Below are 1,153,433 nucleotides of genomic sequence, written 5' to 3'. Positions count from 1 at the left end.
AAAAAAACCTTAAAAAAATGAAAGAAACAAAAATTGGAAACAGTTAAAAAGCTGATTTCCAGTCTCCAAGCTGGAAAATTGTGTCTCAATATACAAACAGTGACAAGAAAAAAAATTTGCAATAATCAGATTATATTGCAAAAGTTTTATTAAGTCATTGCCTTGAAAAAATAAAAATAATAAAAGTATTTTAATGATATTTGAAAGGAAGAAAATGTGTAAGTACTAAGAAATAGGCTTTTTACAATATTCCAGTGAGACTTCATATTTAATTAGGCATGAAAAGAAAGTGTGATTTATGAATGATAACAGTGTCATTTGGCTTTGTCTTTCTCTAAAGAAGACATTCTTTAGAGAAAGGCTAAATTAAAAAACAAGTAAGTCATGTTTGGTAAATTAAATTATTGTACAGAGCAATGTGTTGTATTAAAATCTTTACAATTTCAGTCATTCAAACTCCAGCTGTGCAGTAGTAAAATTGAAGACTGAGGCACATTTAATTAATAAGCATTTTGCAAACTGTGATATTCCATACCACAAAAAGCCAATTAATATATTAAATAGAAAAAAACTGCATAACCAACAAAATAACTGAAAAAATGAGGCAGAAAATAAAAAACTGGTATTATCCTACCCTCTCTCAACTGTTCTGTGCAGCCAAGTTCCCTCCACCAATGTTAATTGAGGAGAGCTATTTCACTCAGCTTCTAAAATTTTAGGAAAACTTGGTGCCTAAGGAAGAAACACTAGCATATATCCACAGAATTAGTCACTTTATGGTGTTTCTCTTGGGCCATTCATCCCTATAGTTCAAGTGCTTCATTTATTATCATAAACTGCAAATCATGAAATATTATCCCCATCTTACAGGGCACATAGGACTTAAGCAATAGATTAAATACAAAAATATATTATCTAGATATCACATTTTTGGGTATTTAGTACTTTTTTTAGCCAAATTTCTCCAAGCATGGTAGTGTATGACAAGATTTCTTATATTAAAGTTAAGTTTTCACTGAATATAAGAGGATTTGTGACTGCACTAGGAATCAATTAATCACCATGCAATGACTCTCAAGGCCTTCTCTGTAACATTTTCTTCTACCCTATTAAAAAATTGGTGTTTCACAAATAACTGCAAAGTCACTTTCACATCAAAGATATGAAAGTACAGTTCTGGACTTTTAAATCTGAGGTAAAAGAACTGTATTGTGGGAATGTTGATATGTAGAAGTTATCTTTAGAAATGCAGTGACCTTGTTTGCAAATTAAAAAGGAAAATAAAGATTGGGGTTTGATTTGTTTTGTTTTGTTTTTCCTTAAGAAACTTTTCTACAAATATTTTTATTTAATAAGAAAAAACAGAAAACCAAACTGTAATAATACTATCACAGGTGTCACACAGTATCCTTTGATGTGAATTTAAAACCACTAGGAAATATATGTAAGACTATTATTACAGGTAAGAATATGACCTATACTAAGAATTTATCCTAATGTTTGAATTGAATCTTGTCATAATAAGTCAAAAGGATGTTAAAAAGGAATAAATAATACAAATACAATAAAATGCAAAGCATATGTCTAGGGAGATATATTTTTAGGGTTCACAAATTGATATTTTAGGGTGATCATGCTTTTTGTCATACTAAATTCAGATAAACAAAGTTAATAATCTTGATTTTGCAATCATTACTTGTTTTTGATTGCAATAAAACCACGACATTCTGTGACTATTCCATTTGTCTTGGTCACAAAGAAGCTCAGCAAAGGTAAAAATGGTTAATTACATCCTATAAAAAGTATGATAATATTCTTATTTTGAGCACTAGTTTTTTCTAGATAAAACTATTCTTCATTAAAAAAAAAAAAACAAACCAAAGCAAACCAGAAATTATGTAAATATGTTTTGCTTGTCATCAATCTCTGTATATCTTTATAAATCCCCAAATGGTTATCTTATTATCTTATCCCCAAATGGTTGTGAGGAAAATTCACTAAGAAGGCCCAGCTAAGTGTCTCCTGCCACTTTTGTGAGCTACATTCACTGCACTCAGAACTCCCTTTCAAGTCAGTGAGAGTTCTGCACATAATTTTAAAGGCATTATATAGTTTAAAGATCACTTTTCTATGAGGAATAGTATCATGCTAGGAGAGCTTAACAGAATGAACAGAGCTTTCAAGGAGACAAAGTTTGAGCCACTATTCAGTAAAGTCTAATAGTCAATATTTCTGAATGACTATGGGATGTCTTTTGCTATTTTCAGCACCACAGTTTGAATTGATCATATTGAAGCCTGGAGTTTTTAAATGTCCTGAAAGTAGAAATAAGCACCACTTACATGTAATCTTTTAAGGCAACAATACTCCCTGCCTTAATTTCCTTCTATCAGCTTTCCCACTCCTTTCATATTGACACGATTGAGAATCTATATTTATTTATGTAACTTTTTCTTGATGAAGTAAAACTCTAGGAGTTAAAATATTTTCTATCTTTTAAACAAAATACTAGAAGATGTGGTTATTGATTGACCAAAAATGATATATTATAAAATCTGATGCCAAGGATACCTTCTGGAAAGAACAATTTAATTGGCACACTGTGACTTATGATAAGATATATGACAGCCATAAAAAGAAGTAATCACAGTCCAGAGTCACAACTGCAGAAATGCTATGGTCAGACAGATGGACTGAGTGATTGTTAGAAACAGGTATTAAATCTCATAGCATATGAAAAAGAGCTCATATCATTGATGAAATATTCAGTAAAGCTTCATTCTGCAAGGTGCCAAACACCTGCTGAGAGCAGGTTTTGCCTTAAAATGTACTCTCACTGAATCTAACAGAAAAGATTTTTAAAGACTTGGACATTCCTTCAAGGTAAAACTTTGTGCTAAAGGATAGTTCAGCATGATATCTTGTCCAGATACCTAATTTATCTGGTGGTATGCCACCTTATTATGTATTGTCTCTGAATTACACCTCTGTGTGCTACAATGAGAAATAAAAAAGATATGAGCCTGGAGACAATGCACAAATCATACCAAATATTGTTTGCTGCTACAGAATACAATTTAGAGAAAACGAGAAAAAAAGAGAGAAAGAGAGAAAGAGAGAAAGAGAGAAAGAGAGAAAGAGAGAAAGAAAGAGAGAAAGAGAGAAAGAAAGAAAGAAAGAAAGAAAGAAAGAAAGAAAGAAAGAAAGAAAGAAAGAAAGAAAGAAAGAAAGAGAAAATGTTTTTGAATATTTGAAACACCATTTGCCTGAAAACTCCCTGCACACCTTGAAGCAATACTTTCCTAGTTAGGCACTGAATAAAAACTCTTCCAGTAAATTTCATTCAAAATTCTTACGACAATTTTTATTGTTTATTCTAAAGTCCCAAATTTAGGAGCTTGAGGAAACAGTCATCTAACCTTTTCTAATCTTGTTTGTACCATAATACACCATCTCTGCACTGCAGTGCAGCCCAGCACACTGACCACGTGGCCAGTGAACACTATTTTTCCTTTGTTGTAGAAAAAAGGGCACAACAATTTTTTTGCTTAGCTACTGTTCATTCAGACCCAAAATATCCACTTATTCTTTAAAATTTACTTTCCATTTATGAACTAATATATCAATTTGACAAAAGTATAGGGGCCAGAAAAACATATAGATACATTTATTCATGTCTTCATAGTAATTGGGTGAATCTGGGGGAAAGGGAAAAGGTTACTGTAGAAGAATATGTAGATGGGTAGTTTCCTTATGAATAATGATTTCTTTATTTTAGGATCTGGCTCTCAAGGACTACTAGGACAAGCAAATAAAATGTATTTGCCAAATATCTCATGAACCAAAAATATGCTAGCATTTGTATCAGAGACTGTAATTTTAAAGAGTGAAAAATATATTATTTTTTAAAAGACCAGGACCTGATATAAAGAATTTTGTTTTTCTTCTTTCCTTTAACCCTTTGAGATGAAAATATACAAATTCTCCTTTTCCTCTTTTCTTTGAATCAGATCCAGATATGACAGTCAATTTTCCTGCCAGCCTCTATGAAATATAAATAAATAGTAACTTTCATGTCATGGAACAAATTGAACCACATTCCAGATTTTTTGGTCAGAATGGCTATCTGCCTTTTTGATGGGTACATTAATGCTATTCAGGTTCTATGTTAGAGTTTTGCATGCAGAAGTCATTGGAGATTCTTTTGAAATATGTATCCTAGCCCAAGTTAGATAAAACAAACAAGTAGCTGCATTACTGTATGAAAATAAAAAACTTGTCTACTGACTCACAAGCAATCTCTTTAAACTGTTCTCAGGCCCAGTCAGTAAAAAATAATTTTGAAGGGTATTAATAGATTGTTTAGAAATAGCACCTAACAAGAAGCACATAAAAATTTTGTGAAACAGCTCAAAACCATTCATATAAACTTGTAAATTTCAAGAACCTCATTACCACTCCTTCTGTCCTTTTTATTTATCATGCAGACACCAAAATTTAAAAAAAAAAAAAAAAACAAAAAAAAACCAAAAAAACCCTCTCTTTCAATAAGCTATTAAACTGGATGTTTTGGAAGAGCCTTAAATAGCAATACTTTTCATTTGTATCTTCGTATAGGAAGAAGTGTTCAGACAGAGACTCTGACAGTAGAATAATGATAAAACTGTACCTCCAGTAGTCAGGGAATTGAATGCTGATTAGGCAAAATTAACTTGAATTCCATTTTTTATCCATGTGTAGTCATGTCTTTGATTCTTAAGAAGAGGGGCAGGATCATGACCCACAACAAGACTCGAGGAAACAGCTTGAAGCTGAGAGGGGAGGCTAAGGCTGGAGATCAGGAAAAAGTATTTCACCCAGAGGGTGACTGAGCACTGGAACAGGCTCCCCAGGGAAGTGATCACAGCACCAAGCCTGAGTTCAAGGAGCTCCTGGACAACACTCTCAGACGTACGTGGTGTGATTCTTGGTGATGGACCCGCACAGGGCCAGGAGTTGCACTCAGTGATTCTGGCAGGTACCTTCCAACTCAGTATATTCTGTTGCTATGATTCTATTCTACTTCCTGATTAGCACACTCTTTCTCATCTCTACACATCATTCCTCTTATATGAAGATTTGTGTGAGTGGTATGGCATGTGGCAGGCATACAGATCTTGATATTAAGGTAGAATGTGTGCAAACTGAATCCAGAAAAATGAGGCCAATAGTGCTTCCAAGTTTAACTGGGGACAGAAAGATTTAGAATGTGGAGAATTTTTAAGACTATATTTAGAAAGCAAAGAAACCAATGTGAACATACTGTCTCTGAATAAATCAATACCAACTTTTCTTTTTCAGTGCAGGTTTAAAAATTTTAGCTTTACCTTTATCACTTTATCATCTGCAATACCACAGGAAATATTATTCATATAAAGTGTATCTATATCTACATCTATCTCTCTTTATATATTTATAAAGGTGTTAAGTTTTCGACATACACACTTTTCCTAAGTAAGCATCTTTTCAGTGATGATCAATTTGGCCACATTAAGGTCAGAATAACTGCACCACAAGGATGAACAGCAGCCAGTAATCAGGCTAAGTTATGTAGAATGAGAGACACTTGTTTAAAGTCAAGGAAACAATGTCAGCTCCCAGAAGTCAAATCTGTTTGAGTCAGTGAGCATTCTTGGTCCTGTCACCTTGCATTTTTCCTCTGCACTATCTATGTTTATCCTATCTTTCTCTTTCTTTGATAAATATGTGTATATGCACTGACCATTCACTGTTATTCCACTCTAATCTGCCCCAAGGATGTCTATTAAAAAGAACCTCAGTTACCCTGCCTTCAGGGGATGGTTGTATTAATTACAATATAAACAAATATAACAAATATAAACAAATAGTGATGTTCTCCTTGCTCTAGGAGGAGAAGGCAAAATGCATTCCAATTCATCCATTAGAAAAACTATATCCTGCATGGAGATCATAAGCTAACTTCTCAAAAAAACCCAGGAAGCAAATTGTCTTGAAAATAAGTATTTTCCACTTCATAAGTAAAACAAGAATGTGAATCATTAAGAAAAGATCTCAAGGCTCTGCCAATATATACAGGGCCATAAAAATCTTTCTTTATAAAATCTAGTATATCACTTCTCACTAAGAGGTCTCATTTCTTACCAGTGATGCCTTCTAATTATTTCTCCACAAATCTCTCAAGACTCATATATTACTCATGCACACTTTGTGGGTTTACACTCGTTGTAGCACAATACTAAATTATATTTTGTTACCAGGACAATTATGTGCTTGTGGTGGGTTGACCCCAGGTGGTAGCTAAGTTTTCATCCTGTCGTTGGTTATGCCATTCCCATGGGATGAGGGAGAGATCCACAACAGCAAAAGTGAGGCCTCTATTTTCCAGTGTGTATCAGAAAGGAAAAGCAAAGATGAATGGTCACTAACTTCTGCCAACACATGCACACATATGAGGAAGGCAACCCATGTAGTCATATAAAGTGGCCTAGAAACAGCTAATTTAAGCAGCCTATACAATTTGCATAAACTGGGATCATAGATGCAAGATATTTAGTTTCATCCAGGACTGTGTGGTTGTTTCAAACTCAAACCACAATGATATATATTCTCAAATAACTTACAACAACAATTATGAATTTTTCTGTTGATGTAAATTAACACTTGAGAATAAAATCTTTGCAAGTACCAGATGCAACCAATAGAGAAAACAAACATAGTCATATTTAGGCAGAGCATTAGATTTAGATTTGTCCATAAAAATACTGTGATTTGTTGCAAGCAAGAGTCCCCATCTGTGCTTCTGAGTTTACTCTTTAATGTATGCAAACCACAAAAATGCTTTCTGCTTTTTAGTTCTGTTCTTTATAATGAATGGTACTTTGACTTCATAATAAAAAACACCATGAAACTTTCAGAAATGTATTGAACATAATATATGTAAGAAAATATGGAAAACAAAGTAGAAAGCTATTCTACAGATGCACTGGAATACTAATCCCTGTTATAGAATAGCCTTTTACTCTGTCAAGCATTGATCACTCTAAGTGGAAGTCATTTTCTGTGAAGATGATGTGATAGTAAAGAAAAGAGGTGATACAGGACTCTGAGAGTCATGAAGCCCATATATCTTGTTCCTTGCAAATTGGTTATTTAATAATGGAGACTCTTAACTGAGAAGTGCTGCTTTGTAAAACCACTTTGATTTATTTTGTACTGCTGCAAAACCAAAGCAGATATGACATTGGCTGACGATGTAGTACACAGATTTATATCTGACATGTCAGCTTTAGTCTACAGACTTAGGATTACACTTTTTTACAGTCTAAAGACTTCTCACAGTCCTTACACTGTGTCCATATGTATTTGGTTTATGTAGCAAAGTTTGATAGTAGGGGGTGCTGTGCAGGTCACTTCCATGAGAAGACACTGCAAACTGATGGAGGTTGTCCCTCTGCAGCCCATGGTGCCACCTGTAACAGCCACCTGCAGGTCCAATAGCCACCTGCAGCCCAGGGAGAAGCTCATACTGGAGCAGAAGGATTCTCCCAATGGGAGGTTCAATCTTGTGAAGAGCCTGAAAAGGAGCAGGCTCCTGGCAGAACACGTGGCACAGTGGAGAGTAGACCAAGCTGGAGCAGTTCATGAGGAAGCACAGCCGGTGGCAGGGACTCACATTGGAGAAGTTCATGAATGTCTGTAGGAATGAAACACCACAATTTATCAGAGGATAATTTATGTGGAGAAATGTCCCGCCCCGAGGGTCTCTCTAGGCTTGAGACCTCCTCAGAGAGGACATGCAGGTGGTCAGGAGTCTGGGTTCTCTCGGAGTCACCAGCAAGAAAGCTTCTCGAGACAACCTTGTGCTGTTGCAAGATATTTATCTGTTTATTTATCTTATCTTCCAAAATGTTTCAGTCAGCCCGACACAGGTCTGCTCTGCAAGGCGACCATTACAGAACTGCCCTCGGGCAGGCTGTGCCAAATCTTTTATACCTAAAACTACGTATACAATGTTTACAAACTTTCCAATGCCATCCAATCTCTTTACAATGTCCAGTTCTTTCCCCATCCAATCTGAGGTTCCCAGGATGCAACCCCAACATGGATGACACGAAGAAGAAGGAAGAAGGAGCCCACCACACCCAGGTTCCTCCATCTTGACCACATGGCCCTTGATAGAAACAATCCAAAAACCTACTTATTCTACATTCTAATATTCTAATTTACACTCTGCTTGTTCTCATGTTTTGTGATTCTTCCCTCAGTGTTGGCAAATTCTCCCAAGGAGCTAAATCCAGCCCCTGCGGCTCTTGGGCACCATTTGGGGGTCTCAGAGGGGTCTGCCATAGGGGTTTTTGCATCCCCAAAGGAGCCAGGGAGTTACCCTGGACTCCCACAGAGAAAGAAGAAGCAGAGATAATATGCTATGAGCTGACCACAATCTCCCATTCCTCATCTACACATGCCACTCAGATGAGAGCAGGTAGAGAAATCAGAAGGGAACTTGAGATGGGGAGAAAGAAGGGGTGAGAGAACGTGTTTTTAATATTTGGGTTTATTTCTTCATTATCCTATTTGGATTAAATGAAAATAAATTGAATTAATTTCCCTAAGCTGAGTCACATTTTCTTGTGACAATAACTAGTATGTGTTCTTCATGCTTATCTTGATGCATAAACTTTTCATCATATTTCCTCCCCCTCTCCTGTTGAGAAGAGGCAATGATAGCGTGGATTGGTGGGCACTTGGAGGTCAATTAAATCAACACACCAACCCACAATAACTGAAAAGTTTTGTTCTTGATATCATTACCACGTTCTGCCTCCTTTTTGTACTTCTTAATAAGATTTTTATAAGAATAAATTAATTAAGAATTTGTTTACTAATTTGCTCAGCTCAGATGACAATAAAAGCAAAGGCCTCAGTTATTGCAAAAGAATGTAGTGCATGTAAAAATAGATCATAATACAATCTTCAGTTTGGCTAAAAAGTGAACTAGGAAAGGAAAAGAAGCTGAACAATCTAAATGTATTGTTCTTTTTTGTCTCATATTTACAGCTATCATTTCTTTTGCTTAATATGATTTGACTGAAAAATCAAGGATGAGAATATCCATGTATCTAAGAAAATTACAGAATGGATGTAATTTTAGATATTGTTTGCATGTGGATCACAAATAACAGAACTGTGTTTTCAAGAGTCCAGAATCCATAAACTAGGTATAATTTAAAAATAACTCTTAGAATTACCATTTAGGTAACTGAAATGTCAATGATTTACAAAATTGTCCAGTACATACAGATCTCATTTTGTCAATTTGACCATGTTCCAAAGCCCCTTCTAAAAATAAGAAGAAGCAATAATGGTCTTTTAAACCAAACTGATCTGTGCAGCCACAGATTCTATGGGTTCTGCCTTATACTTGTTCCTGAAAAAAAACCAGATTGTTCTGGAGCCAATAAAGTATTGTTTCTAAAGATTTGCAGTGGTTATATGTCTTCCCTCAGGAACTGATCTGAAAAGCAAAGGACCACAATCATGTGGAAAGCCCAAGGCAAACAATTCTGGCTCCCCTTGAAATAAACTGAAGGACTAAAGGCAGAAAGAGTGGACAACATATTTTAAATACGTCCTTAGGTGTAGAACTGCTGGCAAAGAATAAATCAAGTAGTTCTCAAGGCAAGGACTATTCTATGCTAAATTGTTTATTTTTAAGCAAGTCACAGGCCATTTAAAAAAATGAATATTCCCCTAGAACAAATCAAAATTATTATACTATAAACCAGAGATAAATTCTGCTATATTAGGTAAAAAAATACAACAAAAAAGACTTAAGGGCCTGGAACAGTAAGAATTAAACCCACGCACACTATACACACAAAATAGTTGTATATTTCTTTTCCTAGTCCCAACACATTTGTTTTGTCAAAGACTTAAATCTACTATCTTTCTATCTCTGATGAGATTCTTTTTCCATTACTAGCAGATTCTAAACAGCCCCATAATGGTCATAGTAACATTGTGTTGAACACCCCATAGAAAACACAGCCTAAATATCTGAACTCATTTGTTTTCTCAAAGTCAGAACATGAATCTGTACATGGTGCATCCCTTTTAGAATTTATTCCCTTTCAGAAAAAAATCAGATTGAATTGCTTTGCAAGACATAATTACTTTTCCTTGGTGTCAGACTGAAATATTATAGTTTATGATTTAACATTTTCATGAAAGACTTTTGCCAGGAAAAGCTTATGCACAGAAGAGGGGGTGTCACAGCTCATCAAAGGGCCCCCTAAGGGGTCCCCAGACCCTGCACCAGAGCACTGCAGATGATGTGACAAATCCTCAGTGTTGCAAGGGACAGTGTCAAACAGGCCCCCGGCAAGGGAGGCACCTGAGCATTCCCACCTGCCCAAAATCTGTGAATTCCATGGAATTCTATACTCTGAGGTGTCCTTCCTTCCTTCCTTCCTTCCTTCCTTCCTTCCTTCCTTCCTTCCTTCCTTCCTTCCTTCCTTCCTTCCTTCCTTCCTTCCTTCCCCCCTTCCTTCCTTCCTTCCTTCCCCTCTCTCCCCCCGCTCTCTCTCTCTCTATCTCACTGTTAAATAAAATACAACCTTCTAAGTTTTTTGTTTTTTTGTTTTTTTTTTTGTTTTTTTGGTTTTTTTTTGGTTTTTTTTTTTTTTTTTTTTGGTTTAAACATAGATACATAGAAGATATTTCTTGCAGATTTAAGAAGAAGCATATAAAAGTCTATTCTGGAAGTGACGTCTAGAAAATCATCTGGTCTAACTTTTGTTTGAAAGAATAGCCTTGGATTAGATCATGCAGCATTAAGCCAACTTTGGAATAACTCCTGGAGGAAAGATTTCACCAGTTTTCTGAGTGACTTAATCCTGTGTATATATAATAGGTTTTATGATAAAGAATTTCTCACATTCAGACAGAATTTTCCCTGAATTAGCTTATGCATTTTCCCTCTTACCTATAACCATATATCTTTCTCCAGCTCCTCTCTAATTGTTTTTAGGTATTGGAAGAGTCTCTCTTAGAAGGTGTGTTCAATCTCATCATCTTGACCATATATAAAGATACTGAATACTTACAGATGCAGTATCAATCTCTGAAAAACTCCATTCATTAACAAGTTATTATTTGGAATACCAAATGCCACTCTTTCAACCTGGTAATTTAGGGTGTTTTCTATCTGTTCTGTGGTCTTCCTTTACAATCTGTATCTTGACCAGCTGACTAACAAGAATGTTGTGGGAGATCATGTCAAATGCTTTGCCTAAATCAAGATGCTCAACATCCACTGCTCTGCCTTCATCCACCAAACATCACAGAAGACAATGGGGTTGGTTAAACACAATTTACCTTTGGTAAATCTGTGTTGCCTTTCCCCATCACTTTTTACTCTTTGCTTTGTCTTTCATGTACCAGGAATTTTCTTCCATGAGGACCTATTCATTAATTTCCGTAGTGACTGATGTGATGCTAACTGGCCTCCAGTTTCCTAGATCTTTATTTTTACCCTGTGTATAGATGGACATTTTCTTTTTCTTTACAGAGTAATTCAGGATTCCCCTTGGACCCTATAACCATTTCAGAGGTGACAGAGAGTGATTTTGCAAGGATGTTATACAACCCTCTTGGCACCCTGGCATACCCTGTCAGGCCCTGTAGATGTGTATATGTCCAAATTGTTCAGATATTCTCTTGATCATCCTTTGCTCTTTGCTTCATCTTTGCTCTTGGCAAAGAGAATTTGGAATTCACCTTAACTATGAAGACTGAGACAAAGAGGGCATAAAGTACCTCAACCTTTTCATGCTATTTGTGAGTGATTTGCTAGTCCCATTCAGAAGTGGACCAACATAATCTTTGCACATGTGTTATCTACTTACATAGGTAAAGAACTTTTTTTTTTTTTTTTTAATTTCTCTTATAGGCTTGAGCTTTAGCTGAGATTTTGGCTTCTTAATATCACCTATGAATGCTTGGTCACTATTTCTATATACCTCTTTTGAAGCCTTCCCATATTTATTTCTTATTTTCGTTTTGTTTTATTTAGGTATGGTTTGCTTTGTTTTTAGGGATTTGGTTTGGTTTGGGTTCTTTGGTTGCTTTGGTTTTGTTTTTCCTTTTTTTTTTTTGCTGTTTACTCATTTGGTTTGGGTTTTTAATTCTTTTACTAGCTGTAACCAAGCTGGTCTTTCTGCTATGCTTTTTCCTTCTCTGGTTGAGTGGGTGGACTGATCCTTTAAGAAAGACATTTCTGAAATTCTCCCAATATTCCTTAGCTTGTTTGCTCTTCATGACAGATTCCCAGGGGTCACTCTGAAGAAGTTCTGTCATTCTAGAGTCCAGGTTTTTAGTCTACTTATTTTCCTCATGGTCTTTCAGATCTTAATACTCTGTGATCTCATGGTCAGTGCATCCAAGACTGCCATTGATGGTCATGTTTTGAAACAACTCCTCTCTTTGAAACTGCTCCAGAGCAGCACCACTCCTAGCTGACATACTCAATAACTGAGTAAGGAAGTTGTCCTCAATACACTTCAGAGATCTCCTGAACTGCTCATGTGCCATGGTATTGTTTCCCCAGCAAATCAAAATATAGTAACAGATAAACTGAAGTCCTTCAGTCAGGGAACCAGAGTGTGCAGGCCTAAGGCCTCTTTGAATTGAGGAAGATTTTTCCATCAATACTTCCTTAATGTGTGGTTTGTACAGAGATAGCAGATCACTACCACAAGATATCTGTTGATGGTGATTCTTCTGATCTTGCCCTATGCCATTCAGCAGACCTGTCCTATTTTTCATATCTAACAGCTATGTGCTTATGTCAAAGTTATAGAGGAAAGCAGAGGAGTTTCTAGCACTGTTTAATTCCATAACACCCATATCATTGATGGGACTAAATTAATGCTTTGTGGAATGTTTTATGTTGATTGAATACTGCTCTAAAACTTTTTCCAATGTTCTCTGATTTTATAAAGTTTCTGGAATTTTTTTTTTGTTGTTTAGATGTCTTGAGATTATCTTGTTGGTATTTGTCCCACAAGTCTAGCTCAGATCACATGAAAAACTGTAAGCCCTTTAAGTGACTCATTGAGCAAGGGGTCTTACAGTGGGGAAAAGGAGGAAATTCAAGCGAGTTTAATTTTCTCATTATTTCAAACCAGCGCATCTTTCACTGGTCTTTTACACAGACAATAAGACTTTTTTCACTTCTATTATCTGTCTTTCCCAAGAGGAGTAATGCAAAGGAAGATTATGAGACTGACAGTCTCAGAACCTTACTTTCAGGTTGGTACATTTAGCTGAAAAGAATCACATGTTCTCTTCCCAGTCTGTAAAATAAGAATGGTTACTCTGATGTAAGACACTTAAAAATTAAAGACAGCCAATTTCTGAATAGCCTTTGAGTATTTTTAGCTGCTTTCACCTTTATGACAATGTCTTGGTTTAAAACAATTTATATGAGGCAGACAATCCTAAAGGAGTTACTCCCCTATTAGATTTAACCACAATCCTTTCACCAATAGGGAGACATAAATACAAAAAGATATATGAAAAAATACCAGTTTACTAAAACAAAACAAAGCAAAGCAAAACAAACAAACAAACAAAAAAACCCCAAAACAGCTACAAACAAAAAAGCAGTAATTATCATTAGATATAAGTGTGCTAAGCTCTTTGGATTCCCTGGGAAAAAAGGAAACAAGATGTGGGGAAGCTCCTACCCCAGTATGGCAACTTCCATAGCTGACTGCATTGTCCAGGGGAGAAAGACAATGTGGCAGAGAAGCCTCCTTCTCCTGACCATGTGGCAGAGAGAGAACAAATGAAAAAAAGCAACCCAAAGTGACTGAACCTCCAAGATAACAAAACTCCCTCTTCCCCAAACAACAACCAGTGGCAAACAAGGGAAAAAAAGATACAACCCTAGAAAACTATTGCTGTCCAAAACAAGTAAAATGCTGCTGAGCCCTTTGCTCTGTGCCAGCATTCAGGCTCCCTCCCAGTGGGGGCAGGTCCATCGACCGTGGCAGCTGGAACTAGGTCAGCAGCTGGAACTGGTGGACTGTGGGTTGCAGGAGCCCCTCTTTCCCTGGCATGGTTGTCTTGAGTGGCTGCAGTGAAAGAAAAGTCCAAAGGTAATGTTCTCCCCAGCTCCAGTGAGGTGGTTGCCATCAGCAAATGTGGACAAAAATGGGGGATTATGAAATTCTTAAAGGGACTGTTAAAGAAGCCTGGCACCCCCCACCTGCACACACCCAGAGAAAGAAAATCTTGTTCTGCTTCTGTCCTCTACATCTTAAAGTGATTGCACCAGTCTTGGACAGATTGGCATAGAAAAAATATGGAATACAATAGACATTTGTTGGGTTACCCAGCTCAGGTGGAAGAGAGGAGCTAGCCCAGAGATATATTTGGACCTTAGGTGCTGGTCTATTATATCAATAGAAAGATGAAAAAATATGTTGCTGTGTTATCATAGTTACTTCTGTTTTATCTACCTGCTTCTTTCCAGATTGCTCATGAAAAGATCACAAAGGTCAGATAATAACAATGTCCACGTGTCATTACATGTGGAAAGATATCATATTGCTTCAGTGAACAGATGTCCAGTTTTACTACTGTCTCATTTACATATACATACATTACTATCTCATATTTACATATGCAACATTCTTATTTCATTTTAGGTTAATTTAAAAGTTTTGTTTGAACCATTCTGATGAAAATTCTCATTTTCTATACCAGCAAAAAACCACACCCCTTTATGTATGCATACAAAAAGGAATTAAAGTAACCCCACCTTTTTTTGTTATTTGTTATAGAGTTGCTATTTAAGCAGAACTTTGACAATATGGAACCTTCTTTATATTTCCCATGTTTCTTCAAATATGGTTTGAATCAAAGTATTATCCTCCCACGCTTGAAAATAATTTGAAATCATGCTAATCTCTGACACAGCTGGTTTTCAATAGCTCTATAAAATCTTGATATCATTGCTTCAGGCAAGGGTGACAGATGTAATCACCTTCTATAATTCATGTTTAATACCTGAGTGACAGAGAAGAAACATATCCTGTCCTTGATCCCAAATCCTCAGCCATGCTATATCACCCACCCCTAGCAAATACTTGTGAAAATTGCTAAACCTAATCCAAATTTAATATTAAGAAGATATTTTATATTGGAGTAAAAACTGATCCAGCACAAAGGCATAATTTGTAAAGACAAATATATATTTTTCAGGATTTTTTACAATCTTCTGAACTCTCTTCTGCAGTCTCAACATCCAAGAAAGATTTCTGACATTTCACCTGTCCAAAATACTGATAAAAATTTGGAAGTAGTTTGACATATGAAAGACAGTATCTTCATCTTTTAGTTCTTATAATCTGTTTACCTTTTGAAGAGTACCTTTAAACACTAAGCCTAGGGAAAGTTATATTTTGCTGTTGTTGCAATTTTAGCATTTAAAAAAAAAAAAAGTTGTGAAAAGACACATCTTTTAAAAGTGCTATTAAAATTAAATCTGCAAATATATTTACAAAATCTAAATTTTATATTTGCAATGAATGCATGAGATATTCGAGAAATAACAAAACATTGCATGTGTCTGAAGGACCTGTACAAATAGAAAAGGTTTCTATACAGGAACATGCTGACAGTTCTGTGTTCTGACTAGAATCTACAATGACTTGTGTCTGTGCATCAGCTTGATAAGCTGAGCCTGGAAAAACTAAGCTCACAAAGTATAGAAATTTCCATATCATCTGTGTCATCAGACACATTTTTGCTTTCCTTTATTAGATAATGATCAGCCCTATTAGGCACTTAGACATTCCCTAATCTTTTCAAACAACTCCAAACTGCTATTATCTTAAGAAAGAAATGCAGCAAGTGTAATTTCCATGTCTGTGCAAATCTTCTTCACATATTCCATAGCAGTTAAGTTTGATCTGAAATGACACAATTTCTACACTGATGTTATTGTAGATCCCAAGAAATATGGAGATGACATGACCAAGAGAGTTATTCTCAGTAGAGAGTGGTATTATCTGTTAGAAGAGCACCTTTGCTTAAAGCAGTGCCTGAATTATAGATTCATTGATCTTTGGGAGAATATTCATGGTAAGTATAACTATCTGCTTGCCTTGTTCTTGTATGTTCCCTGTTATTAACACCAGGATACATAGTTCCACAGGCCTTTTAGGTGACCTATTTACAGCTCTGAACAACTGAACAAAAAATTTGAGCAGTGAGGTATGAGTGTAGGGAAGAAGAACAACAACAAAATCTCTACCAAATGCTCACAAAAACCAAAAACCAAAGAATCATTTGCTTCCATATAGCCAGAACAAGAAACTGTGATTAAGTATTTTGCTTACAAACCATACAAAACATTTAGAATTAAATTGTTGTAAAATGTAATTACATTGTTGTAAAAGAAGGCGACCATCTGAATATGTTTTTAAGATATTTGTAGGTAAGAACTTTAAATGAAGAAAAAAATTATTATATTCCAAGTAATAGCTAGCATGAAATTTAGCCTAGTCTATGACTTTTCCCATTAAAAAATAGTGCAGCTTGTATATATGTTACATATATGTATATTTTTTTAGATCACTACTACTACTTGATTATAGAATAAAGGTGCTTCTTATCTTCAGGCTTAAGAACAAAATGAAGCTGGGCTTATATTAAGAAAGAGAATATACCAGCATGATCTAATATGGAAGAGGAGATGGAAACAATATCATTTGCTTCACTCAAATACAGGTGCATAAGGATTTGTATTTAAACAGAGATTTGTTCCCCAGGAAAGAATGCAATTTTTTTTTCATGTACTCATTACAGGTAAAACTTCAGAAGTTTCAGAGAGAAATCTCTTCTTGCTTTTGTGGAAAAAGAAGTATTTTTATAATCAGCTGAATTTAGTTTGCTCTTAAGAGAAAAAAAGAACAAATCCAAAAAACACCTAAATTTTAAAACCAACTTAAGATCTTTGTAATACAACCAATCAGTTCTTAAATAGAATTTTGAATAAGAAGTTTTACGTGTTTTATACAGACATAATGGTAAATCCTCTTCATGATAAATGTTTACTTATGTGAGGAGATTTGGGTTTTCAAAATTCATCCTATGGCAATGGTATTGAATCTTTTTAATGACAGTGATGATAGCTTTTCTTAGTTTTGTTTTCTTCTGTCCAAAACATAAGTCTGTAAAATAAATATTCATAAGCAAAATCACACTATGATTATGTGCCAGACTTGGTTAGAACTCAAACCTAAATTATTATTTACTGCAAATCTACTATGAATGGATCAATACAATTCCTTTTTCTAAAATTTGTCAAAGATAACAGCAGAAAAGAGCTTCATGATTCCCATTAGCAACAATTGGATTTTATATTCCTCTGCTTTTTAGATCTAAGATGGCTGATTTTAGAAGGGAAGGAATATTAAATATTGACTACAAAAAGCAGACTTACTCGGTAAAATGATGTGCTTTGATCATAAAAATAGGGACAGAACTTAAGCATTCTCTTTATTGTCTTCTATTACTTCTATATTCTCTACAATGAAATTTTTATTGTAAGAGAGAATTTTATAATTACCTTATGCAGATCAAGGTGGAAGGAGATATGTAAAGTAGATACTGATCTTCCTATAAAAGAATTACTACTTTATCTAATTTTTCTGACAAACGCTGATCTAATTCATCATCTAAAGCTCAATTAATTTTTTTAAGTTTTAATTTTAAGTTGCAGCATAGGATGATCTGAAATTTTTTTCTTTTACTATATTACCCATCATATATATTAGTGGTAAACAACTTGTGACTCTTGACCCATAAGTGTTTGTCAGATCATGTAAAGGATGCTTTCTGTACAGGAGGACAACACACACATCTAGCAGCAATATCTTTGATATGTGGCAGATTTTTGTGGTGCCATATGAGTATTTTATGCATAGTTCAGAAAGTCTTGTGTAGTAGATATTCCACACTTTTGCAGTTCGACATTATTCTTTGGAAATCCTTTACATGCAAGAAAAGAAAAAAGCAGCCTTCAGTGTATTCTAAGAATTTTATGACAGAGAGATAAAGAGTAATGATTTCCTAAGATGATTAGAAATAAAAATTATTTATTAACCAAACTCTAACAATTTTTTAATATTTTAAAAAATAGCCTGGCTTTTCTTCAGGGTTTAGAATTACTTGCATATCAAGAAAAATCTAAGCAATATTGGCTTGTTCAAATCTTCTCTCAGAGAAGTGCCAGTCTTGTACATATCTGAAAACATGATAAAATTACAAAGAACATAAGATAAAAAAAGTAGGCTATAAAATTTTGTAATTAAACCTTAAATATTTTCTTGTATGAATTATGATATAATTAGGTCTCTGAAAGTACCTCTATAAAACCTTGTCAAGATATTTTTATGGGCAAAAATTGATATTTAAATATTTAATATTAAAAATATCTATTTAATGAAGAAATTTATGTTAATTTGCTCAGTGAAGAGAGATTTTAGCTTCAAGTATTGAATGAATAAAACAAAAAGGTTGGTTAGTATTGTATGCAAAAAGGTCATGTAACAGAACAAAATATTCTCCAGGAAATGTCAATTGACTGGTAAACTCCCAGAGAAATTTATGAGACCTAATTTTGTTTGTTTGGTTGGTTGGTTTTGTTTTAACTTCTTCAGAATTTTAGAACTTTCAGAATCTTTTCATAGATCAGGCACTTCACATACTAGCTTGCATGATGGATTTGTTCTTAGCATCAGAATTTTAGTGATTACATTTCTGTTTGAGAAATAATACTCAGTTGTTCTGTCTGGGAGTTTCTGTGGTTTCTTCTTTTGTATGCCTAGTCCCTGGAAGAAACTAAGAAACAAGATTTTTTTTTTTAATCTTCAACATCATCCCAGCTTTAAACTAATTTACATTCTCTTTTTTGTTAGCAGTAACATACTTCAGGAGTCAAAGCATTTCAAATGTTTTAGAGATTTTCATGTATATTTAATACAAGTGATAGCCTGCAGTTTATTTCCTGAATAGTTTTTAATGCTGTGAAAAGATGAAAACATCTCTTATTTGTTGCTTTTGAAAAATAGTCATCTCTTTGGTGAGCTATTCCAACTTTGTTCTCTTTGTAAAACAATGTCAAGATGATTAGTGAACATTTAAGCTAATATGAAGATGTACATTTAAAGAAAAAATGGTAATGCATGCATTAAATTTAGGAAAGCTACATATTTATCTATAAAACTTTTGCACATCCAAAAATCACAAGTGATCTGTGGTTTTGCATGTTTAATTCTAAATTATAACTTTGGTTTGTTTTTTTTTTTTTTTGAACACAAAAATCTTTCTTGATGAACCTCCTTTTATGAAAAGAATTTAAAACAAAATATTTTAAAAAATGCATTGGAATATTCTCCTAACACTATAATCTCACATTTGAGTAAGTTTTTATACGGAAAATTTAATAATTTTCAGACTGTTAAATTTTACTAGTATTTAGCTTTGTCAGAAAAGGTATTATTTTTCTGGCCACTAAATATTAAGGAATGTTTAACAACAATTCCCATTTTTGAATTTAAAGTTCTTAATATTTACTTTACTCTGTCTTCCTTCACCAGGAATATGGTTTGGTCCTGCAATTAAAAAAGAAATTAAAAGTAAAACAAAGTTTCCTCTCATAATAAGATAATAAGAATAGAACATTATTAAAATATTAAAATTATTCAAATGACACAAAAAATAACTATCTTTTTGCAGTATTGCATTTCTTGTGGTACTTCTTTCTTTTTGCCAAAGGGAAATTTCCTATGTGCCCACACTGCTGCAAATGGCAGAGTTACTAGGTACATCAAATGTCTCTTGGAGTTGGATGCTTTTTGTAAGGTCTCTTTTTTATTCAGAAATCTTGATCAAATATTGAGTTTGGGGTATATACATATATGGGCAATAAATATAATCAACTCTACTGAGAAATGATGCAGAGAAATAGTATTTCCTGAAGTACTTTTTCAAGGTAGATCTTAGAGATATTAAAATTTGTCTACTATTCTGCAGTTCCTGTTCTTTTAAGAAACCTATATTTTAAAAAGCCCTAAGAAATATTTAAAGTTTGCATTTGGAAGAAGTGAGTTATGAACTTTCCCTCCTCCTCCAATATTTTTATCTATTTCTCCAAGTCATGTGTTTGACACACTACGATTGCCTCTCAGGAGAAACCTGAAATATGTTGCTCATTTTGCTGTAATCTGCAATACCTACATTAAAGTTGTTTTGTGTTATTAAAATGCCTGGTTTACCTTATCATCTATTTTGGATTTATTTTCATTTTAATAAATATACATGCATTAAACTAGCAGGAAAGCAGTTATTGTTGAAAACCTTGCATTGTCTTTCAACTTTTCTGCATGACCATTTGTCATGACATAAAGCTTTGGTTGTTTAGTCATTCAGAAGATGTTATCCTGTTTTCTCTTTGGCATTGGATTGACAATAAATTATATCACATATTACACTATGGTTAACAGTGGCCATTAAAGAAAAGATTAAGACCATTGGACACAATTGATTCTGTGCTTGGCATTCATAATACAGAATGCCAAGAACACATTTTCAATTCCACTTATGAACTTATTAATGATAGGCAAAAAATACAGTGTATATGACTGATTTACAATCCAATCCTCTTCCTACACTCTTTAGAAGGACCAGATTGACTTTTATGATATAAGTTTTCTATTAGCATTGAAATTATTTTTGTCTTAATAGTATAGTAATACTACACTATACTATAGTAATACTATGCAGAAATACAATTAAATCTGTTCAAATCTCATATGTCAGGAAGGGGATATCCAGTGGGTGGTTTAGTCTGATAGTAAAGATTACAGAATTATCATTTACAGAAAATTGTTCAGCTCACCAGTCATAAGTTAATATTGATCAAAAAACCTATTAATAGGATTATTTTTATAGGTCTATGATTTTTTCAAGTTTGCTTGTTTGTTTGTTTTGTTGGTATTGGAGGTTTTACATAACACTTGCATAATAGGGAATTATTTTTTTGGAATGGCCTGTCCTTTATTTTTCTCAGAGGGATATTGGTAAAACCAGCAGTAATATTTGTTTCTAGCAAGAGGGACCACACCCAGTAACATCCCATGTGTGTTTCTCTAAACATTATTTGGGTGCAAAGAAATAAAAAATAGTCTTTTAGTAATAGCATAAACCAATAAAAATATATGGACTAGACAACACTACTAGTGCTTATCTGGTCCAACTCCACAATGAGAGTAGGATCTGCTTAGATCAGATCTGTCTGGAACTTTGTCCAACTCTGTTTTGAGGCAAGCAGCTAAAGGATTTATCTAAAACCTGTTCCTTCCCATATTCCTAAATTAAAAGTTACAATTATATCCGTGAGGCTCAATCTTCCCCCAGTTTTTTTTTCTCTTTCAAAATTTCTAATTTCTTTATAGCTTAAACTTGTCAACAGACTTCAATTAACTTCACATCTTCAACAAGATTCCATGGTAATCTATGAAATTAATTTTTCACGGTGTCATGAGCCTATCTGATCGTTATTTTCATACTCAGTAATTAATATCCTCTTCTGAAGAAGGAGATGTATAAGAAGAAATCTATGAAGCCAGCAGAAATTAATATGCTGTATCTACTGCTGCAGGATTAAAAGCAGGTTCCCTAAGAGTGGGCAGAGTTTCTCTGCATAAACAAACATGACATAATGGTATTTATATCCATATACTGTTCATAGAGATATTTCCCAGTGCTAATTTTAGCCTTTCAGCTGGTACTGTATGTGTATCATGAGGCTGTTCTTCCCATCCAGCAATCTACATGGACCCAAAATTTACATCCATATTCAAGTGAAGAAAAGACAGAGCTAATTAGGGTAGGGATTTTATGGGCCAAAGGGACCACACCAGGTAGGCAAGGATAACAGATGCTTATTGGTCCTATTAACATTTATTTTCATATTTGAAGAGTCCTAATTGTCTAGCATAGAAAAACCCTCAGTAACAAAATGGGATGAAATTTTGCACAAAATAACTGCTGCATCCTCCATCCCCTTTGCCAGGGGAGTGAGGCCTCTGTGCTGGGCTCTCTCCCTATCCAGCCTCCATCCCCACCATCCCCATGGCACAAAGGGCTATGGTTTGCAGGCAGTGTCTGTGTCTGGAGGTGTCAGCCTCTCCCCAGCTGGGCCACCCCAGAGGTGAAGAGGCTGAAGTCACTGGCACTGATACAGGCTTTAAACCAGTGACACCCAGCTCAGGGTTGGTGGCACACACAGCCATGGCAACCCCTGATAAGGGCAGACATCATCATTACAGATATACAAATTTACAGACTCCACCATCTGTCCTGCTTTTCAGGACTCATTGCAAGAGAAGAGGCAGATGTGTTCTGGCTGCATGTTTCATAGTGAGACATCAGTGCAGGGATCATAGTCTTGACCACAGAATGAGGGGACTGACGATTGATTACTTCAGCACTCATCTTTCATCAGCATCCACTCTTCCCTACTCTTTAAGGAGGAGGCACGTTGTAAGAAGTCAGTGAGAGAGCATTAAGAAGGCTTTACCATGTCCCAGCTGAACACACTTCAGAGAAGGTGCCTTTAGTAGTCAGTCAGCAAGGGCTTTGGGAAAAAGGAACTGTGAAACATACTTCTCCCTTTCAGACAAGGATACTTAATGGTCAAGCTTTTTTTTCGACATTTATATCCACAAGGGTTTTGTTCAACAACAGAGCTTCTCCTGTTTTGTTCCACACAGTTACTTACACTCATTCAGGACAGTTTATAAAATACTACCTTTACTTTCACCCTCCTTGGAAGGATTTAAGTGTCAGTACAAATGCAAGGTCACTGAGGAGGCACAAGAGGTTTTCTACTGAGTAACATCAAGATTGCTCTGCATGCTTTTCCATAGCATGCACTTTACACTGTTACACTGGGTGGTGTAACAATATAAATAATAAAACTTTATGCTGCACATGAAAAGTTGGAAGACACAGGGCACTGGATGTATTAGAATAAGGAGTGAGGGGAGCAATTAGAGAGGATGGTAAAATAGCAGAGGAGTTAAATTAATTTTTTTGCATCCGTCTTTACTGTCTAGGGCTACAGGGAAATCACTCTTCCAAGGGCACTTTTCATGGGAAATTATACTGTGGCCTTAACAAAATGATAGCCTCCAAGGAGGAACTTATAGAGCAGCTTAAAAAATTAAGTGTAGTAAATCACTAAAACCAGATAATATTCATTTGAGGGTTGTGAAGGAAATTAAGTGTGAAATAGAGAAGTTACTGGAAAAGATATGCAGTGTATCATTAAAAAAGGAACTAATCCACAGGCTAAAAAGTCATTTTGATAGTTCTTGGCTTTGGAAAAACCTACATTTTGTGTAGTTTTTTTATCATAATGGCTAGGGGAACCTCTGAGTAGTGTAAGTACTTGGGGCTTGTACTTGCTGTATGTCACATATGGTTTAAATTCGTCATCCTGTAGAGATACTGACAGTATAATCCTAATATCAAAAGTTGTCTGATAAAAAGAATTCATTTGAAGGTTTCTGACTGTGTGAAACTTGTTATTGGAACACACTAAATTTGCAAAATTACAGTGTCATCTTCTATATCATATTCAAAAGCACTTATCTTTTGGTGTAAGACAGAAATAATGACAAAACAAAGAAAAACAAAACAAAATAAAAAACTTTTCAAATTTAAATTGTTAGTGAAAAAAATCAGAACTACTGATCCACAGCTGAAGATCAACAGGAATAAGGCAGCTTTTGGATAATCAGGTTATTTGCTGAAAAAAAAAAACAAAAACATTTACATGGTCTTTAAAATATACAAAAATTTAGGTGGTATTTCTGGTATGGTTTTAGCATGTATGGGTTTAGCATGTGTGGGTTTTTTTTCTTTAGTCTCCAAATCCACTATAATTTGCCCTTTAATTCAATAGTTTAAGAAATTATAATGTATAATATTCCAGGGCTTGGAAAAAGATTTAGGTTTCCTCTTCTGCCATTCTCTTCTGTAGATTTGAATCCTACCTTTGTAAAAGGTTATCCTATTAAATCATCAGTATGACACTAAAAGCCTATGCTAAAATAAATGAACTGAGCCACTGTTAGGGGTTTTATATCCTCCATAGGCTCCCCTTGTTTAAAACAGGAATTTAAATAAGAATGCATTGTTAAGAGCCACCTAAATTGTGGCTGTTGGTCTCAAACTGAGTTCCAGTATTGATCTTTCATTTTCAATAAATGCATTTACCTTTGTAGTATTTTACAAAGGAAAAAGCACTGCAAGTTTCTCTTCAGTTTTTTGTTTGTTTGGTTGGTTGGTTGGTTTGGTTGTTTTGTTTTTTTTTTAAATTATGCCTAGATCTACATTGCTATTTTCATTATTTTGACTGTTTTTGTTAAGACTAGATTGTAAAACAGGACATCAAAAAGCACAAAACCAGAGCTCCACATACAATGCATCACTTGCCAGTTGCAATTAAAAACCACTCTTTCCAAAAAACCCCTAGAGCAATAGAAGCAGACTAAAATACCCCAGCCAGATAAATAGAAACACAACAAAAAACCTGCCAAAATTTGGAAATCAAAATTGATGCCACTTAAGAAGGTTAAGAGATTTAGGAGCATGTCTCTCTTTCCCAGCTGCTCTCATCCAGGTATCCCTCCTGCCTGGCCACACAGCCCAGGACAATGCCCTGGGGACCTGAGCATGTTGAGGAATGCAGCTGTTTCTTCCCTGTGTGCAGATTGAATCAGCAGTGAAGGAGTGCCCAGAAGCACACACACAGAGGACACTGACATGGCTGGTCACACAGACAGCCAGGTCTTGTTTTCATTAACACCTGCATACATAAACACAGACAGCCATTGCCTCTCCTTCTGTTGGGCTGGCAGAGACAGAAGTGCACACGAAACTCTCTTGGTTCACAAGCACATCCATTGATGGATGCCTTGAGCACAGGATCTATTTCCATCTAGCATTCCTGCCCAGATCCTATACCCTCCCACCCCATCCCATGTGTTCCTTACTCACTGGTCAGTCTATTTCTATCTCTCTAGCAAACACAGTGCTCAAGTCTCCCTGACATGTCAGCACAGACTTTTGCCAGCTCCCCAACATGACCAGAATCAAGCTGATGTTCCACAAAGTGGTGCCTTTAGTTTCTTGCTAGCTCATTAATTAGTGCAATTGGCAGAGTTAGTTTCCTGTTTTTGTCTCCATGCTTGTTTTGGAATGTGTGTGTGCTGCCTTTGATACTGTCTCCCGCAGAATTCTCTAGGAGAAGCTATCAGCCCACAGCTTGAACCTGTGCACTCTTTTACTGGCTCAAAATCTGGCTGGATGGCTGAGCCCAGAGCGTGATGGTGAAGGGTGCTGCATCCAGTTAGCAGAGAGTCACCAGTGGGTTTCCATGCACTGGGGCCCATCCTCTTTAATGTCCTTATCCATGATCTGGGTGAGGAGATCAAGTGCACCCTCAGCAAGTTTGGATCTGGACAGGCTGGATCAATAAGCAAAGGGCAGCAATGTTAGGTTCAAGACTAAGTGCTGGGTCCTGCACTTGGATCACAAGCACCTCAGGCAGCACAGAGGGGCTGGAAAGGGCTCCAGCAGAAAAGGACTTGAGGTGCTGGTCAATAGTCTGATGAACATAAGCCAGTGTGTGCCCAGGTGACCACAAGGTCAGTGGCACCCTGGATTGTATCAAAAGCAACATGAACAGCAGGACCAGGGCAGGGATTTTCCCTTGGTACTCAGCACAGGTGAGGTGTGACCAATCCTGTGTCCAGTCTTGGGCCCCTCACTTCAGGAAAGACATTGAGGTGCTGAACTGAGTTCAGATTGAGTGGATAAATTGTGGAGTGATCTCAAGCTGAACTGTCAAGATAAGAAATATTAGGAAAAATTGTTATGGCAACAATAAATCTGTAGAGACACATGATATTCATCTAGGACTTGCAGAGAAACTCACATATTAAATTGCTGAAAGATTGACTATGGTTTGTAACTCTCTGGCTAAATCAGTATCAGTACCAAAGGAATGTAAGCTGAAAATTTAAACTGACATCAGTTTTTAAAAGGCCTCTAGCAATGATTTTAGGAAATGTAGATAAATAAATCTAACTCTACTACAAGCAAGATAATAGATACCATAATAAAGAGCAGTATTAGTAGATGCACAGATACACATAATATAATGAGAATATCCATACAGCTTTGGTGAAGGAAAGTCATGCTTCACCAACCTATCAATGTTCTTAAAAAAGTAAATTATAATACTGATCAATAAATATTTAATAATTAAAAGTGTAAAGGAAACAAAATCATCTTATTAAAGAGGATTCATAACAATAAGGAAAGATTATTGAACAGGCTCATAGTTGGTTAAATAGGAATATAGAGGACTGAATAGACAAGTTGTTGTGCAGTGAGGAAAAATTCTCTCATGAATGATTTGAAAATTATGTAGAAAATGCAAAGTTTGCAACTGGTACAAAGCTGTTCAGTGTGAAAAAACTAAAGGCAGCTATGAAGAGTTGTAGGATGATCTTATCACAGCTGAGTAACTGGGTAATAAAATGTCCAATTATATTTAGAATTGTCATCAAGTCATTTATATGAGGAAAAAAAAATCCAATTATACATACAGGACGAACTGAAAATGTGCTAAATACTTTATTAACAATCCTACATGATTTCCTTGATCCATTATGAACAGGTCTCTCAGAGTCAAAAGTAACAAATAATAAAAAAAAAAAATCCAAGCAGAATTTCAGAAATTACTATAAAAGGAATAGGAATTACAATTTAATGTGTCATTATATCACTGGGTGATTTGATGCTGTGTAGTCCACATTTTTGTATAAAGTATCATTTATGCTATGGCCTCTCAGAAAGGATATGATAGAAATAGAAGAGATAAGGAGGAAAATACAAGGATTGTGAAAAAGGAAACTCTCTTTGTGAAGGTGTGATAGTCAAGCCTGGTTGCATGCAAGACCCCTACCAGCAACTCATCCACTTGCCTTTCTCAGCAGAACCGTTTGTGAGGATAAGATGGAAAAGCTCGTGGGTCAAGATAAAAACAGGGAGATGACATGCCAGTTACCATAACAGACAAAGCAGACTCAGATTGGGAAAAATTAATGCAGTGGGCAGCATATTAAAAGTATGTGTATAATACATCACATTCTTCTGAAACTAAAACCAAATTATACCAAAATATTTTGGTAGGCTGTTTCATTCAGAAAAATAAGTTATTTTCATTTGGATACAGGTTCAGTGTTTATTCTGTGATTCATCTTCTGTACCAGAAAACCAGGTGGTCCCAATCTTACATATATAAGCACATTATTTTTAAATAAAATATATTTTTATAGATCCATATATATATATAGAAATCATGTTTTCCCTAGAACTGAATAGCATGCAGCATCAGTCCTGTGAATTATATGTGTTAGATTCCAATAGAAAAAAAAGGAAATATAAATCACTACTAACTTATAGAAGTGCTGTTACGTTTTTATAAACTGTGTAATTATATTTGCTGTCTTAGTAATATATCTTCTATAAACAGAATTACATTTCAGGAGAAAATGGTATTAAATAAATGACCCTGACTTTGTTGCATGGTACTCATTCCAGATCTCTAGAAAATTTGCATTCCAAATTAAATTTGATTCTTTTTTCTGTTTAAAGATAATTTTTAAGAATGGAAAGATGCACTGTATACTGCCCACTCTCATATGTCATGGAATAATATTCATGTTAGTAAATACAAAACAATGTGGTCACTTTATACTTGGTCTTGAAATTTGGCTGATTGCATACATCATGTCATAGGCTCCTATTTATTCCTGCAGATGGTATGTGTGGAGACCACCCATATATGTTATCTACTCCCCAGCTAGGATTCACCTGACCTCTATAAGGTAGATCTCTAATGGTTGATGCCTTAGAGGTATGTATTTCTTCCTAAACAGCAGTACACAGAAATACTTGCTCTGTGTAGATGTCTACACCCTAGACATCAAAGGTAAGACACAAGGAAAGAGCAGATGAATCCTGTCACATGTGTACCAGAATTCCTTCACAGGACTGTGAAGCAGACTTACTGTTGCTAAAAAGAGATGGACTCTCATTTTAAAAGCCATCATATACTTTCAGTGAACACTGCTAAGCTTCCTTACACTTTTATATTTAGGTAGCTTTCTTTGGTTTTTGTTGTGCTTTTTTTTCCAGCAACATTCATGTTTTTACTGGAAGGATGTCTAGATTCCATTTGTTGCTTGTTTGTTAACTGAGAAAATAAAGCTGTATTTCAGGAGGACCTATGCCTGTACATATGCCATATGTGTATGGAAAATTAATTAAGTGTAAATTTTTAATAGACACTCTGCTGAGGTTCAGTTTAGATTACACATTCATGTAACTTTAAAAGAGATGTTTTGACAATATCAAAAAAAGAGAACCAGGCTCTTACAGGAAGATGACAGGCAATGGTTATAAACTGAGAGAGGTTCAGACTGGCTTGTAAAGAAGAGCTTTTCCCCTATGAAGTCAGCCCAGCACTAGAGCAGGTTGTGCAGTCTCCATTCTTGGTTTTCAAGACCTGACAGCACAAAGCCTTGAGCAATCTGATCTGACCTCATATCTGACTCTGCTTTGAGCAAGAGTTTGAAGTAGAGACTTGCTGAGCTCCTCTCCAACATGAATTATTCTATGATCCAACCCTATTTACATTAATTTTCCTGAATTTATTTGTTTAACTTTAATTGAAATGGCTAGAAACCTAGGGTTTGGTGCAAAAGTTTCTAGACCCAATGGCTGAAGATAATTTTGCTTTTACAAGCCCATTTTTCCCCCCATATGTAAGGTATCTTCATGTGCTTACCAAGAATGTATACAGATATATGTTCACATTAAATGTTGTTGCTAACAACCTTCTTCCTCTAATGTTATTGTTTTCTAATAAAATGGGAAAACCATTTGTCTGTCTCACTTGGAAATTATATTGGAACAGAAGCATTAGACAGTTGTTGAAAGATAAATGTAAATAAATAAATAAAAGTAAATAATACATCTGACCAGAACTCTTATGCCATTGCCAAGTATACAATGTGTAGAGCAATGAAAAGTAATAGCCATTTAAAAAAATATATATCAGATGTAAAATGTTTAAATATAATTTTCTGATTAATTCAGTAAGATTATTCTAAACTGTGATTTTGCACATTTTTCTGAAAAAATATTTTACTTTATTTATTTAGAAAGAAATAATTGCATTTTGCAGTATTTTTTGTGAAAACAGTTGGAAACATACTGTTGCCTGACTATATTTTGGGTTGTTATTGTTTAGATGAATGTTCAGCTAGAACCTTCAAAAAAAGTTTTCTAAATAAAAGCACTTGTAATTAATTTGAATTCATTGATTCATCAGAAATGTCAGAACTGCCAAAGTGAAATCTGAAATGCCATATTTTTCAATGGTTATTCCCAGTCAAACCACCAGTTCTAGATGATTCAGCAAATATTTACCTGCAAAAATCAATGCTTGGTACAATAGCATAAAAGGATACTAGAAAGGACCCTAGATATTTAGAACTAAAAACTGTGTTTCATAATGCTATTTTTAGTTTGATTTTTTTGCTTGCTTTTTAATTACACTCTAACAGCCTCATTTTGTAAACTCATCTTAAACGTTCTCTAAATAGGTTTTCCCAAATATTTATTTCATGCACACACATATATTGATGTATATCTTCTATGCCTTTTACATTTAATAGCTAGAATCCAGTCCTTCCATTTTCACTTTTTTTTTTTTTTCCTGAATGCTACAGGTTTTGTATTTTAAAGTCCTCCATTAACTCTATTAAATTTTGCAAAAGTTTGAAAGATTCTGTCTGAGGTACGTGAACTGCAAGTGATAACTCTGTAGTGTTGAGATGAATTGTCTGCTGCTTGACAATTTCTTCATAAAAGTACAGGAAGCTCTCAGCCCATCCCCTCTAAAGAAAAAATTGGTTTAGAAATTGTAAAAAACACAGGAAATAGAAGGCTTGATTCACTATTATTTCCTTCATTTTATAAAGGCATCTCCATAGGCTCGAAGTAAAGGTAAAAGACTGCCAAAATCAATACAATAGTATTTTCTGTTTAATTTTCCCTTATTTGAAATGTTCAGATGTGCACTAGATTAGAAAATCAGGCCAAAAATTCCTATCATGTAAAGCTTACAGTTTAATGCTGCAGTTTCACAAGCAATTAAAAGTCCATGAAATGCTGCATTTTTTTCTTTGGATTTATTTCCAAAGGCTAACAAGCATTTTTACACTGCAAACTGAATAACCTTCTTTTTAAAATAAGTTTGGTATTACAGAGATGAACAGAACATGCCAATACTGTAGACCTCTTACCAGCCAAATAAACACTACAGAAATAGTCCTTGGCTAGTGGTGATCAATACCTAAAAGAGATTTGTCCCAGAGTGCTTGCTATCATACTGAATCCTGACTCGAAGATATTAAGGGAATATTAACTATGTACCAGGGAAAAGAGGATGAAAAGGGGTTTTTTCCCTTTCCTTTGATTTGTAAGCTGAGAAATTTCATTCATTAAACCTGCATCAATACTTTTTGCTGGTGGCTGACCATCATTTGCAAATTAAGAGATCATTGGTGAAAGTATTAGGGAGAATGGAGCTTTTTGAAAGTTGTTTTAAAATTAAGAAGTACCTAAAAATGTAAAAATGGAAAAGTTTCATATTTCCTTCTCTCATACTTTTGTTTCTCTTGTGTCTCACAATGCAGCAGATGTTTTGCATAATCATTCTACAAAGTGTAAATACATGAAAAAAATGAAACAACAAAACAGAGCTTTTCTACATTTCCCCAGTAGGCATTCTAATTGCTTTCATGAGGCACTAATTAAAATTAGACCTTTTTTGCAGCATCAGATGCCTTTTTTTTTCAGATATTCTTAGTACAGTAATGCATATCTATGCTCTTCTAAGGCCCCATTCAGTTGACATTTAAAGTAGAGGCAATTTCTCTTTATGTCAACTATGTGGGAATAAATGAGAGATGCTTGTTATTAGGCAGAATGAGTTTGCTGCTGCTAATAATTGTGAGCTGCAGTACAGAAGACTACTAGCCTCTTCTCAGTGAATGCAGAAAGCAATTTCTTACTAGCATTCAGCATACTTCTTTACCAAAGGAAAGAGACACAATGAAAAACAGCTGCATTGAGTCATAGCTACTAAGACATCTGAGTCCATTGGCTTTTGGGATACCAGTAGAGTAGACAAGTAAGACATGTAGTGTTTGAATATGCATCACATTTCAGGCAGTTAGATTAATGAATTATAGAGATTATCTGTTTAGTCATCGTCTATAGGAATGATGTAATATAATACACAAAAATACAAATGGTTTGAAATCCTAGGCTATTGATGCCATAGAAAGAGTTTTACTTAATGAGAATATTAGAATGGAGTTAAAATTATATTTAATTGTTTCCTTTTGTAGATCAGGCAAAAAAAAGAAGCCACAGGTTTATTTCTAAGAAAGGGGTATGGCCTTCACTACACAAACAGTGAGAAATTTCTTTTTGGCTACCACTTTATGTCTATGCACCAGATCCAATAACAATGTAGAGGTAACTAGCACTCACTTCACCTCAGCAGTGTAAAGCCTGCATCCTAAAACACAGTAATCATCACTAGGCTGGATCCCAGTGCTGTGCATGGCGTTTAATGTGGACAATCCCACAGATCTCACACAAGATATTGGTGCCATGAGGAGCACGGGGAGAAGGTGGCACACACCCTCTCCTGACTGTCAGAGCTGGCCAAAGATGACTGAGGTAATTTTGCACCAACAGTCCCCTGTGGGGTGTCTGTCAATCAGGCCACATGAAGATCTTATGGCTGCTCCTCCACAGCCTCTCTTTCTGGCTAAGTGAGCCCTGATCTGTGCACAGTACTGAGTGGATTGTACACCTTTCTCCAGATTTCCATTATGTCCTGTGGGTCCAGTCCCCCAGGAATTGAAACCTGGGAAGAAATTTGTATGAAAATCTTTCCTAGCCACCTCATGGGAATATGGCAGGAGTTTTTAAAAGCAAGTTCACATCTTTTCCAACGTGTCTTTAATTAGAGCTAGAAAAATGATGAACAGAAGCTCACAAATTGTCTCCAGATAGTTATCAGATTAATTAAATTATTAAAAGTTACAGTTTATCATGTTACTTTTATGTCTGGGTTATAAGTAAATTTGAAGACCAATGTACCAATAAACTGATAGTGCATCACTGAGTGATGAAAACTTTGGCAGAAAGTGAGGCTAAGAGAAAATGTAATTTATCAGTAATTAGAGGTACTGATTTTATTGTAGAAGAGGGGCCTATTAATGTTCCTATTCAAGTCAGATATGTGTTTATCTATCTTCTATATTTAGTATTTTATAGAGAACATTGTCGTGATTTTTTTTACAGGCATGATTTTGCTGTTAGGAGGCCCCTGGCTGTGCTGACCCAGCAGTGCAGGGACTCAGCCCCTCCCCGATCTGAAAGGGGTGTCACTGATCTGACACAGCGCTGCTGCTCATCCTGCTGTGCCTTCATCCCTGGGACAAACAGGAGGATGACAGCCCCACCCACTGCAGCCACTGCCTGACAAACCCTGGTCCTGTCTGTCTGGCTGGGGAAGGCTGGGGCTGACACACCTCAGGAAATGAGCAGCTGCTATAGAAGATATTAGAAGATATTTTTATTATAGAAGAGATTTTTTGGTTTGGTACGGTTTGGTTTGGTTTTGGTGTAACATTTTTAATCTTTATGTTCTTGAGACTTGGAGCAGTACTTTGGACCATGACTGTTAGTGTCACTAAGTGGACCAGTAATATCCATTCACTATATTTCAATGAAACTATTAAAACATTAATTGGAGTAACAAAATATTCCTGTCTTCATATGTATTATTTGATATGTTTTATACGTAGCACACTTCTGAGTGTGATCCATCTGGTAAAACTGAAAACTATGAAAGAAAAAAAAATTGGCCATTATTATATTGTTGGTATCATTTTAGCTATTGTCAACATATATTTGGAGACAGTAAGAAACTCCAGAGTAGAAAAATGGTTTGATTAAAAGTTCCCCAGAGGTTGTGGGTTAGCAGGAGATTAATGTTGGATTTCAAAATTATCCATCATCTAGCTATTATAATATTTATTTGTGGTCTAATCAAATATTTAATCCAATATGGGCTTCATATTAATATTTTGTATATAAATAAATTATATTTTTTTCTTTCTGCCTGAGGATTTTATCTCTTCTCTTTTTCCCCTTTCAGCATTTAGACAAGCAAAAAGCAGCCAGCATCAGTGAATATATCATGGTGTTGTCTACCATAGGCAGACCTTTAGAAATGGAATATTATCTGTTTTAGTAAGAGTTGGCACAAACTACTGATTCTCATTATTATGCAACTATTATGTACTAAATAGAAAGGTCTTTCCACTTGTTTGTTTGTTTGTTTGTTTTCTCCAGACTGCAACTGTATTGGTCTTTTTCTCCAGTCCTTTTGAACAGTGCTATAAGATATTCCTTTAGTGAAAATTCTATTATGAGTTTGTGCAAATTATATGAATTTTTGCCACTAGAGTCACTTTAACAACAATATATTAGTAGTAAAAGTTGAGAAACAAAATTTTAAAAAATAATATAGGGCTGCCTTAAACTTAATATAGAAAATCTGTATATAGTCTGAATTTCTTGGGGCATCCCTTTTACATGCTATAATATACCTTGGAGAGGATAAAAATTTATACTCAACAAAAAAACATTTCAAAATGTGCTTTAGTTCTAACTTTCAACAAAAGAGATGAAGGAATCTCACTGATATAACTAGATACCATTCGGAATTTGTAAACAACTCACTGTGCAAACATTAGAATCTGACCAGGCTCTTAGTTGTTATGTTCACATTGAATATCTGCTCCTGTTCAAATTGAAGTTTTTCAAAGGAGATGGTCATTTATTCCCTAAATTGCATAACAGTGACATAATTCTCAGATGAAGCAGTGTGGTGTATACTGTTACTGGAAATGAAACAAGCAGCTGTTTAATGAGGGTTTGTGTTGCAGCACCTGCTTCTGAATCCTCAAAGTAAATGGAAAAATTGGGTTAATGGTTTTGTTTATCAACCACTTTCCAGTTGTTTTTGTCCATTCTGAAGATAATGAACTTCTAAGGGACTTACAGGATTGTAAGGCAGAATAGCACATTTAAAAAGCACATTTTCAAAAAGAATGGGAAAAATGATTACTTGTTTTGGAATTTTTAGGCTTGATTGGCTCCCATGTTAAGCATTTTACTTAATAATTACTCACCTATTCAGAATTAATGTCTTTTGATAAAGATAATAATTGTTTACAAATTACCAACTACACTACCATAAATTAGATACAGTAAATACAATAACAACAAAGTAATTAGTGGCTTTATTTTAAAGCATCAAAAGCAATTTGAGGCTTTCACCCTGGGTTACATAATCCTACTTTGGCTGTTAATGAACACCTGATGTTCCTCAACTACCCCATTTCACACCATACAATTAGAATTAGAATTATTAATAAACTGAAATTTGCAGCAAGAGCTCCACAGTCTATGGTGCAAAAGTGGATGTAAGAAATTTTCTCACAGTTTTCTGTCTATGAAATGTTTTCAAGCAGATGAGAGACATTGCTGTGTTCTGCTCAGCTGGGGAGAAGGAAAGACAATGCTACCCCTTCTGTCTGTCCTAATGGTTCTGCCAAAGATCTTTTCCACTGAAGTGTTTTCCTTTCCATGCACAAGCTTGTTGGAAAGATCCAATGAGATTCACAAACACAGAAGTTTAGGTGGATACATACAATTGGTTATCCTTTTCTATTCCTAATGTGAAAAAGCTGTTGAGGTTAATCACTATATGTCGACTATTCCAGTTTCTTTAATTTTTAGAGCAATTGTTCAATTCCAGCAAATTTATTTTTAGTAGGATATAATGATTTTTGGGGAGCATCCAGTGTTTTACAGACAGTTTCCCTGTCTGAGTAACATCAGTGCTTTTCTAACTATGTAGTATAATTGTTGGTGTTTGTTTGCTTTTACTGAGGTGTCTTGTTTTATTTTGGTTGTTGTTGTTTTTTTTTTTTTTTTTTTTTTTTTTTTGTTTTTGTTTTTGTTTTTGTTTTTGTTTTTGTTTTTTCCAAAAATGCCAATGCAAAGTTGATGGAATTAGTGTAAACTGATGTGTGAGTTGCTTTAAGGGAATATTGATATCCAGGATATTTTCCATTTACCTTACATCAGGACCCAGACAGACACTTAGAAAACAATTTTTTTAAAAAATTGACTGATTGTACTTGACATAAATATTTTCTTGTTACCCTTAAGAGTTCCCCTTATATTCAGTTTGATGGGAATATATGTGTGTCAGAAATCTTAGTCTATAATGCATGAGCTTTTAAATAGTTGCAATTGTTGCAATTGTTTTAATATACATGCTCATTCAAATGCAGAGAGGAATAATTCCTGTTCTTACAGCAGACATATCTGTTTACTTTTATAACTTCAATGAATATATTCAAGGAATATATTGAATTATTTTCTACATAAATATATCTGATTTAACAATGGGTGACTAATATCCATTCCAAAATAACACAATAAAAGTTCATAGGAGTTAACCTTGAGCTGCTGCATGTAGTTGCACACCATCCTGATCTACACTGATTTAATTTCTAGATAAAACAAAACAACCACACAAAATATTACATTGCTTTTTTTTTCTTTCTTTCTTTTGAATCAGTTGTTATATAATAATCTAGAATTTTAGGCTATAGGTGTTTGCTATTAGCTTCATTAGGGATATTATAAGCTACTTACTGAAACAGTCTTACTATAATTATGTTATTGGGATTTTCTGTTTTAGTTGAAAAGAATCATTAATTACATGGCTGTTAGAAGCAAAATAAAGAAGAAACAGAAATAACCATATGAAAAGAAAATGGCAAAAAAGGGTAAATATATCTTCCCCCCCCCCTTATTTTTTCTCTTCTATATTCCTATTTTCCTTCCATTTTGTTTAATGCTTTCCCCATAGAATATGGTGAGAAGACATTATAAAAAGTTAAGATAATCTAAACAATTCATTAAAATATGTTAGCTTTCTTCACATTTTCCTTTGCTAACTTTACCTAATTTTTTTTCCTCTTTCTTTTCTCTTGAAATCTGAAATATATTCAAAATCATCTGGAAAAGCAGTCAGAATTGATCATCAAGGTTCATTCAATATCTTTCATATTTACATTCTCAGTAAAGAAAAAGCCACACAACTGACACAAACAATTTCCTTGGAAAATTCTGTTTAAATAAGATGTGAAATCATAAACTTACTACTGAGTGGTGAAACTGAGAAAGAATAGGGCACATAATAGGAAGGTCTATACACAAAATTCAGAGAGATAATTTTTCCAAACCTGTAAATGAATACACTTACCAAGGTGTTTTATTCTTTCTTTTATAATGTCCCTCTTGCTATTTACACAGGGTGAGGTTTTTGGTTTTTTTGTTTTGGTTTTTTTTTTTTTTGCATATAACACAATATTTTAGTAAAACAAAGTACAAGCCACATATATGTGGACTAAATTTTCTTCTTATCACTTCAATAAAAGTAGTGTTGCTGATGCTGTGAGAAAAATTGTAATTATTTCAATGTAAAACTATGAGTTGCACATTTAAAACCTGGAGGTATGCACAGGAAACATTTCCAGCAGGAAAATAATAATATACTATCCCAATATGCAGGAAAAACAACCTACTTTCCCAATTAAAAGTTGCTATTCAGTAACATCTATGGAAAACAAACAAAAAAAAAACTCCAAACAAACAAACAAGGCTTCAACCTGTATGAGAATATCAGCCTATATGATCATGATTGATTGATTGACCTGTTTCCTCTTTGAGGTGTTCAAAATTTTTATAATATTAATTATTTAAAAGTCTGATGTACTCATTGAACTATTATCATCCTTTGCTGTTATATTCAACGTACAGAACAAATAGAAGTAATTGGAAAATCAGAGGCTCAGAAATGATAAGTGACGTCTGAGGGCACAGTGTGGATTTTTTTGACCTCTTAACTTTAAGAGGCATCTTTAGTTCCTTCTCCAGCTTAATCCAATTAGTAGTTTGATAATCAGTTCAGCCCAGAGAACAATTATTTTCAGCCATCTGCTTTTATCACACAGTATCTGAACCTGCCTTACATGCTCTGCTGGAGATGGACATGAGGTCAGATGCATTTTTCCTTTTGTGGTGCTCAGAACCTGTGGTAATCATTGCACTTCTCTGCAGAAAAATGAAGTGGATTTGGTTCCACTTGCATTTCGCTGTGCCTGTCCTAGGCAAGTGCCTCAGTCTCCATATGATCTTTAGAAAGAGCCCTGAGTACTTAAATAATTTTTCTCTCCCACTTCAGCAGCAATAGCTATGGACATAAAAATAAACTGCATTGTGTTGGTCCTAAAATAAATGTGTGTAGCAGTTGGCAGATCTTTGCTCCAAATATGCCATCATGAGAGTTTGTCAAAATACAGTGCTTCAATCAATAAGGCAATAAATCCATCAATAAAGTGGGTAATTCTAGGGATGCATTCACTCCACTTGATTGGGCATAGTACCTACTGAGTAGTAGGGGTTTTTTTTGCATTTTCCAAACACTATCAAGAGATTACAATCAGACTGGTACAGGGAAAATTGCTCTTCATAAGGACCATAGTACTGATTTGTTGCACTCCTATTTTCAGCTTTTTTTTTATGTCATATCTCTGTCTCCAGTACAAAGTTTCTTAAAAATAGTTCATCAGTAAATCTTTCTTTTTGACTGAGGATACTGTAACACTGAAGTGGCATAAGGAAGAGGAAAAGGAATGTGTAAAATCATTGAGCTGAGCTCACCCAGGAGAAAATCTCTGCCTTTGAAGATGAACTTAAGTGTTTTAAGAAAGCTTTAAATGGCTGTATGAATATACCTGGGAAAAATATGCAAGTATTAGGAAGAGTCCTAAATATCCAAAACATATTAAAATCCTAGAATCATAGAATGATTTTGGTCAGAAGGGGTCTTTGATGATTATCTTGTCCAACTCTCTTGCTGTGGGCAGGAATATCACTCATCATTATTAAATGACTTTTGTAAAATATTAGTAGTTTACATTTCACAAAGCAAACAGGGAATTTTCAATTTTAGGAGAAGGAAAAAAAAAGAGCATTCTCAAAATGCAGCATTTCTGGCCAAAGATTCAATTACAACTGAAGCCTGCCCAAGCTCCATCTGATGAAAGGAACTGAAAGCAGGTGCTGTGAGCAGGTGCCATCAGTTGCTGCATGGGTGATGTGAGTACAGCATGGGAGGGCAGCTGTGAGGATGTGCTTTTCCACATGACAAGATTGATATTACCCAATGCTTTTAATTTTGTGGAAAAATAGCATTTTTGTGAGCTTGATGCTTGTCTGTGGTCTTCCTGAAATTAGTTTTAAGTAGCAGACACACTACTCAAGAATCATTGGCAATATCACTTAGACTGCTTAATCAATGGTTTCATTTATCTTATATTTTCTGGACAAAAGTTGCTTTTAATGGCAGAGTGTAATGAATAATCAAACACTTGAGTGATTTGTGTTTAGCTGTTTAATAACTGGAAACTATTGCACAGAGGAGATGAAAGCATAACATGACAAGCAATGAATAAATAACATTACTGAAAGTCAGCATTGCTTTGTCATTGCATTCAATGCTCCAGATTTACCCATTTTCTTTATGCCACATGGCACTCTAAATTATTTGATATCCTGGTATTGTGACTTCAGGATGTTTCAATATAGCAGAATGGCCTGAAATACATACAACTGGATGAGATACTCATTCCTCTGCAGATAGAACTTTGTCATGACTTCAGGACACAAGGAGATTGCTCCTTAAATTTGGAAATGGCTGTCTGCTTGCTGGCTGTTAAGGCCACTGCAAACCAACTTTAATAAAGTATATTATGAGTGTTTAAATTTAATACTGCAACAAACAATGCTGAGAGAAGAAACTTCCCACACCACTACCACAAATGACCAAGTAATTTTCCACTATTTCAGAAAAGCTTCTTGTTCATCAAAAACATTACTACTGAAACACACTGAAATATTATATTCTGTGTTTCACTGAAGGAAGATTCAACAGTATCAGATTGGTAGTAATTTGCTGTATTCTTGCTGCAGCTTTGATTCCTTCAATAAATAAATTATTAGAACTATTACTTTAGAAGACAGAATACTTTGCAATAGGCCTAATTCTAAAGCCTGAAGGAAGAAATCTTTTTGCACACTCCTTTCACAGATGTTTCAAAATTAGATAGTATTTAAAAATTTACTATCCTAATTACTGGGGAAAATTTCAATAGCTTTGTTTTAGAATCAGTCTGGTAGTCTAGTATGAAATATTTGATGCTAAAAAGCTAATAACATGTCAAATTACAGGATAATTTAAAAATTGAAGCTGGTATATTTATTAAGCTTAATTATTAGGGAAATTACCTTGAGTAATGCTGAAATAGAGTATTTGTGAGACATGGTTTAAAGGTATTAGTACATAATCAGGGCATGGAAGCATACCTTAAGCACACATTAAGATTTGACCAAATTAATAAAAAAAATGGTTAAAATCTGCACTTCATCTTGCACTGCTAAATTTTTTAGCATTTTCCCTCTTAAAAGTCAAATAAAGCCAATGTTTCCAACTTCTATTACACAAGTTTGCAATGACTTTCAAATAATGATAATAATAAAGAGAGTTAATATGTTAGTGTGTTTTTCTTCCATTGTAATAAGCACTTTTAGCACTGCCACTAAACAGTAATTTCTACAAAGACTGAAAAGGTTTTTGTGTACATGTAGTACTATACAGGGGATTTTTTCCTTTTTTTCCAAAAGTTTAAGGTGATGTAGTTTATCTGTCTAGGAAAAGTCATGAACACTAAAGAATCATTCTTGTTACCTGTTTTGTAACAGCACAATGATGACATAGTTCAAGTCCATCATGAATGTTGCTATTAGAAAATATATGTCCCAACAATAATGAGCTTAATTGCTATCAAAGGCAGGCATTTTGAATAAATTTAACCACAGAATTGTGTTTGTGAATGTCTGTTTTCATTCATCAATCAGTGTCAACATCTACATACAAAACCTCTCTGTGCAGCAAAAGCAACAACAAAACTAAGTGAAGTTAGGAAAGAATTATTATCTGACTCTGTGAGAGTAACTTGCAAAATGAACTTGGTTTTTTTGAATAGCTGTTGAAAATGAAGTCCCAGAAGTCAGGAACTAATTTCTGAGGATTTTCTTCCATCTAAAGTTATTTTTAGCTAGAATGTTTAGACCTGCATATCATATAATGTCATCTGGATTCATGGAAACTATTGTGCAATGACAGAACTGCTTACTTTTCAAGAGAAATGCAAGGTATTAGATTAATTATGTCAATGAGTATGCTAGGATCTATTATTATCAAGATCCAGCAATCTCTATTTTGAGTATATTTCTTTTTAAGTGGTGGGGGTTATTGATTTTATTTTTTTGTTTATTATCTCATGCTAAAACTGGAGAATTTCTCAGCTTAATCAGGTAACTTTTCCAGCAGCTAATATAAATGGATTTTTTTCACCACATTCCACACTAACTTTGTCATTGTCTTCATTACAGGCACTGATAAACAACATTTGAAGTTAAATAAAATTAAATCAAAAAAGAAAAGCAACAACAAAATCATAAATACATCCTTTAAAAGTTACCAGAAGACATACAATTGTGTAATGTCAGGGAGTTTTATAGGAATTTAATTTGATTAGGTATTCATTCAACAAGTGATCTTCAGAACTTAATTTCTAATGTTTGAAAGCTTTATTAGGCTATTGTTGCAGTCTGCATAGTTTCTATCCCTGTCAAATTAATGCAGAGATGACTATGTAAATGTAAAATACATTTCCTTCTTGCTCTAGTAGTGGCACATGGCTTACTTCTGTCAATGGCTCTTTAAGAGGCAAATTACTATCTGGTGAGTCTTCTTGATGTAGGAAAATTAATAAAACTAGGCAAAAGTAAATATAGTTCAATAGCAGTTTTCAGTTTATTGTGCTGTAGATTGCATTCATTGGAAGAAGAAACATACATATTTAGCAGATGCCTTCAGGTAGAAATGTTTATCTGAAACCTGGCAGGTTTTAAAGTTTCAGGCTTAAGAGTATTTACCACTGCATAAATTATAATGTATTTTTTACATATCCATAATTTTCATTGCTATGATAGTCCAAGATGAAAGCATGCTCCTGATGCATGTTTTCCTACCTATTAATCTCCCTAAATGTATTTCTTTATGGTAAGTAATATTATATTTGCAGCTGTTATTCATGATAGACTCCAGCTTCTATGAGGTTATTTTACATGCTTGTTTTGGATAAAGTCTAGTGCTACTATGTACAGAATTTCTAAACCTAAGTTACTGTTCATTCATATCTATCCTCTCACTGCATCAAAACAACCAAGTTTTCTCAGACTAAAATATTGAAACTTGTGGCTGGTTTTTGTCATTTCCTCTACCCAGAGTCACAGATTTAGCACACCTTTCCAAGACATTGATATCACTGCACATTAATGACCAACCTCTGAATCTTGAACATTTTTCAGTAAAAAAAAAATGAAGTATGTGCATATGTTTAAGACCATGAAGGCTGACACAGTTCTTTCTTTTGAGGCTGTTTGCAGGCTGTCCCTTATCCTGTACATGTCTGATTCTTCTTCTGGTCCATTCATCATAGGATGCTGCTAAGAAAGATGCTGAAGGCTCACTCAGAAGAGCTCCTTTTTTAAATTTTCTTTTCTGTTTTTTTGGGGTTTTTTATGGTGTGGAGTTTTTTTGTTTGCTTTTTTTGTTGTTGTTTTTGTTTTGTTTGGGGGTTTTGAATGTTTGTTTGTGGTTTTGTGTGTATGTGTGTGCATGTGTGTCTGTGTGTGTGTGTATGTTTGTGGAACACCTCATATAGAAACATTTTCTTCTTAGGCCCTACTTGAAATGTCTTCTGATGAAGAAAGCAACTCCAGGCAAATGGCAGATAAATTCTGAGATGCAAATCTCCTGCAGAGCCCCATGATTTGACTCTGACATCAGCAAATACGCTTTGTCTACATGATCTCTGAGAGCTGTCTGTGACCTTGAATAAAACAAAGCAGTCTCACACACACCTTATTTTTTACCTCTCATCAAACACAGAATGTAAAGACTTCTCCCTCTTATTTTGTACTTGTCAATAACCTTGCACAGAAAACACAGGGAGGCAACAAAAGGAAGGACTGTATCAGGAATGGGCAGAGGGTGCTCTGGAGTGATGGAGAGTGGTGGTGATTTCAAAAAGGGGAGAATAGTACAGAAGACAGATTGGAGAACATGATTACTGCTGCTTTTTTCCTTCCTATAAATGAAAAACTAAGATGCCATTATTTTACACAAATTGTTATTCTGGTAATTTACACACACACCAGGGTGAATTTTTGAACGTGACATCTCTCTCACTACACTCATCCTCTGTAAAAAAAAAAAAAAAACAAACAAACCAATACATTAGGATGAAAATAACATCAATTTTTGTGCCCTCTGGCTAGTGCACATCAGCTGTGGGTGCACCAGTCAACTGAAAGAATGCAATCAGAAAGGAACATTGGCATGTCACAGTAAAGTAGTTTGAAGTAAGGGGACTTAGAAACGCAGGACACATTCAGACTGTGCCCATCTTTCCACTACTTGTGGATATAATGAGGATTCCATATGTTTGTGTTACAGAGTAGACAAAAATCCCAAGTATGTTGAGGAAGAAGTTTGTTCTGTCCCTTCATGGAATAATGGAGTCATGTCAGAGAAAGAAAGCTTAGTTTTTATTATTTTTTATATCGTAGAGCAAAAGTTGCTCTAAACTACCAAGCAATCCTTTGAAATCCTTGGGCATATTAAGAGACTACAGCTGTAGATTGTATGGTGTTATTCATACATAGATATTTGCAGTTGTTGCTTACCCTTCTTAAGGGATCCTTAAACATGGGAATTATTCCTTTCTCTGCAGATATAGTTCATAGCACTAGGATTTTAAAGTTCTACCATGCTGCAAATTATTTTTTCATTGTCTAAGTACGGAAGAAAGCTTATTCAAAGTTGTTCCAGAACATTTTTTGTTTCTTTCCTTCTAGATCTAGCTGCAATTATACCACTCCATTTATTCCAACTCTGTTCATTTATTCCAAAAATACATTGTCTAGAACTCTCACCAAAAGGTTGTCCAACTAATTTGCTGCACTCCCTTTAAGGTTGACCAACTAATTTGCTGCACTCCCTTTATGTCCCCTTAGATCTAAGACTAAACATGCATTGTCTCTGATATGTTATTCCCACTCAGGGAATGAGAATTACAAACAGTGACCTCAAAAGAATTATAACTATAGATACAACATGAGTGCTTAGATATGTTTGGATGTGTTGATTAACATTAGTGTTAACATCAAGGTCGAGAAACAGGTTTGTCTAGAGACCCAGGAAATTTTTGCTGCAGAACTGACCTCACTGAGTACAGGTAATGCATTTGGAAATGCTCCAAAGAAAGCATTGCTGCAGACACAGAAAAGGTCACATAGGTCAGGCATTTTTACAGTCCAGAGATGTCTTACATGTAGTTTTAAGACAATAACAGTGGATTCCACATAGCCCACTAGGACCAACAGGCCCGCTGGGTATTGGAATGCTGCAAAACAGAGGTTCATGGAGCCTCTACTGGACCAGCTAAAGATGCTGTTGCAATAATGATTTCAACAGACTCTTGTCATCATCCAAAGAGGGACTAACTATCCTTTTCTAAAGATATGAATATATGTGAGAACATTTTTGTACAAAGAAACACACAATTCCACCCTGCCATCCCCCCTACTCCAAAAGAAAAAAAACAAAACAAACCCTAAAGGCTACTTTTGTCTGTACAGCACAAACCTACAAGCCCAGACACCTCTATGACTAATAATGCAAGATTCTTTTTCTCTCCTGATGTTTAACATTCATGTAATAAATTGTTTCTGAATAACTTTATCCATTTCACACTGTTTAGGAAATTTATCAGTCTGTAAAATTTAAACTCCTCTTTTCTTTTTCTTCACTAAGTTCAATCCCATCCATTACATATGTTTTCTTCTTTCATGTATGATATAGCTGTTTCTCATGCTTTGTCCATGTCTAGGTATTATTTTCTTCCCACATAATTCTGTATACTTTACATACAATTCTGAAGCTGTTGAGTATTCTCTCGTTGTGCTTTTTTTTCTCCTTACTGAAGTTGCATCCTTCAATTTTAAAACCACGTGAAGAATAAAAATACTCATTTGAGGACGAAAGGTGTTCCAAGCAGATAAAGGTTTTTCTAAGCATGAACCTAAACCTGTATCTTCAGTAATAAGCTCATCTTCTTACAGTCAGCAGATGTATGATATAATAAAAATAAATAAATCAAAATAAGCCTCCAATTTTTATTCTAAGTTATATTTTCTCACTCTTGATTCTTTAGGAGATTTGTGGTTTCTGTAATCACTCTGTGCATGAGGTAAATGAGTTAGATGATGCAGAGACCAAATATTTCAGTTTATTAGAATCACAACCATTTGCAGATACATTCCAGACTTCCTGTATTCATAGCTATCACAATAATAAGGTACAGATAAATATATAGCTCTGAATAATTCAGGATTCAACTTTCTAATGGTTTCTCTTTTGCCTTTTTTTATTTCTTCTCTGCATCATTGAAATACCACTGTGTATTTTCTCCTTTCCCATTATCTCTCTCTTCTATGATTACTTTCATTCTTGTTGCTTCTCCTCACTTCCTTGGATGATTAAAAATGTGGTCATACTTTAATATATTTTTATGTTTGGTGTGGTTTTATATACTCAATAAAAAATTTATCATGCAAAACGAGATATAGGCATAAATTTTGTGCACATTCTGAAGCTTGTTCTGTATAAGAGTTATTAAGCTTTTGATTGTCCCTTGTAGACTTTTTCCTAGTTCTAGGTTGAAGAATATTTAATTTATTTCTGTGCAATTCTTTAATTTATTCTTTTTTCTCACAAAGTTATGATGCTGCACAGATACTTGAGATGTTTCTGTGCTAAAAGTAAATTATAAACTCAACGTAATAAGCCTTAGGAATAATAAACCTGTAGTATAAATGGTATATGATAATATTAATGAAGAGCTAACAAATAGGTCATTGGAATAGCAACAGCAACAACAAGGAATCTTCACTTAAGTGGACACTAAACAGGAGTGAAGAGAAAAAGGAGAAAAAGTATCCTTCAGGAGAAAAAAATTCTAACTTAAAATAACTGTTTAACTAATGTAGAATCTCAGACATTCCATGAAACTCTCACTATCAGTTTGCATTTATTTTTGGTGCATTAAAATTGTAATAATTTTTTATACTAAAATTTGAAAGTGTTACTCAAACTTATTTTTCACCCATATTCTTGTACTCTTCAGTCCCTCAGAGATATTTATATTTGGAAGTAGTCTGCTTTCTATTACATATCCTGTAACACTTCTTTTAAATTCTGTCCTTGCAGATATTCAATCTGTTGCTGTAGCTCTTAGAACTTTATCAAGACTTCAGTTCTGAGAAAACAAAACATCCAAACTAGAATTGATAAAATTGCACAGGAAGATAGAACTGCCTTCAAAACATATCAGCACAACCTTTACCACAGCATTCTCAGTTTATTATCTGCTGGAAATGAACAAACAAAGGAAGGAATGTTTCTTATTGAGTTCCTCAAGTTTTCACGGATAATGCTGTAGGAGTAAAATGCTATGAAAACAGATGTTGTGATAAACATGTTTTTTTAATAGATTACAATTTCAAAGACAATAGAAACATTCTTCATTTTTCTTAGGACCCTAGCCCACACCAGAACTACATGTGAAAAAACATGCTCAAATGTTTATGGCTACTGTGTAAAAACAATTTCTAAGCATCTAGTCTTTCATCTGAGTAAACACACAGCTTTACTAAACAATAAACCTTAATTAGCAAACAAAAAAGGATGAGATTTTTGTTGTTTATTTTAGTCCTTTGCAAGACTTAAATTATTGCCAAAGAGACAGAAATATTTTAATAGTAAGCTATGACTATTCCTATATGTTCCAGATACATCTGTGTGATTCTCACACTTCATTAATTCTCTTGGTAAACTTTATGGCAGTCTGCAACTACTTGATATGCAAATCACAAGATTACATCTTATATTGATGTAATTAACAAGAATAATTGTACTGCAATTTTTACTCTTTCCTAGGTATAGTTAGACTTATAACACTACCATCTCCCATACTCTGAATAGATGTTATAGCATAAAATAATTGTCTGTCGTTTGACTTTATCTTTTTAGACTTTTTCCTTTTAATGCCCAGTATTAGAGCTAACTTATGCTGATAAGCTTGCAACTGAGGGGAAAAAAATACTCAATCATAACTGACCAAAATACAGATAGTTCAGAGAGGTTTTTGAGATGTCTGACCTGGTGCTCAATTTTACCACAGTTGCTTGCTGAAGCTCTTGTTGCTCTGCTTGGCCAGGAAAAGACCTATTGCCCTGGCATAGCCAAAGGTTTTGTTGTGCTGGAGAATAGTGTTACATTTTTAGTGAAACTTACTTTTATAATATTATGAAAATAATACTTTTCCACTGAAAAAAAACATAAAGCAGATAAATAAAACTATTTCAAATTATTTATCTAATTCAATAGAAAAAATATACTTCACCACATCTCTGAGACTCCAGACACCATATTTAACCATTTCAAATCTATGCAGGGATGGAAGTCATGCTCTTGAACTCAGTGTAACCATTGATGTCATTTTTCACACTGACTACAGAGCTTTCATTCTGAATCAGAAAAAAACCACATTCATGAGAATATGTGAATTGTCATCCTGGAGGCTGACAAATCAAAGAGGTGCAAAGATATATCTACTGTGCACTATTTCAGAGGGTAGATGTGGCCTCAAAATTCATCCTATCAAAGCACCCAAGCAAACGTTTAACTTTATAATGAGCCTCACTAACTTGTATAGTGTACTTACTGTTAAAAACTGCTTAAAAATTTACTAACCTTAATGAATTCATGAATCAGGCCTCTAAAATGAAGGAACGGGTAATGGCACTCACAAAATAATTAGAAATGTGGCACAATTTTGCTGGTGAAAAATAAATATAAAAGTCTTCAGTTAATGTCATTTTTATTATTACTATGATTTTCTTTAGGTGAGAGAGTTCATAGACAAAATACAGGTCTGTAAATTGTAACTACATTAGCCAGGATATAGCTGAACATGAGCACAGTAAAGTAGTATAAAGTAGTGTAAACATGAATAGTATATAAACATTCTGTTAAACAGTTTTGGCATAGCTAAAGACAATGTAGGAAATTTTGCATATGATCTATGTGACCACCAAAGAGGCAACAAATTCAAGAAATAAATATTAGTAAAGCATGAGATAAGCAAAAGAATAATTACAAATAGGCAGGGCATTCTGCATATATTCTGTATTCAAATATGTAATAAAGATGCATTAAAAATTTTTTTTCTATTCAAAAATGATAAAAGCAGCATCAGGAGCAGATCAAACTTCCTCATAGACTCATTGTGAGGGGCAAAATAATACAGAAACCTCAGGTTTAAATCAGGAAAATGAGAGGAGAAAAAGGACAGGCTCACTTCAGTTCTGACATCTTTCAGCTCCCTAGACCAATCTCCTGGGCCTCAACAACCAACAATCACCAAAGATATAGATATCAATGATAACTAAACAGTTTTGGCTCCACAGTATTCTAAGACCTTATTTATGATACAAGTGCTAAAGAAAAGGTTTTTAAAATGCAGCAATAATGATTAATATTTTGTAAGAATAATCCAGTTGCATAACATGTTAGTGAATAATTTTAGAAAAAAAATCATTTTTTTTTATGTTTGAAATTTCTCATCATAGTTGTGTCTAGATGCTGGACATATGTATCAACTAATACATATATACATAAAATCTTATGCAGTTCTGACAATTTTTAATACTTCACCAAACAAGTATATGCTATGTGCTATGTGCTAGTAGAACAATTTTCACTTCTGACCTACTCACCAAAACTCACAAATTCATAAAAATAGAAGGGGAGGGACAGACAGTGGAAGTTATAATAAATGTCATTATTGCACATTTGGAAGTGGTTGTTCCAGGTAACGAAGCATTACAAAAAATGATGATAAGAGTAAAGCACTTGGAAACAAACACTAACACTGTATAATTTAATAGTTTCTACTTTACTTTCCCATGATAATTATCTTTGTTTGTAACTTGAAGCTCTTACAGTTTCATTGTAAAATCAGATTTAATCACTACTGCTTATATTGCTCTACTAGAGCTATTAAAAGTTTGGGTTTGTTTTTCTTCAGGTGCTCAACATCAAAGAAGAATGTACTTAACAATTATGGCTAGTTAGGGTGCTGCTATTTTTTTTTTTTTTCATTTTGCAATAGCAATTAAGTGTTTTATACATTTTGTTAAGATTCATCTAATAGCTACATTTTTTCAGGATGTCATATGCTACTGGCAGAACTGCTATTCACAGAGCATTGATGAAAAGTACTTCTATTTAACACAGAGCTAAATTCACTGTCAAATCATTTTAAGTTTTAGCACAGAATGACATATCCTTTCTTTACTGAAATACCAAGCAGCAACTTATACTAAGCTTTTTAACAAAGGTAGAAAATAAATGTAACTTGTCAGGATTTTACAGCAAAAGGGACATATCTTCTTATGAATGCTGCAGGTGCAATGGAACACATTACTCTTGGCAGCTATTGATGACCATCACTTACCTGGAATTTACTGCTGCCACAGTAAAGCCAACAGAGAAACCCTTTGAGCATTCCTAACCCATTTAAGTGTAACCTCAAATCATTTTGTGTTAGAGTAGTCCTAACACATGAGATGGCTCATGGCAACTTGGCTGTCTTTGTCTGAAATACATTCTGTTCTATGCATTCTACAGCTTCTGCCACTGAACAATTGAAGTATAGCAGTATTGAACTCGTCTCCAAAGTGATGGTGTGATTGAGTTCTCATTCAGTTAGTAATTTCTAGCAGTGGCATTTTGACTCTAATGTCTTTCCAAAGCGCTCCTTGTTTTTCCTGGTTGTTAATGACAGATTTTATTAGCACACAGAGTGTACCTTTTGAATGTAATTAAAGTGCTATCCTGTTCCTCTGCACTTAATTCTGTTCTCTGATAGATATAGTCTTACTAAGATTGTGTTAAATATGTAATTTGCTGCCTGACAAAAAAAGGGATTTTAACTTTCAATTCAGAAACCATAAAATAAGCTTTTCTGAGACAAAAGTCAGGGAACTAACTTTGCTAAAGGGTAGATGTTCATAAAAACACTAATCTCTGTTTCAGATTCTATGGCTTGAATTTATACACACAGACTGACTTTATAGTCATAGTGCAAATTAAGCAATTTTATGATGTCATCAATTTCAAACTAAACAGATGTCTGAAAGAAGTTAGACGAACTGCATTCTCGAAGTGCATCTTGATATCCAAATAAAAAGGAAGTCTTGAGCAAGTAGAATGGTTGCTGACATCTATATTAAGTTCCTGCTTTTCTGACATTATGTTTTCAAGTGGAAATCCATTGTAGGGTCCAATATGAGATTCTAAAAGATAGAATGTTTTTCCTTTTTAAACTTCTGTGTAAAAATCCACACTATGATACAGGTATTTTAAAAATCACCTATTTTAATTCTCATAGATGGAGTAAAATGGCCGATAGTTTTTGTTGCAGTGATTTAAATTAATTTTCCTTTGGAGTAAGAATATTTTAGTTTTTTTTTTGTTTGTTTGTTTGTTTTTTTGTTTTTTTTTTAAGAATTTTTTTTTTCTCTTATAAACAATAACTTCCAAAGGTGAACTAAAGAAAGGAAAGAAAGGAAAGAAAATTAATGTATTTTCAATTTATAATAAAAACATTGTTCAGTTGAAAATTTCCAAGCTTTTATCATAAATTTATTTTGAAAATTATATTTGTAAATAGAAAAGAATCAAAATGCTGTAAAGGTTACAATTCAATGATTTAAAATTTAGGATGGAGTAAATACATCATAGTGCAGCCATTAAATGCATAAATTCATTAAAAGTTGATAAAGGTACACAGTGACAGCAGCAGCAACAGCAGTGACCCTGGTCAATTCTGGGGCAAAACACCTACAGGAGTTGGGCAGTGGGTCCTGGAGTCAGGGCAAGCTGAGAGAGAGCAGAAAGACCCAGCAGGGAGAGAGGCTGACATGGTAGGGGCACTGCTAAAGTAACCATAAACAGCTGCAGAGCCTCAGTACCTTAGGTGAATCCCATCTGGCCCCACTTGTGAGTGTACCTGGACTTCAGTGAAGCCTTTGATGATGGGTTGCACCTTTTCTGTGTTTCAGCTGGCTGGATGGCTGGGCCTAGAAGGTGGTGGAGAATGGGGTCACATCCAGCCCTGTTTAATATCTGTCCTGGTGATCAGCATGAGGACATACCTGTCAGTTTGCAGGTAATAACAAGTTGGGTGGGATTCTTGATCTGCTCGAGGGAGGAAGATTCTGCAGAGGGATCTGGACAGGTTGCATTGATGGGCCCAGGCTAATTTTATGGGGCTCAATAAGGCAAGGTGCCAGGTCCTGCACTTGGGTTACTGTAGGTGTAGAAGAAGAGATTACAGATGACCTGGTGAGTCACAGTTGTACTAATTACCAAAGAAGAGGAACAGCCTTGTCCTTAATGGTTTGTAGCTGTGACTAATGAAGGTAAGTGTGATAAAAAGGGGTGGGTTGGCTGGTTGGGGGGTCTTGGAGGTAGAGGGCCTGGAGAAAGAGGGCCTTGAGGAGGTAGGGGAGCCCTGAGGAAGCTGGAATGATCCCAGGAGATACAAGGAAGCGAGTTGCTACAGTAAAAGACTGCTATCAGTCTGGGTTTGATGGAGTCAGAGCCTACAGTGGGAGCTTGCTGTACTCAGTCAGGATGGTAAAGCTGGAAAGGAGAATAAACTGGGCCCCTTTTCATGTTGTTGAATGGGTCTGTCTTTTGGCTCGTTTCTACCCCTAAGGAGAGGCCTGCTGTGACAGGGTTACAACATCCCCATATGGAGTTACACGCTACATGGGGCTGTGGAGGGGCTGCCTGGCAGAAAAGAACCTGGGGGTGTTTTCAGCATCCCAATAGACATGATCCAGCAGTGTGCCCAGGTGGCCAAGAAGGCCAGTGACATCCTGGCCTGTATCAAAAACAGTGCAGGACTAGGGCAGGGACTGTCCCCTGTCCTCAGCACTGGTGAGGCCACACTCTAAGTCTTCTTTCCAGCTCTGGGCAGCAAGGATGGCATTGAGGTGCTGAGAAGAGTCTATAGTGTAAATCCCATCAGAAGTGGCTGGGGGAGATGGGGTGTCTCAGCCTGGAGAAAAAGAGGCTCAGGGAAGGCCTTAGCACTCCCTACAATGCCTGAAAGGAGGTTTCAGCAATGTGGGAATTGGCTGCTTCTCCCAGGCAACCAGTGACTGGAAGAAGTCTTGAGCTACAACAGGGGAGGTTCAGGCTGAAAATCAGGAAGAATTTCTCACAGAGAGTTTTTAAGCATTGGAAAGAATTGCCCATGAGACTGTGGGGTCAGCATTCCTGGAGGCTTTCAAGATACAAGTAGACGTGGCACTTGCCAAGATTGTCATTGCTATGATCTATCTTGTAAATGTGATGGTGTTCAGTCAGATGTTGGACTCAATGATCTTGGTGCTCTTTTCCAACCTTAATGATTCTATGATTCTTGCCAATTGTCCAAAATAGGATAATATATTTTTGGGTCAAATTTGGAATATCATGATTTTACCTATTTTCTAAAAAAATTATTTTTATGAATTTGTGGAACCTGTGCCAATGAAGCAGGTATGTTTTTATGAGGTGGTATGCTGCAAAGCAAATTTATCATTTACTAGCTAATAAGTAACTATAGTGTTCTCTATTGTACAAATTGAATTATGTTTTTGAAGTAAAATAGTATTTTTCAGCAGCAGCTATTCAAATCCAGTGTCATTCCAGGTTTGTGTTTTTAGCATTTTATGAACAGCTTGCATTTATTTGCATACCAGGGGAAGGATTTCAGAATGCACCCTAGAGTTTTATTAAATTTGCCAACTGGAATATTATTCCAGAGCTCTTTTATTAAAGCACACATTGCAGTATTTTAGGAAAGAGCTGAAGAAATAGAAAAGTCTTTAATGCTTATTAGAAAAGCAAAGAGATTCAGCATTCAAAATTAATGTAGGAAATTATTTTGTGGCTGAGATTATTTCCTAAAAACCCTTTTGGGAACTCGGTATCTAGTTTTGTTTTGTTGTTGCTTTTTGCTCCATTTTGTTTATTTGATTTGATTTTCTTGTAGGTTGGTTGTTTTGGAGGTTTTGATTTGTTTTTGTCTCTTTTCTCATGTTTTAATAAAGGATGTTAACAGTCTAAACCCTGTTCACTTATTACAGGTACCTACATCAGTTTTGTATAACTGAAAAGGATTTTTATATTTGTATTATTGAAACTGCTTTCACACGTTTTTTAATGTATCCTCTTATTTTCTTGTAATTATGGTAAATGCTGAGGAAAAAAAAAACAGTGTTGATCAAGTGTTAGCCTTATGGTCAATCTTAAAAAGGACTTTAAAGATCTGCTCTTTCAGTAAGAAGATAAGTCCTATTTCCAACCTTCTCCTCAAGAAACTCAAATTCCACATTGCCTGAGCATTGCTTTTTATCTATCCTAAACTTTCAATATACTTACAAGGGGGAATTGACTCCAAGAATTAGAAAAAAATGAAAATTATTCATTCTCAAAGGTCCTCTCTGAACTATTAACTTTCCCAAAGCAGACTTCCCTTGTTATCCATGAAGTAGGTAATGTCTCTTCTTTTTAAGATTTGACTGGAGTTCAAAATGCCCCAGGTAAATATTAATTTAATAAGTCTCCTTAGAGGTGTGAGACCTAGAAACTAAATGTCTGATATTTTTATTCCCATCCAAATGTATATTGCTGATTCTCTTCACAATAATTAGTTTAGCTCAGTTGCAAAATGCATTAAAATTGATGTGGAGGATAAAGATGCTCAACAATATTAGGTATCTTAGGCTACTTGTGTATATACTATGAATACCTAAGAAGAAAATTATATACTTCTGAACAGGAAGTCCTTTTTTCAAAATTATCACATTATCTTTTTGCAAAAAAAAATCCCAACCAATATAATCCCCCGAAAAACCAACCTGCAAAATTTAATGAAAATTAATTTGACTATCAATACAGTAGATCAAAAAGGACCAAAACTACTCAGAAATTGTTTGAAGTTCTAATTTAAAATTATACAACACCTGAATTACAAAGTAACAAATATCTAAAGTACTCAAAATTTTTCCTCAGACATATTCAGGAACAGCAAATGTTAGAAACATTTTTACTTCCAGAGAGAATGTGAATGGCACAGTCTAAAGCTACTTAAGTTTTGATTCTCTTCCATTGCTTATGTAGACACAGACACACATTGATAGATAGATGTATGAAGTGTTTCCTTATTCTTCTCCCAAACAGAAATCAGGAGTCTTCTCACAGCTAGCAAGGAATGATAGTGTTAGTATTATTCCTTGAGAGTCTTAGTGCCCAAGATTCTGCATTAAAATCAGATGGTTTTGTTATTGGTACTGTAAATTGGATATCATATTCAGCTTCAGGAAATAATTCAATTTTTATTCTCCATAGAAACATTTGACCTACAGACCACTTTGATTATTTTGGATTCATAAAAATAGCTGCTAGTAGCAAGAAAAGTGACAAAACTTGAGATGTTACTTTTAGCTCATTTCTATAAAAAAGGCTGTACATATAGTCAGACTCACTGTCACTTCCAATCTATTTTTGTATTCATCTTCCAGCTGTCACTTCCCTGCTTATTGAGCATCACTGCCACACAATTCTTTGCTCACAGCCACTAAGGGCCAAATATCCACACAGAACAGGATTCTTATTGACTTGTGTGACAGCTGTACTCACATAAGAAATAAAGTTGAGTTCACTGTGTCTTTTATTCAACCATGCCATCAAAGAAAGTCTAGCTTTTGTTTTTCTTATATACAGAAATACAGTAGGATCAAGACAAAGTAGTGCATTTCTTCTTTTGCTTGTGTTTGCTGCATTTACCACATATTCCCCTAAAATTTTTTTTCTTACCTGTCAAAAAATATCACTAATTTTAACTATTTCTAATATGAAATATTGTTTTTGAATATAAGTGCACATAAAGTGCACTGAGCTATGTCTTCATAAAAAGTAAGTGTACTTTTCAAAAATTCTTATCATAATTTACAAAATGGTACTATATTTGGAGCCATATAAGTTAAGTCGCACTCACCTAAAAAGTCAGTGGTCAAGTCGTCAGTATGGGTAGAAAATGTTTCAAACACATCAGTGTAAAATTAAATCAGAACAGAATGCATATTTTTTAAAAAAGGGGAAAACACTGCAAACAGAAAACTAATTTCTTAGATGAAATTCTCTGGTAAGATGTGATTTATCATAATTTTGTCTACGTGGTAAACAAAAAGACTTACATTGGTAAGTCTTATCCTCTTCTTTATGAAACCAGTTAAAATAAAAAAAGAATTGTGAAAAACATATTTAATATGCTGTTATGGGCCAGATTTCTCAAGTGAATTTCATCCCATTTGTTGCATGATGGACAAGTGAAGAGGGGCTCATTTTCAAACTGATTGAGTGACAAAAGGGTTAGCCAAGAGCCAAGGGCTCTCACATTTCTCTGTAGTTAACGGTTTGGCCCAAGGGTGGGAGAGTTTGGGAGACTTGTCTGGGGCTGGCTGCCTCTTGCATCTTCTCTTTGACCTCCCTCTTCCTTCAAAACCTGGTTATGCAACCCTAGTATAGGTACAATAAAAGTGTTCTTTATTATTTATATTCCACAAGGACAAAGCAAGTGGAGATGAAGATTCTTCCACTTTGAGAAATTCTTCACGTTTCAAAATGAAATTATTTTAGAGGAAAAAGGAAGTGCAATGAAGACTTTTTCTCATGTGAAGTGTTGATAGTAGATGACAGTCTTTAAAATATTCACTCCTTGCCAGAACTAGGATAAAGGGAACAAATTATGGAGTTCCAGCTATCTACTGAACAGTCCAATTTCTCTGCTGGTCCTGCTGTAAGCTGAAGGGGATCAAAGAACAGACCCAGTACTACTATCAAATATAAATGTGGTGAATAAAAACATCGCAACAAAACAAACAGTTGCCTGAAAAAAAAAAGTTAACAGATGAAGATTAAATTGTGGATTTCATATCCACTTCTGATTTTGTGGCTTTTTAAAATAATAGAAATTAATGACAAAAACTTAGAGTGTAAAATACCGACAAGTATTTTCCCTATTATTTGGGTTCATGTTTCTCCCACATTTTCAAACTTATAAATTAAGGTGAAGGAAGTTTTAAGCAGTTCAAAGAAATCGAGTACAACTCCAAAAAGCTTTGAATACTCAAAATAATTACTTAGAGCCTAATTTTCTTCAATCAGTAGGGTCATATCTCTGTAAATCTGCATTCTTAGGTCTTGTTTACCTTTGCAGTTGAAAGTCACATATAGGTACCTGTTCATCTCAGTAAAGCTTATTTTTTTTTTTCCCTTCTTTGTAAAATAATTTCTGTTCATCCCTGTTGATAAAGATGTTCTAAATGCCTTATTCTGAGCTTTTCTCTTTAGCTGTCACTGATTTGAATGCAGACCTTTTTTTTCTTATGCTTAGACAATACTGGTTGTCCCAATTGTACACGATAGCTTGCAAGACAGAGAATTTTTATGAAGTGTTTTAAGATTTGGAATGAAGTAAAGCACCAAGTACAGGAGTCTGTCTTTCTACATGGACTTTGTACAGAACCCTAGGCGTAGCTGTTCTTAAGTTTGTACATTATTTATGCACTCAGAATTAGTATGAATATGGATCCCTGTATTCATTTTCATTATTTTGCCTGTCTTGACTACTTAAGTATTTGTATTCTTTGTCTGGAAACAAGAAGATAAATTATACTTCTTTAGGTTTTTGTGTTTTTTTTTTTTTTTTTTTTGCTTTTTTTTTGGTTTTTTTTTTTTTTTTTTTTTTTGTTTTGTTTTGTTTTGTTTTGTTTTTTTGGTTTTTTGTTGTTTTTTTTTTTTTTTTGGGGGGGGTGGGGGGAGGTGGTGTTTTGGTTTTTTTTTCCAGATTTGATTCTTACCAGATTTTCTTTTTCCTATTTCATCTAATACAGCATTAAATACTTTATTCAGTGTGAGAGACAGTGCTTCTCATGTTTTTAAAGGCAATAGTTTTCTGGATCTGTCAGTTTTAGACTTTATTTTCTTAAAGTAAATGTTTCTAACTAAAAAAAACCCAAACACTTCTTTTTTTTGTTTGATTGTTTTGGGTATTTTTAAAATAAAAATCCAGCTATTTAATAAATATTGTAGGCACTTAAATAGTTTTGAGGGAGTGAGACAGTGGCATTTGCTGATTTTGCTTAAGTTGGATAAATCCTTGAGTGTAACCAAAAAGCACCTCACCAAAAGCAAAGCTACATTAATTTAGTATGGTGAGTTTAACTTGCCTGGATGACAGGGGCCCTCCAAATCTGCTGTATCACTGCCCTTCTCAGCTGGACAGTGGAGAGAAAATATATTGAAAGGCTTGTGGGTCCAGTTAAGGCAAGAGAGAGAGCACTCAGCAGCTACTGTCACCGGCAAAACAGACTCAATTAAGGAAATTAATTGAATTTATTCCTAATAAATTGGAGTAGAATAATTAGAAATAGGAAAAAAAAAAACAAAGCATGTTTCCCTCTCCCCTCTTCCAGGGTCTAATGCTACTCCTGATTTTCTCTACCTCCTCCTGCCTCCTAGCAGAGAATGGGAGTTGCAGTCAGCTCACACATTCTCCACTGCTCCTTCCTCCTCAGCGATAGGATCAAGAATAACAGCAAGAACTAATTTCTTATTCTATACATTTCTGTTAAGGTGTATCAAAGTAAATAGTAAGGCAGAATTACCTTAAGAAAAATTATTTTCCTTGCTCTAAACATTTTGAATTATAACATGCAGAGTAGTTTGTGTTTGTTTTTTTTTTTTTTTTCCCTTGGTAAATATTTTTCATTTGAAAAGTGAGATTTGCTTTTTTGTTCTTAACGTTTCCATTATCAGGAAAAATGGTATGATAGGTAAATGTCTCTTCCCTAAAACCTATCTAAAATACAGAATTTTCCCATTTTGTTTCCACATTAAGTTTGGCTAGATTTTTCCATATTTTTCTCTATAGTACTGTCTCCTCTGTGCCTTGAGGTTATCACTGCAAACCTCTTCAATCCATTTCTCAGCAAGTTTACTATTTGGAAAGACCTAGGCTGTCATTCATGGGATTGAGGCTTTATGTCACAAAGGAAATAAAACTGTTTGATAGCACCTGTTGTATCTATTTTATATCTGAAATAAACTCTACCTCAGTGCTGAAGCATTTCAAAAACATCTGAAAGTTACTGTTGCATGGGCCCTGACTTGTGCTTTGTCTGTATTAGCCATTGTGTAGGAAAGGTTTATATATGCAGATTGGGCCAAATCCTCAAAGGCATAAAGCAAAGGAAAATGCAGTTATCTAACACTCTTCTAGGGAAAAATAGACTTTTTCATCTCTAGATAGAGCAGAGTGCTTTTAAAAATTAGGTGAACACAAGAATACCTAGCAAAAATTAAGTTTCTAACTATTACTCCTTTGACAATTGAAGCTAGTTTATTTTGCTGTAGCTTCTACCCCTACCTATTTTTCTTGTTTTAGCAACATGTGCCTATTATATAAATATAAATGTTCTTACATTTCAAAAAAGTCCCCAGTGTTAACAGTTTCCACTGGCAGAAGTATAACAATCTGAATGAAATCTAATGAAATGTGAGTCATGATAGGTAAAATATGTTAATACAACTTTTAGGTTGGTTTTGGTTCACCCCCTTACCCCATTTGTCTTTAAATACACTGAGTCAGATTTCTGTTCTTCTGCATAGATTTCTGTATGGCTTGCACAGAATGACAGAGGATTGGTATGTCACCTAGTTAACTTCAAGATCTAAGGCAATATTATTAGCTCTAGCTATGAACCTTCCTGCAGGTGTTTACTTAACCTTTGCTTAAAAGTGCCCACAGTCTACTTACATCAAACAATTCCAGTGTTTCATTATTGTTACCATCAAAATGCTATTTTTAGACTGTAACCTGAATCTGTTTTGCTCAATTTGAAACCCACTTAAATATGGACATGAAGAACATTTTATTCCTTTTCTCATAGCAACAGCCTTTGATGAATTAGGAGACCATCAACATTTCTGTACTCAGTCTTTAGTTTTAGAAATGAAGTAAGTTCCATTCTAAATCTGCTATCATAGATTTCATTTCTATACAACTGTTAATTTATGTTAGTCTTATTTGGATCCATGAACTGAGCTCTTCTGGGGTGCACAGAGTCCAGATCTGAATGCAGTTCCCCAGTACAGACCCCAGCAATGTGGGGTAGAGAAGAAGATTCCCTTTCCATGCATTGTAGACATTTTTTTATTCAAAATTACCTGTCTATACATGGGTTGTCTTTCTATGGGGGTAAATAAACATTTGAGTTAATGTAGCTTGATTATTTCCTCATATTAATTACTAAGAAACTGCTACGTGTCCTTATCCTGCATTTATGCAATGATTCTCAAGTGCAATGAGTAATTTTCTTAGCTAACTAAAAAGCGATTCTAAAAATCTTGTAGCAGTTATCATTCTGAAATATCAAGCATAAAGATAGGTGAAGAGTAGAATTACAGTTGCAGAATTAATTTGATATGCAAACAGTAATTGTTTATATCAGAACTTAAAGCAATCTGGAATTTACATTATTAATTTATCTATGTAGACATCCAGGGGTTTGTTACTTGTTTTTTTTCTTTTTTTATATAATAAGACAAATTTATCTTTCTGATATTCAGTGGAGATCACTGCCCTGTTATTTCAAACAAAAAAAAGAAAAATCCTTATAGACAACTTTATATCCTTCAGGACTATTAGAAGAGATTTACTCTGGCTCAGACATAAGTCTCTGCCAAGCATGCATATATGGGAAGTGCATTTTCAGTCTTTCTTCAATAAACATTTTAACAATTAGCTTAACTTAGTATTTTGTATTTTATTGTATTGAGATTTTTAAATCACTAGCATTTAAAAGCAAGTGTTTATTATCCCTCCTGAAAATGTAGTGCTAATAGCATAAACTTCCTGGGTTTTTTAAGATCGAAACTTATTGCTGCTGTAAATCAACAGCACTGTGTGTACAAGACAAGAGGTTTTTTCAAGGCTATTTTTTAGAGTTACTGCCTTAACAATAAGAGTTGGAAGATAAAAATAAACATGTAAGTCTAAGTAGATCTGACTTTCTGGCTATGACATAGAATGGTTTGGACTGGAAGGGACTTTAAATATCATCTAGTTCTGACCCTTCATCCATGGACAAGGACACTTTTTGCTAGATCAGTTGATCAGATCCCCTTCCAAGCTTGTCTTGAACATTTCCAGAGATGGGGCATCCACAGCTTCTCTGGGCAACCTTATTCCCCTGCCTCACCACTTCTGAAATAGGGAATACCTAATCTAAACCTAGTGTCTTTCAGTCTGAGCAGTTTCCCTTTGTCTATCACCAAATGCTCTCGTAAATCATCTCTCTTCTTTCTTGTAGGCTCCCCCAGGACTGCAAACCCCACCTAATGCATGATCACTGCAGCCAGCCCAGGCTGCCTCTGATCTTGATGTCCCTAGCTGGCTTTCTTATACTGGTGACCATAAGATCCTAGATCACATTCCCTCTGGCAGGGCTGTCTGTCACTTGGGTCAGGAAGTGATCTGTGTTTCCAGGAGTCTCCTGGATTGCCTACAGCTCATTGTGCAGCTTTTCCAGCAGATGTCAGCATGGTTGAAACCCCTGGGAGGACAAGAGCCTGTGAGCATGATGCCTCTGCAGCTGCAGCCAGAAGGTTTTGTCAGAAGGATCCTGTTTGCCAGGGGCCTCAAGTAGACACTGACCACAAAATTTCTTTGTTGTCTCGGTCTCTGATTCTTATCCATAGGCTTTTTACCTGCTTATGGCTGTTCTTCAGAGGCAACTCTTCACACTCAATCCACCTCCTGATGCAGAGGGCAACTCCTCCACCTCTCCTGCCTCTTCTAAATAGCCTGCACCCTTTAATAGTCTCACTTCAGGCATGGAATAAATTCCATCAAAGTTTTGGTAATGGCAACAAGGTTATACATTTCTAGTAGCATGGTGGTAGCTTCCAAATCTTTGTTTCTGCCCATGCTGCTTGAATTGGTATAAAGGCACCTGAGCTGGACTCTTACCTGTGTCACCTTCATGAGATGCACCCCTTAACTCTTTTGGGATATTTCTCTGGTGTTTCCCTTTTGGCTTCTGTTATCAGATGAGTCCCTGGTCTGTCTCTATAGGACTGCAAGTGTTATCTAACTTGTCAATCAATGATGCAAGAAATTGGGTGAGATTTTAATAATTTGTACAGTATAAACCCTTTCACTGCATCTTCTTTTTGGTCATAAGATATAGATTGATTCAGTTTGATCTAAATAAAATGAGGAAAGGTGCTAAGCTCCCAGCTTCTCTGACAGGGGTTGCACGTGTTATTGCCCAAAGGACTGAGTAGAGCTCAGGGTTATTGAATTCATATTTAGTATCTAAAGAGGATATTGAGAGACGCTCTTTTTCATGAAGAAATGTTTTTTAAACAGTAAGCAAAGTAATCCTAGAGTTAATTTGGGGCACTGATATCACAATTATGCAACTAATTACTGCTGACTGCTGCTAGTTGACTGCTAGTCTCCTAGCTAATCAATGTATTGGTTTATCTCTTAGTGACAAAGATATAGGTCGAATTATTTTTCTCTTGGTTACATTCCTGTTTTGATAAGATGCAGCATTCTTCTAATAAAAGCATTTTTTTCTGTGATCAGATGAAATAGATTTAATCCAAATACAAAAATAATAGAAGATAGTTAAAGCAGAACAAGGAAATATTTCTTTGTGCAATAATCAGAACTGTTATGTTTAATTATGCTTACATGGCTACCAAGTAAAGCATGTCACAAATCACAGGTACTGCATGTTAATCGAGGGAATAGTTCTGTTTATTAAAACCCTTGAACTTATTCTGTGCAGTAGTCAAATTTAATAATTGCTAACAAAACTAATTTTAGAATTGTTATCTAACAAGTGACCTTGATGTTAAAATATGTGGATGGAAACTGGAACTGCAAGAGGGGCTCACAGGATCAACTTAATCTTGATTTTCTCCTCCTTTAATGGGTTTTAGTTCTGACTGAAATTAGGAGAGGTCCATTTGAAAATGGAGATATTTAATGTATGGGATTTTAAAATTTTACTAAGCATCAGTAGTGCTATGTGTATTTTCCTATTAACATTCACTCCATAGCTTTCGTTTCTGAGATTCATGATCTATGGTATTTTCTTCTGTCAGCTGTAGTCTGAGAAATGAGAGTTATGCTGAGAACTCAGTTATATTGAATACCTTAATAAAAGGTATTAGTGATTTATTTTGCATTGTGCTGCAGTATGTTTTTTCAGAATAAATATCCAATCCTAGTAAATATCGGTTTAATATAGGTTGAATATATTTTGAAATTTATATATACTTTTGTAAATATTTCTTACTATAAAATGTAAATGTTCATCAATTGATTATTGTATAGAAATAATGAATTTCTTTGTGCTGTTGTTCTGTGCTTTAAGTGAGGTCACGTTATTGATTAACTTAATTAGAATATCAATATGCTTTAGCATTAAAAGATAAATAATCATCTACTAGGATTTATATTGGTTTTGGATTTTGTTTTGCAATCCACTGAAGTAAAATTTAAGAAAATTTTTGTAAGACTTCCCAATTAGTGTTGAAAATCAATGTACTTGTGGCACTATTTAAGGTTTTATGGCCAGCAGACACATTGGTCAAGAGCATGCTGCATTAATTCTCTGTTTGGGCCTTAACTACTTTCAAAGGGTACATTGATGAGGATTGTTTTCCTTAACCATCATGACAGCTGAATAATATTCTGACCTTGTAAATTCTGTTAATGTCCTAAGAATGTTGCACAATATTCATACGTCTCAGGAAATGATACCACAAACTGAATCTGATGTACAGGTTAAATTCATGCAGAATTTCTATGAGGCTTTTATCTAGTTATGTTTAGCTAGTTATCTAGTAAATGAAAAGATCTCTTAGGATTCATGGAAAAAAAAGCACAGCTCCTAAAAATAACAGAGGAATCTATTTGAAGTTGCAGGTACAGTCGTAGTACTGTACCACAGATGGTGGGAATGTAAATGCTTAACTCACAAAATGATGAAATAAAATCTAATTTACAATGTTTCTTATGTACGTATAACCCAACATAGTCAGATTCTCAAGGGATTAATCATTTAAATTTGCTGTGTAGAAGAAAAAAGGGAGGAGTTTTTTCTTTTTTACTCTTTTCCAAATGAATTAATTGATAAATTATATTTTAAATTGTAATTTAAAAGGAAGGTTTATGCTTAAGTGCCTGCTATTTGTTTTTTCCCTCAAAAATATCTGCTGTGTGTTGATCACAAAGGTTTAGATCCAGATGATCAACTGATTTAAACAGACTAACTAAACTGAAATCAACAAAGGCAATGTACAACTAAGACAGCTGTACTAATGACAAAAAACCTGAGAATAGAAGAGACTTGTGTAAAAGAGCTGCTGTATACAAATGTTGATGAAGGAGATATAGTGGTCCATATATACTTCTATCAAGATTAAATAATGGGATTGCAGTTCAGGAGGAGAAGTACATATGAAAGATGATCTAAAGTAAATATTTAAGTGATAACTGATCAACATTTGTTAATGCTGCAATGTATCAAAAGCTGGCATTCAGGAAAATATGTGAGAAGGGCACTCATGGAAGGTAGAACACTGCACTGTTACCGAGATAAAGAGCTTTAGGAGGCATAAAGTAAAATAGGATTGAGAGAATGGAAATGTCTTTAGTTTCTGGCTAGGCTGTTGTTTTCCCCTTTCTATTTGTATTCTAATCATCTTGGGTAAAAGATTTTGCATTTGCAAAGTGTCCTGCTCGATATCATTTCAGTCTTGTCAGTGTGCTATTTTATTTCCACTAATTGTACTATTTATTACAGCTCAGTTGGTTCACAGCTGACAACATAAAAAATATCCTCCAGTGATTGGCCTACTGAACAGTGCCCCATGCTTCCTTTATTGCCTATATCAGGCATTAATAGAGAAACACTATTACTGAGATGTGTTGACATCATTGATTAGGATTTTGAATATACTGGAAAGTAAACAGAAACATTAATTTTAATTTTAAACTCCATTAGGAATTTGAGAGTAAAACAAAACTGATGTCTGCAGAATACAAGTATAGATTTCTTAATGGAGCAGCAGATATTTACTTTGTGGTTTCTAAGGGAATCTTCCAGAATAGATAGTAGAAACAACTTTAAAAAAATGAGATCATTTTCCCAACAAACTATGAATTTCAAAGACATTTATTTTTGATTAGGAATGCAACATGAGAAAAAAGAGGAAAAAAAGGGCCATTCTTTAATCATTCAATGTAATGTATCGCTGGTTGTTAACAGGTATTGTTATGTCACCTTCTGGCCATTTTTATACACAGAAATGTTGATATCTCAAAGTTAGCTGTAACCAAAGCCCTGGATCTGTTGAAAACAGTGACAGTTTTGCTATTTATTGAAAACAAAACATATTTCTACATCTTATGGTATTAACCTCTCCTGGCTGTATGCCAGCTGTAAAATGTTCAGGTCCAACTCCTTGGCTAATGTAAATCTTCAGCATAACAGAGCTGATATCAATCAAGTCAAAGAAAGCAGAAGCAAATGCAGGAAATGCAATAAAGTGGTGGCTGTGAACAGATTCTGCTGTGCCTAGTAGGCTTTTTTAGAATTAAAAATTTAAGTTTTATGATTTCTGCAGCATCAGGAAGCTCTTTGGTTATAGATATTGATAATGCTCAATATTGATACAATTCTGTTGTATGTCTCTTAGGTTCTGATAATGATCTTGCACACTCCAATTTTTGCAACACATTGGCTAGACATTTCTTTTGTAATCTAATATGATTATTCCAATATGCCTGCATCTTACAGTATCTTGTGTGTTTTTTTCTTCTTGAACAGTGTTTTTAACCCACAATAATTAAGTTTTGAATTTGACAAGATGGTCCAGGTTTGTAACAAGCTGCTTCTATATTTCTCCTTTTGTCATTTTTGTTATTACTGTCTTTATTCCTCTTTTCATCTTCAGCCTATTTCTACAAAGAAATAATCCCTCATGATTCCTTCTGTTATACATAGATCACTTTTGAGAAATATGTAATGCTTTCTCTCCTTCTCACAAGTGATTCACTTTTTACTCCAGGATGTTGTAGAAATTTCCTGAAGTAATCACATAGAGTATTCTAGATCTTCACATATATTGCAGTATCTTCATATATCTACTGCAATTCTATATTTAAGCTACAACTCATATTTTAGGATACATAACACATTCTGAATACAGCTCAAAAAACTTTATTAATATCATTAATGTCAATTGATTACACAACAAATGACAAAGGGGTTTTCACACCTGTAAATCAAAAGATGAAATGGCAGTGATGACAATGATGAAGCTTATAGTATAATGCATATTTTTATGGAGTAACAGTGTGAGACACTGAGGGTTTGGCAAGTGTTAAGAGATATTAGATATTTGGATTAATAAATAATTTTTAAATAAAAATAAGTGAATTAGAATTATAATATTATATGCTGTGTTCCTAGCTTTCCTTGCTTGGCATCAATAACTAGATTTTCTGATGCCCTAGGCTGGAAGCTGTGAACTTTCATCTAGAGTTGCTTTTGGACAGAATAGAGCTCATTTCTTTCCTGGTAGCTAGTTGTGTGCTATGTTATAAATTTAGAGTGAGAATAATGCTAATAGCACACCGATGTTCTAGCTGTTGCAACACAGTGTTTATTCTACACCAAAGACTTTTCAGTTTTCCATGTGCTGCCAACTATGTTAGTGGACAAGAAGTGCAATCCAGAAGACAAAGAGGTTACAGTCATCACTAGAAGCTACAACTTCAGAAGAAAAGAACAGCTGATGACCTGCCTACTTGGACATGGAGAAAGAATCCAACCTTGTGTTAGAAGACCCAGATCAAAAATAACCATTAGACCAAGAGGTGTGTGCAGGGTGCATTCAAGAGGTGTAAAGAACATCTAGAAGGGTATAAAAGCCCAGGGATTTCTTTGTCTGGGTCCCTCTTTGGGAGATGGAGTACCTCTCATATGAGAAATAGCTGAATAAACTGGGACTATTCAGCCTGGAAAAGGCTTTGGGGTGACCCAATCACAGCCTTCCAGTACCTGAAGGGCACAAGTAGGATGGAGAGGGACTCTTTACATGGTCATTTGGTGACAAGACAAGGGGAGTGACTTAAAACTGCAAGTGGGCAGATTTTTAGCTATTAGGAAGAAATTTTTTGTTGTGAGTATGGTAAGACACTGAAACAAGTTGCCCAGGAAAGCTGGGAATGCCCCATTTCTGGAAGTGCTCTAGGCCAGGCTGGATGGGGCTTGGAGCAATCTAGTCTAGTGAAAGGTGTCCTGGCCCATGGCAGGGGGGTTGGAACTAGATGGTCTTTAACGTTCCTTCCAATTCAAACTGCTCCACAGTTCCATGATTCTCTGGAGGCACATAGCTTGAGCTGTCCTATTCCTGTACCACTCATTTATAAATTATTTTTGCCTGGCATCTTATGTCTGGGAATCTGCTGCAGGAAACCTAGAGGGAAGAAAATATCTTTAAGAGTAGGGAGTGACATCATGAAAACATATGATAAGCCATGATATATACTGAATCCTTTTTCATTCAAAATAATTCCCCATTTTAGTCTGGTCTTTCAGATATTAGCTCCCCTTTGAGGAGCAGGATAGAGAGACTAAAGATGGAGTGTTTGAAAGAGTGGCTGTAATTGGCTTTTCCTGTTTTTTAAAAAGTTATACTAGGATTAGAAGGCATGAATTATGGAAAGGGACTGAGGAATATTTAGTTTGTTCAATTTGGAGAAAAGGAGACTTAGAGGTGGAGACTGATGTATACAAATTTGTCATGGGGAAGTGACTAGGAGGCGCTTTTCTCCTCTCTCTGTCATGTGATAGAAGGTGAGGAAATGGCTCAAAGCTGCATCAGAACAAGTTCAGATAGTAAATTAAGAAATAGCTCTTAACTGAGGAGGTAGTCAAACAAAACACTAGAACAAGTTCCTGAGGAGATGGTCAAATACTAGAACAAGTTCCTCATATCAGGGGTAATCCCTTAAGGCTGCCAGTGTTAAAAAATGTTTGGAAAGCATTTGTGATCTTCATGGATCCCTTCCAACTCAGAATATTCTATGATTCTATGACAACTGTGCACATCAAACTTAAGCCTGGATATTATTATCTCATGAAACTTGGTACTATGTGATTACTTTCCCCCATCTTGCAGTAAATGTTTATGTTGAAGTATCACCTGTAATTTCATGCAGCTGTAGTATGGGATGCTTTGTCTCAGCTGATATCAAGTGAATCCATGTGCTGGTTCTGACTGTGGTAAATTTAATTTTATTTACAGTGGCTAGTATGAGGTTGTGTTTTAAATTTGTGCTGAACACAGAGTTGATAACACAGATATTTTTGTAATTTCTCAGCAGGGCTTACTCATAGCCAAGGCCTTTTCTGCTTTTCATACTGCCCTACTAAGAAAGTTGGGGGTGCATGGGAAACTGGAAGGAAACACAGCCAGGACAGCTGGCCCCAAGTGACCAAAGGGATATTCTGTACCATATGACATCATGCTTGTTATATACACTGATGGGGAAGAAAAGAAATGTGGGGATGTTTGAAATAATTATATTTTTCTGCTCAAGTAACCAGTTATGTGTGATGGAGACCTGCTCTAGTCAGAATGGTAGAACACCCCCCTGCTCATGGGGATCAGTAAATTAATTCCTTCTTTTGCTTTGCATGTGTGCAGAGCTTTTCCTTTCCCTATCAAATTTTCTTTACCTCAGCCCACAAGTTTTCCAGTTGTTACCCTTCCACTCTTCTCCCCGGTCTCCTTGGTGAGGGAATGAGTGAGTGGCCATGGGGGGTTTGGCTGCTGGCTGGTACTCATCCATGACAACCCTTCACTCAGAGAAAACATAGTGACTTACTCATTAGGAGTCAGAAGAATCTAGCGTTTCAAAAAGATTTTGATGACTTAGCAAATGAAAAGCAGAACTTTAAAATTCCAGTTACCTCCCTGGACCTTAGAGCTCTATCGTGTACACATGATGCCAGTGAACCTAATGCTCATGCCAAAGTTTGCAACACTTCCTTAAAAACAGTTAAATTTCAGTGCTACAACATACCTAAGCTTCAATACAAAACATATTTTTTACAGCACAAGTGAGCCCTAATGGGCTAATGACTGCTTACTACATTAAAAAAAAAAATATTGTCCCTTTTTAATAGCTAAGAGTATGGAAAATATCTAGGTAGTATAGAAGAGCTGAATTAAAATTATGGCACTTCAGATACTTCAGATACCACTTTGCACACATAGAAACAATGTAGTGATTCAAGGTTATTTTCAGAGAGTGATTATAAATGTGGAACAGCACTTTCCAATACAGGATTATGCTCATTGTCTTTTTTTGTTATAAAAGCTCCCTCTGGATACCTCTGGGTACTGTAGCAGGAATATAATTATTAAAACTAATTAGTGTAACAAACTATGAGCTTTTAACTCTTGATGCTCAAATTATCTGAAAAATGAGGTTGATGACAATTTCTGAATTCACTTTTAAGTAAATATGCAATTTTCATTCTGTAATTATTCCTTTAATAAATATAGGACATTGGATTGTTATGAGGATTTAAAATATTACAGATTGAGAAAAAGAAAATTCCATCACACATCCCTTTATTCCTCCTTTATCATCACACTTCATCACTAGAAGTTTGCATTCATTTCCAAGGGATTTTTTTAATTTTAAGGAAAATGTGTTCCAGTTACAGCAAAGCATTAAAATCTATATTAATTATAATAATTTACATTTAATTCATAAATAAACAATTTTTTGAAAACAAAGATTGTATTTTTCCAGAAGTTATGAAAATTATATTTTTGCCCTTCAAATGGGTCAGATGCTTTCTTGTTAATTATGAGATGTGGACAAGCTAGTGGAGTGATAACCTTTAAAAATTAAGTAGTTTGAAAAGCATTCTGTGTGCTATAAAACCTATCTTCATTAGTTAATATCCAGTTAGAAAAATATCTAAGAATATTTTATGCAGATTAATACAAGTAGGATATCAGCTACTCTGTCCACCTTTGGGCATTAAGGAAAAGATCTTCACTGAGACAAATGGTGGTCAGTCAGTGGAACAGGCTCCCCAGGAATGTGGTTATGGCAATGAGCCAATCTTAGTTTACAATTTTGTTTTAGGTGATCTGCAAGGGACAGGCAGTTAACTTGACAATCCTTGTGGATCCCTTCCCATTTGAGATATCCTGTGGTTCTAGGATTATATGATTTCCAAAATAAAGAAAAAATGCAGAGGGTTTTTCCTTTCTGTTAAAGAAAAATCAGTAAGAATTGTATTTTCCTCCATTGCCTTTCAGTATTTTAAACCCTTACTATTTCCCCTAAACTAACAGTAGCTCTTTGTTAAATTGCTTCTGCTATGATTACCTTATTTGTGCAGTCACCAGAATTAGAATTTATCTATTTATAAATGAAAGTATATATTCTGTGTTTTTTCTAAATTTGGTGCAAGGATTTTCTTAAGATTTCAGGCTAGTTTTGGGGGGAGTAAGTTTGGGTGGTGTATTTTTTAACTTGTTTTTTCTTTTTGGTACACAGATGTTTTTTGAGAGTTTTCATGGGGAAAATACTTTTAGCACCTAAGTATTTTCTAGTACATGATCACAGTCAACTAGCACTTTGCCTATGTGGTTAAAGGGCATTAGTACTTTATGCTAGTCTATTAGCTCTGTAAAGGGAAAAAGAAAGAAAAATAATTTCTTTAAATAAGTAATTAGAAGTATTATATTAATATAGAAAATATATACTGGATAGGAAAAAAGAACTAGAGCAATCCCTCCAGGAATTCTTTTTTCTGTAGGATGGCAGTAGAAAGGAAGAGTCTCCATTTCACAGAGTACATTTAAAAAAACGAAGTATTTTTTCAGCAAATATTATCTTATAGTTCATTTACTGCCAGTTGATTTAAAAGTAGGTGAAGATTAAACTATTTTTACTTATCAAAGAGCTTGCATATTTCTTATGACTTAATTCCCATTTCATGAAAACTGTATTAGTCAGAAGGAAAGTCAAACCCATTACTGTGTTAGTCTATGAGATGTGTTGGCAGGTGCTCATGGGAATAATTTGTTAAAACATCAGCAAAGTAGGTTAATTTCCCACCTCCTTTTGGAACTCTTGTAGCTTCTCTCACAATAATTATCATTGTTCCTTTTTTTTCCCACCTAAGTTCATGAAGCTAGACTAAACTGCTAGAAACAGACAAGAACCATCTTCTCGATACTGGATAGTAATTGGGAGCTGGTAAAATCTGAAAGATCCTTGACTGGGGTGATTTCTATTCCTCTGTCAGGAAAACAACCAGTAGAACAGTGTAAAAGAAGGGCTATAAAATTAAAGTGACAGACTAGGAAAAAAGTTTTGTATTAGTTATTTGGCTGGCTATCAGAAAGGCATGGTTGCATTTCATGAAGGTAAGAGGTAACAATATTTTAGATGATCAAGATGAGAAATTATTAGTGAGGTTACTCATGAGATGGGACCCATAGAAAAGATGTCATTGGGCCATTATGCAAAATAATCCACCTAACTTTGAACAAATTGGATGTTAGAGACTAGGGAAAAGCCTAAGCATGGACTGTTGTACCCTGCTAAAGACCTATGATAATGCTGTGCAAAAGGACCATTTTAAAAAGCAGTAAGATCTTAGGATAAAATCTGGCGAAAGAAAAAACCCACAATGTAAAAAGTTACCAAAATAAAGAAAGTTACAATAAACTGATTTTAAAACTAGATACATGGAAGATAATGTGTAGTGAAAGAAGTCCATCTGAATTTTTTACCTACTATTGTAATAATTTCTTTGTCATTTCTGTAGAGTCTTTTTTAGTCCTGTGTTTTTGATATTTTTGTGGGATTCTTTTTTTTTTATTTTATCAGTTGCACTTTTGGCTTTTTTAGTATGGATTATTTTAAAGGGTTTAGAAGGGAAATGTCACCAAAGTGAAGTGTCTTTGTTACCCTGTTATTTTACCTCTATATGTGATGTCCATCCATATTCTAACACTGGAAAAATTATTTCAGTGGCAAGTGTATCTGCAACCCTTATCAAAGATATTTGTAAGAGGAACATATCAAACAACTCTTACAAAAAAAAGAAAGACTGGGCAAAATTACAGCCTTACATTGTATCACAGAGTATTTTTGACTAAAAATGAAAAAAATTAAAGAAAGTGAGTCAAAAGTTATGGAAAGTAAAAAAGAATAACTGAGTGAATGAGTGTGCATAACAAATTTTGAGATACGTTTATAGTACTGAGTGCATTCTGTCCCTAGCATTCAAGGGATTAAACTGTAGGTGCCTCAGACCTAAAATCAAACAGTACAGAGACTTTATATGGTATGACAATCGTGATATTGTATTCCTTGTCAGAATTTCTATGAATGCATGTAGGGTTTTCTGTATATATTGTGCTAAATTAAGTATGTGCTATTTACTTTTGTAAGGGGATAATTAAAAAAAATATTTAAACAGTGTTTTCTATGGGTTGATACAGACTTGATATTAATTCAAAATGTGATTTAACTGGACTGAAAGTAATTAATTAATTGAAAAGTTTGGTTAGTTAATTTGATACAGGTGGGAAGAGATTATACAGTCTCATCTGGCAGTCAGAGCAGGTTCACAGATAAAGAATGGAGGTGAGAAACAGACTGACAATCAAATTTGGTTTTCCTGAAGACATTTCAACTGTGGTATGACCAGATGCCCTAGTTTCATCTGGGATTGAGTTAATTCTCTTCCTGTAATTGGTACAGGAAACTGCTGTCTTTTACACTTAGGAGGAGAATGATGTTGATAACACAGTGATGTTTCAGCTGTTGCTGAGCAGGACTCATGCTAAGTCAAAGACTATTCAGCTTTTCACACCACACCACCACTGAGGAGTATGGGGGTACACAAGTGATTGGGAGGAGAGACAGGCAGGGCAGCAGAACCAAACTGGCTAAAAGGATGTTCCAAATCATATGATATCATTCTCAGAGTATAAACTAGGGCAAAAGCTGACACAGGGCCTGCCTACTGAGCCACTGCTTGGGAATGGGCTAGGCATCTATTGGTGGGTGGAAGGCAATTGCATTGTGCATCATTTGTTTTGTATATTCTACTTATTTTTTCATAATTATTGTTTCCCTTCATTTTCTGTCCTGTGAAGACTTCTTTATCTCAAACTGTGAGTTTTAATTTTTGTTCTTTCCAATTTTCACCCCATGCCACAGCAGTGCAGAAGAATGAGGGAGTGACTGTGTGGTGTTTTGCTGCCTGCTGGATAAAACCAGGACACAAGAGAATGGAAATGGCAGCAATTTTAAAGTCTCTTTTTAAATTTTCATATCTTGAACAGTTTTCCATGGATTTCCAATTCCATAAATGGCTGCTTGTGATGCTTTAAAGGGTTAAGTGTTTAGTGAACAGAACAATGTAGGCGGACAGTTTGTGCCTCCTAATCCTCAAAGGGCTCCATTTTTGATATCAAAAGTAATCCTAAATCTGTGAATGTCATGTAGGAAATAAAGTTAAATATTAGTTTGGAATTTTTGGGGGTTTTTTTTGACCAACATGTTGGATGAACCTTGGCTGCCAAATGTCCACAAAGCCGTTCTCTCACTCACTGCCCTCAGCAGGAGAAAGTGAGAAATATGTGTGAGAAATAAGGTGAAAACTCATGGATCAAGTTAAAGCTTACTATAAGGAAAAAAAAAAAAAAAAAAACTGCCACAGAAGCAAAGCAGGAAAAAATAAAGTTATCTACTTCCAATTAGAAGGAGATATCTGACATCTGACATTTTCTGGTAAGTAGGTACTCAGTACATGTAGCAGTTTCTTCAGAAGACCAAAATCTTAGTAAGTAACCTCATCTCACCCCTTTCCTGTAGCTTTTATTGCTGAAAATGTTATCATATGGTATGGGATATAATTTCAGTCAGTTTGGCTCAACTGTCCCAGTTATGTTCTGTCCCAGACTTTTCCCCACCACCTACTTGCCTATGAGTGTGTGTGCATGTGTGTAGAGGTGTGTGTGACAGCCTAAATGCTGCACAAGCACTACTCAGCAATTGCTAAAACATCACTGTGTTATCAACATAGCTACAAGTATGAAGCACAGCACTATACGGACTGCCATGAGCAATGCTAACCACATTCCAGCCAGTTCTGATGCCATATGCATATTTGTGAATTCGTGTTTGATTTGGCAGATCAACTTCCTTAAAGACAATTTAAGGTAATTTAATGTAGAAGGATTAGTAAGAAAACATAAGGTTCCTGAAAACATTGTGCTAATTTAGTGATTGTTAGGAAGCAATAGCTTTTCTACAGCAAATGTTTCAACACAAACTTTGCTACTGCCTTTGCATTAAAAAAAATTTAAAATTTTTCCCTTAATAATGTGTTTCACAGAATGGGTAAGTGTGGAAGAGACCACACTAGACCACAGTCAGTCTTCTGTTACAGGCTCTCTGCTTAAGCAGGGGCATCCTAGAGCACATGGCACTGGATTATGTCCAGATTCTTCTTGAATACTTCCAGTGAGGGAAGCTCTACAGCCTCTCTGGGCAATCTGTTCTAATGCTCAGTCACTTCAAAGTAAAGAAATTCTTCCTCATATTCAGGTGGAATTTCCTGTGCATCAGTTCCTGCCCTTTGCCTCCTCTATTGCTTGGCACCACTGGGAATAGTCGGGAAACATCCTCTTGACAGCCTCCCTTCTGATTTTTATTATAGATAGTGATGAGGTCCTCTCTCAGTTGTTTCTTCTCAAGACTGAACAGGCCCAAATCTCTTAACCCTTTCTCATCAGAGATTTGCTCCAGTTCCCTAATCATCTTTGTTGCCTTCCAATAGACCTGCTGAATAGAGAATCTTGTGTCTCTTGTATGGAGAAGCCTTCCTAGAGCAGAGATATAATTTTTCCTCCAGACTGCAAAAAATGTTTTGAGTTCCTTTAAATCAGATGCAAATTATTGCAAAAGCCTGTCTGGAGCTCCAAGCACACAGCCACAATTAATCATACAATAAATGCAATTAAATCCTCAGCAAATTAAAGCCAATTTCACATGAATGAGATTAGTAAATCAATCTGATATGAACAGTCTCTATTGATTAGAAGCCAAACCAGTATCATTCCAGGGAGACCCTGTCACATAGATCTGTATTTTAAACATGCTTGAGAAATAATTTAATTTGGTCTATTAACAAAGAATCCGTCCCTCATATTATCCCTTTTTCTTCCCTTCAGTACGTGTAATTTATCATTATCTTAACATGCTCCGTGCTACATAGTATATTTAATTTTGTCACTAAATTAGAATAAACAATAGTTTTATTCATTTTAGAAGAATAACACCATGATTTTTACTACTGCATTTGACGTACAGAAAAAACTCTCCAAGTGATTCCATACATGTATGCTTTTGTAAAAAAAACCCAAATCAATGAGCACCAAAAACCTGAAACTAACCTTCTTTCCACATAAATGTCTTTTCAAGTTGAAAAGCCCTCTCCAGGGATCCTTGTTAATGTTTCTAATTATTTTCAACAGAAAGAGAAGATTTGTTCTGAAGTCTGAATCTATGCACAAAAGGGAAACAGAAATATCACTTTAATTAATTTATTCTCTCATTTCTCTGGGGAGAAATAGCCATAATATCTCTTCTGGTCATACCCATATATTCCATCAAGTTAGGATCCTTCAGAAAGTCCACCCAGGTTTAAAAAGGACATAATGCAAGTGGTACATAGAATACTATACCATGTGACAGAAGGAACACAACCCAAAAAATTGTTTCTATGTAATAAACATTTTTTTTTGTTTAAAAGGAAATTTTTATTTTCATATTCTACATATATGATCAGCTTATGCAAAGAAATACTTTGAAAGTCAGCATCTTAATTACGTCAGGGTCTTTTAAAAAGTTCAATACCATTTATGTACTCAAAACTTTGCAGGGTTCATTCCCATATATGACACCAATATAAGCCTGTTTATCTATCAGCCAAAAGAGTTATGTATAGGTAAAGGGAGATTCCATAAAGCTGAGGGAATGTGCATTAAATCAGACTGGTCAAAACTGGAAGGTTCCTTACAGTTTATCTAGTTCCAACCCTCCTGCCATGGAACAGAAGTCCTATATCCTTCTCTTATATGCACTACTATAAACCATAATAGAAGAAATTAAATTTGCCTGATTTTAAACAGTGCAGACTAATAATCTGATATCTTTTTTCTCTGCAGGCTTCTCTCCTGAGCTGCTCTATAGCTCAGGGCAGAGATTACACCTCTCAAACAGTAGTCTCTCCTCTCTCAAACTAATTTATGCTGTTTATTCATCTTGAGTTTCCACAGGTGAAACATCTTAAGTATATTTGGTATCAAGCAGAGTTTAAGGTTCCTGATTTTTAATTCTTTTGTTTCTATTGTTGATCTGAGACTGCCTCACGAAAGAATAAAAAGAGCACATAATAATAAGGAATAAATAATTCTTATCAGCAAATGGAATTTCTAATACTTTTTACCTCCTTTTCTCAATCCTTCTTTTACCAGGAAAATCTGTGTCATACTTGGGCTTTCTATACACACACACAGAGATACACACACATACTCCCTTACTGGCATATTTAGATAATTTCAGCAATAAGAATATAAAGCTAATTTATTTTACTTTTCTCATTGAGATACCCTTGAAAACTTTTAAGTCCTAGACATTTAACTTGAGAATAGAACTTATATTTATATTTAAATTTATGCTTTTAAATTACATTAGGCTTATTTTTTTGCCATCCATGTGGATTTTCAACATTCAATTCCAGATATTGTTTTATTTTAAAAAATTGCCAGGTGTATAAATATGGGACAATCCTTATACTAGATGAGAAAAATTTTTTCTCAAAATTCACACTGCTTAAAAAACATAATTGAGAATGCCTTGGGGAAACTATTTCTACCTCATTACCATGTAAATATTCCTTATTCATGAGTGGGTGAGTGGGTTACTGTGAAAGGGAGACTATTTTCTACTCACAGATTTAATAAGTTAAGGGATTTTTTGGAATACTTACTTGCACCTGAAACTGATTCTATATTTTTCCATATTTTGAAGGTGACCCCTTTTAACCACATTCTGCAGCCAGAGGCTCCCTGAAAAACTGGTTAGTTTATTATATGAAAGCTTTCTGAGAGCTTTTAGGTCAGGAAAATCTTATTCTTTGGAGAGCTCAGAATGATTTTAAAAAATGCCCTGTTTGAAGTATTTCAGAATTTAGTGGGATTTACTATTGTCATAGAGACCTTGCAAAAGAGCTGATGTTGAAGCTTTACCTTCATATTTTAAAATATGTAGCTACGAGAGAAAAGTTACTTGAAACCTGCTTGCTTGGTTTGGATTCTGATAATTTCAGAGCCTTGGGAAGTTGAAACTCTCACTACAAATAACAATGCCACAAATTTTTCATTAATTAAAAATTAAAAGTTTGGTTTGGTTTTCTGATTTTGGGGTTTTTTTTCCATTGAATACAAAATGTGTTTTTTTAGTTAAAAATTATGTAATGGTTATAGATTTGGATCAATTCTCTCAGATTTTCACCTGAGTAAAAATGATTGTGTTCCATTTCCATTGTTCCATTAACCTTTTATTGATAATATGCTCCAAGCATTTGCCTACATGAGTCATATAAATGTCTATACTTCTGTATCTTATGTATATATAAAAAACAATTTCTATCCTATATTCTTACCTCCTCTTCAGAAACCGAGTTACAAGAATCTGATTGTTTAAAATTTTGAACTCTTTTATTTTATTTTTGTTGAGCTTTTTAGCTCAACAATTTATCTAAATTAAATTGTTCTGGATATATTATTGCCTTGTGAAAGTATTTTTCCAGTATTTTTGGTACCAATGCTATTTTTAAAATGCAATTTTTTTTCTCCTTTTTTTTTTTTTTTCTTTACTTTTCTGCCTCAGATCACTCAGCATTCTAAATTCAAGAGTGGTTGCAGACTAACCGATCCCAAGAAGGGTTCTTCGTGAAGGTATGTTTGCTCTTACAAGGTAATGTATGTTTTTAAAAAACAATCATTAATTTACTAAGCAAGAAAAGAAATTCTCCTTAGAAAAGCTTTCAAGATTTTGCATTTATTTATTTTCTTGAATAAAATTAAGAATTATTGTAATTTAATTTCATTATAAAGCAAACAGAAAACCAACATATTATGCCGTATTAAGATGGTGACAACTTTCAGTGTAGTAGTAAGCAGCAAGGTTTGATACTGCTCATCCATGCTCTAGGAAAGTCTCACAATTAACAACTGTTGAAGAAGGTTATTCCCTCATTTTTAGCTATGACAATTGCATGTTTCTATGAAATTCTGTATTTTTCATGGAAGAACAATTTAGCTATCTTAGGTTCTGTAGCAGATTCTGGTTTAGAATTGAACTAGCCCACTCTGCAAGTTTTCGGTGTATTATCTACACAAAACTTTTACAAGGTAAATAAATAAATATTGCTAATTTCATTTCTGCAGATAAGAAATTAAGAAATAATGTAATGGATTTCATATTCAACAAGCTACTGGAGAGTAGCAGGTAATCCCATGAAAGCTGTCCCCTAGTTTCTGGAGTAACTATTCATGTGTGACCTTTTGCTTGGCAGAATCTGAACTCGTGAGAAATGTTTAATGTTTAAATGTAAACTCATGCAGACAGAGATCAGGCCAGCCTGGTGGGTTGTGTATGAGTCCCACTGTAACATAGGCCAAACCAAAATTTTTGGTTTTGTTGCATTGTTTTTTCCAAAAGTAAGTGCCAAGATTTTATTTGGTCTGTGCTACATTGGAAGCATTTGGGTAAACAAAAGCCAGACTGATTTCAGAAAAGTAATAATTTTGGTCTGTCTAAGCACATTTCTCCAAGGCTTTCCTCCAGCTGATGTTCTTGCTGTGAGAATCAAAATCTCCAAAAGAGGTTCAGAAATAAATCTCCATTCTTTGGCTGAGAGGGTCTATTTGCAACTATTTGATGGGGTTTTTAAATTAACAGTTCTAAAGTCTACAATCACCTGAGCTCTCATGAAGTGACTCAAAAAACAATGATTATATTTAATAGTCATCTCCCTAATAGGTCAGGCCTTTAACATCTTTCTGAAATGGCCACTTCTTCAGCTGTCTTTCTGATCAAATCCACTTTCCATATTTAAAATAAATTGCATTTGCACATGATTCTTGTGTCTTCTGTTAAAGTAATTCACACATTTATTTATACCATTAAATTTGCTTCAGCTCTTATGAAATAAGAAATATCTACATAAAAATCATAATGGCTGTTGTAATTAATTAAATAATGTACGTGTCTTTAGAGGTAATAACCAAAGCAATAACATGGGTTTATTTTAAACAACTAGAAAATAAACTACTATTCTATGTTATAAACTGTGGAAAAACATTTGCATAAAATCTCTCTCTAGGGCTCACCATCTGCATTTTTGTTTAGGCAAGAAAAATATGATAAGATGTCCAGCTTTTCAAAGTAAGAAGAAAAAAAAAAAAAAAAAAAAAAGTTAAAGCTGAATTGAATGAATGAACAGATGAGTAAAGTCTTCAAACATATAAATTAATATATTACTATTTTCTTAGGAACAATTGATGTGGAGTTGACTTTATACAATCATTATCATTATGATGATACCTTTATATTAGACAGCATGACTTTTGACTTTGCTAAAAATATTTTTATGAAATAAGGGAGCTGATGTTCATAGTCATGGACTGACTGCAGAGTAGTTTTAAACTGACAGAAAACTTTTCCTGAAGCTTTCATTTTCTTTATAGAACCTTGTATTTTTCCCTTAAGGAAAAGACAGATCTCATCATAGGTAAAGTTTTGAATTTTTTATTGAAGGGATGTATTAAATGTGATAGTTCTGTGACTTGCTTTTTAAGTATGAGTTGAATGTGGATGGTTCTTCCATGCAATAAGTTGGAATTGCAATACTAACTTTATGGATTTAGTGTGTTGGAAGATTTTGCAAGCTAGAATATAAAGACTGCAAAATCTTTCAAATTTGTCTTCTATATTCTGCATTGACTTACCAACACCATGCATGAAACAGGTCAGATTAAAACTATTCATAATGTGGTACTTTACATATCCAAGCAAAAGCTTTGAATAATCTTTTTTTAAGTCAGCATATTCAAATTGTCAAATGATTTCTAAGAAGAGTCATCTGATCTTGCTTTCTATGACCTTAAAGCAAAAAATATATCCAGACATATCTGCAATTGAAGACTTAAATTCAAAAAGGAATTTCCAAAAATAGTATTCTGAAAAACTTCTTTTTTTCCACAGTACACAGCAGCTTTCTCTGGGAACATTTTTTTTTGGTTTGTTTGGTTGGTTTGGTTTGGTTTTTTGGTGTTTTTTTTTTTTTTTTTTAAATTTTTGTTTTGTTGTTTTGGTTTTGTTGTTTTGGTTTGGTTTGGTTTTTTTTTTTTGTGTGTGTGTGCGTGTGGTTTTTTTCAGAAATACCTTAATTGCATTTCAGAATTTAAGCAATGTGTAGTCAAAAAAGATTTCAGTGTTCTGCAAAGTATTTCTTTTCATTAGGTGTATGTCCTTATGACAATAAATACATTGAGATAATGTTTAGCTTTCATTTACTTTTGCAATTGTTTCAAAGTTTATATTTTGCTTTACTAACAAAAATGCTTACAGGTAGTACTGTGACAAACTTTGTACTTAAGTACATCCACAATCAACATAAATTCAATTTATATTGAACAAGTGATAATTTTTCTGAATTTATAGTTTATAGTTTATAGTTATAAATATTGGCTTAGGAATAAAATCATGTTTCCAGCAGGAAAGAAGCAAACATTTGAATTACCCAAACCGAATTAATACTTGCTGAGAAGATATCATCACACAAGCAAGGTACTATTTCTCATGAGGTCTTTAATACTATGAGCCTTGACCAGCTAATCTACACTATCTGTAAGAAAACAACCCAAAAAACTGCAATTTACCTTATTTCTTAGATAAAATACTTGTTACTACTTTCCTCTATTGGTTCTAATAAAACATAAATAAATTGCTTCTGTTTGCAGCAGTATTTGTAAAACTGTCCTATGGATTTAAGAAAGACTGAGATTAACATTCTGATTTTTCATTAATGATATACAGTATATATAAATACATGTAGAGATATACCAATATTTACACACAAATTACTTTATTTTCTTGCTTCTTGTTGGCACTATATGCAGATACAAAATTTGTGCTTGTAGTGGGTAAACCTTGATCTGAGGGACCCTACCATGGGATCACATTGCATTACACTGGAATTAGATGAAACAAAAAAACACATAGTATGCCTAGCACTTAACCTTTCCAAACTTCATAGCCAATATACTTTTGTCTTGGTTCTGATAGACCTGTGGATGACCAGAAATTGAAATAACTTAAAAGTTATAAAAGTCACTGTAAATGTAATAAGTTTTTTCCTTTATACTTGTTAGTCCTACATTTGTTTGCCTTCCACTTATTCTGGTTTAATAATTATATTGTGTTTGCAGACTAGATTAAATCAATTATTTCCTGTACTAAGTGACAAAACAAAGGCTTTGTGTAATTGATCACTATTTAGGTGATAAGACCACTTTTTTTAAGGACTATGCTCCAGAGCAAGATATATGAGGAAGAGGAAGTTAGTACATGCTTAACACATCTCTCACTCAGCTGCCACCTTGTACAGATCATGATTGAAAACTGGAAAATCTGAAATTGCAAGTAAGAAATACAGGGTCAGCAGAAAGATTCATCAAGCAGAAGGAAACTTGATAGGGATGCCTTTGAAGGCAAGCCAGTATGAAGTACCACGTAGGGTTTTCACAGTTCCCTGTCTCATTACAATCACACCTTTAATGATTTCTATCCCTTATTGATGCACCATGCTCATTGATTTATGCATTAAGTCTGGAAACAGCACAATAAATAAATGCTACCTATGCAATATTTTTTTTTCTTCTTACTCAGTATCGGGACCAGGAATACAAATATCACCGTGTGTATTTCCTTGATGAGTATGCTCTGACCACACCTTCTGTCCTCGCTATTTATAACCATCCATTCCTCCAGCTACAGGAGAATGAAGCCTCTTGAGAGAAGCCAACACATTTTGCTTTAGATCATGGTTTAAAAAAAGTCACAAATCCGACCATTTCCCCTTTTTGAGAACAGAGTCTTTTAAGCTCTGCCACAGTGCTGTGGAATTCATACTCAGAATTCCTTTGAATTGCAGTTTCATGTCTTAACACGTACCTCACACATAGATCTTCTTTGTTAGGATGGGGAGTTGTAACAACCTGCAGATCAAATGAAAGCATTTTTTTATGGATGAAAAGTCTTCAGGTCAAACTCAGATGTGATTTCAGCAAAGAGAAACTTGTGTGTCCTTAGCAGAAGTTCAGCTGCTTAGAAGACCCATCATTTTTAGCTCAGAAACACTGATTATTTCTACATTCATAGCTAGTCAATGAAGTTACATGTCAGTAAGCATTGAAGTTACACTAAACAGACAAAAAGATAAATACACTGGAAAAGAACAAATCAAAAAGTACCATCTGTAATGAAGTTCAATCATGCTCACAACAGTAAGCCCAAGAATGTTCACATCACGCTGATCTTTTATTGTCTTTGAGCTAAATTTTCTACTATTCAATCAGGTGAAAAAGTTTTTCTCATCTATGTTTTCTCTCTCTTTTATTTATTTTTTTTTTGTAATGACACCTACTAAACTCAGTTGTGAGCAATCAAAAAAAGTAAGCATTTCTAAAGGAATGGGTACTTTGATTAATTTTAGCATGACTTGTGTGATCAACTCTGTAGGAATAGTCTTGAAGGCATCAGTGAGAAAAAAAGATTTTACAGTCATTCTAAATATTGATAAAAATAAAAAAAGGAAAAAAATGCATTAAAATACAGTGAATATGATAGTGACTTCACACTTGCAAAGTAAAAGCATGGTTTCAGGGTATGGAAAAAAAAAAAGTTTTCTGTATCATAAAAATGACCTGGTGAGTGTCCCAGTCCCTTTTTTGTAATTTTAAGAATAGAAATGATAATCAAATCAAACTGTGCTCTGTTAGGTGATTAAAATGCAACTTTGCCTGTGATATCAATGCTAATTCTAACTACAGAGTGTTCTTTATTTTTCATTACAATTAAGGAAAAAGAAAGGGAGGGTTATTATGACTCTTCTACTTTAGTTTTGTTTGGTTTGCTTAATTGTTCAGATCTGTGTTATTGTCTCAGTGTTTCTGAAATGGCTTCTGCAAGCTTTTTCTTGAATATTTTATTTCTATGTCTGTTCAGACAGATATAGAAAGTGAACAATGTATTGGATATACACTATTTCAAAGCTGAGAAAAAAAGCCAATAGTATGAAATTTTTTTTTTCTGAAGAGCCAGTCAACAAGTGAAGTTATTCCATGGGTTTTTAAAATTATTTCTATTTTAAAATATTTTAAGCATTTAAAAATGTTCCTTGTAAACTTAGATTTTCTTTTTTCCTCAGGTAGAAGTCTTTTAAAAATAGAATGTTGCTGACAACATATTTTAATACTGGAAAATTCAAAACTACCTTTATTTGTGTTCTAAGAATTATTCTCATCTGAGCAATAGAACAAAATTCTTCCTTTTAACCCGTCTCATTCTTAAACTTAGTTTCCCTTATATGAAATTCAACTAATAATGCAACTAGGATAAAATCAACCAGTGTATCCTTTCATCTTCACAAATTACCTAAATGTGATAGAAGACTTCTATGGAGGTTAAACTCTCTATAATATATTCAGTAACTTAATAAAATACAACTGCATCTGCCTTGACATATCGGTGTGTATATATGATTTTTGACCTACTAACCCTTCATACCAAGAAACTATTTATTCAAGCATATAAATGCAAATAAATTTTGCTTCTTTCTCCAAAAATATCTTCACCACTTGCTCAACAATTTATTTTTTAATGTGCCCCAAAGCTCTATTTCCTTACACTACTTCTGTTTTCAGGAAAATTTAAAGACCTTGAGACTAGGTAACAGCTTTCACGTAAATAAAAAGCTATTGGAAAAAGGAAGACTATTAATTGTTCTTTATTCCATTGGCCCAAAAGTAATGGGCTTAATTTGCAAGGAGGGATATTTAAGTTAGATGTAAAGAAAGATAAGGTTTTATCTATTGTTAAGGGTAATTAGGCTTTGTAATACATTATCCAAGGAGCTTTTAGAATCATATAATTGACATCTTCTTAAAAACAGATAAATTAAATCAGTTAGGAATACCTTGTCTGCAGCTGTTATGTCCTAGGGCACAGAATTCAATTACATAAGACCTCAAGTTCCTTTCCAGGTCTATTTTATGTGTTTTGTAACACTAAAAATTCTGAGGTAATCATATCCACTTTTCTAAGACAGCACTGGAAAACAATTAGAAGGAATCAATACAGAGTGGGACACAGAGCAGTATCAATTACAGTGTCTGGTCCCCATTTTAGTACATGCTGGCATGGATTTCTGAAAAGCCTTATCCTCCTCATTATCTGATTACTACTGTACTGTGTGACAGAGCTACATGGCTGTGGGGCCAAGAAAATATCAGTAATGACAGCAAAAAAGCCTTTTAGCTGTTTGCTATAATTTCAGGGAAGCTTAGCAAAAAATAACAACCAGAATGTTCTAGATTGTTCTTTCCTGTCTCTTGATAATTGTGCCAACCATGATGCTAATCAGTCTCTATGAGAAGCAAATCAGGGCTGGTCATTTGTTTTTTGTCTGGAGATGTATGTTTTTTTTTTTCTGACCAAATACATTGGTTAATTGGGCAAAGTTTCTAATATTGCATCCTAAATGCTATGCAGCTTGGACAGTTTGAGACTGCATTACTTAAACTGAAATTGCAGTTACTTTGACATAATTTATGTCTACATAAGACTTCTTTAGTGAGTTATACTACCATAAATCTTCATATTCTACCACACGCCAAATTTCATCAGGGGATTCCAATTTGAAGAAGTAAATGTGGTTTCAAAATACTCCAAAATTAACTGAAAAGAGCATTTCAGAAGCTGAACTGATTTCAGAAGCAAGGGTGCCACAAACAGGTAGCCAACATAGCAAAATAAATCCCACTGTAGGTTTTTCTGGCATTGTAGTAGCCTATACAAGAGAATAATTTAGCCCTGCTAAAAGTATTTCCAAAAGTATTTTTTTCATTAATTATCATAATAATAACTTTTAACAATCAAAGCTTTTGGTTATAGTCATTCAAACCTTCACCAATTAACTCTAGCATCCTGCCAAATTCTGTATGATGTTTAACTGAACAACATTATATAACTACTAAAAATATGCAATTTTTGTCTCTGATTTTCAGTAGAATAAAATAGATGTAACATGAAACTAGGAACTATTCCTCCACATAGTTTTAGTTATGAAATTCCAGTTTGTAAGGTACTATCACTTCCAATAGAATAGTTTTCAGTTCATATATACTTTTAGCTCTTTAGTAAAAAGTCCAAGTACTCAGTCTCAAAGTAAAATACTAGCTATACATGATGGCAATAACAAAAAACAATTGGCTACTTTGAGTAGACATGCAATTATAGTTTTCTTATGGTCATGACATATGAAATGTCTTAAATCTGACTATTTACCATACTCTAATATTTGTTGTCACCGTGAATGTTGTTTATTGTAAAATTCCTTTTTGTACTTGGTAAGTCTTGGAGAATGGCCTAATGTCTCTATGAGGTAACATTAACATTTTTGTTTCCACAGGAGCTTTTCTCTTTGGTTTGCCACATACCTAATGATAAAGAAATTCAACAGCTTTGCTGAGCAGACTTTTTTCTTTGTACAGGAGTACATGCATAGATTTTCTTATACTTGTATCCCATGGTTATGAAATTCTCAAATTTGTAACAAATGCTTCAGTGAATCAGACAATGTTTCAGAATTGTTTATGATGCTTTCATAATGATTCATTACTGTATGGGTGCCTCTGATACAGAAATCCCCTGAAGGAGCTTCCCGAACTTCTGTCCCTCTGTCTTTTCTTCCTGTAAAGACTTATCTGAGTTCAATGATTTGAGCTTTGTAACAAATTCTCACTACAACAAATGTTTAGCTTTATAACTGGTAACATTCTCACCATGCCCAAGTGTTTCCACGTTGTTTTGCTTAGAAATTAATTTCTCAGTTTCTTGTTTCTTCATTCAACAGCTTGCCATACAGGTAATACTCATAGTTCACTTTAAGGTATGCTGAGCAAGTTAACATTAACCATTCTATTTTAAGATTTATCCTAGGATTCATCTCTTCTGACATTACCATCCATGCTGTAAATAACAGAATATAAAAATACAAAATCTAAATGAATTAAACAAATAACCTAGAGAATGTGAGTATTAAACTATCAATGACCTTACAAAGTACGAGAAGTAATTTTCCTAAATATTTGAACTAAATGAAGTACAGATGGAAAGAAAATAATGATACTTTTTTCCCCACTGATAAAAGAAACACCACACTTATAATTATTTTAAAGAGAATTGTAAATGGTGAAAAATTTTATTTCTCATTAAGAGAAATTATCTACTCATATTTTCAAGCTTAATTTTTATCAGTTACATAAAACATTTTAAAATAGTCAGGATAAAAAAAGAACAAAGAAAGAGAAAGAAAAATCACTTAAGAAAATAATATAATTTGAATATGCAATGAAAACGTATTAAGAACAAAGTGTAAGACATTCAAAATATAAAATCGCTTTGAGCACATCTACAGTAATAAACACAGCATAAAATGTACCCAATGTACTACAGTTATATTTGAGTGCTTTGTTCTTTCAAAGAAGTGGCACTTAAATCTAGGGTTATGTTTAGGTAAGTGTTTGTACTCTACTCTGCGATTTTTGCTTACTTGGAATGCTTTCAAACTTCACTGGGAGAATTCCTAGGTTTTGAACATTGCAGCTGGTGTAGCTTGGCATAAGCTTATTGAAATTTGTGAGCTACACTTCTCTAACCTCATAAACTGGCTCTTGGACCCAGATCCATGCTGGAGTCACTCCTGTTCCATTTTGATTTTTGTGGCTGGGCTACATGTAGAAAATCTTCTAAGTAAATTATATATTTTATATCTATATAAAGTGGAAAAGGTTATATCTAAGTGGAAGAGGTTATAGACAGCAACAAAATGATAGAAATATTTTCTGCTTGACATTGAAAATGTTTATCAGAAGTGACATGAACCCTTTTACTGCATTTCACTTGCTGGAAATTCTTTAATTCCACCTTGATGGAGAAAAATCCTTTTAAAACAGATTACATCAAATAATAGACTTAATTAATGGGAACACTTGGTTTATGTTGTAGGGAAGAAATAAAAAATCTGCATCCATTATTTATGCTTGACATATTTTTTCCTTGATTGATAAATAATTCCCCAAGTTATTTATTCTTCATGCACTATGACTTCACAAATTAAGTCTATGTTTTTATATTGTTTTGACTGACAGCTCTACAGATTTAAAACTCACTTCATATAAGAAAATTACTGAATTTTGGCAAACGTGAATTTTAATTCACTTCTGCAACTGATGGCAAACAATTCTGTATATTCATATTTTGAAGTAAAATTGTTTGTACATACAGATAGTCTGGTTTTCTGATGTTGTCTTCTCAAACAGTATAAATGAGTTAAGATCCTGCAGAATGAAAATAAATAACAAATTAAGAGGACATGGAATCCCTTACGATTTTCCAACAATGCAACATACTGTGACGCTAAGTTATTTAGTCATGCTTTGCATTTTACTAAATCAGCTCTGTTTGGTAGTAGTCACAGCTGTAGTAATAATCTTAGTGGCAGTTTTACTAAAATGCGTGAAGAAATGGACCTTAGGAGTCAAACACTGAGGACAAAAATCCATTTTCCAGCATCACACTTTCTTGAGTATGCAATGAAAGGAGTGGGGTAAACATGATCATATCAAACCAGGCACACAAAGCACAGTCATGTGATATTTTCTGCTTTCATCCTGCCGGATGTTGACGCAAAGAATGTATCCGAGAGTATTACAAAAATGTGGTCAGGAACAATTACATCACACTATTAAGAAAAAGAAGCAAATTTATCTCTTACACATGCTTCAGGGTATAAAAAGGAAAAGTACAGAGACTGTGTATCAGTTAACAAGTATTTAAAACCACAACACATTTCTGTGAAAATGTTTCCTAATGACCTTGGTTAAAATTAGTTTTAATGGAGATAAAACTCAAAAGAACTTAGAGATTCCTACAAACCTTATACTTCTCTTCCATGAAATACTCCAAAATGAAGTCACAAAACTATTTCAAAAGTGGGGTCAATAGGAAGGTTTGCACTATATACCTTTTTGAAGCCTTGACCCTTTGAAGCCAATACCTTTTAACATCAAAAAGTGCAAACTTGTGCTTAGTTTGGAAGACAGAAATGTTCCCAGAACTTCTTCACTGCTAAGACCACCCCTCCCTACCCACCCCCATTCAACCATGCCAGAATATCAGGCAGTTCAAACTTTTAGTGAAATTGGGTGGCAAATGTTGATTTGGTGGATGGGGGAAGGGAGGGAGGGGCCATGGGGAGGCTACAGCAGGAGCTTCTGGGAGAAGTGCTAGAAGCTTCCCCCTTGTTCAACAGAGCCATCCAGTTCCAGAGCACACCAGCTGCTGGCCATCAGCTTGCCCATCAGAGATGTTGGCAGAACTTCTGGAATAGCATTCAAATGCAGGAAAATTGTACTATGCAGAAGCAGTTGCAGTCAAGAGAGGAGTGGAATACAACTCAGACTCTCAGGAGTGAGCAACAGCTGCAGAAGGCCAGAGAAGTGGAAGGAGGTGCTTCATGGAATAGAGATTCCTCTGCAGTCCATGGCTGAGACCATGGTGAGGCACTGATTCCCTGCAGCACACCGAGGTCCATGGTGGAGCAGGTAGATGTCCAAAACTACTGTGACCCTGTGAGAAGCTGGAGCAGGTTCCTGCCCATGGAGAAAGGAACCCATGATGAAGCAGGTTTTCTGTGAGGAATTGTGAACCTGTGGGTACCCAAACTGGTCGCCCATGGGATGGATCCCACACTAGAGCAGGCTAAGAGTGTGGAGCATCCTCCCTGAGGAGGAAGAAGCAGCAGAAACAACTGAACACACCAGAAAACTGCATAAGAATTTATTCTAGTTTAATTTAGAAAGCCCTGTAATTTATAATGTAGCTGGGATTAGGACCCAGCAGTGTCCTTTGTAGGCATACAGTGAGTAGGAATCTGTATGTTTCAGCTTACTAAACAACCAGAGTCATGAATCTGGAAACTGAGTCCAGGTTTTAGTACTTGAAGCCAGCTAAGAAGGAAAAAACCTCCGAGCAGCAAGGGGTGGAAGCAGGGATGGACCTGGTTTCTTAGCCCACCTAAGCAGCCAGTTCACAAACTAGAATTACCTTGGGTTTTTTCAGAATTTCACTGAAATAGTTTAATTTTTTTTTTTTTCAGGCAGAATTTACAATAAGAATTCCAGAAATCTATGAAAAAAACTATCTACACCTTACTTGACTTCTACTAAAATTCTCTGGGACGGTAAAACTTATAGATGAATATCTAGACAATTGGTATTCTAGACTTACCTTTTTCAAAGTGTGTGGAATTACATGATTCAAAAGCTTTTGATACAGTGAAATGCATTCAGGAGGTAGTTCTGCAAATCATACAAACTTTCTTGTTCTTGCACAATAATAAAAGCTGCTACCGAAATTGTGACCACAAGTACACAGTAAAAACATTTGTTATCTCTGCAGTAAACTGTGTCCAATGTAAAAATGCCTATAATTTCCAAATTATTTGATATATTCAAAGCACTGTGTGAACAGTAGCTAATTAGTAGCAAATTTTGAGCAGTTAATTTTTTGCATCTATACAAGCTTAGAACAGTTTGAAATTTTTTTAACGCTTCAAGTGTTAAAGTTATAAAGAATTTGAAAATATTTAGCACAGGTAAATAATTCCATGATTGAGAATAAAGCTGGCTGCAGAAAAAAAAACCCCAAAAAAAACCCAAATCAAAACAAAGCAAAACAATACAAAACAAAAAAAAAAACAAAACAAAAAAAAACCCAAGAAAACCCAAACCAAACCAAACCAAAACAAAACCTAAACCAAACTCTAAAATATCCCAAAATAGTAGACCTTAGAATTTTACCTCTCAAGGCTTTTTGCAGGGGGTAAGATTTAAACTCAGAATTGAGCAACTAATACCTAGAACTTAACAACAAACTGAGCAGCTTAAGAGATACAGTGAGATTAAGCCCTTACTGTAGTTCAAAATAAGTAGGAAGCTGAATGCCAGTCTCTGAAATGAGCAAGTGAGCTTCTGTGTAAGATACCAGCAACTCTAGCATGTAGGCACTCTTATTTTTTATAAGTAAAATTATTCAAGCATTATCTTTACTATACCATAAAACAGGAATACTGTTGAGAAGTTATTCAGAGAAAGAAAATGGTCAGCCCAATGCAATTCAAAATTAGTAAAATAGTTGCTGAAGAACAGTTTAATACATTCTATGTACAGTTAAGATACTTGTGTTTCTTTAGCACTCATCTGCATAAATATAAAAATAAAATAATTAAGAAGTTACATCATATAATGATGTAACTAATCATATGTTATCATATAATGTTTAATATAGAGGATACCAAATTGAATTCAAAATTCATGTGCAAAGCCCTTACTGCATCTTAGAGAGATCATTTCACACATCCTTGAAATAAAGACAATTTAGATAAAATTCAGCACCTGTTTAGCAATACACAGCAAACCTCACCATGTTTTACTAGAAGAAAAAGAAATGGAGTGTCCAAATAAAATGCAGGGGGATTTACTGGCACAGTGTAATTACTTGTGCTGGAATTTTTCCAGGACACTGCGGTTAAAGGTCCTACGGTTACGGAAAATCCCACCAGCTATTTAATGGTTTCAAATGGTGGAGGCTGGGGCATGATTTGATTTCTGATATAAAGTAGGTGATAAGAATCTCTGAAAAGTGTTTGTGTTTGAGTCTGCTTTCACTCTAGTTTGAGGGTAGCATAGCATTTACTGTTCTGTGCAGTTACCAATGGTCTATATTAACAAGAAAGAGGAAATGTCAGGTCTTCAGCAAGCTTTGTGATCCACTAAAGGCTGTAAGTGGTTTGCTTGATAGTAGACATACATAATATTGAAAATATAGGGTATTAAAGGTCATGACTCAAAGAACCTCTGTCAGTATAAGAAGCAAAATCATTAGGGAGACCAGGAAGAAAGCACACCCTTCAGGGCTGTATTTCGAATCCTGCATAATTCTGATCTGAAATGATAGCTCTAAAAATAGGATCTCTCTCCTTAAAATACAATATAAAATACAATAAAAATCTTATTATGGAAGAAAAAAAACTGGCAAGCAATATATGAAAAATATTCATCTGCAGTCAGAACCTTTCCCCTATCTATGAGAGAACTCACAAGCACTTAGTTCCTGGCAAAAAAAACAAAACAAAAATGCTCTCTCTGATGTTGCTGTTTTAACAGTGTGCATAATTTAAAAAATAAAACATATTAATATAATTTAGGAAATAATGTGGGAAATTAATTTGGGAAAAACTAATTTTATTAATTGTAAGTGTTGAAAATGGATTGTATGCTAATATTTTTTCATTGAATATAATTTATCTTATGAAAAAGCAGATTCTTCTAAATGAAGGACTTGACAGTACAAAAGATCATATGCAAATAAACAGGTATGTTTTAGCAGGTGTTGAGCAGAAGTAACTGTAAAATTTTCATATCTACGTGTGTGCATGCACTGCTTTTTGTGGGACTCAAAGATTGTGAATGTCAGCGCATTTTAACCTTCTGTTATTGTTAGACAGATATTTTAATTTCAAAAATCAATTCTTATTAAATGTTTCATAAAAATGTTTCAGTGATTTTAAATAGTATTTTTAAAAAATTACTTTCTCCTCTTCTTTGCAGTCAATGCTGTTATAAATACATGTAAGTCAGAATGTGAAAGAAAGACCTGGCATGTAGATTTTATTTTAAATTGTTCTTATCTATCTCATCATTGCCTCTGTGTTTTTTTCAAGGCAGCTAATATAATTGTGTTGTTCCAATTTTCTCTGTTTTTGAAATAAAAATAGAAACCCACTCCTTCTTTTTCAGCAAAGATAAATTGTGGAAACTGCCTTCTCTTTTCTAGTGACTAATGAAAGAGATAGATAGCTAGTTTATGAAAGATTAAATGTTCCAAAAATTTGGATTTCATTTTTTTTGTACTGTAAAAAAATAAATACCCTGGAAATTAAAGTGTGTCCTTGAAAATCTGCCTTAAATCTCATTGAGTAATAATGATATCTATATTTCTAAGAAATGTTTTTTTTTTCAAATTTATACTCTAAAATGTATAGAAATGCCTTTAAAATAGACAGAATATGCCATTACCTCACTTTTAAAAATGGCCTATATACTCCATATTCACTCTCATTCTTCTCAAAGTTTTAGCTTGTCTTCTTTGCTGTAGGATGAATAAGAATAGCTTTAGTACTTCAGCTATTAGAGGGCTGAGTTTTAAATATAAAGTGAACCTTTAAGGCCTGAGGTTCTTTTCCTCCTTTGATTACTGATGGAGAAGACAAGTAAAGAACTCACAAGTTTTTGTTGCAATTTCCTGTTATTGTTTTCCTTCATACTTTCTTTTATGGCATTAGAATCCATGATACATCATTGTTGTTCATCTCTGAGAAGCTTTTCTTTTTCTCAGTCATTTACTTTGACCAAATAACTTATGATTGCACAATGGCTCTCAAACTATTATTACTAGTGGTTCTGAATGACTACTTGCAAATCCCTGATTAAATAGTTTTTAAGTTAAATTCCTGCAGCTACGCACAAGATTTTTTTTAATCCACATTGGATAAAAACAATTCTATAGAAAAAGATTCTTCATTGTTCATTAGAATTAGAAGAGTAGTTTTTAATTTGTTCTAAAGAATGGAAGGTAACTAGTTGCTATCAAAACCTCTGAAAAAAGTCTTACTATATCTATATTCACAGTGGTATGTTGGAAGAAAGATAGCACAGTGATTAAAAATTGATAATTAGTCAAATGTTGCAGGCTTTGTTTACTGCAGGTTTATGAAAATTAAGAGAAAGATTCAGTCTCTGGGTTATATTTTTCTTTCTGAGGAAAAATTATAAAGTGTTACTATAATGAATAGTTCTATTTTAAAGAGTTATTAACATTCTTCTGTGGAACCTCTCTATGTGCAGTTTGAGTGGTATGTGTAATACTGAGGACTTATAAGTTCTTTCAGAGCCTAACCAGAAATTCCACTTCATTTCTGTATATCCCACTTTACATTGAAATCCCACCACTCTATAATGCAGGAATTAGTGTAGCAAAGTTCATGGTCTTTAATAGTTCCATATTCCAAGTGAAGTCGTTTTTTAGAAAAAAGACAGGCTTTTTTTCTTTTTTTTTTTTTTCCTTGTCTCCTCAAGTCTGGATGATAAAAAGTGGCATTTTTCTCTGTTTCCCTTCCTTTTCTTACTATTTTTGTCCTAAATTTATAAAAATCTCTTGTCAGAGTGTGTTACACTCTGCCACTCAATACCTTTGGTGAGATGATGAGCAGCACAGGTAGTTGGACTCTGGACCCAGTTGTATCCTTCTTCTGTTAAATCCTTCATACTTATTTTCCTCCTGTGGTGAGTTGATCCTGGCTAGACAGTAGGTGCCCAGCAAATCTGCTGTATTGCTCCCCTCCTCAGCTGGAAGGGGAAGGAAAAATTAAAAGAAATTATGGGTTGAGGTAAGAACTCAGAAAGATCACTTACATGTGAATCTTATGGGAAAAATAGGCTTGATTTGGGAAAAATTAATTTAATTTTTTACAAATCAAACCAGAGTAAGATAATGAGAAATAAAATTTAAATCTTTAAACCCTTTCTCCTACCCCTCCTTCTTTCTGGGCTCCCCCTCACTCCCAAATTCTCTACCCCTCCCCCTATGTGCGTGCAGGGGGATGGTGGATGGAGGTCATGGTCAGTTCATCATACGTTATCTCTGACATTCCTCACACTCATCCCCTTCACACTGTGGCATGGAGTCTTCAGTGGGCTGCTGGTGGAGCTCTGCTCCACTGTGGCTGCACAGGAACAGTCTGCATCACCACAGGCTGCCTGGTAATCTCTGCTCCACTGTCTGGAATACATATTGCCCCTTCCTCTTCATTTGCCTTGGCATCTGCAGAGCCCTTGATTTCACAGATTTGCTCTTCTCTCTCTCACTCCTATTGTTTGTGCCACAGGGTACTTTTCCCCATCTTAAATACATTAGAGATACGGTCTCCTATGGGCTTGGCCTTGCCCAGCAGCAAGTCCACCTTTGAGCTGACTGCCATGGCTCTGCTGGACATGGGGGAAGCTTCTTGCAGCCTCTCACTGCCACTCCTGTGGCCTCCCCTTGCTACCAAAACCTTGCCACTCAAATCCAGCACACGTCTACAGTTCCTTGTTTTCTATGGATCCTCTGTAATAGTATGGGTTATTTTATGTGGTGTAGTACCCTCAGGGGTGTCCCTGCTCTGGCATGGGTCATCCATGACTCCAGTCCTCTCAGAAGAATTTTTTCTCATGGCATGGAACTCCTTCCAAGACTGTGCATCCAGCTGTAAGCCCAGCAGTGTGCTTTCCATCGTGTCTCTCTGCTTCCTTCTTCATTTTCTCCAAAACTCTGCCTCTTCATAGCTCTACTCTGGTGTTCTCTTTTGTGCTTCTGCCCATGTGCCCTCTCACAGTTTTCCTTGCTGTGTCTTTTCCTCACAGCTTCCACCCTGCCTTATTTATATCTGAGTGGTGTTATGTGTTCCCCTCACCAGCTGCAGCTGTGGGACACTGCAGAGCCAAGAGCTCCTGTTCTCCTTCTACACAGGTGTTAATCTGAGGGGCAAGAGCAGAGAGACATCATGATCTCACTTCTGAGTAGGATTAATGGGCATAAACGTGACAGGAAGGAGCACTGCTCCTGTCCATTCAAAACCCAGGAAGCACAGGAATATAGAGATGGAAATTTATGAGATCCAAATGCAGCAATGTGTGAGAGCAGCACAGCCTGAGATTTCCCAGACCTGCATGACATCTTCCAATTATTATTGCTTATGAGAAAAAACAGATACAGATAAACAGATAGTACGTGATTTGATTTTATGAAAGGAAGAGTATGAAAATAGATGCCATTAAGATCATAAATCACATTATGCAGCAGATACACATAAAGAAGTTATACACACTGTGTAATGAAAACCATTTGTTAAAGCATGAAATGCTTATATTTTACAGAGAAACTGCAACACATAATTTAAAATGCATGCTAAAATTCATGCTAAAATGATCCACCATGTGGACAATTTTCAGGTAAAATATTGTCTTAAAGTATTTTATATTAATAATTAAGAGAGATATATCACTTTCTATATGTTTCATATAAAACCTGGCAGTACCAGAAGTTATGAAATTCATTAAATTTCATTGCTTAGCTTTAGCCTTCTTGAATCTATCATAACCTCAGTCATGGGTCTCTAGTCCATATTTTGTTATGGCCAAATATAACAAAATAGAGCTGTCTGATCCTGACTTGTTAACAATAGCACACTTACTTCTGCTGCATCTCATGTACAAGATGCGCTACAGTTCTACTGGAAGATAGTTTGCATTTTGGAGGAAAACATTTTAATAGTTATTCAAAAAATATAAATTGGTAAGGAAGATACATAAACTGAAATACTGCTACGTAACAACCCTTTTATTTAACTTCTACAGGGGAAAAAAATTAGACTCTTTAGACTTTCTATGTTTAATACATGCAAATGTGCCTTTGAAGCAGAGAGTTTACATATGTTATTTCCTCAACTGGGTCTCCACATTGTCTGGGAAAGTGTTATTTGGCCTGAAGCAAAGCCGTGACAGAGATTATGCTAACGAAGAAAGGGACAGTCATGGCCAAGAGCTCAATCTCATACCTCTGTTTATTAACTTGTATTGATGTAGCAATAAACTTTATGGCCAAAAGTCCTGTTATGATAATTCACTCTGTCATTTTGCCTAGTTCTGGCCTTTAGGCAACAAGCTATTAATTTTTATTCATTGTTTTTGCTACTAATCTATTACATATTTCTTACAAAAGCATTGAGACCTGCAAAAAATTATCAAGAGTCTTGATTCAGGTTTTTTCCCTATACTGACAGTGCCATAAAGCCTTGATTTTGAGTTCTTTATTCATAGAATCATAGAATCATGGATTAATGGATTCATGGAATCATGGAATCATGGAATCGTAGAATCATGGAATCATAGAATCACAGAATCATATTTAGGCTTGGATTGGAGGGGACATTAAAGACTTAGTTGCAGCACCTTGCTCTTGGTCATGTTAAACCACATGAGATTACCCCAGGCTCCTTCTGGAGCTTGTACAGGTTCCTCTGGATGACATCCTGTTCTTCAGGTGTGTCAGTCACACCACTCAGTTCATTGTCATTTACAAACTTGCTGAGTGTGCACTCAATCCCTTTGTCCATGCCTTTAATGAAGTTATTAGATTACACTGGTCCTTGAGGGAAACCACTTGTCACTGATCTTCATAGTGATTCTGAGCTGTTGACCATTATACTCTGAATGTGACCATTCAATCTTTTTTTTATCATTTTTTTATTCCACACATTCAATCTCTACAATTCACAAACAAGGACTTTCCCTTGGTTGTGATGATTGTCTTTAATCTCCTCCTTGTTCTCCATGTGTCTCAGCACAGATTCCAGGAAGATCTGTTCCATGACCTTTCCACTGCACAGAGGTGAGGCCGATAGGTCCATAGTTCCTTTCTACAATTTTCAAAGATGGGTACAATGTTTCCCTTTTTCCACTAACTGTGTTTTCACCTGGTTGCCATAACTTTTCAAGTATCATGAAGAGTGGCTTGCAACTGCATCAGCCAGTTCTTTCAGGACTCTGGGATGTGTTTTACCAGGTCCCATAGAGTTAAGTACATTCAAGATCATCAGGTGGTCATGAACCTGATCTTTATTCACAAGGAAAGTTGCTGTCTGGAGTAAGAGACTAACCCCCACCTGACTAGAGCCACTTTTCAGGAAGTTGTAGAGAGTGATGAGGTCGCTCCTGAGTCTCCTTTTCTCCAGGCTGAACACCCTCAGCTCCCTCAGCCATTCCTCACAGGGTTTGTGTTCCAGCCCCTCTCCAGCCTCGTTCCCTCCTCTGGATGTGCTCAAATGTCTCAAAGTCCTTCCCAAACTGAGGGGACAGAACAGGACACAGCACTCAGGGTGTGACCTCACCAGTGCTGAGTGCAGGGGAGGAATGAGCTCCCTGCTCCTGCTGCCACACCATTCCTGACACAGGCCAGGGGCCATTGGCCTCCTTGGCCACCAGGGCACACACTGGCTCGTGTTCAGTCTGGACCAGCACCCCCAGGTCCCTTTCTGCCTGGGCACTGTCCAGCCACACCATCCCCAGCCTGTAGCACTGCAGGGGGTTATTGTGGCCAAAGTGCAGGACTCAGCACTTGGACTTGTTAAACTTTATCCCATTGGACTCTGCCCATCCATTCAACCATTCCAGGTCTCTCTGCAGAGCCCTCCTACTTTCCAACAGATCAACACCTGCTCCCAGCTTAGTGTCATCTGCAAATTTACTGATGAAAGGCTCAATACCCTCATCCATGTCATCAATAAAAATACTGAACAGAACAGGCCCCAGCACAGAGCCCTGGGGGACCCCACTGGTGACTGATCCCAGCTGGATGCAGCTCCATTCACCACTCTCTGGGCCCAGCATCCAGCCAGTTCCTAACCCAGCACAGAGTGCTCCTGTCCAAGCCATGGGCTGCCAGCTTCTCCAGGAGTGTGCTGTGGGAGAGTGTCAAAGGCCTTGCTGAAGTCCAAATAGACAACATCCACAGCTTTTCCTGCATTCACCAGGCAGGTCACCTGGTCATGAAAGGAGATCAGGCTGGTCAAACACAACCTACCCCTCCTAAACCCTTGCTGGCTGGGACTGATGCTCTGGCCATCCTCTCAGTGCTGTGTGATGGCACTCAGTATAAACTGTTCCATAACCTTACCTGTGGCTGAGGTCAGGCTAACTGGCCTATAGTTACCAGGATCCTCCTTCCCACCCTTCTTGTGAATGGGTGTCACATTGGCCAGATTCCAGTCATCTGGAACCTCACCAGTGAGCCAGGACTGTTGGCAAATGATGGAGAGGGGCTTTGCAAGCTCATCTGCCAGCTCCCTCATCACCCTGGGATGGATTCCATTTGGCCCCATGGATTTATGAATATCCAAGCTGCTCAGCAGTTCTCTGACTGTCTCCTCCTGGATAACAGGGGGACCATTCTGCTCCCTGACACCATCTATCCACCCAGGAGGACAGTTGTCCTGAGGACAAGCATCTTCCCACTAAAGACTAGGCAAAGAAGGTGTTAAGCATTTCCACCTTCTCCTCATCCACACTTACTAAGCTCCCTCCCACATCCAGTAGAGAGCAAAGGTTGGTCTTACCCTTCCTTTTGCCATTAATGTATTAAAAAAATATTTTTATTATCCTTCACGAAAGTTACCAAATTAAGTTCAAACTGAGCTTTGGTCTCCCAAATTTTTTTTTTCTTACACACCTTAGCAACCCCCTTAAATACCTCCTGGGAGACCTGACCCTCCTTCCAAAGAGAATACATCCTCTTTTTATTCCTAAGTCCCCTCAAAACCCCATTTCCATTCAGGCTAGATGCACACAACATTTGACAAGCTCTTTCTTTTAGAAAATTTCTTCAAAACATCTTTACCACTACAGATTTTTGCACCAAAAATAAACCTACAAGAAGACTAAGAGGACATCATAGGCTCAAAGGAAACAGAGGTGGAGATTTTGTTGGCTAGAGTTAAGCAGTTGTATATATGCTATACACCAGAAAATATTTCTATTACAAGAACATGCTAACAGATTTTCTTTTCTGAGCTTAAGTGTAAATCCCACTGTTTCAGCAAATTTCTATAGAGGGGCGAGTTATTTATGTGGGGAAAAAGACAGTCAATAAAATCCATCTATAAAGCATCTTGTAAGAAAGGAGGGTAATTTAAAAATCAATGTATTATTCAGCTTCCAGTGAATAGAAATATTCTTTCTTCATTAGTAGCTTCGTAGAGCTCTTGCTGTGTTATAAATGTAGCATGCAAAAAACCCTTTCTGCTAGTTAGTCTTTGCCTTTTGTTACAACTATTATGTGTATAAATACAGCAGTCTAGAAAGACCATAAGAGTATCAGCTACCTTTCATGACTGAAAATGCATGTCCTTACTAGAATAGGAAACAAATATTTCATATAGCATTTTTGATTTTTAATCTGGGTTGAGCAAAATCTGATGGCTTCAATTTTGCTATTTGTGGGTTAAAAATGCCATAATAGACAAAATAAGAAGGTAGCTAATATGTTGCAGCCTACAACTGCAGAGCAAATGCCTGCCCCTTAAAAAATACAGATTAGAAGCATCAGTAAGGATGTGATACTTTTGGTCATTTGCCAGGCTTTGAGAACTAGAATACCCTCTCTGAATATGCCAAAATATTTTTCAGTAAAGTTTCAAAGAAAAGACTGTATTTCAGTATAATTATATTTTGGGGAAGAGGGGAAAAAAAAAATAGAGTGTTTAAATTGCTGGTTCATTACATTTTAGCCTTTAACTTCAGAGGTTGTAGATCACCACTTTTCAGACAGTGCCAGAGAGGTTTTATGTATCATGTAATCCCATTTAAATTCTGCAGTGAGAAGCTAATTGAGACTTACGTGATGTGTCATCCCCGTGCAGGCCATCTGCACAGGCTGAATTGCATTCAGAGTCAGCCTCTGAGAAACTACAGAGTACCCACTTGCTGCTTGTTGGGAAAATAAGTTACAAATTTATCTCCATCTAATATAATGTGGTAAAATGAATTACAGGCAGTTATAAAATCGACCAGATTTCTGTATTTCTATATTGGTGGATCAGTTCAAAACCTGCTTTCATTCTCTCCAAATAAACCATAATTTGGGTGTTTTTATATTTAAAATTCATGGTGTTGGAAGCAACCCAGCAACTGTTCCAGAGTCCTTATCCTCTGTATTTTGTACAGGCAAAAGCATAAAGAAATATTCCTTGACGTTTTCAATACATTGCATAATAAACTCTCATCCTCCCAACCCTCCCTGACTCCTAAATGTATCTTTCTAAACTTACTATAGTCAAAAGAAGAATAACAATAACAGAGAAACAAAGAAGGAGAGGGGAAATCAATTTATTGTAAAATTCTGGTCAGATTATCAGATTTTTACCTAAGGTAGGACCATAATAGTTTCTGGCAACAAAATTAAAACAATCTCTTTTCAAATCTCTAGGATCCCTCTTCTGATGCATACCTACTTTATTTTTGTAATCTTTTGTCCATGTAAAGACATCTAATTTATGTCTTCAGTAAATAAACATTGTCATGTCTATATTTTGAACAGTAAATGATATTTTTGATCTCATTTCTTTCTCTTCTTCCACCTCCTAACTATGCTGCAATGCATGAAAAAGAAAAGCAAAAAAGCCTGTGAGTGGCTCCCCATCTTTACTTGGACTGTTACAGTAAGTGGCTTGCTCTGGTGATCAGTAATGTCTAACTAGAATTAGAAACCAGCAAATATTTCTGGAAACAGACTAATTGAATAAGCATTTTGTATTTAAAAGAGACAGCAATAAAATTTGTAATTATAAAGAGGAAGAAATCTTTTCAAAAAGAGGATGTACATGAAAATGTAGCCATTGGCATTGTACTTTTTCTGGTTAGATATACATAGATGTGTGTATAGAAAGGAGTGGAGGAAGAACAGTCAAATAAGAAAGCCACAAAGTGCACCAATGGTGTGGTGTCGTGGCAGGTGAGATTCCTGTGGAATATATTTGCCATTTTATTATTAGAAATAAGTGTTTGACTGAATTTTTTTCAGTTAAGCTGGCTGTTTTCTACAAACTTTCTTTCCCCATCTGAAAGTGGAATGTGTTGACAAATTGCAAGATGTCTAGGTCCTAAGATGCAAGGTGAGAACTTGGATACAAAATTCTATGTGTTTGTACTAGAACTCTTGTGCCTACTATCATCTTATCTTTTAAGTTAAAAACAATCATGTACATGGAGCTCAGAAAGGTTTAGGGATGGTTTTGCTTTGACTGATGCTTTCAAAGGTCATTTTAATGTATTTTCTTTCCCTCACAGCAAAAGTGCAAGAGGATCAAGTATGGGCAGATTTCTGAGAAGCTGTACAGGAATAACAAACTCTAAATTATTCTCTATTTTGGCTGGAGGAATAAGGGATAGAGAAGACAAGCCATACTTCTACTAGCCGTATAAAAGGGGTGGATTATTTGTTAATATTATTTTATTATTATCCAATTAGTTTGCATATTCCTTCTTTAGAGATAATAATGCTTCTGAAAAACAAAACAAAAGAAAGCCAACAAAGAAACAATAAAAAAAATAACAACTTTTAACTTTCCCAAAACACTTTTCTTTTTTATTTGCCTGTAGATAGTGCACCTTTCTTAGCTCTGTAGAAAGGTGATTTCCTTGGACTTACATGGGCAGTGAATCAGATCATTTTAAATAGAAGCTCTAAAAACATTTCCATCAACAAAAGGCATACACAGATAGGGTTCAAATGGGTTTTTCATAGTGGGAAGGAATTGCAAACTGTGTGGAGGAAAGCTACAATACATTTCTTCGGTCAATAAAACAAATTTCTTACTGAAAAATTAAATTTCCCTCTCTTAAATCCAGTTGATAATAGGCTAACAGCTAGACCAGAGAACCTCATCCATGGAGGAGAATGACAGTCTGAGACACTAAATTCTCCTAAGGTTTGACAGCAATACTATCACATCAACTTTCAGGGATTGCAGACAAAAATACTTCTTTCTTGGGTTTCATTTTTCTTGTTCCTGAAACAAAAGTGTTTTTTTTTAAATTGTTCTTTAATCAAGAACACAAATTTCTATAAACATACAAACACTGTCCCCCACTACTGAGGAAGCATTTTCAAAATGTTCAGATCTTTTTCCTGTTAAAAAAATTGTTTCTCTGGTAAAATGCATGCTTCCTGCAGTTTTGAGGTCTTGAAGTTTAACAGAATTAATAGAGGAATACACCTGTGAGTTGTTCCTTACTATTCCAGATACACCCACAGAAATAATGCAAATGATATTTGCTGCCAACAAATACACTGTACTCAGCTGATACTTAAAAAAAAAAAGAAAAAAAAAAAAGGTGAAATAAAGCTTCATTGCAAACTAGACATTTATATTCAGTCCTTTCATGTTGATCAAAGCCAGACATGAAGATGATGAAGAATTGGCTCCAGAAAATGTGCACAAGAATAATGGCATCACAAAGTTTGCTTATGTAGATTTTTCTGTCATAGCCATTTTTACTTCATCTGTCTCTAAAACCACAACAACTTTCCAAGTTTTGTTTAGAAATGTATTCATGTTCCCTGCTGAATATTAATAACCACAAAAAAATATAATACTTCTGAGTTTGGCTTTTTTGCCTACTAAACTTTCTAAATTCAACTGAAATGTGAACTCTCATTTTCAGGATCTATGTGTGCATATCTAAGAACTTGCAGGCAGAAAAGACAGGCTTCCACAAGCAAGAAGATACCTTGGAAAAACAGTCAGTCTTATGACAGTTATATGGGTGTCTAAAACCATTATTTAGCACTAGTGCACTTAAATGTAAAAGGAAAGGTTCATCAGCCAGACATTTGCATGCTGTGAATTTACAGATATATATTCTATAGAGAAAAATAAAAGATTTAGCTTATATTCTCTGCTTGTTGCATAGGTGCATTTACTATTAATATTAATGGGAACAATGTCTATAAATAAAAAGACTCTTAATTTACAAGATTTGCTATGAAAGCAGAAGAAATATGAACTATTGGAAGAATGACCAAAGTCACATTAAATGAGACACAAGCATCATATAGTTCCTACTTCATTAAAAAAATATTAAGACTAGTCAGAGAAGAATTGAAGCAGCAACTTAACAGAATATCTTATGAATCTGAACTTTAAAAATTACAGACCATGGTTTTTATAAGTGCTTTTTAAATAGAAAAAATTAAAGTATAGATAGGAACAAAATGTCAAGAAAAAATTTAAGCAATATATTTTGTATAATTGGTTGTATGAAAAAGCACATATAAAATTTAATATTTATTTGGGATTTTTAGTGTTCTAACAGCAAATTTGAAGTCCACTTGATGAAATTTAATAAAAAAAAGATAATCTGATGTTCCTGTCTACAACAGTATAGTATCTCTTTACAAATGAATATATCAAATACTCTGTCCTCTGGGTTAAAAGCTAAATTAAAAACTATAACTATTTGTATCAGTGCATGAGCTGCATATTTGCTTTTCTGAGATTTAAATATGCCTGAATTTTTTGACACTTTATTATATTGAGGCAGAAATATACCTGTCCTTCCAAAACAGCAGGGTCCTCTTAAGGCTGATTCTTTAATGGTATTCACTCAAGTCTCCTCACAGTGGGAACAGTGTCCAAAGGTTTGATTTGAAAAGAAAGAATAATCTCCTAGATATCAGGGTCACTCTTTATATATATATATATATATATATATATATATATATATATATATAAAGAGTTCTATTATATTTTTACCCACACATTTTCAAGTTATTCAAGCATATATTACTTGAACTTGGATTGCTAAAATGGTACTCAATGAATGTTAATTATCACATTTTATAATTTAGTGTCTTTTACATCTTTCTTTCATCCAGTAAATAGAGCATCTGCGTTTTTTCTTTTGTTGTCTCTCAAGTCAAAAATTAACTAGATGCCAGAATTAACTAGCAAAAAAACCCCCAAACAAATCAGGGATTTTTCTTAATATGAAAACCTTAACAGACAAAATATAAATCTAACTGGAGGAAGCTCTATTATACAGATGTGTTTTACTAGAACTAGAGGAAGTGCAAAACTTGAAGCCTCTTAGAAAATAGCATTTTCTCTTCTGTTTTGAAATTACTGGGGCTGAACAGGTAATCATCTGAATTCACCCCAAGTGAAACTGAGCTTAGATAAAAGATGGTAACTAGTTAATGTAGATTTTAAATTCAGTCTGCAATTCATTCTGTTGTGAACCATTTGCCCAATATAATTTTATAAAGTACAAAATCATACCTGAGTACCACCTCTGAGCTCCAAAAGACTTTCAGTCTTTTCTCTGTGCTAAAAATATAGAATAAAAATATAGAATGGGCTGGTTTTATTCATTACCAGGTTTTACTCATTACCTGGAACATATAACCACTTGTTCTTTCTCCAAAAGAAATAGGAGCAGTTCCTAAAATTCCTACGTGATGGGGACAATCTCCTAAATTAAAAGAGATTTGAAGACATAATTTTCAAGGCTCTTAAAATATTGCTAAAAGTCAATATTTGAACACAATATATACTCTTTACAGATAAATAGTTTAGGTACAGCACATTCTGCAGTGCTAAATGATTATGATGAAAAATACAAAAGGAAACTATTTTTCTGTTGATGTCATGCCATAATATAAAATTGTTAAATTATGACTAATCAACAGAACAAATTATTATTATTATGTGAGTAATACAAGCTGTCAGAAGGATTTTTCTGTCTGAGTGTAGTCCAAAATTAAGTAAAAAAATTCCAGGAGATGAAATTAGCTATGAGACAATAGTTTCATATTTTGGAACTGAATTCCTGGCTCGTTGGGGAGGATCTTATAGGTAGGATAAGTAGGAAAACTCTCATTTGGTAAATTATGTGGGACCTTAGGTGTAATAAGGACACAAACAGATGACTGGTGTTTCTCATAGCAGGTAGTTTTGACTTCTAGCAGGAGAAACACAAGAGGCATAGAGAACAAATCATAAGTATTCAGGGTTAAATTGATGACATCCACACTTTTAGGTGTGCCTTTTATGCTCAGTGCTACCTCTAAAAAATATTCTGAATCTATGTCAGGATAAAATCTAGATATGCATCACCCCTTTGTGCAACCTCATTTCCTTGGAAGAGAGGAAATCATAGTGTAGTTCAAACACTCCCTTGTTCTGGAGACTGAGAGTGCCTGAGATTCAGCATCCTGCAGCTCAAACCTGTCACTTAACACTCCCAGGAATCTAGGCCTAGATTCTTTTTATTTTTAATATTCTTTCTTTCTGTGGTTTTTATTTGGAAAATATGCACTGGCATCCCACAGGGGAAGACAAATCATTCCAAGCTCTTGTAGATGGAATAAGGAAAGAGACTAAACATACTTCCTTTCATTAGGACAGAGTTTTAAATTCTTTATTGAAACGGATCAAAGAAAAAGTATAAATTGCTGCCACCATTTAGATAAGAATATATTTGCTAAAAAACATCTGTAACTGAAAAAAGCCCCCAACGTGATAAACTTACTACAGATTTACAATGTTCCTTTATTTTCCAGGATTAAGAAAGAAGTTTTGGAAAACACATTAGTATATATTTTCATACCTTGACATAGCATTCTTGGTCCCTTATTATCAAAGATTTAACTGCTTATTATTCTGAAGAAATAAGCCAAAAGAAATAAACCTATCAATGCTGCTGACAAATAGTTCAGATATTTTACTAAAAAATAAATTAAAACTATATATATATTTTATTAACAGTCAGAAAAATGTTACTAATTAATAGCTGTAATACTCCACTTCCCAGAAAGCCACAAGATGACAGAGATAATCTTTTTTTCTTTAATTAATAACACAGAAAGTTTCTTCTATATTAACAAGCTAAGCAATAGCAGATCCTGTTTTCTGTTCCTGAGGTAGCACATCCACATGTGGTCACATCTGTAACATTAAAATATCTTGGACTATTAAACCAGAATCCAAACTGTGAATTTGAAAATGTAAACATGACTATTATGTAAGGAATGAAAAGGGGAGAAATCCTGCTTTAGTGAAAATCTATAAACCACAGCTTTGTTGAGATGAGATTTCTTACTCAATTTCTCTAGCTCTTGATGGTATAGCCAAGTAGATGTGTAAACAATAGCAACAATAAAAAGAATTCTCCTTTTTTTTCATGCTTACTGAGATTGCAACAAAAAGCTTTATGCTTCTATTTATCTAATTTGTCAAAGTGTCTCTGCAGGAAATGGAAAAAAAATAAAAAATTAAATGATAAAAATAGGAGTTTTTCAGAAAACAAAACAAAACAAAACAAAACAAACAAACAAACAAACAAACAAACAAACAAAAAAAACAAAAAAAAACAAAAAAAAAACCAAACCAAAACAAAAAACAAACCAAAATACAATGCACTGATGAAAAGTTATGTCCAGCAGCAAAATACTCAATATTTTCTTACAGGCTTTATATAAAAAGATACAACTCTATTTACTGTAAGATAACTAAAATGATAGCTATCAGATCTTCAACTTCTTACTAAATACAGTACAAAAATGCCAATCACTGTGGCACATATATAAAATGCTCTATCACTATGGTGTGTATTTATTACACAGTGTCTGAATTATAGGTATGACAATACCAGAATATTACAACATGAACCAAGGTTCCTTGAAGTGGTGATTTTGTTTATTATGCTTCATATATATGTATATCTACTGAAGGACAGAGATGACATGAGATGAGATGAGGTAAAGTAATATCTGTATAGATAAAAAGCTGTCTGCTCTAAGTTACCACAAACAATAAATCTATAGATAGTTCTCTGATGTGTGTTCCTACTCTGCTTCCAATAATGTTTCCTTGAAATCTTGCCAGATTTTGTAAGAGAGTGTTCTGAATTGCTTTCTATTGTTCATTATTTAACATTTTTATGTAGCTTCAAATATATGCATGTAACAGTGGAGTGAGATAATATATGGTCCTTGCCTGAAAGAGACCAGATCTTACAAAGAAACAGAAAGAAATGGTGCATAATAAAGTGAGAATAGAATTACTTATAGCTAATCCAGGTATGGTGTTTTTTGAGAAGGGAGCTTAGAGAGAGAGGGGTGTATGGAAGAAGTAATTACTGTTGCAGACCACAGGACTGACAATAGGGACTGAAAAATGAATGGGCAGGGAGAATTTTTCTTCTTATGAAGAAATTTTCTTCAATTTTTGTTATGTTTATTTATCTCCTTTTAAAGCTAAGCCCCAAAACAAAAGAATGTTGGGGTGGTTTTTGTTTTTTTTTTTTTGTTTTTTTTGTTTTTTTTTTTTTTTGTTTGTTTTTTTTTTTTGTTTGTTTTTTTTTGTTTAATTTTGGGGTTTTTTTTTATTTAAACTATAAGCTAATTTATTCAGAAGTGTGACAATCAGGATGGGAATCATTGTAGTATATTAGCCAATGGTTTATAAACTATGTTGGACTGGATGTTTCTGTCTTGCTGAAATAGGCAGCATTTCAGTCAGAAGCTGAAATAGCTTTTGATTGCTTGGAGTTCTGTGTGGTCATTGATGGTAGACCTGGAAATCACTGGTCATTCAACAGTCCTTGTGAGATCTGTGGTTTTCTTTGATGTATGAACAACCTGCAGGTCTGATTGGAACTAGAGTCACTCAAACCCCAAACAATTTACAAACATGTATGGGAAAAAAAGGCACATTTTTCATATCATACTTAATTTGCACCTAGTGCAGGAGACAACCAAGTGTGGGACTATACATGACTGAAAGCTGGGAAACCTCAAAAAAAAAAAAAAAATATATATATATAAAGTTAGGTAGATATAGTAACTTTTGTTACAATAAAGAGGTAGACTTCAGAAAAATTGTTACACATGTGAGAATATTTAGATATTACCTATCTCCCCATTTTACCCACGAGGCACAGTACTCAGCCAAAATAATTTAATGTTCCCTTAATTTATCCATTCATTTGACGTAGGTATTATGCCTGTAGATCGAAAAAGATTTTTTTTGTAATTCTATGTATAAATAGCAATATATTTACCAGTTTTCTGACCAAATGTAAGCAGCATATGCAGGTACACATATAAGTTAGTATTTTAGTAGTGTCTAAAGCAGTAGAAATTGCATGAATAATAGATTTAGTACTGGCTGTGAGTTTCAGTACTACAAAACTACTAAAGTCTGCTATACTGCTTTTGGTATATTTGACTGTGTTCATGGAGCTGAACCATAAACCAAAACCAAGTAAGTTTTTACATCAGAACATTTATCTTATTCACAAACTACTGATCATTTGCTGCTACATATTCAAAACTTGAAATATCTGAATTACTTTGCTTAGCCTGGGAGTTTGATTATACCTCTATTACTTTTATTTTTCACATTAATCTATAGCTTTTGTTTAATTCAAAAGTCATTAGTGCATTTAACCCAAGATTACCTATATTGAGTCCACATTAATATTATTCTGTTATTTTTGCTTTGTTTTTAAAGATAATCCTACTCTTTATCTTGAACTTCCTATCTTACTCCAAAACCAATAGAGAGAAAACATCAGCCATGAAGTTTTAATTTGACTATGGATCAACAATCCATGTTTTCCCCAGTATTATCTAGGATCCAAAGAGAAAATATTATGGGGAAAATCATAATAAAGAAATTAATGGAATTCTTGCTCTGACCAGTTTGGTGGGGGATTTTTTTGTTTGTTTGTTTTGTTTTGTTTTGTTTTGTTGGGATTTTTTAGGGATAGTAGGTAGAGGGATTGCTTGGTCCTACTATTGACATAATCAGAAATTCCCTTTGATGGTAATGGTGAGGTCTGTTGATGGGACTACCTTCATGTTCAAAATACCTAAGACTCCAGGAGATACAGTCTTAAATCCCAGTAGGACTGAATCAATCTTTAACCTTCAAAGCCATATTGATCAAATGGTCTTGTGTGATGTTTGATTTAGATCTTTGAAATGGCAGTCCTTTCTGCTCTATGTGGAAAGTAAAGTTTCAGTGGCCTTATTTTTGAAGGAAAGGAGTTGCTTTTGTGAGTATTATCAACAGGCTTTCCAGTATTATGTAGTGGGAAATAATTCCTTGTAAATTGTAAATTGTAAATGGTAAAATTCCTTGCAATAGAAGACCCTCAATTGAATATAAAATATTATTCCTGTGTGTTTATATAAGCTTCACAATGAACTAATACCCTGGAACTCAGATGAACTAAGAAAAAAAGAGGCATATTTGATAGAAGAATCATGGGTTTTGTTTCACATAATATTTTTTATTATATTTGATTATCTGAAAACAATTAACTAACCACAGAAATAAATTAAATTCAGAAAGATTTGTGAAGTAGAAAGAAACTGTATAGAAGAAATGTTGGCCAGCCAAATACATGTATTTTGATAGGTGACACTTTGCAGTTCATGCTGCCTGTATTCAGAAATACTGTATCTGAATTGCAATAGTATTTTAAATTTTTTATCACAAAATAAAAATATTTACAAAACTAAATTACTGGAAATGAAGTAAATCCCTGAAATGTAATAGTTCCAGGCCCCTTTGAATCTGGAATTTGTTGGAAACCTTTCCTCTTTGGATCCTTTTTTAACAGTAATTGATGAACTTGAAACACATGAACATAAAATGTCTTCATTTTTATAAGTTGTCAGTTTAAAGACAAATTATTTGAGGAATCATGTGTATATATGAGTTAAATATTTATTAGACTAAAATACAATATTAATTTTATAAACTTTACATATTGAATAAGGGTTTAGAGAGCTTCCAGGCAGATTACGTTTCACATTTTTTCAAGCATTAATATAAATCCTTATAAAATATTATAAATTCTGTCTGCTATCAAATTAATATAATTTAGGTAAGGAAAGGGTTCTTCTGATAAAGAAAACTGAAAACACTTGGAGTCCATTCTTGTTTCTGATCAGCAGCATGCTGTCTATCCCTCGAGCAGACAATCTCTAGTACAACACCATCTGATGCTGTCATTAAATCCTCAGCGTCAGGTTTCTGTAGCAACAGCAAAGCTCTCCTTGCTTCACGCCTGCACCTGAAACCCTATCCAGAACAAAAACAGTTAATCTTTTGCTGTTTTTCCACCTTTACTTGACAGCTTAAACCAGAGACCTTCTGTAGCTGGAAGTGAGTGGTAAGTAGCAGCTAAAGTTTGTGATTATTAAATTGTAGGGCTGTATTGTAGTTGTTGATGTACATGCACACCAGATGGTGGCCTGCTGTATTCATCACCAGATTAGAAAGATAAAGTCTGGGCTATATGTAGGCCCACACACCAGCTTAAGTGTTTACTTTGTAATGCATAATAGCTCTCAGTAGTTATTTAAAACAGCAAATCTTGAAAAGCGTTACTTTGCTTTGATTATAGATGTGACAGGATGAACACATTCCTGAGGTGTTTAAAGTTAGTTTTGATGTTACTGTTTTCACAGTTATCCCTCTGCAGGCCAACGATAGCAAATCATATACAGGTTACATTGATTTTACTTGGTTTGGGAGTTAGTGTTCACAGAATAGACAACTCTCTTTGACTGAAAATACACAATGGTAATTAAAAACTGTGACCAGAAATAATGTATGGCTTTCTTACAGAAAAAATGCAAAATGTTTCTGAAGGGAATTTAGAAATTGAATGTCTGTACTTGTTAGCACATTCTAAATACACTTTTTTCTATGTTTACTACAACCAAAGTAAGTGTCTTTCAAAACCAGGTTTTTTCATTTCTAAGGCAGACAAATTTTCTGAAAGCCATTAGAAAGACCAACCATCATGGAGAGTTCCCAGATCAGAGGAGCTTTGGGTTTCATTTTACTAATTATCTGTTCTTTCTCATTATATTTTTATAGTCTTGCTGCAATGCATGATTGCAAAACATGCATGATTGTTATAAGGAATTTTATTGAGATACAGTATCCATTTTATGGAAACAATATCTGTTCAAAATGTAATTGATACATCTATAAAAATGTCTAAATAAGCATGAACTACTGTAATTTCTCAATGTACAAAATTTTATCGTGGTAAGTATGAAAGCAATGACATTGGTTGAATCAAACAGCTGCTACTGTTTCCTTTATTGCTCAAGTTAAACCAAGACATTGTACCTTTATACTTCTGAAGATATGAAGAAAAAAGACAACACAGATATAGTAAGTGTTTTTTCTTTATACACGTATGAGAATGTTTAGTTATATTTTACTTAGATGGAACACTCTGAGAAGAAGAGATACTGCAGCAAGTATCAAGAACTTTCACAGAATCAATGCTTTTGCCTTTATTTTTGAGGCATCTCCAGACACGAGTTCTTTATATGTTTTTTTGAACTAAGATAATACCATTATGCATTAGACTAATCTTTATATATCTGTGAATGCCATTTAAATAATAAATATTCTTTCATGTTTAAGTATTTTGCAAAATAGTTCTGCTGACTAGTAAGAAGTTTTTGAGAAGTTTCATTAACATATGATATTAATCTAGTTCAGGGTTAAACCTCTTTTCTGAAGAAATCAGGACAGATAAGGTAATTTTCCAACTGATATTAGTGGTAGCTGGCTTTTGCTAAAGAATGGCATGATATGAGAGAGATAATAATCACAAGAAAAGCATTTACATATTTTCTAAAAACATGTTTAAAAGATAGAATATTATTTTAAACATAAGAAGGCACATGATCCTTCTTTATACATGGTGGCATTTTTGGTTCATCACGGTGCACAACCAAAATACACATTTGTGAAGAGAAGCAATATAAACCCACTAGATAAGTTTATGTAGCTGAGGTATCTACTTAGTACATTTTCCAGCAAGAAAGAGAGTGGGAAATAAGCAGGCTCTTGACTACAGTGTTATGCTGGCAGAAGCATTGAACAGATTTGAGGATGGACAAGGAATGTAAAAAATCCACACTTGTCAGATTTTTGGCATGTATCACTCTTTTGCAATAATATGAAGATGGCAATAGAAGAGTGGCAAAATACCCACATCACAAAAATCCTCACATTTTGACCACACTTAGGTGGGATACATAAAAATGAAACACAGTGCTAAGTAACTCAAAGTATTAAAGATGCCTCTATGTCCAGCATAGGATCCAGCAGCCTCAGCAGAACCAGTTGTAGATCTCAGGCCACAGTTAATCAACCTTCACTTTTTAGTAAATTTTTCTTCTTCAAAAGGAAGTTGACATTTTTCTATTATAACAGTTATGTTTCAGTGAAATAATCAAAGTTTTGGTAATAATATTTTGAGGTTTTTAGTTTTTTTAATAAAATAATTGCTAGACCTGTCTAAGTGCTTAGTCAGACCTTGAATTATTTTACTGTGAATACAAAGCAATTGATCCAGTTAAAAAAAAAAAACAACAACAACTTATTCCTGATGAAACAATTTTGCCCATAGAAACATGTTTGGGTATTTGAGGCTAGATGAAAACATATTATTCTTTTCATCATTAGTATATTGCTTGATCTGGATCTTAAATTTCTTAAATTTCTTAAATTTCTTAAATTTCTTAAATTTCTTAAATTTCTCTTTGATCTTGATCTTGATTATTTAGTTGGCTTTGGTTTTGGGTTTAGTTTTGGTTTTTTTTTGGTTTTTTTTTTTTTTTAATTATAGACAATCAATCCAACTAAAAAAGGATTATGAGCAAAGTTTAAGAACTTGTGGATACATTGGCCAAATTTGGGATAACCTTCCTGCATTCACTTATATTGCAGAAAATGTGTAACTATTTGCACACAGGTTCATCCACTTTTATGCACATTCTTAAATAATATCAGTGAGCTTTTACATGAATAGGGAAGAAATAGGCAGGCTTTTACTGATAAATATATTTATCTTTTAAAAAAAGACATCCTCTTTGAAAATGCCACGTAATGAATGTTAAAAATTAGATAATATGATATTCAAACATAATCCTAGACACTTTGTGTTCCCAAAACCATTTGGTAGAGCTGATTTTCTTTCTAGTGTTATATGCTAACTTGATTTGTGTTTTCTATTTTTTTCATAAATATTTGATAGATAAAGATAAGATCTATTTGAAAATTAAAATTATTATAGGAGGAACATGCCAACAGACACTGACTGTGATGCATGCTGTAATTTCATGTCCATATTGATGCATTTTTTTTCCATTTCCCCATCCTGTCAATCCTGCTTCCCTTTTCTTGTGCCAGCCAAATTAATCACACTTGAACCCCAAATTCCAGAGGTTTATTTAGATGTAGAGAGTTGATAGAGAAAGAAAAATAATTTCATTGGATTCACAAACCAAAGCCACTTCTCTGGAAAACAAATTTATGATGAAGTAAAATATAAAATAATGGTATTTCTATCCAGAATTGCCAGCTTTTAGTCGTTTTGTAAAAAAACCAAATTTTTATGAAGTTAACAAATCAAATGGACAGATGATCAATGTCAAATCTACTGCAAAACTGCCTGTGCAAAAGGAATGCCAGATTAGATAATGATCTGTCACTCAAAGTGCTGATGACCATGAGTATATTGTAAAGCATGCCTCAGACAAGAATAGTAGTAAAAGTCACCTTCACCCTAAAATGAATTTAGCACAAATTTAAGGTTAATAAAGATTTCCAAGACAGATGATGAAGAAGCTGCTATTAGCTATAATTACATCTTGAACATTGACTTTCTGGATTGGGCCAATCATTGCAACATTTATAAATTATAATAATATTTATTAAATCAAAAGAGACAAAGGTTTTTATTTTTTTGTGAATAATTTTAGTTGATGAAGGTTGTAAAATACCTTGGCATACTTTACATTGCCAAGATGCTGCCCTGTTTTTAGGACTCTTCTATCCCCCAATGTTTTACTGGCTTTCCTACTTTTGTATGACTCCCAGGAAGTGTGTTCTTTTGGAAATCTTCCTTTGGAAGATGCTAGCTGCCATTATTTTATGTATAAATACGGCAGGACTTGAATAGGGTAATTATGCTGTGCAGCCTGAAAGCAGTGGTTATGGAAAGCAGCTCACACTAGGAAGTGGCTGCAAGGAAGGTAATATATGGCCTCTCTTTTCATTCATTAATTACCAGTTGCTTCACAGACTGAGTTGATGCTTCTTGAATGTCTAACAGCATAAAGAGAGATCACTGCCAGTGCATACTACTCCCAGGCAAAGGAATCAAGCGGGTTCTATACAAAAAGAAGTTAGGCATGAAACAAGAGTTATGTATCTTGGCCTTCATCAGAAGAGGGAATTTAAGGAAAGATTTTAAACTGACAAATGAGAGATAATAGGTTCTTCAAAGATAAGCAGTAATTTTGAAACTGTGGAGCAGTTTCTCTTCTACAGTCAAAAAATGACCATGGCAGGAGTCTTCTGCTTCATTCACGTCCTACGTTCTTCAGTTTTCTTCAGGAGGGCCTTAGCCTTTAATTTATATAGTTATGCCTTTCTCTTCTTGCTCCCTGAATGCAACATATCTATTCTATATAATCAAATCCTGATATTTAAAGAACTTCTTGAGGATGCAGAAAACTTAGAAAGCACCTGAGCTACTTAGGTTAAAATGCTACATTTCTTTCTTCATGAAATAGCATCTACCTTCCAAATTATGAAGTAGAAATTATACACTCTGTCTTAAAATGGTCAAAAGTATGTGTTTCTTTTGGGGGCGACATAATTGTTACTATTCACATAAATAAAGAAAACTAAATAAATAAATGGCCTAAATAAAAGGACAGTGATTTATTTTCTTTTAGTTTATACAAAATTATTTCTCTACTTTTATACTACGTTAAGCACATTGGACATGGACAAATGTTCCTCCAGTCCTATTTAACTGCATATTTTACCAGGAAACTTAAAATTTTCATCAATACAATATTTGTGAAATGCGTAAATCTCTAAGTAATTTTAGTTTTGCAGACTGTCAGAGAAATTAGTTTTGATACTTAGATGTCTATGATTTGTAAAATTCTATTGCCGAGTAACACTGGACAGAAGTGTAAACTTGACATCAATGCTTGAATTACCAAATTATTATATATTTCATTTTATATTTTCACAGTATTATCTTTAAAGTGCTTGTGATTTTTTAATATGTCTAAATAAATAGATGTGATCAACATATAAATGTCATAGAAAAAGTGGGATACTTTTATGCAAAAAAATTCTTATTCAAAATTTTCAATGTGGAATTTAAATACAAGCAGATAACACCTCAGTTGCCAATGAAATAGAGAAAATAGGTTGAAAGGATGAGTTTCTCACTGATGAGAGCAATGATTAATTTCATTTATGCTGAATATTGCAAATGGTGTTGATGAGAAAGGCAAAAATCTTGAACATAGCTGCATGTGACAGACAATTTGTGAATGTAACTTTTCAAAGAAAAGATTTTAGGTTGCCTCAAAATATTTTTAACAGAAATATTTCACAATTGTGAAATATTTTTCAAATAATACACAACATTATTGTTAATGGATAACACATAAACTGATATACTGATATTATTATAAAGCTAGAGTATGAAAATGGGGGGAAAAAATGGAAGCAATGGAGCTTCCAGTACCCGATGCCCACCACAGGACTGGATTTTTTTTTTTACAAAGCATGACTTTGGCAACTCTAAGTACACACTGAAATGTAAATTAAAGCAATGTTACAGGCAATCAGATAAGATTATCTGCTTCCCTAAAAAAGCATGTTCACACAGAGAGCAAGAATCGTTTCTGTGGGTGGAAAAGGAAAGAATCAGTGATATTTTCTTAATATCTTAAGAATTTTTATATAGTTGACATTTTTTAATATGAAAGCCCACTATGTGAGGTAGTTTTCAGTGTAAACTGATAACAATTCACAGTTAAAAGAGGAAAATCTTTTTCATATTTTACAATTACTGCTCAGGCACAAAAAGGAGTATTCATAGAAGTGCTACCAATAGAACTTATCAGACAAAATATAAATTAAATAGAGTTCTGAATGTCTCAACTCAAATTCTGTCTTGTCCTACTCACAGCTCTTTAATAGAAAACATAAATGGTTTAGAGGAATATTTATTTTTCATATTGAAACACAACAGGGAATGGTGTGCAAAATGTCAGACATTCTGCCTTTTTGTGTAGCATTGGCCAGCAAGCTTCAGTGCAGCACAGCTCATGTTGAGGAGACTCTTGACAGCCAAACAATTCATGTGGAAGACTTGGTATTCACATTATGCAGTTCAGGGTTTTTATTTTGGATTAAGTCTAGTTTCTGCCTGGGGACTTGAATGCCTGTTAACATTTGGATTTATTAGTTACACACTGGGAGTGAATGTTCTCTGAAATTATGAGTTTAATATAATTTGAAAGGAATCCTATTCATGTGCTATGTGATGCGATCTGAGGCCCTGCAAGGAGGAACAATTGGGATATTCACTTAAAACCACATTCCTCATCCAAAAGTAAACTATGTAGCACAGCTCCTCCTTCAGCTGTAGCTCTAGCCCTGTACTTTCCCATTGCTTTATCCACTACTGTGTTTGAAATCGTGTTCAGAAAACCAAAATGAGCATCTGAGCAGCCTTTCTCCTGAGTAGTGCACCCTTCTGTTTGATCTATATTCTTTTTGTAGCATTTCATTGCAGAGCAGGAGAGACATTATGGAGCCTATTAGTTGTTCCCATGCTCCTCTTTGCCATGAACTTGTGGCTAGTCAACAGCTATGGACATCAGAACTCATATACCTGCCTTTTTTTTACTACATCCCTCTGCTCCTGTCACAGCTTTGTCTATGAGGATAAAGTTTTGGGGAAACTGTAAAAAAAAAAAAAAAAAAAAAAAGAAAAAAAAAAGCCATGAAAATTAGGAAGTGTAAATACACTACCACACCTTTATAATTTCCTTCTTTTGTCACCTCATCCTTTTTAGTTGTGTTTTTTCAATGCAGCATCCTTGGAAAGGTTATGAAACCTATAGGAGTCAGGGGCTTGGAAATCTTTACAACTTTTGGGGACAAAACTTCCTAGAAATTTTCCTAGAAAAATGTTATTTTTTAAAAAAGCAAAATATAAGGTATCTCTGATGCAATGCTATTGATCAGAACTTCTTTTCTGTCCCTGCTCTTTTGCAGCACTTTTTTTTTTTTTTTTTATTACAGATAAATTATGCATTGCTGGAAGCACAGTAGTTATTTATACTCATGTACATGGAAGGAAGACACCTTTAGGCTAACTTTTCATTTAAAAGTGCATGTCCTTATCATTGTACAACTACATGGATGAATCACTTTCTCTTAGAATGTGTCCATATTTTTCCCACTTGTCACCCAGAAAATAATTTATTCTCATTCATTGTCAGATTTTGCATCTGTACAGGCTGTATCTATATTGTGAAAATTAAATAGTGATTTATAATCTAAAGGAGAAAAGTATTAGGACATTATGACCTTGTCACAGCCTTGCATTAAAAATAGAGGATAATATTGCTTTTTTAGCCTAAGAGACAATTGATTCTTCTGGAATTGGATCCTGAAAATCTTGAGTTGCTTATTGTGCCTCATCTGCACCAATAGTCTTAAAACATATGTTTTAAAAAAGGCATAAAACTCTATATTCATCTTTTGGTCCTGAATGTCCTCTCCCCTTCTATAACCACAAGTGTGATATAACACCAATAGTCTTGAACGTTCTGATTTTCATATTAAGGATCATGAATTGCATTTAGAAACCATTAGCTGTATGTAAACACAAAGAACCTACATGCTGCTTACATAAAGGTTGTGATGTGCAGGAAAATTAGTCTAGCTTTCCATATTCCTGTGAGATGTGCATTTGTCATAAAGAAAGGATATTCAGTTTCCACTTTTGAAGCAATATTTGAATGATTATTTAAATAATGGTGTATTTAGTCAAGTTCTTCTTCAATTCTTCATTTCAGCTGCCTCATTTCAAACTAATGTCAGGCTAACTCAGTTGTGAAGCACCTCTATCAACTTTTGAAAATGTAGCCCATTGGTGTTAATACATTCTAATCAATCAATACAGCAGTATGACTAAATGAATTAAGTTATGCTCACTACACAGTCTAAAAGCCTGTAACTAAAACATAGAGGATGCTTTCTACACTATTACATTTCTCTTAATTGCAGAACTTTTATCTTCCAAGTTGGCAGAAGACTAAGGTATCTTATTCACACAATGTTAGTAACTGGAATAACTTAATGTATCCTTTATCTTGAGGAAATATTTCATTCAAACAAACTAACAACTGTTCTCCAATTTCCTTTGTAACTTTGTACAGGTAGCAGCCTTAATAACAAGTGAGGCAAGAGGTTGAAAAGCAGCTACATGTTGGAAAAAGCAAATATTTTAAAGAACTTTGACTAGCAGGATAAACTAAGCATCTTTCATTTTGATGTACTACACAATTCTCATCCCAATATGAAAGAAGAGGAATTTTTACCAAACATGTTAATTTGACCAAAATCTGCTTTTAATCCCTACTCTCCTTCTTGTTTAGCTAAACTAAAAGACTCAATTTCTTGCCTGTTTATTAATTTGCATAATAGCATCTTTTATCACTTACAATATAATCTGTGAATGATGATTCTCTATGTTGAAGGAAACACAGGCATGCTTTTCTTTTATGACTGATAATGTCCAAGCAGTCACCTCCCTTATGACATTTGAATCAGACAGCATAAGACAATTCCAAGATTATTAAGTGGGTGGGTTCAACTTTTTTGTCCTGTCAAATCCTCACAGTAATCTTTATCACAAGAACAGATGAATTGTGTGCAATTTTCTTTTCTCATTACAATCATTGCATGAAAATAAAAGTGTGGAATTGATTAGATTACAATAATTGCTAAGAATGAGAACTAATCATAAGATTTAGTATAGAATTGATCAAAGGCTACCAAACCACTGTAAACTCTGCCAGCATTTTCTGAAACTGTCATTATTCTGCCCCTTTCTAAAAGCAGAGGTTGTGACTGATTAGCAGATCAAACTGTACACTGTTGAAATGATTAAGATAACACTTTTGGCTATTTCCACAACAAACCCCCAAAGTCATGGTGTACAACTGTAAGTGTTGTGTGTTCTTAGCCTCCTGCCAAGAGCAAATCAGTCTGACCAAGTGCTGGCCCACAGCTGGAGGGCTGCCTGAAGTAACAAAACAGCCTTGCACATTAAGTCAGAAATTGTGTGATAAAAGGATTCACACAAAAGGTAGTTTATTAAAAATAAAGACACAATGAAATCCTGTATATGTAGAAAGTCGTGTTTTAAGGCATATCTGTGTGGTGTGTTACTGGCAGCATCTCATGTTGACATGAGATGTTGATAAAATATGTCAATGTTAATCCATTTCTGTATCAGATGCAATTTGAACACAGTGAACTAGTGGTGTTAATGCTACCACTTTGTATAGTCTTTTTTTTCTCATTTTCTTGCTTTTATGAAATCTGCTTTTTGTTGTGTCCATATTTTATGAGACTATTCAAAGAGGATATGTTTACTTCTGGACCTCTAAAAATGGTAGTACTTTAGACTGAGGTAAACTGTTTATACCCATCACATCAGCAGGATGGGAATTACTTTGTATATTTGTAGAAACCATATTCTTATAGAGACTAATTTAGACACTGTATTGCATAGAAGCTGCAAAACAATGCTGTTTTTTTATCTTTAGAAGGTCTGTTTTGTTTCTAACACTACTGCAGCTAAGGGTAAAGCAATTGTGAGATTCAATAATGAAAACCAGGGCAGAGAGCGACTAAAAATCTCTTGAGATCTTGTCACCAGTGTACCAGGACATCATTTGCCTGCCACTTTTAAGAACAGTCCTTTCAGTTGCTGTTAAACAGACATAAAGCATAGCTTTTACCTGTGTCAGACAGACTCTGAAACAGTAATCTACAGTATTCCCTAGTTAAAAGAATTACAGAAATTGTGCTGTAGCAAAACACATGCGTTGCCATTTTTCTTGTTACCTAACAGTATTGATTTAAGCTTTTGGGTGCAACAGTATTATGTAGACAGTTTTGAAGTGGATTTTCTGATATATCTATATGTATGTATCTATATATATATATATACAGTCATAGCCAATTCAAGAAACTTACAGATCCACCAAAATAGTTAAATATATATGTATATTACTATCACTTCTTTTTCCTTTTCATCCAGAAGTACTTACAATGCTACAGAATTCAGGGTGGAGAGAAACCTGCAGCTTTGGATTCCCTCTGAGTGATGTCTATTTAAAATTTTTTTGACCAATTCTCATCACTTTCAACAAAAGTGCCAATGGGAAGTTGCTTTTGCTCAAAAGCAGCAAGTCTTTTTTCTTCAGTTCTTTTATTTTTGACACCCTTACATGTGTTTAATGTAAACACAACAGCTACAAATTTCTCTCTCCTACACACCAGTGGCTTTGCCTGTGTTGTATTCGTTTCACTGTTCCACTGAGGCAAAGCCTATGTAGCCTGATTCAGTCATACAAAACAAGCAGTTCCTCTTTTTCTAATGGAAAAATAGGTGATCTAAGAAAATATGGATGACCAGAGAACAGGAAAATGACACAAAGGACTCATTACATCAGAAATAATTAATCACATGCACATATGCACATGTAAATTCCCCAAATTGTAAAAAAAAAACAAAAAAACTATAAAGTTTGATATGGAAATTAGTTTTTAATATTTACTAAAGAAGAAACATTGCTGTAAAAAATTATTAGTATATTCTGTAATTCCTTTTAGTGAAATGCCTTTTATATTCTGTACAGAATACTGTTTCCCTAATGAGGTTTAACGGAGTATGTTTTCCAAAATTAAAGATCACCTAATTTCTAATTTGATTGGAATCTTATAGATACATGTACGTGTGTATATATATCCATATACATTATTTGCTTTTTTTTTTTTTTCTTTTTGTTCATCTGGTTCTAGTTTTGGGATTAGGTTTTTATTTAGTATCAGACCTAAGTCCATCTATTGCTAAATGTTTTAGATTTAGTAACTGAATCATTTGCAAATTTCTCTTTCAATCATATTATCACAACCCTTGTAAGAGTGTATGTTTCCTGTAAATTCTTTAGCCAGGAGCCATCATGTCTCCTGGCTACCAGCTGAGTGTAAAATGCACAGTGGAAATAGAAGAATGGTACTTCATCAAGTATTATTCACAGCAACCTTGTGAAGGACACTACAACTTAATATAGCATCTGTCCTTGGAAAAATCACTGAACCTACACAAAGAAGTTCAGTTAGAGATACTGGGTGTTCAGGACCAATTTTCAGATGGTCCAGACCACTCAGCTTTTGCTTGGTTCAAGTAGTTCTATTTTAACTACGTTGAGATTTGAGTGCTGTTATTCCCTGCTGTCTACACTGGCACAGCTATCTTCAAAAACTGCCCTAGATATGACTTTCACAAAATGATATGTGCAATTTTATAGCACTAACTCTTCATAAGAGCCTGAATCACCTTGAAGACAGTGTCTGATGTCACTGCCTGGAGAGATCATTTTGTTCATTAGGGGGGAACTGTATCAGCTGGCTCCTATGAGGCAGCACCCTGACATCTTAAAGCAGATAGATAGCTAGACATGGCACAAAGACTCCATGGGTAAGAAAAGAGCAAAGGCCAACATAGTTAATATTTCAAGGGTCTTTTGAATTAAAGTTTGAAATGGGAATTATATAATGTATTAGAATTTTAGTCTTGCTTGATAAGTCACTACAACTGAATGTGTAAACTACTTTTCAAGTGAAGATGGAACAACTTTCTTTTGAAAAATAGATAATTCCTCAGATGATATAAAGTACTAAGCAGAGCTATTGCTTAATGCCATTCTGAATCTTTATCTGCTTTTGTTAAAACTTAGGAACGGCAATGATAAAAAAGAAGAGTAACAGTGATTACACTTTGAAAATAATGGGTCAGTTCTGAGTATTATTAGGATTTGAGGATGTAGAGTCAAATTTATTCTTGTGGTATAAGTTGTATGGGATAATGCAAGACTATAGGTTTATTTCAAAATTGCACTGTGTTAATCGTTCTTAGATTGTCTTTACTCTTATTATGTATTTGAGAAATGATTAGATTAATAAACTAGGTTTTATTCTCATTAAGAGTTTTGTCATGAGAACTCCGAAGAACTGCATAGCCAATAAATTATGTGAAATCACTTTAAAATTGAGCTTTTTCCTGGGTTTCCATATATAGTTTTGCTGCAAATGTACCACTGTTTCAACTGCAGAGAGGGCAAACAGCACTCAGACTAATAAAAAATCTGACTGATCCATGGCTCACAAAAACTCACATAAAGAAAACACATAAAGAAAAAAGTTTAATTCAGACACAAAAAGGCATGGATATACAATGCAATGATTTATACTGTTGTTACCTTTTAAGAACATAACTTGCATAAAATATTTTTATAAAAAAGGGAAGCAGATGTTAGAAGAGCATATATATATCCAGACTGCAACTGCAGTAAATATATTTTTTTCTGAAATAAATCATAGTCTAAAATTTTAAGGTGTTTATTTTCACAAGCTTAATGCATGATGGAAAAAACATTCCACACAGGTCTTTGGCTGACCTCCATTGTCCTATTTTTAAAGTTGATTTCATGTTTTGCATTCAACAGGCCAGACAGAAAGGAGCAGCAGGAGATGGCCAGGTTGCAGTAGACCTGGATCATTTTTGTATCACAAGGTCTCAGGTAGGCTGGTGATACACTACCATGGCAGAAAGTTCTTGTTATCACTTCATCAAGAGCTTTCTTTATGTTATGGGGAGAACTGTGAAAAGAGAGTATCATAGGTCTCTACCCTGTATTTGGAAGGCACTTATTAACCATAACCATAAATAATACTTTATTTGCTGGGGCAATTTGATAGTCAGGCACTTTGCCCCCTCTGTTTACAAAATGTCAAAGAAATAGTTTGAAAATCCTGGATTTTTCATTTACAGAGATTGTTCTGCTGTGACAGAAGGGGAAATCTTATAGACCATAGACACACAGGAAGCTCATTAAAAAAGCCAAAAAACTGGAATGTCAAAGTTCTATCTGGAATGCTCAAATTAGCTGTGCATCTGCTAGACTACTCAGTTTTTTTCTGTTGAAACACTGGGCTGTATTTATGAAATATAGTCAATCCTGTTCTCAGAGTGTCAGGTTCTGTGCTGCTTGGAAACTCAAAGCAGAGGGAGTTTTTTAAGCTTTGCAAACAAGCATGAAAAATGTAAAGCTAAAAATATGTTAGATATGAATATATTGAAGAGAGGGGCGTACATAAAAATTGATATTTTTATTTTATAAATAATAACTACATGATTATTATGATTACATTCTTAAACCAAATGCTTACATAAGTTTGAGTAAAGGCATTGATAGAGCCAAAGCAAACAAATGAGCTGATGGAAAAAACAGTGTTAAGAAGTAGGATATTAAAATTAGGATATGTTCCTTTGGAGCTTTCTTTTCAGTGGATTTTAAGTTGCATATATTTTAAATTTCTATGTGTTAATATAGAAAAGCTTAACAATAGGTTTGCTGTTAGGAATGTCATTTATTGACTTGTTTCTTCCTAATTCACACCTAGCAAAATTAAATATTAATGAGAAAATATTTCTATGCTTACTCAGAAAAAAAAAAAACAAAAAAAAAAAACAAAAAAACAAAAAAACAAAAAACAAAAAAAAAAAAAAAACAAAAAAAAAACTGAAAATAATTCCCTGTGAATTTACTTGGAAATTTGATGGTAAGAAATAATCTTTTAGCTTGTAACACAATTCTTTTAAATTTGATGGAATCCAAACAATAAACTTTCTTTTTTTCTAAAGGAAGACCAGTTTGATCTAAGTATTTGCAGTTCTATACTCTGCTTTGGCTTTTTTAAAATGTATTACAAGTATGGGAATTTCTGCATTTTCACAAAGCAGATAATGAAATGCCAGTTTCTTCAGAGCTCCATGACTGCTTACTATGAACTGTGTTTAAGAATCAAAAATAAATATACTGTCAAATTTAGATACCTGAGACTGATCTAAAATCTTTTAAAGCAAGAATTCAAACTATAGATGTAATGGCAAGGAGATTCTCATCAAAGACATTAAAAATATGGTTAAAATATAGATCTCTTCACTCAGCCCACAAGCTGAGAGCTACAAGATTGCAATCATAACAGAGTAATGAAAGTGGATTTAGCTGATGCCATTTCTCATTTTCATTACCATCACTTTCATGAAAATGAATTAATATTGTGCTGTTTTGCATTCTCATGGCAATTTTTGTCACAAAATGGGCTCATGCCAAGCCATCTTCTGTTCCTGTTAATCTTTGTCAAAAAGGCAGGGCATCAAATTTTTTGTGTCCTGTTGAGTTCAAAGAAGTATGTTAAACTTTCATGGCTCTGCAGGCTTCAAACTGGTTGTGGTGGTTTGGACAGTTTGACCCTAGGTAATGCTTATTAGTGCAATAAAAGTGAAGTACAGAAAGCACAAGAAAGATGACAAAATATGAAGATTTTTTTCTTGCCGTCATTTGTAGAGGGAACAGTTCAAAGTCCTTTGTAATACCAAAGGACATTTAGTGAACAGTTTAAAAGTGATAGCTTAATATCTGGTTTTACCTATGCAAGGAAATACAGGGATATATAACCAAATCCCCATATTCATAACATTGTGTTAAACACTGAAATTTTGAAAATAAGTAATAATGTATTGATACAGCCAAAATTAACACCCAGTAGGTTTTCATTGTAGTGAAATATATGGAGTATCTTTAAAAAGCTGGCAGACAGTACTTCAAGGAAAATACAGTCATTAATGTGTATATATAAACTTATTCATTCATGTGATAAATCATTACACTATTCAACTATAATTTTGAACTAGCACATTAATTTTTGTCTTTATTTTTCTCTTTGTAATGTGGTTATGTTCCATATTAGATATAAAGATGGCATATTTAGTAATGATTTTGGTATAAAATAACTACATTGAAATTAGATGTCTTACAACCTGAATGTATTTTTGCTTTGAAAATTATGTCCTGATAGGAGAAAGAAAACAACATGGTAATTTACCTGAAGCAGTGGAAATGTCTGAAACTCTTGTCCATGTAAAGGAATGTCCTTATTCTTTTATTAAGAAAGACTGAACATGGCCATTAAACAGGATGATGAACAGTACTGTAGCAAGCTGGTATAACTACCACAGGTGAAATGCTTATACCAGAACCTGATCATGGAAAAAATAGGTTGAATTCTATAGATGTTTAGCAACCAAATAATTTTGAGAGATATATTAGCTATTTTTGTAGGAAAAAAAAATGCCCTCAAAAGTCATCTGAACACTTTACCTTTTCCTGCACCTTTATCCTTAATTCCACGTCTTTTGGTTTGGCAGCAATTAAAAGTTAAATTAGTTTAAAAAGTTAAATTAGTTTAAAAAGATTAAAAAGTTAAATGGTAGCACAAACAATAATCAGAAAAGGGAATTCTCCCTTTATCAGTAATTTTCTCAAATCATGTCTGATCAGCGGATGAACTAGAGAAATTCTAATCAGCTGATCAAACTCATTACACTGATTAGAACTTCTCCCAACTAAGTTATAAATACTTAGACACTTTTGCATCTTCTTAATTTCTCCTTGAATTTCTCCTTGAATGTTATTTTGATATTATATTTTACTGAATATGTAGAAAATTATGTAAAAGACTTGTAAAGTTTTTAATTTTTCAAACTAAATAATGAAAATCAACTGGTCATGAGACTGATTAACCATAAGCCATTAACTAACAGAGCAACTTTACAAAAAAGACTAGTTCATATTCTTTCCCCAGTAAAATGTGGTACTAAATCCATGCAGGATTACCATTGCCCATCAGATCAAGAGGCAACTTCTCTTCTAAAATACATGGAACACACTTCTAATTTAAAGTTCTGTATTTCAGACAGAGCTAATTCTGGTAAAGCATTGTGTAGGCCTTTTCTTTTGGAAAGAAAAAAATTCTTTTTAAAATAGAAACAAATATTAATTTGTACTTTAGTAAATTTTTTAAGTGAAATTGGATCTATTTTGTAGAATATTTCATATATTTAATATAGTATCACATTATAGGCCTATTTATGACTTTTATTATAATTGAATTATTACTTAAGTGAAAAACCCAGTAATGTTAAGATATCTGATGTGTCACATAAAAATTCTAAGAGCTGAAAAGCTTCCAAAGCCCCAGAGGAGAGAGGATGTTACTGCAGGCAAATAAGCTACAAATTCTTTATTCACTGTGCATTTGAGAGTGATCTCAATGTTTTCATAGACATAATATTATCTATTTCTTCATGTTAGTTGTGTGGCTTTCTTGTATAAAATATTGTATATGAAATACAATGTAAAATCGTAATTTATGAGAGTTTTATGTGAAGGGGCTTTATGCACAGAATATGTATAAAATAAATTATCAACTAGAAAGGTTTCACCTGGGTATAAATGGGTTTTAATTAGCTAACATTTGCAAAGCAGATGGAGATGCTGAGATTAGACCTATCAACAGTCTATTGTTTTAGATTTCTTTAAGGGTGAACATATTTGTTCTTATACATAAGGTATTATGTATTTTATGTTACAATCACACATTTTTAAAATAAACACATAAAATTGAAACTATCAGTATCTCAGATAGAGTCTAATGAATTACATAACCCACTTTTTAAAGCTGGATTGATAAAACAGAATCAGAATACCTACCATAGATTTTAGCACTCAATGTCTGTAGATTTTAATCATCTTTCAACTTTTGCTTCATTGAAGCTCTTGTGCATTTGCCACCTTCTTGATGTTCTTACCTTCTTGCCTAGCTCTTCCCCCTTGACTTCATATCCCAAAACGCTAAGGACCAAAACAAATCACATTTGGAAAAGTGGGAGAAATGTCTTATTTTCTGGAATGTGTGAATCACATTCAGCAAAAGGGATCTGACCTCAGAGCCCACTGTAAAAAACCCTCTCTTACAGCCTGCTCAAATTTCCTCTTTCTGTGTAATCTAAGGAAAAAGACTGTCAGGTGATGAAAAGAACTGAAAAAACACCTCTGTGTCAACTTGAAAGGCATCTTCCTTATAAATGAGTAGATATTGTAAGTGAAACAATTTTATTTAAGTTAAGCCTTTGTTCATCTTTGTGATTTGTTCAAGTGATCCCTCAGTCACAAGCTTTTTGTGGAAAGACCTACCCATCTGTTTGCTTTTTTTATTTTGGCTGGTTTGGTGGGACTCTGGTTAATGACTGGAAGCTTCAAGACACTATCATGGTACAAATACCAAGAAAAGAGTTTCCTAGGAGTTGTGAACTTGTTCTATCAGTCTAGATGATTGTAAGATCTCCACTAATATACAAAGGCAAAATGCTGATTGTGTGACTAATGCTTTAGTATTGAAGTATTACCATGGAAGACAATTATAGCTGGTGCCACATCCATAAACTGGAAGAACAGTCATTTACTGCTCACTTATGCAAGGAGTGAGTGGCTGCTTCATTCTGTTTTAACCTGTCTAGGATCAGGCTGATTTGAAAAGAAGGTTCAGTGGTGCTTCTATGACATTGAGGATATTCTTCTCTCAAGGACTAGAGGTGCAGCTGCTCTCAAGATAAATTGCTGTATGGGACAGAATGATTCTATTTCTATCTCAGATGGTAGAATTTACTTTTAATATGAGATGAATTGATTCTCTAGAAACTACATCTGTTAAATAGATTGTATTCATAATGTCTGTTAATTAAAAAGCATTCCATACACATAAAAATAGAAATGGAAAAGAAGCCTAATGACTTCTCATTTAGAATAAAATATAGCTTCAGACAATTTTTTTCTTTTCCTCTTGCATATTGGAGTACCATTGTCTGTAGTCATCTGCTTAATTTTTTTTTTTTTCATTTTTTGTAGACACCTGAATTCTTAATATAAAATTGTTATTTTATTAATTATGCAAATACTTAGACAGGCATCTTGTTTAATTGTTAACTAGCACAGTAGAGAAGAAAACTGATGACATTTCCTTTATTAATTTTTTTCACAGATTTTGATTAATATACTGAATGATTGATAAGTTTTTTTATTATAGTGGCTTTCATTTTCACAAAGATTTAACTTTTAAGCAGGTAAGAATTACTCTGATGTTACATGCACAAGTGAGTGATTTCATTGTAAAAGATAATTGTTTCAAAAACTATTCAATCACTTTCTTTGAAAATCCACTGTTAGAATATTCAGTAATCTCTCATCTTCCTAAATTTAAATTCACTGAAGACTAAAAGCATAGGCATGTTTTGCTAATTAATACCATATTGCTACTACTAAAGACCTGTTTGTTTGTAGAATATCAAACTCACAGCTGTCAAATGAGGTTGTTTGTATCACACATATGACTATTCGTTCTGACATTCATGTGTAGTCAGACAATAATGTAAAGGATGGTTTTGTAGTAAAAGTGCCTGTATTAAATATAATTGGAAATAGCTTCACATTACAAGGCAGTGCTTGAAGAAAATATTCCATATTATGCACATTTTGATGCTATGGGAGGAAAAACTCCAAAATAAACACAAGATTCAGGGCTTTCCCCTTTAATAACCTTCCTTGAAATTGTTATGCTTACCAGAAAACAGTGTATTACCGTGTCACATGAGAAAATGCAAATTATGATAATTTTTGATCATCTGCAAAGCCAGGGTTTTTTTTAAGAAATAAAATATGATTAGTCCAAATAATTGCATTTCCAATAGATTATTTTGAGATAAACGTCCAATATACACAAGTATATTAATATTACTAATGAAAAACATCTGCTGATATTTTGATAATTCAGATTTCAAAGGGATTTTGCAAAGGTGGTCATCATCACTATTTTTTTTCTGCAAATAGTGAGGAAACTTAGAAATGATTCATTTTTATAACATTGGAATAATATAATTCAAGGGCAAAAATAGGTAAAACAACATGAAAATAGACAATACACAAAATAAATCCAATGCCTCCAGCTTATTAGAACTGACAGAGAAATAAGCATTGCAAATAATCCAGGGCCTTGTTAGAAAAGTATAGCACATAAAATAACATTTTCTACTACTTCTACAGATTCTCTGTATACTGCCAAGAGCATTTGCATTTATCTAAAGTACTCCCAAACAAAGCTTTAGCTGTTTCAGAAAAGTTTTAAAAGACATTTCTTAACTAATGTGGGGAATATTGCATGTAGAATTACCTACCATCTTTAATATTCATGTATATTTGTATTATCTGGTGTGAATACAGTGTTCAGAAGTTTTCAGTATTTCTGATAAATAAGCAAAGATCATTTAATTATTAATTTAACTTGGGCAATTTAATGAGGTTTTTACATTAATAGATATAGATAGAGTCTAAATCTAAGTGGGTAGGGGGTTTTTTGAGAGGACCTTTTTTCCACTTGTTTATCTTGGAGTCTAGTGGTTTGGTTTAGTTTGAAGAAAATTTGCATTCTTTTCTAAAAGATATAAACCAGAAAATAGTAATAATAGTAGTAGTAGCAGTAGTAGAAATAATACAATAATAATTAAATAATACCAACAGAAACCCCAATAACAGTACTGTGACTCATGGAGGACTGTGTTTTGCAAAATCAAATCTATTTGTTTCAACTTTTCTATATAATCAAACCATACCAATAACTTTGCCAAATCAGTATTAATCATGATTACAGAATTTACTTCAGGTTATTGAAGTAATTATATAAGTGTATGAATGATTTTTATTGCAAATGTATTACTCATAGAATATTTAATCTAATAAAACTGTTTGCTAAAATTATGGAACATACACTGTAATCATGGCAACATAATAAGTACCTGATTAAGGCCTCATTGTGAACAAAGAACTTTTGATCAAATGGAAGTGCACTCTGAACTTATATTTGGTTGTGTTTTATTTCCATTGCACCTGCTAAAGGTATAAAATTTCTGTCCCTTTTATAAGTTGTGATCATTCTGTGCTGATGTTAAATATGAAATAATATTAACAGAACAGTTTTTCTGTCATATAAACTAGTGTTCTTTTAAGTATAAAACCTGTAATATTTAAATATCTTCAAATAATGGAATTTCTTGCATTTTTCAGTTCTTAATGTTCCATTCACAAATATAAAATTTCTAATGAGGTCCATGGCCTACTTGAGATTATATGCACTCATAAATGAGATAAAAATCTTATTCAAACCTTTTATTTCTGGAAGGTGAGACGTCTTTGTGGTTGTTCAGTGTAATTCCTAGCTTGATTTGAAACCATTTAAGGTTTGTGGAAAAGCAATGTGGGAAATAAAAAGGTTCTACTCAAACTGAATACAAATAGTGACTTAGATTATATGAAAAAAAGATGCAGAACTTCTAGATGAAATTGCAAATGTATCTGTATTTGTAAATTTTTTAAAACGTGTTTGCAAAAAAGGGTTTGCTACACTCATGCATTTTTATCTGCTATTATAAGAGATACATAAATAATGACATCTCTAAGGGTTATTAATAATATTTGCATGAAAAAAGTTACCATGTGACATAAATGACTAAAATATTCCTGAAGAACCATGAAGAATTTTTTTTTCCTATATGTATTTCAATAAACCAAAATCCTTTTTTTAATAGATTTTTAAAGTGTATTTCCTGCTTTTTTAAGAGACAAATATTAAATTAATTTTATCACAGTTAAAAAGTAACTTGTTTAAAAATGTGATAATTTAGCTTATTTATTTATAGCAGCTAGACAAATGAATTCTATTATGTACTTAATAAGTTCTGCTGATTCCATAGGAAAGTCAATATAGCATAATTTATAATAATATATTACCTTAATATTCACAGATTTTTCATTTTTGTACTGGCAGCCTGTTCAGTGTCCTATCAACAACTGTGTTCTGTAAAACAATGTTTTGGTTTTTTTCTGACTGAACAGTGAAAATTAAATTCCTTTAGTATACATACAACACTGAGAATAAGACCAGTGGAAATAAGAATATTTTGATCCTTTTTTTTTTTTCATTTAAAAACATAGATACTGCATCTGTTGCTTTTTGTCCACACTTTTTAAAAAGTTTAAATTTCTATACTTGTGTACCATTAACAAATAACATTTTCAGATTTTTTTTTTCTTACTGGCAAATTCACATAAAAGGTTACTATGTAAATCTGTGCTTTTGCATACCCTTGTTGATTCCTGGCTTTGCTTTGTACCCAGATTTCCTAAACAATATTTGCTTGTGGTACAGCAGTTAATTATAAAAAAATATTAATCACTTCTGTATCATACTTCTAAGCAGAAGCAGAAAAATTAGACTTTTTAAATGCAAAACAACTATTGTTCTCCAAAATTCTTCCACTAATAGTTTTTCTTTAAAATCTGCATTGATATTAGAAAAGTTTAAATAAACTTTTCATTTGAAGGAATAAGATTTCAGTAATTTTCTGAAGATGCCAGTCATCTGCCTCACAAAAACATCTGAATGGAGGAGAAAGTAATCTTCATGAGAAAGGAGTCAGATAACTGTCTTTATAAACAGAAAATAAAGCTATTTATTGCAAATAACAGCATGTGGATTTTTGACAGAAAAATAGTTCTTGCTTTTCTGTTGGAAATTAGGACAAGAACTGTGAGTATCAAGTAGCTTTCTACTGCTTATTCTTACTCAGGTGCCTTTTCTTTCCTTTAACTGTTAATGCCAAATCCAGATGATGAAAAACAAGCTAGAAGAAAGCAATTTCTGTTCTAACGACTTTTATGTTAACTCCACTGCTTTTATTGTGGGTATTAAGACAGATGAACACACATTTTCTATGTGAATCTCAGAGGTTTCATACTGTAAGGGTACTCAAGTAAGTCTGTAAGTTAGATTCTTAGTATGCAATGATTGATTTTGTAAATAAAGATTTTAAGATAGTGTGAATGTTGTAGAAAGAGGTTTAACTAGGTTTGCCTTCTTAATTACAAAAGGCTACCATTCCCTTCAAGAATCTTTTAAACAAATCCCAAGGTAGTTCAAGTAGCTCTCTGATCTAAGAAATCGATATGGAGTTTAATAGAGACAACACCAATTGAGTGAGGTATTAGATTCCTTAGTAGTTAGAAAACCAAAACTTTAGTTATAAAGCTTATTTTTAATCTAGTGCAACTTGTGTTCATATAATCTAATGCAGTACACAAAGCATTATACTCAGAGGACATTTGTGATTTACCAGCCAAAGCAATTTCCAAGCAACAACTATCTGAAAAACAGAAAAAGGAAAAAGAACAGAAATTACAGTCAAAATCTTTGTATTGTATTACTGTTTTTAAGGTCATGCCCTATTCTTCAACATCATAAATTCCTTTTACATCATAATCATCATGAAAATACACGTCAGTGTACATACACAAGAGTCGATAGGGTAATAATTATTCTTTCAAGTTAAATTCCTCTCAACTCTACCCCATCAAGGCACCGTCTCTCAAGTTTGTGAGGAAAAAAAAAGTGGAACTTTCTGGTTTTAACCTACGTCTATTTGGTTCCTTCCTCTGAGAATAAATAAAATAAATTAAAAAATTGCACTCACATACAATACTGCCACAAATTAATTGGTATATAAGGAATATATAGCCAGACTTCTGTATAAATTAAGAAAATTAGCATGTTTCATCTATACCTAAGGACCAAATAAAGCTTGCAAGTGTATGAAAAATTGCTTAAGGGACAATATCCCATTTCAGGGAAGAATTGCATTACTGAGTTGTTGGGATTCGACTTTTATCACTCAGGAATTCTCTGTAGCACAGTTCATCTTAATTCTGGAGAGGAAAGGTGAGATAGCCAGGAAAACCAATCAGGAGCCCATAGCTTTTCCTGACTTGACAACCTGAACTTAAAACTAGAATGATAAACAAAGTAAAAATGCTTCCAGTTACACAAAAATACTCAAAAGGATTATTTTCAAATAATTCAGTTGTGAAAGTCTTTAAACACCCACAATTAAATATCCTTGGTTTCTGAAATCTGCAACTTCACGTTTTCCTACAGTAGCAGTGAAAATTTAATTTGTCAGCAGTCTTCTTTTTCAGAAATGGTTACTATGGTGTCTAAATATCCAGGGATTACACAACAGACAATAATACAAAATGAGAAATGGACTTTTAGCTGCATATATATACACACATGTAAATTTTAATTAATTAATGTAATAGTGGATTAACTTTTTTATTTACTCATGTAGACATTCTATTTTTACATGTAAGCAAGCTCAGAACAGATGGTTTTCTTCATTTTCTTTCTCTGTTATTTAATTGGACTTCCAGATCAATTCCATCTTCAGTTACCTCCCAAGGCATTAGGTTAGAGTTCACAACCTTTAACACCTGAAACAGATTAGAAATACCTATGCCTTTTACAGATTGAGTTTTAACAGAAGGTTATATCTACAGGAATAAAACTCAAAGACTAAATTAAGACCTAGTAGGTAAAAGAATTGAATTTAAGAAAATTTGCTCAGCACAGAGTTTTTCCCCCTAAAAACAGAATAGAGCTCTGAAATTTCAGGCTAATTTCTGCCTGGCAGCTGCTGAAACTTTAAGACTGGAAGTGGTTGTTTATAACAGCTATGCCATGATCTCTCAAGTTCATGACTGCAAAGAAGTGGTAATTAGGGGATTATTTTGAAGATGCACCATCATATGTGTTTTTTGGGTTTTTGGGGTTTTTTTTTAAATGGTCTTGTCCTGCCCACTGCTGGAAATGATTCAACAGTTTTATGTTCTTACGTTTTTTCATAAATAACTGTTTATTTTAAAAGTACAGTGAAATATTAAAGTGTTCTTTAATCTATATAACAAGTTTGTCTTATTGTTGCTAACTGAGCTATTTGCTCTCAAAGGAGAATTTTTTTAACATTAAACCTTTATTGCACACATTTAAAAATAATTGTTCATAATTTCTATACATATATTTATAGGCATTTTAACTTTGACTAATGAAAAATAAATTTATTATAGATTGAGATTAAAATTCTCAGAATCCATAACTAAAGGAGAGTTATTTTCTATGAGGCATTGAAAATACATTCACCAGTTGCCAGTCCACCTTAAAGAAAATGTATTTACCATGCTAGGGAAGAGCTAAATAAAAGTAGATTAATCTTGTATAGCTCTTTAAAATCAGCAGTAGAATATTTCTGAATATTAATTTTCAAGGGGCTTTTATCCTACATGAAGAAAATAAGTAGAATTACATTTATTTCCCATGTTTTTAACACGGTAAATATTTCTTGTAAATACTTCATGGTAAATATTTCTTTCAAGTAATCTTTGACATTTTCAAGGCAATGAAATGTGACTTCTAGAGCAGGACTGGCTAACTTTTAAGACAAATTTCTGATAACTACTTCTTTATCACAGCCTGTTCTGTGAATTCCTTCTGAGATGATGTGTGCTGGTCAGACTGTTGCATGATGGATTGCTGGATTGTATGAGATGACAGCCTGTAGAGGAAATGTACAGTCTGAATGCCCCACACTTTTAATCTATAAATAAAGTTTTTGAAAAGCTGCTTAGCTGCATAAAGTTATTATGACATATACAGATTTGGGGACTTTCCCTTTAGCAAATGTCTCTTTTCTTTCAAGTCTGTATGATTGCCTTCTAGGGGTATGCCTCACAGCTCTTCAAAATGTCCTCACATTTTCCCCGTCCTCTTTATCTTCACTTAGATTATTGGTGCAAGAGTCTTGCTTTATTTAATATTTATTTTGGATAGTATAATTTTCATTCACGTTTTAAGAAGTAGGAAGGGAAAGGTCAGATCAGTTCTGATTATGTGATCGCTTCATAACTTTTTTATTTTAAACTTTTCTTTTTTTTTTTCCTGTAGCAGTGCCTTTCTCTAAATATAGCTTCACTCTTCCATGAGTAATGTTTTCATTTCTTTTCTATGACTGAAACAGGGAAGAGCAGACCTATTTTAAGAGACATCCAATTTACATTGTCTTAATTATGCCAGAGGATCTCATGCCTGACTTCTTATCTCCATCATAGTGCCTTACCATTTTCACTATCCTGCAGAAAGCCACTTTCCAAATTCCATGGAGTGTGCAGTCATTTCTGTGTAAGGTGCCTGGTATCTGGTTTTGAAAAAATGCCTATAGACCAAACATTGATACTTGAAGGAAAAACTGTCTCCAGTATTGCTGATATCCTCACAGCAACAGCTGACTGCAATCCTCACTGAGCACTGAGCTTCAGTGATGATGGTACCTACTGCTACTTTCCTTTCTTCAGCAACAGAAATGAGTCTAAAATCTAGGACTGTCAACATTTTTTAAAGGCAGACATTTACAAGAAAAAGCAAACAAACAAGTTAAACAACTACTACCTGTTTCTGTAAATCCTGAGGAATTTTTCCTCCTGAAATAGCTGAGGTAGTACTTTCTATATTTCTAGAAGTTCTACAACATTATGTGTTCTTTAACATAAAGACTTCAGCTTCAAAATTGCTCTCATTTTTTATGTTTTATGTGATCTTAATTTTAAAAACCTTCTTGTTTCCAGAAATCCACAAGTATTGTAAGAGGTATCAGGGGTCCTCTCCCCAAGGAGAAAGGTGAGGAAGAGACAATGTTCAATGAACTGACACCAATAATTTCTTGTTACCTTGTTTCTATGTTGCTTATGGGGAGAAAGTAGAGAATTCAGGGATATGTTAAGTCCAGGAAGAAAGGAGTGATGAGTGGAAGGTGTTTTAACAGATTTAGTTTTTTGCTTCCCATTATCCTACTTTGATTTGATTGGTGATAAATTAAATTAATTTCCCCCCCCCCCACATTTGGTGTAGTTTGACTGTGGCAGTAATTGGTGAGTGATCTCTCCCTGTCCTTACCTTGGCCCATGAGCCTTTTTGTTATATTCTTTCCCATGTGGACCTGAGTAGTTGGTCTATATAGAGCAGCTTTGGTAGGCACCTGACACCCATCCAGGGTCAACCCAGCACACTGGATCACATAATTTTGTTAAGCAACCCCTTGATTTATAAAACACCAATAAAGAAGCAACCCCATCATATCAAAGTTTAATTAGCCCACCTTAAAATATATTCACTGTATTACTCATGTTGCAGTATATAGACTTCCACATCCACTTTAAATCTATTTTGTCCTGCATCCAATACCAAAATTTGTGACCTTTCTCTGTGTCTTCCAGTATCCCTGGGTTCCTCAAAAATCTCTGTGCCTTGATTTATTACTGACTTACTGTAAATAATACTGCAAATAATTATTCTGGATTCCTGCTTTAAAAGGAAAAAAATACCATTAAACACTGTTCAATAGCTTAAGCTTGTTTAATGGCAAAGTTTAATGGCAAAGCATCATCAGCAGGATCAGGTGCACTCTCAGAAAGTTTGCAGACAACACAAAGCTCTGTGGTGTAATCAACATGTTGGAGGGAAGGGATGTGGGCCTATGTGAACCTCATGAAGATAAATAAGGTCAAGTGTAGGGTTTTGCACAAGGGTCAGGGCAATCCCAAGCACAAGTACAGGCTGGGCAGAGAACAGCCCTGAGGAGAAAGACTTGGGTGCCTTGAAGGACAACAAGATAAACATGACTCAGCAATGGGTACCTGCAGTCCAGAAAGCCAGTCATATTTGGGGCTGCATTAAAAAAAAATGTGGCCAGTAAGTTAAAGGAGGTGACATCTCCTCCTCTACTCTGCTGTACTGAAACCCCACCTGGACTACTGAGTTCAGGTCTGGAGTTCCAAACATAAAAGGATGTGAGGAAGTCCAGATGAGGGGCAGAATGATGGTTAGATGGCTAGGGCACATCTCCCATGCAGACTGAGAGTTGGAGCTCTTCAGCCTGGAGAAGAGAAGGCTCCAGCAAAATCTTATAGTGGCCATCCAGAGCCTAAATGGGCCCTAAAACAAAGCTGGAGGGGGGCTTTTTACAAAGGCCTGTAGTGATAGGAAAAGTGGCTTCAAACTGAAAGATTTATTTTAGGGATAAGGAAGAAATTGTTCTTTATGAGGACACTAAGTCGCTGGAATAATTTACCTAGAAAAGTGCTGGATGCCTCACATCTGGAAGTGTTCCAGGAAATATTGGATGGATCCCTGGACAACCTGGTCTAATGGCCAGGGGAGTGGGAACCAGATTATCTTTAAGGTCCCTTTCAAGCCTAACCACTATGATTCTATGAGAGTCAGATGTTAGAATCCTGTATCTCAAATTAGGAAATTAATGCTTTTATACCTAAAGCTCTAACATGGACAAAAGTAACTGTGTGCTGGTTTAACAAGCTATTGCCCACCAGCTGAGCTGCTGCAAAAGTGCATATGCACTCTATTAGCACAGCCTAATTAGCTGAAAACCCCTGCCACTACAGTTACTTCTGGGAAGTTTATAGGAAAGGTGTCATTATATTGTACTATTTGTAGAATGAGTTTTTTGTTTATGGACTGAACACCCAGAGTCATAGGTAGTGAATATAGAAAAAAAATATCATTAAGTAAATATAAATGATAGAAGATTCATATTGTTTTCTTCTTTTCTTCTGAAATTTTCTTCAATTACTCTGAGGCCATAATTGGGAGCTGTCTTGCAAAATGGGACGTAATACTTATCAATGTTTTTAAGGCTGTATAATGAAATACCATGTAATTTAGGATAATATGTTATTCATACTTATTCAGGTTTTTGTTCCTAAAGTCAGCCTCTACATTTCACTGTTCTTATTTCATTTTCATTTCACTTTTTCCTTCCTAAACCAGAGAATATTTCTATATTGTTATTGGGACAAAGAAACATAAGAATGGACAAAAAATGCTCACTGTATTTTGGATTTTAATTCTGGAATTTATCTTTTCTATAAAGAAGTCCTATTTAATATTCCACTTTGTATATATATATATATATATATATATATATATATATAATTAGACATGACTTTAAATGCTTCAAACTTTAAAGGCTTCAAACAGAGACATAGTCCCATTGGATGAAATTTTAAGGCAAGTGATTCCTTAACTCTTTTAACGAAATTAGAGGACTTGAAATAACAATCCTTCTATACATTTAAATAGTACTACAATTTTTTTTTTTTTCATCAAGCAAGATTTACTTGTCTTTTAGTAGCAGAACACAGAAAGGAGAAGGGCAAGTTCTCTAAAACCAGAGACATTGTCATTTGGGGATTTTTTTCTAATTAACTACGAAGATGATATTTTAGGATCTAAGAGCTTTATGTAGCCTTGGCAGCAATCTGATAAACCTTTCTGTACTTCTGATACACACCTTGGTTTGCACACACAGTACAAGTAGCACAGTGTCATAAGGCTGCTAGGTTAAGTTCTGTAGGATTCAAGAGCAGGAAGAGGAGGTGGCTTTCTACAGGCAGATTGAATCAGCCTCTCAGTCACAGGCACTGGTCCATGTGGGGATTTTAACTACCCTGACATGCCCTGCAGAGGCTGCACAGGGAAGCACAAACAATCCAGGGGTTTCTGGAGAGGACTGATGACAACTTTCTGACAGTTAGTGGAGGATCTCACAAGGACTGGAGTGCTGCTTGACCTCATACAAACAAACAGGGAAAGGCACATTGGAGATGGGAATGTTGGGGGCAGGTTCAGCTGCAGTGACAGTGAGATTGTGGAATTCAGTGTCAGGTGAGGAGGAGGTAGGGCTGCAAGAGAGATTACAACCATGAAGTGATAACTTTGTCCCCTTCAGGGATCTTCTTGGAAGAACCCTATTGGAATAGCTGCTGCAGGAACAAGGGGTCCAAGAGAGTTAGTGGATATTCAAGAATCCCTTTCACCAGGCTCAAGAATGATACATCCTAATAAGCAGAGATATTGGGGGAAGGGGGCAAGAGTAGATGAATGAAGAACTCCTGTCATTACTGAAGCCTAAGCAGGAAAAATGCAGGAGAGGGAAACAGGGCTAGGCCACTTGGATTAAATATTGAGGGGTCAGAATAAGTAAAAATGAGACAAGGAAGGCTAAGGTCCATTTGAAATTATATCTGGCTGAGGATGTCAAGGACAATGAGAAAAGCTTCTTCAAATGCATCAATAACCAAAGGAAAACTAAGGAACATCTGTAAGGAAATTCATTACTAAATAGAAGGAGGAACCTGGAAAAGAAGATGCAAAGAAGAAATAACTGCTAAACATCTTGCTTCCATCAGTCTTCACTAACAAAACCAGCCCTCAGAAATCTCTGACTCAAGAGACCAGGGTAAAGGAACATTAGAAGGAAGACAAATCAAAGAGACTCAATGAGTCTTAAGAGGTCTTGGGCTCTTTTTTTAATGTACTCTGACTTAGATGCAAGGGAGAAATGCTGACAAGATATTCTTAAATACATAATGTTCAAACAACAAAAGCTTTACTGGCAAACTTCAGAAAATCAGAGAGCTTTGGCAAAAGTTTAGAACAACATTCAATCAACTTAAAGCTTTTCACAAATTATTAACTTAGTCCATTCGACTTAACATACCCCAAGCCCATCTGATTTTAAATTACTTGAAATTCTGAGAAGAGGGAATTAGAAGAAGAAAAGAGAGAAAGAGAAAAAATATATTAAAAAAAACAACTATAGAACAAGAAAAAAAACCCAACAGCTGCCACTCCTAATTCCAGTGGTGTTCAGCTGACCTGAAATCCAAGAGGAAGTAGGGTCAAGACCTATGTGTGTGCCTTGTTCTTAAGTACCCTTTGGCTTTCCTGGGCCCTTCCACAGGTGGGATTTCCAGTCATTTGGATGCTCAAGAACTGAGCTAGGGGCTCCAGGGTCAGGGTGGGCAGCATTGCTTCCCAGTGACTGGTGGCCACTGGGAGGCTGGGGTATGGGCTTTACAGGGTGGGGTGTGCAGAGCAGGGCATTTCCTCACCAGGGCAAGGCTCAACCTGCCCACTTTCCAGACACATGCAGCTGAAATGCTGCAACCTAGCAATCTCCCCCATCTCTCACACCACACTTCTTGAGGGACAGCTGTTTTACACATAATATCCTCTCCTGAGCTTGGACAGTGGAGAAATAGTTACCAGGAAACACCTTGTTTTTGATTAAGAAAGGTTAACAACTGAGGTTTTATTATTTTTTGTCTTTTAAAAGCTGTTTGCATGCCAGCATGAATTAATTTATCTTTTTATAGCTGTAATGTAAAGTGCTATGGTTTTATCTACCAGTTTATGCTATTGAGCACTGTTCTCAGGAGGAAATTGATGTGGGAGCAAAACTAAAACCATAAAATTAAGAGCACAGATCACATTTCAGGAGGTTAAATTGTTCTATATCAGTGCCACAGAACATGATGTTTCCAAACAAAAGATAAACACCTTGATAATTTATATGATTTGTAAACAAAATGAGGTAATTTCAGTCATTTAAACTCTTATCTGAGAAATGTGCCATAAATTTAAAGCAGTTTACTAGGCAGTAGGGAGATTGCCTTAACATTTGTCATTTATATAAAATGAAAATGTCCATTGTATGACTACATGTAAAATATGTAAATTAGAAAAATATTTGTTATTACCACAGTGTTTTAAAATACTCCAAATCACAGTTTTGTTTTGATTGAAAATAAGCAGATGAGCAGTCACTGTCATATATTATTACTATTCTTTGATAATGTTAACAGGCAAGAAAAGAATTAAACTGCATCTTTTTGAACACAGTTAGTAAAAAAAAAAATATTTTGAGCAGTGGATGTAGTTTACAGTGTGTCAAGATGCCACATTCTGGAGTATAAAAGACTTCAGAGTTCATGTTAGGTGGTTCACTACATGTCTTTCATAAACAGCAGAACTCTGGTTGTCCCAAATTCCAGGAATATAGGAAGAAACCACTGTCACCAACAAAAAGACACCAAAAACTGAGACAATTTTAATTAGCGTAGCTTGCAGCGCTCATAACAGAGCAGCTTGTCAAGTATTTTTAGATGACCCAGAAAAATGTCTCCTCTTCACAATAAGGAAGAAGATAGCAATGTCAAATACAACATTTTATAATTCTGGTTCCTTTTCTGAGGAGTAAGTCGAGCTGTTTTTCTTCAGAGATTTCCATTGGTTAACAAACAGATATAATGTTGTGGATTATACTGCATGCCTGGATATGTCACCTGTAAAAAGAATAAAACCACAAAAGTAAGGGTATATGACCTACCAGAGCTATGACAGGGGCTAGAAACATCTTCCTTAATTCCTCATCAAGAGACAGCATTGCTTAATTTTGTAGACATTTTTCCCCAGAGACTTTTTTTCTGGTGAGGAATTTATCATGCCTGAATTACAAGACTATCCAATTATGCAATTATTTATTATTAAACATTAAAAATACTGATAATTTGCTTTGCAAAATCCAAAATATGGTGGCTTAAAGTGTTTCAGTCAGACGACAAAAATTATGCTTTTAAACATTTTCTTTATTCTTGAGGGGAGAATGAAGCAGAGGGATCTTCGAATACAGTTAAAGGGAAAATACATATCCATAAAATTTCTTTTAATCTTTTACTCATAAATTACACTGCATTAAAAAAGATATTCTAAGAAATATTTTGCTTAGATTTTCAAAGCAGGAAAGCATTAGGCATCCTTCACTAAGTTAATTCAGCATTTATATTTTGTTGAGTATCTTCAAATATTTCAGATTTACTGTTCAGTTAAATATAATTTTCTTAATTTTTCCTGCAGTTTTTTATTTGTTCTGTGAGATAATTAATAATGAGAAAAGCCAAACAACTTAAATCCCACAAGCATTAACATGCATATTAGACTTTCTTCAGTACTTTCATTTTCTCTGGTTATTTGCAGAATCTCTTGCTATGCATAACTCAAGAAATTTTAGCAGCCTTACTTTGACACCACAAATATCTTAGACCAGGAAATCTTTACATTTGCTGCCTTTAAAGTGTATTTCAAAGTGGTTATTCACCTATACAGCTGTTAGGAGTTCATTGGGAAATTATTAAAGGATAATGGTAAATTCTCTGTATTTTTTTGTCAAATTCTATTTTGTTGGGGTTTTTTCAAAGCAAAATAGAAAATAAGATGTTTGGGAGATGTTTGCTTGTCTATTTCACAGGATCCTCCTTCCCAGATACTTGAAAGATGATCTGGCAACTTTTCCTGCCACTGTTCCTACCCATTATCCTGTTGCAAAAGGTTTTTCTGAAATTCAGTCATATACTTCTGCTTTATAACATTTGCCTTGTCCTGGCTAGTGGTTGTTCTTCTTGAGATTGTCTTTCAACCTAAATTATTCTATAATTCCATGAAATTGTCAGATAGTTAATTAAGAAGGAAGAAGAACATCTCTGCAAATTACCGAATATTTGACCTAATGTGCAAATTGTACTTACCAAGTAATAGAACATTAAATTCTTGACTAGACAAAGGCCAAGGAAAATAGCATATCAAAGCCTTACAGAAATGAAAAATTACTATGAAAAGAAAGGAAAAGACCCCTACAAACCAAGAACCAACAATGAAACCAACCTAAAAATCCCCCCAAGGAGCCCCAGCATCTACCAGCTAGTTAGATAAATAGTAATGTAAGATATTGTAGTAATGTAAGATATTGATGAAGAATGTTTACTGGGAAACAGACATTCAAGCCCTGTCTGTGTGCTAGAGAAAAGAGAAGTTGAGCTGATGCTGATGCTGAGTCCGAAGATCCTTGCCTGAAAATCCTTTGCTATACCACCTTGGCACCAGTGATCCTCCCCAGGTGGATTTCCTTCCTGAGAATCCCTGGACTCTCAGATTCAAGCAGAAATCAGAACCCATGAATACCAACAGGACCCTTCTAAGTGTATCTGTTTCCCAGGAACCCAGAGGTGAGCCTTGAAAAGCCAGCATGGCATAGACCCTACTCTTCATTCTTCAGCAGAGATTACTACAAAGCAAATCCTTTAAGATACTAAAAGATCATTCACTCATTTTTTCTTCCAATATTTCATGGAAAAGACACTTTTCCTTCAGAAATTTTGGGACCAGCTCTAGTCTGGTAATTCAGGCTGACTTAGATGTGGCAGGCACATAGCAAAGTCTAAGGCAGCACTTAGGATTTCTATGGCATTGACCATATGTCAGATGTTACCAAAAGAAATGTAAGACCCTCTGAGGTCAGGTTTGAACTAAGTTGTTTCTCTCTAGCAGTAAAATGCACCTGCAGCATAGTGCAAAACAATAAAGAATCTCTGCCAATCTTTAAATGTAAACAATGAAAATATTTAATAGCTTTAGGCCTGTTTTGTTGCCTTTTCACCTATGCCTGGTGCAGCATTAAAGGTTGTTTTGTAGAAGTCAGAGAGGAAGAAAACTTACCAAGAGCAAATAATTTGTACTATCTAGAATACGTATCTTGGAGTCTGACTCTTAGCCATTGTTCTTTCATTTTCTTACAGGTTTACTAAGTTGTGTTCCTTTTCTTTTTTCAAAATCTATTATTTACTGTCTTCTTTTCCAAAAAGGTGTTATCTCCTAAGTAATTCCTGTATATAATCAGAAAAGTTTCAATTTCACTTCCTCAAATATATCCCTAACTATAACTATACCAGCAGTCAGTAACTATTCTGCTGGCACAGACTAAAACATTAAGGTCATAATTATTTTTGTTTTTAAAAATCTGTATTTTATAATATGCACATAAAATGCTAATCAGTCATTTTGTTCCATAAAAATATAGTATCAAGAAAACCTGGAAATTAAATTGTTGATCAAAAGAATTTTTTTGGGGCTTTGATTATTTTGAATATCACCTCAAGAACATTGAATTTAAATTACAGTATTAAAAAACCCACCCAAAACCAAAAATCCCACTTTAAAAACCCTGGAAATTGTGGCAAAACTTATTTCAGAAATGTTATGTTGCTCTTTTCCCCAGCGGAGATCATCATTGAAGTTGGTAACTGACAGATTGAAGTTCTAACAGGATTAGATATTCTGGGCTACAGCTCTCAAAAATGCTTCAGAGAGTAAAACATTTGATCTGTCTGGGCTACATTCTGCTCTGCTCCTTGAAGTTCTATTTTCAAGTGACCAAAAGTGATTAGATACATCATATTTCCAATTTAATTTTCCAGAATCAGGCAATTAGAATTTTTTAGCAACACTTTTTTTTTTTCCAGAAAATGTCTAATTAATGCTGTGCTTAAGTGGAACTGGGTTTAAATACATGTTTTAATTTTATAACATGTGTGACTTGTAGTATAGTTATGATAGAGTTTAAAACACAAGTCAATAAGAGCTATTAAGTACTTGCAGTTCAGATTATGTATAGAATATATTAAATATTAGTTGTGCAGAAAAAGCTTTGTCTATATTCTATTCTTCATTTAAAGTAATATTTCAGCTATTTGTTTAGATAGCAGCATAATATATCTTTTCATTTCCCAGACATTTTAGGCTCATTTGTATCCTTTGTGGTCTTTCTGATATTATATAATCAAATTGGTTATATGTACCAAAAATAACATCATTCTAAGTCCTCTTGCTGTTCATTCACATAAATTAACTATTTTACCTCTTTACTGATTATTATAATAAGCAACTTATCAAGAAATTTGCAGATTTTGTCAACACGAAATTACTGAATGTAATTGACTATAGTAATACTTTTACAAACAATTGTGCTATGAGGTTTTTTTTTTGAGGTTACATTTTAGCAATATTTGAATTATTGAGATAATAGTATTTTAATGGGGTAACAAAAATCTAAAGTATCATCTGCTAAAGGGTATGTATTTCCACAAACCTTAGCATTTTTTTAGTAATGCTAGATGGTTTTGCTAACAGACATAACTAGTGGCTATACAAAATAAGGCTGATTAGGTAAACAATAAGTATTTTAATGTATTTTCTGATGGATAAGAGCAGCTAAGGTTTCATGAGGAACTCTTGGGGTTTAGTTTCTTGGGACTGGTATTAGAGCATGGTCAGTTTCTAATGTAGCTGGATTTGGGGATTTTTTGGGGTTTGGTGAGAGTTCTGTAATATGTAAAGCAAATTGAAACAGAAACCTTACAAACTGCAGGCCTTTTCTTAAAATCTTGGTCAGAAACTAATCAAATAAGATGAATCAGTTGCAAGTTGTAATATGGAGATAGTATTAGAGATGGTGGTAATGAACAGTGTATTTTTTAAGTCTTTCAATTTGGAAAAATTCAAATACTGTAAAAAGTGACTGATCCATGGATAGCAGATGAAATTCAATAGTTTTATTGCTTATTTTTCAGCTATCTCACCTGTCTCTCCTCTTTACAATGCCTATGCAAAAGGATCATTTTCTTACCTATGACTATAAGGCTAAAATTAGCATAAAAATTAGTTCTTAACAGTTACTTGACATGAATGACAATAATTAATAATTAAGAAATTACAACATATTACACTATTTAAGTTATAACTCCAGGTGTTTGCTGCACTGCCTTATCAAAGAGTTTGTGCACTGAGAACGTCCCTTAAAGCATCTGGAGATGTTGCATAGCTTTCATTAATAAGATTATTTCTTTCTTTTCTTGTCTACAATTGTTGTCATTTTTTTTCTGTCTTCATATATAGTTGAAGTGTAGAAGATTGCTACTAATAAAATTGAAATTCATTTGCACCACACAATCAAAGTACAATAGTAACATTTACAGCATAATTTTAAAAGGATTTGGTTTAGGGTTTTTCTTCAAGGAAATAGAAGCCCTGTTTCAGCAAGGTAGCTTTTCCAGCACGCATTTAGAAACTTACCTCTCTAAAGGAGCTCCTGGGCTTCAGAACTAAAGCCTATGTGATTACAGTGCTCACAAATCCCAGATTTAAAATGGTTGGGTTTTCCTTTATATTGAATTTTTCCTTCTTTCTTCTTGTTGCCAACCCTATTTGTATTAGAGCACTTCTTAGACATATTTAATAGCTAGTAGACATTTTTTTAATTTGTGACTCAAATGTTTCCACAGCCAACATATAATCTCTACCACTGTGCCAGTATTGATTTGTGGCTTAAACAGCATTTTTCCTTTGCTGATGTTCTAACCTTGATCTGTTTTTAAAGCAGTGTTATACTCCTTCTCTCTCTTTTTTGCTAGATTGTTTCTGATACAAAGAACTTCACTGCCTAGCTTCTAGCAAAATACTAGTTCCATGGCTAATGTAAATATTTATGGGAAGCTCACACATTTCATATCTATATCAAGCTGCTTCTAACACTGAAATTCTGACTCCTGGCAGTATATTAGAAATACTGTGCTAGACTGAGCAAGCCATGTATTTCCATTTCCTCTTCTAAGATTAACTCCATGCTCACTTTATCATTGTCATTGCTTTTGTCAGCAGCTTTTGTAGTTTGATGCTATCAGTCTTGAGCACGAGGAAAGAGAATCATATTCAGCATTTTGGAATATAATGGAAGCTGAATCACTGGGGTTTTCTTATGGAGCAAATTTTAGCAGAAGTACCTTGGAATTTATCTTTTGTGCACTGATCCACACTGATAGCTCATTATAATTCCATGATCAGTTTGTATACTGAGGCTTTTCTTGTCCTCAGCTGCTTATAGTCACTAAGCTTGTGAAAAAATTGTCTGGATAGAAGACACCTCTAGTGTCTTCATTCATTCTGATGTAAATGTCCAAAATAAAAGTTAAGCACCTTATTGAGGTGGATATTCATTTATTTAATTAAAATAATGGTGGACTAGCTTAACCTGGCTAATTTAAGTGAAATGCAGTGAGAAATTTTGATCTTGTATTTTCCTAAATTTAAACATATATATAATAGATAATTTTAAAATGCATTACTTTTATGTTTCAGTTTGCCATATGATTTAGACCAGTGGCAGTAATATCTGACTAGACATTATGTCCCCTTAGAACTACAAAAATTTTGGAAAAATAATTCTATTTTTCAAATTTAAAAAAAAGTCTAGTTTCTCAATGTATGTATATACATATATCTGAATATATAGAAAATATTTCTTATTTGCAGGAACATATTGGAAGAGACACCAAAAATTAGTATTTTCCTATGGTTTGTGCCTTCAAGAATTTATTTATTTTAAGAATACTAATAAAATTGATAAACTAACTGACAGCTACAAATCACTAATTCATGTAAAATTCTTAGTTTTCACTTCAGTTAATTGTTGAATTGAACAGAAAAAATTAAATTTATCACATATTTATAGAATAATATGAATACTACATATAAGTTTCTCTAAATAGCTAGCTAGCATTTTCAAATAAATTATATCACTATTAAAGTATTTTACTGATAGAACTTCATTGACACTCAATGCTAAAAGGAAGAGTTGATGTCCAGTGTGTAAGTATTTATTTTAAGCCTGGTAGAAAATTTGTTGGTTATTATCACATTATCAAGAAACAACTAGAATCCTTATAACTTTGATAATATCTCAAGGCATTCCTAAAATTTTTAGGTCAGAATTCTGACAGTGGGTAATCTAATAATTACAACTTTTTCAATCATGTTTCAGAGAAACAGTATTAGTGAGACATTATACATGAGACAGATTTCCCATTAAAATTTCCACAGATTATTTGGGTTCTTATTGCCTGCTTCTGTCTGTGTAAAAGGGACACAGTGGTTTCATATTCAGGATCACTGAAAGTAAACACAAGTGTTAAGAGCAGCCTTGCAACACAAATAGGATGATCATCTTTCTCTATTAAGAGTTTGAAAATTAAGCCCCATTAAAATTCTTGATATTCCCAGTCCAAGTGTCTTCTTTCAGGATCTCCAGGACTTAGACATTAAACTTTTTGCCCATAGAATATAATCTATTCATGTTTTTCATGCAGTTTTAATATCAAGTTTAAGTTCCTTGACAGTACTTACCTTTCTGCCAGTGATGTGGATTTCTTGACTGTGCAGATTTCCTTCCCAAATATCCTGATGGTTTCAGAAATGATGTGGCCAGGGAACTAGGGAAGTGATTCTGCCTCTTGTCAGTGGTGAGGCCACATCTTGAGTGCTGTATCCAGTTCTGGGCCCCTCTCTGCAGGAAGGACATTGAGGTGCAGGAGTGTGTCCAGAGAAGGGCAGGGAAGCTGGCCAGGAGAAGTCCCCTGAGGAGCAGCTGAGGGAGCTGGGGATGCTCAGCCTGGAGAAAAGGAGGCTTGGGAGACCTTATCCCTCTCTCTAGAAGTGCCTGAAAGGAGGCTGCAGCCAGGGGGGGATTGGTCTCTTCTCCCAGGCAGCCAGTGGCAGGACAGGAGCACACAGTCTTAAACTGCATCAGAAGACGTTTAGGTTGGATATTCATTAGGAAGAATTTCATCACAGAAAGGGTAGTGAGACCTTGGAATGGACTTCTCAGGGAAGTGGTAGAGTCACTGTCCCTAGAGGTGTTAAGGAAAGACTGGATGTGGCACTTAATGTCATTGACATGGTGATGTTCAGACTTGGATTGGACTTGGTGATCTCATAGGTCTTTTCCAAACTAACTGATTCTCTGATTCAGTGGTTTTGTTTAATAGATATTAGAAATGATCAGCAATTTAACCACTATTTTAATCTATCTTCTCCTATCAATTTAATTTACACATTATAAGTAGATCCTTACCACTAAGATTCTAGTTCTTATTTCTCAATCCCATATCTGTTATTCTAACCTATACTAAACTGCTGCTTTTGAAACACCTGCCACATTAAACTTAATTTTGTTTACTGTGACAACTGGATACTTGCTACAAAAGAATTGACATCATAATTTTAGGTAAAAATGGAAATTGACTTTGTTATATCATAATATTAAAAAGGACCACATATATATAAAACAAAAAAACCCCAAAGAAGTTTGATTACAACTTTTTAAAAGAAATGCCAAATCAACAATGTAACAAGAGAATGTCTGGATGTACATGATGCTGTAGTTCAATGTTCCCATCTCTCTTTCTACGGAAAATATTATCTGAAACATTTCAGCTTAGCTCTGATATATTCTATTTTACCCAATTCAATAGAGAATAGGTAGCTTGACAAGTACACTGTCACTTTCATTATTTCAAATTCCTATCTCCAAACCCAATTATTCAGGGAGACATATTGTTTTAATGATATAGACACACAGGGACTAAGAAAATCTCAAGAAACAGAATTCAATTTGCGAACTGATGAGGATTTGAATTTAAGCCTCCAGTGACAAAAGTGTGTATTTCTGGCACCTCCTATTAATCTTTATGTTGGATAGCAGTATATCATGATCAACATGTATTATGATCCAGGTAGCATTTGAAATGCTGATATACATATTTATAATATAAAAATATGTGTATGTATGTATTTCTGAAAAGATAAGAGTTTAAGTTCCAAGTTGCTAGAAAATTATTAATGTGGTAAATGGATTTTTTTATACTCGTTTAAGGCTAAATGCTTCCTTTTTTTTACTGACAAACATGTTTCAGGTAATGCTTGTACAAAAAGCATATAGAATTAATTTCATTTTTAAAAGGATCAGTTAGCCATTCTGAATTTAGTTGAAGTCATTGATTCATTTTGTGTCTTTTTCTAGCCTAGGAAGTTTTTTGCAGTTTGTTTGGTTTGATTTGTTTTTTATAGTGAAATGAATTGAAAACTATCATTAATTTGGATTTTTTTCTTACTGGAATAGCTGAATTAATTTAAATTTTTTTATGTTTTCCATGTTACTTTTATATGTTTTGTGCTTCTCTTTGCAGTCTTTCCTGAATTTTGTTACCTGAAAAATGTATCATTAAAAAGTTAGTGAAAAGTTAAAAATGGAAAATCACTTCACTCTCTGTCCATACTATTTTGTATAAAATTATTCTGATTTGTTTCTGTATTGACTTGACTTCCAAAGTCAATACATTTTTTGAATGCAATATTTGTAAATATCAGCTTAGTTTCTTGTTCTGAACTATACTTATTTGATTTTTGTTAAATTGGCACCAGCTAATCATGTTTTAGGCACCTCATAATTCATCTATTCTTCTAATTCTTTTAAACACCAATAGCTAATATATGATGCATACCTTTTATCCACAATGGTTAATAAGATTTTCTGAGTTTGCATAGTATAGGCTTTTTGTTTGTAGCATCATTTACCTATTATACCAGCTTATTTATTGAAAATCTTAAATTACATAAGAATTACATTTTGTGAGGAAATATAACACACTTTCTAGTTCCACATGTAACTGAAATGCACATTGGAGAAAAACTAAGGGAAAAAGTGGAAAAAACTTTGTCTCCATAGGAAGAATTTTATTGTTGCACGTATTTATTCCAGTTCTTTTGAGCAGTGGAGAATACATGGCATAAAACACAGTAATATGCTATTGAAAATTTCCCAGATATCAATATCTTAATTCCTGCATGCTGTTATCTAGTTTAACAGAAACTTCATCTTTCACGTTGTCATATCATATTATAATATATATTAGCAGAATTTTCCATTGTATTTGAAGTCAGTCTATGAAGCATTACCATTTAAAATATATGTATGGATGCAACTTCTTAGTTAATGGACTGTACAGAGAGTATTCTAAATATACTCCACAGAGACTAAAAACTCACTTTATTCTGAAATATGCACATGCCAGCAAAAGTGGAACCTTCATCACTGTACTGTATAAAACAGGCCTAATCTCATCTAGAAGGGAGAAAAATTGAATGTCATTCATCAACAAAGCTGAGCAGGTAGGCAAAAGCAGAAAATAGTTTTCCCCTTTTCTTGAGCATGTAACACATTGTCATGGTGGAAAGAAGATTTTAGTTTGGGCAGAAATTAATGTATGTGATTGCACTGATAGGTGTGTTAGCTTAAATGATTGTTGTATCTAACTCTAATGGGTTTCAGAAAAGTTGAAAATAAAAGATATTTTGTTTGGGAAATAGAATCCAGAGGTTAGGATTTTCTCTTCATGGAGAAGGTATATCAGTCCTGATGGTGTGACAGTGGGTCAGGATAAGGAACTAATAGTGTATTGATTTTGCATTGTACAAATTCCATCTATTTTCTCAGATGTTTAAGGAGACATGTATAGGTCACAGAGTGGAGCAGAGACTTATGTTGTTAATCTTGTAGAGGGCTGTGTGGTTGAGGTTTGTGTTTATGTGAGTTTATTAGTATTTTTTTTTAAACTGCCCTGTTCTCTTTGTAAAGACTAAAGGTTGTGGCACTACAGACATTGAATTGTTATTTTGTAATGGCAAACAAATAAAAACAAAATTAAAAATTATCTTCAGATAATTCATTGGGTATTTACCTTTAGATAATTTTTAATTGAAGATCAATTTAAAATTATCTATACTATAACATACCTAAATCTTATTAATTCAATACTTCAGTAGATATGGATATGAACAATTAAAGATATAGTGTTGTGTTTTATTTCATTGCAGAAGTTTGAGCAAGGAATTATTTTTTTCCATGGATATATTTTTGAATTAGTTTACATTATCAGTTTAGTTTCCACATAGACTAAGGAATGTTATGATACTGAAAAAATAGTAGTAATCTAAACAAATGTGTAAAATAATCCCAACTTGTCAAGCCATTATAAAAAAATATTAATATGTCTATGTCACTTCCAATGACAGGATAAAAGCTTGATGTTCTCCAAAATGCTCCTAATTGCAGTAAAATAGAAATTTTAATAAAAAAAATGTTCCCTGAAATTTCTCTTATTTTCTCTTTTTTTTTTCTGATTCACAATGAAATGAAGCAATACTTAATTCTCATAAATTGTGAATACACATTACATCATTAAAAAGGATTAAAATTAGAATAATCTTCTGTAGTGACTTGACCTTGGCTGCACTGAGAGGGCTGCTGTGGGAAAAATGGCTCCTTCACAGCCAGAACCATTACATCTCCAAATTAAATTCTGTTCCTAATACTTGAGTGTTTGAGTATTTTAACTGAATATATAAAGCTTTTTCTTCGTCTGTTATATTAGACATGTAAGCTATGAAAGACTCTTAAAAGTCTCATTTATTTATTTGTAAGTTTGGTATTTTTTTAATCTACTTGCTTTCAAATTGATATAAGTTTTGACTCCCTCTTAGGTAGTAATCACAGGTCAAATTTAACTATTCTACTTTTTTACTCAAGAAGTTGCATATCTGATCTAAATAAAGAACATTTTATCCAATTCTACTAACTTTACTCTTTCAGTGATGATAAAAATGTTCAGCAAGCCTTCAAATGTTAATGTGCTTAGTTGTACTTCAATACTTATGTATAGTTCAGTCAGTGTTGGTTTTGGTGTTTTTTCAAAATAAGATATAAAGATATTTGATGTCTATTTTTGCAAGTAATGAGCACTTAACTTTTGGTCACTCTTTAGTTGCTCCATATTAAACCCATGTAATCTGAACATCAACAAACATTTTAGGAATCTAGATAGTACATTGTTTTTAAAGGTGTCAATGATTTAAATTTTATGGAAGAAAAAACGTAAACTAAACTGTGCAAAAAAACCAGTAGCACATTGGCAGGGATTAGGAAAACAGCACTTAGGAATTTTGTATCCTTCTTCATTTATCAATCTATCCTATGGATTCTGCTTTATTTGAAAACAACATACATCCTTATTTATCAAGGTGTGATAAAAGCTGAAGATTATAAAATGTTATACATCTGTACACAGTGCTGGCTGCACAGAATATAATTACAGTTAAGTATACATATATGTAGCTGTAGAATGAAGTTATTAATGACAAAAACCCTTAAAAAACCCTTTATCACAAGTCTAAGACATTAAAATAATGTGTCAATATAGACCTGAAAATTACAGCAGAGAACCATTTTTAAAATAACTTTCATTGACACATAAAGAGCAGATATTGTATTATTAATCATATCCTTTTCCGTGTACATAGACTTTAATTACTTAATTCCCTGAGTTTCCATTTTAAGATGGTTTAACATTCTTCCATTAAAAGTATTGTGACAATAGCAAGAAATAATTCACACAACTTGTTAAGATTCCCTTGTGTCATATTGTCTTACCATCACAAGCCTCATCAAAAACTATTTAAATGAAAATTTACTGAGATATTAATTCCTTCCTATATTGCCTACAGTTCAAAGTAACTTGTCTGGGAAGAATATTCCAGTGAGAAAAAAAAAAAATCCAATAAACATATTCTCCACAGCACACTTCTTTTATACAATAGATATATTTTTTGAACATAAACTGGTACAGTAAAATAAATCTATGCTTTTCATCTTTGAAGTCATGTATCATTGTGATCAAATACAAAGAACTTTTAATATTTCTTGTCTAGGTATCATGTTTGGTTACTGCCTAAAGAGCCCTTCTTGTTTTTATAAAAGTAACAGGGTATCAGAATTACTGAGGCTATAAGACTCCTTCTAATTCATGCATTCTCCTAGCACTGTATTTTTCAGGCTTTCCTTCAGCCTTGGGTTAATTTGACTTGAAACAATCTCAGAAAAACTCAGAAGATATTCACCTAGATAACAGATTTTAAAATAGGTTTTTGGATAAATTTATAGCAATAAATGCTACTGAATTATAAAGAAAACAATAAGGCCAATAACTGCACATAGAAAACTGGCAAAATTCCTGCTTGTTTTCAGAATTGAATCTAAAGTTTTAATGTTGAAATTGTCAGAAGTCTTTCCCTAGTTTGGTGGATTGACATATTTCCAAGTGAATGCTTAACAAACTCTGTATTTGCAGGATCTATCAATTCAAACTATCAAATACAAGAGACTAGGTAAGATACCTTTAAAACTTCTTAACAAAGATGATGCATTGTTGAAACCTGAATATGATAGAATTTTTCTCTCTAAAAAGAACTGTATGCAAAGTGGCCTAAAAGTCCGTGTTGGGAGCACTCCGTATATATCAGAAATTCAGGACTAAGGACAAGAATATCGTGTTTTCTCTCCTTGTACCTCTGATACAGCTCCAATATTAATGAGAAATTGTATAAGATGCAATGCTGGTTTCCTAACAGAACTTAAAATGAGGTAACAAGACTGAGAAATATAAAACCAGGAGGAACCTCATCCAGCTGCATGCTGTTTCATGCATCTTCTAATCTAGTGAAGATATCAGCTCCATGTTGAGTTTTCCTCTTTTCAACAAACTTGTTGAGTTTTCTTCTATTCTGCTGGTAAGGCTGTCCAATTTTTTTTTTTTTTTAATTTTGCTTTAATATTTTTATAGTACATGTATATCTATTTCCAACATTAGCTTTATCTTGCCTAATATTTACCTTCATGCCTATAAATATCTATCATATTCATTTCAGCTTTTGTTTTCCTAAGTTAAAACTAACAGACTAATCTCTGTTTTCCGTTCATGGTTCAATTTTCTGAGTCCTTGATCACAGCTGTGAATTCCATGTTAACTTTTCCTGACTTGTCTCATTCTTGAGGAAATATGCCAGCTGAGGTCTTGCACAATGACATTATACTTATCTATTTCTTCTGGAGATGCTACTCTGCACATCCAAAAATTAAATTTTTTTTTTTCCTTTCATATTTTTTCTTTCATAATTTCTTTCATATCATTTTTCTTTCATATACTTGGCTCTTAAACATCCTATGATACACTAATCTAGTTATTTTGTTTTTCTCTTCTGACACTGTAAGAACCTCTAGTTTATAATAGAAATTCATAGTAATAAATTCTTAGTAAATCCCTAAGTTACTTGGTGCAATATAATTTATCAAACATAAGATACATATGATAGAAATGATACAACAAACACCAGCAATTAATCTACAGGACATAATAAGACCTTAAAATACTAATTGCTGATATTTTTTCTATCTTTTATGGGTTTTTTTGTTAATAGATAGATAGATAGATAGATAGATAGATAGATAGATAGATAGATAGATGATAGATAGATCCTTCACTTTTCTCCTTTCATTATTACAAGCTTTTGAAATACTTTGATATTAAAGAAAATAGGTTACCTCTGTAAGTTGACCACTGAGAGCTCTAGTGACAAAGGGTGAATCACCATTGTAGGATTTCTCAAAAGTTTTAATTGTGACATTTGTTGGAATACAGAAACTGCTTCAGGGAAGAGCAGGATAGACAGGAGGAAATGTAGGAATGTCTTGGTTCCAATCCATTTTCTGTCTTGATAAAAATGTTGGAAGCAGAATAATGGTTCACAGAAATTTAATCCCTTTAAAAATAGAAACCAGGGCTCAAAGTGTGAAGATATGGACTGTGAAAATAAAATTTGAGGTCACTAAGCCATAAACCTAAGTAAAATTGAACAACAGAGAGTTTATCATCCCAAAAGACTAAATAAAGCCTCCACAATGAGAAGGAACTAGTCTTCAGGATTATGAATTTTTCAACAAATATTTCAGATAGTGGATTATCCTGTTTGCCCATATCTTAAATAGCTTTTTCTAAGATATTTGGGTTTTTTTTGGTGTGTCTATTGTTACAGTTTGTAACAATGTCTAAATATAATCTGTAGGATAAAGCAAGTTTTTCACCCTTGGAAAAATAAGAAATGTATTGACCTGGCTACATTAAGGATTAATGGTGAGTATTAGGCCAGGGAATGCTTTGTGCTTCAGGTAAACTGGAAAAACATTTAGCACTACTATTGAATGCCTGTTATTCTGTAGTTCAGCCTGTGTAAACATGGGAAAAAATAACTGGACTTTGAGACTTGATTTATTCTGCCATATAAAAGCTTGATCTGGTTACTGGTGGGTTTTATTTTAATTTTTTTCAATCAGGAGTCCCTGATCTGAATGGCATTGTTGCTTAACTTCATTGCCATTATATTTGCCTTAACATCAGCATTAGAATCACTGATAGAGATGACTTGGGTAACTCATTTGTTCTGTCAGTTTGACTTATTCTACAAGCTGCCATATATTCTCATTTTTCACTTCTATCCACATTTCACATAGAAGTTAGTAAAAAGTTCATTATCTGAGTATAAACAAAATACATATATATTTATTTTTATATATATACATATATAAATAAAAAATACAGAGTCAGAACATTTTGAATATGCTTTTCTTTTAATCTGTATTGGCTGATGTACAAGGAAAGCAGAAAATTTATGAAGCTTAGAGGACTAAACTTTTGGAGATGAAAAGATGAAGTTTTGTATTTAGGCTTCAGAAACTTTTACTGTTGTCTACTGCCTACAAAGTTAATATATTTTCTTTTGGAATGTAAGAATTTTAGGCTTTGCTGACATCAGACACTTGAATTGCAATACACTCTTCACAATTCAGAATTACCTGTGCTGAAGTAACAAATCTTATTCCCCTTTTTAAAATCATACAATATGCAATCACCTTAAAATATTTGAGCAGGAGTTGGGAAAAAAAATGCTCTACATGAATCTATCTTAGCTGAAGGTTCCCATTACCTTCTATCATTTATGCCTCTCCTTTTCTCCTACCAATAATTCTCTCTGATTTTCATCTGGGAGGTATAATTGTTTAGCTGTGTCTTGTCAAGAATAAGCAAACTAAAGGTGAAAAAACTTTCTCCACATGCTCAACTGCCTTTCTAAATTCACCTTCAGAACAGTAAGGGAAGTAGGTAACCAACTGGTCAGTGATTGCTAAAAATAATGCCTAGTACTCTAAAATATCACATCTATCAAGCTACTACTGTATCATTCTGGCTGAATGCTATGGTGCACTGCAGTGTTAAAAGGAAAAAAAGTAAAAAATATTTACATTTTAACAATATCTACATACACAAAGCATTCAGCAGAGTGGGTGATGGTGAACCTATGGAATAGATGCAAAACCTTTTGCAGAAATTTTTAATAGAATCTGGAGACATGTCAGAGACAGCCTGTGAAAATGCAAAGATGTTAATGTCAAATATAGGTTTCTTCCTTTTTAAGCTACAACTTTCCACCATTATCCAGAAAGATTGTGTTCTTTTTACTCATCAAGCCCCTTATCTGAATGCATAAAAAACAACCCCAAACAACACAACAAACAAACAAATTTAAAAAAACCCAGAAAATAATCACATAGTGTGTTCCACCAGCAATGATAGTGAAATGACTGATACCACTGGCAGACAATGTCAAGACACTTAAGTGCTCCAACTAAATACAGAAGAAGAAATTTGTCGAAAAGTGTTCTGAGTTTCCAAGATCTTACTTAAACCTCGTCCTTTTGTGTCTCTGAATAACAGCACTGCCTCTACCACTTACCTATTTTTTGCATTGTGCATTTGAATACACATTTCATAGGAAATAGCTTTTGAAGTTTCATAAATAATTCTCTTTGCAGTGACATTCTGCATCTCTTGTACCAACAAATAGGTAAACTTAGCTGGTTTTAAAACAGATTAAGGTAAGGTGAGGTAGGATAAGGTAAGGTAAGGTAAGGTAAACTACAGGATGTAAAGCTGAAAAGCTGAATTTTGATAAGATTGCAGTGTCATAACACTATTTTAAAACACTGAAATAAAAAAAAAAAAAAAAGTCATTAAAAAAGACAAAGTCTCAAACACTCCACATTTCAGGTTCAGGAGAAAAAAAATAAACAGACCATCTTATTGAAATTAAATATTCCTAAAAGGCAAAGCTTAAATTTTGTGTATTTAAGTACTGATTGAGGTAGAGGTTATTTTATAACTCTTTTAAACTCCATCACAGATAAAGCTGGGCTTCAAAATTATACTCTTTCTAAAGGTATGATAATTGTATACATAGAAGCTATCTAGTATTTTCATGTTATTCATCCTGCTGAAGAATGCATTGTTGTTAGACTCAAAAGATTCACAAGAGTCTAATTATTAGTTCTCAGACTATGGTCAGCAATAAGTAACCATATCATATCCTGCCTTTCCCATAAAACCATAAAAAAATCTGAATTTTAGCAAGCAATCAGTGTTGAAAGATTAGTTACAAACTGTAAAAAACTGGGGTGCTGACAGCAATTTATTAATTGACAGACTGTATAACAACTATATATAACAACATCTTCTGCAAAAGAATGGAAATCTATTAGGATAAGTAAATGGTCATTCACATCCCAAAATAGATTCAAAGTCATAATATCTATATGACACTTACATCAAAGATCTAGGTGAATTTTGTTACACCTAGTTAAGAAAAAACCACCCTAAACTTAGCAAAGGAAAACTGCTAAAAGATAGAAAGTCTTTAGGATCTTAACATTTTATACATATATGCATAATACATACGTACAATGTATGTATATATATATATATACACATTTATACATATATACATACATTTTAAATAAAACATAAAGTTTACTGTACCAGTTTATGTTTGAAAAATATATCTATTTTATAAAAGTGTGCTGTGGAGAATATGTTTATTGGATTTAAATTCTAAACTTTATGTTTTAACCAATTATATGTAACTTTTGTGACTTATACATTTCATAATTAAAGGAGTTTTAATACAATGTAAAGTCTGGAGATGCAGATGCCAGATGTGCATTTTCAGGTAAAGAAGTTAAAAGAGAAAAAATTAGCTTTCACATGTAGCAGTAGTTGATAAAAAACCCCAAAAGATACTTCATTTGTCATGACATCAATAAATGTGTGATTTGACTTTGTTATTTATACTTCTAAGCTGGTAAAATGATGGGACTTTATTTATTTGTTACAGCAGGATAGAGATTGCTTCAGGATCCCTGGCCTCATTAAATAGAAATACAGCTAAATTGCTTTGACAGCAAAAGGGCACTCCAGCTCTTCTCAAAAAATCCTGGTTCAGTACCATGTACCTTTAAAACTGTTGTGCCTCAGTAAAGTTAATTGCAATTTTCACATAGACTTGCAAGCTTATTTAGAAAAAAATTGATCATGTGCAACTATAAAAGCAGCTGTCCAAGAAATGCACTTGACAGGAGAGAACAGTACCCTTCCTCAAAAAGAAAATACTTAGGAAAATATCTAGATCAAAGGGTTTTCAATAATTTCTCTGTAGATAATCATTGAGCAACATACATCAGCTTTATCTACCACATATAACAACTATATTTGCTCATTGTATTGAGTCCCAGGTTTTTTGTGCATTTCCATAATTCATAGTCTAAGGATGAGAAGTAAGGAGTACAGTGTAGGCATGCAATGGCATAAGAAGATAGAGCTCATGTGTGAATTCCATCTAAAAACAACAACAACAAACCCCCCAAACAAACAAACATCTCCAAATACCTCACAGTTTAGTCCTCTAAGCTTCATGAATTTTCTGCTTTCCTTGTACATCAGCCAATACAGATTAAAAAAACAAACAAACAAAAAATCTGTCAAAAAAATTAAAACTAAAACCAAAACAACTAAAGAAATTTCTGATGTGAGAGGGCTTGTATTAGTTTCAGCATGATAAAGATCCCAGTACAGATTAAGCATATGGTTCTACTTTCATTCTGTTCAAATAGACAAGAAAGACAAGCCACAAAATTTTATTATGGAAAATTAGGTTTTCAAATAAATTATCTGAGTTTTACACTTTGTACATGGAATATGTATAGATTAAAAGAATTTCCCAGGTTCTTCATGGATAGTTATTTTGATTATTAGATTTGATATTTCTGGACTATAAGACTGGGCTTTTAATTTTACTAAAACAATTAAAAAATTCTAAAAATTAATTAGGAATATAATTTTTCACTAAAAAACTAAGCCAAGGCTCACTCCAAAGTATTTTTTACAGTTCTATGATATACCATGCAGGAGGGACATAAAAATGAGAATGCTGATAACTTACAGCTAAAGCTCCTCTCAAAATTGTGGCTTCAGAAAATAATTTATTTGAAGTCTCTCTTGATTTTCTGGCCCTCAAATAAGATGACTAATGCAACAGAGAAAGACAAAATATGTCCCCAAAACCAATAAATTTGGATTTTAAATCAAGGTACTAAAGAATAGAAATACGTAGGAGGCTAGAAATGTTTTGAAACATTTACATCGAATGTTTGCCTTTCAGTGTTTGAAGTCATTGCAAAGACATTTTCATTTAAATTATTTAAGCAAAGTGGGAATAAAGAAACTGAAGCAATTGCAAATGTTGGCAAGGTCTTTAAGTAGCTGAGATAGATTCTGACATCTGCTACAGCTACTGGTAGAGTGGTTTGATCCAGGAGTGTTAATAACTGCTTTGAAATCTTTGTTTGCACAAATTGAATATATTTTTAAAAATTTGAATGTAGAGTTCAGGCTGTGTGTTTTCAATCAAAGGCAACTTAAGTAAATGACTAAAATTTAAACTATTCTTCAAAAATACATAAATAAAAAAATCTTGCTTTTACTTTATTGGTTATCTAGAAGCACCATATATAAAATCCATCAAATACAACTTTTTTTTTTTTTTAATTGATAGTCATAATAAAAGGAAGAATTATTCTTTCTTCTTCATTTCCTTTTTCTTTAAAATTATGTTTATACATGAAAATTTCCAAGTTTTTTCCTAAATCCAATGCTAGAAGCCAAAAAATGTTCAACACTTCATCCTCTTGTGACTCACTTATCGCTGCAATCTTTTAAACAGAGGCTTTTTGAAATCTCTGTCCTGTGTGGGTGGCTCATTCAGGAGCTACTCAGGCAAAATATGTCTGTGATTGTGTTAATTTGGATGGCCCATCAAAGGTCTGCATCATCCTCAAACCACCCACATCTGCTTTAATTGCTTTGGCATGTTTGTTAAAACAATTAATATGAAGTTTCTACAACCTTCCAGTCTTCTGGCTCTATTTCACCCAGTTTACTGTTGCATTCACAACAGAATTTTTGTTTTACTGTTACAAAAAGAAAAAAAAAATTATAAACAAGAAAAAAATTGCATACTTTCTTTTTTCAATGTTCACCTGCCTTGATTCCATTCAGATAATTAATCATATAATTTCATGGGAATTATTTATGCAGTTCTAATATACATTCTATTAGGAAGAATGTTTAATAAGTAGGAGTAAATGCATTTTTTTAAAGAGGACTATCAAGCATCCTATAGAGAATGCTGAGAGAACAATATACCCCTAGCAATTAATTACTATTTCTGTGAAATGTGGGAAGGAGTCAGGTGAAAACTTTCATGTTCACCTGAACTGAGAAAAATACTGCATGCTTTTGTCTAGATGATTCTTCACTTTTTTAGCTGACAGCTTGATTTTTTTTTCACTTTAATTTTGGTGGAAATTTTTTCTTAAGTTCTTTATGTGGTGTAAGCATATGTCACAATGTGCTTGGTCACATACAGAGGGTAAAAGCTGCTGGTACTTTTTTAAAAAATGACTTTGGCCTTTTCAAGACATTATCCTAAAAAGTGATTTTATATGTCATAAAAAAAATCACCAAGAAAGATAAAACTATATTACTATCAAAAATTTTGTATATGTAGAGTAATTTATATCTTCAAAAGCTCTTCTCTAATACCAACATTAAATTTAACAGATTTGCTGGATTATGAAAAGTAAAAAAGCCTTTGATCCTTGTGTTTTCTACATTGCTTTTTTCACTTGTCATTTTTATTGCAGCATTTACTTGATGCTCCAGCTATGCTTGCTGTCTGCTAACTCCTTTCTGAAGTGTTAATGTTTTATAGGCATTATTTTGCAATTGTTACCAGTAATTCCTGATGCTTCTTCTTTCACATTACATCTCCCTCAGCATCCTCAGGCAAATAATAGGGATTAATACTCCAAAATATAAACAAATTAACAACTCCAGATTAGGGCATCCAGTAAAAATAATATTAATAATAATTAAAAAAATATATAAATTTCCCTTAAGGTTCACTACAAAGGAATCCTTTTACAGCTTCAACATCTTACTCTTGAGAATGCTGGGGTGCATAAGATATTGTCTTTTCCCTTCTCATAGTAACAGAAGAAGAGTATACTCTATAATTATATAGGTGAGACAAAAGGCTTGTCTGGATCTTCAATTCATAGAATATTTGAATAGGACAAACAAGACCTTCAACCTTTTTGTCTTTCTTTACTAAACATCATTTGCCATCTGCTGGCTGACTCACAATTAAAGTGTTTTTGAATACAATTTCATTTTTATTGTTTATCTTCCTAATTTTACCACAATTTAATTAAAAAAAAATCAGCATATCATGTCATTATCTGTTTCTGAAATTTACCTTTATATATATATTGAGCAACCATGTGGACTTTGACAACAAAATGTAATAGTAACTAAGGAAACAACACTTCATGCATTCCAGATATTATCAATCATAGTGGTGCTTATCTTCTGATATAAAGAAATTTTCATAAATTTAGTAGGTTTTGGACAATCTTCAAAACAAAATAAAGTGCTTCAGAAATGAGAGAATGGAAATAAATAGTATCTATATGAACTGTGGAAGAAAATAAGAAGTTTATGAAGTTGTAATGGAGGTAATTAGTGTAAAAATTTTTATTTTAACAGAATAAAATATTGGAAAAAAATTAAAATATTTGTTAAAAAGGAGACATCTGACAGAGAGCATGTAAGGAAATTGGAAACTAAATTGTTAAGTAAAAGAACATTGAAATGGAAACCATTGAATAAAGGTAGAGTAGCCTATGTTTATTTCAGATCATGTAAAATGTTGGTTCCTCTGTTGTTGTTTGACTAACCTGTGCCTTATCACAGTGTGCAGGTATTTACCAGCTATAATGGGTTTGTTCATACAGGTACCACTAAAAGCCCGAGGTTATTTTGCAGAAGAAAAGTGATTCTCTGATCATTTACAAAAGAACAGGAGACTGAAGAAAATCTCCTTGTCCACATGTATTTTTCTAAATTCCCTCTTACTGAAGTCAACAAGGTTAATTCAATTGAAATCAAGGTGACTGAAGAGGACACAAATTAACACGATCTCAGTCCATATGAGAGATGCAAATACATGTTAAACTGGAGCTCGAGAAAGAAACATTAGTAATTAGAGGCCAGTTGAATTGACTCACAAGATATTACGTCTAAAATACTGTTAAATACAAAATTTTGTCCAGAACAAATGTTAGAAAAGTAGCTTACAATGCTCTGCAGTTTATGTACAGATTGGTAATCTTAGGTATGGGATAATTAACATGTTACTGCTGAATGAATTTAACCACTAACAAACACTATAATAAATTCAATTAATTGTACATATTATTTGGTAGTCAACACTTTGGCAAATGGTAGTGGGACAGACTTGAATGATATAATTACAAAAGCAGAATTTGAGATTAAATTCATGACTTTTCAAAAATCATGATGGCCAAAACAGTACATTTATTCATAAAAGCATGACTCCTGCTTCTTTTAAGGTATACAGAAAGCTCCTAATAACAACTATGAAAAACTGACTTATGTGCTTTTTACAAATACAATTCTAGACATGACCAATCTATTGCTCTCATGAAAGAATTACAAATAAAGAAGCAGTGGAAGCCAAATAAATTTCAAAGTTGCACATGCAATTGATACCATTTAATCAAATCAGATGTTTGGTTTTCGGTTTTTAATAGAAATGAAATTATAAAACCTTTTTTTTGTTTGTTTGTTTTAGATGACTCAGTTGACTAAGAAATGTTATCTTGCCCAAAAAAAGCAAAGGCAAATTGAGACTGGAGTCAGAAAACTGTTAGTGGTTGCCTGCCATTAAATTATATATGTCTAGGCACTCATTAAGAAAGGAGAACTTTTTTTAAATCACCTTCCTTTCCAAGACTAGTTTGTGCACCCATTTTGGATTACCTGGGGGAATAAAGCCTGGTGGGTAAAATTGCATATAAGCATTTAAACATTTACTGAATCCCATGAAGTAGAGATTCATTCAAAACCCTACTTTATTTTCTAATTCAGCAGTTATCTGAGAATTATCTGTATGGCAGATCAGTGCTCAAGATTATCACCCCCAATAAACAGCATGAACACACACACACACACACATAGAGTAAGTTTAACAGTTTATAAACTACATATAATAGTGAAATAGTGAAATAATATCGAACTACTGAGCTGCACACCCTTGTCAAGCAGTTCAAGCACAACTCCTGTGCTGGAGCAGTGTGTCAGCAGCAGTGAATCTTGTTTTGGAAGAGGGTTGTTAGACTGTCTGTGTACCTAGTCATGGAAATCACATTAACAGGGGCTGCTGAGGCTGATACAGCATTGTTGCAGCAGGACTGAGCAGTGTACCCATTCTGACTAATCATTTAGTGCTCTGAAAACTATTTTTTTTTTTTTTTTAATTCTCCAAGATGCATTGTTTCCAGCTATACAAAGATTTATACCAGGTTGCAGAGAAAGCTTAAGCATATCAAATAGGATCATAAACTATGTTCTACTTTCCTAGAATTTTTTTTATATTTCATCCTTTAACTTTCATGACTGAAATAATACTAATACTGATATAACTAATACCTACTTAATAGTAGAACATGCTTTTGATGAATATTACTAATACAAGAAACAGTCATAATGCTATTTCATATGTTTATTTAATATACTTTGCAATTTTAAAATTATGTATAATTGTGCCATTATAAGATCTGTAACCTCTCAATCTTTAATTTCACTTTGATTTCTTCTAGACTCTCCTAAACACACATTTCCTAGTAGTGTATGTAAAATAAATTTCTTTTAAAAGTACCTTCAGTGCTTTCTTCTGAATAGGTGAGGTTTACAGCCCTTCTGACAGTTCAAACTATCAAGCAAACTCAGGGTTATCATGTTCAAACTGTATTTCTCATAACACCTTGAAAAAATAGAAGAAGGTGGAATGAATAAGAAAATGAATGATTTATTACATAGTAAGAGCATTGAGATGGCATGCTAAGCTGGGCCCTTTTCTTTTTCATATAGATCTGTGTTTTGACTGAAAGAGTGAGGCTACTTATGTCAACAGGCAGTTGTGATTAACTCCCAGTATCTGTAAAGGTGGGTTAAAACTGTGATTTTTTCATGAAGCTTCTCCTGATTAGTTTTAATAAGACAAGTATTAGTAATAACTAAAAAAAAAAACAAAAAAAAAAAAAAAAAACCAAAAACAAAAAATAATCCAACACTACATATATCAACATTTTATTAGCTGAAAATAATTTTTTTCATTTTACCTCCTTGGAATGACAAAGAGTATTGTGGAAATTTATATATGACTAGGAAAGAAAAATCATCCTTTGGAAAATTCATTTATCTTGAAATACTAGAAATGGGAAATGATAGGAACCATATTAACTAAAACTATGTCATGAACTTACAAAATGGTAATTCTTCACTTCTCTTAACAAAATAAATGTGAAAATCTTTCAGTGTCTTATAGGTTAAGCCTCTCTTATTCTGGAAGGAGTTGTACCTTTCTATGTGTCACTGAACCCCCTGATAATGTAAGCAAACATACTGTAAATTGATTCACCTTTCTAATAAAATTAGCAATATATTTTTGTCCCACCTACTCTGCTGACTTAATACTCTCCACCACAAGCAGATTAAATGTTCGAAATATATTTTTTCTCCTAAATTTATTTTTGCTGCATTTATATCAATTTGTTCTTGTGCCAACTTTTCACTTTAGCTCTATAATGTATTTATGAGAAATTATAAACCTGTAGAGCCTTCATTTCACTAGGATAAGTCAAAATGGTTCAGTTTTTTTGACTAAATTAAACTGTTTTTATGATAAGTCCTTTTCTGCATCTGATTAAATCTGTTTAAAACAATGACCCATACTGTATACAGCAAATAATGCCCATATTATTTGTTTGAGGAATCTAAGATCATTTCCTCATTTGATAAAACTGTAAAAAAAGGCCATTTAGAATGAGACTTCAGAGTACTGTTTACATAGTCTGGAGTTTATTTGGTTCTGTTAATTGCATAGGCAGACTTTTCTCATAGTAATGATGCTCCAATTGAAAACTTAAAATTAGGTCATAACAATTCTTCCCAATATTTTAAGATTAAATTTCCCTTGTGTTTTGGCCCAACTCCTTACCTACTGCAAGTACATGGCCTGATCAGCCCTACAAAACTCAATGACTTTTTCATGTCTCCATTATACTGATAGATGAAGAATTAATGCAGACAGGACTTGTCCTTCTTTGCCCTTTCCAATTCAGAATCTCCATGCATAAAAACTTTTATTATGAGCAATCACGTACTTTATACTATAGCAGCTCATTTTCCATTTCCATTTCCATTTCTGTTCCCTCAGAGTTAGTTCATCCTGATCTGATTCTTTCTGTGAATGATGCTTTCCATATTTTGAGTTAGGGAAATTTTATTAACACTTTGCTACCTCTTTGTTCTTATTAGTGAGATGTCTGGGATAAGAACTTACTTTGCATCCTGGTGGCTTCTCTTTGAATACTGTTATTCTCAGTCTGAAGAAAAACTCCTTACAACTGCAGCCCTTATTCTCCAACTTCAGAATAATTTGCTGTGTGGCTCTGTGTTAAATGCTTTGCATCATATCTGTAGAGTTTAAGAAAATATAACCAGTGCATTATGACTTTTCTGAGAAAAGCAACATTAGAGAAAAGAGCATTACATTTAGAAGTAGGGTGAGCACTTAATTTTTTGACAATAGTATAAATAATTTATGTGAAATAGCTATAACAATGCCATCTGATATGTAAATGCAAGATTATTTCTTGAATTGGGCATTTTTCTTTTGTGAGTATGAATTGAGATGTTCCATGTAGTACTTTATTTCTCAATTTCATATAAATATGATTAGCTAAAAGTTCTTGATTAAAAGCAATGTCTTGAAAAATGATTGCAAAGAATTTTTAAGGCTTCAATACAGACTATCCCCCAAATACAGACAACTAAATTATGCTAGGTATGCTTTTTGCATCTGAGATATATAATCCATGAAATTGTTCATACAAAGAATACACTATAACCCATTTGTTACTTTTATGACCTGATCCACACTAATCTCACTGCAAGAACAGTTAATCCAGTTACTTGTCTTTTGAGGATTTTAAAATGCAAGAGCTTGTTACATACTACTTAATTTAAGACATGGTAAAAGTTCTCATCCATATGAGAAAAGCTGCTGCTTTTATATTATTGACTCTGAGGATATTATATAATTGAAAGAGGTTTAAAAACGAGCCTCTCAATTATGGAGCAGTGCCAGTTTTGCTGCGCTGCATGGAGTGTTCAGTGTGACACTCTATTAACTGGAACAATCTGTGACAGCTCTTCAGTAAGTGTAGGTTATATTACTTTTCAAAAAGAAAAAAATTCTGTGCTTTCCTATGTTTCTCATTTAATTGTTCTATATTATCTTAATTTTACATTTTCAGTTGGAATATGTTTTACTTATAGTATTTTTATTTATATGTCTTATAATAGGAAAAAATATTTTAAGAGATATTAAAAATCTGAAGAATCATAAGAATTGGTTTTAATTTTTATCCCCCAAAGTCCTATTATCAAGGAAATCTAGGTTGGTTTATTCATAAATGCACAGCAAGTGTGCTTTTAGCATGAAGTTTAGCAATGTGGTATAATATAGGATCTGTGAGAGCAGATTTTGCATGCTCTTTTCTACAGAGATCCTTTTTCTTTCTTTTTTTTCTTTCCAGTAGATGCAGATATTTTTTCTTGAAGGGAGAGAACAGAATAAGTAACCACTAGCTAGAATGCTACTGCCATGAAAAGATTAAGTGTATAATATGAATTCCACCTCCAAATCAAGAGGGGAGGACAGTGTTTTAAAGATTTGAAGATCAAACTTCTGAAGATTTGAGGAAGTATTTGTTCTACTCTTGCTAATCTCAAGTAGTAAATCTCAAGTAGAATTTTTGAAGTTCGTAACACCCTTTTTCAGAATATCCTGGACAATAATTGGCAAAACATTTCTGTGGACATTTTAATATTGCTTAGTAGTACATTTGTAATCCTGAACAGACCTCACTTTTGAAGTTAAAAGTACCACATTCTTATCATACAGAACTGTAGTATAGAAGCATTACTAATCCCTCTTTAGTAATGTTTTAGCAGTAGCAGCACAAGGACTTTTTTTTTTAGTGGAATTTGTGAAGTACTTATCTCTTTGGGTGAAATGGACTACCTTTAAATCTGAAAATAATTTTCTTCTTATGGAATCTGATGTTCATGCTCTCCAAAAACCTTCTAGTGATTTAGAGGCTCTATATGCTAAAATGTGTGGTTATGTACCCTTATGAAAGCTTCTTTCTTTTAATCATTTCTGATGAAATGTGTTTCCAGCTGTATATCCTTGTCCTTTCTATTGCAGGCTTTTTTCTTGAAGACATTGTCCCATTTATAGAAGCTTTTCCAAAACTGAGCAATCTCCAATGAGCCCAATCTAATCTACTACCTGTAAGGTTTTCATGCAGGATGTGAAGGTCTGGACCAGACAAGCAGACAGTCTTCTTTCCTGTCTTCAGTCACACATTTTTTTTTAACTGAAGACTATCTATCTGTTGTTCATCCCATTTGTAGATTTAAATGCAGAATTGATTTCTTATGCAGTACAGAAACTTACATGCTTAGTTATTTAGAATGGAATCAAAAATTCAGTCTATAAAGCCTTTAGATTGTATAGAATAAAATGAAACATTTATGTCTTGCTATTTCTTCAGGAAATACTCTGTCTTTATTTCAGGCATATGAATTCCATATCTGTAACTAGGCATCTAAAAGGTGTGGAGTCTTTGATTGTATTTGTGTTTTGGTAAATAAAGAGCTTTCTTTTCAAAGTTCTTTATATTGGGATGCAAATATTCTAACCCTTAAAAAACACAAGGTGATTGATATATTGATATTCTTCTTTCTGATGTTTTCTTGAGAGGTTAAATGTAGAAATAGTTTCATATGAAACTGTAAAGAAAAAAGAGAGAAGTATTGTAAAATTGTAGATTAGTGTATATCTAAGTGTTCCTATCTTTTTAGAAAGACCTTAAAGAGCTAAAAAAATTACTTCCATAAAGCAAGAAATTCCTTGAAATCTGTGAGATGCAAAGTTTATCTTGTTGGCTCAGGCTGGTCCTTTGCTGCATGTCTCTGAAAGCTGGAATAACAAAAAGAACCCTGTTTATGGGCAGTTTCCTAGGTATTTATTATTGGCTTCTACAAAAGTCCAGAAGCAATTTAAACAGGTTTACCCAAGGGCTAGTGGGTATTGCTCTATTCTAAATAAAATAACTATGGCCAATGAGGTGTGGTAAAAATTAATTTATCATTCATGATCCACCAGTGTTTTTATTTGATTATCACAATTAACTTGTGACTGGTATCATCTTTCTTCAACTTTGTTTCTTCCAAGATTTAAATTAGGTTGACATTCTTAACATTCACATAATTATCCATTATCATATTAAGTCCACTGCCCACACAAAAGGCAGAACACTTTGCTGACAAGATGATAACAAATATTTAAAATTATATAAACCATATATCTCATGTCCATGATATCTTTATCAAGAGTCAGTTTATAGTTAATGTGAAAAAATGTAATTATCTTGGCCAAATTATCACCTAAGGTTTTTTTTGTCAATACAAAGACTGATAGCAGATTCCAGAGAGTAATGATCATATCCCAGTTCATCAATTACTTTATGTACACTGTGGAAAAAGGGGAACAACCTAAAAACTTAGTGGACCTACCCATCCACCACCTCCAGTAAAATTTATTATACACATCTGGTTACTATAGCATCATCTACTAGATCCCATGAAATCCAATGCAGTAGGATCATGGTCAATAAGCACTGAAGCTGGATTCTTCCTGGCACTTGCTTTCTGGATCAGTTCTATGAATTAGCATAGAATAGGAAAAAAACTTTTTTGAAGAAAAAAGTTTAAATCAATAGATGTGTTTCATGAAGGCAAGCAAATAAAACTTGGCTTCAAATATATCTTATGCCTTTAAGCAGAGCTAGTTAAACACATTTCTATTGTGCAACTGTGATATTCAGGCCATGGAGTATACTTGATTTGTTTTTCTGATTAAAAACGTGGACATTTAAACTCTTACTAGTGCAGCTCTACTTTGCAGTGGTTGTAAGGAGATTATCAGACTTTACAAAGCACACTGAATCATAGAGTCAGGCTAAGGGTTGGAAGGATCCCTATAGATCATCTTGTCCCAGGAGCCCCTGCCAGATGCAAGGGACACCTCCCACTGGATCATGTTCCTCAAGGACTTATTGAACCTGGCCTGCAACACTGCCAGGACTGGGGCATCCACAGCCTCCCTGGGCAACCTGTTCAGTATCTTACCAGCCTTACAGTATGAATTTTTCCCTAAAATCTAGCATAAATTTCTCCTCTTTCAATTTCTACCATTACTCATTGTCCTGTCACTGCAGTTCCCGACAGAGTCCCTTTCAAGCTTCCTTCTAGTCCCCACTGGGAAGGTTATATGAGGTCTCCATACAACCTTGTCTTCTCCAGACTTAATAGACCAAATTTTCTCAGCTTCTCTTCACAGGGAATATGCTGTAGTCCTCTCAACTTCCTGGCCCTCCTCTCTGTTCCAACAGTCCAAGGACTTGTTCCATGTCCTTCTTTCATTGAGGACACCAGAACTGTACGCAGTATTCCAGGTGGAGCCTCACCTGGAAGAGGAGAGGAGGAGAATCCCCTCCTTTGACCTTCTGGCCATGCTTCTTTTGACACAGTCCAGGATAAGGTTGGCTTTCTAGGAACTAGCTCACATTAAGTTTTTCATCAACCATCACACCCAAGTCTTTCTCTGCATGGCTGCTTCCAATCACTTTTCTGTCCAACCTGTGGGTGTACCGTGACCCAGGTACAGGACCTTGCACTCCATTTGTTTGAAAGTCATGAGGTTTGCATTGATCCATCTCTCAAACCTGTCAAGGTCCCTCTGGATGGCTTCCCTTCCCTTCACATGTTGCTAACAAAGATGTGGAAAAGTATCAGCCCCTATACTGACCCCCCAGGACACCACTCATCACTGATCTCCATGTGGACAATGAGCTGCTGACCAAAACCCTTTGCATGCAGCCATCCAATGAGTCCTTTATTCTCTGTCTATCTGGACAAAGTGGTCCATCCATCCATGTCTCTCCAGCTCAGCAATGAGGATGTGTGGGACAATGTCAAATGCTTTGCATAAATCCAGGCAGACAATGTCTGTTTCTCTGCCCTTATTCACCAATACTGTAGCTCCTTCACAGAAGGGCACTGAGTTCATCAGGCATGATTTCTGCTTTGTAAAGACATGTTGGCTATTACCATTCACCTCTTTATTTTCATGTGGCTTAGCACCCAGGAGAATCTACTCCATGATCTTGCCTGGCACAGAGGTGAAACTGACTGGTCACTAATTCCCTGGGTCTTAGACTTTCTCCTATTTAAAATGGAAGTCATGTTTCCCTTTCCAGTCATGGGAAACTTAACCTGACTGTCATGATTTTTCAAAAATTATGGATAATGGCTTAGCAACTTCATCTGCCTCAGGACCCTCAGATGAATCTCAACAGGTATAACAGAATGACATTGTCATTTCAAGACTGCTGATAGAATGTAGTAGGCAGAAATGTAGAAATACAGATAATAGTAAGTTTGATTTGTTTCTCCTAATACTTCAATGAACATAAATGAATCCTTGGTGTAAACAGACATATATTTATTTTACAGTGAAAAGCTGGATCTGGACAAGGGCAAATGATACAATTTGGTTTAAATGTTATAATTGGCTAAAGTACACTATAAAATTACACAATAATGCTCAGAATTTCATGTTCATTTTTTGCAGACTTTGTTGATCACACTTCAGTAACAGTTTTGGTTATATGTCATGGACTGTTTAGGATCATATGTTTTTCTATAATCAAATTTCTCCTAGGGAAACTACTGTCCTTGAACAGCTGCTCTACCTGTCAAACTGAGCAGAGAAAATGTCTATTTTGAGGTGCAGAAGCAGCTGGTTTTCCTTAGTAGGTGCTAAAGTGAATCTCAGTCAGTGTCTAACGAGTTTACACTAAATTCTGGTCCCTAGTGTCATTCCCATTTAAACAACTCCTTTTCCAGTTGCAGTCTTTTTCAAAGTGAAGATTACTAAAATCTAAATTTAAAGTATTTAATCTGTTTTAACTGTCTGTGAAGAAAAGTTGTAATTTTCGCTGCTGGCTTTAGGCAATGTTCTATATAGACTTCTGGTTTTGTTGTGGTTTCACCCCAGCCAGCAGCCAAGCCCCATGTAGTCATTCTCTCTCTCCCTGACCAACAGGATCAGAAGGTGAATCAGAAAGGTAAAAAAACTTGTGGGTTGAGATAAAAACAGTTTAATAAGGAAAACAAAAGCCTTGCACACAGAGCAAAACAGGGAATTAGTTCAGTGCTGCCCATGGGCAGGCAGGTGTCCAGCCATCCTCAGGAGATCAGGGCCCCCTCACAGGTAACAGTGACTTGGGGAAACAAACACCATCACCCAAAATTACCACCTTGTTCCTTCTGCCCCCACTTTACATACTGACCATGATGGCATGTGACATGGAATATCCCTTAGATCAGTTTGGGTCACCTGTCCAGGCTGTGCCTCCTCCCAAACTCCCATGCACCCCCAACTTCTTTGTCAGCATGGCCAAAAGGCAAAAAAGGTCTTGGCTCTGTGTAAACTCTGTTCAATGGAAAAAAAAAAAAAAAAAAAAAAAAAAAAAAAAAAAAAAAAAAAAAAAAAAAAAAAAAAAAAATCTATATAATCAACCCTGTATTCTGCATAATTCCAAAACACAGTCCCATAACAGCCACTGTGAAGGCAATTCACTCTACCCCAGCCAAAATGATCTGGACCAGAATTCCTGACAAACACTTTTACTAGAAAATACCTTTTTACTAATATTAAAAAAGAGAATCCCAAAGTGACAGTGTGCTCCAGGCCTGTACAAAGACACTTACCTGTCAAATAATTTATAAGATAATTTGAAGATGGAAAAATAAATTTTTCAAGCCTTGATTCTTAGATCCAAACACTAAACCAAATCTGTTACAAGCTTGCAAAAACAAATAACCAAAATTTTTTTCTCATTATTCAAATCAGAATCTTGGATTGCAAGTTTATTCTCATATGTGTAATACGTGTTTGAATTGATTCAAATGTTTGTCCAGTGGGATGTGTTCTTCAAAATTGTGGGGTTTTTTTCTGAAGAAGCTAATAAAGAAAATAAAATTATATAGTATTTATAGTATTATATAGTATATTATATAGTATAGCAAAGTATTAGCAGATCATACAAATAATACCACTATTAATAAATTAATATACCTATTAATAAATTAATAGTGCCTATTCCACTCCAGTTCATTGTTAAAAGCCAAGCAAAAAACCAAAAATGTATTACTCACAGTTTTCCCCAATATTTATTTAGATAACTTTTTATGACAATGTTATTTATAAAAAACATGTATAAAAACTTCTAGATTCTGTCAGTTTATTTATGTTTGTTTCATTGCAAAGTTTATTCCTGCTCAGCCATGTGTAAAGAATTCCCATCTCCAGTTCCAAGACTGTCACCCTTGACTGCCTGTGTGTCAGCTCCTCACAGAATCTCCCCATGCTTTCACTCACTGCTCCTTGTGTGATGCATCTGGTCCTGTGGCTCATTGTGCAAGGCCCCTAGTCTGTATTTCAGGCCTTCTAAGGAGCCATTTCCTTTATCCTGTAAGCTTGAAGGCATGCAGTCTAGTAAATTTATATTTCTCTTTGATCCTGTTTAAGAATTTTAACCTGTAATTTTTCCCTTTAATTTCTCTTTCTCTGTCACTAGAATGTAAATGCCTTCATGGCAGGGACCATCTTACAAGTAGAAAAATGTCTAGTACACTGAGAGCAAACTATAAATAATATTTTTGCTATACAGTATGGGTATGCACATAATATGTGACATTTTGGGAATGCTGCAGCTTTTTATTTTGCAGCAAACTATGATTACATTAGGTAACTAGTTACCCTGTAAAAATGAGAAATTTAGAAGAAGTCTCTGGACTAGATATAGCTTAACTGAATGACATTCTTTGATTCCTTGATAGCCAGGCACTTCAGCTTAACATAGTAGGAAAAATAAAAGTGAATTTCTCCAGAAACATAGGATTTTTTTTTTTTTTTTTTTTTTTTTAAAGGCACTGTGTCTCTCAAGTTTGAGCTTCTTTGTGCATAATCAAGCCTGGGATACAACTGTTAGTTGCCATGTTGCTTGACTAATCAGGCCATTTTCCTTTCCACAAAAATGGATTTAAAAAACTCTCTTTTGGCAGACAATCTCTTCAGAATCTGGCTCCTTATATTTTTGTTACTTTGTCAAGCAAATTTTCGAACACACCCTCTTTTCAACAGTAGACTTTCAGGAGCTCCACAATTACAGGAATCAGAAAGCTTGTGACTGAAAAATAATAAAACGTTTGTTTAAAATCCTCTTTATTCAGTTTAGGTCCATGAATAAATTAACAGTTATTAAAATTTGTGACATTTTTGAACAGCCACAAGAGTCTTATCAATGAGTCTGGATTGCCAAAGAATTCAGAATTATGCTGAAATTGCAGTACATTGAAACCTGTATTCTATTAACAGAAATAATTACACTCCTGCAATGATTTTTTGCTTGGATGGGAAAAGATTACAGAGAAATAGAATGATCTGATTTGAAAGAACCCACAAGGATCAATGAGTCCAACACTTAAATGAATGGCTCCTGGGGATTGAACATGTGACCTCATAAGTAGACACATATTTTTAAGACAAGAAATTATAAAACCTCAAATTTCTGTTTGTTTTTTCCCTATTTTTAAAAATTTTGTAATCTATTTTTTTGTATTTATCATACAGCAACGTATATGAACTCTTCTGACAATTAGTTTAATTGAATCTCCTTTTGCTATGTCTTATCACAATTGCTTCTGCAAATAAGTATCATTACCTCCCAACCACTAGGAGCTTGTCTCAGGAGAGTTAGCACCTTTCATCAAGTTCATTAACTGCTCTCATGATTATCACCTGAAATGCTTGAATGATCAAATCTCATTTTCCCAAAGCCTATAACTTACCTCTGTAAACTCATCTTTTACAGTGATCTCCTGCATGTGTGAGGCATCATTAGCACTCCTTCAGACATTCCTGAGAAAGTGAGTTCTGTAAGGATTGTGCTTGCTACCCCAGAAGTTTACTCAGTTAAAGGCTGGAATAGGCAGCTTTGAAACAGAGCATAAATCTGTCTCTGTCTCTCTCTTTTTCCAGTTAAGTTCTGTAATGCTGACAGACAGACACTGGTGCCACTAGATTTGTAAATGGGGAGACCTGACCAGTAAACACATAATCCTAAATATTGCACACTGCAAAATGCATTTACCCCAGCAATATTTTTTTTCTTAAAGGGCATTTATTTCTTCCTATTAATTTTATCTGTATTTTACACCTAAGTTTACAGCTTTTTCCTCTCCGAATAAAAATCTCCTGCAATGATATATTCCTGCAGAAGTTTACTAGCTGTACATGCCTTACATGCCTTTCAAAGTAAGGATGACTCATTTACTTCTGAAAGAGTTACCTGCTTTTTAATGGTCAGAGATAAGTGCATTGTGCCAAGGCACAGTACAGTAAGCTCTGGCAAAAAAGAAATGAGAAGCCATGTTAATTGTTTCTCTACTCAACTATTCAAAAAATAAAAAACTAATAGGAAATTTTGTATTTTAATGAAAAAAATAGTTAATCATCTAATACAAAAAATGGTAAATACATTAAGTATTGTAAAGAAAAGTATACAAATCCATCACTTCTCAATTAATTCAACTCCACATTAATTGTGTTGTGGTAACATGATGGTTAGAACCCAAAGGCAATTTTGGGAATAAGCTAGTAGCAAAGAAATGCATGCAATGTACTGATAGAAGTATGTAATGATTTGTAATTATTAAAAAATGGAATTTTGGAGAGGTTATTGTCATTAATAGATAAAAATAACATATATAACCAAGAGGATTTAACTTTTTTAATATACTTTTTTCCCATTTTAAAGAGACAAGAAGGCAAAGAAATGCAAAAACCAAAAAAGAAACAACTATTTGAAAAAGGAAAATAATATTAAATAGTATATTTTAATAGGTTTTTAATTTTTTTTCAAAAGTTTTCATCTTTTATGCAAAAAACCCTAATAGATTAACAAAATTTATTGAAGAAGATTCTACTCCAAGCATCTTATAATAATAAAATTTTTTTTGGATCAATCCTGCTTATAAATCAGGTGAATGTATGTTGCTAATCATGACTTACCAAAATTTTTGAACTGTTGTCTCTAAGGAGTCCATTTATTTCCATTTCATTCTAGAGAGTATCAGTACTGCTCTAAATATTCTACAGTGCAGTTAACCTACGAAAAAACTCAAAATTAAGGTGGCTCTGTGTTTAATAATCTCTTGCTTCTCTTATCCCATATATCTGCATAATTTCACTACAAATTTGAAAGAATTGAATTTCATGTCCTTCTGCTACTTAAAGGATTTAAATAATTTTCCATTTTGACTACAAGTATGATCATGGAAATAGGAACTGTTTAAGAGGATTACTTGTGTGATGGGATTTATACTTAGAGGCCAGTGTCAGGCCAGAGTTTCAGCCTTAATGCTGTCAGGTCTTGCTCTCATGGCTTTAGAAGTCAAACTGTCAAGACTTTTAAAATGTGTCCCTTTTTAATGGCATAGTGCTGCCACAAAGGAAGTTGAAATGTGCATCCCCAAGTCAAGGCCTAAGAAGACAGTAATAGCAAAAGTACAACTCAAAAAACATCTGTACATGGGGGAAATTGGTAAGACATAGTAAGGAAATTAGGAGATTTACAACCACTATATGGTAAGAATACAGAAATCTTTTAAGACTAAGATGTGCCATATGAAAAAAATATGAAAAAATAATATTAGAGCAAAGGGGGAAGATACTGAAGGTGTGCAGGTAGATACATTTTTAATGTTTTTCTAGAAAAGTCAGTAGCTTTCTGACTTGGCTATACATATTTTCTGTATTTTTTTTTTTAATTTTCAGACTGAATTTAAGAATATACATGACAATAGGTATTTTTTTCTACACTTGTCCAAGTCCATGGGCTAGATTGTTGTTATCACATATGGCAAAATTATGCCTCATAATTAATGAGTAGAGATTAATTGGTGTAATGGCACAGAGAGGACACATGCTAAGTTAGGAAAACAAAAGAAAACCCTTTTCTTACTGTAATGGTGAAATACTTGGGACACTTGCCCAGGGAGGCTGCCAAAGTCCCACATGTGTGTACATGTTCAAAACCTGACTATCCTGCTTGAGCAAGATGATCTCTAGAGGCTCCTTGAAACCATTCTGAGATTCTGAGAAAGCCAAATATACAATTCTAAATTCGAATGACTGTTCTATTGTTAGAACTGGATCTTCTATTACCAACGACTTACAGCTGTAGGTTGACTGAAGTATCACCTCCTTGACTGTAATACTTCAACTTTGATTTTTGATTTCCTATCTCAGGTGTCATTTTTATAGCTGGTGTTTTCCATAGGAGCCAAGCCCAGGTGCTACAGATCTTTATATGCAATGAAATAACTTATCTATTCTAGCACTTCAGACTTCCAGGTGATCTAAGAGCCAATAAAAATTCACCTATCATTTCACAAAATATAATTGTTTAAATATTCTTAAGAATTATGTATTAATTAAAAATCTGTTTACTTCAGCATTTTTCTGTCTGTACTTATGCATGACACATGACAGTAGACTATGCAAAGAAGAATTAAATAAATAATAGGCAACTTCTATAGGCATACTGAAATGTCACATTTTCTAGAGTAGAGAAATATATATGCTGGCATTATTTGTATAATGCAACAATCCAGCTTTATTTTTTTATAAAATAACTTGCAAACCCAGTACTTTTTTGAGAGACCAAATAAAAAATATTGTTCAGATATGGAGATTTCAAGACACAGTGATGCTTAATTCTGGCTATAAGAAGTGAAAACAATTTTGGACAATTGAATTTCACAGATGGAAAAGTAGAGTAATGCTATTGCAAAATGCAAGATCATGAATTAAATCATACATAAACTAAAAGTGATTGCAAATGCCTCAAACAGATATTCAAATCTCCAAGTATAGCTCATGAATTGCAATGTGTTACGGAATTCAACAGATAAAATTCTTTAAACAGATCCTGCCTTTTGAATAAGAATGCACAGAACAAGCTGACAAAATACCAGAAAACCTACAAGACACAGAAATGAGAATAAAAGGTAATTAGATCGCAAATCCCAATTATGTGAGGTGAATTCCCTGATTAGTTTGTCAGTACATCTTATGCTAATACCCTTTTCACTACATAATTGTGGAAAAGAAATTCCTGTGAATTACACATATTTCACAGCTTCTAGAATGCTGATGCAACATTCTTAAAAACTTTGGAGGACAATTTACCTACTATAGGTTGAAATAATTTTTAGACAATATTTACATAATTGTTAATAAAATATTCCAAATTTGCTCTATGTTAAACATTGAAATCTTTCTATCCTAAAGGCATCACTAATGCTAATACTAAGTCAGGCTAAAAATCTGCACTTTAGGAAAAAAAATTCTAGTTTTTCATTACAAATATTGTCTAATGCTTTTAATGCCAAAATAAGTATAATAAAACTTGCAAACCCAAAAAATTTACCCTTAGTACTTAAATTATACAGTTTAGATTAAACTTTTTCTTTTAATCACTTCTATCAAGAAGCAGACAATATATCATCTAGTTTGCTTTTTGGACCTACAAAGTTCTTAGCTTGACCAATCGATTTTCTATGTTTCTCATTCTGACTCCCTCAACTTCTGAAAGATGATGCAAATTTTATTTTTTTCCCTGTGTTTTGTTGTTTAGTTTGTTTGTTTGTTTTGTTTCGTTGGGGTTTTTTTCAAAATATGTAAAACTAAGTGTGGCTGGGCAGCAGAGAATAGATTTATATGCATTTCCTGCCCCGTGGATACATGCAGAAATCTCTATGGAAAGAGGAAAAGATGCTGCTTTGTTTAGTTGCACCTCTGAGCTTTGAAGATGTTCTTACAATGCAGGTGGTGAGCAAGAACCTCAGCAGCAAGGACTGTCAAGTATGAACAGAGCCAGGAAGGTCTTAGAAAAAAACAGAGAGGAGGTTTCAGTGATTACAGGAAATACAAACTGATTTTTTAACTTATCTAGAGACAATAATGTAGTTTTTTCATTCCAAAAGACCTCTGAAAATTGCTGGACCACAGAAAAGAGTATACTATTCAAATGTGATGCTGCTTAAAAATACTTCTCTTCTTGTTGGATCAACTCTTAAGTTCTAAGTATCCTGTTCTAGCAAACCTAAAAATTATAAACCATTTCACTCCTGAAAAAAGAACCCAAAAAGAAGGTGTACCTATTTCAAAGCTGCAAGTACACTGCGGTCAGCAGTTGTCTACTGGTTTCTAGTTTCAAAATTTACAGAAAGATTTTTTTTCATCTTTGTTTGGTGTTCTAAGAGTTGTGAGGGCTTTTTTGTTTGTGGGGTTTTTGTTTTGTTTTGTTTTGGTTTGGTTTTTGCTTTGTTTTTTTGTGTTTTGTTTTGTTCTGTTTTGTTTTGTTTCTTCCCTGAGCTCTACTGAGTTTTGCCAAAGCCTTTTGGGAAAATGAAGTGCTTTCAGCAGGAAGCATTGAAGCACTTACTGCTTTGCTCTGAAAATTGCAGTCTGCAGGCTTCCCTCAGAGTTAAAAGCTCTGCACCTTTTTCATGAATGATCAGGACAACAACCAGGAATTCCTCACAATTGTGTGAGAAATTGTCTGAGGTTATTATGAGATTCTGAGTAAAACTAATGTATTTTTCTGATCCAAAATCTATTGTTGGAGCAGTGTTGCTTTTAGAGAACTTCTCTCAAATTTCAGATACCAATGAAAATTAATTTTGATGCATCAGTTTCCTATTACCTCTGAGCCAAGAAGTATTTAAACTTTGACTATTAACACGAGTATAGTTGAATAAAATCATCACCTGAATGAAAGCAGCATGAGATCCAAACCAGATCTTTCCAGGCAATTAAATACAAGCACAGCCTCATCAGTTTTATAAAACTCTCTGTGCTAAATTGTTTTTCTGCTTACTGAAACATGTGAGGATACCTGCATTCTCCCAAGCAGTGAGTTTGAATGCCCTTTCAGGAACACTAAGACATTTACAGCAGCAAAATATAACTTTATATTGTGTTCATTATTTGTGATGAGAATCGGGAGAATAATGTTGATACAATTTTTTTTCCTATACACAGTTTGCTTTTTTCCCACCATCATCTAACATCCTCTTTTTAGGGTTATTTTAGAGTCTAGGCTATTCCCCAAGTGTCATTTTAGTTGATGTTTTAGGAGAATTGCATGTTCATTTCTGTATTGTACTAGTTAGCTCTTTCATTCTGATATCAAGACTGAAATTCTCTTATACAAGCCACATGACACCTTCTTCAAAATTTAGATTAAAATTCTATTAACCTCATCTTGACTAGAGGAAGGGTTGGCTTTGGGTTTTACTTTGTTTTTCTGTGCCATATGTGAAAAAGATTTTCTTCCTATACCTGCTGCAGATTAACCCAGATAGCTAGAACTCAGGTTACTGACAGGGCTTGCCTGGTATTCGTTGTTAATAGTGATTTCCAAAGAACTAGAAGGGTTGACTCATCTGCCTACTTACTCAGGTTTTTCAAAATACATTTGGTGAAAATTGTGAGCTTTCTGATTTTTCATTATCCCTGAACTATAGTTGTCCCATATTCTTTATTTTGTGAATTCCTACAAGAATTATGGTGGAGATAACCAAAACCACAGAAAATTACATATAACTCTAATAAGCAGCATTAATTACCTCTTTCTTCTTTTCTTATAGTTCTTTTAAGAATAAGAAGTTCAGCTAAGAAGTTCAATAAAAAGCCTTTGCTAAATTCTCTGAGTAGTAACAAGCTCTCCAAGTCAGTGCAAGTGAGAATGTAGTTGGAGGAGCAGAGGTGATTTCATTTTTGCAAAGTACTAACTTGCAAAGTCCTAGCAACAATAACCCAGTTATTCACTTTCTCTTATTGCCTAGATATACTGTTGCATATTTAATTTAAAATATATTAAACTGTGGAACAACTTTATTAATTCTAACATTAAAGAGAAACTTCTGTCAAATATGCTAGAGTTCTATTAGGAACATGGATTATAAACATTGTTATTCATAGTGAGTATGAATTCCCTGTGTGTGTTGGACTTTACACTGTTAGGTTTATAGCTGGATTTGATGATCTTGAAGGTCTTTTCCAACCTAAATGACTCTATGATTCTATGATTGTTTTTACACATGGTGTTAAGAATGAGATTTCACTGCTAAATATTTTTCTCTGATAACATATTTCATTTGCTGATAGTGAATGTTTGGCAGCTACGGAATATTTAGAAAAAGCTTTTTGTTGAACTTGAATTAGTAATGCCAAGGATTAAGTAAAATACAGGAATACTGAACTGACAATTATCATTCAAACCCTTTAATATTGTGAGTCATATGAATTAATTTATTGTTGTTATTCACAGGTCCAAATATTTTGCCATTATATATATCTTAAAATACTAGTAAAATAGCACTCATAAAGCTGTATTCTGGGTTTCATATTCTGGGCAATTAATTTTTCAGATAGACATAGATATTGTCTTTTATCTTGTGCTTCCAAATTCCCTGAAATGGTACAATCATATCCTGCAGTATAATCATATCCTGCATTAAAGGTCCAAAGACATTTTTCTAACAACTGAATATTTCCAGAGGCTGCTGTTTAGTCTTGAGGCTTAATGGGATTAGCTGCCCTATCCAACCTACTGTTTTTCCTTAGCCTCCAGGAAATGTGTTTGCACTCTGACTGCCTATTGGGAATGCTCTTGGTTTGACTTTAAATTACAGCTTGGTAATGGTCACAACTGTTACAAACATCAGCCTAACAGTTTAGGAGTATAGAAGATGGTTGAGTTTTTTCCCCCACTTCCAGAACTGATAAAATAAATTGATGCTTGATTATTACTATAGATATGTCCATCGCATCAGACAAGGCCATACATAAATATATCACCTGGACTTCATAGGGATGCCTTTTACACCTGTCTTCCCTGCCCTTGGGCTGAGTTTCTCTGTTTCTATTAAAATTCATTATCATGCCAGGCTTAGAGTGTTTTTTGTTGTCTTGAGCCCCCTTACTGGGTCTTCCTTTGGTCAATGATCCATGCCTGCTTCTCAACCTACACCTTTTGCTGTGCCCTTCTCCAGGAGCCAATACAAGGGCTTTGTTCCAGAAAAGTACTGGCCTGCCTCTGTATGGGCTCCTTCTCCAGCCACATCCAGTCCTTTCTCACAGCACGTTCCTTCCAACAATCTCTATTTGCCTCCATAATTTTCTGGTTACTGGTTTTGAGACATGCATATTATCCCCTCATCTTCAGGGCTTCTAGAGAGGACATGACAGGGCGACTAGAGTAGCTCTCCTATGATGGTAGGCTGATAAATTTGGGGCTGTTCAGCCTGAAGAAGAGAGGGTTGCATGGTGACCTCATAATATCCTTTCAGTATCTGAAGGGAGCACATAAGGAAGATAGAGAGTGGCTCTTCACCAGGAACTGTGGTGATATGACGAAGAGTAATGAGTTCAAAGAGAAGGTTTAGATTAGATGTTAGAAAGAAAGTCTGTACTTTGAGAGTGATGAGGCACAGGGACAGAGTGTCAGTCTAAGCTGTGGATGCCCCAGCCCTGGCAAGGCTCAAGGTCAGGCTGGATGGGGCTTTGAGCAAGCTGGTCAAGTGCAAGATGTCCTTGCCTATGGCAGGGAGGTTGGAACTAGATAATCCTTAAGATGCCTTCCAATCAAAAGCATCCTTTGATTCTGTGCCATCTAGGAGTCTCCAATTATTCTTTCTTTCTATCTAGCCCCAACTGAAGTTGGACACAATGGACTGTAGTAGTCAAGACATCCTTGAAAAATATGGCTCCTTAATCAGGAGCAAGTCAAGTTAATAGGTTCTCTAACAGAGTATTGAATGGAATTCACTTAACCTATATTATCTGGAATTGATGAAAATTAATTTTCTTTTCAAGATTTGTGGGTTTTTTTTTTTCCGAGAGATTGTTCTTAATTCCTTTGCTCTAATTAAGGATCAATTATTTTGAATACAATAGAGTTTAACTCCTTGAATATGTTAGGAAACTATTTTAGTTCATATACAGCTAACAGATTTGTCTATGTTGTCAAGCAGTATGGAGAGACAAGAGAGGGCTTTTAAAGTGAAGCTGTGAAGCTGTAAAGCTACCTGACACTACTAAATGATATTCATGTTATTGATCATTTGGGGGTTTTACTGCAGACTAGCCTTACACATATGGATCAACCATCCATACTCAGTGGGGTGTACTAGGTACATTCTTCAAGCACTTCTTTCAGGTTTGTTTCATTTGAAGATTCACTTGTTTTGAGATTGCTGCCTTAAATGAACTAAAGCGTGCTGTGTGGTGGTAATTTTAAGTTAGCTTCAGAAGCATATTTTTGATCTTAAAAAAAGTTTACTGTAAATGCACCTCTGAAATATTTGCTATAGGAACTTAACCTCAAAGACATGGAAGCAAAGTGATAATCCAGTTTAAATATAAATAATGCTTTTACAGACAAGAAGAAAATGAAATTTTCTTTTGCATTTAGAATCTTGTTGCAGTTTTACTTTACCCATCACAATTTTCATGCATTCACCTTGAAAATCATGTTTCCACTTTTAAAAAGTTTATGCATGTTTTACTGGCATGATTAAATGCTTTCAAAGTTTAAAAACCAAATGAAAGGTAGCATGATGATGGATATGAGAAACGTGTATCCAGTTCTAAGTCCATCTGTTTTCATTTAATTCTTTATACAAGACTAGTCTGACAAACTGCTTGAAGGAATTTAATGGAAGTAAACACTCTATACATGTTTCAATGAATGTCAATGATCTTTATCATCATCCTTGACGGTCACATCCAGGACCTTGTTCTGTGACTGGGCTATAACTAATAAGGGCTCAAGGATTTTTGTCCCTTGTTGTAGACCTTGTGTTGTCAAGTACAGCAGTTTTAAAGGACAAAACATTTAAAACCCCTTCTGCCTTCTCTCTTTTAATACAGCTGTAGTGCAATAAACTAAATATGACGCATATAAATTAGTATGTAGATTAAGAAACATTAGAAAGGAATTTCACCACAAGAACACAGGAGGTTCCTTAAAAATTTCATTGTTAATAATTTCTAGCATTTTTTTTTTATCCCTAGACACCATAAGCATTGTGAGTGAATACAAAAAACCTGTGAAATTCATCAGTGATCAGTGGAACTAGAGAGAATGTAATTGTCGGTAGTTTGGGATATTGTCTTTTTCTTCTCTAGTTTGTATTGCAACCACAGTTTTCACTGAGTGTGAATATCATCCACTATAACACTATATCATAACTGAACCATAAGTTCATCATTAGAGTGTGTTAGTCATGGAGGGTCTCTGTTGGAATTTCTATTACTGCTGTCTCTTTAGAGATTTGTTGTTAGTTTCGACGCTGTTCCTTGCTTAGAATCTTTTTCTTCCCTTCTTTTCATATTAATCTCTTTTCACATTCAACATGCCAGAGTCTGTGATTTTTTTTTTTTTCATTTATTTAGGGGAAATTTCAGATTGTAAGGTCTACTTCTTGCTTTCCTTCCCTTAAGGAAGGAAAATTTAGACATACCTCATATTTAGACATACCCTCTTAAATTTAGACATACCAGCTCCCTTTTATCTATTTTCAAACCCTGACTTATGGTACACAATTTTAAATTTATCTTTAATACAGTATCCTCATATAATTTCCATTTTTCCTATGAGCACTTAACAGCATTGCCCTATTTTAAGCATTCTTTTGACAAATGAACTCATTAATTGTTTCTCATTTAGAAACTGAGGACAACTGTTGACCTTTTTTTCACCTTAATTTTTTCCTGCAGGCATTTTGAATCCAAGTTCATGATGGCCACTGCTAGAGAGACTCTCTTTACTAGAATCACATCAAAGGCTGCTTTGCCTTTTGTGTTTTTCAACCTACTCCTCCATGAAACAGTAATAGATTCTACATAGAAATTTAATTTTTATGTAAACTGTGCTGTGCTATTTATCTAATGTGCATCATAGCTTCACTCTCCTCTTACTGATAATTTTCTTTACTCACAGACTCTTTGACTTCAGCAGGTCATGTTCATGTAGGGGCTTCATTATGGCCTTGAAAACTACAATAAACAACAGATGAAAAGAGTGTGTATTTATAGATTGATTTATTTAGGTGAAACCATGCCATTGGAAATACTTTTTCTAGGATCTGTTTTTCTTCTATAACTCCTTCAACTGCCTTTTGGCAGTTGTTTAGTCCTTATACTGCTGAATTGGGACAGACTCCAAACAGACACTTGAGTGTGTTCATAAAGATTGCTTGTGTATGTGTTGTTTCTGTGATCCTTTTTCTCACTTTCAGAACTGCTAAACAGAATTTTAGGCTCTCTGGTGAGCTGCTTTGACCGGATTGGTGTTTATTTTCTTCATAGGAGTCAGTATGGGACTGGGCTTTTGATTTGTGATGGAAACAGTGTTGATAACACAGTGATATTTTAGATATTGCCAAACAGTGCTCATACAGAGCCAAGGTCTTTTCTGCTCCTCACCCCACAATAAGGAGTCTGAGAGTACACTGGGAATTGGGAGGGATCTCTGGTAGGACAGCTATCCCAGGTGACCAAAGGGATATGCCATATCATTCCATAGGATTCATCATAGGATGTTGTGCTCAGCATATAAAGCTGGGGAAAGATGGAAAAAATGGGACATTTACAGAGTTATGGTGTTAGTCTTCCCAAGTCACTGCTATGTGTGATGGAGCTCTGCTGTCCTGGGGATGGCTGGATAACTGCCTGCCCATGGGAAGGTGTGAATTCCTTGTTTTGCTTTGCTTGTATGCACAGCTTTTGCTTTCTCTACTAAACTGCCTTTATTGCAGCTCATGAGTTTTCTCATTTTTACCCTTCTGACTCTCTCCCCCATCACAATAGGGGGAAATGAGCAAGCAGCTGTGTTGGGCTTAGTTGTCAGACAAGATTAAACTCGGCAGCTAACAGTAAACTAGAGTAAAGTAAAATTCCCTGGCTTAATACTGCTATGCCTACCATCATTTTATAGGGATTGTTGAGTAAAAAACTAATCACCAGAAACCCTGATAAGAAAATTCAGCACTGTCTACATTTATAGTATATAAATATAAATATATATAAATATACTATATTTATAGTATAACCATAAGTTATATAGTTATAAAAGTTCTGTATTATAAGGTGTAGGTAAATTCACTGTCTAGCATGTTCAATATTGCTTTAGCAAGTGCCATATGTTTTAAATGGTGTCTATTAAATAAGGAATTATTTGCAAATAATTAGGATTGATGTAAATAATGCAGAATTTCCTAAGAATTGTTAGTTTTGTGATGAAAAATAAAAATGTACAAAGGACTACTTGGTATGTCATTGAGAACATTAGTGCTTATTGCAAACACAGAGAGTCAAATTTTGCAAGCACTATAATTTATGGCTTTCCTTTATTAATGTAACTATTAAGGCATGATTAAATTTGTTGGTTTTGAATACACATCAGAAATAAAGTGAACATAATATCACAATCCTGGGAGCAGCAAAGCTGGGCTGCCATGCAAGGGTGGAGTGCTGGAAGGGGAGGGTGACAGTGACAAGAGGCACCATCCCATAGCACCCATGTGGGAAAGAGAGTGCCTGGGATGGTGCTGAGAGGCAGCCAGTGGTACCCAGACAAATAAACAGCAAGGAGACAGGTTCTGAGCTCAAGAGAGTGAGTAAGTATTTAGGTCAGGGTCAAGGCCCAAGTAATCAAGGTATAAGGGCAAGAACCTGCTCACTTGCAGCATAGCCCAGGTGAGTATCAAGGGTCAGAACTGGAGCTTAAATGCATCTCCTGAGGAGGGCAGGGGATGCTTTGTGGGTGCCCCCTGCCCCCCAACAGCACCCTCTCAATTACTTCACATCACTTTGATCCAAGGTTGCAGCCCCATCCTACCAAAGCTGCTCAAGCACAAGGATTTTAACAAAGTGGCCATGTGACGTGTGAGAAGGTGGATAGAGGAGGTTCATTCCTGGCCAAACATGGTGGCATGATGTTCCTAAACATTTCCTGGTTTATTCTCTTCTTTGACAGATTTTCTTTTCCTGAGAAGGTGTTAGACTCAAACATCGCCTGAGGGTGTTTCTCCAATCTCACTTATAATGTTCAGTATTTTTTTGCTATTAGTATGTAATACGAGTTATTAATAGAAAGAACTCATTTTTCTTAAAATGCTGGACAGGATTGCAGATCATTTGGGATTAATTTTTGCTGGAGTTTTGCATAAACCTATGTGCTTTATTCTCCTCTAGTACAAAATAGAGCATTGTGCTTTTTACCCAGCCTTATGTAAGTTTAAGAGTTAGATTTTCTTCAAGTATCTCTGTGTCCATACAAATCCCAGTCTTGAAATTTTCTTAGTCTTTATCAATTACATGGACCCAGCTGAGCTTATAAATAGGAAGATTTTATCCCTGCCTAAAACAGACATAAGGTGTAACAGTTGTCTTATTCCCTTTCAAATTTCATCTCATGACATCATTTTATCTCGTGAGATGGCATCAGCATTTTGCAGTGATTTAATTTATTTCTGATTTTCTAAATAATATATGTGAATATATTGACTGTACTTCATACATAGCTTTTTACTTTTTATGCTCTTTACTCTGTATTTTTTTCCCTTCAGGATTTTATTGCTAAATAAACAGCCTCTTGGTATTTCTTTTCTATATCCCCTCAGGTTTTTTCATTGCTTTTACAAGATGTTTTTATTTATTTATTTAATATTATTAGTTAGGCTTCCATAATAATTTTTTAGCTGCATGAAGACTAATAATGATTTTGTGAAGAATAAAAACTGTTAAAATGCTACCACCCACTTTTTTTAAAAATAATTCAGATTTCTCCCATATAAATGTTGTAAGGAAGCACATTTTCATTACCAGTTAAAATGAAATTTGTATATTACACCAGAATGATACATAATTACATGAATGAGGACAAAAACGTAAGTGGGAAAGAACTTTTCTGTATTAGACATGCAATAGTTTTCTTTTTGAAGTGTCTAAAAGGAAAAATAACCTTTTGTAATGGTCTTTTTAGTAACACCTGGGAAAATCTTACTATGAAATAGGTATGAAAAGATGGGCTGCTGAATGTAGGATTTCTAAATCTGTGCAGTAATATAGACCATAGACTTTTATACCTGATAACAGTGACAGGTGTAATAGCAGATATAATGAACATAATAGTTCAAGACTGCTACCTTTAAAGAAAAAAATACCAAATGACCCAAACTAGACATTTGATACCCCATTATCTAATGGTATCTTTGAACATCATGAGATTCTGAAGATAATGGAATAGTCTCAAAATAGAAAGACTATGAGTATTCAGCAAAAAGAATAGTAGTTTTCTTGCAGAGTAGTGTCCTTTCTTTCTGTGGGGAGTTAACTCTCAGGGGTAAAAATACAGAGGCAGAGAGAGGAAATTAATATTAACATGTTTGCCTAGCTTTGGAGCTATGTGGCTAGAGTACTGATACTCTCTGAAGGCAGAATTTGGATTCAGTAGTTAAAATGAAAAATATTCTGGGAGAGGAATCAAAATCGAGTTTATACCCTTCTGATTCAACATTCTAAGCTCCAAGTCTTCTGTTATTACTATTGGTTAGTCATAGTCCATGCTTTTCTGGTATCTTCAAAGGCTTAAACAGTGCTGGCCACTCTGCTGCACAAAGGTCATTGTGACAGGTTCACATGTTCAGCACAATACTAATGGGACATAGCTACATTTTAGGTGTTTTCAAATGAATTTAGATAAAGATAGGAGAGACTGAATATGACCCTTAATTATTATCCTATCAGATCATTTAGTTGTTTAAAGTTCTTTAACTACAATTTTCCTCAAACAGTATCTTTTCTGACCTTCTTTAATCTTTCAGCCTATTTCAGAGTATGGACCAAAATACACTTGAAGAACTCTGGGGAAAATGAGGACATTTAAGGAAATCATGTACTGTTGCATCATAATTCACATGCACTTTTGTGATAAATGAGTGTAGAATGTTGATCCTGGGTAGATGCCAGGCACCACCAAAACCCTTCCATCCCTCCCCTCCACACTGGACAAGGGAGAGAAAATATAATGAAGGGTTCATGAGTTGAGACAAGGACAGAGAGAGATGCACCAGGGGCTGCAGGGGGATCTCAGCTCTGGCACCTGGAGCATCTCCTGCCCCTCCCTCTGCACTGACCTGGGTGTCTGCAGAGCTGTTCCTCTCACATATCCTCACTCAGCTCTTCTCTGGCTGCAGTTACAGCAGTGCAATAACTTTTTTCTTCTTCTTAAATGTTTTATCTCATAGGTCTTACCACCATTTCTGATTGGCCCAGCACTGGCCAGCAGCACTTCCATCTTGGAGCTGGCTGGCTTTGGCTCTGCTGGACAATGAGAAAGCCACCCCTCTAGCCCTCCCCCTACCAAAACCAGGCCATGCAAACCCTATAAAACTACGTGTGTGTAGGCACAGAAAAATATGCATTCACATGATTTTTTACATGTGCTGTGCAAAATGAAATCAATGTGAAAAAATTTCAAGCTATAAATGCTATTGTTTATTTACATTGAATGGCTTCCCTTGTAAGATAAATTTTCTTTAGAATAACTTTCTCATTTGTAAATATCAATTTAGGGGCTACTATCTTAAAGGGGAATAGAAATATCTGAGAGTGTCAGATAAGGATATTGAGGGAAAAATGACTGAAGAAGAGAAAAAGTTTTGTGTTTAAGATAAACTATTACTTATGCAAAACTATTGAAAATTTCTAAGGTATTTAACATAATATTGTGTTTCCATAATTTTCATTGTGACTCCAAGCAAAAGGGTCGTGATCTTTTTTTGGTTCTCTTTCTGTAATCACTCACCTCCATACAACAAAAATTGCTAGATATATTCAAGGGACAGAAAAGGCTAGTCTAGAAATTAAATAGTCCTGAAGAACTGTAATCTGTTGTCTTTGACTGTAATACATAAAAGGCTCAAGCATATGATTTTCAATTATATTCATTGAAAAGTAAGGAATCAGCGAAGGGATTTGATAAAGAAATAAGAATTTAAAAGAGCTGAGTAGTGATTGCATGTTTTCTTCATAAAGCAAAAATTCTCAGGCCTGCATCTTTGTAATATCTACTTTTATAATAAAATATTAAATGACTATCAGAAAAAATATTTATGGTTAAATCTGATGACTAGAACTTAGATGTTCCTTTTTAGCTCCTTGTTTTGCCTCAGATATCCTATCTAAACTTTATTACCATTAGTTTTGTCAATAGAGGGAGGGAACATGAAAAATATCCCTTCAAGCTCTTGTGTACACAAGTGCAATGAAATGCACTAAAAAAATAAATATCAATTTTTAGCAGGAATAAAAATTAGGAAAAAATTGACTTTTTTTGTTACGCTGTTGTTGTTCTGATCATTTGACTTATTCCAGTTTCCCATTAGTAATTAGATGTTGCCCTTGATTTGTTGTACATTTCCTGTTCTGTTATGAGTTTTTCATATTCAACTGTATGAAAACAGAAATATTTTCCTCTGTTTGAATTCCTAGGTTACAGTGGAAAATACAAGTGAACCTTAAGGAGCAAGTGTTCTGAAGCTATCCTCAGTAATGAAGCACATGTGAAAGAAAGATTCCATTGGTCAGGTCAAGCAATGACTGTGAAATCAGCATTTGCATTTTGTGTGGTAGTGTGCTTTCTTCAACTTTGCATTGCCAGTGGACGGGTGATATGTGAGAGGCAAATGATTACTGAATGGAGAACAGAACCAAAACCAACAGTAATAAAATGGACACCGAGGGAAAATGTCTGTTCAGACTTCTACACTGAGTGCTGGAGTATGAATAAAAGTATTACTGGAGAAATCTCTGAAGAACATAGCCTCAATATCCCTCAGATATGCCCTTTGCAGCTTCAATTAGGTGATAGTCTCTTCATCTCCTCTGAGCCATCCTTTCAATCCTACGGAATGAATTTGGTAAACGTCTCCAAGGAAGAATTTATCAACTGCCCTAAGGCCAGTTTCCTTCAAGAGCAGTTGATTTTTGTTTGCCAGATTAGAGGGCTGCACCAAGTGGACCCTAACTGGCTTGGTGTTGGGACTCATTACTTTGCAGAGCTTCACAGGAGAGGTCCCCTGTTGTGTGACATGGGCCTTCGCCTGAACGTGACCGTGAAGCAGCAGCTTTGCCAACAGGCCCTGGATGCACCACTGTGCTCTGGGCATGGAAAATGTCTAAGCCACGTCTGGGAAAAAGCATATAGTTGCCATTGTTTCTCTCAGTATTCAGGAACGTTCTGCCAGAAGTTTGATATATGCTCCACTAAACCTTGCCACAACAACGCCTCCTGCACTGAGAAATCAGAACTTTCTGGAGATTCTTATGAATGTACATGCCCTCCAAAATTTTCAGGTAAGTATTTTTTCCTCTAGGGATAAACATTACATAGATCATACACTTTTTAAACAGATGATAAAACGATATGAACAACAGTAGGAAAGCAGAATTTTGTATAATTTGATTGTCTACTGCTGCTACCACACCTGCAGAATCTCTTTTACATGGAGTCACTTATGGGAGAATGTGCAGACATTTGAAGACAGTTTGTACTTGCTGATATTCATAAATATATTGTAGAGAAAACCAGAATGAGTTCCTATCATGCTTCTTTCTTGTTTAAGCATGAAACATAAATAACTACTTGCTGACTTACAGAAGTAACTGTTTTGCCTGTTTTGTGCTGCAGTTTAGGTTCTTAGACCAAATAACATAAATCCTTTGAAGTAAGCTCCCCCCAAAATAGCTGGTTAACCAAAGAGGTGAAAAAGAGTAAGTGATTTTGTTAAAATGAGCATTTCATTCAACCTGCCAAAATTCCCCTCCATCTTCAGTTTAAAGACCTTTCAAATTACATTAGTGAAATTTCTTAAATCAAAATTTGATTTAATTGAAAGGTCAAACCTTAAATTAGAAGGACTAGAAAATCAAATACTTAATATTTTCTTCCAGATTTTTCTGTCTCCTAAACTTGTTTCAAAGGCAATTTGTTAAACATACAGTTATTATGAAATTAAATATGTCTCAAATGAAAAAAGGAAAATCAAGAAAGAAATATTGTAGTACTTACCCAAAACTCCTTGCAGAAAGTGAATTTGGGTTTGTATTACCATGCCACAGAGTATAACATAACTGAGTAAATTCTTATCTAGCCATAACCTTTATTTCATGGAGAAAAAAAATGGATTAAAGAAATCATGGGAATGTTGCTCCTGCAATCAGACCAATAAAGTTTGGATACATTTTAGAAAGTACCAGAAATATTCATTCTCATCACAGAAATAATTGTTGTAGCTCTTTTTGTACTTGTGGAGCAGAATTCTTGAAATGTTCCTCTGTTGGACTGAACTTCTATACTCTCACAATAGTGATGCTATGCTATGAGCACAGCTGATGGTTCAGGAAGGAGTGAGGTACATAAAATACACTTCATAGAAATGAAGCTTATGTTGCATAAAGATTGCTGTAATTTATTTTTAATTGCTTTTGAAAGTGCATAATAATTTGGTTGCTAATGCATTTGCCAATAGAAGATTATGCAGGTATGAATAAGTCAATGTTGTGAGAAAAATATTTTTCTAATTATGAACAGTGCAAGAAGATAGTGGGAAACCTTGATGGTATGCAGGATGTTTTATATTTCCTTTATCATTACTGGAGGCTGTGTAAAATGCTTTGAAAATAATAATACCAAAAGTGTCTGGTACTAATTGAGCTCGAATTAATGAAAAGATTTTCAAGCAATTCTGTTAAAAGCAATCATCCTGCTTAATGCTATCAGCAAGCAATACTTAAAACATTTTGTTAGCCTATATAGGAAAGTTTTAGGAAATGCCATCATTTTGTACTGACAGTACTGTCCTCATAAATAACCTGGATGTAAACAGGAAGAATTAGGAGACTAAACCACTATATACTATGAGTATGGCTACACATGAATAAGGGAGGAAAAAATGCCTCCCACAACATAAAGTCTATTAGAAATTTGAACACTTGTTGAAGTGTGAATAATGTCATGATAATAATTCAAGAGGCAAACATAATTATACGGTATTTAGACCTGTATGCTGTAATACCATAAACAACTTCTAACTGGAATTGTAATTTCCAGAAAGCTGCATATTAAAAAAAATTCTCACATTTCCACTCCACATAAGAAGATTTTTTGTTCTCAATACTGAAAGAAGCTGTAAGCTAGATTCATGTTAAAAAAAATAAATACTGCAGTTCTAGTAACACTTCAGCATTTTAAGGTATATATGATTTTATAACTATACGTCAGATGAGGTTAAGCACAGTAGCTGAGCACAAAAGCAGATTAATATCTTCCTGACTTGCCTTAGAAGTTCAGTGAGTTTGGTGCAAACTAATGGACAATGTTAGCACAAACACCTTTCTCTCTATTTGCCTATGTATATTATGTATATTGACATTTAAAAAAGTTCACCAAACTTCCTAAATATTTACTAAAGTCCAATGTTCCTACTATTCCTTTGACACAGGTAAAAATTGTACAGAAATAGTTGGACAGTGCCAGCCATCTACATGTTTCAATGGTAACTGCATCAATGTTACTCCAAACACTTTTCTTTGTGAGTGTGACAAAGGCTTTACAGGTAGGAAACGCCTTTTTTCTCTGTCTTACAATAATAATTTTATCCATTAAAATAAGGGAACAAACTTCTGCTCTATTGCAACAGTTATTTTTGGTGATTATTGCACAGATTGCCATATCCTTATATTTTTAAAAGTAAGTTTTTAAAATATAGAAATCAGACTTCCAAATTACTCATGTACTGAAGTAAAAACATATAAATGATAGAATGTTTTCATAATCAGATGCCATCCACAAGTACTTTTCTTCTATTGGCAGTATAACATAGGAAGACTCTTAATCACTGACGCTCTGGTTCTGAAATACAGAGTTAGCAAGAATCAGAACTCTCCTGGATGGATGATTTTAAATGGTCATGACATTTGTATTCATAATTGCAATATCCTCTTATTGATGTACTGGAAATATAAGATGGGATATTCTAAAGGATCAGTAATGTCAAGATTTAGGGGTGCAACTTGATTTAAAGAAATTAAGTAGTTTGTTTATTTATGATATATGGGACAAATAAGATGTTTTAATAAGAAAAGCTTGGATTTAAAATGGATCTAAAACCTTTCTATTGTAAGCACTTTTTTGGAGGATTAGGATAGGAATGAGAAACTGTTTATTCTTGTGCTTCACAGCAGAAGTTCACTGTATGGATGTGAGAAAGTAGCAATACTCAGAACATTCTTTAAGAAGGAGCCAAGTATTAAGCTAGCTCTTGAATATTCAAAGACAGTAAAATTTTCAAAATGTCTCTTTCTTGGAAGCATCACTTATGCTTGTCGATTATAGAATATAAAGACATCATTACATTGCAATGAAGAGTTAAAAGGAAAAAAAAAAAAAGCATTAGAGTTAGAGGGATCAAAGAACCAATCTTTATTTTCACAGTGAAAGACTGAAGATTCTTGTTGACATTTTAATTAAGTCTCTATAGAAACATGGTTTTAAAAAAATGAGATAGGCATGCTGAATTCTAAATTCCTAAAATCTGTTTGCTATTGTCCTTCTCTTTCACTATAGAAGCATCATGGTCAGCATAATTATGAGAAAACTGAAAAAAGTTTTCAAAAGCTGATTTTCCACCCACTCATGGTCCATATCTTTTTCGAACACTTACCTTTGTTCTTTCAAACAAATTTTGTAGGCACAACACTTTTGAAATTTTCCCTACAAAAATCTTTTATCCTTGCAATTTCGACATAGTGAGGGACAAGAGAAATGAGACAGTAGGAACACTGTTCCAGATGCCATAAATCCAAACTTATAATGATATGAAAATAGTTTAATACCCTGAACTACTGGAGGGCAAGATGCACTGTAACCTACTCTCCAAGTAGCTGGAAAGGATCGAGAAGGAGAAAAGGAGACCATGAGTGTAACTAGTTTCATTTTTTTTTTTTTTTCTCCACTTAACTAAAAGAAAGTGGGGAATCCTTTCTTGTTTCTAACCATTAATATCTTAGGAGAAGAAGGATTTTAATTCTTTTTTCTGGTTCTGTAGTATAACAGGATGGATTCACTAACATACAAAATAATTTTACAATTATTTCCTAACCAAATGTGGTGGTTTAAGTCTACATGTCTTCCTACCATCCTGTGTAAAGATGTTTGCTAGCACAAAGGCAATTTTAAGAATAGTTACCTAAAAGAATGCTACTATGTGAAAACAGACATTTTTTCTAGGAAAACAGACATTTTCCTATTGTTATTCCATTGCAGCAGCTCTATTGTATTCTCAGCCAAGGTAAGTTGTGTAATTACGAATCTTGTAAGTTGAATGCTATTTTAAATGTGTGAAATTGGCAGAAAATTGAAAACATTCCTCTGTCTTGATATTAAACTTGCACACAGAAAACAAAACATAAAAACAATATTGTGCATATTATGTTTAAGATTTTGTAAACTTTGTCCTTTTTTCTAAAATGAGGCAAGACACTGACAGTAACTAGTTCACATGATCTGAAAGGAAATAATAAATATACTTGTGACTCTATATTAATGGGATTTAAATAAAATTATAATAAAATAAAAATGTTCTGAAAACATTTATTCAAAATAAGTAAAGGTTGCTGGGTCCAAGTTGTTATTTTCACAAGGATAGAGTGATCTATTAGGCAAGCAATGTCTCATTACTCTCTTTACTCTTTCCTGAAGGGAGATTTTTAACATAACAGCAAACAGCTAGCATTAGGTTTGCCAGTATTCTTACAATTGAATACTCTGATTCATAGAACTTGCACACTTAGACTTATTAAAAAGCATTTAGAGGAAGGGAATACAGGTAAAACAGATGGGGTGGGTACAGAAGGGAAGGAGGGAAAAATAGGCTGGTAGAGTATAAGCAGTTTGCTCAGTACTCTTGTCTGAGACCTGCTCTGAATCACTGTAGTCTATCCATTCTTTCTTATTAAATCTATTCTTACCTCTCTTTCCACATAAGCTCACTCTCTCCCCATCTATGTAGTCTAAGGTCCCAATGCCAGAACTGGAGAGAAAAAAGTGTCTGAATTTGGTGTCTGTAATTTGAGTTAGACCACTGGGGATAGGGTCCTAGCAACTTTGGTACCAGCATTTGGAGTAAATGAGGGTCTCAGCATCAGCAAGCTGAAGGAAGACCACAGACTGTAGGAGTGTGTAAGAGAGTAAATTCTGTGTCAGCAAGGGGCATCAGACTCTGAGAGATGGTGGCTGAGATGCCCAGTGCCAATTGGAGCAGGTGAGAGTCCCAGCATCAGCAAAAGAAGAGGGGAGCAAAAGTGCCAGGGCCTGTGTGCACTGGAAGGAGCCACTTGGAAGGTAAAATGTTTATATTTTGCTCTAAGCTGGTCTCTGAGGGTATGTGCATGTGTGTGTGTGCATTTGTGTATGTGTGTGTGCAGTTCATTAGCACCCTTCAAGCTAGACTGTCTCTTGAGTAGGAGGCAAGTAAGAAAGAAAAGAAAGGAGGACTCACTGTGACATCAAATCTGATTGCAAGCTAATGGTAACTGTCTGTTCATCAGATCATTATATTTTTCACTTTGTCATCCTGTAAAAAGGCTTGTATACAAGATTTGTGTAATGAGGTACCTTTTACAATCCTTATATTGCTGGGAAGAAGTCCTGTTCCCAAAAAACCCACCATTCCAGTCAGACTGGAATGCTGAAGAATCTCAGCAAAAATATCAGCTGGTGATGACTACAGCATCCTATTTTCATTAGTTATGAGTTTGCAGAGTTATACATCTGATCAGTTAATTTCATATCTTTATATTTCATTTGCAAATTACCCTGTAGCAAGTGCATTCAAGTATGCAAAAAGTCTATTTTTTATGATAGAGATAAAATAGATTTTTTATAACTAATAAGGTCAGGCCCATTTACTGGTTTATTTACTGTTGTATTTACTTTACATACTCCAAAAATCTCATGTTGTTTTTTTTGTGTCTTCTTTTACATTCTGATAATTCAGGCATCTTTTTATTTTCCAACTTAGAAAATAAAAATTTCTTTCAGCTGTACTGAAAGGATTATTTCATTTGGCATTGATGATGTGCTTTGGAATAAAGTACATATTTAAATTATATTTTTCCATAAATTATTTTAAATCATTTTATTCATATGGATTAACAGACATGCTTGTTGATAAAGGCCTTACTTTATAAAATATTACTGTGAGTCCTCAAAAGGATAATGTGGAAGAACATGATTAATGTCTTAATATTCTTTATGACTGTATGACTAAGAGCTATTATACAAATGGTCTTCTGGAAAACAGACTTTCCTGAAGAAACCATACATTATGTTTATGTACTAAATTTAGACTTTGGAAAATAACAGGACCTTTGAAGTGCTAAAAATACATAGCAGTATGTAAAAGAAGCACAAAACTGATGGATATATCAGATATAGACATAATTCATTAGCTTTTTTATTACTGTTCCTAATCTGATCAGAATCAGATTCTGTGTATAATAGAAAACAGGAAATCAAAACCTCTTAAAGCAAGAAGAGTGTGAATAACTGTGCTGCAGGTGATTCAACTATAGCTTGTAATAATTTAAGAGGATGTAAATTAAATATAAAAAAGGATAAGTTATCCAAAAGTAATCTAGACTCCAACCCCCTTTGGCAGGAGGCTTAGCCATATTTATTATCATATAAAGTGCCTGGTCAAGCTGCAGTTCCAGCCTGCTCCAACCCACCCACTACAGGTCATGGCTAATCCCAAAGCAGATATAGGGGCACTTTGGGTGAAATGTGCTTGAGGAAGGGCAAAATGCTGCACACATATAGAAAAATAAAGTTAAGAGAAAAAAAAAAAAAAAAAGAAAAGAGGAGGAACAGCTCAATGAATATAAAGACCAGTAAAGGAAAGGGGAGAAGGTGCTGCAGGCACCAGAGCAGATATTCCCTTGCAGCTGGTGGTGAAGACTGGAAGACTGTGGTGGAGCAGGGATTTCCCTGCAGGGTGTGTAGCAGTCTGGAGTAGAGAGAAATGAAGCTTAATAAAGGGAGGAGGAAAGGTGTATTCAGAATGGCACTGAGTACAGGTGTATTAATAAAAGACAATAACAGATGAAAAAACCCCTAGATGCTTATAGCTTCTACTTTGAACTGTCCAGGATGCCTCCCAAAGTCTTCTGATCCTTCACTTTTACATAAATGTGAGTCTGCAATAGCTTACCATGAAAAGTACTGGTGTTTAAAAGCTTATTACTGGATGTGTATCCCTTTCTCAACTGATTATAATTAGCATCTGAGTCACTTCTGGAATTTTTGGTATGTTTTCTAAAGTGGTTTATTTCACATTTTAGCAAAATCATAATAACAAGTCAGTGGAGACATTAATTTTGATCTTGCTTGCTCTGCCCTAGAATTGTCTCTCTCTCCAATGATAACAAAGATATCACAGTAAGGTAGTAACTTGTGTATTTCAGCTAAATGCCTAAAATATGATGGAGGAATTCTTTGAATTTCATTTCATTAACATACAAAAGGGGATTAATCAAAAAGTGTAAATAAATGGGGAAACAGGGAATGAGAAAATGCTTGGACATAAATTCTAGCTAGTTGTTAATTTTAGTTTATTGTTTCAATATCTACTAGGTGATTCATGAGAAGGAATATCATCAATACTATTTATTAATGAAGCAACCAGTTCTGTAAAAGATTATTTTGGGAAAGAATGCTGCTTCTCTTACGACTTTAAACACACCAGTGTAATAATCTTTATTTTATTAAAAAAAAAATAAATATATATATATATATGAAATATGACAAGCAGTAGGAAGCAGCAAGATCATTTCTATATGCCCGGAAGAGCACATGTATTTTTTTTTCTTGATAAACCTTTACAGATACATTATCCAGACTGTTTCATGTAACTCTAATCAGTGTAGAACTAAAAGCATTTAAAGCCAAGATTTAATAATAACTTTTTGCATAACTTAAGAAGATAAGATGAAACCACAATAGAGGATATAGTGGAGGAGTGGCAAAAAAAAAAGAAAAAAATGGAAAAAGATATTTGTTTCTATAAAACTGATTTGAATGTTTTGGATGCTCAGAAAGTGGTACCAGCTATTAAACTGATTAGAAATGAGGATTTAAAGAACAACATTTTAAGTTGCATGATTACTATCCAAAGATAAAAAAAACCACCTGAAAACAAAAGAAGAGATAAAATAATGAAAAATAAGAGGAATGGAAGTGTTTGAAATAAAACCAGAAACACTCTTTGCAAAAAGGCACAAGAATGTGTTCTTAATACAGCTTATGGTTGGGAATCTAGGGTAGTCAATGAGGCTGATGAATGAAAGGCAGCTGAAATATGGCATTCTTTGTTAACCATAAACCACAGCAAATACCAAGAGCAAAAGAGCTCTACCTCAGCACAATGCTGGGCCTGAAATGGGAGATATGCCAAAGACTCCATTAAGTACATAAAATATATCACATTCATTTTTATGGAAGTGATTGGATAGTGAGGTGATGGATGAATAGACAGATAGGTAGATAATACAACAGATATTGCTCATGGTTTGACTGTCATTATTCATATTTAGCAATCACAGTTGTATTGGTGAAGACAAAGCATACATTGCATGATATTGGGTTAATATTGATGAAAAAATGGAGATGTAATATTTCTTTCTGGTTGTGCCTGTGCTGCCATTTCACTTACAGAGTTATAAATTACACTTACTAAGAGGAAAAAAATAGAACACAGAAGGTGATATGAAAGTTTAGAGAGCATACTGAAATCACACAAACTCTGACAAAGCAAATTAAAAATAATAGTTATTGTAGAAAGAAGACAAATTCTGCAGGAAATAATGAAAGTGACATATCCAATAAAGTTAGTGCCACTTTGAACAGAAGACTGTTTAAAATTCTCAGCATTAAGCAAGTAACAAATTTCTAAAAGAAAAAAAATTTAAATCAAATCCCTAGTTTATGAGCAAAAATAAAAGGTTACTGCTATTATTTCACAGTGGGTTGACAATAATAGCTTATGAAATTCATACAGAGATGGAAAAAGACCAGAATAAGATAAAATACTGTGAAATAGAAAAAATAGAAGATATCAGCCTTACATTAATTCTGGCTGCAATTTCAGTCATTGTTGTACTAAGGACTGTGCAAGCAAAAATAAATATTCTTTAAAGATTTTATGACTGAAATAATGTCAGCTGAATTCCAGGTAACCATATCAGAATGCCCTAAGTCACTCATCAGGGCACTGTAGGAGACAAGAATACAGCTCAGGTGTTTGGACATGGATCCTGCTTATTCACTGGACAACTGAAGCCTCTCTGGAATTTTTTGTGCATAAACGATTTGCATGATAGGTATCACATTGATGTATCCTATTATAAGATATAGGAAATAGGAACAGAAAACAATCAAACTCAGATTTCATGAAAAGGGAAGTTTATTGATAGGACCTACAATAGCAAAAATGTTATGCATAACAATAGAAATCATGGTACCTGACTACTTGTGTTTTTATAAAAATGCATGTTACAATGTTAAACTATCCTACATCCACAGATTTTGCTGCAGCTTCTCACAGTAAAATGTATGAGCTTCACCTTGTTTAATATTACAAACTTCTGGTGACAACTGTATAGCAATCAAATAGCGTATTATTCTATAAATGTTCAAAATATTGTGTTTTATAGATATTTATCAGACACCCACAGAGAAAGGTGATTACATTGGAAATTAACATCTACTGTTGAAGACTGGTAAGAAAGTGAGGTGTGCAAATATGCATGAGAAATGATCAACAGTGACAACAACAATTGTTGCAACTTGAGTAAAGAAGTTAAAGCTGCAATAATGAAATATACTAGTTAGGATGTTCCTTCAATAAAATGATAATAAGAAAAGTTTTACAGGAAGACTTCGGTCACCTGGAACACTGGAGAAATAAATGTATTAAATGTTATACTCTTATAGAGTTTAAAAATAATAAAAAAACTCCAGTATCTTTGAACCATAAACTGTTTGGAGGACTGCCTACCTTCAACTTGCCAGTTAGCCAATCCTTGCTTGTGAGTATGAAATCAACCATTGTCCTCATTGCCCCTCTGTGGTTTGGGTCAGGATGTTGTCATTAATGCTCCTTAAGGACCTCTTGGGTTCCTTATGCCCTGCTGTGCTGTTCCTTGAGCAGATGTCAGTGTAATTGAAGCTCCCCATGAGGTCCAAGTCCTGTGAACACAAGACTGCTTCTATCTGTCCAGAAAAGGCACCACCATTTGTTCTTCCTGGTCAGCCAGTCTACAGCAGCCACATATTTGTCACCTCTACAGCTCTGCTCTTTCATCCTCACACATAAACTCTCAGCCAGCTTAGCATCCAAAACCGATGGAGATCCACATTTCTGCCTTTTACTCACATAGAGAGCAACTTCTTCTCCTTGTCTGCCCTGCTGATCCTAAAGAACCTGTACTCCTCCATTGAAGCATTCATTAAACAAGACATCTAACCAATCTCTGTGATACCAACAAAATGATAGTCCTACAACAGCACAAAGACCTCCAGTTTCTCCTGTTATTCTTTGTGTGCAGGGTTACCTGAAATAAAACACCTCAGTGTGCTGATTTCCTAAAACAGTATCTTTTTTTTTTTTTTTTTTTTTTTTTTCCATAATAGTGTTTTATAGGCTCTCCTTGCTTTCCTGTAAATGCTGGGGGTGGTCTTGCTTAAGCCATGTTTATTGGTTTTGTGTTCCTTTTTGTTCACATCCCTTCAGACTCTAATCAACCCTGCCTGTCACTCCCTTACAGACTGCTGGTAACTCTCTCTCTCCTCTGTTGGTTTCTAGTTTAAAGTCCAAATCAGTTGTCATTCTGGAAATAATACCTTTGCCCAGCCTATTCAAAGGGATCCACTGTTTTCCCAAATGTAGATTGTTTATTATTATAGAAGTGAATATACAATGTAGTGCTTTCAAGAGGTTATGGGGCCCTGCAGTTCAAGAAATCTTTTAGTTCATGTATTCCTGTGAAGTGAATTTAATGTTTGTATCAATAGAAGCTGCATAAGTAGCAGCTAAACAACCAGAAAAGAGCTACTCATTCTGGCTTGATTTATTTACTTTAGGATCATCAATGAAAATTTTTGCCACCAAGTAGGATTACATTTTTAGGATCATAGAATCACAGAATATTCTGCACTGAAAGTTACCCATCAGGATCATCAGTCCAACTCTTAACCCTGCAGAGGACACCCCAAGAACCCCACCATGTGTCTGAGAGCATTGGCCAAATGCTTCTTGAACTCTGTCAGGCTGGTGCTGTGACCACTGCCTTGGGGAGCCTTTCCAGTGCCCAAACACCCTTTGGGTGAAAAACCTTTTCTTGATGTCCAACTCACACCTCCCCTGACACAACTTCATGTCATTTCCTCAAGTCCTGTCACTGGTCACAAGAATGAAGAGATCTGAGCCTGCCCCTTCACTTGCCCACATGAGGATAGTGAAGATCACAGTGGGGTCTCCTCTCAATCTCTTCTTCTCCAGGCTGAACTATGTACTGTACATAGCATAATTTGCTGCTGCTAAAACCATATAATATTTTCAATTCAGCTTACTCAATGGCAGTTTCATATTAAACCTCTAGGCATACTAATTGGGAAAAGGAGTTATGAAGCAGCAGTTTTAATGGCAGTCAAAATGACTGGAGAGAAAGAAATACTGTAAAAGAAGACTAAATTATACAACTAAAGAATTCTGTAATAGATTGCTGTAGAGGAAACCAAGAATTTTCTAAGAAATTCTTGATGCTTTAGACACAATTAAGAATTATTTAAGAGTTTAATAAAGAAGCACAGAATAAATTAATATCCCTAGTTAAAATATAAAATAAAGAAATTAATAATAACAGAAGGTTAATATGGTAATATACTTGCTAAGGTAATCATCAGAAGTAAAAGGCAATGGTATCACTGCTGACTTGTCCACAGCAGTAAAATCAATAAATTAGTATTTCCTGGCAGGAGAGACTCTGTATCATATTCATAGGTTGCAATGAAGTAAGTTATAACTTTAAAGGCTTTTACACCAAACTACCTATCATCTATGTGAGAGAAAACAGCTGAGCAGCAGATGATGAGAAAGTAAATATTTTCTTAATGTAAACACATGTTATTTCACTTGGCTTCATCTCCACAAATTAATATTGTGCTGGCTGTCTTCACATAATAGGTCAGACTTAAAAAAAACCAGCTTTAAACCACATCATCAACATCCAGGTGGAAATGGTAGTGGTAATATTTGCTTAGCTAAATTGATTGCAGGCTCTGTGTTGCTAGGCTTTTCCAGAGGTATATAAAAAATGAAAATAACATGAAAATATTGAAAATGAAAGTGGGACTAGTCCACAAACACTTTGTTTCACCAAAATTGGATAGTTATGTCTGCACATCACCACTACAACTCCTGTAAATTTGTAAGCTTTAATCATTCTTTCTCAGTGCCCCATCACTCCAAAGCTCTACAGTGCCAGATTTCCATCAGAATAGCCTAAATCTTAAACTGTTTCCTGTGTTTCCAGATATGTTTTTACAGTCATTACTAATTCAATATGGGAAAATTCATTTTTATAGCTTCTTCATGAAAAATTAATCTCATTTTTAAGACATTATCATTTGTAGCCACTGTAAATTATCATGCGATTTTGTAGCCAATTAGTAAGATAAATGCCAAAAAAATATTTTGTACTTTTCACTGCAGTCTCTTTTTCCAATCAATTTTCCTTGAAGGACTTAGCAATATCAACATAGGTTCTCTGACACAACATATTACTCTTAGGCTTTAGCTTTATACCTTGTGGTGGTACTGTTGACATTCCACTTCAGATTTATCTTGAGCATGTCCATGTAATGCTTCATCAGCTTTCTTTTCAGCCATGCATGTATACATTATCTGGACAGTGAAAATAAGTTGCAGCAGTCTATCACCTGACATGAAGACACCTGGACAAGTGTATTTGTTCTTGAAAAAGCATCCATCTGTGTTGTTCTTCTCTGTAGTCAAAATTATATTCTGTCTCTTTCTATCAGCAAAATAATTCATACATAAAATACTGAGGTTCTTCTTCTGATGACTGCAAGTTTCTTAACTTCTGCACATTGACATAAAACTGGTTTTGAAAAAATTGATAGAATATTCCTGCATTCAAAATAATATGATGAGTTTTTATTGTCCCAAGATAGAACTCAAATTCATCTCTTTGTTATCCATGTATGTTTTATCAGTTATATTGTCAACCTAGCTAAATTCTCACACCGATTTTTAAGTTAATTTCAGTAGCAATGCACAGATCTAATGGACTTTTCAGCATCTTCCAGCTCTTCAGTACTGTGCAGATGGATTAAAATTTCCTTGATGTTGATATGAAGGTTTAATTATTTTTTGCTTTGATGGAAAGAGTTGATTATATATGGCATATATTGGAATATGTACATAATGATTAGCAAAGAACAGTCTACAGCCCAGCAATTATATACATTTTGATTTAGCACAAAGTCTTTCTCTTACATATACTGACAAATGCAGGTTCCTTTCTGCCAACTAAGTGCAATGTACAGGTTGTATTATTAAAGAAATTATTGCATTTTAACTTTTTATCACTGAAAGAACTAAAGTCTACTTTAAATAAGGATATGTCTCACCCATTATGAATGAAAAAATTTATTTGAAAACTTGCCTGTATAATGATTTTTTTCCTGAAACCTCTAGGGAATCTGATAGCTGATAGTACTGAGTGGCTTGCATTGATGGATGTTATTTTAAAATGCCCTTAGTTGTACATATCATACCAGCTTTGATCAGGGTCATGGTTTAAGCCCACTAGGCAGGAAATCCCTATCCAGCTTTGCTCACTCCCACCAGTGAGATGGGGGAGAGCATCAAAAGGGTAAAGGTGAGAAAGCTCATTGAGTTTTGAGGGTTGAGATAAAAACTGTTTAATAGGTTAAGAAGAACCTGTCAACACATGAACGGCAAATTAAGGAATTAATTCACCACTTCCTGTGGGCAGGTAGCTGTTCAGCCATCACCAGGAAAGAAAGACTTTGTCTCATGTAATTGTTACTTGGGAAGACAAACACCATCAGTCCATATATCATCCTTTTCTTCATTCTTTTCCCAGCTTTTTGTAGCTGACCATGGCACCATATGGTGTGGAATATCACCTTGGTCTGTTGTGGTCAGCTATCCTGGTCACATTCCTTCCCACCTTTTACATCCCCACCCTGCACAATGCTAGAGAGGGACAAGGAGCAGAAAAGGCCTTGATATTATGTGTAAACACTGGTCAGCAACAACTAAAACATGCCTGGTTTTTCAGAACATTTTCATCACAAATCACACAGCACCATAGAACTACTGTGAATAAAATTTACTTGATCCCAGCAAAACCAGTAAAATCAGAAACTGAACAGATTAGCTAGAAATTTATTAGGATCAGCACTGTCAAGCATAATTCTCCTAATAATATTTTTATCACTGGGCGAATTAGTATGGTCATTATCATGCCTGAGGAGTCATTTTTCTATTTGAAGAGATGAACATTATCTTTCAAGTGAAAAAAATGTTCTTTGTATGAACTTTGTCAAAAGCACAGTCTTTCTGAGTCAGTAATGTCTCCTATATTTCTGTATTTTGGTGGGAATGCTGCAAATTTCTGTTGAATTACTCTATTGCAGCTGTTAAGTAGTTTTAAGCATATCACAAAGGTGGTACTGCTGCTATCTGCTTCTTGGCTAAGTTTCATTTAGCATTTTGTCAGAAATGATAGATGAATGATTTAATGGTACTGAATTGTTCCCCTTGCACCAGCATTCAGGATTTCTTTTCCATTGGTTGACAGAATTTTATCATTTCCATTGAATTGTTGTGCAATAGCACCATCATAGGGACATATATAATTTGGAGCCACTGCAAAGATGTTTGGTGTAGTGCCATTTTGCATTTTATTGACATTTCTACTTTCCTTCCTTAGAATTTTAAAACATTTTAGCTTTTATGGTAAGCACCTTTTTATTTGCCAATTTTTGCATTTTACTCTAGCTTTCTTCTACATTTATACTTAAAAAATGTTCTGATGAAATTATTTTTAGAACTCAAGCACACTTACATTTGCCTTTGACTAAGCAAAGATCATCCTCTGAGGTAGTGTATCCTATGCTTCCATGCTGGCTGAAAAAAATCAAATAAATGTAATATTAAATTAATATCAGTATTAGCTTCTTCATCTCTCTTCTCCACTGTTGGATACCCAAAATATTCCCTATAATAAAAAAAATATTTTCTTTTATTAGGCTGCAACAAGAAAAACCAATACATGATTTCTAGTCATTATCTCTGACCTTTTTTGTAGCACTTCCTAGCATTAAAGTATTTACCAGTAATTGCTAATGTGTTAGGATCCCAAGAAGAAAAGCACACAGGCTCTGTAAAGCCTTATGCTAAATGATAATTTAAAATTATATCTATAATGGCTAGCACAATAACAATAATAATAATAGTAAGAAAAGATAAAATCTTATACATTATCTTTATCTGTATAGATTCTGGTAACCCCAAATTGTAGTCTTGAACAGTCCTCAACACACCATCCAGACCTCCATGCTGACTCAGTCTATAGATTGGGCTACTCTATTTTGGTAATTTATGCTATTACAGGATTTTCTTGGAGGGAAAATCTTGAAATCTTTCTTGTATTTGGAAGCTGCCATGACACTATTCCAATACTATTTTTTTTCCCTTGAATTAAACTCAAATTTATTCAAATTGTCTTTCTGAAACCTGCTCATTTAAATTTTGCTGCTGCTTCTTCTTTTAAGCAGGAGTTTCTATAATGATTCCCTTTCTATTTGACTTTGTTTTTTCAACAGAACACATAATCTGAGATAGAACTAGAATATGTTTTCTTCAACTATTTATGAAAAACTATACCAAGTGCTATATTACAATAAATGTGATATAAATTTCATTAACATGCTTGTTGTTTTCTATAAACATAGACAGGTTTGACAAGATCTGTAGCTTACAAGTTGTGTTGTCCTATTGCTATTTTATGGTATCTTTACTGTCTTCCAGGAATTTGCAAGTAGCTTGATTACTTTTCCATTTGATCTTTTAAAAAGCTAAACATTGACAATGAATTCCATTAATTTCTTCTTCTCTGCTCTTCTGATTAATTAGCTGAATCTGAACCCCTTTATGTGTTATCATTGGTATTTAAATTGTAATTGTCAGGCATCCTGTGACATGTAGCAACCTATAGGTTCATATCTGCACTCAAACATCATGTTGCATAGGTAATTCTGACACCTTCTAAACTACCTCTCAATGGTCTAACTAGAAAACTGCTATGCCTAGACTAATTATGAATATATATTTTTTCTTTCTCAGCTGATTTAAGTATTACAGTAATGATGACCAGTGCTCTGAAACTCAGTAGTATACAAAAAATTTCTGATTCACATTTTGATTGTTAAGTTCTAAATGCATGAAACTAATTTCTAAATACCGTTTAGTCAGTTATTGCAGAGATGATTATTCTTATCTAATGTAGACTCAGTACATTTCTCTGGTTTGCATCTTATTTTCTATAGTATTTTGAAACTCATCCACAGCAAAAGCTGTCCCCAACAAATTTTAATAATTTGTAATTACAGACTCTCATTTGTGTCAGACTCATTTTCCAGTGTGACCGAGATTATTTCATGGATTTAATTCAGTGATCATTTACAAAAAAATTGAAAACCCCAAGTCAAACAGCATTCTGTAAATGAATACACATTTTGAAATGCAAGAAGTATGCTTTGAATGTACTGAATTGCAGCTCCAAGATAACCATGGCTTTATTGGACAAGAGGAACAAAAGCTTAAGCATTTATTTAGTTTTATGGATAAAAACCAAATAAAGCCAAAAAACATCTACTCACTGTGTACTCATGTTTTCAGTGTAGTATTTTTTTACTTTGTGATTCATTATTTAGAACAAATTAAACCGGATTTAATTATATACATTTATTAATCACTGTCCTTTTAAAACAGTTGAGTTTCCCACTGATGTGTCAAGTCTTTCAATAGTATTAGATCACTATAACTGTGCTTCTAAATAAAGATATTTCTGAATATATATTTTAACAACAAGGCATAATGTAATTGATGCTTAAGATGTATGTATTGTGCAGTAAGTTTTCATGAAATTAATATGATCTTCTCCACAATAAGTGGGCATACCTCTGTTTTATTAAAATTAATTATGATTTCCCATACTGTTCTTTTTTATGAAGTGAATTCTTTCTGGCTGATATGCATGACTTTCCCTCATAATTTATAGCTTCTCAAACTTTTGAGGGAGTTTAGAGAGGTTCCTATTTCTTGTATCTTCACTGAGCTTGGGTATGTAGGGTGTGTGTATGCAGTGTGTCAAAAAATAAATAAGCTGATGTCCTTGGTGTATGTTACTTTAATTAGAAGTGAATAAATATCATTTAACTCCATTATCCCAGTTACATAATTGAAGACAGGCAGAAAGCACATCAAACTGGGTAGGCTTGAGCCTAAATATGTCAACTGTGTTAGACAATTATAGAATATCAAAATCCTTAGGGTGTGGGTGCATTGAGGATGAGGTAGTATTTGTTCAGAGGGTATTATATCACAGTTCAGATAGACACCACTCATTTTCCAAAGTCCTGTCACCAATCTAGAAGCTTTCATGAGCTCTAGGTTTCAGTGCCTTCTTCCTCTCTGTACTCACAGTCCTCCCTGCTTAGATTTGTCCCTGCTGTGACCTGCACCTGCAAGACCTGATCTCTGTACCCTTGAGTGTGCCATGACTGCATGTCCATGTAGAACACAGGCATGCACTCTTCACTTGCTTTTTCCAAAAGAAATCTATTTCACTGCAGGAATAAAGAGCTTAATAAGTGTTCAGTACAAAAAGCTGCAGTTTCACAGTTTCTTACTGTTATTATTGCCCTTTAAAGCCAGCAGGTAGTCTTTACTCAATTAATTTCATAGCATATCACTTAGTAGGCACCATTTTATCAACACTTGACAACTAAAGCATGCTTTGCTTGTATCAGTGGGTTTTTTGTTGCTATTGTTTTATAAAAAGAAAGCATAACCAGAACTGTTTCTGAAACCATTTTCATTCAAAACACAGAAAGTCTTTACACACTGTTTTAAACTATTGTACAATACAGAAACTTCTGTGGGTGCCTATTACCACAAAAGACATACATGGAGTTCATACTACAATTCATTCATGTAGAGAAATGCTGTGTTGTATGAAGAATATATATTTTTTTAAATTATGGATGTCATTGCAAACACAGAGAAGTTAGAAATGTAAAACAAATTTCAGACAATTCCTCTTGAGATTGATTCAGTCTAAATATTTTCCTTTTCTGCAATAGATATCCTTGCAAAAGACAAATTTTTAATAGTTTTAAGGCATTGCATTGAGTAGACTGAAGAACTCTAGAGTCTGAAGAAAAATAAATTATTTACATGTATTACTGATTTAAATGATATTGTACACTTTCAATTCAATTTAATACAGCCTAGGTTTCTCTTTGTAATTATGTTAGTGGGGAAAAATTGCTAAATAAGAATTTCTCCTATATTTGAACTGGTTTTGTTGGTTTTTTGTAGTTTTTCTGTTGTTTTTTTTGAACTCACTCTAGAGAATAATTTCTTTGGTTTGCTGCTGACATCTGTTATTTTTCTCTTACTCATGCACTTAGTACTTACTGGTCAACTAGTGGTTGTTTGTTTGAATGTAAAGCCAGAGCAAATATAAGCAGTAATTTGAATTTCCTTTTGGCATAAAGTATGGATACAAGAGCATATCAATCTATAGTCAAGAGAGCTGCATTTCTTCTTCATCTCATTTTATTACTATGACTTATTTCTTCCCCCTGGCTTTTCAGTTTTCTCCCAAGCTAATGGGTTCTCAACTCTGAGATACCTGATAACTTGTCTTGTCATTAATCACTCTGAAGTTAACAGATAGTGCACCTTTCAGCACTATCTTTTCCTTAGCTTTGTCCACATAGTAATGAATCAAGGTCATGAAAATATAGAATTGTGCCTTTTGAAAGCAAAGTCACTTATTTTTTTGTATCGGGAAGTCTGTCATTAAATATATATATATATCTCTTTTTACATCCTTTCAAAAGAAGACCAGTCAAAGTTTATGTTATTAAAAGCTAATTGCATATACAACTAGAAAGATCAGCATTCCCGCAAATAAATGTGAATGACAGAAATTACTTTTTTTTTTCTAGAAATGTATGGTGTTAAAAGCATTGTGTAATTAAGGATGGTAATACATTTGAGTCTTCTGCCATGTCATTTCAATTTAAATTTGAATGCTTTGTCTAGTAATATGTAGACAAATTATTGGTCTATATGTCATGATTAAACATTTAATTTCTGTAGTTTATGTCAGAGCTTCAAATAAAGAATTTTAAATAGTTTGCAAATGGATTTTAACCCATGGTTTATTTGGAATCCATCCTGGACACTGATGGTCTTGCCTATAAAGCAGACAAAATTCAATGCAGGGCAGATAATGATTGTTGATTGATTATTTAGTTTAGGTTTCAAAATAATTCCACTAGCTCTAAACAAGCCAATATACAGGAGATCTTTTATCACTCTTCAGGGAGAAAGAGACCCTGGCAATTTTGATACATTTCCAAGAGCCCAGTTCTTGTTTTAATTTTGCTTCACAATAATTTATAAACATAATAGAACAATGCTCTGACCATGTAAATCCCTTGAAAGCTTTTCAGCAAACTGATCACTATCACAAAAAGCAGCTGCAACTTTGAACCTAAAGCTCAAAAACCAAAACCTATCACGTGTATGAACATTTGAAATGTTTAAATATGTAATCTACTGAACTTTAAAAAATCATAATTTATTCAATATTCATAAGTATAATCCCATAATCACAATTATATACCTGCAAATGCATAATAGAATTCACTAGTTATGTATTTGATTATGAGACTGCATCAATAACTCCAGAACTTTTATACCTTTGCTAAAGAGAATCTCCTAAAATCAGTCTCTCTACACAAACACACACACACCTCTCTTCTGGGTGTAAGAGATTTAGAGAGCTAAAAAGAATATTCTTTAAGAAAGTATTTTGCATGTGTTTATATACAGAAATAATATTAATTGAAGACATATCTCATGTTTAGAGAGACGCAAGGTCAGCAGTAGCTTCTTAATCCAAATATTCAAATTTTTTAATGATAGGATGTAACAGGGCAGTCACAGGCCAGGCTGAAGAGAGAGTGGACGAGTGGATGAGTCAGAGTTGCCAACACCAGCAGTGTTATTTTAAAATAACAAAATGAATTCTATGTAATAATGGCACCCATTCATCAGGGCACTTAAAAATGTGGGTAACATAGATAATGACTGTCATTTTTCAATCTCAGTTTATCTGTCCTATTTAAAAAAAAGAGACAAAAGATTGTTTCTTCCAGAGTCAAAAGCTGAGTAGACACGAGATAAACGCCTTAACATGGCACTATAACAAAGAGAAGGAAAAGAGCAAAAGAACAAAAAGCAAAGAGGAGCTGCAGTGTACAGCAGCTTATGAAAAAGACTACTGGAGAGGAGTAAGCATCAGATAGACATGAGTCAGTGGAATTGGAAAGAACTTCCTAGCAACTAGGATGACTGAAGAGTTAGCCAACAAATCAAGCCCAGAAACAGAGCATCCAAGTGGAAAGGAGAGAAAGAGTTGGAAGGGTAAAAGTGTAAATACTCATGGGATGAGATGAAGACAGTTCAGTAGGAAGAGAAGAAGCCATGCATGCAGGAAAAGCAAAACAAGGAGTTCATTCACTAGTGGCCATCAGGGGACAGATGTTCTGCTGTTTTGAGGAAAGCAGGGCTCCATCACATGTTAGTTTATTGGGACAAGTGAAGTGAGTTGAAGTGTTCCCCCACTTGTACCTTCTTCCCCATAGCTCCTCTTGCTGAATACAGGGTCATCTGGTCTGGGATGTCCCTTGGGTGGGTTGGGGTCAGCTATTCTCTCCATGTGCCCTCCCAAATTCCAGTGCACCTGCAGCCTCTTCACTGGTGGGGCACTGTGTCAAAGAATCATAGAGTGGTGTGGGTTGGAAGAGACTTTAAAGATCATCTAGTTCCAATCCCCCTGCCACAGGCAGGGACAGCTCCCACTAGACCTGGTGTCTCAAAGCCCTGTCCAGCCTTGCCTTCAACACTTCCAGGAATGGGGCAGCCACAATTTCTCTGCACAGCCTGAAAAGGCCTTGACACTGTGGGCACTGCTTAGCAATAACAATAACCCTGATGTGTTATCAACACTGTTTTCAGTACAAGTCCTTAACACAGCCTCATACATACAATTATGAAGAAAAATAACTCTAGCCTAAAAAAAAAAAAAATAAAAAATAAGCAGAATATATTTATAATTGAGTAAAAAGCAATGACATGAAGACAGAACAGAAGTAAAAATTTGAAAACATGTCAGAATGAAGGAAAAGGACTAAACCCCCAGGTTTTTGGCTTATTGGCTCATGTAGGCTTTGAGGATGGATGAAACCTTACAAGAGACTTTATCTTGTAAATCAGTGATCTGCATAATTTTTCCATAATAGGATGAATAAAATCAAGAATATACTGTTTTGGATAGCAAGGCAATAGGCTGATGCATAATCTGAAGCACTTTCTGAAGAGGATACCATAAATTCTTCATTATATATACACCAGATTGCCTTTTTTGTCTTGCCAGTTAGAGGGTAAAGACACTACTGATTAGCTGGCTGACAGTTTCTTGCACCTGTGGAGAGACTGTAAAGCTCTGAAGAGTGCAGAGAATATGTGATTTTTGCCATTAACAGCAGAAGGCTTCAGGCTGTGTACTGACCCAGCAGTGCAGGGTCCCAGACTCACCTTGGTCTGAGCTGGGTTTTATGACTGCTGCCTTCCCTGCTCCAGCTCCATCTCTGGAGATGGCCCCTGAGGAGAAGGGCACACTGCCATCCTTCAATCTTTGCCAGGCAAACAATAGCTCTTCATGCCTGAGGGACAAGGCTTCAGCTGGTAGTCCAGGAAAAGGAAATGGTCTGTGATTAGAAAAATATTCTTAAAATAAAAATAAAAATAATGGAAAATAAGTATAAACCAAACAAGAAAACCCCAGCAGCAACAAAAATAAAATACACACGCACATAAGCTTTAGACTTGAGGCACAGGAGGAAGAAATGTCTCTTATAAACATCACAGTTGTAATCCAGAAGTCTACACCATTTTGAGCTCTGAGTTCCCTATGCCATTTTGTTATTTTTTTAGTTCTTGGTTTTATATCCATACAACTCTTATCATTTGATATCCCAGTTCATCATCAGCCTAAACACCAGCAAAAACAAATAACATTTGTTGTTAAATAACAAGTGCTTAGAAACTTTCTTGCTTTTTTGGTTCCATCTTCAATAACAGTGTCTTTGGAGATGTAGCTGTAGTCATGAGATACAGTGATAATATCATGTAGCACTTAAACAGCTCAAAAATTAATTTAGCTAATTTTTACAGTCTAGAGTTAATTTCTAAAAATTCATGTAATGAAAAATAACATAGCAGATTGAAGAGTCGGCCTGAGTGATAATACTGCATGTTGAGTAAGGCTAAATTCAATAATTCAGATTGCATTTGTTTGGTTTTTTTTTTTTCAGTGTGAATCATAGAATCACAGACTGGTTTGTGTTGGAAGGGACTTTAAACAACAGGTATTTCCAAGCCTCCTGCCATGGACAGGGACATAGTCCACTAGGTCAGGCTGCTCACAGCCTCATCCAACCTGGATTAGGACATTTCCAGGGATGGAGCATCATGACTACTCTGGGCAACCCATTCCAATGCCTCACCACCCTCACAGTTAGGATTTCATCCTAATATCTAATCTCAGCTACTATGAAATATGAGGAGTTTTAAAATCAGATAAGCAGCTGTAAGAAATGTACTTGAGAAGAATTGTTCATTCCCTAGTGCTACTGGAATTTTGGAGCTTTTTCTATACTCTCAAATATTTAATTCTGCTTTTTAAAGGTTTTTGTGACCCTTCAAGTCCAGAATAGGGTACCTAATGCATTTTGTTAACAGACCAGCCAAAACCCCTTTGTTGTAGCTAACTTATGCTAAGTTTATTTGTATTTTAATAATATTCTATACTAGAAAATAGTATCCGTTTTCATTATGAAGTTGAAAAAAATAATGTTAGCAACAGTGACACAAAATACTAGAGCTTTGAATTGGGCCAGCCTGCAGTTTCACTCTAGTATGGACTTCTAGACTATATTGCCAAAGCCATGTTTTATAAAACGATAATGAGAACAATGAACTTTTAAAGAAATGCACTGTAGCAAAGAAAAATTAAAATAAAAAGCCTTTGTTGTATCTTTTCTTACAATATTGCTATCAGCTCTTTTGTTAATCCAGTTCCCTGGTTTGAAACAATTTCTACACTTTGCTTTGTGGGACCATAGAAAAAATGTCCTTCTGCCCTTTGCTGTGGTGCTTTAGCTCCCTGTTTTCTTTGTTTCTCACAGATCCTTTGCTTTATGCTCATGCTTCTCTCCCCATTGCTTAAAGTTCTGCCTGGATTCCTGCACCTTTGGTTGCAGTCAGGAGTGGTTTTATCCCTTTCCTCCAGCACCTTTCTTCTATCCATATTGCAGTAGACAGTAAAAGTTAGGGCAGATGACATTCCTTTATGCTTCTCACTCACATGCTTTTAAAAATAATTTGATATATACTAACTTATACAGACATTTTAATCTAGTAACAAAATGATCTAACAAATACTTAACCTTTTCACTTGGAACTCTCTTCACCTGTCATACAAACTTCTTTTAAAAATTAAACTTCCTTGCATAATGACAGGTCACTAGAAGTTTGTGCTTTGGGAAATATTTCCAGACACAAAGTCACAGGACTGATAACACCACTATTGAGTATACTAATCTTTCTCTCCAGCATAGTGATTAATTACCTTTGATGGAGAAAGGATATTAGAATTCATTGCACAGATTTCTATGCCTGAGAAAGGCATAGAAAGATGAACATGTTTCATGTTCATAAACAAGTCTCAAAATAAAGAGTTTAGTACAAGATATTAGGTAATACAAATAAGAAAACCAAATTAACGTCTTTAATGTTATGCTTGCAGTTCCACATCACGACTGAATTTACCATTATGATTTACAAAATACTCTTTTCAAACCCTCAGTATTTCTTGGAGTTTTGTGTTTGAAATGTAACACTTCAGAGTCCTGGCTCAAAATCTGATCCTATGGCAGAGCCTGTTATCTCTTATCTCTCCATGAGTGGTAAAAGAAATAATTTTGGCTGGGGTCATCTTCTTCATAGTGGCTAGTTTTGGATTTGTGCTGGAAACAGTGCTGATAACACAGAGGGTTTTCTTGTTTCTGCTAAGCAATTCTTGCACAGCTTCAAGGAACTGCAACTAGGAGCTGGAACCAATACTGGAACGGGTTTCCCAGAGAGATTACAGTCTTCATCTTGCATGGTTTAGAAGACTAGGATAAAGCCCTGACTAAACTGGCCAGATTCATAATTCACATCTTGCTTCAAGCAGGAGGTTGGACTAAAGACTTCCTAGTGTCCCTTCCTTACACTCTACAAACCATGTTTATTTTCCAAATAGAAATAAACCAAAAGTAAAACACATGGCAAATCTGTATCATTAAGGGCAATGTATAGTTACATAAGTTTTTACAATGATGCTTTGCAATGTCTTCATCTTCCATGGAAACTGTCAGTACAGAGGAAAAGAGATATGTTTGTCTCTGGACTCTGGACAGAATCCTGATCATTATCTGTTAAAGGAGCAAGAATCTTAACCACATTATGCATTTCAGAGCTGCTGTACATGTTCTTTAAACACTAGACTGCAAAGCCATATTCACTCATGTCTTCTGCAATCTGTCTTGCTCAGTAAATATGTAAATAGGTAACTTATACTTTTGGGAATACAATTCTAAACACTTGCAGCCTTAGTTAACAACAGCAGAGACTGAATATATATTGGATCTTTTACATTTACAAACAAATTATGGCTTTTCACAGTGAGGACTTTATTAAGAAAATGCAGCCTGTTCACTGAAACCTTAGGGTCACTGGTGCTGCAGGAGCTGTGGTGCCACCAGTGCACTCAAAGCAAGTCAAACTCTGTTATCATATTAAAGATCACTTTCCCTAGAACAGACCTGACTTGGATCATCTTCACACTCTAAACAGTATCTCAGCTGCAAACTTCTCTTCCATACTTCAGAAAGCCCTCATATCCATCCCCACCCAGAGGCAACCTCCAAGGAATTTGGTGACTGCCTGGCTAATGTTTGAGTGGAGGTACAGGGCTGTACTCTGGGGATGCAATGTACCCTTTCCTGACTGTTTCCCTAGTTCCAGTCTTCTGTTCTTTGACGTGAATGAGCACAAAGAAAGCAAGTAGCTCTAACATCCACATGCAAGAAGGTAAGCAAAAAGATTTCTAAAACTTCTTCATAAAAAATTTTGAAGGAAGAAAATCTCCATGGCAGGCAATAAATTCAGAATTGTGTGAGTACAACGGTCATTACAATATTTTTCATAATTAATTAAAATACAAAGGACCATAGGTCTTACAGTCTATAATAACATCATGTGACTTATTTCAATGTCTGGAAATTGGTGGTTTGAAACAATGTCTTCAAAGTAGTTGAATGTTTATTGACATCATACCATGTGTCAAAAGAACAAAGTACCTAATCTACTTAATTGAGGAATGAAATTCAAACACTAGAAAACATAAAAAATTATGTGCAGTTGTTTTTTCACTTTGAAAAACTGATGGCTATACATATTTCAAACTTAGCAAGACTCATTTACTTATTTTATGGAATTAGCAACATAGCAGAATTTTACAAACAATATCACTGTCTCCAGGAGGGATAAAGCCCAATGTATACAATGAATATTGCTACAAATGTTTAAGTAAAAGAGTGTCTGTCTTCATTTAGAGGGAATTCCATACTGTGTATTCATGATTTACAGACTGCTAAATAGACAAAAGCCAAATTTATCTTACTATAATGACCATCAGTGAATTATGACAAAAAGTCACTATTTCAAAAGATTGTCAAACCTTGGAGAAATCTTTGAGAATTCCTTTGGGTTTTTTGCTGGTAGATTTAAATCCTTTTATTATAAATAAAAATAAAACTTATTTGCTGAGATGTTCAAACTTAATATCAATAAAAGTGAACTTAGATAATTTAAATCTGGGGCATTTTTCAAAATGAATCAAAATTACAGATGAAGATAAAAGCACCATATATGAAAAGGGGAGGTTGCATAATCATTGTCCATTTTAATTTATTATTTAGTATATATGTGAATGAAATCCCTAACTAGATAGGTAGGAATACTTAATATTTGAAGTTTCTTTACTTCCAAGATATGGGACTTTTTTCTAAACAGTAGTCAATCACTTCAAAATATGTTTTACCACTTTAACAGTAAAAGCAAGAGACTCAAAAAACCTTTTTTTTATCAATCAGCCTTTGGAGATTGCTAGAATGGGAATGTTTCTGAAGATCCTGTTGTAAAACTCTTTTATCTGATTAGCTAAAATCCATTTGTTTAGCAAACTTTGATGTATACTTCATTTACTGACTGCATGTTATGAAACATCAGATGTCTAGAGTTTGGTATCTAACCTGAAATATATGGTTGGTTTGCCATGTTTAATTAGAAGAAAAGCAAGCATCCCATGAGCAATCAGTCCTAGGTATGTTTTTGGATGTAATGAACCATCTTCTAAAAGTGTACTGTTTAAACTGTTTGTTCTAATAGGGGTTTGAGAGATCATCTAGTTTTTAAATTGCTGAGTTAGGTCATATGAGCTTGCTTTTTGTATATTACTGAGCACAAATCTCCAAACTGGAAAGAGAAAACACAATTTTCTGTAGAATTTTCACTTAATACTGAAGGGATCTTCTCATTAAACCAGCAAGTGTCTTCTATATTAATTTTTTTTTTTTTTTTTTTTTCACTTACCATGTATTTTATCAGATTTGGGTTCATTATATTGCTGCCATTATCTTGCTACACATCATTATGCATCATTATGTACTGACATTTAAAGGCAGGATTCTGGAAAAAATGCTGTAAATATAAGGCCAAACAATTATGACACAATTGCAACCTTAAGGTTCATCTGCGAAGAAAATGTTTCAATAATAAAACTTGTGAGCTTCTCAATTTCCAACCCTATTCCAGATGCTCACCCTGACCCTGATCCTTTTACAGCCATTGGCAGCAGGGGTGTGTTACAGTGGGTGTTCCCATGAGCATCTGCAGTCCAGGAGGAATATGATATTTGTGATGATGGTTTTACTTTTATTGCTCTAGGATCTACTCAGGATCATATTTGTATGTTTGCTAACAACCTTTCTTTTTCTTCATTGGGCTGTAGTTCCAAATTACACCTGAATTTACAGTCTATGGTGGGGTTAATGGATGTTAGGTACTGTTCTAAGTATTATTCTAAGACCAGTTTTGCCCACCTCCAGGTCTGCATTTCTTTGACTGTTCACTGCTGAGTTGTTTACAGCTGTGGGGTCTCCAGGTCCTAGAGTGCACCTTGCCTCCAAGTACTGCTTACCTGTATGCCATATGCTGCATGCTGTGTCTGCAATTTTCAAGGCCTCTTTTACCATACCAGGCCTCCATTCCTTTAAATTACATCATAATATTAGAGCCATAAACCCATGCTGATATTACCAGCTTTTGAGAATGACAAATTTTTATATGAGAGTCTCTCAGACTCTTCTCTTCTTTCCACATTAGTGCCTTGGCATTTATTTCAGCTCTGAGTACATTGTACCTCTACAGTCCCTCCAGAACTGGCAGGTGCTTGCACTGCTCAGCCCAATACGCAGGGATTTATACTGATGTACAAGCTTAGCTGAATCTAATTAATATTTATTTAGTTTTTCTGATTTTCTTCCATTTATACTCCTAGGGATTTTTTTTCTACTCAAGAATACTTATTTGCCATAAAATAATGCATAACCTAGAATATAAATTTGGATTATGAAACGTTGTTATGTGGTCACTTGACAACATATCACACATTTTATCCATTTGACCAGACTGCATTTCAGGCATTAATCCAACTGAACCCTCTTGAGATCATTTGACAATTTGCTTAAAATTTTGTAGCTGGGTTAAAAAATCAGCAATATCAAAATACTCAAGATAAAACACCAACAACATACAGGTTTAAATTGTTTTATTTAAACAGCTATCCTCAATGGTTTTTTTCACTGCCCCCTAGCATACAGAAGGTATCAAAACCGATCTATTGGTAACTACTCAGCCCATTTTGCTGCTTCTGTGTTACTGTGATGTGCTTCTCTAACCCTGAGATTCAAGCCTTCTTTTGCTCTCACTTTCTGTTTCACCTGGTGAATCCTGCTTCTCTTCAATGTACTCAGTCCCTGTGCTCAGACTTCCCCTTATTTAGCACGTCCCTGGACTCTGTGGCTGCCCAAGGCTACACCTTCCCAGAATATATTCCTATAATTTACATTTCTTTTCAACCCTTACCTCAGTTATTGAATTTCAAGTGGCTGTATCTCCTGAAGATACATTTCCAAGGTCTTTAGTAGTCGTCTCAAGCCTAGAGCCATGTTTCTGAATACTGTTAAGCAATTTAGTAGGAATTCATCTCAGCCAAAATCCTCTTTCACTGTGACAGAAGTATCTCCCATTTAGACTTGCAATTTCTGAGGACGAAACAAAAGCAGATGTATATATCTTGAACAAACTCCTTTGTCAAAGACTGGAAAAATCAATTATCTTTTGATAAGACTACTCCCTATGTCAGTCAATTTCTTTCTTCTTGAGTAATTGTATACCTGCTTCCACACTACTACAGATTAGGAAAAGAAGATATATATGTATCTTTAACAATAATTAGCTGTGAAACTATGGAGACAAATGAATCACAGGCTTCAATTATTCAAATCCATCAAACTGATTTTGAAAATAATTTTGTTAAGGAATAAGAATTCATACAAATTAGTGAATTCCAAAGGTTTAAGCTGCTTGAGGAAATTAAAGGGTTTAAACAACAGTATATTCCCATCTGAAAATTTGAAAGTAGTGAAAGTTTTTCAATATTTTTGTGTTCAATATTTGCAGCTGTGTATAATATGCTATTGCTGCAAGCTGCATTTGCCCATAGTTATATATTGTTTATTTAAAGCTGATGTACAAAGTTGGGAGCAGTTTGGCACATATTTATGCAAGCCTTTTTTTCCTCACACATTTTTGACTGCAAACAAGAGAAAAGACTAAGCCACACATTATATAATTTGTTATGGAGGAAAGTGTTTGTGTATTCTCATGAAACCACATGATTTTTCAGCCCATACATATCTTTCACCATCACTCAGCTGGCTGTGGTAACACTGAGGAGAGAGGAGAAAGTTAATCACCTGTCATCTGCTCTAAAATGTATATTAGCAGAGAAATAAAAGAATGCAAACTTTCTGGTGGCTGATTTATTTCAGAATCTTCTTCCTGGATTCACATAACTAACTGAACTGCCCACTGTCAATATATAAATTATTGCATCTCTAATTTGTTCTAGTGTCAGAAGTATTCTTGAAAATATTACTGCCAAAAGCATAGGTAATAGCAAATATCATCACCAATGACAACAAGAAGTCCTGAATAGTGTTAGAATTCTTGAGGGTTTACATTTATTATGACAGTCATGATTGCTGAATACTGAGGTCTATTGTACAGGCATATTACAGCCATTTCTTAAAAGCTTTTTATGGAACTTTAAATTGTAGGTGAGTTTCTCTGTTTGTCTCTCAATATGTATTAGCCTAAAGCTTTTGGTGTCCAAATATCTAAATTCTACTCTTCATCTGCTGACTTCCACTCCTAAAGAAAGACAGGGAATTTAATAAATCTACCTAATATATGTAATGATGCCTTATATCTAGATACATCCAACATGTACTATAGGATTTTTCTGATTTACACTAGATTGTATGAGGTTCCACTGAGATAAATCACAAATAAACACAATTGTGGCTGCCCAAAAAAATGGGAGGCGTATCATTTTGCATAACTGAATTAAGAATAAAGCAACAAATATAACCTATATCACTTTGCCAAAGAAAAGTGTGTCAAGAAGACACTCAGAATAAACTACTATGTAAAGTAAACCTGTTAGCATAGATTTAGCAATAATTTTTGAAAAATAGATGGTTGATATATGTATTCTACTTCCTAAAATTTTTATTTATTGACCTATTTTAGTTTGGAATCACATATACATTTTAATTTTAATGAAAAAATATCTGTCCTGCTTAGTATATTGACTTGATCTGTTTTCATTTAGGATTTTAATCAGATGTTTCCCATTCATACCTTTAGAAACCATGTTGAGAAACATGCACAATGCAAATCCATGAATCTGAGGTGAGACTTCATCTCTAAGAGCTGTAATTCCTCAGAATTTGAAAGTATTGAGCTTCTCACAGAATTATGTAGGCCATCAGGAACATGCTTTAATTTGGAGTATGGACAAGACCTTATCACTTGATGAGCAGTTGAGGAATTGAATTCACCCTTTCTGAAGGAATTCACCTCAGCGAAAACTGTTTAATCATTACATGTTTGAAACCACCTTTCCAAAAAGTGTTTGGAAAGAAATAATATCAAACCCATCAAGTATAAGTGAATTCATTGCTAATGGACACAGATATTCTGTGTGGTGAACACCCTCAGCTGGCTGAAAAAAGAAAGATTATTTTAAATCTAGACATTTAATGATTGGCAGCATTGCTGTTCTTGACAAAAGTCATAACTGTCAATCTGAACACTGTAGCTGTTATCCTGATGCCCCAGCAGCATTTTGAACACCTTTCTACAGCAGACTGAGCCTCTAGGAAGTGATTTTAGGTGAGGAATGTTGTTTGATCTCTTACACCTCGGGGGTGCCCTGCTCTTGCCCAGGGAATAACAGCCCTGCAGAAGCCAGGACAGCCTGTGCACAGGCTGTCATCAGCTAGGGACCAGACAGTTCTGTTAGCTTACTCTGTGTTGTGAACACTATGTTAGCCAAGATAAGAGGTAAAACTAAAAGTTTATAAGGACTCTTGATGAGTTTTCCTAGCAGCACTGTGATTTTTTCTCTAATAGGCTTCCCTCTGATTGAAGCTAATGTTCTTCTCATTCATTTATCTCTAAAATGTCTGTTTTTAAGTATGGTGATTAGAGCTTTTCTGTAAAGCACACCAGTGAGCTTTGATGCTGCCTATTTGGTCTAAAATTAGGATTATATGCCTTATAATCTTTCATGGAGATTTTACTCCATGAAAGACTTAGATTTACAGTGCCTAAAGCAAATTTCATTTTGATTCATACTTTACTGAAACTTCATATACAGGAAAAACAAGGTATCATTCATCAGTTTTGGTTAGAAATGTATATGAAGATACAAACCAGTATTTTAAGCAAATGTCTCTTTTTGGGTGTGACTGAGGGAAAAATTACTTTTGTTGAAGTTGTTGGCCACAGAAATGCACAGCATCTAGGGCACATACTTTACCTACACTCTGATTTTATGGATATCAAAGTAAAATAGAAGGTTATGTATCAAATTTATGCAGTCAAGACAATTTGCCTTGCTTTTTTTTTTTTTTCCCCCCAATTTAGGTCTCAGGCCTTCAGAAGATGTACAAACATTTCAAATATGCATGTACTAGCTGGACTGATGTGCTGATCCCAGCTGCACTGCTCATTGCTTAAATATTGTCCTCTTTCTGGGGCTTGCATTTGATATCAGATTATAAAGTTCTATTTTCAACCTATTCTCTTTACCTTGCTTCTAACTCAACATTTAAGAGGTCAGTAAATGTGAACATGGATGTGAATGTGTTTATTTAAATATATTACAGCAAGAGCAACTGATAAAGACAAAATATGTACATATAAAAAAAGAATGTGGAAATAATTCCTGATTTGCACAACTTTTAACAGGGTTTGTATGCATCTTGAATAAAATTAGATAAATAGGTTTGCAAGTTGGAGGACTAGTCACTCACCTCTTCTGACCAAAGCTTGTTATATTGCATACATCCTCTTCTATACAGTTAAATCTTCTTGTATATAGATAAAGAAGTATTTCACAAAACCCATTGTTGTGAACACATCAGCAACTCTAGAATTCAATCCTTTCATGGTAGGCAGGTAAGGAGACCTCAGGTAAAAATGTGTGAGGTTTTTCTCACATTGTATCATTCTGCTTCTCTCTTCAGTCATTTGCATTTCTTACACTCTTCTCTCTGAAATAATGATCCCTTTAGTGCTTAGTATTTTCCCCATTCAAGAACTGCAATCAAGTCATCTTTTAATCTTATCTAACAAACAGATTGAGTGTGACATCTGGTTTGGGAACAATAGGATAAAAATCTCAAACCACTAATTCTCCAGAATTCCATTTCTTTACTTGGTTTGTCAAACTCATCAGGCACGGATGTTCAGGTGAAAGAATGTTACTCCTGCTTTTCACATAAGATGCTGGATACAGGGAATTATAAAGTAGAGAAATTTCGAAGACATATCAATGATTGGGGAAAAATTCCAACTCAAGACTGAATTCTTCCTAAAAGATATTGGTAGATTTCTCATGTGTTTTAGACTGTGAGTTAATATCTTATTTTAATTTAATACCCCTTCACAAGGAAATGCCAAGGGCAAAAGAGTAATAAGTTTTGTTTGTTTGTTTGTTTGTTTTTTGCTATCCTTGAAACTTGGATTTCCTTGATATGTTTCTCATGGTGTGATTGAAAATATTTCCTTATCCTTTCTCAGGCTTTTTTTTTTCCTCTTCTAGCTATTTTAGTCTTCTCTTAAATGAATATTGCACTATCTCTTTCTTTTTTTCCTTTTTTTTTTCCTTTTTTTTTTTTTTTTTATTTTTTGGCAGAACAATACCATTTTTCTACTTTGCTACAAATGAGCATAACATTACCAAAGGCACCTTTTTCATCTGGTTTTCCCCACTGGCCTTCATTATTGTATCCTATTTTGTTCATTTAGACTTTCCTTGTCCTGATAATCCCATTGAGAGCCATTTTTTAACAAAAGGCTAAGAAATGTTTGGTAATGGTGGCACAAAAAAACGTGGAGAAGTGAATAAATTCAGCAGTAGAAACAATGGCAGGAAAAACTCATTATTCCATTCAGCAAGTGAGACTTCACTTTCTGGCTTTCCTTTGGGTAGAGCAAAGGAGGTCACTGTTTTTCTTATTTTCCTTCTTCTGATTATTAATGTGGATGGGACAGGAGCACCCATTCTTGTCAAATATGACTAATAATGGAGGAAATAAATAGGGTGAGCCTTGATATATAACCTCATCTATGAGTACTGCTGGGATGCAATGTTACACTGAAGTAGAACAGGACAGCTAGATAGTAAAATGAATAATAAGAAATAATTTACCAATCCCCCTCATTTCATGTTGCAAATGTTCTTTTATATATGCACTAACACCAATTAATGTCCTTTTTCTGAGGAATGGCCTCCTTAGCTTTCTCCATTAGCAAGCACTAACATCTGGAATTTGCAATGTATTCTAATTTGGTTACTATGGTGATGAGGGACAGCAAAACATTTTTGAAAGATTCTTTGAATGTCCTCTAATGTTAAAGACAAGTGAATAATCTGTCATAAAAGATAGATTCAATTCATTTTGCCTTATTGGAATAACTATTTGTACTGAACTGAACAAAAAGTGGAAAATGTTTTGACCCTGTCCCATTAACAATTCTGGTATATAGTAGAGACAGAGTGTGATATTTCAATCTTCTGGTAAATGTTGTTCCACATACTTTCAGTTGCTTTAGATAGTTAGTCTATTCATAATTAAATTATTGGAGGTTCACATGCTTATCTATTAAGTGGTTTATAATTAATTATTTATGTTTATCCTGCAGTTCACAATTTGAGTTAAAAACATTTTATCATTTCAAAATTATACACATTTTTGTAAAGTATAATTTATTCTTTTATGAATGTCTATTTTTAAGTCAGTGGGTTCAAATGAGTAACAAAATGTTGAATCAATACATATTACTACTTCATAAGGGATTTATTACAAAGCTGTATTATCGCTACAGCAAATTGCTAAGAAATTCTTCTGATGTAATTTGTAAGTATGTATTAGGGAAGTGCTTTGAATCAGAGCATCAAAGCAAAAGGTATGCAAAAGGCATATTTGTTTAATTTTCCAGAGGTAAATGGAAATAAATTCTTAGGTGTTATTATTCTTCTTTATCGTTGATGTCACAGGATTAAAAAGAGTTAATTGCCAAAAATACTTAGACAGTTCATAAATATTAAGGTATGCAGACAGATCAGTTAAGCCCTACCTAGGGTCACAAGAATTTAGAAGTATATGGGAAGCCACTGGACATAAGGTGAGAAACTGATGAGTTCCAGAAATAACAGGGTAAGTGGCTGACAAATGTTCCACAGACCACCATGAGCAAGGACTGAATTTCACAGACAGTGAATGGAGAATTTTGTGAGACATGGAAATTTCAAATAATTAAAGAGGTTGACTTGAGGAAATTTTACAGATTATTTTCTTGCAAGGCAAACAGAGCCTGTATAAAAGTCTATTTTCTTTACTACTTCTGTGTTAACACCTCTCCTAGTGGTGAGTGATAGCTCTTCAAACTAGACTAGCCAGAAACCAGAATAACATCCAGATCTGGAACAATTCAATCTCTGAGCCAGCAAGTCAGTAAGAGGTTCAGGATCTGGATATGGTGATCACATAGACTTAAAATCCATGCTGATTCTTGAGGCATCCACTAATGAGGGTTTATATTTATATGTAGAAGATGGAGTGTGTCTACTCACACTAACTAGCCAGAGATGAGGAAAAAAATTTGAGCTGTCAGTGCTGCTTATGCTCGTGTGACTGCTGTTCATATTTATCTAAGGGATATAATACAGTTCTTCATGTTGATCCACATGGCCAGCAGGTTTGTAGTGTCTGTATGTGTGTGATTGTGTGTTTGCTTACTGAAAGCACATTCAGGCTTTGGCTGGATCTATAAACAGGAATGAGAAGAGCCCTCCTGGTGTGGGAATCTACTGAATTCAGCCTACATTAATAATAAGTGCTCTGAGATGTTCAGTTACTGTTCAGCATCTCATGGGACCATGGCTCCAGTCACATCCTTCCTTTGCTACAGATCAGGTTAGCCTCTCATAGAGATTCCTACCATTTTAATTCACCAAAACAAAGCATATGGGAGGGAATATATTAAGTTCTTTGGCTGTTAATCAGTGATAGCTTACAGATGTCCCAGGATGCAAGTGGAGCTTCACAGTGCAAAAAAAAAAAAAAAAAAAAAAAAAAAAAAAATTAGAGAAACACAATTAAAAAAAAAAAAAAAAAAAGATAAATAATAGGGAAACACAACATAGCAAAAAAAAGTAATGTAAAAGAGCACGTCAAGCATCACTCCAACATTCTGTATTTTTTATGTTTATTTGTTTTAGGACCATTTTGTGAAGAACCTGGTGATCCTTGTGCCTCTCAGCCATGCCTGAATGGAGGTGTATGCCAGTATAACCAGTCTGGATATGTTTGCAATTGCCCTTCTGGTTTTCTTGGTCACAGCTGTGAAATTGACATCAATGAATGCTCTTCTAGGCCATGCCAGAACAGAGGTACATGTATCGATTTGCCAAATGTAAGTATAAATGTTAGAGATCCCCATTTGATCAGAGAATCATAGAATTACAGCATCTCATCATAGAATGATTTGGGCTGGAAGGAACATTTAAATATTATCTATTTCCAACTTCTCTGAAGTGGGCAGAGACCTCTTATGCTAGATCAGGTTGCTTAAAATTTCATCCAACCTGACATTGAACACTTCAAGGGATGGGGCATTTACAGCTTTCCCCTTTCTCACCAATTTAGCAGAAATGATGATGTGTGGGGTGATGTCAGAGGTCTCACAGAAGTCAAGGTAAATATTATCAGTTGCTCTCAGTTGCTCTTCCTTTACCCATCAATGCAGTTGCTACATCATTGAAAGACACCATTAGACATGCATGATTTACCCTTTGTGAAGCCATATTGTGTTTCTAATCACCTTCCTATCATCCATCTGCTTTGATATATACCTTACAGGAGGATCTGTTCCACAAGTGTCAATATATTTAATTCTAATGTAAATTTTTTATGGGCTTTGCATGCTTCATGAAGAAACAGAGCATTTTCTCAATGTGTTATTTTTTAATGTTTTTATAATATTTTTTATTATAAAAACCCTCAAACTCCCCATTTCACACCAGTTGCTTGGTTATCACTCAAGGAACTACCCATGTTATTTTATTCCTTTTTTCCTCTTCCTGATAAAATAATCTGACACAAACACAGAGCGTAATGTGATGTTCATTAACTAGTGATTGTCTCGTTCTTGCTTTTCATGCCATTTAAGTTTTTTAATTCCCTTTTTTTCTTTATTTTGCCTTTTTGTAAAATATAGTAAATTCATGCAGAACTCACCAAGTTTTGATAATTAAGTCATACCTGGTAGTACATAAAAAAATCGTTGATGTTCTTTCATTAGCATGACTATTGCAAGTAGCAGTGATTATACATAATCAAAACAGTGAAAGAAGAGTTCAAAAGCTTAGTCAACACACAGCAGTGATACATACTCATACACAGATAGAAAAAGAGACATCTTAATCCTGAATAAATTGATAGATTTCTAAGTTATGTAACCTGTCTAAATATTTTGTCTAGTAAATATACCAGTATAAACTATTTTGTGCAATAGACAAACAGTTGCAGTAGTATTCCACATGCACAGAAATGTCTCAGTGGCAGTTGGTGTTTCCTGATTATACCTTTAAAACCAGTTCTAAAGAAACACCTAAGCACTTCCAATTTCATCAGGGGAACAAACCCCTTTACTTTTTCCTTTACTTTCTGATTTCAAAAGGCCTATGAAGAGTATAGAACAATAAGAGTGGTACTGTCAGCCTTAAGAAATATTTTTTTTGTAAAATAATTTGCTTTTCTTACTGTTCAAATTAGAGATTGCAGTAACTGACAGATGTCTTTCAGTGTTAAAGAGAGACATAGACTCTGTGCTTTATATTGTAGGAGAAAATGGATGTGCACGATTTTCTTTCCTCTTCTACTTAGTGACACTGGTTACTGATGTACCTTGTGTACTTTACTGTTTAATAGATGCAAACATTAGACTGGAACAAAATCAGAAATGAGGAAAAAACCCTAAATTAATTAATAAACTCCTTCTTGATTCAGTTATGAAATCACGAAACAAAAATCACAAACCATATTTCCATCTAGCAAACTCAAGTATGGTATAATCTGTCCTGGAAAGCCTGTTCTACTTGTCCTAAATTTAGTTTGTAACCTATCTGAGACTAGAACTGTTCTGTCTTTTTAGACTCCCTTATATGATGAAAAGTTGTCCCAGTTAGGACCCCACTGGTAATGGATGTAAACACCATTAGCACTAAATTTTGTATTGTCCTGGATACAACAAATCATTATTTCTGATTTCCCTCTCTTCTATAGGATGTGGCATGTACCTGTATGCCAATATTTACTGGCAAGTTCTGTGAGAAAATACTGAATCCATGTGAATTATTGCCTTGCTTAAATAATGCAACTTGTGTAGCTCAACAGCAAAACTATAACTGCCGGTAAGATGGGAAATTAATTTATTTCAGTATTTTGTTGGTTCACTTGATGATGTCACACAGATTGCAGAAAGAAAAGACAACATCATTCACAGAGAACACAGAAAACTTTTGTTTTGAAAAATATATTTATCTTTTGTATTTTACTCTTTCAGGTTTCTTATAAACTCTGGCAGCAATACGAAAAGATTTAAAGCATTCAAGGGCTGTAAATTGTTTTATTATTAATACTATAAAAATATAAATTTTAAAACACTGATGACAATTAAGACAGTTATATTACATGTGCCATTCTCTTATAGGGTGTATGAAGTTTGTGTTGTTTCTGAAAACATAAGGCACCCTATTAAATTTCTAGTTCACAGACACACATTAGTAAACTTTAAATTGATCCTTCAAGCAGGATCTGAAAAACTGTTTTATTCAGAAAGATTAAAAATGATCCATTTTAACATACCAGAAGTGATCCAATGTATAATTTAATTTTATTTTAATATAGATTTTTAGATTTTTTTCTATGGCAGTAAGGAATACAATTTATCCTTTCCCCCTTTGCTCAGCTTTTATCTTACAGCTTGAGTAAATTCTGATAAGCATTACTGAAGTAAATGTTTTTCAAATTTTAGGATATTAATAAAAGTAGAGAATTTAATGCTGTGATACAAAAAAAGCCTGACAACATATTATGAATGAACTTAGAAACTATAAAAAATAGAACAGACATATAGAACACAGAGTTATAGTGCATCAGCAGAGATTCAGTTGAGAGGACTTGAAATTAAAATATAAGTAGAACTGTGTTTATAATTTTCCCAAATAAGAAAATCCTAAAAATTTAATTTGTATTCATTCCTAAGTACATGTATACATACAATCACACAAGTTACATCTTCCCATACAGATATGTAAAGCACAGAACAAGTTATCATTCATTTTCAAATTCTTTAAACTAAGATATAAGCTAATAACTTATTATTATATAGCTAGTCTTGCCTACAATATATGTATATTAGTAGGAAATGTGTTGAAATTTGCATTAAAAACATGCATGACATGGAAAATTAATATCCAGATGTATATTACGTTTATCAACAGAAACAAACCAAAAAACAAGCAATAAAAAATTATCCTGACCCTGTTATTCATATTGAATAATCTATAATTCCACAAAATATTTGTAGAAATGGTCTGTATCAGGAACTTCATTGTAGCATGGAAATGGTTTCATAAAAATATCTATGGGAAAACACTGTGGTTGAAGTATCTTTCTTTAGGTAATATTATGTGAGAATAAGCATGGAAGAAATTATTTCAATGAATATAATAGAACCTAAAAATGGGCAATTAAGAACCCATTTTACATTGGAATGGGTTATAAGCTCATTAACACTGAGAATGCTCTAAAGGGGAGCTAACAACACAGAGAGATCACTGTGAATAGTGCTCAATCCACATCATTTACCTGAGCAACCAATTTGCTCACCAGACATTCTAGATGAAGAACTCCAGAAAGTGACTCATATCTTCCAGAGAGAAATGTCCAGAGCAGGTGACATGGCACATCTTAGACAAGTTCACAGCTTTCTTTGTGCAGTACAACCACAGAATATTAGAACAAAATAAGTATACAATTCTATCAGAGACTCATAGACCAGCCCAAGTCGAAAGGGACCTTGAAGTATCTCCTGGTTCAACCTTTCATGGGAAAGGGAGTTTAGATGAGATTATCTAGTAGTCTGTCCAATTGCTGATTGAAAATCTCCAGTGTTCAGCATTAGTTTTGCCATTCAGTCTCCAAAGGTTTTGATTATTGATTGCACTAATTTTTATGATTATTTTTAATAAATAAAAAATAGTGTTCTCAATTTTTGTGAAATTAAAATCTGTTTTCCACCACTTAAATGGAAATAGTTAATAAATATAAATATTTATGTGTCTTGAAAAGAGGCATTTAGGTGAGAGAAAACATTTGAGGTAGAATGAATTGCACATTTTTCAAGAAGATCTCATTCAGGAGTTTTGTTTGTGAGAGGTGCAATCTTGCCAGAGTGCTGAAATGCAAAGGAGGTGTTGACAGATAGAGAGGTAAATTCATGTTCTACAGTAGCTACTTGACTAACATAGGATTTCAGAAGACCCATAGGAGCAGTGGTTAGACAGTTTCAGTTTTCTAAAATCACAGACTTGGATGTTTTCTGCCTGTGATTCATGTTTTAATTCATTTTACCCAAAAAAAATCTCCCATTAATTAAGTTGTCTTGATTTGTGAGATTTGTAGCTGCTCATCAACATTTTAAGTTAAGATTTGATTCATTTTTGGTAATCATTGTCAAATACTGTATGTTATGTCTCTGTCTAGCCAATCCACAATAAGCTGCATGTTTCATACTACGTTTGGTGCAATACTAAATGTAATACTACTACATGATCCACTTCTAAAACATTTTATCGTAAATAAATGTAATGGTGTTTAGGTCAGATGCATACACAAGTTCAAACAATAGCTGAACTGCACTTTTTACTTCATTACTTTTTATTTTGCTTCCCCCTGTGCTGTGTTGTTCTCCTTATGCCCAAACTACTTTATTATATCCTACACAATCCCAGCTTCTTCTCAACACATCCTTCCTTCTCTGGGAAAGCAGTTGTTTTCCATTCTAGGCATACAACCCATCAGAATCAATTTAATTTTCCCCACTTCAGTTATGATGTATGACTATCTTGTATCCTAATTCCATCCTTTCAGTCTTGATATCACACACAACTTTGTGCTAGGAATCTAATACGTTCATTTTTTTCTTAAATGTCAAAATTTAAGGTGAATTCAAATAGGCACTGAACAAGCATATCCATCACTATAAACTATGGTTATTCTTCTATTATCCATGTACTTTAGGATAATAAAAAACAATCACAAAAAATGTGAAGGGCTGTTCTAAGAAAATATGTTCTGTTGGTGCCATCTTTGGAACTTTATTGTCAACTTTTTTTCTGTTAGCTTACATTTCCTTTTCCTGACATTGATAAGTTTATTGCAAAGCAACATAAAAGCACATATAAAAATTAGAAGAAGCTACTTCTATAATTGGCTTTCTAGATTATATAATTAAGGAAATAATCAAAGATTGAAGCAAAAAATCTGGAAACTCTTTCACTTCAGATCATTGGTAAAAACAAATCAGTAAAACAAACATTGTAATTGAGTTGCTCTGACTTGGTTTTAAATGTTATTTAAAAATTATAAGAAACTATGCAAAACCTTATTATTATTATTATTTTACATTCCTTTCATACTTAAATTTTACTATGAAAAACCCCTTTTAGCTAAAATACATGAACTAGAACTTTGTTAAAGATAGAATTTGCAGAAATTTTGAAGCCAAGTACTTGATACGGTAGAAACATGATTGCATGCACCTTTTTCAGGAGGAAGATGAGGATTTTGTGGTGCATTTGCATAGTGTCCTCATGTGGTTGTGTCCATACCAGCCTCAGAGCATATAACTACAGAAGGTTTTTCCATACCCATTTATCTCTGTTTAAATGGTCCTATGTATGAATTGTGGTTGGTTTCCAGGGATTTCTGATTGAATCCAAGCAGTTTAACACTTAACTAAGGTTAATAAAGTGACTTAAGTTTCTGGGCATGGTCTGTGCATTCCTCAGACTCAGAGCCATACCCACAGATAGACATTCTTGAGTGATTCAGAAAGTGTGGTTAACTCAGATGCTTTCTGTTGAATGTTGTCACCTAGGTAGTTGCTATGGAAAATTTATAACTTACTTCAGTATGCTGCATAACTGTGAGAAGCATCATGCATTTTGAAACAAGGAATTGGATAGGTTTTTTCTAAATGAGAAAACATAAGCAACACATCTGGATCTCATATCTATTAGGAGCAAGAACATAGGAAAACCAGAAGCAATTCTGTATAATCTTTAATAATTTCCAGCTTCTGGACTGAATAATTTGAAAAACAACCTACCTCTTAAAAACAGCTAAAAAAAATTCCCATCTATTACTTTTGGATTATTTCTCAAGCACAAATTTTCAGCTAGCTGGCCATTTCATTTTTCTTCTTCTTGAATCTTTTCTTTCCATGATACCAGAAATAGCCTTTAGACAGGGGAACATGCTGTGTCTGTAAGAACATAATGAGAGTATTTGACAAGGATTATCTATCTATCAAGATATAAGTATTCAAATATTTTTCTACATTGTTCCATTATTGCTTTTGAATAAGACTTCTTTACTATTCATTTGAATTTTATCCTTTTAATTTGTGTATAAGAGATTTTTTTTTAACACAGGAGGGCTACATCAGAAAAGGATTTTCTCCTACTAATAAGTGCTGACATAAAGCAGACTTTCTGTATTCCTCGTACATACATTAATTATCCATCACTCCATTGGCACCAGATGAAACTAAGTCACAAAAATAGAATGCTAGTTTTTTCTTTAAAGAAAATACTGAATTACAATTAAGCAAACACGTAAACAGATATGCATTGTTGTCTCTAGATTGCTCATTACATAATTAAGCATGTCTTTATTTTATATTTACACCACTCTTTATTCATTAGCAATGATTGATATTTCTCACTTATCACATTTTTATTTTTATTTTAAAGCATCTCTCTGATGCATAAATTGACCTATCCTTTCTAATAGTTTTCCAAAACCTTGTTACCTTGTCTATAACTGTTTATTAAATATTACCTCATTCTAGATTTTTTTTTTTCCTGGAAGATTATATTAAATACTGGTGTGAAAATACTTTAATCAGTGAAATAAATTATTTTTGAAAAGCAACATTATCCAGAATCATGCAAGGGATTTTTAATTTCTTGAAAACATATTCTCTTTACTTTAAATAACGTAAGAGATCTATTTTGTTACTGCAAGAAAATTATTTAATAGAATTATGGAGCGTAATTAAATACAATTAACTTTTAAAATGCAAGTTCTCTAAAATACCCTGGTGTATTTGCAGCTGCATGCCAGGATTCACTGGAAAGAACTGTGAGGAAGTAATTGACTACTGCAGGCTGCTCAGCATCAACTGTCTGAATGAAGGATTGTGTCTTAATATAATTGGAGGATTCACTGTAAGTAATTTAATACATGTTAAACTAATTCAGTGTTCCAAAGTATAAAAGTTTCAGACAAGCAAACTTGAAATGCATTCATTACTCTAAGAGACGAGAGGGGCCCAATTTTATAACACAAGGGCAATTCACTCGGGCAATATGGATTTTTTTATTACTTCTCTACTGACATCTTGTTTAGTACTATGTCAAGTAAGATAACTGAAGGGTATTTTTATAGCAAAAAGAATATGTAGCTAATTGTGGTCCAGTGGCATTATCTACAAAGATGATAATCACAACTTTGTTGCAGCCTTTAAAAATACATTGCTTGAATTATGATTGTCTGTTGCCATTATTTTAACCAGAACCAAATTACTTATCTACACAAAAACATGTTTAAAATTAACACAAATTTAAAACTTTGATGATGAAACTGTAGTGTGGGGATGTTCATTTCAACTGATAATTTGGGAAAAAATATTAGATCTGCTTGTTTCGACTCTATAAAATGCTCCTGAAAATGTTAAGCAAGATGCAGAATCTAGTTCTTGTCCTTGTTAAACTCCATATGATTAAACTCCACAGGGATGAGGATGGAGCTCTGTGGACCCCCACTAAGTGACAAGTCACCAGACTGGTGTCATGCCATTCATTATAACCCTTGGAGCCTGACCTGTGAGCCAGTTGCTCACTCATCATGTAACTTGGTTATTTTATAATATTTTGTCCAGAAGGATCCTGTGAGAGACAGTTTTAAATTGTTATTGGAAAGTTTGCATCCACTCATTTTCCTAGATAAACTAAGTACATTTCCCTTTCATAGAAGGAAATAAAGTTTGAGGAGGACTTTGCTGATGAAGCTGTGCTGGCTGTGACTGATGACTGTGAACTAACTCCAGGTGTCTTTCAATATTTCTCAGAATAATAATTTCCATAGTTTTACCAGGCACTGAAGTGAGACTGACAGGCCTGTAGTTTCTGGGGTCCTTCTTCTATGTGTGCAGATGACCACAGAAAATGGTAGTTTAGCTAATAATACACAAAGATGAGAAGTATTTCTTGGTGGGCAGCATTACTTTAGAAAAACATGTATTCAACACTGTATGCATAGGGGAAAAAAAAAAAAAAAAAAGAATTGCACAATAGTGAGTGTTCCTGATAGACAGTGACAAACAAGGCAACTTTTAGCTCAAACTGAATTTTAAAATGTGACACCATACCATTGGTGACAATCCCTGTAGTCAAAAATAAACACTTGTATATATGGAAGCATTTTGCAGTAGTTATACATCTTTGTCTGTCAGTGAAGGGTCATCATAGGCAGCTATATAATCTAAATTGTTTTAAGAAGGTTGCAAATGAGGAAATTAAAAATTAAGTTTATGAAATAAAATTAAGAAATAATTTAAAATTATATTCTCATAATTACATACAGATTTGCTGTCTTAAAACAGTCCATGATCTATCAGGTTTTCTCAGAAGAAAAAAAAGGAACAATTGTATTTAAAATATTCAACTGTTGGTACCAAAATTTTTAAAGCTGCATTAGCAACAAAGGGATGAAAGTATTGTGCATGGTTCTGAGCAGCTGCTTCTTCTATGTGCTGTTGATTATAGCAGGAGCATTTTCAAAAGCTTTTTAGGTAATACAGTCCAATGCTGTGTTTCAGCAGTTTCCCATCAGATCAGTGCCAGGTCACATCTGTCCTGTCCTTGTGAATAACTTCACCAGACATTAAATTTCATGAGGATCTATACTGTGGGATCCAAACCCCATAATTCCCACAGAAGGCTGAAGGCCTTATTGTGCATTGCTTCCAGTAGTCAATGCAGCAGACTCATTTCACTGATATTAAAAGGTTAGGAGAAGGATTATATTTTCCAAAGTTGCCATGAATAGTGAAAACAAAAATCCTCCCATTTTTTTTGGGTTTTGAAGAAGATCAAAGATATGATGTCTACCTTGTTGTCTTCTAAAGCACAAAAAGACAACATTGCAGCTTTGACTCAGTTTCAAAAATATGAATATCATTTGGAGGTATTGACAAGCACAATTCTTGAACATGAACAGATCTTCCTCAAAAAATACTGCTATGAAAAATTCTATTATTTACTATTGATTTATCAATTATTGCAAGAAATCTGCTATTGAATTTCTCCTGATTTTCAGCTGCAATGTTGGAACTACTAATAATAAATATGGCAATTGTAAAAGTTGTGAAGAAAATATTATATATATATATATATATATATATATATATATATATCCTTTTTTAAGCATCTATACGATAGGAAAGTTTTCAATTAATGTACTGTTTTTTCAATTTTATAATTAATAACTATGCCTCTCTAGAAGACAGGGGATGCTATTTTAAGAAAATAAATAAATTAAAGCAGTTTGAGCATAAACCATACTTATACAATTACTGCTGTGTGAACTAATTTCAGATTTCAGCAGTCTTATTCAATAAAAATATTTAACTACATTATTATGAGAATATGATAACCTGCTTCTTTAAAAAGTTATTTAAAAATCTGCCTGCAGATACACTTTTCAGTAGATTTTTCTGTTCTCATGGCAACTTTTCTTTTTCTTAAACGGATTTTATAAGTGAAAAGCCAGTGTTCTTCTTTTGCAGCTGATAGTATTTTCTCATTGCTTTTAATCTGATTGTCTTAAACAATTTATGGCTGTAGGTATCTGTTTTCCTTATCTTTATCTGAAGACAGGGAAAATATGAGCAATGCCCAAAAGGCAAGTGATAGGGAAGAAAGAGCTGTTGTTTGTTCCATGCTAATCACACTGCTGCCACATGCTAACCACCTCAGGGTATGGAGTGGTTTGAGCAGTGTTCTCCCAGTGATTTAGAATGGCTCCAGTAAAGCCTCTGGCACATGACTGGGCAGTGAAAGCCAATAAAGAGAGTATACAAACAAGAAATCACTTGTGGATGTAAAGCTTTCCTCTAGGTCCCCAGAGGGGATCAAGTACCTTACTATCTATTTATCCACAGCAAGTAGTTTAGATCATGGCAAAAAGTATTATCTCTCCTTAAGATCCCCTGTTTCTTCCTGAAATATTGATATTAAACTGAAAAAACCTCAAAACAATTAAAAAAAAAAGATACTGAAAAAATATATTAAACTAATCCAATGCAAATTTGGAGGATAACAGGACTCTACTGGAATTTAGAAGCCTGGAAAGGAGCACAGTTTTGAAAACATGATAGTGGGAAAGTTAGGGTACGAAAACTGTCAAGTCTTTGGCATATATACCATACTTTGGCATACTGTCTTTACTTTTTAGGGAGAAACCATTGGATTGTATAAAAATGACAGAATTTACAAGTCAGTTGTGAAGAACTACAGAAATGCATTTGAGGGACAAGAAAGTGCAGCTCTACAGTGGCTGCCACACACCCTCCCATTTGAGATCTGCCATGCACTTCCTATGGAAAAGGGGAATGCTCATTCATGACTTTTTTTTCTTTCCTTTTTTTTTTTCTTTTAACTGACATGGTCTGCATAGTGTCTCCTAGTCTATTTTGTCAATCTGCCTTTCTCCCATCATCCTGACAAACCACTCATTCGTGTGAGGCTGAGTGCTTACAGCTAGCAAAGAAATTGAATTAGAGCAGCATTAAACAAAGAGATAACAATCTCTGCTATCATTCTGAGTTTTACCACTACACCTACTGCTGGTCATTCAAAGAAAATGTTCGAAGTTTCTCTGAGAATCTGTACTGAAACTTTCATGTGGAATTTTGGATTGGAATAATTGCCAATGGATGCCCTCATTGGAGGTACCCAATGGTACCTTCTAAAAGAGTAACAGGAAATGCTGCTGATTTCTAACTAGTGTTTCTACAGTGCAGTGGAAGTAGATTGTGCTTTTAAGGGAGAGTGAAGCTAACAATAAAGATGTAATGGTTTTAACTTCTACAAGTAATTTTCCTGGAGAACACTGATTAGTGAGAACAGGTACACAGATGCATTCCTGTCAATTCCCTTCAGAAAACTGTTCCCCAGCCACCAGAATTTTGCTTTCTTATATATATATACATTTAATAATGTTTATCTAATATTATGATTCACCATAAGAGGATAGAAAAATAATAGAAAAGAGTGATATCTAAAATCCTGCCCTGCAGATGTAGGTAGTTCTATGGTAGTTGATGTTATACTCTTTTGATCTTTTTCTCACATCCATGTAAGGAAGCCATAGCTTTTATATTTGGAGCTTTATGGTGAATGAGATATTTTGACAACAAAGTGTGCACCAAGAAGATATATGGTTGATAAAGAAAAATTATGAATATACATTAATAATATTAACAGTTAGCCCTAAGAGGGCCTCCACCTTAATCTTAGAGAAGCCATTTGTATTTATTGCATGAGAGGAGAAATAACTTCTAGATCACATATCCAGAACTGAAAGGCAATATAGCTGAGAGAAAACAACTTGTTTAACAAATTCAATTCTTTTAAAAAAAAAGCACTGGGGCTTTTTTTAAGCCCTCTTCACTGTATCTATCACCGTTTGTTTTCTAAGCATAAAAAAGCCATAAGGAAACAAACATTTAATATATTTGGCATATTATATATTAAAGCAGTTGTTTAGAGCAATAAAATTATTGTGAATATTTATAACAGATCCACTACCAATGCTAGAAGCAATGAAAACTGGCACTGTAAAGTCTGTTGCTCTCAGATGCAATTTTTATCCTTATGTGCAACATAAAAAATAGATTATTGTCATTTTCCCCTTTAAAAAAATCTACAGTCTCTCCTACTGTTTCTCCCCATGGACCATATGAGAACATTATAGTCTCATCTCTGTGAAGCCACTTTGCCACTATCATTAAGTCTATTGATGTGTCTCCTGTGTTTGTCCTTCCAGCTCAGTGTTCAAAACAGCAGTAGTTCAAAGTCAGATACTTCTATTAAGGGCTAGTTTTACACAAGTTAATTAGTCAATTTTATTTCACACAGTAGCAGTAATTCTACAGAAGAGTTCACATAAATTTTAAAATGTCCTAAGCAGTTTCTTTCCTTCTTCAGTGTTTAATTTGGACTTTATAAAAATTAATTTTCCTGCTTTTCTTTTTCTATTGAAATAAACACCATCAAAGCACCCTAGGTACATTTCATATGTGCTGCTAATTATCTCTGAACTGTACAGAAGTCAATCAACAGTAGAAATCTTCATGTAATAAGCTAATTGTCCTTCTTCTGAGAGCAAATTTAAATGAAAAATATTTAATTAAAACGGTGATCATGTAATCATTTTAGATATCTTTGTATCTTAGTGAATTTATATAGTAGAAGAGCATATAATTAAATATAAATGGACAACAAAACACACCAGATATAACCAATAGAAATTTTCTGGTTTATTTTTAAGTGTAACTCCTGAGAAGTTAAAATCAAGCCTGTATTCAAGTTTAAACCACTTTTCAAAGACAGAGAAATTCCCCAAATTTCTTCTTTACTGACTTCCCTATCTAATAAGGAGCTGGCCCCTTGAGATAAGGAAAATGTCCATAGAAAGAGTCCATAAAATTTCACTCAGCCAACTCAGCACTGTGTATTTCTGAAGCACACAACTAAAATAATATTTCACCTGTTTATTAATGCCAGTAAGGTCAGACACACATTCTCCGTGTGCTGTATAAATTTTGTGCTGTTTTTGGCAGACATTTTCAGTACTGTACAGTAAGTTTCTAGCTTGAGATTCTTGATGATTATTTTTCATTCTTCAGTATTTGCCCTTTTGTCATCTACTACCAAAAGCTCAAAAATGCACATTCTTAATTTGTCTTTTACAATTATAAAAAATAATAATAAAATTTCATTATTTATGAAGTCATATGTAAAGAGAGATGGGATTTCCTCAAACTACACAAAAGATAACTTCGTCTTCCCACCTTCTTTATGAGGTGAGCATGGATTGAATTCTAGCTTCTGTTTTATCCATATGTTCTCTGAGAAATTAAATAATATAATCTTTATTAAAAATAATTAATTAATTCAAGCTATGACATATTTCTGTTGAAACTCCTAATTTTTTTACCTAATATCAGGGTTCCATATGAAGGAGCATGTCCTATCAAAGATCATAGTATCAATAGAATGGTTTGGGTTTGAAGTGACCTTTAAAGGTCATTTAGTCCAAATCCCCATCAATGAGCATGGACATATTCCACTATGTCAGATTATTCAGTCTTATTCAACCAGACCTTCAATATTTCTAGAGATGAGGCATCTATCACCTCTCTAGGCAACCTACTCCAGTTTTTCACAGTTCTCATTGTGAAAAATTTATTCCTCCTATCTAAACTGAATCTAACTTCTTTTACTTTACAAACCTTATCCCTTCTCTTACTATATAACCTGCTAAAAAAGTGTTTATCCATCCTTCTTATAAGTCTTGTCATGTGAAAAGGGGAGATTTACTCAGCCCTTAGTGTTTAATCTGTCTCTCAGCACCCCAGGAAAGCAGATCACATTGTGTCCAACCTGTCTGTCAGTGTCCCATTATGGGGGACCCTTCACTGAGCAGTCCTGCTAGGTTGGAGAATGGTTTGATTGACTCATTCAGGGACACACACCAACAGCATAAGGGAGACCTTTCAGCAGGTTTTCCCACCCCTTACTGGGTGTCCCACCGTATCGAGTATGTTGCCCTTAGCTGGTGCCTGTGGAGGACTCACACCAGCAGTTCACAGAACAGCATTCCTTATTAATATAAAATTGTGAAAGGTAAAGTTTCAAGGAATCAGTGGTAGTATGTGACTGCAAAAACACGTTCAAAGCAATACACAGACAAGTAAGATCCCCAATAAAAATATTCAGCATAGACAGAGTACAGTTCTTACCCAATAGAAGGGTAAGGGGGAGAAGACAGGTTCAGCCTGTTGACTGATCCCAGGAGTTATGATAGTATTTCCTAACTTTTCCCCCATTCTCTACTTACTTTTTTACTATTTCTCTATGTTTACATGGAGCTTGAGTAACTCTAGCCATATATACCTTTGTTACTGATTGGTGTCAAATTCTCTCACTTCACTTTTAAAAAATCAGTCAAAAAAATAGAGAGCACACACCTTGTGGGGGAGTCATATGCTGAAAGGGGAAAACTTTGGAGGATAATTTTGGGATGGAGGTGTGCAGTTAGTCTATAATGAACCAAGTTCATCTGAGGAATGTGATTTTGCCAGAGTTGCTGGCTCAGCAGCAGGACATCTTTCCCTATGCCCCTGGCTCTCCTTTGCAGTTTCTCAGCTGCAAAGAACGCACCACAGAGTTCCCCTCTCTGCAAGGGTTTCAGCAGCATCTGACCGCAGTGTCTCCACTCTGCTCCACCCTCCATTCCACACCCCTTAGCAGGTGCCTATAGTTCCAGATCATGTGCATTGGGAATTATCATGGAATAGGTTTTGGGCATGCCAGCTGCATTCCACCTAGGGAGCAACGATTGTATTCTACCCCATAATTTCCATACCCAACTAACTTCTGTTAGGATATGGGTATAATTTCTCCATTTCCTCTAATTTTACAGCCAGTCATCTTTCCACAGTACTCCTTAATGAAAGGTCACAGGAAGATCTTCCCAGAATCTTTTCTGCTTCAGACTGTATAACTCAAACTCTGACATCCTGCCTTCTTAGGAAAGCTGCTCCAGCCCTCTATGGCCCCCTTGGTGACCCACTCCTATAGGACATGGGTTTGTTGTAGTGAGGATCCCAGAGCTGGATGCAGCTCTCCAGGTGAGATCCCACCAGAGCAGAGCAGAGGGACAGAATCACCTCCCTTGACATGCTGGTCACACTGTCTTTTATGCAGCACAGGATACAACTGGCTTTGCTGGCTCATGCCTAATTTTCACCCACCACCACCTCCAGCCCTCTCTGCTAGGCTGTTCCCAATGCCCTTCACCTCAGCCTGTGTTGGTACCAGGGGTTTCCCCAACCAATGTCCAGGACTTTGCATTTGGCCTTGTTGAACCTTATGGTGACTTCCCATGGACCCACTTCTCATGGTCCCCCTGCATGGTGTGCTAAAGTTCAGGTGTGTCACCTGCACTGCTCAGCTGCTGTCTGCAAATTTGACAGATATAGTAAGTTAAGACCAATTAATTTTCTCTTTTAAGGTTTAAAGTCACTTAAGTGCACTGATGTATTGTAACTTAATTGTCAATATTGTAAAGTTTTAAGATCTATCAGTTCAAATAAGGAAATGAATAAAACATTATCCCCAAGTAAGTCCCTCAATTCACTAAGAGGCTTCACTTTTGTTTGCTACGAGCTACATTTCTACATATTTCTTGCAGTTGTTTTCCCAGTGTGAGTGACTTCTAGAATTTCAGTTAGGAATTAACTTTACATACAAAAAAATATGTAAGGAGATTTTTTTTATTAAGCTAAGGATTTTGTTTTCTTCATTTAAACAATTTTCAGAGCTCTGTCAGTGCAGAAAAATAAAAATCCTATTTATTTTTAATCATTTGGCCAAAGGGCATGTCTTGAGTTCTTGAAGCCTTTTAGTCATAAACCAGTCACTTCAGTTCCTAATGTCAAAAATATCTATAGAAAAATTTGGAAATATAAACACTTTTAAGGATGTACACATAACTTAGATAGTATTTGTGGAATGGAGGACAGCAGGAAGGGATGTGCAAAGAACAAAATCTGAGCATAGGAATAAATAACATAACAGAATAATGTAAGATAAATCAAAAATTGAAAGCATTCATACCCAGTTTAATGCCTAAATTTTGGGTTGAATTGGAATTTTCTGAATGTACTTTAAAAGGGGCAAAGCAGTCTAACACATGAACATCATTGTGCAAGCCATCTTACCAGGTCATTGAAGACTCTGAAGGAAAAAGAAAGGTTATTGTGCCGGTATGCCATGGAGATGATTACAATTAAGCCGAAAAAAAATTGCTTAATGTTTGTGGAAAGTGCTGTCTTAAGCATCCCTAAGAGTTGTCCTTCAATTATCCTCCAAATGATTCAGGCATAGTCTGGAAATAGTGATTCAGTTCCTGAATGCTGTCTTGCCAGCAATACATTTCACCCCAGGTGCAGAGAAGTCACTTAGCTAGAGGAAAAGTAAATGTAGTTTTCACAACTGCAGTCACAATTCCATCTCTGAGAACATGTTTTTTTAAGTTAACATATATCCACTAGATATAGGTCTAGACTTCAGTGAACTTATCTGAAGTTCTTTCTCGCAGAATGGATTTAAGATGTGTAAAGGAAGAAAACACTGGCTAAACAGTTTTTGTGAACAAATAGTAATGTTTAGTGACTGGGTAGATAAAAGACTGAGTCTAGTCAAGGAGAATTTCCAGGTGTGTCCTCATGAAAAATACTCATAAAGGAGAAATTATCTTATAAATCCCATTTGTAGGTACAGTGGCAGAAAAAATGAGACCAAGGAAAATGTATCCCCCCTGCTGAATGAGGTGGATGACATTCAGTGCCTTTGCTCTGGTTTTTACTTACAATATGTGCTTCCCAAGTCCTGTGAAGGTGGCAAAATTTAGAGGAATGGAACACCATCACTTAAAGAGAAATGCCAAACCAAGACCATAGGCAATGAAGGTATATCTAAATATCCAAAGGGCTCAACAGAATACATTTAAAGAAGATGAGGGAGTGGGCCAATGCAATCAAATCATTATAAAGGTTAGGTAGCTTCATCTAATTCTGGCTTGCCTTAGTAAAAGGATAGAGAGAGGGTAAAATTAAGTCATCAGTCACTTCTGCTCAGCATTTGATAAGCTACCTGTGAAGTACTCTGTGACGTGTAGAATTCTAATATACGAAAAATAGAAGAAAATCATCAACATTGTGAAAACTTTGCAGCATATGAGGAAAGGCTGAAGGATTTTCCTTTGTTAAGCCCTGAAAACAAAAAGCTGAATGGGGATATAGTTCTTTTTTTCAGCTCCTCATTGGGTGATCACAAAGAAGATGGAGCCAATTTTTTCTCAGAAGTGCAGAGCACTAGAGTGAGAGGCAACTGGCAGAAGTTACAACAAAGGAAATTATGGCTAGGTATTAAGAAAAAATTGTTCATGATGTAATGTAAAGGTACTAAAGTGCTGCAAGAGGTTTCCCTGAAAGGCTGTGGAATTGTCACCCTTGGAGATATTCAGACCTCAAGCAGACAAGATCCTGAGCAACCAGCTTGTATTTAAAGTGAGACCTGCTCTGAGCAACAAGTAGGACTCTATGACCTTCAAAGGTCTCTCTCAACCTGAATAATTCTGGGGTCCTGTGAATGTAAATATGTTGACATACAGGATAAATCATGTTTCTGTAGGTTTGTCTGGGATAAGCTTTGTGAACAGACTAACAAAGACAGACAAACCAATAGATAGTTACCAAAAACATGCCATCTTGTTATCTCTTATTACCTTTCATTTAGTAGTGTCATGTTTGATCAAACATAACATCAAGGACAGGGACAGTACATAGCAGTGAAAGGTGTTCCTGGAGACCGAGGGGAAGGAAGTCAGGAAATGTCAGGAGTGTGTACGGGTATTGTCACAACAGAGTGATGCAGGAATAATACAAAGGAATATACAGCTGTGTTCTTCCAGGCCTTGGAAGGTAAGTCACACTGATCCTGTAGGTTATCATGCTCCTCTTATACCTAGGTCACTTTGGAGATGGAAGTCTACTCTAGTTATCTGCTGTTCCAATCACTGAATGCAGAGATTCCCAGTAAGGGATTTGCATCAGCGCAGTTCCCTTAAAACCTTCACTTGACCACCTAAGTCTGTTCATTTTTACACAATATATATGTCAGATAGAGAATCAGAGATGACTGTAAAGGGAATGTTTAAAAGGCTGAGAGGTAGGGCCAGTTTTGAACAAATATGGATGAATTAATTCACAAACAGCATACTTAATGCTAGTAATTTCCAAGATTGTTAGGCACTGTCAATACACCTATATATCCTTACTCTGTAACATTTACATTCTAAATTCTCTGTGATCACACAGTGCTGTGGAGCTGAAGAGTTAGTGCTGACAGCTGTGGTCCCTGGTGGTACTTAAAAACAAAGGTCAAGGAAAACTGTGTCATGAGCTTTTTGATGAGAGAAGTCATTACTGAATTAAGCTTGTCTTCTGTCTCCATCCTCCCTCTACATATTTGATGGTTCAATATTTTATTTCTCCCCACAAGAACTCCTCCTGCCTTTCAAAAAATGATGTTCTCCTCCTGGTACTACTTGCCTTGGAGCTTTTTGCAGTAATTTTTTTTCTGTAGTCAGCAATATATTCTGCCTATTTTCTGTGCCTTATGCTAATCTTGTTCTTTGGCAACTTTCTTCTCACTTGTGTTAGTCCCTACAAGGTATCTCTCTGTCTTTGGTGGTCACATATTAATGTAAAATGTTTATATACTCTGAACCTGGTACACCATTTCAGTGTTCTAAAATACTGGCATGCTACTGTTGGCTATACTGTTCTATTGTCCTCCTGTCCTTGTAATGGGATTCAAGGCAAGCTACTATTAATAATATTTGATCAGGGCACTTGTATGAATTTCACAGGACTCTTTTGAGAAGCTGATATAAGCTTCAGATCTTCCCCTTTCCTCTGAATGAACTATTTTAATTTATTTTATTTAACAGGTAGAGTCTGCATGTATAACAGAAGCACTGTACTACATTTTCTCATTACTGGTTAATGGCAGTGTTTGTCTTGCAGGATTTGATATCATCACTGCCCAATTTCTCCCTCATGCCTATCCCATTAAAATCCTTTTTTGCACACTCAGTTCTTCTGTTCCTGCTGGCATTTTCTCCCTTACAGCCAGTTATTATCTCACCATTTCCTCCAAATCATATGTTCTTTTTTCTCCTATTTTTTCAACAGGCATGGTAGATGAGTTTTGCCTCTGTCAACTGTTTTATCATCTGCAAATAGAGGCATGAAGAATAGTCTCAGCTGGGTACAACTCTCTGCATTCTACCACACTTTTACTGGGTATAAAATACAAAACCCAAAGAAAATTCTACAAACTTTCACATTACATTTTCATTTTGGGCTTTCTGTGTTTCTTTGTGTTTGTTGTATCTAGTGCCTCTGTGCACCTGGATGGACAGGAAAATTTTGCCAATTCGTTGAAAATGCATGTTTAATTTACCCAAATAATTGTTCTGATGGAGCAACTTGCATTGATAGGAGTCAACTGAGAGAACAACCTTTGATTCAGTGTTTGTGTCCTCGTGATTTTACAGGTAAGGCATATACAAATCATGCATAAGCTTATCGTTTAATTTCCTTTAAATATTCAAATATAAGAATGTTGGATTAAAAAAAGTAAAAGAGATAAAGAAGTATTTGGAAAGTAATCACACTTCTCTGCATTTCTGCCCTCTGCTGTGATGCTTATAAAGACTGAGTGGAATGTACAGGTTACTTTTGAATCTTCCAACTAAGTTTACAGTAAGAATAATCCTAGAATAAGCTTTAGCTTCAGTTTAATAGACTAAGTATATAAAATTTTTGTATGTGAGCTACATGTCTGACATATAATTATAGTTCCTGGACATCTAATTAATGAGAGAAATGTAGTTCAGGAAGTTTGTTAGTTTGTATCAGCCTGTTTTTACTCAGATAACTTTACTTAGGTTTTGAGGGCTGAATTCCACCTTCTATTAAAATACCTTAGTAGACCACCAGTGATATATGAAATTTAATTTGGTGTGGGATTAACTGATTTATTATACTTAACTAAAGCCTTGTCTTCAAGGTTCTCTGTGTTGTCAATAATTTAGTTTTTCAGATATTTGTTAGTCATTGACACAATTTCTTCAGCAATGTTTCTCTTTTAATTAAAAAAACCAGAAGCCTAAAAAGCAGCTTATATAAAATGTAATGTTTTTTTAAGTGTCAAAGAAAATGATTTCTGATTCTTTCCTCCAGCCTTATCCTTTAAATAGAAGCTCATTGAAGTTAGATTCTAAAATCCTTCACTAATCTTTGTCTAGAGAGGGAACTGAAAGAGAAGATTCAAATGTGATTCACTGCAAGTTTAGGTAATATTATGGAAAGACACATTATCCATATGTACATCAATTTAAAGATAAGTGCCAGAAATACTAAAAGAACTTAAAAAATAATGATTTGAAATACAGGAGCAATATTTATTGCTCAAAGAATAAAAATTAATTTAATCTAAAGTACTGATGGTAATATTTAGAGAAAAATAACTTTAAATCTACTACCATTGAAAAAGAAATAATAGTTTAATAACCCAGAGTTTTAACTATCAAGCTTTCTTTTCACTTCTCCATTCTCCCTTTCAGAGCGTTTATTTTTTTCAATCTATACCTGATTTTTTTAAAATTTATGTGACACCTAAAATTATGGATTTGTTTATAAAAGTAACATTTCACTACTATACTCTAAAGCTTTTGAGATAATTTCAGATTTCTAGTGTACAATATTATCATGAAAAAAAAATTTAACAGGTCGAAATAAATGGCAATAAATATATGCAATTAATAGAATTGAACCTTGCTAAACACTGAGTCATGACTGAATTAAAGTGGAAAAAACTTTTTTGCTCGGGGGCATCTTGCTATGAGGCTAAGATTCATTTTTTTTTTGTAGATTCTCATTATGGGTTCTATAAAATGTAATATAATTTTTTTTTTACCTTTTCTGCTTTGAAATAGCCAGTTACTTCTTCAGTCTTGATCCATAAAGAGTTTCATTGATACCTTTTTACTGTCTCGTTTATGTATTTAAAAAGAAAAGAGGGAAGGGAAATGTAATAGCAATACTTGACTCTGAATTAAATAGTTTCTGCAGCTAGAAAAGCTATTGTAGTTTCACATCTATTGGCTCTTAATTGTGTTTTTAAATTGCAAACACTATAGCTGCAGCTTTTGCATTAACACTCAGATTGTATTTGGAACAGACATCTTAGGGAACACAAATTATGACATGATGCAACATTCTCAGCTGTGAAAAGTAGAATTTGATTTAAAAAGTAATAAACCCATTTCAATTTGGTTCCATACTCTTTAATAAAACCTCATAGAAACTTAACATATACACATGAAATTTTAAGCTATAGATTTTATTTCTTTTTATATGTAAAACATTTTAGGTCATTTGCTAAGAAAAATGTCCCCACGTTAAGTTTTAATGCCCACAAAATAAAGGGTTATAATATATAGTTATTTTTGTTGAATAGGTGTCATTATTTTTGTGTTTTCAATTTCCTTCTATAGTTAGCTTATTTTCATTTTCATTTCTCTCTTTTCTGAAAGTGGATAAAAACCTTTAAATCTATAACACTGCTTGTAAGTAATATGTCTTATGACATTGAAACAATTCATATCAGCAATTTCTAGATCCTGCACAGTAGACCAATTGTCCTTGAATAAGCTTCCTCTAATTTATTGCTATCTTTCCTTGTGTGTAGAGCAATCATATTGGCAGAAATTGATTTGGCACGTTAGACACTTCATTCTCACTTCACAGAGAAGTCCTTTAATTAAAATAATCTTACTTCTGTTGAAATGAACTGAATCCTAAGAAAACTCACCAAGCAGAGTTTAAAGTACTGCTTTAATTGCATACTTTTTTTCTTATCTTAAAACTTTTTATAACACTCATTAAGATTGTTCCTAGATCTATCTACAATTTATTTTTTCTCTTTCATTGTTTAATTGAGACAGATCTTCTAATTTCTACAGGTATATGGGAAATGTATTTAAACATACTTGGATGGAGATTACCCTATTGAACTATGTAGGATACTTGAAACAGTATTCTGTAGAAGATATCTCTGGTGCCAGAATAACTAATGTCCCAGAGAACAAGACATGAGATAAAATTTCCTGTATCTGTCACAGTCTAGTTAAGGTAATATTTATACTAGTGAACAAAGAATTTACATGGCCTAATTTTAATCTTTCTCTCTGGTCAAATTCACATTTTTAAATTCTTTTGTTCTTGAGGATATAGTGGTGAGGTATTTAACCCTGGTGGGCAGCTAAGTACCAAACATCTGGTTCTTCACTCTTCCCCAGAGAGGTGTTGGAAAAAATCAGAAGCACAAAAGTAAGAAAATTTGAGATAAAGATAAATTATTAGGTCAAGCAAAAGCTATTCACATAGGTGAAGCAAAATAAGGAATTCATTCAGTACTTGCTGTTAGCAGGCAAAGGTTGAGCCACTTCTAGAATATTTGGGGATTGTCTCTGTTTCATGTCAAAGTGCAGTGGTAATTTCATAAGTCTCAAAACTCAAATAGATAAAAAGTAGGGGTTTTTGGTAAAGAAGAGCAAGTAAAGAAATTTTTGAAGCATCATGGGAGTCTCTCTGTCACAAGAATGTGCTGGAATTATACAACAGTATCTGTCTTGGCAACAGATGCTGTCATTTTAAGCTTTGTTCATTGCACTTTATATGTTATTGCCATTGTCATCTCTGAAAGAGAAATGTTTAGGGCACATAGACCCCAAACATCAACAACCTTGTAGTGAAATAATGGAATAAAAGCAGTCACTTGTTAAGTAGTGCTACAGGATTTCACTCAGAATACTTACATTCATAGGTGAATAAAAAGGGAACAGCTTGTTGCTTTCCAGAAGACTCAATTTTTTATTAAAGAAAAACTTTCAGAGAACTAACAGAATGAAATGGCAGCTGAAGTACTGAAGCCCTCTTCAGGAGATGCTCAAAAGACTTACTTACTTTCAAAATGCCTTTGATGAGGTGTGTCCATGTAGCATTAGCTGGGGTGAAAGGAAAATGGTTTTAGCTAGTCCCTTCCTTTAACTTTGCTCCCAATGCAGGTCTCTCCTAATGCCAGTAAAAGTCCAAGAAAAAAACATGAGTTACACTGACTCTATAAGTCAGAATGATAGCATGTACTGAGCTAGAAAGGACCCACAAAGATCAGGATGCCCAAGTCCTGGTTCTGCACAGGACCATGCCAAAAATCATGCCAAGTGCCTGAGAACATTTTACAAACACTTATTGAGTTCTGTCAGGCTTGGTGCTGTGACCCCTCCCCTGGGGAGCTGTTCCAGTGCCCAGCCACCCTTTGGGGGAAGAACCTTCTCCTGATATTCAGCCTAAACCTTCCTCAACTCAGCTTCATGTCATTCTCTTGAATCCTGTCACTCATCACCACAGAGAAGAGATTGGTACCTGCCTCTTCTCTTCCCCTCATGGGGATGTTAAAAATCACTTTGAGGTCTCCCCTGAGTCTCTTCTGAACAGACCAAGTGTTCTCAGTTGCTCTTCAAACAGTTTTCCTTCTACCTCTTTGTGGCCCTTCTTTGGATGTTCTCCAATAGCTTTACATCCATCTCATATTGTGGTGCCCAGAAGTGCACCCTGGACTCAAGGTGATGCCTCAGCAGAAGGTGTGTTGTAAAGACACTGATCCTTACTAGGACCTCACACCGTAGATGATAGCAAGATGAATTACATGAAAACACAACAGTTTCAGTCCATCTAGGGCTTTCAGCTGCACTAATTGTAATGAAAGATAGAGAAGCAAGCAATGAAAAAATAAAAAGGACACATTATCCATGCTGGCATAATATTTAATTGGAAGCAGAAAAACTCCTGTACAGTAAGTGGGGGCTGGCTAGAGCTAATGCATGATGTTGTAGCATAGTAGTAGTTACTCTAAGCAGACTGTGATCTACAATAGTTCAAGTAGATAACTCTTTTAGCAGATCTTGATTTCCACACAAAATACTAAGGTATTGAAATTTTTGTGCTGGAAATACTTCTATTATTTTGGCATGCAGTAACTTCATGAAAAGCCAAAAGACTATAAAAATATTCTACATGAAAATTCAAGGAGAAATGCAATATCAGTATTTAAATTCTGCCTGCATTTAAAATGGAACAAAATGCTGCAAGTGCAGGGGGATATTTATAAGTATGTTCATATTTCCTAATAGTTCAGTTTCTGGTTTAACTTGCTGCACACAATATATTTTGCTCATTTGTATGTAGGAATTTTGATGCAGTTTTTGTTCGTGAAGCACAGTTATGGTTAACTCAAAGATGCTGTTGTTTTTTAAGAACCATAGATGTATCATGGATTTCTAAGTATATAATTAGTAAAGTTCCATTTTATTCTCGTGCTTCCCACTTCCTACCATACCTCATTTTATTAAGGTATACAACTCAAAGATTTACCTGTCAAGGAGTTAGAACTGTGCTGATTTGCTTTAGTTTTCTGACTCTTCTAGGTTTACAGCTATTGATATGTATCCTTTCCTTTTTTATTCATTCAGAGTAAAACTTGAAAGGTTTTTTTTCTCTATGGATAGTTTGTATGTCCCTTATTGAGAACACCACTGCATTATTCATTATCATTTCCAAATATATAAATCTGCTGTTAGTGACAAGGGAAACTGCAGCTTTCTCTAAACATTCAGAGAGGTAGCTGGACAGATAGTGAACATTCAAATACCTGTATATTTCCCTCCCCAAAAGAAAAACACATAGTCAATAGGAAACATGAGGGATGAAGGCCTTTTATGCAAAATCAGCCAAAAAGTCTTCTGAACAAGCTGAAATGCTTAAAAATATTAATTATCTGTAATAACCATAGAGACATTATTTTCTGCTTCTCAGCTGAACTTGTGTTTACTGAGCCAAGTACACCATTTCAGACCTTACCAAAGTACAAAAATTGTCAACAGTGTTACAAATTATCTATCATGCTAATGGGTTTAAACCATGATAAGGTGTGCAATATAGATATAATGATAACATGTTTAAAAATATTTAATGCACTGGAAAGATGAATAACACTGCAGTGTAGATCTAGTGACTGTTTTCATTACAAAGCTGATCTCTGTAGCTCAGTTTGTTTTAGTTCTTTAAAATAGCTCAGACTTAATTCTTATAGTTTTGAATATCAGATTTCCTCTTTAAAATATGCATAATCAGGCTAGCTGCATACTGCTTACTTTTTCTCAGGCACAATGTACATCATTAGCTGGCATAGCCTACTGTATCTCCACTGAAGCTGGAATAATGATAATACATAAACTAAATATTCTAGACTTTTAGACTATTCACCTTTGTGCTCAGTAGGTTTTCCTTCTATTAAAAAAAAAACCAACCAAACAAAAAACAAATGTATTTTGTTGAAATATATTGTTGATGTACAATACCACTGTGTTACACACTTAAACTGTGGTTTCATCCATGTTAATGATGTTTTACTGATATATGTTTTTCTTGTCACATAAGCAGACTTCTTAGGCACTTTAAGACCTATCATTTTTGTTTTTGTTTGTTCTTTTTTGTTAATTTGGGTTTTTTAACCTAAATCACATCAGAAACTTACGTTCAGTAACAACTTCTATACTTTGGTCTTCACACTGGGACCCTGAATAACTCAGGTTTACATTTCCTGCAATATACTTGCCTCCATTTCTATTTACTGAGATATATCTCACTTTAGACACGTTACTTCAAAATATTTTATTTTTTTATCATTATTATTATACGTTTCTCCTCAGAATTTGACACCAATTTAGTATAAACTCTGTATAGGAGGTTTAATTTACATTTCAGATCAGAACATTTCAGATAAGAACATTAAATAACATTGACTTTACATCAGAGTACAGCATCTGCTCTTATAGCCTTCAATACAGGAAAGACAAGGAGCCAGTAGGGGACTGGAACAATTCTCCTGTGAGGACAGGCTAAGAGGGTTGCAATTGTTCAGCTTGGAGAAGAGAGGTTTCTTTCATTACTCTGGATTATTTCAATACTCCAGCTTGCAAAAAAAACTGAAGAGGAACTTCTTACAAGGGTCTGTAGCAATGAGAAAGGGTAATGGCTTTAAATTGAAAGGCAGTAAATTTGCAATACATATGAGGAAGAAATTTTTCAGAATTGTGAAACACTGGAGCAGGTTGCCCAGGGATGTGATAGATGCCTTGTCTCTGGAACCATTCTAGGACAAGGTGGCCTGGACTCTGAGCAACCTGAGTTAAAGATTTCCCTATTGCTCATTTCGTATTTCACTTATGATAAGCGAAAAATTATCAAGCTAGATTAAATTCCTGTGTTCCAGGCATGAAAATTGTTTTGCATGCTCTCCTAGTATCCTGTTGCAGTTTGTATATGAGCCATATTTTTAATGAGACATATAAAGGACACTTTGACCAACAACAAAATAAACACCACCTTCACAAGAGGATAAGAGACTGTGAAAGAGAGGTCTGCAAAAGACTTTGACAAGAGATGAATCCTTATGAACAGATTCCCAGCTAAATCCTGAATGCAGCTACCAGAAAGGACAGATAATCTATTAAATGGTCAAAAGTCTAATTGTGTGTTCCAGAATAATGAGTTCATTTAAGAGCCAAGGTTATTAAAATACATCTCAAACAATTTTAAAGACATTCTATAAAGTTACTTAGCTAAAGACTGTGCTCAAACAGCAGTTGCAGAGGAACTTTCAGAAAGGACTACTCCTATGTACCTTCAAATGATTAGTTGCATTCTAAACCAGGAGAAAGTAAAATTTTAACTGCATGTTTAACAGTTGAGAATATCTGACTGTGTATAATTCATGCAGTAGTAGACAACTGCACTACGTCATAGGCTGACTGTGGTCAGTGGAAGTCTTTTTGATCTTTTCAAAAAGCTTTAAATTCAGCTCCATGCAAATAAATTATGATAGCTGGTGAACTTTATGAGAATAAGCATAATAATAATATCCCCTTGAACTGAAAAATGTTCCTATTATGAAGCTGGGACAGTACTCAATGAATCTAGGTGTTTTACTTTGGCTGCTTTACCTACTGGGACACGTTTGTTGAAAAGTTTCTGTTGCTTTCCCAAAAAAGGAAATAGTTTTCTAGAACATTGGCCCATGATATGGTGTGAATCTGCCTAATCACTCACACCTAATCAAAATCTAGTCAGACTTACTTTCCAGTCTTGGAATTGTTATCTCCAAACCCAGGAAATTATTGTTTTTCATGAGCTAATGGAATATATCCCCTTTATTTGTCAATTAGAAAAGCTGTGTCATTGAAAAATTATTACTGCATTGTTCTTCAGTTTACCTTATTTAATTTCTTTCTCTCAGAAGAATAAATCTTCTTCACAGAGATTTGAGAATAACCATCTTAAAATGGAGATACAAAGGAATTTTGGAAGTAAATTAACTGAAAAAATATAATTAAATCTGCAAATTTCAACAAAATAAATATTTTAGATTATTTTTCAAATACCACTGTAGATAAATATGTTCATTCTGACGCCAGCTGCCATTTCAGATGGCTACATAATTTAATTTTTTTTTTACTAAATACAGGGATAGGGTAGTGACAATCAATGAATGAGCTATTTCAGTATGATGTACTTTAGAAATCTAAAATTTAATAATTAATCTAAACAAGTTTAGGGGCTCATCTATAGTTGGTGAAGATTTTTCAGTTTCAAGTTTCCTCAACCCACCTATAGCAAAAATGCTTCCACCAATAAGAACAACATGATCCTTTCTTTAACGTTTAGCTGTAGATAAAATACTTTTTATTAATATGCAATTATATTCTGTTCTAAGAAGACCTAAAGGCTACTTATATTAATCTTAGTCATCATTTGAATATTTATGCTAACTAGATTTTAAAAGAGTTTTCTCTAAGGTCAAAACCAAGTAATTTAAGCTTGATTGCCCAACTGCCAGGCAGAACTTTGAACACCTACATGTGTGAATTTCAGATCTGTTCTTTATTTCTGCTATTTTTAAATTCTTTTCTCATTCATTGAAATTACTTTACTTAGAAAACCACAAAGATTTATCACTATACCTAGATTTATCTGGGAACACATTTACTGTGTTAACTAAAAGGAAGTATTTAGAATCCATGGAAACCTATCTTTGAACTTCTAGTGGTTCCAATAAATATTACTGTAAGAGGATTTAATGAATTTGAAAATAAATAAATAAATAAATAAATAATTTTAAAATTCCAGGAACGAAAGGTGTAATTTTTAAGTGCTTACAGTGTCCATACCAGGCTTGTCCCTCTGTGATCTCTTTAAGATACATGGAAAGAACTGAGAATTTTAGAGGGCTCCACTCATATGACCTTTTTTGGACTGAGTTCAGGATGAGATAGCTCATACAACAAAAGAGGAATTTTTCATTACCTAAAATGCAATAGCATGGATGTAAAAGTCAGTATTTCAGACAGTGAACCTTAACTTTCCATGCCTGCCAAAGAGCATATTTTTTAAGGCTCCTACTAGTTTCTGGCTTTGAATGGTTGAAAAGTAATGGTTCTGTGATTATTTCAGCATATGCACGTGTGTACATATGCAATAAGTCTAATTTGATGTTACAACTGCTTTCAAAATCAACAAAAAAACCCCCATATAAAGTCTTGAGTTGTAGCTTCATAAAATTACTTTGGAGAAAAAACATTTAAAAAAAAATATGATACAATCCAGTACTTGTGTACTCTTTTTGTTTGATAAACTTGTTACTGCGTGAAATAGCAAATTAAAAATCATTTTTATGCACTCTTTATTAGCACACTGGTTGTTACCTAGTTTCTGAAAAAAAAAAAAAGATAATATTAGATTGAGAGTAGAAGTACAAAAATAGACTAGAGCAGAATGCAAAAATAGACTAAAGCAGATCACATAAAACTAAAAATATCTCCAGCAACTGTAACTGCAGCCAAAGTCCGAAGGAATGCAAATTCTCTTTTACAGGTTAAAATGCTTGGGTCAATTAAAAATGAAACACACTAGAAATGCTGGCTTTACTTCACTGTGCTATATAGAATGCAACTCTGAGTTATATTCTTTTTAAGAAAGAAGTTATTTGATAAAGTCAGACTTAATGGCCCATAGGCCTCTAGATGATTCTGTTATGTTGAAAATCTTTGTTATGTGCAGGGTAGAAGCACACCATATATGCACATAAAGCCAAAAATCTATTGATAATGTAACTGAAATATTAAAATTTTAATCATTAACAGGGAAAATATAATTTCTGCAGAAAATGAGGGAAAATGCTGTTTTAATAAAATCTTTGTTATCTGTCCCTTTTTTATGGTATTACACTCACCCTTTTCCCTTCTCCTCCAGATCTTAAGGTCAATAGTTTCATAGTGCTTTTGTTGGGAGCAGTGTTGCTATAGAATCTATAGTCCTTCACTGGGAGGAATGTGACAATCATACTGGTGGTTTCTTCTTCATCTCCAGAATCCATTTGGGGTAATTTCCATTTGTCCACTTACACATTTTTTTCCATTGGACTGCAGTTCTATTTTGCATCTTAATTTACATTTTATGGTGGGTCTAAAGTATATTAAATAAAATTTCTTTGTGCTTTTTGTTAGCCTTGAGACCAGTTTTGTCCAGCTACAGCTCTTCATTCGTTAACTTGGCACTTGTGAGTTGCCTGTTGTTTGTGGGTCTCCCATCTCTGATCACCACAGTGTTCCTCACATCACATCCTATGTCTCTGCTTCTCTTGTCTCTTGCTATGGTACCAGCCCTGTATTTGTATGCAGCACTGCATTGATACAATAGTACTTATCATGTCTGCTTGTTGCTATTTATTTAAACCTGTGGTTATTCCATGTAAAGATAAACAAAAGCAAAGCAAATCAGAATTAAAAAAAACTATTATCACAATCAGGCCAAGCAAAACATCACTGCAGGAAAGTCTGATGACCCTCAGTTATTGCAAATTCAGTGCAGAGCTTATGATCTATTGCTAGAAAAAGCAGTGTTGTTCTGCAGGGCTATGGGGAAAAAAAACCCCCTCAGTTTACATTTAGAATTTGCATTGAATTTGCCAACTTTCCTTCTTCTGGTCCCAAAGTCCAACATCTACCCATGTTGTTTCAGTAATGTCACATTTTAGAATTCTCAGGTGTGCTTTACCTGGATTGGGTTATTTGTTGTTATTTATTTAAATAAACTAGTAAGTTTATTGTTAGGTATATACAAAAGTACACTAATTTATCTGTTTCTTATCTGGCTGGTACCAGCCCCAGAGCTATATAGTTGCTTTAGCTCATCACAGATTCTAAGCTAACAAACACACAGGTGAGAAGCAATGTATATTCTTTCAGGTTTAGTGTGTTAATGCAATCAAATGTCTCATCCCACCATGCACAGAAAGTGGAGGTTGGAAGCTGCATAAAAGGGACATAGAGAAGTTCCTAGTGTGTGCATGGATGGAGTAGGAAAACCTAAAGCTAAGCTGGAAATCAAAAGAGTGAGAATCAGGGAGGACAAGAAAGCTTACTCTAAATATATTGGCAGTAAAAGAAAATTAAGGAAAATAATTACACAATTTAACTTTTAAGAACACATCCTTAGATAAAAAATGTATAAGGTCATTTACAAAAATAAACAGTGCAAATATAGTCGTTAATCAATTTTTTTCCCTCCTCCTCATATTGTAAAATTTCTTTATTTTTCCTTTTGTTCCTTGAACCTGCTGAATTTATTTCTTATAGAAGAATAATATGCTTAATTGTGCACAAAAAAACTTGGTGGAGTTCTCTAAGTACTGCATTTCTCAATTACTCAGCCCTTACTCACTATGAAGTGATAATTAGGCATTAAAAGCTAAGTGGATTACTGTGGAGATCTCTCCTGATATCCATTTATCACTTAATCAGGCTTTAATACCATAAATTATGCATTTCTCAGCAGTATTCAGATTCCAATAAGTTTTATAACAGTTTGGAGTTACTAGGTTTTCTTGACGTCATTGTGGCAGGAAAAAGCCATAAAGTTTGCTTAAAGGATGCAGCCACTACAAGAATTTCAGATTTATAGCAAAATAATTCTTAAAGCCTGCTGGGTTGCACTAATATTTATTCATAAGGGTTTCCTGGACAAGACAATTCCATCCTCATGAATAAACATGAAAAAAAAATTGATCCAAAATAAATATTGAGTTGAAGTTTTTTTCCCAGCTTTTTTTTTTTTTTTCTCCTGATTTTGCCTTCCAAACCTCATTAAGAAAAGCAAAACAAACCAAACCTCCTATTTCCTAGGAGATTGCAACTTCCTCAGAACATTCAGTTGCATTTGGAATTAAAATATCTATTTATGTGTTAGCATGCCTTTTTGCCAGCCACTATTACAGGAAAACTGACATTCTAAAAGTATTACTCATGATGAAACCTCCCCAGAAATGCAGATACTTTGGTTTACCATTAGAGTCAATATGAACAAATCAAATGAGAATCTTGTAAATGTAAGGTCAGGTTGCCCATAGTTTCCCATGTAATATTACATATTATAATAATAATAAATAGCAAGAAGTATCTAATTTCTTATTTCCTTGTGTTCCCTAGTATTACATAAAATTTTAAAACATTTTTAACTCAGTAAACCTTATAATACAGAGTAAAAAAAAAAAATCTTGGCATTAAAATTGATGGATGTTATCAGTGTGTGATTTTTAACTGAGGACTGAAAGGATAGAATAAGTATTAAAAATCCTTAAAAGCATGATGGTCAACCTCTCTGAAAAACATCAGATTGTGCTTGTGGTTTAGCACCAGTTGGCCCAAAAGAGAGATTTTTGACCACCAAATCACAGCATATTCCTGTTTGCACTTACAGAAGGCCATAAGAAGCAGTGTTTAGGTCTTAATTTGGCACTCCGTTCTAGCATGCTAAAAGTGAATTAAATTGGAAGAAAATACTGAAGGAGAGACATCTTCTTATCAAATTTTAGCCTATTAATTTGCATTTTCCTGGTGTCTCTAGATTTAGATCAAAAGGACAGATGATTAAAAATTTTAAAGCAATTTCATTATTTGAAGAAAATTTATTTCCTTTTTTTTTGACATATGAATAGTTTCAAATAAAATTCTAACATCTGACTCAGAATTTTACACATTTTCTGCAAAGAAATTATCCACATTTCTTGTGTATTCCTCCCAAACATTTTTGTCCTGTATAGCTCTTCTATGCTTTCTGCTTATGCCATAAAGTGAAGTAATACTGATAACAAAGAAGTTGGTGGTAAAACCATTAGTAATTTACACTTATTGTATTTTCTGAAGTTTTCCTCTTCAATGAATCTCAACTCTTGCACCTTCTTCTAATTTTCTCAGCAGTGAAGATTTTTTTTTCTTTATTCTTTATCCTTTCTAAATTTGGAAACTTGTTTTCCAAGACTAATAGTAAACCTGATGATCTTCCTTATTGATTCATATGACATTGCCAGAGATATATTTCTCTTCAGTACATTTTTTTAGAACTGTCCAATTATAAGTTTAATTATTTCTTCCTGCTGGACTAGAAATAGTTTTCAGCTAAAGGAACAAGTTGTTCAGTGAATCACACTAAAGGTTACCTCAGATGAATGTGGAATAGCCAAACAGAGCTCAGAAAATGCATAATTAAATATGTATTTAATAGATTCAAAAGTCTTGAGTAGATATCAGGGTTGACTCATGAAACAGGAAGAAGAAGAAAATACAAAAGCATTACCTCTGTTTCAGTTATTTATTTCCAGGGAAAGTTCATCCTCTTCAGCCTTGTATACCCTTCTGGATGCATCCTAAATTGTTTCAAATGGATCTGAAAAAAATACTGAGAAAGTATTTTTGGTTTGGCAATTTTTAAAAGCATAGAGATCTACTTTTTATATGTATAAGTGGAGCAAGAAAGAGTCTGAAAACATACACAAGATCTTTAAGCAATATTCCAGAGATCTTATTTAAAGAAAGTTTTCTATCAGTGTTACTAATACGACTTATGGTGTTTCCTTAGGAGTGTGATATTCATTCCTAATCTTTTTTATGAATTTTTTTTTTTCTTACCTCAGGAGAATTCTGCGAGGTGCAAATTGACAACTGTGCTTCCAATTCATGTGAAAATGGAGGAACATGTATTGGCTATGAAGACCATTTTAAGTGCATTTGCCCAATAGGTGAGCCATTGGTAATTTATTCTCTTTCCTAACAAAACAAATAAAATGTCATCCAAATATTTATGTTAAGAAATACTGACATAAAAACAGCAATGTATCTCAAGAAATGCAGTGAACATTTTTATGAAGAAAAGCACTTTTTCTCTTTGTTCAGGAAATAAAACTGCCAAATAACTCTAGTAGAGTGGTGTTAACTGCTAACACCCTGAACAGACATAATGTCAATATTCTGAATGAACTGTGATTAAACATTCTCTTTGTGGTGCAGGTTTTGAAGGTGAAAGATGTGAACTCGATATTGATGCCTGCTTATTCAACAATATAAGCTGTGCCCCAGGAGCACTGTGTATGGATAAATCTCATGGATTTAATTACACATGTTTATCACCGTGTATTGGAAAAACAGAGGTAGGATAAAGCAATATATTCCCCCCAGCGTTTTTTGAGAAATCAAACAGCTTATTCTAATAGCAGTGAGCTGATGAAATCTCATTTCACACGGGTTTCCTAAGCATAGGGTTCATTCTTTATATATTCTCATGCTCAAATTCCTTTTGTTCTGTGTAACATGTTCATGTAAAAGTGCATGATCTGACTAGTCTGGTCATTGTCCAACAAACCATGTAATGTCTGAGCTCTGCCTTTCTTGTTCATTATAGGTTTAGTCACTGATGCCTCCTTCTGTCCCCTGCTTGCTGCTGCTATGTTATGAAACTTGAAAAACTGTAGGCAAAATCAATTTGCAATCTTTGATATGTTTAAAAGTTACCAGATAGAAGGCTGATGGTACAGCAATGTACAGAAAGAATGACAAAAGTTTCTTTTCCATTACGAACAAAACAAAAAGCCAAGACTAATTCACTTCAATGGGAGATGAAAACACAGGTATAAAAAAGACCTAAATTTGCCTTGCAAGTTTCTCTTCAATGCTCACAGCATATGGAAATGCTTTTGCACATTCAAAGTTTTCTAGAAGAAATGCATTTATTGTATCCTTCTCACAATCCTTTATGACTTTTTAAATTAAATTTCGGCAGGATTCATTCATATCAGGGTGTGCTATGAGATTTTGGTATGGGTTAAACTAAAACACTTTTGAACTTTTTTATTATGATAGTTGTTACAAAAGCTCTGTACATAATGCTGTATAGCCTAACAAACAACTACACAAACATGATAATGAGTGTTTTACAGGCTTTATCAATTCTGTTATTGAAATATATGAACCATAAAAATTTACTATGCATAGTAAGCAACATATTTACAAAGAACAATCAATATTTATGTCACCTTGAAGTCCATGAGTAGACACTTAACAGTGAATATGAAATATAGCACTGACAAACTCACTAGCTCAAAGGTTTATACTTATATTGTTCAGCATCTGGTAAATTTTAACATTTTTATGATTTAAAGTGTCATGCTGAGTGCAAGTATATTGTACATAGCCTATCATTATAATGGTGCAATCATCATTATGGCTAGTTAATATGGGAAGTAATGGTGTGCCAAGGATGCTGATGGGAGCTAGTAAAACATTTTACTGTAATATTCACTTGAATACCCTCAGATATATTTAATTTATTAAGACAAACATTTTAGAGAATATCATAAATGTCACATGGGAAAAAATATATAAAATCCTTATATATATATGTATCAATATACACACATGGTATGAGATACTTGACTTGGGCATAATGTGAATAATTAGTAGATTTTCTAATGGGAAAAACATAGAAAATAAAATTATAAATTTATATACTTGAGGTTTAGAGATCATTAAAATGATATATTTTCCTTACTGGAAAAAACAAAGGCTGTATTCAAACAAATATTTTAGTACATTTCTGAAATAGTCTAAGCAATCATTTGAAAATCATTTAAGATTTGTATTAGTCAATAAATTTCATTATTTAGCATTTAATTCTTAATTTCTTTGCTGTGGATAGAAAATAAGTATATATTTTTGCATACTTTCAATTCTTTCACATTTCCAATGGTACCTCAGTTATGCCGAACTGTTTAACCTCTGTGTATTCAGCAAAATAGATATAAAAGAATGCTACTATTTGCAATAATTTCTCAATGAACAAAACATAGATGAAATTAATTTGGGCTCTTTTCTCTATATATAAATATATAATTATATTAATGCATTAGGGTTTAGTTTTTTCTTTCCCAGTTCAACAATTAATACACTGCAGTTGTTTTTAATTTCCTTTTTTTCCAAACAAGTATTAAAAAAAATTGAGATGAACAAATTAGGACAGGGGATATCTTCCTTTAAACTTCAAAATCTAATCTTAACTTTGTAATTAGGATAATACCTGCTTACTCTGGACCAAGAATTATGAAAGAACTCTGAATGAACTCTGAATTAAAATTTTTGTCGTCTATAAATTAGTGACTTCCAACAGGACCAAATTTAGCCACTTTATGTTATAATACCTTTTCTTCTGTAATGTACTCAGGTAGACATGAAAAGGAATAAAGAAAATATCTCTTTTTTCCATTTGAATACTCAATGTATGCTACACATTTTAATATTTTTATTAACAGGAGCTCATGGAGAATTGATAAGATCACTCATAATAACAAATATTTGTAGTGCAATGTGATAGGCTGAGATAATAGATTCACAAAGCTGTAAAACAGCCCAGGTTGGAAGGGCTCTCATAAGACCATCCAGTCCAACTTTCCATGGAAAAGAAAGCCTTGGTTAGATTATAAACCACATTTGGAAAACCTCCAGTGATGGATGTATTACATCCCTGAATAGTTTACATACTACATTTAATAGTTTACATTTTACATTGAAGGTCCCCCTGCTACCCAAACAAGCACAAATGAGGAGACATCCTAAGATGTTCTGGGCCCCTCACTTCAAGAAAGATATTGAGGTGTTGGAGTGTGTCCAGAAAAATGCAATGGGGCTGGTGAAGGGTCTGTGTGGACACTGCTGAAGGCCTAGGCACATTTCAGCTAAACCTTTTTCTCAAGTTCTAAGTATTTTTCTCAAGCCATAAAACTTTCTTAGCTCTAGTCAGGATTTTTCCCAGGCTAGAGACTCTTTCTCTACTGCAAACACAAGAGAAAGAATCATAACAAAAATAAACACCTGCAAAGTCCATGGGAAAGCCTGGGACAAAAAGTGTCTCCTTCTCTAACCAATAATCTCTCTGTATTTTGTTTTGCATGAACTGCCTTATTTAAGGCAATACCTTTCTTCAATAAATTGCTCTTTCTTGCTCTTTCTGGCACCAAGCAAGAGAGTGTCTTGTTGCTGTTTTCTTACCCTTCTACAGCAACAGGTCTGGAAAGTAAGTCTTGGGTCTTAAGCAGCTGAGGGAGGTGGGGTTGCTTATTTTGGAGAAAAAGAGTCTTGGGGAAACCTTCTCACTCTTTACAACTACATGAAAGGGGGCTGGAGCCAGCTGGGGGTCAGTCCCTTCTCCCAGGCTAGAGGACATAGCCTCCAGCTGTGCCAAGGGAGGTTAAGGATGGACATCAGGAAGAATTTCACCACAGAAAGGGCTGTTAAATTTTGGAATAGACTGTTCAGGGAGGTGGTAGAGCCATCATCCCTGGAGGTGTTCAGAAAACAACTGGATGTGAGACTTAATGTTATGGTTTAGCTGACGTTGTGGTGTTTGATCAAGGGTTGGACTCAATGATCTTGAAGGTCTTTCCCAGCCTTAATTCTATGATTCTATGTGTGATTATTTTTAGTGGCTACAGCTACATCTTATTTAAGAATTTTATTGCTTCCCTTAAACCACTTCTTTTTCAAAATTCTGTGAGCAAGCTTAAAAAATCATTGTTTCCTTTAGTTCTTACAAAGAAAAATTTGAAAGCTGTAAAAATTTGAAAACTGTAAACTACAGGAACGGCAAAATGTTGACATATAGTGATTGTTTTTTAAAAAGAAGCATAGGAATTCAAAAGCACTTTTCAATTATTTTCCATTCTCTTCAGTTTTAAGATGTAAACAGATGTGCTTAACAGACATCAACTAGATTTATCAAAAATAATTCCCAAATGAATTACGAATTAAACCACATCTGAAAGTCTCACTAAGTGTGAACTAGAGCTTTATTATGTTGAAGTTTATTGAACTCCACTCGTATATTTTACTTGAAAATTTTATCTTTTTATGGGCCAAGATCCCATATTGCACTTGCATTCAAGACCATAGTTCCAACCTTTTCAATGAAAATATCTATATACTCAATATATATTTAGTGTTTTGAGGAGCTGCCACTTCCATATTTGTTCTGGTCCTTAACAATCTGTGCAACTCTACAAAGTTTCCTCATCTGTAAAAGTAAGGAAATTTCAGTTTTCAATATTTTTAAGACAAACATTTTATCTACTTGCTTAGTGTGCCACCAGTCTAGGAAAGAATATAGGGTAGATTAAATAAAAATTGCACTTTGGAAAAATTTGAATACTCAGGTACAACTGACTTTGCAGTAATAAAACCTGAAGATTGTAGTAAAATTACATGCTTGGGGGAAAATATACATATGTTTGTATCTTTTTTTATTTATGTAAAATGCAGTTACATTCCAACTGCAGAGAATTGCATGAAATGTAAAATAAAGAGGGGTTGGAAATAATGACTGTCGTCTTATCTAAAGCATTTGACAACACATGATACTTAGAGACATGTAGTAGGGCTATATCTCCCAATTCTTGCAAGGGAAAGATAGGAGAAGAATAAAATCCTCTAAGGCTTAATTATATTTCCCAGCTGAAATAAAATCTCCTGGTTGATTTTGGAAGAAAGGGATTCCTACATTTTATCATGACTACATAAAAAGTCAGATTTATGTTAAAGTACTTGCTCTAGACAGAAGTATGATGGTGAGACTGATGAGAATAGACCTGTTTATGGTATGTTGAAACATAGGATTTGTGTTTAAATACATTCCATAGCTTTCATTTCAACTTAAATCTCTAGATTACACTAACATCTTAAAGGGTAGCACATTTCTTCACAGTACAAAGTATCAAAATGACATAAGAATAAATTAAACATAATATTGTGGCAATATTGAAATATTTGTCTTAATTGCCTAAGGTTTTCTGGATGGTTTTCCTGAGTATAAGCTTATTTGACCTATTTGAGCTTTGAGCAAATAGTAAGATTTAGGACGAAATCCAGCAAAAACACATAAATACAAAAGTAAGAAAACACATAAAAATAATTTTAAAAGGAGATAACAATTCCCAAACCATACACATAGAAGAGGTTTTTTTGCATTTATGTTGAACTGTGTTTTTCTTCGAGATGTTGTTATATTGAATAAGTATTCCAAGGTAAGTCTAAAATTCAGTACAAGGAGCATAACAAAATTCTCTTCATTTTAAGGTCAATTTAAAACTTAATCAAAGACAAATGAATATTAGAATATTTCTGCCAGGGACTGTTATTATTACAAATCTTAATGGCATTATAAAGAGATTCAGACTCAATCAAACTGAAGTACTAGTGCATTAACTCATCTTCTAGACACCATTTTCTTTAAAAATCAATTGATTAGAAGGAGGGGTCTTAATTGCTTCGAAATGAATATGTAGTTATCTGTCTTCATACTGGCAAAATTTTCATGGAAATGAAAATGGAACCTATAAGTAAAATGAGGAAAGGAGCATTTACTCAGATTTATAACTTTCTTTATTTTTTTTTTAAGAATACAGGAAATACTGGTTTAGTAAGTAATATTAGCAATTAAAAACTAAAAGGGAAAAAGCTGTTCCAGTCTAAATTTACCAATCTTTCAACATCTGCAAATTGAAAGTAAAGCAGCTTCTGATTTTCCCATAGCATAGATGTAATTTATAAACATATAAAAGATTCAAGGATAGATTGAATCAGCATTATAATTAAAATGGAAAAGAAAATCAAAATTTTCCTGATAGCCATATATTAAGCTAAATTATACAGCATAGGAACAGTTGCTCTACTCTTTCAATGGAAAAATAACAGTCTTTTGCACTACTGTCCTTCCTAAAACAAGCACATTTTAAGGGCAGTCATAAAAATGATACTGTTAAATTAAAACATAAATGCCTTTTACCAACTAACAATAAATTGACATATTGATTTAATAATATTCAGTATTTTATGCTCTTGGAGATTAATCTTCTTAATATTACAATATAAAAAGATTAAATAACCATATTTATTACCAATGGTTTATTCCATTAAACTCTTGGGGAAAAAATTCAACACATAAAGAAAAAATTCCCTCTGTATGTGGTGGGTTGACTCAGGCTAGATGCCAGGCTCCCTCCATCCATTGGAGCCACTCCATCAGTGCCCTCTGCAACTGGACAGGGGAGAGAAAATTGATTATGAGTTGACATAAGGGCAGGGAGAGCCCTTCAAGAGGGCTACAGTTCTTCCTGGTCTGTTATGTGTGGGTCTCTTCCATAGGATGCAGTCCTTCAAGAACTCCACCATGGGTCTCCCACAGGGTCAAAACCTTCTTTTGAGCACCCACCTGCTCCAGTGTGGGTCTCCCCCAAGGCTGCAGGTGGATCTCTGCTCCCCATGTCCCTCCCTGGGCTGCAGGGGCACAGCTGCCTCTCCATGGGCTGCACCAGGGGCTGCAGGGCAATCTCAGCTCTGCACCTGCAGCATCTCCTGCCCCTCCTGCACTGACCTGGGGGTCTGCAGAGCTGTTCCTCTCACATGTTCTCTCTCTGCTCTTCTCTGGCTGCAGTTACTTCTGTCAGATAAGCTTTGTCCCTCTTCCTAACTCTGTTACTCCAAGGCTCTACCACCATCACTGATGGGCCTGACCTTGGCAATTCTCATCTTCAGGTATGTGCAAATGGAGGTAGTTGCTTCTATGATGAGGGAAATCAGAGATCTCACTGTGTCTGTGCTCTTGGATGGACTGGAAACACATGCCTTGAGAATATTAATGACTGTGAGATAAACCAGTGCCAACATGGAGCCACATGTGAAGATGGGATTAATAAATACAGGTACTAACGTGTTGCTTTGTGTACAAGATTTCATAAAGGGTTGTATGTCATGTGAAGTTATTTTGACTTTTAGAAAGAATTGCAAAGAGTGTTGTTAATGCAGTAATATAATTTTCATATCAAAAAATGCCACGGAATACTGATTTTCAATAAGGATGTGCATTCAGTAAAACTGTGTCATCTGAAGTGTTGCAGGAGGGAATCACAAATATTCCTCTTTGCTGGTCAAATAAGTTAAACCAACTATGCAGAATCTCACATAAACAAATAATCAATTTTATTAAATGGCAAACACTTTCTGAGCCTGGACTCTGTCGTAGAGTGTCTTATTAAAATTTGAATTATAATTTATTATCATTTCAGTTATTGTAAAAAAACCAAAGCACGTGTTCTCCTTAATGAGCTGTAACATCCGGTGGATATTTAAAAATGAGATTTTATAAAATATGGTGAAAAAAATAAAATGGGAAATGTTTTTTTCAATAGGCAGAGTTTGCAGAGTTCAGCCGTTCTTATCAGACTTCAATTATTTATTTTTCCTCTAAAAATTCCAGAATAAATAAAACTTCTCCATAATATCTGTAAATGTATTTTGAAAGACATTATTCTGTGCTGTGCCATGCTATACTTAGAAGCACTGTAATTAGTATGCTTTAGTGTTTCTATTTAGAAAAGATTGCAAAAGTGGAAAAAATAAAAATAGAAGCAATTAAAAATTTCTTCAATTTAACTTCTTTTTTTAAAGTGTCTTCTGTAAAAAATCTGAAATCACCAAATAGGCACACAAATGGAAAAAAGTGATTGATTCTTATTATACCAGAGTTAAAAGAGTTTTTGTCAAAGAATCCTTACAAAGTAAACATCTTTCCTTTTTTCCACCTTTCAAGCAACTCTTGTATCAAATTACTGGACCATATTTTGGCACTTCATTTAACTGTTAAATCTGTGGTTTTCTTTACCAGGAAAATAATTCTGATAGAAGTACAAAGCCATGCTTATTTTACAAAATCCACTAGCATTTACTGAGAAATTAATAGTTCAGGAGATATCTGGTAATAAAGAACTTTTGATTTTAACTTGCTAATCCAGACTCAGTTTACTGACAGAAAGCACTTAATTCTTACTTTTTCAGTCTTGGAAAGACAAATTAAATTGACAAATAAATCTGTTTAGCTAAGGAACAGGAAAACATACCATTAAGATCTGAATCTCAGATGGTCAGTTTTGTTAGCAGAGAATTTGACCCCAAAAGAACAAAACTGGTTATTTTGTCAAGAGAAAACATGACATGTTTACTGTATAATACCTACTCTGTTGACAGAGCATGGTATGACAGTGAAGCATTTTTAAAATAACTAAACTATGCCTGCCTTAAAAATAATGATGTTTCCCAAGTTATTGTTAGCAAGTGAAACAAAAAAAAAATTCCCCTTTCCAATAGATGATTGAAAAAAAAAAAGCATACAAGAGGTAATGCTGAATGAAAGTGCACCTACCTTTTCTAAAGACATGTAATCGCATTTCTCCCCTAAAATTGGTATAATTTTTTTATTAAGGTACTTCTCAAGAGCTATATTTGATACATTTGTTTCAGGAAGACATAAGAAAACTGCCAGCAGAATATATGGAGAATCAAATGTATAAATGCCATTAAGAACCCTACAGAGATCCATTTTTTTCAGCCATTTAAACTATTACAGCCATTCAAAACCTCTCCTAATGAGTGCAGAAGATAAAGATACGCCAGAATTTTATATATATATTAGATTTCATTTACAAAAAATTATTATAAAACTCTAGACCTTTCTCCTAGTTAAGAGATCCTAAATTTTAAATTATTAAATTTTGGTCATAATGTATTTTTCTAGTGGTAGCTTGATATAGTAATGCTGACACAAGGAAATCATAGAAAATACCCAGCTTTGATTCAAGAATATCCCCTTTTTTAAGATCTCATATTTTGCAAGGCATACTTTCTTTTCCAGATGGGAACTAAGCTGTCAATTGAATGAAATGTGTCTAATTTTTTTGTCTCCTTACCATGGCATGTTCATTTTCTCCTTCCATTTTGAAATTACTGTTCCATATTGTAATGTCACATAGAGGAATATTTTTATATATGCAGAGAATTTTTTTTTAGTTCAGAGTGGGGAACTGTTCTAAGTGAATGAGGGGGAGTGTTAAACTTTTATATAGTGTAATTCTCAGAAAGGCTGCATGCTAAGATCCTCATAATTACACTAAGTTCTAAGAGTTTTACTACTTTGGTTTAGTGAGCCTTCTCTTACAACTAAAGTGGCCTCAATCACAGTGACACAAAACCTATAATTAATTTAAATTAATTGTTGCACTACCAGCTGAGTCTGTGCTGTTTGCAATATCATGAAGTAAGTCAGTCAGCATGCATTTAAAATTATAACTTCAAAGAATTACTGCTTTTGCCACTGGGTTGATGGTGTAACTGTCAATATGAATCTGGAAGATACCATGCAATAGAATAACTGCATCCACATGCCAAAAGAATCTCTTGACCTTCAGTTAGATACACTTGAGAGAAAAAGTGACAGAGAAGATTCTTGGTCTCAGTAAATAGACAGTTTCTACATAAAAAGAAAATAATAATAATTTTTCCCTTCTAAAGAATCTGTATTGTTTGATCATCTTCTATGATTTAATATGGCTCAATGAGAAGATTTAATGAATAATTAAAGTGAAAGAGATATTCAAGGAATATAACTTCCTTTTTTGAAATCCAAGGGGGAAATTTAATACTCTATTTTCTTCACACTTGTAAATTTTTTTCCAGTCAATATTACATTTTGGACAACCAAGATCCTAACCAAAATAAGACTATAACGGTAGATACTTTACTATTGTCTATTCAGTGGAAAGGAACAACAGAGTGGAAAGACACAATTTAAAACTTGGTGTAGTTTCCATTATCTGCTGTGTTTCCATTTATTCAGTCCAGCATGCTCAGGTGATGTCCTACATTTATCACAATCCCAGGAAAGCCCAGCAAGAAGGACTGAGAACTGTTAGATTAAGACTTTTGAAGAAGCTGTATTATAGGATTAACCACTGTTTAAAAGGTCATGAAGAACTAATATATTTTTAAAAAGTATTTTAGTCAATAGTTATAGCTCTGATGTCAGCATTTCATTAGTTTTTAATGCAGGAAAATATCTCATTAAGAAATTCAGTTTGGTGTATGGTGGAACTTGAATTGCCAACACATTCTTCAGTATTCAGTATAGAAATTTCAGTGCATATAATTGAATAATTAATTAATCTCAGTACAAAAGAGTAAAGTGACAGATTGTAGAGTAAAATGCTTTAGAATATGAAACACTTCTTTGCATGATGCTAGCAAGATTGTGAAAAGTGAACATAATTTAGACAATTTCTGTGCATCACAAAATTTAAAGCTTCTATTATTTTATTCATCCTTGACTTTTTCCATTTTCTTCCAGGGTAAATTGAGCTGTTCGATTAGATTATTTCTTTATATCTAATTTGTTTTTTTACAGGTTTATTCCTCCTATACTATATATGCAATTTGACGGCAGGACCTAGTTGACAGTGCCACATAAAATTATTCCTGTGATCTACACAGTTTTCTGCAGCAAAAATAGGCTTCTTCCACTAGAGAAAGAGGAAAAATACTTTTCCTCACTTTTCTACAACTCCAGAAGATCAGTGAATTTATGTCACAATTTCTTAGGGAATACCTCTGCAATAAGTTATACAGCAGCTTTTCTACAGAGAGTAGAGATGGGTATAAAAAGTCAAAGTGAAACTAAATAACCTCTTCAACCACTTCTGTGTGTATAGTTCACATTTCAATGGCAAAAAGAGATAAATAATACTGTGTAATTCCAGCTAATATGCTTGGAATAATACTAATAAACACACACACACACACACACACACACACACATATATATATATATATATATATATATATATATATATATTCCAGCCATGAATGCTCCTATATGTCTCTTGTATCAATATAGAAAATAGCTAGGTAATCTTCTAGCACAGGTTAGCATAGACACAGCTTCAGTCTGGCCTTTGGCTTTTTGCAGCCATTTTCAAGATTCATCTCATGTGCATGGTCATTTACTCAATAAAACAAGTCCCTGTATCTTTAGTGCAGGCAGTCCAGGGTGACAGCTTGACAGCTGTGCTGCCTGGACTAACCACACCAGCTGACTTACCCTCACCCTTAGTGACAAAAAGTTGGTAGCAGCACATTGCATCTATGCCATAACCATTCTCATTTTAGCAACACATTCCTTCTTAGACTGAATTCCATGCCTGTCTTTGCATCTCCACTTAATATTTATTTCACAAGCATATCAAATTATCGTGCAACATTAACAATGTTTAGGCTCTGGAGTAGAGCATACAATCATCTGCATGATATGTGTGCTAGCACACCAATCCTCAAACGACTTTTGTTTGGTGCTAATTACTAAAATCCATGTTTGTGGCAAAAGCATTGAGGTATTTGTTTTCTCTCTTAGCACCTCTTACCTTTATAATCTTGCTGTGGCTGAAGGAGGACATATGTGAAGCTAAGAAAGTATTGTTATTCCTACTAATGCTAACACAAAACCTTTCCATATGCTGTTCTCTGGTGCCATGCTTCTGCTTTCACTGTTCCCCCTTTTTGTAAGGCTGACACTTCAGTCCTCCTCAAGAAAGAGGCTGGGGAGGTGTCACTAGCATCTCCTGGTTCCTGCTGGGAGATCTCACACACACACACACACACACCAGATGGGCCATCCCAGAGCTGAAGCTGGAGCAGGGGAGGCAGCAGTCACTGACTCCAGCTCAGGGAGTGATATTCACACAGACCGTGGAGAGGCTGAGCCCCTGTGCTGAGATCCAGTGCACAGCCAGGTCATCCCTCTGATAAGGGCAAAATACAAGTTCCCTGAGCTAGAAATATTCTTGCAAATGGAAATTCTGGTATTGTATATGTCTGTATACAAATTTTTTTAAATTTATTGTAGAGAAACATTTATGCTTCGAACCAAATAAGACTGAAAATCAATCCATGCCTCAAAGCTTTTGACATCATGCTCAGTAATTTAGTAGTGCTGAAAATAATAATAAGAAATAGATTTACAATAAATATATAATGATAATACCACTAATAATAATGCAACACTTAATTACATTGTTGTAGGAGATGACCCACACTAAATTAAAATACATCAAGGTATAATTTCACCAGGAAAAACAAAGTGCATTTCGCTGTTAACTGTTTTCAATTTCTTCAGGCACCAAAGCATTGAAAAATAAGATATTCATTACATCATTGCTTGTAGTATGGAATCTGAATTATAAAACCAAAACTAGAAGATTCTACATCACATCTGTTCCTGTGTAGCTCTTCTTAGCTAGTAATAGCCAGGAAATGACAGAAAATTCTACATCCTCCCATTCTTGTTAAGGAGAGCCCCAAGTTAAATTTTCTATTCAATGCTAACGATAATAGCCACTTTCAAAGAATGATTGAATAGTTATATTTTCACAGTGCACACACTAATTGTTAATGTAAAAAAAATTAAGGAAATAAAGTGATTGACTGCACCAGAAAGATTCATATGACTGGTTGTTTACCATATTATTGTAGGTAGATTCAGAAAATGTGCACTAAAGGTAACTAAAAGCACACCTGCTCTTAATGTTTACACATAATGAAATTTTATGCAAGTCAAAATTTATATTTAGCTATAAATGTAATTGTCTAATGCCACCTGCAGCCAAGCCCAGCGCAGTCACTCCCTCACTCCCACACCAGCAGGATGGGGAAGAGAATTGGAAGGGTAAAAGAAAACTCATGGGCTGAGAAAAAGACAGTTTAATAAGAAATGCAAAAGCCATGCACACAAGCAAAGCAAAGCAAGGAATGAGTTCACTGCTTCCCATGGGCAGGCAGGTGTTCAGCTGTATCTAGAAGAGCAGTGCCCCATCACACATAGCAGGTACTAGAGAAGAAAAATGCCATGAGTCAAAATGTCCCTCACTTTTTCCTCCTTCTCTCCACTTCATATAGTGAGCATGATGCCACATGTTCTGGAGTATCCCTTTGGTCAATTTGGGTCGCCTGTCCTGGCTGTGTCCCCTCCCAGCCTCCCATGCAGCCCCAACTTCCTCACCAGGCTGGCAGTGTGAAAAGCAGAAAAGGCCTTGGCTCTGTGTATGCTCTGCTCAGCAATAACAAAAACATCTCTGTGTTATCAACCCTGTTTGCAGCATAAATCCAAAACAGTGTATTAAAACCAAAAGAATATGAGTACTACCCACTGTGAAGATTAACTCTACCCCATCCAAAAAAAACACAGTTAAGTAACAGAATCAGCCAAAGCTCTCAAGAGAAGGCAAAGATTTCTTGTTTACTAAGAAGTGAGTGAGGCTGCAAGAGAGAATACAACAGATATATATATATATATATATATATATATATATATATATATATAAAGCTATATATACTTGAGTCATTACTGCAGTAGCAATGGATCTGTAGAGCAAAAATGATGGTGATGGTGATGAAGAGCTCACAACCACACTAAATGAGATATGGAGGTTCTTTCTTCAAGCGAGCTCTCTTTTAGTCCATGGACTAAAAGCCCATTTGCTGTTGGTGTCCATTAGCTGTACTCCAACACACACAGCTCCTGATCTAGTCTCCATATGTCTACTATAAAAAAATGCAGGCACAGTAAGCAAGGACAGAAGCAAAGAGCCACATGAGCATTCACTTCTGTTAAAAATAAAGGGAAAAATACTCTTCCTGCCAGATGGTTCAGTAGAGAAAATTACTGTAATCAAGGCTTCCTTAACTTGTTAGTCCTTTCTACCTTCTGGATAGTATCTCTATAGGTCAAGAATATGTATTATTGTAAAAATACCTCCTGTGTGAGGAGATCACTGGAAATGATAAGGAGAGAATCAATCAAAGAATATATTGCCAAGTACAACAGATTTTCTAATTTTATGAGATATGGGTCAGCTATGAGATAATCCAGATTTGTTTTCATTCACACAGCAAAAGAAAACAAACATGTAGAAAGGATAACATGAAAAAGTAATCTCCAACCTTATAAAACTTAGATGTCTGTCAAAATTTTTGGGGAAAAAAACTCAAAACAATTTTTATAAAATATACTGAACAATATTTACAGAATTCTATAGATTCTTTTTTTGGTTGGACAGAAATTGTAACTTTTGTTGCTAATGATAAAGGATTTTATACTGATTTTATATCCAAACAAGTTGTAATATTGTTTCTTCCTAGAGATATTGTGGCCAATAACAATATTTTTCAGAAAAACCCATTAAAATGCATAATACTCATAAGAGTTTTCTGTTTCAATATTTTCCTTTGAAGCTTAATATTAATATAGCTCCTAGTTGGTCCTATGTAAATAGCTCAGATTTTAATTTCATTATTGCTAGCCGTGCATGTGAAATGAAGTAACTCAGTGACTAATTAAAGGTAAAGAAAGAAGATTGAAAAAAAAAATTTTATTCACTTGTGGCAATTCAAAGGGAAAGTATTGTTAACCTTATTAAGTGATTATTGACCTATATATTCCAAACTAGTGATTTAGATGGATTTTCCCCCCTCCTCTCCTCTTATTTAAATAACAGGTGCATATGTCCCCCTGGTTACACTGGCACATTTTGTGAACTTGATATAGACAACTGCATTGGAAACCAGTGCTCTCAATATGGATTCTGCCAGGACCACTTGCATAATTACAGCTGTTACTGTGTGCCTGGATATGAAGGACCCTTCTGTGAAGTTGAAATTAATGAATGCTCAAGTTCACCTTGCAAAAATGGAGCTACTTGTATGGATTTAAGTGGCCACTTCTCTTGTCATTGTACTGCTGGGTTCAAAGGTAAGTTTTGTTCTTTTAAAGTGCCTTGTATTACAGATGTGATTGTCCCACTTTATGTAAGCAATGTTTATGTGACTGTTAAATTGCAATTATGTATAAATATGCATACATATGCAATTGTATGATTCACAGGAGTTTTAACTTAATTAGCATTGAAATTCTTAGGTTGTCCCTCCTAACAGTTCCCCAGTGACCTTGCCTCCACTAAATGGAAAATTCTGAGTATCAGCTTTGATTCTGTTGGGAAAAAAATCGATGAAGTTCCAAAACACAATTTAAATTGCATTATTTTAATTTCACACTTATGCAGTCTTATGTGTTATGGCTTCAGTCATACCCAGGCTGATAAATGTTTTGGTACAGAACAGGAAAATGTAAGCTTGAAGACGAATGAGATCAGCAGTATCATCTCTCTGCATGCATAGAATATAATCAGCTACATTTGAGTGAGTTGTTCAGACTCCCTTTCTATACACTGGAGGGAGATAGGGCATCTGTCTGTTCTAGACATCTCTTCTAGGAAGAGATGGGCTGTAGATTTGTGCATTGCATTAGATAAATCCTTCACAACATGACACTATGATTTTCTTTTGCACCAATTTCTGTTTTGTGTGAATGATAGCACTATTCAGACTACACATGGGAGACATAAAATAATTTTGAATACAGTAATACCAAAATGTTGCATTTTCAGCCTTTAATCTATGTCATCAAAAACAATAAATTAATGCTCCAAATACTTCTCTATTAACAATCTGTGGTATAAATAGCAAAGGCAAAAATAAATAGCATATTATGCACGGTGTCACTTGTACTAACTAAATATTAACTTACAGCTTCTTCTTCTTCTTCTAAGCTGCTGAGGGAGTTTGCTCCAGTCTAGAGAGTGTGAATAGTACTAGATTTTTAAATCCCACTTAAACCACTGAAATACTAAGTAATAATAACTTCACTGCTACTTGGTCATTATGCATTCTGGCTAGCTACACATAATTTTAACATTTAGGAACTAACATTTTTAATTTCAAATATGTTTATGTTCATTTACATATTTCATTTACATATATTCATTTCCGCATTTATGTATGTGATATACACTTGCAGATTTGTTTTGGTTGATTATATCATCTCTTGGTCATTTGCTTACACATTTAATAAGAGATGTTACTTCGTGTTCATGCTCATTTATTAATAAATGTGTAATAAAACAGAGAATTGTCCCTGAATGGACTTAAATTCCATTGTGATAGCAGAACTGTAAGTCTGAATAGAAGTGAAGAAAACAGTACTTGGCTCACATCTGCAAAATCTAACACAATGTATTTCCATCTTGCTGCTTAAACTTCAAGCTTTATTTTGTACTTTGCTGGACTTCATGGGGAACTTCAACCCTCCAAATATCTTCTATAGGGACAATACTGTGGAATATAAGATCTGCTTGGAAGAGTCTCATGGGATAAAACCTTCATGAGAAGGGCCTAAAAAAGCCTATCACAGCTTCTAAGCTCAAGAGCTATTTGTCTCAAAGAGTGAACAAAAAATACTGGGAGGCCAGTGTGGCTTGTACTCCAGACTCCTTCACCAGTTTTGTTGCATTTCTTTGGATATGCAATTCTGTGAGAGGTGGTAGACATAATTTCAAATTCGTTGTCATTTAACTTTAATAGATGATATTGATTAGCAGAACCACCCAAAGAATGGAGGAAAGCAAATGTCACTTTTCAAGAAGGGCAAAAATTAAGTCCTGGAAAACTTCAAGCAGCTCACTGTTATCTTGATCCTTATTAAGGTAATGATGCACTTAATCCTGGAAATTATGAATAACAAGAAAATTATCTGGAGTAATCAGCATAGTTTCAGCAAGGGTTAGTCATACTTGTCCAACTTGTTAAACTTCCAAAGTGAAATGACTGTCTTGTAGGTGAGGGGTGAGCAGTGTGTATTCTCTACCTTGACATTCACAAAGCTTTCTGTGTGATCTTCCAGAAGATCATCATAAAAAAGCTGATGAAGTATAGGCTGGATAAATAGACAGTGATGTGTACTGAAAACTGGATGAGTGGCCAAGATTGGAGGAAGATGTTTGCCATGGAGATAACCATTCCAGGAGTAACCAGTGATGTACTCCAGGAGTCAATAAAGGATCCAGTCCTTTTTAGCTTCTTCATTAGTGATCTGACCAATGGGGCAAAGTTTGCAGAAGACACAAAGATGGGAGGAGTGGCTGGCACACCACAGGATTGTGCTGCCTCCCAGAGGGACCAATACAGGCTTGAGAATTGGACTGACATGAGCCCCATAAAGTCCAACAGGAGGAAGTGCCAAATGCTTCACCTGGGGAGGAATAACTCCATGCACCAGTGGATACCATGGGCTGATCAGCTGGTGTGCAGCTTTGCAGGAAGAACTTGGGGTCTAGGAGGACATCAAGACATGCTGGACACACTGGAGAGGGGACAGTAAAGACATGAAGGTGATTAAGGGGCTGGAGCATTTCTTCTGTCTGGAAAGGCTGAGGAAGCTGAAACTCTTCAGCATGAAGAAGAAAGGCACAGAGAGAATCTTATCAATGTGTTTAAATACCTGAAGAGAGGATGTAGAGAAGATGGAGCCAGGCTCTTTTCACTAGTGCCCAGTGACAGGCCAGATGAGGGTGCCCACAGCTGAACTCATTGACAAAGGGCAGGGTGTGTGGGAAGGACCTCAGTGGGTCTGCTTCAGTCAGCTTGGGTGTTTTAGTGCTCTCAGGGCTCTGACAGCTGCTTTCTAGGAATTGGCTGAAGCAGGGCCATCTGGGAAAATGAAACAATTAGTTTTACTAACAAAGGAAGGCAACCAGGTTTTTTTTTCCCCATACCTGTTCAGCATTTGAAACATCTGCTTCCATTTCCATTCATACTGTTCCTGTTTTGATAGGATTAGGCCATCCTGGAAGCACAGCTCGTGTCTGCTCCCACATTTCCACCATACACCAAGGCTGGGCTGGTTTTGCAGCTCAGGCCATTGGGTAGTGCAGCCTTTTCAGGGGCTCTGGCTGGCTTTTTCTGCTAGGGAAGATTTATTATTGCTGCCACACTGTGCTAGTGCAGACTGTCAGATGTACAATGTAATCTCATGGACATAGATGGGCTGGGCTCTGGGCAGTTTACATTTGAAGAGTCACTCAGAGACTTCCTCTAAGTTAAAACTCTTCCATGGAAGCTAAGAGAATGGAGTGGTTTGACACATCATACAAGTTGTTTTCAATCTGTAAAAGCCATTCACAGAAATACTCTATATGATGCAAATAAAAATTAGATTTGTTTTGAATTTTTAATTATAATATCTTACATAGAAAAGACCTTAAAGAAAATTTTAAAATGACCAAGTGTATAGAACAACAAAGTTGAGAAAAAAATTGTCTTTCAAGTTCACTAAAGCCTCACTTAGACTCTCTTTCTTTTTCATAACCACATCTTCTGCAAAGCAGAAACTTTCAACAGAAGCATTGCTCAGCTTGATGCATCTCTTATCTAACAGAATAACATATGTTGCTTAACAAGCAACAAAATTACACAATTCATTATCAGGTACATGACTGAATTGCAATTATACGTGTTTTATAAATTGTGGACAGTAAGGGTTGTTGTGAAGGCAATTCTCAAATACACTGCTAATATTTTGGCTACTTCTTGAACTTTATAAAACCCCTGTAGTTTGCTTTTTCCTTTTTTTTAAATAGTACTTCATTAAGTTTACATTAAACAGAATTTAAAATAATTTGCTTTTCATTTGATCTCAGAACAGAAAGATTAATTTTATTTCATTAATATCTCCTCAAGTGAGGAGTTTTACTTCAAAAATATTCTTACACATCCTTTTCTTAATTGTGGTCGTTCTGTGCACTTTACATTGTCAAACATTGTATTTTGTTTTGCCTATAAAACAAAAATTGTCATAAAGAGTATATAAAAGAAACTTTGTTTTTTATCTTTTTGCATGTGTTTTTGTGATTCAGACAGAAGTGTTACAGTGGTGATGGCACTTCATAAAAGATACTTTAAATATAATGTGTGTTACATTAGGAAAATAAGCTCTCAAATTTTTTTCAGTTTTATTCTAATTTCTGCATTAATTTCAGACATTTATTCTAATGTCTGAATATTATATTTGAGAACAGTTTGAAATTAAACTTATTTCAATATCAAAAAAACCCTCAGTTTTGTGGATATTCCCCAAGATCTAACAATAGCTTGATAAGTTCAGCTAAAGTGCAAAGTTGATATATTTAAATTAAGCAGAAAAAAGACATCCAAATTTTGAAAGGTACAAACTTACAATCTAGTGATCCTACAGAGCTGCACTTCTGAAAGTAAGGAATATTCAATGAGACTTCATCCATTACACTTATGAAACTTTTTTTTTAAATCTTTCATCTGCAGTTATATTTACCTGAGAAGAGTCCCTCCATTTGCTAAAATAGCATATAACTGTTTTAAAGAGAGTAAATTATATCAGTAACGCTGGAGGAGGATGAAATATCTTTGCTATTTTTTTTAGCATTCACCTTCTCAGTCCTTACATTCCTCTCAACACCTTTGTGCTCCTGCAGAATAATCATCAATGTACCAGTAGAAAATGTTGCTGTTAATGATCAGGCAATGCAATTTGCTAAAGCAACAGACTTTCCTGTAATTGTCTGTTATATATTTGAGAACACTGCAGTTTTATACAGCATAAAATATTCTATAGTGTTAATAGAAATACAGTTGGCTCATCGTATTTTTTAACATTCTCTTTGTACTTCAGAACTGGTGATATGATGCCTTTAAAGTGTATAGAACTCAGACCTTAAGCTATGATTTATTAAATAGCTAATTAAATATTATGTTTTACTAGTAATTATGTTTGGATGTGTTGTATTAATTTTAACCTTAAAAGCATAAACAAAAAAAAAATTATATTAACGTACTTTGATGTCAAAAGTAATTTGTAGCCAATTAACAATTTTTATCTGACTTTCAAAGAAGGTTCTCATCATACATTTCAAACGTGTAGTTGAGAGGAGCTGCATACTGAAAACAAAAAAGCTTCTCTGTATCTGTCCAGCATTTTTCATGTCTCAGAAAATATGGTCTCACAGTAGCTTCATAGATTCTTTGATTCCCTCTGAAATATTTTTTAAATACTGCCCACATATTACCTTTGTACTCTGAGAACATGAATTCCTGAATTCCCCCTTGCATGTTATCTTGGATATCATCAGTACATGAGGACGACCTCACTCTATTATTTCCCTTGAAACTGCATTTTCTTTAACCTTTAACAGTTGGAGGGAGGTGAAAGAGGAGTTTAAAGGAGTTTAAAGGAGTTTTTCTAGTCCATGCTCCAGCTTGCCTATGGCTTATGGCCAAATAATTTATTTCTGCAGGAAACTGCTTGTGCTATTTGTGCTACTCTCCACCTGCCTATTCAGAGGAAGAGAACAGATGCCAATGCATTTTTATTTATCTCCCTCAAAAGAGACCCACTATAATCAGGGATCTGAACTCAAAAGCATAAGTAATGCAAAATACCAGAACTGGGTAGTCAGGGTTGTATATAGTACCATTACCTTATCATCACTACAAAGAAAATCCTTTAAAAAATTAAAGGACTCAGAAATTAATTTATAAGTTGGCCAGTCCTTTCTGTAATGCTCACTGGTGCCATGGCATATGTTAGGCAGCACTCAGCAGCTGCTCTAAGCAGAAAGTTTTTAGTTTACTGAGCTACCTGAACTCTCTCTGGACTATGCTTTTTCTCCTCCTTTTCATACATGTATCTTCAAATCTTATGGAAAATGCAGAGCATGTTTAGGGGCAGAAAAAATCCAATAGGAGCCCTTCTATCACAAGTTTATGTGTGAAATAGAATCTTGGTGCTTTGTTTCTCCAGTGAAGACCTTTTGTATCTAGTAGATACAGCTTTTGAGAGCCAAGAATCTTGGTTCATATGATTCTAGGAGAGGGCATGTAGGCGTGCTGCAGAGTAGAGATCAAATTATTTTCACCATGCAAAGACTTCAGAGGTAAATCACCATTTGGTTTCTTTTTATCTTCTGTTGTAAGATACACAGAAAGCCCAGCATGCTTTCCATGCTGCTGACTTGTTATAACTACTGAAAGTGATTTACCTCCATATTCCTATGGCTGGATGTAGTGGGCTGACCCTGGCTAGACACCAGGCTCACACCAAATACTCTCTATCACACCCCTCTGTAACTGGACAGATGAGAGAAGATATAACAAAGGGTTCATGGCTTGAGACAAGGAGAGATCACTGATCAAATACCATCACAGGCAAAACAGACTAGAATTAGAGATATTCATTGAAGTTATTGCTAATAAAATCAGTGCAGGATAATGAGAAGTAAAATAAGACCTTTAAAAACACCTTCACCCACCCATTCCTCCTTCACAGCTCTACCTGCTCCCTGTCAGCAGCACACAGGGACACAGGGAATGGGGCTTATGGTCAGTTCACCATCTGTGGCTTCTCCTGCTGCTCAGGAAGAAGAATCCTTTCCCTGCTCCATCATGGGGTCTTTCCAACAGGAAATAGTTCTCCAATAACTTCTCCGACATGAGTCCATCCCAGGGGAAATAGTTTCCCACAAACTTTTTCACCATAGGTCATTCTTCCACAGTGTGCAGTCCTTCAAGAAGGCTGCTCCAGCTTGGTCCCCCACATGGTGACAAGTCCTACCAAGAACCCTGCTCCAGTGTGGGCTCCTCTGTCCATGGGTCTGCAGGTCCCTGCCAAGAGCCTGTTCCAGCATGGACCTCCAACAGGTTCACAGCCTCCTTTGGGCACCCACCTGCTCCAGTGTGGGTCTCCCCCAAGGCTGCAGGTGGATCTCTGCTCCCCATGTCCCTCCCTGGGCTGCAGGGGCACAGCTGCCTCTCCATGGGCTGCACCAGGGGCTGCAGGGCAATCTCAGCTCCGCACCTGCAGCATCTCCTGCCCCTCCTGCACTGACCTGGGTGTCTGCAGAGCTGTTCCTCTCACATATTCTCACTCAGCTGTTCTCTGGCTCCAGTTTCACCTGCATAAGGATTTTTTTCCTTCTTCTTAAATGTGCTATCACAGAGGTGCTACCACAATCTCTGATTGGTCCAGCCAGCTTTAGCCAGCAGTGCATCCTTGGACTTGGCTGGTACTGGCTTTCTTGGGCATGGAGGAAGCTTCTGGCACCTTCTCACAGAAGTCATCCCTGTGCTCCTCCTTCTACCAAAACCTTGCCTTGCAAATCCAGTACACTGGAAATAGCTTTTCCTGTTGCATATCAAAGCAATCCCTTTTTTAGATACAAATCTACATTCCACTATACTTTCTAGCTTTGATCTTAATTATTTCATTCCCTTTTATCTTCATTTTGCTTCATTAAATGTTCTTTAGTGATTTGATCTTCTCCTCTGTATTACATGGACGAAGAGAAATGTCCACTATTACAGTACTGACAACTTGCTGTAGAACATAAGCTGAATTGTTCTATTACACTTAAATATCTGTAAATCAGTGTTGGTCTGATTTTCATATGCAATGATACTTCCCAATTCTGTTTCAAAGGTGTCAGAGAACAAAATGAAGAAAATTATTGACGAAACAGGACAAAATTGCTTGTATGCTGTAGATTTGTATACTGGAAAAAAAAAACAACTTCAGGACTAGGTGTAACCTCAGCAGGAAAGCTTTCTATTTGCCTTATTGTAATGCTTACAACTTTGCCTGTCAAAATGGACTGCCCTGTAACCAATGAAGCAGGAAAATTCAAGACACACAGGGAGTCTATCAGTGGTCCTGTGTGTGCAGTGTACTGTGGCCAGTGATGTCACCACGCAAACTGTGACAATCCCATTGACTTTTTTTATTACCAACATATCTCTGTTTTTTGAACATGTCAGCTTATTTGTCCTTTTTTTTTTTTTAATTCAAATTTTCAGGAGAAACATGTTCTGTTCCCATCAGTGAGTGTCAAGACAAACCCTGTTGGAATGGAGGAACCTGTGAAGAGGACATTAGTGGCTTTAAATGCAATTGCCCTTTTGGTAAGCATTTATACTTTTTATGTAATTGATACACAGACAAAATATTGCCATTATATTGCTTCATTGGAGACCTACATTTGCTATTCAAGTCCTATAAAGTCTTGTACAATCCAAGAATTCTGCTTGCATTGTGAAATTTACAAAGCTAGATATTTAAACTAATAAAAAGAAACTTTTTCTCTAATTTTTCATAAGAAATTTGTATAATTATAGATTACTTGGATAAAAAAAGTACTTTTACTGGAACATATTGGGAAAGAAATATGACAGAACTTTAAATTATGTGGTGTGTATTCATATGGACACCTCACAGCAACACATTCTTTCAAAAAATATAGGGTTTAGGCAGCAAAATGTTGAAATTTAGCAAACATAGAAACCCCAGTCTTTCAAATCCTGTTCCACTTGCCTAATTACTAATTCCCAAAAGAACTGAATATTGCTCTAAAGTTTGTATGACCTCAGTCTGTTTGCCTGATCTTCATAGCATCAGAATTTTCCTGAAGTATCCATAGTATTGTATAAGGCTGGAAGTTGTTCTAGAGGTTATAAGGGACATCTAAGATGCCTCAGGCCAGGTGGCAAGTGAATTAACAGCAATGCAAAAAGACCAGTCAAAATTAGAGAGAAAGATATATGATACTGAAGATTTTGCTTTGCTAATTATATATACATTGTTTAATTTGAGATTTTGCACATAATTTTGTGTTGACTAAGAAAATGTAGAAAAGGTTGGGCTAGAAATTCCTAACCTTAGAAATTGCTTTGGTCAAAGGAGCCTGGGGTAACGATTTTGCAATTTGTAAATATATTCATAAATATGGATGATAAATTACTGATAAATTCTAAAATTGTATTGGTTTTGACGTGCAAGCTCATGTTCTTATGGAAGATAAGGTCAAGAAAACTAATTTTATACAGTTATGGGCTAAGAAGTACTTATAGTCCTGTGGTGTTTTGAAGATAAACTGATGGTGATCAGTAATGCCTTGAAATGTCAGAGTACTGAAATCCAGGTCTCCAGTGAATCCTCTCAACCTGAACAAGTTATTTTAAGAGAACTTTAATGAATTTAATAACATAATATCCTTAAATGCCTTAAGATTGGTATCTGCTGAGTGGGGAACTGAAGACAGTACTGAGTTATATCTTCAAAGATAAGGTGATGCTTTTGCTTCACTGAGACAAATCTAAGTCTATCAGGTGATTCACTGAGTAAAGGCTGCAGCAAAACATTAACACAAACATTATTTCCTTTGTTCTTCTGAGATGGAGATTATCACATTCAATGCACCACTTAGCTATCATGTGTTTTGATTGTTTTTGGTGTTCACCAAAACTTTTATCTACAGTGGATTTTACACAGAAGCATCCTGAACCTCTTCTTTCCACAGATCTAAAAGGGGATCTTTTTCATACAGCAGAACACATGTCAGTGAACACATGTCAGTGACAGGAAACAAAATTGCTGTGGCATTTTATTAGCAATAGTCTGTGACTCTTTCTTTAAAGAAAAGCCAGTCCCTTTGTAAAGGTTTCCTTATCCAATTAATTTTCATTATAATTCCCAGTGTGTGTGTCATGTGGAACAATGAAGTTTATGTAATGGACATATATACTAAAAATCATGAGTTTCATTCTAGTGGCTCTAAAAAAATGCAGTCTATAGCAGTGATTCCTCCTCATCATCAGTCAAATGATCAAAAAAAACCTCATAGTGAACCAAGGGTCATCTGCAGAAATGATTATTTTCCTGAAAAGAATTAAGACTTGCTGTATCAAAATTTGCAGCTAGATTATTAATATAATAGCAAACTGAATTAGAGAAGGGGAAAATTTTGTACTGATGTGAATACCTAACAATGAGCTAAAAAGAGGAGAAATTTAATCTAAACGTGATACACATTCTATTTTTGCCCTTGGCTAAATTAATTAATATCTCAGTTCATATTCTCTACGTGAAGGTGCAGATAAACAAATGTAACCACCTTGCAAATACATTGATATGATTAAATAAAGTCTGTAAATTGCCTGAAATCACAAGTAGCTACACTGCTGGATATTTTTACTGCTAGCTCAGTTCTAACAAAAGTATCACTTCAAAAGATAACACAGCTGACTTGGACTAATCTTTAAGTGAAAAATGGCAATTTATCCCTCCAAACTTTCATTGACAGCCAGTGTCCTTTCTGGAAAAAGTAAGTTTTGCATATCAGAGGAACTGTAGTTGCTGGCTTTTTAGCAAGTAAGTAATAGTAGGTAAATAAAAAATGAAAACATTGAATAAATCATATGTATTCAATAGAAATAGACAAGGGAACACAGAGAGTTTGGATATACCCTAATGATCAAGTTCTTGTAAATGAAAAAACTTGTATCTGTAACTGTCTTTCTGACTAGACCAATAACATTTTTATTCATTAGGTGGGTAGCTGTTGTTTTCCTTGCACATTTCTGCTTTGCCTCTGTTGTCTAAGATAGTATTTACACCTTATTTAAGTGTATAATGATGTCTTCTCAAATTTGACTTTTCAATATGAAATATGTTACAATGAACATAAAAGATCTTTCCCCTGTCTCAGTGGAGGTTCTATTTCTAATTTTATTTAGATTATTATTTTATAAGTAATAGTATCTGTATTTTACTAGAAGCATCTTAGGACAACTTTGTTGGACAAGTAATATGACAACATCTCTCCCACATCAAAAGTGAGCAGCACTGATTTTTACCTTTAACTAAAAGGTCAGCCTTTGCATTTGGGGGTAACCACAGTTAGCAGTTGCATACATTAAAATTAATTGAATATTTTGTCTTCAAATTATGGCATAACAGTATTTTAATTTATTTGAATATAAGTGATCATAAGTCCTCTTAAAGTACAATTTTGAAGGCAAAGATTAATTTATTTTTAGTTTTTCTTTCAGAAACATTAATGCTAAGCTAATACAGATGTGGAAAAACTCCCAAAGAGCTTTGCATTAGCAGTGGGTGAAGACAGTTTAACTAATGGTCTTGACATGGCCTAATAATTAATAGATGCTGTATAATAGTAAATATAGAGTAAACCTATATGTTTTGAAAGAAAAGAGTGAATTTTATCTTTAACCTTACAGAATTTCCATTCAAAGTGGATGTTAAGACTAGCACATTTTTATTATAAAGATATATATTTTTCCAAAAGCTCATCTGGTAACACATGGATCTGGAAAATGCATAACTGGCCCAATGAGAACATGAACATGAAAAATGTAAGACTGGATTCTTCTCAGTACTGTGTGCTGTAGATATTTGGTTGTATCTGAAGAAAGCAAGCTGATTAGCCTGATTAATAAACAAGGTTCATTAACTCAACAAGAACGTGATACTTAGGCTGCTTCTGAGAAGTTGGATCTTTCAGATACTGTGTCTTTATATAATGCAGAGCAACTAACATATTGCCATTGGGGGGAGTTAAGAGAATTAAATTGTCAAGAAGATTAATAATCTGATAAAACTGCTTTTGATTGAGACTTGTGGTTCTCTAGTTTTATTTTATTTAAAGAGCTTAAAGTGGCAAGAACACAAAGTATGTGCAAATTGATCTGTGCTATATTAAGGCAATCATCAATCTAACATATTTATGTCTATATGAACTTTCCAAAACAGTTTTTTCTTCTGAAGAGTTCTTCCAGATCTACCCCAAATGCTTCTGCACCCTACACAGTCCATTAAAAAGACCCAGAAACCTGCTTTTTTTAGTTTGTTTTCAAACTTACATATAGAGTTTGTTAATCCTTGAGAAGCACAATTGTTTTTCCTTGTTAATAAAACCAGAACTCTATATATTTAACAAATCTAAAATATGTACATTTAATTCTACGACCTCATTTTATGAAAATATATATTGTGCTTTATCAATTACTTTCAGGTTATTTAATTTCTTAATATGTGATCAATTTTAATACTCAAGCTTTTATTTTTATATGACAAATCCCCTTCAGCAGCTTTAAAAATAATCCATTAAAATTCTCTGTAATACAGCAGAGACCTTTCTTAGAATTTATTCCAGTAGTCCATCCTGCTGATGATAAGATATCATCACTAAATAGGATGGAATGAAGTAATTTAATCATATAGATCATTAATTTACATACAAGTATCTCAGCGTTGCTGGAAACATGAAATACCTAGAGTCAAATTTTAAATGTAGATAACTAGGCAAAATCCTTTCCTTGTAACCAATTTTGCTTTGATGTTGGGGTGGTTTTATTTTATTGGTTTGGTTTGGTTTGGTTTGGTTTGGTTTGGGTTTGGGGGGTTTTTTGGCGATGGTTCTTTGTTGTGGTTGTTGTTTCTTTTAGTTTTGTTTTTCTAATTTCCCTGTACTGTATTCTAGTTTTATTAACACAACACAGGAAGCCCATTCATGAAAAGGTATGGATCACTTTAAGTAATGGATTCTTCAGGGTCTACTATTGTGGATTTTTGTGACAGAGCATGATCTTTATTTTTTCACCTCAACATAATAGGGAGTAAATATAGCATATAGAATCAGACAATTGTTTAAATATGGTATAAAATCATTACCTAAGTCCTTTTAAGGCATGCATGGCTCTCAGGTGAGCGTTGTAAACATCTTTGGAAACTGTTTGACAGGAAAGTAATTGTGTGAGCTTGGGTGACCAGTTACAGCTATATTCTGATGACCTTGTGCAGGAGATTTTACAAGCATTATTTCTGAACTTTAGGCAGGTCAGGTCAAATGTAGTATGTTTTAGTTTTTGCTTTATTCCTCACTATCCTACTCTAGGTTTTGTTGGCAATAAATTAAATTCATTTTCTTCAAGGTGAGTTTATTTTTTCCATCATTCTCATTAGTAAGTGATCTCACTGTAATTATCTCAACCAATGATATATTTCATGCAATATTCTCCCCCCCTCCTGCTGACGAGAAGGAGTAAGAAGGCAGCTAGCTAGATGGAGGTCTGGAAGCCATCCAAGCTGAACCCACCACAAACCCACAAGAGTCAGTGTTGTGTATCAGCAGATTTAAGGAAAAGAAAAGTAAAAATAGGAACCTTCATTATTTTAGCCTCTTCTAGTCTGTCTTGCAAGAAAGGATAAAATTTGTAGGAAGAAAATTCTACGACATTTAAATTCAGGTTATTCATTGATACAAGTAACATAAGGAAATTTTTAATAAGATTTTTGAAATATGGGGAAAGCACTGTAACAATAAGTCCTATAAGCAGGGTGGAAAGGTCCTAAAAAAACCTTCTGCTCAGTACTGTCATAGAGCCAAGTGCTGCACCTGTAGCAGCTATGTCTGGAAGATGGCACAGGAAATCCAAGGATTCTGAAACCTTTGTTCCAACATAGCAAGGCATCTTTTGTTTTTAAATAATACCATCTGATGCTTTTAATTGATTTTATTGGAAGAAACTCCGGGCTCTTTCCTTGGAGCAGAGAAAACTTCCAGTCAGTATCAAAAATACTGTGGAAAATGATAGGCACTGTCTCTTGCTATCACTTGCTGTCCCCCCATGTGATCTTTATCATTAGAAACATAAGGATTGATTAGTATTGATTAATATGTATTCTGAATTCAGTGTAATAAAAGTGCAACCTATATGCCATCTTCAGTGATGGAAGCCAAGGAAATTTAAGTGATGATATATATGCAGCTACTGTTTGATACTTGATTTAATGGTGATGTTGGAACTAACATGGTTTTGGCTCAATATAGAGTGAATGTAATTCTCCACAATCTATCAGAAAACTGAAGTGCAGATAAGTGATGACAAAATCTTAAGGGACCTGTGTTGTGCTCCAACCTTTGTTAAGATTAATGTGTCCAGGAAACTTTTTGCCTATCAGTGAACCAGCATGTTTAGCAGTGAAAAAAATATCCATGGAGACTTAGATCAGCTCTTATTCCAAGAAATAATGTACATTTTCAAACTCATGGATTCATTCCCTGTATGTTTTATGGCCTTGTAGTTTCTTTGTACATTCTTCTTTTATGTGGCTCAGACTTCAGAATGTTTTTATTAGTCCCTGGTGATGTTTTTCATTTTGGCTATTTATATTGCTCATTGAAACACTATTAATGCTATGAGTTTGCTTTTACATTTGTTTTATATGGCTTCCTTCAGGTTGTTTTCTGAAGACATGCCACTCATTACTCTTTCCATACTGCTTCCTTTGGTATTTCACCTTTTTTTCTCTATGAAAATTAATATTTAGAAATTTGTATTTGTTGCAGGTATGCTCATAAAACTAGGTAAATGCAGACAGGGCTATTTAGCAAGAATTTTTTGTCAATGAGTACTTGTGTTTCTTTCTGGTTACCCTGCTACTTGTTTAATTTACTTGTTTTAATTCTAAACTTTTTTGGTTTAAAATTGCATTTATAGATGACTTCTGCTTGTTGAACTTTTCAGCTTACCTGTTTTATTCATGTATAAATGTTTTAAGTATTTCAAAGTTAGTGAAACTGTTTCTACAGATTTTCCTCTTCTTTTAGTTCACTTGAGGCAAAATATTGTGTAGAGTGTCATGATAGCTTTTTATTGAGGGAATGAGTCACTCTTTTATTCAGATTTCCTTTTAGCCTTTCAGCTAGATGAGAGCAGAAATAAGCTGAAAATTTTCATTTTTGTATGTTTCAGTGTACATGAATATGCCATTAGTCTCTCCTTTATATCTGTAAAGTTCTTAACATAACACTGTATTCTGAAAAATTAAAATCATTAATGACTTCAGGAAGAATAATTTATTAAAATAACATAAAAAATAATCATCAGCTGAATAAAATTGCAGCAACAAAAAAATTTCTAACCCAGCTGTTTCCATGACAACCTCCCTTCTCTGGTTTCAAAAAAACATTTCTGCATTACTCCTATGCTACTTATCTTTTTTGTTGTATGTTATTTAAATTGATATATATTTCCCTTTTATTCATATAGAATATTAGATAAAACATGTGACAGAAAGTATTTTTCTATTTGCATTGTAATAGTCTCATGGTGCCTGATTTATATAAGAAGCACTTATATAACCTGCTTTCTTCATGCTGTTTTCATTATTAATATGATCCAGAGAGTTCAATAGGTTTTGTTTGTTTGTTTGTTTTAAGGGCAATCCTCATTGTTGCAAATGAAATGGGAAATAGTTGGATATCTCATAGCTTAATTTCCCTATTTTTTAATTTTATAGACAACATTAATACAGATGGGATGAACATTTTGCTAGATGTACCAGTCTTTTGTGTTAGTTAAAAATGAGAGAACTTGCATTCAGAAAACAAAATTTTAGCCAGCAGAAGATAGATAAGATGAATACCAGCTGATGTGATTTACTCTGTGATTAAAGGCAGTACAGTAAAAGCAGACAAAGGTCTCCTTAGCATTAATCTGATGCCATTCTTTCATCTTTACAAATGAATTTCAGAGTTTTGGTTTTTTTGATTCACATAATTTTCTTCCATGTTTTTCACATTGTATCTTTAACATTCTTAAAAGAGTTTATCTATTTTAATAAAGTACAATGTTATGCTTTAATCCACTCTCTGGATGTGAAAAGGATGAGTGGAAAATGCATATGTAATACAACTAAATCTGAATTATCAAAAAAATAACATGAAGGATGATATGGGCAGGATCACAGCCTGTACAAACAGTGAAAATTAGCTGTAATAAGGAACATTTTAAAAGCTCAGTAAAATGAAACCTCACAAAAGCTACCACACAATTTTATTATTTTAAACATAATTGGCAGTCCTTTTTAGAGGATAACTAGGGACTGAAATAGTGAGGCTACTGCCCAAATTGTTAAAGCACACTGTTTCAGACAAAACAAACCCTATCTGTATATGACTTCAGCAATTAGAAATAAAAATTAAAATTAATTAATAGCATGGTTTTACTTCAGCCACCTTATAATCTAGGCTGCACACACTATTAATCTGTTGCTGCATCCAACCTCCATAGGCAGTCTTCAAATCAAGTACTCAGTCCACACAGAATCAGAAAGTCCTGAGAAGAGATTCACAGTTTAAAAGCAATAAAACAAAGCTGATGTAATTAGCAACAACATAAAGGTCACCAATGACCAATTTTGCACATCTGTTCCTTAAGAAAGGAACACCTTCACAACCCACTGGAGTTTTCTGCAGCATTATGTATAGAATTTAGGGGCAGCTCTGCCCATGATCAAATGTAATGATGATCTCTGGGGTTAAACTGGGATCCCTTTCCAAGGTTAATTGATTCTTCAACAAAATATTTTCATTTTGTCTAATTCTAGAGTGTTATGTCAAGTACTTCTCTGTATGTCTTTTATTAAATACAGCCTGTACACTTGGGACAACCTACTCATCTATGCACCTTGTGCCTGGGTATGGGGTTTTTTTTTGGTGCAGATATTTTATAAACCTATAATCTGCACAGAATCATAGAATGGTTTGCATTGGAAGAGACCTTCAAGATCCTCTAATTCCAGCACTCCTGCAAAGACACCTTCCACTGGACCAAGTTTTTTAACCCAACCTGGCCTTGAACACTTCCAGGGATGAAGTATTCACAACTTCAGAAAACCTGTTCTTGTGCCTCGCCACCCTCACAGTAAAGAATTTCTCCCTCATATCTAATCTGCCCTCTTTCAGTTTGAAACCATTTCCCCTTGTCTTTGTCACTATCTATCTGTAGAAAAAGTCCCTCTCCCTGGCTTTCATAAACCCCCCTTCAGGTACTAGAATCCATCCCCACCTGGTCCTCTCACTACACACCTCATACCCCAAAGTCCTTTTCTGTCCTTTCTATCCTGTTCTTGCAAACCTTGCCAAAACTTTGCCAAACCTCTGCCAAGCTTGTATTTGTGTTTGGAATTGCCCTGTCCCAGGTGTGGATTCTTGCATTTTATATTTTAAACTACCTCTCAAGCCTGTCAAGGTCCCTCTGGATGCCATCCCTACCCTGCAGCATATCAAGCACACCACACAGATTGGTGTAGACAGCAAAGTTGCCTGAGGGTGTTCTCAATTCCATTGTCCTAGTGCCAACAAAGATGTTAAACAATGCTGGTCCAAAGAGTGACCCCTGAGAAAAGCCATTTGTCACTGATCTCAACTTGGACATTGAGCCATTGGCTGCATCTTAATGACATTTTAATTACATAAATTCAATATAAACTTTCTTGGTTACATATGTAGTTTCACTTTCATCTTTGTAGATTTCTTATGATACCTAGAAATTCAATTTACATATCAATGATAATTTTTTATAAACAAAAACTCATAACAATAACATTTAAAATATACATATAATATCTCTCTAGCAGACTGTTCATGTAAGAAATTGAAATTGTTTATGGAAATTAATTTGATTTTACAAACAAATCATAGGTTGATGAAAAAGTTCTGTATGTACTTTCTCAGGCAAACATTTAAATAAAAAGTTCACTGACTTTTATCCTTTCTATAGGTGATGACTTTTTATCATCAAGAAAATTTGTGAAATGTTTCTTTAACTAAATTCCATGTAAACTTAATTATTTACCCTACACATCATTTTCTTTTGTCTTCCTTATTTTTTTAATTGAATGAGAAATATATTCTTATTTACCTGAATGTGGATGTTAAACCATGATGTACTTAATGGAATATGTCATCACTTTGTATAATTTCTATGCCTTCTTTTAGTACCATTTATTACACTCCTATATGTTAGTGCAGACTTGCCACATGTTTTACTTATTTACTGTTTATGAATTGCAATTGATAAAAGGGCTGAGGAAAGATACTTACACTTATAGATAAAATATATCTTTGCAGACCAACTTGGAATGGCAAATTTATCACTGATGGGCACTGTCACAATGAAATAATCCATTGTGGTTAGCAGTACAGAGGACATGTCTGAAGTGCTAGTCTGCCTTCATAACTAGGCATGGTTATTTCCTCCAGCTTATTTTGCATAAACTGTGGTTAGACAGAAAAATTTGATATCTGGTTACTCTTTCTATTTACTAGGCAGGAATCCAGCCCATAAGCTGTCTGCAAATACTCCCTGAGAGGATTCAGCAGCTTTCTTCCTTAAGCTTAAAACTGAGACTGTGCCAACTGTGTCAGCTGGACTTTCAGAGAATAAAAAGCATGCTTTGACAGCTGGATGGGGAGTCTGGACATCAACCAGGAGAGAAATAGAGCATAGTACAGATTGCACATGATTCCAAGAGAATTATTCAGCTTTGCTAACTGGGATTTAGTTAAACTTTAGTTGAACTTCTTGGTCAAATTCATGTTTTTTTATATCAAGCAAGTTCATTTAGCTTCTTCTTCATTAAATTAACTTGCTTGTCATCCAAAACAAACCCTTACCTTTTAAAAATTTCTATTGGTTTTGGCTGGTGTGGAGTTAATGATCCTCACAGCACCTCATATAAATGCAGTGTTTTGGATTTCTGACAAAATAAGTGTTGATATTATACCAATGTTTCTTGCTAAGTGGTGTTTGTGCAGCAAGGCCTTTTCTGTTTCTCACACTGCCCTGCTGGCAAGTAGCTGGGGATGCACAAGGAGCTGGGAGAGGCCATAGCTGGACTGCTGAGCCCAGCTGACCACAGGGACATCCCATACCATATGACATCACTCTCAGCATATAAAACTGAGGGAAGAAGGACGTGAGGGACGTTTGTCTTCCCAAGTCACTGTTTCCTAGAGATGGCTGAGCAACTGACTGGTGTGAAGCAGTGAACAAATTCCTTGCTTTTCTCTGCTTGCATGCACAGCTTTGCTTTCCCCATTAAACTCTCTTTTTCCAAACTGTCTTTCTCCAAACCCATGGGTTGCTCTTACTTTTGTTCTTCCAATTCTCTCCCTCATCCCACTGGCTCAGCTGCCCACCAGCATTAACTAATCTCATTATCATATCTTTTCCTTCTTTTTTCATTCTATAAAATGAGATGCAATTATATTCTAAAGATTAATAAAGGCATTAACATATCAACATTTTAGTGAAACAGATTTGTAGCATATTCTGGTATGCTTTGAGATAAATTTAGCTCTGCTGTTGCAGAGCTGCAGTAGCATTACAGTGGCACAAAAAATAGATAATCTCACCAGTCATTTTCTTTCTTCAGGTATATATAGGAGTGATAAATGCTGTGAGTAATGCTCTTGTCCACCCACTTGCATCTTACTAAGAATTTTTTTTTTTTTACTTCAAATATACAGTCCTTCAACACAATTATCTTCTCAAGCTGTATGTCAACAACTTCTCTGATGTCAAGGTACATGCAATAGAATGGCATGTTTGGGTGATTCTGAACCACATGAGCTGTACAGAATGACAACTGCCTTCAGCCTCCATGACATGTTGCCTTCACTGAATTGCATTTTTCTATCATGTTACACTGCAAACTCATATTAGCTACCCATGGCCACCCACATGCTCTACTACAAGAGAGTGGAACTCTCTTTTGAAGTTTCTCTATGAGATTGAATACTTATTTCATTCCTGTGGACTTTTGCTGTAATAAAAAATTCTAAATATTCTTCAAAATGCAAAGAGCATTACTTTTATCCACTGCTGTGGCAAATGTATATAGACATAGCTATGAACTGAACTTTGGAAGTAGCTAGCATCACTAGCTACACTTACCTTTTTCTTGAACCTTTTTTGTCCACATATTCTAATGCAACTGAGTAAACTGAATGCAGCATCTCAAACTTATTGTAAATATTGTAAATGTGTGCTGCAAATAGTAATGTTAGTAACATAAATCACATTCTTAGCTGTTACTTTTCCAAATTTTCTATTTCTCCTTCATATCTCTGAGTTAGTAGTCCTTTTATTGGTTTTTTTTTAAGAACATACATGGAAAAGATGTATTTTAGGAATAGTTTTCATTTTCCACATTTTTTGCTTAGGACACATAAAACAAGTTATCACTGAGAGCTGAAAGACTGACAGTGGTAATTGAGTATTTAGGCATTGTGATTTTCTTATCATAGATTCAATTTTTTTCTACATTTAAGGTAACATGTTCAATTTTAGCTCCCTGAAGACAAAAATCTATTGTGAATTCTCCACTGTGATAGAAAAAGAGAGCTAATGACAAAGCTTTTCAGTCATTAGAAGCATCAGAACACCTTACCATCCATGGAGTAGATAGAAATAGAACTTTTAGACCTGCGACTTTTTTGAATTAGAAGTTATTCACTGAATTTAATGAGATTTTGCTTGCAAAAAGTTTTATTACATAAACTTGAACTCATAAAGTTTATTTTTAAAGGTATCAGGATAAATATAATAAACTATTTAAATGCCTAAAGTATCATGTCTTAGTCTCCATTTTCTAATTTTAATTAACTGACAAATGTATAACAAGGACAGAACTTTTTAACAAGTAAAAAAAGAATACATTTTCGCATATATTCTAGCATATGAAATATCATCTGGCTCTAGAAGGAGAAATTAATAGTCAAGACTTTCAAGAGATAATTAGACAATATTTCATTAACAGCTTTATTATAATTTAGAGAAAAAATAGAAAAATTATACATTTCAGGAAGATTTATACCTATTATAAAAGACAGGCTATCATGACTTGTATTAAGTTGAATACATCCATTACCTTTTTGCCTTTTATAAAGGCAGATGGTTTTTAGTACATCACAAGGAATATCAGGAAAAAGTGACAATGTCTATAATGTCACTATCATTTATGAAACTATATTGATCAGATAATTGTACTTGCTAGCTGTGCATGTGATGAATTAAATAATTATTTATTCTACTTAATGAAATCCAGAGAAATAATTAGCTACACTAAATGTCTTCTAATTATTCATTTTCTACAAAAGAATAAATGTATTTCAGATCACCAAAAGAACAGTCATTACCAACCAAACTTGATTACTCAGTGAAATGCATCTGCAGTGAAATTAATCTTCTGGAGATTCCTCCAGAAGAACAACCTTAAAAGTAGTGGAAAGAATAACAGTGAGTTAATTAGATTTCTTGAGGCTGTACCTATCATCAAGTTGAAACTGACCAGAGTTTTTAGTCTTTGTAATACAATGAGGTTTAGCAGATTTTCATATTAATATCACAAATGTCAGAAAGGTCCTATCAGCTTTTCACTCCTATACTCTGGGACATTTGAAACCAATTTAAAAGTCTGCTTTTCTAGATCATTGTACTTCATTAAGAAATAAAGCAAATTATAATGACTCTGCAATATGTGCTTACTTCTTCCTGTCCCTTCTCCTCCCCCCCAAAAAAACCAAAACAATAATCCCTAGTAACATTAGAAGGGAATTTCTTGCTGACAGAAAACCAAGTAACACAGTCATTCTCCCAAGTCCTGAGAGTTTTTTGTATTGCAGGTAACTGCTTATATTGAAATATTTATTTTGGAAAAATTTAGTAACTGTTCAACAACTAGGTGTAGCTACCAGCTGGCATCTCATTAGAAAGACTTCGAAAAGATAAGTTGAAATCTTGACTCTAGTGAAACATTATGGACTTTACTCATGATTTACAGTGAATCATGCATTTTTCAAGGTGAATATAGCTTTGAAAAAGAGAATACTTTATGAACTACTAGCTTTAGAATCACTGGAAAAATATCTGTGTTAAATGTTGTCTTGACTGTCAGACTGGGTTCAGTTCATCTGTATTTTCCTGAGAAGGAAAAGAAGAAGAATGTTCTAACAGAAAATTTGTTTTGAAAGAATAATGCCTTATAGCCAAAACTCAAACAAACAAACAAACAGCAGCAACAAAAAAGTGGTGTTGCCATGGCACTTCATTTTATTTCTTTCATAGCCTTCTATCTCTGATTGCATTTCAATGCTAAATTATAGTTTTCATGCTTTGTGAGATACGTGCTGCATTTTCTGAATCTCACAGCTACATCTTGGAATCTGAAGTCAAACTTTCTCAACAAGCCAGGCTGTTTTGCTGGAACGATTGAGTGTTAAAATTGCAATGCTAACCCCGACAAAATGACAGAAGCAAATGGCAACTGTGCATTGTCAAAATGTGAGTGAGCAATTGGCTGGACAAACAGTGCAGAACGAGTGAGAGGTCTGGGTAAAGTGACAGGAATGTGAATAATACATGTAAAGCCTGGGGTCTGGATCTGGCTGAAGTGGTCTTAAGCTGAGAGCTGAGCTGGAGAATGGACAGAACTGTACAGCCACCAGCAGGTAGCAGTGGCCAGGCTAAAGCATGCTAGCACTGAAAACACATTCATCTGGGAAAGGTACTAGACCTAGGAAGATAATGCAGCAACTTTCCTCAAGAGAAGAAAAGAATATGAAAGGAAAGTAATAGTAAAAATAGAGTGCAAAATATTTGTATTAAAAATGCAAGACTATGAGCCAGACAATGTTGCATTAGAGTTTCTCTGCAGTAAGTGGAAGGTAGCATGCTTGGTGGGTGACTAGATGGGCTAGACACAGGTCAAAATGTCTATGGATTAACAGGAAAGATAACTGACCTTGTAAATTAGAAATTGGCTAAATCCTATATAGTTTGTATCTTGCAGACAGACTGTTTCTATTTCTGTAGTCTTATTGCCCTAGAATATCCATTCTGATTGCCTCTGAATGATCTGTCTCTTCATCCAGTTTTACTGGTAGATGTTATTTTTGTTTAAATGACAGGATGAAAAATCTGACAAAAAAAAAAGCTTTATTGTCATTCAAATGATTGCTCCTCATATATATATAAATATATATCAATTATATGTAGCATTTTTATTAAATATAGCTTATAAACTAAACAAACATATTACAATAAATTTAAGAGAGGTGCAGGCGCTATGCAAAAAAAATACCTGGAAATATAAATGCAATGAAGAAAACCAAGAAAGTCCTTCAAATATTTCTGTTATATATTTTGGTACCTATCCTTATTAAGATCATAAAAAATTGATTTATTTCACGTATGCTTTATGGTGTCCTTCACGTTAACAGATGGATCAAGCTGGTAGCCATGATGACAAAGCTAAAATAGACTATTGCTCCAGTATTTCCTTACAATTGAGTGATACACACATTTTTGAAAGGACAGTTTATAAATTCTTGATGCTAGGGATATTAATCAAAATGGATTTTATGCTATTAGTACATTTTGCTCTTTTAGCTGAATTTCAGTGATTGCTTAATCATAGTGTATAATTGCCACATGTTTAATAGTCCATCACTCATTAATTATATTAGTATTCACAGAATTTAACTTCTATTTGAAAATACAGAATGTAACTTAAAATAAATGCAAGTTGGTTGCCTGGCACACAGGGACTGTAGCATCAAGAGTCTGACCCTTATATATTAAGTTACCTCTATTTGAACATAATGAATTATATCTGAACACAATTAAAGATCTAAGGACATATGCATCAGAACAAAGAGATTAATTCCCAAAGAACATGCTGGCCTGGACATGGAGTGATATAGTGATACAGTTATGGATTGATATAAAATATAGTTATGTTCTAAAATACTATGCAAAACATGGCATGATGTTGTTTTATTAGCTACTTTTTAACCAAGTAAATCCTCTTTACTGTCCTTTTTTTTTAAGGTTTATAGTAACTTTTACCATTTAATTAATACCAAGTTGTGATCACAGTGTTCAGCAATATTTGGAAAGTAATGGTAAAGCCCTAATTTCTGCCTCAAAACTTGAGGGTTAATATCACAAGGCAAGAAACTTCTCTAGAACCACAATAAAATTCTAAGAAATATGAAAGAGATTAAGGTACAGAATAAAGCTACATTATTTCCACACCCACTTCTGTGAAAGTGAAGAGAAGTGTAATTTAGAGTTTAAAAAATGATTTTGATATATATGATTATATGGTGTTTTGAAAGAATCCTGGAGGCCACCACAAACACTTTAATTATATTTGTTGTCCACACAGACTGAGAACCACAGCCTTTGACCCTGCTGGAAGCATCACTGCTGTTTGCAGACAGGCTGACTACTGAGTGGTGTGGGTTTACATTCTTATGTGGCAGATTTGTTGGCAAAAGCCAACACAGCTTTAACAAGGTAAATTGGGTTTAACCAACCTGATTGCTTTCAATGATGAAGCAGTTTGTTCACTGGATTATAAGAGACCTGTGAATTTATTTTTTTTTACTTTAGTAAATCATTTTGGCACAGTGTCCCACAGTATCCCTTCTGACAGTTTGGTTAAGCAATGGACTGCACAGATGGCCACAATTGGAGCAAAATGGCCTGTACTGTAGAGCACAAGGTGGGTGAATAAAGTTGGACTGGCACCCACTCATGACTGGGTTTGTGGGTTCATTCAGTGCTCAATACTGTTCAATATCTTTCTAGACTATATGGATGACAGGACTGAATGCATCATTTGTGCATGACATTGAACTGGGTGAAGTGATTTGGTCAGAAGGAGAAGCACCCATAGAGAGAGATTTTGACAGACTTGAAAAGCTGGGTAGCAAGAATCACAAAAGTTCAACAGGGTAGAATTAGAAGTCCAGTAACTGGAATAATTCCAAAGAGCTGGGGTGATTACCACTACAAGCAGGGGAGAACATAACTCTGCTGGTAAGGCACTGAGTCATAGCAAGCTGAATTTGAGCCTGTGGACACACTTCAGCATATGCTTCATGTGCTTTCATACTATAGAAATCCTGAGCCAGAAACCACACCCTGGACTGCAACACCTAGCTGATGGTGAGCAGATTAAGGGAGATAGCTTCTCAACTCTCCTTATTAACTAAAACCTGTATTTATTAAAAACAAAATTCCAGACATTATACCTAGCCAAGCAGAGTTAAAAAAAAAAAAAATAAATCTGAAGACAAGGTATAATTTCTTACAGAATACCCTGTAGGCTGTGTTTGAAAAATCAATTTTATTGAAGTTCATTGATTTTTTAATAGTGAGCATGTTAAAGACAGTACAAATATTGTACAATAATTTGATATTACGTGTAAAAGATGGAGGAGGAGTACTGGGCATAAAAGATAAACATCATCAATGTGAATTAATAATTTGGTGCATTGTACATCAAGCCATTTCCTATTGAGGATCTTATAATCTGACAGTTCATTATATACAATATATGTAAATACACAAACTTCACAGAAATATTAAGAAATTTATCCAATAAATAGGCTAATGCAGTAACAATATTTTCTATTGCATCAGCTGGGAAATAAATTCTCTGTGGAAAAAAATGGTTGACCATTTTCTCTCTTTTAATCTTCAAGCAGGAGAGACACATTTCTCCCCCTTCCCTGTGCCTCAATCTTCCTTTTCCAAAGGGCAAAAAAGGAAGGACCCAACATAACACATCAATTAAAAAGACAAAACAAAGTAGGTGCAATAATTATGCTGACATTGACAGCTTTTTTTATGGTTTAATGATAAACAATGGGGAAAAAAAAAAAAAAAAAAAAAAAAAAGCAGCTACAGTGAGTACTTGTTCTATGTACAAGATCAGATCTTATAACAGTTTACCAGACAGGTCACATCTATTATGACTATTTATACTGCAGTCTTTGCCCTAGGGCTCAGCAAGAAGACATCGTGCACTTGCCAGGAATTCTCTGTGCAGGTAATTTCTGGTATAGCCAGGCCAGTATCTGCTCCCAGTTCTCCCTGCAGAGTGTCTCAAAAACACAAAACAACACAAAACAAAAACAAAAGACAAAAACAAAACAAAACAAAACAAAAAAAAAACCTCACAACAAAACAACAAAATGACAAAACATTTAGAACACGGGATTTTTTGAGATCAGGCTAGGGTGCATTTTGTGTATCTGTGTTCAGGTTTTTTGCATTGAGTCTTGCACTTCCAAGCTTTTCTTTCCATACACCTTAGTCTTGGGAGTTCTAAAAAAATAAAAATTGAAACGAATGCATACAAACTTGTACACTATCATCAACAAAAGTACAGGGTGTTATCATAATAATATATGGCTTTCTTAATCTTGCCAAAACAAATTAAAGTTTTGTGTATAGACCTGAAAATAATTGAGCTCTTGCTTCTAATTTTATTGGTAACTAACTTTGCCAAGGCAATTCAGAGGTAAATCACAATATGTGAACTCCTTCCTGAAAATGTCATTCTCAGGCAACATGAGTGTAAAATAATTTTTGTTTTGAGCTGGAGAAAGATGCTTTGATATTTCAAGTACTATGGCTGAAAAAAAAAAAAAAGTTATCAAGTACTGGATTGTGTCATGTTAACATGAGTATAATAAATGTGTGAGCTATGAACAACTCCAGTGTTTGACATTATATAAAATAGGGCAGGATTTTTTAACACTAAGACTTAAAATTTTTCAGTTTTCCTTAATCAGATTCTGGGCAAGCATGTGTTTAAGTCACAGTGAAAACTGCAAGTATCAAGTTCCAAGACATCCTTTTTTTCTTACAGTGCACTAGAAACAAAACTGTTTGTGTTCCAAATTCTCTCAAGAGGGAACAGGTGTTTTAGTTGCTGCTGGAATTCCTTGAAATGGTAATGATAATAGTACAGACATCTTCAGTAAAATGAGGCTTTCACCCTGGTGGAATATCCCAAAGAACACCTGACCTTGTAGATAAGATCAGAAGCTGGAAGCATGTGGAGAGTCTCTAATAAAAATCTTGTCAGTACCTAATAGGAGCTCCTTAGCTAGTGATGGTATTAATTCATCTTGAGCTACCTTTCTCTGAAACAGTCATGGATAAACAAATAGCTGCATAGTAAGTAGGGGAAAAGAGATATTTTTAGAGAATGATAAATTTATTAACTTTTAGATGTCTATTTTGTATTATATAAATCCCATTTGAAAACTTCACGAACAGCTTCTTCTCTGAAAATGTAGTTTTCAGCAAGCAAATAATTTTATCTGCTTCTATCTATCTGAACTTTCTCCTAAGGCTTCCTCTGACTTTGTGTGGGTGTGTTAGATATGAAATTATAATTCAACTCAGACTGCCCTGGGTTTCCATTGCACTGGAACAGGACTGCAAAGATAAGAGAGTGTGCAATTTAGCCAATTAATTCAGATATTGAGAATGGCTCAATCTCTGAGCCATTTCAAGAATTTCAAAGAATATCCTTTGAGCTATAAGGACTCTTCCTTCATGAATAAAACCATAACTCTAACATCTCTGAATAGTGAAAGAGGAACAAGAAGTTATACACATGCCTTTGGGTATGATTTTTAACTGTAAAGGAAATTTTGAATTGAAAAGGTTTTTTCATGATAAGAACACACAGAGTGGCAGTTATTCCCAGTACATGTTAATCTTTAGGATCATCTTGAGAAGAAATTGAAGAATGAAAGCTTCCTGATAGCATTGTGTAAATATGATAATTTTACAGTGTGGTGTCCATAATTGCCATATGATGGAATTCATGTAACATTTTAAAGATCTGGCCTTTCTCAAATTATTGTGGAGTCTTACTTCTTCTGTCTTAGAAAACACATATTTTTTCTCAGGAAACAGAGATTTGCCAAGTCTTACCTCTTTGAAATCAATTTTTATAAGAATAAAACTACCAGATGTGAAATAAAAGCATTGTCAAAACTGGATTATTCTTTTTGGAAGTAGTTAATTATTCCTTCTTTACTGATCTGATACAACTTTATAAAATTGAGAAGAAGCAGGCTTTGTCCTGTATTTTCTGTTTGTACCAATAATTAAGGTTGTGGGAGGACCTCAAGAGGTGATCTATATCAGAATAACATTTAACTTGAAAGTTAAATCAAGTTTGTCCAATAGACTGAAAACCTCCAGTTTTGGCAGAGATGTTACAGCCTCTCTTGAGAGACCTGTTCCAGTAATTCAGGGAGCCACATCTGACTTCCTCAGCAGGTCCATGGATGACCACAAACTGGGGAAAGAGCTGATATGGTGAAGGGAGGTGCTGCCATTCAGAGTAGCTAATAAAGAGGTAGAAATGAGCCAATAGAGCCTCTGGAAGTTCAACAGACAAACGGGAAATTCTGCCACGGAGAAAGAGCCTCTTGCACCAGTGAGATGCACTGACAGTCGTGCTGGGAAGAGGGCTGCAGAAAAGGTCCTTGGAGTGTCTTGATCCAATTGTCCTGAGCCAGGACTGCACTCTGGTGGTGGCAAAGGCTAAATGCACAGAAGGATGCTGTGGTAGCTTGACCTCAGCTGGCAAAGTTTGACATCAGTCTGTGATGTGTGCACAGACTGCTCTGCAAGGGGATGGGGGAGAGAATCAGAAGGGAAAAAGTGAGAAAAGCTTGCTTTGTTCCCATCCCATTTAGATGTTTCTCCACTTCCAGGAAAGCAGGGCCTCAGCACACCTAAGTTGGGAAGACAAACAGCATGAAAAACACCACAAATGCCCTGGCCCCGCTCCTACCTTCTTTTTCTGATTTTTTACTTCTGAGCACAATGTCATGCATCATGAATCTCCTTGCTCCATTGTGGTCACCTGTGCTGGCTGTGTCCTCTCCCAGCTTTTTGTGCACCTCCAGCCTCCTCTCTGAGGAGGCAGACTGGGCAGAAGAAAAGGTCTTGACAGTGTGGGAGCTCTGCTCAGCAGTGCTGGTATGTGAACACTGTCCTGGTGAGAAAATCAAACCAGCACCATAGGAGATGCTGTGAGTGGAATCAGGTCCATGGCAGGCAGAGCCAGCACAGCTGCATCAGTGAGATCATTGCCAGCTGGCTGAGAGGAGCTGTCCCTGCACAGGGCAGGCCACAGCTGAAGTCATGTGTCTCCTTCTGGGTCCCAGGGAAAGAAATATGTTCATAAAGGAAAGCAAATCCATCCGAAGATCACTAAGGCAGTTAGACAGATGAAATACGTAACCTGAGGGGAAACAAGAAGAGGCTTTGTTTGTTTAGCTCAGGGAGGAGAACTCAAGCAGACGAGGCTTTAATTCCAGTGGAAGGAGGAGCAGACTTTTCCTTGACATGTACAAAAAAAAGGCAGGGGCTGTTAACCAAAAATTGCAGCAGAGCTTTCAGAGAGATTGCAAAATTGTCATCCTTAGAGTTTCTTAAATACAGCTGAACACAGTCCTAAGCACATTTAGCTGCCTTTGAAGGTAAACCTGCTTTAAGCAGGAGGCTTAAATTAGATTACCTCTCTACTTCTAACCAAAATTACTTCACAATTCAACAGACTGGCTATTTCTTCTCCCTGTTACCCACTAAAACCAGTTTGGAAGAAAATACATGATTTATTTCTGTCTGTCATCCCTTAGTCTTCCTAACTTTAAAGAGCCTCTTACCTGAATTATTTAGAACATGAATGTAAACACATGAGCTCAGAGTCTCTTGTGAAGCTTTCTGAACTCTTTCTGATGCTATTTCCATAACAGATCTGCTTCTCACAATTAGCACAAAACCCAGCAGTTTCATGCAGTTTCCCAGATAAAGTTAACAAGCAGATGCTTTGTATCTATCTAATACAGGATTAATTTCCCTGTACTGATATCTCTCCAGGGAACATGTTTATGTTAGTACTTTTCTGCTGTACCATTTGAAGATACTATTTTTTAAAATGGGGAAAAAAGAAAGGTTTTCTAAAGGTCCCCAAAAGGGAGCTAAAAGAATAAAAGAACACTCCTTGTCATTTTATCTTTGAAGCAAAACCTTTACGTAAGTAAATATGAGTCATTCGGATTTGCTACCTGCTGAGGTAAAGTACTTGTTTGCTGTAACACTGCAGAAATAATTTTTTTGAAATATAGTTTCTGTAAAATTGAGTGTCTGTGAAGGTTTGAACTAGTGAGAGGAAGTGAGGATGTTTTAATATGTTCTTTCCTGAGACACCTTCTAAATGATGACAAATAGTGATAGGATGAAGCCTCTATTAGATGGTACTTCATAGGGTATGGAGCTGTACTTCAGGGATACTGAGAAAGTGTAATGAAAAATCATTGTGAATTTTAAAAGAGAATATGAATTTTCTTTTATATATCAAGAAGTCATTATGTACTATTGCTGTGTTCAAGTGTCTTTCCATGATTTAATTATTAACCTTAATTTATTAGAACTTTATAATTCATCCATTTTAAATCATGCTACAAATGTACCTTATATGTCAAAAAGCATACATGCTAATTTTGTTTTAAAAAATTGAATATACTTTGTCTAAATATATTGACATTATTGGCTGAGGGCCAGAGAGTTTTAGAAACTTGAAAAGATACTGTTCTTCAAAGATCATGTGCTGAAGTGGTGATGTTAAGGTCAAATTTGAACAAAGCTTAATTTAAAATAATGGGTTGGACTTGCCTGTCAGCCAATTCAGTCTGTGCAATAACCAGTAGTTCAAAAAATAACCTAGACAGAAGAGACAATGAGAAGAAAATGTCTGGGAATAAAGTAAAATGTCAAGGAATGAAAATGCAAAGAAAGGTAGCTGTGAGCTCTGCAAGTATCTGAGAGACTGAAGTAAATTATGACTTCACTTAAAATTGTGCTGAGTAATTCAGGTCACTGATTAAGTTTAAACTGGATTACCCATGACCTATACAATTACTTATATGTCTATTTTTGAGAATTACCATTGTTTTCACAATCACACTTGAAACCATTTTACTTTTGTCTACGCACCACATGAAACTGGAAATTTCTATAATTGCACCATTTTCACATTTCATTAGTTAATTGTTCCAGCAAGGGGTCTCTCATGACTTCTGCAATGTGAGTCTTCACCATGGGCTATGGTTCTTCATGAACTGCTCCAGCACAGAGTTGTTTCAGGGGGTACAGTCAGGAACAGACTGCTCTAGTGTGGATCCCCCACAGGGGGACAGGGGGCCACAAAACTGCCAGCAAACTCACTCCAGCAGGGGTTCCCAGCCTGTTTTGGGCATTCAGCAACTCCAGTGTGGGACCCTCAATGGGCTGCAGGTGCATCTCTGCTCCCCCATGTCCCTCCCTGGGCTGCAGGGGCACAGCTGCTTCTGCACCAGGGGCTGCAGGGCAATCTCAGCTCTGCACCTGGAGAGCCCTGTCCCCTCCACTGACCCTTGTGCCTACAGTACCATTGCTCTCACATGCTCTCACTGCTCTCTTCTGTGGCCATTGTGGGGCAGTTTTTGCCCACCCTTCTTAACTACCTTACCCAGAGGCACTACCCCTGCTGATGGTGGGCTCAGCCTTGGCCAGTGGCTGCTCCTTCTTGGAGTGAATGTTATTGGCCCTGTTGGATATGGAGGAAGCTTCTGGCAGCTTCTCACAGAAGCCACCCCTGCAGAGCCCCTGCCTCCAAAAGCTGGCTACACCCCAGTGCATCAATGAAATTACATTTAAAAGTATGGAAACTCAATCACTTTTATGCCTTGCAACCTTATTTCTTTTCTGAACAACCAGCCTGTACCACTTTATTTGTCTACCAGTACTATTCATTTAATGGGAATATGTTCTGTGATGCAAATGCACAGAGGTAGATGCTTCTACCTCTTGTTTTAAAAGAATCCAAATATTTTTATGTCCTGTTTTAGTGAGCAACATAACTTTCAAGATATATATATATGAAAAGATTTATATGCATGATTCATATACATGAAAAAATGGTGCCTTTCAGTACAACAGGAAAAAGTATATATATGTAATTTTTGTGACTCACAAGGCATCATATGGAGAGAATTGCTTGTGAAAAGGAAGCGACTGAAGATATAATAATTAATAGATGATAAAGTGGTAAGAGGTTTGCTGATTTGGGTTTCTTGAGAAAACCCTGTCTGTAGATGATCAGTTTCACATGCCAGTAGCATATTAATCCATTCCTGATTTCACTAGGCAACTCATATTATTCTAAAATCTAACCACTGTAAGTGAATTTGAGTTGCTCTGAATTCTTGTCTAAACATCAACTAGATATGCTTTTCATATATTTAATATGTTAATTACCTGCTTCTGCATTGTATAATTCAATACCTTACAAAACTCTTAGAGGGAAATAAGTGTTTTAATTTGTAATGATCCTGGATGGTTTATTTATCATCAAATACTCAACTTCTGGCTTTCCCAAGAAAAATAGACTTTTAGAAAAACTTTTTAAATGCACTTTATAGCTGTATTTTTCCATAGAGTGCTGCCATTTAAATACTTTATAAATATGTTATTTTGTATCTGATAAACTCCACTGAGTTGTACTTTAAAACATTCATCACATATTTATTTTGCTATATGTCAGAATAACTGCATATTGGGTGCTTCAATATCTCTTCTACAGTTTCCATTGACTTTGCATTTCAGCATGGCATTTACTGTTGCCAGGTTTATCAAAATATTCTGAAATGAAAATTTGGAATTCTAGTCAAAAAAAGAAAGTGGTATCTTGTAATGTATGTTGCCTTGAAATATATTCCTATATTTATAAAAATGCATTTTATCATCTTTTTACACCTGTCTGCTTTGATAAATTTTGCACAAATTATTATTTATTCTTGTAATCAATTTCAAGGACAATGTAAATATTCATGAATTCATCATACCAATATTAATTTACTGGGATTTTATTCACATAACAGGGACTCTCTGATGCATCTATTATAATCTCACCTACCCTTTCAATTTGACAGTGGTAAATTAAATCCAGGAAACACATGCTTTTTCCATTCACATAATTTAGAGTGTGATAATAAATTATTGCCATCAGTCATAATAAGTGTGCAACTATATAGGAGAAAATAAACCACACAGCAGGGAGTAACAAATATGTCCCTCATTGTTTACTCTTTTTAATGTGTTCAGAATGAGCATATTAAAGGATCTGTGTATTCAGTTCTGTGTGGTTAAGAAGTCTGACAATCTTAGTATTTTTTTTTTTAATTTTCAACACAGTCTATATGCTCATATACAATAAAGCTTGAAGTCAGACATTTAAGAAGAGTAACTGAGCAGGAGGGAAGGATTGAGAAAGGAAAGGGGTGGGAAAGGGAAGAAGATGGGAGAGGAAGGGAAAAGGAAGGGGAAAGGAAGGAAACAGAGGTGAGGGGAAAGGAGGGCAAGGGTAGAAAGGATTTTGCATCCTAAAAAAAAAAGAAAAAAGTCTGTACAGAGGAGCAAGGCTTGGTGGAAAATGTTCCTTAGGAAAAGTTGTGTATCTGTCTGTAATGCCTGTCCATGGCAGATTGCTATTATAATATTGAGATGGATTAGTTTGCTAGAATTCTATTTTATTTCACTAGAGTTATTCTAATAAACATGCAGATAGAAGGCTTAGTAAAATAGGCATAAAACTCCAATATCTATGCTCTGAAGCAAATGTATATCCCATTTAAAAATACCCTTGTTTCTTACCAAAGTCACAAGGACATTAGGCTTGTGAAATAAACATTGAACAAAGCCCAGTTTGGACTCGCAGAATTCTCATTTTAAAGTTTGTTTCTCAAGAGTAGTGGCTTGTGTGTATTCTTACAAGGTGCCTATCACATGTAATTAACTATCACACAAAATTAAATGGTAGGCTCTTCTTTCCCTTGAATTTTTGCAATATTATCAGAATAATTTTTACTAAAAGTGTAGTAGACACAATAAGTGCCCACTTTTCCATTATTGGCACTAGAAAAATATCTCTCCATTGTCATTTACACATTTTTTTAATGTTCCATATCCAGAAGTCTGGTGAAAGGGGTGCACAGACTTGTCATTACAAGATAATGAGTTGCTCAGCCAGCATTAGGCAATCAAATCAACAGTTTTTTTAGTAGCAGTCAGAGTTCTACATGGCTGTTGTTTCAATCAGTATAGAGCTCCCAGTGGTCTTAATACATTTTCATTTTGTCCATGCATGACTGAACCCAGAAAGCATCTCTGTAAAGAATAAATCCAAAAGGGGGAAATAGAAAATGAAAGAGGCATATGCATGAAATTAGGTAAAAGAAAGAAGTGCTGTGTGGTGATTACCACTTTTTCTTCATTTGGCAGAGTAGCATAGTACTGTTTCACAGCCACACAGAGCCAGGTAGGCTTGGCTTCATCTCATGGACACAGTCCCTAGACTCAGATCAGAAATGGCTGGAACTAATGAATGAGACTGTGTGGGGGCTGGCTTGAGTTAGGCACAGCCTGCCTGCTCCCCTGCAGTGCTAGATGAAATGTAGTAGTACTCCTGTACAAATGCTTCACTGTGCTGCAACATATATTGCAGACATGTACTTGCCTTTTTTAACATGTTCCTATATTCTTTCTTCAGAATTGTTTCGGTTTTTATTTGGGAGTGCTAAAGAAAGTAAACATGGTGTATGCTTTAATCTTGCTGTATATAAGACTGGACATTGGTATTGGGGTTTAGATTTCAGCAAGAGGATCCTGTTTATGGCAGACATATGAATCCACTTATGTACCCATGAAAATGTAGACAAGATAAAAGTATTAAGGACATATGCAGATGCTACCCCACAGAATACCCCTTCCAGCAGAAAATAGTTAATAGAGCCCTTGTTTCAATTGCCATTCAGCAGAAGAGCAGTAAGATGAAGGTATGTTCATTCTCAGTGTCTATTCTGCATACAGAGTATTTCAGAGTACACTTGTGGATATTTAGGGAATGTATCTCCCATGTTTTGCCTCTTCAAAAGACATTTAATTCCAGACATAGAATGGGGCAAGTGGTTCTGCCATCACACAGTCCTTTCAGCTGATGCTTGGTTCCCCCATATGATACCCAGTTGATATATTAAAGCTTGCATAAAGGTAACCATATTATTCCAGGCTTTTTCCTAGTAGTGAGCTCTACACAGTTTTTTATATAATCAACACGTAGCCCCCAAATGAAGGTATCATCAGGTAACAGTCCTTGCTTTGAAAACTCAGTGTACCAAACTATAAATGCTGAATCCTGTAATGAGAAGTGCAGTCACTTTATGAGCAGCATCCATGAACCTGTTAGTAATTGTCTTTACATTCCAATTGAAAACAATTATATTATCATCTCTCTAGGCTCCCTGTAGATAACTGTTTCAAATCAGACTTGTGAGGGGTGTCAGAAGAGAACAATGTACATATTAAGATATTTTGCTTCTGTGTGTCTGGTGATAAGGAACCACACTGCATAGCTGGTCATTTGCTGGATATAATTAAGACATAGTTGGGTAACAGAAACTGAAAATGCACTACTAGATGAATGATTGCAATTTAACACATTCTGTACTAGAAAACTAGCATATAGTACCTCAGATGAAATAGAAGTAGTTTCCCTCTTGTGCAAAGCATCTCTGACAGAAATGTGACACATAGAATAAGTCTGTAAACAAAGGCAAAACTTCAACTGCTGCCAGATTTGGAATAGGGTACATCTAGTGATTTATCGAGTGAATCACTACACTGTATTTCTCAATATTTACTATGTAAAACCAAAGCCATTTGTGGTGTAAATTAATTCTTTTCATGGTTGATTTTTGTGTGTGTTTTTGTATTTGGTATTGGTTGCCAGACAATGCAGAAATTACTGACAAGAAATAAATTAATAAAAAATATACTGAAAAAATACTCTTGCACAATTTTTGTCATAATAGGCATATAAATGTACCACCAAATAGTCTTGTTCCTATCAGAAAGACTAAGCATGATTTCAAATCTAAGTCCCTGCTTAACATTTCAGCTGTTTTAATGTTCATTTATTAATTAGACAAAAGCATTGGGAATGTGATCAGATAGGATATAGGTTTGATAGATGAGGACTGAAAACATTCATCAAGCAAAGAAAAATTGCATATTTCATTGTTGTTTAATAATAAATAGAGCAAAGGGTACCTTTTGTTTGTTTTTGTTTTTATTTTTGTTTCTGTAACAACACTATTTACTAAAACAATTATCCATTCATCCAGAAAAAAGGATGCAAGGTTTTTCTCAGCCTACATCTCCCACTACTGAGAACAATACCAAGCCTTCCATATTGGACTAGGATATGAGTTGGACAAGATGTATAAACCCTTCTGTATCACTGCAAGGTGAGGGATTCAGGGTTCACAAGTTGAGAAAAGCATACAAAAGAGTTTGTGCTAAGTCTCACCATCCTAATGCTGATGTGCTCCCACTGAGACTATGAACTTGCTTTCAGCCCTTTTTCAGAAGAATGTTTCTATACTCTACTTCAAACAGGTATGACCTAAAACAGATATAGTAAAAACCTTATCTGAACCATCAGCCACAAGCTTATATTTTCCACTTTTATTTCCCAAATATTGCATTTGTTGCTGCTCACTCCCAGAATGAAGCAGAGTACAGGAATCTCAGAGTAACCCTGCTGTACAGGGCTTGCTACTGCAACAGTCAAGCTTAACTTGTCTTAACATGTGTAGTTGACAGGAGAGAAGATGCTTTTTCCTTATATTTCTCTCTTTCCCATAAGTGCTCTCTTACAAAACTGTATAACGTATATACAGAGTATATGCTTCCTTTTAAAAGAGCCCTTGTCCTTTGGGACAAAAGAGTCCTTCCTCCTTTTACTTCAGCACTTGTCGTGCACATTCTGGTATGCACATCTCAAAAGTTCAACACAGGAACATTTATATCTGAAGAGAAATTACTTTCCTATTTCCTATTGACTCGTTGCTGTAACTTGCTGCCTGGAACTCTGAGAGCTACAGGTTGTCCTATTCCTGCTTACAGGGTAAGACACAGCTTTGGGTTCCATTGTGTAACCAAGGAATTTTGGACATTCAAAGACCCAACGTAGTAAAACTCAAGAATAACATAATGTTATTGTTGTACCTGTGGGGGGGAAACAAATAAACAAACAAATGAACAAGCCACAGCAACAGTAAAAACAAACAACCTTGAGAGCATAATGAATAAATATCATTTGAAGAAAAGAGAGCACAGAGATAAAAGACATTCAGTCCACATGGGCAGGCTTACATGAAATTTAAAGCTGTGGTTATAATGGTGATTATTAAAAGCTAAGATAATGAATACTGAAATTAATTAACTATTCTTAGTGTAAAGTACACACATTTGTCACCACAAACAAGAAGAATATAATTTGAGGAAGCTTCAATGACATCTTCTCAAATTATGTAAGTGCACATGCATGTGCAAAAGCAAGAAAAGGCATACTGATTTGGTTTAAAACAATGTTGGTTTATTGGGATGGCATAGTTTATACAGTTTGATCTCAGAATTTATAATAAAATTTATCAGAAAAAAATATTGAAAACATAAGAATTCAAATCTGATGGAAAGCTCTTTTTGTTGTTTCTATCATAAGGACTCTAGTGTTTATATTACCTTTTCAGTTCTGGCATTATTAAAATACGGGATTATAAATGTCTCAATCATCTGTATCTCATAAAATTTTTGCCTTTGTTATAAATTAAGATATATGTCAGGCAAATGAGAAACATAAGAGACAGTCCTACAAATTTGAATTTATGGTTCTGCCCACTGCAGTCTCTTTTTCAAATTTTATGCAGTCTTTTTTGTAAATGAGTTTCATAGCTGTTGTTCTGATATATTGATTTGTGCAAGATGTACCTCATGGCTCTCTGGCACTCTTCCCCACCAAAAACAATTACACATTGGGAGGAAAAAATTGCAGGAAACTGACACTACAGGAAGCAAAAATGTGTCAGTAGAACAACAAATTTAATTTTTGGACTTCTCATGCAGTCTGTATAGGAAATTATGCATCTAATTTTGTTTCAAAATGGCTTGTATTATACCATGCAATATTCAATGTAGCTTGAAATTATGTCCTTACTACTGCATCTTAGGTGGATGATTTGCTAGCTGATGTTGCTTAGAGCTAGTGTCTGTTAGGTAATTTTTATTCCACACTTGTCTATCTGCAGATATTAATACTGCATGATTTATAATTTTACAGGGAAATTTTTGAGAAAAGGAGCATTTTCTCCATAAGCCTTTAATTTTTCCTATGCATTTGAAAAAGATTGCATCTATAGAGATGTATATGCATGAATAGCAGATACAGTTGTATTTTGTTCTGTTCCTAAACTGAAGTATTTCATGCTTACCAGCATATCAGTAAACACTAACACATTTGCTGCTCTGAAACAAATGTATTATAAAATTGATACTCTCTTTCTCCCTTTCACTCTTTCTGTCTGTAATGTACATCTTTTCAACTTCCTGCAAGTATGGAGTTTTCAGACCATTATAATTCTCATATAAGTGCACAGGAAATACTTTAATACAGTGTTAAGAACCTCCATTTTTTATATAAAAATGACAATACTGTAAGCTGGTTTGAACTTGTTATAACTTATATAATGACAGACTTAATAGAAGATGTGGTAATTTGTACTGCATGTTAAAAATAATGTGATTTTATTAACTTTTTACACTGAAATACACTGTGGTATGTAGTACCTGGGATGCTCATTGTAGACACAAACTAGTAAGATGCTAACCTGGAAGGCTTCAGATGCCTTTAAGGAATTGAGAACATTTAGGCTTGGTCTTAAAATTGCTCCACCTTGAGTATTCAGTTAGCATGTAAATCAGCTTCTACTTGTATTGCAATTCCATTCTTATATTGCTTAAATTCCATGGTATCACTGGGATATAGGTGCCAAGTATGGCAGGGGAATTGGAACTGGCTCAGATTTGAGGTTCCTTCCAACCCAAACCTTTCTGTGATCCTATGATACAAGGAACCGGGTCAAGGTGTAGAGACATATCAGCCACAACTTGTGATTTCAAAGAGATTGCATAACCTGAGAACCAAAGTGGACTGCTATTGTAACCTTGAGGTTGGATGACTCACACCTGCAAGGTGTTTTCCATATATTTCCTGCAAAGACACAAGTTTTCTCAAAACCATTAGAGCTCTCTCTATGCATTTTTGTCTGTACCTCCACATTTCCTTACCTTATTTTGTGTACTCTTTCTTCACTGAGGAAGAGAAAAAGGTGAAGGTTGCATCTTTCATAAGATATCTGATGACCTTGAGGCTAAGACAATCTCCTGGTAATAAGTTATGTCAGTGCAAATAACTTCAGCATCTGAAAACCTGTAAATCAAGTTCTGTCGTGTAATTGGTTGTGATTCAAATTACAAAGCTATAAAGGAAGTGGAACACTGTCAGAGAGCATCACAAACAATGCTACCCTATTAGGCTGAAAATTGTGGTGAGTGCAAGGGACTGGTAGCAGAGAGCAATCCAGAGTGAGCAATGAACCAGGTCTGGAATTCATTGCCAAAGTTCAGCTGGGAGCAAGAAGGGCCAGTGGAAGTATTGCAGACAAGACTGCATAGTAGGGCTGAAGGGTGAACCCACCTGCACTGTAGGGCTGAAGTCCATCTTGGAGACAGCACAGAGACACAGCTGGAAACATTCTCCTATGGCATGACCACAACCAGGTATTGAGATTAACTGGGGCTCATGGAGCCATGTCAAAGCACCAGAGGAAGCAGCAAGGAGGCTGAGCAGGGTCACAAAAGTCTATTAGTGCCCACAAAGCTCTGACAAATGCCAGTAAATCTCTTGTGTCTTGCCACTTAAAACACTGAAATATCAGTAGAGTTATTACTTCTTAATAAAGGATTCCAGGCTTTACTCTTGAAGAGGCTGGAGGCAGATACTAGGGATGAAAGGGATTCAAGGCATGGCCTTCTGAAGATATTTCTCACCATCCAGTTTCCAGGTTATTTTCCATTTGGCATATGATTATTGCCTATTCCACACAGTACCAGTGTCACCCTACATCCTGGTATGGGAGCTCTCATATTTCTCTTTAGGAGAGAGGTTATTTATTAGACTGTGTAACAGGTGACTTTCTGAAGATCTACAGTTTAAGGAGGAAACCATGAGTATTTTGAAGACACACATAAATTGTCAACCTGCATCAAGAACACAATAAAGGCAGTTGAAGTACTATTTTTCAGTTATCTTTCATTACAGTAGAGAACATGACTTTCAAAAGCTATAAACTCAAGAATGAAATATTCTAATTTAAATTGGGGTGACATATATCAGTCTTTTGATTTGGTTTGGCTTTTTAACTTCAAAGAAGCCTTATTCTACATATTAATAGAGCCCTTTTACATTGAAGTTCTTATCAGTTCAAGAGGAATGAGGTATCTTGCAAAATTTAGAATTGTGACCATTGTCCTCCCTAAAAATTTACTCAGTTCTGGAATAACTGTAAGACATTTTTCTAGTTTTAAATGGTGAAAAGAAAAAAAAAAAAAAAAAAGGTAAGACTAAAGTTTTGATTCACTTAAACAAAAGTGTCAATTAAATTGACTAAGCATTAAATACTAGTGACAACAACTAATTTCTCGCTTTATTCTAAATACCTTGCAATTAGTTTGAGTTGTAAATACCAGAAAATTTTTGTAAATTTAAGCATATAAAACATATTTTTAGAATGCATAACTTACATTTTAAATGCATTAACTTATAAGAGTTAAGAAACTGTATTTGTGCCAGAATTCAGACTTACTTTCTTTTTAATTAGGAAGCTCATCTGACTGCATATAGATTGTGGAAGAATTGAGTCATGAGCATAATGATAAATCATAAAAACTTTTTTAATTGCTTCTGCCTCAGACTTAAAAAATTTGGATTTTTTTTTTTTTTTTTGCAAATTCTATATCAACACAAATTTATTAAATACATATTTGATTTACTTCTGTTTCATGCCTATGCAGTCAAGAAAAGATATCTGGCAAAGAGAAGGCTGTGGTCAGACAAAATGTCATAGTGTTATGTGAAAAAGGACAAAGTCTGCTTGGGATTAAAACCTATGAAGTTTTCATAAATGTCAAATGCTCTTCTCAGTGTAATCTCTGTTTGCAATACTGCTTTGTCCCTTTTGCTCTCACTGCTCAGTAGACTTTTTTTCTCTTTTTACTACGAACCCATTATGTGGTTGTCATTATTAATCTTGGTTATGAGCTACCTCTATAATTAGCCTTTTCTGTTTTAGCAGAGTGTTTTATATTGTCAAGAATTTTTTGAATATGTGTAAAGAGTCATTACTGACAATCCTTGATATTTTTGCCTATAAAGTTAATTTTTAGTAAATTTAAGTAACTTTCATTCTGTTTGCTCAGTGTACCTCACAGCATCTTTATGTATTAAGATATAGATGTTTAGAAAAGGGGCAAATATCTCATGCTAAAAGTGATAAAATTACTGCAGCTATGCCAAATATCAGTTAATACCCAAAGCACTATATCAACCTCATATAGAAATGGGGGGGATTCTTCCAAGATTTATAAGAGACTGCATTATCTATCTCAACTTTTTCATCTCCTGTAGTGCCAAATCTATATACTAGATTTCATCTTGCCATATAATTTCCTGGAAAGTACCTTAAGCCTCTAAGCCTCTGTTCAATCATGACAGGGAGCTGAAATTGAGTACAATGACTTCTATTATTTTGATTGTTACTAAATGAAATGGAATTTAGCTCGCCTTCCTTTTGTTCTAAAGCAAGGGCTGTTGTCAGAAGGGTTTAGATCAAGCCATAACTCATTTTAAAATAAAAATAAAAGAAAGTTCTAATGCATAGCAAACAATGAAAAAGAAGAATGATAAATTATATTATATTTCTTATTCTATTCATATGATCATTAACCAGAAAAGCAGATTGCTCAAGGTCAGCAGCAAGATAGGCTGGACCCCTAGACCTCAATAACATTCCATTTTAAAAGAAATGCAGATATTCAATAGTTTCAATATACAACATTTGTAATTGAAAACAGAGAATAAATATATCTGAAGTTATATGTACTGACATATGAGGCTGACCTTCCTGTCACAGCAGCTTTTTCTTGTATTCTTTCCTAGAGTGTCAAAACTCATTTAAAACAAAGCTGACTGGATAGGGTTGTTTGTCTGTTTATTTGTTTATTGGTTGGTTTGTTTGTTTGTTTGTTTTATTGTAGAAGCAATGTAGCTTTCTCCTTATACAGTTTAACAATGTTGTAGGAAGAAAAATGAGAAGAGTGGGAAAAAGAGAATTATTAAGGAACCTTGATCTCATCCACGTATTTCAGCACTTGTATAGGTGGTGGTTAGAGTTGGGAGTCTGGGTTTGTCTATAAGAACACATAATTGGCAAAAAAATATCTATAAACAATTTAAATTATTTATGATAATTAGTAGACAGGCTAATGTAAAGTACAGAAAGCTGTACATTTACAGTTTCATTGCTCTAGTTTTATTTTAAGATTTGTAGTTTTCTTAAGATATATAGTTTACTTATTCTGTCAGAAACTAAGAAGTAGAGATGTAATACGTGTTTTTTTAAACTACATTTTGGGGCCTCATGAAGGATGTTTTTTCTCCTTTTTGTGTTTCTTGTTACATGAATCTTTGGTAAGTTCCCCTGTTTTTAAAGGCTTCAAGACTGAGCTTAATGAAAAAGATGTAAAAAAAATCACTTCATCATGTTAAAAATCTGTATACTCTAGTTTGAGTCAGCAAATGGTGTCTAGAATTTAATATGGGGCTACAAAATAATTTAGTCATTGGAGTATGAATCCATATCAGTAATACTTTCAAAAATAATTTTTTAGAAACAAAAAAACTATAGATATTAAATGACTGAAATAAAAGGTTTTCTGTCTGCCAAATTCCTTACCTGCACAACCAATTTTGACGTGACCCAGAGGCAAATTGTAAAAATAAACCAACATTGAAGAAAGAAAGGAGAAGAAAATAATTTCAATTGACTGGCTGTTTTAAAATTTGGCACCTGAAAATATTTTGTTGTATACTTTTAGGAGAGCTTTTGGCTTATTTATGAAGTCTCTGAATTTTAATTTTGGATTAATTTCACTACTCTGTATCTCCTTCTTGCCTGTTTTCATTCACTCTTAGTACTTTGGGAGAAACATTAGCACTAACTTTGACACTGTTTAAAGAAACACTGGGAAGAATCCTCACAATATAAACTTGGTATATCCATTTGCTTTTGTAGGTTCAAAGTTCTTCAAAACTAATCATATTTCTGATTTTCTTTTTTCTTATATGAATTCTTTTCTAGGGTGAAATGTATTTGTGGAGTTATGGCCTAAACACTTGGGCTAACAGCAATTTTAAGTGAGCAGTCTATCACAGGCAAACTTCTTTTCAAATATGAATAATTCATAAGCAGATTAATCTCAAGGTGTTTAAAAAGGCAATTGTCAAAAGCACTTAGTTAATTTAGAAGCTTGAGCTTTAACCAGGAAAATATATTTTAAAATCTAACTTCAGGATAGAATTTTTTAGTGTGTGATCTAATGCTCTATTTTGTCTCATTTTTTAAAAGAAGCAATAACTCTTGCTATTGTTAAAAATCTTGGTTCATCAGCTTCAAAAATAAGTTTAAAACAATGAGGACTTATTTTTCCTTATTCTCTATAATGAAAGAGGACAGGCTCAAAATATGCATCATATCAAAAATAATGCTGGATGGAGTAAGTATGGCTAAAGGAAGTTATTTGCATTGTGCCTCCATTACAATAGCTATGTTGTAATGAAGTTCTCCAGTCTACTAGAAGTATGATTATTAGTCTAGACAGGATAGACAAACTAAAGCCTGTTTAGTATGGACATTCAGTTTTCCTTACACTTGAGACATTGCCAGGACAGCACGCTGTCTGCTCATTTAAAAAAGGCTGATGGAAAATTGGAGTGGACAGTGCTGAATGTCTAAAATTGATTAAACAGTTTATAGAGAAAGATGTAAGGATTCAGTTTATCAGGAAGAAACAATGGAGCATTGTGTCATAGCTTGTAAGCAAACTTCTATGATGTAGAAAACAAGCAGCAGTGGTGTCTTTAGTGATGAAGATACAAGAAAGTCCTCTGTATTCTCTATCTTTGTATCTGTAAATAGGGCTACATGTCTTTCTAGAGCTGTAATGCCCTTTTGTCTACAGAGAGACAGAAAGGTTGAAGTCCCTTCTGTCAATAAACTTTATTTATGGCATACTTTATTTATCATTACCCTTATATATTTACTAAAAAACCCAAAACAATAATCAAACTGTTCAGTGCACATATCTGGCTTTATATAGGTAGTAAGCAGGTAAATGGAAGGTCTAACAAAAGTGCTATAACACTAAAATAATTAAAAGGATTAAAAAAAATAGGTTTAAATTAAATATTTTGAATTATAAGACTTGTCTAAGGTTCACATGGCAAGGTTTTTGTAGCAGGGGAGGCTACAGGGGTGGCATCTCTGAGAAGCTGCAGAAGCTTCCTCTGTGTCCCTCAGAGCCAAAACCAGCTGGCTCCAAGTCAGACCTGCCACTGGCAAGGCTGAATCCATCAGTGAGAGTGGTTGTGCCTCTGGGAGAAAGAGGAAAAGTTATTGTGCAGGGCCAGCTGCAGCAAGAGAGTGGGGTGAGAACTTGTGAGAGGAGCAGCTCTGCAGACACCAGGGTCAGTGCAGGAGGGGCAGGAGATGCTGCAGGTGCAGAGCTGAGATTGCCCTGCAGCCCCTGGTGCAGCCCATGGAGAGGCAGCTGTGCCCCTGCAGCCCAGGGAGGGACATGGGGAGCAGAGATCCACCTGCAGCCCATGGAAGGAGAGCAGAGCCCATGCTGGAGCAGCTGGATGTGCCCCAAGCAGGCTATAACCCCACAGGAAATCTATGATTTATTCTCTCCAAAAAAAATTGTGATAGATTATTTCTTTATTTTTGTGTAGTTGGAAAATTGCTATGATAGATGGATTTTTTATTATTAATTGTTAAGTAGTTGAGAGTTCAATATCTTAAGTGTTTTATTGATTATAAACAAATCACAAAACAATTCAGTTTGAAGAAACTTTTAGGAGATAATTTTGTCAACTTCTGCTCAAAATAGAGCTACATACAAGTTGTTCAGAATCTTGTGCAGTAAATTTCTGAAAATCTTTAAAAATAAAAGATCTCAAATTTCTCTGGGCAACCCTTTATTTGTCCTTGCCTTCTTAAACAGTCCTTCCAAAGTACTATTTAAAGATGCTAAACTCTAGTTTAAATGAAGGCCTACCGACTTTTTAATCACTTTATTTGTTTATGCCCTTTCTTAATGAGCAAAATTGTGACATTTGCTTTCTAACTCATGTGGCTACATGGGTTAATATTGCTATGGTGTTTCCATGTTTTTCCCTAAATTAATACCTCTGTAAAATATCTATAATAAAGCACTTTCTTCCTTCACAGGGGTGTAGTAAGGTTTAATGAGATAATAATGTGCAGAACTCAAAATCTTCAGATAATAAGTCACGTGTAAGTGCAAAACATTAATTATTATTATTGCTGTCCCTCAGAGTATATTTAAACTGCAAAAATCATCCACATGAGGATGTTTAGATTATTTTTTACCAACTCTGGTTTTCTATTACTTTTACTCAGCAGTATACTATGGGCCTCATGTATCTCACCTATATTTATTTTGTTTTCTGGAGTTCATGCTTCCCAAATCCATGGTTTATAATAAATTAGAAAAAATAAAAGGCAAAACTTCTCTTTATAGATTTACCACATGTAAGCAGAATAGCTTGTTTAGGAGGTAGGAGAATTTCCGTTAAAAAAAATTTTGAAAAATCATTTAATATGTAGGGATTTACTCAGAGTAAAGGTCTATGAAAACAAATGTGTCTTTATCAATTTGATGTTTTGATACCATAACAAAAGACCAGTGCTAGGACACAGGTTGTAGTCCTGTAAACATGATTAATGCCCCCATGAGTGGGATGCAGTGCAGGGGCTCAGCCTGAGCATGGCCTGAGCTGAATGTCTTTGATTTAACCCAACCAGTGACTGCTGCCTCACCCTCATTTCCATTCATTTCAATTCATCTCCAGCTTTGGGGCTATTGTGTGCACCATGGCTGGACTTGTACCCACCCTGGGTGGGTCCAGAGCCATGTAAAAATAGACAGGCTTCTTCCACAGAACCTGGCCATACTTTCTCAAGCTACATGTATAGGACATATTTTTCAGTTCAAAGGCTGCATTTTAACCAGGCAAAACTTGTAGCCTAAATACAGCACAATCACTTGAATTTGGAAATAGGTATTACCTAACTTAGATTACAATATGAATGCATGAGACCAAATTTGAGAGAAGAGTTTTATGTGTTTTTACAGAGGGCTATGTAGGGCTGAAAGAGCCAAAACAGGTTCAGTCTTATTAGTTTTGCTTTTTGGGAGCAGTTCCTGGAATAAATTGCTCCAACATTTAAAGCTGTCTTGATTGTAGAGACCCTGCTGGAGACAGCCAGGCAACAAACCAAGAACCTGCAGGTACTGAATTTTAGACATCCTGTAAACATCTCCTAGTTTCCCAAGGGCATGTCCTAGCCTCTGCAGAAACTGGAATGGGAACCTTGGCTGCCTCAGTAAACACTGAGAAAAAGATTTTGAGTAAAGAGTATAAAATGAGAGGGATGAGAATACGACTGCTACTATGAAGATTAGGACATTTAATAGATATTTTGGGTCCTGTGCCACTGTTTCTCATTAAATGTTTATTAGGTGAAAAGAAAAGGAAAGAAGCAAAAAGCATAACAATTACAAAACCACATCAGTAAAAAACAATGAAGTTAATCAGAGTAACACTCAAAGGTGTGTTGACTTTAATTGCTAATAGCTGTTGTGTCTGTGGCTTTTCAGTTTCTATTCTGCCAAAAGCTTTGTGCAATTTAGTTCTGAAAGAAGACAGAAGGAATTCAGGAATATTCTGGAGGGCAAGGAGCTGAGAAAATAACAGTGGTTTCACGTTAAAATGTTCAGAATCAGAATAGTCAGATCACATCCTGATGCCAAGACATGCCATAGCCAGGGCAGCAGGAAAGACATTTTTATTTACCTTGTAGAGACTCAACTTGCATGACATCAATTGTAAAAATGGGAACAGTGTAGTACAAATTATATTGGTTTGATCTGGCTTTTCTTCCCTAAATTAGCTTTTATCTTGTCTTTATCTCTTCTCCTCATTGTTTTGGTTTTGAAATTAGTATAGAATTTTATTTTGAAAGCAATACTAAAAGCTCTGCTATGTATTACTGGATGAATTAAGTACCTGGAACAAAATACAAAGCCATTAAAAAAGAAACATTTTGCTGTCAAAATGTCCTTATTATTGTTACACATTGTAGCTATTAAGAACACTGCTCTTGTGTAGATTGCCTTCACTGTCTCTCCAGCCCTTGTCTCTCTAGCTCTTGTCAGACAATGTGTTACTTCTACTGTATAACACACAGGGTGCTGTTGTCAAATAGAACTGAAGAATTGGTGCTTAAAACAATTCCATCTTTTAAAAATATTATTTGTTCCATTAAGAAATTTGCCTATTATCGAACCCCAGTATTTAATTTCTGGTAAAGTTACTTACAAAATATTTTTATATTCAATCATATTCAACACACTTCATATAAGCAAACTAATTCTAACTGTTAAGAAATATATACCAATGTGCAGCAATGGATAATATTTATAAGCAGATACTGTAGAAGACAGCACTATTCTTATTCTTTTTCTTTGAGCTGTTTAAGGGTTTTTTTTTTTAATTAAACAGTGAGAAGTATTTCCATCATTTTCATTATCTTTCATATTTTCAAAGCAAAACAAGAGACATTTAGGAAATGGACCCTCTGAAGCAAAGAAAATTACAGAATATTATATGGACCAAAAAGCAAATTACACAGTTTAGGCACTAGCACATTTGAACACTCATTCACATGTTCACAGCATGAACAAGTCATGATAACAAAGGCAGTTAATGGTCCTTCCCTTTTTCTCAGAATTTATAGCTTAAATACATTTTTAAAACAAACTTTTGAGCTGTTCTCCTAAACTGCCTGTCAACATTAGAATTAGAATAAAAGAAACCCACCAGCTATTATCAAGTATATGTGTCACAAAAACAAATGTATTTTTACACATATTGTTGCACATATTTTGTACTAAAATGCTATATTTATAAACCCTTACAGGCCTTTTATTTTGTCAAACTCTACAAAAGAATTTCTGCTTTCTTTCTTAGTTTCCTAAGTCTTTGTATGCACAAAAAACCCCCAACCAAAAATGAGAAAAACACCACAATCCCCTCCAAAACAAAGCAAAAGAAACAAATAAATAAACGAAAACAATTTTAAAAACCAACAAAAAACAAAACCCCCCCAAACCCAGAAAAAAAACAAAGAAAAAAATCCAAACAGCAAAACAAAAAATCAGGGCTGTTAACCCTGTCCTATTTGTCCCTCTAAGTACTTTCAGAACAGCCTGAATTATTTTGCAAATTGCCATGCAGCCCAGAATTATGTGCTTCTTCTGTGAGATGCTGTCTTTATTTTTAGGTACAGGGATGACAGGAATGGATGAGCATTTTACCATTACTTTATGTAGCCAGCTGAGCCAGTCAAACTGGACTCTCATGATGAGAAATAAACATCACTCTCATGGATGAAGGTCTTTAATTTACACCTTGGTCCTACCTAGAGCTAAACTAAAAGCCTGACAAATTAGCACTGTAAGAAATTAATGGATTTTGCATGAGGAGAGAGAGGATTGTTCTCTGTCTTTGTCATATCCTAATCACATAGAAACTCAGGGTTTTTCTTTCCTTTATTTTTATGACAAAAGCAACTGTAAGTCAGTATGAGCAAATGGACTTCTTGGCTTCACACTAATTCTGTGCAGCTGGTTTTAGCTACCAATAATGTTTCCTATTGTGTTTTTTTTCATTCAGATTCAATGAATCTCAACTGAATTGACTTTGTAACTGCACCCCACAGGTAGACTAAGTGTTCTTTGGGCTGGTAAAGTGCCTGTTGCCCTGGAGCTCTCCTGAAGTGGATATAAAGTCCAAATAGAGGCTGGAAGACACACAGTGAAACTTACTTTGTAAAAAAAAAAAAAAAAAAAAAGATAGCTGCTTCTTCTCAAAGTTTCTGGTCATATTTACAGTAGAGTGTGAATGGTAGAGCCAAGAATATGATGAAATTGTTCAGTTTCCAAGTAGCCTTTCTCTTCTATTCTTGGGTATATATTAGGAAAACATGTCACAATTATAGGAGCCTCATCCTTTCCTGCAGAGATGAAGCTCTGTACAAATGATCTCTGGACTTTCTGCAGCTCTCTTGGCTTTCCATATCTATCAAATTATCTACTCTAAGATACTACAGAAGCATGTAATGAAAGGCATCTCAGTGTAATGCATTGCACAGAAATATAGCTCTAACTGTAGCTGACCTGAGAAGAATCAGAGGCAACTTCTCTTTTGCCTGAAATTGCAGACATAGTGGGCTAGATTCTGATGCTCTTGTTCAAATATGACTGTATTTTCTGCAGCATCCCTTGAGTTTCATGTGAAATTTGAAATATTTATTTTAGATGTAATGAAACGTGTAAGATGTGAGTAAAAATGTAATCACTGTTTCTCTTGGTTTTTTTAAAAGAAATTTTTTAAAAAGCTTGGAGGGCTACTTTTTGAACTCTTTTCCAAATTATGCATTTCACATGTTAATATTTCAAATATTTCAATGGAGGAACAAACACTAATGCCTTTCACAGTAGAGCCATAGATTTGTGAAGGTATAATCTGATACTTATTTTTCTGTGGCAACTAACTACTCTCCTCTGATTCTGAAAAGTGGCTGTGATTTAACAACCTTTGCTAAACAGTGAGAGCTTCAGCATATTTACCTTTCTCTTATGAAGGAATTACTTTCACATTTATCTTAGGCAAAAAAAAAAAAAAATAAAACCTCATTAAAATTAGTCTGTCTTGAGTGATTTAAGATCATTCTGAGATAAGTGGCTATATGTTTATGTGCTTGTGTCATTGTACAAGAGAAAATAATTTGGTTTTGATTTTGGATTTGGATTTGTTCAGGCAGGAGGCATTCAAATGACAGTGTCAGTGATACAATTGCTAAAATTTTTGTATTGACTTAGAATAATTTTTCTGCTTGCAATTCAATTCCTACTTTGCTGTAGTTTTAATGTTTGAAGACAATCTTGCTTAAGTAGATCTGTGCTTTATTTTAGTCTGTGCTGTCCCCCACTGAATAAACTTGGGGGTAAAATCTGACTTAAAAAAACAGATTTCAGTAAACAAAACATAACTAATAATCTGATCAAGGTATTATAATAAATTTCAGAGACTTACACTTTTTTTTACATCTCAGTTGGCAAATGGTCAAGATGAGAGTTTATGTTATTTTTTTAGAATCTTCATCTGAATTTTGAGGTGAAAAACACTGGCAGTTGGGTCTTCTCCATGAAGTTGAATAAGGTATTAAAGCAAAAAAGGTAATTTCAAGGGAAATTCACAGTATGTGATGACAAGGAATACTTCTCACTGTGTGAGTGTTCTGAATTATGCATCTTGAAAACCTGATTTTTTTTTTTGCAACGCTATTACAACAAACCCAAGAGTAATTTGTAAGATAAAAACATTTTACAAGAAAACATAGAGTTGTGATTATAAGAATTAATGTTTATTTCTCGTAGACAGACTATGTATGGAACCATATCTAAGGAATTATGAACCTGTATAATTTCTTTCAATTTAAGTCAAAGACATTGGAATTAGATACTGAAGTGGTCTCAACTTGTGAGCCTAATCACCATAAGAATTTGTTGGAAATTACCTGGCAAAAGTCTGTTTATATATTCTGTTCTGGCTTGTAGAAGCCAAACATTTCATAGAAATATGTTTAATTCAAAAAACTTCTAATTGTGAAATTTTCCAGGTTTTTTACCCTGCAGGAATATGAATCTTTCAATGTCTGTGTTGAACTGAGTTTGCAGGAGTTCCAGAAGCCCTAGTAAAGATCCCAAAGTCAGAAAACCCCAATGGTCATGGAAAATCCCACCTCTCATCCCATCTCACTGAGTATCCAGGTTCCTTTGCCTTTTCAGTGGAGTGGAAAACTACATCATCTAATAATTGTTAAAGTTTGAAATAAAAAAAATATATAGATTTCATTTGAAAACCCTCACAGAACAGAAATGTATATTATCTTGTCAACATCACGAGCAGCTTTTTTTCCCCAAATTATTGTTTTTCAGACTTTCCATTCCATATGTTCTAAAATTGGTTTATTTTCCAAGACCATTTATGACCTAATGTGACCTAACTCATCAGCTTTCAGCCTGCTCCCTGCTTAGACTTTCTGTCCAACCCTACATATGTTGCCTGGAATTTGGGCTTGTCCAGAGCACAAAAGTTTTGCACAGCCTAATTGCCCCAATTTTTTTTTTTTTTAATAGCACAAAAATAATTTCTATGGTTATTGTGCCCTTAAGCATGTTTATGGCTAGGAGCCTCAAGTGTATTTGGAAACCCATAGATTGACATGTGAAGGAAAAGGGACAGAGAAAAAGGATTTTTCCAAGTCACACAACTCAGAAATAGCACCTGTGCAGGAATTAGCCTTGTTCTGTGGCTCATCTTAGACTTGTGTGACTGTGCTTTCAGTATTCCAGATTTGGAATAGAAACTCCAGAATTTGTAATTCTGAACTAGAAACTGGAGGTGTAATTAGCTAATCTACAGATGTCAAGGAATGCACCAGAACATTTCATTCAGCTTGGACTTTTCAGTGCTTCCTGATTTTCACAGCTCACCCTAACTTGACAAGCCTTGTGGCTGTAACTATTGAAGTTGACAGTTGACATTTGTTCTCAGCATGAATGAGAAACAGCTTTTTCCTTGTCTTTTGTTGGCAAATTGTTCTTCTTGATCTTTTTGTCCTTTTGGATGGCTCATGCAAATTGAGGTTACTCAGTACCCACTAGAAAAATCAAAATGAGTTAATGCATATAAAATTTTTAAAAAACCAAACAAAACTTCAAACCTGTAACAGCAGTGATACAATTAATGTTTTAGTTTAATGAGATAGATTAATTTAAAAGAAAAAAATTATGTTATCTCCTCATGAAATTTGTCCTGTATTTTGTTTTATTTAAAATTTGTCAGATTATTTTACTGATATCATTATAGCCAAGCATAAATAGTTTCACATATAGCAGCAAGTAATAAGGGCATTGTGTTTACTTTTAAAGAACACAAATTTTTTATTTTGGAAACAGATGTAAAAGTATCAATACCATTAATTTTTTTACAATTACTATGGACAGTTATTTTCAATAAAGCTAGCATTATAAGATGATGTTAAGGAATATCAGTATTCTTATCCATTCCAATACCCTTTCTTGCTTTCTTTTTCATCTTCCTGTCTGATACAAAACTACTTCCCCATGGATGTTTTGGCCTATATTCTTTTCTTAGTTAGACTGAATAATTTTATTAAAATCATTAGATTATATGTTGAAATTCAAAATTATTTTTCAGGAATTAATTAGTTTTAACTTAAATTTAAAACAAACGAGTGAATACCAAAATATAGGTTGTTCAAGGTCAAGTATCTACCAGTAAAAATATTTTTTCAAATATGTAGATTTATTTAGAGAGGTAAGCTATTGTCTTCAATCTGTATCAGTACAGTCTGGGTGACAAATAGCTTGAGAGTAGCCTTGCAGAGAAGGAGCTGAGGTTAGTCATGGATGAATAAATGGGAATTTTGTAGAAATTTGCATCCCAAAAAGATAGCTGCATACTTTTTAGTAAAGAAACATTGGAAAAAATTGTCCAGAGAGCTAGAAGATGCCCCATCCCTGGAGGCATTCAAGGTAAGGTTGGGCAGAACTCTGAGCAATCTGATCTAGACAAAGGTACCCCTGTTCATTGCAGAGAAGTTGGACTTTAAAGTTTGAATTTTCCAGCTCAAACTATTCTATGATTCTATGATCCTAGACTCATAAAAAGAAGAGTGGTCCCCAGGCCAAAGGAGGTGATCCTGTCACTCTACTCTGCTTTGTGAGACCCCACCTGGAATATCACAGAACCACAGAATCAGCATCACAGGATAAGCCAGGTTGGAAGGGACCCATAAGGAGCACTCCCAGCTCTGGGGACCCCAGCACAAGAGAGAAAGGCTGGGAGCTGGCCATGAGAGCCATCAGGGCATGAAATACCTCTCCTGTGAAAACAGGCTGGGAAAGACAGCATTGGTGAGACTGGGGAAAATAAGGCTCAAGGGAGACCTTACTGGGGCCTTTCAATACTTAAAGAGGGTTTATAAAATAGGTAGAGAGAGACTTTTGTCATGGGCTTGAAGCAATATGACAAGTGATAATATTAAACTGAAAACTGTTGGTTTAGATGAGATAAAAGGAAGGTGGTGAGGCAGAAGAAAAGACTGCTCAGAGAAACTGAAGATGCCCATCCCTGGAAGTGCTCAAGACCAGGTTGGATGGGGCTTTGAGCAACCTTGTCTAGTGAAAGATATCACTGTTCACAGCAGAAGGGTTGGACAAGATGATCTTTTAAGGTCCCTTCCAAGCCAAATCATTCTATAATTCTATGACAAGCAGTACTTAAGTAGTATGTCTATACTTTATTGTTAACAATTATTAGATTTTTTCCTCCTCCATTCAAGCTTTTTTTTTTCCTTTTTCTTCCGATTGCATTTCAATTTTTTTAAAGTTTAATCACAAATTTTCTACACATATTTTCTCTGTGGTAAAATCTCTTCCCTGTGTGAATACAGTCCCTGTAAAACTGCATAAAATAATTCAGGACATCATACATACTATGCAGAAGTGACTGTACAAGCTTTTAAGAAATAGATAATCAAGTTCACTTTGTGCTGAATAACATTTTGAATGCAGAGACCTTGCCAAGGGGCCCTCAAGCTTTGTTAGAAGAAAAAGCAAGATTTTTCATACTAGTAATTGCTACATATCCTGGTATCTGTGGAAGCAAACAAGTTTGCAAGACTCTGAATTCCGGACAAAGAGGCAATAAATAAAGATTAACCCTTATTGAATTGAAAAAAGATCTGATGAAGACAAATTTAAATGCTTCTAAACAGTATTTGTTTAAGTAATGTATCTGCAAAAATAGCAGAATATGAATGAAGGTAACTCTATTTTTCTTTTCAAGATAAATTATCACAGGGATAGGGAGCAGAATAAAGCCCCCATAATCCAAGTGGAAACAGTCAGTGACCTGGTACACTACTTAGATACACAAAATTCCATGGGTCCAGAGTGCTTCCATCCAAGGGTTCTGACAGAGCTGCTGGGAGAGCCCAGCAAGCCACTTTCAGTCATTTACCTGCAGTCCTGGTTAACCAGGAAAATCCCAGGTGGCTGGAGATGAGAAAATGTGAGGCCAATCTACAAGAATGACCAGGAGGAGGATGCAGGGAATTACAGGTCTGCCAGCCTGACCTTGGTGCTGGGAAAGGTTATGGAGCAGATTGTCTTGAGTGACATCAAATGGCTTGTGTAGGAGATCAGTCCTGGATAGATTGTGCATTAGGAAACATTTCATAACTGAAAGGATGACAGCTGAGGCACAAAATATGTGTATCAGATAAACATTAAAAAAACCCAAAAAAACAACAATAACAACCAAGACCTCCCCCTCCCCCCCCCAAAAAAAAAACAAACAAAAACCAAAACAAAGAAAAACAGAATAAAACAAAACAAAAAAAACAAAAAAACAAAAAAAAAAAAAAAAAAAATGAAACCAAAACACCAAGAAAAGTAAAAGGAAACAAATATTGCAGGAATAGTCAAAGACATCTCCAGAGCAACTCAAAATGTTAACTTTGGCTTCAAGTAGGAGTCTGGAAGTTGTGCACAAAACCACTTACTGAGAGCTATTTAATTTAGAATAAGCTTATCCAGAACAGATGATAAGCATAAGTGGGAGTGATGATCTAAGAGATGTGTTTCTGTCAAATGTTCCTGATGTTCTATTTTATCCTAATTGTGTGAGAAAGTGGTGAAGAAGAAATGTTATACAGAGTTCTATTCCAGAAAGTATCATCAGAATATCAGTTTCCTCTTTCATACTAAAAGCTTTCATCTTCCTCCAGCTTCTTTATATTAATCAGGAAGATGTAACATCACAGTCCTCTGGTACAGTTGTAGGGGACTGTTTTCAAAAAGGAAATGTATTGATAAAACAGTCTTAAGCTCCTGAAATGATGCAAAAATATTAAAAGTAATATATTGATTTGGTGTCTTAAAAAAAAAAAAAAAAAAAAAAAAAGCTAATGTTAAAGAAAATTGACAAATTTTGACATCCCTGGCAATGTAGAATAGAGGAAAACTTCTTATCAAATACAAATCAAATGATCAACCTGACCACTAGTATGTATCCAGAAATTTCTTGGTGAATACAGCAACAGAGGATTTTGGTGCTCCCTGTTTCATATTCTGTCTATCCTATACTGCATCTAGTTTCAGTTAATAGAAATTTCTGTCTATGTTTTGATCACAGATGAGGAACAGGGGAGTATAAACAACCTTTGGAGGTCATCAGGAAATTAGTGGATTTGGCTGGATGGGTATTTTGATGCCACCCTTTGGCATTGCAAAGCAATCTGTGTTGTATAGGATGGCAAGTACCACTTCCCAAAACACAGTCTGTGGAAAACAGAATTATCACTGCAGCTTGCCTGTCTCACTAAGCAAACACTTAAACATTTCAGTAATGGAGGAACAGAGCAGTCAGGTAAGAAGGTTGTTCTGAAAACAAGAATGAAGCAGCATTGGAAGAGCCTGGTAAAGAGTTTCACTGTTAAGACACCACTTGGATGGTTATATGGAGTTTAGATTATGTGGCAGGAAGTTTTGGCCTTAGTTCTGCTGCTGTGTCTTCCTGAAAGCCTGGGTCACTCACATCCCAGCAGTAAAGCAGACTGTTATTCCAAGACAGTGGCTGCTGTTTCTTACTTCTGCAACAAGCACACAAGGACTCAGACATCTTCTGTGATTCTTAGGAGTTGGAGCTGATGATTCTCATGGGTTCCTTCCAACACAGCATATTTTATGATTCTATGCCTATTCCAGGCTTTCCCTCAAACTAAAGTTCCGAGAATATAAAAAAAATTTATGCAAGTCAATCATTTAAACAATTTATTCGGTGTCAATTATTCCTTTATTCTTTCTATAATTTCCTCAACCAGTTTATATTTAGCCTGAATCTGACTAAAGAATACCTAATTTGATGGAATGAGTGAAAGCTGGTATCCAGAGAATAAAATGATAGGAAGGATCCCAAACAGTCTTTAACAAAGGCTGAGATTTTATACATTAAGAATAACGTCTTTCAATGATTATTTATGTGGAAAAATGATATATAAATAGCTCTTGGTGGTGTTCTGAATTGCATGATTTCAGTGAATTTGGCATGGCTAGTCTCTAGCAACCTGGACATTAGGTTTTTCTGCTTTAAAATTTTAATACTATCATGAAGTGGATTTCTATTGCAAATCTATGTGGTGTAACCAAGAAGGACTTACATTGCCTTGAGCACAGCAGCCATATATTTATGGAAAATTCAGTAAACTTATGGAGTAATGGACTGTATATATTTTCTCTCTTTCAAAAATTATTCAATTCTATTGAAATATATCTATAAATGGGGTTTGTTTATCAGAGTATGCTTCAAGAGAAGATTCATTCACAAATAATGTCCTCACCAAACACTTTTCACTGACATAGGTGAAAATTTCAGTATTTTTCCTTAATGTATTTTAAACCAGTTGGAATCATGCCTCTAAAAAGAAGGAAGTCCTGAGGTTCTTCTTAGTCCTTGCTCCTGATTAAGTTCAGTCTCCCCCTGCTTTGGAGCATTCAACAAAAACAACCAGATGTTGGCTTCAAGGCACCAGCTGTTCTCCCTTAGGTATATATTCAAGTTTCCTGACACTGACTGTGTCCAATAGTGTTGTGGGTCTCTGTGATGGCATGGAGGGCTTTCTGCTCAGCTCTGTAGACAATATCATTTTGTGCAGTTCTGAAGCATGAATAACACCTGTGATAAAGAGTTTAATTCAGGAATTATAGAAATGTGCTCTACCAGTTTCACAGTAAACAGAATTCAGTTTATAATTCAGGTAAAAATGAAAATTCAGTCTTAATTGAATAAATACACATAAGAGATTTGAAGTATCCCCTAATGTATGTGATGGTATCATAATGTGTTTTAGATTTCCTTACTTCTTCATTATAATAATTTGGGCAAAGTTAAACAAAATGTACGTAAACAATCCATATTAATTTTCTTTATATATTCCAATTCCATAACTGTTATGGTCTGACATTACTGGCATCCAGCTCAAACTTTCCTTGTTCCTTCTGTAGTTGTAGCACAGATTCTCTACAATCTTCAGTGTTTATGCAGCATTTTCTTGGTATCATCCTCCCCAATACAAAACCTTGCCCATTATACCAATAGTCCTTAAAACAACCTCTTCCATATCCATAAGGGAGGATCCTTGCTGCCTCAATCAGTATTGCATTAAGGTGGTCCAGAGACTGCCCATTATATTGTCTTTGTGCAAGTTTTTCCTTACTCTGTTCAGTACACCTTCTGGCATGATGTAGAAGAACATGGGAAAAAGTTCAGATAGCCCTGTTTAATCAGCATGGGCAGCTGAACTCTTGTTGTGGTCTGACCCCAATGGCTGGAAAGGAATTGAGTAAAACAGAAGAGCTGAGAGAAAGTCTGAGTCGCATTTTTGCATAGTTCCTCTTTTTTTCATTATTTTTTCCACCTGTATTACAGCAAAAGTAGGGGCAGGGAATATGGGGGTCCTGTCTTTTCTTCCCCCACCCTAACAGGTGTTGGTGACAATGCAGTGTGTTTTCTACTAGCCCTTTGTTATGATCAATAAGGTAGAACTGATTTCTACCCTATGCATATTTTCTTTATGTAGCAACAAACAGATCTGGACAATCTGCAGAGACATAACCTGTAAAGAGTGAGACATCTCTTTCTCATTCAGAACTGTAGGTTGATATTAGTGAAATTCCAGATAAATTACCCTAGCATAAGTGAGCACAGACATGTTTTTCTGCCAATTATGGTTGAAGCCATCTCTTCCAGTTACCTGCTGACAACTTAAGGGCCATTGTAACTCATCCAGACGTGTTTGTGTAGGGAAAGTGTACCCAACAGGAGCACAGACACGTTCCCATCCTGAGACCTAGGTGCAAATTGGTGTCTACAGGGCAGGGATAAAGGGTCACCATGCCACTCTAAATGCTTAGCATGACTAATAAATCTAACTTGCATAGTTTGTAATTTGTCAAATTAATTTATGCCACAGTAAGTACTTGTCAGAATTTTGACAAAGGTGCAATTATATTGCTTCCTGATAGCAGCAGATTAGTTCCTGTTGACACCGTGGTGGCCTTTGACAGCCCTTTGCCCCAGAAGAGCCCTTTGAAATTAGTGATGCTTCACACACATGCTCTTGGGATTTGTTCATGGCTGATGTTAAATTCTGTTCTGTTGCAGAGCCTATCCAGATGTACAAAGACATTTGACATTATACAAGAGCCCCCAGTCGACTTTAAATTCAGATCAGGTCTTTTACTCAAATGTAGATTTTCTCATTCACATTGGTGAAAGACATATACATTTATTTTTATAGTTTCTTGTTACAATATCAAGTTACAGCATCAAGAAAAAATGCATGTTGATAATTAGCATAATGCTAAGGATTTGATTAATATGAAGTAAAAATTTAAATGCAATTAGAATTAATAACAAATCAAAAGGCAGCTCTTTGAAATAGGCAGAAGAATATTATCAAAAAAGGAGATCTCTTGACTTTCAGCAGTGAAGGGTTTTCTAGAATACTTATCATTCATTAATTGATAATAATGTTTGGTTCTATTGCCTATTAGATAAATATTACCAGTCCTAAAATTTAAAAGTTTGAAAGTCTTGTATCTTATGTGCTAAATAATCACAGTAGAGAAGTCATTAGTCATATGGTTTACATAATTAGTCACACAAATGTTAAAATGCAGCATACTAGAAACATTTAGTGTATTATAACACCTAATTTACTGTCAGATCAACAAAATTCATAAATAAAGTTTCAGTGCATTTATTATATGTATTTGGCTTGAAGCAAATCTGACAGCCTGCATATCCATACTGCAGTCATCTATTATCTTTTCTCAAACAAAGAATTAAATAAAGACACATCCTCCTAGTACCCATTAAAGATAAACAGTCATAAATTTTTCTTTTCATTGTTTTCTTTCCTTTTTATCTTTGAATGAACATACTTTAACTTTATACTCCCACTTGCAACTGGGGCAGCCCACTTTGCAGTTAATTTTGCTGGATAATTGCTGGATATTTTTGATTTTCTAATATAAAACTCTTCACAAAATGCTTTTCACCCTTGATTGAGCACATTCAGTATAAAAATAAAATTAACTGAGGAAAAAAAAAGAATTCCTGGCAAAGTATTTAGTTAACTGTTTTTACTGTCATCACACAATTGGGACCTAAATAGACTGGAATGTGAACAGGGAATCCAGAACAATGCCTTAAAACAAAAGCTGTGATTATTCTAGACACTTATCTGCTACTGAGCTGTCAGGAGGAATTAAGATGAATTTCTGTTGATTCCCACAGAGAAGAGACTAAAATACTTGAACTACTGAAAGCAAAGAAATTATTGGCTTAAACATAAAATATCCATAAGGTATATCAGATAAGATATGGTCATGGTTCAAAACCTTATGTTGTTTCTATTTTGATTTTTAATGCATGTATCTTGCAAAAATAGTCATTAAAGAGTGTTGAAGTGTCATTTTCTTCACCTAATTAATATTTTATCAAACACTAGTGAATTTAAATATGTGTAAGTATTCTTGATTATTTATGTGCAACCACAAATAATGATCCTTCCAGCAAATTCCATCAATAAAGAATACACCAGTTCTTTCTATAACAAATCCTTTTATTCTGATGTCATTATTAATTTAATTACTAACTTCCCTATATCTTATTTAGTCTTCACTACATTCTGCCTAATGAGTCTGAATGAGTTATCACAAAAAGTTTCATAAATATGAAAATGTGTGGAAAATTAAAAGTCTAGCAGTTTTTTGGTTGGACAAGTCATCTTCTAACATTTAATTATGGAAATATCAGGTAGTCTGACAAGATTTTAGGCACAGCTATAGGTATTTTCATTATAATGTGTAGAAATTTAAGTTAAAAACAGTCTTTATAATCCAAAGTTTAACCAATACCTCCCGGTGAAGTACTGTGTCATCTGGCTGAGCTTTGGCTATCTGTTGGACTAGCAGGTGAAATCTTCACTATGGAGGCCCTGGCTTGGCAAGTTAAGACATGAGCCAAAGATAGTTTAAAACAAAAGAGAAAATCCTATTGACTTCAGTGGGATCAAGTCTTTGGAGAGCAGCCTAAAGGACCCCAGTGCCAGCCAGCTTCCCCTCAGCATCCTCTTCTGTCCAGGCTGGAGGTGTTGTTTTCCTGGAGAACCATCTAGCTGGCACTCACAAGCCAGCTGGCACTGGAATTGTCAGACAAGGGTAATTTTGTCAGTTTTCTTGGATGGACGATAAAAACAAATATGTCAAAAACCTGCTGGATTGCTTTCTAGTCTTATGTACTTCAGGTTAGAAACTCTTTTCAGTTATCTAAACTCTTCAGATGGCTGGATCTTACTGTTTCTTGTGTTTGTTTAATGGATTTGTTCTGGTCATCTCAAACTGCTTCTTGCATATAATAATAATAGATATAAAATAATAATAGACTAAAATGACTTATCAGCATAACTTGAATGATGTATGCTAGTCACAGTAAAATATGTGGTAACACAAACTATTTATTTGTGGATACTCATGGAATTAGACTAAGATTAATATATCTGTCTTTAAAAAACATGTTACCAAATAGCAACAATCTTAACTTAATAGCTGTTCTGATACTACTGAGGACTTAGTTCTCTAAATCCAACACAGCAATCCATCACACTGGTTTGTGACTGGAACAAAGTACAGAGGGTGAGTTGCTCTGCAGATATAATTACCTACAAATCTATCTATAACTACCCATCTATAATTATCTCAAACTGTACAGTATCATAGCAAAAAAAAATTACAAATATTCTTTTTATAAATACTTTAAGGTCCTTGAGCATTTAAAATTTAAAGTTCTACTTTGCTATAGCCTGCATCTCCTTCTGTCTATACTCTGATTTTTACCATAATAAAATAGAGTAAAAGGAACATTAAAAGCTAACTTAGAAATGGAAAGAGAGTAAACACATGACAGATCTGACAGGAGAAATTGCTATATCCAGAACAGGTAATTTAAAATATGCTGAATGTAAATATTTTTTAGTAGAAGTAGTAAGGCTCCATTATAAAGCAATGTACAAAAATATATGCCATAGGAGTCCTTACAAATTTTCAGAAAACCCATATGCTACTCATTTGCAAAATAAAAAGTAAAAATGAAGTAAGGTAATCATACTGTAGCTAACCAGCATTAAGCAAGGATGTAGATAGACATAGGTAGAAGAGAAACACTGTAAATTAAAGCTGTGACAATCCCGCAAATAAGAAAATTACATACAGGTCAATGAACTGAATAAAGCCGTCTTCAGTCTTTACTTCCATAATATCTACATTTTTAGACATTTTTTCTGGCTGTGCAATGGTTTTATACATCTGATTCAGCTATGCTGCAGACTCTGTAATGCTTACAAGCTGTAAAATCTTTAAAAAATCTGGCCCTGTACAGAATGCACTCCTTGTTTAATAGCATATAGCCATAGCAACATAACATATGTCCTACCTTTCTTGTTTTCTTCAAATAAAAATCCACTTGTTGCACATTATATACCTATGTGTTTTATCTAATGATAAATACTTATTTTTGCTGGGCACTGTTTATATTTGCACTTGCATAAAGCTGTGAGCCATCTCTAGTCCAGAGCCCAGCTGCAAATGGCTAGGTATTGAATACTGCCTTTCTGGAAACTCTGACATGGAGACCAATATTTGAACTATTTCTCATTCATCTTCGGGTTACAGAAACTGCAAACTGTTTTTGCTTCCTCTCTTATGTTTATGCATCTTGCAGAGATATTCAGCTGCAACATTTTCATCAGTGGTTAATGAGCTACAGTGCAACCCACTGGCTTTCAGATTCCTCTTTTCTCTCTGAAGCTGTTGTTCTGCATTTCTCATTTGTAAAAACAAGAACTAACACCATCAAAGCTATGAATAATGTCAGCAAAGCTTGGATTGGCTTTTCAAGTCTTCTCAAGATATGAGAAATTAGGTTTGTTTTTTTGTGTGCCTGTTTCCATTTCCTTTGTCTGTCTTATCTGTGTGGGTCTAAGCTACTAGAACTGCCATATTTGTGTGGGCCATCTGCACATGAAGGACTATAGAATAATAGAATAGCTTGGGTTATAAGGAATCTTAAAGACCATTTAATTCCAACCCACTGCCATGGCCAGGGACACCTTCCACTGCACTGTATTGCCCAGTGCCCCATCCAACCTGGCCTTGAACACTGCCAGGTATGGGACATACACAACTTCCCTTGGCAACCTCCTCCAGTGCCCCACCACCCTCACAATAAAGAATTTCTTCCTAATATATCACTTTCATTTAGGGAAATTAATCTAAACATCTCAACAAACTGGAATTGGCGTCATGATTAACTAACAATGTAAAAACAATATTGTAAGAGAAAGAAAGGTAAAATATGCACAAAACCTAAAAATCTCTCATCAGCAAGATTCTTTCTTTGGATATGAAAACTGCCTGGAGGAATTTTCAAAATACCTCCTCTCTTTTGGCAGTTATTAAAGAAACCCCAGAAATACAAGTCATGGTGTAAAACTAAATTAAAAAAAAAAAAAAAAAGAGTGAATATATTGTAGCCATACAATTTTGAGAGATAATGTATTTTGAGTAGAATTTTGTGAATAGTATTTCACATAATTATTCTAACACCAAGATATTAAACAAAAAGATCCAAAAATTAAGGCATGAAATGGCTAAACTCCAAAAGTATAGACATTTAAGTTCAGTTCTAGACCAGTTCTGGACTCACAAGAAAATGCATATAGACTAATGAAAGCAAATACAGTCTAGTGCCAGTGTAGTTATCTCTGCAATCCGGGGATATAGATGTATTAAATAAAAGTTTAAAGAAATAGTGCTGATCAATTTTCTCATCTAATGAATTATGTAATTGTTTAAATTAGTTATAATGACAAGAATCAAAAATATCAGAACACATTAATTACTGAGTTTTAAAGTATGTTTTAACTTTAAATGAGTCTGACATAGCAAGCTGCTTCAGTAATTATTTGACTTCATAAAGCATTCATCAACTGTTTCTATAAACAAAAAAAAAAAGGTGGAGGCATTTGAGGTTGAATCAGATTGGGCAAAAACTCAATAATCTAGATTTTCTGGTAATCTCAGAGAGAAGCTTGTTGGGTAAATTCTACAGGTGCATACTGAAGTAATTAATTTATAAATCCTATAAGCAGGCATGTGCTAAAATGCTATAGCATTCTAAATTAATGCCACTTATAATGTTTATATAAACCTTTTGACCTGTTTTTATCATACACTTTAATACAGAACTGTAGAGACCTAGGACACAGACGTCTCTCACCTCTTTTCAGTAATGTCAAATGACAGCACATTGCTATAATGCCTATGCTATGGGTTTATGCCCCACTTTGAACTTGGATGAATATTAGATGAGGAGAAATGGTGAACAGATTATGCTGTCCAACATGAAGATGGATCAAATCCCACACAGTTTGAGCAAGGTTCAAATAACCAGCTCCTGCCCCAGACCCCTGCAGCTGATCCTTTGCCTTGCTCTTCTGTACAGTCTTACAGGACATCCTCCCTTCCAGGCTTCAGGGCCACTTAGGGATTTCTGGCTCCATTTCTGAGTGACATACCGTGTCTCTTTAGTAGAAGTCTGAGGCACCGTGGTGCTGCCTCACTGAACCTGAGAAGCCCCATAAGCACCTTCCCAAGGGCACAAATATCTGCATTTCTAGTGGGCAGCCTACCCACTCATCCACCCACAGACCCTTCCAGAACACAACATACAAAATCTCACACTTTCAAATGTAATAAATCAGTTTACTGCACTCCTCTGTGTTCTCTGAAAGTTCAGTGATGGAGACTCTTCTTTGGTTTACCCTGGGGTTGGCCTGCTTGGAAGATGACTATGGGGGAAATAATTTGTTTTTTGTTTTTTTTTAAATAAGACCTGCTACTCAGCTACATCCCTCTTAGGCCATGCGATTTATTTAACACTTGGGCAGGTGTTCTTTCTCCAAAATGAAAACTTTGAGCTCACAATGGAGCTCTTATTTTGAAAGATTTATGTGATTTTTTTTTCATTCTGTTGACTATGAATTTCTGCATAAAGGTGAATTTTATGTCATGCAATTGGGCTCCAAGTCCAGTAGAAATTTTAATCACCCAAGTAACTCTAATTATATAAATGCCTCCTCTAAAATCAATACCATTCCTCACACACCTAAATTGTACTCCTACTTAAGTGCTTTCTTGGATTAAGGCCCAAAATACTGTCTTTAGAAAATGTGTCTCTTTGCATTTCAGAGAAATGTAACAATAAAGGTGTATTTGTGTAAAATGTTCACATCTCAGATGATTGCTCATTTTATAAGGTTAGGTTGAGTCAATGGATCACATTAGTAAAAATTATAAGCAAAGTATAATCTAATATGTCTATTGATTCCCTTTAAATAGATTGAGAAACTTGTTTTCATTACAAATATGGACATTTTAATCAATTTTTTTCTACATAGTCTTGCATGTATTGGATTAATTATGATGGAATTTTATGCAGATTTCATTTAAACCTGAAGAAAATTATACAGCTTATTGTTACTGCCATTTTTTGAGTCCTAGCAAGAACTGCTGCTCGGCTGGAAGGCAGAACAAGAAATTTTCATCTTAGAAATAAACAGCTAAAAGTAAACAGAATCATTAATAATCAAAAGCTTTTCTGGCTACTGGAATGGGCAAAAAGTACACATGATAAGTTTGCTGCTAGAGGCTGTCTTTTTCATCTCTGCTTTGAGTGCAATATTTTAAATTGTTCAAATTAGTTTGACTGAGGAACTTAAGATTGTCTTTGCAGGAAAAAATTCTGAACACTTGAAATCCTCCTAAATAATTCTAAAAATAGCAACCAGAGCACTGGGTTAGAGGGTTGCTATAATTGTCTCACTAGTACCTTCCATTTCACATTTAACCTCTGTCTCTTCATACACTGATATCCTACATACAACATGACAATTTTTAAGCATAAGGTCTTTGTAGGTATCTCTGAACTATGTTTTAAACCTTACCTACAAGTGTGGCCTACTTTCTTAGTTTTAGCATTTGATTTTGGAACCATTTGTTCACACACTGCTCTTACAAATCCATGACATTTTGTGACCTGTATGTCTATATTACTCTTCCAGCCTACTTCCAAGCCCAAATTTTGTTAATAACTATTTATTTTTTATTATTAAAAAACATAATACCTTCAGACCAAGAAAAATCTTCTTTTATATCTGACTAAAACAATTTCTGCACAGGTTCTGCAGTGAAAATCTCTTGTGTCTCAGTAAGTAGATTTTAGTTTCTGTAAATCTTGGGACCCCTTACTCTGGATGGCATTGAAGTATTTTACAGAATATTTTATGATCCCCAGGTTAAAAGAAAAAAAATCTAAAAACAAAAACAAAAACCCAAGTATATTTCTGCTGGAGAACTCCCTGTCTGTTACAGGGGTGTTGGAATCAAGGTGCCTTGCAGCACTAACAATTATGATTCTATGGTGGTTTTGTGTCATGCTTTCTCTTAACTTGTACTTGTGATGATGCCATAAATGTCAATTTTATTTGATATTGCTTGTTTTTCTAAAATACTGATAATTTCTTTCAATTATGCTCCTGTCTTTCAATTTATCTCTAAGTTCTCTCCAAATCTTGCTCTAATAGTTTTCTGGAAATACTGCCAAGGTAACAAATATCAGTTTCTAAGAGCTGTCTTATTGGGGCTTTTAATATAGCAGTAAAATGTATATCTCTTCCCTTCAAACTTCTAAAGATTTTGTGTTATTCTATGTTTTATTATAATTAGTATTAATTATCAGTGATAACTCAGGTAATTTTTTTCATAACCTTGAATGAGGATTCCATGGCTATAAAGGGTAGTAAATTCAATACTTATAATTTAATGTTATCTGTAACACTAAGGAAATAGTCAATATTTCATGATTACTGTATAAATAGACTAATTCCTAAGATAAAAGTAAAAATTGTCTTGCCTCTTGAGTTTAATTTTATTTTTAACAAATGTTTTAAAAATTATAAGGAAAAATAAGTTTCCATGCATTTAAGATAATTTTGTAGTATGTCCATATTTAAAGCATTTTCTTTTTCAGTACTCTATAATTTTCACTAAGCTATAATACTATTACTAATTTTATATTAATCTTAGTTGTAGGTCTTTGTAATTTAACTTAGATGAATAAAAAGTGATCTATCAGTCAATTCTAAAGTAATAGATTTTTAACATTATTCCTTTTATTTGTAATGTCACAAGTAATACTATTTTGCTCATGTTCTCAAGACATGACACTATGTGGAAGAATGACCTTCAATACTTCTAGTAAGCTGAGGTATCCTCTGCTATAAACATCTGATGAGGAAAGATTATGCTGAGATTTTAACAGACTGACAGCATCTTATCTTATAGCTGCACACATGCTTCTTGAAAGCAGGAAAGGCAATTTACCCTCCACTGTGACTATTTATTAGTTTTTTAATTGTCTTGGACTGCTTCTGTACAAGAAACCATTAAACTATTGCAGAAAAAAAAGAATGTGCATGGTGGGTGAGAGCATCTGTGTTGATAATTTTTAAGTAAATAAATATCACCTATTAGAACATGGTTTTGAACACCTGTTCAAGAGCAATTTAAGCTAATATTACATTCTTAGTCAGTTACTGTTTAAGCACTTGTTGATAGAATGGATTACTGAGAAGAACAAAGCAACAATTCCTAGTCACAACTGCTCTCAAGTTTGTGGTAGGAATACTTAGAAATGGGCATCTAGATTTGATTCTCTAGAAATAAATTTTGTCTTTGAATGAAAAAATACTGTTTTGACAAGACAATGTCACAGATGAAATGGTTTCACTCATAGAAGAGAAACAATATGTTTATTGATATAACACAGCAATTTGATCAAGTTTGATAGAAAGTGACAGTGGTTTAACAAGATTCAGTGGCAAAGGTATGCTTGATAATTTATTATATAGACAATAAAGTCAGACAAAATTATCAGGGAGATATTCCCTTTGATTCAGTAAGGACACCCTTGAATTCTAAAAGTCTTCTCAAAAAGGAGCTTGGGAGCACATGATTCTCTGCTAGTCTGAAACTTGTTCAATGTTTATGTCTAAAGGTTTATAGGTGCACAATCAATCAATTATATCAGCTAAAATTTCAAATTTTAGCATGCTATAAATCACTTACCAAGCAAGGAGTGTCTCAAACTCAAGGAGTAACCTTGAGAGGTGCCCCTATTAAGGGGAACATCCTGCTGTGCAGCTCACTGTCATGCAAGAGAGCTCAACTCTTTATAGAGGAAGATAATTTAATTAAAGCCATACCTGCCTACTGACCACAGAAATTAATTTCTATCACACTTGGTTTGAGCCAGACCTTGACCAGCACTATTTTTGGGTAACCAGAGGGGTCTCAGATTAGCTCTTGGCTAATCTTGTTATCTGTCTCCCTCACATACACTGGTGCACCCATCACCACTGCTCCTGGTGCTTATCACTTGAGCAGAGTTATGGGAAATAAAGGTCAGGTTTCACAGCACTTTGTCACCCACAAAAAAAGTTATTAAATATATGTCTGTAAAGTAGGTTGAAGTACACCCTCTTTGAATAAAAAAAATAAATTAGGAATCATAAATATAAACTTTATGTCTGAACCAATGGTGATGGAAATCAGTAAAAGAGATGGATGTAAGGGATTTTGGTTAAGTCCCTGTAAAAATAAAGCTAAATTCTTATGTCCTGTTAGGCTATGGAAGTACAAAGGAACTGAAGCAGATCTCAGGATCTCAAACAGTATTTTTCTAATTTAAATGTATAAAATAAATTATCTGCTGGCAGATGTCTTGTGTTTCGTTTCGGATAGGACTAGTTGAGATCTGACACAACCTCAGATTTTATTTGCTTTATTAATGTTTCATTTATTTTCAAATACACCATAGTGATAATTCTCAAAATAATTTTTTTAAAAGCATGTGGATAACAGACACTAGCTCTATCTTTGGTAGCTAATCCTTGCTATTTTCTATGGTCTTGATGCTACATCTAACCATGTGAATTTACTTTATCAAAAATACTTCAATGAAATCTTAACTTCTCAATTTTCTGTCTTCTGGATAATAAATTCCAAAGGACCTTAAGGTTATAAGTGCCTGATTTCCATTGACTGCTAATTGCAGTCAAACATCTGATTTCCCTCTCACAAAGTAGGTGGGGGAGAACTGCCAGATTTTACTGAAAGTAACACCACAGGTCACATTTATAAGTACTTTAATTTATTAATTATATTTAAGATTACTTCTGCATCAGCTTCTTTTATAAACATTAAATATGTTTAGTCTTTATCTGTAGAACACACCATGTTATCTAATAAATTATCTGCTGTTGCTATATCTAATAGCCAGCCTATTGACCTTTAAATTCTGCTGTCCTACCTTCCCCCTGCAATTGATTATTTTATCATAGATCCTAATTTTATGACAGTGTACTAAAAATATTTCTGAAGGAAATATGAAGAAAATCTAAACTCTTCCAAAAGAAGCTTTTTTCAGTCAGAAGCTTTCAGGAGTGAGAAAAGAGGTGACCACTGAGTCAATGATGACAGTTATGTGTTTCTGTGATTTAAGATGCTTCTGAAATTATCTGATTCCCCAACATTTCCATGAAGAAGCACCTACTGTCTTTCTAAGATCTAATATGAGCTTCAACCTACTTTTAATTTTTAAATTGAAGCATATTATTAGTGTGATCATGTTCAAAACTTGCATAGGTTATGTTACATCTTTAAGCAACTTATAGGAGTCCATGTTCAGTTTGCAGAGGCCAAAACTGGTTACAATTCAAATATGTGTTTGTTTGCATTATGGACTCTCTTTATTTTTTTACAAAATCAACTGGAATGCTAAACTTAAAGTGCAAGTTAGCTGTACAATGTGTGTGGACCACAATATGCTGAGTTTCATCTGTCACATCTAAAATCTATATTAGCACTCAAGTGATATTTTTCTCTCTGGTACTCCACCAGAGAGCTATTTATTTTGCTTTCCTTCTTAATTTACTGTGTCATGTTTTCCCACTAGGTAGTTTCAATAATAAAATATAACAGATATTGGAAAATGAAATTAAATTTAGCTTTCAAAGGAGAGCCCTCCAAAGCCTGAATGAGTCACATTGTTTAGGATACCTGTGGGATACCATTACATGTGTTTTAAGTGATTGTGTATTAGGACAATGCTTGTTTGATGTTTTTACCAGCATAAGGCTCACTTTTAAAATTAAAAATTTCTAACTACATAACTAACATGGAAATACTGGTTTTTCAAACTCCTCGGCTTTCTGCCCTATTCCCTTACCTATTGTGGAAACAAGAATCTTTGTGAACAATGTCAGAAAGTTACTTGTTACTGGCAGAAGAGATATGAAACAATGTTAAATGAGGTTTTCATTTTGCTGTGTAAACTTATCTTGAACCAACAGACTTCCTGCCATTTTCTTCATTTTTGTCCAGTAAATAAGGACATGTATTTCACTAAAGAGAGCAGAAAAAAATTTGACCAAATATGGATTATGCAAAGAGGTGGAATTTAAAATGAGCTCTAAAAAATGGAAAAGGACAGATGAGTGATCAAGAAAATTCACAATTTTGAAGTAGCATGAAGCACATTTTAAATTGTAATTCATATAAAAATATGCCATTAATATGCCATTATTAATTAATAAATTAACTACCTGTAATGTTGTCTAAACATATTTAGAGTAATTCAGGCTTTTGTGAGAAAAAAGAAAATAGTCTTTGAGTAAGGAATTAATGGTTCTTTAAAGAAAATCACTGATGACAAAGGGCATATAATGAGATATTAGAAAAAAAAAATATATACATATAGTTAGATAGATAGATAGATAGATAGATAGATAGATAGATAGATAGATAGACAGACCAATCTGAAAGAGCAAGATTAAAAATACTTTATTTAAAGAACTCCAAGATGGAGATGTTTAAGAATAATTGGATTGGAGAGAGCAAATGGAAATTTGAGTAAATGAGGAGCATGTACTCTATTTACACAATAAATTGATTTCTAATTATGTGGTTTTGTTTGCATATTTGATCTGTACTAGCTGAATTTCTGTTGTGGGTAAATTTGCAAAGAAGCATCTTGACTCAGCCTAAAACCAGAATTTTTACACTTAGTAGAGATTAAGTTAAGGTAATTCTAATAATTTATTTTATATCCAGTTCTCATGCACTACATGAAAATAAAAACTTTGGGGTTAGGTAGCTTTATTTAGTATACAGTGAAAGAAAGGGCTTCATTTTCAGTTGCTATGTACCATTACCTCATGCTGGATCGTCATTGTCATGCAGTACAAATTTGAATGACTTCTTTTTTTTCCTCATCATAATTTCACACTGTAGTGCCAGAATGATAGACTCCTAATGGGCTCCCTATGGACACACACAGAAATCATTTTGTCATGGTTATCTCACCTTGTAACAGCACCGAAAGCGGTTGGTCTCCATGGTCTTGCATTAAACTGTCACATCATTGTCAAAATCCTCTGTTTCAGGAAATGGTGACACTACATCTTGAGTGCTGTGAAAAATAATGACTTCATTGCCCATACTCAGTGGCTTTGTAAAACCAGATTACTCATTTATTTTTATGGGAGGGGAAAGCATTTTTCAATAGTAAGCAATCGTAGCAATTAAACATTTTCTTCGCTTGTTTAGCCGCCTCAAATTGATCATACCAACATTTTTCCACCCCAGTAATAAATTTTGAAGCAATATTTTTTTTTTTCATTTGTACTTTGGTTTGCCCTGATTTTCAAGCCATTTTAAATATACAAGAAACAGGATTTTTTTACTTATGATTATTTAATTTCTCATGTTAAATAGAGCTCAGCTACTCCCCTCAGAGATACTTGATTTTTAAAAATTTTTTGGATATTAATTTTCTAGTGTTTTTCTTTTCTGTTTTCATGTAACTTTTATTTGGGCATGGTGTTATCAGACTTTACAATAAGGCCACACAATGAGTGCAGCTAAGAAGTTGCAGACTTCTGCTTGAGTGTGCTACCCACACCCAAATCCCCAATTATCTACTGTCTGCTAGCAGTTATGACTTAAGCCTTTATTTTTTTCTCTCAAATAGTCACACTAAGGATTTCTATTTTGATGAATGGTTACCAAATTTCAAGGATGTCAATCCAACCAGTTTCACTGGGATTCATACTCAGCAACTTTACCTCATAAATTATGGAAAATTAGGGAGCTTCCATTACTTCTTTACATGGTAAAATTAATGCAGAATTTGCCAGAATGAGGCAAAAATTGACATTCAACTTAGTTCAAAATCTACGTGCTATGAACTATTTTTCATTTAGATTTAAGGTTAATCTTCAGACTATCTGTAAACTTATGTTTGGGTTCTTACTAGTGTAAAATTTTGTCCTGAATAGTTTGCTTTTAAGGAGAGATAATTTAAATAGACATAGGAATCTAAGTATGTGTGAATTCATTAATGGACTGTTGAATTAGTTAAAAGAAATTAACAATGCTCCATGTCCCCTGAGATATTTATCTGGAAAAAAAAATTACATCCATGTTGTGCATCTGCTGGGCAATGAGAATGTCACAGTTTCTTGCACAAGAATTTTAGTGTCTTTGACAGAAAAGTGCCCATGTGATTCTTAGAGTCCAGATGTACTATTATTATTTCTAATACCATTTGTCCATTTTATTTCTTCTACAGTGAATTGATAAAGAATATTTTATATTGATGTCAGTTTAAAATACTTAAGAAAAATAGAGTAAGACACCTATTAAAAAAAAACAGAACACCACCAATAAGAAAGAAAAGCAGATACCCAAATGAAAGAAAGACAAGTAAAAACATCTTAAATCCTTTTATATTGCCTCTAATGCCTTTTCGCCAAGGCAAATCTTGAGTATATAAATGTGAGCTTTCTTCCAACTGCTTCCAAAAATGTGTATTTTTTCCTTATATTTGAGCTGTAAATCTTGCTATTCTTTTCACTTGATATGTAAGCCCTGAAAATCACAAATGTAAGCAGACTTTCTTCAGGCCTAGAGACACAAATGAAACAATAGCTGTCCCTGTGCTACCTGTGGCAACAAGTATGTTAACATCTGTCTTGGAACAGAGCTCTTTGTCCTTTCATGGCAGCTTTTTATGTGGGAGGTATCCAGATGCTGTTCTATGCCCTTTGTTTTGATTGGTTTTATAAATTTGTCTGCTATAATGACATTCTCTCAAAAAGACAGATACTAATGCTAAAAGAATAAAAAAGGGAAAAAAACAAGGAAAGTTTTTTTTTTTTTTTTTACAGGAATGGAAGAAACCACGCTGATGCTTTTCATCTTTAAACAAAAATTTCATGGGGCATTTCATGGAAAATTAGAATAGATTGAAAGAAAAGCCTGGGAGATCTCCTGCTGTGCATAAGCAAAATCAGAAAACCTCAGCTTGCACAGTTTTTATAAAATCATCCTGTCAGAGCACATGGTTTTCTATTCAGTCCCACTCTATGGTTTGTGGGACATCTCCCACCCACAAGCCTGTCTTTATTTTCCTCTGCAAGGGCAAGTCATACAGATGTGGGTTTTTTGTTTGTCTGTTTTGTTTTGCTTTGTTTTAAATAATGGAATACATGTACTCTCTGCTATCTATTTGTTCTTAATTCCTATTGAAATTTGTACAGCAGTCTTCAACTAGCTGTCATAAAAGCTTTATCTCCTGTACAAATAATTCTGGCACTTGTACAACATAATTTCAATGTGCCTGTTCTCTCCTTGTTCTGAAGTTGTTCGCTTTTTTTTTTTTATACTGCCCTCAGACAACTGAGGGCTCAAAAAATAAAAATATTAGATGAAACCCTATTATAGATTCAGGGTGGTTTGCAGAAGACAAGAAAACTAAATTATGGATATCTCCCTTCTCTTCTTAACCCCATGGAGATAGTAATGGCTTAACCTTGATTGGCCAGATGTAAAACAAATCATCTATATGCAGATTTAGAACACTGAAACATCTGGAAGATGAGATTTGTTCTTTAACTCTTCTAGAGTAATCTAGGTCAGTGGAATTTCATAAAAGCATAACAGTTTGCTATTTTGTATCTCTTGCATGACTTTATTATTTCCTTCTTAATACTTGAATGCACCTAGTATGCATATACCCACAAACCATATTGAAAGAGTGATTAAGACTTCAATATCTGGAAAAGCCAGAATTAATGTTGCCAGTGTCATTTCCTGTACTATCTCTGTTTCTCTCTATGTACATGCATTATAATCTGAAGAGGAATAATTTCTTTTTGCTTACATTATGTTGTTTCTATATATGTATTTCAATACTCCTATGTGGCAGTAAATTCCAGAATACTGGGTGTGTCTTCTGTCTAGAGGATTAGTTAAAATTTTAGGTTAAGTGGTAGTAACTCCTTTCTCTGCTTTTATTTTTGCTGGATTTTAACAGTTGAGGAGACTCCTTTATTAATAATAATATTTGGCACAGTGAAAATTCAATTATAAATGGAATCTTGAGTTTTTGAGAAATATTTAAAATCGCATTCGGGCTACAAATATGTGTACTTAAGACAAGGCTGGCTTGCTATATGAAAATTATTCTGCAAGGAATTTTACATCCCCTCTTTAATTTTAAATGCTATCACAATTCATATATGCAAATTTAAGAAGCTCATGAGAATGATGAGTACATCTATAACAACCTGTAATGCATGCATTTACTGGTAGACTCTCTCTGTTGGTGTTTTCTACTATGTAAATTAAATTTGTTTGTGATAATATCACTTAATTCCTCTGATACTTATTCTTTAATTTAAATAGTTGCTCACATTTTCTGGTGATTTTTCCCACTGACAAAGTTAACAGAAACACTCATATCTCCCTTCAGCCTGTAATTTGCTACACCAGACAAACTAGAATTTCTGAGTCCTCTGTTCTGTGACAGGCTTTCAATTTCCCAGGTCATTCTTCCAGCCTGTTTTACAGGCTTTGTTTTTTTGTAGTAGAACCATAGAACAGCCCAGTTGGAAAGGGACCTCAGAAGACCACTTTGTCCAGCCTTTGATTAGAATGGGAGCCTAGGTGAGAGAGTCTAGCACCATGTCCAATTTTCTCTTGAAATCCTCCAGTGACAATGAGCCTACCATGTCCTCGGGAGGTTGTCCCAGTGAAGGTTCTTACTGCAAGACACTACTTCCTTACATCTTCTTGGAAAAGCAGTGCTTTTCTCTGATGAGACCCTTCCTTTTGTCTTGCCAATATGCATTTGAAATGGAAAATACCATGACATTTGTTTGCCTAAAATCCAAACAGCTTTGGAGACTGAGCTGCTGTTTGACCTCAGAAAAGATTTTTAATAAAGTAATGATCTTCTTTAGGAACAAAGACATAAAAAAATGTGATCTCAACAAGAAGAGTTCACACATCATTACTTGAGGTGTAGACAGTTCAGTTTCCGAATGCACCTTATTTTTCAATGCATAACCTGTGTGCAAGAGTTTCACATATAATCTACTTCAGTAACTGGCTTAACTTGACATTTTAAGAGTTGAGACTTTAAAGATCATAACATAAAATATTTTCCACTTTTATGCTTTCATCCTTTAAAAATGTCTAGGAGTCTTACCACTATATAAAATTATTACTTTGATGTAGAGTGTCTGAATTCAAACTCCTAGATGATCCTAGATCACATTTGTATTGGTAAAATTTAGTAGAAGCAAATAGAGCCATACAAAAGTTAGGCATATGTTGTTTCATTTCTACAAATTCATGTATTATTAAGAACAAAATTTAATAGCAGAGATTTCTTGCCATTAGTGAATAAGGATTAGATCCATTAGATTTAAAGATCCAGAGAGGATGTGTTCCACTTTTCTGACATATTCATAATGCAGATTTCTTTTTCTTTCATTGAGGACTTTCTGCTAAGAATGAGAATGTAGCATCATATCTCTCAGGTATCTATAGATATTAGAAACTTATATTTATTTCATATTTCTATTGAAACAACCGATTTTTTTAGATTTGACCTAGAGTTTCTAGAATTATTTATGACACATGGAAAGTATTTTTCCTTATATGATTTATTCCTTAATACTAAGTGACAGGAAAGAAGATAATGTTGAGGCTTTGACACATGAAATATGTTTATGAGCCAGATAACTACATATATATTTTAACAGAATATCTACAACCCTATGGAATTTACTCTGTTTTTAAACAGTTTCATATATGTAAAAGAGTCCTGCCAACAATGCTGCTTTCACAAAATTACTTCCCAGTAAATCTAATTGCTTTTCTTGACTTTTATCTTACATTTATATTACATAAGGAAACTGTGGCTAGTGCCAGTGGAAATAAAGATCTCATCCTCAACTGAGGAGGAAGCCCAAATAAAACTTGAGAGCTGGAAATATTTACTACAGTATGTGTGAAAGTAATTATATCCTTTGTAAATAATTATATGTTCTTCCAGTTTCGACCCCAGAAGCTCTAGATTAAACTACAAATAATATCAATGCATTTTTACATAAAATATTCCCATAAAGGTTCTCTCAACTGTTTGAAAGGATTTATATATGGACACATTTGACTGCATGGAAATATTTATTCAGGACTAGGTGTTGCTCTGATATCCCTTATCATTGACTAATGGAGAGAGGAGCTGAATGGATGAAGAAACAGAATTTTCCTGGTTCATAGAGCACTGTGTTGGCTCTGCCATAGTCATCTTATGAGATCAGAGAGTAGAGCACAAAGGTTTGGAGCACTCATACAGAGACATTTATTTTCATATTTTCAAATGTATGGAACTGGTTAGCTTGCATCATAAAAATGCAGAAATATTTATATTTTAATTGAATAATTTCTTCTATTTTGTTGTCTAACAATGTTATTATTTCACAAGCAGTTAAGTATGAATACATGGATTACAATGCAGCTAAAAGTGTTCCTCAACTCATTCTTGATTTAAAAATAATACAAATGAAGTTCATTTTCCCTCATGTACTTTCAGCATATTGAGTTATTTAATGTTTGTGAAAGAAGTGTCTTTTGTTGGCATGCTGATCAGCAAGAAATAAACATAATCAAAGTATATTATATTATATTATATTATATTATATTATATTATATTATATTATTATATTATATTATATAATATTATATAATATAATATTATATTATATTATATTATATTATATTATATTATATTATATTATATTATATTATATTATATTATATTATATTATATTATATTATATTATATTATATTATATTATATTATATTATATTATATTATATCATATCATATCATATCATATCATATCATATCATATCATATTATTGAATAAAATAATTTTACTTCAGAAGAAAGAATTTAAGATAAATACAAACTACATTTATATTGTTTTCTGTCTTCAGGATATATTAAAAATGTGAAAAGAAGAAATAAAATTCTATCAATGTGTTTTCCTTTCAGCTCTTTCAGAGTAGATAATTGACACAGTATGCACCAAATTCTATTAAAGACAGATTCTAGTTATGCCTTTCATTTCTTCCCATCCAACCCATAAGTTTACTAAACAGCAATGGAGTAAAATATGCAATGAAAATCTTTACAAATTAGCTTTTGCTATCTGCAGCTGTGTTTGCCCCTGTGATATTTCCCCTGGCCAGGTGCAATTGCTGGATATTAACATTTCTCCCAAGAAAGGGTGACCTGGTCATGGCTCAGATTTTGTCCTTGTTCACATGGTAGGATCAAAATGCAAATGTTTCTGATCCTGAAATGGCAGCACTAGTTCCTAAAACATTTTAATGCTATCAGCAAAACCTATAGAAATGCTAAGTATTTATTTCAAAAATGACCTAATATGCTTCCCAATAGCTTCTTTAAGAAGTTCTCTACAAGGTGTCGTTTTCTAAAAATAATTTATGAATATGCATAAATGCTAAAAAAATAAAGAACAGCTTGAAAAAGTATTTTTTTTCTATGTTTAGGAATGAAATGCTGTTTTCTGTCCTTCTGTACTTGTTAATTTTCTAGCCTTTTTAATAAAAATAACAAACAAACCTTATTTGGGCCAGCTTTCAGATAGTTAAGTTTCAAATCTGAATTAGTTTCCAACTAGGTAGATATTTTTTAGTTAAAGGTGCTAGATGCTAACATTTTCAAAAGAACATAACTTCTAGAAATCAATTCTAACTTGTTAAAACTTAAAAAAAATCATGTGTTAGAGTTAAATTAAAGTAGGTTGCAAGCTATGCCTAACCACTTTTGTTTTCATAAAGGTCATAATGCTCTAAAGCACAGGTACAAAGAATCTGTCCTGCAGTTTTTTAATACACTCACATGCAAAACAGCTTTTTATTATTATTTTCTTTTTCTCTGAATTTTATAATTTAAGCATATAAAGTATGAGCTCATTTCACCAACAATTTGTGTGTCAGTAATTTTCTAAGCTCCCGTCCTCTCAAAGTTTTTTTGATATTGAGCATCAACAAAAGAAATTTATATATATATATATATATATATATAGGTCTTGATTCACATTATATGCCCTTTAGAATAATTCTTCATTATACTTCAGATTAAATCTTTCACCTTTGGTTGCTATTTATGAAAATCAAAATCCATCTTTTCTTCAATTAGCACATGTAACTTAGGGGCAAGCAGGTAACTCTGCCCTGTTTCCCCACAATGAAAGTTAATTTAATATTTTTTTTGCTCTGTCAATCTACTAAACAATTTCTATCTCTGTGTTCCTCTGCTGTCAGGACTGTCTTGGCACCTGTGCCTGTACAGTGTCCCAAAGTACCTGTAAGAAATGAAAAAACTGAGCTACCCTTTCCTTGTGGAAGTTTAATCAGCCCTCAGTTTTTTTGTTCTAATGATGTGCACTTTCCTTCCTTTAGAAACAAACCCAGCAGCCTTTTGTGCCAGAACTGAGCTGTGCTGAGTTCACATGTCCTGAGACCCGACTAGTGCAGCACATCTTTGCTGTGCCTCATTGTGTTGGTACTCTGCTTTTTGTCACTCTTCACAGCAATAAAGGCAACACAGTGGACAGAATATAATCTAGGTTCTCTTTCTCATACTGATGTGGCAAAATTTAAACAAAGGTATTGAGCACCCTGATTTAGTGGAAGGTGTCCCTGGCCCTGGCAGAGGGCTTGGAACTAATTAATCTTTATGGTAAATCCAATCCAAAACACTCTGTGATTACATCACAAAAATACTAAAATTAATCTAATACAAGAAAACCACTTGATAATCTCTACATTTTCATACAGCTGTGAATGCCTTCTTGCATTCTGGAAGCATTTCCTACTTGATTCATTGCTTTATTCCATCAATAAAGATGTATTTGTAATACTGAATAAGAAATTAATAAAAATTAAATCTTTGTAAATAAAATACAGAAAATCTGACTTGAAGTTTCCTTTTCCAGGGAAATATGGATTATAAGACCTCTGGGCTGTAGTTAAAGAACACCATTTGAAATGCTAGTTTCATGCTAACAGCATACATAATGACAAAGACAATCCAAAGTTATCTTACTTCATTTGCAGGTTTTTCAGGCCGGTACTGTGAAACAGAAATGAATGAGTGTGATTCAGCTCCCTGCTTGAATGGTGCTGTTTGTCAGAATGATGTCAACAGCTATGATTGCTTCTGCCCTGAAGGTAACTTGTTTAAAATAATTTAGTTTTATTATCTTTGACAATTTTTAAAACTGCCTGCAGTTTGCAAAACATCTTCTTGACAGGCTTCAAAGCCATTGTTAAAACTTCCTTTCTATGAAAGTTCATTCCTTTCCAAAATCATGTTGGCATCTTTGTCCAAAACATATCTACCAAAACAACCACAATCATTAAGACTGGAGGCAAATTAAGAATGGAGACAGATATACTTGTAAATGCTACTTTTTTTCAGACAGAACATAATGATTTTGGCAGAGTTTGAAGCAGTGGAGAAAACACAAATGGGGAATACATCAATTCCATGGAAAATTCCATCAATAAGTTTACAGAAAATATTTTTACCTTCATTAATAATGTGCAGATTTCTGACTGATCATAGCAAGTTACAACGATCATAATGACTTTAATAGGCCATCACTAAAAAAATCTATTAGAACTTTCACAGACAAAAATAATATTATTTTCAAAACCTGTTGTCTGTTTCTTTAAAAATGCACACTGCTTGTTGTTATCAGCACTGTATGGAAAAAAATTAGTGATTTCAGTAAAAAATGAGTCAAAGAAAAGCCAAAATGTTTTAAAACATTTAAAATTAAAGTTTCTTTCTGAAATAATTTCGTAAATGGGTTTATTATGAATATTTTAAAATGGATTTTTGGTTAAAAATAAAGCCAAGGTAGTAATTTATAATGTGGTATGTTCTATGTTTTAATTATTTTTTATTTCAATCGTCAAATTATACTATTTTTCTAAATATGGACTCATGGTAGCTGATTTCAGGGCTGAGAATATTTCAGGCATGTATGCATTAATACAGGCATTCCAGTACTGATAACTCCAGAAACTGATCATAAGAAACAAAATTTTCACAAATAATTCTTGTAAGTACAGCCTTTGTCATTAGTTGCTTAAATTAGAAGCCAAAACAGATATTGGAAGCTGGAAATTAACCCTGGAAAAGATCATTTTGCTGTTTAAGCCTCCCTCACCAGATTATACAAAAATAAACCTTGGCATCCACATTGCTGATTTTGTGGCTTACTTGTTACCTGTGAGACATGGGTCTGATTAAACTTAAAATGCAAATAAGAACCATTATTTTATACATTATTAATGAATTAAGGGTAATTCTAGAGTTTTATGACTGAAGGACCAGTGGAAATTGGTTCCCTGGTCAGTTTGAGAAATTACAGGAATATGGTTTGCACTGAGGGTCCTGGGAGCTGAGCATTAGTCATGGTGTTCCTGCAGCCATGGCCTGTGACAGCACTAATGACACTCATTTGGTAGCCTGACCATGACTTAGAATACACTCACAAGAGCATGAAATGTCAGATATTGGAGAGGAGATTTTACAGCAATTTCATCTACAATAAACTGCTGTTGGGCCTCTGGGTTTGATAAAAGTTGCTGTGGCACAAGAAACTGGGGTTGTTTAGTCTGGAGAAGAGGAGGCTCAGGGGAACCTCACTGCTCTCCACAGGAGGTTTTATTGAAGTGGGGTCTGTCTCTGCTGAAAGGACGAGAGGAAATGGCCCTAAATTGTGTCATGGGAGGTTCAGATTAGATATTAAGCTAAGAAAATAATCACTGAAAGACTGGTTATTAACTGGAATAATTGCCCAGGGAGGTAGTGAAGTCACCATCTCTGGAAGCGTTTGAGAGGTGTCTGGATGTGTCACTTTTGGAGATGGTTCAGGGGTGATTGTGGTGATGCTGGGTTGTCAGTGGAATTGGATGATCTGGAAAGACTTTTGCAACCTTGATAATTCTGGGGTTCTGTAAAACAAATAAAGAAAAAGTAGAAAAGCAGCTATTTGAGAACTGATTTTAAAAGAGATTTTAAGAGTTGATTTTTATTTTGACAGCAGATGTCCAAATCCCATCTTCACTTCATCTAAACGTTGTCAAAATGGCAGCAGATGCATAAATTCTTAAGTCTCTGCTCAACCAAAATTTGAACTAGATTAATGAACATACTGAATCCTGAAAATGTGCTTTCATTTATTGACTCCTTTTAAAGTACATTTGACAGAAAAAAATGCACTTTCCTATTAATGACAGAGCAGAAAAACCTTTTTGAACAATCTTTCCATAAGGATTCATGATCATTTTTTACAAGAGTAAATTGAAAACAAGGGACCTAAAGACATTGCTTTAGAAAAATAAGCCACAGATACAGCTGAATAATTCATAGCTCTTTGGCTTTATTTCCAAGGGTTTGAAGGCCTGAACTGTGAAATCAACTTTGATGAGTGCACTTATGGCTTCTGTAAAAGCAATTCGACTTGTTTAGACCTGGTTGCAGACTACAGCTGTGCTTGTCCTCCAGGATTCACTGGTAAGATTTCTTTTAACTTGGAAAAGACATGAAATAGTTAAACTATTTATTTTCTTCTCTGAAATTAATTGCACTTTGTTCAGTGTTTTAGCATTAATAAAAATAAAATCAACTCAGGGTTCTATGTGATTGCTAATCTGTTTTAATTTCCCTACTAATATGATAAAAAATGAAAGCATTTTGTGTATGGAAAGCAAAACTGTATTTTTCATAGAAGAAAAAAAATGTTCAAAAATACTTCCTCTATGGAACATAGGTGAGCAGGTAGCTGATGCTATTTTTTTTCAGATTTATCACAGCTATAGTTGATTGAGATGGTAATAAGAACACAATTTTAGTAAGATGGCACTTTGTTCTCTTTAAGAGAGGTGCTATCAGATCCTTATGATAAATTCTTGTAAGTTGCACAATTATTTGCATGTCTAAGAGGTTTAAGAAAATAGCTTTTGCATCAGGAAGAGTCCTCAAGGCTCTATTTTCTGCCAGAGGCAGCTAATGGGATCATGGGGAAACCAATAAAACTGTCTCCAAAATATGCCATCTAAAGAACAATGTCAGGCACTGAACACTGACTTTCAGCTGCTGATTTCAGAGAGGCAGATGAAGCAGCTTTAGTCATAAGTAGAAACAGGAAGACAAGCAGTGGCAGTTTAAGAAATCATACACTGTTAGTGGATCTTTTAATAAAAAGCCAAACAGATTTGTCCAGAGAGCTCAAAATGTGTGGAGACAGTGGAGAGGAAAGGAAAAAAAAAAAAGGAAGAGATCTGTTATGGAGAAATGAAGAGCCAAAAAAGCAAGTAGAACAGTGAAGGATGAGGAAGAAAAATTAAGTTAGTTGCAAATAGAGCATTTCAGGTTGGTAGTAACACCAGTGACATTCAGTTTAGAAATTCTTCATTCATATTTTGTCAATGGTTAAAAGTAGGAAGACGGGACATAAGGAATCTAAGACAATATACAGAGATTTAGAATCTGTGAAAGTAATGGTAGTTGCAATTGCTACTGACATCTGTGAGTTTTCTCAATTCATACAAACATATTCTTATATTATTCAGCATTTAAAAGCTGAGATGTGATATATTTCCTGTAAGATCTTATTCTTTCTACTTTGGTACTGGCTTTGCTGTCATGAGCTTGCATAGTATGTCTATTTTCCATCAATTTTGAAAATAACAGAGGTGATTACAAGGTATTTGTTACTATAGATAGAAGAAGTTTAATGCAACAATTTTAAAAGAAGCTTTCAAAACTTTCTCCTGTACTGCTAGAATCAAAATTAAAAATGCCTTTTTTGGCAGTAAGCTGTTAACAGTCAGTTTGAATGAGGTAATGCTGGGAAAGCTGTTTGCAAATACAGCATCACTGTATTGGGATGAGATGGAGTCCATATTGCAGAACCAGAATTACAAATTAATGTGTGTCACTAAGGAAGCCTGGGGCAGAGTCTGTGTTCCTTAGGAAGAACTCTTTATCCTGGATTCATACTGATACAAACAGTTTGCCAGTACCATCCTTGCTCATTCCAAGGATGAGGATTCAGGACCTGTGAACAGTAAAAAAGTTACTAGGGATTTATAAGTAGATCTTTATGGATACCTTGAGGCCTATATTGAGGTCACAGAAGTTCACATGACTGCATAAAGGGGTTATATGAAAAAAGCTCAATTTTCTCCTGCTTCTCCTACGTGAGAGACTTTCCATCACTAATACTCTGTTTATCTCACTTTATATTGGCTTTTTTTGTGAGACAGGACAGCTCCCACACAAAAACAAATAAGCCAGCCTACTGACTGGAATTAGAAGTAGGGATGAGAATCCTCCTGATCACACTGAATAGTATTGTCTGTGTTCATGCTTTTTGTACAATTAATTCACAGTCAGTCATTGTGGATGTCGTTAGGTCGGCTCTCTCCAAGCCTTCCAACAACTGCTCCAGCCTCTCTAGAAAGAGTCTGTGGTGCAGAATACTGGATATTAGGGCTTCTATCTTCTACAAAAGGCAAATAGGGGCAAAAGAGTGTTCCATGTTCTTCTGAGTTTTAAGATTTATATAAATGGCATTCAAAGATATTGCTATAGTAACAGTGATACACTCAAAACCTATTTAAGGGCTAAAAGAAACATAAGTGTGTATATATATAAAATTCTCATCCACTTAATTTTTAAGCAACGTAGAAATTGCACCATTAATGTAAAAAAGCACAATAAACAGAGCAGTTAGCTGACAACAATTAGCTGTGATGAAGGCACATGTTACAAAGTTCATCAACAGATCTGCTAACATCCTGTCGATTACACCTTGCAGTGTTCTGATGAGACTTGATCAAGGAAGCAACATTTGAAAAAGTCCACTAAATGTATAAAACTGATTTATCCTTTTATTTTCTTTTATATACACTTTTGTTTTCCTATCATATTAAAAGCAATTTCAAAAAAAGTTTACCTTTAGCATCTTAGCTGGTCAGGTGGTTGTTGCTTCCTTTCCTGCTTACTGTCTGTGTGTGGCAACATCCACTCTGACTAGGATCACATGCTTTGTGCACTAAAGCCCTGATGGGAGGGCAGCATTGGACAGAGAGACTCCTTGAATGGCCTAGGATGAATCCCCTTGAACCAGGCTGGGGTGCTCCACAGGTGGTGGATCTTTGTCCTTCCCTGAGAACAGAAGAGGCAGTGCCTGAGTGCAATGGGAGCAGGGCTGGGTGGTGGAAGCAACACTTTGCTGCTGAGGAAATCCAGCAGGACAGGAACACCCAAAACATCTGGGTGGGTCCTGAGGGAGCCCTCTTGCAGCTTCTCCTGCAGCTGAATTGTTTGTTGCTGAAAGGGTGAGCACCAGAATTGTGGCAGCCTTTGGAACTTGCTGCATAGAATTTCCTTAACTCTGTCCAAGACAGGCCACTCCTGAGACAGACCAGGCAAATACTTTCTCTACAATGAAAGCTTGCTCTCAAATGCCTTCCTGTGGTAATCTGCATACACAGGATTACAGTCATTATCCCATAGTAAAGAGCTACTGGACAAATGGACATATGGCAGAACTGCCACCTCCTTCCCTCAAGGTATTTTATTTGATTTTGCCAATTAGAGGAGTTTTGAGAACATCTGGAAGTCGAGATAGGTAAAGGCAGTCCAAGTCTGTTAAACTGGCCAGCCTCAAAAATTAGAAAATGTCTTGCTTAACAAATCCAAACCTGAAGAGAAGTAGAGAATTTTAATATTGAACAGTGGTACATCTTTAGTCCATTAGGTAGTAAGAAACCTCGAATTAAAACATCAATGGGAGGGTGTTGAATTCATTTATACAGAAGAAGGAGGCAGTTTTATGAGATATGATTACTGACCACTGTAATTATTTGAGTGGATTTTCTCTGGTAATAGAAGTAGTGGAACTAAAGAACTCTGTAATTCAGTGGTTTTGGATGAGAAAACCTGGGTTTTTAATCTTGAATGAATGATGGGATTATATTTTTTCCATCACAAACCCTTTTCCTATTTTAAATGTTGGAAGAGATGAATTTAATTATTTATTTATTTAATTATTAATTTAAAGGATTTCAAACTGTTCATGTATATGGATGAACCCTATGCTACCAAGGTAACACCAGTGAATACTGGGTAGAAAAAAACATTGTTTCAAAGTGATTGAAAACCAAAATTATACAAGGATGTGCAAAGTCTTGCAGCTCAGCTCAAGCCATCACAAGACATAGGATAATATCTTTCTCTGGGCTTTTGAAAATCTTTCCTGTGTATTCTTTTCCTGTGGTATTCTAAGCTTTGTTTTCAGTAAGGCTGCAAAAGCTGTTCTATTTTAGGAACATTTTGCCTGACATAGATGCTTTTAGTTACTATCAGGACAACTGCACAGTACAAAATTATTGAGTCACTACATTCTCTTTTCCTCATCAATAATAAAAAGCTCTGTCCCAAACAATTAAAAGGAGAAAAACTGCCCTGAGAGATCTACCTCTACCCAAAAAGCAAGGTGGGGGCTGGTCTGTTCTCCCAGACAGCTAGTGACAGACAGCTGCACCAGGGCAGGCTCAAGCTGGACATCAGGAAGAAATTCTTAATGCAAAGGTTGTCAAACACGGGAATGGGCTGACAGGGAAGTGGTGGAGTCATGAACACTGGAGAGGTTCAAGAAATGACTGGACATGGCCCTTAGTGCTATGGTTTAGTTGGACATGGTGGTGATTGGTCAAAGGCCAGACTCAATGATGTTGGGGGTCTATTCCAGCCTAGCTGACTCTGTGGTCTATGGGTGCTCACCCACCCTTAGAGTCAGTCACAGAAACTCAGTCTCACTTGTATCTTGTGCACCAGATTATTGTTCCACATCAATCAGCCCTTATGGCCACCACAGAGGCAGCTTAAAAGCCAGGTCTATTTTGTGATGTCCCCCTATCACAAGTTAATTTAAACAACATGTCTCTGTCTGAGCTCCAGTAAAAGTGAAAAGATTTTTCAAACATAAAAAACCAAACCTGGAAGCTGATGGTTAGAGAGAGGGATGGTTCCCCAGGCTCCTGGCCAGCAGAGCTCTGACTCACAACAGGCCATGGAGGAGGGAAGGGCTGACTTCCCTTCCCCTGCTCAGCTGGAACAATGCAGACAGGCTGCTGGTTCCACAAACACTGTAAATGGCAGCTGCTGAGAGCAGGCTTCCCACAGTGGGGTGTGCAAACTTATCATACCGGAAAATAAACAACATTTAGGCATGGAAATGTATTCATTATGTATTTATGAGTTATTTATTGTCATGTCACGTGTATGTGTACCTGCTTTCCTTGGAAGGAATTCAGGTTAGAACACCTGAATGGGAAAAAAATTCAGTAGAGTGCATAAAAATCTGTTTGAGTTTCATCATGCTGCAAATTATTTTACATAAAGTTTTTGATAATATAATACATAAAAGTTAATGAAATGAATGAAAGAAAAGAAAATCAGTTGTTTTTTTTTCCAGTCATTTTAAATACAAACAAAGTTGCTCAGTTTTTATGTGAGAAATCAAATAGCACCTTTCTCCAATAGTATTCCACCCGCAAATGCTTATCAGGATTGGTTTAAATTAGAGGGAGAATAATAAAAGTTGGAACCACCTGACAAAAGATAAGTTAATTCTTCAATCAAAACTTTAATTAGCTTGTGTGGAATTAACTTTACCTTTACTCTTCTGAAGGTGCTAGGAGATTTTTTTTTTTTGTATTCCAGTTTATCCCCATTATTTCAGTTATAATGGTAGGTTTATTAGTAGTGATTCCAACTGTCATGCATAACATAATGTATGTAGAACATCCCTTAATTTTTTTCTGGGCATGACTATGTACTTAATGACTTTTAGATAAATTGGAAAATAATCATTTTATATGAATAGGCTTGATTTTCAATTTGAAAAATGTTGTCATTTGCCAGTTGTTAGGAGGCTCTTATCAAATAAAAAAAAGGAAAAACAATCATGTCTAGAAAAGCTCATACAGAGATAAAAACACAGAAAGAAGACACTGGAACTGACATGTGACTGAAATTTTTAGTCTTCCTGAGATACTGTGGAAAATAAACTTTGCTTTTCCTTAACTCCATATTTTTCTACATTAATGTCATTGATGACGCCATACAATGAACAGTAATATGCCAGAAGAGTGAGCACCACTTTTACTTTTTACATGTGAATACACCTGAAAAATAACATATGGTTGTTAAGACAGAATTTCAATCAAAATTTTTGTTCTAATTGTCTCAAGAAAGACAATTAGTCCTGTTAGGACTTAATTTTCTGTAATGACCTGTGCAATCAGTGAATAAACCCTAACACAAAAAAAATCAACCTAGAAGCAACTTCCCCAGTACACATATTTCATCCCTTAAAAAGATATTTTGTTAATGAATTTGAGAAACAGAAGTGGCATCTTAGATAAGAATGGTTATATTTAGAGTGTGCTCAGTTGTTTTTTTCTATTATATGGTTCCTCTTCTGAAAAAAATCCACTGAGTCACTGATGTTGGAAAAAGTCTGTTATTCAACATTGCCTCTGCAATACCAACTAGCATAATATTGGAGTTTTTGATTCTAAATTATATTTATCAGTATATACTGGGTTGCCTTTTTTAGACAATTAAACAATTGTTTTTTTAACATCCTTTGCCTTGATAGAGCCATACTATAGAAGGTATGACACTATCAGTTTTGGTATGACCACACTAAATAGGAGTCTTACATGGTGCCACCTCCAGTTTACTCTTTGGCTTTTGTCACTATCTTTTTCTTTATTTTCTGTGGATTCCCCATCCCTAGCAGCATTCAGGATCAGGTTGGAGCATGGTGCAACTTGTTCTCATGGAAAGTGTTCCTGCCCATCACAGGGGGTTGGCACTAAATGATCTGTAAGGTCATTTCCAAACCATCCCATGCTTCTATGGACCTACCACCAGCCTGGCCACTAGACAAGTCCTGAGGCCCTTGCTCTGAGCTTGAGCCTGAGCAGTGGCAAGAAATGGCAGTGCCATGTGCCCTGGGCTGCAGGGCTGCAGTGCTAGTGGGAGCACTACACACAGCTTGACTCTCTTCCCTTAAACACTGAGTTGACTGGAGACTACTGAGGAGCCTTGAGGCAGGAGGGGAAATGTGTTAATTGCAGAATGATGTTTTTTAAAACTGTTGTCACAATTTTCATTAAAAGATTTTTTTTTTTTTTTTTCTCCCTTGGCACATTGGGGCCAGGCAAGAAATGGAATAGCATTGGCTATTTGGTCTGGTAACAAGAGAGCAACACCTTGCACCTAGTTATCTTAGTAACCTCCAAAACCTCCAAGTAGAGGATATACACATTTCACATGATGACAGGGATGCTACAGAGCCCAGGTGCCTCAGGGTGGGCTATTTCTGTCACCTGTCTCACTAAATTGTTTTCATGTTTTCCCAGGAAAGACACAGAGAGAGGTACAGGATGAGTGTATTTATTCTGCAAGTCTTCTAACAATCCATAGATTGCTGATTGTATGCTCTAAATTAGGTTTGTGTACCAGAAGGAAGTTAATGTTGGCCATTAACCACCTTGTACTGAACCTAATTACTCTAGTTTTGATTAAAGCACACAATGAATCCAAAAGCATTCAATCCTGATTTGAATGTATGATAAGAAGCCAGAATTTCACTGGCATTTTTTCCTAATAGTAATCACCATCAGATTTAGAAGTTTATATTAAATACTTTATTTAGATTTTTGTCTTCAACTTTGAGCTATTGTATCTCATTACCTTTTCCAGATAAAATGAAAAAGCTCTTGCTACTCAAGTATTTTCTCTTTGTAAAGATACTTACACACTGTAATCAAGTCACTTTTTGGTTTTGTTCCTTCTAAATGAAACAGATGGAGCTCTTTAAGCCTCTGCCGACAGCATGCTTTCTTCAGTTGTTGAATAAATTGCGTAGCTCTCCTTGCATCCTTCCCACTTATTTTTAAATATGGAATGTTCTAATCAATGTTTTATGCAGAGGTATTTCACACTTCACTGTTTGGTTTTTGTCTTATTTAAATACATCTGAGTTTTTTTCTTTCTCACAGCACTGCAATAGTGCTCATATGCTGAGATCTTCAGCAGCTCTTCTCAAATTGCTTTTGTTGTTTCCCCTTGTACAGCTCAGCTACAGTTCAGTAGCTATAATCTGCATGGTTTTTTCTGTGCTTCTATCTGAAAACTACAAGTGACCAGATGTGACCTGGTGTACATTGAAAAATGTACTGTTTAGCTAAGCAAAAGTTATCACAAGATTTCACTTGGTGCATAGGCTTGGTCCCCTGTGGAAAGGAAATACAGGAAAGGAAATGAGAGTGGAAGTGAGGTATCTGTTTAAAAGTCAGTGTTGAAATCACAGAGTGAGGACTTTTCACATTTGCCTACAGAAAAAGAGACTCAGGGTTGTATAAAATTCCTCATTTGCCTCATCATGGTTTTCTCATGAGAAAAATTTGAGGGGTGAATTCAGATTGAACGTGCCAAAAGCTGTACTGCTTTCTTTGGAGGGGAAGGCCTTCGTATCTGTCCCTCTGTAATTTCAACCTTGTGTATGCATGGTGTGCAGGAAGAATGTGTTCATCTCTTCCTGCTAGTGTTATACTTTTATCCTGCTCCTCTTGTCTGCTGCTCTGATCTGAGCCTGGGCTCACCTCTTTTTTATACCGCTAACGTAGAAATGTGTTTTCATGAAGAAATATAGTAGAGACACAGATTTGGATAGAAGCACTATGTTCCAAAATCAGAGCACAGTTATAACACACCAAGTAACTTAAGACCTTTGCCATAATGCAAAGCAAGTTTCCAGACAATCCAACTCATTACACAAACATAAGTCTTTGGACCTCATTCAGTGTTATAAACAGAATGTATGCCCTGCAAATTATATAATCACAACACTAGAACAAAATACTACCTATAATCTGTTTTGTTCTTATCCTAGTAAAAAAGGTATATTATTCTTTGTTGCTTTCTCACCTATGTATTTTCTTAAAGAAGTCCAATGATTCCTTATTTTCTTGGGGGAATTATTATGTTATACTAACCATTGCAAGGATTTCCTTATTATCTAATATTCCACTGCAGTTTAAATGCATTACTTCTCACCCTGTCTACTACGAACACAGCAAACTGACGACTTTTTGTACTTTTTTATTTTATGATTGCCATTACATTCTTATTCAAATTTTCATTATTTATACTTTACAGGCCCATTTATTTTGTCCATCCTAAAAGGTCATGCTTCTGAGCTGTTTGCCATTCCTAACATGCTGACATGGACTCTCATTTGGCCCACAGTTTTCTTGGATGGACGTCACTGCACAATGCAAAGCACTTCAAACCAGCTTTACTCCACTAAAATGAGAATGGAAAGATAATTTTATCCTTCTAGCTAGATATGTTTTGTTCTATGTATACCAGCAAACTATTTGTTTTAAAACAAAATTCTGGTGTTTGTTCCTACTTGTGATGTTTTGTATAATATCTTCTCTTCTGATTGGATTACATTTTTTGATATCAAACTCTATCTTCAATTGGTTTAAATTAAAGAAGACTTCTAATCCTGCTCTTCAATGTATCTTTGTCTTGCCATCAGTAAGCTTACTTTGCTGTCCACCATCTAGATTGTTGAAAATAAAATTAGTGGGGTTGAATGGGCAATAGATTTCTTTCAAAACCTGAGCAATTCATTTATCCATTCTGGCAGAAAAAACACTGAAAACTAATGCATGAATATGACTTTCCATAAAGTTTTACTCATCTGATAATATTCTCTCATAGTTTCTATGTAGACCAATTACTGGGATTTCACAAAAAAAGAAAGGCAAAAAAATTAGTGAACAGGAGGAGGATGAAATATGATACTGGGTTTTGTTATCCACAAAGTATGTAAATTTAGTGTGGAAGGGAATCAATTTGCTTATATAGGGCCCATTTTTCAATGAATTTTTTTCCATTTATAGGTTCTTGCAAGCAAACGCTTAAAAACTTTTCCCAATATTTCTTCCAGAAACTGAAGTTTCACAAATGGATTTATAATTTCATGTCTTTACCTTTTGTTCTTTTTCAAAAGGCTGATTTTAATGAGTCTTCAGGTACTTTACCTATTTTCATATGTTCACAAAGAAAACTATTGAATTTTTGTCCACTAATACCCAAAGGTATAGCCCATCAGACCAGTCTATCTGTTTAACTCATTTGACAATTCTTCTGCTTTTCTTCTGTATTCAAACTGAAGTTTTGCCTTTTAATCATAAGTATTAATTATGATAGTGAACTGCTTTACAGATGGTCTTTTTACTGATGATTGATGCAGAAGAAACACTGAAAAATTTTGCATGATTGCTATTTTCAGTAGCCATCCTTCTTCACTGGATGGCAAACTACAGCTTTCCCTCACCTCTGATATGAAGTATATACAGCAAATTTCTTATTACTCTGATCATCCTGTAATGGCTACATGCTTTTGCTGGTCTGATTTCATGCCTGCATATTTATGTTGTACTTTTCAGTTTATCCCAAATAACTTGACTTGCTTTTCTGTCAATTGGGCTTTTTTTTTGATGCCTTGAAAACCAGGAAGTGCCATTTTGGTCTCCTAATATCCAGTGTCTCTTTTCCACAAAAAGGAAGTTTATCCTTGTGTACTTAAAGAAAGCAGCTGAAATTACCTTTTTAAGGTAGAATGTTCACTCTTTATCAGGTTTCAAATCAGAACTTTTCTGCATTCTTTTCAGTTCCTCTGAATTCCTTTGTTATTATGTTGCTCACCCTCCTCTCCCTTTCCATGGATTTTGACTGCTCTCAGCCAACTTTTTCACATTTCTTTCCTTGTAGTCAGAGTACTTTTCTCTTTAACTTTGAATCAAGTAACTTGTAGTTACCTTTTCCATTATATAATGAAAAATTACCAATAGTCCATTCAAATATCTTTGAATTTTTGAATGATGATTCTTTTCACAAATTATGGTTTTATAATTAAATACCCTATGGATCCAAGTCCTGGGTTGTTAAGGATTCTGTTGGTTCTTTTAGCTATTTGCAAACAGCAGCAAAACAAAGCAGCAACAGAAAAACCCACAAGCTATAAAAATTTAAGGTTCCTTTAAACTGATTCTATTGGATTTGTGATCTGTATTTAATCATTAAATACAACATATTGTATGTGACTCTGCAGTATTTTCCACAAAATTTCAGCCTTACCTGGTTTCTATTATTATAGTTGTCTATGAGCTTCTGCTTCCATCCCTTTAAACCTTTCTCTAAATGTTGTTTTTTTTTTCCTTCCCCTGTATTCTTCTCATTTTCTCTCCTGTCCATTTAAATTGATTTTTATGTACATTCTACTTTCACACGTTAGCTGAAAGTACATCATAGTACATCATATGGTTAAGGGAGACAAAACTGCAAGGTGATGCCCTCTGCCTTCCATGCATTTATTGTTGTAATAAATCCATTAATGTCCAAGCTCTGTTTGTGCAAGAGGAACCCCAGAAACCCCACATGATCCTTTAATTCAGCTCCTTAGACTGAGGTCCCTGGGATGCATTCCCCATCTGGTATATCTGATTTGAGTGATGCAAGGAACCTTTCATAACTTCTACAGAGAACACCAACAAAAGTTCTGCTTGTTCACATCAGTGATAGTTACACTTCTTCTCTATCCTTAGCTTAACTTCTGTATTTGTGTGAGCTCCTAGTCCAGATATTTGTCCCACCCATTTTTGATCAATTTTTGTTCAGAAAGATCTCAGTATTATTTATGATAGGCTAGGTAGGGATTGCCCGAAATTAATGCAGTGCACAATAGAGAAACAGGAGACTGGATTTTATTTGGTATGTCAAATAATTTAATTGTTTTCATAAGCCACCTATTTGATGGTCTTCTAAATTTTCCACTTATATATCTTCTGTATATTTGCCTATATTTTTGTTAATTCAGATTTGAATAAGTTTGAATTACAGCTCAATTAAATCTCTTTAAAAGCAGAAAAATTAATATACAGCTGAGAGAACTTGTGGGTTTCTGTTTGGATCTGAGAAATGGCTTCATTCTTCTGGAAATATGAGTGCAATCTTGAGAAATATTTTTTTCTTGTTACTGTTACTAAGGTTATTGAATCTCTAAAACATTTTTTTTCAAAGTAGCATAAAGTTCTAGTAATTATGGTATTGAGTTGTGATGCTAGAATATACAAAGGACATTTTTGCAAATACTGTTCATATTTATTCTTTAGGATATTTTATTTGTTAACTATCAGCTAAGATCTATGAATACCTCTGGTTTTAAAACTGTCAAACAGAAATAAAATAGTGTTTCCAACCTGGAAAAGTTAAATTATGCAGTTGTCACTTGCACTGTGAAGCAGCTTTTCTACTTTCCCAGCATGATTTATAGTTTTAATGTTTAATTTTCTTTTCTGTCAGACAAAAACTGTTCCACGGATATTGATGAATGTTCCTCCAAGCCCTGTAAAAATGGAGGCCATTGCCATGATTTGATTGGTGAATTTTACTGTAGCTGTTTGCCAGGTAAGAAGTCGCAAGATGTTTAATTGAGAGATGTTCTGGGGTATTCAAAAAAGAAACAGTTTTTCCATATCCACATAACTAAGTAGTAATTTTTTTTTTTTTTTTTGGTTGAAAAGAGAGAAGGATGAGCAGGTATTCTCTAAGCATATGCTACAATTGTTATGCAGGTGGTGTCAGCAGAATTTGTTTACAGAATATAACTTGTATTCTGGAAGTTCTGCCTTCCAAACAGAAGAATAGAGAGCCTTAAAAATCAACCAGCTCTGCCAATAGCATGATTTTGATTCCATCTTTTCTACTAGCAAAAGTTATTTTTAAAATTTGTGAAAGAAAATGTGGACAAGCTCTACAGTAGTTGTCATAGGGGTTGCTGTGGTGGGTTGACCCTGGCTGGGAGCTGGGTGCAGTCAGTTAATCACACATCATTTATGGTGCTCCTTCTTCCTCAGGGGAGGACTCCCCATGCTCTTCCCTTGCTCCAGTGTGGGCTGCCTCCCAAGGGAGAGTATTCCAAGAACTTCTCTGAGTTCCTTCCCATGGCCTGCAGTTCTTTTCAAACTGCTCCAGCATGGTTCCTTTTCACTGAGTGCAGTCCTTCAGGAACTGCTCCCGTGTGGGTCCCACAGGGTCACAGCTCCTCCAGGAAACCTGCTCCAGTGTGGATTTCTCTCTCCATGGGGCCACAGGGGCTGCCAGGTGTTCTAGTTCAGGCTTCCCACAGGAAGGGTCACAGCCTCCTTTGGACAGCCACCTGTTTTGTCCATGGGCTCCATCCCCATGTCCCTCCCCTGTGCAGGGGCACAGCTGCCTCTCCATGGGCTGCCCCACAGCCTAAGGGGATCTCACTCTGCTGCCTGCAGCACCTCCTCCCTCTCCTTCTGTGCTGATTTAGGTGTCTACAGAGCTGTTTCTCTTGCTATCCTCACACTTTTTTTTCTGGCTGCAGTTGCCCAGTTAGTTTCTTTGTTTTCCCTTTAATCTTAACTACATTATCCCAGAGGTGCTGCCACTGTCCCTGATGGGCTCAGCCTTGGCCAGCAGTGGGGCATCCTGGAGCTGGCTGGCACTGGCTCCATCACACCAGGGGGAAATTTCTGGCAGCTTCTCAGAGAAGCCACCCCTGTACCTGCTCCCCACTGAAACACTGCCTTGCAAACCCAGTTGCAGTGATGAGAGACACCAGCAATATCTGAATTTGGCAAGAAGAGTAGATCAACTTTTGTATCTTTATGTGACATACATAATTTTATTCACAGAATCACAGAATCAATTAGGTTGGAAAACTCCTCTGAGATCATAGAGTCCAACAAATAAACACTATCTAAGACATGAACCTATATGCTTCAGTGTGGCTTTTCAGTGTGGATTGGTGCTAAGGGCAAGCATTTACACATTGAAATGTATTATCTTTTAATATAATCAGCTAATTCAATATGTGACACTTGCATAATATGAACAATATTTTAAATCCCCTGCTTTCTTTATTGTGGGTCAGCTGGTTGTCAACCAATTAGAAAGTAGTAAACAAAACATGAAGCAATAGTACTTTTTCACTTGCAGTTTTTTAATACTCTTAAGTCAGTTACATTGCATTCAACCTTGTTCTACAATGTCATGTTAACAATGTAAGGATAAAATGATGAAGTTTGTATTTAGACAGAAATATTTGCTTAAAGTGGATAGGCAAAAGAAGTGGTTTAAAACTTTTATGTCCCTATAAGGGCTATATATGCTTTTAAAATGTATACAATATATTTCAAGCCTAATGTACAAATAGCTTGAAAGTTATTGATGTGTGGAATACAGAAACTCACAGCCAGCACTGCCACTTAGTATAAAGGCATGAATATAATTTGAATATATGTATAAATACTTATGGATATTCCTACAAATAGAAGTATGTGTATGTGTGTCTTATACGTGTGCATACACACACATACTCATGCTACTTTTTAAGACATGAGTCTTACAATAAGCTTTCAAGGTTCAGACTATTGAAGGTTTATTATTATTGTTGTTATTATTATTGTTATTATCAATTATTATTTTGGTTAATTTTTTAAAGTTAAATTCCTGTTTTTTGCTGCAATAAGTTAGTTTTACTTTTTCAGTTGCAAAGACTGTGGCTTTATTTCATAATTCTTTCCACTGTTGATAAACCAAATGTCAGATCTCATTTTGTCAGTGTAGTTTGGTCTGTGAAATCACAAACACAACAATGAGTATGAAAACATCTTCCTGTTATACTTAAAAAGTGAGATCATATGCATGAAATGAATACTGAAATGCTGTAAGAAGTACACATATGAAATCACAGACTATAAACATTTTCTATTACCATTTTGAACACTTCTTAGATACAGTCTTTATGAAGAATTCACCCATCTGCAAAATGAAATGCAATGGTTTAGACAGTATTTAGGACTGCAGAAAGGCAATAGAGCACCCGAAGGACAGCACAAAGGAATTTCAGCTAGTAAATTGGTTTCATCAGGAGCCCAATTTAAATGGCTCTCTGCAAATGCATGCAGCATGGGGAATATCCAAGAGGAGTTGGAGATGTGTGCATGCCTGCATGGCTATGATATTATTGGCATCACAGGGACACAGCAGAATGGCTCCTGTGGCTGAAGTGGTGCAATGGAAGGATACAGGCTTGTCAGGAAGGACAGACAAGGCTGATGAGAAGGAGTGTTTGCACTCTGTGTCTGGAGTCCACGGAGCTTTGCCTGGTGATGGATGAGGAGTCATCCAGGAGTGGCTGAGGCCCTGTGAAGAGAGATGGGAGGAGCCTTACATTCACATACCCCAGTACTCATGGAGACTTCAATCCTTCTGGGTTTGCATAACCAGGTTTTGGGAGCTGAGGGGCTCCAGAGACAACAGATGAAAAATGTTAATCAGAACTACTTACTACTCAGTGTAAAACTAAAGAACTACTAGTAGATTACACCATAACATAAAACAGTGCACTATATCAAGGGACCTACATTAAAGCCAGAGAAAGAAATAGTACTGATTAGGAGTCAAATGTAATTTACCACTGAAATGACAATAACATGTACAGATTCCTCCACTTAATCCCTGGGGAGTAACGGTGAGGAATCTCTACTCCACACATTTCCAGGGAAATGTAGAGGTCTCTCTTTTGTGAAAGTTTGGTTCTGCTTTTTTAGTCATAAAACGAGGTGTCAAAAGGTCAGACAAAAATCTGGTTTATCTTCCCAGATCTCAGTTCAACATTAAGATGTTCAGTGGGCAGCTGGGAGATGCCAGACCAGCATTAACCCCATGGCACCAAATTAACTCACTACAAGACAGCTTGTTCTGCTTGAATTATCTGACCAGTTAACAAACAACAGATAAATTCTTGTTGGGGTGAGATGCCCTGCTACAGACTCATGGAACTGCATCTGAATTACTGTATCTAAATTTTGCATTCTCTGTTAAAGAAGGACATTGCCTTACTGAGGCAAGTTAGCAAAGGGCCATGAAAATGGAGAACATGATATACAAAAAGACACTGAAGTAATTGGACCTGTTCACCCTGAAGAAAAGGCTGAGAGAATTTATTGAGGTTTACTACTACATCCTGGAAGGATACAGGGAAGACAGAACAAGGTTTTTCTTACATGTCAAAATTCTCTCAGGGCACAAGTCAGAATGCAGGAAAATTCAATATTAAGGTGAAAAAACCACCAAAACCAACAGCACTATAAAAGTGCTGGAAACTACTGGACTAGAAATGCTGGAAACTACTGAAAATACTCCCTGGAAAGCTTGTGGTATCCCCAACTATGGAATCATATTTGAATACTGACAGCACAGTTCCCTTAGCTACCTGATCTAGCTGTGACTACCATGAGTGAGTATTAGACTAGATGGCCTCAAGACATCACTTCCTACTCAAGTTTTCCTGTGATTCTACTACTAAATAGGGAATCTTTACCCAGTTTTACTTTATATATGTAATACTTTAAGATGAATTTTAATTGAACTAACTGTACCTACACAAAGTCTTTAAGTCTGTAAGCATTTTGACCAGGTTCTGCATAATCTTAATTATAGTGCTACATTTTATCAAATCTGTGGCTAAAAAGTATAAAAGTGTTTGCTTATATGCAATGTTTTCCAAAGCCAGATTTTTTATGAATATTAAATAATGTATCAACTATTCTTTTTTTCATGAGTATTAATTTATTATTCCATTAGAAAATGGTTACCTATGCCTATTGAGTTTTAAAAAGGGGGGAAACAAAGTGGGGGAAAAGGGCTATATTTTATGACAAAAGTAGTCTGTCATCTGGAAACCATGCCTTGAAATGGTCAAGTAGAGAAGCACAGTTTGAGAAATAAATGAGGAAACTCCTTATAAAATTTATAAGGTGTCCATGGGCAATATTTATGTGATATTTAAGGAAATTTTAATCTACAGGATGCTGGATTTTTACAATATAGTCAGAAAAGCATCAAAAGTTCTCAATAGAATATAGGAAGTTCCTTATGAAAAAGTGAAGACCCTTGAAGTTTGCAGAAGACAAGCATGAGGGAATTTTAGAAACATAAAATAACTTTTAACAGATGACATTGCATTTCTCTATTTGTTACCACAGAATGTGATATAACTAGAGAATTTATTTGGAAGGTTTGGTAAAGGATTAGACAAGTTCACAACCAAAAATTTGTAAGCCAATACTAAAGAATCCTTTGACTTTTTAAAAACACCTGAATGTTTGGAGGCTTCAAATGGAACAGACTGCTAGAAGTTGCTAAACTAATAATGTCTCCCTGAACAGTCTCTCTTCTTCTGCTCTCAGACAGTTCTAGGCTGGATGCACAATTTTTCCCTTTTAGAAAACATTACAGCTACTACACAGCTTCTTTACCACCCCTGTTCCTTTCCCAGTGATGTATTATCCCTGCTGTACATGACTGAATACATAAATATTTCTTATTTTTTAGTTTTTTGGGGTTTGTTTTTTTGTTTTTGGTTTTTTGGTTTTTTTATGGGATTACTGAATGATTAGCATGGTTGCTAAAGGAGACTGATTTTGAAGCAGAAAATCCTATCAGTTGATGGATTCAACCTAAAATCAATTTTTGTTCAACTTAATACACTGAATCAAAGGAGCAGTATTTCTGATTAAGAGTAAACATGCACACAGGGAAATTGTAAATCAAATTCTTCCTTTTTGGAAGTTGTTGCTGTTATTAAAGTTTAGTGTACCATGAAATAAGACTGTACTTTCTTTCAAACCTTTCTGGCAACCCTTGTTACAAAGTAGGTGCTTATACATGAAAGTTTTTACTACAGGAAGAGATCTTAAAAAAAACTATTGAATGCTGTGACTCAAGAAATAAAGTGAATCATCAAGATTACAGATGGAAAAAGTTTACAAAATCATTCAGTTCTTCACACTGCTGCTGCACAATGATCCTTAACATAGAATTTGTAATGATTTTTTTTGCTTTGATTTCAAAGTTGCTTGATCAGAAAGTGCAGCATTTTTCACATGAAGCTGTTGCTCTGCTTGCCAGAAAGACTACCTGATGCATAGCTTAAAATTTCAATTATTGATTTCTTGGTCCAAGTCACAATTCACTTCTGCAATTTATGAATCATGTTTTTCTTCTGCCTTACATCCTAACTTGTACTGGGATAGAATTCTCTCTAAACAAGTCCATCTAATCAGGAAGGTTGTTCAGCAGACTGACACAGAAGATACTTTGAGTATTCTTATGGCAAATAGTACAGAATTGCTTGTAGCAGTAGTTAGTGGACTCAGTATTTTAGGGAAATAGAGGTCAATATATTTACATGATGTTGTCTGTTTTGCAAAGTCTTAATACTGAGACTTCTGTTGGCAGCTAGATCCATGCCATGTCTTGGCTCTTAACCCAGGATGAAGGCTGAGGCCACATAAAGTCAGGTGTTGGAGAAGCAGAGGTTATGCAGATGGGTGTCCAGGACCTGCCATTTTTACTGACCCTTGCAAAAGCAGTATCTGGAAACAGTGAGTGACAGGGAACATTGTTAGGGATCCTTCCCAAAAGCTTTTCCTCACATTTGTAGCTCATCCATACACTAGTATTTTTTTCTCTGGTATTTGTGAAATGTTAAATATATTTTTAGTCATCCCAGTAATTCTTCTAGGGTTTTGATAATCTTAGTGTATTAATATATTTTTCTAATAGAGCTGTTCCTGAGCATGTCTAGTAATTTGTTACCACTGAAGGTCTGATTGTTTGCCTCATTTTTTCATGGAGCCTTTACAATATTAGTTAAACTTCAACCGTTTTTACATTGCATGTAACAATTTATTGATAAATTACCTAGCAGAAAAAGGCAGCAATTCAAAAATTGGCACAAGTTGGGAGTTCCCTTGTATTGAGAAAAAGAAGTCAGAAGTATTCTACAGTATTTTCAACATTAGGAAGCAGAAAAAATAATAATTGAAGGCCATTCTTTGCTTTTCCACTCTGGAAAAAAGCCCCATATTTTCTCATTATAAGAAAAGAAAGACTGGATAATACACAAGAAAATGAATGTTTAATGGATATTCCCCCAGACAAAGAATTTATTGGACCTATGTACAGGGTCTGGTTGAGATAGAACTAATCCTCTTCATAGAATTTGTTACAGAGTTGTGTTTTAGATTTGTGACAAAAAGCCACGTTGCTATCTCAGGAATATTTTGGCTGCTGAGCAGTGTTTATACAGCATCATGGCCATCTCTGTTTCTGAGTAGGCAGGAGTGGACAAATAGCTGGGAGTGTAAAAAGCTGGGACAGCTGACCCCAATGGACCAAAGAGATATTCTATTCTAAATGCAATAATATAGTTATCCATAAAACCCTGGAAAGAGTTTTCTGAAGTAGCTGTTGCTAGAGACCCTATGGCCATTGGGGGGACATGAAGAGTGCCTGAAGAGTGCCTTTGCATTACTTGGTGGCTTGTTTTTTCATTGGTTGGTTGATTGGTTGGTTAGTTGTTTGTTTTTTTTGGTTTTTTTTAAAGTCACTAGTTTGTCCTTATGACTTACCAGTTTTCTCACTTTTTCTTTCCAATTCTCTATGTAAATCAAATTTAAAGCTATACATACCTCTTTCTACTTTCATGTTTTTCATGAAAAGCAAGAGAACAGTGCAGAAAAGTCTTAAGTTTCCTCACTTGTAATTACCATACTTTTGGATTAAGTTGCCATAAGTGTTTTAAGTTGTAATGTTAACCTTAATATACATGTTTCATGAGCACAAAAGTCTTTGAGATTTATAGAAATAAAAATGCTGCTGAAAAAGTGCACAATAGCTCATTCCTCTAGTGGACATGTGATTGCTCAGATATTGTGTATTCAAAGTGTGCTTTATGATGTAATACCAAACTGTGTATTCTGTACACTGGCATCTATACCTTCTATTTCCTAAAAATGTTCATCAAAGCACAGTAAGATTTCAACATTTAAACCTTTATTATCTGTTAAAAATTTGACATAAAGGTATTAAGAGCAAATAAAACTCTGTAGCTTCTATTTCAGTGAGTTTTCATTATATTATTCTTACAGAAATAAGCATTTAGGGAGTTTTTGCATTGAAAGATTGAAATATATAAAATTTAAATTAAGAAGATGTAAAACAAGATACAATGATTTTGAAAAATTCTTGAAATAGATATACCTTTTAATTATGGTTTTGAGATGAAAATAATTAAATTAAGAAGGAAGAAGAAAATTCTGATTCACTGAAAACCATTCATTATACATAAACACATACTATGTATATATACTGGCAACCAAGTGCAGGAGAAGGAAAAGGTGGAATCCAAAAGCATCATATGAAATTAGGAAGGAGGAAAGGACAAATGAGAAGAGCAACACCTTTTGAAAAGCTCATTAAAAAGTCTCTTATAAGAAGTTGCAGTTAAGGCAGGCTGTGATGAAGAAAGAAAAAGAAAAAATGGTGAAGCAACCACATGGCAAACTTCTTGCTATTGTAAAAAGATATCTTATTAGGTGTAATAGCTTTATAAAGAAATTTTCTTTTTTATAATGCCAATTTTCTACCTGTGTTCCTATTTTTCAGTATAGTGCTTCATGCCAGTGGTAAACGAATTCTTCCTGCCATAGAACAAGAAAAAATTGTCGAATTCCTCTCATATTTTAAAAAAAATGTGCTGTCATTTATGAGGCTAAAAATACAGGGAAGAAAATTGATTAATAGCTTATTTGTAATGTCAATTCAATCCACTAACCCTAGCAGATGACTTAAAAATTTGACATGTTTCTAAAAAAACCAACACTATTTATTTCAAAGTGTCTAATAAGACACTGAGTTACTGCTATCAAAAGCAGACACAAAAGAGTGATGTCTTGAGGAGCACTGTAATAACCCATTACAGATCCCCCAGGTAAGGAAATATCTCTATGCCAGCCTTTAGCTTGAGTCTATTCATTTCTCAAAGTACTGAAATGGCAGTACCAGGATGGAAAGGAATGATTACTCCATACTAAACACCTATTTTAAAGACCTCTTGAAACCATCATAGCTGTATTTCACAATTCACCCACGTTATATGCTTTTATAAAGGATTTAAATTGCCAATTGTGACTATTTTTTAGTTTGCTGCTTCTTATTTTTGATATCTCTATATTTTTCTTGTTTTCTGATACATTGCTGGAATATATTCCCATGTTTAAGTGCCTCTTGGTTACAGAATGAGCCCATTAACATTTAATAAGAAATTAATAGGATTTACAATGATGCAATCTCTGGCTCCTCTCTTTTTCCATTTCTGACATTAAAAATGCAAATAACATTTGTTTTCAGACATCACATTCCAGTCTATAGGGTTAAAATTATAATTTTGTGGAGAATTTAAAGTGATAATCAAACTATGGCCTTTTCCTGATATTAGTATGTTATGTCTACTAAACATAATTTTTATATGTTTGATATATATGTTTAAAAATTTTTTATTCCAAGACTTCTATTTCTGAAAAGTAGATAACTAATAAGTTATTTGTCCACCATATATCTAAATATATTTAAATTTATAATAAATGATCTAAAGGTTTTGGAATCTGCTATGTTGTTTGGCCATCTCTGATTTAAAAACAAAACAAAACAAAACAAAACTAAACAAAACAAAACCAAAACAAAACAAAACAAAAACAATTCAGAAGTGTATTTTTATATCCAACACTAAAATAATCCTTATTCTACTTCCATTTCTAAAGGAATACTAACAGTCTTTATTTTGGATATGATTTATTCTTTTTCTTTGAAATTTCCTCTCATTTAATATTTTGTCTATATTTTTGTTCTGTCTTTATGCTTTTCTACCCTTCTCTAAAATAACTCCATTCTTTGACAACTCACTTTCCAACTAATCTTCTGGTCCCACAATGTACGAAAAAATAATTAGCATTTGTTCAGTTTTCATATTCTGTCTCTACTCACATTAACAAGGAGTAAAAATATTGTATAAAATTCCTAACAAGTAGGAGAATTGCCTTACCAGACTTTCAGCAAAGTCTGTTGTTGCTTTATGTGGTTTAATCACCATTTTTTTTTTCCTTTACTTACCTGTTAGTAAAAATCAACCCCTTTCCCCACCCCCCCAGCTTGTCTCATACCATATGGTGTTCTAATTAGATGAGAAATGAAGGATCACATTTGGATCTGATAATATCTTTAAAAAGTTTATAAAACACAGACTAGAAAATATGATAGATGACAGGGAATGTCTGTGTACTTTCTCTCTGTCCAAAATATTGCTTATCAGCAAATTCTAAGAAAGTTCAACTCCAAAATTTTGCTTGTGTACTGCCTGCCAATCCTAATTCCATGAACAGCATGAAAAGCAAGCCAATGTATATTTCTTTTTATTTTCATATTTGTCTTCCTAAATTCTACTTAAAAAGCTCTTACCCTCCTGAGGAAATGCATACCTGATTTTAGTGGCAATTCAGAAAGCATTCTCTTCTTAATAAAGTCAGTGAACTTACCTTCCATAACAAATTAATTCATCTCTAAAATAAGAATATTGAACTGAAGAGCTCTTTACTTAATCCACTATTGTATGACACAATGGGGGGCAGCTCATCATGTTACCTCCTTATTCTTGACACATGACATCTGGAAGCATGAAATACTGCTGAGATGTAAGTGAGGAAGGACAGCAGCATTACCCACTGCTCGTGCTGGTTTTACTGGGAGCTTCCTATTTTGCTGACCTTTTTTTAGAGATGTTGAGGTGAAATCTGTGTAATTCAGAAGTTAGGTAATTCATATTAATGATTGCTATTGTTTATTTTTTTTTGTCATTGCTTTTGTTTGTTGGGGTTTTTTTTCCTACTGATCTGCTAGCAGCAAAGCTTTTACCCCAATTCTAACTGGCGTAAACTATTTCAATTAAGCAATTTCTTGCTCTCATTTTTCATTATTCATAAGGGAATTGTAAATGTCACAGGATTTGCATATCAATTACAGGATTATGTTATATAGGAAAGGGTAATAAATTACAAATTCCTAATAACAATCACATCATATTATACAATACATATCACCTTCTCAGCAGATCTTGACATCATCACAAAAGCAGCAGCAAATGCTGACAACTTCACAGTCCTCATGGGAAAATGGAAATGCATAACAGATATTATTTCATAAAGTTTTGGGTTCTTTTCTACTCTTGCAGTTATTTTATTCTGCAGGTGGAAAACATCATTAGGTGCTGTTTTAATGCATCATACCACAAAATTGTAAGATAGACTTTTAGCCACAATATTATAAGATAACATTTCAATCCAGCAAGCACAGTCAGAATAAAAGCTTATTCTCTGATTTCTTAGTGTAAATAAGAGAGATTCTGAAGTTGCCTGCTGTGGTACAGTAATCAAACTTCTTTTGTAATAGCTGTAAGTCTTCTGGTTTATTTCTGCAAGATGAGTAGAGTATGCCCCTGTTTTTCCTTAACCCTTTTTCTCTAGGTCTAATCCATCCTTTAGTGGAACTGACAAAAATATTCTCACAGTATTGGAAGATGTACTTAGCCATTGTGGTCCTTTGCCTAGGTTTAAGGGGGCTTTTTTAAAAGAAAAACACTGCAGAGCAATAGTTCTCCTACATCTTCTCATTAAATTGTATGGCTTAAGATCCAATTTGTCCAAAGAAGTAGAAATGGTCATTGAAGTCAAGTAGCTAAAAGAGACATGGTGGACTCATTAGCCCTCACTGGTAGAAAGAAACTCTAAACAGAGAATGAACAGAAAAAAAGTTACAGAAAGGTCAGATTTACTTCTTTTGAAAGAACTTTCTAGATCATAACTTCTGCTGTTTGGCACTATATTCAAGAGTAGACGAAGAACTCTTAAAAAGCAACAGTCTGAACAGACCCAGTGCCCTCAGCTGCTCCTCACACCTTCCCCTCAAGGCCCTTCCCCATCCTTGTGCCCTCCTTTGGACACTCTAATGGTTTCATGTCTGTATTACATTGGGGCACCCAGAGCTGCCCCAGCACTGGAGGTGAGGCTGCCCCAGCTCAGAGCAGAGCAGGACAATCACTCCCATGCCCTGCTGGTGATGCTGTGCCTGATGCCCCCAGGACAAGGCTGGCACTCCTGGCTGCCAGGGGCCTGAATCATGTTTAACTTTCTGTCAAATCGAAGCCCAAGACCCTTTCCACAGTGCTGCTTTCCAGCATTCCCCAGTCTGTACATTCACCCAGGGTTGCTCTGACCCAGGTGCAAAATCCAGCACTTGGCTGAGCTCATATGGTCCCAGACTGCCCAGTACTCTAATTTGTCTCTATGCAGGGTTCCTCTGCCTTTGAGACAGTCAACAGACAAACTTACTTAATATTCCTTTAAGTCCTGTGTCCAAGTAATTCATGAAGATGTTGAAGAGCACAGGGCCAAGGAGGGAGCCTGTGCAACCCCACCAGTGGAAGGTCACCAGCCTCATGCACCCCTTTAACTACAGCCCTTTGCATCCAACCCAGTGCCAGTAGCCCCCCTATCAAATAATGTGTTTATCCAGCTGTGTGCTGGGTATTCTGTGAGAGTCAGTATCAAAAGCTTTACTGAAATCCAGAAATATTGCATCAATTGACTGCCCTTGATCAACAGTGGGTTACCTTATCCTAAAAGGAAATTGTGTTTGATAAGCAGGACCTTCCCCTCATGAAGCCAGAACTGATCCTGTGCTGTTTTTCAGGAGTTTTCCTGTAACCACTAGAATAATCTTCTTCATTATTTTATCAGTCACAGAAGAATCTACCGTGTTCAAATGAAAACACATACTGTAAAATTTGTTTGGTTACAACTTCAGCTGTGGTACTTAGAAAGGATTCAGAGAAATTTCAGAGCTGTAGGCTTGTGGTTAAGACAAATTACAGAAAGGTACAGCTGAAGTGAAGTATAGAACTATCAGGTCTAACCTGAATTCTTGAAAAAATACTTTAGAAAATGTGAAGCTGAACTATTTATAAGCATCTGCAGCCAACAAAAATATGACAGTCCCTAGGTAAAATTAATTTCTCAAGAGCAAAATGTGTGAAACCATTGTAATTTCTGTTTTGAGGTAGCAATAAACTTTTGAGATAAGGAAGAAGGTTCTATATATCTTGAGTGTATCATTATTCTTATAAGGAAACCAAGGGGACACTGTCTCAGTGAAACTGCCACTGAACTACATGTAACTCACAGGGAGAAAAGGTACTAAAAGATGATAATGATTCATTGTGGAAAGGAACATCACTGGAATTATTTTGGGTCCACTAATGCTCTTCATTAATACTCCTTATCAGCAACCTGGGTTATTGAATTAGGAATATTGTGTCTGATAGTGCAGATGGCACCAATCTGGTAGTGAGACAGGCAAAAACTCTACCAGTGTTCTGGAAAAGAAAGAAGGTTCAGCTGAGCAAACATGAATCCTCTTTGGCAGTAATAAACAAATTCATAGAAAACTGGAAGCAACCAGGCAGCAATTTGCAAAAAAACACATCCAGAATTTTCAGGCTGAATTGGGATTGAGCTATGTACTGCTGAAAAAGAAATCTCCACCCTCATATATTTGTCCAAGAGTTCTGCTTGTGCAAGAAGTGATGTGATACACCACAATGTACCAGCAGGCTCCTGCCAATCTGACCTTGCCTTGCTGACTTTGAATTCCAGGCTTCTTCTCAGGACTACATTGTCACTGCAGGTTGTCTGGTCATCCCTGTGCTGTGCTGGACCTGGTCATCAGCAATGGACCTGCCCAGCTTCTCTCATTTAGGTGCTGTGGGACTGTATTGCTTGTCAGTGAGTTGTTCCCTCCTTGCTTTGCTGTCATATGACCTATATGAATAAAAAAATTGATCAAATTTATTAAATTAAAGCTATCTGAACACACTACTTTAAAATATGGCATTAAGACAGATACTCTGCATACAGAGTCAGCACAGGATATGACATGAATATCACTGTTACCAGTGGTGGTAAACCACTATATATCTGACAAAGTCTATTAGTATTTATTGCTCCAATGGGTTTGTGCCTTTATATGGAGCTGTAGGAATTTGGATTTCTGTCATGACATTATGTTACTATCCATAGTGCTAGATTTCATTGGTGAATAAAGATTACTATCAGAAAAGCACTGGTGTTCAACAAGTAGTGACCAAATTATCAGAGAAGAGCTTGTCTCTCACCTCCCAAGAGCTAAATATAATCTGACAATTAAATTTTTAAATATGTGAGATAACTCATATTTGGGTACATAGTGATTCTGTGATGGACTGCATTCATGCAATGGAAATAACAATGCCCTTTAACTCTCCTGTGCTGGAGCATAACTGAAAATTAATCTTCAGGGTTAAGCACACCCTGCAAATATATCAGTGAAGGGAAATTAATGGCCTGTGCCAAGAATTTCTGCTTCAGCACAGAGATGACTAGGACAAATTTGCCAACAGTAATTAATTAGTAAAAGCCTAGAAGGGGGCCAGGAAGGGGTGTGGGTTCAGGCTCACACAGGGTATGCTGCTGGTTCTGTAAGCTCTGCCTGTCACGTTTGTCCCCTGAGAACTGCCTGAATCAGAACTGATCTTGGAGTAAACCCACTGGTAGCCTGGATGAGATCACCCTTGTTGCCTGTGTCAGGGACACTGGCTTGCCACCACTGTCATATTGGTTTTTACAGTATAAATAACCTAGTATGGCTGAGGCAGTACTTCTAGGATATCAAGAATACTTTAAAATATACATGTATTTTTTGATATCAAATTGAGTTAGTGGTAAGCTTGAGATGGACTAGTTGCTCTTTTAAGTTCCTTCCCAGACTGAATTAAGCTTAAATGATGCACAGGAGTTTTTGCTGAAAAAATGCATTTTCATCTTCCAACCAGAAAATTGTACCACAAAATTCAAACCAATTACAATTACAAAATTGCAATGATTACTTTTCAGCTTCCAGTAGAGCTTTTTGAGGAATAGCTAATGAAGCACTATTTATCAGCAAATACTAATATGATGGGATAAAAACAGTTTTGGCCTAGAAGCTTTATTTTTTTCATTTATTACTTAGTTGAAAAAACTTTGCAAAAGATCTAAAGCTCTTGAAATACTTCAAAGCTTATGACAGAAAATTGAATTGCAAATCTTGAAATTATTTTGCCTTAGAGTATTTATTTAATTATTAATTAATTAATTATTGCAGGACTGACATATGTACAAAAAAAGCTGATGTACAAACAGTAGGTACTCATGAAAATACAGTCTTACAACTTGTTAATTTTTCTTTCTGTGTGTACATGTGTACATAAACACAAATTATAACTTTTCCCCAACCTTTACCGAGAAATAAAGCAGCAATTTTCTTTTCACAAGAACAGAAAAGTGAATTTTTCAGATTCCTGCTGTTGTTGGATCAGGAAGTCTGTGAAAATGAGCAGTCTTGCAAGAACACGACTTTCTTAAAGTTGCATTGCCATGATTTTTCAGTCTCTTACCTTTTGAAACATGAAGTTTTAGAACTTTTAGATGGCAACTCTGTTACTCTAATCTAATTCCTGAAGTTTGAATTGTCTTTACGGAGAATTAATGGATTTTGTTCTCTGAGTTGCAGACACCATATATGCAAGAAGGATACAACAGAGAAAACTGCATCTTCTGCTGTGTCTCTTATAGTTGTGATTGGTTACTTAAATCTATTTATTAGAGGAGATGGTCACAATAAAACACTTTCTTCTTTTACTGTCTGAGGCAAGAGCATTTTCTTTCCCCTGCCATTCATGATGTGGTGGGCTGACCCTGGCTGCAAGCCAGGTATCTGTCAAAGGCACTTTATCTCTCTCCTTGGCAAATATATGGGGGGGTGAAAATACAAGGTAGGGCTCATGAGTTCAAATAAGGACTGGGAGAGATCACTTACACATTACTGTCACAGGCAAAAGAGACCTGATGGAAAAATTAACTGAATTTACTATTTATCACCGCCCGAGGTGTCTCCTTAGACCTGAGATCACCTCTGGAGGACATGCAGGTGGTCTGGAACCCAGCTCTTTCCAATGCCCACCAATGAGAGACTGCAGGAGGCTGCTCTTAGAGGTTTTCATGGTTGTTTATTCTTCCTTATCTCAGGAATGCTTTGTCCAGCGAACAGTGGTCTGCTCGCCAGATGTCCAGGGCAGAATCTGCCTGGCAGAGGCAGAACTTATCTTTTACAGTCTAAATTATGTACTAGGTATTTACAAATTACTCCCAATACACTTCAGTCTTATAACATGGTCCAGCTTTGTCCCCATCCAATCTGAAAGTGCCAGCGCGGATGACATGGAGAAGAAGGAGGAAGAGGTATACTCTGCCCCAAATTGTCCATCTTGGCCACGAGCCCTTTAATATAAACATTCTAGAAATCTGCTAATTACACATTCTAACAGTCTAATTTACACCCTTTTATTTTTGCAGCTTGCATTTCTTCTCTCAATGTTGGTAAATTGTTCCAAGGAGCCAAATCCAGCCCCTGAGACACCTGGGTCTCATTCCAGGGTCTTTGGGGACCCCGCCAGGGGGGTCTTAAACCTCCAAGGGAAGCCAGAGGAATACTCTGGGCTCCCACAACTACTAATCCAACTCAGAGCAGGAAAATGAGAAGAAAAACAAAATCTTAAAAACACCTTCCCCCAACCCTCCCTCCTTCCCATGCCCTACCTGTTACCCCCCAGTGGTGCAGGAGGACAGGAATGGGTTATGGCCAATTCACCCCAGGCTGTTTGTGCTGCCTCTCAGGGACAGGAGTCCTTCCCCTGCTCCAGTGGGGTCCCTCCCATGGGAGACAGTCCTCTGTGACCTCCAGTGTGAGTCCTTTCCACAGGCTGCAGCTCTTCATGACCTGCTCAGACTCACTCAATGGGATGCAGTTCAGGGACAGCCTGTTCCCATGTGATTTCCCCCACAAGTCCTCCCAGGAAACCTGCTCCAGAGCAGGCTCCTCTGTCCACAGGTCTGCAAATCCCAGCCAGCAGCCTGCTCTAGGGTGCATTTCCCATGAGTTCACAGCTTCCTATCAGTCATCCACCTTGTCCTGGTGTGGAGGAGCTCCCTGGGCTGCAGGGGCAGAGCTGCCTCTCCAGGGGCTGCAGGAATCTCAGCTCTGCACCTGCAGCATCTCCTGCCCCTCCCTCTGCACTCCCCTGGTGTCTGCAGAGCTCTTCCTCTTGTTCTTACCCGCTTTTCCTTGGCCACAAGTACATCTGTGCAATCATTTTTTCCTCCCTAAATACTATCACAGAAGGATTATTGCTGTTTGCTGACGGCCTTGGCCAGCACAGGGTCTGTCCTGGAGGCACCTGGCATTGACATGGGGGAAGCTTCTGGCAACTTCTCAGAGAAGCCACCCCTGTAAGCCCCACCCTGCTACCAAAACCTGGCCAAGCAAACCCAATACACATGCTAAGGTGGTGATTTTTCCTTTTTATGACCCTTTCTCTATTTCATTCAACACTGCTATTACTAGTTGTGAATGTTTTACAATTTTTACACTTTGTACAATTTTTTCAATAAGTACAATTTTTATATTTGAAATTCCAGAGGACCCAGGCAAAATCAGAATTTCATTAAGATAGGTGTTAAATGACAAGAACAATTGCAACCATACTATCCCAAAAATCAAATTAATGAAATGGTTTCATATATAATTATTATTGCATTCAGTACAAATAAGGAGAAATTGGCACCCCATTATATAAGAATACTAATGAAAATATTTCCAGGTTTTGCATTAATTTTTAAATTCTGGAATTTCTTTTCTTCTTTCAGTCTGTTTAAGTTTTTCTCAGATGTAAGTTTAACAGGAACCATAAAACCTTTTCCCCAGAAGTAGTATTTGCTCAATAAGAGAGGATGAATGCACATCAAATCCTGCTGGCTCTGACAATAACCCTTAATGTGAGGTTTCAGTTAATGGTTTCAGATGTACCTGCCATCCAGAATATAAGGAGCCATGTAGTGAAATTGCCATAAATCACTGTGTGGCTGGACTATGTCAGAATTGATCACAATTCAGTGATCTCCCTGGAGAGTTTAAGTGTCACACTCTGACTAGTAAAAATCACTTTTGTCATGAGGCATTTGGGTTTGTCAAAATGAAATGTCTCAAGAATGTAAATGTGGCATTTTAAAAAAAGTTAAATATTCTGTTGCTAAATTTTCCTTATCTAAGTTTATGAAGTACCTTTTGGATATCTGTAACAGAAAACTAAATCAAAATGTGCTCATTTCTTTTTGTAGGAAATAGTATATTCTTAAGTACTGCAACTGAATTTGTTTTGATGAGAAACCTTATACATAACCATGTTTAATATTAAAATTGAGCCCTGAAACCACTACCTTTTGTTCTTCTTAGTTCTCAGTATAGTGCCTTCTTTAAGTAGATCAGGTTGCTCAAAGCCCAATAATCTATGCTGTAACACTTCAACAATTAATTCAAAACACAGAAATAAAAGGATACATAAATTAAGACATTTATGTCAAATCTATAAATTTATTATTAATAATAATTTTTATTTCATCACGGAAAAAAAACTATTGGCTTTTCTATATTCATTATTTCTACTTAGATGAAGATCTCACATAAAACAACTATAGATATATGTGTGCATAGCTCTTATCTTCACTGATCAACATTTCCATTTTATTTCTTTATCATAATTTTTTATATTTGGTTTATGTAGTACTTCATTATGCAGATGTTTAAAGATATTTACAAAGGCAAAATGAGAGACTTAAATTTTTAATGGCAATCAACAAAGAGGAAAACTTCAGCTGTGCAAGAATGTTGCACAGCTGGTGTTTAGGGTGGAATTGAAACATAGCTTAAAGTCACTTTTCTGCATCTACTGATTTAGAAATGAAAATGACTGCATGTGTAGGGCAGTTTTAATATTCATTGCCTTGTATTTGTGCCTCAAAGGGTTGTTCAACAAGCCAGAATTTGTAAAGTGCAGCATGTTCCAGCAATTTACCCTGATGGTCAGAAGCTGCTGTCTTCCCTCATGTAACAAGATGTTCAAAAGTTAAAAAATCTTCCAGAGCAGGAGGTCTTCAGTCATGCCTTAAGAACACAGTTTACATTTCCTTTAGTTTAAAGATTATGTCCAAGCAATACTGAACTTTTGAAATTTTGTAATCATTATATTCAATTGCACTTAATAAACACTATTAAAACAAGATTATGCTTACTTTTTGTGGTATAGTGTAGGAATACAGATTTATTTGAATATTTGACCTAAGAGTCTTCCTTTCTGTCTAAAAATTTGACTAATACAAAATCAGATGTGGGGTAACTCAATGTCACACTGGAATCTGTCATATCAATACCTATGCTACTGAAGCATGGCTTTACTTTATAAATATATATTTTAATTAAATGTGTAACTCAGATCTTCAGCCAGATTTGGTATCTAAGTTTGTAAGACACTGGAATTCATTAGATTTAACTCACTGAACCAAATCTCTGGTTTAAGTATTTAGTGGCTTTTCATGCCGCACTTGTTAAATTATTATAAATTGGTCCAGTCTATTTTGATCTTTGTTGCTCTAAAAATATTTAGAAAATTTTTAAATGCTCAGCTAATAGGAGACCAGAAAACTGTACTTATTATGCTTTAGCTCACTCAGTTTTATGGCCAAACCAAAATGTCTAAAATTTGAAACTTTGCATTTATATTCAGCATTTGGATACTAGCTCCACACACATGGATTGATTTTTCAACTGCTTTATATCACTTAGTTACATATATTTATTTGGTTTGAAAAAAAATTCAGTCATACAAAGAATATTTACTTGTAATTATTTACTGTGTGTGTTCAAAAGTGCCATAATCAATGAAAATTATTTCCTTAATACCCACTGTATTTTGAATAGTTTTTATTATAATTTAAAGTACAGCTTTATCATTGACTTTGTCACTATGACTTTGCTCCATTTAGAGTTGTTTTGTATATGAAACTGAAACTTTCAAGGAAACTGTAATATTTTACCCTATCCTAAATAAGATTTTAAAACATAATAAAACATTTCATTGGTCTATCACTAGTCTGTTTTCTCAGACTAAATGTAATAAGTATTCTGTTTCTCTGTTTTTTGACAGGTTTTACTGGTGAGTTATGTGAAGCAGATGTTTCTGCCTGCCTATCACAACCATGTGGAGCCTCCAGCATCTGTAGAGACATTGTGGGTGGCTATCTTTGTTTCTGTGCACCTGGCTTTATAGGTGAGTTCACAGAAGTGGTGTTTAACATGTTTCAGTCAGTCAGAGAAAATAAGTTTGTTCAAAAACAGCAATAGATATTTTTGCTGTGTGCCTCTGAGTCAGGCAGAAACAACTTTTGTTTCCTGGCACACAAAAGCACTTGGCTGAGTAAGAGTATTCAGCTGTAAAAAATACTGACTACAAGGGACTATTTCCACTCCAATTACTCTTTATACTATTTTAGACATGGTGTCTGTCTTACACTGATGTGATTTGAACTCCCAGCCATATGCAAGTTGGCCTTAATTTATCTCCTTTGTGCTCTCTGTAATAATAAGGCTGCAGTAACAAGGGTCTCAATTGCCAAACATACATCCAAAATCCTGGGCAGGTTTAACTACTCATATTTGCATCTACCCTGCAGGCCACTGTCATTAGACTGACTAGATTAAAATTAGTTTGGCTATGTCAGCATACTGACATGGTATAAACAACAGTGTAAAAAAACATTCTTTCTAGATACATATACAGGTATTTTTGAACAACTATGTGGTGAAATAATTAAGGGCAGTAGGAATTCCCTGAGTGGCAGATCAGCTATGCTACCCAGATCTATCCTGTCTAACTCCAGGGACTTTGACAGGGCTCCAAAGGCAGGAATAAGACAACAAAAAGTCTCCCTCTGTAGTCAAGGAGGACACAAACAAACAGAGGAATTGAGGTCTTGAGAAGACTGCATACCTCTTAACTTGCTGTTCTACATCCTTACATAGGCATTGATTTAGATGGAATAATCTGTAATTTAAAAGCTAGAGTATTTGCTTCTTTAATGCAATGAAATGCTTTCTCCTGTCTCTATGGCTGGTTATTATTATTATTATTATTATTATTATTATTATTAATAATAATAATAATAAGAAGAAGAAGAAGAAGAAGAAGAAGAAGAAGTAAATTTGTATTATGTTGCTTGTGATAATCCTTGGTGAGATCGCTTTTTATTTAAAAATTTGTTTAAATTATTATACTCATATCTACATACCAGTGGATCAGTATTTTTATATTTTTTCTGTGGTAAATTAAAACTCTCAAAATTCCTCAGAAGCAATCAGGAGCTTTATCTATCTCGAAGCATTAACAGCAATGAATTTTATGTCAGAAAAAATATTAGATACATCATTTACAACTAGAAATCAGCATCATTTTTTTTACTCTGAATATTTATAAATACATGCCAATATCTTTCTGACTTTTAGTTTTTTCCAAGATATGAAAATATTTGTCCATAAGTAAAGCATTTCCCAATATTTCCCACAGAGATCTTTAAAATAAATTCATAAATTATTAAATAATGAAGAAATAATACTATAAATATTGTATTTTTTTTCTTGGAAACCAAATTTACACTTCTGATGTTTCAGGAAAACTCAAGGCTTTCTTGTCCTTAAAATATGAAAAATGCAAGTTTTTGAGTACATCTATAAGGGACTCTATAAAATCTTTATTGTACATTATAATCTGTTTTTTCCTTAAATCAACAAGAAATTAATTCCCCAAAGACAATTTATGTGTCATTGGTAACAGCTCCCTGTCCCTCAGCTCAGTTATTTCATTTTTTGTTGCTGACTGCAGTGATGACTCAGCAGTGGTGTGTTCCTAATGAAATGGATCCTTCACTTGTTTCCAGGTCATACCTGCGAGATTGAAGTGGATGAGTGTCTTAGTGACCCTTGTCACAATGGAGCTACTTGTGTTGATCACCTGAATGCCTTCAGTTGCATCTGTCAGGATGGGTTTGAAGGTATAAAAAAATCCCCAGAATGATAACTTTGTAAACCTCCTCGGAGTTTTACACCATTTTTTTTGAACATATCAGATGAGATGCATGTATTCATATATGGGTGTCATCTGAAGTCATAAACATGACAGTTAGAAGAAGTGTATCTTGACTAAATTACCTATTTTGTTTTCATTATAGCATGGAATTAGGTGTTTTCTGCCAATTGGTGTCTTGGCAGTTGAGAATGGATCTGTGATGTTCAGTGAAATTCTGCAAATAGGAGATACTGCTTTCTGCAAGCTTTTTAAATGCTTTAAATTGAAAAAAATATCCTCAAATTCAGAGAAAAAAATCCAACTATGTGGTAAAGGTTTTGGCATATTTGTATAATTTATAAGAAAAATTAATTGCTTTGATAAGTAGATGCATCAATAGCTGCAGCTTTGCTTTGAGCTTATGTAAGGAATTTAAAGTCCATTTTCTTTTTAAAGAACCGTTTTTTAAACATCATGGATTTTTAATCATTAAAATACAAATCAATCCATAATTCAAATGTTCCACTGCAAAATAGTACATTTCTGCCACTCATATATTCAGAAAAATTATTGCTTGCATTTTTATTTCTTTGAATGCTCTTAACTTCCCAAATCATGCAATTGATGCAATTTTTCATTTATTCTTCAAATGGTAAAGAATTTGGTTCACTGAAAAATATTAGCAGTAAAGTATTTTTATACTTTGAGTAGTTATGTGGGTTTTTTACAATTTAGATTGGAATTTTCTTCTTGTCTGTAACAGAATTTTTTTAACAGTTTTCTGGGAGTACATATTTTGCCTTACCATGAGCATAAGAAATATTTCCTCTCACACCACTGCAATGCAATATATTATACTTAATGTAATTTGGCTTCTGCTCTTCTATATTTATATAATAAGAAAACTGTCTGCTTTAAGCCTAATAAACTATTCGATGACTTTTAATATCTTTGAAAAATTAGTAAACAAACATCCAGAAGATGAACATCTGTCATGAACACCCAGATTTGAGTATAAAAGTGTGTCAAATAGATTCTGATATATGAGTCATATTCAGTTAGAAGAAATTTTGGTCTTTATCTAAAGGTGCCATGGAACAACTTTTTTTCCCTTTCCTTGATTCTGTATTCATAGGTACAACTTGTGAAGCAAATATAAATGAATGTCAGTCTTCTCCATGTCTTCATAATGCATCATGTGCAGACCTTATTGGTGGCTATAAATGTGTCTGTTTACCTGGTTTTACTGGTGAGCTGCTTTCTTAGTTAACCTTATTTTCCACAGCCTGGCAGTCCACAAAGCATCCATTAAGATATTATTAACTAATTTGCTTGTGTTTTATTGTCATTTCTCTTTACCTTCCCTGGTCTAATGTTTAATTTGCATTCCAACAAACTGAACTGCCAACTGCATCTGTAAACTACATAGCACAAGATAAATTAGTCTGAATTTAAAAAGGCCTTCAAAGCTTACATACATAAGGAAGATTAGTTACCATTTAGCAACTCAGAAATCAGTTGGGATTTATTTATGGTTATAAGAACAAAATGGATGCTGATATGAGTAGTGTGGCTGTTTATTTGCCTGATGCATGTTAGCTTTTCTTGACAAGTTGTTTGAAATTTTTGTGGTAGAAATGAATTAGAAATTGGCAGCTGATTTTTTTTTTTTTTTTTTTTTTTTTGGTAAGTGTTCAAAATTTTCATCTTTTCAAAGGTGCAAGATGTGAAACAGATATAGATGAGTGTGCTTCATTTCCCTGCAAGAATGGAGCCACCTGCATTGACCAGCCTGGTAATTATTTCTGCCAATGTGTGGCTCCGTTTAAAGGTAATGAACACCAAGGGAGAGGGCAAAGTAAACATAATTAACTTTAGAAGGTATTTCTGTCACTTGTCTAAATGCATTTCAGTCTTCCTACAGCATGAGTAGTCCTTCACTTTCCCAAACAAAATTTTCAATGGACCAGCCATATATGCCTTCAGCTGCAAGTAAGGTGAAGGGAACATTGTTTATACATCTGCAAGGTGTATTTCTTTATTAAACAAAATTGGTACTTTAAAAGCTGGTTGTTAACAGAATAAAATTGCTTACATAGATAATAGGAGGTATATAGCCATTTAGCTGCCATCACAAAGATTGGTTGATTTTCTGCAGTTTTCTCTCCAATTTCATTTGCATTCTCTACATTATTTAATAATTTAAAAAAAAAATTATATCTATCTTGGAATCCAGAAACTGTGTGATTATTTCTCTTTGGTTGATGGTTTTAAAATAAATAAGCTTAAATTGCAAAGGTTATTGTGACCTTTTTCATAGAAATTTTGAGGTTAAATTTTAAACACTTACTGCTAAAATAATTTAAAGTAACAAATCGTGTGGTGTTCTTGAGAAAATCTAGTTCAAGTGATAGTCTCAATTGAAAGCACCTATTGATTTATAAATTAAATATAAACACATTTTTCCTCCAGCAGCTCAATATAATGATACTTACTTAGGATTCCAGAACAATCATTAAAAGGCAATTTTCCTGGTATGTTGAGACAGCTGGACTTTTCCCCTTTAGGGAAGACGGCTGGATAAAATTCATTATTCATGAGGTCATGAACAAACACTCATGTTTGTTCTTATTATTTTAATTAATGGTCAAAATTTAGTTTGTCATTTTTGTTAATTTTAATTTATGGACTACTGAATAAAATCCAGTACGATAGCAAGTAAAAGATTACTGCAGTATCAGAATTGCCTCTGTGCAGAAAGATGTAAAATAATTTTCAGTACATGGTAAGAAATTGTGTATGTCTTATGAAAGGAACCAGATTTCCAGTGGACTTTGATATTCAGTAAGATATTTAAGTAAGTAATTAAAAATTCAGCAAGTCAACCTTTCTGTAGTCATCCTTCAAGAGTCTAGCAATGTCTCATACCCTCAATGGAAAAGGTAAGCCCTGCTGGCAAGACTCATAAAATGTAACTGAGATGCTCTGAGAACATTACAGGAGCAAGTATTTAATGGTCTGCTGTGCCACTGAGACTCTCACAAGTCTATGAGGCCAGATGGGATCCACCTGAGGGTAGTAAGGAGCTGCCAGAAGAGCTCACCAAGACACTCTCCATAATTTGTCATCAGTTCTGGCCAGCTGGGAAGTGGCAGATGACTGGAGGTTGACCAGTGTGATGCCCATTCTCAGGATGGGTTGGAAGGAGGATTCAGGGAATTACAGGTTTGTCATCCTGGCCTCTGCACCTGTTATGGAAATGGCACAAGGTTATGGAAAATATTGAGTGTGATCACATGACACACAGGACAACCAGGGCATCAGGCCCAGACACGAGGGTTTAGGATAGACAGGTCCTGCTTGACCAATCTGATCTCCTTTCATGACCAGGTGACCCCCTGGTGGGTGACAGGAAGGCTGTGGCTGTTGTCTACCTGTACTTCATTAAAGCCTCTGACCCTGTCTCTAAAGCATACTCCTGGAGAAGCTGGTAATCCATGGCTAAGACAGGAGCACTCTTCACTGGGTTGAGAACTGGCTGGATGGCCAGGCTCAGAGTGGTGGTGAATGGAGTCACATCCATGTGATGGCTGGTCTCCAGTGGGGTTCCCCAGGAACTCAGTATTGGCTCCAGTCCTGTTTAATATCTCTGTCAATTATCTACGAGAAGGGCCAAAGGGCACCCTCAGCCACTTTGCAGATGGCACCAAATTGGATGGGATTGCTGATCTGTTGGAAGTTGGGATGGCTCTGCAGAGGGATCAGGACAGGCTGGTTCAGTGGGCCAAGGTCAGGGGTATGAGGTATGAGGTTCAATGAGAGGCTCAATAAGACAGAGTGAAGGGTCCTGCACTTTGTTCACAGCAACCCTATTCATCCCCACAGGCTGTGGGCAGAGTGGCTGGAAAGCTGTCCAGCAGAAAAGAACCTTGGGGTTGACAGAGTTTGAACATGAGCCAGAGTGTTTGTGCCCAGGTGGCCAAGAAGGCCAATGGCATCCTGGCCTATACCAGCAGTGGTGTGGCCAGCAGGAGCAGGGCAGGGATTGTCCCTCTGGCACTGGTGAGGCCACAGCTCGAGTGCTGTGTCCAGGTCTGGGCCCTCACTGCAAGAAGGACATTGAGGGGCTGGAGCATGTGCAGATGAGGGGAAAAGAGCCTGTGAAAATTTTGGAGTGTAAGTCATAGGGGTGGCTGAGGGAGCTGGGGTTGCTTAGCTTATAGAGGAGAAGGCTCAGGGGTGACCTTATCACTCTCTACAACTTCCTATAAAGGGATTGTACCAAGGTGGGAATTGCCCTCTTCTCCCAAGCAGGGCAACAGAACAAGGGAAGGTTCAGGTTTAACACCAGGAAGAATTTCTTCACTGAAAGGGTGATTAAGCATTGAAATGGGCACTCCAGGGAAGTACCAGCATTGCCATCCCAGGAGGTGTTCAAGAAAAGGCTGGACATGGCACTTGGTGCTGTGGTTTAATTGACAAGGTGGTGATTGGTCTAGATGGCCTTAAAGGTCATTTAAGTCCAACCTAAATGATTCTGTGATTCCATCATACGATAATATTTTTGGTAGAGGATGTTCAGGGCTGTTTACTTCTTTATGGCTTTATTAAATGCCTTGCAAGATCAAATTCTTATACTGATTTTGCCTAGATTTATATGGGTATAAATAAAAGAAGATTTAGTCTAATATGGAAACACTACCTCTGTCTCACACCATCTGTTTATTTAGTGTTAAACTGCTGTAAATGTAGCCTTTAACAGATTCACAGTAAGCCAACATAATGGTTAGTTAAACTATGTTTTCTAATTGTCTGGATATATTCAGGGTATTTTAATGAACAGCTTTGTGTGCTCTAATTACAGATTACAGAATTAGTTAGTTAAGAAAGAACATACATGATGTCAATGGCAAAAATTATGTAGGAGCACCTGTTTTGTTTTGGGTATTTTCACAGATTTTCTTGCTTTTGATATTCCCAGTGGAAAACAGTAAATGCAGTACTATGAACACTGTCGTTTATCTGGAAAACAATATGAAGTTAATTTCCATAGTATATTGCAATGATTTGATTGTTCCATCACAAAATCTGACTTGAAGGGCATGCACTATTACTAGGAACATATATCAGGAACATATACCAGTTGTTCAGGAGACGTACAGCAGAGCTTTACTATATAGAATGTGAAAATAAGGAGTTCAGAGCATGATTTTGACATTCAGGTGCATTCATACAAAAGACAGCCCGCTAGAAATTGATTCTTTGTATAGAAACTGGCTTGCATACATTTATCTTGCTTTTGTTTTTATTTCCGTGACTATTTTTATTTGTTTATTTTGACAAGGAGACTAAGGAAAACTATGACCAGAAAGTTTTGATTTTATCTTTTTTTCTTCCTCTTCATTTCTTCATATTTTTTAAAAAGTAATAGCAAATTTTTGCTTTCTTCACATTTCAAGTCTTCTGACAGCAGGAGAGATGCTATTCATTTTTATGTGTGGCAAATTTTATAATATCCTGAATGGGTACTTTTATGTTTTAAAAGCTTTTATACTAGTTGTATATAAATATGAAAATTCATCAGAAATTTAATTAAAGCATTATTGTGTACTCATAGTTTCTTGCATTTTTCTTGGGAGGAGCAGTGAGTTTCGTTGTTTGGGTTTTTTAAAGCCCAGATGTGTCTATTTAGAAAAAATGTATTAACTCATTCCATTGGCTTGAATAAAATAATGGAAGACATCAAAGGCTTTAAAAAGAAAATAATACTTGGGCAGTGATATATATCTAGACTTTTCTTCAAATGTCTCTAGTCCAGGTTGTGAAAATTACCAGTTTGATATGTGAATGAAGTTTTACTTCTCCTATGGACACCAACTCTTCTTTAGAAAATCCAATTTTCATAAAGTGGTTAGAGAGCACTGGAGAATTATATCTTTTGATGCTACTGGTAACAAAACTAATGCATTCCTCTCTATCACTGTTGCCCTGAGAGTAGATTTCCTCCCATGTAGATCATGGTCTTTTTATAAATTCTAGTATTTCATTGGAATTTTTGCTATTGAAATTACTACTTTTGGCTTCCCAAATGTTCAGACTAACAGTTTGAGGGTACTAGCTGTCCACCTATGCATAGTTCAAGACAAAATGGAATAAACCTATAAAACTTTCAGATATGAAATAACATCCTTGTCAACATCTAATAATGTTTTAATTACTAAATATGAAATCTATCATATTTAGTATGATTAGGAAATCATAAGTATTTCCTTATCCTTGTGGAGTTGAAAATTGATTTTCTGTTTTCCAAAATCATTGAGTTTTACCTGGTCACAATATGGTACAATATAATGAACTTCAAAGTTCCTGTACTTTTATATCATAATTCTTTTGACCTTGATTTGGAGAAGCTCAAGATTTAATTAACAGAAGAAAATCTATGCCATATTGTGTTATTAATCTGGTTAGAGAGAGAGATTCCTGTGTAAACCCACAGAAATCCTGGAAGTTACTGAGCCCCACTGAGCCTGTGCTGTGACAAAGGTTAAACAGAGAAAAAAAATATAGCATCTAGGTCTGTATAATATGCTTCTGCCATTTATAATAGTTATATTATATTATGCCAGAAATATTGTATGTATTTGTGAACATGTTCTATTACTCAAATATGACAATCCACTTATTAAAGTCCAGTTTTCTGTCTCTGTCAGCTTTCAGCAGTGTTCTGCCTCTAACCTGAATAGTACAACCATTATCACACCTCATGCTTTAAAGCTGAAATGGTCATCCTGCCACTTACATGTACTGCACTGTGATTTCTTTGTGTACAGGACTTATTCCTAATGTCTGGTACAGTTGCTTCTGCTTGGTTGTAATATATCAGTACCTGCAAATATGCATTTTAGAAATATCTCCACTTCCACCTGTTTTCTATCATAGCTGAGGTACAATAGTGATAGCCATGTGTATTGGAAGGAAGGAAGGAAGGAAGGAAGGAAGGAAGGAAGGAAGGAAGGAAGGAAGGAAGGAAGGAAGGAAGGAAGGAAGGAAGGAAAACTTGATTTGGGTGCAAGACAAATAACATATTTTAATATTCTTGATATTATTAAGAGTTTGATTCCATTAGAGTGTCCTAGCTGGGAAGTTATTATAATAACTTTTCTATTATGATATTGATTCTAAAATGGAAGCCTATAGCAGAATGACAGTTATTACAGAATTGATGTTAAGTCCTTGGGCAGAGAGCACAAGGAGTGAGAAATAAATGGTGAGGCTGTATCTCATTTAGGGGCCTAACAACTTCACAGATGGTAGAAGGAAAGCTCTCATGGCTCTATCAGAAAATACTGAGTTGTCCCATTAAAAATGTTTTTTTTTTTTCCTTAGAAAAAAGAGAAAAAATAGGAGTTATTTAGTAACTCGTTTTTAATAAATGGAACAAAAACTTTTATCATTTGATCCAAATTATTTACATGACTCATTTAAAAAATCCAGTGTATGTATTTTGTCTAGATGTTGCTAATAGGTATGACCTTTTAAATCAAACATATGCAATGGCAGAGGAAAATTGAAATTCAGTTCTGAGGAAATGTCTACTTTTTTCTTGCAGCCTTAATGACACAAGTCTCCAAATGTGTTCCAATTAAGATCAAAGCAAAAATGGTAATTGGCCATCAAACATGCTGCAAAAGAAAGTAAACTAGGAAGGAAACACAACTCAGCAAAAAAAATGCTTAAGTCTATTGAGAAACAAGAGTAATAATGCAGATTTCATCACAGGACACTCTATTATGGGAACAGCTAATTACAGAACAAATAATAAGTTAGAATTGTAAGTGCTCATGAAGGCAAAAAGCTAGAGGAGAGACAATGGAGCAGTGCTCATAGGCCAAACCTCAGTCTTTCCTGAGCCAAGCCCATGCAGACAGGCAGGTTTGCAAGACCTCTGGCTCTTTCTAGCATAACTCTGTGTTAGACCATAAACCATTACATTTTGTTCAACATCAGATTTTATCTTGTTTTGCCACCTTCTTGACACTGAACAACCAAATAAAATTTTATTTAGGGGAAAAAATAAACTGATGCATGGATATATGAAGGGCAATCTGCATCACATAGGAGCTTTTTGAAGGAAGAGAAGCAGAGGGGAAGTATTTGGATTATATTTTCTAGAAAACATGCATTGCCTCTGAACAATAAGGGATATGTAATGCCTAAATGGAAATCAGTATGAGCTGGGACTTGCTGTTGGCTTGTATATGAATTCACTGCAGGACTTTGGAACTTTTTTCTGATATTTCTATTGGGTTATGTATTTCTCCTAAAAGCTGTCATCTAGATGAATACTCAGCTGCCTCTGTCTCCAAAATGAAACAATTCAGAGTGAAAGGCTTTTTCCCAGCCATTTCTAGTGGCTGTTTAGGTACTTTGGGGTGTGTTAGATATCCACAAAAGTCTGGCAGATATGCCAAGGTCTGTAGGGGAGCTGTGGCCTTTCAGAACAGCACTGAGAACACAAAGGCATCACTAAAAACCATGTTTGCTTAACTCTGTCTGTACAGATTCAGTGTGGTAAGTGCTGCAGTTTCAGCTCTGTTTTTACTTTGCACCTTGGGACACATCTTGATCCACAAGAAAAATTCTCTAGACCTTTACAGCCATGAGTGATCTGGGAATACTTCATGTGTAAATCCAGTCACCTGCAGCTGATAAGGGGTTTGAATTTCATCAGTCATTCTGTGGGAATGGTGTGCAAGATCCTCTATTCAGGAAGCAGATTTCAGTTATGGAGATGATACAAGTTCTATTCATTGCAAATGGAAATCTGGCCCTAGTTATCCAGAAAGTATCTGCAAACCAACATTTGTAAAGACTTGAAACATGCCCTGCAAACTATGAAGGCATTGCTGCTGGTCAAAGAAAAGTTCACCAAATTTCAGAGGGGTTTTTTTGCCTACTGATGCAATAGTTTTTAGCTTTATTTTTCTACATAGTGAGCCTATTTATAGCATTAGGTCATCTGCCAATGCAAAAAAAAAAAAAATTATTAACATTATAATCTTGGTATCAAATGCTATAAATAATATCTATCTAATCACTCAAATTTTAAGAAAAGAAAGTGTGATCTTGCAACAAAGAAGACTTTGATCACCAGAACTAAAGGCAGCTATTATTGCAACTCATTATTGGCACCTACAAGTCCTAAGCCATAAGGAAAACTTAAGTTTGATGTAAGTTTTCTGTAAGTTTTCCACACATAATATTAATTTCAATTGAATGTTGTTGAAGGTAAAATAAAGAATGAAAAAAAAAAAAATTCCTATATATTTCAGTCAGAAATAAATTTTTAATTGTTTTCCATAATAGAATTTTTCTTTAGGTTTCTGAGAAAGAATGAAGCATATTTCTATGTGAAATGTGAAATGCACAGATGTGGATACAGATTTATTGTCATGTTTGTTCATTACAAACTTGTATATTTTGAAGAAAAAAAACTGCACCTAAATAATATATTCAACCTCTGCTTTCTTAAATTTTTACAGAAATTTATACAGGTATGGAGCAATAATATATACATCTCTGTGTGTTCTTCATTTTAAAATTTGTGATGTGGGTCTTTCTCATACTTTATTTTAGCATTGTTGCATGCTCTGCATTATCATCTATAATTTTAAAAGTGTATTTTACTTGAAAAGTGCTAAGTATTTTTTTCCAAATATCCTTCCTTTATAAAAAACAAACAAGTATATGATTTCCAATTAGTATGGATTTCAGAGAAAATGTCTTTCCATTGTTTATACACAGAATCTCAAAGCAATTCCTTTAATGGAAAGTAGAATTTGTATCCCAAAGAAAAGAATAGATTTGCTATAAACTTGAATTTTTAAGAAAACAATTGTTATGTTTTTAAAATAGTATAATACTCAGCTTAATTTCAAGTAATATAAAAATATGCATGCTTCAATTATTTTTCTATTTCCTACCCACCTCCAGGGTACTTCTGGTTTTCTATTGACTTTTACTAGTCTTTAATCATCTGAGTTGTGGAGATATTTTCTTTCCTTATATGCCATAGGAGATCAAGATAAGCAGGCAGTTTTTAAACTAATGACAAACATAGAGATACATCTTAGCTTAAAGTTTTGAACTTTTAATAGAGACAATTTTATCTTTAACATTAAGACATTTAATATTTACAGTTGCAAGTAACTCAAATTTTAGGTATCTAACTTCCTGGAATTTTATGGTAAGTCTGTGAAAGTCTTTAGGAGGAAGAGCTACTGAGCTGGGTAAAGGTGATGGAAACAAATCCACATATTTCTCTGAAGTGATCAAATCACTTTTGAAATAAAACTCTCGTATCCCCTCATTTCAAAAGGATAATCTTTGGAAAAACAGTAAGTTGCACATAGATTGAGGAGGGTGGGCAGGCATGTCTTTATATAACTTTATAGTGCCTTTGCACACTGGGTTATTTCCGATAATTAAATATATTTTTATTGTAAAGAATTCAGTTTACTTAATTTATCTTGGAAAAGAATAGTGATTCATTTCAATGTTAGAAGGGTCTTTCGGCTCTGTTGTTAAAAGGTAAGTTTAAAAAGACTGAAACAAAGCTGTTGCAGTGATATGATCACAAAATCAAGTGTTGGTGCTGCTACCTGCTTGCTAGTTCTTGGAAGTTTCTTGTTGTCATGAATGCATATTTAACACCATTACCAGAATAATTGTTATAATTTAGGAAATTGCTGTCCAAACGACACCCTTGTTTTTCTGGTAGTTATTTTATTTTCACTATATTGTCATAATTGTACCATCAGTCTGAAATGAGATGCATTTTGCAGGCAATACTTTTACAGCAAAATGCTGAATTTGAAAACTGTTGTCAGCTTTAATTCCTTGAAATGTTAGTAACAAATGTTTTATTTATTAGATTCTTTTCCTAAAGAATAGCAATGTTGAAGGGATGTCACTTCTGATTATAGGAGACTTCAGTACTACATATCTAAACATTTCATGTACACATTTATGTTGAGCAAATAAAACAAATATCAACAGTTTCATATAAAGAAATAGAAATTTATATCAGGCAGTTTATTTTCTATGTAATTTTTATAAATTAGGTTTTTGACTTTTAGTAATAGCCTTAATAGGACAGACTTTTTCAGCAAAATAAAATCTATTTTCAGTGTTCATTTATGGTATTTAGAAATTCTACCTTAGAAGCAAATACAATAGAAAAGGAAACTCATTAACATCAGCAGAATGATATTTCTAAATATGCAATATGCTTCTCACTCCTAAACTACAACAACAAAAAAAGAGTGTTTTCCAAATAAATTATTCATTGTTTGATATATAGTATGTTAATACAGAAGCATACTATGCTATTAGTATATGGTTATATTTGGATAAGGGCATATAATACTTAATGCAAGTTATTGTGCAACTGTAAAGGAAATTTTCCTTTAGCTGACTGTTTAATATAATAATTTCTGCATATATTTTTGAGATTTGTTCAGGTTTATTCTAGTAGAGAGGCCTTTAGTTGCCCATTAAAGGCAATCAATAATATGTAGCCAAGAATTGAAGAACACGAAAAAAGGTTAAATCTGTCTAAAGGAAATAAGCACAATTGTAAAGATGAGCTGAACTTATAAATACTTAATAAATTTCTGTGATCGACTCTTTCACATTTCATCTGTTGGACATTCTGTTTTTTGTCATTTAACTGTTTAGTGAACATTAACTTTTAACTCTGAATTTTAAAATTCTGACATGTCAGTGAGAGAAGACAGTTTAGGAACTGTTTTCCTGGCACAGCATTCCCTTCTGTTGACAATCACAGACCTGTTGTTTCAGAAACTTTTCAGATCAAGTGACAAGTTTCATGTTTAGCACAAAATAGATGTATTGAAATCAATCAGCTACAGTAAAACATTTGTACAAAAACATTTGCATAGAAATTCTTAATCAAATATTTAAAAAAGAGAAAAAATGCTTAAAACATAAAAACTTTTTTCTGGCTAAGCTATTTTTATTTTAAAAAATCAACCTATAACCTGTTTGCTGTTTGATTTATCCTTAACCATACATCTTTTTTATAGCTTTCTTTAAAAAATGCTGATATAAGAGCAACAGCAGCAAGTGAACCTGTTTTGGAAGTGTGCAACCACCTGCCTACTATTATCCAGCCTACTCCTACCCAACCTTAATCTTTGTGTGAATATGCATTTTTCAAAAAAAATCTACATGAACTCATCCAATTTTATTTTCTTGCCTCTTGTATTGATTAGCATTAATAATTAATTACTTAACAGAAATGTATTAGGATAATATCTACAGTTGTGATTGAGTAAGGGAATAGCCTTTTTACTTATTAATTCTCCACATTGATAGTTAAAAATTAATTGGATCAGAGAAAAGGACTGAGTGGGATGAACAGAGTCTTACTCTTTTAATATCTTTTTATTTTACCAATGTTCCAGTTGGAATGGAAATTAAATCTTTGCCATTTCTGACAGCAGCAGAAGAAAAGAGTTTTCATGCAATGATATGCATGAAAGATGGGTGGGAGGAAAAAGACATTGACTGACTAATTAAAGAGTGTTGAATATTGTTTGAAATAAGGCACTAAAAAAAATTATAATATTAATAGAAACTAACATCATTCCATGTGCTTTAGCCTCATTTGGTAAACTACTTTATGACCATATTTTAATTTACCATTCTTTATAAATGTCAGGTTAATTTGGTTTTATATTTTTTCTTTGTGCTATTTCACTTTACTATAGTAAGAATGAAAGAAGCAATTTGTTTTCCCTAATTCCTTAAAAAGGGGAAAAATTTATTTTTAGTCAGGAAATAGCTTTGGTGTATTTTCAAATCTGGGGAGCTGCCTTGAGCAAGATTCATGCTCCTGTTTGCAGAACACCATGGCAGGAAGGTGCATGAGTTCCTTGCCGTGCATCCTGGTTTAGTTTCATGCTGCCTGGGGAAGGACTTGGCAAATAAGAATAGATTACACAGGATCAGTGATAACAAAATGAAAATGGAGAAGTTTTTCTTAGGCTCCCTGAAGAGAGAAAGCCTGATATCCACTGCAGCAGGATGGGAGGAGATCAGGGTAGGTGGAGGACACACTCAGGCATGGGGAGAAAGAGACTCTACAACTGTGAAGGCTGGAAGGGGATTCCACCTGATTACTTGGATCAGAGGTTTTATCTGAAGGGCAGGTGTCTGAGCCTGACTCTTACACCCTCATTTCTGCCACTAAAATAAAGCAATGGTTGACAACAGATAAGACACTTCTCTGAGCAGAGTGGTACCAGGTGACCAGACCCGATATCTGAGAAGTTTATTTGCATGTCAGAGATCTCAATGTGTGTGGGAAAGAGATTTCCAGAGTTTGGCTGATCACCAGAGCTTGCTTACTCCTGCTGCTTGTCCATGACAGCACCAGTGACAATGCCCATAGAGACCCAGAGCATATCAAAGGTGACTAAGGGGTCCAGCAGCTGGGGCAAAAACTGTGGGAGCCTAGACAGAGTTTTCCCAGCACTGCTGGTAGGAAGATAAGCATCCTGGGGGTTAACATCTGATTAATGTCACAGACAAAACTTCATTGATAGTGGATCAGGCACAGTGAAATGGCAACCATTTAAAGAAATATTGTGATGGATATATTCTACAGATAGCTTGATCAATAAAAGTTTATAAAATAATCCTTAGGAAATTGGAAAAAAGACTTAGGAACATTAGATTTCCTTGGGATATTACCACACTGACTTTTGCTGAAAAGACAACATGGAAAGAGACAACAAATATTTGATCAAGGGGACAAATTTTTTAAGCAATTGCAGGGTGAGAAAATTAGAGGAGATATTTATCTGTATTCTATATTTGTGAATAGGCAAGAGGAAGTTTGGGGTGAAGAGGTAGAAAACAACTCTGTCAATAATGGCAGTGAGATGATAGAGATCATAATCTTAAAAGAAACTAAAAATTCAAGTAGAACAGTAATGATTCCAGACTTCAGTGAGCTGGTTTTCATTTTCTCAGAAATCTGTTTTGCAAGCTCCCATTAGAGATTGAACCAAAGGGGAAAAAGATTTGTCTTGAACCCACTGATTTATCTTAAAAAACTGTTTCCTCAAAGCACAGTTCTTTCCAATGTGCAGAAACTCAAGCAGGTGTAGCTGAAAAACAGATAAATGGGCTCCTGAATGAGCATAAAGAGAAAAGAAAGTGCAGAGAAGGTAGATGCAAAGGTAAAGATGCCTCTCCAGGTAAAGAAAATTAAGTACTGCATTGCTAGATCATCTGAGGGTTTCATTTAGGATTGTGAGCCATGTGTTAAGCTTATTTGTGTTATTCCACTTTAGGAATCAGCAGGGTTTTCACTCATGTCAAGCTGTTGTGATATAAATATGGAAACTTCAGGGCAAAATCTCAATGAGCCATATGGCTTCTTTTGCTGTGCAATTTCATGAATTCCAGATCTGAGAGTGCTGGCTGTCTCTAGCAGGATCATCCTCCATCAGAGACATCATAAGCATAAAGACAGGGAACAACTTGTGTTGTTTTTTCCTCTTTTGTCAGCATCATTACTGGGGTCAAAGGGTTGTTGGATTTTTTTTTAACCTCAGTTCTGTTCCTACTTGTTGTTCTTGTTATTAAAAGCATTTAAAATTCAGCCCTTAGATGACTGTCTCACAGTAAGCAGTCTGCTGGCATTTTGGACAGAGTTTGTTCCATTATTGTGAAGGCTCCTGGCAGGAGCTGTGTCCTGTGGGGGGTCTGCCCTGACACAGAGCAAAAGTGTGAGGGTCAGAAGAGAGATGTCATGGACTAACCACAGTTCCCATTCCCCATCCCCTGTGCTATTCATGGGTGAGGAGGAGGTAGAGCAGTCTGAAGTAAAGGAGTGAGGTTGAGTCTGGGAAGAAAAGAGGGATGGGCTTTGTGGGGTTTTTTACCATCCTACGCTGGTTTTATTTGTCAGTAAATTCAATCAGTGCTCCTCAAGTTGTTTCTATTTAGACCATGACATTAATTTGTAAATTATGCCCCCATCTTTATCATGGTCCCAAAGGATTTCTCTCCTTTTTTTCACCTGCCTGTTGAGGAGGAGTGAGAGAGTGGCTGGATGGGCATCTGTCAGCTACCAAGACCAACCCACTCACTGTGTGTATCATGTCTCCCACATGACTACTGAGGTGTTTTGTCTTGTAGTGTCACATTGCCCATCACTGGGTTCAGGTTACAGACTGCCTGAGGAGCAGAGGGGTTCCTGAGCCAGGGACAAACTGCTGCAGAAAGGAATGGCTGGGCAACCACAGCTGGGATAAGGGCACCTGGAGAGTGCAGGAGGCTGGAGAGCAGCAAACCCTGGGAAGCTCCACCAGAAAGCAGCATAGACACAGCTTCACTAGTCATGGAAAGGCTTCAGAGGGATTCAGAAGGGCTTGTGTACATTGTGTTACAGCCCTGAGAGTCACTACATGCTGTCTGAATGTAAGCCTGAAAGAACAGACTTGCCTCCAGCAACACTGAGTGAAAAAGACAGGCAGATTTACAAACCCAAACCCATTTGATCTCAGTTGTCTCTTCCACCCTCATTTCCATTATCAGCAACCAAAAACACGAAACAGTTTTGCTCATGTTCTAACAAATTAAGGCTCATTTTATAGGGCCTTTAAATCTCAATTTATCTAATTATTGTAAATTAAAGATTTAGAGGAGGGCATCTGTGACCCAAGATCCACATCATCCACACTAAAATCCACAATCACAGTTACCTGGATAGTCCAGATAAATGTACATAATCTGCTATACAAGTGTTAGTAAGGAAAGAGTACAATGGAACTCTGTGAGATTTTCTATTATATGGAATTTTTATAAATAATGGAGACATTCACTCATGATTAGATAAGTAACATTTTCAGTAAAATAATTTGTATTCAGTCATTGATGGTGAGCAGAACAGTTATACAATGTTACATATATTTAATTCATGTTCTGTATTGTTGATTAATGTATGAATAATTTACATGGTTGCTGAGACAACAGGTTATCAACACAAAATAGCAAGAAGCTTCAATCAAAATTCATTAATAATTTTTAAATGCACTCTAAAAAATTGCATTTTTGAGCCATTTAAAGCACAAGAGTAAAGACAAATGATGATGTACCAATCTATTGAAACTTGTGAGATAGCTATTACGGTTTTAAAATGTATTGTATTGTATCATATAAAGGAATATAACTAAAATATGAATTGCCTTTTTTTTTATTATAACAAGTAAATAAATGTTTCTTCGTGGTGATATGCATTTGTTTACCTCTGAGACCCTTCTACTCAATTTTAACCAGGGTTATAAAAAAAATCAGGCTCATAATAGGCAGCAGCTGCAGGGATATATTCATTAGTTAACACTGACAGCTTTGCTGTTTTCTTTTTCAGGTTTGAACTGTGAGTTTAGGCCTTGTGAGGCCAGCAATCCCTGTGAGAATGGAGCCGTGTGCATAGAAGAAATGAATGTGGACGTTTTTCCCCTTGGATTCCAGTGCCAGTGTGTGCAGGGCTTTGCAGGTCCCCGCTGTGAGATCAATGTCAATGAGTGCAGCTCTAACCCTTGCCTCCACGGGTTCTGCTATGACAGTGAGTGCAGCATGTTACTCACTTTCATGTAGAGAAGTCTTTCTCTTGAAGCATCTGCAGCTGCTGAGCTGCTCTGGGGAGAACAGTGCATAATTTACTGAAATTTAGCTTGTCTGAAGCTTCACAGCCTGTACCAGAAGGATTATTTTTGGCCAAAATACCTCAACTCCCAACACTGGGGTTTTTGTGTTCAGGGGGTCAGAATTTTAGCTAATGAGAAATTTTAATGAGATTTGTGCTGTCTCCTTTGATACCTAAATTAACCAAAAACATCTGAGATTGTGCATTTCATGAGAGAATATTCAGGTGTTGAAAGAGAGCTCATGAAGCAGTTAGGCATTATATGTCCTAATTCTAATAAGTTAAAAAATTGTATTTAACTTCAAACTAATGTGAAAGGGTGGACCTGCTTACCTTCTGCATTGCAAGATGTACTTAAGGATTTTACAAATAACTTGATTACCCTTCTATATTCTTTCTGGATTGGCAGGCCAAGTTTAGTATGGAGTAATTGCTTAAAAGTTTTTTAGAGCTCTTGCCATCTTTCAGACACTTTCTATACTTGTTAAAAAAAAAAAGAAAAAGAAAAAAACAACAACAAACAAGCAAACAAAAAAGTAGAAGTAGTAATTTTCAGAAGATCTTAAAATGCTGACTGGAAAGCTGAAAAACATCTGAAGGTCATGTAGTCAACCCTGCATGAAGCTAGACTATTAACAGTGCTAGAAAAAGTAAGTCAGAGATTTTTCTATCTGAATTTTGAAATCCTTCAAAGAAGGACAGAAATTTCTTGGGACAGCATATTCCACCGATTAACTACGCTGGCAATGCTCACACTCTTCCAACCCCATCCAAATCTCCTGAGCTGTAACTTGTGGCCATTGCCTCATAGTACCTCCTAATACAACTAAGGGGTTTCAGTTTTGTCATTTCTGCAACTATCCTTGAAATTATTTTTAAATAGCCCTCCCACTATGAATAATGCCCTGAAGGTCTAATACAAAGCATGTTTGGGTGGCTCAACTTTTCTTCATAGGGGCCATACTTTAAGCACTGTGCTTGTCTTCTACATCTCTCTCCTGTTTCCTCACACCTTTTTTCAATGAAGAATGATGATTTAAGAACTTCCATTAAATGCTTTTTTTTAAGAAAAATTTTCAGAAGACCTAATCAACTTACTGGTTTCAGATGAGATCTTAAAGAACTGAGCCCAAATTACTAAAAACATTTTCTAAAACTCTCCTAGTTAAAATAAAGATAAAAATCAGTTTCAATAAAATATCTTAAAAAGTCTTTCTTTCCTTTTCAGGGAATTAGGCAAATTACTTAATCTTCTACCTAGCAAAGACTATTTCCTATTAAATTTACAGATATTTTCTATGTGGCCTACATTGGTTTATAGATATTTTTGAACTGGAATTGAGATGAGCTGTATTAAAGTTCTTCATGCTGACAAAGTGCCGGTTTTGGGGGGAACAGCTTGTCTTTGTGGTGCCTCTGGCTTGAGTTTTATCATGTGGACATTTGAGTTCCTCTACCCCATGTGCACTGGCTGCAGAAAGCTGGAATGCTGAGGAAGCTGGGAAGCTTTTAGCATATGAATAATGCTCCTGTGCTGAAGGACTTAAAGCATTTAATGAATACAGTAGCAGCTGTGTGTACAGACATTATGGTAGAATGGATTCTTTGGTAAATCTCAGCAATAATGAAGAATCCAGGGACCCTTTTGAGGTTAAAATAAATGCACGCCTGCAAGAAGTGTGATTACTGCTGCCATGAACTTCATATTTGGATGCAGCACTCTAAAAATGCCATTTGGATCACTAATGATGAAAAAGAGATTCTTAGGATTCTAAGGGATTCTTAGGATTATCTTGTTAAGAAATACATAATAGAAAAATTCAACTCAAGTAAGTTTTCCCTTAATATAGTGGTATAATATGGGACATTCCTTACGACAACAATAACAATATTAAAAACTACCAACAAACCAAACATTGTTTGACTGCCATATCCTATTCAGATATGATTTTAAAGACAGAATCTTATGTATATTGTGATTGTTTTGTGATGGAAAATTACTCATTACTTAAAGCATCACTTTTTAACTCATTGATTTATAACTCTTGGATCAAAATATTTCCGTTGTTTAACTAAAATGCAGTGCGTGAATCTGCTTTCATGTTTAAAAGATATTTTGAGATCATATTTAATTTATTTTGATTTTTTTAACATTTCCACACCATTTAAGTAAAGCTGGTCTTAATCTTTTCCAGATAGTATTCATAACTGGAAAAGTTATATTCATAGTATTCATTTCATTAGTAGATTTACTACATTCATTTGTTATGACTCAGTACTAAAGTCTTATCTCTGTTGCAGTTGTCGATGGGTTCTATTGTTTGTGCAACCCAGGATATGCAGGATTGAAATGTGAGCAAGACATTGATGACTGCATAGTCAACGCTTGTGAACACAATTCTACGTGTGTTGATCTACATCTGGTTAGTAGCTTTTTTTTTTTTTTTTATTAAAATGATTGTTAAGTTTTCGTTCCAAAATCTAAAGCAATATATTTCTGAGTTCTAAACCTCCTCTTGATCCATACACCAACATATCAAAGGCTTTATAATCATGCTTTTCACACACTGATATTTTTGTTTATTTATAATTTTATAGGCAGTGGGAAAGAGGAATGTTTTTATTATTTAAAAGCAGTTACTGGTTCAATGTGGTTATACAGGGAATTCAAAAGTCACATAAAATTTTCTACTGGGTGTGTTTATGAGCTCATTATAAGTGACAGGAATACTCATTTACACCAATTGCAATGGCTTCTAAGGGACTGAAAAAGCATCTAACACAAGAAAACAGATTTATTTCAGGTACTTCAGCACTTATTTATTTTCAAAAATTCCTCAGATATATTAGCTTCAGAGGTATGAAATGTGTTAGGAATAACTTATGCCTTCTCAGAAATAAAAGCATTCTACCGCCTGATTCCACCACGAGAGGAAAGAAGACAGAGATTCACATTGTGTAAACTTCAACACCAGAGGTGGCCCATGTTCTCTGTCACTCCTTCCAGGAATCTGCCAAGAAGCAATTTGTTTTCATTGTACTCAACAGAGACACTAAGTCCACACAGTATGAATATTTGCCTTAAGAAATATTCAGGATGCCAGAGAAATGTTCAGTTAAGCAAAAAAACAAAACAAAACAAAAAAAAAAAAGTGAAAGACAGCTTTTTCTTTCTTATTTTACTTTCAACAGGCACATTTGTGAGAATACTAAATTGATAAATTCAGAATTCAAATAATATTATGATACTTAAATGTAGGTGCATATTTATGGAATGAGTTAAACATCTAATCACCAACCAAGGATCACTGAGGATGTAGACAGCACAATCCACAATTCAGCTGCCCACCATTTGAATTTCATTTTGGGTGAACTGAACAACCCTGTAGGTATTCTAGCATTATTGCTGAAGGTGTTTGCAATTTCAGGAACCCTGATGTGTATGAGAGGTGTGAGTTTTGGGGGTTTTGCTTGGTTGGCTTCTTTGGCTGATTTGTTGGTTTTTTTTTTGTGATTGTTTATTTTTGCTTGCTTGTTGTCTTAGTACATGCATAATGAAATTGGGAGGGTTTTTTTCTGACAAATCCTGAGGGTAACCTGCAATTGTCACTATTTCTTAAATTTGAACCAAACTTAGTTGCTTCAAAAGAATTGTCTCAAATTCTGTAATTTCCAGAGCTGTTTCTTGTTTTCTTGTTTTCACCAGTTCAAATTCTTTATGCATTGTACAATTTTTTTTTGGGGGGGTGGGGGGTCAATATGTTTTGAGAACTAGTTAACACCTTGGACAAAATCAAGTGCTTGATATGGAGACCACAGTTTGTGACACGTTTGTTCTTGTCTTTGGATGCTATTTTAAATGTGCATTTTTCTACCGTGAGACTGCAATTATTATTTCAAGATCTCATATTGGACACATATCACCATCTTAAAATCTGGTTAGAGAGCATTCCACAAAGTAAAATTTATGCCTCCAATGGATGCACAGTTATTCTCTAGGAGAGTGTGTTGCATATGTTGACATTGCATGTACTGTTCCTACTGCAGCAGATCCTTAAAATGAGACTGACAAAATGGAGTTTTATATGCAGTTTAAACAATTCTCCCCAAATGGCAAGGTATCTGAAAGAGAGAAAAATATGGATTTTTAAACAGTGAATATATTTCTACCCTTGAGAATTTTGGCTATGTTTCACCAAATGAGTTCCAATATTCACCCATAAAAGTTTAATAATTTGAGCAAAATTTAACATGACAAATAATAGTAGCTCACTGCAATTTCAAACACTGTTTTAGTTTTTTCTTCACATGTCTTTCATCCTTTTTTCCCTTTAATTATTTGTCCTTACTTTTGTTCTGTAGTTGCTTTCTATTTCTCACCTTGTTTTTCACAGACCTATCCAATTTTTTGCACAGCAAAATGAGATCCATACAAACTCACTTTCTGAGAAGCCATGATATTCAAAACATCTATGTGGATAACAGTATATACAGAAAATAAATGTTGTAGAAACTTAATGGCAAGGTGTCATATTAGACTTTGTGTTGATCTTTTTCAGGCTTTTTCAAAATTGTTCACCTGTGTTGTCAACATCACAGCAATCATTTATGTGAAAGAATTCATTCTTATATTGGCTAATACTCTGATTCAAAATCTTCAGCATTTTTGTCATTACAAGATTGTTCTTTGGCATTATATTTGGCAACATAATTTCACTGTCGAACCCCCCAACCAGAATGGAAAATATTTTGAAAAAAAATTGGGATTTTCTCATATTATTTTGCTTTAGTAATAATAATCCATTTCTATTCAATATTTACATTTCTCCTTCTCTATTCCTCTCCAGAGTATTTACTTTAACTAACATTTCTTATATACCTTTCTGAAATAACTTTCATGTGGATAATCTTTTAAATTTAATCTAAAAAGGGACCTAAAAGTTACTTGTGAATCACTAGTTCACTAAGTGATTTCGTTATTTAGTTTATATGTGACTATATTATTTCACACATTATGCCCTTCTTATTGTATTCATTATCAAAGAGTACTGATTTTTTTCTAAATAATATTATCTGTTTATACATCAAGATTCCTCAGTGATCAACACAAAGAGGATTAATGAATTAACATATATTCATAAAAATTGAAGAACACCCATTCCTTCTTCAGCCACAGAAAATTAATTTTTAACAATATAGGCTGTCTTCATCCTTCTCTAAAAGGTAAAAAACTAGAGAATGGGAAGCAACTGAAGCATAATAAAGGAAGATTTAAAAAGAGATGGAAGTCTCAGGAGTTTCATAATTTCTGCATCAAATACCATTTTCTTCCAAAGGTATATTACAGCACCTTATTATACAAGTCAAAGACCAAAGATCTGAATATGAGAAAGGATTCCAATATAAGTTCTAATTGCAGCATATACTTCATAGACCTTACCTTGACTCTCCAGGCAGGGGATGGCAATAAACAACTGCAATGTGGAATGAATCATAGAATAATTTACATTGGAAAAGATCTTCAAGATCATTGACTCTAACTGTCAACTCAATTTTGGCAAGTTCATCACTCAGCCATGTCCCCAGATGCCACAGGTACACACTATTAAATACCTTGAAGGATAATGACTGAACCACTCCCCTAGGCAGCCTCTTGTAATGTTTGACACAATTTTACAGAACTAGTTTTTCCTAATATCTTATCTAAATCTTCTCTTGTGGGAGATCAGGATGGGTGAAATACAAAGATTAACCACACAACTACATCAGCATAAGGAGATTGATTTCCTACAGCATCTGAAAATTCCAGTTCTCCAAGAACTATATACCAGCAAGTTATTATATGGCAGCACATGCTGCTCTCAGTCATATTAGACCCTCTGGTGGCTCAGGAATAATTAATCAGATGCCCTTATGCTAATAAATCTTCATTCTGCAGTCCAGCAGTTAATAATTTTGATGCATTTTTTCAAGGTAAGGGTGAATTACCATTGTCAGAATGACACTTGTGATATGCATCCTTCACCCTTGGTGTTGGTAATGTGGTATAATATAGAGCCTTAAAATTAGATACCAATGTTATCTTAGCAATGCATCAGAAAGAGCAGGCACTAGAAATGACACTCATGAGGAGTTGATCCAGCTGCCAGCTAAGGACCACACAGCCACTTACTCACTCTGTCCTTTCTATGGGATGGTGAAGACAACAAAAAAGAGATACAGAAGAAAACTAGTGAGTTGAGAGAGTTTAACAAGCAAAGGAAAGAGGAGGAAGAAAGAATAAAACAAATCACATGATTTAAAGGCAATCATTCACACCTTCCATGTGTACCCTGATGCCCAGCCAGCATTTGAAAAATGGCTACCTTATGGTAGGGTTTCACCAGGGTAATTTGCAATTCTTTTTTAAAAAGTTAAAATAATTAATTCAAAGTATTTCTGGGAGACAATACACAAAGATATGTTGTCCCTAATGATTTATATAAGATCAGATCATGTATATAGTCCATAAAACATAAAACATTATTTTGGGGTATTTGCATTTTAAGAAAATAAAAGGCTATAGTATCTTCACAATAGCTCTGACTTCAGTTTTTGCTTGTGCTGTTCTGTATGTCAAATCATAATGCAGATCCTGTCACTTTTGTGTATTTGGATATCCATGAAGAAAATTATAATAGATGTTTCATTCAGAGCTTTGTTTCTGGAAGCTATTATTTCTCTGTACTTACCACATAGTAAAATAAAAAATATAAACTGTAAGTAAAGTTATAGTTGTATGATAATGCTTGTATTGCAGTCCCATGTTGTTTTTGTGGTTAGCTCTCTATCCTTACTTGATTTAAAAGGCAATAATTTCCCTTTCCATAAAATTTAATTTTATGAACTAGAAGAAGAAATATTTTCTTGCTTGGTTTCTGTTTTTAAATTGATAAGGAAAAAAATAAAAGTACTTATAACAAGGCAAAATCATGTAATTCAGGTCTTTTAGGAACTTACATTCTGGGTTGTATGGAAGGCTTATGTAAAGGATGGAGAGAGACTATTACCAAATTTGAGTTAAGAGATAGGAGGCCTATTCCATGATTTAAATTTCAAGAACATGGCACACAAGTAGGTTAGCTCATTGCATAAATTGTGAAAAAGATTTAAAAGGAACTCTGGCATGGAGGACTAAACTACAGAGTAGCTGTTAACAGCTTATGTTACCCAAAACGAAATTAGTCAGGTTTTGGACTAACCTAAAACAATTTCTTAAAATGATACTCTACACTTAAGTTCCTTGTAAAACAGAATTTTGTGTCCTTTATGCTAAATAGAGAAAAGAAAAAGAATTATCTCCAAAACCTATAACTTACTTTAAAATATTGAGAAGCACTCAAGGTGCTTCAGGAGGATCATCTTCCTCCATGACGAGAGCAGGAGGTCTGGTACTAGAAAGGAAATAAAAGGCTAGATAGGTCTACATCAATGTAGTTTCTAGATTTCTGTGGGAATGGAAATTCTCTAAGCTTTTAATAAAGCAAACAAGCACTGCCACTGAAGTTGGTCTGAAACTTCAGCTTAACTAAAAGTCAGACCACATACCATGAATGGCATCCAGTGTTCATAACAAATGACAAGCTCTTAATGGTTACCAGGTCAAATAAATTCAAGTTGACTTCTATGTGACTTAAACTTATGCATTGACCTCATTGAGAGTATCCATGTGGTGAAACTGTGAATGCTGGGACAAATAAGTTTCATATTGCCAATTACACATCCTAGAAAAGAGCTATATAGCAGCTGTAGTTAACCTAAAAAACTAGTAATTGCAGCAGTACTTTTGCAAAGTTTTGCTGCTAATACAACTCACTGTGCTGCCCTGAAGATTTGACTTGCCATGACTGAAATATTTCATATTCCACTTATATTTAGCTAAAAATATGTCTTCATATATAAGATTTTTTCAAGATCTATTGAAGTGCCTTCCTCCTCTGCTTTGTACTATAGTGAATATAAAAGCAAAATGTTAATCACTATTGGGTGTACTCCTTCATGCTCTAATAAGTCCAGTTGATTCAAAGACATTGGAATACACAAAATTAACTATTGATTTACTGACTTAGGATAATGTTTTCGGTATTGATCTGTGATATTATACATTACTTGGATAGAGTGATTATGATATCTTATGCTTTACTCATCTAATTGAAAGTTGATTTTGGCAAATAAGTATCATATTTCCATTTATTTGTTTTATTTTTGACATTGTTTTAACATGTTTTAATATATTTTTTTAAATAAGGTGCAGACATATATAAAAATCTGTGGCATTAAACTACAATGCTAGTAAATACCACAGGAGTGAAAGACACCTATTTTCTTTTCCATAAACTGAATTTTAAATACTCTACAGAATGAATAAAACTGTCACAAAAGTGGAGGAAATGGAGATTGAGAGGAAGTCAAAGACTGGCTTTCCAATGAGACTTGTGAACAGAAGGCAAATCAATGCAGTAAAGATGCAGGAAGGTAGTCCCAGATGGTGTGCTTTAAATTTTGCCTGCAGTGAGGAGGCTGGACAGACAAAATCAGTGACAGCAGGGAAAGAAGTGAAGAACTTCACACATAAGGAAGAAGCTGGAGAACTGTGGCCTACTTGTGGAAAGCATAACCCTAAATTTGCTTTGTGCACTATATGAAGACTAGCATTATGTTTAAGATGGGAAACGAAGAGTTTGTATCTTTGAAGGCATTAAAAGCCTGGCAGTGGCATTACTTGGAAGTACAAAAATATCATTGATTCATAAGGAAGAGAATTCTACAAAAGAATAAAATTCTATTTATCTGCAGAGAAATATGTAATTGTATGCACTTAGAAGATTTATAGAGCAGAAGGTCATGGAAAGGTATGGGTCCACAAGGAAATTATCCTGAAATAAATTAAATGGTTAAATTCATAGGTGCTCAGACACTCTCTGAAAGCTTCCCACATACATATCCTTGCTCCACAACACACAATAATTAACTGGAAGAATTAATTAAATATTACCTAAATCCTCCATATAGCAGGAAGGGTGTTTTCTTTTGCTTAAAGTATGTGAAATAGTTTTGCACCTGACTGTTTTTCTAGAGAAAATGTGAATGTTACTCCTACTCCATCAATTATGAATTACACTATGGTTTCTCTTCCACAACAAAATAAGTTCTGCAGGAATAAAGAACAGTCTCTTATTTCCTTTGTATTAAAAAAAAAAAAAAAAAAAAAAAAAAAAAAAAAAAAAAAAGAAGTGAAATAATTCACATAAAATGTATCCAACTGACAAATTATGATGTTTGTCATCCAAAGGCTTGGAGGTCATTTTCTAGGTTCATCAGGTCTCTCTAGCTGCTAAGCTAAAGAGAAAGAGAAAGGTTTGTTATCCTGTTTATTTATTCCTATTTATTCCTATTTATTTAGTTATTTTAGAGTTCTCCAATCTGTCCTCCTTTAGATTTTAATATTCTGTTCCAAGGATTCTGACTAAAAATTTTTTTTTGAGTGTAATGAGTCACAGGAACAGGTTGTTCAGAGAAGTTATGGATGCTCAATCCCTGGAAGCACCTTGATCTAGTGGAGGGTGACCCTGCCTGGGGTCCATATCTTGCAGTATTATTTATTTATTTGTTTGTTTGTTCATTCATTATTATCTCACCCTTATCCTATTTTGCTTATGACAATGGAAAAGAGGGAGCTGAAGAACATCCATGACAATTTACCAGGTCTTGTACTAGTAGGTACTAAGTTGCTTGTTGTAAGAGTGAGTTGCTCTTCTTTCTCTTGTTTAGCTATCCTCTTTCAGAGAAAAAAAAATTAAAATCAAATTATATTAACTATGTACTCTGATTGTACAGAATCTGCTTTATTTGCATAACATAAAATTCTGAAATATGCTGAGATATTTCCCAGAAAAAAGTAATTTTTAAGATTATTCTAATAGCTTATCCTTTTACAGAAGAATTGGCTCTGAAAACACTGGGAAACCATTTAATTCATTTATTTAGTAATCATATTAATCGCCAAATTAATCATATTAATTGCCAAATCATATTAATATGCCAAACGTGGATTTGACCAAAATTTCCTTTCAAAATAATCATGATAGCCTTTGAATATTTAGTGATAACTCTCCCACACTACTCCAAAACCTGCCTTCAAACATATTTTGTAAGGGCTATTGAAGCCCTATGCACATACACCCACACACTTGCATATACACCCATCAGAGCATGGGGTTACCAAGAGTTTTCTGAAGCAATTACTACATATGCATTTGCCTTTTTGAGACATGATGGCAAGGCTTTAAAGGCATCTTCATTACCATTTGGATCTGAAAGCTTATTTACAGTTCTCTCCTAACATTTTTAATAATTTATGAATTTTATATGCTAAGGCAAAGACTTGATATAGGCATAAATTCCTTACTGTGTTTGTTTCAGTGCATCTTTAATACCAGCCAGCACCCCCTGAATGTCTCAATAAAATGTATTTCCAACCAGATTAATTCTGTTCTAGTCAGACACTGTGTCTCTCATATTTCAATCTAGTACTATTTTTGAGGTTAATTTGTATAGAAATATGTTTCTGTTTATAGGCAAAGCAGATTTTTTTGAAGGAAAAGCTTCACCACATTAATGTAGACTCACTTTCATAACAAATGCCTCTACTGTAGTCCAAAGTATAAACACCACTGCAATGTCCCTGGGAAAAATTGTAAATTTCATGTTTAGTTTTCACTCATTCACACATGCTCAGTGGAACCATTGAGGAAGAACATGAATGACTGAGATACAGAGGTGACATGAAGTAATTCTTTGCATTCCACTTGTGTTTTTTCCCTTTTTTTTCCCCTTTTTTTCTTCTTTTTCCTAATTGAGGAAATATCAATTAATTCCACGATTTTTATTCAGAAATTGCTAGACCTTCTGTAGCGAAAATAATAAAAAAGCAAACAAAACAACCAAATCAAAAAACAGACCAAACCAACAAAAAAAATAGATAATTCCATCAGAACTCCCCTTGAGGTGAAACCAAGAAACAAAAAAGCATAAAAATAATTTATTAATTTTATTATATTTTTTTATTTAATGAATATGCAGAACAGTTTCACTGTCCTTGTAGCAGATGAGGGACTGGGAGTTTTGCCAAAAAGGTGTCCAAACCAGCTGAGCCTGAGGCACTGAGCAGCACAGCAAAGAACAGCAAGGGACAGTACAGAGGGACTCCATGCTGAGGATGAAGGTTCCCTCTGCCCATACTATCTCTTGCTTAAGTAGGATTGCTGCTTTCCAAGGGCTTGGATTTGGGAGGCCATGGCAAGCCTAACAGGGTTTGTCCATCCCTGGACTATCATCTCTTGCTGCTCCTTCATGTAGGTACTAATGACATGGCCAGTGCACACCTGGACCACAGGTGACTCCAGGAGCATGATAAAGAACATGGATGCTCCAAAGTTTTTCCTCAACAATCCTAACAATGGGAGGAAGTGGTTGAGAGAGTGTGGAATTATCCTGTTGGTCAATAATTGCTTACTTAACTGGTATTGATAATAGAGTTTCATTTTTCAGGACCATGGGACCTTCTCATAGGATTAAGGCTAGGAAGATGTGGGATTGGCTTGTTCAAAAGGACAGAAGTATCTCTGACAACAGATTGGCCAGCCAAAATCAAGTGAGGAAGTGATAGACTCAGTTGTCAAGCAAAGGGTGCAAGTGATTTAGATTAAAGAGCCCTTCCAATAAACACGTTAGGACTGCAGAGGGCCCACTTCTGTCTATGCACTAAAATAAGGAGGTGCCAAGGGGACAGAGTCATGGAGAAAGCTATCACACTTTTTCTCAGAAGTTAGTCCAACTGTGTGTCCATCTGAGGTGCCAGGACATTAACCCTGCAGCACCTCAGCAGGTAAAGAAGACAGAGCCAGACTTTTCTTGGTCCACAGTGGTCCCCAGTCAAAGAGCCAAAGGCAACAAACTGATATACAGTAAATATACTGTAAAGAAAAACAAACAAACAAAAAACAAAACAAAAAAAAACCCACCAGGTCCATTAAAATGAAAAGAAAATATTTTTTACTGTAAAGGTAACTCAGAAATAGGTTGTCTGGAAGTGAAGTATCCATCCTTGGATTTATCAAAAATGCAACTGGACAAAGTTCTGAGCAGCCTGTTATAGTTGATCCTGCTGTTAAAAGGGCAATCTCCAGAGTCTAGTCCCTACCAGTGTCTACTTATGCATGATATTCCAGTACAGAAACTTGATACCAGTGTCTCATCAAAACATCTTTCACCACAGAGATATAAATCTTTATGGAAATGGTCTACAGATACAGAAAAAACAAGAATATAGTCCTAGAATTGCATTGCAGAAACATTATACATTGAGAATTGACAAATTGCTGAAATCACTTAGGTGGAGAAAATTATGTCAGCAGAAAGTGGCACTAAAATATCTCCAATAGAAAATGCAGCAGTAGTTTATTTAACAACCATTTGACTTGAGTGCAAATGAGTGTACAAGGATAGGAAGCTCAGGTTCTTTTGATACAATCTTAGAGTAAAAACATTAAAGATTAACTTGTGCAAGGATGGCATTGGACTTTTAGTTAGTAGTGACTAGGTTATACATGTTTTTAAGTCACATTTCTATGCTTTTTTTACTTAAGCAAAATGGATCTGTAAATGGATCTGTCAATTTACTTATGTAGGTACTTCACTGAAAGTGTGAAGCAGTCACAGCAGGGACATTCTGTGTAAACATAGTATGTGTTGATCAGAGCACAAGACATCAGAAATCCAAACCCATCTCAGGTTAGAAAACTCAAAAAGGAAAAAACTCTGTCTTTTTCACTCATATTTTATAACATACCTGAATTAAGGGTAATGCTACATTAGCAAGCAACACAGATAACCCCAGGGTGAAAAAATGGTGCTGAGGCCTGGCTGCAAATGATATACTTGTTTGGAGGAAAGAGCTTGCCATCTTTTGGATTTATGGAGAACATTAGGTGGGCACATTTTCTGTTTCAGTTTTTCAAAAAGTATTGGATTTCTGTTCACTGAGACCACTGTATGGCAAAGCACAGTTAAGTGAGAATGACTGAGAAATTCATGTCCAAAGCTTAGTCCTAGGGTAAACTAAAACCCTAATGAGTCTGAACCATAAGAGCCATGACAACAAGAAGCATATGAACACATGGTCTGTTTTAAATTGCCTTGGCCAATAGATTCATAAAGGACAAGTCTTCTGAAACAGCAGTTTGTGATCTCAGTATGGACAACAGCTTGGAAATTTCTGGCTTTAAGTCTGTCCCTCATTAGTCAGCTGAGATACTCAAATTAAGTGTAAATGTACTGATTGCCTATAAATGTTGTCCATATGTTTGTCTGGTTTTGTGCCCACTAGAAAATCAGTGATCCATTTAACTGAGCCAGACAAAATGTGCCAAGTGATTGAAAGAGTTTAACTCTTACTGGCCCATAACAGTGCATGTTATACCACTTCAAAGAAACCCAGCATTTGTGCTTTGAAAAAACTCTTTATAATGTCCCAAGCCATAAAAGACATCAGAAACTAAATTGAGACCATTCTTACTGACAACCTGACTGTTGGCAGAGGGGCACTGTGGAACTGAACTGAGCCATGAAGGAACCAGCTAGTTGGTAGCACTGCACTGTCAGATACCACAGAAAGTGCCATACCATTTTCTGGGAGAGGTGCTTTAGGTATCTTCACCACGTGATGAGCTTGATGTATATCTCAGTGTAGCACCTGTCTTGGTGTAGGATTGCAAAAGTTTTAAACTGGTCTGGCTTCTTTCAGTTTATAAGTGCATAGGCTATATCTGAAATGTCTTTTGAAACAAATGTCTGCACTTTACAGAATTCATTGAACAATTTCAGGATCTGCAAAACTGTTGGGAATTTCTCATGGAAGACTAATACTATAAAATTATTTCTGATTTTAATGTTTGCAGACTCGAATTAAATATATGCAGTATTTTTTAAAATAAGCTCAGACATATCAAACAACTTTTTAAAATTTGCTTAGTCCTAAAATACAATTATAGTTTCTTAACATTCCACTGATTTTGTGGTTTTTTGGTTGTGTGGCGGGAGTTTGTTTAGTTTAGTTGTAGTTTGGGGGGGTTTTTATGTTTGGGGGTTTTTTTGGCAACTTTTGTTAGGATAAACTGTAATAGTTTGTGCAGCAGAGAATAACACAATGCACTTTTTTGATTTACTCTGCTGCTGCTTGCTGGTTAGTTATACATCTGGGATGACTGTCACTAAATGATTTCCAAATAAGTCCAAAACTGAAAAGCATCTGCAAGCAAAAATCCCAGTGCTATAGAGAACAAAAATGCACATTCTGCATGTGTACCCACGGGGAAGGACACAAAAGGCATATCAAAGAGTCTGGCATTTTCATTCTATTACCTAGGCAGCATTCCCAGTCTCCTCTGGCTGTGGACATATGCTTTTTAGTCATGTTGTGATAGTTGTTTCATGCTTGAGGAATGAACAATAATTGAGACACTGTTTTTTACATGCTTTAAATATGTCAAGTTCATTAATAACTGTAATTATGAACAGTAGGCCAAGTACACCTTCTCACAGTACCTGCTGCCATGCAGAAACCCAGATCTTTCTCCTCAGCCTTCATTATGTACACCTGTAGCTTCCAAGTTCCCAGCTTTATATTACTTCTATTGGCTTTGGCTGTATTCCCAGCTTGTTTTCCTACCTTCCAGGCTGTCAGTTTTTCTCTGCTAAACCTTTGTCAATTAAAAATCTATACTATTTCTATTAGTACTTGCATGCCTTTCATTAAGAGAGACTAAAAAATCTTAGGTTTTTTCTATGTAATGTTTAATTGTAACTGACCAAAAGGAGAGAAAGGAAAAAAAAAAAAAAAGCTTTTTAGTGTGATCTTTAACAATAAAAGCATCCATTTGTTTAAAAAAAAAAATAAAGAAGAAAGAAAGCTTTTAGCAGGCTTTTAGCATTATGAGGAATGAATCAATAAGTGGTGGAATTTCTGGAGTGTCCATTCCCAACTGTTTTGTATGATAGAAGTTTAGACTTAAGTTTGGGTTTAGACAAAAAAACCTCAAGTAAATGCATATCAGGAAAAAATATTCAGAAATTTATTTTAAAACTGGGTAATTAATACACAATAGTTGTTTGATATAACACTACTTTTGATCCAGTTGAAGTATACTGAATGTCATGGAGGCTAAAAAAACTCAGACTTTTACTGGCTTTTCTCCCCTGTCTTTACTGACTGTATCTCCTCCTTACAAGAGTTGTCTCAATCTTTTATTTTTTTTAATTGCCCCAATTATTTCACTGCTACTGTCAGATGTATAATTTTTTTCTTATGATGTTGTTGATTCTCAACCCCAAAATTTCCATCAGTTTCTGCCGGATAAGCAGAGCACACATCAAACCCAGCCTTTTCTTAGCAAGGATGTATCAGAATAGGTTTGTTATCTCTTTTTGTCTCTAACCTGAAGGTGAGAGAGAATAATTTCTATGTCAAGGTTTAGCACCAGACAGCAACTCAGCACCAGAGAGCTGCTTGCTCACTCCACATCCTGGTGGGGTGGGGGAGAGAATTGGAGGGCTAAAAGTAAACTTGAGGGCTGAGAAAATTTAATGATTGAACTAAAATCATTAGAGAGAGGGAGGGAGATAGTAAATCCAAGGAAGAGAAGTGATGCAAATGAAAGCAGTTGCTCAGACCAACCCACCAACTGCCCAGCCTGTTCCCAAGCAGTAGAACCCCTGGCCAGCTTTTCACCAATTTTATATGCTGTGCACAGCATCACAACTGCTCTGTGGTCAGTCAGGGTCAGCTGTGTCCTCTCACAGCCTTGTGCCCCCCAGCCTACTCAGCAGCAGGAGAGCATGAGAAGCTGAAAAGTTCCTGACTTAATGTCAGCCCTCCTCAGCAACAGCTAAAACATCAGTGAGTCATCCACATTATTCTCATCCTAAATCCAAAACACAGCACTGCAGCAGTTACTAAGAAGAAAATTAACTCTATCCCATCCAAAAGTAGGATACATAGGAAACATCATTCTCCAGAAATTTAAAAGTCACAGCATTCTTACATAGTTATAGCTGAGAAATTGCATATTGGGAATTTCCCTAGGTCATGGTTAGAATCAGAGAATCAGCTGTGGTAGAAAACACCTCCAAGTTCAATTCCAACTGTCAATCCAGAAGTGCCAAGTTCTCTACTACACCATTTCCCTCAGGGCCACATCTACACAACTTTTAAATATCTCCAAGGATGGTGCCTCAATTACTTCCCTGGGCAGCCTGTTCCTGAACTTGATCAGCCTTTGCACGACTTTTTCCCTTGAAATCCCATCAAAAGCTTCCCTGGTGCAACCTGAGGCCGTTTCCTCATTTCCTGTTATGTGTAATTTAGGAGAAGACACCCATCCCCATTTTGTTAACTGTGCCTTCAGGTAGTTGCAGAAAGTGATAAGGTCCCTCTGAGCCTTTATGTCTCCAGAATAAACAACCAGTCCTCAAGAGAGTTGTGCTCCAGACCCTTCAACATTACTCAAGTACTTTTTATTATGCTGCAATTTCTTTCTAATGAATTCATCATTCCAAATATTTTCTTTTTTTTTTTTATTATTTTAAAAAATTTACATAAAAATCCCAGTTAGCTTCTCAACTTCATGTTTTAGAAGGACTATTCATTATGAATTAACAGTTTATATTCTAAATAAGCACTATCTTGTTTGTCTTAGAAAATTGAATCTTCATCTTCTTCATCTATTATTAAGTACAATTGTGGCAGCTAATCCAGAATAGTGCTTATACTGGTTTTTTCCATACATATCACTTAACAAATATTCTTTATTCCTGTTCAGAGTATGCATGCTTAATGAAATACCAAAACAGCAAGATGTTCTGATGGATTTCTTATCAATTACCTCATGATTTCTCGATGTGCAGAATGTTACAGAGCTCTGCTGGGTTTTCATCACCTGTATCATCTTTCATACATGCATATATTCTGTGAATGAAAAAAGATCAGGAACAGTCCTTGAAATTATTTCTATTTTAAGTTACTTCTAATGTTCAGTGTTTTAAAGCAGTGATATTTTCTAGATCTTCATGCAGTTTCCAGAAACAGTCATTTAATCTGAGATATGTAACTTATGTACACTTGTATTTTAACAATTATACTAGTATACACTTTTTAAATCTCTGTCTGGTTCAAATAAACTGGTCCTATATTTTCCCACTAAGCTTACCCTGATACTATACTTTAAAAAATGATATGCTAAAGTTTTCAGTTAAGAAAAAAAAAACAAACCCTACACCCAGGATATTATTGATTTAATATCAAAAATTAAATTTTATTCTGTTGCATCAACTTAGTTTTACATTCTTCTGGGCATATGGCCAAAATGAAATATTCAAGCCTATAAGGTAGTGAGACATATATAAAGTAAAAAGAATTTGAAATGTTGTTTATTTAGAAGACAGGTAAATCTTTGGTTTTTTGTATCTGAATATTTTTAATAAAATATTTTAGGAAAAGTTATGTTATACATGCAACAAGGTCCCCTCAGTCTCATTCTTTCTCTGGTTCAAAATATTATTTTTAAACCATATAGTTACAAACAAGTGAAACAAGTTTCAACAAGCAGTGTACACCAAAGTTTTGTAAAAGAGGACCCTGGCATTGGTTATTGTGTTCACAAATGGTGAAAATTCTTGGGGAATTCCTGAAAACGAAGTAATTTGTGAGAATAATATTCAATGGCAATGTATTCTTTGGATAACTTCTATTTGAGACTGCATTGAGGGAATTGATTTCATTCTCTATAAACCAAATGGATTTGTACATCACAGAATCACAGAACTGAGTTGAAAGGGACCCACAAGGACCATAGAGTCCAACTCCTGGCATTGCAGAGCACCATCCCAAAGAGTCACCCCATGTGCCCAGGAGCATTGTCCAAACTCTGCTTGAGCTCTGTCAGGCTTGGTGCAGTGACCACTGCCCTGGGGAGCTGTTCCAGTGCTCAGCCACCCTCTGGGAGAAGAATATTTTTCCAATGTCCAACCCAAACCTTCCCTGACACAACTTCAGGCCATTCCCTGGGTCCTGTCAGTGTCACCCCAGAGCAGAGATCAGTGCCTGCCCCTCCTGTTCCCCTCTCAGTGAAGCTGTAACTGCAGTGAGGTCTCCCCTCAGTCTCCTCCAGGCTGAACAGACCCAGTGCCCTCAGCTGTTTCTCACACAGCTTCTCCTCTGACCCTTCATTGCCTCCTTTGGACACTCTCTAATAGTTTGATACATTTATGTGGTTTCATTTTCCAGATGTAAGCATTTTAAAATTATTTCACATACAATTGCTATACCTCAGGAAAAAAAAAAGAAAAAATTACACTGTAGGTGAAAAAGGAAGAGTAGGGACCTTGCATGTAAGTCTTGACAAATCATGGTCATATATTTATCTGCCTGAGATGGCTGGTAGATCACCCCATGGTGATCTACATCCAGCTCTCACAGTGCTCTTGCAGTCTTTTTATTTCAGCCCCCAGGAAACACATTTCTCCACAGCATTCCTCGTTTCTTAATTTAACCCATTAGCAGAACATGATCAAAATCAGATTTGATAAGGATCTACAAATGTTAATAAAAATTGTTTAGTCAGAGGTTATGTCCCTTCGTGCTCTTGTTGCTCTGAATCTTCAATTCCCTATATGTTTTGCCTATCCTATTTTTCTAATGCTTGCTTCTATTTAAATCTCTCTGATTCAGTTTATCCCTCCAGGATCCAGCACTGTCTCCTCACATTCCTATCAGGTTTGCACTTCAAATCTTGGGTTTGTTCTTTGTTTTTTTGTTGTTGTTGTTTTTTGTTTTGGTTTGGTTTTTTTTTTGTTTTTTTCCTGTTGGCTTATAATATCCTTCACAATCATCCTATTAGCTGCAATGGCTGCACAAATCCAACCCTTCATCCACTCCTGCCAGGACCTGGGTAGAATTCCATGAGTAAAAGAACAGGCTATATCTTTAGTGGTGCAGAGGAAGAGGGAGAAGACACAGAAGAGACAGAAAAGAAGAGAGAAGAGAGAGAGAAGAGAGAGAGAAGATAGAGAGGAGAGAGAGAGGAGAGGTTCGGAGAGAAGAGAAGAGAAGAGAAGAGAAGAGAAGAGAAGAGAAGAGAAGAGAAGAGAAGAGAAGAGAAGAGGAGAGGAGAGGAGAGGAGAGGAGAGGAGAGGAGAGGAGAGGAGAGGAGAGGAGAGGAGAGGAGAGGAGAGGAGAGGAGAGGAGAGGAGAGGAGAGGAGAGGAGAGGAGAGGAGAGGAGAGGAGAGGAGAGGAGAGGAGAGGAGAGGAGAGGAGAGGAGAGGAGAGGAGAGGAGAGGAGAGGAGAGGAGAGGAGAGGAGAGGAGAGGAGAGGAGAGGAGAGGAGAGGAGAGGAGAGGAGAGGAGAGGAGAGGAGAGGAGAGGAGAGGAGAGGAGAGGAGAGGAGAGGAGAGGAGAGGAGAGGAGAGGAGAGGAGAGGAGAGGAGAGGAGAGAAGAGAAGAGAAGAGAAGAGAAGAGAAGAGAAGAGAAGAGAAGAGAAGAGAAGAGAAGAGAAGAGAAGAGAAGAGAAGAGAAGAGAAGAGAAGAGAAAGAGGAAGAGAAGAGAAGAGAAAGAGGAAGAGAAGGTCAGTGGCCTAATAGTGGCACAAATACAATCACACCAATAGGAAAAAGGAAAATAATATATCACATTTGTATAAAAATTTCAGTCACATCTAATCTTTTTGTGTTGCTTATTGATGAGTTGCTGATCCCATCAATATGCTGCTGAAACCCAAAGCATGAAGAAAAGCTCTAACTTTGCACCAGCATCATAAATTGTAATAGATTTTATAAATAGGGCTAGTGGGTACAGTGTTTGCAATACCATTAAAAGGTGTGAGCCTGCTGAAGTCCTGTAGGCAAGCACCTTCAATATCCAGAAATAGAAATTCATTAAAATAATAAGAGGCAAACTCCAGGAAGGCCAGAAAAAATGCAAATTGCAAAAGATTGCCCTTAATAAGATCAAGCTCTCCCAGGGAGTGGAAATGAGACAGAAAAAGTTATAGCTAAGATTAAATATTTTTACAGCCTTACAAGATTAGAATGAAAGTCTTTAAATTTCCTGCTATCAGAGAGAAAGGCTTTTTTTCCTCTCATATGAAATATGAGCTAACAGGTAAAGAGTGGTTAACCTCTACCATACCAAATATAGATAGAACCATAAAATCAAAAGTTATAATTTCCTAAAATATTACTTTCCTAAGCTCACAGTATAGCCAACCTACCACACAAATGATTGATATTTTATTACCTCATCCTAAATGATACTAAAATTAATTTTAAATATGTATTAGGAAAATAGAGAAAGAGGGGAAGACAGCTCTTAACGTTTGAATATGAATTATTAAGTTAGGATTCTATTGTAAGAATACTATTCCCTTTTCTCTTATCTGTACAAATGTTTCTTAATGGAAATCCCTTCTTAACAGTCCTTTAGTATGCTGAAACATCTATAATTAACCTGTATTTTTCAGGAAAAGCAGAAACACATTACTAAAATCTGGTGCTCTTTAAAATCTTCTTCTGATTCTCAAGACAAAGCACGACAAAGACATTCTAAAGCAGGGAGGAAAATCCCCAGACTGGAATAATTTTATAAAAATGTGGAGGACTGGTAATGCTCTTATCCCTCAATTTATCTAGTCTGTCTCCATTTTTGCAGTTCCCTTTTCTTTCTTTCTATCTTCCTTCTAGGAAACTGCATCTTTTAAATGGTGGCAAACCTTGGCAAATTAAAATGTATCTCTTTTATTTCTTGTCTAACAACCTCTTTAATAATTTTTAAGTGACGTAGATTTTTAAGAAAAAAACCTCAAAAGTAAACTCTCATTGATTTTTCAATTAAATAATTTGGATTTCAAAGGAGTGCTTTTACTTGACTTTTGGTGACTTATTTCTAAATTGCATCATGCAACAAGTGAATTAGAGTGTTGGACACAGTTTGTGCTTTTCCCAGAAAATATTGATTCTCATAATAAGCTATTCTGAGACCATAAGTATTACAGAAATTCTCTTGCAATCAGAGGCTGCTATGAATTTTTCATTTGTGGGTGAAGCTATCACTAGGTGACCCTGATAAACAGACTGATCCAAGTTTTTAGAGCATGAACCAACTTCAGTTATGCATCATTGAGCAGCTGCATACTCATAGTTTTGGTAATGGAAAGCTGTGAGTGAAGAAAAGGTGAAAAGACTGCTGAGATTTAGTTTCCAATAATGAGGAAGTGTATCAAACATCTGAAACACTGCATATTTTTCTTTGGTCTTGGAGTAAATTCTAGAAAATTGGGCTGTGTTTAGTGCTTCAGAATTTGGGGAAACTGGAATTTCTGTTTTGGGAAGCCCAATCTGGTTCCAGGCACACACTGTCCTTCCTGTGCCACTGAGCTAAGAATGACAAGAATTCTTGATAGAAAATATGCTGAACTTTCTCACAAAGACATGCACATTGCCTGGGCATTAAAAACTGCCTAGATGTATGAGGTAAATACATGGGGAAGTTTCCACTACATTTTAAACTTCTGTGCATATTGTTCTAACTTAAAAAGTAAAGAATGCTGACATACCTCTGAAAACGAGCACAGCCAAGCCACAAGAGCTGCAAATTCAGGTGAGCTTGGATCCATGTTCTCATTCTTCCTGTAATGTGCTTTATTATAATGACATTTTCTATAAATTTAAAGTAGGGATAAGTGAAAGTTCAAAAGAAGAGACTTGACATCAAATAATATTTTGAATGTCTCGGTACTTCTAAGGATATTTAGTTTGAAGTATTTTTGGAAATGACTGTTTCTTTAACTTTCCCCTACTTTTGAGCCAGATATTGGCAAAAATGGCACTTTGTGGTGATTGAAGTGTACTGATGTGATAATGGTTGTATGCTTAAGATCTAAATTTGAATGAGCTGTTAAGGCAGGAGACAGCTTTGTTTTACAGAAACCATTAGTTGTTCTGCATTTTCTTACTTTCTTTAAAAAGTTACCAGCTGTAACACCAGGTTTATAATTCAAAAGCAAGATGTTTGTTTCTGTCTGTCAGTACATAAACTATTCCCTTGGAATATCACAGTCAATTCCCACAGCTCTCCTGTTACCTGAGATCCAGGGGCAAACTGAAAGCTTTGGACAAGCTTTTAGAGGGGTCAAATTCCTGTCAGTATTTTGGTTTAACAGGAATGTGTTCATGACCTTTCACTAGTCATTGAACATTTGAGCTAAATGTCAAAACAGATACACTGATCAAAGGCTGATACTCAAATGTCTGTGACTAGCTGGATTAGTTATTCAGTTTATTTTTGCACAAACAGCTTAAGGCTGTTGTTTTTCATTAGTTTTCCTGTAATGTTCAGCACCTGTCATGTTGAAGATTATTTGATTGGCACATTTCCTAGTAAGCTCTCTATGAGAGGAGCAAAAGAAAGGTATGAACAGAATAAATGGCAGAGGTCAGGAAGAAGAGACAAAAAAAGACATCACCTATTATTAATTATGTAGGAGGTCTCAAACTGAATTTAGTTTGTTGTCATAAAATTATTGATGGATTGGGCCAGTATCAAACCATATTTCTTCCCTTAAATGCTTCATCTTTCCTAAGAAAAATATTGCATCAACAACTTTTGAGAATTTGACTGTAGCATTTGTTTTTATTAATGATTGTTCTTAAATAACTCTTATGGTCTTCTAATGTCTGTATTTCTGTAGCATCTCATAAAATAAGGTTTTGAATTTACTAAAAATTTCACAGAGATTTGGATTTGTTTTGGAGTACTTTTATCTGCAAACATAATACATACGTAGTGTTTAACATTGTCCATGCTCGAATGGAATATCTGTGTCAATACTAGTAAAAACCATGTTTCCTCATGTTACAGATTAATCTCCACACAGAAAAGTAACCCCAGCAAGATTTACAATGGACTATGAGGACTGTCATATCTGAGCAGTGATGAAAATATTTGAGTAAATTGCAAAGGCATAGGCCAAAATTTATTTGCATGTTAAATGTAACATGAAATCTAAAATAATTTTAAGAGAAGGCTGTTACTACCATTAGCTGTGAATCAATTTCAAGAGCAGTAAACTTTCACCGAAATATACTTTTACAAAAACTGTAATTTTAAAATTATCACTATCAAATGCAGCAATAATTATTATTTTTTAGCAAAGCACCATTCTACGAAATGGTTTTGTATAGAGACCTGCAGTGCAAATAACAAGTGTTCCCATTTAAGATAATTTTCTTCATGGTTACAAATTACAGTACAGTTCATTTAGAGTTGTGAATACACAGCATGTCTAGTTACCAGCCATATTTTAAGCCAGATATTACACTGAATGAAAATATAAGCTTCTCTATACTAATGGTGTGCCATTCAAATATGATGAAAATCTTACTTTTCTCATATACTTATTAAATGCTTTTAATATACACAGAATTATTACAATGTAAGGCAAAAACTCATTACAACTTACCAAACTTGGTAATTTAACTTATTCATTATTTAAAATGCTAGAGAGATAAGCAAATTTAAAATGTTCTTTGTTTCTCCTGTAACCCTTGCTCAAAATTTGACTTAAAGGAAATCTAGTTTATCCTTTATATCAGATGATATATAATTTATAATAACTTAGGGTACAAAATAATATAAGTGATTTGGAAGAGCAAATAAATGTACTGGTCAGCATTTTTAAGATATAACTGTATAGGAAAAGATATATCAATAAATAGAGAGAATTTAGAAGTCTTTAAAAATACCTAATGCTACCTCAACTTCTGTAGAGAGTTAGTATTAATTTTTAAGTTATTTACCCTAATATTTTGCATTTTTAAGTGCTTAACAAAACACCACATAGCAAGAGTAACTTACAAAGCAAGAGTAAAATAGAAAAAAAAAAATCTTATTTTTTAATAAAGTAATACATAAGAATACATCAGCTAGGGATTCTAATAATAAGATTCAGTAATTTTGGTGATTGTTAAATACTAGTCTTATCAGAACCAATCACTCACAGTATTGTTTAGAAATTAGATTTTTAATTGCCATTTTTCATCACTTCTGAATCCATGTTTCACACTTTTTTTCACCTGATTCTTTTATACCACTGCTTATAATAGTTCTTCCAATTAACTTCAGTATTAATAACCATACAGCAAACCTCCTGACTCTCAGCCCAGGAGGTGTTTCTTTGCTGTGAGTTAAGCAATCTGATTATTACAGAGTTATTAACTAATATTAGAGCAAGCCATGTATGTCTTCTAGAGTTGCAACAACAGAGCTAATTGCCGATTTCCTTTGTGTCAGAAGTCAAATTTCCTTAATTTGTGGAGCAGTAGAGTTAATACATTCACTCTTCCTACAACCTGTGAAGAACAGGTAAATAATTCATTATCAGAAGACAGAAAAGCTGTGTGTTTGCTGGGACTTCACTCTGCATAGGTCTTGTCTTAGCTCAGACTTCTACAGTAAAAATAAAAGTAAGTGTAAACCAAATAAAGATGAACAGGTATCCTGGTTTTGTTTTGATCTGCTTTATTTTGTTTTGTTTTTAAACAAGCTTGCTTGTTTAGTATATAAATGCAAACAGACTTGCACAAAGAAAACAATGCCATAATGACAAATGGGAATCTAATTTTGTCAGTTAATATGTATGATTATGCAAATGGTTAAATCAATAACAACTTAAAAGTAAAGCCCTAAAGTAGCAACTCAGAAAAGACCCTTAAATTAAAAAAAAAAAAAGGCTGCATAAATAATGTTAGGATCTCAATATGGTTTAGAGCAACTGCAAATATGATTTCACAGATGCTTAAATTTTTATGTTCACATTTATTTCACAAGGTTAAACGAACTGCTGTTAGCACTAACAAAATGAAGTTGCATTGGTTTGAAGTTGAAGGTCTTTTGGAGGAAAAAAAGCCCTGATTCCTACAGACAAGAGTTTTGTGATGAGTTTTCTGTAGAGGCTGGAATACATCTCCAATTATGTGCCAATGATAAGTAGTCTTACAATAAGTTCATCTTGTTTGGCTTTAATGGAAAAAAGGGTTGCACCCCAAGACTTTTTCTTGAAGAAGAACTTGGAGAACAAAGAATAAAAGAATGTGTCTATGTTTCCTTTTGTGTGTTTCTGTTTCCAGGTGTGGTATTTTTTGTTCTTTCTGTTAATTAAAAACTTTAAAATCCCCCCCAAAAAATGCTCCAACTCCATGGGTATCTTTGAAAATTAAATTGACTCCATTTTTTTTCTCTAGACATGGAAAACATATCAAATATATCTGTATTATATAAATTCTACTCAATCTATCTATATATATATATACACAGGACAGGTTTAAAGATTTGCCTTGTTCATAATTCGGATCTTTGTTGTGTGTGATGAACATTTTTCATTGCAATTTCTGTTTACCAGATGTTCAGCTACCATTTCCTAGTGAAGTAACATTGACTAGGGCTTAAGGAAATGATTAATTCTTCATTTACAGTGCTGAAGAAGGGAAAATATACAAATACTCTTAAATGGCACTTTCTTGCAACACACACCATTAATTGGATAAAGACATGCTCTATGCATGTGAGGTTCTGGGTATCTATGCAAGGGATCAGAAATTTTTCCCCTAGCTGGTAAAATCCACTCTTCTTAAGCATACTGTGCTATATGTTGTACAAGAGAGAGCTGTGTACAAGAAATAAATATAGTGTTATTTATGCACTTACTGTGTTCTTTAGAGGACAAACTAAAGACAATTTGCAGGAACTCAAAGGTACCATTTATTTTAACCTGTCTCCAATGGATAGTAATACATAGTTACAGCAAATAAAGGGGAACAACATATAAACAGGTATCAAATTCAATTCCTTCAGTCTCTTGCCTGATCCACTGCATGCTTTCTACTATGCAGCTTCTTGTCATATTATGTTGTTGGTGTATGCTAAGCTCTGACTGACAATCCCAGCTCTCTCAGCCTTTCCTCATCTGAGAGATGTGTCAATCTCTGAATAATGTCACGAGCTGGACTCTTTCCAACAGCTCCATATCTCTCTTGTACTGGGCAGCCCACAGCACTTAAGGAGTGGCCTCCCAAGGGCTGAATAGAGGGGAAGGATCACCTCCCTCAACCTGCTGGCACCTTTCCTCCTAATGCAGCCCAGGATGCTCTTGGCAATCTTGGCCACAAGGGTTAATTGCTGACTCTTGTCCAACTTGGTGTCCACCAGGCTCCCAGGTTCTTGTCTGTAAAGATTTGTCTCTATAAAAACCCTTTTTATCTGCTTACATATAGTTTAATGCAACATTGCACTTTCAATTACTGCAAAACTACACTGGGATGAAATAAAGTGTAAGAATTTTTAGCTTTTTCTGCACATATGCATGATATAGAAATATGTTAGTAATGTTTGATGCTTGATGTGACAATTCTCATGTAATGAAAAGTCTGCAAAGAACAGAATTTCAGCATTTGATTGACAGATAATTTTAGTGGGACTAGAAAAATACTGCTGCTTTCTAAACAAAACTGTTGGCAAGCTTCCTTTCACTTCTCATTTTGTTATCCATTTCTTGAAGAGAATGGAAAAAAGTTGGTATGTCACATTCCCAGCACATATGGAAACCTAACCTGACAATATAACAATATTTTAGAGGTGTCTTACTCATGGGTATGGATAAGTAGTGCTCATTTTTTCCCATTTGACAGTGATAAATGTGCTGAGAACTGAGATATTTGGGTGTGGCTATTATGACAGATCACAGGATATTCTGAGTTGAAAGGGATATACAAGGATCATCAAGTCCAACTCCAAAGGGAATAGCTCATATGGGAATTGAACTTTGGTGTCAGCACCATGCTGTAAACAACTGAGATAATGAGGGGGTCAACATATTGAAACACCAACATGTGCAGTAGTAATGTTATTTGTCTCAAGTGTATTTTTTCTTTCTTTGGCACAATTCACAGCAAATTATTTTCTTTCCAAGTTCATCTCTGTGTTACATTTAAAAGAACAGAAAATTTTAACAAATCCTTTCTGTCTCCTATCATAAAGTTATTAATAGTGAAAAAAACTCTAAGATCATCAAGTCCAGCTTTTGATGTAGCACGGCCATGTTCACCACAAAACCATGTCCCCAAGTGCCATATCTGAAACATACATAAAAGTTTCAAAAAGGATTTGCCACATATTTTTGAACACTTATAAGGACAGTGACTCTAAGCATCCTGCAGCCACACTATTGCTGATACAGGCCAGGATGTCATTTGCCTTCCTGGGCACACTCTGGTCATGTTCAGCTGCTGCCAACCAGCACTTCCAGGTCCTGTTCCATTAGGGCAGCTTTACAGTTTTCTTTTTACAGCTTTTTTTAGTGCCAGCTGTGGTGCTGCATGGGGTTGTTGGGCCTAAGGGCAGGAACCAACTCTTAACCTTGTTGAACCTCACTCAACTGGTCTTGGTCCATCAATCCAACCTATCCAGAGCCCTCTGATGAGCCTTCCTACCCTTCAGCAGACCAACATTCCCACCCAACTTGGCATCATCTGCCCACATTCCGTGCCTGATTTTAACTCAGAAAGAAACCCTTCAATTTTATTTACTGACTTTTAAAGTGTATCTCAGTGGATTTAGAACACCCATGTCACAGAAATCATAGGTGTGTGCCAAACAAGCATAGCAATGATTTTCATCAACATAAGCATCAAACAAGCAGAATGCAGTTGAGAAAATACAAATCACAAATACACTATGTATAATATGATTGGTGTAAAAGTTGATCTAACCAGATATAATAGAATACACATGTAAATAATTTCATTTGAAGTACTGGTATTAATGAAGCTGTTCCACACTCCAGGACAATCATAGTGAGTCTGACTTTAAATTGTTAACTTTCTTTATTTTTTGTTGCCTTTGTTCCAATAAAATATTTCAAGCTTTTAATTTGCCAGGAGAGTATAAGACTATCATTACAGAAAGGTCTAGGTCAAGTGCTCAATCTGGACTGCCTTCAGAGCTCTGACTCTTTATTATATTTTTAAGTGTATTACAAAATTAATAATTTCCCTTTGCTGTTTGTATGAAGATCATAACCCATATATCTTTGACACATAATTGTCTCTATCTGTTTCAATAACAAAAACCTAAAATGCAACGAAGTTTTTTGCAGTCTCTAGACACCTGTAGATGTCAAAATGCAGGTACATTACACATTTCACCATCATTATGTGGGGATTTATATATGCACTCATATATTGAAAAACTCCTAAATTTTTTTTTTGCTGTCTGGTAATGTCTTCCAACAATTAGTAATAACACTTTTGTAATTGCATTATAATATGAAGAGTAATAGATTGTTTATTTTACTTAATGTATTACAGAGATACCAGTGTGATTGCTTGCCTGGATGGGAAGGAAAATTTTGTGAAAAAGAATCAAATGAATGTAATTCAGAGCCTTGTAGAAACAATGGCACCTGCATGGACCTTTTCAACAGCTATCGGTAAGGGCTGCACCTCCTCACTCTGTGGTCAAGTTCCAGGATGGCCAGGCTTATGCATCCAGCCAGTATTTTATTTCCCAGCTTGGGAAGGAAATATTGTTTTTTGTTGCACAGATGAGCAAATGACTTGTCATGGATACAGTGCTTAACCATACTTTCATGTGAAGCCAGCAGATATAATAAACGGTATATGCAAAATAAAAAACAAATAAATTAAAAAAAATAAAGCAAAGAGTATAATTTTAAAAAAAAATTTAGCAAGTAACCTAGTTTAGAACTGTACTTTGTCAAAGAAAATATAATTTCTCTTTCTGTCATATGTGCTCTATAAACACAAGAGATGGTTTAAAGAGTAAAGTAGTGGTAGTGGGCAGTTGGATGAGATCATATCATTGCTGCCACCTTGTGGCTTCAAATACCAACAAAATAGTAATTTAACTAAAATTTATATACCCTCAGACAAAGCATGAGGATTTCACACTAACAATATTATTTTTAGCTTAAACCCCAATCTTTATTTCATGTATGAATTTATGGTTTAAAATTATTTTATTTTAGTAGCATGAGGATTAGGATTCCATAAATAATTTAGTAACCGGTTTCTGCTCCATGAAGCTAGGATTTCTGTCTATATTATGATGTCAGTACTAGAAGAGTCATGTAAATTCTTAATGGACACTGACATGGCTGCTTATATTTCTGGCAATAGAGGCATAATCAGAAAGAAAACTAACCACAGTTGACAATGGAGAAATGATTCCTCAAATAGCCTAACATAACTAGGTTAAGTAACATAATATATATAATATTTTTAAAAAATTAATTTATGTTCACAACTTAACCAAAATGGTTTGGGGTGTCCTAGAGCTGTATTTTTATGTGGTGTTAAACTTCTTAGTTTGGTAAAATATTTTTATTCTAATAACAGAAAGTGTAGCAATGTTGAGAAAACCTGTTAAAATATTTTTATTTGCTTTTTCCCCTGCTTTTAAAAGTCTTTTGGAATAGAAAAAACTTTCTAAAATATTTAAAATTTTGTGGTTCTTATTTTTCTGATGCCTGTAGTTCTTTGTAGTCTACCACCCTCAAGGACAATTCTAGGTGAATGGATATTTTGCAGCCATTAATCCTTACCTGTTCTTACATTTTCCCAATTTTTCCAGCCTGTAGAAGCATTATATGTATTGCAAAAGGTAACAGGGCTTTTTCTGGTTTTACTCATACCTGGGTCAGTTGCTTATGCACAAATCCAAGGATTTCCTGTTTTTTATTGAGAACAAAAATGCTCAGGAAGTACTTTTTCTGGATTTGAAAAATATTGAGCTGTTATAGAAAATGTTTAAAAGAAAATTATTTGAAGTGTAAGCACCAGGCATACTTTTTTCAGAGTTATTTGTCCTAGTTGACATAATAGAATAGGAAAATTAGACATACCATTGAATCATCATATACAAGGGGCAGGTTACCCCAAACAAAATATCTTCTACCTAGAGTTGACAGTGATTCTGAGACTTGGCAACACCAAGGAAAATTAGTATAGCTCAATGTTTTATTTTTATAATATAAAGCAATTTCATTTCAATCATTAGAGCTATCCTTGTTTGTACTCACAGATGCTAAAGGACCGTAATTACTCTTAATTTTAAAAATGTGCTGGTTTTTATTACCTTGCTAATACTTTTCTGTTACAAGCTGCATCAACAAGACAAAGCATTTGTGTTATGGTAGCAAAGCAGTGTCAGTAACTTGTACCTGAACCTGAGGACATCCAGCCATGTCTTTAAACTTAAATGTAGTTTAAAAACAGGATTAGTGGCTTATGATTGCCTAACAGAAAAGATCATTGCAGTTCTTGAGCTGTGCCCAGGCACTGTTTTGGACAGGCATTAGTCTGGACCAAAGTCAGGCCAGCAAGTGCTCTGAGAATGCATCAGTGGCAGGCAAAGAAGTTTTCTTGCCTGTGGCCTTGTTTTGGCACTGTTTATTTTCCTGCTGTAAGTTGAGCTGCTGGCAGCAATACTTAGAATTTTCTGAATTTTTTTGAAATTGGCTCTACCATGACTGGTACTTGATATCATTTAAACTTAAATTAATGTAAGAGATAAATTTATCTTTCTTTTATGGTTTGTTAATCTTAATTAATTTACTTTCTCTTAAATATTTGCAAGTCCAGCTGAAAACTTCAATTACTTAAAAACTAAGTAGTTTATTGTGCAACAGCTTAAAAAAAATATATTTTTGTTTAGGAAAAAAGTGAATATAATGCAAAATGAAACCTTTTTTTTACCAAATTCAAATCTGTGCTAAGACAATAATTATAGAAAACAAAAACACTAATTAAAAACTTCATTTTTGAGTTAATTCTCTTTATCTGGGGCTATTCATTGGTAAATCTGGAAATGAAAACTATCTGGTAAAACTGAGGTATCAACAAATCTGTCACACTGAATACCTTTGTTTATGGATTTCACCATAGAAAAATAAATCACGTTCCAACAGGAAAAAAAAAGAAAATAAAGCCTCAGAAATATATTTTTATTTTAAAAATCAGGTAAGAAAGATACTGGACCAGTAGTCAAGCTTGTTGTTGGATGTGAGTAGTTTTTAATATGTCCTTTTTCATTCAACTTAATTTATGTTCAGCTGATAAAATGAGAAATATTTTTTTCTTCCTTCTCAGTTTTCAGTTTGGCACACTGTACAAGGCAAATAAATTAATTTTTAAAAAATCATGCATATATTTCTTGCATAAATTTCCAGTTCCATGTGACTTTAATTCTCATGATAACATGAAATCTCAAATTATGGTTCTGAACATTTATGGACAGATTAATCTCATATCAGCTGAATTCTTTATCTCTTCTCTATTGTATTCGTAATTCTGAGGTTTAGCCTTAGTAACATCAAACCCTAATTAAAGCTCCTGTGTCTCCTTTGCTGTTACCAACTTTTGAGTGAAAATCTATTCAACTCTTCTTGCCAAATAACAGGCAACATAATTTTATGGATGAACTGGAGTTTCTAGTGATGTAGAATAGTTTGGAACTTGTCTGTAATCATTATGATATTAGAACTTGGAGAATTAACCAAGTGTCTTTCCCAAGTACTCAATTTTTTCTGTATATTTATAGTGAAATTCACAGATTCATTTTGTCACTTCTTGATGTTGAGTTTTTTATAAAGAATAAAAATGGTGTCTTGCTGCTGCTTTTCTGGTTATGACATACAAATAGACTTCTCCATACTAAACAGGAAATTAGACTTACCTAAGTATATTTTCTTATGTCATTTATCTATCTTTTATGCCTTATGACAGGCTCAATGTTTGCTTCAGTGCTATTCTTTGTCAGCACTTGAATCCATCCACTAAGACACTTTTAATAATCTCAGTGTAAACTGAAGTTCAGTTCCTCATGCTATCTTATCCACTCGTGATATCTTACTTTTGCAACCAGAATCCCTTGATATTTTGTTTGTTTGTTTGTTTGTTTGTTTATCTGTTTGTTTTGATTTCGAGACAGACATTTTCCTGCCTGCTCATTCTTATCCTTGACATTTTCCTTCTGGCATTTTTTCTTACATCCTGTTTGTGCAGCTATGTCACAGGTCTCCATTTACCCCTTCACAGTTATGGATATTATAAACTTGGCTGTGTTACAAAATGCTGAAACTTCTCCTTCCCACTAAGTTCTGCAAGGACCAAATTTGGTAACTGCCAATGTCGACTTAGAAATTGAGGCTCAAGTTCCTTAAGCACTTCTGAAAAATTATTGCTAATGTGTGCAAAAAAGTTGCATGTATTTAAATTCTCTCAATTTAAACTCTTTTGTACTTTACCCTGTAAGAGGCCATGGTTTTCCTTAGATTGCAGTGGAAAGAATAATTTGTGTTCATAGTGGAGAGTGTTTTGAGTGATTTCAGAACTCATCTCAAATTGTGCTAGTCTTCCTTGGCAATGCTTCGTCAATTAGTAACCATGTCATGATCATCTTTCTTTGTCCTTAGTTAGATAACACTTTATGCCAGCTGACAATTTGGATAACCATACTGTCAACCACAGTTAAACTTCTCCTGCCTCCTTGTTACTTTCTCAGTATATTTCCAACTACAACATCTTAGCCTATTGCTTCCCTCTTTGCTCCTTAGCATTTGAAGACATATCTTTTCAGAATAATAAAATAGTTTTTCATTAGTGTAACCTGTGCTAAGCTCTTAAAAAAAGGCCAGTCTTAAGTCATTAGGATATATTCAGAGTCATGCAGACTTTAATTGCAGTACTCTTGCAGAAAATCAGCATACTATTTCTTTTCTTTTTCCACCTTCTGAAAAGCATTTATTGGGAAAATCAGTCAGCCTCTGCATTTTCTCAGAAATATGCAAGAATTGCTCTGTGCCAAATTATAGAAGCAGGTGATTCCTGAATTCAGGATGTGTAAATATCTGAAAGATCTGAAAGTAAAAGCATGCCTATTTACACAGTCTATTTTAAAGGTATGCTCATCTCTAAATGAGTGAGGTTTAAACTATCACAGAATTCTAAAGGAAGTCACGATATGATTATCATTTTAATGCTGTGTTCAGTGTACCTTCTGTTTTTATTCACATTCATTTTACCTACTGCTATACTCTTCCTTAATTTTTTTCCCCAAAAGCAAAAAGCAGCTTTTCCCATAGATGAGTATCACTCATTTATTGGTGTATATTGGTATATATATATTGGTATTTAATGATCCCAGATTGCAAATGCTAAAGCATTTTATTGCAAGCAGCAACTCTTATCTGTCATTTCTTCAGGGTTCTTTGGCCAACTCTTTCTCTTTGCTATAGACACATTTTCCAAAACATTTGTATATTGCAGTTCTGACATATCTTACATTCAGAGTTGCAGGCTTTTTTCCTTCATCCTAGTAGCAAGATTTGTATGCATTTCTTACTCAAAGCCATCTTTAAAAGATTTATATGGACAGTCAGGAGATTTACTAATGAATTAGCTAAAGAAATATGTCAAAGCACAAACAAGTGTTTCCTCCATACCTAGCATGTGTTTTAGAGTTCCTCTTTGGTAATACTGCTAACTGAAAATGTGTAGTGTGCTTCTTGTGCAGTGAAATGAGCTTTAGGGTTTCTATTGCCTTTAGCAAAAAAGAAAATATTGCTGTGCCACCTCAGCAGCATCTAACAAACAATCACTGACATTCTGCACTCCTTAGGGCATATTTTATCTGTAATTCAAAAATCTTCTTAAAGAAAAAGTACATTTTTATTCAAAATCTCAACAAATCATTAAAATTTGAAGCAAAACACAGTAAGTACCTGGAAAATACCTCCTCTCCTTCCAAATCAGCTCATCAACTTTTTCTTCCTGAACAGTAGCATTGTTCCACCTGGTATATTTAATCATTAAGTGATGCATTTTAAATAAATGTTTTATAAGGTATTTTGTTTGCAAACACCCAAAGACACATAAAATGATCACTTGATGAGCTCTCAGGCTAAATAGAGGGAATGTAAACCAGTTTCTGAGATAATAAGGTACCTCAAGCATAGCTTTGAGAGTGTATGAGATGTAATATAAGTTACCCAAATTCATCATCGCTGTAGGACAGTTAAACACTTTCATTTCAAATAGTGTACTAATACATGAGCAGAACTAACAAACAAAGGAGTTTGCACAGCAGTTTATGGTCTCTGGCTTATGATATGCTAACTTTCCTGGGAACTCCTGGGGTCATCAGAGGACTTCTGCGAACCTTTGAAGAGCTCCAGGGTGCCTGGTGCTCCCCAGAAGGGATAGCTGCACAAGGCTGTGACTGCTAACAAGATGTAGCAGTGTCCCACAAGTTTTGTTGCCAACTTTTCTTGATTTATGGGGACTTCAAGCTTTTTGTTTCCAGCTGACTCCACGTTAAGGACAGCCAAGCTTTCAGCAAATGCTAGAAAGAGTGTATGTAACTGCCAAGCCCAGAGCACAGCCAGCAGAGTAGAAGGGGCCAGAAATTCCACTGAGGACACTGTGTACTTAGGTAGTGAGGTGCTGTACGCACTATCACTGAGCAGCCACAGGAGTAACTAGATCAGCCCATCAGAGACCAGACTGAGCTCCTCAGGGAGCTGCAGAAATGTCAGGAACCTCTTGCCAAGGCTGGGATCAGATGACAGTGACCTTGCCTTGAGGAAGCACTTGTATGCTGGAGGAAGAGCTGTGTTGCCAAGTAAAGGATCTTCAGGAGGCAGTCAGCAGTCTGTGAAGCTGAGATGGGGACAATACCATGATCTCCAAGACTATGAATACAAGGACCTGAACTCCCAGACATAGCGAAGGAGAAACAGGAAGAGTCTTTGCATAAAATTTTGTAATGGAGACTTCAGTTACAGTGAAGGCTAGAAGCTTGTAACCTTGACAATAGGATGAGGGTTCCTGTCCCATCTGAGCTCTGCCACTACAGAGTAGGTTCAGTGACCCTGCACCAGAGCAGGTACTAGAAGCTCTGCCCAGTGAAGCATCTAAATCAGATAAACCTGAGTCATGAGGCAGCACCAGAAGGAAGGATGAGTGAGGGCAAACACTGGGAAACTCCCTGCTGCATGCTCCTGATAGGAGATGTCATGAGTCCTGAGGAAAATGGCTCACGTCCTTGTGAGGCTACTCTTGATTTTCTCTAAGAAATCTTGGTGGCAAGGAGACATTCCTAAGGGTCGGAAGAAAGACAGGTTATGAAAATACATCAGGGAATGGAATGGACAAGGAAGGAAAAAAGAAGGCTAGGAATGGAGAATGTGACTGCTGCTTTCAAGAAAGGCAAGAAGGAGGATCTGGGCAACTGTGGACCAGTTAGCCTTACCCTGCTCCCTGGAAAGGTGACAGAGCAAATAACCCTTGAAACTGTTTCCACACACATGATGGAAAGGCAGATGCTCAGGAGAATGTTTTCACAAAGGGGAAAGCATTCCTGATGATGGCATTCAATGAGATGACTGGCTTGACAGATAATGAGAGGACTGTGGATGCTGTCTCTCTTGATCTTAGCAAGACTTCACATACTACCACAACATCCTCATAGACAAAACTCACCAAATTGCTGGACACAAAGACCATATTCAGCATAATTCATTCCCTCATCATGTTGTGTAGCAATGATATTAAAACTGAAATTCAATGTCTTGTCTTTTGTTCTGATCAATAACAAAAATTACAAAAGTAATCTTGGCTGGGATGTGGTGGGATGTGATGATGTCTGGGATGGTGAGAATTAAAAGTGGAATGGATAGAAATAAGATAGGCAATGCACAAAAAGAATGTCTGAAAAAAACTTTTCAATACAGATTTTACAACCTCATTATTTCTAATCCTAATATTATAATGCTTCTGTTGCACATGATTCATAATAGACTCATTCCTGCTTATTCTTCATTTAACTGCTCCCTTAAAGAACATTCACATTTTAAATTTGGAAAACCCTAGTAAAATAGGAAGTTTAAACAAGCAAATAAATAAAAAATTCTGCTGACACTTTAAAAATGGCTAATTAGAAATGAATGGGAAAACCATCTGTCTTTGTTAGCTACAGATTAGATATTTCATGCATCACCAGTGTCAGCAGCACAAAGGAACAACATTTTTCTAGGATTATGGGCATTGCTACTGACATTATATCCTTTTGAACCATGGAGAATCAGTAATAAACAGTTCCATATGAAAGGACAGGGTGTAGATCCCATTCTCATTACTATAAAAACCTATTCCTTTGATTTGAAAGGTCATTAGTAAAATCATCGTTTCACTTCTTGGAAGAGATTTCATCGGTTTCATAGGTATTGTTCCTTCTCCCTACATTCTTAAAGCAATTCTAAAGTGGTCAAGGGTCAAAATCTTCGTAAATTAAATATGTCAGTTTTAATGTCAAGATGTTACATGTGTTTATTTTGTCTTAAAATTACTTCACAGTCAAAAGAATACCGAGGTTTCATCTTCAATTATGAGGCATTATCTTTTGAAGCAGAGAATTATTTTCAGAGCATAACAGTGACAGTATCTTTTAAAAAAAATAGAATGGGATAGGAACTGCAAAATTGGTTTTGGAGAAGAGCATTGTATATTTATAAAAACCAATTTTGAAAAAGTATGAGTTACTCAGCTAAAAAAGTTGCATCTTAAAAATAATTCTTATATATGACAGTACAGTATGAAACTTATGTACACATATAAAGACTATACATTAAATGGTTCTAGTGTAAGTAAACTCTACACAACACAATTAGAAAATCAACATTGGCTTCCCCACCATTTGTTTCTATAGGTAATAAAATTTTAGTTAATTGTATTTTGGATTTGTCTGGGATTTACACTGTGTGTGCTCTGTTAGATCAATAGAAGCATTACAGAGTTTATTTAGACTGCAATTCCAGACTGTACACTGTTAGAGGTCCTCTATAAACCAGTGCTCACTCTTCAGCAATAGCAAGCAGACTAATGCAGGAACAGTAACCATCATATTTTCTTCTACTAAATGCCAGTATGGATATATGAAAAAAATCTATCAAAGTGAGCCTTTATCTTTGAAGGTCACAGGTGGAGAAAAGAGACCACAAATACAAAAATCACATCTCTCTATGAGCATCCATAAGCATTGTTATATGTAGGTCTCTAGGACTTGTTCATTCCCTGTCTGGAAGGGACAGTCATAAAATTTTCATGGGTTTGCGCTATTGAAATAACTCAGTGAGACACCCATAGGAGAAAGTTGGATTGTTTATATTACAGTAGATATCAAAGGTAGATAAAGACATAACTGACTCTTGGAGATGAATTGAAAATAATTTTTGTTGTTTGCTTTTATAGCTTATATCAGAACAATAATCTTTAAAAGGACAAAGCTATTTTTTGAAATGCTGTTTGCTAGGATATGACAAGTCAAATTTGGTTTTGTAACAGAATCTGCAGTAGAGAAATAGCTACCTCATGTGTGACTGCAGTATTTGAGCACTGCAGAGATATTTGTTTGCATGTCTGCTTTTTTATAACTTTGAGAAATACTGTCTGACTTGAAGATGTTTAATTTTTTAAATTTTTTTACTATATATATGCTTGGAAATGATAACACTCCTAGAAAAATTTTTTCAAGGGTTTACTCATATAAATATTCTTTGGCCAAGCTAATAAAGATCTGTGTTAGTGATCTTTGTTAAATTCAGTCTTCAAAGATGAAACGTTACTACCTCTGTTATTTTTTGAGGTTGCAATCTTCTAGCACTATTAGGTGAATGGTAAAAGATTATAATTTGGCATATTAATGAAGGTCAGTTTGTGCAAATACTTTTTTCTTTCTTTTATTTTAGTAACAAATGTGAAAACTGAGACATCTCTATTCCTTAATCTATTTACAAAGTATTTTCTAAACTGCCAGTATTAGTTAGGAGGCTCTGTAGCCTTTCTAAAAGTTTTATTTTCTATACACTCTTTTGAAAACCTGAGTTTATAATGTTGAAATTAGCAAGGCTGCTGCTGAGTGTTGAAAATGTTTCAATAGTCTATTCAAATATAGAAATATAGATACTGTATGGTTAAGTGATGTCATGATGACCTGATATATTTTGCCATATTAAGTACCATATCTATCCTTGGTTATCAGTTTTTTATAGGCACATAGCTAGTTCTAGACATAAAGTATTCAATGTCTTCTATGTTTGGAATAAATTTAAAAAAATAAAAAAAATAAAAAGGAAGAAAAAGAAAAAATATGCATTAGTCCATTTTTCCAAATAAATGTTTTCTTGTATTCTTGCTTCTCTTCTTGGATCAGATAGTGCTTTGATGTCGGACTGAGCCATAGAAATATTGTTTCTTCTATGATTCTCTTCCTTGGAACTTGAGTAGACCCTAGGTAAAGATCAATTAACAATTCTGAAAAATTGTCCATAGAATATTGGAAACACTCCCTTCCCCCCCTACCAAAACTGATAGAGATATCTTGTTTATTTGACTTGCAGAGTTCAAAAACTGTGATATGAAGGAGACTAATATATCTTTGCTCATCCACACAAATCATTATGCAGAGGTCATTTGCACAGACTTCTGACTTGGTGTGCATTATGTTCAATTTTTCCTCATGTCAAATTCTCCAAATGTCAAGGTAATCCATCTTCATTATTAGATTTGTATTGTTCGTGCTTCATAAACTTTCAGAGTTGGAGCATGCACTTCTGTTTCCATGCTAATTATTGCTAATAAAGATTGCAATTGTAATCAACTTTATTTGGCCTTTTTTATTGCACATGGTGGAAGGAACAGACCAGGAAAGATCTCCTTTACTCCCCCTGAGCAAAAGTCCCTTCTTCTGTGAGCAATCTACCCAGAGAGTTCATTTTTCTTTTCTGAAACCAGTGCCATCTCTGTATATAGGGTGAAGGGCTTTGAGGTCAATAGACAGAACTACAGCTGAGTTGCTAAACTTCCCAAATTTAACAAATGTTTCTCCTGGAGGGGCTGTTACCTGCATTCAGATGATAGCTTCTACTTTTTCAGTGCAGCATTTTTTTTCCTTTCAGATTTCTCAGGTCAAAGAGGACTTGTCTCAAAATCAATACTAAAATACTGTAAGAGTTACCTGTAACTCTCAGAAAATACCAGAGCAATAAAAACTGAGAAAAAGCATTGAGCTTCTTTCCATAAGGCTAGGCTCTTTACACTGCAATCCAGTAGAGGAAGAGGTTTCCAAGGGGAAATAGTGCTGAAGATACCAGTTTCCACAGGTGCAGCAATAAACCCAGTTGTTATCAAAGACCAGCATTAAATTGAGAGAAGCACAAGCAAGCAGGCAACTGGGGAGATGGAAGCCTTTTATTCAAAATCCTTGAAAGATGAAGAGTCATCCAGATAGCTGATTTATCCAACATCTGAGTCTAACAGATTAACTTGCTGTAATGCTTGGAAGCCACATGACAACTGATTCCTTCTGATTGTTGAAAGAATGAAATAATACTTCTCTTTTTTCTCTAACAAAGTGAATCACTACCACACAAGATATTAGAGACAGATGATTTACTTACTGTTCATGGTGGCATTGATTTACTGATGCTCTGTTTTCACAGATTAAGGGTTTTCTTTTCGACAAGTCTTTGGAGAGGTGCTGCCTGTTAAAAAGGCTGCAAATTACATATTTTCTCTCAGATTGCATGGTGGAATCTTGAATTATCTTGTTGCTGCTGTACTGATTGTTGTTCCAGTGAGAGATGAAGCTTACATAGGCAAAGAATGCAACTCTTAGTGTTGGTGACAAGAGATGGTAAGATAAAAAGGAAGTTATGTCCTTTTCCCTTTGCTTTTTGTCAGGAGAAGTAGGAAGAATAATGTGGGTTTGGTTAATAGAGGATGTTACTCAAAAGAGCAGCTTCACATGCCAAAATGCATATACATTCTCTATGGGAGTCTGCAGTAATTCAAGAAATTAATGCTGCAACTCAGAAAATTGTTTGACATACAGAACACAAATTTAAACAGATCTTTCTTTCTCTTCACCATGTGTTGTTAACTTTTTATCTTCTTGAGAACTTGCTAAGCTCCATTCCAAAATTTTTATATTGTTATGGTGTACTTTTCTTTTTGTACATCTGGATAAGTTTGGGAGATTGGAGTTCCTATATTTTAAGGGATGATTCAGTATTTTTACATATTATTATATTTATATTAAAGAACTTGAACATGAGAAACAGTTTTCTAGCACCTTAGATAATAACCAAAACTGTAAAGCAAGAGTAAAAAAATGCACCTAAACGTTGAAGTAATAATTGTTTTGTATTTTTAAATTAATTTCTACTTCTTATAAAATAGGAATTTAAGTAGGCAAGACTGATGGGAAGGAACTTCAACATTGTATTTCCCCATGGTCATGGTCTATGACATACACCATTGATACCAAACCATGTTTCATTTACTGGTTCCCAGCCATATGGCCCAAGTGATCCTCCCATATGACAGCAATAATCTTCAGTTTTGCTTATTACAGTTTTTACTAGTTTTATTGTCATTCTTAATTAAAAGTATTCAAAGTATTCAGCACTTGTGCTTTTAAAGCACAAGCATTCCTTCTAATGAGACAGTTTGACTAGTGATTTTTAATTATTTTAATGTTTACTGCCTGGAATAGAAAACAATGCAATTTCATCTAGCCTTGTAGATAGGAAAATTGTTGCTATTCTTATTGAGATAAATAAGGAAATACTTTGATCCAAAAAAGAAAATGAGTATGTACATCATCTCTGGGTCCAGTAGTCTGAAAGTCGCATCCAGCCCCATATGAGATGTGTCTTATATTCTGGTTCAGGAAAATGGAAAAAAGAAAACTGCAGCATGAAAAAAAATTGGGAGTTGAATGTATAAATACCCTTCATAGCATGTAAAATTCTGTTTCCTGATCAGAAGTGTGTGCATTGCAGATGAAACAGAGCTTAAATCAAAAGCCAAAATACAGCTTGCTGTCTCATTGAGCTGAATGTTACCTTGTGATTGTGTGAACTCATAGCTTCAAATAGAGGATTAAGAAAGAAATATATGGAAAACAAATACATCTTTCTCTATCTGTTCCTCTAAAATATGTTTGTTTGGGATTTTTTTGTAGTGCAATGTTCCTCAATACCCAGAATATCAGGAAATAATTTTAGTTACTATTACCAAATGGAAGAATATGAGCCGAGAATTATGAGGAAGGGAAGTATACAGAACAAAGACAGTATATCTTAAAAATGAGAAAAAGAACAAGGATTAAAAATCTGAAGTACTTGAACTGGAAGGGAATGAAAATTACATATGCCCTTTGAAGGCTTTCTGTATGTATCAAACATGAAAAAGACACACTTAGACACTCTTAGAGTAGCAGTAACTTAATCTTTACAGCTCTCTTCCTAACAATATACCTCCCAAATAAGTTTTCTCCAGACTGGGGACAATATCCATGCATGTCTGTTATTGCCTGGTACCATTCCCCAAGTACTTTATCTGTGCTTGCTTAGCCAGCACTTCAGATTCAACTTATAGACTGAAGGTGGTGTATATTTTTCCCATAATCAGTATCTACATCTCAGTTAAATTAAAAAACGGTATGTGTATGACAAAGATAACAATATTCTTCCCTAATTTTAGCTTCATATCCTTGTTCTAACAGCTGAAAAAAGCACTTTCTTTTAAGTATAATTTTTGCAATTTATGTTCACCTATAAATTTACTCTGTGATGGACAAATTGGTTTTTGCTTACTTACTGATTAAACCTTTAGCGAGAGTTGCATCAGCCTCTCAGGCCCCTGGTGTGTATCTTGTGGCTTAGGTATTATATTCAGGTTATATTCAGCTTCCTCAAACCTGACCTTCTCATAGGATGGGAATGACTCCAGTCCCCCAGCACCTAGCATGAGCTTCAGAGATGTGAGAAGTGAGATTAACAGTAAAAGTTGGGGCAAATAAAAATGTTGAATATCTCAGTTTTCTCTCTGTTGGTTGTTGTCAGTTCTCCTGTCTTATTTATTGCAGAGACACATTTTCTTTAACCTTACTTTTGTGACAAACACACCTGTAAATCCCTTCTAATTCTTACCAAATCCTGCCAAATGAAGCTCCAAAAGGGTTTTAGCTTTCCTAATGCCTCTACTACACATCCAGACAACATCCCATATTCTTCCCAGGATAAATGTTCCTTATTCCTCGCCTGTGCATTTCCTTCTTACACTTCAGTTTACCCAGGAGATACCTTCTAAGGCGTGCTGGTCTTCCTCCTTCTTTACCTGATTTCTTACATGTGGAAATCAAGAACTGTGATCTAAAAAAAAATGTCCTTAAAGAGCTGCCAGCTTTGTTTGGATCCTTTTTCCCTTAAGGCAGTTTCCTAGGGGATCCCATGGACTGAAATACTGAAATCTAATCCAACTGAATGTTTCCTCTCCTAAAATTCAGAGTTCTGACTACTCCACTACTGTCCTATATCCCTCAAGATAGTTAATTCCATCAGACCATAAGCACTGCAGTCCAGCTTAATGCTTTCTCTAATTAGTTAAGTGGTGTCACATTTGCTTAGTTACAAATGGAGAGCTCTAAAAATAAATTAGGGAATGAATAATGGTAGTGATAGTAAAGGCAGGCTTAAATTAATTTAGGGGAGAGGAGGAGAGGCACAGGTGAATATTTGAGGAGACCATCTAGGGCTGGCATATGAGAGCAAAGAACTAGGAGCACAAAAACTTCAGGGATAAATTTGTGACAGTTTTTGCAGGTTGAAGCTGGTGAAACTGGTCTGGCAGCTGTCTGTGGAACAAAGAACATTTAACATTAAACTTTTAAAGTATGAAAGAAAAAATTGTTTGTAGGAGGAAAGAAAAGATAGAAACATGAGTGTTTGAAGCCTTTGTAGTGACTGGAAGTGTATGTCCTTGGAGCTTTGTTGTGTGTGTTGGTGCCCTAAATTTCAAGCTGTGCATGTATTAAAAGCAAGCTCTTATTTCACTACTTCAGATGATCCAATAGCCTCCAGCTTACAAGGAATAAATTTGTCACTGAGCACTGTGGTTTCTCAGGCTGTTAGTTGATTTGACTGAATGCACTAAACAACATAAATCCTTACTCTAGAATGGCCCATTGTTGTGTGTATTGTATGGCTAACAGGCTGACCTAAACTTCACTCAATGTCTTGCCATTTTTCATCAAGGATTTGTCAAAGAGGCAGTTGAATGATGGGCACACTGTAGCTGAGGGTTCAGCTTAGGGTTCCTGTTGCTTTGACTGAACTGAGGGACAAGCAGTTCTGGTGTTTCTTAAATATTGCAATGATGTCTGCAAGCCATCTTTATCTGTGGCAAAGGCTAGTGCTCTGACTGATATTTTCTAAATTGATTTTTATACAGAAGACTAAAAAGACTGGTTTCTTGTATTTTTCTGATGTATAGAAGGAGATCTAAAAAACCAGCTTCTTCTGAAATTTGTTCTACTCTGGAATATTCATCTACATTACTGCTTATCACAGAATATGCTGAGTTGGAAGGGACCAACAAGGATCATTGTGTCCAACTCATGTCCCTAGAGGACCATCCCCAAGAGTCACACCACGTGCTTTTGTTAAGCTCTGGCATTTTCTAGAGCTTCTAGGTGAGCTAGGTTGGAATTATGATATGTCACCAATATAATTTTCTAATTGATAGCCACTTTAGAACTCTTAAGATTCAGGAAAGACTGCCTCTCCAGTTAGCATGCCGAAAAAATGGTTTTGGCTCAGAGAAGTTCTTGCCAATATGTGCAACTAATTGGTAAAAGGGAGAGAGAAAAAAGGAGACAGACTCTTCTCAGGGGTCTCCAGTAACAGGAAAATATGTAGTGGGCAGAATGTAAACTACATGAAATTCTAAGTGAAGATAAAAAAATACTCTTTTTTTTTTTTTTTAATGTGAGGGTGGTCAGGTGCTTGAAGAGATTGTGGAGAGGTTGTGGAATCTCCATCAAAACCAGGCTGGAAACAGACCTGAAAAACTCTACTTGTACCTGTTTTGAGTAGGGAGTCTAGATGAACCTCAGAAACAATTCGGGTATTCTTAAGACTCATTCATCCCTGTTATTTAACTCTTTAAAACCTTTAAGAATATAAGGCAGGTGATACATATAAATTTGACTGGAATATAAGGAGTAGAAAGGGAGTTTTCAAGCAGGCAAGAGAGAAATATAATACTTAACTCATCATTTAGAGGCAGAGGAGCTTATAACATTAACATTACTTCTCTGTATACAATTCATGACTATAGCTTGCAATTTTAAATTTTGTCTTTAATGTTAAAACAGTTGGTAAATATAAAACCATGAATACAATTTGTGTATTTTCATTGACCTCTCCTTTTGTTTGTGTTTCTGTAGAAAGCTTTTCAATTTATGGAGAGATATATGGAAAGCAAAGAGATAATTCTCACAGAAGCTGATTTGGAGATGTGATGGAAGAATTCTACACATGTCACAATCTAAGCAGTATATGGAGCTTATATTATTAAAATTAACAGTTTACATACAGGAGTCATGATTTTTGTTTTTTAATATAGATGGGTGTATTTGGATTTGGTTATTGAAAAGAAAAATATTTATGTTGGCAAGTTGGTAAAACAACAGAAAAAAATTCAGCATTGTCTATTTTTATAGTCTCTTAAAAGCATATATCAGCCTTTTTTTTCCACCCCCAGAGAATTCTAGAAATCCTCTTGATTTTTCTAATGGAGTGAAAAAAATTAGTAATTTTGAAAAAGCTTGTTTTTTTGCCTTTTGATCAGTTAATTTCCAAGAATACCAGCTATAATAGCTTAATTTATAATTTGCTTTTAATAGTCTTAACACCTCCTTACCTTTTTTAAAATAACATTTCTCATTAACACAAAATTTTGTCTCGATTCTTAGAACTGGGCCTCAGGATAGATGCTTCTGTGGTTTCTGTGGGTTTTTTTTTTTCCACTTTTAATGAGAACTCCAGCAACTTTTTTTAATAATCCAGAAAGGAGTGAAAAAAGCTCTGTTATTAATTGTCTCCTTTGCATTAATATTGACTGTTGCATCTTAGCTGGTAGCGTGCATGAAGCCAGGGTAGGACTGGCTGGTTGTAGTGTAGATAACTGCTGTGTTTCAGTGACCTAATGTTCCCTGTAGTCATATAGAATAGTTTTGATAACTCAAAGGTAGTTATGAAACTCATTAGGGAAAAAAAAGGGAACGAAACGTGTAAATGTTTGCTCCTCTACACCTCATTTATGTCCATAAAGTCAGACCAGGTCAGAACTGAACTGTGTTCTCCTAATACAGAGTGAAAGGCTCTCTATTTAATGAGCTTTTTTGAGCTAAAAAGGAGTATAAACGAGTGCTACATACCAATTTGTAATAGTGCATTGGTAGTAATTTATTCACAACTTCACAAAAGAAGTCAACCAAAAAAAACAGCAGCTGCAAAAAAAATTATCATCTCTGTTCTGATCTGCTGGGTCAGAGGGTTCTCCTGTGTTCAGTATAAGACATTTAGAGATGCTTAATTTGTAGAGTCTGATGCTTTTATATATTGACTACTTGAGAGAAAATTCAGTGAAGCACTGATTGAGCGTACAGTGCTTTTCAGTGGATGTTGCTTCTAGATAATAAATGCATTCTGCCATATATAGCAAAAGCAGGTATATTTGTTGGGCATAAACAGAGAATAAAAACACATATTTATTTTCAACCATATTTGTTGCTTTGAGTATCATAAGTGATGAGTCCTTAAATGTGATTTTTGCCAGTTATTTTGAGAATGTCTGAATGCATTTTGATAGTAATGACCATTAGTTTTTATCATAAGAAAAATATAATAACTTGATTTTTGAATCCTTAATTCTAAAATACTGGGGCCTTTAAAACTATAAAGTTCCTTTTTAATATCCACTCCATTTCACGTGACATAGTAAATGTATCCCACAAATAAATAACACAGAACACCAAAAAATTGAAAGAAAACACTGTGTTTTTTTAAGGGATGAAATTTGCCTTCCATGTGGCAAGCAATACCTATTCCTTATAAAAGAGAACTACATAACATTTTCCATTAAAAGACTTATTTAAGAACAATTGTTCTTATTTAAGAACAATTTCTCTTATCAAATTATAACTATGAAGATATATTTGAATGGTTTAATGCCTGAAATCAATATTGATCAAAGTAGAGAAGAGCTGGAATAGTTCATCTTTCATATTGTCTCTAGTCCTGCCAAATAGCTGGAAAAATAAAATTAAATTCAATTTTATTTACAGTGAAAGTAACAGGAATGTATGACTTCTAAAGTACATGGAGGACTCTTTTATTGCAGCTAGTGAAAAAATTTGGCTCTGCAAGGTTTGAAAACATTAGCAAATTGTTTTCTTTGAATTTACAGAATCTCATCATATTTATCTTGTGAATAAAAAAATATTTATCTAATTCATGAAGATAGGTCCCTTATAATCAGATGTAATTTAGATTTTGGTCAAAGTTTTCTTTTCTGTGATGTCACTAACAGATCTTCACAAAAGCATTCAAAAAAGAGAATGAACACAATGAAATTAGGATCCTTCATGACTCCTACTTTCTTTCTTAAGCTTACTGGATATGCTACCTAATGCATTTCATCCCAAACTTTGAAGTACTTACTAGCTTCACACATGAAAATATGTCATTTTAATCCTTACAGTTAGAAAATTTGCTTTTCGTCTTTGATAAGTTTTGTTTTTGTTTAATCTAAAAATCATCTAAACATGATTGTCTGCATTTCATAAGCCAGATAGTTTTCCAAGTGATACTGTAACTTAGAAGTCCTTTTTCTTTTGCTCAGATAAATTCTGGGAAAATAAAGCTTTTATTCATAATGCATTCTGATACAATTGCCAGGAAAAGAAAAAATAGTCCCAGGATTACATTATTGATTTTATTTTAATTTTTTTTTTTTTTTTTTTTTTTTTTTTTTTTTTTTTTTTTTTTTTTTTTTTTTGTTATTTTTAAAATAGAAAACATTGAAAGTGATTGGGCTAAGTTAATTTTTATTCTGCCACATCAATGTTCTTCTTCTTTCACCCTTCCAGATGCACATGTACAGCAGGCTGGACAGGGCCAGACTGCAGTGAAGATATCAATGAATGTGAATCTGAACCATGCTTGAATGGAGCCACCTGTTTTGAGTCTGTGAAGCCAGGACAGTTTGTATGCATTTGTCCTCCATTCTATACTGGAGACTTCTGCCACCAGCGCTTCAGTCCCTGTGAACTGCCTTACAATCCATGTATAAACAATTCAACCTGCTTGGCACAAGTAGATGGAAATCCAATGTGCATTTGCAAAACAGGTGAGAACTGGTGCAGTTAATTTCTTCCATTTTCTGTTGTGCTCCAGAAAATTACAAATATATATTGACTTTATAGCTATCTTTAATGTAAGTAGAAAAGAATATGTTTCAAAGAACATAAAATTGCAGCAGGTCTATCAGTTGTGCTAAAAGACTATAAAGATAGCTGTCAGTTTGCCTATTATTAATTTCTTATTTTACAATGCTCATTAAATCTATGGTGGCTTTGATTCATCACTCAGTATTTCTCAGTTAATTGTTACAATGACATGGAGATAGACATGAACCTGGCCAGCGTAGACAAACTAAATTGACAAAACAGACAGGCAGATTTAGAAAAAAATATATGTAAATTGGTGAAAGTACAAAAATTGGAGCAAGTTGGAAATGGTTTCTTTTCCTGCTGAGCTGTCAGGAAGGCCTGGCACATCAGGGAAGTAATCTTCCCTTGCTTAATGGATACAGCAAGTTGCTCCCTATATGCACAACAAACCAAATCACAGCAGGTGCTGACAGCTTCCCTGGGCCATGGCTTAAAAGACACAATTTCTCCCTCAATGTACAAGAACTGCTAAGGTGGAACAGAGCAACAGTTTAACTGTGCAGAACTTTGCTATGCACTTCCATGTAGGAATTGAAGAGCACATTAACTAATTAACAACTGCACTGAAAATTTAGAAAATTTCAGTAGCAGGGGAGTACACTTACTGAAACTGGAAGTGGAGCAGGATTTTGAAGTCTTCACTGTTATGCTTATAAAGGTAGGGGGCTCATAGGACAAAGGATAGCAGATAACTGCAGTGTTACATGACAATACCATTGCTTGTAATTTACTAAGCTAAAAAGATATGGATATAATATCTAGGAATCAGGAGCATGTGATACCTTGGGGTCTTTTTATTATTAGGGTAAAAGTTACCATAAGCTGCTGAGTTAAAAAACCCAAACATCACTGGGAAGGAATGCAAGTTGCTTAGTGAAGCATCTTTAAGAAAAGCTGTTTTTCAAAAACAGCTTTTGACACAAGATATTGATTTTTGAAACACTTTTCAGAAATTATCTATAGAGAAATATGTAACTCAAGTCTTTTCTTAACATTCCTCAGAAAATGTAGTCTTTTCCAAATATTTTTGTGCACTGTTTCTGAAGAAACTAAAAAATATGCAGCCAGGATTCTCTGGGATCTTTGATGGAATTTTTAAGAATTCTTGAACCTTACAGCTAAGAATCCTTGGGGAAGTTGTAGGGCAGTTACTTGAATCAGTAACATACATTACAAACAAATCTTGGAAAATGGAAAATTCAGAATTTAAAAGGGGTAAAAGGCATAATTCATAAAGGGAGTTGATCATTCATGGTAGAAAAAATGCAAGCAGTTATTCAGGACTCATCAAAAAAAAGAGAGAAAAAATACAGAATTTTAGCTGAAAACAGATTGAGGAACTCTAATTTCTCTGTTGTCTTGTTTTTTATTATTTACCTATTTTTGTCTGGCATATTCCTCCCTTTTTCTCCTGATAAACTTGTCAGGGGTATGGACCTGATCCCAAAGGGCAGTCACACTGATATAGATAGATTACTCCAAGACACTTGACTTAGTAGTAAATGGCATGTGGATTAAACTCTTCAGTTAGCTAACAGTCCAGTCACTAGAAAGTTTGAGTCTGGTATAACAGGAACCACAAAATGTGGCAGTGCTTACCAAATTCTAACAACTATCCATAGGACACTCTATCTGAGATGGGTACAACAGGACCATAAATTATACTATTGAAAGTGGTACATATTTAGAAGAAAAAGAGAATACACACTGGTAGGTCAGAGAAGACAAAAGCTGATAAAATGTTAATTGGGTAGAATCAAAGTTGAAGTAAGATATCAGTTTAGGACAGAATTACCACAGCAAATTGGTAGGAAGGTGATGAAGTCATGATTAGCTGTAGTATAAAACAAAGGTTCATCTTTGTTCCTGTATGTACATTGGGGAACTACAGCTGTCTGATTTTGCTGTAAAAAGCTCTAAAATTATATAAATACCATTAATGTAAAACTTACTCTTGAGCTATTTGCCCTAGATACATTGGTTTTCCTCCTGCAAGGAGATAGATTATAATATTTATGTAACAACACTGGGCTCTCATATGGAAGGGCTCTCATGAAACAGTGTTAGACCATGACTTTAAGTTAAATTGTCCACACAAGCAGGTTAAAAATTTTAAAAAATTATGATCTCTACAATTGCACAACAGTATATTCAAGATTGCAAGAATGTTGTAGGGAGAGCCATTATTGCCAAAGCTTAGAAATCACTGCTGTAGAACAAGTTTCTCAAGAGGTGTACAGAAAACCCCTCTCAAATACTTTGCCAGTAATTGATAAGCAAGTGTTTGATCAAGACAATTGAGAGGACATAGGGGTTCGAGCTGTTAATCATATAGCCAGCCCTGAATCTTCTTAAATACCACACACTAAATGTAAAGAAAACAGGACAAATGGAAAACTTAGGGCAAATAGCAGAATTTTTATTGCCTAATTTATCAACATGCCTTTCCAGTATTGAAGAATTCTATTCTTAGAATTAATCTTGATAATGGAAATGAAAATTTAGTGTAACAGAAGAGCAAGGCAGGACATGTAAGCAAAGCTATAAAATTTAAATAATGTTGAAATATTTGTAGCTGAGTCTCAGCCACTATTCACAGATTCTCCAAGGTCTACATGAAAAAGATCCAAAGAGCAATTCAATTGCATATATAAGTAAAATAGAGGGAAAATAAAAAAGAGTATAGGCATTAGACCATGCTCTTCTAGATAATGGCAAGCACAAAACTTAGTTTTGTAGAGGCAACTCAAAAGAAAGGACAGTTTGGTAAAAATAGTGATGCTTTCTGAGAACAATTCTTTTCCAAGAAAAAAAAAAATACTGAAAAAATGCATTCAAAATTAAGAGAAACTATGAGAGGACTTACAACTACAGAGTGCAAGATCAGCTCTCTGGCTGGGACTGATGAATAACAAGTTTAATTAGTGATGAAAGGTGACAGTTTTCACAAGGTGTGAAACATGTGAAATCACATAAATATTGCAGAGAATAACAAGATAAAAAATATTTTGCAACCATAAACTACAGGCCAGAAAATATCTAGTGTTTTCTAAAAAAAATTCTTTTAAACTGTGATTTATTTTTTTATGAGAATTATTAGTAGATATAGGAATAGTAGCAAGGCAAGCTAGTAGGAATGGCAGATAGTTGTTGCTGACATAAAGACAGGAAGGGAAGGGCAAGATCATTGAATTAAAACAGTTCCTAGAAGAACTCTTGCTTCTTAGAAGGTAGAAATGAATCTCTCTTTAAAATTAGATGTAGAACTTCCTTCATTATTCCAAGTAACATGGATGGGATAAGCTCAGGATGTTCATGCAGCCTCCTTGTTACAATGGAAGCAAATTTCCATATACATGTTAGGTTGTGATAGAAAAATTATTAGAAAATGCCACATATTGTGCATCAGGTATTGCAAACATATAGAGAGAGTTCCTATCAAAACCTTACCTATTCTTTTCAGAAATATGGATTATTAGTGTTGACTCAGTAATATTTTAATGAGTTATAGTAGAAGGGAAATTAGATCAATAGGATACTGTAAGTATTGTTTCAAGAAATAAACTGGAAATATCTGGATTGTGGATGTGGATGTCCGTAGCATTACATTAAGGAGGTATTATTTTCTGATGTACTTCATGTCACACAAAAGCAGACATACAAGGTCAAATAGCTAATGTTATAGAAATATTTATGTCACTCTGCCAACTATTTAGGCAGCTTAGGAAAAATCTTTCAGGTGGTGGGCAGGCTGAATTCTTGACCAGTTGTCTCTTGCTGTTTTATTATTGCTGCAATTATTGCTGATTTTTTTTTTTTTTTTTTTTTTTTTTTTTTTTTTTCCATAGTTCTGGGAAGCACACCATTTTAGAGAGGAGTAAAAAGATCAGGGAGCAGCAACATATGTCATTTCAGCACATAAGTACAAAAAAGCTTTGTCATCTTATTTTTGCTCATTGCAGCTTTAAAGATATAAAACTATAAGCTGAGAAGTTGAAAAGCTGTTTTATGCATGGAGCTAAAGGTTAAAGCCATTAGTTTTAGGATGTTGGGAAATTATGCATATTGTTCCAGGGAAACCTATGAAAAGGACTCATCTATAGGGAGAAACAATAGCTACAGTTTTTACTGGAATTAGGCATTCTATTTTTGCTTTGTCTTTCCTCAAAGCAATACTTTCTTGATGCTTCAAGGTAATTTCTGAAGTCCTTGTTTTAAACAGATTTTTCCTGGAATTTTTCACCTCTTTTATCAGTCTCCTGTCAACAGCTTTCACATGACAACTACTCTTTGTTCTAGATGATAGTGATTATTTTTATTTGGTCTATAGCACCTCGTAGCTAGAAATTTGAATGGAGGCAAAATCTTTTTCAGCCAATGTCTCAACAAGGCTAAGTGAAAATTATTATAATATACAAAATTTATAATATCAAGCAGAAATAGTAAATAGATGATGAAAAACAAGTTATTTAAATTGGAGTTCACCATTGTCAGATTTCTGAGCCCTTCAATGCCAATTTCTTTTTCAGACACACACACACATAATTTAGAGGGAAATAGCCTTTTTACAGTGCCTAATATTTTACACATCTTTGGTTTTGATTTATGTACCTACTTATGCTGAACAACCTAAGTAGCTGAACTAATGATTATGGGACTTCTATGATATCTCTGCTGTTTGCAAACATTGGTTCATAAATAGTTCATGGTAAGGAGACTAACATCTATGATACTGTTTGGATGAGCAAAACAGTAGAGAGCTTATGGGAAAATAATCCTGTTAGAATCTTGTTACCTGCAGAGGTCAATTTCGTAATATTTCTCTGCAATGGAATGAGGAGATGAAAATGACTATAACTGTGACAGCAGATATTTAGCTTCTATATTCTGCATATTCCATCACTTTGCAGCTCCCAGAAGGCCCATAGACAGAGTTGAGAAATGCAGGATTTCCTATATTTCAGAGAAACAGAAGTAAAAATAGCATCTGCCTCATCTTAAGTAACAGCTTTCCAGATGTTTCTACATCTCATATCATTAAAGTCACTTTCATGCCACCTGAACAATTAGATATAGAGAGAAATAAGACTATATTTTCTAACACAAAGAACTGTAGTTGTTTTTCATCTTTGTTAATTCCTGAAAATTTTGATCTTTTTGTTACTACAAAAATTGTTAACCTTTCTGAGGCACTTCCTCAAATATATCTATATGTATACAATACATTCACAAATAAATGTTTTAAACTAATTGTTGTATCCATTTGATTTTTAAAAAAACTGTGGATACCAGCAGCATTTATGAGGTTCTTCTTAGACCTTCAGTTTTTCTAATGTGACATAAAAAACACAGTAAAATACATTTGATAAATAAAAACCATTTTACAGTAGCAAGCCTGTTACCAAGTCGGTAATGTAGTCATTTACTAAATAGTTTTATACAGTAATGTATTTAAGATATTAAACATTTTAAAGTAGTTCCCCTCATTGTCTTTTTCATTTCCCCATGCAACCCATGAAGTAGTTTGGAAACATCTGCATTTCTCTGAAAACTGCATCCCCCTTTAAATTTTAGTTTAAGTACCCCAGAATATCACAGCTATATGTGGCAGCAGTTGTAGCTTATATGAAATAACCTAATGTATTAAAATACCCTTTAAATTGTGTATGACTATCATAAAAAATACAAGACTACTTACATGTTGATTCATGAGGAATCTCATCTTCAATAGAAATAAACTACCAATTCTTTCTTTGAACCAACTCCACTTAGATATGAGCATTTTAACAAGTTTTGGTAATCTGAATGAAATATAATTTGTGCCTGTTGAAGAATATTCCTAAAATAAATATTTTATTAGTAACTGAAGTATTTGTTTTGAAGTTTGACTTCTCCTGTTTGTACAAGCAATGTGCACAGTGTTGCATTGCTTTTTTTTAAATTACTCTGAAAATATAATTAAGGGCTGAATTTAAATTGGCTTATTGTCATATAATTTTATTGAAGCATCCTTTATAAAAAACTTCAAATATAAATACACAAGAGGACAGACATGCAGACGATATGAATGAAATAACATTTTGGAATCCTTTTAAGCAGATCTGTGTGTTTCTGAATAAATGTTTTAGTTGAAAGTAAGCTTTCATTAAATCTGTAAAATTGCTGGAAATGCTAAAAATTCCTTTGAAAAAGTTACTGCATTAGTTCACAAGTTTTCATCACAGATCAAAATATAACCTAAGTAGTTGTCTGTAATTTTTAATAGTATATTTAATCATTAAAAAAATTACTTCTTTATTAAAAAGGGACTGAGATAATTTTTCAGTAAGCATAAGAAAACATTATAGTAAATTGAATACTTAGATTGCTCATTTCATAATGTAGTAGATAAACACTAAAATTTTGTGATGAAAATGTTATTTTTCTCTATTTGCAGGAAAAATAGATAAAGTAGAATGCCTGCTATATATTTGCTTATTTTATGTCTTTCAGAGTATTGATAGATTACCAGGGCTAGAAAAATATGTACTACTGCGTTCAAAAAATGTGTTTAAATAATGTTTTGTATAATCACTTCTGTACTATTTACAGAAAAAAAAAAAAACATAAAAAAAAAAACCCATAAAACATCCACAACCAGTGGGGATGACAGGCAAAAGCAGGATGAGCAATCTCTCCATTTTCCATTTTATATATTTGATTCTGATGACTGTGGTATTTTTTTAAAGATGCTTGCTTAAATATTCTATAGAAACACAAAAAGTAAGAAGTTATTTTGTGTAAAAGCTGTTATTTTTTTTTCAGTTTTGCTTTGTTATCTTCACAACTTTTCTGCAATAGCATTATAAAGCTGAAATATATCTATATATCTATGAATTATTTGTAATGTTACATTGGTTTTCCTTCAGTGTGTCCTTTTCAGTGAAGTTCCATTTTCCCTACCCATTGACAGTCTTCCACTGAATAATCAAATTTAGTTAGAAATTTCAAACATTACAAATAAATGAGAATTTACAGATGAGGAAGTTGACTACAGAGGGTTGTGTGAGTCCTAGTGTTTTGCATTCACTATGTTCTCCAATTTCTTAATTAAACCAGAGTTAGAGAAATGTGTTGTCATCTTTTCTGCTCTTACTCAGTGGCACTGAATGACACGTATCAAACACCTACTGACTATTTTGTGGGTGAGTGGCTTCTGCCTACTCCCACAACCAGGCCTAGTACTTAACTTGGTTGGTGGTGTACTAGTTTACAGCTCTTTCACCTTTCTTTTTTCCTTAATCAAGCTATAGGCAGGAACAGATGAAGGTTCAGCAGCATTAAGATGCAGATTACACATTCTGCAGATAAGTATTTGGATGGTTCACTCTGGTTCAGGCTCATTTGCACTTAATAAACTAAACCATTCAGAATACAAAGTTGCCTGTGCAGAGGGAGATACTTCAAAACAGTACACTGAGACAGATTTTTTTCTCCCTATTATAACAACTCTTTTACAGATTTTTGGGGGTATTGGTGGTTTTTTTGGTAGTTTGTTTGGGGATTTTTTTTTTTATTTGGTACTGTTCTTGCTCAAGGAATTTCTGAAAAAAGAATAACATCATAACAACTAAGTGACAATAATTTAACTACTAGATTGAGAAATGTTCCAGACTTTATTTTTCCAGCTTTGTAGTAACATTGCTCTGAAACCTTCAGAAAATATTAAGAGCCCATTTCAGTCAGGCCCAAAAGTTACTGAGTCGAAATAATTTTGATAAGAAGAAGATACCAACTGCTTTGATGTGGGCTCATGTTTAGATCATATATTGGAGCACCAACAGCTTTCTCTGCAGCTCTGACCAAGACACTTATTTCTTCCAGTCATTATTTTCTCTAGATAAAAGTAAGCCTTATTATTCTAACAGAGTTCTTTTGTGATTTCCCCACCTTCATTAAGTATTTCAAAAATCAAAAATACATAACATAAGAAAAAAATAAATGAACCGTCTTATTTGGGTGTCTAAAAAATAAAGATAACAATTTTTGCTTAATATTTTAATAAAGAATCTAGTATAATCTTTGCCATATTTATATCACTATGTAATGAATTCCAATAGCTTAATTTAAAGTTGTTTCAATTTAATTTTTTATCTGTGATGTGCAAAATAATTTTGGTGAACTCTATTAATGGTCTTAGGCAACTTGCAATCAGCACTCAAATATTAGTCATGCAAATGCAATGCAAATAGTTTACTCATTGCAATAGTTTCATTTCTCCATCAATAATAAACAAATATATTGAATTTGTGCAAAATTCAACTAAGTAGCTATAGTTTCTCCACCATATGTATAGAATTTTAAGACAAGTATGCATTTAGCAGAACACCTATTTATGCAAATGTTATAAGATGTAGTATGCTGTCTAAGAGCAGAAATAGGGTTCATATATCACTGAAAAGTGTCTTATTTCGTTTTAGTACATATTCTGGAACATTTACACAGGCAAATGTAATGTATTATGCAAGTAATGTAGTGTTCAGATAAGATCTTAATCACATTTTTTCTTCATTTAAATATTAAAACCAGTTGGGTTTTTTTTCAGCTACTGACTGCTTTGAATGTGTGGTCCTCTAATTTCCACCACTCTCTCTAATGTATTAATTACCGAATTCGCTTTTAGTTTCTGATTTTGTCCCACTCTCCAAGAAAACCTTTTCAGTTCTTTAAAATGGGTTACATATCCCCAGTATATTTATCCAGGTACTCTATCCAAATCCGTTCTCTCTAGTTCATTAAACTATGTTGAGACTTCATATGCTTCCTGGAAATAAACTTGCTGAAACTAAGGAACAAAGATAATTGGAGAAAGTTCTTTCAGGGTTACTTTGTAGGCCTGATCTTAGGGTCAGTGAGCAGTAAGGGCTGGATCCTTCAGAAGCAGAGGGCAGCCAGAAGTCTGTCAGTATAGGAATGAGGCAGACAGGGCAGCACCAGTCACTGAGTCAAGGAGCAGCAGAGGATGCCAGTCAAGGCTACGGGGAATGGGGCAGATCCAAGGTGAAGCCAGGGAGCCTGTCTGCAGGCCAAAGTCAGCATATTACACAGCTAGGCACTGGGCATGGCTGCAGCACAGCTCAGTCAAATACCAAGGGCAAGAGCTTCAGCTTAAATGCTCCAAAGGGAAGAGGTAGCCATTGCTGATGCTTCTTTAGGCTTTTCCTAAACAGCTTTGAGCACAGCTGAGGTTTGCCAGGCCAGCCACTTCCACTGTCTGAGTTAGTCCTGGGTGCAGATAGTCAAACCTTCACGAGAATCTGTGACCCTTTTATTCACATTGAGTAGTAGAGTTCATTTATTCATGGTTAATGAAATCTGTGTTTCAGGATTTGAGGGTACTTACTGCGAAGTTAACAGTGATGAGTGCATCTCCCATCCATGCCAGAATGGAGGTCTCTGTGTGGATGGGATCAACCACTACAGGTCAGGAAAATTACTTGAATGACAGATATGATGTATGGATTTTTATAATCTAGCTTTTCCTTTTGTACTTTTCCTGTCTAATGTTTGCTGACCTTAAGTGAAGGTGGTGTTTGTAATGTATTTGACAGTTAATATTATAGTCTAAATCTTCTTGTGTGCAAAAAGTAATACATATACACCATAAGTATGACCCCAAGAATTTATTGTAGGGCTAATTAAAATCATAAGGATCTAATTTAAAATAGCAGAGTTTTTAGCCCAGTTACAATAGTACAAACAATCCTAGTTGAAATTAAAAGAAAATCTTCATGAATAATGTAGTTATAGCTGTTATATAAGAAATCATGGAATTATGTCTCTTTGATTAGGATTAACCTCACATTGTCTGTGTGTATCCTGTGATCAGTAATTTTGTTCTTTCTCAAGAACTGGCAGCTTACTGCAAGTCACTGGCATCTGGAAGTCTTTGTCAGGAGAACTATGATGTTCACAGTGGATTTTTTCTCATATTCAGTCTCAGGTCTTCGTGGAGCCTCTCACTCACTCACAAGTCCTTCTCAGCAGGGCTGCTCTCAATCTTTTCATCCCCCAGCTGTGTTCATATCAGGGTTGCTTTGACTCAGGTGCAGCACCTTGCACTTGGTCTTGTTAAATCTCACAAGAGCCTACTTCTCAAGGTTGTCCAGGTCCCTCTGGATGTCAGGAGTGGAACACAAAAGACTATTATTTGTAACACTATGGTTAACTCACACCCTCACCATAGATTCTGTTCCAGATCTGAAGCTATAGCATGAGAGGCATCAGTGAGCTGGCTGCAGGGCAAGTGTCAAAGCAAGAGAAAAGCAGCTCAGGCCAAGGCAAGTTCTAAGCAAGCCCTTGCACAGTGGGGTCAGCACAAAGCCTGTAGCCTTCAGCTAATGACAACAAAAGTCTTATTTACTGGGCTTCAGGCACTTTTACTTTTTGTTGCTTGTTAAAGTATTGCCCTTTGCAATTACCAGTAAAAAGCAAATATTATTTTGGTACCATTTAATTAATGCCTCTTAACATCTGCCATATTTTTATCTGGAATCTTTATAATGACCTAAAAAGTAATGTAGTAACATCCTTTTTGCTAGGTGCTCCTGCCAACATGGCTTTACTGGGACCCTGTGTGAAGTGGAGATTAATGAATGTTTATCAAGACCATGCAAGAACAATGGAACTTGCCTGGATCTCATAAACAGGTAAGTTACTACTAAATGAGGATTTTCCCTAATTTCCCTATGTTAATTCTGGGTTTGGATGGGACCTTCACCATACAACAAGTTAAAATGGAGTAAGCAAAGGCTACAGACTCAGACTCAGTTTTTTGCTTTTTATGTGACTTTAAAGGAAAATAGAAGGGAAAATTTCTTCGGTACAACTTGTTCTTTTCCTCCTTTTTTTTTTTTTTTTTTGTTTAATTTTAATTTGGAAAAAGACTGAAATAGAAGAAAGTTGATCTTGAGTTAGATTGCTACAAACCCTGTGTTTGTTCAACAGCACTTTACAAGTTATTCAGACTTGTGCCAGAAGATCCTTAGCCCTTAAGTCATTTCTTATACCTTCAGTTAAAATTACTGTGCCAAATTTTTCTATTAATTTAATAAAAAGTAAATCATCCTCTTTGCTTCAGAAACATAGAAATGAGAAAACTCTGTTCATTATTTTAATATGGATGAGGACTAGGGACACCAACTTGGCATCAGGAGATACATATGGCTTTAAAATATCGCAATAGATCCCATTGTTACTTCCATTAACATACCTGATTTCCCTTTTCTAAAGATTCATTTGTAACTGTGCACCTGGGTACTATGGGTCTCTGTGTGAGATGGATGTAAATGAGTGTGAAACTTTGCCTTGTTTACATGGAGGAAGCTGCATCAACAGGCTTGGAGGCTATCGGTGTCTCTGCCTACCCGGATTCACAGGTATGATCTACCCTTTGCCACAGCCAAGGAGCTTATTTCACAGATTTTACATGGTTTTAAAATTATAGCAAGAACAAAAATTTATCTCCTTATTGGAGGATAAATCATACTAACCTGAATAGAATTTTATCTAATTCTTTTGAAGTAGCTCAAAATTATTTATATTAAGAGTTGAATTATAGTTTCTTCAATCACCCATACATTCAGTTGAAATGGGTTATTGAATAGTACAAAGAAAATTAATGGGTATTCTTTTTAATTCAGCCAGGAAAAAAACAATTACCATAGATACAGAGTAAATTTTGCAAACAATAAAATGCTACCTTGTCGTTTGAATTTCTATGGAACCATAGAAAGGCCTTGACTTTTTGACCTGTTGGATCAACACCATTGCATTTAGTGGTAATCTTTACATTTTTACAGAGTCAGGACAAAATATTCAATGGGTAGAGATGCAGTAAAATTTCCCTAAAATGATGTTGACTTTTATTTAAATGCTCACTGTGCAGCTGAGCTAGTTCATCCACAATGTTTTGATAGATACATCGTAAACAACATGAAAACACATGGGACCATATGACTGCAGGAATATTTACAGTTTTTTTCCTCAAGTTGAACCATTTCTGTATTTTTTCCGCATAAAATGTTTTCCTACCTATTCCAGCCTGTGATGAATTCCACATAATGTACAGCATAAAAAAGGATGCAATTTGCATCCACTGAACTGAGAGGAATGTAATTCTCCACAGAGCAAAGAACAAGTACAGTTTTGGGAATTTCTATAGAGCTGCATATCCTTCTTCCATTCACCAAAGATCTTAGTCTACTTATCACTTGTGCACTCTTCTTCAAAATTATCCTTGATATTTCAGCAAAAAATTTTAAAATCTTTATAATTTTCCTGTCTAAATCTTTTAAAGCCTCCCACTGAAATATTTTCTTCAGGTGGCCTGTGCTCTAAGTAATACTTCTTGGGTGTCACAGAAACTTCTGTTCATTAGGCAGTGGTGCTGCAGATGTAATTCCTAACTAATAAATGTTAAAATAGTTGTATTAACCTTTATGTGCATGTTTATGTAAGAATTCCCTGTTGTGTTTATAAAAGACAAGACACCTGCAGATGAGTGTTTAGGAAACTGTAACTTGAAAAGGAACTATCAATCTGCAGGTTTGCTTTTGTCTTGATTCTGCATTATTGACAAAGCAGTTTGACTTTAGTGCTTTTCCCTAATAAACCAACAAGGATAAGATGTTGGGTTTTGTTGTAGGGTCTTTTGTTATTCTTTTTTTTTTTCCAATTAGCTGCAATTTAGGAACAACTTTTCTTTTGAAGACCAGGCTCCTTTAAAGACAGATGACAGCATGAATTGTTCCCAATGATCAGCTGAATTTTAAAAAAAATGTTTTAATATACTGAGAACTTTAATCATTAACTGTTAAAATATTATACACTAATAAATGAATGGAAACCGATAACAAATCAAGTTACATTGAATTGGTTAGGCCAAATTATGTTAAAATATTTCATTTTATTTATTAAATCTTACTTTAAAATTGCTAACTCTTTTTAGATATGGGTAGATGTCTGGGCACCACTGCCAGGCTATTGCTGACAGCCTGGGAGCAGGAAAGGTCTAAGGGAAACCCAATGAGAGCTCAAGACTAAGGGAATAAAAAGTACCACTCTTAAGCTCCTTCAAAGAGAAAGAAGAAATCATTCTTCAGTCTAAAGTTCAAATAACTAAATAAGAGTATATGCTATAGATGATGTTTTTGTATTTTATCCCTCTGGTTCTTACATTCCCTTTTAAATTGAATGGGAAGATACAGTTCTCAAGAGCCATGTATATGTATCTAAGATCTCAAAATGATGTATAATGAAAACAAAGTTTCAGACTAATGAAATTAAATTTTTTAATTTTTTTATTACTTTTTTTCCTGTGGTCTAATCTTATCTTGTGAAGTTCTCTGCAGTGGAAATTAAACCTTGTCTAAACAAAGAAAAAGATACTTCAAAATAGGTGGCAACCTTTAAAATTTACTGCAGTCTAATCAACACCAATTTAATTTGAATTGATATGGGTGAAATAATTGCATGAAATAAGTGTGTTAGTGACACAAAGTACAATAGAAATAGAAAATCTAAATCTTGGTATTAGTCACTAAGCTATAATAAATCTTACTTAAGATGAAATCAACAAAAGCAAGCTCAGTGACCTTATCAGCCCTAGTTTTCTGTGCACTACACACAGAAAACTTTTGTTAACAGATTATTTACTCATAACAGGCTGAATGAGACAATGCTAAAATGATGTTGAAAGGACCTTATGCTTTTCACAAGATTAATGTCAATGTGACAAAATGAGTACTTGTTCTTTGCAGTCAGTTACTATTTTTAAGTTAGATTTGGAAGAAGTTATTTGACAAATAATTTATTTTCTTTCTGTAACTGGAATATGCTCCGCAATACGGTTTTTAGTATTTCTGCTTATGTTTAATTTGTTAATTTTCATTCCTTACATTTATGCTATAGATTTTTTGTTAATATACATAATTGGCTTCATTATTGATTCTACATATGATAAACCTATTAATTGATCTTTTGATTCACATCTGTCTATTATGAAATCTCATTAAGTTGTCACAAGTATTTGTCAATAGCTTAATAATATTTGATACCAAAATTGACTTCAACAAGGGAACTAGATGCTGCTAAGCAATTCTGAAAGGAAATCTCTTCTCTCGTTCTTTCTGCTTTCAACAGGATGTAAAATTTTCAGTTACCAGAGAAAGACCAACTTTCTTTTTCTTTTTTTTCTATATCATGTATAAATTAGTATAGCATGCTAATTTATTATTCTTTTCCATTTTTGAGTATGCTCTCGGCAATCAATTTCTTTTCCCTCATGCGTTTGTTTTTCTTTTCCAGGCAGAACATATTTAACTTTATTGTTACACAAAATTCTGTGTTCTTCCTTTTTGTCTTTTCAATATAGTCAATTCCCATAAATTCCTATCTTGAATTTTTAATCTTTTCAAACAGCACCCAATATTTTGATTATCTCCTATGAACCCCCCCAAAACAAAACAAAACAAAACAAATAACAAACAAAAAATCAAACAAAAATACCTTTTTTAGGTAAAACCAGAATCGAAGAGTTTTCATCTTCCTCAGTCTTTAACACTAATAAAGAAGTAATTTCACATTTGGTATATAGAGGTTTTATATATAATTATAATTCATAGACCTATATATTATAATAATATATTTATAAGTTCTATTGTAAGTTCTATCTTCTTATGAGTCTGATATAAAGTAAACAAGCCATAATATATGTATTTTCAAACATCAGATCCCAGGATCTGGGGCACTTCCCTAGGCATGCTGTTTCAGTGTCTGATCACCTTTTCAGTGAAGAAAGTTTTCCTAATATCCAATATCAGCTTCTCCAGGTGCAACCTGAGGCCATTTCCTCTCATTCTGGAACTTGTTACCTTGGAGAAGAGACAAACCCCTACCTCACTAAAATCACCTTTCACATAGTTGTAGAGTCTCCTTTTCTCCAGGCTAATCAGTCCCAACTCCCTCAGTCACTCATGGGACTTGTGCTCCAGACCCTTAACCAGCTTTATTGCCTTTTTTTGAGGCTGGGGGCCCAACACCAAATACATACAAGACGCAGGTGAAAGTCTTGATGGAAGATATGAAAATCTCTAGATTAGGATGCAGTTGTAGAATTGTGCAAATGAGCTCCAAGAAAGGCTGAGGCATCACCAATTGTGACGCTGGGTTGAATATAAAGCAGGAATTGGAAAAAGCTACTGAGTTCTCCTTATTAAGATATGAGACAGACTGATTCTTCCCATGAATGCAAGACTTGAAAGAGTAGGAGAATAGTTATCTTCTTTTCATCTAGTGTCAGTCTTATTAGTCTATATTAATCTTCTTGCATCTATGGCATTTCCTTGCCTCCTGCAGCATTCTGACATGTGGGAGAACCTCCAGGCTGCCATCAATACATTAACACCCCTCACACAGTATGTGAGAGGTACTTTCCCTTTTCTTTGATGTGTGAGGAATTATTTCTAGTAAGGTAAGTATGGTCTGTAAAGCAGAGCTCAAAGAGGTGTCTTCAGCCCAGTAACACATCTGGTGTAGTCTCAGCTATGAAAAAGTTTACAGGTGACATTTTAAGCAAAGTGCTTGTTAGGTGGTATTATAGTCTGTCTCACACCAACTTTATAGAACATTTGGTTGTATTCAGCAAGACTATTTCAATTAAAAGTTTTCATACTTTGAAAAAGGATTAAAAAAGAAGGCAAGTTTCAAATTAAATGACAATCACATTGGAAGAGAATGACAGACTGTCTAGGTTACAGTCATAACCAACTGCCAGCCTTTTGTGTCAACAGTGCAACAAATTGTAAATTTAGTACATTTTGCTTGTGGAAATAATTTAAATTAAAATGTTTATTCATATCAGGAGGGATTAATCCATTGATCCTAAGGGACTAATGCTAGGAATGTATTAATAATGTATTAGAGATGTATTGTTCAGGGGTATTAGAATATGGATGCAGAATTTAACAAAGAAATTTGTTAAAATGTAAATGTAAAATGTAAATACATCTAAATGTAAATTATTTTCTGTAAGGGCTACCAAAAATATTTTGAGTTTGTGCATTTTGGCAAAAACACTTGAGGTCCTAATATTGAGGTTATTTTTTTTGTTAGAAGTAATACTTAAAAAAACCCTTTTTTTTTTTTTTTAATTTAATTAATTTTCCTGTGATACATGTATTGACTTTCATCTTTAAACCCATTCTACCATAATTACTGTAATGGTTATAGTTTTCATTCACGGCAAATCTCAGCAATTCTTTCTAGAGTGGGAATGACAAAATGGACTTTTACCTTCTAAAGATGTCTGAATCTTTTAGTACTGTCAGGACTAAAAATTCATTTTCCCTGTTGACATTAGTAAAGCATTCCTAGTAGGGGCAAAATATGGAGATACCATTACAAGGCACTTCTGTTCTTTCCAACAGAGTCAATCTTACTTGACAGAATCTAACCTTAATTATATCTCATTATGCATTTTTTTTATTTTAATAAACTAGGCACAAAGTTGCAAAGGAAATAGAATTTTAATTTTTCAATAGATTAGGTTGTAATAGGAACACATGTGAATATGGAAAATTTTCAATGATTACTGTAACTCATTCCAGAGTGTTCTCTCTTAAATTGTCTCAAACCAAGTCCCTAGAGATGGCTGAATACCTGCCTGCCCAGGGGAAGCAGTGAATAAATTCCTCTATTTGCTCTGCTTACATATATGGCTTTTGCTTTATCTATTAAACCATCATCTCAACCAATAAGTTTTCACATATTTACCTTTTGTTTCTTCCTCCCATTCTACTGTGGGCACAAGGAACTGGAACTGTGCTTAGCTGCCTCCCAGGCAGTGGGCAGTAACTGCTTACAGAGAGACCTAGGTGCATGTTGTTCGTCAATTAGTATTTTGTAACACTAATTTTGTAATATTTTAAGCTATTTAGATGGAAATTGTGGCACCTACAAGCATGAAAGTGCACCACCATATCATTCCTAGTGAATTTCTTCAAAAAAACAATTTCAAAGAGTTTTATGTCATGCATCATTATCAAAATGATTATTATCAAAATTCATTTATCTGAATTTCAGTTGCATTTTGAGAAATTAGACCACCACCAAGACATATCATTTTAGTTCTTTATTCCTCCTATAGGAAACCTGTGGTATTCAACTTCCTGATAACCGAGTAACAAGTTTAATCTTGAAATTTCAATTTCTCCGTTGCTTGCCACAATTGCAGGTGTCATCATTTTATAGTTATTATTTTTCATCATATATGTCAATATAACCATCCTTTTTGATATTTACACTATAGGTAATTCCAGTTGGATATTCTTTATTGATGAATATCATGAACTACATCAGCAATGCAACTAAAAGCAATTATGTGGAAATATTAATATTAATAAATAAACTGTTAGCTGCTTGAGTTTAGAATTTAAAGCTTTGTTGCATTTTCTTGATTTTTAAACAGGTGATAGGTGTGAAGTGAATATAGATGAATGTATGTCTGCTCCTTGTCTCAACAATGGAAGTTGCATTGATGGCATCAGCTCCTACAAATGCCACTGTAGGAGAGGTTTCATCGGAACAAACTGCGAGATAAATGTTAATGAATGCTTGTCAAATCCTTGTCTTCATGGAAGGTGCCTATTTTTATTTAACTATTATTATCTCCATGATCATGGATCTAACTAACTATATTTAAGACTTAATGATATGGGAAGTTTGATAAATATACTTTTAATTATGCTCTTCCATAAAGTAAGAGTACAAGCACACTTAAAGATGACAGATGTTGCCCGCTTAAGCTAATGTAATAATATAATGACATTATCTCAATTTCTCTTGCATTTTTGTTCATTACCATAACTAGTATTCAGTAAATGGGGATTAATTAGTATGTAAATACGTAAAAGCAAATCTTTAGCTGTTACATGCCAACAGTTGAAAGGAGAAGATGTCTTCTAATGTGGCAGTCAGAATCCTTACAAAATGCCCAGCCCCCATAGTATAAATATTTGAAACCCATTATAAAACTATTGAAAAGTACCAGTAAAAATGCATGGAATGACACTACTATTTTGAAATGCATAAAATCATACTACCAGTGCTGGATCTGGAATTTCAGAGCTTCACCTGAATAATACCATTTTGTATTTCAGATGCATAGATCTCATCGATGGGTATCAATGCTCTTGTGAACCAGGATGGACCAGCTCAAGATGCGAGATAAATATTAATGTATGTTTTCAAAATATTTTTTTAATTTTAGGGGAAAGGGTAGTATGTTGTTGAAACTCATCTTTATTTAGTAACTCTGAAGTCAGTATATTGAAAATGTATGACAGAGATTCAGTTGTTTAAAATCCATTCAAAAAGCACATTATTTTTTGCTTACATGACAGTGCATTAGCAAAGACCATTAAGAAAATGTCAAAGGAAGTTTAAAGGTGAAGTGTGAATGATAAATCTGGAAAGTCACCGTAAGCTAAACCAACGTTACCTGAATATCATTTGTCCCTCAGGATGAATAGTATAATTACCTAATCTGCATGTTTGAGTTTCATTTGCTGTAGTTTAGCTGCATATTTGGAAAGTAAACCTCAAGGTGCAATGTTCTATACTGAAAATTGCCATAACTTGTCTTTAAATCACAAAATCCATGCAATAGTAGAATTCTGCAGTGCAAAACAGTGGACTACTAAATACTTCCCACCTCATCCTCTGAAGTTCATTTATAGTTTTATATTCTCATGGGGAATGGCTGTGGACAAGAAGGGATCCATACATATAAGTCTGGAGTGTGCAGATTCCCATGGTCAGCAAATCAATTTGTAGAAGGTGACCACATCTGGCACAACTAGGAACAGAGTTTTCAATATTGACTAAACTTTGCAGAAAGTATTGAATTGATTTAGACTTTTTTAGGTTTTCTGCCAAAGAGAGTTTAATTTGATCTTGGGATATGATCCTTTTAAATGCATTTGGTCTCATGAGAAAATCTGGCATGAGAAAGTTTGGCACGGACCTTCCTTCAGGCTATCTGGCTTCTAAATTGTGCTACAGAATTGTCAAAAAACCTTCCAAAATGTTATAGAAATCTTTTCAACTTATGTATGGATGCAGGGACTTCTCATAATTTTTATTTATTGCTTAAAGTACTATATAACTAAAAATGTGTCATATTGCATAAAGGAAGTATGGTCCATAATTTTTCTGTTGAAAATACATGAAAGTCTCACACAAGGTGTAATTCTAGCTGGAATATTAGCTTCCAAAATCCTTTACAGCAGGAAGAAGCCAGAGAATAAGTAATCCATTCTGCAGAATGCCCATCATGAAGTGATAAGACACAATATTGCAAATCTGTGTTTATCAGCTGTTGCCTATGCTAATACAGGATACCCTTGGGTAATATTTTCTCCTGAAGCATCCATGACTTACACTTTTCTCCATTTGGAGAGAACAAGAGATTAAATGACCTGTAGACAACATCATGAAATTATATTCAAAAGATAATCATATTTCATAGCGAGATGTTTGAAAATGCATAGATTAGAAATTCATAGGAAGAAACAATATACATATACCTTTGACAGATAAGTCTGTCATAGTAACAGCTTCATTTTTTGATAGCCATTCTATTTGCATGCAATGTGATTCCCAGATTACCCTATGCTGCAAATGTCATATTTTAAAGGTTCTACCATTGCATTCATCCTGCTCAGACATATATCATGCCTATGCAACTCTTACAGTGATCAGCTAGGCTTTCTGACTATGTAGGAGTATGCACATTACAATAATTATAGTAGACTTATTCTCTGCAATTGTTTTTTTCAAGAGTAGCTTCAGCCATTTCCTCTGCTTTAAACAATAATCATGATTTAATCCAATAAATTTCTCTTTCTTTCTCTTTCTTCCTTTCTTCCTTTCTTCACTTGAAAGTGCATTTCTCTGTATTAAGGGCTATGCAATTTCATGTGGTGTAGAAGCCATTTTGTTTAGAAGGGAGTCTGCAGAGTGTTCTTTGTGAGATCAGGGCAGGGGAGGCTCCACAGTGGAAACAACCCATTTGAGTCAGCTCCAACCAAACAACTGCAGGGCACAGTTGAGCCTCACTCGAGATGATGGCACCTTTTTAGAAATGTATTTAAGAAAGAGTAGAAAACACTGCTCAGCAGAGAAAGGAGTGAGGGGGAAAATGATTTTGAGAGACAACCAGGCAGTAGCCAAGGTCATTGAAGGAGGAGAGGGAAGAGAAGCTTGAGGTCCTGCAGCAGAGAGCTCCAGTTGGAACTGTAGCCCCTGAAGAAAATCATGGAGCAGGTATTTTCCAGTAGTCCATGGAGAGAACCATTCCAGAGCAGATATCTGCACTGCAGCCCACTGAAGACCCCATGCTGCAACGTGGATATGCCCTGAGAGTGCTGCAGCCCATAGAGTGCCCTGACAGGAGCACTCCATGGCTGCAGCAGCACAAAGCTGTAGGCAGGAACTGTGACCCAGGAGAGGAGCCCGTGCAGGAGCAGCTTCACCCTGCAGCACATAAAGAGGACCCACACTGAAGCAGGGGAAAAGTGGGAGAAGGAAGGAGCAGCACAGAGGAGCTGGTGCAAAATAGAATCCCTTTCTCCCACCCTGTCTTCACTTCTCAGAATAAAAGGAGGAGATAGAAAGCTTTGAAATAGATGAGTGAAGTTGAGCCTGGGAAGAAGTGGACTGTGGATTTAGATTTTCTTTCTGTTTCTTGCTGGCCCAAAATCTATTTCTGGTTCCATGAATGTAAATTATTATTTTACTCATGTCAAGTCTGTTTTGCCTGTTACAGTAAATAATAAGTAATATCTCTGTCTTTATCAATCTAGGAGTTTTGTCATCTTATTTTCTTTCCTTGTCATGTAGGAGGAGGGAGGGTGAGAGAATGGCTGGGTGGTCATTACAAGGTCAGCAACTAAGATGATTCAAGTAAAGAGTTTAAAAATAAAATATATTTATGTGTATATATGTATTTCCCTAGGCATACTTGGATTTTTGCTCTTTTTTTTTTCCTTTACTTTTTTACCCTGGATTTTTCATCCTCGCCTATGTTGCCATAGAGGTTTCAAGAAAATACATTTCAAAACTTTCTTCGGTTGTCTAATACATTTAGGTACAAAATAACAGCTATATATCTTTGTAGTTATAGCCTATAACTTTTGCATATCAAATATGGAGTGTGTTTATTGAAACTTTCTTATCTACTACAGTTTTCATTACTTTTTCATTTATGGAATTCACTCAAGAATGAGTAACATGCACTATATGAACCAATTTCAATGCACATTATTCCCTTTGATATTTTCATATGTTTGAAATGGTAAAATAAATGTAGATTAAGGAAAATTGATCTTTTCTCTCTGATAAACATATAATAATAATAAGTACTGTTATAGTTACTAATAGACATTATTTCTTACTTTTTTTGGCTTTTTTTTTCTTTGCTATGATGGATAAGACATGATTGATAGATGTGCCTCTTCCATGCTCAGTTAAAACTGTCTCATCCTGTCAAAAATGAAGCAAAAAAGCATTTTGGGTCTTTACACAGGAGAATATTCAGCTTATTGGTGCTTCAGCTTGTATCTGATAGAAAGCTGAGATCAGAATGCATCCTAGAGTTGTTTTATTTTGTCTGGTTTTGCCAATATTTTCTGTCTAGTTTCATAAAAGATAAAAACAAGTAGAAAATCAGGAAAATCAACTAATTTTCTGTGCAAAGGCACCACAGCTTATGCACATGCAGAGGTTACTTCAAGCAAATAAATATTTATTCATCAGGACCAGCCAAATTGCACAAAAGACATGGGTATGACAATCATTGGCAGATGTTCTAAGACCCTCAGATAAGGTGGATGCTCTTCATGCCTCTCTGAGACTTTTTCACACTCCTGTGTATTTTTACCTATTGCTAACTGGTTTAAAAAGCATTTGGTAAGGTAACTAATTTTTTGAAAGCTAAACTAAGGTTAACTTAATAAAAAAAAACAACCAAACAAAAAAGTGGCTTATGCACAAGATGCAGATAGGTGAATCTAAGAGCAGGAGGAAAGGGAGATATCCACTTTATCCTGCAAAACACAGTATCTGTAATTACAGACCCACGAGGCAATTTCAGTGTGTGTAATACTTCAGAGACAACCTGGCCATGACATAAGAGTTTATTTTAAATCAGAATGACTGAATTAGAGTCTTTTGAATAGAAAGCAATTGGAAAAAGAGATAATATAGATATATATTGCAGAAGTAAAGAAATGGATGAGACCTACAAGAAGGTTGAAGAGGAATTTCACGCCCAAAGTGCTCAGCCCTTTGAGGACATTCAACTGACAGACATATTTCTAATCTATTACACAAGAAATTCCTATCAATTGATATCATAGTGGGATCTTACATCACAGATACTATAGCAACAGAGTGTATCCTAAAACCCAGGAATATTAAATTATTATATTCAGTTTCATGAAAATAAACTATGTAAAAGTGACGCTCACAAGCATGTTAACAGCTTTTAAACACATAATGTTAAAAGCCCAGGTAAAATGTGTGCTACAGCTGAGGAACACAAAGTGGTTCAAAACCCCTGACTGGCTTAAGAAGGAAGCTTAAGACCATCACAAGGAAAAAAATGGCATTTTAATAAATGGAGAACTTGCCTATACAGAAATAAAAAGTTTTCAAAACGTATTAATTCAAAGGTGGGCAGGAACTTCAAAAACCTAAACCAAAAATTTGAAAGTGTCTGGTAAAGAGTACTCTAACTTATAAAAATTTATTCACATGTATCAAAGTCTGGAAGCAGGGAATTGGTGGGATTGCTTGATGGTGAAAGTGTAAAATGTGCACTCAAACAGGGTTTGAGAGAAGCTTAGTGAATTCTTTGCATTTGACACATGCCAGGAGGACCTCACAAAATGGAAAGAGGGAAAAGGTGGCAGACAAGTTTAAATGTAAAGTAAATATGTAAAGTAATATTCTAGGGAGAAATAGCCTCATACAACTGAATTCAACTGTCAGTTACAATTTGGGAAAGAAGATTTGGAAAAATCATTGGCAGTTCTCTGAAGTCATTGTCTCAATCTACAGTCACAGCAAAGCATAGCAAAAATGCCCAGCTGGGCATGATCAGAAAGTGTATGAGGGCCAAGGCAGAGGATATTATTTCCCCGCTACCTAAAACTAAAGTGGGCTCATACATTGGTTACTGTGCACAGTTCTGGACCTTGCACCTTAAGGAACACAAGTAGAGTTAGAAAAGCTACAGAGAGTAACAAATATTATGTGACTTGCCTAGATGACATATAAGGAGATATTTAAAGGGTTAAAACTCTTCTGTTAGAAGAGGCGAAAGCAGAAGGAAATGTAATTAAGATTGAGAAAGCTACTGCAGAGGAAGATAAATGGAAAATCTCTTCCCCAAATTCTGTAGTGAAGAACAGACACATAAGGGGACATGATAAAAATAAACAGAGAAATACTAGGAAAAAAACAAGCTACTGTCTTTCAGAGGAAGCAGAGCACCCACAGAACGTGCTGCCCCAAAAGGCTGGGGAGTCAGGTCATCTCTTAGGAGGCACAGAAAAATTAGGCATGTCACAGAAAACAGGTTCATAAGTGAATGACAAATCAATCAGGAAAATACATGAAATGTATTAGAATTTATTAGAAATGTCTGATTAGACAGTTCTGCTTGCTGAAGGATGATGCATGGGAGACAGATGATGCTAAAGTGCATTCCCTCTACCACTACTATAGATAGTACCCTGGGCCAGATGGAGCACTCGTCTGATCCAGTATGTTCCTGCTTTGTATCATCACAAAATTAGATGAATTTTTATTATTTTTTCTCTTCTCCTTTTGTTCATAACACAAAATATGTAGGCAAAACATTCTTATGATTTTGAACTCCTTTTTAATTATTTTGGATAAAACCAACATTCTGAAAGGTGGACATAAGTTTTCCCAATTCATCCCCAAGATGTTGGGAAGTTAATAATTAAATGAAATGGATACATTATTCTATTATCTGCAGAAAATAGTATAAAAATTTTACTAATTTCTAGAAGAATACACTTTATTTATAGTTTTGTTAAACATCAAATGGAAATATATATAGAGCATCCATCTAAAGGTCTCAATATAAATCTCATATTTTTATATGGAATCAATACTATTGAGATTTAACCCAAAGTATGCACACAGTAAAATTAAATTATTTTTTCAAATCTAGATCCAGTGTGCATTAAAACCATATGCATATTATATTCTGTATGTAAAAAAACCCTTGTTTTAAAACATGAATTAGCTTCTAAAGTATTTATTTGCAGCCTCTTTTACTTTCTGCATGTTTTATTTTTTTTTATTTCATTCCAAACCCTTAGCCACATAGCTCTTGCTTAATAAAAAATCTTCAAATTTGACCTGAGAATAATGTTTCCCTACATTTAAATGAATGGAAACATGCCACTTGAAAGCATCTTTCTTTTGTGGTGTAATATTTATCTTTAAATTCCTTTCTTATCCCTTTATTCTCTCCCCTTACCTTCCCCCACCAATCATCATAGTGGATTTGAATGAGTTCTCTTAAGTATTACTTCACTTTATATTTTTTGTTTATAAAAAACAAAGCTTCACTTAAATAAAAATCAGTCTACACTTATATTTTTTGCATTGAATCTCTTTTTTAGAAATAGATTTATAAAATTAGTTAGAAATAATTTTAGATTTCTAATCAGGATTTCCCAGACAGGCTAATGAAAAATAGTTCTTGCTGCTAAAAAATAATAAAAAAAATATACTAACTTACAAAATGCACCTCTAAGTGTTGTTGTTTGGGTTTTTTTTTTTTTTGTTGTTGTTGTTGTTGTTTTTTGGGTTTTTTTTTGGAAAACAGACACATTCTTTTGAAAAGTAGTGAATTTTCACTCTTTTTATTAGTTTGCCAAAATGTTTTCCCTTAGAATTGTTTCAAGTTACGGATTCAGAGGTAATATAATGAAATATGTAGAAAGTTGGGTTTTCTTAGACAGAATAACCTCACTTCCAAAGACAGATGTCAGTATGGACCCACAGATTTGGATATGGAAGCAGTATGCCTTGAGTAAAGCACCTTTCTAGGTCACTTGTTAAGAGTCCAGATTTCAGAATAATTCCCTGCCAGCAGAACCAGTGAACTGTGCCATGCCAAGGTAGACTCTCTCAAGGGACAGTCATTTTCTTCCTAGTACAAACAAGATTTACTTCACCATGACATTCACAGAACAGGAAATACAGAGAAGAAATAATAAATCATTGCACTCTAAAAAAAGTAGTGAAACTTGTATGACATTGTTTGAACTAAGGATTGTTAAGAAAATCTACCTTTAAAAAAGCTGCATAACTAGAAATCTCAATATTCTTTAATTTTTTTTACCTTGATTATTAAATTGCCTCGCTGTGCTAGGAAAATCAATAAGGACTTATATTTACTATAAACATAGTTTAGTAAAAATAAAGCCAGAAAATTACCGTTTCTCCCGTCAGAAGTATGTATATTCCATTCACTTACATCTCCATGGAAATTAATACTTGTATTTAACGTTTATTTGTCTAGACTATATGTTTTAGAGATGCCTTGAGCCTTTATTTTAAAACTTAATGAGGTGGAAGATAAAGTTTTAGTAGTTCTACAGTGACTGATCCCCAGTGGTCAAGTTGAACCTTATCTCTTGATGGATATATCTGGATTTGGGGAATCCAGGTGGTTATTTTTCTACTGACTCTCTCTAGGAGTATAATAATTCTTGTGAAAATAACTCTGCATTGCCATTATCTCTCTCTCTCTCTTTTTTTTTTTTTTTTTTTTGTTGATTATGTAAACCTGAGAACACTCATAGAGCCATCAAGAATTCTGGAACTTCTTATAGCAAAGAACTCACATTGAATATTGCTTTTAACAGCTTTTAATAGAAACAGATCTATACTCCATAAATTTGTCTAGTAATTTTAAAACCTTATCTATTATGTTTTCAGCAATATCATGTTAAAATTCTATATATATTATGTAATAATTGTTTTGAAAAAAAAAAATTCTGTCCTAAAAATTCTATTGTGTTATTTTTCTTATATTTGACTTATTTTGAAGTATGTTAGCTAGTACTTAAATCATGTTAAAGTCTACATTTTTTTATGTGTTTTGTAGTAAACAGATTCTAGAACTTGGCACAATGTCTCAGTTTCCACTAATCATAGAAAGCGAAATAATCACCTGTCATAGTAAGTCACAGTGTAAGTCATAGTTCCCCTCTCTGAAGACTTAAGGGTAGAATTAGCAATTTTTTCCATAGGATTGCAAAGGGAGTTCATGTTGATAGCTTCTCCATTGTAATTTTTAAATCTTTTCCAAATTCATTGCCTGTTAACAACACATAAACTCAAAGGATTCCATGTTAGGTCAAAATGAAGAAAGTTCATGCTTCACAGAAAAAATGCAACAAACTCAGAATAAGAAATGCCTGAAAGGGACCCCTCCTGCTTTACTCCTAGGAGGTCAGATGTGAGAAAAGTCAAAAGATATTTAGGTGAAAATAGTGTGTCAGACTAGTGAAGAGTTGATAAAAACTCTATACAAATAATTACAATTGCATAATTTTTATTTTGTTTTATTATTTCTTTTCTTTACATTGGAACTTATTAAAGCCATCCAAGTTTTGAAAGATGAGCTAGAAAGGAGTGCATTGGTATGCTGTAAAGTGTGAGTACTGGGAATTCTTTATGGATGTGAAGAAGGTCTGGGAATAAACAGAGCACCCCAACTGAAGTCAATAAGGATGGGGCATTTTGTGGTATTTCAATGACAGTGTAAGCAACAAACCCCTTCAGAACAAGAAGATAAGAAGACAAGGCCCTGGTTTTCTTGTCAGTTTGACTATAGCCCTGGTTTGACTGAAGCTGCCCTTGAATAGAAAAAACAAAACAAAAAGGGAAAAAGGACAATGATGGCCACAGGAAAGCTCTGTTTGGACAGATTACTTGCTCTGGTAGGACAGAAAAGAAATTTTTACAGACTATGAATATCCAGGTGTGGTGGCTTTTGCCTGGCTGCCAGACATCCACACAGCCACTCCTGCACTCCCCCTCCTTATCAGGAGAGGGGCAGGAAATAAGAGAAGCTTGTGGGTCAAGATAAGGACAAGGAGATTGGTCGCGGTCACCGATTATTGTCACAAGAACTGCACAAGACTCAGCCTGGGAAAGATTCATTTAAATTACTGTCAAAGAAAAGCTAAAAGACATTCCTTCCAGACATTCCAAAATGACATTCCAAACAGCTAGAAAACATGTTTCTGCAGAAGCTCCTCTCCAGGGGCTGCAGCTCCTGCCAGGAGCATGGTCAGGCATGGGCTCTCCTGTGGGCTGCAGCCTCCTTCAGGGCATATCCACCTGCTGTGGTGTGATGGTCACACACGTGGCAATGTGGATATCTGCTCCTATATGGTCCTTTGTGGGCTAGAGGGGCCTACCTGCTTCTTGAGGATTTCCCAGTGATTCCTGGTGGACACTGCCTCCTTCTCTGACCTTTCAGCCTGCAGGGGTTTTTTTCACACTTTTTTCTCACTCCTGTCTCTGATGCTTTTCTGCACATTTTAATACGCTTTCCAAACACATTGCTGCTGCCCGGGTTGTGGGCTCAGCCATGCCCTGTGGTGGGCAGTTGGATCCGGCTGGAACTGCCTGTGTCTGGCTGGGGCTGGCCGGGCTGTGGGCTCAGCTCTACCCTGTGGTAGGCAGTTGGATCTGGCTGGAACTGGCTGGAACTGGCTGGAACTGCCTGTGTCCGGCTGGGGCTGCTCTGGACTGTGGGCTCAGCCCTGCCCTGTGGTGGGTGGTTGGATCCAGTTGGATCTGGCTGGAACTGGCTGGAACTGGCTGGAACTGCCTGTGTCTGGCTGCGGCTGGCCGGGCTGTGGGCTCAGCCCTGCCCTGTGGTAGGCAGTTGGATCTGGCTGGAACCAGCTGGAACTGGCTGGAACTACCTGTATCCGGCTGGGGCTGCCCGGGCTGTGGGCTCAGCCCCACCCTGTGGTGGGTGGTTGGATCCAGCTGGAACTACCTGTATCTGGCTGGGGCTGGCTGGGCTGTGGGCTCAGCTCTACCCTGTGGTAGGCAGTTGGATCTGGCTGGAACCAGCTGGAACCGGCTGGAACTGCCTGTGTCCGGCTGGGGCTGCTCTGGACTGTGGGCTCAGCCCTGCCCTGTGGTGGGTGGTTGGATCCAGCTGGAACCAGCTGGAACCGGCTGGAACAGGCTGTGTCCGGCCACGTCCACCCCGGCCTACCCTCACAGAGTGCTGCCACTCCCACCCCACAGTTGCTCACCCCACTGCAAGCGAAACCTTGGACATGAAGCTATTTTAACAGGACTGCACCAGAGAGGTACCTGAGTTAACTCAATTTCTAGTGTTAAACAAAGGCGTCTGCCAGGCCTGCAGCCGTGTTTTGCCGCTTGCAGAGCGCAGCAGGGCGGTGAGGCCGGGCGGGTGTGAATTTGGAGAGCTGCACACACAGGGCCCCAGCGCTGCCATGGCCACAGCGGAGCCTTGGGCACAGCTGGGAGAGCACCCCAGTCATACAACGAGATTTTCAGTGCTCTCAGAGGAAAATAAAAATGAAAGTAGGGCATGAAAAAAAGTAAGGAAATCTGAGAGAATAGCAATTAAAAGGAGTACTTGATGTTTGTAGAAAATCCTGAGGAAGAAAACAAATTGGGTACCAAAGCTGTCATCGTTATTGCCCCTTGGCCTCTCAGTATTACAACTGCTCAGCAAGACCTGGAGGTTTCACCATGTTCTAAATGGAATAATTCTGCTGAGAAGTCCAATACAGAGCTGAAAGTAGTTTTGTGCCTTTTTGGAGGAGTTTCATTTTGGTATTATTTTCTTCGTGCTGTTTCGGGGGGGGGGGTGGGGGGGTTTATGTTTGTATTTGTTTAATTTATTTTTTTTGTTTGTTTGTTTTTCTTTGGTTGGTTTTTTCTGTTTTGGATGGGGTTGTGTGTGTGGGGGGGGGGCTTTGGTTCTTTGTTATTTTTTATTTTTTTTCCCAAACATTTATTGCTAACAAATTGTTAAATTGTTAGTATAAGCTGCACAAAGTCTTTGCTTTCTGATTAAGATTTTGTCTCTGAAGCTTAAAAATTATGCATTTTTAAATTCCCATTCAAATTAAAGTTTCGGATTTAGTAAAGACTGAAAAGACCCCATAAAAATAAGAAGGTACAAATTTAGGTATAAATAAGTCAGTAACTGTGACACTCCTATATATCAAAAAATTGTGTTTTGGATAGCTATAATGACCCATCTTTGTGAATATTATACTTGTAGTTTTCATTTTTCAGTTATTGAGAAGCAATTTTCCTTATCTGATCACTTCTAAGTAAGAAGAGGTTAAAAGATATCTTATTAGGTTGGGAACTGGGCAACCAAGGAAGTACTTTTCTCCTACTCTAGTGAAGAGAGGCAATGTTTCTATGTCTCTGAGTCCCTACTATTGTTGCTACCATTTGGCAACTGTCTGGTTAGGGGTCATAATTAAGATTCAATCTCGTATTACGTAAAGGAAGTCAAAGTGAGAATAGCATTGATGTTTCAATGAACTTGTCTTCAGATAATCAGGGTAGCTGGGAATTTTCTGCAGAACCAGCTATTCCCTAATGTAATGCTGTAAAATCAGTCTCTGGTAGGATCTTAGATAGGCAAAACTTGGTAACAGCTGTCTTGCAACTTCAGTTTGTCATCTGGTGTCCTTGTTCTTTAGACTACAAATTATGACATTTGGTGGTAATGTAGTAGCTCATCAACTTTGGGATGAAGTTATTTATGGCATTTTTAACATAGTTTTGTCTTTTCACTGACACAATTTTCTTGCATGAGTTAAGAGCAGTGCAGACTAGCAGATCTCTGGTAAGAGTCTGCTCTGTGTTTTTGTAAGTCTAATGACAAACTTTTAATTGCAGCACATCAGAATGCACTGGGAAGTGATAGGCGTGATTTCTTTCCTACAAACTGTCTGACATTTCTCTTAATGTAAAATCTTAAAAGAACAATACATTTCACAGAAGAAAATAAAAAGGTTTTACATTGTTCGCCACTTAGTATAACTGTGATAGTGTATTGAGTGAAAGCTGTGAACATTTTTCTGAGCTTTGAATTTATCCTTAGTTTGATGATTTTGGTATTTTCTGGACTTTAACTTTTGAATCATTATTAGTTAAAATTTTTATCCAATAATTTATATAAATTTAATTTATTCTGCTAATGAGAATAAATAAATTTTGAGTTTTTCATGTGGAATAAAAGTAAATCCAAATTAAGAAGACTATACAAGTTAAAGGAATAGAAAAAAAGTCAGAGAGTTGGGGCAGAGAACTAAGATTTTTTTATAAACAGAAAAAGAACACTACTGCCTGCTGACAAAAAACTGTAATTAAATATAGCAAAAGACTACTTCTAGAACATAGACACAGGAATTTTGGCAGTCTGTAGGACTATCTCCATCTTCCTGTGGGATATATAATTCAATTAGCTTATGTAATGCTCACTAATAAATCATCCTATATACAACCAGCTGGAGAGCTTATAGAAAAATAAGTTGTTTTCTCACAATTCCCTATGGATATCTGCATTTATATTCTGCCAAAGCTACTGTACTACCTGCAGGAAATGTGAGTGCCCTTGGATATCCTTAAAGAATTAAACCTTCTAAAGTTACGGGAGTGTGAAAATAAATTTGAAATACTGGATTTAGCTAGACTATTTGGTTTGCAGCTGCAAAATACAACTCCTCTGGGATACAGGTAAAAACTATGTTTCTGTGATCAAGGGTAAACACATTTTGTGCACTTGCTATTGCACTAACTAAACTCTCCTGTAATTCTGGAGAAATATTAACTTGTTGCTAATTTGTGTGGTTTGAAATTGATCATTTTTACATTAGCCTTATCAGAACAAATTATTATTATGTGAACACATAAACATGCCTCTATTTGCAATACTAGGCATTAATTGATAACAAGAAAACAATTTATCAGGAAATACTGATAATAGGCTTGTGTGCATTCATTTATATAAGTAATTCTTTATTCTGTCCAGAATTGCCTTACTAATGTGTTTGTTTTATAGCAGAAGGTCTTAATGTAAAAAAAAAAAAAAATAGAAGAAATAATTGTATCAACTCTGTAAAACATGATTTAAAAATTTAATCATTTAATCATACGTTTGGCTGTAAGACTGCTTATATAAAGCTATATTTGCATCTCTGCAAGATTAATGTGTAGGAGCAAGTATAGTGAGTGTGAGTTGTAATCAAAGGATCTTTATATAAACAAATTTTTTGTCAAATTAGAGACTTCTGTTTATCAGATGATAAAAAAGTTCAATACTTTTTCAAATCTCCAGATTCAGTCTCTTGCACTTGTTGTTGAGATGAATGAGTAACTGATGTGTTTTAAAGATGTGAAATCAATGTATTATTATTTCTCTTCTCAGGAATGTGAATCTGCTCCCTGCATTAATGGAGGTTCTTGTCAAGATGCCATCAACGCATTTGTTTGTGCTTGCCTGAGTGGGTACACTGGCAGGTTTTGTGAAGTTGATGTTGATGTTTGCAGTGAGTCCACACTGAACTCAGTTTTGTGTCACAATGGAGGTGTATGTGTTGATGGACCTGGGAGAACGTTTCATTGCAGGTTAGTATGAATATTCTCATGTAATCACTTTAGTTAATACACATGAATTTGTTAATATTTCAGGACACTACTGATACTGTGTGCACTATGTGAACTCAGATGGCTTTGGTGCTCAATCTTGTCCTCAAAAATATTATCTTAAACCATTCACCACTAAACATCAGACTCTACTATCTGAAAAGTCATTTTCTAGTGAGTTTCAGAGTGATGTGTGGAAACATCTAACATAAAGTGACCCTAAAACATTTAAAATTACTATGTGACTGAAATGTATGTACTCACGTGTTTTGTACTCAAAGGGAAAATGAACTTGCAATCTAATTTAGATGACAGGTAATTTGCATACTATGTGTACACAGACACATATCCAAAACAACATCCTAAGATCCATCATCATCATTCTCCATCTGTTAAAGAATTCTGCTTAATACAGTTAATTTTATGTCTTATATACTTGTAATATGGCTTTAAAATTAGGCTACTTTATTGACTGTTTACATTATTATGTCAAATCTTAATGTCTAAGTCCTTTTCATTTGCTACATTTGTAGAAATATTAAGTACTAAGAATTTATTTTATAAACATTCTTAAGAGAGAAACATAAATATCTTCTCCTATAAAACCATATGTTCAAGAGCCCCCTGAATACTTTACTCCAGTCAATCAATTGCAATATTCAGCTTGGTACATATATGAACTGGCTGAGGGTGCCCTTGAACCCACTATCTCTGTCATTGATGAAGATATTAAATAGTGTTCATCTCAGGACAACTCAAAAAATATTATGGTTTAGCTGGGACCTTTCAATACATGCTGAAGTAATTCACACTCTCTTGATTCTGCAGTGGGCTTCTACCTGCCCAGAGACTTCTGTTGTGACTCAGATGTCTCATAACCTGTTTCAGTCATTATTGTTAGATTGTCAGTTTGAAAATTCAATCCTATGCATTCTTTTGTTTCTTCTTTCCCTGGCCATGTTAATTCTAGATTCCTTTTTTTAAGCTTTAGGTACTACAGCACCGTTTCATCTTTCACAGATGAATCCTCTGAATTAAACGAAATTGCTTATATTTCTTCCCTCTTCTGCTTGGGAGGTTATGTCAAACATTGTAAGGGTATTTACCCTGCACTTGCTTCTGAGCCCAGCATTGACCATCAGGAGGACTTCATGGAACCAGAATCAGGGAATTTGAAAGCAATTATAATTAGAATTTTTAGTGTTGCCAAGATGAAAAATGTTTTCATGAGTGTTGTAAGACTACAGTAAAGTAGGTTGATGTAAGATATGGTTATGATACTGCAAAAAGAAGTGACATACTTGATAAAAATTTCTTCTGATGGGGTCCAGGAAAAGGACTTTTTTCAGCTGATTTCCTCTTCTATATTGAAATGCTTTAGAAAACAGATATAACTGCCTTTCCTGTCATTTGGCAGGTGCTACCATTCCAAGTAATGTGTACAGAAGTAAGAAGCATAAAAAGATCATAAAGTCAGGTTTGTTCCTGTACAGTGAAAGTTACAATGTGAAACCTACTCCTTTTTTACCCTTCCATTCAAGTTTTAAGCAGTCTGAACAATGCTCATGTATAAACTGGAGGAGAGGAGTTATATGGAGTATGGAAAAGTGGAATCGAAAAAATAAAGGAAGTGAGAAATATCTCCTACTCTATCAAAACATCACGAACATTTAAATAAATAATAAGCCTTAATACCTGTTACACACTGTGGAATGGGCAGCAAAATGACATTAATCCAGTACTGCTTAGAGTCTTCTTGTTTTGGAGATATGCCTTGGGATGTTTCAATTTTGTGGCTGGTGGATCAGAAAATAGGAAGTAGTGAAAATGGTCCAGTAATGGCAAGTGTCAGGTTGCCTTAACTGTGAGCACCACTGCCAGCTTCAGCTATGATGTATGTGATATTTTACTCAGTAGTACAATGAACACTTCAACATCTCTTGAATTATGTGTGAATCAATTACATGAACAACCCTACAGGCTTCTTCCCTGAAATGAATATGAAAAATACCCTTTGGGATAGTCCTTGAATTGTGTGTTATCTGAAATATCTTTCTGTCTTCAAACCCTTAGTTTAAAAATAAAACAACTCATTGGAAATGAAAGGGATGCTGGGAGTTGTAATTCACTTTTATCCTGGGCAGATTGCCATTGAATCAGCGCTTCAGGAAATAGATTACCATCTGAAAGGATGCCCACCTACCTTCTTTTATATTTCAGTCTTCTTAATTAAAGGTGCCGGCTGCCACAACAAGAAACACTATATGAATCAGCAAATTAATAATAAAATAACATTGGGCTCAGGGGCCTTTCAGAAGACAATTCAATCCAATATACATATGATTGATATAATGAATATGTAATACGAATTCCAAAGCCTTTTCATTATATGTTCTAAGTATTCTGGGAAGAGAAACTGTTTACATAAAATACTCTGAAATTTCTCATTGTATTTAATCCACAGTTGGCTCATTTCCACTTTTGCATCTTTTGGTCCCAGATCATTCAGTATACTTAGCTTGGAATTTCAAAATGTAATAATAATAATAATAATAATAATACTAATAATAATAATAATAATAATAATAATAATAATTCCTTTCCTACTAATTCTTGCATTGGCCTTTTTCAAGTGTTCATTGCAGGTACTTCCTGCTGATTAAGTTCAGAAGTCATAGTGTCTTGGAAGGGTTATCTGTGTAGTGCTTTTAGCCTGATCAGGTGAAAATAATATCAACGACATTATGTCCTACGACAGGTCTTGCCTTAGATTATGTTCCTGAGTATTATAGCTTCATTGTACTTTTTCAGCTTTTTATATGGAGCTTGCAATTTTGGTTTTTTTAGGGAAAACAGAGGAGACTTTTGATGTCATTCTGTCTTTTTCAATATTTTTTTCATAATTTATTGTTACTGTTGTAAGTTATAGCATAATGTATTTATTGTTATAAGTTGTGTGTCTGAGAGATGTGTAGCAGTACAAGTAAGTTTGACCCTGTCTTTTGATTCACAAAGGAGGACTGGTGCTTTTTAAAACTTTGGATTATGTTTGACTACATAATTTGTTTCAGAGCTGAAGCTTTCTTGGCAGCATCTTGACAAGATTATTTTATACTCAAGACAGGTAAGAAGAAGAATTACTCATCAAAAAGTGCCAAGTTTTTTTTTCCTTCAGCTCATGAGATCTTAGAAAAAAAATCAAAAATGGGAATATGTTATTCTACATTTCCTCCAAATAAAGTGCAATTATTTTTAAACATTCATTATGATATCTACCTATCTATTCTTTTATTCTACTGATAAGGAAGCAGAGTTTAGATTTTAGAGTATCTTGTTTCCTGTACCTATGTGTTCTAATTTTCTTGATCTGTTTGAACAAGGATCAGCAGTCCTCATGATTAGCTAGGACCTCTACAGGGGTCTAGGAAAGGGATTAAAACAATTCAAGCATGTAGAGGGTGTATGAGCAAAAAACTGGAGTCTGGAAGACATATTGTTCTGTGGCTGTAGTATGCAGACAGCATACAAGATAAAAAATGGTAATGTAGGACTGTTTGTCTCAGAGCTCGTATAAGGTAAGCAATGAAACTAGTATGAAACAAAAGTAGTGGGGGGACCCTAGAAGTGCAGTCTTCTAGGGTAACCTAGGCAATGTATCAAAAAAATTACTTTTAAGAATCAAATTTGTTTAGGATTTGATAAGTGTTTTTAAACAGAAATGTAATTTATCAGTACTGTACACTCAGTCTTTTACCCCAAAGGAAATAGAACTATTCTTTGAAGTTGTTCATGTCAACTGTACCTCCAGGCAATATACAAAAAGTTCTCCTGTACTTCAAAAGGCTTAACATGGGGAACATTTACACAGCATTTAGATGGTGAAAGACAGGTTGCAAGGTCTGACCAAAGTTGCAGAGTACACATTAGACAGAGCTATGCATCTACATTCCTCAGTGCACTGAAATAAATGGAAGAAGCAAGTAATTTTTTTTATCTGGAAGAAGAAACTTCACTGGACCATTAGAATCTCTTAAAACTGGCCAGTCATAAAACAATAGGTTCTCACATTTGTATGAGCTGTGAATATGTATACAGTACACTCTGTTTTATCTATGAGAACAAATGCCACTCCATTTATATGTAGATAACAAGATGGATTCAGCTGATTTCATAAATGACTTACTAGTCCTTTACACTTAGTGAAGCATGAATATTTTAGTGTTTGCATTGTGTGTATGTATTAGGTTGCATGAAAACAAAAGAAAATGTGCACAGATTCAAGCCACCAACCATATAACCTTGCAAGATATTTCCAGCATTGGCCATAAGGGGATTGCCAGGAAAAGGTATGAAATGTGCACGTTCTTTGTCCTCCAGTACTCTCCCATGTTCTCTCAAATGGGGGTTTTCCTGAGCCTGTTTTGATTTGTTCAGTAGAAGTGAGTGAGTCTCTACTCATGCCATCTTCTCTTGAACATATATAAACTTTTCCTCTGAGGAGGGGGCTTTGACTAGGCAATCTCTATAGATCCCTGACCAGATCAGCTGTTCTGTGCCATTACACTACAGCAAACAGACCCACAGGTCTCATCTGTTGCATGGAAAAATATCTCCCTTTTTAAAACTTTAACCACTGCTGCTGCCAGCTTTTCCTATGTCTATTGTAGAAAAAGAGGATGAAAAGATGATTCCAAGTCAAGCTTTCCTTGTTTTTGTGGGCCACGGCCACATTGTGTTATTCCCCTTCCTTTCCAGGGTAACGGTTTCTTGTTTTCCCAGTCCTTCCTCCTTCAAAAGTCATCACAAACTTTTGGTCATCCTTGTTGCCCATATTTAGGGCTTCTTAATTACTATTTTTTCCTTTACTAACAAAACAGGACAATTACCGCAGTAACCAGGCTGTGGGCCACTCTGTGATTTACAAAATGATGTGTTTTCTTTCTCCTTCTCTATTTGTCTAACAACAAGAAGTTGATGCTGTCAGAAAAGGGAATACAGGTGTTTCAGTATTACCCTTAAGTTAGCTGATCACTAAAATGTAGTTTCCATGGAGAATAGTTAGATAAAATTAACATGCTACACGTATCTATACTACTGTATGTATGATCATTTTATATATATGTGTGCATGTATATGTATATAGTGCATAGAAATATGTGTATATTTGATTTTTCACTACATCACACTTTTTTATTTAATCAAAATCTCATTCTTATTGTCAGATCAATAAGAATAGGAAATTATGTAAATGAAAATTTCTAGTAATTTATTCATTTTATAATGACAAATGCTGGTGTCTTCATGTGAAAAGTACTAATTTTAACACTATCAAATGAAATAGTAGAATAAAAATGTCCTTTATTTTTCTTACTTACATGGCAAGCACATAAGGGGAAAAGGAAAAGGTCCATCATAATCTTTATTTGATAGCTCCTAATATAACCAATAATTTAATAAACAGCTTTTACTAACTATTAACATACCCATATACTTTGAGCTATAAACAGAACTGTATTTGAAAGATTAATGTTTATTAAAAAAAAAAAAAAAAAAGAGTAGTTCTCTAAGTAAATTATTTTTTTGAATTATTTTAGAAATATTTTTGGGAAGAATAATGAATTGATATGTTGCTCCTTTTGTATGATGTTTCATGAAGGGTAAATGAATTTACCATAGTCATAAGGAGGTAACAGATCAGTTTTAAATGGCTTTTGCCTGGATTAGCAAATTAACCAGAAAGTCAAGATCAGAGGATTTGGACTAAGTATGTAAACCTAACAAATAATGTATCTAAAGATGTTAAATAGGCTGATGGAATACCTGTCTCCTAGAGCTTCTGGGCAAAGGTAAAGAAAATTATCATTCTGTCACTCAAGATTATATGTTTTGATGTTCAAACATATCAAACAATTTTAAATACCACTGTGATATTTAACTAATTAAATAAGAAAAGGGAAATATAAAAGATTGAAAATGCCTAGAAGCTGTAAAAATGGAGCATGAAGAAAGGCAAGGCATTAAGAATCATATCCCAAACATGACTATGTATTTCTTTTAATAAATGCATGTTCTATCTTTTTTCGGCCTTTACTGGTGATATTTACAATGCAGCACTTCATCTAGTTAAAATTACCCACTCTCCTTATCATTTTACTGTTCTAAAATTCAATAGTAAAGTGCAATCTGCTAGAGAATTAACATTGTCTACAAAAATGCAGACAGCAGTGTCTGGAAATGAGGCACTAAAATCTAGTAGGAATAAAAACACACCCAAAAGCAAAACACAAATCTCATACAAATCACCCATCTGCCCTGTTCCAGAATAAAAACATTTTAAATCTTACATCTGAATAGCTATTGCCAATTGTTATATTCTGTTTTTTAAACAAACCTTTTAAAAATTCATTGCCTGAAAAGACACAGGATTCCTCTACCCAATATATATATTGGTTTGGGATTTTGGTTTTGTTTTTAGAGCTAAGTTGTTTTTTTTATGATACAGAAGCCAAATAAAAATAGCTAGTGGGAATCACATTCACATTCTCATTATACAAGATGCAGGGACTGAACAGGTGAGAATGTACCTGTAACAGAACATTTTGATTTTTTCTAGTCATACACAGAGAATATTTAACTCAAACTTACCCAAAACATGAATGCCTAAGCAATATCCAAGACCTAGAAAAACATTTCAAATTTTACAGTGCTGAAGAAATAATATGCTGCTTATTTTTTCAGCATACCTTGTGAAATACTAAAGCATGTTATACGAGTGGTTCAAAGACATGTCCCTATTGATTTTTTGCTGTTAATCTTCAAAACTTTGTGATACTTGTGGCATTCCTTTTTTTTCTTTCTTAAGTAAATCATCTAGGCACATGTACAAAAATGACAAATATACTGCTGTGAGTGAACTAACTGAGCATTTTATAGTGATTGTTTACAAATGTAGCAACAAACCTATCAGAATTTACATCACTTAAAAAAAAAAAAGATTACTGTACTTGGTTATCTTAAATTAATGAATCATATAATTCAACAGCTATGTTTAATCTGTTATTGTTTAAAATTCCTTATTTACTGCTTTGAAGAGTTCAAACCTACTGGCATTTTGCAAACATAAGAAATTTACTAACTTGTATTTTGAGTGGCAGCCCTCAATTGAAAACAAAAAGGGCTGCACTTCATATGAAATCAGCTAACCCAGACTACAAAACAACAGTTTACTAGAATCCTTGAGGGTATTTTTAATAATTAAATGGATATGTTCGCTTTTTGCAATAAAAATTAAAATATAAATACAAATTAAAATAGCTTTACAATAAAAATAGGTAGAAGAAATATAAAAAAAAACAATGAAAAATATTAGTCCTATTTTAAGACCAAGTTAAAAGTATTATCATTTCAACTTGTCTGTATAAAGAAAGGCTTTTTCTAAACTGCATTCGCTTGTCTATTGACCTTGGTAGCACAAAGAATTTGAAAGCAAATCAATTTCAGGTCATTGCTTAAAACAACAGAATTTCCACAGGTTGTATTTGATGGATTGATTGATTGATTGATTGATTGACTGATTGACTGATTGATTGATTGATTGATTGAATTTTATTTCAAAGGGCATTTACTGAAAAAGCTACAGGGTGGCTTATGGTTAATTAATTTTACTATAGCCTGCATTTAAAAAGGTGAGAAAATGAAATATGTCTGAAAAAATTAGAGCAATTTTAATTTTTTGTTTTTTAAATAGCAAGGTCACATTGTCTTTCAGATATATAGATTGATGCTTTGTAGAGGGCAAGGGCATAGAAAAGGGAAAAAGAAAGGGAAAAAAGAGGGTATTATCCAGGTAAATCAGTAATTTTTAAGGCCCATAATAATAATAAAAATGTTTCTTCCATCTAAGTTCAGCATTGAAAATGGACATTTCAGAATTAGTCTCCAGGGGAGCCATCTTTTTTTTTTTTACAAGCACATGTCTATGCTAGTATGCATGAATACAATTAGTTGCTATGTTATGATTTTACTCTCTTTATAAATAAGTATAAATAAGTCCATCTGACTGAGTAGTAATACTGGAAGGATACTTTTTATCCTAAAACCATTTAGTAATTACAAATTCTACTTATATTTACTCAAATTTAAATATATATATATATATAAGGCATTGTGTTCTATGCCTGAATGTGACACACAACATAATTCTATTAGAATTTTTCTGAGGTGTCATAAACTGTGTATTAATGTAACTGGAATTAAATATGCTTTCTTTATATAGGTTTACCTAAAATTTTTGCTTTTTTTTGAAGATTTCATGCTGAAAATCTCATTTTCAGTTCTGTAGAACACAACTAAAGATCAGTTTTCGCCCAGTTTCTATTTATCTGCACTGGCAAATTAGGTGCTTTTTCTGGGAGCTCAGCCCAGAGAAATAACCATTTCCCTTCAGAAGATAATGTAGTACATGGTACCAGGTAGTACCAGATTTTTTTTCTTCCTCTATGTACACCTGAATTACTTCATGCTGAAGTAACCATAACTTAGGAAGTACTAATGCTAGAAACAAGATTAATAACTCTTGTACAATAATCTTCCTCAGGGTTTGAGCATGAAGTAAAAGTTTATTTTCATTGTTGATATAATTTTCAATATCTTTCTGTCTAGTATTTAAACATAGTTCTTTATATACTCATAATTGTGTCTGAGAATTGGGGGAGAGAAAATGGATCATAGGAATTGCTATTTAGTATCAGATCTCAGCCTCATTTTGTTCTCTATCTGATCTTGTACTGGTTTTGTAGGAATGCCTAAGGAATTCAGCAGAAAAATATTTTTCTCCCCAGCTCTTCATCTACCACTATATATTGGTCTCATTTTAACTGGTTAGAGGCAGTGATTACCCTGAAGCATAAGTTCAAGATCCTTCATAAAGGTTATTTTAAAACATTTTTAAATATGGCCATTTCTCTATCCACTAAATTTCAAAATCTTTCCAAGATTTCCTTCACAAATCTACCATTAAAAATTGTTCATCTGTTCATCTCTAATAGTTTGTGCACATCATGTATATTGTTTTATATGTCTCCTTATTTTGATTTCTTCCAGAACTCGGTTTATCCAAAACGTGTATAAGTCATTCTGGGTAGGTGTCCCTGAAACACTGTTTTCTGCATGACTGCAGGTGCTCTGTCTCCTTCTCAGTAAGCATTACAGAATATGTTCTTCAGATTCTAGGTACTTTGGTTCCTACTGAGTATTCCTATTATTTTTCTCATTTTCTTATCAACAGTCTTCTTGTGATGGCCTTACAGGAAGAAATATAATTGCTATTTTCTCTTAAATAATAAATAAAGAGAACAGAAAGACTTCAGGAAACAGACTCAGACATCTTTGCTTTCCAAGTAAATGTAGAGGATCAATGATAGGTAGTTGCAAATCTGTGAAAATAAGTAGCAGAAAACATAACTCTTCACTGCCAGTGGTCTATTGGAATGAAAATATTTATTTTTTTTATTCTGAATATTAAACTGATTTGGAAAATGTAATAAAAACTAAAAATAATAATGTGTAAATGGCCAAAAAAGAATGAAGAGGCTGCGGTCATCAGCAATTCTTTGACTATGATTATTTTCTTCATCAGCAAACAGGTGCTTCCTATTTTCATTCCTTCCATCTATTTAGTGATGTTTGATCCAAGGTTTAGAAAAGGTTAAAGGAGCAACTGTAAGGTGCAAGCCAATTTTCTATCCCACTCTTACTTTCACGCTGGTAAAAACTTTTGTTCTGTATAATGTTTTGTAAATCTCTCAACGGTTTTAAATATCTTCAGCTAGCTAGATTAAGAAATTAAGATGGCACTCTATGCATTACATTGGCAACGTGAGCACTGAAGTTAACTTAGAATGGTAAACTTTTAAAAATCAGTATGCTACAAACCTTGTGCAATGCCTTGTATGATTGTAATATTGTTGTATCATTGTAATACATTCTCTAGAGAGGTTTCAGGGACTGGGAAAAAATAAGAAGCACCTGTTTTTCACTCTAGGTCTTGCGAGGTTTGGCAAACAAAAACAGTTTGAAATGAGAAATTGAATTTATAGTTTACTGGTAAGTAATCCCAGCAATCTACAGACTTGTTCCCTGAAATTCTCTCCAAAGGGAAGGCTACCAGATATGGTACATTAAGCACTGTTGGGGATTTTTCTGGTACAATCTGGTTGAATGACAAAAAAGAAATTAGATAGTGGGGAAAATCAGGCAGTGGAAGAAATTCTATGAATGCCAATATTGATATAATATATAATATAAATATTATTTTCACTTGTTTTGAAGAAATGCAAACTTTCCTTTATTCATAATTTTAATGAAATTAATAGACCCTCTCATACTGTGCATGTGCTGAAAGATGTGCCAGGAGTGAAGACCACATTGGATCAACAGAGAGCTGTATTTGGAACTCAGGAAAAAAAAAGGAGAGTTTTGTGGCCTTTAGAAGTAGGAGCAGACAACTCTGGAAGACTTATAAAGATATGTACCTGGTCTAACTGAAAGTGTCCCTGTCCATAGCAGGGAGGCTGCAACTAAATGATCTCCAAGGTCCCCTTCCAACCCAAACCATTCTATGATTTTCTATGTTGTGAGGTTATGCAGGTAGAAAATTGGAACCAGCAAAGCTCGAGTAAAACCTAATCTTCCTACTGGCATTAAAAAAACCAAAACAAACAAACAAAAAAAAAATCTATAAATACATTAGCAACAAAAGGAGGGATAAGGAGAATCTTATTGGCTTGATGACCTCTTTGCCTCAGTTTTTAACAGGAGAATCAATTGCCTGGTGAGAAAGGACCTGGAGATGCTGGTTGATGGCCAGCTGAACATAAGTCAGCAGTGTGCCCAAGTGGCCCAGAAGGCCAATGGCATCCTGACTTGTATCAGAAGCAGAATGGCCAGCAGGATTTGGGAAAGAGTCATTGCCGTGTACTCAGCTCTGGTGAGGTTGCACCTGGAATTCTGTGCTCAGTTTTAGGCCCCTGATGACAAAAAAGACAGTGAAGTGCTGGAGCGTGTCCAAAGAAGCTGGGAAAAGGGTCTAGACAGTAAGTTCGGTGAGGAGCGGCTGAGGAGCTCATAATTACTTGTTAAATGCCCCTGATTAACTTTCTGTTCTTTATATGTTTGGAATTGGGTTCAAGAAACCTTGCCCATGACCTTTCCAGGGACAGAGATAAAGATAATTGGTTCCATTCTACTTTTTCTTTTAAAGGTAAACATAATATTAATCTTCTTCCAGCTAATAAATCATCCAAGATCACTGACACCTTTAATTTCTATGTTGTTATAAGTACAAAAATGGTCATTATATTTTCCTCACAAATTACTTTTCTTTTTCTTAATTTACTGTGGGTGGCTGAGCACTCATATAAGCACAACAGAGATTGCTGATTCCTTCATTTACACTGAAACAGGAAACTTCAGTTACACGCTTTTTAAGAATTGATAATCTTTGTAACACACGGTAATATTAACACTTAACACACCAGCATATCAATTATTCTCTCATAGCAGCTGCACAGTTCATCTACCTTTGTCCTGTTAGTTAGTGAACAGCAAATGAAGGCAGTCCAGATGACCATGTTAGCGTGCCTCTTAAGAGGAAAAAGTGGTTTTTGTGAGTTATTTTCTTTGTATTGATGAACAATACTTCCTATAAGATATCATAAAGAATCCATTGTGCTATTCTGAAGTCTGGCAGCCACTGCTTGTTTTGCTAGGTTTGGGGTGGTTTTGTTTTGGTTTCTGATTTTGTTTTTGCTGTTTATTTTTGCTGATTTTGTTTGCTTGTTTGTTTGATTTTTCTCTGACATTTATTTCATGAAATGTGAAATAGATGTGTTTGGAAAGAGGCTGCTCCAAAGCATGTCTTCCAGAAATATTTGTTTAGTCTTACTGTCTCCTTCTTTTCCATCTTCTGAGTCTGCTCTAGTTTGCCTCCAACAGCTAGAGTGCTTAACATTGCAGAGGTTGTAGAACCTAGAAATGGTTAATTTCCCACACTGTAAGGCCCAGCTGGATCATCTCTAAATATTTGAATAGATGCTTTACTTGGATAGAGTGGTAAAATCAGTAACATGAAATTTGTCTTGTAGTTCAGTCCCAAGCATAGATATTCCTACAGTGCACTTCCATCAGTAGAAGAGATCAAATAATAGCATCGTACCACCTCAGTTGTTTATCACTGTTGTAATGGTTATACAATCAAATTGGAACAAATGGAGTGGTCTGTGTAATCTTTTAGTGGCCTACAATTTGCATTGTCTTCCCTGAATTTATTCTTTAGAAAAGTGTGAATAGAGTACAATATGCTGAACATAAGTAGCTAAATTATCATTTGCTGCTGCTAAGTCTCTTTTTTCTCTTTGGTTGAACAGTACAGAAACAAGACCTAAATGTAAAAATCAATGCTTCCTAATTTTAAGAGCTTTTTGGATACTAATTTTAGTACTGACTGATACCAGAACAATAGACACCTTTGGGGATAGGAGTTAAATAACTTCCCAGACTGAGTTCTCAGTAATGAAGCTCCTGTTGAATCCTGTTAAATCTGTTGAGTTCTATGCTGACAGTTCATTTGATTTTGCTTCAAATCTGTGGATACCTTTCAAGAAGCAATTATGGAATTTGCAGTGATTATACTGTTTCTCCCTTTGTTTTGAGAGAAATGCTGAGTGTTTCTACCTGAAAAAAATTCAGTTAATGACATAGGCAGACTTTGCAATTGCCTCGTTGTGGCAAGTGTGCAAACTTAGAATCTGAAGTAAAAAGAAGACAAGGCCAGAACAGTAATAAGTGTATGAAAGGATGCTATCAGTGTGAGTCCTTTCAGAGAGCTGAAGCAGCATGTATGGCACATATTGCTGAGATTATTCAGAAATTGAGAGTAAAGATGAATGCATGGCCTGCTTTCAAATGAGAATGAATGCAGCTCCTGGTAGCTCAGCATGATGTTTTCTTTAGACTCAGAGCCAGCTGCTTGAAAACAATAAAGAAAATCCTCTCCAAGCTGAATCCATCCTTCAAATAGGAGATCAACAATAGCTGGCAGTGAGTGGAGGAATTCTGCATTTGCTTTTGCTATATTATTTCAGACATCTCCTTTTCTCATGATTCCTACAGTGAAATCCCATGATGAAAGCTGATACCAACAAGACTACATATATATTTATACACACACACATATATGCATATTTTTGTTCATGACTTTGTTGCAAAATAAGTGTTTATCTGGAGAAATAAGTGAATAATACACATTTCCAGTGCTAAGTACTGCATAAGCAGAGTTTAAGATATATGTTTTAAAATATTATATTAAATTTTGTCACTGGAAGAAAAAATAGCACGTCTTTACATGGAAAAAATAAATTTTGTTTGTGAAGGAAATGGTGACTAATGACTTCTGCATATTGCTGTGAATATGTGGGCAGAAGACTTGATACAGGAGAATCTTCATGCTGTTCAGAAAATATGTATATTCTTCAGTTCAGAGTTCCTGAATTTTATTTTTCAAAATGTAGGCATTGAAAATGTTGTATTAAAATATAACAGCATAAACTGAAGGTAGTGCAGTTGTTAATGGTTCTTCAATGTCACTATTTACTTTCACTATTAATTTTATGTCTAATAACTTTGAAATAGTGTGACATGGTGATTATTCCCTCTATTCTGCTCTTATGAGACCCCAGATGGAGTGCTGCTTCCAGCTCTGGGGCCCCCAGCACAGGAGGGACATCAACCTATTGGACTGAGCCCAGAGGAACCCACCAAGTAGATCAGAGGGATGAAGCACCCTTCCTATCAGGAAAGGCTTCGAGAGCTGGGATTGCTTGTCCTGCAAATGAGATGGCTTTGAGGTGACCTAATTGTTGCCTTCCAGTACCTGAAAGGAACCTACAATAAAGCTGAGGAGGGGCTTTTTACAAGAGCATGTAATGACAGAACAAGGAGGAATGGATTTAAACTGAAAAGAGCGTAGCTTTAAATTAGATACTAGGAAAAAAATCTTTACTGTGAGAGTAATGAGGCACTGAAACAGATTGCCTGGAGATCTTGTGGATGACTCACCCTCAGAAATGTTTAAGGCCATGTAGGATGGAGCTCTGAGCTATCTGGTCTAATGAAAGGTGTCCCTGCCTATGACAAGGGATTGCAAATCTTTGAGGTCCCTTCCAGCCCAGGCCATTCTCTGATTCTCTGTTACATGTGGTATGAAAGAGAATGTTAAATGTTAAGCATTTTATACTTACCATTACCGTTATCATCTGACATTACCACTATGTACATGACACACATTCAATATTTCATTTTTTAAATAATATTAAAGTTTGTAAATTACTGTTATAATTTTCATTCATCTTTGTTTCCAGTTTGAATTGATGTTTCCCCCAAGAAAAGTAGATCCTTGTGTTTCTTTCAGAAGTTATTATTAGTTTGACTTTGTATCCTTCATACAATATAATGAATATTCAAAGCAAAAAAAAGCATCAATCAAGAGGACAAAGCCTCTTCAATAGCCTTCTTGAAGTCTTACAAGCACTGATTAATCATATTATTGTAAAAGGTATCAAAGACTGAATTTCAGCCAAGATAAGCATTATTGAATATTGGATACTTCTCTGAAAGCAGTTAATATCTCCATGATTAGATCTATTCTGTACTCAACAGTTTTCTCATGCATTACTTTATCATTTACTATTTATACACTTTATTAACTTCTTTACTCACTGAATTTTCTAGAGGCAGCTCTTTGAAGTTATTAAGCATAGGCCACACTCTGAACCTTGCACTTGCTCAGAAACAACATAAACTGAAAGTGAAAGCACAGCAATTAATAAAAATCTGGGAAATACAATATAGCAGTCTGTTTAAAATGTAGCAGCATCACTCTGTTGAGACTTACGTGATAAACACAGACTTGCAAAAAAAAAAAAACAAACCAACTTGCAATTAATCTAAACTTGTAAAAATAATAAGAAAATGCTACAGGAAATACATCTCACAGCCGTGGTCTGAGTTTGGAAGCTAGCACAAATAAGGAAAAATATATTGGAATGATGCTAGAATGCCCACATAAACTATATACCGTTCAGATCAATTTTTTTTCTGCTCACACAGGAAACCATCCTGACTCCTGTAGTGAACAAATCCTTTCTAAGGTGTGGGCTGCATCCTTTCACCTCCCTGACTCAGAACAGTAGATGATATACTGTCAAAGCTTCCACCCTTTCCTGCCTATCTCCTCCCTTATCATCATGGGAGTTAGAATAGAAGTCAGGGTGTGAATCACAGAATGGGTCAGGTTGGAAGGGGTCACACAGGATTATCTGGTTCAACCTTACTCTTCAAGCAGTGTCATCCTGGAGCACATGGCACAGGATTGTTGGTTCTTGAATATCTCCAGTGAGGGAGACTCCAGAACTTCTCTGGGCAATCTATTCTAGTGCTAGTCATCGCACAGTAAAAAACGTTTGTCCTACTTTTCATGTGGAGCTGTCCAGGTGCAGTATCCTGCATTTGCTTCTGTTGAGTTTCAGGCAGTTCTTCTCTGTCCACCTCTCCAGCTTGTCAAGGTCCTTCTGAGGCACTGCACAGCCCTCTGGGCTATCAGCCACTCCTCCCAGCTTTTTGTCATTAGTGAACTTGCTGAAGAGGCCTCTGTTCCTTCATCCAAATCATTGACAAATAAACTAAACAGTACTGGATCCAGTACTGAACTTTGGGGGACTAATTGCTCCTTCTAACAGAGCCTGATTGTACAGACACTCAGGAAGGAGAGGAAGGGAGTTCCATCCAGCCTAATAAACATCTGCAAGAAAACATACCTTCATTTTGAAATTTTAAAAAAAGTTACAAGAAGCAAACATAAACTTCAGAAAGAAATTTTCTCAGTTTAACTCCCTTTGCAATACAACATAGAACCATTAAAAAAAAATGCTTGTGTTGAAAGGAATCTTAAAGATCATCTTATTCCAACTCCCTCAACTCCACCATGGGCAGCAATGTCTCCCACTAGCCCAGGTTTCTCAGGGCCCTATCTAATCTAGCCTTTAACTCCTCCAGTGGCATCTGTAACTTTTCTGGGTAACCTGTTCCAGATCTCACTACCCTCTGAGTAAAGATGTCTTCCTAATACCTAAACTAAACCTCTGCCCTATTGCAACCTACCCATGTAAAAAAATCCCTCTCCCTTTTTTTTTTATAAAGAAAGAAAGTGTTTAAAAGTTTACTGATATTTAAATCACCTCTTTAAGTCTTTGGTTTGGATACAGAGCAGCTGACATTTTGTTCTTTAGAATATCAGCTACCTGTACCATTCTGTACAGATAATATGGAAGAGTGTACTTTGTGAACACAGTCACATATATATGTGATAAAGTTATCAAGGAAATCAACCTCTTCATTTAAACTGACAAATTTTGTTGCTAGAGGTTATTCTGACTTTAATAACGTTTATTGAAGCAGCCTTTACCGTTAAGAACAAAACTGCTGTGTTTTCTTGTCTTACAAAATCCTTGTCTTACATCCCAGTGTATTATGGCTGAAGAGACTGTGAGAAGTTTTAGGATAATCATACCAATAAAGCCCTCTGCTGGAGAGATGCCTTCTTGCAAAAGGAACTTTTCCTTCACCAGACTCACCGCCTTCCTGAATGACGTAGATTTCTTCGTCCCCCTAGTTGTGTCAGTTGGTGATTTTTTTTTCCCCCCACTTTCATTGAATCTATGCTAGCAAAGCATTTGAAGTTCAGCCTCAGCCATTTTTTTTTTTCTCCTCAGGAAGAAAACTGGCCGTTTGACAAAATGATAACTGAGCAAAAACGTTTTTAAGAGCTAAGCTCACAGTGCTGCCAAAGCAACACCTGCAGCAGCAGCATATGTTGCACTGGGTGTGCTTGGGAGTTCCCCAAGCAGTTTTACTTGCTGAGGGGAGGAGACCTGTCTCTAACTGTCTGCAGTCTGCAGAGCTGCCACAGGCCTATTTTTTTTTTAAGTTATTGTATCACTTCTAAAAAGATAGAGATGCTCCATTGGTATGTTTCACCCACCATTTTGACATTACAGTTTCTTTTATGCAACTATAGCATTATCCATGGGAAGAAATCCATAGGCATGGTAGACATGTGAATGACACTCTGAAGTACAAATTCTGTCATCATGTTAGACATGTGGCGGGCAGGATTTCAACAGATGGAATTAAATGATTAGCAAAACTAAATAGCAGTTTTTAACTACACAAGGTGGTGTAAAGAACAAGTCCTGCTGTGTTATTAGTCTTTGATGTTTATTCATTCACATTTAAGTAGTTCCCTTCTGTGCGAAGTAGCCATCAGTACAGTAAGAATGTTCCCGCTAGAATATGCGCTTGTTACTGCCACTAAGGCATTTTCTGTGACATGGATCATGAGAGGCAACATTATGAAACAATTTTTTTTCAAGAAAATGGAAACACCAAAAGAGATATACAAATGTGGACATATGTATTGCTGAAATTGTAACTCTACTTATTTCCACATTTTCCTCTTCGTGCATGGTCAACTTTATTAAAAATTCAGGTGAGATGATTTTCACTGTGCGGCTCATATGGCCTTTTGACCAGCTGCATTTTATCTTGTCACAAGTTATTTCCCCTTTTAAAGATTGTGCAGTTCAAAATATGTTCAGTGTTATCCCCATCTTTTTGATGCCACTATTCAGCATTGTTTTCAGGACTCACAGCAACACCTTAGCTGTTCTCCCCTTTAATTTACATGGTGATCAGGTAAACCTGCAACCACAAAACCAAGTACTGCTTCAGTATCCAGCAGTCACTGTAGTGGATGGAATAGCATCATCAAATGCTCAATAGAATCTCTTCACAGTTTCATTTTTAAGAAGCTAATCTATTCTCTTAGAGGTCTTTGGAGGATCATTCAATTATGAATTTCTCAGGTCAAATAGTCATCAAAGCTCCATGTTCAAATACTTAATAAATACCTTAGAATAAAAGTGAAACACATAAGCATAGATCCATCACAGTAAATATCTGCCTGTTTTTACCTCCTGTGTTAATGCTAACCCATATCCTGACCTAAGATTTTTTGTGAATTATTTAAAGGGACTTTACTTGACCAAAGATTTATCTCTGACTGATTTTCTCTGCAGTTATAATAGAAATTAGCAGTTATGTGGCATATTTCAAATAATAGAAGAAAAATATACATTTGATGCAACTGTGGAATTAAGACTGCTGCACTTCTGGAAACTTCATTCATTAATAACAATATGTTCATTGTGGGAGCAGAAAATGAATCACGGTGTCATTAACTGTGCATGTTCTTGATCAGTTTGAAAATGATTCAATAAGTAAGTACATTACCATTACTTACCTTTAACTGATTGCTGAAGGAGATTTTCTTCTTTGTTTTCTGGTTATTTATTTCGTATTAACACAGGGTGGTTTTCAACAGAAGCACTTGGTGTCAACAGAAGCACTTGGTGTCAGCTGTTCTATTTATGGCCGCTCCAATGAACAGATTTGTACTCTAGTATTTTGCCAACTCCTTGGATTATTAGACAAACACTAGAAAATAATATATTTGTAGAAGAGAGAAACAGAAACAAAAAAACTTTTTCATTTCTAAAGACATATTTTTGTGTTAATGTCTTTTTCGAATTAAACATTAAATATTTCCTTTCATTACAAATTGCCCTGAGGTACAATATTGCCCTAAACCAAAAGAGAGGGATTTTTTAGTGTCAACTTAAGCTCTTCTAAAAATCATTTTCCTCTGCAGGAATATAAAAGCTAAAAAAATCATTAGGTATTAAGGATAACATTTATGGGTACAAAGAAACCTTTGAAATACTGGATTAAGCTATAAGGCCAGAAAAGATGTTGAAGTCCCTGGAGTATTTTTTCAGTGCTTTTATATTTGCAAACATTGTGTTTGCAAATATACCACTGAACAAATTATACAAGCAGCAATGAGGAAAACTAGAGCTTGCCTTTATCCTTTTAGTTCCCATTTCTGAAAAACAGAAATCATGGGGAAGGGGACAGGTCCATTGAATTTCAGGTCCAGTCTTTGAACAATTCTTTCTTTTTCATTAAATAAATGATTCAGATCCTCCTTTTGAATTTCCTTGATTAATTCCTTCCTGTATCAGGTAAAAGTTTTTGAAAGAACAGCTTAATGTCTACTATTGAAAGTAAAGAAATGCTGGCTCTAATATATTAAAAGCAGATATTCCTTGGAAGACAGAGCTTAAATTGTTAAATTTAAGGTTAAAATGTTAAATTCATATCCATGGCTAAATAAAACACAAAATCAATATATTTTAATTTTGCTTTATATTTCATATTTATTTAATCTCTTTCATAAATCTAGTGGATGCTTTTATTATCTTCATATATTTGAAGACAAAACAACTCTGCTCAATCAGTATCTGGGTTATAGTTGTGCTCCTTCCAAATTTGCATTTTATTAATTACAGAATAAATAATATTTTTCTTCATAGATCTTTGAAATTAACATAATTCCATGTTTGAAATTAATGTTGACTGTCCACTTGCTGGTAGTGTAGGGTGATGTTCCTGCAGTCAAACCGTATTTCTAGGTCAAAACACACATACATGTCAGCTGAGTGACAGCCCATCTTTTCATTTAACTTGAGCATTTGAATATTGGAGAAATATTGGAGAGTTATCTCCTTATAGTATTCATCCTGCATTACTGTAGAACTTCCAGATGCTTGATCTTTAGTAAATTTGTATGTATATGAGTGGTTTTCACAGCTTTTTCTCCTCTAATGTAGATCAAGTGAATAATTATTTTGTTTTCTTTGCTCTAGACTTTCAACACAGTTGTATATCCTAAGCCCAAGCTTTTTCACAAACAATATAAATGCTACAAACATCTCCAATGTTAAAAACTTGCTTGATTTCCTCTATTGAAGGATACCTTGTAAGTACCACCATAGTACTTTCAGGTGATTTCTTTCTATATTTTTCTTATCTTTTCTCTATTTTCTCTCCACAGTTTCTAATTTGAAATCATTTTTAGTTTCACATATGTAGTACCATCACTTTCATTGTTAAGGCCATCTCATTAGATAACTTTGGAGTATCTTTCTCTCAGAATTGCTCATTATCTGTAGAATTTTTCAGTTCATTAACTCCTAACTGCCCATTTAAATACCTTTCCTGCCCCTTAATTGAACTATGTTTCACCCTATCATCATTAAATCTATCCCAGAATCTTGTGTGTGCATGTATGTGTTGGAAAGTGGGAACTGACTTACAAGTGCTTTCTTATGATGTTTTATTGATGACAACAGAAAGCTTAAAAGTATATTTAGAGCTACAATTAAAATTTATCTAGAAATATAAAAATCTATGTTTAATATTAGTAACATCTTCCCTACACAATTCGGAGTTTAAGTCTCATGAGTTGCAGTTCTGGATATTACTCATGCTTTCTTCCTGTAACTCGTTTCTTAAAGTTCTTCCTTTAGCACAAGTATGGTACAGTTGATGAAAATGTCAAGTTCCATATATCAGGATTTATCTAGAATAGACTCTAATTTGGCTTCTTTATTGAAGTCCAGGATACAAAGAGCCAAAATACATATATTAGTTTTTGATATTTAAGCTTAAAATTTTTCACATAGGACTATGCAAAACTAACTTTTCCATCTAGGAAAGAAATTAATATCATGTACTGGCTGCAAATTACTAAGGGCTGACGGACACATTTTCAAGGATAGCTTTTCTGCTATTTATTTTACATATCTCTATGCATCATAGTAAATTCAAATGAAAAAGCAGTCCATGGAAAATTAATTAATGCTTTGTTGTATCTTCTGCCTATTAGTACCAGCAGGCAGCTGAACCTCATGCAGTAGCTATCACTACCCTGGGTTAGGATGGCAAGAGAAACAGAAGGGTAGAACTGTGAAAACTTGTGAGTTTAGGTAAAGATTGCTAATGGGGAAAATAAAGCTGCACACACAAACAAAGAAAACCAAAAATTTATTCACCACTTCCCATGAGCAGGCAGATATTCAGCCATAGCCAGGAAAGCAGGGTGACATGTAATGGTGACAGGGGAAGACAAACACCATCATTGCAAATATCCTTCCCTTCCTCTTCCCGTAGCTGCCATTGCTGAGCACGATGCCGTATGGTATGGGATGTCCCTTTGGTCAGTGTGGGGCTGCAATCCCAGCTGCGTCCTCTCCCAGCTACTTGTGCATCCTCAGTCTGTGCCTGATGGGGTGGTTGGTGGAACAGAAGAGGCCCTGAGGCTATGCAAGCTGCTCAGCAATAATCCACAACAGCACCAGAACTGCCACTAGGAAATGAATTAACAAAGCCAAACCAGCAGCTGTCTATACAAACTCCAGCAGTTTTAAACCTAACTTTATGTAGCCATTTTTACTGCATTTCTGACTTACTAGAATATTAATTCCTAGCTCTGAAAAGTCTGATGTCTGAAAATAGATAACTTGAAAAAATTAATTAAAATTAGATAGTTCCACCAAGCTTCTACATGCTGTCAAATGGAATTGGCAGGCTTTTGCTTTAAATTGTCTTGTCATTGTATTTTTATGTCACTTGTCTCACAAGATTGTCCTCAAAACTTAGTCACTTAAATCTAATTAGTGTATTTTCTTGTTGACTCAGAGGGTTGATTCTGGCTGGATGCCAGATACTCACCAAAGCCTTTCTATCACTCACCTCCAAATATGGACAGGGGAAAGAAAATATAACCAGGGGTTCACAGGTTGAGATAATGACCGGGAGACATCATTCACCAAATACCATCACAGGCAAACCAGACTCAAATTAGAGGTATTAATTGAATTTATTACCAACAAAATCAGAGCAGAATAATAAGAAGTAAAATAAAACCTTAAAAACCTTCCTCACACTGCTTCCTAGCTCTACCACCTTCCCTGGTGGTGCCAGGAGACAGGGAATGGGGGTTATGGTCAGTTCATCACAAGGCTGTTTCTGCTTCTGAAGAGTTCTTCCCTGGCTCCAATACAGGGTCCTTCTCACGGGATATAGTTCTCCACGAACTTCTCCAATGTGAGTCTATCTCACAGGCAACAGTTCTCCACAAACTCGTGTAGTGTGGGTCACCCTTCTATGGGGTGCAGTCCTTCAAGGACAGGCAGCTACAGCGTGGGCTCCTCTCTTCACAGGGCTGCAGGCCCCTGCCAAGACTCTGCTCCAGCATGGGCCTCCCACAGGGTCACAGCCTCCTCTCAGGCATCCATCTGCTCCAGTGTGGGTCTCCTCCAAAGGCTGAGGTGGATCTCTGCATCCCTGTGATCCTCCATGGGCTGCCTTACCATGGGTTGTACCAGGGGCTGCAGGGGAACCTCAGCTCTGGCACCTGCAGCATCTCCTGCCCCTCCCTCTGCACTGACCTGGGTGTCTGCAGAGCTGTTCCTCTCACATGTTATCAACCCACTCTTCTCTGGTTGGAATTACATCTGAGCAACCTCATTTGCTTATTAAATATGTTCTCACAGAGGCATTACCATAATTTCTAACTGGCCAGCCTTGGTGAACAGCAGTCTTGGATCTGCCTGGAATTGGCTCCCACAGTCATGGAGGAAGACTCTGGCAGCTTCTCACAGGTGACCCCTGTAACCTCCATGGCTATACAAACCCAATACACCTCTATATAATTTTACATTACACACTGTAGTGGCATCCATCTTCCTCTGTTTTTCTGAAGATACTTGTGACAAAACTATTCATCTTCACAAAAAAATACATAGGTCACTTCTGGTGTCTGTATGTGCAGAGAGACCTGGATCCTAGAGGCTTAGCTTGATAACTTCATGTGCATTTATATAGTGACCAAATGTAAGCTAAGACACCTAACTTCAAGTACATGTTTCTTGAAATATTGACTTGAATATTTTGCAGAAGGTAGAGATACACCATCTCTACCTTTCCGTCAGGCTTGATAGAACAGCACTTCATAATGTTCACCTTACAAATTACTTAATGTAACTACAAGTTTACAGCCTAACAATTGCCATTAGTTTGTAATCATAAAATGGTCAAGTGAGCAGTAATTCTCAGAGCACCTTTATCCCATATCCTTATGATACATGAAATGCCTTTAGCAGGACTCATACATTTTTATGGAGAGTAAATGAGAGCTGTGTCCCTATGTCTGACTCTAATGGAAATTCACAGTTTCAGATGTCAACATAAATCTTTCTGAGAGCTGTACACACCATCCAGAACCTCAGTATCAGCTGTTCTTTCTTCTTCTGGGGTTATACATTTTTTACCTCCATATTGTTGTACACAGCTGATTTTTTTTTAAATATGTATATATACACAGAATTAAAAAAATACTTCAGAAACTTCATTGAATTTCTCTGATCTGTCATGTCCTCTGTTTTTTCAGGATAAAAGCCAAATTCACTGATCTGACCATTTTTCATCATCCATGTCCATAGCAGCTGTTCATAGCAAGATACCAGTATAGGTCTACAGACAAAGCAGTATAGATGTTGTCAAAAATGCTAAGAGAATATTGGTAATTATTGCCTGTTTCTCTTGAGTCTCAGTAATTAGTCTGCAAAGAATTGTGTTAAATAGAGCTGCATTAAATTTACTAAACATTACTGCAAATTGATAATTTCAGGAAATATGTCACAGACAAAATATTTTGTACACAGCACTTCTTTTCCTTTATAAAGCTCACTAGCTAATGTATATTTTGAATAAACAAACCCTGAAATTTGTCATTGGAGAAGGAAGATATATATTGTAATCTACTATGCAGTAAAAATATATATTGACTTTAACCCTTTCTAAATATCTGAAAATATAATTTAGGTCTATCTTGTATTTTGGGGGAACAAATTTCCTCTGGAGAAAACACTGATTGAAAAATCTTGAGCATCTCTCTATATGTTGTAAGTTAAAACAACAGTGTTAGACACAGAAATTCTTGCAATTAAGCATGCTTTAAATTTACTTTCCTAAGTTGTTAACTTGTTAGGAATCTAACAGGTTCCTAACTTGGAACCTTTGACTTTTTAACTATATCAACTTTAAAGATTTTTTAAGAATAAAGTTACTCATTAGAATATTTTCAATGTGTACCTGTATCTGCATACAGATAACATGGAGCTGTTGAGAAATGTAGAATTATTTTTTCAGACCAAAGTCGGCTACAGTGTATATTGTTAGCAGCAGATGAACATATTTTTTATTTTCTCTTTCTTCCTTTATTGTCTTGAAATGTGAAGTATTAAAGATGCACCAACATAAAGTGCACTCAGTTATCTTCCCCTTACTGTGCTGCCAGGATTCTGATTTGCAAATTATCAGATACATCTTCTTTCTCGTCAGAATGTCTTTTACTTTATTATGTACTGCAGAACCATCTGTCACACTGACAGTATTAATATGTGCTGTTTCTATTAGATAGTCTCCATTGTTTAAAGTGAGTGATTTTTCTGCTTAAACTAATTTTTTTTTAGCAAGACTAGAGTGTAGAGAAGTGTGATTTTGCTTCCATTATATTTTTCTTCTTGTTGCTTGTTTACAATTCACATGACAAACATTTTAGCTTCACTCTGAACCAATGCTCTGCTTTACTTTTGGAACACATATTGTAAAAGCTGGAGTTGTGCTACATTTAAATGAACCACAGAGGCCTACAGCAAATCTCACTGAAGAATTTGTTTTCCCCTTGCTATAATAATGTGCCACTTGAATTATCCCTACAAAAATGGTACATATTGCCTCAAGTACTACAGCTTCTGTACAAGTCAGTGCTTACTTTTCCATTCACTTAGCAGGGCATAGTCAACAAGACTTACATTGTAAATGTGACTATAAAAAGTTTCCTACTTGACAGTCTAATCTTCAGAGATACATTTACTTATGTATAGTATAAGATGTTTATAGTAAGATAATCTTTACTATCAGGATTATTTTACATACAGAAATAAATCAATGGTTTACTGCTAGCCTGTCCTTTCAGTTGCTATGGTTCTTACCTGCTTTTTCTTTTCCTTTCCCACAAACAAAACTCAGATTTATTGTATTTTGAAGGTTAATATTTTACTTGCATAAAATGGATAGCTAATAACTGCTGCATCTTTTGAAGAAATGTGCCTTTGAAGAACTGCTACATCATTTTTGAAGCTTAATTATTTAAATCGTTTTTCAGCCTGTTCATAGCATCTCAGTGGTTGAGTCTCTCCCTAGGTATGTAATAGCTATTTTCAACTTGTTATTTGTTCAGATATTGTCCTAAATTATTTTCTGATGAGATTAAGGCCAGACTTAAACTTAGTGGCAGTTATAAAAATCATTCTCTCAGACTGCTACTTGAGGAGCAGATCTTGCATTAAGCTTCATGAAAATTGTTTTAACTTTGTCTATTTTCCATAAAATAATCAGACAGCTACCAGTCTATATGGATATCAATGCAAAGTTATTTAACATCAATAATGTTGCTACTGACAGTCCCTGTTTTCCTAGTTACTGCAACTGAAACAAAAGGAAACAAATTGGAAGGCAAAACCAAAGAAAGAAAATATTCTACAAGGCACTGAGGACATAATATACGCAAATAGAACTGTTTTTGCTATAAATCTGTTGGCTTCATAAAAGACAGTGTAAGACATAGTCTATCCCGTGATCATTTTTGTAACTGATCATGTAATATGCTTTCAGTGCTGTACCTGGAGGGTACTTTGAGAACATGCTGTCTTTTACAAAATCCTGAGCTTCTTGAGTGGCTCTTCAAAGTAGCTATGCAACATTTTTTCAATCATTTCTAGTGTGTATATAAAGTAAGCATCTTGTATGAATTATTTTTTATGCATTAATTTACTGAAAAAAACCCATGATCATTTAGTTATTGCCCTCAGTAGCATGTTTCCTAGTAAAGATAAAGCTAAGCATTCAAATTATAATCCTATAATTTTTGTTCTTTTTATGATTTGTTTATAGAGAAGCTCACTGAACCAACTGAAGTACCTTCTGTTTTTTAGTCTTTATTTGCCTGTTTCTAATCTACTACTTCAGATATCTGTTTTCATTAAAGAAACTGATTTTAACAACTATTTTAGTGCAAGTTTCAAGTGAAGCTGTATACTCAGTGTTAATCCTGGTTGAATCAGTTTCAGCTTCAGACTTTAAACTGGTATTCACCCTATCATATCAGCATGGCAAACATGAATGACATCAGTGCTTTTTCTTGTCTATTATCTAAGAAAGAAGGTCTTAAAATGGGGATTGCATGGATTCACACAGATTAAGATTCTGAACGATAGCCTTTCAAAACATAGAGCCTTCAAAGAATAAAATTCATTTTCTTACTGTGTGTTTACCTCCCTGGGTTAAATTTGAAATGGTAGCAGTTGCATTTCACCTAAATTGATTGATATAGTGGCACTGAACTGTTTAGCTTGTTGGGGATTTTTGTTTGGGTTTGTTTGTGAGAATTTTTTGGGATTTATTTTTTAATTGTAATAGCTAAAATAGTTGCATTATTTTGTGTAGACTGGGGTTGCAGTTTTTACTATATAAAACACAGCTTTTTCTCTATAGTGGTTTCACAGAATCACAGATTGGCTTAGTTTGAAAGAGACCTCTGGAGGTTATCTTGTCCAATGGCCCTCTTCCAAACACTGTCATGTAGAACAGCTTGCCAGAACCATGTCCACATGTGTTTGGAATATCTCCACGGATGGAGACTCCACAACTTCTCTGGGCAAACTGTGCCAGTGCTCAGTCACTCTCACAATGAAAAAGTGATTTCCGATATTCAGAGAGAACCACCTGTGTACAGCTTGTACTCATTGCCTCTGGTACTGTCACTGGGCACTGCTGAAAAGAGACTGGCTCTGTATTTGTAGACATTGATGAGATCCTCTTCTGAATCTTCTCTAGGCTGTTCAGCCACATGTCTCTTAGATTTTTCTCATTGGAGAGATGCTCTGGACCCTTTATCATCTTTGTGGCCCATTCCTTCATTTTGTCTAGTAGGTCCATTTCTCTCTTCCACTGGGGAGCACAGAACAGCACTCAGAATCTGGCCTCAATAGAGCTGAGCAGAGGGTAAGGATCATTTCCCTTGACATGCAAAGCTTTGCTTAATGAAACCTGCAATAACTTTTCTTTCTTTTTTTTTTTTTTTTTTTTTTCCAATAGTGGATCTTTGCTGGCTTATGTTTTCACAGTTATATTTTTAAAAACAAAATTTGGGTAGATTTTGGAAAAAATTTCATGTATAAACAAAAGTAAGGTGGGGTTAGTTTTCTCAAAAACTACTTTTTAATTAAAAGGTTAAGGTAAATAACTGTGTCTTTAGAAAGTGAGCTAGATTTGTCATCTATGTATTCTATAACTTAGAAAAGATTTGGTTCTTCACACTGGAGTTGCTTTTCAATCTTTGGGCTCAGTGGCATTTGCCACTAGTTGATGGAAAAAACTAATAGTTAGTATACACACTCAAGCCAGTGGGAACAATCTGCTCAAGCTCTGATGTGGAGGTGGTTTTATGTTTTCCTTAGGAATTCAAATAGGCTATGCACCTACATAGTGACCTGACTGCAGAGAAGTGGATCAAAAGCAGAGTTCTTTCAATTTCCTATGTTTTTCAAGTTCTTGACACCATTTTAAGTAACTGACTATACTGAAGGGGTTTAAACCTTTTTGTTTTGTTTGGGTTTTTTTTTAATTAAAAATCATTCTTTCTTCCTGGTCTCTATGATGCTAAAATATTTACCAGCACCTATGTCCAAAATAAAGATGGCTGAGTTGTTAGTCCTCCTTATTTTTCTTTCATTCTGAAAAAGAAGGATTTTCCCTCTTTTGTTTTATTCTAGCCCCATCTCTAGACAGCAAGGAATACAGCTATATAGAATGTATATAAAGACCTCCAGATGTAGCATACTAATGGACTGTGAAATTTAACTTCTCAGCCAACTGACAATGTGCATCCTGGAGAACATCCAAGAGAGCAACCTTCCACAAAGCTCATGTTGAGATGCCTACCTGGTCAAACACCAAGAACATATGGAATGATGCATATACCCTCAACTGCATTTCCATTACCTGCAGCTGTTTCTGCAAAATTTAGTTTACATCCGACTGATCTCATGTTACAAAAGTTTAAGTGCTGGCAAGCATTTTACACAAATGCATAGAGAAAAAGCTCAATTTCTACTTAGACTCTGAAATTCTGAGCTAGCTGAGAGTCGTCTTTGTGATCTTCTGGTCCACCAGCTATCTTTTTTGCAGTCCTTGATTCATCATTCCTAGCAATTGAAACCTGTTTGAATATTGTATTTAGAATGGAAGAAAAAAATTTGGAGAATAGGTGAATTTGGAGATAGGATGAAGTTTTAGAAAGAAAAAAAAAAGAGACTAGTTATCATAAATGTATGAATTATTTAACTGCTAACTTGAAATACTTCAGAAAAGGCAACTAATTTTGTCAGATGGGTAAAAATGCAACTGTATGAAGAGAATAACAGATTATATATTTACATTTTATTATTTTTCTGTTTTCCTTTTTTCTTTCTTTTCCTTCCTCTTTCTAAGAAAGAAAAAAAAAGTCATCTGAAACTGGTGAATAAATGCAAAAACACTTACTTGTGAGGGTTTGGTGAGGCAGGGGCTGATAAAAGTCTGTCAGACAGGACACAATATATTTTGTTAGAAAATATATGTTGTAGAGCAACATATTTAGTTTCCCACGATACTAATTTTATTATTGTATTACTTTTATTTGTCTTTCTGTGAAAAAGGGTCTGTTGTGGCTTATGGGCTAGCTGGCAAATGAGGTCTGCTATCTGTCTCTTCCTATCAGAATTTTCTACAGTGTTTTATTACTGCTATATTTCATTACTCATATAGGCTGCCAAGGAAGAAAACCAAACCTGTTTTTTAAACTCTTTTAAAGACCAATATAATTGAAACTAATGGATAAAATATGTATTACATTAGTGAATTGATGAGTAGTAATAGTTCTAGATTTGTTAATTCTGTCTATCTTAGCTGTATTTTATGTATTCTTCTGAGCTGGTTGAGTCAGGTACAAAAACATTTGTATTGCAAAGGGAGGTGCAAAAATTTAAAGTCAAATAGAGAAAAAAAAATTTCATTTTAAATTATTGTCTTTGGTGAAATCAAACTGCTATGTGAAATGTTTTTTTTTTAATATTTCCACTGATATTTTATATATTTTGTTTTGGGACTTACAAAAGCGAAATGATCAGTTGTGTCTTGCCTTTTAAGGGTTTTTTGATGACAATGCAACTAAAAACTAAAACAAACATGTAGAAGTTTTCTGTCATATAAAAGTGATGTCTGTTTAAGGAGAAGGAGATGGTGAGCTGTTCACACTACACAGTACTGCTGAAAACAGCATGAAGTATGTGCTTCCTGGAGGTGGTTCCGAGCAGCTGATTTGGTAAACTGGATTGCTCCCTTGATACTCACTAAAAAGGGAATGTAACCCCCCCATTTGGCACAGGTTCTTTCAAGAAAAATTTCTAAAGGCATCAATCCTTCTAAAAAAATAGAAGAAAGGGAAATAGAAAAATACAGAGGCTATGGACAAAAATACACATACCAAAAGAGTGGCTTAAAAGTATACAAAAAAATAGTGATTGTGACTTCTGAGGGAAATTTAGAAAATTCCACTTTAAGGATATGAGAAAAGAAATTTGTATTGGCATATTTTGGCATTTCCAAGATTTTGATGTTAATTCTGTGAGAGTAGGTAACTCATCAGTACAGACTTAAAACTGGGATTTGCTGCATTATAAGTATACTTTTTGTCAAAACCAGAGAGGTGGTGCATTAGAGCTCCTGTTATTCTAGTCAAACCTACTTGTTTGAGGAAAACCCCACAGGATGATTCTTTGGGCATAGACCTGCTTTGCAAATATAGTGTGTCAAAAAATAGATCCAGCCTCACAAGTCTTCAAAGCATTATTTGGTGGTTCAAAGGCAAGTTCATCTATGAAGATGTACACATCAGTTTGTAGCCAGTTTTTCAGATCACACGCTGAAAGACAAACAATACTACAGTGTAGCATGATGTCTGGAAAGCAGTTGAGCATAAGGGCCACACTGACAAGTTCTCTTCTCCTGCTTGTTCTCCCTTGACATCCTTGTCACATTATAAAATAAACAAAGACTTCAAATATTTTACTCAGACATTAAATATAAGTTATGATTCAGCAGTTTTAGGTCACTGCTGCTTTCACAATCTTGTGCACTCAGATGCACTCAGGGAACTGTTCCTTGATTATGACAGAAAATATGCATACTACTTTTTTTCCAGAGGTTGGTTGGTTGGTTTTTTAATTTAAGAACCTGAAATCCATATTGATTGTCCTTGGACAATACAGATCTATATTTAAGGGTCAGTCTTCTGGGAAATTATTTAAATGTTTAGGCATACTTCTTCAGTAGCCCATTCAGTTTCAGCAAAATAATGCCTGGTGGAAAATGCAAGACAACTATAATGGAATATCCTATTGTCTTTTGCTAAGCCAAAGACATGCAACTGGCATGACAATCCTGACAATGAAATATCAAGTTGATTGCCAAATCTTAGATACAAGGTATGTCACAGGAAGTTCATCTATTCCACTTTCTGTTTAGAAATTAAACGTTCTTCAATGTTCTATTCAGCCAATTCCAAAGCCAATTCCTTTCTCACATTTTGGTCTTTAAATTACAAAAGACATTAAGAAAGAGGATTACAGCATTAATTAAACCATCTGCATACTGAAAATGCATACACAGTTATAGCAGAATGAATAATTAAAAATAAGATCACAGAAGTTTCCTGTTGTCTGGGAGACTATTCATTCTTCCATGGAAGAGTTCTCTTCCTGTTGGGAAAAAGAAAAAAAGCATAATGAATAAAAGCAAAATTCTCAGAAGGAATATAGTTTAATAAAAGAAAGAATTACAGTTTAATGTAAAATGAGGGGAAAATATGTTATCAAAGAAACAAATAAATTAGAACTTATATTGAGGTAGAAAGAATTTAGGTAAAACAGCAGTATCAGGGGACATCACAACATTGCCTTGATTAGGAGCTGGATAATTGACTAAAGTGGTGGGCAAGGTGAAGAAGAACTGAACATTGTGAGCTTTGGTACAAACAGTGGCTCAACAAGTGACAGGAGAACAATACTTCAAAATAACTTAGGTGTATAACAGTCCTTTATAAAAGATGTCACTTTTGTTTTGTGAAGTAACTGAAAAATGAAAATAGAATTCTTCTCCCTGGAGAGAATAACAGATCACTTCTTTGGTTTTATTAAACCACCTGAATTAAGATCACAGACACATAAAAGTTTTTGAACATAGGAAATATTAATATTCACTAGAAAAATAAGAATGTTGGAAAACTACCTAATGCTTCTTAAAGTTTATTTCAATCACTGACATCTATTTCAATCAACTTCCATCTCTGTTACTTCTTTAACAGAAACTCATAAAAGAATCAATCCTGAGATAAAAGCGGCAGTTTATCTATGTTCTCTCAATGCAAGACGTTTTCTACATCTGTTTAAATTGTGTTATTTTTATTATTCTTGCCATAAGTTCTTAAATAATATCATTGGAAATAAGCATCCAGAAGAATAGGTTTTTGTATCATATACACATTTTTCCATGCCTAGTCTACATCAACATTCCTAGTGATTAATATTATGTGACTTCTTGGGATGCTTAGTAGTATTCTATCACTCTCTATTTCCAAATTATTTAATGGATGCAGTGATTTAAGTAAAGTCCTACTCCTACTGAGGTATAATAAGTGCTTTTATAATGTGAGTGCTTTAAGTGTGAGGGAATTTCAATTACAGATTAGCTCAGGATCACATCTCATTCCATTACTGATGTTCTGTGTTTGAACCAGACCCCTAGAGACTAAACACGGGTGCTATGAACCAATTATGTCATCTTTCCATTTGAAGTGTTTCTCATAAGGTGCTGAGCACAGCCTTTCAACAGTGCCCCCCCCCCTACAATGTATTTGAAGCCTTGTGCCTTGGTAGCACTCCTGCATTAACTGAAGAGTGAGACTGCTGCAAACTTTGCTTTGTAAAACCTATTGTCATTCATATGGTGTTTCTTAGTCAGGCAGATTTCTCTGGAGAACAAGCCTTTTTGTGCTTTGATAGACTAGGCAGTAATAACAGGAACTCTTCCAGTACCTACAAGAAAGCTGGAGAGGGACTTTTTACAAGGGCATGTAGTGATAGGACAGGCATATACTGACTCTATCTAAACTGAAGAGTGTAGGTTTAGATTAGATATTAGAAAGAAATTATTCACTATGAGGGCAATGAGACACTGGAACAGGCTGGCCAGAGAAGCTATAAATGTGTGGATGTCTCATCTCTGGAAGAGTTCAAGGCCAAATTGGATGGTGCCCTGAGTTGCCTGATCTAGCAGGTGGGATTCATGCCCACAGTTAGGGTGTTGGGACAAGATGATCTTGAGGGTCCCTTTCAATCCAAACCATTCTGTGAAATCTGGCATATCACCCTAGCAACAACATTCTACCTCTCAGCAAAGACCAGCCATTTGAGTATGAAAAATATTAGTTTGCTGTATTAATGATGTTGGGTTTGGTACTGAAAGTGGCAAGACACTCCTACAGGTGATGTCTTTTTTTGTGCAATGGAGGCAGTTTTTGTGATTATATCCAGAATAAAACATACACATTTAAATTTCCACATGTCCCTGTATTTATGTGTAAAAAACATACAGTCTGCCTGCTGTCTATGCTGCTACTATAGTCAATGAAAAACAGTGCAGTCACTGCAGCCAGAAAGGCAAATCAACCCTCCCTGGAGATTTGGAGCTCCAGTGTCTGTCACAGACTCTGTTGCCTAAGCATTCGTAGAAATGCTGTTGCAAATGCCCTAGAGTACCCAAAACTTTCACAACAGCCTGGCAGATCTCTGGCAGATCTGGTAGCAGTCTGGGTCTTCAGCCTCTAAAGCAGTGGGTCATTAACTCATATCCCTAAGGACATGAGTCCTTATGTATGTTGACTGTATTTCCCTCTGAGCTCATTCAATAATTGTACTGGTTAGGTGTTCATCAGATATTATGAGGTATATTATGTTTTGCTTTATGTAGATTGCACTTTTGACATATCTTTCCATTCACTGATTTACTATGCTTTGATTTATTTATATTAAGTGATCTCAAAGTACACAACCTGGATTAATTTTGATGAAACTAAACCCAAAAATGTGTTCCAAAACCACATCTCTGAATGCAATGGGTTTGTCCATGGGACTAGATCATCACTAATTTAAAGTTTAAAAAATATGAAGAAAATCATTAAGTATGTACAGCCAGAATGTGATCTCCTCAGAATCAAATTATTTGATCTTCAATTCTTCTCCAATCAGATCACATCTTGTCAAGAGTTTGAGCTTTAACATGTTTGTTTGTTTGTTTGTTTGGTAAATTTAGATCCTAGCTTTATATATTAATATCAAGTATACACTACTGACCAGATTAAGCATACTGCAATTTGTGAAGGCAGTGAAGAAATCTTAGAGATAACAATTTCCTAACATCTGTTTTGTGAAAAAAGTTAACAGCCTTAAGAGCTATAGACTCTGTATGCTATAATCGATACTCTGACCTATACTGGACCTTATAAAAAACTTGTTGCTTCTTCCTCAGTTTAGGAATAAGACTGTGCTGTTTTAAAAAATGTTGATTACCAGTGTCCATAGACCTTCTTTTACTAGACACCCTTGTTTAACACTGATTTAAAGCTGTATCAGAGAGGCAAACTACATTCTTGATTAGTATTGATCTTTGGGGTAGTGTTGACACAAACAGATTGTTACAGGGGAATTAAGGCTGGTGTGGCTGCAAAACAAAACCACACTCCTCAGTAACATAAAATATAACATTAATTTACTTTGTAAGATGAGTATAGCAACTGTAGAGCAGTCCCAATTCTGCACACACACACACAGATTCACACTCACCAAGGCCCCAGATCCTCTGGTGTGGTTGTGTCCACCACCATGGACCTGGAGTAGCAGGACAGTCACTCCTGGCTGGTCCCAGTCCTGGCTGGCAGTCTGGTCTTCTCATGCAGCTCTCTGTTTCAGGCTCAACCATCACTGCAGCATCATGTGTTTGCAAAGTTGTTCCTCCAAGGGACCACTGTTTTAACTACTCATTGCTTTTTAATTTCTCTGTCTAGGACAATGGGCTTGGTGGTCAATTCATCCTGGATAAATCTTCACAGGTTTCTTCCCTTCTAAGCCAATAAGCCATCATTTCCTGGTCACTAAGTCCAACCAAAATCCCAGTACAATCCCCCATTAAACCTCTCCCTAAGTGCCATATCAGCTGGTCTTTAAATATGCCCATGGACAGAGATTCAACCACTTCCCTGGGCAGCTTGTTCTAAGGCTTGACCACCCTTTCAGTGAAGAAATTATTCCTAATATTCATTTTAAACCTCCCTTGTACAACTTGATGCCTTTTCTTCTTATCTCACTGATTTTTCCTGGGTAAGAGATCAACACTCACGAGCATTTCTGGAGAGTGATTCATTATTTCATACAATTAATGCAATTATTTTACATCCATATTTTAAATGCAAAACAAAAATAAAATACTTGGAAAACACTACTTACCAAAATTTTTTCAGATCATGAAAAATATTTGTCTATTAATAGAATATTCTTAAAATTTCATATATTTCTTCAAAGTAAATTAGATATGGAACATTTCTCTGCTAGCTTTTTCAGTTTCTGTGTGTAGAGATGTACACAGTATATGTGTGAATGTATATACATATGTGTATGTGTGTGTATAGAGAGGAATATACCCCTATATTTGCATGTATAGCCACATTTGATTTTCGTGGTAACATTTTCTAGCCATGAGAGTGATTCCCTCTGAATATTGATGCGAGGTATTTGCTTTATAGCAGAATTGAACATACAATGAAAATTGAAGCCAAACTAAGTTTTAGCATATTTTGATAGCTGATCAGTATTCTGTCATCATCACCATCTCAATTGCTAGTCACAGTTACATGTGATCCAAATGCTCCTTCCCTGAATACCCACAAAATTATCCACGAGGTCAGAGAAAATAAATGGAAGTATTTTCTATACCCAGGTTAGGTGGCAAACAGTTTAATATTGAAGATAGAACTATATGGCCTCTTTGAATACTTAAACACTAATCTATTTGCCTGTTCCTTTATTAGCACTGCAAAATAACTAAATTATGCTTAACCCTTGCTCAGGAGAGCATATAGTCTTGAATGATGATGCTCTTCCTTTGGGATTCTTCATTACCAGCAGAATAAAACATCTGAGCAGATCAGAATACATTATTAGCTGATCAGAGCAGAGTCTATGAGTAATCAAGTTAAAACAAAATGCATAATGATTTGTATAGTTTTTAAAAATAATATAAGGAATTATTTTCTTTTTTTTTAATAGAAGAAAAATGTACATTATGCTATAAATTATAAAGAAAACCAGCTGAAAGAAAAAGAAAATTTCTAACAGATGTTGTCTGTAACAGTAAGGCTTGAGCAGGTTCTTGAAGTAGTGATCCTTCTGCCTGCTGAATGTAGAATAGTGGACTCAATACAGGATATTTTTTAAAAATGAGGCTTTATGTACAAAATTTGTTTAAAGATAAATTGATAGGCTTAATAAACAAATTGTTGGAGGCAGTTTTGTGATCTGCTTTGGGTTTGGGTTTTTTCCCACAAATCTAAACACCTAATGGTTGCAATCCCTCTGAGCTTAAAATATATCAGTCTGCAGGTCTTACAGCAAAGGTTGGATAGAAAGGAAAACAGTTCAATGCTAATGTAATTAGGGATTATTGTTGACATTAATTTCTTAATCTATTTCAATATAGAACTAGAATATACTCAACTCCTTGTATGACAATAATTTCTTTAATATCTTTGACAGGTCAAAATTTCAATAAGGAGTGCTGAAATTAATTTCTTCCTTGGATATCCATATTTCATACTTGGATTACAGTTCTGACTTTTTTTCTTTTCTTATACACATGTTCACTTTTTCTTCAGATCCAAATTATAGTTAGTTTCCTCACCCATTCTTTCTTTTTAAGAAAAGAGACGTGGTAACTCCCTGACAAAGAACTACTTGTAACACTTACTATTTTGAAATTTATATTTATTACTAAGATTTAATGTGATACTGATGTTGTAAAAACACAAAAATGTTGGTGAATTACTAAATTAAACCATATCTCCTTTTTTCTTTTTTTGAACCCTTATATATCTATTAACATTATAATAACACTCTCATTACTATTTTCTATATGGCCATACAGTCAGAACTCTTGCATATCATAACCCTGAAATAATAATTTCTGATAAATGGAAAATACATATGTTTCAATCTTCCATCTAAAAAAGAAGACTACAGATTATTTATTTTTTGCTAAGCCCTGTCTTGTAGAAAACTTGAAAGCCACATCAAGCATTTTGTTTTTTGAGAAAAAAAGTTGAATTATGAGATTATAGTTAATACTGTGAGCAATTTGTCAGCACTTTTATTTATAGAGATTTGCACACTGGACTTTCTAGTAAATCTCTAAACACACTCGAAATAAATGGCCTAAAACCAAAAGGACAGTCATCCATAATCAGATTTTGAAGCATCTACAACTTTATAATTGACGACTGCTAGATTTAGCAAACTGCCTATGGAATTTTTTTTTTTGTCATAAAACCACAGCAGTGCCTCCTGTTTGTGTATGCAAAGGTGCTTGAGACTGATATCTCTGCTGATTTACATCTCAGCTGCATTTTACATGGCCTTTTTAGACAACTGCTACCTGGTTTTCTGCAACTTCTTCATTCAGAAGCAAATGAAAATCCAGCATTCAATTTAGATCAAAGCATCTGGTCTCAGCAACAATACACGTGCTTAAACATTCACATGCACTTTTCAAGTTGCAGACATTTACATACATAAATCAAGTGCCTGCCCTAGAAAGAGGTTTCATGAATTTGGAAGATTTAATGTCTGGATATGCCCAAATATTAAAATTTTTGCAGTCCTTTCTTAATCATTTCTGGACAATCTGCATAGAATGTTAACTTGCAATTCATTCAGAAGTCAAGACTCAGAACAGAAAATAAACTCTTTTAAATGCACTTCTTCTGATACATAGTGTTAAAATTGTAAAAGACATCTGCAAACCTTCATAATGGCATTCATAATGGCAAATCAGTTTTCCTATAAAGGCAGTTTAAATAAGCACAGGTGCTTATATGGATGTAAATACATATTTGTATTTAAAAATGAAAGAAAATTAATAATGTATACAAATGCATATAGTTTCTGCTTGTGTTTTAAAAAAAGAAAGTGATTGCTCTTGAGAGATTTCATCTCTTTCCTGTTTTAGAATGTTTACCTGAAGAAGCCTATGTACCTGCAGGGACTTGTTCTGCCTTAAAAGCCTGTGTGTACATACTTATGAATAAGATTTTTATTTGCTCAAATAGAAAAGGAACATTGAAAAATATGAAACTTCCACCTTTTAAAATTTCTTTTCAGTTTCTCTCTTTAACAGATCAGCATTTACTAATGACAGTATAATTCTACTATAGTAAGAAATTTATTTTATCCCCAAATTTTTATTTTTAATAACTTTATTTATTTTTTTAAGATATAGCAGTATAGAATGACACCTACATTTACAGAAATAAATTTTGGATCTTTTTCAACTGAGACACTGGACTTAGAACAGCCAGCAATGTAAAACAGTGATTGCTGAGATATTTGTCAAGCCAAATGCCCAATTTCTGTTTTTCCTTCAATCAAGACATCTGAAGGTGCATACTCACTATTTAAACTTGTAAAAGACCTAAGCTATTTTCAAAACTGTTCTTGACTAACAGGTGTACAAATACAAGCAGGAGTTGTGGCAGTTAGAGGATTTCTTTAGGCTAGTAGAGTGCAAAGTATCACACAGGTTAACCACATTACACTTAATGAAGATATATGGAAAATTTGAAGTGTGATGAATAAAGCCTAAACAAAAGAGGAGGCACTCTGTGCACCCAGGGTACCCACTGAACACTTCTCTGCAAGGTACGTGAACTGCTCTGTGTTCAAAAGGGCAGACCTCCCAAGGAAACTTTTGTTGCTGCTATTTTCTACTATTGACATAGATGGATCATTTCCTGCTGCCACTGAAAGCATGCTTTAAATATTAACTGAGGTTCATAAGCCTCTATGCAACTTTTATAAATCATTACTGCAGAGCACTAGTCAAAAATACCATCTGTGAAATGTTTTTAAGAAAGGTGGCCTGAAAGCACAAGGAATGGTGTACATTTTTCCTGATAATTAGTATGACAAAAGCAGTTGTAAAAATCTGAAATTATTTCAGATCTTATTAAACATACCTGAGTACATTTATAAATCATTTCAGTGTTTACTGTGCTATTATATATATATGCAAAGAAAAGAAAATTTTAAGAAAGAGCAGAAGTTCACTTATACAACAATGTCCCCTCTTCCAATGTTAGCTAATCATTTGCATTGCTGCTGAATATTCTATAATGCACTGTTATGAAATATAGTAAAAATCATCATACACACATCATACACATTACTGATCATTAATTCTGATTATTCTGTGTTTGTGTCACATCAGATTAGCAAGTTACTGCAGATTCACTGAAAAAATTAAGCTATAGCTACAATACATGATATAGAATAACATCCTAAATTTAGATCACTCTAATTTGGCAAGTTGTTTATGTTACTTTCAAAAAGGCTACCATATGGAATGCTTCAGGAATTTTTATGGGGATAAAACCTCAGTTCTTTCTCACTTGTACTTTGCATGACCTTGAGTATCTCACTTTTCTTTGACTGTGCTCCCATCCCTCTGGCTTCATCTATTTATATTGCTAGCATTTTCTCTAATCATGTGTACAGACTCACAGATTGTGAACTGGATATTTTGATGTTATATTCATACAAATGATAATAGCAGTAACAACAATAAATGTATCAATGGTGTGATTCTGAGTCTATAGGAAAAAAATAACATTTCAATAATGGTTTCTTTGCCAGAGAGAAATCAGCTGGAAACAAAGTATTTGTTAAGTCCTGTAAATATATATATCCTTTTAGGAATTGAGCAGGGTCAAGGAGACATAATATGCATAAAGCTGAGCTAGTATTTTTTCATGGCTTGACACATTGTATCTGAAATTATTCTCTCCTATGAAAATCACTGTTCTAGAATCCCTGCAGTATTTTATTTCTCTTTGAGAGCTGTAGGGCAACAGCAGCAAAGTCATCTTCTTTTTAAGGCTTTAGTTCACATTCAGCCAAAGAAGTTAAATTAATGTTTTTCTTGTTGTCAGCAAGAGGCACAAAGAGAAATATATTACTTATAACTTCTATCTAGTGAGCAGTTACTGACTTCAAAATAACGAGCAGATGAGACTTAGAAAGCCATTTAGTTCAGTTGTGCAAGGTCCCAGCATTCCTAATTGTCTGGAGTAAGAGTGCAGCAGTGTAAGGCAGGCATAAACATTGTAAAGGTTGGGAAAATGTGAGCCTTTCTGTATGGCTCAGCACAGTGTCAGTCAGTAAAAACAATAAAATACATGTCTGTGGCCTCTTACACAACTGGAAAATGTGTTGCAGAAGGTTTGGGGAGAATGAAGTTTGGTGTGGGGTTTATATGGCAAAAAAGTGTTGGAGTTCAGAGCTGGACACGTGATTTTCAGTAATTTGATTCACTGACATGAGGAGGAAGAAGCAGGTTGGTGTCATCTTCTGACAAACATCTCCCCAAAATAGTTATGTTTGTGGTAATCCCAGAGGAAACTTTACAGTCTGAACTTCACTCAGTCTCTACTGACCTAGCTCAGCCTCTGTACAGAGTGAGGAAAAAGCAGGACATTTCTGGTTGCCTCTGGTCTGAAAAATCTTCTGGGGATGCGCCCGAGCATGGACTCAACACGTGTGCTCCACCTCCAGAGCCACTTTGGGAAGGTGTTTTCTCCTTCATCAACCTCTACTTGTGCCAGCACGTGGCATTAACTCTCCAGATGGTGTATCCAGGTACTTCCCAGTGCAGGAGAAAGGCAAAAAGGGGATTTTTTTGGCAGGATTGTGTAGGGATTTTCCCCTCTTTAGAACAGTTTTTAGGGTGGACGTTGCATTCTCAGGCACTTTGTGGATATTTTCTTTATTTAGTTAGCATTTATTCCAGAGAACTTTTTGCTTAATTTCTCTTTATTTTTTTTTTCTTATGTTCCTCCCAAATTGTTTGGGGGAGTTATTTTTACTTACCTTATTTTTTTGTCTGCTTTTTGTGCCTTTGCTTTCAGAGCTGAGGTTGGGAACTTGATTGTCTGTGATTTGTCTGGGAGTCACTTGGGGAGTGAGTATGACACTGTCCCCAGAGGGGCACCCTCAGAGCTGAAGCTGGAATGGGGGAAGCAGCGATCACTGAGCTCAGCATAGATGCTCCAACAAAACAAATCCACTTCAGGCCCAAACAAGCTGAGACAAATCTTGAGACCTTGCAGTGCCAGGTCAATATAGGGCCTGTATTCTACTGTTAAAGGCACAAATCACGTTCATTGGAGGACTGTAGGTGTTGTGTAATCGTAATTTTCCTCATGAATCTGAGACTCACAGAGGGTGGTAACCATGATATGGGACCTCTGGGAAAGCAGAGCACTTCTGGAAATGTAGCAGGAAGCCTGATGGAATACATTAGGCTGCTGAAATGTCTCCCTGGTATGTCTATGCAGCTGACTGAATCCCACCCATAACACTATAGCTAGCAGTCAAACACTAGGAAACAAAAATAAGCACGAGGCACTTCACATTGCAGATGGCAAGAATTAAACCTTTAGTGAGTATAAATATTCTAAACAGAGTTTAACAAGTGGAATGCACAAGTTGAGTAGATAAGGCAGACATTCAAGGTTGGAGATGCACATTTTAGGCAGATAAGAATTTGAAAAGAACCTCCAACGAAGTCCAAGAAGATAGGAAAATAGTTGCATTGGAATAGAAGTGTTTCAAGTAGACAGGAGACAATAAATGTCAATGGTAGTGAAAAAGGGTGGATTAAGATAGATAATGCATTATTTCCACAAAAAACTTTACAAATACTGTTTATGACTGAGCACTATGTAACACCATCTTTATGGTTATGCTCCTCCTATATCCATTTTGAGGTGAGGGAGTGGGAATGGGAAGAGGAATCAAATTCTTAGCTTTAAGGAGCTGGGACTGATCCATTTTCAACAGCATTCGTAACTAAGCACAGATAGTCATTAATAATTGTAATATACTAGATAATGTAAGATATAAATTTTCCTTTGTCATATGTTATAGGTATGCTTGCCCTGTAAGGGAATATTCTGTACTAAGAAAAAAGAAAGATGTGAAAATATGGGGAGGAAAGTGACATTTTTTGTTTCATCTACACTAGAAATTGCATGTTTCTATACATATTCTTTTTTATCCTTAATATCTGTTGCAGTTTTCTGCTTGTATCAAGAGCTTTACTGTCTGTGCATGTGTTATGGAAGGTGTGTACTAGTAACAAAGTCTAGAGATTTTTTTTGTTTCAGTGCAGGATCTTGCAATTATACAGTATAAGATGAAAATCAACTAAGGTTCTAGCTGTAGTGTGGAGCTCTTTGTTAAAAAATCAACTTACTTCATCCCCATTGACACCTATACAATCTTTCCAAGAAGCAGCATTTAGTATTGTTCTACATGATTCTTCAACAGTCATCTGGAATAAAGAATAAGTACTTGACAAATAGCACAGTCAGTAGAATGTTTGCACTCAGATGGTTCTTCACTGTTCTTTCTTTTCCCACTAACTTCTTTTATTGTGTTTTTAGCTCTCCAAGAACTATTATTGCTTTGTCCATTTTTTCAGAAAGATGCTCTGACTTCTTCTGTGGAAATGCTGTTTTTAAGAGTTTTAACTACATTGAGGGCAGTCAAATGTGTCCCCTGATAAATAAAATGACTTGACAGTGTTCTCTACTACTATTAAATGAAGCTATATGCTCTCCTAAAATGTCTGCACCACAGAAATCGCTGTGAATGCTAGTAATCTGGACAGATTGCAATATTGTCTGATTATGCTTTTGGGGAATCTAAAGTAACAGGTTTGATTTTAAATGAGTTTTTCCTAGTCATTAAAGACATTTTTTTATATGTCACAGTTTGTTCTTGCTGTGGTAGTTCACAAATCTTCTCCCCTGACCACCACTATGGGAAAACTCTTAGTGTTTTTCACATCAGCCAAAGAAACAGTAGCTGTTATTTATTAGTCATGTTCATGGACTGGTAAGCCTGCCTTATGAGGAAAGGCTAAGAGAACTGAGTATGGTCAGTTTTGAGAAAAGAAGGCTTGGTTGAGAGGCTTAAAGGACCTTATTGTGATGTTCCAGTATCCAAAGGGTGTCTACAAAGAACGTGGAGATTCTTTTTTCAAGGAATCACATGAAAAAGATGAGAGGTCATGAGCAGGAATTGCTCCTGAGGAGATTCTGGGTGGACAGGCGAGAACAATTTTTCACAATGAAAACAATCAGCCATCAGAATAATCTTGACAAGGAAGTGATGGACTGGACAACCTTGGATACTTTTAAGATTCAACTGGATAGGGTGCTGAGGCATCTTGTCTAAACAGTGTTTTGCCAAGAAATTTTGACCAGATGATCCTTGAGGTTGCTTCCAACCTGGTACTCTCTGAAGTAACATTTTTTCCAGGTAACACTATTGTTTCACTTTTGTAAGTCAGTCTGTGTTTGGAAGGGATTAGTTTTTTTCAGTGTTTCCAAATTTCATAGAGCTTAATACTAGAAGCACCCAGCAGAACCTGTAGGTGTAGAAAGAACTACAGATATGAAAAAGAGTTAAGAAAAAAAAAAGTTCAATTAAATTTTAAGTCCTTTTTTCCTCTACTAGTCACATTAAAACTTCAGTGTCTCAACTGGAAAAGAGACATGCTTTGTATGTAAAGTCAAGAATTTACTGTAGGTCTAATTGGAATGCCAAAAAAGCATTAGTCCAGTTACAGAAGTACTAAGATTTACCATACCAGTTATTGAAATACTAAAGTTCAATCACTGTAATAATAGTTTAATGCTTGAAACACATACAAACTTTACACTTCTATTGGTTTCATTCAAGGAGAAAGGGTTATGGGTGCATTGTCATCCTGAATCCTTTGCCAAGGGAATGCAGTGGGGGCTCATTTTTTCTTGTACTTGAGGGCCTTACATTAGGGGACACTTTTAAGCATTTTCTGACATGTCCTATATCTTGCTTCTTTTGCTTTTCTTTGTTATATCTGATTTTTTTTTTATGTAAGTGATGTTTTATTTATGTTTGAATCCTGTCTTTTGTTACTCCTAAAGACATTTCCACCCAGCTTCAAATGTATCATCTCCTCAATGATCAGTAGTTATTCATGATCATTTCCTTATAGCCTTGATCTCTCATCCTGTGTTCATATTTTTCAAGGCATCAACTATTATCCAGTACTTCTGTTCCACAATACCACATAATTTATTATATGTACAAAAAAAATGTGTCACTGGAATAATACTTGTTATCACTATTGAGCTATATCAGAATTATTATAAAAAGAGACATATCAGCACACCATTGTACAAAGAAAAGCAAAACTCAAGCAAATTAGATATGAGCCTACTAGACCTAAAAAAGCTAAATCAAAGCTGCAGGAAAGCGTAAGACAAGTCCAGACAAATCAGGTTTGATGAGCCCCAGTCTACATCCTTGCAGTGTTAGGAAAAACTGTGGCTTCTTGTTCAGCAATACCATATTTACTGAGCTAAAGGACTACAAAAGTGAGACTCAAGACAAACTATGTTGATATTATTTGTAAGAACTGATAATATATTCTGAAACTGAATTTGTTGCAGTTCACTTGTTTTGAACAATTCATGGCCAAAATGACTAACACTAAGAATCACCTGAGACAGCCCCTGTGAAATGATCCCTGGGGATTCTAGCAATAAACTATGGGGAGTAGGGAGGTTGGCCTTGTCAGGGAATAGCAGCCTGCTAATGAAGTGCTCACAATTCTGCATCGTGAGTGTTTTATCTCTATTATCAGAGTGGGGAAGTACAGAGATCTTAAATAGTACTTCAAAAATTAAGCTAAAGTAGTACAGAACATTTTATAAAAGAAGGGTAGCAGCTCTCTGTGTGTAACAGTTCTCTTCTGCTCTCCTGTAGCATTTTGTGAGCGCTTAACTTATTTTGTAAACACTACTAATTAAAATCTTTCATTTTCATGTGCATGGTTCTCAACACAACCATGTACATGCAGTAATGCACACAGGTGCTAATTTAAATTGGAAAAGTAAATGAAGAACAGGCAAATAGTGTCTGATATTAATCCGTTTTTTTGTATCTTGGATTTTGAATGAGTGCCTGGATAGCAGAGAGATATGTCAAAACTGATATAATAGGAGTTTACATCAGCTAAGGACATGTCTTAACTTATTCCTTTGTATATAAGAACTATTAGTAGAAAGCTTAGAGGGATTCTGTTTGAGAAAGGATTGACCAGATGTTAGCTTTCCTCTATATGAAATCTCACTGCAAATATGAATTATTATAGCAAACAGCTGAATGGTGGCTTTTCATCAGTTCTACAAGGACACACACACACACACACACACAGATACACACAGATACACACACTCCTGCTCCTCGTTTAATTCTGCCCACACTACTGGTGTGTGAAGAAATGCATACAGTTTCCAATTGGATAGGTTAATAAAATAAAGAAAGGAGTGTGCTAACTCTAATATATTTTCATCAAGGCTTAGCCATTCTGGTTATTTTACTGTATTCATTGTAGCCTGATATTCCACAGATTAACCTTTCCTTTAACGCTGTCACACCCCACCAACTGTGATTTAGCAAGTACATAATTTATCACTTAATAAGAATGTCCGTATTAAGCACAGTGGGAGCTTTTGCTGGCAGTAAAATCTGCTTTTCTCATAGGGAAAATAAAGGCTGAATCCAAGTGGGCTGAGAAAGTTTAACGTCTCTTGTAATGAGAATGACCTTAGAAAGAATGGAACTTTTTATTAGTAAATGTTTAGTACGTGTTGTGGTTGTCCCAAAACATTCTTTGAGAATACAGACCCTAATTTGACATACATTAATTAAAGTGGCAACAATTTCCAGGGTAACTCTGTGTGTCTGAAGTAGTTAAAAAGTAGTTTTATTTAGCCTACATTGCACTGATATTAATACAGTCAGGAATAAAGCTCTAAATATAGTCTTTACTGTCCTATGGTTCCATTGTATTTTTCTTTTTTTCTATAGAGGTAATTAATTCTCTGTTCTATTAACTCTTTTACAAGTTAAGAAGAAAGATGAAGAAAGCTAAAGAAAGCTAGAAAAAAGAAACCTGAAAAGTTGCAAAGCTTCCAACTCCAATCTTGTCTAAACAATCTGAATCTGTTTTGGGGTTTTACATGCAACATTCCTCCGCTGTCAAGAAGGATGCCTTGCACTAGAGTGCAAGGTTCCAGTTCAGGATGCTGATAGGGTCACCTTTCCAAGGGGATTGAGTATAAGCTGCTTCTGTTACCTTCATTACAAAGTGTTGATGTATCAGTTCATTCTTCCTTGCATTTATTCCTGTGAATATAAATCATTGGTAATTATTTGGGGTAGAGATGGGGTCAAAACCCAGTGGCAAATGTCTAATACCTTTAAACCAGTCAGAGACTCTTGTAAGCCTATGATAAGTTCTGATTGTTAGTGAAAATATGGGGCTGTTAAAAGTTAACATATGGATATGGTCCTAACCTGTTCTAAAATTAGTTCTCCAAGAGAATGACACTATTAATTAGCCTTTTAAAAATCATTTTACCTTTTCAAAGATGTTCAATATAAACTAATGATGAATATGGAGAAGTTCTTTACTATCAGAATCAGAAAATTTACATGATCTGAACTTGGGACTCTTGGACTATGTTAATTAATTATTATATGATTTCTCCCATAATCTAAGAAAGACAGCAGAAAGGAAAAAAGATTACTCTTGTTATTTCAGACTATAGATCTGTAATAGGGACTCTGATTCTGATATGATAGGAACAGAACTTTGCATAAATAAATGGAATACTCCTTAAAGCATATACACTCAAGTGTACTAATACTAATTTTTTCGTTTTGATTCACATTCAATATTCTTTAGAATAGAACAAACATTTTCTGACCACCATGGAGAGCTATAATTTAATTTTACTTCATTCTATGGTAATTTTTTCCCCATAGTAAATAAACTTGCTTCATTCTAGACAGTACATCCAAGGAGAATACAGAGGAACAAAAGGAAATAAAAGAAGCAACATGATATTCTATATTTGTAACTTGGGGAAAAAATCATTGTCAGTGTTATAAAATTATCAATCACAGCATCACCTTTGGGAAGGGTTTTAGAGAAAATAATCTGAGAAAAGCTCTCAGGAGACGTGTAAATTCTTTAGTGGCTGCTTTCTCAAGCTCTCTCCATAGAAACATGCTTCAAAGTGCATCAGGAGAAGCAATTTTCAGTAGTATTAGTGATAAGGCAGCTGACTCATATTGCTTTGAACTCAGAGCCATTTCTCTTAGGAAGACAATTAGTTTAACCCATTAATGAAACCACAGTACCAAAATGATCCATGCTGATCCAACATAGGATCCCAGAAATCATTAACAGTTCACACTTGCACACAATGTTCTTTTTTTCTCCTATTTTTCAGACTCCAAGAGCAGTAAAACAGATATTTATTTATTTGTTTGTTCATTTGTTTGTTTATTTATTTATTTGACATCATACACGTTGATTGGGTTTTCTGCTGCTGTATCAGCAGCATCCACAATCTTCAGACTAGATGGATGACCACACAGCAGATAATCTACTTTCATGTGGTACCTTCCTTTTTCAGTGGTCCTTAGGGAATTCCTGCATCTGAGCATAATATGATAAAAGCCCAAAATCTGTAGCCAGTAAAACCTGCATGGGACAGTTTCTACTAAGCTAAGTTCATTATGAGAACTGTCCAGCACCCACAATTTTTGTGTTCATTGAAGGCCAAGGTAAAGCTCACTATGAAAACTGAGGTAGGAAAATAAATTGAAAATTTCAGTACTTATGTAGAAATCATAAGAAAAGCATGGAACCTTATGGTGGCTTAAACTTGGCTAGTTACCAGATACCACACAGCTGCTCTTTCACTCCTTCATCTCAGTAGGATGGGGAGAGAAAATAAGATGGAAAAACACAGAGGTCTAAATAAACACAGGGAAACTACTGGCTAAAAGTCTTGACTTGGGGAAAATTTTAATTTATTGCCAATTTCAAGCAGAATAGGATGATCAGAATAAAAAAGAAAAAATAAAGAAAAAAATAAACAATCTCAGCTTTGCAATACCATCAATCTCTTTTTCACAGGCTTAGCTTCACTCTTTTTTCCCAACTCCTGTACCTCTTTCTCCTTTCCCCAGATGGTAAATGGATAACAAGGAATGGATTGTTGTGGTCATTCATTGTGCAACCTGATGACAGTACGTCACATATATATTCATTTATGAGGCAACATTTTTTTAATGTGTGTATTGAGCTAACACAGGCAGATGTGTAAGATTAGAAAAAAAATACACAGAAATTAGAGCAACTACATTTGAAAGAAATAAAAAGATCTGAACATTCAAAACTTTATGAATTTCACATTGTAACTTTCAAATGAGACATTTCATTTTTCAAACAAATGTCAATAGGGCCAGGATTTTAGTTTGTTCTTGTATATCTTGAGAAAAAAAATCAGTTAAATAAAATGATGTTTGTTTTTTTTTATTTTGTCTGTGAAAAACCCTACTTAAAAGGGCAGAAATGATGCATGGGCATCCAGTAAATTGAAATTTACTATCTAAAAGGTTAGCTGTTAGAGAGTAAAGTATGATAAAGACTGATTTTTTTATTTATCACTCTAGAAAAATTTCCCCCCTGTCAAAAATTTAAAGCTTTTAGAAATCATGTTCTATTGATATACATATTTTAAATGAATTAATGATATTACTCATATTTTCTTCAAAATTAGAAAGGTTCTGCGGAAGTTTGTAGTGCTAATACTTCTCATGAAGGTCGTGCCTCAGTAATGCTAAGGGTCATGCATTGCACAGGAAATGTCTTGGATAATCCTGAAGCTGGTTAAATTATCTGATTTTCCTTGCTCTTCCTTTTTTCCTTACCAAATTGGCATATGAGCATCGATTAAATGAATTATAAGGTCCATGTTTGATTGATTTTTCATTTCTTTAATTTAGACAGTAAAAATTTCTATCACATTTGATGTTAAGAATTATGATTGAGATAATAGAGGTATGATTCCACTGGAAGTTAAAAAGGAAAAAGTTGCCTTGCAAATGTCAAGGCACCTTGTGATCCAAGATGATTAAAACTAAACTGTTTGCTATATGAATCCCAAGGTGCTGCTATATCTCAGCATCCATGACATTTAGCCAGTGACTTTTCATAGCTTGTTAATAATGTATAGAAATCCCAGTGTAAATTTGCAGTGACAGATCTGGCCTGTTACAGTAGAGCAGTTAACTAGATTTATTTTGGATAGAAAATACTGATTTGGAAAAAAAATTCATGACTGATGTCAAAAGAGATTGCACATTTACAAGACTGTTTTAGCTAAGACAGTTGATCAGGAAATGTGCTTTTCACATTCATCTATTATTCTCCCCAGCATACTAATTATCTAACCTAGAGGTATTAGCAAAACATTACCAAAATCATCAAGGTTAGCACTCACAAAGAAAAACTGATCCCCAAAAAATTTTGTAGCGTGGACTGCTCCACAAAATTCATTGATTTTACCAGATTGGCTGAGTCACATAGGCAGGTAAAGGTTACAGTACAAACATTCTCTTCTAAGTACAATTGCTGTTAATCATTGCTCCAGATAAACCTCATAAATTTCTGTATTGTAGAAACCATGTTTTTTCTGAACCTCATATCTCACTGATACACAAATTATTCATAAGCTGTAAAAGGTCACAAGGCAGATGAAGAAAGAGAGGGAGAGAGAAGGAAAAGGGTACAGGTAAGAAAAATGGATTCAAAAGATGAGATAAAAAAATTACTCAAAGAGTAGTGAGTTATAAGAGGATACACATGGCTGTAGAGAAAAATGTGGCTGTTTGGATTCTTGTTGATTTTCTCTGACTCTAAAAGTTTACTAACAAAGAAAAAATTTTACTTTGACTGTAGCCACAATTGTCATAGATCAAAATCCTTAATTTAATTCCCTCTTTTCAGTCTTCTGTTCAGCTATTGCATTGGCATATGCTCAAATTAAGATAGTTACTCCCGATAATGATTGATATAAAGGCACAACACGAAAGGGATTATATTTGCACCACAGTATGTTACCATCTATATGAGAAAAAAAATCTGCAGAGAATGACAGAAGAGAGAAAGATCTTTGTCAACATCCCTAAATGTGTCATAAATAGATTGTGAATGCATTATTCTTACAGCAAATGAGCACTACTTTTTGATGCCTTTGGTACCAAACTATTGATCTTCTGTTGATCCTTCTTTAATAGGTCAGCCTTTACAGTGCATTATCTTATTTTATCAGATAAGCTCTAGGAGTTATTTACTGATAAACCTAGGTATGCATTTACTTATAAATACATAAATTCTCTATTAGATGGTAATCAGCATAAAAGATTTGCAGTGATACCTTCATATGAAAGCTCTCTGACAGCCTCTGGTTTTTTTTAGCAGAATGTTTATATCCCAAACAAAGAAATATGTTCCAAAATATTTCAGTTATGTTTACTTCAATTTATAGCACAAGGGTGGTATTCCATACCTACTTAAATTTTCTAATAGCAGTTCTGTGATTTAAATTCTACTGTTTCAGTCCCTTCTAAGGTTCTACAAGAAATGACAGAAGGGAAATACGAATGTGGAGCAGGTAGAATAAAAATGCAATTTTTTTTTTTTTAAAGGAGTAGATATAAAGGAAGGTGGGAGTGAACAAAAAGTTAAGAAATTATTGAAGTTCTTGTCAGATCCTTAAAAGTGTTAACTTCGTTAAAACTCTTAATAAAGCGTAAAGTTTATTGCAATTTTGGGAATTTTGTGAAAGCTGCTGATACTAAGCTGTTGTTTTAGGTTACTTCTTAGTTTTTTCATAATTGCTCAGAATCATTAGTTAATAATGTGGCTGTCTTTGCAGTCATGAAACATTTTTTACATTGTATTGTGCTTTTTGCACAGGAGCAAATTGAATATTGTGGTATTCCAGTTTTAAAAAAAAAATATATATATAACATGTCGAATATGTTGAATGCTTTCAACATTCTAAAGTAGTATATAAGTTGAATGATTGTCTGACATGGTAAAAAGGGCACCTTGTACATATTGATATATGTAAGACTTGATATAATGGATATCTAAGTGCTTTCACGGCTTTAAGATTTCCATCTAAATTTCAATTTGAAGACAAAGTCCCATTTGTAAAACTTCTATTTCTCGTGGTGCCACAGTCACTCTATATTGTATTATAAATTTAATAAATATTTGGAAAGCTTGCAGTACAAAATAGGTTATTTTGCCAAACATTTATACATACACACAAGTATATATTTTTTTTTCCTAACTCAGTGTCTATAGAGTTAGACCCATGGTAATATAGTTTATATCTCTGAAGTCTCAAGACTTTGTAGATCCTTGAGTCTCTGAAGTCCCAAGCTTTTCTGAGTAGGAAATTGCACAGAGTTCATCCAGGCTGTAACCTGCAATATCTAGCTGACTCCACACTATTGATTCTCTCCATGGGAGTTATAGCAACCTGCTCCACTAATAATTCTTACTCCAAATGGTTATGATCACAGGAGCTCAGTAAACTGCTCTAGTCTTTACTAGTGTCTAGTTCTCAGCAAGTATACACACCACATATCAAAATGTGCCCAATTGAAGCAGCCAACAGGAGAGTTCTTAAAAAGACCTTTTTCAATGTTTGATTTTAAAAACTAAAAAATCAAGCCCACACACCTTAGATACACATAGGTGTAGTTGTTCTGTCCAGATATTTTACATAATTGTTTATTTCTTCCGGTTTATTCTGTAAACTCTTTTTTTTTTTTAATAAAATATAAAATTACACCAAAGCATAAAGTTACATTCAAATTGAATTAATATTGGCATAACATTCCGTATATCTAGTTGCGTTTTCCCCATAGTAGAATATTCTTTCCATCCTTTTCGTATCTGGAAAAATTTGCTCCCTTCAATTTGTTTTTTTGTCTTTTAATTTTTTTTCTTATTATGCTCTGTGGACAGCGTGAAGACAAAGGTATATGAAGAAAACTACTTAAGATTTCAGTTAGCAGAACCATCCTCTGCATTCCTTATTCCACTGAGCACAGGAGAATGTTGGGGTAATTAGTGACCAGTATGAAGTTGGGTTCTAAGTACTGGGCTTTGAAGTTTACAAATAGGATCAAAGGACCAAACTGCATCTTTTCAGTGAATTATTTTTAATGTTTTTCAACCAAAAAACAGGTGGGCTTATGGCTCTCTCATTAAGGTGTATTTTTAGTGTTTTTTCTCTCATATATTATGACTAGATATTTGAAAAATAACAGTGCTTGCTTCAATTTGTACATTTTCCAAGCAGTGTACCGTAGCTGTCATCTGTAGTTGATGCAGACTCTGACAAATTTCTTTTCTTGTTATTGTCTTGGTAGATTCCAAATTTTCATTACTCAGAGTGTATTCCATACAAAATGAAGCTAATAGAATCTAATAGTCAAAGCAAAAATAAGCTAAAATATAATTCCTGATACATAGTGCAATGATCCCTCAGGAGGTGTCACATATTTGTGTTTCATGTTTCATCCTCCTCTTTTGTTTCACAATTTGGGAAACTAAGGTAGGCACTGCAAATTATATATGCTGTATTCACTCAGGGTAGCACCTTGAGGAGTAGGTGACATGACTACTTGGATTTACTCAAAGAAATTTTGGCAATGTACTCATCTCCCTCTTAAGTAAGGCATAAACCTTGGTGCTTTTCACTAGACCCAAAACAACATATAACATGTGCACCTGGTTACTAAAAGCAGTTTTTGAAAACATTGTCTCATGTGAAATATATCTGTGTTAACACATCTCAGAGTAAGTGTTATTAATATTATGGGACCCTATTTTTTAGAACATATTTGTGTATATCCATAAAACTGGGTCTATATACACAAAGGCAAGTTTCAATAATGAGATTTTTGAACTTCATTAAAGGTTTTGTAAGTCTTTAAGCTAGATGTTGAAATCATATGGAACTACTTTGATTATCAGATAGAATTTGCAACCAAAAAAATACAGAAGAGTTTTTTTAAGAAAACTAATATTTTATACCTAGAATTATAATTAAATCTTGAGCCCTGAAGATTAGCTTTTATGCTGTAGTTTACATTTGATAGTACAAATTTGTCAGCAAGCATTTTTTCAAACATAGGCTGCAGTTATTTAGCTAAATTGTTTTAGTAGACAGTCTCCCAGGAGTACATAAAACAAGGTTTGTATTCACCTTGATAGAACCAGTACACTCTAATTGAGGCTGTTAGGCTTGATTATGATCCAGATGTGAAATTTTGGATGGGTTTTGCCATCATAAATCCATTAAAAGACCAGTGTGTATCACAGCATGAAACTTGGAAGTGTTCCAGTAAAATACTCCTTGAAACAGAAAGTAATATATGATGTCTTGCTCATACACATACTTCAGACATGTTATTTCCACACAAGGTCTTTTTTATATGATGTTTATGCATAGTATAACACTTTGAAATGTTGTTTTCTCCAGGTGTCTTGCTGGATTTTCTGGACAATTTTGTGAAATGGAAGTTAATGAGTGTAATTCATCACCTTGCCTACATGGCTCAACCTGTGCTGATCATATCAACGGATACACTTGTAAATGTCAACAAGGTAACTGCTATATGGCAGAGCAATCTTAAACAAAGATAGCTTTGAATTATAAGTGTTACTAGTGAGAAAACTGGTAAATCATATCAAGCTCTTTTGTTGTATATGAACTATATATCTTTGGCAAGTTTTTGAATAAAATCTAAAGAGAATTAACTACTCTAGTAAGCATATGAGAAAGACTTCAAAATAAAACCAGCTCACTGAGGGAGTCTGAAGTGTTATCTAAAGCCAAGTTTATACTTTATGATCTTTACTAGTGTAACTTGCTGACTAAACAGTCAAATAGCCACAGTTTAACAGCAAAATAATTACACTACTTATAGAACGAGACTGACTGAAAAGAGATTCTGAACACTTTAACTCACATTTTTATTATTATCCTTACTGTTGGTGTTGTAAGACGTACCCATGGTTATTCTGCCGGCTGGGATTAAAATAATTTACTTATAAACTTTATATATAGAATGAAAAAACGGCACTTTCTTAAAAAGTGGGAACTGTTTTCTAATTCTGACAGAGATCAACTAAAACAGCTCTAGCAGCTTGTGAAAATATAAGAGATTTAGTATTTATACAAAAGTAAAGGTCATAATAAGCCTGCATTGTCATGCAATCAGAGATTGAATCTGTTCAGGACTATTACAGTTTCCTCTCATGTCTACTAATAAAAAGCCTTTTCTCAACCTAAGTAGGATTTCTAATCCATATACATAAGTAGCATTCTGTTCTGTAAATTACTCTTAAATTAAGAAACATATGAGTACCTACCTCCTTAAACTTTAATTTTTAAAATAGTTTAAATCTGTTTACTGACTTATGCTGATGAATTATTTCAGTGATAGTATTGACACATGGTTTCTTACTGGTTATTTTAGAGATTACTTAGATATATTCTGGATGATAAATAGTCTGTAAACCCATGCTATCTACATATATCTGATCTAGTTATTTTGTGCCAAAATATTTTCACATTGTTGGTTTCAATTTACAAGTAAAAACATGTTAGCCAACTCTCCTGAAGTTGAGTAACCATATATATATTGCACTTTTCTAGAGTCTTTCTACTCATTCTCGTTGTACATTTAAAAGAAAGCACATAGTGAATTGAATACTAATATATTTTGCATTTTTTTATTCTGAATTCATCCTAATGATGAAAACTATTCAAAACTATATGCAAGAGATTTTATTCAAAAAATATGGAAGTTACTGAAGGAAATACACACGTGCATAATGAGAGTCAATTTGGCAGTTTATTAATTTATTTAATTGATAATAATGAATTAATTTCTAACATGTAAGACTTAAATCTAAGTATCTTTGGCTTACTAAAGGCTAATTATTTGTAGGACTATGTTGCATGGAGCTTAATAACTTTTAGCAATTTTTTTAGTGTAAAAGAGTAACTTGGTAGTTACTAGTTCTGATTTCACACCAATGCGTGAAAATTAATTTGACACTCGTATAGAATTCATTATAATAAAGATCTTTCTGATCTTAAAAAATCTGAGTCCTGACCTAACTTCAGTACTATATATCCACCTGGTACTGCATTTGGCCATATCCCCCTCCACCAATATTAATGACTTAAAACATTAAAATATGTAATTTTAATCATTAAAGCCCTTCACATAGAATACATTGCCAGTTCCATTTTGTCTCTTACTTTTAAAGCTTATTAAGATAATATATCAGAGATATTTTAATATAAGCATTCAAAAATTGCTCAGTAGCCAAGGAATGTGATTGCTGTCTCTATGCAGCATCGAAATTCTTGATATGAGTAGAAGAAACTTCTCTGGTTCCTTGGAAATCACTCCTACATATTTTTAAACCCCTTCCAACCCAAGTATAATCTTCCTTTCTTATGTATTCCTTTTATTAAAATCATATGTAATGTTGTAATAACATACTAACATAGGTTATTAGGGGTGAAAGATCGGTAAATTACTTTTCCACCAGGTAAATATACAGAAAAATAACCCCATGCTACAAGTGTATACATAATTTTTATGTATCTTGGGATTTTTTTAAATAATACAGTATTTTCAAATGTTATTTGAGTATTTAAAATAGCTGATGAGGTGAGAAGGCTACAGCTCTGAAAAGCAGTGAATTTCGAGTGGCAAGGGAACTTTTGAGAGGAATAACTTTTTTCGAAGTTGCACAACTGAAGAAAGGGATTAGAAGAAAAAAATATCATCCAGAGAGAGAAAGTAGAAATAGCTAGGAAAAAGTCTGCTTTTTTTGGCAGACTTTGACTGTTCACATATAATAGAGCTTATATTTCTCTTCTGAGTTTCACCTATAGAAATATGGAGCTGGGATTGGGGATTTTTTGGTCTATAAAGGCAACAATGGGAAGGAACTGGGCAGATAGTCTGATATACCCCTCAACAGATTCCCTGTTGTAATTTAATGAAATGGAAAAGGGATAGTACCAAGACTGAAATAGGAACAAGGCAGATGATTGCAGCTTTCCAAAAACCTCCAGAGAACAAAGTGAAGCATGTGGTGACAGCATGTGATACCAGGAAAGGGAATGGATTCAGCTCTGACAAATGCATTTTGTAATGGATCATGAATTTTGTCAGCTATTGTCCCAGTAGCAGGCCCCATGCCCTTAGAATAATAGATGCATGTTCAGGCTCTGTGGCTGCAGCTTCAGGCTGTTCAGGTGCAGAAGCAGCATGGAAAGATGTAAACTCTATTCTAACAGCACCTCGGACAGCTCAAAAGCAACAACAGCAACTGCTGGAACTAATAGCAGGCTCAAGGATGTGAAGCCTTTAACTGGGCAGGCTGCTCTTCTACCAGGGCAGCTAAAGCAAGACTGGAATGTAGCAGGTGAATCCATTTGAGGCATTCTCTGAGGCAAAGTCTGAACAGTGGCAACTACATTTGTAGCAGCCTAGGACTGCTAGGGGCCTTGTGGGGCTGTTGGGTTTTCTTTGTTAGTTCCTTTAGAAATAGTAAAATGAAGAAAAAACAAATCTGTGATGGGTGGTGGGAATATCATGGCAGAAAGTGTGGTGTTCTTCAATAACTAATCATATTTTACAGAATTCTGGGTTTGTATGTACCAAGCAAATGGACTGATTCCATTTCAGCTTAGCCTAAGGAGCATGTTCAAGACAGGCTTAAATTACCTGATCGAAAACACAGCTTCAAGACAAGCATTTAGCCTCTAATTTATGGTGTACTTACTTGTAAAAGAGATTTTCGTAAGGAATGTATATCAATAAAATTTCCAGTAATCTGACTAATGAACTGTAGAAAACAGAATCTCATAGTGTTAAACACAAAGCTGTTTTTCTCAAAAATTGTCCTCCTCATTGATCTGGCACTGTAATCTCAGAGTTTCTCTTTTTAACTTCTTTCCTTTATTGTTTTTCCACTCTGAGAAACCTGCCCAAAAAAGTTCATCCTATAATGTATATCTCTATATTTGTGAGAATGGATGTAGTTACCCATACCTTTGTTCCATTGATACTCTGTAAATGGAATGTGAATTTTAACAAGTCTTGCTTTGGGGTTTGCTTTGTTTTGTTTTGGTTTTTTTTCCTAATAGGATGGGAAGGCCTCCATTGTGAGTTGGATGTTGATGAGTGCATATCCAACCCCTGCATACATGGTATTTGTGTTCAGAAAGAGCCCAGTTTTGGTTATGCCTGTTTTTGCAAGCCTGGATTTGTGGTGAGATGCTGAAACCCTTATCTTTCCTTTTACCTGATTATCCAGCATTGCACAGAAAATCCTATATGTAACCTTTCTCTTTTTAAACTTGCTCAGAATTGTTGATATACTTCTTGATTGAAATGGAATCACAGAGGTGGCATATGCTTTGTTCAAGGAATTCACCAGGAGTTTCTCCCTGTTCCAGTGACTCTTTGTCTACATTTTTGTAAAGTCTATATATTATCATAAGGGCTTGGTAGATAAAAATGGATGTTAATAATATGAATAATCTAACAAAATTTACTGAGAAACTATCCTGAGAAGAAAAAGCTCTCTCATAAAAATTAATACCTTTTTTAAAAGGTGTTTTTACAGAGTAGATTGGGTAACATTAGTACTTTGCACAGACCATGGTAACTGCTGTCTTTTTGTTTTCTAAAGTAAATTGGCTTTCAAAACAATGTCAAATGATGATGAAGGATATATCACTTGAGAGCCATAGTCCTTTTATATGGAAAACAGTCAGATCCTTATGTTAAAATAATCTCATTTTTTCATTAAATATTCATGCTTATCTCACATGAACAACTGTAATGGAGAAGATCAGTTACACAAGCTTTTACCATTTATGTCTTACCAAAGAAAAAAAAAAAAATTCTAAATGCCAAATAAAACCACCAGAAAGACTAAAATCTGTTTAGAGAAATTATTTTTTCAATTAGTGCAAAATTTATTGGTACAAGTCAATGTTGTGTGACACTGTAGAGGTAAGAAGTACAGATAAAACCAAAAAATGGGTTAGAAAGAGGAGAGATTCATTGTTATTCAAATTACTCTTCTGAATGTTACCCTGGTCTAGGGAGTCTTTGATTTACTTATTGCCAAAAGTTGGAATGATATCTTTGGTGAGTTACCAGATGCTAGCTCTGCTTGTTTTCTTCCTGTTTTCTTCCCAAAGTATTCATTAATAGCTCACTGATGATGGAGCTAGATAGTTATTTGACCCATGGGGGCAGTTTTTCTGTTAGTACATAGCTTGAGTATTAATTGCACAGTATGTTGCAGAACAAACAATCCCTTGCAGAAGGAAAAGTAACAACTCTTTGAAGCAGCTCAAATTTAAGATGTATCATCTTTGATTTTTATTCCATTATTCATTTTTCCATCTTCTATGATTTGGGAAGGAATACAGAAATGAGAAATGAGGGAACCACCACAGAAATGTTTTTAACATACCTATCTTCAGCATCAAAAATAAGAAGTTGTGGTCTAATCACCTCAAGAGGTATATTTGTAAGGTCCCAATGGGTTTTTGTTCTTAACCATGAATAAGTGTGGAGTGGAAACAGTGAAATTCACAGAGAAATAAGTATTCAAGGAACTCCAGCTGCAGTGTGTATGTAAATCTTCTGCAGTCTATGTCTGTACTGCTACACAAAGTATGGATCATAAAATATAGATTGTGAAACCTTTCATAAATTTTGAGAAGAAAAGCATAACCAGTGGTATATGAAATAAATGTTTACCTTTTAAGTAGAACCATCTCTAGACATATACCTGCTTTTAAGTACAAATCTGCACAAGCTAAATTATTCCATCCCCCTGCATGGAAACTGTTAAGGCATTTACAGGCACTTTCAGTGCTATCAAATTTATCTATGACTTCTTAATGTACCCTTCATGCACACTGGAGGTTATCCACATCTGCTTTGTTTCTATGAGTCATAAAATCGTAATCAAATGCTCTTCGCCATTAAATGTAGTAGCCATAAAAACGTACTAATCTGTCACAGGGAAGTCAGAGTGAAACATAAGTTTTATAAGATTAAGAACGATTATGAGCTTGCTCACACTGATCATTTATTCTATGCGTGGAATTGGAAAATCACAAGGAGGAAATGCATTGAAACTGACATATTAATTGGCCTGTTGTTCCTTTGTGCTTTGGAATACCAATACAGTGAGTGATTTTATAGGATGCCATGAATTTACCAGATAGCTCATCTGCTTGCCAAAACAAATTAAGAAGTTGATTGAAATAAGCATAAATGTATCTAAATCACTCCAAACTCATCAATTTAACCTCTTCTGTTTTAAACCCCGAATAATTTAAACTACTTGTTTCAGTTTTAGACAGTTTTCATGTCTACATTTCTTCCCCTCTCTCTCTTGTCCTTCCTATTGTTTCTAAATATCATAAATTAATATAATAGAATTGACAGAGATCTCAGAAAATGTAAGTTGTCCCAAGTTCTATGTGAATGGTTAGCCAGACAGACATGAAAGATTATTTAAGCATTTGTCTGAAGGAAAGTATGTAATGAGCACATGCTTCTTGAGCTCTAGAGAAAGCTTCCATTTTTTTACATGTACCCCAGCTGCAGGAGAAGATTCAGTCAGAAATTATGTCATGATGATATGCTGTCAGAGATGTATGTTTTCAGGGATGACAGTGTGTGTCTTTTAAATAGTTTTCCAAATATGTAGTATCCTTCTAGGATAGCTGTCAGGTGTCTCTCTTCATGTAGCCTATTAGTTCATTACAACAGAAGTGAAAATAAAATGAACTCAGACCTGACTTCAGGATATATTTATTTCACACTTCAGGATTGCATTTAATTCAGATAATCATTCCTTGCCTTTTTTACAGGCCATTGAATATGAACATTTTTACTTTATTACTAGGGAGGATATTTCAGACTTCCCATGAATTGTTACTCTTGATAAAAATACTAAATGATGCCCAGTCTAATTTGAGACTTCCTCTATATTTTTCCTTTTCTAAGCATTATCTGTGAATGCAAGGTATTAACAGTTAGGGATCTGTGCCTAGATTTGGTAACAGACAACAAACAATGGACTGCAATGTACAAAAGGAAAGAACTTTAGCGTGCAAGTCAGAGCAAGCCATAGGTTTTTAGACAGCAGAGTCCTCTGTAAAAGGTCTTTTGTAAACCTACATACTAACTGAAGATTATTATTTTAATCAGTTTTAATTGCTGATAACAGTATTGTCTTTGATACTTGTCTTTGATACATGGCAATTACAAGTCTCTAGGGAAGTTATTTTTATTGATAATCAGAGTAAAAATGTCACTTAGTTAAAATTAAAAATACATTATAACTATAAATATAAATACAAAATAACTATACTATTAAATTAGTTAAGGACTATTTTCCACATGATATTTACTTCTGAAAGCATAAACAGCTCAATATAATAAAAAAATATTTTAGAATCAAAAGAAAGCAATAGTTGTGACTAACATCACTACAAAAAGTAAACTGCCTTCAAAAAATGGCTTTTTTTGAAAACTCTCTTTCAGGGACGAAGCTGTGAGCTTAATTACAATGATTGTCTTATACAGTCCTGCTCCACTGGGTTTCTTTGTGTTGATGGAATAAACAATATCACCTGTTTACCTACTGTGCCCCAAAGCAAGAAAATTCTCACTGAAGTGGCTGAAGTGTTTCCTGCTGGAATTTTAGACAATGACCTTCCATCAGCACTGCCTGTATCTATGGAATTTTGGTCTAAACATGTTTCTCCTGATTTTCATACAGGAGAGGTGTCCCAAGGTAAGTAGAAAAAGCTTCTGAACAAAGCATATATCAAACTTCTTTCCTTGTTAATGTTTCTAAAATGGTAAGGATATTGAAAATATAATTATTTAAATTATTAAGAGTTTTTTTTAATTTCATGCATTCCCTTCTATTTTTTTTTTTTTTTATTTACTCCAAAATGCCTTCATAATTGCACCTTTATGTAACTGTAAAATTATTCTTCTCTCCAAATAATTTTTCCCAGCGTCTTTCACATCCAGTAAGGAAAACTCCACTTTCTCTAATCTGGGTTTTCAGTTCTCAGTGTACAATGTCATATGCCTCATATTGTGTTCAATAGACTCTGATTCTAATGTCAATCTTCACCTCTTCCTTGGCTAGTCAGCAGGAGAGAAAGATAATTTTTCTTACTCCATGGGAATTTTGATTATTTTTTCCTATTTCACGTGTTTTCTGAGTGCTTCTTTTTCTGTGCATCTAGATGTTTTTTGGACTAGAAAATATATTAGACAAACCTCTCAAAACCTCTGCCACTCTAATAGTTTGTAGTGATGCTTTTGGGAAGTCAAAAATTGCTTGTCCTGTTATTTTGAAAGCATTTGCAAAAAAGTCAAAAGTAACAGAAGTGCAGCATTTTATTGGGAAGATTGCACCTTCATTGTGGCCTCTCCATACTACTAAAAATAGCATTATACAGGTAGTGTGTGTCAGGCATTCATTCTCTTTACAGATAGTTTCAGAATTTTTTGCTTATATACCTCTTCAAAGTGATTACTTTTATAAAAAATAAGCTGAGTCCTGTTTTGGTGGAGTTTATTTTGCTTGTTTGTGCATTTTGTTTTGGTTTGGGCTTTGGTTTTTTTTTGCTGTTTTTGGATTGATTGATTGATTGATTGATTGATTGACTTTACCACTTGTCTGCTTTTCCTTCACAAGAATCACATACTCATCTTCCATTTTTGATGGATATTGCCTGTCTATATTCCTTCAAAAACTGTCTCTTTATAATCATCATTTTCATCACTTATGTTCTTTAAAGAGGCAAATATAAACTTGACAAAATGATTAGGTACTGTTAAACGGCTGACAATAGAGGAAATTCAGCTAATACTGAAGACAAAACTGCATGATCCATACATGGAGATCTGTAGTTCATGAGGTCAGGGTACATTCTGAAGCATTCTGATGAGTAGTGTATCACAAGAACTATTTTTCGTCGACATAGTAAATAGTAGTTCTGAGTTCAAAACATATCTATTTCTAAATGTATGTGAGACTCCTAAAATATTTTTAAAACAATCTGATCAAGTGTTCTTATGTGTATCTTCTTCCTGCAAAAAACTTCAGGTGTAGAGTTACTGATGGACATGCTGAAAAGCTGTCATTGTTTTAATCCCTTAATGATGAGATATCCTATTTGGTTTTATTGGCACAAGTCACATCTCTGCAAACAGAAATTTGTAAAATTTTAATGACAAACTGTTTATTTTTAATACCCGTTATCCTGCTTCAAGTTCTACCTTATAAGTTTATTAGCAATACTGCACTGAAAAAAATGACTGCTGTGCCTGATAAAGAACCCATGAGTAAGCCCTGTTACCAGACTTCACAGTACATATGCAGTGGAATAGAGAGCTGGTGCTCTGTTGAGTTTCCCATTTCTATTCAGAGAACTGTTTGAGGTGGTGGGGTGTTTCTATGCTGAGCTAAAAGTCTCTGTTGAAGTTGCCAGGTGCTTGGATGAGATTTATTGTCGTCCAGCAGCAGCTGATGTGGCACCTGCTGCCATACCTGACACAGATGGCTTTTCTTCACGTTCTGCCACACAGGCTACTAGATCAATATAGAAACAGGTTGGAGGCTGCTGCAATGCTGACAGGAGATCAGCAGCTGAACAGTTTCACCTCACTACAATAACCTTTTCAGGATTTCAGGTGTTCTTTTCATCATAATTACGTATTAACTCAGCAGGTATTTCTATGGTTTTAGTATAAGTATAATCAACATTTTAATGTAAAATAGGTACAGAGAAAAAGGTATATTTCTTGGGATAATTTTTTTTTGTATGGAGTGTAATTAATTTGCTACTTCTCGTTCCAAAATGAGAGAAATGATGGATGCTTTTTTTAAAAGCAGTACAATTTTTAGAACATTACAATATTTCAGAAATAAATTGAGGGAATTACAAGGACACATGAAAACCTAAGAATTCCGGAATTAAGCACTAGGGAATATTGATTGGTTTGGTCGACATATTTGTACTATACCTTAATAAAACAGAATGAATACCCATAAAGCCAAAGAGAAGGTTTTTTTGGTTTGTTTGCTTTTTTTTTCTTTTCATTCTTTGCTTGAGGGCTTGTGTTGGAAAAAAATTATTTTCTATCATTGATTTCAATCACTTAGGGGGAAAAACGTATCCTAGACTAGGAAAGATATGTATAAATATGCCAAAGGACAAATAAAACATTTTTGTGGGGTATAGAATACAGTTGTTTTCTTGTGAATGCTTGTATACATAGATTTCATTCTCAGTGTGCATCCATAAAGACACAGATCAAATTCATACTGCCAGAACTGCCTCCTGATAGTGTGCCTGTACTCTAGAGGTCAAGTTGCCTGAGCATACCACTGTGGATTTCCAACTGATCAAGATACGACCTAAAGGGACTTGTTGTTGTTGTTGTTGCTTTGGGGGTTTGTTAGTTTGATTGAGTTTTACAGTGGGAAAAAATAGATAAGGAACAACAATGCATTCCCAAAAGTAATAGCTGCCCTTATGTTGATGCATAAGCAAATCTATGTCTTTTTTATTGGAAGAAATAAGACTATTAAAAAGCTAAGTGAGAAATGCACTTGGATGAGTAAGATCTTTAATACACTGGTGTATCTATAGTAGAAGAAACATGCCAAGCTGCTAAAACAAATGTACTCTTCTGTACTTATAGATTTAGTGTATTTATTAATAACCTGTATTACTAAAACTTGAGAAAAAATACTGATGACCCACCCAGATAACCTAAATTCATGCTACATATTTATAATATATTTTAGAATAGTTATTTTCATCTGAAAATCAGTAGATACAGCAAGTTCTAAGATAGCCTAGAGTAGCAGGGACCTCTAGGAAAAGACTATGAGAGATGGCAGAAAAATATATTTTTTGATCTGGTCTCCAGGTGTGCTTTTCCACTGCCATGACATTGCTTGTGGCAAATAATGTTTTGTAAATACATTTATTCTTATAAAAAATATATTTATCATTATTGAAATGTTTTTATGTGACCAGAGGGGATGATCTAAGTTCTTAATCATATGTCTGTTAGCACTCTGTGGAGTTCTGTTTGACTTTTTCAGTTTCCCATGCTCTGCCAGTAATTACTTCCCATGCTCTGCAAGTAATTGCCCAATAAGCAGCAACTGACACAAACTGAATGCAGGAAAATTTCCTTCCTTCTGTCCTCCCTGCCTTCCTTCCTCTCTTTCCTTCCTCTTTCCTTTTTTTGGTTGGCCAGAGAGATTGCAGTTTCCATCCTTGGAGATATTTGGAATTGAACTGGACAATATCCTAAGAAATCTGTTGTAGCTGACTGCACTGTGAACAGGTGAGATTAAACTAGATAAACTTCGGAGGTCCCCTCAAACCTCAGTTGCTGTGATGCCCTGTAATGGTTAGGACAGAACTGCCTTTCAGACACTGTTTATAAAGACTCTCAGAATTTACTTCTATGCAAGTATCTTGTTAGTTACCAAGAGTGGGATTCATCTTACCTGTAGCTATCCATTAATTAATCTGTGTAAACTATATCAGTGTAATAAATGAAGAAAAATCACTCCATCTGCTTTAGATGTCTGCTCTGGGATAAGATGCAAACTTTTCTCCTTTCCTTAATTTATACCATTCTGCTTCTTTGTACTTTTGGTTTTGGCAAAGGAATTGAATGTTGTTTAGACTTTTCTGTTTGTGTAATGTATGTAGATCGTGGAGATCACAAAGACATTTGAAGGACAAAACCCGGTAAAGCCAGATATGAATGTTAACAACACATCTGCTACTACACAGCAGCTAACTGGATTTACTTCTATTAATTATGGAGAAAAACATATATTAAGCAAATACTTTACTGAAATGGATTTTCATCCCTCTATTGAGTTATCTACTGTAATTGCTGTGTTCAATATTTCATTATTTCCTTTAACACTCCTAAGTAACATATGATATATATTCTGAATATATTACTAATAATCAAATTGGTACATTACTACAAAGCTCTTCATGTTCAGTATTATTTTGTTTAGAGTCTTGCTCTGCAAAAATTTTGATCTTGATTGCATTATTGCTTAAATGCTTCTAGAAGAAAGCAAAATTCAGGCTTTGGGGTTTTACACACAGTCTTTCTTTATAATGTAATGTAATGCTTTTTCAGCTTTCTCCTTAATCAAGTTCCATTAAATTACAGCAGTATACACTTGGTTTCTGAAAAATTTTGAAACTACATGATGCCTTTGCCTCCTAATCCTTCTTTATCATATTGAATTGTTTATGTTATATTCACTGGATTTGACATCAGTCTCATTATTCCTTTAAGCTTTGTCTTTTATCAATTTGGCCAGACATATTACTATTCATTCCACTGTAATTTCCTTGTTCTCAGTATCTGTAATCATATACCGTTTTTAAACACATATTATACCTGCTAGCTCAAAAAGATAATTACTTTTGACATAGTGAGGTTTCTAGCTATGTAGGCTAGTATGGAATTTCATGCAAAGTGAGTGGTTTGAACACTGATCTATTATTTGCACTATATTTGTAATTGCTAGAAGTCTGAACTTAATAACATTCCAGACCTCTATCACAAGCAGTCATTTTTACTAGAATTCTGATAAAGAGTACCTAGAAGAGTAATTGCAAGCCTGGTCTAATTCTAGTCTGATTTAAGTGCAACCTGCTGCCCCACAGGCAAAAGCATTTTGATAGTCTGTAACTTTTAAGTGTATTCTTTCTCTCATTGCTTTGTGCCTAGACTTCTAAGCAAGTCAGGTATATAGGAAAATCTGTGGGAATTCCATGTAAATGGCTGTCACAACAAGAAAAAACTTAAAAAGAAATTAAACCTTTCATTTAAAAAACTATACATAGTTTGACATTTTCTAGGTTTCTGTATCAAAATTAATTTAAATTCCCTTTTGACTTGACAAATAACTTCTGCTTTCTAATCAACAATATTGTTCTAGTAAATCTAAATTCAAAGTCTTAATTCTAAGTCTTCTAGGCTTTGCATTGTCCATCTGCAAAGAGGTTCATTGTGCTTGATATTCCCAGCTACTTTGAAGCAGAAAGAATCATGATATTGGGAATAAAACTCTTGGCATACCTGCCAATGACAGCAGATGTTGAGTTTCAGATAGGAGGTAATTTGAGAACAGTATTTATGCCAGTCAGTATCTCCTGTAATTTAGAGTTTAAAAGAGAGTGAGATCTATGCATATCATGCACTCCTGGAACAGAGAAATCCTCAATAGCATCTTCTCTCTTTGAAAAATAATACTCTGAGAAACTTCATACAGGCATAATTAACTTCCATATCATTGGAAAAAACCTAACAAACAAACAAAAACACAAGCCAACAAAAAAGTACATTGTCCAGTACAAATATTTCTGGGCTAGGAAAGTATTGTTTTTCCAGTAGCTCAAAAGATTTTCCTTTATTTTTTTAATACTATCAGCATTCTATGTCAAGATTGCTTTTTTTTTTAGGTTTTTGAACCAACCAAATCATGTAACATGTGGGCTAACATTCACAGCATAGCAAGTGTACTGTTTTGAAAATCTTAAAATGTCATTTGTGTAGTGGGTTTTGAGGAGCCTAAAACGATTAGGATTATTTTTCTATGAAGAATAGCAAATAAAAGACATAAGGTGTTCCATGTAGCTCACACTTTGCATTTACATTTCGGATCAATTAGTGCAATTACTGAATTAATTATTCTTTGCTCTTAAACCTTATTTTGAATATATTCAAAATACATCATAATGATCAACTTCTGCAGTTTAAAATAACAAGGGATTTTAAAGTGATGAGAACCTCTGAGAAAGTCTTTCTCTTGCTATTTATTTGAAAAACCTATTATTTGGTATAATACAAAAAGTATCCCAAGCACACAGATTACTCCTCAAGGATGCTGTTACATTCCCTGGAGTTAAGTAATCCTTAGGGATGATTTAGCAGCATTTAGGAAGTGTAAACACTGTCAGTTCAGCTCTTCCTTCAGCTTAGTTGAGGAAGCAGAGAGGTTCCTGTGTGCCTCCCTTGAGCAAATAACTGCTTGCCAGCACTGATAAGTTCTGATAGTATCTGGGATGTGAACCAAAGAGAGGAGGGTTGCACTATTGGATTCTAGTGCAAGGTCTCTAATCCTGTAATTGAAAACCATTGTTCAAAATCTTAGCAAACTTGATCTGTACTGAAATTTAGATAATGGGAATTCCTACTCAGAAAAAAATTTATATATATAATGGAAAATATTTATTTTCCTTTGCTTGGAATCTCTGCTTACATGGACTTTGCAATAAAATAGAGGAACTGTTGGCTAACCATTAACTATCAGTCTCAGTTTTGTTCTCAGACCAGTCATATCTGTACAGATGTAAAGAGGCTAGTGTGCTTTGGAAAATAAAAGAAGGAAAAAAACAACTCTTCCAAAATGCTGTGGTATGTGTTTGCAATGAAGGGAGTTGTAGAATGGGGAGGGTAAAAAGGAAAAAGTATAAGATGTAGTTGGATGGGGAACATTGTAGGGTCAGGACAAGACAAAACAAATGCACACATGGTGAGGTAGCAGGGGATAGGATATTCAGGAGGACATGTTTAGGAACAAAAGTTGAAATAGTACATATTATTGGCCTGAAGAAAAATAAGGTGGCTGTACTCTTCCTGGGTACCCCTCAGCGTCTGTCAATGTATCAATCTTAAAAATTTCCAGATTTACCCTGCTGGAAGCAAGAGGTAATACTTTCTCAGCAGTAGCCCTACTACAGTGTGTCATGTTGCCTCACCATTTTACCCTCTCATTACCTCAAATTTTAACAGGCTTGGAGAGCTGTGAGCAACAGTGGCTTCTGCACCTCAGACCTTTGACCAGAGGGTTTGTGTTATTTCAGGTAGCCAGTAAATCTTTATGTGCAGTTATGGAAAACATAAAATGACTTCATAAGCCAATCCTATATTTTTTTCTTTTGATGTCACATGGGTCAATTTTTCATAAAGATTAAACTGATTACTCAATACTCTTGAGATCATTGTGCCTGATTAACAGTAAGCTACCCTGTGACTCGGCTTGGCCTCCCAGCAATTTTTCATATATAGATTCTCTTTTTTTCTTCTCCGAAAAAAAGGCACAATGCATTTTTCACTATTAGTAGATACACAGTGTGGAGCTGGAGCAATTTCTCTCAAGTCTTTGTTGCCTTAGCTCCGCTTCAGAAATTAGAGGTTCCTTAAATACTTTTAAATGACTGTTCCTAACGCTGTCCATTTACATATAACTAAGCAGTTGCAAGGTGCCTGTTTGCAAAAGAGAAAGGCTATGCCTGTCCTGCATATCTAAATTGATCAAGAATATATCAAATGAAAAATGTTTTGTTGTTCTTATTGGCTGGAAAAGGCTGCTCTCCATCTAAAGTTTGTATCTTACAGCTTTTCAGTTTTATGGGCTAAAGCAAAAAAAAAATTATTTAGCCTATTCGGCATGATTTATTGTAAAAGTTCTTTTTTTTTCTTCCAGGCTGGGCAGGTGCAAGGCTGTTAATCCTTACTTACATCATGATTTGCATTGTAGCAAACTGTCATATATTCAAATACCAAAGAAATGCTGCAGTTTAAAGTATCACAAACACTAAATCATATCATATGGCAGCTCAGTCACTGTGTGTATCACAAGCAGGTTTTACACTATTCACTCTAAAATAATAATTTTAGAATGACTGTTTAGAACTATTCACTGTTCAGAATTTATATATCACAATAATTAAGTCAGGAAAGTGTGGAGAGGATAAAATGTACTTAAGATAGTTACTAGGTGAGTTGTAGAAGGAAATCAAGTTATCAGCAGGACTTGCTGTTCAGGAGGCCCTGCTGCCTGTGACTGATGACTGTGTTGTCCTCCAGGCATTTTTTGATGCTTCCCAGAATTGTATTTTCCACGATTTTAGTGGGCATTGAAGTGAGACTGACAGGCCTGTAGTTTTCAGGTGGGGGTTTTAGTGCAATGCAACATCCAGGGTCCTCCTTGAAAACCAGGACAACACTTCCCAGCTTCCAGTTAACTGGGACCTCTCTGGATTCCAAAGACTACTTGAAAATAATCAATTTTAATTGATTATTTTGAATATATTTATCTTTGTAAATATTACTAAAAATAATAGGGTTTTTATTGGTGAGAAGAATTTAATTGCTTTTATACTTTAACATAGAAGCACTCTGAGAGAAGTGGAATTTTATGCAAAAGACAATTATTAGTGGTATGGAAGAAAGTATAGATTTTTTTATACACCTTAATATAAAAAAACAGAGATAGCTTAAACATTCTTTTAAGAATTAAGCTCAGCATGGCTGTTGCTATCTGTGAGGTATCTGAGTTAGTATCTGTTAGTATCTGAGGGGTAAGAACTATCCAGTATACAATTTATTTTCTCTCTCAAAGAGAGAAGAAAAGTCTCTGATACTGTACAATATGCTACATATTTCTTATTCTGAAGGGCAGGTTTCAAACTTCATATTATGTAATATGAAGTCATATTACATATGACAATATTATGTCATATTAGTATTTCCTCTGAAAGTTAACCTTAACACCAGGTGTTTCAGTTATTCTGGTGTTTGTGGCTTCTGTGGCTTCTGCAAACCCACTTCATATAAATAGGTTTCAGGCCTTTAGAAATATCATGACTTCCAAATCTGAAAGATCTTCAAAAATATAGAACTCTACCAAGATGCATGGCATGTGTTCAGCCCACCTATCACACCATGAGTCCTCACAATAATTGGAAGAGGGATAATCAGTACCCATTTAGACACTCAGCTACAGCTCTTAGCTGTGGCTGTATGACATCTGGTAAACAAGCTTCATGTGCTGACTAGATTTATGTGAATGAGGTCACAACATAGGTTCTTTTGGGCCAAAAAAAATTCTTTTTTTATTAAATTTATTTTAGTACTTTAAAATTAAAAATCTTGAATTTCAAAATTAAAGAATATAAATTAAGAATTTCATAATCAGGATTAGAAATGGACTTCATTTGCTATACTTATTTTTCATTGGTCTATATCAAAAAGCAGTAGGGGGAAAGAAGAGAAGTGATTTAATTTTTTTTCCATACCATGCATTGAAGCAGATAGGTCTATTTTTGTACTTAATTCTTAAGTTATTTTTTCTATCTAAGATATGTTATTTTTTATTTCTAGTATTTGCTTGCCTTTTATATTCCACCTTTTTTCCTAAACCTTAAATGTAAAAAGGAAATAGAGTATCTATCAGTGATGCTCTGGTGCTAAGTTATAATCCTGACCGCCTCTAAAATTGTGAACCATTAAATCTTACAGCTTTTATTTAAGACTGCTGGACACCCATCATGTTGAAAGATAGGTTCCTGCTCAAGACTGAAAAATTGAGCCAAGTTCTATAATACTGACTCATCCAAAATTCCTTAGTTATGGGAGATCTTTTCACTGTAACCTCGCTGGATTTTTTCCACATTGAATAGACTTTCTCAAGATCAAGTAAAGAACTGTTAAACTCTGTTATTTATCTTCCATTCACTTAAAGATAGTAGCTTCAGGAATTGTATAAAACAATATCTGACGACAAGGACTTGGCAAAATTTCAGAATTTACATTCCTACATTGTCAAGGTGATGAACTTCAGTAGCTCACATAAATAAAAGCATAAGAATTGCTTGGTTAGAAATTCAGCCTTCAAACTTTTGTTTAAGATTTAGATTGTTCACATTAACAGCACATTATATGTATTAGAACTACCAACTCCTGGCTAAGGAATAAAACACCTGAATCCTCCAATCACAGGATGCAATGAAATCTATGCCTACATTGAGTATGGAGACCTCCAGTACAAATTCACTGTATTTTACTTGAGCTGCTTCTACATGCAAAGTGTATATTAGATAATCAGTTCGATCATTTATTTCAGTTATTCTTCCATGAGCTAATATGGCTGGTCAGGAATTGGCACTACTGGCATAAAAACTGTGCATTGAATTTTGGTTTAGGATGAAACACAATGTCCTTTATGTCTGCTTTGTCACCTTTGGGTTTCTTTGTCTGCCTATTCCAGCCTACATCCCCAAGTTACTGCTGGGATCGTAGGAGAGGTCATTGAGACCACGGGAAACAAATGGCTGCAGACACCCTTCTAGTTTAACATCATGCCCTTTCTGTTTCCTATTCTCTTCAAAAGTCTACTCACACATCTGACACAGCAGCACAGTGAAGCACTTGAACAAACATTGTTTGGACATCTTGGGACTCACAGAAATTCCTGAAATTTCATTTCATAAAATGAAGTGCTGTTGCTTTCCATCTTTTGAGATGGAATTTGTGCTTTGGGGCATCTTAACACATTTATGAATTTTGAAGTATTGGAAAACATTGAAAACTCCAGCATCCCAACTGCTGAGAAGAGTTCTTTTTATCTTTTGAGTTTTTATAATTACAGTTACAGTATTTTCTACATTTCTTCTGGATTCTGGACATCTTTCTTTTTTGGTTCTTAAAGCCTCAGCTAGCTGCATATGTTTTGTTACACCAATTTTAAAATGTAGGCTCTATGAGTTTTTCTTTCTAAAATGTAGATACTTTATTTATATTATATATCAGTCTTATAAACATTTTTTCAATGTCTTATTGCGGTTAGCTGAAAATTGCCTTTATCAAATGTACTCTTTTTTTAATTAGGAAAAAGGAAAAATGAGCAAATAAAGTTTCAGTGATTTATTGTTAGATAAGGTTATTTCAAGTGATTTTTACTTTGGCACCTTCTTTGCTACTTAAAAATCATTACTGTTATTGCTATAGCAACTGTTGAAAGTATCATGCCCCGTTTGCAGGGTAAGCAAGTGTAGGTCATACAAATGATACAAATGTTCTCAGACTTAATTTGTAGAAGCTGTTTAAATAATCATTTCACTGAACTCCAGCACTATAAACATTGTTCTGTATGCTTTAGAGCTATTAAAGCTTAATCCACTATATTTGTAATGGATGGGTAATCATTACTCTTTACTAATTTCAAATGAAAACATTTCAATACCAACATTTACTGCAGTAAAATAACTTTAGTTATAGCAATATAACATTACCTTGATGGGATTGCAAAGTACCCGCTCATAATCACCAAGTTCATTATAAAATTTCTGAATACATTTTTTCCAGATCTTTGCTTTTAGAGAATGCCTTACTTTAAAAAGTACTTTTAATTTGTAGTACTAAAGGCTACTATTATAAGCAGCTTTCACTTATCAATTGGTTAAAATGCCTTTATGAAGCAAATGTGGTACAAGCTCGATTAGGTTATTACTGGTACCACTTCACTCAGATTTGTGTTAGGAAAAAAATAGTAAGAGTGACAAGAAAAGTAATAGTAATTCCTCAAGTACTGAAGTGTTTACCTAATGCATAGGGTAATCGCTGGGAATGTAATTTGTTGGGAATAATACAGCATTGGCCTATAAAATGTAAGCAACTTCTTACACAGGTGCATTTCATCTCTGGAAATGAGGCAAATAAATGACTCATCCTTCTAAGCAGTAGGAGGTAAGGTCAACATGTTTTTGTTTCCCAGGAGATGACAGATGATAAGGTGAGATTTGATTTCATAATTGAAAGTCTCAGCAGGCTCAAAAGAAAAACAGCACAGTGTTTCAGGGGGAAAAATGTTCTAATGTACTCTACTATTTGTCAGTTTTTGATTTGTTTAAATTCAGATGCATAACTGTAAGGTTCAAACTTAAAAATAAATAAATAAACTTTGAAATAGGATTTTCCATTTGGGAACAGGTGGCAACTTCACATTTATTATCATTATAATATATGTGTTTCATAAATGTTATTTTTAAGGTCAGATTTTGCAAGAATTTCGGTTCTGTCTGTAAAGGACATTGATTTCTGCTGATGTAGCAAACTGCATGGAGCTCTACTCATCAACACAGAAAGTTGCTGTATGGCTGCAGCCATTCCCACTGCCTTAGTTTTGCAGTAGTGCCTTTAAAGGGCTTAAAACTGGCAGATTCTTAAGTGCGCCATCAGAACTCAACGTTTTTTTCCACCTTCAGATCCTAGTCATAATTTCCGAGACTGTGAAAAAAACCCTTTGAAATTAGATGGAGAAAACCAAGGACTTGCATCAAGAGTCTTTTCAGAATAAACTGACTTTAAATATTGTGGGACTTTCCCTATTTCTTTTAATGTCTTGACATTTTACTTGAAATTAGATTTATAGGCTTTACTTGGGAAGATAACGGATGATTCTAAATGCAAAATTAAATTCAAATAAATGAACCCCCCACACTGTAGTAATCAAATAGTAACTTTCCTGCCCTTTCTTAGAAAGTTACAATAGTATTTAAATTAATTAATTGTGTTTGCTTTTATTTTCTTCACGAGCAAAATTATTTTTAAGTGGAAGCACCATTTCAATTAAACTCCAAATATACAACCTGAGTCTACAACTTAATGAAATAGCTGATCTTACAGTTCATTGCATATCACACCTACCACATATTCTAGAATTGCTGTGTCTAACATGAGGGATAAGATTAATCAGTAATTATTTTTCTTGCATGTTAACATTTGGTCTCCAAATATTTCCATTATAAAGACAAAGAAAAAAAGTATAGGCCCATCAAGAAAATATGTAAATACTTGTTAGAATCTTAAATCTCTTGTTTGCTAGACATATGTTACAACAGTTAAAAATTATATTCTAGTCCTGGAGTTGTTTGTGAAATTTGGATAAGATTTTAGCATTATTCTTTGAAACAAAATTCTGTAGACTAATTGTTATCAAACACATATATATCTATTGCCAGGATGATCCAAGAATTTTCTTTGCTTTTTGCTGAATAAGGATTTATCTGTCAGTTAACAAAATCTATTGACAATGTCATTATATCATGGTATCAAACTAGAAGTTCTGCTTTTTCCACTTGAATTTGTACAAGATAATTACACATATTGGTGATAAAGGCTTTTTTTAGGTCCTTACTTCTTGTATTAGAATGGTCTAGTTCTTCTGTGATTTCTTGCTTTCTTTATTTGGCCCTCTTGCCTTTCATGTCCCTGGCTTTATATTGACTCTCTGAATACACCAACCACAATGCTAGAAAGTTACAGACAATGTATGAAGCAGGAGAATGTAAGAAGGAGAAGAAAAATTACCCATGAAAATGTGTTTGTAGGTTTTTGCTGAAGCTGATTATAAAAAGGCTTCAGAGCCAAACTATAATTCATTCTGAACAGTTTTCACTTTTGAGCTTGTTTAAGAAAAGGAAGAATGTCCTGGTAAGTGTTGAGGAATCCATTCAGTGCTGGTATCTCAGTGAGCAGCTGCAGTGGGAGCTGCAGGTTAAGCTCTGGGAGCCCAAAGCAAAAGGCCAGGAATCACTGACCCTTTGTCCCACAAAGGACCTGGGGTCCTGTGGCCTGGCCAGGGGACTGGACACCCAAAGTCACAGCAGGAGCTGAGGGCTCCAGGCTTTCCTGTGGGAGGGTAAAAGCCCAGGGGCTCCTTTGTTCGGGTTCCTCCTCAGAGGCACCAGCTTGAGCTGTTGTTTTTTAAATTTTGTTACTGGACCAAGATTAAATTATTTTAAGGGTTGATTCATCTGAGACTGTGCTAGGGCTGAGCCAGCTGAGAAGCCTGGTGTGACTGTGAGAGTTTGGGGTGTAGCTGCACCTCGGTCCCAGCTCAGGTGTGAGAGGGCGACTGACAGAGGGGATCCTGGAGGGATGAGCAGTTTCCTTAACAAGAATTATCAGTAATTTTTGTTTTTCCTGGGCAAGATACCAGCCCTCATTACTGAATTTATTTCTCATCTTTCATTCTTCAACGCTTAAATTTTTACAGAAAAAAAGAGCAAACAGTAGTAATGCATAGATTTTCTTATTTGTGGACAATGACCTAAGCACAAATACATGGTTTAAAAACATTGTCTCAGCATTTTATTAGAGAGTTCCAATTAACAAAAACTTGACTTTTTTCCTGAATTCTTACTGAGTTTGAAAATGTTTGCAAACAAATGTGTACAAAACTAAAGTGAAAAAGTGCAAAGCTAACCAGGAGTTCTGCAATGGTGGTACCAATTCTTGTGAGTCAAAATTATCATCAGGATAACTTTCTATTTTTCATATTTTCTGTTTTCTAATACAGCAAAAATAATATGTTTTAAGAAACCTTAAGTGTAATATAAAGTATATTTATTGGATCATATATGAAAGGCAGTTAACTATGAAATTAAAGTGAAGCACACACATCCTTCAAGCATTTGCAAAGAAAGGGATTTAATGAGAGAGGTGTTTTATTGACAGGATCCATAACTTATTTGTTACATTCCTTTTAACTTTCTTCTGCTCAGTATGATCAAAGCCCTGTCTCCAAATTAGCTAAAGTCTGCCTGATGTTTTATTGTTTATAAGGCATACCAACTGTGATGTCTCGTGGTGTTGATTTAATCTCCTGTCACTTTACTTAGCAGATATCAAGTATCACAGACAGTCAAGGTATAAATTTGCACTTAAAAAGAATGCAGGCATTTAGGAGCTCCTATGCAGTGCTACATGCTGGAATATGCCAGGGAAGGAAGAATAGAGCCTCATCAGCTAAGGCTTTTCTGGCCATGCTTTTTATCTCATTCATATTTGTATTTAAAATATGTTTGTGATTTGTGGAAACAGCTCTGAAATGGAAACCAGTAGTGTATTCTGGTTTTTCTAACCACAGAACTAGAAAATTGGGTGCCCTCCTCTCTGAACATTTAGTGTTCTTTTTTTACAATCTAAAGCAGCCATTATAGAGATTCTCTCTTAATATGGAGTACTTAGAAATGGACTCCAAAAAGTGCTACAGGAAACTAGTATGGCTAAGTATTGTCTAAATGAAGAAAATTAAAGGTGGTAAATTCTGAAACTAGTCTAAACAGAAATATAAGGCAGATCAAAAAGGCTTTGAAGAACAACCAGAAAAATGTATCTTTTCTATTAACACAATTTTCCTCTGTATTTCAAGAGCAGGATATCTGTGAGCAAGGTTGATGAATGAATATTTCAAAAAATGGAGAAGCCAGGGACGTTACAGAAAAACTTTACATATTTTTGCACTTTATTTTCTGTCTTCACTTATAAGAAACTGAGGAAACAATTAGGTTGGCTTCCTCATTTGAATGTGAGTTTTCAAAATATACCTTTTGGAAAATAAACTATATGAGTGATAGTTGAATAAACAGAGAAAATGAGCCTTAGAAATTTCTCATGTCTTCAATGACCAGCTATTTTCAGGTAAGACATTAACTGTAATGACAGAAAAGGTTTTAGGATAGCTCCAGGAAGCTATAAGACTGATGTCCTGCTGTATCAGCTAAGGTAATAGAAATAATATTTAAGAATAGAATTGCTGAACACTCAGCTAAATATTAGCTAGTTAGAAACAGTCAACATGTCTGGTTTAGGGGGGTTTTAAAGAGAAATTATGCCCTAAAACTTCTTGTCAGATTTGGAAGAGTTAGGTGCTGTGTGAATAATGGATTGATGGAAGCTTTCTAAATTTCCAGAAGTCTGCTGCCAAGTTCCATAAAACAGTTTTTTAAAGAGAACAGCTAGAGGGTAGGAAACAGTAAAACAGTAAATGTTTATTGTAGCTGAAGATCAGTAGTGAAACTCTACAAGCCAGTAAGTTCTTTAATGCCTTGAAAATGGAATGATCAGGGGAATGAAAAACAATTCAGTGAGAAAATCAAATTGATCAGTTGAAGAACTGATTAACTAGATTAGCAGAAGAAAGAAATTTAGGACACTGTGGGATTGTACTATGAAATGGCATAATGAAGCTGCACATATGTTTGAAATGGTGCACAGGCACAGAAGGAAGATTAAAAAAATCCTGATTTGTTTTGCAGTGACAGACTAATGAGCAATTCTAGGGGTTCATGCCTGATATTTGTATAAAGTGACAACTCAATATAGAGTAATCATAAAAAATATCCCAAACCTAGTTTTAGACACTATTAAGAAAATAAATGGAATATTCTATAGCATAAAAAATACCCTATAGATGTTTGTATCTTGAATGCTTGAAGCTTCTGTCTTCCTATCTCTGTTTAAAGAGATGTAATAGGATACTGACCAGAGAAGATTTAAGTTATTAGTGTGAAAGCTATCAAAGCTATTTCAGAGCTGAAGAATAGTAGGAAACTAGAAGAGAGATTTGTATGTTTGGTCTGTTCTTGTCTTTCTATAATCATTCATTTAGAGGACTTCTGGAGAATGAAAACTCCTGAAATCAAGCAATAAGGAAGTTGTCACACTTCTTGTAATAAAATTTGGAGTTTCATCCTCATTATGACAAAAAAGAAAAAAAAAAGAACAAACCATTTTGGACTTACCCAAGTGCAATTGAGTAGCTGACTTAACTGTGAAATTCCAACAGAGTCCCTCCCTTTTATAGAAACATTAATAGTTTTATAGTTTTGCTTTTACTTTAAAGAAGACTTGTTTGAAAGTCTGTTACTCAATTCCTTTAAGATCCTTGCAACACTGCTGTGAACAATTGATTATATTACTCTCTCCCCTACCTTTATGGTTTTTTCCATGATTAGTTCAAAGAAGGCATAAAATCAGTTGAAGTCTATTCCTAGAGATAACTTCTGAAATGGGGATTTCACATGGAAGGCCATATGGCCTTATTGCTTCACAAGTTGATTTCTTCTCTCTCACAGCCCCTGGAGTAGAGGTTTCCAAGCAAGAGGTATTTTTTGCAAGAACTTGGAAAGTATTCCAGGAGTCTTGCTCTTAACCAACACAAGATTAAGAAACGGAAAAGTGTGTCATGAAACCTGGGACTTTTTATCTTCTTTTTCTAAAATCTTGTTGGAGAAACAGAGTTCAAAATTTTGGCTTCCTTGTGACAGCAAGAATGCAGTACTTGTCCCAAGTCTTGACAGCTGTTGAGATACAGTTAATATCAAAGAAAGATTATATTCTCTTTCTCTGCAGAAAATCCTGCGGAGTAGGTTTGTCTACCAGAAAGGGAATACAGAGAATTAACTAAGACAGGGCTAAAAATTGCACCATATGGAAATTTTGAATATGTTTGGTCAGTTAAAGTCACAAATTCAATATGCCAATTAAGCTTTAAAAAAAAAAAATAAACAACAAGATAAAATCATCAGTGTCAGGTTTGAAAGTTACAGATGCCATGCTGGTTTCAGTATTTGTTCTGAAACTGTCCTTGACAGCTAAGGTGAGTAAACCTTGTTATATAAATCATTATGAGCATTTTGAACTCCCTCAGGGTGGTTGCAGAACTGTAGATAAAAAGGGCTTATTCAGTCAAACACAAACCTGTTTTTCAGGGTTTGAGAATTTCTACCAAAATCACTTTGGAAAATGAAAAGCAAATGTAGCTCTTAAAAACAAGCAACAAACTATCCACACCTAACAAAATGGACTGCAGTGTTCCCACTCTTCCCGGAATTTTTTGGTCTATTTTGTATTTGAAAAGTTACTGATTTTCTGTTTGTCTTTTGTATTTATTTCATAATGTGTCTCTGCTTGTCACAGAATCATAGTCTCACAAAATCATTAGGGTTGGAAGGGATCTCTGGATATCACACAGTCCAATCCCCCTGCCAAGGCAGTGTCACCTGGAGCAGGTGACAAAGGAACACATCCAGGTGGGCTTTGAGTGTCTCCACAGAGGGAAATTCCATGGCCTCTGTGGGCAACCTCTTCCAGTGCTGTGCCACCCTCAGTGTAAAGTCCTTACTCACGTTGAGGTGGAGCTTCTTGTGTTTTTGTTTATGGCTGCTGCTCCTCATTCTCTCACTGGGCATCACAAAGGGTCTGGCTCCATCCTCTTGGTACTCACCTTTGAGATATTTACATGCTTCAGTGAGATCCTCTCTGAGTCTTCCCTAGACTTAGACACCAGACTGTAGTGCCAACTCTAATCTTTCTTTGTAAACTTTTAAAGAGCATTACTCTTTGAAATATTCAGTGTTGTCTAACTTGACCAGGGAGTCCACTATATATTCTGTGTTACAAGTTTCACATCTTTCATAGGACAGGTGGGGAGTGTCCTTATAATCTGATCATCAGCAGGCGGCAGAAGTAGATTTCGATACTTTAAGGTTATAAGTGGGCTAAAATGCAACTAATGGCTAATTAGCTGTATGCATTAGCAATGAGTCATCTGTAAAATAATTACTGTTTCACCCCTTAAATAAGCATGGATGTGAAAATGCTCAGAATGTAAATAGTTCTAGCTCCACACAGTCACACAATGATTACTAAATCTCTCATGGGGAGAAGATAGCAGTAGTTCATGTTATTGGCTTCATGTATGCTGGAGAAAAGTCTAGTAAACCCTTATCATCACCATGTTATATTTCTTGATGTTGCAATAAAGTTTGTTGCCTATCAGAAAAGTTTAAAAATAATCTGAATTTGTCTCATATGTAATGTTACATTGACATTATACTTTAGGCAAAATCATAGCAATGTAGAATCAATTTTTTTTTTGTAAAAGACCTCTAAGATCAGGGGCCATTTTACTCAACATAGAAATACTAGTTTAGACTTTGAAAGTAGAGCACCTTTATATGGCACTGAATACCTGCTGTATAGACCTACATTTTAAGAAGAAATTATGTTCTTCTAGGAGTTGTTGAACTGTGCATGCAATACTGCTTTACTCTGTATTTGTCATGTCTTTAATGCTTCATAAATTCCCTAATTCTTATCAATTTCTTTTTTCACATGATTTGTCTTTATTTGTGGAAAAAACCTTAGTAGGTAAACTAGAACCATGTGGGAAAGCTCACAGTATCTTGACATAAAGCATGAAGGCTTCACAACCCCAGAAAATCATTCAGCAATAACTCTTGTCTTCCTGGATTCAGAAAGTTTTGTTTGTTTGTGTTTGGGTCTTTGACTTATGAAACCCTACTTCACAGGAAACTATCTAAAACATAATGCAAATGTTTATGATATTCTTTGTGTCCATGCAGTCTTTGCAGGCTTCAACAGGGAGGAGTAGAAGGAAAATGGAAAGTGCAGAGATGGAAATCAAGTTGACATGGTATTTTGATGGCGAAGAGAGTAACAAATATAAATTATGAAACAAAGCGATGAAACAAAACCTGGCTTTTTGATGGAAGAAAATGAAGGGGCTAATAAACAGAAAAAGTTGGATAAGGGATGCAATGGGGCCAAGCAGGGTTTGTAGTGGAGATCTGAGCTGGGAATATTCCAGAGTTGCAACAATCATGGAAAATGGCAGGAGAGCAAAGACTCATTTGAACAGGAAGCAGGAAAGACAAGGTGGGATGTGCAAGCAGGTCATCTTTGACAGCATGCTTCTTGTTACTTATTTCAGTGGATTTTTTTTTTTTTCCATATAACTGTCTGTTAAATTTTTCTTTTCTCTTTGATCATAAGCAGATGAACTTTTACTGAGCAGAATCAATGCTAAAAGCATGGCCTTTTGTGGACTTTTAAATTTATGCAATACTATTATAATAACATTTATGAGGTTATACAATATATTTTTAGCCCCTTCTAGTCCCTTTCTCTGATTTTTTTTCAAAAATGAAGTCTACTGATAGATTGGAACAATGAATATAGTCTTCTCTGCAAATATAAGTAGAGCACTTATACCATGACGTATTTGCTACAGAGAATTTATTAACATGCAATTATTTCACCAGGAGTGAGAGCAAGTGCTCTTCTGCTGCTACAAAATAGAAGGTGAGCAAGGGGCTGAGAATAAGGAGAGAGTGTTAGTGTAAGAGAGAAGGTGGACTGTGCTCTTTTTCCACACTGGAAAAAAGAAACTTCTTTCATGTCATGAAGCAAAATCAAGATACCATAAACCTAGAGGTGCTGTTGCTATTACACTGATGTAGGACTTCATTATCTATTTATATAAAGTAGTATTATGGCTGGAAAAATGATGGACAGATTGCTTGAAAGCATAGTCGTATTGTGCCTGAGTTTATAATAGCAGAGTCTCTCTGAAAATAAGTTAATTATGTAATGGCTATGAATTTTCACATTATCTAAGTCTTTAGTATTTTAAAACTTAGAGGCTAGGTTTGACAACAAAATTTCTGTGTAGTCTTCACTTAGTTCCTTAAAAAAAAATTGTTACTATCACTGCTGAAATACGCTTTTGCTCCTGCTCCCTGTTCTTCTCAGATACCTCTCAGTCCTTGTCGTCACAAAGTCTTTTCTGGTAGTGAATATTGCTATGGTTATCCCAATGGGGCAGGTTTGCTTTGAAAGAAGGACCATTCTTTTCCTTCCTTGGAGTGTTTCTGCTCACTAGTAGTGTAGTAGAAGGGCAAAAGCTAATGGGTATTTCCTCTTTGCTGCTGGGAGTCATCCCTCTAGGGATAAACTATGAACAAAGAAGATAAACTCTCTGTCATCACTAAATCAATCTCTACATTAAAGAACCTTCTTTGAGCACAGTAAACTTTGGTTAAACTCTTTTGAAGGTGGAGAGGGAAAGGAGACAAAGTGAATGTCAGGGATATAGGATAAATGTTTAGTTACTTAAATGAAAAATCTCTTCATGTAAGCAATCACTGTGGAAAATACTCCAAAATATAGAAATTGAAGTACTCTTGGGATCTTACAGGGTGAAAAATATGAGAAATTAGATAGTGTTTTGGCTTATAACAAGCTATGAGTTGGCCCAATATATCTTCTCAAGTGGATGTTCTCAGTGGTATTTTTGAAGTCAAGGAGAAGTATTGAGTGCTTTATCTGCTCACAAACTTATTAATTAGATTGAGTGAATGGGTGGGTTTTTGGGGGCAGATATGGTGGAGGTAAAGTGGCAGGGGAAGAAAAGGTAGTCTGGGGTTTTTAGACCTCCCCCTCCCTCATTTATTCAGTGTTTCTATCCTTTGTCTCTCTGTCTCTGTCTCTGTCTCTCATTGAACCTTTCTTCTGCTACAACTTTCTGATCAAAAGTTAATCAATTTATTCACAGTATAGTGTGTCTTAAAGTTTCTCATACTGATGAACCTGTACCCTGCTGCAAATAAACAAGTGGTCCTCTCATTTTGAAGTACATTTCAGCATCAGGATGTGAATACCATTCTTTTCTTTGTGCAATAATGCTTCAAAGTGTAACTCTTTGCAAAGTGCCATATAAAACTGAGATTGAAATGTTATTGTCAACAACTTTTAAAAAGTCAACAATAACCCAAAACACCCTACACAGCAGTTAATTTCAGAGCTATGAAATATTGATATCTATCCTGTAACCTTGAGATCAAGCAAAAAGCACCTTCATATTTTATTTTTTGATATCCACTGGCTGTATGGAAAGTCAGTAGATATTATATGACCAAAGAATATTCGTATAAATATTCAGATTCTGTTTGTGTACTTGTATATAAAGGATAAACTGTCATTTTTCCAAACACCTAAACAATTAAAAAATCCACTCATTTGAAAAAAAACACAGCCATTGCACCTGAATAGGGCTGTTAACAATTCAATTAATTTTTAAATAATATTTTGAGAGTTCTACTTATATAATGTTCAATTTAACAGAGTCAACAGGATTGCATGAAAGTGTTCAGGCATCTTGTTGCAAACACCTACACTGACCAGTGAGTTTAGGTTTAGGTTTTTTGTTTTACATTTCAACTGCTTACACATTTCTGGAGAGGTTTAGTTATTCATAGTTCAGAATCACTTGCTGAAATGAGAAAGAATCAGGATTATGTCAATCTTATGTGACAGTAAATTATATTTTTTGTCAAACACAGTAAAATTCTATTAAAAAAACATGGAGTTGCAAGGGCTTTTTTATTGTTTGTGATTTTTTAACTTGACCTAATTTCTAGGTATCATCTACCTTTTAATAGAAAACAAAGAACACAGAAAACCCTTTAATATATACTGACTTCATTTTTGCCTCCTTTTTTTACAAGGGTAGAGGGAAACACACCTCCCTTCTTATGTCTCACATACCACATTCTGTTAATGCTATAATTTCTTCATTGCTTGACGCAGAAATTGTGATTGCAAGCAATACTATTATTTTTCCCCTTTCACAATAGAAAAATTAACTAGAAAAGGAATACTCAAGCTACTCTAGTTCTTACTATTACTTTAATCTTTATGAGAGTATATTCATCACTCTGGTAGATAGTATTCTTACAATCTAAACAGGCCTCAACTAACATGATAATTTATGGCATCTGGTATGAAAAGGATTTTCAAACCTACATAAATTTGCTAGTATGCCTATGTAAGAATGCTTTGTAGACACAAAATTCTGAATCCTAATCTGTTCTGTACTTTAGTTACTGCCTTTATAAAAGGAGGAGGGCTGGGGGCTGTTTATTTCCAACAGTATTAGCAAAGGAATACAAATAGAAATGTAATCAAAAGTTTTTAAACTTCTTAAAATCAGCTTCATATAATGCATGTAGCAACTTCATAAATCTGAGTGATGGGTTGCAGTTCATCATTCTGTTTCTCAGAGTACATGCTACCATAATTTACAAAACATATTTTTAAAGCTTGACATATTGGAGAATAGTCATGCTACTGCTTAGATTCTGGAAGAGGTGAGGGAAGTTTGAGGAATCTGAGGCTTTGAGGCTTTGATTACCTCTGGAAAGTTTCCATGCAGGCAGAGGACATAATGCTACATGCTGCCCTGAATGTTTTGTAGCAGTTGGACACCTTCTATTTTCTACAACAGGGAACTACAATTGTACAGAAAGATGTGCCACAGTGATACAGAACATCTGAAAAACTACTATTGCAGTGGCCCAATCAACAGTTTTCTGTTACAAATATACACAGTAGAAATGGAATCAATGTACACAAAATGTTAAAATCTCTTATGCCCCTTTCCCATGGTAGAGGAGACCATTGCTTTGAATGCAAGTGGAGAATATTTATTCAGGATTTAACTAGTCAGCCTCCTTCTCAGAGGATAAGCTCTCTAAGCATCTGTGGGATATTATGCAGGAGACTGGCATAAGCTATATTAAAAGAGGTTGCTAAGCTCTGCTGGTTTTGTAAGTGAGGTGATAGTATTACTGTAGTCATAGTGAAAAACATGGTTTTAACAGCTGTTGTTACAGCTTAAAAGACAGAATAATTTTGTGTAGTAAATAGTGTGGTCAGTCTCTTAATATTTGATTTCTGGGTGGTTTACATCTGGCTGGTTTCTGGGTGGTTCCAGATAAGGTATCATAAGTGAGAATTCCAGAAGTCATAGAATCATAGAATATACTGAGATGGAAGGAACCCATCAGGATCATCAAGTCCAGATCCTGGCCCTGTGCAGGATACCCCAAGAATCACACCATGTGCCTGAGAGTGTTGTCCAGTAACTTCTTGGACTCTGTCAGGTTTGGTGGTGTGACCACTTCCCTGGGGAGCCTGTTCCAGTGCTCAACCACCCTCTGAGTGCAAAACCTTTTCCTGATATCCAATCAAAACCTCCCCTGACTCAGCTTCATGCTGTTTCCTTGAGTTTTGTCAATGGTCACAAGAGTAAAGAGATGGTACCTGCCCCTCTGCTGCTGCTCATGAAGGTGTTAAAGAGCACAAGGAGGTCTCCCCTCAGTCTCCTCTTTTCTAGGCTGAAAAAACCAAGTGACCTTCTTCTTTGAAAAAGAGAAGTACTCATGAGAAGTACTCATAACCATACAAGTAATGCTAAGTTAAGACTTAAACTTGAGGAGTTTTTTATAAACACTGAAATTATGGAGAAGGGCTTGTGTAAATTAAGCTGGCCATGTTTAACACAGAAGTAGCTAGATTAGTTAGGAGGGAGTTAGAATATAAGGTGGTAGAGAGGTCAAAAGAATCATAAACTTAAAAAGAAGTAGTGTTGCCAGTCCACTTAGTGTGCTGGTGTATGTGAAGTAGAAACAATGGATATAATTTCTATTAATTATTGTTAGAGCCTGTAACAGGAAAACAGGCTGGCAGACTGGGCTGCAGCTCTGTTGAGAACCTGGATGTCTGCAAGCTGAGTATAAGCCAGCAGTGTGCTGCTGGTGGTGGTATGTTTCCTTTGTTCTTGTGCTGACATTCTCATGTCCATCTTCCTGCAAATTCTGATGATGTCATTATGGTGGGTTTTCTTGGGGAGAAAATTCCAATTGCATTCTTATCACCTCCTTCCTCCCCTGTTCTTTTTCAACCTAGTAGCAGTATATTTTGTTTTGCATTAGAGAACACAACAAAATGCACACACGCAGCTTAACCAGTTATTGGGCAGCACCTTACATGACCAAAGCATGTCCTAGTCAATGCTGACAGCATCATAAGCATGCACAATCCACAAGGAGTGTGAGCAATTCCTAATGAAAACTACTTGGCTGTTGAGGTACAGCTTATGCACCGGAAAAGATGCCCAAGGAGTGGTGCTCATCTGAGTGGTGCTAAGTCTTCACACTTGGACATAAAATTTTCAGACATGTATCTAAAATACTGGTCTTTGTCCATCACTGTGCAGATTCCAAGTATTTCTTTAGTGGTTTTTTTTTTCCCTCTCACCCTTTGGAATTGTGGCTTTTCAGTGAAGTGGTGCTTAAATGACAGCATTTCTTCATCTTAAAGAGTGTACAGGTTGTATTTCAAGAAAATTACTGGAATAAAAGTGCAATATTGCTTTTGAAGAAAGACCAGTGACTGCAGATTCTTAATTGCACGAGTGAGAAAAACTGATTTATTTGTTAATATTTTTCTCTGTACTCCTTTTCAATGCACTTTATAATCTTTACATTTCAAGTGCATTAAAAAAAAAAGAAAGTGAGAAAAAGAGTATACTTCTTTATGAGTGCAGGACAATAAGCACTGCTCAATCACTTAGATTCAACACTGAATGTAAAGTTCTTTTCTCATCTTCCCAAAGACAATTTTTAATATCTACCATAGCAAGTCCTATCCTGGGAGAATAGAATAGTAGATATTGACTTGAATGGAAAAGTTAAATAATGTAGAAATGAAAACGAACTAGTGCATTTCCTGATAGGTTTATATTGATTAACAAATATAGACTTAAAATAATGCCCCTGTTTTTTCTGCCTGAAAATGATGAATGCCTTGTTAATGTTTTTCATGTCACCCACAGCTTTCTAGACCTCTCTCCTACTATTCTTCCATTCTTCCTACTCTATTTATTAGGAAGGTGTTCATCCTTCTATGTTGTTTTTCCAGTTCTATTCTGCCAATCTGTGAGATGCTGGACTAGACCACTGAGTATTCATAGTACTGGGACATCACCAGTACATGAACCTAATGAGACTTTTTCCTTGTCTTGTTATTCTGTTATTCAATATTGCAAAAGTCTTCTACATTATTTTCAGTTCATTTGATGTAATAGGCATCAGCTCAGAAACTTAAGCCATTGCTAAAACTGAAGGGGTAAATGTAGCTCTGTGGTTTGAGGGAGTTGTTTTAGTTTTTACCAGGAAGGCTGAAGAGTCATGCTGGGCATCTGGTCTTAAAAACAGAATAAAATGAAAGTTCATGGTTATTTTTGCCTCTGTGACTTTTACTGCACTGTATAAATTACAATTCACTGTAGGAATAAGTTTAGTAACTGTTCTATACCAGGTATCTCACTGTTTATGATCAAGTTTCTCCTTAACCATAGTTCCTATTATAAATCTAGGTAAAGTGTGTGTGTGCACATGTGTAACAAATGATTTTCTTTTTCCTTGACTCCAGAAGACACAGAGATGGGCATTATGCAATTTATCAACCTCTCTTTGTCAGGATCAGGTTCTTCTCAGTCAAGGCTCCTGATCCTTTGCTCTCATGATCAGACCATTATTTTCAGTGATTCTCTTCCTCATTTCCAGGTCTTCATGAGATTCTCTGTTTTGAGCAAAACAATGTCCCACGAAGAGTGAGATTTAAATCTAATAGAATACAGACACAAGCAGAACCAGTATTGATGCAGGTTTATACACATACAGCTTTAATTAAAAGCAGCCTTTAAGTAGGATAAGAGATTTCAATTAGGGCAACTGACTTCTTTCTCTGAAAAAGAAAACTAGAGAGAATATTTGTGCCTCCTTCCCCTCTTGCACATCCACATAGATCAAAGTTCCAAGAGAAAAGCTTCAAACCAGAACACAAGTGAAGCTGTGGAAGGCCATGATAGCATCTCTAGCTTTTTTGAAAAAGAGAAATACAGCTAGTGTTGAAGAATGTCTAGTGACTGGAAGATAGCAGGAACATACTAAATCACAGCCCAGTTGTGGTTTATAGAAGTATGCCCTCCAGTCATGAATCAGATGTTGGATCATCCCTACAAGTGTTTCAATGTTGGCTTTTTCAAAATGGTCCACTTTTCAGTACTGCTCTTTTCCAGATTGATTAAAAACTTATATTATGTTTCTTTTTGTACCAGAAAGTTGGCACTGAGCACTTCTACTGTGTGTGGCTAGTCCTCATCTCACTGCAGAAAAGTAATGATTCCAGGATTGCTCTTCATCTACTCTCTTGGGTACAGTCAGTTTTGCATCCACAGCTTAGCACACATCAGTAAGATTTGAGTCTTCACCAAAGCTGGCTACTCTCTTTCTAGTTCTGGGTGATAACTTCAAGCTTCTGAAGTTATTCTCAGTTCATAAAGATTGAAATCCACTTTCATAAACTCTGAGCAATTTGTGAAAAGTGGGTAGCAGCTGCAGTACCTCTAACACTGCTGTTCCTAAAAAGAACAAAATTACTACCGAGTACATTGAGGAGGACCCTGACCCCTTTCTTCAGGAAAGGATCTGACAGATGAGTCGACCTTCAGCAGCAGTAAATCAAAAGTACCTCTGCATTCTGGTTATCCTACCAATTACAGTTCATCAGTTTTCAGAACATTTTTTGGTGCCTGACCCCTCATGGACTTCGTGGAATGAACTTTAGTGCAAACATGACCTTTGTTCAAGGACTAAATCCAGTAAAGCATTTAAGATCAGTAAAACAGCATGATCACTGTATAAACAATTAGAATATCAATCTATTTAATATGCAAGAAGTACGTGGGGGAAATTTCATAAGTGTGATGAGACAGGGGACAATGATCAGAGAGAAACTGAAAGAAAAGAACAAAAATCTGATATTTCATTAGAAGAGGGAAAGGGAGGGCAAAGTTTGATCAATAGAAATATTTTTAAAAGAAGTGTTGGTAAAAGAGAGGAGCAATCAATCACTGTAAAAGGTAAAGATAGAGCTATAAGCAATGTACATAACTTACAGTTTTGGTAATATGTGGCTTATAGACAGCTTTATACCCTTCTGTGACAATAAAATGTGTTTCCCTCTTTGTTTTAGGAGAGGAAAGCACTCTCAGAATGTGGTGGTTATTAATAAATGTGTTGGCCATTACTTTTTAGACTTCTTAATGCACACTGTAGTAAAAACAAACAAACAAGAAACCAACACATGCACCAATCTTAAGCTCTCTATAATGGTTTTTGTTACTTGGAAATTCTGAAAATACAGCAATCTATCAACTGAAGGCTTTCTGTTTAAATTATATGATCCCAATAGCTGGTTACATGAGAAATGGCACCATGCTCACAATCTGTCATTGCTGGTTCCTGCAGTTTCCTAGTCTCTGAATATCAGTAGCTTCTCCATTCTACCACAGCTGAAAATATTTTCAGGCAGCTGCAATCAGCAACCTAAAAGTTGTATCAGACTTTTAAAGAACAATTCCTGTTAAACAGTTTATCAGTCACATTCTTGGGGTAGAAGACAGGTAATGGAACAAAGCTGCATCTACACAACAGAGAGGTAACACTGCCACAGAAACTGACTCTCCAATTCAAATTTGCAGGAAGGCCAAAGAAAGCATGCTCCAATGTAGTATTAATAAAAAAGTTATAAATATATTTTGGAACAAGAGAGTGCTCATTTTAAAGGAGATGGCTGGCAAACTAGGATTTCTTCAAATAAATAGTCCTTAGTAAAAACCCCATTGGTACAGCCATATACAGCTAGGGGCTTCTGTGCTCTCACAGGCCCTTACACTTCTCTAATATTTAATTTTAAAATTTAAAAAAATATTAAGTAGGGAGTAGGCAAATAGTTCTCTGGTATATAATCTCAGCAGGGGGTATTGAAGGGCTTTAAAACCAGAATCTTTTCTGTCAGTTGCTGCAATTTCTATTCTGAATTTGTTTTGCTAAGAACTATTTTTCTCTACAGATTAAAACAATTATATTTTAATCTGTTAGAAATACTTCAGTTAAGGTTAAGATGCTGAATGAAAAAACGAATCACAATGATTTTCCAGTGTTCAATCTCAGGTCACTGCTTCACGATTCAGACAAAATGAGACAGGAAATTAATTTTGCAGTTATCCTCCTCAGCACCTACTGTGATTCTTCTACTAATTGACTTGGGGCATTTGTAAAGCATTTCCCTGCAAAGAGAATTGGAATTCTGTGCTAGGAACCAGAAAGGTAAACATTAAGCAGTACCATGTCAAATGATTAGTTGATTGCATCTTTCTGTGAATCTGGTCCTTTGAAAAAGCCCAGAAGATTAGTAAAAGGAATCTAAGCAACAAAATAATTTCTATGGCATGCATCTGTACAACTTTGAGAATTGTGCCAGTTTGGATCTTTCTGTACTGTTCTGCCAAAAAGTGCTCAATTCTCTGTAAAACAGAATGGCTTCCTCTGTCTCTCACTGAAGAATTAAATCCTGTCCTTAACAAAGTGACACCAAATTTTAAGCAGTTTAAGGTTTGATAATTTGGGGTACTGAGTTTTTATTTCCTTGTACCCCTTGCCCTTGCTCTTGTTTTTAATGTGCTGTTACCTGAGTCACTCAGGAGAGATTTAACAGTCTACAGCTGTGGACATGGTACTAAGATTTCTGTATGCTAATTTTAACATCTCTTGTCTCTGAGTAATTTGAAGTTTCATTATGAGATACACCGAATCCAGGGCAGTATCCCTCATCTGGCAGAATTGTAACTTACACAGGAATAGTGTCTTTTTTCTTTCAATCTAGCATGCATTTCTAAATATTAAAATTTTCTGTTTCATGTGTTATCCTTCTGAGATTCATATATACAAAGACAAATTTATTTTCTTAAGATGATTATAAAAATTATTTTGGGAAAAACTAAATACACAGTATGTTATCAGAAGAGAGCAAACAGAGTGAATGAGCCATATATTAAGTGGGAAGACAAAATCCTAATCAAAGCTCTCACAAAAGGAAAAGAGGAAAAGATATCATCTTATATTTTGCCAAAGCTGATAGTAATGTTACTTAATAAATACAGAAGAAAAAAAGGCTTTCAAAAACCAGGAAAAATCAGACCAAAAGATGGGCTGTCACAAGATGAAAAAAACTCTTCACTTTTACATACCTCTTCTCACACCTTAAGTCTAAGAGAATTTCAGCTCAACATATAGAAACATCCAAGGAAGACCTCCATATTAATCTGACTCTATTCAAAAAAAGAAAGTTTTTATTCAATTTTCTCTGTAAGAAGTGTCTTTTGGCAATCCTTGTACCTTCATCTTGTATGCTCAAGGTCTATTTTGTGATTATTTTGTTCAGCTTGTAAATTTGAATGCATCCATTAACTGTGTGCTAGCATGATTTGAGATAGACAGACAGACAGACAGTTTCTAAGTTTTGGACAGAATAAGCAAATTTGTACTGAGAAACAGTAATTTCTCTTGATTGTATAATTTTAGTTCTATAAGCAAAACAGTAAGTTACTAAGATGGTCATTTGGACTTAATATGGAATTTTTGAATTTTAGAATAGTACTGTCAGTCAAGTCCCTAAAAACCCATGGTAAATAAAAATTGGAAAATATAATTCACAAGTTTACATTAATTAGTCTTTCCCAATTTGTAATGTTTTCATTCTCATTGAGGGTTCATTGAGAATGTCTTAACAGAAAACTGTCCTGAGGTAGAGATAGCAAAACCAATATACTGACTGCTTTTTCAATGCACCCAAAGATAGAAGAAAGATCTCTTAAAGGATGCATAGCAATTTCTACCAGAGGATTCCAAGGTAGGGAACAAATGCTTCTGAATTTCCACTTGCCCTAGAAAGTTTGTCTTTGACACTCTGTTATCATTGTGTTATTAATCTCTTCAACTGACTTCCTTCTTGCTCCAGACATACATTATTTTTCTTACTTGTTTTCTTCTTACTTTTTTTTTTTTTTTCCTGTCACTGGTCTCATTTTCTTTTTATATTAATGGGGAGAAATTTTATCTACAGTTCTTTGGCAGCAGTGTTTCATCTTTGCACACCTCATTCTTTTATCTTAATTAGCTGTGGCTTAGTTTTTTGGTTGTCTCCCAGTTCTTCCTTCATGCTCATCTATATCTACAGGTACCTTAAATCAGAAAATGACACTAAGAATTCCCTGCTTTTGTTTGTTCAAACTTTTTTTTGAAGACTAGGGTCCTGCTGTTTTCATTAAAACATGCTGATGATTGAAAACATATCATAACCCTCTGTGTGAATACCTGTCTGTACCTTATAGCTCTCATTTGGAAGATTATCTATCACTGATAAGTAACAATATTTTTGAGCAATCTATGCCCAGTACTCGGGGCAAAGGACAAACGAGAGAAAGAAAATACAAAGCCCTTCTTTTCCCTCAGTGCGCAGTTCAGCCCTGAAATGACTATCATTAAAAAAAGTCATTGAACTTGCTTTTATGTTTGTTTATATGCTCCCACATACATTACTGGCACACTTTTAATGAATTGGCCTCTGATGTTTTATAATCAACACTATTTTATATATAGTCATCAGAACTCCATTTTATTTGCAGACTCTTTTATCAAACTGATTTCTCATCAAATTGCATACCAAATTCTACCATACTAAAGATAATAGAATTGTAAAGATGTAATTTAAAGTCTATTTTGGGAATAGTCAGCTTCCATAGAAGTTGCCCAAGGAAATGCTTGACCTGCAGAAACTTTATTACTAGCGATTTTGTTCTTTTTCTTGATTAGGTATCAAGTTGACTTTCAGATCCTGACCTCTTTCCACCAAGGAAATAATTTTCTTATGAACTTTTGAACAATCATGCACCACCAGGCACAGAATTTACAAGATAATTTAGCCATCTGTTTTTGAAGAATATCTACCCTGTCTACATTTTTTTTTTCTTTTTTAATCAACCTTAATGTAATGGCAAGTACAACTTGTATGGCTCTTCAGGCAGGACTAGAATAATAATGTATGCTATGAAATAAGAAAGAAAACCTAAGTGTGGCCAGTGTTTTTCAGCATTCTGCAAAGCCTTTTCTCTTTTTGCTGATAAAAACACTTGGAAATAGTAAATGAAGTTGATATGGGTGGATCTGGTGTGTGTTGCTTCTCCATCTCCTCACACTAGTATCTTAGCAAGCATACTTGCTCAACCCAGAATTTTAAAGAGGCAATTTTGTAAATGCATAACAAAATAATGCATTCTTCTGGATGATAATGCTTTGAGCTAATGATATATCTCAATAAATAATAATAATAATAATAATAATAATAATAATAATAATAATAATAATAATAATAATAATAATAATAATAATAATAATAATATTGTGTTGTCGATCTTGTTAAAGTCTTGAACTTACACTGTTCTGGAGTCTTTATTCTACTACATTTAAGTTCCTCTGTTACAATGAGTTAAGGTGATCTTTAACTCAAGTAGTTAATGTAGTGCCATGGTACTCAAGTCCACTTACAGGTTTCAGATGACCACAAACTACTGCTAAAGAACTTGCATATGTGGTATAAAATTTCCATGAAGTTCTAAATAGCTTTAAATATTTCATGTCTGCATTTAGCTGACTGTGTTTTGAGGATGAGCACAGAACTGGGATAGAAGCAACCAACAACCCATTACTCCAGTCAGTCCCCTCAGTGACTCAAGCCAGAGCTGTTCTAAGGGCTTCAAGAGCCTGCTGGGGTGGCAGGTGTTGCAAAGCTCTTTTGAGTTTAATGTTGCCAATGGACTGAGAAAAGGGGGAAGAAAGCCAAAAGGGATTTGGGTTTTTGCACTAACTGCTTCCTGGAGCTGCACAATATCCTAAACCAAATTTCCATCTCATGATTCAAGTGTTTGTTTCTTGCTGTTTCTTGTTTTTTTGGGTTTTTTTCCTATAGAAGTAAAGCATGGTCAATATCTGGCTTGCCAGACTTGCATTTCCAGAGGTGGAGTTTCTGGTCCCTGTCATGTGGACTTCAGTCACTAAGTGACCACTGTCTACCTATGCAGGGAATTTTAGTTCTACCTCTGCAAGACAAGTTACTCAGTCTTAGATTTTGTCCTGCAGTTTAGTATTTTGGGGAGTTTCTTTTTATATACATGGTCTACTTATGTATAGAACCAGGAGACAAATATTTGAGTTCCAGTATTCCTATGAAATTATCAAATAATGCTGTTAGCATTGAACAGATGGCATGAAAAGGGTCTGTAAAGATCCCATCTAGACTCTGTGATCATCAGTGGAAAACACATGTTTTCAAATTCATACTTACAAACCAAGCATCCCAAGAGCAAGTTTTCAATGGCAATTTTGGATCTTAATGCTCTTACCCTGGAGAAAGAAGACAGTTGTTTATGTTCCTTCCTAAAACATTTTCTAGTTTCTAATGGGAATTTGTTTCTAAAGAATGTGCTGCAGTTTACTTCTAGTGACTTATACCTTTGTTGTTTTATTTTCTTTCTGGAAATTATTTAATATGTTTTGTGTGTGCTGCTAACCTTGGTCTGTACATGCTTGTTCTTAATTGTCTCAACTCTAAATATAAAAAAAGCCAGAGAAGAAAAAGTAGCGAGCTTATCTTTTCCCTTAGTAAATTTCACATAAAAACAACTTTGTTTTTGCAGTTGAATAACAGACATATCTCAGTTCACTTTGCATTGGGATGAGGAACTCCAGACAAAAATACAGGCCTCTGCTGGAGGTGGGAAGACCTCTATCACTGTATGCTATGATCTATAATATTTCTTGCTTCTGAGGCCTGCAAATTTTTTTTACTCACAGTCTTGCAGAGTTTACTACAATAAAAGTCAGGTACAGGACACGGTTTCTGTGTAAATTTGGATATTTCTTTGTCCTCCGTGGCCATGTGGCTTTAGGGGATTATCCCCTGAAAAATGCTGCAGAGTCAAAACCATTGCTTTCTTTGTTTCATTACAGTCTTACTATAATGTGGCTTTAATGTAAATATTTCAATCAACTGACTCTGAAATAAAGAAGGAATTAATGAAAATTGTTTTGAAGTAAATTTTTAATTTTTAAAAAGATTATTTATTTTAAATTGAAAGCATCTGTTGTACCTTGACATTTCTTGTTAAATAGAAAATTCTTAGATGTGCTTCATTGCCTCTACAATGGGAAATATATTTTCATGAGAAAATTTGTCTGAAATTCCTTGATTTGAATTTCTTTCTAGAGAATAATATAAAATAATAATAATAGCAATAATAATAATAATAATCAATAAAAACAACCCCCAAACTAACAAAAGGACAGTGAATGGTCAGAATGAGGGAAATGAAAATGGGGCAGTGCCTAAAGGGGAAGCCATAGGAGGCAGGCACTAATATCTTCTCTCTGGTAACCAGTGGGAATGTCCTGAAGTTGTGTCAGGAGAGGTTTGGGTTGGATATGAGAAAAGGTTTTGCACCCAGAGGGTGTTTGGGGGCTGAACAGGCTCCCCAGAGAAGTGGTCACAGCACAAAGCCTGACAGAGTTCAAGAAGTATTTGGAAAACACACTCAGGCACATGGAAGGATTCTTGGAGCTGTCCTGTGCAGGGAGAGTATTTGGACTTCAATTATTCTTGTGGATTTCTTCCAACTCAGGATATTCTGTGAATCTGTGAATGATTTTATTTTACTAGTTGGAATTTACCACTTGATTACTTTAATTTAACTGGAAAAAAGAAACCCAAAAAACCCAAAAAAAACCAATCCTTACATTTTTCAAATGGTTTTACATGTTCCCATCAGCTGATACTATGGTTTTCTCCTCTGTGTACATATTCTGGGTACTGTTAGATCATTTTTTACACAGATCTGTCCAGGCAGTTCAATTAAATCCTCCTGTTATAAAACAAGACCAAAACATCAGCCTTTCTGAATTCCCAAAAGGGGGCCAAAGGGATGTCAAGTGATTATGTTGTGCCAAGAAGTGTTCAGCTGAGACTAGGTACTGAATTATAGTGCTGCAGCTTTCTGTGTTTGTGACACAGGCATCTGTCCTGTGACATCAATTCTAGACTGACTTCATTATGTTGCATCTAATGTAGCACAGTCCTAGCCTTAATATCCCTACCAGTGTAATGGCTGCACAGAGTTTAATTCCTGATAGCTTTCCCTAAATGTGAACAGGAGACAAATGCCTGGTGAGTGGCTGTATATCATTTAATCATGTCCCTGCAGAAAACAGTCATTTGAGCTAGATTTAAAATTAGAGAAGTCACAGACTTGGGCACTTACAGAGTTTCCCCTTTACCCATAATGGAGAAGAATAATGAGTTTCAGTACAAATTGCAAAGGCTAAAAATATCTCTTTGTGCAATGAAAATTGTGTCGTTATATATCACCTCCCCCTTTCAGTGACACTTTCAATCAGCTTGTCAGCTTTTACTGGTAGATAATTTGATAAAAGCTTTGCACTGAGTAAGGCTTTTTGCTCACTTGTATACAGCAAAAATGCTGCTTGTGTCAGGCCGAATTAATGATGCTGAACATGTTTTCATACATGTGAAAAGTTACTACAAATCTTTCTTCCATGAAATGCCAGGATGCATGAGAATAATGTTAGCAGTAGAGACTAATGGCATCCTTTGTGGCTGGTCTAAAGATGTTACTGTAGGCAGCTGATAAGTTTGATGACAGATGACAAATTTCTAATACATTTCGATGCCTGTGGACTCCTGGCAACCCATTTAAAGCTTCATTTCTCATGCTTGCTGTTAACTATCAATAAAAACTACAAAGCTATATATAGATTTTAGTCCATGCTAATGTTTCTCCCTCCTTCTCACCCTCAAGAAATAGGGAGCCTGGAAGTTAAGACATTTGATATTTAAAATTGTTATCTATGTTCTCATTTTTTTACTTTTTTCTTATTGAAAAAAGTATAAATACCTGTGACTTTTATGACATTTATAATCCAAATAAAATATTATTAAAAAGTATGAGTAAAAATATCTGATAAGGAGAATATGAAATGCACAGGAGCTTTTCCTTATAATGACAGAATCTCCATTTCAAAATAGCTGTTTCTGAGGCTGATATTATTGGACACCCACAGGATCTTCCTGTATTTTGTTTACCGGGCATGATATGCCACCTGGGGAGTGAAAATACAACTGTAGAGTCCACCTCAACTGCAGGATCTGACCAGCTGAAAATTAAAGTAATGAAAAAATTAATGTGGCGGATACTTGAGTAATTTGAGAAGTGTTTGTTGTTTTAGCTGCTTCCATTCTCCCCAATCCTCTTTCATTTTAGATATTAATATTTTCTCATAAGTTATAGAAAGCTCATTTGTTGCTGTGTTAAATAACATTATTAACCATTTGTTTCTTTCAAATATTTACAGATTTATCTTTACCCCACAAGAGTATAAACTATACATTATATTTGCTAGGGGAAAATACTACCTGTGAACATAGTTTCTTTATTTTTAATTTAGTGATATCTATAGCACAGCAGACCTACCAGAGGAATTGTTAATTAGTTCTTGATTATTTTATAGTTCAGTTTCACTCTCTCTTTGGCTGCAGTCTATATGGAGAACAAATATAAAAGACAGACAATGAAGTTCATTTAATGGTGAATTCTGTGTTTTAGCCATTTACTGTGGGTAAGCATTTTAAATCATTACTAATTCAGAAGATTTCTCACGATCCTGAACTGTAATCAACAGAATCATTAATAAGACTTTGTAGGATTCTAATTCAATTAGGATTCAATTCCTAATTCTTTTCACTAACTCCTGATTAATGTGCATTACTTTACTGCTAGGCTTTATTTTAAGTACTGTTTATGGATTAGCTGCATATTTTTCATGTTTGCATTAATTCAATTATTTTAGCCAGAAACCTCTTCCTACTAACAAACAAAAATAGTCCTACTTTTACTGCTTTTTCATGCATATTCAATATCTAAATTGACACTTATAATATTTTCTGTGTTAAGTATATAATTTACAAAAAAAAAAAAAAAAAAAAAAAAACCACAAAAAAGTTTGGATGGGTGTTTTTTGTTTGTTTTTTAATAAAAAATGTAATTGCATGTTTCAATAATTGATAACTTTTTTCTAGACATTTTTAACGATCCATGGAGAATTTAGATTTCCATAAAGATGTATTAGAAAAATAGAAAAACTATGCAATGCAGTCTATTCCATAAGAATTGCACAGGTAATGAGTATAAATTCATGGTGTCTGGCAGCACAGTCTTTTTTTGTTTGTTTGTTTGATTCATTTTAAAAGTTCTGGTTTGGGTCTCATGGGTTGTATTGGTGGCTGGGGTAGGGGCATGATTGAATACTCTCTTAGATGTGTCATGCTTCATAGAGAAAAGAGGAGTGGATTAATGGATCCTCATACAAATGATGATATCTGAGGACTGTCAAGTGAAATCCTACAGTGTGCAAGCCAATAATTCAGCTGCCTTACTGAGGTTCTCAGAAAAGACAATATCAATCATTTTTCAGTGAAAACATCAATTGTTTCCCTCTTGTTTCTGTTTTCAGTCCCTACTTCTGATCTGTTGACTTCATAAAAGTAATTTTAGCATGTGTCCATTTCTCTGTCTATAGAACGTGTGCCTAATATATTAGATCTTGCCAGAAAAGAGCTTTGAGATTTGGTAACAGAAACATACAATGCAGTAACTTGTTATTGCATATCTCTTTATCAAAGGAAAGTGCTTGGAAGGAAAGCACTACCTATAAAAACACTTTCTGATCATGTTTTTCACTGCAGTTCATGTGTCTGTGACTATTCTTGTAAGTACTGTTCCAAAGGAGATGTAGAGGAAAACAGTATTTCTTGTACTGATGGCTGTGGTACATGTGGTACCTGGTTCATTACTGAAGTCACAGTAATGGGTTCAGAACAGAATAGAGTCATAGAATCAGTAATAGATAGTCTGGCTTGGAAGGAATATTTAAAGGTCCAACCTCCTTGCAATGAGCAACACCTTTTACTAGATCAGGATACTTAGAGCTCCATTCAACCTGAATTTGAATGTTTCCAGGGATGGGGCATCTACTGCTTCTCTGGGAGACACAGTACAGTGTTTCACCACTATCACTGTAAAAAAATTTGTTCCTTGTATCAAGTCTGAGTCTGCCCTCTTTTAGTTTAAAACCATTACTTCTTGTCTAATTGATACAGATCCTACTGAAAAGTTTGTCCCTATCTTTCTTAGAAGTCTCCTTTCATTGGAAAGCCACAACAAAATCTCCCTATTGCTTTGTTTTCTCCAGGCAGAGAACAGAGACTGTTTTTCTTTCTCTAACTTTCAGCAAATCCAGAAGTTGTCAGAACATCATATTCTTAATGATTCTAGCTTTTATGGGAGCTTATATCAGATACAGGACAGTAGGACTGAAATAAATCAGTTCCTGATCTTAATTTCTTTGGATTTTTTTTATATGTAAATAGTTATTTTCTCCCACCTTTGGAAGATAGAAGACGTGGAACCCCTTTGCCACAAGGAGAGAAGAACACCACAGAATGTCACTAAGACATTGAACTCAGTAAGGGGACAGGAAAAAAGAAAATGTGGTGCACATCCACAGATACACTATTAACTGAGACCCATCTCTCCTGCTGTGATGAGCAGATATTCCTGAGCTCAGGAGGCCACAGCTCTGGCAACTGTCAGCACTGGGCTCTAGCCAGCAGCTTGGAACAAACACAAAATTGCTTGCACCTCAGGTCCTCTGAATCCACATAAAAATGTTTCCTTCTCATCTTTGAACTTACTGTAGCTTGCCTCTCTGATCACAAGAATGACGAGGGGTGTATGTGCTGTTTCCATAAACAGATTTTAGCACAGCCTGTCAATCAGATCAGTGTAGAATACTGTTGTGATTCATCTTTCCAGGAGTTTCTGTTACTGTCTTCCTTGTCAGCTGTCCATGGCACATGCTGAGGGTCATTCTACTGTCATCCTTTTCCCAGTGATCTTTGAACAGGGTTCCAAAATTCGACCTCTGTTTGCATTGTACTCCTGGTCAGGGCAAGGCTGTGAGTATGCTTTGTCACCTTCTGTACATCTGTGAGGAGATTTCACATAAGGATTTTATAATGAGTATATCTGAGACAAATTTGAAAAGGAAGTAATAAGCATTAAGAGAAGGAGAATTAGGTTTTCTGTGCATATAAGTACTAAATTGAGCAACATGTGTGTTCCAGATCTGATAAGGCTGCACATAATATCATACCTTAAAGAAACCCAAGCCTTTTGCTTGGAAATAAGGCTGAAACTGATACAACCCCTTTTTTTTTGTTATTATTTTCCAGATGACATATTAGTAACTATTCAGAGCATTTAATAAACTTTAACAGTTAATGAAATTAATTGTGAATGAAATTACTCTTGGTCTGTTATAAAAGCATTAGAAGATTGTCAGGCTCCAAGAGGAGCAATGTGTACTAGGGTGCTTTACATTGTGATACTCCCAGCCAGGTGTTCTTTGGAAATAATATGTATTCTGCATGTTAATCCCAAAATGTTCAGAGCTGTACTGCTATAAAGAGAGTATTAGTTATGTATCCAATAGGTTTTGTCATAGCAAAATGAAAAATCATGCATTTGTATTCAAAACAACCAATACATCAAATTCCAAAATTCTGACTTTTTAGGTAAAATCATCTTGTTGTTATACAAGAGGCACTCATGTGTATGTGTCAGCTCTGGATGAACCCTGTGATATTATATAGTGGAGGTATATGTGTATATGTGTGTATGTGTGTATATATTCTGTAGAAAGAATTAGTATGGATAGAATTGGAAAACACAGCACAGCTTCAAAGACACAAATGACTGTAGAGTTAATAAATCTGCTTTCAGATTAAAGAAATTTAACATGGATATTGTTTCAGCAATCTGAAAGTACATGTGTAGCATGCACTCGCTTATTTTGTATTCAGAATTTTATTATTTTATTTTAGTCAAGATAGAATAACGAAGGTTTAAAGCTAAATTATAGTCAATTCTTAAGCTTTTAGGTTAGACACTTAAAATATGTTAGAGAGTGCACTTATTTTACATGCAATTTACAAATGAATTTACCTCCATGTCCTCTTCTGGTGTCCTGTTAGTATCAGAAAAATGGATACCAGAATAGGCATGTTTTGCTTATAGTCTGAATTCTAGTAGCTTTACATTATTGTGTTGCATTTTATTGCATATTTTCTTCGTGCTAAACCATGTTTACTCTTCATTCTTCATTCTTTTTATTTATGTCCATTTACTACATTTGATTGCATCAGTTGTCTTTCATAACCTAATTAAGATATGAATTCTGAATCTTTATGCAAAGATTTGTTTCTCTGTTGGTGTTTATTTCATCTCCAGATTAAGTTAGCTGATAAAAGCTCATTTTGCATTATAAAGTATTTGATCTTATTTATTTATTCACGGAAACTCAACCCTTTAAAATGTAAATAGATTTCAAATGTAAATAGATTGTAACATGCATTTGGCTATGTCTTATCTTGCCTATAAGATCTTCCTTTTAAAACTAGAGAATAAAAGCAAACAAAAGAAAAAAAAAATCCACAACTTTTTCCAAGAACTCTTATAAATTATTTCTCTATTTGTCTTGAAAAAAGCATCATCAATGGTACTTTTTTGAGTTTTCCCACTACAATTAAAAGGGAAATGGTGTTTTTATTGCAGATTTTCATACCCTTAACGTAAGTCCTACTCAGATTTCTTTGATATACTCTTGTTTTTTTTGCAGTGCTTTCTATAATCCATTAGTGAGTTGTAGTGACTGGTCAGGCAGAATAGATTTTCCCAGCAGTCAGCCTTTGTCACCTTGCAAAAGCAAGGGAAGCAAGTAATCTGACCTTGTGCCATAAATAAGATGTAAAAAGTGGATGCTGAGGTTAACATCAGTTCAGTTCATCTTCCTTGTCAAGAATGGCCTGAGTTTTTCCAGGTAAGCATGCCTTGAAACCTCAGTGTGGCTGTCTAAAGGGTACACTTTTGGGGATACAAAGCTTTTTTGATGTTTACAGTGATTGCAGGGACCTCCTTGAGCATTGAGCATTCCCTCTGAATGACATGCTCCTCTTTTCACAGTTATTTCAGTTGAAACTTAGATCAAGAATGCTGAAAGTACCTGTGTTTAACTCCTCCTCAGGGTTTGCTGAATTTAAGAAAGATGTAACATGTAGTGCCTCTCCTGTGATTGCTGCTATTATTTCTTCCCTCAAGGATACAATCACAGGATTTATAAGTGACTGTAATGCCTCCTGCCTCATTGTCTCCTGTAATTGTGATACAGCTACAGTCAAGCAAAAAATTCCTGAACCAGTCAGGCTTAGGAAAGAGAAAAAACATTTAGCAGGGATAAATAGGAACAGAAATTTCTGTGGGAAAATGCTGCAGACCTAAACTTGGAAAAAGTAGTCATTTTGCAAGACTTACAGATGATGGGTAAGTGTATAAGCTTGGTGAGAAGTCCAGAGGCTGGATAAGAGTGTCACTGTGGATTCCTAATCAGGTCTTTGGAATTTTTACAGTATGTTGTAATCATGACCCAGTTACATAGGGTGGTGGGGGCTGTACTAGACAGAGCTGTGATTTGTGAGTTTCTTTAAACCATGGAAAGATGGGGGTTTAATAATTCCAGCATTTATCTGAGGAAATGGATTTATTTATGTCAAAGTGTTGAATGTTTAAGCAGAAGACAAAAATTGCTAAAAGAGTCAGACTAGAAGTAGATACCATAATGAAGTGTTTCATAAAAGAAAAATTATAACCCTGTTGTCCGTAGAAACTGTTTTGTTGTTTGTTTAGATATCTGGGGTTTGTTTGATTTGTTGTAGAGATTTTTATATAAAAAATGAAAACTTTGAAACAGGATACACTGTAGGAGAGGATACATTTTCTCCTCTTCCTAAATCCCTCTCCTATATATTTTGGCTTCTTTAGCTGCTTGCTTTAGGTTCCAGCTGCAACTGTCTTTTCTTACAGTGTGAAACTTTGAGGATACAACTCACTTAATGAACACAGTTACTGTTTTGGTTATTTTTCCTGTAACCTGTGTAGTTTCTTAAGTGAGATTAGCATTTTACAGACACATGGAAATATGGTCCCCACAGAACTGGCAGAAAATGTGTCAGCACATATAAGAGATCAGCAAACATAGGAGAAGAAAAAGAAAGTGAGATTTCCAAGGATGGAAGGATGGTGTTGTGAACAGCCCCAGAATGTGAGGACAATGCAGGTCATTGTTAATAGATTTCTTGGGACAGATTAGAGTGAAAGGACACTGAATGAATGTGTTTGTAAACATACATATATATATATATGTGTGTCCATTGTGGTTATTATTATTTACAGTAAGATAGCAACATAAAAGCATAAAAATATCACTTAAGAAAATGTATGAAGGAAAAAAAAAGAAAGAAAGGATAAGAGTAGAAAAATACCACCACCCATGAATCTGTGATAAGATTTGATTGTTGAAAAGTGATGGTCACAGCCTTGTTGATTTGAAGGTCATGGTCTTCATCCATGGAGGGTAGGGGAAGCCCATGAAATATAGAATTCAATGGGTTAATATATACTCAGGCTTGGCAGGAACACCAGGTAACACCTTTGAGGGAAGAGCTTTAAGTCCTCTGGTGGAAGGCTTCAGAAATGAGTCTGGGGCTGCTTTGGGGGTCTTTTATGGGTTATGACACCCTCTAAGACAGGACAGCTGCCTCTCAGGTCAGCTCAGGTGAGCCAGTTATGTCCCATGAGAAGGGATGAACAAAGTCAAGCCTAAATGTGAATGTGAATGTTCTGTGTGAGCGTGACCTTCCTTCCCCAAGGAGAGGAATGATGTGTGAAGGAGAACTGTTGGCATTATAAAAAACATTATCCCACCCACCTCACAGGATCTGCTGCTCATCTGCCTCAAAGCCTGGCTTGTTGCCTTTGATGGTGGGTGTTCACCACTGTCATCTGCAGACCAGAGGTTGCTGCCGTACACCAAAAAACTCACCTCTTTGCCTTGGGGAGTACAAATCTGGCTCCAGAAAAGCACCCTGCTGCCTCCACAAACAGAGTTTGGAGTCATTAAGCATCAACATTTCAGTCTCTCACAGAACAGTATAGTTTTTCAGTTCCTCACTCTGTATCCTGGTCATGAAAATAACCTGACATTTGGCAGCATGGCTTTAAAGCATGCTGTTATCAAGAAAAAGGTACTACTCAGCTGGAGGATCACACTAAAGTAAAATGGATTTTTTTTCCCCCTCCTGTGGATGTGCACATCATTCTTTGCAAAAATCTTTCAGGTTCAACAAAAAAATTATGGGCATATCAATGACAGAATTTGATTTCCTCCTCTTTCTTCACTGCAAAAGCTATGCTTTTCCTTACAACCTATTGTGATCATCATGACCATGTTTGAAGCTTTACTTGCTTCCACAAGAAAATCATCTTTGTCTAATATTAATAAAGATTGTGTACATTTGAGGATAATTTTGGAACATATTCTTTTTTCAGGTCTTTAATATTGTGGGAGATATCCCAGCTTATTTTCTATTCCTTTGCTCAACTACAAAATTATGATTTATTTTTCTAGTTTTTCTGATACATGTAAATGAATGTCTATCAAAAGATTGGTATTCAAAATGCAAACTATGATAAATAAAGGAAAGCTGCTGCTATTACAATTGTAATCAATTCAACCTGTTGCTTCTAAGTATTTCAATTTACTGACTAATATGATTATTGAAACATCATGGTTTAAGCAATCAAGGAGAATTTAGATTTCATTTTATTCCCACCAGTAGGGCTTGGGTAGGGAAATATTACACTTTGCAACTATGAAACCTCTCCACTTACACGTTTCTTAGGGCACCAGGGGTGTGCAAATAGCTTGCTGTTTAAAGCAGTGCTTTATTGTTGATTTCAACACTGCATCCTGATGCAGTTCTAAGAGCTTGCTGTTACACTCTCTCAATCAACCTTCCAGTTCACCTCCTGAAGCAATATATTCTATAACACTGATATTAATTAGTTATATCAGGGGTCTTGTCCCTGCATGCTTTCTACAATCTCATTCAATGTAGTAAAGGATAATTTACCTTATAAAACTGAAAAAAAGGGGTTATGAAAAGAGTGTTAAATAAAATAAAGTGAGAAGGGGAGCACAAGCTTGTGGGATGGGGATTGCATTGTAATTATCAGTTCTGGGGTTTTTCCTGCCATGCATTCTTTGAGCATACCTCTTTACACATGGTCAAATAGTAGTGCCTGTCTCTATAGCAGAGTCCTGCTCAACTCTGAGAGCAGAAAATTCCTCAACTGATGCCACCTTTATGAAGTTAAGTTTTTCTGTGCTGACATTTATCTTGGGTTATTGTTTCCTCTCTCTGATGTTGTTTTGCACAGTCTTCCATGAAGTTACATTTATTTATCCCTGAATACTGATCACATATTTACTAAGGCTGGCAGTTCTTCTCTAAGAGCAAGTTTGTGCCATCAAATGAAACTGCTGATCCACATGACCCAGGCAGAAACTAGGATAGTTGACTGAATGTTAGTTCTGTATACCATTCCTGTTTAATTGTAAGTAGCTCAGATAGGTTCATGAAGCTTTTCTTTTACCTGAAGAATTCTTTTAGACTTAATGGGGCCTAGGTTTTTAGTTCTATATGTTTGATTTACTTGTGTGTATGCAAATAGTAGTCAACTAATACTTAGCTACTATGGTAGTCTAACAACAAAAGCAGCTTGCTTGAACCCATTTATTCCTGAATTTATTCCTGAATGTCAAAATTCTAGTGATACAAGAAATTGAGCCTATGGTATCTTAAGATACTGCTGAGATTCTTCAATGGAAATGGAAAATTCTTAACACATTCTAGATTAGATTGTATCAAAATATGATAGACCTGGCTTGGATGTGTTAGTGAGGAAAACACTGGGGGGAACATTGATAGCCTCAGATGTCAATTGTTACAAATGCTAAATTTTAATAGTACACCATCACTGAGATGAGCTAAGTATAGAAACTAAAGACTTACAAGTAGAATTCAGCCTTTCTGTATTATATATCTATATAAGAAGATTTCTGATTAGAAGGGTTCAGAAATAGAAGGTTGAAAATGGAAAGTGGATACTTTGCTACCATGAATACCAAGTTGGATTTGAATGCCCCAGAAATGAAATATCTTCTCTTTATTTTCTGTTTCCCAGACCTAAGTGCTCATACAAGACCCCTGCATGACCTGCAATTTTAGCTGAAAGTCATAAGCAGAGACAATGATTCAGTGCCCTGTATAACTCTAAAACATCAGTGGCATTCTTGATACTATAACCATGATGCACTGTGAAGAACCAATCCATTTGTATGAGAGTTGTAGACCTCCTATATTGGGATTTAATCTGTTTTCCACTTTAGTATGAAAAGATATTTTAACTCTGAGAATTACTAGAGAATATCTAGGAAGGGTGAGAGCTCTCAATTTCCATAGATACCTCTTCACTGAGATACTTGTGGTTTTCATTCCTCTATTCTAAAAATCTATTTATAGGGTAGCCTTGTGTATATCAACAGGGATCACATATTGCACCAACATTTAGTCAAGATATACCAAACGGAAAATAGGATTCTGCTTAAAGGATTTTCAGTTTTCTATTTAATTATACTTAAGGTCTAAACTAAGTGGCCTCTGCAATTTTTCATAGGATGTCTAGGAATAAAGGGAAAGAATTCACAGACTGAGATTCATGGACTGAGATTCAGTTCAATTTTGAAAAGTAAATGAGAGTATTGCTAACAGTTTCAGGTAACTGAAATGTGGTTAGTACTGATTATAGTGAGAATTTGGAATGTCTGAATTTCATTTAGGCATTTCTGTCTTGAACTGGATCCTATCCCTAATATTTTTCTTATCTCTTGTGAAAAAACTCCCAGAGCTTGTGAAATTGCTGTCAATTGAGGTGGCCTTGAGGCCCAGTGGACACTGCCATTTTAAAGAGTGTTTTATCACAGTTCTGACAAATTTAATAGCCAAAAGTGGAACCTTCACCAAGTGCAATGTCTTGAAAAACCATGGCAACTACAGGACAAATAACAGATCTTTCAGAACTAATAATCGTTATCTGATATTCTGATGTTTTAGCTAAGAACTGTTAGTTTTATGCTAGCTACACATTTTAAAACTATGCAGAGAATTATCACCTTTTAAAAAAATGCATTTGGTGTATTTCAGAGTAAATTTTGAAGGTAGGCATAGAGGTAAACTGACAGGTGTACTTTTATTAACTGACATGCAATTTACATGTGTAATTGTATTAGAGTTTGCTAGGCATGAATCTCATTTATTGTGTAAAATAGAACTTGCACTCCTTAGACTACTGGCAACAAGTAAAAAGGGGTCGTGGCCTTGTAAGCCTTCATTCTCCAGTTGATCTAGCAGATCCAGTCAATCTGTTGTTGCTGTTCTGGCCAAACATGAATCCATTAATCCAAAGTTAACCAGTGTCCTTTATAAAAGTTCCTCACCTTTTTTAACACGGTCTTTAAAGTTCTAACATGTCATTTGAGTGTGATGTTCTAAAATGACAGCGTGTGGTAGCTATTGTATGTTTTGTTTTATTTTCTGCTGTCTCCCAGTGCCATTTTCCTTAACACTTTGTACAACCTATGAAGTGACAGAATTATTAGCTAATGTTTGTCATCTTCTTAAGCTCAGGTATTATATTGGACTTAATACATGTCTGAAAAGCTCCTGAATAGCGATTCACACCATTAAATGCCTCTCAAATTGCCATAAAAGGCTTGCCTGCTCATCTCCATTTGAAACAGAAAGTGTTCACTGCTATAATAGATTTTCTGTGATCTACAATGACAGGTTTATTGGTGTTAAGCATCAAAAGGCTTTTTCTAGTTCTGCGTTATAGGTATAATCACTTTAAGACCACTAAAACAGTTAAATTGCTGAAGCTCTCGTATGTGGAACAGTATTACAGCTCAGTGATACTATATTAAATGAGGAACCAAAGGTAGAGTGAACTCCAGGGAGATAATAAAAACTAAGTGTATTATTTGGAATTAGTACATAGAAACTAATTCTGAACTTCCCTTTGCAGTCACATCAATAGTTCTGTTCTTGTAAATACCCATAAGGAATTCCTCACAATCTGTATGTGCCCATTAATGGAAAATACTTTTGCTGTAAGAGAATTAAATAGAAAAGAAAGGTCTAAGTTTCAGCTATCTACCAGAATCTTATTCATGGAGTAATAAAATGTGCAGTGTCTTAGGTATCTGTCAAAAACTTAGAAAACTTAGAATTTTTGCTTACTGTTTTATGGTGTCATTTAGTTTCATACTAGTCTCCACAGACAGTTAAATCAAATGGCATTACCTTAGATTTACTCATCTACTGTAGTCAGGTGGAAGAAAAAGATAATAAAACACTCTCTTGCTCATTCTGTAGTGAATTAACATTTGTGTCTGGTTTTAATCCCTTTGAAGAGTCTTTAGTCTGAGTTTTGCATTAGTGCCTAAGAGAAAGAAATGTGCTATTTAAAAGTTTACTTTATCATTAGATAACCTGTCTACAGGATGGGAGCATTAACTTGCTGAGAAAATTCTCTCAAAGAAAATTATAGCTGTAGGTTGTAAATGAATTCTCCTCTTCTCATGATTGTGCTGCCATATTCTCATTCATTTTTAGAGATCTTTCTTGGAAGCACAGTATTCTGAACCTTAGACAGTAGCTTAAAGGTGAAAATTGAAAGGGAACATTGAAAATTGTGAGAGGACAAATGCATTCATATAAACAGCAGACTTCTGTAGAGAAAGTATAAAGTTAGGGTTTACCTACAGCTACTAAAGTACCATGGTAGGTTTATCATCCTGCTGGCTCTGAATAATTAGCTCATTTCAATGATAAAACAGAGGGAAGACTTTATGATAGACACTGGCTCCAAGTTGGCTACACTTGATTACAGAAATGAACTTCAACAAAAAAAGTTAATTTTGTACCTTGATTGCTTTTTTTTAACCTTTACATATTGAGCTTACATTGCACTGATGCTGAGAACGTAGTCTAGAGGGAGTTTAGTTTTCTTTAAAGAAAATCCCTCCACATGTTCAGTGAAGTTCATACCTCTGAATGTAAGCACAGCTGCATCACACCTGACAAAGTCAATAGCAGCTGCAAGGTTGATCTGTCATGAAATGATCTACTGCTACTTCAGGCAAGAGAATACCAGCACATTAACTGCATCATCTGGAACACAGGCTGCAGTGGAGGATCTTTGCAGTTATTCCTAGTGGAAAGAAGTTCCACTAAGTGAATATATTAGGGTTTTTGCTGAGAACCAGTTTGGGTTTTTTTTTCCATTTTCCAAAACTCTAAAGTAGATCACCTTACAAAAAAAAAGTTGTATCTATGCTAATGGTGAAGTGCTAGGTCAGGAAAATTTTCAGTTCACAGTCTTCTTTATTCAGCTGTTAAAGGGCATGCTGCTGTTCTTGGGGAGCAGCTCTAGATACTGCCCAAGAAGAACTGTCTGCCACTCCCATTACATTTTGCTGCAGACATGCTCAAGATTCTTTCAAACTAAGGAGGTCAGAAGCTACAAAAATGTGTGCCACATATACCAGGCACAAAATACCCAAACCATTTATACTGAAAGTGAGATTAAGCTTAGTAATAATTCATGTCTCCTTGTCTGTAGTTCCCTGCAGCTCTCCAAGTCTGGATCTCGCAATGGACTTTGGTCCTCACAGTGCAGAAAACAGAGTTTTGGACTTGGGTATATTTTGCACCCCAATGTCTGAAATGTGCTGTAAAAGCAAACAGAGCATTTAGACTACCATTAAGAGACACCATTCTGAGAAAGTCTCTGGAGCAGCAGTGACCCAAATGAGCAAATAAAAGTGCTCCAAAAAACATCCAAAGTCATATAGGAAGCTGGACAGAAGGTGAATCTGCTCAACAGATTCACCTGAACGTTGCTTGTTTGCCAATAGAGATTGAGAGGAAGAAATAAAGTGAATATAACACTATCAGTAGTCTAAACAGATACATTCAAACTTTTCATCACTAAAAGACAGATAGAACTTGCATCGTGGGTAAATGAACCTATCAAGAAATATCAACTACATCTTTGTGTTATAGGAGAATCTCTACAGATTGCAGTAGGTATTTCTTGTTCTTCCATAAGTCTGATCCTGGTTGCCAAGCAACCACAGCCATTTTGTTGCATGTATTCAATGTGAATGACTACTGCAGCTTTTTTTGTCTTAAAATTAATTGGAAGAATTCATTAGCTTAAATATAGTTCTTTGTTATGGTCCTGCTCAGAGTTACAGATAATCCATATTGAAAATCTGTGTGAAAAAAAGTCCTAAGAGCAACAGAAGGCATAAATAAAAGGCTTCTATGACAAAATTTAATGTTGTTAAATTGTTATATGTATGAAATTTTTAAGACACTATCTTTCTGTCAGAAATTAAGCAATAGATGAAGATAGAGAAAAATTCCATAAAGTTAGTTTGGTATGTACCCTTCCCCTTTACAGGATGCAAAATACATAAAGTCAACACTAAACAGTCATAGAAGGCTGCTGGTTTTGATAGTAGGAAAGTAAATATGTTAACTTACACAAACTAATGAGGCACTAGTAAATCACTGTGTTTTTATTTAGATTAGGTTTCTACTAGAAATCATATCTGAGATCAAAACACAGCTAAAGTTTGGAACTCATCATTAATCAAACCTTTGAGCAATTCTCGTGACAGATTTGATAAATCTGAAAGACAGTCTGGAAGACAATTTGCAACACTAAACCCAATGCAGTCAAAATACAAAATATGTGGTTTCTTAAGTGTTCTGCCAGCTTGGAATCAACCTTAAAATAGCTTTTTTTTTTCCTTAATAATCTATAGATGAAACTGAACATGTATTAAAAATATCTTCCAGGAGTGAAATGACCTTTTTTGTTACCTTGGCATTGCTAGTTATTTTAACATGTATCTATTTATTACAGTGAAATTTCTTGACACGCTCCATTTGATTCTGATGACTGAAAAGTAAACAGCCTATCAAGACTTTGAAAAAACAGTTCCTTTAACTTCCTAAAATTTTAGGGAGTTGTTTGGCAGAAGAGAGGGTGAAAGGAACTTGGCTGTAATAAATTATTTTCCATAGAATCTGAAATTAGAATATTACTGGTTCAGCAAAGTCAGAGGCTTCTGTTTGGCATCACCAGTAGATACAATTTTACCATCTATTATTGCTTTTCAGGCTAACATAGAAACTATGACTAAAAATTCAGTCATGAGTAGAATCCTGATGTGGTATTCCTTCTGTCCTTCAGCTGAGCAGAACAGATAGGACTTTCTCTAATCAATTACTAAAACTACTAAAACTACTAAAACTACTAAAACAATTTAGTGCTTCAGGTGAGTTTTAAATAAACAGCAAAGCATGGGTTGAGGGAAACAGTGATATAAAATCTGGAGGAATGTATTGAATGAATGTATGAGAGACTGACTATTGCATTCTTTATTTCAGTGTCCAGAAAAAAAAAAAAAAAAAAAAAAAAAACCAAAGAAACAGTAATACAACTTAATTCTTTATTTTATCTGGAAAACCGTAGTACTTGATTTTTAAGTTCATTGGATTTGAGGTCATCTCACATTGCTTGAATTTGAAGCTTCCCTCTGAGAGATTAGGTGATTTGGAGGAACTGTGAGGGAAAATGAAAATTTCATTCAGTGAATTTCTCTTGTTCTGCACAAGTGAATAGATACTTCTCAGAACCTTGCAGTTGTATGTTTTTCACCACTTTTAGGGCCAACATTGTCCCAGGAGCTCCTTTTCTTTCTCTCCCTGGTTTTCAAGGACAATTAAGATAACTATTAATCAAATCAGAAAAGTCAGTTTTGCTGACTAAATTTGGACTGTTAATCTTGCACTCGATCAATTAAGAGATCATTAAGAGCCCATAGCCCTTAGCTATGATTTTACATATCACCATGACTTACCCTGGAGATTAATGATGTTATCCATATGGGATGCATATGGATATGAGTGCAGCCCAGTAAATATGCAGTCTGCCTTGACCTGGCAATTCAGAGGCTTAGACTTGCTCTGGCCTGGTCAGGGTGTCACTGGTTAAACTCCTGGGCTGGGGCCAGTGGTTGCTGCTTCCCCTGCTCCAGCTTCAGCTCAGGAGTGGCTTACATAACTTACATAACACAGCATTTCCATATTAATTACATAGCATATGCTATGAGACCTTTCAAACACTTATGTCTAGTCCCTATGTAAATGCTGTTTTCTCTTTTGCCTATGGCAAGATCTGGAGACTGACACTGGACTGCCTCTATGCAGAGAAAGAGATGTTTTTAGGGTGTGATTCATCTCAAGAAATGCATCTAAGATTATTCAGGTAAATCATGTTAGAGAAGTTCCTCTCTCCTCACCCACTATAAAGTCATCTTGTGTCTCCCTTCTCTCAGATAAGTGCCCTCATCTAAGGCTGCATAATCTATACTTTCCTCCTCACATGTTTTTCATGAATTTTGCCATTCTGTGGGACAAAATGCCCTCTGGGACATTTGCTAATACACAGAGGATAGAAATATTGAGTCCTAAACCTAGTAAAAAAATTAACCTGGGTCTCTTGCTGGCTGAACAGTATAATAATTGCTTTGTAGCATAAAAGATGACCAGTGCCACTACCATCACCTTTGTAGAAGTGCTGTAAAAAAGAATAATGATCCCTGCTTAGTTCTCTGAAAGTGCAATTGTGCATGTCAACACAGCATAAAATTCTGGCCTTCAGCATCCAGGTGGACAGATCTGCATGAAATCTGTAATCAGATATCTCACAGCTGAGGAGGGCTTAGCATTCCAGCTACTGCCTTCCCTGGTTTCTACTATCTAGTGTTAGATAGATTCCTACTTCATTTACAGAAGGAATTTTTTGTTTTGGTTTATTGCTTGAAAATGCTTAATTCCATAATAACTGCATATTTCTTGATCCCATTTTGAGGGGCAGAAAGACATAGCAATTTGGTCATGATCACTCTAGAGGAGATGCTGTTTAATCAGTAATTCCATGAATTATATAAGGAAACAAAATAATATTCCTTATTTAGCAAACTGATTTTTAGATAGGTATTTTTACAGTAGTTTTGATTATTTGAAGCATAGTATATCTGATTTTACTTTTTCGGTCACACTAAGTAAGAGGTCTAAGCCACTAAAGTCAGGTTATTTTTTCTTTTTGCATTTATAGGAGTAATGCAACTGATATATAAATGACCATTGCCTTTCTTAGACCTCATTTGCAAATATATCTCCTCTTCTTGATTCTTAAAATGTTTTCTCAGCCCATTATCCAAAAATGATGCATTTTTCTTATAGCATAGATTTTCTTATTGTTAAAAGATGACCTAAATTCCATTCTTCTCTGAATAGATGGCACAGCTGCAGTCAAAACCCTGTTACAATACAGAAGTTCTCTGAGGTTTCTAACCAGGTGACAGTCTTATTCACCAGGCCTTAGTGAGATATCTTGCACATCTCACTCCTTTTCTCTGCCCCAATGGATTTTATGTTCACTTCTGCAGAATTGCTGTATTAAGACATGTATATGATCCTTGACATGCCTGAGGAAGATGAGAGCTGCAAGTTAACCTTCTCCAGGCAGAGGGGTTTTGTAATATGTATGTCTCTGCCTGGCTTGTAAATGTGTGTGAATTGTCATGTATTCAATATTCCTGCTGCATGTAAGAGAAGGAAATGCTTTTAATTCCTTCAGAGGGTTTAGCACTGTGCTCCTTGGGGAGGAGAAGCCTGCTTTGTACTTTAAATAAAGCAGACAATTTAAAGTCCCCAGACAAAGCTCAGTGTGCTGTTTTAAAGCTGTGTTACCACATTTCCTGTGCAGTGAGAAGCTGATCTTCATTAGACCTTTACAACAGCCAAGTTATAAATACAAGCCATTTTTGGTTCTGTCCTTAGGAAGTTGATAAAATTTGAAACAATTCTTAAGGAAAAGTTTCATAATGAACCTCATGAAAACATGAACTATGGTGTTTTTTAATAAGAATGAAGATTTTAATACTAGCAATTGATAATACTGAGATTTTACTTTCATGTAAAACTTTGAATTCAAACATTTGAAAGACATAAGATGAATTTTTGATGTTTCGGTTCACAAAGCATCAAATAATTTAAAAGCATTAAATTGAAGAATAATAATTTAGGAGTGGGCTGTAAAAGACACAAGCTACATATTTAATTTTTCTTTATAATTGTGGGAGACTATTTCAACATGTTTTCCAGATTGTTTTTATATGTCTCCAATATTTATTTATAGTGCTAGATAGAAAAATGTTCACTTCATAGTCATTATTAGCTATCTTAAAAATTTAAGGTAACCAAATTGACTATAAATTTCGCATCCTATAAAGAGAAAGTAACAAAGGACCTTGACAAAGCAATTAATGAAGACACAATAAATGGCATCACCAGTTAGGATCAATATTTCTCTAACACTATAAAGACCATCTGAAGCAATACAAGCATTGTGTACCACCATAAAATAGATTACACTCTAAATTTCTTTGTGCTGAGCTAGTATCAATTTCCAGAACAAAACTTTGTATCCCAGCGTCTTTCTGGTTTTCATTAATATCTGTTCCCTTCCAAAGTGTGTACAGCACATCTCCTGTTGTTATAAAATGTATTGCAACTATTTTGCTACTTTTTGCCATATTAGAAATTGAAAACAATTAATCTTAAATACTTCTCTTTAATCAAGTGATTTTCACATGAATATTTTTGTGAAAATCATATCCATCATACAAATAGCTATGAGATGCAGCTATTCCTAGTTTTTACATTTTCTGCGTCTGAAATTCCTTGTTTCAATTATCTGCATTTAATGTGCCTAACATTTTTAATTAATCTAGCTAAGACTTGGAACATAATTTTAAACACAGCTGGATGAATGAAAAGTCATTGTATCCAAAATTAAAATAAACATTTTTCCCAAATTTTATTTGATGTAAATACAGGGGTTTTCTATTGTGGATATCTGCTCTCAATTTCCATCTAACTTTCAAAAGAACTTAAATATAGGGTGCTACAGCTCCCAAATAATCTATTTTTGCAGAGGTTTTTTTTTTAGTCAAAATCGAATACAGTGTTTGCCAAGAAATTCTCAGTGATTGTTGCTATGTGGTATTTAAACATAAGTCAGTATTAATAATTTCATTTTCCTAAGTAATCTTTACTTGGAAGCATTGGGGATAATATTGGTTTTTTTAAATTGTATTTTATATAGACCATGTAAACCGTGGGCTTACCAGAGGGCAATTCTAAATTTCTGAGAAAGTTAGCAAATACATCTAGATGGAAGTACTTGGCACATTGCCAGATTATGCAAATGCCCAAATAGCAGAAAAGAAACAGCTAAGAATTTTGCAAAGGCTTTACTGTGAAATTAGATTTCCAGGTCCTATGCAAATTGTAGTTTAGTACCTCAGTCCTTCCTCAGATAGTTCTGTCTTGATTGTTTACATTTCATGGATATTGGAGATGTCTAAAGCAAATTAGTTAGTGCTTTGCGTTCACGTTTTTAAAAAGATTTTCATTTGTAAGAAGATAAGTATACAGACTGGTTTTAGTGCTATGCACAAGATGTAAAAATATACTGGATTTATTCTTACTTTAAATAACTCCAATAATATAAACAGTCATCATCAGAAAATTATATAAAAGTTGTGAATCATAAATTTCAAAAAGTAGTTATTCTGTAACCATCTTATTGTTATCTAATTTTTATCTTTAAAGGATGAAGGCATATTTGGAAACACTTGACCCAAACTTATAGAGATCTGGTCCTTTCAAACTCACAACAGTAAGGGGACCTTCCTAAAACAGACCACACTTTTAGTGGTGATGCTATTGCAGGCATTATAGATTTATAGATTTATAGAACTAAACAAAAATTCCTGCTCTCTGCTTGGGTAAGACACTTTCCATATAGATATAAGTCCTTCCCAAGTGACCAAGATAAAATAGTGATCTAGAAAATTTTAGTAGTGGCAACTTTTCAGTTTTCTTTCAGTTCTTTTAGAAAATTTTCTTTCTGTTATTTTAGAAAGTTTTCCTTTGAGTGAAAAGGGAATTCCTCTCCATTGACTGAACAGGATGACAATGTGGAGTAAATCCACACACTAGAATAGATGGAGAAAATGACACTGATTTATAAGGGCATCAGCAGAGTGTTGCTATACCTCTGGTAAATGTCAGGGCTAAATCTAAGCAAAGAAACAGATGGTTTTTCACATTTTAAATTAATTTGTGTTCTATAATGAAATATGTATGGGAAAACTTAGTGGAGAGTTGAAGTTGTGTCTCCTGGGTAGAATACTCAGCAGAAATGAATGATGTACATCACAGCAGCAGCTATGACTGTAGACTTCTAATATGTGAAGATAGACTGTTTATATAAAGACATTTTGCTTATGGTAAAATATGAAACAAAGCAGAGTCAATGAGGATTATTATTCTGTGGCTGTGGCATGTCCCTCATGAGTAAATTGAGCTGTTCCACCTCGAGAAGAGACAACTAAGAGTGAACTACGTTAAAGTCTAAGAGAATCTGAAGGGAGGGTGTCAAGAGGATGTTTCCAGGCTCTTAGTGGTACCAAGCAATAGAAGAAGAAGCAATGGGCAGAAAATGTATGCTCAGGAAGTTCCACCTGAATGTGAGGAATAGCTTCTTTCTCCATCCCTGGAGATACTCAAGGACCATCTGGACACAATCTGATGCCATGTGCTCTAGAATAATGATGCTTGAGGAAGGAGGTTGGACCAGAGGATCCGCTGTGGTCTCTTCAGCCCAACCCATCCTGTGATTCTGTGAAAGCTTTGGGTTCTTTCTATTATGGACCTAAAAGTAATCATATTCAGTGCAAAATAGGAATCAAGGTTTCTTTTAATTTTTACTTTAGAGATAAACAGTATCAAGTGTAGATACTGTCTAATCATCTTCTTAATTCTTTCTTGATTCTAAAATGCACCAGTTGCACTTAAAGTAAGTAATTCCAGACCAAGCAGAATAAACTATGAATTTTTGTATGGTAATTTCTATTCTGACTATTACTTTATGACCTTTCTGAATTAAATCTGAATAAGAGATCTGAATACATCCATCTGAACAATAGTACTGTGCAGATTATATGAAAAACTTTAGATCCCTTTGCAGACAAAGATCCTTTTAAATACTTGGCCTCTCATTTATCTCTTAGAATTTCTAGAGACCCCTTTGGTTATCTCTTCACTGTGGAAGAGCTGACACCACACCATCAGTGAAAGAAAAGTTATTGCTCTTTTGTATGTGTGACATGAAATTTAAATCTGCCCCTACTTGCCTCATCTTACTTCAGTGCAAGTATAAGCACAAAGCTGACAAGGACTTCTGCATACTGAATAATTCTGTTGTTGCACATAGATGGTGTAAACACTTTGAATCCACTTCCATCTGAGTTCTGATCAGACACAATCCTGCCTTTTTGTTTTCAGAGTTTCAGAAATGCTATCCATATTCCTCTCTATTCTGAAGCTCTTAACACTTACATTCCACTCATCTTACTGACTGATTCCTTTAATATTCATTCCTGATTTCTCCTCTCTGCTCTATTTCACTTATCTAGGATCCTTTGCTGTATTTTCTTCGTTGTTACTTGCTAATCTGAATCACAATATATTCGTAGTTTGTCTACTAGCAACCAGTGCAGATCCTGGAGGGAGGGGAGGCTGTTATCTTCTACCATTTTCTTTGCTCCATATCAGTGTTTGAATGTATTCTAAATTTGGTCAGTGTTTCCAGCTTTTGATGTTGTCATCATAATTTCTGAGCACACAGGAAAACTTAATGTATAGTATATTCCTTCTTAACACAGTTGAATATTATGTATTTTGCATATACTTCAGAAGAAAAAAAGTCTTGTTCTTGCCACCTTGATTGTCTGTGTCATCTTGATAACAGATATCTTTACCTATTTGCTTTTTTTTTTTCATTACAGATAAAGTGGGTAACTTAATTGTTTTGCAGCACTGATTGCTATCTAGGCAGCATTTTTAAGTCATCTAGCTTTCAGCCATGTCCCCTCAGTTAGATTTGCAGTTAGTTTTAAGTTGATCTTAGGATCAAAGTGGAGATCTTTCCACAAATTCTCTTTTACAATCCTCTATCTCAACCATGGCTAGTTACTTCACAGTCCAATCTACATTTAACCAAAGATAGTAGTCAAGCACTAAACAAACCCATGTATTTGCTCTGAAGCAACAAGAACCTACTCATTTTTCATTATCAGAAACAAATTCTATACATGCATTCATTTTGGAAGATGTCCTGTGTCTGCACACTTTAATTTTCTCATCATGATTCATACAGAATCTGTGCTATAGAAAATTTGTGTGCAGGCCTTCTTTTGCAGTAAGTTCTTCTACCCAGGGGAAATTATTCTACAATGCTTAAATTTGGACACCAAATGTACAGTTAAATTTTTCAGCATATAAATTTCTTCAAATGCATATCTTGAAATAAATTACCTAAGCAGCACTATTATTCTAAACCTTTCCCATCCTTTAAACTGTCAGTTCCCATAATAAAATTATACCAAATAAGAATTTTGCATTTGTATGTTGCAAGGGGCTACATCACATACAAAATGGGGAAGGGGGGTGTAGGGGGGAGCAGACAATATTATATATTATATCTATAATTTATGTACCATCAATTGGAATTTTTGAGTTCAGGTTTTCTCTACAAGGTTATGTGTCAGAAATTATATCTACCAAATTTACTGATCGTGTTTTTAATCAAAGTTTTTTTTGTGTGATCTTCAAAACATTGACTGATTTTTATGTGCTGGAATTTTGGTGTGTTGTGTTATTAATGATTCACTTCTTGCTTGTATTCTTTACAACACGGCAACATTTGTTTCCATAGTTCTCATACATGTTAGCAGATCCTCGACCACTGGGATTCAGAAAGTGAAATAGAAAGTGACATGTTGTATGCATCTATCTTTTGCTGTCTTTATTGGACATCATTGAAGAAGTTAATACCATTAATGATTCATGCTTTTAACATTCACTGAGTGATTTTTTGTTGATGCCTTGTGTGCATGCAGGTTTCCATTAGAACAAGTAAGAAAACAGTCCATTAGAACAAGAATGCATTAGAAAATTCATAAGAAAATAATGCATCAAAAGCCTGCAGGCTTCTAATACATGATTTAAGAAGAAGGAAACAGAAATAATGCTCACCAGACTCTTAACTGAAGCTTTAGTATTTCTTTCATAGGACAGCTGCCTATTTGCACTGTCTAATGGGGGTAAAGGAAAGCAGGGGAATACAGAAATACTGAACACAGTATTATATATAAAATTGTCAAAAGAGCCACAGCTTCACCAGAAAGAGGGAATTAAATATTATTTCAGAGCACCATGACTTTGCTGTCTGGGTCATGTCAGTTTATAAAAGACAGCTTGATGTTTTAATACTGGGAATACTGTTCATATCTGAAGGTACAACTTCAGCTGGGAATGTTTTCAGACTTCATGTGTCCAAGATGAAGACAGATTCTGCAGCTGATATTAGCCTGCCCATTTGCCACCACCCTGAGAGATGTCATACATAGGTGTGACCAAAACAATGCATGCTGAAGACAAACATGAATTGACCAATTTAACTGCATCCCACTAGGCAGTTATGAGATTATGCAAAATCACAACTGTGGTAAATGCAACAATACTTACAAATGCAGAACAGACAAAACTTAGCTGCCAATTTAGTGGGGAATGTGCACAATTGATAGGTAAAAGTAATTACTGTAAATTATGAGGAGCAAGCATAGCTGGTTCACAAGCCATACCTTGCCATCTTGTTGCAGTATCTCATCAGTGACTCACAGAGGTGGTTTTCACGATAAGCATGACTTGAATCTAAGGCCTTCACAAGAATTTATATCATAACCTTCAACAGGAAAAGACACACTCTTGAAAATACTTGTCAGCAAATCACCTGAATTTCACTTCTCCCATTTCTGCATAACCTTAAGCAAATTCAGCTGAATTGCTAAATCAAAATGTTGGATATCTGAATATTTGAATGTGGATGAAGAACAAATTATTCACAGAGTGTTTCATTATACTCCTGCTAGATACCATGCATACATCCTCAACTAAATGCACAGAATAGACATTATTGTGTGTGCCACTTTAAATCAATACCCAAGGTTGGATAACTCGTGGCCCCTTCCTAATGGTGATTTTTTGACTGCAATAGAAAAACAGAATACCATGAAACAAATTATAAAAAAATCTGTGCCTTCTGTCTGTGGATTTGGCCAGATAGAAATATTATCTTTTTTTTTTGTTTGTTTTCCAGGCAGAAAATAATCTTGCTTGTATTATGGACTTGGTATTGGGGGTAAGGGATGATTAACTGCTTTTTTTTTTAGGCTTAAAAACTTTTTCTCTAAGTGTGCAGCTCTCACAATACATTGCAAGATCTTTATTATCTTGATATTTACATCAATTGTTTTTATTCTGAACAATGGGAAGAAAACTCCTTTTGGAATAGCCTATAGTACTATAAAAGATATCTTAAATTCACATAAAAGATATCTTAAATTCGAACTCTTCTTACTTTGACCATTAATATTGTTGCAATCTTTAAAAGAGTCATATGCTAAAAATAATTCAGTTCTGTTTGTTAAAATTCTAGTTGTAAGAGACTAAAAAGCAGCATTTTGGTTTATGAGTAAAGGGCAAAAAACTTGGTTTCCTTTGGATAGAACTGCTTTTCTCCCAGTGGTGGCTCTAATGCTTTCTAGCCATGGGGGTTATCAACATGTAAGCAGTGGCACTGGGCTTGGTGCTGACTGTGTGCCAGCTGCCAGTGCTTTGTAAGAAAGGGCAGCAGGGGGGAAAGATTTCAGCAAGGCTTGTGAAGTTCTGCTGAGAGCAAGCCAAATTATCCCCAAGGTAAGAGCTGCTCCTGATTTCTGCCGTAACACTGCTTGATCCTCTCTGTGTGTCTTATAGTACATTTGAAAAGGAAAAAACCCACAGTCTTTATCTGAAGCAGAACCACATACTGCTGATGTTTTTCCTGATTTTTACATATATATGTGTATGTTTTATGCCTTCAACAGGAGAATCTCGTCTGTTCACTTCTGTCTGCCATGAACATAACACCTCTTTCAATTATCTGTGTGTTGACTACTCCACCTCTCAAAAAATCCCTTCTGGGACTGGCAGGCAGCAGTCAAGCAAATATCTCTTAATCTCATTAAGCTGTTACTGCAATTAATAGATACAGGCTCTAGATATTAATTTAAAATCTATACTTCAGCAGGAAAGAGAATCCTGCTTTAGAAACTATTAATAATTTTCTGACCATAATAAAAAAATCTCTTTCACTAATTGCATTCCAGATGCCTCCTCTAATGCAAATGGGTTATTGCTAGAAGACTCTGCCCCCCTTTTCCCTGAGTTCAAGGAGGGTATTTTCAGTTCTTTGCAGTTAGCATTTTTATTTTTTAAAAAAATCTGAAAAATTAATTGTTTAAGAAAATATTGTATATATAGTTTTCTTGTTGTTTCCAACTGTAACTCTTGAACAGAAAGAGGAAACAACTGGAAATTAATAGAAAATGCAGCCTACCATCCTCTTCATGTAGAGTAGAGAAGGTGGGTACAGACCTCACTCAAAAGCAGTGCAGACTGTCTGTTGGACATGTAGGAGTTAAGAATCAAAACTTGGATCAGCAGACATGACTGAAGCATGTGTGAAGAAAGAAAAGATGTGCAATATCTTCAGGAAAATAGAAGGAGCTTCCTGGGATTTAGCGTCTGATGTTCCATGCCTTTAATTCTATTCTTCTGAATTCTATGCATGTGTTTGTGCATGTGTGTATGTGCATGTTTAGGCTATTATGATGTAATAGGAGCTCTAAAACAGTCATGTTTTTCTTTTAGAAGAATTTCACAGGCTACTCAAATCTCTGGCTCTGTGTAAGCATGAAAAAGAAACAGTAAAGGGTGTTTATTCATAGCTGTTGTTTTTCTTTGCTTGAAAGCTGCTTGTGTGCTGCACTGGCCACCGTTCTGGATGTTAACCACATTTTATTGTTGTCTAACACGCCACATTAGAGAGCATTTCAACTTTGAGAGAAAAACATAACTATAATTCCCTGCTAGTCATGCAGCACAGACTTCTGTGACAGCATAAAACATGGGTTCACTGTAATTGTGGGTTTGTTATGTGGAACCACAGGTGAAGCACATCACAGTGAAATAGCTTTGCAACTGTAAATAGAAATAATGGTTGGAGAACATTGTTCTGCGCTGCCTTTAAGGTGTTTCAGCTGAAAAGACTAAATGAAATGGATGGATGCAAATGAGACTCATTTGAAAATAAACTAAAACCTTCTAAATGGCAGTTAGAAATATGAAGTAAATTATTGTATTTAAGGGAGTAAAGAGTAAAACTCATGGATTGTTTTGCTGTGACTTTTTTTCAAGATTTGCTGGGAGGACTGACCTTATCTTAGAATGCACAAGAGAGTGATTCAAGTGACTCATTAAATATGAAATTTTAAAACAACTAGATTTTTTGAGATAAAAAAAAATAAAAGGAAAATGAAAGCTGAGGCACCTGAAACAGAAATTTGTAAAAGTGGTAACAAAGAAAAAAAAAAAAAAAAAAAACCCACAATCAAAAATAAAAATAAAAAATTAAATTAAATTTAAAAAAAAAGCATCATAAGTGTTTGTAGTTAGGACAGCAAGAATGTTTCTGCCATGGCAAGATACCTGTTTCAACTTAGGAATATTTTCTTTTATCCCTCTGTCATTAATGTCTACTAAGAGCCTGGCTGGAGGCTCAGTAACCTCCTTGTTAGACTTCTTGCTCGATGGCAGGACTGACCCCCATGCCCTCCTCCCACACTGAGAGCTCTTGGTGCATTGGGCCACCCTTACAGAGTGTTGGTGCCCACAGGGAAGAGTAACAAGGGTTAACCACCTGTGAGCTGGGCAAGCCTGCTGGTCCCTGGGTGGAATCCCAGATTCTTGCTCTGACAGACAGCCAAGCTGACAGACAAGCCTCTGAGGACATCAGGTTGGATTGGTGTAAGGCCCCAGAGCTCACTCAATGAGTCTTTTAAAAGGATTTAACATTCCTTTTTGCAACTTGAGTTAGATGCAAGGGAGTAACACTGACAATATATTCTCAAGAGGGCAAAGAAATAAAAAGTTTACTGTCAAACTTCAGAAAATCTGGGAATTTTTAATGTCAAAGCAACATTAAATCAACAGAAAGCATTTCACAAAGCATTCATTTAGCAAGCTCTAAGCCCATTCCACACAGCAAACTCCAACTCCTCTGACTATAAGTTACTCAAACCTTAAGAAGGAATCAGAAGAGAGATGGAAAAACCAAATGCAGCAGCCACTGTTGGTTCCAGTGGTGTTCACCTGAGAGAAATTCCAAAAGGATGTAGGGTCAAGATCTGTGTGTGCCTTGTGCTCTGGCTTACATACCCATTAGCTTTCCTGAGCCCTTTCCCCAGATGAGTTCTGTGGTCATTTGGCCACTCAGGATCTGGGTTAGGGGCTCCAGGATTGGGGTGTGGGGCTTTGCCTCCCACATGCCAGGGTTTGGCCCCACTGCAGGGCTGGGATGGAGCCCTGGGGTGCAGGGTGTGTGGAGCAGGGATCACCTCACCAGAGCAAGGCATCACCTCACCCTGTCCCACACAGGAGCCTGGAAGGTTTCAAACCAGCAATCTCCTGCTGTCTCTCACAACTAAATACTGGTGTCTCATGCCTCGCAGAAGGCATTTCAAATTATTTCTATTTCAAATAGAAAATTAATTGTTCTGATTTTTCATGACAGGTCCTTTTCATAGGCAACAATGCCCTCTCTTTGAATGTTGTAAGATAGTTCTAATTAAAAGAATAACAAAAGATGTGAAATATATATCCATGAAAAAAAGAAGACCAATATCTTAAACAGGCGGATTTTGTTCCAAGGTGTAACATAACAAAAAGAATAGCAGAAAAAAGAAGAAGAGCATTAATATAATCCTCTTTGTGCCCGAGTCCATGCAAACTGCAGGGGGTGCATTAGACATAGAAATACATGGAGACAAAAGCTCACTCATCAGGAGTGTATGCTAGTGAACATATTAAAAGGTTTTATTATCTCTCTACCTGCCTTTGAAAACCAAGACTCACAATTGTGTAGCTGCCAAAAATTTTTAAATTTGCAGGCCTCCATTCTGAAGCTGATGCACCTGGTACTCGTTGGAATAGAGAAAACCAGTAGGGAGTGCAAGAGTCCATGAAGCTTGCCTGTCAGCTGGGCTTCAGACCTGCCTGTGTATCTGCTTACTATCACAGCTGAATCCCAAACCTTTTAACATTCAGACATTACTATGAAGTCTAGTAAACTCAAGAAAAGGAGAGCTGGATGTACACAGGGGAAGATGCTAAAGCTGAGAGGATTTTATAGGTCAAAGGGCTTGTCTGTTTCTGAGGAAAGCATGTGCAGGCATATTTAGGGAAAGATAAGGTACAGTTTCAATTTTTCTCTTTTTTTTTTTTTTTTTTTTTTTTTTTTCTAAAGGCTCGGGGGATGAGTCCTCTCCATTAGGACAAAAGCAGTCTAGGAAGCCAGCTCCAGAGGTCACATGAGAAAAAACTGTGTAAGAGCAGTAGAAGGATTATAAGGAAATCTTATGTTCTATAAAAAGCAATTGTGTACTGCTACAAACAATGTGGGAATCTTAACAGGTAAAACCACACACAGTGGTTTATGTTAATAGCTGTTGTGGGAAGGTATGTAGCATATTTGTTATTGAAGTAGCATCTTTTTATGGGTTTTGCATAAACCTGGAGCCTGCTAAATATTATTCAGTGCTTTTTCTCATTAACTCTTTCCATATTTGTGGACACAGAGCAATTGAAACAATTTTACTGCAGATGATTAGTTGAAAAAGTTTTCTGTTTAGCAGCACAAAGGAATTTCCCAGGAGAAGCCAAACTGGCCTCAAATCCGTGGGCTGGTGGAGTGTATTGTCTTTCCAGGCATCGTCACTTGTTGCCATATGAAGATAAAGAGAAATGGATATTGGTCAGAATAAAGTAACAAGTTTTGTTGGTAGTGCTCTGTGTTCTTGCTACAATTACATATAGAAAGCTAAAGATAGATGCCACTAGCTTGTGCTTGTTTGGTCTTCCTTAAGCTTTAGTAAATAGCTGTCTGGCCTCAGTTATCAGAGTTAAATTATAGTTTCAGGAATTGTGAATAAACTGTTCCTACACCTATCTTTTTTTATTTTTCTCCTCATGATTACAGATTTCACTCTTCTGTGAGATCTAGGGTCTCAAATACTTTGTGTTAGCAAATCTCTGAAGAGCTGACATAGTTTTGACCTGTTCTCACATGTCAGCTTTATTGTACACTGAACAATGTGGTAAAGAAAAACAACCCAACAGTAGAAACAACCCACCTCCAAAACATTGGGAAGATAGGATTTAGGACTTCAGGAAGGGGATGTTGGTGCAACTTTGCTGTCTGTTAGTCAAGCTGATCTCCTAAATGGATCAAGAAAAAGAGATGGTTAGATACCAGATTTCAGGAGTGTGGGGATAACTGAGAGGTTCCTTGGGATAAGCAAAGCCTCTTCAGGGGCAAATCAGGGCAAACAGAATGAGAGAAAGATTTAGAGCTCAGTGGCTAGCTCAGGAAGGAAAGCAAACAAGGGTTAGGGATTGGCAGTAATTCTCTAAGGCCTTTTCTTTGAGAAATTGTCCTGTCTATAAAATGTAAAAAGCTTTCTGTAGAAATTTTTAAATTAAATTTTCTGAAATTTGCACCTATAGGCCTATAGTTCAAAAAAGAATTTTTAAGGATTAGATACATTTAAAATTATAAAATCTCTTTTATTGCAGCACTGGTTATTGATTGTTATTGCTTGAAATTTTTGGTCTGTTTTACTTCATGTCGTATGCATGCATATGTTGATGATTCTTGTATAGTACTGAGAATTTCTTCACAGCTTTGTTTGAGATTTGACCACAGTGACTCTAACTTTGTAAATAGGTTTATGAAAAGTTGTGAAAGGATAAAATTCAGCATACTCTTACAGTGATTCACAAAAGTTAGACATCAACAGTTTTGAATTTTTCCCAGTATTATTTTTGTTCAGAATTTAAGCATATATAGTAAGGTATTTGCTATTGGAGTTGTTGTCACAACAGATTAAAATATTACCTATTTTAGAAAAGAAAAAGAGATCTGTAATCTTCAAAGATACTCAAAACCTCTGTAGAGATGATTGAGTGAAATTTGATGGAAAGGGAAAGGGAAAGGGAAAGGGAAAGGGAAAGGGAAAGGGAAAGGGAAAGGGAAAGGGAAAGGGAAAGGGAAAGGGAAAGGGAAAGGGAAAGGGAAAGGGAAAGGGAAAGGGAAAGGGAAAGGGAAGGGAAAGGGAAAGGGAAAGGGAAAGAAGGGAAAGGGAAAGAAGGGAAAGGGAAAGGGAAAGGGAAAGGGAAAGGGAAAGGGAAAGGGAAAGGGAAAGGGAAAGGGAAAGGGAAAGGGAAAGGGAGAGGGAGAGGGAAAGGGAGGGAAAGGAAGGGAAAGGAAAGGAGCAGAAATAGTAGAGAAAAGGAGTGGGAAAAGGAAAGGCGAGAAGAAAGAAGGAGACAGGAAGAAATAGAAAATCAAAATAAGCCCCTTTTAAGTGTAGTCATATGTCATCTGATGGGCTTGAAGCCATGTATTCACATAACTTTTCTATTTATATAAGAGTTGCATCTGCCCTTGCCAGGTATTGCACAGGGTGTTGAATGCTAAGAGGTTTATAGATAAATCAGACAAGCTGAATGTAGACCCAAGGGAAATTTTCAGCTTTCACCCTAGCAATACAAAATAATTGATATATTATTAAGATGCCAACTTCATAGTTAGGTTGTAGAATGTCTTCCTTCCTTTCCATGTAGTTTCTGTAAAGTCTTCAAACACATTCATTCTTGTATCTAGGTTTGATGAAAACACCTAACTTTGAAAAAAAATTTTGAACCAAAACTGCTAGATATGTGTCAGGTCTTTCATGTTTGCAGCCTAGTTTTTCAGGGATTGGTCTACATGCTTGCATAATATAATTTGACCAAAACCTTTCTGTCTAGTTTTATAAACTCTCAGTGTTAACCTTTGACAGAAGACAACTAATATAATATTTCAGATTCATATCTGAATCCTTGAAAGATATAAAAAATTATCCTATATATTTTCTACCACTATCAGAATAAGAAAGAGGAGTGTGAAGAAGAAAAATATCTTTATATCCTTACATGTCTCAAAATTCTATTCACAGATTTTATTAATGCTCGCTACAATGGTGATTCTTACCTGGAATTTCAAGGTTTACATTTGAACATGCAAAATTTCATCCACCTGGAATTTAAGACTTATAATCCTCATGGACTTCTCCTAAATATTGAACAGAGCCCAGAAACAATACGACATTTTTTAATTCGGCTTCTCATCAATAATGGCACATTGCAGGTAAGGCATCAAATCTCCCACTGAAGGAAAAGTAAATAAAAGTTAGAATCTGTAAATTTTTTTTTTTCCTTTTCTTACTGTAGAAGATAGTAAATAAAGCTACAGAGATCCTTGACATCTTCCATATTTTAAGGGAAATAATTGTCACACTTGCTGTCTGTTATGTCCAATTCTTGTCTAATATGATCAATATGACTCACAAAAGTATGCATTAAAACACAAAAGCAAAAAACTTAGGTTTTGTCTTTACATGTGGTACATATCATGTTATTGTATTTTATACCTAAATTAGCTGAACTTCCTCACGTGGAACTTTATTAAAATTGTCATAAGGAAGGCTTATGACAGGCACATGCATAGGAATTGAGTGAATTGTCATAGGAAAATTTTCCCTGATAGGGAATAGAGTGTATCTTTTTTACCATGTATCTAAAAGTAGAAACCTTACACTTCATCTATTATTTAAATCAGAGTTCCACAGGATCAGGAAAAAAAAACCAACAACATTTCCTTGGCTTTTGCAGAAACTAATTAGGGATATAATTGTTTATAAACTTTTAAGTGTGTATCTTGGTATATCTTTACCTTCTACAAATTATTTCATCTTTTCTGAGGAAGAAATAAAACTAGAGGTTTATGAAGAGATAAGCAGATGTTAAAGAGGCTATAAAAAGATATTAAAAGAAAAGTTACTTCTCTCATAAGTTATCTCCCATTTTCCTGCTTAAAGTTTCCCAAAGTACCTGTAATTATATTCTTTTGTAAGAACTGTGAATTGTCTGTTCGAAACAACATTTTTGTATTATATTTGCCTTCATGTTTAAAGACCATGAGCATACTAAACAGATATGAAAACTGATGATAAGCAGAAAATTACCTTTTACTTTTTTTTTTTTTTTGTAATATTGTGATTTTTTTTGTCTTTCATTACATTGTGACTATCTTTTTCCAGAAAAAAAATTAGATTAGTCATAGGCAGGAAGTTATCCAAAGTTTAGAAAATGTTGACAGCTTTAAGTTCATCTTGTATTCATGGTAAAGTAATGATGCAGAAAAATATTTTTCTAACATATCATAAGCACCATAAAATATGAAAGTACTTTAACTGACAGAAATCTATTCAGAGATCCCAGTGTGCCATGTTAAAACTAATTGAATTCACTTAGTCGTTCACAAAGCTGATCAATTAAATGTAGATTTAAAGCCCAGTGAACAAATGGTTCTAAGCTCACAATCAAGCTACAATTACAAGTAGACAAACCATGAAATCAAGTGCTTGTTCACATTAGTATAGGAAATTAAATGGTGCTCCAAAATGCTCAAGCCTGCACGCTACATTACGTGTTTGGAAGTGTAAGGAAGCCATAAAATGGTGAGTAAAATTCACCCGTGGCCAGTGCTAATTTCAGATGGGTTGCAGATGGTCAACTTCTTTGCAAATCAGACCTATAATATCTGATTGTACAATACACAAAGATTAAAGCATTTTAATGCAGATTAGGAAGCAAATATGTGTACTTGTATATTTCTGGTACAATAGGTTTCCTTATATAGAACTTTTAATGAAACATGAATTTTCCTTGATACACATGACATCCTGCAGGTTTTTTTGAAACCATTTATTATTTTAAAATTCAAGTTTCTGTACCTGAAACTGTTTAATTACTAGAAATAATTTAATTAAAACTTTTTCCTATTCTGTAGTACCAGTACTTCTGTGATGAAGCAGCAGAAATCAAAAACATCACTACCACTGCTAGAGTGGATGATGGACAGTGGTATAATGTGAAAATTAGGTAAGTTCACTGTTGCCTTTTTTATCATTGTTTCAAAGATCATATAGCTTGAACAGTTAGTAAATTCCACAGATTTTGTAACTCATTAACTATGATACCTGAACATGTTCAGTAAAATCATGGTATGGCAGTCTGGGCCTCAACACATCCTTGGAAAGAATGTTTAGAACTACAGCTGGACAGTGCTCATCACATCCCTGGTGTGCTTAGTGGAAACAAATTTATTCTCTTTGAAATAATTTACTGTAGCAAACATAAACATTCAGTCAGGGAAGATGCTGTGCAGCAGCTCCAAGATACTCAGTCCAGGAAATTGTTGAATTTCCAACAATTAGAGTGTGACTTATAGAAAAATCTTGGAAAATAAATAGGCAGAAGCAGCACTGTGGATTCACTGCTGTCACTGACTTTCAACTCATAATAGGATATATTATTCCTGTAAAAGTAACTGAAGGAGAATAAAATGAAAATAAAATGAGGTAGGAAAATGGGGTAGGTAGTAGGCTTTCCATGGTTTTTGTATATAGATGTACCTAATGACCAAATGTCTGTGGTCATAGAACCAATACCTTGGAAGTGAAAGTTTTGGGTTTACTTTATAGGAAAGTCAGGCACCTAGTGTGCTCTCTGGGTGCCTAGTTCTTATCAGATAGCTTAAAATAAGTCCAGTCATCTTGTCCAGCAAGAAGAAAGTGAGCTAGCTGTTTGCTTGTCTCTCAGGAGTAAGTTAGTCCTTAAAAAGTTTGTGGAGGAGAGCAGAAGGAACAAAAACCTTTTACTGGAACAGGCCTTTTCTAGCTATATCTGTCCAAACATTGTTAAATGAAGAACTTTTGCAGCCCAATATTGTCCTTATTTCCTTCCATGGGAAATGCAGTGGAGTGTGTATCCATTGTACTGTACCTTGCTGCCTCAGCTGTGGCAGTGAGTACTCCGTGGGGAGAACCAAAATCTGTCACTGCATTTCAGTTACCATTGCTATTATAATCTTTTTCCAGCAAGTTAAACCACACTCATGGTCTGAACCACACAGTAACATACACAAATTAGTGCAAGGAACAAAATCCAGTAATCCACTGGGGTTTTGCTTATCACCCAAAAAGGAGCACCATAAACCAAGCCATGCTGATGGAAGGTAAAATCAAGTGTAAGTTTCTCTGTGGCCAGGAAGAAATAGAACACAGTATCTCTATGACACTGAAAAAAGTGAGATTCTCTAAAATCTAATAACATACAGAGTTCTGTTTATTTCCTGGTTATGACTCCATCTCCATATCAAAATAGAGAAAAAAATTGAAAAATAGTTTTTAGAGAAGAGATATAAAGATGATAAAATCATTAAGTATCTTCTATATGAATAGAGATTAATACTCAAATACTCTGCAAGCCCATTAAAGGCAATTAAGAAAGGATCCCAAAGAAGACAAATCCCGAGAGACACAGAAATGGGCTCAGGAAAGGAGACATAAAATTTCTAGTTACTTAGATAGTTAAAATCCATTAGAATTCAATTGTTATTCCTTTGTTGTTCATTTTGGGAAAGATTTAAATCCTGAAGATAGCAAAAATATGAATACCTGAACCCTCAATGATGTGGAAGTGTCTACAAAAACAGCCTTTCCCCTGTCACTGAAGCATTCAAACTGCCATGTCACTGTCATCCTTCAGATATCCACTAATTACCATGAAGTGAATACACTCATTCTATGCATTTTCCCCCTACTCCATCAAGCAGAAAATAATTTGAGTCTCTAAATCAGCCCATGATAATAGCCCATGATGAAAGAAGACCGACCTAATCTATATATTTTGCTTTTAATTTTGAGTCTACAAAGAGAGGAACTTTCATTTGCAGGAAATTATTTCACTACAGCTCAGGAAGTGGGCCACACTAATTTTTCCTGCTGAAAAAAAGGCATGCATACCTTTATGGGATTTATGGGATTCAGGCTAGTTACAGGGCAATTAATAATTAATTATTACACTCACTCCATAAGACTGGAAATAGTTCTGGATGTTGTTTTGAGATGACCTTCTGCAGATGACACCAAGTCACGTGGGTGTGTAAAGCTCTGCAGAGGGATCTGGGATCACTGAATCCATGGGTCAAGGCCAATTGTGTGAGTCTTATGAGAAGTGGCTGAGGGAGCTGGGCCATTTAGCTGGGCCAAAGAGAAGCTGAAAGGAGACCTTATTGCTCCCTACAACTCCCTGAAAAGAGGCTGTATAGGGGTGGGGGTCAGTCTCTACTCCCAGCTAACAAGAAATCAGACAAAAGGAATAAGCCTCAGGTTGCACCAGGGAAGTTTTATGTTGGATATTTGGAAAAAAATCTTCACAGAAAGGGTTATAAAACAGTGAGAGAATCTGCACAGGGAAGTGGCTGAGTCACCATCACTGGAGATATTTTAAAATCATGTAGATATGGCAATTAGGGCTATGGTTTAGTGTTGGCAGTGCTGGTTTAACAGCTGATCTTGATGGTCTTAAAATCTTTTCCAACTTGAATTATTCTGTGATTCTATGATTCTGAGATTCAAAATCTTAGTCATGATGTTAGAAAGGTTTGGAATTGCTTCTCATTATCTTCTCATGTATTTTCAAATATGCTTGAGTTAATTATAAAGTATATATCCTGTATATATATGATTTATTTTTTTTTACTGTCTTGACAATTAAATATATATTGTTGACAGTTAAGTTTGATAGAGTCAGTCTTGAAATATGTGTTAATTGTTTTATGAAGTTGCCATTTCATTTAATCAGCTGCTGTGTAATACAGCAAAATAAAAGTTAAAATAACTTTGGTGAAAAATTGCTGTAACTTCCTAGAGGTTTGCAAACATTTAATCTTCTCAGAACTGATTTTCAGTGAGATAAATAAGTTAAGTTTTGAATTATGTTATCTGGAAAACCAGTGAGGTTAAATAGGAATGCAGGAGATACTACATATTGTAACATAGTGGATATGAGCATGGGATTTTCTTTGTTGTACATATGTTAAGCATTATGAACAGACATTGTGAATACTAACAATAAGAAATAATATTTTTGAAAGAAAATGCTAGTTTTTATTATTTAATGTAATCCTAATTGTTTAGAACTCTTTGATGTAGTCCTGTGATGGAGAGGATTTTATCTTTTCAATTCAGGGAAAGCAATGCATTTCAGCTACTGAAGATAAGCCATCTTCAAAGAGCATGCTGCCTCTACAATATCATATTAAATGAAGGTAGACTTAAAAGTAGTGAGTGCTGTTTAATACAAGTTTAAGAACAGTGAATCTTAGAAAGTGATAGTATCTTCCTTTTTCTCCTTACAAAAGAACATTTTACTGCTTTCTTTATCCCCCAGAAATAATTCCTCCTGTGAATAAATGTCACACCATCTAATGTTTGCAAGTAAATGTGCATATCAGACAATGTTCTTTATCCAGTTCTCATGATTCACCATGATATTCATGCTGAAAGAAAAATAGCAGCATTGCTGAAGTACATTTTTCATGATGATGGAATACTGTGACTACAAAAATTGTAATAATTTAATAAATTTTGGTGCAGTATAAGGACTGTATTTGCTTCAAAATCTGAGATATCTTAGATAATTTGGGTTAGAATATAACCCAATCTGATATAACCATCAGATTAGTCTAATTTTTTTGCATTGGTTGTTAAAACCAACATATTGCCAAGGTTTGCCTCAGATCAGTGCCTGACAGTTCCATTTCATGTGTAAACTACTGTAGTTGTAGACCCTTTTAATGAAACTCCATTGCAGCTCTTTCACTCACAATTCTGGCTATGGTTTTGGTTTCCTTAAGAATGTTGCTAGGGAAGTGAGTGAACTGCAGTGAAAAATGCATATGGGCAATACCCCACAGGAATTGGATTATTACAGGACTAGGAAGGGAAGGAAATGTTAGACTCAAGCATTGGAAGGTTTACATGTTTGATTTTGTACTGAAGATACAATTTTCTTACTGGCAATGCAGGGGATGTTCAACCACAGTCTTCTCATTCCAGCCTTTGGAAAACTGTTTCCATTAACTGCTTTAAGATTTTTCTTCTTCAATCTTTGTCATCAAAAAAGTTGATAAAATAATGTGCATTGCATAAACAAACTAAACTGCAGCAGCAATATTAGAAATGTGCCTTTTCTTGGCCCAATATTCTTCTTTTCAGTATGGCTAAAAATAGTTTCCTCAATTATATGAAAACTATTTTTTTATTTTAATTTTAGTCTCTGACCATAATTTTCAATTGCTTTAGCAAATTTGTCACTTATAAATTGATTATGCAGTAGATGTCATGAATACAACTTCATTGAGTCTATCTACTTTGAATTTTTTTTTAATTGTCTGAAATCATTAGGATTAAAATCTGGTGTAGGTGCTCCATCAGAATCTGATTGCAAAATATGGCAATTGCTTTTCAAAGAGTGTTTTATTCCTCTTCTTTATCTCCTATTGTTTGTAATTTCAGCTTTGCTCTAGTTACCTATAGAACTCTTAATGATTGGTTGTCTTGTTTTTGAGATGTAAAAATTTTCTGATTCCTCTAGTCAGAAAAAGATCTTTAGAATCATGCCAAAATGCAGCATATGCTCACTCAGGAGTTTGTATGTTGCTTGGTTTTGACGGCTTTTTATGAGGGTCTGAGATAATCCATATGGTGCAAAGTATGCTGTATTTATCATCCTTCACAACATGCTACAAACCTCATATTTTTCCTAGGGCTTTTAGGCAGGTAAGATAAGCATATGATAGATAAAGTGGGTAGCAAATCCTGCAGCTGCTTCTCTGTTTTATTTGTCTTTGGTTGTTACTATTTCACTTTCATTGAAAATTCCTATTTTTATTTTATCACAAAGGTGCAGAAATTTGACCTTCGTTTTTAGCATAACAGTGTATGGGTGAAGAAGTCACTCATATGTTGTTTTATGTACCATGTAAATGTCACATACTCTCCTTAATAAAAACATGCTTAATGGTCCTTATCCTCCAAAAACAGTGCAAGTCAAAAGATATTATTAGCAATTGCTACTGTTTAATTAGAGAACTGTATTTAATATTTATAAAATGCAGTGGCAATATATTATTGGTATAAAGTAGCATCAGCGTCCTTTCATTTCCCTCACCTCTCCCAAGAAAGCTGTTGGACTTGCATCAGCTGCAAGAAGTTTAAGTATGTGGACCCAGCAAGATTAACTTGTTTTATATTTGTTACCAATACAAAAGATATATGTAGTTGCTGGACCTCTAAAATGGCCATGGAGAGGGTCCTCACAAACATACTTTCTTAGCCACAGTTGTGTTGGTCTTTTTTTTCAGTCCCTCCTAAAGTACCTAGTGTAAAACTAGGTGTGAATATGCTGACTTATCTAATAATTTCTAATTTTATATGGTCTGAAACTTTTCCCAGATCAGTGGAGCTTACTTGGGAAAAGTACAGGTTATTACACTTATTCCAATTTATTTATGGTGTATTAACACTGGTAATAAAGTGACATTTGTATTTTCTTAATTTTGCTGTATGTTTAGTCCTAAGTAGGTTATATCTGCTACTTAATGCCCAATATACATTGCAGAGACACTAAGTCACCAAAAACAAATAGGTATGAGAATATGGTTTAGAAATACAGGCATTTGCATTTAATATGGAATGAAAATAATTTAAATGCTGGAAATATTGATACTGATGCCAAGACCTGGATTTGCAAAGTGGAAAATAGGAATAAGCTGATCATGAAGTATGAAGAAAATGGGAAAGATTCTTTTTTTTCGTTTTGGTTTGGGGATTTTGGACAAAGATAAAGAAATTTAACGTCAAATACCTACAGTAACTATCACACAGATGTGCAGGGAAAATGAACTGTACCCCCAAAATGGGTATTATGAAATATTTGTGGAAGGAAAAAGATACTGACTTTGTAACAGCATAGATTGACTATTGGCACAAGTAGCTCAAAAAGTGGACAACTAATTTCTGAGGGCTGAAATTTCTGTTATACAGTGATACTATTACTGCCCACCAGCAGAGCATAACAGTAGCACAGAAATTGTAATGCTGGATTGAAGCAACAGAATCAAAGCAGATTCTGATTTATAAACTGTGAAACTGAAGCCAAATAGGAATCAAAAAATACTAAATAAAGGAAAAGTTTTGAAACCTTGCTAGTCAGGATATATGTGTTTTCCACTTAATTCTACTAACATGCACAATACATTTAGAGAGAACTAATTTTATTTTAGTCCTTTCACAGATAAGTAGAGGAGGCAACAAGCCAATAATATTCCCTCCTGTGACTAATTTTGTTTTTTACTCATAAATACTTTGTAATTTAAATGTACATTTCTATTTGGGAGCTGGAGTTGTTTAGCTGGAAGTAAAGGATGTTCAGGGGAGACTGTGTTGCTCTCTATAACTGCCTGAAATGAGGCTGTAGCCAGGTGAGGTCAGTCCCTTCTCTCAAGTAACAAGAGAGGAAATGGCCTCAAATTGCACCAGGGGAAGCTTATGCTGGATATTAGGAAAAGTTTCTTTACAGTATTGGTTGTTAAGCATTGGAAAAGGCTGCCCAAAGAAGTGATTAAGTCACTGTCACTGGAGATATTTTTTAAAAATTTAGAGGTGTCACTTAGGGACATGGTTTACTGATGAACTTTGGAATATTAGGTTAATGGTTTGACTGGGTGATCTCAGAGGTCTTTTCCAACCTTAATTATTGTGTTATTCTATGATAGTTCTCCCTTTTTAATAACTTAGAGCAGTGTGGAAATAATGACTCTGTAGATGCTAGAGAGCAATGGCAGCATCTCACTAAAAAACACACATAAGGAAACTGATCCTTACATAGGTTGAATAGGAGAATGCATCTTTTATACTTGCTGATGAAAGATTATTAAGGAAAGAGATAGATCATCTATGAGTTTATATTTATACAGTTTCCTTTGTGAATAAGCATAGATTTCTGTAGCTGGAGATAATTTTTATGCACAAATACCAGAAATAAATTTCAAGCAAAGTTCATCACTGCAGTCATGTTCTATTCATCTTAGATATTTTTAAAATGTTAATTAGGCTGAATTATTTTTTTTTTTAAAGAGAACACCTTTAACTTCAATAGTAGAATTACTGTACCACAACTAAGGGTCCTACTCTTCTTTGAAATGTTTTAATTTGAAAAACAAAAGTATATATTAATTTTAGATTCAGAAGTTGTTGGTTTTTTAGAAAAATACTATAAATTGCATTTATTTGTCTATCTTTGTTATTAAAAGCAAAGAAACAACTTGACTCTCTTTCTGACTGTTGCATTTCACCAAATGCTAAATATTTTAGACATATTGTATAAAGAGTTTATGTATTTGCTGGAGGCTTTTCCTCAGGACATGGCTTTAGCTGGTTCTCTGTTTAAGAGTATTTAAATCCTGTTCTATTCCATATGACCTATAAAATAGTTCTTGACTCCATTGTTCACATTATTAATTTCACAGAACATTCAAAATTTTCTTACCCAATAACTCAAATTGCTATTTTTCAAAATAAAGTAGTAACATTATCAGCTGACTTCTAAAATAAATCTTAAAGATTTTTTCCTTATAAAAAGTAATAGAATGCAACAATATCCTATTTCTGAATGGATTTTGTTTTTAGGAAATCAGACCTAATATATTTTATACAATGTATGCATATTTATAAGGAATAAATATACTAGCTATTAAATAAGCTAGCTATCATTAAGGAAGCTTAGTGGAGAAAACACAGTGTAGGTTTTAAAAAATATTTTATAAAACTTCTTTATCTCCCTATGGATGAACATATATGATTTGAACACAACAGCACAAGGTAACATAAGCTACCATTTTTATCTAAGTTAAAATTTCTGACATTTCTTGGGTTTAGATTTTCAGGCCAGAAGGGAACACTTATTTGACCACCAAGGTACCACTAATTTCTATATCTTAAATGATCAATATTTTTTTTAAGTCTATGAAAAACATAGACTTCTGTTAAACCAAGCCCTCCTATTATATATTTTCCTAAGATACACTTTACTGTGGTCACCTCTTCCTAAACCCACAGCTTTGGTGGGCAATTTATGTATACAGATCATATTCTCTGGCAAACCCCAGCCAGCACTTCGGTAAAAAGCTGAAAATAAAAGATGGGTAAAGATTCCCTGCTAACCCTTTGTCTCAGGTATTGAGGTAATGCTCAGGACTGAGCCAGCACCACAGACACATAAGAGGTGTAATTCACTCTCACCTCAAAGATCTTTTTGTCTGCTAGATACCCTTTCACCAGTCTGTTATTTGAGACATGTCCTGAAAACAGAGAAATTAGAATAATCAGATGGTTATGTAGTGGGAGAAAAATGCTGATAGGCACGGCACATTGCATGCAGAAACCTGAAGACATACATTTTTATTAAAGTCGTTTTACTGCAGCAGATATGAGGCAGCATGAGTATTTGAAAGATGATGCAAGCAACCCTTTTCTCTGCTGAATAAAGCAGGATATGCAAAGAACAGGACAAGCAGTGCAGCAGTCTTGTTTACTCAGACAGTGCTGTGTGAATCCTGTACACTGTAACTCCTACTTAGCAAGAAGGAAGCTGGCTTTCTGCTTTATCCCACATGAATCCCTTTCAGTCAGAATTATCTGGAGGCAGGGAGACTGCACCTCTTCTGAAAGCAAATAAGCTTTTTCTCCCTGAAGGGCAGGATGGAGCTTGCAGAGAGTCTGCAGCAACAGCACAGACAGAAAATCCTGGAAAACAGAAAACAGAGTCTACCTGCTAGAGGTGGCAGGCATTAAGGTGTGCCTTGTCAGGCCATGGAAGGAAGATTTTGTTTAGGACCAACTGGACCTAGTAGAAAAGTTATTTCAAGTTATAGAATAAATTTGCTTTCAAGACTTTTATTTAATCACACTTATTGCTAAATTTTCATTATTAAAAAGATAATCTTTTAAGAATCTGATTATTTTGTGTATTAAATAAAGTCGATTCTTAAAGAGAAGGCTCATGTCTTTTTGGATAAGTTACTTTAACAAAAGGGAGATAATTCAGATTGCTTTCAAAGGGACACTTTTGGCCTCAAAAGGCTTGGTTGTTTTTTCCATGTTTAAATAACTATGTTCTTCTTCTTTCTTTGTTTGGCTACTGACCCATGTTTCCAGGGCTCATATAGGGTCCTTTGCCTAAGCTGCCATTCAAACCACACCTGTAACTATGTAAGATGCCAGTGATTTTTTCCAGGGTCCATAATATCTCCTGTATATATTCACAGTCCTCCACTAACTTTTCTAATTTCTTTCAAACATTAGCTTAAAGTTTGTCTTCTTAAAATGATCAATTTAACTTTCAGAAACAAAATTTCTGCCAGTAAACAATCATGGGGTTATACTATTTATGCTAAAGGATAATACTCCTTTTGAACAGTGTAGGAAAGATCTTGGTCCTGCATTGCCAGATATGGTAAAATACCTTTTGCTATTTTGAAGTCACTACAGAAATTATTTTCTTCATTTAGCATGAATTAAGATTTCACAGAGAAAGGAATAGTGGAAATTGATTATGTCAGAAAAAGACATAGAAACAGAAAAGACATAGAAATTATGTCAGAGAAACTTGCCATTCATATTTTTTGTATCTTTCATTTTGTTTCCAGAAATTGAGAATAGTGAAAGTAGACTTTCTGCTCACATAGCTGTCTGAGTACAGGGAAAAGCGCCACCCTGCACTGATCAAGTCTTCTACTAAAACAAAAGTTGAAAACTTTTGGCACTTTTTTCAGCTAAGTAATGTTGTTTTATTTTGCATCAATGCAATATTAAAAAAAAACAATATTAATTTAAATCAAAACCCATTATGAAATCAAAGTTTAAGATGTTGCAGTTATTTTTTAATTTTCCAGAGTGGCTATTTTTCACAAACCTCTTATGAATTAACAGAGAATAAGCAACTTCCTTTTCCTAGTAATGTCATTGAACACAATGTATTTTATTATACTAAATTGATCCTAATAACAGTTAATAATGATTTAATACCACCAATTAGTTTGATGCAAAGTGTTATTTTACAGCCTCTTAAAGATAAAAGCTTACTTAGTCATGCTACATCTTGGGTACAAATCATATTCTACACATTGTCAGAACTCTACCTTAAAGCAGACACTCAGACACTAAAATTTAAAATCATGCAAGGGACAAATCTGTGGTGTATTGTGATGTTTTCTTCCTCTTGTTGCTTAACTAAAAAATGTGAAAAATGCTTCTGTCATAGCTACTTTATTTTGCTTTGGATCTCGAAAGAGGTCATTAGTGTCTCTTATAAGAATTAAAATTTTCTACTTTATCATCTGAAGCAGCTTATCACAGGGACAGAAACATAAAACAGTAAAATAGGACTCTAATAACAGGCCAATAACAATACATCAGGCTTTGTTCTGTACTATTTTCCATGGAACATCAAAGGGTACTTATGGATATTAAAAGTGGGTTCAATGCTCTGTGGCTGCTTTGGCCACATGTTATAAACACAGAACTTATATTAAGGAGAGCACAGGTAGGGCATAGAGACCAGAAATAATGTTGGCCTGCAGAGCTGATGTAAATATGAATTCCCACAATGTAGCTATTTTTTTAAATTAAAAAAGTCTTTAAGATGCACTCTAAATTACAGTGTGGCAAGACTAAATCCAACTCTAAACTTTCTGCTGTCTGAATACTTGAATACCATACTCTTATTTGAGCCAAACTTTTCCCTAAGTGACACATCTACATCAACTTTAAATAAGTGCACATGGTTTTCTAAGTTTTATTTCAGTGAGTACTATCTTTGGTTGGTATGATGTAAGCAACAAGAAACTAGAAGCAGGAAACTGCAAAGACAGAAAGGGCCAGAGGCACAGATAGTTGTTTTTTCTTTAGCTATATCTATAGTAGTAAATTAAACCAAAATCTGAAGGCAAGTCTCTGGACTGAGGCCAGCTGGGAAGTCTGAGGTCATGTCTATAAAAACTTTTATGGTAAGGTGAGTTTGAAATTATTGCTGAATTGCACTAACCAGTGAACTTTATAAATTGAAGATATTATCTAACTTCCATAGTAACTGTAACAGAAACAGTGATGACTTTGTAAAAATACAGATGATTCCATGTCCGAATCTGAACTTAAGTTGTGGACTTTAGTGTAGCAGTGTACATGTGACTTCTGTGAAAAGGGAGTACTATCTTTATTTCTTTCTTAGGATATGAAACAAAGTTCATTTCCTCCCTCCCTTGTATTATTAGAGAAATTTGCATCATTAGCTTCAATGTTCTTATTTGTTTAGTTAAATCACAGTTAAATCTATGACCAGACCAAAAAGCTAGTTAGCTCTAAGACTAGACCAAGAAATCAGCTTCAGGCCCAGGAAGGATGCTATCAGAGAAATGAGAAAAAACATGTTGTTGACTAATTAGTCCATCTGCAACATGGAAGTGTGTGTTACCTGGTGTCTCAGTAGGGCAAAGTCAGCACCAACAGTCTATAATTATGCATTTTACTGCAGAGTGAAAATGTAATGACTGTGAGTGAACTGGTGTATATTCTATCTAGATAAATCAACTGCCAGTAGTAAGAGATTCTGCCCTATTCTGTAAATGTTATTAGTATGAAATTGCTGGGGTTTAATTTTTGCTGCAGGTAGATGTCTTAGGGATGTAGAATTGTAGGGTATTTTGGGCCAAAAGGGGCTTCAGGAGGTCTTTAACCCAACCTCCTGCTCAAAGCAGGGCCAGCCAAGGTCAGAACAGGTTGCTCAGTGCTAAATTCAGTCAGATTTTGAAAAACTCCAACACTGAAACCTGCAAAACTAGGGAGGCCCAGATGTTCAATTCCTAAAGTTGCCTCAAATACCCTTGAAATGCCACGAAGATTTCAAAATCAGTGCTAGGTCAAAATTGATCCAGCCTTTTAACTGTGCATTAAGAAAATTTTATCTTGATTATAATGACAATAGGTTTATTGTTTTGTCATAATTTTGCAAAAAATAAATATTCTACTACAAGGAAGAGTTTCAGTATGATACCAGAAAATGAAAACCTCCAGAAACGGAGTGAAAAACAAGTTGTCTTTTTTTAAGCTAAGAAATCTATAAATAATAACTAAATATACTGATAGTTAAATACATTCTTAGCTTTAAGTAAACAATTGTATTCAATACAATTGGAGAAATTAGGGATTATTTGTTTTATACAATAATAAAGTTTCTTTACTTCTGGTGCTTCACAACTCATATTTGCTATAGATGTTTTAAATATCTTGTTGCTCTTGTTTAATAGACTGAATGCTAATATTACAACCTATAGTTATAATGGCATTAGTGAATTATTTATTGGTTTTTAGCATGGCTACATTCAAGTGAAATTTCTAGAGACAGGTTAAAGTTTCAATCTTGTTTCTAGAACAAAAGATTTCTCTTTTCTATCAGGAAAAAACAGCTGAAGAATTTTTATTCCCAGCAAGGCTGCACAGCATGACTGAACAATACTTTTTCTGAATGTCCCCCTTTCTCTCCTCCTCTTCCACCATTTATTTTGTTACTTTTTACCATTTTATGATAATCCTAAAAATGTCATTTAAACATCAATGAAAAATGTCAGAAGGTAAAGACATTATATAAAAGGACTTGGATTTCGTACAGACATTGCCATGTTTAGGGACTGTTATATCAATAGTTATCAAATTATTGTCTGACCTTTCCATCATTCTAACCTGCAAGGCTTTGAGCCATGGATTTAGTACTGTTTAGACAGAATCCTTCTTCAGGTTATAATTAATAGGCCAGTATTTAATCACTACATTTGTGTGATTACAAATGAGGGAACTGTGAACTATTACTGCTGGCTTGGACTGAGGCACAATTACTGGTAGCTTACCCAGCAAAAAGTGCTTGAGGGTTGCTGTATGCATTTCCACATTTATAATTATGCAAAAAGCCCTGTCATCTTACTTGACCTTTAAAGCACCCAATGTGCTGATTGTAAAAAAAGTATTTTAAAAGCCTGATGGAAATTTCATAGAGTGCATATATGACCCAGTGATTGTATCATCAGCAAATGCTAAACAATAATGGTTTGAAGTCATTATCCTAATTTGGCCAGACCCTGCTAGATTCAATCAAACACAATCAGAGGTGCATGGCTGACATTCTAACAAGCTTAGGGCAAAGGCAGCTCATGCTTTGAATTGTATTAGCTTGTTTTCTGACACCAAATACTGAGAATTATCTTCAAAATATTCTTTTAATATATGCACACCAAAATACTTTTACATATTAATCATATAAATTATTAAGGACAAGCTATAAAATATGTCTAAAGCTAATGTGGAAAGAACTACATCAATATGGTATTTGTGTGATAGACATAGGAACATGGTCATGTAACTAGTTACAGCATTAGCATCTCAAAACATGGAGAAGATATAGTAATTAAGAGAAAAACAGAAGTTTCTTGAGCAGCTATACCTCACTTAGCACATCTGTCAAATAGTTAAAAATAAATAAAAGCCTGGCAGTTCCTCCCTGATCCTCTTCTACTCTATCTTAAGAACTACGCTGCATTAAAACAAGTCTGATTTAAAATATTTCTGAAATATTGCTATCTTGTTATTATTCCTTTATTAATGATTGTACTATCATTTTAACAGGAAGAGATTTTAGATATTAACAAAGTCATAATTTTTTCCTTTGAAGTCTCACTGCCACTTTTTTCTGTAGAATGATATATCCAAGATGTCGTACTAGGTTCAAACAGTTCTTGACCATTGCAAACTGAGCTACAGGGAATGATTGTGCCAGTTACATACATTATCAGCAGCCTTCCTTTGTAAGTCACTTATGAAAAGGTGTGTTACAGAGCCTTGTGTGTGTGTGCTTAGAAATACAGCCATTGTATATTATCCAAAAATCATGGTGGGAAAAACATTTCTTTTCTTAGCTCTAGATACATCTAGCTCCTTTTTTGCATTCATGTTAGCTATTAATTATCAAGTTTAAAAAAAATTGGGGGGAGAACCGAAAAAACCCTGAATCAATCCATTGAGATGCTGGTTTTCAGCCCACAGAATCAAAACCCCAATTTATTTCTCTTTTTCATTCTTGATTTTAGCAACAAACGAATTTTTTTTATTCTCCACCTGAAATTATTTGCCATAGGAGGGCATGCATAAATATTGATAGGCCTTTCTGTAAATATGTACCACCTTGTTTGCATATGGTTCTGAAAGTATCTCAAAACACAATTTCATGGAAAACATGAAGAGCTGTTTGCAAATGTTACTCATGTTAGCTCTTCATTCTGCCTGTTAAAAACACACAGAGGACTTTATGAAATAATGTGCCACAATCCATATATTACTGTAAGATAGAATATAGTTAAGAAAACTTGAAATGCTCTTTTTTTATAGGAATTTTCAGAAGGTTGTTTTTCATTGTCAGAGATAAACTGAATTCCTACAATACCTACTGCATCCTACCCAACTTGCTTTTTCAGAGCTGTGGATTGTTGGTTTGTGGTTTGGGGTTTTTTTTGTTGTTTGGGTTTTGTTGTTTTTTTTTTGGGGGGGGGGGTGTATATGCTATTTTCACATAGATTTTTTGAGACACCCATATGCAAATACACTTGGATAGCTTTAAATGTAGAGCTGATTTGTTTCATGTGCAGAGAGATGGATAGGCTGGAAGAAATTCCCCCATGGGAGACTGGTTTAGTTCTGATATTTCCTTATTGTGCTTTCTTACATGAAGATAAAATGATTCCTGCCTGTTGGCGATTGGAATGCAAATGACCTTTACACCTTTTTAAAAATTTGAAAGAAACTTAATTGTTTTCTTGGTGCCTTCTGTTTGTTGTTGACAATTTATGCATTTTGTTAATGGCAACATTTTTAAGAGGTTATGTGAATGGGGGAGGGAAATGGGAATGTATATATTAATTTCAGGGCCTAATATTACAGACTTCAGCTTTAGGAATGATGCTTTTGAAGTATTACAGATTATTATAATACCTCTGCACTTTCTAAAATAAAGCTTGTTTTAAATTTCTTTTGTGGTTTGTATTTTGTGTGTGTGTGATGAGAAAGAGGGATATTTAAAATAATTTGAGTTCATTTGATGCATTTTTTGCAAATTACAAAGTCTTCTTGTTATTATTAAAAAAATTCCAACTCTTTTTATTTAGTAATTTATGTGCTTTGGCTTTTTTTAACAATCTGCTCAGATTTACAATATGGTTTCATTTTAATGGAATTTCAAACACCAAATACATGTCAACTTACAGCTTGTTAAACAGCTTCTTTTATATTTATAGTTCTATAGTACAAAACAGTATTTACTTGATTTTCTTTCCTTGTTGGTTTAGTAACAGCCTAATTAATTTGTCAGATAGACAGCAATGTAAACAATATATGGTGGTAAAATGTGCCTATTTCTGAATTTGTGCAGGCAAGGCATGGTACCATGTGAAGCAGAAATGTCAATCCTGAAGTTATCTGCAAATACAAGTATAACTAGAAATTTCTGGTCCAGTTCTTATTGGCTTGAAACAGGATCCATATTTGTTGGTGGTTTGCCTCATCTTTATGCAACGAAACAGGTATTTTGTTAATTTATATTATTTTTAGGGGTGTCATATTGAATACAATGGAACTGAAGAGATTTAAACCAGGCAAAAAATAAAAATTGCAGCTTTTTTGAGAGTTACATCTAAGGGATGAGTATGGCCCATTTGCAGAGTATTGCTTGTGCATGAGACTTTGGTAAGTATACAAAAATGGTATTATGGTCTAAAGTCATTATCTGAAATCCTGTTTGTCTTGAGCAGGCAGTGTAAAGGAGCAAATATGATCCAATTTAGAGGAGGTGAAGCACCTGTTATGTCAGGTGCTAGTTCTATGAAGATGTGAAAAGTATAACAATGGTTTCCAAAACAAAGAGTGAGGAGATTCTGCAATGAGAGATGGCACAGCAGCTTCAATCTGTGGGGTCTGTATGCAGCTCTGGTAGCCACTTATGCAGGGATGAGAATTAATCTCCAGTGGAGCTCGTACAGAGACAGGGAAGAAGAATACCCACAGGGTTCTGAGAGAGCTGGAGACAGCAGATCATTACTCACTTGCTCTTATGGAGGAATTTGGGGCAGAGTAGTCACAATCACAGATACACATCACTTAAGTGATTTCCTTTTTTTTTTTTTTTTCGAAGCAGCATGAGTATAGCTAGCAATTTCTATTCCAGTTTGTGACACTCAAACTCTTCATGCTTACTCAGATCAAAGGCCCAGGCGCTGTAATTAATTTGAGACTGGCACCACACACCCAGGGCACACTCAGTCCAGCTTCCAGGAGCACTGCCCCTGTACAACACAGCTCCAGTGCAGCTGGTTCAACCTTCCCCATCTTGTCAGGTGTCAAAGGATGCACCTCAGCATCTAAGGGGCTGTTGTCAGAGCTATGTACAAGTTTTTTCAATTAAATTTTTTGACATAAGGTGCCTGTGATCTCATTAGTCACATAGCTCCAAGTTGGTCTCTGACTTTCACTTATCCAAAGCCAACCTGTGCTGCTACCTGACTATTTAACTCTCTTGTCTCACTCCCAAATGTGCTTCCAGAATGTAAAACTGTTCACCATTACATAATACAGACTATCTATGAGTGTTTGTGTTTTCCATGCTGTGAAGTACATTAAAGTGTTAGCACTGAGTTGGTGTAGTGCAGGTCTCATTTATCTGAACAGGGTTCTTTGGATTGGTGTCACCCCACAACTGTAGCAAAGTTAGACTGCAGGGGTTTTGTTTCTGCAGTGCACTGTAAAAACTGGGCATATGTAGTCTAGTTTTCATTTTTTATGCCATACTTTTGGGTAGGCTTCACCCTGTGCAATTGATTTAACCTTTTTATTTCTGTTCCATTCTTCAGTAAGTGAAGGTCATCTTACCATGAGGCAAATAGAGTCATTTCAAGCACTGGCATGTTTTTGATACTGCTACTGTAATGCAGCATTTCTAGATTGCTTTCACCTTATAATAAATTTCACAGTAATCAATGATGTGACAAGACTGTTGAAATCCAACTTAAAAGTTGTTGTGAGCAAGTGTTTTTCAGGTTGTAAAATATTTCGTAAGAAGTGAACTTCTAAGTAGCTCATACTGACATTAAAAGAACAAATCAAGTAATATTCATATTTATACAACTTTTCCCTCAATTCAAATGTTCATACACAAACTATACTTTCATCTGGAATATTTTATCCTCAGTTGTATATAGAATTTTATTTACTACAAAAATGTGTCCATACTAATGAGATACATGAAAATAATATTTTCAATGTTTAAGGGACCTGTCTTCTAGAAGCTAAGGAAGTTATAGTGAAGACTTAGAGAAGTTTAATTCACATAGTGTGTTTTGAAGCAGGTAAGAAAACAATTTGTTTGAGGGATATAGTAATAATGTGTATATGACAATGAATTTTGAGATGAAAAATAACTCTTTACTAGCTAAAGGCCAAATGAAATCCAGAAAAATAAATTTAAATTAGAGAAGTTCACATAGCAATGAAATATAATGGTTTAAAGGTAATTTATTGCTAAAAATTTTTGCCTGCATGCATTGGATTGTCATATTGACATGGGCTTTCCTTCTTTGAGAATGTTGCAGTTCAATTCTATTCTTAATTCAGGATTAATAGGTGAGATGTTGTGGTTCATGATTGTAATCTAAATTAGGTAATAGATGTGGGATGTACACAAGTGCTCAAGGTAGTGATATTTAACCTCTATTAGTACTTGGAAAGCATATGCTCCTATAAATTCTACAAAAAGGCAAAAATATATCCTCTACTTTCAGTTGCCTCTCTAGTTTTTCACTGAGTTTTCTTGGAGCTTTCCTTTTGTTTGAGGTGACCTTGGCCTTTATTTCACTTAATTTACCTTGTTTATTTGTGATTTTTTTATTTATTTTGATCTTAGTTTCTCATTTTGCTTATTTTTTGTTTTTCTAGCTTCAGGGAAGTTCAATTTTCCTTGGCTTCCCTGTCAAAGTCTGTAGGGTCCAAGACAAATATAGTCTGTAAATGCTGGGTTTTTTTCTCCTTTTGTCAGGGAATGGAGAACTGCCTGTCCAAGTACCCTTTATGTGGGCTTTTCAACCCCAGCGGTAGGAAACCACTCCAGAAAGTTTCTTTTCCAGCAGTTCAGACCCAGGCAGCCAGGCTTCTATTGTAAAACCTTCATCATCCCTGAAACAGAACAGATCTGTTTCTGACCTTCATCCTGCAGTTTGTTCAAGGGAGATTTCTGCTCCAGCTGAGACTCAGCTTTTTCTGACAAGTGCTCTGATCAGTCTTGGAGTCAAGTCTGATAATGACCCTTGTGATATCTGCAGTATTCACCTAATAATACATTGTCTTGTTTTAGCTCCTTCTCTCATAGGAGTAGCTCTCTCTGCTGTTGCCTCTCCTACCATCCAATATTGTGGAAGTTGCAGAGAGCAGTGACTTCAGACCTCAGACTCCTTCAGCTTCTGACTAATGGGAACTTCTAGCTGTCAGTACCAGAAACTGTTGGCATGGGAGTCACGTATTGCTGGAATTGGCTCATGTTAAATGATTAATTTCTAGGATAGATTCCTCCTCCATTCATTTTGATTGAAGTTTGAGATGACCTGTAGAGCCCTCGGGGTAAAACATTGTCTCCTCTGATGACTTCCTATACAGCTTCTTAATCAGCTCTGAAATTTCCATGCATTCTTTCCACATTTTTTTTTTTCTGCATGCTTATTATTTTATATTCCTTAGAGTCCAAGTGCACTCAACATGTAAGGCAAGGTGCAACAACTCTGATTTCTCATATCTGCCACAGTCCCTGCAGGAGATCAGAGCCTTATCCTCAGGCAGGGTGCATTTAAGAGTATCTGTGATATCTGGGGAAACAGTGCCATAATACTCAATAAATTTTTTCACTATTCAGAAGATGTCAGACCTCCCAGATCTCAGTCTTAGTGTCTGTGACTGGTGATGAGAAACACTAGAGCAACATAAAGTTATGGACTACTTAAGTAAACCAGACATACAAAGTACCATGGATCCAGAAAGATCCTTATAAACACACACCTCTGGCTGGTGTTATCACAAGGCCACTCTCCATTACCTCTGAAAGCCTACAGCAACCAGAGGAAGCCTCTGATGACAGGGAAAAAGACAAATGTGATGTTATGTTCATCCTAAAAAAGACAAGAAGGAAGATGGGTTACCGTGAGCCAGGTCAATGGCACAACTACCTTCCTGATACTAACACAGAAACAAATGAAGGAGAAGACACTCCTTGTGAACAACCCAAAGGGAAACTTGACCCAATCAGTATTCTGACATTCCCTGTTGAGAAAACTGATTCTGTGGGCAAAGGGAGGGCAGAGGTAATCTTTACTTCATGCCCCAGACAGCTTCAGTTCCAACTCTATCTCCTACCTCTGAGTGGCCCAGGGGCAAATGGGGCTTATACTCAGGCCATAAGAGTTTGTCTCTGCCACTTCTTCCTCTTACACATCTACAGTTCTCTTAGCTATCCACAGACCAAAGATGGAAAAAGCATTTCTTGGTATGAATCCTGAAGGATCTGAAGTGTGGGTAGAGATCAAGGTAACAAATACGTGCACTGAAACACCCTGAATTAATTCATCCAAGTTCAAGCACTGCAATCTGTTTCATGCACAGCAAGAAATTGTTTTTATGACTCTGTAAACTGTCCTTTGCAAAGTTTAGTGGAGTCATCTGACAGTCTAGGAAGTCAATGCTGAACAGCCAGAATGGAAGCTAAACTATAAATAGCTGGCTGGCAGACATCTTGTCCTGCTGTCTCACCACAATGAAAAAAATCCACTTCAGTTCTGTGCCAACTTAGTTTAGTACTTATTTTTATATATTCTATCCTATTTTTTTGGTAAAGAATACTATCAGAATAGTTCAGACTTGCTATAGGTAAATTGCAAAATCAGTTGAACAGTTAAAGAGCATCATCTTTATAAAACATTGAGGTTTTAAAGCCATTTATGCTCACTGGTATTTAAGACATAAAAATCAACAAAAAAGGAAAAGAAGCCAAATTACATACAGAAAAAAAAAAAAAACCTTTTTGATCAGAAATTAAAAAAAAAAGGTATTATTTCTGAAATCTCAAGATTCAAAGAAATTTCAGAAGTTTCAGAAGTTTCAGAATAATTAATTTCATGCTAGCTTTAGTATTGTTGTTTACAGTAGCTTTTTCTTTTCAGAGAAGATTGGTATACTCAAAGGGAAATTAAAGATTGTTTTCAAATACCTACAGCAGCAGCAGTTGATTGCAGTAATACTGTTATTTCTGCTGCTGTAATTGTTCCAGTAATTATTATTTCTAGACTTAATAGTATTTAGTATTGAGAATGTGAAATGTCATTACATCTTTATATTCCTTTTCAACTCAAGCAGTTCTCTATAATTAAACCTTGCAAGTATTAAAACAGGAAAGTTTCAAAAGGAAAATAAGCTTCTAAATAGGAGGGCAGTCTCCTAAATAAAGATAAAATATTAAGGGAAGGCAAATATATATGTGGGCATCAATATGTTACCAATTGGGAAATGGCAGCAGATAATTGAATGATATGCCTAGGATCATAGTGTGTTAATGTTGAAACTGAGGTGAAATGGAAATCATTATATGTCTAAAGACTCAGACTAGCAGATCATAGTAGTCTAGCAGGCTTGTATTTTAAATACAAATGTGTAAAATACACAATGCATATGTAAGAACACAGTATAGTTTTCCTGTGAAAAAGAGATAATGTGATAGCACAATCATATGTACTGCCCTGTTTTAAGATATTCTCAGGTGTATGCATATGTAGATAAAAATGTTTCAAACATTTTAATATTAACTGATAAAACATACAAAATAACATTTTTTTTCTCTTTAATGACTCATCCACAGAATTCAGTGGCATTGAGTGAAGAAATGGACAATGTGAAACAGGTGTTAGAAAATACAGAATCAGAGCCTTAATTTGGAATGATCCAAAAGCAATTTGCTGTATGTTACAGCTGCTGTGCTACCATAGACTAACACAACAGAAACCCCTCTGTAACTGTCTAGTTTAGAAACACTTTATGATCCATTTCCCTTGCCAGAGCATTGCAAAGCAGTGGGAGAATTTAGTACAATCTGTGCATAGTGCTTTAGATTTGATTATCTGGCATTCACCTTATCTGATAAATCTTGAGCTCTGACAGCAACTTTCACACTATAATTTATAGTAATATAATATGTACAAGATTCTTTAGCAGCCTGCTACAGTAATTGTTGGATGTGAGGAAATTACAGTGGTCCTGACCCAATTAATGCTCCCTGGGCTGCAGTGTTCAGCCTGAGAAGATTCCTGGGGAAGCCAACAAAGGAAAGAACATCCAATCTGTCACAGGATTGCAAGGCATACTACACTGTCACATGGCTGCAACTGTTTGCCCTAGAGGTATAAAGCAAGGATGGGTTGTTTGAAACCTTAGAAGGGCCAGTTCTTGAATGTCCATACATTTTTCCTCTTGTTCCACACCATAACTAAAATTTCCATATTTTACTATTAAAAACCATAGCTTTTTTAAACTAATTTTTAGCCACATTAGTTATAGGGTTTTAAGTTGGGGGTTTTTTAATTAGATCATAAATCATATTTGATATAATTTAAAGAATTTTCTGATCCATCAGTTTAAGCTCTAGCTCACAATAGACTAATTGGAAGCCAGTTGCCAGGCATAAGTCTTCCCCCTAGATATGGTGAAATATAGGAGTTTGTGGCTATGCACTAGAGTTTAAGGTTATGCTGTGATACAGAAAATGAAAACGAAGTGTTGAGTCTTTTATACAGAATCTCATTGTGGTTTTAGTGCTACACTTCTGAAACTGAGTTGTTCCTGTTTTCAATTCCAGAATCTGCATTTTTCCAAAAATAGGATGGAATTGTTTGTCCTTATATTTATGTCCCTCCCTATTAATTTGACTTTCCCTACACACATTATACATCTTCTAAGCCTGTTCTGTTGTCAAGTTTGTGATTTACAGTATTCAGAAAGGCTTTTTCAGGGTGTTTGTTGATTTTAAATGCATTTTGTGTCCTGAAGAGCGTCTGACTTCTTTTTGAATCTTAGCATGACAATCTTAGATCCTGACAAGTATTTACTTTCTTATATCCTACTTAGGATATGCTATGACTCTGTCTTTGCATCACCTGAATGCTTATCCTAATTAAAAGCCCCACTTACTGTTAATGTGTTTTAAATATATATGCATTTTTATATACTAAATAAATATTTGTCACATCAAAAGTACTTCTACATGTCAGTGTTTCATTGGCTGCTATCACTTATTCTGGTGTTTGTTCTTCTTTAGGTTGATAAGACGAGTTCTACAGGCTCTGTTCTTATATAATTAAGCATTGCCCTGAAGTCAGGGGTCCTGTCTCTTCACTGGAGAGACGTTTTGCCTGTTATGAATAGTTTGTTTTGACAAGCATGCTTTTTAGCATCAATACTTCTTACATTGTCAGATAATTTCTAAACATGTTTAACAGTATAAGACTCAGTGGGCAATATTTGTTGCATCTTACGGGTTGAAAACCCAACTAGTATTGGCAATTTTTGTCTTTTCTTTTATTCAGTTTGTTCACCACCCACCTGAAAACCTCCTTCCTCTATTTCCCACAAAAGCTAATTTTCTTTAAGAATTTTTACTTGAGACCAATGTCAAAACATCTTTGGAAATTAGATTTGTCTCAAGGATGACCCTCTTATATAGGACCATTGATGTGTTCATGGGATATTAATAATTAGAGAAGCATAACTTCCTTAAACAAAATTTTAGATTCTTTATGTGATATTGTCCCATGGTTTTGCTAGTTACATTTTTCATTACAACATTCAGGATTGTTTTTCTGAATATAAATTTGCTGGGTTTTAGTTTGCTTCAATCATTTTGGCTTTTCATAGTTCCTTTTGAAATGCCAGTATCATAATTGCCACTTTCCTCTATATTGTTACCAAACATAATCTAATTTAAAAGTTATATAACATTTTTGCTCAATTCCAGGCTTCCTAGTTTTCACATAATAGAAAGTTTTGATGAACAGAGAACAACCTCCACAGGAAGATGGTAGAGTCCCAATCACTGGAGGTTTTCAATACATGATTGGACAGGGTGCTACATAATCTCATCTAAACTCCCTTTTACATGAAAGGCTGGACCAGATGATCTTATGAGACTCCTTTCAGCCTGGGATATTTTATGATTTTACAGCTTAAGTGCTTTTTTCAGTCAAAATTAAAATATATCCCAAAACATTTTAAAATATGCATAATAGTAGATTTAATTTACCAGATATTATGCTTTTAAACCTTCACCTATATTTTGGTCAGAAAAGTGTTGACTAATAGTCTTCTTTATTCTCCTGCTTTCAATATCAATATCTCTTCCCCCCTCCATTTTTTATTTTTTTAAGTTATGCTTGATATTTTTTCTCCTTGATCATATGTAGTTCTTGAATTCTGTGAAAGTGTTCTGTAACCTATCACCCTATTTCACCCATCAAACTTTCCAATTGTTCTTATCCTTACTAGCCTTGTCCTGACTCATTTAAAAATTCTGGTGTTTTTTTAATGGAGATTTCACCCAGGAGAGAACTGAAGTTGAGTATATTATAGTCAGCACTTTTAATGTTTTGGGGGTATTTTTTATGATTATATACTGAAATATTGAAACATATTCTTTGCCCAGCTTAATGTAAAACCAAGAACGATTTATCTTGTAATTTCTATAATAGTTCCAAGGAACCATTATTTACAGCATCTAAAAATGTAGTCCCTTCAGCATATTTTGTCATGATTTCTTACCAGATTTCTTGGAGTAATTAAACTCTGTTATTACTGTCTTTTCTGCCTTACCCCTTCTAATCTGCTTTAGTATTTAACAAATACAATCATGACCTTGATGATATATAATATAGCTCTAATATAATATTCTTCTCTCTGCATGAAATTTTAGTGCAAGATGATTTGTGCCAGTTTGTATATATTTGTTTTACTATTTTTATTATATTGCCTTTTTCTGGTGCAGCCTACACCTTTCTTGATTTTTATTCTTGCAACATAACATCCCGGTGTTTATATTTCTACCATCAAGATGTGTATCATATTCTTATGTTTTTATTGTTTTTTTTTTTTTTCCTTTTTTAGAACTCAGGTGGTTTTCATAGGTTGTTACCTTTCTTTTGAAAATAAATAATGGTTTAGTGGTTTGGCAGAAAGAGAATCATTTTATACAAAAGTTCCCATTACAATTTTTTAACATATTTAGTTATGTCATTTATATTTTGTATTTGAATTTGAATTTTTGGAATTTTTTAAAAAGGTTTTTCCAGGTAAAGAGAAAAATGTAATGGAATTACATTGGTAAATCAGTTTTATTCTAATTTCAGTAGACTGTAATTATGTCTACTATATAATGTTAATAGACAATCTTGCCTAATCCATTGATTAAAAAAAAAAAAAATACATGTGAGACTTCAGATATTTTGCTGAAGGTATCCATTGCAGCTCTGTAAGATCCTTTGTTTCTAGTGTGCCAGTAGCCCTTACTATCTAGGAATGTGTTCTTGTTATGTCTTCAAGGCTAAACAATACAGAGAAGTGATACTATCAAGGAAAAGCTAAAACATTCTTGTAACAGTGTATTGCTGGCTTTTGTTATTATTTTAAAGTCAATCTGTGTAGAAAAGGCTCCAGATGATCATCTTGGACACTGCAGCATTTGAGATATTAACTTACAGGAGAGAAGTATGGACAGGGAGCATTGCAGTGAAGTGTGACACATTTATTTGTTTTTTTCTAATTAAGATTAATCAGTATGCTTATAGTCATATTATGGATTTGCTAATTCTTCTTCTTATATCTGAGTACATTCATGTAAGTGTTTTGGATAATTCATTACTGATTTATCTACTTGAAACAAGTTTGAATTCTTGTTGAAGTTCATTATTAGTACTGTATGATCCTTAAACAAGAACAGTTTATACAGATCACAGAAATCTTGAATTTTTAAATTGTAAAATCTAAGCCTAGGCTATTAATCAAAATGGACAATAGATGTTTCTAGTATGTCTAATCAATTCCAAATTTATAATATTAAAAATATAGAATGGGAAACATAAAAGTGTAAAGATTTACAATACTATTTCCTGAAGGCTTCTTCATAAGTTTATACTGAAAATTTTTGTTGTTCTGGGTGATTTTATTAGGTGTAGATTACATTTAATATTTTATTAGGAAGATATTAAGAAAAGTATTTTTGAAGTTTATAATATCAGATATTGATTGTGAAAATATATATTTCTCCAGCTGTATTCTGTAGTATTTTTACTGCTTCTATTTTAAATTTCACTAGAGTTAGTTTAGAAAAGTTAGAATTTCACATATGCATGTATGTATATATGTATGTATTTAATATTATTATGTAATGTAAATACTGATATGATATTAATAAAATGTCCATTAAACTTTTCAATAGAGTCTCCTAACACCCCAATAAAATAGATTCAAATAAGAAAGGAAGACATATCCTTCAATGTGTTAAGTCCACAGACCAGAAAGTACTGCTGGTGAGAAATGAAGGGTTTTTTCTCACTGATTATCTTCTGCAACAAATTAAAGGGGACACTTAAGATTATAAATATTGAATCACTTTGACAAGACTGTGCTTCACAGAATTGCAAAAATCTTATTAATATCAACATCTCTACATTAAAAAAAGAAGCATTTGCATTCCACATTTACAATATATCAGCAGTCCACAATATAAACTGATTACTATAACCAAGATTAAAAATGTAATTCACTCTCATTAGATAATGCTAAAATGCCAAGATCATTATACTTATTGCAGAGCCACAGATTACTCAAACTGGTGATATTATAGCTGCACTATATTCTTGCAGAAAAGAAGCCAGTGAACTTTAAGAAGTTCATGGCCCAGGGCCATCAAACAACAGGCCTTGGCTAAGAGCAGCCACACTGAATCAGAACATTAAAAGCAATGAGTTTGTGCTCCAAAACTCTCAGCAGAACCACTATGCTGAGCCAAATAGATTATTTCTCTTTCTTGTTTAGATGAGATTTTGATATGCATGGCTTTAGCTGTGTCCTCTGGAAGTTCTTTGATGCAGCTAGAAATGAACAGAGCTCTGTGTGCATGGGGAAATTAAACTCCTGAAGCTTCTGAGTCCAAAAGAAAGGGAAAAAAAGCATTGCAAAGTCTTTTGCTGATCTTAAATGATGATGGTTGCACCACTGTCTCACTGAAATCCCCTCAGAATTTGGCTTCATGGAAATATTTTTCTCAAAAGCATTTTAATTATTTCATAATTTCAGTGCCTGAACTCAGACTTGTGGGAACTAAATGCTTGAACCAGGTAGCAACCTTAGCAAATTAAAAGACTGATACCAAGGCATCACTGAAAACTTCTCTGTCTTGTTCTCTTGAGATCATTTCTGAAAAACAAATGGGGTAGAGGGATGTAAACTAACTCTGTATTTGGAGAATTTAATAAGAGGCTTCAGATTTCTGTTGAGTATGGAAGAAATATTTCCTTTTCTTTTTGACTAATATTTCCTATAGAGGGAAATAACAGTCTGAGAAACAAAAGATAAATTAAAAGGAAAATAGTAAGATATAACTCAATTTCTAAAGTCAACTGGTGGGCATGTTCAGATGAATAGATATATTATAAAAAAATCTGTTTGATAAAAAGTGCACGTTAGGTATTCCTGTGTTATACCAGAATTTTTTTCTTTTCTAGTACCTTTAGGGAGTCTCCTCAAGCTATTTCTCTCAGTCAACATATAAAATACAAGAATGTCTGCAACCATTTCACACTGCACTGAGATGAAAAGTTTGACAATAAACAAATTCTGGACCATTCTGCCCCATGAGCTTTTTCAGTTTGAAGGAACACCCTTCTGGGCAGAGAGAGAGAGTTCCTTTCCCTCTCCCCTGGTAATAATGTGAGTGGTTATGGAATATCATTAAGGTACTGGCCATGTCTCCTCCTGGCTATTGCAAAAATCAACCCTGTCCTGGCCAAACCCAGAACACCATAAAACTAGACTTCAGGAATGGAAGGTCCTTAAGGCCAGAGGGACACTGGACATTTTATCAGAAAAAAAGATGCTTTTTCAGTGAGAAACAAAGATATGATTTGATGATATACAAATATATGATTCTGTTTCTGGGGAGATTATTTCCTTATTTTGAAGAACATTTTTAAAAGGGATAGCATTGTTTTGAACTTGCATGCAAGTTGCTTTTATCAATTTGAAAGTTCAAATCCAAGTGATCACTTGTCTTTGAACAATATTGGCAGGCCTGCAAGCTCAGTTTGTGTCTTTCATCTGTAAGGATTTTTATTTTCCCATGGCTGCAAGGTTGACCAGATGCTAAGATCTTCAGTTTTTGGTTGATATTGCCACTTAATTATTTCACAGTTCCTGCACATTATCTCAAGATTCTGGCAATAGCTACAGCCCATTTTTGTTGGCAAGAATCTCCTTGATATCTTATCTTGATGTGTCAGTTTTCCTCAGATAAAACTTTCAGTGTCTTTGTGATTCCTTCACTCTTTGACAGCTGTGATTCCCTTAGTGACATCAACCATTTGTCTTTCTTCCTATTCAGTGTGCAAAATCCAGGGCAGTTATAGACATTTGGGATGACTCCCATTGCTGAGCATATTCAGCCTTTTTTATCCAATAGCTTCTCATGTTCCCAAATTTCCTGATTTTCCTGTGTATGTGCACAACACCTTCTCAGGTAGCATGTCAGGTACTTCACCTTTGCTTGCCTATTAGTCATTGTCCAGTCTGGAAGCTGTTTTAAAAAATGATTGTTACCTTGAAATTGTCAGCAGGCAGCATTATGGGGTGGACAGCACATTCAAGCAGGCTGCTGCACAGGATCTGTAGTGTTTGATGGAGCTATGACTTTACATTGATATCTTAAAAGTTGATGCAAAATGAAAATACCATTGAGAGTAGGTATAGATATATGACCTCATGTTATACAAAAACCAAAAAGAAATAATTGATGTTTTTCTGGAAGAAATGGATCTCAACAGATGGTATCATCTGTGAGGTTGGCATTTCATTAATTCCTCTGTGTGACTCTGAGATCCTTTATGAAAATTTCAGTAGGTCTGGTTGATGATAAGTAAGAAGTAAGGCTTGAGCAGTTAGCAGACTACTTTCATGAGCTCTTAGAGGATGTGTTTGGTATCAGTCCATTCCAGCAAAGCTTAAAGCTTAAACTATGGTGGAGTGACTTAATGCAACAATGCTCTTCAGTGCTTGCATCCCAGACATCTGTCATCTAAACACTTTGAGTTCCTTCCAGACACTGACTTGAACATTGCAGTGTTTCCCAGCAGAGTCCCAGAGACTGGGAGGAAAGGCTGTAATCATCCACTGAATAAGTGTACTCTGGGACCTTCTCTAACAAGCTTGGTGGCAGATTATCTGCTTGTACTGAAAGTGCATACAGCCACACTTTCTTCCTAAAAAAAAAAAAAAAAAAAAAAAGGTCATACATAAATTTTGTGTGGCTTATTGGTCTTGCTCACCCCTTCCTTTCAGTCTCTTTATCAAGGTAGAATTATATATGAGAGTCATGAATAGTGGCCACTACACTCCCTATAGGCAATGAAGAAGAACAAAGAAGAGCCAGGATTTACCCCTTGGAAAAGGTTCTTTTGTTGACCATGTACCAGCAGATAGCAGGTCATGACATCTAATCTTCCTTTGTAGTTCTTGTGATACAACCTGCTGATGGAAACCTAAAGGGGGATTGTGCAAAGGCAATTACTCCCATGTAGTTTAGGCAGGAGAAACCAGAATCTTCAGGAGAAACCAGACATTTGACAATGCAGAGATATATTTGACAGCATGAATGTACCAGTTGGGCAACTAATGCAGTGATTACCCAAACGACCCTTTCAAGCAGCAGTTTCCTAGATATGTCACCCACTCTTTCCTTCTGTATTTGGTAACTGTAGGTTCATTTCCTGCAGACCAATTCTTTATGCGATTGATGAGACTGCACAAATATTGCCTTTAGTCTATTTATGCATTCTCCACAACACACAGCTAAAATCAAGAGCTGATCTTTAACTATCAATTTACTCATCTGTTAACTCAGTTTTTTGATAAAGGTAAATTTTCAGGCATCAACTGTAGCAATCTAACCCCAAAACTCAATGTATATGAGAAAAAAGGCATGTTATGCAAAATTCTTATCACATTTTAATAGATACAACTGATCTGAATATTCATCTGCTCCCATTTTATGTATGCGTGATTTTTCTCAAAGTTTTTTCAGCAGCAGAGAGGTTTATGTCACAAACATGAAATTTTGGGTGTATAACTTCATCTTATTAAAATGTAAATCCATGAGTTTCTCTTCAAAAAAAAAAAAAGAAGACAATTTGCTGCTAAATTCCTTTGAAAATTACTTTTAGCGATTAAACTTCTGTGCTTTGGATAGCAAGTGAAGCAAATTGTTGCCATTTCTGATAAACACAAACTCAGTAACTAAAAAGTCATGTTGCTACGAGGTATACTGGGGTAGTTTATTTAATTTTTCATAAACATGTGGTGCCTTCTGAACTGTTAACAATTAAAAAAAAATCTTTGCTCTCACAGCAGTGTTCTTACAGTATTCTGGTACAGTACCTTGGATTTTAATTTCTTACCTCAGACACCATTTTTTCTAGAGTTTGTATGACTTTGCATCTCTCTAACATCTTTAGTGGCAATTGTGTTTTCATGCAATGACTTATAGTAAGCATTGCATTACCTACATTATAATGTATCTGTTAAATTTTGTATGATAAATGAAATGTATTAATATGTATAATTAATATGTATTAATTCTCTCTACTGGATCTGCCTGGGACACAGATAATTTTCTTCACAGCATCTTGTACTGCACTGTGTTTTAGGCTGGTCACCCAAGCAGTGTTGCTAACACAGGGATGATTTGGCTGTTTCTGAACATTGTTTACACAGCATCAATTCCTTCTGTTCCCTGCTCTGACCCCTCAGTGAACAGGCTGGGTGTGGCCAAGAGCCTGGGAGGAGGCACAGCTGAGACAGCTGATCCTGGGTGGATCAGGATCTTATCCAAAAGGATATCCCATACCATATGACATCATGCTCAATGATAAAATGGGAAAATTTCCAAAGTAGCTGTTGCTCAGGGCACCTGCCTGCTGAGGGTGATTGCTTTTGCATCAGTTTTTTTTCTTCATTTGCTAAACTGACTTAATCAAAACCCAAGAGTTTGCTCACTTTTTCCCTTCTTCTCTCTACCATCCTGATGAGGGGTGGGATCAAGAGAGTGAAGGGATCTTATCTTCCAGCTGGGTTCTATCCACTGTATTCCCTCAACTGCACTGTCACCTCAGAGGGATGTCTGTGGCTAATTTGTGCCATATGGTCACAAAAGATCACACACAGTATTTTATATTTCTGTTAGTTGCCATTGATAACCTCTGTAGGGCTGCAGTAGACTTTTCAGTGCTAAAGGTATTTCCAGGAGAGAGAGCCCTGCCTGACTAGCTGGTAAGAACCATTCCTTCTGCAAGGAACTAACAATCTCTTTGTAAGGAAATACTGGGACAGACAGCAGAAAGTCCTCTTTACATATTTTATATGAAAATAGTCATAAGAGGTTATATAACTTTCCTGACCTTTGAGTGAAATGAATGCTGAAATCTGGGGTTTTATTGTGGAATCTTAACACAAGGATGCATAAACACCCTCAGACTTGATAGCACCTTGATCCAGTCTAAATTGCAGGAAGTTATCTGGGCATGACATTCTGCTTGGTTTTCTTTAACCTAAGATCAAAAGTCTTCAAAACAAGTAACATCCCATGTTTTTGTAGAAAAAAATCTAGAAACTAGATTTCTAGATAAAAAATCTAGAAACTAGATTTCTTCATAATAAAAGCTTAGTATGAAGTAAGACAAAGTAGAAGGAAAATGGCTAGACACAGCCCTCACCCACCCACCATGATCTTCCAGGTGGGTTTTTAGTCTCTCACTGCAAATTTAGTGACTTTGCATCTTTTTTGATCCTATTTTCTTCTTCATTATCTCTGAAACCAGGTTCTGTTCTCTTTTCTCCCAAGAGCAGTTTCAGTTTCTCTGCTTAAGCTTCAGTCCACTGGTTTCCTGTGATGGCTATTGTCTTCCATCTCGTTTGTGACCTAGAAAATTTTTATTTTCTTAAATCAGAGCCCACTCTTTGGCTCATTATGGAAAACAATCATATTTTATCTTTCTAGCAGTGTAAATTTTATGCTTAAGGGACCATAATGCTAATTTTAAATAGCAGCAAATGAAATATGCAACCTATTACAAAATCATACTGATACACAGCTGCATAGGAAAACCCTGACCCTAGAAGTTTAGCACTGTTTTTCCAGTGTTAAAAGACAAAGGGTTTTGGTGATAGCTGCAGTATTTGTAACTTAATCCTATTTCTCATTTGTAGTCTGTCACTCTTCTTTCATCCATGTATTTTAAACTTGTGTAAAGTCCAGCTCAGTGAGTTTTTGAAAAGTTTAATTTAATTCTAACATATATTGTACTCTTTGCTGTTACCTTATGTGTGGCTTTCTGTGCATTCATTATTCCCACTACCCTCTTCCAGCAAGTGATTGCCAGCCATTCAAGCAATTTTAATTAAGGAAATTTCACACCTTACATCTTTGATGTTTTCAGTTCTTTATCTGATCTCTTTAATTTTGTGTTTTTTCCTTCAATAAAAGAGAACTATCATTGAAGATGTAGTTTTGTTTGTCTAGACTTTGTTTAGATTATGGTGATTCCTATTTGCACTTTCAGAGGTAATCTGGGTGATTAGTGTTTCTGTAGTGTCCTTGGCATTTAACAATCTACAGTGATGTAAGGTTTGTGATTTGTTTTCTTTTTAGGCTGAGTGTGTATTTGATTAATAAAAAGACATCAATTTGTTTTTCAGGAATAGAAAATACTAAATTCTAAAGTATTTGGTTTCCTGTTATGCATGCTAAGTTAGTCTCACAGTTATGTGATTTTGCCTAGAATCTACTTCTCTAATAATATCAGCAATCTCTCTCTGAATTCATTCTCAGTACAGGATCTCCCATTCTCATTGATCTTTTACATGGAAGTTTCCATTATTTCAGTAACAATAAATTGACTTTATGTTTCTTGACAGCTTTGACATTTTGTTGTGTTGTTTCATTCCTTTTCCCAGTAGCAAACAATGTAGCAGAGGCAGATTTTATAGAAAACTGTAGTAAATGGAGGCCATTCCTGATCCCTGGCAAATAAGCCCTTCAGTGCTGTTTGCTTAATGGCTTCACTCTGAACTAAGTATCTGAATGTACCTATTGGGCATGCAGGGAACATCTGAGCTTGAAAAGTGGTCAAACAACACATTTGCCAAGCCAGCAGGAAATGCACTCTGCTCTGAAGGTAGAGGCTGAAAAAGCTGCTGTAATTTAAAGAGTCACTATTAAGAGAGGAACATGATGATCACATTGTAAATTTGTGATTTTTGGTGTGCAACCTGAAAAAAAGAAGAGAGGAACAAAGGAACTGGCAGCTGTTCTACATTGGAAATGCAACTATTATTTTGTGCTCTTTCATCTAAATGAAATGAGATTTGGAAGTGAAAGAATAGACTAAGTGGAATCATTTATTGAAATGGAACTTTGGGAAACATTAGCACAAAATCTTTAATTTCCAATTTTATTAGTATTAATGGTATTTTTTAAAAAAGTGAAAAGGAGTAAGGATAAGTTGCTCTATTGATGCCTGTCCCTCTATTCTGTAGTTTAAAACTCTCTGTTTACCTAGATTTTACTTACTTTGCTGTGTTTGTGATTACAAATTTCTGAGAGCCATATATAGAAATACAGCAAGCTGTTTTCTTGTGTATAACAGCAGAAAAAAGCAATGTATGATTGTGTCACGTCTCATTATACAGATTCTTATACCAGGTTACAGAATGCTGCTTTACAGACAATTGTTTACAGCATGGGCTGAATAGTATGAGTAGAAAATAAGAGAGGAAAAAATTAAAACCAAGTACATTTATAGAATGTCTTTAAAAAGCAACACAAGTTATTTATAAGATTAAATACCAATGTAAACCTGAAAAAATAGGAATATCCTGACTATTCACTAAACCAATATTGTTTGGTATTTGTGAGCTCATAGGTAAGCAAGATCTGAAAAATAACCCTGCTTATTTTGTCTTGCAATCAGTTTGTGACAATGAAAATTGTTTGTCCATTCTACAATCCTACTGTCCTTTAATGGGGTCGGAGGAGAGGGATTTGGTTTAGCCAGATGTTTAGTTAAAAGAGATTCCTGATTTACAGCATAAATGAGTGGATGAATGCAATTCTCTGTGCCACTGTGTGTGTGCACATGTGCATGTGTATGTGTATTTGTATTTGTATATGAAAGATTACTCATTATGGCTGAAATTCTAATAGCCAAACCATCATGTGGAAAGTCTTCTACTAACATGAATGAAGAAATGCCCAAGATCATCAGGCATCCTGTGATTTGTATAGTTTTGCAGGAAAGAGTTTGTAGATTTCTTACAGTAAAGAACAAGGAGGTCCTGGTTGGCAGCAAAGTGGACAGGAGGCAGCAATGTGCCCTTGCAGCAAAGAGGCTGATGGTGTCCTGAGCTGCACTGAAGCACTGCTGGCATGCTGAGGGAGGGGATCTCTGTCCTGTGCTCAGCCCTGGTGAGGCACATCTGGAGTGCTGTGTCCAGTTCTGGGCTCCTCAATGCAAGAGAGACCTGAAGCTGCTAGAGAGAGACCAGCACATGGCCACAAAGTTGGTTAGGGATCTGGAACATCTCTCCTGTTAGGAAAGGCTGAGAAAGCCAGGATGGTTCAGCCTGGAGAAAGTTCTGGAGGAAAACTCACCAACATCCTGCAAATATCTGAAGAAAGGCTGCCAAAAGGGCAGAGCCAGGTTCTTTTTGGAAGTGGCATGTGGCAGAACCACAGGCAATGGGCACAAGACGAAACAGGAGGTGCCATCTGAATACCAGAACTTTTCCACTATGAGGGTGTCTGAGCACTGGCACAAGTTGCTCTGATTGGTATGGGGGTTTCCAATCATGGAGATATTCAAAACTGGTCTGGATTTGATCCTGAGCAATTGGTTCTAGGTGACCCTACTTCAGCAGTGGTTGGATAAGCTGCCCTCCAGAGGTCCCTTCAAACCTCAGCCATGCTGTGATCTTGTCTGTTCTTTTTCCTGTATTGGTTGCTACTGTGGAGATGAAGTATACAGGTTCAGGGTCTGCTGAAGATGGTTCTTTGCTCTCATATAATATTTCTGTTCCTAAGAGAAGGGTAGGAAAAGAAAAATTAATTATTTCACATGGTCAGACACACTTTGATGTGGCAGTAGAACCCTCAATGGCTGCAGAATGGTGGAAAAGAGGGTTCAGACTCCTCTGAGTCTGAACCAGATCTTCATATTGTTATTAATAACTCTTGTAATCTCTCTGAAGACTGAATAAAAATTAAATTATTTTGTCTTAGTAGGATGTATATTGCATGAACATAATTTTTTTAATGTCATTCAAAGGGCTTTTAATAACATTGGCTTTTTTTTGACTTTTGGAATTTTTTTTTAACAAGAAAGAATATGTGGGGGTTTTTCCTTCCCAACAAGAATATGCTTGAAAAGGAATGCTAATAGACTAAATCTCTGGAAAGGGAAAGTGGCTGACCTTGTGGTGTTTGTCCTACATAGCAGCCTGAGGTGTTTCAATAGTAAAAATGAAAGAGGTAAGATTTCATCTTGAGAAGTATAGAACAGGTGAGCATTAAGGCTTAGAGCAATGTTAGGGAGGGAGAGGAGGGAAGTCACTTCCAGAATCTGAATGATGGAAGAAAGTAAAGGAGCAGTTTAGAATCTGCCATGTCTTCTTTTTTATAAGTGAAGAACGTACTTTAAACTTCCAGGTTTTAGGATATGGTTTGATTTCTCCTCTAGATCATATAGTGTGTAATGTAGTTTTTATGTGGATCTGATATTTTTGTTTACTATGGTTTTCCTGGGGACTATAAATTTAAAAAAAAAAAAAAAAAAATTAAGTGCTTTAGGCAAGAAGATTAAGAGCATGAAACTCAGGGCAATTATGAGAATTTTAGGATTAGGTGTGTCTTTTGACAAGTATATGAATAGTATACAAGTCAAGGTAGGGAAAAATAAAATTTAGAGCTAGAGTAAAAGGAAATGCTCCACAAAAATCAACATCAGTCTTTGGCAGTGAGTAGGTAGCACAGTTCTAAGCTCCAGGTAGGCACATATTGTCATAAGTCTCTCTGGAAATTCAAGCTAAACCAAAGAATTAGATAACCAAATCCAGCTGCTTGCTAAAAGATTTTGTTTCCTCAGAGTATATAAAAAACAGATTATATATTTCTACTTTTCAGCTGTGCCAAGTTAAACTGCTATTAATCTAAATCTCTGTTAATATGATGAATTATAGATATACTTTCATGTTCTACTACATTTGTCACAAGGGCAGTAACACCTGTAAGACAGAGCAGACAAAAAAGTGCAGTAACCTGTCAGTTGTTTCATTAAAAATTAACAAAAAAATTAAATTTTTAGTTATTGGTAGAGTTTATTTAGTTTAGAACACAATAATTCATTTTGTTTTACTATACCAAGATAATTAAATGCATTTTGCAAATCTGTGGATTCATTGCCTTCTTGGAACATGATGGTTAAAGTTTTTATGTGATCTGTCCACTGTGGGCACACCTCCAATCACATAAATACGTGTGACTAACACCTTGGTAACTTTGGAATGCCCACATGCTCCTAAAAACTTTGTTATGTGCCAGGCAGTTCTCATTACCATGTTCCTAACACTGTAAGCCACTACTTCTCACCTGGTCCTGATATATGCCTTGTTGGAGTCTCTGGAGTATTTTGGGAGGGCTGAAAGGCATGGTGTGCCAGCTGATATATTCCTTACCTAGTGTGTGAGGAATACTGTGTTATCTTGCAACACCTCGTGTCTTAAGAAATTGTGCTAGGAAAAAAAAAGAAGTATTTAAGGTGTACAAAACCAGACAAAGCAGTTGCATATGTTTCTAGAAGGTGTAGTGGCATGATATAAAAAAAACACAGACCATGAAAATTTATGAAGAAATTTTCGTTCTTTCTCCCTTCTTCAATAGAGAATCTTCAGTTTTGTTAGGAGTCTGACAAAATTAGGCCCTTCTGATACCATATACTATACATATTAATTGAAAAAAAAGCTTATTTTATCAGAACATTTTCATTTTTATGGTCATTTTTTCATTCTGAAGACACCTTTTTGTATGCTGAGGTCTTTGTTTTAGATAAGATGTTATCTCTTGTAGTCAGACAGATGTACAACTTGTTGTTAGAACACTTTTTTGTAACCCAGCATCTATTATTCACTAAGAGTTTCACACTGAATTTTACTTAGAAATAGAATATAGAAACAGAAAATAGAAATTTGCTTAGTAATTTTAATTAGAAACTGTTCCTGACTTGAAAATGACCCATGAGAATAATCAAATCCATCAGCATATAAACACATATGCTTGATGCAAGCTTCTCTTGGGTTAAATGTTTGTAGATTTGAGTGATTGGTTATTGATTGGACAAGAACCAGAACTAGAGAAGCTGGCTGACTTGGACTGAGAGCAGTTCATGGTGATGGACTCAGAGCACGTTTCCCTAAGTGCTGTAATGCTGTAATGTGTTATCATGGTGTTCAATATGTGTGACTTCAGTGTCACTCTGCAAAGGTGAAGTGCCAGGTGCAGGAACTGATTTCCACAGTAGATAGAGTCTGCCCAGTTCAAGAAACATAAGTCCATTTTTCAAATTTCACTCTACATTTTCTAGTCCTCTTTCTCAGGGACAAGGTATGTTACCTCATTAAACAGAGAGAATTGAAAAAAAGATAAATTGCAGTAGTTAAACTTATTAAGAATTGCAATAACAGATGCAATAAGTGAATCATTCATTATGGTTATAAGCATAAACACTGAAATTACTTACAAAGGGGCAGACATTGCTATCCATAAAGCTTGGGAAGATCCTCACATCACAGTTTTCATATCCCTTCTGAAATGCAAAATTGCACTTGTTACTGTGCAAGCCAAGAGCAAATTTAAAAGATAAGGATCCTGGCCAAGAATGAACTTTCATAAAAAATGTTAAGGGAATTTCTCAGCACTCTTGAATCTTTCAGACTTACTGATTTTAATTAATCCTTTGTGGTTTAATGAAACATTCTGAGCTAGAACTGTCAGGCTCATGGAAGACTGACAGTGAAGCACTTATGCTCAAAATTTAGACTGCCAGTCAAGTTAGATGAAGAAATGATGCAGGAGGAATGTGAATGTCAGTTCTGTGGTGAGCTGGCTCCCCCCCAGTCTGGGACCAGGCAGGTGACCAGCCTGGTTTCCACTGGGAAGCACAGCAGTGCAGGAGATGGTTTGCCAGTTCAGATCCAGTGAGAGGAGAGTCCCAGTTACCTGCTCTGCAGCACAGGAGACTGGAAGAACTCACTGGACAGCAGAACTGCCAGGGCTGCTTTTGTAACCCCTGATTTGAGTGGCTAGAGCAAATGAGACATAAAGAGCAGAAATATAAACCTCTAGCACCTCAGCAGTTTGGAGATTTATTTTCTCCCCCTCTTCTGCCTATATTACTATGCTTTGCCATTCTTGTTTCATGAAATTCTAGAGATAGGATTCAATATCCATGGCAGGTACAACAAAAGCAGATTCAGGCTAATAACAGTAAATTCTCTAAAAAATTCAGTAGAGGTAGTTAGATGAAAATAAATCTGGATTTCACTTACCTCTTGAGCTGATTTTCAGTTGGGTTAGTATAACTTAATTAAAATTATTTTGGGATGGTTGCCTCAGAATCACAATATCAGTGTAAAATCTATTATATTAAAATATGAATTGAACGAAACTTTGGTGTTATGTATTGGCTTACATGGGTTTTTAAAGAACAAATTTCAAATGTTTCTTTGGGGAAAAGAATCACCACTACAACCCAAGGACTTAGATATGGGATTTTTGGGGTTTTTAAATATTAGTTTTGATTTTCATATTTTTCTTTAGTGGGCTTGATATTGAAGTTCAGTTACAGTAGGCTCCAAGCAGGTAACAACTGAGATAGCTAGCCAAATTTTTAGAGAATACAGAGGTGAGATTATGGCTTGCTTAATTTCAGAGTTCATGGTGACTGTTTCATATGATTCTAATCACTAGCAGGAAATAAAAGTGGAGTAAAGAAGCTGTTATCTAAGTTGAGGGTTTTTTGAGTTATTAATTTCCAAATGGTTCACCATAGTTTTAGTAAATACAAGTTAAAATTTTATTAGAGTATTCAAAGCTGTCAACCTGAGGTGGTTTTTTCTTTTTTTTTTTTGGTCTAAAATATTGCATTTTAAAAGTTTTGTAGTCTATTGAAGAGAGTTCTACTAATCAGGCTCCAAAATCAGACATATTTCTGGAATCACACAGATAGGAAAGACTAACAAATAGTGTATACTTGTACACTGTACTATCTATAGTGAGATTTTTAAAGATATATAAAATTTATCTTGAGTGGAGACAAACGAGGAAAGATTGTGCTATGCTTTCTTTTCTTTCCAGTTAATCATACTTTTCAAATAAATGCTCAGATCATAAACCAAAAACCTCATTATATTATTTATGAATCTGTAGTGAATTGACAGCAAGTAAGTTCATTTCATTAGGAGCTCATTTTAGGTTAATTCTATCTAGCAGCAGCTTAATTTGGGCTAGTCAGTAAGGGATGTTAATAAATGATTAGGCATAGATGTGTGAACTTTTCCTACAAGGTAAGTACCTGTACTCATTTTTGCCAAGTATAAAGGGCATTTAAAGAGCATGGTTACTATATGTCAAACATATCTGAATAGATTGTGAATAGTGAATTGTATTAAACTAAATTTCTGGTGTTGCTCTGGCCCTGACATTTTCGGCAATTTAAATGTTACAGTTTGTCAGCATAATAATGTATTTTTGTAAATGGAAGGGAACTCAACTACATGTAAAATCTACATTTTCATATTCTGCTAAACACAAAAGGTATCTGTTCTTGAAAACAGAAGAATAAAAGCCAGCTTGTTTTGATTACATTTATCAATAGCTCTTATTCCTATATATCTTTAAGATATTGGTGTTTTGTATAGGTTTTATAGCAGAACAAATGCAAGTAGTTGACCAAAATGTTTATAATGTAATTATAGTTAAAAAACAAAGAAATTAAATTTTTAAGATTGTTTTAGAGGAATACATTATCTTCAGATTATGCACACATCAGTATAAGAGAAATTATTAGGAGGCCAGCCTGTAGTGAGGAGAAGGAAACAATGCTATTAAAATATTCACCATTATAGGGTTTGGGGAAATATGCAGCTAAATGTTGGTTTCCAAACCAAATGACTAATTTGCTCTCCAGAGTGCAAAATGGACCATAGGTCGACATAGTGAATTTTCCCTATACCAGAGTCTTGGATGAACTTGGCACAGTAGCATTTATAAAATATTGTATCTGCCCTTTGCATTTATTGATTTATTTGTTTCCTTTTTTGGTTGTCCATTTTTGCAACACACAGAAGGAGTGCTTTTGTTGAAACACATGCATGGTGTGACTGAAACAATCATATGAGGCTCAGGGAGAAAAAAAAGGAGCACAGCTTTAACAAGTTGATTTATGCAGCCAGTATTAAAACACTGCCCAATTGTTCATTTTTGGGGGAGCAATGTTACAGTCCCATGTAGTTTCCAGCTCAGAATCCTGTAGCCATTTCTGCCAGTGTTCATAATAAATTTATAACAGATCCTGCATTGTGTTAATTCAAAAATTATTTTATTTACTATTTATAAAGGCAGGGGGGGAAAATGACAAGAATCTCTTATAAAAATTAAAATGTGAAGCTTAGTAGGGCAAGACATCTTCAAAGATTACCTGGGGTATGTTATTATGATGATGGCAGCAAAAGCAGACTGCTGAGTGTATGTCCATCTTTGTAGTCCATCATATTTATTTGCCAAGCCAGAGAGGCTTGCAAAGGAGGAAGAGAAAGAATATTCTATTTTCTGTAATCCATATGAATATCCTCTACCAGCCCCTGTGGTATATCAAATAGCATTTGTTTTTTTAATGTATAAAGTTAACTTGAAGGAGGGGGTTCACTCCAGTTCTTGAATGAGATTTTGGGTTTTTTAAAGTTCCAGGAAGCTTCATTGTAATCCTCTGTGTTTGTTCTGCAGAGAAACCATCCTCCCTTTGCCACACCTGAACTTTGTTGACTTTAAACACCACCTTATAGATGATTACACAACTTTCCACATTGTTGCAGTTCAATAATGTGCCTCTTTTAAAGTCTTAACTTCCTGTAAGCCTTTGCTGCTAAGGAAATAAACAATAAACAGTTAGTGAACTCTTTGAGCCCTCCCATGGGTTGGAAGGCCAGTTCATTCTGTTTATAGTGTATGGCATGGCATGCTGTGTTATGTTCCAGAGTGCTTCAGCAGTGCATAGAAAAGCAACTTTCCTTGCTTCAACCTTGTTGTACTTGTGCAGCCTATCTGTCTGCTGGGAGGGAGACAGCTCTTCTTCCCCTTTAATGTGATTGATTTTTAACCCTCATCTACACTTGTACCATCCACAACACACTATGGCAAAGTTCCACACTTTTTTTGTGTTGTATGAAAAGCAAACCTCTTACCTTGCTTTCATCTTCACATAGATTTATGCCATTTCATGTCCTTTTGGTTCTGTATTTTGAGAAACTGAAAATTGTTTATTCATCTGCACACTATTCTGTTTTGTCCTTTACTGACACTGAGATTTCCTGACTGAAGATTCCTGGTCTGTACAGTTACTCTGCTCAGAAACTCTCATATATATAATGGTCCTTGCATATCTTATCATTTTGAATACTGTGACAATTTTGCACCTTGTGGAATCCTGCTTTGAATACTTTTTGCTATCCTGAGCAGTGCAGAAAACAGTGAGTCACTTAAATACATTGAAGACCACAGACCCTAATACAGACTTGCAGAGAGAATTTCTAGGGACTCTCCATATTGAGGAACCTCACCATTTAGTCACAATTTTTCTGCTTCTGTTCTAACCACTCTTCTAATTTATTGAAGGCTTTCCTTGTTGTCCCAGGGGGACTGAGTTGCTTTAGAATATTTTAACACAGAAACTTGTTAAAATGCTTTGGAAATCAAAGACTATGTGCCAAGGCATCCTTTCTCACGTAGTCAGTGTTCCTCCTGTGAGTTACAATTTCCCTTTCCACAAACCCTCTCAACTATTCCCCCATACATTACATTCATTTACATATATGTTAATTTTGTTCTTTAGTGTAATTCATAATTGCTGTCTTGAATTTGGTCTTACTGATTTGTAGATTGAGGTGTGTCCTTGCATGGCCTAGTCTTGTCCCCATTTTCAAAATCATACAAAGTGAAAACCCAAGGCCCCTGTCCCTCTCCCAAAAAATCCGTGTCTACCATTCCCATGGTGTGGATGCCATTTTAAGTGACAGCCACAGTAATTTCCCATAAGAATCCCAAGCAAACACTGCTTGATCTTTCTCCTTTTTCTGTCACTGTTCACTTTTTGATTTTTTTAAAAAACATTTTCTAGTAGTAATTTAATTTGAGACAGATCTCTGATGTACCCCAACTAAAAGGGGTTCTGTCATGGGAACCTCCCAGAACTGCTCTTCATTAAATTTTGATTTGTTGAGTCATTTACATTTCCTGCTAGAGCCTTGTCTCTTTGATCATTCCCTTTATAGTTGGCTGGTCTATTAGCCCTAAGGCCTTTCTGGCAGGCTTAATGCTCCTGTTGGGCTTTAAAAAGCATTTAATTCTTTCCATTATGCTTTCAGCAAATTGTTCCTCAAGATATTTTTATTTTTCTTTCTGCAACTGTCTAAACCTGATTTCATTTTAAAAATGGGTCGTTGGTAGTGCATACCAACTTACTGTTCTCTGTGTTTTCAGTGCCCCTGCAGTGATTCCCATTTTTAGTAGGTCCTTAGGCATCTTTGAAACATGATTAATGGTACTAGAAATCTTTTGAACAGGGAAGTAATAAACTTAGAAATTTCAAATCTTCGCTATTTACCATTCACTGTGACCTGTATTCCTCCACAGAAAAATAAATACCTTGATCACAATGACAAGAGGCTAAAGAATTGTGTGTATTTTTTCCTTTGTAGATTTCTGGACCTGTCTACAATTTTACTGGCTGCATAAAAGTAGTAGAAATCAATAACATCGGACCTTTCAACTTCTCTAATGCTGTAGGAAGAAGTAATGTTGACAGTTGCAGGTAAACTGCTCTCTATGCCTTTGCAAATTATAAGAAATTGTTTGTGCTGATTTTGCTTTCTTCCTTACACAGGGTGACCATTTTAAATAATTTCAACAATGGTTACAGAAAAAAAAAATCACCTTTAGAGAAAAAAAAACCCAATCTTTCTTTCTTTTGTGCTTTTAAAGCATTTTCTTTATGGAAGATTTTATTCTTTGCAGAGTTCTTCAATTAAGCTTGACAGCTTATTTAGAGTGAGTTGTCACGCCCTGAATGCTGAAACAGTGTACTAGGAAAGATGATCTGCAGGAAAGTACAAGGATTGGGAAGTGGGGAGATGTGCTGGTTGGGTTTTACTCATGACTTTGTGACTACCATTAATCTTGTTACAAATATGGATGATTTGGTGCCACATTTACTCTACAAGAGATTGTGAAAAATGATGGAAAGCATTGTTTCTGAATTCATTTAAAAACCACAATTGATTTCAGTTTTGCATGTTCACATTGCTATTGGTCATGCATTGATTGAAATAAAAGACCATACAGGGACAGTGGTGTACATTAGGATTCTATTCTGGAATATGATAAGTTTGAACAGGGAAAAGTGGAAAGTAAAGGAAAACAGAGGTGAATTGCATTTGTAGATAATGAAGTCATTTGGAAGAGAATATAATTTCAGTCACAGGATGTACATGTCCTAGATTCCCAGAGGACATTATATATGGCTTTTTACATTTTCCCCCTAGAATTTACAGAATAGGTCAATTAATGTTCACATGATTGCTTAAACACTATCCACCAAAGCTGGTGGTAACCCTCTAGATCATTAACTGGAGATCCATGAGACCTGAACTCTGCACTCAGCTCCACCACTAATCCCTTAATGAGCACACATCTCACTCAGAGTCACAAAAAGAGTGTAAACCCACTGTCTAATGAACTTCCCACCCCAAGTCCCAAGTATCTAAGCTTTTTCCAGTAAAACTTACTCTGAACACAAAATTCAGTTTGTTATCCCTGCAGAGACCTGCCAAATTTTTATTTAGAACAGCAGCTCAGCATCATCTCCATGTCCAAACTTGAAGAAATAAACCTTTGCACCTTTCAAGTACCCCAAAGCATTTTGTTTGCAATATGTTCTCTAAGCATTTAACAAATGGCTGTGGTTCTAAATCCTGCACAAAAAAAGAAAACTCTGGCCTCTCTTGTGATAAACCCCAAATAAGAAAGAAGCAATGTCTCCTCTCTTGTCTTTCTGCATAGTTTCAGCAAAAAATTTCCTAGTCAGATCTATGGTGTCCTTCAAAATGAGGGCATGTACTCTTGTCTGAAATTATGCCTCTGCAAAACAGAAATTCATAAGGGTGAAAGCAAATGAGGAAGCTACTTCATGTCCTTCATTCAGGTATTAACTTTTAGCAATCATGGTGGAAAAAAGTCATAAACCATCTCTTCTGTCTCCTCTGGTTACTAGGTTAGGAAATTTTTCTCCATTTTGCATATGCATTAGAGCTTTGATGTCCTAAATCATAGGCAAGAGGTAGGTCTGTTTTTTTAAACTACTAAGTAAAAACGGGATAATTTAAAAATCAGTACTATTACCATATTTTCTACTTTCTTTCATTCTCCTTAATAATACTTTCTTTGATACAAGTGCTTACATCCTTGAGCTTTTTGACACAATTCTTTTTTACAGTTTTTCCTATTGAACACTTTATATAACCATTCCATTAAGTATCAACAGCCTTCAACAAGCAAAAAAAAGGAGAACAGCTTTGTCCAATCTGTGTATATAACATGGAGAGGGATATAGACCTGAAAGCATTGGCTTGTAAAAAAACAAAAAAAAGCTTTTTTCCTTTAAAAATTTTATTAGTATAGAAAACTGTGCTGTTATATTTTAATCTATAGAACTATCTCCCAAGATTCATTGAATCTTGTATTGATTCTGATACTTCCCTTCATAGTTAATTAGCACACAAACATGGCATAATACAGACATTAGTGGCTGGTTAATTTGAATCAGAACTCAGGTACTAAAGTCTAGGACTGTTTCTTGCAAATATTTATTGTGAATATATTACTGATTAAGTGAGAAAAATGACGACTCTGTATAGATAAACTGTGGATATAATCTTGTACATAAAAGGATGTTGAGACTGCTGGGCCTTCTCAGTCCTCTGTGCTAAGCAACATGTTCCTTTTACCTCCCTGCTTCTTCAGAATGCTGCAGATAAGCCTAACAATGGGCAGCCCCATGCAGTCCACACAGACCTGGCACCATCCTGGTTCAAATAACTGTTATTCCTGTCTAGGAAAAGCTGAATTTCACCAATGGAAATGGTTGTACTTAGTCAGTTGAAATTCAGAGTAATTTCAACAGATAATTGAAATTATTCTGAATTTCTTTTGGTGGGAAGTCAGTAAAAATGGACTGCTTGGGAGCCTGTCAGAAATTCTTATTCATTCCTGCCCTGTGACACACGAATTTCATTGCTGCTCATACCTGGCAGCTAACATCATTGTTTGCTTTTCACTTTAGGTAAAACTCACATTCATTTCGACACCATCAGTCCTTAAATATAGTCTGCTTCCCTAAAAGCAGCTATGAAGTTCAGCTGTCATTCCCCTTTTGCCAGACAGGCTTCTGGGGAAGATAGATTGCTTTTGATAAGGAAGAAGAAAGTGACTGAAGAAAGTTGTTAAAATAGGACAATAAGGGATTATACTTTGCAAAAACGAGTAGCAAGGGACTGCTAGATTGTGTCATTTATATTTTATTTTCAGAATTTTTATGGTTCTATAGATGCAGTATTGCTACAGTTGGAGCTGCCTAATAGTAGCAGAGAACTCTACAGTGTGGCAGACAGTGCAATCCAATTTCTTCTTCAAGAATATCCCTGTATTTGTCACTCAGGGGCACTGCTTCTGTTCCTACTGTGGTAGTTTGACTTTAATTGACCTTCTACATATCATCACCTATTTGTAAACTTGTAATCCTTTTGAATACCCTACTTTTACATATTTAGCATGCTCTAGTGGCATTCCATTGTCATGCTGGGTTTTGTCCTTCTTGGTGACCCAGCTGCATGGATTACTTCATTATTGTGGACACGCTGACACTTCTTAAAATGTTTGGGTTTGTGAGTAAATTTTAAGCTTATGTTTTTTTTATAGGATTGAAATTTACTCAAATGTGTTCTGCCATCTTTCTAACTAGATCTATTTCTATTTTAAAATACCAAAAGGATGATCTAATATGTGCAAGGGATATAGAGAGCTTTCAAAAACATATTTTAGAGATAGTTCATTAACCTTTTCAAAACTATTGAAATCACTATGTCAGGACAAGACAGTACCTTTTGTAGGATATTATATACTGCCTGTTCCTTATCACAGAGATTTACATTACTGTTTAAAAATATTCAGAATTAAGAAATGTAAAAAATTGGACCATAGTATTAGTTTTCTTGGCATATATATCTGACTATCTACTGTCTAAAATGCTAAATATATTATGGCAAGAATGCTATCTGTTCCTTTAATATTCATATATTTTAATGCAAATATCATACACCACAAGGGAGAGGGAAATTTTTTAGCTTGGTAGAACTGAGTTGGAGATGGGGGCAACATGGAAATTGCCTTTCAAGTCATTTTAGAAGCAGGTGTTAAATTCTGCTTAAATTCAGGAAGATGAATGATACAGGCAGCACCATGCAATTGGATATGATCAATGACCAAAAACTTACAATAATGCTTATCATTCTGAAAAATGCAAGATTTCTATGCATGCTCAGAAACACTGAGGTTTCAGATATGAGGTTTTAAATCAGTTACTCTGGCCCAGATCCTTCTGCTATTCACATGCATCTGTGAATGTAACCAAGGTGAAACAGGAAAGGGCAGAATAATGGTATGGGCAGGAGGAGCCTGACCCTCTGAGAGCAGACTGGCATAAAGTACTCTGAGCTATGCATCTTTGTCTTCCAAGAGAGGTTATAATGGAATTGTATCAATTATAAAGGTAATCCTCCAATAGTCAGTTTTCTAGAATTATGCTAGACTATGTAGTTATCTAAATCTTGTCAAACTTTATTTTATTATTCTTTTTAAATTATACCTGTCTCAGAGTTATGAATATATAGGCAATTTTGAAAGAGATTGTATAACAACCAATAGTAGTAGTAGAAGGGCAATTGAAAATAATGGATCTCTGATAACATTTTTTAAGAAATGAAAACTCTTTTATATTTTTTACTTCTTCTGAAGGAAGATACTTGTGATGTGTTAATGCAATATACAGCTTCTTCAAGTGTTTCAGAAAATGTTACTGGAATAGATTTGCAGGATAAATGACTATCACTTCCAGATAGAGCTCAGATGACAGATATAAATGAAACTTTGAGTCCCAGTATTAAAAGCTGGTGTTTACTGCAGTTTGTTTCTGTTTTAGTGTCTGGGAGCTATGACTGCTGTATATTGCTGTAAGAGTTTACTGCAAGAGTTTACTGCACGTACTAAATTCAAAGGTTCCAAACACACACACAGAGGAAATATACATATACATATACACATACACATATACACCTGTACTATCCAAGCCCTGTTTTTTAATTAAAAAAATCCTATCTATGAAACAGAAAAATACTGTTTTCCTAAGAGATGTCTTACTGATGAGTGCAAATGTACAACAGTGAGTTGGACTCTCAGAGATGAGCTAATAAGCTAAGTTCTTCATTATTGCCCTTTGGACAGAATTGTGGTAGAAATTTTAAAATATTTTGCTTTCTTATTAATTTATCTTCATATGTGTTTCCAGGCTGAAGCTGAGCTTTATTTCAGCAAAAACTCTGATTTCTATTTGCGTTTTGGAAAGAGGCTCTTGGAAGTGCATCACCCAGGTTCCATTCCATCAAGAGGACTGATGGGCTTCCTAATATATGGCAATTTTCTCAGGAGCTTTTAATAGACTTTGGAGAGCTCTACATGTTTTCAGTAAGCCCTCAGTTCCACGTTCCCCTCACTCATGCACTCATGCACTTTCCAACAAGCTCCAAATCCCCTTCCTTATGTGTGAATATTCCCTTCTCCATTCTGTAGTTTTCTGTGATATTTTTTAAAAAATCTCCAGAGACCACAACACCTTTGTGAAGTCAGTCTCCTGTGCAATTTCTCAGCATTTTTTCCACTGTGGAACTTCCTGTTTTTCAATATATTGTAAAACATCACAACATCTGACACCAGGCATCTGAAGGTGTTTGACTTCTGTCATTGGAATGAACTACATGCTTTAAAAAGGGGAAAGTTCATCTGCTGGAAGTTATTTTTCAGTCAGTTGTGAAAGTCCTACTGTTATTTTTCCACTTTCCAAGGAAGGTGTTTATACTGGTGCATGCTGTATATTGGCATCCTAAGAGTCCATAGAAAACTCAGGTTGGCTTGAAGAGTTTCTTCATATGAATCCACCTGAACCAAAAAATTTAAAGTCAATCAAACATATAAGCTGGGTCAAAATTGAAGGAAAGAGTTTCAACCATCAGCTCTTCTTTCCACTTACATCTTAGTTTATTAATAAATGCAAGATCTTATAAAAACCATTGGGCTTCTGTTATATGTGAGAGGCTACCTACATTCCAACATCTCAATTCTTACCTGCATTTGTATTTTCTCCTTAACAGTTTAAAGTTGTGTGCTTAATTCTGAAATACACCAAAAAAAAAAAAAAAAAAAAAAAAAAGACAAGAAAGAATATGCAGTGCCCATCAACATTACAGAAGAAAATTATTAAATGAAGAATACTGACACTACTTAGTTTTATTTATTGAACTTGTATGAGTTTTCTCTGGTTAATATGGAGATAGGCCTGAATGTTTCTGAAATACAGACTGAAGATAAAGCTCCAGAAATAGAATTCATTTGTATTCACCACATACACGATGCTTGATGTTATGTTAATACCATTTCTTACAATTCTAACATAGCGAGTGGTAACAGGAATTTGATCTTCTTTATGCATTTATTTTGTTACTTTTCCCCTCTCTCATATATTGCTTTTGCTGGCTGACAACTTTTCTGTGTGTTTGCCTCTTACACCTTTCCCAGAGCCTGGGTTGCTTTCATATGCTTTCATTCCTTTACTTGATCTGCCCATCTTGATTTCCCTCATCTTTTGCATTTGTTTGTAACATTTTCTTTTCCTTTGTGAGTTTTGCCATCCTGTACAATTTCCTTTCTGCTGTCTGTGCATACGTGAATTCTCCTCTTCTGTTACCTTTTCTTCCTCTTCTGGCATTCCTGTTCAGAGAATGAATTTTCACTGAGAGATTTCAGTCTAAAAAAAAAAAAAAAAAAAAAAAAAAAAAAAAAAAAGTGACAGATATAATTTTCCCTACTGTTATAAATCCACAAAATCACTGTAAAATATTATACAAGCCCGTTATCTCAATCTTTTGAAGTATTCTGTGAAAATTGTTTCTGATGGATATTAGATAAATCCATTTGTCAAATATATGCAGGTGAGATAATGTGTGTTTGTAAACATTACATTTCTATGCTGGTTTCTGCAAAAGATTGTCTCTCATCAGCATACCACAAAACTAGTATTAATCTTCTTTAGGAAAACTCTCAATTTCTAGATTAATAATAGTACTTGGTGATGTTTATCTTGACCTTAATTATCCTTCTGAAATTTTAGGCACATGCATTATACCATGAGAAAATTGTTTCTTAATTCTGCCAGCAGAATTCAGTGGCAGTTACTGTCCATTAGTGTGTGTCTGTAATGAACAATTATAATGAGATTGTGATTTCTGCTGAAATTGCCAGGTACTTGCATGGAAACTAAGACAAGTATTAAAGGATACCATGCATTTTTTTCCTTTCATTTTTATCAAGGAGGCATTTGCAAGTATATATGTCAATGTATGCATACAGTGCTTGAGACAGTGTGTTACTCAAGATAAATAACATCTGTTAAATATTTTGGAAAACACTGACACAGCTGTGAAAAAAGGAAATATTTTTGTGAATAGGACTCACAGGTGTTTTCTTTTTAATGAAATTAGAAGACAATTTAAAAATCGTCTTTGTACTACTACTCATGTGTACTTCATTATTTTATAAGTTATTGATTTAATTTATTTTTAAAAATGCTCCACTGATGAAGTGCTTTTGCACTCCAGTCACACCTATTTTTGCTCATTTATATAATATTTAATGACTCCAGTAACTGGTGATTCTTACTCTAGACTACTAAATTTACTAATGGAATTTTTAAAGCTTCTTTCACCTCAAATGCTAAACTGTTGCATTTAAACTGGTGCCTTCATGTGTCACAGAATTGCAAATTTACAGAAACACAGGATGGGTGAGTCTGGAGGGACCACAGTGGGTCACTTGCAGCAGAAGACTTATACTATAGAACCAAATTTGTTCACAGTACTGCTTCCAGCTCTGGGGTGCCCAACACAAGAACTACTGGACCCATTAGAACAAATCCAAGGGAGGCCACTAAGTCGATCACAGGAGCACCTCTCCTAGGAAGACAGCTGGAGAGCTGGGGCTGTTCAGCCTGGAGAAGGGAGGGCTCTGGGAAAACCTTGTTGGACCCTTCAGTATCTGAAGACTGTTTCCAAGTGGGCAGGGGAGGGACTTTTTATTAGGGCATGTAGTGATAAGAAGGATTGGCTTTACATTGAAGATTTAGATTCAATGTTAAGAAAAAATTATTTTTCTGTGAGGGTGGTGAGGCATTATAACAGGTTGCCCAGAGAAGTTGTGGATGCCCCATCTCTGGAATTTTCAAAGCCAGGTTTAACCAGGCTTTGTGCTGCCTGGTCTAGCAGGAGGGCCTGGCCAATGACAGTGGAGAGTTGGAACTAATTGATCTCTTCCAACCCAAATCCTTCTATGACTCAGATTCGAACTACTTTCGGAAAGAAAAATATGTTAAAGACTTCTGCTACAGCAAGAGTCTCTGTCTGCTATGGCCTCTTTACACTGAGTGGTAGATTCAAAACCCCACAGACTGTGCTTGGTGCTGTATCCATCTAAAACCCATTCTCAAATCCTGGAAGTGAGAGATTGCCTGTCAGTGTCTGCTCACCAGGTCATCACAAGCTCTTACGTGGGAGGTGGGAGAGTCAAGGATGTGACAGAGCTCTGTGGACCAGCATGGGGAAATCCTGGGAGGCATTACAGTCCAAGGGACAGCTCAGTGAACCCTCCACACGTGGAGCTTCCCCACTGTCAGGACTGATCAGAATTAGGAGGCTGCTGAGATAGTTTAGAAGCCTTATGGCACTTTCAGCCCTCCTTACCTGTGGATTATATGGTTATTTCATGGCTGGAGAGGTGTAGGATTTCAGCTGTACATTTTCAGCTGCAGTAAAGGAGAATATTTTACATCAAGGATCATAGTTCCAGAAACACTACAAGTTGCCACAACATTTGGGTTTTTCTAGGTTATCAACAGTGTTCATTTCCTTTTGCCAAATTGCTTTGAATATCCATACTTTCCTGGAAATTCTGTCATCCAGAAAAGCACTGTGGTTGAACATTATTAGCTTTTGAAATATAAAAGCATAGAAAAGCACAAGAAAATATATTTTAAAAATTTATGATCTTTAAACATATTTTTTATCTATTTTTCATTAATTAATGTACCTTTTTCATTTTTGATTTCAGCACAACTTCCTCCAAAAACAAAATAATATTATTCATGTGAAAATAGAAGGTATTTCCAAGAAATAAAACAAAAAGGTTGAGAACATACCAGATTTCCTGCAAAACTTGCACAGATTCACAGAACAGAAGCTAAATTTAAAGCCATTTTCCAAAGTTCTTAAAATGCTACTATACATGTTTTTCAGAGTATTAATAATGTCATGCATCACAGCCTTGAAATAATCTTTGAAAACTTTAGCTTAATTCTTAAGAAAAGTTATCTTAGTGACACAAGACATCAAGTGGTGGGGTTCAATAGCTTTATAAAATAATTACTTGGGCTTCTAGCCAGACAGATATGTGAATAATAAAATAATTTTCTTCCACTACTTAAAATAGCAAAAATAATCCCAGTTTTGTTCTGCCCACCTAAAACTTGGTTTTAAAGATGGGTGTGTGCAAGGTTTGACAAAATTTTGCTTTTAGAATATTTCCCTATATATCTAGTCTTACATCTATTAGGAGCAGTGGTTAAGAAAAGCTGAGTATATAAGATGATGAATTGTCTAAAAGTAATCAAATGGAAAAGAAATTATCTTGCATGCTTTCTCTATTGAACTACAGCCACACTTAACTTTAGTGCTAGAATTTGCTGTCATTCCAATTACAGAAACGTGGAAATGGAGAGGTGTTTTTGTAATATACTCAGAAATAATTAAACTTTGGAGCAGGTTTCCATGACTTCTGAGTAATGTGCAGAAAGTGCCTCATAAAGGAGCTGTGGTTGCTCCTGGTATTATACCAGACTGCATTGTGAAAGAGGCATATTAGACAGAATCAGAGAGAATGAAAGTCACACTGAAAGAAATAATTTGCCTACTGCAAACTCGAATTGGTATAATACCTTCTCTTTGACTTTGAAATTTTATACAGAAGTAATAAGAAATCTTCAGAGTTTCCTTCAACTACTCGCAGCTGAAATGACAAGAGAAAAGTTTGGAAGTTCAGTTTTATTCTTTCTGGCAGGATTCTGCTGGTATCCATTCTATGTCCTTCACTGTATTGGTGAATAGACCATGGACTTTGTGACTCATAAAGTGTTTGTGGGTTTGTAAAAATCTCATTTAACAAAAACAAAACCTTGTGTGATTTTATAGAAAATAAAATCCATCACAAATAATCCAATCCACTATTTTGTATATTTTCCATAATTAAAAAGACTGCTTGAACTTCTCTTTGGCAGAACACTTCTTATAGCAATGGTTTATTTCAAATCTAAAAATTATCAGGAATAAAGATTTTAAAAACAGGGGTCTCTTTTAAGATGTCCCTTATATTCTTGAAATAAAAAATATATTCTTTACAATATTATGTATTGTGAACGTAGAAACCAAAATTTGATATATTAATATGAAATTAACTTAATAAAAGGCATTTAAATTAAAATAAGGCTCATCTAAAATTGTGAAAACATTGCAGATTTAGTTGAAAAGCCTGAAAAAATGCAATATTAGTAACTTATTTAAAATTAATTTTGTGCAAGTCTTCATATCTGAAATACGTTAAACAGGACAAACCAGAAAGGGAGAGTGATGTCTTGAAGAGTTACTTTTAGTTAATTAGACAAGCAACTCAATGTAAGCTTCTGGAGAAAAATAATAAATGTTATTTCTCTGTGTGTGAGCAAGAAAGGAGGAAGACAATTTCCTTTCTGTGTATACTATTGATTGTGATATTGGTTGTACTGTGTTTCATTGTGTCCTGATGTGCAATGTAGCAGAACCTAGAAACCATAAAAGATGAAAGATATAATTCAATAACCCTCAAAGAAATTGGTGATATTTTTTATAAAAAGGGATGCAGAAAGATACTTTAGTAATTCAGAGTCTCAGGTTTTTTGCTGAAGTATGGCTGTGGGGTTTGATTATAGTGTATACAAGGTAATACACTTGTTTAATGAAGAGAAGCACAGGATGCAGAGTAGGTTTCCTTAGCTCAGCAGAGACCAGCATGTTAGAAGCAATGGCTGAAAGCTGTGACTAAAGGTCTGGATTGGTAATAACCCCCCAAAATAGCTGTAGTATAAATGATGATAATCAGTACAAACTACCAATTTGAAATGGTGGCTTCTTCCTGTGTTGTTTTGTTGAGGTTACACTTCATGTCTTTCTAGAAATGGTTCTCCAGGCAGCCATAACTTAGAGCTGTAAATGCAGGAAGGGCTGAGACCTGAGATGAACAGAAGAGATTGAACTAATGTAACCTGCATTTAAAAAAAAAGTGTTTATGTTAAGAAAGGAATTAAAGAATAAATAAGCAGTAAAGAATAAATGCAAAAAAAGTGGTGATACATGGCTGCATATCTGATGTGTGTTGCTGAGTCATAAATTGTGTTGCATTCTAATTATCAAGAAATCTCTGCATCTTAGATGTCCTCACTCCTAGGTCCTATAATATAAAATATTAAATAAGCTGAAGTAATATGTCATTCTTTCTTTTAAAATATAATTAGCTCTTATTCTAATAAATTCTTACTTAGATAACTTGGTGAATCAGATAGTAGATATATTGGCTGATTAATATATGAGGAAGTGATTATCTTCAGTGAATAAAGGGGCTTCTCTGGAGAGCTGCTAAGCAAAATTTTATTTTCTGTGCAGGATAAGAATTGTTTGTTTAAGGTTGTAATATTAAGTAATGCAAGACTAGAGAGATATATCATCCTTCAAAGGACCTTGGTTGTAAAGTTAAGAAAACAATCTTATCTCCACAACCACTGGATTGCAGCAGAAAAACAAATATATTAGCCAGTAAAAGAAACATGAATTTCCCTCCAAAATTCATATAAATAGTTTGTAATCACCTAATTTCTAAAGACCTAAATTGATTTTAAATAGTTTATATGTTATTTTCTGAATCTGTAACCTGCAAGACTGTTTAATCATATTCTGTCTGACTCTTGCTCTGCAGTACTGTAGATAAACAGTGCATCAGTGCCCCCTGCAGCCTTAAAACACTAGTATAACAGTTAAAAAACTCCCAACACTATTGATCTTCGTTGAAATAACTATTCAGAAAAAGAACAGCTTTAAATCCTGTTGTATCCTTTTCTTTTTTCTCCATCCTTCTTTAAAAGTAAAATCACAGCTCTGAGGTAAAGAGAAAATTCTTCAGAAATGTAGCCTAAAATCCAGGACAGACCTTGATATATTTGTGAGAATAAAGAGTCCCCTTTTTAACATTCAAATACACTGGCATATGAAAAGCAGAAACCAGAAGCATAAGAAATTCAGAATATATGTGTACATTTTAAAATGAATAATTAATTTAAAAAAGAAATTCTGACTCTCAGGAGACCAACTCATGTAACATGTGGAATGTTCAGAGAATAGAGAAATGCTGCTTCATCTGTGCTAAACTGCAGGAATTTGTGCATTTGGATGCATATTTTGTGAAAATTTGTTCAAAATTGAATATATAATACAAAGATAAGTTTCAGATTTGTTTCTTCTCATTCAGCTCTTACACACATACTTCCAAAGTCATTGGCAAATTTCTAGACACAGTATTTGTTATAGGTATAGAGATTTCTCTTGAAACTCTGAAGTTTCAATGAAGCAATGGTTGGCAATAGCAGAAGCCTGATTTCTCCATTTTTCCCTCTCTAAACCCATGCTAAAATTAAGAGGTAGACAGGAGATGATGCTGCACTGCTAGAACCCATACACAGTCCTGCTTGACAGTAAAAAAGTGACTTGGCATCCCTCAACTACCAAAAAAATCCATATTTAAATAGCAAGATATAATGTGAAATTTTTACATCTGTAAGGATGAAAGCTGGAGGCCAAATTACATTAGTCAATTGAAAATGCATTAATTTCTCAGAACTAACTGTCTAACATAGTTCACTGATGTTATAAAACTGAGTAAGTATTGTATGGAAATGATAGGAAATTATTAAATCTCTTCTGGGCACTATAAACACAAGTGTGACATCAGTAGCTGGCTTCCAGCATTTATCAATTATAAAATTCATTTCATAAACCAGAAGATATAAAGTATTCTTGACTGAATTAAAGGATATGAAGGAAATCTGGCAGCATTCAGGACTCTTAAGTGGGGAGAGAGTTCTGGTGGGAAGCGAGATTAGTTTTACTTACAATAAATACCTTTTCCCCTCAGAATAACTTTATAACGTAAACAGAGTAAGGTAAATTCTCTATTTGTGGAGTATGGCCCTGCAACCTTTGAAAGATTTTAATCAAAATGGATTAATTGGATAAAATTATTATATTTTACATAAAAGGTATATTTGTACCTCCTAAGCCCTTTGCAAATGGCAAAGCACAATCGACTTGCCTTGGTGGGTTTTATTTTCATAATTTAAATCTTTAGCTTAGATATTTTAAGTCTTGATTAGTAAATGAGTTGGCTAAATTTTTCACGAGGAAACCAAGTATTATTTTTTAATTAAGAAAGTAAGCAAACCATAGATGCATCTTGCACATATGTCTTACATCTTTTAACCTCCTGACTGCATTCATAAAGTTGTGTTGTTGATATCATGATATCATGTTGATATCATGGTGAGTATTTGATTGATATTATTAAATCCGACCTGCTTGGATACAATGACCCTCTTAAATCACTAATATCAATGCTTTAAATGTAGCTCCCCTTCATGATTTAAAGGTGCTCAAGAAAGAATGGCTGAAAAAAAATATAGCTTACCTTGAAGGTAAAAATGAGAAGCATTCTCTGCCACTGAGAATAATCTCCCAGTTTTACCTCAGTTTTCTTTTCCACTCTTGTTTTGAGACTTGTTTTGTAGTTGGAAAGACCAATTGTTTTGCAAGTGGTGTTGCCCATTGCCAAGTCATATCTGAGTACCCAAACCATCAGTGACACAGCATTTGGGTTCAGGCAGTGTTTAAGGGAAACAAAAACTGTTAGGATCAATGGATGCAAAATATCTAATCTTCCAATGTTACCCTGGAACAGCATGACCACCTGATAATTTCAACATTAAATAGTTTTGGTTTATTATGTTTTATACCTCGCTATGATCTTGTCCTCTCACAACCTTTGTGTCTATAGGAAGATGGAAGGGTGTGAATAATCCATTTATAACATTTTTCTGTCAAATAATCCACATCGAGGCAAGTCAACTCCTTAACTATTCCTTAATTATTCATAATCTTAATCAAAAGTGAATAGTTTAATGCAGAGCAGTGGCATTTTCTTCTGCTGCACTTGATCTTAGTCCCTGTGAAGTCTTGAATATTGCTCACTTGTTGGAAGGAAAGACAGAAATCTGCTGACAAGACATCTGGAGTTTCCTTATTTCTTGTTTGTGGACTGTTGTTTTTTCTTCCAGTTCTTCACACTAAAAATAAAACTTCTTAGTCTTGATAAGGTTGACTGTTACTATCTCTCCACATTTTAAAATTTTCCTAAGTTAGAGTCACATTCTGTTACACATGTTAAAGTAACAGCAGTCTCTTAATTTCAAATTTATGCTGTTTAAAGTGTTAGAAAGATTACTCTAGGTTATAAAAAGGTAAGGTAAGCTCCATTCTTTTCTGTAAAGGAACATTTATGATTTATGGGAAATGCTTTTAGGAGATGTTTTCAATACATAAAAGTGGTTTGAGATGTTTTTCAGCTGTATAATAAAAACATAAATGATTTTAAGTGTGACAGAGCGAACAGAAGTAGGAATTTTTCCTCACTTATCACAATTTTTTTATTTAGCACCATCCCTAGTTAATGGAGAAAGTTGTTTGCTTTTCTTAGAATGTGATGAGCTGGAGATGCTTCTCCCTGCATAAACATTGCCTACAGGGAGAGCTGTGGTGGTCAGGCAATTTTTTAAGCACTTAGGCAGATAGTGTTTGACAAAGTGAATTCTGTCCTAGAGTTTTATTTGTGGATGAAATTTCTTCAAATATTTAGGAGGAAAACTACTATATTGGGTGGCATTTTGATGCCTTGAAGAATTAGGAATCAGAAAGAGATTGAACATGAGGTCATAAGTATCAAATTTCTTAATTACTTTGTTATTGATGGTTCTTCTTGGTGGTCTCAAGACCAGAGTTACAGTATTTGCTCACTCTCAGGTAAAGTCAGTCTGCTTCTTACAAAAAACACATTTGGGCCAAAATTCAAAGAGTTTTCCAATTGCATGAAAGATAAATATTACTTATGCCAGCATTTAACATTTTTCCTTTAGGAGAATCCCACTAGTAAAAACATAACATTGTTTAATGTACCCTTACAGTCATTCCAAGAAGGGAAAGTCATCTACCAGCATTGCATCTTACACTGGCACATGCTAAAATATGATATTGCTGTAGTGAAAAAAAGATATTAAATTTTAAACAATAGCAGCCAGCAGATAAGAGGACACACATATAAATGTGAAACTGAACTTTTTAATTCTTAAACAGAAACCTCCCACTTCAACCAATATGTGTGGCTGTACATTTTGACAATGTCTGGACCAAACAATAGTAGCAGACCCTGAAGCCTGCAGCTAATAAAGTGACATGAGATAAAAGGAGGATTTAGGAGGCTGATCTCACACTGTATTTGTGCACAGAGAGTCTGTTGGTGGTCAGAGGCTGTCTGAGGCACAGCAACCATGAAATGGGAGAGTTTTCAATTCCCAGTGAAGTAGGCAAGGAGATCAACTGAACTTCTACCTTGGACTTAGAGAGGGTGGGCTTTGGGTGTTGCTTCAGTATCCCACTTCAGAAAGTCCCTTAGAAACAGTCTTTAATAACAAAGAGGAGGTTAACCTTCTGTGCCAAAAGACAAGCCAGTGGGGAAGAAGGGTGGCCTGGCTGAACAGGAAGCTTTCACAGGACCTCAGGACAAAAAGACAGTTTAAGACCTTTAGAAGAAGGGGCAGGCAACTCAGGAAGAGTAAAGGGATATCATTAGGTCATATAGAGAGAAAATTAGAGAGGCAAAAGCTCCACTAGAATTCAATCTGACCACTGCTGTGAAAGATAATAAAAAGTGTTTTCATAAATACATTAGCAGCAAAAGGAGGGCCAGGGAAAATTTCCATTTCCTTGGAGAAGAGCATTGTCACTGAGAAAAAGGCTGAGGTACTTAACTCCTTCTTTACCTCAGAAGGTACTTTTAACAGAAAGACCAGTTGTCTTCAGGGCAACTAGCTGCCTGAGCTGGTAGGAGCAGAATAGACCCCCTGTAATCCAGGAGGAAGCAATTAGTGACCTGCTGAGCCACTTAGGCACTTTGAAATCTGATGGGCCAGATGGGATTCACCCAAGGGCACTGAAAGAGGTGATAGAAGACCTCACCAAGCCACTCTCCATCATTTACCATTAGTTTTGGCTAAATGTTGAGGTACCAGATGACTGAAGGTTCCCCAGGAAAGAAGGTAAATCTCCTGCCTGGAAGACAGATCCTGGAAGTGGGGGAGGCACTGAAGATAAGAGAGGTGCCTGGAGGTGAGCAGGCACTCACCTGCTCAGGGGATGTGCAGGGACCACGGCTGGTGACAGCCAAGACCAACCACTACAGACAGCAGCTCAGTGTGAATCAACATGACTTTAACTCAAGCTTCCCAGACCAGCAACTTCCCTGCTAGAAGTGGAAGTGGAAACTTAACAGGGCATGGGGAGACTGAGGGCACGTGGGAGTGCATGAGATAAACACCCAAGGTAACAGCTCTAGTCTCATCAGTTCTTAAGTATTCCCAATACCCAGTTTAACTATGGGCTGTCGTTTACTCTCTCATCTGTCATGCACTTTATTGATTATAAAATCATTCCTTCCTCCCAGAAAGAAATTGCATAAGGCCTATTATTTTAGTTCCTTATCTTTTACCTTGTAAAATTCTATTTAGGATGTTTCAAGTACTGCATTTTTTTCCTCCTCTCATTTAATATTAAAGGGATTTTTTGACCTGTCATATTTACAACACTCTTTCTTATGCAGTCAATGAGAATGCAGTAATATTTTAATTAAATGCCAAATTACTGATGAATAAATGATGTTTGTGTTTATGCATGTCAGCCATTCTCCAGCATTAAGATATAATTAGAAATTAAGTCTGGAAGAAAGACTAGATGATACATAAGAGTACTCTGCATTTTTAACTCTTTCTATACTAATAATTTTCACATATCATTCTCATCTTGCTTTCAGGACAGCTTTTATGTTAATTTCTATAGTGTGTGATACAGAATGCTTTTTAAAATTCCTATTTACCTCCAGTAACACAGTCCTTGAATAGAAAAATGCTTTCTATCCAGGAATCTTAATTAGTGTTTATGATATGTCATGATTTAACCCCAGCTGACAATTATCCCCCACTCAGCCACTTGTTCAGCCCTCCCTGGTGGGATGGGGGAGAGAATCAAAAGGTATAAGTAAGAAAACTTGTGAGTGGAGATAAAGACAGTTTAATAGGTAAAGTTAAAGCCATGGACAAGCAAAGGAAGACAAGGAATTCGTTCACCACTTCCCACAGGCAGGTGGAGGTTCAGCCATCTCCAGGAAATCTCTGCTCCATCATTTTCAGCACTGACTTGGGAAGACAAATACCATCATTCCAAATGTTCCTTCTTCTTCACCCAGCTTTATATGCTGATCATGACACAATGGGGTGTTCCTTTGTGCAGCTGGGATTGGGCTGTGTGCCCTTCCAGCTCCTTGTGCACTGCCAGCCTGCTCACTGGTGGGGTGGGGTGAGGAGCAGAAAAGGTCTTGACTGTGTGCAAACACTGTGTGGAGTAACTAAAACATCCCTATATTACCAGCACTGTTCTCACTACAAATCCAAAACAACTCCATCCCAGCCAAAACCACAGATATAGATCTCCCCTACTTAAGTGGGTAAGGACTGTTTTCAACTCATGGGGAAACTAATCCTGAAAGAAATAAAGCAATCCATCTGTAAAAATCATTTAAAGGCCTAAACTATTCTTATGTGAGACCTCTAAAAACAAACTCTCAAAACTGCACATTAATGTAATCAGGGCACATTGAATTTCCAGCCTGCCATTCACTTCTGGAAGAATCTTGATTCTCGTAAGAGTCCTCTTAACACTTCTTAGGATGTGAGAATGCCTCTATTTTATAAGTGTTTCTCAGAGGGAGCAATACCTCTTAAATACTCCCAGAAGAAGTTGAGATGACACTGTAAAAGACAGGTCCAGTGTTGGTACATCCCTTCTTGCTGTTTTTATTCCTCAGATCTCAGATCAGTGATAAGAGCACTCTTCTGGTTTATCAGATTCTTGACTTCAATTCTGTCCTTAGCTTGGTGGAATTATAAACACCTTCCAGAAGTGCTGTAAGAACTCCCCAAGCAGTCCATTTGTCTGTTCTGCATGGAATAAACATTGACTGTGTTGAATGGATAAAGGAAATGTGTTCACATTTGGTTCCCCATCCCTTGGGCTGGAATATTCACCTGAGTAGAGATTTGTATTTTCCCACTGTATCTTTTTTTTTTTTTTAAGTGTATCTCTTTAAGCATTTTCAGTGGTTTTTCTTCTCAAAACAAGGCACTACCTATCTGGGGAATATTCACTGTGGGCAAAGACCAAAGTTTGGCTACTGCCCCAAAAATTACAAGGCAAAAGTCTTGCCTGAATTAATTATTGCTTAGAAAATCAATTGCATATTCAGGATCCAGAAGTGCTTCTCCTTTATTCCTCACAGACACATTGTGCTATAATATTGCATAGGTAGATCATGCATTTTGGAGTCTAAATTATGGATGGCATCAGTGAGGTGGAAGAATATCTTTACTGCTTGAACTTAGATAGAATCTTTGGTAAACAGTAGTGACTCCATTCTGGAATTGTGATTTTTGAAATAGTTGTCATAGCATCTCTGTTACAGGAACTCAGTTTATCCAGTACAATTTACTCAGCCATTTAGGACTGGAACAGAATGCTTATATTCTATTTTTTGCAGAACCTTTACAGAAGGATAAGTACAGTGTCCTGGTAAAAACAAAACAATATTTTTCATTTGCTGAAAGAAACTTCAAAGAGAGAAAGAAAGTTTCTATTTCCTTTCAGAACCATCAGTTTCAAGAAACAAAACTAGTTGCAGAAATCAACAAAAAAGATGTAGTGCTTAGGTCTTTCAAGTGCTCTTTTTCTAAATAACAGCTAAGATGAAACTGGTAAGAGGTTTTCCAACTGTGATTATTAACTAAATGTAAAAGAGAAAGCTGAAGTTCATACATAATCTGAGATTTGTTTAAACTTCAGAAAGTGTAAGATTTGCACACTGGTCCACTCAGTGCTCAGTTGTTTGACCTCTTTCCTTTTTTTTTAATTTAATGTTTGGATCATTGGTAAATGTAATATTTTATGCTTAAGTAAAGATCAGTGTGAACAACTGAAAGATTTAATGCTCCCTTATTTCTTCAAGCTAACCAAGTAAAAAGATGACTGGATTTGGTACAGAAATTCAGTTCTTCAGTTTTAGCAAAACCATTGGTTTAACAATTGTCCTAAACTTAGGGACTAAGGGTGTTTTTCAAGCATCAGCTAAAGAACACTCACTTCAATGTCTTATTTAGAAAGGTAAAATACACTTCAGAGGAAACAACAGGAATATGTCTTTGGACATGCATTTCCTTCTTCTCTTTCCACTTTCATCTGTCTGTCTGTAACTGACATTTCTTCCCATATCTGGCACTGCTATGCATCCTGGAGTTTAAATTCTTTCTTCATATTTGTAAATAGAGCTTTTGCCCACTTCATTCTGTCTGTTAATTTCATTCTCACATCCTTGGTTGCATTGTATATTGAATATATTATTTGCATTGCTAAGAGGTTACACCATTAAATGAGATTCTGTGTGTGCAAAAGCAGTTGCAAATAATGATGTTATTCCAGTTGAGATTTTTTTAATGGAAAGCTGCAACTACAGTATCACCGAGTTCTGCTACCAAATGTTGTGGCTGGTAGGAGGGGGAAGCTGGGCTCACAGTCTGGAACATACACTGAAAATTTAATTTTTTAAGAGATATGCCTGAGCATATATCATCTCCATTAGGAAAACTGACCCCCAGCACTTCCAACTAAAACAAAAATTGTGACAAGTGAAGAAATCGGATTAACTTATAAACTGCAGAATATAAACAATCCATATCTGGTAAACACTGGAATTGTTTTCACAATTACTGTTTTGAGTGATGTTAATGGTGTCTCCAGGAGGGTAATTGCAGAGATATACAGCTCTGTGGATTCACTGAAATCAGTGAGATACCATTTAAAGTACTCTGCTTGACATGATTGTGAACAGTGAAATGAACAGCCTGTAAAAGGCTTTATTAATTTTTGCCAAGTTAAATTCAAGGTACTAGGCATTTATTCCTGTTTAAACCAACATTTCCATGAAGTGCAGTTGTTTTCAGTTCCATAAATTTCAAAGTTATATTATACCATGCATGCTAATGCTCTTGAAAAATCTTTATTTTGGCTCCAAATCCTAAAATATACACTTAAAATAGTATTCTGTCACAACCTAAGAAAAATGGCAGATGCACACTTTTCCACTGAAGAAAACTGCAAATAAAAGCAGTTGCTTCCCAGCACAAACTACTTTATTGACAAGATAAAAATACAAACTGCCTTATCCCACTCATATCAGATAAGGCTAAATCCATTACTCCAGTAATAAAATGTTAAGTGCATAAGTACCAGAAGATATGGGCAGTGGAGATGTTATCATATCACAGGGACTCCTGTGCCATTGCTTGTCTCATCAACCTGCTTCATGGGAAATGTCAGAGTGCTTCTGTACACACATCTGCCATCAGCCTGATAATGAATTACTTGGGGGGAAAGTCTGCTCTCTTTGCAGGTCTCAGCCTGAAGTCCATTATACAGATAGATCAACCTGAAAAAAAAAAAAAAAAAAAAAAAAGGCTCTCTTATATTTAGGTGGGATTTCTTGCATTTCAGTTTGTGTCCATTGTGTCCTGGCCACCAGCAAGAAGCATCTGCTTCCATCCTTTTGCCTTCCCTTCTCCCTCAGGTCTTTATACAAACTGACCAGATTCCCTGGAGCCACCCTTCCTTCAGGCTGAACTGCTCTCACATCAGCATGGTCACTGCCTTGCTGCAGGGCTGAACTGGCAGCACTCTGAGCCCTCACTGCCAGGTCAGTGCAGAGAGGGGCATCCCAGGGGTTTTGTTAACTTTTTAAGCTGCAGTGCCTCTAATTCCTCACACTGGTTGTTTCAAGCTCTTATGGAATAGAGGAGAGGGAAGCACAGTTGGTTTGGGTATTGTGCTTTTGCTTTGATAACATAGCATCAAATATGACCTCTAAGTACTATATTCTTGCCATTCAGTTCATCATACATCTCCTTGAGTGGCAAACAATGGAATAGAAAATAAACAAGGCTTCAAATTTCACTCACGTCTGTGTTTAGACGAGCATCTCAAGCTTACATGCACTCAGCTATGAAACACTAGCTTGTAGGCCTTTAAAACTCAGCTTTTAGAGATAATTTTAAGATTAAAAACAATGTGTTGATGCTTGAAGCAAGTTAGAAGATCTTTGTGTGCATTATTGACCTGAGAGGCAGTGACAGGCTGAGAAATCGAAAAGAAAAAAAAAACCCAAATATAAAATTCTGGCCTTGTTGTGCAGTAACAGTGAATCAAGTTTTGCCTATTTTTGTTACACTTTGTCAAAACTTCTAACACCTCAATTACTATTTTACTTTAGATGCTTCCCAGCTCTTTATTCAAATTATTCAAATAACTTTAGTTAAAATTCATTGAGGCGAGGTCATTGCTCATTCCCAGCAGCAGCTTGAGCGGCTGGTGGGCACAGCTGCAGATGTTTGCCCCACTAACCAGCCCCAGCAAACTCTTCCCTGCTTCTGTGGCAAGGCAGGAGCTGCAGGGTGCCTGGAAGCAGCTCTGGCATCAACACAGTCAGGCACCATCTAGGAGCAAAGCAGCCAGAACAACACTGCAAAGGCTGACATCCTGTGAAAAATTAGCAAATGAACCGGGGAGAAATCAGTCTGCCAAGCAGCTTTCCTTTCTTTCTTCTCTGCAGATTAGAATGTCAACCAAAAATGAAGCAAGGCTGCATTACTTGCGCTCATAAAATTTCATTTAAAGCACACTGCTGTGATTCTATTTTAGAGAGAAAGAGTAGCTTCCCATCAGAAAGGGGATGTGAAACTTGCACAGCTGGAAATCAGTGCTTTCAGCAGAGGCAAGAATGCACCTGCCAGTCAGACAGCTCTCCCTCTTGTTCAGCATTTTACCCCTGACAGTAGCTGTGACCAGGTTCCGAGGAGTAAATTTTGCAGTGATCAGATAGGATTATCTGTCATTAGAAAAATGGTCTCTCTAATAGCTAGTAGTAAGAGCTTGGTTTATACTGTGTTAATTCCCCAGGTTTTATGCAGTTTTTGTTGACTTTTTTTTTTTTCAGGAGTAACAGTAAAATCAACAAATACCAGTAATTGCTCCCAATAAATTTCTCCTGTAAATGTCTAAATATTTATGTAAACCTACTATTAGTTCAGAGTTTTTACAACATTTAGGTTATTATGCTTGGGGACAAAATCAAGATTTTTGGTTTATTTACTTTTAATCAAAGATTATAATGCCAGCAGGTGACTAGGCATTTTTAATTTGCTGTGCTAGCAAATAGATTTGCTGTGCTTGCTGGTAGAAGATAACACACATTAGTGCACCCTTAATGCTGCTCTGAAAGGAATAGCCTGCATGGAGTTCACCTGAGTTTCCCTTAGGAGAAAAATATTGTTACAAATCCAGCAATTACATTGTTTTCATTGTATTTATATAAATGGAAATGTTGTTATTCAATTCATTTAAATGGAAATAAACAGTAAATCACTTATTTTCTTAAAATTTCAAGCCTTTTATTAGCAAGTCCTCAGCCTCAAAAATATTTTAAGGATTTATTTACAGCCACCTTGATGACTGCCATTTTCTTGGATGCTTTTCTCTCATATAAAGTAGATGGCTGCCTTGAAATCCTCATTGCTAAGCACCACAGTATGTGTGTTTAGGCTATTTTGTGGTTTGGATGCACACTGCATCTCTGTTTAAGTATCCCACTCTAATGTTTCCCCTGCTATTATGGCCCTGCACATCTTCTCTTTACTGTCACATAAGCCCTGTGTCCCTTTTGTTCTTTCCCAGGCTCCACTCCTTTCTCAGTTATTGAGCCTTTCTTTGGGTCCCCTTAGATATTTACTTTGCCCTGATTTATTTCCCTTGTCCACCTCCTTTTCTTTCCTAGCTGCCTCTAGGCATGTATCCTTTTTTTGCTGTATTGATAATTTAGAGAAGCAGATTTTTAATAGTGACATTAACAGACAACTAACTTACCTGGGATATGTTATGTTGGGTGGAGTTTTTTTCAGAATATTATGAAGTTTGTCGGTACTTTCTAAAATACTGATTTTAAAAAAGTAAATTATTAAAATCAGTTTTTGGGTAAATGGGATATGTAAAAAATTTGGAAGCTAGACTTAAGAAGAAGCTAGACAGGTGCATGGAGTGGTGAATGTAATGTCCACTGAATGCATCCCTACCTCTCTTGTTTTGCAGTTGCAATCTACTGGTGCACCATCACTTTCCAATGCTTCTTTTTAAGACATACTCCCAACTCAAAGATATGGTGAAACAGAAGTTTTAGCTGATACAAGAGCAGAGGACAAAGAGAAAGGGAAGGGCACAGCAGAGCCAAATATATGGGCTTCTTTCAATTTTTGTTTTTGTAAAGCAGCTTTATGCTATCATTTTCACCAAAAGAAGCATGACTTTGACTGCTGATGTTTAACAGATCACCAAAAAATACTGTCTTCTGATAAGTGTGGTGCCTGTAAACCATTGTATTAAGCAATTAATTTCTATGCTCTGTTTTGTCCAAATTATTGGTGATATTTCAGTTGAACCTCATCTCCCTTTTATAGAATCATAGGTTTGGATTGAAAGGGATCTCAAAGATTATCTAATTCCAACCCTTCTGCATGGGCTGGGACACCATTCACCTGACCATGTTGCTCAGAGCCCCATCCAGCCTGGCCTTGAACACTTCCAGGGCTGGGGCACAAACAGCTTCTCTGGGCAACCAAATTCAGTGCCTCATGACCCTCACAGTCAGGAATTTTCCACTAATATCTAATGTAAACCTACCCTCCTTCAGCTTAAAGCCACCCCTCCTTGTTCTGTCACTACATGCTCCCATGGAAAGTCCCTCTCCAGCTTCTCTGCAGATCTCTTCAGGTACTGGGAGGCTGGAATTAGCTCTCCCCAAACCCTTCTCTTCTCCAGGCCAAACAGTCCCAGCTCTCTCAACCTGTATTCATAGGAGAGGTGCTCTAGACCTCTTTTTTTTTTTTTTTGGCAAACACCAAAACATAACAGAAATATTCACAAAGTTTTAAATGACCAAGCATATATTAATAGTAAGATATTAGTTTCCAAATTAGAATTCAGAATTAGAAATTGCTTTCTGGGGAAAAATAGTATGTCTTGAACTTCAGGAAATGAAAGAAGAATGTCTATCTCTTTTGCAAAATTCAGTGAGAATTTACTTTTTAATTGAAAAAGCTTATTAGTCATGAATCTTCTTGGGGCTCTTGATTCTTTTTGCTTTTCCTCACCACAGTAAACTTGTGTGATGTGTATAAGTTGTTGAGCTTGGTAAATTGGAAGACTTACATTTGCATAGTTTTAGTGAGTCACAAGTTTGGTTCTCTGGTAGAAACCAAAAACTGTAATAAACAGAGTTGCCAAACAGGTGATATTAAACAAAAAAAGTTTCTCTTTTTCTTTACCTTTCCCCTATCTCCTCAGTATTTCTGTGAATTAAAAGATACCCTGTTTCTGTACTACAGATTTTTCCCTTCTGCCATGGATGCTTGATTTACTTTTATGGAGATCTCTCTTAGAACCACCTTACAAATTTTGGTAACTTCAAGCAATGAGTTATTTAATAGGTGAAGCTTATGTTTATCTAACTGCTGTTGGCATCCACCAAAAATGAATTATGAGAGCACATAAAAACTGTGCTACTTGCATGAAGGCTATTATTCCTTGCTCTCTCACAGTAAAAGTACCTTCTTTGTCTTTTTGCTAGCTTTCTGAGTGGAGACTTGATTTGGGAACTCCTCATGTATTCATATTTTCTAAAGTATAGTCTGAATTTCTATTAAAAAAAAAGCAAACTAATATCAATTGAAGCTTAAGTGCAATAACAAAATTAGATCTCATGGGGTTTTTTTGTTTCGATGTGTTGTCTCTCTCCTTTCAGAATCTCTGTGCCCACTCATCTACCAACAGCATTCCCTGTGGTTTCTCCTGACGTGCCTCTCTTGCCTGACCCTGGTGTGCCCTCTCAGACTGCCCCTGCACCACCCTCTGTGTGCCAGGAAGGACTGTGCCACAACAGAGGGACCTGCCACCCTCTCTCTCTGCCTACTGGGGCCACCTCCTTCCAGTGTGCCTGCCCACTACACTTCACTGGTCGATTCTGTGAAAAAGGTAATTGGGATTAATTGCTTCTCTATTGGTTATGAAATGAAATATTATTCTTTGGGGATGAAAAGGGAAAAGTATTGATTGTCATAGTTCTGTGCTTCTCACCCCAGTTACTTTTGGCTAACAGAAGAGCCAATTCATTGAGGTAATTCAAATAATACTTATTTGCAGTGTAAATTAGGTGATATCAGTCAGGCACACTCCTAAGAATTGCAATTTGAGTTCATGAAAAAAACATTGCATTATTTGTCCAAAATTTTTGTGCACAGTTTTAATGTATGTTTTTCAGTGTATTATTTCTGGGACAGAAGAAAGTTGACTTCCTCAAAAGATTATGTTTTCCATTTCTACAGATGGGTTTTTTCATCACTGTGTAAGATCTTTTGTTGAAAAAGGCCTTTTTTTTTCACTCTGTAACTCATTTATACTTCCACTACTGTTGCTCATAAAGCACAGATCAATCAAATGAACATATTTTAATTAGAATTTTAATAAAAAATAATTCTTTTAGTAAATTTGGTTTCTTTGCAAAAGGTAATCAAGGCTATAAGACAGACTGATCAATATTTCTGTTTTGTAATTGCAATTTCTTTCCATATTTGCTTTTGAGAAAATTCTTTTTTAGAGTAAATTTCATAGCTTGCTTCAAAAACTGTTTTAGCTTTTAAGGTACTATGGGTTTATGAATTGCAATAGATAATTCTCATAGCACTAAAGTGCATTACAAGTGTGCAGGCAAAGAACAAAACAAAATCTAGAATGTGGTTCTACAACTGTATCATCCTCCTAATGAACTTCCCATGGTATGAAGTAAAAGCAGGTAGAGTTAAGAATGCCCTTGCCAGACTGCCAGAGTATCTGATCCAGCACTACCTTGCATTACTGTCCAAAAATAGGTCACTGTCTGTGGAAGCAATCACTGACTGTCAGCTCAAAAGAAGAAAAAGTCATGTGTTGCTTAGATATCAGAGAATATTTTATCATGTAGCCTTTTCAAGTTTATAATAAATCATGTATTTGCACATTTTCAGTGTTAAAACTGAATCCCATGAGTATTTTTAATATATTTAGTATCTAGGCATACTCTGCACTTGCTTACAATACACTGCAGCTGTGGAAACTGCAACATGAAATAGAGAAACTTTAAAAAGTGTGTTTTTACAAAACATAAAATGTTGGGTTAGTGCTTCAATTAAGTATTTTCAACATTTCAATAAAGTTCTTTATTTATTTACATTTTATATGCCAGAATTTCCTTCTGCATTCCAAAGAATTCAGTTGGCATTCTTTTTATCAGCATCATCTGAGAGCAAGTTCTGGCTTTTTTCAAGGGTTTTGCCAGAATTAAACAATGTTCAGTTTAAGCAGGAGTTTGACAGACATCCTGTGGTAATAGACCATATCAGTACATGTGCATAACTGCTCTGTGGGACCCCACTGGCTCCTCCCACCAGTGTTTTTCTTTCTTCTGACCTTCCAGCTGATCTCTCAGTCTCCAGGGATCTTCTATGGTTTGGTGGTTTTAATGACAACTGACATAATCTGGGCTTGAATTATATTATCTGGGCTGAGTGTTTCCATGTGCCACAGACTTTGGGGAAAGTACCTTCTGTTTCATTGACTGAAAAGCTATTTTTATGTTGCTCATTCAAAAACACAGCATTCTAAGCCATTTTCTCCTTTGAAGCTTAACCAGTGCAGGCCAGCAGAATCCATATATTGGAAAAAGTTGACTGCCAGCTACAAGTCCAAGGAAATTTGTCTTCCAGGGAAGCTCATCTTAGTTGTGTAAAGGAAGGGGACCCCCTCTCTGTCTCTTTCTGTGATTTTGTTTCAAAAATCATGTGTAAAAATAATTATGACTACCCCAAGAGCAAATTAAAAGCAGGAGACTCTTGCACTAAATTGCAGTTGTAACCAAATCTCTGATGGTTAGAACTGACTCTACAGAAGGTACATCAGTAACCATTCCATTCAATAAAAGAATAAAGTAATAGAAGTTTTAAAGAAGCCCTGAAACAAGTAGCTCCTTTGGAGAACATAACATCATCTGTATAATCATATCATCCTTTTAATGGTCAAACACCCAGTTTCCAGGAGATAGCTATTCTTTTTTTCCTAAAACTGGAAGAGATGCCTTTTGCTTTCCTGAAGCTTACATGATGTTGAGACATTAACAGCTATTAATATTTCCTCAAAGGTTGTCTAAACATTAATTCTCTTTTCCTTTTTATTGTGTGGAGAAGATGAATTAAGTGCTCTTTTCACAGAGCTCTGCTTTTACCCTCTAAAACCCCCTGTTCAATGCAGGGAACAGCCTCCTCCTTTTTTGCTGGGTCAGCCAGGGCTGCCTTATCTGACATGTTCATCAGCTGGGAGCTCACTGGGGCAGCTGCATCCCAGAGCCCATGCTGTCACAGTGCATCTTTATACAGATCAGAATGTGACTTGATGGATCCTGTATTTAGGAGCTGAATAGTAACTGCAGCATAGAGGGATTTTATTTAATCCTAGATTTTCAGTGAGATGAATAATTCAGTCTAATGAAACCAGAATTTTCCCAACTGAACTATGATTATAAATCTTTGCTATTCAGAGACCTGTTCCTCAAGAAATCTAGAGAAAGTTCATAATTACAGGAGATAAGAACATTGGCAATAATTTTATAAATATTATAAAATTTATAAAAATTTGTTGGGTGAATTTGTTGATTTAATAGCTACAGTAAAATACACTTAGCAAATTAAAGCAGAAAACTGATAATGAAATTCATTTGCTCTCACTCTAGAAGTTGTTCTTATACACTGTAACAAAAACAGTTGCTAATGATCTAAGTGTATTTTACCATAGCTATTAAATTATCAGTTTTCTGCTTTAATTTGCTGAGTGTCATTAAATGCAATTTCTTGGTTTTATTCAATTGTTCCTTGACTACTAAGCTCCAGCAGGTTGTTCTGCCCCTAGAAGATACACATTCAAGTCATAATTGTCCTTATGGATACATTAGATCAAGGAAGCTTATCTAAATACACAGTGTACTTACTCTAAACACACACCTCTCAAATATCTCTAAATGACAAAAAAATTTCCATTTTTCTAAGGAAATAGAAAGTTATGCACACAAATCAGTGTATTTCCAAAGTTCAAACTGAAGTTATCAGTAGTGTTACATACCAAAGGGCCAACGTGAGGATTTAGTATAAACCATGGAAGGGCAACCATCTGAGGCCTCTGGTCCCTTTAATACTGCTTTCAGTATTTTCGTTTTTCTATTTTTTTTTTAACTACAAATTACCAAAATTAATTGGAAATTAGTGGTTAGTACAAGCTGTATTTTAAACCTGCTGTACATGTAAAGATTTATTTTAAACCTTTTCTATGCTGTAATAAAATGCAGCATAGAAAATATGTTTGTCACATAAAATGAATCTTCATTACTCAGTGGTGAGTGCTACATGACTGCTTTTATCCAATAGAAAGGGAGGATTTTATAGACAGGGAATACTATGAAGGGTCGATGGTTTACTCTGTCCTACCCATTTTTCTTTTTCCTTTCTGTGTAAATAAGCTCATTGACTCTAACATTAAATGTATCATTCTTTCTTTATTAGCTGAGCTGTGTTATCTGGTTCATTGTGAAATTCCCTCACGAGTAGAAAAAAACTGCAATAGTTCTGCTTTAGCATGAAAGCAGATGGTGGTGCATGAGTGGAAAGTTCATAGCAATAGGTTTGCAGTATCAGTGCCTTGCATGTGTGAAGATATGTATCCTTCACTGTTAATTATAAGATTAACATTTTTAAAGTCTCCAAAATTTTTAGTATTCCATAAAAGTTTTATAAATTGTTCAATAAAGAGAGTATTTAAATGTCATGTGTTAAAACCAGGAAATCTGTTTAATTTGATATGTTGCCTGTGTATATTCTGTGCATTACTTAAAGGTCAACTCCTTTGACAAAGCTGAAATAATAGCAGGAAAATGGAAGGCTATTGCAGGCATTTAGGTTGGAACAGTCACACTAAAAACTTTGCTACATTTGTTCCCCAAAATACACTTGTTGAATTCCTGATTTGTTGAGAAATACTTGATAATATCACTCAGACCATTAGAAGTTTCTTTTATAGATGTTTTTTCTAGACATTGTTCCTAATTTAACATTTCTAACTTGTGTCATTGACTACCATAATTCTTCTCAGACAAGTCAGGAGGGTTTTGTCTTTATGTCTTTGACTTTGAAAAGAAATGTAGTTAGTCCAATTTCTGTTATTTCAGCCATATTTAGAACAGCCTCATGTCTCCAGTAGAACTGTTGCCTCAATAACATTTATACTGTATATATATGACTTAAAACAAGACATTTTCCATCAAAAAGAAAAGTGAGCCAGTAAAAATGATATAAGGATGTTGAGGAAAGACAATTATATTTTCATTCAGGTTTCAGTTTGAGGCACCCAGAAAGAGAAAATGGGATGTAGTAACCCCAAAACCTCTGTTTTTCCAGGGTTCAAGGGTTCTTCTTTCACTCACTTTGTCGTCCTTCAAAATTATTCATACCTTCATGAGCAGAAAAAAAATAATGTGTTTACAGATATCTAGAAATTCCCACCATTGATTACATGCCCTTAACCTCAGCTTATATCTAGACTCCAGAAATACCTATTGATGCCCCACAATTTGTATTTTTGTATGCAAAATTTTCAAATGAACTCTAGTTTTTGGACTAGATTTGAGAAAATGTAGTAAGTTTTCCTTTCAGACTTGTTTTGTAGTGGATGGGATTAAAAACTAAGGACACAGTAGGCTAGTTCAGAACAATCAAGGATTTAGCCAGTAGTTAACTTCATGTGCTGAATTTGATACACTATTCAAGATTATAGGAAATTTCATAAGAAATATCTAGCCATTCCCATAGCTTGTTCCATTCAATATAATTCAACAGAAATATTATTTGGGCAAGAAAGGCAAAAGGGAATTATATAAATTAACTTCCTTCCCTGCATTTTCACTTGAGGATATAATTTTTCACTTTGATATCAGAGAATGCAAACTTTGTGAAGTGTAATTTTTTTAACACTTTATAATACCCTGTGTCTGTGAGTAATCATATTAGCTTCACAGTCACCTGGACTTAGGATATATGGTCCTTGATTTTTTCCTTCCTAGTTCACAAAATTATGGAGACCTTTTCAAGATGTCTAAAATATCTCCAATCCAATCGTATCTTGTTCTATCAGTTTTATTTTAATGTGGGTAATTTGCTGAAGTGTTTTTGAAATCAAAGGAAAACAGGATTTTGAGGGAAAAGAAACTGAGTTCACAAGGAGGAGGTGAAGCAACCTTAGACTAAACCTTCTTATGTTCTCCTGAATATTTTGGAGAATTTTGCCACTTCAGAAACAAGTGTCAGTATGAGCTTTCATATAACTTAATATTTCATTTTCATCTAGTTTAGACACTATGTCCCAGATTCATTGAAGCATGTAAGCTTTACTTGTATTTAATTTCAAGTGTGTAAGGAACCTCTATGGGATTTATGCTCAGGATTGCAGGTATTTTTCTACATCAGACCCTGAATTAGGATCCCTCCATTCAGTTACTTGTTTGGTCATTCATACAAGCTTATTACTTAAAATCAACCTACATCTCAAATCCCTCCAGAAGACCTAATGAAATTGTAAAGGGATGTCACAGTTTTCCATGGTTGTTAAGATTAAATATGTGATTAAACAAAAGTTTAAGGTACCTTAATTATACTGAGGGGGTGGGTAATGAGAGTGTTTGTTGAGATGTGGAAAGAGCACTTCAAAGCATCAACAAATTCTTAAAAACTGTGGTTCCAGTGTCTGTAAAGTTATTTAAGATTGCAGCTGCCATCTACCCACAGCCAATGAGCTCCAGAACAGCTTTAGTGTTTACTGCTACAGCATATAATATAGAGCTATATAGAGCTGTACTGTAGAGCTATAGGGCTCTCTTATTTAACAGAGATGTAATATATATTTCAGAAGTCTGTCCTGTGAAATAGATTATGGAGCCTGTTGGGCATAATTTGCTTTGAGATATTATGGTGAAGAATGTTAATAATTATACAGAATTTTTTATAGAGTTATCAGTTTGCTAGTGTATCCTCTGTCTTATTCACATCCATTCACATTCAGTCATGAGCCATTTAAAATAAGAAATATTGGTTTTAAGTGTTGTTTAAAGCTGTTTATTTTTAATTTTATTTTATTTAAAATGAGATAGCATTTTGCTATAAGGATTTGCCTGAATGAGCATTTCCTGAAAAAACAATTGATAAAAAGTAGAAAAATCTTTGTCTCCTCACATAGACCCAACCTGTGAAATTTTGGTCTTTCTAGCATTTGGCTTTTAATCACTATTTCTTTAATGTGGATGCATGTTTTCTTTTCATAATTATTTTTAGGAGAACTGTAACAATTTGATAACAAACTCTAATCTGGGCAAGAACTGATAGCAAAAAATGAAATAATGGTGATTTAAAATTTGCAGGGAACAAGCTTTCTCCCCTCCATTTTCCACTTGAAAATGTCAGTATAAAGTTGATTATTTCTAAAGCTTGCAGCATATTAGGATGCAATGTCCTAATTCTTTGAGTAATTTTTCATTTTAAGGTAATCATCATTGTGTAAGTGACAAATATTTCCTTCTTTTTTCCTTTACTTCTCCATTTATGGCATTTTCTGGGAAAACCTTTCCTCAGTAACTCCTGAATCACAGCCATTTGTTCTGTTGTGCTTACTTGCTGACAATCAAGTCATCTGCAAGAATGCTGTGTCTCCCCTGGCAGTATGGCAATGCTTGATTTCTGAGCTTGACTCGTTTGAGTTCTTCCCCAGGAGATACTGTGTAATAAAGCAGGGGAAGTATTAAATAAGGTTTTTGAGCTGTATTATGTAACCTGTGAGAAAGAGGCATAGAAGGGCTTTTACAGCACAGTTAATTTAATAATTATTTAGAAATCATCTGTGAGTACTGAGTTAGGATAACAGTCTGTTTAATCCCTTGACATTTTGATTTTGATTAAAAACAGAGGGTTTTTTCATTCCTTCACACAAGGTGTGAAGCTGTGGGTCTGCCCCCAGACCACTCTCAGGAACTTTCAGCAAGCTGAGAGAGTGAAGTGAACATCAGGATCCTCAGTAAATTGTCCTGCTCAGGACCATGTCACCTGGCTGATCCTTCCATGTCACCTCCCAAGGCCGAAATGGAAGGATGCTGGCTACTTACATAGTGTGGCCCATGAGCAAATGGCTTTGCTGCTTCCTGGCAAACAATTCTGACTCAGGCATGAAACTCCACATTGTTTCTAATTAAGAGTGCCTGACACATTCCTTTTCATGCATCTTCATGGGACACTGGTGCCTGCATTGACATAAAATCTTAAACTCCCAGTGTTCAAAGAGGAGTAAAATTTATAATATAGGATTTTGGAAGTTACCATTGTGAGACTCCTCAATCCTCCAATCTCCTTCTGAGGAAGTCACTTCTTTTACACAATATAAAAAGCCAGTTTTCCTCACCACCATTTCACTTTCTTCATATTTTTGTAATAACACTTTGTGGTGATAAAATAGGCAAGTAATTATACAGCAAAAACATTTTAGGTATTTAGCATTTCAGTTACCCAGGAAATCCAGGATTCAGAAGGTGAATTTCCTAGTAGCATGATATAGTTATATACTTAAATTCCACATGGATGTAAATCAGTTCTGTGCAGAACATGGAGAGGTTCAAAACTCATCAGCATGTAGAGTCTCCCCATGTTTTAGTGGAATTACTGGAAATACTGAATACATCATCAAAGAGAGCAAAGGATTGAGACATTGCCCAAACAGATAATCTGTTAGATTCCAACTTCAAACACTGACTTCCATAAATGAAAACAATTTTCCTATGTGACTTGTATTTTTCTGAATCAAAAATTTTCTTTAATGGATTTTTAGCCCTGTACAAGACAAAAATAAAAGTACAGTATTATAAGTGAATAATAAAAAATACTTGCATCTTGAATACTATAGGAAATATGCAAATATGAAAAAAAACTCAGGGGAAAAAAAACCATAAAGGCTCTATCAGCTATGGATTCGTCTGACTGCCAAAGCTGTTTTCCAACACCTGTCATTATTCTTAATGTTATCTTGTAGAGATTGTAAATTAATGGATGATTCTTTTTATTCATATGTACAATTGGTTTCAACAAGTATTTATTTTGCTGCTAAATATCAGCAAAATAAAGAGCAAAAATAAATATTTATATAAGTAAATGTACAATGTGTACAGCCACAAACTTTTAAAGTCTCTTTTAGAGTTTGACAGCAGAAGCCCAGTCCCTGTTGTACACCTGTACATGAATTTTCTTGTATTAAAGGAGTATGCTACTGAGTTTTGGGTTTTATGCAGCATAGTTGCAAAATTGAAAAGATTTATCACTGTAGGTTTGTCTGAGGTTTAAATTATGGAGTTATTGTTGTTGTAATAGGAAAAAAAAAACCCATAAGGTGGGAGTGATCTTACTAAATACATGTGTACTTCATTGAACGTCTAGCCAAAAGTATTGTAGAATAACTTCACAACCCTCTCTGTTTAGAGATTCTTATACAGGAGTTTTACAGAAACTCCTATTAAACTAATTCTGCTCTTGATATAAAAACGTTTTAAACCACTCATAAAAAATATTAATGTAGAGAAAAGGTGCAGAAAATCAAGGATTTCCATGCATTAAAAAAATCGAGTATGAAGGGATCTTTCATTCTTTGTTCTTTGAAATCCAACAGACTGCACAAATTTCTTCCTTTAAAGTTGAATTCACAGAGACTCAAGAGAGGAATTGAGAATATGAAATTAATTTCTGGATGAACAGAATCCATCTCTGGAGACTGATTTTTTTACATTTCTGGAGATCTACCTGAGTGCAATTGAGAATAAGGGAAAGGATGTCAGCCCAGATTTAAAGCCTGAACATTCCATGAATAATCCAGCCACTGATGCTAGTGGCTCTAAAATTTATCCAGAGATGCTGAGGAGGCACAAGATGCAAAAGGAACAGTATCAATAAATTTTGTTAGAACTGAACATTTTGTCCCAAAATATTAGCTCAAAATGTGTCTGCTTCAAGGGTCATCCTCTGTTTTATCTTTGTATTGCTTTGTTTAGAATTTTAGGTTCGTTAAAAAGGCTATTAAGCCTTTGGTCCCAGTTAGATATGCTAAAAAGTTGATAATATTTAAAGAAAGGAGGGAGGAACAGGATAAAGGAATTCTTACTGTGCACTTAATAGCGGGCAAGACAGATTTGTGAGGTTGTGTGATAGGGCAGCTGAACAACGAAAATATTTTTAAAGTATGAATCCAGAAAAGGAAAATAAAATGTTATAAAGAAAAGTAGTCATCAGCATTGTATTTAATCCAGCTAAAGTTCTCTTAAAAGGATAAAGAAATAATTCTTGGACATAGGAATGCTAATAAAATCTCAGAACTCTCTGAGGAAGGAAATGACTGTTTTAGATTTGCCATTTGCACAAACTCTCTCAGCTTGCAGTGTTAATCTTCTCATCTCAGTGCAGAGAATGCCTGCTACTTTGCTGTTGCTAAAATGAGCAAATGGAGCTTTACCAACCCCAGCACCTGTTAGCATTGTCTGTTACCTGTGAAAAATGAATCACATGTTTGCTGCATTTCCAGAACCACAACATTCTTCATTCTTTCTCCTGGCTCCAGTAGCAGCACTTTGAAATCCTGCTGCATTGTTCCAGTTTCAGAAGCAGTAGATTAATACTTTGCTATTATATTGCTGTAGCATATTTTTCACATGAACAACTTGCCAAAAACATACAGGACTCTGTGAGTAGTGAAGAAGCTTACTTGTAATAATCAATAAGGCTTAGTCACTCTCCATGACATTAAGGTTTTTATAAGTTCTGGCAATATCTTCATTTATCTATGCCACGGTTTTTTGCTCATAGCATGGCTAGTTTCATTTTCTGCTCTAAAAGTTGCTTCCCTAACAGAAAATGTCTTTCTTCTAAATATTTGATTCATCAGTCTTTTAAAAAGTTATAATCAATATCTGTCTACTAAAAAAAAACAAAAAAAAAAAAAAAGGGAGGGAGAAAAATGCTGAAAGCATCTATGAAAATAGTGGGAAATGTCATTAAAAGTAGATTCTTTGTTGAAACCAGAAATGTTCTTACTGACCCTGACCAGTGCTGTCTCTTCTTTTCTTCCTTAGTGTTATGCTACTATATATTACTATATATAGTATATATATACTATATATAGTACTGTATTATATCTTTTTTATTTTCTGGCTTTGTTCTCTCAAATAGCAATAAACTATTATATGGCATTGAGTATATTTGTAGAAAACACAAAAATCTCTGTATTTCAACTTCATAATAGTTTTGTATATTTTTCTGCCACCATTTGTTGTTTGCTTATTCTCCCTCATTTTTGTTGTAGCTGCTACAGCCCTCTTTGACTTGCCAACCCCCCCAGGGCAGCATGAACAGAAATAAAAGAAGCTGACTCAGCATCTCCTTTTTTTTGAGCTCTGGTATAAAGACAGGGACATTTTTGTTGTCTTCTATTTGAAAATTTCTTTGTCACGGAATTACAGAGTCTTTAGGGTTTGAATGAACCTTGGAGATCATGCAAAAAGCAGGGTCGCCTAGATCAGGTGACTCAGGAACGTACTCAGGTGAGTTTTGCATGTCTCCAGAGAGGGAGATTCCATGACCTCCCTGGGCAGCCTGTTCCAGGGCTCTGACACTCTCAGTGTAAAGAAGCTCCTCCTCGTGTTGAGAGGAAACTTCCTGTGTTTTAGTTTATGGTCATTGCTTCTCATCCTGCCACTGGGCACCACTGTGAAGAGCCTGGCACCATCCCCCTGACACCTGCACTGGAGATATTTATAGGCATTAATGGGGTCCCCTCTGGGTCTTTTCTCCTCTGGGTTAGGCAGGCCCAGCTCTTGCAGTCTGCCTTCATAAGAGAGATGCTCCAGACCCCAGATCATCTCTGTGACCTCTGCTGGACCCTTTCCAGTAGCTCCTGGTCTTTCTTGCACTGAGGAGCCCAGATCCAGACACAGTAGTCCAGGCACTAGGGCCAAGTCACTTTTACTTTTGTACACTCTTCCACTTAGGTGAAAGTCTTCCTGTGTGCCCACTGTCACAAAGTTACATCACTCTTCTTCTAATCCAACTGCATGAAAACCATTTCTGATTCCCAGTCCAGACCAGTTTAATTAACTAGCTAAAAGTGAATCAATTTTACAGATGCAGCAAAGGCTATGTGAGCATGCAGTGTACCAGCTGCCACACTGTTTTCAGAAGCAGCCTGAGCCATGCAGCACCCACCCAGATTAGCAGGCTCTGGACTAACCTGCTAGTAGCACTGGCCCCTGTGGTGGGGAGGTTAGGTCAGTAGAACTGTTGTGTACCCAATTTAACAGGGAATGTAGGTGAGACTAGAAGTGAAAGTGAGATTCTTTGCTTCTGATGTGTTACTGAATGCTTAGCTGATAAATGCTTTTACTTTAAATACTCCTTCAACATTCTTCTTGATTTTATGTGTTATCTACACATAATCTGTTTTCTCTGTGGTTTTCTATAATTGATAATGAAAGTAACTTTGAAAATTAGATAATACTTACTAAAGAAAACCTGAATTCAGTAATCTCTTGGTAGTATTTCTTGGTACAAATCTGAGTGCAATTTCAGAACTAGTAATATTTAGTCCAAGTCTTCCTTGGACTTTTTCTTAAAAATACATGAAAGTTTCCCTATCATCACTGAATGAAGACTGAATTATGGAGTTTCTTTATTTGTGGAAAAAATGAATGGGTTTGTACAGCATGTGTAGGAAAAAAAACAGTGGGTTTTACAATCAATACTTCACTATGTAGTATTGTAAAGTCCTATTTATTTCTTTCTCTAACCCTGGGATGTCTGATCATGCAGAGTATTGGCTTATAAAAGCCAATACACTATCATAGCAAGCAAGGGGCTCAATTTAATTAGCAGACACTGTGATCTTTAAGATTAATTATTTAATAGGAAAAATCAGGGAAGGGAAGAATTCCATGAAAATTTGGGATATACACCATCTAAAGGGACAGTGCTAGGAAATAATTGGAGAATTTGAATAAAAAGGTGAATACGGTCTGACAGATCATTTCAGAAAGTATCTCCAAATATTTACAATTTGACACTGACAATCTCTGTGCTTTATTCATTCTTTCTTTGACCATAAAACCTATGGCCTGCACTTTTTGTTGTTCTTATGGTTCCATAAGCCTTTATCTGGAAATCTGCAGGAGCTTGTTGCTTATTTTCCTTGGGTTTGTGACCACTGGACCATCACACCTGTGATACAGCAGAGAATAGAATCCACCATCCAACTTAACTTGATGCTCTCCACATGTCACATCAGAGCTACAATAAGGACAAAGGAAAGGGGGAAAGGATTTAAGGAGGAAGAGTACATCTATTCTGAGATGAACTGAATCACTCAGAGACCACAAAAAATAGTTTTCTTTGGCCGTACATGGTGGATTATAAAGCTGAATCAAAGGTAGCAAAGAAAGATACCCTCACTAAATTGGATTACACCAGAAAGAGTTTGACTTGAAAGAGATAAATTTTGGAGATAGATGATGTCCTGTAGCATTGCAGAATTAGTTTCTTGAAGCAAACTTTTCAATTGTTTGATATTAACAGTAGAAAAGGTACTTGCACTGACAATGTTCAGTGTAAGGGAAGAAATAACAAAGCCAAATGTACTGAAAGAAAGGTAAAATGAACTGTCACAAACCAAAGAAGGTAACTGTTTCTCAGTCAACAGAGTGTATTTGAGGAAAGAAAGAACAATCAGATAAAGAAGTGAAAAGAGCATCCCTGTCACTACCTCCAAATAAACCTGAAGTTATTTCATTGAGCACAAACCTATCCCTAGGAGCAGTTTAGGCAGAGTATGTCAGGACATTAGAAGCAGCTTAATGCATGCTGTGTAATAACTGATGTTCCAGTTACAGATGTATTTTATTTTCTGTTGTAGTCTGAAAAATTTGGTTGCATGACACAGGAACTGTACTTTTAAATAGCTTAGGAAACTAAAACTCAAGTTCGCCTATATCCTTGAATTAGCCTCAGATTCACTCTATGACCTTGGACTTTTCTTACTGCAATTCTTGCTGCATTTTCTTCTATAGTTTTGTTTTTGGGTTGTCTGTTTTGTTTTGGTTTTGGGTTTTGTTTTTTTTTTTTTTTTGTGGGATTGTGATGATGTGATTCTGCTTGTCCACTCTTTATCTAGATAAAGATCTTTATCAAGCTTTTAAAATTTGTTGGTTGTCTCAAGGAGGTCCTTGTTTACATCCTTTCTTAATCATGGGATGTCTGATAATTCAGATCAGCTGCCTTTGAAAGCTAATACAATGTCATAAAGAGCAGGAAGCTCAATGAATTAGCAGGTGCTTCATTCTGTCAGGTCTCAAGCATTAAATAAAAAATATTTGACACCAATCATACTCCACAAAGGTTAATTCTAAATCCATTTTTCCCACAAAGGTTTAGCAGATCACCCAGAGGGAGTCAAAATTTTTGTAGTCCTAACCATATGTCCTTAACAGTCAGCACAGACACATATTCTGACAATGCCTGTCCATAGAAACATTAGATTGTTCATATAAGATACTTCTGATCAACTGCTCAATAGCTAAGACCAGCTCCTGATTAGCTGATTCATTATATATTTTCACAGCACACAAGCTTTTCGATTTGTTTCTCTGGAACAGTCATGTATGCCATCAGTGACTTGTTTTTCCTTCTTTATTTTCCCAAAAGAAAATATTTTTCCTCCAGGATTTTAAAATTTAATACATTAATGGGAAAAAGTAACTTTAGGATTCATTTGCAGTGAACAGTTTTTCAATATAAATTTTCCTATATTAGCACTCTCCATACATATCAGGTATCCATAATTCATTTTTGGAAACAAATTCTTTTTGTTATTAACAGAAAAATATGCCTGTCTAGTTATTACATAAATGCACTTGTCTTCTAAATTCAATGGAATCTATTGCACAAATAATTTTTAAAAACCTTTTTCTTGGTGCATCTTTCCTTGACTGGCTGACACAAGGCATCATTTTACAAGTTGGATACACAGCCTATATTCAACATGTTAAGAATCCTATAGAAGCTCTGATATATGATTTCTCTGGAAAGAAATCTAAATTCAGAGTTTATCTGGTTTGGTACAGATTTCAGACTCTTACAATGAAAGAAGCCCCAGATCTCATATTATAAGTGTTATTAACTTGCTATGCTATATGTCTGTTTCATGATCCGATAATTTTTTCATATCATATTCCAGATTATGTTTCCTTATTAGCCTTTTGAATCATCCTTTGACCAGATGCCTGATTGCTCCATTCTATGCATGTCCTTATGACCAGTGACAGATGGTCATGCTCTGACTTTATCTGAAAAATCACTTGTCTTGAAGCAGTGTGTGAAGAAATCATAAATAATGTGATTTTATTAGCATAGGAGTTCACACATTTGGGAGAATTACTACCATCTGTGTGCATTAGTGCAGCATCATGCCTTGTAGATCAGATATGATTCATGCCCTGCCAAGTTTGAATAGAAATTGAATTACTCAGTATTTTTCTGCACAGGATCATCAGATGGGGCTCTTTATGTCCATCCAATTGCTAGCACCAATTGCTGAATACCAGAAATATGTTATTGTCAACAATTTGTATACGACTACATGCCAGAGGACTCTGATTATGATTGTATATCAATAAATACAGTAATTTAATTATATGCTATATTCTTCAGCAGGATGATTAGAGGATTTGCCTGGAAGTTGACCACCCCAAACCAGATCATGTTTCCTTTGACTCACCCATCAGGCCTACAGAAATCCATAGTAGAAAACTTTAGCAGACAAACTCTCCTCATACCATCAGAGAAAAATCAAAGGCTCCATATGACAACATATATTTTAAAGACTTGGACACAGCTTTAGGTGTGTGTATATTTAGGCTCTGATTAGTTCTTAAACAGGGATGCCAAGCAGGATTCAAACAGTTGTTTTCTAGAGTTCAAATCTATTCAGGTCAACTCCTCAGCATTCTGCTATTCCACTTCAGTCTCCGATGACAAAACAAAGCAACTCTATAAATAGGCAATCTTTTACAAACATCACAAACAGGTTCACTGCTGTCCATCAGAAAGACATAGGACCTGCAGTGTGAGGGATACTTTTCACATTGTTTACAGAGATACTTCAGTAGGTTTCTGCTTCCAGTGAGATTTTGGTACCTTCCATTGTAGAGAGCTTATTAAAACTGAAATAGAGCAATTAGGCATTACATTTGGTCACAGATTGTTTGGCTTCACTATTTGTGTCAAACAAATTTCTCCTATCCTCTATTAAAGTAAAATTATTGGCAGTTTTGATTTAAAAGGAAAAGTATTTAAACATATTAAAGACTCAGTCACTACCAAGAACTTAATTTAACATTTCAGCGTATGGAAATGTCTTAAACAAATGGCAACATGATCCCTTATAGACATAGCAGTAATAGTCACTTGCAGTTTGGCTAGAAAATAGATTTCTGAGCTGTGATTGCACGTCTTGTAATTTATCTTTACACTAAATTGCCATCTAAGTTGTTGAAAGTAATACAGAACTACATTCTAATGCCAAGTCTTAATGTATCAGTGCTATTTCCTCCTTTATTTCTTTCTGTGTTGTAAGAGCTGGTAACAGCTCTCACATATTGTGTTGTGTTCCAGTCTTCTGGCTTCAAAAACTGAAATCATCCAGATATTTGCCAGTACTTACGGCAGATGTCTCAAAAAGGAATGAAAGGCAAAGCTGTCTGAACTCAGTCTGATAAGATCATTTTCATCTGAATGAAAACTTGCTATTGAGTAGTCTATCACGTAGAATTCTCTTAGCCAGCACTCCCTGGTACCACTAGAGTATGTGCTATTTGAATATTGATACAACAGCTGCAGCATGTGTTTATATATCCTGAAAGCTGCTGTCATTAGATCATCAAGAGGTTGAGATGATACTTCTCTGTTTATTTTCTATGGCATAAGTACAACAATTTTGTGGTGCCTTTTGCATGGAAAAAAGTTCAAATAAATCTTCATAAAAAATATACACAGTATGTTTGAGTCATTAGGGGAATATACAGATAGGCATTACAATTTGAAGTATCTGAGGTGATTAATTTCTTATTTTCTAATACATGCTCCAGAAATCATGAGAAAGCTATCTACTATATAATTGAAGTTATGCAGATATTTGAGCAGTAATTTACAGAACTTGCTTTTGACTTATGTATCAGTCGTAGATGAAGTACTGTGTAATAGGGTAATTTTTGCTACAGGAGACTGTTCAGTATTATGTATACAAATTAAACACTTGATGAAGAATTTGCTATATTAAAAATGCAAATTAAACTTCAGGAAGACATGTAACTGAATTAGCACTGAGAAGTCCTTGGTATTCAGTAACTTACTTGGAGATTGCTTCAGAGAAAAGCCATGAAAACTTCTGCCCGAGAGAACAAAAGTCTTTAGCTAAAGTTTGATGAGAAAAGTATTAATAACAGTCACCAAACTAGGCTAAAGTGGAATAGGAAACTTACTTAGCTTGGGTACTATTGATTATGGCCTCCTAGAATGCTTCATTATCAGCCAACTATGCATTGCTTATAAATGCATTAGAGTTTTGGGACAAATCTGTCATTGTTAAAATTGGCAGTTTTGTCCCTAAAGACAGACAGTGTGCAGAGCTTAGATGTGTGTGGTCCCTCAGTAACATCCTTCTTGTACTTCTACTACTCTCCAGATAATTTTTTTACAGACTATAAAGTATCTTATTGATTGAGCTCTGAAAGTTGTAAATGTGATTTATGAGTTATATTTGATTAAGAGTGTGGCTGTTCTGGGAGACACAGGGATTTCTTCCCCCTGGTCTAACACTAAGTAAATCACTTAAATCCATTACCTCAGAGAGTATGTCCCTTAAAAGACTAGTAAAAATGGCAAGTTGCATTGGAAAACCATATAGGAGAGCTTTATTTTAACCAGAGTGCCAGGTGAAAAAAGATGCATGAGCATGGGATAACTAAAACACTGCAAACATTACTCACTAGAAGGTAAAGTAATGCAGTTTTTCCAGCCATTTTGTAAGTACAGCAGTTTGAAGATAAAGTAAAACTTGACACCAGGGTAAGTAGCTAAGTTGTCACTACTGCCACTGTCCTTTTAATTATACTTTTATTTGATGTGCAGCACTATGTATCCTGACAGGAAGAAAATTTTATCTAAAAAAAAAAAAATGGAAGAAGACCAACTTTTAATCAGACAGAACATTTTCCTAGCTTTTTAGAAGTAAGTATTTGTCTTTCAGATTGTTTACCTATGAAAGAAGAGGTCTTTACAGGCTTTGGAGTTCCACAGCTTTTAAGTTAGAAAGAAGGGAACATAGAGTGAAGATATGTGATGTGTGCTGGTGTCTCTTCTACTAATTAAGATTAGGTGTTTTGTGAGTGCCCACATGACTTATCTCTTGTGGCTGATATCCAGTGAGGCTATAGTCTGTAAGTTTAAAAGAAAAATGTCTCTCTCTTTATCTTCAGCCTATAAAATTGGTTAGAAGGCTGTGCTTGCTCTACCAATTGATCAAACTAACCTTGCATGCTGCAACATCTATATTAACCATTTTCCTAATAAGACTCATTTAGCAAGAAGAATATTTCAAGTCTTTGTATTTCAAGGTGTGAAGAACTCAGGAAACTAATAATTAATGAGGGTTGAAAAAGCATATTTGAAAAATGATTGGGTTACTTTTCCCCAGTATTCATGAACTTTCATCTTTTTAACATAACAATTTTATTAGGTGCATCTTTCTTTGACACAAGATGTCAATAGCTGTACTGATGTAACAAAGTTGCAGAAATCATGTGATGAAATTTTTAAGAATGTGACAAATTATTGATGAACCTTTAGGCATACAGTCTTATATATGCTGTCCATGAACAACATCCTGTCATCAAACCACTGAAGGCTTTACATACTTCTTAGTTCAAACAGTGCAAAAATTAAGTGCTTCCTTCTTTTGGACCAAATGTGAGATTTATCATAAAAACACTTAGCCTGAACTGCTGGATGGATAATATTTAGTCAGACACTCGTGTTAAGTTGTAGACAATACTGTCTACAGGTCCATGGATTTTCTAATATGACAAAATGTACTCTAAAAGAACTGCATCACTCTTAAGCATGCTCTTTTTTTTTCCTCAGAAAGCTCTGCATTTGAAATAGGCTCTTGTAAAATATTGTACTGAGATTTCTCAACAAAGGAGTATAGAAAATAGCAACAATAATATTTAAAATTCTTCAGTTCTAATTCATCTATAAAGTGTGTGCTTCCTCATGATAGGAAACCTGTGATAGTGCAATACAAGACAAGCTGTGGTAACTCACTTTTAGGCATGACTATATATATATATTGACCATATGCAGTTATGTGATCTAGCCCCTTTTTGCAAAGGTGTAATTGTGAAAGTGAGCTCTAGAGGCTGGGTGATTTTCTCCTCTTCTTAGCTCAAAACTACCTTTTAACTAATCAGCTTTAACTATCAGTTTTCTATCAGCTTTAACTTAATGTCATCAAATTTTTCAATGTAGTTTCAAAAAAGCAGTGAAGCCCCACAGAGTTAGTTTCCCAGGCTTGAATATCCTCTGCTTTTCTGATATTTAGGACTGTATTTGTGATATTAAGTTAAGTCTTCACTAATATAAACAGAAGCCTTTAAGCCTTCTACCTTAATTTAAAAAAATACTTAACTGAAATTCTGGAGGGGCCTTCCATTAGATTTGTGATTAAATAGCTTAATTTTGATAGTTTGGGGTGGGGGTTGCAGCTACAGGCACTGGTTATTTTTTCTCATAGTCTCATGATAATTAGAATTAGTGATACATTTTATGTTAGCTATTTTTGCCAGATTTCTAGAGAATAGACAATGAACCATTAAAAATTCAATGGCTTGGATTTTATAACAATGGCTTGAGTTTTCCAATGTTTTCTGCTCCTCCAATATATGAAAAAAATGTGCTCCTCACTGAGAGATAGCTTGCATATATTTTACTCCTACTGCTCATGCAGTGCCAAAAGATAGGTTTCAATTAATTAAGAATGCACATTGTGTTTTTGTGGATCCATCATGGCTCTGCATAGCTACATAGGTACTTTATTCACCCTACTGCACTCCAAGCCAGCTGCAGTCAGCTAAATGCCAGGCCACTGGCTTACCTGCTAGTATGAATATTCAGGGATTGATCCTCAGTTGCCCACCCAAAAGGGGCAGCAGATAGTACAGTCCTTCCTTCTCTTCCTCATTCTCTGTTGTGCAGGCATTGCAACTCTTGGAAGTAATACAATTTTAAAATCCTTAAAACTGAGGAGTTTTTGAAGTAACTGCTAATATCCTCTCACACGTTTGCTCGTTTGCCTGCTTGGATACCTTTGTCATTGTTTGCCATTGGTAGAACGGATTAATCAGCTGTCTTTGTACCCTAGACATGTACAGAAGAACAGAAATTATTTTTTATAAGACTATAAAGAAGCTAAAGAAATTTAGGAAATATGAAGGTGCTCAATGTTAAATCACCACAGGGTTATTTTTCATGGATGTAAGTGTGAGCAAAGATATTTATTTACCTGTCTGTCTATACATACTCTTCATATCTGAACCCACAGAAACCTTAAGTGTGATTTAGCTTTAACAGTGCAGGACACTGAACACTATTCTAGATGATATTAGACTTTGATTGTTGAGATTTAGGCCAGAGCCTTCAGTGATTGAAACTACTCTTCTGCTGAACAACCTGAGGAAGGTAGTTGTGAGACACCTGCACAGAAAACTATAGAAACAGAATGGGAGAAAGGTTCAAATCAGGATTTAAGGACCAGGCTCAAACACTGAAAATATTGATATGATTCTAAAATATTATTCCTTAAGTAAAAATAATTCACTTGTCAATATTAAATACAGCATGTGTCTAAGCAGTCCACTAAAGCTGCAGTCAAGCTTGTACTATGGAGACAGCTGAGTGTGAATCTGGTTTTGCACCAAATCAGAATATCTTACTGATGCCACACTGATCATAGACCTGGCTGAAAACATACTTTGCAAGGAACTTAATTTTGTTAGAATTTAATATGATCAGAGCAGTATAAGCAAGCACCTTATAATCTTCAGCAAGTCTTTTTCTAGTAGCCTTTCCTTGGGAGCACTATAAACAACCAGTAAATTGGGATATAAAAATGTCTGAGATTGAACTGACATGTGGAGACCAAATGGACTCTGAGACAGGGTCCTGCTGGTGCACTAACAAGGGACCAGCCTCCCTCCCCAGGGTGGGGTAGGGACAGCCTGATGGTGTCCTGAGATGGAACAGCCTGACACAGGAGCCAGGCTGATCAGGGTGAATGTCCCTCACAGAAAGCCCTGGCCCCTGGCAACAGCACTGGTGGTGGTGGTGGTGTCCAGAAAATAAAGTCTGGAAAGGAGGTGGGACAAGTTGGGGCAGCATTCCCAGCCAGAGTCCCAAAGCTCTCTGGCCCTCAGTGACCAGAGCTCCTCTCGGCCAGAAACAGGGAGGGAACACCTAGCACTGGGGGACAGGATGGGGTTTTTCAGTCAACAGGTTTTAACCCATCCTATGGAGAGTTAAACTCAAAGCTAAAACCAAAAACTGAGTTCTAATTGTTATCCAGACAGTAGTGTGTTGTGTTTGAGCCCATTGCTGAAGGTGTTTCCTGACTGCCCTGATGTGCAGCACTGACTGCTCACTTGAGCAGGATCACTGCTTTTCCACTATATGAGGAAGGTTATTCTTATTTAAGAGGATTATTTGGCAATTGTCTGTTGTTTCATGATGCAGAAATGGTAAATTCGCATGTGAGTTTTAATTGTTATATTTCATTGGATTTTGTTTATCCTGGATCTGCATATATTTCATATCGGCATTATCTTGATTCCTTTAATGCTAACAATAATAAACCAGGGAATTTTATAATGAACCCTCATTTCATTGAGACTGCAACATCAGCCTAAGGCAAAAACAACAGAATTTTTTTTCTTATTACTTTAATCTAACACTCAATAGAAGCAAAGATGCAGGAACACAAGATTTTTTTTGTCCTTGGATGCACTTTAAAGACGTGAGATATACAGAAGGATTAAAAGATAAAGAAAAGTTGTGAACATACTTGAGGGTCATGCAAGGGACAACTCTTACATTTCTGCTAAAAACTGAAGTTTTTAATTTATAGCAAAAGGCAAAAAGAGATAATCTACAAGTCCTTTATCACCACTTTATATAACAATATCTATGAGTGTAACCTTACTTTTATAGTCACTTTCCCCAGTGGCACTGCCCTTTGCTTTGGTTGTCACTCTAGCCCAGACTACCAAATACAGCAGTCTTAGATTTTCCCACAGTTGTGCAGCTGCTGCTGGGAAATTTTGACTTATTGTCAGTGCCAATCTTCACTTGATAGTAAGGCCCAAACAAAACTGAAGTCTTCCAGCCCCTGTGGATCACTGTTCTCTTTCCAGTGGTTGTGCCATTTTCCCCTCCATGGGCATAGGCCATTTTTCATAAAGTTTCTGTGACATTTCACCTTACAAATATGCCAAAGTCAGCCAGCAGTGTGTGACTTCATAAAGGAATCCATCCACTCACCAGCATTTCTAAATTGTTTTCAGGTAAGTACACAGACTCTAATATGGCATATTTGAAGAAAATTTTCACTCTGTCTAGACAGTAGGTGGTTGAAGAATAAAATACAGGTCCATCACTAAGGAAGGATCTCTGGTTTAAGATGTAGATATATCAGGTTATGCCATCATGCAAATGAAATATTTGCTGATTCTGACAAAATTGTAGCTGACTATTTTAGGATTCAGGCCCATCAAATGAACTTTGGACAATGCAATTTTTTCACTTGAATCCTCTGGGAATATGATACAGTAATCTTTTTCAATGTCCTCTCATTAAGTTCCCTATTTCTATAATGCAAAGCTTGGTGCACTTTTGCTTTGGTCATTTTGTAGATAATTGTTTTGACAGAGTTTCTATTAAAAGAACTTATTGCAGTAGAACACCAGCCGTAGATTTCCACTCAAGGAGGAAACTGCCTCTTATCTCCCAGTAAATGATGTACCATGAAATATGCTGTAACTGATTTTGTGATGTGCCTTCTGTTGCCATTACTGCATCATAAAAACTTTGCAGAAGAAAAGCTTCCCCAGCTGCTGTTAATATTTAGAAAAGTCTCACTTTAACAAGAGAAAAATCCTATTGTGCAGAGTACATCTCAAAACCTACTGGCTGTCATAAGGCACCTCAGTGTTTGTCATCACTTCCATATATTTAATATATAAATTACCATATTGTTTTAATTATTTATGTATTTGGCCTGTGATTTACCCATTAATACTTATAAAGTGATAAAGTGATATGTATGAAAAAAGAATGACAAAATGACAGAGCCGGTTTCTGTCTTTTGCTTTTCCATATTGTTCTATTCTATTTCCACTTGTTTTCAGTCTTCTGTATCATGAGTTCTGGTTATAATGCAATTTTTATTTATTTAGTGGAGTAAAGTTTATTTTATTCATTACAGTGATGAACGCTTCAGAAAAGAAGAATTTTTCAACACAGTTTCTACTGCTTGCATACTTAGGTGTTATGTGGCATTTCAAGGGATCTGTCAATAATTTGAAGAGAGTAATGATGGAAAAATACATACTCATTTTTCAGGAACAAATGCAGGTTTTCTTCTGTTGATGGGAATCTATCTATTTGTAACCAGTTAATTTTGCTGACACAATGCAGCCTAATACAACTGTCATACAAGTTGACCAAACATCTAGGTCAATAAAAGAAGAAAAATTAAAAATAAAAAATCTATTAGAAGTTTTAAGTCTACCTTCAATAGCTTTTGAAAGTGTCTATCTGCAAGCTGAACAGTTAATTGCAGTCCTAACTACTACTTCTCTGAAACAGCCATATATTTATGTGGCAGAAATCTGGGCTTCACTATTAATAATAAAATTGGTGTACTTAGTGGATTTTTTTTTAATTGAGAGAAAAGAAATTGTGATGATATTTAAGAAACAGATAATTCTTAAAATTTATTTCCTTTGCAGTGGCAGGCTGTTTTTCAGGGTTGAAGTTCCATTTAGCAAAACTGTAAGTTCCCTGCTTCTTCTCCCTGAATGAGCAGAGCACTTTTAACAAGTGCAGCATCAATACTAGCATCCTAGTCAATTACTGACAGTAACATTTAAAGCATTTTTCTCTAGCACATGGCAAATCTGCCTCCAAGCTAACTGATGGGTTTAAAATTATTCATAGTGCAACTTGTTATGGTGTGATAGTGACACTGAATCAGAAATTAGATGTAGTCAGATTTTACATGGTCAAAATTTTCAGGTTTTTTCATTTAACGAAGTGCTTAACAACTGAAACACTATTTTTAGTAAATGTGAAATAACGTCCCACTGATAACATGATACATATCTAGCACACCTCTATGTGTAAGGTAGAAGTAAAGAAGTAGAATCAGTGGTAAATTTAGTGGTCAATTTGCATCAATATTCAATGTCATACCCATAGAGGCTGAAATGCCACATGAGCTGTCCCAAAAACTATGACAGAAACTTTCTCACACAAAGTGATGCTGCTAAAATTCTTTGTAAAACATGGAATACTGAAAAAAGGTGTTGCAACTTATTCCTGATATTTTATGTGCCAGCACACTCACATAAATATAGTTCCATTTGAATATCTGAAATATAACCACTACAAACCACATCATATTCAAGTTTGGTTTTTTGGTTGTTTTTTTTTCTTTTTTTTGTATGAAAAGTCCTGATCAGGATCATTCCAAAGTACCTTTTGCATGAGAAAGTAAAAACTCTTTAAAAATTGAGTTTAGCAATGATAGCCATTGGATTAGAATAATACAAAATATAATCTAATGCAGAAAGCATTAATTAAGTAAGAACAGGACACAAAGACCATAGAAGGTTCTGCTGAGTGTGTTAGGGGTTATTATCATTATTGTTATTTGGGGATAATGAAGCTATCAAGGGTGTTCTGGTTCTTTAGAAGTCCATGGTTTCCACATGCTTACCCCTAGGCAATACTCATTTGATGGTTTGTATAAAATTTTATAGCTCCAAAGTTTTCTATTTTCTAAGAGACTGAATGGTTATTTAGGTTTTGGAAGCATGAAATTGAATGCATGAAGTAAAAAACAGGTTTTTAGATATTTTTTAAAGACTTGGTAAACTGTAAATCCACTGTCTAATTTTTCTCCTAATTTATCTTAATTTAGGATATTATTGTAATCCATGGTGATAAAAGCTAATTCTGCAATGTTCTCATTTGTATGATTTAAATTAACATTTTACTGTTCACTGAAATGTACTGAAAGGAATCACCATTCATATGATTAGATCTTATTTGAGGGCCACAGTAATGAGCAGTTGAAGAACAGTAATATTTTAAGCTACTATATCTAATTCATAAATGAACTTGAATATAGTGCCAACATTTCCACTATTTCTAAAACTGTAGCTCATCTGTAAAAACATTTTCCTTTGGTCTTTTTAAAATTAACAAGTTCTTGTTCTTTCTATGTATGTCCTCTGATATTCTTTTTCAGATGAGTTAGCTAAACTTCAATTCTTTCATTAGATGGTAGTATTTTTGAGAAGAATAAGAATTGGGTCATGAATTAAATTTCATTTACAGATAGAGAGATGAAGAGATGTGTCTGGATGAACATGAGGGTTTTGTCCAGGAATTTCTCCCATGACACCAGAATTCACACTCTGTGAAGAAATAATTGAGGTTTCAGGGCTTCTTGAGCTCTAACTGTAAATTTTTGCTGGTAGAAACCAGTTTCATAACAGTTGATACTGTCTTTTATTTCTTTTGACATTAGAAATGGTAGTTTGTTATCTTTTGCTATGCCTATATACTTTTTAGTCATCAAGACTTTTTTTAATTTGCAATTGGCAACAGTGGAATTGGTTGCTTTCTCTCATTATCCTCAGCAAATGTGCTGAAAGTTATAATAGATTTTTTGAGTTTTCAGATTCTGAAGATAAATATGAAGCTTTTCAGGAAAAAAAAATAGTTCTGGAGCTAAAGTCTTGTCTGCTAGAAGAATGTCCAAAGAACTATTTAATGGAATTCATATTTTCCCACAGGTTTGAGTTGTTTTGCCTTTTTAAAGATGTCTTCAGAGAGGAAAGAAACACACCAACCTAGCTGAAATAACTTGAGATTCTTCTGCTTGTATTCTTCATGTAGTGCAATTAAGCGGTGGGACTTTTTATTTGTAGGAAATTGTAGATACTAGAAATTACATCATGGTGTGAGTGACATGACATCTGAGTAACAGCACCAAAGGGACAAGGGCTGGATTTTGTGCAAATTGTCCATTCTCATTCAGTGCTGTGATGATGTTATTTTGTTGCTCTATATGGAATTTTTGTCTTGCTTTGTTTGGTTATTTTTGTTGATGTGAGCGTAGGATCTGCGATGAATGTGGATTTTTTGCTGATAATTCTTATTTATGTGATTCACAGAGGTGATGGGTGGAACGTGTTGGGTTTGCATGGCCAGATGTCAGTAGCTGGGGGGTTACAGGGGTGGCTTCTGTGAGAAGCTGCCAGAAGCTTCCTGCATGTTCATCAGAGCCAATGTCAGCTGGCTCCAAGACAGACCTACTGCTGGCAAAGGCTGGCCAATTAGAAACTATGGTAATGCTTCTGTGATAGCATATTTAAGAAGAAAAAATAAGGTTATTGCTCAGAGAGGAGTTGGGTGAGAACAAGTGAGAGGAACAGCTCTGCAGACACCCAGGTCAGTGCAGGAGGGGCAGGAGATGCTGCAGGTGCAGAGCTGAGATTGCCCTGCAGCCCCTGGTGCAGCCCATGGAGAGGCAGCTGTGCCCCTGCAGCCCAGGGAGGGACATGGGGAGCAGAGATCCACCTGCAGCCTTGGGGGAGACCCACACTGGAGCAGGTGGGTGCCCAAAGGAGGCTGTGACCCCATGGGAGACCTGTGCTGGAGCAGGCTCCTGGCAGGACCTGTGGAGAGAGGAGCCCATGTTGGAGCAGGTTTCCTGTTAGGGCTTGTGCCCCTGTAGGGTACTGACACTGGAGCAGCCTGTCCTTGAAGGACTGCACCCCAAGGAAGAGTGACCCCTGTGGCAGAAGTTTGTAGAGGACTGCTGCCTGTGGGAGGGACTCTATACTGGAGCAGGAGAAGGATTCCTGCCCCTGAGCAGTGGCAAGAACACCTTGTGATGAATTGACCATAACTCCCATTCCCTGTCTCCCTGTGCCTCATGGGGAGGAGCTGAGCTGGAAAGGTGTTTTTAAGGTCTTATTTTACTTCTCATAATTCTGCTCTGATTTCTTTTAATATTCAAGTAGTATCTCTAATTAGAGCCTGGTTTTCCCATGACAGTATTTGGTGAGTGATCTCCCTCTGTCCTTATCTCCACTCACAAACCCTCTGTGACATTTTCTGTCCCCTGTCCAACTGCATAGGGGAACAATAGAGAAGCTTTGGTGGGAGTCTGGCATCCAGCTAGGGTTAACTCCTTACACATGGGTTCAAAGAGCAACATGTATAAATTCATAATATAAAGGTTCCTTAGAAGACATCAAATGCAAAGACAAAATCTTTGTCTCATAAAGTCCACGAGTTGCAAATCATTGAAGGCTGGCAGAATATTTTTCAGAAGCATCACTGTGTACTTGCCATGTTTCTGTCTTTTTCTATGACATCCATTCAGCCCCTGTCATAAAAAGAATCCTGAGTTAGGCTGTGGCTGCACAAATTGTTCTTTTGACACAAAGCCTTCAGCTCAGCTCCTATGCAAGTTTTCACCTGTATTACAGCTTGGCTATTTCTAGCCACAAAAATTCAAATCTCTCCTTCATATTTCTCCATTTAGAAATCCCATTTCTGATGTTTCTCTCAGCAGAGCTTTAATCTATGACCTGCAGTGACTGATTCCCACCCCTCCTAGGAAAACAGAAGGATTTCTCCTCTATCTATAGAGAAAAAGTTATTAATTTAATTTCTTGTTCCATAAGGACTTTGGGGTTTTGTCTCCTTAATACATAAACATAAGCAAAGAAGGATCAACATATTTTGGCTCCAGATAACTCCTTATATAAATATGAGAATTTAATCAAAGACCAGGCAGTACACTTTTACAGCAGTAGTTTCAGTTTAGCCACCAAATTTTCTGTTTCATGGCAGAATTTTATGTCATAGTAGCAGATATATTCATTTTGCCAAAGGGGGAGCATAGTTCTTAATATATATGAAAACTTCCCATAGATTAAAAAACAATTATGTCAGCTTGTAAGACTTAGGTGTTTGGGGAAGATACTAGTCTATGTTCACATTATTTTCTCTCTTGCTCCTCTTCTACAGTTTTAAACAAGTCTAACAAAGCCAACATGGTCTCTAATCAAGACCACTAATGTGTGCTCTTAGCAATGCCAGCATGATTTTATATTTGGAGCTAATTTTGAAAATGTTCTACTTATTTCACACAATTTGCTCTTTATAATCATCATGAAACTACTTTCAAAACATTTGCTTCTCAGAAACAAAGCAACAAACATGATACAATGAGGTTTTAAACATTTATTGTTTATTTACATGCTGTGCATAAAAGAAAATAAAACAAGATTTCATTATTTTGGTCCAAGATATGAAAAGAGAATAAGTTTATTTTGGTGATTTTTTATTGTTATAAACAGTTGCCCACACTTATTGCTAGTAGTCATTATCATACATTGCCTTACAGACTCTTTATTTTGGAGTCTTTATTTTTATTCTGTGTTTGACATAAGTAAGCACACTAGAAAAACAAGCCAAATGACAAATTTCAAATTTTAGAGGCATGCATTAAAATAAATGTGAATTTCAATCAGTCTAAACAAGACTGCTTACTATCTGAGTCTACTAGACATTGGATAAAACAGGGAAAGAGCATTTTGCAAAATGACAATTGTTAGTTATTTTGTGCCTAACATCCGAGTCTTCAAATGAAAGTGCTAATGAGGTGAGATTTTTCTCCACTTGTTTTTTGCTTTGTGGGAGTCTTTTTGACTTGAGAAAAGTGCATAGGAGTATTTTTTTCAAATAAGTGTTTTCATTCATCTTTCTGTTTTAAAAATCTGGAATAATAACTCACAGTCCAAAACCAATTAAAGTGATTTAGGAAATAAATTAGGTTAAAGCTGTGTTGAATAATTTACCTGCAGTTCACCCACTGTGGTAATTTTTAGTAGGTTTGTTACCAAATTAGTGAAAAATCTAGAAATCATTTTCCAGTATGAAATCCAAAGCACTGAGATTGTTAGGGAGAAAATATTTGAGATGTGACTTCACGTAAGATACAGTTCAAAGATGAAAACTCAAACAGCACTGAAATGCAAAATGTACTTTTGTTAATAATTAGATACCACAAGTTAAAGGGGCAGGTGTTCCTTGTGCTGGGACATGTTATTTTGAGCATATTTTGATTTTATCACTCTTTTAGTTTATCTTGGAATTGTGTTTCTTTCAAAAGAATAATCAGCACTGCTACTGTTCTGAGCTGCATCTCAGCTATGCTGAATGATAGTTCATTTAAAGCTTGTTTTTCCCTCTCATACCAATTTTTCATCTATAGTTAGAAAAAGAAGGAATTTCCTACATGACTATTTATAGCCTAGCAGATATTAGTAAGGCAGATGGGGAATGTGTATTTAAAAGTAGCAGTAAATATGATTGCAGTGCTGTTTTATTCTCTGCTTTCATGTTTTCTTTTCATGTACCAGAGAACCGTGATATTGTAGGGCATTAGTGGCAGAGCTGTGACATTGTAAAGTTATTTTATAATTGCTCATTAGATTGTGAAAAAATTACAGAAATTGATATTACAGTAGTGCAGGCAGTTTTCAAAATGAAACTTAATTCTAGTCCTGCACAATTACTTTAAATACGATTTCCCACCCTAAAGTACCATTTCCTATCAGAAAGGAATTGTCAGTAACTGTGCTTTATAAGAGCAGAGCCTTGGAGAGGCTCCTCTCTGCACAGTTCAGGTCCATAGTTTTTGGAGGTAAAGAATTAAATGTGTTACTTGAACTGCTTGTGAACCATAAGTGACTATAGTAAATGCTTGGTGCACCCCTTGGCTATTCTTTGGTTGCACCAGTGATATACTTAAAATAGTGTGGTTTATTTTGTTTTTTGCAGTGACTCTTAGAAATGTTATCTGCCTCCTCTATATCTTCTCTTCGATACCTCACATTGCATTTTGCCAGGCCTGCCATTCTAAAATGACTTTTTAGATTTTGCTGGAGGAAAAAAAACCGGTTGGTATACAAAGAGGACTGTCAAGGGAGTGATAGCTCATTTAATTCTAATCTAAAAATTCTTGTTCTAAATTCTGTTATCTCAGACATTTCAGGCATTTTTAGAAAATTTTCCAGTCAATGAAGATTTTGTTGTTTATTTTGAAAGTTTGCTGTTCAGCCTTAGGACTCTAGGCATATGGATACTTCCCATCTATTATTTTCAGTATCCAAGGCTGAGCAAGGAGCTTCACCTTCTTTTCAGAATTACTGATAGTTGGTTTCTATAAAATGACAACAAGCTTCATTGCAATGCTTCTTAGAGAGCCTGAAAGTATTTTTCCTAGAACACTGTTGTGGTTTAAGGAGCCCAGGAGGCACCTCAATCCAACATAGCTGTTCCCTCCCTTCCTCCCAGTGGGATGGGGAAGAGAACTGGAAGGTAGAGGTGAGGAACACTGTTTTTATCACAAGATCAAAATAGATCACTGCACAGCTATGCTTCTATTACAGCTAAAACCAGTGCAGGCATGCCATTGAAATTTACTGTGGAGCACCTGAGGTTTCAAACTGAAAAAATAACTTTATAAGTAGCAACAACAAGAAAAGCACTGGACTTCGTGAAGTAGCTCTTGACATTCTAATTAATGACATTAATTAGTTAAAAGACTGGCCCATTGAACAATTAATTCTATTCTAGATTATCGGCTAATATTAGCTATACAAAAGCAAATTTAATCTTTTTATATTTTGATAGTATGCTCCAATAGCTTAGGTAATAGAAATAAGTTTGTGTAAAATGGTACATAAACAGTTATTTATAGGTTTCAGCCATAGGCCAATCATAAATGGAACAAAGTAGAATATAACCATCTATAAAAGATCTGTTATTTCTCTGTCAGTACATCAGACTGCAGGTTTATTTTGCTATATGCCAGTTGTACTATATTACATAGTTAGAAGTATTTGAGTTTCAAACCTTCTCTGCTGATAAACTTCTTCTGCAATGTAGACATCAGTGCTTTTGAGATAAAAAAATGCTGACCAGCCCTCTTGCATATAATGTGTTTTGTCAGCAGCTCTAAGGTCAGAAACAGAAATATACCAGCTGAGAACCTGGAAAGGTTTTTAGCTTTCCATTAGTGAGAGCAGCAGACTTTCTAGCCCCAATACTTTGCATTTTCTGGTATCACTTCATCCTGATGAACATCTTGTCTCATGTATTTCTATCTGCCTTAGTATACAGCTGATAGGAAGACTGTCAAAGCTAAATATTGATATCAAACCTGAGGTGAAGTATTAATCTCTCAGTCTTGGAATGGGTGAGAATATATGTTCTGGAATCATCATGGATGGAAGGAAGAGAAGACAAGCAGAAGTGTTTACTTTTCATTTGTTTCCTTATTCTAATAAATCAAGTTGAAGTCTGAATAGTTTCACAAAATATAATGAAAAGTTAGTATTTGTCCAAAAAGTAGGTTCACCTCTTCAGTCTCAGAAACTTTTATGAAATCTTACTGATTTCCCATCTTCATATGTAAAAATTCCAGTGGAATATATAGGTGGATTTATTTTTGCTTTAAAGAAATAAATACCTAACATTGTAACTATAGGGCAGTTAGCTTGACCACAGTATCTAGTAAGGTTATGAGCAGTTTATACTGAGTGTCATCACACAGCACTCACAGGATGGCCAGGGCATCAGACCCAGGCTGTGGATGTTGTGTATCTGGATTTCAGCAAGGCCTTTGACACCCTCCCACAGCACACTCCTGGAGAAGCTGGCAGCCCATGGCTTGGACAGGAGCACTCTGTGCTGGGTTAGGAACTGGCTGGATGCTGGGCCCAGAGAGTGGTGAATGGAGCTGCATCCAGCTGGGATCAGTCACCAGTGGGGTCCCCCAGGGCTCTGTGCTGGGGCCTGTTCTGTTCAGTATTTTTATTGATGACATGGATGAGGGTATTGAGCCTTTCATCAGTAAATTTGCAGATGACACTAAGCTGGGAGCATGTGTTGATCTATTGGAAGGTAGAAGGGCTCTGCAGAGGGACCTGGAATGTTTGAATGGATGGGCAGAGTCCAATGGGATAAAGTTTAACAAGTCCAAGTGCTGAGTCCTGCATTTTGGCCACAATAACCCCCTGCAGTGCTACAGGCTGGGGATGGTGTGGCTGGACAGTGCCCAGGCAGAAAGGGACCTGGGGGTGCTGGTCCAGACTGAACACGAGCCAGTGTGTGCCCTGGTGGCCAAGGAGGCCAATGGCCCCTGGCCTGTGTCAGGAATGGTGTGGCAGCAGGAGCAGGGAGCTCATTCCTCCCCTGCACTCAGCACGGGTGAGGTCACACCCTGAGTGCTGTGTCCTGTTCTGGCCCCTCAGTTTGGGAAGGACTTTGAGACATTTGAGCACATCCAGAGGAGGGAACGAGGCTGGAGAGGGGCTGGAACACAAACCCTGTGAGGAATGGCTGAGGGAGCTGGGGGTGTTCAGCCTGGAGAAAAGGAGACTCAGGGGTGACCTCATCACTCTCTACAACTTCCTGAAAAGTGGCTCTAGTCAGGTGGGGGTTAGTCTCTTACTCCAGACAGCAACTGACAGAACCAAAGGACACAGACTTGAGCTGTGCCAAGGAAAACACAGGTTGGATATTAGGAAAAAGTTTTTTATGGAAAGAGTGATCAAGTACTGGAATGGTCTGCCTGAACGTGTTTAAAAACAGACTGGATGTGGCACTTGGTGCCATGCTTTAATTGAGGTGTTAGGGCATGGGTTGGACTTGAAGATCTTGAAGGTCTCTTCCAACCTTGTGATTCTGTGATACATTGGAGAGGTGCTCTCTTTGTTTTGCCTGCACCCACAGTAAAGGTTTGTTAACACTGTCACATCAAATCAATGGAAGAAAAGGAAGATGAACTGAAAGCTTTAATACTGAACATTCATCTCATCTGGAACTTGTACCAATTATGTTTTGGAAGTGGGAGAGTGAGGATACTACAGTTAAAGACTATAGCCAGGATAAACCTTAGATATCAGAGAGAATTACAACTTGGCTGAACAAGGCTGCTAAAAAATTGGGAATTATTCAAGTTTATGCCTTTTCAATTGGCCACCTCATTATTTTAATCCAGATAAGTTTTCTTACTTGATTGTAATATTCTTTAGCAATTTCATGTGAGTAAACTGTTTAGTGTGCCCACAACGCTGAGCCCAATTGAAATACTTTGAAATTGTTGCTGTTGCAATTAAGCAAACGTAAATATTTTCAAATGAACATGCTTCCCCCAAATGTTACTGTCTTGTAATTGCCAAGAAAACCATCAAAGTTACTACAATTCAGATTTGTTATTAATGTTTTGGTATTGTTAAATATTAACACAATAAATTTATTAACAATTAATTGGAAAATACTTTTTAAGACCAACATTGATACATTTTTGTGTAAATGTTTGAAGTGCTCTTTATATTTAAGTGATATTTCTAGCTTAAAATTCCTAACTCATGTAACAGTGGTAAATGTTAGGAAATAAAGGAAAAGGAATAGGTAAGATGTCCATATTAATACTTCTATATCTTATATTTTTTGCATTTTAGGTTAAAAATAAATAAATTACAATAGCAAAAACGGGGGCAGAAAACGTCTGTTTTTTGAATCCTCATAGGAAAGGGTAAACAGAGTGAAATATTCTATTTTTTTCATGCTCTGATGCTAATTTAATTTTTTAATAACTTTAACCCTTAAATATTCTTCTTTGCCTGTTATTTGTTGATTTTTTTCCACCAAGCCCTTGAGCTAGCTACATGATTCCCAAAGGAAGCCATAGCAAGATGGTAATAAAATTAAGAGATGGAGAAGAAATTGCTTTCATATTCCTATTTTTTTGCACCCTGAACCTGTGAAAACAAGTTCTAATCTGAACTCAAATTAGATTTAAACAATTCTGTAAATTATGTTACCTATATAGCTAAATAATAATAAGAAAGTCTAATCAAAATCTCATCAAAATGTCCCAGGAAAGAAATAAAAATATGTTACATACACAATGTAGCAATACATAAACTCCGTTATTTACATGAGCACATTAAATTTAGTGTTCTTAAAACTATAGCTTGCATTTCACTTTTAATACTGATCATCTAATATCTGGTGCCAACCATGTGACAAATTAGTTTGCAATGTTATCCAGATGGAAGATTCCTCTTCAACTGACTAAATATGACACATACTGAAAAAAATCTGAATATTTTTCCAAATTAAACTTTTATAGCCAATTACTCTTCAAGTATTTCTAAGATCCTTTGGGATAGGAATGTTTGTTTATGTGTTCAAGCACCATTGCAGGGAATAAAATTAGATTTAGATGGCAGAGATAAAATTACAGTGACTGAAAACACATTGATACCCCATAAAAAAAAACAAAACAAAACAAAACAAAACCAAAAAGGCCTTGGAATTTTGATAAACATATGAATTATAAGATACAAATAAAATATGTACACATTTAGCTAAGACTCACTGCAAACCAATAGAAAATTAAATTATTTGGCCTATTCATTTCTAGAACCAAACAGTGCTCATTATAATAATGATCTCTAGTACAATCAACTTTTTATGAGAAATATGAGTTTTCAAACATATTATGACAGCTGCCTCTTTTACTACTGAAAACCAATACTTTATTTAATTTTCTTCTTTTACCAGTTCATTAAATGTGAATCAAAACTGTGAAAGCTCATGTTCAAGCAGATCTTCTGTGATATTTTACAGAACAAATACATTAATGAGGGAACTTCAAAGGATTTTTACAAGTCTTGCTTCATTAAATTTTGCCATAATATGTGTCACAGCGACCTTCAAAGCAACCAGCATTTCAGCACCAAATATAGCAGTGCAATATGACAACTCCAGTTTAAATTATGGTTTCATATTAGAAGTCTGCCTTAGATTTTTTTCCTGTAATTGGGAAAGATAGAAATATATAAATTAAGATATAAAGGACATTCATTTCCCTCCTAGATGGGGTGCTTTTTAAAAATAGATAAAACTCTGGTGTTTTTGCAGGAAGATCATATTTCCTGTCAAATATGTTGAGCTTGAAAAAATATTAGATAATAGCTTCCCAATTTCCTCTATGTCAAATTCAGGAAAAGAGAAGCACTTATGCATCATTTTAAATGCAGGTGGTAAAATACATCTGATTAGGTACAAGTATCAATTAGGAACATTCTTTCCGCTTCAAAATTCAATGCTCTTAGGAGAGAAGTAATAAATTTTGGAGATTGAACTAATCAAACAGGAAAAGAAAAATCACTGTGTTGTTTTCAAAACTATCAAACAACAGGCAGTAAGAGGCTAATTCTGTTTGTGGATTTGGGAACAATAACTAGATTGGGAATTTTTCATCAGAACATCTTCACTAATTTTTATCTTTCTGTGGAGGTGTCATTTCTGTTTTCACAACATCTTGAGCTGAATATGAATTAATAATTTTCTTTTTTTTCTATTTCATGTCAGTCTGTTGTACTTGCTGACACATATGAACTTTACATGTCTATGCAACATCCAGAAAAAATTACAGAACTTAGTAATTACACAGCACATCTCACCTGGGCATTTTAGAATGTTTCCTTCCTATTAATTGAATAAAATTCTTCTTATTCTGATACAGGTAATGTTCATTCTTTCACACAGACACAGTAGTTGACTAAATTTCTCATCTTCCATAAATGAATGCAGTTATAACTTTGCTGATGTACAGCAACTAAGGGCCTAGGCAAAAAAAAAAAAAAAAAAAAAAAAAAAAAAAAAAAAAAAAAATTATTCTTCCTTCCTAAAATGTGAAATCAGAAGAGGAATATTGTGAGCTACAAAATAAGAATACGAAAATTTTTTTCTTCTTTTTTCATCTCTCTATTTCACATAGCATGTTAACATCAAAGTTATTTACTATGATCTTGTTTTGTCAGACATGCAGCTAACTCTTCAACTTCTTTGTAGTTAAGGAATGTTAAAGCTACCAAAGTCTTTTTTTCCTTGAAATAAATCCAATAACCTATTTACATTGGTTTGATCTGCTTATTGAAACACAGCTGTCAAAAGAGATGGGTGACTCTAGATACTGGGTAATGACAATTGCTTCAGATATCTATAGAATCATTAATTTCCTTTATGTTAAATGGTCTGCATCTCTCTTAGTTTCTGTCATACAATCTTAGTAGTGATAAACAGAGCAGGACAAACCCCACAAAAATCACAAGCCAGATCAAGCTAGAAGGGCATCTAGCTCAATATCCTGTCTCAGAGAAAAAATAGTCACTCTTTGAAAAGGATATATAAAACAGGACAACAGAGTTTTTCTCCCAACTTCAGCTTGCACCAATCAATGACCTGTGGTTCCATTATATTTGCTAGTCTGGTGGATTAGTTTCCCTTGTTCTTGTATTGTTATTAATTTTTCATTATTTTTTATATAGTTTTGACCTACATAATTGGGGTCTATATATATATAATATATATAAGTTAATAAGAATTTCCTTTTGTTTTTCAAGTCTGTGACCTGATAGTAACAATACTTGAGAAATTGAGTGCCCTTACCTCTGTGTTCCAAGAGATGGAGCTGCCATTTCTTACTCACATTTTCCTCTGCAAGTTGAATAGGCCTGTTTTGTTTCTCCATTTGGAAGCAAAGCAATCTCTCTGGTCATCCCTGTTTCTGTTCTGTGTTTCATTGTACCTTTGCAGGTGCATGCTTGCCAAATATCTTCTGCTTTATTTTCCTAATTTTTTAAAGTCTTCTATTATTGTTCCACTTCTATGGGGGTTTCCTTGAATGAAAATGAATTGATGTCCTGCTCTAAGGATTGTTTATGTGACCCATAGCCTCTAGTGCTTCTCTTGGGTCTTCACAATCAAATGGACTGTTCTGCCATTCAAAGGCCCTAGAAGTCTGCAAAGTAAGAGATTAAGTCAGTGATCTGATTTCAGACCTCCCAGTTGACAGCAGAGCATTATCAAAAAGGCACCAGGCTGACCTGATAGAGGAAGACTTGTGCATTTCGTTTTGTAAGGAATTTTAGCTTTGTGATGGAGCTCAGTTACAGCAGGCAGGAGGCTTCTGTGCATTGAGAGGAATGAAAGCAGCAAGGGTAAGATTTATTTTGTTTCATATTTTATTGTCTTGAAACAGCTGAACTCAGCTAATCAATTTCATGGGAATGGTTACTGTATTTCTGTACTGTTGTAGGTGCATGTGATGCTTTATGAAACACCCAAGTCAGATTTCATATGGAGCAGACATAATCCCTAGGAATTTTCTGAATCATATTTATTTCACTTTGATTTTCTTCACACCATGAACATGAGATAAAAGAATGCATTACTCTGAGGTGGTTAAATTCTGGGAGCATGAGATGGATGGAACAGATCACGTATTCATCAGACCCTTGATATTGCTTCTTAACTGACTTTTTGCCTGCTGGGAAAACCTCCATTCTTGATAATATGGAAAAGGTTTGCTGCACTGCTCGTAAAAGGTTTTATCACCTGTGCTTCTATTACATTCTCTGAGTGCTAGAAAAGAAGAACAAGCACAGAATCTGTCCATAAGTTTCAGAGGATGCTTAGCATTGTAATTGAAAGATACAAACAGCAAATTCAGAGTTTAAGCCCCTGACTAAATATTCTGACATCCTTTTCAGTTCATATCTTTAACATCAGAGCTACTTTATATCTTTAACTCAGAGCTACTGTACTAATTTGGTTTTGCCTAAAGAAAATCTTTCTGCAAGCCATCTCTGCTGCGTAAGCAACAAGAATGAGAATAGTTCATCTACCTTCAGATATTGCTGGGTACATATTTACACCTGAGCTATTGACCCTCGAGTCCTTTTATAGCAAATAGAGAGAAATAGGCAGGTTTAGATCATGACTGGGGAAGGATAATCACATCCTAGAATTACCCATTTACTTTCATTATTAAAAAGGACCAGGGACATTCAATTAAATTACCTACCCTGTAGATTGTAGACAAGCTTATTCAGATATTTGGTCTGATTTTTCTACCAGAAGATGAATGCATTTCTTCTCTTTCTAGGATTTTTTGGTGTTAAAAGTCTTTCTTGGTTATCATTTGAATTTTAGTGATGGCTGGTGCAGTTGATGAGTCTTAATATCTTCAGGACTGAAATCATATTTTATAGAGAATTCAACAGAATTTAATAGAATTCAGTGCTAAGCAAACTTGTCACAAAAAACAAAGAATACAAAGGAAAAGTTAGAGGTAGGAGTGGAACCAGATTGATTCTATTTTACTAGCAGTAAAAAACTATATTCTTCCCCTTACTCCTCTTTATTTTCTGACTAAGACAAAGGTAGGAAATTAATAGAACCTTCTTGATGTTTCTCAAGTTTTTCTTGTTTTACTATGTGGTATTGTGAAAATTGTTGTAAATAATATCCCAGATAATCTATTTATTTCAGTAGAAAATTTGAGTCGTCAGATAAATTTTTAAAGTATAATTATCAATATGTGTTTGTCAGGTAATTCAGATCCAGCTCTGTGGTCTCTGCTATAATTTTTTTCTCTTGGATTATTTACAATCTTTTTTCCTCTTAAAATGTGAGAAATTTTATATTTCTTCCTATATCCTAGTTAATTGGTTTGAGAATCCCTTAGGTTGCATGCACTCCACTCACTTTGGAGACCACTGCCCCAGTGGAGGAGCCCTTGTGATCATGGACAGAGGTGACAGTGTCAGATAGTGGACCCAGGGTGGAATTAAGTAACTACTTCTTCTTGTTAACCTGTCCCATAAAATGAATCAAATACTAAATTATTTATTGCCAGCAACCATCTTAAAATATGGAGATCTGTAAATATTGCTAGTAAGCAGTATTAAAATACTCTCATAAGGTGGTAGAGATTTAGTCCATTGTAGTTCAGCCCTTCTTTGGATCTGATTCATGGATCCTACCAGTGGGCAGTCATGGTCAGTGCTGCATGGGACTTTAATTTCTGCTAATTAAGATTTTAGTAGAATGAGGGAAGTGGAAAAATTTCATCCAGACAGGCAGCTTTTCCCCATAGTATTCTATCTGTGTACTTTATCACAGACATAGATTTAGATTCTTAATACACAGACTCAATCTGTTTTTTCCCACTTAGGCCCTTCATCCGAGCAGAAGACTAATCCCTATGCTCTCAGTGACCTCTTTACTGATGTTATAGCCTTGCAGCAGATTGCAGCTGCTGTAGAGCTTTAGGGCAGGAAATGGCTGCTAAGGATCAGCGGGCTAATAGCCTGCCCACCATGGGGAAGAGGATGTGCTCTGCATCTTGGCATTTCTGGATGGCTTTTTTGCCAGGTATGCGTTTGTTTCTGATGCAGTTGCTGTATTTGCCTCTTCTGATTTCTGAGAGGACTTGACAGCACTGCTGATGGAAGCCTAGGCTGCTTTGGGCACAGCACTGCAGATGTAGACATGATGGTTGAAATAGCAGCTTTTCTCAGTAATTTTACCTATACATCTATGCAAAGGCTTCTGGATGCAAGGTGATGGACTACCTGGAAAGTTTTAAACCTTTATGGGAGATCTCTTCTTTGAAGGGATCTATCCTTCCTAAAGTACTGATGAGTTTGTCCTTCCTTTCCAGATTGCCCAGATATATCATACTTCTTTCCCCTCCTCCTTCTTCTCCCCCTTCCCTTCACCTAGCTGAAAGAAACTTCACAGATTAATTTTAATTTAGAATATAAATTGCAGGCAGTTAGTCTCCAAGTTGACTAGTTGTTTTTTTTAACTACCTAATAAAAGACATTTTAATAGCGTTGTTGCTCAGTGTACCACTATATTGTGAGTACTGAACAACACTGAGGTTTCTAAAGGCACTGCACTTGAAGAATAATAAATAAGGTTGAGTGCACAGAACCTCTCTGTGAAGGATGACAGAATCACCAATTTGTTGAGGTTGGAAGGAACCATCATCCTGAGACCATCATGTCCAACCCCCTGCTCAAGCAGAGCAGGAGCACCTAGAACAAGTTTCTCACAACCATGCCCTGTGAGATTTTGAAAATCTCCATGAATTGAGACTTTACAAACCTCTCTGGGTAACCTATGCCAATGTTTGACCATGCTAACAGTGAAAATGAGTTTCCATATTTTCCATAATTTCCTGGGTTTTGATTTGTACCCATTGCCTATCAAGTGCACTGCTGAGAGAGAAGTTTGGCTCCCTCTTCTCCATCCCCACTTATTTAGAGACATTTTGATAAGATCCAGCTGAGCTTTTTCTTCTGCAGCCCTGGGAGTTCTGGCTCTCAGCCTTTCTTCATGTGAAAGAGAACCCAGCCCTTAATCCTGTTTGTGGCCCTGCACCACACTGCAAGATCACCTAATACTGTTTCTCTTGAAAGTATGAATTTAATTAGGCAAATAGCACTCTCATAATCATGTAGGTCTGCTTCTGATTTGCAATGCCACTGACCTTTTTCTCACCCTGCAGCTTTTTCCAGTTTCTCCAACAATCCTGACTTTATGATTTAGAAACATAACTAGTCATTGCTTTCCATCCTGCCTTTCTTTTGCTGTCAGGGTGTGGGGCTTTTAATGATTGTCCTTCCACATGTGCTTGCTTAGGCCTTTCCCTTTGTCCTTTCTTCTTGAGTCCAATAAAAACACCAGAGGGTAAACAGTGGTCAGATTCACAAACAACAAATGAATAAAGTGAATACAATTTTCTTTAAAAAAGAAAGTACTTGTCATGCCAGTGTGTAATCATCACTCACAGATCCATTGTGTAGTTTTAGTTCATTAAACTAAAAAATTCTTTGCAAAAATATTATCTGAATTCAAAATACTTTTCCTGATGCTAATTCCTTGTTCATATCCCTGATGATCATTCTGGGCAATCTTCAAGATGTTTTTGCTAAATAGGATTCTTAAAGCATCAGGAAGACATTCTGCCCAACCTCAATTAGTTTTAGTTTATTTTTTATTGCATTCATGGTACTATCATTATGTCTACAGGGTAAAACAACCCAAAAACCATAATGACTGAAGTAATGAATGCAATAAACATTGTAAATGTTAAGGCTTCATGCTTAAAAATTTTCTCTTAACAATTATTCATTTCTAGAGTAGTAGAGTTGGAAAATGCATATACTGTCCAATGGCATCCTCATTATAATTTCAAACCCCAAAACTGCGAGTGTCTTAAAAATGAAAAAAAAAGTTGGGTTTCTTGTCTAGAAATAAAAATAAAAAGCACTTCACAGATATGTCATAGGACAAAAGTTCTGCCCTGACACATCTGTAAAGATGAAAATTTATGACAGCCTTTTTAATTTGCATCTTCTAGCAGTAATCCCTCCTATAATGGTCTTTTCACTTCTGGTAATAGGCAGATGCTAGAACTTTTTCATTTTCTGTGTATTTTATTTGAATGTTTTAAATTAAATAAATTTATATGCATACTCAGCAAATGGTATTGTTGATGATGCTATTCACAGGTATAAAAAATGGATCTTTTTTATGTGCTTGCATTTTATTACTTTATTTTGTAATAAGACATTAAAATTAGCTTTTTGTTGTTCATTTCAGACATATCATTGTTTTTCCCATCCTTCACTGGAAATTCTTATTTGGAGCTACCTTCTCTGACATCTGTATCTGATACCAGGACTGCATCTGGGCAGGAAACAAGCAATCTGACAACTCTGTACTTGACAGTGAAAACAACTGCTCTAAATGGCACAATTCTTTACAGTGAGTACCAAAGATACTTGAAGTTAAGTATCAGTTTTAGCTCCTTCAGGTCCTTATTAACTTTAGTGTACATCAGCTGGCATTTCCTCTTCAACAGCAAAATGAGTCATTAAAATGCAGGAGAAGCCTTTTGGTATTCTAATGCATGCTGCATTATAAAATTCAAACCATTGTTCTTAGTGTTCCTCTGGAAGGTTCTTTAATTCATGACTCATTAAGCAAAACATAACTTACAAGAGAAAATGCAGCTTCCTGACAAGAAAGAACATAGCAAGCATATGACTTCAGTTTTAAGTTTTACAGCTCTAAAATACAAATGTTGAAGAAGTTTTGAACAACTTATAATAGAGAAACAGCTTCTTCATAGTTGGATTGAGTCTCACTTTTTATAATTGTGATCTTGGTTCCAAATTCTTGATTTATGGAACTATCTTAAGTTCTGCAGTTTTGCCATATTTTGAAGTACTTACTGTGATTTCACACTTCAGAGAATTCTTTTGTGATCCCCAGAGAGTATACTTGCAGACTTGGATGTATGCCTGCTAATACTACATAAAAAGTTGCTTCTTGCCTGCATATTTCATTCCTCAATATATGGCATAAACTTCTGAGACAGAAGTACACTTTTCACTAGTCAGCAAGAAAAAAATAGACTTCTCTGCCAGTTGAGTATTTCATTATATATTTTATCTTGCAATTTCTTGCAAATGGAAAACATGGAATGTGGAGTGATTTCTTCTTCAACTCAAGAAGAGATAGAAAAATATTATTATTTCATAGATTTATTCCACAAAGACAAAATAATTAGGAGCAGTTTCAGTTCACTGAAGCTTCCTAGGGTTTCTCTACACAAAGAAATCTTGTTGATTATAGCATAAATTATTCTGATTAAATTTTGTTGTATTTATATTAATCTGGTAGTAGTGTATGTGAATTCACTTGAACTGTGTAAGTATTTATAAGCCAGGGTTAAAAGTAATATAAGATTTGTGGCATTATTTAATTATGCCTTTTATTATCTGAGCTAGAATTTTTTTAGATGTGAAATACTCTAGCCTCAAATGGAAAATTAATATTTACTGCTTTTCAAAATAGTATCTCAAATCCTTGTATGTTATATCTAGGCTGTTGCTGCAGCTCTCTAAGCTACAGTACTGCAAAATTTGCTAAGAATCATGAACAAGTGGTGATGTGGCAGTTCTTTATATCAAAATGTTTTATACTTGTTAGGTATTTCAATTTTAAGAGGAGTTATTTGCCCTTGAAGAAGAATTCATGGAAGGTTATTGGAAATACTTTGAATATATTTGACATTTTGTGATTTTGATTGCTTCATCACTGCAAAGTAATTTGGCTTTAGCCAAAGTTAATCTTGCTATTTACACATAAACCCTGAGTAAGCATCTCTGTGAACCAAAAATCTCAAAGAACTCCAAAAAGAAAAAAAAAAAAAAAAAAAAAAAGATTCTCTGCTATGCTCAGGAGGAAATGCTATTTTCTGAAGCTAAAGGAGTTGAGTTTGTCCAGCCTGGAGAAGAGAGGGCTCTGGAGACCCTACATTCCAGTCCTTAGGTATTAAAAGGCTGCTTATGAGAAATATGAGGTTAAACCTTTTAGCAAGACCTGTTGTAATAGTACATGGGGTAATGTCTTTAAACTGAAAGAGTGTAAATGTATACTAGATATAAAGAAGAATTTTCTTTTACAATATGGGGAGCAAGGTACTAGAATAGATTACTCAGAGAAGTGGCAGATTCCTCGTCCCTGGAATTATCCAAGGCGTGTTTGAGAAGACTCTGAAAAAACTAATCTGGTCAAAGTTGTCCCTGCTCATTGCAAGGGGTTAATTAGATGACCAATTCATATGAGTCTATGCATTTTCTTTTCTAGATAATTTACTCATCCTGCATCTAACCTAATTAGATATTAAAACCTGGTGTAACCTGTTCAGCTACTAGTTCATACTGTACATGGAAAATTGTTACTAGGGTATTTTTCAGGTGTTTGCAGAGCTTTTGTTTCAGCAGTATTTGAGGACTTCACATTCTTTAGAATACATTCTATCTGGAAAGATAGAATGGCATTGGTGGAGAGCCATGAAGGTTTTTGCTTTCAGTCACCCATATCTGAGATTTCCATGGACTGTCTCACAGCTCATTTCTTGTCCCTTCATGTACTCATAAAGGAAGAAGTGTGGTCAGGATTAGTGATACACTAAAATCAAGCTGGAGTAGCTCCAGGAGCTTGGGAGAATTTTTGTATATTTTCACACAGTAAAAACTCACCATTTTTTCATAGGTTTTCATTAGCATGTCATACTTGCATTCTCATTCCCTTTGTTACCTCTAAAATGGAATTTTAACTGATTTGCAATATTCCATTCTTTTAGTGACCAGTAGGTTTCAATTAAGGTTGGATTTCTGTTAAGCTAAATAAATAAATAAGAAAATAAGTAAAACTTGGATCTCTGCCTGGCTGTGGAACACAGACACAGAAATTAGTAGATGACTGTACATCTTGTAGAATTCTGATACTGTGTTTAACATTAGACAGACCTTTCCTTTGCATTTCTACTTTAACAATCTCTGCCCCTCTTTCTATAGCACAAATTTCTTTTCCTTGTTTTTACTCTTTCTTTTTTTGTTCTGTGTCTCCCTGGCAATTAGATTCCTTTCCAGATATTGTAAATATTTATTTTGATGGTTCAGATCAATATTCTTTAGTTTTACATGAATATAATATAAAATAAAATATAATATTAATTAGTAAATAAAAATCTCTCCAGTGTTTTAGGGATGAACTCCATGTGCCTATACAGATAATTGGGAATTTTTAAATTATTCCTGTATGCAGGCACGAAGCACGTCTGTAAATAAATATAAATTGTGAGTTCCCTCATATGCTTTCTCTATATTTCCTTCATACCCATTTTTTTCTACCTGCTTTGTCTTTCATTTTCACTTCTAAATACTAGAAAAGGGAAGCTGCTGTTGCCAGCTCTTCTGTTTTTAATAGTAATATCACTCCTGCCCTTACTGCTGCTTTTCTGGAGCTGTGTTATCATCAAACATCTGAGGAATGAGCCATCATCAGAAAGCCAACTTAAGGCTGTTGCACTCACTAGGCACAAGAACCACACACTTCTAAGGGTTAATGTTCCAAACATTTTCAGATTCTGCTAGTTTATGCAGGTTAGCAATGGTTTCATGATTACAGTTACAATGACTTCACATTCTCATAAAACAAAAAACTTTCTGTCAATTTTTTTAATAGAAAGAACATTACAGTGATCTGCTTCTTTCAGAGGTACTTTACTAGAAAATTATTACACATTTTGATTATTTTTTTAAGATTAATCCACCTCTAGATTACACATTTTACACACACCTGTTTTTACCAGGTGGTGGTGAGGCTACATCTGGTTTTCTGGCAGATAATTAGTAAACATTTAATTACAGGGCGAAAGCTCAGACAAGATGCTATTGATACACAAATGAATTTGAACCTGGCTGTATGCATAAGAAGACTATTTAAATCAAAATCATAAGGATAACATAAAAGGATTAAAACTTGCATCTGTCTTTACCTTGTACATCAGCCAGTGAAGAACAAAAAAGATCTGTGCCTTCTTCACCTTTTCATGTCCATGTGCCATAAAATAGAGAGAACAGAACTCTTAAATTATCAATGCATTATTTTAATACGTTTTAGCAGTTAGTCCAATTATATTATTGCATTATATATGTAAATATATATAAGACAAATAAAATGAATATAGAGAATACAGCAAATAAGTTTTTTATGGGCTAATAGGCAGCCCATGAGATCATTACATGTGCTAGGCATGTCACTTTAGTAAATCATACCATATTTTTGTTAAAAGTAATTTTCCTATTTATTAGCATTAATTTTATCAACAGTTGGTTGAAATTACCAAGCACTAAGGACTTGTAGAGTCTTCCAAAAATAGATTGTCTGTTAAAAAAAAGGGGAGATAGGATATCATAGAAGCCTGTGTGTGATTTATAGAAAATTACTATATGTTCATCTGTTTTAATACAAAAAAAAACCAAAAAAACCAAAAAAACATATTTACATTCTTAATAATTATTTTTTCCCTAATTATTTCAGTATACATTCAAGAAATATCAGAATGCTAACAGTAAATGGACGAAAACTGTCTGGAATTTTTACATTTACCTTATGTTTAATTTGTTGATAGAATGTTGCAATTACATTTGTGCCAATAAAGATTAGCATTTGAGGTGATTTATTTGTTGACTACAGAATGCATTCATAAAATTTCTATTCTATTCCTTAATTATTTTATTTGTTTGCATGATTAAATTTCATTAACATGTCAAATCAAATTGTGATATTTAGCCACAAAAAAAAATAAATTGCTAGTGATCATAAAAACCTGATACAGTTATAAAGTTTTACTTCATCATTTTCACTTTTAACAGAGTCAGCATAATGCTGCTTACAATCCCTTCAAGGGTAGATTGTTTAGCTTCTGCTGTATATGGTAGCCTATAACTTCTGACAATTGGATTTCAGCCCATGTTTATAGCATTCCTTAAGGACAACAGCTCCCTTTTCATAAACTGTGCTCATAAATTATTTCCTGTGCTCTCAAAAGCTCTGTTCCCCAGATCTTCCCATATTCCCCTTACCCTTATGAAACTAAATAGGGGCATTTCAGGCATTTCACCTGTAGTCTCTTTGTTTCTTATTTCAGCTGGCATTTTCAAGCAGAGCATTTCACAGCACCCTTCCTCTGTGTCAAAATAGATTTCCTTTCTTAATGAAGCTTATCCCATATTGTAATGGAACTTCAAATCTATCTTTTAGATAGGCAATAATTTGAGGCTAAAGGCTAGTTGTTTGTTGTCATACTGGTGTACAAAAACAACCTTCCAGCTAGCAGTTTCCTGTGAAATGATGATTGCTGAGATCTGGGTTCTTTAGCCTGAACCTCTTACATAATCTCTACTATGGTTGAGACAACTTGCCCCTAATATCCAACAAGATTATTAACTCAGGTATTTCCTGATCTCTGTCTCTTCCCAGAGCTTCTTTGTTTTGCTTATGACTCAGGCTTTTCCTGTGAAGGTGATTTCCATCATACACACTGTGGAGCATATGCTCCTTCACATAGCCAGAACAAAATTCTCTGCCTCCTCATGTTCACTGAAGAAAGATTTAAAGGATTGTCCTTTCAAAGAATTTCATACCACCTAGCAAATAATGTGAAGAATGCTGTTAGTCACCTGTAAGTGTGACTTAAAAGTGCTCCCTAGACTGAAGCTCAAGCAGCAACACTCACTGAAGTTTCAAGAAGTAATGCTGCCTTTGGGAGAGCTGTCCCAGATTTTTTCACTTTACTGGTAACAATGAGGACCTTCTTCCAAGTTTTTTACTAGTAGGCAATGTGAATAGACAGAGCACTGGGAGAAGGGAAACAAGCTGTTCATCTGTAACTTCACTTTTTCAAGACGTTGTATGCACACACAGACACAGCCACTTCATTCTCTCTGAATCAATGTGACTCACAAATCTACTTACTAGAAATTGGAAAATTTCTAGTAGGTAGAAATTGGAAATGCCAGGAATAGCATGTGCAGGGAGGGGAGAAGATAAGGAAACAAATAATACAATATGTGCATATGTCAGTTATGTGAGGGTTAAAAAGCAGTGCAATAGTGCAATATATTTTGAAAGAAAAATATCACACTATTGTAGAAGGAAATTGTAAACGCCAAAGGCATGAAATCCAGTCAAATTAAAATAGCTTTGGAGTTAATTAGGTATTCAGAATACAAAATATGTCTAAGCATAAAAGACATCAGTAGGTCATCAGGATTTGTAACAGAGTGAAGAAATGCAGTGTTGACTAGAAAGCTGCTCTCAAGGAGGGAGTTTACTTTGTGAATTGTTTCTGCTAGGAACTATGCAAAAGGAAATGATCAGCCAGTTGCAATGACTGTTGTCCCTCTCTGTCTTCTAAAAGATCAGCGTTTGCTTTTTGTTTTGTGTTCTAAAATAAAGTTGATAATCTTTTCTTTATAAATTTATTATGTTTTCCAAGTCCCGAGTATGTCTTCGCTCTCTTTACCTTTCTTTAATGTAAAAATATTAAAGGACATTCTGATCTGAGGCCCTCTCCAGCAGTGCCTCCAGGCTCCTGCTCAGCAGCAGAAACCCAGCCCAGAGCCAGCCCTTCTGATCCTCTCCAGAGCACTCCTGCTTATGGCTCACGGACAGACTCACTCCAGACTCACACACCCAAACCCAGGACCTCCACAACTGAGGGTCCCCAAATCTAGAGGAAGATTTCTACCAATCTGACATCCATGCCAGCACCCACGCTCTCCTATTCAGAGCAGTAGTACATCAAATAATACATGCAGTAAATTCAGTTTTGTGACCCAGTTACTGGGTCTTTTTTACTTCAGTTAAACATAGTAAAATACTGTGAAATAATACATAGTAAAAAATATACATAGTAAAATACAGTAAAATATAGTTTTAGCTATTTGTCTTGAAGAGGAATAAAAATTGTAAACAGGAACTTACCTTTTATGAAAAGTAAACACAGTTAAATTCAAAGGGAAAATTCACCCAATATCATTTGAAACTGTAGGTGCCAGTCCTTTTTATGTAGAACAGCCATTATAAGAAACTATTATAAGAGATGTTCTGTTACAATTTTTCTTGTCTATAATTTATTTGAAAAGCTGAATGGATGTGATTTTGTTCTTTTATTGTCGCCTTTGTTGCCTCAATGATACTTATGGATATAGAGAGAAGTTCAATTAATGTAAGATTGATGCAACTGCAGTGGTATTAATTTTGTCTTTTATTTTCTTGTACTTTTAACTGTTATCAGCTAAGCACAGAGATGTAGAGAGCCTGTACATAGGCATTGTGTTTGGTGTTGGTGTTCCAGTAGTGTGAAATACTTCTGTGCCATCCTACCCTTTTAAAAGTGTGACTATCTCCATTTTTGTTTTCAAAGCTGGTGAAAGAAATTTTGGAGAGCAGTTTCTTCACTTGTATCTTGTGGAGGGAAGACCCACAGTTCGATTAGGCTGTGGAAACTCTCAGAACATTCTGACTGTATCCCTGAACCAATCTGTCAGCAAGGGCATACTCATCCCTATTGCAATAAGGTAAGAATTTACCACTGGGTTACACTAAAAGACTTTTACTCATCTATATAGAGCAATCAAATGTGATTCCACTTTTTCTTTTTTTTTTTTTTTTTGACAATAAAAAGATAAGTCAAATTAGAAATCAAATTTGGAAACATTTTTCATAAGGTTATCTCCTTGATTGAAAATATGTTTTAGTTCACACAGATTATTTCAGTCCTTTGGAGAGCTCATGAATCATTCAAAGTCCAGACACATTTACAGATACAGATTAGGTCAGTTTGAGAACTGAAACAGTTTAAACATAATTTTGGAGATCACAAATGGGGGTCTCATATTTTATGCTTATTAGTTAACACATTAAATAAATTAGATTTGTCATCTGAATTTTAGTGCTAAATATAAGACTAATCTATTGTTTAAGATAAAAAATTTAAAATGGACATGCTATCAACATCTCACATTGTGAGGAGAACTTGGTGATTTTAAAAGTCTTATCCAAACAACTATGGTCCTAAAAGTTGTCATATCTACATTTGCCACTGCACTATCAGCATTATGCAAGAGTGGCTAATCACTACTGTCACTTTTCATCTTGTAGAAACAATGCCTCTCAGAGTGGTTCATCTATCATTTTGAGATGGGTATTTGTGTCATGCTTTGGTAATGAATTAACTCCTTTCCAGTCTTGGAATTTTATGTATGTAAGCTAGGTAAGAAGTAAAACAGAAATAATATAGGATCTTATTGTTATATTTATATTAGTAATGTTAAATAATGGTCAAGTTTTCAATCTTCACTTCAGAAACGTTTTAGAATTAATTCTGACTGCCACATAAAATATCAAATTACTGTGATTCAGATAACTTTTTTTTTTTACATAGTTTAAGTATTAGGCCTAATTGCTGCACCTGAACTGCAAACATTTGTGATGTGAGGGAATGTAGCGTGCACTTATTAAATTAAAGGAAGCCTTAGGTAGACCTGTTTTTGCTGCTAAAGGATAGTACGCGAAGGAGACTGCGACAGAAGTTACCGTGAAACACAAATGTTAGATTTCTCAAAGTTGCCTTTTACTACCAAAAAAAGAAAACCAAATTAAAATTTGTAGTTTTCCTCTAAACTGTTTCTCTGTGATGTAAATGTTGATAAATTCTAAAAGGACAGAGGTTGGGTGATCTCAGTACATAGAGTAGATTGATATGGGGAGAAGAGAATGCTCAGGGTTTTTTAAAAGCTTAACCCATAATCTTTGCCACTTCTTTTAGAAACAAAGTTCTTAGAATATAAATCTTCTTTTCAATATATGGAAGGCTAATAGGAGCTGCCATTTAAGAAACTGTTTTTTTCCATCTTCTATTTCTTCTCAGCCACAGGTCTCTACATCACTCTTTTTCTACATTTAAAACAAGGATGTTTTTTTCCTTTTATGATTAGTATTAGCATCTAGTGTAAATGGAGCAGTCACAAAGCATGCATTAAAATCTTATTATACAACAGTTTCTTTATTTTAGGATTTTTGTAAAGGTTATAAAAGTATATAAAATTTACAAAGAAAATTATATCACTTCCTCTCCTTTTGATCTAGCCGATAAAGAGTTTTTTTCTCTCAGAAAATAATTGAGTTATACAGCTCATACTAATAATCTAAGTTTGTTTTTTTTAATCCCAGAGACTTCTCTTGTATGAGACATTGCTCAGATAATTGTCTGCACTGTATCAGCTGTGGTAGCACTGTCTTTCCTTCATACATTTAAGCCATTAAAATGCTGTACAGATTTCAAAGCCTAACAATATCTTAGCTAAACAGCAAGTAAAAAATTGATTCTAGGTATAGAGTTCAAATTTGCACCAAAAAATTTATTTCCTTTTTTTTTCTGCCTTAAAAATAACACCTCTGTATTTATGGCCTCCTTCTTGTTGTTGCACTAAAAAATAATGTCACTCCAATTTACACATTTCCTTTGTTTACTGGAATTTTATACTTCTATCTTTTGAAACAGTAGCATACTAAATAACTTGCAAGGTGTGATTGTAGACTGTGACTAGCAGGGATTTACATGAATTTGAGTTTATGGGCTTGGCCTTCAAAATGTCTTGTGATTATTCTTGTGAGTCCTTCTAAAATGTGGAGAGAGCAGTATATCCTTCACCAAGCACCAATAAAATTGTAATCCTTCAGCAATCATCCTTAACCTCTGTCAAAGGAAAAAGCAAACTTGACAAGGCAGTTGTAGCCTCCCAAGATCTTGTATCATAAGATATGAAATATGGATCCATGACAAACTGCTGATTTGTGTTCTCAGACACTGCTGGAGATAGATAATTCTATCTACACTTTACCTGCAAAATTAATGTGTCGAATTTTTTTGCTTATAAAGCAGGAAAAGAGTCAAAGAGTAGAATAAATGACCATATTTTATTACTGTTTCAAAGCTCTCCAACAGGGGAACAATACATTTGTTACATTTGACTTTGAATTGCTTTGGAAGATCATATTTGGCAGTTATTCCTGTTTTGGATGCAACTATGACTCCAGTGGTTAAACACCACAATTAACACATCCAATAACATCTATAAAAGTAGATTTTCTCTTTTTCAAACTTATTCTTTTTAATCTACATGTGCAGGAAACTAATACCTTCCCATGGTTTAGAGCAATTGCTTTCTTTTAACTCTATGATTGGTTTCCTTAAATATGGCCATTTTCTCAAACCTGATGAAGATTAAATGAGTTTTAAATGTTCAGTCGTTGTCTTTATGATGCTTGTGAAATGGCAGCTTTATAGAAGAAAGTCAATAAAGCTCTGATTGCTTACTTTGTTTGCCTTGCCTAAAGAAAATAGAAACCTGTTTCAATGCCATTTCATTCGTTGTTTCTATTTCTGTTTATTTTAGGATGATTTGATTACTGGTTTGAAAATGTGCATTCAAGTATAATTTTTTTGTGATTTCATAATTGAGATTGTATTGGATTTTTTTTTCAGTTAAAGCTTTGAGTACATACTTGAAATGTAGTTTGGATTGGTTTTATGGATTTGTTCTTTAAAGTTATTCAAAGAACATTAATTCAAACGCACTTCATTCTATGAGTGGATTCTAAAATGCATTTCCCTGATACAAAATTTGCTCTACTTTGTGGTTAAAGTGATATGACTGCCATAAGGGCAAATGATGTTTCTTCAATTCAGTGGTTGAATGAAGGTAAATTTAACAAGAAAGATATTGAGATAATCAGATCATCAGGATTTTGATTTTTCTAGGCAGTAAGGTGGATTGTTGCTTTTAGAATATGAGTACTGATATTTTTTAGATATCTTAGATTTTAGCCTCTAAATGACACTTTTGTGTGTTCTGCACAGTGCAGGTCCTTTTCTGTTTGGGAGATTCCAAGCAAGCATTAAATAAAATCTTCCCTGTATGTGGCAGCCTCAGTCTTCCATCTTATTTATGTGCAGAACTTTCAGAAATTTTCTCTAGAATTTAATAAACATAGTGCCCATCCCCACAGAGCTATATCATGTATTATGTACATTTACATTTTCATGTATCTTCCAAGTGAACATATTGAAAGCAGTTGTTTCCAGTTTTCTGTCACGCTTTAACCAGTAGTATGGATGTGAGCATTTACTCATTGCTGAGAAGGGCACCTTTAGCTGTCCTTAAAAGTGTTTATTTGTTAAATACATTATCCAGTTAATTTGGCCAACTCTCACCTAGACCATGCAGTGGTACAGAAGTTGCTGGAGTTTATTATTTGGTCTTCCAGCTTCAAAAGCAGATGGCACATTCTGAACTGTGAAAGTCCTCAGCATGTTTTTGTACTTCCACATGGACATTTTGGCAAGACGTAATGTAATAAGTATTAGTTACATTATTATATTATCAGTGTCCATAATTTTACCTACACTTCTACTTCCTCCCTTTCTACAGAAGAAGAAAATAATTGATTGAATTATTGTACAAAGTTTTTTCTTGCATGTGCATACTGAAAATGTATTTCTAAAAAAAAATGTGTAAATCACTATCCATACAATATGTTGGCTCATTTTCAGTCATGATGTTTACCTATTTAATTTCATTATTTCAGAGATAAATAGATTTTCATATTAGTGTATATTTTTATTATTATTTACAGGTGTTGGGAAACCTGCATAGTGTGAAAATATTGCTTAAAATTCTATTAAATCAGTAAACAAAAATAAGGAAACAAACATAATTATCTGATGTCTTGCTATTGCTTCCAACACTGCCAGTTACCTAGAAATATAGGATTTTTTTTTTTTAATGATGATTTGGAAATATTTGAGCAGCAGGTTTTGTATCTCAGCAAGAACACAGTGTTGCCTAGGTTTCATACATGTAATACTGAGTTCCAACATAATCAATTATGTGATGGATGAGAAGTGGAAAGGTGATTTGGTAAATTAACTGGGACAGCTACATGCAATATCGCTGTCATCTTATTACACCTCATCTTTTCAAAATTATTTGAAGATTAACAGTGAAAACAGTCTGGGATAGATTTAAGAATTTTTATTTTATCATATTAATTTGTAAAATTGTTAAGGAAAACATATTTAGATGTGGCTTTAAAAAGGAATATTTTAAATAGTTTGTATTTAAATTTTAATTTTAAGTCTGCACATAGATGAATTTTACCCATGTTGTGTTGCATAGAACTGGAAATGCTGCAGGATATTAATTATACTAAATAAATTTTGCAGAGAAATTGTGATTACTTTTAGAAGGACACATATAAAACTGCATGCATTTATGTTTTCTGTATTTTCTATAGAAATTGAAAAGTTTATAAAATCATCACAGTTAAATTGTTCCATGTGGCCTGCTATCTGGAATAACTCAAAAAAATGGATTCTCATAAAGAATATAGAAAATATTACCTTTTGTGTTTGTTTGAATTTCAGCTTTTGTGTATGAACAGAACCTTCAGGGTGTTTAGAAACACAAGCTACTTTCTGAAACTTTTTTTGTCTTCCTTCATCAGCAGTATGCAGTATTTCATCAGTGATCTGTCAAAGCCAACAAACCAACTGCTATGGCTGTTCGAGCTCATTAGCTACTGACTTGAAGAACAGATGTTTGAATTCCTGTACCCTTCATGCTCTGGGTTTACACTAGATTTTCTCACATTAACTGACCTTACAGGAACAACCCAAGAACACAGAAGGACAGAATCAAGTGATTCTTTAGGCTGGAAAGGATCTCTGGAGGCCCTTCCAACATTCCTGCTCAAGCCAGCTGTCCTGGTTACAGCTGTGCTAGAGTTTTCTTCTCAGAACCTGGTATAGTGTTGTGTTTTGCATTCAGTATGAGGGCAAGGTTTATAACACCTTAGTGCTACACTTGTGGCTAAATCATGTTTATAATAAGTCAAGGGCTTGTTTCTGTGTCTCATACTCTGTAAGGAGGAACACAAAAATAAATCATCAGCTGGTTTTGGATGGTTTATTACAAAGTGGCTGACCACAGATCAGTTCACAGCATATGGTGTCATAATATTTTCATCTTCGAGCCCATAGTGTGTCATTATACATTTATCTCAGATTAAAAGGCTATATCACAAAATAAATTATATCTGCTGGTTTTTTTTATGGACAAATTACAGAGTTTCATTAAGTGTTATTTGAGTTCCTACAAGGATGCGTATTCCTAAAACTAAAACTTCTGACCAAATCATACATGAAAAAATAGTATCTAGAGTAATTTTCAGATTAACCAGAAAATTTCATTTTCCAAAGGAAGTTTTAAGGTTAATAATCCCATTAAAGAAACAGTTTCAATGTGTTGTTGACAATTGCAGCAATTAATTATTACTTTCTTAGTGAGTGATGCTGCTAACAACAGTTATTTCTCTATGGGATTTTACTGAATCTCTATGCCACAATTTATCAGGGCTTCTAAAGACAGTGAGCTGTGAATTCACCAGAATTAAAGTTTATATTTTAAAGCATAATGAATGCACGTTTCTTTATCTTTCACTTTTAGATTTGGGTATGCATTATAATTTTAAAATTCCAATATTCAAAGAATCTTTGGGTTTCTGCAAGAAAAATAGAAAAAATAAAGTTCTTATAGTCTGTATAACACAATTTCCATTTCTTGGATACGTCTGCTTTGAAAATTTTATTATTTGCTTTTCACCACTGTTGCAGATAAAGATATAAGAGATTTTTTTATTGTATCATGAAAATTCTAAACTAAATCCCAAAATTTCTTAAATTCTTTAGAACCCTCTCTTTCTGCATTAAAGGAAACACTACTTTAATGGTGCAGACTTGCACATAGTCTTTTCTGTGTGCTGAATAAGCATTGTATTGCAGGTACTGTTGATGTGATTGCTTATTTACTACAGTTTCTCCACATAGATCTCATATGATTCACTTTTCCATCTTCTTGTGTCTGGGTCAGGCTGGGTGAAACAGCAAAGATTTCTAAATATTTGGCAAGCCCCACTGTTCCAGGGAGGAAGTGGGATGCATGGTCCTTCTGATCTGCTTGGAAGGAATTACAGTTATTTCACACACATGCTAGTACAAGGGGATTTCAGTACTGCTGAAGGGACACTGGACATCATGTGTGAAACAGTGCAGATATCATTCATGTGAAGGAAAGGAGTCACTGGATTACAGAAGGAATAATAAAACAATAAAATTCAAGATAATCTGGTATATTGTTCAATATTTTATAATTTCAAAAGATTTTCTTTTTATTTCTAATGTACATAAAATTCTCTAAAATTCATCATATATATCTGGTCACCCAATGATTTACACAGAGGGCTTTTCAGACAACAATTTACTTTCTGTTGGTTTGGCACAGCACCTGGAACTATAGCATTAGAGTACAGAGCTAAATATCTTTTGAAGGTGCCCTGTTGCCTTCTTTCTAAGTGAGATAGTAGTTTACACTGTTGTATTTGAAAGTTCTGATGAGCTACACAACAAAATAAAACTGTGAATCAGGAGCAGTTTTTTAATTCTCTTCCTCAAACCTGTTGTTCTGTGTGTGAAAGATCAATACAGAAATAAAATTGGTTCAGTGTGCTAGTAACAATTGGCAATTCTCTTCAGGTTTGCTTTAGCTGAGAGCAATAGGAAGTGCTATTTGCTCTGTAGGTATTGGAAACCAGTAGAAAATAAAAACATGTAGTCAGCCAGCCTTTGTATGAATGTCCAAGAAAGCAGTGGTAGAGGGAAGGGCAATAAAAGGTATCTGTCTCTCAAAAAGCCAGTTTGGCTCTCTCTGGTTCAGCTCATGAGCACAACCACAGAGGAGCTGGATGGCAGAGCTCCACAAACAACAAAACAGGCAGCAAAGTCGAGCAGTCCAGACTGCTGTGGCATTAGGCTGAATTTTCTCCTGTTTGCTGAGAAGACAGAAGTTCTTCATGCTCTAGGTGACCAGCTCCTAGCTCAGCAGCAAATTTTCAACATGCTTTTTAAAAAATTTGGTAAATCTTTGTTTGTTACTTCACACAAGTCTAAAGTGGAAGTAGTATTTACCTATCTCCAAAAAGTGTTCAAAGGACTAAATGTTCTGATGCAAAGAATTTTAAAAACGTTAACACTGAGCTGGTGCATGATCTGAATTTTGTGCTATACTCAGTCCATCTCTGAGACCAGAAACTTACACAGGACCTCAGGTGTACTGGGGATCTTTGTTTCATGTAGTTCATGGGATAACCTTTTTCATGGGAGCTGAGGGAAAGAGGAAACAGAGATGGTCATTATTTAATTTTAATTGCTATAATCTTATTTTTTCTAAATTCTTGCTTTCTGAATAAATTTCAGTTTCATACCTAGTTTTCACATATATAGAGAAGAAAGAACAAGACATCTATTTGTTTAAAGACTAGCCAGTTTAAGTCTAGCTCTGCATACCAGCAGTAAGAAAATTCAGTGCTGCAAATTGAGTCACTTGATTAAAGAGAATATTCAGTAAAATTCACACATACATTTATTCAATAGTCCTCCTTGATAGTCATGAAAGAGAGAGGGGGAAAAAAGAGAGAGAAGTCAGCTTCATCTTTCTGAGAGAGAGAGATCCATAGCATCTTTCTGAGAGTCTGCAAGAAACTCATTTGCAGAACACATCATAGGAAAGAAGGTAATTCTCTTCCTGTAACTGAAGTGCATAGATTCTGTGAGGAATTTATATTTTGGTGTAACTAACTCAGGTGGGAGAAATTGTTTTATTTATCCCTTCACCACTGATTGTCACTATCATTAGCTTGTTCTTTGAAGCATACATTAACCTGGCTTTTTCTTAGACTGTGAAGCTCCTGGGAAACTTTTTTCTCTGTTTGCTCACCATTGTGTGCCATTTGCCTTCTGCCCCATGCTCTTTAGCTTTGTTGATCAATTTTCTATGGAGCTAGTGATGTTGCTGTTACATCTTTACATCTGTGATCAGCTTCATCCAAAGCTGCTTTGTCATTTTGTGACCATGACTTGATTAGTTAATATTTTAGCTAAGTTCTGCAAAGGTTAGGGAAAGAGATGTGCAGAGTGTAGGTGCCCAGGCACTGGCAGTAGGGTCTGCAGCAGGTGGGTATTTCATGAAAAACTGTGACCCACCGGAATCCCCACTGGAGCAGGGGGAAGGAGCAGCAGAGAGGAGCTTTTACAGACTGAGCCATATTTCCCCATCCTCCTTCTGCAGTGTTTGTGTGGGGGAGATACAGAAGTTGGGAATGGAGCAAAATTAAGCCTGGAAAAAAGGGGATTAGGGAGCAGGGCGTTAATTTTTCTCTTTGTTTATAACCTCCCAAATCTATTTAAATGACAATAAATTAAATAAATTTTCCCCCTGTCAGTCCTGTGATGATAATTCATAAGGGATCTCCCTGTCTTTATCTTGGCCCAGCAGTTCTGTCATCGTGCTTCCCCACACTCACTGTCATGGTGAGAGGGAGGGGAGAGAGCAGCTGGGTGAGCAGCTGGCAGCTGATTGAGGTCAGACCACTGCAGAAGTGATACTGAGCATGATTTTCCTGCATTCCTTCCACGTCCAGTTGTGTGGGCAAAATTTTGTAACAGATATGAGACATCTTTGGTTTATTTAAATTATGAGTAGTGCTGTGTTGTATTGGATAAGTATTCTGTTGTTCAATACAATGTAAATGTGGGTATATTGGAGAATCCTTGTAGTCACATGGTGTTAGCATACAGTGAGCATAGAAAAGTAATTATTGTCTCACACTGCTGGTGCCATGGCTTTTCCAGAGGTGTGGAAAATATCTGCTGCATTAGAGAGTATTTCCAGATAAAGTAACTGTTTCAACAGTTTGTAAACAGGTTCTCTGGAACCTGTAAACAGGTGTCTATGGAAACCCTGTCCTTTGATATAACTAGCAAAGCATTATAAAATGCCAAATCTGCTTTTGAGCTCACACTGCAAATGAACTGTATTAAATAGACATGCAACTTGGAGGTTTGGAGTACATTTAAAAAGATATTCTTCCTGTTGTGGATTGCTTTTCCTGGAGGCTTTGCTCAAGTGCAGTATCACACATTTGCTGTGCTTTTCCCTGTTTGGGGGAATGGTGTTTGTGTGGCACCAGTTCACATCTGTGCCCTGGGACACGTGTCTCTGTGGTTTTTATTCTGCAGCTCCAGTGCAATTTGCAGTACTGCTCTGCTGTTTGCAGGGAAGGTGGATGTGACTTCCTACTGCGCTGAGGGGTTTTAGTGAGAACACCAGGAACTAGGCATCTATACATTGTCACAGAAATTGTTTCATCCCCCCTACGGTTCACATTGTCTTGTCAGAGCTGCCAGCACCCAGCAGACCAACAGTAATGAAAGATGTGAATGTGAGAGCTACACTGGAGCCTGCTGTGTTGCTACTAAATTACTCAGCAGCCGTTCAAAACACCTTCAGAAAATACATTTTCTCTTGATTTGAATACATTTCATGTAAATCTGACATGTGGTTTGGCCCCTGGGTTTTGTTCCCAACACTGTCAGAAACAATCTTCTGCAACCTCTTTTGTTCATCCATCTGGAAAATAACAGGATTATGCTTGCCTGCCTTCTGGGGCAGGTATAAGTTTTGCTCAACAGCAAATGTTGTGAAAAACACAAAACTAAACACCAGTCTGTGCCTGACATAAGTCAAGGCGTGTTCTGACCATTTCTTTCATTGGATGAAAAGTACTCATCCTTAACCAGCTGAAGAGAAAGGCATTGATTATTAAGACTGAGTTTTCCCTTCACTTTTAACAGAAGAGAAGAATGCATTTCTGTGTTTAAATGGATTTATTTCAATCAAATACTTAACCCTGTAATCCTTTGAGATTTCTTAATGTATTTCATGGAGGTAGTGAATCTGGCACGTTTATCTTACTGCTTCTTAAATGAAATTCCTTAAATTCTTATATGGAGAAGCAGGCACATAAGCAGTTTTATGGGAAATTTAAGGTGGGGATATGTGAAGGAAAAAAAGTCTCAAGGTAACAGCTGAGTGGAGTTTGCTGATTGCTTAATAAACACAATAATCTCATCAGCAGCCTATACAAATATTTATCCATGGTTTTCAATTTTAGAACTCAGTTTGGTGATGCACTGAGGTTGATGTGGCATTGTTGGTCTTGCTAAGTACTCAGCCTCCACTCCAGAAGCTATAAATGTTTTTTAAATCCCACATAGTTTCTTCTGCTTCCTTTTAAACTTTAAACTTTGGCTTTCAAATCTGAGCCAGAAAATTTTGGGGTTTATTTGGTGGGGTTTTGTTTGTTTCTTTCTTTTCTGTTTTTGCAGAACAAAAACCCCATATTTAATAATTGTGAAATTCTTTATTTAATAAAAAAGAAACGCTGTCATCATGGCCATTTCTTTTCTCTCAAATAAAAATTGTAAAGGGTCTCAGAATGCTAAAAAGAAATCCTATGGTATTAAGGTATTCACAGCTTCCAATACAAAAACATTCATTCATATTGAAAAGCAAATTATCTTCTATTCTTGCATATGTTACATTTCACATCATGTATCTTCAGACAACATACATCTGTGATGTTTTATTTTCTTGTGAGTTTTACACTGGTCAGCATCTTACAGCTTGTGGAATTAATATCTTTATTAAAGCCCTCTTTGTTCAGGAAGATAATGCCAGTCTTACCAAGCAGGCAATTAAACAGAAGGGTGATTAACTTGGTTTGATTAGTTGTGAACTGCTGTAGAAATTCTGCTGATCTGACTAAAAAATTATCTTTTGGGGGATTTGTTAATTTTGTTTTTAATCAGGTCAGATCACTAGTTACACTCCCTGAACAGTTTCTTCAATCAGGTACCATTCTTTGTGGCAGCAGCAAAGTTTCATATTGACTAAAACTGTCCCTTATTAACAGTAGATTAAATATGAAATATTTTACCACTCAAGCAAGTATGGCTATTGGATCCAAAAAGAGGCCTAGACCTTGAAACTCCTCTCATTCTTCCTCTGAGGAGTTAATGTACAGAATGCAAACATCATTCAATGTATCACTGTCAGATTTAGTTCACTTCATGTCATTCCTTTGTGATTTAAAGTAATTAAGTGATTTGTCCATACAGTTTATTACAGCTGATCATGTTTTCTGACAGGTTGGCAGCAAGGTTGTGACATTTTTTTGGTAGCTTTTATCTCATTGGCCATGTAGTATTATAGTAGTGATTAAATTCTGAACATGTATTTTTGCTGTCACTTAGAATTCTTGTCATGATATTTTGTGGTTTTTTCCTTTTGTACCTTTTCTTTTTAAACTACTCAAAATCTGCTGCCATTTTTCTCAGTTAAGAGCAGGAAGACAGTTAAGTACACCAAAGTTTGAGTACTGAGTACAGACAACCAAAGGGCCAAAACATTTACAGCTACATTGAGCAGGAAATGAAGCAGCACAGAATTGTTCAGTTTAAATTCAAGATGAGCTGCAAGAAGCTAGTATATATCTCATCTCACCTTACACATGTTCTTGAACTAAACATGAACTAATGTTTTGAGACCTGCAACTTTGACAGCATAGCACTGCTGCATCTTCAGATCATGAAATAAATTATATTGCAAAAAACTTTATGTACATATTCTATACCTTTAAAATCTCACTTTAAACAAAAAACAGACAAAAATTTGGATATTTTATTCTTCCATATTGCATCTTGAGTTGTTTAAATATTTTACATGTCAATAGCTGAGAGTATCTCTGCTCCTTTTAACCCCAGATAAATGAGGATAGTTTTCTATGGGCTCCAAAGAATGTCTCCTATAACAATACCTCACATTAAATCATTAACATGGAGAGCAGATACCAAAATGTTCAGTTGTTAAAAAGTAGTATTAAAAACTTCGCTTAATAAGCATTTTCCTCTTTTCAGTTTTCCCTCTAGAAATAATCATGTTCTCTTTTTTTGTCAGTGTAGAATTTGTATTTTATTCAAGCCAAATAAGGTCTGTTTCTTCCCTGCCTGCCCAAACTGTTACTTCAATATTCAGCAGTGACAATAGAGGACAAACACAGAACTTCCTTTGCTCCCTCAACCCTTCCTGAATAAGGGATAAAAGGAAGACAGAGAAAAGAAAAAAAAGTACTCGTGAAGTAGATCTTCCATAACTGCTTCCCCACACAATTTATTTTGTTTGTCTAATTATGGGCAGCACATAGAGTTGAATCATCAGCAGGTGTCCTGTCTTTTATATGTCAGGCACAAGAGTACAGTGATTTTTTCCTTCCTTACCAAACAGTTGCCTATTTTTTGGGGGGTTTTTGTTTGCTTGCTTGTTTGGTTTGGTTGGGGCATTTGTTTAGTTGTTTGCTTATTTTTTTGTTTGGTTGGCTTTTAATTTAAAAAAACTGCAATAGCTGTTTAATGAAAACAGTGATAGAATTAGCTGACCTAATCCTGCTCATCCTATCTTCCTGCCAGCTCTCTTCCTCTGGCACACAAATGAGAGGCAGATGCCTGGCAGGCCAAGTTTTCCAGGTTCATCATTAAGCAAGGCACTTAATATTGACTAAAAACAGGCAAATATTTGACTGCTGCAATTTAATAAGTGCAGTAGGTGTGTTCTTTAAAAGCAATTTCTAGATTAATTCATTTAGATTAATTTAGATTAATTCATTCTGATTTCTAATAACTTCACATAAGATCAACAAAAGCATGACAATCACAGAACTTTCACTCATTACCTGATGTATTTGACATTCTTCAGACAATATCTTGGGCAAGTCTGTTCATCTCCTTCAGCTTTTTCCCTGTGATACAAGATTTACCGAGATCTTTTTATTATAAAATGTATTTAATATTAATTACAAGATTCTGAGGTGCATAGATGAAGACTAAAATAATTTTTAATAATAACTTATGTTGGGTAGGTAAAGCTGCTTCCTAAAATACACTGTCATTCAGATAGAACATTCCTTTCAAGGCTGTCCTAATGCCCTTATATCCAGACAAGCTAAATGAGTAGAAATTCTTTTGGTCAGCTTTGCATTGTCTATCTGGCAGTCAGTTACCATGGCATCCCTTGGTGTTCAGTGTGACCCAGGGAAATAATGAAGTTTTTCACTGGGTCCTTCAGAGGAAAAGAATCTTCCAGCATGACTCCTTGGGTTTGCCTCAGAGGCATGTCTGAAGTATACACCCATGAATGCTCTTCTGACCACATTAGAAATGTTTTTGCTATGCACAATTGTCTTAAATTATTCTATTTTTCCATTTCTATATAAATTAGAAGGACAGCCTTCTTCTCCAAACCTTGCAAGTATCTGATATATAGGCAGGGATATGTTGATATATTTAGTTTGATAATTTTTTAATAAGATTGGGAAATGTAAAAATCAGTGTGGCTTTATGGTGGGCCACAATAGAAGAGTGTCTGCTCTTAGCACCCTGTTAGGGCACTTAGGTGTTACAGAACCTAAATTCTGTCTGTCCTTCCAGCTCATCCAGGCCATATCAGCAATGTGTTTATTTTTGCTGTTGGCTGCAGAGGCTGCCAGACATTCTCAGGGGTGAGTTGCAACATTAAGAACAAGCAGGTGGAGCAGGGCAGTGTATGAGACAGGCCTGGATCACACACTGTGGAGCTCCCTGCCTTCCAGGATAATGAACACTAACTCTCCCATTCTGCAAATACTGATTTAAAATGCTTTTCATTAAGGCTAACACTCTAAAGAAGAGAATATAACTGGTAACTGGTGAACCCCAGTTGTGCATGATTTAACTTTTTGCTAATTAGAGGCAGATTAATCTGAAGTTAATTTTTGTCAGTTAGAAATGTTAATTCTGATAAATTGATCCATTTTTCAGTGCTTGAATCTTGACCCAAAGTATCTACGTGGTTAATATCAAGTACCTCTCTGAAATTATATAATTAATCACAGGGTAGTTTTGTAGTGAAATAATTTCTAATATTTCCAAATTCAATATGTGTGTAGGTGCATTTATAATATATAAGTGGAAAATTGGACATCAAAATCAAAGAAATAAAGAACCACATCTGTTAGCAAAACCAGATTTTACATACACAGCAACAGGCATTGTGGTGCTTGTTTGCACTTCCACAATTTCCTTGACTTGCATTCATAAAATTTAATCTTGTTAAAAGGCCTGTGTAAGATTTTGACTACCCATGAAGAAATGTGGCACATTTCACATCACACAAGATTGTGTTTTTTTCCATGAGCACCTCATACTTTTTGTTTCTACAATCTGATGAAAGTAATCTATCTTGTTTAAAGAATCCAAAAATCTTCCTAAAAGATGGCCTGTGACTACTCATTTACACATATAAACTAAATGTATAATATTTACCTTGCTTTTATTTTTTTGCAGTAAATATTCAGAAATCTTATGCAGTATTTATTTTTCCATATAATATATTTCAGCTTAAATATATCACTAAACAAAGTGAATGAAAAAAATAGGAGAGACATTTATAATACATTAGAAAATATACATCTGGCTATGTAGGTAGTTTCTGTCAAAGCACATCCAAATGACATTATAACCTATATTTTGCCTTTTGATATTCAAATAAGCAATAAGCATCATAATCCTGTACCTTCATGTGTGTTTAAAATTGCAGCTAAAATGTGTATAAACATATCACCACAATGCAGTCTCTTTTTTCTTTAAAAATAATTGGTTATAGCTTAGCAAAATGTTCTTAGCTGTTCCTGTTAGATGCTTTGATTTTAATAGGTTCAAGTACAAAATGCACATGAAATTATTATGAGAATCTTAACTTCTTTGACAGAGCAGTTCTAAAGGTCCTACTTTCATTCTGATGCGGGAATCACAGCACATGTGTTATCAAAAGCAGACTGCAACAAAACATTTAATGAGTCTGGTCCAGATAAAGATGAGTAGAGAACTTTAATTGGTTTAGATGACAACAGTAAGCCTCAAGTTCTGTGCAATTCTGTATTTATGCATGTATTATGAAATCAGAAATCTGCTCTGTTCTGTTCCCTTTGTGTGTTCAAAGCAATATGTATCCATCAAAAACCAATCTTTTAAAAATGTGATGAACTGTTTATCTTGTGTGGACATTAGGCTTCACAAATCAATAAATCTCAAGTCTGGTTAGTGGGAGTGTTATTTAATGTTTCTGCCTTGTATTAGTGGCTTCAGGTGAGTTGTTCATGCTTTGTGAAAGTAGATTTGTAACATGCCCAGCACTTTTGGCAATTGTGCCTTTCATTTCTCCAAAAATCACTTATTCTTCAGCCCTGAGGAGGGCCTGAAGGGATTATGATGACAAGGCCTCACCTTCTTTCTTACTGATGGTATCAAAAAGACACACACAAGGTTGGTGGGGATTGGAGCTGCAGAGATAACTCTTTTAACTGGTGTTATGGCTTAACAAGAAAGATCAGCTTTTCATTTCCAGTTTTATCTGGGTTACAAATGGTGCATTACCCTTCTCCATGGCCCTTTGCTTGTGACAGCCTAAGTAATACTTAACACAAATAATATATTAGTGATAATTCTTGTCTTAAATAGAAAACTTTTCTTTGGCAATAACATTTGTACCTTCAATTCTTAAGCAATGCAGTGGAGAACTAAATATCCTGTTTTAAGAAGCTGCCTTTAGCTATATATGCCCTGACTCACATTCTCTTGCCATATTTTCAGTTGATCTTAATATAATTTAACTGAATTAGGCATTCAGAGACCATTATAGAAGAGTTGAGTAGAGGATATAGTTGTTTCAGGAGTTGTTGCTGAATTATAAAAGAGATTAAGTATCTGCCTTTTTTCCTACTTGGATGCTTCTGAGAATGTCACCAGAAGGGACCAAGAACAGGCTGTTTGAATATCACTGTGAGAAGCAGGAACATTAAGTTTGCCTAAGTCGTAATTAGAGAAATGTGACAGTAGCTCCAAGGTCCAAAGGCTTAAGGTTACAAAGGATTAGAAGACATGAACCTTAAAGAGTCTGAAAGCAAAATACTTTTTTTTTTTTAATTGATATTTATATGTGTAAAACTGAAATGCAGCAGAATGTCTCTTTCTCCTGAGTTTAAAAAAATGCCAGCCACAACCTCAGGGTTTGCAGTAGTTGGCAATAGGTCTTTATTCTTCAGTCTACCCAGGATTTCCTGTACTACTATATAAATTGTTCCTTCTCTTGCTGTTCAAATTGAAGCGTCACTTTCTCATTAACCACATTGCTTAACCTATTTTTCTCTTAGTTTTGCCATGTAGAGGGGAGGTAACAGTTCATTTTAGACCATCAGAGTATGCAAAAGAAAATTAATTAGTGCTGCCTAGTAGAAGTAATATATGTTATTGATCATTGTATTACTTCTGTCTGTAATAGGTAAGAAAAGATCCTCAATAGGAGATCACTGTAGTATTGCAATTATCTATACAGCACTGCATTGATAGAGCTTTGTTCACATGTCAAGTGGCTCCTAATTTTCATTCATGGGATCAGACTTATGTGAGACAATAAATGGAAGACTGTATCTGAAGATGGTTAAACATAATAATTAATTCCTATGCTCTAGTGCAATACCAAGCTGTTGCTAGCTCCAGAAGCATCCCTCTGCTGCTGGGAGTGATAGCCCTTCTGGGAAACAGGAGACATAATTTAAAGACTGCCTAATATGTCTCTTTTCAAGCACTTTTTCAATGTTTTTTTGTAGTATTTTCTTGGTGGCATGTTATGATATTTGAACCCTCAGCATTTGTTTGATTTTACCTTTTTTTCTTAATGTCTTCAGGGCAACTTACCCTCCTCAAAATATGGTGGTTTGGATATGTTATTATCCTTTATTCTTCTCTTTGTTCTGGTTTAATCATTCTAAAAAGCACAACTTATGTATATATAAGAAACATTTTTAAATGTTGGTTGTTGGCAGAAATATGTGTATACCTATATTTTCTTCAAACTTTGTATCTCATAGCCACTTCACATGAGACCATTGCTTCTATATGTACATAAACTGCTCTCTTGTTTCTCTTTATTTTCACAGTCTATTTATATGCATGAGATTCAGTTACCTGGTAGACAGATAAATGGCATGAAAATAGTTTTGAGATGTGATACCAAACCTACAGTGTAGACAGATTTTGAAATTTGAAGTTTTCCCGCTTTACCAGGCTTACAACAGTGTTAATTTGCTTGCCAGGAGGTAATATTGATTTTTTTCTTGCTATACTCCACTTTCTTTCTTGTTATACTCCAGAGTTGTACTCCACTTCTACTGATATTAATGTTTTCTTAAACAGAAACAAGATCCAAGACTCCTTTTCATTGTGTTCAAAATCACTCTACCTATAGGTGATTTTGTACTTGAAGAGAAGGAAATGCTTGATAGCGGTCAGAGAGTTATGTTTCACTTGAGACTAAAAGACCTCTGATTTGGTACATTTTTACAGTACTCTTTTAATGTTAGCATTCATATGTTCCATGAAATCAAATTTTATTTATTATTTAGCAGAAGAATCCCAACTTCTTCCAGTTCTCATCAGTGTAATATTGCATCATCGCACTTGATGACTATTTTGGCTTTTTATAAGTTCATTCCCTAGTATCACCTATTATCCCGAGACAATTTTTCCCATTTCTCAGAGAGAAAGGCATATGACTTTGAGGTAATAGGTCAGCATTGCCATTTTGTTTGCTGAAATCATTTCGTCTCCATTTAAGGGAAGAACTGGCCAAAACTTATTATCTAATGGCTCTTCATAAAAAGGGTTTTACTCTTTCCACACCTTCATATTCTTTCAGTGAAGATTATAGTCAAATTTTCATGTCTTACATATTTTGTATTGCTTGTTGCAAATGCTTTTGCTGGAGGCTTTTTACTGAAAGAGGAAGGTCAATTTTCTCTTCTGACATTATATAATTTTTAATAAAGTTGCTTGAATGCAATTAATCTATTTTAAAAATCAATGAATTAGAGAAACCAGATTACAATGTAAGAATGAGCTGTGCAAAAGATCACAAGCACCTTCCCTAAGGAGTGTTCATCTCTGAAGTGCCGAAAAACAGAAGAGTAGAAGTCTTTCTCTTTCATATAATGTAGACTCAAAGAGAAGGTAAAGGTTGCCATAATGAAAATTAAACAGGCTTGTTCAAGTGCAGAAAATACCCAGTTGATACATGAACCTGAGGCATTGCAGGAGAAATAGGAGAAAGCAGCTGTATTAATTCTTGAAGGTGAATTACTGGGTTTAGAAACACAGGGTGTTTATCAGCAGTGAAATCTCAATGAATTCATCTAACAGACAAAAAAGCCCACAAAATATGCTATGAAGCCCTATGATCCAATAGACAAAAAAGCAAATACTATATATATTCTGTATTCTTCTGTGTACAAACTTGTCCTGAAACTCAGATTAGAACATAAGGTTTCTGTAGGACTTGTTGTGTACTGCTAGGATCAATTTTGTAACAATCTATTCTTCCAATACTGTCACAATCATGAACAACAATAATGACTATGGTAATGATTATGATAAAAATTCAATTTTGTTGCAACTTCAAAACTCTACTTAAGTGTTAGCATTAACTATTTCAGTATCTTTGTGTTATTCCCATTCTTGCATGTGTGAAATGGAGGTGCCACAGTCTATCAGTTGGTTGTCACAGCACAGTGATGTATTGTGTTTACACCAGTGAAGTCCCTATGAAGTCAATGGAATCTCAAAGATATGATTGAAAGCAGAATTTATATTTTCCTTTAAAGATCCAGTGTGGGAACACATATCTTTAAAGTCATGATTCATAAAATATATATGTTGAAGAAAAGCATTCCATTGAAATAAATGATCCTTGGGTGTATGCTGCCTGTAGTATGCTTGGCAATATATGCATTAGAAAGAGTCCCATTAGCCAGTCTACTAAAGGATCATAAATTTGACTGCTGGAGTAGCAGAGCTGGAGTAAATGAAGCATAAACCAAGCTAAGTGCAACCTAACATAAACAGTATCTCTTTCACCTAATGTAGGTATTACCATTTTCAGCTACTAATATGCTTATACAAAAACATTGGGGCTTGGGGTTTTTGTAGATTTGTATAATGTATGAAAAAACTGTATACTGACATTAAAGAAAGAAATTGCATCTTCTGTGTAAAATAGGTAGTGTTTGGCAAGGTAAAGGTATTTGTTTTCTTTATTGTCTTCAATTCTACTAGTACCCCTATAGCAAAATGAGAAAATAGGGTCTTTTTTATAAGCACAGGACACAGGGGGAATGGCTTCAAACTGAAAGAGGGCAGGTGTAGATTAGACACAAGGTAAAAATTCTTCACTATGGGAGTGGTGAGGCATTGCAAGAGGATGCTCAGGCAATTAATATACAATACAAATACAATACAAATACAATAATACAAAAATATATTGTTTGACTTTCTCAAATTGGAAGGGCTCCCTAAGGATTATTGATTCCAGCTCCCTGCTCCTTACAAAACTGAAATTAAAAAAATTAAACCACACACTTAAGAGCATTATCCAGATGCTCTTTGAACTCTGACATTTTGGTGCCACGACCATTTTCCTGGGGAACCTCTTCCAGTGACTGACCACCCCCTCAGTGTTGTAACTTTTCCTAATGTTTAATCTGAACTTCACTTGATGCAGCTCAGCTCATTCCATTTCCTTCTGTACAGTTGCTGGTCACCAGAGAGAGATCAGGATCTCTCCTTACATTGCTCCCCTTGAGAATGAGGTCACTTCTCAGCTTTCTCTTCTCTGAGATGAACAAACCAAGTGACCTCAGGAACTTTTTAAGTCTTGTCATCAAGGTCTTTCACCATCTTGGTCAGTCTCCTTTGGGCCCACTGTAATAGCTTTATATCCTTTTTTTATTGACCCCAAAACTGCATGCAGTACTTGATATGGGTCTGCTCCACTGCAGTGTGGAGTGAGACCATCCCTTCTCTCAGCTGGCTCGTGATGCTGTGCCTAATGCACCCCAAGTTGTCTCCTTTGGCTGCCAGGGTACACTGGTGTCTCATATTCAGCTTGCCATGAGCTCAAACCCTCTCTCACAGAATGGTCCTCCAGCCTCTCCTCCCCCAGTTTCTATGTATAACCACAATTACCCACCCCAGGTGAAGACTCTGGCACTTGCTCTTGTTAAATTTCATGTGGTTGGTGCTTGCCCAGCTCTCTGGTCTATCCAGATCTGTCTGTAAGTTCTCCCTGCTCCTGAAGGAGACCACAGATCCTTCTAGTTTAGTGTTGTCAGCAAATTCACGTTAAAGTACATTTAATTTCTATGTCCAGATCCTTTATAAAAATGTTGAAGACCATTGGCCCTAAAATTGAGCCCTGAGGAGCCCACTGGCAACTGGGTACCAGCCTGATGCAACCCCATTTAGTACCTCTCTGAGCCAGCTGCTCAGCCAATGTGTTATGGAATTCTCTGTGCTCTGTGCATTTTGTCCAGGAGGATACTCTGGGAAATAGTACATAAAACTTTACTACAATCCAAATGCACTGCACCTACTTTCTTTTCTTGGTCAACTAGATGGCTAAAAGGAGATTAGGTTGGTTAAGCAAAACCTTCCCCTCATGAGCCCATGCTATCTGTGGCCAGTGAGGGTGTTGTCTTTCAGATGTTTTACAGTCATTCCCAGAATAAGCTCCTCCATAAATCTATCAGGCACTGAAGTGAGACTGACAGGCCTGTAATTAACAGGGTCTTCCTCCTTTCCCTTCTTGAAAACTGGAACAATATTTGCCAGCTTCCAGCCAACTGGCCCTTCTCCAGACTCCCAAGATCATTGACAAATAATGAAGAGAGGTCCTGTGATGACACTGGCCACCTCTTTCAGCAGTCTGGGCTGAGTCCCATCAGGGCCCAGAGATTTAAGTGCCTACAGCTGGAGCAGCAAATTTCAAACAAGTTCAGGGTCAGCTAGGAGTTTATCATTCCCTAATGCATTCCCAAAGTGCACACACCTTTTGTGTTTGTGGTTGGTTTTATTTTTCCTAAAGAAAGGGCCATCAAAGGACTCCTGTGAGGCACTTTAGGAGTCAAAGTAATTTGGGGTTTTCATCTTCCTTGTTTTCATCACTCTTCTCCTTGGTCTCCTTTTCTCTTTCACTCTCTGTACACTTTTACTACTTGGTCAGTTTACAGCAACTAGAAAACCTGAGAATTGATGTTGAATTGCTGTAGGTTATGAAATATGTTTCATTGATTTCAAATAAAATGTCAGACATAAAATGCAGCATTCATTTTTATAATTGTCACTTCTGAGAGTTCCAATTGAAGCTGGTAAGAAATACCAAAATTTGACCTTACTGAAATAGAAGATGATAAAGAGATGTGCCAACATTTCCATGGAAGAAGTATGCTGATGTTAATGTTTGGGTAGTAAAGGTGTGGTTTTTAAAGTAATGGAATTTTTAGAAATATATTTTTAAGGGGAAAAAAGGTAGTAAGTACAAGAATTTTGGAAAAGTCTGAAGACACTATTAAAAATGCAAGCACAATACAGATTTTCATGGTTGTGAATTGAATATGCTCAGTCAAAAGTAAAATCACTGTTCTTGAAAAATCTCCTGTATTACTTGACAGTTGGTTAGGTGTTCCCTTGACAACTGCTCTGGTTAATCAAGGGTGTAAATGAAGCCACTATTTCAGTGTTTTGCAGGACAGTTTTATTTTATGTCTTTAATATCAATACTTTTTTAGTAAGGGCATTTTTGTAGGGGTTTTTTTACTATATTGAACTGTGAAGCTGGGCTAGAATTTTTTCAGATTGTAGGGAGAAAAATAGCAAGTAATTCTAAATGTAGTCCTCCAATTGTGGCATTATAAAATGGACAGTGGTGTAACTAGTTTCTAATAATTTTTCAGAAGACCAGAAATCCTGGTTTGCTGGCAATGTGAGGTAATTGTCAGAAACACTCTCACCATGATTATTTAGCTTGGATAAAAACAAAGGTTCTCTTTATAATGCCTGGGGTTATTTACACCTGCAGATATGACACTTTAATTTTGCCATACTTGTCCTTAATCAGTTAGAAATATGACTGCACCTTCAGCATTATATAGAAAATACAGTTGCTATAAACTAAATTTTCTTAAGTATGTTTACATACCCATGAATGCCCCTTTTTTACATGATTACATTATGTATTTATAATGCATGAAAGCAGTTAAAAGTCTTCCAGAAGTTCCAGTCTCTGGACCTATTCTCATCCATATTGTCAAACATGTAATCAGTTTAAGATACTTTGCTATGTTTCTCTTGATATAACTGGAAGCTGAAGCAATCATGCTATCAATTAGAGCTTAAGTCAGTCTTTCCAATTATTAGAAGAGACATTAGTAGGGATTTTGTGTTCAGGCTTTCTACTGTGCTCCTTTAGTGCCACCTGGTGACTAGCTTGAAAAGAAAAAAAGTATGATTTTATTTCCAGCTGGACTTGAGCAAGATTATACCAGGTAACATTTGATTTAGAGGTGCCACAATCTTAGTTAGCTTAAGAGGATTTCTTTGACTAGCAGTTCCAGACCTAAAGTAATCCAATACATTATATCCACAATAATGTCATGAGTGTGTGAGGTACACATTGCACTTAGAAATTCAGTGTTCATCCACATAATTAATCAACATGCAACTAGGAATGACATAGTATATTACTACTGTTTTGCACCTGTTGAAGTTCATTAGTCTTTTGTAAAAAATAGTAAATCCTTTGTAATTCTTGGTCTTAACTTTATATAAAAATCCACAGCAACTATGAAAAAAATCATTATATTCTAAGCCAAGAGCAAATAAGAAGGCTGAAAATCTTCTTGCTTGAAATTTGTGGAAATAAATATTTGAATTCATCAGGCCTATATCTTAGCATCTCCAGGAACAGGTTGGGCTTCACATGGCTACAAATCTGTTTAGATTACTGTGCATACCCTTGCCCATATGTCCTTCACATACACTCATTTCCCATAACTACTCCTTGCACACCCAATTCTTTACTTCCCTGTGAATCCTTTCTATATCATTATGAGCGTGATGTGCATGAATCACAATTCTGGTACCTGACAAAATCATCCTGCAATAGGAATCCTATTGCATTCTCTACTGTCACTGTCTCTGGAGGGGAAAATATGCTGGCTTTAAATGCAGCCAGAATGTGCCACTGAGATGTGAGGCAGATGGACTGAAATGCCTTCAGCATCTAAACGAGTGAAAAAGCACCACAGAACTAAAAATACTTCAAAATTTAAAGATGTCAGTGATTAGCCACTTTCATCTCAGGTGTTCTTAATGTGAGGTCAGTATCTCATAATACAAGGTTAATTAGAAAAATAAAGAAAAAATGTCAAGAGAATAAATCATCAGTTTCATTTTCTCTTTTCTAATGCGGATAATGGAGTTCAATCTTCTGTGAGCTGCGTGAAATAATACAACTGCATTTATTCAATTGCAAGATTAAGACAGTTTTCAACACAGATTATAAGAAAACTAAAACCAGGTCATAGAGCAACATGAATGGTATTTTAGTTCAGGTAATTTCTCTGACAGGATATTTCAATTCCCTTCTTTTTTCCATCATTGTTTTAAAAAACTAATATGAATATATTTTGCATGTGTCCATCCATGTTGTAGCACTTTCTGGGTTTAAGTGCTATAATAAAGACTAAGACAGCATTTATGGTTTAACTGCCATTTTTCACATGTTTATAATTTTCTAATAAATCTGTCTTTTGGATTGTAATTTTCCATGCTCTGTCTCTTTCTAAAAGCTATTCTAGGCATATTTAAGTAATCTAGCAAATTCAAAGAGTCCTAATTTTGTGGTAATGTAAGCATGAAAAATACCCATTTTGTTCACATTGCAAATGACAGTTTTTCCATCCTATGACGAGACAGAGAGAAATGTCAAGTATTAATTCATTGGAAATCTTTACAGAGAAAGAAAGAAATGCTGAAGAAAACAGTGGTAGCATGGAGTGCATTCCTAACATGCATTCCAGAATACAGGGCAGTAGGTTTCTGCTTGCAGCTTCTGGTTTTATTCTCATGATTCAGTCACTAATCTATTGACTGACAACAAACAAATCTGTTCTGCTCTTTGAGATTTCATTGATGCACATTAAAAAAAAACATAAAATAAATAAAAAAAAAAAACCTGCTGTTTATGGATATTGAGGGGTTTTATTTGGACTTTCTTTTTTATTTTTTTCTCACATATTTATTTAAAGGTAGAATGTATTACTAGGTATGCCTGTGTTATTATCTGAATGAATTTATGATACTTGAGCTTGTCTAAATAAAGATACCTAAAGTAAAGGACTTGTCAGTGACAAGCAGTTTTTAAGGTTTATTATAGTTGCACCTATATTTAATCTTCCACTTTTTTCCTCTAGTAAAGGATCAAAACAATATAAATTATGTGTACAAAGCAGTGAGAATGTGTGTACACCAGGCATTTGCAATGGAAGTTTACAATGCTCAGTGGATGGCTAATTGCTTGAAAATGGTCACACTGACACAGACCTCATTGTTCTTTTATTTTTCATCAAATGAGCAGTCTTCTTAATTAATTTTGCCACTTCACTTAAACTTTTGGTTCTTTGTGGACTGGACCACTGTAAAATGTGATATAAGAGGTTATTTAGAAAAGGAAACAGGCAGACTTCAGCAATCTTTCTGAAAAGCAGGGACAAGGCAGGGGCAGAGAGTAGACTTTGCCATGTCTATGTTAGGTCTCTACTCAGTTTCCACTTAGAGTAGAATGTATCAAGGAGAGGCTATGAGTTTGTTTTCCCCCAAGAGAGAATCTCAAATGAGCTGATTTTCTATTACATGAAAATTTTACCTTTATATACTCTGATTTACCGAGACAATTCCCAGCAGCTGAAATATGAGTAGGAATAATAAATCTATTCAAAAAATATTTTACATTTCAAGATTTGGTTGAAAAACACAATACTTGGAAGTGTTTTCTCCAAAATTGTTCTTATTTCAAGTACCTAAAAAGGAGATCAGCAACTATCTGTCAATATACCCATTGTTTATTAAGGAGAAACTTCTGTTTACTGAATTCATTATTTATAAAGAAATTGTGCAAATCAGATGATCTTCAAAACAGCAGGCACTGCTTCTGATTCCTTGTATTCAAAATCAAAATATTATGATAATTTTAGATTTTTCAAGAAGGAATGCAGTTCAAATACCTTAACAACATGACTCTTTTTAACCCAAAATAAGAAATATAAATGAAACTTTTTCAAACTCATTTCAATAGTCTAGGAGTCTAGATCATATTTCAGAAGGCGATAATACAAATGACATTCAAATATTTCAGACTTTTAAAGAAAGATTCAGAAGTAAGAAAAGTGCTGCATACTTACAAGGTAGAAATAATTTAGCACATTTCAACCCCATGCAGCAGAGCACAGTGAAAAGTCAATGAATTAGTATTGACTGATTTAACTGTGAACCAGCAGTGATATAACCATTGGAAAGGTGGGATTTATTAATTTGTGAGCATCAGCTTTTGATGTGGATGTACTGGCTGTAAGACAAGTTAGTAAAAACACTGTTTTTGTGCTGCTCACTCAGAAATCAGTGCACTGCAGTGGATTTATAAATATTCATTAGGGGTCCAATATCATATCCGTTTATGTCAATACAAGATTCCCAGCAAATTCAGAGGTGAAAACTGAGATTCTAAATTTGATAATGAATCTACAGACAGGAGGATGAAATAGTAAGACTTTAGACACAGCAGCAGAAACACAAAGCTCAAGGCATAACCTGGAATAAATCATGCCATGGCAGCTGCAGACAAACAACCAGGTGGTGATATATAAAAAGGAACCATTTGAGACTGTGGTGCATCTTGATATGTTTTCTCCAGGAGTAAATTTTTCTTGTCAATGCTGAATTTCTATGATTACTAATGTAGACTTCTAGTGTACAAATCATAATGGGCATTAAAATGTTTTAACATTTTCATATATCTATGGACTAACATAAAAATGCATCTATCCCAATGCAAAACATTTCATTCATTACACTCCTGTCATTGTCCTTTACCATTATTCAGCTAAAAGAAATGGAAAATTTGGCAGTCCAAATAAATGCAATTTTTTTCAGAATCTTTTTTAAAGTTTGTTGCATAACATTTGTATCTATTCTAGGGAGACTATATGTCAACCACATAAAAATACCCTCTTAAGTATTTAAAGATTTATTTCTTCTTTTCTCTGTATCTATTTCAAACCCTAGTTAAGAATAGTAAGAAAGCAAACAGAAGAGGCACATCAGTAGACAAAACTTGTATCTTTTGTCTCCTGGGTAATTCAGTAGCCATGAAACTGGAATTAGCAGCATCCAAAGATTTTCATCCTTTATGGAAGTCTGGACATCTCTTTCACTTTACCTTTGCTGTGTGAGGTTTGAATACTCCATGACCAACAGTATAATCAGCAATGGATCTTCTGTTTCCTTACAGCTACATGTTGCCTGTGGGCAATCCTGAAGGTTACTGCATGATTGAAATGGCTGCAGGTGGAAACCCTCCTGTACAGCACAGACTTTCTTTCTCACATCAAGCATCTCAGGTGAGCCTATAAAACATCAAAAAATATCTATTTGCTTTGAACATTTCATCAGCATATGCACTACAGTTATTTTCAAATGAGAATAGGTATACTCTAACTTCTTCTAAAGGAGGAAATGTAATTCCTCCTACTTAGTTTCTTTCTAATAGGTCTTTTCACATACAGCAACAGCAACATATCCATTAATTTCTTAATTTATTTGACTCTGAAGCTTCTATTCCTGCTGCACAAAGTCCATGGAAAGGACATGGATGCTAAGAGAATTAAAAAATTTATATTAGCAGCATCATTTACCTAAGGCCTGGGGGTTATTAGAAACAATTCAGGTATTAATAAGTAGTAATTCTAGTTACTTTTTTAATTGCAAGCCACACTGTCTAGTGGAGGACAGTTATGAATCATCAGTGATTTTATCTGGTGTCAGTATTTTTGCTAGGACTTGGCTTCTGAGCAATATTGTAAAAATACCTCTCTCCATTTTGAAACTGGTATCAGAAGACTCATTCTGAATGGACAAGAGGCCAGCTTTCTCAAATCTTGAGTTTTCAGTTACTCTTTGTCTTCATTTTATTGCCTTTGTTATGCATTCTCTCATCACAAGATTATTTGTGCATTAAATATTTAAAATGCTTTTAGACAAAAATTTGAGCTGTGATTGGCAGTTTGCTTTATAAGTTTGTTCACTAGAAGACAGACCAGTTATCTGTAGAGATGCTAATCTTGATATGCATCTCACAGTATGCACTGCTGGTTTGTTACAGAATTTCTTCCCTTACATGGTATGTAGTATGAATGTTAAATCCTCATTACTAACTATTACACTTTACAGATCTGCTCTTAATCTCCCAGAACCTCTATTTACAAAGCACACAATCAAAGAAAGAAAAAAAGACTTTTCTTATCTCTAGGAGGAATAATGAATATCTTCCCATTATTGCCCAAGGTAATCCTTTTTACCACTCAGGCTCAAAGTGAAGAAGGATGTTTTCAAATTAGTATTTGAAAAGTTAAACATGAGTATTGCATAAGTTATTTATGTAACTCTTTATTAAGCCTTTTATGTTATTAACAAGACTTACAGGAAAGCTTTCTTTGTGCCTCCTTAAAATGTATTATGTTCAATTCAGTTAAATTCAGAAAAGGACCTTTATAGAAAGAATGTATATTATGGTGTAGTAACATGAGCTTAAACACCTAATACATAATGATAAAATCCAGTAATGCTAGAAACTGAGCAAAGCCTGCTGAGGTTGTTCTGTGATACCCTGAATCTGCCCACAAGGTTAGTGCTTTTGTAAAGTAAGACAAATAATAAAGGAGATTGTGCTGCAAGTGGAGTGTTAAAAACACTGCTCTTAATCACAGACACTTTATAATGCAGTCCAATGCTTTGCTTAACTCTTGAAAGAGATTCACAAGCAGAGAGAAAATGTCTGCAAACACTACTTACAAATCTTGTCAATCACTTAGCTTTGTTTAAAAGGGCATAAAGTCAAGTGATCTGAAATAAATTCAACAAGTGCAGAGCCAAAAGTCTTTGAATTCCTTTGATATGAAAAATCTGATTTGACTTCATCCATGATCTAAAAGAAGTAGGTGTTTTTTCTTTTTCCCTTCAGAATGAAAGACACTAAGTAGAAGAATATCAGGCAGTATTCACATTCATTGTACCACCAAATTTCACTTGAAATTGTCAGCAACATAGCTCCAGGACTGACAAAAGCAATACTGGAAACAGCAAAGAAAAAATCATATGGATGATTTCACATAAATCAATGGGATATTTTCTTCCTGTTTCTACTTCTTTACAGGTGTCTTAATATGATAATGAAGGGCCTCTTCACTATAAATTATCCCCTCACATGTTTTATATATGCTGTGATATATTTTGGATTTCATTGGTTTATTCCTACTTGACTTGAATGGGTTACATGTCACCCTCTTTCTGGATTAATAGTATTGTACAAATAAATGCATAACTGTGTGATACAACTATACATATATATTTATATTTTTTTTTCAATTCCTTAGAATTAAGGGCTTGAATCCTAGGTCAGGCAACCTAGTAATTACCATAGTGAGCACTAACATGATTTGGTCAGACCCTGCTTGAAAAAAAGATAATAATATTTTTAAAAATAATCACTTCAGAAAGTATCAGAGTTTTTGGCCATATTCAAATAGTGATTATTTCCTTTATCACTATCTATTATCCTTTCATTATTTACAATAACATCACAAATCACTTTTTTTTTATGAGTCTCTTTTTGTTTCTGCAGATCACTTTTGGATCAATCTTCCTTGGAAATGTTCCTGTTTATGAGGAGGTTCATCGGTGTGCTGGGCAGATATATGGCTACAAAGGATGCATTAGGGATTTTCAAGTAAACCACAAAGAGTTGTTCATCATAGACGAGGCTCTTGAAGGAAGGAATGTTGAGAACTGCAATGTTCCGATATGTGATTATCATCCATGTCACAATGGTGGGACCTGCACTAGGTAAGAGGTATTTCTTTACCCATTCTATCATTCATTCTTGAGGCAAAATTACTATAATTTTCTCTGTAATGAAATAATCACCAAACTTTTGTCCTGATAATTTCAATTAGAAAATGCAATATCTTCATAGATAGCCAGAGAGATGTTAAACTTTATTTACTTCCATGAAAAGTGATATAAAATATAATGACATTGTCCACACAGGATATATATTTTGTTGAAGTCAGAATTCCTTTGTAACCAACCACATCTGCTACAGTACTGCTACAAAACTAAATCTGAACCTTTGTATAGACGGTTTGGACAGAAGATGTCATTCTCCATATCTCAGTCATGTACCCTCACACATTTTTGTGGTGTGTTAGTGGGTGCAAATGTCCATCATCATGCTATGAAAACACTAACAATTTACTTTCTTGCTCACCTTCAGCATATGTGAAAAGGTACTGCCAAAAACCTTGAAAGTTAAGGTGAATCATGCTGAAAGAGGGAATGGAGTCTGAGATGAGTTAAAAGTACAGAGGATGATGGCTCAGTAGGAGCACAGGAACTTTTTAAGCCATAGCAACAGGATCATTATCTAAGGAATACAGCATTTAGAAACACATTTCTGTTTAGAAATGATAGAATTTGTGAAGTAATTGACAAATTTTTTAAAAATTGTACTTCACTTCAAGGCAAATGCTGAATAAAACAGTCTAAAGTTCTTTTGATATTCTGGGCCACTGTGTTTTTTCTTAGATTGAGTAGATCTTGAACAGATTTTTGAGGGACTTCTCTTGATTGATATGAACACACAAACACCAAATAGATCTTTGATCTCTAAGTCTTGTTTGACTAGAGCACAAATGAAAGCAAGGCAGTTTTATGAAAACACACAATTTTCCTACCAGTCTGGTGAAACTGAGTATGTACTTTGGAGTAATGAATCTCTTTTTTCTCTCTTGGTCTTTACTGTATCTCTGCCATTCTACTGCTTGGCCTGTCAGCAGCCATTATGGAATGCAGCGTCATTTGAATTTGTGTCCTGAATAATTCATGAGGATTGGATTTATTTCTTGCCTTTCTGCTTTCCAACTGCTGGCCTGGGCCCTTTTCAGAAATGCTTTTGTTTTGAAATAGGTCACTTCTCTTCAGTCCAGAGGCATCATGGAAGACTGGGCATGTGCAAACCAGGGATTAGTGGCTGTGCATTAGGACAGTTTTCATGATTTTCTACAACAGCAACTGATTTTCAGGGATCACCTCCTCCAAACCCAAGAATGATTCATTCCAATAAGCAGGAAATCAACTGTCAGCAAGCCTGAATGGATTAATAAGATGCTTCTTGACAAAACTAAAACATTAAAAGGAAATATACAAGAGAGAGATGCACAGCCAGGTGATCTGGGCAGAGTACAGAGAAAAAATCCAGCTACATAGATATGGAACAAGTCAAAGCCCATCTGGAGATTAATCTGGCAGGGACGTGCAAGGCAAAACCAAAAGCTTATAGAAGGATATCTGCAGCAAAAGGAAGACCTAGGAAAATGCAGGCTTGCTGCTGAATGGGGAAAACTTCTGGTGACAAAGGATTCAGGAAAGACTGAAGCCCCTTCTTTGCCTTAGACTGTATTTATAACTGGGCTCCAGGAATACTATTCCTCTCCTGTAGGAGAAAGTCTGAAGAAAGGAAGGTTTACACTTGGTGGACGAGGATCAGATTAGGGAACTTTTAAATCAGTTGGACATATATCCATGGGGCCTAATGGGATTCACATGAGTGATGAGGGAAGTATCTGATGTCATAGCAAGATTTTTGCCAGGTGCTTCAATTACACTGCTTAGTGGCAAAAAGAAAAAAAAATAATTGCATTTTATTTTTAAAGTGCTTGGCAACTAATGAGTGGGTTTGCTTCAGAAAGACCCTGAAGTATTACATAGCAAATATCTCTGCCATGTTTTTGTAAGGAAGACTGGAGTTCATCAATGCATATTGCTGAGTATAGATAGGCATGTTTTTTAAGAAATGTTTTTTACAGTTGTTCTTACAAGGAAGTTACTTGCCTTTTCCCATCATCAGAGTAGAAAAATACTACTGTAGTGTTCAGCCTATTAATTACAATGATTATGTAAAAGAAATTTATTTGAAAGGAAAACGATATATTTGTAATTTTAGTAGAAGGAGACAGGGATTAGAATGTACCTAATTTTCAGACAAAAAATTTCAGGATGCAGCTGACCCTGTGTTCTGGTCATTGGTTATACCAGGTGCTCCCCAGGGGCATGCCAGGGCAGGGCTTGCACCAGGTGGGCATCAGGACAGACCCAGCCCTTGGGCACTGGGGACATCCCCGGGTACATCAACATGCTGAGGCAAGACTGGGACATCAGTCCACTGGTGGGGGGCCAGGATCAAGCTCAGAATGGGGAACAAGGGGGAACACAGCCCTAAATTGTCTAGGCAGGGCAATGGTGACAGAAAAACAGATTCAGCATGTGGAATGGTGACTTGGGAAGGCAGACAATGTAACTCGAGCCACTCCCTCTCTCTTACCCCCTGCTTGACGTGCTGAGCACGATGCCTGTGCTCTGGGGTATCACTTGGGTCAGCTGTCCTGGCTGTCCCCTCCCAGCTCCTTGTGCTGCCCCAGCCCTGTGCTGGTGCGGTGGGCAAGGAGCAAAAAGACCTTGACTGTGTCATCAACCCAGTGCTTTGCACAAATGTAAAACACAGCCCCCCACCAGCCAGCTACTGTGTGCAATATTAGCTTTATCCCAGCCAAAGCCTGCACAATAGAACAGAAAACATTGGTTTCAAGAGTATTTAAACATATGTTGCATCCCATGCATGCTTCAATAGAAATCTAAATTCTTAATTCTTTACATAGTCATTGTGTATTAGATTAAAAAATGAAACAGCCTCCTATGTAAATGCTCTACTCCTTTAAAAAGCAAATTATCAAATCCTCTAGCTCTTTTCCTGCACTTTAAATGTATACTAACATGGAATTCCAGAGACTGGTACATTTCAGAAGGGGAAAAATGACAACTATTCAGTAAATTTAAGGCTGTGATGTCACACAGTTCTACAGAATTCAAAGTTCATTGGATTTGGATGTGTTTGAAATGGGCATGGAAAGATTAACCTATGAAGCTCTTAATATTCTCTGTGGCCCCCTGATCATATGAGCCAGATGTTGCAAACCAAGCTTAGTGTTAATTAAGAAGACACATCTGTGTGTGGGAAATAAACTCACCAAATTACCTCACCAATGATTTGACAATTATGTCAGCCACTACACTACACAGTTGATTAATGCATTTGTTTTAAATTGTATAAAGACTCAAAAAATGTAAACATACATAAGCTTAGCTTTTATAATGTAGAGTACAATCTCGAAGTTAATTGCTCCCACAAACAATCATGTCTGCAGTGTCTCAAACTATTCTCACAGTGATTATTCTTACTGTTGTTATTCCCCATGTATTGATGCAGCAGATGGGTCCATTAATGTTAATCAATTAACCAAGACTGAAAAATCAAACTCAATTAGCAATAAATTTCAATAGAGACACTTATCTTCAGATTTTGACTGCCATGTATGCTTTAATCAACAAAAATATATGAGGAATTTAAATTCTCAATTTTCATCTCCTGACAATGTAAGAGATACCTTCCCAGACATTTAGGTCTCATTTGAATAGTACCTTTTTAGTTATAAATAGGAAAATATTTAAATACCTACATCAGAAACTGTTTTCTGCATTCTCGGAAATCATGCAATTCCCCTTAAGCCTTTAAAAACAGATCACTAAATGAAAATTTCTATTCAAACTCTTTTCTAAAGTTCATTTGATAACATTTTAAATGTCTTTCAGAAAAAAAAAAAAAAAAAAAAAAAAAAAAAAGTTCAAGGTTGCATTAGCTTGTTAGTCCAAGATAATTTTATGGTTGAGGTTGATTAAGTGATAGACAATCTTATGATGTAGATGTGAGGAGACCAGATGAAGTGAATTAACAAATTTTGTTGTTTCCTTTTAGTATATTAAGTATATACTATAAACATATTAAGTATATATCCTGAATATTAATTAAATAGTAGAAAGAGTAATTCCAAATGTGAATCTTTTAGAAGAAAATCAAAAGAGATTAAGTTTGGAAACACTAAAATGTTCTTTTTAACATTTTTTGCATCTCGTTTTTCGTTTTAAAGCTAATCCTGGTGATTCTCTCCCAGCCACGTGCAAAAAAATGCATTTATGCTTGCTTGTGCCCATAAGCTAAAATTGTGTGTTATGGCAGGCTTCAGCTGAAGGTATTAAACTAAAGGTAGGTTTATATGCCTTTAGTAATTGTTTTCCCAGATTTTTATCACAGAGCTGCAGTCTGCTTCCAGATTGCAAAATCTGGTTTCTGTGTTTCTTGACCTAAAGATAGAATTTTTACCCTAGAATGAGCAAGTGTCTATTTTCAAACTAAGGAATACTGAAGCATTTCTCCAAAACTAGCAAGAGTATTGCAGGCCAGAGTTTTAGAATTGCTCATGGATTTTCTCTCATTGCTTTAAATGTAGATGTTTCTGGGTAAGAAAGGTACCAGCTAGTCAGAAATATCAGAACTGATCATTTATCAAAAACTTTTTATAGATGTGTTTTGTAGACCAAGAGACTCAGACCAACATATAATTCAGAACATCAGTTTGTTGGGTTTTTTACAAATCTAAATCCTAGTTTACATCCATGTTAATTTCAGAACTAATATTATAGGTTCCACCCTATTCAGGTTTTGAAGAAAGATAAACGAAAGGGATTAATTTAATCTTAGTTGATTTTCAAATTAAGAAAATTTCCAGATGAGAGTGTTTTATTCTCACACCTTTTCAGAATTTGCAACAAATGTACTTATGCAGTGCTGATTTGTAGGAAGAAGATAACTTCCTTCCTTTTAAAGGGGTGCTTTTTCGGCAGATCTCTCAATACCAAAGATGCTCTCATTTTACAACTCCAGAAACTCGTGTTGTTGTGATGATGATGATGATGATGATGTTGATGATTATTCATGCTTACACACACCATTATTTAGGAAGAGTACTTTGGGGACTTGATTTTTTGGGGTCCTGTTCTTTTAATGAGATTAGATTGTATAGTGGGAATTCGGTACTTATGTCAGAGATTGACATTTGGGAATCTATTGTTTTCTATTGCTTACTTCAAATTTGATTTTGTAGAAGAAAATAATTAATATAAATTTATTTCCAAGTTGTTTTCTTTTTCTGGAAGAGGTGTATTCATCCTTTTAGATTCCTCATGATCTTTGGAAAACATAATGCCATTCTTATTAAGGAATCAAAATCATACTTGGGGAGAATGAAAGATGGTTCCATAATGACCAAAAATCCTGTTGGATGTGTGTTTGTTGCATCATATTCTCACAACAAAATCAAATAAGCAAAGGAGAAAATTTAATTTCCAATTTTCCTAGCAGTAAGTATTAACAGATAGATAATTCATTTACCTAGAATGACCTTTCTGGTAGAAGGAATTCATTTGGCTTAAGTCCCTTTGAAAACTCTGCACAATTTTTTTCTGAACAGAATCTGCATTTCTCCTACATTAGTTTTACCTAAATCAGAAATGAAAACTAAATTTTGATGCCTTCTAGCCCTTGAAGATTACACAATAAATTGTTCTAATCTGCAGTTTTCTTAGGATATCTAGCTTCAAAATACTGTTAGGATATCAGTTTCAAGACTGAATTAATTGAACAAGGGGTGTCTCACACTTGGCATCAGAAACAGATTCCCATTTTATCATATTTCATTTCTTGGGCATTATATTCCTCAGATTATAGTAGTATGGAGGAGAGATTTGACAAAGAAATCAAAGCCATGTTCCATTAAGCTGACAGCATTAAGTGATGATGTTTTAGATTTTAAACAAAACATCTATAAGACCTCAAGAAATTTTATTATGATAATATATGGGGACACAGCAAAATATAAAGTTATACATTTTATTGGATATACTAGTATTGAACTGCTGTTCTTTTTAAATAAACATTTTTAAAATATGAAACTTCTTTACTAGTGATTAAAATGATGTTATATCTTCAGAATTTGATTGCTTCAGAGCATAATTTTTTCTTAGAAATACTCTTGTAATAACAAATTCTGGCAATTGAAAAATAATCAAAACAAGCAAGTTAGAAAAGGTGATATTCAAACCACAAAGCATTCTGCTTCTAATTTGGGCAGTATTGTGATGATTCTATTAAAAAGTTTGTGGGAAAATCAATTTTTTATGTTCTCAGAGCCACAGATTTAGTATTCAATTAGTTTGAAAAGGGGCACACTGAAAACAGTGCATGTGTGAAAATCAAGAATCCGAAATAAATCGGGGTTCAAATTCATGACTCTCTAGATAACATGCAAGCTCTGCACAAAAATTTTTACACATCATGTTATATATCATCTCTATTGAATTTTACTTAAATCAGAGAAGCTACCATTGCTCAAATTTTAGTGGAGGTATTGAAATAGCAGTAAATGCCATTATTATACCAGTCATCTTGGAATGTTTTGACTGAATATGTAGAAATTCTATGCAGCATTATTTCTACAAATTGCAGCACAACCAAATCAGCATTTCTGATTGCTTTAATTCCAGAAGGGGTATCTATTTTGAAGCTTTAGAATACAACATAGAAGCAAAATTAATTGAATACTTTTGCCAAGGAAAGTGAAACGGTTAAGAATAAACAGAAAGACTCAAACCACAAATTTCTCCAATTGGAGAAGTAGTGTGCAGATTCTTAGGAAGAATTTCATTTTACTATGAATCCTGACAAATAGCAGAGCTCAGACTGCTTGCTATAAGGTGTATCATGTAGTATATATATGAAAAATCACTAATGTGCCATATTCATTGTACTAATGATTTTCCAAAATTCCACATAGATGATCCCTTCAGTATAAGTTTTTCTGAGAATCCAAGCTCAGTGGTGGTGAAAGGAGTTACCCCCAGTTGTCAGCCAGTCACCAGTGAGGTTCCCCAAAACTCAGTGTTGGGCCCAGTCCTGTTTAATATCTGTATTGATGATCTGGAGGAGGGGATCATGTGCACCCTCAGTAAATTCACTGACAGCTTCAGGTTGGGTGGGAGTGTTGATCTGAAGTCAGGAAGGCTGTGCAGAGGCACCTGGACAGGCTGGATCATGGTCTGAGGCCAGTGGTGTGAGGTTCAATAACACCAGGAGTCACAACAGCTCTATGCAGAGCTACAGGCTTAGAGAAGAGTGGCTGGAAGGTGACTCAAGGGAAAAGGACCTGGGAGTGCTGGTCACAGCAGCTGAACATGATCAGTGTGTGCCCAGGTGCCAGGAAGGGCAGTGGCCCCTGGCCTGTATCAGCCATGGTGTGGCCAGCAGGAGCAGGGCAGGGATTGTCCCCTGTGCTCAGCACTGCTGAGGCTGCACCTGGAATCCTCTGCTCAGTTTTGAGCCCTCATTATAAGGAAGACTCTGAGGTTCTGGGGTGTCCAGAGAAGGGCAGTGGAGGTGGAGCTGCCCAGCCTGGAGAGAAGGAGTCTCAGTGGAGACCTTATTGCTCTTTACAACAACCTGAGAGTGGGTCGTGACACAGTGAATATTTCCCTCTTCTCCCAGGTAATAAGTGACAGAACTACAGGAAATGGCCTAGGTTAAAATAGGGGAGGTTTAGATGGAATATTAAAGGGCAAAAATTAACCAGAAAGTTTATATATTGGAACACATTGCCCAGGGAAGTGGTCAAACCACCAGATCATCTGCAGTATCTATAATACACGTCAGAACATTTCTTCCTTTGCTGCTGACCTCACATACAAACCTACTTACTAGTTATAGATTTCTACACTTCAAATACTCAAAATTACATAACAGAGAAACACTAATGTGGTTGATGGAGGTTGAATGGTTTAGAACTTCATTGTTCTGAAACTTCATTTGGGAGCTTATCATTGAAAGAAAACAAGCTTATCAGAAGTCACATAACAGATCAGGTTTTGATCATGCTTTAGAGAAACTTTCTTTGCCTTTGGTGTCTTGTTAGCTTCAAGAAACATGCTTAGTATTCAAACAGAATTTGAGAATTTGAGAAGTCTCGATATGAAGTATCATCTTGATATAGAAGATTATCATGACACCAGATTTGGTTTTATACTTTATTTCTTTTTCAGATAGTACTTATTTAAATTTGCCTTTTAGAATTATAAAAAATGGGATTTTTTTTTAATGGGAAGCCATGGTTTTTTGGATTCAATAAAACCAGCCAAATTTGTGATCATCTGAAAAGATAAATACAAATAATGGTACCACAACAGTCATGAGAATTTCATGCTCCATGTGTATGCATATAATGAATTTAGATTAGTTGTCTTTTAAGTAGCCAAACCCAGCTAAAAGACAGCTTATAGGAAGCAGAAAGACAGAAATAGAGGAGACATTCTGCCAAAAGATCCATAAGTGTCCAGACTTATTGAAATTGTATATTACTCTGAAGTGAAGAGGAACATAAAAGATCAATATGTTATTTTATTCTCTGAGCATCCAGAGATTTAAGAATTACCTGGTGTCCTGCTAGAAAATTAGTACATCCCTCTTCAGGAAAGACTGACTAGGAAAACAAATACATATGAAACAATCACTTTTGAAGGCTGGTTTTTTGAAATCTCTATCTTTGGAAATACAAAGGTAAAAGGACCCTAGAACCACAAAAATCCTTTTGGCCTTTATCAGGACCTCCCTCAGGTTACTTCACAGTAGAAGAGCTCAGAACAAGGCCTGGGTCATTAGTTTCCTCCACAACTAGTGGAGACATCTAGCATTGTTGTAGACTAGTCGTGGAGCAATACTACACCACTGCACCTTGAAGCTGAAAGCTGATGTCATTACCATGATGATAATATGGAATATATATTTCACATATATGATGTCATGGCCATATGAGTTTTTGGACACCCTGCTCATGCTTATTCCTAGAACACTTCAGTATATGAAGTATATAGAGTACTTTAATGGATACTTTACTTTGTTGTGTACCTAAATGAGCACATATGTGCTAGCATGTTTTCACACTCATGAATAATTTGAACAGGTTGTAATAGAAATGAGATCAAGTTCTAAAAAATTCCAGTGGGATTGAGCACCCAAGGTGAAAAGTCCAGATGGAAACAAGTTACTCAGAGCCAGAAGTTTTGTTTTAAATAGTTATTGAAGCTGTCAGTCATAAGGGCTCCACTGGCAAGCTGTCCCAGCCCAGTGGCTGGGGTCTGACAGTGAGTCATTGCTCTGGAGACAGAAGACACCTTCATTAATGATCTTGTAGTGGGTCTCTGCACTGCTCAGGTCAAAACCATACCCTGTGACCATCCGAGCCTCTGGCCAAGCACAACCAGCTGCTGGGAACTGAGGAGGAGCTCAGCAGCAAGGCCTGGTTTTATGGGAGGAACATTCAGGAACCCTCATGGCAACAAAGTGTGGAGGAGTCACCCCTGTTCTGGTTCAGCACTAGTCATCAGCTTAGATCACAATTATCACTGATCACTTGCATCACTGTTACTTACATTAGAGTTCTCTTTCTACACTCCCCAGCAAATTTTCTCAGGATTGCAGAGGGATGTGTAAACCTTCAGTTTCAGAAGCTCTGGTCATGATTTTTTTCTATTTCTAAACAGCCTGTGAAGATACTAATAGTATGTGAAGTTTCATTATTTAGTAACTACCTCATGAGCTTTGCTGTAACCATGTGGAATTTGTGAGGTGTGAGATAAATATCTGGGTGAAAACACAGACACAAACACATGTGGATACATATACACTCAAACTATATGCTGACTATAGCTGTGCTGTATTTACTGCTCCTTTCTCCAAAATCATCCTGTCTTCATTATACTTTTGGGTTTTAGAGCATATTGTTGGTGAGGGTGCTAAGGGCAATTTTTAAAGTTTTGTATCTCACCTCAATTGCAAAGATAAGGACACTGAGAAAATAGGTAAAATCCCAAAAAGACACATGAACTGGAGTACAATGGGAGTAAATTCTATTAATGAAATGTAAATTAATAACATTTGTTCAAGATGCATGAGTGCTGTCCTGTAAATAAAATACTTTTTTCTATATTTCTCAGTGACAACCTTAGCAGTTAGAATCATAGAATCATTAAGGTTGTAAAAGACCTTCAATATCATCTAGTCCAACCTTTGACCAATCTCCACCTTGTAAGCTAGATCATAGAACTAAGTGCCATCTCCAGTTATTTCCTGAACACTGCCAGGGGTGACTCTACCACTTTCCTGGGCTGTCTCTTAACCATCCTTTCAGTGAAGAAACTCTTCCTGATGTCCAACTTCAGCCTCTCCTGACACAGCTTAAGGCCATCTCCTCTTGTGCTGTCACTTGCTGCATGTGAGATGAGGCTGACCCCCACCCCACCTCAGCCTCCTTTCAGGGAGTTGTAGGGATTGATAAGGTCTCCCTGAGACTCCATTTCTCCAGGATAAGCAACCCCAGCTACCACAGCTGCTCTTCCTATGGTTTACTCTCTAGACCCACTCTTCACCAGCTCAGGTGTCCTTCTCTGGACACACTCCAGCACCTCAATGTCCTTCTTGTTTTGAGGGAAGGGCTCAGAACTGAGCCCAGCACTCAAGGTGCAGCCCCACCAGTGCCAAGTACAGGGGGACAATCACTCAATCACTGTTCTGGTCCTGCTCCCCACACTGTTGCTGATCCAGACTTTAACTTAATTTTAACTTTAATTTTTTTTTTTTTTCTGGATTATTCATATCATGGGGTCTGGAAAAGACAAAGGAAAATACACAGAAATATGCTAATATCATCAATTAAGAGATATTCAACCTAAACAAATTCTTCACATCAAGAGGGTTTGATTTACAAATGGTTAGCATTTTGAGTACAAGTCTTAAAATATAACATGAAGACTACTGTCTGTAGCCTGGATAATATCTAATAACTATTATTTTTGGTAGTAGAACACAATATGTCAGTATAGCATGATTTTATTTCAGTTGTCAGATTTTCCCAATAATTCATCCATTTTTCCATTCTGTAAACCATTTCCAGAAATAGTGCATTGTACTTCTAGGTTGGAAACTAAGCATGATAGTTCATTAACCCAGATTTAAGCACTTTCCTGGATACCTTCAGGGATTAATTATGGACATCATACCTTACCAAAATATTCAGAGATTGATTTAAATCCCAATATTCACACTAGGCTCATTTTCATCATGTTATCATTTTATGCAAGCTAGATTTTTTTCTTTATATTCATTAGTATTCAGGATATTGTTACATGGATCAGAGTCACTACCTGGAAAAAAATAGTAATGTAGTGGAGAGAATAAACTGTTTAGAAAAACCTAGGGTAAATTGAACTGAAAATCATTTGCAGTTAAGTACCATTAACAAATAAATTGTGTATTGTAAAGGTGATTACCTTTTTTAAACTTTTTTTAGCTTTTCCTCAATCAGATTTCATGGAGAAATTAAAGTGAAATTTTGCCAATTCCTTTTTGCCCTTCAGGTCATGTCTAATACAACCCTATTCTCCCATTATCCAAAAAATGGTATTTAAAAAAAAAAATCCACAAAAAAAAAAAAAAAAAAAAAAAACCTACAAAGCTCCCTGGTAATTAATACCAAACCTGTAAATTAGGCAGAAGGTCTAAATGTCACCACTCCCCAGCTTGGAGAATACACAGAAAAAGAGTCACAAACCATTTCCTTTTCCTGATGCTTTCTCTAGGTTTCTGATTCATCCAGTACAATTCTTTTACTCTCCTCTTCCCCAGGGTGAAATTTGCCTACTTAAGATTCACTTAAACCATGGAAGCACAGTTGAAGTGGGACACAGGGCACAGTAAACAGTTCATTGCTTTGTCACTGTCTCAGGGATGATAGAGCAAGAAGGAAATATATAAACATGCATTTGGTTTCACAGTAAGTTAAAAGCAGCCACTCATATTTAAAATACTGCTACAGTCTTTGAGTATCCTTACTATTTGCCTGCTTTCAAGAAAAATGAGGTAGACAAGCTGTTTCACAGATACCTATTTAATTGTTAGGCATTAAAATTCTTTGAGTGGAAGAACATTTTTAACATTGAAATGTAACTTTAGTATGTATGCTTAAACTGCAGTGAAAAAGACAAAGCAATCAGGAGTTTATTTCACTAGTTTTACAAGTGTTGAGACTCAGCAAATTTATAAGGTGGTTCTGCCAGCTCAAAATTCAAGGCTGAATTCTGACATCAGTTTTCAGCTTCAGCAAATGCTCTCTGGGTCCTGCTGTGTTTCACTTAATAACAAGAACGAGTGAATTCCATCTGTAGCAGAGCATGTTTTACACAGACACTACCACAAGGCAAGAGTCAATACTGAGATGGAGAAGGATTCAATATCTGGATGCTTTTTATTTATGGACAGTTGCTTGTTTGTGTTCAATAAGGTTTTTAAAGCTAGGGTGATGATTTAAGAGCAGATGTGGAGTTATAACAGTTTTAAAATGAGAGGATGTTTGTTCTGTGCTTTGGTGGTAAAATGCTGTGATTTAACATGAACAAGATGGCATTTGTGGTTAGGACCTAATCTTGCTATGTGCAGTAAAGCAGATTATGTAAAAAATGGTAATTGAAATGAACATATCTTGGTTTTATTTTTGGCTGACTAAGATAGTTAAACCTCAGTTTGGATCAATTTTTTATGGGTAAATATTTGAGTAGTAGCAAAACCAGTTGGGTATTATTATATCTTTATACTATGTGTAAAGGAGAAAATATATTTATAAGGTGTATTCATAGGTAAATTGGTATACATGCATATGTATTGATTTTGGCTTTTTTTCGTATGAATTAGGCAGTTCCTAATTCCTGGATTTTTAAATTGACAATCATTTTCTGTAAGTTAGCCTTTATAATATGTGTTTTAAATACATTGGGCAATATACATGTATTTCTCATATCCTTGACACTGATTGCATACATATTCTATCAAGTTACACTGCAAAGCCAGGTACATGTGCAATTAGCTTTCCTTAGACCAGAACACTGCAACCTGAGCCACAAACCCAAAAAAACAGAGCATCCCAAGGCCACTCACCACAGAATGCTCCAACTTCTAGAAATAAAAATTAATACAAAATGAGAAAAGTTGGTTTTGTGCCAAATCTCATCTTTATGCTCTGGGGACATTTGTTTATACAGTTATACACTGTCCAAGTGCCCGTGTATGCAAAATACTGTGTATGCAAAATAATGTTTTTCTCAAAAAAAAAAAAAAAAAAAAAAAGCCAAATCAACAAACAAAATCTTAAATAAACGAGTGCTTCACAAGCTGCTTTTCTTTGCCAAGGAAAATCCTGCAATCCTTGGCTGTGAAAAATCCTTATTATCCATATTTTGTTCTGCTGCCTCTTGAGCAGAGCACAGTTCTGTGTCTCCGGGCTGGTTTTAGGCTCCCACCAAGCTGAGAGGGAGAAGAGCTGGGGGCTGCTGCCATCTACAGCTGGAGAGCCACCGCAGAAATGGACCTGGCACTAAAGCCCCTCCGGACAAAAAGCAGCACAGCACAGAGCTGAGCTGGAGGAGGACTCTGCAGAGCTGGCAGTAATTGGGTTTTGCCAGCTCTTTATGACATTTAAATAAAGCTAGGGGTATAGAGAAAGTAAATCCTGCAGTAGCATTTTGCTTCTCATAAAAGCGTCTTCCTGCTGGCAGTGGCTTGCAGAAATAAATTTCATAGAGAGGACCAAAAAACCCCTCAGCTTCTGACAAACCTTGTGGCAGTGAACATTTGAAATGCTCTGAGATTTACCAGAAAGGAGAAAAAAAAAAAAAAAAAAAAAAAAGAAAAAAGAAAAAAGAAAAAAAAAGAGAGAGAAACATTGCACTCCTAGGGTATATTTAGTCACTGCGATTTCTGTGTCGCAAATATTTTAAGATGCTTAGAATGTTGTCACCTATAACTTCTGTCCCTCCTCCCCCTGCATTTATATATCTCCAGTTGTTAAAAAGAAAAACAAAAAAAGCACACTCTAGATTAAGACCTCAGGAGAGCAGGAATGATAATGCCCAGCAGTGGTGTGTCATTTTCTGCTACTGCTGCAACCCTTTTTGTTCTGAGCTTTATTGTAGTATTTTTTTCAATAAGGAAAATACAGGGTTGCTTCCATCTCAACATTGTTCTGTTCTGCTTAACCTAGTAAATATTGGCATGACAAACTGTGTGCATGGGAAGGACAGGAAATTGTTGTTTGTTTCCATTTGAGCATATCCTCTTTTTTCACTGCTGCTGTGGTATCTGAGGGCTTTTCCCCTGCTCTCTCCTGATCTCATTTCACTTTCAATGCAACAATGAAGAAGAGTGCTCTATGTGGACCAATCAGGCTACTTCACTCCATGAAGGATTCCTTATGCAGATAGTCCCAGTGAGATTTAGCAAATTATGTACTTTAGGAGAAATGCTGTGTTCATGGAAGTATCCTTTTATAGTGAGGTGTGTAAGCACATAGGAAAGAGCCTGCACAGCACTGCTACTTTATTTTCATTTGCAGTGCAGAAAACGGAATTTTGTATCTTGCATTTATAATATTGAAATTAAGCTTGGCACCTGCTTTTCATTTCTGAAAACAGAATGAGCATAAGAATAAACTGCAGGAACACATTATGCTATTAAAAAAATAAAATAGACGTATTTCAGCCATGCTTCATCCTCCAGCCCTCCTTTTGTTTGAGCAACTTATGCCTGCAATCAGCATTTCTTGAGAAAATTACCTTTATTTTAACAGGAATTATGCTCTGATATCTGAGTCACAGAGGCTGATATTCTTCCAGGGAGCATCTCCAATTATCTTTCTTGACAGTGGATGTTAAAAGCATATTCCTCTCCCTCTAAATAATCTACTAGTTTATAATTAGTAATTGTAAAATGTTTTGTTTACACTTAAAGTAGTTTAATCTTCTGATGCAGGATTGGGATGTAGCACTGCCAGTGGAAAAAGTAAAAAAATGGAATTTGGTTCTGGTTTTATAACTGAGATTGCACCATTTGAGAGTACTGAGATTTCCTTTCTTTATGTGGAGTTACCCTGATCTATACTACCAAAATGAAAATCTAATCAAGTCCCACAGCTGGATACATTCAACAATTTTTTTTTTCACCCAGAATAACTTTGGGTTGTATTGATCTGCATTACAGAACTGAACAGAAAACAACAGGAGAGAAATCTGACAAACAGTGTCTCAATTAGAACCTAATAAAAGTTCTTAAGGTGCTTGTTGTATTGCCATACTTGGCTTGATCATCCTCAGAAATCAATGAAAAACCTGCAGTCAGAATCAAGGATGAAAATATCTTGAACTTTTAAATGGTTTATATGGATATAAGGTAAAAAGTTTGAGTAGAGGGTAATACCACCAAAACCACTGCAGTCATGTTGATTAAAAATTTGTCCAACTTTAATTATTCCTTTCAGAGAAGTATAGCCAGCTAGAAGGTGAGAGACAGGGTGGTACAACAAAAAAAAGAAAGTGCAATAAAGTATGATCTGACTGCTAAATTAATCCCCTGTAGGACAGAAATTGCTGTGGTGTCACTAGCTTGCTGCACTGGTATGAGTGTCACACCAGTGGACATCAACATGAAGTGAAAACAGGAAAAAAAGAAATCCACGTGCCTCCCACTTCTGGAACAAAGGGAAAAACCTGTTCTACCTCTCGTGATGGCAGTCATAGTTAAATGTATGTGTTGCTGAGAAGTCTGAGAACTCGTCCTTTGGAAAAAGAAAAAAGTCTTTTCATCATGAGATGACATTGCAACCCTTACTAGAGAGTGGCTAAGGGATCCATGCAGGCCTGATGAACAGCAGCAGGGATAGGCTGTAAGCTGTAAACTAATATAAAGTTTGTCACATTTGTTTTTCAATATTTTAGGCATTAACATGTATTTAATGTACTGAAGTACAATGCTTTGATGTGCTCCTCAGAGCCCACTGTCAGCTGAATACATCCTAGATCATGATTAAGCAATCCAGCATTCTTGTGCTCCAGCTCAAAATGGTTTCTGAGTAAGTGAAGTGCAAAGAGGGCAATTGCAAATAAACATTTTCAAGTTTCCCTATTTAAGAATGAGCACATAGAGGAGATAAAATTGGCCTGTTTTCCTAATCTGACTTAATAATTTAATAGTGATGATTAAATCAATATTATGTCCCAGAGCCACATCAATATGTACAAGATATCCAGCACCTCAAGGATATGTTACAGAGAGGAGACTTACTTGATTCAATTATTTATAATGATAGTGTGTCAATAATCCTGATTTTTTAATGAATTATTAACATTTTCCCTCCTCACTATCTTCCTGCTTTCTGGAAGGAGTTAATTATTACACAGCTTTCAGCTATTACAGTGGTCTTTAGCACAGAGAGATGATATAATGATAGCATTCCAGAAGTGTTAAAACACTCTTTCTAGAACAATTTTCCAATTAAAGCATTGAGCTATAGGAAGCTAATTTCCTTCTCACTCTGCTTATTTGGGTAAAGAAATATATATTAAAAAATTAAATTGTTTTGTTTTGCTCAGTTTTATCTTAGAGAAGTGACAGTGAAGGTTTTTTTCTTTCATCTGTGAACATTTACCTTTTCCTACAAGCAGTCACCATAGCTACTGGCAAATAGGATTATGTTTGCCTGATTCTCTCTAGTTTGACTACAGTTCTTTTTCAAGAAAAAAATCTAATGTGGCTTGATTGTTTTCAGAGAACAGAACTCTTATGTGACAACCAATTAGTTCTGTCTGAAAAGTCAGTCTCTGAAAAAGGGAGGGCTCTCCTTTATTCTACTGAGAAGATCACTCTGAACCTTTGCATCTGGTTTTAGACACCTGAATGCTTCAAAGATTTTCTCCCATTAAGTACTTTCATCTGTTTTTGACTCAGCTGGAAACAAGTTTGCCAGAATACAATATTTATATTTATTCAGATGCCAACATTTGCAATTTTTTCTGTCTCCACCTATTTTCTCAATTTGGGGAAAATTTAAGTTTTCTTAGAGAGTAATTCAGATTGCTTGCTTTCAACCACTTACTAGCTCCAAATGGTGTGTAAAATTAGCAGGTACTTTCATTTTGACTTGTGGATTTTCCTAAATGCATAAGCACAACAATCTGTGCATATTCAGAATTATGTATTATAAGAAGCTAGATGCAGGCTACACTGGAAGTTCTTTTTCTATCTTCAATTTTTTACAGGTATTTTTCACAGAGGAAAGCTGCCCAATCAATGAGGTTTAAAGTGGGATAAAAGTATTTAGTGATTTATTAATGGTGTACAATTGTTGATTTATTAATGAAGAGTAACAATAAGTGAACTAAGAATTCAGGATCAGTATCAGCAATGCAACTGATAAACCACAATATCAGACACTGCAGAATGTTAATAAGCACCTAAAAATATCCGAGGAACTTTCTATAAATTATTTATGCCCACCCACACACAGGGCATGCACACCCAGTCCCTCAGAGGCAGAGTTTTGCAAACTCTGAAAAGTGAGGGTCTGCCACATGCAGAGCTGCTGTGGAGATGGGGATGCTGAGCATGTAGTGACAGGATAAGGGGGACTGGCCTCAATCCCCAGTAGGGTATGTTTAGGCTAGATATTAAGAAAAAATTCTTCACTGTGAGAGTGGTGAGGTCCTGAAACAGAGAAGCTGTGGATGTCCCACCCCTGAAAATATCCAAGGCCAGGCTGGATGGAGCTCTGAGCACCTGGGCTAGAGAAAGGTCCCAGTCCATGGCAGGAGGGTTGGAACCAGAAATTCTTTAAGGTCCAACCCAGGTCATTCTATGATTCTGAATCCTTCTCTGGATTTACTTTTCTGCCTATTTGGCTGTCCAACATAGGTGAATTATTGGCTTGGTCTAACTATGTAACTCTCAGACCACTCAAGTTAAAAAAGAGAATTCCCACCCTTTTTGATGGTGTTGTGAGGGAATCAATGTCTTAAGAGGTCATATGCACCCTACAAGACATTGAAAGCAAGTCATCTCAGTAATATTTGATTCAGTTTTGAAGTACTATCTTGCTGATTGGACAACTATTTTAAAAAATAACTAAAAAATAATTGCACTTAATAATCAGTAGAGGAGCTGCAAAAATTATTTATGGACATTAAAATGAGTATGTATAGGATCAAGTTTTATGAACAAATCTGATCATCAGAGTCCATTTAAAAATAACTTTGAAGGAGATTTTTGAAAAAGAATTCTGTAGCATCACATGTAGCGTAACATTGCAATAAACTACCACAGAAAGGACCAGAGAAACACAGTCTGACATGTCAAATTTGTATGTATAGCTGCAGGAAGCATGCAGAAAATGATAATTTAAGGTTTCTAAGACAAACTGTAGCTAAATACACTTGCATAAGCATTATTTGGCTATTTAAGGTATCTGTCACATTTGTTTTCCCAATTAGATACACACATAGAGTTCAAAAAGAAAGGTGTCACATAAACTTGCCCTTGTCTGGTATAAATTTCCAGTTCTAGATGAATTCGTTGAGAGCTCTGACAGATAATGCTGGCAGTGCCTGCTCAAGCTGTCTGTTCCACTTCTGTGTTGGATGAAGGAATATATGCCTGCATCTCATCTCCCAGTTTGGCATTTCTGTGTGAGCCAGGTGGATTTGTATTAAGGTACTGAGCTGTGGAGAGAAGCAAGCGAACCATGGCCACCCATTCTGTGCTGCACATTGTCCTGAGGTGCTCTTGCCTCCAACAGGGGATGGTGCTGACACTGAGGGGTTGAGACTCCTGGCCAATTTGGCTGATAATGAAGTACATGAGGCCAGAGATTAGAGAAGTAGGATGGTAATTTACCTTCCCTTGTAGCTGTTGGGGTTTTTTGCTAGATTTAGCAGAGTTTTTAGTTAGGTTTTTTTTAATTATTATTATTTTTGGTTTAGCTGTAGCATGTCCTGTAAAATGCTTTCCATTCTTTTAACTATACCAATAAAATGTGTGCTTTCTGACACTTTTGCAGCAAGAAGGTATTGACTGGTAATACTTGCAGTCAGTGAAAGTCATTAATGTGCCTCTGTCTTTCTTGAAATAGAGCAGTATCACTCCTAGTGAGGCAGAGCTTTGGTATAGCCAAGGGTTTAACCTGATGATGCATCACATTTCATTCTTCTTTCAGACTTCAGTAAGTACAATTCAGCATTGCATTTAAAAGTGGAGGTGTCTGTTAAGAAATATTGCATCTGCCTTGCTGGTTTTCCTCCTTTCTGACAATAACTTCTAATTATTTTCATGGAAAATGTGAAGAAGGGTGTCATATGAATATGGTCTAGTATTGTTTCATAGAGTGTGAAAGATGGAGAGTAGCAGATATGCGATTAAATACTGTTCTAATCTACATGTCTGTGGTGTTCCACTCCTGAGAGGAAGGGAGCACTCAAGATTCATGAATGCCCATGGTTAGGCATTCAAATGTCAGACAAATGTCAAAGGGTCAAGAAAAAATCTTAAGAAGTTTTATTAGTAAATTATACACATCATGGAAATTGGAATAAGTTAGTCCTTTATCTTCTAGTAGTAATAGAAATAATTTTTTTTTTTTTTTTTAAAGGGGGAAGATAGAGACAGAGTAAAGGGTATCACTGGTCCTGGGACAAACATCAATCTGCCCAAGAAGGTGTCCAGGGTCCAGGGGGTGCCACCAGGGCTTTTGATAAATAAGTTTTCCCCACTCTGAGGCTACATTTTTCACATTCCATGCAACTGAGTTATCATGCACACAGTCTTTTGCACCTTCCTGGAAATGGGTCAGAGGTTTTCACTGGTCCTGTTCCCCACTGACCTGTCCTGCCCACTTTCTGACCTCATTCCTGTGCTTGAGCTGTACTGTGCTGTGCTCTTCTCCAGGAGCTCAAACAAGGTTGCAAGTCCCAGAAAACTGCTGCCCTACCTCCATATGGCCCTTTTTTCGAGCTGCATCCTGTTCCTCCTTTCCCATTTGCACAGTATGTTCTAAGAAAGTTCTTTATTCTGTGCTGGAGAATGAGTGCCAGAACCACACTAACAGAGTTGTGTTTGATAGCTGCTCACTCTTTTGGCTCATTAATTAAAATTAATGAGTGTTCCATCTCATAAGTATAGGACAGCACTGGATTTCAGAGGTGAGTGTATAATTGAAGAGAATATTTTTTTTCTTAATTGGGTTGAAGTCTTTTCTTCTGCCATCTTTGTATATTTTGAAATATTCTGAGATATTTCTTATCTTTTCCTTAAACATGCTCACTGGTCATGCTGAGTTGCTATTGCTAAGTGTTGGGTAAATTGGTGGCCTGATGAATTACTCACAATTACATTTCTTAACAAGCTCCAGTATCATTGCTCTATCTTCATTGCTAAACCTTACTGGTTTTTTAAGCAAAACCTAAATCTACCTTCATGGATTTTGCATTTTACAGTAAGTTTTAGTACTTGATGATGGCAACAAAACTGGACACTTCCATATAATTTCTCAGGAGCTGGAAGAATTTATTTCTGCATCCCTGACCATCATTTAATATTTACATCTTAGTGGAATAGATTTAGTTTTTGATGCAGTCCAGGATGCAGCTGCCCTTCTGGGCTGTGACCACACTGTTGGTTCATGTCCAGCTTTCCATCCATGAGAACCCCCAAGTCCTTCTCCACTGGTCTGTTCACATGCAGTTCTTCTCCCAGGCTGTAACCATGTCTGGAATTACCCTGACCCAGGGGCAGCACCTTGCACTTGGCCTTGTTGAGCCTCATGAGGTCCCAGTTCTCCCTGTCTGTGTCCCTGATGAAGGCACAGTGGTGCACAGGTCCCAGGACAGAGCCCTGGGGGACACTGCTGCCCACCAGCCCCTGTCTGGGCACAGAGCCATGGGCAGCAGCTCTTGCTGTGCCCACCAGCTCACCCATAGACTCTGGTGGCCTCTATCTAGCTAGTCCCTTCCCACTGAACAGTCCATGCAGCAAATCCACACCTCTCCAGTTTGGAGATAAAGATTGTCTCAAAGACCTTACAGAAGTCTAAACAGATGGCATCTGTCAGTCTTCCCTTGTCAGCTGTTACTGCCATAGAAGGCCACCCAACTGGTCATGCATTATTTGCCCTTAGTAAAGCCATCCTGGCTGCCTTGAGTCACCTCCTCGTCTTTTCTGTGTCAAGAATATTCTAAATACTCTTGGAAACTATGGATAAGACAGATATAATGTTAAATAATTTCTGCCTTTTTTTTGAAACATTAATGAGATTATTTTTTTTACATAGTCATTCAGGATTCATGGCACTGCCTATGGTATGCATCCATAAATATGTAGAGCAAGGTCAAACTTTAGCTTGGGACCCAAGGACAATAAAACAGAAATGAAATAATAAAATAAAAATGAAGTTGGACGTTCAAGTTTTAACTGGCATGTCTGAGTTTATAGAAAGAAGTGCCATACTTTCTGTAGAAGCAGCAATATGATAAGAATAGTAATTTTTTGGCAGTTGTAGCTATGCAGTAAATGTCTTCCTGAGCTTCTTGTGGAGAATATTTTTCCTTAAAAAGCCCAGAGGGAAAGACATATCATATAGCAGAAATATGTCAAGGAGGAATTATCTGGAAACTATTAGAAAGACCGAGCTGCAGTGCTTGAAGACCAATGTTACAAAAATAATACTTTTTCAAGCATGTTGCAAAACTTTCAAAGCTGAAAATTCTTTTAAAAACTTAGAATCTAATTAGTGAGAGGTAAGATAGACATGGGTTGTTGTCATATACATTTGCATAAAAATAATTGGGAGTCATGTTACCAGCTGCAACATTTAAAAGAGCGTACTGCTAAAACATGAAGGTTGGATCAGCTTCTCTGGGGCTGATGGGAGAGGATGCTGAAATATGACAAGCCAGCATAACAGATAAGAAGGAAAGGTCTAAGAAAAACTATGATTAATTAGTGTAAAATATAAACTGGAGCCCTTGGGAAACTAAGAGGTTTTGTTTCCTTCATGATTTAGAAGCATTATGAATATACTTCCTATGACTAGACAAGGCATTAAGAGTTGGAGGTACCTATACCATTCACTCTTTCCTTGTCTTTACTGACTACAGCAAAAAAGGTTTCAAAATTTAGCTCTGTAAATGAAATATTCCAACAAATGATGCCATCAATACATGTTTTTCACCAGTCAAGGTCAGTGATCATTTCTAGCAAAATCTTTCTAGATTGCTCAGTCTGTGAAGTCACTAGGTCACTTAAGGTCAAAATATTCCTTTATCTTGGCTGAAAGAAGCCAAATGATAACTCCAGGTTGCAAACATATTTTTATTTTGTAGATGCCAGTTTATTAGTTCCTGCATAATGTAGTTGCATTCTTGAGGCTATTTTTTCTTCACAGCAACTTGCTTGAAATGTCTGTGGAACCACTAACAGACCATAGAAAAAAACTGATTTTGATTTATGCAGTTTTCTGAATCAACTGGCTACTGCAAAAAGAAATCAATGTTATTAATTCATGATCTTCCAGTACCCCAGAGGATTGTGTTGTAGGAGAGAAGCAGGATTAGATTCTGAAATGGTCTGGAGAGGGTTTTATAGTGGAGCCTTTTTATTCCTCTCAAAGGACCTGGAGCCTATGGAAACAATTTCACATCATTATTTGCACCACTGATAGTTGTGGCATTTTACCTTGTGTTCTGCTTGTTAATTACAGATGAGAAGTGCCAGTTTTGCAGGAGTATTTGATTGTGAGAAGAAAGTAATAACGTGTATTCTGCTTGAGAAATCCTAACTAGAGGTTGTAATTCTTGACAGTTCTTGGTGGAAAAAAGTGACTGTTTTTTATCAATGGCTAATTTGTCTTGAAAGTGCAAGTGTTTTGGCAAGATGGGAATCAACTAATAACAGAAAGTTATTGCTTGATTCTCAGTCCTTCTCAGTTTTTACACTCTGCTGATCATTGCTTATTTATTTTTCTTTATTTTTCATTGGCTTTATTATCTCAGAGTAGGGCTGAGCCTGCTACAGTGAAAATCAGATTAGAAACAGTTCACTTCATCTGATTCAGTTTTCATTAAAATTCTTTAAATAATACTCTCATACACATTACATCTAAAGGTGTGGCACTGATCCTGTTCTGACCTGCTCAGCTTGTGTGCACACTTAGTAATTCCATCATACTTTAACTCAATGTACATTGGAATTCTGCTGCAAAAATCATAAATGTTCTTAATGCTTTCTTGAGTTTTTATGAAGCCTGCATGCTACCAGTTTTGATCTAAATGGTTTCTGCCTCAAAGATGATTATAAAATCATTGCTAACAGCTTCCTCACAATTTATTTTTTATATTAAAAAAATAAATTTTCTTCAGTTCAGGTCAATATACTTCCTTTCCAAGGAATCTTCTGAAATATGTGGAAAAAAATTGACGTTGCATTTTTAAAGCTCCATTTATAAATGTGTTTACCTGAGCAGACATTGTGGTTTTCAATACTATATCAGTAATGGACCTTAACAAGTTCCACATGACCTAAAAGGGAAGCAGAGGAAGATAAAAACAATTGCATTTTAGAAAGAAAGGTTGTAGGATAGTATGAGAGGTGCAGGTATTCTGTGGGCATATTGTGTTTTGCAGGAAAATTGTCAAAACTCTTAAGCTATGTGATGCTGGTTTAGTGCTCCAATATGAAACCTCTTCAGAAGACCCAAGTGTCGAAGAATCATCATTGTTGATTCAGCAATAAACACTCATCTCCTTAATCACATCTGGTTAAATATCTTTGTCTGATGCTAAGGGACTCTCAAATGAGACCTTGGGCATGACTCTTAGTTGCCTTAGTTGCTAAACTTTTAGAAATGTGCTATGAATTTGCTAGATTCAAAAATACATAAGGCAGATTTACACATGAGTAACCTACTGTCTGAAAAACAAGAGATTGTTGCAGTTCTGCTGGCACACCCAAATAAATTGTAATTTCCTGTCCAAATGTTCAGTTCTCATTCAACCACTATTGTTTTCCTTCTTAAAAATTGCCACCCTTCAGTGCTAGAGAAATGGATCCTTTAAGGATATTTTTCAATTTGATTTATTATCTTCAGGAATTTTGCTTTGGTGTTCCATGGCTTAAGTCGTGATGAGCTTCACACATTAGTAAGACACTCAATCAGTTTATTGTACAGAATACAGTCAGAACACAATTTATGATTTATGATACAAATTTGTATCCCTATATTGAGTTCTTAAAAATTAATTCTTTGTTTGTTTATTCAGTTTGAGGTTTTGATGGGTTTTGTTGTGTTTCTTTGTAAATTAAATATTAATTAAATATTAATTAAATATTAAATATTAATTAAAGGAGCTAAAATGGAATCTTTGAGAAGTGTAATTTGTTGTATTGGAACATTTTTTTCCAAATACAGCAAAACCTCTTAGCTAGATAAAACTTGGTGAAATCTTCCCTTTTGACTGTGTTTGAAGAGTTACTTCTCCGTAGAGGTAGTAATAAAAGCTTTTTTTTTTTCTTTTGTAACTGGCTGTGATTCTCTTCCTTTGAGCCTCAGCTGAAGGAAATAATTCCTTGTTTTTCAAAGTCCACAAATAATTTATTTACCATCATCTGTTGTGTTTAGTGAATCTGAATTCATGGCAGCCAATGGCAGAAAAGGTAATCTTCATCTCTCCAGAGGAGAGTGTAACTTCATCCAGATAAATATAACAACCATTTCAAAATAAGAAAAATTCACATGGAATTCTCTATAAAAAAATTTGTAGATTTCAGCCTCACTGAAAAACTAGATTTTCAAAAAGAAAAATTAAATAATACCAGTCTGTACTGCACAAAATTCATGAAAATAAATCTTAATTTAGAAAAAAACGTGTATGTACTTATTTCAACAGAAATATCATTTCACTGTTGAATTCAGCAAAAATTGCATCAGCAAGAAATTCCTTCTGGAAAAATAGAGGGAATGTGAAATAGAGAAGAGCAAGCTCTGTTCATGGCACAAGGTATAGAAACTTCAGGGAAGGAACTGAGAAAATGGGTTTATGTCCACGTGCATGGAAACAGAGGTGCCAGGAGCCATCTGATTCTGTCCAGATTAGAACAGCTTTGTCTGTATTGTAGGAAAGTTTTAACGACCTTTCTGAAAAAAAAAAATGGATAATTACAATATTAAGGATCAGAATATGTTGATGAAAAATGCTACAATAAATAAATACAGGATAAATTTCTCTTTGGATATGAAAACCTACCCTCATTAGCCCAAGGGAGTTTGAAACTTATGTTCTTTAGTATTAAAGGCCTTGTGGAAGATCAGTTATTAATTTATACTCACACTTTGACTGAACTTTTTTCTTACAATGTTGCTACTTTTTGATGGAATAATCATCAGACTCTGTAGTTTAAATTTACAGTCTACAGGTTAATTCAGATTTTATGTGGTGACCAAAAGAGGACATTTCAACATATTTGTTGTGTTTTAACACACGATGAATTTACTAAATAATACAAATTTGCAACAAAGATTTATCATCTCTGATCCTGAATTATTCAATAGATTATTTAATGCCTGTTGCAGTATATACTGAAGAAACTGAAATTCAATAAGTCTCTGTCATGATCTTTAAGCAGAGCCTTCTGTTCTGTTTTCCTTCCCCTATTCCTCTACTCCTAAACAAAGCAATCCCTGTGGGAGAAGAGTATTCAGGAGTGCAAGCTGGGATGTAAACTGTGAGCTACTGAAAATGGTTCATTGTCTGTAGTACCATGATAGAAGGGAAGATATAAAGACATGAAAATATAAATATCTGTATAAATAGCAAGTTCTCCTCTTTATGCATTTGCATTAGTATTGCTTCCTTCTTAATCTTTATTCTGTTTGCAGGTTTCCTGCTTCCTTTAGTAGAGAAATATTTTAAGGGATTGCCTCTTGTGAAATAGCAAGAATTACATTATTTCTTTTTTAAATACTTGTAACTTTTGCATCTCCTGTATAGGCAAGCAAGCAGTTACGTGTATGCAATTAGCCTTAAAGAGAACGATGGCAAGTAAAATATGACGGTTTCCAAATGTTTTTCAGAGTGTAATGTCATTACAGCTGTCCTCTGTATTATACCAAATATTCTGGCAACCATTTTAAACGAGGTTTAGGTGGTACAGCTTTATGTAGGTTTTTGTTGTTTAGGTTATTTTTAGGGAGGAGATCTACTTTTAATCAGATTGTACTGGTCAATCCATAAGTCTTCTGAGAGCCTTCTACATGACTGCATTTTGAAATCCTAATTGTAGAAACTCAAATATATTGAAGGGGAAGCAACAGTACAATTTGTAAAAGAAAAATCTTATGCTGGAATACGTACTCACCATTTTCTTATATTAAATATGGAGTACCATTTTAACTGAAATATTTGACCCAAAGTGTTGAGATGACACAGTAGTTTGTGTACCTATGAACACCCCTGAGTTTGTTACCCACCTTCTTTGCACTGAGCCACATATTGGCTCTGCATTTCATCCCCTTTGAAGGGCAATTGTGAACATCTCAGTTTTGACATAGAATAATAAATAGCGCAATGGCAACTGGCTTAGGCATTGCACTACTTAATGGAAAGCACAAGCAAAAGAATGAAGGAATTTCTTTCACCTTCACTCAGCTTTGGAATAATTCATGCTGTCTGTACCACATCTGTGTGTACCTTTATACTGTGGATTTGTTCTCTTACTTTTTGCTGCCATCTAGTGCATTTTATAGTCTACAGCTGAGCTAAGCTGGAAATGCTTGTAAAAAGGGACACTCCATTCAAAGTGTTGAGATTTATCATTAAAAATGGAGAAAAAACAGCATATGTTTTTTCTTACAGCAAAGATTTTTCCCTGTGTAGAATAGTTCTTTCTATGTGCTGAATAATCTCCTGGGCATTTTTCTGTTCTTTTGACCCTGCATCAGTTTGCCTCACCTACAGAATTTCTTTCAATACTTTGTAGATTAGATTGATCTGTAATCTGTGCAATCTTTCAGGTGTTACATATACATTTATGAGTATTCTTTAAATCTTCTTTTAGAACATAAAATAACTTGAACTATTTGATAAATATAAAATGCTGGGGAAATGGAACATTCTGAAATTACAAACATTCAGTTCAATAGCTGTGTGTTTGAGATTCTGAAAAACATATTTTGCTTGGCATTTGTTTGCAAGGCACAGCAAGTCTGAAAATTTGATTATGAATGCCAGTTAGCCAACTGACAAGTAAACATTTTCAGCATTGAAAATGCTCCAAATGCAGAGAATATCCTTCACTGTCCATTTGTCCTGATGTGATTTCACCTGTGTAAGCAACTTCCATTTGACTGACTGCTGTAATTATTAACAGCTAAAATCTTTCTTGAAATTAAAGTGATTGTCTGTCAGGTTGCCAGCATTCTTGATTTTTCCTTACAGCTATCTTAATAAGGAGAGAAAGAAGCAATAAAATATACTCTGAAATTATAATTGGCTTTGTATCACATTAGCTAAGGTGCTCCTAGTACATTTCCCAGGGGAGTTTAGAGTCTCCATCCCTGGGGCTTACACAAAAACCTTCTGGACACAGTAAATGGCTGTAGGTGACCCTGAGCAGAGGAGTTGGACTGGCTGACCTCTGGAGGCTCCTTCCAACCTCAACCATTCTTCAGTTCTCTCATCTTTGAACAAAAAAATCTGGTACAATGTTGGTTCCTCTGTTTTTCAAGGAATCTGAATCTGACAGCTGTTTTTCCTTTTTAAAGGAAAATAGGATGAAGCAAATTGATTTTAATATTGTTTGCTTGATATTGCTAAGCAAAAGGATTTCTCTGCTTTAGGGTCCTCTTGTGACAGAAATGTGTTTTACCATTAAGACAAAGCCTGACTACTCCAGGAGTTAAGAGAAAAGGGTATTCCTTACTGGTAAACTGTGTGAACACTGATGTCAGCAATATCTTTATGCTGACTGAAAAACAGACTCCTAGACTTGCAGATAGTCTCTAATTTCTACAAACACAGCTTTTGGCATCTAAGGGTATCCATAGGACAGTAAAGCTATGTATGAGATGAGCACCACTCCTAAATCTTTCCCTTGATTTTATAAGGTCTGAAATAGCATTCAGTAAGATAAACATGGTGGTTACTCCAGCTTTTCTGGATATTTGCAAATGAAGCAAAGAAATTTGAGAAGTGGGGCAACAGGAAGTCCTTTATTCCTTAACAGCTTCTTATAAGGCATTACAGATTGGTAGGAAAACATAACACTAGTATGCTGCAAAATGACACTTCTTGGCATTAAGATCAGAGGAGAAGGGTGAAGTAGCACAGTGTAGAAGGGAACATCTGAGACATTAAGATGAAGAAAAAACGGACAGTTTAAAATACAAAAGTGGCATAATTTCAACATCTCATGCATTATTAAATAGCCTATGATTTTGCTGTAACATTATGCCTTTGCTATTTTAGGAATTGCATAAAAAGCTGTGCAGTATTATTTCAATAAAGCTTTTATGTAACTGTATAAAATTGCAGTATATTACTGCAAATGTACAGAGCCTTATTGCAGTGAAGTACATTAAGATAATGCCAAACCAAGGGCATCATAGTATATGCAATAAATTCTGTATAGTAGTTTTGCCTTATCATATTAGCACAAGAGCATTATTTTATTTAGATGACCACAGCATTTACATTACAGACGGTTGCCAGGATCATAAACATTGTAAATTGTCATAACACAGTCCTGAAACCTGATTGATGAAGGCTCTCAATTTTGCTGCCTTTTACTTTGGCCTACTGTCAGAAGCAGCCAGTTACACTCTAATAACAAATTGCAAAGGCACAAAGCATTTGTAACATGCTGGGCAGACTTTCAGTTGCTAAATTCGTTCTGCATTTGTATCTACAGTGAAATTACCAGACTTGTTTAACTTTTCAAGCATTTAAGCATCAGGAATTAATGTTGCCGGTCATGGTCTAGAGGTAAAATCCTTTTGGGCTGTGGAAGAGATGCAGAAAATGCTCAGCAGTGTGAGCTGTATTCAGGGATGTGTGGGTATGTCACTCCTGCTTACACACGGATTTGAGGAGTGGGCCAGCAGTGAGGGATGAATCCCTGCATCTTTCCAGCCTATAGAGGAAGAAGCAGATGAACTGCAAAAGCTACCAAGCTATTGGCATATTCAGGCTCCCTCTTTATGTCACTGGGATCCCCATAATTGAGGAACTGTTCAAACAGTTCCATTACCATGGTGTTCAGACATTATATTGCTCAATCTGAATCTTTCTCTGTGTTAAATACCTGCTATAACAGGACCCAATCCTCAGTGGTTTCACAAGGCACTGCCTGAGTGTTTACTAACCTATAATGTTAACACACTTTCATGGATGCATCCCTTCAGATTCAGTGGGAAAGGGCCATGTTTTGTTTAGTTTTTTTAAATCTGGGAAAGGAAAAAGAAAATGAAGGCGTAAAGATAATATTTAACAATTTTAAGAGGCTGTTACAAGGCAGATTTGTTATTATAGCACATGCCATCTCACAATTCTCTCAGAAAGAATTAAATGGGCATGGTACCAGTGGTCTTCATGTGCACTCAACAGAAAACTTGGAATGAGGTATATAGAAGTCTGACATTTCCATATAAACTGCAATGATTTTAGTTGACTTTACTGTCTTTTACGTCTAATTCTATGTCAGTTTTGGGAATCTGAAAGCAGACTTGTTAAACCAGTTTCTTCCAGCAGCATTTTTACTTTGAAGTTCCCCAACTAAGACTTCTGAAAGATGAACTCTGGTATCCTTTCAGGGGGTAACCATTTTTATTCCACTGACTAGGTGTCAATCTTTACTTGCAAGTTATTTTTATAGGGGTTTTGCTATCATCTGCATTCAGGATTTATGGCATTTTTCAAGCAACTACCCTTGTGGGGGGTTTTTTAAATGACTGACAGCTGTTCAAAAGGCAGTGGAAGAGAATTTTCTCCTAAGATGTTACATCCAGTACATCATCATATATAGCCTTAGGTTCATCTGCTTGGGCTTTTTATAATCTTGCATGTCTGCTTGTAACAGTGATACCTGTTGACTACTTATTGTCCTTTTTGTCCTTTCTGATCTGGCCTAGATATCAGCAGGGCTTGAAGTTAAAAGCCTCAGAGTATTGGGGAGTTGCATTTGATTTTTTTGTAAGCAGGACTATCTTGTTCTATGTTAGATTTTTTTTTTTTTTAAATTGCTCATAATAACTCCAGTTCTTATTCTTTTAGGTAAAAAATATGTTTCTTCTGAAACAAGGTTTTATTGTGGCAAAACAAGTAGACACATCAAAGCTAGAAAAGCTTGTGCCTGAACTTCAATGAAGAGAATATAGTTTTAAGGAAAAGTGTTATGGGAATGTGGGAACATACTTAGAACTCAGGCAGGCTTGTAAAGAATGTTCTGAAGCCATTCTCACACCATTGGTGTTTGGTTAGTTTGGCTGGCATTAAGGCCATTTTCAGCAAGCTAATGAAAGCAAGCCACACAATATTTTAATCCATTTGCATTAAAATACCTTTAATAAGTTTCCCTTACAAAACTTTAGGAATGCTACAATATTGCTGGTTTTGCTCCAGAAGCTTGCATTTATGAGCCTGGCTTCAAATATAAATACTAAAGTAATCATAGTAATTTTCTTAATTCGGAATGAAAAGGGTAATTTTGCATTCAGCAATTTTCAGCTTTTCATTCCAAACAGAAATCTTTCCCTTTTGAAAGACAATAAAATAGTGTTTCTCTCCAGCCAGTACACTTAAGATTTTGAAACTAAGGCCAAGAAGTAAATGCTGCTAAATGGGAGAAGAAATATTTGTTCATTCCACTGAATGACTAGTGTTGGATAGTCTGTGAGCAAACAACAAAAGTTGTTAAAATGGAAGTTGTTTTAAATATGTAGTAAGGACTCATCTGGGTCACAGTTCCCCAGTGCTTCATGCTGATCTTCTCAATGCACCCAGAAAAACAAAATTATACTAGTTTCACAGCTGAAGAGCCTTAGCATTGAGAAAAACCCTGTCTTCCCTTAGGTGAGAAATTATTCAGATCCAAAGTTGTGCTTAGCCTCTAACTTGAATTCCTTTACTGCCAAAAATTTTCATATGGTGTTTTCTTAACTCAAGTTGGCAGCGATAGCAGAGGGATCTCATCAGGTTGCTCTGCAGGTGGCATGTCATAGTGAAGCTGTTGCTGCCTTAACTATTCTCTTTTGTGAAAACATCTAAGAGATTTGCCCAAGGTCTGAAAACCTGGGCAAGAGCAAGTATTTTTTTTCCCAGACATCTTCTAGCACATTCTAATCCTACTTTGTCTTCTGCATCCATACAGCAGGATGTATCAGAAAGTGAACATTAATGAGCCTCAGAAGCACTTATTCAAAAGGCAAATGACCAGCAGTCATCCAATTTTTGGTAGTTTGCATTCTTTTCTTTCTTACCAGTTTTATGAAGTAATTTCCATTGACAACTGCCCGCTATAAGAAATGACACATATCACAGTCATCAGAACAGACTATTCTGCCTATAAAAATTTTTAACACTGCGTGTATTGCTACTGACACTTTGAGGCTAGACAGCAAAAATTCTGTGTTAGATATTATCAATTTTGTCTGCCTTGGCAGCTCTATTATCTGATTCCTAGAAAAAAATGACATGATAGATAGAAATGCACATATACAAAATTCCAGGTGAATGTCATGTTTTCTTATCATCATTTTCAAGCTTAACTAATAATAATGTCTTTCTTAATATTCCAGAAATAGCCAATGGCCCTTTACAATTAGGGTATGTTTGTAACTTCATCATTTCTGCACAATAGTTCTTTGAGATAAATTGTTTAATCTGCCGTGAATGGAAACACGATCAGAAAGAGACCTAATATTATTTTATTCACTATTTACATTAAAGCATTTAGATTATACTTAGCAGCTTTGTAAAACAGGAAGGGTATGACATAAGAAGCAAGACTTAATTTTCACTGCTTTTACTATACAGAAAGTGGCCTTTTCATAACTTGATTTAATTCATTATTGGGTCACTGGGCCATGAGTTGGTAGCCATGACCTCCTCTCACTGGGATTACCTTGTAAACAATCAGAGATGATTCAGCATAGCTCCTGAGACACCTTTCCTTGTGCCCTCAAAATTCTGCATTCTTTATGTCCATTATCAACGATAAATCCATGTCCCCCAGCCTTGTTAACAACTTGTTAACAAGGTAACAAGATCTGAGATAGTACCCATACAACAGTACCTTTATCTTATCTCAAGTCCCACTGTGGTGTCTTAACTTACAGCCCAAGTTCCAGGTATCCAGAGAGGCAAATTCAAGGGGGTTTCAGTGGTCACAGGTGGTCACAGGTGCCATCTGCCCCATAACTTGGGGTCATCTTTCTGTGATGGTGATAGGCCTACAAGAAGTTGCACAGTTGGTCACAGTGGGAATTTTTGTCTGGATGCATTACCCAGGATGTGCTTCTGCCAGGCCTGAAGTTAGCAATGTCCTGTTGCTTCATTCTGCACTTACCTCATAGCAAAGTCCTTTTGGGGTCTTAACAGTGTTTGAGACAGGCAACTGTGCTCCTTCAGTCCTTACAAAATTGCAGCTACACTATAACAGAGACATCATTTAACCCAACATAAGCACGTGTGTGGTGCATTAATATTGCTTGCTTGTTCTCCTTCATATTCAAGAATTTGAAGTATTTAAAAAAAAACGCAAACTCACCCTTATTCTATTCCACTTATGCCTAAGAATTAGGATGTTGGTTCACTAGATACAGAGGTTTGCTATCTTTCCTAAAGATAATATCCTTACCATATTTTCTGCTGCACTTTGGTTCTTGGCCCTGCTCAAGGTCCACTGTAACATTTTGCTGATATTATCCAATCCCTTACCTCTAAAGGCTGACCCATGGCTGTTGTGGTTTGATACTGGCCAAACACCAATCACTCATGAGTTGTTTGCTCACTCTTTTCCACTATAGTTGGGCAGAGGAGAGGAGAAAAATTTAATGAAGGGCTCATGAGTTGAGATTAAGATTAGGAGAAGAACACTCTAAGGGCAAAATATGTTCAAATTTACAGGTGTAAAGTAAATTAATTATTAACAGAGTACAAGAAGATAATGAGAAATAAAATAAGCCTGTGAAACACCTTTTTTTTTCCCTACTGCTCTTCCCTCCTTCCCACTTGCAGCACAGGGAGACAAGGCATGGGGGTTTTGGTCAGTTCATCACTCAAGATCTTCTCATGCCCCAGGGAGAGAAGTTTTCTTCTGAGAGGTCTCTCTCATGGGCATACAATCTTCTCCAAACTGCAGTGGTGTGGGTCACTTTTCCACAGGGTGCAGTCTTCTAAGGATAGGCTGCTCTAGTTTGGAAGTAGAGTTCTTTATCTCTGGAAGCAGAAGCCCTCTATGTCTATTCAGGTTTCCCACTGAATCACAGCTTTCCTTGGCATCCACCCACTCTGGCACGAGCACTTTTCCCATGGGCTGTGAGTGCATCTCTGCATCCCCATGGACTTTATGGATTACAGGAGGACAGTTTGTTTCACCATGGTCTTCACCATGGGCTGCAGAGGAATCTCATCTCCAGCACCTGGAGCACCTCCTCCCCTTCTTCTTCCACTTACCTTGGTGACACCAGGTGGTTTTCCCTCACATGTCCTCCTTTCCTCCTCTTCTCTGACTGGAACAAATCTGCTGCCCGTAGATACCACTGCCAACAAGTTTCATCAATTCAAAGATTCTTGCAGGATCCTGCAGCGCCAAGAATTTGATCTCGTCTAGGTTCCATGCTGGGGATAAAAAATATGATCAATAAATATGTATGGAAAATTATTATAAAGTAAATCATACTAAGAAGTAAAACACGTGAAAAGAGGTGAAGATCTTAACTGTCCAAATGGAAGGGTGGGCTCTCAACCAGCAGCTACCCTTCAGGAAATGTTCTGGAATTTTATAGGTTCTAATATTCTCTAAAACAATTTCTGAATAATCAACTAAATGCACCAGCTCTGTGCTCAGTAACAATTATGAAAGTAAAGAGTAAATCTTTAGTAGGTAAGGAGGAAAAAAGTAATGATGCATAAATATTAATTGATAAGGCTCCATTACTTCTCATTAATTTTGTCATTTTATTCTCAAAAAGACTAGTAATGAGGTTAAAGGAAAAGAAGAGAGAAGGATGATGGAAGAAAGTGAATTTTTCAAGATTACTTTGAAGTTTTCTGGTGTGGATGTTTGAAGAGTGACATGTCTACAACATCAGGAGAGACATAAAAAACAAAGACATTAATTATTTGTCTTTTAATGGAAAAACTTGCATGCAACTTGCAAAAAAAAAAATGAGATAAAAATTTAAAGAAAGCAGAGGTAAATGATAAGAAATATTCCATACACAAGCAGTGGAATACTGCAACACAATGTAGATGTTCAAAGTTGACATAGGTTTATAAAGTGATCAAACATGTTCATGTAGGAAAAAATATCTGTTAAGGACTGTGAAACACATCTGTCCTTTGCTGCAGGTCATAAGATGATGAATGTCACTCAATATTGCATTAAAACTATCCTTTTTTGTGACATGTCCACTGATGGAGGCAGAATAATGGTATCCCTAGATAGCACACAGCCTGCCTGCCTTGTGGTCCTTTTTCTTCCTGGATTTCAAGGACTACACCAGAAAAAACAAAAAAGTCTCCGTGTATTTCCAATCCAGGGGGGCTGCTCAGAGCCTCTCATTGTCACTTCCAAGGATGTATCCACAGCTCTGTGGGAATGCTGCTGGGGTTTGTAGAGATTCCAGGGGAGTGAGTTTTCTGCATTTGCCATCACAGAACCTGGGCAAGGAGTCTGCTGTGGACCAGCAGGAACAATTCAAAGTTGAGTATGAAACCTTTAGGGATATGCAGCATTTTTACTCTCTATTTTTGATTAAATGTGTTGCAGCCTGGTTGTCACACAAATCTTGACCTGCTGGTGAACTCACTCTGACAAATGTCTGTTGTTATCAAAATGCAGAAGAATTGCTGGAAGTTAATGTCCCTTACAAAGTCCAGATTTTCCACTCTTTGGGCCAAATCATTTGTCCTTGAGTAGCTAACCAAATGCAAACTTCTGCAGAGTGCCTGTATTGCAGTTCCTGACATGGCAGCTCCCAGACACATTTGGAATTTGTCATTTCTCAGTGGGGTGGGTTCACCCTGCTCAGCAGATAACCCTCAGCCCAGTTACTCAGTTACCTCCAGAAGGACAGGGGTAAATGGAAAGACAAAACAGGAAAACTGGTGTGTTGAAATTAGGACAGTTTAATAAATGAAGAGAAACAAAGGAAAACACCAAATGATGCAAAAGCAATCATTTACCCCCAGCAGAACAACACCCAGCCAGTCTCCAAGCAACAGCTACTTTGGAAAGATGAGCTCCCAGGTTTCACTGCTGAGGACAGTCCCTTAGATTGTGGGATATCCCTTTGGCCAGTGCAGGTCAGCTGTCCCACTGAGTCCCTTCCCAACTTCTTGCCCACTCCCAACCTGCTCAGAGTGAAAAAACATAAAACCTCATGCTGTGCAAGCACTGCTTGCAGTACATAGACACTGACACCTTAACACTGTTTCAGTCTCAAATCCACAATACAGCACCACACCTTCTGCTTTGCAGAAAATTAACTCTCTCCAATACAGCTAGCTGGAATAAATGTTGAGAGCCTGATGCTCTGATCTGTTACACCTCTTTTCACCTCTCTTATCTTTGCTGCTCATAATAGTGCAAAATAGGAAATATGACCAGTGTATAAAAGAAAAAAAATGGCATGTGCTTCTGCTACCCTGTCCTGTTTCAGGGGAGAAGACATAGCCTGGTGTCCATGTGCTTGGCCACAGGTCACTTCTCTGAAGCAAAAATGTTCCATTTCAAGAATGCATGCCACTTAAGCTAAAAGGAGGTACAGCTTTGCCTGCGTGAAGGAAGGGCTCTGAGTTTCTCCAGTGAGTTGATAAGACATGTCAGAAATGACTCAGATAGATCACCCGTTCTTTTTCATATCTCATAAAGCAAAGCATGTGTGATACTGCCTCATCAGCCACAACCCTTGCTGGGAGATCACTGGTTTTCATTGACAGGTCAGAGCACAGCTGTGAATCCTCTGAGCCTCTGTGAACACTGAGTTAATTTCTTCTGGGACAGTGGGAAGGCTTTTTTTTTTTTCCTTGTCATCAGATTGGCTGCAATAAATTGTGTTTGGAGGCTTTCTCACGGGGTCTCTGTGTGCATTTGCAAAGCTCTGCTGCTGCACTATGACAGGTGCAGGAATGTGCTGAGGTTACACTCTTGTCTTCAGACAGCTGCATTTCCTGGCAGGCAGGAGTGCACGGTGACTACAGAGCAAAGTATTCGCTGAAATTATGATGAATGAGGGATGAAGCTTTTTAATAGCTTGAGTACTAAGAGGATGCTGCCTTTTCTCCAGGATACTTAACCTTCATAAAACAGGACATAATACTATTTCAGGCACTGCCTGCAACTGTTTAAGAGTGAGAGAGTGCACATTAGTGGCCGTCCCCTGGCAGGTAGTGACGTAGGAGCAAGGAGTGATTAATGCACCTTTTGTGATCCTTTGTGATTTATGCTCATGATTCATAGATGAATTCATCGTTCTAGTGCTCTTTGCATCTTACTGAATCACATTGGCTTAGCTGTGTATACAAAAAAATATTTGATAAATAACAAATAGACTGCTGAAGGAGCTTCATAAAACTTGATTTTCTTGTCTTCCCTAAAATTTGAGATTTATGAAGTCCTGTGTAAAACAGATTAACTTGTCTGTTTAGGGCACAACTGCACCACTTTGGAGATAAAGGTGACCCTTAGATAAAGTGGACAAATATACTAGTATCTTTCTTGCTGTTGCATATATTATATACTTTTTAAAGCCATGTCAACCATTTTTTATATATCTTTCACTTATGTCTTCTATACATACAGCTTCAAGTATTTTTTGTTTACTAAAATCACTCCATATCTATTTTTTCTGGTCTTACCATTTATTACAGATAATTTCACTGTGCATGAGCTAGTCTTTAACAGTAACAGTGTAATTAATGTCATAATAAGTAGTGTGCTGTATACTGCTTTTAACATTTAAAAAAACTAACCTTCCTTAAAACGTCTGAAGCTGCATGGTTTTCTCTGTGCTCAAGTGATGCTGCCATAGCTACCACCTGTGGAGCTGAACAGTTACAGAGCAGGAAATCTTACCATAGAAACACACAAGCAGTGAATCACTCCATTCCTCCAGCACTGCAATTTCCAGTCTGACAGAAAGTGCTGGAACACAGGAAGCACATAAATGACACCTTGGCACAAACACTGCTTTAGATAATACTAGAAGACATAGAATTATACTACACAGAGAAAATACACTTAAGGGTAGCCACATGAGTTACAGGAATATCTGCCAGAAATTATTTTGTGCACTGTAAAATCTTGGAGGACTCAAGCCAGCAATTGCAATACAAACTGTTCTTACTCTGTTTTCTCCACAATTATCATGCAGATTCAATCCCAATGGAAATATTCTTTGTTCAGCTGCATTAGCAGAAACCTCTGTGAGAGATCCCCATCCCACAAACATCTTTGTGAGATAATTTTTAATGCAGTTTGACAAAGGAAAATATTATTAATATTAATGTATTTTAAAATAGTTCAGTTACTCATCTCTTTAACACCCTTAGAAAGAAATCAATGTAGGTACAATAGGAAATTTAAATTTTAAAGGAATTTGCTCATCATATAATAGAAGATACTATTTAACTCCAGTGTTGATCTTATGTTTGAAATAGTTCAGCAGAAAATAATAAACACTAATAAGTGTTTATAATCAACAATGGCTTATATCAGTCCTACTGAAAATCTCTTAAAGACCTTATCTCAAAGATGATACAATGTCAAACTGACCTATTCATATCAGTGGCTATGATATTCCTTGATCACATATAAAATGTTCTAAGTTAGGATTTTACACATTTAATTTAAAACATTTTGAAAGAAAGAAAATTTAAAACTATATTTGTTTTTGATGACAGTATTTAATTTACTGCTTTTCTACTGCTGAATACCCATCAATTTAGTACAGAAGCTGTATATGGCAGAGTATACAGTGCAGTGGTCGCTGTGCATTAGTAGGATTTCCCACCTCCTGGCTACCTTCTCTTCAATATCCAATACACAAAAAATCTAATTATCAACTCTGCTTGCAAATCTAATATTTCTTATTTTGATTTTGGAGTCATTTAGTTTCTATCACATACTGATTTGTCACACAACAGTATAATTTTTAATATTAACTTTTCAGAATTACATGACTTTGAGTAAAGCAAGAACCTTTTTTGTCTTTTCCTTTTTTTTTCTTTTTTGCAAAGGGAAGAAGCACATGCATCAAAAAGCTCAGCTGTTTTACCAGCTTCTGTAGTTCCTAAGGGGTTTCATAGAGATCATTGTCTGCATTAAAGCATCTGCCACTGTGCTAAACATTATGATCTTCATTAAATCAGTCATCTGGTTCAGACAAGCTGAACATTCACACCATGGTCTGACCCTGCCACAGTTAAACACTGTTATGTTGGAAACTCAGTTACAGGTGGGAGTTTCAAGAGAAACATCCTTTGATGTGAAAGTTATTCAGATGTGTAGGAGCTTGACTCCAGGGAACTACCTTCCAGTTTTGAATGTCTTTAAAAGGCTGTAGGAAGCCTCTGAACATCAGAAAATGGAATCAGTTAACAAAGAAAATATTTCCATTTTTGAGTTGTGTAATTCATTTGGATATCACTGATGACACTTGTGTCATCTTTTTAAATTTCAGACTTGTAAAATAAAAATTCTACATAACCTGAGATTCTATCAAGTTGTCAGGATTCTAGGGAAGTTTATGGTACAGATCTAAATTAACTTTTGGGCTGCAGGACCTGTTTTGGGTTAGCTTTTAAGTACCCAAGTATCTTGGAAGTTTTCTGGGAGCATTTTTCACCTTCTCTTTAGAAATTAAAAATGTTGAAGCCAGCAGTGGAAGCATGGAAGAATCTCTTGTTCTGAACCAGGAATAATCAGCATTACCAGAATAACTGGTATATTCTGCCCCTACATTTGAAGAAGCATATAGCAGAAATTGGGAGAACTGGGGTTTAGTTGGTCCTCCAGGGTTAGTTTTTGGCAATAAATCTCCAATATTAAAGCAAAGCAGTCCAGAAGTAGGGAATGAAATTCCTGTGCACCTTATTTCAACTGAGAATTTAAGTTAAATTTCAGATTTTAATTATGTCTATTTGTGTTACAGTGTGTGAAAAGCTGTGATTTTCAAGATCACCTGTTTTCAGTAGTGATGTCATAATTTGATCAAGTGAACCTGAAAGCCTGGGAAAACCCCAAGAACCTACTCTAAATACTAAATCGTTCTGCAAGCACAAGCAGATTGTTTCTTTCACAGCCTAACTGGGGTGTTAGTTGCCCTTACCAGCTCTAATGTGCATTTCACTTATAGGAGCATTGATATCAATGAGGAGGAAGGAATGGAAGGAAGAAATTCCATCATTAATATTGCAGCCAATATGGCTTTGTAACATATTTGTTAGAAATTGACTAAAGGAAATAAGCAGAAAGGGTTAAAATGTACTCTCTCCTGTTACTGCATTAGAGCTCTGTCTTTTTCTTATCTTTTTTCTTTTCCTTTTAATTTTTTTTAATAAGGCACTCTTACTTCCTTTATGTGGTAACTTCAAAACAAATGTGACCACAAGGCATCACAGTTCATTCTGTGCTTGTTTCTATGGATACATAGCAGACATCCCTAGGAAGCAAAGTAAAGAGATAATGGTTGCAGAAAAGGCACAGCTAAGGTACTTTTCATGAAGATAGAATGAGTAGTAATATCAACAGATGCTAGTAAACTTTTAAAAGCACTATTTCCCTTGAAGAATTAGCTGTCAGGATGAAACCCCCCATCATGCATTCACTGCAGGTGGTAGCAGTGCTAATAAGAATAAAGTCAAATATGTCCAATTCCACTTCCATGGTCTCTACATTCTTCTATGCAGGCACAGACACATCGAAGCTTTATGGCAAAAATATGGATACACTTTTCAAATCACCAGCATTGCTACTGAATCAGAAGGGTTTTGGTCAGAAAAATACAGCATGTATTAGAGGTTGAAGCACCACTCACTCCACCCAGCAGTGAAGAGCAGTATTTGTAAAATGTTCAGACATTAGAATGAGACAGTGTAATATCAGATTGTTACTAGCAATTGTTCCAGTACTTTCATTTAATGTGGACAGACGTCATAATGATGCATGTTGGAAAATAAAGTGATCAGAAGGTGTAAAGAAACTCATTTACCTTCAATAGTTAATGTTGTCACAGGCACTGCCTTGCTAAATTTAGTTATAGACACTCTATATCCAGAAAATAACATTTTGTCTGCTTTATTAACAAAACTACTCTAAAATCCTCTATGATTAAATTCAGATTGTTACATATGCTCTTCTAATCTTAATTTATCTTATTTTAGTTATTAATTTATGAGCTCAAGTGTTTCATTTAAAAGAGCTGCTTATTTCCATCCTCAAATTTTGCAAGGTTAGATATCCAATAGAGCCAGACTGACAGAATAACATCCTGTTATTCTTCTACATAAATGTAAAGAAATGGGTCAGCATCATGATATCAAGAGAAACTGAGTTGTTTCTCTGGAAAGAATCTGGAAGCAAATAAAAGTACTGCTAATTATATCATGATGCAACTGTTTCCCTATATTTTATAGTCTCCTGTAATTTATTTTTTCAAGATAATGATTTAGCTTTTGCTGCAAATAAGCCAGATGACCTCTTGAGTACAAGCTAGAGAGAGACTAATCTGATAGCACATTAAGATAGGTCTGTTTGAGAAAATAGTACACAAATGGCCTTTTGTACCATTTCTAAAGATCAGCTGCAAACCAGACTTCTTCTGTTGCACTTTGGATCAGTTTCTCTGGGTGTGTCACCAGCTGTGCCAATTCTCAGCAATAGGACAACTCTAAGAGTTACAGTTCTTACTTTGAAAAATGCCAACAGTCAGCTTTATAGTATTTGATTTTTAGGGCATTTCATATCCTTCATAAGTCACAGCCGTCATCCAGGAATGTGAAATTCAGAGCTGAGGCAGCAATCAAAGTAAAAGGTCAACCTGCAAGATGGAACAACTCAAGCTATTGATAAAGAGCATATTGTGACAAAATTGAAAGCACACAGTGATTGCTAACTTTTCACTCCAGACAATATTTTCAGTAGTTCTAGTACTCAGTACTTCTTTTGTCCTTCTCATGTTCAATTAGTTGTACAAGCTTTGTGCACTCTCCTATACATTACCTTTCATTTTAGTAGGAGGAATCTGTGACAGAGTGGTCAAAGTTTTGTTCTTCACACATACTTTTCCAGCTGCTTTTTGTTTTCAGTTTTTGTGACCTACCTTTGATGCCATTTAAAGAAATAATTTAGATTTAATTAATTGTAGAAATTTGATTAGAGCAAAGGACAAATGGAATCTATGAAGTTTTCCTTAACCTCCTACACTTTGGTTAAAGTATAAACAAAAATCCTATGATGCAGGAATTTTTTGCTCTTTCTGAGATCTGGTGGTACTCCAGAGAAAGGATGAACAAGAAAACAATGTTGAGACTTTGTTTTCCTCTTTTATTCCCAACAGCAGAAGAAAATATTTGTACTACATGGGCAAGAAAGTGAATCTCAAAGAGATAAGAGAAGCAGACAGGGGATAGACACCCAGAAGCTTTAAGAGATGGAGTTTTTTGGAACTAAAGAAAAATGCTTTTTTTTTTTTTTTTTTTTTTTTTTTTTTTTTTGTGGGAAGTCTTAATGCTACACTCAGCACAGGTTGCAGTACCCAATGGAGGCCAGTTTTTACCAATCTTGTTTTAAGAAACACAAACGTCTAGGGTACTTAGATTTTTTTTTTTCCTCCTCTGGATTTCAGCTTCATACATTCCATGCTTACAGTAAAATTAGATACATCTCCAGTGATGATACACCAGTGTTTGGCTGAGATAAGATTTAACTCTAGACTTTTTGTACCAGTATATGTGAGGTGATCCCTAAAAACCAGTGTTCTGCAAACATGACCTTCCAATTCAGTCACATTGTGTGACTGATGATGTGCTAGTCTGAAGGGTGTAAAAAGCTATTATTTGGGAAATTCCCAGAGTCTTATTTACATCTGTAGGACTTATCTGTATTAGAGTTAAAGCTCTGGACAGTCAAAGAAACTACAGATTGAAAAGGCACAGAGATTTGAATTATCTTCTGAAGCAAAGAAATCACCATGGTCATTGGTAAGGAAACTTACAGTATCTAGTTTGCACAATCCAAGGAATTTTGGCAAGTCTACCACTTTTTGTAAGAAATAAATCCATAAAATATATAGCAAATGCAATTGCTTATATAATAGAATAAGATCTAGATACAGGTGCTAATAGAATTAACTCAGCCTACAACATTCCTAGGATTTAGAGTTTTAGAGGCTACAGTCTGGTATGCTGTACAAATAGTAATTAATTTCATTTGAGGTTGAAAAAATATTTTCTGTTAATAAATGACTTTTAATTATACCTCAAACACTCTTTCAAAAAATGTTTTAAAGTCCAGGCAGGGTTCTGCAGTGCTGTTTTTACTGATTAGATCAGTGGTGCATTTTTAATATTTTAACTACCATGACATATGGTTTTTTTAATATACATTAGTATATGTTATTATAGAATCATACTTACTGTGATGTATAGTCAGAGGACACAAGGGGTTACATTTCACTGGTCACTGTGCAAACACAGGTGCTAGTTTGCAAATGCTTACTGCTTTGAAGCATTATTTGTGTGGAGGAATATTATCTTCTCCTTTTTTAACTTAAAGAATCAGAAAAAAAACAAAAACCAAAAGGCACCCAAGACCCATGAGTAGACAACTAATAGAATTTAAATATTTGACACTATGTACAAGATTTACAGTCAAAGTGGAGAGATACAACTTTTTCATTAAGGCTAAAATATTGTGTGAAAGCATGACTCATAGTCGTTCCCTCTCATGGAAAAACATTATCCATGGGGATTTGCTCTTTCTAAGCTGTGGCTCTTGACCCACCTCGTGGCTCTGTTAGCTGTTCAGAGAAAAGCAGAGCTCATGCCTGTGCCCCCAGTTTTGGGTTTTCATTAAGAAAAGAGCAAGCAATGTACAAAGGTTATTTTGGCAATCATCAAGTTGAAGATTTAATGTGGAAAGATGAACCATAAAAGAAAGATTCTATTCAGGTTTTCCTCCATTAAGTTCATCCCTTCATAATTTCTTTCTTGTGGTGTTTTTAGGATAGTTAGAAAAAGGAATATCCAAGGTGAATGGTAAAGGTTTTGTCATTTCAAAGCAGCTATGGTTTACCTGGTCACTTGTGATGTTGCCAGCTTTCCACAGAGCCTTCAGTAACTGCTACTTTCACTCATAGCTTAGAATACATTTTATATGTTTGTAAAATAAATTATCTGAAAATATTACACTATATTATATGCATAGGTTAAAATTCTTTTCCATTTTTTTGAGCCAGAAACAGAACTCTCAGAGGCTGAGTTGGAACTAGGACATGAGGAGGCACCTAGGCTTGAAGAGAAGGCTCTACATTTGAATTACCAGGATGCATAAGAAATTAGTTGAACAGGGAAAATCACCATGGGAAGGTGATGATGCCCTGCAAGTTCAAAGCTTAACTTACCCTTTTATGTGAGCTCTTAAGAGATTTGTGTCTTCCAGCCTTGTACATAGACCAGGCTTAAAAGAAAGCACTGATGATCAAGCCCCTGTGATTCAGAATGTTTTTAAAACAGAAAAGGTAACAGGTGCTAAATTGACATGAAAGAGGTGCTGAGCCACTGATTATTAGAGTTGCAAATTGCTAGAACTAGTGGCAATGCCATCAAGAATTGGTTATGGAAGCTTCTTTCTGTATGTTGAATTCAGAATACAATAGTTTGCCTCTATGGAAGTTCAAAATAATAACTACATAAATGAAAAACCTCTTTTAGGAAAATGATAAGAAATTAGTAAGAAAATTATACAGAGAGAAAAGTATAATGACCGCCTAGATTTGCACTATATTATTTCCCTCTTTCCAAGGTAGACAGTGCTGGATTTAGAATATAGCCATTATAGTTCAAAGTTATTATGTTGTGTATTTAAAGTAAAAGCTGCTGTTTCCCAAACTATTAAAGATTTTGCCCTGCAATTTTGTTACCTGTCTGCTCATGATTACTCTAGCAAACTGCAGCTGCTCTGTAATGAGGCTGAAATCTTGGGAAATACTGTCATGTAGGTCTGCAAGCTATAAATTCACCTAAAATGGAAGTAATTAATGTTTTTGCACTTTAAGATTGTTTTAAATTTCTAATAGAAAGTATAGGATACAATGCAAGCTTAATGAAAGAAGTGCAACAAGCAGTATGGTGGAGATCAATGTTCAATGTCACTGCTTTGGATATGGTACTCTCAAGCCCTACTGCAAATAGTAGAGATATTGAAGCAAAGGCTGTTTAGAGCCCTAGGGATGGCTGGGAGCAATTGGAAATTTTCTGTCATAAGGAATTATAATAGATTTTTGAAGGACAAACAGAATTTAGGCTGCATATGATTTTAGTAAGATGTGGAGATCTGCCTTCAACCTTATGCTGCTGAAAGCATTTATATGCTTCCCTGGACGTGTTTCACATAGTGCTAATTTCTTATTATCAAAATCATAGCCTTTCAACTTTAAAAAAAATCATTTTTATAAATCCGTTTAGCATATTTCACCTTCTATTGACTATCTTTCACATAAACACAAGGAAGGACAAAATGTTGATCTAACTGAAAAGAGCAAAATAGGGGAAAGGAGTAATGTCAGAGCTAATTATAGCCCTTGCACTGGATCCAGCCTGACAGATCACTATTTCCCTTCCTAGCTGTAGCCAGGGAATGGATTTCTGCCCAGATAGATTGTTTTAACCAAGCATTACTTGCTGGGCTTTTTCTGAGGGATCCTGAACCATCTGTCATTAAGTGTTGTGCACCTAGAAGTGCTTGGTACCACAATTGTGCATCCTCTTGTGACAGGAATGGTCATAGCTGGCAGGTTTCCAGGCAGAACTTTCTATGCATCATATGCTTTAATGGATACCTATCCTTCATGGGATGGTTGTGGAATCCTGCATGTTGACCAAGTGAGTGGAAAATGGAGTCTAAAGAATGTTCATAAAAGATCCCAGAATAGGCTTCATGGAAAGTTAGTACTGTGTTAGTAAGTTAAATTAGTACATTGAATAATAAATTAAAACCATCCTGGAGTCCTGAAAATAATGGCATTTTTGAAGGTCTGAAGTAGATAATCTGCCAATAAACAAGAGTTTCTCTTCCTTCATTATTTCCATAAATCAAATTCTGTCCTTCCTAAAGTACAGCTAAATCAAACTCTAGGAAACTTTCTACAATGTAGGTATTGTGTAAAGAGTGTGTTCTTGCTCAAGGAAACTCATATGCATAATGATAAGATAGGGCAGATGGGATGGATAAAGCTTTATTTGTGTCCTATCAACTAATTTTTTGCTAGAGTTGAAACAGTTTGTACACAAGGTTCTTTTTTTCCCTGTGTTGACAAGAAGTAAGCAAGTGTTGGAACTTTTTTGTCCTTCATGTTCTCCTTTTGAAGTGAGATCACAACCTTTCCACTCTAAATCAAATAATTCAGAAGTATCATTTAAAAGTGAGGGCCTATTTAGTCTGCAATAGAACCAGTATAACTCTAAGTCTGCCCCAAAGAAAATTTTAAGCCAAATAGTTTGTCTATGCCCACACACAGTCAATCTCAAAACATTTTCCCTATGAGTTTTCTAAACCAGCTTAATTCACAGGTGATTTGGTCTTGGTTTAAAGAGAGCCTTTATATAAACAAAAGCAGTTTAGAAAATTTTGGTGGGTTGACCCTGACTGTCCTCCTCAGCTGAACAAGGGAAAGAAGATATAATGAAAGGCTCATGGGTCAGGCTGTCATGGGCAAAACAGGCTTAACTTGGGGGAAAATAATTTACTACCAATCTAATCAGAGTAGAGTAAAGAGAAATAAAACCAAATCTTAAATCACCTTCCCTTCACCCTTCCTTCTTTCTGGCCTCAACTTCGTTCCTGAATTCTCTACCTCCACCCACAGGGGCATGGGCAATGTGGGCTCCATTCATTTCATCACAAGCCTCTGCTGCTCCTCCCTCCTCAAAGGGAGGGCTCCTCACTCTTCTGCTCCAGTGAGGGAATTCCTCCTACTGAAACAGTCCTCAGTGAACTTCTCACTGTGGGAGGCCCATGGGCTGCAGTGCCTCAGGACTGCTCCAGTGTGTGTCCCAAGGCTCAGGACAGGAGTGCTGCCTGTACACCTGCTTCAGCTGGCTCCTCTCCATGGGGCCGTGCTCCTGCCAGCATCCTGCTCCAGCCCTGCTGCTGCCAGGGCTTCTTCCAGCTTCTCAGCTCCATCATCCCCTCTAGAGGTGCTGCAGTCATTGCTGATGGACCTGGCCTTGGCCAGTGGCAGGTCCATGTCACAGCCACCTGGCACTGGCTCTGTTGGACATGGGGAAAGCTCCTGGCAACTTCCCACAGAAGCCACCCTGTAGGTCCCTGCCACTATCAAAACCTAATCACACAAACCCAATACAAAAATGCCTTCAGCGAAAGGAAAAGCAAATTAAAGTGAACTGACAGAACTTGCAGAATAATGCCTCCATACAGGGGAAAAAATGATTCCAAATAGTAAAGATAACAAAAGAATTCAGAGTTAGACAAGGTACCTTAATTGAGGAAACCTGAGTGAAAAGTACTAAAGCAGCATGAGAGCTGAATTGATTTTGGGAGCTGTATAATAGAAGGAAAGATTGGCAGATATATTATATACTAAAAACCACCTGCTGTGTACAAGGAAGAAACACCTCCTTTATATATTGTCCTTTGATATTTTTAGGATTATTGATGAGATTAGGTTATCCTTTTGGCTGCAGTGAGTTTCTGTGGATTTGTCTATTACACAAAGCTTTCAAAGGAAGATTGTAATTGCCTTTACATTACACTGGTGTTTTCTGGAAAGCAATTTAATGAATCTTTGCATGAAGCATAATTCAACTTAAAGTTTAAACTGAAAAAGTATTATGGTCCTTTCATTTTCCAGTAATTTAAAACAAGAGTGCTAGGAAAACATAATAGTAACAACTTGAAAATAAACTGAATTACATCTACTATTTATTGATTGAAGGAGCTGTTCCTTCCAACTTCCATAGCTTCATTACAGAAAATATAATGAGGGCACTAAAAGAACCAATGTCATTAAATATTGAACCCATTGTGACACACAGTACAACCATGGAATCATAGAATCAGAATCCTTTGTGTTGGAAGGGACCTTAAAGATCATGATTAAAGGGTGTTGAGTGTGCTTCCTTTAGGGGAGCACTCTTGCATGAAAAAACACAAAGATCATGGATGGTGCTTTCATTGTACTCCCACCCTAGAGGTGGAAAAAGCACAGGAATATAGAAAATTATACTCTGCTTTGGGCAAACACAACTCGGTGTCAATAGAGTATAGATGGTGTCTGTGAGACACTGGAAAGAGGGATTGTAATATTTTCTTTCAAAAACAGAATTAAGTCAAAAGCAGGGTTTTAACAGCTGGTTAAATACATCTGTGACTGGACTATTAATGTATTAAAATCCAATCTCCTCTGTATTGTGCAATATTTAAAATAAATAAGTTACCACAATCTGTGTTGACATCCCAAATCTGTCAACCTTATAGAAAACTTTGATTTAATTAAATCAGGTCACTGATGTAACATTGATTCAAGGAGAGAAACTATTACTAAATTACCAATGCCATGTTATATCATGCAAATATTTCTTGGTGACTTTCTTTCCAGTCTAATATCTAAACCAAAGAACAAAGCAATATTTTAACATGGGAAATGGTAATACAAAATATGTCTCTTACCATTTCAGGGGGTTATAAGAATGTCAGAGAATAGTTCATTTTCCCCACACTTTTTTTTCCTGTATCATAAGCCTGGAGACATGAGGTGATGTCATGTCACACTATTTCTGTCTTTTCTCCCATTTTCTCTCACTGTGCCTTTCTTTCTTCATTTGATTCTGATTAGTTGGGTTGCTTGGGTTTTTTTCCTCTATTTTTCCTGGAGTTTGTCAGTGCTGTACTGTAAAATCTGGAGGAGTTTTTTTGCATATAACATATACCATATTTTCTTTTGATGGCTTATAAATCTGCATCCATATTGGTAGGTAAGGTAGTTCAATAGGCATAGATTTGCAGGTCCAGTCAATTAGTGCTGAGCACCCAACATGCCCATTATTCATGTTTCAAGAAGCTTTTACTCACAGTAGACCTGGTCTGGGTCTGAATGCCAAATCCATACAGCTGAAGCAACCTGAGGTGTGAGACAATCTTCTGGTGCAGGTTCATCAGAAAGAAATTCAGTTTATGAACTCTAGACACAAAATGTGGAACAAGGCATTTCAACAGGGGACAGCCAGATTTTCTGAGAAGCATGCTCTGGATCTGAACTCAAACACTAATATGGTCATATAACACATTTCAGCAAAACACTCCAAATTTGTTTCTTGTCCAGCAACTTCAAAATTCTTGTATTTTCCTTGTTTTTTACTTTCTTCAACTCATGTATGTAATTATCCAGTAAGTTATTCTTGGAGTAATTCACAGCTGTACAGTACAGGCAAAAGATATTACTGTTCTGATTTTTTTCCCCCTTTCATTTGCTTCTTGCATTTATAAAGGGTAGCAGACCATGATAAAATTGTGAAATCTACCTGGGAGAAGTTCTTGGTCATTCAAGCATAATGTGTTTCTTGCATCTGAGATTAATTCAGTAGAATATGGAAGATCTTGTCTTTCTCTTAACCTAGTACAGTGACAGTGTGCTATGAAAGAGAGTAAGTTATTTGGGGCTTTGTATATTAATTCTTGTGAAATTGATCTGATAATTTTCTTTCTCTGTGGTTAGCTGTTATATTTTCAAGCTCCATATTATTTTGTAGAACTTTATTAAAACTAGTTTTTTTGCCTTATCAGGAATAACTTTTCTTTGTTATTAGAATGCTACAGCACGGATAGCAAAATGTCATAACATTGGTCATTTTGTTGACTATAAACTAATCACTATTAGTTATGAATCCTGATTTTTTTAATCTTCCCCACAACAGCAAAAGTAAGACTATAAAAAGAAATGGACAATGTTGGCATATACAGGTCATTAAAAGAATGTATGAAAATTTTTTCTTCAAAGGTGAAGGCTAAAGTCTGTGTCTTATGGCAGCCAGCAGCACTGATCTACCTTTTCTTCTATAAACAAACTGAAATACATTTGATAACTAGAAATCATCACCACAAATGGTAGACTTCCAGGAATAATTTAGTTTATTGATGCTTTTTTTTAAATTAGTTGAACTGTGTAATGTTGATATTAAAACCTCTGAAAGCAGGATTCTCAGTGCTGCACAAATGAAAGCAATCCAGTAGCTCATTTAGATTCCTCTCCTGCTGTCTGCAGCAGATCTATAAATAGAATAGGCTACACACAGAAATTTATTATTGCAGCTGATAGCAATTTTCTTTTGCAGAGGTGTCTGGAGGCATTATTCATGAGACTCATTCTGGTAGACTCTCAAGCTGAGATCCTCACTCCCCAGCTCTGCAGGTGGTCAGTTTAGGAACACACTAATCAACTGCTGCCAGCAAGGACTGTCACAAGACTTACTTATTTCCCTCCTTTAAAAAATACAGGAGGTCTTTCAGCTCCAGATTGTTTTCTTTAACCTGATTGCATAGATATTATAAGCAGATAATGAGTTTTTAGAAATCAGGTGTATTTGAAATTTTATCAGTGCTCATCCTAATGATTATGCTGTTATTGGAAAACCACAATGAGAGTGATTTGGTACAACAGGCACCATGTCTTCTGCATTCATACCCATGGGCACATGTGACCTTTTCAAGTAAAAGGCAAACATGTTTCTGTTCAATACTGGGGATGTACATGGAAACTGGGCAATCACATGAACTGACCTATCTAGCTGTCTGCTATTTTTAGCCATAATATAAGGGAAAAATCAAATAAGACCTTTTGTGAAATTATATTTATAATAAGTGATAGATGGAAATGCCCTGCACTCTTTTGTTTTCCTATCTGTTTTTGGCTTTCCTATCTTATCTGTCATTGTGCTATCTTTGAATACTATTATAAAAATCATTACAACCAGAATATGTACATTTCTAAACATTGATTTTGTCAACCCTCAAGACTGATTATAACTTACTTTTATCATTGCCTATTCTAATATTCTTTCTGTGACTGAGAACATAAGTTAGATGATAGCAGAGATATTACCTGTTTATTCTGTATCATGTTCAATAAAATCACTGCTGCAAATGTTCATATTTCAGGATTTTTTTGCATCCTACTGTATACATACAAGCTGTATGCAGCACCTGAATATACAAGTGATGTTTCCATTTGCAAAATAAACTAGTAACTTTCATTTTATGTTCTCACATACTTTCATTTTTTCAGACATAATAGAAGATCTGTTTTCCTATAGCAGTTATTTTGACTATGCTGTGAAAACAGCAGCACAAACAACTAGTGTAACCTTAGAAAAGTCACATATCTTACCAGCAAAAGAAAGAAAAATTAAAATATCAAATTAAACCCAAAAGAAACTGTCATCTCAAGTCACCAATAAGGCATTCTGGCATGTCTTATGCCAGGAGTACTAGTGAAAGCAAAGAGATCTATTACAACCATAAGTCAGATGCTACAGATTTTGCCTAAGTGTAAATCCAATTCTGCTTGTTCTGAGTGCATTTTGGTACTTACACTTTTTTGTTTGTTTGTTTTAATTTAAATTTGTCAGCGATGAAGAAAATTGGTATTGTGAATGCCCTAAACTCTTCACTGGAAAACTCTGCCAGTTTGCAACTTGTGATGAAAATCCATGTGGAAACGGGGCTACATGTTTCCCAAAGTCCAGGAGAGATGCTGTTTGCTTGTGTCCATATGGAAGGTCAGGCATCCTCTGCAGTGATGGTAAGAAACCTTTTCTTCATGCATTGGTCATAGTTTCTATCATTCATAGAAGCTGTGGTAAGAAACAGGTCGAAGGTTTTGAGGGTAGAACACTGAAAGTCACCATGTCCCCATCTAAAAACACAGCCCCAAATCCAGTCACACACAAAGACTGGCTCAGCTCATCACCTTTCCCATGTGTTGTTTCATTAAAGTTCCAGCCAGAGAAAGGTAGACAGAGGGATCAAAGAGGCTTTATTCAGAGCAGCTGGGAAATACCAGGTGGTATCTGATGTTTTAGTAAATCAACTGGAGAAAAACTGAGAGTCAAGCAAGAGCTCCTTTGGAGAAATTGATTTGTCCTGTAGTTTGATTTTTTTCCTCTGCTTAGAGAAGCATTACTTTGTACATTTTGCATATTAAAGCAGTGTATAGAGAATACTTTCTGTATTGTAAAAATACCACCATGTACCATAATTTGATTAATTTTTCAGGTCGAAAAGAAGGACAATTTAAAATTTACTGACTGCTTTGCTGTGAAACAGGAGACAGGATGAAGTGAAAATATTAAAGCAAAGGACATAAGTCACTTTGACTAAAATTGTCAAAGGGAGGACTTTTATTCCTTGAGCATTGATTCTAATGATTGTTCTAGATCAGAAATTCCTGTATGTGAACATCCAAGGTATTCTTTCCCCTAACAGTGAATGCAGCAAGACATAATGATTGAAAAACCTACATATAGAAAATAATCACTGCTTCTGAGCTTATTTAGTGGTGCACATGAAGTGCCTCTTCAAATAAATATTAAACAATGATCAAGCTGGTTTTTGTGATATCATATACATATTAAAGCCTTATTTAAAATTTTTATTTCCAAAATTTTCAGTAGATGAACATTCATATTTTATCTGTTTTCATCTAACCATGGTACTTGATAGCAATTAGAAGAGGTGAGTATATGAAATGTGTTCTAATTTCTTGGTAACCTTTCCTAGTTTACAGTAGCAGTATGCTGGGACTTCATTTGCTGCATCTCTAATCATCCTAGCAGCATTTCTTTCTTCCTTCTCAATTCCACTACATCCTCTTTAAAATGAGAATCCAGACCTGATTTAAGGTGTTATATTCAAGGTGTGATAATGCCACTGCTTTATGCAGTGGTGTTTGACATTTTTCTGTTTTACTCTCTGCCCTTACTTAACCAATTCATCCATTCTATTTTCTTTTATGAGTACACTGACATATTCATGAAAGTGCTTATTAAAATTTCCAACACCTCTTCCCTTCAAAGCTGACAGTTAGAACAGAGCCCATTATTTTGTATTTAAGGCTAGGACTGTTTCTGTAATCTACCCCAATTTACATCTGTCAACACTGAGTATTGTCTAATGTTTTTTCCCTGTAATTTTTTAATATGGCTCCTCTGCAAATCTGTGTATTTAATTTTCTCTAAATTGAGCCTAAACTGAGAGCCTAAATTGAGAGAAAGTACAGAAATTCATTAATTGGATTGGGCTACAAAACTGGAGTCTTTGAAAGCACAGAAAGAATTAATTCTAATGAGTGGAAAAGGAAAACTCTCTGTATCATCACTATAAGCAAGAAAAGAGCACTCAGCTTTGCAGGACAGAGTACAAATCTAAGGTAATCAGCTTGCAACATCAAAAACTACTATTGAAATATGAAAAATTATTTATTGAACTATATCTTAACAATTTAGAAGGAATAGAAATAAACTGAGCACAGAAGTCTTAAAATGAGTTGCAAGAGGCCACTTTATCACATTTTCTAAAACAAAGAAGGGAGAAAGAGAACCACAATGCTGTGCAGGCTGGATGTATCCTTATAGATTGCCCTAGCAGCATCAAAGCCATACTTTTGGGAGATAATTGAAGATAATGATATCTTGCCTAATTAAAATGGTAAAATAATTTAAATTATTTTAGAAGCAGAAGGCAAACTTGATTGTTTACTATGACAAAATGTGTGTCCCAGATAATAAATTTAATAGAAAGAAAAGGTCCATAAAAATTAAGACATAGAAGCACTAATTTCAAATTAATCATCTTTTGTTTAAGATGCACAATAATATTGTCTCTACTATTCAGGTTATAACCTAATGCTTACTACTTTGTGTCTGAAACACTGAAGAAAAGCTGTTTATCAAAATGTTTATGGAATAATGGTTGGTCTTCATCAACACAGAACAAGTGAGATATCACAGTGATTATTTGATAAAATGAATATAACTAATGTACCAAATAGAATTGCAATTTCATGCCAGATTGGCTGCTCCTAGCAATAGAAGTTATTTGCAAAAGACAAAGTAAGGATAAATAAAGAGATGGACAGAACCATAAATGAGCCCACAGATAGAGATCTTCCCCATGTCAGAGCTCCAATTGCCATCTGTAAAGGGTTGGAAGTCATACTAAGAACAACAGCAATGTATGCATGGAAAAGTTAAAATAAAACTATTGTCACTATTAAATGAAAAAAAATAGAAAAAAAAAACATAAGAAAAACCGAATTTCTTGACATGACAAGTTAAAAATTCACCATTTTATGTGAAATGCATAACATTCAAAAAGTGAAGAAAAATAGGACTATTGCAAACATGACAAATGAGGCAGAAATGTAAGGACAGATAGTAACTTCTGTTAGACAAACCTATATAAATATGGAAAAGAAGAGACAAGGTCTGGGACTAACAAGGACTTTTCTTACATTTCTGAATCAGATGGAGCATACTGCAATCTGAGCAGGCTGGTAACAACAGCTCTGAGTTTATTTGTTATGCTATGCTTGTTTCAGACATCCATAAAAGCTTCCAAAAGCATGTCCATTTTTCCCAATATACAAAGCAAGATGCATTATCTCTCACTACATATTTTTCTTGCTTTTATCACTAGATGACCACATTATTTTGACTGCAAGTTGACCATTATACACTGAAATGTCTCTCAAGAACCTACACAGCTACAGCATAATGAGCCAAGGGGAGGGGGATGATAATATAAAACAGAAGAGAGTACAGACCCCATTGATCAGGTGGAGGACATGGCCAGACAAGCACTCTGATCTATTTACATGTGACTGGCCCTTTTTGTCTCTGTATCCCTCTATTTCCCCAGAGTTGTTCCTCTCCAAATCACTTATTTCCTCTTTTAGACACCAATAAGTCCTGTGCTTCTCCAAAATGCTCTTCACCTGCATCCCATAATGTGTCCCATACCCCATGGCAGTGTTCATGGATCATCATGTCACACCTTGACACTAGGGCTGGAGGTATCCTGACAGCCCTGCAAGGATCTGGACAAGGTGCTCCTTCCTCTGAATCCTTAATTTGGGTGCTGTCTGCTGCTGTGCTCTGTGCTCCTCTGGGACTGTGGGGATGGACCCATGATGGGCTGCTGGCTCCTGGGATAGGGATGGGACTTGCCTGTTGATTTGCAGAGTTAAGTGGTTCTCTGACTTGCAGCTTGGCTGGGTGAGGGGTGGAGGGGAGGAGAGCACCATCAGTATGGAGCACTTTGGCAAAGAGACTGTGTCTACATGGGCAGATTGACTAATTCCCCCTAGTGACTTTGCTTCTTTAAACTGCAGATAAAGGGATCTACACCAGTTAAACTGAGCCCAGTTATTGAGCCCTGGCTTTTCAATAGATTTGTGTGAAAGCAGCCAGCATTCAAGCCCTTACTCTGATAAATTTCCTTTCACATTTAAATTAGCTAAAAGTTGCTTGCATTTTGTTTTTTGCAGACTATAAATCTCCTCCAGTGTTTACTATCACAGAGTTGATTAGAGTTGTTAAATTGCTACCATCTCTGCAATCAGCCTTTATTTATGTTTTTCTTTTTTTTTGTTTGCACTTCTATCTAATCACAGAATGGAGGCATTTCCTGGTTTCTACAGAAGATTGATACAGTCTGTAAAATATAAGATCAGTATGTTTGAAATATCTGAGTGCAAGAAATTTTGATATGTAAGATGCAGAAATCTTGAATAGTAAATATCAATGTATCATTGTACTGCAGAATTGTAATGGCCCCCTAAGTGCAAGTGAAGCAGGAATAGTTCATTCACCTGGACTGGAAATGTACACTTGGTGTTGTTGGTAATTATATGTTGCACAAGGAACGAGGCATTGCTAAATTGAGAAATTGTGTCATTTCCAGTGTTTTAGTTTCACATGTGTACACATATGTGACAACATGAAGCAGAGTCCTAACTGTGCTGAATTTAGCACACACTCCCTGAAAAGGGTCATTCACAGCACACATTCACAGCAATCTGCAAGGCTCTTCCTTGAAACATTTCTGAGCAACACTTGTGGTAATGTTTCACAGTCCAGAGAATTCCAGCAGGTTTTTTGTGGGATGTATTCCCCCATGTATAAAATTAATTTCAAAGTGTTGAAGTGGGAATAGTCACTTGCTTCAAGTTCTGTAGAGTGAAAATCAGCCTGCAGGGGGATTGTCTCTGTGCAGCTATGTTTGGCACACAATGTCACCTTCAGAGCTGTTTGGGGCTGCAGACTGAGTTGTGCAGTTCAGTGACAGAAAACGCCCAAAGGGAATTTCCTCAACTGAAAAAATCTGTATTGTAAGGTTCCTGGTCAGTGATAAAAGACCTTGGGAAATGCTGATCAGGGTTGCTCTTCTTACTGTTCTATTTTCTGGGTCATTTTGTTTTCACTGGGCCTTAATTTCCCCCATCCCTCTGATGTGAGGAATGTCATAAAAATTGTAAAAAACACATATAGGCACCCTCACACACTATTAATGTCACTGCTGTACTAGCAGTTTTTCAGAACCATATTTTCATCTCTGAGCAATGAAATCACTTTTATTATTTCAAATTTCAGTTCCCAAAGTATAACTCTGATGAATCCATGATTAGTGATGCCACAAGACAGATAAAAGGAATCTGTAGGTCCTGGAGGTGGGAAGGGAAAGTCATGGACAAAACAGGCTTGACCTGGGGAAAAATGCCATTCAAATGAGAGTAGGGTAATGAGATATAAAACCAGTTCTTAAATTATTTGCCTCCTCCCTTTCCTTCTTCTTGGGCTCACCTTCACTTCTGAATTTCTGCCTACTCCCCCTCGACTGGCACAGGGTGATGGGGTTGTGGATGAGGCCTCTGCCACTCCCTCCTCCTCAGTGAAAGAGCTTTTCATACTCTTATTCATACTCTTCCCCCCTTCCAGTGTGGGGTCCCTCCCATGGGAGAAGTCTTCATCTCTTTCCATCCCTTTAATCTGTCTTGGGTTTTGCAATGTATTTTAAAGCTGTGGTCCAAGATGTATTGCTAGTCAATGCTGAAGGAACATTAATTTTAACTCATAACAGAAAATTCAAAGATAACAAAACCATTATTCTCTTTTTTCTTTGTCACTTTATTCTCTTCACTTTGTTGAGATCTTTTTCAAACTATAGTTGATTTTTTTTAAACTCCCATTTTTTGTGCTCAGCTCCAATGAGATATGCAATGTTAGGGAAGTAAGTAGTCAACCATATTGATACATTTATATAATGGGATAATTTGTCATTATTTGTTTGTGAGTCAATGGGACATATCATGTGTTATTACTTGTTCAGTACTGGGAATGCAGAAAAGCAGAATGATGAATGACATAAAACTGGCACAGAGACACAGGACAAGATCAAGGACAAAAAGTTGATAAAAGACTTCAGTACTCTGTCAAAGTAATGTGTATTTTAGCCACAGTGTTAATTTGGAGTGTGTGAACAAGGTTTATAATCAAAGACTTGTGACCCATCTCTGATCTTTAGCACTTCTGACTGTGCACTGCAAGAGCAAGAGCAGAAATCAGTTTGGATGATGTCCAGACTGGAAAAGAAAAATAACCAAATGAGGTTATCTGTGCCCTCTGCTAATTCAACCAGCCTCAAACATTTTACAAATCTGTTTAGAAGGACTGTGTTCAAAGGAGAGGACTATGCAATTTTCTGCAGTCTTGGCTCCATAGTTTTGTAATGAAAAAGTACAGAATAAAAAGAAAAGGCAGAGCTGTTTTGTTTCACATGATTTGCCAATCACTGTATTTTTCATACGGAATTATTACTTTTTTTTTCCTAATTTTTAAGTAAAAAATATGTATGAGTATGATAAACTAGTCTGCATTGAAATCAATCTAATGAATATCATTTCATGAAATGAATCTCAAACACTGATGCACATTTACTAATAACCTTTCTCTTTTTAATGTGAATGGATAAAGATCTCTTGACAAACAATACTTGGTGTGGAGAAGAAAATGATGAAAAATGTGGTGTAAAATCTGTAAGTGGCTTTTCACAGACAGATAAAATATGGAATAGCTGTCAAGCTAGATAGATTGAGTTAGCCAGAAATATAAGTTTTTGACTTGGTACTAATTAGCATTTTTAAATACAGTTTACTCTGCAGAGACCAGCATAGGGAGGACTATTTTCAAACACCTATTGCATGTGCCTACCTGCTAAGGATAGGGTGGTTAATCAGATACTGCATCTGACTTCTACTAGGTGTGAGAAACTTCTTCACTACAGTGGAGAAAACTGTGAATAAGTAAGTCAATAAAGTGTGTAGTGGTTTCCATTAAAAATGCCCATGGGACTCCTATTGCCTTAAAAAGTATTATTGCCCTTCAGGACTGCATGCCTGATGGAGGTAGAGCTCCACTCCACTTTGGATCCAGTGTGTATGCACAGGGAAGGGCCAGCACGGAGGGGAGCAGGGCTGGTTAACAGCAGAGCACCTGGTTGGCAAGTGCAGGTAGTGCCTTTGCAAATCAACAGTCCAACCAGAGAATTTGAAATTTCCTACATCTGTTCGTGGGTCTGAATTCTTCCTGTGGAGTAATGTGCCCTGCTTCCTGGCAGCCTCCTGATAAACTACTTTGTTTGCCCAGATATTAAGTTTAGCCCACTGTAAGTGATGTACTGGATTTACTGTTATTTTTACTTGGGTAATTGTATCACTGAGTTGTGTTACTCTGTTGCTATCCTTGGACAATTTGTTGATGCCAAGACTTGTTGGATGGTGGTGTCCATTACCACCTGTGGAACCTGAGGAAGGCAGGGATACCCTAAGTCCCTATAATGCTGATATGGGAATGTACTACATGGTCCCAACAAAAGGCACAGTTAAAACTGAATTGAGAGATCATAAAGAGCTGAGAAGAGACGCTCAAGTAGCCAAAGATGGACATTACTCAGGAAAATTGGTTCTTGTCAGATGCTCTGAGAATGGCTGTGCTCAGATATCCAGGAGTCAAGAATGTTTAGTGACTGTGTTCTGACCTGGAGTTCAGAGATCTATATTCTGTTCTTCCATATTCTCCAGACTATGCTCAATTTTGTGTAAATTGCTTAGTTTCCAAATGTCTTAGGGTTACTGGTCTTTTAAATCAGAAAAAAAAAAAAAGTGCTTCCTTGATTTCAGAGAGGATGAGTTCAGAGTTTCATAACCATTTAACTTTTATGACAATGAAGACCAGAGACAAAGAACATGCATAATGAGAAGTGGTTTCAGTATACTGAGCAGAAAGACTTCAGCCTACCTATCTTTAGAAGTCTGAAATACTTTACTCTGACTTATAACCCAATACTACCTTTTTATTTGGTGGGGTGAGATAAATATTTTTGAATACTCTTCACCTGTCCTGTATAAGGAAGGTGTTTTATATGAAATCATATCCTAAATTTGCTTGTTTTTTTCTACTGACATAAAGTGCAACATTAGGTGGTCAGCTGCTGCACAGACATCTCTGTCACAGATGATAGAATTATAGAATTATAGAATGTTTTGGCTTAGGAGGCACCTTAAATGTCATTCTGTTCCAGCCTTCTGCCATGGGCAGGGACATTTTCCACTAGATCAGGTTGCTCAGAGCCCCATCCAGCCTGAGGAATCCACAACCTCTCTGGTCAACCTGTTGCAGGGCCTTGTCACCTTCACAGATTAAAGACTTTCTTCCTAATATCTAATCTAAACTACTCTCCTTCATCCTATCCCTACAGGCCCTTGTGAAAAGTCCTTCTCCAGCTTTCTCCTCCTTAGGCACTGGCAGGCTGCTGCAGGGTCTCCCCAGAGCTGTCCCTTCTCCAGGCTGAGCAGCCCCAGCTCTCAGACTCTCCCATGTCTTCACAGGAGATGAGTTACAGCCCTGGGATCAATTTAGTGGCCTCCTCTGGACTTGCTCCATCAGGTCTGTGCCCTTCTTGCATTGGAGGCCCTTTGCCAATCTTTAATCCAGCTTTATATGTAATACTGGAAGGAGCAAGGAGAAGGGCAAAAAATAACTCCCCACTTAGAATGCTCCAAGGAAACAGCTGTGACAATGGCATTCCTCATCCTGGGGATAAAGAGCTATTCCTGTGGGGAATAACTTGTCAGGAATAGACTCTTCAGTGCTCTCTGCTAGCAAATCTAATTACCTGGCTCTGTGAAGGTACATGAGAGAATTTGCTTTTTACATTATAAATCAAAGCAGGAAGTTACAATAAACACAAAGGACTCCTTTAGTTTAAAATCTTCTTGTCTCCTAAATATTTTGTGGTTTACTAAATAAACGTAAAGACACAAACAAAAAGGGGGGAAAAGAAAAGAAAAAAAAAAGAAGAAAGAATACTTTGCATCAAAGGAGCTGTCTTGTGGGTCATGTTTTCCTGAGTTAGAAAAAATACAGAATTTGAGACTCCTTCAGTCATGTTCAAGTAATCTAAGGGAAGATGGGTGGATTGAAGCTAACAGAGATTTAAATATGGGGGAGTTGCACTCTGCCTCCAGTGCAGCCCACGACTCACAGAGGTCTGAGGCTTGAAGTTGTCTTCAGTCAGACTCATTTCCATTGTCCTTCTAATTAGGACAAACCATTGTTTCATATGGACATTTCCTGGCTCCAATTGAAGATCAAAAGCATGGCATAATGTGCCACATGTGTGGAGCAGTGCTTCATGCAGGGGACAGTGCTCTCTGTACTGCTGCAAACTCCAAGTCTGTGCCAGAAAAGGTTTGCCATGCCTGTGTCTGCACCTGTTCCCAGATGCAGGCACCAAGGCAATGTCTGCCACATCAGTGCCACCATGGCAGGTTTCCCAGGCTGCAGATTAGACACAGATTCCACACTCTAGAGGTGGGGAGGACATTGTCACCATTACCTGTTGTTGTTTCTCCCACCCTGCAAGCATTCAGGTGCTTAGATGTACTTAGGCTAAAATAGATTTACTTGGGGAGTATTCTAATTCTCTACAGCATTTCCCCATCTGGTTTGTGCATGGTGCAGCCTTTTATTCCTTCCTCCCCCAAGCCCTCATGCTGCTTTCATTAGTAAGTCGTATTTGGTGTGCAGGTTGGTTGTAAGTAACTGCTTGAATCTTTTAAATCTAGTCCCATACCCAGTCTTTCAGGATTAAGCTGCCAATCATCTTTCTGCTGTTTTTACTGAACCATATTGTCAATACCAGCATTATGTGATCTCTGAGCATCATCTCCTGGAGCTGACTGCAGCAGCCTGGCCACTGGGTGCCAGCCCTAAGGCCATGTGGGTGCTTAGCACCAGCCCTGTTTTCTGTACAGACATGTATAGACTTGATTTTATTTGTAATTCATGTAGGTCCTATTCACTGTGCTGCAAAATCAACTTTTATGGTGCTTCTTTTTCTTATTTTCTCTATCTGGGCAGAACTATTATTCCATAACCTCACCAGCACATCCTTGCACTCACTTTCACTCAAATGCCTGTCAGATATGGCATTTCTTTCAACTGGAAAATTTCTTCCTGTATTTTCTTTTGTCTGTCTGAATCATGAGTAAGTATTACAGTGTACTCTTATTTGTAGCAATGTTACCTAGAATCCAGGAGATGGCAGTAGTTGACAATAATTCATTTTTTAAAACAAGTCTATTTACAAAAGCTGAAAAATAAATATATTTGTCTTCAGAGGAATGCCAAAATGTATCTGCATGTGTGTAAAATATTACAACATATCAAATTATTCGTTTCATTTATAAGTTTTTAAGTTTTAAATCAGACTAGGAAATAGAAGTCGTAAATACATATGTGAACATTTTGCCCTAATGCTGAATTTATTATTTTTTAATCCAGCTATTAATATAACTCAACCAAGTTTCAGTGGCACAGATGTCTTTGGCTATACCTCATTCCTAGCTTATTCTACAATCCCAAATATCACCTTCTACTATGAATTTCGCTTGAAATTCCAGTTGGCAAACCACCACTCAGCTTTACAAGATAACCTGATTTTTTTCACTGGACAGAAGGGCCAAGGTAAGCTTTATTTGTATCACTTATCCTTACAAGCTTTCAAATGCTTATTGAACAAGTAGGATAAAAATATGTACATGTTTTTCTTTATTCTATTTAAGATATAATGTCATTAGTGGGAAAATAATCTTTTCAAAGCTGTTATTGTTTTGTAAAGACAGAGTAATCAATCAGATTGTATAAATGTTTCTTTATATTAAGAAGAAATATAATTGCTTCCAGTAATTGAAGTCAACAGTTAATCTGAGGTAGTATACTTCTGAACACAATAAATGGAAACCAGAAGGTCAAGGTTTCCTTTTTTCAGTTGTTAACATAAATTTCATTCCTGATCTTTGAACTCTGTGTTATTTACATAAAATAGGAGACTCTCAAGCCTGAGATCTCTCAATGTCAGTTAACACAAGCTAGCTACGAGTAAGTTGAGCTACAGTCTGTGCAGAAAAGCATTCAGCTTGGTCTGATTAACACAGCTGAGAAGCAGGTTATGTAAATCTACTTAAAGTATTTGTACTAAGATTTTAACAATACATAAGGCATCTCTCCAGAGCACCCCTCTGTGGCAGGCATCAGCGTGGCATGGATAATACTACTTCTGTTCTGTCCATCTCAGCAACAATCCAAACAGAAGCCTGATGAAAGCTAAAAGTTTTATATAATTAGATGCAGACATGAAGCAGCCATAGATCATAGATACTTCCTAAGAAGGAAATAATTTATTTTTCTCTTAATCATTCCTGCAATTGGAGCATGCCCTAACTTTTGGGTTTGGAGCTGTCCTATGGGATTGTTGAAGCCTGAGAGGGAGGTTGGGTGATGTGCCTCAGGTCTAAGCCCATCACAGCAGGAGAGTGATTTAGGTATGGTAGTAGAAGTCTCTACTACTATAGTAGAAGTTTTACCACATCTGAAACATCACATGAGTTTTGTAGATATGGCCCTTGACCTACAGGAACCCTACAATTAAGCTAAACAGTATCAGAAAATTAATGCATCAGAAGGATGAAGGAGGGGAGAAACTATTTTTTGCTGTTTTAAGATACGGAACTCCCAAAATGCATTATTAAAGATCAATTTTGGGGAGGCATTATGCAGTTACATATATATATATATATATATATCTAACAAAATAATTGCAGTATGTTACATTGGTAGGATACATGGGGTCCCTCATTTTCTATCCTAATACCTTTGAATTTTTCTTAGGTCTTCCTTTCTATTAAATTTCTTTACTTAAATTCTTATACCCTCTGAGGCTTCTTCCCCTTTCTCACTGTGGCAGACTTCCAGGAGTCAGACTGTTAGTGTATTGCAAGGCAAACTAAAACTTGTTAGAGTAGAACAGCTGAGCAGTTTATCTGTCTATGATATCATTAAGTCTGCTACTTTTCATTTGCAAAGATCCTGTCAAATTTAGCTAGTGCAGCTCAACTGATCAACTGCACTTTAGTGTGCCATGAGATCCTGGTACTTAATTTATCAGGTTGATTACTCCAATTAGCCTAACACAAATTGGTATTAAACACTCTGAATGGGTTTAAACTCAGAACTTAGCTCTGCTTCTATCTGTGTGGAAATCAGAATTTGCAAAGTTTTTTCCCAAACTTCGGCAAAAGACATGGTAAAATCTGGTTGATCCTGCTAACTGAACTACATTCACATTATTTTAACTACATCCAGGTAGAACTCTCATCATGACACATTTTGTTCCTGACAGTCACCATTCACTCCCAGGCAGCTTTTCCTTTCACTCACTAATTATTAATTTTTGTGGGTGGATGAAATACTGTCTTTCTTTTTGGGTAGCCAAGAAGAAATGGTGCACAGGGTTGAAATTACCTAAAACCTTTCCATCTAATCATTCAGAAAACAGCATTCAAAAGCCAATGTTTGCATCATTAAATTTTTATAAGAAGCTCTGCTGTAATATGAACACAATGAAATCATTAGAACATTATTTGCAATGACAAGAATGAACCACCACATTCAGACATGTTTCTGCAGCCTTGGGTACTGAATTTCAAGCACCTGTTTGAAACATTTCCAATTGTAGAAAATGTAACCAAACAAAAATTATACCAGTTAATTCACTGTCTTTATTCAAGGTGGAGAGAATGCAAATATGAAATGTAGAACACCAATGATATGAAATAATCTGATTCTTTTTCAGTTACAATAATCAAAAGAGAACACAAAAAAATATTGATTAAGTATAAAAGATGTATTGCACCAAAATTTGTCTCAAAAAGGGCTGCCTGCAGGGTGTACCCTGTACTGTCAGGAGTCATTGTGGAATGTTGTTCTTGGAATCACATTTGGCTGAACTGAGGTTTGTTTTTTTTTTAAATATTACTGGTGTCATTTTTATTAATGAGAATACTAGCATTCTGGGCTTATTATGCAGTTGTCAGGCAGAAACCTTGGCTTTTTATGACTTTGCATATCATTTGTGTGTGTGTGAACACTGCAGTACAGCAGTCAGGCATTTCTGCATCCCCGTGTTGAGCCATGGGTGAGCAGCTGCACACCTGCCAAGGGCAACACTCAGCAAACACAGAACCATGAGGTGATGGTAAAATGCTGTTGGTAATTTGTAGTTTTCTCCTCAGTTTAAATGGTTGGGGAAACTGAGCACCCCACATTTTAGCTACCAGAAAGAAGTTTCTTACCAAGCGAGTGTCACTTATTTCTCAAAGAAGATGCTCTTGCTTTAACAATTTACCAAGTGTTGAACAATAGCACTCTCAACAGGAGAAACATGAGGGTTTCACAGCCAGTGATGCTCTAGTAAGGAAATATTTTTTAATACTTAATTTGCATTTTCCCCTTTCTCTATTTCATCCAATTTCTTGTAGCTAACATTCTCTTGCAGGACCCTCCCTGATTCCCCTCCAATATTGTCTCTGCCCAAACCACGCACATCAATTTCGTAGTTAACCTCTTGTGAGCTACTATGAAATTCTGTCCCAATACAGAGCTAAAGTTAAAAGCTGTCTCATTTTTGCAGACTATTAACATTATTTTATTCTGCCCCAACCCTGACAGATTTCAAGGCCAGGTTGGATAGGACCTTGAGGAATTTGATCTAGTTAATGCCTATGGCAGTGAGTGTTGGGACTAGATAATTTTTAGGATCCCTTCCAACCTCTCAACAATCCATGATTCTACCATTATCTTCACTATCAAGTCAATTTTGCAGAATGCTGACAGTGTTGTACTTCTTTAATATACTTTTATTCTGAAAAAGTATTTTAAAAAATCAGAAATCCTTTTAAATAACAGTTTGTCTTTATTGTGCTTCCCCTAGTTTTTCCACTCAAATGATGCAAGTACATTGTAGACACTGCTGAAAATAGAAACTTTAGTAAAGGTCTTTTAAAAAGAATTGTTATTTTCAGTTTGGAAACCCTTTGCTGGTAATGTGCCAGTGTAACTGAAAGCAATGGGATTTCATTCTGTTATGAATAAATCATGAACAAATCATTGTAATAATTCATTAAAAAATGAATAATGTTTGTGTTTTATACAACTGAATGTAGATGTACACATTCTACAGAGGCAGTGGATTTATATTCTTTAAAATAAGGATTTACTTTTCTTTTTCTATAGATTCCTATTGCATCAGAATAGTAACTCTATAGAAAAAAAACTTCTGTATAGAAAAAGCACAGCATACTGCAGATTCATTTCCAGAATATGAGAGAAGGGGAATGTGGCAGTTTTGGCTGTGAAGCAGCTGTGTGCAGAGCTTCAGTGGGAGGAAAATATAATTAGCATTGTGTGCTGGGGAAAAGCCCACTTTATCTTTTGCAGATGAAGAAAATTTCAGGGGCAGGGAGCATCAAAACCCAGACTTGAAATGAGAGCCACCATGTGACACTGGAGGAATAAAACAAATAAAAAACAAGGCAACTTTATGAAAACAGAAGAAAATATCAAATATAATACAGTGTACAGGCATGAAATTGAGCACTGAATTGCTTGAATTCAAATAGAGTTGTAAAAAATGGATGGCTTTGAATTTCAATTCAGGACGTCCTAAGGTACAAGGGAGAACATTCTTCACTTTCACCATTGTTTGTATCCTGGTTCTTTTACTGTACACAAAGAAAGGTTGGGGTAGAAAGAAACAAGTTGATCAGGTTTTTCTCTAAACAATGGTGGTTCCTCTCTTGTCTGAATGAGAAGAGAGACTGAATGCTTTTTAAAGATGCCAGTGTAAAAATGTGTTTATTTGAATGACCAGGAATAGGTCCAGGAATTGAACTCTTACTCATGGTCTTTACGTCAGACTTAAAATGAGATTTTACACTACAATTACTAAAAGCACAAGCAACACTTACAGCATGCAGGCCTAAGTGTAAAGAAACTAAATTATTTACTGCAAACTGGCAAATCAATCAGTTCTAACCTGAAAGTTAAGAAGGCTTAAAGAATTAAAGCACTTGGCTGATGAGGGAAATTCCATCAATGAGCATCCTGGAGCTGCCTTAATCAGGGGCAGGTGCAATAAAGTCTCCAGGTGCTATTGAGTCAAGGGCAGCTGAAGGAGCTTGATAGAAGCTGCTAGAGCTTCTTCAGAGCCATGAACCTGTTATTCCCCTTGCCTCAGAGCAGCAGGTGCCCTCTGGATTTGAGGCTCTTGAAGTACCTATAAAGAAACTGAAAGCATCCTGGTATAGGATTAAGTTAGGCCCTATTCTCGTGTGCAACTTGAAATTTCTTTTTTTTTTTTTTTTTTTTTTTTAAGATTTTAGAGGAAGTTAAAAATTTATTCCTGTTCCAGGCGGAAGGAGCAGCAATGACTGCTAAATCCACCAGGGCTGACAGGTTTTGTGGATATCACTCACTCAACTGTAGTATGAAAAGAAGTCTTCTGTAAAAAATCCTATAAATGTTTAAAATCTCTGCAGCTTCTATTTTAAATCCACAAGAATCCTGGAAATATATTTACAAGTCAAACAGAGAATATTTGAAGTATATAGTAAACTCCTAAGCTTCCTGGCTAAAATTTTGCTAAACTGCTAATTTCTCAGTGGCTTTGGAGTATATTTTAAACACTGGTGTTCATTAATCCTGGAATAAGTAGTTATCCTTTTTTTTTTATCTTTTCAGGTCTGAATGGAGATGATTTCTTGGAGTTAGGCCTCCGTAAGGGGAGAGTGGTATATAGCTACAATCTAGGTTCTGGCACAGCAACAATCATCAGCAAACCACTCGATCTGACACTCAATGTTCATGTCATCCACCTGGGCAGAAATCTCCAGAAAGGCTGGCTGAAGGTAAAAAAGTAACTCCTTTAGGAGGCTAGAAGGATGGCTTTTAGATGAAAGTGTTCTCTGTGTTTTTTCACATTTTACATGGAAAATTTAATATTTTTTTTGTGCTTGCCTATAGAGCTGGGAGGATTTTCTTCACTAGGAATTCCTAAATAAAGGCAAATCCCCTTGTTGTAACAAGTATTAATGTTTCATTGAAAGGTGGATGATCAGAAGAATAAAACTGTCACTTCTCCTGGGAGGCTGGTTGGGCTCAATGTCTTCAGTCAGTTTTATTTAGGAGGCTATCGTGAGTATACTCCAGAGCTCCTGCCAAAGGGACCCAGATTTAAGAATGGCTTTCAAGGTAAAGATTACACCATTTTCAATTCCTTTTAATCCATGCATCAGACTGTATATCTTTCTTTCATGGGCAACTGAAACAGTCTCTGTCTTATCAGGAAACAAACTAGAATCTCCTTGGCTGAATTTCCCGTGGCTTTTTCATTATTTCACTGTGATAACTAAGAAATGAAAAGAAAACATTTTGCAGTAGTTAAAAAGAGTTTGAAGTCTCAGTTATGAAACTAAGGGTGCATTATGAAAGACAAGCATAGCAATAAAACTCATTTTCTTAAACACTGCATTTCCATTAAGACCACCTAACTGCTTTGTTTCCAGCCATTGCCTCACTTTTCGTTCTTACCCTGAAATTTCCTCAAATTCAATTTTATATCATATAGTCAACTTCTCACTCAGAATGTCACAAGAATTAACATCTCATCTGTTTGTCTTTTCAGGAAGTATGGATTATATAGTTATGCCTTTCCTAGCTCTTAGCAGCTTGCAAACTGGCATAAGACATAATGTCTGTGTGATTATTTAATAGAGTCAATATCTGTGAAGTACTTTTGGCTTTTTTATACACATGCTAACGTTAGGAGTGACCAACAGGAATCTCTGGTGCTTTACTGTGACCACAAATATTTTGAGTTTTCCAGGTTCCTCATGTTCCAAATGTATTGTAATGACCAAATTTCTACAAACTCAGTGTGAATAATCTTTAAAAAAACCACAAAGTGCATTTACTTTTAGTTACCATACTATTTATTGATTTTTCACGCTCTTTAAAAAGAAGTATTACTACAAAATTTTGGCAGACATGTAGCACATAAACAGTTTTCTGTTTCTCCCTATCATTTGCAGTATAAAGTCTATTATATTTGCTAATTCATTCCATGCTCCTGTTCCCAGCAGCAGCTTGTCTCTGTTCTCCAGACCATAGTGACTTTCAAGGAATATACACTTTGTTATGACCAATTTTCTCTGATGTTTTCTTACATAGCCAGCATCTCATTTTTCCTTCTAGCTCAGAATCTCCCCATTTTCAGTTCTCAGGATCTTCAGGATCAGAAATAAACCTCCATTGATTTTTTTCCCAGAGTGGGAACTGCAATACTAGTAACAGAGAAGAAAATTGTGAGCTATTTTATTTGAGCCAATCTGCAGCTGCAGGGATCTCACAGAAACTCTGGAAGTGACAACCAAGATAAATTTATCTAGGACATAGTTGATTAAACCACTCAGACTTCTGGCACTCTGCTGTTGGCTCCTTCTAAAGACATGATTTATTAAAACCATTTTGCTTCTAATACCAGAATGTACCTCTCCTTTGTAAGAAATCACTACTGGATGAAGAAACATTGAGACTACTAGCCTTACTGGTGCAGACTAAATGTCCCCAGTGTCAGTGTGTAATAATTTAGGATTTTTTTACTCTGCACAGCTACAGTTTCAGACCATTTCCTCCCTGACCTGCATGCCTTTAGCACTTGTTCAAGTAATTTCCACAGAGGAGGAAACTGAAAACAAATGTTTTTAATAAATTGTCATTTAATAATTAAAAGTTGTGGAATTTTTAATTTAGGAATTGTGTGAATCAGCACCTACAGATTCTTTTGAAAGGCTGAAGGATGTTTGATGGTACAGTAAGCAATTTACAAAATTTCATTCACTTCCTATGAGAAGCTGAAGAAACTTGTAAAGGTAGAGCTCAGATGAAGCAGCCATGTTCATTTGGACTTCAAGGCTCTTTGCACTTCATCTGAATTTGGGGTTCCTTGAGAGCTTACAGGAGATTTTTCTAAATGGATGGTTTACTTAGTGTTCAGCTTTGTTTCATTTCCTATAACAGTGTAATTAAGGGACCTTGAGAGTTTTCTGAGCATACTGCAGATGCTCTAAAAAGTAAAATGTGAAGTTTAGTTAGCTGAAAGTCTTGTGGCCAAGAAGACTCAGCCTGATCATTAATGGGCAATCTGAAATGGGAGTTTAAAACCAACTGGCATATGCTCAAAGGTCTGTACAGCTCAGCACTATGACCCCCCTACACAAAATGAAACAGAGAATTATTTGGAAAAACCTGGAAGTTACAGCTGAATTTCCAGCCCTTCCATCTCTGAAAGAGGCAGAGAGAAATCTGGTGTCAGGGACAAAAGAGGGAGAGTTCTGATGTTTCATGTGCTACCATGACTGCAGGATTCAGTCTCTAACCATCAATGCAATTGATGGAGAGGCAGGGCTTGCATCTAGAAATAAGTGAGGAGCAGAGGAGCAACTCTGTGCTGCTGTGGTCATGTTCCTAAACAGAATGAAGCATGGCTGTAGAAGTAATCTGTTGTTTGATATCAAATAATATTAAAAGGAGGAGTAAATAGGCTAAAGAAACCCTTACCACAAGCTGAGCTGTTGAAGAACTTCTTTCATGCTGAAAGAGCCACCTCTTCACAGAAAAGATTTTGGAAAGTAAATAAAATTACAGGTGCTGCAGTCACTTTTTGAAAATAGAGTAAACCCAGAACACAGCTGAGTTCCAGATAGATACAAATACAGCCTTTCAGTTGAAGTTTAAGTTCATAATAAGCTAAAATACTTTACAAGCTGCCAGGGTTAAGACTATTTATCTTTATGGTCCTGCACCATAGATGTCACAGAAGGAAAGTGAGCTCTGAACTAGCTTTTAGTCAGTGCTGTATGATTCATACAGGCCCTCTGGGTGTTTGGGTCACAGCTTCAAAAAGTCCTGAGTAGTCACTGTGGGGGACATCTTTTAGACTAACACCCCAACACTTCACTACTCACAAACAGCAAAAAAAACGGGAAAAGTAAAGCATTAAAGGATAGGTAGGATGCAAGAAATCTGTGAATTCAGTACTACATTCAGATAGAAAATATTATATCAGTATATCATTTTCTGTCAGTTCTCTTGCTGCATTTTTAGTATATCTTCAAAATGCCTGCTTTGTGTACTTTTTTTTCAAATTAGCACCACATGTTTACAAGTGGGTAAGGGATCCTAGCAAGAAATTATGGAAAAAAAAAAAACCTTTGTGTGATAAGGATATCTCAGAAAAAATAAAGAAAAAGTAAAGCTGAACAGTGAAGTCATATATTTTATGAGAATCCCTCAAGTTTATTTAATCCATTGTTAGTGGCTCTTTAGTGGTTTATGAGCACTGCTTGACTGAGGTGAAAGCTATAAAATAAATTGATGGCAAAACAGGTTAATAATAGAAAAGCCTAAATGTGGTCTAAGAAGTCACAATTCAAAAGACTGCAAACAAAAAGGTAGTATACCATCTGTGAGTGTACAGTGTTGGTGTCTGATTTCAGTTTACTTGCATAAAACTCAGATGTTCAGAATCAGCCAAGTCTAACTCACAAAGCAGGGAACTTTGAGTTCTTCTTGCAAACTTGGCTGTGTCAGGAAACCTCTCCATTATTCAGAAGAGTTGGCAGTCTCTCATTAAAAGGGGCCCAGGACTGGCAGAGCAAAGGAAATTCAGGTCAGAAAGAAGGCACATTCATCAGCTGACACCTCTGCAGAAGGTTGTATAGTGCTTTTTACAACAGGCTCAAATTGCTGCTCTGACTCATTAAATAAAAGTTTCAGTTGAACTTAGAAAGCTGGGCCAAAACACCCTTGTATTTATCACATGCTTTGTTTACCAGTGCTCAAGAACTGTTCCTGACCTAGATGGCACAGTAAGCCTGTGGTTGGTGCACTTGAACTAGTCACCAACACAAATGCCAGTTTATTTTCCATGATGACCTTAAAGTCCTTGGGGACTCACTGTGCTTTCCATTGTTTACACAGAGCTCTGGGCTGCTTTTGCTTAGCACTCCAGCAAGACCCAGGAGAACAGAACATGCTTTCTCTGCTGCTGATAAAGAGATGAAACATTAGTTAGGATTTACCAAGCATCAGGAGGCCTAAAAAAACAACCCTGTAAAAAGCAGAGAAGCAATAATACAAAGATTGCAAATAATCATAAAACTAGGTTATTTTAAAATTACTTATTATGAGTTTCTGAATTAACAGTTCTGTGTCAATATAGACACAAAATGTGCGAAATATGGAAACAGCCTAAGAAAGCTACTTTCAATAACATCATGAAACTGTGGCTAAAATTGTTATTTTGCTCTAGATATTACTTATATTTTGTTCCAAAAAAATATGTAACTATTAAAAAATCGCATTGTACATTCATTGGGTCTTTCAGATACAAGTCTTTTGTGATTTCAGTGAATCATGCAAAAGCTCATATTAAGTGATGCTTTTAAAAGCAGTGTAATGATTAGTTGAATGATTACTTGCAATCTCCATATCATATCCTTTCCCTTCTTCTCATATTAAGCAGAGAGCCTCTGGTATGCACTGCTGAATACCAGCCCTTCTTGTGATTTCAGGCACTGTGGGAATTCACTATGTTTTAACTAAATTTTATAAATCAGGTTGAGAAAGGTCTGAGCATTTTCAAATATATTTACTAATATATTACTATTTACTATATTTACTATTATGTGTATTAATTTAATGTTGTTTAAAACCTGATTTTTAGTTTGAAGTTGTATATATACTTATGTATAGGTCTAGATGACATTTCAGAAATGTTTAAGGCTACCTTTAAATGTGACTATACATCACTTGCATGCTGGGATATATTTTGAAAGGTCACTGATGATTTGATCCATGATGATGGCATCATGTTCAGTTTTGCAGTATGGAAATAAGCACAGGGATCCATAAACATGATCCAGAAATACTGGTGACTTCAGCCTGACCAAAAGGCTGACCATCCTGTGACACCATCAGGAAGGGCAGACTTTCCAAAGGGGCAGTCCCCAGAAAGCTCCCAGGCTAAGCAGGAGCTGCTGGGAAGCAGCAAGCAGGGAACATTTCTGCTTCACTCTGAAGCTTTAGCTCCTCCTTTCACTTGGGATACCAATGTATTATGAAATTAAAAGGAAACCAGAGCATAGATCCAGGCACTGGTATTCAATCACCTTTACAAATAAATTAATACAATATTTCCTGCCAATATTTTGTCTGTGACAATTATTGTTTTCCTTTCTTTGGTGAGTTTAGGGACTTGGCATAATCTTTGGATCATTTCCCAGTGGTAGTCTGCATGCAGCTGTACAGTTCTGGAAAGTAATAAAAGTTTGATAATAAAATTGTGACCATGTCAAGTCATTTGGCTGCAGGACCAAGTAACAGGTCCAGAAGTGATTATCTTACAAGTATATGTTAATTTTAAAATTATTTTCTGAGATTAAGGGCCTGAAGGAGCAGTCTACGAAAACCTTAAAACATCATGTGTGACATGATCTGCATGTACCAAGGACTGAAGCATTCACTTGAGAAAGGAAGAATTTGAGTCACTACCTGAAGGGTCCTTTTGAGCCTATGGAAATTCAAATCCACATTTCCTTGCTTGCATTATATTATTTGGTGGCATCTGGATTATATTATATTTTATATTATGCAGATTTCTTGCTGTCTGTTCTCTTTTCTCCTTAGGTTTTGGGGCTTTGTTTGTTTGGTTTTTGTTTTGGGGGGGGGGTTATATTTTTTGGGATTTGTGACTGTTTATATCTGATACAGACACATTCATGTAAGAGCATGAATGAGTAAACACAAAATTGCCCCTAGTCACTGACTTTATATTCTGTCTATTCCTTAAGAAATTATTTCTTTTGTTTTACCCCCCATTAAATGAAGGATTTCTGATCATCCACATTCATTTGCCTGAATAGAATGTAGCTGGCCTACCTTTATCTCTGTGGTTGCCCATTCACTGAAGATATTCTGGAGGAACCCATTCACTGAGGGTTGATGCTGTTCTGTTTTTCACTTTGTTTTGACTTTTGCTATCTGTTCTAAACCTAATTTCTTTCTTTTTTCCTTCCTTTCTACTTTTGAGGTTGCATTTTTGATGTTCAAGTTCGCAGCAGCCTTAATCAAGCGTTTAAATCACCAGGAACTCCAGAAGGACACCCCAATTCTGGTCGCAGTGTTGGACAATGTAAAGATTCCCCATGCAGTTTAATAAAGTGCAGAAATGGTGGAAAGTGTGTAGAAACTGGCTCTACTGTTTAGTAAGTATATGTGTGTGTCTATATACATATATATGTTTTGACACAGTATAGACTTTCTCTAGACTAATCTAATAACTGTGGTCATTTATTGTGTTTATAACAGAATGAGGAAGGGGGGAGAAAGGAAGGAAGGAAAGGAAGGAAAGGAAGGAAGGAAGGAAGGAAGGAAGGAAGGAAGGAAGGAAGGAAGGAAGGAAGGAAGGAAGGAAGGAAGGAAGGAAGGAAGGAAGGAAGAAAATGGAAGTTCATTCAGTTAGACAAACACATTAATATTAAAATTATGTGAGGTCCATTACTTGGGAATTTTTTTTAAGAAACTCCATGGGCTGGTTCTGCTCCACTGAAGTCACTGGCATCCAGACTTACTAAGAAATGCATGGGAATTAGATGTGTGACCTTTTTTTTTTAAACTAAGCTGGGATAGCAGAGAAGAAGTAGCAAAGAGGAGAGCTTGACTGTATTAATGTCCCAATGTGGCTGATGGGGTGAAAATAGGTGAGTTCTGTTTCCTGGAAATTGTTCTTTTCCATTAAAAAACCCCTTATGGAATAAACCACCAACTGCCCAACATTAGCAATTTCTGAGCCAGTTTAAACCCATAGGAGCTCCAAGCATTTTTTGAAGTCTGTCAATTCATCTCCAAGCTGCTCACCTGCTGATCTAAGGGATGAGAGGGGGTAGCCATGAGAGGTAACCCAAAAGGTGAGGCTCTGGTCTCTCATGCCTTGTCTCTCAGAGTCAGTGGAGCTGAGTGCCCAGGCTGTAGGCACAGAAGGAGGAAGTGCATTTGCAGTACCAAATTGCTGTTGAGTGTCAACACTTCCATTGTAATAAATTTTGTTTTCAAACACTTTGTAATGCAGCTGTAAAACCTTTGCTGACGAGTATTTTTTATTTTAAAAGTATCTGCCAAGATTAATTATGCTTGCTTCTCCTTATGTGCTTTCACATGTGTTCATTTATTTCCACATATTTGCATAATTTTTTTAAAGAGAGAAAAGTGCTGATTTAAAACTTGTTAAGATACTGACTGAAAACATTGCAGACAGCAAGACAGATTTGAAAGAGAAAAAAGGCTTTGCACTGTGGAGCCTCTGTGTGATGCTTCATAAAACAACAAAAACCTGTCCTGTGTGCTACAAAGAAAAACATTTGCATATCTGTCAAACTAAAAACAATCTACTAACTCTGTATTGGAGAGAGAATTATATGGTAATTGGTTTTGCTGCCTTTGACACAAATCTTCACCTGTAAGAAAATTGGTACAAAAAACCAGCTTCTAAAGCTAGTAAACTGTACTGATACTTGGAAAATTGACCCCAAGATTAGCGCACAGATTGCTCCCCATTCCTCTTATGAGTGTATTTATATTCTCTTAAATACAGTAATGAAAGAAACACTTTAAAAACATGGTTTGGAATTGCTTTTCAATTGTTGCACTGCTGCATGTCACAACTGCTGCACTTCACAGGTTCCTCCCAGAGCTGTTAAACCCTTCACATTTGATCTTCCTGAGGAACAAGAAAGGATAATGGTCATCTTTCCCCTTATGAGCATATTAGAGGTGATACAAACCAAAATTGCAAGACAAAAAAAACATCTTAAATGTGGGCTGAAACATCCCACTCACATCCACCCACCTAAATCCTTGCTTCAGCAATTTACTCAGCTGTGCTGTCACCTTCATGTCTATAAGGTGAACCACATTTGAGCACATTTGGAAAGCAGGTGGCAGGCTAGAATGGCAGCTGGTGACAGCAAAACATAGCAAGCTTGGTATTATATGCAAAGTTCTTTTTCATCATTACAATTTGTATTCCAGATTAGTTTAGGGATTAATCTAAAATTTCTGGGGCACTGGGGGAAAGGAGGAGGAGAGGACATAATTTAGTTTTTCTGGGGTTTTTGTTTGCATTTAATTATAGTGACCTTCTACTGAATTCTATTCCTGTCCCCATATTTCAGGACAGCTAGGTCTTCACACACTAGGTATATGAGCATGCTTATACCAGTAATGGTCACTTTTTCCTCCCACAGAAAAAGTGAAGCATTGCAAAGAGGCATGAATGTAGCTTACATATAATTTCTGTCAAAGTACAGTAGCTGTCAATACTGTCTCAATGTATTTTCTCAGAGGGAAATTCTTTCTATTTTCAAATCATCTGTGTTCCTTTGAAGAGCAGAGTCCTTGAGGGAACTGGATTTGTGTTCAAATATTTTCTCTGCTGAAATGAGATCTCTCCAGAGGTTTTGGTTGCTGTTTTGAGCTATTTTTATGTCTTGCTTTCACCACGCTACCAGAAAGTGTGCAGTGCTGTTAAGCTGTAGATTCAGTTGCTATAGGGATAATGCTTTGATTTAAATAGAAACAGAAATATGCAGCATTAATCTTTACATTCTGGCCAGCAACAAAGCACAACTGCTGTGTTTTAACAGAACAAAGGGGAACTACTTGAATAATAAAATGAAGAATATAATTTTCAAGGGACAATAATATCCCCTATTATTTTATTTATGACACAAAATCATAGAAAATAGAAACAATATAACAAGATTATCTGCGAGATGTTGTGGCTACTTCTTGTTGATGAAGTACGAAAAAAGTGTATTTTGAGTGCTGTTTGAACAGAACATCAAACAAAATGGAGAGGATTCAGTCTGCTAAATGTGAGCATGTACTGTCACTTCAGACACCCCTGGGCAGATGTTTGGCCATCAGCTGCTGCTTCAGAAGAGTTTGGGCCTTGAGTAAGTTTTCTGTCATATCTCCAAACCTCATGTGTATTTCTCAGTACTCTGTAGTTTTCAAAGAGCAACAGCCACTCAGGTTTCACAAATTAAATCATACCCCATATGTGTGGGGTGGCCCATAAAAGGGGCTTCTGTAGTCTCATTATTAGGCCAGATCAATTAAAATGAATTTGCAGTGCAAGGACAGGATCAATATGTAACACAAGGATTTTCATACTCTGCAAGGGAAAAGATATTTAGCTGTTTAATTGTCATGGTTTAAAATACAAGTTTCTGTTTTGGGGGGTGAATTTGCTATGCAAAATTTTTCATCCACTTTAGCTTATTTAATAGGATACCTGTGCATCATTCTATGGTTCTCTTTGTTTAAATACAGATAATTCTCTTCCAATCTTGTTTTCTTCAGGCTCCATCTTTACCTCCTAGCTTGAAGATAGACTGATTTTTGTTAATGCTCTGGTTTTCCACTGCATGAATTTACAACCACCCTTCCTTAGAAATTTCCTTCCTTGCTCAGCATCTTTCCACTCAAAACAAATTCAAGAACTGTATCCAGAAAACTCCAGTGGAGTGGGCAGCCTGATGAGGCCAATACATGCCAATATGAATTTGAGATGTCCTCCACTATCTGAGAGACTTATATGAGGTTGAGAAATGTTTCAGTTTCTCCTGTAGAAGTGTTTGGGGGTCAGACAAGATACCTTAGGGAGTTTCAGATGTCACTAAACATCTGCCTAATCTCAGGTCTAACTAATCTGATAAATTAATTAAGCTTCTGATCTCCATTGGGTACACCCATCTTACATAGAATCCTAAATTCTGGTGTCAGAATGTGCAGATCTGAACAACTCCTTTTCTGCTATGAGATTACTTATTTGATTTGACACCACAATTGCATAAGAATGGAAAATCCCATATTTGTTAGCATTGAGAACAACAATTTATATAATATATTCTCTATATTTAGTGGAAGAATGGTTTTCTCTTTAATTTTGGATCTAAGTAATCTTTCCAATAGTTCACAAATCCTTCAGGATTTTTAGTTACTTCCCTATAAAGTTCAAGAAAAACATCTAGTTTGATCAGGATTTTTTGTACACACAGACACATTTCCTACATATTTTATATGTAAGATTACTTTTCATTACTAGTTTTAATGTTGCCTGAATTTTGATAAAAAGTTTTGGGTTTTGGTTCATAATCAACAGTGACATACACTTGTCATCATTGCTTATGTAGAAATTGTTTTATTTGTTTGAGAACTAATCTTGGCTTTGGTAAGGGACTTTGAACCTGAATAAGCCATTCTATGAATACTGCATGACACTTTTAAGCATTTTACAAGAAGCAAGAAAGAAAAGGCCATTAAATTAAGCCACCCTTGAGCTTCCTAAATAGAAATATTTCAGAACTTGAAATGGTATTTGAATTTCCAAAATTTAAAGTGAGTTTCTTTTGTTTCCTGTACTGGTTGACTTTGCCCAGTGCCTACTCTGAAGTATTAAGATTAACATTCTATTAAGATTCCTTTGCAAAACCAGGTGATTGAAGATTGTACAGTTAGTTTTCAGACACACTATCAAAGTTGTATTTGAAAGCTTTTCTATCCTTTCCCACCTAAAAATATGCTTTAGAAAAGAAAAAAAAAAAGGCATTTTGGCAGTTTCTTCTCAGACATTGGTATCTCAAATACAGGATTAATTTAAACCATGTTCTTCAAAAAGCCTGAGAATAGGAAATGTCATCTTGCAGTGACATTGTCACCTAAGATAGATAAATTTAGAGTGTCTCCATGTGAGCTAAAGTGCAGTATCCTATTAGAGTCAATGGAGATCCAGGCCTTTCCAGCTGTCTAAACACTGGCATTCTAATGGCACAGGTCCTGGGATGCTTTTCTGCCTTTCACAGGAGCACAGGAAAGGAGCACTCCAGAGGAGCACGAGTCTGCAGCTCTTCTGTCTTACCTGCAGGCTCACACATCTCTGACACACCATGGATCAGAAGGCAGACATCATCAGCCTGTGTTGAGGCAACTGAAGGCAGGACTTTCTCATTAGGGTCATGTTGTTTTATGGGATGGATGGTGCTCCATTTCCCATGGCTGTTTCCACTGGATCACCACTGATGGATTAGTAGATGAGCTCAGGCAGCTACTCGAGCATCCCATCACCTAAACTTGAGCATTCTGTCAGGTCTCTGTCAGAAACTTGTCTCCCTGCCAACAGCTGCCTCTCTCTTACACCTAGGGCAACTGGAACCAACTGGGACCCTGATGGAACATAAAATTGACTGTCTTGATCTCAGAATGAATCTCACCTCTTATATGTAAAAAAATACAAGAATCACCTAGATCATGCTCTCAGTCCTACAATTTACTTTTAGGTAGTTCTGCAAGGAGGAAGGACTTGGACTCAAAGATCCCTATGAGTCCCTTAAAACTTGAGGTATTTTGTGATTCTGAATGGATTATTTAAATCCCTGATAGTCAAGTCACTAGTGCAAGCTATTGAGCTCTCCTGGTCTGGAAAAAAAAGCAACAAAAATCAGGAAGATATAGAGAAAACTAGACCAGCATGGCAGGCCACATGATGGAAGGTATTTGAAACACTGCCTCTTCATTCTCTGTAATGATTAGGAAATTTTGCCTCTAACTTCTCAGCACCAGTCCAGCTTGCTTAGGTGTGTTAAATAGGCTTCATTTGGTGATAGATCATTGCCACTGTAGGCCAGCAAACATGTTCAGCTCTGTAATTTTCAATTAATTTTAAACCTGACTTCTGTTACGTCATAAAAGACAAGAATTAAAAGAAGTTTAAGGAGACATGCAGACACAAGCCAGGGAAAAGGGAAGAGCCCTCATGTATGATGCCCAAGAGCAGCAGCTCCAGCAGCCTCCCTCATGGCACTGCTGTTTGCACTCAGGGAGTTAAATCAGTTACATGTAAAGGGAAGTTAAATACTTCCCCTCCTCAGTAACTTTCATGCATCAAAGCATAACATTTATAGCTGAGTCAGAAAGTGTTCTGATGCTGACTTTGATGAATTGAGGTGCTTTTGCTTTTACAAGGTCCTGTCCTCTTTTCCCCTTCATTCCAAATGGCTGTTTAATCACTCTGAAGAGTTTGTTGTCTGTGCTTTGTTTACATGTTGTCTGGTCTGAAGGTTTGGTGAAACAGCAGTTTCATAGTTTCATTATATGTTTTATGCAAAAACAGTGGGCTGATTAATGGAGGATATGCAGCTCAGTCTGTGCAAAGAAAAATTCAAGAGTTTGCACAAAACAAAAAACCAAACATGGACCAATCAACACCCACCCAAAAGATATGAGTTTTCATTCTCAGCCTTGGAGAGAAAACTTCCAGGGGAAAAAAAAATCCATGTTTTTATTCAGAGGAATAATTTTTTAAAGTGATACAAAATGCTGGGATACAAATAGATCTAATATATTTTAACTCTTTATTAAGGAGGGTATTTTAAACATTAATGCCAAGTGTATTCTGTATTTAACAATTTCTATAGAATCCATACTAATTTTAAATGTATAGGTTAGTGTGACTTTTTTGGGTTTGTTCCCCAGCCTGGATGAAAGAAAGACATAAAGTGTAGCAGACAATAACAAGTTCAATGATTCAGTTAGTTTAGAAAATTTGCCTTTGGTATAGATTTACAGTCATAGATATATGAAACCCAGATTGCCACATCTTTCATGGCACATCCACTGTCCTCTTTTCCATCAAGTGCTTCAAGAAAGTTGCATCTGATATGCCAGTTATAAGAATTTAGGAAATTAAAAAATTACTAAGTGAAAGGCAGTTGCTGACAGACTCCTGTTAGTAGCTAAAATTTGTAACTCTTAGCAATTCCCTTATGCTAGTTTTCTTTTTATGATCATTTTTTGCTCCTTACCTTTCCCTTTTAATGCCCACTCTAACTCCTCCTAGTTTATGAAGCCAGGGCTTTTTGGAGATATTTGTAGAGCAAAGCAAATATACAAAAGCTGCAAGCCTTTTTTTCTTTTTTTCTTTTCTCATTTTTTAAACAAATGCAAATATTTAATGTTAAGATTAAAAATATTTCCTATTATATACATTTTTCTTTATAATAAAATGAACATACCAAAAAGTTAAATGGGGAACTTGGTTACTACCCTTTTCTGTTACCCATTTTGGATTAGGTTATTAAATACAGGTATCCAAAGTTGAAAATCTTGATTAGATTTCTACTGAGATGTTGATTTCTTTTGATAATACTGTTGCATTATTTTCTTTCACTTACCCTCTGTAGCTGTGACTGCCTCACTGGATGGAAAGGTGCATTTTGCACAGAAACTGTGTCAGTGTGTGAACCTGAGCATGATCCTCCACATCTGTGTCAGCAAGGCAGTACCTGTGTGCCACTGCCTAATGGCTACACATGTCACTGTCCCCTTGGAACAACTGGAACCCACTGTGAACAAGGTATGTCAAAGGCACAGTACATTGTACACTCAGTTTTGTGATCTAAAACCACAGCATTTTGCAATATATCAAATGTGACATAGAGACATGAAGTACAAAATAGATTTTAGAAAGTGATGCTTCTTTCTGTTGGAAAAAGTAATTTAAAACAATGAATTGTTAGATATTGTTTCCTCACTCTGCTTATTTTTAATGCCATTTTTTTCCTTCCATTTTTTCAAATCATTCAACCAAATTCACAAGCATGATTTGTCAGACACCAAGGGGAGAGGAAGCTTTGCAGAGCAATGTTATAGTGCTTAGTTCAATTCCCAAGCTCACCATAATGAAGTATGAGGGGAAATGCACTTGAGATCACAGTGGTAGTACAGAAGAGGGAAGCATCTGGGACCTTGTCCAGTTTCTAGTGATCCTAATGAAGAGCTTCCTTTTGACTTCACAGCCTTTTGGGTAGGGATGCACTGATAACAATGACAGAATATGCAATCACTGTAAAAATCCACAAGTGATCATTCTCCCTGCCTTTCTTTCAACATGTATCACTCAAAACATGCCCTCAGTTTGCAGGTTTTGCATTTCTTTCCCTCATGGAAAGGAATCCTTTATCTGTTTTCTTCTCTGAGAGATTGTGCAAATGAATATGCAGCAGTGTGGACACACAGGTGCTACAAGCTCAGGGACTTTTCCTGCAGGTGCCCAAAGTGCCTCTGTGTGCAAGGAGGAGTCATACAGTTCACACCCTCTATTCCACAGGTCTTAGACTCATGTTAATTTTCTACAAACTCATGTTTTCCTGTTGAGAAGATTTCTGTACAACTTTTGGAGAACTCCAGTTCCTGTTAAATAGCTGCCTTTCCAAACTGCCTGTCAAGGTCCAGCCTCTCTTGTTGAGTGAGTTTGAAGCACAAAACTGACAAGCTGAACTGCATTTGACCTGATTTGCAGTCCTCACCCTATAGATGGATAGTTTTTAAATCCCATTACATGTGGAATTGGCAGGCTCAAATGAAAAAGAATATAGCTTCTGGAAAGTTACTGTTGAATTCCTTATTCCAGGTAAGAATGTGCTTGCTTTATTGCCTCTGCTGCAACAGCTGTTCAAGGCTCTTTATATAAACTTTTCAATTTTGAATTCTCATTTCAAGTAAGGTTTTCAAAAGTAATGCCATCTGGATTCAGGATACTGATCATCAGGACATGTGCTATACACAAAGCAGGTAATTAATCAGATAAACACTCCTGTGTTCTGGTTCCAGAATACATTTGGGTCTCTTATGATGGCTACATTATCAGTACAAAACTTATACAGGAGCAAGAGAAAAATGTATTTCTTGCAGATTGTCTTTCTTGTAGTAATTCTTCACCTGGTAAACACATTAGAGGGCTCCTCTCTGTTTTATTTAAAAACTTTCCTTTTATGAATTGGTACTATGGATCCTGACCAAACTCTGTGCCCTGTATTTCACCTTACTCTGTGGCAGAATAATGAATTATCATGAGATTTTTCAAAGAGCAGTTTGCACTTTTAGTGGATGGCAAATTGCTAAAAAACAGCTGCTTATCAAGATGGAATATCTCATCTCTGGATTAATGGTGGTTATTGAAGCCAAAAGAAAAAGAGACAGAGAGCAATGAACAGCCCAAGGGACTGGGAGAAAACAAAGGGCAATTAAAGGATGAAGAGTAATGAATGTACCAGAAAGAGGGGAAAAAAGTGTGAGAAGACAGAAGAGATTTATGAGGCAAAAAAAGTGCAGAATAGAATAACAGAGGGTAAGAACAAACAGGAGTTTACCAGATAATAGCAACTGGCAAAGACATTACAACAGTATGGCTTGCACAGGAATAGGTCAGGTGAAGTGAGCAAATGGGGAAATAGGAGAACCACAACAATAAACAAGAGTACTCTGAACACAACTGTGAAGGGTACTCAGGCATAGATCATCAATAAACAAGCACTAAATTGTTCAGCAAACAGTAAAAATGTTTGAGGTTCTTTATTAACTATGTACATGAGAGGTGAAAGCATATAAACAGATGAGGATGATGCTGTTCTTAACTGTGATGGTTTTTAGAGCATCAACTCAAGGATGCAGTGACTGTTGGCACAGAGACAGGGTATATTATGGTTAAGCCTTAGATGTCAGAGCTCCACCAGCGAGGGTCCAGTGGTTGGAAAACTAAGTTAGAACAAGACTAAACACAGGGAGAGAAAGATCTGTGAAAGAACATAGTTTTCATATCACTTGTGGCCTGAGACTCACAGGGCTTACTCAATTATCTCACAATGACCATTGCCAATTAGTAAATTTAGCAGTATTCTCAGGAGGTTGCAGAAAGATGTGTGTTATTTCATGTGTTTGAGATGAAACAGAAGAAATCAACCCACTTGACAAAGAGAGGGTAGCAGTTTCAACTACTCTGCATTTCCTACAGACTGTGCACAACCAATTCATATTCAGGAAGTAGCACAGTGATATTTTGTAGTCTGAAATGCTGAGAGAAAATATTTCATTGTATTTTTCAACCTGACAAAGCAAGTACCAGGACTTGCCTTTCTCAGAGAATGACCAAGAAGTTCAGCAGGTAGACAGCACCCTGGTGACTGACAAATAGGGAGATGCCTGTGAAATGTAAGACTAGTTTTGGGAAGGCAAGCATCCACAGCAAGCACTAGAAAAGAAGGACAGGGTTGTAAATTGGATCAGAATGAGCCCAAGAAATAAAGCCTTGTCATGCAATTTGTTTAAGAACTTAAAACCCCACTTCTTGGGTGCACTGTGTTGTCAAAAAATGTTAACACTCATCTAACATGTGGTTTCATGTTAGGTTTTGAAAGGTTACACTTATGTAAACAAACAAAAATATTTTTAATTTATACTTCCAGAAACAAAAGTTTTTGTAATGAAATGGGAAGGAAATGGAAGATTTATGGAGGAATCTTTTTTACTTGTTGTTAACTTTGCCATTTGGACTCAAACCACTTCCAAGACTGTTTGTGACACATGGAGCAGCAATTCATGCTGTTCCACTGGTTTGCAAAGGCCACAGCCCTGACAGTAACACAGCAAAGCCAGCCCAGCTCCTGAGGTGCATGAATGGCAACCAAATCTTGCCAGGATCTGGCCCAGCATTAATTCTTAGTTAGCATTCCCATAACCACGAGGAGTGTGGGGAAGTAGTTTATCTAGGGTTTTTTACAGTAGTTAGTTTTTCCATTACACTGAAACATGATGTTAATAAAATCTTTTGGTCATTTGGCTTAAAGTTTGCAACTGAAGCACCAGAATATTCTAACTTTTCTTCTGATTAAGAAGTGAAGCTTCAGCCTGCAGCAGCATAATAATTTAGTTATTCCAACACGCAATATTCAAAACCAACAAGAATTTCCAGTTATTTGTCTGGGGAGCCTCCTGCATGGCTCTGCATGCCAAATTCCAGTTTATTCCATTTGTGCCAATGAATACCTTTGTAATTAGATCTCTCAAATGGTTTCTGAAGAGGAAGAAGTCTCTAAGGACCTGGGTTTTTTTCAGTTCCCCTGAAAATTTATAGTAAACCTGTTGGTTTCACTGTGATTATTACTGCTAGAAACAGTGGCCAAGATTGAATGTGAAGGATGATTCTTCCTGAGAAAGAAGGAACAGTGTAAAACCCTTTTGCAGCAGGTAGTTTGATTACACAACACATTGTTATGTATGTGAACATACAGAAATAGTAATTATTAAGACAGGTGAACATTAAAATTAGAGACATTATCTATAATTACAGTCTGCAGTCATATTCTAATCTATACTAAATTCTGTTTCAGCAGCTTATTCCTCTCATAAGAGCTGTGTGCCTGTGTGAGGCCAGTAATCCAATAGTGGCCAACAGTGGAGTTTTAGAGAAAAAATTAATACAGCAACTATATTCAACATCTCCCTGAAGCACTCTTTTAACAGCTAAACATTTATGGCTTACCTTTCTTTTTTTTTCTTGCCATTTATCTTAATGGATTAAATCAAGTCTCTAGTCTTGTCATAAACAGTATCACCAAAGGCTATGAAAAACTTGAACAAAAATAAATTTTAAGTCAATAAAGCTCCTCTGGCATTCCATTGCACATTGAGATATATTTGCACATAAGATAGAGTTTCTATAGATACTGAGCATATTTATTTCCCATATAATTTTGTAAAGGAGTGAAGAAGAGCTAAAATTTGATCTTAGTTAATTGTGAGATAACAGAGACTGATAATGTTCTTATTTAAGGGGACAGCAATGTAATATTTGAAAGATTCTATAGATGGCACTATTGTAGAACACTTGTCAGTGGTGAAAATAGAGTTTTCATCACAGTATTTCTATGAATTTTAAATTATTCAGCAGTTTTCTTTAGCAGGAATAGTTTGTGCCACACGTTCATAAAATCTATTATGACAATTTTTCTTGACTTCAAGGCATGAGAACAGAATGCTACTGCCTTTTTCACAAAGAAACAAGTTAATAGATTGCTTCAACTGTATATTAGTCTCTGAATTCCATAGCTACAACTCTTGAAGAACTGAAAGAAAATGTAAAGAGTTTTCATTGTTCTGTCCTTGGTTTAATGCGATACTTGTCAAGAAATAAAGCCATTTCCTTGATGAACAAAGGATGAGCAACTTCATGAGGTCATGTTTATTCAGCTCAAGTCAATCTCCTAGATATTATTTTGATGCCAAATTCCATTATTCTGATATAAAAGTACAGCAAATTTTTGAAAATACTTGATAAACTGACAGGAAAAAAAAACCAACCTTGACTTCTGAAATAATTTTTACTATATTTTTTGCTTTCTGCATAGTATAGAAAGATACTTGACACATTTTGACTACTATTGTAAGATAAATTAATTCACAGTATGATTTAGTTCAACTTTTGTATGACAAGACACCTTACATACACAATCAAGCACACCTACCTGTACACATATGTTGGGTTTACCTGACAATGTAGTTAGACTTGCACAGTCTATTTCATAGTAATCATTTGGAAACTTTTGTTTCTATGTTTAACCACAAGGACAATTCGTTATTGAGTCACAGTGATTATTGTCACTATTATCTTTTAGTCATTTAAGCAATGCCAATCCCAACAAGCTTTGTTTCCAGTGACATTGCTTGAAAACTTGTGGCAACATGAGAAAATCTTTAAATAGTAGCCACAGCATTCATGTCCCATAAGGATAAAATGAGTTGTCTAAATTTTATATGAAAAGCAATCTAAGGTTTATCATTAACAGTCCAGTAAACTTAATATTCATGTCAGGCACAAGAGAACATGCATTTGTAATATTTATCTGTATAATTTAAAATGCCAAGTAGAATAAAATGAATTACCTACTTAAATACATCAGGACACATATAAACCCAAGTGGAAGTCATGTATGATAAAATGAAGGAGATAATAATACCCTCCATGCCAAGTCAGCCATGTCATCTGGGGTGTGATGTCCCAATAAAAATTCAATCATCTACTTACCATTCCCTCCAGTCACCTGAGTAAAAACAAGAACCAGCCAGCTAACCAGCACTTAGTTAGTGCTGATGTCCTACTTAGAAGTCCTCTATGAGCATGAATGATATATTGGAAATGTGCTTACCACCTTACTTTGTGAAGGTGAGTTAGTTAATGGTGGAAACTGGTTTTAAAGGCAAAGCACCTAGATTTAAGTGTCTAAATGTGAGTTCAATATATAAGTTCCTATTATGAGTTTAAAGCTTTAAGAGTGTTCCTCAGCCCATAGGGATGGGGCTGGTGTCTGGTCTCAAAGGCTGCTTTGCTGAGGAGCCCAAGCAGGAGCTGCCTCCTGCATTGCTTCAGGAGCAGCTTTAAACACTTCATGATCCTGTGCTGAACTACACCCTAGCAGCATCAAGATCCACTTGATCTGGACACTGACTCACAGGCTAATTTGCAGGCTGGACCTGCCTCATCACACTGGAACTAGCTCAGCTATCAGGCGTGGGAAGGCTTGATCAGGCTTTACCAAGTGAAAAATGAGCCAGACATGGCTTTTTCTATGTCTTTTGTTATTAGGTCCTCACTCCTTTGAGCAGTGACTCACATTTCCTTTCTCCCCCTTGTTGGAAGCTGGAACAGATTGCCCAGAGAGGCTGCAGAGTCTCCATCACAGGAGATGTTCAAGAACTGTCTGGGCACAATCCTGAGCAGTGGGCTCTGGGATGACCCTGCTTGAGCAGGGAGGTTGGACCAGGTGATCCTCTGTGGTCCCTTCCAGCCAGGCTGTGGTTCTGTGTAGCATCATCAGATACTAGTACCCAGCTTAGAAAATGGAGCCATTAATCACATAGAGAAGTATTTGTTTAAATGTCTGTTGTAGTTACAATGCATCCCAGGGTTGCATCCCTTAGTGTTCCAGTGAGCAATGCAGTAGTTACACAGCAAAGGTCCTACCAATTTAGCTTATAGGATCAGCAAAGGAATCCATTTACCTCACTTGTTTTAGCAGTGAGTTTCTCAGGGGTAAGAACATGTAATACAGGTGTTGTCTTTTGCAAGTTTAGCCAAATTTCTTATTTTCTTATCTTAGGTGAAAAATAAATTCTGCTGCCAAGAAAACAGAATTAGAGTACCTCAGCCTCTGATGTGTTAGTTTTGTATATGACTGCCATAAAAGAAAATTGAAAAGCTTAAATTGTCATATTCTTCACCTTAAAAGTTTGTCTGTTTATAGAAGCAATTTTGCAAAAAGGAAATTTCATACTGCTCATCTCTATGCACTGTGTAGAGAGAAGGCATTCTGTTTTGGATATGGATGCACATATGGGTTCCATGCTCCTGTCAAGTTAGATTTTTTCTATGCATATAAGCAGTACTTGCAGGATCTTCAGGCCATTTACAAAAAAATTACAAGTCATTCTAGTACTTCCTGTAGTTACTCCTGCTGCATTGTGGCAAAATATGTTACTTTCTGACACTTGTAAGTTACATTTATTGGGAATAAGCCTACTTTTTAAAGATAATGAAAATAAAATATTTGCATCTTAGAAGTTCCAAATGAAGTACATTAAACAGAGTATTGTATTTCATGTCTATAAATCAGGATAATACCTCCTTACTAAAGAATTCTGACATCTGTTGCTGAAGCTGTGGGTTTTATTTTTTAATACTCTATCTGTAATATGAAACCATGGGCTTAATTCTTTCTCTGAGTGATACTATAAAATCACTTTTTATCCTTCTTCTCTTTCTCTGCTTCAAGGCTTTTTATCATAGCAATCTTCCTTTCATATCCCTCCCAATGACAAGCAGTGCACCATTTCAGTCCTGCTGATTTTGCTCTCACACTAGTCATGTCCAGGCTTCCTCCATAAACAACAAAGAATTAACTACACTGAAAAAGTGAAACTGAATCTGGCATACTTTCAGATACCTCATTACACACTTTGCCTAAGGTGACCTTTTAAGTAGCAGCATATTTTCATGTAAGATTGACCACTGTGGCACAGTTCCTCCACATGTGAGTCTCACTGTGCAAAAATCTGCTAAGAGGAGACTGACTTCCAAATGATGCATGAAGAAAAAATGTCTATGTGCACAATGAATTATTACTATTGATTGTTTTTAAAATATGAAGACATCAGAATAGGGATTTTATCTTTAACTACTAATGGAGAGCCTTGTCTTACTACCAAAAAAAAAAAAAAAAATGGAATAATAAGTATTATTCTGTCTTTTGTACCTGATAATGTTTTTAAGTTTTAGTGAAGTAAAGTACAGCACCAAATCTGTTTAGCAAGTTTTATTACTATTTATCATCCAGGGTAATTGCTATTCTAAATACTTTTATTTCTGTGAACTTTTAAGTATAGATGCCAGGAACTTCATACTTTTGACATTATATAGTATTTTACTACAGACACTGCCTAGCCTTGATAGGATGCATAATACCTATTATGATACTTAGGATGGGAGTGATTTGAGAATATATACATAGATTGAACAACAGCTCATCAAAGGCCTGATTCTGATCATTCAAACATTTAATAAATCAATTATAACTGATATTCCAGTGATTAAAACTTACTTTTAGATTTATTAAGATTTTGTGCCACCAAATCCATGTACCTTCCTCAGAAACATTATCTGTAATCTACCAGGGGGAATTAATAAAAAGGTTGGCTGTGCATTCAAGAGGTACCCTCGGGTCAGGTTGTGCTGATAACAGGTGAAAGGTCTGGATCCTCTGTAGTGATGCATCTGCCTGCTGGACCCTGTCCACCAGGGACCTTGAACCCTATTCTGAGGGAGCTGGTGTGAAAACAGACAAACCACAAGAGCCTGCAGCATGCTGGCTGTATTCCAGCCTAATGAGGAGCCCATCTGTGATAGGCAGGACAAGGTGCAGTGGGTGGTGAGTGGGTTCACCAGCAGATGCTGTGCAGAAAACTTGAGTGTGGAAAGATAGCAAAAGGTATATCAGGATGCACTTCAAGGACATCCTAAAGGTACACTTGACTGAGAGCAAGTTACTATAAAATAGTGAAATTGGGAGCACCAAAACAAGGAAAAATGTTGGTCTCTTAGAAGGGAAACAGCACAGCTTCAGCTAGGAAACACAGAAGTGAGAAGGGAACACTTAGAACTCAGACATTTAATACTGCTGTTTCACTAAATAGTAAAAATGGTTCATCACACACGGGTCTAAATACACCCTCCACACCTAAGTAGCTTGATTTAGTCCAACAACCCCACAAATACAGCAAACTAACAACTACATGATCATGAGTTAGCTAATTACTAACATGATTAGAGAGATTATTTACAGGAGCACTTAGTTACAGGACAAGGGGGAATGACTTCAAGCTGAAAGAGAGTAGGTTGAGATTAGATATTAGGGAAAAAATCTTTGAAACTGGTAAGGTACAGGAACAGGTTGCCCAGAGAAGTTGTGGATGCCCCATCCCTGAAAGTGCCCAAGACCAGGCTGGATGGAGCCCTGAGCAAGCTGATCTAGTGGAAGATGTCCCTGGCCATAGCAGGAGAGTTGAACCGAGGTGAACTTTAATGTTCCTTCCAAGCCAACCCATTCAGTGATTCTTTGATTCTGTGATAATTATATCTCAAATATGCAATGTTGTTACAGTGGGAAAAACTGGAAATAGTTTCAAGTCACATAGACGTGATAGAAAAATAAAATAATTTATTGGCTGTCTGAGGGCAGTTGAACCAGCCTGATTTTGCAGTGGTGTATGAATGATCAGCACTGAAAGAAGAGGTAAGACAGAATGATTAGTTGTGTATAGCTCAAAAGTGTACATTGTATCCTACCTGTAATTGTGTGAAGTGTTCTCTTTCACTATAAGACAATTTGAGTTATCAAACATCTCAGTATGATTATCCTAAAACCAAATTTCAGCAGCAATTAATGAACACTTCCCACTTAAAAGGTACATTCTTATGACACACAAAGCAGCTCATTACAAATCCTCCCCTAGGATTTTCATCTGTATGGTGAGAACATAAATGTTTGTTTTGACTCCTGCAACAGTATTTTGCATTTAAATGTTTAAACAATGTGAAATTTACACTTATATTTATTTGAAAATGAATGCTAACGAGATCTAATTTATTTTGTATTAGAACTGCAGCCTTGATTGTTGAGGAAAATAAGGCACCCAGAAGACAATGGCATTGATTAGCTATTATCTAAGTTTTATTTTGTATGTAGGTTATTTTTATTCTGTGAAAAGGGAAGCGTTGGAAGTATTATTTACAGCATTCAAGTATTATACAAAATAACTGATTCCATAATAATGCAGTCCTCTCAAAATATCTTTCAGAAAACATTTCCTTTTGTATTTTTCAGTTATTTCCATTAGTGATGCATCCTTCAGAAATAATGAATCATCATGGATGTCGTTTGCACCCTTTTATATCCGGCATAAGACCCATATTAAACTGCAGTTCCAGCCTCTCTCTCCAGATGGTATCCTGTTCTACACTGCCCAGCATCTGGGTACTCAGTCAGGTAAGGGGATTCTGCTATCATACAGCCAGGTCCTTTGGTGAAAGAGAGTTCATTGGGATGATTCAGGCATTCACCTCTGTAACTCATTGTCCATGGTGGCTGGGTTTTATCATGGAAGCAGAATGTTAGGGGTTTGGAAGGGACTTTAAACATCATCTAGTCCCAACCCCCTCTGCCATGGGAAGGGACATCTCCCACTAGACCAGGCTGCTCAAGGCTTTATCAGCCTGGCCTGGGACATTGCCAGGGATGGGGCATTCACAGCTTCCCTGGGAAACCTCTCCCAGTGTCTAACCACCCTCACAGAAAATATGTCTTCCTAACATCTAACCTAAATTTCCTCTCTTCCAGTTTGTACCCATCACTCATTGTGCTGTAGTTCCTGACAAAGAATCCCTCTCTGGTTTCCTTGTAGCCCCCTGCAGGTCCTGGAAAGTTGCTGTAAGGTCCCCACACAGCCTTCTCCAGGCTGAACAGCCCCAACTTTCTCAGCCTTTGTAGGAGAGTTTCTCCAGTCTTTTCATCAACATTAAGGCCTTCCTCTGGACTAGCTCAAATAATTCCATGTCCTTCTCACTCTGAGAACTCCAGAACTGTATTGTACAGTTGATTTGCACTGTGTATAATCAAGTTCATAAGAAAAAAACCATGTAAGACCAAAGCTTTTGACAGTCCAAATACAGCAAGTATTTAATGAACTGATTAAATGGTTCAGGAAAACACTTCATCCTGAAAGTGACCACAGCCTGCTTTTTAGAAGCTACCCTAATATTCTCACTCTGGGGAGCTGGCCCAGTGTTTTAAATTATGAAAACCAAAGCAATATAAAAACTGATCAAACAAGTGAAAGTAACAGAGTGAATGAGACTTCTCAGAAGTGTAGCATTTTATTATATAATGTTGAAAAGTGTGCTAGTGCAGCATGTAAAACATGTAATTTCTGCATTTCCCAGATATGCAGAGTGACAAATAAAATATTTATAGAAGCATTTTAAACTTTACTAAGTAAACATTCCTAAAACTTCATGTCAAGAAAACATACTTTGATAGTGTAAGTACATTCTAAAATTTAGTCTTTAAGGTGTACATTTTTTAAATTACTTTATTAACATTCTCAATTGCACTTAAATAGTGATTGCAGATTTTTAAACAGAAGCATTATGTGTTGTCATCATCTTAGAGGAAATTTTTCACTTGAATTGAGCAGTAGGTTATGCAAAAATGATGCTTTATATGACAAAAAATTAATTATTGATCATGTATTTTTACATTCCTTTGTTGAAAGTCTAAAGCTCTAAGATATTTCAATAAACATACTCAGTCACCAATTCATATAGACACACATATGCCCAATGTACCAGCACCTAACTGTGTACACAGATGTTAGAACAGGTTGATAATGCATCATATACTGCTGACACCTCCTGTTTGCCTGACTCTAACTGCAACCACATACCAAGAAGCTTCAAAGAAAAATATATGGAGCATCTGTAATAAAAATATGTGTGTTAACAAAGAGCTCTGTCTTCTACAATGAATCTTTTATAGTTCTATCAATTACAGGCCAGATTCTGAGATCTCAGTGAATTGTTCTCTCCTGCATAAACTAAAGCATTACATGGGCCATGAAAAATAGCAGAAAAAAAGGATCTCTCTCAAAAAGAATAGTCAGAGGTCATGGAAGCAGCTAGCATATAATGAAATTAAATACCTCTTTGGGAGCATCAAAGAGAGTGCTGAGTATGTTTGACTTGGGCCAGGAGTGGTGTAGTCTGAGCATGCCCTCATTCTCTTGCTATTCCTGAGTGTTTAGTTTGCACAAGAAAGAATATTTTATTTCAATCACTTTCTATAATCATAGCAATTCCATTTCATAATAAAATTCCTCTTATATAGAGTGATTTACTTACAAATTTCTTATTTCCACTTTCCCTGTCCTCAAGTTTTGAAAGATTCAGGAAAAGCTAATCATCTGGCTTTTTATTTTTGCCTTCATATAATCCTGTCAAATCCAGGCCAGAATTAGATTGATGAAAAACTTAGGTGTATTCTTAGCAGCCAGCAGATGAGATAGAGATTTCTGTGTAGGATTAGTTTAGAAAGCACTTCAAATAAAGCTGCTTCTTCTAGACAGTTATGTAAGATTTAATAAATTAATTGCTGAAATCACAGAATTTTGTTCCTGAAATTCCTTATTAATTGGAAATAATTGGAAATGTTTTTCCTCACTAGGCAATGCTGGTTTTTTAAAAGAAATTAGCTGACTATGCAGGTAATTTAGCAATGATACTGAGTAGCAGTTATGTATCATCTTGGTTTGTCACCCACATAAGCACTACACTGGGACTTTTCCTTCAGGGACACGTCCCACCTGATAATCCTCCCATCATTAAAAAAAAAAAAAAATCACATCTTTAGTAAGTGAAGAAAAAAACGTGAAACTTCTCTTGAAACATTTTCTTTCAGCTTTGTTCTTTCCAGAGAACATGACAGAACTTTCTAGAAAGGGCAAGTCTCCTTACTTTGAAGTTTATCTGCTGGTTCCAGCCTCTATTCCTCTAAAAATATCACTACTCCAGTACATTTAAATACCTCACAAACTGGCATAAAATGGAAAACATTCTATGAATCTATTAGCCTAATTTCCTATGATTGCCAGTCATCCATTTTGCTGCTTTGTCAACTATTTCTGAAACTGCATCATGACTTTAAGTATGGTACTACTGATTTCTGCAGGCCCTATGAAAATAATTTCCAAAGTGTGAAAAAATTTATGTGGCTAGCAACATTAATAATAAATTTGGGACAAAACCCAACCCAACAAGTGAGTTGACTTCAGAAACTTGAAGACAGAATGACAAAGGGAATTTCTTCCCCTCTTTGACTACTTGCTCTGGGGAAGGTCTCTGCAAACACTATGGAACTCATGTGGAGTCCAGCACACTGTTTGTAGAAGGCCAGCTCACTTCACATTTTCTCAAGGGCAATGCATCCTCTTTTTACCAATGAAAGCATGAGACTTCTAATGATTAAACAGCCCTTAATCCAGACAGGGCTTGCTGGATGCCCACCAAATGCTTGAACAATGTACAGAATTCAGTCCATTTACACAGCAACCACAGATACTTGGAGGCCTTGGTACCCTGGTAACAGGCAGTTTAAAAGGAGCCCTGCTTTTTTGTTGAGTCATAGCATTACTGAAGCTTTACATTTGTTAGCAGAAGTGGAATATGCCACAGACTGCCTGGATTATTCCAGAGCTCAGGCCAGGGTGATGGAAAGGTTTGCTCCCCAAAGAGATGAGAACGAACAGTCATGCTAGGTGACTAAGAATGAAGTCAGGTCAATAAACAGAATGGGATGACTCATGCCAAATTTAACACTCGACATTTCCAACAGCAGTTCTCTCTCTTTAGCCAGATTATGTTACCTACCTGGTCTGAAAAACCTAAAAATCTTTAACTCCTGATATTTAAGGCATTTCAGTTTATAAATCTATAGCATGAAAATAAGAGAATGCCAGTAAAAGTGCATAATGTCTGCATGATTTTCTAAAACATTACTTATGATGAAAACACAATCATGGAATTGGACTAAAATCTTTTGGAAATATCCATAACTTCTAAGTAACTAAAAGGCAGGGGTTTCAAAGAGAAACTGATCATCCACTCACTTTTAAAAGAACTTGAGTGGTCTTTTCTCTTTGCAGCCATATTTCCTTAGTTGACAGGGATATAATTTCTGCTTTGTTACTAGTTTTGGAATCATTTATATGGATTAAATCAGTAGTGTAGGAAGCAGAACTGCCAGCCAGCTGTGTGACAGAACAGACATCCTCACTGTCTTAAAATCTGTTGCATATGAAGTGTTACTGTACCCGTTTGACACTGGTAAGCAAACAAAAAAAAATTGTCAAATTGAGGCTGCTCAAGAGAGATGGCTTCTTCCAGCTGCCAAAATGTGCCAGGGTGACAGTGGTGATTAAAGGAAGCACAGTAAGTTTCTTCACAAAGAAGACATTTTGGAAAGGTGAGACTGCAAATAGATAATATATATTTACAAACAGATAAGTGCCCACCCCTTGTAGGTGCATGGGCATCACTGTCTGCAAGGTTGCTCTGGATCCCAGCTATGCCCTTCCTGCTATGGGATGGTGCTCCAAACTGAAGCTGGACTCTACCTATTGACACACTGATTTTTTACATGGTTTGAGAAATATACAGGCTTGACTTGACACCAGTTTTGTCTTGCAAGAGCTGTGATATGGAACTCCACACATGGAGCAGAATAAATTAAAAATAACCCACGAAAGCATATCCATGGGTAGCTCCTTTAAGTGTGCATTAGGGCCACTGGCTATGGTCACCCCTAGGTAAAAGATCAAATTACAACAACTGCAACAAGCTCCTTTACTTTGTCAGCCAGCTGGTACCTCACTGCATGCACACACTCAGACAAGGGCAAAGACAAGGTTAACAAACTTAAAGAAAGGCAGTTTCAACCATGTTGACAAATTACCCGCTAGCAATTAACAGCAGACTTTGCAGAGAGTGAGAATAAGGCTCATCTCTTCTCTGTTCTTCATTCCCTCATTTTACCCTTTTATAGCCCTTTCTTTTCTTCCCTGTTTTCTCTCCTTGGCCTTGGGCCTTATTCTGGCTACTGGAAATGCTCAGGAGGCATGTGAAGGACAACTGCTGGTCAGCTAGGCTTCCTCCCAGGACACCACAGTGCATCACCTTCCTTGGTCACCTTGGCCACAGATTGCAGCCATTCAGCTGGAGGCTGATAGGGATATTTCAACCCCTTCTAGACAAGAAAAGTTCTGCTCCTGGAAGAATATGTAAGGGGTGACAGTGTAAGAGGATGTGGTTCAGGTCCACAGAAAATCATATAGGAGAGCAGGATAAGAGGAAAACCGTGAAGAGCAAGACAAAAAGAAAGAATGAAAGCAATGCTTTGAACTCAGCTCAGCTGGGCAGGAAATGAGCAGATACCTCTTGGAGCTGTGATGATTACAGGATGCATCATGCCAATATGAGGCAGTAATACTGCTTGAGACACAGGCACTTTATTATGGTGGCTTAACAAGGTCAGTTTGAAGTGCAGATGAGCACATAACAGAACCTAGAGTAGGTGGTTTCATTAACTGGGAATGATTCCCATTAATGTTACTGCTTATGAGGATAAAAGGCTCAAATGTCTGCTCTGCCCCCACAATGGTACCAATGACCAGGAACAACTTCTGGAAAAAACGGTGGAAGGAGAGTGGAGGAAATGCTACTCAATACCACAGTGATAGAAACTGGCAGTCTGGGCTTGAGCTAGAGGAGAGAAGGGTGAGGTAAAACCAACAGAAGGCACAGACTGCAAACATACATCCAGAGGTACTGTTTCAGGGCCCTGAAACAACTAAAGGAACCAAGAATGTAGGTGCTCAGTAACCAGGAAACCACAGTGTAGGGCTCCTGGGAGGCTTAAGCTGCAAGAAGCTGCTGAAGCACTGAGCTCATCAAAGCCTGTGTCCTCAGCTTAGCACTGAGGCTTCTGCTCAGTAACACAGGATGAGACAAAAGACAAGCAATACATGGCTTAAAGGAATCTAAATCTTCAGTGGTTCCAGGACCTAGTCAGTGAGTTTTGAGCACACAGGGAGCCTTCAGAGACACTTGCATCTCTGTATCACTGGGACAATGGTAATGGCAAAAAAAAGTGAACACTACTGATTGTAAGATTGCCTCCACTACTACAAAAGTCACATAAAAGTATGTTCTGGAAGTTTCTTTGGCCATGCAAACAAGTGGGAAATCCTTCTTAATATGCAGTGGAGTATAGGAAAATCCTCAGGTACTCTTTCAACAGGTAAGAAAGGCCTTGCCTTACGCACACACACCAGAGCACAAAGGTAGACTTAACTGGGAGAGACCTTGAAACAGAAATGTTAAAAATGCAATCCAGGATGCTCATAGTGTGTCAGCCTGAGACATTCTAACACTGTGTTCAGCCCTCCAATCTGTATTGGGTGTATTTGGTAGTGTAGGCAGTAAATGCAGAGATCTTTGCCCAATAGAGATGTGTAAATTGAATATAATTACATTTTTTTACTCTGGTGATGCTTCTGGCTTGAATAGGGCATTTCCAAAGAGAGTGCAATTTTCCTAGAATGCATTTCTGACTGTTCCAAGTTGTCACAAATTATGATGTGCGTGAGTTTCCTGTGGTAACATAGAAACATGGAGAGTTGATACTGCTTGAGCATGGTCCTCTCTTAGAATTGGGGTATACAGACACATTTGCATGTCCAGATAAAGACTGGACATGAAAGGGCATACTCACCATTAGGAAGAATTTAAAAGAATTTAAAATTTGACTGTGAGACCAATTTTTTGAAGAGATTTACATACATATTCATAGTAGTAGCAAGCTGAAAAATTTTGTAATGCACTCAGAATTCATCATAACGTCATATAAGAAGATACTATTACAGATAATCCAGATCTCACAGTAGCAGTTAGATGTAGTTTTAGGAGACTTTTCATTATCTCCCAGTTTTAGGAACTGACTGCTCAAGACAGAAAAATTTGGAGTTCTGGCTTCTAACGGAATAGAGACAATCCACTCTGAGGCAGAGCAACTTTGACCTTCAGTCACTTGGTGAAAGCCCTGAACTAGGATTTGCAAGTAGAAGTGATGTTTTATCTCCAGAACAGGTCCTTCCATAAGGCAATGCCTGCTACAAAATTCCCTTCCCTTGAGAAGAAAATTATCTTTTATATTAGAAAATCACTGTTTTATTGAAACATGGTAATATGGGGCAGGAAGGTGCATCAGAACAGAACTGAATGTTGTTAGTAATTTTGTTCAATGCCCAGGGTCTTGATATGTTGCAGTTTCAAGGCACAGCTAAGCTGCAACAGCCTACTTCTAAAGAAGATTCAACCTTACTGACACAGATTGCCTTACAGTTCCTTGCACACAGCAGATGGGGAAAAGACTTGCATGCACAATGAAAGAACAACTGTGAGTGTCTGCCTCAGGAGTCTCTCTGCTTTTTTTGTGACACCACTGATGGAGATGAATAGCCCGTATTAGACGAGAAGCATCTCAAAAGCCAGAAGCAAAGTTCTGTGTCCTGTGCATTGATCGTATTTTCAAGAAAGTAGGGAGCAGCTATAGTCTAGTGCTGGAAAAACTAAGCATGTCATATTCTCCATGCATAACAAAAGTAAACTTCCTCAGAAAGGTCTCTGGCCACAGGTTAAATAAGACAGGTCTGATCAATGATCAAACTGAAATAGTGAAAAACCACCCTGCTTCATGGTCTCCTATACAGAGACTGCTGAGAAGTGAAAATCAGTGGCAAGAATACCATTTGTTTAAACTGTCATCATTCTTATGATGACATTGGCTTGCACAGGCTCCAGCTGTGCAATCTGGTTCTCAGAGGACAGATGGAGATCTTGTTAAAAATATTACTGGTTGCAAAATTGAAAAGGATCAAAGACAAGTCCATAATGTACCTTCACTTTAAGAGGAAGTTTCTTGAACAGTGAACACATAGGACTTTACGTGACAGTTCCAAGATATTTTCAGCCAGTTATCCCTAATACTACTTGTGATATGATAAACTTCATGGAGAAATACTGACTGCACCCTAGGATTAACTTTCAGATCCTAAAATTTATCTCAACACTCTGTTATTCTTGCCAACAACTAAAATGGCAAGTTATCTGTGAAAAAAGAGGGTCTAACCAGAAGAGTAAGAAAGTACCTCGAGAGCCTCAGGGAGAGATGAAATCGGAAGTGTAATTTTTTTGTTTAAAAGTAGCAGAAGAAGTTACTCATTTGAAGTGAAGCTTCAAATTTGTGACAGAACAGAGTACTCAGCAATAACCTCTTTACACTGTAGACAGCAGATTCAGTAATACAGATTTGTTCTTACGATAAGACTAAATAAGATTCCAAAACAGATCATTGTCAAATGTGCAAAGCCACCAAAACCCTCCCCTGCAGGCCAACAAGTCTTGGAGAACTGCCAGTTTCTCAAGGTCTTGATTACAGGTCTGATGCAACAGCAGCCCTGGTCAGATGTTTTCTTCTTTCCTGGAGAGCAAAATATGAGTGCTTGTGCCCTTATGCAAGTCTGCATGACCAGACAGGAGAGTGTCTCTGTAGAGATGGACAAGACACACGTTACTTCATCCACATTAGCATCTTTAGTCTTTACAGATCATATTTATATGGTTTTCTAAGGCATCATGTTTAATTCTAATTGGTTAGTGACTTATTAATTCAGTTCATTGGTTAGTAATTGCTAATGTATGTGTCTGTCAAAAACTTTCCTCTCTAGAGATGTTTCCATTCTTGTCTCCTGGGAAGAAGATTCACACAGATAGAATCTTTTCCCTCACAGGTGCAAACTGATTCCCACAGGAATAGATTGATATGCAGACTGATTCTCTCTGTTCCAAACTCCTTTCTCACAGGAACTTATTAGGCTAGCTGTTAGCTGTACCCAGCTGAAGCAGCAAGGCCTGAACCATGATTTACATGGCCTTTCTTTTGTAAGGTTTTACCCAAATGCAACAAGAGAGGGAATTGAAGGCTGCCCAAGAGGTAGTTCAGAAACTTTTCCTCATGCTCCTTTCTTACCCTAGAATTGAGGGCCTGATAAAAGACATGGACAAGCAGGTTATGTACATTGCTGAAACAAAGTAAGATGAGTGCATTCAAACTATGCACTGAAAAATCAGGCACACTTAAAGCCACATCACTAAGCAGGAGAAATCACAAGTGAAGGACATGATACTAATTTTCTGGGGAAAAAAAAAAAAATAGAGAAGAAAGAAGCAAGGTCCTTGAAAAGAACACTAAATACAGCAAAGTAAACCAGATCAACACACACAACTGGAACTAGCAAGCTAAAAGGAAGTGCTCTGCCATCACCAGAGTTGAAAAGAGGAGCTTTTTTCTTGTTCTTTCTATGGGTATCTGAAGCAGGGAAGGTGAGGCATGAAGTATGCACTCTTCAGCCACTAATAAACTGAAACACCTCCATCCTGCCTAAATGGCAACCTGAGCATCTCTTGAATAGGAAGGTATAATTTTAGCAACTTTCACAAGCCTCCAGTAAATTAAGCCATTCAATTTCACTACAGACAATATAGTTCAAGGATTAGAAATACTCAAAAATTAAACACACATGAAAGCAAACTCCATCATTCTACTGATAGGCCCACCCTTATGTTGAATCTTTAAGGAAACTGGACTGGTGATTATTAGGAAAGCTTGCATTCAAATTTAACAAACATATTTACCAGTTTAATTGATAACAACCTGATGCCTATTATTTCCAAAAGTAAGATATAAAAGTTAAGCTGCTCAGGCAAACCTCACAAAATTTGAGAACATACCTTTAATTTGCAGACTTTTCTGCTGTCCTCTTCTGCTTCCCTGTCACCTTCCCCTATTAGGCTCTACTGCTGCTCTTACAAACTTCTCCAGCTCCCATTTCCTGACCTTTCCCAGCTTTCCTTCTTCATGATTGAAAGTACAGTTTGAAGTGGTACTCTCTCCTTTTACACTGCCCTTCAGGCCAAAAACACTAACAGTGCAAGAAAAGACAACTCCCTTCTAATACTTCCTGTCATGAAAGTCTCTAGAAGAATAATGCAATAAAAAGTGTATCTGTTCCTACAGCTGTCAGATTGTTAAACCTGTTAAACATCCCTGTTGTGAAAAGGAGCCTTCAGGGAAAGCAGAGTAGGTCTGGTGAAGACAAAACTGTTCATTAAACTGACAAATCCATCAAGCCTTTATTCAACATACTGAAGTTGAGAGGATTTCTGCCTTTGTAACTTGACCAAAACTTTATTCTTTTCCATGGGAACACTGATTCACATTTCCTGGATGCCAAAGTGATCCTGTTTCCTCCTACCTCAGTTATCTAGTCTCTGCACAAAAGCAGAGCTTTTCAGAAGGTTGGGCTTCTTACTTTGAAGCAAACATGAGCTCAGTTTCCAATAATGAAAAAAAAAAAGGTAAGAGTAGCTCATCAGGGAACATTTCCCTTTGTGTGATTCATATATAATGATGGTACAAGGAAATGCAGGCATGAAAGCATCAGAATCATTAATATGTTGTTCTTCAGTGCACCCCCCCCCCCAAAAAATTAAAACTACTGTATACTGTTTCTTACAGGTGACTTTCTATGTATATCATTAGTAAATGGATTTACACAGTTACGCTACAACCTTGGAGACAGAACAGTCATCCTACAGACCCTTCAGAAGGTGCATGCAAATGGAAATACATGGCACTCACTCACTGCAGGAAGAGTTGGTAATGAAGGCTACCTGGAATTGGATGGTATCAACGTCACTCAAAAAGCTAGTCCTGGAATGAATGCACTAGACACACACACTGATTTTTTTGTTGGAGGGGTATCCTCCTTAAACTTTGTTAATCCAATGGCAACAGAAAATGAACCCACAGGTTTCACTGGTTGCATTCGAGAAATTGTTATAAATAACAGGGAACTGAATCTTACCGTGACTGACCCCAAAGGTGGAGCCAATGTTGGTGACTGTGATGGAACAGATTGTGGTTACACTGTGTGCAAAAATAATGGAACATGTCAAGTTGAAAACTCAGGCTTTTCTTGTTCTTGCCCAAGAGAGTGGACAGGGACCATTTGTGAACAATCTATTCACTGTTCACAAAACATGTGTGGGTCTCATGCGCTCTGTATTCCTCAACCTTCTTCACTTTCATATACCTGTGCATGTGCACTAGGCTGGACAGGTAAGTACTGTGATAACAAAATTGAATTTTATATAGCAAAGTTTGTTGGTAACTCCTACATTAAATACACAGATCCTTTTTATGGAAAAAGAGACCTCCGGTACAGCCGCCTTTCTTTAAATTTTACTACCAATCAAACTGAAGGCTTAATAGCGTGGATGGGAAAAAGTGAAGATGAAGATAATGACTTCCTTGCCATTGGTCTTGCCAATGGAACTTTGAAAGTTGTGATTAATCTTGGAGAAAGAATCTCTATTCCTCTAATGCATAGCAAATACTTCACCTGTTCTGATGGAAGATGGCACTTCATTACTGTTGTTCAAAACCAAACTTGTATTAAGGTTTATCTTGATGAGGAACTAATCCTTTTTGAAGATATTGACCCACAAAGGAAATACACTGCTTTAAACTACGGTGGCATTTGTTACTTTGGTGGGTTTGAATTTGGCAGGAAAGTCAATACAGTTACTACAGGACTTTTTCAGAAGGAATTAATTGGTAAAATTAAAGATGTTGTGCTCTTCCAAGATTCTAAAAAGATTCAGCTAATGAAAGCAGAAGGATACAACATTCATGATGGAAATTCCAGAAATTAATTGAAAAAACAGTCCAAGACTCTTTTAAAAATAATAAAATTTCTTTTCCTCCTGTTTATTGTGTTAGCTGGCAGTGTATTACTCAGCCATCAATATAGGAAAGCACTTAAAAAGTAATAAAGGACAAATCTAAGTGGAGTGTTAGTAGCATATGCATATACAATATTATAGTTTTCCTCCTATAATTATTTATATATATTCTTTAGCATTTACTTTAAAATAATTGGAAAGTCTACAGGGTTTTTTTGTGCTGAAAATAGTTTTGTAAACAAAGAAGTAGTGATTAGCTTATAAAGCCAACCATCATTCAAGTGTTGTTTATTCCTTTACGAGAACAGACAACTGTTACCTGTTTCTCCAACTCTTGAATTTTATCACAATGTTTCTTTTATAATATCACAATCAAATCTAGAAAGTGAAATTAGTGGGGTAATAAAAGGTGTCTTGAGGCAAGCAGCACATTAATTATAATGAGAAATTTTTAAAAATGTAAGTTATTACTTTTTAAGCCCACAAAAATTCTAATTAGGTAATGAAGTTCCCTCCTTCCTCTCTGTCTCCATCCTGTATGCATATATGTAAGAGTGTAGAATTCAAGCCTCTCTTAAGTCTCCTAAAATATTACACTTAAAAGAATGATTTTAAAAGCAAAAAACATTTAATTTTAGAAAGAGATAACAGATGTCCCGTTTTCTCCAGCAGAGGTCTCCCCTATTTGACTACATGAAAACTTTTGGCTTTAATGATTTAAAACTGGAATGTCTCAGTCTGCCTACAAGTAACTTTTATTCCTAAGACCTTAAAAAGACCAAGAACTGTTCTTACCTATATCTTTCTGGCTTATATGCCCGTAAATGGCATTTCAAAATTTTATGAGACTAGAGGTTTTGGTCATAGTAAATTTCTGCAAATATATTTTTCATTAATTGATAATCTCAAAAGCAAACAGAACTGTTCATACATAAATACAAAAATTCAATTCCTTCTCATAAGAAAGGAATTATATTCCTGTGTTATAATCTGCTTTAGGAAGCAATAAAAAATAAAAAATCAAATTCTGTTTTAATGTGCTTACACCAATAATGTATGATGGCATCTACATTTCTCAATTGACTACTGGCTTACTATATAAGTAAAATTATTAAATAAAAATAACAGTGATTGATTCCTATCTTTTCATTTTTCACTTTATTATTGCTGAAAAGCATATAACAAACCATCACCTCCTTGTATGGAAATTCTCTGAATGCAAGTCTTCATCACGTACCTGACAGAAACAAGTAACTATTTTGGGGTGGAGAGGGAAGTAAGGATGGGGTGTGTTATGGAGCAAAGGCCATGAGCACCCAAAATTAGGTCACAGGCATTTGCTTCCATATTGAGCATCTAGCAATGAACGCACTGTCAAGTTACAGGTGACTTAAAGATAACTAAAGTGCATGGGAGCTACCCCAAGATGTTTTAAACATCTTTGTGAGGTTCATTCTATCTTCTTCAGCTACTCTGAGCCCTCAAGTGATCAGCCTGATGCAAGAGAGCTTCTGCAACTCTTCCCAAAAGGCAGCTCATGAAGCCCACCTGGCATTTGAGCTGTTCCCAGATTCTTCTCTCTCAGTTTCTCTAAGTAAGCCTTCTGGCCATGTGATGCTGGAGAAGGGAGCATATTTAAGGTTTATCCTGTTCTCTGGGGCTTCTGGTGTACTGCCAGTTCCTCAGCAGTCCACACTGCCTTTGGTGATCTGAGCAGTGATTCAGTGTAAAACAAGGAACAAGTAATCTGAGCACTTCCAGCTAACACAAATGTTGGAAGGAGAGTGACTGAAGGCAATGGAGAAGTAAAATCCTTTATTCCTGTAGCAGCAGGATTTATTCCTATTACACTAACTAACATCCTAGGAACAAATTCTGGAGACTTTTGCTATTTGCTAAACACTTAACAAAACTTTCCCTCGAGGTGTTTTACTCCGGCTGTCTTCAGATTTTACATACACAAGGCAGGGGGAAAAGCACTCAGCAAACTTGAAAAATGTTTACATATTCTTTTAAACAAATTATTTCTGGTAGTTCTGGCAGAAAACATTTCCATCCCTTTCATGCAGGCAGATGCAATTTTCACTGCTTCCAGTTTATTTTCAAAGCAGAGATGGATGCACATGTAAGAGGCAGATCACCAGTGACCTCGAAGTAGACTGCTTTTCAATGGGTCCAAAAAAAAATTGTCACATGCAGAGCTGTCAAATTAAAACCTTCTCCAAAAATGAGAATAATGCTTTGGTGAATTGCTGTGGCTACCGAACTCAGTGTAAATATTAAAACAACAAAACACACGTATAATACTATCAGATATATTCAACAGCATTACTGCTATACAGACCAACTAATCTGGAAAAGACTAATTTTATTTTAAAGATGTTTAAATATCGCTTTTAGTTACTGAGGGTTTTTTTTAATTAGTCTTCTCAACGAGAAGCTAAGAAACATCACTTAATAAAAGTCTACCACCTCCTTTATTCAGTGCAAGATTTTAATTTTAGCCAATTTGACTATGAAGCTAATGCAAGGTACACAAGTAAAAATTTACCTTAAAATATATTCATAATTAAAACTTACAATTAGGATGGTAAACTGGGAAGACTTTTCTGGAAAGAAAAGGCTTTTCTATAGCAAAGTGCAAAATGCTCTGCCAGCAGCATAGTAAGGTTATGTATTCAAAGTGGAAAAACAAAACACTGAAAACCGAACAATAAACCTCAGTTTTTCTTTATATGGTGGAATGTTTTTGTTGTTTCTGACAGACTCAACAAGATGCCTAGTGTTATTTTAATAAGAGTAGGTGATTTTGTTTCCACATTTGCATGTTGTTTGGCATTGGTGGATGGTAGTCCACAAAATACCAAGTTAACAGAAGTCCCAAGGGTACAAACACTTCTGCCCTTCTCCCCCCTCTTTGTTCTCCAAAACTCAAAACAAACTGAGCTATGAAGTGCACAACAAACGTGGCATTCTGTGATTCAGCCTTCTATATTCATTTAGCCTACGGTTTCACAGCTATGAAATCAAACACACACGGTATGTGAGAAAGTTTTATCATTTTAGAATCAAAATATCCCTTAAAATATTTACATTTTACAGTAAAAAGGATAGCAAAACACAAAGTAATGTACAAGCTTAGGTATTCAAGTCTCTGAAGCATGGAAAATGGTGGGAGAAATGAATTTACTACTACAAATTATTTTCAAGAATTTAGGTTAGAAATGCTTTCTCATTAAAACAAGTGCAGTTTAAAGCAGTAACATTCGAGCAGCTCAGCCTTCCAATTTCTGGTCACAAACTGCTTCAGATGCTTAGGAAAAACTTGAAATATAATATAATGAAACATACTTGAGTTTTTTATTGTACTACTGAATAATTTAAAAAGAATCCCAAATTCTTCACACCACCAAGAATATTACATTTTGTTGTAACTTGGATTCTGAGGCTTTGCTGCAGTCTTTAAAAACAGTGCAATTTAAAAACAAGGTTATTGTATGAAAACCACCTTTAAAATTATCAGAGCATCTTAAAACAGAAGAGAGCACAAATTACCAAAGGCAGCAACTATACTGCAGACTTGACTAAAGCCAACTTCCTCAGCTAAGAAAATTCCTAAGCCTTTATTGCATATTAATAAAAGAAATCTTTAAAATTTTGAATATACAGCAATGTAAAATTTTTAAAAATATTAAACTCCTACTTCTAGCGATAGTTGGTATAATGAAAAAAAGGATGAGTATTGGTACATTGAGTGGTACCAAAACACAGACTTGTTTCTGCAAAACACCAACACAGAATAAAAAACGATGGCACAATCCTAGCAGGCTCTCTTTTTTTTGTCATACAAAGTTTTACGACATTACTCTAACAGTTTATTTAAATAGGATTTTAAAAGACTGCCTGCATCTTTTTACCTTTTGCTTTTAGTTCTGTCACTGTGGTCCCTATGCCTCTCTCTGTTCTTTTCACTTTCTCGTTCTCTATGCTTGTCTTTGCTTTTCTCCCTCTCCTTATCTTTTTCATGAGCCTGTTCATCACTTTTAGGCTTCTCTGTCTTTTTTTCTGGATTTCTAGTCTCTCTGGGGCTTTTTCCATCAGCAGGTCTATCACTGTGCGGAGATCGCACTCGTTCTTTGTCTCTCTGTCCTTCCTCTCTACTCTTCCGCTCTCTCTCTTTTTCCTGGTTTCTGTCTCTGCGCCTGTTTCTTTCAGAATCCTGCTCCCAGTATTTTTCATTGCTCCACTCTTTTTCATGTCTGTCTTTTTTTTGGTGATGGGTTTCACTGTAAAGTCTTTGTCGATCATTTTTCCCCCTACTGAATCCTCTCTCCAAATGCTGGTCTTCTCTGCCCCAAGGATCACTGTGGCGTCTTTCTGGTCTCCTACTGTCTTTACTCTGAAAAAAATTTTCTGGTCCCAAAAATCTTGATTGTTTGTGAGCCACTGGTAGACCTTGTGCAATGGGTCCAGCATACTGTGGTGGCTGACCTGATAAATGAGCTACTGGTGGCCATGGCATCATTGGATTTTGAGGAAAACCAAAGCCAGGAGGAGGAAGAAGTGGAGGTGGTAAATGAGGAGGAAATCCAAACATAGGGTTGTTTTGTGGAGGGAAGTTATGAGGTGCAGGAGTCTGAAACTGAAATCCAGGTGGATTAGATTTAGAATGCTGAAAATTCTGCTGTGGAGGTCCAACAGATGAAAAGCTGCCACTTGCAATAGGGCTTGGGACTTTGGAAATAAACTCAGAACGAGAAGAGTTTTCAGTTTCAAAATGAGATGAAGTTGCGGCTGGTCCTCTTCTAAATGAGTTCACTGTTTCAATGTTTTGCATCAATGCATCTTCCTGTGAGTGTTTGGTATCTTCTGCTTGTGATGCAACTGTGTTATCCGCCTTAGCTGCAGCTGAACTGAACTGTGTCTCATTGGTTTGGGCCTCACTTTGATACAGGTTTAAGCCTCCTTCTCCAGAAGGCTGTTTATTCTCTGTTTCTCCTTGATCATTTCCAGAAGCATTTTGTTGGTCTTCATTTCTGCTAACATCTCCATCCTTGTTTTCTGAACTATTGGTCTGCTGGCTTCGCCCAGCTGCCTGTCGTGGGTCTCTTTTAAGATTAATAAATGGTGGTGATTTAGAGGTATTAGCAGTAGTAACTTCAGAGGAGCCTACGTTAACATTGGTCTCATTAGGTTTTTTTCCTGAATTTGATGAGGAAGAAAAGCTGGAATTTGTGCTCCTTCCAACTTCCTGTGCAACACTATCCTTTTCCGCTAACTGTCGCTTTGGGTCATTTTCTTTACTTTCTTCAGTTTCCTTATTCTGTGATTGAGCAGACAAATTTGCTAAAAATGCTTCTGTGGAGACATCTGGAGGTTTTCCCTTAAGACTCAGCCCTATCAAAGAACCAGCACTTCTTGCAGAGCTTGAGGTCCCTACAGCTGCTGCATCCACAGTTATAGCAGCATTAGTGGATTCTTGAGGATCATCCAAACCAGTCTTTGCTTCACTAACTTCAGCAGCTACATCAGCAACATCCATGGTTTCTTCTTTCGAGGATGCCTGCTCATTTAATAATGGTATGTCTTCACTAGGACCTGCTTCTGACTTGTTGTGCTCATACACCTGCCCTGTCGTACCCAACAGGCTTTGAAGAATATCATCCACTGGCAACGGTTTATTTGCCAGCTCCAGAGTAGAAGGCTGATTTTCCCACCCAACCAGGACTCCAGGAAGAAACCTGAGAGGCTTTGGTGGTTCATGTTTGGTACTTTCTACCAATGGTTCAATAACGGCTGGAGCATCATCTGTATTAGACTGCTGTGGTTTATTTCTCTGCTTGTGTAGCACAGTTGTGAAGGAATTAAAAAAGTTATTTTCCTCTTCTTCTTCTAGCGCCAAATCATGATGAGAGACTTCAGGTTTGCTTGGCTTGCTCTTCTTCTCTGGTGGCAAGCTACTCAAGGTACTTTCAGCAGCTTCATCTGCAAAACTACTGGTAACACTTGAAATAGCAGTAATTTGCCTCTTCATTTTCTGGCGAATTATCAATCCCAGCAATAAATTTGGTCGATGTATTTCAATCCCTGTACAAAATTGCAACAGTAATTTATAATCTCTTTATATTTTGGTTAAGGCAGTAATTTTAACAAAAATAACCCCCATACACTTACAATGTACTAGCAAAACTATTAATCTTATGATATTTGAAATTGTGCTGCTTGTCATGTTAAACATTAACAATATTTAAAATAAAAAAAATATGTATTTCCAGTATTAAAATTACTACTTCAAGCACTGGAAATTAAAATTGTTCCAAGCACACTATAACTTCTTAATAGAGAACAGGAGCCAGTTATATAGGACACATAATCTCATCAGAAACAGCACAGAAGTTAAAACATCACCTTAGTCTAACACAGCTACATCATGATAACAGTGGTAGCAAAGTATATTAGGGAAAAAAAGTAAACAGAACACTTTCAACCCAAAAGTTTCCTCATAATTTGTGTTAGACATACTTCTTCAAAGATTTACCAGGAGCAAATTTCAGAAATGTTTCTCTCATTCCAGGAAGGGCACTGTGTTTCAAGGCATACTATTACTCATCTCTTCGCTATCTATTTTGTTCTGTGTAACTGCAAAAAAATGAGCTGTAGCTCATTCTCTCTTCATTTTGGCCCTGCCTACCTCAAAAAGGAAGATTATCCACAAATTTTTATAATCAAGATAAATTGATGCAAAGTACACAGAACAACTGATATCCACTTCAGGACCTTTTCTTCATTGTTTGATGTTTGAAACTTTCAATTAATATTTTGTTCCAAAAAGAATTTTGGAATACTTGAGAAAAAAGATTAGTACATTTCAAATAATGAAAAACACTATTTTAAATTGAAAGTATCAATTTGGAACTCATGCGTTCTACCATAGTCCACTTGTATGACTCAGTTTACTGAGTTACACTGAAACCTACAAAGCCACCTGCATTAGAAAAAGAAGGTAGCAGATATAAAACAAGTAATCTTTTCATCTTTGAAGTATCAGAATAATCGACCAAGGGGAAATTAATGTCTTTTCAAGGAAACTAATATAATAATACTATGGGAAAATCATTACATATTTGAATAAAATAGCATTTTAAAATTTAATTTACTGTTATATTTCTGTTGCTAACTTCTTTAAGTAGCATTATGATAGTAAAACTCCAAATTCCAAGCTGTACTTACCAGGCCCATCAAAAGGCACAAGGTGATGAGGGACTTTATCTGAGGAACCTAAAGGGATGAGGTACAAATCTTTCACTTGCTTCATGTTATTGGCAGCTACACCGTAACGTTTTCTACTGCTGAAATAGGCAAACAGCAATGCATAGGAGATCTGATCCTCTTCAGTTACTGGCGTAAAGCGAACCACGCAGATCTCCTGTTTACAAGAGAGGGAAAGAGACAGTCAAGAATATCTGTCTGTGAAATGTTATTTTTTTACTGACTGCACTTTATTTAAAAGAACAGTGCTGAGGAGAAGAAGCTAAGCCAAAATGGCAGAAGAGACAGAGACATGGCCAAAAATAATTCAGAACTAGATAAAACAAATAGAAAGCGTTTAGTATTAAAAAAATAATTGAAGTGCATGACAAAAAAGCCATTTAATATTTTAACAGCGAGCTAAACAACAAATTTTAGGGAAGCTTGCTAGCTCTTCCCATGAATTATTCTACTCCCTACTCCTAACATTATTAGAAAGCTGCATTTTGTAGTCTGTTGGGTCCAAGATATCCATTAATAACAGTTGAAGACCAGTATTCAATTCCCAGAATTTTGCCCAAAGCCCAGGAGTTGATACTGGAGCTCATTTAATGGCTTAATGAACAGCCTGGAAGACTGGAGAGAAGATTCTCAGCAAAATCAGATGGCACCTCAGCAGGAGCAGTGGTGGATATGCTGAAGCACTGGCGGCCATTCAAAGGAACCTCAGCAGGCTGAAATAACAGGCTGACCTTCGTCAGTGTCAGCAAAGAAAAAATGAGAAATCTTGCATTTTGAGCTGGAGTAACCCCATGGGGGGCTGGGGGACTGACTGGCTCGAAAACAGCTTGGCATAAAATGATGTGGGGATCCTGGTGGATGAGCCAGTGATGTCTCCATGCCAAGAAGGCAAACTGCAATCTGGGTGTCAGAATCAAAGCAGCAGCACACCAAGGGAAACGGCTGTTTCTTTCTATCCAGCACTTGTGAGACACCACCTGGAAAATACTTTCAAGTTTTAGGCTCCCCAGCACAAGGACAACTGGCACACAGTGGGACAAAGTCCAGCAAAGAGCCACTGAGATGGTTTTGCACAATGCAACACAACTGAAAATGAAAGGGTAACTCTTGAGAGGTGAAGTGGTATCCAAACATTCCTGACAAGTTACTGTGTCAAAGGAAAACAGGTATGTATTCTCAAACAGCAGATGAAGTTTAAGGTTAGGTAGGAAGAAAATAAATACCAGCAGTTGCCACCCGTCCCATTCAACATAACCATGAGATATTCCTAAAGTTCACATATTTTGCAAATGTTTCACAGAGAAAAAAGACACAAGTATCTTTAGGATGGCTAAGATGCATATTAAACAGCAAGTCTTTACTAGGTAAAATTCTTACCTTGGTCCCTGAAGCTTTGATTTTTTCTACATAATCCCAGACAGTGTGGGGAGATATCCTGCCACCTACTTGAATACTATCAGGTAAATCCTATGAGAAAAGACAACAGAAATGTGAATCCAAATATTCTTGTGGTATGTCCTTCATCCAGTATCCAGTTTCATAAATTCAAAACATAATTTAAAAATATCAGTAGAAGTTATAACAGAAGAACAATATGTACTAAATTAGTTATCATTCAATACTGTTCATCTATACCTTGCCAAAACCATCCTTTCTGGTAACATTAACTGCAAACATGACTGCACTGTGCTCTGGAACACCCAAGCTATCTGTCAGATCACATCACAATGAGAGCTCCACACCTATGTTTATAATAAACTTTCAAAATTTTCATGAGGGAAAACATGACCTACATGTGCATGTATATAGAGATGTAAATTCTTCTTGGATATTACTGAGTCCACTCACTGTTCCCAAGCAAAATAAAAAGACTTTCATAAAAATATTTTTTTTTAAATTAAGCAGAAGAGTTTTGAAAAGCGCATCATACTCATATAACAATCCTTTGGTATTAAGGATTATTGCATTTTCCTCAAGATCTACAGCAAAGTAAAGACAATCTTATTTAGAAGACCTAAGTTCTTTTAATTAGAAAGCTGATGCATCCTGTGTAGCTGTCAAGAAGAAAAATTGAGCCTTATAAGCTCTCTGATCTTTATTTTGTGAATGAAGTCAACTTATTATAAGCAGCTGCATGCTTTTCCTGATACAGAAGAGAACATTACATAAACATTTGTTTTCAGGGACAATTCAATCACAATGCAAGGTTAGGACCAGGATTGCCACCAGATACGAAAAAAAAAAAAAAAGAAACTCCATTACTCAGGTTTTTGTTATAGATGGGAAGATGAACCAGAGGTTCATGTAATGAATAATGCTTGACTTAGAGACCTTAACCTATGTCCTACCACAAATACTTTATTCAGTACAATGATCACGCGACAGTTTCTTCCATTATTACACTAATATTAGCTACAAGGCAAATAAGTTGGTAAAACTAATAACTGAATTGTTCATTCTTTTCAATAAATGTAGATACCTCTGTTAAATACTCAAAGGAGCCAGAAACTGGATAAGCCTTAATAACAAATTTTGCTACTGAAGGCATATTGATAAAGCCCTTCCAGATGAAATTCAGGCGTGCCAGAAACAGACTTTCACATTCCACAGTACCAGGTGTTTCTGACCTAAAAAAAGGACAAACAAAAACACACTTGGTTTCCGACATGGTATATAATGCAAGACAGTGTAAATCATAATTTTTCTTTATCACAGAAATGTAGTATTAGCAAGAATTTTCTTTTTCAGCTAAGCATACTGGAGGGTCAACCAAAAAAGACAGGCAGATAACCATGTTTCTCATCTTTTGAGCAGCTGTATGGTACAGGAAGGACAGTCAGATGAGCAGCATTATTAGTTCACTACTCAGTATTTTTTAAAAACAGAGTTGTTTAGTCTGAGAATTATCAAATGCTACTACTGAAGAGAACACAAATGCACAGAGGTGCTGCAGAGCGAGAAAGATGCTCCCCTGCCACAGGTAAAAGATGACACACTGCCTGCTGCCCAATACTGCTTTCCTAACTCCCACCACTGTCTGTCCACCACCTGAATGCCTGTGTCACCCTACTCTTTCCTTGTCCCAAAAGCTGGTTCCTCATGTCTTCTCACTTATGCATCATTTCCACACCTTCTGTAAGTGCCTCCTCCCAAGTCCACCTGTCCAACTGTTTTTCCTGCCTTCAAAAAAAGCCTGTTTTGTCAACAAAGCAGCTGAAAAAATTAATGGGATGACTTAAATAATTTCACAGGATAGTGTTGCTCAACCTGAGAGTTTCCTTATGAAAAAGATTACGCATTCCAACATTTCCCAACATGTTGCTATCAAAATATTCTAGGCGTGCTATTAGCAATTTTAAGCTGTCCATGCCACAACAGATGTTGTGCTGTTACAGTAACAATGTAACCTATGTTTATTTCTGTCTACACTGGAAATTACCTTGAACCTGCTGTTCAAAAACCAAAGTTCACTTGCCTTGGTATAAGATCACTCTGTCCTGATAAAGATAAAATTTCAGCATGAACTCTGGTCAATTCAAAATAATTGGGAGTTGATGCTTTTCTAGCAAGGCCTCTCTCAAACCAGAAAGAAACAGCCTCACACACTGCTATTTCCTTTTTAGTGAGTAGCAGAGTGTGGAAGAAAATGAAGAGAGAGCTGACGGCAAATACAGCAAAACATCAAACAAGCTGCTGTTACCTTCCATTTCTAGAAAAGCACTACTTTGGAATTTGAAACTAGCCTGATTTATCAATATAAATGCTCTGTTTAGAGCAATCTCATATTCCCTAAATTTATATATACACATATACAAAGACGCACTCATTTAAATGCATCACTATTCATATTACATGCCTTAACAGCAAAAGACAACATGAAATTGATAATGATTTTTTGTAATGTGAACTTTTTAAACCTTGCTGCACCAGAAAACATTGGCTTTTTGGGAGAAGTAAATGATGTGGTAATTAGAAGTGGCAATTACAACAATATATGTAGTATTATGTATATAAATGAACAGCATTTACTCCAGCAGAAAACTCCATTCTAAAAATGCATACAGCTTCAAGTACCCAAATGGATTAATGAAATACCATTAAAAAAGTAGCTTTAGACAGAATAGCTTAAGATTAATAGTCTTTCATTTAAAAATACTATTTCTACAGCTTATGTTACTTTGGGAGAGGTGTGAATGACTTTGATGAGTCTTGCTTGTCATCTTCCAGTAACTCTGAAGCCAAGATGCTTGACGTGGAGGAGAGCGCGTCCGCAATGCTCTCTGCTTCGTTGTCCGACTGCTTCCGCGCCACACCAACAGACACCTTCACCTTCTTCCCAGACAGATCGTCAGTAGGTGGTGCCATCCGGCCTGCAGGAAAGGAAACACCATGGCTTTCATGTTTTATTAAAGAAACAAAACAAGGACTTCCTCTGAACACAAGGAAGACACACAAAATACCACGTATTGCCTTTGGTGTGGGACAGGATATGTATTTCACGCATGCTTGTAACGCTGTATAAGTTAATACATTGCATATGTTTATACAGTACTAAACATAAATTTGCCACTGCAATGGCATAGGATAAAGAAATGAGGAATCAACAGTACATTCACCATAGTTCCTGCAGATCCCAAGCCTCCTCCTGGTACTGAGCTAGCCAAGGAGCCAGAGAGGAGGCTCAGGGAATCGTAGCACTCTGAAGCTGTTTTTTTAAAAGAAGGGAAGTTTATGCCAATAGACTGTCCTTTTAATAGTCTCTTTTGTAAATTATGAAGTAAAACATTCCTTCCATAACTTTGTCAGCAAACTAAGTAAAAACCCCTATTTATTTAAATTCTTGAGGTATATTGAGAGTTATGACTGAAAATTATAGAAGTGCTATATATTTATTTTCATGTGCTTTCCTAAATTACCTATGCAGATTTTGCAGTTCAAATCGAAGAGATGATTTTTATGTTGACTTGTGGTGTCTGGAGATGCAGATTCATTTATTTCTTTATCCTTTTCAGCTTCTTCTGACTTCTCAAACAATTTCGTATGAGGTTCCTAAGAAAAATGAAACACATTTCAGTTAGGCTTTTTAAACCTTTCTGTTAATATTCCTAATATTGCTTAAAAGTTTTATGGCCTTTTCTTCCCTTCAGACATAAAGTTCTTCCTTCAGAGAAGCCTAAAATTCTATCACAAAATCTTGAAATTCATTACAATAACTACTGGTATTCTCAAATATCTTCAGGTACCATTTAGAATATTTTCTAATTTCTACTTTCTGTTTTCCACTACTGCCAGAATTCATGATACAGTCACAGACACAACATGGAAGAAAAGAAATCAACAAAATCATCAGGCCAAGAAGCCAGTAAAGATGAAAGAAAAATTAAGCCCAAACCAGACCTAACAGATAATTATAGACCTAAACAACAAAATCATATACAGAACACTTCACAACCATATTGCCTATGAACTAAATACACTGTAGTGCCATGCTTTCTTTTCTACCTGAATTTCCATTACTTCCTCTTGTTCTTTCATTGGTGTCTCACTTTCAATTTCTATTTCTCCTTTGTGTGTAATTTTTGTGATAGGTCTTCTTTCAACCTCCCTCTGCTCTTTCTCAATCATTTCAATTGTCTGTGAAAACAAGAAGTTATGTACAATTATTCCCATACAGTAAAATTTGGAAATCTGGAAATATAAGAGATAACAGTATTGCAATTAGGAAACCCTCTAGGAAGAAAAGTAATACATTCTTATTTTGCAAGTGTCAAGTAGTTTCATAAAGCAAACATGAAAGCAGCCTAACTTCTCCTACAGTGTAGGAGCAAATACTTACCAAGAATGCATTTAAGTAAGTTATAAAGCAAACCTTCAAAACTAAATTAAAATACTGGTAATTCTGATTTCCCAATAGCTAAAGAAAAAAAATACATCCCTCCTTTTCCCATAATAATAGGGACAATGTAGGATATAAATATATGCAAATTGGTATCATTTTTAAAAAGCTTGTTTTTTAGTACATAAACTTAATGCTTCACCTCAAAAAAAATTTAAAGGTATTTTTGAAAGTAATGGAGATGCTTATTCCGATAGCACTGCTGATTTATCTTCTTGCAATAAAATAAAATAGAAACCATTATTTCTAATATAGCCTCTTAAAGCACATTTCCATTTCTTACACCAGGAGGGGGTTGTGTTGGCTGTGCCAAATATCTCAAACCTGATTTACTAATGAAACAAGGATTCTATGACTGCTTTATCTGTCTGAAAAATACCAACATACTTTTGAACATCCTGGGGAAGTTAAAAAAAAAAAATTAGTAAGCAGCAGTCTCAATGCCCTGCTTAAAGAGTAACATGAAAAATACAGTCAAGTGATACATTGCTATTTATTTTACATGTTTCTAGAAATTTTGAAGCATTTCTCTGAAACAATTAAGACTCTTCAGCAATTTTTTGAGCAGCATACTAATTTTTGGGAAGATATTTCTCATAGCAGTGGAATATTATTTTTCATAAATAATAATTCTGTTTTCAGAATTTCACTGATGTTTATTTAAAAAAATGTAAAAAAGTTCCACTACAAAAGATGGGCTTTGGATAGATATAGAAAAAACAAATTTTTAATCCTTTATAGGCCCTTGAAATAACTCAAGATAATCAACAAGTGTTTTTCCACAGAAAGTAGCAAAAAGTTATCATGATTCATAAACAGATGTAGCCACAATGTGCAATGACAAGGAAAAACCACAGGAATAATTACTATTGCAAAGCATATTGCAGTCTAAAACTAAGCATTCCATTCTACTAAATTAGTTATTACCGAACATTAATTCTGAGCACAGAGATTAATTTACACTACCCAAACACTGTGCTTTTAGGTTCTATGATGTGGAATATAAATACCAAAGATCCCATCAACACAAATCCAGATTTTGTAAACCAGAAAATTTTTAATGGCCATTTCCAAGCAGCTGTAGTTATTGTCAAACTAAATGCCCAACAAATGGAGCAATGTCTAACAAAAAGGAATTTTCTATAAAAATAACACAGGTTTTCTTATTCCCATTTCTCCTTCTTAACTGTAAGTACAGTATATAGAGTGACTTTCTGTTTCGAGAAGTCATGCTTAAACTAACCTAGTAAACTTTCTACACTTTCTTTGGTTTCTTTTGCTGCTTGGTGTTTTTGTTTGTTGTCCCTTTAGGCTGCTTTTCTGACTGGCAGATCAGGTTCTCATCTCTGGATTTACCTCTCAGGGACTGATTTTTAATACTTTTCACCAGTAAGTTAGAAACAACACCAGTTTGCTTTGGTTTGGTTTGTCCAAATAGATCTCTCTCTCTCTTTAAAAAACTGGTGTTTATAAAGCTCCAGCAACAGCTTTAAAATCTTGTGGAAAATAAGGACAAAGAAGCCTTCACTCTTGAGGCAGAAGGAAGAGAAGAACAAAGTTGCAAGGCAAAGGAAAGTGCATGGTTTCCACCCCTAAGGAACCGAGTACACTTTTTTCACTTTTATTCTAACAACATCTTTGGGTACTAAATTAATTATAGAGATTCTCCTGCTTAGTCACAACACCCATTTTGCTCTTTCTGCATACACTTGACCTGCAAACAGAAGTTACATATTCTTAGGCTGTCAAACAAACAATGTAAGTTGACAAATCTCACATGTCTGTTTTCTCTCTGTCTCCAAGCAGCCAGTTCTTTAGAAGCCAGTTCTTCTGGGCTCATTTTTATTAGATGATCTGGAGTAACCTCTCCTTTCAGGACTTTCTTAAATAATATCTAGAAGAAAGACAAAAAGTAACTATTGCTATCAAGACAAAAATAGCTTGTAGCAGGAAGCAAATCAGAGAAGTAACATACAACATGCTCTGTACAGCTATATTGAGTGCATAGGTTTGTAATTATCTCCGCTGCAGGAAGCAGGACTAGATTTTAAAACATAAAAAGATTAATTCCAGAGCTCCATTTATTCTACATTACAATGTATCTACATATACCCTTAATGATCAAATGTATAATTAACTGCTGTTTCAAAGGAGAAAGAGTATATGCCCACTGCAGCAGTAACTCAGTTTACTGTTTTTGTTTTTAAAAATGCAAATTCTTTGCATTACACAAAAAACAGAAGAAAGTATTTACAAGGATATGTATGCTTTTTGATTAAATTAAGTCCTGGGCTTAAAAAAAAGACAACCAACCACTTCAGCAGTATGAACAAAGAGAAAACATAAGCTAATTGTTAGATAAAAGTTAAGATAGAAGTTCTTTAATTTACAGCTGGCTAACTGTAATGGCAAAATACTATAAACAAAGTGACTTGATCAGAATAACTGATAAAGGACAAAATACAGAAGCTAAAGAGGCATGATCTTAAATAATGGGCTCACAGAAAGTAGAATAGAGAGTAAAGACCAAGCTTGAGAAACCTGTGTGTAAAAAAGCACAGTGGGGAGATCCCGGACAGAAAAATAGTAGCTGTAGTAAACAGCAAAGAATTATGGGGGAGAGGAATATCTAAATAACAAATCAGTGGTAAAGAGAAACACTAACTAGGCAGGCTATATCTACTACAGTTTGACATCAAACAAAAAGACAGTTCACTAAGAGCAAGGAGTTGGAGAATTAATGATGGGGAAAACTCAGAGGACATTGAGTGCCCAAAGAACGAACAACATCAAAAAATCAAGGAAACCTAAAAAAAACCCCAAAACAAACAGGTTAAACTGCAGGGGACTGATAACGTTTCTACATTGAAATGTTTCTACATTCCTTTAATCTACAGTAAATCAAGGATTTCTGAAAAGGACAACAGACAAATCACACATACACTATTTTTAGGATCTTTCAGATTGAACATTAAACTTCTGTATTTGTTCTTATACTTTGCGTCAGTGTCTCGAAAAAAAGAAAACAGCTCTCTTTCAATCCTTGTGGCAACTTTTGCTGCTCTTTCCTCAGGAATCTTTAAACTGGAGTCTGTCAATCTATAAGAGAACACAGTGCAAAAATTACAAAATGCATCCAAATAATTAACAGTTTTTTCTCTGTCTTCCAAAGGAAAATATTTCTAAATACAAATTAATAATTTCCTTTCTTAATATATCTTTACCTTTTCATAAGAATTTCCTTAAGAGATTGCTTAACACTTTGTCTTATCTGATCAGCAGAAGGCTTGGAAGCTGGTACAGCTGGCAGGTGTGTTGCACTAATGGATCCTTTCTCATTTTTCTTTTTCTTAATTTCTTGTTTCTCATGCATACCTATCAAAACACGCAGTTAAAAACTGTAAAATACTCAAGGTAGGCTTATTTATAAACTTTTGCTTCTGATGGAATTGCTTTCACAAAATTTTATTTTTAAACTGCTAAGAATTGATCCTCAGGGAGAAGGAGTGGACCCACAGGATGGATGGTTTGTGTTTGGTTGGGTTTTCTTTCTTTGGTTTGGGTTTTATGTTACTTAGATTAATTCAGAATGAAAACTTCCTTAGCAGAAACAGGGGGTTTGCCCTTTGATTTGAAGTATTTTCTTCTACACCAAATCAAGATGACCAATGAGTCATTAGCTTGATCTTAAGTATGATTTTTGACTCAAATTTTGGAACAGCATGGATTAATTTGTCAATGAATAAACTGCGAAATAATATACTATGAAGCACATATAAGCAAAAGCTTTACTTTAAAATACCACTTTACATTAAACTTAACATTTCTGCATGTTAGTCATCAAAATTATTTCAATTATAATAATCTCATCTTCTGATTCATGTAACACTCAAGGTCATTATAAAGGTTTGTGTCATAAATAATACAAACAAATCAAACTAAAATCATTAATGAAAAATTACTGATTTCCAGAGAGTCAACGGAAAGCACATTTATGTCAGCATGTGAACACGTCACTAATTTTGAGCAGCACCCTTTTATTTAGGAAAGCAATGGGAAATAAGTAATATTATTTTTTTCATTTTATAGTCAGAAAAAAAGGAACAAATTGAAGACTGATGAAGATTTCTAGAATGCATCAGCACTGGCAAAAGACCAGCTAAGTTATACACTTTCAGACTAAAATTCAAAGCTTGAGTTTCAGAGTAAAAGACACAGGTCTCACACAAAATCTCACTAGCTTTGCTGCTGAGATTTCAGTCCCAAATGACAACAACTTCACATTACAACAATCTTAGAAAAAAAATGCTTCCTGGAAGGGAGCTGGGGAGAGGCTAGAAGGGTAAATAAGTCCCTTCAATCCTTCAAATGAAGTTCAGATGATAATCTGATGACTCAGCAAGCAATATAATGCTCGCCTTTGAAATGAGTTGATAAAATTGTCAATTTATTAATTATTATCAAAAGACATCAATAAGTCAAAATATAATTTATACAGCAACTAAACCAGCTTTATGCATACAAAGCATTTCACAGTATTTTATGAGAGAGTATTTCAAATTTTACATTTATACAATGTAAAATAAAGCTTAATACTGAGATGTCTGTGTACTTTTTCTCCCACTTCTGATTATGTAAGCACCCTCTACTATTGAAACAGGAAACACGTATCTACCTAGGACGTATCTACCTACTAAAGAAAACTGAAAAATAAATGAGAAATAAAGATCATAAACTCTATAGGAACAAACAGCTCTTCAGATCCAGCTCATCACATTCACTATAAAACACGATTTGAAAAACTGATGTTACAAAGAAAGGTATCACCCTTCACTGTACATAGATGTGAATTGCAGCATGGAGACATCCCCAAATCTTGGTACCTGATTTTGTGGACCTTTCGACTGTACTAAGGGATTCTTTGTTTATTTTTTCATTTTTATCTTCAGGGGACCGCCGAGGAATTGCAGCAGTCTGTGATCCTTTCCGAGCAGGAACGTGCTGCCCTTTTTTAGTATCTGAGTCTCTGGACTCTGGTAAATTCTTCCCATCCCCAGATTCCTGAAAGAAGCATTTACACATGTTAGCATGCTACTGAATACTACAATCAACCTCTACATAATTACCACATATTTTTCCCATTTTTTTCCTTTTTACACTGTACAATATATATCCTGGATGTATGTGCCACCATATAATTTTCTAAAGAACTACTGAACAATATCCCAAATTACTGCCAAGCATTGCTGAACAATACCTTTTAAATACTGGCTCAAGATACAGCACACACCATTTGCATTTAAGCTCTGTGTTGACAACCACTAAGTTTGCAGTTATTTTAAAAAGTCAGGGATCCCAATGAACCTTAACCAGTTTTAGCCACAAAGGTCACTTATGTTTAGAAAGAAAAAACAAACTAAAATTAAAAAGAAGAGCTTATATTCCAGAATTTCAATACTACTCCTCAGAAATAAGACAGGATGGCTGATGATTATGTTATCATGAGTACGACACTAGATACTAACAGAATTAGCTCAATAATCTTCGTAAATTATGCTTTGGTTAATAAAATTAGACATAAAAAGTAGAAAAGCCCCAAAGCACCAGGCATTTTTTTCTACACACAATCTAAAATAAAAACAATCAAAACTAAAATACTGTTGTCTTAGTTTTTAATATTGTTAATCTGCATCCTCCACACATAGCAAATTGACAAATGTCCTACAATACATTCAGAAATCTGAAAGAAAAATGCACTAGGTTCTTCACCATTTCTTTGTACACCTATATGTATAGGTTTATACACACATACAGGACTAGGACTTTGACAATTGCTGTGTCCTTTCCAGCTTGGGATGTTCTATATGCATGAGATGTGCACATATTCCTGCTCAACCTAAGAAGAGCTTAGCAATACCCTCTTCAAAGAGTCAAGCCACTTAGAAAATGAAGTAACTTTGCAATTAATTTAAATTAGATTCACAAAGATGTCCGAATATGGTCTATAAATTGGTAATGGGACAGGAAGAAACCTTCTAACCCCAGTAATTAAGAGAACTTAAAACATTAAATAAGACTCACCCGTCTGAAGATTTTGACTTTGTGCTTCCCAGCATCCTCCGTTTGCTTTGTTTTTTCAGTCATTGTATTTAGATTACAAGTAGGAGTTTGCTTTGACACCCCCAGTTTTTCACACTCAATTGCTTTTTCTTCTTTATGCTCAAGTTTCTCTTGAGTATCTGGTACATTTTGATCAAAGCACTCCATTTTTTTGTCTTCTTCAGCACAGCATTTCACACATACATACTCTTTATCTTCTTCACCCATCTGCTGTGCTTGAGAAAGGCTCAGTCCAACACAATCACCATGAAACCAATCATCACACCTACCACAACCTACCATAAACCTGAAAACAAAGCAAGATGCAAGTCAGTGAAAACTGTGAAAGATTATGAAAGAAGATACAGCACCTTCAGCAAGATATAGCATAACTGTTTTCATTTGTACATCTCAATCATTTGTTCTTACCTAGTAAGTGGTTTTCTTTGGTGCTTTACATCCATCTCCAGCCTTACGACATGGTATCATCTTCCTGAGAGGTTTTTTTTGCCTTTTTGCCTGTTACAGTAGTCCAAGAGACTATCAAAACCTCGCTGTGTTTGTGTAACTTGCTCCCAAATCCTACCAAGCTTCTTTTCAGACTACTATCAATGTTCTTATGAATGTTAAAAAACAAAACCAAAAACCCAGCAACTCTCAGAAACAGTAAACTTGTTTGAAAAGACTTGATATTTTTTTGCAAGATATTATCCTTGCTTTCCTACAAATCTGATTGTCATCATTCATCAAAAACATATCAGCAGAGCAATCCTCCTCAGCAGTATGAGGTCTTTAAATGTTATGACAAACACAATGGGCATATCTATTCTATTCCAAATTAGCTGTTATTTTACATCTCATTCCTTAGACCATTATTACTAAATTATTTCTAGAAAGTTGCTTTTCATTCTCTGTACTGGTGAATATGGAGCCAGGAGTTTGGCTTCTAAAACCACCTGTCCAGCTTGCAGTGTTTTCTTTTAAATAAGGTACACACTTTTGCACTACTCAGGTATTGTATTTAGAGCTAATAGTTATTTAGAGAATGTTCCAAACACCAAAATGACTCTCTCTTAAATTACACCCTTCAATTCACAAGTCACTTAACTGCATTATTTTAAAAGCAAAATCAACTTTAGATACAAATAGTATTTTCAAAGCATTGTAAAGGTCACCTGGTCTAAAATAAAAACATAATTTCTCACTATTTTGTGAAAGCATTTTGAAAACTTCCATCAGGTATCATGAACACCTAATTGCACTGATAGGTACAATTTCCAGTGCAAATATCGGGGAATGATGTCGAATTTTAAAGTTCCACAGACTAAAAAGCAACTAGTTCAGGAGACTTGCATGGTAGGGATTCTTTTTTACAAATAAAGAACCTGTCAGCAAGGAACAGCTTTCAAATCATATAGGAAGATCTCTTGCAATACCCAGTCATATTCTCTTTCAGCTTTCATATTTTTTACAGGGCGGGGGGGAGGGGGGTTTGTTTTCTTTGGTTTTTTTGTGTGCACTTTGGTTTGTTGGGGGTTTTTTGTTCCATTTTTATTTTTCTTCTTTTAATTTTCTTTTATATTTACACAAACTGTATTCAAGATATGTACTTTAACATATAGTCTGGAAAATCCAGAAAGACTGCAAGTGTATTAAAGAAAGTAGAAGTTCTTTGTTAATACTACAAAATTATTGAATTTCTAGGTTTTGAATTTCATAGAAGACAGATCTGACTTCAAAAGTAATTAATGAAAAATATATTGCTGAAGCAACCAGGTTAAGAGTTGAATAGACTGAGCTGCAAATCCTATTTCTTTAACCTAATACTTATAGATCTCTTCCATTAGATGATTCCAAGCAAAGATATTCCTAACATGTATATCCCCACTTAGGCCAGGGTCTGCTATTTGCTGACTTACCTACTTGGCAGAACCACATAAACATTACAGGATGTGCTTAGAGCAACTCCTATTCTCCAGAACTGTAAATGCATGCTCCAGGTGGCTTGATGTAGGCATTGTATTCAAAAACTACTGTTGCTTCGAAGAGGTGAAAACTCTTACTGTATAACAGCAGACAGTTGAAATAAGAGAAGAAAAGAAAAATCTGTGTCTTTATGTTCTATCCCTCCCTACTCAAAATATGTCAGGATTACATTCTGCAGAAGAAAATATTATTTTGATGCAAAATGAGTCTGAGAAATTTTAGAGGTCCATAGACTGAGAAAAAGCCTATGATGATGTTTGCTAGATTTGAAGAAACTGGTTTTTAAACTAGTTTGGGAATAACAATATTTTCTCATTTTGAATTTTCTTTTTCTGAGCTGCAAGTAATTTAATAGTATCACTTATCACTAGCAAACAATATCTGCCCATCTGGTTCATAATTTTAATTAAGAAGGCAGAGGTTCCTTCATGTTTTGTCAGTATCCCAATCTTTACAGATTCATTTCCAGCAAATTGCAAAAACAAGAAAGGTAATGTTAGGGGACAACTACTTCTGATGGTCTCAGCAGAGTAATACCTCAGCATTTATAAGTACAACAGAAAAACAAAGAAGCAACAGGACTGCTACACAAAGCTGACTGCTCCTTTCTGAGAACCTAGAGTCAAACATGCACAGGCAGAAAATGTAAGGTGAGTGCCTCTTTCATAACTGCAAAGCACAGTGGGTGTTTTACATAGAACACGTCTCATACCCCTGCAATAAAATACCAGTAAAGCACTGGGAACACTGAAACAAAAATTTCCCATGTAAGATTTTCTGCAAAGCTGAAATAAAGTCAAAGCATACAGCCAAAGCATCATACTTAAAGGGTGTTTTGGTGTCCTAAGGAATTAATGCCTGTTGTTCAAAAATAAAAGGAAACCAAGAATACACCATCATGAAGCCACAACTGCTATTAATTGAATTTTTATTAAAATATATGTATTTTTTTTCTCAGTTTGTAAATTCAGGCATCAGAGACAAATTTGTTATACGAGGAAGATGGATTGCAGTGACCAAACCAAACTTTTGATTCATAATTAGAAAATATGTACTTGCTGAAGAGATTAAACTAAAATACACAAGATGCTGCACATCTTCAACTTTAAATTGACAGCATGTGGAAATTTTCAGTTTAGCTCACACATATTAAAGGGGGTAACAGAGATGGTGTGTAAGTAAGGCACCAGGATAGGTATCCATTCTTAAATCTTTATTTTCAGGTCTATCAAATAAATAATAAAAGTTTTAAAGGACAAAAAACCCTACAATGAATCCAGCTCAGAAAAGACCATTCTTCACTAAAACTACACATCAGGAGAGATGCCATTTAAGCAAACTACTGAAGATGGAAGATTCATTTGGCTTCATTCCAGTCTTCACAACAGGGTTTCCATTTAACACACACAACAAAACTACAAAATTCAGGATTCAGAAACCAAGACTACAAAAAGAATGAGGAAATGTCCATGATGCCTGTTCTATAAAACATAAGGTATTGTTTATAATTGTTTTGTTTAAACCTAGTCATACAAAATGGTAATAAAAATACTGGTGCTGCCTGCCTTAAAAAAAAAAAAAAATCTCTATTTTTACTACCTGGGATTTTTTTTTCCAAGACTGTTCAAGTGCAAGACTGCAACTTTTGAGACTGGGAGAGAACAAACTGATTTTAATACCAGTAATATAGATAATTCTTTTTACCATAAGGCCACTTTTACATGTCTGTTTCTCTCATCTGCACACAAAACAACTATGATTTATAACAATTATAATTAGGTAGTGGGCAATGTTCAAACTAAATAGGGGAGTCAAGAAAAACTGAAGCCTGGTTTGAAGGCTCAAGGATGTCCTTTTGCACAGTTGTTATTTTTGACTGAAGCGGTTCTGGTTTCTTGGACTAGTAAAACATCAAAGTTTCTGACTGCAGATTGCTTCAAATTTGAAGTGCAGGACTTTTACCCATGTTGTAAGGCTGGACTGGAAGATGTAAAGCTGAAAGAGAAAAAAATATTTTTTAAAATATTAAATCATGCCCAATTCAATTAAGGACTTGCTTTCATTGGACTTTAATATAATTTTCTTTTGTATGAAAAAAAATTTTAAAAATTGACAGGTGATAGCAGACACTACTATAACTCATTTGAACTTCTGCATAGAGTATGCTACTGTTTCATTCCTCTAAAGAGTCCACTGGGTAGTCCACATAACAGCATGAAGAGACACCTTAAAATCATAAAAAGAGACAGAAAAATTAATGCAAACCTGCCACAATCTCTCTTGTGATTGGAAGACTTTCTTTGGTATGTTATTTGTAGTAAATTAAATTCATTTCTTAGATGAAGAACTCAGGCTTGGACAATTTATTTTCTAAATATATGGGCCATGTTTTAAAATTACTTTCATATATTCAAGTAATGTAACAGCACCAAGTTTCCAGAGAAAATCATTAATGTAAAATGGGCATAAACCACATTACTCATAAAAAAGCTTTTCATTGTAAAGCCATACTTGAGCAAAACAAAATAAAAACTAGGAACTGTCAAGAGTTGCTCAGTGTGGGACAGTAATCAGCATTTTAAGATTATTTAATAATGTAATTTGCATTGCCACAGAAAATAATTTAGTTTCTATATAGTTGCTTCTCTAATCCTCCATGTCTGTGGTACATAGTGATTGGGAAAAATACCACAACAGGACTCAAATCTTAACCAAAAAAACCCAAACAAAAACCCCAAGCCAAACTATTCAAAATAACACTCTGTACCTGAACTCACCTAAGAGGAGAAAACCCACTGTTCACTTCTTAAAGACTTCAGTACTTAAAGCAAGTCCCTATCTGCACTTAATGGCACTGTTCACCAAACTTCCACACATCTGCTGTAAACTTGCATTAACATTTCGATTGTTTCTCTGCTGCACTGATGCTACAGTCCAACCGATGTTAAAGCAGGGCCAAGATATTCATGGCACGGCATTTAGCAGTGTATGGCCCACATCAGTGAAGTGGTACCGCTTGATACAAAGCTCAAATGAAATATGGTCTGTCCAAAAACAATCTGCAATAACTTGTAAGCACAGAGACTTAAGCAGTTGCACTTGTTTCCCTTTGAAATTCTAACACAAGTGACATGATTTTTCAAATTCTGATCTTCTAGAAAAAACCCACAAACCTCTCTCAATCACTATCAGCAGATCTCTTTACATGGAATTTGCAGCACACGAAAAAGACACTGCAAACTTATTGCCTAAGAACTAAATTTCAATAACCCATATTTTATGCTGTATGTTTCTTCTCTTTCTTAAAGGTGTAATTCCTCCCCTTCAAAGAGGAAGCTGCAGGAAGACAAATAACCCTATGCTTTTTCAATTAAAGATGAATTCATGAAACATGCCAAACAGCAAAGGCTAAACTACTAAATTTCCCCAAAAGCCTGAAAAAATGGATACATTTCCTAATACTAATTACAAATCTGCACTAAAAATTATGTACACACACACACATATATATAATCATTAAGGGAAGTTCCATTACACACATTGCGTGTTGCAGGACAAGCATCATACGCTTTATAAACTGCATTTATAAGCATTTTGCATTTACGCACATCTTAAAAACTATTTTAGACAACTTATGGTATCATTTGCTTGATTCCTTAATGCCACTGGTATTAATAATAATCTTGCCAATACTGCAGCATAGTAACATAATCCATATAAAGTCTACAAATACAATTATGTAACCATAAATAAAAATCACAGTGGAGTTCTTTCCTTCGTTAATTATACATTACAATGTTGTTTAGTTTATGCTGTCAGTTTTTCTACAGCTGTGGGTGGAAAAGCACAATAGCTTTTAATGTTGCAAGATTCACAGAGGAAGAAAGCAGTAACAGAGGCAGAAAATTTAAAAGCATCATCCATTACTGTAAACTGATGACATCTTGCATAACCTGCTGCTTTACATACTCATATTATCTAATGGACATTTACTAGAACTAGGTACCATCATTATTCTAATTACTCTTCCTTGTGAACAATGTTGTCACAAGAAATTCTTTGTTATATACTATCCACAGACGGTTACCTAAAAAAATATGCATACGTAATTCAAGAATGGCTATAAGTTTGGAGCCTTAAGCTCCTTTCTCAATTACTCTCTTTTGTATTGGCTGTGCAAATTGTATGATAACCTGGACCCACTATAATTTACTGATATTGAGCACTATTTTAAAAATACAGATCTCCTAATAACCTTTACTATGGGTAAAAATGGTGTGCAGTTCACATCCACCTTGCATTTATCATTGCCAAAATACTTTTCTGTACTACAGTTCTGAAGGAACTTTTTAGGAATTATGTGTAATCAAGAGATAAGGAATACTGTACCTTTGCTAAATCAACATCAGCACTTGCCAATTAATTATCTTTTACAACATTACTAATCTTACTCAGAACAGCTGAAATCAAGAGGAAGTCACCAAATTAAAAGTTACAAGTTCACTCTGTGATAATGCTTTCTAGAACATTTGCTCAGAAACAGAGTATCTCAAGTTGTCTACTATTAATTATTCATCCAAAATTGATGGTACTTCTTATTAAAGAGGACAGTCTACACACACAGGAGACAATCTGAAAAATGTTTGTCCATTTGTACAAGCAAGAAACCGGTTCAGCCCTCCAGCATGCAGAGAATGTAAACATCTACAGTGAAAAAATCAGAGAAATCTTACATTAGCAAATTTCTCAGTATCTGCAGAGCTACCATCTTCGCTTAGCACTAAGCAAAGAAATTGCATATTATTTTTAAAATTCAACTATCTTTAGCAACCTTTAATCTGTCTTCTGGAAAAGTAACTACTGTTCGTGACAAAGCTTAGTATTTTCAGCATCACTTGGATTCATTAGGAATTTGAGTAGTAACTTTAGTCTAACATTTTTCAATGTGATATGCGTACCCATACACATACACGCTTTTCAACTATTGATAGATAAATGAAAAATTTTGCATGTGATTTATGTTATGAGCTGATTAGAAAACATCTGACAGCAATATGGGAACACGCTGGCAACATCAAACATGTTGAAAATAATACCACTGAGTAACAACAATTCAAACCTTGCACTGAAAAATACCCTTTCAGATGTGCTGAAAATTACAAAAAGTAAATTATCATCTGACTTGTGCAGAAACACAAGGCTTAGTTTCCATATGAAAGAGAAATTCTTTTTAGTTACGTTGCAAAGATACGTCACAATACATAAAGCAAAGAGGCTGAGTCCTAAAGCCAAACACTGACAACCCATTCTCTGAGTAATGAAAAAAAAAAAAAAATATATATATATATATATAACAGCTATCATGGTTACAAGCTTATAAACTTCAAGACAAATGGAAGAGAGAGCATGAAGTCATTGCTCAAAGCTCAAGTGCCAAACAATGATAATCTATTAACAAAAAGCAAACCAAACACTGTCTCCTACAAAGTATGTTATAATTTGTAAACTTTTCGATCATGCAAATCTCATCTTTATAAAACAGAATTCCTCCTTTCCCAGACAAATCCACTGTATCTGCAGTACAAGCATACTTAGACTTTGCATGTGGACAGCAAATTACTGCATGCATTCCTAAAGATATAAATTTACTCCATTTGTCACATGCTGATCTGCAATAAAACAACATTGAAGTACCATCCTTCTACTCTTCTAGCAGGCAGAGCAAAATTACTCTGGGTCTGTCTAAGGCTTATGTAAACATTGCTCTTTGGGAATTCTGCACACAAAGAAAGCTGATGCCATGATTTCCACACATTATGTTCAACCTGAATTAATTCTCCAAGCTTGGTATTACAGTAACAACAAGTTAGTGGCTTTACATCTATTACAGAGAATACAAAGGTTCAAGTGATTACTACTCTAAATCCCGAATTTTAAATATGTTACTTTAAAATGACATCCTACAAAGCTCTTGGCAAATTATTGCCCAGTTTGGGGCTGCAACTTCAGTTTAACTTCCTTTCCTACAAGCAATTTGTACCACAGCATTGATTAAAAATTTCCCAAATTGAAATAACCATAGAGCAAGATATAAACACAAATGTTGTTTCAAATCTTAGCTCTGCCTTTGACACTTTTGACACTTCCTGAACATACAGTCATTTGACAGCATTTGTGTCTTACACTTTCTCATTTTCTCTTATACAATGAACAGAGAAAAAAGGGTAAGAGTGACCAGCTAGGTGGTTTCAAAAGAGGAACAAAAATTCCTTGAAAAGTAGTCCAAGCAGCAAATTAAAATTCCCTTTTCATTACAGTAAATGTTGATAGTTTTGATGGGTTTCCAAGAAACAGAATTCAAATGTATCATCTGACACTTCTTCTCTTTTGCACTGAACTAGAAGTGTTTTCTTTTTCTTGCACTAATTAAATTAGGACAAAATGTCAAGGAACTGGAGATTCAAGTTTTGCTTCCTCTTGTATCTTAATCATAGCAAGTACATCTGCAAGGTTTAAGTTGTGGCATAAAACTACAAAGTAAAGTAATCTGAACAAATTAAAACTTTATTACTTAGGCTAGTAATAATAAAGTCACACACTAACAGTCTTAAAATTTCTGTTATTAGGAATGAAGCTCAATACTGCAAGGTTCCTTATTCCACTACTGTGTCTCAGTCACATTCTATATATAAAAATTCTGTGTTTATCTTTGTACAAAAATCTTTCTATGTTTAGCAAATCTGATTATCTTCTGCTCAAAGAGCTGGTTGTATCAACAGTTTTGCAATGCAGACATAAAAAATAACACAACTCCAACACAAGAACCCTAAAACACTGAAGACTGACATCACAAAACTGATGATACTCGTAATTACCATCTGTGGCAACTCATGGGCTGTCTCAATCCAACCTCAGCGGGTGATTCATACTCTGTATTATTCTTCTGGCAGCAGTAAGAACTGGCAATGTAAAATTGGGTATTTTGAACTTAATCCTATGTCACTGTGTATCCCTGTATATTCTGTAATGCTACTTTGACTTTATAAACTAAAATAAGTAGATTTAACTGAGTCACTGCCACATCTTCCCACACTGGTTAGATCCATTTAGTAATAAAAATCAAGACTTTCTGAACTCTAAACAAGACATTGAAAAAAATCAAACCCATAAACTGCTTTAAATATTAGCAAAAATAGGAAGAATATATCACAAGTTCAAGTCAAACCTGCATTTCTAACAGCTATCAAGTAGTTCAAATTTCAAATACCAGATTTTGCTTTAAAAATATCTACAGAAGCATTTTTGTACCCAGAAAGCAGCCTTTTGGGATGTAAATAATTCACTGAAATACAGGCTACTCACACAGTTCTACTTTCATGGTAATGCCTAGGATGACAAAAACTAAAGAAATGCAACCTGCTTAAAATTAAACACTCTTACAAAGAACAAATGATAAGAGTCTTAAAAATAAAAGGATGGTTTTTTTTGTAAGTAGAACAAGGAACTAAATTTGAGCACCCTTTCAATCAGGTAATCCTCAGCACCCACAAGGAGCAAGCGTCTTACTAATTCTTTTAGAAGGCCACAATGATGTACAGTACATGAATTTTCTTGTATTTGTTTTTCAAATATGATACAATGAGGGAATGAAGCTCAGAAGGGCTTCTTAGATACAAACAAATGCCAAAAAAACCCCTCAGGTGCCCAAGGTAATTGTTCCATATTTCATCCTGAGACATGGAGTTCTAAAGCACAGTCACTAAAAATTACTATTAAAATTTTCTCTCACATAAGCTAATCATAAACATCTTCAATTTGACATTAGAAAACCAAAAAGTAGGCTAGCAGGTAGAACAGCAACAAAAAAATTCTTCAGTATTAATACACAGTAAGTGTAATAAAGAAATTCTTATTCTTGGACTGACAGATCATTAGTGAAACCAAATGGTCTTTTTAAACTCACTATGTAGAATAAGTTTTGCCACAGAGGAATATTAACAACTTCAGAGGCAAATTCATTATTAAGTTTAAAGGTAAATTCAGAAACGGTCATGTGGAAGTTTTGCGGAATTTTTCATGTTCTTCTTTCTCTCCATCCCACCAATTACTTAATCACTTTTACATGAAAACCTCACTGCAATCATTACATAAAGTGAAAAAAACCTCCATATCTCTATCCTGTACCAGATAAAAGTCACATGTAAACAATTATTTGATTTCTTTGGTTGACGGTGATCCTTCCACTTAAGAAGTCTCTGGAAAGAAGGAAATGACAACCTGGAACACAGATATCTAATTTCTTTTCTATGAAAAAAATCAAGTTTAAAGTGCATAATTAAATAGCATAGAAGAATTATACAGTCATCAAAATACGTACTCATATAATAAAACATTTCTATTCAAACTTTTGGGACAAATTAGTTTCTAATTCTCTGCTTAAATGACGGGAAAAAAAGTGCAAAGGAAATTAACCGACTGTATTGAAAGACTAGGACTTTGCTGGGGTATGAGCAGTGTGAAACATTTGGTGGAAAGAAAAAAATCATTTTCCAAGACCAATAATAAATTCCTAAGACACACTGCCACACACACCTGTTGCCATGTGGCTTTTTGCAGAAGCCACACTGCTTGCTGGGCACCCAAACATGTTTGCTCTCACTAGCAGAGGTATGTTCCAAGCCTTCCCTTTTAACAGTTGAAATGTTATCTGGAATGAACAAGGGAGGTTCATCAAGTGAGAGACTTTTGCTACTTCTTCTCTGGCGAGGTTGGAGAGTCTTATCATTTCTTTTTGACTTGTTTTTTTCTTTATCATCCTCCTTCACGTGTTCTACAACAGAGGGATCTTTAGTATCTGCCTCTTCCTTTGTGGAGCTATTTGCTTTTAGCCCAGTTGCAAGTTGGTGTTTGCTGGCTTGCTTCTGACCAGGATGGGAAACATGGTGGGTATCTTTAGAACAGCTTTGATGAGTAGGAGATTTCTCATTTGCTTTTTGAACTGATGACTTCTGGGCTTGCCCAGAAGCCTGGACTCGCGGTATTTTCTTCAGCTTTGTGTTGGTCTGTTTTTTTACAGTCACCCCTGAAACACTATTCCTTGCTTTCAAACCCAGATCAGATTGTTTCTTCCTAATTTTAACTGGGTTATTTGGATGCTGATGACTCTCTTGCTCATCTGCATTTCGCTTCAGACTTGCTGAGGAGGGACTGTGAAGGCCAGAAACAGCGACACCAGCTCTCGTTCTGGACCGTGTCGCTTCTTGTTGCACTGTACCTGATTTCTGCTGAGTACCTGCAGTCAGACTTTGTTTATTCTGTGCTACAGATTTACTATGCCGGGGCCTAATGTTCTTTTCACATTTTGTTGAAATACCAATTTGTTTCTCATCATCCTGTAATTTTGATGCCTCTGGGCCTTCTACTTTAGTACTACTGATCTGTTGCTGTACATTTTGGCTTGATTGGTCAACAGTGCTTTCTAAAACACTATTTCCTGGGTCAGCAGAAGTAAACTCTTTGTTTTTCAAGTCTTTATTATCACAGTCTGTACTCTCCAATACTTTCTCAGATGAAGTTTCAGTTTTCTCCATTCCGTTGTCATCACATCCAGCTTCTGTTACACATTCCTTTAGTGACAATGTGCTCTCATCAAGAACTTCCACATTGTGGGAACCTGAACTGCAGTCAACCTCCTCTTTCACAGAGCTAGACAAATTTGAAAAGGTCTCACAAACCTCATCTGTATTCATGTGAACACTAGATGAATCATCTTTTCCAGTTACTTCAATTTGATTATGTTCTTCCTTCTTCTCTGATTCCTCTGCTTTACTATCAGTCTTTTCTTCTGAAGAATTTTCCAAGCCTATTGAATCAATCACATCACTTGTTTCATTTTTAACTGGAATCATTTCAGTATCTGTAGATACTGAACAAACTGACTCAGCAGTCCCAGAGTCAGTCTTCACTGCAACATCTACTATTTCCTTTGTTTTCCCGGGAGAAGGAGAACAGGGTTCTGTTAAATTAGCACAACTTAATTCTTGGGATATTTCTTCACCTTTTGCCTGCTCAGGGGTTTCAGACTTTATTTCTTTCACACCTTCAGGACCAGGCAGACATTTTGTATTACTTTGGGATGCTGTTACTGCTGCTGCTGTTCCTTCCACCTGTCCTGATCGTCTTGTACTACGTCTAACCTCCCTAGGCTGCTCCGTTTTCAAGCGTGCAGCAGCATCTGTCTCTTTAACCGGACTTCTCTCTTGTTTCTGTCCACTTTTTGGAGCAGACCCACTTTTTACAGATGATTTCTTGGTATTAAGAGGAGGAGCAACATTGGAACGCTTGGCTAGAGTGCTCTGCCGCAGACTCCGTACTGGTTCTAGGAAGGGAAGAAGAAAATCTCTTAGCTATTCTGCTTCCTTCTTTTTGCAAATACAAGATTTGCCGAGAATAGAAGCGACTTACCCCAGTTTAGCTTACTGGATACAAAGAGAACTTAAAACTTAGTTGTTTACTAAACTTAAAAACCCCTCCAAACCCAAATTACTTGCATTTCAATTTTACACTGACATAATTTGGATGTAAAATCCCATTATTTTAAAGGCTATAGAATTTATAAATAGTACATACAAAACACAAGTGATGATAGAAAGGCAATCAAGACTAACTCTACTTTTCAACCTGTCAGCCTTTTCTACCTCAAACAAAAATTACACAAGCTATATTGTGATTAGAAATATAACTGAAGTTTAAAAATCTTTTAGAGAACAGTCTACAAATCTGAGATCCAGTCACATCCTCACCTGATGAAAGCTTTTATATTTCCTAAACAAGTAACCATTCCAGTGCCTTTCTAAACAGCATAATCACCAGCTGTGTACCACAGGCTCTTATTTAAATTCTGATCTCCATATTAAGTAATTTTATCTTTTTAAATCAATCTGCTCTATAGGGGAAAAAAGCAGAGCAGTAAATAAGTTCAACAGGTTAGAAAACTCATAATATAATAAATTAGCTAACACAATCTAAATATTTTAATAAAATATTAAGTATCTTGAGATATTTTGATTAAAAATTTTCTGCAATACCTTAATCTAATTTTAAATAAAAAGAGAATAAGCATATAAAAATTTTAACTGGAAACAGAGACATGCTAACCTAATATTCCAATGTGGTTTTGTAACTCCATCATGCTTTTGTTGGTGAAGAATCACATTATTAATCTTATGTAGGTAAAAGGATCAAAACCTTAAAAATTATTTTAATGACCATAAGCAAGACACTAAGCATGAGGAATTCTAATTGACTCATACCCTATGGATGCCAGCTTCTAGCTGCAGTGTATGAAAAAGGAAGTTTCTATATCAGAATTCACAGAATCAAGTTAAATTTGTAAGTGTTTGGGGTGGGATTTTAAAGATTTGATTTATTTCAAATGTGCAAACACATAATGTATGATCACCTTGTGCCATTAAACGTGGTGATTTCCTTGGTGACGTGACTGACGCTTCTTCAGCACGGCTTCTCAAATTCCTATTAGGTAAAGCAAGCTCATCCTCATCAATGGTGTCATTACCACTCTCTTTAACTCCTTCTTCATCCATAGTATCATCAAGACCAATAACTGGAAAACACAAACAAACAAGAAAGAGCCTAAAACTTAACATGATCAAAAAGTGTTGCAGCTATAATGCTGAGCAAGATAGAGGAAGAGACATTAAAAAAAAACCATAAATTTGCCATCTAAAATCAAACAATAGAGGAAAAAATGAAGAAACGAAGGACAGAAAATTCTCATGTGAGGCAGTTTCAGTGTAGAAGAAGCTATCACCCACAGCTTAAAACTTCTGTAGATAGCCCTCATAGCTTTCTGCGGACTCACATTTTTATTGGAGTTTTTTGCCACAGGAAGGTCCCCAGTCTTAAGAGGATCAGCTGCCCCTCACTGTCCCTTCCCACCTAAGAAAAAGTGAAGAAAGGTAAACAGCAGAAAGAGCTGATCCAGAACTGAAGAGTGTAAAAAAATCACAGCTCTCTCAAAGGATACTATTTAAAAATTCTCACCCCTACAAATATCAGGTATCTGCATCTGTAATGCCTTTTTAGAAGAGCTTTAAGAGCAGCAAGCACTTAACCTCCCAGGCAAGAAAGGGAACATTATATTTGGTGAACTCCTATCCTCCACTAACCTGAAAAAGATGCCAGAGGTCACTCCTGTAAGGAGGTTTCCTAAGAGGCAGTCAGGTCACTACACCAGCCATTCTCCTCACTTGCTCTAAGTTTGGTTCTTGCAGTGGTAGGCTCTCCTATTTAAAGATCCCACATGTGATACGTGTGATAATGAATCCTGGTCCCCACAGGATGCAAACCTTGTGAGATCAAGCCAAATACCCAAGTGACTTAACAAAACACATGGGAAGGTCTAACAATTTTAACAGAGACTCCAAACAATCAAGTATGTCTGTTTCTCACTATTAAGACACCAACCTTGAAGCATTTTTAAGATAAACTCACATGACACATATATGATATCTAAAAAAATTCTAAAAATTGCTTACTTAAAAATTATATAAATTAACACATTGATCACAAAAGTCAAAAAAGCAAACAAAATTTAAAATTCTTAGAATTTTTAGATCAGCTCAGAAAATTCGTCACCTCCTGGTCCTTCTCAAGTCTGGTATTATTTCAACCTAAAAAATAACCAATGCCCTTGTGAAGGTACTACAATAATAAGCATACTTTTAAAATAACAAAAATTGGAAGCAGCAAAATACTGCTGAAGCCAAAGACTGATGATAACCAAGTCTATGAATTTACAATTACCTGCCATGAAGAATAAAATAATAAAGTAACCAAGCAAAATTAAGAAGCTCAAATATTAGAAAGTTTTTTATCAGCATCTTAAGGAAGGCTGATTATGGCACCAGGCAATCAGCATTCTGAACCTCTGTAATGAGATGGCTGCTAGGAGCTGAAAGCTAGGAGTTTCTTAAGCTAACAATTTATGGTCATTTATTTAATTTTAACCATAATTTTTAGTTACTGCATTGTACACATCAGTTACAAGGAAAAGTGTTTGTGGAAATTACTGTGCACTTCCACTTTCCAATCCACAAAGCCACCTTTACATCTGTGTGTGTTTACAAACATACAATATCACACACAAGGTGCATGAGGCTGATAAAGTTTGTCTTACTCCAGAGTGTTCCTTAATCACTTTTTTTGCTACATACTGGACACACTGGCAGAAAACTTACACTGTAACTGCCCTTTTAGACATTATTTTCCCAGTAAATACCTAATACTGGCCCTTGTCTAAGATGGAAATCTGAACGAGATGGACCCTCACCCTAACTCCAGCTGCCCATTCCCATGTTCTCAGATTACATCCTCCCAGCAGCTCTGCACTTTGGTATTCAGGTTTTCATAGTGCTCCAGCAAAACAAGACACTGGCTTTTGGGAACAGACTGTGACAAAAGAGACTATTTCACATCCACTTCTGTTCCTTCTGTGTAGTACTGAACTACTAAGCTACTGAAGACGATATGAAAAATAAAAACTACTAAGATTCTGAAGCAACTCTGGAGCATATTAAAGGGCTGATATTAGTCTTCGGCTTTACAATGTTCTTGCTCAAGGAATTTATATGCCCTCCTTTATTAAACTAAAGAGACACATTCAGTCCATTATTGACAGACAGTTTGAAATATTAGAATTAAAGTAGTTTCATACTTACAAGACTCTGTGCTGTAGCTTTAATTTTACAGAGGAATTGAAGCACAGAATCTTGCTAATCTCAAACCATCTGAGCTACAACTCAGCTAGTAAAGACAGTCTCATGAGGCCCCTGATGAGGAGCATTCCACACAGACCCTGCTGGGAAGAGAAAAAGTGACAGAGAACAGCAATAGATACAAAGAAGACTAAGAAAGTAAATCATGAAGGAGAAATGGAGGTAAAGAAAACCTTGAGAAAGATTAAACCAAGAAAAGCAAAGCCACAAAGAACAAAAAAGTAGAGATTATCTTAGCAACAAATATCTAAAGATTATGTCAGCAGTAAGTACAGAAATTAGAAAGATAAAATAGGAAAAATAAAAAAGGAATAACTAAAGCAAAAACTTATCTGAATAGGAAGAGTTGCACACCAGTGTGCAATTGAACAGATTGCAAATAAGAAAAGTACAAGTCACATTCAACATATTTATACTGGATGAGGCACCACTGACCTTCACCTAACGATTTTGAGTTTCTCCATTACTTGTAAATGTATTACTTGTAAAGTATCTAAATTTTCAAACTGCTGGGCTGTACTACTGACTCACTTTTATACATGTTATACCATAACAGAACAACATACAGTAAAAACAGTCTACTTGCAAATTTAAAGCGATGTTTTCCCTATGCTAAAACAAAAGCATGACCATTTTTTAATTCTTTAGCAAGGTACTAAAGGTACTGAAGAAAACAAGCCTTACTTTCTGGTGAAAGAGGAGGTAAGGAGAAGAAAACACCTCTAAATACATCCTCAAAAACTATGACGTTTATAAAATCTTTATTTGTATTAACATAAGACTTTCCTCAATTGTTTTCAGCCACAACTAAGACAGAAATACTCACTTTTGAGACATACTGACCAAGGTAAATATCAAGTGTAGAAATAAATTTCTTTTCTGTAGATGTTAGCCCTGGATTTCTTTTGCCTAGGTAACCACACCAAACAGAACACCATTGTTGTTCCTGCTTTGCACTGCTGTAAAATGCTATGTCCAGCTGAATCACACTGATGGCAGGAATGTGTAAATCCACAGCAGATTCCATTTAAGCATCACAGATTATATGGAAATGGTTGAACATTTAAAAATTTCTACATTATATGGGAATAACAACAAAGATGCAACATATTATGCTTCAATGAAAAGAACAGTTATAGCCTAAAGCAGTAACTAATAGGTCTAGGTAAGCCTTCAGGAGAGCTAATAAACTCCAGTGAAGCAACAAAACACAGAGATAGTGATATTTTGTCAGTAAGTCTCAAGATCATAAATGAGGATGGTATACTTTCTATGAAAAATCTTTTTCCTATTGACATCTGTGATGCATATGCTAAAGAAACAAGAATGAAAATACTTTCTATTAAAAGAAATATATTTTCAAGAGATATTATGTGACTGACAACATAACTTACATAAGGAAACATCAAACTCTGTTTTACACAAGTTTGCTTGTAACCCATTGAACTGAGAATTTGCCTGTAAGTACCTTGGGCTGACAGCAAGAAAAGAATCACAGTAAGTAACATGAAATATTAACTAAACATTTGCCCCTATTCTCCATTAATGTCTGTGTTGCAAAGAGGTAATTTTACAGTCTTTAGAAAAAAGACATATGAAAATCAACTAGGATTAATAAACTTAATAAAGCACATATCTTGACAGAGGACAGCATACTGAGTCTATTTAAAAGATGGAGCTATATCACAAGCCTACTGAATTGTGGTTCTTTAGTGACACAAGCCTGTTACATTGGAAATAAGGAGCAGAAAAACACAAATTTCAACAACAAAGTAAAAAACACCACATCAAACAAGCACTTTAATGTAAATTAATTAATTAATTTTATTAAGAAGGGAGTCTTCATGTATTTACAAATCAGAGAGCTAATCTAAGCTGCTTTGCAAGTCTTAGTACAGAGCTAACCTCTCTCCACCCAAGAAACTGATTCAAAGGCATAAATAACTAAATATTTCAAAAAGACCTAAACTGGGGAATATAGGCAGTTTGTCATCTACAAACAGGAAGAGGCACTAAATAAATATTCTCCAGGTTGTCAATACCAATACAGTAAATTTCAATTTTCATACAAGAGAGTTACTACCATGTTCATAAAACATTGTGTAGCTGCTCATATGGACAGCTTGGAAGACAGAAGGCATAATTAGGTATGAAAATTCAGAGTAACAACTGTAGACCATATTTCGGAATCTCAAAGTTACATTCAAAATTACTTCACATATAGGAAGAAAAAAACTTGTACATTTGGTTTTTGTGAAAAGAGTCTGAAATGCTTAATACAGCCAGACATCACACCAGCTAACAAAAAGATTATTTGCAGTCAGAAAAATGGGTTTGGCTTCAAAGATTCAGTAGGTGATCATGATTTTAGCACAGGTAATGCTGCTTTTAACAATACCAATGAAAACACAAGCTAAAACTAAAAAAAGCAGACTGCACTTCAGGGAAACATGTTCCCAGATGGACAGGAAAAAAAGGGCAATTAAAAAGATGTCCATAATACATGCTGTATATTCTTACAGCAACAATCTTCTTCATTATTTATGATAAGTACCTGATTCAATAAACATACCCATAAACTAAATTAGTTAAAAGCTTGATTTGAATACGAAATCTTGAAATGTCTCCAAATGATATGCCATTAAAATTCCGTTCTTTGTATTATAACAAATCAAAACATCCCAGTAAATGACATCCTGAAAAGCTACACAGCTCGTGATAGCTAAGAACTACCAATTTAGTACGAATACTAAGTTATTTTGCTCACTGGCATGCAATCAGTATGACCTGCTATGCCCACAGGTGGGTAAACTCCAGCATGTCTTCCAGCAAGAACAGAACAAAACAGAAAAACTATCACTAGGGTACCATTCAAAGTTGAAATAAGTATGTTGCTCTTAAAAGAGTTGTCATATTCTGAACTTCAGTTTCCACTTCTTATCAATTAATTGCTCAAGGTAAAAAAAAATCAACACAACCCAAAAGCAGGCTTCCACACCCACTCACACCACTCAAACATTTAAGATGGCCAAGAGCCAACATAACTTTCTACATTGGTCATGCACAAATATAAAGACAGTGACCTGATCAAACTGATGAAAAGAAGCAGAGAGGCACCTAAAACGTGTTTTGAGACACTTCTGACTGGTTCAAGAATTTGGATTTCATTCATTTCTCTAAAGCTTCATTTTGTGAAATTCTGTCCTTTAACTGGCAAGGGGAGCAGTTATATCTATTTCTACTATTGACACGAAGTCTTTCTGCTTATACCTACTTCATGACAGGAAGAGCCCTCCACAACTGCTAAGCTCCTATGATCTGCAGTGAATAAAATGTGCATAGTTTGTACCTTGATTCACAGAGGTAACAGAACTTCTTAACTGTGCTGTAAGACCAGAATTCTCCTCAGTCTAGCTCCATAAACCAGCAACCTAACTACCTCTTTATGGTTCGGCTCACACACAAACACATTCTAAAAGCATTTCAGCATAATTTGACCTCTACCCTATTCAGCTTGTGAGAGTCATAGAGTTAAGTCTACCTCTGCTCAAAGCCATAAACAGGATCACCCACAAAGAATCTTGTTCTCTTCTCTAAATATGTAATTATTCAATCAAAGCTAAAAAGATAACACCACTCCAACCCCATTCTGTAACTCAGTAGCGATTATAGAGCAAGCTCAGCAAGTTTGGTCTGCTCTGTCTTTGGTCTCTGCTAGTCTTTGTCTGACAAACAGCATCATCTAACTAAAGAAACTATCTAAATCCGGCACAATCTGGATTCAGGCCCAGAGATAAACACAAAACCGCTTTATTGGTACTGATATAGTTCAGCTTGCTCACAGCAATCAAATAAGCTGTAGCATGAAATCTGCACCACTTTAAAAGTTCTACAAAACAAAGTACATTCCAGTTATTCAAGAAGCATCAAATGAGACAAATCCATCCTCTGCTGGTCCTGTACATTAATTTCCATGAGCGCTTTGCTCCTTTTCTTAAATTGTTTAATAGTCTAGGCGTGGGTTATGCAAAATATAGAATATATTAACACAAGTTTTGTCACAAGAGTTTTGCTTTTTTACTTTTTAGACAAATTGAAGCTCATGTACAGATGAGCTTCTACCTAAACTGAGAAAAATAGCTTTTGCATGGCATAATTCATATGAAGGGTACTATCATCTTGAATAACCACATTCTCACCAGCAGACTACAACAGCAGTGTTAGATCATCGACAGTGTCAGACAAATCAAATAAATCACTTTTTTCAATGAAAAAGGACAAGCAAAGAAACTGTACTTCAAACTGATACTCCTTATTCTTAAGTAAAAAATTGCAAGCACATACTGCACTCCTACCATGTCACAAAAAGCACAGTTCTTTTATCATGACCTACAAAGACCAAGCAACAAGAACATCTGATGTTCTTTCGGACAACTATGTGAATTCCAAACTATACATTTTAATTCCTTTACGAAATATGGCTCTATTGGTGCCTTCAGATTTAACAAAAGGTTAAATTTAACAAAACATTAAATTCATAAACTCAGCATAAATCAAATCAGCTTTGAATCCTTTAGTCTTCCAACGTAGCCCTCAAGTAAACACATTAGCTCACTTATTTTTAAGGACCTTAAAATACATTGTGAATATTTAAGTAATAATAGTATTAGTTGTTGCACTACTGATAACTTTCGGGAGAAATACATGCCAGGAAGCACCTGCAAGTTTCTTTGTATCTTCCAAAATATCCAGCTGTACCCTATGAGTTAATTCAAAAATTTTAAATGCATTACAGGTTTACTGGAGAATGCACAGGATGCAATAACACAAAAGAATTTGCAAGCGAGGTGGAATTTGGTTCAGTTGTGTACATTATATGGTCTTAGGCATATTAAGAACAATATGATTTTTGTCTGGCAAGTTACAAACAAAAATGCGTAAGAATACAGACTATTCCACAGTAAACAAAAGTATTAAGGATGGCCTCAAAAATGTTCTTCTGAAGTACGAAAAATACACCAAATATCTTGTTTTGGCTTAATAGCTCATTTTTTCATTGCCTTAATCAATATAATCTTTGATTGCATTTTCCATGATGCAACATCACCTCATTTAGTGAAGGTGAAAATTTAGTCTGTTAGCAACAGTAAAATATATATAAGGAAATTACAGACTTTCAGAAACAGTTCATAAAACTTACTCAAAAAAATTAAACATTGATATAATCATGTAACTGCATTAACCTACCACACTTTTCCATAATGAAGCTGAAGAATTATCGTTTTTAAACTTCCAGTCAAATAGAGAATACTACTAAGAATAAAGTATATTTATGTCTCTTGCATTAAATTCAGTGTAATTATTCCAACTTTTCAGAAGTAATAATTTTAGGGATTGTATAATCCCTTTTTTTTCAATCTTCTGAAATTACTCAAAAATTTCTGATATTATTTTCTTAAACTTCGCTCTAAACTGTTTCCAAATCATCAGGAAAAAAATAATTGTATTATCATTCCAGAGTCTTGAAGCCAACCTAAGCAAAACGCACAAAATCCAGAATCAGCTCAGTGCCAGAAGGCCTAGCACAAACAAAATAGCCCTGAGGTCAGAGCAGCAATTTGTACAACTCTCCTGCTCCTACTGCTAATCCAGAAATACAGTATTTTCTTAAACCAACCAGTGACTTCAGTGATCAGGCACAGTACCTATACTAAACACATCTTGACTTTCATTGGGAGTAATTGACAGACAAAACCTAAACTATTTCTGATCCACATAAGGAGCCTTCCTCTACTGTTACACTACAAAATTAAAAAGACCTGCACATAGTTTACATGCCAGGCATGTATGAAGTGCATCAAAAAAGGGCAGCAAGGTGACAGATATCCCAAATTATTAATTCTATGTTATGAAAAAGGGTTCGTACTAGAGTGAAACTGTATTTTAAATTGCAATTTTAAAAAATTGTAAGATTTACCTGTAGAACAAGGCATCTGGAAATTGGGGTCATTGCTATCCAAAACAGGCAAACAGAACTGGGCACTTGCAGATCCTAGCATAGGATCCTTATCGCTGAGCATGTTCTTCAGCGAATCCTCTAAGACATTTTGACTTGCACTAAAATCCTCACAGACTTCATTCTCCAGGTTGGATTCTAGAAATAGGGCATCATCTAAGTGTTCAGTAGGAATTAAATGGTTAAATGTATCAACTATATCCATGAAGACTCCTGTGTGTCTTTCAGCCCTATAGAAAGACAAGAAAAATACCATAAGAAAATAAGCTACAAATTGTAAAATACCTAAGACACCAGCAAAGTTTTTGGCTGTTGTGTTTTATAAAGAATGCTTAAGGTATTTCAGAATTATAAAAAATAAATAAACTGCTTATGGCTTAGTATGGCCCACTGCATTACTAAAAATCAATTCCCTAATTATTTTTAAAAGAAATTCCATGCTAATCTCCTCTATCAGCATCAGAGTGCTGACATTTCTACAGGGTGTGTTTAACAAAGGTAACTAAACAACTCCCTTGTAAAATTTGTTTAAACCTTAATCAGCCCAAAGGGGTAGGACACCAGAGGAGGATATCAAGAACAAGTGAACCTGGAGATAGCAGCACTGTAAGCATGACTTTTTTAAATGTAAAAATGTGAGGTCAGCTTCCACTCACATCAGTGATCTCGAGATGGGAAGGTTCCAGAGCCTGCCATACTACTAATACGTACTACTGAGAACTATACTGCTGTTCAAAGAGCAACTACCAGGTACTTCATAGCAGGTTAGTATTTTTAAACAGCAAGGGTTTATTGCTATTATTTTTCACCAATACAATCAATAAAATTACAAAAATTTTATACAAAAAATCTGATCTCGATCAAGTACATGATAAATCTGAGCTGGCATCAAAAGGAGGAGCCTTCTGAACTTCAATTATGAAGAAGTTTAGGTGAACTTCTAGAAGTTTACCTAAGGAATTGTACACAAAGATGGCAGCTGCATTTTACAAGGAATTTCTTATTTTATTGATCTTCTTTGCAATGCAGCAGAAGCGCAACTACTGAAACAGAGACTTAACTAATAAGTATGTATAACTAAACAACAGAATGGAAAAAAGTCAGTAAAACACTTCTTTGGAGATTTTGCTTTAGCATATACTCAAAGAGGAGAAAGATAACTATAATAAATATGATCAGACAGCTACAGAAAATGGAGCAGTGCAGTACTGCCTGGCTTAATTTGGAATACAGGACAGTCTGAAAGGCCAGATTTTGGCACACAAAGCTATCAAAGCTTTTGGAAACAGCAAAAGGACACAAATACTTCTCTGCTCCTTCTTTCTTCATCCTCCTTCCACATGAGACCTTTTTTTTTTTTTTTAAGAATGAACACACTAATTAAAGGAAAATGAGAAGTGAGGATTGGAGTTTGCAGTGCTTGAATTACTTTCTGGCTATTCCAGCAACCTCCTAGTAAATAAATCCAGTACTTACTCATGCTTAATAGAACATTAAGTATGCTTCCTTAGACATGTTAATGGGGCATTTCTGTTTTAGCAGTCAACTGGGAATATCCTAGCAAAATGCATGTAAGGGCTCTACTACAATTTCAACCCTATCATTTATTTTATTTCACAAATTTACAAAAACTACCGGTTTAACACGGACAGTGTTTTATTTTGTTTGGGTGGGGTTTCTTAGGTTCTTTTTTTTGTTTGTGGGGCTTTGTTGGGTTTTGGGTTGTTGAGGTTTTATTTTCAAACATGCCAGTCTTCCTTCTCCCCTGGGGCAGCTCTGAAGAATGCGATGGTCAGGTATGGCACTGTGTCTCTGCAGAGCATGGTACCTTTCCAATTTCTACACAATAACCACAGCAAAGCAGTCTGATACACAAGGTCCTACTGACCAAGCAGCCAGCAAGAAAGAAAAGTGCATTTCATGCAAATCATGTGCAATTTAGTAAAGAGCTAATAGACTTCAGCAGCAAGTCATAATTTGAAAGCTCCCTCACCAAAAAAATGGACTGCTTTTATCAAGCAATGCAGTGCATCTACAAATACATCACACCAACTAGCACCTACAGCTGCCAACATTGCTTCTGAAGTTCCAAATCTGGCAACAAATGAAGAAACAAACTAATGAAATAAGTACTATGCTGCACTGTATAATTTGTTTTTATTATTATACCAAGTAGTTACAACAATCTGATACTACACAGGATAAACTACAAGTAAGAAAATAATTACAAATGCCCCAATACAGTACTTTAAAGCACCTTCTTGTAATGACAGGTGTTTTTTTTCATATTAGAATTACATAAGCACAACAGCCATTCAGAACACTAAAAGAATTGAGAAGTAATTGTCAAAGCAACTATATATGCAGTGGTGACAGATACCTTCAATGAGACCTAAGTAGCTAGTAGAGAAAATTCACGAAGAATTTTACTGAAAGCTTTATTTCTGGAGCATGAGCCTATGATCAAGTATAAGTTCTACCCAAATTTTGCAATAAAAAGTTGGAGGGCTTGCATACAAATATCAGTACCACAAAATCTAATCTTAAAGAACTTGTTCTACCATTTTTAAAATAGAAAGCTTATGCCAGCAAAACAAATCAAAATTTTGCTTTATCTAGTTCAAAAAAACACTCTGCAATTCTTTTCATAATTTGTACCCTACTAAGCTATTTAAAAAAAAAAAATGTTTCTAACCTTATTAGATTAACTATCATAAGAAGAGTAGAATCTGTGGGACTGAGGATGAAAGATAAACTTCTTTAGCTAGACAGTTCTTAGAAGCAGTTGCTGCAAGAAAAATGCCTTAACTGTATGAATTTTTACCAGTTTATTTTGCATTTGAAACTCTTTGAACATCAGGAAACATAGCCAGAGGTACAGGTAAAATCACAGTTAATATTTTCTTGCTCACTTATTTCCAAAGACAATCCTAACCCCTCAAAGGAAGAATGCATTACTCCACTGGAACACAGCTGTGTCCTCCACTTGAACCCTAGCAGCCAGCGCCTCGGCAAGGCTCCCAGCAGATGCGCACATACCAAGCACACTCCCATCGCACAGTAAGTCACAAGTCAGAAACAACAGAATATGAAAAGTATTATGCAGGCAGAGCCAGTGAAGAGTGCTCATAAATGAGGCAAAGCAGCAAGTCCCAGCCAGGCTCAGTGAAACTTCTCCCACCCACTGGCTCCTGGAGCATCAGGGCATACACTGAGACTGCTACAGCACAGCAACACACAGGAGGAGTCTGGGTAAAAGAAGAGCTCACCATCAAGGAAAGCTTGAACTATAGAGCATTCTCCTCAGTTCACTAAATGCTTTACTCTTACACTTTTGAAAATTATTTGTTTCTATTAGTCTCTCCACTGCAAAAACAGAAGCAACAATTACAGAACTAACATTGCAACAATTACACAGTAACTCACCGACTCACTGACTAACACGTGTCATTAAGTGATCCAACACTATAAACAACCCTGTTAGAAAGCACTACAGTCAAATAAGACTTCCAGAATTTCCCCCACGTTATGTTTACCATTAAATTTCTTCATGCTGTCAACATTCTTTCCTTTTAAGTCTGAGTCTTTCAGTTTAAAAAAAAATTCTTCCACTGCTGAATTATTAAGCCAGGTATATTTAATATTGCCTCAAATCCCAACAAATCTGGTATGAAATAAACACACTGTAGGATCTGCCACAGTAGATTTTTATCTTCTTCCCATTTACCATATTTTTATAACATCTTCAATAGTTCTACGTGACTTTCTAAAATTAAAAGGTAAATAGCCAGAATGATGACTTGCTAAGAAAAGAAACTGAGATCGCAAACAAGCATATTCTTCCAAACTAATCTCAGAAGGGAAGGAAGACTAGAAACTGGACAAGAGATGTTGTACATCTTTAAGCTGTTTCATGGCTTAGTTTGTCTATGAAAGAGGCAAAGAATTACTTCAGCTCCTGTTATATTATATCTGTTATATTCAGATCCTGTTATATTTTCTTCATCACAACAGAGAGAAATAATTTAGTGGAGATCTCCAATTGCACCCACGTGTTTCTACCATCTTATCTAAAATCTACCTCAGGCAGGGGCAACCACAATTTGCATTTACCACCAAGCATTTTTAGCTGTAAAACAGCTGTAAACTTCTGTAAAACAGAAGCTCCTATATGTTTAGTAATTGTCAATTAAAACATAAATCCGGTTTATAAAAGTCCTCAGCAGTTGGACTTCAAAAAAATGAAATATTTCTACAAAGAAATTTTACCAAAAAAGAATTGCCTGAACTGGGAACAAGGAGAGGCAAAAACCTGAGGGAACCTAACAAAGGAAAAAGAAAAAACCCCAACCTCACATTGCTTATTTAGGATGTTCAAAATCCTATATGGAGAATAGCCTATCTACTTTATTGAATAAGTGAGTCTGAAACTGCTGAAGATAGCATACCAATACTACAATTCCTTCCATTTCACTGAAGTACCTTTCTGAATAGTGTCTGTCGCTTCCAATTCACTGAATCTGTCTAGTGCTTTTAAAAGCTTTCGTACATCTAGTTACTGACCGGACTATTGCAATGCTCAAAATGCAAGACTTCTCTGGACCTTGTGCTTAGGCACACCATATGACCAACAGCAAGCACTAGTCATAACAACTGTAACAAACTCCATTAAAAAGATCCACATTATATTTATTTCTTGAAGTAGTAAACTCTGGTAGGGCAGTAAACAAAAGGAACAAGTTATTTGGATGACTATCACCTTAGATGTCAAAACAAATGGGAAAACCTGACTCAGCACTGTTACAGAAGAATCAGTAAGTAACAACAAAAACTTTTCATCAAAAGCAAGGATCTGCATCTTAATTGGCATGCAATTAAGGTAATAACACAAACAGCTTAAAAAATAAAAATCCCTTGCTCATGCTGTGTGGCAACTACTATATCCAAAAGCTGCCCCTCAAGGTATGAAATATACACCTTTATTCACTGGAGCTGTGAAGTCAGACCACCCCATGGGCTCACTGATACCTTGATACTTAAAACTCACCTACCAAACAGTGTTACCTCAAAGCCCTGATGCACGTTTCACTACCATCCTCCTCCTCCTCCTCCTTCTTCCTACACAAACTTTAAAGCTTAAGCTCTCAAGTACCTAATTGAAAATTAATGCTAAGTTGCCATATATCCATGCTGCCATGCTTTAAGCACTAAAAGCTGCATGCATCATGTTCATGGATGTTATAGCATCAAATGCCAAAACAGAGACCCATGCCTTCTGTACCAAGAGATTTCACCCAAGAGCGTTCACAGTCCAAACACATCACGGGATTAAAGAGAAAATCAGTATCAGACAGTGCATCAGAGGTAGCGTCAGTAAGAAGACATCAACTTGACAACTTTTGATGAGTTTACAAGTCTAATGCACTTTCTACTCTAGTTCATATTGGCTCAAATATCATCTGGGGCAGTCTTCAAGAATTAAACCAACTCACAAAATATTTTTGACAGAACAAGCAATGTGATTTACCAGCATATGAATGGCTATCTAGCCACAAAAATTGTTTGGAACTGTTAAAAGAAGATTTCAGTGCACTTTCTAAAAAAAAAAGGCAGATTCAACACTTGCATAGATTATGGTTTACTGAGCTTTAGCCTTTTAAGCATCATCAAATTTGACCTTCCTCATTCACTTAGCTCCCAAAAACCAGGACACTGGCAAAAAACCTGCCTAACAGGAACATGTACACAAACAGGTCTACTTGAATTATCAATACTGCTGTAAGGAGGGCCAGGTACTCGCTGACAAACTTATCCACCGCAACATCAACCCATTTAGGTATCTGTACACCACCTGTTCCCTTATGTAAAACTCCTGCTTATTATTTATTAATTTAACCCCTCATTTAAAATTTAAGATCCAGCTCTTAGTGGCATCAAAACAAAGCCTTACTGAAGATCGAAAAAGGAAAAATGCAAATCTGAGCATTTCATTAATTGTTAAGAAGCCCTTCTATACTATTTTTGTGTTTGTCTTCAGACAGCAACTGGCACAAACCCTTTGTTACTAAAATCTCAACACACATAATAAGTAATAATCACCTCTCAAAATCTATCTAGAATCTAAAGTTATGTGCTGCTCCCCTCAACAAGAGCAGACATTATTTGCTATAACGGCATTTAAGAGTAGGCAGCTCAAGGAAATTGCTTTATTAAAACTTTTCTATCCAAAATTCACCAGCCATAACTGGTATGTCAGCATGTACCTCAATGAAGAGATAGGAAAAGTAAATTTCAAACAAAGGATTTAATTAGAAGACAAAGAAATGCAGAAAGAATAGAGAAACCTTTTCTTAATCATACAATATCAAATTGTATCACTGAATATCATCTTAACAGTTATGTTTTGAACAGCATAACCTCTCACCCTCACTTTACAGTTCAAAGAGGCACACAGTGCTGCACTAAAACTTGTGTTATATCAACAAACATCTTCACAGTGTGAAATGTGGAGCATGTAAATGTGAAATGCAAAGTTTTTACATCGTGAAACATTAAGTACTGTTTTTCTTTACTGGACTGTCCCCCCAATGAATACTCCTGAATACCACAAAAATTAGGCATAATCAAAGATCATATATAATTTTATCAATCTCTCCATTGCTGTATATACCTTGGGAATTTGTAAGTTCACTATCAAGAGACATTTCACTGATAAGAAAAATATGAGAAGAGATTATATTTCCATAACTACTGCTATTCTCCTGAATTCTTCCACTCACAGGTTTCTCAATATTTGTTTCAAGTATTTTCAGCTGGAACATAGTATAAAATGCTAAACTGTGTAACAGGTTACACTGATTATTTGTCAGTCACAGAGAGAATATTTTCATTTGTAATACCTTTTGAATTTGTCAGTGTCTCTTCCATAATGATTCATTTGGAAACACCTATCAGAATTAGGGTTGGTTTGCTGGGATTTTTATTAGCAATAGTTAAATGCTTAATGGCTAAGCCTTGTGAATTTTTTATAGAAATATGTCATCCATGATGTAGCTATATCGACGCCACTAAGGAGGAAGTGATAAACTGTATTTTTCACTTTTTGTTTCTGTAGAATGAATTCTCGCACCCCAATGCAGTGAACTTTATCATTGCTACTTCATAGTATTACCTTTCAAAAATATGCCCTAACCATAAAAAAAGCTTCAATATAATATGGCTCTCCCTTTGAAGCTTGGATTTAACAATATTTAGGTTGACCAGGAAAAATTAATACAAAAACATTTAAATAACAACTAAAAAAATCATCAGCTCAACTCTTAGCACAACCTAAGTGGCAGAGGTAAGCCTTTTTAAGAGGGACGTTGCAGTTGCAGAAATACAATAGGTAAGAATTTTTAGAGTTTCTGCTTTCCTTAAAGCACCTTACCACTGTACTGAATTAGTTACTTATGTTGAACTAAATCTAGCCAATATGATTTGTAGTTAGGTGCCCTCTCAGTTTGCAAATGTAAAATGCACATAAAAACTGAATGACTGAGTAACAGGTAACAACAGCTGAAAAAAAAAAATGTAGGTGTTCAGAACTCTGTATTTATATGTATAATCTTTAAAGCCGAATATAGAAATTAAAAGCAGAAGCTACTTGTTACAGAAAAGAAGAAGAGTTTCACTGCAGGATGCACACTAAGTGTAAACACCAGTGGAATTATTCCAAGAAATATAAAAACCCACATTTTCAGGGGCTTCCTTACATTGTGTCCCCAAACCATAACATATTAGTTTATTAAGCAAAACAAACCATGAATTAGTGGTGTTAAACAGATGCCATGTGTTTACCATCCTTACGGTTAATACTAAAATATTTTCATTATTTAGCAACACTAGCATTAATTTTGATAAAAATAAGTGAACAAAAATTACATAATAAATTAACAGCTATGTAAAAGACACCACAACTACAATTTGCATGGGATAGCTCCTGTTGCCCCCCACTCCTGCCTTTCCTTACTCGTTTTTATGCTTCACTCTATAGGCCATTTTTACTAAATTAAACTATGCTCTTCATCCAAACTCTGCCCGCACGGCTCCAACAGGAATCCCATGTGCACACCATACAGGATCAACACTCAATCACGTGAAGACAGCTCTTCTAAAGCCTGAGTGTTCTTATTTGCATTCCAGTTGCAAGCAATAAACGCACTGTCTCGGAAAGAGCACCTCACCCCAGATTAGGATCTGGAAATACCACCAGGCCACTGAATCCCACAGCACTGCTGATGAACACATTTCCTCCCGCACTTCCTACAGTGGGTACTATACACAAGAGTCGAACACTTGAATTTTTGGTGATGCTAAGTTTAAGAGACGGAAGGAGGCGCCTGGACAGGTCAGACCAAGAGCAAAACCAGCATGATCTTAATTGGTAATTGTTTCCCTGGTTTATACGGGACAACAAGGCATCGGCGGCTCCAGGGGTGAGAAGAGACAAACACAGAAGAATCAAAACGTAGCAACGGCAGGGCAGGGAAGGCGGTGCGGGAGAGCGCTCAGCAGCAGCACGACTCGGGCCCGGAGCCCGCGGCAGGTCCCGCACGGACACGGGGCGGGAGCGGCCCGCAGGCAGCGAGGCCGGGGCCGGAGCGCCATGTCGGGTGGCCGGCCCGGGCCCGCAGCCTCCGCAAGAGCCGCGCCCGGGCAGAGCGGGGCGGCCGGGAGCAGCCCTGGGAGCGCCGGGGCCCGCGGCCGGACCGCAGGTGCCTGCGCACAGGAGCGCACAGCCCGCGCCGGACCCCGCGCTGGAAGCGGCCGCGTCCCGCCGGGCCGCCCCTCGCCACCCGGGCGGGCCTGGCCAATGCAGGCCGCGGCTCTGCCGCCGCAGGCCCGGCCCGGCCCTGCCCGGCCCGGAGAAGGCTGGGGGAGGCCGCGCAGCGCAGCGGGGTGCTCCACCTCCGCTCCTGCCCTCCCTGCCCGCCCCGGTGGCCGCCGCAGCCCGCAATAACTCACCCGCTCCGCCGCCCAGCGCTGCCCCGCGGCCGCGGGGGAAGGGACGCGGCGGCCGCGCCAAAGGGACGGAGGGCGGCGCGCGCAGCTCCGCGGGGGCGCGCGCGGGCTGCCCCCGCCCAGGTGGTCGCGCCCGGCTCGGCCCGGCCCGGTGGCGGCCGCGTGCCCGCTGCCCCGCCGGTGCGCGCCCCCGCGGCGTCCGGCGCGCCGGGCCCGGCCGCTCACGTGACGGCGCTGCTGGAGGGAAGGGACGGGGGCGGGAGGGGGCGCGCGCGCTGCGCAGGCGCCGGGCGGGAGGGGCCGGGGGCGCGGGGCGGGGCGGGGCGGAGCCCCGGGGGCTGCGGCGGCGGCCCCGGCACGGCCCGGCTCCCGTGAGGTGCCCTCCGCGGAACCGGCCCTCGGGGCTGAGCCGGGGTGTCCTGGGCACCCTCGCTGGAGTCGGGGGCCGCAGCACCGAGAGGTGCCTGGTGGCGGGCGCAGGCCCGGCCGTGCGCCTGACGGGCCTGGCTGGGCCCGCGGGAGGGGGGATGGAGGGCGGCCGGGAGGCTCCGCGGGTTTTTCCCGTAGGACCTTGGCTGAGGACACACAAGGTGTGACTGGTGCGTGTGTAATGATTTGGCTTTTTGTCTTCGGAGAGCAGCTGCCGCCCCCCTCCTCGGTGCAGCCCGCATTACACAACCTGCTTGTTAATCTGCGCTGTGCGGCGGCCGCCGCGGGCAGATTCCTGCAGCTCCGTGTGCCAGGCCCTTCGGTTCCCACATGTTGCACAGAAAAGTCTCCGCAGCAGGTCAGTCCTGGGCGGACATGTCTCAGGCTGCCTGGTGGTGCAGGCTCGTTTTCGCCTGCTCTTTTCCTGGTGGCAGTCTTCATGTGCACTGCAGGACCTGTGGCGCACGATCACACAAATCGCCACCTCAAGGGCTGTGTGCGTTTGTCGGGACATCAGAACGTGGAGTAATTTGATCGTGATGATAGCAAAGAGCAAGACTGTCTTTCCTAATCTGTGTTACTGCATTAGCTGAATGCAGCATTCGTTACGCTACTTTCAGTTCTGATGGCTGGAATAAAGTGCCGTGCAGGCTGGTTCTTTCATATATCAAGTTTCAACACCTCCAAAAGAGAAACTGATTTTTAATATTTCTAAAAATCAAATTTGGAATTACCTTATGTATTACTATATTAACGCTACCTTTACATATTCCTAGTATTTTGTAATGAAATACAAACATGATGTAAGGACAAAAACAAAATTGTATTTTCCTTTCGTTTCCTTTTTTTCAGTTGTTTTGAATCTTCGAGATTGTATTCTCTAGGGCTTTCTGTTGTGCCAAGAAGGCTGAAATACATTAAATGCTTCTCTTGCTACCATCACACTAGGAAAGAAAGCATTAAGCTGAAGGCATGGTAACACTGCAATATTTACCGGCACTACACAGAGTATTTGCAACAAAGCAGTTTTGAAGCAGAGCAGTTTTTAGCCTATTAAATTTTTTCTCCCTCCCCTTTCAAAGTTAACAGTTATGCACAGTATTGCAAGTTAGTTTTCTCCAGTTTTCTTCCTGTACTTTCCCAGTTCCAGAAGGTCTCTTTCCTTTCCAAAGCAATCATTTTTAAAGAAAAAACCCTGAATTCTTATGATGGCACAAAACAGAGCTACTGGGCTGCTTGCTCGAATTTTTTCGAAGGCTTTTTAGGCATGGAACTTTCAACAAGGTGCTAGCTCTCTGAAATATTGTTGATATTAAACAAAGAAATGAAATTACTTTCTGAAGCATTTGCATTGCACAAATTTTCCAGCATTCAGCTCTTCTGATTTCATTTCTTTTGACACAAGCAGCAGGGAAAGCATTGCTGGTAATCTGATCATTGTTTATTGTTCTATTCAGTTTTCTCTTTACACCATCAAAAGTCACATAACTCTAGTGGCCCATCTCAGTTTAACAGAGTATGTGACCACACTGTGCCACTCCCTTTATGTGATGAGCTTCACCATCCGTAGCACCTGTGTAGCAGAAAACAAAAGAGCCCCCAATAGCAAATTTCATAGGTATTACAGAGGTCTATGTATACAGGGACACACCAGGTGTACACCATCTGCTATTTTTCCTAGTAATATTTTTATCACGTAATCCTTTTATTCATGAGTTACTTGGTAGTAGTCCAGATCTTGCAAGTTGTTTCCATTGAATAGCACCTATTCGTTTTCAGTCTCCTAGTGTCCTGAGCACAAGGCACTTTCTTTGCTTAAAGTTCCAAGTCTATTTAGCCACAACTCCTCCCAAGAGGTTCATGAATTATATTCCTTATAGTCTTGCCATATTTTTTGTTCTAAATGCAATTTTTGAAAACATGCTCTATGCAGTCAGATTATGATCACACCGGTCTTAAACTTGTCTTGCTTTTGAGTGTTAATTACTAGTTCTTTGGTTGTCAAAATGTGGAAAGGAGATAGATTACTCCATATGCTTATCTGGATAAAGAATGTATTGGGTATGGTGGTGGACAAACAGGTTTTCTTCCCTGCTGTACGGCAGTATTTGCTATGGTCAAAAAGCTACAAGATACTTTATTTAAATTATTTTAAAACCCAAGTGCTGCATTTATTTTTTAAATTGTGTGACCTAAATGTCATACAAAGCAGAGTTAGATTTCTGAAATAATTGAAGTGTATGTACTACAGCACCAGTTGCATTTATCTGCTGAATTTACAATATTGAACAAGCTCATTTTTTTCTGATGACTATTTTCTGAAATAGTCAGAAATACTAACTTCATTGGCACCCCCTAAAAATTAGATAACTGCTTTTCATAGCACACTTGCCACGATTTTTCCCCAGATGAACAGCAGACCCTGCTCACAATACCTGGGACTTGCCATTTTCTCTAGTTCAGGAGGCTCCATAATTAGCTCGTTTGAAGTCTATTGTAAGTTATTGTGAATTATATCTTTAGCAGAATTTAAAACTGTTAATTCCTCAGATCTTTTCTATTTCATGTGTAATAAGATTTGATTTTTTCAAATGCAGAACAATAACATCCAATAATCTAAAATTTTCTATCTCATAATGGAAATCCACATATTTTAATTAAGAATATATGATTTGACATTTTTTTCCCTTTAATTTCCCACGTCCTCCTTGCTTTAGTTAGTACAGGAACAGTAACATGTGCCCCCTTACCCACTTTTCACCAGATTTATGACATGATCATTCTCTTTCCCCACAAAAAGACTCATTAGCAGCTGCTGGTTGTTGGATCAAACAGAAGTTACATGTCCTTCTCTAGAAAGCAGCAGAAAAACATTCAGCAGTTGACAGGTGAAAGGGACTGAGGCTTTTTGAATTAACCATACAGCTAGGTGGACAAAGGCAAGGTTCTGAAGACAAAAGATGTTTAGCCATTGATTTTATGACTAAAGGTAGATTTTTGTAGAGAGGTAAAAAGTGTAGAGGCTACAAGCTATTAAGAATTACCCAATGGATTACACAGATTTAGGACTAAAAAAAGATATTTTATCCCAGAAAGTTAGACAGAGTTGCAGTTATATGCAGAAATTGGCGTAAAACGGAAAAAAAATGCTTGAATGAAGTTTTTTAGTGCTAGAGGAAAACAAACTTTGATAACCAGCACAAAATATGACACTGAGACTTGGATCCCAAAACAATTAGGGCAGTTGTCTATGGAACTGCTGCTGGTTACGATTTCTCTGAATATCTGAGATTTCACTCCAGTACTATTTAACATTAATTTTTATATTCTGTGAAGGCAATCATATGGTAGTCTGTGTCCAGTTACCCAGTACATGAAAATACTGACAAATTGGAATGAACCCTGGTGGAGGGTCACTGAGATTATTAGAGGCTTGGAGTATGAACTGTGTTCTGCTTCTTCACACTTGTGATGAGATTGAGGAGGGAAATTTCCTCTGTCTCACTTACCTAGCAGATGAATACAGAGAGGAAGAGACAAGAGTATCTTAGAGGTCACCGTGAAAAAATGGGAAATTGTATCTGTGAAGATTCTGAATAGTTCCCAATGGAAGAGTTTTCACCTGGGAGGCAGATACTGGGAAGGAGCTGTTATCTCTGTCCTTGAACATATTAAAAACTTAACTAGATAGGCTCCTAAATAATCTGATTTAATTGTGAAGTTATCCCCGCTTTGAACATGGTGTTGGACTAGATCACCTTCTAATGTTTTATCCAATCTAAATTACTCTATATGTTAAATGGCACAATTAAGGGATTTCCTACAAAAATATTCTAATGCCAATAATATATGATATATTATAAATATATGTGTATATACATATGTATATATATATACACATATATATATACACACATATATGATTCCTAATACCCAGTAATATATGATAATTTTCTCAAATTCCCTTCCTGGACTTCGCTCAGAACCTTTTCCAAGGCAAAGGGCTTGCCATGTAATAGAACTTATTGAGACCCAACTTCAAAGTAGCATAAATACTCTGGTAGTGCTGAAAGGCAATTGAGACAGGAATGTAAAAATCAAGTGCTGTTGAACAGTAATTAATTTTTTTCCAGTGAAGAAAACCAGGTAGCAATTAAGGAAGTCCAGAAAGGAGTTTTGACGAGAAGTAGACAAGTGAAATAGAAATGATCAAGAATTTGTCAGGGAAAACAAGAACAAAAAAGAAAGTCAAGAACTTGGGAGGTAGACTCTCAATGTGTGAAATAAACCTTATGCAGCAAAGGGCTAACTCAAGATCAGGCAACTGAATGAAGTCTTAGAAGTAAAAAAGGTTGTGATGTAACAAAAATATGGAGAAATTTGCATGCTCTCCATCAAAGGATAACCTCATTAACAACACAAACTGATTGGATATTATAAAATTGTCTCACTGATTAGATTAAAATGGGAAACAGCCAGTGTCTGCCTAGGAAAAAAGTCAGCCCATTAGCAAAATTCTGTCTGAATAAAGACATAGTGCAGAAACACTCCTTGTAGGGTGGCCTGATGTAGCATCTGAGATCATCAGGGGTATATAGCTCCTGCCAGGTACCCATCCTCCATAGCATCCTACAAAGAACTCCCAGTTAGAAGGCAGGAAGAAGTAAGAATCCTGCTATACAAAACCATGGAGAGTAAGGTAGCCCATGCCTGGGATAGACAGGGGATGCATTACTGTGGAAAACCTTGTATATCAAGTGTAAAGGGATGAGTGTACTTGCAGTATAAGGGAACACCATGGTTTTGCACATCTGCTATGTCCCTCTTTATATGCTTTTACTATGATGAACTGAAAGTTGTCATAGAGTTGAATTGAAATTTTAAAGGCAAGTTCAGGATTTGCATGCCCTACCTAAAGATACACTGATTTACTAGGGAATTGAAGAAGACGAACTAAGATATGTGTAGCTTCCTACAAGCAATGTGGAAGTGCATGACAATGCTGAGTGGCACTTCCCTGTTCAGATCCTATTGTAACAATGTTCCTATGAATGGGGAAGAAGAGTTCTTAAACCACAACTCTCCTTCCTCCAAATTCCAAATGTATCTGTCTTCCTCAGAACAAGCATCAGTGAAACTAGATGATAAAGCATGTGCAAATTTTTAAGAAGGATTGGAATTAACTACTGCTGTTTTTCCACCAATAAAGTGAGATTAAGACTCCAGCCCACTAGAAAATACCCATTCCATACATTTAGGTTTTGTTACAGACACAGGTTACATGTAGTATTGAGACTGATAGTCTTCTACTATATGAGTATTTCTGTCTTGAGCATTCCTAGGTATTTAAACACTGAGATCTGATTTTTCCTCAGCTACACTTCTAAGAATTCTCATTTGAATCAGTAATTGAAGCAGGCAACTTGATCTTCTGGCACTGTCCCTATCGTTTCTTGTCACACCACTATTTAAACACTATTACCTCACAAAGAGGCTTTCTACCGATAAGGAACTTGTGTTGCTATTGAGATAATTATCAATGCTTTAGGACAGTAAGTATCAAAATTAACAGCAATCATGCAGACAACCATCAAGACAAAAATAATGTCACTGGCTGTGTTTACATGTAGCAGAAACCTGCATCAATAAGAAAAAATCAGGTTATAATTGTCAATGGTTATTACACATTAAGGGCAGGGTATGTGGAAAGAAATACTTTGACACTTTGAACAATTACTAACTTAAAGAAGTTAGGTGAAATTTATTTAATATATCTGTAGATATCAATATTGCAAACTGAATTTGCCATCCCTTGCTCCTATTACAGAATACACTCTCATCTTTACGGAGTTCTTCATCTAACCTATTTTAGGTATCTCTTAGCATAGGAGATCTGAGACATATGCCTAAGTGCAAAATTCCTTTCACTAAGAAATCTGTATTTCTTCAGTTAAATCCGTCCCAACTATTAATAAATCCCACCAAATTTCAGCCTGATTTCAGGAGCTGAATTCAACTTGTAAAGTATAACTGATTTCCCCCCGCACCACCTCCCCCCCTCAGTGGGATTACACCAATACATACAAAAAGATAATAGTAATCTTCTTGGAACAATATTATCTCTGGTTTGATAATTTTCCCAAAACTGACAGAAAATACTAGCTTGTTAATGACACAGCAAAATCCTAGCAAATCTAATATGCTGTTTTGAGTACTCTCAGTTATTATCTAAATCATGTTGCATACATTAAAAAAAAAAAAATGAAAAAAAAAATTAATGCTGCAGTCGAGCACTCCAGATGCTTGAAAACAATTAGGGTAAGTTCATCTATGAACCCTCAGTCTGGTCCTGTCAAATACATTTATTTAATTACAGAATATTTTTACCCCCATCTCATTTGTAAGGATATACGATACTCACATAAATGAGCAGTACTTTACTACTTTTCTTACTGCCAAAGATCTTAAGTCTAACCTTGGATTCATCCTCAATACCAAATTACACATTTTCTCATTGTTTCTTCTACAATAATGCAGATGGGTCTGATTACTTCTGAAATTACTGCTTATCTTCAGAACAACCCCACTAATATAAGGACTGGAATGGATTTTTATACATCAAGAACCAAAGACAGGGAGATTAGAAGTATTAATTAGTTTTGAGTAGTCTGAAGTGGTTCAGGACTGCTCAGAAACAAAGTTCTACATAATTTCATACATATTTAAGTACAGTATTTACAGACTTAAGTTGAAACTGACTTAGCACTTTTGAGACCCAGATTCAAGAAAATCACATTCAGTTTTATAACCAATTTTGGATTATCAGTAACAAAGTGCCTTGCTTGACTACCTTTCCTCCAGATTTTTAAGGGACCGCATGACAGAATAATATAGAATTCATCAGTTCTCTGCTGCACTAATTGTAAACTCTCACCTCATTTCCCATGAACCTTTCTGCTACATGCCAAGGAATCCTGTAAATACTACCAGATTTACAAGCCACATTACATAAGCCATTAAGTCCACAGCACAAACCAGTCTAGCAGCTGATAGAAATGTACTACAACATACCTCTTGAGGAGGCAAAGCAGTTACACACTCATTCTAAGCATCCAAAATTAAATGTTACATTAAAGCCTGTCTTGCATGCCAGGTTTTAGCCTTAAGATACAGTAATTCCATTTAAGCATTTCTTCACTTTAATTTGTAAATATGTAAATATATATATACACATCACATGGAATTTCATTCAACTTATTTTATATAGTTCCATCTGCTATCTTATCCTCAAAATTTAAGTATTGTTGAAAACTACCAGAATTGTTACAAGACAAAAAGATTTTCTGTTCCTTAGAGTCATGCCTAAACAGGGAAGTTCAGAAGCTGACTTTTGGCTTTCAACAGACATATGCTACTGTAAATTTTTCTTCACTTACTGAAATCAACTGAAGTCAAGCCCAGTCTCAAGTTTAAAGTTCAATGAACTAAACTTCCATTACTAACATGTTAGAGCTCTGAACTGAAACACAACCCTCCTTACCCATGATGAATTCTGTAAAGACAGAGCAAAATCTGATCTATGTAGAGAAATTGCATTAATAATTTTAAGTAAAAAAATTCCAGGCATTTTCCTTGTAGTTGTTTTATAGACTTCTAATTTCATGGGTGATCAAATCAGTTTTTTTAACTTGGATACTAATCTGTGTTAAACAGTATTTACATCAATCAGTCCAGCTTGATGATGATTTACAGAATTTGTGAAGAATTTGTCTTTGCCATTGTTCCTGTAATCTAGTCCATCTTGACAACAGAAAAATTGATGACCTTGGATGTAATTTCATAAGAGCTCATTTCTTCAGTCAAGTGAAGCTGTATTCCATTAAACAAAACACTTTTTAAACCACATTCAGCTTCCAAAGGAAAGATGATCCAAAGTTTATTTTACTACTTCAAAAATTGTGCTATATTAGGCATTCTTAAATTATACAGTGCTCTTTATAATGAGGCTGTAACTTCTCCAAAAGCAATCCTTCAGAAATCTCATTGACTGATACTACGACCCCACCTCACTGTTTAGAAAGATACATGTATTAACCAAAGTTTAAATCTAAGCAGATATGAGCATGGATCACCTCAGCTGGCTACTAAGAGCACCTTCCAGTTCTCATCAGCAACTCACCACTCTGGAAACTCACATACAGGTCTTTGCTCACACAATTTTTGGAATATCTTGTTTGTACATAGCTTCAGTCTTGACAATGAAGGACTCTATCATACTATTTTTACCTGAATTCTAACTGATGTAAGTGTTCTCCAAGCTTTACTGCTGCATATCCTCTTCTGCTTTACTGGAAAAACATCTTCAAGGACACCAGGTAACCTGTTTTAGTACTGGGGACAGCAAGTCACAAGGAATCTACATGACAATATACTGTACTTTCTACCATTATTTTTGTCCACATTTACTTATGAGTAAAACAAACAGGAAACATTGCAGCAAAGGGGACATTCAGGCCCAGATTTTAAAAAATAATAACCAAAAAGAAAAGAAAACAGATGCCTGACTAGATTCTGAATTTAGGCACCTCAAGATTGCTGACAAAGTACACAAAAATAAGTGAAAGTGATGAGGACTTCAACAAACTTCGTAAGTGCATTTCAGTATTTATTTAGATGTTTTAAGCTCTCGCACTAGATTTTACAAGCTGGTGAACACTGGCAAAAGTATTTCTCCCACAGAACTATAACCACACATTCCCAAGACAGTATAAATATATGGTTGAACTAACATTAATACACATCACCATTTTATCAATTACATAATAAAACAAATTATCAAGTATCCAAATATTAAGTTACGCAGCTTGAAAGGCATACAAAATATTACAGAGGTCTGCCCAAGTCACAGCAGAAACTCAAAGAGGAAAAACGAAAAGAAAAGAAAAAGATCACACTTTCAACAAAGCAATAGTTGGTAAACAACTCTCAATAGGTACAGTAAAAGAAAACTACAAGATTTTTCAGAAATTTTCTGATTAAGAATTTTTAGCTACAATAACAAAGCGTTTCTACGTTTTAAAAAAATATTTACTAAAGTAAAGGGCATATTCTATACTTCCTGCACAAGACAAAGGCAACATTTTACTAGAAATATTAAATAGCCCCTCCCAACCTTTTCAGGCCCTCTGTTAAGTTGCACATGAAGTGCCAACATTAATTTTACTGTAAGGCTTTTTGTCTGGAGACATTAAAGACTTGTGTGCTTCTGTACAATTTAAAAGATCTTCTACATGAATAACCAGAGTAATGACTTGTAATATGGAGAGGTTCAGGTAACAGAAAAGTACAGATGCAGGGGTAAAAAGTTACTGTAATTCATAGTATTAAAAAGACAAGTCTGTGCAAATCCTGATAATTCTAGTGCGATTGTGGGAGACAAAACATACAGTGAGCAGGCAAGACTACTTTAGAGGCCATATTCTTCAATATTGAAATGACTGTAGAAAAAAAGATAGTAAGGTCCAGATAAGCTGGTAGTTCTCACATCATCAGAACTATGCTCATTTTAAGGAAAAACATATAGCTGATATGCTGGGTATTTTGGCACCTAATCTCTCTACAGATTGATTTATTTTAGTACCCCAATTTTTAGTAGTTGAAACTAGGTCAGTAAGACTCAATGGCATGATTAAAGGATATTCGATCTGATAATTAATGAACAAGGAGACAGCTCAGAAACAGGGTACAGCAAAAACATTTACTGGGTCTCCAAATAGACAGATATTTATCTAAACATAGAAGTTGCATTTCTACTGAGCCTTTAGCCTAATAAATACTCCTAAGGAAGCTTCCTTTACTACTAAAAAATACCAGACTGATGTCTTTGGCATGCAGTCTGCTGAATTCTAGTTTCCATCCTTTATTCCCGAAGAAGTACTATAGGCTGTTGAGCTTTACTGAATACAACAATTATTTCGGTGACCATTGGAGTCTTTAAAGCGCAGACGCATCTTGGGGCGGTATTTCTCCAAGTACAGAAGTTGCTTGCTGTTGAAAGCTCCACGCCGCTTCCTAGATGGAAAAAAACAGATTTGAAACATTAATCTACTGCCCAGTGAAATAATATCACCAACCAGAGAAAAATATTTTTAGGTCACTTAAAGAAGTCACCTTCAATTCAAGGCTGTAACCAAAGTAAGGATAAGTGGAAGCTAAGTGCCAGGAAAGAGGGTGGTAGCTTCCTTTCACAAATACCTCACTGGACTACATGCTCAAAGGAATACATAGCATTTTAGACAGTGTTCTAGCCTATGATAAGCAAAAGCCAGAGATTTTACATTAGGATCTTTAGAAGAAATTTCAAAATAAAGCTATAGGGCACATACAAGATGGTCTTCTTGAGAGCTGAAGTTATTCATTCTCTTAAAATAATTATGAAGAATATGACAATAGTAAAAAGTACATAAACATTTAAAGTCCCCAAAATAAGATGCTGAAAAGAAATTGAGCTTTCTTTGTTTTCTCAAACAGTATGTATACGAAAGAAACTGACTGTTTGGAGTATGTACTGGCTTCCTATTCCTCATTTCATATAAAACCAGTACAAGCTGAATTTAATTCTTCAAAGGCCTGGCAATTATGCAAGAAGTATTTTGCTATTGTTTATAATGGATGCAGCTTCTTTTAAATGTAGCTGAAACCTGAGAAATTAAAACATTAAAACTAAAACTGTTCTCATCCAATTTACATACACTAATTAAAAAAATCCAAGGAAATATTTGTCTTCAGTAGACCACCAAAAAAGACAAAGGTATTCTGCATTTCATATGTAAAATAAAGAGAACTCTGCAAATCTAACTGAAAGTTAGGGCATCAAGGACAAGAATAACATTCAGAATTTCCTTCAGTGCCCAAGGATGTATCCACATACTGAATCTTGGGAACAGCTATATGTTAGTGTTACACTTACTGTCTTATGAACTGCACTGCATCTTCGTACTTCATTCCACATTCTATCAGTGCAAGAGCAACTAAGACTGGAGCTCTGGTTCAATAAAAAAAATTTTTTAGTTTAGCTTTTGTCAAAGTACATTCAGAAAAACAATTTATTTTGTTTTTTGCATCTATGATGTTTCTTCACTGGGAAAGCAGAAAAGGCAGAAGGCATTTCTACATTCACTGAGACATAATATCACCTGGTTTTGAGTTAGCCATTCTCATTAAATAGGGGCTTAAATTAACTCTGGTCAACCTTAGCTTCATTCATCTGACTTAAAGTACAGGAAAGGGCAACAAAACTAAAACTGCAAGTAATCTTTAACCATTTGTTTCAAATCAATTGATTCTGAGGAAGAGTTGCACATAGGTTTTTATTCTCCAAAATGAATCATCATTAGAAGCAGTCAGGATGTCAAAGCAGAAGTCAGAAGAGGGGTTGAGTTCAGTAAGAACTGACAAATCTTAGAACTAGCGTCACAAGTTTCAGGAACAGATGTAATCCACAGGCTTCTGCACTCCCCTGAGGATTTCCTTGTTTGCATGGTGTTCCTCCTCTGACAGAATCAATTATTCAATTACAAAAGCTTGACTTAAATCAAACTCAAATACATTAGCAATTTATGACTCTAAAAAAAAAAAAAAAATCAACAAAAAACCCAAACCAAAAACACAAAACAAAAAAAACCAAACCCCACAAGACAAAACCTCATGCCACACACTAGCAATAGACTTGTGCATAGAGTAATAACTTTAAGTGGTTTCATATGTTTAGGGATTTAAAAGAAAATTTACATGACAGAAAGCTAGGACCATGTTTTCAACTAATTAACTGCCCTGTTTTGAGGAAAACCAACCAGTATCATTCTAAGCAGCAGAAAAGGACTTGTTTTGGTAACATTCATCACTACAGTGAATTTTGTTATGTGTGAAGCCATAATACACTGGATAAGCCAGGCTTATGGACAATAAGACCAAAAACACCCAGTTTATATTGGACATGCTGAAATCCATGGCTAGAATATAGCAACTCCTTTTTGAACAGATCTAGTTCCCAGGTAGTCTAGAACAGCAGAAAAACCATTAGTATCTTACAACTGTTGGGACTCTATTCAAGATAGTGGCAGCAGACAGAAGGAACAGGACTAAGAGGAGAATATTTAGCATTAGTCCTAAAAATTTTCATGTAGCTTAGAAATGAGACAAACAATTTTGGAACTTTAGAAAACACTTTTCGTCACCAAGATAGATGGTGGATGAAAGCTGGTTTTGATGTACCAGAATCACCCACTTGTTTGCAGTTAATGGTTACAATGCCCTTGGTTCAAGGAGACTGGCAATACTCCTGACATGGAGAGAAAGCAAGCAAGTCACAAAACCCCAAATCCATTAGGGAAAAACAGACAAAAAAATATCAATGGGGCATTCGTCAATATACTCAGTACAAGAATGCACTTGTTCACTTAATTTTCTAGACTTTGTGAGAGCTGTGACCAAAGCATCATCTCTTGAGCTAAAAGTCTTTAATAAATACATACAACAGTTTCCTGCCATGTTAACTACTTTTAAGTGTGAAGTCACTCTAATACTGGATACATGACTATTTTACATTTGCCTCAAATAAACTTTTGCACTAGATCTTAAAAGTCTGACCAGAGATGACTGTTCAACAAATCTTTACAATTTCACCCACCTTCCAAGACCAGCAACACAGTGTACAGCAATACAACAACCAGGCTCTTCACGAAATTTAACTTTAAGGAGGTTTAGCCAATCATCAACAATCTGGTTGGATGGTGGAGCACCGTCATCAAAGGGCCAGTCCTAGAACACAGAATGACAAACACAAAAACAGAATTCTTGTAAGCTGTATGCATAGACAAAAAAATGGACAAAGAGCTGACAGCTGAGGAAACCACCCAAATCTATAATTTTCTAGTAGTCTAACTATAGCAATATTATAAACACATTCCTCTCTATCAATTTTCATTGATCACATGATTTAGCTCAAAACTGAACTTTTTTCCTGACAAGAAAAGGTATCTTCACATCTTTTTCCTCTACCAGTTGCTGGAATACACTCAAAGTTAATAAGGTGGTGTGAAAAAATCTTGATTTGGGGGAAGGGGGTAGAGTGACAAGGGATAGGCGTTGGTTTTGAACTCCACTTCTAAACTACTTACCAAGACCTGAATGCCTTCTTTTTCCACCGGAGCAGTGTCATAAGTAGCTTCACACACTCTTACCACTGTGGTAACACCGTATTTCTTAAGTTCCTACAGAGTGGAAAAAAAGAAAAAGAAATGCTGTAAGAATAAACTAGCTTCACTTACCATTTAATTTTCTTGATAAACTAACTTAGTAACTCATTCCAAAATTTTCAATAGCAAAATCATGCAAATGCTTGCCATCCTGCAAAGACACAGAAAACTGAAATGACTAAAAGCTTGTGTGCTAACACCAGATACTTTAGGCTTTTCTGAAAGCATCATCTTATGTGCAGACTAAGTTTCTTTATGTTGGATCAGGCTTTTTGCTTTTAAAATCAGATCCTGATAAATATTGATTAATCAAGTAGTCCATCTCCAAAAGATCATTCATTTTAAAGGAAGAGGAAGCTTCCTGATTTGCAAAGCTACATACTTCACTAAAAGCATTCTGAGCAAAGTTCAAATCTTCTCCCTCTCTCTCTCTGCTTAAACCAACAAGTTTATTAGACCATTTACACTTAAGAATTACAAGCACAGAACAATAAATTATTCCAGTTCTGAGCTGTCAAAGTTTAGCTTTTCACTTTGCTATTACCCTCAATTAAAGCAATCCCTCTTCATTATCCCTGCAGCAAATATCACTCACACTGCAACTGTCACAGTAACAACTGAAGCATAGCCTAAGCATACCCGAGCTACTTGTGAGTATAAAGGCAAGCAAATGTTCTCCCAGCCTGTTTCCTGTAAATAATCCTGCACCAAATGCAGAACTGAGCTGTAATACACCTAAAACCTTGCTAAGAAGGGGCTTAGCAAACTCGGACCTTCCCACGAAGCAGTTCCGCAAGGAACTTAATTAGCATACACACACACTGTATACAACCATGCACTTTATAGTTCCAACATGCTAAATATGTGGTTTAGATGATCAATTCAGTACTAGAAATATATTCCATGCCACTGGCTTTAGTCAGTAGCAAGTACTAAAACACTTAAGGTAGCTTCAGTAGCTCTGGGTGCAGAGTAAGCCTACCACCACAAATTTCACTCAAGTAGATGCTATGACACAGAGGATCCTCCTGAACTACACCAAAACGAGGATCTACTAATAGTAAAAGAAGCTAGGCAGTGAAAGCTTATTGCAATCATGTTACTAGTTACTAGGGTTCTGACCCACAACATGTATCACTATGCAGGAAGTGCAATGAAATGTTACACCACTTCAGCCCAATCTGAATGTGAGCTCCTACCACCAAGAGATGTTTGTATTGTTCTACACATAACTCCACTAGATAATTCCTGTTTTCAGACCTAAACAATGTACTTAATGTACCATGCACTAGACAGTATAATTATTACTTCACTCTCAGAATTACATTTGTGAAGGCCAAAGTATATGTGATTTGTCTGCAGATTTGTCTGCTGATCTTCAAAGCACAGTACAAGTATTTCAAAACAAAAAAAAAAAAAATCAATATACAGTCTCAGTACCTCCTCATATGGCTTTTACAGCAGTTATCAGCTAGTAAAGGAAACTATAAATATAGCATGCTGTTCAGGGATTTAAAAAAACACATCAGTAAGAATTCTGTACTGGCCTTACCTCTATAAATTTGTTTAAGGTTGCATTGGTTGGATTATGTGTGATCAGGAATCTCATGTTCTTGTAGGTGATTTCCACAGGAGCTGGGCGGTTCATTCGGGCCATATTGATTTAGTTAAACATGCAACAAGATTATGAAAGGATTAAAAAAAATTCTAATACAGAAGTGATGTAGAGAAACTGAAGTCTACTTCACTATACTCCACGTGAAATTCTCAGTGCTTGGAAGTATGAAGTTGGGAGCAATGGGAAATGAAATGAACCTCCTAACAAGAAGCAGCAATTCTTCAATCCAGTAATACTGAGGCAAAAGAAAGGCAGTGCACTGAGGTTTACCCCATCCAGGTCTGAATTCCGTTGTTAAATGCTCTGCCAATTTCAATTCAACACTTCTTATCCTGGTCAACCACTCTTAGGGGGGCTTCTTGGTGGAGTAGTAATGGATTTCTACAGTTCACTTGTCTGCATAGAGGTCGTGCTGTGCCTGGCAGTAGTCTCCACTGCCCTTCAGAAACTCCATAAATGTGTAACCAAGAACACCACAGAACTGCTGTAAAGAGAGGGAGGGGGAAAGCGTAATGAGTACAGGTGAAACAAGGTTATAAGACATCAAGCTTTATAAAATGAAAAAATAAAACCACAGCAACTAAGCAGTTTCATAAGGTTTATTTTTTATTCCATGAATTAGGTTTGTGGAAGAATCCTGTTACCTTTCTTATCATGGATTACCAAAAAATAAATATATTTACTTATTACAAAGTTTTCATGTAGGGTTTTTGCAATACCAAATCCTGTAATGTATTAAAATACAGATTTCAGATGTGCTAAAAACAGCAATAAGTTTTATGAAGCCCAGTATTTATAAAAATAATAGTTCTTCCAGGATACCCATATAACTGCCTTCTCTATTTTTAATTCAGAGGCATCACAACATCTATTAAAGTTACAGTGCCTAAAGTTACAGAAAAAAAAAATAAATACATAAATCCACCTGACTCAAATAGGAGGCCTTGAAAGCAAATGCAGTCTTTGTGACCTAACAATACAATGTGAGCTTTTGAAGCACACAGATTTCTAACTAAGGAACATTTCACACACTAAAGGCTGAAGACCAATGGCAACAAATAAAACGAAACAAAACAAAGAAACACACAATTAAACCCTAACCCGCTAACAAACACGAGAATGAAATTAACAGAAAGAAACTAAGATGACAATTTCAGATCCACTTTGCTGCCACTCCAGAGATACTACCATCACCTGAAAGTGATGTAGACTAGGATTAAGTCTGTCAACTACTTGTAAAAAAAGATACTTCAGAATTTACATTTAACAACTTGAGAGAAAGCAAGAACTCTGAATATAATAGGCATGGAGAAGGAGTAAGAAAGATCCTCTCAAGTCAAGGGTCAAGAGAGCAATAGGAACCAGAAGAATTCAGACTCGGAAGAACTCCAAGAATCATCATCTGCTTCACCAGCCATGCCCTAGGAAGGTGTCAGGTGTGCATTTAAAAGCCTCCTAGGACCAGATGTAGGGAACAGCTAAAATAGCAACTGAAAAAAAGAACTGAAGGTAACTTATTTAAAGTCACTTTCAATTAGTTTAAGAAGCAGAACAGCAAAAAGGGACAGGCCAGCTTTAAGCAGATACAGCTGCACAAGGTCTTGTGCTGCTTTTTGCACTGCACTGGCATATTTCATGCCTATCTCTTATTTTTAAGACTGTTAAGAAGAATCATAGACAGACGTTGCCCTGCTAAACGATGAGGGAGTGAAGGCTGTCAGAAACACAAATGCATGCAAGTGAGCTTGAGGACACAGAACAGAGTCATCAGGATGAAAACCTTTCAACCGTTTTTGGCAAAACGGAGATTTTGTGGTAAAAAGAACTTTTAACATGTTGCCATTCCAGTGTAGGTAGAAAGAAAGCAGTAATCAGATTTTATCCAGTCTTCTAGGCTGGCTGTCCTTGGTCTGCAACTAGGAGTACTCAAGATACCAGAAAAACCAGTAAACATCGAAAAGGGCAGACAGCAAACAATTAGTTAAGTAAAAAAAATCCTTATTTTTAATGCAGATTGCTAATGACATTTAAGAAACTGAGTGCACAGTTCAAATTCTTATACAAAGCAAAAGCAAGCAGATTATGCAATGTTACACTTGAGTTCCATGTGTTATTAACCCTTACAAAGGAATTCGTTTTGTTAATTACTGACTTAACAGTCAGTATTAGACACATCAGAACCTTACTAATTCACACATCTAAGGACCTAACCAAGCATGTACTTAAGCCTTACTGTTTGCCTTGGCAACTACTGCTGCCACATCACAGAGGACCAAAGCTCACATTTTCCTTTGATGTGAACGCCATCACTTCTCACCAGTACCAGCAGAAAAGTTTCACAGGCAGACCCAACTGCTTTAGGCAGCAACACACTGTACTATCCCAAGACAGCTTTACCAACCTAATTTCATTCTGTTCTGGGAGTCAAATAAAAATTAAAGATGAGTAGTACATGGACATGCTGTTTCTGTTATGCAGTTAAGCCAGAGTACAAGGCTTCACACCCACCTTCAGCAAGAAGACCTGGAAGATGAGAAATCAGCTATGAAAATAGTGTTGCAGTAATTATGATGACCTCGGGCTTTGAGGGAACTCAAATGATGTAATGAGCTTTCAAAAAGGCTGAAAATACAGCTTTAAAATTACTGTATTATCTCATACAGTTTTGGTAGGTAAGCCATAAAAACAGCCAAGACAGTGCATGAAAGCAAAAAGTTGCAAAAGTGAAATTCAAACACGTAGTCTTGAAGGCAGAAGGTTCTTTAACAGAATAACACCAACTCATCATTTATACCATGAAGTTGGGTACCCCAGCATGTTCTTTTCGATTTACATATAAATTTTCCTTGAGGAAACTTAATACTGAAGGATTTTGGAAAAAGTAGCGGTTTCCATCCCAACAGAAAACCCAACTCTTAGACTACTAGAGCCATCAAAATAAACCTGGAAAACAAAACTAGAGTTAATATGCCAGGACCACCTATTGTCCATTATAGCTGCATTAATTATGATTGTATGATCTACTACAATTCAAGCTAGGAGAAGTTAGAGAATAGTCTGTAAAAGCAGGAGGAAGGCATCTTGAAAAGGAAGGCTTTAATTCATGCCCTTCTCTGGGACAGAAAGCTGAAGTACCTGGCATCACTGACAAGCAGATTCACATGGCTGTTTATCTGGAGTTTGAAACAATTGTTCATAAATGACAAAAATGGCTTATGAAAGTAACCTCTTAGTTCATTATTGATATGGGGAAAGTGGAGAGGTGCAAGGTTATCCCAGACCATTGACAGTCTGGTTCACAACTCGGCAGCATCTTGAAAAGCATGCAAACAGAAGCACTTGCAAACACAGTTATATGACATTACCTTCAGAAGATGTGCAAGATGGTTCATGGTGGCTCAATCCACCTGCTCACAGACTGAAAACATTTATGCCCAGAACTATGTGGTCTCACATTCTCTTAAGTCAAGATCTGACATGCACTCACCTACTGAAACCACAGGACTAAAACTAGAATAAAAAAAATAAACTAAGTTTCACAACAATTTGAGAACACCTGCAAGGAAGTTCATTGTTCTAACTTACTACCCAACAAAAAGATACTGAATGACAATATCTCCAACTTCCTCAAGGCCTCAGTAGCAACTGCCAAAGCAAACTGGGAAGAGTGGGACGGTAAGGGGTACAAATTGTGAAGCCATTATGCAAGGTAGAAGCACACCTTCATAAGGTACTTTTGACAAGATCCACCTCCTATCTACTGAGCACATAAATGCCTGTCCTTATGATATCCAGTGTCCATTTTAGACCATGGAAAGCAACCCATTGCCTATGAAAATACATTCATATCTCACCAATGGGAAGGGAGAATCCAAAGGTTTATCATAAATTTGTTGTGACATGCTCTATGCCGGAAGGATATTCTTGTGGTTCAAGTATGCAGTGAGAGAGAAGAAAAAAGTATCTCAAAACTTCCTGTATAACAAGTCAATGCAACTTTTAGAGATGATGAAACTGAGGCCATGTGATTTGGTTCAAAGTTCTTCTGCTTGGACCACAAAAACAACATGCAAAGAAGCCTTAACAGACATTTGAAAAAACTAGGCATCACAGAAACCAATCCATCCCCTGGTCTAGCACTTCGTCCTGAGTTTCTAAAAGCAAGGAATCTCCAAATGACTTAACACTACCACTTCAACAGCAAACTACATAAATCCTGTCATTCTATTAAAAAACTATTCCCTTCTATTTTAACCAATAACATGAGAAATGTAGCACATACAGCAATAAACATCTGCATGTATTTCACTGAGTTTAATTAAGCCATGAATGCCTAACAAAAAGTTGCAACTGAGAAAAAGGCAGTAAAAACTTTCATTTAACACATAAATATTTATTGCATTGATCCAGCAGAGTGAGTATTAATTTTTTTAAGAAGGTGACAGTATGTTTTTTACAGTTCAGTAATACCCTTATCTGGGTTTTCTGGTTAATGTTTAAAACAAGTGATTGCTTACAGTCAGCCTACACGCTGGGACAGATCAGGCACTCTTATGTGGCATGTATTTTGCCAGAACACAAAAGTTTCACTTAACAAAAGCTATTAGATAAGGCTAATTTCTATTCATTTACTGTCTTACTGACACATTTAGTTTCAGTAAGACAACGATATCCTGTTTCCTTGGCTCTTGTTATATCTGTCATGCATTTTAATTTCTCATTCTCATATTTCCTCTCACAGTTGTACAATTTCTGTATTGCCCCTTCCAAATTTTCCCCCTGAAACTACTCTGTTCGTGAAAGACAATTTCAAAAGCCTTTGCTGTTCCATCACTGGAATAATACAAGCTGACATTTAGGTGTAATATTCAGGTTTCTTGATTTGGCAGTTTTATGAGATTACAAAGAGACAGGGTTCATACTTCTGAGTCACTGCTTTCGAAAGACTGAGCAGATACAGGTAGACATATTGGAAAGTTGTCTCCAGCAGAAACCAGGAACACCAGATTACAGGACCTTCGTGCCACCAAAGCCGCACAATTGTCAGCTCATAATACTTGCAATGTGCATAGCTGGCTACCGGTGAGCAAACAATCCTGCTTCTATTGTCGTAGATGACTTGAATTTATTAATTCTTTGTCTTCCTTGCTTCCCTGCTTTTGGAGAGCATGCTACCACCAGCAAGCCGTGCATTGTTTGATTTTTTTCTGCTTAAACACACGCTGTGATCTGTAGTCACGCAGCATAGGCACAGAGATTACTAGGTGAGTTAAAAAAGGAAAACAAACCAAAAACCGGCGAGTGAAACCTTCCAAAGCTGAACAGTGATCCATCTCCAAAAGGAAATGCCTTCCTTGAAAAGACAGAGGGCAAAGTCTTAAAAGCAGTTTCGGTGAAAATTAAGGTACTTGACTGTATTCGTGAGCTTATGAGGCTTCAGGCGGATTGCTACAGAAACGTCCGCTTCAACATGTACTTAATGATTCGTCTGCGGACTTTTCCTGCCGAACAATACCGGCTGCACACCCGAATTCGGGCATACCCCACCTCTACTGCATAGAGCTCATTCTGGAAAGGACTCACGTCCTCGCTCGCAGCCGGCACGGACTGCAAGCCCGACTACGGCGGGGACAAAGCAGCCGCCCGCCCGCAGCCGCGCACGTGGGGCCGCGGCGGGGGCTGAGCGCCGGCCAAGCCTGGCAACCTGCCGGCGGCCAGCCGCCTACGGACAAGCCCCGGCTTGCCCGGACAGCCCCGGGCTACGGCCGCCCCGCAGCCGCGGGGTGCCGCGCTCCCGGCCCGTCTGTCCCAGCCTCTCCCCGGCGCGGAGACGCTGTCCCGGCCGTGGCAGCGCACCGCGGGCCAGGCCGGGCCGTCGCCCCGACTGCGGCGGTCACGGGTTCGCATCACGCCTCGATCAGGCTCCCGACGCGGAGCCATCTTGTCCCCCGGAGCCGCCGCCCGGCTCGGCTTCCCCCCGGCAGGGGGCTCCCGGCGCGGCCCAGGGCGCGGAGCCGCGGAGGCGCTGCCCTTCCCGGCGGGCGGCCCGGCCTGGCCCGGCGGGGAGAAGGCCGGGCCGCCGGGCGGGGCAAGCGGCAGCCGAGGACACAAAGCGGCTTTGTGCCGGGTCCGGGCCGCCCAGGAGCTGCGGAGAGGTCGCCACCTCCTTTCTCGGTGGAGGAGAGAAGAGGGGCGGCAGCAGGCGGGGCAGCAGCGGGGCGCCGGCGGGGAGGGAGGCCGAGCCGTGCCGCAGCCGGGCGGGCTCGGCTCCCCAGCGGCCCGCCCGACGGGAGCCCAGCCCGGCGCTTCGAAAAGCCGCCCGCAGCCGGCGCGGCCCGGACGACAGAACAAAGAGACAACATGGAGGAGACGGGGGAGCGGGGGAGGAGAGGCGCGGTAGCCGAGAGGCCAGCGGGGCGAGGAGCCAGGGCGGGGGGCGCGGGCGGGCGGCACTCACAGGAATATGGTTACTCATTGAAGACTGTAGCCTGATCATACAGCCGGGGTGCGGGCGCCACCGCCGGGGGCAGGAGGAGCAGAACCAGGAGGAGGAAGAGGAGGAGGCGCTGGAGGCCGCGGAGCTGCCGGCGGGGGTTCGGCGGCGGCGGCGCGGGGAAGGACCATACAGCGGCTGCGGCGGGCGGGCGGCTCTGCGGGCGGCGCCGGGCGGACGCGGCTGCACCAGGAGCGACACTCGGCGCCGCCTCCCGCACGAGCGCCCCGGGCCCCGCCCCTCGCGCGCGTCACTGACGAGCGTCGCTCCTACCCAATCAGCTGCGCCATCGGCGCGTCTGGGGCGGGCGCGAGGCCGCGGGGGGCGGGGCGGAGGCGGGGCGGGCGGGCGCGAGAGGCGGAGGCGGCCGGCGGGAACCGGTTCGTGAATGGGGCCGGCGCGGGGAGCGCCCCTCGGGGCCGCGCCGGGACAGCGCCCCGCCCGCCCGCGCCGGGGCCGCGGCGTCGCCGGGAAGCGTCTGGCGTGAGCCGCGGCTCCCCCGGGATGGAGTTGCAGACTCTTCCCTGCTCCGCACTCTGTGCCCGCCGTGGCGGGGCGAGGCGGGAGAGCCGCTCCCGCCCGGGTCATAGGGCGCGGGGTGGCGCAGCGCCGGCCCCGCGTGGGTTTAACCCGTCGGCCCCTTCGCCCGCGGGCTGCTAAACCGCTCTGGCGAGTTGAATGCCGGCAGGAAGCTCTTGGGGCGTCGTGCCCGTAGATCACCCCGTGTCTTTGAAGTGGGTTTGAGAACAGTGACTGTGGTGTTGCAGCTGGGAGCTCGGCCCAGCAGGCCGGAGGCGCTGTGAGGAGCAGCAGGGCTCGCTCAGCCTCGTGCTCCCTCTGGCCCCGGGGCAGCGTCTCCCCGGGCGCAGGCTCCCTGAGGGCAGAGCCGAGGCGGTGGAAGCGGGATGGGATCGCTGCCCGCCGCAGGGACCGCGGCAGGGCCGGCACTGCCTGCCGGGTGCCGGCTCCGGGAAACACCTCCCTGTGGGCCACTGCCAGCCTCGGGAAATAACAGCCTGTTTTTAACTGGAGTTCGTCTGAAGCTGTTCTAGCTGTATTTAACTAGTCAAGTCTTTCTTCTGCATCTAGTTTTATTACTGCTATACAGATTACAAGAGCTTGCAGAAGTTGGTTTTGATATAAACAATTAACAGCCCTATACAAAGGCATGGCTGGTTTGTGATTTTGCCCAAATGTCCTGGTTTTTTAGAACCTGCAAAAGCTGCGGTTTGTCCAGAGATTTTCGTGGTATCTGACATGTGAGAGATGTGCTACTCAGAACATGTCTCTACTATCTTTCTCTCCACCTGGCTTCAGGAGGCCATAAGCTAATTTCTAACCCGGAGTCATGTCCCTGCTAGGATAATGTACTTAGCTTCTCTGGGCTATAAATAGATCTGGGCTCTATTTATTTACATTGTGTTATGTACTTTCTGACTTAAAGCACATGTCTGGTGAACTCGCAGCTGTTGCCACTGCTCCATATAAAACTTCTTGAAAGCGTGCTCAGAATGCTATAAAATGAGATGATCCCAAGGTTAATAATGGCTGCTTGGAATATTTTTTACTTTTACTTGCAATAATAGGAAGGTTTTAGGAATAAAGAAATAAAGACAACATAACTTTTATCATTAGTAAAGTTTGAGGAATTTGCTCTGAATCACAGATTCTGTGATTAAACAGCTCTTTACCTGCTTTAATCCATGCTGTTTGGTTTTTGTATTTGGGGCTTTTTCCTCAACAATGCAAGATTTTGTTTACTGCTTCATTGCACAATAAACTGTTGAGGATTTTAAAACCAAATTACTTTCTGCTGCAATATCCTTTGAGTGCTCTAGCAATATAAACTAGCAATGCTCTAGCAGTGTAAACACAAGTTTACATTGAAAATAAGTCTGGTAGTTTCTCTGAAATTATATACCCAAAGAAAAAAGGATTTAGCTCTGAAAACTTCTGGTCTGGAAGGATTTTTTTCTTTTTGAGTAAAGAATATCTGGATCATTTTAGCGATATAATAATAACTTTTATTAGATTGACCCTATCTGGTCCCCCTAGTTGTGATTAATCGTGTCATACTAGTTCCTGTATTTTATGATCTGAGATGGAAAGAGGTACTTGGAGACTACCATCATCTCCTATAATATAGGGCAGAATCAGAGGTATGTGTAGGGGAGAGAGAAAGTGGATAGTGACAAGGTGCCTGCTAGTGAACTGATGAAACAAAGTGGGTTGAGGAAACAGAAAGAGGTGAGACTCCTAAGGAACTTAAAATATGAGAATGAAATAAATGCTTGAAAAGAGAAATCTGTGGGGTATAATCAGAAGAGACTGATACTACCAGTACGAAAAGCAAAGATGTGATCATCACCATCTTGTATTAGGTATTAGGAAGATTAATACAACTTTTTATGATAAGAGGCTATAATAGGAAAAAGCTTGACTACATTTTTGAAGGAGTAGGAATGAAAAATAAAATGTGGGCATGGACTGAATATCCTTACCTAGCTGGCTATTCTCAAAAGTTTTTGGATGTTTTATTAGGCAGTTGTGCAGTTAAACAGTAAATTTAAAGAATACCAAAGTTTCAGAAATCCAAATGGTGAGTTACACCTTATGATTGCTTTCTTTTCTCCTAAGAACGCTGAAAATAAATAGTGAAAAAAATCCCTATTCACACTCTTTATGTAAAAGTGTAAATATTTTATATGCTTTGCTAGCCATTTTTGTAAAGAAGGGGAATCATAATATAATTGTGGATTTTTTTTTTTTATTTCTGGTCATCTTTGTCAACCTTTGTGTACTAATAAAAGTCTCAATTATATCATTTTTTAGTCAGAGGGACCAGAACAGGAAGTAGTTTTCAACATGCAGTCACACCAAGACCATGTATTGCTTTGAAGTGGTTTTAATTTATTGCTACTATATATGTTCTTTTTTTCCAAATGTTACTTCTATGGGAATCATGAAAGTTAAACTTTAAAATATTACTGTTATGTTTTAAATATATATCTTTATATACCAATTTATATAAATATTACTCAGACTAAATAAAAGTACTTGTTATTAATATCCCTGTCTTTTGCAGACATGTAACTTCTTTAGTTCCCCTAAAATCAGTCAGTTGTTCCTAATGTCTGTCTGGGTCTTCTGTAACATGACATTAGGGCAAAACCCAAAAACAATTCTATACTGCAAATGAATGTGAGAATCTGAATTTGTTCAGTTGGGGATAGTTTAATTATATGTATATAGACACATAATCATATTTTAAATTTTAGTGGTATTGGGTATTTTGTATAGTTATTGATCTCATGTCTGTTACTAGTCTATATGTATCAAATTAATGTATACACTGAAGGTTCTACTAGTTAGATCTTTGATCTGCTGTTATTTATTGTAGCCTTTTGTATAGAGGTTTCTGAGGGTTCTGCTAATACCTGTGTCATGCCAATGTGTAAAAACTTTAGGTAAATTGACTACCACTGGGTTAGACTGTCATCTCATAGAAAACTCATACATGGCTAAGCAGATTAAAACAAAAAATAATTAAAGGACAAGAATATAATTAATGCAAATCAATGTAGTTCTAGGGAAAACAGCTATTACCAAGAAAGGAGACTTAATGCTTTGATAAGATTACAAGGTTGGCATAAAAGTAACTGCAAAGCTGTAACACTAAATGCTCATGTTTTCAAACAGTTTTATCAAAGGAGTGTAATCAAAGATCAGTCCAAAAAACAAGTGTGACTGATGCAAAGACTGATGAATAGCAAGTAGCAACGATGCCAACATAGTTCTTCAGAGTAATCTAAACTGTTTAGTAACTTGTATTCACTCAAAAATGTGTTTTGTTGCCAACACTTGCAAAATCATCCACGTAGAACAAGGAGCACAAGCAAGATTTATAAGTTTTCAAGAATACTTTTTGTTACTCTGAAAGGAGTACAGGCATTAGAATGGACAAGTCAGTATGGACTCCCAGGGCAGTGCTTACAGTAAAAATGATCATTCTGTGATCCTTAGATATCTGATGTGCAATTGTGAGGAGTAGAGGAATTGATTTTTTTTTAATAGCATCAATACTAATCCATTACCAAGTGCAAGTCTGTTGATCACAGACCTTACCTGATTTCCTGATACATGTTAAACCCCAACCAATTAATGGGGAGCCTGTGTGTGGCCTTTTTCACGTGCCTTGTTATCTACTCCCTTGTTTATACTTCCTGCTCTACCTCTTAGCCCTTTTTTGCCTCCCTCTTCAGGTTAGGTGGGGTCTCTTGGATTTTGTGATCTTCTGGTGAGCAGGATAGTGGAGTGGAAGGGACTGCAGGGCAGTGTCAATTTGTATTTAAGAGTGGTATATCCACAGCTGTGTCGTAGAAGAGAGAGAGAGATTTTTGAGAATGCAAATCTGCAGAAAATGTTCAAAGACTGGAAACAGTGAGACATATAAAGGACTCTTCCTGTTTAACTCAAAAAGTAGATGCAGTGAAATCTCACAAGGAGAAAATACAGGCCTCTAAAGATGTCTTAATTCAAAGAGTAAGGTAGATTAGTTTATAAATGTATGACAAATTCACTTGGTCTGAAGTTGATGAAGATACAAGTTACTGGCTTCAGTACAGGAATTACTGGGTGAAATTTCATATACTGTGATGTACAGGAGAACATAAAATGTAAAATACAGGTTTTTACATCTTGAAGTGCAAATTTAGCAGGAAAAGAAGACTTTGAATAAAAAATGCTCTACTTCAGGTTTTTTAGTTAGTTCAGACTCTTTATTTTATTTATACCTCAATGGAGTTGTAGAATTTATCATATTGTGTCTTAACTAGAAATTCTGCTTTTAATATTTCTGAACTTTAATAATATTATTAATTTAACTGAGTGCTTCTTTTTATTTTTCCACTTATTATAATTTTGTTTTGTGTATAAAACCTCTAAATTACTGAGTCTTTTGCTGTTGTCAGTTCTTACTAGATCAACTTCATTTCTGCAGCTTGGTCTCATTTATTCTCCCCTCTAGCATATTTTCCTCTTTATTTTTTTTTATGGATATCTTCAGTCATAATCTTTTTTCAAGCTTCTTTGTTTTCTTGGGTTCTTTGACAAGTTTCATGATTGTTAAACATTAGTTCATTTCTTTCCTATATCCCATGTTTCAGTCACTAGCACGGTCAGGATGCTCTTCTGCTCCCACAGCCTGGGCCCACATGGTGAGAGCACACTTGGAGCCCTCTGCTGCTGGCAAATAGCACCTAAGGAACACTGTTCTGCTGTGAGATGGATGGCACAGACCTGTGCTAGAGGGGAACCTTTCTGCTATGGAAATTTCTGTGCTGATGGGCTAGAAGAGGGACACAGCATTTTTACTGTAGGAAATCTATTTGTGATGCTCTAGCACACTATCAAAATTGAAAGACTTTGCAGTGTATTCTTCATATTTGGCATCCTTGGCCATGCAGATTTATAAAAAAAGTACTCTGAATTCATTATGAGGATTTAACAGATCTTTTCACCATTCATGTAAATGAGCACTTCGTATACAAGGTGTGGTATGCTAAATGTTTCTGGTATAGCATTGTGATCTTGGGCTAGATCTTGTCTATATGCTTTTGTGGTAATGACAATTATTTTCCATTTTCAACACCAAAACTGCTTTGAAGAGAAGGTCATTTTAGTTTCTTTCTGGGCCTCTTATTATATGCATTGGCCCTGGACTGGTCAGAGGGATTAGAACACTACTACTGAGACTTCACAAATGCAACCAATGTGAAGCCATTTTTTAGTTGGTTTTTTTTGGAAAAATTTATTTAATTTCTCTGTTCAATTAAAAAATTGTCTCCACAATGCCCATTTTGTGGGCAAAACTGTGAAGATGTGGTAGAGAAGGATTTTTCATGACTGAAGGAATGATGATCTTTTATAGGCACATGCTGTAATAGTCACTTGGCAAGTGGCACATTCATAATTGGCCCTTAGGCAACATATAATATGAGTAGATAGTATTTAGGTGTTATAGGAGTAATTATAAAGATGAATCGTTTCAGAAAATATTTGCACAATATTGTTTACAAGTAAATTTTCTGTTAGGATCTTTTACAACATATCTGCTAGTTTATTCCTGTTGTTGTAAATAAAGCCTATACACTGGAAAACTGGACATTTTTTTATTTAGTTTAATTGGGTTTTCTCCTAATTTTGGAACAGGCCAATGGTTTGACATTCTTGGATATATCACAGCGTTTATCTTGGGAAGCTGTTTGAGCTGACAGCCTGGGAATGTTTTCTCAAGTATGTTAGTGGAAAATCATAGCCCTGCCATAGGGATGACAAACTGGGTCTTTGGTGCTAATTGTGTTTTCCATATTCACTATTACTTTTTAGGAAATTTTGTTATAAGAGTCCTATACAGCAGCTGTTAAAATACTTAAATTTTTTTGATGCTGCAGTTTTTCAGGAATGCTACCCATGAAACCTGCTAAACTGGTACTCTTAATAGTATTAGCAAATATGCTAATGGCAATTACAAGAGTGTACAGCAATTACAAGGACTCATAATTTTTCCTTTTTGAAGTTTCTTTGGATAAGTGTGAAAATTAATTTGTCTTTGTTTCTAAAATGTAAACTACATATTTTATTGCCTTGCATTATTAGTGCTGCAGCCAGAAATAAACTGCAATCTTTTTGCTCAGTCTGTTCAAATTACTGCAGCTATCAGTCACTTGCTGCCTGTTCAGCATCCTCTTCACACTGCTCCTGATTTTTTCCTCTCTGTTGCTAGGGAGGAACGCTCATTGATTTTTCTGTGGGTTTTGTTGTTGTTTTGTGCAGCAAAATAGCAATTTATTGAGACAGGAAAATTTTGCACATCCACTTGTATAACTCACTATATTCTTTTGCCATCTGATATGCTGTACTGTCACTAGACTCAAAGTTTATCTTGTTATTTACTGTTGGAATTCCATTATTGTTAAAAATCATTGCCTTTCGTTTTATTTATGAGAATTTAATTAAAAATTGAAAAATAGATGCTAAAGTTGATAATGAAATCTCTATTGCAATTCTATTCCATGGTTAAATATGAACTTATACCATTAAATGACAAAATTATTATACAAAAAGGAAATTTAGACCATGCCATTGAAAACGTGTTTTCTTGGTATCTATGCATGTCCTTTTGTTGTTCCTTTGATTAGTGAACTTTTATCTTTTGTATCATATTATAACTGTCAGACCTGTGCTCAATTTAACAGGAAAAACAAATCACTTGGAAATACGTATAATCTTATGATCTAAAGATCATAAAGAAAGGAGATTACTAGTATTAATCTAAATTATATGAAATTATATGTGTTTAAAAATCAAGATTGAAGCTGTAAGGAAAAGATAAGTAATTCTCTAAATGTCCCAAAAATGTAGTGGATTTTGTATTTGGATTTTAAAAAGAAAGCATCTGAGAACTGCCCCCCTCTGTGATCTAGTGCTGGAATTCTTTTGGATCCCTAATTTCTTTTGTCTGTTGCTGGAGTAAACTGGTTCAGCAGATCAAAAGTATGCTAAGTCTTTGTCATAAAAAAGAGACTTTTGTTTAGTCTTAGAGCAGGTACACTGTGTCAGGCTATCAATAAGCATGTACTTTTTGTGACATAAAGGATATTCCAATGGCACTCCTGGTCGTAGTCTATATTGCTTCCAATCTGCCAGATGAACTCTGCACCAGCCTTTGCTATGTGTGTGATTATGTTGTTTTCTTCCAGGGCTTGCACAGTCAGAATGTTTCTTTAGTCAGCAGACTGTTGGTCAAAATAATACATACCAAACTAATGGTAGAGAGTTGTACCCCACTGAAAATATAACTGAATCCACTGTAGTTTGCTTGTGCAGATTTCTTTACGCAGAATTCCTCTTTTGTACCCCTAGTGCCACGTACCTTTCTAAGTTTTTTGAACTAGTATTCTTTAATCTACCATCAAGCCCAAAACTGTATATTCCTAATATTCCTGCAGATCACATACTCATATGTGCTCTCAGAACTACTAGCTGTAGACATATGCATTTCAGCAATAATCCTGTTCTCTGAAACTATTACTTCAATGTGTTTCTGATGCCACATGGATAATTTTTTTAATAATGAGAGTTTGCATCTCCACACCAAGAAGAGTGGGTCACATTTGTTTCTACATCTACTTAGATGCAAGATTCTGGAGCCTCTGCAACTATTCCCTATCTTTGTTTAAATGGTCCTATTGTAGAAGTGCACAATTCCTGCCTGAAACACCAGTGTACACTTGGGGATAGAGTAACAATTCCAGCAGTTTCCATGGCCACCCATTTTGTCATGAAAATATGGTGGTAATTTCACATTTTGGTTCTGTCCAAAAGACATGAAAAATTATATGGATGTTTGCATCATAACATAAACAGTTATATTTGGGGCAGCATGTTTAATGTGTCTGTGATGCAAGTGGGTCAAGTGTCTGCAAGTGTGTGTAACACAGAACTATAGGGTCCAGAAGCAGCTCAGTTGTCTGTGGTGGCAAGTTAAAATAACCATAACCTTAGAGCCATAAAGGAAAATAATGTGGTTGGTTTGTTCTTAGAGACACAGCACTCAGAATGGCAGTATGTAAAGTGGGAAATAACCATTGGAGTAAGCAGGTGCACAGTTGTGTATTCAGGATGTACTTGTTTTATGGAATTGTAGATAATTGGTGATAGTTTGGTTTAAGGTTGCCTGAGTGGATTTGAAATACTCTGCTGTGTGACACACCCCACTGTGGATAATTGTGTGTCCTTGAAGCTGACCTTTGGAAGGGAGGAAAAAGGAGTAGGCAGATATGGGGCTAACTGCTTAGTCTAACTAAATATGTCTTAACAAGTATTTCAGACTAACAATGTTTGCAATGATAGATAAAAAAGTGAAGCTCTTCAAGTGCCAGTAGAGCCACTATTTTCTGCACACTCTTTGTCAGATATGGAAGCATTTCAATATATCAAAAGAAATGTGATGCAAAGGCCTCCTTGTTATTAAAACAAAATTCTTAGGATGCAGAGAAGATTAATGTAAAACTTATTTTTTTTTTCTGCACTACTTTAGGATGACTAAGGAGCTTAGAAGCAGACTCTAACATTTTTGCTATGTAAAATATACTCCAAAACTTACTGACATTATTCTTGTAGCTTGTAATTTTATTAGAAATCCCGGTATTTAAATAAACTCCATTGTAGAAAACATAATAAAATTCCAATATACATTTCAAGATCTAATTTTACTTAATCATTTTCCAGCAAGCAAGAAGCAGTCTGGAGACATTTTCAAATGTCTAGGCAATGAGCTTTACAGACATTGTTCTTGAGGATTAACACTACAAACTTTGGAGACAAACTCTGGAAACAAGCTCATCATGCTGCTCAGTGGATATTCTGCTGCCTTTATTGTAAGGCTCATTAGGCTGCTCTCATCCATACATTCTCTGAAGCCTCTTATCCTGTTAGTGATCCAGTAAGCCTCAACTTGAAGAGAAGCTTTCAAAACCAAGCACTGCTTGTACAAAATAAAAGCTACCAATTTCTCTCCAATCTGAATAAAATAAATTGCAAGGGAATGCAGGAATCTTGACTTTTTTTTTCCTTAAGGTACCATTATGAATAAAATTGATCATAAATACTTTTCCACTGCTCATATTTTGGGGCTTTTTTCCTGTGCTATTTCTCAATTTCTTTGTAATTTGACTATCCTTATTTAGGGAAGAACAATATCCTCTTTAGTCTTCTTTCAGTAAATAGCCTGAAATATTTATTCAGATTTTACTCTGCTTTATTCAAGGATTCAAGGACAATCTAACATATGATACTAATTTTGGAAACAAGTAACTGTGACTTCATTTCTGATCAGTTAAGCAAAAAGTATATTTTGCCTTTGGAAGTTTCCCTTTAGTCTAAAAGATTACTTTTCAAAATTATCTATATTATTTTAGAGCATAAGTTGTGTTTTCCAAGGGAGTAGTCACTTGGGGATGCTCAACTTTAGACAGTTCCAGCATGAGGGAATTCACACCCTTAATTACATGTTACAGATTCCTGTTCAAAACATGAGAAGGACTAGGAGACTAAAAATGGAGTCAGTAGGAGTTAGCATGGCCCACTGAAAGATAGAGCAGACAAAAACTGTAGAGGAGAGGAATAAACCTTAAATTAGCTTGACCAACTCTTAGAGGATGAAGCTGACTTTCTTTAGCAAGGCTGCAGTCAAAAGGAGGGAAAAATAGGCAACCATGGGGATAAAATTCTTGAATATTAATATTTTTTTAAAAAAAGAAAGACATTTTTAAAAGATGCTATAGTTTCTCACAAAATATTTCTAAAAATACTGAATAGTTACACAAAAAGGAAAGAGCTGTCAATACAGCCTGCAGGTGAAAAAAATAATCAGTGAAGTAGATGACTGCTCCTGTCAGTTGATAAACACTTTTCAGCCTAACACTATGACCATAACACTGCTTTAACAAAATAAATTTTTAAAATGATCTATTTATCCATCATAGTAATGAAAAAAAGGGTCCTAAAGGTCCTTGCTTACAATTTTCTTGTTCATACACTGCTTCAGTCAAACCCATTCATTCTCTAGATCCTAAAGTGGCCTGCATTCTTCACTGAGACAATTATGAATTATCTTAACTGTTTTTGTGTACTGCTTTCTCTACTTGCAGTACAAGTTCTGTATTTTTAAGGATTTTCACTTTCTTTGTGTTTGGTAACCCTTCCTTCTGCTTTTTGTCTGCTGGCATTATAGCTACCAGCAATATTGTTTTCTTTATCTTCTTTGACCCAGGACTTCATATTTATTTTTTATTTATTCCTGTGATCTCAAGCCTGTGTCTTGCACCCCCAGATACCTCGGACTTCTTTAGAGCATTCTTTGAGGATTACAGTTTTCAACCTCAGAAAATTTTCTCTATTTCCCCTTGCTGCATTATCAGGACTACAGTTTTATATTTAGTTTTAGGGATCAGCTGGTCTTCTCCCTTATGCTCTATATTTCTCCTATCCTATATTTACAAAATTCCCCTGATCTGGTCTGTCCTTTCCAGTTACATACTTGTATCCTTATAGTCTCTCTTATGTTATTATTAGGAAAAAAAAATGATGTAAATATTGTCTTCAAAGTAGCTGTAATTACCTTGAGAGAGTGACTTACAGGGAAACTCATTAATGTGCATATTATAAGTTATAACACAAAACAGGAAACCAAATTATAAAATACCCTAATCAGAAGTAAACTTATGAATTGGTATTTACACAAATTCTGACATTTAACTAAAGCTAGATCAAAGTAATTTCCCTTTAACTAGAAAAACAGACTAACTAACATTGGGCTGCAGCTCATGTAGAAATTTACCATGGTAGAAGGCATCCAGCTTTCTTTTGCCCTATGAGTTAGTAGCCAAATGTGAGAGTGGTCTAGGCTTTTTCTATACTTCAGAGAGTGAGAGAAGTCCTTCTAGATTCTGATAAATCCTGTTCTGACATGAATGTTAAAGATGGCATAAATTGCTTTTCAACAGTATTTATCATGACTTTAGAAAAAGAATGAGCAATTAGAATAAGCACCTATATTTCAAGCTGGTCACATAAGGTAACCTGAGTCTCACCAGTCTAGAGTGGCATGGACTCTCCTTTGCAATGGCTCTAAAATATAACCTATCCAAAAAAGTACCCCACCAGTGTCTAAAACCATGCTATGTGTCCAGCTCAGTTCTGAGCCCATATCTGTTCCCATACTCTGAATGCTGTTTTGAGTTGTTCTATATAATAGGTTCATTTTTTTGTTATCCTTTCTTTGATAAGATTTCGAAAAATAACAGAATCCATCATAATTTCATTTCATTTTTGCAGGTTTATTTGACCTAAAATGACTTGTGTACTTGTAAGGAAAGGAAAAAAAAAAAAGAGGGAAAAAAGAAAAGAGGGGGGCCTCACATGGTTTTCAAATACAACTGTGTTCCTGTATTGGCCTAATACTGCAGGGTCAGTGCACTTGATAGGAGGGCAAGACCTTAAATTTAATCATGTCATCCATCTTCTGGGGTTTGAGTCTGCATCTCTCAGAAGACTCCCTAAATTCTCAGACTGTACCACATCTTCAGTACATAATGAGTGACTAGAGCCTCTCCAACAAGATGTAAAAACCTTTGCTGAAACACATATGCCCACCTGTTAGTGAATTGCCTACCTTCCTACTCTTTTGGTCTTTGGCTCACTGATTATTTATGTTTTATAATTGTAATGGAACAGCATCATCAGTGCTCCAGTACACCAGCTGCCCCATCACAAATTCTGTTCTGAGTTTAGCAGTCAAGTCTTCTTAACCTTGTTAGGAAGTTACATCAGTTTGTTTATGGATAATGATTTAAACAGAAGTCTCAAACATTCCAGGAAAGTGCATTAATAATTAGCAATTTATTTCTAATATCTGGATTTAAAAAGGCAAGGAGGTCTAATATATTTCAAACATATTTTAAGCAATCTGGCATAATATGAGACTGAGCACTAAAAGACTAGCAATGAAATGAATATCAATTTAGAAGGGACAAAACCCTCAGCTGTTGGGTTAATGAATCTCTGTGCTGTGAATTTATTTGAACTGTAGAGGTAATATTAGTTAGTGTGAAACAAAAAGGAGTTTAGATTCTGTTTTGCTGCCTTCTGTTGGGGGCGTTCAGCCAGATTGAATCCTTTTTTTCCTCTGCTTATCTAAAAGGTTCAATAGCTCAGTCCTTAAACATGCTTTTAAAAATATGATTTCAGCCATACACAGTGTTGAAATGAAAGAGTTCAGGTATGATTTTGGACAAAGAGTTTACATTTGCCAGGCCTTTTACTATGAAATACAAACCTTAGGAAGCACTATTTTCCACACATTTTGATGCCTGTAGTAAATTATATTTGCAGGTTATCAAAGTCTGACACCTCCCTGTAATTTGGGAGGGAAGTCCTATAATCCAAAATTAAGTTTACTTTATGTAAGTAAAAGGTTTTCTGCTCACTGGACAAAGTATGTGATAATTTCTGATCTTTGTGTTAAGGCCTTTGTAAATTGGAAGCAAAATTTTTTAGAAGTCTGAATTGACTATTAATAGTTTAATATTTGTTTTTATTTGCTTTTTGTCAAAGCTTTTCTTCTGAACCAAAGAGTGTAAGGGAAGACTTTGCTAATGCCCAGCTTCCTGTTGGTACAGTTAGTCATCTGGTTAAAAACAGAGGCATGCAGCATAAGTGCCTTGGTTTCCAGTAAATATTCCCCTAACTTATAAAGTCTAAAACCGATCTTTTAAAATGTGTTCACTAATTTAATTAAATGTTACTAATATAGTATCTGCAACACTGTTGTTTAAGTGTCTCAGTATGGCTTAGTTTTTCACAGTGGTAAGACAGTGTTGATTCACTTTGGTTTATGAACCCCTGTGATTTGCAGGTTCTTGAGGAAATTTTGCCAAGTCATCTTGCAGTTGCACTTTTAGTAAACTAAACAGAATAATACTTTGCATTTGTCAGCTTCTTTTTCTTTTCTTTTTTTTTTTTTTCTCTTGATCTAGCTTCCACTTTATTCAAGCATCCAGATTCCAGTTCTGGCTTTCAGTCTGGTTGTATACTCTTCAAAGCCTAATATAAAGTACAACTGTAATAAACTACTCTTTTACTTGATAATTTACTTATTCACGTTATTGAGTAGAATCTGGTGTAAAGAAAATGTCTCTGGTTCTCTACTCAATCATCTCTCGCTTTGGACACGGAACTATTAATTTTAATTTATAAAGAAGTTGAAATTGTTTCCCAAGTGGTTTTGCACCCATTTTCCTTTAGTTTCATCAAGATATTTTCATGTGATTGCTTTTAATAAAGTCGTGTGGAAATATCAAAAAGCTTTTGGTAAGTTAATATGTATGATACTTGTCTGGTTTAGAAGGAGATTAAATTGGATTATAGCCAGAGATTCTCTAAAAGAGTTTTAGGCTATCCCTTGATGGCTTTCTTATTGTTTGCTTGTCTATTGCACTACTTTTCTGAGAATTGCAGTTGGCTGACTGGTTTGTAAATTCCTAATTACCTCTATTCTTCCTTTTTAATATTTAGATGTTCTTTCTGGAACCTTAATAGAATTCTTAGAATTCTTTCTGGAACCTTATTTACCACCTACAGTTAGCATGTCAATTAGAAAATTCTCTAGAAAATAGAAGAGAGGCTGAAGGCAGATATTAAACCTAAGACATTCCCTCCTTTAGCAGGGTGTTAACATCAAGGCAGTTATGCAGGAGCCATTGCAGTGTAGCAGGAAAAGAATAAATACGGCTCCAGCCTTCTCTCAAGCAAGGATTGATGACTGTGGGCTGTGAAGGGGCAGGAATGCCTGTCTGGCATGTTGTCTGGCATGACACACAACATTTCTGGACAGGATGGATTTCAGACATGTCACTATCCTAGGATGTTTTATTGTCTGGGCAGCAGGGTATCACATTGTGTTGTCATTCTAAGTCACTTACTGCTATGTGCTATGTATGTCATGTGGTTGCCAAACCCTCAGTTTTGAAAGCTACTCCTGGGACCAACTGTTTCAATATTTATATTGAGTCTCTTTTCATATCTTTGAATAGAGGATGCAATATGATTTTAGGCTTAGGGTGTCCACTTGAAAATACCAGGGACAGGGAGGGCACAGGAGCAAACTATTGGAAAAACAGGTGCTGCAGAGTCTTAAGAGCAGACCACGTTGAACTTCTGGGGGAAGAGCTGTCTGACTATAGGCTTACTGGATTTTTGTGAGGTTAACACCATCTCTGTGAAAAAATAAAAGCAAAGGAGTGCATGTGTAGGGGAGTTCCCTTGTGAGGGGAAACTTGCCACTTTAAAATCCCCAAAGTTCTGAATACACTGATTGGCAGAAATCCAGCATTTTTCTACTGAGATTTTTAATATCATTGCTTCCTTTTCAAACTGCTCTTTGTCCCACAAGTCTTGGCCAGACAAAGTCCAATTTGGTAATGCCTTTCCTTGGGCAGCCCAGATGACTGGGGCTGTGTGCCAGTGCCTGTAACTGGGAGCTCCTCCTTGTACTCCTGCTGCACTGGGGCCATTGGGCACCTCCTGATTGCTGTGGTGACATTATGAACTCCTTTGCCCTCATCTCACCAAATGGTCACTTCCTGTCTTTGGGCCAGTCAGAAATGTTGCCTGAAGAATTTTGGTAGTATGCAGAAAAAATAAGGAAAAATATTTGTAATTCAACTGCTCTATGATCAACCTGCCATTAATGGACACCAATTTAATGATGCAAAATCCTGAAGAGGAGGAAAGGGACATAGTTCATTTATAAAGCACACAGGACACTGGAGTGCTTTGACTCTGGTCATTGCAGCAGTACAAACAGCAATTAGACCCCAGGAAAAAAGTAGGTTGTTTCCAACTGCTGGTTCCTTTCACGTTGTTTGCAACCTGTTTTTGCACAAACCACCACAGCTATTTATAAACTGCAAGTGGGAGCTGAGAATAGGAAGAGCTTTGTGTTTATGGGATGACAGTGTCAGGAGAGCAATACTTTAGCTAAATTGGGATGGCCTCTACAGACTCCTGTTTCTATGATTGTAATGCTGCTGGTGTTTTGGGGACTGAAGTCTCACAGACACAGGTTCAGCTTCATGTGATTTATGTCTTCTTACATATAAAAATAAACAAAGTTATGTTGAAAAGCTGTGAAGCTATGCACTTTGCTATTTTTTTTTCCCTGCCAAGCTGAGTAAAGCTTTTTGGCCTCTAATTTTAACTCTGTGAAATTAGTTGATAGGCCATTTACCAGAGAAGGCCAGAATGTGGTTGTTACAATACTGAGTTATATTAAGAAGAGGGTAGGGACATGGGTGAGATGGTTAGATGCATTAAGGGAAAAAGCCAGTTCTTACAAAAAAACTTGCAGTAATAGAAAATTCAGTGCAGTTTTAGCAGGTCTGCATGTGCTTGCAAATGACCATCTCAGATGTTATTTTTCTGTTTCTCATTTCTTTTGTTGTAGGTTTAAAAAAAATAAATTGCACAAAGGAGAGGAGAACTTAAAACTGCTAGTCTTATTTGCTCTTTGCAAAGGGAAATACCATTTCAAAACTTCATACAAGAAAATTCTTAGAAAAATCTTCTCTAGCCTATTTGCCACTAAGAGCTATGGTGTTTGGCTTGGAACAATTTGACCTGGACTTATCTCCTGGAAAAAACTGACTTGAAAAAGAAACAAAATGAAAAACCAAACAAAAACACCAAACAAACAAAAAAAAGCAAGCTTTCTTTTTCATGTATGATGGATGCACTGGGATAAAATGCTGTAGAAATAGTTGACAGAAGCAGATTGACTTAGCATCAGTTTGGACTCCTACCAAACTATTAGATTCTCTTACTAGGACAGACAACTGCTACCCACTTTTGCTAAAGAGATGCTTCAGAACAGTTTTTAAAAGATATCATTTTATGTTTGCTACAGAAAAATGTTTTTTGATTCAGTGAAAACTCTTCCCATTTGGCAAGATACTTTTCTCTCATTTGAACATAGCAACAAAATAAGGTTACAATCTGTTTATTTCTCTTCTTAAAATTATGGAAAATGTTGTTTGCAGTTTTGATTTGTAAACTTTTTGAACTGGAATTAAAATCAATGCATTACTGTTCAGTTCATGGTTAAAATACCTTTTAAACCTACTGTTCATACTCATTTAACATTAGTCTCTTCAGAGGCAATGAGAAGTGAGTCAGCACAAGAGTAATAACTGTTTTTAACTCTTCCATGGTTATGACTAGGAAAATATAGTTAAGAAAATGATAGCTTCTCAATTTCTGCAAAATGCCATTTAAAAATAATGCAAATTATGCATCACTTGTAAAAATGTAAAACAAGTACAGACAACTTCCTGTTAATAATTGACAATCACCCTTTGTCACTGTATAGTGATTTGGAGATCTAAGATGAGAAAGGCAAGGGAAGATATTCAATCAGGTTGTGGAGATTGTCAAGAGAAATAATAGAAAAGTAGCATAAAAACATGAAGTAAAAAAAAAGGTATAAACTTCCTTTTTGATATTCATGAGAAGTAAGTAAACTTTTACTCTTATACAATTACAAAATAATTCAACGATGTTGCTATCTGCTAATTGCAAGTAAATTGTACAAATTAACAAATATTCATATTCACAGAGTGCTGGTTTTGTTCCAATAAGTATTTAAATAAATGCTTTATTTGTTAATATTGTTAATATTTCATAAATAGTGGAATGGACTAGATTAATTAGAAAGTTAGCAAACTTCCTTATTGAGAATTTTTTTATCCCTGAGATTGTACTAGGAGAAACAACTGTTTATGTGTGTAAAAACGCCATGTTGAAACTAACCTTTCTTTCTTTTTGGTAAAAGGAAATCAAGTCACTTATTTAACATTCTAAAGCTACAAATGCAGAGTGTATTCTAAAAGCTCAGCAATTTTTTGCATGTATTTATATTCTTTACCTGCTTAAATGCTAATGTAGGTGAGCAATCTGCAGCAAAGACCTCCTAAACCTTTGCTAGTGGCTGGAAAAGCCTAGAATCCAACCATAACTGCTCTTTCAACCCAATGCCCATAATCAAATTAAAGTCTTAGTACCAGGCTTTGGGGCACTGAAGTACTGACAGCTTGTGAACTTCTTGCCCAAGTTAGCTTAAATTTATCTTTCACATACCTGTGCTTGTGTGTGTTGTACTTCTCTTACTCCTAAGTAAGGTCTCCATGCCCTTAGATAAGGCTGAATCATTTGTATGCTGAGGGAGAAGAAAACACTGATATATTTTAAGACCAGCATAATTTTATTAAATCGTTGGGTAACTGGAAGAGTAGACAATCCGTGCTATGTCCCTGAATTCATTTTGAAGACTCAAGAGGAAGTTTGTTCAGTGAAGGTTTTTCTCTTGAGGTCTGAGCTTACTGAGGCAGGGCCCTGATATTTCAGTCAGTAGGATGTAAAGAGAAAATTATTATAAAAAAGGAGAAGAATGATGCAGTAACCTCTTAGGGAATCTGTTTCTAAAGTTTGTGTTAGAGGAACATCCTACAAGTATTTGTTATGCCATGAGCTGGGTTGGTCCAGTGCTGTTTACATTCATTCTCACTTACATGCCTTCTGTTAATTCTGTACCATATTAAGGGATCTTCTCATTAATTAAAGTCATAAGATGGCAGCTATTTAGAGTTGCAAACGTTTTTACACTTACTTGACAGAATCATGATCATTATCTTATTTAGATAGCAAATAGAAAAATGTTAAGGAGGAACAGTTTTTGGATAATATTCCAACAAAATGAAACCATTTATATCTCTGGGGGAAGGTTTGGAAAAGTATGGGCAGATTAGAAATGTCATCAAGTCAGGTCTGCAACAGCACATCTGGCTGGTTGGGATTTGCACAGAATTTATAGAGAGCAATGATGGTCCTGTTATCTTTCAATATGCTTTTAAAGTTCCTTTTGTCTTGTGGGAATTCTGATGAAACATTTAGAAGGAGACAAAATAGAACATTTTTGGTTTGATGTTTGAAATGTGTGATGCAAACTCTCTTCTAATTGTAATGCTATTGGTCTCTATGTATTTTGTGGGAAAGTTTAAAACATTGCCATTATTGATATAACATGGGAACCACAATGCAGTGCACACTCAAATGAATTTTAACTTCTTGCCAGTTTATGTAATGTTTAAAAGCTATTCCTTTATTGTGGTGTTTTATTTATTTCCTAAAAGCTTACTGTGTCTAATAAATGCCTACTACACATGTATTTGTATGCTACTGTAACACCCATAATTTGTGTGACCTTTATTATGGATAAATTTGCAGCAGGAAAGTAAATCTATTGAAAAAACCCCATCATTTTTATCTTGGAAAAGTTCCAGTGAATAAAACAAGTTCGGTCTATCTTGCTCATACTGTATTACTTGGATTAGTTTGTACGCAGGACTCTGTTTCTGTCTGGGATTTTGGGATATTTCTAACATACAGGATTCATCAAAAGTTTTCTCTTCATGTTTTTGATCTTTACATTTACTAAAATATGGGTAGTATCCCAGGCTTAACTTTCATATATTACACTAGATGTTGCAGTTATTCTTTTATATTATTTTTTTCTGCATGCTTTTAGTTTGTCTCTAATTTAATACTGACATAAAGGACTTTTGCTTTGTAAAAGTGATTTGCTATGGTGAACTTCTCCTGTTTCTATTTTAGACTTTGTTGATCTGGATTTATACTGACCTCTCTTAGAGAAATTATTTTGTCTAACCTTTTTTTTTTTAATTATGATTAGGATTTAAATGATTGTTTCAGCTAGATCCCTGAGTGGGTTTTTTTATGTTGTTAGTTTGTTTGTTGGGGTTTTTTGTGTGTAGGTTTCCTCTTCAGGATTATTTCTGTTTTATTTTTGTGTTGCTTTTTTCTTGGTGACCTACTTGCTGTCATTATGTCCAGGCTCAGTCTTTTTGGCTATGCACTTTTTAAAAGGCTGTTTCTAGAAATCCCCCTGCTTGAACAGCATACAAATAAAACAACAATTCAAATCTTGTGACAATGTGCAAGATTTGCCACATCATCTCTTACTTCTGTTTTTTTTCTGTGCTGGCTTTAGATCTGGTATTGAAGTGAATATATAATTTTCTAGCAACTCTAAGATATTGAATACTGCAGTTTCTAGTGTATTCCAATTCTGGTTGAAGCATCAAGCTGTGACTTTCCTTGAACATTGTTTTTGTAAATATGGTGCTTTCTTTTGAGGTTAATCTATTCCTTTATTAATTGAGAGCCACCCTTGAGCAAATAAGCCATTGACAAAACAATGTTAAAAATATATTCCTGCTGCTCCCATTTTACATTCCTGTTAACTCCATTCACATCTCTAGATTTAATATCAAGGACATATTTGTATGGCTGATTTTAGCTGGCAACAGTTAAAAATGCTATAAAGTCTGAGGACGTGTAGCACAGACAAAAATTTCTAACCTTCAAAGTCAAGTGATGCTAAGACAAACTGTGCAGTAAAAATGTCTTTTAGAGGTGAAATGGCAAGAAATGATAAATTGTTATATGTTCTGCTGTTCATTTATGTGATTTCATAGGCTGTAGTGAGAACAAATCCTTTCTCCTTTAGTGTATTGATAAGTTATTTTTCCTGATGGTCAGCAACTGAAAGATTAGGTTGCAGAATGGTAAGGGACATTATCTCTTCAGTGTCTCTTTAGCTCACACAGGAGTTGCAAACATGCAAGGTAGGTCATACAGTGAGATAAACTGCAAATGCAAAATACTCTCAGTAGTGATTAATAACAATTACAAGGCAAAACAATTTTGGCACTCAGAAATAAGTCCTTTTCTATCTAGAGTCTGTAGAATTTGACATTAACTACAGATATAGTGCTGCAGAAGCAAAAATCCACTGTTTTAAAGACTACAGGCATATGCACAAACATAAAAATGTGAGTAAGGTTGAGAAACCAAGCACTAAAAAGTTTGTAAGTGCCAAAATGAAAAATGTGTCTACACATTTTATTTGGCATCTCAGTGCTTATGTATTATGACACAGAAGCACATATTTAAAATATTACCTAATTCATTACAGCTGACAGTGCATACTATTGAAATTCTTCTCTGAATCATTGCCTTTCTCACAGATTTTTCTATGAGATGTATCACTTGCATCTGGAAGCACCACAAAATTCATTGATTTATTACTTTATGCTGTGTGAAACAATGGAATATTTTATCCTTATCTGATTTGAAGGAAGCTGAAGTATGGAGAGGTTAAGGTCAAAGGGATCCATTAATTTCATGTACCTAACCAAGAAGACTGAGGCCTCATTTTTCAAGTAAGGTAGTATTTTTAGTAAGCCATATGTCTAGAGCAGAGGTGCCTCTAACAACTGTTAAAGTGTGAATGCTTAATGCTTAATGCTGAGTTTTCACTTCTTGTCCCAGGCAGATCAGCTGAGACAGCCAGGAAAATGAAAAAAATTCTAAATATGTGTGTGTGTTAAATCATTCACTTGGTGAATATGGTGTAGGAACAGGTTACTCATCACTACAAGTCTTGTATAGCTTAAATGTGTTTAGTGAGTACAGAATTTCTAAGGATTTTGACTTCTCTTTCCCAGGTCTCTCTGGGTATGTGTCAGTGGCACTTTAAAGTTTATAATGTGGCCATTTAAGATGATATTTCACAGGGACAATGACAGGTTCAGACTTTAAATATCCATATCTTCCTCAAAACCGTGGCATAAAGTGGAAAAGACAGGAAGAGTGAGATGGGGCTAAAATATTGGCAAGAAAAAAAACTCAGATTTTTTTATTATTATTATGTAGAAAACAATCTGGATTTCTGTATTTCCTTCTTTCAAATAACCAAAGTATTATTGCTATTTTTTTCTAAAAGTTTTCAGGCTCAGCCAGATATCCAGTATGGAAGCTGCCTAAGCTTAAGTCATCCTAAACTGGTGTTGGGCAAGTTAACATTATCTGATTCTACTTCATCTGGAAAGTATTGGCTGTGGTTATCTCAGCCACCTGCCCTCCCTATAATTCTGAGGGCTTCATTCTGCCTCAAATTACATCAGTACAAGTCCAAAATATTTTACTTTCTGTAAAATAATATCAGGAGCAAAAGTGATAGCAAATAATAAAAATAATGTCTTATAAAAAAAATTTATAATTTCTGAAAACAAGAGATTTTAATTAACCCATGAAGAATGATGTTCACAAAATATCTCTGTTCTCCATTGCATTTGTTTCATATTCCTTTTAACTAATTTCCTAGAGAAGTTGCAAAATAGGATTCATGTTACTAAGGTGGTTGCAAGAGAGGAGCGGTAGCATTCACGCTATTTTTCTACATTATAACAAGAACTACTTACACTAAAATGGAAAGATATTGAAATATCCAGTTTTCTATGGCTGGAATATTTCTCAGATGTGGAAATTTTCAGAACTCTTCAGCAGAATTTAATAGTACGAGAAATCTCTGTCAGGACTCTCTAATTATTAGTATGATCACATTGAGTTCTTGAAATTTAAAGGCTGTTTCATCAGAATTTCATTGGGAAAAAAATCTGCTTCTTTTTCTTTTGACTCTGAATGAAAATGAAAGTGATCTCAAAAGCTATTGGCAAATAGGATTGTTTTCCATATCAACTCAATAATTAACTTTCCAGTAGAGTTACTAAGTAAAGTAGCTACTGCAGTTCATCTTTATTAACTGAGGCATGGCTGGGAAATCCACTTCTGTTACACTCCCTGAAGTGTTGTTTAATAACCAGTGTGTGTCAAATGTCAGCTCTGCAGTTCCTCTTGGGATTCTTCCATCAAGAGAATACATATTCTCTCTGTGCTATACTGATATTTTCTAAAGCCATCCTGCAATTTTTCTTGCCTAAGACCTACAAAGGACTGAGGGAAACAACACAGGAAGTTTTTCAAACTACTACATGAGTAGTTTTAAATAAACTATTCTTTTTTCATCCTAATTTAGGGTAAGGTGAAAATGCCAGTTCAACCTACTGTTCCATAAAAACCTGTTTTACTGCCCAGGAGAAGAAGTACTGCTGCTGTGTAGCAAATATGAGTGAGGCAAAGCTTGGTTGGGAAGAGGGGCTTTCTTTTTTGGATTTCCAAACTCAGTGGTATTCCGGTTCATTTCTGAATTACACAGTACTGGTTTCTCCTTCTTCTTTAAATAACTGTCTGACATTCTAAACATGCTGTCAAAGGCTTTAAAATAGAAGATATAACATTTAGAAAAAATATTTTCTTTCCACAAAAAGATATGATTGTCTGTCTGCAAATTTACTTTGGGAATTCATTTCAAGGATCATATGTTCATAATGCTTTGGCTTAGAAAATTAAGTGCCCTTCAAATATGCTATGATTTAAGAAATATCATGGGTTTAATTCGATGGCTTTATTTATGACTGCAATATCCTCTGTCTGTCATGGTGAGACACTGGAAATACTGGGACTGAATCCATAACTCGGCAGGACAAGTTCTACTGAAAGTGCACGGAATTTACCCTCAGCAATAGTAAAACTGTTCCAAATTTAGTAAAATATTGATGTATTCTTGATACTCATAACTTTATCTTTGTTTTTCAAAAAGAAATAATGCACTGCCATATGACCTGCACAGAAAAATAAGACTCAAAGGCATTAATTTACAGGTAGAAATTAATAACCACTCTATTTTATTGGAATAAATGCAAAAGTTAATCATAAACCTTTTTGGAAAGTAGAAGTTCAGTCATTGGGGCCTTTATATGTTCTTATGACAGATTTCTATTTTATATTCATAGTCTTGTTTTTGTAATGACAGTATTTATCCACAGATATGCATACCCTCCCATCTTTCCATATGGGTATATGTCTATTCATTGTGTGCACATAACCAGATGTTTTGATACATTTTCTGAAGTGCATAACATTGTTTTGTGAGCTACATGAACTAAGTGAAATACTGTATGATTCTCTGTCATTGATTTTTAAAATTGTATGACTGTGTTCAACTTTAAAAAGTCCTTCTTGCACCATCAGAGTGCTTTGTTTCTTAAATATGAATAAAAACCATAAAGAAATAGTGTAAGTTAAATAGATATTTTTCTTAAAGAGGAAAAAAAAATGGGTAGCTAAAAGATAAGATTGTGAAGACATCACTGGGGAAGAAAACAAGAAAAAAAAGAAGAGAAATGAGAAATTTTAGTCCTTTAAGGCACTGAGTAAAAATAAAGATCTAGGCTAGGTTAAAAGAAGGAAAAAAAAAAAAAAAAGAGGAAGTTAATAGCATCTGTCCTGAACTCATTCTGTCAGTCAGAGAAAGGAAATACCACCTTCAGAAATCTGAATGCACTTTATCCATTGACTTGTCAATCACGGAAGAATTTCAGTACACTGATTCCAAAGCCTTATTTACACCATTGTAGGAGTTACTAAGTGCAGATTAGAGAACCAGGAGGCTTGTTTGGGAATACAGTTTTGGGAGCAGGTTAAATGAGATAAAAAGTAGAATTAGAAAAATGGAAAAGAGAAACTAAGTAGAACAAAATGAGAAAACTAAAAAAAGAAATAGAGAATCTTGCAGCAAAGTATTTTCTATATCAACACAGGCTGTCATGTTTGCTGTTTTCTTGGAACAAATTTTTATCCAAATTGATCAGTTGATGCCCATGAATAATAAGTGCTGAATATTCTAATTCTTCTTTGGATAATGAGAATTATCTTGATACCTGGGAGTCAGGCTATATGACTGACTCATAGTCATGGCATGACTTGCTTGACCTACCTTACTCCTAGTTTGGAGCATTAAAGTGAGCAACAGATAAACATTTTCAAGGTTGAATGCTCACTTGAGTCCTAAAACTAAAATTAAACCTGAAATAAATAACCAGGGGCTGTCTACATTGGTGGAGTTAACACTTCTGAGCATCTTTCTTCAAAGAAGGTGCTTCTTTTACTGTGTGAATGGTTTCTGAAAATTTACACTTGAAAATGTTGGCTTCCCTCCTCAGAATATTTCTGTGCCATCTGTAAATTTTCCGCCCCCTTATTTTGCGTTGTCCATCTGTTTAGATTAAGCATTTTCTCATAGGTCCTGAACAGAGTGAGAGAGAGGCAAACAATTATTTATGTGTTGGACTCAGAGCCTTGCAATTTTTGAGGCATGGAGTTTCCCCACATGCCTGCAAGGTGGGCAGATAAGGGTTCTCTCCATTATCTGAGGCACTAATGTCTAATACTTAAAGGTGCTTCATGTAAGGTCTTTCACTCGGGTAGAGGCAACTTCTTCAGCTTTGCAGAGACATAATCCTGCAATTCATGTGCCCTGTGAACCTCTGTCACTGAGCTGCTTCTGCCACCTTGCACTGGGTAACACTGCATTGCTTGGGAATCTACACCAAAAACCATTCTCTGCAGGACTGCCAAACTAGGCACCTGTTCAGCTGCCTTCTCTTAGAAGGGGACCAATGTAGAGGATGTTTTTCTTAGGGGGCCAATTTAGAGGATGCTTTCATACCATTTCCAATGCATGATACAAAGACTTTTACAGTATGTGGTAGCGAATGTATTAATTCCCTCAAAGAAGTAATATTGGGGGGTTTTCCCACTTACATGGGAGGCAAAAAAAGCCAAACAAACAAAAATTAATTCTAGTATATCAGGATCTGGAGCAGTCTTCCCCTTTTCTGTGAGAACGCCTTAAACAGCAGAATATGGGTTAGGGTAAGGAAAGAAAAAGACACATTGGAGCAGTTTCAGGTTATCAAATAATTATTTATTTGTTGAAAAAGAAAAGAAAACAGAGCAGTTTTAACTGGGTTATAAGTGTGTTAGTCTTAGATTTCAGTTTTAGTATATTTTATATTTTTCAATTTGGAATGTAAGACTTTGAGCTTGGCAAAATGGAGCAAACCAGTAAAATCAGTTTATGGAGAATAAAAGTTACAATTTAAAAAAAAACTATTTCAAAAATCACAGTAGACAGATATTAACCATTAATAGATACCGATGTATCAAAACAGAGAAAGAATCACTTCAAACTTTAGGCTAACGATAATTCTTCTTGAGGATAATTTACATAGTGACTTTTGGCATTTTTTGGCAAAATTAAATGGCAAGAGGTTAAGCCAAATCTGTTATTGCAATCAAGAAATAAAAGAGTTTCGTGTTCTGCCACTAATCTTTGATGTTCCAAAGATGTTTTTTACATCATACCTCTCCTGACAGACATGAAAAATTAATTATGGGACTTCAAAATTTGTGTGTGCATTACACAATGGTCAGGAGATATATGGGCATGGGGAATTCTTTATCTCTCACTGCTAGAGTGCATTTCCCTTGTACTTAGACATCTGCTTCTTGGCTATAGATGGACAGAAATAAAACTTTACTAAAATTGTGCAGAAATACCCAAGACCCAATAGCACTATAATCAGCAAAGAAGCAGTAAGATCATAGAATAGTTTGGGTTAGAAGGGACTTTGAAAAGTCATCTAATTACAACCCTAATTCAGTGGGCAGGGACATCTTTAACCAGATCAGGTTGCTCAGAGCTGCATCCATATTCAGCTTTCTGAAAGGTGTGGGGATGGAAGGATGCCAAGGTTTTTGGAAAACTCCACAGGTTCCAGCTCCAATTAAAGGGATGGAAAGGGCTGCCTCTTCAGAAGGAAGCATCCCATTCCTCCTGCACTGCCAGTGCAGCATTCATTCCTTGGCTTCATACCATGTGAGGGAGCAAAGCAGATAGCTCTTCTGAAGCTCTCTGAAGTGACCCAGACCAAGGCAAACATAAATACAACCAAAATGAACTTTTGAAGGGTCCTTGTGTGTAACACCAAGAAGAATAATCAGAACTTGAGAAGTGGCTGAATGGCAGCTCCCTGAGGTTGTAATCAGTGGGACAGGATGGATGCAATTCTGTGCCATGTGCTCTAGGATGACTCTTCTTGAGATGATCCACTGTGGTCCCTTCTGACCCGACCCATTCTGTGATTTGACTTCATTCTAAAATCAAGTATTGTTTAAGACAGGTAAATAAGATTTAAAATGCAGCATGTTGCAAACTACAAGACTTGTTAAAATTTGTCTACATACTGAATGATATGAGATTTTGGACTGTACAACACCCCACACAAAGAAACATAGAAATGTAAGTTAAGGTACTGCACAGCAAAAACTGGCTGATAAAACCCCAACGTCTTGATTTCTACCTGTACTCTCACAACTAATATAGCCATAGTGAGCTTGCAATCAAGAATAGCATGAAAAAAAGAGATTTAATGACTTTCTTTTGAAAAATAGGAGTATTTCATCCATCACTGAAGCTCTTGCCAGCCAAATGCAGGTGAATTTACTTTATCATTAGATATGAATGTTGCTATGTGACTAAACAAAAGATTTGAGATATCATCATTGTCAGGACTTTCAAGAACAAGAGTTTACTCTCACTATAAAAAGTAAAATTCAGTCTGATTTGTTTCAACTGAAATACCTGAACATTTCTCCATGGCATGTTATCTCTGAAAAATGGAAAATTTATGTGAGCTAAACAGCAAATAATTGCTCCAGATATACTGAATTTCACGTTACATAATCTTTATTTGTTAATCTTTCAGGAAGTATTGCTACTACATTAACCCTCTTGTGCTAAGCATAAGTAATACCAAAGAAATAGAACAAAATATGCCCATTTTTAAATATGTGAAAAAATTCTGCAAAAAATGAAACATGTATTCAAGAAACACATAATTTAAGCATAAATTAAGAATATTTAAATGCTGTTACTTGAACAAAGTAAAAAAAAATACCAATTGGTCACATTAAAAATGTTGTATACACTGTAAAATAGAGGAACATTAATAAAAAAGTGTTGCTAAATTGTGATTTACAGACACATGCAAAGAAAGGTGATAGGAACTATACAAGACAGTGATACTGGGCTAGATATTAAGATCCTTCAACTTAGATTTTTCATATTTATATGCATGTAGACATGCCTATACCCCATTACTGTCAATGAAAATCTAATCAACACAGTTGGATTTAAAAGAGCAATTTAGTTCACCTTGGAGCAGACATTAATGCTATGACCTTACTAGCAAATAAAACCATTCTACATCTTAGATATCTGTAATAGTTAAATTTAGGTGTTTGATGTCATAGTGTGGTCCCATCCTTTTTCTCCTCAGCTTTGTGGAAAATTTATGGAGAGAACTACTTGTGAGAACTTAGAGAAATTTATTTAAACCCCCCTGCTTTCAGTCAACCCTAGATATTCACTGACTCATACCCACATAAAAGAACAAATGTGTTTGTCTGAGTAGTCTGGCAAGGATCATCTGTGGTTTATGTCAATGGGAAAGGATATGGTTGTTGATTCCTCACTGCTTCTCTTGCTTTCTTACTTACTGGGATATCAAATGGGTTTTTGGACTGCTGCTCAATACCATTTGGAAACCAAACATTATTTCAGGATGATGCTTCTGTTTCAGAATTTAATTTTTTCATAATTCTTAGACAATGGGTTGCCCATTGTATGTTTCCTTATTTGAGGTATCTTTAAGCTTACAGTCTGCCTTGCTTTTAGAATAAAAGGAATGATATTCACAACATGATGTTATCTTTATTGCAATTCTTCTGTTATCAGACCACAGACCTTCTGATCTTAGCTAAACCACATTCTTCAGTCATTCTCAGTTTGGCTGCTGTCAGTTTTGTTCATTGCCATCAACATAAGACATTCTTTTAGTTCTTGCTTAATTGTTTCTTATGGAACCATAGAATAGTTTGAGTTTGAAGGGACCTTTCAAGGCCATCTAGTCCAACCCCTCTGAAGGGACATTTCAATTAGGTCAGGTTGCTCAGAGCCTCATCCAATCTGCCCTTGAACACTTCCAGGACTCTGGGGAAGTATTCAAGAGGAGATTAGATGGGGCTCTGGACACTGTGTTGCCCACCTCTCTGGCCAACATAGTTTGATAGTCAACACACTGTTTTTTAGTCAGAGAAATAGCTCTCAAGTTGGTGTATTAAAATAGATATAAAAGCAAAAGCTCGTGCTCAGATTATACTTTTCAGGCAGTCGTAACACAAATTAATCTTCTATTCTATTAACACAAGGCAGTCTGTGTTCTGTCTGGTGGAATTTGAATACGAATCTAAAAAATTTACAGGTTTGAGAACATAGGGTTTATTTGATTAAAAGTAGATATGAAGTTTGATGATAAGAGCAGTTATACTCTATTGTGCAGAGCCAGATTATTTGGTAGAGCAGATTAGGACCCATTCAATATGTACTTTCAAGGTCAGGTCATGGATGCTCACTGCTTGCATTGGAAAAATCACATATTATGATTTTGTGTTAGTTTATCTTGTGCATTTCATGTGATCATTCTTGTCTTGTGTTTAATTATGTCCCTGTCAAAACCAGCACACTAATCTTCTATTAACTCTCCACAAATCTGTGATATCCAGCACTTCTCTTACATGGTTTTTGCTTCAGAGCTCAGTTGCTGCCCCAGGAGGCAGCTGCCCTGGAAGCTGAGTCTACCAGGTGTAGTGACTGCTCCTATCTGACTTCCCACCTGGGCTGGAGTGAGAGCATAAACACTGCAACAGAAGGACTTTTGCAGGTAAGTACTGATGTGTGCCCAGCCTTTGAATCCCTTCTGATCTCAGTGGGACACTTAGAGTGTGGGAATTGTGCAGTCCAGACCTGCTGGCTGGCTGGGGCATGCTGACTTCATCACCACCTGTGTTGGTCCCATCCTCATTCCACTCAATTTCTGAGTTTTTGAAGAGAAAAATGGGTGTTTGTTATGCCGTAATGACTGTGAATAGATGCAGAAGTTTTAAATGAGGACAGTGACATTCCCATGTATCACATGCTAAGGAAGAAAGAGTGACTGCTAGAAATGTTTTGTCTGAGCCTCAGTTAGGTATTGGAGAATTGGTCTAATTTCCTGCCATGCTCTGCTGTGAGCTCAGGACTGTCTTTCTCCTTGATATCCTGGAGTGCCTAAGGCCATGGTGAACCTTAGCACAGCAAGGGATGCAAAGTGGCCTGGTAAGAATATGAAAACATCCATTTGCTTAATCAAACAGAAGACTAGATTAATTTGTCTAATAGTGTATCAAAACATGATACCACAAAGACAGGCAAGTACCCAGGCAAGAAATAGCACCATCTGGAATATGGTGTCACTGGAAAAGCAAAGTTGTGCAAAGTGTGCATGCCATGCATTACTATGATTGGCAATAGGTTTCTTTCTGCTACATGTCCTTCTGCAAGGAGGGGGTTATTATTCCCTGGAGATTAAGTGATTATGTTTGGGGAGAAAAATTTGTAGAGATGATAAGATAGGTCAAGTAGAAGACAGTGATGATTTGTTTGAACAAGCTTGGTGCCTGCACATGATGGAAAGATTGTTCAATTTGTGAAATCAGTCATTGAGTGGCTGCAATGCAGCAGGGATATTGATATATGTGATTTATGTGGTCTTTGTACAGACAGGCCACAGTTCCAGAGATGAAATGGAACCTGGGGTAGGATCCAGGGCAGGACTTCATAGTGATGGCTTCATAATTATATCTCTCAGGGCAGAATGGATTCTAGATCCGACCCATAAGATGTCCCTGTTTACATAACACCCAGAGCCCAGTTGAGTGCCCATAAAATGGAGAAAAGTTAAAAGCTAAAGCACATAGAGTCTGATACTCTTGCATACTCATGGAAGAGGAACAGCAGTACTGCCCACCTGAGCAAGCTGTAGAGCTCCCCACGGACACTGATGTTTTCCTTGGCTTCAGCTGTAGCAAATAGCCTTACACATTAGAGGATGGTTGTGCACTCTTCAAAAAAGCCATTAAAAATCCAGAAACAAGGTCACCAAGCCCAGAAAGGATGAAGGCATTTTCATATAATCCAGAAGATTTGATTGGATTTGCTGCAAACCTTTAAAATGCCCTTTCTTTCCTGGTGTCACAAAGTGTCCATGCTGGTCCTTCAAAGAAAGTGTGAGGCAAACTAAAGTCAGTAACAGCTTCAAACATTCATTTAATCCTCCTCTGCATTCAGGGCTCCAGACTTAAGAGCACTGAGTTACCAGCCTGAACACAGCTTTAATATCTCACAGGGGATGCAGATAAAAGGCATCAGCATAAGTGTGTAATTCCATTTGACTGGCCGTGTATCTCATAGTTTATGCTATTCAGCTCTCAGGGAGCTGGCATGCTTTGCCTGATCCAGTAGTCCCTAGGCAAAGAACTGGTTTAGAGGAAGATCTTTCAGGTGAGGTATCAGAATCTGAAAGACACCAATGTACAACTGCATCTTGCTGTATGTGCTATCTATCAGGATGTAAGGTTACATTTATCATAATTCATTTATTAGCAGTTTATCAAAATGTTTGGTGTAGACCTACTTTGCCAGTGAAATATTTAATGTCTGATAAGCTATGACATTTCTAACAGGTTGTGAGTGCAAAAAACTCAGTGTTAAAAACCTAGCAGGAAGAAAATGGGAGGCAGGTTGGTTGCCTTACTCCTTTGCTTAGGGACTGGGTAAATTGGTTGCAGAGAGTTTGAATAAGCCATTATTTCATGGCAAAGACAATAAAGTGTAGCCAAAGTACAAGCAGAAACACTTCCATGGTAGTTGATTAAAGAAGATTAAATGGTTTATTTGTATGCCTCTCATGGCATAGAAGTCACAGCAGGATAGAAATATAAAACTCATGAACAAGTTTATTTCAGACTGATGGGGAAGGTTCAAGACAGAAGTATGATGCAAAATGATGCGTTTATATCCTTAGAGAGAATAAAAAATAGGATTAAAATATATTATTTCCTATTTTATAGATGTACCAGCCTACCAAAAATTTGCATAACAAAATTAACCCCTTTTGCAGATGCACTTCAGGTCTTAGTAACAAGTAAAAGCAAAACTAGTAAAACAACTGAATTAAGAAAATATGTTCAAAACATTTAGTGGTATTCTGGTCTTGCAACTTTGTGCAAAGTAAGCAGTTATCTCCTGATAGGGCAGAAATGGGTAGCTGGAGTGAAAACCTCTTACAAGATTTCAGCTAAATCAATTAATTTCTTTGAGTGCAGAGGTGTTAAGTGGCATTTGAGTCAATCTAAACCTCAGAAATCTATCAATGTGCAAATGCTACAAACAAAAACATTATTTTCTCTCTTTTATTTGTATGCTTTTGTTGTAAGAAAGCTGTAATTTTAAAAGATTTAATTTGTAGTCTGTCTGATTGTGTAGCAGGCTATGGAACTTAAGTATCATTAGGTTAGAATTTGTCCTGCTGAACTGGTAAATACAGTCATTTAGAGACAATTAGCTGCTTGCTGCTGTATTTCAGATGCTGATCACCATGAAATCTAACCCCCATGGCATGTCTGTGCAAGCAGTTCCTGCCATCCTCCCACTGCTGCCTATTCTTCTGGACCTCAGATTTCATAGCCCCATTTCAGCATAAGTAAATATCTGAGCTGTTGACAAACTTCTAGCTATCTGGTGCCTGAATTACAGTGATGTGTGCAGTAAACACAAAGTGCAAGAAAGAATCTCAATCATGTCTCAGACTATCTGGAATTTAAAAGGTACCAAGAGATGGTCTCTTCCCAATATATTTAGCAACAAATAATTGCTTGACTATTATTAAACAGTCTTACTTATTCTATTCTCATGGAACTTTGTAGGTATGGATTTGTCAGTATTGAAACCATCTAAACTTGATCTATCTAAAATCCCTTCTGTCTGTATCTGGTTTATCATCTGTATTATCTGAACAGCAAGTGATGGTTTCTGCAGAGCACAATACACCTCAGAATCCACATGTCCTGCAATCTGCCTGTCTTCCAAGCAAGACTATTTAACAAAATTGATGAAAAACAATTGTATTACACAAAATAATTATTGCCATATTTAAATTTCTCACAACAGTCAAGGAGGAAGCACACTCTAACGAAAACTATGTAGAACAATAAAAAATAATTACAGCCTGGAAAAATAAATTGTTTATTATTAGCAAGAAGTATCAGTAGTACTGTCTTTTCTGATCTAGTTATGTGGCCTCACCTTGAATACTGTGTGCAGTTTTGGTTGCTGCAATATAAGAAAGATGTTAAACTATTAGAGAGCATCCAAAGGTGGTGACCACTGACAGAACCCAAGGGAATGGCCTGAAGTTGTGTCAGGAAAGATTTAAGTCAGATACTAGAAAAGGATTCTTCACCCAGAGGCTGGTTGGACACTTGAATAGGCTCCCCAAGGAAGTGGTCACCAAACTGAGCCTGACAGAGGCAAAGAAGTGTCTGGAAAATGCTCTCAGGAACATGTGGTGATTCTTGGTAGACCCTGTAGGTGATTAACATGGAAGTAGGAAAGATGTGAAATGTATTTTTAAAAATCATTATTCAGATAGGAAATGTCTAGAGATTTACAGTAACTATCACTTTAGAGGATTTGGCTATCTCTGTAACCAGAGATAAATTCAGTATGTGTATCACTGCAACTTGATTATTATGTCTTGGTTATTATGTCTTGGTTATTGACAGAAATTTCCTAAGATTGATCAGCTTCATAGAAAGCTACCTCTAAAAAAGGGCTCTTCAAACTTATGGGAAGCTAGGCTGATTGAGATTCTGATTAATCTCTTCCCATTTTCTTGGACACCGGAACTACAGCTTCTGTATTTTATATTCTTGGCTCTACTTTACCCAACATGGATACTTTTTTCTCCTGCAGGCCTCTCTTGATCTCTTTTATTGCCTTTACCTTATGGGATAGACATGCTGGTGCACATTGATAAAAGTAGCCCATTGGGGATCATGGGATAACAGACAAGCAGAGATGTCACAAAATGTGCATGTGTATGGTCTGAACTGCAGGAAGCAGGTACCAAGTGTATATTGGTTTACTGTGCAAAAACAGCATGATTGATTCACACCAGGAAAAAAAAAATGTTTGGGACCTGTAAGTATTCACATATATTGTTCTCTCAGAAAAACATCCAGAATCCCAGAAGTTTTTACAGTGGAATATTTTCTAACCCAGTTACATGCAGAAGCAGCTCAGCAATTCAGTCTGCAATAGTTTGAATCGAAAACTGAGTAACTTTTGCCCTTGTACTTGTTACTGATATTTTTGGAGTATACAAGCTGACTTTAGGGATACCTGATTTCTTAAATATCATCTGACATCCATGACTGTGCTGGGCTGGACTCTGTAGAGCTATGTCTTTGACCTCCTTATATTTATTTCTGGCACCAGTAAATCCCAAAATTTAAACCACACTTTATCCTCCTCCTGCCAAAAGTAACTATAATAGAACCCAAGGTGTTAAGGGTCCAAAAGCCTTAATTTGCCTGGGATTTTTCTCCTGATGTGAGAAGCAGTGCTGTAAGCTGCCTGCCCTTCAGTCAGGTACAGATGCTGTGGTTAGATCAGACCCACTTAGCTGTGGATGGTTTGTAAGAACAAGGCCAACACATAGAGGGGCACAAGAACAGAAAGTAAGTAAAGGTCCCAACAAAAATGGTCACAATTTTTCCATTTCAGATTTTGGGGAACTTACAATGATCAATTATTTTATTAATATTCTTTATAATAATTGTTATCTTTTAAGTTAATGTAGGGCTGATGCTATACTATATCCTGTGCAAATCCCAAGAAAGAATAATTTCTATTTTTTCTGCTGCAGTCTGCTTTCAGCCCACTGTGGAGAGTGGTATTAGCAACAAATTATTCTGCTCATTCCTTTTCTGGAAATAAAAAATTTGGAGAATGAAAGCAGACCATTTCACTGGGCTGTGAAGTCTGAAGACAATAGAGATCTTGACCCCATAGAGTAATAATTAGGTTGTGCTCTGGGAGAAGAGTGACCTGAATTTTGAAGTGCTTCTATGATGAATGTTGACATTGGAGCATCATAGGTAATATATGTAAAACACCTCTGAAAAAGTATCAGTGCTAGAGCTCTGGTTGCTCTCTTGTTTGTCCAAAAGAGTGTTTATGCCTACTTTGTCATATTCCCACATGCATTTGTGTTTTGTGGCCAAATGAATATATTCTCCTGTGTACAATGACAACTAAAGCAAAAATGATGGCAAGTACCCTTTTTATCAAGTTAGTCCATTTGGTGCTTAAGGTCCAATCCAAAATTATTTGAGCTTAAATTTCCTCATGTAGTGGAGGGTGCTGAGGTTGCACCTCCACCTTGCTAAAAGAAATGTGGCATCAAATTGATGTTCATGCATAAAATTTAAAGGATAGATTTGTGTCGTCAGTTTTCATTTGTTTTAAATATAAGCCTCACTGCCTAGTTTTTAAAAATGTGGCTTTAAAAACAAGCCATCCATGGGTAATCTGCTTTTAATCTCTGGGGATAGATGACCTTAACTCCTGGTTTAAGAAAGGAATCAAATCTCCAAAAAAGAGACCAGACTGCCTTTTTAAAAAAAAAAACAAACAAAAAAAACCCAAAAAGACCACAACAACAACAACAAAAAACAAGTGGTACCTTTTGGCTGACTTTAGAAAACTTCTTTTTAGCATACATTGATTTTTGGAGTGATTCTATTTTCTCTACTTCTACCTTTTCCTATAGGATATTTACAAATTAAGGGTATCTAGCAGACCATATATTTACTGTGGTAATAAGATACTCAAGCAAGACACTTATGTTTATCTTCTGTAAATGTTAAAGGTTTGTGACTTATATATATTTCCTCCCCCTAATTTGCAGATCTGTAGAATTTGAGAGCATTTTAGAGACACTGTGTTCCCAGTTCATCTCAGAAGAGCAGAGTATCTCCTGTAAAACTCACATTCCATGGCTGTTTTTCTTCAGATCTAGCAGACCTGGATGTATTTTCCGTTATTGCAAGACACTACCTTAGCCAGTCAGCAGTGGAGGTGTTGAGTAATGCCCAGTGATTGTGAAGAAAGCTGCTCTAAAGTAATTTCTTTGACCACAAGAAACAGTGGTGTTTCTTCAGCACTGTTTTGCTTTTCTCTAATCCCTTTCTGCATCAGTAACTCTGGCTGCTTTGTTCTGCCATAAACCCTGGAGTGCACCGTGCCTGATGGGGTCATGTGTGTGCAGATGGTTTAGAAAGTGATACCCCAACTTTGCACCACCATTTAATTCCTGGAAGGAAAGTTCCTTTTACCATACACTGTCACAGCCCATAAATATGATGTCCCATTTGCCTTAATAAACCAAGAAAAAATATTTAGAAAACTTACAGGAAGGGGAGATGATTATTTAGAGGGGAAAAAAAAAAAAGTTTTCTTTACTGACCTCAAAACACATTCCAATACAAATCTTTTGCCTCATCTTTTGGATGAGGGACATAAATTGTATGAAATGCATGAATCAGGCTGTGGGAAAAAGTCTCTTCTGAACCTGTCTCAGCTGAAGCCATTAATGGCCCCAGATGTGCTATTTAGCTCTCCATGACTTGGCTGCCAAAACACTTGTGCATTCAATTTCTAATCTACTTTCAGACAAGACTGAGAAGATAGCCCATGACAGAGGTGATACCAGCCCAAACACCCTTGCCTGAAGTCAGCTGAGGATTGCTCACAGGTTTCACCAACAGCCTCCTACGGACTGACAGATGGACAGATGACCAGCCTGGGACTGCCAATGTCTTCAGCCATCTAACAAAAGATCACTGCTGTCTAATTTGTTAGATTTGTAATGCTACCTTTTCACTGTCATGTACTTTGTGACCTAAACTACAATATGTATGTTTCAATTTGGTGAATATAGTGGGATACAGATGTACTTTCCTGTGATCCCTAGCAAATTAGGTGGTGATGAGTAATCTGTGCTTTCAGACTCTCACTGAGAACAGTTCTGAATTTACAGCTTAGCAGATGTGTCAAGCAGAAAATAAGCTGCATCAAAGTAGAATATTAAACAACAGTTATCTTGCGATTTAAGTAAAGTTTAACTGCCCATCCTCCAGATTTCTCAATATCACATCTCTGGTGAAATGTATGAACCTGCCTCCTAATTTAAGATGGCTTGGTGGGAAATGAATATTTTTACCTCCTTTTTCCTTATGTATGTATGAATACTTGATATATATAAATACATATCAGATGCTGTTACATATGAAACTAGAATATTTGCTTGTCTTTATTGTGTTTCAGTCGTGTTTATAAAGATTAAAATATCAGGACAAATCTTCCATATATTTCACCGATGAAAGTTAATCTGATTTATCATTGCAGTGGGATTTGGATAGCCTGGTATCTATCAATGTACCAAGAAGAGCAGTATGATAAGACTTAGTATTGGTCCTGCAGTTGTGTCAAAACAACCCCAGGCAAGACTACAGGCTGGAAAGTTGCCCAGCAGAAAAGCCCTGGGGGTGCTGGTCACAGCAGCTGAACATGATCAGTGCCCAGGTGCCAGGAAGGGCAGTGGCCCCTGGCCTGTGTCAGCCATGGAGTGGCCAGCAGGAGCAGGGCAGGGATTGTCCCTCTGGCTTTGGCACCAGCCCTGGTGAGGTCACTCCTCAAGTGCTGTGTCCAGTTCTGGGCCTCTCACCTCAGGGAAGACACTGAGGGGCTGCAGAGAGTCCAGAGAAAAGCAGAGGAGCACAAGCCCTATGAAAAGCAGCTGAGGGAGCTGAGGGTGCTTAGGAGGAGAGGAGGCTCTGGGAGGCTCTAAAAGAGGCTCTTTTAGACTATTTTACAGTGGACAGAAAATACCACTCTTGATTTGTTGCCACATCATGCTGTTGCTGAATATCTTAGATGGGAGGTTGTTCCTTTGCCACTATAATAGGCCCATCACCAAGGAGCCAAGCTCATGCAATTTTCCATTGTGTTTGTTATGTGAGCCAGCATTGCTTTTTATTTCTGAAGAAAAGTTAAGAATTTGCATAATATCTAAAAAATTGTTTTCAGCAAGATGGACACCAGGCACAGCCTAGTCATCTACACTACACTTTGTTCAGTGGCTGAAGTTTTGTCACGGGGGAACTCATTGCAGGCAGGTCCATCACCTTGGAGCTTCCTAGCCCTGAGCTGCAATTGAAGAAAATCTGCTTTTGTTCAACAGCTAGAAAATTAAAGCACTTGCTCAAGAAATGCAAGACCTTGGCCATCACCTTTGTTCTGGGAGATGATGAAACCACATTTTCCTTGTCTCAGAGACTGGGGAAACACCAGGCTGGCAGACGATCAACAGTGCAGATGAAATTGTATCACTATGCCAAAAAGACTGAAAAAAAATCAGTGACCCAGGAGGACAAAAGCTCATGTAAAATGAGGAAATGTGTATTCCCATTGTTTGTGCGTTTTATCCCATGTCCCCTAAATGGGTACTGGAGAGCTCAGACCAGGAACTGGGACACGCTGTCTCAGAAAGGCTGCAGACACGTGCCCTCGTGTGTGCCCTCCCAGACCACTGCACACTGTAAGGCACCAAATGTGGGCAGCACTTGGTACATGCAAGGCCTGAGGGTCCTGTTTGTATCAGCAGCTGTAATATTGCTTGCAGGTGAGGGAATCTCAGCAGCATGAGAGGTCACTTCTGGCCCAGGCACATTCAGCCCCAAAATCCAGATTATAAATGGGTGGGATTGATTTTGGCCACCCTGACTTTAGTGTGCTTGAATTTGTCCATGAACTGTTGTATTTCACAAACTATGTGCCATAGTGTAGGACTTCATTGAAGCCCCTGGGGAAAATGTTGTGAAAACAGATGTTAATAATGCAGTTTATTACAGATACTGGCCTATTAAATTGAAGGACATTAAGCAGTGAAATAAATTATTAAGAAAAACAGACAATTCCAGGCATTCTCTTGGGGAGAAATCTATTTTGTGCTCAGCCACAAGCTCAGCAGGGGTGAAATAGGATCCATTTAAGGCAGTTTGAAAAGTAAAAGCACTCACTTGGTCACACTGTATGAACTCTATGCTCCAACACCATGCTCAAAAATAAATATTGCAGAGATGTACAAGAAACACACAAACAACCCTTTCCCCTGTGGGAATATTCAGCACCTTTTTGTGTAAAGAACCAGTTTTATCACCTCAGAAAATCCTTCTAAAGCTAGTCACAGTTGTACTGATGTTGTGTTTGTCCTCATTAGCAAGCTAAGAGATGCTCCTCCTTAGCATTCAGAACCAGCTCCAACACTTCTGTGAATAGATAATAATGAAGAGACGATGTGAGAAAGAAGCTTTCCATCCTTTAAGAGATAGTTTAGATATGAAGAGATTAATAGCTGTCACTGGGGAATCTGAACCAAGAATCAGTCTTCAAAACCTCCCCAGGTGACAACGGCACAAAGAAGTCAAAGCCAGATTATAATAAAAATAAAACAATCTTGGAATCCACAATTAGATTTCTTTTTTTAGGTTTGGAGTTTTTGTTTGCAAAAATTAATGAGCTTTGTACATCTGCTTGTGCTGAGGTAATTCTGCATGCGTGGTGATTTTTTTGAATCCTCCCTAATAACTGGAAAGTTCTGTCTGACTTCTACTACTCTGACAAAGTGGTAAGCATTTCAAAAGTAATTAAGCCCCAAGATTTATGCAAATAAATTAACAGTTAGAGGAGAGGAAGTCTGTTAATTAAAGTCTGCAACAGGAATGTATGCTCTATTAGAATGTGCATGAGAAAGGAGCCTGAAGCCTGGAATGAAAAACTCCATTTGGGCATTGCAGTTTGTGAAAAGCAGTGTTTCCTGTGCCTTGTCTGGCCAAAGTCAAGCAAGTTCAAGGCACAGATTTATAAGGAAAACAGGCTTTATCACCTTCAATGTTCAGAAATACTTTTTTTATTTAGTTAATAATTTATTCCTTCTTTTTTTTCAGCCTGATGTGACTCTGTGTTGGGCAGCAGAAATTCAGTAACACTATGAGAAAGGCCAAGGCATTTCTGAGCCAGTCTAAAGCAGAAAGTCTGAGCAGTCATGTGAAAATAAATTTGTGAAGAGATTTGTAGTCCAGCAACTAAATCAAATAGGCTTTGATAATATGCATCCATTATAGTGTGTCTTGTTCCAGTCTTTCTTTGGGTTGTTTTTAGATCCTCTTACTCTAATATAAAATATATTAATCCAAATTATCTAGTCTAAAACCTTTTGCTCTCCAGAATGCATCATGAAAGCCCCCATTGCTGGGCTTCAGCTTTTTCACAGCTCTGATTGAGGAAAAGCCTTTTCCTGACTGTTGAATCAGAATCTCTGCTCACTGTGCAAGTATGTGTGAGTGCAAGGACACTGTATGATGTGCATATACATTTAGGCTTCATGAAGCAAAATCCATTAAATGTGGAGCTACTTACAAGTGCTTTAGTTCAAGGACATCCACTTCACTGAAGGTGAACCACAAGATTGATCAAAGTGCAGTTTATGAGTGTGTTAATATTGCAAATGTACAACTAAGTAAAAAATATTTTTTCTCCTTTCTCTGTTTTTCTATGTTGCACAGTAAATCAAATTTTCTAAATGTTCCCAGCAAATAAATGGTATCCTTGGTAGCTACCATTTAAGCTTGAGAATTTTTGCAGTGGGATTTCCTAAAAGGCTTCATAGAAAAAAAGGTTCATTGTTTGAAGCCAAATTCAACTTTTGATTAAGGCTGATCAAAATAGTTTACACAGATTTTCATAAGCTTTCTGCTCACACTGTGTATTATTTGGCTTAGTGATCACAGCTGAAAAGCATGATTTTAATAAAGAAGTTGAATAAGCAGATTAAAGTAAGTCACAGGGCCTGCCTCATTCCAATAGTAAACAAAGTAAACTAATTTAGTTAAGGCAAGATAAGTAATATATACATAGCATGTTTGCTATCATTGTTTGGTTTTCTTATTCCTTTACATTCATATTTAAAATAGCCAGCATATCACAGATTATAAGAAAGATTGATGTTTATTACAGAGCTGATCTCCTTGATATGTTTTTTACAAGTTCTTCTGTTGAAGTAAGACGAGGTGTTGGTGTAAACTCTAATTCTAATCAACATCCCTCAAACAGTCAAGAATCAATAATTTGGATACAAGACCCTATCAGGAATGACTGAGCTAATCACTTTGAGTACTCCACTTGTGCAAGGACAAATCCATGCTCCTGTAAATGCCTGAGCTAACTACAGGTTGATTTTATTGACTCAGGTATTCAGCATTAGAGGAAAGAAGTGGTAGGAAGGAGACTGGTAATACCAGTGTCACAGGTGATGTGTGCAATGAGGCACATAAGCATAGGGTTGAATGGGTTCCCAAGCTTGGAACTTCCTTCCTTGGGAGGGAATTTTGGTCAGGGTGTAGTGACCACAGACTGCAGAGGATTTTGGAGGTTTTCTGGCTTTGCTAAAATCATGTGTGTGTATTTACACAATCACATTCCTGCAAGAGCTGAAAGGAAGGTGCTTGGTGACCTTGGCTGCTCTTTGTCCTGCTGCTGTGGCCTCCAGGATGCTGCTCTTTCTGAGCTGCCTTTGCTAACTGGAAGGCTTCAACATGTGAAAGGTGGGAGAGCATTAGCTGTGGGCACATGATTACTGGTAACTTTGGTATTAATCAGCAAGCAATCATACCTTCCAACCAAAAACTAATGCCAGACTGCTGGGAAAGGGACAATCAAAGGGACAGTCAAAGGGACAGTCAATCTCATCGGGTAGTTTAAATGTAAAGTAACTCTACTGCTTTTCTTGTAGCATTTTAAGTTTCAGGGTATTTCACTAATGAAGGATTTAAAAACATGTGACCCTTGGTCAGAGATCTGGTTCTGTCACTAATGCTGCAGCTCAAAATGTTTGAAAGTGAGTGGCCATGCCCCATCACTGGCAGTGTTCGAAGCCAGGCTGGATGGGTCTTTGAGTAACCTGGTCCAGTGAAGTTGTCCATGCCCATGGCAGGGCACATGGAACTACATGACCCTTAGGGTCTCTTCCAATCCAAACTATTCTGTGATCCCATGATTCTGTGACCTAAAGTTCTCAGAGTCTTCAGGTGGAGCGAACTCCACGCCCCAGTAAAGTAAGTTCTGTTAAATTGAACCTCGTCATTACAACAACATTTATGCAGAGACAGTGTTGCATTGTAACACATTGATTATTATTTATTTTTTAAAGTGTTTTTCCCGGTGAATGACTCAGAGGCCCGCTGGGATGCAGGTATCCATGGTTACCTTGGTTGCCTAGTGACTCCTCCTCACGCTGCTGAGCTGGGTGCAGCCCCATCCAGCTGCCAGCCCCGGCCAGCCCCCTGCACACGGGAGCTGCCCTGCAGCCCAGAGCAGACTTAGAGCTGTGGTTTTGTATTAAAAAAAAAAAGAAAGAGGGAGGGGGCCAAAGAAAGACTCTGGTCTCTCTAACACCAACAAAAATCCAGTTGTGGCTCCAGGCAGGATCTGAGTCAGTGTGTTGATGTAAATCCTCAGTTGTGCTGCAAGACACAACTTTGCACAGAAGTTCATTTAGGGCAGGATTTAAGGGTATTGATTCATTTCTCAGCCAGACATAGACCAAGTATTAATAAACTAGGGTTTGGCTCCTTTACTGGGTGAAATGAAGCATAGCCTCATTTTAAAAAAGAGTAATATTTATGTCATTCCAGAAACAGAAGATGCATTTGTCTTATAAATGAGATTTAAAAATATACTTATAAAAAGGCTATGAGTCAGATTCTCCCAATTATGTCAATTTAGGCTGAGTTAATTGCAAATTTAGAACAATAAATTTTACTGGACCTGGTTATGAAGGTCTTCTCGAGTGCTGCTGGTTTATGCATGCCGTGACTCACCAACATCCACTCATGGTATATGGAGGTCTGCAGTTGATGTCACAGCCTTGGGCTCTGCTTTTCAGAGCGTTTTCTCAGAACAATGACTTGCAAGTACTTTTCACCTGAGCACTCTGGATGGTATTTGCGGTCTAGCTGGATTGTTTACACAAACAAGAGAACAAATTGCTTATGTAAGTCAGGCACTTCTGGTGCAATCTTGTCTGTAAATAGGGATGCCCTTGCCTAACTCCTCAGCCTCCCCCGCTGCAGCAATCAACTGCCTTGCTTTAGAAACAGGCAAAAGAAGATCTTTTCTGAGCTTACAGTCCTAAGTTTGCCCTTCCAAGCAGTGTTCTTCTGAACAAGAGCTCCTTTAGGAGGTTGCTTTCTGGAGTATTGATCTGTTTTTGGCCTCTGGTACATTCAGGGGTGCAGTCTAATTAATGTGCTTTTGCAGTAAATCCTTGAAAGCACCATTGTTTTCTGATTAATTCTTGCTCATGACTTCCTTGGGGTTAGTGCCATGGGAGGTGTCTCTAAATCTTCCAGAGTAATAAACTCAGTCATCTGTAGTGCTACATCATTAACCTTGTCTCTGGTTTGGGCTAGATCAGCTCAGACGCCTCCCAGCAGTTCTTGGGCACTACTTGAGAGTTAGTACAGAATGGACACTATTCCCTCTAGGCACTTTGAAAGTAATCTATAATGCTTTGGAGACAAAGAGTGGTCACTAGTGCTGGCATTCCAGATATTTTGTTCTAGCCAGTTCCAGTATAAAAATAGTTCTGGGCATGTTTAATCTTCTGTAAAGTAGTGCAGTGCTTTAACTGGTTTGTTAAATTGTTTACTTGCCACCTCTTGAGGAGGTTCAGCCTGATCACATTTGCAGAGATACAGACAAGCACGGGATTCTCATTGTGCTGCATTTACTGAGATCCACTCAGAAAAACAGAAACCTGCAAGAAATGCATTTAGAGTGCAGATGGCAGTGGTTAGGATGGCAGGTGTTTTTCAATCAATGCCTGTCATGGGGAATAAGAAAGTTTCAGCATGTTTTCCAATTTTTATGGCGATGCTAGGTTAGAAGGTACCACGTGGATTCACTGAATGATGTTCATCTATGTTTATCTGTCAATTCTTGTGTTGTAATTGGATTGTTAGCAGTAGGGGGCTTGTGAAGCACATAACAATTAGGGTTATAATTCAGGACTCTTAATAAGATGCATTATTGAGTAAGGATAGCAACAGCCTAAGCAAGGCAAGGGGCTGGTGTTGCCAAGTATGTTGCTGGTGTCCTTTTACAGTTAGAAAAGAAGGGACTTCTTGCTCACTTGTAATGTTCTCCAGAATCTTTGTAATAAGTGCATATCCCCTTTATTTCTATGCCTTTTTCAAAGTGTATTGAAATTTTCACCAGTATTCTTTTTATTTCACATTGTAATTACAGCTCAGGACTAAGCTCAAATTACACCCTTCCTTTCTTTTAATCTGTATATCCTATCTCTTATGCGTATCATTAAAGTAATATCTTTCCTTACTACATCTTCTTACTTGTAAAACACTTCCTGGCTGAATATAATTTGTTTTTCTGTTTTAATTCAGGCTAATAATTCCCCTTGCCTCATTTGCAGCCCACATAGTGATGCAACTTCCCCTTGTTTTGTTCCCAGATAAGTATTGCCACAGTACTTTAATAAAATGATGTAGGACTCTGTTTACAAAAGAGTGCTTCTGTGGTATCTTACTGCTTTCACAGGAAGCTTAACAGCTTGCAGAACAGTAAGTGGCAAATGTTTAATGCAACATTATGCCAACTTGAGGACAAACTGTTCCTCTCAGGAATGTTTTCAGGCTTAAATGAGAGGAAAATCCCCCTTGCAGAATATGAATTCTTGGAGGCGGCGGGGAGTGACTGCCACTTCTTTGCCTTGCCAGCAGCTCTAATTCTCAAGCACCTTCCAAGGCTTTTTTAGATCAACTGTAGTGTAGTACACTTAGCAGCAAGTAGTGATAAAGCTGGCTTTTCTGAGGAGCAAAGATTCCTTTCTTCATGGAGGAGGCAATAAGTCTTCTAGTCTGTCTCAGACAGAAAACATTGGCTTTTCCCACAGGTGCTGGAAAGGTGCTGAGGGGAAGACATGAGGCCATGGCAAAGTTATTTATATGAGTAAGCAAAGACTAACAGTGTAGCTGCAAAAACTGTGAGACAGAACAATTCCAACTAAAATTAAACAGTGATGAATCAGACTGAAATACGTGGAAATTCAGGCATGGATGCGACTCATCCATTGAGAAGATGAGTGGATATTAACTAACAGTAGTTTGACTAAAGAGTGAAAAGAGCTCTCTGAAAGGTGGCTGTAGTCAGGTGTGGGCTGGTCTCTTTCTCCAGGCAACAACCAGAGGACACAGTCTCAAGTTGTGCCAAGGAAAAGATAGGTTGGATATTAGGAAAAAGTTTTTATGGAAAGAGTGAAAAGTACTGGAATTATCTGCCTGGGGAGGTGGTGGAGTCACCATCCCTGAATGTGTTTAAATAAAGACTGGATGTGGCACTTGGTGCCATGGTCTAGTTGAAGTGTTAGGGCATGGGTTGAACTTGATGATCTCCAAACAACCCCTTTTCAACCGGGCTGTGGCACTCAGTACCATGTCCAGTCATTTTGTGAACAACTCCACAGATGGTGACTCCTCCCCAGGCAGCCCATTCCATTGTTTAACAGCTGCTTCTGTGAAACAATTGCTCCTGATGTCCAGTCTAACCTCCCCCGATGGAACTTGAGGCAATTTCCTCTTATCTTGTCACTGCCTGAGAGAAGAGGCCAACCCCCACCTGGCTGTAGCCTCCTTTCAGGGAGTGGTAGAAATAGATAAAGTCATCCCTGAGCCTCCTTTTCTCCAGGCTAAGCACCCCCAGCTCCCTCAGCTGCTCCTCACAGGACTGGTGCTCCAGACCCTTCCCCAGCTCCACTGCCCTTCCCTGGACTCTCTGCAGCCCCTCAGTGTCTTTCTCACAGTGAGGGGCCAGAACTGGACACAGCACTCGAGGTGTGGCCTCAGCAGTGCTGAGCACAGGGGACAATCCCTGCCCTGCTCCTGCTGGCCACACCATGGCTGATACAGGCCAGGGGCCACTGCCCTTCCTGGCACCTGGGCACACACTGATCATGTTCAGCTGCTGTGACCAGCACTCCCAGGTCCTTTCCCACTGGGCCCCATTCCAGGCACTCTGTCCCCAGCCTGTAGTGCTGCCTGGGGCTGTTCTAGCCAGGGTGCAGGGCCTGGCACTTGGTCCTACTGAACTTCATACCATTGGCCTCAGCCCATCTGTCCAGCTTGCCCAGATTTAATATATTTTAACAGATTTTAACATTCTCTGTTTTAATCCTCCTAAGCAGTAAAACCAGCAAGTGGTGTCTGCCCATTATCACTATTCTTAACTTCTAGACCTAAACCTCAGGTTAAAATACTCTGCTGGCTTTCTTTGGCTTCTGGGTCCTGAATTCTTTGAAGGGGCAAAGTTGTGTGGCCATTATCTGTAAGTAATCCAGGACTTCCAGGTGGGTGTCTGGTATGACGTATCCAGGACTTTCCAACAGGTGGTGTACTGAAATCCAAAGTCATAGAAAATGTGTTGTGTACTTTCTACTGTATAGCCAGCTTTAGGGTAAGGCACAACACTGGATGCTCTAAAGATGACAAGATGCTCAACTGATACTGTGAATTTACCATAGGGAAGGTACATCCATCTGCAGCTCAGGTCTTTTAAAGTCCCAACAGTGCCTCAAGACTTTGTGAAGTGTGAATGAATTTCAGATCTGGATGTCCCAGTCCTCCACCTCAGAAATATGGTCTAATAAGGGGGAAGAGGAGAATAGAATTAAAACCACATCACATGAAATCTCTGGTCTTATAAAAAAATGCCATTCTTCACTATTGGAAAGGATGTTTCCAGTAAATCATGGAAAATGTCATTTGTCCAGGAAGCTTCCTAGGAGACAAAGGAGAATAACAGCTTCAAGATCACAAAGCTCCTGAAGATATAGTTAGAATTCATTATTTTGCAACCTTTATGTTCATGGTAAAGGGAATTGACATGTTTCACTGTTTTTCATTTAAAAAAATTCAATTGACCTTCCAGATTTTGCCAAATTTGTGTTTGTAATGAAAACAAAATTTTGTTTAAACAAAATTTCTCCTTCTTATGTGTGCATAGGCTTCAGCTATGTCTGACCAAGGGGCAGGAAGCATTTCCTGTGAGTACCACACACTGCTGGTGTGGAGAGGGACCATTCTTGCCCAGGTGCCCTGGTTGCCTTCAGGTGGAGGCTGGGGCAGCTGATGTGTTCCCAGGTTTCATCTGGCTAAAGATTTAGATAGGGTCAGGGTGTGCTTTCAGAGCTGCTCACTGGAACGTGTCCCATGGCTTAATCAGCCAGAAAGCACCACTTGGTGACTTGGCCATGACCTGCAAACTTGGAAGGCAAATTACCTTTGCAAACCAGCAACAGCAGAAGATCTTCTAAAGAAGGTACATTGATCAGGGAGGGAGGGGGAGAGGGGTGTTTCCATAAAAAAGAACCATTTTCTGCACTAATTTTATCTTCTGTCTTCAAAATTGACAGGCAAAATTGTTAGGCAGGTGAATTTCAGAGGGCCAGTACAAGGAGAAGTTGTAGGTTTTTTTTAAAAAATATTTTAGTTTTTTAGTTTTTTGAGCACATAGAAGCAAAGTGCTTCTATGAATTCCTGTGGGGAAGAAAGAACTAACTAGAAGATCCTCTTTGATACCCCTGAAACTTGGCTTGGGGGCATGGAGTTTGGCAAGCTTTTCAGGAATTTTTTGAAAAGTCCAAAATACACTTTGAATCATGTGGAAATTCTTTACATGGAGATCTTGCTTTAGTAGAAAAAAAAGAATGAACACCAATGATGAAATGTTTGCTTTATAGGTAAGAAGATGCACTGATCAATGTAAAGAAAACACTGTTTTGTGACATATGGTCCATTTTTCATGGGGATTTCAAGCAGAAATAATTGGGGCTTTTTAAAGGTGATTAAGTTATGCCTGTTGAGGGATAGGAAACATAAAAATGAGGGTCTGTACTTCCTGTTACATCATTGACAGCAGTCAGTCTGTATTTATAGAAAGTAGATAGTACTAGAAAATTAAAATACTGAATTCAAGGCCTTGATAATGAGAAAGTGAAGGTTAAAGGGACAGTAGCTTTGATTACAGTGCTATGCCTCTGTAAATTAATAACTATCTGAAGCTTCATTAAGTACAAATACGATGGAGGCATTTTCATAATGTTGTTTTGTTCACTAAAAGCTAACAGTATGATTTATTCTCATATATAATAAATTTGTAAAAATTCTTCTTCATGGCAGTTTTGCAATGGCTGCAATGACTTGTGCAACAAAATGAGGACAAGTATGTTAGTAATTTTTTTTTTTCCCTTTGGTATCTTCTGCAAGAAGGATCCCATTCCTGAACCCCAGATTCACTTACACATGACATTAAAACTCCAAACCAGGACTGCAGGAAACAACAATTGTCTGAAGGCAGAAAAGGTCAGTAAGGTATGTGCTCTGCTGGTTTTTCCTCAGTTTTATTAGAAAGAGTTGAAGTTCACCTCATGGCATGCAGTTATTTCCCATATAAAATTATCATAAGCATGTGTGTTACAATAGTATTTGTCATGCCAGTCTACTGCAATATCACATGTATCTTTATGATGTTCATGGAAAAAGAATTAATTTGTGGTGTAGCATTATGGTAGATAGTTTACAAATGTTTTATTGCTCTTCAAACATAAAAACTATTACATTAATGCAAAAAGGCAGGTGGCATTTGGATTAATTCTCAAATAATAAAAATCCTGCTTTCATGCATATGTTTATTTTCATAGTAATAAAAATGAGAGCCATAATAAAAACAAAATAACCCTGTAACTACACCATAAAGAGAGAATGTTTTTCTCAGGTAATGTTTCCACAAAGCCACAGAGATTGTCTGAAAGAGTCTTACTCAATGCACAGTAGTGGATTTGTAAACAGGAGCAAAAGCAATTATTAATTGCCATTTCTTGAACAGATTAGTTAGAGCTGCCTCTTGTGTACAGTAGGTTCCCTGTCCCATAAACTAATACAGCAATGACATAGTATAGGTAATTTGTATCAAACCACTTCTCATAAAATGTCTGATTTTAGTGGAGAAAAGGACATTTCAGTACCTTTTGGAAAAGAAGACTGCCATAAGAGTCCACAGTACTGCTTTTCAAATCCTGCTATTGCTGCTATTTATTAGCTCCAGGCACAGGATATCAGTGTGAGCCAAACAAAGTCTCAGGGCTGTACATTGAAAAATCAGATTTCCTAAATATCTCTAAAAGAATTTAATACAAAACCCCATCAGCCAAAAGTTTGTATCATAATAAAACATTGTAAGTCTCAAATATTTCCCATGTTCCATATGGTAGCACTGGATCTCCTTGTTTGATTAAATAGCTTCACAGGTTAATGACACCTAAGAAAGCTTTCTTTTTCATCACAGTCCTGGAGTATTTGGTTTCTTTTATGTTCTCACTTCAGGCTTAGTTATGAGACTGAAAAGAGAGGCTGAAATGAAGAACATCTGCCTGAATGCAGCAGCACAGGCTGGAGTTATGGACACACAAAAATAGAGTAGCTGTGACAGCTGAGTCACACAGTTCTATGAAGTGCAAACCTGAGATCTGGATTGTATTATCCACAGAGTAGAGCACAATTAAGCACCTTCCTCAGGATAATGCATAAAAGCTTATCAGTTTTTTGATCAGTGATGTGTTGGAAAAGATGATTTTAAACAGGCATTAAACATAAACAGCAAATACAAAATTTCTTGCTTTGCCAAGGAGAAAAAAAAAAAAAAAAGTTGTATTTCCAATACTTGGAGACATGGACTGGCAGGGACAGAAACATAGTATTCTTCAGGGATCATCCCACCTTTGAAAGTTCATTGTAATTATAAATAAAAGAGTTGATACAGGCTAAGTAAGCAAAACTATGAACAGTTTCTTCTGTCAAAATTCATATGGAAGTTAAAGTACACTGAGAAGAAAATTTTGTTTCATTGTTCTCTGCTGTCCTGCCATTGCCTGGTAACGTTTTCATATAATGCAGGCTGACTCTTGGAAGCAGAATTAGTAGGAGGAGTGATTTTGTTCCCTTGAAGAACATATTGGCTTTTCAATGAAATATTGAATGCTTCAGGTGTGAGCTCGACCTCATAAATTTTCAATCTCAAACTTCTGTGTTCAAACTATGAGGATTTTATGTTGAATGTTACTTTCATGTCCTGTGAGAACTGCAGCTCAGCTGCTTGTATCCCATTTTATTTTTCACAATTTTCAGTGCAAGTGCAACACCCCACATGACAAATTAACACATGTAAGTGTTTAGTAGAAAGAGCTTTCATCTGGAAACAGACCAACCAACCATTGAAACTTTTTTCATGTCACTGTGTGTTATTGTTCAAGCCTGGGATGAACAAAAATCAAAAAGTGCCTTGCTAGCCACCTGCAAACCTGTGGTAAAAGACACTCCAAATTCACCTGACTTTGATGTTATCTGTTCATGAAGGCTCACATGTAATAAAAACCAAACCTGTGAAAAATATAGTTGAGGGTGAAAGATCAAGCTGCACAGAAGCTAGGGATCACCACAACCAAGAATTGCCTCTGAGACCTTAATCTAACTACCATGGGAATTAATTTTCTGCATTAAATGTTAGAGGCAATAGGGAAAGAATAGGATATGATTACTTAATTAAAGACTGTATTAAAATACAATTACACAAGGAACAGAATAAAGGTTGCCAGGAAATAATTTATCTGATTTTTCCTATCTTCCAGCATCAGACCTCAGCTCTTCAGACTGCATGCCCCAATGGATGGTCACACACCAGCTGCAGTCCCATAGTTGCATGGCTGAAATAGTAAGTGACAGCAAAAGAACTATTTAAGTTCATTTAATATGAGTGGTATTATATTACAATTTAGTTTTGTAGTTACTTCATTGGTTTGAAAAGGTGAATGCAATCTTTTGTTATGTGACAGTTTAGGAACTTCCATCAGATTTGAGCCTTCTTGTTACTTGATGTCAAAGTTTGATATATGTGACTTTTGGACAATAAGGGTCTGGTTTTTCTGTGGGAATATTAGTCCAGGTGCTAATGCTCAGATGCCCTGATGAAGCAAAAAGAGTAACAAAGAGTTTCTCCTCCATGGAATAAATCTGTGCTCTGTGTGGCACTTCTTGATTGAGGATGGAGAGCTGTGGCCTCCTTTCAGAGCATGGCTGGAGAGATTTGCTCATTTTAGCACGTGTTTTTACTTTCAGCTCCTCACTGGAGCTGGGAGATCCTCAAGCCTTCTGTGTGGTTGTGCCAGGAAGAGTGGTGCTGCTGTGGTGCTGAAGGCAGGCTGTTCTTTGGGATCTGCTTCTCATTCCTAGGCATGTAAAATGCCCAAGCCTGTAGGATAGGGCTCAGCTCCGTTTCTCCACAATTCAGTGATCACGCCTACATGAACATATTTGTGTGTTAACTGTTTTAGTATTGCCAAATAGCAAAGATTTAGTGGAAAGATGCTGCCATGAGAACTTCTAAGAAGAGCTGCAATACTGTTTTGTAAGTAACAAAGCTGTATCTCACTGTCGAAACAATCACAGAGAGGTTACTGAAATAACTCAGAAAATTTATCAGAAAAAGAACACCTTGGAGCCACAGTTATTTCCCTAAGTTCTTTTAAAGATGCTCTGGTGCTATCTTACAAATGACTCCTCAACTCTCCATATGGACAGTGAGTCATTCTAATGTCAAATGCCCAAAGCCTGAGGAAATTGAGGTCTGTTGTTGCTGAGTCATAGTGGCATGTACATCTTGCTAGCTTCAGCTGGCATGCAGGAAAGATGGATACACACCTCTTACTTCTCAAATCTTTTCTTGTCTCTCAGGCTGTTGTGAGGATTGTGGTCTGCTTCGGAGATATCCTAGAGAATAATGTTATGAATGCCCCCAAATGATGCATATTTCCTGGTTGCTTCTTGAGCTACTGATTAAAATGGAACACCAAGTGGAGCAGAAATGAATATTGTATAGAATGGGTCATTAATGACCTTTTACACTAGTCTGGTACTTCTACTGAAAGATAATTTTCCCTGCTGCAGTAGCAGAAAGAAGCAGCAGGGTGAGAACTCTGTGTGTCTGTTACATATGGTGTAACAGCACCACTTGCTATGCACCACTGAAAACAGCCTCCATTCCCATTACACAATACTGATTTTAATTGTTTATATCTTTCTGAAGCACCAAGTTTAAGCCAAAATATTTCATATTTTTTCCTGTGCTTCTGGCTGAATTCCAGAATATTTCAGGGAAATAATTCAGCTCCTTCAGTAAATGAGCCTAGGAAAAAGGTGCCACTTTGCTTATGTTAATACTTAGAGGTTTATTCTGTAAAGTTCTCCAGCACTACCCTGCAGTACTTTAAGTTTGGCTCTCATGTTAAAAATAAGCCTTCCTGGTGTGCCCACATGATAGGTTAGCAAAAGCCCTGTATGTTCTCAATTTCCTGAATCAGGATGAAGCTGGCCAAACAGCATGCAAAAGGCATAATGCTTTTGATACAAAGGCTCATCCCAGGCCTCCAGTGGTGGTAAAGGACCCAGTAATTGGGCAGTGGGCAGGACTTTTAGACTTATTAACTTGGGGAAGCAATTTTGCTTGTGTCCTAACAGGTCACCACGTGAAATGGGTTTCTTTGAGGTGCATGCCACCATTTGTTGCATCATCCTGACTAGCAAAGGCAGTGTGAGTGTCTTACCCCCTCCACTGGATAGCACAAATGTATGCAAATGCTATGCACACTGATATTGTGTGCCCCTCTGTGGCAGCCCCTGGTGATCCCTTTTGCATGTACTTGGTGAGGGTACCTGTTGGTGAGAAGTGTTTTGGTAAGCTGGACAATGAGAGTGTGCAGAAAAACTGCACTGCCCCAAATATACTGCAGCCTAGGTGGCAGTGCCAGGACACCTGGCAAAAGAGCACAGGATGAGATGAGACATGGCACAAAGATCTGAGAAGAATGAATGTATGACTTTCCAGCTTTGCCCTTGCAGCCACAAGGACTAGATATGGGAGGGACTTTGTGCACCTCGCTACACTTTTACACTGATGATACATTTGATATTCATATGCATGTTCATGTGAACAGTGTTAACTTGGATATCTCTCCTGAAGGTGTTTTCAGCAATGCTTCCTTTTGGTGAGCTCAAACCTTGGAAAGTTGATGACATCTGGCTTCAGCTCTATTGCTCTCCCCTCAGACTTGTTCTTAATGTGCAGGGGGCAGGTCTGGAAAGGTGTGCAAGGCAAAGCTGTTGTTGCACCATTGGCCAATTAACCTTTTTCCATCCAAATTGAACTGCTCTAATAGCTGCAGCACAGCATTGGGCTAGGCACAGCACATGGGTTCTCAGAGAGAAGTGTCATCTGACAGAAAATTTCTGGAACACTGCAGAGTGCATCTCTGGCACCTTAATACTAGAAATTGGTACTGCTCATGCTTTGGCTTCTTTAAACAAGCTTTGCTGCTGGTTTGCAAAGGAAGCTCATGCCACTAGTGCCAGTCTTTCAGCAATGCTAATTGACGTTCAATCAGTGCAACATGCAACACCACAAAACAAGGCAACCATTGATTTCTTGCTGCTGGCTCAATGCCATGGGTGCAAAGATTTTGACAGCATGTGCTGCATGAACTTAAGTGACCATTCAAAGTCCATTCATAAGAGTATCAGTAATCTTGAGCAACCCACTAAACTTCTTCTGCAACACAATGAAGGTGATTGGTGGGAGGTGTGTTCATGGCTCCACAGCCTCAGCTTTCAGGCATGGCTTAAACATTTAGTAATGTATAGCACAGTTATCCTTGGTTTGTTCTTAATGATTGTGATAAGTAACCCATGTATTTTGTCTTGTGTGCAACAAATGATCAATAGTAGTTTTAATAAGATAATGGCTTTACCAGCACAGACAATTTTAGCTGTGCAACACATAAGGAAATTAGGGGGAATTGTTACTGAGAGGTAAGGCTTTATAAAAGGAAGGCTTTGTAACATGGTTCTGGCCTGTTACTTAGCATAAGTAGAAGGGAACTATGGAAGAGTGGCTCAGCTGGAATGGAGTAGAGAGATGTGGGAGACATGAGAAATTTGCTGTGTGACTGCCGCATCTCCACATCATGGTGTATGGCAGTTGGTTGACTTGGGCTTGTGCTTTCAAACTATGTAGACTGATAACCAGCTAACTGCTTAAAAAGGCCAGATTTTTGGCAATAAAGAGCACCCCTGTGCACCTACCTGGGGTCCCTACATCGCTCATTACTGCAACACCTTCCTTCTTGCCTGTGAAAATTCTCCCAAAATTTTTGAAGTCATAATGATTATGTCAATTGCAATTCATGCAGGTGTAGGAAAGTTGTGAGAAAGCTGTAGCTTTAAGCTTTTTAGATATTCCTGAAAAAACTTTGCAAACTTCACTGTTATTTTAAGCTGCTGCTTTACCCTTGGCTGATCAGGTGTATCACATGTACTTTTTTCACACAAGAAATATGCTTCTGTCACTGACTTTGGGGGAACTCAGAAGATCTTTCCATATCTTGGAACATTTTTAACCCTATGCTGGCCTTCTGTGCATAGAAAGAGAACCAACACAGAGTAGTGCTTATCTGAGAAAAAGAAAGAATTGCAGAGCACTTCTGCCCATGCAGTTTGTGATGGAGTCCTCACTGCAGTGCAGGTCAGGCTCCTCTTTGCTGTTTTTGTGATGACTTTTGCCTCAGGCTCCTACATCTAAAGTTCTTATGCTCAACTAGATCAACCTGCTATATGGATCACTGGAAAAAATTTGTTTTCTAAATTACATTGAGTCAGTAGCAAAGAAGTGGGGATTTGGCACCTCCTCATCTAAGCAGATAGGGAGTCTTTTCTCATTACCTCTCTGGATTATATTTGAAAGGTCAGGAACTTGTTGAAGATGACACCATCTACAAAAAGTATTCATTCATTGTTAGAAACATCTACAGGGTAAAGGGAGTTATTTATGAGTGGAAATTTGAACAATTGGACTGGATATGGGAAAGAAAACTTGCCTATGGCACTGCAGGTAATCTGCTTGGAGAAAACATGTTAGGTGTAGCCTGATAAGGCAGTGAGGAAAATCAGTCAGAAATTATATCTACACTTAGGTCTTTATTTGCAGTCTATGCCAATTCTGTGTAGCTTATTACAAAAAGCTTACAGAGATTCAAAATGTGCTAAGTGGTGACCTGTCTATGACACAGAGGGGCAAGTCCCTCACTGCTCTTATCAGAGTTGCAGGAAATGATCTGACAACCAAATTCTTTCAAAGGGCCATGGCAGAGATCATAGGAGCCACACATTTGATAGCCTCCTATGTGCTACACCACCTCCTCCTTCACCCACACTGGATTGTTGGACTAAATGTAAGCCAGTCCATAAATATGGCCAAGAACAGCTCTTGAATCCTCAGGCTGATTGGAACTGCTTGAGTCATGCTCTTATGTCTAATAGCTTGTACCTTTCAAAATGGGTTTGACATATTTAAACCATTTACTAGAGATGGTCCCTGGCCTGTTCTGAGTCCTGAATGCCACCTGGCACATGAGCATGTACAAAACACAGTCAGCTACAGGCAAGGAAGGATGATGGGCCATGAGTGCACTACTAGAGGGTCTCCCAGACTGATTTGGGTGTGGCTTCAATCTGTTCATCTGTTGTGCACATGGAAATTTCCATATCATTGTTGAAACACCTGTTATGGTTTAAATCATCCTTATTTAAAATATTAAAATGTCAGTAATGATAATATATAAATCTGTATAAATAAATAAACCTATATATATAAAATATTTGTATAGCCTTCACCCAGTGGTCTTTCAGTGGTTAGGGTAGAAATGCTAAATGTGTGTATTAGAAGGCATCAGAGGCAGCTCAGCTTTACTTTGTCCAGTTCCTACCTCCAATAGGTAATGAGGATTTCATTCAGTGGCTCAGCCTCAAGGATGTTTGCTCAAAGCACTAGGACAAACGATAAATGACATTTGTGAAATTCAGGCTATTATCTGGCTCAAGTAAATGTGCAAAATTGCAGCAAGAAGGAACACTCCCTATATTCTGTACTGCAGTATGTGCTGCTGTATGCATTGACTGGTTTTAACTGATATTGGTTGGTTTTTTATAGCCAGGCTTCTTTTTTACAGCTGCAGATAAAGTCCCAGTAACATAAACTATGGAACAAGCTTCTGGTTTTTGATTCTGTCTTCTAGGTATGAATTGGGTTATTACCCCAGTAAGTGTGTAAGAAATACACAGGTTTGTGGGAGTAAATCTGTTTTCCAGAAGTACCATGGTTTGCTCTATTGAAAACCTATCCAGATTACTTGTAACCTGTATAAATGCCATGCATTTGTCAGCTAAGCATTGCCACTCTCCAATGGACTGAAAATCCCATTATATCTGCTCTGTAAAAGCTCTTCCAAACAGTAGGAACTCAGAAAGGCACTTAGAGTGACCTGGTAACCCTTGCTGCCTAAAAGTAGTTTTCAGCAATATTTTGCTGCACATCTTTGAAAACACCTTACCAGTGACATCAATGTATTATTTTAGAGCAATAGAAAATTCATACTCAATTACTCTGCAAAATTTTCTAACTTTTATCACTGTTAATTGAGACAAGTTCTTGGTTTTGTTTTTAATAAACAGATCAGTCATCCTTAATTCAGCTCTGAAGCAGCAATATGTGCAAGAAAACAGAGTGTGTGCATCCTGTAATCATTCCAATATTGTGATAGATTTAATAATAATTTAATGGCTAGGTATTTAGGGCCTTCTGTACTTTAACATTTTTTTTATCTAAATCATCTACCCAAAGTCATAACTTTGAATTGTCATTGGTTTTTCATGCTGACACAAACAGAGAGGAGGGATATTCATCACAGGCTGTTTGGGTCACTGGTCTCTGTGAGCCTTGGTAAATTGCATGAATTCACACTGGGGTGAAATTTGGTATCAGAGGATCATCAGCAGTAAGAGCAGTAAGGTATGTGGATGAAAATTTCAAATAGCATCAATTTGCTTTATATATTTGATCCCAGCTACTCAGGCCATGACAAAGAGGTTACTTAAACTGATTTAATGAGTTCCTAGCGTGTTAACCTAGAGATGGAACAATGAAACAGCAAGTCACTTCTCTTTTGAAGTATTAAAATATTTAGGCAGTTCACACCCACCTGTTTCTATCTGATGGACTGTATGTAATTTTCCAAATTTGGTAAAACTAAACATTGAGTTTTAAAGTTAAGCTCTTACAAGAATTCTCCTCAAGGCCAGGAGTCCTAGGGTCATGAGTCTTGTAAGAATTTCTCTCTAATGAGATTTTCAACTGTGATGGCAAGTTAACAGCATGGAAACAGGACTACAGCCAGCTGGAACACTGTTACAAAGGGTTGAAATACATCAAAGAGAAAGCATTTAGCAGAAATGCGTTTAAGAAGATATAAACAGTTTGCTTTTAATTTTCTTCCTCTTAAGAGGCAATAAAGACCCTTATTTCCATTTGTTGTGGGACACCACCTAGAGACACTTGATATCCATGCCTAAGTCCATGCCTTGCCTGACATAGAGATGATTTGAGAAGGGGCTGATCTTAATTGAATTTGATGTTGGTTGCTCTCACCATTTATTCTCTCCTTCACTGCATATCTAAAAGTTCTAAATGCAAGGAGAGCCACACTACAGAATTAATGTTGCAAAGTGGAATTGGCAACTCTCAACTTTTTTTTTAGAAATTCCTCCATTGATGAGTGAAGAATTAAAAGGTCCTGGCAAGCTATCATAACCCAACTACATAAGTTGAATCATAAGGGGGTTTTAGCTATTATTTTTCTGGGAGCAAAACCTGTTTAGAGATGAAGAGTGAATTGTGGGCTTCTTAATAAGCCTATTACAGAGCAGGTTTATGGGTAAATCCATCAGCATTCCTGCTAGCTATTCCTTGTACCTTTTCTTCAGCAAAGGAGATTTCTTTTACACTAAAACTGAGTACTCTAGTTTAAATAATGTCAGATGTTCCTATGAGTTGCAATTCAATCATCAACTTTATCAAGGTATTTCATACTCGAATTAATCACCTTAATTTCAGAATTAATGTTTTCAAGCTTTTTTACATAAACAATAAATCTGTGAGGATGGTGCCACCTAATGTAAGTAGAGAGCACGGCAGCTACTTTCTGTTTGATGCTGTTAAATTACCAGCAGGGATTGAAAGATTAGGAATTTAGTATTCCTTTATCCCTTGTTTCCTGTCACAGTAGCTTGCTTTCAATGCTTCCTTGAAAATATGATAGAAAAATATATTTTAAATGAAAGCATAGTTTCTTACTTTTACCCCACTGCATCTATTCTATGCTAACAGAATTTAAAAGCTGACTGGAAGAAAAAGTGGTTAGAAAACCTCAACATAAAGTACATAATTTTTACCAAAACAGAAATTAAAGCCATTTCCCCCTATGACTAGAAGAATCTTTCACTAGTTATAGAGATTCAAGCTTATACTTCTTTTTATCTGACTCAATGATTTTTTAAATCAGTTTACATCAAGCAGAACCATTTTAACAATAACATTTGTCATGTATTCATTTAGCGACAGGATAGAATAGAATAGAATAGAATAGAATAGAATAGAATAGAATAGAATAGAATAGAATAGAATAGAATAGAATAGAATAGAATAGAATAGAATAGAATAGAATAGAATAGTTATAGTAGGAAGTGATGTACAATCCAACTGGTCCAACTGCCTGACTACTTCAGGACTGACCAAAGTTGCAGCATATTATCAAGGCCATTGCACAAATGCCTCCTAGTCTAGGCACATGGACCACCTCTCTAGGAAGACTGTTCAGTGCTTGATTACCTCTTGGCAAAGAAATGCTTCCTACTTTTGAATTTGAACCTTGCAGATTTGAATATAGATCAAATAGAGATTTGAATCACCAAGCATTGGAACATGATTATTAAGGGCATCAGTAAAGGAGGCAGAATTACATATCTAAATCCATTTAGGCCTAAGTTAATTTCAAACCATATCTATTGTACCCTAGATAACTTTATTGAATGAAAGAAGAGTATATGCTCTATATGTGAACACAAAAAATCTAATAAGGGGAAAAGGAATATGAATACAAGTAAACCAGAATATTCTGTGCATGGAGGCAATGTAAAGGAAACTTTTCTTTCCAAGTGGACAGATTTACTGAGGAAAGAAAAATAAAGAATACTGGAGCTATGGTGCAATAGCACAAATACATTAAAATATCTAGGTATTTAGGCTAATAAATCTTGTGTCAAGTTTTAATTAATTTTAAATTTAATTAAGTTTTAAGTAAGTGCAGAATTCCTTTTCAGCTGTAAAGTGGTAAAAGTTATTGCAAGGAGAACCTTAATTTCCTCTAGACTTGCTTTAAGATTCCAGATGTTACCTGAGAAAGACCCTAAAGTTAGTTAATATAAAGAATTTTTCCAAGCCAGTATATTATATGGGGAAATATGCTTTTTAAAAATTTATTTATTTGATTTTGCCAATTTATAAGTGCAAATTAAAGTAGTGGGTACTATTAATTTATCATTATTTATCTCATATATAAAAATATGCACTTTTTGGACATATAATTTGAAAATATGTGATTGGGGAATGAATGGCATTGAATATTGTTAGTGTTTTCAGAGTGCATACTAAACTTCATAATTTTCACCCAGTACTTTCAGTGATATGTATAATTACTTACTAAGAAACCAGTGAGAGTTCCTCTGGAAATATACTTGACAAATCATCTACCACACATGCTGTGTTTGCACACTGCAGAGAGGTTGGTTCAGTCTGATCCTGTTGTACTTGAGGGATGTTTCTCCCTTTACTTCTTCTTTCTAAAGAGATTTTCAACTGTGATGGCAAGTTAATGGCATGGAAACAGGACTACAGCCAGCTGGAACACTGTTACAGAGGATTGAAATGCATAAAAGGGAAAACATATGGTTAACAATATGGTTATGAATATATGAAGGGTTTGTTTTAATTTTTTTTTTTCCCCTTAAGAGACAGCAACCATTCTTATTTATTTCCATTTGTTTTGGGACACCTGGAGACACTGTCACTGTATTCTTAGTGCACTTTTTGGAAGCTGTGTGGAGGCACATCTGAACTCCCTTCTTAAGTCTAAGTAAAAGGCCAAGTCAATTAAATGACATTTTTCTCCTCTTTTTCCATCAAGCAGGGAAAAATTGAAGTGATTGAGGTGTTATAGACATCTTGCTGTGTTTTCCTGGAGAGCCTGCAAGACATGTGAACAGAGGCCATAATATGCCATGAATTTTCCCCAGCCTTCTGCTAAAATGGGGTTGGTAGGCATAATGTCAAAAGGTTATTGAAGACTGACACTATAAGGAAAAATAAATCTGTGGAGGGTGGAGGCAAGTAACAAGAGGCTACAAGAATCAAATGACAATGCACTGGTCATGGTCCATGCTGACAACTAACAGTAACCATCTAACCTTTTTCCAGCATGGATGGATTCATGGCCTCCCAAACTAGTGTGTTTCCAGATTAAACCATGAAGATTTTACACAGTGTGCAAAGATCTGTAGTTACAGAGCCTCAGTGACACGGCTGTGTTGATGAGTCAAGTAAGGTCTGGTACATTTGCCAGGAATTTGTGTGGTATATTGAGGTGGAAAATCCCAGCTGCCACAGATGGCATCAGCCCTTCTGTTACGCTGTTTCTGCTGTGCAGCTTCTTGTGGTTCACATCGGGGAGCATGTCATAATGAGACAGAATTAGAGGGCTAGCTGTAAAACTGGAATCATGTACTAAAGCTCACATGATGTATTCTGCAGGATTAGAATGTCAAGCACCACCTGGGTTTACTGTAATCCATATTAATTGCTAATTACAGTCTGCAGGGCCAGGTGCAGCCACAAGGCTCACTGGAGGCAGTGCCTTGTCCCTGCTTGCTGGAGCACTCTCCAGACCCTGTCACAGGTCATGTTCCTCCTGGGTGATGAGCTCTGAGTAGGGCCACGCTGCAAGGCAGCCTCCCATGTGGTTCTGAGCTGGAGGAGGCACACAGAGGAAACAGGACACAATTCTCAACTGCTGCAAGGCTCTCTGGCTGCTCACCCAGCCCAGCAGCTGCTCTGTGGTAATGCATGACTGCCAGGAAAACGAGTATATTGCCACCAATATACCCATGAAGTATAAGGGGTGAAATATAAGGGGTGAAGGAGGAGAAGGAAGGTGTGTTGGATAGAACTCTAGGCACAGGAATTCTTGTTCTAGTCCTGATATTGTTTTGGTTCCAATTCAATGAGAACATTGTGCCTACCTCTTGAGGATGCAGGAAGAGAAAACCACGTGAGGAAAATTTAAAAGGGGACTTAGGAGAAACATAGCTACAGTAATTGAGATGGATCAGTGCAAGTCTAAGTTCCAATACCTGTTTTACTAGATGGCAATATGGAACTTATTTAGCTGAAATATATTGTAAATCTTGATGCTAAGTTATATATCAGCTGTAAAAAAATGCAAAGAAAAAGGCACTGTGGATAGAAGCTACTGTTTTGTTTAGTAATGACAGCAAGGCACAGGGTTAGAGGTAAAAGAAGAAATGTGTTCTGTTGGTGAAGGACACATTAGGTTAGATATACTTGAAGAGATTTCAATGTTCAAATTTCTCATTTGGCTTTGTAATACCAGCCTTTAGATACTAGTTCAGAATTGTATAAGTTTATGATGGTGTGGGAGAGACTTAGTGAATACCTGCTTTCATCAGCCATGTAATTGCCAGCCTTGGAACTGGAGAGCTCAAGAGTCTTTTTATGAAAAAGCTCCAGTGATAGGTCTGGCAAAACACCTTGTAGCCTGTACAGTACTGTGTAGTGGGATGGTAGTCTGGAAATCTCCATCTTATAAGAATGTTAAATGGCTTTAAAACACTTATTATTCTGAAAGCTTCTGAAATGCGAGAAAACGTTTTTTAGCAACAGAATGTAACCTGTACTAGTTAGGAGAAAAAATAATTTCCTGGTGGATGCTCCAAAGCCTGATTCTTTGCCATTTAAAATGATGTCAATTCACAGTATATAGAAATTTTCCCTCATGAAAAACCAAATTAAATGGGAGGAAAGTACAAACAGCAATAATTTAATTTTTTTTTCAGACAATACATGAAAAAAACACCCTTTTGTAAGTAGCTGGAATCAGAAGTAGTTTTAAGCCATGATGACAGTGAAGTCTGCCTGAAGGGTCCCTGAAGCAGATCATTCCCCTGAGCTGGCATTTGTTTGCCACAGTAGCTGTCACCAGAGAAGCTGGTTCTCTCTTTTTTTAGCTGCTGAAGAGCTACTAATGGGATAATGAGCAGTTTGCACTTTCTCATTAGCACTTATTCGTCATAGACAGTGCATACAAAGCATTTGTAGTTAAAGTATTAAGTAACCACTTTTCTGATGTTTGTCATGTGTTATATTTCTGAAGTGTCTAGACTTTTATATTGGTATTTGATAAATTGTGCTTGAAGCCCTGCATATTTAAAGTAAATAATTATGCAAACTCATGGTATCACCTCTACATTGTAAAATAAAGGGATTATTTTGTGTAAATATTTGTTTCTCCTCCAGAAAACACCTTTGTGAGCTGTTCTTCTCAGGTTCCCTTTCCTGTGATATAGCTATGAAAATATTAGTCTGCACTGTACACGCCCTTGAGTAATTTGGTTTACTTATAATTATATTAAAAACTGTTTTGTAGCCAGTATTGCTGGAAAAAGAACATTTTCAGCACATTTATGCCAATGCCAAATTGAAACCATCTCAAGGCCTCTTAGCAAGGAAGATGAACTTTGCTACACCAACCTAAAGGGTTTTAAGACTGGAAAAGGTTCATCTATAATGAAGTAGAAAGTGAGGAGGAGATGAAAGATGGGACAAGAATTTTGGAACAAGCCTAAGAGGCAGGTCTGCTTCAACCCATCTCATCTATCTGCCAGAAACCAAGGGGTGGATGAGCATGGCATGGCGGTTTCTCACAGCTGTGTTCCTGATCAAGCAGTAAACATTACTCCATACGTTTTGGCCTGTCCTTATTGTGGGTTCTCAAGAATTTGGAATTCACTGCTTATAATGTCTCTCATGAATTCAATGATAAGTGTAAAATAAACATGGTTCCATTAATTTTATCTTCCCTTCTCTCTATTGTCAGAATACTTCTACAACTTAGAATGCCTTCCTCTTGAGTTTTGTTTTTCTTTTTTTTTTTCTTTTTTTTTGGGAAAGACTGTAGAGAGGTTTGTTTCAGGAAGAATACTGCCATATCCATTTGAAAGCAGGTTTTTAAAAAAGCTTAGTTACAGAAACTACCTTTCTGAATGTATACATAAAAACCATTTTTTATGAACTCCTGGATTTTTCTCATGAGATACAGTAGATTTGTCTTGATTTATCTTGTTTCCCAAAGATGGGAAGATGATGACCAAAAAATGCTCTTTGCAGTAATCTGTGTGTTGTGGTAGACCTGAAATGAGCTTCCATCAGTTTCTGGATCTGATTCTCAGATTCCCCAATCAGCAGTTTTTCTGAAACCTGCAGCATCTTGCAGGCAGATCTCAGCAGAGAATCCCCTCCCTCTCCTCTTTCACTCTATTCACAAAGCAAAACAAAACAACACTTTTTTAAAGATAAATACTTGAGAAGGAAATACTTGATTCTTCCAGCATTAATGAAAAGATTGTTTCTTGCTAATGATGTTTTGCAAGATTTGTGCCTCCTCTACACTGTTTAAAGCAGAGGTTGCTCTTTCTTGTCTTTGTGATGCTTAGCAGCACAGAATAGAACAGAAGAGAAGTGTGCCAGAGATGTTTTGTACTTGCAAGAATGTAATGAAGTTAATAGAAATATGTATAAATTAATCAGATGTACAATCCTATAATAATTTATTCTGGATGGTATCTGTTGTAGTTATCAAGCTTGACCTGCCACTTAAATCAGAACCAACTCTGAACTTGTCTCAGTTTACTCAGGGCATTTTATAGTCAAATTCTGAATGCCTCCAAGGATGGATGTCCCACACTCTGTCTGGGCAGCCTGTGCCAGTGTTTGACCACTGTTGTTGTGAAGAATATTTTTCTTGCTCTGAAAAATGAAGTGTGTCTTTTCAGTATTGAGAATTGAGGTTGTTCCTGCATGCATTCAAAATGGTAAAAATGGGAAACCAGAATTGTTGCTGTCTGGCCTCTGCCTCTCAGACAATTTGGTGTGACTAGTCCTGCTCAGAAGTGTCCTTTTGACATAATTCCTCCTAACAGGCTCACAAGCAACTCTGCCATGGCAAAGTGCAGGTCAATGGCAGCTGTACATTGACTAGAAAAGGAGCTGTGCAATTGTGCCTACTGTTGTATGATGGCAGTCTGGGGCAAACATTTTTGAAAGAACTATTCTGAAAGCAAAATGCTGACTACAATGCAATCTGTCATGTAGGAGCCTGGTCCTAATGAATGGTCTGAGTGTTGAATTTTTTGGTGTCTGGGTGACAAAATGTCAAGACATATAAGTAAGCCTATTTCTTGAGTACTAGTGAACTTCCAGTTGTTTCCTGCTCTGGTCTGTGACAAGTGGGGCAGTTCAGAAGGGGAGCAGTTACAGAAATTGCATAGATGGAGTCACAAATGTAGGATCTCTGGCCTTCAAGAAAAGGAAGGATCTTCAGAATCCCAGTTTGGGACTTGGGCACTTATATTTATGCATTGGACTGATGATGCTCAAGATTTTTGTGAATTATAACTCCTAATGCATAGTCATTATTTTGGGGTAATTTTAACAAGTTTGGTTTTTTGATTTTGTTTTTTTGGTTTTTTGAGTATTAAGAGTGCCAAACCTGAGTTTTCACGTAATTAAATCCCAATCTGAACATCATGTTTGCTTGAATTTATTGAATGATGAGATGTCAGGTAGGACTGCTATAAGCACAACAATATGGCCATCCTTTGATTTTATGTCATCCAAAGGAATTGAGTGAATGAAATTTCAGTTAAAAACAGTCCTTTGAATACATATTAAACCTGAAAAACAAAAACAAAAACAAAAACAAAAAAAAGAAAGACAAGCTTAACTATATAATCTTTGAAATATTTTTAGATATCTAGTGACTCCAATTCTAATACAACCAGATGCATCAGTATGAATTTACAACATGCAAGCCAGAATAACTGGCTGGTGCTGCATGTTGTTCTTCCAGTGTTCTGTGCCTTTCAAATCCCTGTTCACGTGCCTCAAAAACATACTGCTGTTTTAGTGCCCAGTATAGGTTTTACCTCTAAGGAGCCAACAATAGCTTCTATTCCAGAACAGAAATGGCTTGTTGCAGGACAAAAGCCTTTTGTGAGGAGAAGAGTTGAGCAAACCAGTTTTGTGCTGGGCTGCCTTTGTTTGCAGGCAGGCAGCTGGTGATGTGTTTGTCAGTTTGCCACTTCCACCTGTTCCAGAAAGCAGCGCTCCTGGGCATGACTCGTGGGCTGCTCCTCATGGCTCATCATCTCTGTGGCCTTCTGGAAAAGAACTTTACAGCAGCTCTGTGTGAACTAACCTTCATTGTGTCTGTGCCTATAAATATGGGATAGCTTTCTGCTAGATTTTTACTGGGCCGTTTCTAATGGTGACCTGAACTAGAATGAAGTGGACATGAACAAAAAGGAAGATCTTACTCAGCAGGTAAGAGACTGATCATGAATGATTTCCAAACAGGTATACTGATGTAAAATACTTCTTGCATCTACCTCCAGATTTCAAGTAAGTGCATTGTTCCTTGTGAATTATGTGCAAGGCTCTTCGTGCATGTATGTTGAGCATGGTCTGATGCTGAGGGAAGTGGAAGTCAAAGAAAGGCTTCTTGATTAAGCTGAAAACACTCCATTTGCTTTAAGAAACAAGAGATTTTGACTTCCTATTAGTTTTATTTATAGCTTTATCAAAAGGAACAAAAGCAGATGTTGTAAATCTGATCCTATTCATATTATTGGGGAAATACATTGGCTTTAACTTTGCTAATGCAAATGAAAGCACTACAGTCTATGAATTGGAACCTGACCTGGATTAGAAAGTGACATTCTTGAGTCAGGCTACTGACCCAAATGGAAATGCTTAGTTTCTATATAAGTGCATTTTAAAACATATTCTTATCCTGAATTCATACTTCTGTGGTCCCAAGCCACTGTGAAGGAAGGATCAGCTTATTCATTTTGACACTCTGCCTTATTTAGGGATTTTTTTTTAACACAGTGCAGGTTGCATAGTCAAGGGAAAGTAATTGCAAATAATCTTGTTACAAGGACAACTTTGTTGCTTTGAAGCAGCAAGATAATCAATGACTTTGAGAAGCTTGTCTGGTAATTGCGTTATGTAGTCTGAAAGCTTTGAATGGGTGTAGCAGACAAAGGAAGGTGTTAGATGTGAAAATTACTGGCACAATATTGTGAGCTAACCTCACTCCATTCATTTTCACATGAAGGATACTAATAATTGGGAATATTTAAGTTTCAAGGAAGGCAGAAGACTTTTTCTACTCCTCACATTGCCTCACACCTCCCTTGACCTATGGCAACTTTGTGCTTCAACTTCTCCAACTGCAAAATAATGAGATGTGCCTAACATTAATGCCACTCTCAATCCTTCACAACAATGTTTTTGCAGCAGTACATTTCTCTCAAAGAGCCACTTTATCACACAAGGTCACTGAGGGAGAAATTAGTCACAGCAATATCTTGACAAAGTATGTGATCCTCATGTTTCTCGCTTACAAACAACCAGTGCTTGTTTATCATCACACACCTTCTTTTAGCGCTGCACCCAAGAGCCAAAACCCCTCTCTGTGCTTGGAGATATTCCCTGGAAACATCTGTGCTGTCTTCAGTACAACTCCATGGCCAGATTCTGTCCTGGTTCAAATCTTTGTAGCTCCAGTGACTCCAGTGAAGCTCCATTACTTCTCAGCAGTAGATAATTTGTTCTTGCATCCTCTGCTCCTTCACTGCCTGGTTGCTGGGGAAGCAGCAGGGCAATGCTTTCTGCTTGCCAGGGAAAGGGGCAGAGAAAGCACTTGGACACAGAACTGATTGCTTTATGGGTCCTGTTGTGTCAAGTCTTAAGCAGCACCTCCTGCTGTCTTGGCTTCAAGTATTCGAAATTCATTACTACACAAAAAGATTAAATAAACTTGATGTACCAACCTGGGAGAGCTGTGAAGGGTAACTTGGTAACAGAGCAGGACAGAAAAAGTTCCTCAGCCTTTAGAATATGACAGTATCTGAAAACTGAAAAAGTGACTTTTGAATTAGAACTGGAAAAAAGTTCAGACAGAGTAAATAATATCCTGTGTCAGCATGACCTGAACAACATTTATGCATTTTTTTAGAGTGGAAACATTTAATTTCAGTTTTTCAACAGTGTTTTATAGGATTAAAAAAGAATCTAAGTGAAACAATTAACTTTTCATAAATAAAAAATTAATCCAACCAAATCCTATATATTTTTCACTTTTGTTTTAGTTTCCCATATTTTTTTCCTTCTTAGGTTTACCAGATTTTGATGCTTAGATGTTCTTTGCAAAAATAATCTTTCATTCTTGAAAAATCTATAGCACCTACTCAAAAAGATCATCACGATTTGACCTCTTAAAAATCAGTTAACGATGTGAAATAAAAAATGAGAATGTGACTTAGCCTCTATTGTATTTTTTTGAGTGTTTGCATCACGTTTTGAGGTAGTCAGTAGCAGGAACATTGAGTCATTTTGTTGATTAAGTATACTAAAGCTCCTGCTAGAGTTGCACCTTGCCTCTTTGACCTTTTCCTTTGATAGAAATCTGTCTGAAGCTATTAATCTACAGTTACTCAGAGCTCCTTTTAAACTAATTCAATTTCTATCTTTTTTCCCCCTTTCAAATGCTTTACTGAGAGTTTCTTTTTCTCATTTCCATGTCTCTTTTTGTCAATATGTTTATGTTTTTGAGAGAGGTTTATAAAATACAGTAGTGTTTGCAGTCTTGCCTGAAGTCATGATACAAGCTAAAAGTGGGAGAAAAATGGACGGTTCCCTCTGCAGCACCTGAATTTGCCACATGGAATACTACAGATATATTTTCAGTCACCTATAACATAATTTTAAGGCAAAAGTTCAAGAATTTCCCTGGATTTCCCCCTATTTTACACACCACAAACCTCAGTATTTGTTATTCCTCCCAAAGGCAATACTTTACATTTCCAATGCTCTCAGCTTGGCAGGTTTACAGATGAACTGCCTTTTGGCAGTACTGTATTTCATGGTATAGTTAATACTCCACTTCAGAGCTGTACAAAGCCCAAAAAGGAACACAAACTGATTAAGAAAAATTGCTTTAGATTTATATTTTCTGTGTTACCGCAAGATATAAAATGTCCCTTGGATGTAGAATCCTGGTGGCATGCCAGAAGTGGCACTTAATTTTGTTAAGCAGAGCAAGCAATTTCATTTGCACAATGCTGAAATATTTGCCTGCTGTTACTGTCCTCTGTTCTCCCCTCTTCCTACCTGCATGGTGCCTTGATGTGCTGCTGTAAAGCTGAAGTGCAGCCCTTATCTGCTGATAGCCAGAGGCATCCAGACTCTTGTGTACTCAGTGACACAGCAGGAACACAGTGAGGACGAGCAAAGCTGTTATTTATGAGTTGAGATTGTCCATAAAGGGAAATGAATTGTGATCCAGCCTACTCTTCCTGCCTCTTGTAGGACTTGCACTGGTCCAGCTCTACCTGAATCCTTACCAGGTGCAAACTCCAGTGCAGAAGGGATCGATGTATCAGAACAAATTGCAGCTCTGGCACAAGTACACCTAACAGAAATCAGAACTTGGGAAAGTACCAATAAATACCAATGAAAAATAACATCAGATAAAACATTAGAAAGAAAAACCTAAATCTCAGATCTGTTGTGTAATGTGGCCCACACTGTTTGTATTTTGTAATATTCCTTCTGGCAGGAATATTTTAATTGCTGCCCAAGCATTCCTCTGCTAAGAGAGAGAAACAAAATTCAGAACTGCCAAGACCTCTGACTTAAGGTGCAAGCAAATATTTGAAAATCAGCAAACAGAAATTAATTGATGCTGAAACAAATGTTGGGTAAAAGAACTTTAAAGTAGCCTATTTCCTAGTACTGTTGATACAGAGCAAAAAATGTAGGAATGTTCAGGAAGGAAATTAAAAGTAGTCAGAATTGTTGCTGTATTAATGCCAAGACTGTTTTGCTTTCCTTTCAGCACAGCACGACACATGGTTCAATTAAATTAAGTAATCATTTGTAGCCAGCTCCTTTGCACTGTATCTCTTCCAAGGCACTATTTCACTTTCAAGAAACAAAATGTTAAACAGATAATTAATAAGTCCTATTCCTGAGTGGTCTCCCCTCTCTATCCATGTACTAAACCTTTACCACATAAACTACTAGACAAACAAGTCTAAGTCTGTGATATATGTCATGCATGTGACTGTCTTTAATATAAAGAAATGCTGTAGTGGTACCTTGCAACAAATATAAAAATGTTTATTTCACTGCAGAAAATACTGTGAATTAAATGAAATTAAATGAAATTAATATAAATTAAATGAAAATGAAATTTTCTAAATTAAAGTCCCTATTGTCTGAGTTTATTTAGAAATTAAGTAATTTCCCTGCAAAAAATTCACAATGTGCCTTTTGCTGAGGACCTAAAGTAATGCATAGGTTATTCTCTGTATAATTGTAAGAGTTTTGTTTATTTGAAAGTAAAAATGATCACTGTTTTTGTTTAAGAGCAATGGATATAATATTTCTTTTGGGTCTAAAATCAAACTGCAATACCATGGTCTACTTATTAATGGAAAATAAACCCTTTGCAAACTGCTATAGGCTTGTCAATTATTTGAGGTCTGTTGCAAAAAACATTTTCATTTACAAACTTGCAAGTGATCAGTCCTTATCTTGTTCATGTCTATTCAGAAGGAATTTGTTTGGGTAAGCATTAAAATGTGGGAATGTTACCTTGTGTTCATGGAATCCTTTAGAATGGCTAGTTGTATAAAGAAGTACTTTTCTGACATTTTGCTTTTGACATATGAACAATCGTTTGTCTGACTTCAGTACAGATTATATAAAAAAAGGATGAGCTCAACTTTCCTTCAGTCATTTTGCTGAACATTTTTCAGAGATCTATCTGTTATCTACAATATAGATAACAGACAAAAAATTTGTTTAATTTTAAAATTTTCAATAGGTATTAGCATATATTATAAAGCAGAAATGCATATGGTATTATGATTATGTTACTGGCTTTGAATTACTCAAAGGAATTCTGAAAACCTCATAAATTGTAAATCAAGATATTTTGATGATGGCAGCCTGTGCCACAAAAGATATTAAAGCAAGTATTTGTCATAAATTAAAAATAATATAATTTTTATGACTATAGCTTTAATAGCTGGAAGTCTTCTCTACTTTCTCTCAAAAAATAATGTTATATGTTTAGAAATTTAATATGATGAATCTTTTATTTTAAGATTTGTGGTTTTCCATTTGGCAGACCCTGGTTCCTCCACGCCTATTGTTTCTCCCCCAGCTTCATTCCCCTTTTGCATTACTAAGGAAATTATTAAAATTGCAATTCTGAATTATAATCTGGTTTTGTCCACTTTGCTTTTCAAAAACGTTATTTTATTACATTTCTATTCCATAATGATACAGAGCTATAAGAATTAGTTCTATTCTGCATGACTGAATGTGTAGGGGTATGAGCAAACACCCAGAATTATTTTATGGGGTCTTTATTATAGGGTGTGTTATGGGAATAAACCAAAGCCCTTGGATGAAGAAATGAGTTCATTGAACACAGAGTGCTAAAACTGGGGTAGGAAAGGACTTGTGTTGTGAATGCACCAGTGGCTGTGTCTGATTGCAAGTGGGCATTGCTGGCATGTCTGTCAGGATATGTGTGTGGGAGTCGTGGGTTTATCCTCCCCACAGAGCTGCTGCCAGCAGTGTCCCAGGGAGCTCCAAAGCAGCTGCACACACAGCCTGGCACAGAAATTTGGGGCAGGAGGGAGAGAGGGAGGGAACATTCCTGTGAGCTCTTCATTAGGAGAGATGCCGTAAACATCTTTTGACTACAGAATGATAGAGAGAAAATAGTGGAAAAAGGGAGAAATAATGCAGAAAAAGGGGAGTTGTTAGTGAAATTAATGTAGGCAATGTAGCTGCTTCATTCCATATGCACATTGGATTCTGCTGCCTTTCCTTCTACATGCTTTTGTCTGCCAACAGAAATCACTTTTGCCTTACCCAGACTGGCATTCACTTTGCTTTTGTGCAGATCCCTTCTTCTGGAAATTCTGAAATTGGAGAGAGTGCAGATTATTCCTTTGTGGAAAAGGTAAAGAATGGTCTCCTTCAGAGGATATCCCTTGATTTCCCAATGTTTTTACAGGTGCAAATTCCAGCCCAACCCAAGCAAACCAAGGAGTGTTCATATCTCTTAAATACAACCTGAGTAGTTATACATTAGTAATATAATAGTTTGTGTTTAGCTGTGCAGTGACTTTGGTTAAAGTGAGTCAGGGAGTCTTTTTTAAGACATTGTGAGATGAAGAATTCAGTCACTATCTTGATAATTAATCACAATACTGAAATCTGTGCTATATTGCAAGTATTAAAATACATTTTTTTTTATCTTTAAAGGACATATGTTTGGCAAATGATATCACACAATGTACTATGTCTTATATTATAATCTACTAAATCTGGCTAAGGGCAGTGTTTTGAAGGCGTTTTCTCCAATTATGTTCTAAAGCATAAGAAAGAATTCTGTGAGATATTTTAAAGCTCAAAATAAGTGCTCATGGAGACTTCCATCATCAAGAAATAGTGGGAGTACTACAAGGTAAATGCAGCAGGTGGTAGTGCTACATTGCCATGTTCTGTGTCATTCATGCATGTTGTTTGGTTGTATATTTTATTACTGGTTCCAGAACGCATCTGAAAGTGACGATGATGAAGTTGATGGCAACAATATATGTGGTTTCCGAAAGAAAAAGGGAATCAAAGGTCCTACAAAGTATATTCCTCCTTTAGAAAATGAGAAGATGGAGCTGTCCCACACCTCAAAAACCCCAGATCCTTGTTCTCTTAAAGGAACCACTGGTTGCTCAGAACTGCCATCAGAGCAGTCTCTTCAAAACCCCACTGCCTTTCCTCAAGTACAAAAGGACAGAGGAGATCATGACAATTCCAATTCTGGCAGCGATGGTAAAGAAGAAAGGTGTGGAGAAGCACGAGAAACCCTGGAATATGCTGATACTGGGAGAAGAATATTAGGAAAAATGCATGAGGAAACAGATACAGCAGCTCAGATGAAGCTGCCCCCAGGTGTGCAGCCTGTGAGGGGTGCAGAGAAAGGTGGTGGCTGCATGGAGGCAGGGCAGAGGGAGAAGGACAGTGAGCTGGCAAGGGGTAAGCCAGAAGAAAGGGATGGGATGGAAGAAAGGGTTGTCAAGTTTCATGTGACAAAGGTGGGCTCCCCAGGAACTGCTGCATCCATGCCAGGGAGCTGTACTGCCGAGCCCTTCATGGGGCCACCTGGCATTTCTAAACAAAGCCTACAAGAGCTGAAAAACCTGCTGGGTGAAGGTCATCTGCCTTGTCACGGGCCCCATTTCTGTGGCAAGGCAGGAGGCACTCTTGCTCAGAAAAATTTGAAACCCCGGGAGAAAGCAGCTGACAAGCAGGGCCGGCCCTTTGAGACTTTTAGTCCCCATTTTGGAGAGGAAAAGCAAAAGTATCTCAGCTTCCACAAGGAGGGAATGGGGCAGCAGAGCAAAACCCTCCTGGTCCTCAGCTCTGCCGGCTCTGACCAGCAGCAGCCAGTGGGAAGTAATGTGGATCACCTAATTCTGGGACTGCCAGCCACTCCTGCAGCTGCAGCCAGCTCAGCTCCTGAGGCTCAGTTTGACTCCTCCACAGGCCTGGACGGTAAGGGTGCTTCAACATCACCTGCTCTCCTCTTAAAGAAAGTGCTCCTGTGCTTTTGTGCTGCTTTGCTAAGCTGTAAACTTGTCAGAGCTAGTGCAAGAGAGAACTGACACCTGTGGTTTCTGTGTGATCAGGATGGATTGAGTATTGTGCTCTACATTTATGCTGTTTTTTTTTTTTTTTTTTTTTTTTTTAAGCAAGGCATTTATAAAGCCCAACTGCCTGCCAAAACCTTTCACGCACAAGTGGCCATGTCTTTTTCAATAAAACTGAAATATTTCCTCATTTAAACTGAGTGCAGGCAGCATTCCCAAAATTCTGCTAGATGCTGCAAAGTTCTGATGGCATCTGTGCTTCTTAAAATTTCCTTTTTTTAAAAAAAACATTTCCAGCAGTAGAAATTGCTCCCATGTAGAGATGATTTCAATTATTTGTCTTGTGAGAGGACTGGAATGCAAAAACATCTCTTACAAATTATAGGGGAAGAAAAGCAAATGAGGCAGAGAAAACTGCCACTTATTTTCATGCTGTTCAATAAGTCCATTTTGGAAGTGTTTATAGAGACAATTAATTGCTACTAATAGACTGTGATTTCTTTGTAAAAGCTTCTGGTCTAGCTGGATCAACAAACTGAAAACTATTATTAGCTATGATAATGTAATGGGCTTGAACAGTTTGTTGTTCTGTTTCCAGGATGCACAAAAGCACCAGTTTGTCAGTTGTATGAATATGAGATTAATACATTTCCATGAGCATCAGACCAAGATCACATTATCAGCTTTCCAGGACAGATATCTTTCCTTTTGACTTATCTTGCTTATACAAGAAGTATGAATCTCTTAACTGATAAAATACTTCTTCCATCATTAACTACGTAACAAAATATAATAGTAGCAATTATATTTTTGCAATAATATTAATTTATTCTGCTTTTTTCAAGTCTCCTGACAGATGGATAGAAACCCTGCTATAGATACTCTGAAAACAGACAATTTGAACATGTCAATTGTGTTAGATGCTGCAGAATTTCTTGGTAGACATTTTGTATTACCCAGTTTGAACAAGCCTGAAAAAGATATCCATGAACAGTATCAGTGTTTACTGAAGGCACTGCATGAGAAATACAAAGCTTTGAAAAGATACTTCACACTTGAACAACTCTCTAGTCATGTTATTAGAATAAAAAGGTTAGAGGATTATTTCTCAGCTTATGCTTGATGCTGTTCCCTTTCCAGACTATGTTTCTTTTTTTTTGATTGATAAATGCTAGCAAAATTCGTTATCAAAATTTTAACACTACTGTATTCTCATTGTCTGCTAAACCAGCAAGTATATTTTTAAACATAGGACTAATTACTCTTTGTCATAGCACCACTTACAAGGTAGAGGTAACTGATGAGATTAATTGTAGATTACACAGGGAGATTTTGACCCAGTTGTAACCATTCAACATGAACTAGCTAATCCAAGCTTATTACCCAGCCAGTAAACACAGGCATTTTGTCTTCAAAGAAGTATTAGAGGTGGATGAAAGACTGATCTCTGAAAGTGGGTGTATATTTCCACTCAGTGGGGAAGAAGTTCTGTGATGATTATTTAGGTCATTTGTGTGACTCTGAGATCCCTAAAGCACCTGGGATCAATCCTGCCCTGGGTGGCTGGTGGTGGTGATGGCTGCAAGAGACCTACAGATGAGAACTAGCTATGAGGGGAGCTGGGAGAAAACTACTTTGCCTCATCAGAAGAGTATTCAATATCAAACATTTTGGAATCTCATGAGGTTTGGATTCCATTTGGCTTTCACCAAACAAGTTGTAGAGCACACTGTGCATTTCAATAGTAAATGGAATGCACAGAAATAGTTTCTACCTAGTAAGAACTGCATATGTTCAAAATTTAATTTTAATTTCATATATTCAGTAACTTAACTGAAGAAAATAAAATTTTAGATAAAATTTTAGATAAAATTCTCACTCTTTAATGAGCCTTTGCATGAATAGTATTTCATGGCTGCCCATGGTAATTTATCAATTGATAAGATCAAATCCTATTTTAATTTTTTTTTACTAAAACATTATGTTAAATATTTCAGTTACCAAAGTGCATGAATCTTGGATCTAAAGATATTTTGACATTGATTAGATCTGAAATACAGTCTCAATAATTTTCAAGTTTTCAACGACTTGAACTTCTTCAAATCAGAAGACTTCATCAAATATGTTTAGAAAAATTACAAGAGGTTATATTTCAGATCCACTCAGTGTTGAGATATGGCCAAAACAGAACTATAGTTTATTGTTATAAAAGTACACATTTAAAGGACAATCTAGAGATCAGCAGTAGAAAAGTTAAAATATGTAGCTGACCACCAGTGATTCAGAGTACATCAGAGGATTTATATGCAGTCATGTTAGTTACATGGCTAACCTAACATCTCTCTAAAATGATAGCTCCATACATTTTTCCAAAATTCTGATTGGACAATGTGGAAGTATTACTGCATGTGCATTTTGTCCATTTCTTGTCAGATATTTTGTAAAAGAAGTGCTTGGGCATGGGAAAAATAACAGAAAAGAAGCCAACATGTCAGATATTTGGGTTAGTAAGAAAAATGTCAGAGAAACTGGAGCTGAAGCTAAAGCTAAAACTCTATCTAATAAAGTGCTTTTCCATGGAAGGATAGAAACTAACACATGCAGCTAATTAGGTGAATATACTTACAGCACTAGCCTGAATTTAGGAATTTTATTTGCCAAAGTGTCTGTATGGGATAATGATGTGCATTTCTGCAAGTTGGTATGGAGTCATCAATTACCAGGTGCTTGTTAGGCTGTCCAATGCCTGCATTCTTGGGATTCAAGGAAAGACGATTCCAAACAGTAAAGAATAAGAATAACAGTAAAGAAAGTATGTAATGTGAAATAACCATTCATAGTATGTACATGCACACAGGATGACTTCATGCACGTGCTGTATGTATAGTGTGTATAGCAGGTGTATATTGACCTCTCTAAAGTGAAATCTCACCACGTGCTGCTCTGCATGTTACTAAATTAGAATAGTAATGCCATAGTGACCAGAGAGGAGGCCAAAGGGAATAATTTTATTCAAGCAATGTGAAGCACCCAAGGATCATAACACCCCAGAGTCTTGGTGGGACACAGGAGGTGTGGGCTCCCAGAGCCAGGGACTGCAGGTGGCCCCAGCAGCCACAAGCACTGCATGGGCAGAAGGATCAGCTGAGCCTGCTGGCATCACACAGGCTGAGGAGAAATCACTCTTCTGGACCTTGGGAAACAACATCACCCCCAGGTAGCCACAGGTGAGCAAAGCACTGGAATAAGTCTGTCACCTGAGGCTTCAAATTTGCTTTGCATGTCTTGGTCTGTAGCCAGGATAAAACATATTTTAAAATCTACTCAGTGCAGACTGCAGAGCTGGGCATCCAGAACAGCTCAGAAGCAGGTCCTCTCAACAGGACTCATCTTCTTGAGTATACATCAAGTATGTGGCCATGTAAGACACAAGACCACGTTTGAGAGAGAGGAAATTTTCTGAAAAAAGAAAATATGTTTTGGCTATGGCTGCAGGTACCAGTGGCTACCTAGTGACTGTTGAAATTTCAAGTGCACAAGAAAGTCTGAATGCTTCAAGAATCACATGCTGACCCCAAACACTAAGTTCCTTTGTTAACTTGGCTTTTCAAAGAAAAGCATATCAAGAAAACACTAGCAGGCTGTATTTAATGCTTAAAAGTGGATTTCATCAGTCCTACAAGAAATCTTGTTTTCTACTACAATAGTAACCACATTGACTTTTTCAAAGCTCTTATTTTTAATAATGAGGCACTAACAAATGATGCTACCTAATATTTAGGGATGGAATTATGAATCCTTCAGTGAAGCAATAGCTTAGGCTTTTCTCTCCATGGACATAAAATATTTTTCTGTCACAGTTTAAACCAAATTTCAACTCCCCATGTGGTTTCACTGTCCTCTGTGCTCACCTGGAGGAGATATGTCTGCCCCCACTGATTCTGCTCAGTAAATCTAGTCAGTCATAAGGAAATAGAAATGAGACTCTTTGGGAGACAATCAGAGGATGTAAGTAGTCACTTCATAGTCACTGCCTCTGCTGTAATTCCTGAAGCATAACAATGTCTCACTTTGGGACTTCGGACTGTCTTTTTCACTTGGTGCCCTTTTTGGCTTTGTATTTGACACAACCTCTGCCATTCTTGCAGCCCTCCTAAAGTGGAGAACCAAAGACATTCTGTTTCTTCATGTTCTTTCCTCATTCCTTACCTGGGCTCAACAAGATTTTTCTCTGTTTTTCTACATTTTTAACTGAGTTTGAGCATAGCAGGACTGAAGCTCAGCTCCATTCTAAACTGTCTTGGTTGCACTTATTTTCTGTTGAAAAAAACTCGTATTTTTTGTCTTTTTCTTTCCTTTTCTTTTTGAACTAAGCTAGATACAACTCACCATTTTTTTTAACCTAACAAACTCTAAGAACAAACCAAAGGAATCAAAAACTCTTTAGTCCTTCATCTTCCATACTAATAGCTGAAATCTTCCTCCTCTATGACTCTCTATGATTTCCCACTTTTCCTCTTAATCTGTATAAAAGAAAACTACTCAGACAGGACTTCCATCTGGTCTTTCTGATCTATTTTGACCTCTTTCAGCTGAGATTCAACTCATCTATCTCTGGTGTTTGTTGTAAGCTAGTCATGGCATGACTCTGTGTGAGAAGGAGATGTATTCAGACAGTAAGTCTTCCCATCCACTGAAGATGTTACTTTCTTTACAGTAAATGTTAAAGCCAAAAATTGCTAGATTTGACTTAATGTAAGGGAAATGCATTCTCTGATTTTTATGACTGCCAGCTGCCTCTCCTTCTACAACATGTTCCTGAAAAGTTCAGTCCTTACCTTCAACACTGTACAAAGTCTCTTCCCTGTTTAGCCTTGCTTCCCATTTAGTGTGGTGCTCTCTCTCATTCTGGAAGTGTTCAAGGCCAGGCTGGATGGAGATTTGAACAACCTGATCTAGTGGAAAGTGTCCTTGCCTGTGGCAAAGGCACTGGAACTAGATGATCTCTAATGTTTCTTTCAACCCAAACTGTTCTATGATTGTCTTGATTTTTTACAATTAGGACAAATCATTAGGCCAGAAGGGATTTCCCAGTTTGCAACAGCAAACATCATCTTGTTTAGGATTATCAGTTAGGTAATTCCATTGGGTATTACACAGCTTGTTTTTTTTTCCAGACAGTTCCACATATTGTTTTCAAATCCTCTAAATTTTGTGTGTAACTGTGATGATTTACTCATTCACTACAGAGGAGCCGTTTTTATAAAATATCCTGGAATGTAGAAAAATGTAAATGATTTCTTTTATATTTCATTTATTGAGAGATAAAAATATATTTTGCATTTGACACTTGAAGACGTATCTTTTCTGAGAAGCTGTGCCATGCTGTTATACACTTTGGAAAGAATGATTCATGGCTAATTGAAGCTGTATGTCAGCCTCTAAATTAGCTATAGAACTCATGAGAAAGCTGAGCTTCTACATGGTGATGCCAGTAAAAAGCCTGCTTTGAAATTAAGTTTAAAAAAGAAAGCAGACCCTCATGAGACAAAGAAATAAATGGAAAAAAATTAATTGAAAGTTTCACTGTCAAACAGATCAGGGAAATATTTTTACTGTCACACATCTTTTAGGAGTTTCTAGTATGCTAACATATTTATTCCCCTGCTAAGAGTCTTATAGGTGAGTTAAAATATAAGGTAGGAAACAAATTTTTATGTACTTTACTGCAGAAATTAAATCAATAAACAGTTTTGGAGAAACTTTTTTTTCAGGTAAGAAAGAAATGGAAATTGAGTATTTTTTCAATCACAGATGCTTCTGATCACTACATCAATAAAGCATCCAAATGCAACTCATGCCTACTTACCCTGTCAAAAAAACAGATGGGAATAGAAAAGTAGCAATAAGAATGACATCAACTCTAGGAAAAGCTGTTGTGTAAGGTTTGAGAAATAAAGGTGTTTAATGTTTGAAGGCAAAAGTGAGAACAGCAAATAGCATGCAGTGCAAAACAAGTCAACTGGCTGTTCTTAAATATACAAACCAGAGTTCTGTAAGGAAGGAGAGACATGTTTAAATTAGTTCTGATAGAAATTTCCATAGGATTTAGAAGAGTGTAGATTTGTGATTACCCTGGGGGACTCATTGCTAGTGAATACCATCCACACAAGGTGTCTGTTTTTATAAAAGGGGTCAATATAGATCTTCAGAGCACCCTATGTTAGAGTTCTAACATAGTAACTGCTTCTAGTACTCAGAAATTATTTATTTTAGTTGTGGCGTGGTTTAATAAAGGACTGAGGGAAAGGGTGGCCTTGAACAAGTTGAAAATGAGAGATTGACCTGGGACATGCACTTTCTTCTGCTTTGGCACTTTTCTGTTGCTGAGAAGGGAAAGCTGATGTCAACTCTTTGCCCTAGCTGCTCTTAGCAGTATGGATGATTTCAATATTAATAATCTAAGAATGGCACCATTCTTCCACTATAAATATTAATAGTAATAATAACATTATATTATTGGTTATATTTTTAGTTTTGTGTGATTAATATTTTAAAATATGTGAAGATATTTTGTACTAGTTACAGTAGAAAAAGGAATATTACCAATTGTTTCTCTGTGATAACTTAAATGGGAAATGCAAACAGAACCATAGACAAACAAACATTAGGTTCTTTTCTGTGTCCTGCCAAAATGATGTAGATGTTTAATGATCTGCTTAAAGAAAGACATCCATTCTGGATTTTTATTTGATTTTTAAAATTAAAATATGAACAGAAATCTGAGCATCTCATTCAACTTATGTGTTATGAAGAGGAAAATGCCCTTATTTCTAACACCCAGAAACCTAGAGAAAAAGTCATAGTCAAAAACAGAATCCTCCCTTAGAAGAATGTAAAACTTTCAGACTGTGATTCTACATCAGCTATGCCTGTCAAATAATTATTACCTACTTTTCCTCTAGTAACTAATGCTCTGGATAATGACTGTATGAACTGAGTAAGGACAGAGTACTCCCTTCCCTACTATACCTTTCCAAACTTTAATAATTATTGCCATCATGGATGTGGTTTGACAGTGATTTATTAAGTGGCTTCTGAGAAAATATATTTTGGGTCCTATGCAGTAGAAAAGTGAGCAGTTCGTAGTTATTCACTAATTATTACTTAAGAAACAAATCCCCTCTTATATTCCCAAAATCAACCAGAGGTGACATCTTTGTCTATCTTACAATTTACAGAAACATTATTTCAATGAGAAAGCTAATCTGCAAATTATATAAAAGATGAACTCTAAAAAGCATGTGAAGTCTGCAAGACTGTTTCTGTTGATGCTAAGAGATTTTGGAAAAAAGTTCTTGTAAATGAATAAGTGTCTTTTGCCTAGCAGGGTGTCTACACTGGTATATAGATTAATTCTAGACCAATATATACAATTTATTCTCCTAATTTAAAAAGATGTATCGTTGACCATAAGAGTCCAATTGGAGAAGACAAATTCTTGCTTCTTTAGTTATTAATTTTTGTTTTCTTAGTATTCTTTAGAAATATGTTATGAGTATGAATTTTCTGTGAATGTTTGTTCACATAATGGAATTTATGGTATTTATTCAAATAACTTTAACTTGAAGACAACACACATATATAAAATTTTGAAAATTATCGGACATTGGCAGATGTTTATATTAAGTATATTTGTAGCTGTATTTTTAAAATTAATTTATGCATCAACAATATGAATGCACATAACATTTGTGTTTTTCTTATATACTGATTTATATAATCTATATCTCTCAGGAAAACTGTTTTAAATAATTAATTAGATCAGAATTAAAATTGCTGTTTTTTTCATGATTTATATACTTTTACCTGAAAAATATTTGTTCAGTAGATGGAAATTTAACAGAAAACATTTCAGGACATTTTAAAAAATGCTTGCAGAATTTACATCAAATGTTGTCTGATGTCAAGGGCTGTCAGCCAAACCTTTCTTTGAGCAATACAAAGACAAAAATCTCAGTGTGACAGGTGGTGGACAGGAAATGTTTGCCATCTTTGCCAAGGAAATTAAACATGCATAAAAAAGGCATTGAGCACTGCTTTAAAGGTGAAAACCTCAGATTTCTGTCCCTGAAGTTAAAACAAAAACTTCTCTTGATAGGAAGATTTAGGACTTCGAACTTTAGGAAGATTTTCAGAATCTTTGAAGTTTGTTAATCTATTGAACAACCACAGTTTATACCTGTTAATAAACTTCTAAATAATGGTCATGTTCTTAAAAAAGTCAAATCTGGTAAATGCCAGTAAACCTGCATCTTGTAAAACAACATTACAGGATAACTGAAGTGGTATTCAATTAACTTTCCTCGTGGCATGGGCAAGACAAGACCTGTTCTCCCTGCCCACTCTTTTGTTTTGGCAGCACCCACAACAGAGTGAGTGTTACACAAAACATTTAAACATTTAAACATTATTTAGTACTTATCTTTTAAAGGGCATATTGCCCCAGTGTTTATAGAGGACATTGTGGAAAAAAAGCTATTTCCATAAGGAACTTAGAGCTGAAACAGACCAAAGAGAAAGATGTCATGAAGTGAAGTGAATCTGACAAAATTATTTTCTTTCTATTCAGTTTTTACTCTGTTCTCCTATTTACTTGAATTTTGGTCTGCTTTCAGCTGCCATTCCTTATAGAGCACTGTTATTACTCAACTTTTTCTTACTTGAAGCCCTTGAAGGCTGCTGGTGAATGGTTGTTGTTGGAGATCTTCCAGGTTCCTTTAAGACCTGCAAAAATTCATCTGTGCACATCCTTGGGAAGAATGGAGGACTTTTCTCCCAGAAATGTGAAAAGAAATAAATTTTTTCCCAATTTTTTGCCCATTAATGTGAAACATTACTCTTGGTTGTTTTAGTCTATTGTACTAAGTGGAAGTTAATGCCTTGTGTGGTTTAACTTGAACAAAAACAATACATAGATACTCAAAAGAAAAGCAGGCTGAGAGACTGAGATTGAAAGGAAGTTACTGTGCCCATCTCTCTGCTTCCATGATAGAATTTATACTCAGGTGTTGTTGCCTTCATGTCAAGAAGTTCATAGAGCCCTACAGCTTCTGCAGTACAGCTGGTGACTCCATAACAGCAAATGCATAAATGCATAAACTTCCCTTAAAAGTCATTGCCTGTGCTGGAGAAGACAGCAATCCTCCTCAAGAGACCTTGAGAAAGGTTTAGTAGAAGACAAGTGCTCTTTTTATTATGTTTCTGTATCAATACACTTTGCAAAGTCATTGAAGACACAGCACCTATATTCTGTCAGTTTTCAGTCAGAAATAGGTGTCCAGTTACTGCTTTTGTCCCTAAAAACACTCAAAAAACCTCATAAAACCTGGTTTTACTATGTATTCTCTTGTTAACTGGAAAAAGAGTTTAAATTACAGACCATTCTAAAAAATAAGGAATTTTATACAGGATGGCAGGGAAAAATACATGTGTTTATTTCCAAAACTCTTTCATGATCCATAAATTTTTCTCATTTCTGTTTTTTACATCCCATGCCATCATTTCTTACTACTGCATTTTTTAGGAGAACAGCCTTATTCAGCACTCATTATTTTGTTTGACATGAACATTCCTCTTCACTTCTAGCATTCAACAGAGACCCTGATGTAAACGGCCTCGAAAACCCAACTCTCCTTTACCTGCTCTCTCATATTGAATTTATTAAGCAGCAGATGGCCAGGGACAACGTGCAGTTTGTCAGATTTGAGTCAATAGACCTCCATGGTGTGTCAAGATCAAAGAATGTTCCTTCTCGATTTTTTCAAGTAAGTTTTTTCATTTCTAGTTGTACCTTTATGTGTTTTCACGCCCCCATCCTTAAATTACATTTTTTGCCATACTGCAGGCAGCAACTCCAACTTAGAACAAATTATCTGTTCCCTCCCCTTGCTCATGTTCCCAAAGGATCTGGACTTCTTTCATCATTGCAATCATTTATTCCTCTTTTTTTCCAAACAGTAATCTAATTAGATAAGGCTAATAATTTAAGTTCTTTGAAGTTCTAATAATCTCTTTCCTCAGAAACATCTTTTCAGATTCAACACATTATAAAAATTTTTAGTTTGCTGAACATCTCTAAATTGCAAAAATAAAAGGAGTGTTTACACTGAAAGAAATAAAGTGACTGGAAATAAATTCATTTTAGTTACGAGAAGTTTCATAATTATCAATATGGAAAATATAATTGATTTACACAATGATTTAACAGCAATATTTGCCATATTTCCATTCAAGAAATAAAAATCAAATTAGAAAGCAGGATAAATTAGGTTCCAATGTTCAAGAGGAAGAGTTACTACTATGGGGTAGTAGTAACCTTTGACATCTTTTTCAGTGCCAAATGGACAGCTTAGAAGAGCAGAGTTCACCAGAATGTGCAGTTTTGGTTATGGTGTCACACACTGATACTGTTGACTGCCAGCTGCTTAAAAGAAGACAGATTTCTTTCATTCATTCATTCATTCATTCATTCATTCATTCATTCATTCATTCATGCGAAGAGAAGCCACCATATGCAATTTCCATCTGGATATGCAAAATTGGCTATTTTCAGCTCAGAGCTTGCCCCTTTAGGGTTTGTTCTGTCTCCTCTACTCACACAAATAGCAATTTTTTCCTTAGAAGAATAAAGCTAAGATGTAAATATGAGCCAAATTCCACTTGATAGAACTTGGCCTAATTGCATCTTTCATCGGAAAAATGTTTGGTCATAAGGTAAGTCGTAAAGGTGCTTGATTGAAGGTAGATGTTCCTTCCTTGGGGTCTCACCTGCATTTCATTTTTATCAGTTGAAGCTTTCTGTTCAAATGGAGAACAAAGTATGAGATTTTCTTTCCTGGAAGTGCTTCCCTGCATTTTACCCCAAACTTTTCAAGTCCAGAAAGTGAGATTTCTCTGTTAAATGTTGCATCTGAGAAACAGTATTTAAAGAGAAGTTACAGCCTGAATTGAATTGATCTGAGTCTTGTGTGGTCACTTGGTTCTACTTAAACAAAATGGTCAGAGGGTATGGAAGCTGAATAGACTAACTATAGATAAAAAGTCTGACTTGCAAAGAGTGCACCTAACTGGTGACACCAATTATATAAACACCATACAAGAAAAGTGTTGAACAATTTTTTTGTCCTTTATGGAAATTTTAAAAATGTTCATTGATGTCATAGTTTTCATATCAATCTTTCAGATAGTTGTTCTGCTTTATAAAGGCACAGTAACTGGCTTTTACCCTCCATGTCAGTGAGCACTGCATTTTATTGTTCTTTTACAAAAATATCATTGTTCTACCTGAGAATCTGAATTTTATATCTTTTCTATACACAAAAATACCATTGAGCTCTTTTCTGGTTAGGTAATATGTCATTCTGCTCTGTGTTTAGGAGAAAGCAATACATGGTATTGCCATGCCCAGAAGTTACCTTGAGCTGACGCTGAATCCTAAAGATAATGAATTAGACTACATAAATGCAACCAATTTCAATTGTGACATTATTCTGAACCCTGATTTATCAACATTTCGAATACTACCCTGGACTGAGCAGACTGCAAGAGTGATATGTGATTCCTTCACTGTGCTGGGCGCCCCTCTAATGACCTCCCCAAGGCACATTGCCAAGAAACAGCTGAGCCAGCTTCAGGACAATGGCTTTTCTTTGCACTCTGCATTCACTTATGAATTTTGTATTTATGGCATTACTGAGGTTGTAAATTCAAAGACAATATCCTTTCCTGCAGCCACGATACTAAATAACCATGACCAGACTTTCATTCAGGAGCTTATTGAAGGAATGTATTATGCTGGTGCCAACATTGAAAGCTTTTCTTCTTCCAGTGGGCCTGGGCAAATGGAGATCACTTTTCATCCAGCATTTGGCCTAGATGCTGCTGACAGTGCCTTCACATTTAGAACAGGCCTTAAAGAGGTGGCCAAGAAGTATAACTACGTGGCCAGCTTTTTCTCAGAATCAGGATTCTACAACCTGGGGGCCCTGTCACATAGCCTGTGGGATCTCAATGGCCAGAAGAATTTGTTTTCTGCTGGTTATGGAGTTGAGGAGCTCTCAGAGCTTGGAAAAAATTGGCTGTCAGGTCTCTTGGCTCACACAGCAGCTATCAGCTGCCTGATGGCTCCCACCACCAGCTGCCGCAAGCCTTACTCTAAATACAGTAAAGAATCCAAGGAGACTGTGAATGCAAATTGGGCATATAATGATAACAGCTGTGCCTTCAATGTCAAATGCCATGGTGGAAAAGGCACTTACATAGAGAACAAATTGAGTTCTGCTGCAGCAAACCCATACCTGGTCCTTGCTGCCACTATTGCTGCCGGTCTAGATGGAATAAAGAGAGGACTCAGCTATGATGATATGCTTGAAGAAGAAAATCACACTGGTGATCTGAAACATTCATCTATCCCTCTGAAGCTAGAAGATGCTCTGGTTGCACTTGAGAAAGATTCGTGCATTAAGGAAGCATTAGGTGAAACTTTCATCCGGTACTTTGTTGCCATGAAGCATTATGAGTTAGAAACTGAAGAAATGGATAGTGAAAGGAATAAATGCCTGGGATATTTTATTTAGAAGGAGCACTCTTCTGTAGTGATGCTGTGTAAATGCATACAGTGAATGGCTAAGATTCTTGAAATTAGTACATATATTTAAAAGTGTTTTAATGCTTTGAGATTCCCCCTCCCTCCTTTGTATAGTACATGGTAATTACACTTTAATGTCCATGTACATTCTTGGCAGCACAAAGCTGATGTATTAATGAAATAACATTAAGAGGCTATTAAAACACAAGTGGAGATTTTTTGGGCAGACCAGCTGGTGAAATGAATAAAAGAGAAGGTGAAATGAAGAAGAGCAACTACACAATTGTAACAGGACTGTACAGCATGGAGAAAAATGGGAGTGATGGGGATAGTGGTGAGGAGTGGGGTTCAGAACTGGGGAAGGTGGGAAATCTCCTGTTCAGCATGGCTGTGGGATTTGTTCCAGCCTATTCAGTAACTGATGTGTGGCAAAACCAAAAGAATATGAGTTTGATTTAAAACATAAGCTAGAACAATGATCATTGTAGAGAGAGGGGCAAAGGGCTGAGGCAGTAGAACCTGAGAGGAAGGAATCAGTATCTTAATGGGCATAAATAAATAAGACAGGATGGATTATATAATAGTCTATACATCATGAATTCTGCTGCTGAATAGAGTTTTCAAGAATTATAGTCAATAAAGATATTAAAAGAAATCAAATGGTGACTTGGAGAGGGAATAATTCATAGAAAGGCAGCAGTGTCAGGCCACTGTGCAATAAAAAATGAACTGGTTTTATATCTGTTTTGATGGCTAATGTGTTAATTAACATTTAAATGGCAAATGAGGTAAGAAAGGGTAAAAAAGAAAGAGAATTTACATCTTCAACTGTACTTAATTGGGAAACTTGATTTTATCAAGGATGCAGAAGATGACTGAAAGGAGCAGAAAGAGTAGGCTGAAACCAAAAAGAGTGAAGATGCAAATTCAGAGACTGAAAAATCATGGTTAAAACAGAGGGAGAAAAGACCCAATCCTAAAATTAGAAATGGCAGCTGGTGTAAAGAAAAATAATTTTTTAGGAATAGAAGGAGGTGGGGTTTAGATTTGCTCTTTGATCTTGTTGCTACTGTCGTCCTATATTATTAAAGATATCATTTGTTTCATACACCATCTCTGCATTAACAGTGATTTCTGGTGGTCTTTATCTTGTCACAATACTTTGATCTATGTGTAGGAATTTGTGAGTGAAAGAGTTTGGTCATCAGTGGAGTAAAAACAAGATTCAGTCAGTGGAGAATCAGGAAGATGTGAACAGGAATGTGCTACTTGCCTACTGATGGATCTTCCATCCTTCCCCTAAAAGTCTTGTGCTTGAAATGTAGCACCTAGTATGCTAAAGCTTTTTTGTGTGATTCCAAAGAACTTGTTTTATACTCAGGTAGCAAGAGGAAATAAATAATCTAAAGAAACATGATGAATTCCGTCTCAGTCTGTCATTGCTGGGTGGATTTGATTTTCTCTTTTACTTACATGATACATTTTTGGATGGGCAATTTTAGGGTATCTAGGGGAGCACTTTGCTATGGGCTAATTTGCATTGGCCAGGTTTAGCCTTGCATTTGAGCAGAACTTCCCATTCTGAAAAAAATCTCTTTTACTGACCAAGCACTTCTTCAGGGGCTCTGGAAATCTGTCTTCTCTCTTCTCTTTCTGGTTACTTATCATTTTCACAATTTTCACATTTTCTCTCTTGTCAGAAGACACACATAAAAATTATTCTGTTGCTCAGAGAGCTTACTTAACATACTTAATATTTAGTCCCAGCAGTCACACAGATTAATGACTATTCTTTGGTGTGGGTTTATAAGACATTTTTTCATTTGCCTTGAATTTATAATTATCTGCCACTGTATATATTCTCTTTAAAAAAGATAATATATAATGGACTTCTATAACTGAATGTAATAAACATGAAGTTTATTACATATACTATATATATTATCCATATATTTTCTTATCACAACATTGACAAAATAACATCCTATCTAAACCTCTTGCTATATATGTCCAGCTACCTGACAGAAAGCCATTACTTATGAACAAAAAATCCTCAGGTATCTAGAACAGATGTTCTAAAAATTACAAACAGTTATAGCAAGATAAAATAAACCAAGAAAATAAATCTACAGGTATTTTTAATTAGTCCTCAATCACTCATACTCTGAAAAGACATTTACTATATGATTAAATGGAAATATCTCACGTTTCTGGAAAATGAATGTTTTGTTTTGTTTTGTTTTGGGGGTTTTTGAACTAGAAAGTTCACAGACAGAGCCTGGATCTAGTGGGTGTCAAATTTTGGTCAATATTGCTCAAAATTTTTTCCTAAATATATTGTATATAATGAAAATAAAGTAACTCCAACTCTGTGGGAAAGCATAAAAATATTTATTTCAACATGAGCAGTTATGAATTTTAAAGTTGCATGCATCCCCAACAATGTTTTCGTGCAAATTTCTTAAAAAGACAACAAGAAAAGGTTAATTACTTCAGTCTGCTCAGCTGAAATTAATTATTATTGACTGTTGTATTGTTAAAATTCCATCTTCAAGTGTTGCCTGAAAATACACTTTTCTCTTCTACAGGTCTGACAATGTCAAACCACAAAGTCATTGTTAGTTAGATAATATAAATATGTGCAATGTTGAAAAAAAAGGCACCTGTAATTGTGCATACATTCCTGATGATTTTCCAAGGTCATAAAATCACAGACCCATAGAATGGTTTGAGTTAAAAGGAATCTTAATTTGGAATCTAGTTCCAAACCCCTTGCCATGGGCATGGGCACTTTCCACTAGAACAGGTTTTCTGGAAGCCCCATTCAGCCTGAACAGATCCAGGGTGGGGCCTCTAGGAAAAAAAATACTCTTGAATAAAAGTAAACTGAGATACTACACTGAGACAGGGATGTGAAGAGCCTGTTTGTGCTTGTTCAGAGAGGAGTCTGGGTTGTGCTCATTTCACCAGCTCTCCAATTGCATAGAAGAGGCAGATCAGGAAATGTTAACAAGGATATAGCTTGCAAGAACAAAAACTTGATCATTTCACTCAATTAAATTTTTCTCATGATTTCATAGTAAGGTGACACACTTCAAATCCACACAGATTTATTGGAGAAAATCCTGGGGACCAAAGTAGGTGAATACATCTAGATAGGACCTATTTATTAGGAATAACTGAATTGTAGTGTGTAGCTTAGAATGTGGAGACAGAGTATAGGCTTTACTAATGGTTTTTGGGCATGTAAAAGATATAGCTAAGGAGTAGAATATTATATTTTCTTCCTATCTGATGCAGTTAGAACATATCATCATGTTTTCCTCAAGGAAGATTTATTTTAGACTGTTTGGAATACATCAGAGTGTTAAAAATAATGAAACTGGAACCAGGTAGATGTCCATGGAAAGTGGCAGGGTTTTGATAAGGGATTCCAAAGTTTAGTTTATGATGCACCAAGATAGTATATCCTGATGTGTGGTACCTTCATAATGTTTAGAGGTATAATGGGATGGTTTATTTTCATTGTTTGCTGGGTCAAATCAAATTACTTTTAATGGGAGAAATCTATCCATGATGAGTGTATGCAGAAGAAAACATACCAGAAGGTACAGACTAGCAAAGCAATCAGAAAAACTGATGTGGAGCTACAGTTAGGCAAATCATGTAATGGGACACTAGGGACACAGTGAAAATGTAGTGAAACACTATACTATCATTGCTCTGGTAAATTTTATGTTGAATGTATGCAGTGAGAAATGAAGGCACCTCATACCCCTGGTACACATCATGACTTGATCTTTTTTGCAATGTAGAATCAGAAAAATAATATAAAACCTACACACCCCTTCATACGGTAGCTTATTTTCAATTTGGAAATGCCATACTTCTAACTAGGCTTCAGGTTTCATGAGATATGAAAAGAGAATTGAATTTGTTCGCTAACATGTCTCCAGCTTGTGAAGGGGATGATGCCATGTAGGTGAATATTCAAATTTCATTCTTTCAGGCTCCAGCCAGAGGGCAGCAGTGCACTGTGCAGTGCTCCTCTGGGATCTGAAGCTGTCATGCTGTGCCCAAAAACACCCATTAAAACACACCCATATATTTTATAGATGTACTTACAATATTTTCTTTTAAGGTAGTATGGCAGCTGAAAGCTAATATCTTTTTCACTGGTTTAGCTAAGCTTAATTATCTGTTGAATTTGCATAGCCTTTTAAGTAAAGGACCATAGATCCAAAATTGTTTTCATTCTTGATAACAGCATTTAAATCTTAGCCTAGTAAAAGGCTTGTGTGTATGTGTGTATCATCTTCAGGTGCATCATCTTTAATAACATTGCAACAAAAGTACAAATCATTTAATGTCAGTATTCCGTTTTTGTAATTTAATGTAGGCCATTACTGGAATTTCTTTCATGTTTCCATCTTACTTAAATATTTGAGAGGTCTGCTTGCTTATAGGGGCTTCCATTTCACCTGTACTGTTATGTCATTGTCTTCTCATCTGCTGGAGGAAAATCATAAATGCATAGTGAAGAAACATATCCTAGATATGCCTATTCCAACCACCTTTCTATTTCTGAGCAGAAACATAACTTCACCCAGAATACGAATTATTGAAATTTAGATACACGTTCTAGATATCTGTCAGCATGTGGGATGACTCTTTTTTCAATGGTTCTGACTGCATATCTATATGACTTTGACTGCTACAACTCACATTTTTCAATATTGAATTTCTTCACAAAGTTACACTATTAAGTCTTAGCAATTCTTTTCCTCCAACACTTTCTTTTGAACACCTTCATGATTTTTTGGTTTAGTTTGGTTCTTTTTAACTAAACAGCTCAATTTTGTTTAAAATTCTTCAAATGCTAAAAAGAAAAATTGATCCTGCAAGGTTGTTGCAGAGCCTTAATTTAGCTGCTCTGGAACTCTGCTGTTTTAACTCATTTGAGTGCATCATCTGTGGAAAACATTCCAATGCAGTCCCAGGGTAAGGCAGTAAAGGAAGCAAAGAGGAGAGGAGCTATTTGCAATCAGCTCCACTAAAGGTGTTATTCTTGAGCAATGGGAGAAAGATGTGAAGAGGACTGAGCAGTGAGAGTGCTTTGTGCAAGCTCTAATTCATCACCTGAGAAAAAAAGACCAGCTCCTGGATGAAGAATGACTCGTTGAAGTTGAGAAATCACTTGGATGAGTTTGCAGCTACAGAACAATTTTTTTTTGATTGAAGGTATACAATAACAATTGTTCAATTTAATCTGCAATTTTGGAGTGCTCTTTGATTTCTTTGCTGACACTAAGCTCTCATCATAACAACACCCACAAATAGAGCCTTTACCATCTCACACTGCTGTGATGTTCCATTCTGGTAATGTTATGTCCTCAGTTTTTTGCTCTTTTGGTTGTTGTTTCGTTTTGGGTTTCTTGTTTTGCTGTCAGCACTTACAGAGCTGCAGCTGTACTGACACTGTTTTGTGCCTCTTCCATACACACTCTACATGGACTTTCTGTAGAATACTAAATTGAATTCAAAGCTAGGGGGCTCAAACTTACCCCAGAGAATTTTAGGCACGCTATTGGTACTCATCAGTCAGAATCTTAACTCCCATGCACCTCTGGCTGCTTATTGAAACAGACAGAAATTGCCAAAGGGCAAAAAATTTTACATTCTTTTCTATATTTTATTGTGTAATTCTCAAAATTAGAGCTGAGGACAACATTACTGAAATTTGCTTTCTTAGATATTGTACAACAGTGTACTGGGTCTGGTTGGGATAGAGCAGATTTCTTTCAAAGGAGCCCACATGGTGCTGTGTTTTGGATTTGTGAGTGAAACAATGTTGGTAACACATCAGTGTTTTAGCTACTGCTGAGCAGGGTTTATACATCGAGGTTTTCTGTTTCTCACTCTGTATCACCAGAAAATAGGCTGGGGTTGACAAGAAACTGGTTGGGGACAGAGCTACAGCAGCTGGTCCAAACTGACAGAAGTGAAATCATACACAGTATAACATGCTCAGCAATAAATCCAGGACGAGTCTTTCAGAGTAGGCACAGCATGGAGACACTGCACTCTCATCTGCCTGTGGGGTGGTGAGTGATTGTCCTTATGTCACTTGGGGATTTTTTCTCCTTATTCCTTCACATGTTAAATTGTCTTTACTCACAAGTTCTTCGTGTGTTTGATCTTCCATTTCTGTCCACGGTCCTGATGGGAGGGTGGGTGAGTGGGTGGCTGTGGGGGTGCTTAATTGCAGACTCAGTCAACCTGCCACAAACTGTTACTTGAACATTTGTGCCCCTGGCCTAAGACAAACCTAGGTGAAAACACTGTATAAACTGAAAAATCTTGGAGCTTTTGGAGAGGGGAGTAATTGATGTGTAGTGCTGGTGATACTAGGATTTTTGTGGGAAAGGTGAACAAGTCATGTTTTGTGATGCCGTATCAGTGTCTGGATTAGAAGCAAATGTGCTTTAATTCAGATGCTGTGTTCTGAAAGCTGTTTTTTAATATTTAAATACTTCATTGGCTGCAGATACTTTGCCACAGGGTAGCATCAGTGGGTTGATAAAGTTCAGCCTATCCTCCAGCAGCACCCAGTGAGCACATCATCAGAGGGTCACAGCAGAGTTGCACAGTGAAATCATCTGTGTCCCTGTACATCAGTGTTTCACACTGGAGCTACAGTCACAATGGATGGTACTGGAAGTGAGCAAGAACCTCCCAATGAAGCTATACCATAAAGTTCTGTATATTTTACAGCAAATAAATATAAATTTACAACAGCATTACATGCTGAGTGTCTCTGTAATATGTGCTAAGTCATGGAGATTCATGATAAAGCTCATTTTAAGCTCCCATGTAATGTACAATAAATCACTAAGTTATAGCAGGGCCCAGCTAGCACCTTGCTGTATCTGGGCTATTGCTATTACTGCTGCAGTCATATGGGGTATCTGCCATTGACAAGCAGAGCTAAGGAAAATGGTAAATTGGTTTGACTTTGAGAGTGCACACAGAACACACAGTGGTCACCTATTACTGCTTCAAATTTGTGCTTCCTTTGGGATGCTCACAATTCTGCTCAGAAATGTGATAGCTTCACAACACACACAGGGTCATGCCAACAAAATAGTTTTAAACATCAAAGGGCAGTGAGGTGGCCTCTTTAGCACAGGTATTCTGCACATTGCTCCACCACTGCTGACCTGCTGACCTTGCTCAACAGTGACAGAGAGCTGATCCCAGGGCTCTGTGGGTTGCCTTAACAGCATATGCATTCATTAAATAAATAGTTAAAAGTAACATTCAGTTCTCCTTTGAGGATACTTTACCATTCCATGAAGTCTTCACTAGACACTGGGTAAACAATATCCACAGGAAACTCTGGAAAATATCACTTTAGAACTTACTTTAGTTTTGTTTTGATTAATAGCTTCAGATCAGTCACATTTTCTTGTGATTAGTATTTTCTAATATTTTCACTGAAAACTTAGGGCAGTGCTCTTAACAATATACCTTTACATAATATATGTTTACACTCTAATTTTGGTGTGCTGAAGGTGGAAAGGCAGATGTACAGGCATCAATAAAACCAGAAGAATGAGAAAGAAAAGCTGATGCTGATTATGGGAAAGAAAGCAGAGATCATATGGCTGCTTCAGACAAAAGGCTTCATCCAATAAATACTTGACACATGACCCATCAACAAAGAAGTGGGTGTGAAGGATGTCTCTAGAGGCAGTTCCCAAGTGGAAGTTATTTTGGAGACAGATAACAAAGCTACTTTGTAAACTACTAAAGAGTCACAGTTAGTATGTTGGTGGAGCTTCCCCACTCAGAGCATGGTTTTGACCTTGAAGTACAGGTGACCAACAATGATGTCAAACGATGTCATTGCACAGAGACATCAAATATTACTTAAAGAAGCCACATAGAGACTATTGGTTACTCAGTTGACTTCTCTGAAGTTGCCATACATTTAAGCAAAGAATTAATCTGACATTTTAAAGAGGGTCTGGTTCCAAGCACTCCAAGCTCCAGAGGAGTCACTGCCTGCTATGGGACTGATGTGTGATTTCTCCTAACTCATCAAAGAGCCAGAAAGGACTGGCACTACAATGGCATCCAGCAGACAGCAGTTTCCCATCTGCTCAGCTGCTGCTGGAACTCAGTACTGCTGGATCTGAGAAGCCTGAAGGTCCTTGCTCTGTTCAGTGAGAGCTGCAGCTGAATGCTGCTGCCATCCCCTTGCCTCTGTGCTTGACTCCAGACATGATAATGTAATCTGTCCTGTGCATCAGCCAAGGGCACTTTCCACTGATCTATACATTGTTTACTGCTTTCTTTTCAAGGAATAAAAGGGATTAATATATTTCTAAAATCTAGAAACTGTACAGGCCATTTCTGGGAGCCTCTGGGTAGCCTTTGTTGTGGGAAGGATTTTGGATGCCAGCAACATCTCTGTGCTGTCATTTTTCTTGTTGTACCATTGAAACCAAGTGCTCAGTGCTGATTTCAGAAAGAGCTGTGTTGAATGACAAGGGAAATGCCAATATCATCTGGTATCATTAATTCTTGAGATGCCACAGAGTATCAGTGGGTCACTTTTGTAGATCTGGGTTACTTGCTGAGAAGAAAACACAAGGTTGAGAAGTCTGCACTACCCCCCTTGCAGCTTTGATGAACAGAAATGGATGTTGCTACCACCTGTTATCCTGATAGAAGGGGGACAGATATTTCCATTGATCCTGTCAGAACCAACCATGCAGCTCCTCCTGCTTGTATGAGGTGCACTCTCCATTTATGTACTGCATTATGCACCTTCACAAATGACAGCTTGCAAAAATAAATCTGTTTTGTCTAGTTGGAACCAGTTGATCAATCACGGAGTATCTGCCTTGCATTTTATCTGCCATTTGTAACCATAAATCTTGGAAAAAGACAGGGGTCAGTCATTGTTCTTCTCTGATAGCAGAGGATGCCCCTCTCTGGGTGCATGTTACTGTGTGAGCTGGAAGCTTGTTGCTTCATCAAATCACAACCTTATGGAAATGGCACTGAAAGAGGTACTGAAATATTCCCTTTGTCAAAGGTGTTCCCATAGGCAAATTCTTATAACGTTTTCTGTCTTTCCACACATCCTCAGTTGTGGCACTTCCTGAAGCTGATCAAAGACTAGACACAAAATTAGTTTGTGTGAGCACCATCATCTGTATTTTATGTCACAAAGGCTCTTCTGTATACACAGAAACACAAGGAAGTTATGGTACATGGAGGGAAATCCAAATAATACCTTGCACTGGGTCCTCCTAGGGCTGTCCAGGATGAGCTGATCTCCACCAGCCCAGAGGAGCAGAGAGCCCCATGGTGTGTGAGAACACAGACTGAGGGCTCAGAGGAAGGGACACTCCTCCTGGGCCCCTCTCAGGAGTCTGTGTGAGGTGCATGTGTGTTCTGTTCCTGTGTGCCTCCTGGGTGGGTCTGCTCAGCCCCTCTTGGGCCACTGGATCCAGCTCAGTAGAGTTTCCCCACACATCATAAACATAATTTGTTTTAAAAGTGGGGTTGGACAGATTCTTCTTACAGAGCCATAGACAGGATAAATGCCCATGAACTTGGAGCAAAATAAATGGAAGAAAAGTCCATATAGCTTACTTCTGCCACATCACACCTTTGTTAAAGGGCAAGAAATATGTAGATAATCAAATTTAAATTTGTCTAGGACACTCCAAACAGCACACATCCAAGTTGACAGTCAAATATTGGCACCTTCTTAATTTTGTCTCATCCAGTAGATGACTATCCCAGCAGTCTGTGCAAGCTGCCAACCTGCCAATCCAGCAAATTTCAGAATGTAGCACACATTTCCTGAAGCAATGAAATGTTTCCCAAAAGATCCAATGAAATTTGTTTCTTAGGTGAGAGATCTAATGGAAATAGAGTTGGGTAATTTGCTGTGTTTACTGACCAGGTTTCAATGTCTGAGGGAGTTTAGTTTAGTTTTCTGGCTACAAGTATACTTCAAAGGTCATGAACATGGAAGAGGATTTTATTTTGAAGATTCTTGAGTAGAAGAAGAAAAATTAATCTCTGGTTTAACTCTGCAGTGTTTCTTGTTGACTTGCAAAATCCAAAGTACTGCTTATACCTTTTTCAGTAACACAAAATTATTCAAGTGAGACTTTTTGGAACAGAACCATAAAAATATTTTTTCCTACAATGGTGTTGCAAGTTGAGATGGGAACATAAAGAAATGGATAATTAAGCAGCATAGTACTAAGCCTAAAAAAATAATAAAATGTAATTTCCACTTACTAAGACAGGAAAGAACTTCAAGAATATTTTTATTCTTATTGATTTCCTTTTGTTTTGCTGGATCCTGGTCTTGGGAAGAAGAAAAACAAAAGGTATTTTCTTAGTCTTCTATCTATGGGTTGCTGTGTCTCAAACATGCTTTTTTTCTCCCATGCAAGAATAGAACTTTTTAATATTTATATATTCTCTAATACCAATCAAAATCAGTGCTATTAATTATCACAATTATAACTAATTATTCTGTTACAGATTATGTAAAAATATCAGGATTTTAAATATTCTCTTTTCATCACTCTTGTGTGTCATTTCTGCTGATAAGAGCTGTTCTGTCAACTAAGTGCATAATAACTGACATTTTTTTATCATTGTTCAGGATTTTTGCTGAGTTACTGCATAGCCATTCCTCTCTACAGCATGCTGACAGAGACATCTTTTAGTTCTGACTGACACAAATGTTGTTTTGTTTTAAGAAGACCACATTTCTCTCACCTGTCATGGTATAGACACCATCCATGTGTGTTTAACTCTAAAACCAGTTTGAACTGATGCTATGATTAAGAATAAAAAGTAATACTTTCACAGAAAACAAATCTTACCTCCAGTGAGATACATGGAATCTTATTTATATTAGTGCAATGACCCCAAATAATCACAGCACTCTAGTCCTTTACATCTTTTTAACCTGTTTGAACTCTTGTCTGTTACCTTGTAAGATTTAACATTTTTAAAGATAGAAGTGGAAAAATCCCACCCACTCTGCTTTTTCAAAGTCAATGAATAATTTTCATGAGTAAATAATAACAATGAAAGGAATTATTAGCTTTAAGAAGATTTATTCTAGTTCATCTGACATTTTAAACATGATTCCTGACAGAGTAAGCTACAGTCTCAGCTCTCTGCATATCAGAACTTAAAATGTGATAATGGAAGGGCAATATTTCTTCAGAGCCTTTTCTTTCAAAATCCTTTCTTGAATGCCTTTATTTTGCATAATACTACCCCAAGGACTGGGAAGACTCCTTAGTATGTGTAGTCTTGCCCCTTGTTTTACTTACCCTCATCATGTATCAGTTTAAACCCACCAACACGAGCTTCTCTGTACTCACACCATGGTGATGACAGAATTTAACTCAACAGTTCATCCCTTAATTCAATCCTTGTGTGTGATCTACTTAGTTGTTTTCTTCTACACAGCAACCTGAAGATATACAATCAGAGTAGTCCACTGCAAGTGATGGCTCTCAGGAAGGACAGACTTTGGCATATGCACTCATCTTTTATGCTGTTGCACCCTTGAGTGGAAGCCTGGGGTCTCAAATACCATCTGTAGTCTGAGGAAGTGTCATTGACACAATGATGTGGCCAGAGGTGTGATGAGGAGTGATTTTTGTTCTTGCAAGCAGAGTAGATAACATTTTTCCTATTAAGAGGTAAGTAAATATGTCATGACTCATTTATATGTTTGTACTTACAGGAATTAACAGGACAATAATCCAGAATGGGAAAAGAGTATAACATGCTTTGGATCCTTACTGGCAGTGGATGCCCAGGTTTCCATCCCTTCACACAAACTGAGGTGAAGCAGGATGACAGGAAGCTAGTGGGCATCACTGTAATGGCAGAGGTTTAGAAATGAAGATGGCCCAACTTGGACCAGACATAAGGAAGTTTTTTACAGTGAGGCTGGTGCAGCACTGGAACAGGTTGCCAAGAGAAGTTCTAGGTGTCCTGTCTCTAGAAAAATTCAGAATCATGCTGGACACGGCTCTGAGCAGCCTGCTCTGGTTGAAGATGTCACTGTTCATTGAGGGGGGTTGGACTGGATGACCTTTGAAGGTCTGTTCCCATCCAAACCAGTCCCTGATCAGTGCTCATCCCAGTAAAGGACAACACAGGGTGTGGCCTAGGTCCCTGTGGCCAGAAGATCCCTTGCAATTAGCAGCTTAGACATATCCTGAAGATCACATCTGTGCCTGAGGCACACTGACAGCTGTTCCCTCACTAGCATAACCATCTGTCTTAGAAACAGCAATGCCAGTTGTTCCATGTATATTGCAACTCAGAGGTGTGCCAATACAGTATATCAACTTCCACATGTATACAGAGCCTTAACTAGAGAGTTTCTTTCCTTTTTTCCCTTTCTCACTGCTGAGTTGTTTCCTGTTCAATGCAAGGGATCCAGTCCCTACCCTGTGCTCATTCCCTTCATTTAGCATATTTTAGACAGGGTCTCTTGCCTGGTCTCCCTTTGGCAGGCTGTTCTTGCTGATTTGTTGTTACTGCCCCCTTGGGATGGCCCAGGCTCCAATCATGAATTCTATCTTCCCCAGCTGTGCTCTGACTAGGTGAAAGAGGAAGGGCTTATATCTTCAGCTATGCCCTAGATATATTGCCACTGTCTGAATTCTACATATTGCCTCTCTGGCTGCAGCACTCCTGAGCGTGTAACTGATTTCCCCTCTTTGCCTGGGCACTTTGTACTGCTCTGCATGACTCACTGCTTGTCTGGGGGACTGCCTGCAGCAGTGGTCTACAAATCAGGAATTACAACTGGAAGCAGAGTGATAGTAAGAGATATAAGGGAGTGCTGTAAGAAATGCAGTTATTTTTTACTCTATTTGCAGTTGTGTGTCTGGAGGAGAGCAGGAAGAGAAGCTGCAGTCACAAACAATTTGGGAATGAAGCCCATGGTCTCTAGTAATGACTGAATCCTAATAGGCAAGGTGCAATAGAGATAGCCCTTGGAGGCAGGAATATATGGGTTACAATCTGTGTAGCTATTTATACAATTTAAAAAGGTGGGGGTGAAATGATATCCCCTCAGCAATATAATGAATAGTAATATAAAGGTCCAAGAAATAAATGCTGAAAATGCTTCATCCAAAGGCCAGAAACATTTCACCTCCCTGGGAGTTTTCTCGTGGCTGTTTTCAAAATGTGCAAATAAAACTAGTCTACGTGGACACGTGGTAGCTTGAACCTCCATTTGGGATACATTGCAAACTGTTACATAGCAGTGTTTCAGTATACCAGATAAATGCCTAATCAGTATCTATACATTGTGCACAGATAATTCATGCTGTCAACAAAAGGACTCAGGCTTTCACATTTCTTTTTTTTTTCCCTAATCATAAAGAAATTATCTGATGGGTTCATCCCATATTTCTAAATGGTCCTCACAGTGTAGTTACAATTCAATTAAGTGTCTGTCTATGCAGAATAAATTGCTGCTGTATACTTTTATTTAGTCTTTTCAGTTTTTCTGCAAAACCTCACCAAGGGACGAAAAAGTCTTAGGAATTTTGAAAATTTTCATCAAAGTACATTAAGATGTCCAGTTGTACAATCCTTCCTCATGTTGTAGGGTTTTGACTGTGAAATCATTGATTTTCAAAATGCTGATAATATTCCTATTTTCATTCCAGCTTTTAATTTAGCTAATTGCTTATGTAGCATCAATTGTGTAAATGGATATATAATTTTTGATTTAGGAAAAAGTTAAATCAACAAGATCCGAATGTGTGTACAATATTAATGGCACAGATAAATATCAGTATTTATTAAAAATACCACAATATCTTAGAATTGATATGATTTCAGTGGATCACCATCTTGCACCAAAAGATGCCAGAAATGTTCCCAGCTCCAGCATAATAATATCTTAATTGTATTACATTCTTTTCTGAGCATCCCCTCCTCCCAAGACAGTGTTGTGCTCTCACCAGACTTCCTCTGACATTCTGTTCAGCTCCAGGCAAAAGCAGTAATTAATGATAAGACTTGAGTGTTGCACAGCTAAGCACCAAACAAGACTGTCTCTTCTCATCTCTGCTAGTTGCTTGCTCTCTGATCTTCAGCAATTATTCAGACTGATTGTAGGTAAAATTACATGTTATGAAAACTATGATGTGTATGTCTACTGTTTCAAAATAGATTAACTCAATTAAAATCTGTGCTTCCAAGGGACTCTCAAGGTCTTTGGTCTAAACAAAGGTCTGCTAAAGCTAATTAAGGACATTAAGGTGAAATTTGCTTTACAGGAACCATTATCTCCACTAGAAAACCTTTCAAAGTGTCTATACTTTGAAAAATGTTTGGGAAAAAAATTTAGAAAGTATTGATTTACAGGTAGATCCATGCTAGAATCTTTTTGTGTTATGGTGATACTAGCTGCAGGTTTTCAGGGGAGGAGAAGGAGTATCTTTGTTAGAAATATACCTGTGTTAAAAAACATGCACACATTCTCAATGAATAAAGCTTGTCTATCTTTATAAAGCTGTTTCAGTTCATCTAGAAAAATTTCTGTATCAACTAAAAAAGTCACAACACTTAGTAGCACTGTTTTCTGTATTTCTTGTTGCAAATCCTAATGTAAACACAATTTCACTGGGGAAAGAAAGACTTTTGCCAGTGCATTTTAGTTGGTTGGAATGATGGAGGATATGTTACATGTTACATTGCCTTAAGGTTTGTTTAGCTTAGGATTGTCTCTTCTTAGAGTATAATGTTTTTCTAATCTAGCTAAGCTAACTTCCTTTCACTTCTCCTTTACTTTCCCAACATTGTCCTGATTTATTTAGATTTGTGCAATTTTTATTGCAGTTATGCTTCTGAGACTTTACAATGCTGGTCCTTTGCTGAAATCACAATGCTTCAAGAAGTTGATGGCCTCTCAAACAAACTTCTGGATTGAAAAATTTTCTGTGCAAAAGTTAAAGGAAGTTTAAACAGATCAATGCCCTGGCAGTGAAGAAAGTTTCAACTACAGAGGGATTTACTGATCAAAACAAAAACCCAAACATTGCTCAGAGTTAAACAAGAGTTGCTGGAAGAGAAAGATTTATTTCTCACTCCACTGAGCAAGTTGACAGCTGCATTCAGCAGAAGAATGGATTTCCTGTAGGCCTCAAATACAGCTCATAAGGCTTGTATCTCATCAGTTCATTTGGGAGACCCTAAATAAGCATAAATTAGTGCAGCGTGTGATGATAATGAAGAAATGTAACTGAGCTTTCACACCCCTCAGTCTGGCAAATACCTTGTTTTGAATTGAGTGAGCATAGTTGCTCAGTGATGTATAGAGGGGACCTCCTATGGAATCTCATTGAACTCTTGTTTTTGTGGGAGGACATGACAATTTCTTTCAACCCCTTCCTCAAATTTAATGAAAAAGGTGATTTTTACCCTGTGGTTTTAGGAGATCCCCTTAAAAGTTTTCCTCTCTCACCTCATGCCAGGCCTTTGGGCATCCACTGAGTCCACAGCAAAGGCTGCACTGTATTCCCAACTCAGCAACCCCCAGACAGGTTTTCATCTTCATCCTTCACAAGGTTTTGCAGGAAGCAGGAGGTGGAAGCCTGGGCTGGATTTACAGCTAAGTTTCAAGAGGGAACTGTGTTATTAGCTAATAGTTCTGTAAACATTTTAGTCTCCTATTGTCTTTTATTTTGTCATAATAGGTATAATATATAAAAATTAAGAAAAAAACCCATATTAAATTGCCTTAATAGAAGCAAAAATATATATTATTTATTGTATTGGTGCTATAGTCATTATGATTTTTTATGCAAGACTGTGTATAGAGGATGAAAGAAGTATTTTTGCAAACAAAGTATTCATGACCATAAACTCATAATGCAAGAAAAAGAGGGGGAAAAAAAAGGAAAATAATACATTTCAGTGAAGATCTAGTTTGGTCCAAAATATAAAATTTCTTGTTTAACTCCAGAGAAGAGCTTGTGTGACTTTTGCTTTTGTCCAATAATATCAGTTGCCTTACTAAAATTTTATTTCTCTCTATAACCCCACCTCAAAGTTTTTGTGCAAGAGGAGTAAGCCAGAAGTATTATAAAATAATACAGCCAGTTTTGCTATTGCATGAATCAATTTACAGGCAGCATAGCCACACTAAAGGTGAAAAGAGAAGGTGTATTGCATTCAAATGTACAGCAAAAACACTAAGCAGCTTTTGGATGGGAAGCAGAATCTCTTTTCCATCCACTAGGTAGAGCTAGGGCACTTTGAGTGTCTGTGCAAGGCTTGGCACAGCACACCTGTGGCTGCTGCCAGAGCCCTGGTGCTCCCCTGCACTGCTCTGAAAATGTAAATAAACACATTTCCACACCTGGGTAGGCTTCTCTGTGTGAAAGCTCCTTTTATGTCATGTGTTGAATGAAGTGTTGGGGACAATGAAATAAAAAGTGGCATTTTCCTTCTTTTATCCTTTTGAATATTTTTGTTTGTAGGATATATAGCTTATATATACTACCTTTCTTTATACTAAAAGGGGTATTACACCCTCAAATCTTACATCAGACATACTTTTTTGCCTTACCTGAAAAAATGACTTGAAAAAGAGATAATTTAACCATTCAAAACCACACCTTTTAAAATTTAATATCTCTCATTTTTAGACCTTACTGCCTTGTGAGTAAGCAAATTTTTTTCAAAAATGTGAAACTAAACATTATATTCTGAGATTTTTGTGGGGTTTGGTGTTTCTGGTTTGTTTGTTTGTTTGCTGGTTTTTTGTCTGTTTTGGTTTTGTTTTCCCTTGTCAGTTTTCTTCTCTTCCTTGAGGAAGAATAATACAAGATTGAATTGGGATCAAATGAGTAAAGCCCCATAGATATGGAATCCAAAAAGTGTAGTTTCTCTAATGATGCAGCCAGAGCTAGGGAAATAGATTTTTATTGATTTTTTTTTATACCATCTTAAGAAGCTCAATTTTTTAAAAATACCATTTCCTATTACCTGTTATTGAATTAAATAGAATGGTTCAAACTGCTCTATTTTAAAATTGTACTTGTCCCTTATTTTTGAAAAGTGCTTTCCCAAAAGTTGCTACACTTGCAAAGGCAAATGCTGGCACAATATAATTGCAATTAGGAGATCCATCTCTCTGAGAGGGCTGAGGCTGCAGGAGGCAGATTGAGGTGAGCCCCTGCCTGCAGTCAGCTGGTCTCCTCTTTGTCTCCAAATTAGAAAGCTTTCAACAAGGTCATGAGAGCAGCTAGGGACAGACAGAACAAAAGGAGACATTTCAGGGAAAATAATCTGTAGAGTGTTTGGGAAAATGGAATATTCCTGTTTAGCTGTATTTTTTGGTTTTTTTTCTCCCCTCCTTTGAGTTTATTGCTGGTGTTTTACAGAAAAAACTACATTAAAATGCCTGAGTGGGGAAGGATGGAAAGGGTGGGCATGTAAAGGCAAGGGGGAGACACCCTTTATCTGTGGTAAGAGGGGGAAGAAGGGATAGATGAGAAACTTTCCCTGAGAAACAATACCTAGTGATTAAGGAATCCAAGTTCCCTCTGCAGAATCCCATCATGCTGTATTTGAAGTTTTTTTCCTCCTTGTGTTTTGACCAGGTTACTTTGGTTATCTTGCTTGCTCCAGGGATGGTGCTTCTGTAAGCAAGCTTGGCAGGCTTTAAAGCCAAAGTTACAGCACAAGGAGTGCAAAATGTTGAGGATGACAAAAGCAGATTCTAAATTAGGATGGATTTCCATCTCTTTCCAATCTCTTCAGTGAAAAGGGGGAATGAACACTTCATATTTCCCATGGTGGGTTCTGCACATTGTACACTATTTCTGGTGATCATAAAAGAAAAGCTATGTTTGGCTGCTATGCAGTAGCAGTGTGGTCTCTTGCTGATGAAAGGAGAGAGCTTTTAGGAGAAGCACAGATGTTTTCAAGTACAGTCTCACCCCTTGCATGTGGTTAACTTGGAGATAGAACAAGATAATGACAAAGAGCACTAAAGTTTTTATTCTCAGGTCGGTGTTTCTAATATGGAAATTTTTGCAAGAATCACACTAATGAGTGTGTCAGAAAAGTTGAATCTCAAATACATTTCTGTTCCTGGAGATATCACATTATGCCTTCAATCTAGAGACTTTATGTACAACTTTACCAGTGTCTTCATTTACTAAAGTACACCCACAAACTCCAACACAGGAATGGAACTAATGTTAGTATTATATAAATATTTTCCCCCCTATTCCTCCTGAGGATTTGCCAGCATAAATTCCCTTTTCAACTGTTTTAGCAAAATCCTTCTCTCCAAAAATCCATGTTACAAACACACATACACATTAACTTCTGACACATCACAGAAATTGCTTGAACAAAAAAAGTACAGTATTTAATATAGGGCTAAGTATTTAACCTTTAGGTTGGCAGGTAGAACAGTGATGCAGATCTCTGCCTAAGGAAATTTACATTAGAACTTCTGCTAACACATATTTCTCATGTGAGAGGTGCAATAGTTTATTTAGTGTTAATTTACTGACATAACATACTCTTCTAGGAGGCAATGTGCACTTACCTGTGTTTTGGTTCTCACTATTTCATGAACATACTAACTGCAGACTGAACTGCTGCTGCCAAGATCAAAGACAGTCAATCTCCCTTCCCAGTGGCTGAGATGCTCTTTTCAGTGAACAAGTTTGGTATTTATTTGTATCATTTTCATCCATCTTTTTCACAGACTTAGCCCAGAACGTGATGCTGTCTATCCTCAGTGAGACTGCTGAACATACAAACTCTTTCTTCTGGTCCCAATTTCTCCATGTCTAGCCAGACATAAAGGACTTTGCTCATTAGTTCTAAATAGGGAAGTGGGTCCCATGTCCTGTCAGGCTTACCATTATATAGACACACTGGAAATTTTACTTTCTTCTATTTTCTTTCATTAACATTCCAATATGCCTTCAGATATTTTTCCATATTTTCCCAATTTTCTGATTTGGAGATCAATATTATCATAATTTCCTAAGTAGTGTGACTCAGAGGACATTCTTTATATCTGTGGAAAAAAGGAGCAATGGAAAGAGTATTAATTTGACATATAACACATTTTATTTTTCCAAGGTGTTTTCTCAAGTTAATATTTTTTAACCTCTATGTTTCTTCTCCTGTTTAGTACTTCTTTCCTTTAGGTCTAAATTAGTTTGGAATTCTCTTAACCCAACTGTACAGGAGTCAGTAACTCCCAGAATTCAGGCTGAGTTTTTGGTAATTTCTTTTCTCCATTGACTAACTCTGCTGGACATTACCTTCACTGAAATTGAGGCATGTGAACTCTGTCAGTCTTGGTCCTTCCTGTGTGAAGAACCTTTCTGCATCAATAATCTCATTCTACCTTAGGAATACCAAGTATGTGTCCAGCTCTAACACAGTTGTCCTGCTTCCTAGTCTGGCTTGATTTTCATACATTTGACCAGTTCTGAATGTGCTTGACTTTAGGTTCAGAATTAAGTGAATTGTATTCTTGTGCACTTATTTTCTCTCCATTCACAATAAAGAGATCTCCCAAGGTCTAGCTCAAATTCAGACATTCTTACTGTAGACAGCTTCATTGGGACAGATTAATCCTGCTAGTCTAATCTACCTGTATATTTTAGATCTTACCTATGTGACAAGAATAAAGCTGAAACCAGTATGTAAAAACTCTGTCAGTACTATTTCAGCTCCAGCAAACTCTATTTAGCACTGGTTCATTACTGAATTATCCAGTACACATGTAAGATTCCACAGCTTTCCTTATGAAGCCAAATGTATTCAGACTGGAGACTTGATATTTGGATCAATAATGGCAATTCAAATAAAATGTGTTTCTTTTTAGATTATACATGTCCTATTCAATTATCCTCTCCTGAGTGTTGCTGGAAAAATGTCAGACAAGACAATTAACAAGACAATAAGGCTCAAAATCACCCTGTTTTCCAAAAACTCAAATTTTCAGCAAGAAAAGGCACTCCAGGGCACTTTTCTTCATTAGTCTTTGCCCAGAAACTTATTCTTAATATTTATAACAATTTGCAGCATCATAAAACTGATTAATCTTCATTAAAGAGCACTTTGGTTTGCTTATGTGTTTTTTCTCTGTGGTAGTTCATGAAAAATAAATATATTGCAGCTTTTTCAGAAAGTGGAAAAGTTATTCTGCAGAAAAAATATAAAATAAGTTTGTCTTCCTCCACCTTTTGATTTCTCTTAATACTTCACACGCTGATAAACACTAATTTAAAGATTTATATTTACTTTAAAATGTCTAGAACATGAAGCAAACATATGCCAAAACATAATATAGAATTGAACCTTTTTATTTTTCCTTTGGAACAGAAGCCAGCAGAGGTATCCAAGCAGCCCTGCTGTATGTGAGTCACCATTAGCACTCCCCTAGTTAAAGTCATGATGCTTGTAACACCACTGTAGCACAGGCTTTGAATTCCCAGTTAAAATTAACAGAGTTTGTTCTCAGTGTGTTTCAGCTCTGTGTTTTTTCTTATGTGCTTGGGGAAAAACCAGTGCAGTTTGCAAAAAAAAAAAAACTCAGTGCATTCCAGAATGCCTGAGTATGTCTTAATGAATCACCATAAATATGCAATTTCACCCTTGAGGAGTGAGTGTAACGTTTCTCTCACATCTATGAAAGATGCATTGCAACTTTTGAAGATCTTTTTTCTTTTAGGGTGGCTGAAATGTACACTTCATAGGGATAACGTGTTTTATTTGTTCTGTCAAGATTCATTTCAATTTTTTAATTCAAACAGGGGAACTTTTGCAGCTTGGCATTCTGTTGTGCCTGGGTGAAGCAAGGATGAGGAAGATAAGTGATGCAGAGGGTGGGCTGGGGGCAATATGTGACATGAATTATGCCTTTCAAGTGTTGGAATATCATTGTCATAAAATGGACAGTAAATTAGCTGTCCACATTTATTAAGACAAAGAGAAAGTGTCTTGGAAATGACATCTTTCAAAGGTGCATTGCTCTGCTCCCAAAAATGGGAGTACAAAGTAGCTCAGGACTGTGGAACTTGCTGAAAATCCTCCCATGGCCTGTGCATAAGAGGAAAGTGCACACAACCTATTCTTTTAAAATGCCATGAAAGTATTTTTCTTCTTTTCACATTCCTTCTGAGCCAACAATAGCTGTTGCTGTAAGTTATGAACTAAAAGCCTTAAAAGAGCTCACTTCAGTAGCTGGCTTGAGTGCAAATAGAAGAGAGAGTTGTAGGATTCAGGAAGATTAATTTCCACTTTTTCTTCTGACCAAGACTATTTCTTTTTCAATGTGTGTATTTTATACTTTCTATTCCTGACTAATTCTGGCACATCATTTTCCAGATACTTTACTAAATAACAAGAAGCATTGAATAACAATGTAGTAGTATGTAATGCCACTTATAAATTATTAAAGTAAAATTTGATTTTAAAATTATTTCTGTTGTATTAAAATCAGGTTAATAGCTAAATTTTTGGTAGGGTTTTTTTTCATTATGTATTTTTCTTTTGTTTGCTACATTGGTAATTCTAGGGAGGAGTGGATTTTGTTGACTTTTGTACAGCTCGACATGAGCTATACAAACAACTTGAAGCATTTTGCATGCATATGGTTATGTATAGCTTATATGAATTTCCTTAATTTCATTTTCATTTTTTTTTTGTAACCATTTCTCTGCAAGCCTTCCAAGCAGTTTAAATGTTTTGGAGAAGAAATTGATATGTTTGATTTATGTAATTGATTCTATGATTTATTAAATTGCAAAATAGATCTAATTATTTAGTATTATATACTACTATTTCTGTTGATATGGAAATACAATCAGTGAAAGGCTAATCAAAATGATAATCAATTTTGATTAAGCCATACCTCCCACTGGCTTCAAGAAAAGGTATTTGCACAATTTTTATTTTTCTCATATTGATGTAGACATTTGTATCTAAGAAAATTAAGGACATATTAATTTGAAAATCTTCTGAAACCGCTTCTAAAACTAATTTGAAAAAACTTTATTGAATATCCTGGTGATATCCTGATGGCACATTCTAATTTTATGGGATCATCAGTATATATTATGAACATTACATATTTTATATATTCCAGTTTGATTTTTTAAAAAAATCACTTAAGTTGAGATTCTGGAAGAACTAAAAGAAATTATGAAAGAAATGTATCTTACTCAAGAAACAGAAATACAGAAGAGACATTTTTAACTACATAACCTTTAGGGAAGAATAAGAATGTCAGCTGGAGAGGTTTCACTGTGGTTTGGAAGAGGAAATGAGGTTTCTTTTTCTGGTGTTTCAAAATGACACTTGAGAACCTTGTGAAGTTACTGTTTTGTCTAGTGTTAGCTGTCACTGAAAGCTGGGTTCAAACTCTCCTCACAGAAGTGCTGGGGATAAGAAATGTAACAAGCTTCCTGAAAGATTTGATCTTGATAAATACTTAAAGCAACTGCATAGCACAGGTGTCTGCCATGGCAAGGAGCTGAATGACACAGTTAAGGGAGGGTCTTTCCACACTGTGCTCCTTAGGAAGCAGATGAACTTGTCAGTGACACTAAAAAAATAAAAATACTGCATTTCAGCCTGTTGCAAACTTCCTTTCTTAACAAGGTCTGTCCTAATTTCAGCTAGTTTAGCATACTCATCAACAACTCTTTTCAAAAGGAACTGTTTTTACAACACAAACAACTCCTCTGTCTTCCCAGACCTATTTTTATTCTGTACATACTATTCAGTTCTTATGCAGATCATGACATTTATTCTCCTTGTTCATATTATTTATCACAATATCACAGGAGCTGTGTGACATGGATGATGAAATAGTCTACATAGTTCAGAGCAGAGCCAATTTGAAAAGCAGGCTTGGTTCCAGATGATCTGCTTGGCTGGGGTTTGAGAGTGGGCTTTTCTCAGTGTGTTTCTGCTGTGCACTTCTGCCAGCATGACTCACATTGGCTCCAGTCAGCCAATTCAGACAGCTCATCCTGCTAAAAACTAATGCAGAAAAATATTTTTTTCTGTAGGGTTAGTAGTATGTGGCCACATGCCTCATTGCATAAGGACTTGAACTGACACAAGGAAAAGACTGGGAATTTGTGGCCAAGAGTAAGGTGAGATTAAGTTGGCTCAAACTAGTTTAAGCTTTCTGCAGAACACCCAACTTATCTTAAAGAGACCAGTTTTTTCAGGAATAGTGCTTCATTTTTATTCTGACACTTTATTTTCACCTTTTTGTTGCTACAAAAGTGTTGAATTAGTTTGCAACATTTTGATTCTGAGTTTTCCAGAGAGCCTGCAGATGTGCCACAGGTAACACTGCCCATAGTTCCAATGGCAGTTTATTCAGCTTTCTATCAGTGGCAGCTATATTCCAATTCATCAGCAATTGTCATGCATATAAAGAATAGTAATAAATTTGGCCTTGAAATTTAATTTTATCCTTTTGCCTTTTCTTTCTGTTTTAATCAGAATACAAATCTCAGATGGAAGGGTGAAATGATGAATATCTCTTGTGTATGAACACACCAGCAATTCTACAATTCTCCTTCTGTAGGAGGTATTATGTAGAATCCAGATGTCAACATCCAATGAAACTTGTTATTTACCTTTGCCATTAGCCAGTAGTTGTTCATTTCTCAATTGTTTGGTTTTACAAATCAAAGTATAATGGAAAACCCAACTCTTTTCACACATGAATATAAGCAGAATACCAAACCTTTTTATCTTGCTCTAACATTAACTAATTAATTATAGTATTTTAGTTTGTAAGGAAGGATGGTGTTTATAACTGAGATTTCTTCAGCACATCAGGCAAGGAATAGGTCTTTTATCTAGGGTTGAAGTGCCACAGAACTAAACTGGTAAGAAAAAAATTAATTACAGATAAGTTTTTCTCTATGAATGATTGTCAAAACCAGACTGTCTCCAAAATAAAAGCAAATATTATTATTAATAATTTAGTAGAAATGTTGGATGTTACTTAAAAATCCCCTCAAGTTTGAATGTTTACTTTGCATTTATTAAAGAATACATTTATGAAAGATGTTTTAAGAGACAAAGTCTAATTATGTTATATCTTGAATATTCCCACAATCTTTATTTAATATCTGGGATGTCAATAGGGATCTCTTTGTTTCTGTGCTCTGGAAACACATGGAAACTTTGTTCACATGAAAGTTGTATTAGGGATGATTCAGGGAAGAAGTTTTCCAGGTGAATTTTGATCCTTTTTAGTATTTTCTAAAATTTATTAATATTTCTTGGCTTTTTGATTCTTCTGTCTGATAAATATTCAGACAATTCTTCATAAACATTTGATTTCTAAGTGAGAAACATGGTTCAGATTTTTCTTCTCGCTAATGTCTCTGTTGGGCTGACTCTGTGCCCTGTTACAGGAATCTGTTTTTTCTAGGGGAAGCTGAAGATTTTGCTGTAAATACCCTCTCTGCAGCTGGACCTGTCTGCTCAACATGATGGTTACCACTGCATCTCCATGTAGCATTGGATGGTCAAACTTGCCAGTTTGAAATCACACTCAGCAACAATGTACTGACATCCAAAACTAATAAGAGAAACCCATTCTGTGCTTGCAGAAACCAGAATAGTCACAAACCTTCTAGCTCCTTTGTAAATCAACAGTGAACAGAGGATGGAAATGGTGGTATTTCAATAAATTGAAAAAATAATAACTACTAAACATATGGAGTCTTGCTGTTTGCAAAACATACTGTATAATTTTCTCAAATTGCTCTCCCTAGCAATGGAGCTATAAGTTCTGTTTTATAGAGCATAATATCCTCTGTATTGCACTATATTTAACCTTGCCACTGCTGGACCATTTCAGCTAAGAACTTTTATTTATTTATGGACACAAGCATGGTTCTGTATCCTTCTCTGTGGGTCTCAGGCCTCTGAATCAGTGTGGAGATAGATCATATGTGTCATGAGGAAAACCACTCATCTCATGTGGTTTAAATCAAATAAGTATTAAAGGTGTATTGATTTATTAATGACAGAGTTAACTGGCAGTCAGTGACCTGGGAATCAATGAACTATACATTCAGGATCAATATAGGTGACACAACAGATAAACAGATGAACAGTCCCAGATGCTTCAAAACATGAAAACAGCCAATTTCCAAACTTCCTGCTGTAGGTAATGCCCGTCTATACTGCACCCTCTGGCAGCACACACAGCCTGGCTCCCCTCTGTGTGGCTGCAGGTCCCTGTGTGGTGCCAGGAGAGGTGACCCAGGTGTCCTGGTGTCCTGCTGAGCAGGGCAGGGTGTCCCCACTCCCCCTCACAGTGCCTGGTGCAGGTGCCCCTCAGGGACCTGCTGAGCACAGCCCAGGATGGGCATGTCCTGGGGGATGGCAGTGCCACCAGGGGTTCTGCTCCAAAGCCTCTCACAACACCTTATAGAATCTGTCCCACTGCTTTTCAGACAGTTTCAGTAATCTGTCTCTAATCATGTAGTTACTGATCAATGTGATTTGTGGCTGTCCTGGGGTTTGCTCACAGCACTGTCATTTTGAGGAAAAGGCTCTCTCAGGGAGGTTTGGCTGACCCTTCACACACACTGATCCACACTCCCATCCTATATTTGTGTAGCTGTCAAGGTGTTGGTAGTAGTGGGGTTGTTTAATGACCTCCCTGACCTTACCTCCCCAAGGACCTTTTCCATCTCACTTTCTCACCCTCACCCTGCCCTGTTGAGGAGGAGTGTTTTAGTCACATGTATCCAATAACACACTAGATGCATTTGTTTATGGCATGCATGGCCAATTATAACCTTGATGTTTCTTAGCTACATTAAAAAAAAAAACTCCACTTCTTTTCTATTTTGAAAAAACAAATACATCTGCAGTTCACAATGTGGGGAAAAATACTGATGCTTATTTCCCTGGACTAATTGGTTAATTGGCTCATCATTCATAAACACTTGACGAGTTATATCACACAATATAAATGTATCATGCATGAATATAATGCACACACACAGAAAACATATTTTTATACGCATGTTTTACAAAATTTTTTATATAAGAGGTAAGGTCTGGATATTCTTCTCGTGTGCCTTTACATTTGACACTGTAACTTGATATATATTTAATTTTCTGGGGATTTGGGCTAGCTGGTGCAGTGCATTTTATGAATGTTGATTCCAAGAAGCAATTAATAGGCATGATCCTCCTATGAAAAAAATTAGGGTGCAAGGTAAACCACAAGAAAGAATGGAGTTGGTCTTGAAGAAACACTCAGCTGGTCTGAGAAACAGCAAGCAGACAAACTAATGATCTGTTTGTGTTTTTGGAGGCAGGTATAAAAGAAAAATTTAAAACAGAGGTTTTTATGTTCTGCATGTCTAACTTTGCTACCAGTTGGACATGAGATACTTTCTTTTCTCTCATTTTAAATTATATTTCCCTATTATCCATTGCTGCAAGTCCCACATTTGAATGTGTTGGAGAGATGAAACACTTGTACAAATCAGGACACAGGCTGCATATGCTTGTGCAAAATGGAAATCAGGCAGCTATGTATGCTTTTTCCTGCACAAATTTCAAGCAATAAGAAGAACTGGAGGAGAGAAAAATGAAAAGACAGAAGACTATATGATTTGACTGAGAGTCTCCTAATTTTTAAATATATTGACGAATCATGTTGGGAGAAGGGTCTTTGTTATTAATTCAGTCTGAAATACCAGCTAAATTTAACTAATTGCTAAATTTAAAAGTGTTTTGGCAAGGTGTGTTAAAAATCATGCATATCATCCTTCTGATTGGTATTTTAACTCTAATTTACATTTTACATTTTAATAGATCATAATTAGTACTTCTCAGAATTTTGTGGAGGGCTGAGATGTGATTAGAAAAATCTTTGATTGACACAGTAAAATTGTCTGAGTTGGGAAAAAGACACTACACTAAGGAAAAGCTGATTATTTATTAGTTTTCTAAAGGAAAGGAAATTTTATCATGATTTCCATAAGACATTTACTTCCAGTAGTTGCACCATATCTGAGTGTTCCCCCTGGATGAAGGGCTCATACTCAAGTTATCCAGGGGCTGACAAAGTTTCTCCTAGCGATAGGAACTCGTAAGTCTTCTCAGACAGACTCATCCTTGCTCTTTAAGCTATGACCTTATCTGCTTGCCAGTCTTTTCCAAATCCCCATTGAGTCCTGCTGTGTCCTTTAACATCTGGATCACTCATTTCAGAGATCTGAGAAAGCCTGGAATGCCACTGTGAAAATAAAATCTCCCTTTTCTTAGCTGATAGCAAAAGGCAGTGAAAAACCCTTGTAGTCTAGGGAAATAAATCATAGTGCTTCACCTGGAAAAAAAAGAGTTTTAATTTAGCTGCAGCACTTAGCACATTTTATCATTTATTTTTCTTAACTCCTTTATAAGACACATGTTCTATTTTAATTTAGAAAGGTAGATTGTCATTACTAGCCAGAACATTTGTCTTTGCAGGCTTCCTTTGAGTTCACTGAGAAAAAGCATGTGAGTACAAAATGCAATTTTGTTTCATACATCTGGCAGTGGCCTCATTTTCCAACTGACAGTAAAAGTCATATGGTCCCATTAGCACCAGTAAATAAAAAGTGGCCCTAAATTCCTCTAGAGACATAGTTTGCTGCCATAGAAGGACCCCAATGCAAACAGCAAGTACTTTTCCACCAGGTGAAAATGTATTACAAGAAATAAAATGGCCATTATGTTCTAAGGCCATAAAAGCAGGTGTAACTTATCAAAGCCAAGCACCTAACTGTGATACCTGTGATAATGTGACATTCTCAAAGCAAATACAAGAGCAATTATTGCATGGATACGTTGGTATGTGAATGGACACATGGAAACTGTGGTGCCATTTTGAGTCTGCACAGAAAGTCAGCATGACTCCAGTATTCCAGTTCCAGATAAATTCCCATTGAAATCCCACTAATCAGACCTGCAGAGTGAGGTGAAAGAAGCCAACCAATGAAGTTAATGGTATTTGTCTGGTTGTAACCCCTAAAACTCATTACATAGCCATCTAAAGAAACCCCTGGGTTTTATTTTAACAGTCTTTAAAACAGATGCAGTTCTTACATATGATAGATTTTCAAACATAATTTTTGTGTGGAATAATAGTTCCAGGCTATTTGATCTGTCATTAAACTTCGAAAAAATACAACTTTGTGAGATCTGAAGGTCAGTCGGGGCTACACTGGATCAATTTACAGCAAGAGTCATGAGAGGTTTTTCATGATATTGATGTGAAGCAGAGCACACAGACAAAAGAGAAAACAACTCTCTTTTCCTAATGATAGCACTGGGCTTTGAAATTAGGCACAGCAGGTAGAGAGAGATCCCATACAGGTTTCAAAAGAAGATGCATGTCCTGGTACTAACTCACACTTCAAATTGCTGTGGAGTTGAAAAATCACTACATTTAACATTAACTTGAGCTAACAAAGACAAAGCTACCAGGCAGCACAGCTATTAATGCCGAGCTGCTGTGCAGCATTTAACAAATCTAAAGTATACAAACATCAGTAACCAGCCCTCTGCATTTTCATCTAGTTGCTGTCAGTACAAAGGGACTTCTGTTTTACTGATAAGCATCCAAAAAGCAGGGCTCCCATTTAAACTAAAAATGAGGGCTCTTACTCAAATTGTCTTTTTTGAAATAATAGACTCTAATTTCAAAGTAAAATTTTAAAGAAAATTGAGAAACAAGCCTAAATAAATGCCTCCAAAGTTATGATGGCATGTTAGACCTTCCATGCTTCCAGCATTGTTTTAGCTGAAAACCAGTTTTGCACCTAGCAAAAGACTCACAGGGAGATGGCACATCCTCATATCTTTGATTGTGTTTAATTTTCATTGGAAAAGTTCCATCTTTCTGCATGCTCAAATTCTTTTTTTTTAATGGTATGATAAATTAAATTCTCTTTAGTTTTATATGAGAAGCGGGCAAGACAGAACTGTTTATGGAGATGGACAAGGATAATGAAAAAGAAGATCATGCACATAAATCATTGTCATTAGGGATTAAATGGGATGTGTAATGACCTGTGCAGGTATTAGAAATGCAAGTTGATGCTGTGTGAGTCAAGTTGGTTGATCTGGCAGACAGAAATATTAAAGTTTAGAAAAATATTAGTTGTCAATGAGACTTAAGGAACAGAAATTCTAATGCAAGTCTGAAAGGAAAATATATGGGACTTAAAGCTTAAAAACCACATTTTAAGTATTTGTAAGAAGAAAATTAAGGTGTATGAATTGCTAAAAGGGCTCTTTCAAGTTTGATTGGCCAGAAGTGAAAGGAGCAGAAGAGTGCCAGGAGAAATTGGATTAGTATTGGTCCGTGATGGCTCCTTGTACAAAACATGAGAATATAAGGAAACAAAAGTAGATATGCTAAGTGTGACATTCCATGTAAGAACATGAAAATAACTGTTCTCTCCTAGTAGGTTGCTGGAGGAGAAGGAGCTCAGAAGTTTCACTCTGCTGTTTATACATAGTTCGAGACAAACACCTGGAAATGTCAAGTGGTGGCATTAGACCAAAAATAATTGAAAGAAAAGCTAGAGATATTGCTAGGTCTCTGTCAAAAAAATGTAGCAGCATGTTGAAGTTTCAGCTTAGCTAGAGGACAGCAGATCAGTCATCCTGTGGAGAAAAACCTTTCTGGTAAAAATGTTCCCAAAACATTATCACCATCTCCTTTAGCTGCTTCACTTCCTGAGGTTGTTCAAGAGCTCCCTATCCAGGCCATTGGGAAAGGTGCCAGTTTCTGAAAAATCAGATTTGTTCCTGAAGGAATTTAAAATGCTGACAGGCTGTGAACAATTGAACCTAATTTTTTGTTTTCACTGCAAAACAGCATTTAAGTAATGTCAGCAAAGGTCATTTGCTGGAATTAAGTCAGTTAAATGCCTTAAATGTTTTTTAATCTTTATTCTTAATGTCATGTGCTGACATGATAATGCTATAAAATGTCAGTGTGAGTTTTGTTAAATATATTGCAGAGAACAAAATCTGCCACTCACACATGGTCTGGAACCAACTATCCACTCTTGACATCAATCAGTCTACAGGAAATATGAATTTTGCAGATGGTGTGTGTTTTTACATTATGTTCATTGGACTATTTTGGAATTCAAAGGTGTTTGAAATCTGTGACCACTTCTTGTTCTGATTTTTTTTTCCACTGACTTTCTTTTCATAGGTCCTTTTGGCAGAATAATTTATTTTTTTTCTACAGATAAATGAATTATTTTCTGTATGTAAATGTATCTTGGGAAGCAAGTATTCAGCATGCTTGCTGAGCTAAGATGAAGGAGGATGTTAGGATTGTGCTCTGAGAGGAAGAATTTTAATTCCATGTATCTGTACCATGTCTAATATTATAATGGTGTCATGCTGTGGGAAGATGATTAGGGGTAAAATTCTAGAAAAACTGGGCAGTTATACTCAATTTCTAGCAGAAGTTATAACAGTACAGATGTTATAACATGAAATGCAGTTGCAGCTTCCTGGATGGAATGTAGTTGGTGTGCACAAAATCTGTTCCACACAACACAGCCTGCAACTTGAAGTACCTGCTAGGAGGGATGGGACAGTGCCTGTCCTGCAGCTGAACCAGCAAGTGTGGTGAAATTGCTCCTCTCAGGTGAACTTTAATCTAATTTAAATACTAACACACAGCTTGATCCCAAAGTTTCCCACTTGCAAGGTACAACCACCCCTCCCTGAGCATGCATTCCACATTTTCATGACTACACCTTGTGATCAAAGTGAGAGAATTTTACAATCAATAACAAAAGTATGTAAGACCAGAGTAACTCAGGTTCCACCTGTGTGTAAAGAAATAGTATAAAAGTAATCTAGGAATGGGGAGAAGTTAAGAAAAATTCCATCACACTTTCTGTGACTAGCTGACAGCTTGAACCTGACTTCCACTCTGCCTCAGCCATCATTCCCAGCCTAATAGGGACACCTATTGAATAAGGACCTGATCTATGCACCATAAATGATTGCCTAACTCATTGATGATCAGAGCTTGTCTGTATTTTGTGTTAAATTTGCTTTTGCAGTCACTATCAATGGCCACCATTGAACCTTGTCAGTATTCCATTATCAGTAACATGTGTTATTCTTTAAACTGATTAGCCTGAGTCCTTCAAAGGTTCTAGCAGTCAGTGGATAACATTCTCAGCAAAAGTGGGGATATCTGGGAGGGCTGTCACCCTTTTGTTGTATGTCCTCAAACAAGTTCATCAAACTGCCCTCTGAAGCAGCAGACTGCAAGTGGAGTCCATGCAATGGGCTGTAATCATTTAATATCTGATGGAGAAATTCTGAAAACTAATAAAAAATGGGTAATTTTATCCCTAGGACTTCCAAATTCCCCTTTTCTTCATTTTTTTTCTACTATAAAGCCTGGGAAACCTGTAACTAAAGAGAAAAATAGACTTCACATTTGTTCTTTCTTTTCCCATGAAAAAAATTCAGACAATGCAAAGTAATTTTAAGTAATTTTCATATTTTTTCTGACTTATATTCTAATTCCAGTAGAAGTAATAAAAAAAGTGAGACAAAGTACAAAACCAAGCATATAAAATTAAGTGCTCCAAAGCAAATGAAGTGTGGAATGGCCTAAATTGATTTTTCTCTTGAGTAATTAAAAGGAGAAACATTTAAAATCAAATCAAGACTTCTGGTTTTCCTCTACAGTTCTTCTTTAGCTCTCATTTTCTGATAAATTACATTATTTAGGGTTTCACCTTTTTTATACTGAGTAGAAGTGTGCATAGTGCAGACATGCACCAAGGTCACATTAGGTTAGGCCATATGTATAATTTACAAAAAAAAACCCCTCAGCTCCTAATCTAAATAGACTTTAGTCTAAACAGTAAAAAGCAGAAGAGCCATGAGAAAGTCCCTATTCAGATTCCCTGTGTGACCTTGGGAAGGCCATTTTAAACAGTAAAATAAGTTCCTTACTTGTTTAATATGGAGAAAACAATTCCATTTTTCACTGAGATATACATACAAGATCAGTTTTGATTATTTTTTGAGACTGTGGTTATGACAGCTTAATAAAGATTTATTGTTCAAACAAGTAGGTCAGTGCTGGCTCTGAGCCCAGTACTGAACCCTGCCTTTTGAAGCTTTCTATCTCTTGCCTACTTAAATTCCTGTTAATTTTTGTCTTGAACATCATTATTAAAACTTCTTTTCCTATGAAAATTAAATTAAAGTAGGATTTTTTTCCAGGAAAAAAAAAAACCAGTTACTGTTGACATGGTCAGGTGGAGAACCATATAAAAATAATGTAAGTGAACCCCAGATGCCTTTCATTTTAAGGCCAAGTCTTTTTACCTTTTTCAAAGGGAAGAGAATTGCAAGTATATTTGTCATGTCCTGAAGAGCTCTGCACACAGTCATCCAGTTTCTCAAATAATATTCAAATTAGCTTCAAGCCTAGCAATTACATTTTCCCCAGAAGTAAAGTAATGACATTTTTATCTTAATTTTGCTTTCCCATCTATGTGCTTCATGCTGTATCCTTCACATTAGACTTTGGGATGTGAGAAAATTACGTAAGTCTGGAGTTATCATTGAGGAAATGTACTTTGCTGCATCACACAGTTCAATTTAGATTAGGAGAATGAAAATACTGTTTGGCAGAAATGAAGAGAGGAATCTAGTTTTAAGAGTTAACACACTAAATGAAAATGGTATGCAGTATGGATGAATAATTCTGAAACATCTGTAAAGATGTTTTAAATGCAATCAGCAGTTCCCATGTCCTCTCTTTCCATATAGGGAATGTGTTATCAGGTCTTTCATGCCAGTCCTGACTTGTTGCTGAATGTGGCACTGTCAGAAGTGCCAAGCCTTCAGCTGGCCCTGTTAGTTTCAGTGGGGACTCTGAACCAACAATAATCTCCAAAGCAGGTCAGTGAGACTTCACTTCTGCGTGTGGTCTGCTTGGAAGCTCTGCCTCAGTTCACCAGCTCTTCAGGGGATTTTGGAGTTAGGACACAAGGTCCAAGACCTTTATTCAGCATTCATATATATATATGTCTCTGAACTAGACCTCTGTAACCCTGCTTTGAGAATCTTGACCTATGGATTTGTTCAGCTTCTGAAGGAATGAGATGAATAAGTCACGCTGAATTCTTTTATATTGTCACATCTGACGTGACCTCTGCAGTTATTACTTCATGACAGATAAAACTCATGTCCTTCTCCTGTGTCAAAATGTCAAGGAGGAACAATTTACCCATTTTTTAAAATAGGGGGCTCTTTCCTTATTATATTCCTGATAATGTGAATATTACGTATTTACAGAGTTAAAAAAACCCAAAACATTAGCTAAAATGTATCATAACATTGCAACAACATTAAGAACATTAGCAGAACCAAAGTCAGAAGCCTTGCAAAGTCCCTTTGAAAGGCTAAAAGGTTTATAAACCTCTTTAACTCAGGTTTTTTTCCAATGCTTCCATTTTAATTGTGGTTTGATGAAACTTTTTACCTAACTATACCATACACAGAGATATAAAAAAGTATGATAGTCTCTATTTAAAAAAAATAAATAATTACTGAATTTGGCCCTTATACTGATAGCGATATTTGTCAAAACCAAAAGTCAGAAATTCATTTATTTATTCCCCCCATCCCTCCATCCTGACCATAGTGTGTCATTTTGATCCCCTCACCCTGATGAAAGACACATGAAGAGGTTCAGAGAAAGCTGATGGGAATGGTGAAAAGCAGGCAGGATGTGTGAGCAGGACTCACTGCTGCAGCCCAGGCAGAGTGGATGTAGAGGGGATATGAGAGAGATCAGCAGAATTATGGCAGACACAGAGAGCAGGGTTAAAAGCTGCTCATTACCTCTGTCAGTAGTAGAGCCAGGGCAAGCAGAGTATTGCTCCCATGGAAATCCTTTCCAGAGGATTTTGAGGAAGTGGATTCAGAGGATACTTTAAAAGTTCTTTGAAGAGAGATGAGATAAGGAGAATTAAATGACAATCCAACATCAGTCTCATTAACCCCTCTCTGCATAAAACAGACAAAAGCTGGAGAAACCAAAAATTTGTTTTTCCTTTCCTTAGACTCGTGTTCAGTGCTGCAGCTGGGAATAGGATAATAGTCAGTCATTTTTCTCATCCAGTGCAGTCATTTGTAGGTGACCAGGATTTGATGTGATGTTGTAAATCTTAGTGTTTATATGCAAGCACTATTTCTAATCAAAGACACATAAAATGGAAGTGATAGGTGAATGTGGTTAAGTTTTCTTTATTCTCTGAGGCTAATATTGTGTTTATTTAAATTTCACAGAAAAAAATTTTGAAAGAATTCCATTCAAATTTAAAAAGAAATTAATTATTTAAGATGCTGCTCAAGCACCTGAAATGTAAAGCATTTTAAGTGGAAGTGAATTTTTACATCTTTGAATACCAAAATCCACAGGTATTTCCAAATGCTGCACAGAAAAAAAAATGTTTGGACCAGTAAACTCTCACTCCAGAGCAAATGACAGCCTCATAAATGTTGTGCAAAGTACTTTCCTTGCCTCTTTGATTTTAATTCAGCTCTGGATATTTCTGATGAATAAATAAACAGATATATTTGTACATAAATATTACTGCATATAAAGATATTATTACTACTTATAGTACAAGTAAACAAAAATTGAGAGTCTACAGCTGCAAAATGTTTAATTCATTAAGTTCCTTGGATTATTTTAAACAGGAGCTGTGATCTTTTAAAGAATGTAAAACTAATTCTTGCAGTAAATTACTGAAAGTCCTAGACTCAACACCTGAGGTATTATTTTTGGGGCATAAAAATACAAAGCAAAACATAAAGACACCTGAAGAATATTTCTCTATTTTCTTGCTGCCTAGAACATCTGTCTTCTACCATAAGCAGAATTATATACCCTCTGTTTCCATAGCACACAATTTTAAAATAAGACAGTAAACAAAACATTACTTGGAAACTTCAAACATAACTTTGCCATATGCTGTCCGTTTACAAAATCCCTTTTGTTGTTCTCAGCTCAGTGAATTCACTGAGCAAGACTTTATTGGCAAGCTACCAGATCACTAGCAATTTCATTTGTTTAGAGATATTTATAATTTCAATTATTTACATGCACCACACTTCAACTGCCAGAGGTATTTAGACTTTTAAATGGGGCCCAGAAGGATCATTTTGATAACACTCAGATGATGAGCTGAATAAAGGCTCTTTTTCCCTTAATTGGTTGCAGGCACAGAGTGTAATAAAGTCCCTTTATGAGCTTGTCACTGAATTGGGTACAAATGATGTAGCAATATTACACAAATTAGCTAGAACTAAAGTCCCCCAACACAGAAGTTTTGTTTTTGTTTCTCTTAATAGAGTGTCTTAGTAACATGCTCTACCTAAGCATAGAGACAAAGACCATTAAAAACAAACCTCCTAGGAAGCTGTGAACAGCAGAGTGGATCTAGTAGGTGACTGCTCTGCAGCTTTGTTGTCTCCTTGTTTCAGTTCACACCTATTTAATTATTTGTTTCATAAAAATTCTCTGCACATCTCTGAGATAAACCTTCAGTGGTGGTTTGGCAAATCAGATGTGATTGATTACTTTGCTCTGGATGACAAAATCAAGTGACATGCAGGAATTGTCTTGTGTGGTCATGTCCATGAAGAGTAACTCAGCAAATAGAATTAAGTTTTTGGCCCCAACTTTATTTATTTTTCTATGAATGGTTCAGATTCAGCAAGAACTGACTGAAGTGCTTTTTAAGTGTTTTAGTTCTTCAGCCTCTTTCATCTCTTCAAAAGTTTGAAAATCTAATTAGTTTTAAAATAAATTTTTATCTATAGAGGAATAGGAATATAGTTTTAGCAACACACTCTCAAACAAACCAGCATGCAGAATCTTGCAGGTATGATCCCCCTCTCATGTGCAGATTTTAAGATTGCAGTCCTCAAATTAGCAGCTCAGGTTAATTGCTGGTTTTGACATAAGTGTCTTTCCTTCCCTATAGTATAATAATTTCATTGTTTCCTCAGGACTCTCCCATCTTCTTTGTACCCATTTCTGATTTTATGCTTGAAAATAGGCCTATGCTTCAAGAAAATAGGCCTTGAAAAAAAAATACACAGTGACTAACAGAAAGGGGCCATGGTTGTGTAGTACAGAGAAAAAATCATTCACAGAAAAAGGTTGTTGAGATGTTAATGTATCTTAGGTGGAGTGTAGAACAGCCAGCTGCTGCTGCTCTATTAGTCTGGTAAAAGGGCATTCAAGGAACTCAAGGATCAGGTCAAGCTTTCTCTACTTCTGCCTAAAGATCAGATGCTTAGTGATAAAGTTCTCATGGAGGCACAGAAAAATACAATTCATCCAGTGCAAAAACTGTGGAAGCTTCAGGTCCACAGAAGCAGCCCCTGCAGAAACCTCTGCTGCAGCCCTGCAGGGGCACCCAGTCCCTCCCCAGCTTTCCTGTGAACTTCTCCTGTTCACAGTGTTGAGGTATGGTGCATCTGCTGGAAAAATGGTCATTGTGGAGGCAGAATCACTTTTACTATGAAAAGAAATTTGAGAAAAAAGAAGATTTTCCTTCTATATCGTGAATTTCACCATATCCCAGAAAAGACTGGCTTAATAGAAAGAATGTAATGGTAAAAAAAATATACCCTTAAAAATGAAGGAAATTATTTTGTTTTCATTTTTCATCTCAGATTTGTTGAATAATGTTCTAAATATACTTGAGGATCCAAGGGAAAATGAAAAAATCAATGAGATTTTATTTGAGGACACAAAGCAAGCCTTCATGGAAACTTAAAATTTTTGTAGTCATAATAATCAGTTACACTTATCTGATGTGATATGCTATAAAGTAGGAATGGTGTACCTAGTGATATTTGTGAGATTTGTACAGCAGAGTTGAGCACTGCAATATTCCTAATGTCCTCATGCAACCAGGACACATTTCCTTCTTTCTTTTCAACATGCATAATTCAAATGCTATTTCTCTCTTTTTATGCAATTTTCTTGCCAAGACTGATAGACTGTAGTATTTTCAAATTCAATATCAAAATCCTCTGTTGGATTTATTTCCCATTTGCTCCTGTTCATTAAGGATACAGTTGATCTTGTTGAAAACTGAAAAAAAAAAAAAAAGCCATTTCAGCCAGAGCCTCATGAATAATGTTCTGGGTTTACACAACAGTAACTCAGTTAGCTCTTTGAATAGCAGAGATTAATAATCATGAGAACCTGGAAGTTTTCTGTGAGTTAATTGGTGCTTTAGCACTGCATAATACAATAATAACAATGAATGGAAAGAAAGGAGAATCACAGAATATGCTGAGCTAGAAGGGATCCACAAGGATTACTGAGTGCAGCTCTCAGCCATGGTGTGCTGCACCATCCTCAAGAAACACTGCAGGTGTCTGAGAGTATTGGCCAGACACTCCTTGAGCTCTGTCAGGCTTGGTGCTGTGACACTGCCCTGGGGAGCTGTTCCAGTGCCCAGCCACCCTCTGGGTGAAGAATCTCTTTCTAATATCCACCCTACACCTCCTGTTACAGCTTCAGGCCATTCCCTCAGTCCTGTCAGTGTCAGCACAGAGCAGAGATCAGGGTCTGCCCCTCCTCTTCCCCTCACAAGAAGCTGTAACTGCAGTGAGGTCTCCCCTCAGTCTCCTCCAGGCGGAAATGTCCAAGTGAACTCAGCTGCTCCTCTGGCTTCCCCTCCAACCCTTTATCATCCTTGTGGTATCCTTTGGACACTCTCTAATAACTTCATGTCTGTCTTATATTGAGGCAATGAAAACTGTACCCAGGAAGCTCACTCAACACTGCTCAAGATGACACTCCCCAGCCCAGAGCAGAGCAGGACCATCCCCTCCCTTTCCTGGCTGGCAATGCTGTGCCTGATGCCCCCAGGCACTGCTGACTCAGATCCAATTTGCCATTGACCAGGATCTCCAGGTCCCTTTCTGTGGCAGTGCTTTCCACCATCTCGTCCCCCAGTCTGTCCATACATCCAGGGCTGCCCCATCACAGGTGCAGAATTTGGCATTTTCCCCTGTTGAATTTCACATGGTTGATGTTTTCTCCAACTTGCTCAGGTCTCTCTGCAGCGTCTCCCTGTCCTAAAGGGAGTCAACAGCTCCCAGGTTTGTATTGTCTGTGACCTCCCTTAGTATCTCTCCCAGTCCTGCATCCAGGTTGTTAACAGTGATGTTGAAGAACACTGAGATATTTTGAAAGAGGATGTGCTATTTTATCTGTTTCAGCTCAGTTTTAAATGGATATTTGAGTAAATGAAAAAAGATAAATAAGTCTGCTATGCTGTGCTCAGCTGTCCTTGCATGGGATCAGATGCAAACCCAACAGGCACTCTGAGGTCTTGGTTTCTTGTTCTTCACTTGACCCTCCTGGCTCAGAAAAGCAACAGGGGAAGGACACAAAGCAGACCCTCCCCAGCTCAACCCTGGCACATAAAACTCTCAGTTGTGATATGCTAGTTGGAATGATTCTTTTATCATTGGCAATAGTCGGAGCGAACATCTGTGAAGATGCAATGGAGACATAACATCCTTAATAACAAAGTACAAGAGCAATATTAATGGATTAAAACACTGTTTATAATGGGCCTGAAAGTACAACTTCTGTTTCCTGAGACTCATTACATCAGATGAGTACAGTGAATTATTTTCTTAGAGAAACTCAAGTTATCAAAATGGTGATTTTCAAATCTGGTGCCAATATTTCTGTAAGTTTTAGACAGATTCCAGAGTTTTCCCCCAAGGATAACTTCATTTTAGTTTCTGTTGATCAGAAAAAAGAAACTTTATTAAAATATTAATTTTATTCTAAAAATACTTTTATCCAAAGCCAGGCTACTTTAAAATAATAAAAGAACACATCACAAAATATCTGAACATCTAATATTTCATATACATAATCTAAGCAACACATTTCTATACACTTTTCTAAAGACCAAGTCAAAATATGAGTGACTTAATATTAATTTAGAAAGTGAATTAAGAGGCTTGCAAGTACCTTAGTGTTGTCTTTGCCCTTGAGTACATGACCCATGTGTCAATTTGATGGAGGAAATTCATAAATTCATGGTTTTTATGGTTATTATATTTGCTTGTTCATCCTTCTACTAAAACAAAACAAACACATTCTCAATTTGATACACTCCAGTTTTGGAGAATTAATTAAAAGTGGCAGAGTGATGCCCATAACTGTGATAATCAAAGTCACAGTTTAAATTGAATCAATAAATCAACACATTCAAATTCTCAAAACATCAATTAATACATCAGATAATCAAGTCAAATGACTCTGTGTTACTCTTGCATTGGAAAATTTGAAAGAGGAGTCACTTAACACTCCTTTTAGCAGCTAACCAGTGCAATTAGTTCACCTATTCAGAGAGGAATGAAAGGGTTTCATTTTATATTTTTATGTTTGTTTTGAGCACAGATCATGCAACAGTCTTGGTTCATCTTCACAATTCCTTATATCTAGCTATCTTTTCCCCCTATTCCCAATATAATTCAGATTCATCATGAAATGTCTGGAATTTGGAGAGTGTGCAATATCATTCAAATCAATAGCTTTGAATAAAAAAAAAAATCAATAGATTTATCATCTTGTGTTCCTTTAGAATACCTGCTAGAGAAGGACACACAGCTGCTGCAGGAAACACAACAGGACTCCTAGAGAAGATTCTTGCTTTCCCAAAACCACATGGTGTTGCTTTGTTTGAGATATTAATGAATTGCAGTCAGAAAGATAGATCCACACATTTAAAATAGGCAGTGTGGCCCAGCATTTTCAGAATGAGCAAATTTGGGGTCTTAATTAATTATAGAAATGTCTTTAAATAATTTTGGATTTTCAGTGAACTGAAAGCTCTTCCAGCTGTAATCTGCATAGGTGTTTTCCCAGGAAGACAAATACCAATTGCAATTGTGATGCATGCATCAAAGTTTAATTATGATGCTTTTTTCTTTTGCAAGACTAAGTCAATAATTAATCACCTTCTTAAAAACAAAAATCTAAATGAAGAAATCTAACAAGCATGTATCCTTCATCACTCTTTCTTCCATAAAATAATTTTCCTATCCTGAATAAGGGAAGTAATAGAAAAAACTTTCACTGTTTTATTAATTTTTAATCTAGGAAAAAATCAGAAGTTAATATTGCATTTTGTCACAGTGAATTACATTCATAATTAAAAACTCAATTTTCCCCCCAAATCACCTCAGAACTAGATCCTGCTCATCATAGATGTTACATGTTTTGACCCACTTATATACAAAAATATGTAAAATTACTTCATTTACTGAGGAATTAATCCTTATTTCCTATTACTGAGAGGCATGATAAATGAAGGGTTTCTTTTAAGTAAACTGGAAAGAATCTGCTTGCTTCATATTTGGTGTGCAGCTCATTTAAGATGTGCTTAACTGCAGAAAATTATGCTCCCTATATATTTGCAGACATTGGAAAGAAAAAAAAGGTCCTTAAAATTCAAGGAGTAAAGAATATTAGTATTGAATAGTAATACACAGAACCGAAACAAGCTCATAGAGACAAATTCCAACTAGAAATCATAAACTTGGAGGAGATAGAGCAACCTATTTAACAGGCAGAAGTGAAGTTTGATAATTTTTATGGCTTCTAGGCACTGTGGGATTTTTCAAGTTTACTATTTGGTGAAAAATATTTGCATTTGGGCAAAGGAATTTACACTCCCATGCTGAGTGTTCAAACAAAGATATTAAATTACTATATACATATTACTATATACAAGATATATGTTACTATATATACTATATACAGCTGTTGTGAGTATTTGTTTTGTTACAAACACTCTTGTGGAAGTTCTTAGAAAGAACGTCAAGCATCTCTGTGAAAAAGTAGGAGTTCTCTCTGATCTGACAAAAGGCTCCTAGCACGGATTCCACAGTTATGCAGCCCACACAAGCAGTAGAGGACAGGAAGGATGGTCTGTAGAGTGTTCCCTGAGCAGTCAGGAAGAGAATTCCAACTTTTTACAGCTCCTTTATTGCATTGTGAGCAGTCTTGGATTTCAGGCTGGGGAAATTTCTGGTCTCCATTGCAATGAATCACTTTTATCCATAGGTCAGTGTAATGCCTAAAACCATTCCATTTAAACATGTAATTGTATCATCTGTTGTTTTTTCTGTCCCACTCAGACAGTAGAGGCTCTGCAGATAAGCAGGACTTGGGGTTTTTTTTCTGTCTAATATAATCCCTAATGGTGCATAGTTACAGAAAAATTCTTCCTTTTCAGGAAATATTGATTTAATCTTCTGCATGCAGAAACTGTAAAAACATTCCTACTAGTTTTAGTCAACATGATTAGAAAATATGATTAGAAAAAAGTTTCCTCAGCTATACAAATGTATTGGAGCAAAAAATAATAATTTCTCCTCAGGGTTATTAGTCACTTCTGAACATTTGATCACATATCTGTATCATAGCAATAATCTATGCTCTCAACTGAACAGCTTTCAATATTTTAGCACAGAGAAAAAATGCATGGTTCTATTCACAGCTGATTGCTATGTCTATAAATTGTTAAGTCTGAATTGCTATAAGCATTAGAGTAACAAAACACTAAATCCTATTTGGACATTGCAGCAATTTAGATTAGAATTCTTCTGATAATATTTCACACATTCCATAGCCATCTATATGCTAATGTTTCCAACAAATTATCAAATGTTACTCTACACAACCTTTTTTCCATAAATGACCTGTCATATTTGTAATGGCACCTGCATTTGTGACAGTTTTTATTCTATCTAGCAAAAACTGTGGGTCCATAAAGAAACTAATTATATAGTTTCATGGTTGATAATATGGTTTCTAGTTTTGTAACTAGTAACACGCAAACCGATTCAGTACAAAAAAATTGTCTTTAAACTCAAGGGATTTTGAGAGACCTGGATCAGTTTTAAAAATGATAGAAAAGATTTCATAGTTGTTACTATAAGGCATCACTTTTTGAACTTTTCTGACCATTCTGAATAAAGGTTGTTCCATAATTTCAGAGTTTTGTCCAGTATTTCTATTTCACACATTTACTTTCTAATCTTCTACTGCAAATCCCCCAAAATAACTAGAGCTAGAGATGCTCTCTTCTCATATGCAGAAAGAAGACAAATAGTTCAAGACTCCCAAAATGAATCCAAGAATTACATCACATCTAACAAAAAAATTAAAAGTGCTGTCCTGGTCTGGAAAGGAGCAGGAAGCAACACCACCATTGTGAGGTGAACATGAGTTGTAAATTTCTCCTGAATTCTTTGCATCACTCAGGTTCAGTTCAAACTCAACAGCCCAAGGCCAAGTCATTCCTTTCTCAAAGGTGTAATGGTACTTTCAGACAAGTTAACATGATTAACATAATTAGGCACCTACATCTCTTTTCTTCTGGGTATTGTCAATTAAAGTGATAAAAATGTTAATCTTTAGAAGACAACATTTTTATTCAGCTCAAAATTTAAAGGATGTGAACATACCCACACATATATGCATATTTTCTCTTAATTCTTAATTGATAAATTTTGACAGATTAAATCATCTAATTCTGTCTCTGGAAAAGATGGAGTTCTTGGACACTGCTTCTTTTTTCCAAGGCCTTCCAAAGATTCATGATGAACCTTCAGCCTCTCTGTCCTCGCCACAAAACCTCCTTGGGAGAATAATCTTTATCAGCTGCATCCTGGAGTATTCCCTTGTTAGGAGTTCCTCCTCATCTGTCATTAAGATATTGAAATATCTGTGTCAATCCTCTGTCTTTACTATTTGTGGCATTTCCTGTTGACTTCTCTGCTATAGCACTCTCTGAACATAGGATCATCCAAAATACTGTGACAGACCTGGATTGATTTCTGGCTGCTAAGGACTGAGGTTTGCTTATTCAGGACAACAACTAAACATGAGTGTAGGTCAATTTACAGCTAACTAGTAGATTTGCTTAATGTACTCTAAGACAGCCTTATGCAACTGGGTAAGATAATATTGTTTTAAAATCAACATATGAAAAGTATTTTTAAGGGATGTCTTAGATTTCCCTCATGCTTCTCAGCAATGCAATATGCAAATAATTCACCTAAAAGTCTCCTGAATTTTGGGACTCTCAGTTCTGTAGCAATCCTGAGTAGCTTAACAGATGTTACAGATCCAGATTTCCTGAATATTCCTCTTTCTAAAGGTTGTCACCACCCGAGCCTGCCTTTGTCATTTTATCATTACATCTTCAGCTCTCTGCTGAAATACCAAGGTCCAGGATCACTTTCATGTGGGTGGCTGATAATGGGTTTTGTTGCTTAAATATTGGGATAGCACATAAATGTAGCTCTTGGTAGGAATTTCTCACTTTATTACATGAGCATTTCTCTTTCAAATAAAGTAATACATAAATGGTTAGTTCTCTGAGTCAGCTACAGCATATAAAAAATAAAGAAAAATATGACCTCCTTAGGTCATCCAGCTGTTACAGCTGCAAATGCTAGCATTGAGTTACACAGAACCAAAAGACTTTTGAATCAAAGTAGATAATAAGTTTGGAGTCACAAGAAGTTACCATTCTGTTCCCCAGCCAAGAAATGTGCAATCAGTAGACCAGGCTAAATATATTCCCCTAATTATTTCAAAAAGTAAATGGTGGACTTGACAAAAAAAGCTCTAACACAGCAAGATACAAAGAATAGATCTCTTATAATATTTGTCAGGAAGAAAGTTAATCAAATAACAGTGCAAATGTGACTGCATCTACATGAGCTAAAATCAGATAAAATTATTTCAGATCAAACCTAAAAATGCAGTCACATGTAATACCATTGTTTGATGGATTATTTAAATAAGGAAAGAAAAGAAACAGAAATGAAAGGATAAAACAATGTGGAAGAGACAGAGTGTGAAGTAAAGGAATCATCAGAGAGAGAAAAAAACCCTACAAATCCCCTGAAACAGAAAAACAATTACAGATAAAGATGTAAGAAGTGACAAAAGGACAGAACGTAATGTACTTGGAACTGAAAAGGAATGTAATGGGACATACAGCATGATGGAAATCCTCTGCTTTGTATTCCTTTCATTTGAATGGTGTATATAATTAATTTTCCTTTTTTGAGATAAGGTTTTGAATGTTCTACCTGTATTTGATGCCTGGATTTCCTAATAATTATTATAGTTTTACTTTTAGACTCTTCCAATTCACACTAACATCAAACACTTCCTCAGTTTTCATACACAAAGATTTTTTTTCAGGGTCTTGAAAATTTGCATCCAATTACTATTGAGTTATTCCAATATCTCATCTTCTACAACAGACACTTGACATTTCAATGGGGGAAAATTAAAGCACAGGGTCAGCCTCTGATTTCTGTCTGCTGGTCTCCAAGTCTAGGGGACTCTGGAGTCAGAGGTTACATCTACACATTTTTGTTTAATAGCAATTGACAAATTAATTTTATCTTTTCATCAATAACATCTTGTAGCATTGAATTTCATAATAAAGTCACATTGTATAAAACCCAAATTTTTAAAATTGTAAATATTCTCTCTCCCCTTTAAATCTTGATTTTTGGTTAGTGAAAATATTTCCCTAGTAATTTATCCATGAACTTAATTATATTATATTCCTTTACAACATTGCCTCCTGTTTGTCTGTTTCCAAGGTGAATGGCCCTGGACTATTTTGTCTAGGTCTTTGTATGGTTTGGAGAAAAGTAGGTTTGAGGTCTGACCTCACTGTTCTCTCTGGATTCATGGGAGGGGATGTGGAGAGAGAGGTGCTCATCTCTTCTCCCTGGTATCCAATGTCAGGATTCATGGGAATGGATCAAAGCTGCACTGGGGTGGGGGGGAGGTCTAGACTAGATATTAGGAATTATTTCTAAATCAACAGTATTGCTTTACAAGATATATTTAATGCCTCAAGCTTGTTATTGTTTAAGAGACTTGAGGACAATGTCTGTAATAATGTATTTTAACTTCTGGTCATCCACAGAGTGGTCAGGCAGATGGATTCAGTGTTTGCAGGTCCCTTCCAATTTTAATATTCTATTCTATTCTATTCTATTCTATTCTATTCTATTCTATTCTATTCTATTCTATTCTATTCTATTCTATTCTATTCTATTCTATTCTATTCTATTCTATTCTATTCTATTCTATTCTATCCCATCCCATCCCATCCCATCCCATCCCATCCCACCCCATCCCATCCCATCCCATCCCATCCCATCCCATCCCATCCCATCCCATCCCATCCCATCCCATCCCATCCCATCCCATCCCATCCCATCCCATTCCAGTGTTTCTGACCTTGTTCAAGCTCTTACAGTAAGTATCTCTTACATTTTTACTGGACTTCATGAAAAGTGGACTTGCTTCTCCACCCATAAGTTCATTAAATCTGGCAGTCCTCTTGGAGTACACATTTTGCATTTACTTTCACCACTAACTCCAGGATATTTGTTTTTTTTGTGATGTCTGCTCTTCTTACAGACAGTGATTTATTCCTTCATCTAATATCTGCTTCTCCATTTCATATTACTATCTAGTTTCATTCCATCTCCAAATGCTTTGGCATGGATCAAATGTTAATACATTTTAGGCAATGACATCGCATGAAAGACTTTTCAAAAGTTCAAGACAAAAGTTCAAAACAGCAGACTTTCAAAAATTCCTTTGTACCATCCTCCAAGTTCACTTCCTTCAAACTTTCAACCCAGATCAGGCATAGGGCTACCAACAGGTATGCATGCCATTCCCATTGAAGAGCATGATTTTGTTAAAATTCCATCTCTATTGATTGAGATTGAAATTTAATCTAGGAATTAGAGATAGCTCTAGTCTGCTCAATATTCACATTATGCTCAGAAAGGCCCATTTCAGAAAAGCAACATATTTATAACCAAGGAACTACTTATATTCATTTCTATTCAAAACATGTGCAGTCTGTGCTGAACTGAGGCCAAAGAATGTTTTAATATCCCCAAAGATGCTACATAAAGCAAACATATACACACATCCCCAAATGAGTGCTTAAGTTCTTTTCCTCCACCCTCTGGCTTGTGAGAAAACAATGATACAGTTCTTCTTTCTCAATACCAGCACTTGGAGACATTCTTTGCTGAGCTTTCAATAGCTGGGTTTATTCTTGAGACTCAGTAGTCAAAAATACATGCCACAAGGCCTGCCAGACCTTGAAAATATATTTTTTCTCTTTCCTTGACAGAAGTAGATAAACTACAATATTCTTCTTAGACATAACCAAGAAAAGTCTGCTTAAAAATTTATTGAATATGTCACCTCAAAATCTTACAATCCATTTATGATGCAACCTCACTGTGATGAAAAATGCTATGTTTTATATATAGAATAAACAGAATTTTATGTGGCTGGTGATTTTCCTCTACGTCAGCCAAAAGTCAGGAAAGAGGGAATCAGGAATTATCAGGAATTTGGCTGAAAAATCTCAAATAAATAAAAAGACCTTTGAAATTCTGGCATTAGGCTTCAGAAAACTTTCAACTATCAGATTAATATTTGTTCTTCTGATAAGAAAATAAAGGAAGATATTCTAAAGAGAATAAAGATATTTTTGTTATGATGATTTCTTGCTGAAAACCTCGTCTGAAGTACCAGTCATTCAGGGAAAATGCACAGCATAGAAATTATAAATAGCTAGATTATAAAAGATGAGCATTCAAAGTCAACATAGCAGTCTTCTTTAGATGACAGTAATTAAATTTCTTTTATCTGGTGGAAGAAGTGCTGCCAGCTTCCTATAATGCACTCAACATCACCTCAAGGCTGCTAAATCTTAGACTTTTACAGTCGTGCATCAAAGCTGAAATTAAGAGATCTCATGCATTTTATGATAGAAATGAACACTGTGCATACACGATTGGACATCAGAGGAGCCCTGTTTCTAGGGCAGATCACTGAAAGAAAACATCCTTAAAAGAACATTTACTTGATGTATTAGCAATTGTGAATTAAATCATGGCAAAATAACTTGTACAAAAGTGTGTAATGAAGAAATGACTACAAGAAGTCAAGACTAAAAAAAAATAGAGTCTCAAAACAGATTTTAAGCTTTTATGAGTGGGATTAAAAATTTCACTTCCTTGCTTTCCTAAGCATTATCAACTGGCTCAGGACAATGTAGCCCCTGCCATTGCCACGTTTGGAAAGTGCTTGCCTGGGACTCTCATGATTTTCATGCTTTCAAAGCTCATCTCCTCAACAGATAATCCTAAAACACTCTCTTGAAATAGTTCCATTTATGTACCTTTTAAAGAGGAATATCTGGGATCTCAGATTTAGAGGCAACACCATGGATCAGGTTGTCCTAGAGGTTTTTACTCAGTAAACTGATGTTTGCAAGTAGTTCACCATGTGGGATAATGGGAAACAACTAATTGTTCTGGCCCCAGCAAACCTCTCACAAAATTACAGGCTTAGTACTGCAGTTTGTATAAACTGCAGTGCTCATTTGTGCTCACCCTTAACCTCCCTTCCTGAACCTCCAAATGATATCATCAAGAGTATTTGCATTTACTGCAAGCAGAGGAAGAGGCTGGTAATTAGATATATCCCTTCTTTTCCTCTAACCCACATAACATCTTTCTTTTGGTTTCACCTCTGTCAGTTCTGCTTAGATGCTCAGTTCATATGGCAGTGGAGAGCCTTCTTGCCCAGTTATGGAAAATCATGGACAGTTTGTTGTGTACTCTTCCATGTATGCCCATGCTGGGCAATAGTTACATGTGCAATTGGTATCAAGAAGTTACTCCTCATCCCTGGTGAGTGGATTCTATTTCACACATGTTAAGTCATGAAGCAGCCTCTCTTTGCCTCGTTGAATCTGTTTTTTCATGCTCCATCAGCTTGTTTCCTAGTTTTAAAATGTAAAATTAACTTCTTTGAGGCAAAGACTTTCATTTTATTATTTGTACATCTAGTTCAGTAACATTAGCATCACTAGTTACACTAGGAGGCAAATCCCAGACAATTTCAATTGCATGCAATGTTTTTATTTAACATTTTATTAATAAAAACAAATGTAATTTGTTTTGTAGGAGGTGAGCAACTTCTTCACAGCTCTGTTGACCAAGTTACAAAGTAGCAAAGATTCTTATAACTTGATTGATACTCCCTGAGAGTTTATTCCCACTTCTTTTTGTGCTAAACATTGCTTTCTGGGGGTTTGATTTTCTTGTTTTTTTCTAAAGGATAATCTTATTAACATCATATCAACCATATTTAAGTGTCTTTGACATTAAAATATCAAAATAAAACAGATTTATCTGTACTTTAACCACTTTACTGAGGAACAGGACACATTGCCTCTGCAATGACCCTTTTTATTAAAATATTTCTCTAACCTTTCTTTTCTCACACACACATACAGCATTCTACCCACAAAAAGCAAGGATGTGACTCAATTTTGCAGCTGTTTCTGTCACATGTGAGAAAGAAAAAGGAAAGGAAGGAAAGGAAGGAAGGAAGGAAGGAAGGAAGAAAGAAAGAAAGAAAGAAAGAAAGAAAGAAAGAAAGAAAGAAAGAAAGAAAGAAAGAAAGAAAGAAAGAAAGAAAGAAAAAAAGAAAGAAAGAAAGAAAAAGAAAAAGAACAATTTTTTTAATGTGCCCCTCTAGCACCTAAATTTGAAGGGATGTTTTTGTTGCATTTGTTTGAGTTGTTGAGACCAGACTGTAATGATGCAAAGAAAGATTCTACTAGGTTTAGTCACTGGTCCTTCAGTGATCTGACAAGCAAGAAATTCGGTCTCAAAAATAAATTGTTCCAGGCTGTGTGTTGATTAACATGAAAAGTCTGCAGTCATATTAGAGACAAGTCTTCTCAGAATCTTTCATTTTCCTTTTGAGTATCCAGGATGTTGGGTTTTATTAAATTGTTTTTTTCCTTAATTTCCCTCTTAAACTCAGGGTTCTTTTCTCTTCATTGATTTTAAAGATTTAAAATCGATAAATATAACAAGTTGCATTTTTGGAATGCATTCATGCTCTGACAGATATATAGGAGACTTCTTTGGTGTCTGTGATGGTGCTATACATGACCTATGGACAAGTTTTCAGTCCTTAAGCCTTTGTAATAACTATTACTATTTAGATTTAAGGTAAAAATTAAAAAAAAATTAGGCTGATCACTTGTCTATCACACTAGTTACTTCACTGCAGTTTTATTATTTTTCCTCCCTTTGTACTTATGACTCTATCATGTTGCACTGTCTCTTGGATTTTTCTTTTTTTTCTTTTTCTTCTACCTACCATTTATTATTATAGCTACCAAAGGAAGTTCACAAAATTAGTATGATCACTATTTTCCTTTTGAGTTGGATAACCCTAATAAGATATTAATTTTCCTCATTAACATGGTACACATTTTCTAGTAATAATTTGTGTTTCCCAGATAGAAATCAACTAAGTTTTCACTATAAATCATTTCAACAGGATTAAACATTCAGTGCTCCTTTTTCCACAGTGAGAAGCAGACTAGTAGATATTTTTTTTCTTTACAGAAACTGAGTGATTCATGTACACCTGGATGAGTGCATTGACATCTAGTCTAGTTAGGTTTTGCCACCTTTGCCTTAAGGGAAGGCTGTTACTCCCTGCATTATAAATGTCTTTCTGGCAAGAAATTTTCCAGTGATGGATCTTAAGTGTCTAGAGGGGACTTTGGGTAGAAGATCTTGTGTTTCAAACATTGATTTTTTTTCCCACAATTAAGTCTATGAGTGAAAGGTTCATGCTGTTTCTTTCTCCTGCACATATATACTCTCAATCTTCTACCCTCTGTTTAATATATTTAATTAAATAGAATTATTTCAACATTTTGTTAAAAGGATCTGTAAGTAACTAGGAGAGGATCTGCAGGCAGTTATTTGATGTGCCCTGCAATTCCAGGGCAATTTTGCAGAAGAGGAGGCATGAGAAATTACCTCAGTGCTCCACCAGCATCAGGCAGAGGTCTGTGCCTTGACATGGCTTCTGACACAACCAAATACAAACAGTCAGAGAATCACAGAATGTTTTGGGCTGGATGGGATCTTTCAATGTTTCCCTTTCTCTTTTCAGTGACAGTCCTGGACCTTGCAGCCTGTCCTTGACAGGATCTCTCAGACTCCTAGGAGAAGCAGGCATTGCTGTTTCCACCTTGCAGTCTGCTCTGTGCTGCAGGGCAAGGTGACCCCAGAGCCACAGGCTCCAGGCCAGTGCTGTGGCCTTTGGAGGTTCATGGCTTTCCTTTCACTGGATCCTTTAATTTTAGTGGGATGAGTGTGTCTATTTCCCTTTTTATAAATACCAGCTGTACAATAACCACAGATAAGGAAGGATAATACAAATAACAAATTTCCTCTGAAACAAGGTGCCAGGTGGTTTCTCTGCTGAACTGTAAACACCTCAAATAACCATCTTATTTACACATTGCTTGGAATGCATCTCACCTGAAAGGGAGAGGTTCTACCAGTTTGCACTTTTCTTGGTTTGGCCATATCATTTTTTAAAAGTGCTTGGCCACCCCCCACACCCCCAAGATTAGGATCTTGCTGGATGTTGACTGCTTTGGCATAGATCAGGCATAAAGTTATGGCACATCACTGAGTTGTTCAGCACATTAGGAGGCAATCTCTGTACAGCTGCAGCAAATTTAACTGATCTTAATTAGATTCTGTGTTAATCTAACAGTAAAATTTTGTCCTTGGAACCCATAAAACTTATGAGTTTTCAGGGAAGGCTTCTGCTGTGTGAAACACAATGGGAATTAAAGGTTTGAAGAAAAAATCATAGAGTTCTTGATATTTTTATCCCTTAATCTAACATAGTGCCATACCACAGAAATTGTTTGCACTCTGTGAATGTGAATCAACTTCTTTCATAAAACAATGGGAATAAGTCCATTTCCCATTAAAGGCAAGAAAAGAGATCATGGGTAACAAGCTACAGATCCCTAAGGATGAAGGCTGAATTTTCACATGGCAGCCAAAGGATTGGCTCATTTCTTTGGAGCCCACACAGCTGTAGTGCCAGCTGAGCTCTGTTACCCTCACTAGTGTGTGTGTCATGAATGGCAGCACACAGAGGCTGAGCCTGGACACATCAACACCATGTTGCTTCCTAAAACAAGTAATGTTCATCTTAAACAGAAGCTTAAGCACACAAAGTCATTTCCCATTTCTATTTCTTTGTTAGTTTGTTTCTACACAGATGACTCAAGCATTCTCTTTGCTATAAGGAGAAAAACCTTTATTTTCTTGAACAGTTACACAATTTTTAACCTTGTCATTAAGCTTGGACCTATTTTTACTTCTAGTGAATTATTTGTAGTGCAACAAAAAATGCAATATTATCTTATATTCAGAGAACTGATACACAAAAGGAGTAAATAAATACACCACACTGTGCAACAGGTAGAGGAGTTTATAAAATACTTATTTAAAATAGACAACAGGCACCACTGAAAGCTCTAGTCTGAGGAAGGATTTGTCTGTATGGTTCACTAGTCTTACCTAAGGTTGTTTTGTTTTTTCTTTTTACAAAAAATGTTAAACATTTTCAACTATAAATATTTACTTTTTGTTTCCTACCCATCTGCCCAGCAATTCCTTCTGTTTCAGAAACTAGGTGGTTGAAATGTTACATTTGAGTTGCATGTTACTCTGCCACTTCTCCTGGTTTTTTTTTGTTTGTTTATTTGCAGGGATAATGAATCAGCTTACTTTGCCTAATAAATAAATATTAGACCAGAATAATATTATCTATATTATTTATCAGCAAAATATTAGTTAATAAATGTTAGAATAAAATTCATGTTCTGTGATGTCAGTTTTCCACATCCTTTAAAATTAGCATTAACAGACCATTCTACAATGACCTCACATGCTTTTCAACATTTCAATACCCATCCATGGACAAATATATGATCTGGTTAGAAAAAGTGCAAAAAACATCCAGGTTGGTGGGAGGGACTAAATTAAATGAGAAAGGATTACTTTTAAATGGAGAGTTTTTCAACTGAATTCACAAATAAATAGCCAGTGAAGAAGGGACTGAATTTAAATTTGTAGGTGAATTTTCATTTTGAATGAAGGACATGACTTATTTGGTTATTCAATATGGTCTTTTACACCCTGTGCATATTTTGCTGAGTTTCTGTAGTTTGTTCATCATCTTGCACAGGTGGAGTAAAAGCACTTATCTACCTGCATGCTTGAGTAAATTAGTTTCCATAGTTATGTTTGTGTCTTCCACAGGATGGGTTTATAGTTTAGCTTCCTCTAAATAGCTGCTTAGAGTGAACAATGTACAGCTTATCTCACAAATACTGTACTACTGTATTTTCCTACTGTAACATTCTACAGATATATTTTCCAAGAGAGCTCTGGGAATCATGTGGTCAGTCAGCTTTTGCTGCAAAGTCTGATTTTCCTGAAAATTAGAGGTTTCAGTGTATTAAACACATCCTGAATTACTAGCACCTCTGAATTGAGGCTGTCATTTATAAAACCAAGCTTGACAAACTGGAAGTACAGATGACTGCATGGGTTACTCTGTTACCTTACAGTAAAAACTGTCACAATTACAATGACAGCTAAAAGTATAAAGAAAATGAGTGTTGCATTAGCTGAATCCTTACAGAGATATTCAATAAATATTCAAAATATCTTTTCATATACATTTTTCAAAACAGAGTTCTTAGAAGTGTAATACCTGATGAGAATAGTTAAAAAAAGTCAAGTTTTATTGTATCAGAGATTCTAGACAGTCTAACACATTGCTTTCATGTACTATTTACTGTCTTTTTTTTCTTATTTTTATGACACAAATGCTTTAGAGCTATTAGTTTAGCATTTTACTATCTGGTTTTTGAAGATCTCATTAAGGCAGGTCTTGACTTGAAACAGTATTTCTGTTTAATCAAAACCAAGCTAGTGCCATGTCAGGTAGAATGCAATGAATGTAAGAAATGGCTTCCAGTCATTGATCATTCTTTTAGTTTCATACATTAAATCATCTCTTTCAAGTGTCACTGGTTCAAATAATCTTTCCAAAGGCTTCTGAGGATTTCCTTTAATCTATGTTTGTATTTGTTCTTTCCCTCTTAGAGCTGGTGAACCCTCACACAGGCTTGTCACTCATTTTACTAAGCCACAAAAATTGTAATGCATAAATCACTGACACACAAAAACATTAGTGGCTTTGTCATACTCATTAAGCCATAGCCCTGGAGTTCACTATACAATAGTGAGAAAAAAGAAATGTAGCAAATATATATATCTGGAACATATCTTGGACAATCCAGAATATACAATACCAAACCAGTAAGTATTGGTGGTGGTATAACATTTATAATTCAAATTGCTCCACACAAAATTAAAGAGAATTCCAGACATTAAAATTACTTTTCAAAGGAAATCCTGACATAGTAGCTGAACCTTTCACAATCTTATGGCTGTATTTCACATCATAAGTTTCAATGGACAATTCTGTTGTCTGCATCATTAAAATTTGTGCATCTCTGATTCCAACAGCTTTAAAGAATCCAGCATTAGCTTCTAGTGGGATATTTGGCAACAACAAAAGAAAAAAAAAATAAAAAGAATTTTAGTGATCTTTAGTCTCTACCAAATTCTAGTAACTTTTTTGGATAGGAAAATAGAGATTATATTCAGAAGCTTAATGTGTTTTATTTACAACTATTAGAAAATATTTAAAAGGGTAAGTATAGACAACCACATTTAAAATTAATCAGCTTAAGTTTGACATTAATACAAAAGTCATAAACAGAAATAATATCCAGCATAAAAGGAATATAACTTATAGGTTTCTGTTAGATAAACTCAGAAAGTAAAAAACAGTGTAATATTTATTGTGTTTTTTAAATTCTCATTTACTATTAAGCTTGTGCCTGGATGAAGCATAGAAAATCAGAATACTCTTAATGACATCCAGAAAACAAGGAGACCATACCTAAGGATACAAACTTAAATTCATAGAAATTTTTGGCAATTAGCTTAAAATGTTGTATAGCTAAATCAAAAGAGAACAGCAAAATCTTGTATGCATGTATGACTCTCACAATGCTCAGTCTGTTTGATCTCAAACTTTAGCTTTGCTGTCCTAGCAGTGAATTTACATTAGTTTCATTCAAAGATGTAATAGTCTCAGAAAGATATACAACACAGACTTATCATTTTATCACAGGACAAAATGCTGGGCTCTCTTTTCTGTTTATTAAGTAATGGTTCTTTCCAAGTAAGCACAGGAACTAGAAATAGTTATTGATTTTGCCTCTGTTTTCTCACAGGAAATTAAAGGCTTTATCTAAAGTACATAAATCTCAGGTGGATAAGATAATTAATGTATCCTGAGCACACTTTAGAAATGCAGAATACTAAGGTAAAGAGGTCAAATCTGTTTAAAAAGCTAGCCAAGTTTATGCATTTTAATGTCCTGCTGGCAGCTATAAAAACCTTGCATATTTAAGATATATATATATATGTATTTTTTTAAGTTAATAAAAGTCAAATAATGTGCATCTGTTCCAGAAAGGAAAAGGTTGCAATTTGTTCATATACCAGTAAAATCAATGAGTACCTTCATGGAATTCAGTCACAAAGTTATCAGATGTCATAAAACAGAGATGACATTAACATTCAGGAATTGTTTCAGCAATAATGTAATTTACATTTCAGCAATCACAAATTGGTTTGGGTTGCACAACCACTCTCTCACTCCCTGATAGGGAGTGAAAGATGATGGGATTACTTTAGGTGTCACTAAACTAAACTGAAAAGAATAACAGCTCATCTAGACCTTAAATCTGTGGGGATGATGCAACTGCACTTTTTCCTGGAAATGATTTTCAGTTGCCATACTTAATCAAAAGTTTTATTTACCCCAGTTGCCCCTTCTATAAATTATGTACACCAGTTTATGTCTGCATTATATCTATAATACCATCAGTCTTATAGATTGGTAATATTTTGCCCCATTTGTAAGGAAATAAATTTTAAAATATCTCATTCAAAGGAATCATTCAGATAAGTGTTTTAGCACAAAGCTTAGTTAGATGTCCAGCATTGCAAATGTTAGATTCTGAGTTCAAACAAAATTCATCAAAGAACTAGACCTGTTAAAACATTAGTGATAACATGATGACATTTCCTTTCTTTCCTTCATCTGTATCCTACATTTCTCACATTGTAGTATGTGCTTGCTTTATATTTTTTGTGGGGAAAAAGCCCTATTAACATACATAGCAAGCATAATCAACACAAGAGAAATGAAATGATTTTTTCTTAATATTCACTTTAATAATAACATGATTATTCTTTTAATTTCTATAAAAAATTTATTTACTTTAGCAACTCACACCTGGTCTTTAAATGAAGATCAGTTATTTGCATGTGTAACAGCCCAATGGTGTACTGATATTCAGGCATCTATCCATTACCAATTTTATTCTTAAAACTCTGAAATATTCCTGATAAAACTCTTGGACAGAATGAACTGCATTCTTATGAACAACATCTTGACATATTATTGTCAGACAATCAATTTAAACATCAAGCAATCTTTCAGTCCACACAGTGTATAGTTTATTGCAAAAGTGTCACTTTGTTTACTAGGCTATGTGCTCTGAAGTGTTGTCTTTTCAAGTCAAAGGTCAATTTGATATTTCTTTCCTTTTCTGCCAAAAAAATCTATGAAGATTTCATAAAGTTGTGATCTTGTTTCTATCTTCTCAGATCAACAGAAAATGGTATCTGTAATGCCACCTGAGACACATCAATCTATACTCATGGCAGATATATCATCTGTGAAACTAGTTCAAGAAAACTGTCAGGTCTCATTGGGAAAATTAAGCTTTCTATTAGGGGAATGAATCATATATGACAAATACTGAATGATAGGTTGTAAGAAGTTTTTGTGAACTGCATTTTAGCTTCAAGTGCCTTCTCACTTCACAATTATAGTAGTCAGTTCTTATCACTCCTTTAATGTATAGATATATTTTCTCATAAAAATCTGTTGCACCATTCTACAGATTTAGGACATACCATGAAATAATTATTCAAGATATTGCTATTATTCAGATAAGTGTAGAATAAATTATAAATCTCAAACCTTCTTTTAGGAGAAAAAAAGAAGTCTTATAAATTACCATCTTTCTGATTAGGGTCCACTTTTTTCCTTCTGTCATACTTGTGAGAAAATGCTTCTTATGGCAGAGGTGGCTAAACTTTCACAGACTGAGATCCAGGGAAGGAAAATGTGCAATATCAGACAGACACAGGTTTTAAAACAGAATCACTGAATTTAGTACTCATATGCTGCTGCACAGATTATTAAAGAATTGAGAGCTTTTTGTGCAAACCCCAAGCCTGCTTGAAGTCCTCTCTTGACTTACCTGGAAAAGGCATTTTTGTAGTTTCAGAAATGGTTTTACACCTGATAACCATGTGACTGCATGCACACTCATGCCATGCATTTGTTTAAGCTCTGACACTACACAATGTGCTGCTGCAAATAGCTGACTCTGAATCTGCTGTAAAAACATAATGCTTATTACACTGATTTTGAGAAATGGTGACTTCTACTGACAGTGACTTTGATTTTCCTGTTCTTTTATGGCTAAAGGAAAGTGTTGCCTATTCTTGTTGTACTGCAGATGTATTAGTGAAAATGAGATAAATCAGTTCCTGTGCTCTTAAGAAGAAGTTTTATTCTAGTCTAGTTAAAAAAAACAAAACAAAACCAAAAACAAAAACAAAACACCTGGATCCAGAATGTGAGAAAAAAATAGGAACTTGGAGCTAAATGACAGTCTGGTGAAAGAGGTAATGATGATTAGCTGCAAGGTACCCAGTGTATCTGGCAGAAGTGCCTAGAGTGACAGACACTTCAGAACTGATTGGTCAAGGTGTTAAAATTAATTACTGCAGAAAGACTCCTTTTGCCAAAGAATGAGATTAGAAGAGCAACCTCTGAAGTGCTAGGCCTGAATTTCTAAAGCATTCTGACTCCAAGTGGCTCAGAGTCACACTTAGCTGATCACTTTCAAACAGATAAATTCTGCTCCAGGATGCAGACAGAGCAGTAACATGGTGAAGATATCCCTGAGAACCAAAGACACGTTAAATTACATTTGACAATCTCATTAGCTGTCTGCAGGACATGCATTTACATTCCAAATATCTGAAATGTTGTAAACAGCTAGAGCTCTCTTTTAATAATTATGCTGTCAAAGAAGCATTTGTTCCATTTCAGAGGTGGAGAATTTACTGCAAAAATCCTCTAATATGTTTGTTCTGGCCTAGTAGCAAATTAAGGATGTGACTAACACATAAATATTTAAGAATAACAGATTTATGAACAGATATCTTAATAAACATATATATTCATATGTACATAGCAGACATATAATAAGGGAGCAAGATGGTTATAAGATATCCTAAAAAGTGTGCTAGAACCACCTTTATTTAAAAAATGTCATGAGCAAGAAGGATGATTGCTGGAACAATTTTAATACTGTCCTTCTGTACTTGCCAAAATCACAATCTTAATCTATTTGTTTGCACAGTAATTTCTCAACACTGAATCTCAGCTCCCTGAGTTGGTAGGTAACAATTAATCACTTTCTTCATCTTTCCAATCCTTCAGCTCCATACAGATAACTTCTGTATGACTACAGCCATTTGGTCCATTCCCTCCTCAGAAGGACAGGGGGCAGATAAAAAGATGAAAAAGTTCATGGGCTGAGAAATTCAGGGAGGTCACTTACCAGAGAGCATTATAGCCAAAACAAGCTTGACCTGGGGAAAATTAGCTTAATTTACTTGCAAGTAAGTAGACAGAGAGAAAATAGATATAAAATATATGGACAGAGAGAAAGAAAAGACAAAAATTAAATAAATCCTTTCTATTCCCCCATCCCCTTGCCCAGGAGGAAGTTTGCTCCCTCACTTCTGACTCCATGTCCCCATGGCAAGCAGCACAGGGAATGGGGCACAGGGGCTGTGGGCAGACCACAATGGCTCCTCTTTCTGCTCCTTGCTCCTCACACCTTTTCCCTGCTCTGGGGTGGGTTCTTCACACTGGCTGTAGGTCATGAGATGCTGTGGCCTGAGTCCTCTTCACAGCTGCAGGGGACTCTGCACCCACACCTGAAGCACCTCCTCCCCTCCCTCTACTCACCCTTTTCACCCTCACTCCTCTCTGCCAGGAAGTGCTTTGCCATCCCTTACAGGTGCTCTGCTATAGGTTTGAGGTGGCCTTGCCTTCCCCAGGGAGCTCACCTGTGCCCCATGGCAGAGCCCATTGGTGTGGTTGGATATATCTCCATGTGAACAGCACAAATCTCTGCACATTTCCACTGCAGCCTACAGGTCTGACCCAATGGTAAGAGCTGCTGTTAGATGAGACCATGGCATGAGAGCAGACTGTGCTGGATCTCTGTATTACATGGAGATCCCACTGGAGAGCATGGAAACACACTTTCTTCTCTACTGGATCCACAAAACTTGTTGGCAGCAGAGAGAGAACAGTAACATCTGTAAACAACATCTTTTGAGGCTTTTGAGACTTATCTGACTAGGCTTGTTTTGTCTTTCACTTCCTTTTTCATGTATCCTATACCTCCTGATTTTGGAAGTGAAGTGAAACATTAAAAACCTCATTTGTTTAATACAAAGCACTGGCAGCTATCCTGCATCTGGGTCTTCTGAAAGACAGCAGATGGAAACCACGCCAGCCATTCAGTTCAACTTTGACCTGCAATATACATACATATAAACACATATACATACATATAAAAATAAGTTGATGGATACATGTACTGCATTGTCCCTAGCAGAAAAAAATTCTTCCACAACAGCCAAATAGAGTTAAGTTAATCTGGAAAAATTATACAGGAAATATAATAGCTATAAAAATCCTTAAGATTATTAAGAGCAGGTATAAAAAGATCTGGACTGCTTTTAGCGGTCTTAAAAAAAAAAAATCTTTGAAAGTATAGGATGATTTTTAATATCCATAATAATGAAAAATGCACCCAAGACTTAGGTTCAGTTACCAGCTTTGTAGATGTAATTAGATTCAGAAAAGGTTATGTTTTTGCAATGCCCAGAAACGTCTAAACACAGAAAGATTATATTACTACTTGAGCAGGTAGAATGTTTAATTAAAACTTCTCTTTTACTTCTAATATGAAATTCTTTTTGTTAAAATTTCTTCAAAAGGAAGTAAAAAAACCTGTTCTCACAAAAGAAAGTTTAACAAATAAATCAGGAGCTTTTTAACAAGGTCCTTTTGCAGGGCACTTCAACCAACAACGGCATGTGTGTCTCAAATTTACAGTGGTCTAAAAAGAGACCTACTAAGGTTTTGTTATGTGCAAGTGATATAATTCAGTCCCAGGGATTCATTTTTATAGCAGGTCAAGCGGTCCCATTCTATCTCATCAGTAGTTCAATGGATAAAGCAGACCTGGTAGGTAAAGGACTGCTTTTATTTCCAAGGAGAAATAAAGCTCCAGGCTCCTGACTCGAGGCACTTATTGCAAACACAGCCCTAGGGGTGGAAGAGCTGTGTGTATTCCTGATGCAGCTTTCCTGGTTCAGCACTGGCCAAGGAATGCTCATGGAAGGCAGGATGAGCTCCCTGCCTGACTCAGTGACCATTTCTGTCTATTATTAATCTGTGTGATTAGACATAATGCTGTTAGGCAGGTATTTGAGGCAGACAGAAGACTGACCTTTTCAAGTAAGTCCACAAACTGCCTAATTTATCTCTCTTGGTCTCTTTCTGGCCAAAACATTTTTCAGGCTTCAACATGAGACATTGAATGGGATGGACAAGCCTATGACAGTGACAGAGGCTGGAATTTTGGTGTGGACCTTAATGTTTCAGAGCTTTGTCTGTACATATGATTGCTGGGAATTAAGGTGAGCTCTCCCAGGCTCTGATGTCAGAATTTGTACCCAGGTCAAGTTCCAACCTCTTGCAATGGACTCACAAGACTTGAGAGTGGATATAATTTTGAGTCAGTTAAAATGAAGTGTGTGAACGGTATCTTGATCAAAAAAAAGAGTTTTAAAATGATTGACTTAGGAAATACTGGAAATCAAGTCTCGGTATCACAGATGACTGCCTTGTTTAACTGATGCTTCAAATGATGGGAATCCACTGCTATTAGCTAAAAGTAGAACAGCCATAAAAAGGCTGTAAACTCACTCATTTTCTACTCACTTCTTGTACCATTTTTCAGTAGCCTGAGTAAGAGCAGGAAAACTTGAAGAAGGAGCTCGCTGGATTAAGCCACTACCCACACTCTAAATCTTCTATATCTTCTATCTGAAATCTAACACACCTGATTCATCTGTTTAAATGGTCTATACCCATCCACCCAGCAGGTGCTGTTGGTTTAGCCCTCAAAAGTGATTTCATGTGATTTGGAGAATAATCTCCAAATTTGGATTAATGGGAGAAATAAAAAATTCAAAGTTACCACCACTGGAAGCTTTACACCTCTCAAAGGAACCCTGTGGAAATTTGTAACTGACTTTCAAAAGTTCTGGGAAATTTCCACAAAAATAAAAGAAAAGCAAAGTTGTCACAGTATTCAAAAGGGAAGGAAAATAGCATTATGCTAATTGTGAACTGTGTTGACAAGACATTGAGTCTGAGCTGAGCTGGGGTTTGATTAATTAGCATTCAAAATAATGAAATAAACACTGATTAACAGGATAATAAAGAAATATAAGTGTTATGCTGAAAAAAAACTCTCCCAATTATTTAAAAGTTGGCTGAAAACAAATAATGGGGTTGATGAATGTATCCTACTCTTCTGCAAGGCAGGTAGAAATACCTACCTTGACATGTGCTTCACATGGAGAATGGGCCCAGAAGAATGGGCTCTTGGTTAGTTTACCAGTTGTTTTTTGTTTTTTTTTGGTTTTTTTTTGTCAGTGGACTGGAAGAATGGATTTGAGCTACTGAACAAGCTTAAGGCAAAACCCCTTCTGGATACAAAGCAAGAAATGCTCTGAGGAAATGTCAGGTGAGTGTATTTCATATTGAGAATGGAGTGATTTCTGCTGTAATACTGTGGAAACTACAGTGCAGGAAGGATGTGGAAATTGGAGCATGTTCAGGGAAGAACCTTGAGGATGATGAAGGGATGGAAACACATGGCTATCACTGAAATATACAGCTCAAACAGTTCTTCTAATAAAAGACAAGTCTGTGGGGGTGACCCAAGCATAATCAATAATTTCCTGTGAATAGAAATCTATTAGCAGAGATCTAGCAAAGAGGGAAAGTAATTGTCTGTAGTAAGCATCCATTTAATGGATTCTCCATCTCTGGAGAATATTCATAAATCTATACTGGATATTTTATTAAACAATTTGTGTAAGCTAAAACAGAAATTAATTCAAGGGTTTCTCTAGCCTGTGTTTTGTTGGAGAACAGACTAGATAATCATGGCCTGTAACAGAATCCAATAATGTGTATTTTTCCATTGACTAAATGAAGTTGTAAAATCAGTGAAATTCTATTAAGCTGCTAAGTCCTTTCTCAAATAACCACCAAAACACTGTTTCTTTGATTTTTTTGTTATTGTTGTAGAAAATAATTGTGCAAGAGTATTGTTAATGAAAAAAAGTAAATTTTACATTTCTTTTGTTCTTGTCATCTGCTACAGAATCCATTGGTGAATGATTAGTAATATTTTACTGGGAGCAGTAACAGCAGTGAGAAAAGCTCAGATCAGAATCAAAGCAAAGTTTTAGTGTATATGAGGAAATCACAGGGTTGTGGTTGGTTATGAGCTACACAGCATTTTTATTTTTTTAACAGGTTTCCTTATAATTTTAGTGATATTATTTAATTATTTAATTATTAGAAATTAAAATTATAATTGTAATTTCAAGAAATTGTAAAATACAAATTAATTGTGTCAGAAAGTATTTTTTACAAAGGTGTATTGAATGATAAAATCATAAATCATAGAATGGTTTGAATTGAAAATAAAGAAATGTTATTCACAGAAGATGTAGAAAAAGTTGCTAAAGAAGAGGAAATAAATCTAGAAGGCATCTGCAGGGAAGAATCTATTTTTTACTTTTTATGAAGAAAGTAAGATTAAAGATTTCAATTTTTTAAATTTTTAATTTATTTTAAATGTTGCAATATCACATCCCTAATAACATCAGAAAGGTTTACCATCATCATTGTGTCATGTGGAGTGACTGACACTTCTAGTCATTATCTGTTTTCCCCACTTTTCTTCCTAGAGCCTCTTTTATTATTGAAAGGCATTGGTTTGTGCCCACACTACATGGCTGTGAAGAGCATGCAGTGCTATTCTGACTGAAGTCTGTGTCTCCACTTCCTTTCCATCTAGGTAGGACTTCACTCAAGAATTTGGGACAGTTCCATTTGATTGGATACTTGTATTCATGGAGCAATTAACTGATGTGAATGAAGCTGTGCAAGAGTCAATCTATGCAGATTTGATCATGGATAAATTTTGTGTACCATAATTGCAGAGATGTCTGTGTTAAGCTAAAATTTCATTGAGAGTGTGAGCATGCAGATTATGGTTTCTGTGTCTGTTCTTTTTTCCTCCTTAGTGCAGCTAATGGATGCATGTGTTTGTGCTTTCCTTCATCAGTAATAAAAAATATCAAAGGGTTCATTTGAATGCATGGATGCCTCTTCATTATGCAGGAAGTAAATGTAAGGAATGAACCATGATTCTGGATCATATTCTTATAACAGATCAATACTCTTGAACACAAAGGTAATAATTTATTTTCAAATCAAGGGATGTTTCTTAAGACACTATTTTTAGATTTCTGTGATAAATGATACGGTATAAAATTGACTAAAATTTTTTTCATATGTATTATTCAAAATAATTCTTTTTGTTGGGATTCTGTGGGGCTTTCCCCCCTCACTGTATTAAATCAAATATTAAACCAAATTGAATTAGACTAGATATGTTTTCATAAAATGGTTGTCAAAATTAAAATTTGCAATTAGCCTTTGTCATTTTTCTGTAGCAAATAATTGAATATTTTCAGTTCAAAATCCTTAACTCTGTGACACTTTTCCATAGTTTTTTCTTCTGTTTGCAATAACAATTTGAAATTTTAACAACTGGAGTGGAACAGAGCATGGCTTACAACTAAACTGGAGTGAGGAATTAATTGAAAATGTGCTTTTTCATTGAAGATATTGGTCAACTTTATATATTGTAGTTCATAGCTCACAGATAGTTGTACATCAAGTACAATGTCAACCACTGAAAGTGTTGTACAACTGTAGCTGGAATAACTTTTTTTAATGTGATACAATTACACTTACACAGTCTGCCTGTATGACTGGTTTAGGGAAACAAAATTCAATCCAGTTAACCAACTTAAAAACCAAATTTTTCTCAGAAGTCTTTCAAATTAGATATATATAGATATATGAAGAGGACAGATATTAAAAATATATTGAGGTTATAGATGAGGAAAAAGAAAATGGTAGAACACACAAGTGTGAAGAAAATGGATTATTATGAATGATTTTGTACATTAAGTCTGATCTCTTTTATATATTAGTTACAGAAATAAAGAATTAGAAAGCAGAAGATAAAACTGCAAAATAGGAAAATAGAATGATTACAATGTAAGTGTTTACCTTCACAGCCTCTGTGAAAATCTTTGTTGTATTTTGTTGCACATTTATATATTGCAGTGATGTTAGATGTGCTCAAAACATTCATTTCATGGTGATATCCAGTCTGGGTACAGTAAATATCCTACCACATAAAGAAAAGCATGATAAAGCATTTAAAGGCAGAGCTATTGTGTAGAAACAGCTGCTCTGCCTTCTGGTGATAAAACTTACAAAACAGTTCAGCTGGTTTCCTCTGTTTCTATTGTGCCAACATTAGTCTTTCCACCTTTGGTGCATGACTCAAAAATGAACAAAAACTTGGTGCAATTTCCCAGTAATGCATGTGGACAACTCCACTATATTACATGTGTACCTGGATGCACTGGAATATGGTGGTAACTGACACTTTTTCCCTAAAAAAAAGGAGGAAAAAAATGAACAGAAAATTACATACTACAAAAATGGAATTATCTACTCATCATCTTTAGTATAATGTGGTTGAACATTATAGTAATACCTATAATATAAAATATTGCTCATTTGTTTATTCCTCCAGACATTAGTTAACAAATGGTCCAAAATGTGTCTTCATCAAACCCAAAAGCAAGATATAACCCTCTGATGATAGTATTTGACATAGAATTTAGTCAAATATATTAAAATACAGATTCATTTTTCTTACCACATTCTTTCCATGTAAGCCAAGACAATTAGAGACTCAAGCAACTCAAGCATTATATTCAATTCTGGAACTGCTTGTACAACTGAAAGACTCTGCTGGCTCTTATTTTCTGGGCTCTTTTTAACTCTTCCCAAGAAAATGTGTTGGACCTGCTGAGACACTTTTATGTTCCATTTAACCTATAGAATTTGATAAACCTGATAAAAATAATATGTTTTATGTTTGCAATTGGATACATCTAATAATAGTCTTTAACAGAGACAGCATGTCTTTGTTGGAGTCATGGTAGGAAAACAAAGCCATAAGTCTTACACATTTCTTTATTGTACACTTGTTTTTGATACCTGTGTATTTTTGATTTGTGCAGAAGAACAAAACAAAACAAAACAGAACATAACAAAACCAAACCAAACCAAACCAAACCAAACAAAACAAAACAAAAAAACCCCAAAAATCAGCTTTTAAATAGATTGACTTTTCACTCTTGAAAAGCTGGAAATTCTTTTGAAATTGTTTTCTCTGTGTTATCTTACAAAGTGCAGTACTTGCTTCCAAGGTCAAAAACCTCTGCTGAATTTAGTAAATGCTATCCACTGTGGATGTTCCTGGTGTATGTGGCACACTTATTTATGCTTCCATAAGTGTAAAATGATGACCATTTGTTTTCTAATGCATGTCCGAAGTAACAGAGAGAAATTAAAAAACATCACTCATGTACTATACAAAATGGTCATTTTGGTCACTGAGGAAAAGGCTTTCATTTAGCAAGTCAGAGCAAAATGCAGGGATCAGCAGAAAGCAGAATAGATTTGCTGAAGCATCGAGGAATCCTGTTGACACCAAAAAGAATCCTGAATTATTATTTCTACACTTTCAGTTTGTAAAATCAATGCATTGTCCAGCAATGGATAGTTGGAACAAAGATGGAAAGTTGGAAATTTTCCAACAGAGATGAAATGGATGTATCTGAAACAGATGAAATTATGATCTATCACAGAAATGTAGGTGTTTTCTGTGTATACAGATTGAACAAGATGTTGCAGTTACTTTTTGGCTGAAATAAGATCATGTTGCATGCCTGTTTAAAAAACCCCAAAGACTGAGCAGAATAATTATTGCTTCCATAAAAACATAAACAGTACCAACAGTTAGACCTATTTTCCTGCTCAGGTAAATTTTATTCTGCTAAAAGGCAATTTCTGAGACTGTCTTCTCCGATTTTGACTTTCCAGCATAGTTCAGTTTACTGTAAACAGATACAAGTTGGGAGGCAGCTTGGGTTTTGGTCAATCAGGTATTCCCAGCATCAACATTCCCCTGTTTCTAAGAGAACTATGAGTGATTCCAATACAAGAAAGAGTCAGTCCATTGGGCATATTAAATAAGAAAACAATGTCTCATATTTCATTTAAACTCTGTTTAATACAGTAGCTCAGACTGAACCTGTGAGCTATTTGTTGACACTCTACAGCAATGCTTCACCTGGACAAACAGAAAGAATATTCTCAAGTATAGTTTGGTTATAATTGCTCCACCTCACTGCTGCCTTACTTCAGCATGCCTCACATTTCCCCACCTCACTTCATAGCACAGATCCAGACCAACCATCAGAAAAATACAAGGAAAATAAAAAATAAAAAAAGTTAATTGATTTTGGAGTTATTTAAAAGACTGTTCCCAGAGTAAGGCAAACTTAATTTGAAAATGGTGGTGTCTGTAAAAAAGACTTCAGTGACAAACCTGAAAATGCTATGTATGAAGAAGCAATTTTTATTACTTTTTTATACACTAGGGTTTTTTTTCTTTCTTTCTTTATTTTTTTCTTTGTCAATGATTGTTTGTTATTAGAAACTGAGTAGCCTAACTAATAGGTAATAGTCTCCCACGAGTCAGATAGCAATTATAGGTTATTGGAGTTGCATTAGGAAAAAAGAATTACAATGGCTTTGGCTGGCACAATTGTTTTGGGTTTTTTTAGAGATTACAAATGTACTCAGCAATCAACACCATAAAACAACCATTTTCTAATGCCAAATTACATTTTTAACTGAGAGAATACAAGTATATATACACCATTCAATACTCATGAAGATCCCTTTGTCCTCCTAGTGCTTCTCAGATTCCTTAATAGAAAAAATTATGGACACGAGGGTAACAGATCTCTGTAACTCTTTCTTGTCAAGACCTCATCATATAAGCTTTCACAAAATAATAAAAGCATTAGTATACTTCTTAATGGTTGTTTTTTTTTTCTTAATACTAAATCCATACAATCCATACAAGCCAAAGAGGGTAAAGAAGTTCTATTGGATAACCACATTAGGATTAAATTGAATTGAAATACTTCAGTGATGTTTGCTTAGGATTTTGCTAATTTATGAAAATTTGATTAGTAAGAGTTTAATATTTTCAGTACAAATTTGATTAAACTTCACACCTTTTCTATTAAATAACAAACATAATGGAGGGAAACATGGCAATTCCAAGGGCAGGGGATGAATATATTTAAATTAACCTTCTTAAAGTATAAAGATCATTCAAGTGGGCCCCAGACTGACCACCTGGCTGTTTCCTGTGGCAGTCTTCATGAAATGAAAAAGTAAATATTTTCCAGGAATGAATCAATGTACTGTATAAAAGAATTTGGTCTCTAAACACAATCAGAATGTACTTTCTTGTTCCCTATGATCACTGGGATTGCTATAGTATATTCTACTCTGGGTGAGACCCTACAGCTGCATTATAACCTATGAAACATTTTTCAAGATACTCAATTTTTGATTTACAGCTCAGATCTGCATAATCTTTTCTATAGTTTACTTGATAGCAAGCTTAGCATGCTTCTTCAATACTGACAGTACCTTCAGGTGCTTTAGAAATTGAATCTGTTTTCAGCAGGACACTTTAAAGCAGGTGATAATAATAACAACTGGGTAAAAATAGAACAATGCATGTAAGATCAAGATCATGCTCATTTGTTGTTACAGGATGAACTGATTAAAAAGATCAGTATCAGACAGGTATTGCTGCCAAGAGAGTTGGTAGGGCTTGTTTGCAAAAACAGTGAAAGCAAAAACTTCTGCAATGTCTTTTGTAAAGTCTCTCTTAGTAGTACCTGAGGTTAACCTTATCAGGTTCATTTTTGTTTGCCATGGGGTTTTACCCTAGTGATACAGACCCAGTTTTTCCTACAAAGGCAAAAAGGAGAATCAATGAAAATGTTTTTTCTGTAAGGCAGGACTATGGATAAATACAACTTGGGAATTGAGGGAGGGGGGGAAATGTAGGTGGTGAGAAAGCTGTAAAGAAATTCAGTTTGCTTTATTAACCTCCTCCCCACCCCCAGCAAGGAATATTAGAGCCTTACTTGTTCTTTCTCACTCTGAGCAGAAATGAAAAGGAAAGGAACTTTGGTGAGCATTCCTGCTATCTGAATTAAGATGTAATTTGCATACTTACAGTACAGGTAAATCCCAGGAAGTTCAAGTGACTATGTTGCTTAGGATTTCTAAATTGCCTCTGGAGACTAATGGTGTTCACATTTAAGTATTAGAGGAGGGGAGAATCCCATCTTGGAAAATTTACCTTGGTGTTAAAGTTATTAATGTGCAAGTCCTCCTCCATCTGTCTCAGTGCTCTTCAGCCTTGCCTGGTCCTTGGTTTAAGCTCAGAGCACATTGAGGATTGACAGCACTTCAGTCAGACTACAAAGGTTTGCCCCCAAGCTGATCCTTAGCCAAGGGCTGTGCTGTGCAATTCAGATGTGCTTCCAGTTTCAGGCATATCCCTGGCTTGTCACTGTGCTTTAGCAACACTTTTGTGTCAAAACAATTCCCCAACTTAGGTCAACAGTCTCAAGGCAATTTTCAGAAACTTCATGTACTTTGAAACAAGTGCTGTGTGAAATGCAGCCAAAAGGTCTCTGTAGCTCATGGATGAGTATGTCTTGTAGGCAGATGAAGCTTGACATTTCAGACAATATTTGTGGCTGTATTATGATAAAGAGTTAAAATATTTTATATGGATGATTAGAGGTGCATTTAACTTCAATATTTTCTCTTAGAATATCTGATTGTTCTAGGGTCAAAACTCCTGCCTAGCATCTGTATTATGGTCCTAAATCCACTCTCTGCTACTGAAGGTGCTTATAATATAAGTAGGGTGTTAGGTATCCTTTGCAAGTCATTTTTTTATTGTCTTGATTATAGCCTTTCTATCTACCAACTCTTTTGGGGACTTCACTGGTTTCATCATAATTAACTACAAAGGATGATACCAAAAATCTTACATTGAAATGTCAGTGCCATCAAGCATTGTTCATTGCAAGAATGGAGCAGACAGCTGTAAATAATTTTACATTTATTGGAATGACTGGATGTATTTAAAAAAAAAAATCCTCAGCCATGATGACAATGACAAAATATCAGTGATGGTCATTACTCCATTTTTTTTTCAGAATAAATTGGATTACCAAAAGAAAAAAGTGCTAGTCAGTTGTGGTTAGTAATCTACTTTCTCCCTGTATTCCCTGTGAGGCACAAAAAACAGCTTTTGTCATTTGTCTAGAGCGATTTGGGACATAATTTATTGATGTGTGGAAGGATCTTAAAATTTCTGGTTCATATTTTATGGTTGTTATAGATACATTGTAAATAAAAATTTGTACACTGGAAAATGAAATAGAAGTGATTTCTGAAGTTCTTGTAGGACAGCAGAAGCATAGATCCAGTGGAAAAAAATTGTGTCACTTGCACAGATTTATCCTGTAAAGAACAACAGAAACTCATGTTATATATGACAAAACAAATGAGATAAAGAAGAAAGCAAGCCCTGTACTTCACATGGGCAGGGGCAGCAGTCCTGCCCAAAATATGATCTTATTCTAACCCAGAAGCAACAACAGAATGGCTGAATCCCTTGTAATTCTATATGCAATCATGGTGGGACATGACTTCCTTAAAAAGGCTGAAGGTGATTTCATGGACCTGAAAGCAAGGCAATTTTTTCAAGCTACATTGAGTGGTCTAAGAAATAATGCTGCAGTTCAGTTGCCTCTTGATGTACAGACAAATGTAATTCTGTAGGATATACATTGTGAGCATTACAAAACATTGCAGCAGATCCTCCTGTCATGCAATTCAGGGTGACAGTTCTAGCACAGCACCGTTTCATCCTATACGTTGTTATGGCCACAAAACTTTTTTAAAACAGGCAACTAATTTTTTTCTTCTGCCTTCTGCAATAACCTACAGCTTCTGCAGTTACAAATTAATTATATTCCCTTTTTTCTTTCACTATAAAGTCGGTGCTCCACATTTAAATACCCTGTGGTCGTCTTATAACATCTTACTTTATTTAAGTTTGAGTTTCCTCATTCTTATTGATGTTCTTGTTTTATTTATTCACTTGAGTTCAATATTCTCAGTAAGGTGCTGGATCTTCAAAGGAAATCTTCAGTCAAAGCAGAGTTCAATCAAATGACATTTCTGCAAGTTTTCTGCCCAGGCTAAAATTAAAATATTATACTTATCATCTGTGGACATGGAATGGAAATGGGATGATTATGAAACTTCTTATGGAAGTTGAAAGCAAAAAGCTGATGATTTTCAACTAATATTGTTCCTTTAAAATTATGATAACACAACTACTTGCTTACATGTACCTAAATTAATTTCCTGCACTTCACTTTTCTGCATTTCACATATACTTCAGAACACCCCCAGCACAAAGCTCCAGTGAGACAATATTGGGAGGCTGCTAAAAGATCACATTATCCTTTTTCTGGTAAAGCTGACAGATCAAGTGTTCCACTTTTTTTCTGTTACTCCTCAAGGATTTAAAAGATTATGATCTCTTACTGTATTGCATATGGAGTTTCAATGCTGGAAATGTAAGAACACTGGAAATGTAAGAAGTTTGAGCACTTCTGTGCTGCATAGTTTCTAAATTCATCAGTGGCTCCAGGTCACAGTCTGTGACAGTTCACATCCTTGTTAGTGAAATCTCATGAAACCTGGCACCTGTTCCTGAGTGTGAAAGGCCAGTTTTCTCCTGGTCTAGTCTAATTTTCAAGGGTTAGCAGAGGTGAGACTGAACTCAGGGAGTGAGTGGACAGGGTGCTGGATAATATCATCTAGACTCCCTTTTCTGTGAAAGGGTGAGCCAGATGATCTTTGAGGTCCTTTCCAAACTGAGCTATGCAATGATGCTATGATGAACTCTGGATATGACCTGATTGAATTCTGTTTTAAGGGTATTTGCTTCCACAGGCAATTATTTTAGTGAGTGCAAGGGGTGGGATGTTTCATTTCTCATAGTTTTATAGGTGAAGAATTTCATCTTACAATGTTTCCTGCCTGCTAAGGTCTTCCTGGTGCAAGAAAAGCTTAGAAGACCTGAAGAGGGGCAGAGGCACAGTGACTATAGGACTGGTGTGCAGAAGGAGTGAGGAGACTGAAAGAGTTGGGTTTGTGCATCTTAAGAACAGGCTGAGGGGGAGCTGATTGCTGTCTGCAAGTGCAGAACAATTTTAGAGATGGCAGATTCTTCCTGGAAAGGGACAGAGAATAGATTTCTTCAGCAAGGGAAATTCTGGTTTAATTTCAGAAGAGCACTTTTCACATTGAGGGAGGTTGCTCAAAGAGTCTGTGAAACTTTTACTCTGGAATATATTCAGCACCTGACTGAACAGAGCTCTTGGCAACCTGATGCACCTTTGAAGTTTGTTTTGAACAATGGATTCAGTGCCAGAAGCTCTTTCCCACCTAAAGTATTCTGGGGTTCTATGAGTTTCTAGGTGTGAATGGTCAGGTAATAAGTGCTTAGTGTGTACTTTCAATATTTTCTGGTGTGGGAAAACCTGCTAAGTGGTCACAGCCCTGCATGGAGAAGATTATGCCATTCTAAATCAGAGCAACTCAGATACTCAGAAGCACTATTTCTGTTCCAGACTATTCTATGATGATAGATAATTTTGACTTTTGCCAATATCATGCAGCTCTAAACAGATAATCAAGCAAACACAGGCCAATCCTCATGATCAGGCACTGCTATTGAAGTTAACAGAAATTAACTGGGTACAAAATTCTGGTTTAAAGAGCTCATTCAGTTCCAAATTTCTTTACCTGAAGATAAAGATTGCAAAGGGAAAACTAATGAATGTCCTGATTGATTACATTCCCCAGAATACTTTGACAGTTTTACAGACCAACTTTTATAGTTTCTATGCTTTCAATATGTATTGAAAGTATATATACTTAATTGTGGGCATTTGAAATTATTTACCACAGCATTGTCACTATTATTATTATTATTATAATAATTTTTATTTTCAAAATTCAGCAAACATACAGGAAGTCTAAAAACTGGAGCAAATACAGGCACAGCAAAGAAGTCTATTTTCTGATTAGGTTTTTTTGGGGGAGTTGGGGGCTGGGTTGTTTTTGATGTGAATACTGAGAGATTGTTGTGAGTGAAATTTGTTGTTCTCTGATGGGCACTCTCCTGACAATAAAGAGAATAGCTTCTATTCTGAAATCAATGTTTGCAATTTTCTGCTTCTCCTTCAAATACAAAGAACACAATCTTTTATTTTGCAAAACCAATTAACAGATATTTCTTCAATTTTGTTCATTCGCTTGTACTTGCAAATAGCACTTTACTTTTGTTAGATTAATTTAAATAAGACTAGCTGTTTAATTTGAAGATTTTTACTGTAGGTTGTCTTTCTTAGGATAAAAGAAAAACTTTTAAAAGTGTCATGACAAAATACTTTCCATAAATCTTTCTGCTGATGACAGGCCATGTATTAGAATTGCACTAGTTCTCAGATACACGTTTTGGAACAGATCCTTAGGGAACATAAAATGTTTTAAATGGATCTGTATAAATTTACAATAATTGACAAATTGGTCTACGATGAAGCTGAGTATTTACAGAGCACAGCTAAAACTAGAATGTACTTTTCACAGTTTTTCCAATGATCAATGCCATTAATAATGTTATTTCCACACTTCAGCTTTTCTTGAAAAAAATCAACCAGAAATCAAAACCCCACACCCCCAGTAGTTTTTTGAATCTTTGGCTTAACAGAGATAAAACCAGAAATTTATTGTCTTTAGCAGACAACAATGCATTTGTTTTTCAAGACAATAATGGGGCAAGAGAACTAAGTTAGTTGCTGGACTAGATGTTTAGAAGAGCTGAAAAAGTCTTAGTTGGCCAGACACAGTCAGCATATTTTAATATTTACCAAATATACAAGGCTTTGCTGATTTGATATCAAAGATTTCTATAGAGTGCTTCTAAGGTCATGGCAACAACAATAAAGTTTTCATGGGCAGTGAGGTAAATGAAAATATTTACTGAGAGGTGTATATATACATATATCTGTGTATATATATATATGTACATATACATATATATATATCTATATGATAGCCTTAAACAAAGACTTAGATAAAATAGCTTGCATTACAGGAGGACATATTTAAAGACAATTTCCTTAGAGCTTTCCCTAGAATAGGACCTGCAGCCTGAGCAGCTGACCTGACCAGATTGTTTGCTTTGCTGAAGGATGAAAGTCTCATCCTTCTTTCCTCCTTACATCTCATTGCTCCCACTCTTCCCATAAGAGAGGAAGAAGGATTATGAGCAGGACCTATTAGCTTTGATTATACCAAGGTGATAAAGCAGGAAGTGTCTAGAATTACATATTTGACATGCATGTTTGTTCTTTACTTTAGTCATTTATTTCTACTTAGAAGTGTTCTGATCTTTTAAAGGAATTTTGATATAGATGGTCAGACAGGTCTAGGAGAAGTAAATGGAAGTCAGTCCTTACTATCCCAATCCAGTGTTACATTTGGCAGTACAATATTCTGCTGAATAGTGATTGAAAGGACAGAGATAAGTTTGGTCCCTTTTGCTTTGGGACCATTATAAACTGGGGGAGCACTGTGGGTTGGGATTGAAACCCTGTCTTCATTAAATCCAGCAACAAACCCTCCCTCAAGCTGAGGTACTGCTAGCTCTGCTTAGTGACAAAGCAAACAGACAGGTCTAGATTTAATATCCTGTTAATCTCAACACACTGCTCTGGACCTTGCCAGGCAGAATCTCACCTCCTGGCATTCTGTAGTGCAGAAACAAATGCCTAGGCTTAGAAAGAAACACTGTAAATAGATAGAAATACAGCTAATTTATGCTGATATTATCCCCTGGCACTCAAAGCATGAGATAGAAAATGGAATGAGGAGGTCTGAGAGCAAGGAGACTGTCCATAAGGGTGTTGCTGCATTCCCATTTGGAGTGTTCCATGTAATGACACAGCAGAGTAATGTAAATGTTGGGATCAACGTGCTAGGGGTAAGTTTGTTGAAAAGTCTGCAATTCTGTCAGAATCTCTGAAGCTGTTCATATGCTTTTCAACATGCTGCTTTAAGTCTTCAATATCACAGTTATCAGAATGGTTAATAACCCTTAAATGCTATTCCCTTTAATTCTCAACACTGGAGGCTAGCTAGTAATAAGCAAGGAGGAATTTTGTGCAATGCTGGTTTTCCATGCTGAGTTCTTGCTATAATTTTATACCTCCATTGGAAGGATTTATAGTCAAAATAATTGATTTTTACCTTTCTTGCAGCACAATATTTTACAAAACTCTAGTTAAATTCTCAGTTTTATAAAGCAAGAATCTTTGCAAATAAGACTAATAATCAACAAAGAGAATCACAACATAAAATCTATCACAGACAGACAATATTTCCCCTTATCCCTTTCCACTTGACACACTGTAGAGCCACCTTGGCTGTAGTTGGAGCAAGACTCAATGACTTGACACATGCTATGGCATTGGTTGTTTTATTTCCTGCATGTCATGAACAAATGATTTCTGCTATGGTATCTCCACCTCATGCTGTTTGGGACATTGCATAAGGGAAATGCAGGTGAGGGTCAAACCCTGGAATAACTGAATATAACTGATCTGGAGCCTGGAAGATGTGGCTTTAAAAAAACATTCTCTCCTAAAGTATATAAGGATTGTTGTGGACTGTCTAGCTTGGTAAAGCAGGAAGTATTATATTTTTATATACTTATATACTTGTACTTTATATACTTACATTTAAAATTCAAAGGCTTCTAAAGGCTTGTTGTAACTTAGTTGTTCTAAATTCTAGATACTGTAAAATTTTAATCCCTTAATTAATGTGAACACAAAAAAATAACAAAACATTCTGTTTGATTTATCATCACCATTATTGGTGATAACAGCTTTATTTTGTTTTTCCTGGAACTTTAAAGGCTGTGGTGAGCAATCATGGACATAAAAGTTGCCTCTCCATTTTCAAGAATAAAGTGAATTCACTGATGATCATTATTTATCATTATCTCCAGTACCTACCAGTGCAGCAAAGAACTGAGTTAAATTTCAGCATGAGTAAAGAATGATAGATCTTCTCCATTAAAGACAAGCTAGAAAAGAAAGACTTTCTCAGTCTCCTTCTTGTTCCAGGGAGACAAGAGTCAGTGCAAACCTTGTAATAAATACAAATCACTCCTTTTGCAGTGCTGCTTCACCTGTGCCAGCCAAGGCCTCTGCCATTGCAGAGAAGCTGCAGTCAGGGAATCTTTTCTTTCTCATCCCTGCAGAATAATTACTTTGGGAGGCAACACAAGCACACTGCAGACATGCTTATTGGGACTTAGAGTCTTTCTACCCCAGGTATATTTATAAGCTGAGAGAGACATGCCTGTAAGGTGTTAAGGGTTGTAAGTCCTGTGTAAATTCTTCAGCCAGTTACAATCTAAAGCTAAATTACAGAATTTAGCCGCTGTTCTGGTACTCTGTGCTACATGTTTGAGAGGTGCAACACAAACCTGTCTGGGAAATGTCTTTGCAGCCCTTTAATCCAGGAGGGCTTCATCATGCTCTGTAGTGAAAAAGCCTTGAACCTGCAGCAGCTTCTAGGCATCCCTTGGACCTCACATGAAGCTGCTGTTACAGGGTGTGACTTGATCCAGTATTATTGTCTCACCTCTGTCATTTACTTGTGCAGGGGGTCTCACCCATCACACCAGAACACTACCCCAGCTACTGCTCTGGCTTACACAGCTCCTTTCAGCCCTGCAGCACCTGAAACCAGAATTTAGGAGCAAAGGCAAAGCAGAGGACACCACTATCTGTATTTGATTGCATCACATAGGAAAAAAGTATTGCAATTCTTGGTGCTAATATTGATTTAAAGGACCTATCTGGAAGTAAATTGATGTGTTAGCATCATTATGGTTTTGCCCTTAAAAAAATTTATTAATCTATTATACTAACTGCAGTTGCCAGCAAATTTGTAAGGTGACAAAAACCCTACAATCTATTGAGATAGAAGGGAAAATTGAGGTAAAGGAAAAGGAAACCAGGCAGAATTCTTCTGAAAACAGATATAGTGAGAATATTTCTATGTATAGCAGTATAGCTTCTGAAAGACAAGTTGCAGTTCATGCAAATATGTAATTCCAAATGGGTAACCATAAGGCAATGGTGACAGACCACTTACAGGCTGTGTAGTTCACACTGCAAGGATGTGCATTTGCTGGTATAGATGCTGTCCTGGACTTGTAGGTGGTCAGAGCTTGAGAATGAAGAAGAGAAAGAAGAGTTCTTGTCCTGATATGAAGAATGGACATAGTTTTAAAGGCAGGACATGTTCTTGCAAAACATGAGACTGTACTTACCTCAGACTTAAGTAGAACATGCAGGCCAGCTGTCTAGTTGCTTGAAATATAAGTTCAAAATTTTAACAGAGTAATACTCATTTACTGTGACTGTTCCTTTGATAAAGGAAAGCAGGGCCAGCAGCAGTGGGAAGAAACCAGAGGAGCTGATTTTTCCATTGCCAGAGCAAAGCAATACATCTGACAAGTGTTTGTGTGTTGATTCTTATGCTGCCTCACAGGTAAAGAATGTGGGTGAGGGCAAACCCCCAGAGAAGCAAGTGCTCTCTGACACAGCTTCCCCATCCCCAGCTCCTTCACCAGCCACAGCATGGCTGCTCCCATATCCATCATCTCCTCCAGATGTGTGAGTCAGCACACACAGGCAGTGGGAATGACCACGAACTCATGGCTAGAACTGAAAGAGGAGACTTGTTCCTATTAGCTTTCTATCCAAGTAGCTCACTCCAAGCTAGAAGTTCACTGTTCTACTGTTCACACAGGCTTAGTAAGAATTATTCTCAGCTACAAGGTCACTTCAGTGTTCCATACTCCACATTGCCTTTGTTCTGCTTTTAACCCATCTCTCCTGGATGTGTTTAACCCATCTCTGCTGGAAAATTACAGCAGCAGAGAACATATTTTTCAATAGGGAGAAGATGTTCCTATAAAAAGTCTGTTTCATAGCCTGTTCCATATAAAAAGGTAAAAAATAAGAATATTTCCATAAAAGAAAAATAAACAAAAGACTTTTCAGAGTTTCATTTGTTCATGCTGTATATGTTTTCTCCACTCTCTAAAATACTGAAAATAAGACTGCACTAGCCCTGCTCTTCTGGATTTGTAAAAATGTACATTGGTACTTTTTGATTTGGTTATAAAAGAGCAGTAAAAACAACCTGTCAATTCTATAAATCTTGTAAGTATTCTCCAATGGAGTCTATTTTAAATATCATGAAACAGATGCAAATACTTTGTTTTCCGTTCAAAGGCATGTCTTTAATTTATCTCTAAATCTTAAATTTGCTTTCTCCAATTTCTTGTGAACTTTCCTTCTTTCTCTGGAGCTGGTCTGATTTTTGGCATCAAAAGATTCAGGCTTCAAAGAGTCAGAGGGTCAGATTATTTTATATACACACAGCTGTCCCTAAGGTCAGTTTCATCTTTTAGACTTCCACCTTCTACTACAAAGCACAGACACTCAGAGGCAGTAGTCTAATCTCCATTTTACATAATGCATTACTGATAAGCCTGAAAATTAGATATTTTTGTTTTATGCACTAATCTCTTGATCACAGAGCAGTGAAATGCTTGAGATAAGAAACTTATGGAACACAAGCACAAAGCTGTCCAGGATACAAAAGGGCAAACAATTCTGCAAAAGGAAAAAAAGTGATGAGTAAGCTGAATCCTTCAATCACCAACAAACCCTTCAATCACCAACAAAGATAAATTCTAATATGAAAACAGCATGGTTAGCTCATTGACCACCCCCAGAACTTGGAGACTGTTGTAAAACATACAGAGAGCCCAGAAAGGACAAAGTGCCTTCTCAGAACTGTAAAGTAAGCATACAAATAGACAAAAGACATTGCAATTTTTAAAAGAAAGAGAGTATGAAAGAAGGGAAATGTTACAGTGATATCTAATATATTTTGAGAATAAGAACCTGACTGCTTCTAATGAGATGGCAAGAGAAGAAAATGCATAAATAATTTGAAAGAATGAAAAAAATGACACAAATATCAGACTTGCCAAAAAATATCAAAAAATAGTGTGACTGTATTTTTAACAATGAACTTATTTGATGTGTTATAGAAATTTTTATCTATCCAACACTTACATAATGTAAAAAAACAAACAAAAAAAATTAGATTGCAATGGAAAACTCTGGAGATCTGGAGTTTTCTCCCTGAACAGTATCATACAGCATATGGCAGAATACCTGCCACGTTTCTCATTACTGAGAATGAAGAAAATTGCTTTCCCAGTTCTTTTTGTCCCTCTTACCTAAGGAAGAAAATTTTTAGTTTTCTGATTTTCAAGTCCTAGCTCCATAATGATTCACCTGCCAAATAATGTCAGAATCTGAGACTGGGGTCCTTAGGATCCCAGGATCCTGGCTGAGAGATCAGTCAGGACACTGAGAAACTAATTTCCAGCAGAGCAGGGCTTCTCAGCATCACATTAGGCAGCAGCTGGACAGTGAACCAGCCAAAAACCCTCCTGGCAGAGGAGAAAGCTCCTCAGACCACTGCTGGCACTGACTGTTCTTACAGAACACTTGGGTGTTGATGGACTGACATCTTCTGTGAAAAAGATATTCTGGCAGTGCAAATTCCCAGTCAATATTCTGAGTGGCATAAACATGGCTTTAAACAGGTGTGATGGACAATGTTCCTCAAGAAAACACTTGGAAAGATAAAACAAACAAATGAGAGCAATACTTTACAAGAAAAAATAAGTGAAATATGTATTCTCCAAATATCAAGACTACAACAAATGGCTGGAAAAAAACAGGCAAAACATTTATTAGAATGATCAGCTGTGCATTGTGCTACCAATAACATTTGAAAAGGGACAAACTAATGTTAGCCTATAAAATGATCTCTGGAAAATGCAAGGAGATCCTTACTAACATTGCTGATCTCTTGGTAAAGGAGAAGAAATTTATGCTACATAATAGGGACAAGAAGTACACATGACCAAATACTTCACTATCCTATTTCCATTCTAATTCTCTGTTTGCAGTAGTTTGATTCTTGTATCAAAAACCCGGAACATAATAGAAGAATTGTGGCTGATATTTTATTATGATAAATTTGCATTGAAAGAACATCATCCCTTCTAAAAGCTTTATTCCTTTTTTCCAAGGTAGCTTCCTGTTTTGAGTGACTCCTTTGTAGCTGAAATGTAATAAATGAAAAATATTTGACTTCATAATTCACATTCAGGTAAACATTTTCTCAGTCACTTTAAACTGAAGAAACGGACACACTAAAATGTTTTTAAAGAACATTACATAAACAAATCCTTGTCTGTTATATTTCATTTGAGAGGAACAAATTAAAAATAGCTTGGAAAATATTTTTTAGGCAACAGATAATGTGCTTCTTATTTGCATTTACCATATATTTTATAATAACTAAACACTGTTGAAAGTGATGATTTGTATGTTTTTTGTGAAGTTTCCAGACTTTTGCATGATATTAATCCAGTTTTTTTGCATAGTGCTCTACTTAATTGACATGGTCACCCACATAAAAAAAAACAAAAACTACTGTCAGGAATGTAACTGAGAAATAATTTACAAGGTCAAATGGAATTTAAATTAATCTGGCTAAATTAGAAACATTTTTAATTTCTTCCTATGAGGAATTTAGAGCTTTGGGTCCACCTTGGGTATATGAATATTTTTCAATTGTTAAATCTTTTGACATTGTTAAAAATTGTTCTGCTACCTATGCATAGTTATAATTTCAAATAAAAATTGGAAGATTCTGTTTCAATAGAAGTTCAGATTTATTAGTTAGCAGATCAATAAAAGTAACTGAAACACCAGCAATAAATTATTGGGAGTTTGAGTGATAAAACACAACAGTTATTTAATTCAGTATTCAATTCCAACACAGAGTATTCAACACCAAACAAGGGTGGATGTCTAATTCCTCAATAGGTTTTTCTTCAGGTTAAAGTGCATGGGGCCTCTATGATAAGAAGTAAACTAGATATTAAGAAAAACAATGAAAATATGCATTATCTGTTCAGTTCCAAAACTTACATCATCAGCCAACAAACAAGTTACTGTAATTAACTTTTAATTGTCTTCCCTAATAAGGATTTCACTTAGAAAATATGTCAAATCTTTATTGTTCCAGAAAGTAATGGATGATGATCTGATGAAACACAAAAAAAAATGGCACAGTGTAAATTAATATTTTTGTGTTACAACCTAAAATATATTTCATCCATCAAAGCAGTCCTAGCAGATGGGTATAACCATAAACGAGGGCAAATTTCTGTTATTAAACAATTAGATAATTGGCCTGCTATTTTTCTCCTGCCAGTGAAAGAGTCATAAAAATACAAGAATCTTAATGTAAGAGACAGTAACATGGCAATATTAAAAATACACTTACCCTTGGCATTCCAGATAATCTGCTCTTCACTGGACTTTAGCTCTGCTTCTTTCCCTAGGATCTCAGGAGCTTAGTGATGCTTTGTCCCAAAGAATTGTTAACCTTTATACCTTGTGTTAGGGATTGGAGGAACAGAGAACCTGGGACCTGAGTAATCTGTTCACCTATTTCAGTTCCTGACATGCTACACAATAGAAAGTTTTTTCCTCTCCTCAGACTGAGTTTCCCGTGGTAAAAGCATCACATCTTACAATGCAGTTGCAGTTTCTGCTCTGTGGGATGTTGCACAATTGGAAGTGTCCTGTCCTTGTTTTTGTTTTTCCCAAGAGCAGACTGCACCTTGCAGATTGCCTGTGCCTGATGATCCAAGCACAGTGAGGACACAGCTCTGTGTGCCATGCTGAGGGCTGGTGCAGTGCAGGGACAGTGTCCTGCACCAGGGACAGTGGGTTCTGTCGCCTCAGCTTTACAAATTTCCAGCTTTTTCAGTCCTGCCTCTGCCCCATGCTGTGGGCAGACAGGGTGCTTGCAGTGAGTAGCCCAGCACAAGCCACACCAAGCACAAGGCACTTGCTGGGAGGGAAGGCACCTCACTCCTGCATGGCAGCACTCAGAGAGGAGGGGGGCCACCAACGAAAACCCAAATTTCGAGCTGCCACCATCACGATACAAACATCACATAACAAATACAAATTTTAATTTAAGGGATGCTGCACCTCTGCAGCCTTTCTCTAGTCCAGTACAGTGAAAAAGAAAGGAAAATGTGTGCAGAAAATTTTTGTTCAACCTTTGAGTTCAGGCTCAGATTGGGAAAGGGAGAATATCTGCAGATCTTAGGTCCATCATGCACTATATATGACAGCTCTTGTAATAAAAAAATCTTGGGGCAATGACATTAACTGTCCAGGAGCCTCTTAAGTGAACTTCAGTGCCCTTTAATCTCTCTTGATCTCTTAATCTCTCTTGATAGAATAGCATATAAGATCATACTTTTTTTTAATGTGAAGTTTACAAAAGTTTTGCACTGTACTGCATTAGGACAAATTTAATTGAGTCACCACAACAGGGAAACAGTCTTTCAAAATATCAATATATAATAGATTGGCATTCAGGTCTAATTTTTTTTCCAGCTTCAGGTTGAAGTATATATGTCTTACAACACAACTGATTTACATATTTGCCACATTTGATCCATTGCTTGCTCACAACAAGCAATTGGCAGGAATAATTGTCACCTTACCAAAGGGTAAGGAAGAAGAATATCAGATCCATATGTTGAAGAGCCAGGTTCTGGCTTGCTTAAAGTTTAAATTAACCATTGACTTGAGCAGGCATTCAATCAATTTTGCAGAGAATAAAAGTTGTTGGATTACAATCTTAGATCCTAAATCAAAATGTATTTTTAAAATGCATTTTAAAGCATTGTTGGCCCTGGAACAGTATTTTAGTACAAGAAATGAAACTATTGTCTCTTTCCCTGTGGAGCTGTCATCTCATTGATAGTGAGTTGTGTTTCCCAGCTGCAGACAGAGTAGGATTGACAAAATTCAAGTCTCACTGAATTTTCAAGTCCCATTAGAAAATAATAAGATTCAGAAAACCTCAAAGCAAATTTAATATAAAACCTATAGATAATAAAAGAATTCAATGCTTTCTTTCAATCTTGAAATAAAGATATGCCATTTACTCATTAATATTTTAAATTAGCCCCCTCTCCCTGCTAAAGAAATCCCTGGGGTCCTTAAATGATGAATTTTGTAAGATAATGCTGCATGATAAATAATTCAGATGACTGCTCTTCTCCCTACTTCTCTTCTTCTTAAGAGGTACAACTTTAAGTTTTGCAATATGGCAAATATGAAAATATGAACCAAAATCAGTGAAGAATATAAAACTTGAGCCTGGCTGGTTTTTTGCTTCCTGTTTTATTCAGTCTTATAAATCCATCGCGTGAAAATTGTATTCTCTTTTGGTTAATTATACATGAACAAGTGGCAATGAAAATACATAATCAATTCATTGTGAGAGTATGATTTTAATTGCATGTACAGTTGTTTCAGAGGATTAACTGGGTATGGAATTGCAACAAGTTTTCAAGGAGAAATAGCAAAATTTCTGTTCTAAGGAAATGGAAAGAGGAAAGATAAATGTGGTGGTATTTGCTTTAAACTTTTTTATTCATTTGTTTACAATGTAGAAATCAAAACTCAGCAAACCTAATCAAAGATGTGAAATGAAAGAACACAATGAGTTCTTTCTTAAGGGCTTTTTATTAATCAGAAAAGCCAATATAGGTAAATTAAAATTCCTGCTCAATACAAACTTCAATCAAAATGTGAGCATTCAGTTAAAAAAATTAATGAAACTATCAACATAAATAAAACAGAAATAATCTTTTTCTTTTTTCTTTCTTAGATCCCAGGGACATAACAGTGCAATTCTCTTTCCCTTCCAGCAATCCACAGACAGCAGTTATCAGCCTTTGTGGTAATTTTCTCAATGTGTATTATTAGTAGAGTAAGAACATTTTTCATTTCACCTTTAGAATGCTCATTTTTCTTTTTTTTTTTTTTTTTTTTTTTTTTTTTTTTTTTTTTAATTAAAAGACATTTAGGTAAACATAATTGCAGAAATGATACATGAGAAAGACCTATTATGCTTTTTATAGCTCCTTATTCTTTCAATGTTACTCACAAAGTGTAGCATGTTTTCATTGGACTCATTCTCTTGTGCACCATGCATTAGTATGGATTTTTTCAGCATAGTTCTGAAATGGATTGAGCAACAGAATTTGTATTATTTATTCTTCAAGAGACCAAATGAGGAACTGAGGTGTGTGCACTCAATGCAAACCAGGTCTTTGAAGGACCACTGGAATTGCAGATTTTCATTTCCCTAATCCAGAGGGAGGGGTGGGTGTGTGCATTAGCATTTTGCTTTGGGTCAGAGCAGCACCAAGACCCAGCTGGGATGTGTCACCACATTCATCAGTGTGGGTCAGGATCAGGCACTGGACACATGGCCCCAGTGTCTTCCACAGCAGAGCAGCTCAGAGTGGCCATTCCTTCACCCAGCTTCATCCTGAGTATTCCTCAACAGACAAAGAGGTTTTGGGTTACTGGAGAAAGCAGCAGTGAACTTTTCAGAGTCAAGGCATGACTGGGCTGTGTGGCCCCTGACCCCATGGGCAGTACCTTGTCTAGTGTCAAGGCATTCTTCCAGAGCACAATAGACCTTGGGATCACAAAAGTATATCTTATTGAAGGGTTAAATTATTCAGCAGGCACCCATAACTTAACAGGAAAAGGATTAGCACAAAATGATAGTTCAGCAAACAAGTGCTCAGAATCTTACACTTAGTTTTCAAATCTAAATTGGGTCACACCACAATCATTTCTCCTTCTCAGTAAAGGAAGAGGAGAGAGAGATTTTAATGAGATTGCAATTATGATCTTGCATTAAAACTAAAGCCTTCTCTCCTGCTTGCAGTTCCATGAACCAGAAGCATGAATTAATTGAACTGTACTTGCACATTTGCAATTAGTTTTGATTACTGAGAGAACCAAAACTAGATTCATGTTCTTAACTTGGAATCTGGGGGAAACAACATTCTAATAAAACACCACTTATCCTTTTTAATGAAGGTTGATTGGTTCAAGACCTTGTTTTCAGGACTAATACAAAGATTGAAGTAACCCATTATAATTAAATTTTAAATTCCTACTGGAGAGTGAAAGGTTGGTATTTTCACAGTGTCATCCTTATTTTTATAAAACAAAGGTAGAAGAAAATATTTTTATTAGTAAAACAATATGTACTGAGATTGATGAGTCATCTGAAAGCTTATAAAATTAGTTGCCATAAACCAGATTAAATCTAATGCAGAATGTGTGTGTTTTCCGTGTTTATTGTTATCTGATTTACATTTTCTTTTCTTCTTTTGTATTCCTTTAAAGTAATGTTTCTGCAAAGTTCTGAGTTAAAAGATCTTCTGTACTAATTTTTATTATCTTTTTCTATGAAGAACTGACAGATGCCTTGATAAGGAATGGACAGCTGGTTTATATACAAACAGGCACAATGAATTTAGACTACAGTTTAAAAGTACATAAAACAGCTGTGCCCTACTAATGAGTTTTCATAGTTTTGTATCTTCAGCATCATATAATTTGAAATATTGATAATTAAATGTGCATTTTGCTAATAAAATCTTCCCCTTGAATTATGAAAACAAGAAACTTTCTCTTTTTTGTGAAAACTTCTCAGACATGTTTGGAGAGCTGTTTTGCTTTGGCTTGGGTTCATAGTTTTTGTATATATTTTTAAAGTTATTTTGGCTTTCAAAATATAATTATTCAGTATTGATTGAACAATATATTTTTTTTTCAATTCTGTCACCATGTAGCAGTTGTTAGCTGTTTTCCATTCCAATGTTTCCTTTGATTCCCAGAGATGCACACAAAAAGCACATGAGATGTAATAATAACCATTGAAATATATGGAGAACATACTGAGGAATTTTTACTTGTTTGTTTGTTTATTTGTTTGTTTTCCTTTAATAAAAATGTGATGATATGAATAACAAAATCTCTAAGTTACTCAAACGGAGGGATATAGATTGGGTACTACATCCAAAAGAATTTTTATTGTCTGCATAGAAAGCTTTTCTGTAGTGAACTCAGGTTCCAAAATTTTATATTACAGATAGAATGAGTGAGTCTGGTACCATTAGAGAGAAGAACATCCAGACTATATCTTGGCAGTATGTCACATATATGGTTGCAGCAGGGTAAGAGGTAGACTAGTTGGCACTGGGCAGAAATTTTGGAGCTGGTGGCCACTGCCTTTTGGCAGAGACATTTCATGTTGCCACAGTAGCCTGAATTTTTGCTTGAGGGCCGAAAGAACTAATGCACCCATCATGAATTAAAGCAGATTCAGATAGCCTAAGCATCCATACTCAGTACTAAGCAGAAGCAAATACAGAAGTGGTCTTTAACCACATTATCCCAGCTGTATGAAAAGCAGGTGTTCAGACCAGCTGTATTTCCTGACCATAGCCATTCCTTAACCCAGCAGCAGACACAAGCTGAGATGAATGCCCACTACTCTTTCAGGGTCACAAATGTAGCAAGAAATTTGCTTGCAGTCCTTAGCTATCCCTCAGCTGTTTCTGCCCTTAGTGTCCCTGTTTTTCCATATTGTCCATACCTTTTCCTTATAGACACATCTATGTCCATGCATATGTCAACCCCTCTTGCAGTGGGCTAAGAACCATTTCCCTTTTCTTTAGGCTTAAGAACTTCTTCCCCTTTTCTACCCCTTCCCCTCTTTACAGGGATTTTCTCAGAGCATATTCTCTCACCTAGGGACATCCAGCATTTGCATCTCTACTTACCTTAGTTATGGCAGTGTGACAAACAGAATAAGAGAATTTTGTTAGATCTAGCAATCATAGTTTTAAAGTCCTCTCAAAAATAAATAACTTCTAGTTTTGTATAAAAACTATAAAAAAAAATTTATTTCTACTGGATTTAAGGTAAAACACTTTCAAAATTAATTTGGAAATGAATGAAATTATTTAATTTAATTTTAAAATTAAGGAAGGTGGATTATTTAAAATAAATTTGCTATATATAAAAAAAAAGAAATTTCATCACTGGGCCTCTTCTTGGAAGAAAACAGAGTAAGTATACCATGATTCTTTTAGTTCCTCATTAGCTAGGAAACAAATGACTCCCAAATCACTAAAATTACTTTCAAATGGCAATATCATCTCTTCAGTATTACCATAAATTCAATTTTCTCTTCATTATCACTCTTTTACTGTTCTAAGTTCAGTTAGATAGGGTGGAATATGTACATAACATTTTTACCTCTCTTACTGTTCCAGATAAGGTCATCATTACACTTCAGCTACAAATCTCCAATCATTCTAATAGATCATGCATTGCTTTACACAAATAACAGAGCAAGCAAATTGGACTTTGAAATGAAACTGACCCATGTTGACAGCACACATAACAAATTCCAGCCAACAGGTCTTCAATCAATAAAGCCAAAATATTTTCAGAAAAAGTCTCCCTAAAATGCACCATGGATTATACATACATGGATTACATTATACATTATGGATATACATTATGGATGTCTGGTCACACCATTTTGCTTTACAACATAATTTCTGCTATACTGCATTGAGTGTTAGTGTGGATATAAGTGAACTCAGCCCAAATAAGAATTATTTCCTGAGGCATGAGTGTGAGAACACTGAAGAATATTTTGAAGGAGAAATTTGGACCTGTGCCTAGAGGATTCAAGCAGCTGGGCTAAGTATGAATGTGACTATGTTTATTCAGTCAAAATCTGCCCCTACTAACTCAGCATGTGGGCATAACATTTTCATTCCTGAGCTCTTCTGAGCTGCTCTTGACAGGAAAGGATATCTTCCTCCTTCCCAGGCTAATACCTAAGCTCACCTAAACACGTAAACTGGAAAGTCCCTGAGAACATATTTGCTGATACAGAACATGGCATGGCAATCACTACTTGAAAGACAGAAATCATCACTGTGAACTACACACAGATACACAAATTGCATTTATGTTTTACATTAAGTAAAATTAGGTTGTACATTCACTATGTATAGCACATGAAAAAAGATACCACTAGTTTAGGACAGCCCCACCACGGCCTCTGTCTGTGCAGGAACATAGCTTTAACTAGCCAAAAAGAATAAAAATGACTGTGTCCTATGTGTTCAAGGCAGTGGGGCACATGAAAATCTAAGAAAATAAATTTCTAGGGAAATGAAAATCTGAAGTTCCTTAGGCAAAGGAGTAAAGTGATTCAGGAAGAGAAAACAGTGCTAAATATCTAAGATTAGCTAAGAAGTAATGGATGTAAAAAACTATGGCTTTACTGCATGCTAAAGTTTTCTCTGCCTTCCAGTTAGCCCCTTCTAGCTCCACAAGCAATAAATTACCATCCTTATTATTTTCTTTCTCACAAATGACCACCTTATCAACAATCCCTCAGCTAATATTCTCTCAAACAGCCAACTTTTCTTCCAGGAAATGTTTGACTCAATGTTTTCAGCCTGTATTTAGTTTGGAAAGATATTAATTTTTCTCATGCCTGAATAAGGGTTTGTGCTTCAGCCAACTTGTCTGCCTTTTCCTTAGCAACATCAGTCTATTGCCTGAATATGTATTATTCCTCCACATAGATCTTACCTTGCTTCAAAGAAAACAGCAGAAGTGTCTTATGTCTACACAGGTGGTAGTAGTGGTTGATATTGATGGTCAACTTTGATGAATTGTTAAATTTCACAAACTTCACAAACCTCATTACCATCTTGCAATTACTACATGTCTTCATGACTTATAAATGATCCTGTAATTCTCTGGTGCTTGTTGTTATGAAAACAGACACAACTTTGGTATTAGAAACAGTTTAATTGTCATTGGCTTAAAAAGTTGTAAATGTAACAGATGGGCAGGAAGGCAGAGGGATCAGCACCCAACTTCTAGAAATAGAAGTTTCAAAATTTTTTTTTTTTCCACTGACACATGCCCATGATTATCAAGAAATTAAAGTAGTCTGGTTTTGAAAGAACCCTTTAGTATCCAACAGAATACATTTACCCAAATGTTTAGGTTGTTCCACTAATGGCATCTTGTATAAAAAAATTCATTCCTTTAGATATAAATTTCAGAGAGAGAAGAAAACAAGTTTTCTAACAAATCATCAATTGTACCTTGTCAACCCAGAGAAAAAGCAGAAGAGTAGGAAAGATACATATAATATTTTCCTATTTCTTTCCATTCTCTTAATGTCTACTACAATTAGGATTTTGGAGGTCAAGTTTCTTCGTGCCAGATACACTTGGTCATTGAATGTGTGATTTGACAAGGTGTGAAGCATGCCAGTTAACATCTGCTAGCTGGTAAATAATTATTTGATATCCATCAAATAACAGCTTCTTGGGAGGAGCTTCTAGGCTCCTAGTTGCATCCATTATAACCAAAACCACCTCTGTGTAGTTCCAAACCTTGAAGAACAAGTCTGAAGAATCTACTACTTTCTTGGCCATCTATGCAAAACTTCTTATGCAATTCAATTCAGAGTATCAGGGAGCTTATTTTTTGGAGGTACCCAACTCTTTCCAGGCATTGAACTGGGCCAATGAATTGCATTCAGTGGTACTTGGCTGTCTGGTTTGTTAGTCTTTTCCTTCTGCTCTGCATGAGACACTTTGGGCTTAGATGTCCAGCGTTCCACCCGCTGCCATGGGAAATGAAGCCTTTTATCCGAGTACCATAGCTAAGACTCTTATGCTGCAGCCAAAAGTAATCCACTGGATATAGCTTAGAAGAGTTATACATTAGAAATGTAAATTAGAAAGTTGATTTGAACAGTGTTTAATGAATTTCTAAATGTATGTTATGTTAAATACTGCAGTTGATATGTGAGTTAATTTTATAGCTGGTTTTTAAGGAATAGAAGAAAGCATAGATGTGTCATCAATGGAATGAAAACTTTCATTGACTACTGAAATAGCAACTAAAGATAAGCTTCTGATTTTATTGAAACATCTGTTTGCTTTGTGTCTGAAAACAGTTAAAAATTATTAACTGCCTGCTGAAAAATGGATGAAAGCCATCCTTTTCCACAACCAGATCACCATATTCTTTCTAACACCAACCAACTGAGAAAACTCCATTACACGATTGCTTTAATCTCCAAGAGATGCAACCTCTGAATCCAGCTTAATAAAAGCCTATTAACACAAAATGTCATATTGCATTATGCAATCAATGTGGGAAGGTATTAACATAGGGACACCTTATAGAGATTCTTGCAGAAGCCGTAAGCAAAATTTCTGCATCTAATTGGCTACTCAAATAGAATTTTAAAAAGATTCAATTTGCTTTTAAAATTAACACTGTTAGATGAAAGAACATTGAATAGGCTGCAAGCATGTCAATAACACAAGGTAAAGCAATATAGCTAGGGGACATCTTCAATTACATTTTCTTTATGACATCCAAGAGAATTTATCTACTATAAATTACAAAATATCAGCCCTCTGTGTGCCAGCTCAAACTCACATAACAGTCTTCTAAGACAAGGAGAAAACCCAGTTTTTCATTACAATTCTGGCAAAAAAAAAGTTACATGTTGGGTAATCACAATATTTAGAGACATCAATATCAATAGTACACAGGTATTCCATAATAAATAGAGTTTTGTAGCAAATGGTGTGTGTGAGTTTCAGTGAAAATTTGACAGAAACATTTTTAATGGTTTAGTTTTGAACAGACTAAGCATTTTTGCAGCTTTGTCTACAAAATCAACCTGTGATGGCAAGGTTACACAACCTAAGAATACTAAACTTGTTTGCTCTGGTTGTTTAAGTGAGAGGATAGTGTTTTGCAGACTTAAGCATTCTTCCTTTCACATCTTTCTTAAGAAACAAGGCAGTGTCTTGTGGTGTTAATTGCCTTGTTTGTAAATTAGAAGAAAGAGATGCAGCTGCAGAGAACTCTACAGGGTCTCTATCTTCCAGGTAAACCTAATGTGGAACATAATTGCATTTGTGGAGATTGTAGAGTATTGTAAAGGGTATTGTGAAAATAAGGGCTGCAGTGACTTTAGACCATAAGAGGTACTCAGAACAAGATAAGAGTGATAGGAGGGAGTCTTGAGATATAGAAAACAGATGGAAGCAACTAGAATATGTTTAATTCCTCAAAGTAAATCAAGTATTCAGCTTTTATTACCATAGGCATCTAAAGATCTAGGCAGAACGGACTTCTTTACAGATTAGAAAACAATAAGTAAGTTTTCTTTCTTTGCATCTGCATTTTGGAAAGGTTGGGAGATTAGCTGTGCACTGAGAAACCGAGTGTTCAGCTACTGACATGACAGAAGCTCTACTATCTGCTGGTTTACCTGTAGTAAGCCCATCAGTGGCCCTATCATCGTGTGTTAGAGCATATACTCCCTGCTTTGGGGGTATATTTATGGTTTAATTTGGTTTCTCTTCTGTGTTCACAAAGTGTTTGCAATGTTCTGGATCCTGGACTGGATAAAATATGCTAGCATGCTCCTCATTAAACTGGGCCTGTTGAAGTTTAAAGGAGATTTCTTTCTCTGAGAGCTCCAGAGTGTGGCAGTCAGCCTGTGAAGGCTTCAATGAACCCTGAACTTACTCTGAAAAAGTGACTTGACTTGTCTTTGGCTGTTTTGAATCTTTCTCAGACTGAATTTCAAGTGAGAGGATTAAGTATTGATGCAGGGAAAGAGTCTCAATGACTGAAGGGCAAAGAGGTGAGGGAATCCCAGCCCCATAATTTTTCTGTCACACTTTAATGATGCACATCATTCCCCCAGAAAAGTGGAGCATTAGGTAAGAGCACTGTGATGGCTGGTCCATGTAGAGGTCTAACTTTATTGATGTTAGCTGATAGCTTTACAGAACTCAGAGTTCAATGGCTGACCACTTACTTTCAGTTCTTTTCACCTCACTTTCTTCATAGTCATCTTGTCTTATCTAATCTTTTGATCTCTTTGCACAGCCAAATTTTCTTGCCTTTTATTTATATCTAACCCAGAGATGACTTTGAACATCAGTAGAGAAAACATCACACTCTGTAAGATGGAACTGAAAATTCTCTTCTCAGAACTTTACAGAGAAATGGTCTGAAGAGATTTCTCATTTACTTTTTAGAGCTGAGAACTCAGTCAGAATAAAAGCTCCACTGAACTTCAAAAACTTTTGTATTTTAAACTACTATTTTAAACTATTATCACTGATATCAATGAGAATGACTGGGAGATGGACTATTTAAAACAAATATTTTAGAATCAGTGCATTTTCATCATAAAAAATATAGACAATATGAGTATTTTTATCAATGTCTATTGACCACATTGTAAATTACTTAGAAAAATTTTTGCTTCTATTCTAATGGATACTATTAAAGATTTTTTGCAATTATACATATTGGTTCTTCTTGGAACATTAATCCAAGCTGTATTTCACATTTATACTAATGAATGAATATGAAAAGCCTTGGCCATACATACAATCTGCTATTTATTGCTCTATTATATTCCACATAACTTTTAGTATGCACTTATTAAGATATTATTACAAATTCTCTGCTTTCTGATTGCATCTGAATGTATGTTTCATAGAAAAAATGCTGGAAATATTGAAATTAATGGTTAAATTGTTACTGATATTCATAGCATAGGATTTAATTTGCCTTATATGCAATATTTCATTTAGCTCTGCTAATTACAATACCATATGTAGCAGTTAGTAAGAAATATTTTAATTTCAACATCAGATTGAAACCCCTACTGCCACTAACACTTGGGAGAAATAATGAAATGCAAATAGTCTTAGAAAAAGATCAAATGAACAAAATCCTCAACTACTGGTTATTTTAGAAAAGGAAGGTTTCATATTTACATTTCCAATCAAAAGTATGACTCCTAAAGACCATTTTCAACATTTTTCGCTTTTTTATGCAAGAAAGTTTTCTCTAATGAAACATTTTATTATTTTCTTCTCTTCTAATTATTATTTTTTTTTTTTTTTACTTAACATTTAGAAAACTTTAGTTTCTGGCTGAATGTCTGCAATACTTGATATAGGCATAGATGCTTATCTTTGAACCAGCTAGTCTACTCTTGCAGTTTTAGGAATGTGTAAAAGGTGTTCAGAGGCATTCACATAAGAAGTTATTTCAAAGGTCCTAAGTCTGCATTATCTGCCAACTTGTTCAGACTTATATTACCAAGAAAATAGGTTCAGTGACACTTTGGACATATTCCATTATCGTTTTAATGTCAGGCTAATATTAGAAACAGAAATGCATTTGCCAAAAGTCTTTCAAGTTGTATTTATCTGCCTTTACCTGTTTTCCTAGGAAGCATTTTTGCAACATTAAAACTATTTTTTTCCTTAAATGAGCCACTCTTAACAGCAGAAAAAGGGTGTAGAAAGAGATTATAACAAGGAAATGAGCTGAAAACTCAAGTGCATTTTCTCTAAAGGCTTTTTCCAGCCACAAGAAGCAGCCAAAGAGATGGGAATTCTCTTTTCTTCCTTGAAGCAGTACCAGAGTTAATGCATGGATCTACAGTTTGGTAGATCTGAGAGCGAAAATATTTTCATCTAAGATATAATCTTTATTTCTGTTATCCAAATTTAATTCTATTGATTTCAGAAACATAATTGTTTGCCTCTTAAAATAATTACTGCCTCATAAGAATAATATCTCTGTGTGTTTTCAGATTTTTTTCTTTACCTTTCACTGAGGAAAATATATAAATCTTTCATTTATGGCTGAACTATGTGAGTGAGACTGTTAACCTTGGTGGTCAATGATTGCCATGATTTGCAATATGCATACATCTTAAAACATATTTGCATTTTTAAGGTTTCTATCTGTCTTCTTAACTAATTTTTCATCCTCATTATACTTGTTATTATTACTTATGTGGAAGTCTTGTCCACAAAATATTTTGGGTAATGTTGCACTCTGAAGAGCTTGAGTCATTAGAGTTGTGGTCATAACAGAGCTACACACTCATAACTCCTGCTCTTGCTCCCTGGCAGACATCCTTTCAGATTTTAATTTGTCTGAAAAATTCCACTCTCCTTGTCAAAAAGACATCTCTCTTATGTTCTGAAGGCTTCCCTTGGCATCTGTGTTTTCCTGAAAATATTGCCTGTTGCCACTAGTCAGGTATTCTGGGAAAATTTCTCTACAGCTGGAAACATGTGCTTTCTTTAGTCATAACTAATGGCTGATGGCTTACCAGGAAAAGTGATGTTTCTGGTATTATTAATCATTCCAAAAGGTGAGCATGCAGAGGAAATTCAGTTTGCTCTTACTTGCACAGGTTGTGGGAACACAGGGAGCACTCAGGGTATAGCTGTCAGCAGTCAGATCAGACAGTTTTGTTGCTCATGACAGTGGATTTAACAGCTCTCCTTCAAGCTCTGAATCTCATGTGGACACCTGAAGAAGGATGTAGGAATCAACTTGGAGCAGGGTGACAAAATATATACTGAGCAGGGATGGCGAGATGGCACAGGCTTGTGTTAATGGGGGAAGCAAACTGAAAACATTCAAACCTGCTCCAGTCCTGCTTTTATTCTCCCATGAAATTGTCTAAAATTCAGAATTAAATTGTGTAATTGGCTGATCCTAAAGTAAAAATCCTGCTGTCACTTCCAAACATTACTGTGAGAATACTGCCACCAAAGGTGCAGGGATTACTTTATTTTTATTCCCATTCCATGTGTTGACTAAAAAACATTCATCTTGTTGTTAATTTCATTCTCTTAAATAAAATTTGTTACCAGAATAAAAATCTTTGTTCTATGGCTAAGACAGTTTAAATGGACATTGTAGAAATAGTGCCAAGAATTTTTCATAAGAAACAAATGTATGAAATTAATATCCATAATCTTATAGAGATGGACAAAGAGGCAAAGTTGATAGTCCTGGGGGATCATTGCTTTATCTCATATAAGCAGAAGGAGCTTTCTAAGGATTAAGAAACCTCAAAGCCTCTGAGAGTCTCAACTGAAATGAGAGAAAGTACTTTGTCACCTGAATTTCTGACGCAGTAAGTGATAGCCAGGGTGAACTGATGGGCTGTGAACACAGGTGTTCCAGAGCCTTGTAGCTGACTTTGGATTGTTTACTAAGTAATAATTTAAAATCTGACATTTAGTCTCAAGAATTCAGTTGTTTCCAGTCAGAAAGCTAATCTATCCAAAATTCACACCAGGGGTAGAGCTGCCATTGGGAGAACCATATTGCATTTTAAGAGCACCATTAGACTTTATGCAATTTTGATTTTACTGTTATCACAGATCATCTGTTTTCTTGCCATCCAGACATTATGCATAACTTCAATTTATGCTTCAGAGTATAAAGATCTTTCCTAGGCATTCAGAGTCTATAAGCTATTTAAGATTAATATAAGTAATATTTTTCATCAAACAATTTCCTGAGAACTGTCACATAGAACAGGTCTTTATATTTCCAGGCCATTGCAATAGAGTGTTCAAAACATTTTTGATGAAGACATCTTCGAAATTATTAAACATTGCCAGAAGTTGTAGTAGTGATAATTCAACTTGCATTACAATGCTTTGTCACTTAGAAAAATCATATTAATTTAGCTTCTCAAAAGGTCTTTTTCTGAGTTATTGCAGAGAGAAAATGATAGGCAGAGAGGCCAAATTTTGAACAAGCAAAAGGATGGTCTGGCAATTAATTCCTCTTCTAAAATTGCAATTTTTGATATTTCTGCTTTACAGCAGCTAATTAAATATCAGTATTTAAGTCTGAGGTGTAAGCAAGAATTCATAGATGTATTTATAATAGAAGCAGCTTTCCTGAAATAAGAAATTATTGCTGGTTTTTCTTCTGTGTCTATTCTCCTAAACAACATTCTGTCAGACATTCTGGTCACCACAAATGCTTAGGACATCCAGAAGAGTTTTGTATCCTGCCCTGACCTCAAAAGATTTTGTACTGCAGCTGTGCTTACACTTTGTTCTGATCTCAGGAGGTTTTCTCATGACTGAGAAGTCACTAAGGGGTCACCTGGACTGCTTTGTGCTGTAGGTGTTGACAAGAAATTGAATCAATTATGAAGGAAAATGAGCTGCAATTTAGATGAATGTAGCTTATGTTAAATAATCAGAATTTATTTTCAGATCTGTCTTCATGAAGTCTGTGTTTCATTTAAGTGCACCTACGGATAATATGGATACACAGTTTCAATTCACAGTATATTGAAGGCTAAGGAATAAATTAAAATTGAAAGACTGACAAGAATAACTAATTTAAAAGAATTTAATCACATGAATAGATTGTTCTGTAACCAATTAGAACTTCTTCAATTTCAAATACCACGAAGTTTTATTTCAAAATAACTTTAGACATTCCGAAGGAAAAAAAAAAATATTTTGCGATAAGTTATTGTTGTGAAAAATCTAGAACAGAAAAATGCTTCAGTGGGATCTCACAAGAGTAGAGTAGAGGGGCAGAATCACCTTCCTCGACCTGCTGACCAGACTTTTTGTGGTGCAGCCCAGGCATGGCTGACTTGTGGCATGCAAGAACACGTTGCTGAGTCACGTTGAGATTTTTGCCCACAAACACCCCCAAATCATTTTCCCCAGGGCGTCTCAATCCATTCACCACCCAGCCTGTATCTGGGCTTGGGATTGCCCCAGCCCAGGCACCAGACCTTGCCCTTGACCTTTTTGGACTTCATGGGGTCTGCACAGACCCACATCTCAAACCTGACAAGGTCCCTCTGGACATCCTCCCTTCCCTCCAGCCTGCCAGCCACACACACAGGCTGGAAAACTTGCTGAGGGTCTATTAGAATGGGTCAGAAAACCCTGTCCCTGTAGCCAGCACCTCTAGGGTTAACTGGAATGTTATGGTCTGCTCACAGTGCTGTAACAAGTGAATAAGAAGTTATTAAAGTAATGTCTCAATTTGATGTTTTAGCTAATTTTAAGATGATAATACAGGAAATTAAGAACTTATTTTGTAAATATATTTGACTTTTTTTAAAAAAAATTCTCTGTATAAAAACTAAAACTAGTCAATTATAAAATGCCAGATGATTGCAAAAATGGGCTCTGTTTCTAATGTGTGTCTTTAAGTCTACTTAGTGTTTGAAAAATGGAATCCACTTTCAATTTGCTTACACCTGCTGGATAATAGGAAGACATGAGTGGATGTGTAAGGGATGTGCTAAATATACTTGATCTTCCATCACTATAGATAACTGGATAGATGACTGAATTCTATTGCTTGGAATACACATTTCTATAAATACTCACTATATATATATGGTGAAAATACACTGTTGAAACATATGTGCATATACATTATCTACAGATTAAGCCATTATGAAAATATCATAGCAGAGATAAATATTTCAAAATCTTTTCTGTATATCAAAATGTTTATCTTTATACACTTAACAGATTATACCTTGGAAGGAGAGTCCATTAGCAGTATGTGAAATGCAAACTGCTCATTGTCTAAATATAGCATGGGTTCTTATAGACAGTGAAAATTATTACACAAATTGCTTCTAAATTAAAGCACTCTATAAGAGTGCTATTTCCAATGATATTTTTTCTTCCTTTTCACATTAATTCAGACAACTAGGAGTAGAAATGTGACAGTTCTGGAAGTAAAATTTATGCCTTAGGAACTTAATAAATAAGTGATAATGCTCTCTCAAACAACTCAAAACCCAAGGCCAGCTACATATGACGCCAAAACACACTCATGATACAAACACATTATCACAATGTGATCTCTGCTTTTATTTTTATGCTCTTTAATCATTACTTGAATAGCTGGCAATGAGGGCACACACATTTTAATTACGATTTCAAATTTGTTTCCCATTAAGATGAACCAAGGAATCATTTCTTTCAAGGCCTTAGCCAGGCTGTAGTAAAAAAGCTGAATCATTTAATGCTTATTTTATATAACACAGATGATTTTTTTTTTAGCACTGTAAGGATCAGAAGTGTAAATTATTTCCCATGAATCTTGAACCTGCAGTAATGATTCTCCTGGTCAGATGAATCAGCCTTGGTTCATTTGTTCCTGTGGGACAAACACATGCCTTGGTACACAAAAGTTAATACTCAAACTTCAGTTGGTGAATACTCGTCTACTTTTGTAGGAAAATAGCAACTAAGAAATTTTTTAGAAGTCTCAAAACTAGACCAAGTAAATGTACTATTGCTGTAATTTGACATTTAAGCTGTTTTAATAGAGTGGAGGAGACATAGGCTTCAGTTCCTGTTGTAAAGATTATTGTAATATTTAGTCCACATTTATTTGATGTTTCCTCCTATATAAATATGTTAATTTATATCATGATACCTGTGTTGCTCTTCTGGCACTGCTGTTCTTTAACTTGTTAAAATAAAATGAAACATATTCCATTGAACAGAATGGGGAAACTTCTGTTTCTTCCTTGATGACAATCAGAATATCCCAGAGCTTAAAACACATAGCCTAGACTGTGTGCAACAAAATGCAAACTGTATCTGACAGATTACAGAAAAGGTTCAACAACTGAGCTTTTAAATTAAAAGAAAAAAAATCCATCCTAGGGTAGTACTTATTCCTAGATTTGAGGAGGAGCTGTGAGAAAAAGAGTAATAAAAAGTTTTTAACTCCAGTTTGTCATCTCAGATGATAAGCTCCCTTCCCAGAGCTTCCTCCTCACAAGTTTTTAAAGGATCTCAAAGTCTTTTGTAAAAAAAAAAAAAAATTCTATTCCTCATCTGACCTTAAGAAGACATAATCACCATCACATAACTTTTATGCCAGATTACACAGTTGCTAAACTAGGACAATTTTGAAGAACATTGGATTTGCATGGATATACTACAGCAATCTAAACCTAGAAATAAGAAAAATTACCCAAAATGTCAGATTTTGTTCAGCTGTTGTTAATATTCTGCTATGTTTTTACTCACTTCCATGACCTTAATATCTTCTGCAAAATTTTAATAAGAAAATATCTCTGTGTGTTCTGGAAGATTGCCTCAATTTGTGATTAAGATCCTGGAAGCAAAAGCTTGTGTGAAATCAAGATTTAATATATGATGGTTCACAATACCTTATGTGTCTTCTGTGTGGAGCATGGAAATAGAGGGAATTCAGAGGCTGGAAGGAATAACAGAGTCAGGCAATGAGCAGGACATGTCTTCAGAGCATCACATGGCCCAGGGCAAGAAAGTCACAACTAAGAAAATATCCACTATATATTCTGGATTGGTGGAATTGTAATAATTTTTGTTTACTTCTTTAACTTTTGCTCTCTTCCAAAATGACATGATGAGGGTATGACTTCTTTCTGCTTATCCCTAAGTGGTGACTGCAGTTCTACAATGGAGGGAGGTCCTGAGATTAACAGGAAACAGTATCTTTAGAGATGCAAACAGACACTGAAATTCACTTATCACTTTCATCCACATAAAAAATAACTGTAATAACGTGTATTCAATATATTTTGCTAGGATTTACTTTCCGCATTGCATTTGTATGTTTAACTTGTCAAAATTCTGCAGGAGTCAGCTTGCATGTGAATTTGAGTCAATTCAAGATTAAATTTATGTGGAAGTGAAGCTTAAACTGCTGGAATTTGGTCAAGTTTGAGAAGTTGTGAGCCCTGGAGTCTCAATGCATGGATAGGACAGGATCAGGAAATGCTAAGATCCTGTGGATCATGTTCAATTGTGAGCATGGACAAAAAGTGTTTAATGTGGGATATATCTAGCTCCCTGAGTGATGTCAAAACAGAAGGAATTTCTAATGTAAATGGAAGCAGAACTTCAGCAATGTCAAAACATCATTGCTTACATGGATGAAGAACCTGACAAATTAAGCTGAAAAAATCACTTTAAAGGTATTTCGTGTACATAGCATCGAAATTGGGAATTAGTCTGCTGTCCTTTTGAGGGCTTATTGTTCATATAAAATAATCTTTTCTCCTCTCTGTAGAGTTAGTATAGTAGAGCTCCCCCAAACTCCACCAAACCTAAGCCAAGTTTTGTTTACTGTTGACTAAGATGGTCTGAGTGGCTTAGCTCTTCTAATGTGAAAACCAAGGATATTCAATCTGGGAAAAAAAAAACCAAAACACTCAATAAAAAAAATGGTATTAGATCTCTGCTTTATTTTTAGGTCTAGGACCCACAGCAGAGGTGCTTTTATTGGCCAATAGGAAAACAATATTGGACAATAGGAAAACATCTGTAGATTAAACCATAAGCAGTAAGCAGCAGAAACTTTTCAGGCTCTTCAGTTTGAAGGAGCACAAAGGAAACTTGAATGTCATATAATATTTCTGTTTTCCAAAACAGTGAACATTTCATAAAAGGATGACTGCTCTTAAGGAATAAGGATTACAAAACCAATGAGGTGCTATTACAAAAATCTATACAATATACTTGTGAAAGTGCAGCTCATTATGGAGTATGACAGACAATTCCTCAGTAAAAAGGCACTGCTGTACAGACTGTAAAGATATATGGATTGCATAGACAAAATTTAATGTGAGATGAATCCTTCCAACAAATATAGGCTGTGCTTTGCTCTTTCTTCCATGAAAAATTCTGTAACAAGGAAGTAAGTATTAATGCAAGGTGTTTGCATGAGTGTGGTTTTAAATGCTGTACATTACATGAAACATTTAAATCCCTCCCCATCTTGATTGCTTGAAGAAAACATCTACCTGTCTTTCTCAGCAAATGGTTTATCAGGTTAAGTTTATTTAGAAGTACATTATACATCTCTATATTTGAGAGGAATTTATGAAAGAATAAGAAAGGTGGTGTAAGAGGAAATTCCAGACTAATAGAGACCAATGAGTTCATGGCTTATATCATGAAACATACAAAAAAAGTCACTGTTTTCCTTTTTTAAATTTTTTTTATTATTTATTCTTTCTGTATATATTCTATATACATAAAACTTAGGCTTGAACCATAAAGTACAGTTTTTATAAACTAGACTGAAGCTTAAATGCTCAATTTTACTGAAATTTGTCAACAAAATATTTTAAAGTGCACAATATTTAGTGTAGTACACTTAGGAAGCTAAAGAATTTATACAGGATTAATGAATTCCATTAACTATAACTAAATTAGCTGCAGCTATTTTGGTGGTAAATATAATATCAAACCCAATTTTTGTTTGCTATTGGAAAGGAGATATTGAGTTTCTTGTGAAATGGGACTCATAAAAAAGTAGCTCAATAGAACATTTGGCCGGGTTCTCACATAAACAAATAGAAAAGTCTAAGCAAAGTAATGAAATTATGTTTTATGAATCTTCTGGAATAAGCAGAAAAACAAACAGAGGTTAATCAGTCTAGAAATGCCATAAGTATGGAGGCTTCAGGTTTTTCTCACATTCCGGTTGCAAAAGGAAAACTACTTTTTGTGGCTTTATGCAAGTCTAATCTACCAATGTATAAATGTCTCTGTATCAGTTTCATCACTCATTGTGAAACACAAAATAAAAGCATTTAAACTATAAAACAGCACACTGCCAAAACTTTTTCCTTGGGAAGTGAAACAATATCTTGAAATATTTCTCCTGGATTCAAGATCATAATTTAACCAGACATGTACTCATGCTGCCTGCTGGTTAATCATAAAGTTCATTCCCAATTTTTAACAATTATAATTTATTCTGTAGTGCAAAAAGGCACTTTCTCCTGGAGTGCTTCAGACGTTTAGGAGAACATCTGTTTTAGTGTGAATGCACATAAAACTGAAGTGTAAAGAATATATTAAATACATTTAATGAATCTGAAATAAAAACTATAAGAAAATATAGAAAAACTGTCATTTATTAATTTTCATTTTACTTGCCAGGACAAAAGTAACACTCTAAAGAACATTTGTGAAATCATAAAAAAGAACAGCATAAATTCATCAATTTTCCAGAAATATATTTTTAGAAAACTCCCTTTTCAATCTCTCTGAAAAGAAATCATAAGAATAGCCACCAGATTTACCAAGGGAATAATACCTTTTTTCCTCTCTCTCTTTGTTTTCTTTTTTTCAACTTACACCCAGTTTCCCAGTCCTCTCCCCTGTGGTGATTTCACACACAGGAGCCCTACTGACATCCATGGAGTTCAAGACACTGAAGGAATGACAGAGGCTGATATGGACTGTCCATAAAGCCCCATTCCCCACCCATCCTGCCAGTCTTGGGGCAGGTAGGAAGAAGAAAACTCACAAACAAAGGAGTGAGGTTGACCCTGGGAAGTAACAAGGGACAGAGTAAAGGTGTTTTTCTGTTTCATACCATCCTACTTTGGTTTTGTTTGGCAATAAGCTACACTAATTTCTCCCAGCTGAGTCTGCTTTTGCCTTGACAGCAATTGGTGGGTGATCTCCCTGTCTTTATCTTGACCCATCTTCTATTTTCCCCTTGTTCTGTAGAGGAGAAGGAATGGGGGAGGAGCTGGGTGAGCATCTGACAGCCAGCCAAGCCAACCCAGCACTGAAACAAAGGGGAATTCTCAGGAAAAGAAGGTGCAGAGGTTCCAGAGAATGGCTCCCAGACAGCCAAAGAGCACATCAGGGCAAAATGCCAATGGTCTTAATGATACAGCCAATGAAAATGGGAGACATCTGGATTTATGCTTTGAGGCTGGCTGGAAGAAAAAAAATTTAAAGTGGTACTGCTGTTGGAGGCAATAATCCAACATTTATGGGCAGGGCCCTTTATTCACACCGTCTGTGTTCCCAGTTTCCCCATTAGCTGCATTTTGGAAACTTGTGTGGCTCCCCCAGCCTTACTGTTCCCCCTAATTCCTCAGTTTCAAACAGATCTTGGATTCCTTCTAACCTCTCTTCCCCCATCTTCCTTCATGAGTTTTTCTCCTGCTGCAAAATTTCCTGTTATCTACTCCAGAGAGACAATACTCCAGCTTCACCTATTTTGATCTCATGCCTTGAGGCAGGCAGGGTTAATTCAATTTTGAATTGCTGCTGCCAGTTTCTTTAATTTCTTAGTAGTGTGGTACATATACTCATTCTGAGATTCCTTAAAACAGTGTTGCAGTTTCAAAGCTTCTAGAACTTGCAGAAAATATTAATAGGCTCCAATAAACAGCGCTCTATACTTAACTGCTGCAGAGCAGATGTGACCATATTTCCTGATAAATGTGACTGTGCAAAAAACACAAATGCTGGAGTTGTCTGGTTTTGTTTTGCATGGTTGTATGGAGTTGTATGGTTTAAGTCAGTCAACCATGAGCATAAATACCTACATTTTCCTACAAGGGCAATTTTTCAAATTGTAGTGTGAGATGTTCTGTTGTTCCTTCTCAATCCTGTGAATGATTTGTGCCATTCTGCAGAACCATAAGAGATCAGATGTGCCTTGGCACCCTCCTGCCTTGGTAGGCATCATCCTGTACATGCCAATGTTAGTAACACAGGAAACAGATTTTTGCTATGTGCAGAACTGATGCAGTCTGGAATTCACAAATCTATTAAGGGAAAATAACCTGGGTTATAGAGGCAACTTGTGCTTTAGATGATGCAAAACTACCACAGTAGACAATTTATGGCTCTGTGCTCTTGGTACTGTATTTCAAGACAGCAGACAAATATTCCCATTAATTCCCCCTAAGGGAGATGTACACAAGGAAAATTTAAAATGAAAGGGTGAACTGTCATTTTTGACTCTGAAAAGTTGTGTGTGAGTAATAGTTTATGAAGGCACATGGAATGTTGCTTTCTTACATAAGGAGGGATTTGCCCTTGTTAAAGGACCAGTGATACTAGTGAGGCTCTACTTTTCTGATGAGCTCATGGAGTTATGTTTTTGACAAAATCCAGATATCCCTCTATGTATAAGCATGGGTATATTGTATACCAAACACAATGAATTAATAGAGTTATTAATCAGAGGGATTAATAATATTAATTTCTATATCCTTATCAAGCTTAAATGTTGAGAATATTTTCTTATCCATTTTGAACCACTAAACAGGATTGAAAGCCCAGCTTGAGCCATTTATTTTGGACAATTCCAACCCATCAAAAGTGTTTTTGTAATTATAGTAGGGGAGCAAATCCTTTAGTCTACAGAAAAAAGGTAAAAATAGGAAAAGTTTTCTAATGTCATAATTTTTGATTATCATATGTCAGTCAACAAAAAAGTAATTCTCATTGGTGTATATATAAAATTATAGACAGCATAGCAGAAGGTAGATTCTTCTCCAGAGGTGCCAGTACACTGCTCTCAGACTGTATCTTGCATGTGGTTGTTACTGAAATATGTCTTGTGGAGTTAGAAATTATAAAGAAAAATATACAAAACAGCACATTAACTTGCTATAGCACATGTTATTAGAAAGTATGTAAATATCTCATTTATGATTTTAATTTGTCATAACTAACTTTTGACTTAATATTATTCTTCTCTTCTGTAGGGATCTTAATCACTCTGTATCTCTTGTACTAATCACTGTTCTGACAGAGGGGAGAGGGAATTAAAGCAGTTTTAAGAAATTTCCTGCCTTATTAATTTTACCAATGGAAGAGCATTCCCTCTGCCAGATTCTCCTCAGTTAATACCCTCTTCTCTTCACCAGTCTAATCCTGAAGATTCTGACTTAATTAACAATTTTTGATTCCAAAGTTTTCCTGACAGATTTGGGGTTCCAGACAGCTGGTATAAGGCAGCTTTGGTAGTGTGAGTGGTTATTGCTCCTCATTGCCAGCACCTTGCTCTCTGCCTCCCTTCTGTCCATCCTGGCTCCTTCACTCTGAGCTGGGGAAATCCCAGAGGAGAGGTGGGTTAGGATCTAACTTCTATCAGTGGGGTAAGCAATGAAATCTTTGCACAAGGCACCAGCCCCGGGTTTCAGGTGATGTCCTCCTGCAGGCAGACTGAGCTGGAGGTGAGCCTGCTTTGGCTGAGTCTGTCAGCAGCCCCACTGCCTCCCCAGCGGTCAGCCACCTCCAGCGGGCACTGACTCCAGTGTCACTGAAAGTGCTGTGACACTGAAAGTTATCTCAAAGCTGGGGAAAGGATCAGCAAAATATGCACTTTGAATAGAAGGTGAGTTACATCCTAGACTGATTTTCCTAAAAAAATCCTTGCCTCATTCTCAGAGAGAGGCTGCTACCTTTGTCTCCTGGACCAGGTGGTGGCAATGGCTTCCTCAGATGGCCTCTTTCAGATTCTTGCTATAAATCATGTTGGAGTTTTTTCACATAAATTCTAAAGAAGCTAAGCAGATGTTATTACCTTAGTTCTTAAAAGCATTGTGTTTCTGCACAGCAAACAGTTTGAGTCGTTTTTCAAAATAGTTTGAGATTTACTCAAACGAGAACTTTAATTTAGAGAGGTTGCTTCAGGCACAGGGAATTAATGTAATCACTTTTTAGTCCTTTAAGTTACACCTTCACAGAAAGCTATCAGTTTTACAATGCTGAAGAGATTGTGCTATTGTCAGATTAAATTAACTCTACATTTAAATTCACAACAGTCCCTGATTAAAAAAAAAAAAAATCCTCACCAGGGATATATTAAAAAAGCCGCAAGATTGCAATTGTCTGGAAATTGCAGAACTCACATTCTTAAACTTGCATTTTAACAACACAATTGAAAGGAAAACACTACCCACATTTATTTTTGTAGGTATTTCTTTGGGATTATCAGGTAGAAGTAGTTTTAGAATTGGAATAATTTTAGAAGAAATTCAGCTGTAACACTTTGCTCTTGTTTCCCCTTCAAAAGGATGCTAGGAAAATAAGAAAATAACTTCTTTTTGAGTTGAGGATCATAAGGCCATGTAACAAATGGTGTTCCTAGCGTCTCACAGCAGTAGCTAAGACAGACTATCATCTTCCTCACTCATAATTTTTTCTGATGGTTCAGGACAGTGCTTTGGCAAAGTGCTGTTGCCAAATTGGATTATAATATCCATCATTTGAGAGGAAAATAACAACTAAAACGGTATAAGTTTGAAGGTTTTGGAAGACAAATACATAGTTTTTAACCTACAACATGCTTGAGAGGGATCAGAAATCTGGTTTCTTAGAATTCATTGCCAGGTTGGAGCAGAGTAAAAGGACCTGTATCCTAAATTACCTCTCAGAATGAAACTGAAAGATGAAGTTTTAAACTGCTTTATATCACTACAATATAATGTAAAATATAGAGTGGAAAAAAAGCTGTCAAAACCCCCAAACCTGTCTCAAAGATGAATTATTTTGTCTGAAAAGTTCAATGGAAGTTTTTTAAAAATCTGTCTATATTCCTAACACAGTTGAAAGACATTAATGGGAGAGGCAGACCCAAGGAAAATCTCATACATGGGCTAGTTACTAGTAGGGCTGTTGTAGATGGCTTTCCCAGGAGGCTTTTAGACTGTCTTAAATCAATACAGACAGACTGTGGGTTTAGCACTGCTCTACCAGCATAATTCATATTACTGTGTTACTATCCAGTTATTAGAGAGCTGCATCTGCCAAAATTAAGGTGCAAAGGAGACAATGTGCCTGAGTCAGTAGTATGGGTTTTATTTAACATTAAATAGGAGAGAGAGGGAGAGACAGAGAGAGAAATAGGAGAAGGTGGGGGAAGAGAAAGAGAGTAACAGAGTCAGATTAAGTAGAAAATGTTACCACTCCATGGGCAGCCTCCTGTTGGTCCTCTTCTGGTCTTGGAGGTGAGGTCCCCCAAAACAGAATTAATACATATTTGGGCCAGGTGGGAGTGCCCAGGTACATCCCCAGGTGGGGGACAAGTTTGGAACTGTCTCTTGCATCACTTTGTGTCATGTGCAGGGCTGGAGCAAGGCTTCAGGGGGAGGGGGCACTTTGGGGGTCTTTGATGGTTTATGGCACTCCTCAGGTGAGTCCTGTGTCTGTGGCCTTCCCAGGGTGGGGGGGTTTTACAGCTGAGCCAGTTTGTGTGAGGGAAGACGGGTGTTCACACACCCAAAATTCTCCTCCTGCCCCTTTGGCTGGGGGGATGTGTGCAAACCTGACCTGAGCCTGTGGGCTACGTCCTCCCCACCACAAACACAGCCACAGCTGATTTTCAGGACAGCTGCTGGGTTTGGCTTCCCTGGTCACTACATTCTTCTTCCTCAGCCTTGTTTGCTTCTCCCTAGACCTTAAAAATTGGCTTAAGTCCAAAGTTCCAGTCAGGAGGCTTATTCAGGGAAGGGTGTCCTTCAGTGGCTGCACCCTTGTACAGTTTTGCCATGATGGGAAAAATGTGCTTCCTACCATTGTTTAAACCATTAACCATACCATTTCTGTCTCATACATGGAGCCTGGAGAGACCTGCTAGTTCCCCATGACTTTGTTCCTTGCATCCATTTTGTCTATAAACATAAATATAGCCATAAACAATAGACAAATGCCATTGAAGGTAGGGTGGGCTGGAGTAATTGAAATGCTTAAATTGAAGCAACATGCTGGAGCTGGAACATTAAAGAATGGGCAAAAGAAGGTGGCTGGACTTTACAGAACTGTGGAGAAGGTAGGCAACTAGCAGGGACTGAAGATTTTGACAGGTGCTGAACAGCTAAAAGGAAGACCTCCCTGAGAGATTAAAAAACATCGAATTAAAAAATATTCACTTCTGTTCAATGACATAATTCACTCTGCTGAGCCTCAAGGTTGGCAAGTAGGGTAAACATGCCCTCTGATTGTGCAAACAATGACAGTGTATGTTAGCATGAAATAATTCTACCAACCCATGACCAAAACTAAATCAATGAAAATATTTCAGATATCTGTGTTTATGACTGTTTTCCTGATTTTTTTTCATACACACATAATTTCTCTCTTTACAAAGCAAATACCCTTGTTAAAGTACCATAGCATTAATTTATATTTTCTTTTTCCTATGAACTTAAGTCATATATAAGGGTGAAAAATGTCAGTTTATTAAGAATAGGAAAATGAACAATAAACAGGAGTCACATTTTCTTCACTGCAGATGATAAAAATATTTTAATACATTTTTTAATATTTGATCCAAAAAAGACTGCTTATTATCTGCTTTGTTTTCATACTGATCTAAAGTATTCCATGCTAATAAAAACACTTTTCCAAAAGCTTTTAATTACATCCTTTATCAGTAGACAAAAAGTTTTTTTCACTTGGTTGTCAGAGAAGATCTGATAAATATCATATTTATGATATTTAGGAAGAAATAACCTGAAAATGTAAAGACACTACTAACACGAAGATATAATTTAATTCCTTAAACATTGTTGAATTTATTTTATAATACAGAAGTTACAGTCTGTGTATTAATTAGAATAACTCATATCTATATTTTATCTCCTTTCAGGATTAGATCCAAAAAATAGTAGGTGAATTCCAGAATTTTCTTTTATTATTATACTCTTTCTTCAATGGAAAGATTCACTTTCTGGATGTGAGATTTTTTTCATCCTCCTAAGACAAGTGTTCTTCAGAGGTTAATAGAGATGTTATTTTTTAAACAATCTGTAGTTCTTAAAGGAGAATTCAATATTGTTCCAGATTTTTTAAAAAGAAATTTCCCTTATTTGTTTTTAAAACCAAATTTCAGAAACTTTTTGAGAACATCTTTTGCAAAGTTTTGACTCTATAACAGCAAAAAATTTTCCCAAAATCATGACCTGAAGGAGTCTTCCTACCACCGAAGCAGACGCCAAGATGCAAATGCAGGATGCTTATGGCATTAATTATTGTGTCCAAAATCTTGCTTTGATTGACTTAGAGCCATTAACTAAGGCTAGCCAAGAACTTCAATGTCTTTGGAAAGGGATGCTAAAGGTTTTCCCTGAGCTGGACCTGTCATTATCTTTGCAGATATTTTTAAATGTAAAATTTCCACAAAAACACTTAATCCTCATCAATTTACCCAAATGTGTTTATAATGTCAGAGAAATGAGACACAGTCCTTTGGGCAGAGCTTAGCAGAATATTGGCATTGCAAACTTTATGGAAAGTGCAAAGGTGTAAGCTCCTGAGAAGCAGGAAGGCAGCTCTGGGTCCAAACACCTTTCTGCTGGTCTGGCACTAGATGACAACAAACAGGTCCAGAGGCAGAGAGGAACAATCTGAACTGGAAAAAAACACTGGCCAGGAGAAGAGATTGCCAACCCAACAAGCAGGTGAGAAGGTGGGAAAAGAAATGTCACCTGTTAAAAGATGTGCCTGGAAAGGGATCTTGCAGATGGAGCAGGAGCCAGAGGAAATAATCTTGCAGCAGGTGCAGAGAATTATTCTACTTAACAGGTAATTTGTGAAATGTCGATGTTTTTAACAAATGGTTCTAACTGCACTAGCTGCTTGAAGCACAGATCTTTTCATGCAGTGTAAAGACTGTAGATTTTTAAGGACAATGTAAATCACCTAGTGTAAGATGCTGTGTAACCCAGACTGCAGAATTCAGTGATTCCTGTGGTACTGATAAAATTTGTATTATGACACATTTTAAATATTACAATAGATGTTAATTTAAAGTTTTCAAATGATGGCTTGGTACATGGTAAAGCACTACAAAGGTTTTTTCTTATATACCTACTTTGTTCTTCTTGTATAAAGAAAGGGCCTTTTATCTTGTCTAAATATATCTAAATTTGGACTCCAGATTTTGGTTCTTAAAATGTCTTTTTTTCTAGGCTGAAAAGCATTTTTTAGCAGAAAATCTTTTCACTTAGGTATTCATTAGCCGTGATAAAATTTACACTTGAAATTCTATTGAATGCTTTCAATAGATAGAAAGGCCATAACTCTACACAAGAAAGATTTTTCTAGACCATACTGCTGTAGTAGCTTATATTTTGTCAAAATACTTTTAAATTTAATTTTTTTGTATTTCAGATTTTAATGTCATCCATTTTATGTTTTCACCTATACTGCTTGTGAAATGGAGGAAAAAAACATGACTAGAATGAAGTCCATGAATCTCTCCAAAACACTTCTCTTGCAACTTAGTTTCTAACTGCTGTTAATTCAGGTTACCCTACCATAAAATCTTTGCTTCTAAATCTATCCTGGTTCCTTTTTGTCTTCTTTCTGTCAAATTACTTTGACTAAATCAAGTTTTTCACTCTCTTATATCAATGCATTCACAGTTTCCTTCTGTTGCTTAAGAACTTCCTGTGTCCTGGTAATTTGAAGTCCTCTTAAGCTCTGGCAGTCAGTGCTTGGTTCTACACTGTCATATCATTATTTATCTTTAGCATTTGGTCTTTGACACATTTTGCAATCATGGATGAAACAAAATATAAAACAAAACACCTCGTTAAGAGGTGTATTAGACTTCCTGCTCCTTTGGATTTCAAGTTCTAACTGCTGCTGTAACATCTTAGCTTTCTTTGAAATGGATTGTGCACAAGGGTTAAAAAAAAAAAAACAAAAAACCCCAAAACCATAAAGAGCCAAAACAAAACCAAAAACAAAACCCCCAGGAGCTTTAAAATGTCTTCAGAAAAAACTATTAGAAGATGCTAATTTCAATTCAACTTCAGAAAAAAATGTCGGAGCATGTTTCTTCAGGGTACAGAATAGGGGGAGGCACACAGTAACCAAAGGGGAGAGTTGGGGACTTATGATCCAGAGTTTCTAGTTATCCTTAGGCACAGCCTAGAAAAGATCCACCAAGGATCCACTTTCCCTGTGCAGAGAAAGTTTTGGAAAGTGTCAAGGGCCTACACATGATGGCAAGTAATAATTGCATCTGTTTATATTCAGTTTTGATAAAACAGGACATACTTGTGGCGGAAGAGAAGGACTGGAAACTTTTATACTGTATTAGCAAGTCCTTCCTTTTTTAGTCCTGCCAGGTTTGACATATAATAATCACTTGTGTTGTATAATCTGACATACTGACATAATGAGAACTGATATGTTGCCTTAATGATAGGCTTATTCTGAAAACTGTGAAGTGCCTCATAATATCAGAGATAAGACTACTCTGGCTTTCACTAACATGCCCTTTCCAATAAGACTGTAGGCAAGCTGTGCTAAACACACTTGTGTGTGAATATGGTCAGTCATATATTATGCTTTTATAATTAAAACTACATCATGCATTATGAAGAAATTTTGCAGAGTGTAGAAGTAAAACAGAGAAGTAGTAAGGAATGTAGAAAGGCATACAGAAACTTTTAGAAGTATTTAATGGTACCTATAACAATAGATTATAATAGGTTTGCAGTAGCTTTTAAAATTGCTTCTCTAGCAAAAATACAATATCATATTAATTTTTAAAAAATTTATTAAAATGACTGACAAGTCATTTTGAATTTATCAAGACCAACCATTCATTCCCAGAAACTCCAAGATTATGTGCAATCTTTGGTTTATTTACCCACACAGAGCATTGTTGTCATTCATTGTGGAAAGCATAGACATACAGGGAGTGCATGGCTATTTATAGAATGCATTTGTCACTGTTCCTTTGTGCTATTCTGTTATCAACATGCTAGAAATACAGCAAATTATTGCAATTACTATTGTGTTGCAGCTATGACATTTGAAATGAACACAAATTTTGAAAAGCATTTTATTCATCCCTTTCGCTGAAAGCTTTTAAAAATCTTTTACTGTCAGCCTGTGACCTTGCAGAACATGATTGACTCTCTGAGAAATAAAAGGTACACATTTTCCTTGTCATACTGCTGAGCCCTTTCAACTCCTATTACTGTCAGGAAAAGGCAAAGCCTTTTGGTACTATCTATGTAATAGGTCCTACATGAAGACTTTTGTAGTTAAAGTTGTGCATTGTAAACCTAGGAAAACTCCTTACTGGGTAAGGGATATACGATTGTATCCCTGGGACAATTTTTCTGACTGTTTTTCTCTTTGCCATTTTCAATTTACCATGAATTTATGCATAACTAAACTTTGTTTTACTCCAGCTGACAATATTTATAACTGTGCATGTTTCACTTTTTTTTAAACTGAAAGCTGGATTAGGCATTGTAATTTAGCTGCTTATCCTTCAGTAACTAGGGAGTATTGAGGAATTTTGTTAACTAAACCATTTGCAGCAAAACAATATTCCCTCTCAGACTGAAATTGTAAAGAACAAAAAGTTATTATAAAGCTTTAAATATATGGACCCATTGTGACCACCAATCTTTATGGGGAAGGAATCACCTGAATCGTGTGAGGAATTACAACAGAGGGTCCACAAACTCTCAGAAAGTTTTATTAGTAAATTACACACTTGGCATAGAAATTGGGATATTAGCTCCTAACCCACTATCTAGGCACACAGCAGTGAGCTCTGGATGAAAGGGTGGGGTTAAATGAAGAGAGAGTTTAGAGACAGGAATTAAAGAAAGAAAGGGAGAAAGAAAGAGGTAGAGAAAAGCAGAGAGAAAATTGGACACAGCCCAGGTTCCAGCATTTATCCAGCTGCATTGGTTCAGCTGATGAGATGTCTTGAGGGGCATCACCCAGGCTTGGGAGGGTATCCTTATTTGTACATGTTTCCCACCCCAAAGACAAGCTTGTCATTTGCTATGTAAGTTAGTTATCATGCACAGTCCATTCTTTCAGGCCTTTCTGGAAATGGCTTTGGGGACATTTGGTGGTCTTAATCCCACACTAGTATCCATTCCCCCTTCTTGGCCTCATTCCTGAACTTGCACTGTGTGGAGGTTCTTTGTCATTGAAAAGTGCCCACCCAGCCTCCCTTCTCCAGCCAAATCTGGCTTCTCGTGGCATGTTAATACCAATAGTCCTGGTTATTACCAACAGGTCTAGTCTGTGATTTCTAACAGTGTTTGACTCCTCAGCCATCTAGTTATTGGTGTTTGAGACCTACACACCATACCCTCATCTTCTGGGATTCCAGAGCTCAAGGGCTCTCACTTTGAGCTGCTGTTTGTAGGATTGCAAGGGCTTTAATTAGAGACATTTTCCATTTTCTGTTTGCAAAAAAAGCCCCCCAAAAACAACAACAACAACAAAAACCAAACCCAAAACATTTTCAGAAGAAAGCCCTTTCTTAAAAATAAAGAAAAATAATTTTGTCAAAATTTAGTAAAAACATGCAGCAGGTGAAATTGCTGGTTTCAGCCACTAGAAATTCTGGTCTGAAACTATTGTAGAAAGAGGGAAGCTAATACAGCACATTCTACTGGCCTGCATCACTCTTTCCCTGTGTCAAATTCATGCTGGAGAACTGAAGAGACACACAGCTTTGTCAGAAAGATTCATTTGCAAAATGAATCATGCCAGGGATTTGATCACACAGCTTTTCTGCTTCTCAATAAGTTTTTTACATTCTTAATTTTTAATTTGTTTTAAGCACCAGAGTGCCACTTAAAATATTACAGGAAAATACGAAAAAATCCTAAATACATTGGAGAGATGTATTTCATTATCTATTGCACAACCCTGTAAAATATAAATGAGGTGCCTTTAAAAGTGGAGTGCAACAAGTAATTTCACAGCTTAATCTTGCCTGTTTCTTTCACTTTAACACTAGAAGAAATAAATATATAGTCCATTATTGGAAGAAAAGCATAAAATGTATTTGGAAAAAATCCACATTAATTTTGATTTCTTTTTGCAGAATAACTTAATTTCACAGATTTCCAGCAACTCTGAAAGTGCTTGATCAGTACAAAACCAAGCAAAGTTAATTGATGATTTCAATTTCAAAGGACCTTTGATTAACTGAAGTCAGTACATAGGGAGTCAAACTACTTTTCACTAATGACTCTTTTATCGTTTCTATTACAAAATGCCTTTAATTGACAGCACATATTTTCCAAACAGTCTGTATTATTAGATTAGAACTCTTGATGTTTTTCACATCTTGGGTACATGAGCAAAAATAATTAAGTTTAATAATAATGGAAAAAACACAGTAATCCATCATACTACTACTGTAGCATGAGCAATGAAGTCTGAATGGATGCCAAATTAAAAAATGAATCCATAAAAATATGCCAATTACTATAACCATAATAAAATTTCAGGTCCTGTTCAAATGACTATGAACCATAATCCTCTCATTCAATATCATTGGGGTCTTCTGATTTCAAGTTCACCTGAACAAGTATTTAAGGTGACTAGTGTTGCACATTATCTTTAGAAAATACATAGAACACCATAGTCCTGACTGAAACAAATCTTCTGGACTCTTCAATTTAAAGTTCCTCCATTTTCTTTACTACTGGCTCAGCATTATCACAGTGTTTGGTATGAGCCAAACTATTTTTCCAAACTCATTATTCGTATCCTGGCAGCTTCCTGAGGCAAGCACAGTGTGATTCTCTTTGTTTAGACACTGCTTTTTGCATTTTTCTTATCTTTCTGCAGCAAATGCTTTCATTTTTCAGGAATTAGAAACACATTTGAAGAGGAAATGGGGAGCTCTGAACATGCAGAATATTTGTGTGTGTCCTGTGAAAGGTATTGTTCAACAAACAAACATCTCCCTTATCCACAGTTAAAATGGATTGCTATTGTAACAACTGATAAAGGCATCATGTAAATGTGGTTTCAACAGAGGAGATGCATGCATCAATGTCATGTTTGTTTCATCTTTTTCCATACGGTAGAAGATAACATGCCCTGGTAGATATATTTCAATTAAAGGCTCATTATGGCCAGTTTGTGAGATCATTGATAATTCACATGTGCAGAGACATCAGGAGGTCTCCTGTCCAACCTCCTCTCAATGTAGGGTCAGCTAAGGAGTCAGGCTAATTTGCTGAGAATGATTTGCAGTTGGGTCTTGAAAGCCTCCAGGAGTGGAGACTCAATAACCACTGTGCTTAGCCTGTTCCTCTATTGTGCTTTCCTCACGTGAAAAAGATTTTCTCTGCGACCAGATTAAATCTCTCTGATTTAAAATTATGTCTGCTGTCTCTCAGCCTTCCACATGCACCAAGAACAGTCTAGACCTGTCTTTAAAATCCTGTAGAAGTGGCTCAGCTGCTGTTAAATCCCTCTGAAGTCAAACCTTCACCAGGATGAGTAATCCAGGCTCTTCTTCACAGGGCAGCTGTTCCAGGCACTGAGCTCTGGGTGCTTCTGCTAAACCAGCTCCAGTTTATCAGTGTCTTTCTCATGCTGGGGGACCCAAAACTGTGAATAATCCCATCCTTCACTTGGCTGACCATGATCTTGTTAGTACACCTTCAAACTCTGTTGGCAGTTTGGCTTGCTGCCTACCAGGACTCCTAGGACCTTTCCTGCAGGGTTGGTCCCCAGCTGTTCAGCCCTAGCATGGATTCTTTCTAAGATCTCCTCCTTCCCACATGCAGGATTTTGCATTTGCCTTCACTGAATGGCATAAGCTAAACCTAGACCCATTGTTTCAACCTGTCTAGATCCCTCTGAATTATTTAAATAAATTAATTGCCCCATCCAGGTCACTGATGATGTTAAATTAATCTCACAGCAGACCCCTGTGGTTGCTACGGTGGGTTGACCTTGTCTGGACATCAGGAACTCACCAGGAAGCTCCATGATTCTGCTTTCTCAGCTGGATAGAGAAAATAAAACAGGAAACAATTGGAAGGTTGAGGTAAGGCCGTTTACTGAAGCAAAAGCAAAGGGTTGCACATGCACAAGCAAAGGAAAAACCCCAAAATTTTAGCCCTCACTTCTCATCAGCAAGTGATGTCCAGCTACATCCTGAGAAGCAGAGCTTCAGTGGGTGTTACAGTTCCTCTGGAAGGCAAATATTGTAAATGAAGAATTATCTTCTGTAATTACAGTACTCTAATGGCTGTGGCTAGGTTAAAAATTTATTTCCATTCCCTTTACAGTCAATGGGCTGATATAGACACTTCCTGAGTATGATTAATATGCCTCACTCCTCTCTTTCAGGAGGTTTTTCATTCAGCCAGTTCTCCACACTGGCAACAGGGGAAACAAAAATACCAGTCTATCTGGTTTTTAAGTGGCCTGTGAAAGAGAATTCATGCCACATTAACTTTTCAAGGTTGTCACGGGATTTCTTGGGAGGCAGTGGAGTGGCCAGAGGAAGGATGGCTGTCTGACCATGTACTGCAGGTGGCACCACTTATACACAAGAACAGGAATCTGCAGTTTCTTGGTAAATACCTTTGTCAGCAGAAACCAAGATGCTCCCAGGCTGTACAACTTGGCACGGAAAGCATGCTGAAGGTCAAATAAATTTTGGATACAGGTCATGAGAGTACGATGAGATGCAGACAATGGAGCATCAATCATCCTGCTCAAAGACCAGAATCTGGGTCAAATCCAATTATCTGCAGTGGGTAAGAGGGCTGCAAGCTCTGAGAACCTTGGAGAACCCTTATTACCTTGGAGTTTCAGGCTAAGCAGACATGTTTTCTGTCCAGTTCAAACATAATGGACAGGTAAGGAGAAGATCCCTGTAGTGTCTTGAGATATTCACCTTTCTAGACAGCAAAATCTGTACGGAATAGTCACATGCTGACCAGCAAATACCCAAAGCAGAAACAAATTTTATTAATGTCAGAAAAAAAAAGAAAAATAACAGGACAGGACACAGAAAATTCCAATTTTTGATGAAAAGTAGGACAGAATATATGTGCTTCTTCTGTAAAAATGGTACTTCTTAAAAATAATGGTGAAGGAATTTTTTTTCAAAATAAAATAAGCTCTTATTACTGATATTTATCTTTTTCTGCTAGCAGTGGTAAACTTCACCAGGATGAAATCTTTTGTCATTCAAAAACTATTTCTTGACAAAAACTTCATGTTCCATAGTGAGGAACTCCACTTGCAACATAGAGTATAATTAAGACAAGAAATAAAATTATATGTTACTGGTACTGATTATGATCTATGACATCAGGGTTGTTGGGGGTTTTTTTTTTTAGCTGTAATGGTATAATCACATTGTAAAAAAGTTGCTGTCTTTTCAGTACAACAGACTAAAAGAACTAAACAGTCTTGTTTAGTCATGATGATAATTATAGTTGTTTCTTCTATGCTGGAGAAACTTAGGATAGGAATAAATTAGGATAGTTAAGTGCTGAGGAAATAGAGCTACTTACAATTTAAGTGGGAAGCTTCATCTTTACAGATTTAGTGAAAGACTGGCTACTAGTCATTTTTGTGGCAAAGGTATTAACTGTGCTGAAAAACTAAATAATGACATTCTGCACTGTCTCAAGTACACTCAGTTCACAATTTTCAGAGTACATTAAAAGCAAATGTATTCTCAGTTCATATGAGAGCAAGACCTCAGGGACACAAATTTTTGATGGTGATACAGAAATCTTGAAGGGCAGAGTATACAAAAGGCTGTGCATCCTTCCCTGTAGTCTGCAGTTAGGGGGGCAAGGAACATTTTATTATGTAGCATGATCACATGGCTGGAATCTTGCACAAGGCTTCAGGAAGAATAAACCCAACTATGCTGACCCAGATTGCAAAGAGGAGCTTCATGTTAAAGAAATACATCTTTCTTTATCCCCTTGTTTGATTCAGAAGCTTTCCAAAAGTAATTTACTGAACCTCTAAACTATGATAAAATGCTAGAAACCTTTTGAAATCCCCCCTCAAGAACTTCAGGCATGGGTCCTCTGATACATTTAGGTGTCTTGTTCTTCTAGCAATTGGTGGGAAACAGGGACCAAAATAAAGGCTACAGTCCTAAACAGCTTTGTATATCTGAGCCACAAGAAGTTGCACTCACCAAAGAAAGTCAGCAAAGCTTTGTTGTATTAATAAGGATTACAGTTCTGCAGCTATGCAAAAGGTTGCATGTCCATCTGCTATTGTGCTTGGTTGCAAATACAGTGAAAGCCTTTGTAGTGACTTCAGATTATGAAAATATTAAGAACAATTATATTCAGTGGTTTGCATCTTATTGTTACTTTTGACATCTCTCAAGGGTAATATCCCTGGACTAGACTTTGGCTAGTCTAATCTTCCCTAAATCTGCATGAATAATTTGCACTAATTCTAAAATGTTGACAACTGACTGAAAACAGTATGTATGAGACAAGCAATATATAGAAAGAAAATAAATCTGAAAATACTAAAAACAATAGACAATTAAGGACTTACAATGTACTTCAGTGATTCAGGGTTAGACTTTAAAATGAAATGTAGGTTGTCATATTTAAGGCTGTTCTGAGGTAAGGTTCTGTGAAATTAATTATATTTTAAGTGCTCAGACTAGCAAAATTTCATATGCATATTTTATAGTTCAAATTTAGTGTTTCATTGAGTCAAAGAACAATCACCAGAGCATTACCACAGTCAAAGCAAAAATTAGCTATTTAAGGTGCTTAGCAATTCCATCTGTTTTCAAAAAAAAAAATCATGAAGATGTAACCAAGCCCAGTCAACTCATATAAAGCACAAAGTGATTGAAAGCAAAGAGTAATTCTCCAACCTATGAACTTCTTCATATACTTTCATGGGCTGTAAATTACAAACTCAGTTGCAAGAAAAGAAGGAAACCCAACTCACATTGTCCACATTGTCTTTACTGTGGCTTAATCCCAGCCAGCAACTCAGCCTCATGCAGCAGCCCTGTCACTCCTCCACCAGCAGGATAGGTAAAGCAAAAAGTCATGCACACAGGGAAAGCAACACAAGGAATTAATTCATCACTGCCCATGGGCAGGCAGGTGCTCAGCCATTCCCAAGAAAGCAGAGCTCCATCATGTGTCATGGTTATCTGGGAAGATAAACACCAAAACTGTGACTGTCTGCCCCTTCCTCCTCCTTTTCCCATTTACAGACTGAGCCTGGTGTCATAGGGCATGGAAAATCCCTTTGGTCTGTTGGGTCAGCTCCCAGCTGCTTCTCTTCCCGAAACCAGCACAATCTTAGACCTTTTGCTTTGACAATCATCCTGGCACAGACTTGTAGGAAGTGTTCAACAAAACATTCTGAACACCCACACAGAAATTTACTCTGGTTTCCTTTTATTTTTTTCCCCCAAGGAAAGATTTAGGAAAACAGGTTGTTAGAAAGCAACTCCCCGAATTTTATCTCAGAAAATCAGTCTTGTTGTATTTGTCTTTACATAAATTACTGGGAAATTCAGATAGCACAATGCTCAAGTTTGAATAGAAGACAAAACAGTTTATTCTTGTGAAACCCTGTTCAATTTTTTTTGACAAAGGAAGGCAGACCATTGCTTTGATAAGATATTGAAAATTGAATACTGTCCCAGTATCATACTTTAATGGGGTTTCCAAGACTCTCTGACCTGTGTGAAAAAGGATTGCCAAGAGCAGAACTACCATTATTACATTCTGGAGCACCTGGTCTGAAATCTTCATCAGAAATATTAAAGCTGCTTCAGTTTAAAAGATCTGGCAAAAAAGTACAAACCAGTGCAGTTCCATTTCTCACACTCATTATTTTCAGTAGTGTTATCTGCAGCAAACTGTGGGATGGGAAGAAGTGAAGAAGTCATTTTATCTTTGTCACTTTGTTCTGCCCATGTTAATTTGATTGTTATGGCATCATTTTGTCAGTAACTGCCAAAGACTTGTAACCCAAAAGAATCAAGTTTGGTCATTCAAATAAGTAATTCTGGAAGTAGTCAGCAAAAAAATCCAGTTATAGTTTGACATCTGCTCAATTCCTGCTGTGAGTGCAATGGCCCAAGAAAGGTCTCAATGATAAACTGAAATAAAAATATGCTGATTCATACAGAGACATCCCAAAACCTCTGAGATCTGAAGGAATGAGAGAATCTGGGAATTGCACATTCTCAGACTGTGTAGGTTTGAGGATAAGAAAGACCTGCCTGAACCAGGAAAAAAACCCACCTCCCCTCAAAAAAAAACCCCAAACACCCCAAAACCCGCAAACAAACAAACAAACAAACACCACCACCAACAAACAAACAAACAAACAAATAAATAAATACCCCAAGAATTTCAGTGCTGCTGATTTGGTTTCTTATTTTTCTATAAACTAGGGTCTCAAATGAAGTGATCCTTTTCACCTCCTGGTCATTGGCTTCTGAATGCAACTCAACTACAGCCAGACATGGCTGGCCAAATGGAATGAAACTTGACCTATTGGTGGTGTGTCATGAAGCTACTTAACTAAAACATCTAAAACAATTATCAGTGTTTGACTCTCCTTTTGACTCTGTTGTTAGCCCCAAAGATTTGGCACTAAACACAATTTCATTCCAGTTACTGGTGAGCTAAGGAATCAAGATCACAGCTCTGGTTGTACCAGATATTTTCACGGGAGGCATCCAAGGACTAAACTTGTACACAAAAATTTTTAATGTATCTCTGAGTCACTACTTTTCAAGAATTTCCCATCTGATGTTGTAGCTTTCATGCTTAGTTCCTAAAACATTACTTGGTTGCAAGCAGCAGCCAAATAGCACCATTCTGGACCCCCTGCACTCCTTTCTTCACCAGCAGGAGGAAATAAATATTTCTTTCTGTCTTCAGAGTTAGGTCTAGAGACATGTTATGAACATTTTTTTGTGTACAGTTGTGCTTATCTAAAGTGATTTCAATAATAAGAGCTTTCATTCAGTGGGAAGCAATTCCAGGTGAGCTACATTTCCTTCACTGCATCTTTATTAATGCTATAAAGCAGCAGGGATCCATACTTAATTAATGCAGCTGTTTAGGGTTTCTTTTTTAGCTTTATAAAATATAAACAGTTTCTACTATGATCTGCTTGCAAACTCAAAGGATTGTTTCTTGGCAGCTCATAAAGAATATATTTAAGTTTATTTCAGGCAGAAAATTTATTTTGTCTTTATTATTTGAAAAGTATCACTGTAACCTCAGAATTATTTTTATTTTTACCTTATATTTTCTTTTTAAAAATGTAAATATAGTCACACTGTAGTCTTGTGTTTTGAATTCTGCTTAGTTAGACATTTTAACTCAAATTTTTATAAGAATTCCTTCTTTTCAGTAGCAAAAAAGTTCAAAAATAAAGATGATGAAAAAATTTCCTGAAAATTTGAGTGTCAGATTTACATTTTTACTGATTTATGTTTTTATATAATTGCTCTTTTACACAGATTCCAGGAAAAGAAATCAAGCAGAAAACAGAAGACCCCAACAGCAGCAACAAAACCCCAAAAAACTTAGAAAGATCACAGTCTAGAAACCATTGTACTGATTGCCACAACTTGAGTGTATCCACAAGTTTCTTGAGACAGTCATGCTGGTCAAAAAGATGCCAGGAGCCACATTAGCATATTTAAAACACAGATAATCACCTGCTAATGATTGGGACACTGACGATTTTGCTGCTACAGAAATAGTCTGGTAATCAGCAGTCTGCTGGCATGTGGTATCCAAGGCATCCTGTGCTGTGCAGTACAGATTCTGCTACTTTCAATTAAATAAATTATTTTGATCTTTGAACAAATGTCATATCTGATCAGAGATTTCCAAGATTTGTGAAGGAGTTTTCATGCAGACTTCAGACCTCTCTGTTTTAAAGATGATAAATTTTCTGTTGATGTGTCCTTGTATAGATCCATTTATTTCTTCTTTTTATAGAACAAGATGTTATAAGGCAGAGCAGCATTTCCTCAAGTGTGGCAGCTCTGATTTCATAGAAGGCTTATGGTGATTTTGTACAACTAGACACATAGTATTGAAAATATTGATTTTTGAATTTGAATTTTTTCCCCTCTCTTTTGTGGTTTCCAGACCCAAAGAGCTCAGACTTGTTGCCATCTATGATTGTTATAGAAAACCCTGTCAGGGTGGCATATTTCATTCATCATTGTCAGAGACAGTCATGGTAGGAGAAAACAGAAAATGCTTGAACTGCTTTTTGTTGTCACTTGAGGACCATCAGAAAAAAGACCTAAAACATAACACAATATTACAAGAACTATTGTCCTTATTTAGAAAGTCACAAAACATCATGTATCCCTGTATTAGGACTTGTACAGAGTGGATTCAAGTTTATTTTGGATGAAATCACTTTGTAGTTTTCCCTTTAAGTATTCTATTGGTTCTATTTCTAATTAAGTCATCCATGCTTCACACAATGTTATCTCAAAAACTCAGAAACTTACGGTTTTGTTATACAAGGTTTGGGAACTTTTAAGCATTTTTTGTGCAATTGTCTTTATTCTAGCATCTAACTCTTCTGGAGCCTCATCTTAACCCTTCTGAAGCCAGGTGGGATCTCCAAGACTGCCTCTGGGACACCTCAAAACACCTCAATTTACAGAATTGATTTTGTGTCCTCACTAAAAGTTGTTACACATTTATTTGCAAGTGTCTACAACTTCACTAGATATTTTGATTCCTGTTGTAATCAGTGAAAATACAGTCAATGCAGTCAGGGAATTCAAAATTCCAATTAAATACATATCCAGGACTTGGTTAATAAATTCCACTACTATATGACTATAACAATGGTGCTTTCTATATCTAAGGGCATCTGAATTGATTTTTTGATATACCACTGAATATTGTCCTTAATTAATAAAAAAGCAAAATGAACTGTGTGGCACTGGAAGCTGCATTTCTGGGGCTGGAACAGCATGTGCTGCTCTTGCATCCATTACAGAGGCTGAGAGTTAGCAGTCTCCAGCTCTCATCACAGTATTTTCTCTGGGGTGTAAATCAGTAAATATTTGGTGTTCAGCTTAAGCTGAAAAGAGATAATAGCCTGACAATAGTAACATTTTTACTGCAGCTGCCTTGCAGTGCAAGACCAAAAGAAGGTGCCTATGCATCTGGTTGCACAGAAAGCATAGGACAAAAGCACTTGAGAATACATCAAAATGATATCACAACTCTAACCACAGTTTCTCCTAACACTCTAATTGCTTTCCTGCCTGTGCATGTAATCAGCATCCAACTTGCTGTGTTTTTCCAGGTGTCTCAGGCTTTCCAGAGCTGCAGTGCCCCCAGCAATGGCCACAAACACCTGCCACTTTCACACTCTGGAGAGAAAATGCTGTGGATGCTGTGAGGCCCAGAATGGGAAGGAAGAGTGATTTTGTAACTCCAAGCCAAACAGCTGGGTTACCCCAGCACTGCCATTTAGTCAGCATTTAACTTGTTTTCCTACATGAAAGTAATGCTTAGTATCTAAATAGAATTCTTCCTCTTCAAAGAGTTAAACAAACCTTAGGCAATTAATCCACACAGCATCCTTCAAAGGATGCTCTCTCTTCAAATTCAAAGACTATAATAGGTCTGCTTAAACTGAAATATAAACATAAGTGGAGATCTCTGTTGAGCTCTGATGATTGGATCACAGGCAATAGCAGCAGTTGTATCTCTCTTATGTTATACATCTTTTCCAAGGTTTGAAAACAAGATTTTCTTTGAATGTTATTTTAAGAAATATTTAGGCTAAAAGACAGATATAAGGTAAAATAATGAAAGCTAATAAACTATGAAATTTGTAACTAAATTTTTTTTAAAACCCACCTTGTAATAAAATATACTCAAATGTTTTTTCTTTACAGGCTAAGTTTTCGGATTTTAAAAAATATATTAATAATACATTTCCTCAAATATTCTTGCTGCTCCCACAAATCCCTAATTTAAATAGCTCAGTAGAACAGCTTATTGTGGTGTGTGGCCTGCTGCAGTAATCCTCCCCTAAGTTAAGATCCAGCTTAGAGCATCATGAATCCTATGCAGTGGCACAAGACAAACCTTTTTCTGAATTTTCAAGAATCTTCTTGACAAGGCAGCTGTCTAACAGCTGCAGGAAAGAAAGAATTACAGATGAAGGATGTCCCCTGCCTTCTGCTTCTCCCACAAATTCACTGCACTAGTAGGCATTTTGTGATTGAACACCATTTCTTGAAAGCTGTTTGAGAGGTTTTCTCAGGCTTGAGAAGTTTTTGTATTTTTGTTGGGGAAAGGTGGAGTCACTTATTTGAGTTGGTATCCACCTGCCTGTGCAGACACACCTGTTCCCTCTTCTGAGTGCTACAGGAGGTGGAACCATGGTGGAGCTAAAAAGTGTCTTTTGGAGGATCAATATTAAGATTAATATGCAAAAATGTCTCATGATGGTTACTTTACACAGAAAAGAGTAGCAAAGCACAAACATTACATTTTCTGATCATTTATATCAGATAGAGTCTGCAGTGGCTGAGGTACTATTTGAGAAACAAATGGCTCAGGACATATGGTGTTAAGTGACATTTGGCAAACCTGTAGAGCAAGGCATATGGCATATGATAACCTTGAAGGAAGAAGTGTCTCCTTGTATCTTGTTAAATCATATGATAAATTGATCTCTGAAGTTATTTCTTGACAGAAACTAGAAAAACAGCATTGTTTAGATAGTGTAAACTGGAGGGGTTTTGTGCTTATTTTACTGCCCAAATGTGATCACTAATTATTTCTAACTGGCAAATACAAAAACTTTTTTGTGTGTGTGTGAACTGTTTATATGGACAGGAACATGAACAGCTATTGTCAGCTATTGCTTTGTTTTATATAACCCTATCAGATGTGGGTACCAGAGCATTTCACACACTTTAAGCAAATCTCACAGAAATGTTAGAAAAAAGTTTGTTAGAAATTTGAACAAGAATCTTTTGGGTTTAGGTAAGTGCCCTCAGTATCAAATTAATGAATAAATTAATTTAGGCAAGAAAATGCTATCTTTTCTCCTAGACTTCTGTTTAAATATTATGCTAATGTAATATTTTGGTGAAAATTGCATATAAGATACAGCTAATTCCTGTGTATAGGTTGCTGAACTGAAATAATTTTATATCATATGATCATTTATCAGGATTGCAATTAAAAAATAAAAAAGATAATTAGGAGTATGCAGACTGTTTTACCATAAAGATTTTATGCTACACACTCTTGCTGCAAATTCCATAGAAAGTTAGTTATCAAAGCTGCAAATAAATCTCTTTTCTTAATCAATTTTTTCCCACTCAGAAAGACAGATTTTCCAAGGCAAAGACATTACTTTGATGTGCAGTGATAAAACAAAAACAATGTTTAATGACAGTTTCAAGCCACATGTAGTAAGGCTGTTAATTTTATGATGGAATATCCAGTTTTCATTACCAACAAAACTTGATAATAAATAAAATTTGAACCCTCTTTTCCCTAAAAGAAAAATAAATTAGGGATATAGCCTTGACTTTCTCAAGTTTAAAGATGGTATTTACAGGATCAGCGTTGAACATGCAGCACCTTGAAGCATATACACCTAAAACTATACAGAAATCATGTTGTGTTATTTCCTTAATCTGCATCAGAATTATTTCCAGGTCTGTCCAGATTGGGACTGGAAGTGTTTTTGTAGTCCAAAGTGACTATTTGCATAGCCAGAATTGCCAGTTTGGAGGTAAGTGTATTTCTACACCAGTTTTGTAATAAAAAACCTTCCTGATGCAAGCCTTTGTGGAATTACAGCTGAGAGGATGTTTTTTAGAAGAGGTTGGACTCAGTTCAACATCCTGAATAGCACTTCCAAATATCATAAGGCTGTGCCCACCAGCAGACCCAGCATACAAAATGTCTACAGAGGAGTTTTCTGCAGCCCACAGGATGTCTAAAGCTGGTTGTAGAAAACCTGACAGCACCTGAACTGATGCATATTTTGGAAATTTCAATTGCCTTCACAGTGAACTTGTTCCTTGTAGTCAATCCATCTAAAATTAGTTAATTTGCTGGTTTTGGCTGGAGCATTTTCTGCATAGTAGCTGGTATGAGGCTGTGATTTGGGTCTCAGCTGGAAGCAGTGTGGATAATGCAGAGATGTTTTATTTATTACTGAGTGGTGTTTATATAGCACCATGGCCTTTCTCACCCCATCCCACCAGTGAGAAGGCAGGAGTGCACAAGGAGCTGGGATGGGACACAGCCAGGACAGCTAATCCCAACTGACCAAAGGGGCATCCCAAACCATATGGCAATAAAACTAGAGGAGAGGTTGGAGAGGAAGCTGCTGCCTGGGGAATGGCTTTGCACTGGTTGGATGGCAGTGAGTGACTATCTTAATTTCATCACTTCTCTCTTGGGTTTTATTTCCCTGTCTTTGTTATTTTCCTTTTCATTACTTAATATTGTTTTCTTAAAATATTTTATTTCAATTATTATGCTTTTCTTAACTCATGAGTTTTCTCATTCTTACTCTTTCAATTCTCCTCCCCATCTCACAGAGGGGTGGGAGTGCCAGCAAACAGCTGTGCAGAGTTTGGTTGCCAGCTGCAGTGAAACCATAACAGTCATACAATCTAACCATTCATTTAAGCTTCTCTTTCACTCAGTATATAAAAGGGAAAACCTACAGGCTCCTTTTTTGTAAGGTAGATACAGCAGTCTAACTTTTAAAATACCCACCTGAAATTTGGACTAGACACTAACTTGTAGATGGATAAGACTGTGTCAGATGAATCTCTTAAAGCATCACCTATTCATCATCAAAGAACAATTTTCAATAGCTTCAAAAGCTAAATCTGCCTTTGACCTTCAGGGCTAGTAGAACATATCTGATGCCATGTCCAGAGAGCCAACGAGAGCTGCATGTGTGCCTTTAATGGGCTCTTGGACTGGGCTGTGATATGGGACCTGTAAGCTGCTGGAAAAATGCAGAACACCCTCAGACTCTACAGAAGCTAATGAGGGGCAGGGGTCATCCTTACCTTTCTGGGCAGAAGAAGATAAAAGCAGCATTTCCTCTCAAAGATCTTCCCAGCTAATTATGCTGTACATTTCCATGGACAAAGTATTGACCTCCCTACATCACTAGGAATTGTGTCTTCAATTTTAATAGAAACCAAATTACACTGTAGGCATCTAACTGACCACATTAATGCACATATAATCTGGGAGATAAAAGGAATAAATCATCAGACTAGTTTGATCATGTTTAGGCTATTTAAAGACAAGTTCAGACTGCAGAACATGTACAGGTATTCCTGCAATGAACATATAATAAATGGATTTAATAAAAATTAAAATTAAACAATCACAAATTGAAATTTATTTTCATTAGATTAATATAATTTTCAATTATTCATTAAATGTAATTAAAAAATAAACTATACTCTTCAAACTCCAATTGTATCTCCTTATCCCGATGATTTTATAATTACAAAGGAAAATGAATTTAACAGAAAGGAAATTGTTTGCAAAAAGGTGTTAAAATTGATTTTTGTTAGGGTGGCACACCAAATACATTTTAATAAAGCAGTCAGACTGGGATTGGACACAAGATCTGTAACAGGCACATTTAAAGACTAGCTCCCATCTTCCAAAAATAACCCACTTGTGTCGATTTTAATTATGAACTGACATCATTAAAAAGAAATGACCTTACACAATCTTGATTCAGAACATGTACACTTTATATGAAATTTCATATTACTGCTAATTCATTGCAAATAATTACCTTATTCAACTGCTCAGAGCTTAAACACACTTTTTTATACTTCATAAAGAAAAATAAACATCATCATGTAGACACAAGCTTTTATAGAAAGAATTCTGTCTTCTCAATTCTCCCATCAAGCTCATGCCTGTTTAATGGAAATTAATTGCTGATTTTATGCGGACATGAAATTTATATAAATACAATTTGTATATTAAAATTATTCACTTCTTTTGTTTCTGTTGCAATTCTACCTACCCACTCATACCCTTCCCTGATCACACTTTAGTTAATGCAATGATGATCCTGGCACCTGAAAATGCTGCACCATCAATAGCTGGGTGCACACAGAGCACACAGAAAAACCAAGGAGCAGAAGATATCTTTGAACAGACAGGACCTTGAGCTGCTGTTTTTTCAGTCTGTTCCCAAAATGGCCTGGCAGGATGCTAAATCATGATGCTGGAAGGCCACAGGAGAGTGCAGCTGAACAGCAGCACTGTCAGTGTTTGGGGAGGAGCACTGGGAGAGGGAGTGCCACCACCAATCTGCATTCCTGAGATCTCCCTCTGTGGACACATCTTCATCACTGCAAAGCTTCTCCAAGTCACCCTGGCAGGGAGGAGAAACTTAGCCAGTCCTTTGTTCTGTTGGCAGTGTTTGTTCACATTCTGCTTATTTGTCTTTTTTAATGATGCATCCAGCATTACATAAACAGGGTATGCTAACTTCCTAATTATATAATGTTGAATATTAATTGATAGAGTAAATTATTTATAATGCCTTCAATGTCTCTGGCCTTTGCAATTATGGCATCTGCTAATACACACAGGACTATCTACAGCCTGGAATGTCAAATTACATTCAGTCTTATTTTAAAAAATGGATTTCTGTGTGTTAGGCCATGAATGGGCTGTAAAGCAGGGCAGACAAAAATTGTTAAGGTAAACAGATTTGGAAGCAGCAAGGCAATTCAATGTAATTTTCCCCTGACACAAGTTAAAACCATATTTTAATATTTTTTTTTAAAAAAGCTATCAAATATGCATACTTTATAAAGCAAAAGATCACTTAACATAAAATGATTTTTTAACCATTTTGAGATAAAATGAATCCCTAATTGTTTTATGTCTGTTGCTTACCCTCTGCCTTTCTCTGCAGTCATTCTAAAGTAACTCACTTAAAATCCAGAAAAAATATAACTATTCTTCTGGACAACTAGTGTGAATTTCACTGGGTCTAATATACATTTATAGCTATTAGAACTGGAGTTCTATGCAAATTATATCCATTAATTTCCTATTTTAGCTTTATCAAAGGAATAACTTTCATCGCTTGATGTCTGATCCTTTGAAAGGTAAGAGTTATGTTCTGTCATAAATTACATCTTTAGGTCAAGACAATGCTATTCAGATCAAATCAAAGCAAGGGATTGGACAAAAAAAATCACCTCAGTTCAAGGGCAAAATAAGAAACAGTTGACTGGAAAAATCTTTCCACAGCTTGTGTCAGCAAGAGAGTCTTCTGGGGAAGATTTTTCTGTGCTGGTGGGGATCAAATCACCTGTCAAGTTTCTGAAGGGACACATCAATCAGATTTGACACATTGCTGATTGTTCCATTAAATCACCACGGTGGTCCTGATTTGTCTTATCAGGTCAGATGAATTTTCTATTGAGGAGGCTTGAAATGGTAAACAGTTTTTCAAATTTCTTGATTGAAGACTCTTCTTGTCTAATGGATCATAAAACTCTAGCCAAATAATAGCATATTTTAAAACATACACTTCTGTTATGTATGTTGAACCAGCAGACGTATTTTTCTTTTCCTTTTCCTATTATTTCTTCTTTTCCTATCCTTTTTTTTAATTTTAATTTTTATTTCGTTTTTCTTTATCTTTTTTTCTTTTATCTTTTTTTTTTTTTTCTTTTCCATTTCTTTTTTCTGCTTCTTTACCTTCACTTTCCCCTTTCATTTTTCACCTTCTTTTTCCATCTCATCTCTCATTTCTCCCTTTTTTAAATCTCCATTAAAAATACATAGGATATTCAAAAACCTAAGTACATTTCCTAAAGTTCTCTATTAAATTTAGGTCAAAGGAAAAAAAGAAAAAACTGTCAGATAACTCTGGAGAACAATAAAGCTTTTACAATGCAGAGATTTGCTCTGACAAAGTATCTCTGAGATATGTATTATATGATTTCATTATGTTCCTGGGTTTTCTATTAACATTTTTCATGTGCACCCAGAGCTTTGGATGTATGAATACTTAAACAATCCAAAGAAGTTAATAAATTAAGTGATCAGTACTTTAACTATTTCTCCCTTGACTTTTGCCACAAATAGGGATGTGGTAGTCTCAAATCCATATTTGAACAGATTATGTTCATGCTTGATGTGACACTGGGAAGATGAATTTTTGTTGTCATGAGCTTGGCACCACTTAGATGGAAACTTGAGAACAAACCTGTGACCCAGCACCTGCCTGATTTGAAGTTCTCTGCAAACAAACCTGCTGTTGACATTTCAACACGGATGCTTCCCTCTTCAGCCAGCATAAGGAAACATCACAGCACATAACTCTACTTGTTGCCTACATTTAGTCTGTACAGTCCATATTTCAACAACTCCAAGAGCTATTTAACTTAAAATTTTAATCCCTGTTAAAAGCCACTTATATTTCTCCATGCACTGATTCCCTTTGAGGGAGTTCAATTAAAATCAAAAGAGAACAAAAATAAATAGATAAAGATTAAAAAAAATCTGGAAGCTCTACAAACTGGCTCATGTGTCTTTTTAATCAATGAGCTTTCTGAGGGGCTGTCCTTAAATCTAATGTGAGTAAACCATTCCTGATCCATCAGGAGCCAGTGCAAACAATCATTATGGGTATGGAAAAGGGATACTGACACAAGACTGATTTAAGGTGTGGGTAAAGGGGTTAAGAATGCATAAAGCAGCTTGTCAGTCAGTATTTCCCCTGATTTGCACTTGCCCAGATAACAACTGGCACTGTGGGTTTCTCATCTGCATGGCTCCCTTCCACTAAAGAGTAACATAGAAAAGATATATTCCCTGGAGAGGATATGCACAGGAGAGACAGAGGGGCAATGTGCAGACTGCTCTGAGCAAGGAAAGTAACTTTCTCCCAAGCATCTTTCCACCTGCCTATCACAGCAGGAGCCCACAACAAATTCTCTGGGTATGCCTGATGGAGTGGTAATCAGCCAGATTGATTTCTCTATAAATATGTTCTGTACTGCCCTTGGTGGGACTGGCCTTGAACCCAACTTGCTTTTGCAGCATAGCTGGGGTGTGTCAAGCCTTGGATGGACAGACTGGAAGGCAAAGCAAGTCAAAGGTCCCTGAGACATCCACTGTGCACCCACCTTGTGAGAAACAAATGCACCAAAACTGAGAGTCAATTAGGAAGGCTGTACACACAGAGGCTAAAGACAGATCTCTTAATTGAATGATTAATGCATGCAGCAACAGGAGCTGCTTTTCCCCAGGAGGTTTATGTTTCAACAAATGCATCACTTTGCATAAGGGAAAGCATTGCTGCAGTTTAACTCTGGTGGAATAGCTTTCCATTGTGATAACAGTCATGTCCCATTGCAACTGGCTTATGGAATTAAATAGAGAGCTGAAAATCATGCAGGTCACTACTGGCAATGGCACAACAGCTGCTCTCTGACTGCTTCTGACTGAATCTCTAGTTTAGCACATTCTTACTAAATTTAATTGGGCATGTTTGAGGAAGACTACTCTCAAGAGTGGATCATAACACCTGGACAGCTCTGGTTACAGACTCTTAATTTCTGCTTCACTAGAAGCTGAGTAGATTGATTAATTATTATATCTATGCTTGATATTTTGAAGAAATTATCAAATATTTGAAAAAGGTCATAACTGAAGTTTTGTTCTCGGCTAGCAAAATCAGAAAACACAGCAGGGTCACCACATCCTAAAGACAGATATCTGTCAGGGTTACAACAAATGCATGTCCTTGTATCTGCTAAAAATTACTTAAGGTGTTGTATCAGGCCTCTACATAAAAAGTGCTAAATATAGAGAATGCCAATAAATGCCCACCAGCTTTTGTGCCTATGCAATTTTAAGAAGTATCAACTCTGTTTCCTGTGTACTGACTCATATGCTTACAATAAACCAGCTCTTTACAAAATTGACTGAGCATTATTGAAGTCTTAATTCTAGTGTTTAGATAGAACAGCCTCGAGGCTTAATTCAATATAGTATGTCTGAGAGAACCCAAAAGGCAGAACCCTGCCCTTTGCTTCATCAAAGAGCTAGCCTGAGGTGAGGAAACAGAGTTATATGTGGTGTTATGTCAGCATTTTCTCCTCCTTATCCGAGGCAATATTTGTCTGCTCTTGGTCCAGTTTTCTGGTCATGAGCTGCAGCCCTATCCCCATTAGAAAAGAAAATCAGAACAAAAGATCCCAATAAGGAGCATATCTGTGCATAGCTTTGCCCTATTTTGGTTCAAAACATCATAAGACTGAGCAAATTAATGCATCTAGTTTCAATAAACAAGTCCCTGAACATTTAAAGAAAGCATGCAAAAGTGGTTTTATTAAAAAGATGGTTAAATTCTTTAACTAGAGATTTAGAACTGTTGATAGGTATTTCAAATACTTCTGTTATAAATCACTGATATATGGACATGTATCCTACATTATCCTTGCAACCTATGGATTCTTGCAACTTTATTCTAAGCATGTACAGATTTGTGCACTTTTGATGTATTTATCCCCAGCTTTCATATTTATAAAATGTGTTTGCATTTTAAATGATCTGATTTTTCACTTGACGTTTGTTTAGTATTCACTTTGATATTGACATTTTTGCTATGTCATTTGAGTTATGCACACTCCAAGGACTTAAGCCATCACTTTGGTGTTTTAAATGTTTGCATGATATGTGAAATATCTCCTTGAAGAAACAGTAGCTGTATTTCAATTTGACTTTTCAGCTGTAGCTGCCAGTGTACATCAGCCCCGTAAAGAGTACAAAATACAGGCAGGTCCAAATGGGCAAAGGTAATTTGTTTAGAACTTCATCAAACAGAAAAGAAAGAAAACACTTTAGGAATTAGTTATTACAAAAGTATAAACTGAGAGAAGGGGATTTTACACTTGAAATTGGAACTTCCAATTATGGTACACAGTAATTTCACAGCTTTCATCTTCTAAAGGACAGCACTTTAATTACTTTGTGTTTTCAGACTTCATCACATAAACACAATATAACAATTACACCATATTATGAATATTATGTAGTCTATCTCCTCTTAAAGAACTATTATTAAAAGGAAGCCTCAAATAGTGATACTTGTGTAGACTAGACTGATTTGGTTGGTATGTTACACAGAGAAATTCTTTCCTTTAACTTAGTGTTAACATTCTCTCTTATGTCCATATATCATCCTATATAATCCTGTGATATCTCCTAGCTATTTGCTTTTCCAGCCTTGTCCACTATCACCCAGTTCAGTCTCCCTCTTCCTCTTCCTTTCCCAGTCCTCTGTCACATACACGTTTATTCCACTAGTGATCATCACAAAAATCATGTGAATTTATAAGACTTCAGTGAAATTTGGTGGAACCTCGTTAGGTGATTCATTTTATTAAAAGGAGGACACATGAGTGAAGAGAGACAGACAAATGGACAGCATGATTACAGAAGCCATGTTTGGTTCGGAAATTGAGATACAAGGCTAGTAATTTTAAAGACTACAGCCAGTAGAGTTTTGAAGATATATAAATGATATCTCAATACAGCCCATTTCCCATTCCCTTTGGTGAAAGCTTTTCAGTACAAGAAAAAAATACTGACAAGACACAAATACATTTTTAGAGAGATTGCTGATAGCAGGTGCACCACTTCTCCTGCATCAGCTGATACAATAGGAGCTATGCCTTAGGGTACTAATTCATTTATTTATTGAACCTTAGCAGTTTATCTATCACAATTGATTTGATACTTTATGAACAATATATATAGCAAAGATGCTTTCTAACATTTCTGTTTATAGTTCAGTTCCAGGCAATAAAAGCTGAGTTGAGAAAAAAATAAAATCTTGTTTCATTAGTGGAAACTTTTTTATATTTCTATGACAGATGGATAGAAATAATCAATTTGTTTTCATCATTTTAATTTAACAGAGATACTGGTACTTGAAAGTGGGAGATTTCAGAGTTTTCACTTCTCAGTCCTGAAAACCCCTCCTAAAAGTTGATCTCTCTTACCAAGGATGCTGTATCTTTGGAACTTGGAGACCAGCTTTGACAGAGAATAACATAACTGTTGTCACAAATGCATTAAGAAACTTTTAATTTTTCACACAACAGTATCATGTTCATAGTTGTTTTAAAGCTAATTAAAGATCTCAGTTATGGACACAATGTGCAGTTAGGAACTCAACATATGGATGTGATAGATAGCCATATTTCTAAACATACTGCTAATCTAAAATTTCTAATTACCATAGTAATACCGTTCTAACTACTTGGATTAAACCCCTAACAAACAGTGTGAGAAAAGGTCACTAATTCTTCCCTTTCTAACAGTGTGCCATGTGGGACCTCACAAGCAGCTTGCCTCTGGGTAGGAAAACAGGTGGTGGTTAATCCTATCCTGCTCACCTCTGTTCTAGAAAACATGCCTGCTCATTGCCTACAGCTGAGTATTCCATATTTTCTTTGTCAGCTTCTCAAGCAAACCTCAGCAGTGCACCCTCAGCTAGTTTGAAGATTACACCAAAGCAGAAGGAGTGAATGATTTGGTCAACCTACCATCCAGGGGGACCTTGAAAAACTGGAGAAAAAGGCCAGCAGTGACCTCATGATGTTCAGCAGGGGAAAGTGTAAATCCTGAACCTCAGGAGGAATAATCCCAAAAGGACCAACCAGTTGTGAAGCAGCTTGTCAGATAAGAGCCTGGGAGTACTGGTGAACACCAGGCTGAACATAAATCAGCAATTCACCCTTGCTGGAAAGAAGGCAAATAGTATCCTCAGCTGCAGTAGACAAAAAAATTTCCAGTAGGTGAGTCAGGTGTTGCTTCTTCTTTATGTAGCACTAGTGAAGCCACACCTGGAGAGCTGTGCCCAGTTCTGGGCTCCCTGTACAAAGGAGACATGGACATTCTGGAGAGCAATCACTGAGGGGCCACCAGGATGAGACAGGAGCATCTCTCATATGAGGAAAGTCTGAGAGATCTGGAATTTTTCCAGGTAGAAAATAGAAGGCTTGGAGTGACCTTATCAATGTATGCAAATACCTGGAGGACAGAGCCAGGCTCTTTTCAGTCCATTTTTCTAATGGATGCAAGAAATTCTGTCTGAACATTATTTCTGCCAGAAAACACTGTTTCACTGAGGGGGTGGCAGAGCATTGGCACAGGTTGCCCAGGGAGGTTGTGGAGTCTCCAGCCTTGGATATTTCAAAAGCCATTTGGTCAAAAACCTGGGCAATGGCTTCAGATGGCCTTGACTGTGTAGAAGGATTGGAAATGATGATCTCCAGAGAAGCCAACCTGTACCATTCCAACTTCCACCATTCCAGCTTTAACCATTCCAACCTCAACCATTCCAACCTCAACCACTCTTTGGTTCATGATTCCGGGAAACCTTAAAAACAATTCCATTTGTCTGTAGAACTTTCTTCTTGTATAAACAAACTTTCTTTTTGTATAAACAAACAGAGAAATGAAATCTAACTCCTTTGAAATGCATGAATTTGTATTTCTCCATTGTTCTCATAACTCAAATTCTTGTGGAGATCACACAAGATCAGCTGATAGATCAGGAGTCTCAGGGAACATATGCAAATGCTAGCCTTATTTAAGAACAGTGAAGAGGGCTGTATTTCCCAAAATACATCAGATACTTACAGTATTTTTCTTCTAAGTTGTTGCCTTATTTGTTCCTCAGTCATTTGTGACTGAGCAGACTAAAGAAAACCTGAAATAATATCTATATGTAAATCCATTTATTTTGTCTTAATTTTTGAAAAAATGTTTACTTTGGCTGTAAGGTTCAAACTTCTAATTTCTAGAGTTGGAAAAAGTATGTGCAGAAGCTTCTCTTTCATGCCAACAGAGGGTGAATTTAATTAGATATTTTCCTTATTCTGTTTATGCAAACCAGTAGCGACCCCTAAAATTTATGTCATAGATTATTTTTGTTTCCTCTTCTTTTCTTCTTCTTCAAGGTAAACAAGATTTTAATTTGGTTATATTTCATTTTTCTGGATATTAAGTTTTGATGTGAGGTTTTCTCATTTTACTTTCATAAACCTCCAAACACGCTGCAGTTTCATTTTCCTGTATTTGTATTTCTCATGTTTCTTTGCCACA

The 1,153,433-nt window shown here is 35.7% G+C and overlaps 5 protein-coding genes across 11 annotated transcripts; 2 read left to right on the top strand and 3 right to left on the bottom strand.

The window, feature by feature from the left end:
* The first annotated feature begins 189,995 nt into the window (after positions 1-189,995).
* On the top strand, positions 189,996-864,074 carry EYS (eyes shut homolog). Its single transcript, XM_056488606.1, has 48 exons — positions 189,996-190,755; positions 192,903-193,016; positions 226,183-226,376; positions 228,248-228,375; positions 233,367-233,481; positions 245,569-245,728; positions 259,324-259,428; positions 259,697-259,836; positions 266,264-266,430; positions 274,102-274,355; positions 282,320-282,424; positions 353,198-353,311; positions 355,548-355,670; positions 367,620-367,724; positions 387,358-387,480; positions 389,144-389,257; positions 390,407-390,520; positions 390,989-391,102; positions 405,737-405,934; positions 408,317-408,438; positions 434,525-434,646; positions 453,234-453,493; positions 462,962-463,058; positions 464,177-464,284; positions 464,868-465,013; positions 471,103-471,274; positions 471,794-471,872; positions 485,194-485,393; positions 538,453-538,577; positions 542,149-542,273; positions 545,582-545,834; positions 611,815-612,005; positions 613,710-613,801; positions 629,294-629,444; positions 656,281-656,393; positions 681,362-681,591; positions 722,706-722,870; positions 729,892-730,045; positions 756,971-757,079; positions 759,359-759,579; positions 810,733-810,905; positions 821,005-821,187; positions 826,300-826,466; positions 826,665-826,809; positions 832,709-832,883; positions 839,919-840,091; positions 849,948-850,109; positions 860,310-864,074. Exons 1-48 carry the CDS (start codon positions 189,996-189,998, stop codon positions 861,506-861,508), a joined length of 8,859 nt encoding a protein of 2,952 aa, XP_056344581.1. The 3' UTR covers positions 861,509-864,074.
* Positions 864,075-864,577: 503 nt separating this feature from the next.
* On the bottom strand, positions 864,578-1,058,395 carry PHF3 (PHD finger protein 3). Of its 7 annotated transcripts, none has more exons than XM_056488607.1 (16): positions 911,607-911,785; positions 902,562-902,830; positions 894,250-894,411; positions 891,381-893,166; positions 880,785-881,109; positions 879,587-879,764; positions 877,928-878,078; positions 877,646-877,802; positions 876,481-876,597; positions 874,310-874,441; positions 873,724-873,856; positions 872,985-873,177; positions 871,287-871,434; positions 870,185-870,274; positions 868,769-868,964; positions 864,578-867,625 (listed from the first exon to the last, which is right to left on the bottom strand). In XM_056488607.1, the coding sequence occupies exons 2-16, from the start codon at positions 902,803-902,805 to the stop codon at positions 865,452-865,454; spliced, it is 6,186 nt and encodes a 2,061-aa protein (XP_056344582.1). In that variant the 5' UTR covers positions 902,806-902,830; positions 911,607-911,785; the 3' UTR covers positions 864,578-865,451. The 7 variants fall into 7 exon arrangements, with proteins under 7 accessions (XP_056344582.1, XP_056344585.1, XP_056344584.1 ...); XM_056488610.1 differs by lacking the exon at positions 902,562-902,830 and adding an exon at positions 894,670-894,746 and having other exon boundaries at positions 911,607-911,784; XM_056488609.1 differs by lacking the exon at positions 911,607-911,785 and adding an exon at positions 894,670-894,746 and having other exon boundaries at positions 902,562-902,631.
* On the bottom strand, positions 920,681-926,945 carry PTP4A1 (protein tyrosine phosphatase 4A1). Its single transcript, XM_056488616.1, has 5 exons — positions 926,841-926,945; positions 925,211-925,303; positions 924,721-924,851; positions 923,002-923,076; positions 920,681-922,103 (listed from the first exon to the last, which is right to left on the bottom strand). The coding sequence occupies exons 1-5, from the start codon at positions 926,943-926,945 to the stop codon at positions 921,986-921,988; spliced, it is 522 nt and encodes a 173-aa protein (XP_056344591.1). The 3' UTR covers positions 920,681-921,985.
* On the bottom strand, positions 927,295-933,648 carry LOC130251739 (uncharacterized). The gene is made up of 2 exons (XM_056488617.1): positions 933,364-933,648; positions 927,295-927,390 (listed from the first exon to the last, which is right to left on the bottom strand). The coding sequence occupies exons 1-2, from the start codon at positions 933,400-933,402 to the stop codon at positions 927,295-927,297; spliced, it is 135 nt and encodes a 44-aa protein (XP_056344592.1). The 5' UTR covers positions 933,403-933,648.
* On the top strand, positions 1,004,926-1,020,091 carry LGSN (lengsin, lens protein with glutamine synthetase domain). Its single transcript, XM_056488615.1, has 3 exons — positions 1,004,926-1,005,961; positions 1,015,705-1,015,883; positions 1,017,495-1,020,091. Exons 1-3 carry the CDS (start codon positions 1,004,926-1,004,928, stop codon positions 1,018,692-1,018,694), a joined length of 2,415 nt encoding a protein of 804 aa, XP_056344590.1. The 3' UTR covers positions 1,018,695-1,020,091.
* Positions 1,058,396-1,153,433: the final 95,038 nt, after the last annotated feature.

Source organism: Oenanthe melanoleuca, chromosome 3 (genome assembly GCF_029582105.1).
Source record: "Oenanthe melanoleuca isolate GR-GAL-2019-014 chromosome 3, OMel1.0, whole genome shotgun sequence".
Lineage (NCBI taxonomy): Eukaryota > Metazoa > Chordata > Aves > Passeriformes > Muscicapidae > Oenanthe > Oenanthe melanoleuca.
This window is presented reverse-complemented; position numbering and strand designations above follow the sequence as displayed.

Bases quoted from the DNA above. Each gene is read 5' to 3' on its own strand.
- PHF3 (XM_056488607.1), bottom strand. From the start codon at position 902,805: ATGGATATAGTTGATACATTTAACCATTTAATTCCTACTGAACACTTA. The intron at 881,110-891,380 runs GTGTGTGTGGCA...CTTTGTTTTCAG, and splicing joins AAAAAGCCACATGGCAACAG to GTTTATGGTAGGTTGTGGTA. The intron at 876,598-877,645 runs GTATGTGTGATT...TCTTTCTTCTAG, and splicing joins TGAAAGATCCTAAAAATAGT to ATATTATTTAAGAAAGTCCT.
- PTP4A1 (XM_056488616.1), bottom strand. From the start codon at position 926,945: ATGGCCCGAATGAACCGCCCAGCTCCTGTGGAAATCACCTACAAGAAC. The intron at 925,304-926,840 runs GTAAGGCCAGTA...TCCACTCTGTAG, and splicing joins CCTTAAACAAATTTATAGAG to GAACTTAAGAAATACGGTGT. The intron at 924,852-925,210 runs GTAAGTAGTTTA...TCTGTGTTCTAG, and splicing joins AAGAAGGCATTCAGGTCTTG to GACTGGCCCTTTGATGACGG.
- EYS (XM_056488606.1), top strand. From the start codon at position 189,996: ATGACTGTGAAATCAGCATTTGCATTTTGTGTGGTAGTGTGCTTTCTT. The intron at 353,312-355,547 runs GTAACTTGTTTA...TTTATTTCCAAG, and splicing joins TGATTGCTTCTGCCCTGAAG to GGTTTGAAGGCCTGAACTGT. The intron at 464,285-464,867 runs GTAAGTTACTAC...CCTTTTCTAAAG, and splicing joins TGCCTGGATCTCATAAACAG to ATTCATTTGTAACTGTGCAC.
- LGSN (XM_056488615.1), top strand. From the start codon at position 1,004,926: ATGTTGTTTGGTTGTATATTTTATTACTGGTTCCAGAACGCATCTGAA. The intron at 1,005,962-1,015,704 runs GTAAGGGTGCTT...CTTCACTTCTAG, and splicing joins CTCCTCCACAGGCCTGGACG to CATTCAACAGAGACCCTGAT. The intron at 1,015,884-1,017,494 runs GTAAGTTTTTTC...CTCTGTGTTTAG, and splicing joins TTCCTTCTCGATTTTTTCAA to GAGAAAGCAATACATGGTAT.
- LOC130251739 (XM_056488617.1), bottom strand. From the start codon at position 933,402: ATGATCAGGCTACAGTCTTCAATGAGTAACCATATTCCT. The intron at 927,391-933,363 runs GTGAGTGCCGCC...CTCTCTTTACAG, and splicing joins CAATGAGTAACCATATTCCT to CAGTTCTGTGGTGTTCTTGG.